This window comes from Dendrobates tinctorius, unplaced genomic scaffold (genome assembly GCF_039654945.1).
Source record: "Dendrobates tinctorius isolate UK_male_01 unplaced genomic scaffold, ASM3965494v1 ptg000012l, whole genome shotgun sequence".
NCBI classification, from domain to species: domain Eukaryota; kingdom Metazoa; phylum Chordata; class Amphibia; order Anura; family Dendrobatidae; genus Dendrobates; species Dendrobates tinctorius.
In genome coordinates this window covers 19149576-20303008 of record NW_027361680.1, presented here as the reverse complement: position 1 = coordinate 20303008, position 1153433 = coordinate 19149576, and the positions used below count along the sequence as shown (strand labels likewise).

General features: G+C 45.0%; 3 protein-coding genes and 1 long non-coding RNA gene across 24 annotated transcripts in view; 2 read left to right on the top strand and 2 right to left on the bottom strand.

Moving 5' to 3' along the window:
- Positions 1-430183, top strand: part of ST13 (ST13 Hsp70 interacting protein) — a 652995-nt gene extending 222812 nt beyond the window's left edge. The window contains exons 5-14 of one of the 8 annotated variants that reach the window (XR_012226447.1): positions 26215-26281; positions 62704-62788; positions 143047-143157; positions 199830-199932; positions 226280-226396; positions 257997-258051; positions 313992-314170; positions 314250-314360; positions 314468-314883; positions 323806-327576. Coding sequence is in view for 6 of the 8 variants with exons in the window: in XM_073558047.1 (XP_073414148.1) it covers positions 263496-264740 (1245 nt within the window). In the remaining 2 variants the exon portion in view is untranslated. The other 7 variants (XR_012226446.1, XM_073558052.1, XM_073558048.1 and 4 more) reach the window with 7 other exon arrangements.
- Positions 430184-454909: 24726 nt separating this feature from the next.
- SLC25A17 (solute carrier family 25 member 17) lies at positions 454910-925673 on the bottom strand. 10 transcript variants are annotated; one of them, XM_073558021.1, is made up of 12 exons: positions 925186-925668; positions 813410-813531; positions 813139-813285; positions 813009-813057; positions 801782-801842; positions 699268-699334; positions 564930-565081; positions 541628-541744; positions 524499-524644; positions 499458-499553; positions 457430-457512; positions 454910-455141 (listed from the first exon to the last, which is right to left on the bottom strand). In XM_073558021.1, the coding sequence occupies exons 1-12, from the start codon at positions 925459-925461 to the stop codon at positions 455003-455005; spliced, it is 1455 nt and encodes a 484-aa protein (XP_073414122.1). In that variant the 5' UTR covers positions 925462-925668; the 3' UTR covers positions 454910-455002. The 10 variants fall into 10 exon arrangements, with proteins under 10 accessions (XP_073414122.1, XP_073414124.1, XP_073414123.1 ...); XM_073558023.1 differs by lacking the exon at positions 541628-541744 and having other exon boundaries at positions 925186-925673; XM_073558022.1 differs by lacking the exon at positions 499458-499553 and having other exon boundaries at positions 925186-925670.
- On the top strand, positions 925197-1108827 carry FHIT (fragile histidine triad diadenosine triphosphatase). Of its 5 annotated transcripts, XM_073558034.1 has the most exons (4): positions 925313-925405; positions 994675-994765; positions 996420-996547; positions 1107750-1108827. In XM_073558034.1, exon 4 carries the CDS (start codon positions 1108008-1108010, stop codon positions 1108452-1108454), a length of 447 nt encoding a protein of 148 aa, XP_073414135.1. In that variant the 5' UTR covers positions 925313-925405; positions 994675-994765; positions 996420-996547; positions 1107750-1108007; the 3' UTR covers positions 1108455-1108827. The 5 variants fall into 5 exon arrangements, 4 of the variants coding, with proteins under 4 accessions (XP_073414135.1, XP_073414136.1, XP_073414137.1 ...); XM_073558035.1 differs by lacking the exon at positions 996420-996547; XR_012226443.1 differs by lacking the exons at positions 994675-994765; positions 996420-996547; positions 1107750-1108827 and adding an exon at positions 987290-988991 and having other exon boundaries at positions 925197-925405.
- Positions 998218-1054526, bottom strand: LOC141067166 (uncharacterized). Its single transcript, XR_012226444.1, has 3 exons — positions 1054253-1054526; positions 1052911-1053104; positions 998218-1002824 (listed from the first exon to the last, which is right to left on the bottom strand). It is a non-coding gene; the product is annotated as an uncharacterized lncRNA (long non-coding RNA).
- Positions 1108828-1153433: the final 44606 nt, after the last annotated feature.

Below are 1153433 nucleotides of genomic sequence, written 5' to 3'. Positions count from 1 at the left end.
TGGAATTGGGCCCATCGGACACACTGGATGCAGGCCGTCATGAGGCCCAAGACCTCCATTGCCTCTTTTATGGAGCATTGACGCCTCAACAGGTCTCTGGTTCTGGCCTGAATAGTCCTGCTTCTGCTCGGGTAGCCAGGATATTCTGTCGGCTGAGTCTAGAAGGACTCCGAGGAATACTTTTCTGGTCTCTGGCCTGAGGTCCGATTTCTCCCAATTGATCACCCAGCCAAGGAACTCCATTGCGTTAGTTGCTCGGTTCCTGTCTCGAATGAGCGCTTCTTTGGATCTTGCCACCAGTAGGAAGTCGTCCAGGTATGGAATGATCACGATACCCTGATCTCTCAGGTAGGCCACCACCTCTACCACCAGTTTTGTCAAGATTTTGGGAGCTGAGGCCAACCCGAATGGAAGACACTGGAACTGGAAGTGGCAGGAACTGACCTCGAACCTTAGTAGGCTCTGGGATGAGGGATAGATAGGGACCTGGTAGTATGCCTTTTTTAGGTCTAGGGTGCACATGACGGCGTCCCTGTCTATTAGGGGGATTGCGGATCGGATCGATTCCATCCGGAATCTCTTGTACCTGACCCAGGCATTTAGTGGTTTCAGGTTTATGATGGTACGGGCCTCGCCGGATGGTTTTGTGATCGAAAACAGGGAAGAGTAGTGCCCTCTTCCTCTTTCCGTCGGGGGAACTGGTACTATGACTTTTGAGTTTACCATGTCCTGTAGATCCGTCCACATTGTGGAGTCATCCAGGACGATAGTGGGGGCAATATATCCGTCGGGGGGAGGTGAATAAAGCTCTATACTGTAGCCTTCCGCAATGGTTCTGAGGACCCACTGATTGTGGGTGACTCGGGACCAGTTTGCTGCGAAGTGGCGAAGTCTCCCCCCCAATACCTATGGCGCCATTGCCTCCTCGATCTAGATGTTGATGTGAATGGGGGACCCCTGTTCCTCCCACCTTGGCTGAAGGATCCCTTATAGGAGCTTCAATTGGACCTTGCCCGACCCCTGAAGTCAGTCTGTCTCCTAGAGAAGGAGCCTCTCCGAAAGGACTGGGTCCGCCTGGGTTTTTCCTCCTGGAATCCTTTATTTTTATCACACTAGCTCTAGAATGTTATCTAGGGCTGGACCAAATACCCTCAGGCCCAAGAAAGGGATGGCGCATAGCTTGGTTTTAGAAGCGTTATCCCCCGACCAGGATTTAAGCCAGACTGCTCTCCGGGCCGCATTAGAGAGGGAGCTGTTTCTGGCTGCAAACCTTACTGATTCAGCCGACAGGAATGCCGTGGCTGATTTCATGAGAGGAAGTGATGCTAGGATCTCTGATCTACGGGTCTTGTTGGTTAGGTGCTCCTCCAACTGCCCCATCCACAAAAACATAGACCTGGCCACCGAGGTGGCTGCTATGTTGGCCCTAATAAAAGCCGCCGACGTCTCCCATGTTCTCTTTAACAAGACGCCCGCCTTCCTATCCATCGGGTCTCGGAGACCTAATGAGTCCTCGAATGGGATGGCTGTCTTTTTGGTAACCTTGGCGACTGGAACATCTATTTTAGGGACTTCCTCCTATGCCCGTGTTTCCTCGGGATCAAAAGGCAGTCTATTTTTAAAGTCTCAGGAGAGTATCAACCGACGCTCTGCCTCTTTCCACTCCTCCTGGACCATTGTTTTGATGTGTTCACTTACGGGGAACACTACATGTTTCCGGGCCACTAGTCCTCCAAACATTAAGTCCTGTCTGGACTGTGGTTTAGTGACTTCCTCTATCTGCATAGTATTTCTGACTGCCTGGACCAACTCGTCCGTGTCCTCCAGTCTGAACAGGTACTTCCTGCTCTGATCCTGTCTATCCCCCAGGATCTCGCCTTCTTCCTCCAGATCTGAATCCCGGAAGTCGGACTCCTCACTAGGGCTTGCTTCCAAAACTGGGTCTGCTTCCCACCTTGGACGCTTGTGACTCGGCCCTGTGCTGGAGGACTGACGCCGTGTGAGGCTGGCTGTAGAGGCCTGAACTTCCTCCCTTATTAGCGATCTCATTTCGGCAAGTAGGGATGGCTGTTCCTCGCCTATGGCCCTTGAGGTACAGGGTCCGCATAGGGTCTTGTTATAGGTGTCTGGCAGCTTTACCCTGCATACGGGGCATAGGACCGATTTGGAGGTGGCTTTTGCCGGGTCCTTCACCCCCGAGGGGGATTCTGCCGGGGTTCCCTTCTCCTAATAATACAGAAGGGGCACCTACTCAGATCTGGGCTGTGAGGATGGGTGGGGGAGGGTGGTCTGCGCTATGTGCACTTACCCCTCCACCTGCTGGAGCATTGCCTTCCATCCTGGCGCGATTCTGCAGAGCGCTGTGGACCTCAGGAGCGCGCGCTGGGGATTCAAGGCCGGCGTGTGACGTCACCGAATGTGACGCGCGACTGAGGGAGAGGCCGCCTCCTCCACTTCCTGCCCGGGCTGCTCCTGCGTGCGACCGCGCTTTGCTCCTATCCCCGGTGCCCACTCAGCCGGCCGCTTGCAGGGAGCCCTCCCGCCTGCTATGGTGGTCTGCTGGAGCCGGCGCCGATCACGCCGTCCTCCTGTCGGTGCCTGCTCGGCCTACTGCCTGCGGGGAGCCGACCTCCGCCTGCTGTGGCGGTCTATTGAAGCCATCCTGCCGGTGCCCGCTCGGCCCGCCGCCTGCGGGGGCCCGACCTCCGCCTATCATGCGGTCTGCTGGCCCAGCGCCGACCGCGCCATCCTTCTGCCGGTGCCCGCTCGGCCTATGGGGAGCCGACCATCGCCTGCTATGGCGATGAGTCCTGGAGCCGGGAGCCTCCCATAGGGAGGAACGGCTCCCTCCAGGAGCGTCGTCCTGCTCCTGGCCTTTGGAGCAGAGGGACTCCCCTTCGAAGAGTTTCGGCCCCGGGACCTCTTGACAGGGGAAGGATTGGACTGGCCGCACGGTCCCCTGAGTCCCTTTGGTAAGATCTCGTGTGTCCCTCCGTGCAGGGACAGGAAAAACGCCGAGGGAGAGGGGGTGGGACATGACCTTTTAACCTCTCGTGTGCTTTCCTGTCCCTGTAAGGAGGAGGAGGACGTCCTCCATGGTGCTGTCAGGTGGACGTCCTGGAAAGTAATATTTCATCATTGAAAATTGATGAAATATTACAATCCAGCCATGGCCGATGCTGAAATAGCATCGGACATGGCTGGAGACACTAAGTTAAACCCCCCTCCACCGACTGAGGGCGTCGATCGGGCGCTGCCACCGACTGACGGCGGCGATCGGCCGCCGCTGTCGCAATCTGCTCCCTCCCACCTTCCGATCCCCCCGATACTCACTAACCCCCCCTGGCCGTCCCGCCTTCCCGGTCCATGGACGCCGCCATCTTGGAAAATGGCGGGCGCATGCGCAGTGCACCCGCCGGCATTTCCCGGCGGCAGATTCATTTTTTTTTATTTTGATCACTGTGATAAACTCTCAGTGATCAAAATAAAAAAGTAAATCACCACCCCCCTTATCATTCCCTATAGGGACAAATAATAAAATATTTTTATTTTTCAATTGGGGTTAGAAATAGGGTTAAGGTTAGAAATAGGGTTAGGGCTAGGGTTAGGATTAGGGTTAGGTTTGTGATTAGGGTTAGAGTTGATATTAGGGTTAGGGGTGTGTTGGGGTTATGATTAGGGTTGGGATTAGGGTTAGGGGTGTGTTGGGGTTAGGGTTGGGGGTGTGTTGGGGTTAGGGTTGGGGGTGTGTTGGGGTTAGGGTTGGAGATAGAATTGAGGGGTTTTCACTGTTTAGGCACATCAGGGGGTCTCCAAACACGACATGGCACCACCATTTATTCCAGCCAATTTTGCGTTCAAAAAGTCGAACAGTGCTGCCTCCATTCCGAGCCCCGACGTGTGCCCAAACAGTGGTCCCCCCCCACTTATGGGGTACCAGCGTACTCAGGACAAACTGGACAACAACTTTTGGGGTCCAATTTATTTTATTACCCTTGTGAAATTAAAAATAGTTGGCTAAAATTCATTTTTTGAGGGGAAAAAAAATATTTTATTTTCTCGGTTCTGCGTTATAAACTTCGGTGAAGCACTTGTGGGTTCAGAGTGCTCACCACACATCTAGATAAGCTCCTTAGGGGGTCTAGTTTCCCAAATGGGGTCACTTGTGGGGGAGCTCCAATGTTTAGGCACACAGGGGCTCTCCAAACACTACATGGTGTCCGCTAACGATTGGAGCTAATTTTCCATTCAAAAAGTCAAATGGCGCTCCTTCCCTTCCGGGCCCTGCCGTGCGCCCAAACAGTGGTTTATGACCACATATGAGGTATCGGTGTACTCAGGAGAAATTGACCAACAAATTTTAGGATCCATTTTATCCTGTTGCCCATGTGAAAATGAAAAAACTGAGGCTAAAAGAACATTTTTTTTTTTTACGGATCAATTTGTGAAGCACCTGGGGGTTCAAATTGCTCATTATGCATCTAGATATGTTCCTTGGAGGGTCTAGTTTCCAAAATGGGGTAATTTGTGGGGGAGCTCCAATGTTTAGGCACACAGGGGCTCTCCAAACGCGACATGGCAACCGCTAAATAGTCCAGCATATTTTCCATTCAAAAAGTCAAATGGCGCTCCTTCTCTTCTGAGCCCTGCCGCGCGTGGTTTATGACCACATATGAGGTATAGATGTACTTAGGAGAAATTGCCCAACAAATTTTATGCTCCATTTTATCCTGTTACCCACGTGAAAATAAAAAAATTGATGCTAAAAGAAAATTTTTGTTGGAAAAATTAAAACGTCCATTTTTTCCTTCCACTTTGCTTTAGTTCCTGTGAAGCACCTGAAGGGTTAATAATCTTCTTGAATGTAGTTTTGAGTAGCTTGAGGGGTGCAGTTTTTAGAATGGTGTCACTTTTGGGTATTTTCTGCCATATAGACCCCTCAAAGTGACTTCAAATGTGATGTGGTCCCTAAAAATAAAATTATGTTGTAAAAATGTCTGTCTTATGAGGAAAGGTTGCGGGATTTGGGAATGTTTAGCTTGCAAAAGAGAAGACTGAGAGGAGACTTAATAGCTGTCTACAAATATCTCAAGGGCTGTCACATTGTAGAATCATAGAATCGTAGAGTTGGAAGGGACCTCCTGGGCCATCTGGTCCAACCCCCTGCTCAAAGCAGGATTCGCTAAATCATCCCAGTCAGATGTCTGTCCAGCCTCTGTTTGAAGACTTCCATTGAAGGAGAACTCACCACTTCTCGTGGCAGCCTGTTCCACTCATTGATCACTCTAACTGTCAAAAAGTTTTTTCTAATATCTAATCTGTGTCTCCTCCCATTCAGTTTCATCCCATTGCTTCTAGTCTTTCCTTGTGCAAATGAGAATAAAGTTGATCCTTCTACAATGTGACAGCCCTTTAGATATTTGTAGACAGCAATTAAGTCTCCTCTCAGTCTTCTCTTTTGCAAACTAAACATTCCCAAATCCTGCAACCTTTCCTCATAAGACAGGGTTTGCAGACCGGTCACCATTCTGGTCGCTCTTTTCTGAACTTGCTCCAGTTTGTTGATGTCTTTTTTTAAAATGTGGTGCCCAAAACTGGACACAATATTCCAGATGAGGTCTGACCAAAGAGGAGTAGAGGGAAATAATGACTTCACGTGATCTAGACTGTATGCTTCTGTTAATACATCCTAGAACTGCATTTGCCTTTTTTGCTGCTGCATCACACTGTTGACTCATATTCAGTCTGTGATCTATTAGTATACCCAAGTCTTTTTCACATGTGCTGTCACTTAGCCCTATTCCTCCCATTCTATATATGCTTTTTTCATTTTTATTGCCCAGATGTAGTACTTTGCATTTCTCCCTGTTAAAAACCATTCTGTTAGTTACTGCCCACTTCTCCAGTTTATTTAAATCTTTTTGAATCCTCTCTCTCTCTTCTCTAGTATTAGCTATCCCTCCTAGCTTTGTGTCATCAGCAAATTTAATCAGTTTACCCTCAATTCCTTCATCTAAATTGTTGATAAAGATGTTGAACAATACAGGGCCCAGGACAGAGCCCTGTGGTACCCCACTTGAGACATTCTTCCAACTGGATGTGCAGCCATTTACGACCACTCTTTGGGTCCGATCACTAAGCCAGCTATGAATCCACCTAACAGTTGCCTTGTCCATTCCATACTTAGTCATTTTTTCAATAAGGATTGTATGAGAGACTTTGTCAAATGCTTTGCTGAAGTCAAGATATACTATATCTACAGCATTTCCTTGATCCACCCAATCAGTGATACCGTCATAGAAGGAAATTAAGTTAGTCTGACATGACTTATTAGTTACAAACCCATGCTGACTCTGTTTGATCACTTCATTCTTATCCAGGTATTGACTTACATGTTGTTTAATAATTTGTTCAAAGATCTTTCCTGGTGTAGAAGTCAGACTCACCGGCCTATAGTTGCCTGGGTCCACCTTCTTCCCCTTTTTGAAGATAGGAACAACATTTGCTCTTCTCCAGTCTTCTGGCACTTCTCCTGTTCTCCAAGAATTTTCAAAGATTATGGAGAGTGGTTCAGAAATTTCTTCTGCTATGTCCTTCAGTACTCTGGGGTGTAATTCATCTGGACCTGGAGACTTGAATTCATTTAGGTTAGCTAAGTGTTTCCTCACTATCTTTCTGTTTATAGATATCCTGGATTCTTCTATTCCCTTAATAGGACAGTGAATAACAGTTGGTGTTACATTTCCTTTCTGAGAGAAAACAGATGCAAAATAGGAATTTAAAAGTTCAGCCTTCTCAACATCCTGTCTTACCATTTCATCATTTTCATCCTGTAAAAATCCTATGGCATCTTTGACTTTTCTTTTACTTTTGACATATCCCCAAAATCCTTTATTATTGCTTTTGACATCTCTTGCAAGCCTCAATTCATTTTCAGCTTTAGCTAATCTGATTTGTGCCCTGCAGATTCTGCAGACAGCATTATATTCTTCTTTAGATATGCCTCCGTCTTTCCATTTTATAAACATTTTTTTCTTCCTTTTTAGCATGTGCTTAAGTTCTGTGTTCACCCTTCCTGGTTTCCTTAAATGCTTCCTATTCTTCCCTCTTTTCGGAATTGTTAACAACTGTGCTTTGAGAATTTCATTTTTCAAGATTTCCCATTCTTCCTGGACATTTTTGTCTTTAAGGATATCTAGCCATTGGATCCCTCCAATTATCTTTCTGAATCCCTTAAAATCTGCCTTTCTGAAATCTAACCTTGACGTCTGAGTCTTCACAGTTCTTCCGCCTCTAGTTATCCAAAATTCTAAAATAGCATGGTCGCTACCTCCTAGGGTTCCAGCCACTTTTACCTCCTCAACCATTTCCTCCCTGTTTATAAGGATTAGATCCAAGGTAGCAGTTCCCCTTGTTTTCTCCCCTACCTTTTGGAAGATAAAGTTGTCAGCAAGAGAGGATAAGAATTTCCTTGACCTGTTAGATTTGCCTGAGAGAGATTCCCAACAAATGTCTGGATAGTTGAAATCTCCCATGACAACTATGTCATATTTTTTGGAGAACTTGGCCATTTGATGCATAAAGAGTTCATCCATATCTTCAGCTTGCACAGGCGGCCTGTAGTAAATGCCTACAATGGTGTCCTTTCCATTGTTCTGTCCTTGTATTCTTACCCAAACAGTTTCCACAGAACTCCCAGTCTCTGAAGCTTCAATCTCTGTGCAGATATACGCGTTTCTAACATACAATGCAACACCTCCTCCTCGTTTATCAAGTCTGTTTCTTGCAAATAAGTTGTATCCTTCTAGTCTTGTATTCCAATCATGTGTATCGTCCCACCAAGTTTCAGTGATTCCAATGACATCATATTTCTTTTCCTGTGTTAGTAGTTCCAATTCTCCTTGTTTGTTGCCCATGCTTTGTGCATTAGTATAGAAACATTTTAGTTTGTGATTGGTTTCTCTTTCTCCAATATTTTTATTAATTAGATTCTTTCGTCTTTGTTCTTCCTTTCCACTTCTATTAGCAGAGTTCTCAATAGCATTTGTCAGGTGTATGGCTTTTTCTGGTCTTTTGCTTCCCTTCCCATGTTGTTCTAGTTTAAAGCTCTCCTAACAAGTGTAGCAAGGCGACTTCCAAATACATGCTTTCCAGTCTTCGTAAGGTGCACCCCATCTCTAGCAAGTAGTCCATCGTATAAGTAGTTCACTCCGTGATCCAGAAATCCAAATCGTTGCTGACGGCACCATCGACGTAGCCAGTTGTTCACCTGCAGAATCTTATTCCACCTCCTTGTTCCATGGCCATCCACTGGGAGGATGGAAGAGAAGACCACCTGCGCTCCCAGTTCTTTCACTTTCTTGCCTAAGTCTTCAAAGTCTCTGCAGATGGTTTCCAGGTCGTTTCTTGCGGTGTCATTTGTCCCCACATGTAGTAGCAGGAATGGGTAGTCATCTGTAGGTCTGAAGAGTCCTGATATCCTGTCAGACACATCTTTAATTTTTGCACCTGGAAGACAGCACATTTCTCTTGAAGTTATATCCGGTCTGCAGATAGCGGCCTCTGTTCCTCTCAACAGGGAATCCCCCATGACCACCACTCTCCGTTTCTTCTTCACAACATTTTTCTTTCTCCATCCAGGAGGACTCTGAAGGCGTACAAGGTTGCTGTTTGTTGGCAAAGTCTTATCCTGATGTATTTCTTCATCATTTTCCTGCGTGAGAGCCTGGTACTGGTTTCTGAGCAGTATGGGTGCTGACTGCCTCCTGATCCTCCTGCTTCTCTGGGTCACATGTCTCCATTCCTCTGTTTCTTCAGGTGCACTTCGAATTTCTTCTCTTTCTGTAACATGAAGAGATAATTCTGCTCTGTCCAAGAACTCTTCACCTTCCTTAATGATCTTCAACGTAGCCAACCTCTCTTCGAGATTTTGCAACTTTTCCTCCAACAGGGACACAAGCTTGCATTTGTGGCATGTGAAATTTGGCTTTTCCACTGGTAAGTCTGTGAACATGTAGCAAGAAATGCAGCTCACCAAATGGCTCCTGGCCTCTTCCATCTTGAGATTTCTTAAAAACGATGAAAGATGAGCCAAAATTCGCGCGCCGATAGGTTTTTCCGATTTCCTCTTTTCAGCTGCAACGGCCAAAACCCAGTGATCGTAGAGCTCGCGGAGACTCTTCACTTATCCCAGAAGGCACTGGGAATATGCAAATGATCTCCTCAAGACTCTTCCCCTGGTTTTCCGATTTCCTCTTTTCAGCTGCAACGGCCAAAACCCAGTGATCGTAGAGCTCGCGGAGACTCTTCACTTATCCCAGAAGGCACTGGGAATATGCAAATGATCTCCTCAAGACTCTTCCCCATCTTTATTCTCATTTGCACAAGGAAAGACTAGAAGCAATGGGATGACACTGAATGGGAGGAGACAAAGATTAGATATTAGAAAAACTTTTTGACAGTGATCAATGGGTGGAACAGACTGCCACGAGAGGTGGTGAGTTCTCCTTCAATAGAAGTCTTCAAACAGAGGCTGGACAGACATCTGTCTGGGATGATTTAGCGAATCCTGCTTTGAGCAGGGGGTTGGACCAGATGGCGCCCAGGAGGTCCCTAAAAAAAATGGTTTTGTAAATTTTGTTGTAAAAATGAGAAATCGCTGGTCAACTTTTAACCCTTATAACTCCCTAACAAAAAAAAAATGTTTCCAAAATTGTGCTGATATAAAGTACACATGTGGGAAATGCTATTTAGTAACTATTTTGTGTCACATACCTCTCTGGTTTAACAGAATAAAAATTCAAAATTTGAAAATTGCGAAATTTTGAAAATTTTCGCCAAATTTCCATTTTTTTCACAAATAAACGCAAAAATTATCGACCTAAATTTACCACTAACATGAAGCCCAATATGTCACGAAAAAAGGGACACTGATCAGAATTGCAAAAAATGGCCTGGTCATTAAGGTCAATTAGGCTTGGTCATGAAGGGGTTAAACTACCACTGCAGCCCCTACTAGTAATGTACTTATCAGCCGCTGTCTTCAGCTTGTGAGCCATCAGAGATAACGGTCACAAGTTCTCAATGTAAAGGCCCTGTCACACACAGCGATCTCACTAGCGAGATCGCTGATTTTGTAATGCCACAGCGATCTCGCCAGCGATATCGCTGTGTGACGGGGATCAGCAACCGGCCCCCCTGCCGGGTATCGCTGATCGTGCTCGATCGGCCCGGGCAATTTTTTGATCGCTGGTCTCCCGTGTGGCAGCGAGATATCAGCGACTGGTTTCTGAAATACTCTGTGCTGCTGTCACCCTGCTCCTTCCACCATACATCAGGCCCCTGTCGCCTCACTTTCACACATCGCCAGGACAGGATCTGAGGAGAGGAATGGGGTCTTCGGTCACTGAGGATGGCAGGCAGCAAGGATTCTGGGAGCAGGGTGACAGCAGCACAGAGTATTTCAGGAGAGCAGTATCACGGGATAGGATTAAGGTACTGTCACACTAAGAGATATCGCTAGCAATATCGCTATAACTTGTGACGTTATAGTGATATTGCTAGCGATATCGCTGTGTCTGATACTTACCTACGACCCGCTCCCCCGCTGGTTATAGCTGATCGCGCGAGAACGTCCAGGACTGTTTCTCGTCGTCGGCTTCCTGTTGTAACGACAAGCGACGCGTGGAGCCGGGCGGGAGGACGCAGGATCGCCTGGTGTGACAGGTAAGTAGCGACCCCCGTCCCCAGTGATGTCGCTGGTGAGATCTGCCTGTGTGGCAGCTCACTAGCGACCACTTAGCGATGCACCAGCGATCCATATCGTTGTCGGGATCGCTGGTGCATCGCTTAGTGTAACTGTACCTTCAGATACACGGCTCAGCAGTCAGTATCACACAGGAGAGGATTAGATACAGGGCTCAGCAGTCAGTATCACACAGGATAGGATTAGATACACAGCTCAGCACACAGTATCACACAGGAGAGGAATAGATACACTGCTCAGCACACAGTATCACACAGGAGAGGATTAGATACACGGCTCAGCACACAGTATCACACAGGAGAGGATTAGATACACGGCTCAGCACACAGTATCACACAGGAGAGGATTAGATACACGGCTCAGCACACAGTATCACACAGGAGAGGATTAGATACACGGCTCAGCAGACAGTATCACACAGGAGAGGATTAGATACATAGCTCAGCAGTCAGTATCACACAGGAGAGGATTAGATACACGGCTCAGCACACACAGGAGAGGATTAGATACACAGCTCAGCAGTCAGTATCACACAGGAGAGGATTAGATACACGGCTCAGCAGTCAGTATCACACAGGAGAGGATTAGATACATAGCTCAGCAGTCAGTATCACAGGAGAGGATTAGATACACGGGTCAGCAGTCAGTATCACACAGGAGAGGATTGGATACACGGCTCAGCAGTCACTATCACACAGGAGAGGATTAGATGTCCAGCAGATTGCCAAGTGTTTTGAAACAGCAGGGAGCAGCTCCTCCTGTTTTGCAGGGGCAGCAGCTGGTCGGGTGATTTGGAAAGAGCAGCTTGGTGTCCAGCAGCTCGTCCTGGTTCCTCTCTTACAGTTGGTATGTGCAGAGTGAACAGCCAAGCCGTTATGCTGGAACAGTACAGCATCCAGGGCTTGCAATAGAGTTTAACTGGAGCTAACAGGAAAGCACTGGGCTCTAATAAGATGGCCCCTGGCCACACCTACAGCTGTGATTGAGCTGCCCACAGAGGCGTGGCCAGTTCCCTCCTGATGCAGCTGCAATGAAAGAGATAGGGTCGGGAGCCGACCGTTATGTCTTATGTCCAGGGACTGCCGTAAATGAGCATGGAAAGTGTCGTTCAGCAGCCAGAGAGGTAAGATGGCAGCCCCCAGTGGCTGCATTACTACAGAAAAAAAAAAAAATCCATACACACCACTGAGTCAAGCTTAGGGGACAATATCTTTTTAAACTATTTTCTTTTTTACATTCAATTATGAAAAAACACGGCACCTTCCCTTTAAGTCTATAAGAGCCTAGCACTGCTTCTTCTAGACATGGGGCTCATGCAGAGGTCTGTGCATATCGGTCTGATCAGCCAAACACAGACAGGCCGTGGCTCCGCCAACCCAATAGTGACAGCTTCATATACTGTATTTCTATAAGGTTACCGCGCTTTGTTTGGGAGATCCCTGGCAAATCTGATCTCAGACGTCTGCATGAGCCTTAAAGGGAAGGTGGCATCAAAAAAAAAAATTTTTTTTCAGGATTTGAAAAAATTTAAAGAAATAATTTTTAAATTTTCTTAAAAAATATCATTTGTTTATAATTTAGTAAGATATGAAATATAATTTAAACAAAAATTGGCATTTCCACTTGTTAACACTAGGGGGAGCAGCTACTGAAATTTGACACAAAAACCTAGTGCACAACCAACTACATTACTGCACAGCAGTAATTATGGGCGGAGTCTGCTGACATGGGTGTGATGTCGCTCCTCTCCTCCCCTTCTGGGTGTTTGCTAAGACATAAGAGAGGATGACATCTAGGAACACAGTGAGCAGCCATTTTGAAGGTGACTGCAAAGTTACTGACAAGTAGACAGTCACCGAGGATGGCAGGCAGCAAGGATTCTGGTAGCAGGGTGACAGCAGCACAGAGTATTTCAGGAGAGCAGTGTGCTGGTCTATGGTGGCGCACCCTGTTCGGTGCCAGGGATTGTACATAGAGTGCTGTGTTTTATACACTGCTCCACAGAAACTATATAGGTCATGAAATGATCCTTAGAGGTTTAAGATTGAATAAACGCTCCACAGTTCAACTTGATTTCTCATTTTCTGACAAGTGGAATAACATTTTGTCAGATTGTTCCATAAAATTAATGTCCCTTATTATCCAGTATGAGGAAGAAAAAGTTTCCGTTTTGGATAAAAAAATCATAGATATTGAAACTGAATTAATACAATTTGAGAAAACGGATTATTTTATTAAATCTAAAAAGAAGATCTTTGATAATCTGAATATGCTGGAAGGGGACATTGTAAAAAGGAAACAAGAAAAATTTAAAAGAGACATTAGCGATTATGATGAAAATGTGGTCTACAGTTGGAAAACATTCAATAGAAATAATACCCTGAACAGTAGTTTTCAAAAGCGGTATAAATCGCAAAGACATGTTAGTTTTTCATCTACTGATAATACAGATGGTGTACTGATCAGTCTGATGTAGACATAGAAGAACAGGCAGCGGCTACTAGTTCTATCCTGACAAAAAACTTGGATTGTCATCAAGAAAAAACGGAGGCGGGCACGGCGAAAATATCTTAAGACGAAATTATTATACCAGGCACTACCAAAAGAGGAACAAACAGTTCTAAACCTGTCAGCTACAATTTTATCAGATGCACAGGTGGAAGTTCTGGAGAAAGGACTGGGTTTTGTCCCAAATAAACAGTTTAATCTTTTTGACACAATTCTGGACATGAATAAATTTATCAGAGGTTTAACAATAAAGAAACATTTTTTTGATGAACAAAACTCTATTCATACTGTCCAAGATGAGATTCCACCTGTGAATGAATATACAGAAAAATCTTTTTCAGACCAGATTATTTTAAAAAATTTGTATGAAATGTCAGAAGAAGAAAAACATTTTTTGGACATAAATGACCGTCTGTTTGGAAACAGGGTTCCCAATCCTACTTATTACCCAGTGCAGTCACGTAGCACAGTGATGGAGGAATTTCAAATAGTGGTGGAAAGTGAACTTTACCAAACTGGCATCGGAAATCAAAAATCATAATAAAAAAAAAATAAACAAAAAAATGCATTGGAGGAATTGAAGAAAAATTCTAACATTGTTATTAAAAGTTCAGATAAAGGTGGATCTACTACTATACTGGATACTGGTCTTTATGAACAAGAAGTGCTTAAGTTGCTTCAAGACAGTGTTGTGTACAAGCCGTTAATGAAAGATCCTACAGAGGAGATAAGAGTTCTTTTATTGAAAATTTTGGAAGAAGGACATTTGATGGGTTTTCTTACTAGTCAGCAATTGGAATTTATGAATCCACCTTTCCCCAAAATTCCTCTTTTTCATGCCTTGCCCAAGGTTCATAAGGGTGTATTTCCCCCACCTATGCGGCCTATTGTATCTGGAATAGGGTCATTATTGGAGAATTTGGGGATTGGTTGGATGCACGACTTCAACCACTAGTATTGAGATCACCCAGCTATATTAAGGATAGTAAACATGTGTTACGTGTAATGAAGAACATTAAGTGGAATAGTAATTATACATGGGTTACTGCAGATATTGCTACACTGTATTCATCTATACCTCATCATCTAGCTATTCATGCACTTCAGGATCAGTTGTTTAAATATACTAAATACAGTGTGGAATTGCAGCAATTTATTTTATCTGTAACTGAATTTTTGTTAAAAAACAACTTTTTTATGTTCAAAAGGAAAAGCAATTTGTTCCTTCAATTACAAGGATGTGCGATGGGGGCAAAATTTTCCCCATCGCTTGCAAATATATTTGTTACTTGGTGGGAGGAAGAAAAAATTTATGGTCAGGAAAATATTTTTATGGATCATATAGAATTTTTTGGAAGATTTTTTGATGATCTGATAATATGGAAGGGTGATCCAGATAATATAAAAGAATTCATAAAATTCATTAATATTAATAATCATAATTTAAAATTTACATAACATATGAATAAGGAATGAATTGCTTTTCTTGACATGATGTTGATTGGAAATGAAGCAGATTTTAGGGTTGAAGTATGTTTTTATAGAAAACCGCAATCAGGTAATTCCTTGTTGCATGCTAGCAGCAACCATCCCAAACACGTCATTAATAATCTCCCAGTAGGTGAATTTGTGCGTGCCAAGAAGTGCTGCGCAACTGATTCATTTTACAGACAGGAATGTGAAGTAATTAACGAACGATTAAAGACTAGAGGTTATCGCAAGCATCAAATTAATAGGGGTAAAATTGTAGCAGAAAGAAAAACAAGAGATGATTATTTGGAAATAAAATCAAAATTTAGTAATTTTCAGGAGAAACCAGTTTTTATTACTAAATATAGTGATCAATTTAATCAAATAACGGAAATTATTAAATCAAATCTACCTATTTTACGGGTGGATCCAACTTTGAGAACTATATTGGATAAAGGCTGCAATTTTATTCCTAAAAAAGGAACTACAATTGCGAATATTTTGTCCCCCAGTGATCACACTTTGCGTTTTTCATCAGACAATAATTCAAGTTGGTTATCTGTCTCTGGTAGCTATCGTTGTGGAATAAGATCATCTGGTTTATGTAAATACATGTATAATACGTCTACATTTAAATCCACAGTTACAAAAAATGAATGTTATAAATATGTTTGCTAACTGTAGTTCCACATATGTTATTTATTTAATAACATGTGAAACATGCTGTATTCAATATGTGGGTAACACCACACGTTCTCTTCGTAAAAGGATTTCTGAACATCTTTATGATTCATGTAATAAAACTACAAGGAGTCCCTCGGGAGCCTCTCAGCATTTTATTTCTGTACACGGAGGAGATGTCAGTACTTGTAGGGTTAATATGATAGAAACTGTCCCAAACCCCAAGAGGGGAGGTGATAGAAAAAAAGGAATTGCAGCGTAAAGAAGCAATGTGGATTTTTAAGTTAAAAACACAATATCCTGCAGGCATGAATTTAAAATCTGATCATGTGTGTATATATATATATATATATATATATATATATATATATATATATGATTAAGATGGTGGTGATTTCCTCCATGTTCAGATTCAATGCTTTATGGTATGGTGGAGAAAATCCTCCCTTCCTGCTATTGTGGACCTCCGCCCATTTTTTTTTTTCCCTCCCACTTTACTTCAGCCAGCAAGTGTATATAGGTATATGTTTATTTGTAAGATGTTAAGCTATGAGTCCGAAACGCGTAAGCGTCTGTCACAATGGTGAACCATATGTTTTTTATGCTTCTATTCTGTTTTTAATCATTTTTTTTGGAATAAAGTCTTTTGATTTTAACCATCCTTTGGTCGAAGTTGCTGGAACACCACCTGAGTATTGTGACAGCAGCACAGAGTATTTCAGGAGAGCAGTGTGCTGGTCTATGGTGGCGCACCCTGTTCGGTGCCAGGGATTGTACATAGAGTGCTGTGTTTTATACACTGCTCCACAGAAATTCAGGTAACACTTCTGCTGATTGATGGCCTGTTCTGATCCAGACTTTGCATGCAAAGACCCCATTCCCCTTCTCAGATCCTGTCCTGGCGATGTGTGAAAGCGAGGCGACAGGCGCAGTCCGGGGTAACGCTGGGTAGCAGGCAGGGCTGTGTAGTCGGTAAGCCAAACCTGCGACTCCGACTCCTCAATTTCCCTTACACCGACTCCCACGTATATTACTTATATTTAAGTGAAAAATTTATTGTACTACAATGTGAACATCAGACATTTAATCATTTTTGTGATACAATAATCAAGATATTTAGATAGAACTTATTTACTTTGTACCCTTGTCTGTAGAGGAGGAGCTTCACTGGTGCTGCAATGCAGCACTGACTTATCTCAGTTAAGACAAAGCCTAGATTCTCAGGCTACATTCACACCATGGGCATAGCCAGGATCAAACATGGGGGGGACAGAACCTCATACTGTTCCGCAGAACCTCATACTGCACACCTCAGCTGCTGCAGAACCTCATACTGCACACCCCTACACTTGAAAATAAAGCCTGCACCTTAAGAAGATGTGGTGATGAATGCAGTCTGTTTATTCCAACTATCAGTTGATGTTGATGTGTTAATGAAGACGAGCAATGCCTGTCCTGGGCATCCTTTTGGGCAGCTATGAGGTGTACCTGACTGGTGCTAAAAAAAAGGAGTGTTAGTCTGTGTGCTACCCGGCTTTCATTCTTTTTGGTACAGATAAGATATGGATAGACAGATATGGATAAATGGATAGAGCAGATTTCTAATCTGCTTTTGCTATTGAAAACATTATCTATGAGCTCAAAAAAACCTTTCAGGTGATGCGGTTTTTTAAAAAGCTGATCTGCTATGGCAGGTGAAAAACGTATCCTCAAAAAACGCAGCAAAAACGCTGTGTGTGAGTGTAGCCTTAGATCAGGAAGAGAACAGCCATTTATAGGACACTAGCTGAAGAGCCCGGGGCTTCCCGGGCATAGTAACTAACTACGGTTAGTTATAACAAATTTTATATATATATATATATATATATATGTGCAAAGCCCCGCCCACTCCGCATAGCCACATTCACTATAATATCCCACATCATCCCGTCAGCCAGAGCCACCGGACTACTACCTCTATTATCCCACATCATCCTGTCAAAGCCACTGGACTACTACCCCCAATATCCCACATCATCCCATCTGCCAGAGCCACCGGACAGCTACCACTAATATCCCACATCATCCCGTCACAGCCGCCAGACTATTATCCCTAATATCCCACATCATCCCATCAGCCAGAGCCACCGGACTACTACCCATAATATCCCACATCATCCCGTCAGCCTGGGGACAGAACCAGAGCGCTGACTGGAACGGTCCTAACTTCCATACCGGGGATCCCTTTAAGAGAGGCCTGGCGTCAGAACCAGAGCGCTGAGTGGATTTGCTCTGATTTCCATACTGGGGATCCTTTTAAGAGAGCCTGGGATCAGAACCAGAGCGCTGAGTGGATTTGCCCTGACTTGCATACCAATAATCCCTTTAAGAGAGGCTTGGGGTCAAAATCAGAGCGCTGAGGGATTTTCCCTAACTTCCATACAGGAGATCCCTTTAAGAGAGCCTGGGGTCAGTACCAGAGCATTTAAAGGCAATTGCCCTGACTTCCATACCGGAGATCCTTTTAAGAAAGGCCTGGGGTTTGTGCCAAAGCGTAGTGTGGATTTGCCCTAACTTCCATACCAATGATCCCTTTAAGAGACCCTGGGGTCAGAACCACAGAGCTGACTGGAACGGTCCTGACTTCCATTACGGGGATCCCTTTAAGAGAGGCCTGGGGTCAGAACCAGAGCGCTTAGTGGAATTGCGCTAACTTCCATACCGATGATCCCTTTAAGTGAGGCCTGGGGTCAGAACCAGAGCGCTGAGTGGATCTGCTCTGATTTCCATACTGGGGATCCCTTTAAGAGAGCCTGGGATCAGAACCAGAGTGCTGAGTGGGTTTGCCCTTACTTACATACCAATGATCCCTTTAAGAGGGAAGATGTGCCTATGGGGTGGAGGATGTGTGATGGGTATATGGGAACGGGAGGGGGATTTATTTGTCATGTGCTCTCTGCTCATTTCAGGGGGGCAGACAATGGCTGAGAGCTTATGTTCCCGGGGATGCAAGATTTCTCCCACCATGTCAGTGTCTGCTGAGGTGTTGCCAAGTGGGAAAACTTGATCATAGCAACCAATCACAGCTCACCTTCTTTTAACCAGCTCTGGTGAAATGAGAGATGCTTAGTGATTGGTTGCAAGGAAAACTGTTGCTTATAGCAACCAATCACAGCTCAGCTTCTTTTGAACAGCTCTGGTGAAATGAAAGATGCTTCGTGATTGGTTGGTGATACAACCAATCTTCTGCCTGAGCGAGTGTGAACGAACTGAGTGTGAACTGTGATAAGTGTGTGACTTGAGATTCAGTGACTTTGGATTCAGGGAGTTTCCAAGGGAGGTATTACTGAATTGCTGTTATATTTTATTAATACTTTTTATTTATTTTTGCTTATCTTATTGTCTGGTGCAATCCCCATTAGGATGTGCTCCACTATTGCCAATGCCATCCAGTGCACGTCTTGCCGCATGTATGAAATCCTTGAACAGCCGGTCGAGGGTGCATACTGCTGTGCAAGATGTGGGCACGTTGTGCATTTGGAAGCCCAGATACTGGATCTAAATGTGCAGCTGGCAACACTGAGATCCATAGACAATATGGAAAGGAGTCTTCTGCTCACTGAGCAGACGCTCAATGGGCTAGATGAGGGGGGATGCTAGGTTGGAGCTGCAGGACAATGAAGCAGCTAGCTGGGTGTCAGTTAGAAGGCGGGGTAGAGGGAAGAGCACCAAGGAGCCTAGTCCTGATCTGGCACACCCCAATAAGTTTGCTAATTTGGCAGATGAGGGGGTTGTCAGTACTGGAGTAGCATTGCTGCAGCAAGGCATGTCCTCTGAAAGCCGGAGAAGTGTCTGCTCCAGTAAGGGGGGAAATAGGAGAGCAGGGCAGGCCAGACCGTTTCTGGTAGTGGGGGACTTAATTATTAGGGGAACAGATAGGGAAATCTGTCACAAAGACAGGGATCGTCGAACGGTGTGCTGCCTACCTGGCGCTCGAGTCCGACACATCGCTGATCGGGTTGACAGATTACTGGGAGGGGCTGGTGAGGATCCAGCGGTCATGGTGCACATTGGCACAAATGACAAAGTTAGAGGTAGGTGGAAGGTCCTTTAAAGATGATTTCAGGGAATTAGGCTGTAAGCTTAAAGCAAGGACCTCCAAGGTGGTAATTTCGGAAATACTTCCTGTGCCACGCCAGAGAGGCAACGGGAGATTAGGGAGGTTAATAAGTGGCTCAGGAATTGGTGTAGGAAGGAGGGGTTTGGGTTCCTGCCGAACTGGGCCGACTTCTCAGTTGGCTACAGGTTCTACGCTAGAGACGGGCTCCCCTCAATGGGGAGGGTGCAGCTGTGCTGGGGGAGAAAGTGGCTAGAAGGTTGGAGGAGTGTTTAAACTAGGGACGGGGGGATTCCTTTTATAGGAGGGGAAGACAGTACAGATAGACCTGGGCGCAAATAATGAAGGTGGGGGTGGCATGGGGGGGTGGGGTTAGAACAGTTAATAATTTAAGAAAGAATAGAGGTACAGAGAGATACATAAAGTGCATGTATACTAATGCCAGAAGCCTCGCCAACAAAATGGAGGAATTGGAGTTAATGTTGTTGGAACATAATTATGACATGGTGGGGATATCTGAGACATGGCTGGACTAGAGCCATGACTGGGCGATTAATTTACAGGGCTATAGTCTGTTCAGAAATGACCGTACAAATAAGCGAGGGGGAGGCGTGTATTTATATGTAAAATCATCCTTAAAACCCATCCTGCGTGATAATATATATGAATCTAATGAAAATGTAGAGTCCCTGTCGGTAGAGATAAGGGGAGGGGGGGGGAATAATAAATTACTGATAGTGATTTGTTATAAGTCTCCAAAAATAATGGAAGCAACAGAGAATATCCTCATAAAGCAAATAGATGAAGCAGCGACTCAAGGAGAAGTCATTATTATGGGGGACTTCAACTACCCTGAAATACATTGGGGAACTGAAACCTGCAGTTCCAGCATCGGTAATAGGTTTTTGACAACTATGAGAGACAATTACCTTTCACAACTGGTTCAGGACCCAACAAGAGGGGGGGCACTGCTAGACCTAATATTAACCAACAGGCCAGACCGCATATCAAATGTAAGGGTTGGTGGTCACTTGGGTAATAGTGATCACAAATTAATAAGTTTTCATGTATCCTTTAATAAGATGTGTAGTAGAGGGGTTACGAGGACACTAAACTTCAGGAAAGCAAAATTCCAACGGATGAGAGATGATCTTGGTGCAATTAACTGGGACGATATCCTGAGACATAAAAATACACAAAGAAAATGGGAGACGTTTATTAGCATCCTGAATAGGACCTGTGCACAATATATACCGTATGGGAATAAACATGTGAGAAATAGGAGTAAACCACTATGGCTAAATAGAGCTGTAAGGGATGCAATAAGTGATAAAAATTAGAGAATTAAAGCAAGTAGGTAGTCATGAGGCATTAACTAAATACAGAAGATTAAATAAATTCTGTAAAAAGCAAATCAAGACAGCAAAGATTGAGACAGAGAGACTCATTGCCAGAGAAAGTAAAAATAATCCCAAAATATTATTTAACTACATAAATAGTAAGAAACTAAAAAATGATAGTGTTGGTCCCCTTAAAAATAATCTGGGTGAAATGGTGGATGAGGATGAGGAAAAAGCCAATATGCTAAATGACTTTTTTTCTACTGTATTTACACAAGAAAATCCCATGACGGATAACATGATCAGGGATAAAAATTCTCCATTAAATGTCACCTGCTTAACCCAGCAGGAAGTACGGCGGCGTCTAAAAATCACTAAAATTGACAAATCCCCGGGCCTGGATGGGATACACTCCCGAATACTGCAGGAATTAAGCACAGTCATAGACCATTATTTTTAATCTTCAAAGATTCCATAATAACAGGGTCTGTACCACAGGACTGGCGTATAGCAAATGTGGTGCCAATATTTAAAAAGGGGACAAAAACTGAACTCTGAAATTATAGGCCAGTAAGTTTAACCTCAACTGTGGGTAAAATCCTGGAGGGTTTTCTAAGATATACTATACTGGAGTATCTGGAGAAGAATAACCTCATGACCCAATATCAACATGGGTTTACGAGGGACCGTTCCTGTCAGACTAATCTGATAAGCTTTTATGAAGAGGTAAGTTCCAGACTGGACCAAGGGAATGCAGTGGACGTGGTGTACATGAACTTTTCAAAAGCTTTTCATACGGTGCCACACAAAAGGTTGATACATAAAATGAGAACAATGGGGATAGGGGAAAATATGTGTAGGTGGGTTAAGAGCTGGCTCAGGGATAGGAAACAAAAGGTGGTTATTAATGGAGCACACTCGGACTGGGTCACGGTTAGCAGTGAGGTACCACAGGGGTCAGTTTTGGGCCCGCTTCTTTTTAACATATTTATTAATGACCTTGTAGGGGGCATAGAGAGTAGAATTTAAATATTTGCAGATGACACTAAACTCTGCAGGGTAATCAATATTGAAGAGGACAATTTTATATTACAGGAGGATTTATGTAAACTAGAAGCTTGGGCTGATAAATGGCAAATGAGCTTTAATGGGGATAAATGTAAGGTCATGCACTTGGGTAGAACGAATAAGATGTATAATTATGTGCTTAATTGTAAAACTCTGGGCAAAACTGTCACTGAAAAAGACCTGGGTGTGTGGGTGGACGACAAACTCACATTTAGTGGCCAATGTCAGGCAGCTGCTGCAAAGGCAAATAAAATAATGGGATGCATTAAAAGAGGCATAGATGCTCACGAGGAGAACATAATTTTACCTCTATATAAGTCACTAGTGCGACCACACTTAGAATACTGTGTACAGTTCTGGTCTCCGGTATATAAGAAAGACATAGCTGAACTGGAGCTGGTGCAGAGAAGAGCGACCAAGGTTATTAGGGAACTAGGGGGTCTGCAATACCAAGACAGGTTATTACACTTGGGGTTATTTAGTTTGGAGAATCGAAGACTTAGGGGTGATCTTATTACAATGTATAAATATATGCGGGCACAGTACAAAGACCTTTCTAATGATCTTTTTACTCTTAGACCTGTGATTGGGACAAGGGGGCATCCTCTACGTCTGGAGGAAAGAAGGTTTAAGCATACTCACAGACGCGGATTCTTTACTGTAAGAGCAGTGAGACTATGGAATTCTCTGCCATGTGATGTTGTAATGAGTGATTCCCTTCTAAAATTTAAGAAGGGCCTGGATGCCTTTCTTGAAAAGTATAATATTACAGGGTATATACACTAGTTTCCTTAATATTACGTTGATCCAGGGTGCTAGTCTGATTGCTGTATGTGGAGGCGGGAAGGATTTTTTTCCCCAATGTGAAGCTGACTGTTTGCCACATGGGTTTTTTTTTGCCTTCCTCTGGATCAACATGTTAGGGCAGGTTAGGACAGGATATGGGTTGAACTAGATGGACTTAAAGTCTCCCTTCAACCTTAATAACTACGTTACTATGTTACGCATACATACATTCAGTTTTATATATCGAGATTTCATAACTTTCCCAAATTCCTATGAAAAAATATTCAGCACATTCTGCATTGAACTACTGTACACAATTATATATTTTAGCAGTCGGAGTTGGTTCATTTTATACTGAGTCTGACTCCACCAAAATGAGCGCCGACTCCGACTCCACAGCCCTGCTAGCAGGCTAGGGGGAAATGGAGCCATACAGTAATGATAAAAATGAGACCCCCTCTCTTCAGCTGCCTCACCAGCCCTCCCCTGTCTGCACCTAACTGTAAGTCATGTTGCCCCCTCTATTACCCCAGACCCGTGTGCAGGTGCTCAGCCTGAACCACCCTAGAATGGGTCCCCTTTCTGCAGATAATACTGCCATAGTGTTCTCACATAATACCGCCATATAGATCACACATAATATCGCCATATAGTACACACATAATATCGCCATATAGTACACACATAATACCGCCATATAGATCATACACAATACCACCATGTAGATCACACATAAAACCAGCAGGGTGACAGCAGCACAGAGTATTTCAGGAGAGCAGTATCACACGGGATAGGTTTAGTCACATGGCTCAAGCAGTCAGTAACACACAGCAGAGCATTAGATACACAGCTCAGCAGTCAGTTACACACAGGAGAGGGTTAGATCCACGGCTCAGCAGTCAGTATCACACAGGATAGGATTAGATACACGGCTCAGCAACCAGTATCACACAGGATAGGATTAGATACACAGATCAGCAGTCAGAATCACGCAGGAAAGGATTAGATACACAGCTCAGCAGACAGTAACACACAGGATAGGCTTGGATACACGGCTCAGCAGACAATATCACACAGGATAGGATTAGATACACAGCTCAGCAGTCAGTATCACACAGGAAAGGATTAGAGACACAGCTCAGCAGTCAGTATCACACAGGATAGTATTAGATACACGGCTCAGCAGTCAGTATCACGCAGGAAAGGATTAGATACACAGCTCAGCAGACAGTAACACACAGGATAGGCTTAGATACACGGCTCAGCAGACAGTATCACACAGGATAGGATTAGATACACAGCTCAGCAGTCAGTATCACACAGGAAAGGATTATAGACACAGCTCAGCAGTCAGTATCACACAGGATAGGATTAGATACATGACTCAGCAGACTGTATCACACAGGATAGGATTAGACGCTCAGCATACAGTAACACACAGGATTGGATTAGATACACAGCTCAGCAGAAAGCATCATACAGGATATGATTAGATACACAGCTCATCAGTCAGTATCACACAGGATAGTATTTGATACACAGCTCAGCAGACAGTAACACACAGGATAGGCTTAGATACACGGCTCAGCAGACAGTATCAGACAGGATAGGATTAGATACACAGCTCAGCAGACAGTATCACACAGGATAGGATTAGATACACAGCTCTGCAGACAGTAACACACGATAGGATTAGATACACAGCTCAGCAGTCAGTATCACACAGGATAGGATTAGATACACGGCTCAGCAGCCAGTATCACACAGGATAGGATTAGATACACAGATCAGCAGTCAGTATCACACAGGAAAGGATTAGATACACAGCTCAGTAACACACAGGATAGGCTTAGATACACGGCTCAGCAGACAGTATCACAAGGGATAGGATTACATATATAGGAAGGAGAGAAGTCCGGCTTTCAGGATCGCGCTGTTCCAGTCCAAAGTTCACAAGGAGTTAATCCAAGGACCAAGCAGTGATTATAACTTTCTTTTTAATCCATAAACTCTACGCGTTTCATGTACACACTGTACACTTCCTCAGGAGCAAAGTTACTCTCCTTCCTATATATGCAATTCTAGTGACCGGCTGATTGCTGCAGTTCATCGGATCCTACCCATTTGTGCTTATGGTTGTTGTGTTCCACACAACTGAACCAGGTGAGTGGATCCATATCTGTGAAACGTTTATATCATTGGATAAGGCCCTATTGTGCGCTTCTGTCTCCCCCTTTTTTTTAAGGGATAGGATTAGATACACAGCTCAGCAGTCAGTATCACACAAGAAAGGATTAGAGACACAGCTCAGCAGACAGTATCACACAGGAGAGGATTACAGATATGCCCACACTGGTGAAACTGCCCCCCCCCATGATACACTAGACTGTGCTGTTTATGTCACTGTCCTCAGACAGCCATAAAAGCTGTCATAAAAGCGAAGGTGTCAGATTACCAGAGATCACTGGGACAGTGGGACTGCATGTGAGTGGGGAGGCGGAGACAGAGCAGAAGGACAGTGGAGCTGGAGCACCAAGCACAGGTCAGAAAGTGGAACTCAGGGGATAGCACTAGGCTACACCTACAGCAGTGAATTGTGCAGCCCACTGAATTTTTTTCAGATATACATCTTTTTTCAATAGAGTCCAATATTTTAGTATCCTCCTAATATCATTATTGTTCCGATTGTTTGCTGTTATAAAATTGTATTGCCATCTATTATTTTTCTCTATTCCATTATTGTTTTGATATATTTCATCCTTTCGTTTAAATAAACATTCGTCCTGCGGTTTTTTCAAAATTGTTTCATAGGCACTCAGAATTAATTTTTTCAGATATTATTTATGATAAAAAATTTTATATTAAAATTTTGGACTGTTCAGTGTAGTCATCTGTATTTGTATTTTTTCTAATTCTATGAAATTGACTGAAGGGAATATTTGTTTTCCACTTTTTATAATGCGCACTGTTATAATGTAGGAAGCCATTACTGTCAGTTTTTTAAAAAAATGTTTTGCTAATAACAATGAAATGCTAAGTGTATCATACCCATGCTGCTGTAAGTCGCCCGTCTGTGACACCACAAACGCAACGATGTGCGTTTCGCGGATGTGATTTCTCAAGGGGAGAAGATGCAGTATTGGCATAATTGCCATTCTCCTATGGCGCACAGCCAGATGCTAACCTTCACAAGAGAACCAAGATCATGGATTCGAGAGGCACTAGCTGCCTAGTTAACCCATCTGCCCCCTGCAGTGTAATAATGGTGGGGCATGGGATGGGAACCAGTGTCCGAGCAGAATGGCAACCAGTACATTTAACAGCTGTCAGTGATGTACAGCAACATTTAAATGGTTAAAAAGCAGAAACCAGAGCTAGCTATTAGTCATTAATAAGTGGTTGTCCTTTGTAGGACAACTCCTTTAATTACTGATTGTATTTCTTGCGGTTATGCTAACTGCCTACTTCCATTATATATTTTAGGTATTTTTGTTTTTTAGGTTACAGAAGAAATGATGGACCAGGCAAATGAAAAGAAAGTGGAGGCGATCAATGCTTTGGGAGATGGTAATTTATTTTTCCAAGTACTATTTTGTGTACTCATACAGCAGATGTGCGCACTACATGTGCACAGTGCACTAATAAAAACGTTATTACGTAGGTAAATGCATATTTTGAAATAACTCTTCTTTTCCTGAAGCATTCAGTACTGTGCAAAGGTTTTATGCAATTTATGAAAACTATTTATCCCCAGACATGGATTACGGTGTGAGACAGGTGAAGGGATATGGTTGTTTTTTTTTGTTTTTTTGTTTTATTACAGAAGAGGAAGGCTTTAATGGAATGGGTGTTAGGTGAGTATAACTGTTTATTTTTAAATGAAAATGGAAAAATATATTTTTTTTTATTTCAATTAAAGGGCTTTATACTTGCTGTGTAATTTATTTACAATGTAACTATAGGATTAGTAATGGATAGGCATCTTATAGACTATTCTCCTTTACCTATCCGTGGGCTTGATGTCAACAGGCAATACAAAAATGACCTCAAGCCCATAAATATGAACCTCACTTGCCACCCCTACAAGGCATGTGGGAAGAGTTGGGCAAAGCGCCAGAATTGGCGTATCTAATAGATGTGCCTTTTCTGGGTGGTGGCAGGCTGCTAGTTTTAAGCTGTAGGCGGGGGGGTTGTCAATTTCCTTGGCCCCAAACCAGCCTGAGAATACCAGCCCCCAGCTGTCTGCTTTAGCAAAGTTGGTTGTTGAAAATGGGGGGAAACCCACACTGTTTTTCAAATTATTTATATAATAAAAAAACAGCGTGGGGACCCCTCTATTCTTGCTAACCAGCCTTTCTGAAGCTGACAGCTGAGGGTTGCAGCCTGCAGCTATTTTGCCTGGCTTGTTCTTAAAAATACAAGGGAACCCATGTCGTTTTATTTATAGTGTAGACTGTGGATGATGAATACTCATCATCCGCCATCTGCTCTCGCTGTTATTATCGGCAGCAAGTATAGGCTGATGGGAGTAGTGGTCCCAACAGCCACCTGCTCTCGCTGTTATCAGTTGAATATATGTCTCTCATCATTCTCCACTGATAACCGACAGAGCAGGGGAGAGTGGTGAGAGCAGTCTTAAGCACCAGGGAATGGCGCTAACTGTACCACAGCTTCCCCGGTGCCTGTACGTGTGGTACTGATGAGACAGGGATGTCATCAGTGTGCAGGACTTTTTGCGGCCCTTGCTGCTGTTAAAAAAATGGACACGTCATCATATTTTTCCCAGGGACACACGGTCCGTGGTAACACTCAGACCTATTCACTTGAATTGGTCCACTTGTGTAAGTGTCCCTGGTACATGTGAAAAATGTCAAAACATAAAAAAAGTGGTATCGCTGTAATCATACTGACCCAAAGAATAAAGCTGCCTTATCAATTTTACCACACGCGGAATGGAATTAAAGAATAAAAAAAAATCCTGAATTGCTGTTTTTTGTTAATTCTGCCTCCCAAAAATCTGAATAGAAAGTGATCAGAAAATGTTAATGTGCCCAAAAATGGTGCCAATAAAACAGCTCGTCCCGCAAAAAACAAGCCCTGACATGACTGTCAGACAAAAAATGGAATAATTATAGATATCAAAATATGGCGCTGCAAAACAATATAAATCTGGTATCGCTGTAATCACACCGACCCGAAGAACAAAGTAGTCTAATCACTTGTACTGCACGAAGAACGGCGTAAAAAATAAAACCAATTATTTAGCTGCTGTTGATTTTTTTTTCTACCTCCCAAAGATCGCAGTAATGCTCAGTTCAGTTATCCTGCACGCTACGCTGAGCGCTTACGACAGGGTTTCTATGTAAATCTCTAAAATGCGTGATTCAGATGGTACTTCCAATGGAAGATTCCCTATAATGAGGCATAGGCACTGTGGATACCCTCTGGACTCCTATAATCTGGTGGTTCCACCAAAAGCAGAAAGCGCTGGGAACTTCTAATAAAAGGTCCCAGTAGAAATTTAATAATACCATTCAATATATTATCAAAACAAAAAAATACAACCACAAAAAGGGGGTATTATAAGAATAACAATAAATTTTATTATAGCAAAAATACAAAAAAATAGACAAGTTATCAAGGAGATAAATAAGTGCAAATGCTAGCTAAATGAATAAACACTGAGTATGAAGAAAAAAGCAGTGTGTAGAGAAACACACGTCCCCTAGCAAAGCTGCATATGAATAATTGGCGGCAATAATCAATAATTAATATAAGGTATATCCATAAGTGGTCAGAACAGATAAGTACCTATGCAATACATGACCCGCTTAAAAGTAAGATAGAACAGCAGTGATTTTCACCGCACTTGGCTTCGTCACGCCTCCTGATGAAGCCGAATGCGGTGAAAAGCACGTCCCGAAGCCGAGTGCGGTGAAACGCACGTCGGGGCTCCTTGATACCTTGTCTATTTTTTGTGTTTTTTTTTTTTGCTATAATAAAATTTATTGTTATTCCTATAATACCCCCTTTTTGTGGTTGTGTTTTTTTGTTTTGATAATTTATTGAATGGTATTATTAAATTTCTACTGGGACCTTTTATTAGAAGTTCCCAGCGCTTTCTGCTTTTGGTGAAATTATTTGGCTTGGGGGTATGTCCCGATTGGCCACGGTGACAATTTTGTAGGTGTATATATAATCTGGTGGTGTCTGTCTTTAGACGTGCATAAAAGCGCAGTCCACCAGAGTTTTGTGCACTTCTGAAAAGAACACCGCTGAACAGAGGTTAGAGTAACTCTGCTACCTCATTACAGTGGGTGCCTGCTTCAGCAGTTTCATCTGAATCACATAACTCAGATTTGGATGGAAACCCCGATGGAAACCCCGATGTAAGTGCTTAGTGTAGAGCGACGGATAAATGTGATCCCAAATATTATGTAAAACGTTCCCAGCAAAAGCGTAATTTCAATCCACAAAAGTCAAGTTCCTTCTCAGGTCTGTCATCTGTTAACGGAAATATAAGGGGCTTCCACGTTACTGGTAGTAAAAAGGCACTGCAAAAGCGCTATAGCTCCTTGCCCTCCCAAATCCAAATGCCCCCCTCCCTTCTGACCCCCAGTGTGCCTAAACCATATTAAGCATCCACATGTTTGGCATTTCTGTAGTGATAACAGCCCGTCTAATTTGAAGGTGCGTGTCTCCAGAAGCTTGCGCTGGGCACTACAATGGACTGGTGACTACAATGTGCGGGGCACTACAATGGCAGGTTGCAATTTTCTCTCAGCAACATCCACTGCTGCTTGTTTCTGGAAAACATCCATGAAGTCAAAATAGTCACTACACCTGTAGATAAATTCCCAAAGGTGAATAATTTCCAAAATGATGTCACTTGAGGTTGAATTCTGCTCTTCTAACACCTTAGGTACTCATTATATGGAATCCGCAAACTATTCTAGCTAAATCTGCTCTCCAGGAGGAAAATAGTGCTCCGTCCCACTTGAGTCTCGCCACATGGCTAAGCAGGACTGTACAGCTGCAAATGGGTTATTTCCGCATTCCTCAGAAATTGTGGGACAAATTTTGGTGCCATTTTTAGCCATTTCCCATTGTGAAAATGTAAAATCTGGGGCCAAGATATAATTTTGGTGGTAAAAATGTTATTTTATCTCCACTACCCAGTGGTATAAAATTCTGTAACACCCCTCTAGTGTTGATTTGATCACTGCACGTGTAGATTAATTAATGAAGGGGTGCAGTTTTTAAGACGGGGTCGCTTAGGGGGGGGGTTTCTGCTGTTCTAGCACTAATGGGCTCTCCCACTGGGTCATGGCACCTACAAATCATAACAGTAAAATCTGGCGCGCCTTGCCTTCTGAGCTTTGCATTGTACCAATGTGACATAGCACCCTCAAATATGTGCAGTAAAATCTAAACTCCAATATGGCACTTCTTCCTTTTTGAGCTTTGCATTGTGCATCAAAAGTAGTTTTCAACCACATACGGGGTAATGGTGTACTCCAGAGAAATTGCACAACAATTTTTGGGGTCCATTTTCCCCTGTTAAACTTGTGAAAATAAAAAAATTGGGGCTAAAAACATTTCTCTCTCGTTTCATTGGGGGACACAGTAAACAATGGGTGTATGCGGCTGCCACTAGAAGGTTGACACTATGCAATAAAAAGAAAGGGTTAGCTCCTCCCCAGTAGTATATACCCACCAACTGGTAGAAAGCTAATCCGTTGTAGCTTAGTGTCTGTAGGAGGTGGACACAGGGCTGCCCTCAGCCCTGTTTCTGCCTTTTAGATTTTGTTTTATTTTATTAATGATTTCTATTTTGCAGATTGAGCTTGTGATTCTGAGCGGACGGAGTGGTCATCACTCCGCTCTCCCCCCTAGAGATCGGGAGCACAGTGTGGGATTGTGTCACTACTGTTACCTCAAAATGTATAGCAGGCAGTACCCCATGCCTTCTAACACATCAAGAGTGTTTGGGGCATCCGCAAGAGAGAAGATGCGGACTGGTCTTTGCCACTATACTCTGCACTTCCCGCCCTCCTGAGCCAGTCATGCAGGGTAGGAAGACTGAAACTTTACCTGACAGCCACCGAAGAGGTCAATGGCCCAGAGGACGCCTACTGTGCCATTCTTCTCCCCCCTGCTGCTCCCCAGCTCAAATTTAGTCCCTGGCTCTGGCTTAGGCCTACCAAAGGGCTAGACCACACCCCCAACAGGCTGCCCAATCGCGTGCGCCATCTCTCCACTTATCCCTGCCCATTTCTGCCGGCCAACAGAATCTTTTTGTCTCTTTTTCTGTCTCTCTCCTCTCCTGTGCTTTCTCTTTTTCTCTCTCTTTTTCTCTCATGTTCTCATGTCTCATCTATATTGCAAACCATCTAATATATCGTCCCATAAGCCCCCCACTGCTCACAGCGAGAGTGCTCCCCCTCCTGAGTGGGTGATATCACTATCTCAGTCCATAGCTGACCTAACCAAAGTATCTCGCACTTTTGTCTCCGTTTTGGACCGTCTTTTTAATCCTGCTCCTGCCTGCTGGTCACAGTTACACCCCTTGGATGCATCGGATCTTAACCCCTGGCCTCCCAACCGTCAGACACATTGAATCTCTTGCCAAGTCTGCCTTTCAGGCTGCGGGTTCATCCCTCTGCCCGTCTTTCGCGGCCACCTGGGTAGCCAAGGCTGCTTCCACCTGGGCGAAACATCTCCACCAGGGTATCGTTGTTGGTGCCCCTACGGACGAGCTGGCAGATTTTGCGGACCAAATCGGCCATGCGGGAAAATACCTCTTGTCCGCGTCCCTCGATGCTCTAACAGCCGGAAACAGCATCACCAATCCATAGGGTTCTATATGGCTGAAAGCTTGGAATGCGGACTCCGCTTAAAAGAAGTTCCTCATAGCCTTCCCTTCCACGGTTCTCATCTCTTCGGTGAGGAGCTGGACAAGATGATCTCCAATGCCACGGGGAAAAGGGTACGTCTCTACCTCAATAAAGAGCCAAGCGTCCGCCACGTCGCACAGTTCCATTTCGTTCATTTTGGAGGTTCCTATCTGAGTAACCCCTGGTAGGACAAATCCCCAGTCCATCAAAGAAAAAGGCCCTCCTTTAAAGCAACCCCAGCCTGGCATTCAAGATCTACCCACCACTGGCCACCCAGGTCAGGTTCCAACAGATTCTTCTCGGCATGACAGGTTGCCCCCACCTGGGAAGTTTCTCGGGGTGGGCGGTCGTCTCCTTCAATTCGGAGACTAATGGCTATCGGTAATCGACGACGCCTGGATCCAAGACGTTGTCTCCTACGGTTACAAGATAGAATTTTCTCCCTCGATTTTTTTTTTTTTTTTTTTTTTTTTTTGTTTTTTAGAGTTCCACCCACCGCAGAATGCTTGACTCATTCCAGGATTTTTCAAGGCTGTCGATTCTCTCAAGGCCATAGTCATCGTCTCCGTTCCCACACGAGCGCGCATCTCAGGTTTTTATTCAAACCTATTCATGGTCCCAAAGAAGGATGGTTCAGTTTGTCCTGTCTTGTACCTCAAATTCCTAAACAAATATGTGTGACTGCGTCACTTCAAGATGGAGTCCCTTCGATCTGTAATAGCCTTCATGGAGCCAGAGGAATTTCTCTGCTCGGTGGATATTCAAGATGTCTACCTGCACATTCCCATTTTTCCCCTGCACCAGAGATTCCTTGGTTCGCTATTCAGGGGCTTCACTTCCAATTCACAGTGCTGCTGTTCGGCCTAGCCCACCACCCTCAGAGTTTTTACGAAAATAACGGTGATGTTCTTATCAAGGCCGCAAGCCCCTCGGCATGCCAGGAGAGCCTGCTGATAATAATCTTTATTTTTATATAGCGCTAACCTATTCCTCAGCGCTTTAGTTTGCACACATTATCACCACACATTCTTGTCTGGGCTGGATTGCCAACACCGCAATGTCTTTCTGATCCCGGTCCAATAGCTTGTGTTTCTGGTAATGCTTTTCGACACCGCCCAAGCAAAGATTTTCCTACTCAAGGAAAAGTCTCTAGCACTCATGCGAGGGGTTTGGTGTCTGAGGTTGCTCTCCCGTTCCCTCCGCTTCTGCATAAGCGTACTAGGCAAAGCAGTCCCGTTTGCTCAGTTTCAGATTCGTCCTCTCCAACTTTTCCTTCTGGCGAGGTGGGACAAGTTGATCCGTTCCCTGGATCGGCTTGTCTCACTTCCCTCACGGATAAATAAGTCCCTGGAATGGTGGGAGGGCTCTTTTCAGTTCATTTCGGGAGGTCCTTCTTACGCATTCTTTGGAAGTTGGTAACAACGGATGCCAGTCGCTTCGGCTGGGGAGCAGTATTCCAAGATTTGACGGTCCAGAGTTGATGGTCCGCTAAGGAATTGTCTCTTCCGATCAGCATTCTGGAACTCGGAGCAATATTTCTTGCTCTGCTTCATTGGCAAGAACTTCTTCACGGATGTTCGATTCAAGTCCAGTCCGACAATGCCACGGCTTTGGCGTATGTCAGTCATTAAGGGGGAACGCGAAGTTGGGCAGTGATGTCAGAGGTCGCTTGGATCATGTCTTGGGCCGAGAAGAATGTCCCAGCAACTTCCATGGTGCACATCCCAGGAATGGACAACAGAGCAACAGACTTTTTCAGCCGAGAGGGTCTCACCGCAGGCGAATGGTCTCTGAATCCGTCAGTCTTTTACGGGATCTGCCTCAGGTGGGGGACTCCGGACGACGACCTTATGGCAACCAGACTCAACCACATGGTACGTCAGTTTGTGTCCAGATTCTGCGACCCGATAGCGATCGGATCCGATGCACTAGCAATACCCGGACACAGTTCTCCCTTCCATACCTGTTTCCACCTCTACCACTGATTCCCAGGGTAATCAAAAAGATAAAAGCAGAGGGAGTACCCATCATACTCATCGCTCCAGATTGGCCCCGAAGACCCTGGTACGTGGAGCTAGTCAACCTCGCTGACACGCTGTGAAAGCTCCCGGATCTTTTGTCGCAGGGGCCCCTCCCACCAGAGTTCTCAGTCCCTCAATTTAACGTCATGGCTGTTGAAGCCGCAGTTCTGAAGTCGTCCGGTTTCTCTGATCAAGTCGTCCAGACCATGATTAAAGCAAGGAAGCCTTCATCTCGCAGCTACCAACGGGTCGGGAAAGCCTTTTTTCGCTGGTGCGGACTCATCGGATCGCTCCAGTGGTTTTTCACCTCCCATCCATTCTTTCTCTCTCACCCATGACAGCACCACGGAGAGAGGGGGACCGCCCATCAAGGACAGGAACCTACAGATAAAAAGGCGGCACCTCTCTGCCCCAGTTGGGTTCCTGTCCTTGACGGGTGACCCGTGGATCCTGCAGCAGGCGGCAGTCTTACCTGTGAAGAGTGGACAGGGCCGTCCCGTTCGTTGTCCAGGCAGCGGGGAGGCCCCTGCCGCAGCGGGGTCGGTGCCTGAAGCCGCCACCGCTGTTGCAGAGGGGCTTACAGGGTGAGCGGGCGGGGAGGACCAAGCCGCCGCTCCGGGAAGGAGATTGGGGCTGGGGGACGCCAGTACACGCTGGGGCAGCGCGCGGTACAGAGGTGTACCAATATGGCGCTGCCCCGGAAATGGAATGACGACTTCCTGGTCCCGCGGTCGGCACATGCGCTTTGCGCGCTCCCTGGGGCACAGCGGGGCAGGCTGGGAGAAGGAGGTGACGTCATTGCCCGGGAGATTTAAAAGAAGAACGTGGAAGCTGCTCCTTGCTGGAAGCGTCCTGTAAGCATGGAGGACAGCGACCAGCATGAGGAGCAGCCAATGCAGCAGCATAAGGAGCAGCAGCAGCACAGGCACCATTGCAGGCAAAAAGAAAAGGACGGGCGAGAGGGCCAGTCCAGTAGCCACTCCACGCAGCGGAGCAAGTCGACTGCGAGGAGCAAGTCACCTTCTGTGGATCAGCCTGTGAGGGATCTGAATCCACCTCCCGAACCGGTACCTGCAACCGCGCATAACGGGGTAAGTGCTCTATGTGAATGTCCCCCATTATAATAGACTTCTTTCCCTTATTAGGGAAAGAAGAAAGAAAATACAAAGAACAGGGAATGCCCCACCTGTAGCAGACCATTACCAGCAGCTTGGGATTAAAAACTCTGCGACTCCTGCATACAGGAAGTTCTTTGTGATGAAACCCCGGATTACGCCTCGGATCTAAGAGCGGTAATCCGGTCGGAGTTTCAAAGTGCCCTTTCATCCCTAAAACACAAAAAGAGGGGAAGGAAAAGGGACAAGCTTCCCAGTCAGAGGGCTCGACGTCAGGGGAAGTTACATCACATACTTCAGACACCGACTCGTCATCCTCAGATGAGGAAACAGAGGGTCGTCATTGCTTTTCCCTGGATGAGGTAGACATGTTAGTAAAAGCAGTAAGGTCTACCATGGGGGTAGCAGACCCTCGGCCAGATAAATCAGTCCAGGACATAATGTTCGGGGGACTAGGCCAAAAGAGACGCAGAGTATTTCCGCTAAACGAGAATGTACAGGGCCTGATAAAAAAAAAGAATGGGAGAGACCAGATAGGAAGAACTCCACGGTTCCCTCCCTTAAAAGAAAATGCCCATTTGACGAGGAAGCGTCCACGTCCTGGGACAGAGCCCCGAAGTTAGACGTGGCGGTCGCCAAAGCCTCGAAAAAATTTGCACTCCCCTTTGAGGATATGGGTACTCTAAAGGACCCATTAGTCAAGAAAGCCGATGCTTTCCTCAAGGGCACCTGGGAATCAGCAGGAGGGAATCTTAGGCCAGCGATAGCTGCAACTTGCACCTCCAGAGCCCTCATGGCATGGGTGTACCAACTAGAGAAGCAGCTAAGGGAAGGTACACCCAGGGAGAAGATCCTGGAATCCATTCCCGTGATAAGGGGAGCGGCGGCCTTCTTAGCCGACTCTTCGGCTGATTCGGTAAGATTGTCATCCAAAACGGCAGCCCTGTCAAACGCAGCCCGAAGAACGCTGTGGCTTAAATGTTGGCCCGGGGACTTACAGACTAAGATGAAACTATGTGCCATCCCTTGTGAAGGGAAATTCCTATTCGGAGAGACATTGGATGACATCCTCCAAAAGGCGGAGGATAAAAAGAAAGGATTCCCAAATTTAGGCCCGACAGGCCCTACAGGCTTTAAAAGGTCCTTTCGAAACAAAAAATTTTTTCAGAGGAGACCCCCGAGAGAACAGAGATGGGACGACAGAAGGAGGGACAGGGGGTTGTTCTTCGGTAACTCGTCTCGAGACAAAAAACCTTCCAAGTGACTGTTTGCCTAGGGTGGGAGGGAGGCTAAGCTTTTTTTCTCCCAGCCTGGAGGAAAATATCGAACAACCCTTGGCTATTAAATTTGATAGGATCAGGGTTAGGGATAGACTTTCTCTCTCCCACCTCAAAAATATGTAGTGACGTCACTAAGATCATCAGTAAAAGAACAAGAAGCCCTCAAAAAAGAGGTCCTAAGCCTGTTGAACAAGAGAGCCGTCCAGGAGGTTCCCCCACGGGAGAAAGGCAGAGGATTCTACTCGCCTCTCTTCCTAATAACCAAACCGGACGGTACCTTCCGGACAATTATAAATCTTAAGAGACTGAACGATTATGTCAAAAACGAAAAATTCAAAATGGAGTCGATCAAGTCGACCATCAAAATTCTCTTTCCACATTGCTTCATGGTAGTATTAGACCTCAGCAATGCCTACTATCACGTCCCCATCCACAAAGACTCCCGAAAATACCTCAGACTTGCGGTCTCCATAGGAGGCAAAGTAAGGGAGTTTCAGTACAGGGCTCTGCCATTCGGGATCTCGGTAGCCCCGCGAATCTTTACGAAACTAGTGGCAGAGATAATGGCTCACCTAAGAGAACAAGATGTTCTAATAGTCCCGTATCTGGACGACTTTTTAATAGCGAGCAACTCGGCCCAAAGATGCAGAGGGACAGAGTGATGGGCACTCTAGAAAAAAAACCTTGGATGGCTCCTAAACCTGAAAAAATCAAGGCTGGAGCCCAGAAAAGTCCAGGAGTTCCTAGGCCTGAAACTGGACGCAAACACCCAGGAGTGTTACCTGCCAGACCACAAAAAGGAGAGGATTGCTCAGATGGTAGCAAGAGTGATGCAGAACCCTTCCATGACGCTAAGAAAAGCAATGTCTCTATTATGGTCCCTCTCCGCTTGCCTGCCGGCGGTCCAGTGGGCGCAGCTACATACTGGAGATCTCCAATGGGATATTTTAGCCAACCAGTCAGCATTAAGAGGTCACTTGGAAGGTTATGTTACACTAGACTCCAAAACTATTCGTTCCCTAGCTTGGTGGGGAAACAGAGACAACCTATCCAAAGGGATTCCCTGGGTGATAAAAGTCACACACATAATCACCATGGATGCCAGTCCCAAAGGATGGGGAACACACATGAGCAACAGGGTGGCTCAGGGGGAATGGGGAGGTCAGGAACTAGAAGCCTCCTCAAACCAAAAGGAACTGTTGGCAGTAGGCTATGCCCTAACACACTTTCTACCGGTATTAAGGGGACATCATGTCCGAATATTTTCGGACAATCGAGTGACGGTGGTCTACATAAATCGTCAGGGGGGAACCAGATCCCGAACACTAATGAACACATCCTCAGAAATATTCACGCTGGCTGAGAAAAACCTACTATCCCTATCTGCACTACACATACGGGGAGTAGAAAACCAGACAGCAGACTTTCTAAGTCGCACCCAGCTACATCAAGGGGAGTGGGTTCTAAAACAGTCCATTTTTCGGAAGATTGTAAAAATGTGGGGAACCCCAGACAAAGATCTGTTTGCCGACCACAAAAATAAAAAGGTGGAAGCATTGTGTTCCCTAGACCCCAGGAGGAATCCCAGGACCCTGGATGCGTTTATGCTTCCATGGACACAGGGCCTAATGTATGCCTTCCCGCCGCCCATTCTCATCCCGGCAGTAATAAGGAAAGTCAGGGAAGACAAGTCACGAATGATATTGATAGCCGTGTTTTGGCCAAAAAGAACTTGGTTTTCCTGGCTGAGAATACTGTCAATAACCGACCCCTAGGTTCCACCAGATCTCCCCGACCTTCTGTCCCAAGGTCCCGTGTTACACCCTCGGGCAGTGAACCTCCATTTAACCCTAGAACGCATACCCATAGAAATCTACACATTAACGCACCTCGGGCCTTTTAGGCCTGTTTACAATTATCATGGAATAACTCAAATAAAAACACTTTTCAAAGTTTATTGCAAAGTAAGGATGCATTCCCACTAGCGCTGGGGTCCGCCAGGATGGGATTCCGTAATGGATCTGACCTCCTGGTGACCCCAGCTAAGGCTGGTGGACGCATACCTGGGGCCTCGCAGGCCTGCCAGGTTACTTGTTTTCTATTTTCTGTAAAATTACTTTAGTTAGAATTTTGAAACTCTAGGTATTCCTCAGGTATATAGTTGTTAGTAATTTCCAGTTGTTCATATATTTTTATGTTATAGGCATTTCGATATAACAACCTTTTTTTGGGACTACCCCATATTCACGCACCTGGCGACTAATACGTTGAATGTACAGGTAGCGGCTCTAGGCGCCCTTTACAACCAGGATATGGCGGGCAACCCTTGGGTAGCACGGTTTATGAGGGCCACAGCCAGATCTAGACCAATAACCACCCAGAAGATACCATCATGGGATCTAAACCTAGTGTTGTCTGCTCTAACAGGGCCCCCATTGGAGCCCATCCAGTCAGCACCCCTGAAAACCTTATCATTAAAGACTATACTGTTAGTGGCCCTAACATCCGCTCGCAGAGTGAGCGATATTCAAGCCTTGTCAGCGATACCCCCGTTCACTAAAATCCTGGACAATAGAGTCATATTAAAACCTGACCCAGCATACCTACCTAAGGTGTCAACACACTTCCATAGGTTACAAGAAGTAGTCCTTCCTTCCTTCTGCCCAAACCCTAGGAATAGGGGAGAGGAAAAATTTCACACCCTAGATGTGAAGAGGTGCCTAGTTCAGTACTTAGAGGCCACCAAGGGATGTAGAAAGGAAGGGTCTCTTTGTGTGTTTCCAGGGACCTCGGAAGGGACTCAAGGCATCCAAGAGTACCCTAGCAAGGTGGATAAGGGATGCGATTGCCCTGGCGTACTCATACAGTGGGAATACCATCCCGGAGGGTTTAAAAGCTCACTCTACAATTGCGATGGCGACCTCATGGGCAGAAAGATCAGAGGTATCGATAGAACAGATCTGTAAGGCGGCCACCTGGTCAACACCTTCCACCTTTTTCAGGCACTATCTACTAGATCTAGCCTCTGCGTCTGACCTAACCTTTGGGAGAAGGGTCCTTCAGGCGGTGGTCCCGCCCTAAGCTACCAATCTCTGAAATTCTCTCCGTGGTGCTGTCATGGGTGAGAGAGAATAGCTTAGTTACTCACCGATAACGGTGTTTCTCGGAACCCATGACCGCACCCGCTTATTCCCCCCCCCTTTTTCACGTGTGCGGTGAGCACGAGTTAATGTGTGCAAGTGTTTTGTTAGGGTGCTTCTCCATAATATGCAATATTATAATGTTATGTACAGTCATATGTAAAAGTTTGGGCACCCCTATTAATGTTAACCTTTTTTCTTTATAACAATTTTGGTTTTTGCAACAGGTATTTCATTTTCATATATCTAATAACTGATGGACTCAGTTATATTTCTGGATTCAAATGAGGTTTATTGTACTAACAGAAAAAGTGCAATCTGCATTTAAACAAAATTTGACCTGTGCAAAAGTATGGGCACCCTTATCATTTTCTTGATTTGAACACTCCTAACTACTTTTTACTGACTTCCTGAAGCACTAAATTGGTTTTGTAACCTCATTGAGCTTTGAACTTCATAGCCAGGTGTATCAAATCATGAGAAAAGGTATTTAAAGTGACCACTTGCAAGTAGTTCTCCTATTTGATTCTCCTATGAAGAGTGGCATTATGGGCTCCTCAAAACAACTCTCAAATGATCTGAAAACAAAGATTATTCAACATAGCTTTTCAGGGGAAGGATACAAAAAGTTGTCTCAGAGATTTATCCTGTCAGTTTCCACTGTGAGGAACATAGTAAGGAAATGGAAGAACACAGGTACAGTTCTTGTTAAGCCCAGAAGTGGCAGGCCAAGAAAAATATCAGAAAGGCAGAGAAGAAGAATGGTGAGAACAGTCAAGGACAATCCACAGACCACCTCCAAAGACCTGCAGCATCATCTTGCTGCAGATGGTGTCACTGTGAATCGGTCAACAATACAGCGCACTTTGCACAAGGAGAAGCTGTATGGGAGAGTGATGCGAAAGAAGCCGTTTCTGCAAGCACGCCACAAACAGAGTCGCCTGAGGTATGCAAAAGCACATTTGGACAAGCCAGTTACATTTTGGAAGAAGGTCCTGTGGACTGATGAAACAAAGATTGAGTTGTTTGGTCATACAAAAAGGCGTTATGCATGCGCTGTATTGTTGACCGATGCACAGTGACACCATCTGCAGCAAGATGATGCTGCAGGTCTTTGGAGGTGGTCTGTGGATTGTCCTTGACTGTTCTCACCATTCTTCTTCTCTGCCTTTCTGATATTTTTCTTGGCCTGCCACTTCTGGGCTTAACAAGAACTGTACCTGTGTTCTTCCATTTCCTTACTATGTTCCTCACAGTGGAAACTGACAGGTTAAATCTCTGAGACAACTTTTTGTATCCTTCCCCTGAAAAGCTATGTTGAATAATCTTTGTTTTCAGATCATTTGAGAGTTGTTTTGAGGAGCCCATGATGCCACTCTTCATAGGAGAATCAAATAGGAGAACTACTTGCAAGTGGCCACTTTAAATACCTTTTCTCATGATTTGATACACCTGGCTATGAAGTTCAAAGCTCAATGAGGTTACAAAACCAATTTAGTGCTTCAGGAAGTCAGTAAAAAGTAGTTAGGAGTGTTCAAATCAAGAAAATGATAAGGGTGCCCATACTTTTGCACCGGTCAAATTTTGTTTAAATGCAGATTGCACATTTTCTGTTAGTACAATAAACCTCATTTGAATCCAGAAATATAACTGAGTCCATCAGTTATTAGATATGTGAAACTGAAATAGCTGTTGCAAAAACCAAAATTGTTATAAAGAAAAAAGGTTAACATTAATAGGGGTGCCGAAACTTTTACATATGACTGTATATACTTTTGTTGTTAACTGACCTGGAGACCCTCTGATGCTCTGTAACCAACTGGGGGCGGAGGTGAGGTGCCGCCTTTTTATCTGTAGGTTCATGTCCTTGATGGGTGGACCACCTCTCACCGTGGTGCTGTCATGGGTTCCGAGAAACACCGTTATCGGTGAGTAACTTATCTATTTCTGCAGTTGGGTCTGGAGTCCGGACTGTCCCTTACGTTCCAATAAGGGACAAGTTTCTGCCCTTTCCATTCTTTTCCAAAGAAATCAGGCAGTTCGTCGACAGCTCAAAACATTCATTCAAGGAGTTGCTCACTACATTCCCCCTTACCGGCCTTCAGTGGACCCCTGGCATCAATTTAGTTCTCTTTCTACAGGAGTCTCCGTTTGAACCACTGCGTGAGATCTCCACTTTTCTTTCTTGGAAGGTCACTTTCCTGGTTGTGATTACTTCAATTAGATGAGTTTCAGAGTTTGCAGCGCTCTTGTCGCTCTCCTTACCTCGTTTTTCATCAAGACAAGGTTCCATCCTTTGTTCCCAAGGTGATTTCTTCTTTTCATCTCAACGAAGACATAGTACTTCCCTCCTTTTGTCCGTCTCCCTCACTCCCAAGAGCGGTCACTAAACAATCTGGATCTGGAAAGAGCACTCCTGGTTTACCTGTCCAGGACTGAGCCTTTCAGGCTCTCAGATACTCTGTTTAGAAGAAAAGTACTAGGAGACAATAAGGAGCGCAATAGGGTCTTATCTGATGATACCGGTACAATGACTGATGTAGTTGCAAATAGCAGCAAGAAATGAGCACGTTTCAGTTGCTGCAAGACACCGGTCACAATGTGCCACAGGTAAATGAAAAGTAAAAAGTAGGTGTCATCAACTGCGCTGCTAAGGTTTTTGTCTTGATGAAGGGGTCGGGTATGACCGAGAAACACATTGACTTGTAAACCTTTTAATAAAATCAGTTGATTTTATCCTGCTATTAAATCTTTAGCAGCGCAGTTGATGACACCTCCTTTTTACTTTTCATATTCTCTGTTTGTCATCCCAGAAGGTCCACGAAAAGGTCTCCCTGCTCCCAGGTCTACCATTGCTCGATGGATACGTTCTTCCGTTCTGGAATCTTACCGACTAAAGGGTAGAGCACGCCCATTGAGGATCATGGCACACTCCTCTCGTTCTGTGGGGGCTTCCTGGGCAGTTTGACACCAGGCAAAAGCCTCGCAGCTCTTCAAAGCTGCTACATGGGCTTCAATTCATATATTTACCAATTTCTACAGGGTTCACACTCATGCTTCACTGGATGCGAACAAACCTTGGTAGAAAGGTCCTGCAAGTCTCGGGCCCGAGCTCTAACTTTAGGATATTTTACCTTTTCCCACCCTTAGACTGCTTTGGGACGTCCCATGGTTTCCTGTGTGCCCCAATGAAGCGAAAGAGGCAGATTTTGGGTACTCAAGGTAAAATCTATTTCTCTGAGTCTTCATTGGGGGACACAGCACCTGCCCTTGTTTACTGTTGTATCAGTTTCTGTTGCTTTTTCTCTGTTACATTTGTGTTATGTTCTTTGTTTCTACTGCTTTCTCACTAACTGATTAGCTTTCTGCCATTTGGTGGTGATATACTGCTGGGGAGGAGCTAACCCTCTTTATGCATAGTGTCAACCTCCTAGTGGCAGTGAAATACACCCATGGATTCCTGTATCCCCCCCAATGAAGACTCAGTGAAATTTTACGATGATTACCCAAAATCTTATTTTTGTGGGAGTTTTTTTCCCACAGTTCAACGTTAAAAACTTTTGTGAAGCACTTGGTGGTTTAAGGTGCTCACGACAAATCTAAAGTAGATTCCCTGAGGGGAGTATAATTTCCTAAATGGTGTCACTTGTGGGCTGTTTCCACTCTTTAAGCACATCAGGGGCTCTTAAAATGTGACATGGCATCCGATCTCAATTCCAGCCAAAAAAGTTAAATGGCGCTCGTTCCCTTCCGAGCTCTGCCATGCGACCAAATAGTGGTTCACTCATGCCTTTTTAGTTTGTGATTGTTCAGGTTGGAACTAAGATTGCCACCAGCATCTATATATATTCTTTTTCCCTTAAGCACTTCTTCTGACGTCTTACAATTGACTATTACTAATTGCTATTTTCTCGCTATTATCCAGCTACATAAAGAGCACTTATAAGTTTTTTTGTTTTTTTTTTGTTTTTTTTTCTATAACCACCCAATTTAGATTTCCCTCTTCTTTGAGTGTTCCAAGCACACACTAATATTGTTAGTTATTTTACCTTATTTCTTTGACACCCTTGTGACAGGTGTCTTAGTGTTTGCTGCTGGAATTACACTCATACACAAGCGCCACTGAATCTCCATTTGAAATAGTGGTTCACCCCCACATATGGGGTATCAGCGTACTCAGGACAAATTGCTCTCCAAACAAGATATGGTGTCTGCTGATGATTCCAGCAAATTTTGCATTCGAAGGCATTAGCCGCTCCTTCCCTTCAGAGCCCTGCCGTGCACCAAAACGGTCGTATTCCTCCACTTATTATTGATCTGTGTACTCAGGAGAAATTGCCCAACATACTTTGGGGTTCATTTTCTCCTGTTACACTTGCTAACATATAAAAATTTGATCCTAAGTAATTTTCTCCTACGCCTCAATGGGGGACACAGGACCATGGGTGTTATGGTGCTGCCACTAGGATGACACTAAGTGAAACACCGAAAAGTCAACGCCTCCTCTTCAGTATACACCCGCCCACTGGCTGAGATTGAACCAGTTCTTGCTTAGTGTCTGTAGGAGGCACTTGGGTCTGGCTTCAGACCCCAACGTTTTTTTTTTTTCTGTAAATTATTTTTTATTTAACGGAGTGAAGGGAGCGACGGATCCTTTCTAGGGTCCTATCTCCCCCAAACCATCAACAGGCGAGAATGCGGAGTATACCTCCCCGTATCCTCTCCTGCGACGAAGGGGTCATGCCTGGGCTCACTTACGGGCAACGGTTCCTGCACGGTCCCTATTTCCCCACATCTTCAAGAGGTCCCCGGAGCCAGGTACATAGCCAAACAAGGCCCCCATGTAATGGCGCTGCAGCCACACTACTTCACGGTCCAGACCCCCTGAGTGGACTGCAATACAGGAGGCAACCTCTCCATCCCCCTGTCTAAAGGGAGGATCGATTGAGGACTATATCTTTAATGACAGCGCAGCTCCGGCCTGCTACACCCCCTCCGTGACTATGACAGGGATCGCTGATCACAGACGGCAGGTCTCCGCGCCGACATGTCCGTGCAAGAGGTAGTGGGTCCTGGTCCCTGGGGAGGAGAGGGAGCAATGATCCGGTGTCCGACCGTGGTTCCCCCCTCAGCTGACGCGCATCGCCGGCGTCCTTCAGAAATTTAGCTCCCGGCTTCTAGTCGGGCTAGGCCGCAGTTACTTAGAATCATAGAATCGTAGAGTTGGAAGGGACCTCCTGGGCCATCTGGTCCAACCTCCTGCTCAAAGCAGGATTCGCTAAATCATCCCAGTCAGATGTCTGTCCAGCCTCTGTTTGAAGACTTCCATTGAAGGAGAACTCACCACTTCTCGTGGCAGCTTGTTCCACTCATTGATCACTCTAACTGTCAAAAAGTTTTTTCTAATATCTAATCTGTGTCTCCTCCCATTCAGTTTCATCCCATTGCTTCTAGTCTTTCCTTGTGCAAATGAGAATAAAGTTGATCCTTCTACAATGTGACAGCCCTTTAGATATTTGTAGACAGCTATTAAGTCTCCTCTCAGACTTCTCTTTTGCAAACTAAACATTCCCAAATCCTGCAACCTTTCCTCATAAGACAGGGTTTGCAGACCGGTCTCCATTCTGGTCGCACTTTTCTGAAGTTGCTCCAGTTTGTTGATTGATTGTCTTTTTTAAAATGTGGTGCCCCAAACTGGACACAATATTCCAGATGAGGTCTGACCAAAGAGGAGTAGAGGGAAATAATGACTTCACATCATCTAAACTGTATGCTTCTGTTAATACATCCTAGAATTGCATTTGCCTTTTTTGCTGCTGCATCACACTGTTGACTCATTTTCAGTCTGTGATCTATTAGTATACCCAAGTCTTTTTCACATGTGCTGTTGCTTAGGCCTATTCCTCCCATTCTGTATATGTTTTTTTCATTTTTATTGCCCAGATGTAGTACTTTGCATTTTTCCCTGTTAAAAACCATTCTGTTAGTTGCTGCCCACTTCTCCAATTTATTTATATCTTTTTGAATCCTCTCTCTCTCTTCTCTAGTATTAGCTATCCCTCCTAGCTTTGTGTCATCAGCAAATTTAATCAGTTTACCCTCAATTCCTTCATCTAAATCGTTGATAAAGATGTTGAACAATACAGGGCCCAGGACAGAGCCCTGTGGTACCCCACTTGAGACATTCTTCCAACTGAATGTGCAGCCATTTACGACCACTCTTTGGGTCCGATCACTAAGCCAGTTATGAATCCACCTAACAGTTGCCTTGTCCATTCCATACTTAGTCATTTTTTCAATAAGGATTGTATGAGATACTTTGTCAAATGCTTTGCTGAAGTCAAGATATACTATATCCACAGCAGTGTGCCGGCCCACTTTTCTGGCGCTTCTCGTCCTGAACGAGAAGTGCTCTCCTATTCTCAGGGGCCATGATTTTTTTCTCCCAGCCTGCTTCCTGATGACTGAGGATGGCATTAATTGGCAGTAAATCTGGAAGGAGTCAGCAAGTTTGGAGCAGGGATCACGAAGGCACCCTTCTCCCCTGGGGACACAAAAACAGGACCTGGGTAACCTGTACTGCACCTCACCAGGTGACATTAACCCCTTCTCAGCAAGTGCTATACACTTCCTCTGGAGTATGTGGCATACAGCCTCTATGGGTACACTATGTCTCAAGTCCAAAAAGCCTAACAAAGACAGTGTTTTTTTTACTACAGCCTTGCCCTGGGCTCACAATATTCCATTATACATGGATTGTGAAACAATCTGCAAAATGGTGCCTGTCACCGATTCCGCTGAGTCTAGTCAACTTGGGTGGTCTGCATACCTGTTAAGGTGCATGGATTCCATGACCGAAGCAATACCCCTTCTCCAGGGATTCTTTTTAGGTCAGGAAACCACGGAGGGCTCTGGCGACGGATGAGACAGTCCGTCAGCAGGGGTTATACTCGGCAAAGAGACGCTCAGGTTTTCTAGAAAAAACGACACATTGAGCAGCCCCCGATCATGCTTGCGCTTCGATGTGTGCAAGTTTCATCCCTCGTTCTCCCTCTCCTGACTCTGAATGCAAGGCTGGCATGTCATTGGCCCATGGGGCACTGTAGCCTTGCAGCACTGGGGTCCTGGGTTCAGATCCCACCATCATCTGTAAGGAATGTGTATTTATGATCCCCCGAATTATCAAGAGACATTTGATCCTTTTATAGGGTCGTTCAACACATTGAGGGTGGACAAGGAAAATATTTCCGCTCCGGGACACGTAGTGGCCTTTAGCAAGACTGCACATGTTCACAAGGTAGTTGTCATTCATCCTGAGTCTAAGGACGTTGTCCAGAGACATATGGACCTGCCAGATTCGAAGGTTAACAGCCTATTGAAGCTAAATAGCCTTTTTGCCCAAGATCTAATGAATGATTGGCTACAGCCCCCTTCGGTGATTCTCACCTTGCATCCAAGTACTGAAGGAGATAGCAGAAGAAATTTTTGAACCCCTCTCCATAATCTTTGAAAATTCTTGGAGAACAGGAGAAGTCCCAGAAGACTGGAGAAGAGCAAATGTTGTTCCTATCTTCAAAAAGGGGAAGAAGGTAGACCCAGGCAACTATAGGCCGGTGAGTCTGACTTCTATACCAGGAAAGATCTTTGAACAAATTATTAAACAACATGTATGTCAGTACCTGGATAAGAGTGAAGTGATTAAACAGAGTCAGCATGGGTTTGTAACTAATAAGTCATGTCAGACTAACTTAATTTCCTTCTATGACGGAATCACTGATTGGATGGATCAAGGAAATGCTGTAGATATAGTATATCTTGACTTCATCAAAGCATTTGACAAAGTATCTCATACAATCCTTATTGAAAAAATGACTAAGTATGGAATGGACAAGGCAACTGTTAGGTGGATTCATAACTGGCTTAGTGATCGGACCCAAAGAGTGGTCGTAAATGGCTGCACATCCAATTGGAAGAATGTCTCAAGTGGGGTACCACAGGGCTCTGTCCTGGGCCCTGTATTGTTCAACAATTTTATCAACGATTTAGATGAAGGAATTGAGGGTAAATGATTAAATTTGCTGATGACACAAAGCTATGAGGGATAGCTAATACTAGAGAAGAGAGAGAGAGGATTCAAAAAGATATAAATAAACTGGAGAAGTGGGCAGCAACTAACAGAATAGTTTTTAACAGGGAAAAATGCAAAGTAATACATCTGGGCAATAAAAATGAAAAAAGCATATACAGAATGGGAGGAATAGGCCTAAGCAACAGCACATGTGAAAAAGACTTGGGTATACTAATAGATCACAGACTGAATATGAGTCAACAGTGTGATGCAGCAGCAAAAAAAGGCAAATGCAATTCTAGGATGTATTAACAGAAGCATACAGTCTAGATCACGTGAAGTCATTATTTCCCTCTTCTCCTCTTTGGTCAGACCTCATTTGGAATATTGTGTCCAGTTTTGGGCACCACATTTTAAAAAAGACATCAACAAACTGGAGCAAGTTCAGAAAAGAGCAACCAGAATGGTGACCGGTCTGCAAACCCTGTCTTATGAGGAAAGGTTGCAGGACTTGGGATTGTTTAGTTTGCAAAAGAGAAGACTGAGAGGAGACTTCATAGCTGTCTACAAATATCTAAAGGGCTGTCACATTGTAGAAGGATCAACTTTATTCTCATTTGCACAAGGAAAGACTAGAAGCAATGGGATGAAACTGAATGGGAGGGGAGACAGATTAGATATTAGAAAAAACTTTTTGACAGAGTGATCAATGAGTGGAACAAGCTGCCACGAGAAGTGGTGAGTTCTCCTTCAATGGAAGTCTTCAAACAGAGGCTGGTGGAAACTGAAAGAAAAAGAGCGCAATAGGGTCTTACCCGAGAAAATAGAGATGTAAAACAATTATACTCACCCTATGCAGGAGAGTAACAGACATAAAGGAACACGGTCAGCCTGCTGCACATCCAAATGACCACGCCGTGGCCATAAAATCTTCAGATTCAAAGGTGGAATTTGTATGGATTAAGCGTGCGCTGCCAGACCATCACTCCTCACAAGTTGTGTGCTTAATACATTTATTACCCAACGCGTTTCGAAGTTAAAAACCTCTTCCTCAGGGGATGACATGTACAGACAGGTAAAGACATCGCCGGTTTTATACATACACAGTTCAAAAATTGGCGCCAAGGGTCACGTGTTGGGAGGGGGACAAGTGTCAGAGGTCATCAGTATCAAAAAGTGTTAAAAACTTAATACATCCAACAAAATTAATTCATTTGATATATGTCCAGGTAATTGAATGAAAAAAGAAAAGAAAAAAAGGAAAGAAGAAAGGAAGAGGAAAAAAAAGGAAGAAAAGAAAAAAATGAGAAAATGAACGCAAAAAGACTTAAACCGAACCTGAAAGAACGGAGTCGAAGGAGCGCAAAAGCCGGGTATAGACCGCCACTCCAAATGAACAGATAATATGTCACAGAGAAAAAAGCGAAAGAAAAAGAGGAAAAAAATAAATGAACATCTTTGTGTGAAATATATGATATTTATAAAAGTCTAAAAAATAATTATAATTGATAGACTTTAAAAAATGTTAAAAACAATTATATTAAAAACTTTGTGTATAATAAAAATGTAAAAAAATATATATGAATAAAAAATGCATCTGATCAAATTAAAAACGCCATGGAAAATGGAACACTATATAAAACTAGGAAGTTGGTAAAAACAAAGAAAAAAAGGGTTTATAAAAAAAAGATGTATACATGTCAAATCCACTTAAAAAGTATATCTGGTAACGGATTATAGAGAAAAGGAGGGGACGCTGGAGAAAGGATATTTCCATAGACAGTCACGAAGTCAGTGGCACGCAGAAGAGGGAACCGATTCCGAGAAAGAAGTATACCCAGAGCACCAAAAGGAGAAGGATCGCGTCCAGAAGGGGGAAAGAGAAGAGAATGAAGAACGGAGAAAGTCCCACACATTGACAGCGTGAAACAAAAAACACTGAGCATGGAGAGACTAGTAGAATAATACAGCAATAATTTTTAAGCAGTGAAGCTGCATATAACAAGACCTAAAACAGTTATAGACACATAGCAAGTTCAGAGAACGGTGACCGGAATTGAACATAAAGTCGCAATCATAAAAATACATTGTAGATAAGAGATAAATGAGAATCAGCTTTACTAGACCGAATATCAGCCCAAAATAATTATTCAAGCCAGGAGAAGAGGTATTAGTTTACCTTTACAAAAAAAACTTCAGTAATTTCGTTAAGACCATTAGGTCTTAAGGCCCTTTTACATTTAGCGATGCACCAGCGATCCAACCAGCGATCCGACCCGGTCAGGATCGCTGGTGCATCGCTAAATGATCGCTAGTGAGCTTTCATACAGAAAGATCTCACAGCGATGCAGCAGCGACGCAGCGCACGATACTCACCTTTCACACACAGCGATCCTGCGTCCTCCCGCCCGCCTCCACGCGTCGCTGGACGTCACAGCAGGAAGCGCCCGACGAGAAATGGAGCCGGACATTCTCGCGCGATCAGCGATGAGCAGCGGGGGAGCCGGTCGCTGGTAAGTATCACACATAGCGATATCGCTAGCAATATCGCTAAAACGTCACAAAACCAGTGACGTTTTAGCGATATTGCTAGCGATATTGCTTAGTGTAAAACCCCCTTTAGGGTATTCAGCCTATAAATCCAGAAAACCTCCTTCCTATTAAGTGACCCCATTCTATCAGCAATATTGTCCGGAATATGTTCAATGGGACTGATTTTCAGACCATTTGAATTTTTATTATGTTCAACAGTACAGTGTCTAGAAAGACCATGCTTTAAAAAACCTTTTTTGATATTGTGTCTGTGAGAATTAATTCTTAAATGCAGTGGTTGGACTGTCCTACCCACATATTGTTTCCCGCATTCACACTCAATCAGATAAATCACAAAGTCAGTGGTGCAGGAAAGAAACTCCTTAATAGGGAAAACTTCGTTAGTAATAGTAGATTTAAAGTTCTTATCTTTATGTGCGATACAAGTACAGCATAAACAGTTCCTCTTGCCGCATTTAAAAATACCCTTGGGGGGAGCCTTATATGCAGATAAAAACTCGTTACTATTTTTTACATTTTTTAACTGGCTAGGAGCCACTACACTCTTAATGGTGGGGGCTCTTCTAAACGTTACACCAGGGTTGCTTGGGAGGAATTTCTGCAGTATGGGATCATTTAATAGAATATGCCAGTTACTATTCAGAATTTTCCTAATTTCTATATGTTCAGAACAAAATTGTGTAATAAAGTTAGTCATGAATTTATTGTTTTTAGGTTTAACCGTTTTAGTGCCATTGATAAGACTATCTTGAGATAAAATAATGCAATTATTGAAGGCATTCGTAAGTAAATTATCAGGGTATTTTTTATCAATAAACCTATTTCTTAATATTTCTGCCTGGTCCTCAAAAACTTTCGTATCTGTACAATTTTTTCTTATTCTTCTATATTGGTTTTCAGGAATGTTCCTCAACCATTTCCCGAAATGACCGCTACTGAAAGGAATATAACTATTTGTATCAACATTTTTGAAAAAGGTTTTTGTTAAAATTCTGTTATTCTCAATATAAATAGTTAGATCCAAAAAAATAATATTTTCCTTGTCATCTTTCAATAGGACCTTAATCCAATTTTTACAACATATTGAATGGAATTCACAATATATACTGGTGACCATGGATGTATCCTCTTTGTATTCAAACATCCCGCACAATTTGGGTTTGGCGTGCTTCAACAAGGTCCTATTGAAAGATGAAAGACTTAGTAAAGGACAAAAAAACTTTTTATTAAAGTGTATGGATTTTATATTGAATAATAATTACTTCACTTTTAATGGAATTTTATACCACCAGCAACTCGGGACCGCGATGGGCTCAAAGGTGGCACCAACCAATATTTTTATGGGGGTATTTGAAGATTTTTATATTTTTAAATCTAGATGGTACAGCAATTGTATTTTCTATAAGAGATATATAGATGATTTGTTCCTTATATGGGACAACTCTGGAAATAATATTGGTGATTTTATTCAGGACATTAATAACAATATTTGGGGTTTAAACTTCTCAGCAATCTATGACAAGGAAAATATTAATTTTTTGGATCTAACTATTTATATTGAGAATAACAGAATTTTAACAAAAACCTTTTTCAAAAATGTTGATACAAATAGTTATATTCCTTTCAGTAGCGGTCATTTCGGGAAATGGTTGAGGAACATTCCTGAAAACCAATATAGAAGAATAAGAAAAAATTGTACAGATACAAAAGTTTTTGAGGACCAGGCAGAAATATTAAGAAATAGGTTTATTGATAAAAAATACCCTGATAATTTACTTACGAATGCCTTCAATAATTGCATTATTTTATCTCAAGATAGTCTTATCAATGGCACTAAAATGGTTAAACCTAAAAACAATAAATTCATGACTAACTTTATTACACAATTTTGTTCTGAACATATAGAAATTAGGAAAATTCTGAATAGTAACTGGCATATTCTATTAAATGATCCCATACTGCAGAAATTCCTCCCAAGCAACCCTGGTGTAACGTTTAGAAGAGCCCCCACCATTAAGAGTGTAGTGGCTCCTAGCCAGTTAAAAAATGTAAAAAATAGTAACGAGTTTTTATCTGCATATAAGGCTCCCCCAAGGGTATTTTTAAATGCGGCAAGAGGAACTGTTTATGCTGTACTTGTATCGCACATAAAGATAAGAACTTTAAATCTACTAGTACTAACGAAGTTTTCCCTATTAAGGAGTTTCTTTCCTGCACCACTGACTTTGTGATTTATCTGATTGAGTGTGAATGCGGGAAACAATATGTGGGTAGGACAGTCCAACCACTGCATTTAAGAATTAATTCTCACAGACACAATATCAAAAAAGGTTTTTTAAAGCATGGTCTTTCTAGACACTGTACAGTTGAACATAATAAAAATTCAAATGGTCTGAAAATCAGTCCCATTGAACATATTCCGGACAATATTGCTGATAGAATGGGGTCACTTAATAGGAAGGAGGTTTTCTGGATTTATAGGCTGAATACCCTAAGACCTAATGGTCTTAACGAAATTACTGAGGTTTTTTGGAAAGGTAAACTAATACCTCTTCTCCTGGCTTGAATAATTATTTTGGGCTGATATTCGGTCTAGTAAAGCTGATTCTCATTTATCTCTTATCTACAATGTATTTTTATGATTGCGACTTTATGTTCAATTCCGGTCACCGTTCTCTGAACTTGCTATGTGTCTATAACTGTTTTAGGTCTTGTTATATGCAGCTTCACTGCTTAAAAATTATTGCTGTATTATTCTACTAGTCTCTCCATGCTCAGTGTTTTTTGTTTCACGCTGTCAATGTGTGGGACTTTCTCCGTTCTTCATTCTCTTCTCTTTCCCCCTTCTGGACGCGATCCTTCTCCTTTTGGTGCTCTGGGTATACTTCTTTCTCGGAATCGGTTCCCTCTTCTGCGTGCCACTGACTTCGTGACTGTCTATGGAAATATCCTTTCTCCAGCGTCCCCTCCTTTTCTCTATAATCCGTTACCAGATATACTTTTTAAGTGGATTTGACATGTATACATCTTTTTTTTATAAACCCTTTTTTTATTTGTTTTTACCAACTTCCTAGTTTTATATAGTGTTCCATTTTCCATGGCGTTTTTAATTTGATCAGATGCATTTTTTATTCATATATATTTTTTTACATTTTTATTACACACAATAAAGTTTTTAATATAATTGTTTTTAACATTTTTTAAAGTCTATCAATTATAATTATTTTTTAGACTTTTATAAATATCATATATTTCACACAAAGATGTTCATTTATTTTTTTCCTCTTTTTCTTTCGTTTTTTTCTCTGTGACATATCTGTTCATTTGGAGTGGCGGTCTATGCACTGGCTTTTGCGCTCCTTCGACTCCGTTCTTTCAGGTTCGGTTTAAGTCTTTTTGCGTTCATTTTCTCATTTTTTTCTTTTCTTTTCTTCCTTTTTTTTCCTCTTCCTTTCTTCTTTCCTTTTTGTCTTTTCTTCATTCAATTACCTGGACATATATCAAATGAATTAATTTTGTTGGATGTATTAAGTTTTTAACACTTTTTGATACTGATGACCTCTGACTTTTGTCCCCCTCCCAACACGTGACCCTTGGCGCCAATTTTTGAACTGTGTATGTATAAAACCGGCGATGTCTTTACCTGTCTGTACATGTCATCCCCTGAGGAAGAGGTTTTTAACTTCGAAACGCGTTGGGTAATAAATGTATTAAGCACACAACTTGTGAGGAGTGATGGTCTGGCAGCGCACGCTTAATCCATAAAAATTCCACCTTTGAATTCAAACAGAGGCTGGACAGACATCTGACTGGGATGATTTAGCGAATCCTGCTTTGAGCAGGGGGTTGGACCAGATGGCCCAGGAGGTCCCTTCCAACTCTACGATTCTATGACTCTATGATTCTATGATTCCATGCCCCTATCTGATGGTTCCTCTGTCAGAAACCCACTGACCATCAAATTGACTTCCTTGCTCGCTCATATCTTCCCCCTGAAGCAGCCAACCTCGCTAGTCAGATCAGGCCGGGGACTTCGTAGTTAACGCCTCTTTAGAGGTGGCCAATTGCGCTCCACAGGTAGCTGCAAATGCAGTCTCCATCGGGTGAGCCTTATGGCTCTGAGATTGGCGAGCAGATTCCGCTTCCAAGTGATCGTTAACTTCTCTGCTTTACCAGATGGGTCGCATATCTGCCGCTACCGGAGGGACAGTAAATTCCTTCCACAACAAGTGCCACACAGCCTTTTTGTTTTTGACACAACAGATCTCTTGACTATTCCAGTTGGTCTTCTGCAACTTTATTTTCTGTGTCAGGACGGTCCCCACGTGGGAACAGAGGTTCCCAGATCTCATACAGTCCTGGCCGCACCTAGAAATCCAGGCTAAGGATGTCTGGGTCTAAGGGAGGCAGATCCCTTAAATCCTCTACACAATGACCTGTTGCGGCATCCGGGGACACCGACAAATTAGGCGGACGTTTACGTTCGTTCCGTCATGCCTGGCTCTTGGTAGTCCACAACTAGTGGGTCAGAGAGCTGGGGTCCTCCGGATACTGATTAGAGATTTTCTTGCTCTTCCCCGACAGCGGTCCATACTGGATCTAATGCTGTTAAACACGTTTTGCCAAGCCTAATGCTGTTAAGCACATTTTGCCAAGGTACGGCGTTTCAGAATGGATTCTCTCCGCCGCCTCCATGGAAAAAGGGGCGTTTTCCAACGTCCATCAGCATCAGGGATGCTTACCTTCACATTCCAATCTTTCCTCCCCATCAACAGTTTTCCTACGCCTCGTAGTTCACGTGGGAACATTTCCAGTTCGTGGCTTTGCCCTTCGGCCTCGCCACCGCCACCAGAATCTTCACCAGGGGCATGGCTGCTGTCACAGCCATTCTTCACGCCCGGGGAGTGGTGGTACTTCTGTATTCGGGTGACCTATTGATCAAGGGGTGTCCCTTTCAGTCTGTAAGGAGTCCGTAAGTATCACGGTGGATAAACTTGCTCATCTGAGCTGGAAAAATAGACTTAAAAAGTCTTCTCCGTCACCAACTCAGCAGATTTTCTTCTTGGAAATAGTCCAGGACACTTCCTGCAACAGGGAGCATGAATTCTTTTACGTCCAATTCCTCACTCCATGTGGTTCTTCATGGGGATTCGCTGGTAAATAGCGGCGATGTAAGCAGTTCCGTTCGCACAATTACACTTCCGTTCTTTGCAACATGTGCCGCTGTTGACTTGGGACAGGAACCTGTTCTCGGCCGTCAGTTCCGTCTGTCTCTGCGAGTCAGGCAGACCCTCAAGGTGGTGGACGCTGTAGTCCTCTTTGAACCAAGGAAAGTCTTCCTCCCAGTGCATAGTTAGGGGAACACCGACGCCAGTCCTCTTGGCTGGGGTATAGTTTTTTCGCCATCACACGAGATAGGGGCGTTGGTCAATTCGAATGTCGCGACACTCAATCAGGTTCTGAGTTTTTTTTTCATCATCACCTCGCAGGTCACCCCATCAGGATCCATCCGATAACGCCACGGCTGTGGCGTATATCAACCCTCAAAGGGGTACCCGCAGCTAGGCTGCCAGACATGAAGTGGATCAAGTCCTCTGTTGGCCCGAGAGCAACCATTCGGCCATCTTGGCGATTCACATCCCGAGCGTTGTGTATTGAGCGGTGAACTCTTTTTTTTTTTTTTTTTTTTTTTTTTTTCTCAGTCGCCAGAGCCTCACCTTGGGAGGATGGTCTCTTCATCCGGAAGTCTTTCAACAGATTTGTCGTCGCTGGAGGACTCTGGTTCGGGATCTCATGGCCTCAAGGCTAAACAACAAGGTTCCCCAGTGCATTGCCCTGTCACATGATCCATGCGCCATCGGAGCAGACGCTCTGGTTCTGCCGTGGCATCGGTTTCGGTTCCTGTTCTTTTTTCCCTCTCATTTTACTCCCAAGGGTCATCAAGACAATTTGAACAGAGGGAGATACCAGTGTTCCTAGTCCATCGTATCAAGGGAGCTCTACACACTCTGGATGTGGTTAGGGCTCTTAGACGGGACATCTCGCGGACATCTTCCCTGCGCAAGTCAGATGTCCTGTTCCGGTTTTTTAGAGGGGCATAGGACGGCCCTAGCCGCTTCAAACGCCACACTAGCCGAGTGAATTTGCTTGGCTGTTCTGGACCCCTACTGTGTCAAGGGCACACCTGTCCCAGTAGGGATTACGGCGTATTCTGCTCGGTCAATGGACGCCTCTTGGACCGTTCGACATTGGCCTCAGCTGAATAGGCCTGGAAAGCGGAGACTGGATACAGCTCGCGTAGTTTTACAAAACTATCACTTACATTTTCAGGTCACAGCAGCTGCAGCTCTTAGCAGGCGCTTGCTGCAACCTGCAGTACCACATCTGTAGGCCAGTGGTACATGGGGTATTAGCAGTTGTATTGATCCCCACCCAGGGACTGCTTTAGGACGTCCCATTGTCCTGTGCCCCCCAATGAGGGGTAGGAGAAATGGGATTTTTGTGTACTCACCGTAAAATCCTTTTCTCCGAGCCAATCATTGGGGGACACAGGACTCACCCTGATAGCCTATTGGCTTATTGCTTCGTCTTCGTTTTGACATAATTTATGGTTATTGTTATTTGTTTAACCCCTTAATGTCTATGGACGTGCACAGTCCGTCATGTCAGGAAGTAACTTTCAGCTCCATGATGGACTCTGCACGTCCTGCCTTTGAACTGTCACTGCGTGTAAACACGCAGTTTCTGTTCAGTGCCGACAGCTGTCTGACAGCTGAGAGGCACAGGAAGGGGGGCAGGGACCCTTGCACTCGGTCCCTGCACCCACAGCGCAGTGATTGGTCGGTCAATCTGACAGACCAAACACAGCATTGATCAGTAGGAGAAGCTGAAATTTGAGCTTCTCCTTGCCCGATCAGTGTAGGTGCCCAGCGCAGCAGTGGCTGAGCATCCTGCACTGACAGCTAGGAGCGGAGCCCCCACCGCCCCTGGCTGTTAACCCCCTCACTGCTGCGATCAAGCGTGATCGCAGCGTTCAGTGGGGGAGGCAGAGGGTAGGGGGCTCCCTCTGCCTCAGCTCGGCATCCCTGCGATGAAATCGCGGTGCCCGACCTGTGCCATGATGACCTGAGGTGTCATGACAACCTCCGGGTCATTTACCTACGGAGAGCTGGTGAGATCATGCTCACAGCATGGTGTCAGCAGCTCTCAGCATTGTTGTAATGTATAATACCTAAAGTGAAAGCGAAAGTGAAAGTACCATAAAGGGACAAGGTTAAAAAAAAAAAAAAAAGTTTTTATACAAAAAAATAAAATAAACAAAAAAATACACGTTTGGTATCACCACGTCAGTAAAAATCTCATCTTATATGTGTCACCCTAGTTAACCGTTCAGTGAACGCCGTAAAAAAAAACAAAAAAGTAGCAAATTATACTTTTTCCAAGCAGTATCATCATACCGCTTGGAAAAAGTGCAATAAACCGCGATCAAAAAGACGAACATAAACATGGTACCGCTGAAAACGTCATCTTGTCACGCAAAAAAACAAGCCACCATACAGCATCATCAGCAAAAAAATAAAAAAAGTTATAGCTCGCAGAATAAAGTGATTCAAAAATATTTTTTCCATAACAGTTTTTATTGTGTAAAAAACACCAAAACATAAAAAAAAGATATAAGTGAGGTATCGCTGTGATCGTAGAGACGCGAAGAATAAAGCTGCCATACTAATTTTACCACATGTGGAACGGAGGGGGGGGAAGCATTCCTAAATTGCTGGTTTTTGTTCATTCAGAAAATGAACAGAAAATCAGAATAGAAAGCGACCAAAAAACGTTATGTGCCCGAAAATGGTACCAATAAAAACGTCAGCTCTTCCCGCAAAAATCAAGCCCGCACATGACTCTGTCGACCGAAATATAGAAAAACTATAGCTCGTTGGAGATCATTTTTGTGGAAAAAATATGATTTTTTTAATTTTACAGCTCTACGTTATAACCTTCTGTGAAGCCCTTGGGGGTTCAAAGTGCTCAACACACATTTAGATAAGTTCCTTGGGGGGTCTAGTTTCCAAATTGGGGTCACTTGTGGGGGGTTTCCACTGTTTAGGTACATCAGGGGCTCTCCAAACGCGACATGGGGTCCACTCTCGATTCCAGCCAATTTGACATTCAAAATCTCAAATGATGCTCCTTCCCTTCTGAGCACTGCCGTGTGCCTAAAGATTGGTCTTCCTCCACACATGGGGTATCAGTGTACTCAGGAGAAATTGCACAACAAATATTGTGGTTCATTTTCTCTTGATACCCTTGAAAAAATAAAAAAAATTGTGTCCAAATAAAAATTTTTGGGAAAAAAAGTTAAATGTTCATTTTTTTCCTTCCACACTGCTTGAATTCCTTTGAATTACCTAAACGGTTAATAAACTTCTTGAATGTGGTTTTGAACACCTTGAGGGGTGCAGTTTGTAGCAGGGCTGTGGAGTCGGTGCTCATTTTGGTGGAGTTGGAGTCGGTATAAAATGGACCGACTCCTAAAATATATAATAAATTGGGTACAGTAGTTCAATGCAGAATGTGCTAAATATATTTTCATAGGAATCTGGGAAAGTTATTACATGTCCTATAAATGGCTGTTCTATTCCTGATCTAAGGCTACATTCACACACAGCATTTTTGCTGCGTTTTTTTGTGGATACGTTTTTCAGCTGCAAAAGCAGATCAGATTTTTAAAAATCCGCATCACCTGAAAGGTTTTTGAGCTCATAGATAATTTTTTCAATATCAAAAACAGATTAGAAATCTGCTCTGTCTATCCATATCTTATCTGTACCAAAAAGAATGAAAGCTGGGTAACACACAGATTAAAACTTCCTGCCAGGCAAAGGAGGAGGAAAGAGCGTCTCAAACATCATTAACAAGATATTTTTTAAGTGACAAAGTTACTGTAACCATAATGGCAGATATGTTTAAAAGACAGCTCATACAGCTTGTTGTGAAGGATGATGTACCATTATCATTATTTGCACGACCAGCTTTTATAGCTCTTAATGGAGAAATGGCCCACAAACTTGGTGTTTCTCTGGAAAAAGAAAGTATTAGAAAATTAGTGATTGAAGAAGCCCTTAAACAAAAGGAAGATCTTAAAAAGACTCTCAAAAGAAGCTTCATGTTTCTTAAAATGGATGCCTGCACACGTCACAGAGTGAACGATTTTGCCATCAATATTCGATATGTTTGTGACAACAAAAATTGTTACCAACACGCTGGCAGTAAAAGATACTAAAGCTCATCACAGCAGCCAGTTTCTCCAGGCCTTAGTGGAAAAAGTTCTGCAAGATTACGAACTCAAAAAAGACCAGGTTCTTGCTATTGTAACGGACAATGCTTCAGACATGATAAGTACAATTACACTGATGAATGAGAATAATGAACAACACCTAGAAGAACATTTAGGATTCAGTATGTTTGAGATGGAAGGCCACAGTGCTGTTCATGTAACTGAGGAACAAACAGATATTACAGCAGAAGAACAGCAAAATTATACTGTAGAAATAGATGATCTTGTTGAAGCTGCTTCAAAACACTTTCCTATTCATTACATGCGCTGTGTTGTGCACACGCTGCAGCTGGCAATAAGAGATAGTCTGCAAGAGGGACATGCTGGAAATCTGATTGGAAAAGTGAGGAAATTGGTTATTGCCGCCAGAACCCCTAAAACTGATTCCATCTTGAAGAGACGTGCTGGAAAAAGGGCAATTGTTGATCAAGCCAATGGGTGGGGAAGCACTTATTTAATGATTGAGCGATTGCTTGAACTAAAACCGTTTTTTATAGATATGGCGAACCCTCAGGTAACCCTAAATGAAGGTCAATGGACACAGGTGGCTGAATTGAAGGAATTGCTTAATCACCCATTTACCGTGACTAAAAAATTACAAGCTAAGGCTTTAACTCCTGGCATTTTCATGAGGGAGTGGAAGAACTTGCTATTTTGATGTTTAATCACAGATGGCATTTCTGCTTCAATGAAACGGAGAGAGACACAGCTATTGGAAAATAAAATTTTTCTGGCAGCTGTTTATGTGGACCCAAGTCATCGTATACTGCTTAATAATCAACAGCTTACTAAAGGAAAAGAAGCTCTGACTGAGGTAACGGTTAGGAAGAGTGGCCTACAGGAGGACTGCCAGGCGCAAGAGGACTCGGGTCCTGACAGTGCTACTGCTGCCATATCTTCAGCCTCATCAGATGAGGAGTTTGACTTTGACAAGTATTTGGATGACATGGAGCAGGCAAAGCGTTGCCGCAAGGAAAAATATTTCACTCTGTCTCCTATAGCAAGCAGATTGACCATATTTCAGCAAAATGTTTCACTTGCTCTCAAAGAAATAGAAAAATTCAACCATTCATCAAAACTGACTGTGCATGAGGCAATTCCTTTATACCCGGAAATTGTTAGAGATGTTGCCCATGTGGTTACGGCTTTGCCTCCAACCCAAGTTACTGTAGAGAGGTTGTTCTCTAGCCTTAAAATTATTAGGGCAGATTTGAGGTCATCTATGAAGGAGGAACTGATGGAGGCAATTTTATTTCTTAGAACAAATTCATAGACTGCACAAATGTTATTTATTATGCTTTTGTTAAAAATTTTTGCCATTTATAGTTTATTACATAGTGTTATTTATTTATTTTTATATATATATATATATATATATATATATATATAATGTGTGTGTGTGATCGATAGTGTATTACACATTTACAATTTATTACAGTTTTTGGTGTTTTAAAGTTGTATTCCAATAAATATATATTATGTTCTATCTAAATATCTTGATTATTGTATCATAAAAATGATTTAATGTCTGATGTTCACATTGTACTACAATAAATTGGTCAACTTCTAACCCTTATAACTTCGTAAGAAAAAAACATTTTGTTTCCAAAATTGTGCTGATGTAAAGTAGACATGTGGAAAATGTTATTTATTAACTATTTTTTGTGATTTAAGGGCATAAAAATTAAAAGTTTGAAAATTGCAAAATTTTAAAAATTTTCACCATATTTCCATTTTTTTCATAAATAAACGCAAGTCATATCAAATAAATTTTACCACTAACATGAAGTACAATATGTCACGAAAAAACATTCTCAGAATAAGGGGGATACGTTGAAACGTTCCAGAGTTATAACCACATAAAGTGACAGTGGTCCGATTTCAAAATTAAGGCCTGGTCTTTAACCTACAAAATGGCTTGGTCATTAAGGGGTTAAAAACTACTGCTTTGTTACTGAACTGGTTCAATCTCAGCCAGTGGGCGGGTGTATACTGCAGAGGATTAGTTTTCTGAGTTTCACTTAGTGTCCTCCTAGTGGCAGCAGCATAACACCCATGGTCCTGTATCCCCCAATGATTGGCTCGGAGAAAAGGATTTTACAGTGAGTACACAAAAATCCCTTTTTGTTTTTCCTTACACATTCTATTCCAGTGAAGCACCTGAAGGGTTAATAAGCTTCTTGACTGTGGTTTTAAGCACCTTGAGGGGTGCAGTTTTTAGACTGTCACTTTTGGATATTTTCTGTCATGTAGGCCCCTCAAATTCACTTCAAATGTAATGTTGTCCCTTTAAAGGGAATCTGTCACCTTTTTTTGGACTATGAGCTGCCAGCATCGACATCAGGGGTTTATCTACACATTCTGTAATGCTGTAGATAAGTCCCCGATATAATCTGAAAGATAAGAAAAAAGAGTTAGATTATACTCACATCGGCGTCCGGTCTGGTCCGATGGGTGTCGCCGTCCGGTGCCTCCCATCTTCACATGATGCCGTCTTCTTCTCTTCCTGTCGTGGCTCCGGTTCCGGCGCACTGCTCTGCCCTGTTGAGGGCAGAGCAGAGTCCTGCAGTGTGCAGGCACCGGGAGAGGTCAGGCGCCTACGCACTGCAGTGTCCTGCTCTGCCCTCGAGTCACGACAGGGAGGGAAGAAGAGGACGGCATAGAATGAAGATGGGAGGCGCCGGACCGCAACACCCATTGGACAGAGACCGGACCGCCCCCCGATGAGTATAATTAACTCTTTTTCTTTCAGGTTACATCTGGGGCTTATCTACAGCATTACAGAATGCTGTAGATAATCCCCTGATGTCGATGCCAGCAGCTCATATTCCAAAAATAGGGTGACAGATTCCCTTTAAAGAAAAGAAATGGTTGTGCAAATTTTGTTAGTAAAATGAGAAATCGCTGGTCAACTTTTAACCCTTACAACTTTACTAACAAAATAAATTGTTAAAAAAAATTGTGCTGATGTAAAGTAGACATGTGGGAAATGTTATTTATTAACTATTTTGTTTGACAGGACCCTGATGTAAGGGCATAAAAATTAAGTTTAAAAATTGCAAAATTTTCCAAACTTTTGTCAAATTTCCATTAATATTACAAATAAAAGCAGGTCATGTCGAACAAATTTTTCCATTATCATGAAGTAAAATGTCATGTGAAAACAATCTCCGAAAAAGTGGGATCCGTTTAAGCGTTCCAGAATTATAACCACATGAAGCGACGGTCGTCAGAATTGTAAAATTTGGCCTTGTCAGAAAGGTGTAAACAGGCTTCGGGGTGATGGGGTTTAAACTAAGTTGTTTCCTTCTGCTTCTAGGCTACCGTTATGTGCAGGAGCAGGTGCTGTGTAATTCTATGGCGCTCGCTCCCGTACGAAGTATGGTAAGCTAGCACCAGTTGAGACTATCCCGCAGCTTTCTCTTCGGGCGGTCCGTTCTGCCGGTTATCGGCAAAAATCGCTAACTGAGTGATTATACTGCCGATTCTTGCACTATTATCGTTTTCTTGTGTAAAGTGTAGGTACGCAGTACTCTTGGTTTCCTTTTGCTAATTAATCTATTTCTTTTTGTTTCAAGGTGAACTGCAGAATGCCATTGACTTATTTACAGAAGCTATTAAACTCAACCCACGGCTTGCTATTTTGTATGCGAAACGTGCAAGGTGAGATGTATATTTCAAAATGATTCCAGTGCTAGCTATGTATACAGGCCGTCCCGGGTTACAGACTAGATAGCTTCTGTAGGTTTGTATATAATGTACACTCACTGGCCACTTTATTAGGTACACCTGTCCAACTGTGTGTTAAGACTTAATTTCTAATCAGCCAATCACATGGCGGCAACTCAGTGCATTTAGGCATGTAGACATGGTCAAGACAATCTCCTGCAGTTCAAACTGAGCATCAGTATGGGGAAGAAAGGTGATTTGAGTGCCTTTGAACGTGGCATGATTGTTGGTGCCAGAAGGGCTGGTCTGAGAATTTCAGAAACTGCTGATCTACTGGGATTTTCACGCACAACCATCTCTAGGGTTTACAGAGAATGGTCCGAAAAAGAAAAAAAATCCAGTGAGCGGCAGTTCTGTGGCCGGAAATGCCATGTTGATGCCAGAGGTCAGAGGAGAATGGGCAGACTGGTTCGAGCTGATAGAAAGGCAACAGTGACTCAAATTGCCACCCGTTACAACCAAGGTAGGCAGAAGAGCATCTCTGAACGCACAGTGCGTCGAACTTTGAGGCAGATGGGCTACAGCAGCAGAAGACCACACTGGGTACTACTCCTCTCAGCTAAGAACAGGAAACTGAGGCTACAATTTGCACAAGCTCATCGAAATTGGACAGTAGAAGATTGGAAAAACGTTGCCTGGTCTGATGAGTCTCGATTTCTGCTGCGACATTCGGATGGTAGGGTCAGAATTTGGCGTAAACAACATGAAAGCATGGATCCATCCTGCCTTGTATCAACGGTTCAGGCTGGTGGTGGTGGTGTCATGGTGTGGGGAATTTTTTCTGGGCACTCTTTGGGCCCCTTGGTACCAATTGAGCATCGTTGCAACGCCACAGCCTACCTGAGTATTGTTGCTGACCATGTCCATCCCTTTATGACCACAATGTACCCAACATCTGATGGCTACTTTCAGCAGGATAATGCGCCATGTCATAAAGCTCGAATCATCTCAGATTGGTTTCTTGAACATGACAATGAGTTTACTGTACTCAAATGGCCTCCTCAGTCACCAGATCTCAATCCAATAGAGCATCTTTGGGATGTGGTGGAACGGGAGATTCGCATCAGGGATGTGCAGCCGACAAATCTGCGCCAACTGTGTGATGCCATCATGTCAATATGGTCCAAAATCTCTGAGGAATGCTTCCAGCACCTTGTTGAATCTCTGCCACGAAGAATTGAGGCAGTTCTGAAGGCAAAAGGGGGTCCAACCCCTTACTAGCATGGTGTACCTAATAAAGTGGCCAGTGAGTGTATAAGGTGGCTGTCAAACCACCCCCCCAATACTCGCTTCATCGCCAACCATGCCCTGCTGCTTGCTGCCCGCTATCCTGTCCTTTTCTCCCTGCTGTAGCACACCGCATGTTTGGCCTATTCCCTTGTAGGCTAGAACTTTCAGCCACGTCTAGGCCTTGGACATCACTGTCCTTTATATGGTTGCGACACAAGTCTTGTCACGGCCTTACGACATGTGGTGATCTCCGAGGCCTCGTCTTCAAAATATCATAACTTCTTTATTTTTAGGTTCTGTAGTCGAATGGGGACTTGTTCTTTTGAGTTGTAGTTTTGAATGCTGCCATTAATTTTACTATAAGATGTACTGAAAAAACAGAAAAAAAGTGAGATAAATTGGTGGAAAAAAAAATGCAATTTCAATATTTTTTTTCTGCATGGTGTAAGACCTCATTAATAATAAGTTTATATTGTGTGTGTGTGTGTAGATATACACTCACTGGCCACTTTATTAGGTACACCTGTCCAACTGTGTGTTAAGACTTAATTTCTAATCAGCCAATCACATGGCGGCAACTCAGTGCATTTAGGCATGTAGACATGGTCAAGACAATCTCCTGCAGTTCAAACCGAGCATCAGTATGGGGAAGAAAGGTGATTTGAGTGCCTTTGAACGTGGCATGATTGTTGGTGCCAGAAGGGCTGGTCTGAGTATTTCAGAAACTGCTGATCTACTGGGATTTTCACGCACAACCATCTCTAGGGTTTACAGAGAATGGTCCGAAAAAGAAAAAAAATCCAGTGAGCGGCAGTTCTGTGGGCGGAAATGCCTTGTTGATGCCAGAGGTCAGAGGAGAATGGGCATACTGGTTCGAGCTGATAGAAAGGCAACAGTGACTCAAATTGCCACCCGTTACAACCAAGGTAGGCAGAAGAGCATCTCTGAACGCACAGTGCGTCGAACTTTGAGGCAGATGGGCTACAGCAGCAGAAGACCACACTGGGTACCACTCCTCTCAGCTAAGAACAGGAAACTGAGGCTACAATTTGCACAAGCTCATCGAAATTGGACAGTAGAAGATTGGAAAAACGTTGCCTGGTCTGATGAGTCTCGATTTCTGCTGCGACATTCGGATGGTAGGGTCAGAATTTGGCGTAAACAACATGAAAGCATGGATCCATCCAGCCTTGTATCAACGGTTCAGGCTGGTGGTGGTGGTGTCATGGTGTGGGGAATTTTTTCTTGGCACTCTTTGGGCCCCTTGGTACCAATTGAGCATCGTTGCAACGCCACAGCCTACCTGAGTATTGTTGCTGACCATGTCCATCCCTTTATGACCACAATGTACCCAACATCTGATGGCTACTTTCAGCAGGATAATGCGCCATGTCATAAAGCTCGAATCATCTCAGATTGGTTTCTTGAACATGACAATGAGTTCACTGTACTCAAATGGCCTCCTCAGTCACCAGATCTCAATCCAATAGAGCATCTTTGGGATGTGGTGGAACGGGAGATTCGCATCAGGGATGTGCAGTCGACAAATCTGCGCCAACTGTGTGATGCCATCATGTCAATATGGTCCAAAATCTCTGAGGAATGCTTCCAGCACCTTGTTGAATCTCTGCCACGAAGAATTGAGGCAGTTCTGAAGGCAAAAGGGGGTCCAACCCGTTACTAGCATGGTGTACCTAATAAAGTGGCCAGTGAGTGTGTATATGTATGTATATATATATATATATATATATATATATATATATATATATATATATATATATACATATATTTATATATATATTTATTCGACCTGTGTGAGGGTTGATTTTTTTTTTTTTTTTTTTAAACTCTTCGCCGATCTTTATATTGTTACAGTTTAGAAGTGCAAGAAGTACTTTGAAAAAATATTATTCTAATGTTTTTTTCTCATTACACAATTTACAGATTGGGTTAATTTTATATTTTGATAGAACTGCTTTTTAAGTTTGTAGTGATAGTGTAGTTTTTTATTTGTTTTGTTTTAATTTTTTGAGTCTGATTGTTCATTATGAAAAAAAACATTTTTTGTTTTACTTTTATTGTACATGTTAGTCCCGTTAGGGAACTTGAACCCGCAGCAATGCCACAGTATTGATCTACATCGGAACAATCAGTCTCCTATGAACTCCAGCTACAAACTGGCTTTCACAGGAGTACTGTCAATACAGCCCCGGGTTCTTCGGCAGACCTCGGTTGTCAAGGCAACCCAACAGCGAGCCCCCCTGGACATTTTGCTGTAAATGCCTCAGTCACAAATTGACAGTGGCGTACATGCAGTAAACGACCGTAGTCAAATCTTCTCTACACGTGTGGCTGTTAGAGGAAGATGGTGGATGAATAATACAGCTGTTACGGAGCTGCATCTAAGTCAGGTAGCCGGCGTATGTATGTCATATGTTGGTAAGGGGTTACTGGCAATATTTTAATTTCTAAATTAGGTTGATGCGTCAGTAATTAGAAAAGTGTCCAGATGCTCAAAATGTCAAGACCCTTGATACTGAAAGGGTTAAGTCATTGCCAAATATTTCTTACGAACCTCTTTAAAACCTGGTATAATCTGTTATGTTGAGAATGACATTGTTCAAAACTCACTGCATGTCACATGTGCTCTCTAAAGTAACATATGAACAAAAAAATTATATTTTCTCTTAGTATGATATGATACACTTTATTGCTCCCCAGGGAAATTATGGTATCACAGCGTTACAACAGCATTACAAACAAAACATATTACTACATTACAAACAGCATTACATAGAGTAATTACCAGACACAGATCTTGCACATGACTAACCACAGTACGTAACAAGCAAAGGTACACAAGTCTCTGATCATTTCTGTGCCAGCCCTAGGTCATAGCCATCTTTCACCCTTAGTGAATTATTATACATCCCCATAGCAGTAGGCACAAACGATTTCCTGAATTTCTCCTTCTTGCACTTTAGTAGGATTAGACGGCTGCTGAATGTGCTCTTCTGCTTCAAGAACAGCCCATATAATGGGTGTGTATTATTGCGCATTACAGCCCTGCACTTCTTCTGAATCCTATCTTCTACTACCTCCTCAAAAGAGTCAAGATGGAGGCCAACAGCTGCACTTGCCTTCTTGATATGTTTGTTGAGTTATTAGCGTCATCTTCTCGCACACTGCTGCCCCAGCAGATGATAGCAAAAAAGATGGCGCTTGCTACAACGGACTGGTAGAACATTTCCAGCATTTTACTGCACACATTGAACGACCTAAGCTTCCGCAGAAAGTACAGTCTGCTCATTCCCTTCTTTTGAACCTTCTCTGTATGACACCTCCAATCAAGTTTGCTGTCAAGGTGAACCCCCAAATATTTGTAGCTCTCAACCATCTCCACCTCCTGGCCAGCAATAGTGATCGGTAAGTAATCATCCTTTCTCCTTCTATAACTCACCACCATCTCCTTGGTTTTCTTTACATTTAGTTCTAGGCAGTTAGTCTGGCACCAATCTACAAAGTGAGAAACCACCCTTCTATATTCCTCCTCACCCCGGTCCACCACAATGCCCCCTACAATCATCTGAGAATTTTTGGAGGTGACAGAGATCGGATTTATACTGAAAGTCAGCTGCATACAATGTGAAGAGGAAGGGTGACAGCACTGTACCCTGAGGTGCCCGCACCCAGCTCCGTACACTGCCAGATACCACCTCCCCCATCCCTACAAACTGCGGCCTGTCCATCAGGTAGTCGTTTATCCAGTTCACCATCCCCTCATCCACTGCCATATCAGTCAACTTATTCGGAATAAGATCGAAATAAGTGATTATGCAGGTTGCGGTACTTCTGTGTGCCATCTTCTCTCCACAGAGCCACTGACTTGTGGTTGGCAAGTTTGACTCAACACAGATCAAAGTAGGAAGTGTCTTTGATTTTTTTATTTTTTTTTGCGTGGGGGGGGTTTCTGTTGATAATCAGCACTTAACAAAAATGCGAAAAGGCACAATGATTGAAATGGTTCTGTGAGCCATAAGGTTTAGGAGCAGCACATGGTAATGTGTGAAAATGACCTTAGACCCAGCAGACTAAAGGCCCCGTCACACACAGCGATATCGCCAGCAAGATCTCTGATTTTGTGATGCCACAGCGATCTCACCAGCAACATCGCTTTGTGTGACTTGGATCAGCGACTGGCCCCCCTGCCGGGTATCGCTGATCGTGCTCGAACGTCCTGGGCCGTTTTTTGATCGTTGGTCTCCCGCTGGCCAGCACGCATCGCTGCGTGTGGCAGCGAGAGATCAGCGACGCTGGTTTCCAATGTAAACAGCGGGTATCTAAGAGCTGCGCTGCTCTTAGATAACCGCTGTTTACATTGGAAACCCGCTTGCTCGCTGGTCCTGATCGCTGGAGGGGCTGTCTATCTGACAGCTCACCAGCGATCAGCTATGTCCCAGCGATCCCATCCACGTCGGATCGTTGGTGGGATCGCTGGGACATTGATACGTGTAACGGGGCCCTAACTCTCGATGTAGGTCTCCGCATACCCTATAGCACTTCTAAATATAAACATCAATGTCCCATTCAGTAAATATTTGCAACATGCTGTACAAGCACCACATGTGTCAGTAAGCAGCTGCTCACCACTCCTGCAAGTCTGCCCATCCTGGTCTTCCTGTTTAGCATTTTCTTACAAATTTTTTTCGCTGCAGACTTGCAAACTTGGTCGGCCACAATCCTCTTCTTCGAAAGGCAGAAACCCAAGGATAAAGCACAGAAAATAACATGGTTCAACCCACTCCCACCATGGACAAATGTGGCAACATTTTCAGTTTCTTTTATTTTTTTCTTTATAGGTATATATTTTTTTTTTTCAATTCTTTATTTATAAATTTTATTTTAACAATGTAAGAAAACTTATGATTCACAAAAACAAAGGGTGTATCGTTATTTGTATGTATACTAGTATGAATACAGTTTCATGTAAAAGAATAACCATAATAGACTAGAATAAACATTAATGCAGGTATGCACAATAAAATCAAGATGAAACAATCGACGACGGGTCAATAAATAGAAAATTAAGTAAAAATACTTTCATCTGCCTAGAAGAGACCATTATGTAATATATCACAGGGCAACCTTTAATGAGGGTAGACATCCCCCCCCCCTCATAGGGACAAGAGGGATCCACCCATAGGGGAGCTCAACCACCGTGAACCTCACACAAACACCAGGCAAAAAAAAACTAAAACAATCTAGTCTCCTCCGCCCCACTCAACCCCAGGGGGCTCAAATCTTTAGAAAGCGGACATGGGAATGTCTCCCAACTGGATAATTCCTCCAGGCGATGGATTTCTTTAATTTTATCGAGCCATTCCCTCGAGCTCGGAGGGGTACTCTGTTTCCACTTTAAGGTAATTAGTAGTGTTAAGCATTCCGATACTGCAAATATCGGGTATCGGCCGATATTCGCTGTATCGGAGTTCCGATACCGAGTTCCGATATTTTTACAATATCGAATACCGGAATCGGAAGTTCCCATAATTCAATGAGCCAGTTGTGTTAGCCATGTTAACTAATGGCATGGCTGTTATTGGCTGCTGAAATGATGTCTTCATGATGCGCGGTCTGTGCGGGCCTGCCGGGGGTTGTGTGTGCGCGCGCAGGCATTGTCCGATGGGACTATAAGTCCCATCGGGCTATGCCTGCTACAATGACAGTGATTGACACATTAGCCAATGATGGGACAGTAGTAGTCTCATCATCCAGCTAATGTGTTGAATGTAAAAAAAAAAAACAAACAAACATACATACAACATTCATACAACATTCATACTTACTACATACATACTACATTCATACTACATTCATACTACATACGTACTACATATACTACATTCATACAGCATACATACTACATATATACAACATACATACATACTACATAATACATGCATACAACATATATACTACATTCATACAACACACATACATACTACATTCATACAACATACATACTACATACATACTACATATATACTACATTCATACAACATACATCCATACTACATGCTTACTACATACATACATGCAACATACATACAACATACATACTATATACAATACATTCATACAATACATACATATAGACATACAGTACATATAACATAGAGTACATACTCACCATCACTTGTCATTTTGATCCCCGAAGCCAGTGTCATCTCACTGTAAAAAAATAAAATAACAAACAACCAATATACTCCCTGATCCGCAGAAATCCACGAGTGCCCAACGACGATCTCCTGCAGTGCATCACTGAGAGGTTACTATAGTTCACTGGTCTCACTTTATGGCAAAAGCTGCATGGGAACTTTCTCACACAGCAATGCCAAAAGTGAGACTAGGGACTATTTTTTTACAGTGGCGGAGGAATACAATGCGGAAGGATACCTACCTCCCATCATTGTATTCCTGGAGCCCCTAGAGAGCGGTCTCATCAGCTGATGCTGCTGTTCTCCACGGGAGATCGTCGTGGGACACTCGTGGATTTCTGCGGATCAGGGAGTATATCGGTTGTTTGTTATTTTAATATTTTTTTACAGAGGACACTGGCTTCGGGGATCAAAGTGACAAGTGATGGTGAGTATGTACTCTGTTATATGTATTGTATGTATTGTATGAATGTATTGTATGTAGTATGCATTTAGTATGTATGTAGTATGTATGTTGTATGTCTGTAGCATGTTTTATGTATGTAGTATGTACTATGTATGTATGTTGTATGAATGTAGTATATATGTAGTGTGTATGTATTTTGTATGAATGTAGTATGTATGTAGTATGTTGTATGAATGTAGTATATATGTAGTATGTATGTTGCATGAATGTAGTATGTATGTATTATGTAGTATGTATGTTGTATGAATGTAGTATATATGTAGTATGTATGTTGTATGAATGTAGTATATATGTAGTATGTATGTAGTATGTATATATGCTGTATGAATGTAGTATGTATGCAGTATGTATGTTGTATGTTTGTTTTTTGTTTTTTTGTTTTTTTACATTCTCCACATTTCTACTGACTACTACTGTCCCATCATTGGCTAATGTGTCAATCACTGTCCTTGTAGCAGGCATAGCCCGATGGGACTTGTCCCATCGGACGATGCCTGTACACACGCACAGACCCCAGAGAGACCCGTACAGACCCCTCACACACGCACAATCTCCGCCCACACACCGCCCACACTCTTCCCCCCCCCCTCCCGAACTGGATGTGCAAGGAAAGAAAGGATTTATTTTCATTCCGATATTTGTGCCCCGTTGACTTGCATGGGTTTCCGGTATGGGAATCGGCGATACCCGATATTTTTGGGGTATCGGTCCGATCCAATCCGATCTGATATTTCCCGATATCGGAAGGTATCGCTCAATGCTAGTAATTAGGTGTTTTGCAGCCCCCAGTAGTAGTGGGAGCAGGTAATGTTTTTTAGGTTTATAATTTGCTGTAGGGAGTGACAATAGAACCTCCTGCGCAGTCAAGTCTGATTTTGTCGCACCCATCGCCTTTAATATATTATTGACTTGCTGCCAAAAAGCGTTTAATATTGGGCATGACCAGAAGATATGTGTTAGCGTGCCTCTCAAATTTCCACATCTCCAGCACATAGGAGAATCACTTAAACCCAGATGAAAGCGTTTTTCCGGCGTGAAATATCATCTGGAAAGTATTTTGTACGCAGACTCTTGCTGCATCTTGAAAAGCCGTGGGAGTTGGCGCAAATCTTCTCTTTATCTTGTGGGGAAAGGGTGATATTCAATTCCATTTCCCAAGAGTGGAGAAATAGAGGGGAAGGGGGTGGCTTTAGAATTTAGTAGATTAACATATATTTTTGAAATCAGTCTCGAAATCGGTGGTTTTACTTTTATTAGAGTGTCTAACCACAGCCACTCGTGTGGTGGCATAGTCAAGTTTTTGATCAGTTTCATCTAATGGGAGACGTGTATTTGTTGGAGGAAATTAGTTGGACGTTTAGTGGAGTCTATTGGCCAAAGGTTTGATACAAGGGATTTTGTTTAGAGAATTAGAAATTGATTTGTTCGAAAGGGCTGACCACAGGTCGTAGGGATCTGTGAAGTTTGGGTATACATGTTAGGGGATCAAGCTCATTGGGATTTTATCAAGGAAGTAGCATGTCGGGGGGGTTGTCTGGCGTTAAGACGCCTAATCAAGATGGAAGTTGAGCGGATCCCATCGTATCCAATTTTCGTGGTGGGGAAATTTGTCCGTAGTAATTTCTTTGCATCTTGTCCCATAAGTTGTACATCTATATTCTTTTGTGAATTCTGCTCTACTGAGTAAATTTTATCCATCTGGCTAGATGAATAGCGTGATAGTAAGAAAGAAGATCCGGTAAGCCTAACCCCCCGTTCTGTCTAGATGTGATGAGGGTCTTGAAAGTAAGTCTGGCTTTTTTGAATCTCCAAACAAGTGAACAAGTCTAGAGATATAGCAGAGGCCTTTAGTAAAATAGTAACATAGTTATTAAGGTTGAAGGAAGACTTTAAGTCCATCTTGTTCAACCCATATGCTATCCTAACTTGCCCTAACATATTAATCCAGAGGAAGGCAAAAAAAACCCATGTGGCAAACAGTAAGCTTCACATTGGGGAAAAAAATTCCTTCCCGACTTCACTAGCTCCCTGGATCAACGCAATATTAAGGAAACTAGTGTATATACCCTGTAATATTATACTTTTCAAGAAAGGTATCCAGTCCCTTCTTAAATTTTATTAGGGAATCACTCATTCCAACATCATATGGCAGAGAGTTCCATAGTCTCACTGCTCTTACAGTAAAGAATCCGCGTCTGTGATAATGCTTAAACCTTTTAGGAATTATTATAACTCTTTATATAACCTGGAACCACCAGAATCCATGAAAAATCCAGTAATTGCCCTAGAAAAAAAATCCATGACTTCCTAACCACGATCTCAGTACTCAAGATTGCTCCTTTAGGCCAAACCTTACTTATGAGGGAGATCACGGTGGCCGTTAGGGTCATTGCACTCTGGTTACTTTAGTTTAGTGCACGTGATTATAAAGCAGGTGTGATTGCTCTGGCTCTGCTATAAAAGATTGTCAGGTGTTGCAATCACGTTTGGTGATATTGTTCATTTCCAATCAAGTCTGGTGGAGGAAGGAACTACAGAGAGGATTTCCTTGCAGCTCAGGAGAGCTCTGGTGTAAAGTCTGGTGAAGGAAGGAATTAGAGAGGTGTTCCTTGCAGCTCTGACAAAGCTTGGAGATGTAGCAGCGATTCTGGAGGAAAGCTGCATTCTGGTGGTGGACTCTGTTGCTGGGAGCAAGAGCAACAGAGCAAAGCTAAGTGGTGTTATCCCTGTTTGTGACTTCCCTTATGTGTGTTTCAGTGCAGTGGTGGGATTCATTTCTGATCCGTCCATTTCATTAGAAAGGGCTAGGTGCAGGGCGAGCTAGGGTTCTTAGGTTCCAGCTCGGCGACAGGTGCGGAGCCTATATAGGGACTGTTAGGAGTGTATAGACTGGCTCAGGGGAGTGCTGGAGGTCTCCACATCCCCGTTCCCTATCGCAGGGCCCTCCATTGTATCGGTTTCCCTGGTGTTTCCCCTTATTTAAATTCGCCCTGCTGGAGGCGGTGTATCCAGTTTCACGTGTAATTCTGAAATTCGCCTTCTGGAGGCAGTGTATCCAGCTGCACATTATATTATTTAAATTCGCCCTACTGGAGGCGGTGTATCCAGGGTCACGTGTGTGATAGAAATTCGCCCTGCTGGAGGCGGTGTGTCCAGTCACACGTTGACTATCACAGCCTAATTATATAAAGTGCATATAAAAATAAATTATTATACCATACAATTACCTTCATTACTTTGAAAATTACAATAGTGATTAAAAACCGGCTCGTATAAAAATCCATTATATACTCTTTCCTATAATGTTTGTGATGAGTGCCTGTGCAAAATAACTTCACATAATAAAGTGATTGTATAAAGTGACTCATTTATAGTTCGCATATGACTAGTGTAGAGAACCATTGTATACTCTTCCTCTAATATAAAGTGATAAGTGCCTATGTGAGGTAACAGATGAATTCACATAATAAAGTGATTATATAAACTCCATTATGATTCTATTATGACTCCATTATAAACACACATATGACAGGAAATAATGCTCAATTATTAAAACTAAACATCAAATCATAATATATAATACTGAAAAATAAATGTGAAAATATGAAAATAATAAAATAAAAAATAAACAAAAAATAAAATGAATATGTTAATAATAAATATTAAATATTAATGATAATACTCCATCAAAATATTATACTGCATTATTCTATCCGTAATTCATTATTCTCTATTTTTCTCCTTTTCCTTTTTCTTTTCTCTTTTTTCTTCTTTAATTCTTTTCCTTTTATAAATTCTTCTTACTCTTCTCCATTTTTTTCGTGTATTTTATACCCTACAATGGTCCAATTTGTCCTCCAGTTCCATCTTAAACATCAAAATACTCCCAGTAGGTATCAACTATAAATAATCACAATGTGCACACAATTATAATATACAAAAACACCATAACATAAAAACCTTTAAAAATTATAATTATATTACATAACCTCAAAAACCCCTAACCCATAAAATACCTCTCTGATATAAGCTAATTTACAAGAATGCTGAAAACCCTAGAGTTTCATTGAGCCCATTGGGACTTAAGGTACCCAAACGAAATATCCACCTGCTCTCACATTGTGCAAGGATTTTAGCCAAATCCCCCCCTCGAGACCCCAAATTGATTTGATCTATCGCCTTAATCTTTAATCCTCTAACATTGCAATTATGATAGGATTTAAAATGTCTAGGTAGTGGTTTCAGAGAAAAAATTTCATCACTATTTTTAGCTTTTTCTATGTCCCTAACGTGCTCTCGGGTTCTTACCTTTAGTTCCCTCGTAGTAAGACCAATATAAACTTTTCCGCACGGACACTCTGCATGGTACACTACTCCCACAGAATTGCAGCTGAGATGTTTTCTTATCTCGAATTCACGAGATCCATTAAAATTACAGAATGTAGTGGTTTTGACATGATTAAGGCAACCCTTGCAAAGGCCACAAGGGAAGAAGCCTGGCGTTCTATTGTCTGACCCCTTCGTGGATAGTTCAAAGTGACTATGGACCAACGTTTCTTTGAGGTTTTTGGATCTTTTAGCCATAAATGAAGGCTGATTTGGTAGAATGAGACAGTACAGGATCCACCATGAGGACATTCCAATGTTTACGAATGATTCCTTTTAAATCATTCCATTTATTACTGTATGTACTGATGAAACGTACTTCATCCAATTCACCACGCTCCTTAGAACGTGGCGGTCCATACAAAACTTTATCTCTCGGAGTCCTTAGTGCTCTGGCATAACCTCTTTTGATCATCCTCTTGGTGTAGCCCCTCTTGGTGAATCGCCTTGTGAGGTCAATGGCTTGTCTCTCAAAATTATTTTCGTCTGAACATATACGTTTAGCCCGAAGGAATTGTCCAACCGGGATTCCTCGGATCATAGAGATCAAATGAGAGGAATCTGCAGATAAAAACGAATTAGTGGCTGTGGATTTACGAAAAATATCTGTATTAAGTAGACCATCCGAACCAATCTTTAATTTGATATCAAGGAAGTCAATCTCCCTGCCATATTTAAAACTTAACTTGATATTCTTGTTGTTGTTGTTGTTAAGTTGTTGGAACAATACATTTAGACCTTCAACTGGGCCATCCCAAAAAAAAGAGTACATCATCTATATACCTCATCCAGTTATGGACATGGTCCACATCCTGGATGAGGTCACCCTGAAACACCTCCCTTTGCCATGCACCAAGAAACAAATTGGCATAGGAGGGGGCACACGAGGCCCCCATGGCTCTACCCTGTATTTGGAGATATTGTTTGCCATTAAATATGAACACATTATGCGTTAGTAAAAATTCAAGCAAAATCATGATCATTTCAATCATAGCACCATCCAAAGGGCTGGATTTTAAATAGAATTGCACAGCATTTAAGCCATCAGAGTGCCGAATTGATGTATATAGGGACTCCACGTCAGCAGTTACAATCCATGTGTTGTCATCCAAGTATAATTGGTCCATTCTTTGTAATGCGGACGTGGTGTCCCTAATATATGATGGTAATTCAACCACCAGTGGTTTTAAAAAATGATCTATGATATGCCCAATTAATTCACAAGGTCCATTGTTACCTGATACAATTGGGCGGCCAGGGGGGGTCCGTAGGGTTTTTGTGTATTTTCAGTATTAGATATAGCGTGGGGAGTTTGGGTTTGTTATTTCGGACTTGCTCCAACAATTTTTTAGATATAATTTATTGCATAAACGCTCTATCCAGGATGTCAGAGACTCTGAAAAGAGGAAAAGGGTTATGAGTCAACCTACGGTAACAATTGGGGTCATTCAATAGTTTATTGGCTTGGGGTTTCATATTGTGCAGTCGGCCAAATAACTATTACCCCCTTTATCAGAGGGTTTAAAAACCACATCCTCCCATGATTTCAATTAATTGACCGCTTCCTTCTCCACCCTTGTTAAATTAGAAAAGCCATCCTGTTTTTTGGCTAATAGTTCAATGTCATGTGACACTAATCTTGTAAAAATATTTACAGACGGACACAATCCTAAAGAAGAAAAGGTTTTAGATTTCACAAAAGGGTGTGTGGGAATCATACTCACCCTAGATGGTTCCATATTTTCTTCCTCCAAAGAGATAAGGGCTTCCAAAGCCTCTTTTTCAATCATCATCATTTCTGACTCCTCATTAGATTTGCTAGCATGAAGTCTTTTCAATACAAGCTTTCTCGCAAACAGGTGGGTATCTTTCACCGACGTGAACGCGTCTAGTGTTTTGGAAGGGGAAAATGTTAATCCTCGTTTTAGTACCGATAGTTGTGTACAAGACAAAATCTGATCCGACAAATTTAATACCTGATATTGATCTCTGGTATGTCGTCCTTTTTGAGCTTTATGAAACCTCTCAGCAAATGTCCTTACTCTGTCACCACCTTTTGAGTGGAAATCACGTGATACTTCCGCATCACCAACGGATGCATTACTGTCCAATTCTGAGGTGCTAGAGATATCAGAATGTTTCCTTATTTTATTTTTTTTGAGTATCTCCAGTTTTACCCAACTGCCATCTGTAAATTCTATTGGAATCATAATCCTCCACATCACATTGATACTACTTTAATTTCTCTTGATACACTTCTTCCCATTTCAAAATGTCTGTTTCAAGGTCTTTAGACCATTTAGTATACTGATCATTAGGCATGTCTTTAGAAATAGATTTGGACAGGGAATCCAGTTCTCTGTCCATTCCTGTTAATGATGCTGTGTTACTCTCAATCAAAATATGTATAAAATCAAAGGAGCATTTGGATGCAGCCGCTGTCCATCTTTTAATTAAATCCTGTTCACCTAGCTCATAGGTAGGGTACAATTGGACTCTCAATCCTCTGGGTACAGTTTTGTTATCTACCGTATATACTCGTGTATAAGCCGACCCCCTTAATTTTGCCACAAAAACTGGGAAAACTTATTGACTCCGAGGGTGGAATCCATAGACTATGCCCCATATGCTGCTCCATAGTTTATGCCCCCATATGCTGCTCCATAGATTATGCCCCCCATATGCTGCTCCATAGATTATGCCCCCCATATGCTGCCCCATAGACTATGCCCCCAAATACTGCTCCATAGACTATGCCCCCATATGCTGCCCCATAGAATATGCCCCATATGCTGCTCCATAGAGTAAGCCCCCCATAGACTATGCCCTCATATACTGCTCCATAGACTATGCCCCCATATGCTGGCCCATAGAATATGCCCCATATGCTGCTCCATAGATTATGCCCCCCATATGCTGCTCCATAGATTATGCCCCCCATATGCTGCCCCATAGACTATGCCCCCAAATACTGCTCCATAGACTATGCCCCCATATGCTGCCCCATAGAATATGCCCCATATGCTGCTCCATAGAGTAAGCCCCCCATAGACTATGCCCCCATATGCTGTCCCATAGAATATGCCCCATATGCTGCTCCATAGAATATGCCCCATATGCTGCAAAAAAAAAAATGCCATACTCTCCTCTCCTGGGTCCATTGCCGCTGTCTGCCGCTTCTTGTCTCAGTGACTTCAGCCAGCAGAGGGGCGGCGCACACTAATCACGTCACCGCACCCCCTGCTGCCTAAACTTCACTGACACAGGATGCAGCAGAGACAGCGGTGAGCAGCGATGGACCGGGGGGACAGGTGAATATCGCTATACTCACCCATCCTGCCGCGGTCTCTGTAGCATCGCTCGCTTCTCCATGGTCTACCTTCTCTTCCTGTCTTCAGCGGTCACGTGGTACCGCTCATTACCACTCATGAATATGTGCATATTCATGAGTGGTAATGAGCGGCACCATGTGACCGCTGAAGACAGGAAGGGAGACAGTGGAGAAGCGAGCGAGGCTGCAGAGACCACGGCAGGACAGGTAAGTATGATCTAACACCCCCGCTCCCCCTCCCCCGCCAACCCCCAGGTATATGCCCGTGTATAAGCCAAGAGTATATACGGTAAATAATTTTCGAGTGAGGATCTGTTCCACCACAATTTTGTTTTCTTTTGTAAAACATTCCTATACTTATGCATAAGATCCTTAATTTCATGAGAGGTATCTTGTGAAACAATAGGGGTGTTTCTAGAAAAAAATGTCAGTAGCTTTAGAACGCCAGGCACTTTCCCTGGCCTTTAAATCCATAATTAGGACCACCTGTTTAAAAACAGTAATTAACTAAATTAATCCACTCTTGTCCAAAAAATAAACAAAAGGCACTTCCATATACCATGTACAAAACAATGGGTACAGCAGATGAACTGTCACCAATTAGAAGAGAACCATACAATATTAGCAAAAAATCTGTTTATTTATTCATTTAAAACTCCATAAACACTACTGTTATACATTTCAATAACATACCCCAAGGGGACCATATCCACCAAGACCAAAACCCACAAGGATAAAGAATGAGTATATGCACATATAATCTAATCCAAAGGGAAATTACTGAGAAAAGACTCACGGTATCCTGTTAAATTCTGCCCATGGCATAAATGATAAATCACCATAAGTATCCCCAATAGTTATTTATACATTAACTCCCATTTTAACATTTCTCATGCATATTAAATGTCCATGCGATAAAAGCAAAACTACAGTTGTGGCCAAAAGTATTGACACCCCTGCAATTCTATCAGATAATACTCAGTTTCTTCCTGAAAATGATTGTAAACACAAATTCTTTGGTATTATCTTCATTTAATTTGTCTTAAATGAAAAAACACAAAAAGAATTGTCCTAAAGCCAAATTGGATATAATTCCACACCAAACATAAAAAAGAGGGTGGACAAAAGTATTACAACTGTTCGAAAAATCATGTGATGCTTCTCTAATTTGTGTAATTAACAGCACCTGTAACTTACCTGTGGCACCTAACAGGTGTTGGCAATAACTAATTCACACTTGCAGCCAGTTGACATGGATTAAAGTTGACTCAACCTCTGTCCTGTGTCCTTGTGTGTACCACATTGAGCATGGAGAAAAGAAAGAAGACCAAAGAACTGTCTGAGGACTTGAGAAACCAAATTGTGAGGAAGCATGAGCAATCTCAAGGCTACAAGTCCATCTCCAAAGACCTGAATGTTCCTGTGTCTACCGTGCGCAGTGTCATCAAGAAGTTTAAAGCCCATGGCACTGTGGCTAACCTCCCTAGATGTGGACGGAAAAGAAAAATTGACAAGAGATTTCAATGCAAGATTGTGCAGATGTTGGATAAGGAACCTCGACTAACATCCAAATAAGTTAAAGCTGCCCTGCAGTCCGAGGGTTCAACAGCGTCAACCCGTACTATCCGTCGGCGTCTGAATGAAAAGGGACTGTAAAGTAGGAGACCCAGGAAGACCCCACTTCTTACCCCGAGACATAAAAAAGCCAGGCTGGAGTTTGCCAAAACTTACCTGAAAAAGCCTAAAACGTTTTGGAAGAATGTTCTCTGGTCAGATGAGACAAAAGTACAGCTTTTTGGGCAAAGGCATCAACATAGAGTTTACAGGAGAAAAAAAGAGGCATTCAAAAAAAGAACACGGTCCCTACAGTCAAACATGGCGGAGGTTCCCTGATATTTTGGGGTTGCTTTGCTGCTTCTGGCACTGGACTGCTTGACAGTGTGCATGGCATTATGAAGTCTGAAGACTACCAACAAATTTTGCAGCATAATGTAGGGCCCAGTGTGAGAAAGCTGGGTCTCCCTCAGAGGTCATGGGTCTTCCAGCAGGACAATGACCCAAAACGCACTTCAAAAAGCACTAGAAAATGGTTTGAGAGAAAGCACTGGAGACTTCTAAGGTGGCCAGCAATGATTCCAGACCTGAATTCCATAGAGCACCTGTGGAGAGATCTAAAAATGGCAGTTTGCAGAAGGCACCCTTCAAATATCAGGAACCTGGAGCAGTTTGCCAAAGAAGAATGGTCTAAAATTACAGCAGAGCATTGTAAGAAACTCATTGATGGTTACCGGAGCGGTTGGTCACAGTTATTTTGGCTAAAGGTTGTGCAACCAAGTATTAGGCTGAGGGTGCCAATACTTTTGTCTGGCCCATTTTTGGAGTTTTGTGTGAAGTGATCAATGTTTTGCTTCAATCTCTTTTGTGTTTTTTTTCATTTAAGACAAATTAAGATAATACCAAAGAATTTGTGTTTGCAATCATTTTCAGGAAGAAAATGAGTATTATCTGACAGAATTGCAGGGGTGTCAATACTTTTGGCCACAACTGTATATCGTCTCTCCCAAGAAGAACCATGTCCATAAATGAAGATAATCCTTAACGAAGAAGAATGTCATTAGGTCTGCCCCTTCATCGTTCTAAATCAGGATGTGGGGCACCAGGGCAAACTTACCCCCTCTAAAGTGTAGAGAGTGGATATTGACCGCAGCCCTTTTAGTGCTATTGGTCCTCTAAAGACATAACTCAGAAGAACATCGTCTCAGAGCCAATGTGCTTCCAGTAAGCCCTTGTACCAGGCAAGGAATAGTATAGGTGACATCATATCAGATGGCGTTTGGCAGTGCTCTTTTTGGTTTTAGGAGAGGCAGATTTCCTTTTAGTGGACCATTCCACCAGTTTAGCGAGCTTTGGTATGTCCAGTCCAAAATCCAGGGGCATCCATGACGGGACCGAGATGGGGTTTAATTGCAATGATTCCCAGGAATTCTCTAAGTCCTCTGGTGTACAAATGGTAATCTGGCGTCCATCTTTAGAGATCCCAATTCCTAACGGGAAAAGCCACTTAAAACGGATTCCTTTTGGCTACCAGTGCATCCGTCAGCGGCTTCATCAGTCTCCTCTTAGCCAAGGCAGAGGGGGAATATGTCTTGGAATATTTGGAAATTAGTCTCTCCATAGGTCAAGGCGGAGTCCTCTCTAGCCCACCCACCCCCCCCCGACAGGATCGCTGCTGTGTCCAAATAATTTAGTAGACCAGAGTAGAGATAATATCTCTGGGGGATTCAGATGCCTTAGGTTTCGGTCTGAGAGCTCTATGAACCCTTTCTATAACAATGTAGTCTGCTCTTTCCTGGCCCAGGATTGCTGAGAAAATTTCCTTAGAGACTTTGATGATGGATTCAGGGGCAAAGGTCTCCGATATACCCCTCAATCTTACGTTTTTTTTTTTTTCCTCCTACTCCTGTTCTCTTGGTCCTCCATAGCAAGGAAGTCAGTGTTGAAGTGGTGTTGGTGAGCAAGTGCTCCCCCATGGTGTTGGAAGCATTGATCAGGTCTGCTTGGGAATTTTCTAGCGCTTCCACCCTCTGACCAATGTGTTTTATGTCAGACCTTAGGCCCTCCATATCTCTGACCAAGGGTTTGATGCTCGTAGTTAGAAGTTTTTCATAAAAGTACGAGAGATAGGAATCGGATCTTCCGTGATTGATTCACACTCTGATTCATTCTGGCTCATGTCTGAGTTCTCTGTCAGGGCAGGCGGTTCCCCAGTCGAGTCCAATGGCTTATCTGTAGATCTGGTTGCGTCTGATTTTTTTTATCAGAAATTTGTTTAGTTCTCCCTGGGAAACCGACTTCAGTTTTAAGGATAAGTTCTTTGTTAAGCTCTTCACCCTTTCTTTATTTCTACGTACCATTTTGAGTGCTAAATTATACGGGCGTACTGTAGTCACTGCTTGGACATTCAGCTAAGTTTAAACAGGTCTCATTATGAAGTCGGTGTCATGTTGGGACATGACAGATTTTAAAGTCAGTACAGGCCTAAGCTCCTATAGAGTGACCGACAGGAGCTGTTCCACATTTAGGATTAGATTTTGAGAAGAAATAAATGGCCGTAAAGAGAGAGGATTTGATGGCAGATTTCGTCACTTTTTACTGGGTGAATAGTAAAGTTCAAGGGTACCTATCCTTCCAATAGCCACTAGATGTCAGTGGAGCACCACAAGATTTTTCGTACCTGTTCGTATATTCTTAGGCCTCTTTCACACATCAGGTTTTCGGCTTCAGGCACGATCCGGCGCTTTTGACTAAAACCGGATCCGTCGAAATGCAATGCCGGATCCGGTTTCCCCCCCATTGACTTGCATTAGAGCCGGATCGAGCCGGATGGCCATGCGTTTCATCCGATTTTCGCCGGATCCGGCAATGTGACGCGATCCGGCGTCTGGAAAAAACGGAGACTGTAACGTTTTTTGTATCCGTCGAAAAAGCCGGACACGCCGGATCCGGCGTGTCCGGCTTTTTCATACAATGAAAGCCTATGAGCGCCGCAATGCGCCGGATCCGGTTTCTTTGGTCTGAGCATGCTCAGTAGCTCTGCCCACAGGACATATATAAAAGCAAGACAATGGGACCCTCAGCCACACCCAACATGCCACCCAAGCCAAGAACCAGGAGCAGGAGAAGGCAGCAGACATCTGCAGCAGCAGCACCATCAGCACCACCCCAAATGGAGCAGCATGCTGAACAACGGGAGGGGAGTCCAGCAGCAGATGAGAGACAGTAATTATCAAATCCCCCATTCCTCCAAACTAGGGCTATGGAATATCAAGATATTCATTGGCCCTTTGTTTCTCTTTATTCAACAGCCGCCCAATAGATGCAGCAGCAGCAGCAATGGCAGCAGCAGAAACACCACCCACAGCCATGGAGTCTGGCCATGAGGAAGACAGCACATCTTCTGGGAGCCCTCCCTCGCATCGTCAGCGTTTGACGGTAAGTTTTTATTTCCAAAATCCATCATCTCTGTAATATATGTGTATTCATTGCCTTTTATTTCAAAACAGGAATCACAAGATGAAGAGGAGCTCCCAGAAGAAGAAGGAAGGGGTGGACAGACACTTGGAGTGGGCTCACAATTGGTAAGTTTTTTGCATCAAACGCAGAAACACAACATCACACTACACACAACACATAGAAAACAATGTTCTGCAGACCACACACAGCAAACAAATGCCTACATCCAAAGACATAACATTTTTTGTTTTCTTCTCTAGTCTTCCCAATCTGGTGCTCGGCCAAGAGGTCCTTGCAGTGCCTCCCAGGGTTGTCGGCGACAGCAACGCGGCGGTCACCAGCGTGTAAGTATAAATATTTTTGCTTTGTTTTTTTTGCACTTTTTATTTCATTTCTTTTGTGGAGGCTAATTATGTTATTTTTGTCTTTTTCTTTAACAGCCTTCACAGCGTGCTCCCGACTCTGACGGTGAGGATGGAGGGATTGATGTGGACCTCCTCATCGATCTCGTCAGAGAAAGGGAGCCGCTCTGGAATATGGCTGACCGCCGCCACGCTGACCTGATCGTTACCCGACGACTCTGGGAGGAAATCTGTTCGCTCCTTGTGGACCGCTGGGAGGACCTCGAAGCTCGGGCCCAGATTAAAGAGCGTAAATATATACAGTACTGGTTGCTTGATTTAAACCAGTGTTTCCCGAACTCCAGTCCTCGTGGTCCCCACGGATCATGTGTTCAGGATTTCTATTTACTTTGGAAATCCTGAAAACATGACCCCTGGGGACCATGAGGACTGGAGTTTGGGAAACACTGATGTTGTATACTAACCACTTTGTTCTTTCTCGTTTCAGGGGAGAGAATTGTGAAGCGGTGGCGGTCTGTGAGGGATCGTTTCAAGAAGGAGTTCAATAAAGAGATGCGGGCCCCGAGTGGATCTGGAGGACGCAGGAGCAAGTACGCACGAGCCCTGTCGTTCCTCCGGGAGACAATGCTCACCAGAAGGTAAATATTACACACCACATGTGACAAAAAAATGTTTAGATGTAACTTTTTTTTTTCAGCCAGGGCCATACCATGTCACTATTTTAATTGTTTTTTTTTTTCTCTTTATTCCACAGCACGGTGAGCAGCACTCGGGAGCCTGCACGATTGGACCCTTCTGAGGCGATCCCTGAGGAGACCGGCACCGAGGGACTCTTCGACCGCCCCGGTACATCTGCACCTTCCCAGCCTTCCCACACATTCGACCCATCTGTCCCATCCACCAGCACAGGAGCATCGTGGCCGCCTACATTACATGAAGCTGCTGGTGAGGAGATCGCTTTCCCTTTACCCCACCCTTCTGCCCCTGCCACCTCTAGTACACCTGCGGGTACTGGGCGGCAGCGGCAGAGGGGTCAGGAAAAGAGTTATGCGCCAGAGTTCTTGCATCTGAATGCATCTTTCCAGCACTGTGTAAAAGTCTTGTCAGAGCAAATCTCCGCAGGCTATCAGCAGATCAACTCCAGCATTCTGGAGGTGAAGACACTTCTGCAAACCATGCATTCAGAAGCAAGATCTTCGCCAAACCACACCTTTTTCAGGTCTGTTGTGGAGCGCATGGAAACGCTCTCTCCTGCCCAGCAGATGCATGTAATGCATTCATGCCACGCTGCTCTCCAGCAAGTTACCTCCCAACCTCCTCCTCCCACCACAGTAGTTCCTCCACCTGCACCCCCTCCAGCCACTTTCCATCCTCCCCCTCCTATTACATCTACACCCCCTCCAGCCACTTTCCATCCTCCCCCTCCTATTACATCTACACCCCCTCCAGCCACTTTCCATCCTCCCCCTCCTATTACATACCATCCACCTCCCCAGCACCATCCACCTCCCCAGCACCAGCAACCTCACCAGCAACCTCCCCAGCACCAGCAACCTCCCCAGCACCAGCAACCTCCCCAGCACCAGCATCCTCCCCAGCACCAGCATCCTCCCCAGCACCAGCATCCTCCCCAGCACCAGCAACCTCCCCAGCACCAGCAACCTCCCCAGCACCAGCAACCTCCCCAGTACCAGACATCTCCCCAATTCCAGCAACCTGCCCCGTACCAGACATCTCCCCACTTCCAGCAACCTGCCCCGTACCAGACATCTCCCCACTTCCAGCAACCTGCCCCGTACCAGACATCTCCCCACTTCCAGCAACCTGCCCCGTATCAAACTCCTTCCCCATACAACTTGCCATCAACATCATCTGCTCCTACAGTCCCTGCCCAACCCTCCACTCCACCACCCACCACCTCTTCTGCTTCCTACATGTCCACCCATTCTGTAGTTTTTTCCACACCTTCACCTCTAACTGTTCCTTCCCCACCACGATCCCAGTCCTCTCTCCACACTCCCAGTGTCGAAGTGTCCCGCAGCCCCTCCAGCAGTATTTCCACCACACACTACACAGATTTATAATGTGTGTATTTAAATAAAAATGACCAGTTTTATGGTTTCAGAGCTTTATTAAACAAGTTTATTAAAATTTTAAAAAAGTTTACTAAAAAAAACATTTTTCAATAAAAGTTAAATTATTTTACACTGGTTGTCTGTCATTTCTTTCTGCGGCGAAAAAGGTTAAATACAGGGTATTTAAAAGGTGAAATGGTATTCAAAACTAGGTATATAACTGTGGGTAAATTTTAGCTTTTTGCCACAGTTGTGTTCCTGGTTGTGTTTGAAGCAAAGTATTTCACCTAAAAAGTTGTGTTTATTGTTGGTGATTTCATAACAATGTACACAACTTTTGTTAAAAGGTGAAATACTTTGCATAAAACACAACCAGGTACACACCTGTGGCCTAAAGCTAAAAATACAGACCATGACAAGATAGCCAACTTTGGTTGGCAAAGGTATATACTGTTGGTACAGAAGGTACACAAGTTTGGTTGGGCACAAATCTTTCACACTCTGTCATCCTGCCAGTGTACTCTGCCTTGAGGTGACATAAAGTATAGTGCAAAATTGTCCCTCATTACTGAAACCGTCACAGAACTTCTAGTGGTAATGTCATGGTAATCTTGCAAGGTGGTTTCTTCAGAGGTGTCCTCAATGGAAATGGGTTCCTTGCAGATAACAAAATTGTGGAGTACCACGCACGCTTTGATCACCTCGTCCACAGTTTCTGTCTTGAGGTTGATCGCAGTCAATAGGACCCGCCATTTGGCTGTCAGAATACCAAAGGTACATTCAACCATTCTTCTTGCTCTTGTGAGGCGGTAATTAAAAATGCGTTTTGGTCTTGTCAATCCTCTGCTAGAGTACGGTTTCAAAAGGTGTTCTGACAGCTGGAAGGCTTCATCCCCTACACAGACAAATGGCATAGGTGGACCAGATGTTTGCGGCAGCGGTCTAGGTGGTGGGAACTGGAAGGTGTTTCCATACAGTTTACGCCCCATGGCAGACAGTTTGAAAACTTGAGTCATTGGAGCGGCCATAGGCCCCAATATCAACAGCAATAAATTTGTATTCCGCGTCAGCGATGGCCATGAGGACAATTGAAAAATATTTCTTGTAATTGAAATATTCCGATACCGATCCAGCTGGCTTTACAATGCGGATATGTTTCCCGTCTACAGCGCCCAAGCAGTTGGGAAACTGACATATCTGTTGAAACTTGTCAGCAATTTCAATCCACCTCTCTGTTGTGGGCTCTGGTAAAAACTCTTCAGCTAAGGAGTCCCACAGTGCACGGCATGTGTACTTCACTATTCCAGATATGGTGGAAATCCCGAGTCTGTACTGGAAATGCAGTGACGAAAGGGATTCTCCAGTTGCAAGAAATCTGTGGGGAATTAAAAAACAATAAATTAGTTTTAAATCACAGCATTACATACCAAAACTGAGCTATACACTTGGAGATACAAACTACCACCAACAAGATTGCAGTGAAAGTGTGCTCTGATGCGATCACATCCAATAAATGTGGCTTACCTTAAAGTCACCATCAGACGCTCTGCGGGTGAAACAGAGAAGCGGCAATAGGTGTCCGCTTTTCTTATGAGGTGTGCAATGCGCTCCACCAATTAATCAAAATTCTCCATTTTCATCCGAACATATCCAAAAAATGTATCCGGGTTTCGTCGAAGGTCCATGCAGAGTGTAGAATAGACCCCACGCGTCATTCTCTTGGCTGTGATGGGGTGGATCCACAAACGTCGTCTACGATGCCTGATGCGCTGCTGTCTCGCTCTCTCCTTCTCCAGAACAATCACCCTCAAACGATTCGCCTCCGCTATAAAATCCGCCAAATTCTTCAAAATATTTCCAATGACAACATCCATCTTCGCCAGTAACTTGCTCTTCTCTCCAACCTGCACTTTCTCCTCTACAGCCTGTCAAAGAAGGGCTGTAGGAACATGCTATATATAGTATTCCAGTAGCCAATCCCGTTCGGAAGGCCACAAGGGTCAATTTTAAAAACCGGATCCGGCGTAATCCGTCGAAAAACGGATAGAAAAACGGATGAACCGGATCCGGTTTTGTCAGTCAAGAAAAAGACGGATCCGGCAGAAAACCGGATCCGTCACATCCGGTTTTACTAAACATTTGCCGGATCCGGCGTTCCGGCACGACGCCGGATCGCGCCTGACGCCGAAAACCTGAAGTGTGAAAGTAGCCTTATTACCCCAGAGCAATACTGTAGTCTCTCCCTGGATAATAAGGGGCAGTCTTTTGTAAATGAATGTTTTGAAAAGTGAGAGAACTTTAAGTGTCCATAGAGGGCCGTATACATAATTTTCTTATTTCGTCCAGTTGACCCCAATGCTTTTTTTTTTTTCCAATTTTTTCAAAAAGGGGAAGGGAGCTGGGATGCAGCTAATCAGCCCCAGTTCAGGGGTCTCGGGTGGCAACAGGCAATAGGAGAATGATTTTCACCCCTCTGCTGCGCCGGGTTCCACCAGACAGCTCTCCCACGCCGCCAAGTACTATCCACTATGGCGCCTGCTGAGAGCGGGTAAAAACCAGGCACAGCCCGTCAGGTCTCGGGCTCAGTAATATACCACGGGGAGAGCGCCGATGACACCGCGCTCACCAGAGGAAACGGGCGATGTGTGCCACTCACCCGCAGGAGTTCCCCCTGACATGTGAGAGGGCAGGGGAAGCAGGAGCGGTTCTGAAGGTGGACAGAGGGAGCCCTGCCATATTCCGTGCACTGAGGCAGAGCGTCGCCGACGGGTCCACCCGGGTTAATCCAGGTAAGCAGAGGGAGGGGGGCTAGGGAAGCGCCCGGTACCTCCACCGTATAGACCTTCAGTCCCGGCGACAGCAGCAGACACCCGGAGCAGGAAGATGGCGCCCGTCCTCTCCCGCTCCAGACCACACAGCTCCCCCAGCCGCCCGGCAAACGGTGATAGAGGGTCCTCCCCTGGGCTCTGATCTTCCCCCAGAGAGTTAAAATTAAGGAGAGCTCTAATTTTGGGATCAATTATTGTTAATGGGCTCACTTTATTCTGTGTTTTCTCAGGAGCTCCCGTCAGCCACGTCTTTCTCCTCATGCAGCTAGGTCACGCCCCCCCTTTATAGGTATATTTCTCTCACCCATGACAGCACCACGGAGAGAGGGGGTCCGCCCATCAAGGACAGGAACCTACAGATAAAAAGGCGGCACCTCTCCTCCGCCCCCAGTTGGGTTCCTGTCCTTGACGGGTGACCCATGGAACCAGCAGCGGCAGCAGTTTACCGGATAGAAGAGTCCAGGGCCGTCCCGTTCGCAGGACTGACAGCGGGGAGGCCCCTGTCGCGGCGGGGTCGGTACCTGAAGCCGCCACCGCTGTAGCCGAGGGGCTGTACAGGGTGAGCGGGCGGGAGAGGACAGAGCCGCCGCTCCGGATAGGAGAATGGGGCTGGGGGACGCCGGTACACGCACGGGCAGCGCCATGGTACAAAGGTGTACCAAGATGGCGCTGCCCCGGAAATGAAGCAACAACTTCCGGGTCGGCGCATGCACGCTGCGCGCTCCCCAGGGCACAGCGGTGCAGGCTGGGAGGAGGAGGTGACGTCATGGCCGGGAAATTCAAAAGAGAGATTCTGGAGCTGCTCCACGCTGGAAGCGTCCTGTGAGCATAGAGGACAGTGACCAGCACGAGGAGCAGCCAATGCAGCAGCCCAAGCAGCAGCACAGGCAACACCACCATCACCGACAAAAAGAAAAGGACGGACTCGAGGGCCGGTCCAGCAGCCACTCCACACAGCGCAGCAAGTCGACTGCGAGGAGCAAGTCACCTTCCTTGGATCAACCCGTGAGGGATCTGAATCCACCTCCCGAACCGGGAAAGAAGAAAGAAAAAACAAATAACAGGGAATGCCCAACCTGTAAAATCCTGCTACCAGCTTCCTGGGATAAAAAACTCTGCGACTCCTGCATACAGGAGGTTCTCTGTGAGGAAACCCCGGATTACGCCTCTGATCTAAGAGCGGTAATCCGTTCGGAGTTTCAAAGCGCCCTTTCATCCCTAAAACAAAAAGGGAGGGGGAGGAAAAGGGACACAGTAATAGGATCCCAGTCAGAGGCCTCAACGTCAGGGGAAGTTACCTCCCATACTTAAGACACCGACTCGTCAACCTCGGATTAAGAGACAGAGGGTCGTCATTGTTTCCCCCTGGATGAGGTAGACATGTTAGTAAAGGCAGTAAGATCTACCATGGGTGTGGCAGACCCTCGGCCCGATAGATCAGTCCAGGACATAATATTTGGGGGACTGGGCCAGAAGAGACGGAGAGTATTTCCATTAAACGAGAACGTACAGGGCCTGATTAAAAAAAAGAATGGTAGAGACCAGATAGGAAGAACTCCACGGTTCCCTCTCTTAAAAGAAAACACCTATTTGACGAGGAAGCATCCACGTCCTGGGACAAAGCCCCTAAGCTAGACGTGGTGGTTGCCAAGGCCTCAAAGAAATTTGCACTCTCCTTTGAGGATATGGGTACTCTAAAGGACCCATTAGACAAAAAAGCTGACACCTTCCTCAAAGGCACTTGGGAATCAGCAGGAGGAAACCTTAGGCCAGCAATAGCGGCAACTTGTACCTCCAGAGCCCTCATGGTATGGGTGGACCGATTAGAGAGGCAAATAAGGGAAGGTACACCCAGGGAGAAAATCCTGGAATCCATTCCAGTCATAAGAGGAGCGGCGACTTTCTTAGCCGACTCCTCAGCTGACTCAGTAAGGTTGTCTTCCAAAGCGGCAGCCCTGTCAAACGCAGCCCGTAGAACGCTGTGGCTTAAATGCTGGCCAGGGGACTTACAGACTAAGATGAAGTTATGCTCCATCCCTTGTGAAGGGAAATTCCAATTCGGAGAAACGTTGGATGACATCCTCCAAAAGGCAGGGGATAAAAATAAGGGATTCCCAAACCTGGGTCCTACAGGCTTTAAAAGGTCCTTTCGAAACAAAAAGTTTTCAGAGGAGACCCCCGGGAGAGCAAAAATGGCGTGACAGGAGAAGGGACAGGGGGTTCTTCTTCGGTAACTCATCCCGAGATTTAAAAAAAAAAAAAAACCCAAGTGACTGTTTGCCCAGGGTGGGAGGGAGACTAAGTTTTTTTTTTTTTTGTTTTTTTTACCAGCCTGGAGGAGAATATCGATTAACCCCTGGTTATTAAATCTGATAGGATCAGGGCTAAGGATAGACTTTCTCTCCCCCCTCAAAAATACATGGTAACCCCACTAAGATCATCGATAACGGAACAAGAAGCCCTCGAAAAAGAGGTCTTAAGTCTATTGAACAAGAGTCCTCCAGGAGGTTCCCCCGCGGGAGAGAGGCAGAGGAATTCTACTCGCCTCTCTTTCTAATAACCAAACCGGACGGTACCTTCTGGACAATAATATATCTAAAGAGACTGAACGATTACGTCAAAAACGAAAAATTCAAAATGGAGTCGATCAAGTCGACCATCAAAATTGTCTCTCCACATTGCTTCATGATAATATTAGACCTCAGTGATGCGTATTATCACGTCCCCGTCCACAAAGACTCCCGGAAATACCTCAGACTGGTGGTCTTCCTAGGAGGCGAAGTAAGAGAGTTTCAGTAGAGGGCCCTGTCATTTGGAATTTCTGTAGCCCCGCGAGTTTTCACGAAGTTAGTGGCAGAGATGATGGCGCACCTGAGAGAACAATATATTCTAATAGTCCTATATCTGGACGACTTTTTAATAGCGAGCAACTCGGCCCAAAGATGCCGGGAACAGAGAGACAGAGTGATAGACACTCTACAAAACCTGGGCTGGCTTCTAAACCTAAAAAAAATCAAGGCTGGTGCCCAAACAAGTTCAGGAGTTCCTAGGCCTGACACTGGACTCAAACACCCAGGAGTGTTACCTCCCAGACCACAAAAAAAGAAAAGATTGCTCAGGTGGTAGCAAGAGCGATGCAGAACCCTTCCATGACACTAAGGAAAGCTATGTCCCTGTTGGGGTCACTCTCCACCTGCCTGCCAGCGGTTCAGTGGGCACAGATACATACGAGAGATGTATTGGCCAACCAGTTGGCATTAGGAGGTCACTTGGAGGGTCACGTCACACTAGACTCCAAAACTATTCATTCCCTAGCTTGGTGGGGGAACAGAGATAACCTATCCAAAGGGGTTCCCTGGGTGATAAAAATCACACACGTAATCACCACGGATGCCTGTCCCAAGGGATGGGGAGCACATATGAGCAACAGAGTGGCTCAGCGGGAATGGGGAGCTCAGGAACTAGAAGCCTCCTCGATCCAAAAAGAACTATTAGCAGTATACTATGCCCTAACACACTTCCTGCCGGTACTACGGAGCCATCATGTCCGGATATTTTCGGGTGACGGTGGCCTATATAAACCATCAGGGTGGAACCAGGTCTCGAACACTAATGAAAACATCCTCCGAAATATTCACGTTAGCCGAGAAAAACCTACTATCCCTCTCTGCCCTACACATACGGGGAGCATAAAACCAGAGAGCAGACTTCCTGAGTCGCACCCAGCTACATCAAGGGGAGTGGGTTCTAAAACAGTCCATTTTTCTACAGATCGTAAAAATGTGGGGAACCCCGGACATGTATCTGTTTGCCGACTACAGAAACAAGAAAGTAAAAGTTTTCTGTTCCCTAAACCCCAGGGGAACCCCCGGACCCTGGATGCATTTATGCTTCCGTGGACACAGGGCCTAATGTATGCCTTTCTGCCGCCCATTCTCATCCCGGCAGTCATAAGGAAAGTCAGAGAAGACGGGGCAAGTATGATACTAATAGCCCCTTTCTGGCCAAAAAAAAACTGGTTCTCCTGGCTGAGAATACTATCAATAACCGACCCCTGGGTTCTACCACATCTCCCCGACTTTCTGTCCCAAGGTCCCGTGTTACACCCTCGCGCAGTGAACCTCCATTTAACAGCATGGAATTTGCAAAGGGGGAGGGGGTTCTCAGAAAACCTGATCTCCACTCTACAAAAAAGTAGGAAGCCAATAACAACCAGGGCCTCCGGGAGAACTTGGAGGAAATTTCTGTCCAGCTCCGGGGCAAGGGTTCAGGATGGAGTTCAGGTTGAAAAAAATCTTGAGTTTCTGCAAAAGGGGCTAGAACACTGGTTGGCGTCCAGTACTTTGCAGGTACAGTAGCGGCTCTAGATGCCCTTTATAACCAAGACGTGGCAGGCAACCCTTGGGTAGCACGGTTCATGAGAGCCACAACCAGGTCTAGACCAATAATCACCCAGAAATTACCATCATGGGATCTAAACCTAGTGTTATCTGCACTAACGGGGCCCCCATTTGAACCCATCCAGTCGGTACCCCTAAAAATCCTATCATTAAAGACGGTGCTTCTAGTGGCCCTAACATCTGATCGCAGAGTGAGCGATATTCAGGCTTTGTCAGCAATACCTCCGTTCACTTAAATCCTAGACGATAGAGTCATATTGAAACCTGACCCGGCGTACCTACCCAAGGTGGCGACACGTTTCCATAGGTCCCAAGAGGTAATCCTTCCTTCTGCCCAAACCCTAGGAATAGGGGAGAGGAGAGATTTCACACCCTAGATGTGAAGAGGTGCCTAGTTCAATACTTAGAGGACACCAAATAATATAGGAAGGAAGGGTCTCTCTTTGTGTGTTTCCAGGGGCCTCGGAAGGGACTCAAAGCGTCCAAGAGTACCTTAGCAAGGTGGATAAGGGATGCGATTGCCCTGGCGTACTCATCCAGTGGGAATACCATCCCGGAGGGTTTAAAAGCTCACTCTACAATTGCGATGGCGACCTCATGGGCAGAAAGATCAGAGGTATCGATAGAACAGATCTGTAAGGCGGCCACCTGGTCAACACCTTCCACTTTTTTCAGGCACTATCGACTAGATCTAGCCTCTGCGTCTGACCTAACCTTCAGGAGAAGGGTCCTTCAGGCGGTGGTCCCTCCCTAAGCTACCAATCTCTGAAATTCTCTCCGTGGTTCTGTCATGGGTGAGAGAGAATAGCTTAGTTACTCACCGATAACGGTGTTTCTCGGAACCCATGACAGCACCCGCTTATCCCCCCCCTTTCACGTGTGCGGTGAGCACGAGTTAATGTGTGCAAGTGTTTTGTTAGACATGGTGCTTCTCCATAATATGCAGTATTATAATGTTATGTATATACTTTTGTTGTTAACTAACCGGAGACTCTCTGATGCTCTGTAACCAACTGGGGGCTGAGGAGAGGTGCCACCTTTTTATCTGTAGGTTCCTGTCCTTGATGGGCCGACCCCTTCTCTCCGTGGTGCTGTCATGGGTTCCAAGAAACACCGTTATCGGTGAGTAACTAAGCTATTTTGAGTCAAATGTAAATTGCTCTTTATTCAGTAAACTACTGACAACATGTCTTCGAATTTCCAAACACTAAATTTTGTATTTATTTTCAGAAAATGAGAAATGGTCAAAATATCAAAAAATGCAGTGCTTGCAGACCTCAAATAATGCTAAGAAAACAAGTTCATAATCATTTAGAAACAGTACTAATGTTTTAACTCGGGAAGAGTTCAGAAATCAATATTTTGTGGAATAACCATGATTTTTAATCACCGCTTTTGTGCGTCTTGGCATGCTTTCCACCAGTCTTTTACACTCCTTTTGGATGACCTTATGCCACTCCTGGTACAAAAAATTAAGCAGTTCTTCTTTGTTTGATATCTTGTGACTATCCATCTTCCTCTTGATAACATTCCAGAGGTTTTCAATGGAGTTCAGGTCTGGAGATTGGGCTGGCCATGACATAGATTTGATGTGGAGGTCCTTCATCCACACATTGACCTAGCTGTGTGGCATGGCACATTGTCCTGCTGGAAAAAGTAGTCCTCATAGTTGGGGAAAATTGCCTGAGCAGACAGAATCAACTGTTTTTTCCAGGATAACCTTGTATGCGGCTTGATTCATACATACTAAGCAAAGATTAACCTGCCCAATTCCAGCCTTGCTAAAGCAACCCCAGATCATCACCGATCCTCCACCAAATTTCACAATGGGTGTGCAGTGCAAGACAGTTCTCAGACTAACCAATAGACGACCAGGTGTTGGGCAAAGCTGAAAATTAGTCTCATCAGAGAAGATTACCTTACTCCAGTCCTCTATGGTCCAATCCTTATGGTCTTTGGCAAACTTTAGCGTGGCTCTCCTTTTGCTTCTCATTGATGTAAGGCTGTTTTCTAGCTTTACATGACTTGAGCCCTGCTTATAGGAACAAGCCTGTTACCAGGGGCTGACTGGCACTTTTAAGCCTGGGGGGAAATCACAAGGCAGTGGCCCTCGAGTTGCAGTCGCCCACCTTTGCCCAACTTATCTCTGGCTGCTGCATTAAAGCAACAGGGATAACAGGCTTTAAAAACAGTCTTGTACATAGATATATAACTAGAGCTTGCCGCAGAGGTATAGGAGCATAATCAAGATTACTGCCTACATAGATACTGTAACAGAAGCAAGTTGACTACAAAGACACGAGAAGAATGGATTACTGCGTAGATAAGGGAGCAGAACCAACCTTACTAGAGAGAAATGGGAGCAGAACCAAGCTTACTCCACAGATATGGGAACAGAATCGAGCTTACTACAGAGCTATTGGAGCAGAACCGAGCATACTACAGATATAAGAGAGCAGAACTGCGCTTACTACATAGATACGGGAACAAAACCAAGCTTAAGGGATTCAGAAAGAGAATTGGAGGGATCCAATAGCTGGATATCCTTAAAGACAAAAATGTCCAGGAAGGATGGGAAATCTTGAAAAATGAAATTCTCAAAGCACAATTGTTAACAATTCTGAAAAGAGGGAAGAATAGGAAGCATTTAAGGAAGCCAGGATGGATGATCACAGAACTTAAGCACATGCTAAAAAGGAAGAAAAAAATGTTTATAAAATGGAAAGAGGGAGGCACATCTAAAGAAAAATATAATGCTGTCTGCAGAACCTGCAGGGCACAAATCAGATTATCTAAAGCTGACAATGAATTGAGGCTTGCAAGAGATGTCAAAAGCAATAATAAAGGATTTTGGGGATATGTCAAAAGTAAAAGAATATGTCCTATTAAGGGAATAGAAGAATCCAGGATATCTATAAACAGAAAGATAGTGAGGAAACACTTAGCTAACCTAAATGAATTCAAGTCTCCAGGTCCAGATGAATTACACCCCAGAGTACTGAAGGAGATAGCAGAAGAAATTTTTGAACCCCTCTCCATAATCTTTGAAAATTCTTGGAGAACAGGAGAAGTCCCAGAAGACTGGAGAAGAGCAAATGTTGTTCCTATCTTCAAAAAGGGGAAGAAGGTGGACCCAGGCAACTATAGGCCGGTGAGTCTGACTTCTATACCAGGAAAGATCTTTGAACAAATTATTAAACAACATGTATGTCAGTACCTGGATAAGAATGAAGTGATTAAACAGAATCAGCATGGGTTTGTAACTAATAAGTCATGTCAGACTAACTTAATTTCCTTCTATGACGGAATCACTGATTGGGTGGATCAAGGAAATGCTAGATATAGTATATCTTGACTTCAGCAAAGCATTTGACAAAGTATCTCATACAATCCTTATTGAAAAAATGACTAAGTATGGAATGGACAAGGCAACTGTTAGGTGGATTCATAACTGGCTTAGTGATCGGACCCAAAGAGTGGTCGTAAATGGCTGCACATCCAGTTGGAAGAATGTCTCAAGTGGGGTACCACAGGGCTCTGTCCTGGGCCCTGTATTGTTCAACATCTTTATCAACGATTTAGATGAAGGAATTGAGGGTAAACTGATTAAATTTGCTGATGACACAAAGCTAGGAGGGATAGCTAATACTAGAGAAGAGAGAGAGAGGATTCAAAAAGATATAAATAAACTGGAGAAGTGGGCAGCAACTAACAGAATTGTTTTTAACAGGTAAAAATGCAAAGTACTACATCTGGGGAATAAAAATGAAAAAAGCATATATAGAATGGGAGGAATAGGCCTAAGCAACAGCCCATGTGAAAAAGATTTGGGTATACTAATAGATCACAGACTGAATATGAGTCAACAGTGTGATGAAGCAGCAGCAAAAAAGGCAAATGCAATTCTAGGATGTATTAACAGAAGCATACAGTCTAGATCACGTGAAGTCATTATTTCCCTCTACTCCTCTTTGGTCAGACCTCATCTGGAATATTGTGTCGAGTTTTGGGCACCCTTTTTTTTTAAAAAAGACATCAACAAACTGGAGCAAGTTCAGAAAAGAGCAACCAGAATGTTGACCCGTCTGCAAACCCTGTCTTATGAGGAAAGGTTACAGGATTTGGGATTGTTTAGTTTGCAAAAGAGAAGACTGAGAGGAGACTTAATAGCTGTCTACAAATATCTAAAGGGCTGTCACATTGTAGAAGGATCAACTTTATTCTCATTTGCACAAGGAAAGACTAGAAGCAATAGGATGAAACTGAATGGGAGGAGACACAGATTAGATATTAGAAAAAACTTTTTGACAGAGTGATCAATGAGTGGAACAAGCTGCCACGAGAAGTGGTGAGTTCTCCTTCAATGGAAGTCTTCAAACAGAGGCTGGACAGACATCTGACTGGGATGATTTAGCGAATCCTGCTTTGAGCAGGAGGTTGGACCAGATGGCCCAGGAGGTCCCTTCCAACTCTACGATTCTATGATTCTTACGGCATGCATATGGTACCAGAATCTAGATTTCTACATCGATACAGTACCAGAACCAAGCTTGCTACTTAGATATTGTACCATAACTGAGCTTACTTGCAAATATACATATATCTCTAGAAACACTGACAAGTAAACATACAGTATGGCAGCAACATTGCTAGGGATCTAAAAGTTCAGGGGTCCAAGCCTCAAAGTGCATGTCTCACTATCTAACCCCCTATAGCTATTTAAAAGAGCATCTATACATATATAATTACAGTATACCACTGTTGCTAACCAAAAACATACAATGCAAAGACCAATATTATCAAAATTGCTACTATCAAAGACCAAAACAATAAAACTGCTCAAGTCCACCACCACCACTACACAACGAATACACAATATGACCATTACCTTTTACATAACAAAACACTATACAGAGATCAATTGACACCACCATACACCTTCTACTACATAAAGTCTGAAAAAAAAATTTAGCTGTTACTAAATAAAAAGATGACTAAAAAGAGTAATATTCCCATTTTACTGTAACCATATATTGAAAACAAAAAATAGTCAAAATAAGCATAAATTAACTATAATAAATGCTGAAGAAATAACTTCACGGCAAAGGCATAAGGCCTAACGACAAATATAAAATGGAAATGCTTCCATTAGAATGATATACACAGAGAGAACGGAGCAGAGAACACCATCCAATAAAAAAATCATTAGTTTATTGATTCAAACAATTTTGAAAATACAAGAAATGTAAATACCAATATTAAGGCTCATATAGTAAAAAGGAAAATGAGTAATACTAAGGCCAAAACAGAGGTACACATTGTGATACTGCGACCAAGGACTATATAAAATACAAAACGGTAGTAAGATACAACATAAATCCCAGGTAAAATATCCATATAGAAGCATGAGCAAATATAATAAACATTATCTGAAGCGTTTAACAAATCAGTTTGCCCATCAACATCTAAGTAATATCACTTACCCATGATCACCAGTACACCAATGTGCCTCCCTGTGACCCCTAAGCCATATATTGGTAGATGCCAGTCCCGCAGAACATACACGTGAGTACAGTACAGTTATATACAGTAACTTACAGCTGACAATCTTTCTGATTTGGGTCGCTCACTTTTCCCGCCTTTTCCATCTGGCCCAGACCTCCATTACCGCTTCTCCAGCCACAGCTCGTCTGCACAGATGACAACAAAAAACACATTTGACTTCTCAAATTTCTAGTGATGTCTTCATCTATTCCCAACCCATCTATTCTACTCCCCACTCTGCATGCACCTGCGGCATAGAATAGTGACCCCAATATTTAAAAAAACTGTCATTACTATGATTACTCCCTCCCCCATGAATTAGTGTCCCATAGAAAGAATAGAAAGTATTAATACCCCCACTGTGCAAAGGCCTGTATGCTCCTTTGAAGGATATAATATCCCAAGTGCCCCCTTCTAGCAACAAATACCATCAAGTATCCATTTCAAGTTAACAATGTCCCCACCCAAAAAGAAAAAATACTGGAATCTGAGTGCCCCTATCAAAACCCCCAATTATAACAAATAATGTCCTGAGTACCCACACAGCTCTGCATATATAGAATCATGGTCTTACAGCCCCCAATACACAATATGGTGGTCCCCAAAGCAATTTATTATACATTGAGGACCTCATAGCTCCCCATATAGTAAAATGGCTACTTGGCCCCTATATACAATGTGATGTCCCTACTGCCCTGTATATACAGTCTAGTATGATGGGCCCCCTGTATATAGTATCATTGTCCCCAATGCCCCTGTATATATTATGTTTGTCCCCACTGCCCCTATATATGGCCCCAGTTTTCACCACGTATATAGTATGATAGCCATAATTCTCCCCATATATATAGTAACTTATATGTTACTTATATAGTACATATATATAGTAAGATGGTCCCAGTACTCCCCATATAAGTAACAGAAAAACTAGTCTGAATAGGTGCATACCAAATAACGATATATCAAAATACGAAAAATGGTTGCACTCAATAGTGTTAAAGCATGTCAATGTGAAAGACTGTGAGCCCTCGCGGGCAGAGTCCCCTCTCCTTATGTACTTGTGTGTCCCTTGTCTTACACATGTTTATTATACTTGTCTATATTTCCCCTTTTCACATGTAAAGCGCCATGGAATAAATGGAGCTATATAAATGCATAATAATAATACATGAAGTGTGAATATCAAAATGGATTTTGAAATTTAGGAAAAATACGCTTGAGATGCTTAGTACCAAATTAGGCCAAATAATGTGAGCCCATCCACCATCGTCAAGGTAATCTCATGAATCGGGTGGGTTACCTATGGCTAATCTCTGAATGTATGTGTGAATATAACCTCTCTTGGTAAAGCCTACACTTATGGGTTTCTCGGAACCTGATGTGATCAGATGTAATTAAAATTACATCTGACAACGCCAGAAGGTAGAAAGGCTCACTCCACACAGGCCATTGCAGCCTCCTGGGTGGAAAGATCGTTGGTCTCAATCGAACCGATAAAAAAGGCAGCGACATGGTATTCCCCTTTCACCTTTTATAAGCATTATACCCTGGATATGGGTGCCTTTTCCGATCTCGCGTTTTTAGGTTAAGAGTGCTTCAAGCTGTAGTCCCTTCCTAAATTTCCAACCTCTCTGTAAGTCTCTCGTGCTGCTGTTATAGGAGACTGATTAAAGTCTTAGTTACTTACCGGTAAGGTATTTTTCGGAGTTCATGACAGCACCCTTCTATTCCCTCCCTTCATGTGTGGGTGAGCACTTCTTCCACTTGTGTGGGAGAGGTGCCGCCCTTTATGTAAGTAAGTTTCCTGTCCTTGAAGAGTGAATCCACACTCTAGTGTTGCTGTCATGGGCTCCGACAAATAACTAAGTAACTAAGACTTTCCTTAGGTTTTTCATTTTTTTGTAAAAGGAGCAATGTCTGATATTCAGTACATTTAAACTGAAAATTAAATGTAAATGAAAATTAATCACTTGCAGTTTTTTGTCTTGGGAAAGCCACCTATTTTGTGGTATTAGTTGATTTTTATTTTATTACTAGCTGAAGAGCCCGGCATTGCCTGGGCATAGTAACGAACTACGGTTAGTGTGTGTGTGTGTGTGTATGTGTATATATATATATATATATATATATATATATATATATATATATATATATATATATATATATATATGTGTGTGTATATATATATATATATATATATATATATATATCTCCTTGCCCACTCCACAAAGCCACATTCACTATAATATCCCACATCATCCCGTCAGCCAGAGCTACCGGACTACTACCCCTAATATCGCACATCATCCCGTCAGGGCCACTGTACTACCCCCTCTAATATCCCACATCATCCCATCAGCCAGAGCCACAGGACTACTCAACCTAATATCCCACATCATCCCATCAGCCAGAGCCACTAGACTACTACCCCTAAGATCCCACATCATGGTGTCAGCCTGGGGTCAGAACCAGAGCACTGAGTGGAACGGTCCTAAGTTCCATACTAGGGATCCCTTTAACCCCTTCACTACCAAGGGTGGTTTGCACGTTACCTCCCTGGCCAATTTTTACAATTCTGACCACTGTCCCTTTATGAGGTAATAACTCTGAAACGCTTCCATGGATCCCGGTGATTCTGACATTGTTTTTTCGTGACATATTGTACTTCATGTTAGTGGTAAAATTTCATTCAAATAACTTGTGTTTATTTGTGAAAAAAATGGAAATTTGGCGAAAATTTTTAAAATTTCGCAATTTTCCAACTTTGAATCTTTATGCCCTAAAATCACAGAGATACAGCACACAAAAAACTTGATAAGTAACATTTCCCACATGTTTAGTTTACATCAGCACAATTTTGGAACCAAAATTTTTTTTTGTTAGGAAGTTATAAGGGTTAAAAATTGACCAGCGATTTCTCATTTTTGCAACACCATTTTATTTTTACGGACCACATCACATTTGAAGCCACTTTGCAGGGTCTGTATGATAGAAAATACCCAAAAGTGTCACCATTCTAAAAACTGCACCCCTTAAGATGCTCAAAACCACATTCAAGAAGTTTATTAACCCTTTAGGTGCGTCTGGAATTTTTTGAATATTTAAAAAAAAAAAATGAACATTAACTTTTTTTCACAAAAAAATACTTCAGGTTCAATTTTTTTTTATTTTACCAAGGGTAACAGGAGAAATTGTACTGCAAAAGTTATTGTGCAATTTGTCCTGAGTATGCTGATACCTGATATGTGGGGGGAACCACTGTTTCGGCGCATGGCAGAGCTCAGAAGGGAAGGAGCGCCGTTTGACTTTTTTAAGGCAAAATTGGCTGGGATTCAGATCGGACGCCATGTCGCGTTTGGAGAGCCCCTGATGTACCTAAACAGTGGAAACCCCCCACTAGTGACCCCATTTTGGAAACTAGACCCCCCCAAGGAACTTATCTAGATATGTGGTGAGAACTTTGAACCCACAAGGGCTTCACAGAAGTTTATAACATACAGCGGTACAATTAAAAAATCATATTTTTTCCACAAAAATTCTTTTCACCTCCAATTCTTATTTTTCCAAGGGTAACAGGACCCTAAAAGTTATTGGGCAATTTGTTCTGAGTACGCTGATACCCCACATGTGGGGGTAAACCACTATTTGGGCGCATGGCAGAGCTCGGAAGGAAAGCAGCGCGATTTGACGTTTTGGCTGGAATTGAGATCGGACACCATGTTGCAATTGGAAAACCCCTGATGTACCAAAACAGTGGAAACCCCCCACAAATGACACCATTTTGGAAACTAGACCCCCCCAAGGAACTTATCTAGATGTGTGGTGAGAAATTTGAACCCCCCAGTGCTTCACAGAAGTTTATAATGCCTGGGCGTGAAAATAAAAAAATCGTATTTTTTCCACAAACATGATCTTTAAGTCACCAATTTTTTTATTTTCCCAATGGTACCAGGAGAAATTGGACCCCAAAAGTTGTCAAATTTGTCCTGAGTACGCTGATACCTCATATGTGGGAGAAAACTACTGTATGGGCACACGTCGGGGCTCGGAAGGGAAGTAGTGACGTTTTGGAATGCAGACTTTGATGGAATGGTCTGCGGGTGTCATGTGCGTTTGGAGAGCCACTGATGTACCTAGTGACCCCATTTTGGAAATTATACCCCCCACGGAACTTAACTAGATGTGTGGTGAGCACTTTGAACCCCCAAGTGATTCACAGAAGTTTATAACGCCTGGGCGTGAAAATAAAAAAATCATTTTTTTCCACAAAAATGATATTTTTGCCCCCGATTTTTTATTTTCCTAAGGGTAACAGGAGAAATTGGACCCCAAAAGTTGTTTTGCAATTTGTCCTGAGTAGGCTGATACCCTATATGTGGGGGTAAAACACTGTTTGGGCGCATGGCAGAGCTTGGAAGGGAAGGAGCACCATTTGACTTTTTCAACGCAGAATTGGCCGGAATTGAGATCCGATGCCATGTTGCATTTGGAGAGCACCTGATGTGCCCAAACAGTGGAAACCCCCAATTCTAACTCCATCCCTAACCCCAACACACCCCTAACCCTAAACTCAGCCCTAACCCTAGCCCTAACCCAAATAGGAAAATGGAAATAAATACATTTTCTTTTAATTTTATTATTTTTCCCTAACTAAGGGGGTGATAACGGGGGGTTTGATTTACTTTTTATGGCGGTTTTTATGTTTGGCAGCTGTCACACGCTAAAAGACGCTTTTTATTGTAAAAATAGTTTTTGCATCACCACATATTGAGAGCTATAATTTTTCCTTTTTTTTTTTACCCACTGAGTCATGTGAGGTCTTATTTTTTGCAGGACGAGTTGACGTTTTTATTGGTATCATTTTCGGGAACGTGACATTTTTTGATCGCTTTTTATTCCGATTTTTGGGACGCAGAATGAAAAAAAACCAGCGTTTCATGAATTTCTTTTGGGGGGGTGCGTTTACACCATTCCGCGTCCGGTAAAATTGATAAAGCGGTTTTATTCTTCGTGTCAGTATGGTTACAGCGATACCTCATTTATGTCTTTTTTTTATGTTTTGGCGGTTTTATGCAATGAAAACTATTTATATAAAAAAATATTTTTGCATCGCTTTATTCTGCGAGCTATAACTTTTTTTTTCGCTGATGACGCTGTATGGCGGCTCGTTTTTTGCGGAACAAGATGGCGTTTTCAGCAGTACCATGGATATTTATATGCGTCTTTTTGATCGTGCGTTATTGCACTTTTTGTTCGGCGGTATAATAAATCATTTTTTGCTTCGTTTTTTATTTTTAATTTTTAAGGGGTTCGCTAAAGGGGTTAACTAACGGGACAGTTTTATAGAGCAGGTCGTTACGGACGCAGCGGTACCAAATATGTGTACTTTTATTTGTTTTGTTTTTTTTATTTCCAAAAAATGAATTTATTAGGGTGTGTGTATATATGTGTGTGTGTGTATATATATGTGTGTGTGTGTGTGTGTATATGTATATATATATAATTTTTTTTTTCAATTTATTAAGCGATTTTTAAAAAAATATTTTTACACCTTTTTTTAACTTTATTAGGTTGTCCCAGGGGGGACATCACTGTCACATCACAGATCACTGTGACAGATCAGCAATCTGTCACAGGCATAGATGCAGACTTCCTCATGCCTGCGCTTTGCAGGCACTGAGGAAGTCCGCTCCCTACAGGTCCCCGAAGGTCCCCGACGCCATCTTGGAGAGACCCCCGCAGCAGCGCTGCACATTGCGCTGCTGTGGGGGGCTCAGGAAAGCACAGAGGGAGCCCCCTCCCTGCTGATGCTTCCCTTTAACCCCCGGTACACCGCGATCATGTTTGATCGCGGTGTGCAAGGGGTTAACGTGTCGGGGCGGTCCGTGACCGCCCCTGACACATTGTGTCGGGTGTCAGCTGTGATAATCAGCTGACACCCGGCCGTGATAAGCGGTGCTTACCATGTGGGCGCCGCTGATCGCATTAGACATAATATTCCGTCCATGGGACTTAGGGCCCAGGTCACATGGACGAAATATTACGTCAAATGTAGGAAAGGGGTTAAGAGAGGCCTGGGATCAGAACCAGAGCGCTGAGTGGATTTGCCCTTTGTTGCATACCAATGATCCCTTTAATAGAATCCTGGGGTCAGAATCAGAGCCTGAGGTATTTCCCCTAACTTCCATACAGGAGATCCCTTTAAGATAGGTCTGGGGTCAGTACCAGAGTATTTGAAGGCAATTGCCCTAACTTCCATACCGGGGATCCCTTTAAGAGAGGCCTGGGGTCAGAACCAAAGTTCTGGATGGATTTGTCCTAACTTCCATGCCAATGATCCCTTTAATAGAAGCCTGGGGTCAGAATCAGAGCGCTGAGGGATTTGCCCTATCTTCCATACCGAAAATCCCTTTTAAGAAAGGCCTGGGGTCAGTAGCAAAGCGCAGAGTGGATTTGCCCTCACTTCCATACCGGGGATCCCTTTAAGAGGGGCCTGGGGTCAGAACCAGAGTGCTTAGTGGAATTGGCTTAACTTCCATATCAATAATCCCTTTAAGAGACCCTGGGGTCAGAACCACACAACTGAGTGGAACGGTCCTAACTTCCGTACCGGGGATCCCTTTATGAGAGGTCTGGGGTCAAAACCAAAGTGCTGGATGGATTTGCCCTAACTTCCATACCAATGATCCCTTTAATAGAAGCCTGGGGTCAGAATCAGAGTGCTGAGGGATTTGCCCTAATTTCCATACCGGAGATGCCTTTAATTGTGAAGATGTGCCTATGGGATGGAGGATCTGTGATGGGTTTATAGGCACGGGAAGGGGTGATTCATCTGTCATGTGCTCTCTGCTCCTTTCTGGGGGGCTGACAATGGCTGGCAGCTTATGTTTCCGGGGATGCTAGATTTCTCCCACCCGATCAGTGTCTGCTGAGGTGTTGTGGAGTGGGAAAACTATTGCTCATGGCAACCAATCACAGCACAGCTTTTTTTAAACTGTTCTGGTGAAATGAAAGATGCTTAGTGATTGGTTGCAAGGAAATCTGTTGCTCATAGCAACCAATCACAGCTCAGCTTCTTTTAAATAGCTCTGGTGAAATGAATGATGCTTTGTGATTGGTTGGTGATACACACATGCATTCAATTTTATATATATATATATATATATATATATATATATATATATATATTTTCCACATTTTTCAAAATGGCACTTTTTTTGTCTTTAACCTTGTTTGTGACTTCTTAGCATAGAAACTTGCATGTTCAACTAAAGTTTTGTTACATTAGTTCAGAAATGCAGGCGTACATGAAGTTAGGCTACTTTCACACTAGCGTCGTGCACTGCACTTACTCTACGCGATAAATAGAATTTATTTACTCGCAAATTTTTTTTTATTTTTTAATTTAAATATTTATTAGATGAAAGTCTTTGGAAACTACAAATAACACCCTGTCCAATATTAGTTTGTGTGCTTATGCACATGCGTTTTTCCAGCAGGATCTAAAGTCACTGTGGGAAAAACAACAAAGCACCTGTCTTGTCAATATCACAGTCATATTTAATTGGGTTAAAAGAAAGATACAAGTCCAAGTTAAACCTTCCTTGGCCAGTTATACATTCTCTATTGCTAGATTACTTATGATACAGGACATATGTATCTGTGTACCATGTTAGCCAGTAGATAAAAAAATATTCCGAATTGAGTCCTCAGTGGTTGATATTTTTTTATGGCTAAATGAAAAGGTGTTAAATTGCAAGCTATCGAGACTACTCAGGTCTCTCCATAAGGCATAGAAGAATCACATTGATACACAGCACAGAAAGAAATAATGCAATAGATAAGACAAGTGACGTGAAGCAGAATTATCATTATGGGAAAGTGATAACGTTGTGGCCATAAATATTGGAACAGTTCATGGATAAGGAGTGTGAATGTTTTATAGTCCTCTGATTGGGGTCTGGTTCTGTGTTGTGATGCCCCCACAAAAGTTCTGAGGGCCAAATTCCTTAATTGATGTAAAAAGACACAAATCCATGCAACATATTCATTCCTGCATTGAGTGTGTCAAAGGTTGTCATAAGTTTGTACTCCCAGACTCTTCTGTCTCTCTGAGATTTGAAATTACCTTTCAATGTAAGTAATTTCATGTATATGGTGCTGTGATCAGGCATACAAAAGTGTTTGGCCACAAGTAGATCCTTTTTTTTTCTCTTATTGTGTGGCGATGAGAATTCAACCTTCTAAGCTTTTGCTCTGTTTGGCCTAAAAATACTTGCTTCAGACCACTCAGCCCCCTCCCTTGGTATGCATTCCCCAAGGCCATAAAAAGTAATGCAGTGTTTTTCTTTAATTAAAACTCAAGGAACCAGCTCGGGACTAGCAATTAGCACAAGGGTGTGAACTCTCCTGCAGCTACAGCCAGCTGGCTTCCTTTGTCTGATCCAAGCACATGGATACATCATGGCACCATAGGTCACAGCAAAGCTCTGAGTTATTGTATCAGGAAAATTACCTATAATAACAGTATGCAATATCTCTGAGACTAGTCGATCACAATCTGAATCAAATTCCTTTCCCCATGTGCTCATATTATTGTAGCACTCAGCATTATTGAGTTATAAAGCATAGCTACCAGAAATTACATACGGTAGGCAAATTTGGTCTCTATGCACAGATAAAATCCAGCAGAAACTAGTGGCATTGCTGCAATTTCATTCAGAGCTTCGGGCGGAAAGTTATGAGCCTCCACGGTTCTGGACAGAAAATCATACTCTCAGAGATGGGAGAAGGGAGATTAAACAAGCTCAGGGGTAGGCACAGAGTGTGGGAGGGAACAGCCTAGGAGATAAGAGACAGCAGTTTATTTTGAGCTTAGTTCTACTGACATGAAGTCCGTTACCAGACCAAGGGAACCGTGTAACTAAAATTTGGACCTGTGATCCATCAGCGCTTCCCTTTGGTCACATGCAACATAACACGGTAATGGCAACCTGTCTATACCCTATCCTTGTACTACACTCCTGACTGTATACCTGTATATCGTTCTTGTAAATATTTACCTGTATATTTCTAGTGCGTCTTTTCGACGATTAAATATAAAATTAATCTTGGATTGCTGTTTTATCTCGATGCATGAATCCCCACGTCCGCACGCTCAGTTGGTTATATTATACACTACCCGGGTTGGTTTCTGACCTGATGAGGAACTTGTGGCAGATACGTGCTCGGTCCCTCTCTGCCCTCCCCTGAGGTGAGTGAAGTCAACACCACCCCCTGTCCCCTGTGCGGTTCGTCAGTCGTTTTTTATACACTCCACAGATATATTTATGCATATAAATGACATCCTGTTTTTTTTTTTTTTTTTTTTTTTTTTTTTAAAGCTAAGCAAGCCCAACTTTTCCAACCTCTCATTATTAAAGAGGCCTTCCATCCCTTGTAATAATTTAGTTGTCAACCTTTGAACTGACGGACGTCCGAAATTATCCTTTTTTAAAAACTGTAGCCCAAAACTGGGTCCATATTCTAGATGTGGCCTTATATGTGATTTATAAAGGGGTAACAGTACATTGGGACAACAGATTTTTATCTTTTATGCACCCTAAAATATTGTTTGCTTTTGCTTCTGCTGCTTGACATTGAGTACTGCTGCTCAGCTTACTTGTAACTAGAATGCACAAGGCCTTCTCCTGTTGTGCAGTTCCAAATATAACATCCAGATTTACAATCATCGCCTTATAAAAACCTAGCATGTTAGACATGACCTGTCTCATGATTCCATGCTCGTTGTCAGTTATTATATTCTCTGCAATATATCTCTGCAGGCAATCTTTTATAATGCTTTCAAAATTTTTGCACAGCAATGATGTCAAACTTACATGAAACTAGATGCCCTTCCGGCACCACCTTCTTGCTCTTCTTAAATATAGGAACCATGTCATCCATCCTCCAAACTTGTGGCACCTCCCCTGTTAAAGGAGACTCTAAGAAGATGGGATAACAGTGGTCTATAAATACTCATCCTCAAGGAAACCAGCATGCACTCACCAGAAAAAAAGGGGATGATGATGAGAGCTGTAGAGGATCAATCACACAGACGCGGTAACAATGCTGGTTTGTGCATGAAGCGACGCTGTGGAAAAAAAAAAGTCAGTGTGTCCCGGAATAAACAAGGACATAAATTACAGAGACAGCAGGGGTTACATACCAGGCAGAAGTAACTGGAGCACAGTGCAGGGCGATAATGACTTAGGAAGTCCGTGCACAGATGGCGTGCTGCCAAAACAAGAAGCGTGTGCACAAGGCACAGGGGAGAGCAGGATGTGAAAGGAGCGGGAACGGAAAGCCCCGGCCGAAGGCTTCCCTGGAAACCCGCTTAGAAACGGCCGCCCGAGAGTACCTGGGCGTGTGACGTCACAGCCTGTGCGGGGCAGTAAACAGGCCAAAAAGCAAACCAACACGTTTCGAAGACGCAAACTGCCTTCTTCATCAGGGTGCCTGAGCTGCCCAGGCAGCACCCATAAATACCCTTGGTGGCTAGCAAATTAACCCTCCTCCTGCCTCCTATTAGAAAGGACTGGAGTATATCTAATACCGCTCTCTAAACATGATGTGAAAAGACAAAAACAAAAAAATACCTCTAAAGAACAGCGAATCAATAAGTGCAATAAAAATAAAAATAAATGTGCACATTTAACCCAAAAATGTACAAAAAAGGGGGGAACAAAAGCAGAGAAAAAAAAGAAAAGAGGAAAAAAATGTAAAAATAAGAAGCATAAAATAAAATAAAAAATGAAGAATGAAATAATGGGTAAATGTGCAAAACTATTAAAATAGTCCTCCTTTTATTAATAATTGGGAATTCATAACATAAAAAATCAAAAACATATTTTTTATGATAAAAACTTAGTTTTTATTTTATAAATATATAAAAAATATATAAAAACCAGGCCCATAAACCGGGCACCAAATACCAATTCTTCTGCATATAACAGACGCCTGTTGACTCAGGCAGAGTGCCAAATAGTGGTGCAAAGAGTACATATAATGACCCTCAGAAACATATCACTAAAACATGTAAAAATGTGCAGCTAATTATACTACTACCTCGTAATTAAAACAATATTAAATTAAATCCTCCAACTGGCAAATGAATGCTTTAAAATTCAGCTTTCGAAAAAAATTTATATAAAAAAAATAATTAAAATTAACCATGATGATTTACTGGAAGGCATAGATTTCTAACTCCTGATTGAGGCCCTTTGGGGCCAGACAATCAAGACTATAAATCCATTTTGACTCAGCCCTAGACATGGCTTTGATGAAATCACCACCTCTAGGGTTCTGTTGCACCTTCTGGATGGCACAAAAAATTGCACCTTTCGCCGATTTATTGTGAAATTCATTAAAATGACGTGATAATGGGGGACCGTCACAGCCCTTTTGGATGTTAGTGAAGTGTTCTTTAATGCGAGTCATTAACTTACTTTTTGTACGACCTACATATAGCTTGCCACAAGGGCACTCAATGATATAAATAACCCCTGTTGTGTAACACGAGAGATTCTCCTTAATAGAGTATTCCCTATTAGTCCTTGGGTCCATAAATGCGGACCCGCGCAGTTTCTTAAAGCTTGTAGTGGTGCAACAAAAACACTTGCCACATGGTGTAAACCCTGACCTCTGATTTGCTAGAGTTGAAGGTCCATATGTTTTTGATTTGTATTGAATGGTAGGAGCCACAAGGTTCCCCAGTGTCTGAGCCCTACGGTAAACAAATCTAGGGCAATTTGGCAGTATATCTCCTATAATTTTGTCCGTCTGAAGCACAGACCAATGTTTTTGAACAATTCTTTTAAAACCTTGGTAACCTTCATGGAACTGAGTGACAAACGGGAGCTGATGAATTTGTTGCTTAATATCTGTATATAATGGACTATCGGGATTTGCTTTATGTAATAAATTATTTCGGGGTATTGCGTCTACTTCCTGTTTAGCTTGTTCCAGTAGCGGAACAGGGTAACCTTTCTCGATAAACTGATGGGTTAAAAGGTTAGATGCCTCATTATAATCCTTAGGGTTCGTGCAATTACGCTTAATGCGGGTATATTGCCCCTTAGGAATATTGGTCAACCAGAGCGGGAGGTGACAACTAGACATATGAATAAAACCATTAGAGTCAACCTCCTTCCGGTAGCACTTCGTACATAATCGATCCCCTTGTGTATAGATGGTTAAATCCAGAAAATTAATGGTACAAGTGCTTACCGTTGGTGTAAATTCAAGGCCAAATGAATTTAAATTGAGCTCTGAAATGAAAGCATCCAACTGATCTCTAGAACCCTTCCAAATGAAGAGGATGTCGTCGATAAATCGACGCCACAGGGCCAGACCAGTATGTAAATGGTCCCCTGGATAAATGAAAGACTCCTCCCACTTGGCTACACACAAATTAGCATACGCAGGGGCAAAGCGAGTACCCATCGCGGTCCCACGCGTTTGCAAATAAAAACAACTCTCATAAGCAAAATAGTTATGATGAAGTATGAAGTGAATGCTTTGTTCAATGAACGAAACTTGAGTATCTGGGTAAACCCCTAATTTTTGAAGGTAGTCACCTGCTATTTGACATCCTAAATCCTGGTCTATTACTGTATATAAAGATTTAATGTCCAATGTGCCAACAATAAATTGAGGATTCCATTTCACCGCTTCTAAAATTTTTAATACATGACTAGTGTCTTTAAAGTACGCAGGAATAAGTGACATACACTTTTGAAGATGGACATCCACATATTTAGATAAGTTGGAAGTAAGGCTATTAATGCCTGAAATAATTGGTCTGCCCGGTGGACTAGACAGACACTTGTGGATCTTAGGTATATGATAAAAAATGGCCAGGCTTGGATTGGGGTTCAAAATAAATTGATACTCTTTCTTGTTTAGTATACCCAAAGATCTACCTTTAGTACATAAAGTCCTCAAATGGTTAATGTAATGAGAGGTAGGGTCACTACTCAACTTTTTGTAGGTTACTGAATCACTCAAAAGTTTCTGCGACTCCGCTTCATACATAGAGCAGTTTAAAATGACAATACCACCCCCTTATCCGCAGGGCGAATGATAATATTGTTATTTAGCTGAAGATCTTTAATTGCTTTATTTTCTTGTAAATTGAGATTACCTGGTATAAACCTGGTATCTCTTTTTTGTAATCTCCTAATGTCCTTTGTGACTAATTCATCAAAAACAATAAAAGCATCTGAATGCTCATTGATGGGGTTAAAGTGGGAAGGATTGGACAGTGAAGTATGAATATATTCACTTGGTAAATAGGGGGTACTAGTACCTTGGGATTTTCCTTTTTTTAAAAAAATGCTTTTTAACAGCTAAGTTCCTCAGATACTTCTTGAGACAAATATACAGATCAAACGGTTTTGCCCTAACAGTGGGAGCAAATTTCAAACCCTTTTGGAGTAGAGTGTTTTCACTGGCAGTTAGTGCATAAGAGCTAAGACCTAAGATTATAGATTTTTTGGGCATCAATCGAAGTATGATTTACTTTGGTTTCTGTTGTGTTTTTAATTTTGGAGAGTTTCTTTCCCCTCCTGCCTCTCTTGGTTTTAGAGGTCCTGCCCGAAAAAAATGCGAATGAATTGATGGACGTGATCCAAATGAGCTCCTACTACCTGTTTTAAATAACGACTTGCCTGGCCTTGAAATGTTTTTCTTGTTACCGCCACACTTATTCATACTAACTTTCTTGGTCCGTAATTGCGATTGTAAAAAATTCGTATTCTTCGTGGGTTTAGTTAGGGTTGATGTACCTGGTTGTGGTACTGTTAAAACTACTTTATCCGGTACCTCAGAAGGGTTGCTAGCATGAGTGGAAAGGGCCATGAATCTATTAGAGGTGGAAACATTAGAAAAACTGCCAGGACTTGTGTCTATATGAGAGCTTAAATCATTAGTTGAAGATACATTTAAATAGATGGAAATATCCAATGGAAGCTCGTGATTCACATCAGGTGGCCTGGAGAGCTCCCTAGTGCGTGTTAGAACAGGCATATACTGGGTAGAATTGGACTCAGCATAAATTGTAAACTTATTGGTAACCTCAGCCACCCCACACTCTGGAGTAAGATTATATTCATCCAGAGTCACCAATTGATCAATGGGGCTGGTGAACGTATTATCAGTCAATGCTGGTTCCGGGTTGCTCAGATATAATTGTTCAGGTACATGATCTCTTTGGAATTTATTGATTTTTTTTATTTATGATTTCCTTCTCTTTTTGTTTTAGTTTAAACAAGATATTATCCACCAAATGTTGCATGTCCTGAGTAATAATACAAGACTGCAGTTGTTCAAAGTAGCTTCAATTTTCCGGCTGGTGGAATTAATATTGGCCTGTCGTTTGTCTATAATAAAATGTAGAATCTTACAAGAAAACCCATGGAACATAGTATCCCATTCCCTTTGTATGGAAGGATTACCAAAATCCCCAGCCAATGATTTATAAAGAGACAACCCTTTGGGGACAATATCAGCTTGGATATATTTCTTCAGGGAAGCTACTTCCCACAAGTCCCTCATTTCTAAATACAATAATTTCTCTAAATCCTTGCGAACTACCATGGTTCTATGAGATTCAGTAGATCTTGCACATTTGGAGGAAAAACTGTCAGTAATGAATGAGCGGCGATACTCCCTGTCATTCATTAGTGCCTCAATTGCCATAATGAGTAGCTGCTTAAATGTGAAGACACCTTGAAACAAATCAAAATAAACAACAGATCATACAAGCGCTTACCAAGCAATAAACACGAATAGTTCCCCAGCTGCTAGGTCTAGTGTAGGTCGGTGTCAGCCCACAGTTTTAAAACAAATCCAAAACAAACAAAAATACCTGCCCTAAAAGGATTAAATAGAGGCTGCAAAAGTGGACAAATGATGTACAAAGGCACCACCTAAGTTAACATGTATCAATTCAATAAAGGTACAAACTACAAATACCATAGATAATCGCACATAAAACAATAGCACTAAATACTCATCCTCAAGGAAACCAGCATGCACTCACCAGAAAAAAAGGGGATGATGATGAGAGCTGCAGAGGATCAATCACACAGACGCGGTAACAATGCTGGTTTGTGCATGAAGCGACGCTGTGGAAAAAAAAAGTGAGTGTGTCCCGGAATAAACAAGGACATATATTACAGAGACAGCAGGGATTACATACCAGGCAGAAGTAACTGGAGCACAGTGCAGGGCGATAATGACTTAGGAAGTCCGTGCACAGATGGCGTGCTGCCAAAACAAGAAGCGTGTGCACAAGGCACAGGGGAGAGCAGGATGTGAAAGGAGCGGGAACGGAAAGCCCCGCTTGAAGGCTTCCCTGGAAACCTGCTTAGAAACGACCGCCCGAGAGTACCTGGGCGTGTGACGTCACAGCCTGTACGGCGCAAACTTCTTCATCAGGGTGCCTGAGCTGCCCAGGCAGCACCCATAAATACCCTCGGTGGCTAGCAAATTAACCCTCCTCCTGCCTCCTATTAGAAAGGACTGGAGTATATCGAATACCGCTCTCTAAACATGATGTGAAAAGACAAAAATAAAAAAAAACCTCTAAAGAACAGCGAATCAATAAGTGCAATAAAAATAAATGTGCACATTTTACCCAAAAATGTACAAAAAGGGGGGAACAAAAGCAGAGAAAAAAAAAAGGAAAAGAGGAAAAAATGTAAAAATAAGAAGCATAAAATAAAACATGAAGAATGAAATAATGGGTAAATGTGCAAAACTATTAAAATAGTCCTCCTTTTATTAATAATTGGACATTCAGAACATAAAAAATCAAAAACATATTTTTTATGATAAAAACTTAGTTTTTATTTTATAAATATATAAAAAATATATAAAATATAAGGTGGTGATTTCATCGAAGCCATGTCTAGGGTTGAGTCAAAATGGATTTATACTCTTGATTGTCTGAGTAGTTTTAACAGTACCACAACCAGGTACATCAACCCTAACTAAACCCACGAAGAATACGAATTTTTTACAATCGCAATTACGGACCAAGAAAGCTAGTATGAATAAGTGTGGCGGTAACAAGAAAAACATTTCAAGGTCAGGCAAGTCGTTATTTAAAACAAGTAGTAGGAGCTCATTTGGATCACGTCCATCAATTCATTCGCATTTTTTTCGGGCAAGACCTCTAAAACCAAGAGAGGCAGGAGGGGAAAGAAACTCTCCAAAATTAAAAACACAACAGAAACCAAAGTAAATCATACTTCGATTGATGCCCAAAAAATCTATAATCTTAGCTGTTATGCACTAACTGCCAGTGAAAACACTCTACTCCAAAAGGGTTTGAAATTTGCTACCACTGTTAGGGCAAAACCGTTTGATCTGTATGCTTGTCTCAAGAAGTATCTGAGGAACTTAGCTGTTAAAAAGCATTTTTTAAAAAAAGGAAAATCCCAAGGTACTAGTACCCCCTATTTACCAAGTGAATATATTCATACTTCACTGTCCAATCCTTCCCACTTTAACCCCATTAATAAGCATTCAGATGCTTTTATTGTTTTTGATGAATAAAGGCCCTTTTACATTTAGCGATGCACTAGCGATCCGACCCGGTCAGGATTGCTGGTGCATCGCTAAATGATCGCTAGTGAGCTTTCACACAGATCTCACAGCGATGCAGCAGCGACGCAGCGGACGATACTTACCTTTCACACACAGCGATCCTGACGTCCTCCCGCCCGTGTCCAGCGTCGCTCGTCTCGCCCAGCAGGAAGCCCAGCAGGAAGCAGACGACGAGAAATAGAGCCGCCCGATCTCGCGCGATCAGCGACAAACAGCAAAATCGATGACGTTATAGCGATATCGCTAGCGATATCGCTATATGTAAAACCCCCTTTAGTCACAAAGGACATTAGGAGACTACAAAAAAGAGATACCAGGTTTATACCTGGTAATCTCAATTTACAAGAAAAGAAAGCAATTAAAGATCTTCAGCTAAATAACGATATTATCATTCGCCCTGCGGATAAGGGGGGTGGTATTGTCATTTTAAACCGCTCTATGTACGAAGCGGAGTCGCAGAAGCTTTTGAGTGATTCAGTAACCTACAAAAAGTTGAGTAGTGACCCCTACCTCTCATTACATTAACCATTTGAGGACTTTATGTACTAAGGGTAGATCTTTGGGTATACTAAACAAGAAATAATATCAATTTATTTTGAACACCAATCCAAGCCTGGCCATTTTTTATCATATCCCTAAGATCCACAAGTGTCTGTCTAGTCCACTGGGCAGACCAATTATTTCAGGCATTAATAGCCTTACTTCCAACTTATCTAAATATGTGGATGTCCATCTTCAAAAGTGTATGTCACTTATTCCTGCGTACCTTAAAGACACTAGTCATGTATTAAAAGTTTTAGAAGAGATGAAATGGAATCCTCAGTTTATTCTTGGCACATTGGACATTAAATCTTTATATACAGTAATAGACCAGGATTTAGGATGTCAAATAGCAGGTGGCTACCTTCAAAAATTAGGGGTTTACCCAGATACTCAAGTTTCGTTCATTGAACAATGCATTCACTTCATACTTCATCATAACTATTTTGCTTATGAGAGTTGTTTTTATTTGCAAACGCGTGGGACCGCGATGGGTACTCGCTTTGCCCCTGTGTATGCTAATTTGTATGTAGCCAAGTGGGAGGAGTCTTTCATTTATCCAGGGGGCCATTTACATACTGGTCTGGCCCTGTGGCGTCGATTTATCGACGACATCCTCTTCATTTGGAAGGGTTCTGGAGATCAGTTGGATGCTTTCATTTCAGAGCTCAATTTAAATTCATTTGGCCTTGAATTTACACCAACAGTAAGCACTTGTACCATTAATTTTCTGGATTTAACCATCTATACACAAGGGGATCGATTATGTACAAAATGCTACCGGAAGGAGGTTGACTCTAATGGTTTTATTCATATGTCTAGTTGTCACCTCCCGCTCTGGTTGACCAATATTCCTAAGGGGCAATATACCCACATTAAGCGTAATTGCACGAACCCTAAGGATTATAATGAGGCATCTAACCTTTTAACCCATCAATTTATCGAGAAAGGTTACCCTGTTCCGCTACTGGAACAAGCTAAACAGGAAGTAGACGCAATACCCCGAAATAATTTATTACATAAAGCAAATCCCGATAGCCCATTATATACAGATATTAAGCAACAAATTCATCAGCTCCCGTTTGTCACTCAGTTCCATGAAGGTTAGCAAGGTTTTAAAAGAATTGTTCAAAAACATTGGTCTGTGCTTCAGAGGGACAAAATTATAGGAGATATACTGCCAAATTGCCCTAGATTTGTTTACCGTAGGGCTCAGACACTGGGGAACCTTGTGGCTCCTACCATTCAATACAAATCAAAAACATATGGACCTTCAACTCTAGCAAATCAGAGGTCAGGGTTTACACCATGTGGCACGTGTTTTTGTTGCACCACTACAAGCTTTAAGAAACCTCGCAGGTCCGCATTTATGGACCCAAGGACTAATAGCGAATACTCTATTAAGGAGAATCTCTCGTGTTACATAACAGGGGTTATTTATATCACTGAGTGCCCTTGTGGCAAGCTATATGTAGGTCGTACAAAAAGTAAGTTAATGACTCGCATTAAAGAACACCTCACTAACATCCAAAAGGGCTATGACGGTCACCCATTATCACGTCATTTTAATGAATTTCACAAAAAATCGGCGAAAGGTGCAATTTTTTGTGCCATCCAGAAGGTGCAACAGAACCCTAGAGGTGGTGATTTCATCAAAGCCATGTCTAGGGCTGAGTCAAAATGGATTTATAGTCTTGATTGTCTGGCCCCAAAGGGCCTCAATCAGGAGTTAGAAATCTATGCCTTCCAGTAAATCATCAAGGTTAATTTTAATTTTTTTTTTTTTTTTTTATAATTTTTTTTCGAAAGCTGAATTTTAAACCATTCATTTGCCAGTTGGAGGATTTAATTTAATTTTGTTTTAATTACGAGCTAGCAGTATAATTAGCTGCACATTTTTGTATGTTTTAGTGATATGTTTCTGAGGGTCATATGTACTCTTTGCACCACTATTTGGCACCCTGCCTGAGTCAACAGGCGTCTGTTATATGCAGACGAATTGGTATTTGGGGCCCGGTTTATGGACCTGGTTTTTATATATTTTTTATATATTTATAAAATAAAAACTAAGTTTTTATCATAAAAAATATGTTTTAGATTTTTTATGTTTTGAATAGTGTTGAGCGAAACCACCCGATACTGAAAAATAACGGATCGGAATGGATCGGCTGATCTAAAAAAAAAAGTATCGGGTATCGCCGATTCCGATCCCGGAAGTCCCATTCAAGTCAATGGAACAGAAATATCGGAATTAAATAAAAACCTTTTTTTCCCTGTAGGTTAATTCTACATGAAGAAAAACAACTAATAATAATGTAGAATGTATTGTGGGAGGTGTAGGAGACATTAAAGCCATAGAGGTTTAGCCCAATCAAATGGAATAGCAGGAATTTGATTTTATTTAAAGACGTTCGTAGTTACAAAGATAATGACTATGTTCAAGTGTTTACTATTTTGTCAGATATGTATGTTTCACTACTTCTATGCTCTTCACCTTCTTTTTTACTTCTCCCACACTTTCTCCATCATCCTCAGCAGCATCTTTTTCATCAACTTCTTCTTCACCTTATTCATCATCTTCTTCTTCACCTCCTTCCTATTTTTTTTCTTTTTTTACATTCTTCATATTCTTCTTATTCAACTATTATTCTTCATATTCTACTTCTTCATCATCTTCCTATTCTTCTTCATCATACTCTTATTTGTGTCAGGCATTCCTGTAGTTGTAATCTATAAAAGTTTGAAGATTACACCTTCCGTTCAGCCTGTCACAAACGATTTACAACAGGATTTGTCCGCGTTCAGTTTGGCCTGCAGCAGCAGGCCTTTTCCAGGGGCACCACGAGGAGGAACGGACTCATAGAATCGTAGAATTGGAAGGGACCTCCTGGGCCATCTGGTCCAACCCCCTGCTCAAAGCAGGATTTGCTAAATCATCCCAGTCAGATGTCTGTCCAGCCTCTGTTTGAAGACATCCATTGAAGGAGAACTCACCACTTCTCGCGGCAGCTTGTTCCACTCATTGATCACTCTAACTGTCAAAAAGTTTTTTCTAATATCTAATCTGTGTCTCCTCCCATTCAGTTTCATACCATTGATTCTAGTCTTTCCTTGTGCAAATGAGAATAAAGTTGATCCTTCTACAATGTGACAGCCCTTTAGATATTTGTAGACAGCTATTAAGTCTCCTCTCAGTCTTCTCTTTTGCAAACTAAACAATCCCAAATCCTGCAACCTTTCCTCATAAGACAGGGTTTGCAGACCGGTCACCATTCTGGTTGCTCTTTTCTGAACTTGCTCCAGTTTGTTGATGTCTTTTTTAAAATGTGGTGCCCAAAACTGGACACAATATTCCAGATGAGGTCTGACCAAAGAGGAGTAGAGGGAAATAATGACTTCACGTGATCTAGACTGTATGCTTCTGTTAATACATCCTAGAATTGCATTTGCTTTTTTTGCTGCTGCATCACACTGTTGACTCATATTCAGTCTGTGATCTATTAGTATACCCAAGTCTTTTTCACATGTGCTGTTGCTTAGGCCTATTCCTCCCATTCTGTATATGCTTTTTTCATTTTTATTGCCCAGATGTAGTACTTTGCATTTTTCCCTGTTAAAAACCATTCTGTTAGTTGCTGCCCACTTCTCCAGTTTATTTATATCTTTTTGAATCCTCTCTCTTCTCTATTATTAGCTATCCCTCCTAGCTTTGTGTCATCAGCAAATTTAATCAGTTTACCCTCAATTCCTTCATCTAAATCGTTGATAAAGATGTTGAACAATACAGGGCCCAGGACAGAGCCCTGTGGTACCCCACTTGAGACATTCTTCCAACTGGATGTGCAGCCATTTACGACCACTCTTTGGGTCCGATCACTAAGCCAGTTATGAATCCACCTAACAGTTGCCTTGTCCATTCCATACTTAGTCATTTTTTCAATAAGGATTGTATGAGATACTTTGTCAAATGCTTTGATGAAGTCAAGATATACTATATCTACAGCATTTCCTTGATCCATCCAATCAGTGATTCCGTCATAGAAGGAAATTAAGTTAGTCTGACATGACTTATTAGTTACAAACCCATGCTGACTCTGTTTAATCACTTCATTCTTATCCAGGTACTGACATACATGTTGTCTAATAATTTGTTCAAAGATCTTTCCTGGTATAGAAGTCAGACTCACGGGCCTATAGTTGCCTGGATCCACCTTCTTCCCCTTTTTGATGATAGGAACAACATTTGCTCTTCTCTAGTCTTCTGGGACTTCTCCTGTTCTCCAAGAATTTTCAAAGATTATGGAGAGGGGTTCAAAAATTTCTTCTGCTATCTCCTTCAGTACTCTGGGGTGTAATTCATCTGGACCTGGAGACTTGAATTCATTTAGGTTAGCTAAGTGTTTCCTCACTATCTTTCTGTTTATAGATATCCTGGATTCTTCTATTCCCTTAATAGGACAGTGAAGAACAGTTGATGTCACATTTCCTTTCTGAGAGAAAACAGATGCAAAATAGGAATTTAAAAGTTCGGCCTTCTCAACATCCTGTCTTACCATTTCATCATTTTCATCCTGTAAAAATCCTATATCATCTTTGACTTTTCTTTTACTTTTGACATATCCCCAAAATCCTTTATTATTGCTTTTGACATCTCTTGCAAGCCTCAATTCATTGTCAGCTTTAGGTAATCTGATTTGTGCCCTGCAGGTTCTGCACACAGCATTATATTCTTCTTTAGATATGCCTCCCTCTTTCCATTTTATAAACATTTTTTTCTTCCTTTTTAGCATGTGCTTAAGTTCTGTGTTCATCCATCCTGGCTTCCTTAAATGCTTCCTATTCTTCCCTCTTTTCGGAATTGTTAACAATTGTGCTTTGAGAATTTCATTTTTCAAGATTTCCCATCCTTCCTGGACATTTTTGTCTTTAAGGATATCCAGCCATTGGATCCCTCCAATTCTCTTTCTGAATCCCTTAAAATCTGCCTTTCTGAAATCTAAGGCTGGTTTCACATTAGCGCTTTTTAAGCGCACGCACGGCCGGGGGTAGCTCCGCCCCCGAGCCGGCTCTCTGCCCGGCGTGCCTGCCCCTTGCTTGTAGCGCTGCCTCCTAGCGCACAGCGGCGCCTGCGATCGGCGCACCCTATCTTTAGCATAGGGTGCGCAGATCGTGCGCAGGCCGTGCGCTAGTTGCGCTTTGACCTGCGCTGCGCACTTTTGACGGTGCGTCGTGCGCGCCAAAATCCAAAAAGTTTGATTTTGGCGCGCACGGCGCACCGTCAAAAGTGCGCAGCGCAGGTCAAAGCGCAACTAGCGCACGGCCTGCGCACGATCTGCGCACCCTATGCTAAAGATAGGGTGCGCCGATCGCAGGCGCCGCTGTGCGCTAGGAGGCGGCGCTACAAGCAAGGGGCGGACACGCCGGGCAGAGAGCCGGCTCGGGGGCGGAGCTACCCCCGGCCGTGCGTGCGCTTAAAAAGCGCTAATGTGAAACCAGCCTAACCTTGACGTCTGAGTCTTCACAGGTCTTCCTCCTCTAGTTATCCAAAATTCTAAAATAGCATGGTCGCTACCTCCTAGGGTCCCAGCCACTTTTACCTCCTCAACCATTTCCTCCCTGTTTATAAGGATTAAATCCAAGGTAGCAGTCCCCCTTGTTTTCTCCCCTACCTTTTGGAAGATAAAGTTGTCAGCAAGAGAGGATAAGAATTTCCTTGACCTTTTAGTTTTGCCTGAGAGAGATTCCCAACAAATGTCTGGATAGTTGAAATCTCCCATGACAACTATGTCATATTTTTTGGAGAACTTGGCCATTTGATGCATAAAGAGTTCATCCATATTTTCAGCTTGCACAGGCGGCCTGTAGTAAATGCCTACAATGGTGTCCTTTCCATTGTTCTGTCCTTGTATTCTTACCCAAACAGTTTCCACAGAACTCCCAGTCTCTGAAGCTTGAATCTCTGTGCAGATATACGCGTTTCTAACATACAATGCGACACCTCCTCCTCGTTTATCAAGTCTGTTTCTTGCAAATAAGTTGTATCCTTCTAGTCTTGTATTCCAATCATGTGTATTGTCCCACCAAGTTTCAGTGATTCCAATGACATCATATTTCTTTTCTTGTGTTAGTAGTTCCAATTCTCCTTGTTTGTTGCCCATGCTTTGTGCATTAGTATAGAAACATTTTAGTTTGTGATTGGTTTCTCTTTCTCCAATATTTTTATTAATTAGTCAATGCAAGAAAGCGGACGGCACCGCTGTTACCGTGCTAAGGTCCGTGGCTGGCAGCAGGCTCACGTCCAGGACTCCCGGGTGCTTGACCTCGTAGCAAGACGATTGTAGTTTCCAAGAGAAAAAGGTCGCACTCTGCGGGATAATGATGAATGTTTATTGACACTGAATTACATGTCACGTCGGAGATGTGAAGGAGAGTGTGTCAAATGGCTGACTACGGGAATGGGAATGTGGACAGAGCAGGAGACCTTGCCGGACACACATCAGGGGATCAACTGACGTGACTGAGCCCAAGTAACACAGGAACAAGTGTGGATTGTGCAGACGCCACTTCAGAGCTGGAACAGGCGGGGTTGGAGGCCAGGGGAAATACTAGAGACAGTGGAGACAGAGGCCTAAGTGGAACATGGTTAAAAATCAGTAGGAGTTTGAATGTGGATGTCGCAGGAGACTTTGCCGTCCACACAGAAGGGGAGCAGCTGGCGTTACTGATCCCCACTAACACAGGAGCTAGTGTGTTTTTCTCTGTGCAGACGACACATCTGAGCGACAACTGGCTGTGTTGAAGCCCAGGGATTATAGTTCAGGTGGTAGAAACATGAACACAACAGGAGACCTGGATACAGTTGCCAACCAGTTATTTAGTCGGGAAGAGGACTGGCAAATTCTGGAGAGATCCAGGCCTTGTTCATTTTCAGAAAAGTAAGCCGGTCGACGTTATCGGAAGATAGTTGCGTGCCACGGTCTGTTAGTACACCACCTGTGGCACTAAAGACGCGTTCCGATAATACACTGGCAGCAGGGCAAGCCAGCACCTTCAATGCATACTGGCTAACCTCTGGCCATGTATCCAGCTTAGAGACCCAAAACTTGAAGGGGGAAGAGCCATCTGGGAGTATACTGACAAGGCAAGACATGTAGTCTGTCACGATCTGACGGAAACGTTGCCTCCTGCTGACTGGAGCCGTCTGTGATGGTGTAGACAATTGTGGCGGACACACAAAACTTTGCCACATTTGGGCCATAGTGGTCTTGCCTTGTGCTGAGGCGCTGCCTCTGCTGCCTCTTTGTGCCGAGTTTCCTCCACTGCCTCGACGCACAGAGCTGCTTTGTAAAGCACTAGCACCACTGCTGTCGGGTGGAATGGAAAACATGATGGACTGCACCAATGTGTCTTGGTACTCCCGCAGTTTACGCTCCCGGTTCAACGTTGGTATGAGGCTTTGTAAGTTGTCCCGGTAGCGAGGATCTATAAGGGTGTACACCCAATAATCAGCCGTGTAGAGAATGTGGGCGATGCGGCGGTCGGTCGTTTCTCAGGCACTGTAGCATGAAATCAACCATGTTCTGCAGACTCCCAACTGCCAAAGAACCGCTGTCCCCTGCTTGAGGCGTGATCTCTGCCTGCTCTGCATCACCCCACCCTCGCTGTACATACTGACTAGAGCATTGTGTACCTCCCTCCTCTGGAGAGATGTCTTCCTCCTCCATTGACTCCTCATCCTCCTCACAAAGTGTCCCCTGCCTAGGCCTTTGTGAGGAACCACGTAGCGCAGACTGTCCAGAAGCAGATGGCATTTGGGACTCCTCATCCTCCACCTCTTCCAAAACCTCATCCCTTAGTGGTTGCAGTGTTTTTTGAAGCAGGCAGATAAGGGGGACAGTCATGCTGACTAGTGCATCATCTGCACTCGCCATCCGCGTGGAATCATCGAAGGCACGCAAAACGAGTCAGATGTCCTTCATAGAGGCCCCCTCAGTGGGGCTGAAATGTGACCGGCGCACAGTGCGACTTGTTTGTGCCTGATGCAGCTGGTACTCCATGACTGCCTGCTGCTCACACAACCGCTCCAATATATGTAACGTTGAATTCACCTGGTGGGAAAGTCACATATGATGCGATGTTCCGGAAGGCGTAATCGGCGCTGCAGAGCAGCAAGGCGCGATCTTGCCGTGCTGGAACGCCGCAAGTGAGCGCACTCTATGCGGACCTTGTGCAGCAGTGCATCAAGTTCCGTATAGTCCCTCAGAAAGCTCTGCACGACCAAGTTCAGCACATGTGCCAGACATGGGATGTGAGTGAGGTTGCCTAAGCCAAGAGCTGCCACCAGATTTCGACCATTGTCACACACTACCAAGCCCAGCTGGAGATTCGCTGGCACAAACCACACGTCGCTCTCCTGCTTGATGGCATTCCAGAGCTCCTGCGCTGTGTGGCTTCGATTCCCAAAAGAAATTAATTTCAGTACGGCCTGTTGACGTTTGGCCATGGCTGTGCTCATATCGGTCGTAACAGGCTCCTGCTGCGCTGTTTCAGAGGAACTTGAGTAGGAGGAGGAGTCAATGTGTACAGACTGGATTCCTGCAATCCGTGGAGTTGGCAGAACACGTACAGCGCCACTCTCCAGATCTGTACCAGGCTCCACAACACTGACCCAATGGGCAGTGAGGGAAAGGTATCGTCCCTGTCCATGGTTACTGGTCCACGCGTCGGTGGTCAGGTGGACCTTGCTACTGACGGCGTTTAGTAGCGCATGTTTTATTTTTCCCTCCACATGTTTCTGCAGGGCAGGGACGGCTCGCCTGCTAAAATAAAAGCGGCTGGGCACGGTGTATTGTGGGACTGCCAATGCCATGAAGTTCCGGAAGGTGTCAGTCTCCACCAGCCTGAATGACAGCATTTCAAATGCCAGTAGTTTGGCAATGCCAGCATTCAGAGCCTGTGCTCGGGGATGGTTTGCCGAGTATGGCCGCCTTTTATCCCATTCCTGTGCTACCGATGGCTGTCGAGTGGCCTGGGAGTGTGAGGATGACTGGGAACGTGGTGCTGTGGGTGAAATGTCACAGGGTCTCCGGACAACAGTGCCAGAGGTTCGTCCTTGGTGATCCTGTGAGGAAGCCGAACCAGCTGTGTGTGAGCTGGAGGAAGAGGCCCCAACACGAGCTGAAGAGGTGGTAGGTGGTGCTGTACGTTGGCCTACGTCTTCAGTGTCTCTGTGTAACTCCACCTCGTGCTTGGTCCGCAGATGTTTCCACATATTAGTGGTATTGAGGTTGCTGACATTTTTCCCTCTTTTGACTCTCTGATGACACAGCTTGCATTTGACAAAGCAAATGTCATCTGCAACTGTGTCAAAAAAGGACCACGCACTGCAAGTCTTGGGAGCGCCCGTTTTGCCTTTTGAAAGAGGAATGCTCCTAACAGGTGCCGAAGTGGAGGCTACAGGCAACCAAGTCTGCCCCCTCCCTCTCCCTCCTGTTTTGGCCATTCGGGGAATCTCTTCCTCAGAGCTGCTCCCACCACCTTCCTGTTCCTCACGCCATGATGGGTCAAGGACCTCATCATCTACACTCCCCTCTTCAAACACCTGCTTCTCCTGGGTTGTCTCGCCAGCACCGTTCGCACCAGAAAGTGGCACCTGTGTCTCGTCATCATCTGATGCATACTGAGGTGTGCTGACCATAGGCACTGGCCCACCCGCCTCTTCAGATTCAGAGGGACAAAGAAGTTGCGCATCACTGCATACTCCCTCTTCACATTCTGGAATGCTGCTTGGCTGGCCCCCTCTTTCCAAGCCAACAGATTCAGAGAACAGAAGTAGAGACTGTGATGGCTCCTGTCCAGGGCTCTCTGACTGCCTGGGTACTTTGGCAGGTGGTGAAGAGACAGCTGGTTGCTCTTCGGTGCTCTGGCCCTGAGAGGATGTGGAAGTCATTGAATTCGATGCGTTAGCTGCCATCTTTCCTACAACGGCTTCAATTTGTTCCTCCCGCAGCAGTGGGGTACGGCGAGGTCCTACAAAGCTGCGCATAAAGGACTGTTGCCTGTTAAAACTGGGGGCTGCTGACTCACTGGTGCCCGCAGCAGGCACAGAATCCCCACGTCCTCTCCCTGCAGAATCCCCACATCCTCTCCCTGCAGAATCCCCACGTCCTCTCCCTGCTGAAACTCCACGCCCACGTGCCTTACTCCCTTCTTTCTTCATCTTGCTAGACTGATAAAGATGGGCAGAAAAGTACAAACGGGGGGGCTTAGTGTGCTTATTCCTGAACAGCTGGTTACAGGTAGATGAAACACTAATTTTATGAAGTGTGTGTGTGGACTACACTTTAATAGGAGATAATGTGGCCTACACAACTTTCAAATGTAGTGTTTGGTGAACTTTATTGTTTTTTTTTTTGTGAAAAAAAAACGAAAAGAATGTGACCAAAGATTTGAAAGTGATAGTATCACCAACTTTTTGGAACTATTACAATGCAGGCAGGTAACCTACAATGCAAAAGATGAGGCTCCAAAAAATTGGGTAATACTAATCCGGCTGCAGATGAAGGGCACAAGCCAGAAAAAAGGCTCCTCTATCTACTCCTATATAGTGTTTGCAACCAACCAATGTAGATGGATACGGATAGATGCACACTAATAGAAGAAAAAATGAGCTGCAATTAAAGAAAAATATGTGTGAGGCAGTGACGCACGCTGAGCGGCCTACAACCAGACGTAGCTGCAGGACACACTACTCAGCGTGAGCTGCACTCACACATAGTCAGAGACCTCTCAGATAGCCGTGAACAGTGCAGCTAAGTGGGCACTAGCACTGAAAGGCTGCAGAAAGGCTCCGCTGTCTACTACTAGTGTTTGCAACCAACGTATATGAATACGGATGGAAGCTCACTAGATAAAATTTTTGAAAAATAAGCAGCTCAAAAAGAAAAATATGTATGAGGCAGCAGTGAGGCACGCTGGGCGGCCTACAACCAGACGTGGCTGCAGGACCCACTCCACAGCGTGAGCTGCACTCACACAGCCCTTGCAGACAGCTGTGAACACTGCTGCTAGGGAAAAGAAAGCTACAGTGATGGTTTATGTAGCCTGGTTAAAGCACAATATGTTTTGTAGAATCGCTATTTCTAACTGTCCCTCACAGTCTTCAACAGCAGCCTGTCCCTAACTGAATTCACAGCAGAGTGACCAGAAATGGCGGCGGCTTTTATAGTGTATCATGACATCGTTTCAGCAGCCAATCACAGCCGTGCCAATAGTTAACATGCCTACATGCCTAACAGGATGTGCCCACACTTCTGAGGATTCCCATTGGCTGAATCAAAGCAAGCGGTCTCATAGCATTATGGGAACTTCCGATTCCGGTATCCGATATGAAAAAAGTATCGGAAGTCAGTATCGGAATTCCGATACAGCTAATATCGGCTGATACCCGATACTTGCGGTATCGAAATGCTCAACACTAGTTATGAATGTCCAATTATTAATAAAAGGAGGACTATTTTAACCCCTTCCTGACATCAGACGTACTATCCCGTCCATGGGACCCGGGCCTCTATGCCCATGGACGGGATAGTATGTCTACCGCGATCAGCGGCGCTCACGTGGTGAGCACCGCTGATCGCGGCCGGGTGTCAGCTGATTATCACAGCTGACACCCGGCACAATGTGTCAGGGGCGGTCACGGACCGCCCCGACACGTTAACCCCTTGCACACCGCGATCAAAAATGATCGCGGTGTACCGGGGGCTAAAGGGAAGCATCGGCAGGGAGGGGGCTCCCTCCGTGCTTTTCTGAGCCCCCCACGGCAGCGCAATGTGCAGCGCTGCTGCCGGGGGCTCCTTTCCTGCAGGCCCCCGAATCCAAGATGGCGACGGGGGCCTTCGGGGGCCTGCAGGAAGCTGGCTTCCTCAGTGCCTGCAAAGCACAGGCATGAGGAAGCCTTGTGCACTGCCTGTGACAGATCGCTGATCTGTCACAGTGATCTGTGATGTGACAGATCAGCGATCTGTCACAGAACAGTGATGTCCCACCTGGGACTATTTAATAAAGTAAAAAAAAAATAAATAAAAGTGTTAAAATAATTTTAAAAAAATCGCCAAATAAATTACAAAAAAAAAAAAAAACTATTCCCCCAAATAAATCCATTTTTTGAAAATAAAAAGAAACAAAACAATAAAAGTACACCTATTAGGTATCGCCGCGTCTGTAACGACCCACCTATAAAACTGTCCCATTAGTTAACCCCTTTAGCGAACCCCTTAAAAAATAAAAATAAAAAACGAAGCAAAAAATAATGATTTATTATCATACCTCCAAACAAAAAGTGTAATAACGCGCGATCAAAAAGACGCATATAAATATCCATGGTACTGCTGAAAGCATCATCTTGTCCCGCAAAAAAAGAGCCGCCACACAGCATCATCAGCGAAAAAATAAAAAAGATATAGCTCGCTGAATAAAGCGATGCAAAAATAATTATTTTTTATATAAAAGTTTTCATTGCATAAAAAAACGACCTAAATGAGGTATCGCTGTAACCGTACTGACCCGAAGAATAAAACCGCTTTATCAATTTTACCGCACGCGGAACGGTGTAAACGCACCCCCCCAAAAGAAATTCATGAAACGCTGGTTTTTGTTCATTCTGCGTCCCAAAAATCGGAATAAAAAGCGATCAAAAAATGTCACGTGCCCGAAAATGGTACCAATAAAAACGTCAACTCGTCCCACAAAAAATAAGACCTCACATGACTCAGTGGGTCAAAATACGGGAAAATTATAGCTCTCAATATGTGGTGATGCAAAAACTATTTTTACAATAAAAAGCGTCTTTTAGCGTGCGACAGCCGCCAAATATAAAAACCGCCATAAATAGTAAATCAAACCCCCCGTTATCACCCCCTTAGTTAGGGAAAAATAATAAAATAAAAAAAATGTATTTATTTCCGTTTTTCCATTACGGTTAGGGTAGGGTTAGGGTTAGGGCTAGGGCTGAGATTAGGGTTAGGGGTGTGTTGGGGTTCGGGTTGGAGTTAGAATTGGGGGTTTCCACTGTTTGGGCACATCAGGGGCTCTCCAAATGCAACATGGCGTCTGATTTCAATTCCAGCCAATTCTGAGTTGAAAAAGTCAAATGGTGCTCTTTCCCTTCCAAGCTCTGACGTGCGCCCAAACAGTGTTTTACCCCCACATGTAGGGTATCAGCCTACTCAGGACAAATTGCAAAACAATTTTTGGGGTCCAATTTCTCTTGTTACCCTTAGGAAAATAAAAAATTGGGGGCAAAAATATCATTTTTGTTGAAAAAAATGATTTTTTTATTTTCACGTCTGAGCGTTATAAACTTCTGTGAAGCACTTGGGGGTTCAAAGTGCTCTCCACACATCTAGATAAGTTCCGTGGGGGGTCTAGTGTCCAAAATGGGGTCACTTGTGGGGAGTTTCAATAGTTTAGGTACATCAGGGGCTCTCCAAACGCACATGACACCCGCAGACCATTCCATCAAAGTCTGCATTCCAAAACGTCACTGTTTCCCTTCTGAGCCCCGACGTGTGTCCATACAGTAGTTTTCTCCCACATATGGGTTGTCAGCGTACTCATGACAAATTGGATAACAACTTTTGAGGTCCAATTTCTCCTGTTACCCTTGGGAAAATGAAAAAATTGGGGACTAATTGATCATGTTTGTGGAAAAAATACGATTTTTTTATTTTCATGCCCGGGCATTATAAACTTATGTGAAGCCCTTGGGGGTTCAAAGTGCTCACCACACATCTAGATAAGTTCCTTAGTGGGTCTAGTTTTCAAAATGGGGTCATTTGTGGGGGGTTTCCGCTGTTTAGGCACATTAGGGGCTCTCCAAAGGCAACATGACACCCGCAGACCATTCCATCAAAGTCTGCATTCCAAAACGTCACTACTTCCCTTCCGAGCCCTGACGTGTGCCCATACAGTAGTTTTCTCCCACATATGGGATAACAGCATACTCAGGACAAATTGGAAAACAACTTTTGGGGTCCAATTTCTCCTGGTACCCTTGGGAAAATAAAAAATGGTGACTAAAAGATCATGTTTGTGGACAAAATAAGAATTTTTTATTTTCACGCCTGGGCGTTATAAACTTCTGTGAAGCACTGGGGGGTTCAAAGTGCTCACCACACATCTAGATAAGTTCCTTGGGGGGTCTAGTTTACAAAATGGTGTCATTTGTGGGGGGTTTCCACTGTTTAGGTACATCAGGGGTTTTCCAATCGCGACATGGTGTCCGATCTCAATTCCAGCCAAAAACGTCAAATGGCGCTGCTTCCCTTCCGAGCTCTGCCATGCGCCCAAATAGTGGTTTACCCCCACATGTGGGGTATCAGCGTACTCAGGACAAATTGCACAATAACTTTTAGGGTCCTGTTACCCTTGGAAAAATAAGAATTGAGGGTGAAACAATCATTTTTGTGGAAAAAATATGATTTTTTAATTGTACGGCTTTATGTTATAAACTTCTGTGAAGCCCTTGGGGGTTCAAAGTTCTCACCACACATCTAGATAAGTTCCTTACGGGGTCTAGTTTCCAAAATGGTGTCATTTGTGGGGGGTTTCCACTGTTTTGATACATCAGGGGTTTTCCAATCGTGACATGATGTCCGATCTCAATTCCAGCCAAAAACGTCAAATGGCGCTGCTTCCCTTCCGAGCTCTGCCATGCGCCCAAATAGTGGTTTACCCCCACATGTGGGGTATCAGCGTACTCAGGACAAATTGCACAATAACTTTTAGGGTCCTGTTACCCTTGGAAAAATAAAAATTGGGGTGAAAAGATCATTTTTGTGGAAAAAATATGATTTTTTAATTGTACCGCTGTGCGTTATAAACTTCTGTAAAGCCCTTGTGGGTTCAAAGTTCTCACCACATATCTAGATAAGTTCCTTGGGGGGGTCTAGTTTCCAAAATGAGGTCACTTGTAGGGGGTTTCCTCTGTTTAGGTACATCAGGGACTCTCCAAACGTGACAAGGCGTCCGATCTGAATTCCAGACTGTGACGAACAGCCCATGGCCGTTCGTCCAAATACGGGCGACTAACGGGGGTCCCGCTGTCACCAAAACGCGACGGACAGCGGACCCTGTGTCACCACTATGTCACAGTCCCACCACTGACACGGGTGTATCAGCGGACGGAGGGACGAGACACAATGCCGGCACACGGCTATCACAGGCACAGTTGGGGCTTATCTTAGTTATCCCACCACTGGCACCATGTGACAAAAATATCCAGCAAGCTACTCTCGCTCTACAATTTGCCGCAGGGGGAGTTTAATTTGGATGCCCTGCCACTGCTATCAATCTTCCAAGTACTGCGGGGATTTATGTATATCCCACTTTCTCAGTTCCACTTTGGAACTCGCAGCTCTCCGGCGCCCCCCTTACCCTCAGGTCAGTCAGGGAACTGCTCCTAGGATAATTAGTCGCCGGACGGGCTGCCTGTTGTGAACCGGCAATCGGGCTTCTGCAGTAAGGGAATTATCAATGCTGTGGCCGCAGCCCCTCATTCAGCAATATAAGACCCTTCTGTACTGCCAGCAAGCCGCCATAGCCGTACACAACGCGCTGCCACCAGTCACGGTTACTTAATTCACAGTGTTAAATTAAGAGGGTCCGTGGCAAACCCCTTGAATTAGTAGCGATTATCTATCAAAGGCGTATAGTTCAATTCTTAGAGCATGGAGACAGAGCTAAATATTAAATCATTTATTTTCCGAAAGAGGACAGTGATTACAGATAAAAGTTGCTATAAATTGAGACATAAAATATGTACATTAGACAAGTATAAAGCAAAGTGGATGAAAGAAGAAGGTACACTCACATTTAGTCAATTGTTGTTAGGCATCCCATGTGGCTTTAAGGGGGTGGAGGCGGAGCTGCACGTCTCCACTCATCTGGGTTCTGCTCAGCACAAGGATTGGAGCTCTTGTGAGCTGGTTTGCCCAGGGAATGCCTTATAGTCTTTCCTATGTGACATCACGGAGAGGTGCATTCTGGGTTGATCCCACCTCTCTCATCCAAGTTATGTTTTGGCTACAAAACTTAGATTAGCTATAACTTTATGGGAGAAGCTGGTATGGACTCATCAGTGGTATCATGTTTCCCAGCGTAATGAGCCTATCAATAAAACATCTATGCGATATGACCGTCCATTTGGGCGCAAATCCTATCTCATGTTCTGGACAGGGTAGGACTTCGAAAGATACGCGGTATCGAAGCTGGGACCGCTCAGGTTACAAAAATATGATTTTCATATCTCTACTTGGTACGGTTTTCGCAGGGCAGGCTCTTAAAGGTTTACTACTAACCTTTATTTCAAACAAAGACCTTTTTCCTTTCCCGCACTTTTTTCCCTCTTTCAGCTGAGAGAAGCCAAATGGGGTGACAGGAAATTGGTTTATGGCACTTGGGGGAAGGGAAGCTGCTGCAGTGTGCAATGTAACTGAGACACTGGCAGGCAGCTTCTCACAAAATGGAGGATTTGTAGCACATTCCAACAGAAAACATATCTTGTAGACATTGTACATCACACAGACAATTTTGCATTGAAAAAGTCAAACGGCGCTCCTTCCATTCTGAGCTCTGCCATGCGCCGAAACAGTCGTTCCCCCCCACATATCAGGTATCGGCGTACTCAGGACAAATTGCACAATAACTTTTGCAGTCCAATTTATCCTGGTACCATTGGTAAAATAAAAAAAATTGAACCTGAAGTATTTTTTTTGTGAAAAAAAGTTAGATGTTCATTTTTTTTTTTAAAATATTCAAAAAAATTCCTGTGACGCACCTAAAGGGTTAGTAAACTTCTTGAATGTGGTTTTGAGCACCTTAAGGGGTGCAGTTTTTAGAATTTTCTATCATATAGACCCCTCAAAGTGGCTTCAGATTTGATGTGGTCCGTAAAAATAAAATGGTGTTGTAAAAATGAGAAATCGCTGGTCAACTTTTAACCCTTATAACTTCCTAACAAAAAAAATTTTGATTCCAAAATTGTGCTGATGTAAAGTAAACATGTGGGAAATGTTAGTTGTCAAGTTTTTTGGGTGCCATATCTCTGTGATTTAAGGACATAAAAATTAAAAGTTGGAAAATTGCGAAATTTTCGCCAAATTTCCGTTTTTCTCACAAATAAACGCAAGTTATTTGAATGAAATTTTACCACTAACATGAAGTACAATATGTCACGAGAAAACAATGTCAGAATCACCGGGATCCATGGAAGCGTTCCAGAGTTATGACCTCATAAATGTACAGTGGTCAGAATTGTAAAAATTGGCCCGGTCATGAACGTGCAAACCACCCTTGTGGGTGAAGGGGATAACAGTTTTGCACATATACCCATTATTTCATTCTTCATTTTTTATTTTATGCTTCTTATTTTTAAATTTTTTCCTCTTTTCTTTTTTTTTTTCTCTGCTTTTGTTCCCCCCTTTTTTGTACATTTTTGGGTAAAATGTGCACATTTATTTTTATTGCACTTATTGATTCGCTGTTCTTTAGAAGTATTTTTATATTTTTGTCTTTTCACATCATGTTTAGAGAGCGGTATTAGATATACTCCAGTCCTTTCTAATAGGAGGCAGGAGGAGGGTTAATTTGCTAGCCACCGAGGGTATTTATGGGTGCTGCCTGGGCATCTCAGGCACCCTGATGAAGAAGGCAGTTTGCGCCTTCGAAATGTGTTGGTTTGCTTTTTGGCCTGTTTACTGCCCCGCACAGGCTGTGACGTCACACGCCAAGGTACTCTCGGGCGGTCGTTTCTAAGCGGGTTTCCAGGGAAGCTTTCGGCCGGGGCTTTCCGTTCCCGCTCCTTTCACATCCTGCTCTCCCCTGTGCCTTGTGCACACGCTTCTTGTTTTGGCAGCACGCCATCTGTGCACGGACTTCCTAAGTCATTATCGCCCTGCACTGTGCTCCAGTTACTTCTGCCTGGTATGTAATCCCTGCTGTCTCTGTAATATATGTCCTTGTTTATTCCGGGACACACTCACTTTTTTTTTCCACAGCGTCTCTTCATGCACAAACCAGCATTGTTACCGCGTCTGTGTGATTGATCCTCTGCAGCTCTCATCATCATCCCCTTTTTTTCTGGTGAGTGCATGCTGGTTTTCTTGAGGATGAGTATTTAGTGCTATTGTTTTATGTGCGATTATCTATGGTATTTGTAGTTTGTACCTTTATTGAATTGATACATGTTAACTTAGGTGGTGCCTTTGTACATCATTTGTCCACTTTTGCAGCCTCTATTTAATCCTTTTAGCGCAGGTCTTTTTGTTTCTTTTAGATTTGTTTTAAAACTGTGGGCTGACACCGACCTACACTAAACCTAGCAGCTGGGGAACTATTAGTGTTTATTGCTTGGTAAGCGCTTGTGTGATCTGTTGTTTATAGTGGTCTATAAATATCTGAGCTCAACACCCTCAATATCTGTGGATGAATGCCAACTGGCCCGATGGCTTTGTCAATATTTAATTTGCTCCGTCGCCACTACACTTCTCCTGGTTAGTCATAATGATCAGATGAAAAAAATTTGGCAAACCCAAACCTTGCCCTTAATGATCACACAAAAAAATACATAAAATAGACTTGCAAAAAGGAGCACATTAAAGTGGTGTTCTTAACTTAGTTATCCATGGGATAGAAGATGACTTTCCAATTGCTGTGATGGTCGATGGTTATGTCTGTATCGAGGGTGATGACTGTAGACCCTGGGGTCTGAAACGCGTCTGCCAGTTTGAACTTTCCCCTTTGGGATTGTGACTATTATGCTGCTCATGATAGATTTTAAGATTTTTCAATAAAATTTAGTTTTATGGGATTCCTGGAGCTGGATTCTTTACACATTCGATTTGTATTCCTGCTGCACCGCTGACCTGTTCGTGCTTTGGATCCATGGCGTCTTTTGGGTGAACCCCCGCCCCCCCCCCCCCTCCCCCTTTTTCCCAATCCTCTTGCTGAGTTGATTTTTTTTTTCTCTTTTTTTACTCGGCATCTTTTTTTTGAGGGGGGGGGGTTCTCTTATACACTGTATAAAATGACTAATATTTATCAATGTATCCATTTTTAAAAGTATTTATATTTTAGCCCATTTTAGATAAGTGATACATCTGATTTACTGAAATTGACACCTGCTAAATAGCATATTGTTATTTTATTATTTTACTTCTAGATAGTGTTTTTTTGGGAGGGAGGGGGGACTTTGGCATACCTTCCTTTGTTCTAGCGCCTTCTTTTTTTACTATTGTTATTTACCTTTTGCAAATTGCTATTATTTTGGTAGAGAAACATTGTAAGTTTGCTTGGTTGATGCCCATTCTCCTCTATGGGAATTGGGACAATTGTAGCACAGATGGCTTGGCATTTTCAGTTCTCCTGACCACATCTGGCTCCAATATGTAGATAAAAGAAACAAAACAGGGTGCATCCACTGTGTGAAACCTTTAAAACACAATTGTAATGGTGAGGCAAGGAGAGACTCACCTGATAGGGTTGTGAAACTTCGGTCACAACACCTACAAACGCATGAAACAGCTGCTGCAGTCTGCACTGGGTCCAAGGACTTGTAAGTGAAGATGGCTTTAAGGTGCAATGATACACTGCGCTGCTGTAGGTATAATTCAAGGAAATTTATTGGTGCCTATGCGTTTCCTGAGCTGTCCCAGCTCACTTCATCAGGGCATGATACAAGCATGCAATGCAGGAGTTTATATACAATCCAAAGTGTAAAAAAAAAAAAAGGGGCAGGACAAGTAACTGCCACATCAGCAAGGCAATGGTATAAAACACATTAAAATAATTGTATTTTAATGGAATATATTAAAACAGCATATAATAAAAATACATACTCAAGAACAATAAAAAAGAAAATGTATATATTTCTTTTGAAATAGACACGGGGGATCACGGGGTCCAATAAAAAAGTAGTTAAAACCATCCTCAAGGAGTCTAGAACCCAGTTCCAAAGTTGAGAGTGTATGGTGTTTTAATCCACATGACCATGGTGACTAGTGAGGAATGGGGTATGATTTTTCAGATCAATGTTAGGATCAATCTATTCACTTCCAGAATAAAGAGTAAATCCAAAGAGATGTACCTTGAACAATGGATTTTAAAAAAAAATAAATAAAAAATAAATAAATAAAAAATAAATAAATACCGATAGTAAAAAAGAAAAAAACATTTTGAAATAAAGTGCAGTAGTGTTATAATATTAAATATATTAAATCATAAAAACATGGTAACAATGTAAAAAAAGGGGGGTTGTAGTATTATAAAGAGACACTAGATGGCGATAACACGAGCTTCAAGGAAGTGTCAGACGCTTGAAGAGAATACCACAGTTAAAAGAGACCACTTTCTGTGTGAAACAAATGTGTGGAATGGAAGGATAAAACAAGATGGTCAGGCTAAGCATCTCAATGGAGGGTTCAGTATGCATGGGAGGCAGAGACAAAATCTCCCAAAAAAAAAAAATGGACTATTAATAAAAGACATCAGAAACAATATTTAGTCCAAAGGGTTCCAGAGATTTTAATTTGTAAATCCAGTACACCTCTTTCCTATTAAGTGTCTGGATTCGGTTTGGTGTATTGTCTGGTATCTGTTCAATGGGGTAAATAGTTAGTTTCTTGATGTCACGACCATGTATGAGGTCAAAGTGACGTGACAGACCATGCTTCTGAAAGCCAATTTTAATATTATGTCGGTGGGAATTTAACCGATAATGAAGTGCCTGGGTAGTACGTCCAACGTAGATTTTGGGACAAGTACATGTAATGATATAGATGACGTGTGAGGACAGACAAGTCAGGTGGTATTTGATGGGGAATTTTTCTTGAGTGATGGGATGTGAGAAAGTGATAGTCTGATGTGCAATATTGTGACAGCAACTACATTTAGAGTGATGACATAGATGCCAGGGGATAAGGAATTGTTCTGCTTGTGAGATGGAATAGTGAGCCTGCTGGGTGCCAATGTGTTTTTTAAGGATTTAGCCTTCCTGAAGGTTATAGCAGGTTTCTCAGGCATGATTTTGTTTAAAATGGGGTCTCTTTTGACAATATGCCACAGACCCTCCATGATGTTCCTGATAGATTTGTGTTGTGAACTGTAGGTGGTGATAAAGTTGGTACAGAATTTATCACCTGAGGGTTTGGGAGTGGGCTTTCTGGACAGTAAAAGATCTTGATTAGAATTTTTAAAAACATTCTCACATGTGGAAGAAACTAATTTTCTAGGATATTTCTGACTTAAAAACCTCTCCTTTAAAATGTTAGCCTGGCTTGTAAAATCATCATCACTAGTACAGTTCTTGCGGATCCTTTGGAACTGGTTGTGAGGGATATTAAAAAGCCATTTCTGGTAGTGGCTACTACTAAAATGGACATAGCTATTTGTATCTACATGTTTAAAATAAGTCTTGGTGCAAATCTTATTATTCTTGACATAAAAAGTAATGTCTAGAAAGTTCATGGCTTGGTTACTGATGTGAGGGGTGAATTCCAGTCCCCAGTTATTATTCTGTATGGTGGAAATGAACTGATCAGCATTTATAAAACGTGTGTCCCATATTAAAAAGAGGTCATCTATATATCTTTTATAAAGGATTATGCTTTTTGCAAATTCAACTGTAGTAATAAAAGCCTCCTCAAACACACCCATAAAAAGATTTGCATAAGTAGGTGCGACCCGTGATCCCATGGCTGTCCCACGTGTCTGATGATAAAAAACCCCTAAAAAAGTAAAAAAATTGTTATGTAAGATAAAATCCATACCTCTCAGTAAAAACATTTTTTGAGTATCAGACAGTCTAGCATCGGAATTAACAAATTTCTCAAAACACTTTAATCCTAATTGGTGATCTATATTTGTGTACAGGGCAGAGACATCAAAGGAGATAAAACAGTAATTGTCATCCCACTTAATGCTCTTTGTAAGGTTAATCAATTGAGTGGAATCTTTTAGATGACTATTTAGACTCATAACATGGTGCTGCATAATCCTGTCAATATAGAAAGCTAGACTGCTAGTGAGTGACCCTATGCCAGAAATAATAGGTCGCCCTGGTGGGCTTGTAGTATTTTTGTGTATTTTTGGAAGGTGATAGATAAAGGGTGTGGAGGGGTTTTTTATGGTAAGAAACTTCTTTTCTTGTTCATTTATGGCATTGTTAGAGAAGGCTTCAGTTATTAAATGATTATATGAAAAAATAACAAATGGCATAGGGTCATTTTTGACAGGTTTATAAAAATTAGTATCTGAGAGGATTCTATTGGCCTCTTTAATGTAATCAGATCTATCTTGTACCACAATTGCTCCCCCCTTATCAGCAGGCTTTATAATGATATCAGTATTTTTCTGCAACTCTTTGAGGGCTAGAATCTCTTTTTTAGTTAAATTAGGTTTGTCAGACATAGAAGGATTCAGTTGAAGATTGTGGAGCTGATCTAGAAGGAGGTCAGAAAAAGTTTCTAGGTGGTAACCTCTACTTTCAACAGGATAGTAATGGGACTTAGCCCTCACATCCAGGTGTAGAGAGGGATTAGTATCATCAGTTGGAACATTAGTCTTACTATTAACACTGGTATTGGAGGAGGCAGATAATTTTTGAATCTCATAGTGTCGGATCAGGGTCAATTTACGGATATATTTTTGCACATCTAAAAATTGTTCAAATCCATCACTCTTATTTGTAGGACAAAAGGATAAACCTTTTATAAGTAGTTTTTCCTCATCACTGGTGAAAGTGTGAGATGACAAATTGACTATATTGGTTTTCACTGGAGAGAGGGATCGTTTTTCCCTTTCTTTTTTGTTTTTATTTCCTTTCCCTCGGCATCCTCTATAAGATGTTTTCTTTTTAACTGTACTTTTGAAAAAAAATGAGTAATGTCAGAGTTTTTTAGAGTGGTATCTCAAGGAGTTTTAATGGCTGCAGGCAGAAAAGATATTGCTGCAGAAGTGCCGGCTCCAGAGTTATCTATAATGATAGGTCCAGAGCTTTCAGCAGTAGTGCTGGAAAAGGGGTTGTCAGGTGTTTCCATCACTGAATTCAGTGAGGTGGGGTGAATAGATAATTCCAAGAGTTCTTGGATATCTGGTGGATCAAAATCAATGAGGGAAGTGGTAGTAGGGGAAGGGGAACAAGGGGGATTGAAAAAAGGCAAAGGAAAGGAGGAAGATTTTCTCCTTTCATTAATGATGTTCACCATATCAGTGGTACTGGGTATTGGTGCCTTTTGTGTAGTGGCAATTTCAAGAGGCATTGTGCTCAGTGAATTGAGATTGGACTCAATGAGTTCAGACATAGTGGGTTTGACAGGAGATTTAGGAGTAATGCTAGATCTAGTGGCGATATTATAAGTGGCTCTCTCTCTACTAGTAGGACGATTCCTACTTCTTTTACTGTTGAAAAAGGTTCTTACCCCTTTGAATGCTGAGAAGCACTGTAGGGAGTGGAGAGTCTACGAGGGTGATTGGGTTTGGGAATGACAGTGTTAATAGGATGCTGTATGTTTGCTGCATAACCTGCAGTAGGAGATCTCTCCGGGGAAGATGAGGGATCTTCTCTGTCTCTAATTAATTTTCTTGATTTTTTAAGAATGGTCTCATGCTCTAGTTTAAGAGCAGAGGTGCAGATACTACTACTAATTTTCCTAAACAGGTGATGATTGTTAAACCTAGCAAGTTTCACATTAGTGTCCAACACTTCTTGTGCAGCTATTTCAGACAAGGCTGTCCTTTTCTTAAAAAGGCAGCACAAAGGCATGCAATCATGCAAAATAGAGTCCCATTCTTTTGTGAAATTAGAATCTTGTGGAAAAGGTGAATGGTGAGAGATTCTCAAACCTTTGGGACACAGGTGTTCCTCCATGTAGATATCTAGGAATCTGGCGTGGAGACTTTGATGAATTTCTTCTTTGATGTGATTTTCCAAGGAATGAAATAAATCCTTCATGATGATGGTATCTTCATCCGAAAAAGTAGATGGTACAATGTTATCAAGTTCTGTTGGGCTGGTATGCCCTATGGATTGTATAATAAGTCTTTCTCTGGATATGAGGCGATGTTGAAAATAATCCATGGTGGGTTTTTTTGTTTATGGAGCAGTTCCTGAAAGAGGAATCACCGGCCAGCAAGTCCCTGCCAAGGGACTCAGGTAAACTGTAAATAAAAGAAACAAAACAGGGCGCATCCACTGTGTGAAACCTTTAAAACACAATTGTAATGGTGAGGCAAGGAGAGACTCACCTGATAGGGTTGTGAAACTTCGGTCACAACACCTACAAACGCATGAAACAGCTGCTGCAGTCTGCACTGGGTCCAAGGACTTGTAAGTGAAGATGGCTTTAAGGTGCAATGATACACTGCGCTGCTGTAGGTGTAATTCAAGGAAATTTATTGGTGCCTATGTAGATAACATAGTAACATTGTTTTGAAGGCTGAAGAAAGACCTTATGTCCATCTAGTTCAGCCTATTTTTAGTGCATCTGTTCTGCATTGTTGATCCTGGGGAAGGCTAAAAACCCACAGAGTAGAAGCCAATTTTCTCCATAGGGAAAAAAATTCCTTCCCCTAAGCTGGGTCGACCATCTACCTATAATATTCTGTTATTCGTAACCTTCTATACTGTTACTTACAAGAAAAGCATCCATTCCTTTCTTAAATTCATTCAGTGAGTTGGCCATCACCACTTCCTCAGGAAGAGAATTCCAGAGCCTCACTGCTCTTACCGTGAAGAACCCTCTTCTATGCTGGTGCAGAAATTGTCTTTCCTCCAAACGAAGAGAATGCCCCTTTGTTCTTGTCAGTCCTTGGTACAAACAGTTCATTGGAGAGATCTCTGTATTGCCCTCTGATATACTTGTACATATATATTAGGTCTCCCCTAAGTCTTCTCTTTTCTAGAGTAAATAGACCTAATTTTGATAACCTTTCTGGGTATTGTAGTGAACCAACTCCATTTATCATTTTAGTAGCCCGCCTTTGAACCCTTTCAAGTTCAGTAATGTCTGTCTTGAGCCCCGGCGTCCAAAATTGCACACACTACTCCAAGTGTGGTCTGACAAGTGATTTGTACAGAGGGAGAATTATGTTTTCATCTCGTGTCCCCTGACCTCTTCTAATGCATTCCATGACCCCATTTGCTTTGGTGGCAGCTGCCTGACACTGGGCACTCCAATTTAGCTTCTTATTGACTAAGATGCCTAAGTCTTTTTCCATGTCTGATTTCCCCAGCAGTTTCCCATTTAGTAAGTAATTGTAGCATCTGTTTCTCCTTCCCATGTGCATAACCTTACACTTATCTGTGTTAAACCTCATTTGCCATTTTTCAGCCCAATTCTCCAATTTACTCAAATCTGTCTGTAGTTGCAAACTGTCCTCCTTTATGTTAACTACCTTACATAGTTTTGTGTCATCTGCAAATACTGATATTTTACTGTGTAAGCCATCCACTAAATCATTAATAAATATATTAAATAGTAGGGGGCCCAATACAGAACCCTGTGGTACCCCACTAGTAACCCTGGCCCAATCTGAGTATGCACCATTAATAACCACCCTTTGTTTTCTATCACTAAGCCAGCTACCTACCCATCTACACACATTTTCCCCTAGCCCAAGCTTTCTCATCTTACTTAACAATCTTTTATGTGGGACAGTGTCAAATGCTTTAGAGAAGTCGAGATAAATGACATCCAATGATTCTCCTTGGTCCATTTGAGAGCTTACATCTTCATAGAAGCTGATCAGGTTAGTTTGACAGGAGCGATCCTTCATAAATCCATGTTGATATGGAGTTAAACATTTATTAACATTGAGATATTCCATAATGGTATCCCTTAGAAACCCTTCAAAAATTTTACCCACAACAGATGTTAAGCTTACCGGTCTATAGTTTCCAGGTTCCCTTTTACACCCCTTTTTGAATATTGGTACCACATTTGCTTGCCGCCAATCAAAAGGAACAGACCCTGTTTCTATTTAGTCTTTAAATATAAGGAATAGAGGCCTGTCTATCACATTACTTAACTCCCTTAATACCCGAGGGTTAATGCCATCAGGGCCTGGTGATTTGTCAATTTTAATCTTATTAAGGCGGTTCTGCACTTCTTCCTGGGTTAGGCAGGTAATACTTAATAGGGAGTTTACATTATCACTCTGCATTTCCCCTGGCAAATCCTTTTCCTGTGTGTGAACACTGTTGAGAAAAAAGTATTTAAAACATTTGCTTTTCCCACATCGCTGTCTATTATTTCACCCTCATTGTTCTTTAAAGGGCCGACAGCATCAATTTTAATCTTTTTACTGTTTATATAATTAAAGAGTAGTTTGGGGTTTGCTTTACTTTCCCTAGCAATGAGTCTCTCAGATTCCACTTTTTCTAAATGTATTTGTTTTTACACATTTTATTTTTTTCTCTATAATTTTTTAATGCTTCTTCATTGCCTTCTTGTTTTAGCTTCCTAAATGCCTTGTTCTTGTTATTTATTGCCCTTTTTACATCCTTATTTAGCCACATTGGTGTTCTCCTGTTCCTAGCCCTTTTATTTCTGTACGGTATGGCTAGCTTGCAGTGGGTGTGTAAAACTGATTTAAATATTTCCCATTTATTTTCTGTGCTCCTATTTTTGAGGACATTGTCCCAATCAATTCGGCGAAGGTCCTCTCTAAGCTGATCAAACTTTGCTTTCCTAAAATTCAGCGTTTTTGTAACCCCCTTCCAGGGCACCTTACTGAAGGACAAGTGGAATTGTATTATATTGTGGTCACTGTTCCCTAGGTGCCCATCGACTCGTACTTCTGTTATTCTATCTGGCCTGTTGCTTAAAATTAAGTCCAGGAGGGCTGTCCCTCTAGTTGGGCCCTGCACAAGTTGTGACAGATAATTATCCTTGGTCACTGACAGAAATTGGTTTCCTTTCTGAGATACGCAGGTTTCAGTTTCCCAGTCTATGTCGGGGTAGTTGAAGTCCCCCATAATAATCACCTCATTGTGATTTGCTGCTTTGTCTATTTGTTTCAATAATACATTGGTTAATAGATAAATGTATTTATACACAAAAATGTCTTCTTATGTTTTGTTTTTCCTGTAGTGTTTATGTGAAGCTGCAAAAACCAAATGCCGCAATCCGTGACTGTGATAAAGCTATAGCCATCAACCCTGACTCTGCTCAGCCATATAAATGGAGAGGAAAAGCACACAGGTAAGGGTTTAGTGCCTTTAGTAGATGGCATGGGAGTGAATATGGTATATGTAATGTTAAGCGACATTCTTTACACATGGATGCATTACAGTATCTTATAATAGCGATTTCATGTATTTCATGTTCAAATGGGGAATGGAGATAATTCTGAAACTATTTTACATCATACAATAAATGGGAGACTCTATTAGCAGGACTCTGGGCCATCAGCCAGGGCCGTAATATATGACCGCTGAACGGGATGAAGTGATAACCTGTGCATCACTCCACAATAATGTTACACCAGCCTGGCTGGTCAAAAGAGCTGGGAATGCTGGAAAGATGAGATCCGCAGGCCCTCCCATCCAGCAGTGAACAGCCAACGTATGCTCAGTAGAGCAGTGTCTACCTTGGCCCCCAAAACGGACATCACTGATGCTTCACATCAGGGTCGGCCCCCTGATGATATCCTGTTTGAGTATTCCAGAATACAATGGGGGATAGCAAATGAAACCTCATCTAAATGGAAAGAAAAAAAATATTAGACTGAATGGAAGGGACTTTTTAATTAAACTATATTAGAAAAGTGATAGTTATTTAGGATATTAACTTGCATTTTGCACCAATGCTTTCACTAAGTTCCTGACCGGATGTTTCAATTATTTTTTTAACCCCTTTCTGCCATCTGGCGTACTATAGCATCCATGTGACCTGGGTCTGTCTGATCATGGGCGGTATAGTACAGTGATGGCGAACCTTTGTGAGACCGAGTGCCCAAATTGCAACCTAAATCCCAATTATTTATGACGACGTGCCAACACATGCCAAATGCCCCATCATGATCACCTTCATGTAGAAATATGCCCCTATCATAATCCCCTTCATGCAGAAATATGCCCCATCATGATGTCATGTCGGACACTGTTCACACCAGGGTGTCTGGCAGACAGCGGTAATACCCTGTTGGGTAATCTGTTCCAGTCGGGATAGGGTTAACCAGGTTGTCATGCTGGCTGAGGGCTGGGCCACGCCCTTGATCTTTAAATAGTTCGTCCTGACTATGGGCGTCGCCGACTATAGCTTTAGCCTAGTGCTAGCAATACCGGTCAGCAGTGGGGGTGTTGGAGCGTCTGATATCTGGTGCAGTATATCCCTCAGTGGTTCTTTCTCCAATCTGTTATATATATATTTGGTTGCCCTTGCACATTATTGTATTCCCTTGTGTATTAACTGTGTGGTGTTTCTTTTACCCCTGTCCATACGTATTTGTGGGGTCTGGTGTCTGGTCCCCTCACTGGGTGGAGGGAGGTGGGTTCAGCTTAGGGCTGGACAGGAGACAGGGACAGGGTGGCGGCTCAGGCAGGCACACCTTCAGTGTAAACCCTGGGTAGAGGGACAGACAGGGTTCCCCTAGTCTGAGGGACATCGCAGGGGTCCCGGGGTTTTTGCCTAAAGTAACCTAGGCATACCATGACATTATAGTCGGCCCAAATAATAAAGTGAGAAAAAAAAAAAGGTATAGATAGGGAATATAGGGGTTACTTACTATGGATCCTATACTTTCCCTAACCAAGCAGCTGGAGGCTCTATCCATACAGGTCACTGAACTCAGGGGGGCGGTCCAGCAACAAGGCCTGTCAGCTCCTGCAGTACCTGCTGAGGCTGCAGCCAGGGCAGCTGAGCCCAAGTTTCCCCTTCCTGAACGATTTGCTGGTGATCGTGGTAAGTTCACGGTGTTTCGTGAATCATGCAAATTGTATTTCCGTATGCGTCCACATTCCTCAGGTAATGAGGCTCAACGCGTGGGCTTGGTGATTTCTTTGCTGAGTGGTGACCCACAGGCCTGGGCCTTTTCACTCCCTTCAGACTCACCGGCATTTGAATCTGTAGATTTTTTTTTCTCTGCTCTGGGTTTGATCTATGACGATCCGGATAGATTAAACTTAGCAGAGTCTAAGATACGCTCACTGCTACAGGGTGATCGACCAGCTGAGGATTACTGCACGGAATTCCGGCGCTGGGCGGTGGACACGCAGTGGAATGACCCTGCGCTTAGAAGTCAATTTTTGCATGGGGTTTCTGGAAGGGTTAAACAGACTCTCCTAATGTACGAGACTCCCGCCTCTCTGGAGGCTGCGATGGCACTTGTAGTACGCATAGACCGACGTCTCCGTCAGGGGGCGCTGGTTTCGTTGCCTCCGGGAGGTGGGGGAGTGGTCGGTGAGGTTGCCGCGGGTGAATCCGTGGAACCCATGCAGATCGCTGGTATAGCACAGTCACCGAGTAACAAGCCTAAACGTCCTTGGCACAGAAGGCAGGGGCTCGTTTTTTTTGTGGCAAAGGAGGACATTTTATTAACGCTTGCCCCCTGGTACCTAAGAAGGGCGCGCCGGCGGAAAACTGATAGGCTCAGAGGGTTTGGAGGAGTCTAGTCTGAGCCTTTGTGTATCCTCCATCATGGTTTCCCAGTGTATGCTCCCTGCTAGGGTGGTACTTGGGGGGGCAAATGCTCTCTATTACAGTATTTATTGATAGTGGCTCAGCTGCCAATCTCATTGATGAGAGGTTCGCGCATACAGCGGGATTTCCGGTGGAGAAATTGCCGAACCCTATCCGGGTGGTTACCATCAATGCTTCCCCGTTGTCTCAAGGGGAGATCACAGAGTGTGTGTTGGATATACAACTCCACATCGGAGTATTACACTCAGAGCGGGTAACTTGTAAGGTGCTTAGTAACTTACCGGCTCAGATGGTTCTGGGCGTTCCATGGTTGTCAATGCATAATCCTGTTATTGATTGGAAGACCCAGGACATAATTCAGTGGAGCAGGGAGTGTCAGGAGAGGTGCCTGGCTACATGTATTTCCGCTTTGACCCCCAGTATCCCGGAGCCGTTACTGGATTATGCGGATGTATTTTCTGAGAAGGGTTGTTCGGAACTACCACCGCATTGCCCCTATGACTGTGCTATTAGGATGAAACCAGGGGCCAAGTTACCCAAAGCTAGAATGTTTAATATCTCAGGTCCCGAGAGGCTAGCTCTCAAGGAATACATTGCGGATAGCCTGAGCAAGGGTCATATTAGACCTTCCTCTTCTCCTCTGGCTGCTGGCTTCTTCTTTGTTAAAAAGAAGGATGGCGGTTTACGCCCGTGTCTGGATTTCAGAGAACTCAACCAGATTACGGTCCGTGATCCTTACCCTATGCCACTTATACCCGATTTATTCAATCAAGTGGTTGGTGCCAGGTGGTTCTCCAAACTGGACCTCAGGGGGGCGTACAATCTTATTAGAGTCCGTCAGGGGGATGAGTGGAAGACAGCGTTCAATACCCCTGAGGGTCACTTTGAGAGTTTGGTAATGCTGTTTGGGTTGACTATGGCACCGGCGGTCTTTCAACACTTCATTAATGATGTCTTCTCTCAGTTGTTGGGGAGGTTCGTTATAATCTATCTTGACGACATCCTCATTTTCTCTCGCGACCATGATACACATATAGAGCATGTTAGACAGGTTCTGCAGTTGCTCAGAGAGAACAGGCTCTATGTCAAGCTTGAAAAATGTGTGTTTTTCGTACAGGAGCTACCGTTCTTGGGTTATATAATCTCCGCCTCAGGTTTTAAGATGGACACCGCAAAGGTGCAGGCGGTACTACATTGGGATCGGCCTGATAATCTTAAGGCGCTTCAGCGATTTCTTGGCTTTTCCAATTACTATAGGAAATTTATTAAGAACTTCTCTATGATTGCCAAACCACTGACTGACATGACTAAGAAGGGTACCGACTTTTCTGACTGGTCTGAGCCTGCGGTACAGGCGTTTGAATTCCTCAAGAATAGTTTTGCCTCAGCGCCCATTCTGGTGCAGCCCGATGTCTCCTTACCGTTTGTCGTGGAGGTGGATGCGTCGGAGGTTGGAGTGGGGGCTGTACTGTCTCAGGGCCCTTCTTGGGCCAAGTTGCATCCGTGTGCCTTCTTCTCCAAGAAGCTGTCGCCTGCGGAGCGTAATTATGATATTGGCAACAGGGAACTATTGGCCATCAAATTGGCATTTGAGGAGTGGCGACACTTCTTGGAGGGGGCTGTTCATCAGATTACTGTGATAACCGACCATAAGAATTTGCTTTATTTAGAATCTGCTAAGCGCCTGTCCTCCAGACAGGCTCGCTGGGCATTATTCTTCACCCGGTTCAACTTCATTGTTACCTATCGACCTGGGTCGAAGAATGTTAAGGCAGACGCTTTATCCAGGTGTTTTCCTGGTGGAGAGTTATGTGAAGAGCCGGTGCCTATTCTCCAAAGGGGTGTGGTGGTATCTGCCATCACGACAGAGATTGAGGCAGAGATTGCGGAGGCTCAGGAGGTGGTACCGCCGGGGTTGCCTGCTAATAAATCTTTTGTGCCGCTACATCTACGCTCTAGAGTGTTGGGCGAACATCACGACACGGTAGTGGCAGGTCATCCAGGGGTTAAGAGCACGCTGTAACTGGTATCGCGTCGTTTTTGGTGGCCTAAAATCCGGCAGGATGTGGCCTCATATGTGGCTGCCTGTACCACGTGCGCACGGGCCAAGACTCCTCGTTCCCGTCCCGCTGGTAGCTTGCAGCCTCTCGGGGTGCCCAGTAAGCCATGGACTGAGATTTCCATGGATTTTATTACTGACTTGCCCGCCTCGGCAGGGAACTCGGTCATTTTGGTAATTGTTGATATGTTCTCCAAAATGTCACATTTCGTTGCTTTACCGTCTTTGCCCAATGCTAAGACTCTTGCTCAGATATTTACTCGCGAGGTGGTCAGACTTCATGGTGTCCCGTCTGACATTGTGTCTGATCGAGGTACGCAGTTTGTGGCAAAGTTTTGGAGAGCTTTTTGTTCTCGCCTTGGAATCAAATTATCTCATTCATCGGCTTTCCACCCTCAGTCGAATGGACAGACTGAGCGGATGAACCAAAACCTGGAGCAATACTTGCGCTGCTTTATATTTCCGACAATCAGGAAGAGTGGTCAGCGTTTCTTCCTCTGGCAGAATTCGCAATAAACAACCATTGCCAGGAATCGTCTGGGGAATCTCCTTTTTTTTGTGTGTATGGTCAACATCCTCAATTTTGCACCTTGCGTCAGGGGTGCTCAGTTGGCGTCCCTGAGGAGGACCAGTTGGGAGCTCAATTGTCGTCTGTTTGGAGGAGAGTCAAGCAGCGCTTGTTGAAGGTGGGTTCCAGGTACAAACGGGTGGCTGACTGCAGACGTGTGCCAGGTCCGGACCTGTGTGTGGGTGATTGGGTGTGGTTATCTACTAGGAACATTAAGCTCAAGATACCGTCACTTAAGTTGGGTCCCAGGTTCATTGGCCCATTTAGAATCTCCGCAGTGATCAACCCCGTGGCATTTCGTTTGGAGTTGCCGGCTGTGTATAAGATTCATAATGTATTTCACAAAGCATTGCTAAAGAAGGTCGTGGGTTTGGTGGATGGTTCCCCCGGGCCACCACCTCCCATCTTGGTGGATGGCGCGTTGGAATTTGAGGTGTCCAAAGTGGTGGACTCTAGGGTTGTGCGTCGCACTCTACAGTACCTGGTCCACTGGCGTGGCTATGGTCCTGAGGAGAGGACATGGGTGCCGGCCTCTGACATTCATGCTGATCGACTGGTTACTATGTTCCATCGTCGCCATCCGGACAAGCCAGGTCCTCGACATGGTGAGGTTCCGGAGGTCCCTCGTAGAAGGCGGGGTACTGTCATGTCGGACACTGTTCACACCAGGGTGTCCGGCAGACAGCGGTAATACCCTGTTGGGTATTCTGTTCCAGTCGGGATAGGGTTAACCAGGTTGTCATGCTGGCTGAGGGCTGGGCCACGCCCTTGGTCTTTAAATAGTTCGTCCTGACTATGGGCGTCGCCGACTATAGCTTTAGCCTAGTGCTAGCAATACCGGTCAGCAGTGGGGGTGTTGGAGCGTCTGATATCTGGTGCAGTATATCCCTCAGTGGTTCTTTCTCCAATCTGTTATATATATATATTTGGTTGCCCTTGCACATTATTGTATTCCCTTGTGTATTAACTGTGTGGTGTTTCTTTTACCCCTGTCCATACGTATTTGTGGGGTTTGGTGTCTGGTCCCCTCACTGGGTGGAGGGAGGTGGGTTCAGCTTAGGGCTGGACAGGAGACAGGGACAGGGTGGAGGCTCAGGCAGGCACACCTTCAGTGTAAACCCTGGGTAGAGGGACAGACAGGGTTCCCCTAGTCTGAGGGACATCGCAGGGGTCCCGGGGTTTTTGCCTAAAGTAACCTAGGCATACCATGACACATGATCCCTTTCATGCAGAAATATGCCCCATCATGATCCCCGTCATGCAGAAATATGCCCCATCATGATCCCCTTCATGCAGAAATATGCCCCATCATGATCCCCTTCATGCAGAAATATGCCCCATCATGATCCCCTTCATGTAGAAATATGCCACATCATGATCCCCTTCATGCAGAAATATGCCCCATCATGATCCCCTTCATGCAGAAATATGCCCCATCATGATCCCCTTCATGCAGTAATATGCTCCATCATGATCCCCTTCATTCAGTAATATGCTCCATCATGATCCCCTTCATGTAGTAATAGTAGTAATAATAATAATCTTTATTTATATAGGGCCAAAATATTCCGCAGCGCTTTACAGTTTAACAGTTTCAAAACAAAATTCATAAGTAACAACGTTAACAATACAATAATTAAAGCAAAATAAGACGACCCTGCTCGTGAGAGCTTACAATCTACAATGAGGTGGGGGAGATACAAAGTACAGGTCTGTATTTACAATGGTGTATTTATAATGATGGTCCTGCCATCTTGAGGGAGTGAGGGATGGATGGAGATAGTGATTGGGCTACACTTGCACACTTGCACATAGAGTGACTTTGATTAGTGAACGTGATAGGCCGCTCTGAACAAATGTGTTTCGAGGGAGCGCTTGAAACTATGCAAATTGTGGATAGTCCTGATTTCTTGGGGTAGCACATTCAAGAGGATAGGAGCAGCACAGGAGAAGTCTTGGAGTCGGGAGTGGGAGGTACGGATTAGTGCAGAGGTTAGTTGAAAGTAGTTTGCTGAGCGCAGCGGTTGGTTAGGCCGATCGACAGAAATGAGGGAGGAAATGTAGGGGGGTGCTGCACTGTGGAGCGCTTTGTGGGTGAGAACAAGTACTTTGAATTGGATCCTGTAATGCAGGGTTCCCCAACTCCAGTCCTCAAGGCCCACCAACAGGTCATGTTTTCAGAATTTCCTTTGTATTGCACAGGTGGAGCAATTATCACCTGAGCAATACTAAGGAAATTCTGAAAACATGATCTGTTGGTGGGCCTTGAGGACTGGAGTTGGGGAACCCTGCTGTAATGAATGGGCAGCCAACGTAAGGACTGGCGAAGAGCAGACGTGTCCGAGTACCGATTATCCAGATAGATGACCCTGGCTGCTGCATTAAGTATGGACTGGAGAGTGGATAGTCGAGTAACGGGGAGGTCAATTAATAGAGCGTTGCAGTAATCCAGGTGGGAGTGGATCAGTGCTACAATGAGGGTTTTTGTTGTTTCCATGGTGAGAAAAGGGAAGATTCTAGAGATGTTCTTTAGGTGTAAGCGGCAAGAGCAGGCAAGATATTGTATGTGGGATGTGAAGGAGAGATTGGTGTTAAACATAGCACCCAGACAGCGCGCCTGCTGCTGGTGTTTTATTGTGGTGCTACCAACAGAGAGTGAAATGTTAGATTTAGGGAGGTTAGTAGACAGCGGGAGCAGAAGTTGTTCAGTTTTGGAGAGGTTGAGTTTCAGATAGAGAGCGGACATGGTGTTGGAGACTGTGGACAGACAGTCACTGACGTTCTGTAGTACAGTGGGGGTAAGGTTGGGGGAAGATGCATAAAGATGGTACTGAAAGCCAAATCTGCTGATGGCCTGTCCAATTGGGGCCGTGTAGAGAGAAAAAAGAAGGGGGCCAAGGACTGAGCCCTGAGGTACCCCGACAGCGAGAGGAAGAGTAGCCAGAGAACAAAACCTTGAAGGAGCGGTCAGAAAGATAGGAAAAGAACTAGGAGAGAGCAGTGTCCTTAATGCCTAGTGACTGGAGCCTAGAGAGTAGGAGATGGTGGTCAACCGTGTCGAAAGCTGCAGATAGGTCAAGAAGAATGAGCAGAGAGTGGTCACCATTACGTTTTGCTGTCAGGTCATTGGTCACTTTGAGTGCAGTTTCAGTCGAATGTAGGGGGTGGAAGCCAGACTGTGAAGGGTCTAGAAGGGAGTGAGTGGAGAGGTAGCGGGTAAGGCGGGAGTAGACTAGGCGCTCCAAAAGTTTAGAGATGAAGGGGGGATTGTAGACTGGTCTCTAGTTGTTTGTGCAATATGGGTCGAGAGCGGGTTTCTTTAGTAATGGAGTAACGATGGCGTGTTTGAAGGAGGATGGGAAAATGCCCGAGGAGAGGGAGAGATTAAAGATTGTAGTTAAGTGAGTTGTAACAACTGGAGAGAGAGACTGGAGGAGATGTGAGGGAATGGGGTCGGTAGTGCATGTAGTCGGACGAGAGGAAGAGAGGAGTCTGGAGACTTCTTCTGTGATGGGATCAAATGTGGAAAGTGAGCCAGGGGAGATGCAGGAAGGGATGGGAGTCACAGCACTTTGTGGTTGGGAGCAGATTTCCTGACGGATATTATCTATTTTTTCTGTAAAGTGGGAGGCCAGATCATCAGCACAAATGTCTGTGATAGGGGCTTGTGCTTTTGGCCTGAGGAGGGAGTGAAAGTGTCAAAAAGTTTCTTGGGGTTGTTGGCTAGTGAAGAGATCAGGGTGGTGAAGAAGATCTGTTTGGCGAGGTGAAGGGCAGCTGTTGTGAGTTCATTTTCCCCTTCGTCACTGAGGTCTGGTGAACTCCCTATTCTGGTAAAGGAAGGTAATGAGCCTGATTATCAGGCACCTGAGCCTAATGAGGATGACTGGCTGAGTGGAGTCACGGACTGGATATAAGGCTGCCGACGCCCTTCTGCCCTGCGGGTGATTTCTCTGTGGACTTCTAGGACACCAGTCTGATTCCTGCTCCTCTAAAGCTAAGTTTTCTGCTTGCCTGTTAGCATTTGTGTTTTTGTTTTTCTTGCTTTTCTGGATTCTGCCATTCCCTGCTGGGGTGAGCTGAATCTCCTTTTGCCAGTTGCTCTGTCTTCAGAATATTCCTGAGTACTGACATAGCTTTTTTGAAGCCTAGCGTCTTCAGGGCCTTTTTCACTGTCAGTCTGTTGGCTCTTATTTTCATAGGGTTTTTCACGGATTGCAGTCAGCAGCCTTCCTGTCCTTTCCTATCTAGTTAGCTTGGGCCCCGTCTTTGCTCAGTCTATCTTTCTGTCTGTGTTAGTGTTTTCATCTTGCTTCACCGTCATTATATGTTGGGGGCTGCCTGTTGCTTTGGGGTCTGCTCTGGGGCAGTTTAGATTTCCCCTTTCTTTCTTTAGGCCTAGTTAATTCTCCAGCTGTGATCGAGGGGTCTAGGGCATCGTAGGAACCCCCCATGGCTACTGCTGGTTGTGTTGATAGGTTCAGGGGTCTGCAATCCGATAGCTGCCAACCTCTCTGGTTTTCTGGACTTAGCTAGCATTTCTGTTTTTTCCTCCTACAGTCACTCAATCATAACAGGCAGCGTTATAGGTTCTTAACATAAATTTGAAGTGAATGAAATCTTCTGGTGTGCGGGTTTTTCTCCACAGGCATTCAGCACTCCTAGAGCATTGCTGGAGAAGTTGAGTTTGCGATGTGAGCCAGGGCTGTTTTACTCTGTGCTTGGAGGTTCTTAGGTTGAGGGGAGCTACTTGGTCAAGGGTGCTTCTAAGAGTGTCGTTGTAGTGAGCAGCCAGATCAGGACAGGAAAAAGAGGAGATTGGGGACAGTGATGAGTGTAGGGAGTCTGAAAGTGTCTGGGGGTTAATGGCTTGTAGATTTCTGAATGTGTGGTAGGTAGGAGTGAGCTGGGGTGGGCTAGGATTTGTGAGTGTGAAGGAGAGTATGTTGTGGTCAGAAAGTGGAAGCGGTGAGTTATTTAGGTGGGAGATTGAACAGAGCCGGACAAAGACCAGATCAACGGTGTTACCGTCCTTGTGTGTCTCAGAGGTTGAAAGCTGCGAGAGGCCTAGAGAGGTGGTTAGTGATAGAAACTGGGATGCAGATGTGGAAGTAGGGCTGTTAATGGGGATGTTGAAGTCTCCGAGGATAAGAGTTGGTAGCTCTGAGGACATGAAGTGCGGCAGCCAGGCTGAAAATTGGTCAAGGAAGTGGGTGGGTGAGCCTGGGGGCCGGTATATGACCGCTACTCTGAGGGAGAGGAGATGGAAGAGCCTGATGGTGTGGACCTCAAAAGAAGGGAATGAGAGTGATGGAACTGGGGGATGACCTGGAGAGTGCATTGTGGGGACAGGAGTATGCCACCTCCATCACCATGTCTGTTTGTGGGTCTCGGTGAATGAGAGAATTGTAAGCCACCATAGGAAATGGCAGCAGGAGAGACAGTGTCAGAATCCTGAATCCAGGTTTCAGTGAGGGCCAACAAATTAAGAGAGTTGTTCAGAAAGTAGTTGTGCAGGAAAGGAAGCTTGTTACAAACAGACCGTGGATTCCAGAGGGCACAGTTAAAAGATGTAGATGAGGGAGTGCAAGTAATATTAATAAGATTATTATGGTTTTGATATGTGGTAGGTTAGGGGTTGAGGTTGGGGGGATGGTGGACCAGGGTTGGGGGAGATGTCCCCTGCAATCAGTAGGAGTAGGAAGATAAAGCGTAAATAGTTGTGGGAATTGTAAGTAGTTTTTTTCTGCGCTGTGTTTAGGCAAGATGAGCTGAGGTTTCTCAGGAAGGTGAGGAGTGCATGGGAGCTGTACATGGGAGAGGGAAGTATAGAGGTTCTGATGTGTATGAGTGGTAATGGTGGGGGGATGGGGTGGTGGATGTGGATGGCAAGGGAGCACAGGAGGATAGGAATAAAGCACATGGTTAAAGGGGAGAGCAAAGTGTGGGTTACCTGATTCCTTCCTTGTTTAACTGCCACGGATAACTGCCGTTTTGCTTGATGCTTAGCTTCTGTGATGCTTTGCTTATGGGATGCTTGCGTGCCCCATCATGATCCCCTTCATGTAGTAATGCCCCATCATGATTTCCTTTATGTAGAAATGCCCCATCATGATCCCATTCATGCAGAAATATGCCCTATCATGATCCCCTTCAAGCAGAAATATGCCCCATCATGATCCCATTCATGTAGAAATTGCCCATTCCACCACCTCCATAATTTCCTCCTCCCCATCACCGTCATCATTATCCCTCTCCCCATCACCGCCATCATTAGCCCTCTCCCCATCACTCCCATCATTGGCCCTCTCCCCATCACCGCCATCATTGGCCCTCTCCCCATCACTCCCATCATTGGCCCTCTCCCCATCACTCCCATCATTGGCCCTCTCCCCATCACTCCCTTCATTGGCCCTCTCCCCATCACTCCCTTCATTGGCCCTCTCCCCATCATTCTCTTCATTGGCCCTCTCCCCATCATTGAGACACACACACCACACACACACCACACACACGCCACAGCGGCCACACTCACCACACACACACCACACACATACACACCACAGCAGCTTCACTGGCACAGCGGCCACACTCACCTCTCTGCATGCTGACTGCTTCCTTCCTCTCACACATTGAGCGGCGCGGCCTGATGACATAATCATTCAGCTCCACGGCCGCGCCGCTCATTGTGTGAGAGGAAGCTGCAGTTTGTTTGGCTCTGTCTCATACTACAAACTTAATGCAAAGAAAACTAACGTCTTATCACTTTTTATTTCAGCTTCCATTAAACAGCAATTAAGAGACAAGTATCCCTTTAACTGGGACAGTGCTAAGATCCCATATTTAGGAATTTGGCTTACAGGTAACCCCACACATATTAGTGAGACAAATATAGATCATCTTTTGCAGTCTCTCGACCTTAAGTTGAAGGAACTGTCAAAAACCCCGGTCACATGGATGGGTAAAATAGTGTTATACAAAATGTTCTGCCTTCCTAAAGTCCTGTTCCTATATAGGAATGTCCCTCTGCCCATATCCATACAATCCATACAAAAATTAACCCACCAGATGAATAAGTTTATTTGGAATAACCGGAAACCTAGAGTGAAGAAACGTATATTACTCAAATCTAAAGAAAATGGGGGAATAGCTCTTCCAGATCTGGAGGCATACTATTTTGCCACTGTGACTGAATTAACAAAAAGTTTGTTCACGGAACAGACTGAACTGGAATGGCCAAAAATTGAAAGGGATATGATGCCCAACAGGGAACCAATTTTGTTTATATCATACTTTCTTTTGCACAGAAAAGAGATTGTGAATATAGATAATCCAATACTCAGAGCCTCTATGTTGTGTTGGTCACACTTGTGTAAAGGAAAATCTAATGTTTCCCCTTTTTCAACTGAAAAATTGAGACTCCCCTTTTTGTCTCCTGTCAGGACTTCCTTAAGACCTATGTTCGACAGTTGGGCAAAGTTTCCAATCACTTTTGTGGATGACTTGTTGGATAACAACAGAGTCATGCCCTTTGAGCTGGTTAAGACCAGATTTGGAATTCCTAATACGGAATACATGAAATATCTTTTGCTCAAGGAGGAATACAATAAATATAAGAAATACTTCTGCAGAGTGGTTTTGATTAACCACACTATTAATATATAATATAATTTTTTATTTAGCATGTCCCCCAGACATGGAAGCTATCTCAGACCTCTGTATAACAGCTTGACTGGCAAGGACACCTTCACTAATGAGGGATGCTTTGAGAAATGGGAAACCACTCTGCAGAGACAGATATATATCCCTCAATGGACTTCATCTCTTAAAATTGCGGTTAAATCTACGAGGTGCATGAACATACTTGAAACACACTACAAGTTAGTTCACAAATATTACCTCACCCCAAATAGACTCAGGCACTTTGGAGGGGGGGGTTCTGGAACGTGTTGGCGTGGTTGTGGATCTCAAGCAGACTTACTTCATGTCCCTAGCAAGGCAGGCTGAAGCCCTGTGAATGGCAGTGTTACCACATCGCCGCCTCAGAGCAGGACCCAGCAATCTCACAGCACCTCCTCTCTTTACACCCACCGTGGTCGTTCCCTGTACATCCTGCACCTCGGTGAGTGTAACCGACACCTCTGCCTATCTTGTCCACTTTATGTGGCTCAATACAGTCGAGGTGTCTAATGCGGTTTAATGCCTTGTATGTTTCATGTCATGTGGGAGTGTCTAGTCTCTATTGTATTCTCCAGCTGTGCATTTCAATTCTCCCACCACCACTATTAGTATTACTATTAGCATTACTATTATTGCTATTCACTATCTGAGGATCAGTTCCTAAACGTACCTACTGGTGTGCATGTTTAAGGGGCTATTTATTCCTTGTAGCCCTTCATTTTGACATGTAATAAGTCTTTGTGTATGTTTGACTGAGCATCACGGGTATTGTGTTCCCTAGGTCACTCAGCAGGAATTATTAGCACCTCTATTACTGTATCATTGTGGTGCTTTGTATATTTTTGTCCATTGGTAACAGCTTACACCCCCTGGGGAGATTTCTTCACCCCTCTTTCAAAATAGTGTGTCCGTTTTTTAGTACTTTGGGGTGTCCTTGAGCGTGGGTCATATTTAAGTTTTTGTTACTCGATTTCAATTTCAGTCAATTTTGGTTTGAAAAAGTCAAATGGTGCCCCTTCCCTTCCAAGCCCTGCTGTGCACCCCAACTGTGGTTTTCCCCCACATGTCTGGTATCGGCGTACTCGGGAGAAATTGCACAACAACTTTTTCTGTCCAATTTCTCCTTTTACCCTTGTGAAAATAAAAAAAATTATTGCTAAAAAATCATTTTGTGATTAAAAAGATAAATGTTCATTTATTCGGTCGTCCATGACAGCACCACCTGAGAGAGGGGATCCGCCCTCAGGAACAGGAAACCTACAGATACAGAAGGGTGGCACCTCTCCCACGCATCAGTTGGTTTCCTGTTCCTAGAGGACAGGACTTCCTACAGATTGTCTGTCATGGATTGTCAAGGAAATTCCCAGGCCCGCTGACCGACCCAGGTAGCGGGGGGTATCTCCTACCTCAGTCAGTACGGGGTCCCTGGAAGCGCCATGGCGGGGCCGAGTAGGTCTCCACGGCTTTTTGCGGAGCAGGTGGAGCAAGGGGTCCGGAGGACAGCCGTCTCCAGAGTGCCAGCACCAGCGGTATGTATTTCCTGGGCCCTTCCCGGTGCGTCTCCCCCCCCCGGGTCCGGTCTTCATTTTTTAGCGCCGGCCTGCATTAGCGCCCGGTCATCGGCGCACGGGGGCCTGGAGGCATACCGAGCCGGGGGCGCCGTGCCGGCTCCCTGTCGCGCGCTCCCGCAGTCTCCGTTTGTGCGGTGGAGGTGACGCGGCGGAGGGGGCGGGGCCGGGAGCGCCGAAACCAGAAGTCGGGTGCCGGCCGGCTTTCTGTTTGCGCCGCAGGAGCGCGGCTGTCCGGGGTTGCATGTAGCGGCCGGGGGGGAGGGGGGCGAAGGGCGGGGGAGTCGCAGGAGGGTCCCAGGTGGGAGATGCCCTGGCCAGAACCCTGCTTACCCGGATAACGGGAGGTAATATAAGGCAGGCTGGGATGCTTCCGAAGGCCCATTGCAGCAATGGATATGACGGAAGCCCCCATAGACCAGCAGGATGAGGTGCAGGAGCACCCGCAGATGCAGGCCTCGGCGAAGCCTCATACAAGTGGCCAGCAGAAGAAGCAAGGACGAACGAGCGGGCAGAGCCGCAGAAGTTCCTCCAAGCTGAAGGATCCCTCTGCCTCCCTCCGTGATCCGGTACCTGCTTCAACTGCATGGGTAAGAGATCTCTGTGAAAGTACCCTGGTGCAGTGTTCCCTTATGTTTTTTTGCAGGGGAAGAAAATTTCAGGTAAACAGAAGCACAGGGAGTGTGCCCTCTGTAGTTGCCCCTTGCCAAATGCCCACCCTAAAAAGTTGTGTCAGCCATGCGTGCGACAGACGGTAGGGTTTAAAAGGGAGCGATAGTCCATGGCTAGATTGACAGGCCCTTACACTCTCCCCCGTTTACACAGGTAGCGGAAGAGATGCCTGACTTCACCACAAGCCAGAGGGAAATAATCAGGACAGAGCTGAAAGCCCTATCACAAGGGGAATCTTCTAGGAGAAGAGAGGCTAGTTTTTCGGGTTCAGAGTCCTCGGTCACCCATAGGAAGGACGATGACTCCTCAGAGTCCCCTGCCTCCTCTTCATCTTCTTCGGAGGAAGACTCTAGCCGTTTCTGCTTCCCCCTAGACCAAATGGATAGGCTAGTCAAAGCAGGAAGGTCCACCATGGGGGTAGCGTACACGAAACCAGAACTCACTGCACAGGATATGATGTTCGATGGTCTAGATTCAAGGAAGCGCGGGGCCTTCCCACTAAATTACAAAGTCCAGAGCCTGATAGACAATGGAAAAGGCCTGAAAAGAGGGGCACCTTACCACCGGCCTTTAATCGGCAGTACCCCTTTGATGACCCAGTGGTAAGCAGATGGGACAAGGCCCCTAAGCTCGACGCAGCAGTAGCTAAGGCATCCAAAAAATCCTCCATACCGTTTGACGACATGGCCTCCCTAAAAGATCAGTTAGATAAAAAAACGGATTCATTTCTAAAAGGAACATGGGAGATGTCAGCTGGCGCTCTAAGACCAGCGGTAGCCGTCACATGCACAGCCAGATCCATGATGGTCTGGCTGGATCAACTGGATTCTCAGCTGAAAGACGGAGCCTCGAGAGCATCCATCCGGAAGACCCTGCCGATCATTCAAAACGCTGCCTTTTTAGCTGATGCTTCGGCGGATTCGGCAAGGATGGCGGCCAGGACCGCAGGATTATCAAATGCAGGTCGAAGGGCTCTCTGGTTGAAATGTTGGCCGGGAGATATCCAGGCCAGGTCCCTTCTCTGTTCCATTACGTGTGAGGGGGAATATCTATTCGGTCCTGTGCTGGACGAACTTTTAAAAAAAGCCGGGGATGATAAAAAGAAATTCCCCAATCCTTCTTATAGACGTCCCTTTACCAGGAAGGAATATTTCCGTAGAAGGCCGTCCAGGGATCAAGGCAGATGGGAGGAAAAAAGAAGGAAAGGTACAGGATTTATGTTTGGAGGAGGGGGGCGCCAGGAAGGGCCAGCGCGTGAAGCTAAAAAGCCACCCCAATGACTAGTGGCTCCAGTAGGAGGGAGACTAGCTGCCTTCTACCCGGCCTGGTTGCTAATTTCTAGTAGCAACTGGATCCTGGGGTTGATAGCCTCGGGACTACGGCTATAATTTTCCTGTGTCTCCCAAAACAGATTTAAGGTTACCCCACTTAGGTCTTCCCCATCAGAACAAGCTGCCCTGGAGGCCGAGGTTCATGATCTATGCCGCAAGAAGGTCCTAACAGAGGTGCCGGAGGCAGAGAGGGGAAGAGGTTTCTACTCCCCTCTGTTCCTAGTCCGTAAGACAGACGGCTCCTTCAGGACTATAATAAATCTTAAAGCCCTTAACGAATTTCTGGTCATACGTCCGTTCAAAATGGAAACAATCAATTCCACAATAAAATTGTTGTTTGAAAATTGCTATATGGTGGTGGTAGATTTAAAAGACGCCTACTACCATATACCCATTCATGCAGCCCATCAGCGTTTCCTCAGAGTGGCGGTTCAGTTAGATGGGTTAGTTCAGCATTTCCAATATGGGGCCCTCCCCTTTGGGGTTGCACTCGCTCCACGGGTATTTACTAAAGTTGTATCAGAGGTTACGGCCCATCTGCGTGAATCAGACATTCTAGTGGTCCCCTACCTGGATGACTTCCTCATTATAGGCAAATCTGCGGAACATTGTTCGGAGCAGTTACAATCTGCCCTAGAACGGTTAGGATGGCTACTTAACATCAAAAAATCTCGATTGCAGCCAACGAGAGTCCAGCAATTCTTAGGCCTAATCTTAGATTCTGAGAAGCAGGAATGCTGTCTGCCTCCTGAGAAGTTAGTTCGCCTACACTATCAGGTCCTGAACGCTTCCAATAACCCCACCATGTCCCTCAGGAAAGCCATGTCCCTTCTGGGCTCTCTCTCGTCCTGTATCCCCGCGGTCTGGTGGGCCCAGTTTCACACAAGGAAATTACAGGGCAAGGTGTTATTACATCAAAGAATCCTTGGGGGTTACCTGGAGGGCCAGCTAACTTTGTCCAGGAACACGAGAGAGTCCCAAGAGTGGTGGTTAGAGAGGAATAACTTATCCAGAGGGGTGCCCTGGGAGTATACCATAACCCGCATAGTCGCCACAGACGCAAGCCCTTCCGGCTGGGGGGCTCATATGGGTGAGATTTTAGTCCAGGGCCTATGGGAGCATCATCAGGTAGAAATGTCGTCTAACCTAAAAGAGTTGACAGTGGTGCAGTGGTGGAGCAGGCAGCTAAAAAGTTCCTTGTAGGGGTGTGGCCTGGCTGGACATGTGAGCGGCTGCCAGGTATAAGAGCTCCCGACGACTCACCCTGTATTTATATCCACTGGGCCTCACAACTGCTGAATTTTCGCCGGAACCGGCTGGGCAAAGAGTGTGGAACACGCGGGGATCACCGGGTGCTGCAGAGATGGCTGGGGGCATGAATAAGAAGCAAAAGGAGGCAGCCGTGGGAGCTGGTAGAGGAATTCAAGATGGCGCCGTCATGCAGGTTGCAAACACCAGGTTGGAGAGGCAGGCAGCTCTCAGTGCAGCAGAGAAGTTGGCAGGCTTTGCTAGAACTCCAAGTAAGACCCCAGTGAGATTGGAGGGCAGGGGGGGAAGTCACCGCAGTGCAGGGCAGCAGATTCTCGGTGCTTGCTGATGGTGGAGAAGATTCCAGAGATTATAATATGGAAATGAACACTTGCACAGAAGCGCCAGCAGAGGGAGCCATGGTACTTAGAGATACCTCATCCAGAGGGTGAAGTTGTTATTCCTGGCAACACAGAACTTACATTGAGGGACGTATTTATACACAATATGGCTCTACTCTCACATCCCTGGGAACTCAGATGGGACAGATTAAGGAGGAACTATCATGCGTCAGAATATGCAAAAAGTGAGTGACAGGGTGTCTGCAGCGGAGGGTAGACTCTGGGACGTGGAGGATGCTTTCCCCCAGGTAACACGAGACACCCGCAGACATGACCAACAAATATTAGCTTTGCAAGCTAAAGCAGATGACTTGGAGAATAGGCTCAGACGGAATAATGTCCGAGTTATTGGGGTCCGTGAAAAAACTGAGAGCAATAACCCCTCAGAGTTTTTCGAGAACTGGCTGCGTGAATTATTTGCATCGGATGGACTGACCCCGCTCTTTGCAGTGGAGAGAGCACATAGGGTCCCCACCAGACCATTACCACCTGGAGCTCCCCCATGGCCGGTACTGATAAAGCTGCTGCATTACAGAGACAGAGACGCCATTTTGAAAGCATCACGTACTAAAGGAAAAATTACCTACAATGGCCGCGATGTCTCCTTTTTCCCGGATTATTCCATCGAAGTCTCCAAGCGCAGAGCCCAATTTGGCGATGTAAAGAGACAACTGCGGAATCTCCAAATCCCGTACTCCATGATTTATCCAGCAAAGTTGAGAGTGGCAGCACTGGGAGAAACCACATTCTTCGAACATCCGAAAGATGCGCTTCGTAGGATTGAACAAAATGAGCAAAGGATTTGCCGTAGTTCATAAAAGAAATGGATTTCATATAAGAGTATTCGCCATCGGTATTTGCCGGTAGTATGTTTTTGGTTTCTTTATAAAGATGTCTATCCACGGCCCAGTGGAACTTTGATACTGTGCTTTTTATCCGGTTAAAACAAAGGGTGAAGATCGACGCGGTAGACTGCTCTTGTTGCACCCTTCTTTTTTTATCCTTCCTTTTTTTCTCCTTTCTTCGTGGTCGCTTCCTGTACAGCTGAAGGATGGACTGGTGCCCTTGTCCGTCTGTTATTTGCAGAAGGATTTCTATATTGCCATTTCTTGTTGGGTTTATTTCTTTCTGTTCTCTTTTCTTGGGGTGGGAGGGGTTTGCACGTCTCCTATTATTTGATCCAGGTACTAATGTGTTAGACAATGATAACTTTATTTTCATATTGCAATTTGTGATGAGTAGGTGGGTTTCCATATATTTATATGTCACTACGGTTCAGAAGCAGCTATGTTTTATGGGAGGACGGAGTGAGGAGGTATTCAATTGCACCATTTGCCTTACAGTAAGATGAATAACAAAGTTCATGTACTATCCTGGAATGTGAGGGGTCTGGGAGACGCCACTAAAAGAGCGGCGGTGATGGAGTTTGCTCGCACACAGTCCCCGGCGATTGTCTGCTTGCAGGAGGTGCACTTAGAAAAAGGGAAAACGGGACTGATAAATAGAGCGTGGGTAGGATCTAGCTTTCTTTCTGCCTTCTCCAGTTATGCTAGAGGAGTACGTGTTCTAGTTCGTAACTCTATACCATTTGAACTGATAACATCTCGGGTGGACGGGGAGGGCAGAATGGTGGCACTTCACTGTAAACTAATGGCTAAGGAAATGATACTGATTGGAGTGTATATTCCACCACCCTTTAATACTAAAGTGCTGGAGATGATAGCAGCATTTGTGGATAAGATACCGAATGTGCCAGTAATATGTATAGGGGATTTTAATAACATTATACACCCATATTGGGACAAACTTAGACCAGGAACGGCGACAGCGGATTCTCATCAGTCGAAATTTGGGGTACTTATACAGGAAATGTCGTTATTGGATGTATGGCGTCATAAGAACCCCAGGGAAAGGCAGTTTTCTTGTTATTCTAAAACACATAACACATTATCGCGAATTGATATGGCCCTGGGCACGGAAAGCATCCTTGCGGCAGTAGAAATAGTGGAGTACTTGCTTAGACTTTTATCTGACCATTCCCCATTAGTAATTACTATTAATTGCTCCGTTAGACTTCCGGCAAATATCACTGTGGTCTATGAATGCTTTCTGGCTTCAGGTTATTGACTTGGAGTCAATTGGGATCTCCCTGAATAGGTTCTTTGAGGAGAATGAGGGATCGGTTACGCAAAGTGTTCTTTGGGATGCTATGAAGGCCTGCCTAAGGGGAAATCTAATACAAGCTATAAACAGAGCCAAAAATAAAACTGAGCAGTTTGGGGTTTTCCTTAGGGATAGAGTGAGTACTACAGAAAGGCAGTTTGTCCTGACGGGAGCGGAGGAGGACCTGCGGGAATAGAAGGAGGCACACAGACTGCTTATAATACCCACGTTCTGGAAAAGGCCAACAATAAGAGATTATTTGCTAGACAAGGGTTTTTTGAAGAAGGGGAGAAAGCAGGACACTTGCTGGCTCTTACGGCAAAGGCGCAGAGGAAAACGGCGTTTGTTGGCGCTATTAAAGATACAACAGGTACAATTGTTAATAGTCCACCTGAAATCCTGTCAGTCTTCGCAGATTTCTATAAAGATTTATATAACACTAAACTGGCCTGTACTAAGGAGCAGATTAAAGCATACGTAGACACAATACCAATCCCTACTCTTTCGGAGGTTGATCGGGCCTATCTAAATGGACCTGTTACTTTGGAGGAATTACAATTGGCGGTGGAGTCAATGGCCAATAATAAATTACCGGGTTTGGACGGTCTGCCCCTGGAGGTCTATAAGAAATTTGGTGGTGTCTTGCTACCACAGCTGTTGACTACTCTTGAGAGAGCTTCTGAGGAGGGAACGTTACCAAGGTCTCTGAAGGAGGCGGTGATAGTTGTAATTCTGAAACCGGGAAAAGACCGGGGGCCTTCGGGGGCCTGCAGGAAGCTGGCTTCCTCAGTGCCTGCAAAGCGCAGGCATGAGGAAGCCTTCTGCACTGCATGTGACAGATCGCTGATCTGTCACAGTGATCTGTGATGTGACAGATCAGCGATCTGTCACAGGACAGTGATGTCCCACCTGGGACTATTTAATAAAGTTAAAAAAAAAATAAAAGTGTTAAAATAATTTTAAAAAAATCGCCAAATAAATTAGAAAAAAAAAAAAATACTCCCCCCAAATCCATTTTTTGGAAATAAAAAAAACAAACAATAAAATTACACATATTAGGTATCGCCGCGTCCGTAACGACCCGCCCTATAAAACTGTCCCTTTAGCGAACCCCTTAAAAAATAAAAATAAAAAAACTAAGCAAAAAATAATGATTTATTATCATACCGCCAAACAAAAAGTGTAATAACGCGCGATCAAAAAGACGCATATAAATATCCATGGTACCACTGAAAACGTCATCTTGTCCCGCAAAAAACGAGCCGCCACACAGCATCATCAGCGAAAAAATAAAAAAGTTATAGCTTGCAGAATAAAGCAATGCAAAAATAATTATTTTTTATATAAAATAGTTTTCATTGCATAAAACCGACAAAACATAAAAAAACGACCTAAATGAGGTATCGCTGTAACCGTACTGACCCGAAGAATAAAACCGCATTATCAATTTTACCGCACGCGGAACGGTGTAAACGCACCCCCCCCAAAAGAAATTCATGAAACGCTGGTTTTTGTTCATTCTGCGCCCCAAAAATCGGAATAAAAAGCGATCAAAAAATGTCACGTGCCCGAAAATGGTACCAATAAAAACGTCAACTCGTCTCGCAAAAAATAAGACCTCACATGACTCGGTGGGTCAAAATACGGAAAAATTATAGCTCTCAACATGTGGTGATGCAAAAACTATTTTTACAATAAAAAGCGTGTTTTAGCGTGCGACAGCTGTCAAATATAAAAACCGCCATAAATAGTAAATCAAACCCCCGTTATCACTCCCTTAGTTGGGGAAAAATAAATACATTTTTTTTTATTTTATTATAACTCTAGCCCTAACCATAATGGAAAAATGGAAATAAATACATTTTTTTTATTTTATTATTTCCATTTTTCCATTAGGGTTAGGGCTAGAGTTAGGGGTGTGTTGGGGTTCGGGTTGGAGTTAGAATTGGGGGTTTCCACTGTTTGGGCACATCAGGGGCTCTCCAAATGCAACATGGCGTCTGATCTCAATTCCAGCCAATTCTGAGTTGAAAAAGTCAAATGGTGCTCCTTCCCTTCCAAGCTCTGCCATGCGCCCAAACAGTGTTTTACCCCCACATGTAGGGTATCAGCCTACTCAGGACAAATTGCAAAATAATTTTTGGGGTCCAATTTCTCCTGTTACCCTTAGGAAAATAAAAAATTGGGGGCAAAAATATCATTTTTGTGGAAAAAAATGATTTTTTTATTTTCACGTCCGAGCGTTATAAACTTCTATGAAGCACTTGGGGGTTCAAAGTGCTCACCACACATCTAGATAAGTTCCATGGGGGGTCTAGTGTCCAAAATGGGGTCACTTGTGGGGAGTTTCAATAGTTTAGGTACATCAGGGGCTCTCCAAACGCACATGACACCCGCAGACCATTCCATCAAAGTCCGCATTCCAAAATGTCACTGCTTCCCTTCCAAGCCCCGACGTGTGTCCATACAGTAGTTTTCTCCCACATATGGGGTGTCAGCGTACTCATGACAAATTGGATAACAACTTTTGAGGTCCAATTTCTCCTGTTACCCTTGGGAAAATGAAAAAATTGGGGACTAATTGACCATGTTGGTGGAAAAAATACGATTTTTTTATTTTCATGCCCGGCATTATAAACTTCTGTGAAGCCCTTCGGGGTTCAAAGTGCTCACCACACATTTAGATAAGTTCTTTAGGGGGTCTCGTTTCCAAAATGCGGTCATTTGTTGGGGGTTTCCACTGTTTAGGTACATTAGGGGCTCTCCAAAGGCAACATGACACCCGCAGACCATTCCATCAAAGTCTGCATTCCAAAACATCACTACTTCCCTTCCGAGCCCTGACGTGTGTCCATACAGTAGTTTTCTCCCACATATTGGGTGTCTGCGTACTCAGGACAAATTGGACAACAACTTTTGGGGTTCAATTTCTCCTGTTACCCTTGGGAAAATAAAAAAATTGGGGACTAATTGATCATGTTTGTGGAAAAAATACGATTTTTTTATTTTCATGCCCTGGCATTATAAACTTATGTGAAGCCCTTGGGGGTTCAAAGTGCTCACCTCACATCTAGATAAGTTCCTTAGGGGGTCTAGTTTTCAAAATGGGGTCATTTGTGGGGGGTTTCCACTGTTTAGGTACATTAGGGGCTCTCCAAAGGCAACATGACACCCGCAGACCATTCCATCAAAGTCTGCATTCCAAAACGTCACTACTTCCCTTCCCAGCCCTGACGTGTGTCCATACAGTAGTTTTCTCCCACATATGGGGTATCCGCATACTCAGGACAAATTGGACAACAACTTTTGGGGTCCAATTTCTCCTGGTACCCTTGGGAAAATAAAAAATGGTGACTAAAAGATCATGTTTGTGGAAAAAATACAAATTTTTTATTTTCACGCCCGGGCGTTATAAACCTCTGAGAAGCACTGGGGGGTTCAAAGTGCTCACCACACATCTAGATAAGTTCCTTGGGGGGTCTAGTTTACAAAATGGTGTCATTTGTGGGGGGTTTCCACTGTTTAGGTACATCAGGGGTTTTCCAATTGCCACACGGTGTCCGATCTCAATTCCAGCCAAAAACGTCAAATGACGCTGCTTCCCTTCCGAGCTCTGCCATGCGCCCAAATAGTGGTTTACCCCCACATGTGGGGTATCAGCATACTCAGGACAAATTGCACAATAACTTTTTAGGGTCCTGTTACCCTTGGGAAAATAAAAATTGGGGTGAAAAGATCATTTTTGTGGAAAAAAATATGATTTTTTAATTGTACCGCTGTACGTTATAAACTTCTGTAAAGCCCTTGTGGGTTCAAAGTTCTCACCACATATCTAGATAAGTTCCTTGGGGGGGTCTAGTTTCCAAAATGGGGTCACTTGTAGGGGGTTTCCACTGTTTAGGTACATCAGGGACTCTCCAAACGTGACATGGCGTCCGATCTGAATTCCAGCCAATTTTGCATTGAAAAAGTCAAACGGCGCTCCTTCCATTCTGAGCTCTGCCATGCGCCGAAACAGTCGTCCCCCCCCCACATATCAGGTATCAGCGTACTCAGGACAAATTGCACAATAACTTTTGCAGTCCAATTTATCCTGTTACCCTTGGTAAAATGAAAAAAATTGAACCTGAAGTATTTTTTTTGTGAAAAAAAGTTAGATGTTCATTTTTTTTTAAATATTCAAAAAATTTCCTGTGACGCACCTAAAGGGTTAATAAACTTCTTGAATGTGGTTTTGAGCACCTTAAGGGGTGCAGTTTTTAGAATGGTGTCACTTTTGGGTATTTTCCATCATATAGACCCCTCAAAGTGGCTTCAAATGTGATGTGGTCCTAAAAATAAAATGGTGTTGTAAAAATGAGAAATCGCTGGTCAACTTTTAACCCTTATAACTTCCTAACAAAAAAAATTTTGGTTCCAAAATTGTGCTGATGTAAAGTAAACATGTGGGAAATGTTAGTTATCAAGTTTTTTGTGTGCCGTATCTCTGTGATTTAAGGGCATAAAAATTCAAAGTTGGAAAATTGCGAAATTTTCAAAATTTTCGCCAAATTTCCGTTTTTCTCACAAATAAACGCAAGTTATTTGAATGAAATTTTACCACTAACATGAAGTACAATATGTCACGAGAAAACAATGTCAGAATCACCGGGATCCATGGAAGCGTTCCATAGTTATGACCTCATAAAGGTACAGTGGTCAGAATTGTAAAAATTGGCCCGGTCATGAACGTGCAAACCACCCTTGGGGATGAAGGGTTTAAAGGAGGCGATGGACGTTATTAGTGATTTTGGTAGCTACTCGGGACTGACTATCAACTGGAATAAATCGACGTTGCTGTCAGTTGATGGGAACAAAGATAATGAACACATTTATAAAGCATCAGGTCTGCGACTGGTCTCGGAGTTCAGGTATTTTGGTATTAATGTAACAGGGAAGGTGGGAGAGTATGTGAAATTAAATCTTATTCCAGTCCTAGAAAAGTTTCAATCAAAGTTAAACATATGGGTAAAATTACCGCTGTCAGTGGTAGGGCGAACAAATTTACTTAAGATGATTTGGATGTCACAATTATTGTATATTTTACATAACTCCCCAGTGTGGATACCACAAAGGTACTTCTACAAAATTAACAGTTTGTTCAGGGAATTGATCTGGGGGAAAAAACCACCACGAATTAAATTGGAAGAACTGCAGAGAGGAAAAGGGGAGGGGGGCTGGCAGCGCCAAATCCCTGGGCATATTTTATAGCAGCTCAATTGCAGCATATTAGAGGGTGGAATGATCCGGGAGGTGGGGGGATACAAAAAATATTATTGCAGCTATTCCTGGAATTAGGGGACCTATATGGAGCTCTGGAGGCACGATTATTTGCATTAAGGGGGGAGAAAACACCAACGCTATTGCTGTTGCATAAATTGCGCGGTTTACTTTGATTTGGACTGCTCCATGGCTCCCAAATTTACATAAATTACAAGGATTCAGTATGTGGGAGAGAAGGGGAATTCGAGGATTTGCTCAGATATTAGAGGAAAACGGGGAGCTGAAGGAATTTGAACAGCTACAGGGGGAGTTCGATCCACCCAAGCAGGAGTTTTATAGATATTTACAACTACGACACGCATGGCGAGCAGGGGGTGGGCAGCTGGAGCAGGGGATCCCACAAAATAGGGTTATAGATAGAATAGCCAGGGTTGAAGGGTCAGGGGGTCTGATTTCGATAATCTGTTGTATGGTACTGGATTTGCTGCTTTCAAAGTTTCCATCGAAGTCCAAGGGAAAATGGGAGGGGGCAATAGGTCCTATTGAAGACGATCATTGGTCGGAAATTTTGGAGAAGGTACCGGACTTGTCCCTGAGTGAATCCCATCGTTATTCACAGATACTACTGTTACACCAAAAATACAGAACTCCAAAATTCTTGCATCTTATTGGACTCAGAGACAACCCTATGTGCAATAGATGTAAGACTGAGTCGGCGGATCTTATTCATATGATGTGGTCTTGCCCCAAGTTGGATCGTCTATGGGAAGAAGTAGTTGATATCATTAACAAAGTTTATTCGGGGGGGCTGGACTGCTCACCTATGGTATGTGTATTGGGGTATGTTGAAGATCTAACGACAGATGAGTTTGGCAAAATAGCGGTGGCTAGAATGCTATATATGTTTAGAAAGTTGATAGCACAGCACTGGTTGGATGATCAGACGCCCTCCATTCCGGAATATATTAGTAAGGTGAACTGGGTGATTAACATGGAAAAAGCAATTTACTTGAAGAGAGGCTGTATCGGAAAATTTGAAAAGATTTGGGCATCATGGATAGACAGCTCGGGCCTTGCATCCAGAGAGTTACAGAGATTCCGATTAGGTCTCATTTGAGTGTACCTTTACTGAATTAAAGAGAATTCTTGTCTATATGTAGCACATTTGGAGCCTCTCTTGTATCTCTACTTACTGTTATTCAAGGAGACGTGACATTGACGCTATATAATATGTTTATTTTTGTTAAGATGGGGGACAATTCAGGGGGGAGGGGGGTGGGGTAAGGGGACTGCGTTCCCCTGGGTTGTTATACCTGTTTTGTTGGAAAATGTTCAAATAAAAAATATCTGATTTAAAAAAAAAAAAAAAAGTTCCTTGTGTATCTACAGGGTCATCACGTGCGAGTGTTCTCCGACAATCAGGTCACCGTGGCGTATATCAATCACCAAGGCGGGACTCGTTCCAGACCCCAGATGAATGTAGCTGAGCGATTGTTCCAGCTAGCAGAGCAGCATTTTCTATCTTTAACAGCTCTACATATAAAAGATAAAGAAAACGCCACAGCAGATTTCTTAAGCAGCAATCTGCTAAAGCAAGGGGAATGGTCCTTAAAAACCTCCATCTTCAACCTGATTGTACAAAAGTGGGGGCAACGAGAGGTAGATCTCTTCGCCACCAAGGAAAACAGGAAAGTGAGACAATTCTGCTCTCTAAATCCCAGAGAAGACCCTCTGGCGGTAGACGCTTTTCTGATTAAGTGGGACTTCAGGCTGGCCTACGCCTTCCCTCCCCTATCTCTACTACCCCTGGTGATGAGGAAAATCAGGAAAGACAGGGCGAGGATTATAGTGATCGCTCCATTTTGGCCCAGGAGGGCATGGTTCTCATGTCCGATGCTTGGGTGCTTCCGGACATCCCAGATCTCCTATCCCAGGGCCCAGTTTCCTCAGGTGGCTGGCCTACATCTGACGGCGTGGATTTTGAACGGTCACTACTAAAAGATAAAGGTTTCTCCCCAGACCTGATTAACACCCTGCTTAAAAGTAGAAAAATCATTGCAACCAAAATTTACGTTAGAATCTGGAAAAGATTCCTTCAGAACTCGTGAGTAGTCGCTGGGGAGCCAGCGCCTATAATTCAAATCTTAGAATTTCTACAGAAAGGTCTGGACATGGGGCTTTCCACCAGTACCCTTAAGGTACAAGTATCAGCCTTGGGGGCCTTTTTTGCTGCGACATCCCGGGTAATTACTGGGTCAGTAGGTTCATTAAGGCAGCAGGTAGATCCAGACCGGTAGTGAAGGATAGGTTCATGCCATGGGACTTGAATCTAGTGCTCACGGCTATGACGGAAGCTCCATTTGAACCTATCTTATCAGCTTCCATAAAAAACCTGTCCCTCAGAGTAGCCTTCCTGGTAGCTCTGACGTCAGCTCGTAGAGTAAGCAACATCCAGGCATTATCTAGGCATCCTCCTTAAATGCAGTTCAGGGACGATAGAGTAAGGCCTCTTTCACACTTCCGTTTTTTCTAGTCAGATAAAATCCACCAAATTGGTGGAAAGCGGATCCGTTTGTAACTGATGCAAACGGATGCCACCGGACGGTTTTTTTGACGGACCCGTTGAATGCATAATTTTAAAGGAACTGCAGTCCGAGAGAGAGAGAATTTTTTCTCGTCCGCCAGAAAGGATTTCAGGGTTAATTTTCTCCCTGACTTCCTTTCTCCGGGCATGCGCACTGGAAAATGCGGATCCTACAACCAAAAAAAGGTTGCAGGGACCGTCCAGGCATGCCCGCGGACGCAAAAAATTTGGCGGATCCGCAAAAAAACTGATCCAACGGATGGCCATCCGTCAAGATCCGCCAGTAATGCAACTCAATGGGGGAAAAACGAATCCGCCAAAAAAAAGGCGGATCCGTTTTTTTTAAAAACTGGCGGATTTTGACTGATGGTCAAAAACGGAAGTGTGAAAGAGGCCTAATACTTAGGCCGGATCCAGCATACTTACCTAAGGTAGTTTCTAGTTTTCATAGGACACAGGAGATAGTCCTTCCTCCCTAATCCAGCTAACGAGAAGGAAATGAAACTACACACCCTAGATGTTAAGAGATGCCTCATAGAATATCTGGCAGTTACCGATCCCTAGAACAAATATAATGCACTATTTGTCTCCCATCAAGGCGCTAGGAAAGGCCTTAGAGCATCAAAAAACACACTAGCAGGTAGATTAGAGAGGCTATTTCACTTGCATACACCTCAAAAGGCAGATCGGCACCTGGAAAGCTGAGGGCGCATTCCACCAGAGCCATGGTGACCTTGTGGGCCGAAAGATCAGAAGTCTCCATTGACGAGATATGTAAGGCGGCTACTTGGTCCTCTCCGCGCACCTTCTATAGTCATTATAGGCTAGACTTGGGTGCTTCCTCAGACCTCTCCTTTGGTGTCAGGGTTCTGCAGGCTGTAGTCCCTCTCTAAAGTAGCTATTACTCTCTGTAATTCTCTCAGATGGTGCTGTCATGGACGACCGAATAAAGTCTTAGTTACTCACCGGTTAACGGTATTTTTCTGAGTCCATGACTGCACCCGTAGATTCCCTCCCCGGTCTTAAGTTGGGGAGTGCACCTTTTTCCTCTTATTTATATCCACGGGTGATAAATAGTTAAGTAATAATAGTATTGTATATAAATCATGCCATTAACTTTGGAGGTCCTCTTGTGCTCTGTAATCCAACATGGGTGGGAGAGGTGCCGCCCTTTTGTATCTGTAGGTTTCCTGTTCCTGAAGGGCGGATCCCCTCTCTCAGGTGGTGCTGTCATGGACTCCGAAAAATACAGTTAACCGGTGAGTAACTAAGACTTTTTTTTCTTCCACGTTGCTTTTGCTCCTGTGAAACACCTGAAGGGTTAATAAACTTCTTGAATGAGGTTTTGATCAGCTTGAGGGGTGCAATTTTTAGAATGGGTGTCACTTTTGGGTATTTTCTGCCATATAGACCCCTCAAAGTGACTTCAAATGTGAGGTGGTCCCTAAAAAAATGGTTTTGTAAATTTTGTTGTAAAAATGAGAAAACGTTGGTCAAATTTTAACCCTTAGGGTATGTGCACACAATGTAGACTATGCTTCAGTTCTGCAGCAGATTTCACGCCGACTGTGAAGCAGTGAAGAGCTGCAGAAGACAATCTCCAGAGACCGGAGTAGCTGTGGGACCCATGATGCTGTATGGAGGACTCTGGGGTGGCCCATTATTGTGTATGGAGGACTCTGCGGGGGGCCCATTATTATGTTTGGAGGACTTTACGGGGTGCCCATTATTGTGTATGGAGGACTCTGCGGGGTGCCCATTATTGTGTATGGAGAACTCTGCGGGGCGCCCATTATTGTGTATGGAGGGCTCTGCGGGGTGCCCATTATTGTGTATGGAGAACTCTGCGGGGCGCCCATTATTGTGTAAGGAGGACTATGCGGGGGGGGGGGCCCATTATTTTGTATGGAGGACTACGCGGGGGGCCATTATTGTGTATGGAGGACTGTTAGTGGTCCCATTATTGTGTATGGAGGACTCTGCGGGGGGGCATTATTGTGTATGGAGGACTCTGCTGAGGGGCAAATTATTGTGTATGGAGGATTCTGCGGTGGGGGCACATTATTGTGTATGGAGGACTCTGCGGGGGGGGCATTACTGTGTATGGAGAACTCTGCGGGGGCCCATTATTGTGTATGGAGGACTCTGCGGGGGGGCCATTATTGTGTAAGGAATGATGCAAGCTTATATCTGGTAACCAGCTTTTTCAATCTCTGCTCTGAATCAACTCGTGTGTCTCTACTCCATTCAATGTCAGCAAGCAGTTAATCCTGAATGCTACATATGTGTTTTCAACTATGCAAGCTAATATCTGGTATATAGTTATTTCAACTTACTCTGCTTGTCCCCTTATGTTGTGAGGTCAAGAAACTTTTCAAAGTGCTTTATGATCCATGTAGTGCTGGACATTTGTTTATCTGACCACAACATTTATTGGGTCCTGCTGTCTCAATTTAGTTTGATTAACGGGAGCAGAGCAAAAAAAGTGAGATCTAAGCCTTAGCCTCCTATATATTCAGACATGGCTTGGGGAGGGCATTTATGCAGGGGGCATTTATGCACTTTTTTTTTTTTTTTAATTCGTTTATTAAACATCAGGGTACAAAGAATGTACAACATACACAATGGCTTATGATAACAGGCATTATACAAAGCACACATGTCTCTGTCCATAGTAAAATATAATACAAAGAAATTGCACACTCTTATAGATGAACAAGGTAATATGTACATTTCCTTCCAAGAATATGTAAAGGATAATTGTTTATGCATTTTCCAACATGTATATCAATCCAATTTCACAAACCTTGTCATATCATGTAACAGTAAGATCTAACTAAAACTCCTAAACTACAACTACCACTACATCATCATCTTACAAAGTGAGGTGAGAGGAATTCCACCTCTCCCAGATCTTTTCAAATTTACCCGGGCATCCCCTGTTTTGGTATAACGTGCTGTGAGAATCATGTGGGAATAGTGGATGAGGGCCGGTATATCTCGCCCAGATACCTTTCCTATGTGGCCTAGTCTGGTCAGTATCTCACCTGGTTACTAATTAATAATGGGAGGCGGATATAAAAGTATGCCAGGTGGTTGTGTGAGTGTCTCAGCCTGGGGACACAGAGAGCCTGTCTGTGTGAGAGACACACGTGAGTGAAAGCAGTGCCCACTGTAACTGTGGTTTGGCTGGACGGGAGAAGCCCGCCAGTTGGTAGTTAGGTTGTACCTTGTTTAGTTAGTGCTGGACAGTCAAGGATTTGTTTTCTGTTTTATTTCTTTTATGCATTGCTTTCACCTTTAATAAACCTGACCTAGTGTCAGTTATACCCGGACCCCGGCTGTGCGCCTGAGTTTCATGCTAACCGCACGTGACCTTTGACCCCAGCAAAGGAGATCCTGGAGTGTTTTATCACAGTACGCTCATATGGAACAATTGAATTTACCAACTTGATCCAGAATCTAAGGATAGGACATGAGCCCCCCATCCACCGCAGTGCCAGCACCTTCCGTGCCATAAACAGCGTCTCGCGCAAGAAGACCCCAGCATAGCGATCCCAAATCTCCTCCTTCCACACCCCAAGCCAGCAGACCAATGGCTCTAGAGGGACAGGGGCCTGCACCAGGGATGTCAGTAGTGTAGTAACCTCTTTCCAGTAGTGTAGGATAGTGGGAAATTGCCACACCATATGAATAAAATCAGCGTCTGGCGAGTGACATAGCATACAATCTGATGATTGAAGCCGACCCATCCTAAAAAGTCTCAACGGAGTCAAATATGGTTGATTTATTATATACAATTGTATCATTCTGTTATTAATAGATGGTGATACTCCAATCGGAGACTCCAGAATCTCCTCCCACTCCTCTCTTTGCGTATCAGGGATGAGTCGTTCCCACTTCATCTTAATAGAGCTTATGGCCGATTCTGCCCCTAATGACAGCATATATGTGTACAAAGAGGATATGAGACCCTGGGGACCCTGCAAATTAAGAATTCCTATCAGAGGTAAAGGCGAAATAGTACGGTCCACACCCCTGTCCCTCATATTTGATAGATGAGCCGATCTCGGCTGCAGATAGCGAAAAAATTGAGATCTCGGAATATCATGTGTGGTCTGCAATTGTTCAAAAGACTTTAAGGTCCCCTGGTCATACAAGTCTCCCACTGAAGAAACGCCAGACTGGGACTAAAAAACAGCGGACGGGTGATTAAGCAACTCCAGAAAGTAGTTATTACTCCACAGAAGCATTTCAACTATAACATCTTTAACCCCTTCACTACCAAGGGTGGTTTGCACGTTGACTCCCGGGCCAATTTTTACAATTTTGACCACTGTCCTTTTATGAGGACATAACTCTGGAACGCTTCCATGGATCCCGGTGATTCTGACATTGTTTTCTCGTGACATATTGTACTTCATGTTAGTGGTAAAATTTCATTCATATAACTTGCGTTTATTTGTGAAAAAAATGGAAATTTGGCGAAAATTTTGAAAATTTTCGCAATTTTACACCTTTGAATTTTTATGCCCTTAAATCACAGAGATATGGCACACAAAAAACTTAATAAGTAACATTTCCCACATATTTACTTTACATCAGCACAATTTTGGAACCAAATTTTTTTTTTGTTAGGAAGTTATAAGGGTTAAAAGTTGACCAGCGAATTCTCATTTTTGCAACACCATTTTATTTTTACGGACCACATCACATTTGAAGCCACTTTGAGGGGTCTATATGATAGAAAATACCCAAAAGTGACACCATTCTAAAAACTGCACCCCTTAAGTTGCTCAAAACCACATTCAAGGAGTTTATTAACCCTTCAAGTGCTTCACAGGAATTTTTTGAATATTTAAAAAAAAAAAAATGAACATTTAACTTTTTTTCACAAAAAAATACTTCAGGTTCAATTTTTTTTTATTTTACCAAGTGTAACAGGAGAAATTGGACTGCAAAAATTATTGTGCAATTTGTCCTGAGTACGCTGATACTTGATATGTGGGGGGGAACCACTGTTTCGGCGCATGGCAGAGCTCAGAAGGGAAGGAGCGCCGTTTGACTTTTACAATGCAAAATTGGCTGGAATTCAGATTGGACGCCATGTCACGTTTGGAGAGCCCCTGATGTACCTAAACAGTGGAAACCCCCCCAAGTGACCCCATTTTGGAAACTAGACCCCCCAAGGAACTTATCTAGATATGTGGTGAGAACTTTGAACCGACAAGGGCTTCACAGAAGTTTATAACGTACAGCGGTACAATTAAAAAATCATATTTTTTCCACAAAATGATCTTTTCACCCCCAATTTTTATTTTCCCAAGGGTAACAGGACCCTAAAAGTTATTGGGCATTTTGTCCTGAGTACGCTCATACCCCATATGTGGGGGTAGACAACTATTTGGGCGCATGGCAGAGCTCGGAAGGGAAGCAGCGCCATTTGACAGTTTTGGCTGGAATTGAGATCGGACACCATGTCGCGTTTGGAAAGCCCCTGATGTACCAAAACAGTGGAAACCCCCCACAATTGACACCATTTTGGAAACTAGACCCCCCAAGGAACTTATCTAGATGTGTGGTGAGCACTTTGAACCCCCAAGGGCTTCACAGAAGTTTATAACGCCCAGGTGTGAAAATAAAAAAATCATTTTTTTTTCCACAAAAATGATATTTTTGCCCCCAATTTTTTATTTTCCTAAGGGCAAAAGGAGAAATTGGACCCCAAAAGTTGTTTTGCAATTTGTCCTGAGTAGGCTGATACCCCATATGTGGGGGTGAACCACTGTTTGGGCGCTTGGAAGGGAAGGACAACCATTTGACTTTTTCAACGCAGAATTGGCTGGAATTGAGATCAGACGCCATGTTGCTTTTGGAGAGCACCTGATGTGCCCAAACAGTGGAAACCCCCAATTCTAACTCCAACCCTAACCCCAACACACCCCTAGCCCTAACCCTAATGGGAAAATGGAAATAAATACATTTTTTTAATTTTATTATTTTTCCCTAACTAACGGGGTGATAAAGGAGGGTTTGATTTACTATTTATGGCGGTTTTTATGTTTGGCGGCTGTCACACGCTAAAAGACGCTTTTTATTGTAAAAATAGTTTTTGCATCACCACATATTGAGAGCTATAATTTGTCCATATTTTGACCCACCGAGTCATGTTAGGTCTTATTTTTTGCGGGACGAGTTGACGTTTTTATTGGTACCATTTTCGGGCACGTGACATTTTTTGATCGCTTTTTATTTTATTTTTTGGGACGCAGAATTTACAAAAACCAGCGTTTCATGAATTTCTTTTGGGTGGTGCGTTTACGCCATTCCGCGTGCGATGAAATTGATAAAGCGGTTTTCTTCTTCGGGTCAGTACGGTTACAGCGATACCTCATTTATGTTTTTTTTATGTTTTGGCGCTTTTATGCAATGAAAACAATTTTATATAAAAAATAATTATTTTGCATCGCTTTATTCTGCGAGCTATAACTTTTTTATTTTTCCGCTGATGATGCTGTGTGGCGGCTCGTTTTTGCGGGACAAGATGACATTTTTAGCGGTACCATGGATATTTATATGCGTCTTTTTGATCGCGTGTTATTGCATTTTTTGTTCGGCGGTATGATAATATATTTGTTTTTGGTTCCTTTTTTATTTTTATTTAAGGGGTTCGCTTAAGGGGTTAACTAATGGGACAGTTTTATAGGGCGGGTCATTACGGACGCGGCGATACCAAATATGTGTACTTTTATTGTTTTTTTGTTTTTTTTTTATTTCCAAAAAATGAATTTATTGGGGAATATTTTTTTTCTTGATTTTATTTAGCGATTTTTTTTTTTTTTTTTTTTTTTTTTTAAATTATTTTTACACTTTTTTTTTTTTTACTTTATTACAATGTCCCAGAGGGGACATAAGTGTCCTGTGACAGATCGCTGATCTGTAACATCACAGATCGCTGTGACAGATCAGCAATCTGTCACAGGCAGTGTGCAGGTTTCCTCCTTGCCTGCGCTTTGCAGGCACTGAGGAAGCCAGCTTCCTGCAGGCCCCCGGAGGTCCCAGCCGCCATATTGGATCCGGGGACCTGCAGGAAAGGAGACCCCCGCAGCAGCGCTGCACATTGCGCTGCTGTGGGGGGCTCAGGGAAGCACGGAGGGAGCCCCCTCCCTGCCGATGCTTCCCTTTAACCCCTGGTACACCGCGATAGTGTTTGATCGCTGTGTACAAGGGGTTAACGTGTCGGGGGCGGTCCGTGACCGCCCCTGACACATTGTGCCAGGTGTCAGCTATGATAATTATCTGACACCCGGCCGTGATAAGCGGCGCTCAACACGTGGGCGCCGCTTATCGCTATGACGTAATATTCCGTCCATGGTAATTAGGGCCCAGGGCACATGGACGGAATATTACGTCCAATGAAGGAAAGGGGTTAAACCCTATCACATTCTTGATTTGTCTCCATATTAATCGAGCCAGCCAGAGCAGGGGTAGCAGACGTGGGACACTAGTTTTTTCCAACTCAAGGAAATCTAATGGGCAATCCGCTTGTGCAGCGTGAAGCAGGTGGCTTTCAGAATTAGGGAGGCAATTACCCGGCATCCAGTTATTTAAAGCTTTAGCCTGCCCAGCTAAGTAGTATAGGCAAAAATCTGGCAACACTGCCCCACCTCCCTTCTTTGGTCTTTAAGTGAACAATTTAAGTTTGGGCCTAGTTTTCCCCCAAATAAAGGACGTGACCAGAGCGTTAAGATTAACAAAAAAGGACTTGGGCACCTCTACCGCACTGTGCTGGAGCGAGTATCCAAATTTAGGGAGTCATATTATTTTAATCAGGTTAATGCGTCCAGCCACAGATAATGGGAGCCTACTCCTCGATGCAAATTTAGCTTTAACTAGTTCCAGCAACGGGTGGACATTAAGTTGTAGATCAAGCGTACTATTATTAGAGATGTGGATGTCCAAATATTTAAAACTAGATACAATAGACAGCGAGGAGAGAGCCTCCAGCTGGGGCATCGGAGCATGGGAAAGGGGTAACAGTAGGCTTTTCCCAATTTATGTGTAAACCTGAATATTTACTGAATCTATCAATAAGGGATATCACCTGTGGCAAAGTTTCTTCCACATCATTCAAGAATATCACCATGTCATCGGCATATAGGCCTATGGTATCTACCCGACCTGCTATATCTATACCTCGGATATTAGGGAAGGACCTTATGCGTATTGCTAGTGCCTCAATCGCAAGGGCGAAGAGAGCTAGCGAAAGAGGGCAAACCTGACGGGTTCCCCTATGCAATGCAAAAGACTCAGATATAGAATTATTTATTATAATGCAAGCCTTAGGTTTCATGTATAATATTTTGATCCATGTTATAAATTTATTGCCAAAGCCATACCTTTGCAAACATGCAGAGCAGAAATGCCATTCAAGAGAATCAAAAGCCTTGGCAGCATCTAACGATGCTAATGCCCATCTGTTGTCTGGCACCAGGGAGCTATATTGGACTATTGACTGGACTCTTCTGATATTAATAGAAGTTCTTTTACCAGGCATAAAACCCGTTTGATCTGGATGTATGAGATTCAATATAATGGAATTCAGTCTGGTAGCTAGAATCTTGGTGAAAATTTTATAGTCCACATTTAATAATGAAATGGGACGATAGAATCCACATTCTAAAGGGTCCTTCCCCTCCTTCCGAAGCACTATGATATTAGCCCCATAAAAGGACTCAGGGATAGAATTCTCTTCCCATATTCCCCGAAATACCTTCACCAAAAGTGGCGTCAGTAACATAGTAACATAGTTTTGAAGGCTGAAGGAAGACCTTATGTCCATCTAGTTCAGCCTATTTTTAGTGCAGCTGTTCTGCATTGTTGATCCTGGGGAAGGCAAAAAACCCACAGAGTAGAAGCCAATTTTCTCCATAGGGAAAAAATTTCCTTCCACTAAGCTGGGTCAACCATCTACCTATAATATTATGTTATTCATAACCTTCTATACTGTTACTCACAAGAAAAGCATCCATTCCTTTCTTAAATTCATTCAGTAAGTTGGCCATCACCACTTCCTCAGGAAGAGAATTCCAGAGTCTCACTGCTCTTACCGTGAAGAACCCTCTTCTATGCTGGTGCAGAAATTCTTTCCTCCAAACAAAGAGAATGCCCCCTTGTTCTTGTCACAGTCCTTGGTACAAACAGTTCATTGGAGAGAACTCTGTATTGCCCTCTGATATACTTGTACATATATATTAGGTCTCCCCTAAGTCTTCTCTTTTCTAGAGTAAATAGACCTAATTTGATAACCTTTCTGGGTATTGTAGTGAACCAACTCCATTTATCATTTTAGTAACCCGCCTTTGAACCCTTTCAAGTTCAGTAATGTTTTTTTTGAGCACCGGCGTCCAAAATTGCACACACTACTCCAAGTGTGGTCTGACGAGTGATTTGTACAGAGGGAAAATTATGTTTTCATCTCGTGTCCCCAGACCTCTTCTAATGCATCCCATGACCCTATTTGCTTTGGTGGCAGCTGCCTGACACTGGGCACTCCAATTTAGCTTCTTATTGACTAAGATGCCTAATTCTTTTTCCATGTCTGATTTCCCCAGCAGTTTCCCATTTAGTAAGTAATTGTAGCATCTGTTTCTCCTTCCCATGTGCATAACCTTACACTTATCTGTGTTAAACCTCATTTGCCATTTTTCAGCCCAATTCTCCAATTTATTCAAATCTGTCTGTAGTTGCAAACTGTCCTCCTTTGTGTTAACTACCTTACATAGTTTTGTATCATCTGCAAATACTGATATTTTACTGTGTAAGCCATCCACTAAATCATTAATAAATATATTAAATAGTAGAGGGCCCAATCTGAGTATGCACCATTAATAACCACTCTTTGTTTTCTATCACTAAGCCAGCTACCTACCGATCTACACACATTTTCCCCTAGCCCAAGCTTTCTCATCTTACTTATCAATCTTTTATGTGGGACAGTGTCAAATGCTTTAGAGAAGTCGAGATAAATGACATCCAATGATTCTCCTTGGTCCATTTGAGAGCTTACATCCTCATAGAAGCTGATCAGGTTAGTTTGACAGGAACGATCCTTCATAAATCCATGTTGATATGGAGTTAAACATTTATTAACATTGAGATATTCCATAATGGAATCCCTTAGAAACCCTTCAAAAATTTTACTCACAAAAGATGTTAAGCTTACCGGCCTATAGTTTCCAGGTTCCCTTTTACACCGCTTTTTGAATATTGGTACCACATTTGCTTGCCGCCAATCAAAAGGAACAGACCCTGTTTCTATAGAGTCTTTAAATATAAGGAATAGAGGCCTGTCTATCACATTACTTAACTCCCTTAATACCCGAGGGTGAATGCAATCAGGGCCTGGTGATTTGTCAATTTTAATCTTACTAAGGCGGTTCTGCAGTACCTGGGTTAGGCAGGTAATACTTAATGGGGAGTTTACATTATCACTCTGCATTTCCCCTGGCAAATCCTTTTCCTGTGTGAACACTGTTGAGAAAAAAGTGTCACGGTCACGTGTGTCTGGACGCTACGAGTACCGCAAGGCGAACCCATATGACACACGTGACCCTGGATACACCGCCTCCAGTGGGGCGAATTTAAATACGTGCAGCTGGATACGCCACCTCCAACTGGCGAATTTAAATATTACACGTATATATAAAGTAGCCTGGAAACCCCGCCTCCAGTAAGGTGAATTTAAATAATAAGGGGGAACCTGGGTAACATTAACAATGGTGGGCCCTGGAATAGGGAAGTGGAGACCTCCTGAACTCCCCTGAGCCAGTGTCCCTGCACTCCTAACGTTCCCTATGCCGGTTCCGCACCGGGCGACGCACAGGAACCTAAAAACCCTAGCTCGCCCTGAACCTAAACCCTCACTAGGGAATTGGTCGGTGCGGAAACTAATCCCACCACTGCACTAAACACACATGAGGGAAAAAGACAATACTGGGGAAACACCACTTAGCTTTGCTCTGTTGCGTACGCTCCTAGCAACAGAGCCCACCACCTGTGTGCATCTTCTCCTCCACTCGGATCCATCACCATAACTGGATCCTTCACCATAGTGCAGCCTTGGAGCAGAATCCAACACCAGTTGCAGCTGCCCAGTAAACAGAGTCCCAAAGATGAGTCCAGCGTCTGCCAAAAAGTCCAGCATGCTTATGTCCAGTTTTCAGCAACCAAGTCCAGCATGCTGAGTGCAACTCTCACCATCGTCGCCACTTCACCAAGCCATGCAAGCACCTCCTGCTGACACCGTAAACTGCGACTCCACCACACCATGCCAGCCCTTCCTGCAGACTACATAGCTGCCACTCGTCCCCTCTGGCTGGGCTGCGCATGACCCATGTTCAGCTCCTGCCTCACCCAGGCTTGCTTCCCAAATGACGAACACAATATCACCAACAGTCATCAAACACACCTGAACTCTTTTATAGAGCCTCACACCTGATTTATAATTACGTGCACTAAACCAAAGAAACTAAAGTGCACTACCACTCACCACCACCGGGGCAACTTAGAATAAATGACACCATATGTAATAATTCTAATGGCCGCCGGGGCAATCACATCACTTTGGCACCTAGCCAAAGGAAAAAAAGTTCACTTATCCATTTAAACTGTCAGATCCACGCTGAATCATGACAAAAGAATTTAAAACATTTGCTTTTCCCACATCGCTTTCTGATTTCACCCTCATTGTTCTTTAAAGGGCCGACACCATCAATTTTAATCTTTTTACTGTTTATATAATTAAAGAATTGTTTTACTTTCCTTACAATGAGTCTCTCAGTTTCCACTTTTGCTAAATGTATTTGTTTTTTACACATTTTATTTTTTTCTCTATAACTTTTTAATGCTTCTTCATTGCCTTCTTGTTTTAGCTTCTTAAATGCGTTGTTCTTGTTATTTATTGCCCTTTTTACATCCTTATTTAGCCACATTGGTGTTCTCCTGTTCCTAGCCCTTTTATTTCTGTACGGTATGGCTAGCTCGCAGTGGGTGTGTAAAACTGATTGAAATATTTCCCATTTATTTTCTGTGCTCCTATTTTTGCGTACATTGTCCCAATCAATTCGGAGAAGGTCCTCTCTAAGCTGATCAAACTTTGCTGTCCTGAAATTCAGCATTTTTGTAACCCCCATCCAGGGCACCTTACTGATGGACAAGTGGAATTGTACTATATTGTGGTACTTGTTATTCTATCTGGCCTGTTGCTTAAAATTAAGTCCAGAAGGGCTGTCCCTCTAGTTGGGCCTTGCACAAGTTGTGACAGATAATTATCCTTGGTCACTGACAGAAATTGGTTTCCTTTCTGAGATACGCAGGTTTCAGTTTCCCAGTCTATGTCGGGGTAGTTGAAGTCCCCCATAATAATCACCTCATTGTGATTTGCTGCTTTGTCTATTTGTTTCAATAATACATTTTCAGTGGTTTCTGTTATATTTGGTGGCTTATAACAAACCCCTATGAGGATTTTATTACTTTTCCCTCCTTGTATCTCCAGCCATAGAGACTCCACCTCTTCATTTCCCTCTTGTATATCTTCTCTTAGTGTGGGCTTTAAAGTGGACTTTATATATAGACAGACTCCACCCCCTTTCCTTTTTTACAATCCCTACTAAACAAATAATATCCTTGCAAGTTAGCCGCCCAATCATAGCTGTCATCTGACCATGTCTCAGTTATTCCTCCTATGTCGTATTTTTCCTCATACATTACCAACTCCAGATCTTCAATCTTATTGGTTAGGCTTCTTGCGTTGGACAGCATACAGGAAAGAAGTTTTGCTTCTTTTTTCTTAGCTTCCTTCTGAGTACCCTGTCTTGGGTCCTCTTTATCACATCTAGTATCCTTGATTAGTTTGTCCTTCTGCTGCATGTTCTTGTCTGCTGTTTTTCCTCCCATCCCCTCTTCTTCTAGTTTAAAGCCCTCCTGATGAGTGTGGCAAGTCTTCTGACAAATGTGTGTTTCCCAGGTTTTGTGAGGTGTATCCCATCTCTTGTGAGAAGTCCATCCTAGACGTAATTCACGCCATGGTCCAAGAATCCAAATCCTTGCTGCCTGCACCACCGTCGTAGCCAGTTGTTCACCTCTAGTATCCTATTCCATCTTCTGATGCCATGACCATTGACTGGGAGGATTGATGAGAAAACAACCTGTACTTTCCGTTCCTTTATTTTCTTCCCCAGAATTTCAAAGTCTTTGCAGATAGTTGGTAGGTCATTTCTTGCCGTGTCGTTTGTGCCTACATGTATCAGTAGGAAAGGGTAGTCGTCCTTGGATTTGAGGATAGTTGGCATCCTGTTATCCACATCCTTCATTTTTGCTCCTGGGAGGCAGCATACTTCTCGTGCGGTTATGTCCGGCCTGCAGATAGTTGCCTCTGTGCCTCTTAGTAGTGAGTCGCCCATAATAACTACCACTCTTCTTTTCTTTCCGGACGCACTGCTTGTTGCTCGTGAGTGTTTTTGAGTGTCATTTGTTTCCGCTTTTGTTGACAGAGTAACTTCTTTTGTTGATAGTGTCTCTTCTCTTGTAGATACGGTATCATCCTGAGCTGTGCCATTTTTGTTCTCCAGCATGAGGGCTTCATGTTTGTTGCTAAGCTGTGTGGGTGGTGATGACCACTTGATCCATTTGCTTCTTTTCGTCACATGGCTCCACTTTTCAGCCTCTGTATGTGCTCTGAAGCTTTTCTCACTTTCCGTATCCTGAATGGTTGCTTCTGCATCATCCAAGAAGTCCTCATGTTCTTTAATATACATTGTGTGTATATATATATATATATATATATATATATATATATATATATATATATATATATATATATATATATATATATATTCATTTATATACATCTATATACATCTATTCCCTGTTCATCTGTATTGCAACAAATATTTACCATATGCATTTGTGTAATTTATACCCTGGCAGCTGCATTCACACACATCCACCGCCCTGGCATTAACTCTCTACACTCGATCCATATTGGCCCCTCGCTCCTTTCCTCTCCTATGTGTAGATCTCACGTTCTTTTCACATTGCTAAATTGCACAGATCCATTCAGTCCCACCATTCAACATCAGAGACGCTTTCAAAAATCACTTAACCATCTGCTCACTCTTTCTATCCTCCTCCTAGTCGCAGGAGACATTGCTCCCAACCCTGGTCCCCTATGTTATAGAAAGTCAAACTCCCCCCCCCAACTGCTACACTCAGAAACCCCTCTAATCTTATTAAAGTTCCCTGCATGCCATCTGTGTCTTACTTGTGCCCTTTGGAATTCTCGCTCAGTGTGTAAGAAACTCTCCTTCATTCATGACTTCTTCCTTTCTAATTCTCTTAACCTTCTGACTCTTACTGAAACCTGGATCCAGCAGTCAGACACTACCACTGCTGCTGCTCTTTCATATGGTGGACTACACTTCTCTCATACCCCAAGATCAGACAATAGAGCAGGTGGAGGCGTTGGTCTGCTCCTATCACCAAAATGTACCTTTCAGGTTATCCCTCAACTACCCTCACTTGTCGTCCCTTCTTTTGAGGTCCATGCCGTCAGACTCTACACCCCCTTCTCCATGCGAGTGGCGGTGGTATATTGTCCTACCGGCCCCTCCCATCAGTTCCTGGATCATTTTGCCACTTGGCTTCCACATTTTCTCTCTTATGACATCCCTTCCCTCATCATGGGCGATTTCAACATCCCCTTTGCTCTTCCCCTCTCCCCATCTGCTACTCACCTTTTATCTCTAACCTCCTCGTTTGGCCTTTCGCAGCTTACTAATTCTCCAATGCATGAAGACGGAAACTCCCTCCATTTGGTCTTCTCTCGGCTTTGTGCAGTGGATGATTTTGCAAACTCCCCTCTCCAGCTCTCTGACCACAACCTTTTTTCATTATCAAGAACTGCCAGGCCGCTCAGGTCACCCCCACTGTCCATACTTATAGAAACATACGAGCCATTAACACCCAGAATCTTATGAAGAGCTTGCAGTCTTCATTGGCCCCGATCTCCTCCCTCTCATGTCCTGATTCTGCATTGAAGTATTAGGCTGGAGTCACACTAACCAGCGCAAAATACGGTCCGTAGTTTACATGCGTAATACGGATGAATGACCCCTAAATAGTGCTCCATAGGTCATCCGTAAGCCAGGTGCGGCCGCGTATTTTGCGCATGTCTGCATCCGTTTGTAATCCGTATGCAATCCGTATGGCGAGATTTTCTTGCAGCCTTGCAAAATGGACATTTAACGGTTTTGAGGCCTGCTAACAATTTAAATCATTAGCCTGCTCCCTATTTATACACTCAGAAACAGGTGGCTGCCTCCATTCTGTCCATTTGTAAGCTTGCTTTCACGAGGTGTGTTGGTGTTCTTTGTGCAACATGGCAGAGGGTCTGAGATTCAATACAACTGAGCAGGTTCTCTTAAACTGGCTTTTGTCACGGCACTTTGGGCAACCATACCCAGTGATAGTGGATCCGCGGAGGAGGAGACGCATGTGGGTCCATCCACTTTTGAGGCAACGACTCACAAGAGGTCATTTTCACCGCCTCTATTCTTCTCTGCGGGAGCATCCTGAGAAATGTTACCAGTACTGTCGCATGAGCATTTCCACATTTGATCGACTCTTGGAGACAGTGCGCCCTGGGATAACCTTTCAGGACACAAGGATGAGCAAAGCGATATCTGCAGAGGAGCGACTTCTACTCACAATACGGTATGTACTACACAACCACATTCTCTATGTTCATAATGTGTGTGCTAAAGTATGTTTTTTTGCCTTCTTGGACAAAGTTTTATGCCCTCATCTTACTCCAAATATGTTTCAACTTACACACCAGAATGTTAGCTTAAATATGTCCTGCATATCACTTAGTCATTGTGCAACCAAATATGTGTGTGTTATTCTATCTCAATTCCTACCAAGTTTGGTCGGCATGTAACTGATGTTTTTGGACTTTATGCATTCTAAACTTATCAATTTATGTTGTTCTACAGCTTCCTGTCCATTGGCCTGTCTTATGCCGCCTTCCAATATGAGTTTCTCATTGGAAGATCAACCATTTCAGGCATAGTGAGGTCTACATGTACAGAAATCTGGACAAGACTCCATCAAGTGGTCATGCCCGAGCCCAGGATGGAAGACTGGTTGAGGATATCAAGGGACTTTGAGGAGGACTGCCAGTTTCCAAATAGTATTGGTGCCCTGGATGGCAAACATATCCGGGTGCGTAAGCCGCCGAACTCTGGCTCCCAATTCTTCAATTATAAACAATACTTTTCTGTTGTATTGTTGGCTCTGGTAGACCCTCAATACAAGTTTATAATTGTTGACATTGGGGCCTATGGAAGGACGGGAGACTCTAGAGTCTTCAATACTTCCATAATGGCTTGGCGGCTACGCACCAACAAGTTGGATCTACCACCACCACGCCAGCTACCAGGCTCCCCTGAAGAATCAGTCCCTTATGTCCTTGTGGCAGATGAGGCCTTTCAGTTATCGCGCAATGTCATGAGGCCATATCCCCGGCGCAACCTTGACCACAGGCGCAGAATTTTTAGCTTGCGCCTATCACGTGCTAGGCGACTGGTGGAGTGTTCCTTTGGGATTCTTTGTGCCAAATGGCGGCTACTCCAGTCTGCCATTCAGTTGAGTGAACAAAATGTGAATGAAGTTGTGAAAGCCTGTGTTGTTCTGCATAACTTTACCAGGATACATGATTGTTCCTCCTCTGATGGTGTTGTGCGTAGGCCGGACAATGTGCGCAGGGTGAGAACCCTCAACGTAGACCGCTCTCTGGCCTCAAAGTGTGTGATATTTTCACTAATTACTTTATCTCACGTGAGGGGGCAACTTCTTGGCAAGAGCATGCTGTGTCTGTTATAATTTGTTTAAGTGTGTCTAAATATATATTACTCAACCCCTTATGATTCTATGACTGTTTCATTGCATTGGTTGGTGTATGTTAGTATGTTGACAGGGTTTTTGAAAAATCACACAGAGACGTTAACTATAGTAGACAAATTTTTAGTTTTGCCTTTTTTTTTGGTTGCTTAAAGGCAAACATAATATTGCCATATGAACATTTTGGCAATGGGCAAAATGGCCCTTTGTGCCTTCTTAAACTTTTTTGAAAAGTAACATTACATAACATAACCCAAAAAAACATTAGGCAATAACAACATTGCTGCATGAGAATATTAAACTAGAAAGGAAAAAAATAGGTGAGCTCCATCAACAAAATTAATGCTAAAAGATAACACTCACATTTCTTCAGAATGTTTTCCAATCATAGAAATATTCCACCATGACAGGCAAGGCTACCTCACGGCTTTCAGACAGATATTACCTGTCTGTAGAACAGAGAATATTTAACCATGCTATACTGGAAAGGATGAAAAAACAAAACTCACTTGTTAAGACATAGAGAGAGCGTGATATTCTGAAGGCTGGTCGCCTTGATTTGGTACTATAGATTGCTAGCAAAAAAGGTGACTACTTCACTAAGGCCAGCACGCCTTTCCTAGGCATTAGCAAGTGAGTAGTGTATTTTCATCCTTTGATTTTACAGTATAGCGCGTTGAAATATTCTCTTTTGTACACACATGTAATATCTGTCTGAAAGGCGTGAGGTAGCCTTGCCTGTCATGATGGATTCTTTAATATGATTGGAAAACATTGTGCAAAAATTAGAATGTTAAATTAGGTAACAAAGTTTGGTGATGGAGAACACCTGTTTTTTCCTTTGTATTTGGAGCACCCGTTAAACCACACTGGACATCTACGGCCATCAGACTTATAAATCCTCATAGGTTGGGGAAGGGGAACGTGGAAGAGCAGCCTGTGGGTGCTGCTGGACACTGTGGCCAACATCGCCCTGTGTGGGGCCATACTGTTGCCCATGATGCTGGAATTGTCCTGCCTCCTGGGACTGTTGGGGATACTGGCCAGAGTAATGATGATGGTGAGGGGCATCTTGTTGGCTGTGGTAGGCACGTGGCTCATACCCACCAAGATAGCCAGATCGTCCCCAACCAGGTTGGGACCAGCCTCCAACACTGGGTGGGTACAAGTGGCCATATTGGTGGGGTTGGCTAGAGGCTGACATTTGTGCCTGCTGAATAGAAGGTTGGGTAGTGGGAGGAAGGGATTGAGGTGTAGGGCCACGTATTAGGGGATGTTCAGGCCCTGCTTGAGCAAGCATCTGTGTGGATGGTCTCATGCGCGTTAGATTTCGGGGGGAGAGCTGCCACCTCTCCAGATATTCGAATAGCTCATATGGGGTATTGGGGGGGTGCTTGCATCAAGCAGGATCTGAAAACATTCCCTAATACAGAGCCTGACCTCACGGGTAAGGGCACGGAGATAAAGGGTGAGGCTACGTGAGTAGGCCTCCTCCCCATCATCTGTAGTTACTCTTGATAAATAATTGAGCACCCCTGTGTCCACATTGGTCCTGCTCTCTTGAATAGTGACCTGGCGCCTTCTTCGTGTTCGCCGTGATGTAAGAGCAGCCTGTGGGGATGCCCTGATCTGGCCAGTTGGGCTGCTGCTCAAGTTGCCCGGCTCTTCCAGGATGGGTGATGGGGCAGCAGCAGACCGTCCTGGTGGTGTTGTGTGTTGGGCAGCCAATGGGTTGTCCTGTGATGCCTCATCTTCTGCCATCCTTCTTGTAGGGGGAGAAGATGGGCCAGCCACCTCATCCCCTACAGGATCTATTATGGGCTCTGCCTCTGAGGCCGTTCCTCGATCCGTAAGGTTGGATTGAGTTCTGTTATGAAGTAGAGCAGAGGCAAAAATACATCAATAATTTGGCCCTGTAAAGTATTTGTGTAATGTGGTGTGAGGTATGTACTTACGGTCTCAGATCCAGAATTGGGGCGAGGAAGGAGAGCCGGTCATAATAGATGTACTAACTTTTTACATATCCAGCATCCCCACTCCTGGACCGCTGCTGGCGTTCCCGGCGGTACTGGTCCCGGATGCTTCGCCAGCGCTTCATCACATCTTCCACTGCAATGTGACAGGAAATATTGTCAAATTCACATATTTGAGAGGTCACATTTTCTACCAGTAGTCTAGGCATGGGGCCTTCTGGGGTGTGCTTTCTACCCATGGTGGCATATGTAATTGGGCAGATACACAGGGTCTCTTTAGCTACACTTAATAATTGTTTCGTCTAGGAGGATGAGGAGCTTGTGGCCTAACCCCAAATTATGGCTGTGTGAAGCCACGTGTCACATCCAAATCTAACGGCCTCATGAGGCAAAAAGTACATGCACAGGAAGGGGGGGTGCTGATTCTATATTCCTTTTTTGTTGCGCGCTAAGGTTACTCATGTTTTGCGTTGTACTTACGAATTTTATGCTGCTCCTCGTGGTCGGTCACAAAAGTCATGGTACATCTGGCGACAGATGCGCCTCCATGACGCCTCCTTTCTTGCCCGGTTTGCATAATTTGCATCGCGTTGGTCCCAGATTTCGGGACGCTCCTGCACCAGGACAATGAGCATCTCCACATTTATGTACGTGGACGCCATGCTGCTTCTGTACTCCGTGGAGGCGTACTTCCTGGATGTCTGGAGCGCTTTTTGAGCTCATTTGCATGTCTAGGCTTCCTGATGATGGATTGGCCCATTTCCTGTCACCAGCCAAAGACCAGCGTATTGCTCGCAGGTCACACGTCTGGTCCGTGTGTAATCCGTATTTTTTGCGCCCCCATAGACTTGCATTGGCGTACTACGGGCTGTTGTGAGTTCATTTTCCCCTTCGTCACTGAGGTCTGGTGAACTCCCTATTCTGGTAAAGGAAGGTAATGAGCCTGATTATCAGGCACCTGAGACTAATGAGGATGACTGGCTGAGTGGAGTCACTGACTGGATATAAGGCTGCCGACGCCCTTCTGCCCTGCGGGTGATTTCTCTGTGGACTTCTAGGACACCAGTCTGATTCCTGCTTCCCTAAAGCTAAGTTTTCTGCTTTGCCTGTTTGCATTTATGTTTTGTTTTTGTTTTCCTTGCTTTTCTGGATTCTGCCATTCCCTGCTGGGGTGAGCTGAATCTCCTTTTGCCTGTTGCTCTGTCTTCAGAATATTCCTGAGTACTGACATAGCTTTTTTGAAGCCTAGCGTCTTCAGGGCCTTTTTCACTGTCAGTCTGTTGGCTCTTATTTTCATAGGGTTTTTCACGGATTGCAGACAGCAGCCTTCCTGTCCTTTCCTATCTAGGTAGTTTGGGCCCCGTCTTTGCTCAGTCTATCTTTCTGTCTGTGTTAGTGTTTTCATCTTGCTTCACCGTCATTATATGTTGGGGGCTGCCTATTGCTTTGGGGTCTGCTCTGGGGCAGTTTAGATTTCCCCTTTCTTTCTGTAGGCCTATTTAATTCTCCGGCTGTGATCGAGGGGTCTAGGGCATCGTAGGAACCCCCCACGGCTACTGTTAGTTGTTGTGATAGGATCAGGGGTCGGCAATCCGATAGCTGCCAACTGCTCTGGTTTTCTGGACTTAGCATTTCTGTTTTTGCCTCCTACGGTGACTCAGTCATAACAGAATCACCCGCCATACCGCAGATCCTAGGGTACTCAATAGCAGGAAAGAACTGTGTTTAAAAAAAAAAAAAAAGTGTGTGTATATTCTTTCCTCTATATCTCTGAGGCCGTAGGGGGAATTTTTTTTTTCTCTCTCAATGGAGATAAAGCAATTGTCTGATCGTGTGGAGCAGCTCGCTGCGGAAGTGCGGGGAATTTCCGCCTACCTTGCTCGTTCGCATGCTGTTGAACCAAAGATCCGTACACCTGATGTATTTTTTGGGGATCGATCTAAATTTTTGAGTTTCAAAAATAATTGTAAATTATTTTTTGCCTTGAAGCCTAACTCGTCAGGGAGCTCCGCGCAGCAGGTTAAAATTGTCATCTCTTTGCTGCGTGGCGATCCCCAGGATTGGGCGTTTTCTTTGAAACCAGATGATCCTATTCTGACTAATGTGAACGCATTCTTTCAAGCTTTGGGGTTGTTGTATGACGAACCTAATGCTATTGATCAGGCTGAAAAGACCCTGTTGGCATTAAACCAGGGTCGAGATTCTGCAGAGTTGTACTGTCAAAAGTTCCGAAAGTGGGCGGTCCTTACTACCTGGAATGATAATGCCTTGGCTGCTCTCTTTCGGAAGGGTTTGTCAGAAGCCGTAAAAGATACTATGGTGGGATTTCCTGTTCCCTCTGGTCTGGACGATTCTATGTCATTAGCCATTCAGGTTGATCGGTGTTTACGTGAACGCAGGATTGCACGAGAGGTGTTGCCACCAGTTGAACAGACATCTGAACCTATGCAATGTGATAGAGTTTTGTCTAAGGCGCAACGTCAGGAGTTCAGAAGGCGTAATAAGCTGTGTTTTTTCTGTGGAGATGCCTCGCATATTATTTCTGTTTGTCCTAAACGAGAGAAAAGCTTTGCACACACGTTTTCTGTTGGTGGTGTTCAACCTAAGTTTCTTCTGGCAATTACTCTGATCTGCTTCCTGTCCACATTTTCCGCCAAGGCTTTTGTGGATTCGGGAGCAGCTCTAAACCTAATGGACTTGGATTTTGCTAAACGTTGTGGATTTCCGATGACACCTCTGCAGACGCCTATCCCTTTGAGGGGGATTGATGCTACTCCTTTGGCTAAAAATAAACCTCAGTTTTGGACCCAGGTGGTCATGCGGGTCCCCCCAGACCATCAAGAAAATTGCAGATTTTTGGTGTTGCATGGTCTGCATGATGCCGTTCTGGGGTTTCCCTGGTTGCAAATTCATAATCCAGTTTTGGATTGGAAGTCTGTGGTGAGTTGGGGTTGTCGGTGTGCCTTTAGTGAGGCTCCGGTTTTTTCCACCTCTCCTCAGTCGCATGATGTTCCTGACTATTTGGCGGGCTTTTATGATGTATTTAGTGAGAATGAGTCTGCGTCCTTGCCTCCTCATAGGAGTTATGACTGTGCAATTGAACTAAGCCCGGGGTGTAAATTTCCCAAGGGTCGGCTCTTCAATTTATCTGTACCCGAGCACGAGGCTATGCGGTCCTATATTAATGAGGCGTTGGAGAAGGGTCATATTAGACCATCCTCTTCACCCTTAGGTGCCGGGTTTTTTTTTGTGGCCAAAAAGGATGGTTCTTTAAGGCCTTGTATTGATTATCGTGCCCTCAATAAAATTACTATTAAATATCAGTATCCGTTACCCCTGATTTCGGATCTACTCTCTAGAGTTAGAGGTGCTTGCTGGTTTACCAAGCTTGACCTCAGGGGGGCGTATAATCTTATCCGCATTAAGCAGGGGGATGAATGGAAGACGGCGTTCAATACTCCGGAGGGACATTTTGAGTACCTGGTGATGCCTTTTGGGCTCACTAATGCCCCTTCTGTCTTCCAGTGCTTCATGAACGATATTTTCCGAGACTTTGTCGATACATTTTTGATTATCTATCTGGATGATATTTTGATCTTCTCCAAGGATTGGGATTCTCATGTGGAACATATTCGGACTGTGTTCCGGATCTTGAGGGAGAACTCCCTGTATGTCAAAGGATCGAAATGCCTTTTTGGAGTACAGAGGATTTCATTTTTCGGATTTATTTTGTCTCCGTCAACTATTGAAATGGACTCGGCCAAGGTACAGGCCATTTATGATTGGTTTCAGCCCACTTCTTTGAAGGCCCTCCAGAAGTTTTTGGGTTTTGCTAATTTTTATCGGAAATTTATAGCAAAATTTTCTAGTATTGCCAAGCCATTGACTGATCTGACTAAGAAGGATGCTGATGTGTTGAATTGGTCTCCGGAGGCTGGTGCTTCCTTTCAGGAGCTGAAGCGAAGATTTACCTCTGCCCCGGTTTTGCGGCAACCTGATGTCTCACTCCCGTTCCAGGTAGAGGTGGATGCTTCTGAGATTGGTGCAGGAGCTGTTTTGTCCCAAAAGGATCCTGTAACATCTAAAATGAATCCCTGTGCTTTCTTTTCCCGAAAGTTCTCTCCATCTGAACGTAACTATGATGTGGGGAATCGGGAACTTTTGGCCATGAAATGGGCATTTGAGGAGTGGAGACATTGGTTGGAGGGAGCTAAACATCAAGTTGTGGTCCTCACTGACCACAAGAATTTGATTTACCTAGAGTCGGCTAAACGCTTGAACCCTAGACAGGCTAGGTGGGCCTTGTTTTTTACACGTTTTGATTTTGTGGTCTCTTTTCTTCCTGGAACTAAGAATGTCAAGGCAGATGCCCTCTCTAGGAGTTTCTTTGCTGATTCTCCTGTGGTGACCAAGCCTGCTACCATCTTAGGCGAAGGGGTAGTTCTTTCTGCCATCTCGCCCGATTTGAGACTTGCTCTGCAAGAGTTCCAGGAGGACAAACCTGAGCGTTGTCCCAGTGGAAAGTTGTATGTTCCTGACCAGTGGAAGAAGAGAGTGATGTCTGAAGTTCATTGCTCTGCATTGGCTGGTCATCCAGGTATTTTTGGTACTAGAGATCTGGTGAGTCGCTCTTTTTGGTGGCCCACCTTGTCTCATGATGTCAGGAATTTTGTGCAGTCCTGTGGGACTTGCTCCCGGTCTAAATCTTGTTCTCGCTCTAGTGGGTTGTTGATGCCTTTGCCGGTCCCCAGGAGGCCATGGACCCATATTTCAATGGATTTCATCTCTGATATGCCGGTCTCTCAAAGAATGACTGTTATTTGGGTGATTTGTGATAGGTTCTCTAAGATGGTTCATCTTGTACCACTCCCTAAGTTGCCATCTTCCTCTGAGTTGGTGCCCCTGTTTTTGCAACAGGTGGTTCGCTTGCACGGGATTCCTGAGAACATTGTATCTGACAGAGGAGTTCAATTTGTGTCTAGATTTTGGAGGACTTTCTGTTCCAAGCTGGGAATTCAGTTGTCCTTCTCCTCTGCTTTTCACCCTCAGACCAATGGGCAGACGGAGAGAACAAACCAGACCTTGGAGTCGTATTTGAGATGTTTTATTTCCGCTGATCAGTATGATTGGGTTTCATTTTTGCCCTTGGCCGAATTTGCTTTAAATAATAGAGCTAGTTCTGCCACTTTGATGTCACCTTTTTTTTGTAACTTTGGGTTTCATCCTCGATTTTCTTCAGGGCAGGTGGAGCCTTCTGCCTGCCCAGGTGTTGACACTGTGGTGGAGGGAATGCACCAGATCTGGGACCAAGTGGTGGATAAGTTATCTCTCTCCCAGGAAAAGGCCCAGCGGTTTTCCAATCGACATAGGACCATTGGTCCCCAGTTTAAGATTGGTGATATGGTGTGGTTATCATCAAAAAATATTGCTATGAAGGTGGCTTCTCCTAAGTTTAAGCCTAGATTTATTGGACCTTACAAGATTTTGGAGATTATTAATCCGGTCTCTTTTCGTTTGGCTCTTCCTGTCACATTTAAAATCCATAATGTGTTCCATAAGTCCTTGTTGAAGAGGTTTGTTGAACCAGTTGTTCCTGGGGTGGCACCTCCAGACCCTGTATTGGTTGAAGGTAACATGGAATATGAGGTAGAGAAAATACTGGATTCCCGTCTGGCTAGACGGAGACTCCAGTATTTGGTTAAGTGGAAGGGTTATGGTCAGGAGGATAATTCCTGGGTCTCTGCCTCTGATATTCATGCCAAAAGATTGGTGCGTGCCTTTCATCGGGCTCACCCTGATCTCCCTGGTGGCGTGGTTGAGGGTTCGGTGACCCCTCCTCAAGGGGGAGGTACTGTTGTGAGTTCATTTTCCCCTTCGTCACTGAGGTCTGGTGAACTCCCTATTCTGGTAAAGGAAGGTAATGAGCCTGATTATCAGGCACCTGAGACTAATGAGGATGACTGGCTGAGTGGAGTCACTGACTGGATATAAGGCTGCCGACGCCCTTCTGCCCTGCGGGTGATTTCTCTGTGGACTTCTAGGACACCAGTCTGATTCCTGCTTCCCTAAAGCTAAGTTTTCTGCTTTGCCTGTTTGCATTTATGTTTTGTTTTTGTTTTCCTTGCTTTTCTGGATTCTGCCATTCCCTGCTGGGGTGAGCTGAATCTCCTTTTGCCTGTTGCTCTGTCTTCAGAATATTCCTGAGTACTGACATAGCTTTTTTGAAGCCTAGCGTCTTCAGGGCCTTTTTCACTGTCAGTCTGTTGGCTCTTATTTTCATAGGGTTTTTCACGGATTGCAGACAGCAGCCTTCCTGTCCTTTCCTATCTAGGTAGTTTGGGCCCCGTCTTTGCTCAGTCTATCTTTCTGTCTGTCTGTGTTAGTGTTTTCATCTTGCTTCACCGTCATTATATGTTGGGGGCTGCCTATTGCTTTGGGGTCTGCTCTGGGGCAGTTTAGATTTCCCCTTTCTTTCTGTAGGGTTATTTAATTCTCCGGCTGTGATCGAAGGGTCTAGGGCATCGTAGGAACCCCCCACGGCTACTGTTAGTTGTTGTGATAGGATCAGGGGTCGGCAATCCGATAGCTGCCAACTGCTCTGGTTTTCTGGACTTAGCTAGCATTTCTGTTTTTGCCTCCTACAGTGACTCAATCATAACAACGGGCGTAGTACGCTGACAATCGCAGCATGCTGCGATTGGCACGGAGCGTAGGATACGGATGAGAAATATACGCCTGGTGTGAGTGACCCCATAGAGAATCATTTGTCCGTGTCTAATGCGTGCTTTTAGCGCCTCTCACTCACCCGTATTCCTCGCCAGTGTGACCCCGGCCTTACAATGAAACACTTCAAAGTGCCCTGGATGAATTCGCACCTCCTTTACATAGAACAACACGACAAAGACGGCGACAACCCTGGCACACCCTGCAAACACGGTTCCTGCAGCGGTGCTCCAGGTGCGCCGAACGTCTGTGGAGAAAATCCAATCTACACGAAGATTTCATCCACTATAAGTTTATGCTTAGAACTTACAACACTGCCCTTCACCTCTCAAAACAAACCTATTTCCGCACCCTCATCACATCACTGTCCAATAACCCTAAACGTCTCTCTGACACTTTTTATTCTCTAATCAACCCAAGAGTACAGGCCCCAACCACGGAGCTTCGAGCTGACGATCTGGCCAATTGCTTCAAAGAAAAAATTGCCCAGATCCGACAGGAAATTATCTCCCAATCACCTCATACCGTGCACTGTCCTCCCTCCCCCACTGCATCTAGCTCACTCTCTGATTTTGAACCAGTCACAGAAGAAGTAAGCAGGCTCCTTGCATCTTCTCGCCCAACCACTTGCACCAGTGACCCATTTCCGTCACATCTACTCCAGTCCCTTTCCCCTGCTGTCTCCCCTCACCTAACTAAAATATTTAACCTCTCTCTCTCTCTTCTGGTATCTTTCCCTCCTCATTTACGCATGCCATCATACATCCACTACTTAAAAAACCATCCCTCGACCAAAACTGCGCCGCTAACTATAGACCTGTCTCTAATCTTCTCTTCATCTCTAAACTCCTGGAACGCCTGGTCCACTCCCGTCTTATCCACTATCTCTCTGATAACTCACTTCTCAACCCACTCCAATCCGGTTTCCGCTCTTTACACTGTACTGAAACTGAACTCACTAAAGTCTCTAATGCTCAACTAACAGCTAAATCAAATGGTCACTACTCCATGCTAATTCTCTTGAATCTCTCTGCAGCATTCGACACTGTGGATCATCAGCTCCTCCTCACTATGCTCCGCTTCATCGGCCTCAAGGACACTGCTGTCTCCTGGTTCTCCTCCTATCTCTCTGACCGCTCCTTTACTGTATCTTTTTCTGGTTCCTCCTCCTCTCATCTTCACCTTACTATTGGGGTTCCTCAAGGATCAGTCCTAGGCCCCCTCCTCTTCTCTTTGTACACTGCCCCTATTGGTCAAACAATCAGATTTGGTTTCCATTACCATCTCTATGCTGATGACACCCAATTATACGCTTCTTCTCCTGACATCACGCCTACCTTTCTAGAAAACACCAGCGATTTTCTAAACGCTGTGTCTAACATCATGTCCTCACTTTATCTGAAACTGAACCTGTCAAAGACTGAACTCCTCGTGTTTCCTCCCTCTACTAATGTACCTATGCCCGACATTGCCATATCCGTGTGTGGTTCCACTATTTCTCCCCAGCAACATGCCTGCTATCTTGGGGTCATACTTGACTCCGAGCTTTCCTTTGCCCCCCACGTACGATCACTGGCTCGCTCTTGTTATCTGCACCTCAAAAACATTTCTAGAATTCGACCTTTTCTTACATTTGACTCTGCAAAAACTCTTACTGTTTCTCTGATTCATTGTCATCTTGACTATTTTACCTCTTCTAATCGGTCTCACTCTTACCAAACTCTCCCCTCTCCAATCTGTCTTGAATGCTGTAGCCAGGATCATATTCCTCACCAATCGTTACACCGACGCCTCTACCTTGTGCCAGTCATTACACTGGTTACCCATCCACTCCAGAATCCAGTACAAACTTATTACCCTCACCCACAAAGCTCTCCATGGCTCAGCACCACCCCACATCTCCTCCCTTTTTTCAGTATACCACCCTACCCGTGCCCTCCGTTCTGCTGATGACCTGAGGGGTTAGCATCCTCAATAATCAGAACCTCCCACTCCCATCTCCAAGACTATACACGTGCTGCGCCAATTCTTTGGAATGCACTTCCCAGGTCAATACGATTAGTCCCCAATCCCCACAATTTTAAGCGTGCCCTGAAAACGCATTTATTCAGAATGGCCTACCGCCTCAGCACATTAACCTAATCTATCCCTGTGTGGCACAGCCAAAAGTTTTACCATAACCAGGTTCCCCGCATCATGTCCTCCCATATGCTTTATGCATCCATTAGCCCTCTGTGTCTGTACTGTTATACACTTAACATTATGGCTGGTCCGTACAATCAGGGCAATTGTTACCACCCACCTTTCGTGTCTACCTTTTTCCTCATAGACTGTAAGCTTGCGAGCAGGGCCCTCATTCCTTTTGGTATCTGTTATGATCTATGTGATTATTGTTATGCTGTAATGTCTATTGTCTGTACAAGTCCCCTCTGAAATGTAAAGTGCTGCGGAATATGTCGGCACTATAGAAATAAAATTTGTTATTATTATTATGAGGAATACATTCCTCAATTGTAGACGTGTTTTTAATTGATATCAAGATTGGCTAGCAATTTTGTCCCAAGTTTTTAATTTTGGTTCCCTGTGTATTTCAGTTTGATATCCCTGACCTTAAGTGGTATATGTAAGATATGAAAAATTGGACATGGTTACTAAAGGGTTAAACAGTAGGTAGTTTTCTGTTTTTTATATTCCCGTCAATGTGCTAGTTGCTGAATTGCTGCATTTTTTGCTCTGGTCTTTCATTTGGACCCCATAGCCTGCATTCTGACTCTCTGAATGAATAAGCTTATTTACTGTGGAACAAAAGTTTTTCTCCTTCTTGTGAAACTCAAATTATGGCTGTCATAGGAATCTATAGAGAAAGTGACTTCTGGTCCACATAGAGGCACCAGAAAGTAGCTTATAGACGAAAACGCTAAAGAATTTTCATAATGTAAGCTTAGGACATCATTGTGTTGCTAATTTTCTTAAAGTGCTTCTTTAATTTCATAATGATCCACATAAACAAATTTTGTTGAACTTTTAACTATTCTGTAGGCTTCTGGGTCACTGGGAAGAAGCTGCGCAAGATTTGGCAATGGCTTGCAAATTGGATTATGATGAAGATGCAAGTACTATGCTTAAAGAAGTGCAGCCACGTGTAAGTAATTGGCTTTGTGAACATCTTTTTAAAACTCCTGAACCATAATGAGTCCATTCTGCCATATATCTATTATTGAAACTTTATTTGCATGTATAATTATAGTGTAATTTTTACACATGGACTTGTTACAAGGTCAACAGAGGAAAGTTTCTCATTTTATTCCCACTGCTCACCTGAGTATGCAATGATATATTTTTTATTTTAAATCTTATACAGTTCCGGAAAACCAGGCCTCTTTTATTTAGGTCTGATTCTTATGGCCTTTTCCAAGAAGAAGGCGCTCACAGGATCCTCTGAGGTGTGTCTTTAGGCTGCTCTGCATTATTACCCCGTGATTGACACTCTTCTTGAAGAGAGCATATAAATTAGCACTAAATAAAAAGCCATATCTCTGGAACTGTATGTCAGATTTATAAAAGCAAAAAATAAACTGCATACTTTGAATACTTGGGAGGAGCAGTGATGAGAAAAAAAAAAGTCTTCTTTGTACTTGATGACAGGTTCTCTTTAAATCTCTGCTAGGTTATTGACAATTGATTCAAAAAGGAAAGTGAATAGTCAGCTCACCTGAATATGGGCTTTCCTCATCTGTTCCTGCACGGAAGAAGGTTGAGCAGCCAGTTCAAAAGCGGAAAAAAAGGAAGGTGAATCCAGCAGGAACAATAATTAAAATTCCAACTTTTATTCGTCCATATTAAAAAAGGGAATTATCCATATGGTAAACTACATAAAAAATATTCATAAATCACAGCTTTGTGCACATATGGGAGCGTTTTACCAATGCATTTCGACAACCGTCTTAGCCATGCCATGACTAAGACGTTTGTCGAAACGCGTTGGTAAAACACTCCCATATGTGCACAAAGCTGTGATTTATGAATATTTTTTATGTGGTTTACCATAAGGATAATTCCCTTTTTTTATATGGACGAATAAAAGTTGGAATTTTAATTATTGTTCCTGCTGGATTCACCTTCCTTTTTTCCGCTATTGACAATTAATGGAAAAAACTTAACTGTATTCTTTGATAATTTTTCACAACATAGATTACAGTTTTTTTTTTTCTTTGACACTCTCTGAAATAAAACTTTGCATGCCATGTGTGCATAAAGTTTTTAATTGTTGCCACCTGATTCCGTAGAGCAGCTAAGTGGAGTAATGATAAATGATACAACCACTGACACTTGCAATAAAGCTAATATTGCAAATATTGTGCAACTTAACGGTAATCTATTGTGATTCATGCTGCCCAAACCACAGTCTGCATGAATCCGATCCTGCCTGCATGATCAGAGGCATTTTTTCTCTGATAAGCTCTGGAGTTTCAGAAGAATATATTCTGAAGAGCTGGTCAGGGTCCAATGCTGCTGTATGTGATAGACAGATCTTTTCCTCGCCTGTAGATGGGTAGAGACCTGTCGATCACTTACTGAGGTGATCGGATTAATTTAGTATCTGCCTATAGTCGCCGGCCGGATTTTAGAACTAAATTTTCTGTTTAACGCTCTAGCTGCAATCTTGTAGTCAGGCTCTGACTACAAGATTCTGAGTGTTCTCATGCTATTTTTGTCCATGGGCAGCAAGCCCATGGTTTAGACAGCATGAATCTAATGACTGGTTTCCTATAAATGCCTGAATTTTAGCGCCAAAAATCATTTTTACAATAGAGCGTTATACAAAAATGGAATTTTTAGGTTACTCATTCTGCAGACATTTAACAGTAAAACACAGAATCTATCAAATAGAAATGTACAAAAATGCATGTATTCAAGTGTAAAAAAAAATGCTCTTGAAAGACTCCATATTTAAGACATGTGGCTCGGTTCATCAAGAACGGCATTGTTAACGACAGTCTTGATGATTTGATGTACTGGAGTCAGATGCTCCTGAATTTTAAAGAGGCTTCATGAATCAGGAGCATTGGACGAGTGGCATGAACATCTGTGTACGCCTCACTGCAAATCTTACTACAGACCCTGCTGGAGTAAGATTTGTGGTATAGTGAATGCCACCGATCGTCTTGATTTTGATGAGCAGCGGTTTCCACGCCTCCTTCCTTAACCAGCTGTTTCCACTTTGTAGAAGCTGGACAAAAATAGCATGAGAACACTCAGCTGCAAAATATTGTGTATTCTTGAGTTTCACCAAAATTATGCCACTGTGTAACATTAGCTGTACTCCTTCATCTTGCTCTTTTATTTGTGCACTCTGGAATCCATGGTCTGTGTGCAATAAGCTTCTTTCCCTGCACAACTACTTTCTGAACAACTCTATTAATCTGTTGGCCCTCACTGAAGCCTGGATTCAGGATTCTGATGCTCTCCCTTGCTGCTATTTCTGATGGCGGCTTACATTTCTCCCATTCCTCGAGACTCGCAAACAGACCGAGTGGTGGAGTCTACATACTCCTGTCCCCACAATGCACTTTCTAGGTCACTCCCCTTTCCCTTCTTTTGAGGTCCACACCTTCAGACTCGTCCATCCCTTCTCCCTCAGTTGCAGCCATATACCATCTCCCAGGCTCACCCACCCACTTCCTTGACCATTTTTCTGCCTGGCTACCACACTTCCATGTCCTCAGAAATACCACCCCTTATCCTGGGAGACTTCAACATCCCCATAAACAGCCCCACTTTCCCATCCGCATACCAGCTCCTTTCTCTAACCACTTCTCTTGGCCTCTCGCAACTTTCAACCTCTGAGACACCCTTGATCTGGTCATTGTACGGCTCTGTTCAATCTCCTACCTAAATAATAATAATAATAATAATTTTTATTTATATAGCGCCAACATATTCCGCAGCACTTTACAATTAAGCGGGGACATGTACAGACAATAAATTCAATACAAGTTGACAATTTAAAGAGTGACATTGGGAGTGAGGTCCCTGCTCGCAAGCTTACAATCTACAAGGAAATAGGGGGGGGACACAGTAGGTGAAAAGTGCTTGTTATTTCAGGTCTGGCAATTATAATAAATAGATCTCTGCAAAGGAATACGTGGATTTCGTCCATGCTGCCCAAATGATGAAATTCCAGAAGGTTAATAAAGTTTGACAGTGGTTTATTCTACTCGTTTCAAGGTTTTTTGCAACCTCTTCTTCAGGTATTTCCTGAAGAAGAGGTTGCAAAAAACCTTGAACCGCGTAGAATAAACCACTGTCAAACTTTATTAACCTTCTGGAATTTCATAATTTGGGCAGCGTGGACGAAATCCACGTATTCCTTTGCAGAGTTCTGTTTCATATAGTCGGTGACCGACTTGTGGATCTGCGTCAGCCCTTATCTATACATGCTTTGAATACCTACTACCAGGTGAGCAGTTTTTTGTCAAACCGCTTACTGTGTTTGTGGGATAAGACCCTATATTGCGCTCGTGTCTCCCTCTTTCCTCACAATACTAATTATAATAAATAGGGATTTTCATATAAAGCTGCGTGATCCGGTCATCAGCCCGTGTGTTTAAGTGCAATAGTCAAGTATCAAGTGCAGTTATGTGCATGGAGGGTGTGGAGACAGATGAATAGTAAGGTGCAGATTCAGAATAATATTTGGAAGGAGGGAACAGGGCAAAGTTAGTTTACTGAGTAGTTGATGTGGTAGGCTTGTTTGAAGAGATGGGTTTTCAAAGCGCGCTTGAATAGGTCTGGGCTAGGTATCAGTCTGATCGTCTGTGGAAGTGCATTCCAGAGCGCTGGCGCAGCACGAGAGAAGTCTTGGAGAAGGAGGTGCGAGGTCCGGATTACGGGGGATGTTAAACTTAGGTCATTTGTAGAACGGAGGGCACGTGTTGGGCGATAGACAGAGATGAGAGAGGAGGTATAAGGCGGTGCAGAACTGTGGAGAGCTTTGTGGGTGTGAGAAATGAGTTTATACTTGTAGATTGTGAGCCCTCGCGGTCAGGGTCCTCTCTCCTCCTGTACCAGTTATGATTTGTATTGTTTAAGATTATTGTACTTGTTTTTATGTATACCCCTCCTTACATGTAAAGCGCCATTGAATAAATGGCGCTATAACAATAAATAATAATAATACTAGACCCTGTAGCGAATAGGTAGCCAGTGTAATGACTGGCACAAGATGGAGGCATCGGTTAAGCAGCTGGACAGAGATATGACCCTGGCTGCCGCATTCAAGATGGATTGGAGAGGAGAAAGTTTGTTAAGAGGGAGACCAATCAAAAGAGAGTTGCAGTAGTCCAGACGAGAATGAATAAGAGCGACAGTAAGAGTCTTATCAGTTTCAAAGGTAAGAAAAGGTCGGATTCTGGAGATGTTTTTAAGATGCAGGTGACAAGAGCGAGTGAGTGATCGGATATAGGGAGTAAAGGAAAGTTCGATGTCGAATATGACCCCAAGACAGCAGGCATGCTGCTTGGGAGGTTCTCCTGGAGAACCAGGAGAGGGCTGTGTCCTTGAGGCCTATAGAGCGGAGCATAGAGAGGAGGAGCTGATGATCCACAGTGTCAAATGCGGCAGAGAGATCCAGGAGAATCAGCAGGGAGCAATGACCTTTCGATTTAGCTGTTATTAGGTCATTAGAGACTTTAGTGAGGGCAGTTTCAGTGGAGTGTAAAAAGCGGAAACCAGATTGTAAGGGGTCGAGAAGAGAGTTATCCGAGAGATAGCGGATTAGACGGGAGTGGACCAAGCGTTCCAGGAGTTTAGAGATGAAGGAAAGGTTAGAGACAGGTCTGTAGTTAGCAGTGCAGTTCTGGTCCAGGGATGGCTTTTTAAGTAAAGGGGTTATGATGGCATGTTTAGATGAGGAGGGAAATATACCTGAAGAAAGAGAGAGGTTAAATATTTTAGTCAGGTGAGTGGTGACCACTGGTGAGAGAGACTACAGGAGATGTGAAGGAATGGGATCACTGTTGCAGGTTGTAAACTTCTTCTTCTGAAACAGGCTCAAAGACGTCTAGTGAGCTTGAGATGCGGCAGGGTAGGGGATCCAGGCACTGAGGAGATTGGGCTGAGATATCCTGATTGATGTGGTTGATTTTTTCTAGGAAATAAGTGGCCAGATCCTCACCGCTGAGGTTGGTGATGGGGGCCTGTACTTTAGGTTTCTGGTTTAAGGTTTCAAAAAGTCATTTTGGGTTGTTGGATAGTGAGGTGATGAGGGTGGTGAAGTAGGATTGTTTGGCCAGATGAAGGGCAGAGTTATAGGTTTTGAGCATGAACTTATAGTGGATGAAGTCTTCTGCTAGGAGAGATTTTCTCCACTGCCGCTCTGCACACCTTGAGCAGCGCTGAAGAAAGCGTGTTTGCATTGTGTGCCGGGGCTGCCGTTGTCTGTCGGGTCTTTCTGCGTGTAGACGGTGCTGCTTCATCTAGGGCTTTCTTCAGTGTATTATTGAAGTGTGACAATGCTAAGTCTGGACAGGAGAGGGAGGAGATGGGGCTAAAGATGTGTGGAGATTGTCCATAAGCTGCTGGGTATTAATGGTACGTGTATTCCGATAAGTGTGGTAAGTGGGGGTGTCCCAGGTGAGGAGACAATTCTTGATAGAGAAGGAAAGAAGGTTGTGGTCTGAGAGGGGAGTTGGTAAAGTTGTGCAGCGAGCCGGGACGGGAGAAAACCAGGTCCAGAGTATTCCCGTCCTCATATGTAGGAGAATTGGTAAACTGTGAGAGGCCGACTGAAGAAGTTAGAGAAAGAAGATGAGAGTCAGATTGGGAGAGGGGATCATTGATGGGGATGTTAAAGTCTCCCATGATGAGGGTGAGGATGTTACAGGATAGAAAGTGAGTAAGCCAGGTGGCGAAGTGGTCTAGAAACTGGCAGGAGGAGCCTGGAGGGCGATAAACAACTGCCACTCGTAAGGAGAAGGGCTTCTAGAGTCTGACGGCGTGCACTTCAAAGGACGGAAATGTAAGTGAGGGAGCTAGGGGGATGACCTGGAAAGCACATTGTGATGAAAGGAGCAAACCAACACCTCCACACTCTGTTCTCAGGTGTGGTGGTATGTGAAAATTTCAGCCCACCAAACAAGAAAGTGGCAGCAGCGGTGGTGTCTGAATGCTGGATCCAGGTTTCTGTAATAGCCCGAAGGTTAAGGGAATTAGAGAGGAAAAAATCGTGAATATAAGTTAGTTTGTTACACACACACCGTGCATTCCAGAGAGCACATTGGAAAGCGATAGGATAAGGCATGCACTGAATGTTAATAAGATTAGCAGGGTTTCTATATGCAGCTGGAGGAGAGTAATCTATGTTGGTGGAGGGAGGCCCAGGATTGGGGGAGATGTCGCCTGCAACTAGTAAAAGGAGAAAAAACAGAGCAGGTGGTGGGATGATTTGTATGAATGTTTTGAGTGCTGCATGGAGGTATTGGATGGTTTGGAGTGGGTAAGAAATGTCAGTAGAGCCTCAGAGGTATACATGGGAGAGGGGAGAAGGGAGGGGTGGATATGGAGAGAGTGCACAGAATGTGTTAAAGGGCGGGCGAGTTGTGAGAAAGCAGAAGTTAAAACAAATAAGCAGCAGATTGATATGATCAATGCAGAATGTAGTACGACTGACAAAGAAGCATGTTTGTATGAAAAACTTATGTACCTTACCTGTCTCCTGCACTGTCTAACTGCCAAGCACTTTATCCTGTTGCACTTAATATCTGTTGCACGTGTGACCCCGCACGTGTGCTATCCCAGCCAGAGCTAAATATATATGAAATGTCTGCTAGCATTAGGCACCAAATGGCCACAATCAGTAATTAACCAATTAGCACAAGGCCAGAGCAGGCATTACTATGCAGGTTAAACAACCAATGCTGAACAAGGCCATAAAACAGTGAAAGAAAGAAAAAAAAATAGCTTTGAACATTTTAAAGCAGAACCCCCCCCCCCCCCCAAAAAAAAAAAAAAAAAAAAGAAAGAATCACCACAGGAGTGATGGATTAAATACCATGAAAATATATTGCTGCATATGATTTAGTACACACTTTATCACCTCTTCCACTCTGACCACAATATCCTCTCCTCCACAGTCACAAATCGTCGCCCACCCCAGCACGCTCTTACCTACCACACATGCAGGCATCTACAAGCTATTAACCCTCATACACTTTCAGACTCCCTACACTCATCACTGTCCCCAATCTCCTCCTTCTCCTGTCCTTATCTGGCTGTACACCACTACAATGACACTCTCAGAAGCACCCTGGACCAAGCAGCGCCTCTCATCCTCAGACCCTCCAAATGCAGAGTAAAACAGCCCTGGCTCACATTGCAAAATAGATTTCTTCAGCGATGCTCTGTGTGCTGAACGCCTATGGAGTAAAACTCGCACACCAGAAAACTTCATCCACTTAAATTTAAGATCCTATAACTCTGTCCTTCACCTCACCAAACAGACCTACAGATGCTTCTCACAAAATTAGAATATCATCAAAAAGCCGGAATACTTACCGGTAATGGGCTTTTAGTGAGCCCACGACAGCACCCACTTGAAAGAGAGATCCGCCCATAGGAACAGGAAACCTACAGAAGTAAAAGGGGGCGGTCCGGTGGATTTCAGAGTACGAGGGGAACAGCCTCAGTATTAGGCCAGTGTAACATAATGTTTTCACATTCAGGAATCGTACTTTACTATATATCTATCTGTATCTTAATATATGCAATTATTATTACATGTTCTATTTACATCTAACCTAGGGAGGGTAGTGAGTGGGTGCTGTCGTGGACTCACTAAAAGAGCATTACCGGTAAGTAATCTGGCTTTTTACCCTTCGCCACGACAGCACCCACTTGAAACTTTTAGAGACTATCACCTGGGAGTGAGCACCGTGCTGAGGACAGCTCTGCTAAAGGCTAGGTCAGAAGATGATGAAAGATCGAGTCTGTAGTGATTATAGGTGGACGGAGTCGACCATGTTGCAGCCTTACATATAGATTCTATTGGGACGTCTCCCCTTTCTGCCCTGAAGGATGCCATAGCTCGAGCTGAATGTGCCTTTACATCCTCCGGAGGAATTTCATCTTTCGCGGAGTATGCCAGATGAATCGCATCCCTGATCCAACGGGAAAAGGTGCCCCTCCTGACTCCATACCACTTTCTGCGGCCCTGAAAGGATATAAACAGAGGTCTACACTGTCTCCAATCCCTAGACCTTTCTATGTATCTTAAAACTGCTCTCCTCACATCTTGGGTGTGGAATTTTTTTTCTCCTCTGGAGTGTAGGGATCATTAAAGAAGGAGGGGAGAAGGATCTCTTGTGACCTGGGAAAATTTGCTGCCACTTTACAAAGATACGAGGGATCTGGCTTCAATATCAATCTGTCCTGGAATATTAATAGAAAGGGTGGATCTATGGATAGCGCCTGGATGTCGCTAACTCTTCTAGCTGATGTCAGCGCTACTAAGAGGGCTGTCTTTAGTGATATGTACTTCGGTGGCACAGAATCTAATAGCTCAAAGGGAGGGCTTGTTAGGGCATCCAGGACAAGATTCAAGTCCCAGGGGGGAACCCGAGATATGTGGACCGGGTTAGTATGTTTGCAGGCTGTGATGAACCGGGATATCCACCTATCCCCTGCCACATTACAACCGTAAAGGGCCCCCAGGGAAGATATCTTGACTTCTAATGTATTGACAGAGAAGCCCAAGTCCCTACCCTTTTGTAGCAATTCTAAAATAGGTGTAATTGGAACCTCCCTAGAGTCGGTGTCCGTATGGAACTATAGGAACTTTCTCCATATTTTAGTGTAAATCTTTGTTGTAGATTGTTTCCTACTCTGTAGGAGCATATTGACTGATCCCTCCGAGAAACCTCTTGATCTCAATAACTGCGTCTCAAGTTCCAGGCCATCAAGTCTCCTTGAGGCCATCAATGGTCCTTGAGAGAGCAGATTGGGGGCTGAAAGGAGGACCCATGGGTCTGAAATTGACATGGCTTGCAGCCAGGAGAACCATTGCCTCTTGGGCCTAAATTTTGCAATTAGGATTACTCTCGCTTTCTCCTCCTTGACTTTCCGGATGACTAGCGGCAACAGCTTTATTGGCAGAAAGGCATACGCTAGCTCGATCTGCCATGGGGCTTGAAGGGCATCCACTATCTCCGGATGATCTGCTGTATTCAGGGAGGTGAATCTCTGTACCTGCTTGTTTTTTCTCGTGGCAAAAAGGTCTATCTGAGGAATCCCCCCATAATTCCACAATTTTTCTGAATATCTGGTGATTTAGAGACCATTCTCCTTGCCGTAACTTATGCCGGCTTAGGAAATCTGCCTCTGAATTGTCCTTCCCTTTGTTATGAAGAGCAGAGAGGGATAGTAAATGACTTTTGGCCAAACCAAAAATTCTTCTTGCGGAAGACATTAGGCTTTCCAATCGTGTTCCGCCTTGTCTGTTCAAATATGCGACTGCCGTTGTGTTGTCCGACATGATTCTCATGTGTGCTCCCCGACGCTGAGGAAGAAAATGATGTAGTGCATAACCGCATTTAGCTCTTTCAAGTTTGATGAATCCTGTAATTCTCTATTCCACTGACCTTGCGTGATGCTACCTCTCATCTGGGCACCCCATCCCCTACGGCTAGCATTGGTAGTGACTATACAGGATGGTCTTAACACCCATGGAACCCCTCCAGATAGGTGGTTTCGTCTAACCACCAGGCCAGGGAAATTAAGACTTTTGAAGATAGTTATTATCCCACCATGATGACCCTGCAAAAATTTCTCCTCTAGGAGGATCTGATGTTGCAACCTTCGGGTATGATACTGGGCCCACTGTACCGCCGGGATACAGGCAGTAAGGGACCCTAAAAGGGACATGGCTTCCCTTAGGGACATCCGTGGTTTGTCCATTGCTGTTGTGACTTGCTTTTATGAGTGATATAGATTTACCTCTGGAAGCAGACACCTCTGACTTGTGGAGTCTAGGAGAAGACCTAAAAAGGACTGAAGGGTCTGTGGTACGAGCCTGGACTTCTTGAAATTTATGATCCACCCTAATGCCTGCAAAGACAAAACTGTGTCAGCTAGGCGACTACTACATTGGGTGGCTGAGTTTCCTACTATCAGAAAGTCATCCATTAATGTGTCCTTTTGACGTAAGAAGGCCATCACCTCCAGCATCACCTTCGTGAAAATTCGGAGTGCCATAGAGAGACTCGAAGGGCATTGCCGTGAACTGGAACTGGTGGATCTCGCCTGCGAAAGGCACCGCCACCCGGTATTTCTGATATGCATCCTTGTATGCGAAGATGGTAATATGCATCTTTTAGATTCAATCCGGCCATCATGCTTCTATGAAACAGAAGTTTAATGGTGGATCTAATTTACTCCATTTTCAATTTACAGTTATAGATTAATGTATTCAATTTCCTCAAATTAATCGTTCTAAATGATCCATCCGGCTTAGAGACCAGGAATAAAGGGGAGTAAAATCCCCTTCCTTCCTGCCCTTCTAGAACTTTTATTAGGACTTTTTTGGATAGTAATCTTGGAATTTCTGACTCAAGCGCCGCCTGTTGCTTCGGCAATTTGAGCGATGTAATAGTAAATGATTCGTGGGGAATGAGGTGGAACTCTAGTTTCAACCCCATTTTGACTATGTTCAAAATCCAGGGACTTGTCATTATTACTTCCCATTTTTGGTAAAAAAAAAATCTGTCTTCTCCTACTGGAGGCTCTGGCTTATCGGTATCTGCTACCCTTCTGGGAGGGAGACCCCTTAAACGTGGCACCTCTTTGTTTATTTTCCCTTGTGGTCCAACGGCCTTGTCTTTCCGAAGTTCTTCTTTTGCTAAACGTTAGTCTCTTAAATGACCTCCTTATAGGATTGGAGAGATGGATTAGGGAAACCTTTTTTCCTCTCCTTTGCTTTGTTGAGTATCTCTACCAGAACACTTCCAAAGAGGAACTCACCCTGACACGGGATAGCGCAGAGTCTCGTCTTGGAGTGCAAGTCCCCTCTCCAACTCTAAAGCCATAGAGCGTGTCTGGCGTTGTTAGCTAGGCCAGCCGACCTAGCTGCTAGGCGTAATAAATCCGCCTACGCATCCGCCATAAATGCTGCTGCTCTTCTGATTAAAGGAATGGCAGCCAGTAATTTGTCCCTGTAATCCTTTTGATTAACCTGTTGTTCCAGCTGATCAATCCATACCAGCAAGGACCTGGGCGTACATGTACTGGCTATAGCTGGTTTACATATTCCTGCTGCAGCTTCCCATGATCTCTTCAGTGAAGTCTCCACCTTGCGGTCAAGTGGGTCAGATAATATGCCTGCGTCCTCTACTGACTGTTTGTAAATGGAAGCAACTGCTGCATCCACTTTAGGGACCTTGGTCCAGTTTAGCATTTCCTTGTGGCTAAACTGATATCTCCTCTTAGAGGCTGAAGGGAGGAAACCCCGCTGATTTTGCTTATCCCACTCTTTTTTTTTTTTTTAATTAGGGTTTTAACCGCCGGGTTCACAGGAAAGGCCCTTCTTTTCCTTTCTGCAATTCTTGCAAACATTAATGCCTGTGTTGTCTGTGCCCCCTTCGTATCAGTGCACCCCATAGTGTTCCTAACCGATTTAACCAGGTTGTCAACACTCTCTATAGAGAAACACGAGCATCCTTCTCCGTCAGATGAAGATGACGGAGACATCTGTGAGGAGTCGGAGACTTTCCTTTGGTCGCTGTCAGACTCCACACTGGAGATGGGGGACAGTCTCCTCTTTTTACTTCTGTGCTCTTAGGGTCATACTGGTCTGGCTTAGGGCCTGCAGCTCTTGCCTTATCATTGTGCGGATGTCTGCTGATGACATCGCCACCTCCTCCTGAATTGTTTAACTGATGCACCCCTGACATAGCTTTTTGGGGTAGGAGTCAGGAAGGGGCTATCTGCATAGAGCACATTCTTTATGCTTTGACTTTTGTTTCTTCTTGGTCTGAAAGAGGGAGGTATATAGAAAGAGAAGTTAGCCTAATAGGTAGAGCCCCAAACACTCACCCAGTGAAGCTACACGGTATCTGATCTGGAGGCCGAGTTACAGTCAGAGTCCTGGGTGCATTCGTCTCGTCACTCTTCCGACTCCTATCCGTGGAACCTCTATTGGAGCGATCCTTGGACGTGCCTGCACTCTTCGCTGCCGCATCCACCGCTGGTGGGTGTGTGTCCTGTCCACCTGCGGACTACCTTTTCAGCACACCAGTAGCTCCAGACTCGCTGAGTTTTATAATTACCCGCCCAGGTTTGAACGTGTGCGGTCCCTGCCGCCTGTACCGCCTCTTCAGGTATGCCCCGGAAGTCACTCCAACACTCCTGGGGCAAGAGCGCTCCCCGGTCTTCTGCACATGCGCGTCCCAGCTTCCATACTTCCGGGTCCGCGCTCCTGAAATCGGCATTCCTGGAGGAGTGGGGTGGGCCGTACCTCTGCCTCTGCTCTCCATGCTCCCACGTGTGCCAGGACTGCCTCACCCGAACCCCGATCACACGCTGCCCACTCCACGTGAGACCGGGCGGTCCTCCCCGGACCCGGTCCTCACGGATACCTGACAGACGAGGAGGGAGCTGATAAACAGGGCTCCCCCCAACGCTGCTTCTGGACCGCAGCCCCTGTCGACAGCACCCATTCACTACCCTCCCTAAGTTAGATGTAAATAGAACATGTAATAATGATTGTATATATTAAGATACAGATAGATATATAGTAAAGTACGATTCCTGAATGTAAAAACATTGTTACACTGGCCTAATACTGGGGAGTTTCCCCTGGTACTCTGAAATCCAACTGAGGAGGAGAGGCGGACTGCCCCCTTTTATTTCTGTAGGTTTCCAGTTCCTATGGGCGAATCCCTCTCTCAAGTGGGTGCTGTCGTGGCGAAGGGTAAAAAGTAAGTTTATTTAATTTCTTCAATACAAAAAGTGAAACTCGTATATTATATAGAGTCATTTCCAAACGGAGTGATCCATTTGAAGTGTTTATTTCTGTTAATGTTGATGATTATGGCTTAAAGCCAATGAAAACCCAAAAGTCATTATCTCAATAAATTAGAATACTTTATAACACCAGCTTGAAAAATGATTATAAAATCCGAAATGTTGGCCTACTGAAATTTATGTTCAGTAAATGCATTCAATACTTGATCGGGGCTCCTTTTGCATCAATTTACTGCATCAATGTGTTGTGGCATGGAGGCAATCAGCCTGTGGTACTGCTGAAGTTTCATGGAAGTCCAGGTTGCTTTGATAGTAACGTCTTCATTGTTGGGTCTGGTGTCTCTTATCTTCCTCTTGACAATCCCCCATAGATTCTCTTCGGGGTTAAGGTCTTGCGAGTTTGCTGGCCAATCAAGCACAGTGATGAAGTTGTTTTTAAACCGGGTATTGGTACTTTTGGTAGTGTGGCCAGGTGCCAAGTCCTGCTGTGGAGAATGACATTTCCATCTCCAAAAGCTTGTTGGCAGAGGGAAGCATGAAGTGCTCTAAAATTTCCTGGTAGACGCTTGCGCTGACTTTGGTCTTGATAAAGCACAGTGGACCTACACCAGCAGATGACATGACTCCCCAAACCATCATTGATGTAGAAACGTCAAGCAGTTTAGATTGTGTGCCTCAAAACAACACCTTGGACCACTGAGCAACAGTCTAGTTCTTTTTCTCCTTGGCACAGGTGAGATGATTCTGGCTTTGTCTATTGGTCATGAGTAGCTTAACACAAGGAATGCGACACTTGTAGCCCATGTCCTAGATACGTCTGTGTGTGGTGGCTCTTTTAGCAATGGCTCCAGCAGCAGCCCACTCCTTGTGAATCTCCCCCAAATTTTTTAATGGCCTGTTCTTAACAAGTCTTTCAAGGCTGTGGTTATCCCGCTTGCTTGTGCACTTTTTTCTACCACTTTTTTCCTTCCACCCAACTTAACATTAATATGCTTGGATAAGGCACTCTGAACAGCCAGCTTCTTTAGCAATGAACTTTAGTGACTTACCCTCCTTGTGGAGTGTGTCAATGACTGCCTTCTGGACATCTGTCAGGTCAGTGTCTTCCCCATGATTGTGGAGCCTACTGAAACAGACTAAGGGACTTTTGTAAGCCTTTGCAGTTGTTTTTGTTAATTCTTCTAATTTACGAAGATATTGACTTTTGGGTTTTCATTGGCTGTAAGCCATAATCAACATTAATAGAAACAAACACTTGATAAAGATCACGCTGTTTATAATGACTCGATATGAGTTTCACTTTTTGCATTGAAGAACTGAAATTCACTTTTTGATGATATTCTAATTTTGTGAGACGTACCTGTACTTCACCACCCTGATCTCCTCACTATTGAACCTCAAAAAAAATTTGACACCTTTCACTCCCCCCTCAGTCTGAAAAAACAGGCCCATATCAGACATTTGTGCTGATGATCTGGCCTCACACTTTAAAGAATATCCGTCAGGACATTTGTTCCCAGCCACAAAGTGCTGTGACTCCCATTCCTCCCTGTATCTCTTTTGGCTCACGCTCCACATTTGACCCCATGTCACAAGAAGTCTCCAGGCTCCTATTTTCTTCTCGTCCTACGACATGCACTACTGACCCAATTCCCTCACATCTCCTCCAGTCTCTCTCCACTCACTACTTGCCTGACTAGAATCTTCAATTTCTCCCTCTCCTCTGGTATTTTTCCCTCCTCCTTCAAACACTATCATTACTACATTATTAAAAAAAAAAAAAAAACCTTTTCCAGAACGTCCCTCCTGACATCACCACCAGGAGGTTGTCCTTCTTATCCTTGATAGGGACAGGAACACAGAAGAGGTTAAATAGCCCCTCCCCACGACCACTCTTCAGTGTTTTTCCTGTCCCTATCAGGAACAGACACAGAAGGGAGCACAGAGGTGTGAAGATTAAGGTACATGCATGATGATGGGCAGAATGGCACCGGGTGCAGGTGTCTATATGCCGGTTGGCGTGCGTTCCACAGGGAGCATGTTGAGATCGGCTGGATACCTCCAGCATCAGGATTGACAGCAGTAGGGCTCAGAAGGAGGACGAATCCGATGTCTTGAAGCTGGTTAAGGCGGACTACTTAAAGACTGACAGCACAATTGACTTAGTAAAGATGGAGAGTGCTAGCCATCCTGATGTCCAGTCCTTGGACCATGTGATTTAAGGTGTAGTAGGGGTCTCTTAGCTGGGCCCTAGATCCAATAGCTACAGGGCCTTCTTTATATGTTGTCTTTTAGGACAAGGAGACACCTAAGCGGTCCACTTCAGGAGCCAAAAAGAAGGCTAATAGATGTCGCTTATACACGGCCAGACTTCCAGAGGGATATGAGAAAAAGCTATGTGAAACATGCGTTGCCAAATTGTTTAAGGAAGAGCAGATCTCTTTTACTGGCCAATATAAAGACCATGATCAGAGAGGAAGTACAGACTACGGTCTCAGCACTAGTACCATCCCAAACTCCTCTTCCTAAGAGACCTAGATGGGACATGGATTCGAGTTCAGAGGAAGGAGAAGTATCTGGCTACTCTGATCCAGACACTGAAGGCGAGGGTTCCTCAGTAGTGTTCCCGGAAGAATGGAAAAGATAGCTGTTTTCGTCTGAGCACACCGACATGCTCCTGCAGGCTGTCAGGAGTACCATGAAGGTTGAGGACTCCACAGAACCATTGACAGTTGAGGATGAAATGTTTGGAGGCCTGAGAGCTCGTAGAAATAGAGTATTTCCAGTTAATGATCACATAACGGCAATGATACTGGCAGAATGGGAAGACGTGGAGAAAATCTTGTGGTCCCCAAGGGATTTTAAGTATAGCCGTCCCTTCGATCCGGAAGAGACCAAGGTATGGGAAACAGTACCAAAGAAAACAGCCATTCCGTTTGAAGACTCGTCTGGCCATAAAGATCCGATGGACAAACGATCGGAAGACCTCCTTATAAATGCCTGGGATTCATTCGCAGCCACCTCGGTAGCCAGAGCAATGAGTCTTTGGGTAGACAAGCTAGAGAGCCACATCAAGAACAGGACTCCCAGGGAGGAAATCCTGAAATCACTACAGTTGTTGAGAATGTCGACCAACTTTATGGCAGATGCCTCAGCAGAATCAGTTTGTTTTGGAGCATGAAACCATGTGCTATCAAACACAGCAAGGCCGGGCTTTGTGGCTGAGATCGTGAACGAGAGATACCCAGTCAAAAAACAAGCTTTGCTCGATACCATTCTCTGGCCAACACATGGACCAGTTCTAGGCGAGTTACTTAAGAAGGCTTTGGGTAAAAAGAAGGGCTTTCTGAAGAAAATACAAGGAAAATGCCATCCTTTCGGAGGACGCTCTCACGTCAGGCAGGACTATGAGGGCAAGGGGAAGCCCGGCAGGTGGAGCTACCCCAAGCATGGCATGGGTAGAGGTTCATTTCGAGACCAAGGGCCAAGACCCAGCGCACAGTGATGCCAGAGGCATTGGGGGGAGACTCCAGTACTTCCTGGAAGGTTGGCAGGTCATTTCCCAGAATCTGTTGATTCTGCAGTCTTTCAGCGGTACAGGATAGAGCTCACCCAGTTAACGCCCAAGAGATACTGCCTAACCCATACCTAGTCTCCAGCCGTCCATCAAAGAACTCCTAAATTATATACAGGAGCTCATAGAATTGCGGGTCATAATTCAGGTGCCTCATTCCCAACAGTTCAGCGGACATTATTCCTGTCTGTTTTCCAAGAGGGGAATACCGAACAATAATAAACCAGAAACCACTAAACCGGTGGGAACCTACAAGCAGTTCAAAATAGAGTCTCTCAAGATCAGCCATACCATTGATAAGAAAGGACTCTGTAATGAGCACGCTAGATCTCAAAAGTGCTTATTACCATATATATATATATCCATGCCTCGTATCAAAAGTACCTCAGGAATGTGATAAAGGACCAAGGGAGAATTCAACATTTCCAATTCTGGTGCCTGCCATTCGGTCTCTCCTCCGCTCTCCGAATCTTCACAAAACTCATGGCAGAAGTTATGGCTTTCTTAACAGGAAATAATAATCTCATCATCCCGTACTTGGACAACCTACTGCTATTGGCAGATTCACCACAACAGATGGAGGAATATTTAACAACAACCATGTCGCTTCTGGAGAAACTAGGGTGGTTAATAAACTTCAAAAAAATCCAGTTTCAGGCCAGAAAGAAAGAGAGAGAAAATGTTTCTGGCGTACTCCTACATTCCAAACAGGAGAATTCATTCCTTCCATTGCACAAACAATCAGATAAGAGATACAGACACTACAAAAGTGAAAATACTTCTCCATCAGGAAAGCCATGAGAGTTCTGGGTCCAATGTCTTCATGTATTCCCAGCATCCAATTGAGTCAGTTTTATTCAAGGATCCTACATCGGGAGGTCCTTTCAGTATGGGACAGCAAGGAGACATCTTTGGACAACAGGATATTCATATCCGGAAAGATAAAACAGTCTGTCATAGTGGACCAATATACCAAACCTCGAGAAAGGAAGACCCTGGAGAGTGTTCCCGTGCGTTAACATCACTACAGATGCAAGCCTCAGGGGTTGGGGAGCCCACATAGAAGGACGTTACCTCCAAGTAACATGGTCCCACATCAGTGAGCATAAGTTCCTCACACCACAGGGAACTCAGAGCAGTTTGGGAAGCATTGAGGAGATACCAAGAAGAGCTACAGAGTCATTTCAGGATCTTCTCAGACAACTCTGCCACAGTATACTTCCTACTACATCAGGGAGGTCCGACACACTGTAACTTGCAGGCTGGCTTTGATAGGGGTCTGATTCCTAGTACGTTAAAGGTACAGGTTTCAGCCTTGGGTTCATTTTTTGACTATCCATTGGCCGATCATCCCTGGGTGGTAAGATTAATTAAAGCTACTCAGTGTATTAGGCCCACAATACGTAGCTCAGTGCCCCCTGGGATCTCAACTTGGTTCTAAACTAACTTATTAAAAAACCCATACGAACTTCTAGACCAGGCAGACCTAAGGTCTGTAACATTCAAAGCTGTCTTCTTAGTAGCAATAAGTTTGGGGCATATAGGCGAGATCCAGGCCCTTTCCATAAAAGACCCATATTTAAAGACCCAGGAGGACTGTATCCTCTTAAAGGAAAGGTGCCGCAATTTTATATGATTTGCAAAAAAAGAGTAAGTAACAAAACATGTTGTTAAAGCAAATGTTGTACTAACTAGGATTTATGGTTTGTTTGTAATAATGTTTTAATGTAGCCACTGGGCGCTGCCATCTTGATTTGCAGATCTGTGGAGGACTCATACAGTCTGCAAATATGGCCGTCCCTGGACATAGGAGACTGTGGTCGGTTCCCGACCCCACCATGCAGCCTCATTAGCAGTGAACTGGGCACACCCCTGTGGGCTGTACCATTCACTGCTGTAGGTGTGGCTGGGCGCCATTTTACTGTAGCCCAATGCGATCTGCTGAGCTCCACTTTCTGCACCGTGCTTCCTGCTCCAGCTCCACTGTCCTCCTGCTCTGTCTCCGCCTCCTCACTCACAAACAGCCCCAGTGATCTCCGGTAATCTGACACCTTTGCTTTTATGAGAGCTTTTATGGCTGTCTGAGGAGGCCAGTGACATATACAGCCCATAGTCTAGTGTATAATTGGGGGTGAGGGGCTGGAAGTTTCACCAGTGTGGGCATATCTGTAATACTGTCTCCTGTGATACTGCCTGCTGAGCCGTGTATCTAATCCTCTCCTGTGTGATACTCCCTGCTGAGCCGTGTATCTAATCCTCTCCTGTGTGATACTGACTGCTGAACCGTGTATCTAATCCTCTCCTGTGTGATAGTCTGCTGAGCCGTGTATCTAATCCTCTCCTGTCTGATACTGACTGCTGAACCGTGTATCTAATCCTCTCCTGTGTGATACTGTCTGCTGAGCTGTGTATCTAATCTTCTCCTGTGTGATACTGTCTGCTGAGCCGTGTATCTAATCCTATCCTGTGTGATACTGTCTGCTGAGCCGCGTATCTAATCCGCTCCTGTGTGATACTGACTGCTTAACCGTGTATCTAATCCTCCTGTGTGATACTGACTTCTGAGCTGTGTATCTAATCCTCTCCTGTGTGATACTGACTGCTGAGCCGTGTATCTAATACTATTCTGTGTGATACTGTCTGCTGAGCCGTGTATATATTCCTATCCTGTGTGATACTGTCTGCTGAGCCATGTATCTAATACTATTCTGTGTGATACTGTCTGCTGAGCTGTGTATCTAATCCTATCCTGTGTGATACTGACTGCTGAGCCATGTATCTAATCCTCTCCTGTGTGATACTGTCTGCTGAGCCGTGTATCTATTCCTATCCTGTGTGACACTGACTGCTGAGCCGTGTATCTAGTCCTATCCTGTGTGACACTGACTGCTGAGCCGTGTATCTAATTCTCTGCCGCGTGATACTGCTCTCCTGAAATACTCTGTGCTGCTGTCACCCTGCTGGTTTTATGTGTGATCTAAATGGTGGTATTGTGTATGATCTATATGGCGGCATTGTGTGTGAAGTATATGGCGGTATTATTTGTGATCTGCTAAAAGGGGACCCATTTAGGGTGGTTCTGGCTGAGCACCTGCACACGGGTCAGGGGTAATAGGTGCAGTCAGGGAAGGGCTGGGGAGGCAGCTGAAGAGAGGGGTCTCATTTTTATCGTTATTGTATGGCTCCATTCCCCCCCAGCCTGCTTCCCAGCGTCACCCCGGATGGCGCCTGTCGCCTCGCTTTCACACATCGCCAGGACAGAATCTGAGGAGGGGAATGGGGTCTTTGCATGCAAAGTCTGGATCAGAACAGGCCATAAATCAGCAGAAATGTTGCCTGCATTTCTGTGCTGCTGTCTCCCTGCTCCTCACCCATATATCTCCCTCTGTGGCCCCCATGGACCAGCGCACGGCTCTCCTGAAATACTCTGTGCTGCTGTCACCCTGCTCCTCCCCCATACATCTCCCTCTGTGCCCCCCATAGACCAGCGCACTGCTCTCCTGAAATACTGTGTGCTGCTGTCACTCTGCTCCCTCTACCATATATCTCTCTGTGTGCCCCCCCATAGACCAGCACACTGCTCTCCTGAAATACTCTGTGCTGCTGTCACCCTGCTCCCTCCACCATATATCTCTCTGTGCCCCCCATAGACCAGCACACTGCTCTCCTGAAATACTCTGTGCTGCTGTCACCGTGCTCCCTCCACCATATATCTCTCTCTGTGCCCCCCATAGACCAGCACACTGCTCTCCTGAAATACTCTGTGCTGCTGTCACCCTGCTCCCTCCACCATATATCTCTCTCTGTGCCCCCCATAGACGAGCACACTGCTCTCCTGAAATACTCTGTGCTGCTGTCACCCTGCTCCCAGAATCCTTGCTGCCTGCCATCCTCAGTGACCGAAGACCCCATTCCTCTCCTCAGATCCTGTCCTGGCAATGTGTGAAAGCGAGGCGACGGGCCTGATATATGGAGGAAGGAGCAGGGTGACAGCAGCACAGAGTATTTCAGGAGAGCAGTGTGCTGGTCTATGGGGGGGTCACAGAGGGAGATGTATGGGGGAAGGAGCAGGGTGACAGCAGCACAGAGTATTTCAGGAGAGCAGTGTGCTGGTCTGTGGGGGGCACCCTGTTCGGTGCCAGGGATTGTACATAGAGTGCTGTGTTTTATACACATGGATGGACCGTCTTCTTGTCTGCTCCACAGAAATCCAGGAAACATTTCTGCTGATTGGTGACCTGTTCTGATCCAGACTTTACATGAAAAGACAGTCAGTATAACTTTGCAGGCCCCATCAAAATGGCTGCGCACTGTGTTCCTAGATGTCATCCTCTCTTTTCCCTTAGCAAGCACCCAGAAGGGGAGGAGAGGAGTGACATCACACCCATGTCAGCAGATTCTGCCCATACAGTGTCCATTTTAGGGCATGATCATATATCAAAATCAAACATCATGGACACTTTATGCCCATAATTACTGCAGGACAGTAATGTGAGCTAGTTGTACACTAGGTTTTTGTGCCAAATTTCAGTATCTGCTCCCCCTAGTGTTAACAAGTGGAAATGCCAAACTTTTTAAAATTATTTTTCATATTTTACAAAATTAAAAACAAATGATAATATTTTTAAAGAAAATGTAAACATTAATTCTTTACATTTTTTCAATTGCTGAAAAAATTTTTTTGGGATGGCACCTTCCCTTTAAAATTGGATCCTGAGTTTCTCCCCAAAGGGGTTACTGACTTCTACAGAAATCAAGAGATTGTGTTACCCACTCTCTGCCAAAACTACAACAACGAGAAAGAACTCACTCTTCGCTCCTTGGATGTAAAAAGGACAGTTCTGCAATACTTATCTCACAGAGGGCTGGAGAGTGGATTCAAATCTTTGTCCAGATGGCCGTAAAGAACAGGGGGAAGAAAGCTTCAAAAGTTTCTCTAGCCAGATGTCTAAAATCAACCATTAGCGCAGCATATGTCTCGGCAGGAAAGACTACGCCAGAACACCTCAGAGCTCACTCGATGAGTGTCACGCGGGGCTTAGTTCAACTAAGGCTGAAATACCCGGGGCCCCTGTGATGTCCCTTTAACTAGGGGAAACCCTGTCTGACCCTCAACCCAGGGTTTTTGCTGATGGTGCAAATGCCTGAGCCTCCAACCTTTCCTTATCTCCTGCTCAGCCCTGCACTTAACCCTCCACCCAGTGAGGAGACACACCACCAAAGCCCCCACACAAATTATGACAGACAGGGAGAACTTAAACTGCACTGCGCCGCACACACACAGGAATATACAGTATGTGAACAGGGCACAACTAAACACAAATATGGGAAGGAGAAAGGATAACAACGGATCATACGCCACCAGGTACGAATCTCTCTCTCTTCAACACCTCCACTCCAGACCGGAACCACTTGGTATGAAACACAAGCTATAATCTGCGACGCCCATAGGCCAGCATGACTATTTAAAGACCGTGGGCGTGACTAACCATCCAACCTGGTCTCCAGCAAGATTAACCCCCGAGAGCCTGAAGATCAAGCCGGCGCCACTGAGGCTATAGTGGATGGAGGTGGAACTACCTCTGCCTGCCGGACGCTGTGGTGTGAACAGCGTCCGACATGACAATGAGAGCAATCTGAGCTTCATGGGCAGAGAGCGCTGGGGCATCTATGGAACAGATCTGCAGGGCCGAAACTTGGTCAAATTTAAATATCTTTTGCAGACACTATAAGTTGGACGTTCTGTCAAATCAACAGACTGCCTTTGGGAGGAAAGTCCTCCAAGCAGTAATCTCGCCTTAATAGGAGTTATTTGATAATTCTCCTAGTGGTGCTGTCAGGAGGGACGTCCTGGAAAGTAGGAATTGGTCCTACCGATATGATGTTTCCAGGAGTCCATCATGACAGCACCCCTTATTATACCCTACCTTGAATTTCCTGTCTGAAATGTGATATGAACATGTGTAGAGAGGAAGTTCAATAAAGTAGTTGTTGCATCCATCCTGGTGTGGTACTTGGGAAAATCACTGAAGGGTGGTGGTGGGGAGGGGCTATTTAACCTAATTTGTGTTCCTGTCCCTCTCCAGGATAAGAAGGACAACGTCCTGGTGGTGCTTTCATGATGGACTCCTGGAAACACGATCCTGCACAAATAACTACAGATAAGTCTCCAATCTCCCCTTCATCTCTAAACCTTTGGAGCGCTTGGTCTATTCTCACCTTACCTATTACCTCTTCACTCACTCTCTCCTAGATCCATCACAGTCCGGCTGCCGCCCCTACACTTTACAGAAACTTCATCAAAGTGACCAACGACCCTCTGACAGCAAAACGGATCGGTGACTACTCTCTAATTCTTTTTAACCTCTCTACAGCTTTTGATACTGTTGACCACCATCTCCTACTTTGTATGCTCCAATCAATATGCATAAAGGACACTGCTCTCTTCCTATCTTTGACTGCTCCTTCAGTGCATCATTTGCTGGCTCCACTTCTCCTCTTCCTCTCACTATTGGGGTCCAACTGGGTTCAGTCCTTGGCCCTCTTCTCTCTACATGGCCCCATTTGGACGGACCATTGGCAAATTTGGCTTTCATTACCATCTTTATGCTTATGACACAAAACTATACACGTCAACCCCTGACTTTACCCCCACTGTGCTACAGAAAACCAGTGACTGACTGTCCGCAGTCTTCAACATCATGTACTCTCTCGATCTGAAACTCAACCTTTCTAAAACTGAAATACTTCTGCTCCCGCCTTCTACCTACCTCCCTAAATCTGACCTCACTGTCTCCATGTGTGGCACCACAATAACGCTTAGGCACCATGAGTGCTATCTGGGTGTTGATTGACACCAGTCTTTCATTCACTTCCCATATACAATCTCTTACCTGCTCTTGCCGCTTAGGTTACTGTCACATTTAGCGATGCACCAGCGATCCTGACAACGATACGACCCAGTCAGGATCGCTGGTGCATCGCTAAATGGTCACTAGTGAGCTGCCAAACAGGCAGATCTCACCAGTGATGCAGCAGCGGTCGGCGGTCGTTACCTGTCAGTCGTGGCGATGAAGACGTCCTCCCGCCCGCAGGAAGCGGCCAACGAGAAACGGCCCAGGACGTTCTCGCGCAATCAGCAATAGCCAGCGGGGGAGCCGGTCAGAGGTAAGTATCACACATAGCGATATCGCTAGCAATATCGCTGCTGCGTCACAAAATCGGTGACGCTTAAGCGATCTCGCTTAGCGTGACGGGGCCTTTACACCTAAAGAATATCTCAAGAATCAGCCCCTTTATCACCATGTAAACAATAAAAACCCTCAATATTGCCCTGATCCACTCCCACCTGGACTACTGTAATGCTCTATTAATTGGCCTCCCCCTCAGTCGACTTTCCCCTCTCCAGTCCATCCTTAATGCAGCAGCCAGGATCGTCTATCTGGCAAATCGGTACTCAGACGCCTCCACTCTGCCACTCATTACACTGGCTACCCACACATTATAGGATCCTATTTAGACTGCTTGTTCTCACCCACAAAGCTCTCCACAGTGCAGCACCCCCCCCTACATTTTCTCCCTCATTTATGTTTATCGACCTAACTGCTTTTTACACTCCGCAAGCGACTTCTTGCCAACATCCGTACTAATACGCACCTCACACTCCTGGTTCCAAGACTTCTGTAATGTTCTACCCCAAGATATTAGGACTAACCACAACTTACACAGTTTTAGGCGCTCCCTAAAATCCCATCTGCTTAGAGTGGCCTATCATTTTCCATCAAAACTTCACTGCTCCCAAAAGCACCACACGTGCTAGCTTGTGACAATCTCATGCAGCCTTTATCAATCCACATTCCTTCAAGATGTCTGGACCATCATTGTAAATAACCATTACTTTGTGTGTCACCACCACCTCATTGTAGATTGTAAGCTGTACGGGCAGGGTTATCATTATCTTTCTATCATAGGGGCTTGTGCGGATTGCCTTACTTTAAGGGTGCAGTCAGACAGCTGCATAAATAGGACCACAATGCATGGACTAGCAGCTCCCCCTGACCAGATTCTGACCGCTTCATATATTTCTATGCAGCAGTCATGCTTGGGTCAGGAGAGCTGCTGGCCAGTCCAAGCATTGTGGTCTAATCTCAGTCAGATTGATACGACTGTCTGAGTGCGCCCTAAAGCTGGTAGTAGACATGACTAAGTGTTAGGCCTCTTTCACATGTCCAATATTACCGGTACCGGAGATATACATGTCCGTGTGTGGCAACCGTGTGCCGAATCAGTACCACACGGACCGTGTGTCCATGGGCAAAACACGATGACTTGTCAGCTTTTTGCCGTCAGCATGGACGGCAAAACATCGTGCACACGGAGAACACACATTGATGTCCTCCGTGTGTCACGCATCGGGGAAGAAGCACTACAGTAAGCGCTGTTCCCCCGGCGGCAGGTGCTGAAACTGTCATCATTCTCCCCTGCCCTGCTGGCGAGCAGAGGAGAATGATGAGTGTTATATTAAAGTCCAAACGACAGCAGGTGGGGGCTGTGGAATACCCCGATCATCTGCACCTACTGTCACTGTTATTAGCGGCAGCAGGTGCCGGATGATGGGGGTGAGAGTCCCAAAAGCCCCCACCTGCTGTCGCTCGGAGTTTATTATAACGCTCATCATTCTCCTCTGCTCGCTGGTAGAGCAGGGGAGAATGAGAGCCGTCCTCAGCACCTGCCGCCGGGGAAGAGCGCTTACTGTAGCGCTTCTTCCCTGGTGCCGATGCGTGACACACGGAGGACATCAATGTGTGTTCTCCGTGTTGCACGTGTGCGGGACATTTTGCCGTCCATGCTGACGGCAAAAAACAGACATGTCAGCGTGTTTTGCCCATGGACACATGGTCCATGGAAACACAATGACGTGCACAGACTAATTCATTTGAATGGGTCTACCTAAATACACATCTTCGGTACGTGTGAAAACGGTCACCACACGTACCGGAGACACGGACATGTGAAAGAGGCCATAGGGGCCCGTCACACATAGCGCGATCGTTAGCGAGAGCGCTGATTTTGTGACGCATCAGCGATCTCGCTGTGTGTGGAAAGCATCAGTGACCGGCCCCCCCGCTGTGTATCACTGATCGTGCAGGAATGTCCTGGGCCATTTTTTGATCGTTGGTCTCCCGCTGGCTAGCGCGCATCGCTGCGTGTGGCAGCGGGAGAGCAATGATCAGCGAGCTCCCAGCGCTGTAAGCAGACGCTGGGAGCTAGTATCCAAGGTAAATATCGGGTAACTAAGCGCGTGCGTCGCTTAGTTACCCGCTGTGTACCTTGGATACCAGCGTGCTTGCGCTGGGACCTGGTATCCAAGGTAAACAGCGGGTAACTAAGTGCCACGCGCGCTTAGTTACCCAATATTTACCTTTAATACCAGCTCTCAGCGCGAGCACGCTGGTATCCAAGGTACACAGCGGGTACCTAAGCGACACGCCCGCTTCGTTCCCCGATATTTACCTTGGATACCAGCGTCCTCGCTGGTCCTGATCGCTGGTGTGTCTGCCTGTTTGGCAGCTCACCAGCGATCATGTAGCGATGCACCAGCGATCCTGACCAGGTCGTATCGTTGTCGGGATCGCTGGTGCATCGTTTGGTGTGACGGGACCCATAGGCATGATAAAATCTGAAATGCGTGATCATTGTTTTCTTCATCGACAGAAAAGTGAAAACCTTACTATACAAGTTAGATGGTTGTCCTATGCTATATTAATTGTTTGGTTTTTCGGATGCATCTGAGCACCTATATCTGGTTATGTCAATGGATTGCAGATAAATACTACTTCTGTATCCATCAGTGCTGATGTCTTTATACAGCTGTAATTGATACACACAACTGTTCAATTAGGCTCAGAAGATTGCAGAACATAAGCGAAAATATGAACGTAAACGGCAAGAAAAGGAAATTGATGAGCGCAAGGAGCGGCTGCGAAAAGCCAAAGAGGCGCATGAAAGGGCACAGAGGGTGAGTGACAAAGTATTTTATAGTGTATTAAAGGGAATCTACTGGCAACTGCTTCTACTAACAAAAAGCAAAGATTGCAAAATATTATTTTTTTAGTTTTTTTTCTATATACTGTAATGGGGGCCGCCTCTTTGAGCTGCTGTTAGCATTCAGGGATACAGCAGCTTTGTGGGCCATAGGAAATAATAGACTGGGAGATGTTCTTTAACTGGTACTTGATGGTGTTGTTGGCTTGCTTTGTGACCAGCAGAAAAGCCATTTTGTAGGGATGGGAACAGGTGGGATTGCTGTCACCTATTGAAAATTATGTTCACGTTCATTGTAATCCTGCTGTAATATTGAGATGGCTCTGGAAAAATTGGAAGTGTTGGCCTATTCTAAGATGAGATGGGCAAAGTAAAAACTGTTGGTAACAACATGGGGAATTAACAATCGACTATTTTTAAATATCTATATATAAATAAGTGTATCTATGTATCAAGCCACGCCCACTCCACATAGCCACACTCACGTCACACACAAAGCCCCGTATAATAAATAGATACATATATAATATATATGTGTGTGTGTGTGTGTGTGTATATATATATATATATATATATATATATATATATATAAAACAAAAATATATATATGTATGTGGCATGTGACGTGAGTGTGGCTATGCTAATACAACTATTTCATAGGCACATCTTCTTGACCACAACAGGTTAAACTGCCTGTGTTGCCCATAGCAGCCAATCACTAAGCATCTTTCATTTCACCAGAGCTGTTTAACCCCTTTACTCCCAAGGGTGGTTTGCATGTTCATGACCAGGCCAATTTTTACAATTCTGACCACTGTCCCTTTATGAGGTAATAACTCTGGAACGCTTCCATGAATCCTGGTGATTCTGACATTGTTTTTCTCGTGACATATTGTACTTCATGTTAGTGGTAGAATTTCTTTCATATAATTTGCGTTTGTTTGTTTAACCCCTTCACGACCTTTGACGCCACGTAGGCGTCATGAAAAGTCGTGCCAGAACGACCCATGACGCCTATGTGGCGTCATGACTTTAAAGCCCCCCTGCGGGTCGGGTGACCAGGGTCACTGAAAGGTCACCCAACCCGCAGATACAGGGGGCTTTGTTCTTCACCACAGGGGGCGTGGCTTCACCCCCACGTGGCTACGATCGCTCTGATTGGCTGTTAAAAGTGAAACAGCCAATCAGAGCGATAGTAATATTTCATCAATGAAAATTGATGAAATATTACAATCCAGCCATGGCCGATGCTGCTGTAGCATCGGACATGGCTGGAGACACCGATTCCACCCCCCCACGGCGATCGCGCCCCCGCAGCTGAATGACAGCGGCGATCTGCCGCCGCTGTCATCATCTGCCCCCCTCCCATTCCCTCTGCTCCCCGCCAGCCTCCGATCCCCCCCTCACCCCCCCCCCACGGTACCCCCTGAGTCCCCCCATCCCTCCTGGTGTCCCTCGGGTCCGGATGATGGGCACTGCCATCTTGGAAAATGGCGGGCGCATGCGCAGTGCGCCCGCCCGAATCTGCCGGCTGCAGATTCCATTCTTTCATTTTGATCACTCTCTCAGTGATCAAAATGAAAGAAAAAGTATAATAAACCCCCCCGATTATCACCCACATAGGTAGGCACAACTAATAAAATAAAGGAAATATTTTTATTTTTATTTTTCCATTAGGGTTAGGGTTGAAAAGAGGGTTAGGGTTGAAAAGAGGGTTAGGGTTGAAAAGAGGGTTAGGGTTGGAAAGAGGGTTAGGGTTGGAAAGAGGGTTAGGGTTGGAAAGAGGGTTTTGGGTTAGGATTGGAAAGAGGGTTAGGGTTGGAAAGAGGGTTAGGGTTGGAAAGAGGGTTAGGGTTGGAAAGAGGGTTAGGCTTGGAAAGAGGGTTAGGCTTGGAAAGAGGGTTAGGGTTGGAAAGAGGGTTAGGGTTGGAATTAGGGTTAGGGTTAGGGTTAGGATTGGAATTAGGGTTAGCGTTGGAATTAGGGTTAGGCTTGTGGTTAGGGATGTGTTGGGGTTAGGGCTGTGGTTAGGGGTGTGTTGGGGTTAGGGCTGGAGTTAGAATTGAGGGGTTTCCACTGTTTAGGCACATCAGGGGGTCTCCAAACGCGACATGGTGCAACCATTGATTCCAGCCAATTTTGTGTTCAAAAAGTCAAACGGTGCTCCCTCCCTTCCAAGCCCCGACGTGTGCCCAAACATTGGTTTACCCCAACATATTCGGTATCAGCGTACTCAGGAAAAATTGCACAACAACTTTTAGGGACTAATTTCTCCTGTTACCCTTGGGAAAATAAAAAATTGGGGGCTTAAAAAATTATTTTTGTGGAAAAAAATGATTTTTTCATTGTCACGTCTCTGCATTATAAACTTCTGTGAAGCACTTGGGGGTTCAAAGTGCTCACAACACATCTTACATACGTTCCTTGGAAGGTCTAGTTTCCAAAATGGGGTCACTTGTGGGGGGTTTCCACTGTTTAGGCACATCAGGGGCTCTGCAAACGTAATGACGACTGCAGACTATTCCATCAAAGTCTGCATTTCAAAACGTCACTACTTCCATTCCAAGCCCTGACGTGTGCCCAAACAATGGTTCCCCCCCACATATGGGGTACCAGCGTACTCAGGACAAACTGGACAACAACTTTTGGGGTCCAATTTCTCCTGTTACCCTTGTGAAAATAAAAAATTGCGAGCTAAAAAATCATTTTTTGAGGAAAAAAAGATTATTTTTTATTTTCATGGCTCTGCGTTATAATCTTCTGTGAAGCACTTGGGGGTTCAATGTGCTCACTACACATCTAGGCAACTTCCTTATGGGGTCTAGTTTCCAAAATGGGGGTCACTTGTGGGGGGTGTCCACAGTTTAGGTACATCAAGGGCTCTGCAATTGTAACATGACGCCCGCAGACCATGCCATCAAAGTCAGCATTTCAAAATGTCACTACTTCCCTTCCGAGCCCTGACGTGTGCCCAAACAGTGGTTCCCCCCACATATGGGGTACCAGCGTACTCAGGACAAACTGTACAACAACTTTTGGGGTCCAATTCATCCTGTTACTCTTGTGAAAAAAAATTGCGGGCTAAAAATCTTTTTTTTTTTTTTTTGAGGAAAATTTTTTTTTTATTTTCACGGCTCTGCGTTATAAACTTCTGTGAAGCAGTTGGGGGTTCAAGGTGCTCACCACATATCTAGATAAGTTCCTTGGGGGGTCTAGTTTCCAAAATGAGGTCACATGCGAGGGTTTCTACTGTTTAGGCACACAGGGGCTCTGCAAATGTAACATGACACCCTCAGACCATGCCATCAAAGTCAGCATTTCAAAATGTCACTACCTCCCTGCTGAGCCCCGACGTGTGCCCAAACAGTGGTCCCCCCCCCACATATGGGGTACCAGTGTACTCAGGACTAACTGTACAACAACTTTTGGGGTCCAATTTATCCTGGTACCCCTGTGAAAATAAAAAATTGCGGACTAAAAATATTTTTTTTAAGAAAAAAAAATATTTTTTATTTTCACGGCTCTGCGTTATGAACTTCTGTGAAGCACCTGGGGGTTCAAAGTGCTCACTATGCATCTAGATAAGTTCCTTAGGGGGTCTAGTTTCCATAATGGGGTCATTTGTGGGGGAGCTCCAAAGTTTAGGCACACAGGGGCTCTCCAAACACGACATGGTGTTCTCTAACGATTGGAGCTAATTTTCATTTCAAAAAGTCAAATGGCACTCCTTCCCTTCTGAGCCCTGCCGTGCGCCCAAACAGTGGTTCCCCCCCACATATGGGGTACCAGCGTACTCAGGACAAACTGGACAACAACTTTTGTGGTCCAATTTCTCCTGTTACCCTTGTGAAAATAAAAAATAGCGTGCTAAAAAATCATTTTTGAGGAAAAAAAATGATTTTTCATTTTCACTGCTCTACGTTATAAACTTTTGTGAAGCACTTGGGGTTCAAAGTGCTCCCTACACATCTAGATAAGTTCCTTAAGGGGTCTAGTTTCCAAAATGGTGTCACTTGTGGGGGAGCTCCAATGTTTAGGTACACAGGGGCTCTCCAAACGCGACATGGTGTCCGATAACGATTGAAGCGAATTTTCCATTCAAAAAGTCAAATGGGGCTCCTTCCCTTCCGGGCCCTGCCGTGCGCCCAAACAGTGGTTTATGACCACATATGAGGTATTGGTGTACTCAGGAGAAATTGTCCAACAAATTTTAGGATCCATTTTATCCTGTTGCCCACGTGAAAATGAAAAAACTGAGGCTAAAAGATATTTTTTGTGAAAAAAAAAGTACTTTTTTTTTTTTTACGGATCAATTTGTGAAGCACCTGGGGGTTCAAAGTGATCACTATGCATCTAGATAAGTTTCTTGGGGGGTCTAGTTTCCAAAATGGGGTCACTTGTGGGGAAGCTCCAGTGCTTAGGCGCACAGCGACTCTCCAAACGCGACATGGCAAGCGCTAAATATTCCAGCATATTTTCCATTCAAAAAGTCAAATGTGCTCCTTCCCTTCCGAGCCCTGCCGTGCGCCCAAACAGTGGTTTATAACCACATATGAGGTATCGGTGTACTCAGGAGAAATTGCCCAACAAATTTTTGGATCCATTTTATCCTGTAGCCCATGTGAAAATGAAAAAAATTAATGATAAAAGAAAATTTGTGTTGCAAAAAATAAAATGTCCATTTTTTCCTTCCACGTTGCCTTAGTTCCTGTGAAGCACCTGAAGGGTTAATAATCTCCTAGAATGTAGTTTTGAGTAGCTTGAGGGGTGCAGTTTTTAGAATGGTGTCACTTTTGGGTAATTTCTGCCATATAGACCCCTCAAAGTGACTTCAAATGTGAGGTGGTCCCTAAAAAAAAAATGGTTTTGTAAATATTGTTGTAAAAATGAGAAATCGCTTGTCAAGTTTTAACCCTTATAACTTCCTAACAAAAAAAAATTGTTTCCAAAATTGTGCTGATGTAAAGTAGACATGTGGGAAATGTTATTTAGTAACTATTTTGTGTCACATCACTCTCTGGTTTAACAGAATAAAAATTCAAAATTTGAAAATTGCGAAATTTTCAAAATTTTTGCCAAATTTCTGATTTTTTCACAAACGCAAAAATTATCGACCTAAGTTTACCACTAACATGAAGCCCAATATGTCACGAAAAAACAATCTCAGAATCGCTAAGATGCGTTGAAGCGTTCAATAGTTATTACCTCATAAAGGGACACTGGTCAGAATTGCAAAAAATGGCCAGGTCATTAAGGTCAAAATAGGCTGGGTCATGAAGGGGTTAAAAAAAACGGAAATTTGGCGAAATTTTTAAAGTTTTGCAATTTTCCAACTTGGCATTTTCATGCCCTTAAATCACAGAGATATGGCACACAAAATGCTTAATAAGTAACATTTCCCACGTGTACTTCAGCACAATTTTGGAACCAAATTTTTTTTTGTTAGGAAGTTATAAGGGTGAAAAGTTGACCAGCGATTTCTCATTATATACACCATTTTTTTTTTTAGGGAAAACATCACATTTGAAGTCACTTTGAGGGGTCTGTATGATAGAAAATTCCCAAAAGTGACACCATTCTAAAAACTGCACCCCTCAAGGTGCTCAAAACCACATTCAAGAAGTTTATTAACCATTCAGGTGCTTCACAGGAATTTTTTGAATATTTAAAAAAATGAACATTTAACTTTTTTTCAAAAAATAATTACTTCAGGTCCAATTTTTTTTAATTTTACCAAGGGTAACAGGAGAAATTGGACAACAAATGTTGTAGAGCCCCTGATTTTGCCTAAACAGTGGAAACCCCCCACAAGTGACCCCATTTTGGAAAGTAGAAAGCATATTGCGTTGTTCCGAGGGGCTCAGGGAAGCACAAAGGGAGCTCCCTCCCTGCGCGATTCTTCCCTATGCCCCCGATACACTGCCAGGTTACATAACAGCACATCTCCAGGAACTTTCTGCTCAGCGCCACCTGGCTCGGGACTATAGGATGGAGGATGTGTGATGGGTTTATGAGCACTGGACAACAGGATGGAGGATGTGTGATGCATATATGGGCACAGGACTATGGGATAGAGGATATGTATTTATTTACAGTGGGGGAAAAAAGTTGTTAGTCAGCCTCCAATTGTGTAAGTTCGTCCTCTTTAAAAGATGAGAGAGGCCTGTAATTGACATCATTGGTAGACAATAACTATGAGAGTCAAAAGGATAAAACAAATCCAAATATCACCTTGTCTGATTTAGCAAGATTCATTTTTCAAATTATGGTGGAAAATAAGTATTTTGTCACCTAAAAACATGCAATATTTTTGACTCTCACAGATATGTAACTTCTTCAAGAGGCTCCTCTGTCCTCCACTCATTACCTGTAGTAATGGCACCTGTTTGAACTCGTTATCAGTATAAAAGACACCTGTCCACAATCTCAAACAGTAACACTTCAAACTCCACTATGGTGAAGACCAAAGAGCTGTCGAAGGACGCCAGAAATAAAATTGTAGCCCTGCACAAGGCTGGTAAGACTGAATCTGCAATAGGCAAGCAGTTTGGTGTGATGAAATCAACTGTGGGAGCAATAATAAGAAAATGGAAGACATACAAGACCATTGATAATCTCCCTCAATCTGGGGCGCCACGCAAGATTTCACCCCGTGGGGTCAAAATAATCACAAGAACGGTGAGCAAAAATCCCAGAACCACACGGTGGGGGGGCCTAGTTGAATGACTTGCGTAGAACTGGGACCAAAGTAACAAAGGCTACCATCAGTAACACACTATGCCATCAGGGACTCAGATCCTGCAGTGCTAGACTTGGCCCCCTCCTTAAGACAGTACGTGTCCGGGCCAGTCTAAAGTTTGCTAGAGAGCATTTGGATTATCCAATAGAGTATTGGGAGAATGTCATATGATCTGATGAAACAAAAGTAGAAGTGTTTGGTAGAAACAAAATTCATTGTGTTTGGAGGAGACCGAATGCGGAGTTGCATCCAAAGAACACCATACCTACTGTGAAGCATGGGGGTGGCAACATCATGCTTTGGGGCTGTTTCTCTGCAAAGGGACCAGGATGACTGATATGTGTACATGAAAGAATGAACGGGTCCATGTATCGTGAGATTTTGAGTGCAAACCTTCTTCCATCAGCAAGGGCATTGAAGATGAAACGTGGATGGGTCTTTCAGCATGATAATGATCCCAAGCACACCGCCAGGGTAACGAAGGAGTGGCTTCGTAAAAAGCATATGAAGGTCTTGGAGTGGCCTAGCCAGTCTCCAGATCTCAACCCCATAGAAAACCTTTTGAGGGATTTGAAAATCTATGTTGCCAGTGACAGGCCTAAATCATCACTTCTCTAGAGGAGATGTGCATGGAGGTATGGGCCAACATACCACCAACAGTGTGTGCCAACCTTGTGAAGACTTAAAAAAAAAGCAAAAACCGTTTGACCTCTGTCACTGCCAACAAAGGATATATTACAAAATATTGAGATGGACTTTTGTTAACCCCTTAATGACCGGAGCTTTTTCGTTTTTCGCTTCCCTTCTTTCCAGAGCCATAACTTTTTTTGTTTTTCCGTCAATATGGCCATGTGAGGGCTGAGGCTATGTGCACATGTAGCGTTTTTTTTTAGCATTTCCGCCGCGGAAATGCTTAAACGCATCCTCATGCAATCCTATGGTATTCCGCAGTTGCTGTGTCAATTCTGCGGATTTTACCGCTGCAGAATCGCATAGCGGTAAAATCCGCACCATGTCTATTATTTCTGCGGAATCTCGGCGATTCCGCCGCCATAGGATTGCATTGAAACGCTCACTTTATGCATGTGGATATGCGCACCATGCGTAAAGTGAGCACTTCATGTGCAGATGGTACCCTGGGTCTGGAGGAGAGGAGACTCTTCCATGCCCTGGGTATGATATTTCTATAAAAAATAGTTAAAATAAAAAATAAAGATATACTTACCCTGTGTTCCGTTCCCAGGGATCCATTGCACGAATCACCCCAAATGACGTAACGGTCTCGGGAGACCACTACGTCATCAGAGGTCATTGTCGCAAGGCATCCCTGGGAACGGAAGTTGCCGCCAGCGGCGATAACGACCGCGAGAGCTTTGGGGGCCAGCAGAAGGTAAGTATATCCCTATTTTTTATTTTTTTTTAAATTATTTTTAACATTCTATCTTTTACTATTGATGCTGCTTAGGCAGCATCAATAGTAAAAGTTGGTCACACTTGTCAAGCACTATGCTTGACAAGTGTGACCAACCTGTCAATTATTCTTCCAAGCGATGCTTCAAATCGCTTGGAAAAACGCTAGCATTCTAGCTAAAAACGCTTGCAAAACACTAGTGTTTTGCGGGAAAACGCATGTGAATTCCGCATGCGTTTTACCCCCGGCAGGGAGTTGCGGAAGTGCTGCAGACTTTTCCGCAGCATTTCTGCAACATGGGCACATAGCCTTATGTTTTGTGGGACGAGTTGTACTTTTGAAAGACACCATTGGTTTTACCATGTAGTGAACTCGAAAACGGGAAAAAAATTCCAAGTGCGGTGAAATTTCAAAAAAAGTGCAGTCCCACACTTATTTTTTGTTTGGCTTTTTTGCTAGGTTCACTAAATTCTAAAACTGACCTGACATTAGTATTTTCCAAGTCATTACGAGTTCATAGACTTCAAACATGTGTAGGTTCTCTTTTACGAAGTGGTGAAAAAAAAATTCCAAAGTTTGCTAAAAAAAAAAAAATTGCACTATTTTCCAAGACCTGTAGCATCTCTATTTCTCTTTCGTCTCATTGAGGGACACAGGAACCGTGAGTGTGTGCTGCTGTCACTAGGAGGTTGACACTATGCATGAAAAAAATGTTAACTCCGCCTCCGCAGTATACATACCTCCGACCGGCTGTAGGACAATCAGTTTTGCTTAGTGTCAGCAGGAGGTGGACAGAAGTCTCTCGCAGACCCATGCCTACCTCAATGTGCGTCGTTCCTTTTCAGGTAACCATGGAGGGATACAGAGTAGATATGCTACATCTGTATTCCTACGCCGGGATTATGAGTATGGCGTGTACTGCCACCCTGTATCCGCATGAATCCCGCGGGCAGGACCCTTTCCCCTAACACAGGACTCGTGTTCAGGTGGCAGCTCCTGGTCCTGACCTTCGTCTCCCATCACTCGCCCACCAGAGCCTGATGATCGAGAGAGATGCCCTGCAGAAAAGGTTTGGGACAGCAATCTTTTCATGCAGGTAAACCGACTCCTGTTACGGGGTGAACTGGAGGTAAAAGGCTGCAGCGTTGTATGATCTGCTCACCAGCCGCTCTGGCTGAATGTGACCACTGTAATCAGCACTCGGGCTTGCAGCCCATGGCTCTATACTTAGTTTAAGAGCCAACACTTTCAAGCACGCGATGCAGCGCGGTTCCAGCCTCCTCCTGTGGCAGCGTTATGGCCCTGGGCTCCTGCAGGAGCCCAGCACGGCTGACGCCAGATTCTGGCTTTCGGCAGGCTCCGCCCCCGGCCTCCTCTTCCTGTACCAGCGCCATCTTGGTGCTCCAGGAGGCCAGAGCAGGGCCCCGCCCACCACTTCCGGGTGGGAATTTCATAAGGCTTCTAGGCAGGGCTGTTCACCTCACTCTCTCTCATCAGCCTTGGGGTGGCAGCTGCGGTGGGGACACAGGTCTTGGGTATGTGAGTACTGCACTACAGGTTGCTCCCTCACTCCGCTCTCTACCCCCGAAGGTCGGCACCAGGTAAAACATGTCAGCATGCCCAAGGGAGAGCAATCCCGCTCCTCCTCCTCATCCGCTTCAGTTACCTTGGTCAAATATTTTGTATGTACCAAATGCAATGTCAGGCTTCCTTCAGGTTAGTCCTCACCACTTTGCTCAGATTGCAGCAGACCTATGGTGTCACCTACACTAGAGAGCAGGTGCAGCCCCCCCACTTTGCCGGTCAGAGCTCCCACATTACCCCTGGAGCAGGAGGAAGCCACCTTGCCTGCTGCCCAGGGGCAATCCATCGCCACGGGAGACAGCGAGTGTCCAGGATGGGCCTCTTCCTTATCTAAGTCCGTGGCCGACCTTACTAAGGTATCACAGACCTTGGTAACGGTGCTTGATTGCCACTTCAGACTCCAGTGGACACAGGAGCACCAAAGGAGCCTCCTTTTTGGCCTTCTAGAGGCCGAAAAAGGTTTAGACAGGACCACCAACCCAGGTCCCCTTTAAACTCCGTCTTACCACCAGAATTCCTCTGGCCGTCTGCCTCCTCCTGGTCCTCATCCCCGGAATCAGGCGAGGCATTATCAGAAACACACTCAGAGGAGGTTTCTGAGTACGGGCCAGAACAGTCTCAGGTCAAGGATATGGTTCAGGGCCTCATTGCCGCAGTCAATTAGACTTTTAACATTGGGGACACCACATCAAAACCTAATGATCAGGTTTTTTCATTTAAGCGTCATAAGTCCCCCTCGAGGATCTTCGCCTCCTACAAGGATTTTGAGGAAGTGTTGACCAGGGAAAGGGAAAACCCAACCAGGCGGTTTCAGAGAGGGAATCGTTTTGGGATTCTATATCCCTTCCCTCCAGATCTCACCGCCAACTGGACCGCCTCCCCTTCGGTGGACCCACCAGTGTCCAGACTCGCTACCAATACAGTCCTCCCACTCTCCAGTGGGGCAGCCCTATAAGATCCCAATGATAGGAGGCTAGAGCAGCCGCTACATTGTGTCCAGCCTTCGCCTCAGCCTGGGTAGCTAAGTCTATTACAGAATGGGCCAAACAGCTTAGACAGGGCATATTGGCCGGGGCACCACCAGCGGAACTGGCGGAGTTCACAGATCAAATCTCTCATGCCGGGAGGTATATGGTATCAGCAGCCCTAGATGCTGCGTCTAACACAGCTCAAGCATCCAGTAACATGGTAGCTGTCCGGCGTACGGTCTGGCTAAATGCTTGGCAGGCTGATTTGTCCTCAAAGAAATCACTGACCAATCTGCCGTTTCAGGGCACCCGCGTCTTTGGGTCAGTGTTAGATCAAATCATTAAGGATGCAGCGGGGGGGGTACAAGCTCCCTTCTCCCTCAAGCCAAGCCTCGTCGATATGTTTTCAAACGTAGGGCTCAGCCCTTTCGCCGTACCCCAGCGACAGGCACTTATGCTCCGGGCCCGCAGAGGCCGCAAGCACCGAGAGATAGGAGGAAGGTATCATTTCGGGCCACCCCGTCATGGCATTCCCGGACTTCCAACAGCAGAGCTACCAGGTCAGGGCCGGGCAGAGCCACTTCAGCCTGACGCCAGCAAGGGAGTTCAACTCCCTTCCCAGTACCTCTCCCAGACTAGGAGGCCGCCTTCTCCTTTTCAGAGATGTCTGTCAGAATTCAGTAGAAGATATCTTGGCAAAGGAGGCCGTATCAACAGGATGCAAGATAGACTTCAACGCGCTTCCGCGAGATCGCTTCTTTCTATCGCAGCCACCAAAAGACGCTGCTATGGCTCTAGGTTTTTTTGCGGCAATCGACTCTCTCCTCAATGCAGGAGTAAACGTCCCTGTTCCCGAACAGGAACGTTTTACTGGCTTTTACTCAAACCTGTTTGTGATACCAAAAAAGGATGGCTCAGTTCGTCTCATACCAGACCTCAAAAGGCTAAACAAATGAGTCCGCTTGCGCCATTTCAGGATGGAATCGATTCAGTCGGTAATTAAGTCTATGGAGGATCAGGAATTCCTCTGTTCCATAGATATCCGGGACGCCTACCTACACGTCCCCATTTTTCAGGGACATCAGAGTTTTCTGCGTTTTGCTGTCCAAAAGCAGCATTTCCAGTTTGTGGCAATGCTATTTGGGCTGGCAACAGCCCCGAGAATTTTTACAAAGATTATGGCAGCGATGGCAGCTACATTAAGGGTCAGAGGCATAATATTGGTACCATATCTCAACGATATTCTCGCCAAGGCCCCCTCCTTCGCTCAGGCCCAGGAAAATCTAGCGGTAGTTTTAAACACGCTCTTCCGGTTTGGTTGGATCATAAATAGGGAGAAATCCCATCTAACGCCAACACAACGCCTAGATTTCTTAAGAATGGTAATCGACACCCGCCGCTCAAGTGTCTTTATCCCAGAAAGAAAGTGGATTACCCTCCAGCAAGGAATTCGCTCTCTGTTAAAATTCCGGCTTCTATCCTTTCACGCTGCCATGAGAGTCCTGTGAAGAATGGTGGCAGCTTCAGAGGCGATACCCTTTGCCCTGTTTTGTTCCAGGATACTGCAGAGGAACATCCTCCTTCAGTGGGACAGGTCCATCTCTTCACTGGATCGCCCCTTCCTCCCCTCCATCCAGACCAGGGAGTCCCTCAAGTGGTGGCTGACCTCCCTCCTTGTTCATCTGGGACGGCCTTTTCCCCCTGTCCACAGGCAGGTAGTAACTACAGATGCCAGTCTCCTGGGCTGGGGTGCGGTATTCCGCCACCTGACTGTCCAGGGACGATAGTCGAGGCAAGAATCCTCACTATCAATCAACATTCTAGAACTGAGGGCGCAATCTTTCTAGCACTTTTGCATTGGGAAAGATACCTCAACAACCAGCCAGTCGGGATTCAAATGGACAACGCCACGGCGGTGGTATATATCAGTCACCAAGGGGGAACCAGAAGTCCCCGGGCACTGGCCGAGGTATCCAGAATTTTCAACTGGGCAGAAACCGCAATTTCGGCAGTTTACATTCCCGCTTACAGGTTAAGACCTTTCTGCAAGGATTGGCACATGCGGCCCCCCTCACAGATCCCCTGTGGCTCCATGGGTTCTTAACTTTGTCTTGGTAGCCTTGACAGGTTCACCCTTTGAACCCCTACAGGAAGGTCCCATGTCTTTGTTGTCCTGGAAGGTGGTATTTCTCGTAGCCATCACCTCTATTAGGCAGGTTTCAGAATTAGCGGCATTGTCCTGTCGTCCTCCATTCCTAATTATGCTCCAGGACAAGGTTGTTTTGCGGCCTCCTCCTAACTTTCTTCCCAAGGTGGTATCGGCCTTCCACCTGAACGAGGATATAATCCTTCCATCATTTTGTCCCGCTCCAACCCATCCTCTGGAGCGTTCTTTGAATAAGCTAGACCTGGTCAGGGCGATAAGGATCTATTTTTTTTTTACTTTTGGCATGCTTCAATAGCCTTCATAGGAGGCTAGAAGCTGCCACAGCACGATCAGCTCTGCTACATAGAGGTGATGCATAGACCAACTCTATGTAGTAGAATTACAGCATTGCTATGAGCAGGTTGTTATGGCAACGCGTCGCTGACGCCCGATCACGTAACGGGGGTCGACTATGAGCTCATTTCCGGCCGCGTGCCGGAAGCTCTAGTTAAATGCCCGCTGTCAGCTTTTGAGAGAGGGATTTAACTAGTTAATAGGCGCGGGCGGATCCCGATTCCGCTTGCGCCTATTGCGGGTACATGTCAGCTGTTTAAAACGGCTGACATGTCGCAACTTTGAGGTGGGCTCCCCGCCGGAGCCCACCTCAAAGTGGGGGATACTGGCCGCTGACGTACTATCCCATCAGCGGTCAGTAAGGGGTTAATGACCAAATACTTATTTTCCACCATGATTTGAAAAATAAATCTTGCCAAATCAGAAAAGGTGATTTTGTGGATTTGTTTTCTCATTTTAACTCTCATAGTTGTGGTCTACCTATGATGACAATTACAGGCCCCTCTCATCTTTTTAAGTGTGGGAACTTGCACAATTGGTGGCTGACTAAATACTTTTTTCCCCACTGTATTTATTTATCACTTTTATAGCGCCATAATTTCCTCAGCACATTACATACCTTATTGTATGATGGGTATATGGGCACTGAATTATGGGATAGAGGATGTGTGATGGGTACATGGGCACGAGACTATGGGATGGAGGATGTGTATATGGGCACGGGCTGGAGGATGGGTATATGGGCACTGGACTATGAGATGGAGGATAATCATTATAATTTGTTATAACTAACCACAGTTGGTTACTATGCCCAGGCAACGCCGGGCTCTTCAGCTAGTTTAACATAAAACCTTGATTTAAACAGTTAGCCATTTTGTAATAACAAATCCCCTTTAACCCCTTAATGTCCAATGACGGACACAGTCCGTCATCAGACATCTCCCCTGCTTTGATGAGGGCTCCGGCGCTGAGCCCACATCAAAGCCGGGACATGTCAGCTGTTATGAACAGCTGACATGTGCCAGCAATAGGAAATCGCCGTCCGCCCACGCCTATTAACTAGTTAAATCCCGCTGTCAAAGCTGACAGCGGGCATTTAAATAGCATTTCCGGCCGCCTGGCCGGAAATGACCTCATCGCCGACCCCCGTCACGTGATCGGGGGTCGGCGTCATGTTGCCTGGACAACCAGAGGTCTCTATGAGACTTCTATGGTTGTTCCAGGCATATGGCTTTCAGCGCCACCCGGTGGTCGGCGCTGAAAGCACAGCAGTAAATCTGCTACATATGGGCGATCTGCTCATCGCCCATATGTAGCAGAGCTGATCGGGTTACGCATGCTTCTAGCCTCCTATGGCTATTGAAGCATGCCAAAAGTAAAGAAAAAAAGAAAAAAAAAAAGTTAAAAAACCTAAAAGTTCAAATCACCCCCCTTTCGCCCCAATCAAAATAAAACAGTAAAAAAAAATCCCACATACACATATTAGGTATCGCCGCGTTCAGAATCGCCCGATCTATCAATAAAAAAAAAGCATTAACCCGATCGCTAAACGGCGTAGCGAGAAAAAAATTTAAAACGCTAGAATTACTTTTTTTGGTCGCCAAGACATTGCATTAAAATGCAATAACGGACGATCAACGTATCTGCACAAAAGTGGTATCATTAAAAACGTCAGCCCGGCACGCAAAAAATAAGCCATCATCCGACCCCAGAGCATGAAAAATGGAGACGCTACGGGTCTCGGAAAATTGCGCAATTTTTTTTTTTTTTTTTAGCAAACTTTGTAAAAAATTTTCACCACTTAGATAAAAGAGGACATAGACATGTTTGGTGTCTATGAACTCGTAATGACCTGGAGAATCATAATGGCAGGTCAGATTTAGTATCTAGTGAACCTAGCAAAAAAGCCAAGCAAAAAACAAGTGTGGGATTGCACTTTTTTTGCAATTTCACCGCATTTGGAATTTTTTTCCCGTTTTCGAGTACATGACATGGTAAAACCAATGTTGTCATTTAAAAGTACAACTCATCCCGCAAAAAATAAGCCCTCACATGGCCATATAGACGGAAAAATAAAAAAGTTATGGCTCTGGAAAGAAGGGGAGGGAAAAATGAAAATGCAAAACCAAAAATACCCCTGGTCGTTAAGGGGTTAAGCTGTTGAATCACTTTGTGTGATGGTAAAGAATGAATTCCCTCAGAGGACTGTAGTGTACAGGATGTAGAGTGAAAATACAATTTATACTCCCTAATGTTAATTACGGTCTTAAGATTTTCATGAAGATCTTGCAACAATACGGGACTCTCTACTTCCAAAACTGATGTTTTTGGACGAAGAAGGTTTTTATTCCTCCAAACAGATAATCCTTGTAATCCTGTATCCACGCCCCCCCCGAGGAAGCGGTATTCACACCGTGAAACGTGCGTTGGGGTATACGAGCCAGCACCTTATCCTTACCAGGATATGATGGGTATGTTTACATAGATACTCATTCTTTCTCTCTGATGGACCTTGTGTAATACATATGCAATTAGTGCACTCAATGGTTTCTCTGCTCTGACTGTTCAGCACTTGTTTTCATGATTACACAGCAGTGGTGCCGTGGTGGAGTCTGCTACCTCAGCTGATACAATTAATTTATGGGCAACTGTGCATGCAATTGGACTCTGGGCAGATATGGGCTGCACCCTCCACCATAGCACCATTGATTTATATTACTAGGGCATAGTGCAATACAATATGCAACAGGACTGATCATCCTTTAGCATAGATTCCTCAGCACAGCTCATTTTGCACACCAAACTATTTCTGCAGTGGCCCTCAGGGACTTAACATTAACCGTTTGGTTTCTGGTTTGTTTCTTTCTATTGGTTTCGGGTTACAAACTTACTGACCAAGTTATTTTAACAAAATTGTCTTGGTTCTCTATTATGTGCCTGTTTACCTATAATAAAATTTGTATTTTTTAGATGGATCTGGACTCTGTTTTTCTCTTGTTTTTTCCAGATAATCCTTGTAGAAAAATTGACCTTATAGATGTAATTTACAAAACTAAATCAGTAATCTGAGATGCCAGGACGGTATTTGACAGGATTGAATGGGTCAATCTTGTTTGCTACTCTGTCTATGACTTTTACATTGATACAGTAGTCTATCCTTAGGATATGTCATCAATATCGGTGAGGCTGCAAGACGCTCTCCCCCGCCTGTTGGCTGGTGCTGGTGACAGCTGAATGTGCTGCGTTAAGGAGCTGCACTGAACCTCTTTATCAACTGTATACTGGCCATGGCTGGGTACTGCATATCTGCCCCCTTTTTGAATCAATAAATTTCATTTTCAATAAAAATCCTTGGTATCTTCAGCACTCTGATGTGCTCCATCTTCCCCCTCCTCTGCAGCGCATCAGTGATGTCAACAGTGTGATGAGTTCACTTCCTCGCACCCCTGCACTTTGCCTCTTCTCCTACAGCACTGGCGATCATTTTCTCAATTATATTTACATCTGAAAAACTTGCGTACAATTGAGCACAGAAAATGAGGAACATGAATTCTACAGATTCTCCAATCAACCTGTCAGTTTATAATGCACCTGACTGGTCCCCCTTGCCCTTCAAACCATCAGCATTAGACGATTTGTTGCTAAATACCCTGTCTAACAGGACTCTGTAGTGTTGAACACCTAGACCCATGTTTAACCCCTTAAGGACCAAGCCACTTTGTAGGTTAATGACCAGGCCCTAATTTTGAAATCGGACCACTGTCACTTTGTGGTTATCACTCTGGAACACTTCAACGGATTCCGCTGATTCTGAGATTGTTTTTTTGTGAACATAATTGTACTTCATGTTAGTGGTAAAATTTCTTCTATATAACTTGCGTTTATTTATTTGAAAAAAAACCTTAAGGCGCAAATTTGTAAAATTTTGCAATTTTCAAACTTTCAATTTTTATGCCCAGAGAGAGATGTCACATAGCATTTCCCATATGTCTACTTTACAATCAGCACAATTTTGGAACCAACATTTTTTTTTTGCTAGGAAGTTATAAGGGTTAAAAGTTGACCAGCGATTTCTCATTTTGCAACAAAATTTACAAAACCATTTTTTTTAGGGAACACCTCACATTTGAAGTCACTTTGAGGGGTCAATATGACAGAAACTACTCAAAAGTGACACCATTCTAAAACTGCACCCCTCTAGGTGTTCAAAACCACATTCAAGAAGTTTATTAACCCTTTAGATACTTCACAAGAATTGAAGCAATGTGGAAGGAAAAAAAATTTTTTTCCTCAAAATTTTTCTTTGGACACAATTTTTATTTTTTCAAGGTTAAAAAAATGTGTTGCGCAAGTTCTCAATCTTTAGGAGCACAGCAGTGCTCAGAAGGGAAGGAGCATCATTTGAGATTTTGAATGTCAAATTGGCTGGAATCAAGAGCGGACGCGATGTCGCGTTTGGAGAGCCCCCGATGTACCTAAACAGTGGAAACCCCCTATAAGTGACCCCATTTTGGAAACTAGACCCCCCGAAGGAACTTATCTAAATGTGTGGTGAGCTTTTTGAACCCCCAAGGGCTTCACTGAAGGTTATAACGTACAGCCGTAAAATTAAAAAATCATATTTTTTCCGCAAAAATTATCTTTTTTTTATTTTGTCACGGGTAACAGGACACCAAAAGTTATTGTGCAATTTGTCCTGAGTTCGCTGATACCCCATATGTGGGGGTAAACCACTATTTGATTGCATGGCAGAGCTCGGAAGGGAACAAGCGCCATTTAACTTTTTTAGCTGGAATTGAGATCGGATGCCATGTCACATTTGAAGAGCCCCTGATGTGCCTAAACAGTGGTAACCCCCCACAAGTGACACCATTTTGGAAACTAGACCCCCCCACGGAGCTTATCTAGATGTGTGGTGAGAACTTTGAACACTCAAGTGCTTCACAGAAATTTATAACGTAGAGCTGTGAAAATTAAAAAATCATATTTTTTTCCCCCCAAAAATGATCTTTAATGAGCTATAATTTTTCCATATTTTGGCTGACAGAGTCATGTGCGGGCTTGATTTTTGCGGGATAAGCTGACGTTTTTATTGGTACCATTTTCGGGCACATAACTTTTTTAATCACTTTCTATTCCAATTTTTGTGGAGGCAGAATGATCAAAAACCAGCAATTCAGGATTTTTTTTCCCTCCGTTCCGTGTGTGGTAAAATTGGTAAGCCAGCTTTATTCTTCGGCTCACTATGATTGCAAAAATACCTCATTTATATCTTTTTTTTTATGTTTTGGCGTTTTTTACACAATAAAACCTTTTGTAGAAAAATAATTATTTTTGCATTACTTTATTCTGAGAGCTATAACTTTATTTTTCTGCTGTTGGAGATGTATGGCGCCTATTTTTTTGCGGGACAAGATGGAGCTTTCAGTGATGCTATATTTACCACAATTCTTTTTTTTTTATTGCATTTTCTTACACTTTTTCCAAGTAGTATGATGTTACTTTTTTATTTTTACGACGTTCGCTGAAGGGGTTAATTAGTGTGACACTTTTATAGATGGGATTTTTACAGACAGCTTTTGGCACTGCATATTTACATGCAGTGGTCGTTCAAATGCATGACTGGCATAGCCCGTCATGGTGCGGGAAGTTACATTCTGCCATGACAGGCTATGCCCATCAATGGACGTTAAGGGGTTAAAGGGAATCTGTAACCACATTTTCCCTATCTAAGCTATTATTATGGGCATACAAGATACAGACTGGTGAAGAGAGTGATCTGAGTCTCATGTCAGATGTTGTGGTGCTGAGAAATCTTCTATCACTCTATATAAATTACCTCTTCTAGGCTCCAGAGAGGATATTACCTGGAGATAACTCTACCTCCAGAGTGGATTTTACATGAAGAGGAGTTAACAGTGTGAGACAAGTAACCAACACAGAACAGGAGAAATGAAATTTGTTTCCTTGCAAATACATTTTTCCTTCTTTCTGTGTTCTGCTGTATTGCAACAATATTACAACCCTAAAAAATCATTATAAAAAAGGAATATACCATAATATTAAAGTGAACATGTATTCCCATAAAATTTAATTTTATTCAATTGAAGTTAAAGAGCACCTATGCCCGTGAATAAATAATCAAAAAAGACAAAAAAATGTTTTTAAAAAAGCCCTGTTAAAGGCTACAATAAACTATCTGTACCCTTCCTTGCCGTGGAGGTTGGCACCCTAATAGATACGGTTGTTTGGCGCCCCCACTCAACGTCGTCTGACCCTGTCTCCCCTACCTCACCCAAGTTTCACAGGTGGGAAAACAATGCCAGATAGAAAAGATATGAAGGAAGGGAAAAAAAAACCCTTAATATACACAGAATGCAATGCAAGAGTAACCCGGGCAATAGGCCCACAAATATAATTATAGTAACGGTAACCCAAAATTAGGGCTACTAGTGCTAGCCCTCACAAAACAACAATAAAATTTGCCTATTGATACACAATGAGCCAAAATAACCATAAATTGCTACCAGCATGGTTGATAAGATAAACTTCGATGATAAAATAGAACACCACCCAGTGGTTACTTATTATCAAAGTTTATCTTATCAACCATGCTGGTAGCAATTTATGGTTATTTTGGCTCATTGTGTATCAATAGGCAAATTTTATTGTTGTTCTGTGAGGGCTAGCACTAGTAGCCCTAATTTTGGGTTACCTTTACTATAATTATATTTGTGGGCCTATTGCCCGGGTTACTCTTGCATTGCATTCTATGTATATTAAGGTTTTTTTCCCTTCCTTCATATCTTTTCTATCTGGCATTGTTTTCTCACCTGTGAAACTAGGGTGAGGTAGGGGAGACAGGGTCAGACGACGTTGAGTGGGGGCGCCAAACAACTGTATCTATTAGGGTGCCAACCTCCGCGGCAAGGAAGGGTACAGATAGTTTATTGTAGCCTTTAACAGGGCTTTTTTAAAAACATTTTTTTGTCTTTTTTGATTATTCATTCACGGCCATAGGTGTTCTTTAACTTCAATTGAATATTACAACCCTGTCTGCCTGTGAGATGGAAGCTGAGAAGGACCTGCAGATGTGTCCGGTATCAGGAGAGCAGAGAGCAGCCATCACACTGGTAACACTGCTAACCATGTCACATCACACTGACAACTCCACCTAATATATAAAATCAGCTCTGGAGGCAGAGTTATCTTCCAGACACCATCAACCCTGTCTGCCTGTGAGATGGAAGCTGAGAAGGACCTGCAGATGTGTCAGGTATCAGGAGAGCAGAGAGCGGCCATCACACTGGTAACACTGCTAACCATGTCACATCACACAGCCATCTACGCCTAATATATAAAATCAGCTCTGGAGGCAGAGTTATCTTCCAGACACCATCAACCCTGTCTGCCTGTGAGATGGAAGCTGAGAAGGACCTGCAGATGTCCGGTTTCAGGAGAGCAGAGAGCGGCCATCACACATAGTAACATAGTAATTATTAAGGTTGAAGGAAGACTTTAAGTCCATCTAGTTCAACCCATATCCTATTCTAACTTGCCCTAACATGTTGATCCAGAGGAAGGCAAAAAAAAAACCCATGTGGCAAACAGTAAGCTTGACATTGGGGAAAAAAGTTTTCCTGACTCCACATACGGCAATCAGAGTAGCTCCCTGGATCAACAAAATATTAAGGAAACTAGTGTATATACCCTGGAATATTATACTTTTCAAGAAAAGCATCCAGTCCCTTCTTAAATTTTTATTAGGGAATCACTCATTACAACATCATATGGCAGAGAGTTACATAGTCTCACTGCTCTTACAGTAAAGAATCCGCGTCTGTGAGTATGCTTAAACCTTCTTTCCTCCAGATGTAGAGGATGCCCCCTTGTCCCCGTCACAGATCTAAGGGTAAAAAGATCATTAGAAAGGTCTTTGTATTGTCCCCACATATATTTATACATTGTAATAAGATCACCCCTAAGCCTTCGATTTTCCAAACTAAATGACCCCAAGTGTAATAACCTGTCTTGGTATTGCAGATCCCCTAGTTCCCTAATAACCTTGTTCGCTCTTCTCTGCACCCGCTCCAGTTCAGCTATGTCTTTCTTATACACTGGAGACCAGAACTGTACACAGTATTCTAAGTGTGGTCGCACTAGTGACTTATATAGAGGTAAAATTATGTTCTCCTCATGGAAAAATATTCAGAATTGAGATTCCTCAGTGGTTGATACCTTTTAATGGCTAACTGAAAAGATGGTAACACATTGCAAGCTTTCGAGACTACTCAGGTCTCTTCATCAGGCATAGACTAATACAAAATCTGAAGAGTCACAATTCAGATTTTGTATCTATGCCTGATGAAGAGACCTGAGTAGTCTCGAAAGCTTGCAGTGTGTTACCATCTTTTCAGTTAGCCATTAAAAGGTATCAACCACTGAGGACTCTCAATTCTGAATATTTTGCTATCTACTGGCTAACACGGTACAAAGATATACATCTTTCCTGTTCTCCTCATGAGCATCTATGCCTCTTTTAATGCATCCCATTATTTTATTTGCCTTTGCAGCAGCTGCCTGACACTGGCCACTAAATGTGAGTTTGTCATCCACCCATACACCCAGGTCTTTTTCAGTGACCATTTTGCCCAGTGTTTTACAATTAAGCACATAATTATACATCTTGTTCGTTCTACCCAAGTGCATGACCTTACATTTATCCCCATTAAAGCTCATTTGCCATTTATCAGCCCAAGCTTCTAGTTTACATAAATCACCCTGTAATATAAAATTGTCCTCTGTATTGATTACCCTGCAGAGTTTAGTGTCATCTGCAAATATTGAAATTCTACTCTCTATGCCCTCTACAAGGTCATTAATAAATATGTTAAAAAGAAGCGGGCCCAAAACTGACCCCTGTGGTACCCCACTGCTAACCGTGACCCAGTCAGAGTGTGCTCCATTAATAACCACCCTTTGTTTCCTATGCCTGAGCCATCTCTTAACCCACCTACACATATTTTCCCCTATCCCCATTGTTCTCATTTTATGTATCAACCTTTTGTGTGGCACCGTATGAAAAGCTTTTGAAAAGTCCATGTACACCACGTCCACTGCATTCCCTTGGTCCAGTCTGGAACTTACCTCTTCATAAAAGCTTATCAGATTAGTCTGACAGGAACAGTCCCTTGTAAACCCATGTTGATATTGGGTCATGAGGTTATTCTTCTCCAGATACTCCAGTATATAGTATCTCTTAGAAAACCCTCCAGGATTTTACCCACAGTTGAGGTTAAACTTACTGGCCTATAATTTCCAAGTTCAGTTTTTGTCCCCTTTTTGAATATTGGCACCACATTTGCTATATGCCATTCCTGTGGTACAGACCCTGTTATGGAATCTTTAAAGATTAAAAGTAATGGTCTATCTATGACTGTTCTTAATTCCTGCAGTACTCGGGGGTGTATCCCATCCGGGCCCGGGGATTTGTCAATTTTAGTGATTTTTAGACGCCGCCGTACTTCCTGCTGGGTTAAGCAGGTGACATTTAATGGAGAATTTTTATCCCTGATCATGTTATCCGTCATGGGATTTTCTTGTGTAAATACTGTTGAAAAAAAGTCATTTAGCACATTGGCTTTTTCCTCATCCACCATGTCACCCAGACTATTTTTAAGGGGGCCAACACTATCATTTTTTAGCTTCTTACTATTTATGTAGTTAAAGAATATTTTGGGATTATTTTTACTTTCTCTGGCACTGAGTCTCTCTGTCTCAATCTTTGCTGTCTTGATTTGCTTTTTACAGAATTTAATTTTCTGTATTTATTTAATGCCTCATCACTACCTACTTGCTTTAATTCTCTAAATGCTTTATTTTTATCTCTTATTGCACCCCTTACAGCTCTATTTAGCCATAGTGGTCTCCTATTTCTAGCATGTTTATTCCCATATGGTATATATTGTTCACAGGTCCTATTCAGGATGCTAATAAACGTCTCCCATTTTCTTTGTGCATTTTTATGTCTCAGGATATCGTCCCAGTTAATTGCACCAAGATCATCTCTCATCCGTTGGAAATTTGCCTTCCTGAAGTTTAGTGTCCTTGTGACCCCTCTACTACACATCTCATTAAAGGATACATGAAAACTTATTAACTTGAGATCACTATTACCCAAGTGACCCTCAACCCTTACATTTGATATGCGGTCTGGCCTGTTGGTTAATATTAGTTCTAGCAGTGCCCCCCCCTCTTGTTGGGTCCTGAACCAGTTGTGAAAGGTAATTGTCTCTCATAGTTGTCAAAAACCTATTACCTTTGCTGGAACTGCAGGTTTCGGTTCCCCAATGTATTTCAGGGTTGTTGAAGTCCCCCATAATAATGACTTCACCTTGAGTCCGTCGCTTCATCTATTTGCTTTATGAAGATATTCTCTGTTGCTTCCATTATTTTTGGAGACTTATAACAAACCCCTATCAGTAATTTATTATTTTTCCCCCCTCCCCTTATCTCTACCCACAGGGACTCTACATTTTCATTAGATTCATATATATTTTCACGAAGGATGGGTTTTAAGGATGATTTTACATATAAACACACGCCTCCCCCTCGCTTATTTGTTCTGTCATTTCTGAACAGACTATAGCCCTGTAAATTAACCGCCCAGTCGTGGCTCTCGTCCAGCCATGTTTTAGATGTCCCCACCATGTCATAATTATGTTCCAACAGCATTAACTCCAATTCCTCCATCTTGTTGGCGAGGCTTCTGGCATTAGTATACATGCACTTTATGTATCTCTCTGTACCTCTATGCTTTCTTAAATTATTAACTGTTCTATACCCACCCCCCATGCCACCCCCAATTTCATTATTTGCGCCCAGGTCTCTATCTGTACTGTCTTCCCCTCCTATAAAAGGAATCCCCCCCGTCCCCAGTTTAAACACTCCTCCAAACACTCCTCCAACCTTCTAGCCATTTTCTCCCCCAGCACAGCTGCACCCTCCCCATTGAGGTGAAGCCCGTCCCTAGCGTAGAACCTGTAGCCTACTGAGAAGTCGGCCCAGTTCTGCAGGAACCCAAACCCTTCCTTCCTACACCAATTCCTGAGCCACTTATTAACCTCCCTAATCTCCCATTGCCTCTCTGGCGTGGTACAGGAAGTATTTCCGAAAATACCACCTTGGAGGTCCTTGCTTTAAGCTTACAGCCTAATTCCTTGAAATCATCTTTAAGGACCTTCCACCTACCTCTAACTTTGTCATTTGTGCCAATGGTGCACCATGACCGCTGGATCCTCACCAGCCCCTCCCAGTAATCTGTCAACCCGATCAGCGATGTGTCGGACTCGAGCGCCAGGTAGGCAGCACACCGTTTGACGATCCCTGTCTTTGTGACAGATTGCCCTATCTGTTCCTCTAATAATTGAGTTTCCCACTACCAGAACCTGTCTGGCCTGCCCTGCTCTCCTATTTCCCCCCTTACTGGAGCAGACACTCCTCCGGCTTTCAGAGGACATGCCTTGCTGCAGCAGTGCTACTCCTGCACTAACACTCCCCTTATCTGCCAACTTAGCAAACTTATTGGGGTGTGCCAGATCAGGACTAGCCTCCCTGGTGCTCTTCCCTCTACCCCGCCTTCTAACTGTCACCCAGCTAGCTGCTTCATTGTCCTGCAGCTCCAACCTAGCACCCCCCCCTCATCTATCCCATTGAGTGTCTGCTCAGTGAGCAGAAGACTCCATTCCGTATTGTCTATGGATCTCAGTGTTGCCAGCTGCACATTTAGATCCAGTATCTGGGCTTCCAAATGCACAACGTGCTCACATCTTGCACAGCAGTATGCACCTTCGACCGGCTGTTCAAGGATTTCATACATGCGGCAAGACGTGCACTGGATGGCATTGGCAATAGTGGAGCACATCCTAATGGGGATTGCAGCAGACACACTGTCACACTGGTAACACTGCTAACCATGTCACATCACACTGGCAGCTCCACCTAATATATAAAATTACCTCTGGAGGCAGAGTTATCTTACAGACACCATCAACCCTGTCTGCCTGTGAGATGGAAGCTGACAGGAACCTGCAGCTGTGTCAGGTATTAGGAGAGCAGAGAGCGGCTATCACACATCACACTGGCAACTCCGCCTAATATATAAAAGCTCTGGAGGCAGAGTTATCTCCAGACACAATCTGCCCTGGTGCCTGGAAGAGGTCTGCTCTGTCTAAGAACTCTTCATCTTCCTTAATGATCTTCAACGTAGCTAACCTCTCTTCGAGATTTTGCAACTTTTCCTCCAACAGGGACACAAGCTTGCATTTGTGGCATGTGAAGTTTGGCTTTTCCACTGGTAAGTCTGTGAACATGTAGCAAGAAATGCAGCTCACCAAATGGCTCCTGGCGTCTTCCATATTGAAATTTCTTAAAAACGATGAAAGATGAGCCAAAACCCATTGATCGTTGAACTCGCGGAGACTCTTCACTTATCCCAGAAGGCACTGGGAATATGCAAATGATCTCCTCAAGACTCTTCCCCTGGTTTTCCGATTTCCTCTTTTCAGGTGCAACGGCCAAAACCCATTGATCGTTGAACTCGCGGAGACTCTTCACTTATCCCAGAAGGCACTGGGAATATGCAAATGATCTCCTCAAGACTCTTCCCCTGGTTTTCCGATTTCCTCTTTTCAGCTGCAACGGCCAAAACCCAGTGATCGTTGAACTCGCGGAGACTCTTCACTTATCCCAGAAGGCACTGGGAATATGCAAATGATCTCCTCAAGACTCTTCCCCTGGTTTTCCGATTTCCTCTTTTCAGCTGCAACGGCCAAAACCCAGTGATCGTTGAACTCGCGGAGACTCTTCACTTATCCCAGAAGGCACTGGGAATATGCAAATGATCTCCTCAAGACTCTTCCCCTGGTTTAGTCAAGGTTAGATTTCAGAAAGGCAGATTTTAAGGGATTCAGAAAGAGAATTGGAGGGATCCAATGGCTGGATATCCTTAAAGACAAAAATGTCCAGGAAGGATGGGAAATCTTGAAAAATGAAATTCTCAAAGCACAATTGTTAACAATTCCGAAAAGAGGGAAGAATAGGAAGCATTTAAGGAAGCCAGGATGGATGAACACAGAACTTAAGCACATGCTAAAAAGGAAGAAAAATATGTTTATAAAATGGAAAGAGGGAGGCATATCTAAAGAAGAATATAATGCTGTCTGCAGAACCTGCAGGACACAAATCAGATTATCTAAAGCTGACAATGAATTGAGGCTTGCAAGAGATGTCAAAAGCAATAATAAAGGATTTTGGGGATATGTCAAAAGTAAAAGAAAAGTCAAAGATGCTATAGGATTTTTACAGGATGAAAATGATGAAATGGTAAGACAGGATGTTGAGAAGGCCGAACTTTTAAATTCCTATTTTGCATCTGTTTTCTCTCAGAAAGGAAATGTAACATCAACTGTTCTTCACTGTCCCATTAAGGGAATAGAAGATTCCAGGATATCTATAAACAGAAATATAGTGAGGAAACACTTAGCTAACCTAAATGAATTCAAGTCTCCAGGTCCAGATGAATTACACCCCAGAGTACTGAAGGAGATAGCAGAAGAAATTTTTGAACCCCTCTCCATAATCTTTGAAAATTCTTGGAGAACAGGTGAAGTCCCAGAAGACTGGAGAAGAGCAAATGTTGTTCCTATCTTCAAAAAGGGGAAGAAGGTGGACCCAGGCAACTATAGGCCGGTGAGTCTGACTTCTATACCAGGAAAGATCTTTGAGCAAATTATCAAACAACATGTATGTCAGCACCTGGATAAGAATGAAGTGATTAAACAGTCAGCATGGGTTTGTAACTAATAAGTCATGTCAGACTAACTTAATTTCCTTCTATGACGGAATCACTGATTGGGTGGATCAAGGAAATGCTGTAGATATAGTATATCTTGACTTCAGCAAAGCATTTGACAAAGTATCTCATACAATCCTTATTGAAAAAATGACTAAGTATGGAATGGACAAGGCAACTGTTAGGTGGATTCATAACTGGCTTAGTGATCGGACCCAAAGAGTGGTCGTAAATGGCTGCACATCCAGCTGGAAGAATGTCTCAAGTGGGGTACCACAGGGCTCTGTCCTGGGCCCTGTATTGTTCAACATCTTTATCAATGATTTAGATGAAGGAATTGAGGGTAAACTGATTAAATTTGCTGATGACACAAAGCTAGGAGGGATAGCTAATACTAGAGAAGAGAGAGAGAGGATTCAAAAAGATATAAATAAACTGGAGAAGTGGGCAGCAATTAACAGAATGGTTTTTAACAGGGAAAAATGCAAAGTACTACATCTGGGCAATAAAAATGAAAAAAAGCATATACAGAATGGGAGGAATAGGGCTAAGCAACAGCACATGTGAAAAAGACTTGGGTATACTAATAGATCACAGACTGAATATGAGTCAACAGTGTGATGCAGCAGCAAAAAAGGCAAATGCAATTCTAGGATGTATTAACAGAAGCATACAGTCTAGATCACATGAAGTAATTATTTCCCTCTACTCCTCTTTGGTCAGACCTCATCTGGAATATTGTGTCCAGTTTTGGGCACCACATTTTAAAAAAGACATCAACAAACTGGAGCAAGTTCAGAAAAGAGCGACCAGAATGGTGACCGGTCTGCAAACCCTGTCTTATGAGGAAAGGTTGCAGGATTTGGGAATGTTTAGTTTGCAAAAGAGAAGACTGAGAGGAGACTTAATAGCTGTCTACAAATATCTAAAGGGCTGTCACATTGTAGAAGGATCAACTTTATTCTCATTTGCACAAGGAAAGACTAGAAGCAATGGGATGAAACTGAATGGGAGGAGACACAGATTAGATATTAGAAAAAACTTTTTGACAGTTAGAGTGATCAATGAATGGAACAAGCTGCCACGAGAAGTGGTGAGTTCTCCTTCAATGGAAGTCTTCAAACAGAGGCTGGACAGACATCTGACTGGGATGATTTAGCGAATCCTGCTTTGAGCAGGGGGTTGGACCAGAAGGCCCAGGAGGTCCCTTCCAACTCTGCGATTCTATGATTCTATGATTTATATAAAGTAATAAGATGATTTTCCAGCAACAAGACAGCTGTTATGAGACACATGGGGAGCAGTGTTTTCAGCAGTCTATCTAGGGCAAATGTGGTGACAGATTCCTTTTAAAAAGAAGTTTTATAAACTTTGTGTCTCATATGCTCATCAGGCCTTCGACTAGTGAATGGGGTGTTTTCACCACACTAATCGGGCCTCACAAAATGTTATCACACCCCTGTGCATGTGATAACATAATTTATTAGAGTTGTCATCGCCAGCTCTCTGCGAAACTCGTGCGTTCCTTCCTCATGTCCAAACATGCAAAACACAAGTCGCGGAGACACCATCACATGTTTCTCAACGCAAGCAATGACTAGCCAGGTCTTTCCCCGGGAAGGAACAACCACGGAAAGGGCAGTCTCCAATGAAGGAAACCACCTATGCCAAAACATGGTATCCATCCACAGACAGCTGTTTCGGGGTATTGCCCCTCATCAGTGTGGAGTAGGAAACTGGCTAGTAGCAGCAATGCCAGTTTGAAAAGAAGTGGCGATGACATCAACTCTTGAAAATGTTATTACGCCCACAAGGTAGAGATAACAAATCGTGAGTGCCCGCTAGCCTGGGTAAAAAATGGCCCATCGACTAGTTAAAGAACTAATTAGGAGATCTGGGGAATTGTGCAGATTTTTGGCATCTTATCTAAAACTGTGTAGTGATGAGATATTGGCGTGAAGTGGTTATTACATTAAGAATAATTGGTGCACCGATTGTGTGCCAGAACTGTGTGTGTAGGAAATTTTGATGAGGAAATTGTGATATTATGATATAATTCTTATTTGTGAGACTCTGTTCCTTGCCAGGAAAGCAGTACCATTAAGATGGATGGGGGGTATGGAAACAATTAGGAAATAATATAATACTGTATGATAATATAGTATATAGGAGTAGAGAATGTACCCAAAAATGTAATAGAATCTGGGAGACGTGGTGCTATTCACCTCTGACGCACTGATCTCCCAATGTTTTAGCTTCCTCAATTTCACGTTATGTACCCTGATGGGTTACAGGTTTTCAACAGCGTGAGATAAGATTCCTGATACAAAGACAACCAATGAGGGTACTGCCATTTTTAGCCTATAAATCATTAAGTTTGCCAAATTGCTTATTGTCGCAATAAATGGATGAGTGCAGTGTCCGAATTGTACTATTATTTATCCCCCTCTCTGGCATCTGACGTACTATACCGTCCATGTGACCTGGCACAATTTGACCATGGACGGTGTAGTATGTCATTGCGATCGGCCGCACACATGGGGGATGCGAGGCCGATCGCCGGCGGATGTCAGCTGATTATTATATCTGACACGCGGCACCAGGTGCCAAGAGCAGTCACAGACTCGGGTACTCTAGAATCTGGCCAGCGGCATATTAAAATAAAAAATGTGATATACTTACCATCCGAGGTCCTCGGAATCTGTCCCTCCACTCCACGCTGCCGGCATCTTCCGTTCCCAGTACTGCTTTGCGCCAAAGACCGCTGCTGACGTCCTCTCGCGAGAGCGCGACAGCGGTATTTCGCGCAAAGCAGTACTGGGAATGGAAGATGCCGGCGGCATGGAGAGGAGAGAGAGAGTCCGGGGGCCGTCGGAAGGTGAGTAGATCACTATTTTTTATTTTAATTCTATTTTTTACACGTTTATGGTACCGAGGGTCCGAATGAGTCTCTTCTCCTCCGGACCCTGGGTATCGACTAGCGCCGGGCATCTCTGGCTGCATCGCCGCTGACGCCCGTGCGCCCGGAGATGACCTATTGCAACCATTGGGAGATCAGCGGCTACTGCCGTTGATCTCCCAACGGCACGGTAGCGGTGGCGTGCGTCCTGCTAATTGCGGACTGCGCCTGCGCCTGTTGCTGATTGGTTGTGGCCTGCGGCCGCGACCGATCAGCGCAGCGGGATTTCGGTTACAGACAGACCTGAGAAGGCGTTTGTGTATAGATAGATAGATAGATAAAGGGACAGTGGTAAGAATTGTAAAAATTGGCCTGGTCATTAACAGGCAAACCACCCTTGAGGGTAAAGGGTTTAATAAGAAATCTACTACTCAATATATGATGTAATATTTGTAATGTTATCCTGTTTGGATATTTGTTAACATTGATAATATACAGTATTTTTTGAACTATAAGATGCAGCGGACCATAAGACACCTAGGTTTTAGAGGAGGAAATTAGGGGAAAAAAATTGAAGCAAAAATGTGGTCAATTCTGTAGTTAGTATCCCCTATTCTGCTATGCATGGCCCCCCTCATCCCTATTCTGATATGTAGGGTCCTCTCATACCTATTCTGGAATGTATGGTCCCCTCATCCCTATTCTGATATGTATGGTCCCCTCATTCCTATTCTGGTATGTATGGTCCCCTCATTCCTATTCTGGTATGTATGGTCCCCTCATCCCTATTCTGGAATGTATGGTCCCCTCATCCCTATTCTGGAATGTATGGGTCCCCTCATCCCTATTCTGGTATGCATGGCCCCATCCTTAACCTAGTATAACTGGCCCCCACCCATGTCCTGGTATGCAGGGACCCCGTCAGAAAACATAAAAAAAAAATAACATTGCACCTACCTTTTATGTCGCTCCCTCGCAGCGTCTTGTTATGCAAACTAGGGGCAGATCAGTGAGGGATCAGTGTCCTGTCAGCAGTCTGCATTATGACTACCTAATCAGAGCACCACATGAAGACCCCTTCCCCCCTTCCCCAAGGCCGCCCCGGAGCACGACCACATCATTAACTCAAAACTGAAAATAAAGATTAAACAACAACCACAAGACGGATTTTATCAACCCAGGTATCAATTTAAACAGTATAACAGCACCGACCTTACAATGCCTGTAGGTTACTCAGTACAATCCTGCTGACAGGTTCCCTTTAAAGTGAATGATCTCTTTACTGCCTACACTATCTTGAATGTCTGTTATTAAAATATGGTACAGGCTAATGTGAATCAGCCTGAAGCACATGCGGAAAACTGATTGGAGTGGGTGCTAATACTTGCACCCCACATATTAAAACACTGGCTTATTGATAAGCCATCAAATATTTAAAGCCATGGTGACCCCTTTTAGATACTGTTGGCAGTTTGTAAGCTGACAACCAGTCCCTGAGGTCCCCCCCACTAAACTGCTCATATTTGTCCATACAAATGCATTAGATGTCTTATGCTTTTTTTTTTTTTTTTCTGTATAAAAATATAAATGTACACTTTTCCTTCCTATGTTATGTTATCAGGAGGAAGAGGAAGAGGCAAGGCGTCAACCTGGAGCACAGTTTGGTGGTTTCCCAGGTAAGTTAATCTGTCTTTATTACATTTTAGCATTAAAGGGAATCTGTCACCCCTTTTTTAAGATATCATATAATGATAGTATTCAATTGTGTGTCACATAAGGATTCTCTTAGTACTTTTTCTTCCCCCTGACCCCGCACCTTTCATGCATAAATACCTTTTTTATATCGGTTCAGATGTATGTAAACTGCCGCTGTCCAGTCCGCTGGGCGGGGCTTATTCACCTGTTCCCCCTTCCCTGTCTTGCTCTATGCATTTCTTCTTCCAAGACAGGGAGGGGGGAGCAGGTGAATAAGCCCTGCCCAGGGGACCGGACAGTGGCAGTTTACATACATCTGAACCGATATAAAAAATGTATTTATGCATGAAAGGTGCGGGGTCAGGGGGAAGCAAAAGTACTAAGAGAATCCTTATGTGACACACAATTGAATGATATCATTATATGATATCTCTAAAAAATTTGGTGACAGATTCCCTTTAATAGAATCATGACTCCAGTTTCCTCCCACACACCTTCCACAAAAGTATCCAAAAAAAATTCCATGTGCAGTTAAAATAGAAAATGAAAAATGAAAATAAAAATACAATTTCCCATTGGTTTTTGGGTTTTGTTATTAGCGTTAATTTTGTGGACAAATGTTTGGCACCATGATTTTACTGATCCATACAAATACCACTGCCATAAGCACCCATCAACCCCTGTCATCATGGTGTCCCGATGTATGCCAATGCACGTTCGCATCGGCAGTTGCACCATTTAAATGCTGCTGTCAGTGATGGACAGTGGTATTTAACTAGTTAAACAGCAGCTATTTCCGCTAGCTCTCATAGCTGTTACAGGCAGATGCCGTCAGTGTATCAATTGCCAACCTGCTATTGAAATGTTATTCTGGACATCTGGTACAAAATTCACGGATGGTCCAACATTTCTATATATTTGCTGCTCTCCTCGAAAGGTCCATGTCCCCTAAGCTGTCAAGTGTAATATACTGTAGATACTGCAGATACTGAGAAATATACCCATATAGTTCTAACCAAATGTTTTCAGATTGACACATGTTTTGGTTTTCACACTGATTCCTGCTTTAGGCTATGTGCCCACATTAGAAGTAGGCAATTCACCTAATATTACAGAGTACAGAAAATCACAGTGCTTCTCCCTAGCTGTAGAGTGTAATTGTATCTTTGCATATCAGGGATGATTCAGCATTTTGTTTTGTCTAAACTTGTCTGAACATGTTTGATCCATGTCTCTTCTAGCGATTTCTGTCTGCACTTCAGTAGCAAACATTACAGTTGAAGCTACAACTCTGCATGTTTGTACAGTGTCGTTTTATTAATTCTGCGATCTTACAAGTCCCTTTTTGCAACGTATATTTGAAGCATGAGTAAGGAGAGGGGTCTGACAAGTGATGAAATTTTGAAATGTCTTCAGAATTTATCTGAAAATTAGTCAGAAGAAGTGGCCCATCATCCGCAATGTCTGAACCACAAACAAAAGGAGAAGAAATCCGCAAGCGTCGAAAATGTAAAGTTGGAAGATGCAACTAAAACAAAACAACTAAAACTTGCGCAAGCTGTAACAAACCAGTTTGTGGAAAATGCACTGGGAAAGTGGAAGAAAGTACTGTTTGTGTTAACTGTTGGACACCGCATGCTATGACCATGTAAAAGGAAAATGCCTGCTGTACTTGAACTTAACACTGTTCCTACTAAGTTAAAATAAATGTTCTTTAATTTGTTGGCAACAAAAAATGCTTAAAAGAAGCATCCCATTCATTTTAATGCATTTTGGCCTTTTTGTGCCAATGGATACGTTTTTTACCGCTAAGGAAACGCTTAGCGGTAAAAAAAACGCAGCATGTTCATTAACACCTAGAACTACCGCATGTTTCATAATACCTATAACTACCATTAGGGGTCATTTTGACCCCCATTCAAAAGTACTGACTCTGGAGAAAATAATAACTTTTTGATGCGGTTTGACCCTGAAAAACACATGAAAAACGCTTAAAAAAGCGCAACGTGGGCACACAGCCTAAATGTGTATTTTAGATTTTTTAGTCAGATATTGCAGTGGTTACTGACCTACAATTCTGAATATTTAAAGGGAATCTGTCTGCAGGATTCCCCCCAAACTATTTGTACATGTAGCTCTTCCAAAGACAAGTCCTGCAATACCTTTACATGGCCAGTTCCTCTGTAACAGAGTTGATACTTAAATGAGGCTGTAGATCTGAAGTCTGTCGCTCCAGCTCTATTCGTCATCCAGCGCCGCCTCCTTGGAGTTTATCACAAATTCTATGTATTTGTTTCTCCACCCTCTTTTTGAGGATTGACCACAATTTCTCAATGGGATTGAGATTTGGGGAGTTCGAAAATTTCACGTTTTGTTCACTGAGCTACTTAGTTGTCATTTTTGCCTTATGACATGTTCTCCACCATGCTGGAAAAAAATTGTTTACCACCAAATTGCCCCTGGATCAATGAGGGGTTTCTCTTGGAGGATGTGTATATACCACTCTTTATTTAGGCAAAATTGTGAGTGAGCCCACTCCCTTGGATGAAAAGCAGCTCCATACATGAATGGCCACAGAAAGCTTTCATTAGTGTTGGCACACTATATATCTCTGTCGTCACTATATAATGTGGTGCTGTGTATATATTATATAGTGTGAAGCGTTGTATAGATCTAATGCAATTATTAACATACTGTACTGAAACCTAACCTTTTCCTTTGTTAAATATCTAGATGTGCATATATAATACTTTGTTCTATATCTGTTAAAAGTATTGTAAAATCTCACTGCCCAACAATATATTTCGAAATTGAAGATAGTATGTGACATACTAGTTTTTTTTGTTGTTTGTTTTTTCACTTTGCTCAAGTGGTTTTATTTAAGTAAAGCCTAATCACAAATATATAAAAAAACAAAAATATTATACATATTGGGAGAAAACAAAAAAAAAAATCGGTTTCTAAATATGACAATCAAAACGTAACATCATATAATGCATGTAGAAGGCAGGCATAGCAAAAATCCTGCCTGTAAAGAGACGTATAAAGAACCCAAGTCTCCGAAAAGCATTCCTTCAAAATGGACAGTCTTCACAGTGCGATATACGTGGCACTGACCACAATAGACTTTCCATCATGGCGCAGGTGTAAGTGCTGATATTGTTCTGTGAAATAGTGCACCAAGAGGACGCCGGATCTAGGGTTAACATCTGAGACCAAACACGAATATACCTCTTGGTTGAATTTTATAACTTTGCAGGAAGTCTTTTGGCTAAATCCACAAAGCAGAATAATGCAACTATTATCGGGCAGAGACTTTCTCTCTCACCCATGACAACACCACGGAGAGAGGGGATCCGCCCTTCAGGGACAGGAACCTACAGATAAAAAGGGCGGTACCTCTCCTCCGCCTTCAGTTGGGTTCCTGTCCCTGACGGAGGGACCCACAGTACGGCGTACCTGCGTATCCAAGGAGTCCGGGGCTGGCCTATCCGGTAATCGGCAGCGGGGAGGCCCCTGTCGCGGCAGGAACAGTGCCCGAAGCCGCCACCGCTGGGGCCGATGCGGGCTGCCGGGTGAGAGGGGGGAGAAACGCCGGAGTAGCCGCTCCGGAAAGGAGATTGGGGCTCATCAGGACCCGGTGGAGCGTGGGCAGCGCCATGGTACAGAGAGTACCAAGATGGCCGCTGCCCCGGAAGTAGAGGAGCGACTTCCGGGTCCCGGAACCAGGCGCATGCGCAGGAGCGCGCTCCCCGACCAGTGCGATGCAGGGGGAGAGGTGACGGGGTGGCAATTTTAAAAAGGGTGAGGTGCAGAAACTTCTGGCTGGAAGCGATCCTAATAATGGAGGATAGCGACCAGCAACAGGAGCAGCATGCCAGGCAGCAGCTGAAGCAGCAGCAGCACCACCAACACCACCACCACCGACAAAAGGAACGAAACATAGAGGGCCGTTCCAGCAGTCACTCCACGCATCGTAGTACGTCAGCGGCAAGGAGCAAAACGCCACCAGGAGATCAGCCTATACAGGACCTGACTCCGTCTCCCGAAATGGTACCTGCAGCCGCGCACCTTTTTGGGGTAAGTGATCTTTGTGAATGTCACCCTTGTAATACAATTCCTCTCCCTTATTAGGGAAAGAAGGCAAAAAAGAACAGGGAATGTCCCACTTGCACTAGACCCCTACCTGTATCATGGGAGAAAAAAACTATGTGAGTCCTGCACAAAAGAAATTGTTTGCCAGGAGACTCCGGATTTCGCAACTGACCTAAGGGCCGCAATTAAATCAGAGGTCCAGAGCGCCCTCGAATCCCTTAAAAATAGGGATAAAACGAGGAAAAAAGACACTATAGAAACCTCCCAGTCAGACTCTTCCACATCGGGAGAAATCTCGTCTAAATCCTCAGAATCCGGCTGCTCATCCTCAGACGAGGAAACAGGAGGACGCCACTGTTTTCCCCTAGAAGAGGTAGATAAACTAGTGAAAGCTGTAAGGTCTACCATGGGGGTATTGGACCCGAGGCCGGATAAAACAGTCCAGGACATAATGTTCGGTGGACTAGGCCAGAAAAAACGGAGAGTATTTCCGCTTATCGAAATTGTCAAGGGTCTTATCAAAAAAGAATGGGATAAGCCAGACAGGAAAAATACTACAGTCCCTTCCCTTAAAAGAAAATATCCCTTTGAGGAGGAGGCAACCACGTCTTGGGATAGAGCCCCGAAACTTGATGTAGCAGTCGCTATGGCCTCAAAGAAATTCGCCCTTCCCTTTGAGGACATGGGCACCCTCAGGGACCCCCTAGATAAAAAGGCGGATACCTTTCTAAAGGGGGCTTGGGAGTCGGCAGGCGGTAACCTCAGGCCAGCGATAGTGGAGACATGTACCTCAAGAGCCCGAATGGTATGGGTGGACTAACTTGAGAAACAGCTGATGGAAGGGACACCAAGAGATAAAATCTTAGATTCTATCCCAGTAATAAGGGGAGCAGCTGCATTCCTAGCGGACTCATCGGCCGATTCAGTCAGGCTATCGTCCAAAACAGCAGCACTTTCAAACGCGGCCCGAAGGACATTATGGCTTAAAAGTTGGCCAGGGGACCTACAGACCAAAATGAAATTAAACTCAATCCCCTGTGAAGGGAAATTCCTTTTTGGGGAGACGTTAGATGACATCCTCCAGAAAGCAGGGGACAAGAAAAAAGGATTCCCAAATTTAGGGCCAGCGGCATTTAAGAGGCCCATTCGGAATAGGAGGTTTTTTCAGAGGAGACCACCAAGGGATGAAAAGTGGGATGACAAAAGAAGAGATAGAGGCTTCTTCTTTAATAACATTCCCCGAGACAAAATGCCCTCCAAGTGACAGTACGCCCAGGGTGGGGGGAAGGTTAACCTTTTTCCTTCCAGCCTGGAGAATTTCAAACAACCCATGGATAATAAACCTAATCCAGGAGGGCCTAAGAATAGACTTTCTCTCTCCCCCGCCTCAAAAATATGTAACAACGCTGCTGAGATCCAGTACGCGAGAACAAGAAGCGCTAGAAAGCGAGGTCCTAGGCCTAGTAAAAAAGGAGTCCTCCAGGAGGTTCCCCTGCAGGATATGGGCAGAGGGTTCTACTCCCCCCTTTTTCTAGTAACCAAACCGGACGGCACCTTTCGTACAATTATAAATCTGAGAAAGCTAAACAAATACGTCAAGAATCAGAGCTTCAAAATGGAGTCGATCAAGTCTACCACCAAAGTCCTGTTCCCAACCTGCTACATGACGGTGTTGGATCTCAGCAACGCCTACTATCACGTCCCTATCCACAAAGACTCCAGGAAATATCTAAGGTTAGCCGTCTCAATAAAGGGCAAGGTGAAAGAATTCCAGTACAGAGCCCTGCCGTTCGGAATATCGATAGCCCTGCGAGTATTCACCAAAATAGTAGCGGAAATGATGGCTCATATAAGGGAACGATATAATAATAATCCCGTATCTAGACGATTTCCTAATAGCAGTCAGCTCGGCTCAAAAATACAGGGAACAGAGAGACAGGGTGATGAACACTCTTCAAGACCTAGGCTGGCTTCTAAATCTAAAAAAATCAAGATTGGAGCCCAGCAGGGTACAAGAATTCTTGGGCCTAACACTAGACTCAAACATTCAGGAGTGTCGCCTCCCAGACCACAAAAAGGAGAAGATCGCTCAAATTACAGCAAGAGCAATCCAAAATCCCTCCATGACACTAAGGAAGGCTATGTCACTGCTGGGTTCCCTATCCGCCTGCCTGCCAGCAGTTCAATGGGCTCAGTTACACACGAGAGATCTCCAGTGGGACGTATTGGCCACCCAGGCAGCAATAGGGGGACACCTAGAGGGTCGCATTACCCTAAATTCAAGAACTATTCATTCCCTAGCTTGGTGGGGAAACTAGGAAAATCTGTCCAAAGGGATCCCCTGGGTAACAAAGATAACACACATAGTGACAACGGATGCCAGTCCCACGGGATGGGGAGCGCACATGAACAACGAGGTGACTCAGAACGTATGGGGAAATCAAGAACTAAAAGCCTCCTCAAATCAAAAAGAGCTTTTAGCAGTAGGCTATGCCCTGACACACTTCCTATCCCGGCTCCAAAATCACCATGTCCGCATTCTTTTCGGACAATCGAGTCACAGTGGCCTATATAAATCACCAGGGGGGAACCAGGTCCCAAGCCTTAATGGACACATCCGCCAAAATCCTCAAACTGGCAGAGGCAAACCTGCTATCTCTGACAGCCCTACACATCAAAGGGCAGACTTTCTGAGCCGCACCCAATTACGACAGGGGGAATGGGTACTGAAGCGGTCCATTTTGTCGGCAGATTGTAAAAATGTGGGGGACCCCAGACATAGATCTGTTTGCCGATTTCAAAAACAAAAAAGTAGGAAGCTTCTGCTCCCTAGATCCCAGGGGTAATCCTCTAACTCTGGACGCGTTTATGCTCCCATGGACACAGAATCTAACATATGCCTTTCCCCAAAAATCATGCTCATTCCAGCGGTCCTAAAGAAAGTCAGGGAGGACGGGGCAAGAATGATAGTGATAGCCCCTTTCTGGCCCAAAAGAACCTGGTTTTCCTGGCTAAGAATGCTTTCCGTAACCGAACCATGGATACTACCGGATCTCCTGGACCTGCTATCGCAGGGCCCAGTGTTACATCCTCAGGCACCGAACCTCCATTTAACAGCATGGAATTTGAGAGGGCACTGATGAGGGACAGGGGATTTTCAGAGAACCTGATAACTACACTACAAAAAAGTAGGAAACCGGTTACCATGAGAGCTTACGGAAGAACATGGAACAAATTTCTATCCACTTCAAGGGCAAAGGTTCAGGACGGGGTTCAGATTGATAAGATCCTAGAATTTCTACAAAAGGGCCTAGAACAGGGTCTGGAGGTCAACACATTAAAAGTACAAATAGCGGCGTTAGGCGCCCTCTATAACCATGAAGTGGCAGGTGACCCCTGAGTAGCACGGTTTATTAAAGCCGCAACCTGATCTAGGCCAATAGCCAGTCAAAGGTTACCGTCATGGGACCTGAATCTTGTACTTTCAACACTGACAGGCCCTCCGTTCGAACCAATTCACTCGGCACCCCTAAAAATCCTATCACTTAAAACGGTGCTTCTGATGGCACTAACATCAGCTCGAAGAGTGAGCGATATTCAAGCCTTGTCAGCAAGGCCTCCTTTTACAAAAATTCTAGAGGATAGAGTCATCCTAAAACCTGACCCGGCCTATTTACCTAAAGTATCATCACATTTCCACAGGTCCCAGGAGGTAGTCCTTCCTTCCTTCTGCCCAAATCCAAAAAATAAGGGGAAGAAAAATTCCACACTTTAGATGTTAAAAGGTGCCTAGTACAGTACTTAGAGGCCACCAAAAAGTGTAGGGAGGAAGGCTCTCTTTGTGTGTTTCCAGGGTCCTCGGAAGAGTACCCTGGCAAGGTGGATAAGGGATGCGATTGCCCTGGCGTATTCATCCATCGGGAATACCATCCCAGAGGGGCTGAGAGCTCATTCCACAAGGACAATAGGACCGTGAAGAAGGCACATAGTGCTGAAACATGTAGTCCCTTGCTGGAATGTTACCAATTGATTGGAGTTCCTCATATATTTTTTATATGATTTAATGGATAAATAAAGAAGATTTTATAATTTTATAATATGGTGAACTTTCATCTTTTTGCTGGATCCCAATTCTCTTATATTTCTATTTGTTGGGGCATACTCCCTGCCTGGATCCGTGCAGAATATAAGGTGAACACCGACTATTGCATTAAGAGGAACTCCTTTATGGTGAGTTGGCTATATGTTTTTTACATTGTTTGAATATATATATATATTTATTACTAGCTGAAGAGCCTGGCGCTGCCCGGGCATAGTAACTAATTGTGGTTAGTTGTAACTAATTATAATTATCCTCCATCCCATAGTCCCATGCCCATATACCCATCATACATATCCACGATCCCATACGCCCGTGCCCATATACCCATCATACATATCCTCCATCCCATAGTCGAGTGCCCATATACCCATCACACATCCTCCATCCCATAGTCCCATGCCCATATACCCATCATACATATTCTCCATCCCATAGTCCCATGCCCATATACCCATCATACATATTCTCCATCCCATAGTCCCATGCCCATATACCCATCATATATATCCGCCATCCCATAGTCCCGTGCCCATATACCCGTCATACATATCCTCCATCCCATAGTCCCGTGCCCATATACCCATTATGACATCATCATCACCATGGCAACCGTTATGACATAAACGTCCCCATTGCAACCTATGATGAATCAGTGTCGCCATGGCAACCATTGTGACATCATAATGAAGGGCGGGGCTTGATGCGCGCACACTTTTTCCCCATTATGTAGATGGGGCAAAATTGTTTGGTGAATTCGAACGCGTGGTGTTAAAATTTTGCCTCACAACATAGCTTAGGACACTCGGGGTCCAAACGTGTGACTGTGCCAAATTTTGCGGCTGTAGCTGCGACGGTGCGGATGCCTATCCCGGACACACACACACAAGCACACATACATACACACTTGAGCTTTATATATTAGATTTTTACACTTTTTTAGCTTTATTTTATTGTCCCAGGTGTGTATCAAGCCCCGCCCCTCATTATGTCATAATGGTTGCCATGGCGATGCTAATGTCATCATACTGTAGGTTGCAAGCACCGCCGCTCATGATGTCATAATGGTTGACTATGGGATGGAGGATGTGTGATGGGTATATGGGCACTGGACTATGGGATGGAGGATATGTATGACGGGTACAGTTGTGGCCAAAAGTATTGACACCCCTGCAATTCTGTCAGATAATACTCAGTTTCTTCCTGAAAATGATTTCAAACACTCTTTCGTATTATCTTCATTTAATTTGTCTTAAATGAAAAAACACCAAAAGATTTGTCCTAAAGGCAAATTGGATATAATTCCACACCAAATATAAAAAAGAGGGTGGACAAAAGTATTGGCACTGTTATGGGCACGGGACTATGGGACTATGGGATGGAGGATATGTATGATGGGAATATTCACTGCCAGCGCAGTGAATATTCATTTCTTTAGCCACAGCAGCGGCTCCTGCCTCCTGTGACCTGCTGCTTTGCCGCTACTGCTTCTCCTCTATCTTATCCTCTCTTGCTGACAACTTTATGTTCCAAAAGGTAGGAGAGAAAACAAGGGGAACTGCTACCTTGGATCTAATCCTTATAAACAGGGAAGAAATGGTTGAGAAGGTAAAAGTGGCTGGGAGCCTAGGAGCTAGCGACCATGCTATTTTAGAATTTTGGATAACTAGAGGAGGAAGACCTGTGAAGACTCAGACGTCAAGGTTAGTTTTCAGAAAGGCAGATTTTAAGGGATTCAGAAAGAGAATTGGAGGGATCCTATGGCTGGATATCCTTAAGGACAAAAATGTCCAGGAAGGATGTGAAATCTTGAAAAATGAAATTATCAAAGTACAATTGTTAACAATTCCAAAAAGAGGGAAGAATAGGAAGCATTTAAGGAAACCAGGATGGATGAACACAGAACTTTAGCACATGCTAAAAAGGAAGAAAGAAATGTTTATAAAATGAAAAGAGGGATGCATATCTAAAGAATATAATGCTGTCTGCAGAACTTGCAGGGCACAAATCAATTATCTAAAGCTGACAATGAATTGAAGCTTGCAAGAGACGTCAAAAGCAATAATAAAGGATTTTGGGGATATGTCATAAGTAAAAGAAAAGTCAAAGATGCTATAGGATTTTTACAGGATGGAAATGATGAAATGGTAAGACAGGATGTTGAGAAGGCTGAACTTTTAAAATCCTATTTTGCATCTGTTATGTTTCAGAAAGGAAATGTAACATCAAATGTTCTTCCCTGTCCTATTAAAGGAATAAAAGAATCCAGGATATCTATAAACAGAAAGATAGTGAGGAAACACTTAGCTGACCTAAATGAATTCAAGTCTCCAGGTCCAGACAAATTACACCCCAGAGTACTGAAGGAGATAGCAGAAGAAATTTGTGAACCCCTATCCATAATCTTTGAAAATTCTTGGAGAACAGGAGAAGTCCCAGAAGACTGGATAAGATCAAATTTTGTTCCTATCTTCAAAAAGGGGAAGATGGTGGACCCAGTCAACTATATGCCGGTGAGGCTGACTTCTATACAAGGAAAGGTCTTTGAACAAATTATTAAACAACATGTATGTAAGTACCTGGATAAGAATGAAGTGAGTCAGCATCGGTTTGTGACTAATAAGTCATGTCAGACTAACTTAATTTCCTTCTATGACAGAATCACTGATTGGGTGGATCAGGGAAATGCTGTAGATATAGTATATCTTGACTTCAGCAAAGCATTTGACAAAGTATCTCACAGAATCCTTATTGAAAAAATGGCTAAGTATGGAATGGACAAGGCAACTGTTAGGTGGATTCATAACTGGCATAGTGATCGGACCCAAAGAGTGGTCGTAAATGGCCGCACATCCAGTTGGGAGAATGTCTTAAGTGGGGTACCACAGGGCTCTGTCCTGGGCCTTGTATTGTTCAACATCTTTATCAACGATTTAGATGAAGGAATTGAGGGTAAACTAAATTTGCTGATGACACAAAGCTAGGAGGGATAGCTAATACTAGGGAAGAGTGAGAGAGAGAGGATTCAAAAAGATATAAATAAACTTGAGCACTGGGCAGCAACTAACAGAATGGTTTTTAACAGGGAAAAATGGAAAGTACTACATCTGGGCAATAAAAATGAAAAAAGCATATACAGAATGGGAGGAATAGGGCTAAGCAACAGCACATGTGAAAAAGACTTGGGTATACTAATAGATCACAGACTGAATATGAGTCAACAGTGTGATGCAGCAGCAAAAAAGGCAAATGCAATTCTAGGATGTATTAACAGAAGAATACAGTCTAGATCACGTGAAGTCATTATTGCCCTCTACTCCTCTTTGGTCAGACTTCATCTGGAATACTGTGTCCAGTTTTGGGCGCCACATTTTAAAAGAGACGTCAACAAACTGGAGCAAGTTCAGAAAAGAGCGACCAAAATGGTGACCGGTCTGCAAACCCTGTCTTATGAGGAAAGGTTGCAGGATTTGGGAATGTTTAGCTTGCAAAAGAAAGTCTTCAAACAGAGGCTGGACAGACATCTGACTGGGATGATTTAGCAAATCCTGCTTTGAGCAGGGGGTTGGACCAGATGGCCCAGGAGGTCCCTTCCAACTCTACGATTCTATGATTCTAAGACGGAGTGGAGACTTAATAGCTGTCCACAAATATTTCAAGGGTTGTCACATTGTAGAAGGATCATCTTTATTCTCATTTGCACAAGGAAAGACTTGAAGCAATGGGATGAAACTGAATGGGAGGAGACACAGATTAGATATTAGGAAAAACTTTTTGACAGTTAGAGTGTTCAATGAGTGGAACAGGCTGCCATAGGAGTTGATGAGTTCTCCTTCAATAGAAGTCTTCAAACAGGCTGGACAGACATCTGTCTGGGATGATTTAGCGAATTCTGCTTTGAGCAGGGGGTTGGACCAGATGGCCCAGGAGGTCCTTTCCAACTCTACGATTCTATGATTCTATGATCTTCTGTGACAGTGACTCAAGTATAAACCGAGAGGGGTGTTTTCAGCACAAAAAAGTTCTGAAAAACTCTGCTTATACTTTTTCAAAGAAACTAGATTGCGTTGTGGATTTTCTTTTACAAGCGGATACCGTGCCAGTCTGCAGATTCCTTGCCTTTCATCAACTTAAAGAGTAGTTGCACAGTGAATCGTACTGCTGGATAAGCACACAGAAAATCTCACATTTGTTGTATACAATTAAATGAAAAAAGCTACATATAGTTGATCGCATGCGATTTTTGCATAAACAAGCTTAGAAGGGTGTGTTTTTTGATTGCACGTTGGTTAAAGGTGCCATTACCACAGGTGTGCCAGTTATGAAATTGACTTTATTTTATATTTGGGCAATGCAGTCAAAAATGCTGTTTGCACCAAGCTAGTTAATGCAAAAATGTGCATGTGGTCAACTGTACAGTTGTGGCCAAAAGTATTGACACCCCTACAATTCTGTCAGATAATACACAGTTTCTTCCTGAAACTGATTGCTAACACAAATTCTTTGGTATTATTATCTTCATTTAATTTGTCTTAAATGAGAAAACACAAAAAGAATTGTCCTAAAGCCAAATTGGATATAATTCCACACCAAACATAAAAAAAGAGGGTGGACAAAAGTATTAGCACTGTTCGAAAAATCATGTGATGCTTCTCTAATTTGTGTAATTAACAGCACCTGTAACTTACCTGTGGCACCTAACAGGTGTTGGCAATAACTAAATCACACTTGCAGCCAGTTGACATGGATTAAAGTTGACTCAACCTCTGTCCTGTGTCCTTGTGTGTACCACATTGAGCATGGAGAAAAGAAAAAGACCAAAGAACTGTCTGAGGACTTGAGAAACCAAATTGTGAGGAAGCATGAGCAATCTCAAGGCTACAAGTCCATCTCCAAAGACCTGAATGTTCCTGTGTCTACCGTGCACAGTGTCATCAAGAAGTTTAAAGCCCACGGCACTGTGGCTAACCTCCCTAGAGGTGGATGGAAAAGAAAAATTGACAAGAGATTTCAACGCAAGATTGTGCGGATGTTGTATAAAGAACCTCGACTAACATCCAAACAAGTTCAAGCTGCCCTGCAGTCCGAGGATACAACAGTGTCAACCCGTACTATCCGTCGGCGTCTGAATGAAAAGGGACTGTATGGTAGGAGACCCAGGAAAACCCCACTTCTTACCCCGAGACATAAAAAAGCCAGGCTGGAGTTTGCCAAAACTTACCTGAAAAAGCCTAAAACGTTTTGGAAGAATGTTCTCTGGTCAGATGAGACAAAAGTAGAGCTTTTTGGGCAAAGGCATCAACATAGAATTTACAGGAGAAAAAAAGAGGCATTCAAAGAAAAGAACACGGTCCCTACAGTCAAACATGGCGGAGGTTAGGGGTCTGGAGGCTGATCGGAGCAGACTGCAGAGGAGAGCTCTCTATTCCATCCACCTCTAATCTCAGCCATCCGTGCAGATTTTACAGCCTGCCGTCCAGATAATTCAGGATCCTAACTGGCGGATCCTGGGTGTGCGGTCGGGTGGGGTCTGGAGCCCATTCATCGCCTGTTCTGAGATCTTACTTCTGGAGCACGTGAGCTTGTGGCCTAACGAGAACGGGCGACCTGCCCCACCACTCCATTTTCTGCTTATCAACGGTGACTGTGGTGTATGGGAGGACTGACAGGAGGCCGAAGGGGTGAGAAGTGAAGCCTGCAGGCTGCTGCTGTCAGCGGGTGAGTGCTGCAAACAGGCAGGAAGGGAGAGTGATTTGCAGCCATCTTGCTGGCTCCCTCCCCCTTCTGGTGTGAGTGCCTGAACCCCGGAGTTACATAATCTCTCATTGATTAATCAGCAATCTGTCATCTCTCAGCTAAAGAAACATACTTTAGTTGCATGTAAATATATTCCTGGCATTTATAATTGCACATGGTGAGAATTACACTCGGTGCTCTCCTCCTGGACTGCACACCACCTGAGAAACTTGGTGTGTGACTGCCATCTACTGGTGCCTTCAGGAATCTTAGAATATTACTTACCACTTTTCTTCCTCCATCAATCTGGATGTGTCCTGGATAAATCCTATATTCCAAATAACAGGTGGCAAATCAATTTGTCAAACGAGTCTTTCTATTATGCTAATATAATGTGGTAGCTCCAACCTCGCAGACCTCCTTAAAGCGGTACTAAGCAGTTCTAATCTCAAAGAAAAGGGCAGTAGAGACATTTATCGCAAGCTGGACTATATATAATATATACGATTTCTCTACTCTTTTCATTGAAAGAGCAAAAATGACGAGGGGCAGGCCACGCAAAACGACCTCACCTGCTAAGCTGACTGAATTTTTTTCGCGAGGCACAGCTCATACACCAGCCACTAAGGGTGAAACACAAACAGGTTTACCATCGCCCTCGGGACGCTCCTCCCGCGAAAGGTCAATAATGGGAGACGACTCCACGACAGCAGACGCTCCATTAACTAAAAATATGATGCAAGAATTATTGGGTACCTTACGCAAATCCCTAAAAGATGATGTGAAGCAGATGGTGAATGCTTTAAAAAAGGATGTATGGAACTTAGAAGAACGTACATCTCGATTAGAAGATATAATGGTGGAATTTGCGGCCTCCCACAATACCCTGGTCGATGCATACTATGAGATAAAAGACACCTCTGAATACCTAAGAAATAAAATGGGAGATCAGGAAGATCGATCTCGCAGCAACAACGTGAGATTACGCGGATACTCGAGAGTGTTAAAAACTCTGAAATGGCTCAATTTTTTTCAAAATCTATTGCGGGCTGTATTGCTGGAAACCTCCGCATTCAAATTGATGGTGGACAGAATCCATAGGGTACCTAAACCCAAGTCCATAAATCCCTCGCTACCCAGAGATACCTTAGTGAGGATTCATTTTTTTTTCCATCAAAGAAAAATTCCTACGCTATATTAGAGAATCCCCGAATCTCACTGCTCCTTTTCAAGGCATTACAGTCTTTCAAGATTTATCAGCAGCCACAAGGAATTTGCCCCATATACGAAAATTCTGAGAGACCTCAATATTCCTTATCGCTGGGGATTTCCGGTAAAATTACTAATAAATTAAGGCGACAAAATTGTTGTTTGTTTTGTCACCGAAACATGCAGAATCCCAACTCAGCAAATGGAAACTTCTCCCGGAAGGGTTTGTCTCCTCCCTTCCTACGGATCAGCAATATAAAAAAATTCCAACTGATTGGACCACTGTAAATTGATGAGGTCTGCGATTCTTTTCTTTTTGGAGTTCACCTTTGGTTATTTTCTCCGTGCACTTGCTTCCTCTTAGTGCCTCTTGGCATAGAGGTGCGGATTTGATGACTTTTTTTCTCTTCTCATCCGTATCTTTTACGCCTCCCCTACTTGATAGCGTATATCCGGATGGTTCGCTATAATTTGGCGCTACCAAAATCTACATGGTTCTGACTGTTTTACCTGTTTTTCTATATGTTTATTTTTTGTATTCTAACCTTTTTTCACAGGGTTCCTACTCTCCAAGTAACCATAATTGTATTTTCCAAGTCATCTCTCTGTCAGGATTATGCAGGGCTGATCAAATTTTTCTTTTGAGTGAATTTGAGTTTTGGTATGAGGCTATGGGTATTAAGTTCTTATCTCTGAATGTGAGGGGATTAAACTCCCCTTTTAAAAGGTCTCTTCTCTGGAAGGAAATATGTTCGTCTCAATGTGATGTGATTTGCCTGCAAGAGACGCACCTACTTCCCAAAGATGCGTCACGCCTAACTAATAAACAATTTCCTATAATACGCCAGGCCAATGCTCCACACAAAAAAGCAGGCGTAACTATACTGATAAAACACACTATTTAATTCTCTGTGTTATCCCAACTTACACATCCCAATGGGAGGTTTTTGATCCTCTCTTGCCTTCTAAATAACTCTCCTTATACGATAGCTACCTTGTATAGTCCTAATAATTCCCCTAAAATATTCTTCACTAAAGTTCTCAAGAAAATTCGTTCTGTGTCACAGAGCCCATTGGTGATTTGCGGAGACTTTAACACCCCTATATCTAGAGGTTTGGATGTTGATTCGGCACGGACAACCATCCGGGAGGAATTGAAGGGAATTATAGCAGAAGAGGCTCTCCATGATGTTTGGAGATACCACCATGCCAACGAGAGAGGATATACGTATTTTTCCCCTAGGTTTGCATTTCTGTCCCGAATAGACTATTTTTTGGTGGATAGGACAGCCTTATCACTCTGTAAATCCTCCCATATAGGCTCAATTACCTGGTCAGATCATGCCCCAATTGTACTAGAAATTGGGGGTGATGGCACACCACCCTCTGCCTTCTCCTGGCGCTTGAACACTTTCCTTTTGAAATCTGTTCAAAACAGGGAATATTTATCTAATGAATTGAGAGAATTTCTCGAGATGAATGATAACGGAGAAGTCTCTGATGAGACCCTGTGGTTATCGACAAAGCCTTCATGAGAGGTTTATTTATAAAACTAGCTTCAAGGGAAAAAAAGCGCAGAGAGGGTGAGGTGCGGTCGGTCTTAAACCGGATAAATATCCTAGAAGAAAAGCAAAAACAAAATAAGACCCCTTGAATTAACAATGATCTACTGAAGAGAACAAATGAGTTATGGAAGCTCTTATTATTCAAATATGAACATAATCTAAAGCGAGTTAAAGCAAAATATTACGCTATGGGAGATAGAGCAGGCGCACTGCTTGCCCATAGAGTGAAGAAATTGACAGCTAAGGGGAGGATTGACCATTTACTCAATACAAAAGGGGAAAAGATATATGACCCAACAGATATAGCAAATGCATTCGCTGATAATTACTCCCATTTATATAATTTAAACCAAGATCTTAGTTCCCATCATCCCTCCACTTTACAAATAGAGCAATTCTTAAATTCTGTTAACCTACCTAAGATTACTCAGACCCAATTGGAATTTTTGAATTCTCCTCTCCAGGTCAAAAAAGTGATAGAAGCAATTAGATCATCTAAATTACAATGTACTCCAGGCCCAGATGGTTTTGCCAATGAGTATTATAAAGTATTTTCAGAACAATTATCTCCATATCTGCAACGGCTATTTCTGGACTGGAGAACTAAAAGCAAAATTAATTCACTGTTCTTAGAAGCAACAATAGTGACTCTTCCAAAACCAGGCAAACCTCCTAACAAGACAGAGAATTTTAGGCCCATTTCCCTTTTGAATTGCGACCTGAAACTCTTCTAAAATCTTGGCCCAAAGAATCAACACACTCCTTCCTGAACTGGTTATGCCTGATCAAATGGGCTTTGTGCCGGGGAGACAAACTAGAGATGCAACCCGCCGCATCCTGAACTTGATTCACGGAGCGGAGAGATCTGGGATCCCCAGTGTGCTCGTCTCACTAGATGCAGAAAAGGCGTCTGATCGGGTGCACTGGGGATACCTGGAGGCGGTGCTGACTAAATTTGGGCTCACTGGACATATCCAGAGAGCCATAATGGCGCTATATTCTTCCCCGAGTGCAAAAGTACTGGCAGCAGGTTTTAGTTCGTGCCGCTTTCATATTTCTAACGGTACCCGTCAGGGGTGCCCCTTATCTCCTGCAATCTTTGCATTGGTGATGGAGCCCCTGGCGGAGGAAATACGTACCTGCGAAGCTACCACAGGAGTGAGGATAGGGAAAGTGGCCTACCCGGTCGGGCTGTATGCAGATGATGTAGTTGTTTCTGTGACAAATCCCGAAAACTCTCTTCAAGCTTTTTTATCTATTCTCTCTCAATTTTCTAAAGTATCATTTTACAAATTGAACTCCTCAAAGTCGATGGGCCTTCCGATTGGTTGTCCTCCCGGATTGATTACTAGATTCAAAAACTCCTTGCCGTTTACTTGGGCTAAAAACTCTATTACCTCCCTGGGAATTCACCTGGTTTCCCCTTCCAATGAATTAGTACAGTGGGGCAAAAAAGTATTTAGTCAGTCAGCAATAGTGCAAGTTCCACCACTTAGGCTGGTTTCACATTAGCGCATTTTCAGCGCGCGCACGGCCGGGGGTAGCTCCGCCCCCGACCCGGCTCTCTGCCCGGCGTGCCCGCCCCTTGCTTGTAGCGCCGCCTCCTAGCGGACAGCGGCGCCTGCGATCGGCGCACCCTATCTTTAGCATAGGGTGCGCCGATCGTGCGCAGGCCGTGCGCTAGTTGCGCTTTGACCTGCGCTGCGCACTTTTGACGGTGCGCCGTGCGCGCCAAAATCCGAAAAGTTTGATTTTGGCGCGCACGGCGCACCGTCAAAAGTGCGCAGCGCAGGTCAAAGCGCAACTAGCGCACGGCCTGCGCACGATCTGCGCACCCTATGCTAAAGATAGGGTGCGCCGATCGCAGGCGCCGCTGTGCGCTAGGAGGCGGCGCTACAAGGAAGGGGCGGGCACGCCGGGCAGAGAGCCGGCTCGGGGGCGGAGCTACCCCCGGCCGTGCGCGCGCTGAAAATGCGCTAATGTGAAACCAGCCTTAAAAAGATGAGAGGCGTCTGTAATTTACATCATAGGTAGACCTCAACTATGGGAGACAAACTGAGAAAAAAAAATCCAGAAAATCACATTGTCTGTTTTTTTTTCCTTTTATTTGCATATTATGGTGGAAAATAAGTATTTGGTCAGAAACAAGCAATCAAGATTTCTGGCTCTCACAGACCTGTAACTTCTTCTTTAAGAGTCTCCTCTTTCCTCCACTCATTACCTGTAGTAATGGCACCTGTTTAAACTTGTTATCAGTATAAAAAGACACCTGTGCACACCCTCAAACAGTCTGACTCCAAACTCCACTATGGTGAAGACCAAAGAGCTGTCAAAGGACACCAGAAACAAAATTGTAGCCCTGCACCAGGCTGGGAAGACTGAATCTGCAATAGCCAACAGCTTGGAGTGAAGAAATCAACTGTGGGAGCAATAATTAGAAAATGGAAGACATACAAGACCACTGATAATCTCCCTCGATCTGGTGCTCCATGCAAAATCCCACCCCATGGGGTCAGAATGATCACAAGAATGGTGAGCAAAAATCCCAGAACCACGCGGGGGGACCTAGTGAATGAACTGCAGAGAGCTGGGACCAATGTAACAAGGCCTACCATAAGTAACACACTACGCCACCATGGACTCAGATCCTGCAGTGCCAGACGTGTCCCACTGCTTAAGCCTGTACATGTCCGGGCCCGTCTGAAGTTTGCTAGAGAACATTTGGATGATCCAGAGGAGTTTTGGGAGAATGTCCTATGGTCTGATGAAACCAAACTGGAACTGTTTGGTAGAAACACAACTTGTCATGTTTGGAGGAAAAAGAATACTGAGTTGCATCCATCAAACACCATACCTACTGTAAAGCATGGTGGTGGAAACATCATGCTTTGGGGCTGTTTCTCTGCAAAGGGGCCAGGACGACTGATCCGGGTACATGAAAGAATGAATGGGGCCATGTATCGTGAGATTTTGAGTGCAAACCTCCTTCCATCAGCAAGGGCATTGATGATGAAACGTGGCTGGGTCTTTCAACATGACAATGATCCAAAGCACACTGCCAGGGCAACGAAGGAGTGGCTTCGTAAGAAGCATTTCAAGGTCCTGGAGTGGCCTAGCCAGTCTCCAGATCTCAACCCTATAGAAAACCTTTGGAGGGAGTTGAAAGTCCGTGTTGCCAAGCGAAAAGCCAAAAACATCACTGCTCTAGAGGAGATCTGCATGGAGGAATGGGCCAACATACCAACAACAGTGTGTGGCAACCTTGTGAAGACTTACAGAAAACGTTTGACCTCTGTCATTGCCAACAAAGGATATATCACAAAGTATTGAGATGAAATTTTGTTTCTGACCAAATACTTATTTTCCACCATAATATGCAAATAAAAGGAAAAAAAAGCAGACAATGTGATTTTCTGGATTTTTTTTTCTCAGTTTGTCTCCCATAGTTGAGGTCTACCTATGATGTAAATTACAGACGCCTCTCATCTTTTTAAGTGGTGGAACTTGCACTATTGCTGACTGACTAAATACTTTTTTGCCCCACTGTATCTAAAAACATTGCAGAATTAATACATTCCATTAAGCCTGAATTAAATAGACTAAGTGCCCTAGAAATCTCATGGATGGCACGCATACAGACTTGTAAGATGATATTTTTGCCAAAAATTTTATATATTTTAAGATGTATCCCACTACCCATACCTAGAAAATTGCTGGATGAGATTCAGTCCCTACTACTCCGCTTCATTTGGGGTGGTAAAAAGTCTAGATTTCAGTCATGCATGATTGACGCCCTTCAAGAGTGGTGGGATACTACATCCAAACACTCTTGGGTGCAAATGGAAAAATCCAACACCAAACTCCACTCTACTAGACTAATGATGGAGGTGGAGTTCTTACACCCAGGATCACAGTCTTGCTCGCTTCCTGTGATGGAACATGCCCTCAAAATGTGGAAAAAGTTGATCTCTAGAAAGCTGATACACATCCCGTTGAAATATGTCTCATTTAAGAGCTTTGATTTGGTGGTCCCATTTTCCCAATTCCATCCCTGGGATGATAATGGTGTGCCTAATTTGCAAGCCATACTTTCAGGAGTCTTCCTCAAAACTTTTGAGTACCTAAGATCATCATACCGACTCCCAGGTAATTTTTATTTCTCCTATGTCCAATTGAAAAGTTTCCTATCCTCTCATCCAGCAATTTTTTCCCAAGTAGCTCCGTCTTCAATCCAACATTTTATCCTGGGGAAAAAAGGATTTTCTAAAGGGGTCTCAGTCGCCTACAATTATCTTAACTCTCCCACAAATGATAAGCTTCAATACATGGTCAAATGGGAAAATGACCTAGGCACTTCCTTTACCCATGAACAATGGCAATTAGCCATATTTTGGCCCCTTAAAAGCTCATCGTGTATTAACCATATGGAAATTGCAAAAGAAATTCAACTTCGCTGGTACCTTCCCCCTAATCGTATAGCCCATTTCTTTCAAGGATCTTCCCCTCTTTGTTGGAAAAACTGTGGCGAAATAGGCACGCTTTTACGCTCTTGGTGGTCTTGTTGTAAATTAAAACCCTTTTGGGATGATATATTTCAGATACTATCAGCTTGTACTGGATGCGCAGTTCCAATGAGCCCCGCATTAGCTTTATTAAACATAGGCATCACTGATCTTCCTTATGCTAATAGATGGCTCTGTTCTTTTGTACTTACTGCCGCAAGACAAGCCCTCGCCTCCAATTGGAAATTACAATCAATCCCATCACTGGATGACATTTGGTGGAGAATGGACTCATTCTATTCACATGAACTAATTCTATCATGGGACATTACTAAAAAGGATAAAACTCAACAAAGATGGAGCGCGTGGCCTGATTTGAAAAAATTATTCTGTACTTAAATCTATGTATAGCAAGTACACCTTCCACCATTGAGGGAAACGATCTGATAGTCTGTGGAATTTTGAATTAGTCAACTTACTTGGTTGATTCCTATAGAGTTTTACACTTGGAGAGTATACCCTTTCTCATATATATATATATATATATTTTATTTTTTTTATTTTTTATTTTTTTTTCCCCTTTGTTAACTTACTGTTTTGATTTTCCTGTTCTTCCCCCTACCCCAGCCGAGAGGAAAGTTTCAACATTTTCAGTTTTTCCTCTCTCATTCCCTGGTTCATTACTTCAGTGTATTTTTTATATTATTCTTCAATGTATCAACACTGTACGCTATATTGTACTTATGATGAACCTGTTAATTTATTCTCCCCTTTTTATACCTGTTATACTCAGAAAACCTTAATAAAAAACTATTGAATAAAAAAAGAAAAAGCATGACGGAGGTTCACTGATGTTTTGGGGTTGCTTTGCTGTCTCTGGCACTGGACTGCTTGACCGTGTGCATGGCATTATGAAGTCTGAAGACTACCAACAAATTTTGCTGCATAATGTAGGGCCCAGTGTGAGAAAGCTGGGTCTCCCTCAGAGGTCATGGGTCTCCCAGCAGGACAATGACCCAAAACACTTCAAAAAGCACTAGAATATGGTTTGAGAGAAAGCACTGGAGACTTTTAAGGTGGCCAGCAATGAGTCCAGACCTGAATCCTATAGAACACCTGTGGAGAGATCTAAAATGGCAGTTTGGAGAAGGCACCCTTCAAATATCAGGGACCTGGAGCAGTTTTCCAAAGAAGAATGGTCTAAAATTCCAGCAGAGCATTGTAAGAAACTCATTGATGGTTACCGGAAGCGGTTGGTCGCAGTTATTTTGGCTAAAGGTTGTGCAACCAATTATTAGGCTGAGGGTGCCAATACTTTTGTCTGGCCCATTTTTGGAGTTTTGTGTGAAATGATCAATGATTTGCTTTTTGCTTCATTCTCTTTTTTCATTTAAGACAAATTAAATGAAGATAATATTACCAAAGAATTTGTGTTTGCAATCATTTCCAGGAAGAAACTGAGTATTATCTGACAGAATTGCAGGGGTGTCAATACTTTTGGCCACAACTGTATGTGTTTTTTTTTTTTTTTTTTTGTTTTTTTATGCTCTTTTTTACTACATTGACTGTGTCATGACTGCTTCACAACCGCGCTACCTGGAATCACTGATTGGGTGGATCAAGGAAATGCTGTAGATATAGTATATCTTGACTTCAGCAAAGCATTTGACAAAGTATCTCATACAATCCTTATTGAAAAAATGACTAAGTATGGAATGGACAAGGCAACTGTTAGGTGGATTCATAACTGGCTTAGTGATCGGACCCAGAGAGTGGTCGTAAATGGCTGCACATCCAGTTGGAAGAATGTCTCAAGTGGGGTACCACAGGGCTCTGTCCTGGGCCCTGTATTGTTCAACATCTTTATCAACGATTTAGATGAAGGAATTGAGGGTAAACTGATTAAATTTGCTGATGACACAAAGCTAGGAGGGATAGCTAATACTAGAGAAGAGAGAGAGAGGATTCAAAAAGATATAAATTTTTACTGGAGAAGTGGGCAGCAACTAACAGAATGGTTTTTAACAGGGAAAAATGCAAAGTACTACATCTGGGCAATAAAAATGAAAAAAGCATATACAGAATGGGAGGAATAGGGCTAAGCAACAGCACATGTGAAAAAGACTTGGGTATACTAATAGATCACAGACTGAATATGAGTCAACAGTGTGATGCAGCAGCAAAAAAGGCAAATGCAATTCTAGGATGTATTAACAGAAGCATACAGTCTAGATCACGTGAAGTCATTTCCCTCTACTCCTCTTTGGTCAGACCTCATCTGGAATATTGTGTCCAGTTTTGGGCACCACATTTTAAAAAAGACATCAACAAACTGGAGCAAGTTCAGAAAAGAGCAACCAGAATGGTGACCGGTCTGCAAACCCTGTCTTATGAGGAAAGGTTGCAGGATTTGGGAATGTTTAGTTTGCAAAAGAGAAGACTGAGAGGAGACTTAATAGCTGTCTACAAATATCTAAAGGGCTGTCACATTGTAGAAGGATCAACTTTATTCTCATTTGCACAAGGAAAGACTAGAAGCAATGGGATGAAACTGAATGGGAGGAGACACAGATTAGATATTAGAAAAAACTTTTTGACAGAGTGATCAATGAGTGGAACAAGCTGCCACGAGAAGTGGTGAGTTCTCCTTCAATGGAAGTCTTCAAACAGAGGCTGGACAGACATCTGACTGGGATGATTTAGCGAATCCTGCTTTGAGCAGGGGGTTGGCCCAGGAGGTCCCTTCCAACTCTACGATTCTATGATTCTATCCCAGGCCGCGGACAGTATATGCCCCCCCCCCCCAAAAAAAAAAAGGAGCTTCCGGGGGGTTGGGTAACCGGAAGGCGGGTCAGACGGCGGGGACCATGGAAGGGCCTCCTTTTAAAAAACCCCTGCAGTTCTGGGCTGAGTGGTGCAAGCATGTCGTCTCCAGGACACAGCACGCATCTCCTGGCAGGGGATACTGCAGCAGGCCTGTCCAAGGACCATTCCAACAGGTGCTCCACGGACAGGAGCCACAGAAGCCACGCCAAATCTACCTCAGCCTCCTCATCCGGTATCTACAGCTTCACTGGTTGAGTGTTCTACTCTCTGCTTATCAAGCTGACAGTCTCTCTCGCTCTCACCTTCTCTCGCTACGTCTCTCCTTCCTTAAGACTAAGAAAAAAACAAAAAGCAAAAAATGAGAGTTCCCTTTGTAGACGCCCCCTCCCTGACTCCTACTCCAAAAGGCTTTGTAAAAAATGCATTAGCGAAACCATGCAGCAAGCAGCGGTGTCAGCCACGGATATACGGGCTATAAGAGAGGAGTTACAAGCCCTAAGCCAGTCAAGTAGTGTACCTACTCATGGCAAAAGTAAAAAGCTGATCATATCCAGCTCAGACTCCGAGGATGATGAGGGTGTAGCGTTCGATTCATCATTGGTGTCCTCATCTCCATCATCTTCAGATACGGATGGACGTTCATGTTTTCTTCTAGAAAGCAAGGATAATTTAGTTACATCCATCAGAACCACTATGGGGTGCACAGAGACAAAGGGACCACAAACAGGATGTAATGTTTGCCGGTCTAGCAGAGCGAAAGAGAAGAGCCTTTCCCGTAATTCCGGCGTCAAATCCCTGATTAAAAAGGAGTGGGAAAAACAAGACCAAAGAGGTTACCTCCCTTCAGCCTCAAAGAGGAGATACCCTTTCAGTGATGAGGAGCTGCAGACTTGGACTAAGGTTCCGAAAGTTGATGCAGCGGTTGCCTCTACCTCAAAGCAATCATCTTTACTGGTAGAGGATGCAGAAATATTAAAAGACCCACTTGACCGCATAGCAGATGCCTCGATAAAAAGAGCTTGGGAAGCAGCTACCGGCACATTTAAGCCAGCAGTGGCCAGCACTTGTATGGCCCGTTCTATGCTGGTCTGGATTGACCAACTCGATCAGCAGATAGATCAGAAGATCTCCAGGGACAAGTTACGAGCCGCCATTCCCTTAATCCGGGGTGCTACAGCATTCATAGCTGACACTTCAGCGGACTCATTGCGCCTAGCAGCCAGGACAGTGGGCTTACTTAACAACGCCAAGCGTGCCCTTTGGCTCAAAAGTTGGAAAGGGGACACGCAATCCAAATCAAAGCTCTGCGCTATCTGGGAATTACAACACCAAATTCTCCTAGAGGAGACTCGCTCACAAGGTCATCTTGAAAAGAAAATTACCTTGTCTCAAATAGTCCTAACTTCCCTAACATGGTGATTAGATGACGATTACCTATCGGGAGGGGTTCCGTGGATAATAACACCTTCCCGTATTGTAACTACCGACGCCAGCCCTTCAGTATTGGGGGGCTCACATGGGAAAAACTTTCTCCCAAGGTCGGTGGGGTATTGAAGAGTTGCAGGATTCCGCAAACTTAAAAGAACTAAACGCGGTTAGTTATGCGCTATGTGACTTTCTTCCACAGCTTCGAGGAGAAAACGTGAGAATCCTCTGACAACCCCACAGTGGTGGCATATCTGAACAAGCAGGGCGGAACTCGATCCAGCAGTCTGTCTTCCGCCAGAAGGATTTTTACCTTAGCCGAAAAGCAATTGTTGTCTCTTTCGGCTCTCCACATCGGGAAGAGACAATTTGGAGGCAGATTTCCTAAGCCGACACACATTAAGGCAAGGAGAGTGGTGTCTGAGTCCCCAAATATTCAAAGACATCATGTCACTATGGGACCTTCCCCAGATAGATCTCTTCGCCACAAGAGAAAACAGACAAGTGCGAAGGTTCGCCTCCCTGAATGTGACAGACGACCCGGAAATTCTAGATGCTCTTCAAGCCCCTTGGCAATTCAAACTGGCATATGCCTTCCCTCCGACTATACTGCTGCCACAAGTCATCAGCAAAATCAGGGCAGAGAAGGCCAGGATAATATTGATGGCACCATTTTGGCCCGAGAGGGCATGGTTCTCATGGCTACAAACCATGTCTGTGTCAGACCCTTGGGTTCTCCCTTCAACCCCAAGGCTGCTCTCGCAGGGGCCATTCTTACATCCTCAAGTGGACAGCCTTCACTTGACGGCTTGGAACTTGAGAGGCAGATGTTAAGATCAAGGGGGTTCACAGAGGGGTTAGTCAACACACTCCTACAAAGTCGAAGTTGACTACCACAAAAATTTATACCAGGATATGGAGGAAATTCCTAGGGTTTCACACTAATCCTGACTCTAGGGAAATTCCGATACTACCTATCCTAGAATTCCCACAAAAGGGAAAAGATCTAGGACTATCTGTCAATACTCTGAAGGTCCAGGTATCTCCCCTAGGTGCCCTTTACAGCTATAAAGTGGCAGGCAACAGATGGATATCCAGATTCATCTCCGCCTGTGAACGGATTAACCCTGTTGACATATCAAGGGTTCCCCCCGGGACCTGAGCCTGATCCTGGATGCCCTAACAGGGCCCCCCTTTGAACCATTAGATTCAGTATCACTTAAATGCCTATCTCTAAAGACTGTGCTTTTAGTAGCACTAACTTCTGCAAGGAGAGTCAGCGATTTACAGGCACCATCCATAGATCCTCCATTCCTGCTAACATTCCAGGATCAGTTGATACTAAAACCAGGCCCCTCATATCTACCAAAGGTAGCACAGAGATTTCACAGATCACAAGAAATCCACCTCCCCTTGTTCTTTAGTGACCCCAGAAGAAAAAAGATTCCACACACTAGACGTGAGAAGAGTAGTATTAAAATACATTGAGAGGTCCAGCTGCTGGAGGAAGAGTAGTGCTCTATTTATATCCTTCCAGGGCTGAAAGAAGGGCTATGGAGTCACAAGGGGTACCCTGTCCCGGTGGATTAGGAACGCAATCTGTCTGGCACACTCCGCAAGAAATGAAGATCCTCCGGAGGGTGTTAAGGCACATTCCACCAGAGCTATGGCATCCTCGGCGGAAAGGGGAGATGTCGCAATCGAGTCTATATATAAGGCCGCAACTTGGTCGGCTCCTTCTACCTTTTATAACCACTACAGGCTCAATTTATCATCCTCCTCTGACCTAGCCTTTGGTAGAGCTGTCCTCAGCACGGTTGTCCCTCGCAGGTGAATGTCTCTGAAAGTCTCTCCAGTAGGTGCGGTCGTGACAAAGGTTAAAAAGCCGGATTACTTACGGTAATGCTCTTTTAATGAGTCCACGACAGCACCCACTCACTACCATCCCTAGAAGTTAACATAACGTGTATACACTTGCTTAGATATAGAATTGAGAAATTAAAATATTGAATATGATTGCCTAATAATTGGCGGTCCTCCGGGTACTCTGAAATCCAACTGAGGAGAGGCGGACCGCCCCTTTTGTTTCTGTAGGTTTCCTGTTCCTATGGGCCGATCCCGTTCTCCAGTGGGTGCTGTCGTGTACTCATTAAAAGAGCATTACCGGTAAGTAATCTGGCTTTACACACATCAGTTTTTGCCATCAGTCGCAATCCAGCAGTTTTGGAAAAAAACGGATCCGTCGCAGATTGTGAAAAACTGATGCGATGGATCCGTTTTTTCACTGGATCCGATTGCCCTAACTGTTAATAAGAATTGGAGCATGCTTAGTTTTAAAAAAACGAAATCCGTCAGTGGATTCTGTCATTTGACGGACCCTGCGCCCATAGGCTTCCATAATAGCCAACGCCTGACGGCGCTGGATCCGTCGCGGTCCGACTTTGGTGGAGACAAAAAATGTTACTTTGTCCGTCGTCTCCGCTCGACAAACGCAAAATTTTGGACGGATCCAGTGAACGACGGACGTAACGTGAGGCCATCCATCGCTAATACAAGTATAAGAAAAAAATGGATCCAGCGTCATCAGTCGCTGGATCCGTTTTCTTCTAAAAACGACGGATTGCGACTGATGGGGAAAAAAACTGATGTGTGAAAGAGGCCTAAGGCAAGTAGAGTTTAGCTGTGTGGGTGAATGAGTGTTTTGTGCTTTTTGTAATGGCAAATTGTTAGCTTGCCAGAACTCAATAAATAATGGGCCACAGGTAGGTAAGGCTTTAAAATAAGCATTACTTACATGTTGAAGGTTGTGCTATATCAATGCCGTCGCTTTGCTGTTTCCCGTTGGCCTTGTTTTGCAGAGCTGCAGCATTGATACCAAATAATATACTAGTTTAATAAAACCGACACAATGGGTAAAGTTAATGAACAAGTTCCTAGTGCAGTGTTTCTCAACTCCAGTCCTCAAGACCCACCAACAAGTCATGTTTTCAGGATTTCCTTAGTATTGCACAGGTGATGGAATTAATGCTTGAGCAGGTGTTGAAATCACCTGTGCAATGCTAAGGATATCCTGAAAACTTGACCTGTTGGTGGGTCTTGAGGACTGGAGTTGAGAAACTCTGTACTAGTGGAACAGGGACAACTGCCTACATCTATAACATACAAGAAAAAAACGCATATAGACCTATAAGATAAATATATGATTACTACATATATTAATAAAACCGTATAAATATTATTCGAATCATATGAAAAAAGACAAAACAGCAAATCCAAAATGATGTAGGGTGAGGTTACAAAATACAACCTGGAGGCAACATCTAACAAATGCAGTGTGTCTGCCCAAGGTCCTTTTAATAGTGCAATCACGCTAATAGATTAGTAGATACTGCACCCTATGGTCTTGAACCTCATTTTGCTGCTTCTGCTCGAAAGTACGATGTATGCATCTAATTTAAATTGATGTGACCAATGCCAAAATAATTTGCATACATCGGAGCAGGACAAGACAGGAGGTATTAAGATGCCTTTCATCATCAATGGGGGGAGAGACACAAGAATCAAAAAAGAATGGAGAGAGAGAATGTAATGAGGTTTAATGAAACTCCTTCCCTAAAGTGCAAAAGCGTGTGCAGAGAAAGTGCATGCAATGCTTACCCATGTGGGGGAATATGCAGCAGGGCTCTGGAGTCGGTAAGCCAAACCTGCGACTCCGACTCCTCCATTTCCCTTACTCCGACTCCACGACTCCGACTCCCACATATATTGCTTATATTGAAGTGAAAAATTTATTGTAGTACAATGTGAACATCAGACATTAAATCATTTTTATGATACAATAGTCAAGATATTTAGATAGAACATAATATATTTTTATTGGAATACAACTTTAGAAGACAAAACTGTAATAAATTGTAAATATGTAATTCACTATGTAATATCGATTACATATATACAGTACAGACCAAAAGTTTGGACACACCTTCTAATTCAAAGTTTTTTCTTTATTTTCATGACTATGAAAATTGTAGATTCACTCTGAAGGCATCAGAACTATGAATTAACACATGTTGAATTATATTAAACAAAGTGTGAAACAACTGAAAATATGTCTTATATTCTAGGTTCTTCAAAGTAGCCACCTTTTGCTTTGATTACTGCTTTGCACACTCTTGGCATTCTCTTGATGACCTTCAAGAGGTAGTCACCGGAAATGGTCTTCCAACAGTCTTGAAGGAGTTCCCAGATTTGCTTAGCACTTGTTGGCCCTTTTGCCTTCACTCTGTGGTCTAGCTCACCCCAAACCATCTCGATTGGGTTCAGGTCTGGTGACTGTGGAGGCCAGGTCATCTGGCGTAGCACCCCATCACTCTCCTTCTTGGTCAAATAGCCCTTACACAGCCTGGAGGTGTGTTTGGGGTCATTGTCCTGTTGAAAAATAAATGATGGTCCAACTAAACGCAAACCGAATGGAATAGAATGCCGCTGCAAGATCCTGTGGTAGCCATGCTGGTTCAGTATGCCTTCAATTTTGAATAAATCTCCAACAGTGTCACCAGCAAAGCACCCTCATCATCACACCTCCTCCTCCATGCTTCACGGTGGGAACCAGGCATGTAGGGTCCATCCGTTCACCTTTTCTGCGTCCGCACAAAGACACGGTGGTTGGAACCAAAGATCTCAAATTTGGACTTATCAGACCAAAGCACAGATTTCCACTGGTCTAATGTCCATTCCTTGTGTTCTTTGGCCCAAACAAGTCTCTTCTGCTTGTTGCCTGTCCTTAGCAGTGGTTTCCTAGCAGCTATTTTACCATGAATGCCAGCTGCACAAAGTCTCCTCTTATCAGTTGTTGTAGAGATGTGTCTGCTGCTAGAACTCTGTGTGGCACTGACCTGGTCTCTCATCTGAGCTGCGATTAACCTGCGATTTCTGAGGCTGGTGACTCAGATGAACTAATCCTCCGCAGCAGTGGTGACTCTTGGTCTTCCTTTCCTGGTGTGGTCTTCATGTGAGCCAGTTACTTTGTAGCGCTTGATGGTTTTTGCCACTGCACTTGGGGACACTTTAAAAGTTTTCCCAATTTTTCAGACTGACTGACCCTCATTTCTTAAAGTAATGATGGCCACTCGTTTTTCTTTACTTAGCTGATTTTTTCTTGCCATAATACAAATTCTAACAGTCTATTCAATAGGACTATCCGCTGTGTATCCACCAGACTTCTGCACAACACAACTGATGGTCCCAACCCCATTTATAAGGCAAAAATTCTCACTTATTAAACCTGACAGGGCACACCTGTGACGTGAAAACCATTTCCGTTGACTACCTCTTGAAGCTCATCAAGAGAATGCCAAGAGTGTGCAAAGCAGTAATCAAAGCAAAAGGTGGCTACTTTGAAGAATCTAGAATATAAGACATACAGTATTTTCAGTTGTTTCACACTTTGTTGTTAATTATATAATTCTACATGTGTTAATTCATAGTTTTGATGCCTTCAGAGTGAATCTACATTTTTCATAGTCATGAAAATAAAGAAAACTCTTTGAATGAGAAGGTGTGTCCAAACTTTTGGTCTGTACTGTATATATCACTATGACTTATCTAAGCTAAGACAAACCCTAGATCCTCAGGCTACATTCACACCATGGGCGTAGCCAGGAACAAACCTAGGGTGGGGCAGAACCTCATGCTGTTCCACAGAACCTCATACTGCACACTTCAGCTGCTGCAGAACCTCATACTGCACACCCCTACACTTGAAAATAAAGCCTGAATCTTAAGAACATGTGGTGATGAATTCAGTCTATTTATTCCAACTATCAATTGATGTTGATGTGTTACTGAAGATGAGCAATGCCTGTCCTTTTGGGCAGCTATGAGGTGTACCTAACTGATGCTAAAAAAAAAATTAGTGTTAGTCTGTGTGCGCAGGAAAAATGCTGTGTGTGAATGTAGCCTTAGATCAGGAATAGAACAGCCATATATAGGACATTTCATACCTTTCCCAAATTCGTATGAAAAGATATTCAGCACATTCTGCATTGAATTACTGTACCCAATTTATTATATATTTTAGAAGTCGGTCCATTTTATACCGACTCCAACTCCGACTCCACCAAAATGAGGAACGACTCCGACTCCACAACCCTAATATGCAGGATGGCCTTCCAGGACAGTCCCCCAATGCACGTTTTGCTCGTTGGGCTTTATTGGGGGGCAGTATGCAGTGATCTACTGTTTATCGATTTATAACACTCAGCCCAGGTGTCTATAATGAGCGCTTCCGGTGTGTGAGGGGCGGATATCCTGCTGCATGAAGTGTCTCTTCCACCCGCCCAATGACGATGCGGGTCAAGGAAAATTTTCCTGTGACGTAAGTGACCCACATCACCATTATCTGATATACTGGGCACGATAATTATGCCAAGATATATTGATTACCGCAGTGCCTGGACTGTCCAAGATTGAGAGTCCTCAGTAGTTGATACCTTTTAATGGCTAACTGAAAAGATGGTAATACATTGCAAGCTTTCGAGACTACTCAGGTCTCTTCATCAGGCTAGACTAATACAAAATCTGAAGTCACATATTTATGCACAATACAGCCTAGAAAAAATGCAATAGTGCAATAGATAAGACAAGTGACGTGAAGCAGAACTATCAATATGGGAGAGGGAGAAACATAAATATAAACATTGGACCAGTTCATAGATAAGGAGTCTGGATGTTTTATGGTCCTCTGATTGGGGTCTAGTTCTGTGTTGTGATGCCCCGCAAGGTTTTAAAAGGAAATTCCTTAATTGATGTAAAAAGACATAAATCCATGCGACACATTCATTCCAGCACTGAGAGTGTCAAAGTTCGTCATAAATTTGTACTCCCAAACTCGTCTCTCTCTCTGAGAATTGAAGTTACCTTTCAAGTTACCATATGATCAAGCTGCTCCCACAACAGCTCAATGGGGTTGAGATCTGGTGACTGCGCTGGCCACTCCATTACAGATAGAATACCAGATGTTTGCTTCTTCTCTAAATAGTTCTTGCATAATTTGGAGGTGTGCTTTGGGTCATTGTCCTGTTGTAGGATGAAATTGGCTCCAATCAAGCGTTGTCCACAGGGTATGGCATGGCGTTGCAAAATGGAGTGATAGCCTTCCTTATTCAAAATCCCTTTTACATTGTATAAATCTCCCACCTTACCAGCATCAAAGCAACCACAGACCATCACATTACCTCCACCATGCTTGACAGATGGCTTCAGGCACTCTTCCAGCATCTTTTCAGTTGTTCTGCATCTCACAAATGTTCTTCTGTGTCATTCAAACACTCAGGGGTGAACCTAGCCTCTCTGCTGCCTGAGACGAACTGCAAAATGCGCCCCCCCATAGTAAAATCAGTACAAATCTGGTTTACTCTTTACTAGCCTAACCTGACACGCATGTAAAATACATACACTTTTAAATAGGAATATATTTGAAACATCGATCTTTACACTTCTTCAGGGACTCAATGCCCCTTGAGGCGAAGTGATCAACTTGCTTCATTTTAGGTGCGCCCCTGGCCGGGGAACAGTTCTTACTGTAGCACTTCTTCCCAAGTGGCCGTCCATGTGGTACTGATGCGGCACACAGTTGCTACACGTATTACACACACGGACACAGATATCTCCAGTACCGTTTTTTTCCGGTACCGGAAATATCAGGATTTGTGAAACCAGCCTAAAGCCACATTCACACGTTCAGTATTTGGTCAGAATTTTACCTCAGTATTTGGAAGCCAAATCGGGAGTGGGTGAGAAATCAAGAAGTGGTGACATGTTTCTATTATACTTTTCCATTGATGAAGTTGCAGTCACAAGATGGCGCCGATAAAAGGTGAAGACGGTAACATTATACCCAGGAGCTCTGTATATAGTGTATAGTGTACAGGTAATACAGTGATCACCAGTGACATACACAGGAGCTTTGTATATAGTGTCAGTGTACAGGTAATACAGTGATCACCGGTGACATTATACACAGGATCTCTATACAATGTCAGTGTACAGGTAATACAGTGATCACCGGTGACATTATACACAGGCGCTCTGTATATAATGCATAGGTAATACAGTGATCACCGGTGACACTATACACCGGACCGCAGTATACAGTATACAGTGTATAGTGTCAGTGTACAGGTAACAAACTAACTCACCAGTGACGTCTCTAGGTGAAGTCCTTCATCTTTGCTTTCATCTTTCATCCAGCACAGACTGCCATCACTTCTTCCAGCCAGGGATCATCTCTGCAGGAATTAACAGTTATCTAGATCACCACTTACAGAAGACATTACTTAATTTTATCCCAAATTCTAAACTACACCAGATGAAGAAAAAAGCAAGTGTCACTCTGCACATTGACAGGACCGCCCACCGATTTAACACAGTATCCTCAAAAAATAAAATAAATACATCACTGCAGTAATAATATCCCTTAATTCACATATAACCCAGGAATAGAGCAATCCTCAAAATAGATTATCTGTGTAGCAAGGTGGATATTAAAACTTAACCTTTATTAGGTAACATTTTAAAAAGCCAAATTAGTCAAACAACAATTAAATAAAGGGGTACCACAGTGAAGGAAGTGCCCTATAAACAACTACTGGCCTCTCATATCCTCAATATTAATCTGACCTGATAGAAAATTGACTATAGTTGCCCATAGGATATGTCATCCACTTGCCCAAGTAAGTCACAATAACATGTTTGGGTATAACATCCTTTTCTTATAATCACCGCTTATTTGTACCATATAAATGAGATCATATATATACTATTCATCCTATGGGCAACTATAGTCCTTTTTACGTCAGGTCAGATTAATATTGAGGATCTGAGAGGCCAGTAGTACCTTTTTAACAATCCCACCTTTTCTGTTTGTCCGTTATAGGGCACTTCCTTCACTGTGGTACCCCTTTGTTTTTGTTGTTTTACTAATTTGGCTTTTTACAATTTTACCTAATAAAGGTTGTTTTAATAACCACCTAGCTACACAGATAATCCCTTAATTAGCCCCTATGGTATATCTTTGCCCCATTGGTCAAATTCCTGGCCCCAGCCGTATGTTCTCCCATCCTGCCATAATGAGTATCCATTCTGCCCCCACGTGATGTCCTATGATCCTGCCCCATCGTATCCATCCTGCTCCATCATCCTACCCCATTTGTCTCCAATCCTGCACCATCTGTCTCCATCCTGCCTCATGATTATGCCCCCTCCGTGCTCCATTATGTCCCCTCCGTGCTCCATTTAGGCCACGCCCCTGAACACCCATTTCACAAGTAGTCACACCCATATCCATGCTCTGATCACACCCATTTAGCACTGCCTGATCACACTGACTGGTACTGAGGGCACAGTGGCTGGTACTGAGGAAAAGAAAGAAAGATCAGAGAGAAAAAAGAACAGAAAGAAAAAAGAGAGCAAAAGAAAGAACAGAAAGAGGGGAAAAGAAAACAGCAAAAGAAAAAGAACAGCGAAAGAAAGAGGGGAAAGGAAGAACAGAGAGAAAAAAGAAAGGAGAGACAGAAAGAGAACAGAGAGAGAAAGCGAACAGAGAGAAAGAGAATGATTCTCTAAAGATACTATAGCAGCCCAGCTCCCATTGTAGTGCCCACCTGAGCCCTCCCGGTGCAGGATATATCATGATCCACTCACATGGCCGGCATCCCCGAGTCCAAGGCGATCCCGCTGTCCACGCTGTCGGAGGAGGACACGGTGATGAATCTGAAGAATTCCCTGAAGTGCCTCCATGGTTCCGTCACAATCTCCTCCCGAAATTATCTAATTTCTCTCTCACCCATGACAGCACCACGGAGAGAGGGGATCCGCCCTTCAGGGACAGGAACCTACAGATAAAAAGGGCGGTACCTCTCCTCAGCCTTAAGTTGGGTTCCTGTCCCTGACGGGGGGGCCCACAGTACGGTGTACCTGCGTTCAAGAGAGTCCGGATCCTGGGCTGGCCTGTCCGGTATTCGGAGGCCCCTGTCACGGCAGGAATGGTGCCCGAAGCCGCCACCGCTGGGGCCGATGGGGGCTACCGGGTGAGCGGGGGGGAGTCGCCGGAGTTGCCGTTCCGGAAAGGAGATAGGGGCTCGCGGGGACCCGGTGGAAGTGCGGGCAGCGCCATGGTACGGAGAGTACCAAGATGGCCGCTGCCCCGGAAATAGAGGCGGACTTCCGGGTCCCTGAGTCAGGCGCATGTGCAGGAGCGCGCTCCCCGACCAGCGTGATGCAGGATGGGAGCGGTGACCTCACGGGGGCGGCAAATTTAAAGATGGTGGCTGCAGAAACTCCTGGCTGGAAGCGATCCTAATAATGGAGGATAGCGACCAGCAACAGGAGCAGCATGCCAGACAGCAGCTCAAGCAGCACCACCACTACCACCACCGACAAAAGGAACGAAACAGAGAGGGCCGTTCCAGCAGTCACTCCACGCGGCGTAGTACGTCAGCAGCAAGGAGCAAATTGCCACCAGGAGGTCAGCCTATACAGGACCTGACTCCATCTCCCGAACCGGTACCTGCAGCCGCGCACCTTTTGGGGTAAGTGATCTTCGTGAATGTTCACCCTTGTAATACAAATCCCTCTCCCTTAGGGAAAGAAGAAAGCGAAAGAGAAGAACAGGGAATGCCCCACTTGCATTAGACGCCTACCGGTATCATGGGAGAAAAAACTATGTGAGTCCTGCACAAAAGAGATTCTTTGTCAGGAGACTCCGGATTTCGCATCCGACCTAAGGGCCGCAATCAAATCAGAGGTCCAGAGCGCCCTCGTATCCCTTAAGCATAGGGACAAAACGAGGAAGAAAGACACGATAGAAACCTCCCAGTCAGACTCTTCCATGTCCGGAGAAATCGCATCTAAATCCTCAGAATCCGGCTCCTCAGACGAGGAAACAGGAGGGCGTCACTGTTTTCCCCTAGAAGAGGAAGACAAACTAGTAAAAGCTGTAAGGTCTACCATGGGGGTATTGGACCCCAGGCCGGATAAAACAGTCCAGGACATAATGTTCGGGGGACTGGGCCAGAAAAAACGGAGAGTATTTCCGCTTAACGAAATTGTCAAGGGTCTAATCAAAAAAGAATGGGATAAGCCAGGCAGGAAAAATACTACGGTCCCTTAGAGGAGGCATCTACGTCTTGGGATAAAGCCCCGAAGCTCGACGTAGCAGTCGCAAAGGCCTCAAAGAAATTTGCCCTTCCCTTTGAGGACATGGGCACCCTCAAGGACCCCCTAGATAAAAAGGCGGATACCTTTCTAAAGGGGGCATGGGAGTCAGCAGGCGGTAACCTCAGGCCAGCCATAGCAGCGACATGTACTTCAAGGGCCCTAATGGTGTGGGTGGACCAACTTGAGAAACAGCTGAGGGAAGGGACACCAAGGGAAAAGATCTTAGATTCTATCCCAGTAATAAGGGGAGCGGCTGCCTTCTTAGCAGATTCATCGGCCGATTCAGTCAGGCTATCGTCCAAAACGGCAGAACTTTCAAACGCGGCCGAAGAACACTATGGCTTAAAAGCTGGCCAGGGGACATACAGACTAAAATGAAATTATGTTCAATCCCCTGTGAAGGGAAATTCCTTTTTGGGGAGACATTAGATGACATCCTCCAGAAAGCAGGGGATAAGAAGAAAGGGTTCCCAAATTTGGGGCCAGCAGCATTTAAAAGACCCTTTCGGAATAGGTGGTTTTTTCAGAGGAGACCACCGATGGAATAAAAATGGGATGACAAAAGAAGAGATAGAGGGTTCTTCTTTAGTAACTCCTCCTGGGACAAAAAGCCCCTCAAGTGACAGTACGCCCTGGGTGGGGGGAAGGTTAACCCTCTTCCAGCCTGTTAGGAGAATCTCAAACAAACCCATGGATAGTAAACCTAATCCAGGAGGGCCTAAAAATAGACTCTCTCTTCCACCCCAAAAGTATGTAATAACGCCGCTGAGATCCAGTATGAGAGAACAGGAAGCACTGGAAAGCGAGGTCCTAGGCCTAGTAAAAAAAAAGGAGTCCTCCAGGAGGTTCCCCTGCAAGATATGGGCAGAGAGTTCTACTCACCGCTTTTTTTAGTAACCAAACTGGACGGCACCTTTCGAACGATCATAAACCTGAAAAGGTTAAACGAATACGTCAGGAATCAGAGCTTCAAAATGGAGTCGATCAGGTCTACCACCAAAATCCTGTTCCCAAACTGCTACATGACGGTGTTAGATCTAAGCGACGCCTATTATCATGTCCCTATACACTAAGACTCCAGAAAATATCTCAGGTTAGCCGTCTCAATGAAGGGCAAGGTCAAAGAATTCCAGTACAGAGCCCTGCCGTTCGGAATATCGATAGCCCCGCGGGTATTTACCAAAATAGTAGCAGAGATGATGGCTCATATAAGGGAACAAGACATAGTAATATTCCCGTATCTAGACGATTTCCTAATAGCAGGCAGCTCGACGCAAAAATGCAGAGAACAGAGGGACAGGGTGATGGACACTCTACAAGGTCTAGGCTGGCTTCTAAATCTAAAAAAATCAAGATTGGAGCCCAGCAGGGTACAAGAATTCTTGGGCCTAATACTGGACTCAAACATTCAGGAGTGTCGCCTCCCAGACCACAAGAAGGAGAAAATCGCTCAAATTACAACAAGAGCAATCCAAAATCCCTCTATGACATTAAGTAAAGCTATGTCACTGCTGGGTTCCCTATCCGCCTGCCTGCCAGCAGTTCAATGGGCTCAGTTACACACGAGAGATCTCCAGTGGGACGTATTAGCCAACCAGGCAGCAATAGGGGGATACCTAGAGGGTTGTATTACCCTAAATTCAAGAACTATTCATTCCCTAGCTTGGTGGGGAAACCAGGAAAATCTGTCCAAAGGGATCCCCTGGGTAACAAAGATAACACACATAGTGACAATGGATGCCAGTCCCACGGGATGGGGAGCACACATGAACGAGGTAGCTCAGGACGTGTGGGGAGATCAAGAATTACAAGCCTCCTCAAACCAAAAAGAGCTTCTAGCAGTAGGCTATGCACTAACACACTTCCTACCCCTGCTCCATAATCACCATGTCCGCATTCTTTCGGACAATCGAGTTACAGTGGACTATATAAATTATCAGGGGGGAACCAGGCCCAAGCCCTAATGGACACATCCGCCAGAGTCCTCAAACTAGCGGAGGCAAACCTGCTATCTCTATCATCTCTACACATCCGTGGTGCAGAGAATCAAAGGGCAGACTTTCTGAGCCGCACCCAATTACGACAAGGGGAATGGGTACTAAAGGGGTCCATTTTTCGTCAGATTGTAAAAATGTGGGGGACCCGGATATAGATCTGTTTGCAGATTTCAAAAACAAAAAAGTAGAAAACTTCTCCCTAGATCCCAGAGGGAATCCTCTGACTCTGGACGCGTTTATGCTCCCGTGGACACAGAGTCTAACATATGCCTTTCCCCCAATCATGCTCATTCCAGCGGTCCTAAGGAAAGTCAGGGAGGACGGGGCAAGAATGATGGTGATAGCCCCTTTCTGGCCCAAAAGAACCTGGTTTTCCTGGCTAAGAATGCTCTCCGTAACCGACCCATGGATCCTACCGGATCTTCCGGACCTGCTATCGCAGGGCCCAGTGTTACATCCTCGGGCACCGAACCTCCATTTAACAGCATGGAATTTGAGAGGGCACTGATGAGGGACAGGGGGTTTTCAGAGAACCTTATAACTACATTACAAAAAAGTAAGGAAACCGGTTACAATGAGAGCTTACGGCAGGACATGGAAAAAATTCCTATCCACTTCTAGGGCAAAGGTCCAGGACAGAGTGCAGATTGATAAGATCCTAGAATTTCTACAAAAGGGCCTAGAACAGGGTCTAGCGGTTAACACATTAAAAGTACAAGTAGTGGCGTTAGGCGCCCTCTATAACCATGATGTGGCAGGTGACCCTTGGGTAGCACGATTTATTAAGGCCGCAACCAGATCTAGGCCAATAGCTAGTCAAAGGTTACCGTCATGGGACCTGAATCTTGTACTATCAACACTGACAGGCCCTCTGTTCGAACCAATTCACTCGGCACCCCTAAAAATCCTATCACTTAAAATGGTGCTTCTGGTGGCACTAACATCAGCTCGAAGAGTGAGCGATATTCAAGCCTTATCAGCAGGGCCAACTTTTACAAAAATTCTAGAGGATAGAGTCATCCTAAAACCTGACCCGGTCTATTTACCTAAAGTGTCATCACATTTCCACAGGTCCCAAGAGGTAGTCCTTCCTTCCTTCTGCCCAAATCCAAAAAATAAGGGGGAAGAAAAATTCCACACTTTAGATGTTAAAAGGTGCCTAGTACAGTACTTAGAGGCCACCAAAAATTGTAGGAAGGAAGGCTCTCTTTGTGTGTTTCCAGAGTCCTCGGAAGGGGCACAAGGCATCCAAGAGTACCCTGGTAAGGTGGATAAGGGATGCGATTGCCCTGGCATACTCATCCAGTGGAAATACCATCCCGGAGGGGCTGAGAACCCATTCAACAAGGGCAATGGCGACCTCATGGGCTGAAAGATCTTAGGTATCAATAGAACAAATCTGTAAGGCGGCCACCTGGTCATCACCTTCGACCTTTTTCAGGCACTATAGATTAGATCTAGCCTCTACGTCTGACCTGACCTTCGGGAGAAGGGTCCTTCAGGCGGTGGTCCCTCCCTAAGCTACCAGTCTCTGTAATTCTCTCCATGGTGCTGTCATGGGTGAGAGAGAATAGCTTAGTTACTCACCGATAACGGTGTTTCTCGGAACCCATGACAGCACCCGCTTATTCCCCTCCCCTTCACGAGTGTGGTGAGCACGTTTTACTGTTCGTAGAGTGTTTCCGTTTAGGCACGGTGTTTCTGATAATAAGCAATATTATAATGTTGTGTATATATTTCTGTTGTCTAACCTGGAGACCCTCTGATGCTCTGTAACCAACTGAAGGCGGAGGAGAGGTACCGCCCTTTTTATCTGTAGGTTCCTGTCCCTGAAGGGCGGATCCCCTCTCTCCGTGGTGCTGTTATGGGTTCCGAGAAACACAGTTATCAGTGAGTAACTAAGCTATTCCGGTCAGTTTCCAGCACGTCACTTCCGGTGGAACTTCACGTGCAAGTTTTAAAGTGCTCCTCGGGGCTCAGCCATGTACTCCTGTGTCCGTGGGAAAAGTAAGCTCCTGGCCGGGACAGCGGGGCAGATTCTCAAAATCGGGACTGTTCCACTGGATACGGGACGGTTGGGAGGTATGAGTGCTCCCCACCATACACCAACTTCATACAAGCACGGCTCCGCACACCTCATACACACACGGTTCCACTTTGTATGCCTCGTACACACACGGCTCTGCTCCGTACACCTCGCACACACACTGCTCCACTCAGTACACACATGGCTCCACTCTGTTAGCCTTGTACACATGCAGCCCTGCTCCGTACACCTTGTACATTAGCGGCCACGCTATGTACACCTCGTACACACATGGCTCCACTCCATAAACTTTGTACACACACGGCTCCGCTCCGTACACCTCGTACACACATGACTGACACATGGCTCCACTCTGTACACCTTGTACACACATGTCTCCACTTCGTACACACACTGCTCCGCTATATACATCTCGTACACACATGGTTCCGCTCCCTACACCAAGTAGACACACGGCTCAGCTCCGTACACCTTATACACACACGGCTCTGCTCCGTACACCTAGTACACACACGGCTCTGCTCCGTATACCTAGTACATGCACAGCTCTGCTCCGTACACCTAGTACACACATGGCTCCGCTCTGTACACCTAGTACACACGCGGCTCCGCTCCGTACACCTAGTACACACACTGCTCCATTCCGTACACCTCGTACACACACGGTTCTGCTCCGTATACCTCGTACACACACGGCTCTACTACATCCACACTATAAACCCCTCCCACACACAAACTTCCCTTCATCCAGCACCATGACGTCCTGCACACACCGAGACCCCTGATCATGTGACCCCTGACTCCTCCCCTCCTGTGACTTCATCACAGGTCCTGTGTGCACAGAGCAGCCATATATGTGGTGTGCGGCTTTGCAGGTTGCGGTGGGTCTCTTTGGGAGGGCGAGGATGGGATGCATGGCGGCGTATCAGTGCAGTGCAGGAAAGGCAGGGATAGCCTCCGAGCCCGCAAGGCAATAGAGTAGTAACTGAACCTGCATCTCCGACCCAAGTTCAGTTACTACAACTGCACAATCTGCTGCCCCCTATCTTCAGGGAGGCAGCGGGCTCAACTTGCCTCATGGTAGGTGTGCCCCTGCAAACACCTCAAACGTAGATTCGTCTGTCCATAACACTTTTTTTCTCAAATCTTCCTCTGTCCAATGTCTGTGTTATTTTTCCCATATTAATCTTTTCCTTTTATTAGGCAGTCTCAGATATGTTTTTCTCTTTGCCACTCTGCCCTGAAGGCCAGCATCCCGGAGTCGCCTCTTCACTGTAGATGTTGACACTGGCGTTTTGCTTGTACTATTTAATGAAGCTACCAGTTGAAAACCTATGAGGCGTCGATTTCTCAAACTACAGACTCTAATGTACTTGTCTTGTTGCTTAGTTGTGCATCGGGGCCTCCCACTTCTCTTTCTACTCTGGTTAAATCCTGTTTGTGCTCTCCTCTGAATGGAGTAGTACACACCGTTGTAGGAAATCTTCAGTTTCTTGGCAATTTCTTGCATGGAATAGACTTCATTTCTAAGAACAAGAATAGACTGTCGAGTTTCACATGAAAGTTCTTTTTTTCTGGCCATTTTGAGAGTTTAATGGAACCAACAAATGTAATGCTCAAGATTCTCAACTAGCTCAAAGAAATGTCAGGTTTATAGTTTGTCTAATCAGTCAAACTGTTTTCAGCTGTGGTAACATACTTGCAAAAGGGTTTTCAAGGGTATTCTAACCATCCATTAGCCTTCTTACACAGCAGACACAAAGTTCCTTACGAATACTGGCGTGATGGTTGTTGGAAATGGGCATCTATACACCTATGAAGATATTGCATTACAAACCAGACGTTTGCAGCTAGAATAGTCATTTACCACATTAACAATGTAAGCAAACAGTTCAAGATAAGTACCAAGGTCATAATCAGATAATATATGTAGATGTAACAAGTCCCAATATATTTGGTACAAAAATCATGGACCAAAATATGGACTGATCGCAATGTGGAACACAAAAAACAGACAAAAAATACGATCCTTAAGTCCAAATTTAGTATGAAAAATTTATAAAAAAATCCTTTATTTATATGAAAGCATACAGGTAAAGTTAAAACACCACATAGTGAAAACAGCAAAGAAAGCTTATGACGCTGACAAATCACACTGACACCTCATACATATAATATAGCTTGTCATAAATCACCCCTGTGTTAAGCTCAATATCATAAATCATGCTAGTAGCCTGAGTTACTTCCCAATGTCAGATACCAAAAGATTAATTAGAGTCCGTATCCGCCAGCACATGGATAATCATCTGCACCAGAGGACACCAACATGGCAATAGCGACTCAGATAGAGAAACCGTCCTACCTAATTGGGCGACCAACACCAGGGGGCAAGAGGCATCAGCGTTCAGTGTCCAAGCGTCTCCCCGACGCACGTTTCGGAGCACCTGCTCCTTCAGGGGGCGTGGTTAGGGAGCGCAATGTGCCACATTATATAGCGCACTGTCCGGAAGTTCTGTGAGCGCAGGAGCTGCCCATCAACTCCAGACCGCACCCCTCCTCCAGGCGAACGCCGGAAACATGCGGGCCCCACATGATCCGACGTCACCAGGAAGGGAGGGCACAATCGGAGCGATACACAGCGCGCATGCACAGATACTTGGCGCCATATTGAAAAAGGGCAAATATGTGGGCAAATACATAAAGTGAAATACCATAGATTATATATACAAGGCACATCGGAATAGCGCAAGCCAACATAAGGATCAGCTGGACATTACAACACTAAAAAAACAAAATACAAAAAGAAAATTAAAAAAATGATCAGGCTACGTGACCCACCAGGATTAACACTAGAAAGCAGTGGAATAAACCTGCAAATAACAATATACACAACAGGAGGTACGCATATATAAACAAAAGTGTATCTATGCATAACTCTCCCTAACGAAATTATAGCACATATTGCTATGGTGTCGAGATATATATCTATATATATCTAATATATAAAGCTCAAAGTGTGTATGTATGTGTGTATGTGTGTATGTCCGGATAGGCATCCGCACAGTCGCAGCTACAGCCACAAAATTTGGCACAGTCGCACGTCTGGACCCCGAGAGCGTCCTAAGCTATGTTGTGAGGCGAAATTTTAACCCTGCGCGTTCCAATTCACCAAACAATTTTGCCCCTATCTACATACTGGGGGAAAAAGTGTGTGCGTGTGAAACCCCGCCCCTCATTGTGATGTCATAATGCCCCTATTTGCATACTGGGGAAGCAGTGTGTGCCTATCAAGCCCCACTCCTCATTATGATGTCACAACGGTTGCCATGGCGACGCTGATGTCATCAGTTCGCAAGCCCCGCCGCCGCTCATTATGATGTCATAATGGTTGACTATGGGATGGAGGATGTGTGATGGGTATATGGGCACTGGACTATGGGATGGAGGATATGTATGATGGGTATATGGGCACGGGCCTATGGGATGGCGGATATGTATATTGGCACGGGACTATGGGATGGAGAATATGTATGATGGGTATATGGGCATGGGACTATGGGATGGAGGATGTGTGATGGGTATATGGGCACTGGACTATGGGATGGAGGATGTGTATGATGGGTATATGGGCACTCGACTATGGGATGGCGAATATGTATGATGGGTGTATGGGCACGGGACTATGGGATGGAGGATGTGTGATGGGTATATGGGCACGGGACTATGGGATGGCGGATATGTATGATGGGTATATGGGCACTGGACTATGGGATGGAGGATATGTATGATGGGTATATGGGCACGGGACTATGGGATGGAGGATATGTATGATGGGTATATAGGCACGGGACTATGGGATGAAGGATATGTATGATGGGTATATGGGCATGGGACTATGAGATGAAGGTTGTATATGGACACTCGACTATGGGATGGAGGATATGCATGATGGGTATATGGGCACAGGACTATGGGATGGCGGATATGTATGATGGGTATATGGGCACGGGAATATGGGATGGAGGATATGTATGATGGGTATATAGGCATGGGACTATGGGATAGAGAATATGTATGATGGGTATATGGGCATGGGACTATGGGATGGAGAATATGTATGATGGGTATATGGGCATGGGACTATGGGATGGAGGATATGTATGATGGGCATATGGGCGCGGGCCTATGGGATGGAGGATATGTATGATGAGTATATGGGCACGGGACTATGGGATGGAGAATATGTATGATGGGTATATGGGCATGGGACTATGGGATGGAGAATATGTATGATGGGTATATGGGCATGGGACTATGGGATCGAGGATATGTATGATGGGCATATGGGCGCGGGCCTATGGGATGGAGGATATGTATGATGGGTATATGGGCATGGGACTATGGGATGGAGAATATGTATGATGGGTATATGGGCATGGGACTATGGGATCGAGGATATGTATGATGGGCATATGGGCGCGGGCCTATGGGATGGAGGATATGTATGATGAGTATATGGGCACGGGACTATGGGATGGAGGATAATTAAAATTTTCTATAACCATCACTGTGAATATATATATATATATATATCACTGTGAATGTATATATATCCTCCATCCCATAGTCCCATGCCTATATACCCATCATACATATTCTCCATCCCATAGTCCCATGCCCATATACCCATCATACATATCCTCCATCCCATAGTCGAGTGCTCATATACCCATCACACATCCTCCATCCCATAGTACCATGCTCATATACCCATCATACATATTCTCCATCCCATAGTCCCATGCCCATATACCCATCATACATATTCTCCATCCCATAGTCGAGTGCCCATATACCCATCACACATATCCTCCATTCCATAGTCCCGTGCCCATATACCCATCATATATATCCGCCATCTCATAGTCCCGTGCCCATATACCCATCATACATATCCTCCATTCCATAGTCCCGTGCCCATATACCCATCATATATATCCGCCATCTCATAGTCCCGTGCCCATATACCCATCATACATATCCTCCATCCTATAGTCCAGTGCCCATATACCCATCACACATCATCCATCCCATAGTCCCATGCCCATATACATATCCGCCATCCCATAGTCCCGTGCCCATATACCCGTCAAACATATCCTCCATCCCATAGTCCAGTGCCCATATACCCATCACACATCATCCATCCCATAGTCGCGTGCCCATATACATATCCACCATCCCATAGTCCCGTGCCCATATACCTGTCATACATATCCTCCATCCCATAGTCCGGTGCCCATATACTCATCACACATACTCCATTCCATAGTCAACCATTATGACATAATGAGCGGCGGCGGGGCTTGCGACCTTTGATGACATCAGCGTCGCCATGGCAACCGTTGTGACATCATAATGAGGGGCAGGGCTTGATACGCACACACTGCTTCCCCAGTATGTAAATAAGGGCATTATGACATCACAATGAGGGGCGGGGCTTGACGCGCACGCACTTTTTCCCCGAGTATGTAGATAGGGGCAAAATTGATTGGTGAATTGGAACACGCGGGGTTAAAATTTCGCCTCACAACATAGCTTAGGACGCTCTCGGGGTCCAGACGTGCGACTGTGCCAAATTTTGTGGCTGTAGCTGCGACGGTGCGGATGCCTATCCCGGACACACACACCCACACACACACATATACACACATATACACACACACATACATACACACTCTGAGCTTTATATATTAGATATACACTCACTGGCCACTTTATTAGGTACACCTGTCCAACTGTGTGTTAAGACTTAATTTCTAATCAGCCAATCACATGGCGGCAACTCAGTGCATTTAGGCATGTAGACATGGTCAAGACAATCTCCTGCAGTTCAAACCGAGCATCAGTATGGGGAAGAAAGGTGATTTGAGTGCCTTTGAACGTGGCAAGATTGTTGGTGCCAGAAGGGCTGGTCTGAGTATTTCAGAAACTGCTGATCTACTGGGATTTTCACGCACAACCATCTCTAGGGTTTACAGAGAATGGTCCGAAAAAGAAAAAAAATCCAGTGAGCGGCAGTTCTGTGGCCGGAAATGCCTTGTTGATGCCAGAGGTCAGAGGAGAATGGGCATACTGGTTCGAGCTGATAGAAAGGCAACAGTGACTCAAATTGCCACCCGTTACAACCAAGGTAGGCAGAAGAGCATCTCTGAACGCACAGTGCATCGAACTTTGAGGCAGATGGGCTACAGCAGCAGAAGACCACACTGGGTACCACTCCTCTCAGCTAAGAACAGGCATCTGATGGCTACTTTCAGCAGGATAATGCGCCATGTCATAAAGCTCGAATCATCTCAGATTGGTTTCTTGAACATGACAATGAGTTCACTGTACTCAAATGGCCTCCTCAGTCACCAGATCTCAATCCAATAGAGCATCTTTGGGATGTGGTGGAACGGGAGATTCGCATCAGGGATGTGCAGCCGACAAATCTGCGCCAACTGTGTGATGCCATCATGTCAATATGGTCCAAAATCTCTGAGGAATGCTTCCAGCACCTTGTTGAATCTCTGCCACGAAGAATTGAGGCAGTTCTGAAGGCAAAAGGGGGTCCAACCCGTTACTAGCATGGTGTACCTAATAAAGTGGCCAGTGAGTGTATATATCACTGTGAATATATACATCTAATATATAAAGCTATATAACAGCTATAAAGCTGTTCCAGAAGAGAAAGAGAAAATCAGACCAGCACCCTTCATTTATCCTCAACAACTGCTCCCTTTCAGGAACGGACAAATATACCTACCTGGGCCTAGAGATTCACCGATCAGGGAGCTTCAAACAAGTCATAGAGACCCTGAAAGACAAGGCATGCAAAACCTTCTATGCCATCCGAAGGAAACTACCATCTAAAGCCACCAGTGAGGGTTTGGTTAAAAATCTTTGACTCTATCATCGCCCCAATCCTCCTGTATGGCAGCGAAGTCTGGGGTCCTCACACCTACCCAGACTGGTCAAGGTGGGATTCAAGCCCAACAGAAATATTCCACCTGGAATTCTGCAAGCACCTTCTCCAAGTCCATCGGAGCACCTCCAACAGTGCTTGCCGGGCCGAGCTGGGCAAATTCCCACTACACCTAACGGTTCTAAAGAGGGCACTGTCATTCCGGGCTCACCTACGTAGGAGCAATCCAAGCTCCCATCACCATAAAGCCCTGACACATGTAGGGGAAACAGAAAAACCAGGACCCTTGGAACAGCTCACCCAAACCCAACCTGACCAGAACACCAATCACAACAACCTGACAAAAGCCGGAATCAGGAAGATGGTAGACGAAGGCCATGAGAGGTACGTAAGTGACTGGAAGAATGACATCATCAGCTCACAGAAACTGACCATGTACCAGAGTCTACAGACAGACTACAGACTGGCTCCATACCTGGAGAAACTCCTGGACCACAAAGACCGCAAGATCCTGAGCCGGTATAGACTCAGTGCCCACAGTCTGGCCATCGAATCCGGCCGACACAGGCAGAGCTACAAGCCCAGGGAGGAAAGACTGCCAACACTGTGACCAGGAGGCCCTGGAGGATGAGACCCACTTCCTGCTACACTGCTCCAAGTACTCAGCAGCGAGGGACACTCACTTCAGGAGACTCTCACATCTCTTCCTGGATTTTCACCACCATGAAGGAGGAAGAGAAAACATATATCCTGCTGGGGGAAGAAGAGAGAGCAGTGGAGATAGCAGCGCAATATGTGAGCTAATGTCATAGACTGCGAGAAAGAGAACTATGATATGCCATGGACTTCTATGGCCCCCACCCTGGATATGCCCCAACCCCCCATCCACCTTCCCTATGCCATGGACTTCTGTAGCCTCATCCTGGATCTGCCCCCATCCACCTTCCCTATGCCATGGACTTTTATAGCCCCATCCTGGATCTGCCCCATCCACCTTTCCTACAGCCCCTTCCCAACATCCCTACAGTCCCTATCCCTATTCCCTTCTGTACACTTGCTTTGGCAAAACTAATGTGTATTTAGTCCTGCCAATAAAGCTTCTTTGAATCTTGAATCTAAAGCTCAAAGTGTGTATGTATGTGTGTATGTATGTGTGTAAGTCTGGGATAGGCATCCGCACCGTCGCAGCTACAGCCACAAAATTTGGCACAGTCACACGTCTGGACCCCGAGAGCGTCCTAAGCTATGTTGTGAGGCGAAATTTTAACCCCGCACGTTCCAATTCACCAAAAAATTTTGCCCCTATCTACATACTGGGGAAAAAGTGTGTGCGCGTCAAGCCCCGCCCCTCATTGTGATGTCACAATGCCCCTATTTGCATACTGGGGAAGCAGTGTGTGCGTATCAAGCCTCTCCCCTCATTATGATGTCACAATGGTTGCCATGGCGACGCTGATGTCATCAAAGGTTGCAAGCCCTGCCGCCGCTCATTATGATGTCATAATGGTTGACTATGGAATGGAGGATGTGTGATGAGTATATGGGCACCGGACTATGGGATAGAGGATATGTATGATGGGTATATGGGAACGGGACTATGGGATGGCGGATATGTATATGGGCACGGGACTATGGGATGGAGGATGTGTGATGGGTATATGGGCACTGGACTATGGGATAGAGGATATGTTTGACGGGTATATGGGCACGGGACTATGGGATGGCAGATATGTATATGGGCACGGGACTATGGGATGGAGGATGTGTGATGGGTATATGGGCACTGGACTATAGGATGGAGGATATGTATGACGGGTATATGGGCCCGGGACTATGAGATGGCGGATATGTATGATGGGTATATGGGCACGGGACTATGGGATGGAGAATATGTATGATGGGTATATGGGCATGGGACTATGAGATGAAGGATGGGTATATGGGCACTCTACTATGGGATGGCGAATATGTATGATGGGTATATGGGCATGGGACTATGGGATGGAGAATATGTATGATGGGTATATGGGCATGGGACTATGGGATGGAGAATATGTATGATGGGTATATGGGCATGGGACTATGGGATGGAGGATGTGTGATGGGTATATGTGCACTCGACTATGGGATGGAGGATATGTATGATGGGTATATGGGCACGGGCCTATGGGATCGTGGAAATGTATGATGGGTATATGGGCACGGGACTATGGGATGGAGGATAATTATAATTTTCTATAACTAACCACAGTTAGTTACTATGCTCGGGCAGCGCCGGGCTCTTCAGCTAGTATATATATATATATATATATATATATATCACTGTGAATATATATATATATCCTCCATCCCATAGTCCCATGCCCATATACCCATCATACATATTCTCCATCCCATAGTCCCATGCCCATATACCCATCATACATATCCTCCATCCCATAGTCGAGTGCTCATATACCCATCACACATCCTCCATCCCATAGTCCCATGCCCATATACCCATCATACATATTCTCCATCCCATAGTCCCATGCCCATATACCCATCATACATATCCTCCATCCCATAGTCAAGTGCTCATATACCCATCACACATCCTCCATCCCATAGTCCCATGCCCATATACCCATCATACATATTCTCCATCCCATAGTCCCATGCCCATATACCCATCATACATATTCTCCATCCTATAGTCCCATGCCCATATACCCATCATACATATTCGCCATCCCATAGTTGAGTGCCCATATACCCATCACACATCCTTCATCTCATAGTCCCATGCCCATATACCCATCATACAAATCCTCCATCCCGTAGTCCCGTGCCCATATACCCATCATACATATCCACCATCTCATAGTCCCGTGCCCATATACCCGTCATACATCCTCCATCCCATAGTCCAGTGCCCATATACCCATCACACATCCTCCATCCCATAGTCCCGTGCCCATATACATATCCACCATCCCATAGTCCTGTTCCCATATACCCGTCAAACATTTCCTCCATCCCATAGTCAAGTGCCCATATACCCATCATACATATTCTCCATCCCATAGTCCCATGTCCATATACCCATCATACATATTCGCCATCCCATAGTCGAGTGCCCATATACCCATCACACATCCTTCATCTCATAGTCCCATGCCCATATACCCATCATACATATCTTCCATCCCATAGTCCCGTGCCCATATACCCATCATACATATCCACCATCTCATAGTCCCGTGCCCATATACCCGTCATACATCCTCCATCCCATAGTCCAGTGCCCATATACCCATCACACATCCTCCATCCCATAGTCCCGTGCCCATATACATATCCACCATCCCATAGTCCTGTTCCCATATACCCGTCAAACATTTCCTCCATCCCATAGTCAAGTGCCCATATACCCATCATACATATTCTCCATCCCATAGTCCCATGTCCATATACCCATCATACATATTCGCCATCCCATAGTCGAGTGCCCATATACCCATCACACATCCTTCATCTCATAGTCCCATGCCCATATACCCATCATACATATCTTCCATCCCATAGTCCCGTGCCCATATACCCATCATACATATCCGCCATCTCATAGTCCTGTGCCCATATACCCGTCATACATATCCTCCATCCCATAGTCCAGTGCCCATATACCCATCACACATCCTCCATCCCATAGTCCCGTGCCCATATACATATCCGCCATCCCTTAGTCCCGTGCCCATATACCCGTCAAACATATCCTCCATCCCATAGTCCAGTGCCCATATACACATCACACATCCTCCATCCCATAGTCCCGTGCCCATATACATCTCCTCCATCCCATAGTCCAGTGCCCATATACCCATCACACATCCTCCATCCCATAGTCAACCATTATGACATCATAATGAGCGGCGGCAGGGCTTGCAACCTATGACGACATCAGCATCGCCATGGCAACCATTGTGACATCATAATGAGGGGCGGGGCTTGATACGCACACACTGCTTCCCCAGTATGCAAATAGGGGCATTATGACATAATGAGGGGCGGGGCTTGACGCACACACACTTTTTCCCCAGTATGTAGAGAGGGGCAAAATTGTTTGGTGAATTGGAATGCGCGGGGTTAAAATTTCACCTCACAACATAGCTTAGGACGCTCTCAGGGTCCAGACGTGTGACTGTGCCAAATTTTGTGACTGTAGCTGCGACGGTGCGGATGCCTATCCCGGACTTACACACATACATACACACATACATACACACTTTGAGCTTTATATATTAGATTACACTGTGTTCCAAATTATTATGCAAATAATATTTCCTCATATTTTCTCTAAATTACCTATATGAATTGCAGGCATTGTTATTTTCCAGTCATCTAATATTCTAGTATAATTGCAATGTTTTTGAACAAACTGCCTATGAAAACAGTATATTTTTAAAAATAAGAAACACTCAAAATGCATGTTCCAAATTTTTATGCACAGCAGAGTTTTCAACCTTTTTATTTTTATTTTGAACAAAAAAATGGTCAATTGTGAAATACGCATTATCAGCTTATTACAAAATGAAATCAAACAGTTTTCAAGTCAAAACTTTATTCTAGGTGATGTTACATTTGCACATAGGACCCCTTGTTCGAAAGAATCTTCTGAACTCTCTCATCCATGAATTTGTCAGTTTTTGGATGGTTTGTGCTTCAATTGTTTTGCATGTGGACAGAATACCCTCCCAGAGCTGTTGCTTAGATGTGAACTGCCTCCCGCCATCGTAGACTCTCCTTTTGATGATGCTCCAGAGGTTCTCAATGGGGTTTAGTTCAGGGGGAAGATGGTGGCCACACCATAAGTTTGTCTTCTTTTATGCCCATAGCAGCCAGAGATGCAGATGTGTTATTTGCAACATGAGACGGTGCATTATCATGCATGAAAATGATCTTGCTGCGGAAAGCACGGTTCTTCCTCTTGAAGCATGGCAGGAATTGCTATTTTAGAAATTCCACATAGATTATGGAATTCATCTTTACCCCTTCAGGGATCCTAAAGGGGCCAACAATCTCTCTCCCCATGATTCCAGCCCAAAACTTTACTCCACCTCCTCCTTGTTGGCGCCTTAGCCGTGTTTTCATGGGGTTGCCATCAACCAGCCATCCTCCACTCCATCCGTCTGGACCATCGAGCGTTGCACCTCTCTCATCGGTGTACAAAACAGTTTGGAAGTCAGTCTTCATGTATCGATTGGCCCACTGGAGCAGTTTCTGCTTGTGTGCAGTGGATAGAGGTGGTCGACAGGATGGCTTACGCACAGCTGCAAACCTCTGAAGGACCCTGCATCTTGTTGTTCGGGGGACGTTGGAGGCACCAGCAGCTTCAAAAACTTGTCTGTTGCTATGACAACGCATTTTTGCAGCTGCTCTTTTAACCTGATGCAATTGCCTGTTGGAAAGAGTCCTCAATTTTTCCTTATCAGCACACACACGTGTGTGCTGAGAATCTGCTACATACTTCCTGATTGTGCGATGATCACGATGAAGTGTCTTGGCAATGTTGATTGTAGTCATGCCTTGACCTAAATACTCCACAATTTGTTGCTTCTCAGCAGCTGACACATCCTTTTTCTTTCCCATTTTGGCAAAAAATGTAGGCTGCTTAATAATGTGGAACAGCCTTCTTAAGTAGTCTTGCCTTTATTTGGACACACCTGCCAAACTAATTTGCACAGGTATCTGCAATTGCTTTCAGTGATATAAAGAGCCCTGACACACATCACCATCAATGAGTTTAAATGACAAACAAGAAAAATTCTAACCTTATCACTCCTAAACTCTTTTTGCATAATAATTTGGAACACCATTTATATAATATTCAATTCTAAGAAGCTTTATTGGCAGGACCAAATAAACATTAGTTTTGTCAAAGCATGTGTACAGTAGGGAATGGGGACTGTGGAGATAATGGGTGGGGACTGAGGGAACGATTCTTGGGGTACAGGGTGGGGGCTAAGGAAGTTCATGGCATATCATGGTTGCTTTTCTCGCAGCCTATGGCACGCGCTCACATACTGCGCTGCTATCTCCACCACTCTCTTCCCCCAGCAGGATATATGTTTTCTCTTCCTCCTTCATGGAGCTGAAATCTGGGAAGAAATTGGATTGTCTATTGAGATGAGTGTCCCTCACTGCTGAGTGCAGTATAGCAGGAAGTGGGTCTCATACTCCAGGTCACAGTGTAGGTACATGTGTAAAGTATAGCGTGGCACTACTACAGGGTGCACAAGTAGGTTACCCAGACCCAAGTGAATAATAAAGTAACTTGCACTTAACTGAATCATCCTTTTTCAAAATAAGTTTTTATTGTGGCAGTCACAAAAAAAACTTATTTTGAAAAAGGATCATTCAGTTGAGTGCCAAGTTACTTTATTATTCACAGTGTAGGTACAGTCTGTCTTCCTTGGGTTTGTAGCTCTGTGCCAGCAGACCTCGATGGCCAGATTGTGGACACTGAGTCTATATCTGCTCAGGATCTGGCGGTCTCCGGGGTCCGATAGTTTCTCCAAATATAGAGCAAGTCTGTAGAGTCTCTGTAGACTCTGGTACATGGTCCGTTTCTGAGAGCTGCTGATCTTGTTCTTCCAGTCACTTATGTACCTCTCCTGCCCCTCTTTTACTATGTTCCTGATTCTGGCTTTTGTCAGGTTGCTTTGGTTGACTGTTCGGTCAGGTTGGGTTTGGGTGTGCTGTTCCAGGGACCCTGGTTTGTGGGGACCACCTACATGTAGCATGGCTTTGTGGTGATTGGATCTTGGGTTTCTACTCTGTAGGTGAGCCTGGAAGGAGACTCTTCAGGACCGGTAGGTGTAGTGGAAATCTGCCCGGCAGGTGCACCGGTGGTGCTCCGATGGACCTGGAGAAGGCGTTTACAGAATTCCAGGTGGAATATTTCTGTTGGACTGGAATCCCATTTTGACCAATCTGGGCATGTGTGAGGGCCCAGACTTCACTGTTGTACAGGAGGATTGGGGCGATTATGGCAAAGAAAATTTTTAGCCAGACTCTCACTGGCAGCTTCAGATGGTAGTTTCCTTCGGATGGCATAGAAGGTTTTGCAGGCCTTGTCCTTCAGGGTCTCTATGGCTTGTTGGAAGTCCCGACTGGTGAATTTCCAGGCCCAGGTAGGTGTATTTGTCAGTTTCTGTAAGAATGCAGTTGTTTAGAACAAATGGAAGGTGTTGGTTAGATCTTGGCTTTCTACTCTGGAACAACATGATGTTGGTTTTCTTTGCATTGATCGTTAGTGCCAATGTGGAGCTGAATTTCTCCAATATTTTAAGGTTGTCTTAAAGACTTTTCTCAGGTGGTGACAGCAGCAGTAGGTCATGCAGATACAGCAAAAATTTCACCTGGGCATCATGGAGTGTGAGACCTGGTTCCGTGGAAGATTCTAAAGGGGTGGCCAGCTCATTGATGTAGATATTGAAGACATTTGGACTTGGGGTGCAGCCCTGTCTTACTCCGTGGCTCTGCTGGAAATCAGCTGTTCTTGTACCATTCACATTCACGCTGCAGCGGTTCTAGGTGTTGGAGCTTTTGCTGACGTTATAGGTCTTTCCTCCTATTCCGCTCTCTAGCAGTTCCAGTAAAAAGCCCGGGTGCCACACTGAGTCAAAAGCCTTTCTAAAATCCACAAAACCAGCATACAGCTTCCCGTGCTTTGTGTTGTAGACGTGGCTCTGAATGAGGCTCTGCAGAGTGTTGATGTGGTCGGTAGTGCGGTGGTTTGACATGAACCCGGGTTGACATGAACCCAGCTTCACATTTAATGAGGACATTATGCTCAATGAGGAAATTGAGGATCCTTTTGTTCAGGATGCTGTTGGAACAGTTTCCCCAGGTTGCTGCTGACACATATGCCTCTGTAGTTGGCAAGCTCGTATCTGTTCCTACTCTTGTGAATAGGTGAGATGAGGCCTTGACTCTAGGTATGAAGGAAGTAGCCAGCACTCAGCGCAATATTGAACAGTTTAACCATTGCTGCCTGTATTTCCGGTGGGCTGTATTTCTGCATTTCTGGTGGGATTCCATCCAGGCCACTGGCTTTTCTACGCCTTATGGAAGAGATTCTCTCTGTTACTTCTTGTAGTGTGATTGGTGTATCCAGTGGGTTTTGGAAATGTTTGACTTTTTCCTCCAGTGCTTTTAGTTTTTCCGTTATGTTTTTCTGTTCTTGGTTTAGTTCTTCCTTCGGGATGTCTTTTCTCCATTTCATCTCCTGTGCGCCTTCCTGTTATGGTGAGGACAAGACTGGTGCAGTGGCTGTCTCCTAGTGCAGCGGTTTTCCCTTGGTCGTCTCCTGGTGCTGTGGTTGGCTCCTGTTGCTGCCGACTGCTGTGGTGTTGGACTTCTGCCTGTAATGTAAGTATTGTCCTTTTTTTTGGTCTACATTGTTTTTGATCTTTACAAGTCTAATTTTTCTTCTGTTTTTTTTCTGTAGCGTTTCACTTGGCTGCTTCCTGCTCTTCAACTATGTCCTCAACTGAAGAACAGACTTCTTCCCAGGATGGACCGGACAAAGATTATGTAATCACATTCACTTTACTGATTGGTATGTATTGACTGGCAATACTCCACAAGTAAGTATTTGTTTCATCAGAGTTGTAATACAATTTTTTCAGTTTTAATTAAAATTCTTTTTTTCTATTTTATCTATAGGTTTCACAAAGAAAAGAGGCCACACTGGATATAGATAACGAACAAATCATCCATCTAGTGCAAGAGCGAGTACCGTTGTGAGACAGCCGTGACCATCAGCACTCTGACAATGTGGTCATTCGACAGCTCTGGGAACAAGTGGCAACGTCGCTGCTGCTTGGTTGGGACCGTGCCACGCCGCATGCCAGAACAGATTTTGTTAAGTATTGCAATGTAGTCTTAAACAGCATTGAACCTGTGAATGGATGTGCATTGTTTTCTAATTTTTTCAAAATCCGTTGGCGCTCGACGAAGGACCGCTTCAACAAGGACATGAGAGAGGAGCTTCGGGCTTGAAGTGGTTCTGCTGCAAGGTTCAGAAAATACAAGTACCACTGGGACCTTGCCTTTCTGAGGCCAGCGCTTGCTCAGCTAACGTAAATATAGTTTTGTTTTGTTTAGTCAAAAGAAAAATGTTTAATTTTATCCCCCAGCAGCACAACACAAACTTTATTTCTCCTTCGCCTCATTGGAAGACACAGGTACTGTGGGTGTATGCTACTGCCGCCTGGAGGCTGACACTAAGTGAAAAAAAGAGGTTAGCTCCTCCGCCGTATACACCCTCGCCCCGATTGTGGGCGGAAACCAGTTTTTTGCTTAGTGTTCCCCGGGCGGATAGTTAAAATCGAGGCCGCGGCTTCAGCCGGCGCTAGGCGTCTTGTCACAGCAGCCCAGTGGCCTGGGCGGACACCGAAGAAATTTAGGCCCCCGGCTTCAGGCCGAAGCTAGGTTGCAAAAGGAAGTACCACCCCAGGATCCTTTTTTACTTCCTGGGGCCTGCCCGCAGTGCTGGCGCGCAGAATGAAGCGACGCTGAGGACACGGGACACAGGACTTGGCTAAGTGCTGCCTCCTAGCCCCACAGAGAGGCCACGCTAACAGAAGCAAAGAGCGCCCTCCCCCGGCGTTTTTTTTAGCGCGGATGCCTGACAGGTACAGCATGTCAGGAAAACCTAAGACGCATACGTTCTTATAAGCTTCATGCATCTCCTGTCGGTCCACTTTTACGCGGGCGCAGACCAAGCGAGTATGCGAAGCCTGCGAGTCCAAACGCGCTCAGGAGCCCTCCCCTGCGACGGAGCCCAGTGTACCAAGTCCACCGGAATGGGCGTTATCACTGTCGCAATCTATGGCATCACTTATGAGAGTAATAGAGTCCCTTTAGGCCCCAGATAGGGGAAGGGACAGTGGCTCGCCTGTCTTAGAAGTGTCCTCTACCTCACAGGAGCCTGCAGGGGCTGCTCTCAATCCAGGCACACCCGGGGGAAACGAACCCACACGGCATCTCCCAGTCCATCCGGTGCCTTGGCATCCATGAGCTCTGCTTCTCGCTCCCCATCACCAGCAGTCGATAGTGAGCAAGGCTCGGAATACGACTCGGACGAACCCCTTGACCTAGATACGCCGGGTGGTCAGGAAACTGTTGACAGTCTCATAGAAGCTGTCAACCAGACTCTGGGGATTGAGGTTGATTCCACTCTGGCTTTGGGCCATAAGGTGTCATTTAAGCGAGTCAAGCACCCCCATAGAGTATTTTGCACTCACCCTGAATTTGAGGACATAGTTCAACGACACAGAGTACGGCCGGACAGGCGTTTCTCGGGCCAGAAGGCACTCGAGGCGAAGTATCCTTTTGCCTCGGATCTCCTTAAAAAGTGGACGGAATCCCCAACGGTGGATCCACCTGTGTCGCGCTTGGCTACAAAAACTCTAATATCCGTACCTAGTAGTTCTTCTATTAACCCCTTCACTACCAAGGGTGGTTTGCACGTTAACTCCCGGGCCAATTTTTACAATTCTGACCACTGTCCCTATATGAGGTAATAACTCTGAAACGCTCCATGGATCCCGGTGATTCTGACATTGTTTTCTCGTGACATATTGTACTTCATGTTAGTGGTAAAATTTCATTCAAATAACTTGCATTTGTGAAAAAAAAGGAAATTTGGCAAAAATTTTGAAAATTTCGCAATTTTCCAACTTTGAATTTTTATGCCCTTAAATCACAGTGATACGGCACACAAAAAACTTAATAAATAACATTTCCCACATGTTTACTTTACATCAGCACAATTTTGGAACTAAATTTTTTTTTTTGTTAGGAAGTTATAAGGGTTAAAAATTGATCAGCGATTTCTCATTTTTGCAACACCATTTTATTTTTAGGGACCACATCACATTTGAAGCCACTTTGAGGGGTCTATATGATAGAAAATACCCAAAAAAGACACCATTCTAAAAACTGCACCCCTTAAGGTGCTTAAAACCACATTTAAGAAGTTTATTAACCCTTTAGGTGCGTCACAGGAATTTTTTGAATATTTAAAAAAAAAAATGAACATTTAACTTTTTTTCACAAAAAAAATACTTCAGGTTCAATTTTCTTTATTTTACCAAGGGTAACAGGAGAAATTGGACTGCAAAAGTTATTGTGCAATTTGTCTTGAGTACGCTGATACCTGATATGTGGGGGGGGGGAACCACTGTTTCGGCGCATGACAGACCTCAGTAGGGAAGGAGCACCGTTTGACTTTTTCAATGCAAAATTGGCTGGAATTCAGATCGGACGCCATGTCGCGTTTGGAGAGCCCCTGATGTACCAAAACAGTAGAAACCCCCCACAAATGACACCATTTTGGAAACTAGACCCCCCCAAGGAACTTATCTAGATGTGTGGTGAGAACTTTGAACCCACAAGGGCTTCACAGAAGTTTATAACGTACAGCGGTACAATTAAAAATCATATTTTTTCCAAAAAAATGATCTTTTCACCCTCAATTCTTATTTTTCCAAGAGTAACAAGACCCTAAAAGATATTGTGCAATTTGTCCTGAGTGTGCTGATACCCCACATGTGGGGGTAAACCACTATTTGGGCGCATGGCAGAGCTCGGGAGGGAAGCAGCACCATTTGACGTTTTTGGCTGGAATTGAGATCGGACACCATGTCGCGTTTGGAAAGCCCCTGATGTACCAAAACAGTAGAAACCCCCCACAAATGACACCATTTTGGAAACTAGACCCCCCCAAGGAACTTATCTAGATGTGTGGTGAGCACTTTGAACCCCCCAGTGCTTCACAGAAGTTTATAACGCCCGGGCGTGAAAATAACAAAATCGTATTTTTTCCACAAACATCATCTTTTAGTCCCCATTTTTTTATTTTCCCAAGGGTAACAGGAGAAATTGGACCCCAAAAGTTGTTGTCCAATTTGTCCTGAGTACGCTGATACCTCATATGTGGGAGAAAACTACTGTATGGGCACACGTTCGGGGCTCGGAAGGGAAGTAGTGACGTTTTGGAATGCAGACTTTGATGGCATGGTCTGCGGGTGTCATGTTGCTTTTGGAGAGCCCCTGATGTACCTAAACAGTGGAAACCCCCCACAAGTGACCCCATTTTGGAAACTAGACCCCCCACGGAACTTATCTAGATGTGTGGTGAGCACTTTGAACCCCCAAGTGCTTCACAGAAGTTTATAACGCCTGGGCGTGAAAATAAAAAAATCATTTTTTTCCTCCGCAAAAATGATATTTTTGCCCCCAATTTTTTATTTTCCTAAGGGTAACAGGAGAAATTGGACCCCAAAAGTTGTTTTGTAATTTGTCCTGAGTAGGCTGATACCCCATATGTGGGGGTAAAACACTGTTTGGGCGCATGGCAGAGCTTGGAAGGGAAGGAGCACCATTTGACTTTTTCAACGCAGAATTGGCTGGAATTGAGATCAGACGCCATGTTGCCTTTGGAGCGCACCTGATGTGCCCAAACAGTGGAAACCCCCCAATTATAACTCCAACCCTAACCCCAACACACTCCTAACCCTAATCTGAGCCCTAACCCTAGCCCTAACCCTAATGGGAAAATGGAAATAAATACATTTTCTTTTAGTTTTATTATTTTTCCCTAACTAAGGGGGTGATAACGGGGGGTTTGATTTACTATTTATGACGGTTTTTATGTTTGGCGGCTGTCAGACGCTAAAAGACGCTTTCTATTGTAAAAATAGTTTTTGCATCACCACATATTGTGAGCTATAATTTTTCCGTATTTTGACCCACCGAGTCATGTGAGGTCTTATTTTTTGCGGGACGAGGTGACGTTTTCATTGGTACCATTTTCGGGCACGTGACATTTTTTGATCGCTTTTTATTCCGATTTTTGGGACGCAGAATGAACAAAGACCAGCGTTTCATGAATTTCTTTTGGGTGGTGCGTTTACGCCGTTCCGCGTGCGATAAAATTGATAAAGCGGTTTTATTCTTCGGGTCAGTACGGTTACAGCGATACCTCATTTAGGTCATTTTTTTATGTTTTGTCGGTTTTTTGCAATGAAAACAATTTTATATAAAAAATAATTATTTTTGTATCGCTTTATTCTGCGAGCTGTAACGTTTTTATTTTTTTGCGGATGACACTGTATGGTGGCTCGTTTTTTGCGGGACAAGATGACGTTTTCAACAGTACCATGGATATTTATATGCGTCTTTTTGATCGCGCGTTATTGCACTTTTTGTTCGGTGGTATGATAATAAATCATTATTTTTTGCTTCGTTTTTTATTTTTATTTTTTAAGGGGTTCACTAAAGGGGTTAACTAATGGGACAGTTTTATAGGGCGGGTCGCTACAGACGCAGCGATACCAAATATGTATACTTTTATTGTTTTTTTTTTTTATTTTGAAAAAATGGATTTATTGGGGAATTTTTTTTTTTTTTTTTTACTAATTTAGCGATTTTTTTTAAAATTATTTTTAACACTTTTTTTTTTTTTGTTTTTTTACTTTATTACCTTGTCCCAGGTGGGACATCACTGTCCTGTGACAGATCGCTGATCTGTCACATCCCAGATCACTGTGACAGATCAGCAATCTGTCACAGGCAGTTCTGCAGACTTCCTCATGCCTGCGCTTTGCAGGCAGTGAGGAAGTCAGCTCCCTACAGGCCCCCGAAGGCCCCCGTCGCCATCTTGGATCCGGGGGCCTGTAGGGAAAGAGACCCCCGCAGCAGCGCTGCACTTTGCGCTGCCGTGGGGGGCTCAGGGAAGCAAGGAGGGAGCCCCCTCCCTGCCGATGCTTCCCTTTAACCCCCGGTACACCGCGATCGCGTTTGATCACGGTGTACAAGGGGTTAACGTGTCGGGGCGGTCCGTGACCGCCACTGACACATTGTGCCGGGTGTCAGCTGTGATAATCAGCTGACACCCGGCCGCGATCAGCGGCACTCACCACGTGGGCGCCGCTGATCGCTGGGACGTAATATTTCGTCCATGGTAATTAGGTCCAGGGTCATATGGACGGAATATTATGTCCCTTGTAGGTAAGGGGTTAAGGATCCCACTGATCGTCTCATAGAGAACTTGGCTTGCTCAGTGTTTGAGGCATCAGGATCAGCACTCTCTCCCTCGTTCGCAGCAACGTGGGTAGCCAAGGCCATGATTTCTTGGTCAGAATCATTGAATAGAGCCTTGCAAGACCTAGACCTACCAGCTGAAGTATCAGAAATCACAAATCAGATAGCCATGGCGGGGGACTACTTGATCAATGCATCTTTAGATGCGGCCAACTGCGCGGCACTTGCGGCCGAAAATGCAATCTCCATTAGGAGAGCGCTATGGTTAAGGACATGGCGGGCCGATTCAGCCTCAAAAAGTCCTTGACAGCACTACCAGTGTGGCCGCCTTTTCGGAGAGAAGTTAGATCAGCTCATCTCCGACTCCACAGGAGGCAAGAGCGGTTTTCTTCCTCACCAAAAGGTCAAACCGTAGTTTCGTCACCAGTTTCAGGCGCGTTTTCGGGCCTTTCGCAACCCCGGGTGGACTACGGCGGCTAATTCCGCCGCGTCAGGGTGCCCCAACCAGAATAGGGACCGACAGGTCTCATATAGAGCCAACCCATTGGGGAGGATGCGTACTAACCAGTCCAGGTCGAGGGGATCCAGGTCCCAAAGATCTTCAGCCAAATGACTCCGGGTGAGAGAGCTGGTGTCCACAGGGTACAAGATAGAATTTGTCAGGTAGCACCCAAGACGATTTTTTTCTTTCCCGTCTTCCCAAAGTGGATACCCGGGCATAGGCTCTACTAGGAGCCATCGATTCGCTCAGCCACAACGGAGTCATCATTCCAATACCGGAAAACCAGAAGACTCAGGGCTTCTATTCCAATCTGTTTGCAGTCCCTAAAAAGGACGGGACTGTCAGGCCCGTTTTGGATCTAAAGCTCCTGAACAAATTTATCAGGATTAGATATTTCCGGATGGAGTCTCTCCGATCAGTCATATCGGCAATGGGGCAGGGAGAGTACTTGGCCTCTATCGATATCCAGGACGCCTATCTACATTTTCCCTCCTCATCAAAGGTTTCTATGCTTCGCCATCAACTGTCTACATTTTCAGTTTGCAGTGCTACCCTTCGGGCTAGCCACTGCCCCAGAGTGTTCACAAAGGTCATGGCAGTCCCCATGGCCATCCTGCACTCCCGGGGCATAGTCGTATTCCCCTACTTAGACGACCTCTTGGTCAAGGGCCCTTCAAGGCGGGCATGCGAGGAAAGTGTCAGCATCACGCTAGATACTCTTGCCCGCTTAGGGTGGTTGGTCAATGTAAAGAAGTCATCCCTTGTTCCAGCTCAGAGGATTTCCTTTTTAGGGATGATCTTCGACACTTTCCGAGCATTGTTAATTCTCCCTCGAGACAAGGCCTTAGCTCTCCGGCAGAGAGTTCGGATACTTCGCCAACCACTCCCTCACACCATCCGTTTCTGCATGAAGATTCTAGGAAAAATGGTGGCGGCAATGGAAGCGATCCCGTTCGCCCAGTTCCATCTTCGCCCCCTGCAGCACGCCCTCTTGTCATCCTGGGACAAGAATTTGTTCACGCTCGATCACCGATGTCGGTTGTCCTCTCAGGTCAGACAATCACTCGAGTGGTGGACAATCCGTTCCTCCCTTCTCCAGGGGAAACCTTTTAGCCCAGACCAGTGGCTGGTGGTCACAACCGACACCAGCCTCCTCGGCTGGGGAGAGGTTATTCGCCACCATACGACCCAGGGACGGTGGTTGCCGCAGGAGGCACACCTCCCGATCGACTTGTTGGAGATACGGGCCATCTGGCTGACTCTGCAACATTTTCATCACCTTCTAGCAGGCCGCCCCGTCTGGATTCAGTCGGACAATGCCACAGCGGTGGCTTGCATAAATCACCAAGGGGGCACCCACAGGAGGGCAACCATGCGCGAGGTAGAGCTCGTGCTTCACTGGGCCGAGAGGAACCGCACGGTGATATTGACGGTCCACATCCCGGGTGTAGAGAACTGGGCGGCAGATTTCCTCAGCCGGCAGGGGCTTGCGTCCGGGGAATGGTCACTACACCCCAAGGTCTTTCAGCAGATTTGCCAACGGTGGGGAACACTGGATGTAGATCTGATGGCCTCCAGGGTGAACGCCAAGGTGTCTGTATTTGTCGCTCGGTCCCAGGACCCGCAGGCAATTGCTGTGGATGCGCTGCTTCTGCCATGGAATCAGTTTTGCCTCCCATACCTATTTCCCCCATTGCCACTACTTCCGAGGGTCATCAAGAAGATCAAGGCAGAAGGGGTGCCAGTGATTCTGCTGGCCTCGTCGGGCGTGGTACGCAGATCTAGTGCAGCTGCTTGTCGACGTGCCATGGCGACTGCCAGAGCGCCCAGATCTACTTTCTCAGGGGCCGATCTGCCACCCGAACTCAGGCCCTGTGTTTGACGGCTTGGCCATTGAATCTTGGATTCTGACGCAGGCAGGGTTTGGGCACAAAGTGGTTGCTACGATTGTTAGCACCCGGAAACCTGCCTCAGCACGAATTTACCACCACATCTGGAAGGTTTTCTTTGCATGGTGTCGAGGCAACGGTTGTTCTCCACTGAGATTCTCCATCCCTAATATCTTGGCTTTTCTCCAGTCTGGCCTAGACTCAGGCTTGGCCCCCAGTTCTCTCAGAAGACAGATATCTGCTTTATCTGTCCTTTTTCAGCGCAGGATTGCTACCAACTTGCAGGTGAAGACTTTTATCCAGGGGTCTCCGACTTGGTGGTACCTCCCTATAAGGCATCTATGAACGCCTGGGACCTTAACTTGGTCCTAAGTGTTCTGCAGAAAGCTCCATTTGAGCCGCTACAGGATGTCTCTTTGTCATACCTTTCCTGGAAGGTGGTGTTCCTGGTAGCTATAACATCAATAAGGCGGGTCTCTTAGCTGGCACCGTTATCTTGCAGAGCCCCGTTTCTGACCTTTCACAAAGACAAGGTGGTTCTTAGACCAGCTCCTCCTTTTTTTGTCAAAAGCCGTTTCAGATTAATGAGGATATTGTCTTGCCCTCTTTCTGTCCAGCACCGGTACACCGTGTGGAAAAGGCCCAGCATTCGTTAGACCTGGTGATAGCACTCGGGGTACATGTAGCGGACGGCACCCTTTCGTCAGTCAGACGCGCTGTTCGTGCTCCCTGAAGGTTGCAGGAAGGGACTCGCTGCCTCAAAATCAACCATAGCCAGATGGATTCGTTTGGCTATTCAGGAGTCCTACCACATTAGAGGTGCGCCAATTCCAGCAGGGATCAGAGCACACTCTACTCGGGCAGTGGGCGCCTCTTGGGCGCTTCAGCATCAGGCTTCGACGGAACAGGTTTGCAAGGCAGCAACCTGGTCCAGCCTGCACACATTTACTAAACATTACAGTATCCATACTCAGCCTTCAGCGGATGCGTGCCTGGGTAGAAGGATTCTCCAAGCAGCGATGGCGCACCTTTAGACAGGAGGTGCATGTAGCTTGGATCGGTGAGTCAACTTCCCACCCAGGGACTGCTTTAGGATGTCCCACAGTACCTGTGTCCCCCAATGAGGTGAAGGAGAAACATGGATTTTTGTGGTAACTCACCGTAAAATTCTTTTCTTCGAGACGCTCATTGGGGGACACAGCACCCACCCTGTTAGCCAAGTTGGCTTCTGTTTATTTAATTAATATGCTCTCTGTATGAGATTAGGGTGGTTATTTTCAGACATGTTACCTGCATTAAGGTTGATGTCTGATTTTTGTTTGATCCCCTACTGCTTTTGCACCAAACTGGTTTACGCCCGCCAGCAGGGCGAGGGTGTATACGGCGGAGGGGGAGCTAACCTCTTTTTTTTCCACTTAGTGTCAGCCTCCAGGCAGCAGTAGCATACACCCACAGTACCTGTGTCCCCCAATGACCATCTCGGAGAAAAGGATTTTACGGTGAGTTATCACAAAAATCCATGTTTTTTCACTAATTTTTTTCTCTTTTTTTTTTTTTCACAGAACTTGGTGCAACACCACACAACCCGGAGCCTTCTCGGTTGAAGCAGCCCCTCATCTACCAGGCATTGAAGAGTCGCAGTCCCAGTCATCCACCAGCGATGAAGCAACCTTGCAGGCTTCACAGGCTGGGGAAGAGGCAGCTGGTCCATCAGGTTTTCCCCTCTCCCAGCCCTCTGCCTCTGCTTTTGCTGGGTCTTCTCGTCAGTGGCAGAGGGCCGGGAAGAGGTCAGGCATGCCCGAGTTTCTTCAATTAAGCTCGGTCTTCCAGGATGTGGTTAGGTTGATTGCTGACTGAGTGAAGAGTGCGTTCAAGGAAGTCGACAATCACCTAGACCGCCTAGAAGCCGACCTTAATAGACCAGCACAACATTTTTTTTTTCTGCAATTGAGCGGAGCGTGTCGGAAAACCTTACTCCTCAACTCCAGCTGTCCGTCATGCAGACCTGCCAGGTTGCTTACAGCCACGCATTACAGCAGTAGCACCAGTCCCAGCATCAGTCGCAATTCTACACTCAACAGGCCGGAGGATACTACCAGCAGCAAATGTAATATCCAGCTCCCACAGCACCGAACTATCCACCACCGCCTCCAGTTCACCTAGCGACCACGCTGCCAAGTCCTTCAACCTTGCAACTGTCAGCATCCACCATGCTCCAGAGTACAGCAACCCTGCAGCTATCAGGATCTACGATGCTGCCCAGTCCACCACCCCTGTCCACTGCAGCACCCCTAATGCGGCCCAGGCCAGCACCATGGCCGATGACTGCTATAAAGCCCAGCACTCCCACTCGGCCAAGAAAAGCAAGGTCTAAAAAAAAATCATGGCATCAGGACCAAAATCAGGAGCCAAAAAAATATTCCCACCTTGAACCCACCACCTCCACTCTCATCTACCAATTTGTCACTACCTTCCCTTGTGTCTGTCTGTTTCTTCCTTTTCCCTTGATTCCACTTTGTCATCTCTCCCCAATGTCTCCACTGCCATCCCTGATCCAATTCTTCAGTTGGTTGCCCCTTCCCCTTTAACCCCATCCTCATCAACTACCACACAATCCTCCCAGTTCCACACCCCCAAGGTCCTACCCATTTCACACTCATGTAAACCACGAAGAAAAAATAAATCACCCAACCTTAACCCTTTTTTTGTTTAAAATGTTGAAAATAAAATTTGTAATATTCTTGAAAATGAAATGTTTTTTTTTTCATGTTTATGCGCCGCCGCCGACACAAACACCCTTGTTTTTTGAGGTAAAGTACAAAACAAACACACTTTTTTTTGGGAGAGAAGGTACTTTATATTCAAATCAGGAAACATTAGAGGTAAATTATAACATGTACATGTTAACATCACAGGTACATTTAAACATAACAGGTATGTAATATTTGACCTTACAGGTACAGAACAGGTACATTTAGCTTAGCGGCTTAAATCATTTCGTATTGCCAGGCCACACATCCATTATCTGAAACTATGTAAACGGGCAAACTTATCCCTCATCTGGGCAACTTTCAACAGTGGTTTTCAGAGGGTGAAATTGGTAATCATGCAATTTAACAGGTTCCTCAGGTTGTAAGCTGGGTCGCTCATTTACCATTATGTAGTTGTGCAGACGAACACATGCTTTTACAACCTCTTCAATAGTGTCAATTTTTAGGTTAATGGATGTGCACAAAATGCACCATTTTGATAGCAGCAATCTTCATGCCCTTGTCAGTCTGTAGTTGGAAATTTTTGTGGTGTGCTTTAAGTTTCTACTAGAGTACGGTTTAATGAGGTTGGCACACATTTGGAAGGCCTCATCACCAACAACAACTAAAGGCATTGGCGGTCCATCAGTGTTGGGCAGAGGTTGTGGCGGCGGAAAATTAAAATCATTCCCATACAGACGTTGGCCCATGTCTGAGTTTTTGAACATCTGTGAGTCATTGCCTCGTCCGAAAGAGCCAATGTCCACGGCAACGAATTTACATTCGGCATCCGTAATAGCCATTAGAACTATGGAAAAATATTTTTTATAATTGAAGTACTCTGTTCCACTTCCAGCTGGTTTCATAAACCTAATATGTTTGCCGTCCACAGCCCCCACACAATTAGGAAAATTGCAATTTTCCTGGAATTTGGAAGCATTTTCAATCCAGAGTTCACTTGTGGGTTGGGGGAGGAATTCTTGCCGCATAATGTCAACTAAAGCACGACAAGTCAAAAACAAGATCACCTAGGAGACCAAATGCTTCAAATAATAAATACATCCAATACGAATAGAAGCTATATCTGGAAATGTGAATCTTTATTGAAAAAATGTTCATAAAAACATGAAACCATATGAAAAACAGTGGAGGACATGACAATTAGGTCACCACATCATAAGGTAAATGACAATAACAACAATTTAGATGAATGTGTCCATGAAGCAGATTAATCATATGCATAGTGCAAAAAAAACCATCAAAGAAGCACCATAAATTGGGCCATATAAATATGTGCCAAAGGTTAATATGTGATTAATGCAGAGAAAAAATGGATAAACTCCATGGAAAGCAATAGAATGAATGCCCTTCACTGAACCAGACAAGGGTAACAAATGTCAAAGTTATGTAAAAATAATTACGTATAAGTGCAAACAGTGATATGCGCAAATGTACCCCAAGGCTGGAAGTGAAGAAAAATATGCGTGTGCAGTTAGAGCATATTTACCTTAGACGTGGGCAGGGAGACCCCGACGCGCGTTTCGCGGTAGCTTTATCAAGGGGCATGACAAGGGTCTACAATAATCCCAGAAAGGGTGGATACCCCAATCCAGAATTGGAACTGTAACGAGGACAATGTCTCTCCTGTAGCCGGGAATCTGCGGAAAAGAAAATGAAAAATAAAAATCAGTACACTGCCCTAGGGTTAGGGATAGGATTAGGGATAGGGTATGGTTAAGGTTCAACACTACGTACCTCAAGGTGACCAAGAGACTTTCCTCAGCAGGAATTGCTCCCTGGAGCTGTGTGCCCTTCCTGGCGATGGATCCTTGGACACCTGGTGCAACATCCTCGTGTAGTCAAAAACCTTCTCTGGGTTATGCTGCAGCTCGGTGTACAAGGAGTGGCAGGCTCCATGGCTGTCTCGGAGTTCAAGGATGGGGTGTTGCCAACAGCGACGACGACGTCTTCTCCGTCTTTCTCCTCTTCTTTGTTCTTGACAAGCAAAGGCAGCAGCCTTCAATTGTAAATCCAGATCTTCTAGGAAGCAGTCCAGGTCAAGATCCATCTTGCAGATAGATACAGTAGCCAAAGACGAGGATTTCCTCAATGCAGTGTGTGTGTATACAGAAATCCCATGAGACACGCCTACTGGGTGTCTGATGTCAAGGAAAAGCTACTGTAAAAAATTGGAAATTTCTAACATATGCGCATAAAAAACACACGAATGCAAAAAGGCATGTAAGCGCTGCGGTTTTTTTATGTCAGGCGTAAGATGATGCGGATAAACGCGTAAACATGCGTTTGGAAATGCGGATGATATACTGCAGACTCCATCGTAAATGTGGATCTAGCCTATGCCAGATCAATATTCCACCTGAGCAGTGGCCCTGTTTAATGTTTTTATTTTTCAGGGCAGGGACACAGATTTCTCTGTGTGTGTGTGTGTGTGTGTGTGTATGTGTGTGTGTGTGTGTGTGTGTGTGTGTATATATATATTTTATTCTCGATAGAGATTTTTTATATTTTTTTTTAATAGTAGCTAATTTTAAGCATAATACTTTATATTTATATTCCACCTTTGTTCTTTATAGGGGGATTCCCTGGTGGCATGCCAGGTATGGCTGGAGGATTCCCTAGTGGCATGCCAGGTATGGCTGGAGGATTCCCTGGTGGCATGCCAGGTATGGCTGGAGGATTCCCTGGTGGCATGGCTGGAATGCCAGGGCTAAGTGAGATTCTCTCTGACCCTGAACTCTTGACTGCTATACAGGTAGGTGTTATGTTCAATAGAGTTTAAGATATTAAATGAAATGGACCACATCAATAAACTCAATCTACTAATCTTGACTGTTTGACCAGACGCCATAGTCATATGATAGCGCATCCTCCCCTCTATGATTGTTATTGTGTCTTGACAAGGAATTGGGGCTATGTACCCTAAGGGATTATACATTTATCTTGTATGCTTTCAAATAAAAATGTAAATACATGAGGCAGCCACATTATTTCCTGCAAGTTAGAGAAAAATGTCCTTTTGTGGAGAAAACCCTTCAATGATCATAAGTATTTCTCATAGCCTTATACTGTCTGCAACAAGAGATTGAGTTTCTATTCTGCGTTATGTAGGACTGCTCGCCATTTTCAAATGAGTCTGGTGGGGCATTCATATGCCCCTAGTCTTGCCTTGGATTCTCTGATTACATGCCCCCTTCTTCAGTCATGATTACGGTTTTGTATACAAGCCACATCATGGTCGAAGATGTGTGCATGCACATGTTTTCTGGTGACTATAAAATGGATTGTGTATAGCATGTATGTCACACTCGGGGATATATGATGAGCGGATCTGAGGCAGAACTAGTCTGTGGTAAGCACCACCCTGCCAGACTAGTCCTGGCTTATTTGCGTATGGTGAGTGGTTCAGTCAAAGTATTTACATTTGAATGTATGCATTTAAAAAGATAAATATTTGAGGCTTTGTCTGGCTATGGAGGAGTGAGGACGTGCAGCCGTTTAGCTCCTGCCTGGGTGATAACTGCAAACCCATATTAAAAGTGCTATTTGTCACCAAATGTCAGCTAAGAATCATGCAAGTTATGGCCCATCAAGGAGACATCCTCCGGTGGTATCAGGAATAGACAATATACCTTGTCAGAGAAGGAGAAACCACAACTTTTGCATGAAAACCGGGGATTGCAATACAGAGGAAATGGGCCCTCCATTCCCAGATTGACTAGTTTCACTTAATATTATTGTTTCACTTATTTGCCTTTCTACTTGTTCTCCTGTCCTGTGTAAGAGGTTTACAGGATTAACATAGGAAAATGGGGTTTCCTAAAAAAAGGCTTTAGTAGACATTCAATTGAATGCTTAAAGGGGTTGTGCGGGCTTTTCACATAATCTCAGTACATATCTGGGCTGCAGAATTATGACAATAAGTAATTTACTTTCTGTCACTAGTTTGCACGGTTTTCTAGATATTCTGAACAGAACGTCCAAGGGGGGGGTGTTATGGCATTGAAATGAGAACTGGTCGTAACCTCCTACTCTACTCCAAACATGCCCTCTATAGCAACAACCCCACCCCTCCATAGCTACAGGCCCTCCCCGTCCACATGAAGAAGCCCTCATCACACAGTATCAAATCCTTCCCCTCTAGCAGCCTCCCCCTCTAGCAGCCTCACTGCAGAGAGCAGACCACCCAGCTGCTCCTCCCCCAGACACACGCTGAACAGTGATCTATGGAAAGTGAAACTAGTGAGGAGGGAAAATCGTCCTGTATTCTGGGCCACTGCATGATTACAATACATAACTCATCAGTAATTCCTTCCCTCACTGTCCCAGGCTGCTAGCAGCAGTGAGAACAGACTGTGTGATGGGGGTCTGCAGTTTCTAATCTGCACAGGGGATGGCAGTCACTGATGTAATCTGTTGTGTGACAAAGCCTCTGCTGTGTGAATGAGACAGCTCTGTGTCACTGATGTCTTCACACAGCAGCAGATATGGTGCAGTGTATGTGTGAGCACTGTGTCTCTAATGACACAAATACTGATGGGAGCAGCCTGTCCCAGAATACAGGACGATTTTCCCTCCTCACTAGTTTCACTTTCCATAGATCACTGTTCAACGTGTGTCTGAGGGAGGAGCAGCTGGGTGGTCTGCTCTCTGCAGTGAGGCTGCTAGAGGGGGAGGATTTGTTACTGTGTGATGAGGGCGTCTTCATGTGGACGGGGAGGGCCTGTAGCTATGGAGGGTGGGATTGTTGCTATAGAGGGCATGTTTGGAGTAGAGTAGGAGGTTACGACCAGTTCTCATTTCAATGCCATGACACCCCTTGGACGTTCTGTTCAGAATATCTACAAAACCGTGCAAACTAGTGACAGAAAGTAAATTACTTATTGTCATAATTCTGCAGCCCAGATATGTACAGAGATTATGTGAAAAGCCCGGTCAACCCCTTTAACATTCTGGTATTTCTACATTAGTTGATACCGCGATATATAGGTGAACTCCTATAGGATCTGGGTGCGCAAGATCTGGTGAAATATGCGTTTCACATGTTAGTTATTTTACTAGTTTAATATGTTACTGTGGGTCTGCTGTTTTTTTTTTTTTTTATTAATAAGGGAATTTTACTCTTTTACCGTTTTTTTCTCAAACCCCATTCCTGGTCCGTGAAATGAACTTTCAAATTCTGTTCACTGAATGTTAGAGGTTTTAATGTCCCTCAGAAGCGTTCTCGGATTCTCTACTCTATGCATAAACAAAATGTCCAAATTCTTATGTTATAGGAGGAAACCACTATGGCTAAATAGAGCTGTAAGGGGCGCAATAAGAAATAAAAATAAAGCATTTAGAGAATTAAAGCAAGTAGGTAGTGATGAGGCATTAACTAAATACAGAAGATTAAATAAATTCTGTAAAAAGCAAATCAAGACAGCAAAGATTGAGACATAGAGACTCATTGCCAGAGAAAGTAAAAATAATCCCAAAATATTCTTTAACTACTTAAATAGTAAGAAACTAAAAAATGATAGTGTTGGCCCCCTTAAAAATAGTCTGGGTGAAATGGTGGATGAGGATGAGGAAAAAGCCAATATGCTAAATGAATTTTTTTCAACAGTATTTACACAAGAAAATTCCATGACGGATAACATGATCAGGGATAAAAATTCTCCGTTAAATGTCACCTGCTTAACCCAGCAGGAAGTACGGCGGCGTCTAAAAATCTCTAAAATTGACAAATCCCCGGGCCCGGATGGAATACACCCCCGAGTACTGCAGGAATTAAGCACAGTCATAGATAGACCATTATTTTTAATCTTTAAAGATTCCATAATAACAGGGTCTGTACCACAGGACTGGCGTATAGCAAATGTGGTGCCAATATTCAAAAAGGGGACAAAAACTGAACTTGGAAATTATAGGCCAGTAAGTTTAACCTCAACTGTGGGTAAAATCCTGGAGGGTTTTCTAAGAGATACTATACTGGAGTATCTGGAGAAGAATAACCTCATGACCCAATATCAACATGGGTTTACGAGGGACCGTTCCTGTCAGACTAATCTGATAAGCTTTTATGAAGAGGTAAGTTCCGGACTGGACCAAGGGAATGCAGTGGACGTGGTGTACATGGACTTTTCAAAAGCTTTTCATACGGTGCCACACAAAAGGTTGATGCATAAAATGAGAACAATGGGGATAGGGGAAAATATGTGTAGGTGGGTTAAGAGCTGGCTCAGGGATGGGAAACAAAGGGTGGTTATTAATGGAGCACATTCGGACTGGGTCACGGTTAGCAGTGGGGTACCACAGGGGTCAGTTTTGGGCCCGCTTCTTTTTAACATTTATTAATGACCTTGTAGGGGGCATAGAGAGTAGAGTTTCAATATTTGCAGATGACACTAAACTCCGCAGGGTAATCAATACAGAGGAGGACAATTTTATATTACAGGAGGATTTATGTAAACTAGAAGCTTACGCTGATAAATGGCAAATGAGCTTTAATGGGGATAAATGTAAGGTCATGCACTTGGGTAGAACGAACATGATGTATAATTATGTGCTTAATTGTAAAACACTGGGCAAAACAGTCACTGAAAAAGACCTGGGTGTATGGGTGGATGACAAACTCACATTTAGCGGCCAGTGTCAGGCAGCTGCTGCAAAGGCAAATAAAATAATGGGATGCATTAAAAGAGGCATAGATGCTCATGAGGAGAACATAATTTTACCTCTATATAAGTCACTAGTGCGACCACACTTAGAATACTGTGTACAGTTCTGGTCTCCGGTGTATAAGAAAGACTATATAGCAAATTGGTTTGGATATATAATACAAAAAATATTAAAACTTAACTTTTAATAACAAGTTAAAACCTGTATAGTGAAAATTGTGGTGCCAAAACATAAAATAAAATATTAGTGTCTGTGCAAACGTGCCAATAAAAACAAATTATAATGAGACGCCTTAAATTGTCCAGATACTGAGCGGAATATTTTTCTTTTTAGTGTCTATATATGACCCGGTATTAATATTCCAGATACACTAGCCATACACCATCTCAGCTTATATAGCGACACTTTTTAAAGTTCTTACAGTATCCAATTTTGGAAGCTATTACGTTTCCTGTTTCCATTTCAAACCTTAGGAACAATTACAGAGACGAGACGAATCACTAAGGAGAAAATTATTTCTCCAACTCCAATATAACTATATTATAGCCGCATATTTTACAGGTCAAAATGAACCATACAAAGCACCCATGGAGTCCAGTGTAATATATTGCCCTATGTTCCACAGTGTTACTGCCTATTAAATACTCTCATGGTGCAATAATAATATGTCATTATACTCATCTCATGTGTATTAGTCCTATACACCGATGCCTGTATATGCGCTCTTGTAAGGGGGGCCCCCACTCTTAGCATATCCTAATGCCCGCATTCATCTGGGCGGCCTTTTCCATACACCGTTCTCCCAACGTGTTTCATCTATTCAGGACTCATCAGGGGAGTTTATGGAGTTCAATTAGACACATAGCGCGCAGATATCACCTCTCCTTACTTTATAATAGGTTACCATGTGGTGCTCAGCTATCAGTTTCCGGACGCCGGGTACCATACTTCCGGTCCCTCCATGTGCAATGGGCCGTCGCCGTCTGCATGCCCCACTTCCTGGGCTCGGCTTAGGGCCATTCGCGTCACATCCGGTCCCAGAGATACAGCGTCATCACAGCATCGCTCACATGACCCATAGTGTCCATGACAACCTGACGCTGCACCTCCTCCACCCGGTCGCATTACTGCCATATCTCCTACGTATAGTATTAGTGCAGCTTAATCTCCACAATACTAAAGAAGGTTGCATCCAGGTTTTAAGTAATTTATCTTATTCAGGCTTGTTTATTATTTTGCTGAATACCCTAATAATGGACACCTTGCATGGATTCCATAACCAAATTTTTCGTTCACATTTACAATAGAAAAAGGACAAAAGGAACGCATCTACAGCAAATCACACCCCGAAAAAATATATTATATGGGAATCATATATGGGGGTCATATAATCATCTGGTATGATGTTAAATATATAGAGGTCATATAATCATCTAGTATGTTGTTGAATGCTAATTAGGGACACCACGGATCTTCTCCCTCACCCATGACAGCACCACGGAGAGAGGGGGTCCGCCCATCAAGGACAGGAACCTACAGACAAAAGAGCGGCACCTCTCCTCCGCCCCCAGTTGGGTTCCTGTCCTTGACGGGTGAACCACGGCAGCAGGAGCTCAGCGCTTACCGGAAGGTGAAGATCCGGGACCGTCCCGTCCGCGGTCAGACAGCGGGGAGGCCCCTGTCGCGGCGGGGTCGGTTGCCGAAGCCGCCACCGCTGCAGCTGAGGGGCTGTCCAGGGTGAGCGGGCGGGGAGGACCGGGCCGCCGCTCCGGGAGGAGTAGGGGCCAGGGGACGCCGGTATAGGGGCAGCGCCGGGTACAGAGGTGTACCAAGATGGCGCTGCCCCGGAAGTAGAAGGAGGAACTTCCGGGTCCCCGTGGTCGGCACATGCGCAGTGCGCACTCCCCGGGGGAAGCAGCGGTGCAGGCCCGGAAGACAGGTGACGCCAGGGCGGCTTATTCAAATTTGGAACGCTGAAGCAGCCTCAGGGCTGGAAGCGTTCAGGCGCGATGGATAGCGACCAGCATGAGGAGCTACAGCAGCCTAAGCAGCAGCAGCAGCAACATAGCCAGCATCACCAGCACCGCCAAAAGGATAAAGACGGACGGGGGAGCCGGTCCAGTAGCCACTCCACGCAACATTCAACTGCAAGGAGCAAGTCACCTGCCGTGGATCGCCCAGTGAGGGATTTGGATCCACTTCCAGAACCGGTACCTGCAACCACGCATCAGGGGTAAGTGGATCTTCGTGAATGTTCCCCATTGTAATAGACTTCTTTCCCTTATCAGGGAAAGAAGAAAGAAAAAACCAAGAACAGGGAATGCCCCACCTGTAGGAAGCCATTACCAACGCCCTGGGAGAAAAAATTGTGTGACTCCTGTATACAGGAGGTCCTCGGCGGTGAAACCCCGGATCATGCCGCAGACCTAAGGGCGGTAATCCGCGCAGAAATTCAGAGTGCCCTTTCATCCAAAAAACGGGAAAGGAAAGGAAGGAAGGGGGACGTAGTAATAGAGTCCCAATCAGAGAACTTATTGTCAGGGGAAGTCACCTCCCATACTGTAAATACCGACTCGTCATCCTCCGAAGAGGTGACGGAAGGTCGTCATTGTTTCCCCCTGGACGAAGTGGATGCCTTAGTAAAGGCGGTAAGATCCACTATGGGGATGGAAGACCTCCGGACTGATAGATCAGTCCAGGACATTATGTTCGGGGGACTGGGTCAAAAGAAACTGAGGGTATTTCCGTTAAACAAGAACGTCCAAGGCCTCATAGATAAAGAATGGGAAAAACCGGATAGGAAAAGTTCTACGGTTCCTTCCATCAAAAGAAAGTACCCATTTGATGAGGAGGCATCCACATCGTGGGATAAGGCCCCCAAACTAGACGTGGCGGTAGCCAAAGCTTCGAGAAGGTTTGCTCTCCCCTTTGAAGATATGGGTACCCTGAAAGACCCGTTAGATAAAAAAGCGGATACCCTACTTAAGGGCACCTGGGAATCAGCAGGGGGAAACATCAGGCCGGCGGTAGCGGCAACCTGCACCTCCAGAGCTCTTATGGTATGGATAGACCAATTGGAGAGACAGATAAGGGAAGGGGTTCCCAGAGATAAAATCCTGGAATCCATGCCAATGATAAGAGGGGCGGCAGCCTTCCTGGCCGACTCTTCGGCTGATTCGATAAGATTGTCATCTAAAACGGCAGCCTTGTCGAATGCAGCTAGAAGAGCTTTATGGTTAAAATGTTGGCCTGGGGATCTCCAGACAAAAATGAGGTTATGCGCCATTCCCTGTGAAGGAAAATTCCTCTTCGGGGAAACCTTGGATGACATCCTCGAAAAGGCAGGCGACAAAAAGAAAGGCTTCCCAAACCTAGGACCAGTGAGCGCCACAGGCTTTAAACGGTCCTTTCGGAACAAAAAGTTCTTTCAGAGGAGACCCCCGAGAGACCAAAAATGGGAAGACAGAAGAAGGGACAGGGGGTTCATCTTCGGTAACTCGTCCCGGGATAAAAAACCCGCCAAGTGACTGTGGGCCCAGGGTGGGAGGGAGACTAAGTTTTTTCCTCCCAGCCTGGGAGAAAATATCCAACAATCCCTGGCTGATAAATCTTGTAAGATCAGGATTAAGGATAAACTTTTATTCTCTCCCGCCGCAAAAATATATAATTACCCCGATAAGGTCGTCAAAAAACGAACAGGACGCCCTCGAAAAGGAGGTCCTGAGTATGTTGGACAAAAAAGTCCTACAGGAGGTTCCCCCACAGGAGAGAGGCAGGGGGTTCTACTCGCCTCTCTTCCTGGTAACCAAACCAGACGGCACCTTCCGCACCATCATAAATTTAAAAAGACCGAATTGCTATATCAAGAACGAAAAATTCAATATGGAATCGATCAAATCGACCATCAAAATTCTCTTTCCGCAATGCTTTATGGTGGTCTTAGACCTCAGCGATGCCTACTACCATGTCCCCATTCACAAAGAATCCAGGCAATACCTCAGGCTAGCAGTCTCGATAGCAGGAGAAATAAGAGAATTCCAATACAAGGCCCTGCCATTTGGGATCTCAGTGGCTCCACGGGTCTTTACGAAATTGGTGGCAGAGATGATGGCTCACATAAGAGAACAGGATGTTCTGATAGTGCCTTATTTGGACGACTTTTTAATAGCGAGCAACTCAGGCCAGAAATGCACAGAACAGAGGGACAGAGTGATGAGCACTCTAAAAAACCTCGGGTGGCTTCTGAACCTGAAAAAGTCAAGGCTGGAGCCAAGGAGAGTCCAGGAGTTCCTAGGCCTGACACTGGATTCAAACATCCAAGTGTGTTACTTGCCAGATCACAAAAAGCACAGAATTATCCATATGGTACAAAAAGCGAGGCAAAACCCTTCTATGACACTAAGACGAGCAATGTCCCTGTTAGGGTCCCTCTCTGCATGCTTGCCGGCGGTCCAGTGGGCACAAATACACATGAGGGATCTGCAGTGGGATATCCTGACCAACCAGCGGGCCTTAGGAGACCACTTGGAACATCATATTACGCTAGTTTCAAAAACTATTCATTCCCTAGCCTGGTGGGAGGACAAAAACAACTTGTCCAAAGGGATCCCCTGGGAGGCCAAGATCACACATGTAATTACCACCGACGCCAGTCCTGTGGGATGGGGAGCACACATGGGCATCAGTGTGGCTCAAGGGGGATGGAGAAGTCAAGAACTAAAAGCCTCCTCGAATCAAAAAGAACTGCTAGCAGTAAATTATGCCTTGAGTCACTTTTTGCCAGCATTAAAGGGCCATCATGTCCGGATATTCTCGGACAACCGAGTAACAGTGGCCTATATAAACCACCAGGGGGGAACCAGGTCCAGAACGCTAATGGAGGCATCCTCCGAGATATTCAGGTTAGCCGAGGAAAACTTACTGTCCCTATCGGCGCTACACATACGGGGAGTAGAGAACCAGACAGCAGACTTTCTGAGCCGTACCCAACTACATCAAGGGGAGTGGGCTCTAAATCAGTCCGTTTTTCAGAAGATTGTGGAAATGTGGGGAACCCCAGACATAGACTTATTTGCAGACCACAAAAACAAAAAAGTGGAAGCATTCTGTTCTCTAAATCCCAAGGGGAATCCTCAGACCCTGGACGCATTCATGCTCCCATGGACACGGGGACTACTGTATGCCTTCCCACCGACCATTCTCCTCCCGGCGGTGATAAGGAAAGTCAGGGAAGAGGGGGCTCGGGTAATACTTATAGCCCCTTTCTGGCCAAAAAGAACATGGTTTTCATGGCTCAGAATAATGTCAGTAACCGACCCCTGGGTTCTACCAGATCTCCCCGTCCTTCTATCGCAGGGTCCTGTGCTACACCCCCAAGCAGTGAACCTCCATTTAACAGCATGGAATTTGAAAGGTCACTGCTGAGGGGGAAAGGATTTTCAGAAAATCTAATTTCCACGTTACAAAAAAGTAGAAAACCAATTACAATCAAAGCCTATGGTAGAACCTGGAGGAAATTCCTATCCAGTTCGGGGGCAAAGGTTCAGGATGGAATACAAATGGATAAAATCCTGGAATTCCTCCAAAGGGGGTTAGAACAGGGACTAGCGACTAACACACTGAGGGTACAGGTAGCGGCCCTAGGCGCCCTCTATAATCAGGAGGTGGCAAGCGACCCTTGGGTATCACGGTTTATGAGGGCCGCAGCCAGGTCTAGACCAATAGCTACCCAGAAAGTACCATCATGGGATCTGAACTTAGTGTTGTCAGCCCTAACAGGACCCCCATTCGAGCCTATTCAGTCAGCTCCACTAAAGACCCTATCATTAAAAACGATATTGCTAGTGGCCCTAACATCGGCTCGCAGAGTGAGTGACATACAAGCCTTATCGGCATTACCCCCATTCATTAAAATTATGGAGGATAGAATTATATTGAAACCTGACCCTGCATATTTGCCCAAGGTAGCAACACACTTCCATAGATCACAGGAGGTAGTCCTTCCTTCCTTCTGCCCAAACCCTACGAATAGAGGAGAGGAGAAATTTCACACATTAGATGTGAAGAGGTGCTTAGTGCACTACCTAGAGGCCACCAAGGGATGTAGGAAGGAAGGATCTCTCTTTGTGTGTTTCCAGGGACCTCGTAAGGGGCTCGGGGCGTCCAAAAGTACCCTGGCAAGATGGATAAGGGATGCGATTGCCCTGGCATACTCATGCAGCGGGAATACCGTCCCGGAGGGTCTAAAAGCCCACTCTACGAGAGCAATGGCGACCTCATGGGCAGAAAGATCAGAGGTATCAATAGAACAGATCTGTAAGGCGGCCACCTGGTCAACACCTTCTACCTTTTTCAAACACTATCGCCTAGATCTAGCCTCTGCGTCTGACCTGACCTTCGGGAGAAGGGTCCTTCAGGCGGTGGTCCCTCCCTAAGCTACCAATCTCTGAAATTCTCTCCGTGGTGCTGTCATGGGTGAGAGAGAATAGCTTAGTTACTCACCGATAACGGTGTTTCTCGGAACCCATGACAGCACCAGCTTAATTCCCCCCCTTTTTTCACGTGTGCGGTGAGCACGATTTAATGTGTGCAGAGTGTGTTCTTAGACACGAGACTTCTCTATAAGTATACAAATTGTAATGTTATGTATATACTTTTGTTGTTAACTAACCGGGAGACCCTCTGATGCTCTGTAACCAACTGGGGGCGGAGGAGAGGTGCCGCTCTTTTGTCTGTAGGTTCCTGTCCTTGATGGGCGGACCCCCTCTCTCCGTGGTGCTGTCATGGGTTCCGAGAAACACCGTTATCGGTGAGTAACTAAGCTATTCTTGCTTATAGAAAAATAGAAAGGGTGCTCACTAGGTCTCTCCCTAATGAACCCTCACTAACTACTCCCTACCTCACGCGGAGGTTGGCACCCTAATATCCTGCGCAAGTGGCGCCCCCACTCAACCGCGGCTCTCCCTAGTATAACTCACCCTATTGTTCCCTCCCTACAAGAAGGAAGAAAAGGAGAGTGTATCGTTTAGTCCATTAGGGTACACTGTTTGTAGGGTAAAAATCCAATAAGTTTCTCTTTGGAGGATGTATTTGTCCCAATCACCTCCTCTCTGATTTCTGGATACCTTTTCAATACCTATAAAGCTGACCATCTTAAGATCTCCCTTATGAATCTGATTAATATGATTGGCTACTGGAGTATCGCGTTTATTGATGGTATCCCTATGATGCTCTCCTACCCTTACCCTGAGTTCTCTCCTTGTCTTGCCGACATAGAACTCACCAAAATATACAAAGAACAAATTACATCTTGGTGGGAGGTACAGAGTTTGGAAAACTATATAAAGGCAGGCATAGTACCTAGACATCTCGGGATATCTACTAATTTTGGTTATAGATATAAAAGTGTAGCCTTGTCAGCTAAGCTTGAAAAGGAAGCCACAGATAGTTCACTAAGGCTAATGAGAATACTCCTAGATGAAGAAAAATCTATGCTAAACTCCATTAATGAACGTCTTAAGGAGCAAATAGAGGTCACAAAAAAATTCTTGGCAGAAACAGAATTCTCTGTAAAAGAAATTAGTCTACAGAATACCATTGAAAAATTTCAATATCACTTAAAAGAAAGAAAACATAAATAAGGCTGGTTTCACATTAGCGCTTTTTAAGCGCACGCACGGCCGGGGGTAGCTCCGCCCCCGAGCCGGCTCTCTGCCCGGCGTGCCCGCCCCTTGCTTGTAGCGCCGCCTCCTAGCGCACAGCGGCGCCTGCGATCGGCGCACCCTATCTTTAGCATAGGGTGCGCAGGCCGTGCGCTAGTTGCGCTTTGACCTGCGCTGCGCACTTTTGACGGTGCGCCGTGCGCGACAAAATCCGAAAAGTTTGATTTTGGCGTGCACGGCGCACCGTCAAAAGTGCGCAGCGCAGGTCAAAGCGCAACTAGCGCACGGCCTGCGCACGATCTGCGCACCCTATGCTAAAGATAGGGTGCGCCGATCGCAGGCGCCGCTGTGCGCTAGGAGGCGGCGCTACAAGCAAGGGGCGGGCACGCCGGGCAGAGAGCCGGCTCGGGGGCGGAGCTACCCCCGGCCGTGCGTGCGCTTAAAAAGCGCTAATGTGAAACCAGCCTATTTTATTAGAGACCTACAGGAGTTTCGGGACAATAAGGCATATACGGTCGCTAATACTAAACCAAATAGACAACAAGAAACGGATATTTCATCCTCTGAGGCCGAATATTCCGACTTCGAGGTTAGGTTTAAAAACAATAGAGGGAGACCTAGAGGTAGAAGTGGTTTTCGAGGAGGTAGAGGGGCAGGTCGGGGTTCACCATAGAGGGAATATTTTTTAGATTCAAACTACCCACTGAGAAGTCGATTCAATACCCGGAACCCCGTTTGAATAACCAAATTATCAACATCTCTTCAAAACCCCTCACCAGTGAACAAATGGCGGTATTAAGTAAAGGTATGTCATTTGTCCCAACCTCTGATTTTGTATGTTTTGAAGCCATAAAGGACCTTAATTTGTTTATACGTAGACTAAAATGGAAGAAATACTTTATAAATGCCAATAAAAAAAGCTGCACTGAACTAGGCATTGATGAGGATCTCTTGGGAGATGTCAGGTTTTTGTATCATCTGGGGGATGTAGACCCCAATGAATATGGTGAAGGTCCTTTTACGGATTTCAAGAACAAAAGTAAACCCATGCCACCAAGTAATAATGATATAAGCGCCATAGATGTATTTTCTAATTTGGTGTCCAGAGACTTGCTAGAATTGGAAAAATCTAAGAAACGAAGACCCCGTAACCTTACCAAAATGGAAATGGATGGTCTGCTCGAATTAGAGAGAGATACCACCAGAATAATTAAAACATCAGATAAAGGTGGTAACACAGTGATAATGGATGTTGCCCAGTATAGAACCCTGTGTTACTCTCTATTGCAGAAATCCATGGGCTATGAGATACTTGAACATAACCCTACAGAGCTATACCTTAGAGAACTAAAAATTTTGGTTGATGGGGCATTTCAATTAAAATTAATTGATAAAAATGAAAGAGATTTTTTAATCCCTGTACACCCGGTAGTGGCAACTTTCTATGCCCTGACAAAGGTACACAAGGGTCTAGTACCATTGAGAGGAAGACCTATAGTCTCTGGAATTGGGAGTCTAACCAAAAATCTAGGTTTATATGTTGATAAAATCCTGAGACCCTTTGTGGTCTCTTTGAGCTCATATACACGGGACACCACTGATCTTTTATTGAAACTGGATAACATTGAGTTGGACACCAATATTATTTTGGGTTCAATCGTTGTAGAGGCTCTGTACTCATCGATTCCCCATGAGAAGGGATTAATGGCTGCAGACTACTATCTAGGAACGAGAGGTCTACAATATACAGAACACAATCAATTTGTGATGAGGGCCCTTGAATTTTGCCTAACTAAAAATTATTTTCTTTTTGATGGCAAGTACTTCCACCAGCTCAGGGGCACCGCGATGGGTAGCCCTTGTGCACCATCTTATGCAAATTTGCTCCTGGGCTGGTGGGAGGAAAATGCCATCTTTGGAGAACATTCAGAAGTGGCGGAAGAAAACATTGTCCTGTGGCTTCGCTACATGGACGATGTTTTTATAATCTGAAAGGGTGATGAGAATGGTTTTTGCAACTTTGTTAAAGGCCTTAATAAGAACGATTTGGGCCTTAGTTTTACTTGTGAGGTCAACGCTTGCAGATTACCTTTTTTGGATGTCCTGATTGAACGGGGTGAGAATGGACGCCTTCTAACAAAAACATATAGAAAACCCACATCTTCTAATTCACTTTTGAGATGGGAATCTAACCATCCAGTTCCTTTGAAAAAAGGCATCCCTAAAGGGCAGTACCTTCGAATGAGAAGGAATTGTTCGGATCGAGATACCTATAAGTTGCAAGCTGATGATTTGAGATCACGTTTCCTAGAACGGGGGTACCCGGATGGGATCTTAAGGAATGCATACAGGACATCCTTGGCTAGGGATAGAAAAGATCTACTCATCCCTTCGCAGAAAACTAAGGATGAAGGTACTATAAGATTCATCACAAAATATTGTAATGGAGCCAAATATATAAAAGAAATAATAAATCGACACTGGCCGATTCTGTGTATGGATCAGGACCTCACAAAAATCATTCCTAGTCACCCACAGATTACATATAAAAAGGGCCGTTCGTTGAAAGATAGGTTAGTCCGTAGCCACTTTGCCCCAAAAAGTGTTGACAGCACCACATGGCTAGGCACCCAACCAAAAGGATGCTTTAAATGTGTTTGCTGCAAATACTGTATGTCGATTGAAAAAAACAATGAATTCTGCAGCAATATCACAGGAAAAATATACCCCATTCAGCAATTCATCAACTGCAGATCTGTAGGGGTAATTTATAAGATGACGTGCAGATGTGGTTTAGAATATGTCGGCAAGACAAGGAGAGAACTCAGGGTAAGGGTAGGAGAGCATCATAGGGATACCATCAATAAACGCGATACTCCAGTAGCCAATCATATTAATCAGATTCATAAGGGAGATCTTAAGATGGTCAGCTTTATAGGTATTGAAAAGGTATCCAGAAATCAGAGAGGAGGTGATTGGGACAAATACATCCTCCAAAGAGAAACTTATTGGATTTTTACCCTACAAACAGTGTACCCTAATGGACTAAACGATACACTCTCCTTTTCTTCCTTCTTGTAGGGAGGGAACAATAGGGTGAGTTATACTAGGGAGAGCCGCGGTTGAGTGGGGGCGCCACTTGCGCAGGATATTAGGGTGCCAACCTCCGCGTGAGGTAGGGAGTAGTTAGTGAGGGTTCATTAGGGAGAGACCTAGTGAGCACCCTTTCTATTTTTCTATAAGCAAGAAGATCCGTGGTGTCCCTAATTAGCATTCAACAACATACTAGATGATTATATGACCTCTATATATTTAACATCATACCAGATGATTATATGACCCCCATATATGATTCCCATATAATATATTTTTTCGGGGTGTGATTTGCTGTAGATGCGTTTCTTTTGTCCTTTTTCTATTGTAAATGTGAACGAAAAATTTGGTTATGGAATCCATGCAAGGTGTCCATTATTAGGGTATTCAGCAAAATAATAAACAAGCCTGAATAAGATAAATTACTTAAAACCTGGATGCAACCTTCTTTAGTATTGTGGAGATTAAGCTGCACTAATACTATACGTAGGAGATATGGCAGTAATGCGACCGGGTGGAGGAGGTGCAGCGTCAGGTTGTCATGGACACTATGGGTCATGTGAGCGATGCTGTGATGACGCTGTATCTCCGGGACCGGATGTGACGCGAATGGCCCTAAGCCGAGCCCAGGAAGTGGGGCATGCAGACGGCGACGGCCCATTGCACATGGAGGGACCGGAAGTATGGTACCCGGCGTCCGGAAACTGATAGGTTACCATGTGGTGCTCAGTTATTATAAAGTAAGGAGAGGTGATATCTGCGCGCTATGTGTCTAATTGTACTCCATAAACTCCCCTGATGAGTCCTGAATAGATGAAACGCGTTGGGAGAACGGTGTATGGAAAAGGCCGCCCAGATGAATGCGGGCATTAGGATATGCTAAGAGTGGGGGCCCCCCTTACAAGAGCGCATATACAGGCATCGGTGTATAGGACTAATACACATGAGATGAGTATAATGACATATTATTATTGCACCATGAGAGTATTTAATAGGCAGTAACACTGTGGAACATAGGGCAATATATTACACTAGACTCCATGGGTGCTTTGTATGGTTCATTTTGACCTGTAAAATATGCGGCTATAATATAGTTATATTGGAGTTGGAGAAATAATTTTCTCCTTAGTGATTCGCCTCGTCTCTGTAATTGTTCCTAAGGTTTGAAATGGAAACAGGAAACGTAATAGCTTCCTAAATTGGATACTGTAAGAACTTTAAAAAGTGTCGCTATATATGCTGAGATGGTGTATGGCTAATGTATCTGGAATATTAATACCGTGTCATATATTGACACTAAAAAGAAAAATATTCCGCTCAGTATCTGGACAATTTAAGGCGTCTCATTATAATTTGTTTTTATTGGAACGTTTGCACAGGCACTAATATTTTATTTTATGTTTTGGCACCACAAGTTTCACTATACAGGTTTTAACTTGTGATTAAAAGTTAAGTTTTAATATTTTTTGTATTATATATCCAAACCAATTTGCTATATATACTTTTGACCGGTATTGGTAAAATAGACCCCCACTATCAATAAAATGTATAAGAAAGACATAGCTGAACTGGAGCGGGTGCAGAGAAGAGCGACCAAGGTTATTAGGGAACTAGGGGGTCTGCAATACCAAGACAGGTTATTACACTTGGGGTTATTTAGTTTGGAGAATCAAAGGCTTAGGGGTGATCTTATTACAATGTATAAATATATGCGGGTACAATACCAAGAGCTTTCTAATGATCTTTTTACTCTTAGACCTGTGACGGGGACAAGGGGGCATCCTCTACATCTGGAGGAAAGAAGGTTTAAGCATACTCACGGATGCGGATTCTTTACTGTAAGAGCAGTGAGACTATGGAACTCTCTGCCATATGATGTTGTAATGAGTGATTCCCTACTAAAATTTAAGAAGGGACTGGATGCCGTTCTTGAAAAGTATAATATTACAGGGTATATACACTAGTTTCCTTAATATTGCGTTGATCCAGGGAGCTAGTGTGATTGCCGTATGTGGAGTTGGGAAGGAATTTTTTTCCCCAATGTGAAGCTTACTGTTTGCCACATGGGTTTTTTTTGCCTTCCTCTGGATCAACATGTTAGGGCAAGTTAGGATAGGATATGGGTTAAACTAGATGGACTTAAAGTCTCCCTTCAACCTTAATAACTATGTTACTATGTTACAAGAAACACACTTTAAATCTGATCATGTTCCTGAGTTAAAAGATAGATACTTCAACACCTGGTTCCATAGCACAAATCCTGAATCAAAATCCAAAGGTGTCTCCATTGCAGTCCATAAGTCATTAGCATTTTCAAGTGCAGAAAATCCAGCGAAGGGCAAAAGGTGTCTAAAATATAGCTTTTAATACCAGTTTAAAATGAAACAACATATGGTATCCAGCATATAAATACACTAGCAAAGAAATTCAGCGATCAACGCGTTTCGACATTTCGTCTTAGTCATGATCTAACTGAAGTGGAAGTAATTCTTGACTATATAGTCCTCCCTAGGTGCCTTATTGGTTGCTCTATCTAGTACTTAGCGTGCAGGTTGATTTACACGCCAGCAATCTCTATATATGCATCTCTAATGAACACATAATATGTAAAAGAAATAACAAAAATACATAATTAAAAACTATGACTCACTTCTATGTTATACAGAAAAAGAGAAAAGAAAAAATTATAGAAAAATAAAATTAGTATTATGTAATCAGGTCCTATCTTGCATTAAGACAATTTGGAACCCTGGTTTCTAACATGAACATCCAGTATGTTTCTCTATTTAGTAATTTTCTTTCATGGTTCCCTCCCCTAGCAGGTTTATATACTTTTTCTATTCCAGTGAATTTAAAATGTGTTGTACTGCCCCTATGTTTAGTCAGAAAGTGTTTGGATGCTGCTGATATTCCAGCAGCTGTGGAGTTAATCGCATCTGAGAAATGTCGTCTAATACAGACTTTTAGTGGTCAGGTTGTGCAGCCCCATATTGTAGTTTGCACTCCGTGCATTCTATCAAATATATTACATAGGAGCTGTTACAATTAATAAAATCATGTATAGGAAAAGTTGCAGAGTTGTGTGTGGAATAGAAATTATTTTTTTGTGCATGCTCACATGCTGTTCAACAGTTTGCTCCACATTTAAAAAAGCCTTTTGTGTGAAGCCAGGTTTCTGAACTGAAATTAAACCCCAAAAGTTGTTGTGCAATTTGTCCTGAGTACGCTGGTACCCCATATGTGGGGGTAAACCACTGTGATCGCCTTACTGCGATCTTTGGGAGGCGGAATGAACAAATCCACAACAGGTGAAGAATTGGCTTTTTTACTCTTCGCCACGACAGCACCCACTTGGAGAGAGGGATCCGCCCATAGGAACAGGAAACCTACAAAGATAAGAGAGTGGTCCGCCTCTCCTCCTCAGTTGGTTTCCTGTTCCTATGGGAAACCGCAGGATTCTCCTACAGCTCATACCTGGGCCAAGGAACCGCCTGTGCAGTCTCTGCGGGAACGGCAGGGGTTCCGGTCCAGAAGCAGCGACGAGGGAGTGCTGTGATCCGGCTCCCTCCTCGACTGATGCCGTAGCAGCGCGGGCAGAAACGCCGGTTCTGGGTGAGGCCGACCGGGGTTCCCCTGCAGAGCTACACGTCACCGGGATTTGGGAGGAACCATCCCGGTCCGTGTGGGAGTGCGGAACCGGAGGAGATTGTGGTAGCCTCCGGCGTTCCTAAAGGCTTCAGCGTCCAGGAGGGGACGCACATGCAGCGCCGACAAGAACGGGTAAGTGTCACGGCACCGCCAGACTCAGGGCCTGCTGTCCCGGCCTCGGCCAGTAGGAGGCGCCGGACTATCACATCACCGCCAGACTCAGGGCCTGCTGTCCCGGCCTCGGCCAGTAGGAGGCGCCGGACTATCACATCACCGTCAGACTCAGGGCCTGCTGTTCCGGCCTCGACCACTAGGAGGCGCCGGACTGTCCTATCACCGTCTGACCAGTGGCCTGCAGTCTCGGCCTTGGTCTCTGGGAGGCGTTGTGCTTCAACCCCGAGTGGTGGCGGCGATAGTCATGAGGCTCCTGCGCAGGCGTCCGCTGGTCGCAGGCTTCGCTCCTCGTTCAGTCATGAAGGGGCTGGTGCATTACCATCCAGCCTGGTCCTGGGGGCGGTCCGGATGACATCATCAGGCCACGGGCCTGTAAGGGATGACCTGATCCCTCAAATACCTTGGGACTGCTCTTGCAGGCCGCCGGATATATTCTTGGTTCCCCTGCGTGTTACTGTGTGAATTGCTGTTTTACTGACTCTGACTTTTGCCTGGACTTCTGACTTTGCTTCTGCCTAACGATTCTGTACCTCTGCGACTCTCCTGGTTTATGACACTGACTTCGGCCTGGATTCTGACTCTGCTTCTGCCTAACGACTTTGTACCTCTGCTGCCCTCCTGGTTTATGACTCTTACTTTGGCCTGGATTCTGACTCTGCTTTTGCCTAACGATTCTGTACCTCTGCTTCCCTCCCGGTTTATGACTCTGGCTTCGACCCGGAATCTGACTCTGCTACTGTCTACTGTTTTTATACCATTTCTGCCTGACTGGTTTAGTCTCGGATATCATTGCCTCTGTGTCCTGTATTGGAACATCTTTCTGGCGACCGTCCTGCTCTGGTCATTGCTCCTATTCAGACAGCGCCTCCTGGGCTCTGCTATAAATCCAGATCCCTGTATAGGGGTAAAGGGTCTCAGTGTTTCTCGGGGTGCTGTCTGGCTGCAGTCCAGACCGCAGGCAGACGTCACATTATATCCGGCCACAAAAATAAAACGGCTTTTTGTGTCTATACTTAACACAGATAAAAGCAGTTTTCCTCACCTTTTTTTTTCCTTCCTCTTGACTGAGCTGATTCTTGGCCCAAACACCTGTTACATTGCTCAGCCTGGGAAGTCACTCTCAGGCTCAAACATGCTGCAGCCTGGAAGCTTCAAGGAAAATGCTGGCTGTTGGAAATCCACATTCCTGGACCATCACCCCCTGGACAGTGTTGGGGGTCAGGTATTGCCCGCAAATGCGGCCAAACTGTTGTTACCAGTTTCCCTTTCTTTTGCTAAGAAACGTCTGTGTGTGAAGGCTTATGTGGATTGTGGTGCTGCCGTCAACCTTATGGATTTTTTATTTGCTAAGAGCCTTGGTGTACCTCTGTCAAGGCTTAAAGCGCCTATTCAGACTACTGCTATTAATGGTACATCTATATTCCAAGGAGGCGTGGAATTCGTTACTGCCGAAATTTCTATGTCAGTGGGGACGTTACATAACGAACAAATGTCATTTTTTGTTATATATAATTTATCAGATCCAGTGGTGTTAGGCATGCCATGGTTGCACCAACATAATCCGATTATTGACTGGCGCATAGGTGACGTTGTACGCTGGAGTCCATGGTGTCAGAGTAACTGTATGTCTTTTTCAGTGAACCAGATTAAATTTAAAACACCTTCTATTCCATATGCGTTTAGAGATTATGAAGATGTTTTCTCTATAGTGGAGTCGGAGAAACTACCTCCTCACAGAGAATACGATTGTCCTATCGAATTGGTCCCTGGTGCCCGTCTCCCTAAGGGGAGAATATTCAACCTCTCTGGTCCTGAGCGTGTAGCCATGAAGGAATACATTGCAGACAGCCTTCGAAAAGGCTTCATTAGACCTTCCACCTCACCTGTAGGAGCTGGGTTTTTCTTTGTAGAGAAAAAAGATGGTGGACTCAGACCATGCATTGACTACCGTGAGCTGAACGCCATAACGGTAAAAAATCAATACCCGCTGCCACTCATTCCTGATCTGTTTAACCAGTTACTGGGAGCTCGCTGGTTTACTAAGATTGACCTCCGGGGGGCATATAACCTGGTCCGCATAAGAGATGGGGACGAATGGAAAACGGCCTTTAATACACCCCTTGGCCATTTTGAGTACCTGGTAATGCCCTTCGGACTCAGTAACGCTCCTGCAGTGTTCCAGCACTTCGTCAATGATATTTTTAGAGATATTTGTGGGGTGTATGTCGTCGTATATCTGGACGCCATTTTGATTTATTCTGCTGATCCTGTGACTCATGCTCAACACGTCCGTTCAGTACTGCAAAGACTGCGCGAAAACTCTTTGTTCGCGAAATTTGAAAAATGTGTTTTTTTTGCCGAAGAGGTGCAGTTCTTAGGATACATGGTCTCAGGCAAGGGGTTCCGCATGGATCCCGCCAAGATTCAACCCATTAAGGATTGGGTACAACCCAAATCGCTGAAAGCACTCCAGCGATTTTTGGGATTTGCGAATTATTATCGCAAATTCATCAGGGGATTCTCAGAGATTGCCAAGCCACTCACGGACCTTACCCGGAAAGGGGCGGACGTGACTAATTGGAATCCTGAGGCAACCAGGGCTTTTTCCACACTAAAAGGGTGCTTCGTGGCCAACCCGGTGTTGATTCAACCAAACTTGGACCACCCGTTTATTGTGGAGGTGGATGCCTCCGAAGTCGGAGTGGGAGCAGTGCTCTCACAAGGCTCTGCATCCCTCACTCAGCTTCGTCCATGTGCCTTTTTCTCCCGCAAATTCTCTGCCACGGAGAGAAACTATGACATCGGCAACCGAGAATTATTGGCAATTAAGTGGGCCTTCGAGGAATGGCGCCACTTCCTCGAAGGCGCCAAACACAAAATTACTGTTATTACCGATCACAAAAACCTAACCTACCTAGAGTCGGCTAAAAGACTAAACCCTAGGCAGGCCAGGTGGGCCTTGTTTTTCTCCAGGTTCGATTTTTTAATCACCTTTCGCCCCGGAACCAAAAATGTGAGGGCAGATGCCCTCTCCCGCAGCTTTTGTCACACACACACCGAGGACTATGAACCAGCTCCCATATTGGCAAATGGCATTGTTGTGTCGGCAGTATCTCTGGACCTTCTGGAGGAGATCCGTAGGTCATCAGAACAAGTTCCTGACTCTACGCCCCCCAAAAAATTATTCGTCCCAGCTACTTTTCGCTTACGAGTGTTAAAAGAATCTCACGACTCCGTCCTGGCAGGCCACCCTGGTCTTAATAATACCACTAGGCTGGTAACCAGGAACTTTTGGTGGCCAACGGTGGCCAAGGACTGCAAGGAGTACGTCTCGGCGTGTGAAGTCTGTGCCCGCGCCAAGTCCCCCCATAACCGTCCTGCCGGCTGGCTTCAGCCCTTGCCCACCCCTGAAAGTCCATGGACCCACATCTCCATGGACTTCATTACAGACCTGCCACCTTCTGAGGGGAAAACTTGTATTTGGGTGGTGGTGGACAGGTTCAGTAAACAGTCTCACTTTGTTCCCCTGTCCGGCTTACCCAACTCTGAAACCTTAAGCAAGTTGTTTGTTCTTCACGTTGTACGTCTGCACGGCGTTCCGGCAAATATCGTATCCGACAGGGGTACCCAGTTCGTCTCGAAGTTCTGGAGGGCGTTCTGTAGACGTATTGGTGTTGAGTTGTCTTTTTCCTCGGCATACCATCCCGAGACGAATGGTCAAACTGAGCGTGCCAACCAAACGCTGGAGCAATACCTCCGCTGCTATGTCTCAGCACATCAGTCAGATTGGGTGGAACATTTGCCATTGGCCGAGTTCGCTCTCAATAATAGATACCAATACTCCATCAAAACCACCCCCTTCTTCTGTAACCTCGGTCTACATCCGCGCTTTGGATCATTTTCGGCCAAGATGTCGGAAATCCCAGGGGTTGAGCAAAGTATACATCGTCTAAAGACTATTTGGTCCGAAGTAAACTCTAATTTAAAAGGGGCTCAAATTAGACAGACTTCGGCAGCCAATAGACGACGATCCCAGGGGCCGCACCTGGGAGTTGGTGACAAGGTTTGGCTCTCTACAAGAAACATCAAACTTAAGGTACCGTCAGCCAAACTGGGTCCCAGGTTCATCGGACCATATGAAATATTAGAGGTAATTAACCCAGTAGCGTTTCGGTTAAAACTCCCGCAGTCTTTTAAAATTCCTAACGTTTTTCATAAGTCCCTCCTCAAGGTATACCGCTCCCCAATTCGTCCCGTCCGGTCCCCTCCTCCTCCAGTTTTGGTCAAGGGCGCCTTAGAGTACGAGGTCCAAGGCATATTTGATTCCCGTCTAGTGAGAAACTCGGTACAATACTTGGTGCATTGGAAGGGCTGCGGCCCAGAGGAGAGGTCCTGGGTCCCCGCTAGTGACATTCGTGCTAAGCGGTTGATTAGCAGGTTTCACCTCCTCCACCCTGACAAACCGGGTTTTGAGGGTCCGGAGGCCCCTCTTAGAGGGGGGGGTACTGTCACGGCACCGCCAGACTCAGGGCCTGCTGTCCCGGCCTCGGCCAGTAGGAGGCGCCGGACTATCACATCACCGCCAGACTCAGGGCCTGCTGTCCCGGCCTCGGCCAGTAGGAGGCGCCGGACTATCACATCACCGTCAGACTCAGGGCCTGCTGTTCCGGCCTCGACCACTAGGAGGCGCCGGACTGTCCTATCACCGTCTGACCCGTGGCCTGCAGTCTCGGCCTTGGTCTCTGGGAGGCGTTGTGCTTCAACCCCGAGTGGTGGCGGCGATAGTCATGAGGCTCCTGCGCAGGCGTCCGCTGGACGCAGGCTTCGCTCCTCGGTCAGTCATGAAGGGGCTGGTGCATTACCATCCAGCCTGGTCCTGGGGGCGGTCCGGATGACATCATCAGGCCACGGGCCTGTAAGGGATGACCTGATCCCTCAAATACCTTGGGACTGCTCTTGCAGGCCGCCGGATATATTCTTGGTTCCCCTGCGTGTTACTGTGTGAATTGCTGTTTTACTGACTCTGACTTTTGCCTGGACTTCTGACTTTGCTTCTGCCTAACGATTCTGTACCTCTGCGACTCTCCTGGTTTATGACACTGACTTCGGCCTTGATTCTGACTCTGCTTTTGCCTAACGATTCTGTACCTCTGCTTCCCTCCCGGTTTATGACTCTGGCTTCGACCCGGAATCTGACTCTGCTACTGTCTACTGTTTTTATACCATTTCTGCCTGACTGGTTTAGTCTCGGATATCATTGCCTCTGTGTCCTGTATTGGAACATCTTTCTGGCGACCGTCCTGCTCTGGTCATTGCTCCTATTCAGACAGCGCCTCCTGGGCTCTGCTATAAATCCAGATCCCTGTATAGGGGTAAAGGGTCTCAGTGTTTCTCGGGGTGCTGTCTGGCTGCAGTCCAGACCGCAGGCAGACGTCACAGTAAGGAGGAACTTCTGGGTTACCGGAGGTTCCTCAGCACAGGACGCACGCGCGGCTCCAGGGGAAGTATCGCGAGACCACGCGCGGGTATGTAGGAGCGCTCCCCGCCCCCTCCTAAAGAAAAAAAACGATGTTAATTTACAGAGCGGCCAGGCGGCTGTATTCCAGGTTGGACGCATACTAATTAGCCGCGCCTAAGACAAGCAGCGCACCTGGAGGGGGAGGTACCGGTGTAATGAAGGGGCTTACAAAAAACCTCGGGGATATGATTATTGCGTGCAAGCATGTCTTCCCCAGGACAAGACACGCATCCCCAGGCAGGTGATACAGTGGCATCCAAGGATCACTCGCGCCGAGGTTCCTCGGACAGAAACCACGCCAACAAGCCTCCTTCTGAGCCTCCTGATCCGGTACCTACAGCTTCTCTGGGTGAGTGGACGACTCTCTGCCTATCAAGCTGATAAATACTTTTCTCTTTGTCCCTCTCTCCTTCGCTACGTCTCCACCTCAGGCTAAGGAAAAAGAGAAATCAAAAAATAAAGAATGTGCCCTTTGTACACGTCCCCTACCGGACTTTTACACAAAAAGACTATGCAAAAAATGCATTAATGAAACAGCAAAACAAGCATCAACATCAGCCACAGACATAAGGGCCATAAAATAAGGGAAGAGTTACAGGCCCTAACCCAGCCTAGCAGTACACCCATAAGTACTAAGACTAACAAACCAACTGCGGTTAGCTTAGACTCGGATGGGGACGAAGCAATAGTCTCTGATAGTTTCAATGCATCCACATCATCATCTTCCTTAGATATGGAGGGGCGTTCATGTTTCCCCTTAGAGAGTATGGACAACTTGGTTAAATCCGTGAGGAACTCCATGGGGGTGCACAGAGACAAGGGATCCGCAAACAACACAACAAATAATTATTTTTGCAGGACTAACAGATAGGAAGAGGAGAGCCTTTCTTGTTATACCAGCTATAAAAGCTCTGGTTAAGAAGGAATGAGAGAAGCAGGACCAGAGAGGTTATCTCCCCTCAACCTCAAAAAGAAGGTACCCCTTCAGCGACGAGGAATTGTCAACATGGTCTAAAGTCCCGAAAGTGGACGCGGCGGTCGCCTCCACCTCAAAACAATCAGCCTTACCAGTGGAGGACGCAGGGCTTCTAAAAGACCCACTTGACCGTAAAGCTGATGCCTCACTAAAAAGGGCATGGGAGGCAGCTATCGGCACGTTTAAACCGGCAATAGCTAGCACTTGCACAGCTCGTTCTATGCTGGTCTGGATTGATCAACTAGACCAGTAGCTAGTACTTGCACAGCTCGTTCTATGCTGGTCTGAATTGATCAACTAGACCAGCAAATAAACCAAAAAATCTCCAGAGACAAACTACGAGCCGCTATTCCATTGATCCATGGCACGGCTGCATATATAGCGGATGCTTCTGCTGATTCATTATGCCTGGCAGCCAGAACAGCAGGCTTACTTAATAATGTCAGGCGTAGCCTGTGGCTTAAAAGCTGGAGAGGTGACACCCAATCCAAGGCAAAACTTTGTGCCATTCCTTGCGAGGGTTTTTGTTTGGAAGAACCTTAGATGAAATCCTTACCAAGGCAAAGGAAAGGAAAAAAGGCTTCCCTAACCCCTCTCTCCCATTTTATAGGAGGGCGTTTAGGAGACGACCATTTGGCAAAGGAAGGCCAGCGGAAAATCAAAATCGCTGGGCCACGAAGGAAGAAAAGAGCAAAGGTGCCATGTTTAAAGGATCCTTCTTTCACAGAGACAGGATCTAAGGAGCCAGTCCCTCCAGTAGGAGGAAGACTAAACATTTTTCTTCAGGAATGGGAAAAAGTCACAGCCAGCCCTTGGATTCTGGGCATTGTTCAAGAAGGGTTAAAAATAGAGTTCCACCACGTTCCCCGTAACTCAGTTATCATTAGTGTTGAGCGATACCATCCGATATCGTGAAGTATCGGATCGGATTGGATCGGACTGATTCCCAAAAAGTATCAGGTATCGCCGATTCTGATACCGGAAACCCCATTCAAGTCAATGGGACAGAAATAACAGAATTAAAAAACCCCCTTTCTTTACTTGAACATTCAGTTCGGGAGGGGAGAAGAGTGTGGGCGGTGCATGGGCAGACACTGTGCGTGTCTGTGTGTGCGGGCGGGGTCTGTACGGACCTCTCGGGGGTCTGTGCGGGGGTGCCGGGGGTCTATGCGGGCTTGCCGGGGGTTGTGTGTGTGTGCAGGCATCGTTCGATGGGACTACAAGTCCCATCGGGCTATGCCTGCTACAATGACAGTGATTGACACATTAGCCAATGATGGGACAGTAGTAGTCCCATCATCCGGCTAATGTGTTGAATGTAAAAAAAAAAAAAAACATACATACTACATACATACTACATATATACTACATTCATACAACATACATACATCATATATACTACATTCATACAACATACATACTACATTCATACAACATACATACATACTACATATATGCTACATTCATACAACATACATACTACATATATACTACATATATGCTACATTCATACAACATACATACTACATATATACTACATATATGCTACATTCATACAACATACATACCATATTTTTCGCTTTATAAGACGCACCTGATTATAAGACGCTCCTAGATTTTAGAGGAGGAATATAAGAAAACAAATATTTTGAGCCAAATAGTGTGCAAAAAACTTTAATTAAATAACAAAATATTATTTTAATATAGTAGACTCAACAGCAGCATTGTAGGTAACGTAAGAACAGTCCCTTGTACCGTAAGTAACAACAGGAACCATGTTCTGGCTAACAAGTGAGGAGAAACTTTATTCTTCAGGCACCGCAATCTTCTAATCAGAGAATCCCAGGAATTCCTCATCACTGCCAAATAGTGTGTAAAAACTGTTACCGTAATTACCGGTAAATAACAAAATATTATTTTAACATAGTAAGTAGACTCAACAGCAGCATTGTGGGTAACATGTAGGAACAGTCCCATGTACCGTAAGTAACAGCAGGAGCCATGTTCTGGCTAACAAGTGAGGAGAAACGTTAATCGTCAGACACTGCAATCTTCTAGTCAGAGAATCCCAGGAACTCCTCATCACTGCTGTCAGAGTCTAGGAAGGTCAAGTCCTCGTTAGTATCACTTTCCTCACTGTCCTCATAAAGAAAACCATCTTCGGTGCCATCTAAGGCATTGCTAATTCCACATCTTTTGAATGACCGTACAACCGTTTCATCCTTTACTGATTCCCATGATGTTTTCACCCACTCACAAACTTGAGTGATAGTGGGCCTCTTCATCCGTCCAGTTGGTGTCAGGTCATGATTGCCAGCAGCCATCCATTTATTCCACTCTTCTCGCATGTAGACTTTAAACGGCTTGTTTATAGAAACAGTGAGAGGTTGCAGCTGGCTGGTAAGCCCCCCTGGAATTACCGCTAGATGGGTCTTCACTTCTTTAAACACTTTTTTTGTGTTTTCACTAATATGTGCTCTGAACTGCTGGTCTAGCACTAGCAGGGATGTTTTTTTCAGAAGCCCTCCAGGACGTTTGGACCACACTTTATCATCTCACAATCTCATTCCGTTCTCGTCCATCCAGCCTTTTTTGTGAACCTGCACAATAACTCCTCGTGGGATAGCTTCTTTGGGCATGTTCTTTCTTTTAAAAATTAACATTGGTGGCAGTTTTGTGCCCTAGGCACAGCAGGACAACACAACTGTGTAGTGGTTTTTTTCATGTCCTGCAGTTTTTACCGTTACGGTTTTGGCACCCTTTGCATCAACAGTCCTGTTGGATGGCACGTCAAAGGTTAGAGGGACTTCATCCATATTCCCAATCTGGCCTAATTCATATCCATTTTTCTTTCTGCTGTCAATTACAAATTTGTGGAAAGACAGAATCTTTGCTTCATATTCTTGTGGCATTTTTTGCGCAATTCTAGTTTTGGTGCGCATAGCAAGGCCACATCTCCTCCTAAATCTGAAGCACCATGATGATGATCCAGTGAACTCATTGATGCCTTTCTCAGCAGCAATCCGCTTGGCTTCGAATAGGATCATTTTTGTTGAGACCGAAAGGCCATTATTTCTGTGGCGTATGATCAATTCTTTTACGTCCACGTCTAACTCTGGCCACTTTGCACCACGCCTACGTAGACCAGATCTGCTTTTTCCTGCTTTTTGCAGCGCATGCTCCTGTTTCCTCCACTCTCATCATTTTTTCAGTTGGAGGCGGTCCAAAATGTCTCTCCGCTGCTCTGTTCCCATGCTCTTTAGCGTATTTGATAACTTCCAATTTAAAGGGAATTTTGTATGCAAGCCTTTTCTGCTTTGATATTCTTTAAACTTGCACAATATGGAGCAGCCAACTCTACGGTATTTTCTGCAACAAAATACAGTATTGAAACAATGTTCAGCTCTGTCCTTCATAGTTATTGGAGCATTGCAACAGAGAACATGAATGAATACGGTACTTTTGCTGTAGAAAAGACATGGGCCGCACATCCAAAAATCGCAAGTTGATCTAGTGGTGTTAGGCAAAAATGTACCATATTCAACTGAACAAAGAAGTTTTTAGTTTACCGTAACATTATGGTCAGACTTATGAAGCTTACTGCCAAGTCATGGCGAATCTCAGTGTGTCCATAACTTTAAATACTGTAGCCTTAAAGGTGTGGAGCAATGTGCCGACCACCACCACAGCTAAAATGAACCAGCAGGGCGGGTACCTGGTGCCCCACAGTACCCATGCTGCAAGGCTGGAGACTGCAAGAGGGGTTCCACCTAGTTTTGCTCACCAAGAGGTTTGCCGTCATGTGCTAGTGGCTTCATACAGCCTACCGTAATTACGGTTGAATGTTAAACTAAGAACCTCATGTTCAGTTTCATTTTGCCTACCGTAAGTGGCATTAGATGAACTTAGGATTTTAGATGGGTGGCCCATGTCTTTCTCTACACCTATGATGCAGAAAAACATTGTTATGGGGGATCTGCAGGGTACACACTTATGGAGGGATCTGCGGATGATGCACTGTTATGGGGGATCTGTTTTGACACACTGTTATGGGGAATCTGTGGTGACACTGTTATGAGGATCTGTGGTGACGCACTGTTATGGGGATCTGTGGTGACGCACTGTTATGGGGAATGTGGTGATATGGGGATCTTTGACGCACTGTTACTGGGATTTGTGGTGATACACTGTTGTGGGGATTTGTGATGACGCACTGTTATGGGGATTTGTGGTGACGCACTGTTAAGGGGAATGTGGTGACGCACTGTTAAGGGGAATGTGGTGACGCACTGTTAAGGGGAATGTGGTGACGCACTGTTATGAGGATCTGTGGATGACGCACTGTTATGAGGATCTGTGGATGACGCACTGTTATGAGGATCTGTGGTGACGCACTGTTATGGGGAATGTGGTGACGCACTGTTATGAGGATCTGTGGATGACGCTCTGTTATGAGGATCTGTGGTGACGCACTGTTATGGGGATCTTTGGTGAGGCACTGTTATGGGGATTTGTGGCGACGCACTGTTATGGGGATTTGTGGCGACGCACTGTTATGGGGATTTGTGATGCACTGTTATGGGGATTTGTGGTGACGCACTATTATGGGGATTTGTGATGACTCACTGTTATGGGGATTTGTGGCGGCACACTGTTATGGGGATTTGTGGTGACACACTGTTATGGGGATTTGTGGTGACGCACTGTTATGGGGATTTGTGATGACGCACAGTTATGGGGAATGTGGTGACGCACTGTTATGGGGATCTTTGGTGACGGACTGTTATGGGGATTTGTGATGACGCACAGTTATGGGGGATCTGTGGATGATGGAGTTATTGGGGTTACACCAAATATGGCTTCAACCCCCATCATCCGTCAGAATACACCCATTGGTACAGTATATTCTGAAGGATGATAGGGGTTGTGCTTCCCTTCAATGTGTGCTCACCTCTCCCAAGGATCTGGTGCTTGTGGAAATACTGTAAGTGCAACATTAATATTGTGCAGGGACAGATAACTGATTGGTGGAGGCAGCTCAGCAACAGTTCCCTCCACCAATCACTATTCATCCCTGCAGAGGAGGAGGAGAAACATGCTTCCCTCCCTCCTCTGCTTTAGGGCTCCGTGTGCAGCGGAGCCCAGAATCCTGCCTGCTGCCAGCTCATTGAGATAGTCAGCGCATGATCCGAGCGCTGTGACCGAGCTCCATCTGCGCATGCGCTGGCTTGGCGGCCATTTTATTGAAGTCCTGCTACAGCACAGGCACTGGAGCTTATTCCGGAAACCGGAAACTCCGGATACCGGAAGTGCAATGGCGCCGGCCTGCACTGTACTGCCCGAACAGCGGAGAAGCAGCGCTGCCTCCCCCAGCTCCTGCACTGCCCCACCGATGGCCCTGCTTCCGTCCAGCTATCCAGCCCAGGCCGCCCGCCCGCTCCACAGCCGCCCGCTCTGCAGCCGCCGCCGCCGGCGACATAAAAGTAAGAAAAATCCCTTTTTTTTTTTTTTCAATATTCCGGTTGTAAGACGCACCCCCATTTTCCCCCCAATTTGGGGGAAATAAAAGTGCGTCTTACAAAGCGGAAAATACGGTACATACTACATACATAGTTTATATATACTACATTCATACAACCTACATACATACTTCATATATACTACATTCATACATACATACTATATACATACTTCATATATACTATATTCATACAACATACATACAACATACATACAACATACATACTACATTCATATAACATACATACTACATATACACTCACTGGCCACTTTATTAGGTACACCATGCTAGTAACGGGTTGGACCCCCTTTTGCCTTCAGAACTGCCTCAATTCTTCGTGGCAGAGATTCAACAAGGAGCTGGAAGCATTCCTCAGAGATTTTGGACCATATTGACATGATGGCATCACACAGTTGGCGCAGATTTGTCGGCTGCACATCCCTGATGCGAATCTCCCGTTCCACCACATCCCAAAGATGCTCTATTGGATTGAGATCTGGTGACTGAGGAGGCCATTTGAGTACAGTGAACTCATTGTCATGTTCAAGAAACCAATCTGAGATGATTCGAGCTTTATGACATGGCGCATTATCCTGCTGAAAGTAGCCATCAGATGTTGGGTACATTGTGGTCATAAAGGGATGGACATGGTCAGCAACAATACTCAGGTAGGCTGTGGCGTTGCAACGATGCTCAATTGGTACCAAGGGGCCCAAAGAGTGCCAAGAAAAAATTCCCCACACCATGACACCACCACCACCAGCCTGAACCGTTGATACAAGGCAGGATGGATCCATGCTTTCATGTTGTTTACGCCAAATTCTGACCCTACCATCCGAATGTCGCAGCAGAAATCGAGACTCATCAGACCAGGCAACGTTTTTCCAATCTTCTACTGGCCAATTTCGATGAGCTTGTGCAAATTGTAGCCTCAGTTTCCTGTTCTTAGCTGAGAGGAGTGGTACCCAGTGTGGTCTTCTGCTGCTGTAGCCCATCTGCCTCAAAGTTCGACGCACTGTGCGTTCAGAGATGCTCTTCTGCCTACCTTGGTTGTAACGGGTGGCAATTTGAGTCACTGTTGCCTTTCTATCAGCTCGAACCAGTCTGCCCATTCTCCTCTGACCTCTGGCATCAACAAGGCATTTCCGGCCACAGAACTGCCGCTCACTGGATTTTTTTTCTTTTTCGGACCATTCTCTGTAAACCCTAGAGATGGTTGTGCGTGAAAATCCCAGTAGATCAGCAGTTTCTGAAATACTCAGACCAGCCCTTCTGGCACCAACAATCATGCCACGTTCAAAGGCACTCAAATCACCTTTCTTCCCCATACTGATGCTCGGTTTGAACTGCAGGAGATTGTCTTGACCATGTCTACATGCCTAAATGCACTGAGTTGCCGCCATGTGATTGGCTGATTAGAAATTAAGTCTTAACACACAGTTGGACAGGTGTACCTAATAAAGTGGCCAGTGAGTGTATATTACATTCATACAACATACATACATAAAAAACAAATCTGAACTGAGAAAAGTAAGTTAATGTGTATGCACAATGTAAGTGCATATTAACACATGACCATTAACCAGAGAAAACAAAAAGCAAAAAACACAAATATAACTAAAAAGTGAAAAATATACTGCAAATAATGCATAAAGGTAATGATAATAATAAGGGTATTTAGTAGACATAATTTTGATCAAAATAATGTACAAGCCATCCCGCCACGTCACGGCAACCCTTGTGGGACAGTCCCTACTCTAGTATTTAAAACCTTTTCACTTGCCAAGTGGCGTGAATGTGAATAAGGGTCGAGCGACTGAACCACTAGTAACAGCTTAGGCCAGACTGGATGGCTTTCCCAGCTCAGAAAGAGGGCGGTCACACCCATATATGCACTGAATGCACAATGAAATGAATAAAAAACAAATCTGAACTGAGAAAAGTAAGTTAATGTGTATGCACAATGTAAGTGCATATTAACACATGACCATTAACCAGAGAAAACAAAAAGCAAAAAACACAAATATAACTAAAAAGTGAAAAATATACTGCAAATAATGCATAAAGGTAATGATAATAATAAGGGTATTTAGTAAACATAATTTTGATCAAAATAATGTACAAGCCATCCCGCCACGTCACGGCAACCCTTGTGGGACAGTCCCTACTCTAGTATTTAAAACCTTTTCACTTGCCAAGTGGCGTGAATGTGAATAAGGGTCGAGCGACTGAACCACTAGTAACAGCTTAGGCCAGACTGGATGGCTTTCCCAGCTCAGAAAGAGGGCGGTCACACCCATATATTCACTGAATGCACAATGAAATGAATAAAAAACAAATCTGAACTGAGAAAAGTAAGTTAATGTGTATGCACAATGTAAGTGTATATTAACACATGACCATTAACCAGAGAAAACAAAAAGCAAAAAACACAAATATAACTAAAAAGTGAAAAATATACTGCAAATAATGCATAAAGGTAATGATAATAATAAGGGTATTTAGTAAACATAATTTTGATCAAAATAATGTACAAGCCATACTAAATACTACATACATACAACATACATAAAACATGCTACAGACATACAACATACATACTACATACAATACATTCTTACAATACATACATATAGACATACAGTACATATAACATAGAGTACATACTCACCATCACTTGTCACTTTGATCCCTGAAGCCAGTGTCATCTTTAAAAAATATTAAAATAACAAACAACCGATATGCTCCCTGATCCGCAGAAATCCACGAGTGTACCACGACGATCTCCCGTGAAGAACAGCAGCATCAGCTGATGCCACCGCTCTCTAGGGGCCCCAGGAATACAATGACGGGAGGTAGGTATCCTTCCGCACTGTATTCCTCCACCACTGTAAAAAAATAGTCCCTAGTCTCACTTTTGGCATTGCTGTGTGAGAAAGTTCCCATGCAGCTTTTGCCATAAAGTGAGACCAGTGAACTATAGTAACCTCTCAGTGATGCACTGCAGGAAATCGTCGTGGGACACTCGTGGATTTCTGCAGATCAGAGAGTATATTGCTTGTTTGTTATTTTAATATTTTTTACAGTGTGATGACACTGGCTTCGGGGATCAAAGTGACAAGTGATGGTGAGTATGTACTGTATGTCTATGTATGTATGTATTGTATGTAGTATGTATGTATGTTTGTATGTAGTATGTATGTTGTATGAATGTAGTATATATGTAGTATGTATGAATGCAGTATATATGTAATATGTATGTTGTATGAATGTAGTATATATGTAGTATATATGTTGTATGAATGTAGTATATATGTTGTATGTATGTTGTATGAATGTTGTGTATATATATAGTTTGTATGTAGTATGTATGAATGTTGTATATATGTATGTATGTATGTTGTATGTATGTAGTATGTATGTTTTTTTTTTTTTTTTTTACTTTCAACACATTAGCCGGATGATGGGACCAGTACTGTCCCATCATTGGCTAATGTGTCAATCACTGTCATTGTTGCAGGCAAAGCCCGATGGGACTTGTAGTCCCATCGGACGATGCCTGCACACACACACAACCCCCGGCAGGCCCGCACAGACCCCCGGCAGGCCCGCACAGACCGCGCATCATGATGCGCACAGACCGCGCATCATGATGACATCATTTCAGCAGCCAATCACAGCCACAACACTGGCTCATTGCATTATGGGAACTTCCGATTCCGGTATCCGATATTGTAAAAATATCTGTACTCGATATCGGAATTCCGATACAGCGAATATCGGCCGATACCCGATATTTGCAGTATCGGAATGCTCAACACTAGTTATCATAACATCTCTCAGCTCGCCAATCCAACAGCGGGCCCTAGAAACTGAGATTCTGTGTCTGTTGGACAAAAAAGTATTGGTCCATGTGCCTATAGGACAGGAAGGGAGAGGTTTTTACTCGGGATACAAATCCAGCTCACCAGACATAGCATTCCAACATCGGAGCACGAGACCGCTGTGTCAAAGCGCACAATCCAAGGCAATGAGAAAAAACTTTGTCCAGCTCCACGATGTAGTGAAAAATATTCTTTATTCACTCAATAGAAATGAGGTTTAAAAGCCAGCATGAGTTACAAGGCATGCAATCGATCTACGCGTTTCGAGTGGCTAAGCACTCTTAATCATGATACGCAGCTTTGTCCATGGGTAGATGTTGTGAGTTCATTTTTTGATTCTGTTATGATGAGTCACCGAAGGAGGAAAAAACAAAATACCAGCTAAGTCCAGAAAAACCAGAGAGGTTGGCAGCTATCGGATAGCAGACCCCTGAACCTATCCACAACAACTAGCAGTAGCCGTGGGGGGTTCCTACGGTGCCCTAGACCCCTCGATCACAGCCAGAGAACTACATAGCCTAAAGACAGAAAGGGGAAAAACTAAACTGCCCCGGAGCAGACCCCAAAGCAAAAGGCAGCCCCCAACATATAATGACGGTGAAGCAAGATGAAAACACTAACACAGATAGAAAGATAGGTTGAGCAAATGATGGGGCCCAAGCTAACTACATAGGACAGGATAGGAAAGCTGCTGTCTGCCATCCGCAAAAAACCCTATCAAAATGAGCCAACCGACTGATAGGAAAAACAGGCCCTGAAGTCGCTAGGCTTCAAAAGACTATATCAGCACTCAGGTATATTCTGAAGACACAGCAAAAGATCAACAGATCAGAGACAAAAATGGAATTCAGCTCACCCCCGGCCGGGGATGGCAGAGCTCCCAAAAAACAAGGCAAAACAAAAACAAAACTGAAGATTACAAAGCAGAGCAGAAAAACTTAGCTTTGAGATGCAGGAATCAGACTGGTCTCCAAGAATCCAGCAGGAAAATCACCAGCCAGGAAGAAGGGCGTCGGCAGCCTTATATCCAGTCCTCAATTCCAGCCACCCAGTCATCATCTAGCTGCCCAGGTGTTTGGTAATCAGCCTCACTACCTTCCTTCACCAGAGGAGGGAGTTCATCAGACCTCAATGGTGAAGGGAAAAATTAACTCACAACAGGTAGATCTTATATACTCTATCCGGTCTACACACCGGTTAAATAATTAATTAAAACAAATGGAGAGAAAACTAACAATCACAATTAAATATAACAATTTGATTCATTAAGATACAATATTATCGCCTTCAGTATTATTTTATCTTTTTTTTATTTCTTAATTTTTATTCATTATTCTCTTGTTATTATCCATGAAAAAATGAAGCAAACTTCTGAAATAGAAGAGAAACATAACAGATCTCAATGTTGCAACCATTCACAACAGTAAAATTCACATAGATACAATTTTTTCAAAATACATGCGGTTTTCAATTACATGTCAAATTTTTATTTCTTTTTTGTGCAATGTTAATTTTAGCACAACAAACCATTTTTTGGGGTATACACATATATACAAAAAAAAAAGGGGGATCAAGATTAGAAAGATTTTTTCAGGGACTATTTCAATTAGCGCACCAAATGTGCACACAGCCATAATATATTTGTTTAAATAGGAGATGGAAAACTCCAATTTGCACTGTTCTAAAGAATTTTTTTCAGTGTATATGATTTTTTTGTTTATATACACAGCCAAAAAAACATTTAATTCTTTTATTCCTCATCATACACCAATCATAAAAATCTGTTCTGATACATTTATTGAAAAGTCATTATTATAAACTTTCTCAAGACAGAAAGATGGAAAACTTCAATTTGCACAAAAAAAAAAAAAAATTTTCGTTATCTTTAATTTTTAGTTTGTATCTGCAACCCAAAAAAGGGGGGGGGGTATTCGGTTATTATATTTCCCCTTCATGCACTGAAAAAAAACGTTCTAATGCATATATAGAGAGATTATTATCATAGACTTTTACAAATAAATGAAGTATTTCCTGAGTAACTGATCAACACAAAATTATGTCGAATATTTTAGTTTTTATATTTTAAACATGCAGATTCGAAAAACGGCATGAAAATACAGTTCTATGCACAAAAATACCCTATGAAAAACCTTGCAAAAAACTACCATATTCCCACATACTTTAATATATATTTAATCAGAACATGAGGATTCATTATAAATGTAATAAAATAGATATTTCAAAGAGGAAAGGGTTGATAAGTGCTAGTCTAATAAAAGAGCATGGTATCTTTTCTTTTATTCAAGCCTCGTGGCATACTGGTGTTTAATTTGAACATCCACCACGCCTCCCTATTCCTAAGCACAGGTTCTAAGTCCCCACCTCTAATCCGATTTTGGACTTTCTCAATCCCATATACTTTTAATGAGTCCAGTTTTTTACTATGAGTCTCAATAAAATGTCGGGAGAGCTGCGATATGTTTCTATTCATATTAGCATTCTCTATATCGAGAATGTGCTCTCTAATCCTAGTTTTTAACGTGCGTTTTGTGCTACCCACATATTTTAGTCGGCATGAAACACATTCCATGATATAAACTACATTTTTGGTGTTGCAGTTTATGAAATCTTTGATGTCAAATAGATTACTGTAATCAGAATCTCCAAATTTGTCACACCTTTTGGTATAGGTACACATCTTGCACTGACTAGCAGCACATTTAAAAAAAACCCTCGTTTTCAACCAATTACCCATATGTTCTTGCCGAGTACAAAGAAAACTTGGTGATAAACTATTTTTTAAGGATGGTGCTTTTCTGGAAACTATCCTTAGTCCTTTTTTTATTATTTTTTCAATATCTGGATCTTCTTTTAAAATTGCCAAGTTATCCGCAACTATTTTTTTAATATTGGAAACCTGATTACTAAATTGTAACACCATTGTTATAGGATTAGCAGAATTTTTGGACAGTTTATGCGAGTCTTTAAAACGAGATTTTTTTGAAACAATCTTTTCAGCCCTGTCTAGACTCCATCGATCATAACCTCTCCTACCCAAACGTTGTCTAATGTCAGAAACTTCTTTTTTTATAATCAGAGGGACAACTACAATTTCTCTTAGCGTCATTACACCCACAGGAATACCCTTAATTGTGTGCCTGGGGTGATGACTTTTTGCATGGAGAATTGTGTTCCCAGCTGTCTCCTTGCGATATGTACGAGTAATAACGGATTTCTTAGGTATGCCAGTCAGATTTAAATCCAAAAAATCAATAGTGGTCTTTTCATGTCGTGTTAGAAATCATAAATTCAGAGAGTTGCAATTGATATACGCATCAAACTTCTGTACTGTTATTATATCTGATTTCCAAATAATGACAATATCATCAATGTATCTACCGTAAAACTGTATACAATCAGTGTAAGGATTATCAAGATTGTAGATATATATTTCTTCCCACCAACTCATAACGAGATTTGCTAGGGAATGGGAATATTTAGCTCCCATGGATATGCCATTTACTTGTATATAGTAATTCTCATTGAATATAAAATAATTTTTGGAAATCAACAAAAAAGTGACATCCAAGATGAAATCTTGGAAGTCACACGAGAAATTACTATATTTTTGTAGATGAAATTTTATTGCGTTGATTGCTACTGTGTGTGGAATCGATGTGTAGAGAGAAACCACATCAGTAGTTATCCATGAGAATTTGGAATCCCAAATTAAACCATCCATTGAGTTTAATACTTCTGTACTGTCTCTAATAAAACCAGGGACCCTCTGAACCAAGGGTTGTAGAAGCAGATCTAACCATTCCCCTAGTTTCTCACTCACAGATCCTATCCCTGATAAAATCGGTCTCATGAGTGGAGGAAAGCTTTTTTTTATGGGTTTTTGGTAACGCATAAAGCGTTGGTGTAACTGGATTTATCACCTTTAGATAATCCCTCTCTCTCATAGTAATAAAACCCATACAAAAGCCTTCATCAATAATCTGAAAAATACGCTTTTTGATATTAAGAGAAGGATTCACTAAAATACGTTTATAAATCATGGGGTCATTGAGCATATTTTTAACCCAGTTCACATAATCATCCCTATTCATAAGGACAATCGATCCACCCTTATCTGAATTCTTTATTATAATATTTTCATTTGCCTTCAGTTCTAACAATGTTTTTTTCAGGGACGGCCTCAAGTTACTGCAGGCACAATTCACACCATGCGTTTTTTCAGATAATAGTCTAAGATCATTTTCAACAGCACTTTGAAACCTATCCATCACCGGTCTCCTTGCTTTAACCGGATAATAGTTTGGATTAGGAATACTCATGCCTTTTGCTAAAGAAGCAGCAATATCAACATTTGGCACGCTTTCATTTTGTAAAGCCTGCAAATTGATAATAGACATTTGTTCTGGAAAGGAACAATTACTATAAGTATTTTCAAAATTCACATCATTTTCCACAATAATATCAGGGTTATCTTCAAAATGCAGTTTCAAAGTAATATTCCTAATAAATCTATTAACATCACATATTGTGGAGAAAAGATTAAAATTACAACTAGGAACAAAAGAAAGTCCAAATGAAAGTAACTCACGTTGATCAGCAGTTAGATTCAATGATGAAAAATTAATAACATCAAAGTCACCTAACGTGGATTCCTCAGATGATATCTTTGCGTTAATCTTGATGTTCCTATGATGTTTGAGTGCTAATCAATCTACCCGACAAGTGACTTTCAGTTCATCTGATGCTGAAACTTCGAATGGAGCTACATCAGACTCTGACATGGATGTGACGAGGCAGTCAAAAAACTCATATTACAAGAGAAACAGATCCAGAAAAAAAGGAGAAAGGGAAGGAAGCATAGGAACATCAAGAATAACGCAAAGATATCATCTGAGGAATCCACGTTAGGTGACTTTGATGTTATTAATTTTTCATCATTGAATCTAACTGCTGATCAACGTGAGTTACTTTCATTTGGACTTTCTTTTGTCCCTAGTTGTAATTTTAATCTTTTCTCCACAATATGTGATGTTAATAGATTTATTAGGAATATTACTTTGAAATTGCATTTTGAAGATAACCCTGATATTATTGTGGAAAATGATGTGAATTTTGAAAATACTTATAGTAATTGTTCCTTTCCAGAACAAATGTCTATTATCAATTTGCAGGCTTTACAAAATGAAAGCGTGCCAAATGATGATATTGCTGCTTCTTTAGCAAAAGGCATGAGTATTCCTAATCCAAACTATTATCCGGTTAAAGCAAGGAGACCTGTGATGGATAGGTTTCAAAGTGCTGTTGAAAATGATCTTAGACTATTATCTGAAAAAACGCATGGTGTGAATTGTGCCTGCAGTAACTTGAGGCCGTCGCTGAAAAAAGCATTGTTAGAACTGAAAGCAAATGAAAATATTATAATAAAGAATTCAGATAAGGGTGGATCGATTGTCCTTATGAATAGGGATGATTATGTGAACTGGGTTGAAAATATGCTTAATGACCCCATGATTTATAAACGTATTTTAGAGAATCCTTCTCTTAATATCAAAGAGCGTATTTTTCAGATTATTGATGAAGGCTTTTGTATGGGTTTTATTACTATGAGAGAGGGGGATTATCTAAAGGTGTTAAATCCAGTTACACCAACGCTTTATGCGTTACCAAAAACCCATAAAAAAAGCTTTCCTCCACCCATGAGACCGATTTTATCAGGGATATGATCTGTGAGTGAGAAACTAGGGGAATGGTTAGATCTGCTTCTACAACCCTTGGCTCAGAGGGTCCCTGGTTTTATTAGAGACAGGACAGAAGTATTAAACTCAATAGATGGTTTAATTTGGGATTCCAAATTCTCATGGATAACTACTGATGTTGTTTCTCTCTACACATCGATTCCACACACAGTAGCAATCAACGCATTAAAATTTCATCTACAAAAATATAGTAATTTCTCGTGTGACTTCCAAGATTTCATCTTGGATGTCACTTTTTTGTTGATTTCCAACAATTATTTTATATTCAATGAGAATTACTATATACAAGTAAATGGCGTATCCATGGGAGCTAAATATTCCCCTTCCCTAGCAAATCTCGTTATGAGTTGGTGGGAAGAAATGTATATCTACAATCTTGATAATCCTTGCACTGATTGTATACAGTTTTACGGTAGATACATTGATGATATTGTCATTATTTGGAAATCAGATATAATAACAGTACAGAAGTTTGATGCGTATATCAATTGCAACTCTCTGAATTTAAGATTTCTAACACGACATGAAAAGACCACTATTGATTTTTTGGATTTAAATCTGACTGGCATACCTAAGAAATCCGTTATTACTCGTACATATCGCAAGGAGACAGCTGGGAACACAATTCTCCATGCAAAAAGTCATCACCCCAGGCACACAATTAAGGGTATTCCTGTGGGTGAAATGACGCGTGCTAAGAGAAATTGTAGTTGTCCCTCTGATTATAAAAAAGAAGTTTCTGACATTAGACAACGTTTGGGTAGGAGAGGTTATGATCGATGGAGTCTAGACAGGGCTGAAAAGATTTTCAAAACAATCTCGTTTTAAAGACTCGCATAAACTGTCCAAAAATTCTGCTAATCCTATAACAATGGTGTTACAATTTAGTAATCAGTTTTCCAATATTAAAAAAATAGTTGAGGATAACTTGGCAATTTTAAAAGAAGATCCAGATATTGAAAAAATAATAAAAAAAGGACTAAGGATAGTTTCCAGAAAAGCACCATCCTTAAAAAATAGTTTATCATCAAGTTTTCTTTGTACTCGGCAAGAACATACAGGCAATTGGTTGAAAACGAGGGTTTTTTTTAAATGTGCTGCTAGTCAGTGCAAGATGTGTACCTACACCAAAAGGTGTGACAAATTTGGAGATTCTGATGACCGTAATCTATTTGACATCAAAGATTTCATAAACTGCAACACCAAAAATGTAGTTTATATCATGGAATGTACTTCATGCCGACTAAAATATGTGGGTAGCACAAAACGCACGTTAAAAACTAGGATTAGAGAGCACATTCTCGATATAGAGAATGCTAATATGAATAGAAACATATCGCAGCTCTCCCGACATTTTATTGAGACTCATAGTAAAAAACTAGACTCATTAAAAGTATATGGGATTGAGAAAGTCCAAAATCGGATTAGAGGTGGGGACTTAGAACCTGTGCTTAGGAATAGGGAGGCGTGGTGGATGTTCCAATTAAACACCAGTATGCCACAAGGCTTGAATAAAAGAAAAGACACCATGCTCTTTTATTAGACTAGCACTTATCAACCCTTTCCTCTTTGAAATATCTATTTTATTACATTTATAATGAATCCTCATGTTCTGATTAAATATATATTAAAGTATGTGGGAATATGGTAGTTTTCTGCAAGGTTTTTAATAGGGTATTTTTTGTGCATAGAACTGTATTTTCATGCCGTTTTTCGAATCTGCATGTTTAAAATATAAAAACTAAAATATTCAACATAATTTTGTGTTGATCAGTTACTCAGGAAATACTTCATTTATTTGGGAAAGTCTATGATAATAATCTCTCTATATATGCATTAGAACGGTTTTTTTCAGTGCATGAAGGGGAAATATAATAACCGAATGCTCCCCCCCCTTTTTTTGGGTTGCAGATACAAACTAAAAATTAAACATAACGAAAAAAAATTTTTTTTTTTGTGCAAATTGAAGTTTTCCATCTTTCTGTCTTGAGAAAGTTTATAATAATGACTAGAGTTGAGCGACTTTGGTCGGATCGGGTTTCGTGGAACCCGAATGAAACAAAATAAGTTTCAGATGAAACTCGTCCGACTAGAGCAAAACAAAGTCGGAGTTTCGTCCGAAACCCGACCCCAATGCAAGTCAATGGGAAATAAAAGTCGGACGAAACTCCGACTTTTTTTGCTCTAGTCGGACGAGTTTCATCTGAAACTTATTTTGTTTCATTCGGGTTTCACGAAACCCGATCCGACCAAAGTCGCTCAACTCTAATAATGACTTTTCAATAAATGTATCAGAATGGATTTTTATGATTGGTGTAAAATGGGGAACAAAAGAATTAAATGTTTTTTTGGCTGTGTATATAAACAAAAAAATAATATACACTGAAAAAAATTCTTTAGAACAGTGCAAATTGGAGTTTTCCATCTCCTCTTTAAACGAATATATCATGGCTGTGTGCACATTTGGTGCGCTAATTGAAATAGTTCCTGAAAACATCTTTCTAATCTTGATCCCCTTTTTTTTTTTTTTTTTAACATATATGTGTATACCCCAAAAAACGGTTTGTTGCACAAAAAAGAAATAAAAATTTGACATGCAATTGAAAACCGCATGTATTTTGAAAAAATTGTATCTATGTGAATTTTACTGTTGTGAATGGTTGCAACATTGAGATCTGTTATGTTTCTCTTCTATTTCAGAAGTTTGCTTCATTTTTTCATGGATAATAACAAGAGAATAATGAATAAAAATTAAGAAATAAAAAAAGGATAAAATACTACTGAAGGCGATAATATTGTATCTTAATGAATCAAATTGTTATATTAATTGTGATTGTTAGTTTTCTCTCCATTTGTTTTGTATTTGTTTTAATTAATTATTTAACCAGTGTGTAGACCGGATAGAGTATATAAGAACTACCTATGGACAAAGCTGTGTATCATGATTAAGAGTGCTTAGCCACTCGAAACGCGTAGATCGATCGCATGCCTTGTAACTCATGCTGGCTTTTAAACCTCATTTCTATTGAATGAATAAAGAATATTTTTCACTACATCGTGGAGCTGGACAAAGTTTTTTTCTCATTGCCTTAGACGTTTTTACTTCCCTCTTTTTCTGGTACCTAAACCAGATGGCTCATTCAGGACTATAATCAACCTGAGGAAGCTAAATTCATTTATAATAAATCATAAATTTAAGATGGAATCTATTAGATCTACAATTCAGCTCCTCTTCCCCAATTGTATGATGGCAGGCTTGGATCTGAAAGATGCTTATTATCATCTTCCCATCCATTACAGATATCAGGAGTATCTCAGAGTGGCGGTCTCCCTCGATGGCACCATACAGCATCTCCAGTTCACAGCCATGCCATTCGGTCTTTCCATCGCGCCACGAGTCTTTACAAAGGTGATGCTGGAAGTGATGGCCTTCTTACGCCAGAAGGACACATTGATAATACCCTTTCTGGATGACTTTTTAATAATAGGGAACTCAACTCGACAATGTAATAGACGAGTTGCTGATACAATCTTGTCTCTACAGACTCTAGGATGGATAATAGACTTCAAGAAGTCCAGAATGGAGCCACAATCCGTCCAGTCCTTCCTGGGTATCCAACTAGACTCCATAAACCAAAAATACCTACTGCCACAGGTAAAAATTGCAACGATTAAAATGAAGGTCAGGTTAGCAATAGACAGACCGTCCATGTCCTTGAGAGATGCAATGTCTCTCCTGGGGTCCCTTACTTCCTGCATCCTGGCAGTTCAGTGGGCCCAGTTCCACACGAGGGAGCTACAACATCAAATTCTCTTAGAGGAAACCCATGACCGAGGGAATTTGGCAAAGAAAATTACTTTATCCCAGACGGTCCTAACTTCCTTAGCGTGGTGGCTAGAGGATAATAATCTATCGGGAGGAGTACCTTGGGTGATAACGCCTTCCCGTATAATTACTACCGACGCCAGCCCCACAGGATGGGGGGCTCATATGGGAGGCGCCTTCTCCCAAAGCCTGTGGGATATAAGAGAGGACCAGGATTCTTCAAACTTAAAAGAACTAAATGCGGTTAGTCATGCATGATATCATTTTCTTCCGCAGTTACAAGCGGAACATGTGAGAATCCTTTCAGACAACACCACAGTGGTCGCATATCTGAACAGGCAAGGCGGAAATCGATCAGTCGCCTTAATGTCTTCCGCAAGAAAGATCTTATCCTTAGCCGAAAAGCAATTTTTGTCTCTCTCGGCCCTCCACATAAGAGGAAGAGACAATTTGGATGCAGACTTTCTAAGCCGCCATACACTACGGCAAGGAGAGTGGTGCCTGAGCTGGCAAATGTTCACACGCATTGTGTCATTATGGGGTCTTCCCCAAATAGATCTCTTCGCCACCAGGAAAAACACGCAGGTGCTAAGGTTCGCCTCTTTGAACGTGACAGACCGTCCGGAAATTCCGGATGCCCTCCAAGCCCCATGGCAGTTCAAACTAGCATATGCATTTCCCCCAATCATACTACTACCGCAGGCTATCAGGAAGATCAGGGCAGTGAAGGCACGAATAATCTTAATAACGCCATTCTGGCCCAGGAGGCCATGGTTTTCATGCCTGCAAGCAATGTCAGTGACAGACCCTTGGGTGCTTCCTTCAACCCCCAAGCTCCTCTCTCAGGGGTCATTCTTCCATCCTCAAGTAGACAATATCCACTTGACGGCTTGGAACTTGAAAGGGAAATGTTGAGAGCAAGGGGGTTCACGGAAGGGTTAGTCAATACTCTCCTGCAGATTCGAAAATTGGCTACTACGAAAATTTACACCAGGGTATGGAGGAAGTTCCTAGAGTTTCACACAGCTCCTGACTCTAGAGAAATCCCGATAACACCGATCCTAGAGTTTCTACAAAAAGGGAAAGATTTAGGACTATCTGTTAACACACTAAAAGTCCAAGTGTTTGCTCTAGGGGCCCTCTATAGTTATAACGTGGCAGGCAATAGATGGATAGCCAGATTCATCTCGGCCTGTGAGCTGAGCGAACCAGTACACATACCCAGAGTTCCTCCTTAGGACTTGAATTTGGTACTAGATGCCCTAACACGTCCCCCATTTGAACGTTAGACTCAATATCCCTTAAGCACCTATCAAGATAGTACTACTAGTTGCACTAACTACAGCCAGAAGAGTTAGCGACATACAAGCATTCTCAATAGAACCCCCTTTCCTGTTAACATTCCAGGATCAGCTAATATTAAAACCAGACCCCTCATACCTACCAAAAGTAGCAGGGAAGTTTCATAGGTTGCAAGAGATCCACCTCCCTTTATTTTTTAGTAACCCTTCTACTCCAGAGGAAGAAAAATTCCATACACTAGACGTTAGAAGAGCAGTATTACAATACATTGAGAGGTCTAGCAGCTGGAGGAAGAGTAGGGCTCTATTTTTTTCCTTCCAGGGCCAAAAGAAGGGATATGAGGTCACAAGGGGTACCCTGTCTCGGTGGATCAGAGACGCGATCGGTCTGGCATACTCCGTGAGTAATGAAGATCCCCTGGAGGGTATCAGGGCACATTCCGCCAGAGCTATGGCTTCCTCATGGGCAGAGAGGGGAGACGTCGCATTCGAGTCTATATGTAAGGCCGCAACTTGGTCAATAACCTCTACCTTTTTTAACCACTATAGGCTTGATTTATCATGCTCATCTGACCTAGCCTTTGGTAGAGCGGTCCTCGGCATGGTGGTCCCTCCCAGGTGAAGGTCTTTGAAAGTCTCTCCAAGTGGGTGCTGTCGTGGCAAAGAGTAAAAAGCCAGATTACTTACCAGTAATGCTCTTTTAATGAGTCCACGACAGCACCCGCTCACTACCCTCTCTAGAAGTTAATGTATATACACCTTCTTAGATGTAAAAATTGATAAACTAAAATATTGAAATAGCCTAATAATGGCGGTCCTCCGAGTACTCTGAAATCCAACTGAGGAGGAGAGGCGGGCCGCCCTCTTTTATCTTTGTAGGTTCCCTGTTCCTATGGGCGGATCCCTCTCTCCAAGTGCGTGCTGTCGTGGACTCATTAAAAGAGCATTACCGGTAAGTAATCCGGCTTATTTTTTACGCTGTTCCTTGTGCGGTATAAGTGATTAGGCGACTTTATTCTTCGGGTTGGTGCGATTTGAAGCGATACCAGATTTATATCCTTTTCTTATGTTTAGCTTCTGTCACACACTAAAAGACACTTTTTTTTTGTAAGAAGTTTTTGCATCGCCGTATTTTGAGAGCTATAATTTTTCCATATTTCGGCCGACAGAGTTATGTGAGGGCTTGTTTTTTTACAGGACGAGCTGACTTTTTTATTGGTGCTATTATCGGGCACATGACTTTTTTTTATCACTTTCTATTCCGATTTTTGTGGCCGCAGAATGAACAAATACCAGCAGTTCAGGAATTGTTTTGGGTTTTTTTCTCCGTTCTGCCTGTGGTAAAATTGGTGAGGCAGCTTTATTCTTCGGGTCACTACGATTACAGCGATACCTCATTTATATCTTTTTTTATGTTTTGGCGTTTTTACACAATAAAATCTTTTATAGAAAAAATAATTATTTCTCTCTCACCCATGCCAGCACCACGGAGAGAGGGGGTCCACCCATCAAGGACAAGAACCTATAGATAAAAAGGCGGTACCTCTCCTCCGCCCCCAGTTGGGTTCCTGTCCTTGACGGGTGACCTGTGGAACCAGCAGCAGCTTACCTTGAAGAGGAGTCCAGGGCCGTCCCGTCCGTAATGCTGGCAGCGGGGAGGCCTCTGTCGCGGCGGGGTCGGTTCCTGAAGCCGCGACCGCTGTAGCCGAGGGGCTTCACAGGGTGAGCGGGGGAGAGAGGACCGAGCCGCCGCTCCGGAAAGGAGGCTGGGGGAGGCCGGCACACGCGCGGGCAGCGCCACGGTACAGAGGTGTACCAATATGGCGCTGCTCCGGAAATGAAGGGAATGACTTCCGGGTCCCCACGGTCGGCACACTGCGTGCTCCCCGGGGCACAGAGCGGAGCAGGCTGGGAGAGGAAGTGACGTCACGGCTGGGAAATTCAAAAAGAGAACGCTGGAACTACTCCTTGCTGGAAGCGTCCTGTAAGTATGGAGGACAGCGACCAGCACGAGGAGCAGCCAAGCAGCAGCACAGGCAACACCACCATCACCGGCAAAAAGAGGACAGGCGCGAGGGCCGGTCCAGTAGCCACTCCACGCAGCGCAGCAAGTCGACTGCGAGGAGCAAGTCACCTTCTGTGGATCAACCCGTGAGGGATCTGAATCCACCTCCCGAACCGGTACCTGCAACCGCGTATACTGGGGTAAGTGATCTATGTGAATGTTCCCCATTGTAATAGACTTCTTCCCCTTATTAGGGAAAGAAGAAAGAGAAAACAAAGAACAGGGAATGCCCCACCTGTAGCAGACCACTACCAGCTTCTTGGGATAAAAAGCTCTGTGACTCCTGCATACAGGAAGTTCTTTGTGAGGAAACACCGGATTACGCCTTGGATCAAAGAACGGTAATCCGATCGGAGTTTCAGAGTGCCCTTTCATCCCTAAAACAAAGGGAAAGCAAAAAAAGGGATGTAGTAGGCTTCCAGTCAGAAGTCTCGACGTCAGAGGTAGTTACCTCACAGACTTCGGACACCGACTCGTCATCCTCAGACGAAGAAACGGGGGGCCGTCACTGTTTTCCCCTAGATGAAGTAGACATGTTAGTAAGGGCAGTAAGGTCTACCATGGGGGGTGGCAGACCTTCGGCCTGATAGATCAGTCCAGGACATAATGTTTGGGTGACCAGGCCAAAAGAAACGCAGAGTGTTTCTTCTAAACGAGAATGTACAGGGCCTGATAAAAAAAAAGAATGGGAAAGACCGGATAGGAAGAACTCCACGGTAGCTTCCCTTAAGAGAAAATATCCATTCGACGAGGAGGCATCCACGTCTTGGGACAAAGCCTCGAACCGAGACTTAGCGGTCGCCAAGGCCTCAAAAAAATTTGCACTCCCCTTTGAGGATATGGGTACTCTAAAAGACCCCTTAGATAAAAAGGCCGATACTTTCCTCAATGGTACTTGGGAATCATCTGGGGGAAGTCTTAGGCCAGCGATAGCGGCAACATGTACCTCCAGAGCCCTCATGGTGTGGGTAGATCAACTAGAGAAGCAGTTAAGGGAAGGTACACCCAGGGAGAAGATCCTGGAATCCATTCCAGTAATAAGGGGAGCTGTAGCCTTCTTAGCCTTCTTAGCTGACTCATCAGCTGATTCAGTAAGGTTGTCATCCAAAGCAGCAGCCCTGTCAAACACAGCCCGAAGAACGCTGTGGCTCAAATGTTGGTCAGGGGACTTACATACTAAGATGAAGCTATGCTCCATCCCCTGTGAAGGGAAATTCCTATTCGGAGAGACGCTGGATGACATCCTCCAAAAGGCAGAGGATAAAAAGAAGGGATTCCCAAACCTGGTTCCTACAGGCTTTAAAAGGTCCTTTCAAAACAAAAAGTTTTTTCAGAGACCCCCGAGAGAACAGAAATGGGACGACAGAAGGAGGGACAGGGGGTTCTTCTTCGGTAACTCGTCCCGAGACAAAAAACCCTCCAAGTGACTGCCCAGGGTGGGAGGGAGGCTAAGCTTTTTTCTCCCATATCGAACAACCCCTTGTTAAATCTGATAGGATCAGGGCTAAGAATAGACTTTCTCTCTCTCCCACCTCAAAAATATGTGGTAACCCCACTAAGATCTTCAATAAGAGAACAAAAAGCTCTCGAAAAAGAGGTCCTAAGCTTGTTGAGCAAAAGAGTCCTCCAGGAGGTTCCCCCACAGGAGAGAGGCAGAGGGTTCTACTCCCCTCTTTTTCTAGTGACCAAACTGGACGGTACCTTCCAGAAATTTATAAATCTAAAGAGGCTAAACGATTGTCAAAAACCAAAAATTCAAAATGGAGTCAATCAAGTCAACCACCAAAATTCTCTTCCCACATTGCTTCATGACAGTATTAGATCTCAGCGATGCGTACTATCACGTCCCCATCCACAAAGACTCCCGAAAATACCTCAGACTGGCGGTCTCCATAGGAGGCGAAATAAGGGAGTTTCAGTACAGGGCCCTGCCATTTGGGATTTCTGTAGCCCTGCGAGTTTTCACAAAACTAGTAGCAAAAATGATGGCTCACCTAAGAGAACAAGATATTTTAATATTCCCATATTTGGACGACTTTTTAATAGCAAGCAACTCGGCCCAAAGATGCAAGGAACAGAGTGATGGACTCTCTACAGAACCTCGGCTGGCTTCTAAACCTAAAAAAATCGAGGTTGGAGCCCAGCAAAGTTCAGGAGTTCCTAGGACTAACACTGGACTCAAACACCCAGGAGTGTTACCTTTCAGACCACAAAAAGAGAGAGGATTGCTCAGATGGTAGCAAGAGCATTTCAGAACCCTTCCATGACGCTAAGAAAAGCGATGTCACTACTAGGAGGTCACTTGGAAGGTCACGTTACACTAGACTCCAAAACTATTCATTCCCTAGCTTGGTGGAGAAACAGGGACAACCTATCCAAAGGGATTCCCTGGGTAATAAAAATCACACACATAATTACCACGGATGCCAGTCCCAAGGAATGGGGAGCACATATGAGCAACAGGGTGGCTCAGGGGGAATGGGGAGGTCAGGAACTAGAAGCCTCCTCGAACCAAAAGGAACTATTGACAGTAGGTTATGCCCTAACACACTTCCGACCTGTGCTACGGGGTCATCACGTCCGCATATTTTCGGACAATCGGGTGACGTACATAAATCATCAGGGGGGAACCAGGTCCCGAACACTAATGAACACATCCTCCGAAATCTTCACCCTAGCTGAGAAAAACCTACTATCCCTCTCTGCACTACACATACGGGGAACAGAAAACCAGAGAGCAGACTTTCTAAGTCGCACCTAGTTACACCAGGGAGAATGGGTTCTAAAACAATCCATTTTTCGGAAGATTGTAAAAATGTGGGGAACCCCGGACATGGATCTGTTTGCCGACCACAAAAACAAGAAAGTAGAAGCATTCTGTTCTCTAAACCCCAGTGGAAATCCCCGGATCCTGGATGCGTTTATGCTTCCGTGGACACAGGGCCTAATGTATGCCTTTCCGCCGTCCAGTCTCATCCCGGCAGTCATAAGGAAAGTCGAGAGAAGACAAAGCCAGAATGATACTAATAGCCCCCTTTTGGCCAAAAAGAACCCGATTCTCCAGGCTGAGAATACTGTCAATAACCGACCCTTGGGTCCTACCAGATCTCCCGGACCTACTGTCCCAAGGACCCGTGTTACACCCTCGGGCAGTGAACTTCCATTTAACAGCATGGAATTTGAGAGGGCACTGCTGAGGGGGAGGGGGTTCTCCGAAAACCTGGTTTCCACGCTACAAAAGAGTAGGAAACCGATCACAACCAGAGCCTATGGGAGAACTTGGAGGAAATTTCTGTCCAGCTCCGGTGCAAGGGTTCAGGATGGAGTCCAGGTTGACAAAATTCTCCGAATTTCTTCAAAAGGGTTTAGAACAGGGGCTGGCGACTAACACATTGAACACATTGAAGGTACAGATAGCGGCCCTAGGTGCCCTGTATAACCAGGACATGGCAGGCAACCCCTGGGTAGCACGGTTTATTAGGCCGCAGCCAGGTCTAGACCAATAATTACCCAGAAATTACCATCATGGGATATAAACCTAGTATTGTCTGCACTAACAGGGCCCCCATTCGAGCCCAACCAGTCAGCACCCCTAAAAACCCTATCATTAAAGACTGTACTTCTAGTGGCCCTAACATCCGCTCGCAGGGTGAGCGATATTCAAGCTCTGTCAGCCATACCACCGTTCACTAAAATCCTAGACGATAGTCATACTGAAACCTGAGCCGGCATATCTACCTAAGGTAGCGACACACTTCCGTAGGTCCCAAGAAGTAGTCCTTCCTTCCTTCTGCCCAAATCCTAGGAATAGGGGAGAGGAGAGATTTCACACCCTAGATGTGAAGAGGTGCCTAGTTCAGTACTTAGAGGCCACCAAGGGATGTACGAAGGAAGGGTCTCTCTTTGTGTGTTTCCAGGGACCTCGGAAGGGGCTCAAGGCATCCAAGAGTACCCTAGCAAGGTGGATAAGGGATGCGATTGCCCTGGCGTTTTCATCCAGTGGGAATACCATCCCGGAGGGTTTAAAAGCTCACTCAACAAGGGCAATGGCGACCTAATGTGCAGAAAGATCAGAGGTATCAATAGAACAGATCTGTAAGGCGGCCACCTGGTCAACACCTTTTTCAGACACTATCGTTTAGCTCTAGCCTCTGCGTCTGACCTGACCTTCGGGAGAAGGGTCCTTCAGGCGGTGGTCCCGCCCTAAGCTATCAATCTCTGAAATTCTCTCCGTGGTGCTGTCATGGGTGAGAGAGAATTGCTTAGTTACTCACCGATAACGGTGTTTCTCGGAACCCATGACAGCACCCGCTTATTTTCGTTTAGTCACGGTGCTTCTCCATAATATGCAATATTATAATGTTATGTATCTACTTTTGTTGTTAACTAATCGGGAGACCCTCTGATGCTCTGTAACCAACTGGGGGCGGAGGAGAGGTGCCGCCTTTTTATCTGTAGGTTCCTGTCCTTGATGCGCGGACCCCCTCTCTCCGTGGTGCTGTCATGGGTTCCAAGAAACACCGTTATCGGTGAGTAAGCTATTTTGCATCACTTTATTCTGAGAGCTATAACTTTATTTTTTCGCTGATTGAGCTGTATAACAGCTTGTTTTTTATGGGACAAGATGGCGCTTTCAGTGATACTATTTTTGTGTATAATGATACCGCTTGGAAAAAGTGTAATTTTGCTACTTTTTTTGTTTGTTTGTTTTTCGGCTTTCACTGAAGGGGTTAACTAGGGTGACACTTTTATAAATGAGAGTTTTACGGACGCGGCGATACCAAACGTGTATTTTTTTTGTTCTGTTGTTTTGTTTGCATAATGTGTATTTGGGGATTTTTTTTTTATTATTTTTTACATGTTTTTTAAAATGTTTTTTTTTTATTTACCTTGTCCCTTTATGGGTCTTCCACTTTTCACTTTCATTACAGGCATAATACATTACAATGCTCCAGCATTGCAATGTATTAATCTTTATGCTGAAAGCTGCTGAGACCATGCTGTGAGCATGGTCTCAGAGGCTTTCCGTAGCGGAATGACCCGGTGTCATCATGACAACCCCGGGTCATCATAGCAGAGCAGAGATTGGGCCCCGCGATTACATCACGGGGATGCCGATCAGAAGACAGGGGGAACCCCCGACCCTCTGTCTCCCCCCTGAACGCGCTTGATCGCAGCAACCAGGGGGTTAACAGCAAGGGGTGGGCGTGGACCCCGCTCCTGGCTGTTAGTGCAGAAGCTCGACCACTGGCAGCGCTGAGCTCCTGCACTGACCGCGCGGTAGATGCTGAAATTTCAGCATCTCCTGCCCGATTTTGTTGTGATCGGTCAGTCAGATTGACTGACTAATCACAGCGTTATGGGTGCGAGGACTGACTGCATGGGTCCCCGCACCTCTCGCTGTGCCTGTGAGCTGTTTGTGACAGCTGTCGATACGGAATTGTCACTGCGTGTTCACGCAATGACAGTTTAAATGCAGGACGGACATAGTCCGTCATGGTGCGGGAACTGACATCCTGCCATAACGGACTATGTCCGTCCATGGACGTTAAGGGGTTAAGAAAAGAACATGTACTCACGTTTACCACCAGCTATAGTCCTCAATATAATGCTATTGTAGATATAGTTAAAAAGTATATACCCATGTTAAATCAAGATGCTAAATTAAAAGAAATTTTAAAAAATGATCGATTTGTAGCAAACCGTGCACCCACCCTAGGATCAATGCTGTCTCCCAGCTTGTTCATTAGTGATTTCAGTACCACGGTTAGCTCATAAACCTGGCTTCACACAAAAGGCTTTTTTAAATGTGGAGCAAACTGTTGAACAGCATGTGAAAAAAACATTTCTATTCCACACACAACTCTGCATCTTTTCCTATACGTGATTTCATTAATTGTTACAGCTCCTATGTAATATATTTGATAGAATGCACTGACTGCAATCTACAATATGTGGGCTGCACAACCTGCCCACTAAGGCCTCTTTCACACTTCCGTTTTTTACAATCAGTCACAATCCGCCAGGTTTTGAAAAAAAAACGGATCCTCAATTTTTTTTTGAGGATCCGTTTTTTTCCCATTGACTTGCATTAATGGCGGATTGTGACGGATTGCTGTCCGTTGCATCCGTTTTTTGTGAGGATCCGCCAAAAGTTGCTGTCCGTCACCATCCTCAAAGATTTCAGAACGGAGCTTGTAACGTTTTTTTCTCTGGCGGATCCTCCAGACACTCATTTAACCCGAAATTCTTTCTGGGTGCCGGACAAAAATAAAACAATCTCTCTCTCTCTCTCTCTCTCCTTCCCAGCCAGCGATTCCTTTAAATTTCTTCATCCGTTCACATCAGTTTAGAACGGATCCGCTTGTCCGCCTTTTTGGCGGATTATAACTGATGCAAAAAACTGAAGTGTGAAAGAGGCCTAAGGCTGTGTGCCCACGTTGTGTTTTTAACCGTTTCTGCCGCAGGGGAAACGCTTAAAAACGCTAACAAAACAAATTCCAATGCAATCCTATGGGATTCTGCAGTTGCTGTGCCAATGCTGCGGATTTTTCCCCTGCGGAATCGCATAGCGGAAAAAACTGCATCTTGTCCATTAATTCTGTGGAATCGCGGCAATTCTGCTGCCATAGGATTGCATTGAAACGCTCACTTTACGCATGTAGCTATGCCCACCATGCGTAAAGTGAGTGCTTCATGTGCGGATGGTACCCAGGGTCTGGAGGAGAGGAGACTCTCCTCCATGCCCTGGGTACCATATTCCTGTTAAAAATAGAATTAATATAAATGCATTGCGCGAAGGACCTCTGATGACATCATGTGACCGTGACGTCACAATGGTCCTTCGCGCAAAGCATGCCTGGGAATGGAACTTGATGGCAGCACCGCTGAGGGCCGGGAGGACTCCGGGGGCCGTCAGAGGGTAAGTATATCCCTATTTTGTATTTTTTTATTTTTAACATTCTGTCTTTTACCAGCATCAATTGTAAAAATTTGGTCACACTTGTCAAGCACTATGCTTGACAAGTGTGACCAACCTGTCAATCACTTTTCCAAGCGGTGCTTCAAATCGCTTGGAAAAGCGCTAGCATTCTGCAAGCTAAAAACGCTTGCAAAACGCTTGTGTTTTGTGGGAAAAGACATGCGAATTTCGCATGCGTTTTACCCACGGCGGGGAGTTGTGGAAATGTTGCAGCAAATTCCGCAGTATTTCTGCAACATGGGCACATAGCCTTAAAGTCCGTATTCGACGACATCTCTCAGATGCGATTAATTCCACAGCTGTTGGAATATCAGCAGCATCCAAACACTTTCTGACTAAACATAGGGGCGGTACAACACATTTTAAATTCACTGGAATAGAAAAAGTATATAAACCTGCTAGGGGAGGGAACCATAAAAGAAAATTACTAAATAGAGAAACATGGATTCTCTATTTAGTAATTAAGACCACATTAATCACTTTGATTAATTACTTGTGATTTGTTAGTAATTAAGACCACATTTGGAACCCTGGTTTCTAACATGAACATGTTAGAAACCAGGGTTCCAAATGTGGTCTTAATGCGAGACACGACCTGATTACATCATACTAATTTTATTTTTCTATAATTTTTTCTTTTCTCTTTTTCTGTAGAACATAGAAGTGAGTCATAGTTTTTAATTATGTATTTTTGTTATTTCATTTACATATTATGTGTTCATTAGATATGCATATATATAGATATTGCTGGCGTATAAACCAACCTGCACGCTAAGTACTAGATAGAGCAACCAATAAGGAACCTAGGGAAGACTATATAGTCAAGAATTACTCCCACTTCAGTTAGATCAGACTGCAGAGACCTGTGTGTCGTAAGCAGTGCCTTCCCGCCTCCCACCAATCCCGTAATAACAAAACACTGACAAGCATGGATGGGTTGAACAGGTCGGTCACAGTTTATTATTAAGCAGAGAGAGGCAAGTACAATTCGCAACGGACTCATAGCTGGAAGCTCCGTCACTCACCGCTGGGCAAGGAAGCTGATAAAAGGTTACAAACCTTGCCCCTCTCTACACTACCGCCACGGAGGATCATGTGTATGACCTACACAGGACTCCGACCCCCACACAACATCATTAAAGCATGTTCAACACCATCCTGCAAATTCGATAAAAATACATCTAGCCCGATATCCGTGAGATGTCTTTTTCCAGATTGTGGTGGTGAACTACGATGCCGTAGTTCTCTTTGACGAATTTGGCCATCTTCGAAATGATCTTTCTCTTTGATTTGACGAGGGCTTTAGGGTCTTTATCTCCATGCCATACCGCTCGTGGTATTATGTACGACCACACCACCACCATATCTGGTATAAAACAAACAAACCGCTCTATGTCTGTTGACATTATTGTGCACAACTCGGCACCTGTTTCTTGCACAAATTGTTACCACCGACATGTAACACCAATATCAGCGTCCCTTTGGCCATCTTAGCAATTTTTACCACCTCTAGGAAGATCTGATGCCATCGGAGCCCTCTGATGCCTCTCCAGTTGACCTCTAGTTGTAGGAAGTAAAAATTTCTTCCACCGGGGCGTATTTCGTCTCTTTTGCACACCCAATAAATAAAAGAATGTCCCAATACCCAAACTGTGCGCTTGCAGCCGCCGGTAAGAGACAAGATGTGTTAGAGCAGGTCTGGTCTTATGTATCTTGCAAAGCATGCGGATTTCCAAAAGCCTAATCTCTGTACTTAAACTTCCGCTACACCGGCCCTATGTGCTTAAGTGGCCGCACCTATTCTGAACGAATGCATTCCGTATTCTTTTGGGATTACGCCGACAGCTTCTAGACATTGTTTAAAATTTGCTTGAAATTGATATTTGGTAAGCGGGGACCCGTCTGTGTGTGAGAGAAAGAATCTACTTTTGTGTCTTACAATCGTATAGTGTCTGACTATTTCAACAGGGCATATGGGGCCGTCTAAAGCCTTGACCAGAACCCACGACCCTCTACCGGTGGGGTCACATTTGGATTTCCGCACACTAATGCGCAAAGTGTCACTACATATTATGAGGTCATCATTGATTAACCCGAATACCGATGCTGTTTTTTTACTTCGGCACTAGTTCGCTAATGGGTAGCGCCCCGAAGAACTCTATAGCAAATGCAGTAGATATTAGGGTTGACTCTTATTTTGACCTGCATACCGTTTTAGAGATTGTGATAATATCATAGAATCGTAGAGTTGTAAGGGAGCTCCTTGGCCATCTGGTCCAACCCCCTGCTCAAAGCAGGATTCGCTAAATCATCCCAGCCTTTTACGGCTTGCTTGATGAAAAAATATTTAGTTACGTCGGGCCCATTCCATTAGCTGAAAGAAAAAGGCTATTCCCGATAAATGCCGTTGCGCTAATGTACCTGAAGCACCTCTACACTTGAGCTGATTCAGGAGTTCTATTACCACGTCTCATCTCGCCCGATCACCCGTATCGACTGGTCTCCCCTTAATTAACGAGCACCACTCTTCTCATGCCTTACCATAAACCTGCCAGGTAGCTGGTGTCACTGAGGCACGGATCAAGGGCATAAGTGATTGGCCACCGTGTCCCAAAGGGAGGGAGGACACAGTAGGCCCGATGGCTGTGCGCTGGGGAGGAAGGGCTGTCACATTGTAGAAGGATCAACTTTATTCTCATTTGCACAAGGAAAGACTAGAAGCAATGGGATGAAACTGAATGGGAGGAGACACAGATTAGATATTTGAAAAGACTTTTTGACAGAGTGATCAATGAGTGGAACAAACTGCCACGAGAAGTGGTGAGTTCTCCTTCAATGGAAGTCTTCAAACAGAGGCTGGATAGACATCTGACTGGGATGATTTAGCGAATCCTGCTTTGAGCAGGGTGTTGGACCAGATGGCCCAGGAGGTCCCTTCCAACTCTACGATTCTATGAAGGCCTGCCAATCGGAAGATAACAAAGAGTTAACCACCTTATCATCCACAGTAGATGTAACTCTGGCGCGGCACCAGATGTTGTGTCTAAGGCATAATATTGCAAGGCGGCACAACGGTCCGAGAACCGGTGGCAAAGAAGAGGACATGCTGTTCAAACCTTTTGCTGTGCCAGTGTTTTTGATTAAAAATCTGACGTTTGTATTTCTTAATTTTTTCCCCAAAGTTCAACTGATGTTACTATAGAAAAAATCTCCAACAGGATTGCGGCCCCAGGTGGATGAGGTCCATAGGTTCGGCCAGCTGCTTTTACACCATTGGTCCTTGTAGATTGCGACAAAACCATTTGTGAAATCTCCACCCATTGCTAGACCTATATCCTTGCTTAGGGTTTCCTGTGACATGACGCATGTATCGCCATTGTAGGATTCCAAGAATGTCTACCAGACCAGCAAATCCGCCTTCAGGGAGCGGTTAAGTCTAATTCTGTGGCCTCGCTGGGCAATGCCCTTTGTTACCAATGACCATTGGCGTGAAAAAGCTCTGCCAACTGGTATAACTCGACAAGCAAAGTTAAGCAAACCTAGCAAGGACTGCATTTGCTGGAGGGTGACTTTTTGCATCGATGAAACTTTTAACCATTTGCAGTGTTTTCTGTAATTTTTTCCGCCGGTAAACGAAAAATCCTTTCATTGGTACCAATTTCAATGCCGAGGAAAGGGAGCACGTTACACGAACCAATCATTTTTTCCAGCGATAGTGGAACATGACGAACAAAAAATCATCGAGGTAGTGGACTGTTGAATTGCTGCCTGTTTTGTATCGTACTACCCAGTCTAGGAAGGTACTGAAAAGCTTGAAATAGTGACAGGAAAAGGAGCAGCCCATTGGTAGGCACATGTCGAAATAAAACAGCTGGCCTACCTTACAGCCCATCAAATTGAAGCATTCAGGGTGCATGGGTAGAAGACGGAAAGCTGACTGTATGTCGGATTTTTCCAGCAGGGCACCGGCCTCGCCGCGCGCACGAGTTCAACTGCTCTGTCAAACAAAGCGTAGATTACGGATGAGTCTTCTGGGGGTATTGCGTCGTTGAACGAATCGCCTTTTGGGTAGGAAAGGTGATGTATTAGCTGATATTTTCCGGGTTCTTTTTCAGGGAACAATACCTAAAAGCGAGACTCTGAAATTTTTGAATGGCAATGATTTAAATGGGCCCGCCATCCTGCCTAGTTTGGCCGCTTATGATTTTTTTTTTATAATGTAAAATCTCGGGCATTTCGCGTGTTCTACTTGATGTTAAATCTCGGGGAATTCGTGTTCCGATTTTAGATTATTTGCCGGGCGCAGATTTTAGATTATTTTCCGATGATGACTAAATTTGAAGGGAATAAAAGCTGTATTTAAAACTGTGATATGACTGCTGGGCAGCTCCTTTATTGGGGTAAAGGCTTAGCCAGGGGCCTATGGCGGTTACGCCCGCTGGGTCTCTCCATTTGCTTTGAGGGTACACATTGATGCAGGGTGTCCGTTGAATGTGATGACTGTAGTTGCGTAATTGATTTTGCTTCAGTAATAGATGCCTCATTCGGCATTGAAACATTTTTTTTTTTTTAAGTAGATGCCTTTCTCAGTTTTGACTCATTATCGATTCATCAACATTCACCAATGTGTGTGACAGGAGGAGTGATACCTGAGCTGGTGTACTCCGACTCCTGGATCCATATTCCACTTTTATATGTGAGATTCATACTCCGCTGAGTCCACTCCAGGGACTCTTACTCAATTTAACGGGGATAAAACCGGTAATCAAATCCATAATATATCCGCTGAGCTGCTTGTAAGTCCTCCATTTGCCTGGCGGGTACACCATGATGCAGGATGAGCATCCATGTTTATATTTACCAGACACATTGAATCCTTCGTTAAATTGTAAGCGGGCCCCTCGTCCACGTGCAACCGCTGAATCCCGGAGTAATTAGTAGTCGCGTATGAAAAGAAGGGGGGCTGCCATCATCAGTGGTAGCCAATCATCTGTTCCCAGCCAAAATTGGGCTGTAGGGTCAGGCTCCTTCGGACCTTTTCATTGTACCGCCGCCAAGTGGAAACACCATCGATATCTTGAGTGATTTATAACACGTAGAACGTGAGGTTAGGTGTGCGCTGTGGCTAGAAGCTTTGGGAGTGTATGATAGATCTCCGAGGCTGACAGGCCAGTGATGGAGCACGTGACGTCTGGTTCCTGTCATGTGCCCGAGCGACTCCCGACGGGCGAATTCCTGGGTTAATATGGTTGTTGGACTGGCTGGTAGCACTGGGTGAAGAATCATTCGATCTGTGGTGGCTCCTATGTGATCCGTGTCTGGGGTGGTAGCGTAATGAATGGCTCTTAGAGGGATAGTGGGAATGGTGACGGGAGTCGTCTGAGGAGGAGCGGGAGGTCCTGCTGCATCTACGCCTGCGTTTGCCGTGGCTATGGGGTGTGCTGGGAGCATTAAAATCGGTCGTCAGGGCTGGGTCCATGGACATAATTGGTAACGTTGTGCTGTATAGCACAGGGGTTATAACGTTACCAAACTCTAAATTATTGATGTACTGTGGTAGGTAAATGGTTAATAATTCTTTGGTAAATGAGTAGTTAAAGGGTTAATGGTGGTGTGTTTGGTGCAATAACCATACTGTTTTTAACTTTGTACATTGTTCAGCTGTGGCGCTCTGCTCGGTCTGATTGGACCGATCAGCGCGCTCCCCAGCTGCGTTAAGGGGTATGTGACGTGTCACCAAGTTTTGTCCTGCAGGCATTGTGGTAGTGCCTGCAGGGGATACACCGAAGACAGGGCCTGGCCGGGGTCCTCGCACTGACGCGGGGAAGTGGGCGGGGCCTAACACTAGTGGGGGAGTGGGTGGGGCCTCGCTGCACCAGTGGAGTGGGCGTGGCTTCGAGCTGACGCTGGGAAGTGGGCGGGCCTCGCAGTGGCCTGGGCCTGGCGCGTCCAACATCAGAAGCCTGCCGGGGGGGGCGCTTGAGGCTTAATCTAATAGGAATACATAGCGCCAAATATTAGACAGTGGAGACGGGCAGCGGCATGGGCGTGTCGGCTCGTAAAGACTTTCCGCATGTGGGTGGGGCTTTCTGGCATCGCGTCAGGACAGAGGTGATCAGAGGCTGCCGGAGCTCGGGCCTGGCATGTGAATGCAGCCGACTCGAGCCTGGCTGGGACCCAATGGGGCTGAGGCGCGTGTGCGGTGGCCAGTGACCACCGATATGGAGCCATTCGGGCGGGTGAACCGAGCGGAGTGCATCCCCGCCCGCTCTGCAGCATCGGAAGAGCCACCGGAGGAAGGGGAACAGCATGGTGCCCGGGATCTGGAGCGCCGGCGGTGGAGGGGGTAGCAGTATGCGACCTGAAGGATGCCATACCGGAGGTCAGCGAAGGTGGAGGGAAAGGACGATGGCCTGAGGGGTTAGGAAGAAGCCAGGGGCACAGTTAAGGGGTCTTAAGAGAGCACAGGGAGGCGAGCTCCAAGGCCAGTCATAAGGGCTTGTAGCCATGGCTCACCTCCCTGTGCTGCTCTCTGGAGGGCCTTGCTGGTGGCATCCGATATGGCCGCAAGGGACTCGAGTGGTCCTCAGGAATAAAAGTTTCTTAGGGTCAGCCGAGGAGAGAGCGGAAGACCCCGACCCCAGCACCTGAATTTAACCCCTGAGGGTGTGGCCGGACGCTCCTTCCTCTCTTCTCATTGGTCAGTTGGGCGTCCTAATTATGGCATCACCTGGGGTGAGTAGTGGGAGGCGGAGGCAGCACTGCAAAGAGTTCCTTTCTAAATTGATTACATGGGGGCTCTGCAGTCAGATGCACGTTGCTTATTCAGTACCGTGCCTGCCATGACTAAGACGAAATATCGAAATGCATTGATCGCTGAATCTCTCTGCTAGTGTATTTATATGCTGAATACCATATGTTGGTTCATTTTAAACTGGCATTAAAAGTTATATTTTAGACACCTTTTGTCCTTTGCTGGATTTTCTGCACTTGGATTTTGTTGTGGCTTTCTCACCCTTATCCGTGCGAGGCATCGGTGTGCAAACAGAAGGCTATAGACTGTGCATGGTAAGGGTACAGTTACACGTAGCGATGCACCAGCGATCCCGACAACTATATGGATCGCTGGTGCATCGCTAAGTGGTCGCTAGTGAGCTGACACACAGGCAGATCTCACCAGCGACATCGCAGGGGTCGGGGGTCGCTACTTACCTGTCAGACGCGGGATCCTGACATCCTCCCGCCCGCGTCCACGCCTCGCTCGTCGGCGCCACAGGAAGCGCCCGACGAGAAATGGTCCAGGAGCTTTCTCGCGAGACCAACGATAACCAGTGGGGGAACCGGTCGGAGGTAAGTATCACATGCAGCTGTTTGACAGATAATGAATCCTCAGGGGATGGATTACACATTTTATTCTCATATACATAATTCTTATAGCCACATCGACCGCTTTCTCTTGAGCCACCATGCTTTGTCCTGGCAACCCAAGGCCACAATCGGAGGCATTCTGTGGTCGGACCACTCTCTGATTTTTCTGTCCTTATCTCTGCCATCTCTGGTCCAACGTTCTTGGACTTGGAGATTAAATGATAACCGTATTGAGGATATTTTATGTGCTTCGGAGCTGAAAGAAACTATTGACTCCTTTATCCAAGTACAATGGGCGACTTTACAATATGTCATGAGCGGGATTCTGGTAAAACATGGTTCTAGATTAAAGAGAGAGCGCTCGGAAAGTGGATGAATTATTACAGCAAATTCATTCCCTTGAAATTTCACACAAACGCTATCTGCTTCCACGCTTGCTGACTTGACAAAAAAAAAATGAATTAAGAGAAATTTTAGCTAAAAATATCTTCAATCCATGGAAAAATCTAAACGTTTTTTCTATGAACTATCGGACAAGTGCTGGAGCCCATTATCCAGACTGCTCCATCCACATGTGTCGGCTACGTTTATTCCGTTTGTTAAAAAACAAAATGGCAGGGATACACACATCCCAAAAAAAATTGCGGATCTTTTTTGGTCTTACTATGAGAATTTATATAACATTAATAACCAATTTGCAGATATGCCCCCATTAGACCTATCCTATAAGATAAATGAATACATTCCGGAAACATCCCTACCTATGTTGTAGTTCAGTTCTGAAAACTTTAGAGGAGGAGATTTCAATAGAGGAGACTGACTTTGCAATACGGTCCTCTCTGTCAGGTAAATACCCTGGTCCAGATGGATTCACACTGGCGTTTTATAAAAACTTTAGGGAACAACTTTCTCCAATAATGGCAAAAACTTTCAATGCTATTGATGAAAATACTGGATTTGTTCCCCAATTTCTAGAGGCACACATTAGTATGCTCCCTAAGCCAGGTAAAGACCCTTCGATAATTGCCAACTTTAGGCCGATTTCTCTCTTAAACATAGACATTAAATTATTTTCAAAAATCTTAGCTGAAAGGCTAGCTCCTTTATTTCCTTCCCTAGTCAATAATTATCAGGTAGGATTTGTCAAAGGACGAGAGGCCAGTGATATTACTATTAGAACATTTCTTATCTCCAAGGCAAAAACTAGCTCCACGCCACTAGATCTTTTATCTGTAGACACAGAGAAGGCTTTCGATAGTCCATTGGGAATGTATGGAGGAAGCCTTGAGTCAGATAGGTCTAGGTCCTCGCTTTCTACAGAAAATCTTAGCCCTATATCAGTGGTCCCCAACCTTTCTGACCATGTGAGCTACATTAGCTTAGAGAGAGGGTCGTGAGACACATTCAGCACTGAGAGAGGGTCGCGAGCCACATCCAGCTCCCACCCCCTTCAATGTGTCAACCAAAGCCCCCATTACAGGTATTATGATAACCACAGCTTTTCCACAGAAATTACTCAAAAGCAGTACACAGAGATCCAGGGGTTCCTGCTGTACCCCCATTCAGTATTCTCTCATCAAGGACTGCCAACACACTGTCACATCCAGCTTCAAGTACCTCCTCTGACCGGTAGCACCATCCTCCAGCGTACCATACCTAAATAATCTGAAAACCCCTAAGACCAGTATATGTGCATCTAGATCTGCTGCAGGGCTACTCACAAAATTCATAGGACCGCGAGCCACATGTGGCTCCCGAGCTATAGGTTGGGGATCCCTGCCCTATATAATGGTCCAACAGCACTGGTTAGAGTAAATGATTCACTATCCAGCCCATTTAAGATCAACAACGGAACCAGACAGGGATGCCCGCTTTCTCCATTACTTTACGTAGTAGTAATGGAACACCTAGCCAACACTATCAGAAATAATAGCAATATTCATGGAAACATGGTAGGACCTAACTCTTATGAAACAGCTCTGTATGCAGATGATTTACTCCTTTATATATCACAAACACAAATATCGTTTCCAATGATTTTAAAGTAATTTGATAGGTTCAGATCACTCACTAATTTTAAAGTCAATTATTCCAAATCACAAGCCTTAAATATATCCCTTCCTCAGAATGAGATCCTTCAAATCAAAAATACATTTCCATTTAAATGGCAAGGAGAATCCTTGAAACATCTAGGGGTCATGGTCCCTTCTGATCCTAATAAATTGTTTGAGATTAACTATCAAACTTTATTAAGCAGAGCATACAGAGACCTAGTGAATTATAGTAAATTTAAACTATCATGGTTTGCAAGGATGAATGCTATCAAAATGGACATTTTACCCCGTTTCTTATACATATTCCAAACAGTACCGATTCCCCCCCATAGTTTCTTCTGTAAATTACGATCAGCCTTAACCAACTTCATATGGGGTAAACTCAAACCTCGCATAAGCATACAGACCCTTTTTCGACTTAAATCTATAGGTGGTGCTGGTCTTCCCAATTTTAGGAGGTACTTCCAGGCTACTGCATTACTTAGGATTCTAGACTGGCACTTTCAAGCTTATGCTAAACAATGGGTGGGGGTGGAACAGGGGGATTTAGATGTCCCTTTAAGACATCTGCCGTGGTGTTCTGGAGGATCATAGACTATAGTCAATTGTAATTTAACTAGAGACACACTTAAAATATGGCAAACTGAGAAAGAAGGGGTTCCTAAATAGGAATATTAACCCACTCACATAATTGTTTTTCATTCCATCCTTTTTCCCTGGATACTTGCGCAAATCTTTTCTCAGTCGGAAGGCAGTGGAAGATACCCGATTGTTTCAGGTGCTAGAAGACTGAGAGTTGCCGTCTTTTGTCTCTATACAGGCTCAGTTTCCAAATGAGAAAATTAGGTGGCTTGAATACTTGCAATTACAATCCTTCCTTCTGGAATACAATTTTGATAAAATTTTGATTTCAAACTTCACCTTTTGTGGGAAATTGTTTGTAGAAGAAAATAAGCCGCCACATGCTATATCAGTGATTTATGGGGGATTGAGCTTAGAGGGTGAAGCGGAGAAGTTAACATTTCAACAGGCATGGGGGAGAGAGATTTGGGGATAAGCTTGTTTCCTCAGGAATGGGAAAGGGGGTTTCACTTCACTCATAAACTTGCTAGCGCTGGGATTCCACAAGAGAAGAACTAAAAAATACTGATGAGATGGTATCATTACCCTTCTAAACTACACGCAATATATCCAGCAGTTTCAGGGGTTTGTTGGAGATGTGAGATGGAGGTAGGCTGTATGATTCACGTTTGGTGGGAATGCTCTAAGATCAAGCCATTCTGGGAGAAGGTTTTTACAGTTATCAGTGAATCACGGGAAACCGTGTAGCAAGGTCCTCTCAAATAGCTCTTCTGTCAATTTTACCACCTTCAATAGGGACTCAGAAAAGAGATTCTTCGGTTTTGTCTAACAGCAGCACGAATAGTAATCCCGCGGGTTTGGAAACTTTGAAACCCCCCTGACATATTAGACTGGTATAAGGAAATGGTCAATGTAGAATGGAGGAGCCTGTCTGCAGACTGCAATGGAACAAACAATACATTTAGGATTTGGAGTGGATGGATTTTATTTCAGGACTCACCTGATTTCCATAATTTAAGCTGAATTTTACAGTTACATAAGAATTTCCACATTAATTATATATGATTTTAAGGACCCTGTCACGATCAGCGGTGTGACCTTTGGCCGCACACAGCTATCACCTGTACAGGGGGGCTTATTTTGGTTATCCCACCTCTGCCAACGATGTGATGAAAACAGCATGTTAGTCTTGCCCTAACAGTTTACCGCAGGGGCTTATTGTGGTTATCCCACTGCTGGCACAATATGTCACGAACTGCAGGGATTTATGTATATCCCACTTTCCAGATCCACTTTGGAACTTGCAGCTCTCCAGCCCCTCCTTTACCCTCAGATCAGTCAGAGAACTGCACCTAGGATAATTAGTTGCCGGACGGGCCACTTGTTGTGCACTAGCTATTAGGCACGCCGCAGCGAGGGAATTATAAAGGCTCTGGCCACAGCCAGACAATCAGCTTATAAAACCCCTTCCGTCACTGCCAGTTTTCCCACCTAGGCCAGAACACACTTCGCTGCCACCAGCTTCCGATTTCTCTATCAGTATTTAAATTAATAAAGGGATACGAAGATTAGTAGCGCAAATAACTGGCATATGAATTCGTTATAGAGCAAGGAGATACAAGACTAATAATTTTATATTTTACTCCAAAAAAAGGTAGGCAGCGTTTACAGAAGGTATAAAAAGATTTTACAAAATGAAACAATTAAAATTATGTTCAAAGCAATTACAAAAAAAGGATGAAAACAGAAATAAACTCACATGTTACTTAGATCATCTCAGGCAACCATGCTGGTGGGAGGGGCCAGACGTCGCAATGCGTCAGAAGGTCTGCTTGCAGCAGCTTCCCAGACTAGAAAAAAGGCTGTCCTGAGTGCAGTAACTTATGCTTCTGGGCTTATGACATCACTAAAGGGGCTGGCTTACTTGCACCCTCCCACAGCTCAGAGTTAGATTTGGTTCTGAAAACTTATAACGATCATAACTGGGCTTGAGAACCTAGCAGAATATCGACAGAACCATCATTCATCTTATTTTGAAATTAGCTTTCTAATGATTCCAAACTCGAACTAACTATTTCACTCTGTTCAGGAGAAATCCATTTTTCGGGTTCTTTTGAGACTAGAATTTAGCAAGAGGCGCTGACGCAAAGCTCTATCAAAGCACGTTCCAAATATGTACCTGTCATATTTTGCTTTATGACTAAATAATTAGATTCTCATTCTTGGCTATGAGAAGCCATCACATGGGGGAAAAGAGACAAAAAAATTTGTTCTGCTAATTAAGACATTCCTGAGGGAGGACAGGAAGGAGTGAGTGAGCTGTAGCTTCAGGTTACGGACACGGACTGCGAATGAGCAGAAATTTGTAGGCATGACAGGCAGGGGAAAAGAACGGGGGAGTCAAACCCTCACCACTGGCATAGCAGAGTTCAGTATGTGAATAGAAGAATCAGGAATATTCTGGAAGGTGTGATAATAGGGAAAATCATACATGATATTTTCCATTGTTGTGACACCTCTCCTTTTTAGCGTGTGCTAAGGAGGCAGGACCCTCGTCCATGCGCACCTTAGCGTTTTCGCCCCAGCGGGACAACCCATCGGCATTTCCATACTTGCTGCCCTTTTTGTGTTGTACGGTAAAGTCGTACTGCTGCAGGGCAAGGCTCCAGGGTAGCAACCTTCCGTTGGTTCCGGACACTGTATGCAGCCAGCTCAGAGGGTTGTGGTCGGTTACCACCATGAAGGTGCGCCCGTACAGGTAAGGCTGCAAACGTTGCAGTGTCCAGACCTTGGCCAGGCATTCCTCGATGGTGGAGTATGCCACTTCCCTCGGCAGAAGTTTCCGGCTCAGGTACAACACGGGGTGCTATTGGTTCCCTGAGTCGACCTGGCTGAGCACAGCACCGAGGCCAAACTCGCTGGCGTCGGTCTGGACTCATGGAACCCCCGCCTACCTGGTGGCCCAGGTAGTGGACCTTGCTCATGCCCATTTGGCACTTTCCTGGCTTGATGGTCAGATCTGCCTGGTGAATACACTTGAGTACCTCCTGGAGATTCTGAAGGTGTTCCTCCCAGGTGGAACTGAAGACAGCAATGTCGTCCAGGTACGCCACGGCGTACTTCCCCAGTCCCCGAAGCAGGTGGTTGACCATCCACTGGAAAGTGGCAGGGGCATTTTTCATGCCGAAGGGCATGACCGTGGACTCGTACAGTGCAAAGGGGGTGATAAAGGTGAATCTCTCCTGCGCCGCAGGGCTCGGGAATCTGCCAGTATCCCCAACTCAAATCCATGATGGATATGTATTTTGTGTTCGCCAACCACTCAAGCAGATCCTCGATGCGCGGCATTGGGTGCGCATCAGAGGTTGTTATGGCGTTGAGCCCCCCGAAGTCCACGCAGAACTGGGTGGTCCGATCCTTTTTGGGCACGAGGACTACAGGTGAGGCCCACGTGCTCTTGGACCGTTAAATCAACCCCAGCTGTAACATCTCATCGATCTCTTGGTGCATAACCTACTGCACCTCCTCAGAGATCCGATAAGGTGTTCATTGTAGTGGGGGTATGATTCCCGGTGTCCACCTCGTGGACCGCTATCTCAGTCCGTCCGGGTCGGTTGGAGAACACGGACTGGAAGAGTTCTAGTGTGGCCACCCACTGCGACCGCTGGGGTAGGGGTTAACAAGTCGCTTACATCCATGTCCTCGATGGACCCACTGGCCTTGGCGTGGGCCAGCATGTCCAGGAGGGGGTCTTCCTCCCCGTTCTCGGGCAGGTTGCAGACCAGTAGGACACAGGATTCACATTCGTGATGGGGCTTCATCATGTTGACGTGAAAGGCCTTGCGCCTACCCCGAGCGTGGTCAAGCGTGACCACGTAGGTGACCGGGTTGAGCTGTTGGTGGACAGCGTACGGGCCTTCCCAGGCTGCCTGAAGCTCATCCTTTGGTACGGGGACCAGCACTCATGCCTTTTGACCCACCTGGTAGGTCCGCTCCTGGGCGTTCTGGTCGTACCAGAGCTTCTGGTCATCCTGAGCCTGCACCATGTTGTCAAGCACCGACTGCATCAAAGTCTGCATCTTGTCACACAAGCGCATGGCATAATCCACGATGGACGCTTCAGAAGGGTTCGGCTCATCTTCCCAAGATTCTCTTACCAACCCAAGGGGTCCCCGGACTCACCTGCCATACAGGAGCTCGAAGGGGGAGAACCCCGTTGAGGCCTGCGGAACTTCTCTGTAAGCGAATAGCAGGTGTGGGAGGTACCGCTTCCAGTTGCGCCCTTGGGTCTCAACCAGCACACGGAGCATTTGTTTGAGGGTACCGTTGAAGCATTCACACAAGCCATTGATCTGTGGGTGATACGCACTCGATACCAGTTGTCACCTGCATTTTCTTACAGAGAGCCTCCATTAGGCGAGACATGAATTGGGTCACTTGATCAGTAAGCATCTCCCTGGGAAATCCTACCCTTGAAAAGATGGTCACCAATGCATCCGCCACCTTATCCGCCCTGGTTGAGGACAGAGCTACTGCCTCTGTGTACCGGGTAGCGTAATCTACCACGGTGAGAATGTATTGCTTTCTAGAGCTGCTGGGAGCCAAACATGATCGCAGTGTACCAGGGGATTAGGGAAGCATCGGCAGGGAGGGGGCTCCCTCCGTGCTTCCCTGAGACCCCCCGTGCAGTGCGATGTGCTGCGCTGCTCTGAGGGCCTCCTTCCTTGCAGGCCCCCGAATCCAAGATGGCCGCGGAGGCCTGAAGGGGAGGCGGCTTGCTCATTGCCTGCAGAGAGCAGGCACGGAGGAAGCCTGTGCAGCGCCTATCAGATCGCTGATCTGACAGAGTGCTGTGCAAACTGTCAGATCAGCGATCTGACACATTACAGTAATGTCCCCCTGGGACAATAAAATAAAGTTAATAAAGTGTAAAAATAATATAAATATACAGTTGTGGCCAAAAGTATTGACACCCCTGCAATTCTGTCAGATAATACTCAGCTTCTTCCTGAAAATGATTGCAAACAAATTCTTTGGTTTTATTATCTTCATTTAATTTGTCTTAAATGAAAAAACACAAAAGAGAATGAAGCAAAAAGCAAAATATTGATCATTTCACACAAAACTCCAAAAATGGGCCATACAAAAGTATTGGCACCCTCAGCCTAATACTTGGTTGCTCAACCTTTAGCCAAAATAACTGCGACCAACCGCTTCCGGTAACCATCAATGAGGTTCTTACAATGCTCTATTGTAATTTTAGACCATTCTTCTTTGGCAAACTGCTCCAGGTCCCTGATATTTGAAGGGTGCCTTCTCCAAACTGCCATTTTTAGATCTCTCCACAGGTGTTCTATGGGATTAAGGTCTGGACTCATTGCTGGCCACCTTAGACGTCTCCAGTGCTTTCTCTCAAACCATTTTCAAGTGCTATTTGAAGTGTGTTTTTGGTCATTGTCCTGCTGGAAGACCCATGACCTCTGAGGGAGACCCAGCTTTCTCACACTGGGCCCTACATTATGCTGCAAAATTTGTTGGTAATCTTCAGACTTCATAATGCCATGCACACGGTCAAGCAGTCCAGTGGCAGCAAAGCAACCTCAAAACATCAGGGAACCTCCGCCATGTTTGACTGTAGGGACCGTGTTTTTTTCTTTGAATGCCTCCTGTAAACTCAATGTTGATGCCTTTGCCCAAAAAGCTCTACTTTTGTCTCATCTGACCAGAGAACATTCTTCCAAAACATTTTAGGCTTTTTCAGGTAGGTTTTGGCAAACTCCATCCTGGCTTTTTTATGTCTCGGGGTAAGAAGTGGGGTCTTCCTGGGTCTCCTACCATACAGTCCCTTTTCATTCAGACGCCGACGGATAGTACAGGTTGACACTGTTGTACCCTCGGACTGCAGGGCAGCTTGAACTTGTTTGGATGTTAGTCGAGGTTCTTTATACAACAGCCGCACAATCTTGCGTTGAAATCTCTTGTCAATTTTTCTTTTCCGTCCACATCTAGGGAGGTTAGCCACAGTGCCATGGGCTTTAAACTTCTTGATGACACTGCGCACAGTAGACACAGGAACATTCTGGTCTTTGGAGATGGACTTGTAGCCTTGAGATTGCTCATGCTTCCTCACAATTTGGTTTCTCAAGTCCTCAGACAGTTCTTTGGTCTTCTTTCTTTTCTCCATGCTCAATGTGCTACACACAAGGACACAGGACAGAGGTTGAGTCAACTTTAATCCATGTCAACTGGCTGCAAGTGTGATTTAGTTATTGCCAATACCTGTTAGGTGCCACAGGTAAGTTACAGGTGCTGTTAATTACACAAATTAGAGAAGCATCACATGATTTTTCGAACAGTGCCAATACTTTTGTCCACCCTCTTTTTTTATGTTTGGTGTGGAATTATATCCAATTTGGCTTTAGGACAATTCTTTTTGTGTTTTTTCATTTAAGACAAATTAAATGAAGATAATAATACCAAAGAATTTGTGTTTGCAACCATTTTCAGAAAGAAACTGAGTATTACCTGACAGAATTGCAGGGGTGTCAATACTTTTGGCCACAACTGTGTATATGTATATATATATATATATATATATATATATAACTAGCTGAAGAGCCCGGCGTTGCCTGGGCATAATAACCAACTGTGGTTAGTTATAACAAATTATAGTGATTATATTGCACATAAAACCATGCATCTAATCCTATCCTGTGTGAAACTGACTTCTGAGCCGTGTATCTAATCCTATTCTGTGTGATACTGTGTGATACTGTCTGCAGAGCTGTGTATCTATTCCTATCCTGTGTGATACTGCCTGCTGAGCCATGTGTCTAATCCTCTCCTGTGTGATACTGACTGCTGAGCTGTGTATCTAATCCTATCCTGTGTGATACTGACTGCTGAGCCATATATCTAATCCTATCCTGTGTAATACTGGGCTCCCCCTGCAGACTGTGTCAGAGGGTGGTCTGTGTTGGCACGGTAATAGTGTTATTTCCAGCTTTATAGAAGGATAAGAATAATAGGCCTCAGTTACCACAACTGTCTACAAAAAAAACTGTTGCTGATAGCAACCAATCACAGCTAATTTTTCATCTTTTAAACAGCTCTGGGACAGCGTGGCGACTTTTGTGTTTTCGACTTTTATGTGGCGAGGTTGGTGTATGTGTGGTGAAATGTGTGCTGAGGGTGGTATATGTGTTGAAGCACGTGGTAGCGTGTGGCGCATTTTGTGTGTGTGTTCATATCCCCATGTGTGGTGAGTATCCCATGTCAGGGCCCCACCTTAGCAACTGTACAGTATATACTCTTTGGCGCCATCACTCTCATTTTTTAAGTCACCCTTGCTCACATCTGGCAGCTGTCAATTTGCTTCCAACACTTTCTCTTTCACTTTTACCCATTATGTAGATAGGGGCAAAATTGTTTGGTGAATTGGAACGCGCGGGGTTAAAATTTCGCCTCACAACATAGCCTATGACGCTCTCGGGGTCCAGATGTGTGACTGTACAAAATTTTGTGGCTGTAGCTACGACGGTGCAGATGTCAATACATACATACCCTTTTGCCCTATTATGTAGATAAGGGCAAAAATTTTTGGTGAATTGGAATGCGTGGAGTTAAAATTTCGCCTCACAACATAGCCTATGACGCTCTCGGGGTCCAGACGTGTGACTGTGCCAAATTTTATGGCTGTAGCTGCGACGGTGCAGATGCCAATCCCGGACATACATACATATTGTTCCAAATTATTATGCAAAAAATATTTCCTCATATTTTCTCTAAATTACCTATATGAATTGCAGTCATTGTTATTTTCCAGTCATCTAATATTCTAGTATAATTGCAATGTTTTTGAACAAACTGCCTATGAAAACAGTATATTTTTAAAAATAAGAAACACTCAAAATGCATGTTCCAAATTATTATGCACAGCAGAGTTTTCAACCTTTTTATTTTTATTTTGAACAAAAAAATGGTCAATTGTGAAATTATAAGCATTATCAACTTATTACAAAATGAAATCAAACAGTTTTCAAGTCAAAACTTTATTCTAGGTGCATATTTCCCATAAGGGATGGGGGCAGTGCTCTAGAATCACTGCGTTGAGAAACACGTGATGGTGTCTCCGCAGTGTTGGATGTTGATCTCTATGAGGTCAATCATCCTCATTTTTCACAGTCTTCTACTAGGCATTGCTCCTACTAGCCAGTTTCCTATTCCACACTGATGAGGGGCAAATACCCCGAAACAGCTGTCTGGATGGATACCATGTTTTGGCATAGGTGGTTTCCTTCATTGGAGACTGCCCTTCCCGTGGTTGTTCCTTCCCGGTGAAAGACCTGGCTAGTCATTGCTTGCGTTGAGAAACATGTGATGGTGTCTCCGCGGCTTCTGTTTTGCAAAACTTTATTCTAGGTGATGTTACAAAATGCACATAGGACCCCTTGTTCGAAAGAAGCTTCTGAACTCTCTCGTCCATTGAATTTGTCAGTTTTTGCATGGTTTGTGCTTCAATTGTTTTGCATGTGGACAGAATACCCTCCCAGAGCAGTTGCTTAGATGTGAACTGCCTCCCGCCATCATAGACACTCCTTTTGATGATGCTCCAGAGGTTCTCAATGGGGTTGAGGTCAGGGGAAGATGGTGGCCACACCATAAGTTTGTCCTCTTTTATGCCCATAGCAGCCAGAGATGCAGATGTGTTATTTGCAGCATGAGACGGTGCATTATCATGCATGAAAATGATCTTGCTGCGGAAAGCACGGTTCTTCCTCTTGAACCATGGCAGGAAGTGCTGTTTTAGAAACTCCACATAGATTATGGAGTTCATCTTTACCCCTTCAGGGATCCTAAAGGGGCCGACAATCTCTCTCCCCATGGTTCCAGCCCAAAACATTACTCCACCTCCTCCTTGTTGGCGCCTTAGCCGTGTTTTCATGGGGTGTCCATCAACCAGCCATCCTCCACTCCATCCATCTGGACCATCGAGCGTTGCACAGCATTCATCGGTGAACAAAACAGTTTGGAAGTCAGTCTTCATGTATTGTTTGGCCCACTGGAGCCGTTTCTGCTTGTGTGCAGTGGATAGAGGTGGTTGACAGGATGACTTATGCACAGCTGCAAACCTCTGAAGGACCCTGCATCTTGTTGTTCGGGGGACGTTGGAGGCACCAGCAGCTTCAAAAACTTGTATGCTGCTATGACAAGGCATTTTTGCAGCTGCTCTTTTAACCTGACGCAATTGCCTGTTGGAAAGAGTCCTCAATTTTTTCTTATCAGCACGCACACGTGTGTGCTGGGAATCAGCTACATACTTCTTGATTATGCGATGATCACGATGAAGTGTCTTGGCAATGATGATTGTAGTCATGCCTTGACCTAAATACTCCACAATTTGTTGCTTCTCAGCTGCCGACACATCCTTTTTCTTTCCTATTTTGGCAAAAAATGTAGGCTGCTTAATAATGTGGAACAGCCTTCTTAAGTAGTCTTGCCTTTATCTGGACACACCTGCCAAACTAATTTGCACAGGTATCTGCAATTGCTTTCAGTGATATAAAGAGCCCTGACACACATCACCATCAATGAGTTTAAATGACAAACAAAAAAATTTTAACCTTATCACTCCTAAACTCTTTTTGCATAATAATTTGGAACACAGTTATATATATATATATATATATATATATATATATATATATATATATTCCCTAATAAATTCATTATTTGGAAATAAAAGTACACATTTAGTATCGCCGTGTCCGTAACGACCCACCCAATAAAACTGCCCCACTAGTTAACCTCTTTAGTGAACCCCTTAAAAAATAAAAAACAAAGCAAAAAACAATGCTTTATCATACCGCCGAACAAAAAGTGAAATAACAGGCAATCAAAAAGACGGATATAAATAACCATGATACCGCTGAAAATGTCATCTTGTCCCGCAAAAAACGAGCCACCATATAGCATCATCAGCGAAAAAATTAAAAAGTTATAGCTCGCAGAATAAAGCGATGCAAAAATAATTTTTTATATAAAATTGTTTTCATTGCATAAAAGTGCCAAAACACGACAAAAAGGAATAAATGAGGTATCGCTATAATCGTACTGACCCGAAAAAGATGTCACGTGCCCGAAAATGGTACCAAAAAAAAGTCAACTCGTCCCGCAAAAAATAAGACCTCACATGACTCGGTTGGTCAAAATATGGAAAAATTATAGCTCTCAAAATATGGTGATGCAAAAACTATTTTTACAATAAAAAGCGTATTTTAGCGTATAACAGCTGCCAAACATAAGAACCCGCCATAAATAGTAAATCAAACCCCCTTTATCACCCCCTTAGTTAGGGAAGTAAAATAAAATTAAAAAAAACTGTTTTTATTTCTATTTTCCCGTTAGGGCTAGGGTTAGGGGTGTGTTGGAGTTAGAATTGGGGGTTTCCACTGTTTAGGCACATCAGGTGCTTTCCAAACACAACATGGTGTTTGATCTCAATTCCAGCCAATTCTGCGTTTAGAAAGTCAAACGGTGCTTCCAAGCTCTGCCATGCACCCAAACAGTGGTTTACCCCCACATATGAGGTATCAGCCTACTCAGGACAATTTGCACAACAACTTTTGGGGTCCAATTTCTCCTGTTAAAATAAAAAATTGGGGGCAAAAATATAATTTTTGTGGGAAAAAAATGTGATTTTTTTTATGGCTCTACGTTATAAACTTCTGTGAAGCACTTGGGGGTTCAAAGTGCTCACCACACATCTAGATAAGTTCCTTGGGGGGTCTAGTTTCCAAAATGGGGTCACTTGTGGGGGGTTTCAACAGTTTAGGCACATCAGAGGCTCTTCAAACGCGACTTGACATATGCAGACAATTCCATCAGTCTACATTCCAAAACGTCACTACTTCCCTTCCGAGCCCCGACGTGTGCCCATACAGTAGTTTTCTCCGACATATGGAGTATCAGCGTACTCAGGACAAATAGGACTACAATTTTGGGGTCCAATTTCTCCTGTTACCCTTGGGAAAATAAAAAAATTGGGACGAAAAGATCATGTTTGTGGAAAAAATGATTTATTTTCACGCCCGGGCATTATAAACTTGGCTCAAAGTTCTCACCACATATCTAGATAAGTTACTAAATCAACATGTTAGGGAAGGTTAGTATAGGATATGGGTTAAACTAGATGGACTTAAAGTATTCCTTCAACCTTAATAACTATGTTACATGTGGTAAATGTTATTTTTTATTCAAAGTTGGAAAATGGCAAAATTTTAAAAATTTTCAACAAATGTCTGTTTTTTTCTCAAATAAATGCAAGTTATATGAATGAAATTTTACCACTAACATGAAGTACAATATGTCACGAGAAAAACAATGTCAGAATCACCGGGATCCATAGAAGCGTTCCAGAGTTAATACCTCATAAAGGGACAGTGGTCAGAATTGTAAAAATTGGCCCGGTCATGAATGTGCAAACCACCCTTGGGGGTAAAGGGGTTCTCCACTGCCATCTAACTAGCATGGATGTACAGCTACACCCATAAAGGAAACTTGGCCACATAGAATGACCGCATATGGAGAGGGCTCATAAGCGGAGTTCCCCCCACACATGGCTGATGCCAGCTGTATTATATAACCTGCATCCAGACTCCCATTTATGTGGTAAGGAGAAAAAGGTGGCACTCACTTCCCATGTATATAACCTTTTATTGATTCACATTAAAATGTGGGAGCAGGAGAGTCTTGAAAACATGTTGCTCAGAAGACTGTTGTTCCCACATGTTAATGTGAATCAATAAAGGGCATTTTTACCTGGAACAGCGAGTCCCACCCTTTTTCTCCTTACCATAGATATGGCCTCACTTTTTTCTTTGGGTGGGCAGTGTAAGGCCTGTTTCACACTTCAGTTTTTTTTTTGTTCAGTTGCAATCCGCCAAACATGGGAAAAACGGATCCGTTTCCGTTGTGACACCAACGGATGTCACCGGACTGGTTTTTTTTTTTTACAGATACACTGAAGTAGGAAAGGTTTGGAAATTTAAATGAACCGCGGCTTGGAAAAGGACAGACAGAGAGAGATTTTTCGCCGCTTCCAGAACGGCGTTTAGGTTTAAAATGCATCGCCGAGAAATTCTCCCGGGCAGGCGCAGTCAGAAAAAGCTGTCCGTCAGTGTAAAAAAATGTTTCATTGTCCGTCTGCGCCGCACGGGAATCGCTAAAATTTTTGCGGATCCGTCAAAAAAACGGATGCAATGGATGACCATCAGTCAAAATCTGTACTAATGTAAGTCTATGGGGAAAAAAACAAATCCGCCAAAAAAGGGGCGGATCCGTTTCTTTCTAAAGGGGGTTTTACACTAAGCAATATCGCTAGCAATATCGCTAAAACGTCACTGGTTTTGTGACGTTATAGCGATATTGCTAGTGATATCGCTATGTGTGATACTTACCAGCGACCGGCTCCCCCGCTGCTCATCGCTGATCGCGCGAGAATGTCCGGCTCCATTTCTCGTCGTCTGCTTCCTGCTGGGGCTTCCTGCTGTGACGTCCAGCGACGCGTGGAGGCGGGCGGGAGGACGCAGGATCGCTGTGTGTGAATGGTAAGTATCGTGCGCTGCGTCGCTGCTGCATCGCTGTGAGATCTTTCTGTATGAAAGCTCACTAGCGATCATTTAGCGATGCACCAGCGATCCTGATCGGGTCGCATCGCTGGTTGGATCGCTTGTGCATCTCTAAATGTAAAAGGGCCTGAAAAGTGGCTGATTTTGACTGACATTAAAAAACTGAAGTGTGAAACAGGCCTAACTAGGTTTCCCTGGAAAGGATTCATTAAGCCGACATTAGTTGCATCAGCAGTGCAGATTACCTTGTCTTCTCCCATTTATACGTTGAGCTTCAAAATAGACCTAGATTTTCCCTATATAATACAATAACAAGGTATTGCAGTATACACAGTGGCTTGCAAACGTAATCACCCCCTGGCTTTTACTTGTTACATTACAACCTGTGTTTTATGGTTCAATCTATTTTTGTTGAAGTTATAATTAACAATTGATGTTTCAACGTACATCATAATCAAAGTCAGGTTGCACAACGGGTACAATCAACAAAATGTAAGTATGTTAACCAGCATATACTTACAGTATTTGGAAAGGAATCGAATAATGCAACAAATAGTATTGAAATGTTGTATCATGTTATGTGAATAAATTGTATTCAAATGACGAGACACAATAGGGAAGAACCGAGGGGAACACAAAGGCAAACACAGAAGGAAAGTATAGGGAGGGGAATTTTGCATATTCTGCGTGTGATATTAATGGCTCATCACTAGTATGGCAATGATAGCCAAGTTCTAAATTCAGATGAATTTCTGAATGATGTCCATGGTAACCAAGCTCTCATATATTCGTATGAGTCCAAGTTAAGCCATCTGTCAGACTATGAGCTCTTCCATGTAAATAAGGTTATCTCAACCTGTGTTTTAAATATTTTTAAAATCTGATATGTGATGCACCAGCACTAAATAGTTTGAAGTTGGTGAAGTGAGAAAAATATAGTCAGAAATTAAATTTATGGGATCAAATAACTAAAAGTTGGTATGTGCTTATGAATTCATCCCTTTTGCAATGAAGTCCCTAGACATTTCTGGTGCAAGCAATTACCTTCATGAGTCACATGTTTAGTGAAAGGAAGTCCACCTGTGTGCAATATAAGTGTCATATGGTCTGTCAGTATATACACACCTTTTCTGAAAGGCCACAGAGACTGCAAGACCGTTAAACAAGAGGCACCACTAACGAAAAACACCATGAAGACCAAGGAAAGATCCAAGCAAGTCAGGGACAAAGTTCTTGAGAAGTACAAGTCAGAATTGGGTTTTAAACAAAAAAAATCTCAATCTCTGATGGTCCACCAGAGGATCCTCAAATCCATTATCATCAAATAGATTGAACATTATACCACAACAAACCTGCCAAAGGAGGACCGCCCACCAAAACTCAGCCCGTGCAAGGAAGGGCATTAATTAGAGACCACAGGTAACCCTGAAGGAGCTGCAGATACTGTAGTATCTGTCCATACGACCACAATAAGCCATACACGCCATAGAGGTGGCCTTTATGGAACAGTGCAGAAAAACAGCCTTTACTTACAATTTTTGTGTGTAGGGCTTGTTTTGAGTTTGCCAAAAACATGTGGGAGACTCTCCAAATGTATGGAGGAAGGTGCTGCTGTCAGATGAGACCATCATTTTGTAACATCGGCGGCCGTGCCCTGGGCCGCGTCTTCTGCAGCGGCACTCGCCGCCTCCTCCTACCGGCTCCTCCACCACAGCACGTACTCGCGTTCAGCCTCCAGCGCTGCGGCATCCCTGCGCCCCTTCCTTAGGCCGCGGTCGCGCGCCAGCACTTCCTCTTCTGCTGGCGGTGGGCGGCACTGAGGGCGGCGCGGGTCCTCCCACTTCCGGACCCTAAGGTATTTCAGGCGTCTTCTCGGTAGAGAGGACGCCTGAGGATTTTGTGCTAAACCCACGCCTTTCCTGGCCGCCCTTGTCTCTAAAGTTGTTCCTGGTATTCCTCACTGCTTCCTCCTGTCAGACCCCGTGTTGTCCTGCTCTCCTGGTTCCCTCTCCTCCAGCATACCGCCACCCTTTCCTTCTCCTGAGTTTCCCCACGTCTGCATTCCTCCTGTTCCCTTGGCTATTCCTGCTCTCCCTACTAGCATCCGCTGCCTGAGTGCCCCCGTTTCCTATACCCTGCTGGAGTACTCCTATCTCTGACCTGTGACCTAGCCGTCTTCTGGTTCCTTGTCCTTGAGCCGTCCCTCCTGGTACCGGCTGTCGCGGTTCTGTCCTCTGCGGTTTTGCCCCTAACGATCCCTGTATAGGGGTCGGTCATCACCTGGCGCGCTCAACCCAGGGGCTCCAGATCCGCGACCCAGAGGGTCCACTCTCGGACGTAGCTCTTCCTCAGAACGTCACAGTATCCTCAGGCCATGGGTGCCGCGGCCGCCACGCAGAAGGAACTGCTGTTCCTGCATGAAAATCAGACCCGGATAATGTTCTTCATGAAGTCCATGGACACCCAGTTATCCGCGCTGCAGACCTCCGACCCAGGGCACGCTCCCCTCCTAATTAGTCTTCAGCAGGAGCTCGCGCAGCAGCGCGATGCCCAGTCTCACATTCTGGGTTACATGGCGTCCGTTGACGATCGACTTCTTGCCTTGCAGTCAGCTACGGCCGCCTCTACCCCACCCCGGAACACAGTCTCGTCTCCACCACCTCGCCTGGGAAGGCCTCCCCGGTATGGCGGAGATCCTAAGCTATGCCGGGGTTTCCTAAACCAGTGCAGACTGCACTTTGAGCTTTCGCCCCAACAATATCCCACAGATCGCGCCAAAGTGGCGTTCATAGTATCCCATCTTGAGGGGGAAGCCCTGGCCTGGGTGAATCCTTTATGGGAAAGGGATGATCCTGTCGTGTCTAGTATCCAGACCTTTCTGGAGACCTTCCGTAGAGTGTTCGATGAACCCGGACGCTTAGCGTCTACTACAGAAGCCCTCTTTAACCTCCGCCAGGGTTCCCTTACTGTGGGACAGTATGCCATCCGCTGTCGGACATTGTCGTCGGAACTTGGATGGAATAATGAGGCACTTTTAGGGGCCTTCTGGAGAGGCCTCACGGGTAAAATTAAGGATGAGCTTGCCGGGCGAGATACCCCGACCTCTCTGAAGGATCTCATCCCTGGCGACTCGCATAGACCTGTGGTTTTTGGAGCGCGCTCGGGAGTCGGTTAGGGAGCGTAGACCCTTAAGGCTGTATCAAGCGCCCATTCCGCGCTCCTCGGCTTCCGCTACTAGCGTCGCTCCCGAGCCCATGCAGGTAGATCGGATCAGGTTGACCGAACAGCGACGCAGAGAGGATGACGAACGGGCTCTGCCTGTACTGCGGTGGAGCCAATCACTTTATGCGCACCTGTCCTGAGAGACCGGGAAACGCCTCCACCTAGGTCAGGTAAGAGAGGTCTCCCTAGGTGATCATAATTCCTCTCTGCCCCTTACCCTTTCAGCTTTAATTATTGCAGGTCAGGAGCGCAGATCTGTGGAGGCATATGTGGACTCTGGTGCGGCTGGGAATTTCATCCGGCAAGAAGAGGTGGATAAACTCCGAATTCCGGTGGTCATCTTAAAAGACCCGCGTGCTATCACCTCCGTTGATGGAAAGCCTCTTCCCGAGCTCGTCACCATGGTTACGGCCATACACGCCATAGAGGTGGCCTTTATGGAACAGTGTGCAGAAAAACAGCCTTTACTTACAATTTTTGTGTGTAGGGCTTGTTTTGAGTTTGCCAAAAACATGTGGGAGACTCTCCAAATGTATGGAGGAAGGTGCTGCTGTCAGATGAGACCATCATTTTGTAACATCGGCGGCCGTGCCCTGGGCCGCGTCTTCTGCAGCGGCACCCGCCGCCTCCTCCTACCGGCTCCTCCACCACAGCACGTACTCGGGTTCAGCCTCCAGCGCTGCGGCGTCCCTGCGCCCCTTCCTTAGGCCGCGGGTGCGCGCCAGCGCTTCCTCTTCTGCTGGCGGTGGGCGGCACTGAGGGCGGCGCGGGTCCTCCCACTTTCGGACCCTAAGGTATTTCAGGCGTCTTCTCGGTAGAGAGGACGCCTGAGGATTTTGTGCTAAACCCACGCCTTTCCTGGCCGCCCTTGTCTCTAAAGTTGTTCCTGGTATTCCTCCCTGCTTCCTCCTGTCAGACCCCGTGTTGTCCTGCTCTCCTGGTTCCCTCTCCTCCAGCATACCGCCACCCTTTCCTTCTCCTGAGTTTCCCCATGTCTACATTCCTCCTGTTCCCTTGGCTATTCCTGCTCTCCCTACTAGCATCCGCTGCCTGGGTGCCCCCGTTTCCTATACCCTGCTCGAGTACTCCTATCTCTGACCTGTGACCTAGCCGTCTTCTGGTTCCTTGTCCTTGAGCCATCCCTCCTGGTACCGGCTGTCGCGGTTCTGTCCTCTGCGGTTTTGCCCCTAACGATCCCTGTATAGGGGTCGGTCATCACCTGGCGCGCTCAACCCAGGGGCTCCAGATCCGCGACCCAGAGTGTCCACTCTCGGACGTAGCTCTTCCTCGGAACGTCACAGTATCCTCAGGTCATGGGTGCCGCGGCCGCCACGCAGAAGGAACTGCTGTTCCTGCATGAAAATCAGACCCGGATAATGTTCTTCATGAAGTCCATGGACACCCAGTTATCCGCGCTGCAGACCTCCGACCCAGGGCACGCTCCCCTCCTAATTAGTCTTCAGCAGGAGCTCGCGCAGCAGCGCGATGCCCAGTCTCACATTCTGGGTTACATGGCGTCCGTTGACGATCGACTGCTTGCCTTGCAGTCAGCTACGGCCGCCTCTACCCCACCCCGGGACGCAGTCTCGTCTCCGCCACCTCGCCTGGGAAAGCCTCCCAGGTATGGCGGAGATCCTAAGCTATGCCGGGGTTTCCTAAACCAGTGCAGACTGCACTTTGAGCTTTTGCCCCAACAATATCCCACAGATCGCGCCAAAGTGGTGTTCATAGTATCCCATCTTGAGGGGGAAGCCCTGGCCTGGGTGAATCCTTTATGGGAAAGGGATGATCCTGTCGTGTCTAGTATCCAGACCTTTCTGGAGACCTTCCGTAGAGTGTTCGATGAACCCGGACGCTTAGCGTCTACTACAGAAGCCCTCTTTAACCTCCGCCAGGGTTCCCTTACTGTGGGACAGTATGCCATCCGCTTTCGGACATTGTCGTCGGAACTTGGATGGAATAATGAGGCACTTTTAGGGGCCTTCTGGAGAGGCCTCACGGGTAAAATTAAGGACGAGCTTGCCGGGCGAGATACCCTGACCTCTCTGAAGTATCTCATATCCCTGGCGACTCGCATAGACCTGCGGTTTTTGGAGCGCGCTCGGGAGTCGGTTAGGGAGCGTAGACCCTTAAGGCTGTATCAAGCGCCCATTCCGCGCTCCTCGGCTTCCGCTACTAGCGTCGCTCCCGAGCCCATGCAGTAGATCGGATCAGGTTGACCGAACAGCGACGCAGAGAGGATGACGAACGGGCTCTGCCTGTACTGCGGTGGAGCCAATCACTTTGTGCGCACCTGTCCTGAGAGACTGGGAAACGCCTCCACCTAGGTCAGGTAAGAGAGGTCTCCCTAGGTGATCATAATTCCTCTCTGCCCCTTACCCTTTCAGCTTTAATTATTGCAGGTCGGGAGCGCAGATCTGTGGAGGCGTATGTGGACTCGGGTGCGGCTGGGAATTTCATCCGGCAAGAAGAGGTGGATAAACTCCGAATTCCGGTGGTCATCTTAAAAGACCCGCGTGCTATCACCTCCGTTGATGGAAAGCCTCTTCCCGAGCTCGTCACCATGGTTACGGCCGAAGTTGACCTACAAATTGGAGCACTTCATCGTGAAAAAATAACCTTCTACGTCCTGCCTAAATTATCCCATGCGGTCCTCCTAGGATTACCCTGGCTTAGGCTGCACGAGCCAGTTGTCAACTGGCGCTCGAGCGAGATCCTACGCTGGGGCCATTCCTGCCACGCACGTTGTCTGCAGTCCATCCTCCATCCCCGTTTTCTGCTTTTGCCGGCCAATCTTCCGGGCCTTCCTGCACCGTACTACGCGTACGCCGACGTCTTTAGCAAGAAAGAAGCGGATTCTCTGCCTCCACATCGGGCCTATGACTGTCCTGTTGACTTAATTCCCGGAGCCACCCCTCCCAGAGGGAGAACGTACCCCTTGTCCCCAGCAGAGACCGCGGCCATGACTGAATACATACAGGAGAACTTGGCCAAGGGTTTCATTCGGAAATCCTCGTCCCCAGCAGGTGCCGGCTTTTTCTTCGTTCGGAAAAAAGACGGATCACTTCGACCATGTATCGACTACCAGGGCCTGAACAATATCACTGTTAAGAATCGATACCCGCTCCCGCTTATTCCGGAACTCTTCGATCGGCTGAGAGGAGCTCGGATCTTCACGAAGCTGGACCTACGGGGAGCCTACAATTTGATCCGGATCCGCGCAGGGTACGAGTGGAAGACGGCCTTCAACACCCTTGACGGTCATTATGAGTATTTAGTCATGCCGTTTGGGGTCTCTGCAATGCTCCAGCTGTATTCCAGGAATTTGTGAACAAGGTGTTTCGGGATCTTCTGTACTCGTGCATAGTAGTGTACTTAGATGATATTCTCATCTTTTCACCTGACCTATCCTCTCATCGGAGAAGCGTACGCATGGTCCTGTGTTGTGAGTTCATTTTCCCCTTCGTCACTGAGGTCTGGTGAACTCCCTATTCTGGTAAAGGAAGGTAATGAGCCTGATTATCAGGCACCTGAGCCTAATGAGGATGACTGGCTGAGTGGAGTCACTGACTGGATATAAGGCTGCCTATGCCCTTCTGCCCTGCGGGTGATTTCTCTGTGGACTTCTAGGACACCAGTCTGATTCCTGCTTCCCTAAAGCTAAGTTTTCTGCTTTGCCTGTTTGCATTTATGTTTTGTTTTCCTTGCTTTTCTGGATTCTGCCATTCCCTACTGGGATGAGCTGAATCTCCTTTTGCCGGTTGCTCTGTCTTCAGAATATTCCTGAGTACTGACATAGCTTTTTTGAAGCCTAGCGTCTTCAGGGCCTTTTTCACTGTCAGTCTGTTGGCTCTTATTTTCATAGTGTTTTTCATGGATTGCAGACAGCAGCCTTCCTGTCCTTTCCTATCTAGGTAGTTTGGGCCCCGTCTTTGCTCAGTCTATCTTTCTGTCTGTGTTAGTGTTTTCATCTTGCTTCACCGTCATTATATGTTGGGGGCTGCCTATTGCTTTGGGGTCTGCTCTGGGGCAGTTTAGATTTCCCCTTTCTTTAGGCCTATTTAATTCTCCGGCTGTGATCGAGGGGTCTAGGGCATCGTAGGAACCCCCCACGGCTACTGTTAGTTGTTGTGATAGGATCAGGGGTCTGCAATCCGATAGCTGCCAACCTCTCTGGTTTTCTGGACTTAGCTAGCATTTCTGTTTTTGCCTCCTACGGTGACTCAATCATAACAGTCCTGCATCGCCTTTGGGAGAATCGCCTCTACTCCAAGATTGAGAAGTGTCTTTTTGAGCAGACCTCGCTACCCTTCTTGGGTTATATAATCACAGATTCCGGCCTGAAGATGGATCCCGAGAAACTCTCTGCAGTACTCAAGTGGCCCCCGTCCTGTCGGTATAAAAGCCATCCAGCGTTTTCTCGGATTCGCGAACTACTACCGACAGTTTGTGCCGCATTTTTCCACAGTGACCAAGCCCATCATGGCCCTGACCCGTATAAGAACTAAGCCTAACAGCTGGTCCCCCGAGGCTGAGGACGCCTTTTTGGCGCTGAAGCGCGCCTTTGCATCTGCACCAGTCCTACATCGGCCGGTTGTCAGTATGCCTTTTGTTCTAGAAGTGGACGCCTCTTCCACCGGTGCTGGGGCAGTCCTTTCCCAGCAGGTCCCCTCTGGACGACTGGTCCCCTGCGGGTTCTTTTCCAAGTCCTTTTCGCCTGCAGAGTGCAATTACTCCATCGGAGACCGAGAGCTGCTGGCCATTAAGATGGCTCTAGAGCAGTGGTCCCCAACCTTTTTTGCACCAGGGACCGGCTTGAACCAAGACCATTCTTCCATGGCCCGGCAGGGCGGGGATGGAGGTGTGACAGGGGCGGGGCTTTGGTCATAAGGGGGCAGGGCTATGGACGCGGTTGTAGTTTAGCAATGCATACATACATTTAATTCTAACATTTATAATGTGACTCAACTCACCATAGGTTTTGAATGAGTGGGAGCACCTGGCTTGTTTCTGTTTCAGTGGGAGCACTGGGCTACTTCTACTGATGACCGTCACTGCTAATGATGATTGGAACCTACAAGGAAATGGAGCATTGAGCACTTAAGAACAATTGTACTGGAGTACTGTACATGCTGATTATTTTCTAATCATCAGAAAATGTATGTGTGGTCCCCCCGTCCAGCTCTGTGTGGCTCCCCCTGTTGTATGCATGGCTCCCCTGTCCCATCCTGTATACATGGCTCTGCTCCCACTCTCCCATCCTGTATACATGGCTCCGCTCCCATCCTCCCATCCTGTATGCATGGCTCTGCTCCCACTCTTCTATCCTGTATACATGGCTCCCCTGTCCCATCCTGTATGCATGGCTCTGCTCCCACTCTCCCTCCCTTGTATACATGGCTCCGCTCCCACTCTCCCGGCCTCCCTTGTATATATGGCTCCACTCCCACTCTCCCTCCCTTGTATATATGGCTCCTCTCCCACTCTCCCTCCCTTGTATATATGGCTCCGCTCCCACTCTCCCTCCCTTGTATATATGGCTCCGCTCCCACTCTCCCTCCCTTGTATATATGGCTCTGCTTCCACTCTCCCGGCCTCCCTTGTATATATGGCTCCGCTCCCAGTCTCCCTCCCTTGTATATATGGCTCTGCTCCCACTCTCCCTCCCTTGTATATATGGCTCTGCTCCCACTCTCCCTCCCTTGTATATATGGCTCCGCTCCCAGTCTCCCGGCCTCCCCTGTATATATGGCTACGCTCCCATTCTCCCTCCCTAGTATATATGGCTCCGCTCCCACTCTCCCTCCCTTGTATATATGGCTCCGCTCCCATTCTCCCTCCCCTGTGTATATGGCTCCGCTCCCATTCTCCCTCCCCTGTGTATATGGCTCCGCTCCCATTCTCCCTCCCCTGTGTATATGGCTCCGCTCCCATTCTCCCTCCCCTGTGTATATGGCTCCGCTCCCACTCTCCCTCCTTAGTATATAAGGCTCCGCTCCCATTCTCCCTCCCCTGTATATATGGCTCCGCTCCCAGTCTCCCGGCCTCCCTTGTATATATGGCTCCGCTCCCAGTCTCCCGGCCTCCCTTGTATATATGGCTCCGCTCCCAGTCTCCCGGCCTCCCCTGTATATATGGCTCCGCTTCCATTCTCCCTCCCTTGTATATATGGCTCCGCTCCCACTCTCCCTCCCTTGTATATATGGCTCCGCTCCCATTCTCCCTCCCCTGTGTATATGGCTCCGCTCCCACTCTCCCTCCCTAGTATATAAGGCTCCGCTCCCATTCTCCCTCCCCTGTATATATGGCTCCGCTCCCAGTCTCCCGGCCTCCCTTGTATATATGGCTCCGCTCCCAGTCTCCCGGTCTCCCCTGTATATATGGCTCCGCTCCCATTCTCCCTCCCTAGTATATATGGCTCCACTCCCACTCTCCCTCCCTTGTATATATGGCTCCGCTCCCATTCTCCCTCCCCTGTGTATATGGCTCCGCTCCCATTATCCCTCCCCTGTGTATATGGCTCCGCTCCCATTCTCCCTCCCGTGTATATGGCTCCGCTCCCATTCTCCCTCCCCTGTGTATATGGCTCCGTTCCCATTCTCCCTCCCCTGTGTATATGGCTCCGCTCCCATTCTCCCTCCCCTGTGTATATGGCTCCGCTCCCATTCTCCCTCCCCTGTGTATATGGCTCCGCTCCCACTCTCCCTCCCCTGTATATATGGCTCCGCTCCCAGTCTCCCGGCCTCCCCTGTATATATGGCTCCGCTCCCATTCTCCCTCCCTAGTATATATGGCTCCACTCCCACTCTCCCTCCCTTGTATATATGGCTCCGCTCCCATTCTCCCTCCCTTGTATATATGGCTCCGCTCCCATTCTCCCTCCCCTGTGTATGGCTCCGCTCCCATTCTCCCTCCCCTGTGTATATGGCTCCGCTCCCATTCTCCCACCCCTGTGTATATGGCTCCGCTCCCATTCTCCCTCCCTTGTATATATGGCTCCGCTCCCATTCTCCCTCCCCTGTGTTTATGGCTCCGCTCCCATTCTCCCTCCTGTGTATATGGCTCCGCTCCCATTCTCCCTCCCCTGTGTATATGGCTCCGCTCCCACTCTCTCTCCCTTATATTTATGGCTCCGCTTGGCTCCCCCATCCTTCCCATCATACTTACCCTCACGTCGCTGAACTTCCTTCCCGTCGCTGCACGTCCCTGCATCTCGCGGGGCTTCAGCTTCTTCCTGTGCGGAGCGGTCACGTGCTACCGCTCATTAAGGTCCATGAATATGGACGCCACGCCTATGGGAGATGAGTGGCGTCCATATTCATGACCTTAAATGAGCGGTAGCACGTGACCGCTCAGCACTGGATGAAGCCGCCGCGGGATGCAGGGTGAGTATCAGCTGCTGCACCGCCCCCCGGCTCCCCTTGTGTCCGCGGACCGGCAAGGGCACTGCAACGGCCCGGTGCTGGGCCGCGGACCGGCGGTTGGGGACCCCTGCTCTAGAGGAATGGCGGTACTTGCTCGAAGGGGCTGTGCATCCCTTTACTATCTTCACGGATCACAAGAATCTGGCCTATCTGCAGTCCGCTCAGAGACTCAATTCCAGACAGGCCAGGTGGGCCTTGTATTTTTCTCGGTTCGATTTCAAGCTTCACTTCCGGCCCGGTGATAAGAACATCAAAGCGGATGCACTCTCCAGGTCTTTACAGTTGCCTGAGGAGGACGAGGCTCCATCATATATTATCGAACCCACCAAAGTGATCTCTGTGGCTCCTGTAAACTTTTCTACTCCCCCACCAGGCAAGACCTTCGTTCCTCAAGACAAACGTCCAGAGGTGTTGCGCTGGGGGCACTCCTCCAAGGTTGCTGGGCACGTTGGGACCAAGAAGACCCTCTCGCTTCTCTCCCGTTATTACTGGTGGGCCACCCTTCACCAAGACGTGGTGGATTTTGTCGCTTCTTGCACAACCTGTGCTCAAAACAAAGTCCCAAGGACCCTGCCCTCCGGCCTTCTCCATCCGTTACCTGTTCCGGAGGTTCCGTGGCAGCAAATTGCGATGGATTTCGTAACCGACTTGCCCTGCTCAGCTGGTTGCACCACCATCCTAGTCTTAGCGGATTGCTTCTCTAAGATGGCTCATTTTATCCCTTTGCCCGGACTGCCGTCAGCCCCGAAGTTGGCTGAGATCTTCATTCACCAGATCTTCAGGCTACATGGTCTCCCGCTGCGTATTGTGTCTGATCGAGGGGTCCAATTTACTTCTCGCTTTTGGAGGGCCCTCTGTCGGCTTATGGGTACATCTCTCGACTTCTCCTCCGCGTATCATCCACAGACTAACGGACAAGTGGAGCGGATTAATCAGGGCCTGACAACCTACCTACGTCACTTTTCCAACGCCCATCAGGATAATTGGGTCTCGCTTCTACCCTGGGCAGAGTTCGCCCATAATAACCATCCCAATGAATCAACCACCAAATCGCCTTTCTTTGTGGTCTTGGGTCAGAATCCAGGTGTTCCGCTACCCTTTACTGCATCATCAGGAGTTCCCGCAGCAGATGGTCTTGCCGTAGAATTTTCGGAAATTTGGAAGGAAACCAGACAGGTGCTCGAGAATGCCAGTGCCCGAATCAAGAAGCATGCGGACAAGAGACGGAGGGACCTTCTTCCATATCATCCCGGCGACAAGGTCTGGCTCTCGACCAAGCACATCCGCTTGAAAGTTCTGTCCTATAAGTTGAGTCCTCGTTTTATCGGTCCCTTCGAAGTACTGAGACGCATCAACGAGGTGGCTTATAAACTGAGATTGCCGGCTTCACTTCGGGTCCCTAACGCCTTCCATGTCTCGCTCCTGAAACCTGTAGTTCTGAATCGGTTCCAACCTGTCTCCGCTGTCCCTCCTTTACCTATTGGGTCGGGAGACATCTTTGAAATAAAGGATATTTTGGCCATGAAAAGAGTCAGGGGAGGACTCTCTTTGTTATTGATTGGAAGGGATTTGGTCCCGAAGAGAGGTCCTGGGAGCCTCGAGAGAATATTAACGCCCCCCTAATATTGAAAAGATTTTTGGCCAACCTCAGAAAGGGGGGATGTAAGGAGGGCAGTACTGTAACATCGGCGGCCGTGCCCTGGGCCGCGTCTTCTGCAGCGGCACCCGCTGCCGCCTCCTCTTACCGGCTCCTCCGCGGCAGCACGTACTTGCGTTCAGCCTCCAGCGCTGCGGCGTCCCTGCGCCCCTTCCTTAGGCCGCGGGCGCGCGCCAGCGCTTCCTCTTCTGCTGGCGGTGGGCGGCACGGGTCCTCCCACTTCCGGACCCTAAGGTATTTCAGGTGTCTTCTCGGTAGAGGGGACGCCTGAGGATTTTGTGCTAAACCCACGCCTTTCCTGGCCGCCCTTGTCTCTATAGTTGTTCCTGGTATTCCTCCCTGCTTCCTCCTGTCAGACCCCGTGTTGTCCTGCTCTCCTGGTTCCCTCTCCTCCAGCATACCGCCACCTTTTCCTTCTCCTGAGTTTCCCCACGTCTGCATTCCTCCTGTTCCCTTGGCTATTCTTGCTCTCCCTACTAGCATCCGCTGCCTGGGTGCCCCCGTTTCCTATACCCTGCTCGAGTACTCCTATCTCTGACCTGTGACCTAGCCGTCTTCTGGTTTCTTGTCCTTGAGCCGTCCCTCCTGGTACCGGCTGTCGCGGTTCTGTCCTCTGTGGTTTTGCCCCTAACGATCCCTGTATAGGGGTCGGTCATCACCTGGCGCGCTCAACCCAGGGGCTCCAGATCCGCGACCCAGAGTGTCCACTCTCGGACGTAGCTCTTCCTCGAAACGTCACACATTTCACTTTTTGGTCACCAAAAATGTCTGGCACCAAACTAATACAGCTCAATCCCCCTGGACACCATCCCCACAGTGAAAAGTGGTGGCAGCATCCTGCTGTGGGGCTATTTTTCGGCAGGGAAAGTCGACGGGAAAATGGATAGTGTGAAATATGGGGATATTCTTGAGCAAAACCTGTTTTAGTCTGTCACTGATTTGAGACTCGGATGGAGATTCAAATTTCTGCAAGACAAAGACCCAAAGCATACTGCTAAAGCAACACTTGAGTGGTTTAAGAGGAAGAGTGTAAATGTTTTGGAGTGGCCTAGTGAAAGCCAAGACCTTAATCCAATTGAGATTCTGTGGTCAGACTTGAAGATTGCTGTTCACAAGAGGAAACAAGCTAACTTAAAGGAGCTGGAGCAGTTTTGCCTTGAGGAATGGGCAAAAATCCCAGTAGCAAGATGTGGAGAGAATTTTCTAAAGAAACTTGCAGCTGTAATTCCTTCAAAAGGAGGCTCTACAAAGTACTGACTCTAGGGGGTTGAATATATGTACACATGCCAATTCTTAATTATTTAATACACCTACAAACAGAAGCATATGACAATTTGATTAAAAAATATGGTAGTCTTTATTTAACACTTATTTACACACGGCTTAAAAAGAATTATTTTGCTTTTAGTGGATAAACACAAAGATGGATCTACACACACAGGGGTATACCCAAATAAAGAGCAGGAAATCAAATTCCTTTATAATGTACTTTGAGCATACTGACAAACAAATCCATAAAGAATTTTTTAGTACTTTTAAGGCACAACTATCAATTAGTGCTTATGAGGTTTGACGTATGCAAAAAAGATATTCCTAGAGTTCTCAATAATATTGAGTCCAAATAAGATTAGATCAGTTGCTCATTAAAGTCAAGGCAACTTATAGCTTATAAAGTATTTGAAAATCAATTAAAAAAAGATGGTTACTCATTATACCCCCCTTCCCCCCCCCCTCTTTTAACCTAATTTGGTTATGTTAAAACTGTTGTTTAGCAATTCTTTCAAACTAAGACGACGAAGTCAAGGATACTATATAGGTTTCCCATGCTTTTTCTTTAATATTTCCCCCTGCGAGGGGATCCTTGTACTCTAATGTGAATGTATTTCATGTTAAATGATGTTTTCTTTTCAATAAAAACGTTGAAACTAAAAAAAGATGGTTAATTAGCTCACAATGCTTGTTGCAACAATGATCTAAAAAATATTGCTCGTGCGGACTTTTCAATATTGAGAACTAGGATATTCAATGAAGCTCAATTATTATATATCTCTTTCTCTTAACTTAGTGTAATGCAACAAACTACTTCTCACAAAATTAATATATATTGGTATTCTATATCTCCATATAGTCAAGATATAATGGTCAGTGCATATTATTTCTAAAATTACTTGCTGGCAATAAATAAATGCCTAAAGAAAATCCCGTAACATCAAGAGAGTATATAGCATTTAAAGTGCAAGAGTGCTACTCAGTTATTCAGCATTTAAATACATGGTGAGAGACAGGTTAAGAGTGCTTAAGTTTAAGGGTTATACATGACCTGATTGCAGAATGGCGCCTTGACACGCGTTTCGCGTTGGCTTCTTCCTTAGGGGGGGGGGTCAGTGGAAGAAGAAGCTGCAAGTTGCTTTAGAAAAAATTCAAATCACCGCTTTTTGTTGTGGTTTCTCTGCTACCACACCTCTCTTTAAAGAAGAAAAAATGAAACGTTATACTTACTCCAGAGGCTGGACAGACATCTGTCTGGGATGATTTTGCGAATCCTGTTTTGAGCAGGGGGTTGGACCAGATGGCCCAGGAGGTCCCTTCCAACTCTACGATTCTATGATTCCAAAAATTGGTATCAGCTAAGACCCCTTTCACATATCAGTTTTTTGCCATCAGTCACAATTCGTCGAATTTTGAAAAAAACGGATCCGGCGACTCATGCCGCTGGATCCGTTTTTTTCCCAGACTTATATTAGCGATGGATGCCTGCTACAGTGAGTAATTGACACATGAGCCAATGATGGGACAGTAGTAGACCCTTCATCCAGCTAATGTGTGGAATGTAAAAAACAAAACAAAAACACACACACATATATAGTTCATACTTACTATATTCTGCTAATCCATCCCCAAAGCCATCGATCACCTGAAAAGAAATTTAAAATAACAAACCAACAATATACTCCCTGTGTCTGACGTAATCCAATTAATACGATTGTCCCACAAAACGATCTCCCGTGGAGAGCTGTCACATTAGCTTATGCGACCGCTCTCCAGGAGATCCTGTGATACAATGACTGAGATAATCCTCCGCATTGTATCACTCAGCTGTCAACATGTCACCTGAGTTCATCTGTCACTTTGCGGCACTACTGTGTGAGAATTTTCTCATGCTGTAGTGCCTTAAAGCGAGAGACTTATCTCCACTGATACACTGCTTGAGGGTTATCTCCGGTCAGTGTGTCATCGGAGGCCTATAGAGAGGTCACATCTGCTGATGTGACAGCTCTATAGGGGAGATCGTCTTGGGACAATCATTATTAATGGGATTACGTCGAACAGGGAATATAGTGGTGTTTTTTTTATTTTTATTTTTTGCAAGTGATTTAGGGCTTCGAATGGATAGGCGTAAAATAAAAATTTTGAAAAAATGTTTTATTTCATTAAAATACTTTATTCTTATGTGTTTGTTTTTAACCCTTTATTAATGTAAGATTAATAATGGATAGGCGTCTTATTGACACCTATCCATTATTAACAAGGCTTAATGCCACCTTACAATAGCAAGGTGACATTAACCTTTTATTACCCCATATGCCACCGCTACATGGCAGTTGGAAGAGAGGGACTAAGTGCCAGAATTAGCACATCTTAGAGATGCGCCATTTCTGGGGCAGCTGCGGGCTGGTATTTGTGGCCGGGGGAGCCGATATCCTTTCTGGCTATAAAATATAGGGGGACTCCATGTCATTTTTTTGGGGGGTCCCACTATTTTAATAGCCTGGGAAGGGGCCATGGGTATTACCCCCTTCCCAGGCTACAAATATTGGTCCCCGGCCATCGGCTTTCCCCCTTTGAAGCAGAAAATTGCACGGGAGCCCACATCATTTTTTTTCCGTTATATTTTTTTTTTAACCCCTTTACCCCCAAGGGAGGTTTGCACGTTCATGACCAAGCCAATTTTTACAATTCTGATCACTGTCCCTTTATGAGGTAATAACTCTGGAACGCTTCCATGGATCCCAGTGATTCTGACATTGTTTTCTCATGACATATTGCACTTCATGTTAGTGGTGAAATTTCATTAATATAACTTGTGTTTATTTGTGAAAAAAAAAACAAATTTGGCGAAAATTTCGCAAATTTCCAACTTTGAATTTTTATGCCCTTAAATCAGAGATATGGCACATAAAAAAACTTAATAATGAACATTTCCTACATGTGTACTTTACATCAGCACAATTTTGGAACCAAAATATTTTTTTTTATGAAGTTATAAGGGTTAAAAGGTGACCAGCGATTTCTCATTTTTACAACACCATTTTTTTAGGAACCACATCACATTTGAAGTCACTTTGAGGGGTCTATATGATAGAAAATACCCAAAAGTGACACCATTCTAAAAACTGCACCCCTCAAGGTGCTCAAAACCACATTCAAGAAGTTTATTAACTCTTCAGGTGCTTCACAGGAATTTTTTGAATGTTTAAAAAGAAATGAACATGTAACTTTTTTTCACAAAAGAAAATAATTCAGGTCCAATTTTCTTTATTTTACCAAGGGTAACAGGAGAAATTGGACTGCAAAAGTTATTGTGCAATCTGTCCTGAGTACACAGATACCTGATATGTGGGGGAACCACTGTTTCAGCGCATGACAGAGCTCAGAAGGGAAGGAGCGCTGTTTGACTTTTTCAAAGCAAAATTGGCTGGAATTCAGATCGGACGCCATGTCACATTTGGAGTGCCTAAACAGTGGAAACCCCCCCACAAGTGACCCCATTTTGGAAGCTAGACTCCCCCAAAGAATTTATCTAGATATGTGGTGAGAACGTTGAACCCCCAAGGGCTTCACAAAAGTTTATATCGTACAGCCGTATAATTTAAAAAAAATTTACTTTACAAAAGGTAACAAGACCCCAAAAGTTATTGTGCAATTTGTCCTGAGTATGCTGATACCCCATATGTGGGGTAAACAACTATTTGGGCGCATGGCAGAGCTCGGAAGGGAAGCAGCGCCATTTGACTTTTTTGGCAGGAATTGAGATCGGACACCATGTCACGTTTGGAAAGCCCCTGATGTGCCTAAACAGATGAATATCCCAACAAGTGACACCATTTTGGAAACTAGACCCCCCAAGGAACTTATCTAGATGTGTGGTGATCACTTTGAACCCCCAAGTGCTTTGCAGAAGTTTATAACGCCCAGGCATGAAAATAAAATTGAAAATCATATTTTTTTTCTACAAACATGATGTTTTAGTCCCCCATTTTTTATTTTCCCAAGGGTAACAGGAGAAATTAGACCCCAAAAGTTGTCCAATTTGTCCTGAATACGCCGATATCGCATATGTGGGGAAAACTACTGTATGGGCATACGTCGGGGCTCGGAAGGGAAGTGGTGACGTTTTGGAATGCAGACTTTGATGGAATGGTCTGCGGGCGTCATGTTACCTTTGAAGAACCCCTATTGTGCCTTAACTGTGGAAACCCCCCACAAGTGACCCCATTTTGGAAACTAGACCCCCCAAGGAACTTATCTAGATGTGTGTTGAGCACTTTGAACCCCCAAGTGCTTCACAGAAGTTTATAATGTAGAGCTTTAAAAATAAAAAAAAAATTTTTTTTTTCACAAAAATTATATTTTTGCCCCCAATTTTTTATTTTCCCAAGGGTAACAGGAGAAATTGGACCCCAAAAGTTGTTGTGCAATTTGTCCTGAGTAGCCTGATACCCCATATGTGGTGGTAAACCACTGTTTGGGCGCATGGCAGAGCTTGGTAGGGAAGGAGCACCGTTTGACTTTTTCAACGCAGAATTGGCTCGAATTGAGATCAGAGGCCATGTTGCGTTTGGAAAGCACCCTGATGTGCCTAAAAAGTGGATGCTCCCCAATTCTAACTCCAACCCTAACCCCAACACACCTCTAACCCTAATGGGAAAATGGGAATAAATACATTTTGTTTTTTTATTTTATTTTTTTCCCTAAGGGGTTGATAAAGGGAGATTTGATATACCATTTTTAGCGGGTTTTTATGTTTGACAGCTGTCATACTCTAAAAGACGCTTTTTATTGTAAAAATAGTTTTTGCATCACCACATTTTGAGTGCTATAATTTTCCATATTTTGACCCACTGTCATGTGAGGTCTTATTTTTTGCGGGACAAGTTGACTTTTTTATTGGTACCATTTTTGGGCACGTGACTTTTTTGATCGCTTTTTATTCCGATTTTTGGGACGCAGAATGAACAAAACCCAGCATGTCATGAATTTCTTTTGAGGGGTGCGTTTACACCATTCCGCGTATGGTAAAATTGATAAAGCGGTTTTATTCTTCGGATCAGTACGGTTACAGCGATACCTCATTGATATCATTTTTTTAATGTTTTGGCGCTTTTATGCAATAAAAACAATTTTATTTAAAAAATAATTATTTTTGCATCGCTTTATTCTGCGAGCTATAACTTTTTTATTTTTTTTGCTGATGACACTATGGCAGCTCGTTTTTTGCGGTGCAAGATGTTTTCAGCGGTACCATGTTTATATGCGTTTTTTTGTTCGCGTGTTATTGCACTTTGTTCGGCGGTATGATGGTAAAGCATTGTTTTTTGCCTATTTTTTTTTTTTTGAAGGGGTACGCTAAAGCAGTTAACTAGTGGGACAGTTTTATAGGGCGGCTTGTTAGGGATGCGGCGATCCTAAATATGTGTATTTTTTTTTTTTTTATTTACAAAAAGAGAATTTATTAGGGATTTTTTTATTATTCAGGATTTTATATAAATAATTTTCACACTTGTTTTTCACTTTAACCCCTTCGTGACCCAGCCTATTTTGACCTTAATGACCTGGCCATTTTTTGCAATTCTGACCAGTGTCCCTTTATGAGGTAATAACTCAGGAACGCTTCAACGTATCCTAGTGATTCTGAGATTGTTTTTCCGTGACATATTGGGCTTCATGTTAGTGGTAAATTTAGGTCGATAATTTTTGAATTTATTTGTGAAAAAAACAAAAATTTGGCGAAAATTTCGCAATTTTCAAATTTTGAATTTTTATTCTGTTAAACCAGAGAGTTATCTGACACAAAATAGTTAATAATTAACATTTCCACACATGTCTACTTTACATCAGCTCAATTTTGAAAACATTTTTTTTGTTAGAAAGTTGTAAGGGTTAAGTTGACCAGCGATTTCTCATTTTTACAACAAAATTTACAAAACCATTTTTTAGGGACCACCTCAAATTTGAAGTCACTTTGAGGGGTCTATGTGGCAGAAAATACCCAAAAGTTACACCATTCTAAAAACTGCACCCCTCAAGCTACATTCAAGAAGATTATTAACCCTTCAGGTGCTTCACAGGAACTAAAGCAACGTGGAGGGAAAAAAATGGACATTTTAATTTTTCCAACAAAAATTTTCTTTTAGCATCAATTTTTTTCATTTTCACATGGGTAATAGGATAACATGGATCCTAAATTTTGTTGGGCAATTTCTTCTGAGTACACCGATACCTCATATGTGGTCATAAACCACTGTTTGGGCGCACGGCAGGGCTCAGAAGGGAAGGAGCGCCATTTGACTTCTTGAATGGAAATTATGCTTGAATATTTTGCCGTTGCCATGTCGCGTTTGGAGAGCCACTGTGCGCCTAAACATTGGAGCTCCCCCACAAGTGACCCCATTTAGGAAAATAGACCTTCCAGGTCACTTATCTAGATGCATAGTGAGCACTTTGAACCCCCAGGTGCTTCACAAATTGATCCGTAAAAAAAAAAAAAAAGTACTTTTTTTCACAAAAATGTTTTTTAGCCTCAGTTTTTTCATTTTCACATGGGCAACAGGATAAAATGGATCCTCAAATTTGTTGGGCAATTTCTCCTGAGGTACACTGATACCTCATATGTGGTCATAAACCACTGTTTGGGGCGCACGGCAGGGCCTGGAAGGGAAGGAGCGCCATTTGACTTTTTGATTGGAAAATTAGCTCCAATCGTTAGCGGACACCATGTCGCGTTTGGAGAGCCCCTGTGGGCCTAAGCATTGGAACTCCCCCACAAGTGACCCCATTTTGGAAACTAGACCCCCGAAGGAACTTATCTAGATGTGTGGTGAGCACTTTGATCCCCCAAGTGCTTCACAGAAGTTTATAACGCAGAGCAGTGAAAATAAAAAATCTTTTTTTTGCTCAAAAATGATTTTTTAGCTCGCTATTTTTTATTTTCACAATAGTAACAGGATAAATTGGACCCCAAAAGTTTTCCAGTTTGTCCTGAGTATGCTCTTACCCCTTATGTGGGGGGGAACCACTGTTTGGGAGCACGGCAGGGCTCAGAAGGGAAGGAGCGTCATTTGACTTATTGAATGGAAAATTGGCTCCAATCGTTAGCGGACACCATGTCGTGTTTGGAGAGCCCCTGTGTGCCTAAACTTTAGAGCTCCCCCACAAATGACCCCATTTTGGTAACTAGACCCCCTAAGGAACTTATCTAGATGCATAGTGAGCACTTTGAACCCCCAGGTGCTTCACAGAAGTTTATAATGCAGAGCCGTGAAAATAAAAATATTTTTTTTTCCTCAAAAAATGATTTTTAGCCCACTATTTTTTATTTTCACAAGGGTAACAGGATAAATTTGGACACCAAAAGTTGTTGTCCAGTTTGTCCTGAGTACGCTGGTACCCCATATGTGGGGGGGGGACCACTGTTTGGGCACATGTTGGAGCTCGGAAGGGAAGTAGTGACGTTTTGAAATGCCGACTTGATGGAATGGTCTGCGGGTGTCATGTTACGTTTGCAGAGCCCCTGAGGTACCTAAACAGTGGAATACACCCTCAAGTGACCCCATTTTGGAAACTAGACCACCCAAGGAACTAATCTAGATGTGTGGTGAGCACTTTGAACCCCAAAGTGCTTCACAGAAGTTTATAAAGCAGAGCCGTGAAAATAAAAAAAAAATGTTCCTCAAAAAATGATTTTTAGCCTACAATTTTTTATTTTCACAAGGGTAACAGGATAAATTTGGACCCCCAAATTTGTTGTGCAATTTTTCCTGAGTGAGCTGATACCCCATATGTGGGGGTAAACCACTGTTTGGGCGCATGTCGGGGCTTGAATTGGAGGGAGCACTGTTTAACTTTTTGAATGCAAAATTGGCTGGAATAAATGGTAGTGCCATGTCGTGTTTGGAGACCCCGTGATGTGCCTAAACAGTGGAAACCCATCAATTCTATCTCCGACCCTAACCCTAATCCCAACCCTAATCATAACCCTAACCCCAACACACCCCTAACCCTAATCCCAACTCTAACCCTAACCACAAGCCTAACCGTAATCCCAACCCACCCCTATCCCTAATCCCAACCCTAATTCCATCCCTAACCGTAACTCCAAGCCTAACCCAAATTCTAACCCTAATTCCAGCCCTAGCCCTAACCCTAATGGAAAAATAAAAATATTTTCTTTATTTTATTGTATGTCCCTACCTATGGGGGTGATAAGGGGGCGGTGATTCACTTTTTTTTTATTTTGATCACTGCAAAAGTGATCCAAATAAATGAATGAATCTGCAGAGGGCCAGAGGGACTTCAGAGTCACCGTGCAGGGTGAGAGGGGTTGATCGGAGGGAAGGCGGGGGGAGCAGATTTTGACAGCGGCTGCCGATCGGCGCTGTCAGATGGTGGCGGCGGCTGATCGGCGCTGTCAGTCAGTTGGGGGGGGGGTCGGTTCAGTGTCTCCAGCCATGCCCAATGCTATTTCAGCATCGGCCATGGCTGGATTTGTAATATTTCATCAAATTTCGTTGAGGAAATATTACAATCGCTCTGATTGCCAGTTTCACTTTTAACAGCCAATCAGAGCGATCGTAGGCACGTGAGGGCTAAGCCATGCCCCCTGTGGTTAACTCTAAGGTGTCCTCTGTGTGCGGGTTGGGTGACCTTTCAGTGACCCCGGTCACCGAAACCGCAGGGGGACAATCAATTCATGACGCCACATAGGTGTCATGGGTCGTTTTGGCATGACTTTTCATGACTCCTATGTGGCGTCAAAGGTCGTGAAGGGGTTAATGTGGGACATTACAATAAAGTGACAGATCGCTGATCTGACAGTTTGCCATGCCCTGTGTCAGATCAGCGATCTGACAGGCGCTTCACAGGCTTTCTTAGTGCCTGCTCATTAATAAACATCGGCCTTGCTATCTATCTATCTATCTATCTATCTCTATCCATAGATATATCAAAAGATAGATATATCTATGGATTTATCCATAGATATATCTATGGATATAGCCATGGCTAGATCTATAGATATAGCCATGGATACATCTATAGATATATTTATGTATTCTATCTTTCTATAGATCTGTCTATCTGTGGGCGTTTTTAAAAACGGATCCGTCAAAAAACGGAAGAAACGGATGAAAAAACGTGACGGATCTGTTTTTTTATGGATCCAGCGAAAAAACGGAGCTGTCACATCAGTTTTTCACAATCTGAAACGGATCCGTCGATCCAACGAATTGTGATGGACACCAAAAAACTGATATGTGAAAGCAACCTTAGACATCAACCTGTCATGCAAATCTTCTTGTCTCTCCTTCAACAGAAAAATAAAAAATGTTACACGTCTTAGACTTGTGTAAAAAAAAAAAAATAAAAAAATAAAATTCACTGCTGTAGTACAAAAAACAAACTAAATCTGCAAGTTTGGTATTGCAGTAATCCTACTTTTTTTGTGGAATTTTGTTTTCAGTTGGAAATTTATATCTTTAATAATTTTATATATTATGCATGCTTATATAGCGCTATCTTATTCTGCAGCGCTTTACAGATGTCATCCTGTCTGTCCCCGTTGGGCTCACAATCTAAATTTTCTATCAGTATGTCTTTGGATTCTGGGAGGAAATCTGAGACTACAGAGGAAACTGTTGTGAATTCTCTCTCTGGCTTCCCTCTGGTGATTACTGAAGGTAGTGGAGCTGGTCAGATTGACAGAGGGGTTGCAAGTTCTCTTTCTGGACTCCCTCTGGTGGTTACGGGAGGTAGTGGAGCTGATCTGATTGACAGAGGCTTGCCACCTGATAATGAGGAAGAAGATTGGAGATCTGAGGTTTCTTAATGGGATTTAAGACAGCTGACTCCCCCTCTCCCTGCTGGTGATTTTCTTCCTGTGCCTTCTGACGTCTGATGTCTCCTCTTTCCCTGCATGTTCAGCTAAGTGGTTCATTTGCTATTTTGTTTGCATTTGATCTGGTTTTGTCTATCTCTGCTTTGTGCTGGTCAGCCAGCTCTGGCTGGGGCTGTGCTGAATCACCGCCCATATGTTACTGCATGTGTTAGTTTGTTTTGTCCCCTGTTATATTGGTCTCTTTTTGCTTTGCTTTCAGAATATACCAGAGTGCTGATATAGTGGGGGCGAAGTCGTGCGACTTCAGTGTTTTGTGCATCAGACGTGTTGGACTTTTTGCAGGGTTTTTTGCGTGATTGCAGACAGTGTCTTTCCTTTCCTGTCCTGTCTAGTCAGTGTGGGCCCCATCGTTTGCTCAGTCTATTTTTCTGCCTGCGTTTGTGTTTTCATCTTGTCTGACCGACACTATATGTTTGGGGGCTATCTATTCCTTTGGGGTCTGCTCCGGGGCAGTTTAGATTTCCCCTTTCTTGCTTTAGGCTTAGTTAGCTCTCCGGCTGTGCCGAGGCATCTAGGATCATCGTAGGTACGCTCCACGGCTACTGCTAGTTGTGTGGACAGGATCAGGGGTCTGCAATCCGCTTAGTTTCCTACCTCTCTGGTTTTCTGTGGCTTAGCCTGGCCTGCTATCCTCCTCTGTTACCCAATCATAACAGGAAACCCACGCAAACATGAGAACATACAAACTCCTTCCAGATGTTGTGCTTAGTGGGATTTAACCGCAGAACTAACCACTGAGCCACTGCACTGCCCATTTTACCACACTGGGAATTTTTTAATATTATTCAGTACTCTGTAAAATTAATAGCACCATTCAAAACTACAATTCTTCCTGCAAAAATAATACCCTCATACAGCGATGTCAAGGGGAAAAAAGTTAACACATTTGGGAGCCGAGGAAAAAAAAAATAAAGATTACCCTTGCTGAAGGGTTTAATAACATTTTCTGAAAAAGCATTTTATACTTGTACAGTTGACAACCATTAAAGGGGTTGTCCACTACTAACTTAAAGTTAGCCATGATGCTAAATATGCATATTGCTACATTCCAATAACATCTTTTAGGTGCCACAGAAAGTGGTTAGGTGATGTTAGAGGTAAAGAAAAAAAAAGTATCCCAGACTGCCCATTGTCCTCCTTTCTCTGTACTTTTTTTCCCCCACTGGTCTCCTAGCATAAACATCCAGCAAGAGAGCACTATAGGACCCCTGCTGCCAATCAGGGGCCACTGATCAACTGCAGCTTTCATACTCTAGCTAAACAGGAAGAAACATCTATCTTACTGTTGTGATGGAGTATGAAGGCTGCAATGGATCCGTGGCCATTGACTAGCTGCAGTGGTCATGTGATGCTCCCACCAGATGTTGGTACTGTGTCCCCCCCCCACCAGTTTCCTGCCAAGTGCAGACTCAGTGTAATGGTGAGTATAGGGGTGTTTTTTTTCTTTGAACACTACTTCCAGATGATTAAATTTAACTTTTAAACTAGTGGGAAAAACCCCTTTAATAACTATATAATTATACTGATTCTTTTTTCTTTTTTTTTTAACCTACAGGATCCAGAAGTGATGGCTGCAATCCAAGATGTAGCCCAAAACCCAGCCAACATATCAAAATATCATGGCAACCTAAAAGTGATGAATCTGTTAAGCAAATTATCTAGTACATTTGGGGGAACTGCATAGCCTACAGTAAATCTTGGAAGATAGACATAAAATGGCAATGAAGTGCTTCAGATACGGATTACTGCTGTTCTCTAATCTATTTCTCTTATGAAATTAAAATTAAATATTGTTCTGTTAAAGCATATATTACTTTCATAAATGAATTTATAGAATACAAATCAAGCCTGTTTTTATTTTTTATTTTAACTTCAGCATAGTTGAAGTAATCTAAATCCCTACGACTACTGGACAATTTCACAAAAATCCTTTTAGCAATATCTGATTAGCAATATAATAAAGCTATAAAACTATTCTGTATGCATACTGTCATAATATAGAGTTTTAAGAAAAAAAGATAAAGGAGATTGTTCCACTTTATGCATGACATGAAATAGAGACTAGTTCAAATCCACTCACCCGAATTTGGAGGATGAAGGAATTGGTAACTACCCTTAGCACCAGAGTCGTAGCTCGGGGTTCAGCTCAGGGGGACAAAACATCTGAGTGGGCCCCTAACCAGCTAAAACTAATTACAAATATGGTGGTGCAACCTAACTGTGACTATACTGGAATTTCACCAGATGATACTACTGTTACTGAAAATGGCTCACTATCCAAAGACCAACACTGATATTACAAACAAAATATCGTAAAAAGCCTCATCAACTGATGGGTAGTATGGTTGCTCTTAAGGGGAAGGTACCTCGTTTGTAGATAATTTATAAATCAATGTAATTTATCATAACATGCTGTTATAACCAAGTTTTGATTGCATTTGAAACAAATTTATAAATCAATGTAATTTATCATAACATGCTGTTATAACCAAGTTTTGATTGCATTTGAAACATATTTCGTGTGTTATAGGAGTTTAAAGAAGGCACTGGGGGCTAACCTCTTGCTTTCACAAAACCTACAAGAGAAAAAATTAGCAAAAACCCTGCTGTAACTATATAAGTAAAAAGCAAAAGTGCATTTAAATTATAGAGTTCTTAGTTATCCTATTTTTAATCAAAAATAGCATAAAAGCCGCCCCACCGTCAGGAAGGTGACTATGATCGGGGCGGTCCTACACTGTATAATAACCCCTTTGCGACATGCACCTTACTAGTACTGCACATGTCACATCTCCCCCTTTGAAGTGGGCTCCGGCTGTGAGTCCACCTCAAATCCGGGATATGTCAGCTGTTTTGAACAGCTGACATGTGCCCGAAATAGCCACGGGTGTAATCACGATCCGCCCGCTGCTAGTAACTAGTTAAATGCCGCTGTCAAACTGACATTTAACGCGTGCTTCAGGCCATTGGGCCGGAAATACGCTCACCAGTGACCCACATCACGTGATCGCGGGTCACCGGTTATTGGCATGATAACCAGAGGTCTCCTTGAGACCTCTATTGTTGTTGATGCCGGATTGCTATGAGCGCCACCCGGTGGTTGGCGCTCATAGCAATGCAGTTAATCTGCTACTTAGAGGCGATCTGAGCATCGCCTCTGTGTAGCAGAACCGATCGGGCTATGGCAGCTTCTAGCCTCCCATGGAGGCTATTGAAGCATGCCAAAATTAAAAAAAAAATTTTTTTTAAAATATTTAAAAAATATAAAAGGGAGTCTAAGATGGCCGCCATTGAGATGGGACACGCGCTGTGGAGCTCGTGCCTCTTCTAAAGTATCCGGCACCATCCAGCTCCTGAATTCTACACCAGCCTGTGCGAGTGGAGCCTTTTGCAGCAGGGGAACCAGGGGACACCTTGAGACGGTCATTGCCCGGCTTGTCTGCTCATGGAGCACCACACGAGACTGGAGCGAGGTTGGGCCTACTCAGACGCCCTGTAATTTGCCTGGCGTGCACCCCTGAGACTTCCCCACACCCGGCGCTGAGAGGCACTTACCCGGTCAGAGGGTGCACTCTGGCGCCTACTCTGAGCGACTTTGGACTTGCGGGAGGCGGAGTGGAGGTGCTGTTCCTGGGGATTGCCTCTGCATCCCTGGGCACCGTTCCCGGCAAGTGTCCCTGCCGCCACCCCCATCCGCACGCCTGACGGTGTGGATCCCGCCATTGCCTGGCTGCCAGGAAGGGAATTCCCCAGCGCTCACCGGCGGCTGTAACCAGCAGAGCCTTTAGATTTCCCTGGAAAAACCCACCTAGTTTTTCACTTGTGCCACGGCTGGAATGCAGAAGCTGCCTGAGGAGCTGACCAATGAGGTACGGGGGGAGGATCCTTATCTGGGGAAGATTAACCTGTGGGGGACCCAGGGAGCTCACAGCCTACCCATCTATCTATAAAGGTGTGAAACCTTTTTGCAGGGGATATTAATGCAGACTTTGGGCAGAGACATACTATTGCTGCCCCCACAACCAGTTCCAGTCTTATACAAGATTCATGCAATTTCCTTTCTAAAAAATCAAAAGGTGACAGCTCAACCTCAACTCAGTGATTCATATGTAATATTCTGCATCCCTTCAGCGCCATCTGCTGGTTTACAAACTTTTATGTCAACTTAACCTTCACTTCTCTCTCCAAATACACAGACTACTACTGATGTGAACTTTCTACCTGCTATTTCCGGAGGTCAACGCTACGCAGTGATTATTGCGCTTTTATAGCGGCACCTGCCTATACTTGCTGGGATAGATAACTGATAAAGCCCCCTTCCTATTGGTGCTCACCTTCAGTATTGTGGTTGACCCCGGCCCTATCTGGGACATATTGGTGCCTACTTGTTACTTAACCCTACTTACTGTCATGTAAATTGCTTCAGCTAAATCCCAGCTATATTATCCCCCTCCTCTGTTACATGCATACCTTGTGACCTCATACTTCACGTCATCACCCTTGGAAAAATTTGTGAACACTGGTAGTTCAAAATCTGTTAAAACCAGAGCACGGGTTGCTAAATCTCCTAAAACATCGGGCTCTTCTATCGCCATGTCTGAAGAATCTTTACGAGTCATCGCCGCTTCCATCACATTGAATCTCATGCTGGCAATTGACTCCAAATTTGTCTTTTCAATCCTCATTGGAAACAATCACATCTCAGTTAACTGATCACACCAATAAAATCTCAGCGGCAGAGCAACAGATCTCCAAATTAGAGGATACTACACAATCCTACACTGCTCAAATAAAGGATAGAGATCATGCAATAGAGCAGCTCCAGGAAAAACTCGATGACTTGGAAAATCAGAGCCGTTGAAACAATCTTCGGATCATTGTCGTCCCTGAGTCAGTGAAAGACCTTCATCACTTTACCTCCTCATGGCTCCCATGGGCACCCAACTTGCCTGACCTGCCTGGCTCCAAGGTAGTGGAATGAGCTCACAGAACTGGTCCTGAACATTCCAATCCAAAAGCTCGTCCATGCCCTGTTATTTTTAAGTTGCTTTATCAGGACAAATTGTAACTGCTTCTGGTGTTTCGAGCCGTCTCCATGTTGAAGTATGAGGGGCATTCACTTTTGTTCCAAGAGTTCTCCACTTTAGTAGCGGCCAAGCGCTGTGCTTTTTCACCAGTCTGTAAAATGTTGCATGTTCTTACTATTTCTATTTCCTGGCCTCCATGTGGGATAGGCTAACATGGCTACATTTAATGATGTAGCTTCTCATATCAATATTGACTCTCTCAAACTTTTATTTTGGAATGTAGCTGGTCTGAACTCGCCGGGAAAGCAGAGGAAGGTGTTAGACCTTATTACCCGCCTACACCCGCTTATCGTCTTCCTACAAGAAACCCACTGGCTTTGCAGAGTCACCCAGCGCTCCGTAATAGACATTATTTGGAGTGTTTGGTGGCTTCCTTTTCACAGAAGAAGCGTGAGGTGGCGATTTTGTTTCATAAAAATCTCGAATACTCTATACAAGATGTGGTGAGAGATGGGGCGGGACGCTTTTTACTAGTCAGATCTTATTGAACAGAGGGAATACGGTCTCATTAATGTTTAGTGGAATTCGTCAACGGCTGGCATCCCACTAATATATTATTGGGTGGTGATTTAAATACCCTTCATGACACCTTCCTTGATAGATCTACACCCATGCCTGTATCTCATTCTTCAGCTTGAGCGATTTCTACCCTACTAGATAGGCTTGATTTAGTTGATGTTTGAAGATGCTGCCACCCTACAACAGAGAGAGTACATCATCTACTCTTGAGTACATGACGTTCATACTTGTATTGATTATTGGTTGCTCTCTCCCACTCTTCCCTTCTTAAAAACAGCTGATATCCTCCCATCAGTTCTCAGACCACGCTCCAGTTTTATTTACCGTATATACTCGAGTATAAGTCGACCCAAGTATAAGCCGACCCCACTAATTTTGCCACAAAAAACTGGGAAAACTTATTGACTCGTGTTTAAGCCGAGGGTGCACAGTGAGTGGCCTCATTTATCAGCAGTGTGTGGCCCCAGTTATCTGCATAGTATGTGGCCCCAGTTATGATGCACAGTGTGTGGCCCCATCATGTTGCTGCTGCCGCTGCCTCTCTTACAAAAAAACCCAAAAAACTATACTCCCCTCATTCGCTGCCCCCTGCTCATCAGCGTTGCGCTCTGCAGTGACTATGCAGGCAGAGAGTGCGATAACGCTCTCTGACCTGAATGTCACTGTAGAGGACGCAAGACAGCAGAGTGCAGGGACAGTTGAATATGCCTCCCAACCCCCCCTTCATACTCACCGGGTCCTGGCGCTTGTCTCTGCAGCTCCTCTGCTTGTTCCATGTTGTTGGCGCTGCTCTCTTCCTGGTTCAGCGGTCACGTGGTACCCGCTCATTAAATATGCGCATATTTAATGAGCGGGTTCCATTTGACAGCTGAAGCAGGAAGAGAGCAGCGCAGACAACATGGAACAAGCAGGGGAGCTGCAGAGAAGGGTGAGTATGATCTGACACCCCCGCTCCCCCGGTATGTGAGTCGTGTATAAGCAGAGAGGGGGACTTTTAGCCCAAAAAAAGGGCTGAAAATCTCGGCCTATACACGAGTATATACGGTACTTTAGAACTCCCCCCTAGTAGAACTGTATTTTTACGTTGGCGCTTTCCCGCATATCTCTACACCTCGGATGACTTTAAACGTTCTTTAATTGGTTGGTGGGAGACTTTCATGGAGGATAACTTGGAACACTTGGAAGATATCAATTTATTTGGGGCCACTGCTAAGACAGTGCTTAGGGGACATATCTCTTGTATCTCAAGAAAAAAAAAAAATTGTTCTCCCTGCGGCCTCTCTTGGACTGGCTTACTCAGACATATAGGGATTTTAAGTTAGGCTGGTTGATATTTGCATATCTGTGCGCAGTGTTTATTCCACATGCATACATATCTTTAACATGGTGTACGCAGGAATATGCGTTCACTTGCGGATGATAGCAGGGGTCATCACGGGTTGATCTCAGGGAATTGGCGGAACATCGGGACACAGGCAGGGCATCAGGACACCAGGAACACGGACATCAGGACACCAGGAACACAGACTGGACATCAGGAACACCAGGCAGGACATAATGACACCAGGAACATGGACTAGATATTAGGACACAGGGAGGGCATCAGGACTTGGTTCTCAGAGCATCAGCATGCTGGCATCGGACTCCGGACATCTGGCAGCGATCGACAGGCTCCAGACATCAGGCCACAGTCATCAGGCTCCGGACCACTGGCAGCGATTGGCAGGCTCCAGACATCGGGCAGGGAAGCAGAGGACATCAGGCACAGCACATCTGGAAGAGGTCATCAGGCTCCGGATGAGAGGCCACGGTCATCAAGCTCCGGACATCTGGCAGCGACCTAAAAGGGAACCCCAGCGGTCAGGTACAAACCCTGCCGGGTTGGAAAGGAACCGGCAGGGAATGGCACTGAATACCTAGCTGAGCACAGAGTTGCAGAAACTCAGCAGACACTGGACTCCTACTTCCAAGATGAACCCAGGTTACATCACAGCAAGTCGGGTAGCAAAGAGTCACAGTCACAGGGTTCAGGACATGGAGGGACCTCAGGAACATCACACAGAGGACACAGTTCAGACAGGGTCAGATGCAGGGATAGATCCAGGATCGGGGATTCAGGAAACAAGACACAACATGGACAGGCCTGGATATGCAGCCTCCAGGAAGGGCGGTCTGGGTATTTCTGCCCCCAGGGCAGGCGGAGAAACAAGACACCGTTCACACAGGGACGAAGAGCAACAGCTCCCCCAGAACTGAACAGAATCAGAGCAGGAGCTGAACACACTCACATGGCTAGGTTCAGGAACTCAATGCGAAGGTCTGGCAACGCCCCTCAGGGCAGGGAACTTTTATATATCAGCTGCTTCACAGCGATAGGCTGGAGCAGCAATTATAGCACACACCCATTCCTCATAAAAGCAGGGGAGGTGTGGCCGCGAGCACCCTAGGCAAGGCCAAACAAATCAGCATTGCAGAGGAAACCTGGCGAGAGCTGCAAGCCTGAACACACGTGGTAAGCCATACATAATGCAGAGGACCTATACCCACGGATAGCTTTCCACAGCAGCCAGGGTCCGCACCACCAGGTGGTCTTGAAAAGCAGCGGAGCCACACACGCATGTACGGCCACGCAGCGGGACAGGGAACTGAGCAGCATCCATAACAGTAACAGACAACAGTATACCTGCTAATTAGGAGAGAAGCAAAGTGTTAAAGCAGACATGCAAAGTAATGCCGGGGAAGCAAAATGCAAGCACATCGGCATTACACGCAGCATGTTGCATATTTTGAGGCGTCAAATATGCGCAGCCATATGCATGTGGATGAAGTGCATCAAAATAACGCATTACTGTCTATGGGAACGCATTGGTACGCAAGGACATGTGTACGCATGCGTACTTCAGAATGAGCAGGTCCAAGAATTGGTTTCAGACACCCCCAAAACAAAGCTGTATAAAAAGAGGGTGAGGACACTCGAAGTCCAGCACTCTCAAGCCTCTGGATGCTATTACAAGCGAATGGATCTGCTGTGAAGACTCTGGATTTCACTCTGGATGTGAGTATAGAAGCTATGAAAATGTCTGTCTCTCTCACTGCAGTCTGTACTTCTGTCTCTCTTGCAGCCTTCTTTAAAGATGTCGTGAAATGAAGACCAGAATTCCTCCCAGAGTTGGAAAGACTGATGAAGTGAGGACATTATACTAATAGGTATGTATTGACCGTCAATATGACACGTAGTAAAATCATGTTTTACCCTTCGCCACGACAGCACCCACTGGAGGTATCGGATCCGCCCCATTTGGAACAGGAAACCCTACAGAAAGATAAAAAGGGGCGGTCCGCCTTTCCTCCTCAGTTTTGGTTTCCTGTTCCCAGGGAACCTCAGGATTGATCCTTCAGGAAGACATTCCTGGGCCATATGCATGCCGCCTGTGCGGTGTCCTTGATAACAGCAGGGGCTGCGGTCCGGAAGCAGCATCGGGGGAGACTCCGTTAGACGGCTCCCCCCTCGTCTGATGGCTAGAGGTGATGACCGGGTCCGGGAAGGGCTGCCCGGTCTCACCTAGGAGCACGCCAGGTGGCACCAAGCGCACAGGAGCCGCCACTGCAGGGAGCGGTAAGTGCACCAGTGGCGTGAAGAAAAAAATGAGGCAGCGTGGGGAGAAGCGCGGGCCGCATACAAGAGCAGCGGGGCGGTAGCCGGTCGGCGCAGAGGCTCCTAGGCCCCGGAAGAAATGAGTGAACTTCCGGGGCATGATGGCTGAGGAGCGCGGCGGCGCATGTGCGGTGAACCCGGGGAGGAGGAGCGACTTCCGGGGGGGAAAAAAAAAAAAAGAGAGGTCTATTTAAACAAGCGCCGCAGCATAGCGGCAGGGAGCCATGTCGTCGCCAGCGGAAGTACACGCTCCAGCAGGAGACTGCGGGGGGCAGCTCCTCCAGGGACCGCGCTACCAGGACAGACACCGCCCACAGGAGCGAGGTGGGAGAGTCAAGACCTAGGACAGGTTCTCAGCCATCTGATCCGGTAATAAAAAGCTTCACTGGGTGAGTGTGTAATGTATATACTCTGCCTATTAAGCTGACCTTTCCCCCCCTCCCTCCTTTCGCCATGTCTCCCCTCTTCCAGGCGAAGAAAAAAAGAGAAATCCAAACAAAGAATGCGCTTTATGCGCTGAGCCTCTCCCTGACTCCTACCCCAAAAAGCTCTGTAAGCAATGCACCAGAGAGACTAGACAAGGGTCGGCAGTGTCATCAAAGGACATCCGGGCCATAATTAGGGAGGAGATACAGGCTATCACCCGTGCCAGTACTCCCTCAGAAACTAGGAGTAAAAAGCAAGTGACCCTCAGCTCAGGGTCAGAGGAAGAACAGGGGATAATCTTTGATTCTTCACTCACATCATCATCATCTTCAGACATTGAGGGACGGTCATGTTTTCCCCTGGATAGTGTGGATAACCTGGTCAAATTCGTGAGGAACACTATGGGGTGTGAGGAGACAAGGGGCGTCCAAACCGCACAAGAAATAATGTTCGCGGGGTTGGCGGAGAAGAAAAGGAGAGCGTTTCCAGTAATACCAGCAGTTAAGGCCCTAATAAGGAGAGAGTGGGAAAAGCAAGATCAAATAAGTTTTCTCCCATCGGCCTCAAAGAGGAAATATCCATATAGCGATGATGAGCTATTAAAATGGACCAAAGTTCCAAAGGTTGATGCCGTTGTAGCCTCTACCTCGAAGCAGGCTACCATTCCGGTAGAGGACGCAGTAGGCTTATTGGCAGACCCGCTAGACCGTAAAGCGGAGTCATCTTTAAAGAGGTCTTGGGAGTCTACCACAGGCATCTTTAAGCCAGCAGTAGCCAGTACATGCACCGCCAGGTCTATGCTCGTATGGTTTTGACCAATTGGATCAACAAATCGAGCAGAAGGTGTCGAGAGAAAAACTACAGGCCGCTATTCCATTAATTAGAGGGGCGGCAGCCTTCATGGCCGATGCATCGGCAGACACTGCGGCTGGCAGCGAGATCGGCTGGTCTTGTAAACAATGCCAGGCGGGCACTGTGGATGAAGAGCTGGAATGGGGGACGCGCAATCAAAATCTAAGATTTGCGCAACCCCGTGCGAGGGTGAGTTTCTCTTTGGGAAAGCCCTAGATGACATAATCGCCAAAGCGAAAGAAAGGAAGAAGGCCTTCCCTGATTCTTCTATCCCTTTCTACAGGAGAACCTTTAAAAGGCGACCGTTTGGAAGAAGGAGACAAGCGGATAGATCAAATAGATGGCCCGCAAAGGAAGAAAAGCAAAAAGGTAGCATGTTTAGTGGTTCAACATTCCGAAAGGAAAATAAATACTAAAAAATCAGTGACCCCAGTAGGGGGTAGATTAAAATTTTTTTCTTCAAAATGGGAACAAATAACTTCAAGTCCATGGATTCTGAGTATAATAAAAGAGGGAATGAAAATAGAATTCCTTCAGATCCCTTATGATTTCTTTATCATAACCCGCCTTAACTCTATAATTCAACAAAAGGCCCTTGAAATAGAAATTCGGAGCCTACTATCCAAGGGGGTTTTAGTGGAAGTCCCAGAAGGACAGGAAGGTAGAGGGTTCTACTCTCCTTTATTTTTAATTTCCAAACCAGATGGTACGTTTAGGACAGTTATAAATTTGAGGAAGCTCAATACGTTTATAAAAAATTATAGATTTAAGATGGAATCAATCAGATCCACCATAAAGCTTCTCTTTCCAAACTGTGTAATGGCGGGGATTGACTTGAAGGATGCTTACAATCATCTTCCTATTCATGATAGATACCAAAGGTACCTAAGAGTCACGGTGGTATTCGAAGGCAAGATCCGTCATTTTCAGTATACGGCCATGCCTTTCGGCCTCTCTACAGCGCCAAGAATCTTCACTAAAGTGATGGCAGAGGCCATCAGGCCTATCTTCGTCAGAAAGACACTCTAATCGTGCCTTACCTAGATGACTTCCTAACTATTGGGAACTCGGTCACCCAGTGTACCAGACATGTGGCTGACGCAATCTCATCTTTGCAGGATCTGGGCTGGATCATCAACTTCCAGAAATCCAGACTCGTTCCGCATTCCCTACAGATGTTCTTAGGGTTCCAGTTAGACTCCACAACCCAGAGATGTCTACTCCCTCAGGTAAAGATTACACTCACGAAAGAGAAGGTGGAGACAGCCATAAGTAGACCACGCATGTCTCTAAGAGGGGCAATGTCACTATTGGGGTCGCTCATGTCTTGTGCCCCGGCAGTCCAATGGGCCCATTATCACATCCGCACACTGCAGCATCAGATCCTCCAAGAGGACAGGCGACACGGTGGTCACCTCGAGAGCAAGATACCTTATCACAGGAGGTCTTGGCTTCTCTAGAATGGTGGCTAGATGATAGCCATCTGTCCTCAGGAGTCCCATGGGTTATAGTACCATTTTGTATCCTAACCACCGACGCTAGTCCCCACGGCTGGGGAGCCCATATGGGGAATAGCTTTTGTCAAGGAAGGTGGAATAGAGATTAATGGGGCTACTCGTCTAATTTAAAAGAACTGACGGCGGTATATCATGCTCTGTTTCTTCCACAGCTCCAACAGAAGCATGTCAGGATCTTATTGGACAACACCACTACAGTGGCCTACATAAACAGACAGGGAGGTACTCGATCAGAGACTCTGATGTCTTCTGTGGCAAGAAACTTAAACTTAGCCGAAAGTTATTTGTTGTCTCACTCGGCCCTTTATATCAGGGGAGAGAACAACCAAGAGGCAGACTTCTTAAGCTGACACACACTTCGGCAAGGGGAGTGGTGCCTCAATCGCCGAATCTTCAAGGAATCATAGAATCGTAGAGTTGGAAAGGACCTCCTGGGCCATCTGGTCCAACCCCCTTCTCAAAGCAGGATTCGCTAAATCATCCCAGTCAGATGTCTGTCCAGCCTCTGTTTGAAGACTTCCATTGAAGGAGAACTCACCACTTCTCGTGGCAGCTTGTTCCACTCATTGATCACTCTGTCAAAAAGTTTTTTCTAATATCTAATCTGTCTCCTCCCATTCAGTTTCATCCCATTGCTTCTAGTCTTTCCTTGTGCAAATGAGAATAAAGTTGATCCTTCTACAATGTGACAGCCCTTTAGATATTTGTAGACAGCTATTAAGTCTCCTCTCAGTCTTCTCTTTTGCAAACTAAACATTCCCAAATCCTGCAACCTTTCCTCATAAGACAGGGTTTGCAGACTGGTCACCATTCTGGTCGCTCTTTTCTGAACTTGCTCCAGTTTGTTGATGTCTTTTTTAAAATGTGGTGCCCAAAACTGGACACAATATTCCAGATGAGGTCTGACCAACGAGGAGTAGAGGGAAATAATGACTTCACGTGATCTAGACTGTATGCTTCTGTTAATACATCCTAGAATTGCATTTGCCTTTTTTGCTGCTGCATCACACTGTTGACTCATATTCAGTCTGTGGTCTATTAGTATACCCAAGTCTTTTTCACATGTGCTGTTGCTTAGCCATATTCCTCCCATTCTGTATATGCTTTTTTCATTTTTATTGCCCAGATGTAGTACTTTGCATTTTTCCCTGTTAAAAACCATTGTTAGTTGCTGCCCACTTCTCCAGTTTATTTATATCTTTTTGAATCCTCTCTCTCTCTTCTCTAGTATTAGCTATCCCTCCTAGCTTTGTGTCATCAGCAAATTTAATCAGTTTACCCTCAATTCCTTCACCTAAATCATTAATAAAGATGTTGAACAATACAGGGCCCAGGACAGAGCCCTGTGGTACCCCACTTGACACATTCTTCCAACTGGATGTGCAGCCATTTACGACCACTCTTTGGGTCCGATCACTAAGCCAGTTATGAATCCACCTAACAGTTGCCTTGTCCATTCCATACTTAGTCATTTTTTCAATAAGGATTGTATGAGATGCTGAAGTCAAGATATACTATATCTACAGCATTTCCTTGATCCACCCAATCAGTGATTCCATCATAGAAGGAAATTAAGTTAGTTTGACATGACTTATTAGTTACAAACCCATGCTGACTCTGTTTAATCACTTCATTCTTATCCAGGTACTGACATACATGTTGTTTAATAATCTGATCAAAGATCTTTCCTGGTATAGAAGTCAGACTCACTGGCCTATAGTTGCCTGGGTCCACCTTCTTCCCTTTTTGAAGATAGGAACAACATTTGCTCTTCTCCAGTCTTCTGGGACTTCTCCTGTTCTCCAAGAATTTTCAAAGATTATGGAGAGGGGTTCAAAAATTTCTTCTGCTATCTCCTTCAGTACTCTGGGGTGTAATTCATCTGGACCTGGAGACTTGAATTAATTTAGGTTAGCTAAGTGTTTCCTCACTATCTTTCTGTTTATAGATATCCTGGATTCTTCTATTCCCTTAATAGGACAGTGAAGAACAGTTGATGTTACATTTCCTTTCTGAGAGAAAACAGATGCAAAATAGGAATTTAAAAGTTCGGCCTTCTCAACATCCTGTCTTACCATTTCATCATTTTCATCCTGTAAAAATCCTATAGCATCTTTGACTTTTCTCTTACTTTTGACATATCCCCAAAATCCTTTATTATTGCTTTTGACATCTCTTGCAAGCCTCAATTCATTTTCAGCTTTAGATAATCTGATTTGTGCCCTGCAGGTTCTGCAGACAGCATTATATTCTTCTTTAGATATGCCTCCCTCTTTCCATTTTATAAACATTTTTTTCTTCCTTTTTAGCATGTGCTTAAGTTCTGTGTTCATCCATCCTGGTTTCCTTAAATGCTTCCTATTCTTCCCTCTTTTCGGAATTGTTAACAATTGTGCTTTGAGAATTTCACTTTTCAAGATTTCCCATCCTTCCTGGACATTTTTGTCTTAAAGGATATCCAGCCATTGGATCCCTCCAATTCTCTTTCTGAATCCCTTAAAATCTGCCTTTCTGAAATCTAACCTTGACGTCTGAGTCTTCACAGGTCTTCCTCCTCTAGTTATCCAAAATTCTAAAATAGCATGGTCGCTACCTCCTAGGGTCCCAGCCACTTTTACCTCCTCAACCATTTCCTCCCTGTTTATAAGGATTAGATCCAAGGTAGCAGTTCCCCTTGTTTTCTCCCCTACCTTTTGGAAGATAAAGTTGTCAGCAAGAGAGGATAAGAATTTCCTTGACCTGTTAGTTTTGCCTGAGAGAGATTCCCAACAAATGTCTGGATAGTTGAAATCTCCCATGACAACTATGTCACATTTTTTGGAGAACTTGGCCATTTGATGCATAAAGAGTTCATCCATATCTTCAGCTTGCACAGGCGGCCTGTAGTAAATGCATACAATGGTGTCCTTTCCATTGTTCTGTCCTTGTATTCTTACCCAAACAGTTTCCACAGAACTCCCAGTCTCTGAAGCTTCAATCTCTGTGCAGATATACGCGTTTCTAACATACAATGCAACACCTCCTCCTCGTTTATCAAGTCTGTTTCTTGCAAATAAGTTGTATCCTTCTAGTCTTGTATTCCATAGAATCATAGAATCGTAGAGTTGGAAGGGACCTCCTGGGCCATCTGGTCCAACCCCCTGCTCAAAGCAGGATTCGCTAAATCATCCCAGTCAGATGTCTGTCCAGCCTATGTTTGAAGACTTCCATTGAAGGAGAACTCACCACTTCTCGTGGCAGCCTGTTCCACTCATTGATCACTCTAACTGTCAAAAAGTTTTTTCTAATATCTAATCTGTGTCTCTTCCCATTCAGTTTCATCCCATTGCTTCTAGTCTTTCCTTGTGCAAATGAGAATAAAGTTGATCCTTCTACAATGTGACAGCCCTTTAGATATTTGTAGACAGCTATTAAGTCTCCTCTCAGTCTTCTCTTTTGCAAACTAAACATTCCCAAATCCTGCAACCTTTCCTCATAAGACAGGGTTTGCAGACCGGTCACCATTCTGGTCGCTCTTTTCTGAACTTGCTCCAGTTTGTTGATGTCTTTTTTAAAATGTGGTGCCCAAAACTGGACACAATATTCCAGATGAGGTCTGACCAAAGAGGAGTAGAGGGAAATAATGACTTCACGTGATCTAGACTGTATGCTTCTGTTAATACATCCTAGAATTGCATTTGCCTTTTTTGCTGCTGCATCACACTGTTGACTCATATTCAGTCTGTGATCTATTAGTATACCCAAGTCTTTTTCACATGTGCTGTCACTTAGCCCTATTCCTCCCATTCTATATATGCTTTTTTCATTTTTATTGCCCAGATGTAGTACTTTGCATTTCTCCCTGTTAAAAACCATTCTGTTAGTTGCTGCCCACTTCTCCAGTGTATTTAAATCTTTTTGAATCCTCTCTCTCTCTTCTCTAGTATTAGCTATCCCTCCTAGCTTTGTGTCATCAGCAAATGTAATCAGTTTACCCTCAATTCCTTCATCTAAATCGTTGATAAAGATGTTGAACAATACAGGGCCCAGGACAGAGCCCTGTGGTACCCCACTTGAGACATTCTTCCAACTGGATGTGCAGCCATTTACGACCACTCTTTGGGTCCGATCACTAAGCCAGTTATGAATCCACCTAACAGTTGCCTTGTCCATTCCATACTTAGTCATTTTTTCAATAAGGATTGTATGAGAGACTTTGTCAAATGCTTTGCTGAAGTCAAGATATACTATATCTACAGCATTTCCTTGATCCACCCAATCAGTGATACCGTCATAGAAGGAAATTAAGTTAGTCTGACATGACTTATTAGTTAGAAACCCATGCTGACTCTGTTTAATCACTTCATTCTTATCCAGGTATTGACATACATGTTGTTTAATAATTTGTTCAAAGATCTTTCCTGGTATAGAAGTCAGACTCACCGGCCTATAGTTGCCTGGGTCCACCTTCTTCCCCTTTTTGAAGATAGGAACAACATTTGCTCTTCTCCAGTCTTCTGGCACTTCTCCTGTTCTCCAAGAATTTTCAAAGATTATGGAGAGGGGTTCAAAAATTTCTTCTGCTATCTCCTTCAGTACTCTGGGGTGTAATTCATCTGGACCTGGAGACTTGAATTCATTTAGGTTAGCTAAGTGTTTCCTCACTATCTTTCTGTTTATAGATATCCTGGATTCTTCTATTCCCTTAATAGGACAGTGAATAACAGTTGATGTTGCATTTCCTTTCTGAGAGAAAACAGATGCAAAATAGGAATTTAAAATTTCAGCCTTCTCAACATCCTGTCTTACCAGTTCATCATTTTCATCCTGTAAAAATCCTATAGCATCTTTGACTTTTCTTTTACTTTTGACATATCCCCAAAATCCTTTATTATTGCTTTTGACATCTCTTGCAAGCCTCAGTTCATTTTCAGCTTTAGCTAATCTGATTTGGGCCCTGCAGGTTCTGCAGACAGCATTATATTCTTCTTTAGATATGCCTCCCTCTTTCCATTTTATAAACATTTTTTTCTTCCTTTTTAGCATGTGCTTAAGTTCTGTGTTCATCCATCCTGGTTTCCTTAAATGCTTCCTATTCTTCCCTCTTTTCGGAATTGTTAACAACTGTGCTTTGAGAATTTCATTTTTCAAGATTTCCCATCCTTCCTGGACATTTTTGTCTTTAAGGATATCCAGCCATTGGATCCCTCCAATTCTCTTTCTGAATCCCTTAAAATCTGCCTTTCTGAAATCTAACCTTGACGTCTGAGTCTTCACAGGTCTTCCGCCTCTAGTTATCCAAAATTCTAAAATAGCATGGTCGCTACCTCCTAGGGTCCCAGCCATTTTTACCTCCTCAACCATTTCCTCCCTGTTTATAAGGATTAGATCCAAGGTAGCAGTTCCCCTTGTTTTCTCCCCTACCTTTTGGAAGATAAAGTTGTCAGCAAGAGAGGATAAGAATTTCCTTGACCTGTTAGTTTTGCCTGAGAGAGATTCCCAACAAATGTCTGGATAGTTGAAATCTCCCATGACAACTATGTCATATTTTTTGGAGAACTTGGCCATCTGATGCATAAAGAGTTCATCTATATCTTCGGCTTGCACAGGCGGCCTGTAGTAAATGCCTACAATGGTGTCCTTTCCATTGTTCTGTCCTTGTATTCTTACCCAAACAGTTTCCACAGAACTCCCAGTCTCTGAAGCTTCAATCTCTGTGCAGATATACGCGTTTCGAACATACAATGCGACACCCCCTCCTCGTTTATCAAGTCTGTTTCTTGCAAATAAGTTGTATCCTTCTAGTCTTGTATTCCAATCATGTGTATTGTCCCACCAAGTTTCAGTGATTCCAATTACATCATATTTCTTTTCCTGTGTTAGTAGTTCCAATTCTCCTTGTTTGTTGCCCATGCTTTGTGCATTAGTATAGAAACATTTTAGTTTGTGATTGGTTTCTCTTTCTCCAATATTTTTATTAATTAGATTCTTTCGTCTTTGTTCTTCCTTTCCACTTCTAATAGCAGAGTTCTCAATAGCATTTGTCAGGTGTATGGCTTTTTCTGGTCTTTTGCTTCCCTTCCCATGTTGTTCTAGTTTAAAGCTCTCCTTACAAGTGTAGCAAGGCGACTTCCAAATACATGCTTTCCAGTCTTCGTAAGGTGCACCCCATCTCTAGCAAGTAGTCCATCGTATAAGTAGTTCACTCCGTGATCCAGAAATCCAAATCGTTGCTGACGGCACCATCGACGTAGCCAGTTGTTCACCTGCAGAATCTTATTCCACCTCCTTGTTCCATGGCCATCCACTGGGAGGATGGAAGAGAAGACCACCTGCGCTCCCAGCTCTTTCACTTTCTTGCCTAAGTCTTCAAAGTCTCTGCAGATGGTTTCCAGGTCGTTTCTTGCGGTGTCATTTGTCCCCACATGTAGTAGCAGGAATGGGTAGTCATCTGTAGGTCTGAAGAGTCCTGATATCCTGTCAGACACATCTTTAATTTTTGCACCTGGAAGACAGCACATTTCTCTTGAAGTTATATCCGGTCTGCAGATAGCAGCCTCTGTTCCTCTCAGCAGGGAATCCCCCATGACCACCACTCTCCGTTTCTTCTTCACAACATTTTTCTTTCTCCATCCAGGAGGACTCTGAAGGCGTACAAGGTTGCTGTTTGTTGGCAAAGTCTTATCCTGATGTATTTCTTCATCGTTTACCTGCGTGAGAGCCTGGTACTGGTTTCTGAGCAGTATGGGTGCTGAATGCCTCCTGATCCTCCTGCTTCTCTGGGTCACATGTCTCCATTCCTCTGTTTCTTCAGGTGCACTTCGAATTTCTTCTCTTTCTGTAACATGAAGAGATAATTCTGCTCTGTCCAAGAACTCTTCCCCTTCCTTAATGATCTTCAACGTAGCTAACCTCTCTTCGAGATTTTGCAACTTTTCCTCCAACAGGGACACAAGCTTGCATTTGTGGCATGTGAAGTTTGGCTTTTCCACTGGTAAATCTGTGAACATGTAGCAAGAAATGCAGCTCACCAAATGGCTCCTGGCCTCTTCCATCTTGAGATTTCTTAAAAACGATGAAAGATGAGCCAAAATTCTTCACTTATCCCAGAAGGCACTGGGAATATGCAAATGATCTCCTCAAGACTCTTCCCCTGGTTTTCCAATTTCCTCTTTTCAGCTGCAACCGCCAAAATCATGTGTATCGTCCAATCATGTGTATCGTCCCACCAAGTTTCAGTGATTCCAATGACATCATATTTCTTTTCCTGTGTTAGTAGTTCCAATTCTCCTTGTTTGTTGCCCATGCTTTGTGCATTAGTATAGAAACATTTTAGTTTGTGATTGGTTTCTCTTTCTCCAATTTTTTTATTAATTAGATTCTTTTGTCTTTGTTCTTCCTTTCCACTTCTAATAGCAGAGTTCTCAATAGCATTTGTCAGGTGTATGGCTTTTTCTGGTCTTTTGCTTCCCTTCCCATGTTGTTCTAGTTTAAAGCTCTCCTTACAAGTGTAGCAAGGCGACTTCCAAATACATGCTTTCCAGTCTTCGTAAGGTGCACCCCATCTCTAGCAAGTAGTCCATCGTATAAGTAATTCACTCCGTGATCCAGAAATCCAAATCTTTGCTGACGGCACCATCGACGTAGCCAGTTGTTCACCTGCAGAATCTTATTCCACCTCCTTGTTCCATGGCCATCCACTGGGAGGATGGAAGAGAAGACCACCTGCGCTCCAAGTTCTTTCACTTTCTTGCCTAAGTCTTCAAAGTCTCTGCAGATGGTTTCCAGGTCATTTCTTGCGGTGTCATTTGTCCCCACATGTAGTAGCAGGAATGGGTAGTCATCTGTAGGTCTGAAGAGTTCTGATATCCTGTCAGACACATCTTTAATTTTTGCACCTGGAAGACAGCACATTTCTCTTGAAGTTATATCCGGTCTGCAGATAGCGGCCTCTGTTCTTCTCAACAGGGAATCCCCCATGACCACCACTCTCCGTTTCTTCTTCACAACATTTTTCTTTCTCCATCCAGGAGGACTCTGAAGGCGTACAAGGTTGCTGTTTGTTGGCAAAGTCTTATCCTGATGTATTTCTTCGTTTTCTTGCGTGAGAGCCTGCTACTGGTTCCTGAGCAGTATGGGTGCTGACTGCCTCCTGATCCACCTGCTTCTCTGGGTCACATGCTTCCATTCCTCTCTTTCTTCAGGTGCACTTCGAATTTCTTCTCTTTCTGTAACATGAAGAGATAATTCTGCTCTGTCCAAGAACTCTTCACCTTCCTTAATGATCTTCAACGTAGCTAACCTCTCTTCAAGAGTTTGCAACTTTTCCTCCAACAGGGACACAAGCTTGCATTTGTGGCATGTTAAGTTTGGCTTTTCCACTGGTAAGTCTGAACATGTAGCAAGAAATGCAGCTCACCAAATGGCTCCTGGCCTCTTCCATATTGAGATTTCTTAAAAACGATGAAAGATGAGCCAAAATTCGCGAGCCAAAACCCGGTGATCGTTGAGCTCGCGGAGACTCTTCGCTTATCCCAGAAGGCACTGGGAATATGCAAATGATCTCCTCAAGACTCTTCCCCTGGTTTTTGAGGACATAGTAGCTCTAAGGGGGCAACCTCAGGTGGATCTCTTTGCCACGAAAGAGAACAGACAAATAAAAGTGTTTGCTTCCCTGTCCCCGTCAGATCATCCAGATATACTGGATACCCTCCAGGCCTCATGGAAATTCAACCAGGCATATGCCTTCCCTCCGATAATTCTCCTACCACAGGTCATTCGGAAAATCATAGAAGACAAGGCAAGAGTAATTTTGATAGCACCATTCTGGCCCAAGAGACCGTGGTTCTCATGGCTGCGGATCATGTCGGTGACAGATCCTTGGGTTCTCCCTTCGATTCCCAACCTACTCTCCCAGGGCCCTTTCTTCCACCCCCAAGTGGACAGCTGACACTTGACGGCGTGGAATTTGAAAGGCACTACTAAGATCAATAGGGTTTTCTGAAACACTAATTGCTACGCTCCTACAGAGCAGGAAGCAGTCCACTACCCAGAATTCCATGCCATGTATAACTGCCATTTTGCTGGATGCTTATCTTCTGTGATGCTTTGCTTATGGGATGCTTGCGTGCTGTACCCCACACTGCGTGCTTCCCCTTAGCAACTACTACATATATAGGCCACACTACAGGGTCAGGAGAGAGGGATTGTGGGAGCTGGTTGGGTATAATTTGGCAGCTGGGGCCAGCACACCAGGGGATGGTTAGATGATCAAAGGCACTAGACCAAGATGTGGCAATATGCTATAGCACCTTCCACCTGATAAGATCTAGAAAGGCCCCAGTCACAGATCTAAAGCAGTAAGTATTACATACAGTGCAACAAATGAATTATACCAAAGCTTTAGCAAGCACATTTAAATATGCAGCAAAATGGTAAAGCAGCAGAAGTATGGAGTTGTACCATTTGGATATATTACAGCAGAGAATAGAGGCAGCAGAGGTGGGAAGTTGTATCATTCAGGCTGCTTGCTAGCAGTGAATGGAGTAAATACATGCAGGGTGGCTCAGTTGATTACCATTTGGATATATTACAGCAGAGAATAGAGGCAGCAGAGGTGGGAAGTTGTATCATTCAGGCTGCTTGCTAGCAGTGAATGGAGTAAATACATGCAGGGTGGCTCAGTTGATTACCTGTGTGAAGAGAGATGAATGTTAATTCCATGCCATGTATAACTGCCGTTTTGCTGGATGCTTATCTTCTGTGATGCTTTGCTTATGGGATGCTTGCGTGCTGTACCCCACACTGCGTGCTTCCCCTTAGCAACTACTACATATATAGGCCACACTACAGGGTCAGGAGAGAGGGATTGTGGGAGCTGGTTGGGTATAATTTGGCAGCTGGGGCCAGCACACCAGGGGATGGTTAGATGATCAAAGGCACTAGACCAAGATGTGGAAATATGCTATAGCACCTTCCACCTGATAAGATCTAGAAAGGCCCCAGTCACAGATCTAAAGCAGTAAGTATTACATACAGTGCAACAAATGAATTATACCAAAGCTTTAGCAAGCACATTTAAATATGCAGCAAAATGGTAAAGCAGCAGAAGAATGGAGTTGTTCCATTTGGATATATTACAGCAGAGAATAGAGGCAGCAGAGGTGGGAAGTTGTATTATTCAGGCTGCTTGCTAGCAGTGAATGGAGTATATACATGCAGGGTGGCTCAGTTGATTACCATTTGGATATATTACAGCAGAGAATAGAGGCAGCAGAGGTGGGAAGTTGTATCATTCAGGATGCTTGCTAACAGTGAATGGAGTAAATACATGCAGGGTGGCTCAGTTGATTACCATTTGGATATATTACAGCAGAGAATAGAGGCAGCAGAGGTGGGAAGTTGTATCATTCAGGCTGCTTGCTAGCAGTGAATGGAGTAAATACATGCAGGGTGGCTCAGTTGATTACCATTTGGATATATTACAGCAGAGAATAGAGGCAGCAGAAATGGGAAGTTGTATCATTCAGGCTGCTTGCTAGCAGTGAATGGAGTAAATACATGCAGGGTGGCTCAGTTGATTACATGTGTGAAGAGAGAAGATGAATGTTAATTCCATGCCATGTATAACTGCCGTTTTGCTGGATGCTTATCTTCTGTGATGCTTTGCTTATGGGATGATTGCGTGCTGTACCCCACACTGCGTGCTTCCCCTTAGCAACTACTACATATATAGGCCACACTACAGGGTCAGGAGAGAGGGATTGTGGGAGCTGGTTGGGTATAATTTGGCAGCTGGGGCCAGCACACCAGGGGATGGTTAGATGATCAAAGGCACTAGACCAAGATGTGGCAAAATGCTATAGCACCTTCCACCTGATAAGATCTAGAAAGGCCCCAGTCACAGATCTAAAGCAGTAAGTATTACATACAGTGCAACAAATGAATTATACCAAAGCTTTAGCAAGCACATTTAAATATGCAGCAAATTGGTAAAGCAGCAGAAGTATGGAGTTGTACCATTTGGATATATTACAGCAGAGAATAGAGGCAGCAGAGGTGGGAAGTTGTATCATTCAGGCTGCTTGCTAGCAGTGAATGGAGTATATACATATAGGGTGGCTCAGTTGATTACCATTTGGATACATTACAGCAGAGAATAGAGGCAGCAGAGGTGGGAAGTTGTATCATTCAGGCTGCTTGCTAGCAGTGAATGGAGTATATACATGCAGGGTGGCTCAGTTGATTACCATTTGGATATATTACAGCAGAGAATAGAGGCAGCAGAGGTGGGAAGTTGTATCATTCAGGCTGCTTGCTAGCAGTGAATGGAGTAAATACATGCAGGGTGGCTCAGTTGATTACCATTTGGATATATTACAGCAGAGAATAGAGGCAGCAGAGGTGGGAAGTTGTATCATTCAGGCTGCTTGCTAGCAGTGAATGGAGTAAATACATGCAGGGTGGCTCAGTTGATTACCATTTGGATATATTACAGCAGAGAATAGAGGCAGCAGAGGTGGGAAGTTGTATCATTCAGGCTGCTTGCTAGCAGTGAATGGAGTAAATACATGCAGGGTGGCTCAGTTGATTACCCTTTGGATATATTACAGCAGAGAATAGAGGCAGAAGAGGTGGGAAGTTGTATCATTCAGGCTGCTTGCTAGCAGTGAATGGAGTAAATACATGCAGGGTGGCTCAGTTGATTACCTGTGTGAAGAGAGAAGATGAATGTTAATTCCATGCCATGTATAACTGCCGTTTTGCTGGATGCTTATCTTCTGTGATGCTTTGCTTATGGGATGCTTGCGTGCTGTACATGTTTATTTTTTTTTAAACATTCAAAAAATTTCTGTGAAGCACCTGAAGGGTTAATAAACTTCTTGAATGTGGTTTTGAGCACCTTGAGGGATGCAGTTTTTGGAATGGTGTCATTTTGGGGTATTTTCTATCATATAGACCCCTCAAAATGACTTCAAATGTGATGGGGTCCCTAAAAAAAAAAATGGTGTTGTAAAAATGAGAAATTGCTGGTCAACTTTTAACCCTTATAACTTCCTAACAAGGAAAAAATTTGGTTCCAAAATTGTTCTGATGCAAAGTAAACATGTGGGAAATGTTACTTAAGTTTTTTGTGTGTCATATCTCTGTGATTTAAGGGCATAAAAATTCAAAGTTGCAAAATTGCTAAATTTTCAAAATTTTCGACAACTTTCCATTTTTTTCACAAATAAACGCAAATTATGTGAATGAAATTGTACCACTACCATGACGTACAATATGTCACGAGAAAACAATGTCAGAATCACCGGGATCCATAGAAGCGTTCCAGAGTTATTACATCATAAAGAGACAGTGGTCAGAATTGTAAAAATTGGCCCGTCATTAACGTGCAAACCACCCTTGGGGGTAAAGTGGTTAAGGGCACCCTGGTCCTCCTCCAAAGAATCAGCTACTGCATCCATATTTTCCCCTAATGCAGAGGTTCTTTGTGCAATGTCCTGTAAGTTTACGATAATAGTCTGCATGGCCGAGGCTAATTCACCTTTAAAAGTTTCCTGTAGGGTCTTAATCAGCTCTGCTGTGTGTACTGTGGTGTCGCCATGGAGGGACAGATCATCCCCACCAGCTGCTGCAATTACCTGCGACTGAGAAGCAGGAGAAGTAGAAGCCATGGGTGCAGCGGCCATTTTGGACTTTCTGCCTCCTGAGAAGTACTCAGAAATAGGACGTGTCACCGGTCGTGCAGGGCCCCTCCCCACCGGCATCTCACTCCGGATGTCCTGGATAAGCAGGGACCTGGTGCTAATATGGGCTATTTTTAGCCTGCTGTGGAGCGGAGCTCAGCGACGCATGTCTGCTAACATTGAGTCCTGCACATGCGCCCTATCATCAAGATTTAAAGGGCTAGGCCCTGAACCTCTTACACACAGACCCAAGTGTCAACCGCGCCAGCATTCTGGACCCAGCAGACGTGTGTCCCTGAGGAGCCAGTTACAGCCGTGTGCTCCCTATGGGAGTTCTGGTGCTCTAAGGTGGATACCAAGGCTATAGCTTTGAGGGTCTATCTTGCGGTATCTACTTTCTAGGAGGAGTGATTAAAGGATGTATGGACATCTGTTTATTGGTTTATAGGTGATGAGATGTGGGCCCCCCAGCAACGGATAGGAAATAGGGAGCAGAGGATTTGAGGGGAAGCAGCGGTGTTTTGTTCCAGATGCGGCTTTCCCCACAGCGTGTGTGCTGAAACTGTTGCTGTGCCTGATCAGGGTTGACAGCTGCGGTATAACTGTGTCGCTGCTTATGTCCGGGTCCTGTCTGCAGCAGTTGCGGTGGCAGAGAGATATGGCCCGGGGATTGTGCTATATTAAAGGCAGCAGATTCAGAGATCATCAAGGGGCTGTATCGCAGCCGGCGGAGGAAAATATATGGGCGCAACAAGGTAGACAAGCGGGTAGTGGGTATTCAGTGGGGGCCAGAACTACTTGCAGTTCTTACAAGAAAAGCTGTTGCCGGATTTTTGAGCTGGTGCCAGCCACTTTGCAGCCAGTTAAGCCTGCGGCTCCCAGTGATGAGTAGCAATGATGTGACAGGCCAGTTCGGGATTTGTTAAGCCGAACAGGTCCGTAGGCAATTTATGAGCCGGTGGAGAGTTATTAAAGGCTGCGTCACTCACATATGAGATTCTCCAGTGGTGAAGGGTACCCGTATTAAAGGGATTCATCCCCTTTCTTTGTAGATTATATTAAAGGTACCTTTTCAGTGGTGGGTCCCAGGTCCTTATCCTTGGTGAGGGGTCAGTCCCGCAAGCGGAGAGCTATTGCTGCGTGCTTCTCTATTATCAGCCACTTATAGCAGTTACAGATTCCCTTACAGATTCCCGTGGTTTTGATAGCTCCAATATGAGAGAGGGGCTTTATTTGGCTCCAGAAAGGTAAATCTTCTTGAATAATCCTTATGGTGCTGTGTGGAGCCCATGGGAGCCTGTGGTCCAGCTAGGTTCCAGTTAAGAGGTGGATCACACATCCGTTTTTAGACGTCTGTCAAAATCCGCCCTTTAGCAAAAAAAAAGGATCCGCCATTTTTTTTGGCGGATCCGTTTTTTTAACCAGAGACTTGCATTAGTTTCTAAAGCAGATCCGTCCAAAAAATGGATCCGGTAGCATCCGTTTGTGGCAAAACGGAAACTAATCCGTTTTTCACACTTTGGCGGACGCCAAAAAACGGATGTGTGAAACAGGCCTAAGGCTTGTAGCAGTGTGGGAGGCCTAAGCCTCGGCTCAGATTCCTCTTCAGCTTCTAGGTGATATATCTTCACTCAGGAGCTTCCGAAACAGTCCAACCAACTTTATTATAACATCTGCAGCTCCGCACCTCTCTCTCTCTCAAACAACGCTTTACTATATTTGGCCAATTCTAGGTGACTCTTTGCAAGAGAGTTTTAATTTGATTCAGATTTACTAGTTTATTCAGATCTGACATGAAGTTGGCACAAATCTATTTTGCTGACTTCGGAATTATTTAAATTTTTAATTACTCTCCAAAACAGAGAAATTCAATTTATATGTTTAACTAATCATTTTAAATCCCTACACTATTATTAACTAATTACACATTTTTAAAATTGTAAGGATTGCAGAGAAAAAAAAATCACAAGATACACATAAAAAATTAAAAATATATTTTTATTTAGACAATTTTTTTCTTCTCATGTCAGAGTTGTAGTGTTAAGTATTTAAAACATCATCTTCAGTTTTCTTTATTGGCTTTTTAGACCCATAACTCGAAATGTCATGGCAGCCAGTTTCTCATAAACAAGGAACATAAGTGCAGCTGTTAAGACAGTTTGAAGAAGCTTTGCTTCTAGACCTTTGTAAAGACCCACATATCCTAAACACCTAGAAAGACACAAGCAAATAGAATACATATGAGTAACAAACCAAACTTTGCAGTGAATGAAATAACAAAAAATACTGTATGTCCACAAGGGTGGGAAATTAGTTTTCCGGAGGGGCCACATGAGAAACTGTGATTTTTGTGAATGATCAAACTAATGGGATGAAATTAATTCTGCTAAATATTAACATTTTATATTAATTCTATTTCTTAAGATTGAGTAGAATTAAGTTGACTCTCTACTACTGCGAATATGTTATGATAGGGCTTATTGCAACTTGTATTCTTATCAGTAGCAGCTAATCAAAATCAAATTTACTGTTTTTACACATTTTTATAAAAAGCAGTAAATCCTATAGCTCCTTCAGCCTTTTTACCTTGATCAACAGCTCCCCCGACACAGTAAGATGCCACCACAGCCTCTAACAGTATGATGACCTCCACACAGTACGATGTCCCCAAATCTCTCCTATAAACAAAGTATGACCTCCCACAGCCACCCTCACAATATTATGGACCTCACAAGCCCTCCAATACACAATGATGCCCCAAAAGGTCCTTACACATGATGTCCCCATAACTCCATAAGCCGTGTGATGGCCCTTATAGCCCCCCTCACAAAAAAAATTCTACTTTAATTACCAGGGTAACCTTGATTTGTTGCTCCAGTCTGTGCTGTGTGTAGACTAGTGACGTCATTGTGCCTACTGTGTTGAGACTCGCACAGGCTGAAAAGCTCTTTCCCCACCATTCAATTCAACTGTATCTGAATTTTAAAGATGTAAATACTATTGAAAACGAAAAGCTTGGCTACCCTAACTCACTGTCAGTACGTCACTGTTTCCAGCTCTTTGGCTGTTACAGTGCAGAATGGGCAGGAATGGCCAACCTATCAGATGTGGCCCATGGGCAACCAGATCGGTCATATCATACAGTCTTCTAGAGTGCATTTTTAAAGTTCACCATATAGCTGTTTTAACCTCATAACTTTAATGTAGTGCTTTAACCCTGTGCTATTGTAAATTTATGCAGTGGGATGAAAGTTTCTGCAATCTACCAGGAGAAGGTTGAGTCAGAGAAAGATTTTCCAGGCTATTAAGTCTCAATGGTTGCTATACAGGACATGGTGATCATATGATTGTAAGGTGCCTGCCATCATTGGAGAGCTGCCTTGTCCTACTAAAACCAGAGCAAAGCTGGCAATGTCCTATGTCACTTTAGTGGGCTATTTTTCCTGTTAACTGGGGCTCCTAGGCATTATTTCATTGGAGACACATTAGTAAAAGATATACATATGTAAAGCATGGGCAAAAAAAAGATTTTTTTCACACAAGTGTATTATACCACATAGAGTGGGGAAAATTAAGTATTTGATATGTTGCCAATTTTGCAAGTCCCCCACTACAAAGAATGGAAACCCTTTGTGCATATGTACATAATTATATGCCCTATCCTGGGGTCAGCAAGTAGACACAGCAGGTTTCTGTCTCTAATAGCGGGAGGAGCTCTAATCGCTGTTGTTAACCATTTAGCTGTCACTGTTAATGTCTGACCGTGGCTTTTAAATGATGCCATGGCATGTATGTGCACACACCAGCTCTCATTGACCCAACCCTTCCCCCGTGACGTGATTGTGAGGCCCTGCTGGTGCATTGTCGCTGTGAAGGTGGTTTGTGCATGGCGCCACACCTTTCAGGCTATGTATCCATTGAGAGGTTCACCGTGACGTGACAGTGGGCTTCTTACAGTCTGATCAGAATCAGTTTGTAAATTTTTGCCTAGCAGAACTAGATAAAAGTATGAATACTGGGCTGTGCGGTCCATGTCTCTGTCTAAAGTTCTGGCTCAAGTTTAATTACTGCCTGGCTCAGGCGCTCTCCCACAATATCTACAAATTGCCACCCCACTGCTTGGGATCACCCCATATTTTCCTACTTCACGCTACAATAGTGTGATGGCAATGACAGCATGTGGAGAGGAGGTGGAGACAGAATGTGCTAGTGGGCAATGGCCTGTAATTATAACGAGAACCTGCCAGCACAATTGTGTAATGTATGATAACGACAGGGCTGTAATATGGATTACATTGATATCTTTGATGAAGAAAGCCGCTTTGTGGCTTTTCTTTAATCACCATTTGCAGTTTTCTGCTCTCTGGTTCTCTTTCTCCAATTTCCGAGTCTGCCTGTCAGCCATCAGCCACTGTTAACTTGTATCCCCTGCTACCTTGTAACAATGATTTGATTTATGTTTGCAAGGTTTTGAAGAGTTGGTGTCACACAAAGCATACCTAATCCGTTGCTTGAGAAGATGAATGATATTGAACAAACTTCCTAAAGTCCGTTTCTCTGGATTAAGTTTTTCATGGCCAAACTAAGAAAAAAAAACACAAAAAAACTGTTTCGAAAACATTAAAAGATGAAAACTTACAAAATGCTACTAATGGGTTCCAAATAGTGATGATGGGTTTGTAACTAATAAGTCATGTCAGACTAACTAAATTTCCTTCTACGACGGAATCACTGATTGGGTGGATCAAGGAAATGCTGTAGATATAGTATATCTTGACTTCAGCAAAGCATTTGACAAAGTCTCTCATACAATCCTTATTGAAAAAATGACTAAGTATGGAATGGACAAGGCAACTGTTAGGTGGATTCATAACTGGCTTAGTGATCGGACCCAAAGAGTGGTCGTAAATGGCTGCACATCCAGTTGGAAGAATGTCTCAAGTGGGGTACCACAGGGCTCTGTCCTGGGCCCTGTATTGTTCAACATCTTTATCAACGATTTAGATGAAGGAATTGAGGGTAAACTGATTAAATTTGCTGATGACACAAAGCTAGGAGGGATAGCTAATACTAGAGAAGAGAGAGAGAGAGAGGATTCAAAAAGATAAATAAACTGGAGAAGTGGGCAGCAACTAACAGAATGGTTTTTAACAGGGAGAAATACAAAGTACTACATCTGGGCAATAAAAATGAAAAAAGCATATACAGAATGGGAGGAATAGGGCTAAGTGACAGCACATGTGAAAAAGACTTGGGTATACTAATAGATCACAGACTGAATATGAGTCAACAGTGTGATGCAGCAGCAAAAAAGGCAAATGCAATTCTAGGATGTATTAACAGAAGCATACAGTCTAGATCACGTGAAGTCATTATTTTCCTCTTCGCCACGACAACACCCACTGAGAGAGGGGATCCGCCCCGGAACAGGAAACCTACAGAGAGATAAATGGGGCGGTCCCCCTCGCTCCCTCAGTTTTGGTTTCCTGTTCCTGGAAAGGAACCCACAGAAGAGGATTCCTGGTCTGGTAGCCGCCTGCGTGCATAATATGAGCAGCAGGGGCCCCAGGACTGGAGGCAGCATCGGGCGGAGAGGTGTGTCCCCCCCCAGAGCTGGTAATGCAGGTGAGGCCGGAGGTGACAGCGGTGCCAAGGCTCACTAGGGGAGAGGGACATGGCTATACCCCCCCCGAGGGGGCAGGCGCATTACAAGTACCATATGGGGCATACTGGGCCGCGCGCCCCCCCCGAGGCAGAAGAGCTCGAGCGCCGTGCTGAGCAGCGCCACCGGGATTCATACCTGCGGCAGGGGTTAATGGAGAAGGACCCTGTGGATGGCGGGGCGCAGATGCGCGGTGAGCATCGCCGGCCGCATCACTATTCACGGTGACCGAGCGTTCCCCCAGGTGAGGCAACCCGGAAGTGGTTGAAGACTTCCGGGGTCAGGACAGGAGGCAGAGACCGCGGGACAGCGCCCGCGCAGTAGAAAAAAAAAAAAAAAGATGGTGGACGAAAAAAAAAGAGAGGAAGAGGAGCAGCTATAGCAAGGCTTTAAAAGGAAGCCGCAGACACAGCGCTAGTGCGCAGTCATGTCGTCCTTAGATGACCCAGCTTCGCTCCTGTTAGGTCAGCCAGTGGAATCCCCACATGGCAGTAGACAGAGCAGTGCTACAAGGAGAAGCAGTAGCACCAGGAAAAGTGGCAGCTCCAGGAAGGAATCTAGTGGACCTTCCAGGCAAGATGAGCCCTTAGAGAAAAAACGCAAAGAGAAGAAGTCGTCCCATGCCTCGCCTCAGCCTGGGTCGCGGACACCGCAGCCGGTAGTTTACTGACGAAACTCACGGGTGAGTGTTTTTTGGTCAGAATAAATGATTGATGGCCTTCTCTTTCTGGTCCATACCCCTTTAGGCTAAAAGAACGGAGAAGGCGAAACATAGAGAGTGTGCCTTATGTTCTCAGCCCCTCCCAGACGGCCACCCTAAGAGATTATGCCAATCCTGTATTGAAGAGGCCTTACAGGGGGAATCCTCACGGAAAAAGGAGGATATCCGGGCAATGATAAGAGAGGAGCTACGGGCCTTAGGCGGTTCCAGTAGTTTGGGGGGTCACTCCTCAGTGAGAGAAATATGTTCGCCAAGAGGAGGAGTTTCGCTGGCGTCAAACTCGCCGTCAGAAACTGGGGATCTGGATTCCGATAAGTCCCAGGAATATCTGTCCTCAGAGGACAAGGACCAGACGTGTTTCCCCACGGACAGTGTCAGTAATTTAGTGAAGTCTGTCCGAAATACTATGGGGTTGCCAGAGAGTAAGGACCCCAAGACCCCTCAGGACATAATGTTTGCGGGCATCTCCCGTAGAAAAGTCCGGGCATTCCCAGTGGTCCCAGCTGTAAAAGAGCTAGTGAAAAGGGAGTGGGAGAAACAAGGTCAGAGAACGTTTCTCCCCTTAACGTCAAAGCGTAAGTATCCCTTTGACGATGAGGATTTAACAGCCTGGTCAAGAGCCCCCAAAGTGGATGCGGCAGTGGCCTCTACCTCTCATAGATCCTCCTTGCCGGTAGAGGATTCGGGAACTTTGGCTGATTCTTTGGATCGTAAAACCGATACATTCCTTAAAAGATCGTGGGAAGCATGTACGGCAGCCTTTAAGCCCGCAATAGCAGCCACGTGCACGGCAAGATCGATGTTGGTGTGGCTGAATGACTTGGAGGACAATATTAAAAATGGGGTAGCTAGGAATAGGCTCCTTTCCTCTATGCCCCTCATTAAGGGAGCAGCGGCCTTCCTCTCCGACTCCTCCGTGGACTCCCTCCGGTTATCGGCTAGAGCGGCAGGACTGACCAATGCAGGCAGGCGGGCCTTATGGTTGAAGGGGTGGAAAGGAGACACACAAACAAAGACTAGACTGTGTGCTATACCCTGCCAGGGTAAGTACCTGTTTGGCACGGAACTGGATGAGATTTTGACAAAAGCGGGGGAGAGGAAGAAGGGTTTCCCTAACCCGTGTGTTCCGTTCAACAGGAGGGCCTACAGGAAGCCGCCGTTTGGTAAAAAGAAGGACTTTAGGCCCCAGGACCGCTGGGGAAATAAAGACCCCAAGCAAAGGGGCAACCTATTCGGGAAACGTCCCTTCAGGGGAGACAGGTCCCGATAAAACCATTACTCCGGTAGGTGGCAGGCTATTAAAATTCAGCCGCCAATGTGAAAAGGTGACATCAAACCCATGGGCCATAAATATTGTGTCATCAGGCCTAAGATTAGAATTTGTTCGGCATCCACCGAACTCCTTCCTATTGACTTCTATGAAGTCCGGGACACAGCAGGAAGCACTGGAGAAGGAGATTGCAGTACTGCTAACTAAACAGGTCCTGGTAGAGGTCCCAGGGGACGAAGTAGGAATGGGCTTTTATTCTCCTCTATTTTTAGTCCCAAAACCAGATGGCTCCTTTAGGACCATAATAAATTTAAAAAAGCTTAATACCTTCTTAAAACTGAGGTCGTTTAAAATGGACTCGATAAAGTCTGCAATAAAGCTTTTGTTCCCCTGGTGTTATATGGCAGTCTTGGACCTAAAGGACGCCTATTACCATCTCCCCGATATCGTGGGCACCAGAGGTTCCTGCGGGTAGCAGTCTGGTTCAGAGGTCGGATTCAGCATTTCCAGTTTGCGGCAATGCCATTCGGACTATCCATGGCTCCTCGGGTATTTACAAAATTGATGCTGGAGGTTATGTCGTATGTAAGGCTGAATGACACACTAGTGGTCCCTTACTTGGACGACCTACTCATAGTAGGAAAGTCTGTTTCACAGTGCGAAGCCAGAATATCTAAGATTATCTCATCCCTGAGAACACTAGGCTGGCTAATTAACTGGGAGAAATCCAGGCTAGAACCAGTAACCTGTCAGAGGTTCCTAGGCCTGCAAGTGGACTCCGTAGCTGAGGAATGCTTTCTGCCACACGCCAAAGCGATAGCCATAATCAATAAGATACGGAATACCATAAAAAGACCTGTAATATCATTGAGACAGGGTATGTCCTTGCTGGGATCCTTAATATCGTGTATTCCAGCGGTGCAATGGGCCCAGTTCCACTCCAGAGAACTACAGTGGGCTATTCTGCAGGAAACAGACTGCAGGGGCGGTTGGAGGGCAAGATGTCCCTATCGCCCGAGGTGGTTGAATCCCTAAGATGGTTAAATCCTTCCAATTTATCGAAGGGAGTGCAATGGTGGGTGACTCCCTCCAAAATACTCACCACGGATGCCAGCCCCTTGGGTTGGGGGGCCCATTTAGAGGAGCACATGGTACAAGGCTGGTGGCGTAATGATGAAATAGAGACCTCCTCTAATGTAAAGGAGCTAACAGCAATTTTCTATGCGATATCTCATTTTCTCCCGCAGTTAAGGGGCGCCCACGTAAGAATCCAGACAGACAATACCACCACAGTGGCCTATATAAACCGGCAAGGAGGCACGCGGTCAGTGCCACTGATGTCTATTGCGGGAAAGATCCTGGAGATGGCCGAGGTACATCTTCTTTCCTTGTCAGCACTCCATATAAGAGGAGTAGACAACTCCCGTGCAGACTACCTCAGTCGCCAAGCCCTATATCAGGGCGAGTGGGTCCTCAGCAGGCACGTCTTCGAAATGATAGCATCAGAATGGGGCACACCAGAGATAGACCTATTCGCGACCAGAGCCAACAGGCGCATAAGAAGGTTCGCTTCACTCTACAGGTCAGACAACCCAGACATTCTAGATGCCCTCCAAGCACCCTGGACATTCCAGCTAGCCTATGCCTTCCCTCCAATGGTTCTACTACCAACAGTAGTCAGGAAGATAAGACAGGAGAGGGCGAGGGTCATCTTGATAGCCCCGTTTTGGCCAAAAAGACCGTGGTTTTCATGGCTGAGAGCCATGTCAGTAACCGACCCGTGGATCCTGCCGCTGCACCAGAATCTTCTCTCGCAGGGACCCTGCTACCATCCACAGGCCAAAGCCCTGCACCTAGCGGCCTGGAATTTGAAAGGGAGCTACTGAGGCAGAAAGGTTTCTCAAAGAACCTAATCAATACCCTGCTGCAAAGCAGGAAGGAGTCCACAACAAAAATATATGCTAAAGTGTGGAAAAAGTTCCTGGCCTTTCACCCAGCAAAACTAGCCGGGGAAGTACCTATTACGGCTATTCTAGAGTTTCTGCAAAAAGGCCGAGAATTAAGGCTCTCGGAAAGCACTCTAAAGGTCCACGTGTCAGCCCTAGGAGCCCTATTTAACTATAACGTGGCGGCAAATAGATGGGTGACCCGTTTCATCTCAGCTTGTCAACACTCAGAGCCGGTGTATATTCCTCAGCTACCAGCATGGAACCTTACTCTAGTTTTGGATGCTTTCACTCAGGCACCATTTGAACCCATAAGCTCGGCATCAGTGAAGTGCCTCTCGTTAAAAACTGCTACGCTATTAGCCTTAGTATCGGCTAGAAGAGTGAGTGATCTTCACACTCTATAAGTGGACCCTCCGTTCCTGTCAATAACACGAGACAGTCTGATTTTAAAGACAGACCCGTCCTACCTTCCAAAACGGGCAACTAAATTTCATAGATCTCAGGAGATATACCTACCTTCCTTCCATGAGAACCCGTCAACACAAGACGAGGTGAAATATCACACTTTAGATGTGAAAAGAGCAGTGCTAGCCTACCTAGATAGGACCAGTCCCTGGAGGCAGAGTAGGTCTCTTTTTGTCTCCTTCCAGGGTAGCTGGAAGGGGTTTGCAGTTACATCAGGCACGATATCCAGATGGATTAGAGATGCTATCACAATGGCGTATTTGGCAAAAGGAGAAGACCCGCCACTGGGGATTAAGGCGCACTCTACTAGAGCCATATCATCCTCCTGGGCCGAGAGGGCGAACGTCCCAATCGAACAAATATGTAAGGCTGCAACCTGGTCTTCTCCGTCTACCTTTTATAGTCACTATAGACTAGATTTGTCCTCTACCGAGGATCTAACCTTTGGTAGATCAGTCCTTAACACGGTGTGCCCTCCCAAGTGATTATCTCTGGAATTCTCTCAGTGGGTGCTGTCGTGGCGAAGAGGAAAAACCGGATTACTTACCGGTAATACTCTTTTGTAGAGTCCACGACAGCACCCGCTCACTTCCCTCCCGTATTAATTTTGCACACATGGGTCTCCTTGGTGGTGGAGATTATGAGTTAAGTTAGATATGTGATTAAACTTAGTAAGCATAAGAAGCTACATAGGGGTAAGATAGATGAATCGCCCAAACAATTTGACTAAAACATGTATGGCGGTTCCTCCGTTGTTCTCGGTAACACAAACTGAGGGAGCGAGGGGGACCGCCCCATTTATCTCTCTGTAGGTTTCCTGTTCCGGGGGCGGATCCCCTCTCTCAGTGGGTGCTGTCGTGGACTCTACAAAAGAGTATTACCGGTAAGTAATCCGGTTTTCCCTCTACTCCTCTTTGGTCAGACCTCATCTGGAATATTGTGTCCAGTTTTGGGCACCACATTTTAAAAAAGACATCAACAAACTGGAGCAAGTTCAAAAAAGAGCGACCAGAATGGTGACCGGTCTGCAAACCCTGTCTTATGAGGAAAGGCTGCAGGATTTGGGAATGTTTAGTTTGCAAAAGAGAAGACTGAGAGGAGACTTAATAGCTGTCTACAAATATCTAAAGGGCTGTCACATTGTAGAAGGATCAACTTTATTCTCATTTGCACAAGGAAAGACTAGAAGCAATGGGATGAAACTGAATGGGAGGAGACACAGATTAGATATTAGAAAAAACTTTTTGACAGAGTGATCAATGAGTGGAACAGGCTGCCACGAGAAGTGGTGAGTTCTCCTTCAATGGAAGTCTTCAAACAGAGGCTGGACAGACATCTGACTGGGATGATTTAGTGAATCCTGCTTTGAGCAGGGGGTTGGACCAGATGGCCCAGGAGGTCCCTTCCAACTCTACGATTCTATGAAATTGCACAATAACTTTTGGAGTCCTGTTACCCTTGGGAAAATAAAAATTGGAGGTGAAAAGATCATTTTTGCGGAAAAAAGTGATTTTTTTTTTATTTTATGACTGTACGTTATAAACTTTTGTGAAGCCCTGGGAGGTTCAAAGTTCTCACCACACATCTAGAAAAGTTACTTGGGGGGTCTAGTTTCAAAAATGGTGTCACTTGTGGGGGTTTCCACTGTTTTGGCACATCAGGGGCTTTCCAAACGCGACATGGCGTCCGATCTCAATTTCAGCCAAAAAAGTCAAATGGCGCAGCTTCCCTTCCGAGCTCTGCCATGCGCCCAAATAGTCGTTTACACCCACATATGGGGTATCAGCGTACTCAGAACAAATTGCACAATAACTTTTAGGGTCCTGTTACCCTTGGGAAAATAAAAATTGGGAGTGAAAAGATCATTTTTGTGGAAAAAATGATTTTTTAATTGTACGGTTTTACATTATAAACGTCTGTGAAGCCCTTGTGGGTTCAAAGTTCTCACCACATATCTAGATAAGTTCCTTGGGGGGTCTAGTTTCCAAAATGAGGTCTGTCATGAACTCATTTTCTGCTCCACCAGTTGAGAGTTCCCTTCCGTTCTGCCTCTGGTGGTGACAGGAGGTAGTGCTGTTGGTTTAAGTGGTAGTGATCTGCCATCTGATGAGGAAGATAACGATTGGATCTCTGGAGTATCAGACTGGATATAAGACAGCCGATGCCCTATCCAGGTGCTGGTGATTCAGTCTGCTTCTCAGGTCCTTGTCTTCAGCTCTCTTCCAGTCTTCTCAAGTTGTTTGTTTTTTGCTAATGTTCACACTTGCGCTTGTTGGTCAATTCAGTTTTTTGTGTAATCAGCTTGCCCCTGCTGGGGCTATGCTGAATTTCCACTCCTATTAATCAGTATTTGCCAATCTGCTTTTTGTTCCTTATTAGATTGGCCTCTTTTTTGCTCTGTCTCAGAATATTTCAGAGTGCTGATATAGGTTTTGAAGTCTAGTGATTTCAGGGTTAATTTTGCTATCAGAAGTGTTGGACAATATTTTTGTAGGTTGCTTTTGGCAGATTGCAGACAGTGTCTTTCCTTTTCTGTCCTTTTTAGTTAGCCGGGCCCCATCGTTTGCTCAGCCTATTTTCTCGCCTTTGTTTGTATTTTCATCTTGTTTCACCATCAATACATGTGGGGGGCTGTCTTTCCTTTGGGGTCTGCTCTGGGGCAGTTAGTTTTCCTCTTTCCCTGCTTTAGGCTTATTTAGTTCTCCGGTTGTGACGAGGCGTCTAGGACCAACGTAGGAACGCTCCACGACTGCTTCTAGTTGTGCGCTTAAGATCAGGGATCTGCAATCTGCATAGTCACCAACTTCTCTGGTTTTCTGAGACTTAGCTTGTTGTCTTGTTTTTCCTCCTCGGTTTCCCATTCATAACAGAGGTCACTTATGGGGGTTTCCACTGTTTAAGCACATCAGGGGCTCTCCAAACGTGACATGGCGTCCGATCTGAATTCCAGCCAATTTTGCATTGAAAAAGTACTGTTTCGGCGCTTCTTCCGTTCTGAGCTCTGCCTTGCGCTGAAACAGTGCTTCCCCCCCACATATCAGGTATCAGCATACTCAGGACAAATTGCACAATAACTTTTGCAGTCAATTTCTCCTGTTACCCTTGGTAAAATAAAAAAAATTGGACCTGACGTAATTTTTTTGTGAAAAAAAGATAAATGTTCATTTTTTTTTTAAACATTCAAAAAATTCCTGTGAAGCACCTGAAGGGTTAATAAACTTCTTGAATGTGGTTTTGAGCACCTTGAGGGGTGCAGTTTTTAGAATGGTGTCACTTTTGGGTATTTTCTATCATATAGACTCCTCAAAGTGACTTCAAATGTGATGCGGTCCGTAAAAATAAAATGGTGTTGTAAAAATGAGAAATTGCTGGTCAACTTTTAACCCTTATAACTTCCTAACAAAAAAAAAAATTTTGGTTCCAAAATTGTGCTGTTGTAAAGTAAACATATGTGAAATGTTACTTAAGTTTTTATGTGCCAATTTATATCAATTAAATTTTACCACTACCGTGAAGTACAATACGTCACGAGAAAACAGTGTCAGAATCACCGGGATCCATGGAAGCGTTTCAGAGTTATTTCCTCATAAAGGGACAGTGGTCAGAACTGTAAAAATTGGCCTGGTCATGAACGTGCAAACAACCCTTGGGGGTAAAGGGGTTAAATAGGTGAGTCCGCATTTACCACTTTGCAATATAAACACGACTTATAAAAACACTAATGGCAGTCATTTGGTTTTCTGCTAAGTTTTCGCTTATTAAATGAAAAATATTGTGTCTTTATAAGCATTACAGCAAATGAGTATGTAATTTTCCATACTTATTTAATATACATAATGCATTTATGCTTTGGCTTTCTCATTTGATGTTAAGCATATGCTAAATTCTTCCATGATTGCATATTTCATGCCGTTTTTCTGGCATGTGTGTATATACAAACTCATACAATATCCCTTTTCTCTATGGAATTCCACATATTTTCGTACTAATTTAGTAACATTTAACAGTCTAGATCAATATAGTGATCAATTAATTTATCTTTCTGTGCAATATTCACTATATAAATGTACTGATGCTTTCCTTCTGGAAATAATTAATATTGGTGTTATATGTGATATATATTGTATTACACTGATTAGCATTATGTTGAGGTATTATACTACTTTAAAATATTTAAAATATTTTCACTTATACTGTTGATGTCAATAAATTTGCTTATAGCAATAACTATACATGTAAAATTTAGTATTCTATTGCTGCCTATTTGTCATCGTGAAATTGTGTTTGTCTTTTGTGATTTTAATCTATTTGTATATCCTCACACACAGTACACAGATATCCTGAACAATTTCATTAGTGGTCTGCAAGAGTGCCAAAAAGCAAATTGTAGCTGGATTGCTGCACTGTTTAATCACTGCACTGAAGTGGATGGTCGCGGCCAGAAGTTTTAAGACTGACACAAATTTTGTTTTTCACAAAATTTGCTGTTTTACTGTTTTTTTTCTTGTTTTTTTTTTCTTCACTGTTTAATTTTGTGTCAATAATGTTAGTTAAAGGGAACCTGTCACCCCCCCAGGGCGTTTTTAAGTAAAAGAGCCACCTTGAGCAGCACCAAGGCTCACTCTGTGAAGGTGGCTCTCCTGTTTCTGACCCCTAGTAACGCTGAAATATCGACTTTTGTAAACAGGTCCTCATACCTGTGTTGTGTCCCATAGGTATGGTGTGTCCCCCTGTGTCAGCCGCCTCCCATCCATCCATCATACCTGTGTCTTGTGCCTGGGCGCTGCCCATCATCCGTCCATCATGCCACATGTCTTGTGCCTGGGCGCCGCCCACCATGCCCCTGTGCGCTGCCACCTCCTCCTGTTTTGAATGCCGGTGCCTGTGCTGTGACAAGAGTTCTCGGGCATGCGCAGTGCGCGCTGCTCTGAGAACCGACATCAGGCTATTGCGCATGCGTATTGCTGAGGCCCCAGCCCCGCAGTGTGAATACATCATAACACACTGTGGGGCGGGATCTGGGGCCTCAGCAACACGCAGGTGCAATAGCCTGATGTCGGATCTCGGACAGCGGTAAATGTGGACTCACCTATTTAACCCCTTTAACCCCAAGGGTTGTTTGCATGTTCATGACCAGGCCAATTTTCACAATTCTCACCACTGTCCCTTTGAGGTAATAACTCTGAAACGCTTCCATGGATCCCGGTGATTCTGACAATGTTTTCTCGTGACATATTGTACTTCATGTTAGTGGTAAAATTTCATTGATATAACTTGCGTTTATTTGTGAAAAAAAATGGAAATTTGGTGAAAATGTTGAAAATTTCGCAATTTTCCAACTTCAAATTTTTATGCCCTTAAATCACAGCGATATGGCACAAAAAATCTTAAGTAACATTTCACATATGTTTACTTTACATCAGCACAATTTTGGAACCAAAATTTTTTTTTAGGAAGTTATAAGGGTTAAAAGTTGACCAGCAATTTCTCATTTTTGCAACACCATTTTATTTTTACGGACCACATCACATTTGAAGTCACTTTGAGGAGTCTATATGATAGAAAATACCCAAAAGTGACACCATTCTAAAATCTGCACCCCTCAAGGTGCTCAAAACCACTTTCAAGAAGTTTATTAACCCTTCAGGTGCTTCACAGGAATTTTTTGAATGTTTAAAAAAAAAAATGAACATTTATCTTTTTTTCACAAACAAATTACTTCAGGTCCAATTTTTTTTATCTTACCAAGGGTAACAGGAAAAATTGGACTGCAAAAGTAATTGTGCAATTTGTCCTGAGTACGCTGATACCTGACATGTGGGGGGGGGGACGACTGTTTCGGCGCATGGCAGAGCTCAGAACGGAAGGAGCGCTGAAACAGTATATCACTTATGCTGTGTTGCAAGGTCCTGTGATGACGTAGTCTCGCGTGACTCTAGCGGTCTTGCGAGATCGCTATAGCAACGCGAGACTACGTCATCACAGGTCTCGCAAGGCATTACTGGGAACGCTGAGGCCCGGGATGGCAGCACGGGACGCCGGGAGGTAAATATACCCCGATTTTTTTATTTTTTTTTTTAGCATTTTAACATTCTATCTTTTACTATTGAGGCCGCATAGGCGGCCTCAATAGTAAAAACCTGGTCACACTTGTCAAACACTATGTTGGACGAGTGTGACTAACCTGTCAATCACTTTCCAAGAGATGCTTCAAATCGCTTGGAAAGTGCTTGAATATCGCACGCGAAAATCGCGGCAAAATCGCGATCATAATCGCGGTGAAATCGCGGTGAAATCGCGCGGGAAAAAAAGCGCGATTTCTGGGAAGGAGTCCGTTTTTTAGTGTCCGGAATAAAACGCTACGTGGGCACATAGCCTAAATCTTCTGCCTGAGCGAGTGTGAACGAGCTGAGTGTAAGTGCGATCTGTGGTAGGGGTGTGACTTGTGATTCAGTGACTTTAGATTCAGGAAGTTTGCAAGGGAGGTATTACTGAATTACTGTTATATTTATTAATACTTTTTATTTATTTATTTTCTTGTACTTTTTCTGTCTGGTGCAATCCCCATTAGGATGTGCTCCACTATTGCCAATGCCATCCAGTGTACATCTTGCCGCATGTATGAAATCCTTGACCAGCCAGTCGAGGGTGCATACTGCTGTGCGAGATGTGAGCATTTGGAAGCCCAGATACAGGATCTAAATGCGCAGCTGGCAACACTGAGATCCATAGACAATATGGAAAGGAGTCTTCTGCTCAATGGGATAGATGAGGGGAGATGCTAGGTTGGAGCCTCAGGACAGTGAAGTAGCCAGCTGGGTGACAGAAGGCGGGGTAGAGGGAAGAGCGTCAGGGAGGCTAGTCCTGATCTCGCACACCCCAATAAATTTCCTAAGTTGGCAGATGAGGGGAGTGTCAGCGCAGGGGTAGCACTGCTGCAGCAAGGCATGACCTCTGAAAGCCGCCGGAGGAGTGTCTGTTCCAGTAAAGGGGGAAATAGGAGAGCAGGGCAGGCCAGACAGTTTCTGGTAGTGGGGGACTCAATTAATAGGGGAACAGATAGGGCAATCTGTCACAAAGACAGGGATCGTTGAACGGTGTGCTTGCCTACCTGGCGCTCGAGTGCGACACATCGCTGATCGGGTTGACAGATTACTGGGAGGGGCTGATGAGGATCCAGCGGTCATGGTGCACATTGGCACAAATGAAAAAGTTAGAGGTAGGTGGAAGGTCCTTAAAGATGATTTCAGGGAATTAGGCTGCAAGCTTAAAGCAAGGACCTCCAAGGTGGTATTTTCGGAAATACTTCCTGTATCTATATACACCATTATTTTTAATCTTTAAAGATTCCATAATAACAGGGTCTGTACCACAGGACTGGCGTATAGCAAATGTGGTACCAATATTCAAAAAGGGGACAAAAACTGAACTTGGAAATTATAGGCCAGTAAGGTTAACCTCAACTGTGGGTAAAATCCTGGAGGGTTTTCTAAGAGATACTATACTGGAGTATCTGGAGAAGAATAACTTTATGACCCAATATCAACATGGGTTTACGAGGGACTGTTCCTGTCAGACTAATCTGATAAGCTTTTATGAAGAGGTAAGTACCGGACAGGACCAAGGGAATGCAGTGGACGTGGTGTACATGGACTTTTCAAAAGCTTTTGATACGGTGCCACACAAAAGATTGATACATAAAATGAGAACAATGGGGATAGGGGAAAATATGTGTAAGTGGGTTAAGAGCTGGCTCAGGGATAGGAAACAAAGGGTGGTTATTAATGGAGCACACTCTGACTGGGTCATGGTTAGCAGTGGGGTACCACAGGGGTCAGTATTGGGCCCGCTTCTTTTTAACATATTTATTAATGACCTTGTAAGGGGCATAGAGAGTGGAATTTCAATATCTGCAGATGACACTAAACTCTGCAGGGTAATCAATACTGAGGAGGACAATTTTATATTACAGGAGGATTTACAGTATGTAAACTAGAAGCTTGGGCTGATAAATGGCAAATGAGCTTTAATGGGGATAAATGTAAGGTCATGCACTTAGGTAGAACAAACAATATGTTTAATTATGTGCTTAATTGTAAAACACTGGGCAAAACTGTCACTGAAAAAGACCTGGGTGTATGGGTGGATGACAAACTCACATTTAGTGGCCAGTGTCAGGCAGCTGCTGCAAAGGCAAATAAAATAATGGGATGTATTAAAAGAGGCATAGATGCTCATGAGGAGAACATAATTTTACCTCTATATAAGTCACTAGTGCGACCACACTTGGAATACTGTGTACAGTTCTGGTCTCCGGTGTATAAGAAAGACATAGCTGAACTAGAGCGGGTGCAGAGAAGAGCGACCAAGGTTATTAGGGAACTGGAGGGTCTGCAATACCAAGATAGGTTATTACACTTGGGGTTATTTAGTTTGGAAAATCGAAGGCTTCGGGGTGATCTTATTACAATGTATAAATATATGCGGGGACAGTGCCTTTCTTGAAAAGTATAATATTACAGGGTATATACACTATCCATAAACAACAAGAATAAGTATAAATTGCCCAAAATTACCAATTTTATTGAATACAAAAATACAAAAATAAAATTACACACATGGGTAACTGCTATCCAAAGCAGGAGCCATATTGCACTAGTGCCCGAATAACCAAATGCAAATACAGATAGGAAACAATTTCAATTATTGATCAAGGAATGGCATGTAATTTGCTGCACCTAACCTAATGGCCAAAAGAGAACAGCGCAAGTGCTACTGAACTCACAGTGCTTTCCACAATGGATATACACATGGCCACTCCGTGATCACATATCAGTTACTAAAGGAGCCCAGAACATGAGCGCTATATTGTAAAGCAAATACACAAGCATGCTGACAATACAGTAAGGGCACTTACAAGATGTGAGTAAAGGCGCTGGCTTCCCACTCGCCCCAACGCGCGTTTCGCTTCATCAGGAGGCGTGTCTAAGGGCTAGGTGGGTGGGTATTAAATATACTGGACGGCCAATCAGAAATTAGCAAAGTATGCACGTCACTATATTGACATACAATCCAACCCCATTACGTATCACTGCTTCCTGTCTTCATGGCGCATGTGCCGCTGGCGTGTGACACTCCCTAAAAAAGAGACCACAGGTGAGCGGACCTGGACCAGAAGCGGCGGCGCGTCGTCGTGACGACCACGGAAGCGCACTGCTTTCCCATTGTCCGCCTGCCAGAGGTCGGAGTTAGACCAAGCCGGACATGCGCACTCGACAGAGCAGTTTCAACAGACATTGTATCATCCCTTGGGAAACTCTAGAAAAGCCAAAGCATGGTATAAATAACAAAAGTAAAATAGCAAATGCAATACATTTATATGGCCAATAATACAGTGCTTATAAAGACATAATAAAGAAATAATGAAAAAAATATACGAAAACAAAAATGATATAGTATACATTCAAGATAAACTACAGTCTAATAAAATGGATCATTCAGCCATATAGTACTATACATAATACGGTATGTGCTGTAGTGAAAATATTCTTGAACGATGCATGAAATTCTTCAAGAGATCCCTATTCAACGCGTCCCACTTCAAAAGGATGATTCAATGAAAAGAGAGGTCAGACGAAAAACTTTCCAAACTAAAATCAAATAAATAGAAATAAAATTAAAAACATAACCAGAATAAACAAAATAAAAAAAATAAAAAAACACAAAATCACAACCACAAACAAGACCCACATACTATATTATAAAAAGGAACTGAACCCGAAACTTTCATTTAACCCAAAAGGGGTGATGGAATGTAAACGGTATATCCACTTACTTTCTACCTGGGATAGACTTTTAAATAAATCCCCCCCTCTAGGACCCAAAGACACCTGGTCAATAGCTTTGACAATCAGCTTACTTGAGTCGGATTTATGGTGAACTTTAAAATGTTTCGCGAGAGTCTTCAACGTGTCCATGGAATCCAAATTCTTTGCTTTTTCAATATCACGTACGTGTTCTCGGACGCAAATTTTTAGCTCCCGAGTAGTCATTCCTACGTAGATCAGTCCACAAGGACATTGAGTGTGATAAATGACTCCTGAGGATGAACAGGTGAGACGATGCAAGATTTTAAAAGAGCGGGATCCATCAAAATTGGAGAATTCCTTGCATTTAACTAAATTTCTACATGCTTTGCACAGTCCACAAGGGAAAAAACCCTTAATAGACTGGCCAGTCGATTTGTGCCTAGAGCCCTCATAGTGACTTCGCACAAGCAAATCACGCAGATTTTGAGATCTTTTAGCTGTAACTAACGGTACTGCTGGAATGAAATTTTTAATAATGGGATCCATTTTCAATACATCCCAATGTTTTTGAAGGATTCCCTTTAGAGAATCCCATTGATTGTTAAATCGGGTAATCAATCTAGGTGATGGATTAACATTGATTTCCCTATTAGAAGATTTATACAATAATTCATTCCTTGTGACATTACATGCTCTACGATATCCCCGCCAAATAGTCGTATGGCTATAGCCGCGTTCCCGAAATCTTGAATATAAATCTTTAGCCTGTTGATCGAAAGTTTCTTTCGTCGAGCATATTCTCTTGATTCTAAGATGCTGACCAGTCGGAATACTATTGATGGTTGAGCGCGGATGTGAAGAGCCGGCATGTAATAGGGTATTAGTTGACGTGGGTTTGCGATATACATCAGTGGCCAAATGGCCATCTTCCATGCATTGAATATCCACATCTAGAAAATTGATTCTACGACCATAAGAATAGGTCAGCCTAATGTTTAAACAATTATCATTGAGTTCCATCATAAGGCAATCCAACTGTTCTACTGAGCCCCCCCAAAAATAAAAATAGGCAGTCAGTTGAAGTTGCTATTAAGGAGCTGAAATCGTGGTCAGATGTTACAATTAAATCTGCCGATAAAGGGGGTAACCTGGTAATCTGGCCAAATACATTGTATGAGAAACAGGCTATGAAATTGCTGTCGGACAAAAAGTGTTATATGAAACTAACACATAATCCATTGACATCTTTTCAAGAAGAACTTAGTGAAATAATCATTAAGGTTTTGATTTGAACATAATTTCGAAAAAGATGAAAGACACTATTATTGGTATGAAACCGCGTCTCCCTACATTTTATTTAATTCCTAAAATCCACAAAAATCCGACTGATCCGCCGGGGAGACCCATAGTTTCTGGGAATGGAGGACTCTGTGAAATGGTGTGTCAATTTATTGACCATTATTTAAAACCAATAGTTTCTACTTTGCCCTCCTTCATCAAAGATACATCATCTGCCTTGGGTCATTTTGATGGATTGGATCTGCAGGATAATATGTTGATGGTGACCGCGGATGTGGAGAGCCTCTATACTTCGATACGTCATGATGATGGTTTGCGTGCGGTGTCTTGGTATCTACACTCTAGTAATTTAGAGAAACCGTTGGTGGAAATCTTAATTCTTCTTCTTGAGTTTATATTGAAGCACAACTGTTTTACTTTTAATGGCCAGGTTTTCCTACAGCTCCAGGGGACAGCCATGGGGGCTTGTTGTGCCCCCTCGTATGCCAACCTGTTCCTTGGGGCTTGGGAGCGTGACATATTTCAGAGCAACCCGGTAAGCCAGATGAGTAGAATCCATAAATGGATTCGTTATATCGATGACATTTGGTTCATATGGGAGGGCTCAGTAGAACAGTTGGATTGCCTTATGATGGAACTCAATGATAATTATTTAAACATTAGGCTGACCTATTCTTATGGTCGTAGAATCAATTTTCTAGATGTGGATATTCAATGCATGGAAGATGGCCATTTGGCCACTGATGTATATCGCAAACCCACGTCAACTAATACCCTATTACATGCCGGCTCTTCACATCCGCGCTCAACCATCAATAGTATTCCGATTGGTCAGCATCTTAAAATCAAGAGAATATGCTCGACGAAAGAAACTTTCGATCAACAGGCTAAAGATTTATATTCAAGATTTTGGGAACGCGGCTATAGCCATAGGACTATTCGGAGGGGATATCGTAGAGCATGTAATGTCACAAGGAATGAATTATTGTATAAATCTTCTAATAGGGAAATCAATGTTAATCCATCACCTAGATTGATTACCCCATTTAACAATCAATGGGATTCTCTAAAGGGAATCCTTCAAAAACATTGGGATGTATTGAAAATGGATCCCATTATTAAAAATTTCATTCCAGCAGTACCGTTAGTTACAGCTAAAAGATCTCAAAATCTTCGTGATTTGCTTGTGCGAAGTCACTATGAGGGCTCTAGGCACAAATCGACTGGCCAGTCTATTAAGGGTTTTTTCCCTTGTGGACTGTGCAAAGCATGTAGAAATTTAGTTAAATGCAAGGAATTCTCCAATTTTGATGGATCCCGCTCTTTTAAAATCTTGCATCGTCTCACCTGTTCATCCTCAGGAGTCATTTATCACGCTCAATGTCCTTGTGGACTGATCTACGTAGGAATGACTACTCGGGAGCTAAAAATTCGCGTCCGAGAACACGTACGTGATATTGAAAAGGCAAAGAATTTGGATTCCATGGACACGTTGAAGACTCTCGCGAAACATTTTAAAGTTCACCATAAATCCGACTCAAGTAAGCTGATTGTCAAAGCTATTGACCAGGTGTCTTTGGGTCCTAGAGGGGGGGATTTATTTAAAAGTCTATCCCAGGTAGAAAGTAAGTGGATATACCGTTTACATTCCATCACCCCTTTTGGGTTAAATGAAAGTTTCGGGTTCAGTTCCTTTTTATAATATAGTATGTGGGTCTTGTTTGTGGTTGGGATTTTGTGTTTTTTTATTTTTTTTATTTTGTTTATTCTGGTTATGTTTTTAATTTTATTTCTATTTATTTGATTTTAGTTTGGAAAGTTTTGACCTCTCTTTTCATTGAATCATCCTTTTGAAGTGGGACACGTTGAATAGGGATCTCTTGAAGAATTTCATGCATCGTTCAAGAATATTTTCACTACAGCACATACCGTATTATGTATAGTACTATATGGCTGAATGATCCATTTTATTAGACTGTAGTTTATCTTGAATGTATACTATATCATTTTTGTTTTCGTATATTTTTTTCATTATTTCTTTATTATGTCTTTATAAGCACTGTATTATTGGCCATATAAATGTATTGCATTTGCTATTTTACTTTTGTTATTTATACCATGCTTTGGCTTTTCTAGAGTTTCCCAAGGGATGATACAATGTCTGTTGAAACTGCTCTGTCGAGTGCGCATGTCCGGCTTGGTCTAACTCCGACCTCTGGCAGGCGGACAATGGGAAAGCAGTGCGCTTGCGCGGTCGTCACGACGACGCGCCGCCGCTTCTGGTCCAGGTCCGCTCACCTGTGGTCTCTTTTTTAGGGAGTGTGACGCCAGCGGCACATGCGCCATGAAGACAGGAAGCAGTGATACGTAATGGGGTTGGATTGTATGTCAATATAGTGACGTGCATACTTTGCTAATTTCTGATTGGCCGTCCAGTATATTTAATACCCACCCACCTAGCCCTTAGACACGCCTCCTGATGAAGCGAAACGCGCGTTGGGGCGAGTGGGAAGCCAGCGCCTTTACTCACATCTTGTAAGTGCCCTTACTGTATTGTCAGCATGCTTGTGTATTTGCTTTACAATATAGCGCTCATGTTCTGGGCTCCTTTAGTAACTGATATGTGATCACGGAGTGGCCATGTGTATATCCATTGTGGAAAGCACTGTGAGTTCAGTAGCACTTGCGCTGTTCTCTTTTCGCCATTAGGTTAGGTGCAGCAAATTACATGCCATTCCTTGATCAATAATTGAAATTGTTTCATATCTGTATTTGCATTTGGTTATTCGGGCACTAGTGCAATATGGCTCCTGCTTTGGATAGCAGTTACCCATGTGTATAATTTTATTTTTGTATTTTTGTATTCAATAAAATTGGTAATTTTGGGCAATTTATACTTATTCTTGTTGTTTATGGATTCTATTTTGAGTTTTTGCCGTGGTTACTATTTACTGGGTTTGTGCTGTTTAGGGTATATACACTAGTTTCCTTAATATTGCGTTGATCCAGGGAGCTAGTCTGATTGCCGTATGTGGAGTCGGGAAGGAATTTTTTTTCCCCAATGTGAAGCTTACTGATTGACACATGGGGTTTTTTTTTGCCTTCCTCTGGATCAACATGTTAGGGCAAGTTAGGATAGGATATGGGTTGAACTAGATAGACTTAAAGTCTTCCTTCAACCTTAATAACTATGTTACTATGTTTATCGTTGAGCTGGACAATCTACCCATTGGAATTGCTTCCCGCCATGACATGGCTGTTCCGTGCTCCGATTCACAAGATGTCTATACCGGTGAGCTGGATTTTTCTTTATTTCTATTAGAAATGTGTACATTGTCATGACATCCAAGGAGAAATGCTTTCTTTCTATGTTTTATCATTAATATGACAACTGTCTGGGTTATCTTCTTCCCTTTTTCCCTTTCCCCTTCCTCTGCCTCCCTTTCCACTTCCCTCCCTTCTGTATGCTTTCTTAATACCGTTTTTATTATGTTAGTTAAAAGTTTTGATAGAAAATTTTCAAAAAAGATACCGTATATACTACATTATAAGCCGACCTGAGTATAAGCCGAGGCCCCTAATTTTGGCACAAAAAACTGGGAAAACATTGACTTGAGTATAAGCTGAGGGTAGGAAATGCAGCAGCTACTGGTAAATTTAAAAAAAAATAGATACTAATAAAAGTAAAATTAATTAAATGTTTTTAAATATCCACATTGAATCAGGAACCCCATATAATGCTCCATACAGTTCATGATGGCCCCATAAAATGTTCCATACAAAATATGCCCCATATAATGCTCTATGAAGTTCAAGATGGGCCTCATAAGATGCTCCATGCAAAAAATATGTCCCATATAATGCTGCACATTGGATAATGATGGCCCCATAAGATGCGCCATACAAAATATGCCCCATATAACGCAGCACATAGGATATTGGTGGCCCTATAAGATGCTCCATAGAAAAATATGCCCCATATAATGCTGCACAAAGGATAATCGTGGCCCTATAAGATAATCAATAGATAAATATGCCCCATATAATGCTGCACAAAGGATAATGGCTCTATAGGATGCTCCATTGATATACATATATGCCCCATATATTGCTGCTGAAGCTGCTGCTGCCATTTTAAAAAAAAATGACATACCTATCATTGCTGGGGGCCAGGGGCTGGTGTCCTGAGCAGGTGGGGACACCAGTATGCTATGTGGGTCCAGTGCCGGTGTCGCCGCCGGCTCAGGGCCCCAGCGATATTTACAAACCCGGAAGACAGAGCGGCGCGCAGCGATGGAGCGGGGACTGTAAATATCGCCAGTGCCGGGGGGCCTGAGCCAGCGGCAACTCCGGCACCTGACCCCCATAGCGCACCTGTTTCCACGCCTGCTCAGGACACCATCAACTGGCCCCCAGCGATGAGAGGAGAGTGTTATTTTTTAATCGCAGGGACCGTGACTCGATTATACGCCGAGGGGGTCTTTTTCAGCCCAAAAAAGGGGGCTGAAAAACTCAGCTTATACTCGAGTATATAAGGTACTTTATTAAAAAAAAAAAAATATATATATATATATATATATATACACACTGAACCTACAGGTGTTTAACAACATTTTGGAAAAGTGAGCAGTGAAAATTAAAAAAATATATTTTTTCAAATAAAATTTTTATTTTTCACAAGAGGTTATAGGAGAAAATGGATCCCACAATTTGCTTCACAGTTTCTCTAGTGTGCGATAATGTGGTTGACGGGAAAGATACAGTGCCTTGCAAAAGTATTCGGCCCCTTGGAACTTTTCAACCTTTTCCCACATATCATGCTTCAAACATAAAGATACCAAATGTAAATTTTTGAAGAATCAACAACAAGTGGGACACAACTGTGAACTTGAACGAAATTTATTGGTTATTTTAAATTTTTGTGGAAATTCAAAAACTGAAAAGTGGGGCGTGCAATACTATTCGGCCCCTTTACTTTCAGTGCAGCAAACTCACTCCAAAAGTTCATTGTGGATCTCTGAATGATCCAATGTTGTCCTAATTGACTAATGATGATAAATATAATCCACCTGTGTGTAATCAAGTCTCCGTATAAATGCACCTGCTTGGTGATAGTCTCAGGTTTCTGTTTGATGCAGAGAGAGTATCATAAAGACCAAGGAACACAACAGGCAGGTCCGTGATACTGTTGTGGAGGTTTAAAGCCGGATTTGGATACAAAATGATTTCCAAAACTTTAAACATCCCAAGGAGCACTGTGCAAGTGATCATATTGAAATGGAAGGAGTATCATACCACTGCTAATCTACCAAGACACGGCCGTCCCTCTAAACTTTCATCTCAAACAAGGAGAAGACTGATCAGAGATGCAGACAAGAGGCCCATAATCACTCTGGATGAACTGCAGAGATCTACAGCTGAGGTGGGACAGTCTGTCCATAGGACAACAATGAGTCGTACACTGCACAAATCTGGCCTTTATGGAAGAGTGGCAAGAAAAAAGCCATTTCTCAAAGATATCCATAAAAAGTGTCATTTAAAGTTTGCAACAAGCCACCTGGGAGACACTCCAAACATGTGGAAGAAGGTGCTCTGGTCAGATGAAACCAAAATCGAACTTTTCGGCAACAATGCCAAACGAAATATTTGGAGTAAAGGCAACACAGCTCATCACCCTGAACACACCATCCCCACTGTCAAACATGGTGGTGGCAGCTCATGGTTTGGGCCTGCTTTTCTTCAGCAGGGACTGGGAAGATGGTTAAAATTGATGGGAAGGTGGATGGACCCAAATACAGGACCATTATTGAAGAAAACCTGATGGAGTCTGCAAAAGACCTGAGACTGGGACGGAGATTTGTCTTCCAACAAGACAATGATCCCAAACATAAAGCAAAATCTACAATGGAATGATTCACAAATAAATGTATCCAGGTGTTAGAATGGCCAAGTCAAATTTCAGACCTGAATACAATCGAGAATCTGTGGAAAGAGCTGAAAACTGCTGTTCACAAGCGATCTCCATCAAACCTCACTGAGATCGAGCTGTTTGCCAAGTAAAAATGGGCAAGAATTTCAGTCTCTCGATGTACAAAACTGATAGCGACATACCCAAAGCGACTTGCAGCTGTAATCGCAGCAAAAGGTTGCGCAACAAAGTATTACGTTAAATGGGCCGAATAATATTGCACGCCCCACCTTTCAGTTTTTGACTTTCGACAAAAATTTAAAATAACCAATAAATTTAGTTCAACTTAACAATTGTGTTTCACTTGTTGTTGATTCTTCACCAAAAATTTACATTTGGTATCTTTATTTTTGAAGCATGATATGTGGGAAAAGGTTGAAAAGTTCCAGTGGGCCGAATACTTTTGCAAGGCACTGTATATATTTTTGTACGTTAGCCAGTAGATAGAAAAATATTTGGAATTGAGAGTCCTCAGTGGTTGATCCCTTTTAACAGGGATGGACTGGAACTGAAATTCAGCCCTGGCATTTGAAATCACAGACCCATGCTGTCCCTGTCCCCAAGCAGAAGATAAGGATATATTAATATTACCCTGCCTGGAGGAAATCAAGATTTACTACAAGACCAATATTTCTAATAATCCCAATAATATCGCTATATAAGATTAAATAATTATAATATCAAAATAATAACATTGCAATATTACAAATACCAACAATCCATAGCCAAATATTACCTGCATATACAGTATTGATAATACCACCATACTTCTTGTTAAAGGGATTGGGGTTATAGTATATGTAATTTCAGACTTCTGAATCCACATAGCACACACTATGAGGAGTCTTCCATGCTGGCATTGGGAGCTGCCGTCACATGACAAGAATGAGATTTTCACACCTCCGGCCACATTCCCAGTAATTGTACTCGGGTTTGCTAATTTCACTTGCATTGAGCAAGGCTATGCACGTCTAGTTAGCAGGTGACTGCATGTATGCAAATCTCATACTTGCGGTCACGTGATCAAGGGTGTAAGTACAGTAGGTGCAAGGGTTGCAATTGCACCTGTGCCTTGGAGCCTATGGAGGCCTCTAAAGGCCTTTTGGTCTATATGAAAAAAACATTGTTTTTAAAGACTTGTAATAACTGGGGCTCATACTGTTCGGGTTATACCACTGCATGTGATCAACTCCCAGAGCCGCCAATTCTCATAGTGAGCGAGCTCTGAGAGGATTCAGAAGTCCGCAGTCAGTCACTGCAGACTTTATCTTCAAGCTTGAACAAATACTTTAACCAAAATCACTGTACTAAGGGCCCCGTCACACATAATGATCTCGCTAGCGAGATCACTGCTTAGTCACAAGTTTTGTGACACAACAGCGATCTCACCAGCGAGATCGCTGTGTGTGACAGCGATCAGCGACCGGCCCCCTGCCGGTATCGCTGATCGCTCTTGGAAAGCCCTGGACATTTCTATGATCGCTGGTCTCCCACTGGCCAGCATGCATCAATGCGTGTGACAGGCGGGAGACCAGCGATCAGCTGGTAACTAACGTACACATCGGGTTTCTAAGTGACGCACGTCCCTTAGAAACCCGTTGTGTACCTTAGTTACCAGCTCCCTGCATCAGCGAGCTGGTAACTAAAGTACACAGCTACGCAGCGCACTCGGCGTCGCTGGTGCTGATCGCTGGTGAAGCTGTCTGTTTGACAGCTCACCAGCGATCATGACACGTTGATATGGTTGTCGGGATCGCTGGTGAGTCGCTATGTGTGATGGGGCCCTAAGACAGATATTACCACCATACCGTGATCATATAATGCTGATATCAGTTTTACACTAGTGCTCTGCAGACCATATATGTGTATACTATGAAGGTCCTCAACAGTGACGTTCTCCCTGATTGTTGTCATTCATTTTCCCTTTCCCTTTGGTCCAGACCACCAGGACCTCTTATGCCATCCATATGTCATCGCTGTAAAATGTAACACTTCACTTTACTGATTTTTCAGGACCCTCCTCACATTCTACCATCTCACACAAACCACAACTTGTGATACCTTATAATAATTCCCTGGTGCCTCCATTAATAATGCTCCCTATTGACCTATTATAATAATGACCCTGTACCTACTTATAATAATAAAAAATATCCCCTGTGCTTTCTTATATTAATAATAATGACTTATTGCTTCCACCATTGTGCCTTTCTATTGTAATAACGCTCCTGATCATTTCTGTTACATAGAAATAACAGGCGCCCCATAGAAAAAGTCCTGTCACGTCAGTTCTATCACCAAACAGAGAACGAAATGTACTGCAGCACTTGGACAGTTATTTTGCCTCTATTGAAGCCCCTAAGTGGACTGACTCAGTTTGATACCCCTTTCATGACCCACGTAAAGTATTGCGCCCCCACAAAATATGATGACCCCACATAGTATGATTTCCCCACAAACCTTAAACAAAGAATGATACCCCACACAGTAAGAATGTCACCACAGCCTCCAACAAGTATGGCATCCACCACAGCCACCAATATACAGTATGAGGGGCACCACAGACCCCTACACAGTATGATGTCCACCACATCCCCCAATATACGGTATAAGGCACCACAGACCCCTACACAGTATGATGTCCACCACGGGCCACTATATACAGTATGAGGCACCACTGACCCCTACACAATATGATGTCCACTACAGCCCCTAATATACAGTATGAGAGGCATCACAGTATGATGTCCCCCATGGGCACCTATATAAAGTGTATATTATGATAATCCCCACAGCCTCCATACAGTATGATGTCATCCATAACCACCTCATATACTATTATGGTTACCACAGCCTCCAAGATAGTATAATATACCCCATAAACCTCCACACAGTATAATGTCCACCGCTGCCACCCCCACACTTTCATGTCCACCGCAGGCACCCTACGCAATAAGCCACAGCCACCCCTCACAGTATGACAGATCCCCTTACACTATGAAGATCCCTCATAGCCAAAATACAGTATTAAGGCTCTCCCACAGCACCCTATATAGTATGATGGTCCACCTCACAGCCCCTTATATAGTATGATGATCCCTCCAACAGACCCTTATATAGTACAATGGTCAACCTAACACCCCCATATAGTATGATGGTCCACCCCACAATTATGTTATATGATGGTATACCTCACAGCCCCTTTATAGTATGATAGCACCCCCAACAGCCCCCCCCATATAGTACGATAGTTCACCTCACAACGCCATATATAGTATGACGGTCCACCTCACAGTCCCTGATATAGTATGATGATCCCCCAACAGTACACTATATACTATGATGGTCCAACTCACAGTGCCCTATATAGCATAATGGTATCCCAGAGCCCCCCAAAAATAAAAAAAAATCCCTATACTCACCTAATCAAGATTCCTCAGCCTCTGTAGCATGTCTCCTCTTCTATCCATTCTTGCAGTGGATGCTGGTGGCTTGATGCAGAGACATCATTGCAACGCTGACGTTTCTTGCTTGGTGCTGGACTACAGCAGGTCACAGATTAAAGGGACGCCCACAGCCTGCAAGGATAAGTGACGGAGCCAGCAACTTTGTGCTCCGCCACAGTTGTTAACATTTTGGGTGTCTTGACGCCGTCGATTCTGTTAACAACATAGCAGACAAAGCAGCCCACAACCAGACAGGCCCTTCTGGCTTCTGCCAGAATTGCCAGTCCAGCCCTGCCTTTTAATAGCTAACTGAGAAACAGGAGAGTCTGGGAGTATAAACTTATGACAACCTTTGACACTTAGTGTACACTCACTGGCCACTTTATTAGGTACACCTGTCCAACTGTGTGTTAAGACTTAATTTCTAATCAGCCAATCACATGGCGGCAACTCAGTGCATTTAGGCATGTAGACATGGTCAAGACAATCTCCTGCAGTTCAAACCGAGCATCAGTATGGGGAAGAAAGGTGATTTGAGTGCCTTTGAACGTGGCATGATTGTTGCTGCCAGAAGGGCTGGTCTGAGAATTTCAGAAACTGCTGATCTACTGGGATTTTCACGCACAACCATCTCTAGGGTTTACAGAGAATGGTCCGAAAAAGAAAAAAAATCCAGTGAGCGGCAGTTCTGTGGCCGGAAATGCCATGTTGATGCCAGAGGTCAGAGGAGAATGGGCAGACTGGTTCGAGCTGATAGAAAGGCAACAGTGACTCAAATTGCCACCCGTTACAACCAAGGTAGGCAGAAGAGCATCTCTGAACGCACAGTGCGTCGAACTTTGAGGCAGATGGGCTACAGCAGCAGAAGACCACACTGGGTACCACTCCTCTCAGCTAAGAACAGGAAACTGAGGCTACAATTTGCACAAGCTCATCGAAATTGGACAGTAGAAGATTGGAAAAACGTTGCCTGGTCTGATGAGTCTCGATTTCTTCTGCGACATTCGGATGGTAGGGTCAGAATTTGGCGTAAACAACATGAAAGCATGGATCCATCCTGCCTTGTATCAACGGTTCAGGCTGGTGGTGGTGGTGTCATGGTGTGGGGAATTTTTTCTGGGCACTCTTTGGGCCCCTTGGTACCAATTGAGCATCGTTGCAACGCCACAGCCTACCTGAGTATTGTTGCTGACCATGTCCATCCCTTTATGACCACAATGTACCCAACATCTGATGGCTACTTTCAGCAGGATAATGCGCCATGTCATAAAGCTCGAATCATCTCAGATTGGTTTCTTGAACATGACAATGAGTTTACTGTACTCAAATGGCCTCCTCAGTCACCAGATCTCAATCCAATAGAGCATCTTTGGGATGTGGTGGAACGGGAGATTCGCATCAGGGATGTGCAGCCGACAAATCTGCGCCAACTGTGTGATGCCATCATGTCAATATGGTCCAAAATCTCTGAGGAATGCTTCCAGCACCTTGTTGAATCTCTGCCACGAAGAATTGAGGCAGTTCTGAAGGCAAAAGGGGGTCCAACCCCTTACTAGCATGGTGTACCTAATAAAGTGGCCAGTGAGTGTATATCACTCTACCATAATGACAGTTCTGTGCTGTGTTGTGTATAAACATGTGATTCTTCAGATTTTGTATTAGTCTATATGACTGATAATATATAGCAACAGGTGAAATTAAAACATAACTTTTAATGTAATCAATAAAAGCGTAACTGACGTGAGTGTCTCACCTTTAGTAAGCTAAAACATATAGATGACTGCTAGCCCCATAGGGATTGACAGGGTATTGTCTCTCCCACGCAGTATACCAGGGATCCATTCCAGTACACAGGACTCCTGATGACTCCCGTTCCTGTTCTTCATTGGCGGTGAGATTGTTCCGATTTTTGTTCTATCATCCTATGCCTTTGCATACCATTGTATTCTGTGTTTTTTTCTATTTCTATATATGTCCAATTTAGGGTATGGCTTTTTTGGTTAGTAGCCCCTCGTGATACTCCAATTGCTGTATCCTGGAACACATTGTTTCCACTCTAGTGACTGAGTGGTTCAAATTTGTATCCTAACATATTGTGCCAGCCTCAGCTTTATCTATAGGCATTTGTTTGACTGAGTGGCACTCTCTATATGTTTTAATTCACTAAGGGTGAAACACTCAGTTACGCATTTATTGATTAAAAGTTACGTTTTAATTTCACCTGTTGCTGAATATTACCATTTTTTTGGTGAGATCTGTTGATGTCAATTTTGGTATTTACCAAATAATTTTTTGCTTTATTGTCTTTATGCCTGATGAAGAGACCTGAATAGTCTTGAAAGCTTGCAATTTGTTACCGTCTTTTCAGTTAGCCATTAAAAGGTATCAACCACTGAGGACTCTCAATTCCAAAATATTTTTCGTAATGTGGTTGGAAACTTATTGAGACACATGGCAGGGCTCAGAAAGGAAGGATCTCTATTTATCATTTTGGAGTAGAGGTTCTGTTTGAAAGGTTTTCAAGTAAAGTGGAAATCATTCAAAAGAAAACCCAATTTGAAAACGACACCCCTAATTAAATTCATATCGGGGTTCGAACAGCATTTATAACCCTTACATGTTATCAAAAACAATACATAGCAGATCATGCAGAATTAAAATGTTTGTGCACAGCTTATGACACTGGTGATACATATGCCACAATTTGTTGTATTGATCTCTAGGTTACAGCAATAACCCATTCGTGGGTGTAGTCTGCTTTCTGGACACATACAGTGGGGAAAAAGTACACTGCTCAAAAAAATAAAGGGAACACTAAAATACCACATCTTAGTTATCTCTGAATGAAATATTCCAGTTGCAAATTTTTATTCATTGCATAGTGGAATGTGTTCAGAACAATAAAACATAACAATTATCAATGTAAATCAAAATGAATATCCCATGGAGGTCTGGATTTGGCATGATACTCAAAATCAAAGTGGAAAATCTAATTACAGGATGATCCAACTTCAGTGGAAATGTCTCATGACAAAGAAAAGATGCTCAGTAGTGTGTGTGGCTTCCACGTGCATGTATGACCTCCCAACAATGCCTGGGCATGCTCCTGATGAGGCGCTGGATGGTCTCCTGAGGGATCTCCTCCCAAACCTGGACTAAAGCATCCGTCAACTCCTGGACAGTCTATGGTGCAACGTGACATTGGTGGATGGAGCGAGACATGATGTCTCAGATGTGCTCAATCAGATTCAGGTCTGGGAAACGGGTGGGCCAGTCCATGGCTTCAATGCCTTAATCTTGCAGGAACTGCTGACACACTCCAGCCACATGAGGTCTGGCATTGTCCTACATTAGGAGAAACCCAGGGCCAACCGCACCAGCATATGGTCTCACAATGGGTCTGAGGATCTCATCTCGGTATTTAATGGCAGTCAGGCTACCTCTGGCGAGCACATGGAGGGCTTTGCGGCCCTCCAAAGAAATGCCACCCCACATCATTACTGACCCACTGCCAAACCGGTCATGCTGAAGGATGTTGCAGGCAACAGGTAGCTCTCCACGGCGTCTCCAGACTCTGTCACGTCTGTCACATGTGCTCATAGTGAACCTGCTTTCATCTGTAAAGAGCACAGGGCGCCAGTGGCGAATTTTCCAATCCTGGTGGTCTGTGGCAAATGCCAAGCGTCCTGCACGGTGTTGGGCTGTGAGTTCAACCCCCATCTGTGGACGTCGGGCACTAAGACCATCCTCATGGAGTCGGTTTCTAACCATTTGTGCAGACACAGGCACATTTGTGGCCTGCTAGAGGTCATTTTGCAGGGTTCTGGAAGTGCTCCTCCTGTTCTTCTTGCAAAAAGGTGGAGGTAGCAGTCCTGCTGCTGGGTTGTTGCCCTCCTACGGCCCCCTCCACGTCTCCTGGTGTATTGGCCTGTCTCCTGGTAGCACCTCCAGCCTCTGTACACTATGCTGACAGACACAGCAGACCTTCTTTCCACATCTCGCATTGATGTGCCATCCAGGATGAGCTGCACTACCTGAGCCACTTGTGTGGGGTATAGAGTCCGTCTCATGCTGCCACGAGTGTGAAAGCACAACCAACATTCAAAAGTGGCCAGAAATCATTGGTACTGAGATGTGGTCTATGGTCCCCACCTACAGAACCACTCCTTTATTGAGTGTGTCTTGATAATCTATAATAATAAATGCGCTAAGCAGCTTCCGGGTTGTAACAACTTCCATCCAGTTGTAACTGGTGACATCACAGCACACCTCTTGCCATGTTAACCCTCAACACACCACTCCTCCTCAACACACACCTCCTCAACACACACTCCTTTCACCATCTCCACTCACGTCCACTCACTCTTTCACTCCACATACGACCCTTTCTCTCACTCCATCTCTCATACTCACGCCGTCATCGCCGCTGCTCCACGATCCCCGACATCATCTTCCGCCGGCGCCATCCTGGATCCAGACGTTGTCCACGCCGGCGACATGTTCTTGCGGCGACGACATCTTGAGTATCATGAAATCCCGCGATACTCAAGATGGCGTCGCCGCAAGAACATGTCACTGGCGTGGACGACGTTGGGATCCAAAATGGCGTTGGCGAAATCTCACGAGGCTTCTCAAGATGGCGTCGCCGCAAGAACATGTCGCCGACGTGGACAACGTCTGGATCCAGGATGGCGCCGGCGGAAGATGATGTCGGGGATCATGGAGAAGCGGCGATGACGGCGTGAGTATGAAAGACGGAGTAAGAGAAAGGGTCGTATGTGGAGTGAAAGAGTGAGTGGAGATGGTGAAAGGTGAGAGGAGTGTGTGTTGAGGAGGAGTGGTGTGTTGAGGGTTAACATGGCAAGAGGTGTGTCACTATCCTCCCGATGCGATAGCATCGGGCCTTAATCTAGTTGCCAATAATTTCCATCTGTTGTCTATTCCATTTGCACAACAGCATGTGAAATTGATTGTCAATCAGTGTTGCTTCCTAAGTGGACTATTTGATTTCATAGAAGTTTGAGTTACTTGGAGTTATATTCTGTTGTTTAAGTGTTCCCTTTATTTTTTTGAGCAGTGTATTTAGTCAGCCACCAATAGTGCAAGTTCTCCCACCTAAAAAGATGAGAGGCCTGTAATTGACATCATAGGCAGACCACAACTTTGAGAGTCAAAATGAGAAAACAAATCCAGAAAATCACCTTGGCTGATTTGTCAACATTTATTTAGCAAATTATGGTGGAAAATAAGTATTTGTGGTCATTAACAAAAGTTCATCTCAATATTTTGTTATATCCTTTGTTGGCAATGACAGATGTCAAACGTTTTCTGTAAGTTTTCACAAGGTTGGCACACACTGTTGGTGGTATGTTGGCCCAATCCTCCATGTAGATCTCTTCTAGAGCAGTGATGTTTTTGGCCTGTCGCTGAGCAACACAGATTTTCAAATCCCTCCAAAGGTTTTCTATGGGGTTGAGATCTGGAGACTGGCTAGGCCATTCCAGGACCTTCATATGCTTCTTATGAAACCACTCCTTTGTTACCCTGGCGGTGTGCTTGGGATGATTATCATTATCTTCAATGGTTGACTGATTGAAGGAGGTTTGCACTCAAAATCTCACAATACATGGCCCCATTCATTCCTTCATGTACACGGATCAGTTGTCCTGGTCCCTTTGCAGAGAAACAGCCCCAAAGCATGATGTTGCCACCCCCATGTTTCACAGTAGGTATGGTGTTCTTTGGATGCAACTCCGCATTCTGTCTCCTCCAAACACAACGAGTTTTGTTTCCACAAATCAAATCTACTTTGGTTTCATTAGACCATATGACATTCTACCAATACTCTATTGGATAATCCAAATCCTCTCTAGAAAACTTCAGAAGGGCCTAGACATGTACTGCTTAAAACCAATGAAAGAAACCGAAGAAATGTCCAATAATAATGAATTTATTAAGTAAATGTATTAAAATGAAATATAAAATAAAAGGGGGAGAGGCCAATGCCATGGAATAGGCACTTCCGGGGACAGGAAAAATTCTATGCCATGTATAAATGCATATCACACACTGCAAGAGGTACAATAGAAAATAAAGTGCTTATGCTGAATCACTGCATTAATATGTGAACTAACATATAAAACGCAGGCATAATTATCTAAAGTGTTAATGCATATAATTCGTGCAGCAGATAACAAATGAATAAAGTGCAGAGCAATAGGAGAGCTACACAAGAGCTCAAGTCCAACAAAGTTAGCATATAAATAATGCTAGCGGCAAAAGAAGTAAAAATAAATAAAAGCTCCGTGCTATACCTCTTGTGCTGCTGAAGTCCCCGGGATATGCCAGCCCGACGCGCGTTTCGGCGTACCTTCATCAGGGGGTGGCGCCATCCAGGCTTGGGGAGGTATATAAAGGGCAAGGCAACCAATGAGAGAGGAGCAAGTGTGACGCGACGCACACTAGCATCAACCGCTGCCAGGCAACCCCACACCACCGGCCCACGTGTATCCCCCAACGTCGCAAACAGATGATGCAGCACTGAGGGACGCAGGCACAGTGGGCGGGACCCCTGGAGCGTGATGCCAGCGTGCGTTCCACCCTGGCTTAAGCAGGGGGATATGTTTGGCGCGGCAGGATCTGAGTCCCAGGAGGCGTAATGTGTTACTGATGGAAGCCTTTGTTACGGTGATCCCAGCTCTATGCACGTCATTCACTAGGTCCCCCCGTGTGGTTCTGGGATTTTTGCTCACCGTTCTTGTCATCATTTTGACCCCATGGGGTGAGATCTTGCGTGGAGCCCCAGATCGAGGGAGATTATCAATGGTCTTGTATGTCTTCCATTTTCTTATTACTGCTCCCACAGTTGATTTCCTTAGACCAAGCTGCTTCCCTATTGCAATTTCCGTCATCCCAGCCTGGTATAGGGCTACAATTTTGTTTCGGGTGTCTTTCGACAGCTCTTTCGCCTTCACCATAGTAGAGTTTGGAGTGTGACTGTTTGAGATTGTGCACAGGTGTCTTTTATACTGATAATAAGTTCAAACAGGTGCTATTACTACAGGTAATGAGTGGGGAACAGAGGCGCCTCTTAAAGAAGAAGTTACAGGTCTGTGAGAGCCAGACGTCTTGCATGTTTTTAGGTGACAAAATACTTATTTTCCACCATGATTTGAAAAATTAATCTTTTCAAATCAGACAAGGTGATATTTGGATTTGTTTTGTAATTTTGACTCTCATAGTTGTGGTCTACCTATGATGTCAATTACAGGACTCTCTCATCTTTTTAAGTGGGAGAACTTGCACAATTGGTGGCTGACTAAATACTTTTTTTCCCCACTATAACAAGGGTAGAGAGCACCATGCATCATTTGAGGCCTTCTACAGCAGCATTTACTGCATCTTACTAGGATTGCTGAAACTCTGACATGTCAAATTATTAGAAACTCTCTAGAATGTGACTCCATTTTGTAAACTACACCCCTGAAGGAAATTATCTAAGAGTATAGTGAGAATTTTTAGTTTGGTTTTAATTTTAGGGGTAAAATGAAATATTAATAATTCCCCCAAAGCAAAATAAAAATATTACAATTTGTGAGTGAACTATAGGTCTGACAAGTAAAAAATAAATAAATTTGCTATGGCCAATAAGAGAGACAGCAGAGGTAGAAAACGAATCAATACATTTAAAAATCCAAAGCTGACACTATTACCTAATGCACTTTCTTTCTCTTCCTGGTTAGCAAATAGCAAAGATTTCATTACTTTTTTCCTAAAATCTAAGCAAAATATCCCAGCTTCTAGCAAATCTATGAAGGAGAAAAGCATTGTATAATGCAATTTGAGCTAGATGAACAGAAGGCTTTCTATACTCGATGTTTTGCACACTGCATTGTATGGCTTTATTAGTTGATCTGAAAGATCAACTCATCCCATTAATTTCTTTTACTTCTACATGCCCAAAAGGTTTGTAGAATTGGGTGGTGCATCCACGTACAAGGACAAGGCTGCTGCCATCATGGAGAATGGTTGGGATCAGAACGTCCCATTTATCTTTGTACAGTATTTGACAAGTAACAGATCTTCGCTATAGACAGCCCTGATCTGTCCCATTCTCAATGTCTGATTCATCAAGATTTTAGGAATACTGGTGAACTTATTCAAATACAAACAAATTAAATCCTTTGTCAAGCATATTATGTATAAGGGTCTATTTTAGAGTATTTCCCTTGATGCAGAGAAAGCTGTGGGGGCACTAAATTACAGAATCTTACAACATGGATCCACAACATGCAGTGTACATAAATACTAATTAAGTTGAATTGTAGGAAATTTTCTATAACACAACCACAACGTAACCTTTGCACTAATATTATGCCATACAATAGTATTGTACGAGAGTTCATCTTCTTTTGAGGTTATCATATAAGGAAGACTGATTTGCTTTGTTTGTAAAGAGGATAGTTTCAGTCAATCCTACATGGATTCTGTTGAAGAGTAAAGGTTTTGGTATTTAGGAGAACACGATCACTGTCATAAAAGTTTTCATAGAGGGGGGTGTGGCCTGGCTTCTGCCACATGAAGAAGCAAGAGTCCTAAGCTCCCACAGAAACCCCACTAAAAAGCGTCAAAAGCGACTCTGAGACCCATTACTGGCTAGGATTAGCCTTCTACCTAAAGCCTAACTCACAGGGCTTAATCTGAGACCAAATTCAGATCTCTAGGCTAAAAAGATCTTGTGATAAGAAGATCTGAACATTTTGAGCTGGGAGACCTCATGGTCACGCCGCCATCTTAGACCCCGGCTGTACTGTGACCTGCGGCAGAAAACAGAGGAAGAAACTGTCTGTTCTCCCCCGGCTACCAGGAGGTCCCTCGCCTGTCAGCTGAAGAGCGGTTGGGACCTAGGATTTTGGAGCCGCAGCTGCGGAGCGGTCTTCTGGGGAGGTTGCGGTGTCTCATGCGCCGCCGGTTTCACAGCCAGAGCTCCTGCATCTACACATCAGTACTCTGCCAATCGCAATCAGAGCAGGGACCGGAGTCTGACAGCGATCGCTCCGGGGACTTACCCGGATCACTGCTGAGGAAACTGCTGTGAAGGACAGACCCACCGGAGGACACTGCGACTGGTCACGTGGAAGCGCCGGTGGAGAGAAGCCGAGGGCCACTTCTACCCCCTGCAGCGTCGGGGGACGGAGACCGGAGTCTGGGCTCCTGATCACCGAAACTGCGTCACCAATCTGAAGCACAGTAGCGACACAGTAGTGTCAGCACCCTCCCTACAAATAGGGGTACAAGGTAAGCCCGGCAACGGGATTCCCCTACGGACTATAACACTCTGCAAATATAGAGAGGGGATGTACCCTGGACTGGCCAGCGAGTGACTGCTGTGGAGTTTGATATAAACTATAATCGGGAAATCACTTCCCCAGCATTAACATATGAGAGGGAGACGAGATTACTGCTTAAGCGAGGGGCATGTTGTGGAATATCACAAAGTGTAACCTACACAGTTCAAGGTCCAAGAGACTGGGAGTCAAATTATAGAATTATAGACTGCAGAGCGCAATTTTTACATAAAGTGGACGGGAGGTGTTATAGGTGAAATTGCCGTTTATTGAGGGACAGAGAGCAACGCTGTGGAATATAAAGTAGTCACTGTGGATTGATAATAAATCTCTAAGGTATATAGTACCCATAATAAAGTCTGGCCTAGTACCTCCTCTCAACGCCACTGCTCCACCTAGTGGTTAAATAAATATTTCTCTGTGACAATTGAGAATTTGAGGATAATAGCTTTATTCCTTCTTAGCTTTGGCATTTAAAGAGGTAGTTCCAAACTTGAATTATATGTGACTTACACGGAGGGTGTCCATCCTGTCGCTCTAGTTATTTAAAGCCGGGAACCTGTCTACTGAAATTGGGAGACCCAATTTAAATAGCTTGCTTATACACCAAATTTCCCAAATGGAACAAAAGTCTGATAACAAAAAATCATTACAAAGCCAAAGAAAAACCTCCGCATCTTATTCCAGATCAAATACAGATATTCCCAACCAGCTGAGCCCAATTAAACTTAGATCTCCCCAAAAAGCTGATGACTATAAGACTCATAAAATAACAACACAATCAAACGGTGCTAAATCCACATTTCAAAATACCACTCCAGTTACTAGAAGTAAAAACCCTCCTTCTTCGATGACTTCCTCCTCTGCACCGAATCAGCTGATGGATACTTCCGTCTCGACTAAGAGAAGTGCTCCAGAAGAGGAGAGAAATTCGGAATCAGAAAATAAAAATAAAAAAGATCGACCTGAATCTGAACCAATGGCTCCAAAAATGAGCCACGAGGAGATATTCTTTCAAAAAATAACTTCACTAATTGACGAAAAACTAAATACGGGCTTCGCTAAACATAACGCCGCTTTCGAGGAGGTTTGCAGAGGTTTTACCCAAAAACTAGAAATTTATGAATCCAAAATAATCGACCTTGAAAAGAAGACAGAATCACTAATCAGTCAAAACATCGTTCTAAAAAAGAAGTTAACGATATCAGAACCAAAATGGCTGACTTAGAGGACAGGAGTCGGAGAAATAATTTGAAAATCAGAGGTATCCCCGAAGAAGTAAGCCAATCAGAACTACCAGAATTTGTCAAAACTATTTTCAAAAAAACAATACCAAACCTCAATACTCTAGACCTGTGCATTGACAGAATACATAGACTTCCTAAACCCAAAGGCATCACAGCAGACAAACCAAGGGATACGATCCTTCGTCTGCATTTCTTTACCACCAAGGAAAAGATACAGAATTATGTCAAAGCCAAGGGCTCGCTCCCGGAACCTTACCACCAACTAAAAATATTTACAGATCTTTCAAAACATACTCTGGATTCCCGCAGATCCTTCAAGCCTTTAACAGATATTTTAAGAGGCAAAAACATCCAGTACAGATGGGGATTTCCTACTAAACTGATGTTCAACCATAGAGATAAATTCGTAGTGATTAATTCTTTGGAAGAAGGCATGGCTCTATTTAAATCTCATCCCTGATCTGACTTTAAAGAATTAAAGAGACCTTGGAAAAGTCAGAGCAATCGTCTCAATAACCATGGGGTAAAAAACGGAGAACTTTCTTCTTTTTTCACGAACTTTTCCCCCAACAGGTCGAGACTTCCTCAGGGAAAAGACCTAGAATTGAATTTCTTGCTCATACCAGTCATACTGTACTGTATTTGATAAATCCGTTTGTTTCTGATTGTTGAAATTTTCTCTGTTTCTCTATTGGTGTTCCTTTAGCTCCTTTAACACTTCGAATTATGCAGCTGAAATGTATGTCCTACAATGTCAGAGGTCTTAATAGCCCATGGAAGAGATACACACTGTGGAAAGAAATTAAGAATTCACACACAGACGTCGTCTGCATCCAGGAATCGAAATTTAAAAAAGGTAACCATCCAAATTTCACCCACAGGGACTTTCTGCATTCTTTCTCAGCCTCATCTCCCAAAAAAAAAGCAGGAGTGATCACGTTGATAAAAAACACAGTCCAATTCCATCTTATAGAGGAGGTGGTGGACCCCGCTGGCAGGTACCATGTTTTGGTGTGCGAAATCAATTCGACTCAATGTACAATTGTTAATGTGTACTGCCCTAATGCAAAACAACTGAGTTTTCTCAACAAAGTGATGAGGAAAGTCCAGTTAAAAAAGAGGGGCAATTTGTTCATTCTGGGAGACTTTAACATGGTTCCTGACGGAGTTTTGGACTCCACTTCTTCAACTCGCCAATTATCGGGTAATCTCAGTAAATGGATTCAAAATAACGAGCTATATGACACATACAGATGTCTAAATTCTTCATCCAGAGAGTATTCACACTTCTCAGCGGCACATAAAACTTCTGCGAGAATAGATTTACTTCTCACAGACATTTTCACTCTCACTAAAATAAAAAACTCATCCATACTAGACAGATCAATCTCGGACCACTCTCCCATTTTGTCAGAAATTTGGGTTGGCCCATTCTTTAAAAATTCCACAGTATGGAGGTGCAATAACTTTCTACTGAATATTCCAGAATATAGAAACGAAATTGTCACGACATTAAAACAATACTTTAAAGAAAACGACACAGGGGAAATGAACCCACTTACAGTCTGGTGTGCACATAAGGCGGTAATAAGAGGGAAACTGATCAAAATTACAGCAAGACAATGCGAAAAAAAGAGAAAAAATTAAAACTATACAAAAACAAATTCAAAGGAAAATGATCTCTCTAAGACTAACATAAAATCTCAGCAAATTTACAGGGAAATACTTAACTTGAGACAAGAATTAAATAGGGCTATTCTTGACGACTTTGATAAAATCGTTAAAATATCAAAATTTAAAGTATACTCTGAAACGAACAAGCCAACGAGATTCATGATGTCCAAACTGAAGAGTGAGAGAATCCGTAGCAGAATATACAAAATAAAAAATGCAGCCGGAGATATAAAACATCACCCAACCGATATTGTAGAGGAATTCGCATCTTACTATGGGCAATTATATAACCTAAAGAACGTAACCCCTCAACCAGACCCCCAAAAAATAAATGAGTTTATTAAGAAACTACAACTTCCTAAAATCAATCCTCCAGACCTATCACAACTTAACTCACCTATACCAATTTCAGAAATTATAGAAACGGTAAACTCACTAAAGCTACAAAAATCACCGGGCCCAGACGGACTAACAAATGAATACTTCAAAAACTTTGCAGACATACTCGTCCCTTATATGGCTAAAATTTTCAATCAAGTTTCGGAGGGTGGCTCTTTTCCGGGGGAGATGTTGGAGGCAATTCTCATTGTGATACCCAAGACATTAAATAACCTAGAAGAAGTGAAACATTTTCGCCCAATTTCCCTGATAAATTCAGATATAAAATTTTTTTCCAAAATACTGGCTACAAGACTAAAGGGAATACTACCAAAACTAATCAATGATGATCAATCAGGCTTCATTGAAGGCAGACAAACTTCTGATTGTACTAGGAGACTTGTCAACATTATTAACAGAATTAACTCTACCCGAACTCCTTCAATACTCCTAACACTTGATGCCGAAAAGGCGTTCGACAGGGTCAATTGGTCATACCTAAAAACTGTTCGCCTAAATTTTGGTTTCAACAACAAATGGATAGAAATGGTGTTCACCCTATACTCCCAACCAAGCGCCAAAATTTACATAAATAACACCTTATCCAAATCATTTTATATAAATAATGGGACAAGACAAGGGTGCCCCCTCTCGCCACTGCTGTTCGCCTTGGCGATAGAACCTTTAGCCGAAGCAATTCGCATAAACGAAAAAATCATAGGGATCAACACTCTATCTAAACAATTCAAAATACACCTGTTTGCAGACGATATGCTGCTCTCACTCACAAACCCGACACAATCCATTGCAACACTGCTTGAGATAATAGAGGAATTTTCACAAATATCAAACTTTAAAATTAACAATAGTAAATCGAAAATCTTGCAATTCTACCTTTCAGATACTACAATAAACTCTATTAAAAAATATATCAGAGTTTGGTTGGGAGGAGGACCAAATATCACACCTGGGGATTGTGTTCAAAAAAACATTACGCAATACAGTTAAAGCAAATTGCGAGACTTTTCTAGCCACTATCACAAATGACCTCCAACCCTGGAAAAACATAGGCCTGTCGTGGGTGGGCAGAGTGCTAGCAATAAAAACAGTGATACTCCCGAAACTTTTATACATTTTTAGGGCTCTCCCTCTTTCCTTTCCAATAACATTCTTTAATAGCTGCAACAAAAAAATCTTCTCCTTTGTCTGGGGAGAGAAGAGAGCTAGAGTAGACAGAACAATTCTCTATAAACATAAATATAACGGAGGAATGGGGATTCCAAACATTCTAACTTACTACCACGCCATTCTTATCAAACAAAGCCAATATTGGATGAGTGAGACTGCCGAACCATCTTGGAGGATGCTAGAGAGAGACCATAGTCCCTCAAACCCACTTAAAAATCTTCTCCTCAATCATATATTCCATATAAAAAGATATAGACTAAATCACCCAATTTTTCTGGCGATTACCCAAGCTTGGGATCATTTGGCCTCACCGAACAAAGCTGAGAAGCCAAAACTGAAAGAAAATTTCCCAATATCCCTGATCGCGTCTATTTACGGATTTACTGTGCCTGAAATATGGTCAAAAAATGGCATTCGAAAGTTGGGAGACGCTCTTGTAATGGATAAATTACTCAGTTTTTCCGAGATTAGAAACAAATTCAACCTACCCTTCTCAGACTTTATGCAATATTGCATAATCAAGGAGTATATACAAAAATTTGTCAGCTTGGTCCCCCCGAAAACAGAGGTGGTTCACCTTCTTCTAAATAATCTAAACCATAAAATTTTCTGGAGCACTAAATTCCTTTGCAGCTCTCTCAATAAAGATGGCGTCTTCACAAAAAACAAATATATGTTCAAGTGGGAGAAAGACTTCCAGTTCTGCGCAACAAAAGGTCAATGGGAAAAGGCAATAAGGGACTCATACTCTTCCAACATATCAATACTACTTCACGAATCATACTACAAAATATTAACAAGATGGTACCTAACTCCTTCTAGAATATCACATTTCAAAACAGATTCATCCCCATTGTGTTGGAGGGGGTGCGGGCTCAAGGGAGATTTGAAACATATTTTCTGGTCCTGCCCAGCTCTCACAGAATTATGGAATAAGATTTCCATATATATTGGTGAACTTCTCGACAAGAACTTTACACTTTCCCCTCAAACAGCTTTTTTTTCCTTGGGCTTGGAAGAGGTACATTACTCAACTAAAAAAGTTATAATACACCTTTTACTGATAACTAAAAATATGATAGCCTCCTTCTGGAGAAGAACTGACATACCAAGATTTTCTGACATTGTGGATAGACTAAAGACGCATAATACCTTAGACTCAAAATTCTCAATAGCAAATGGATGCTTGCATAAATATGACAATAAATGGAGCATATGGAACACTAAATACCAAGATTTAGTTTAGTTTAGCTAAGACTTTTCTTGTTAATAAGTTTTTTTTCTTACTCTTAAACTAAAAGTAGCTTTCCAGCTATTTTCGATGTACATAGTTTGAACATGGAAATTCAAAGAAGATTATCTTAGGCTGGTTTCACATTAGCGCTTATGAAGCGCACGCACGGCCGGGGGTAGCTCCGCCCCCGAGCCGGCTCTCTGCCCGGCGTGCCCGCCCCTTGCTTGTAGCGCCGCCTCCTAGCGGACAGCGGCGCCTGCGATCGGCGCACCCTATCTTTAGCATAGGGTGCGCAGGCCGTGCGCTAGTTGCGCTTTGACCTGCGCTGCGCACCTTTGACGGTGCGCCGTGCGCGCCAAAATCCGAAAAGTTCGATTTTGGCGTGCACGGCGCACCGTCAAAAGTGCGCAGCGCAGGTCAAAGCGCAACTAGCGCACGGCCTGCGCACGATCTGCGCACCCTATGCTAAAGATAGGGTGCGCCGATCGCAGGCGCCGCTGTGCGCTAGGAGGCGGCGCTACAAGCAAGGGGCGGGCACGCCGGGCAGAGAGCCGGCTCGGGGGCGGAGCTACCCCCGGCCGTGCGTGCGCTTAAAAAACGCTAATGTGAAACCAGCCTTACTAAGACAGATACATTTTTTTGTAGTAGATATACAAATTTGTACAGCTCTGTCTATGTTACTATCAAAACTCCTTTCTTTCCCTTCCCTATCCCTACTCCTATCCCTTTCCTTCCCCCCTTTCCCTACTTACCAAAGTGAATTACTACATAAACAAAGAGCATGTTTGTAAATTCTGCTAAAATACCTAATAAAAATAATTAGTGAAAGTTTTCATAGAAAATAGCACTAATAATTATATGACCACTTACCCGCAGCACTGATTGCACAGTTTGTAAAGGATAGGTGACAATTGTTGCAATAGCTTTGGCAATAGCTCCGATAACAAAGACTTGAAAAGAGTTAAGCTGACAAAAGAGAAGGTGCCAGATTAAGAAACTGCATGATAACACCACAATAATTAGTCAAAAGTGTTTTGGGTACATACATGGTACAAATATAGCTAGCGGTCTCTACAAACCCCACCAATAACCCTCAGGGTCTAGACAAATTCAAGCAAGGAGGGTTGCCTATATAGAGATTCCTAAAACATAACCTTTATTCCTATACATAAAATTATTGCATACCCGGACAGTAAACATAGATATTTAAAGTGCTCGTGCTGAACAGTGCTCATTAAAAAATGGTTCAATCTCACCCATTTACAAATTCTTGTCAGTAGTCAGGTTATCGTATCAATCACCCGGTAGTGTCCAGATGATCAGGAAATGGGAGCTAGAATGAAGGGGGGGCGGTTGTATCACTCCCTGTCGTGCCCCTGTAAAGCTCCCGTCCTTACAAGGACAGTACCCAAATGTATCCTGCTACTGACATCCCACCAAAACATGTAGATTCATAACGCTTCCTGATGCGTTTCTTCCCCAATTATGGGTATTCATCAAAGAATTAAAAGATAATATATGATGGGTGTAAAAGGATCCCGCAGTCGCAAGTATCCTGAGGCACCTATGCATTAGTATGCTATATAGCCAAGGCAAGTAAAAACACGAGCACCAGATGTACAGTAGTATTATACAGTTAGATCCATATATATTTGGACAGACAACATTTTTCTAATTTTGGCTCTAGACATTACCACAATGAATTTTAAACAAAACAATTCAGATGCAGTTGAAGTTCAGACTTTCAGCTTTCATTTGAGGGTATGCACATTAAAATTGGATGAAGGGTTTAGGAGTTTCAGCTCCTTAACATGTGCTACCCTGTTTTTAAAGGGACCAAAAGTAATTGGAGAGATTAAATAATTGTAAATAAAATGTTCATTTCTAGTACTTGGTTGAAAACCCTTTGTTGGCAATGACTGCCTGAAATCTTGAACTCATGGACATCACCAGACGCTGTGTTTCCTCCTTTTTGATGCTCTGCCAGGCCTTCACTTCGGTGGTTTTCAGTTGCTGTTTGTTTGTGGGCCTTTCTGTCTGAAGTTTAATCTTTAACAAGTGAAATGCATGCTCAATTGGGTTGAGATCAGGTGACTGACTTGGCCATTCAAGAATATTCCACTTCTTTGCTTTAATAAACTCCTGGGTTGCTTTGGCTTTATGTTTTGGGTCATCGTCCATCTGTAGTAGGAAACGACGACCAATCAGTTTGGCTGCATTTGGCTGGATCTGAGCGCACAGTATGGCTCTGAATACCTTAACATGTTGAATACCTCGTTGTTCAACTCCCACTCTGTTGCAGCAATCTTCTTTCTGCTGAGAAAGTCTGCGACCTGATTCTTGGTACCCTCCAGATGTACCGCTGAGATGGACGGATCCATACTTCTGCTTAATATATCCTGGCGATGTCCATCCTGAAGCCACGGTGTTGCCGACCTCACCCCGGAAGCATTCTCTCCCCCGGGGGGAGTCACGCTGCCTCTGAACCGGAAGTAGAGTGTGACGCGGCCAGAAGTGCTGCAGCGCCAGTCACGCTGGGACGCCCCTCCGCCGCTTAATGCTGTCTTCCCGGGACCGCATGATGGACCCCACCGCCAGTACACATAGAGGCAGTCCGGGAACATGGAGGCATCCTGAGGCAACGTGCCAGGTCGAAAGTGATCGAAAGTGATGACTTCCTCCGGAGCAGCGATGCACTGAGGTATGCTGAGAGACCCTCTGGTCGGGTGTCAGCTGCAGACATCTTGCGGCGGGAATGGAAAGGCTGGGCACCCCGATCCTCACCATCTGCTCGGAGCGGCCGGAGGTTCTCTCGTCGATCCTATCCCCAGTGGGACAGGAAAAACACTGAAGGGTGGTGGGGAGGTTCCTTTTAACCTCTCGTTTCCTGTCCCACTGAGGGTAAAAAGGACGTCCTCCATGATGCTGTCAGGTGGTGACCTGGAAAATGTTATTTAAGAAACAGATTTTTTATTTTCACAAGGATAAGAGGAGTAAATGGACCCCCAAATTTGTTGTGCAATTTCTCATGAGTACTGACATACCTCATATGTGGTCGAAAACTACTTTTGCAAATTTCAGAAGGGAAGAAGCGCCATATTGGAATTTACATTTTGCTGGATTGATATGAGTGTCACATTGGCAGAGCCACTGAGGTGCCAAGACAGCAAAACCACCCCATTAAGAGACCCCATTTTACAAAGTATACTTCTCAATGAAGTCACCTCTGGGTGCACTGATCATAGTAACATCACAGGTGAGTCACAGAATTTTATACCATTGGGCAATGAAGAAAAAAAATTAAATTTTTACCATGCCATAGATTTTACATTTTTGCACTGGGAAATGGGTAAAAATGGCACCAAAATTTGTCCCACAATGTGCTGAATGTAGAAGTACCCCATATGTGGTTGTACAGCACTGCTTAGTCATACGTCGAGACTCGGGAGGGACGGAGTGCTATTTGCCAATAGTGCTCCGTCCCTCCCGAGTCTCGTCGCATGGCTAAGCAGTACGGTTATACAGGAGGCATCCTGGAGCATAGAATTTTCTATAATAGTTTGTGGACTCCATATACAGAGCCCCTAGGTGCTAAAATATCAGAATCCTTCATCACGTGACCTCATTTTGGAAATTATACCACTTTGGGAATTTACCTACAGTTGTCATGATGATTTTGACTCCATGAGAGGTTTCCAGAAACAAGCAGCAGCAGATGTTGCTTAGTGAAAATTGCAAACTGCCGTTGTAGTGGCCAGTACGTTGCACCTAGCTCATGCACCCATAAATAAGGCAAGCTGTCATCGCTACAGAAATGCAAAAATTGTGGATACTAACTGTGGTTTAGGCACACTGTGGGGCTCAAAAGGGAGGGGGACATTTGGATTTGGGAGCGAAGAATTTGCTGAATTTCATTTGGTGGGCAAGGGCCATTTAGCTTTTCTGGAGCCTTTGTGCTACCAGTAATGTGGAAGCCCCCTATATTTCCGTTAAGAGATAATGGACCTGAGTGGGGGCTTGCTTTTTTGTGGATTGAGTTAAGCTTTTATTGGGAACATTTTACAAAATATTTGGGAACACATTTTTCTGGCGCTCTAGGCTGAGCACTTACATCGGGGTTTCCCTTTAAATCTCAAAGATGTAATTCAGATTATCCCCCGAGGGATCCATTCACTATAATTAGGCAACAGAGTTACTCTGGCCTCTGTTCAGAGGTGTCTTTTTTTCAGAAGTGCACAAAACTGTGGCTGACGGCACTTTTATGCACTCTGGACACTGCCGGATCACAGGTCAGACTGTATTCACAGTGTTTCCATCTGACTCATTATAGGGAATCTTCCACTGGGGGTTCCACCTGAATCACGTATTTCAGAAATATACACGGAAACCCCGATGCAAGTGCTCAGCGTAGAGCTCAGGATAAATATGAGCCAAGCCTTTACAGTGATCTTTGGGAGTTAGAATGAAAAAAAATCAACAGCAGGTGAAGAACTGGTTTTATTTTTACATCGTTCCTCATACGGTATATAAGTGATTAGACAACTTAATTCTTCAGGCTGGTGCAATTACAGCGATACCAGATTTATATCGGGTTTTTATATTTGGCTGCTGTGACACACTAAAAAACGCATTTTATTTTCCAAAACATAATTTTTGCATCACCATATTTTGAGAGCTATAATTTTGCCATATATCGGCCAACAGAGTCAAGTGAGGGCTTCTTTTTTGAGGGATGAGTTGACATTTTTATTGGTACCATTTTCGGACTCATGGCATTTTTTGTTTGCTTTCTAATCCGATTTTTGGGAGGCAGAATAAACAAAGTGAAAAATTCACGATTTGTTATTTGGTTTTGTTTTTTATGTCGTTCCTGTATGGTAAAATTGATAAGGTAGCTTTATTCTTCGGATCAGTACGATTACAGCGATATAATATATATATTTTTTTTATGATTTGACGCTTTTACACAATAAAAAGTATTTTATGGAAAAAATCATTATTTTTGCATTGCTTTATTCTGAGAGGTTATAACTTTTTAATTTTTTTGGCAGATGGAGCTGTGTGGCGGCTTGTTTTTTTGCAGGACAAGATGATGTTTTCAGCAATACAATTTTTATTTACATTCGTCTTTTTGCATTTTATTTCACTTTTTGTTCAGAAATATGATGAAAAAGCATTATTATTATTTTTTTTTTTACGGTGTTCACTAAAGGGGTTAATTAGAAAGACAGTTTTATAGGTTGTGTCGTTCCAGAAGCAGCAATACCAAATGTATGTACCATACTTTTGTTTTTTTTTCAGAATAATATTTATGGGTGCAGTAAAATTTTACAGTATTTTTATTTTACAGTATTTTACAATATTTTACAGTAATATTTTTTATTTCTTTTTGATTTAAAAAAAATACTTTTCCAAATTATCTTCAATTTTTTTTAATTTGTCCCACTATAGGACTTTCACTTTCTGCTGTCTGATTGCAGGAGCATTGCTATACCTTATACCGGTCAGTGCTGCAGACACAAGTTAGTTAGGTCATGCACTACTCCTGGCATTGAGAGCTGGGTGTCTGCTGTCAGAATCAGTGGACACCCGGCAGCGAACGCATGTGTACAGCCTCGGTGCGTGTAAAATTGCCAGGAGGGATCCATACGTCCAAGGTCGTACCAGGCGACTTGGACGTATGTATACATCTAAGGTCATAAAGTGGTTAAAGATGAACATTTTAGGAGTCCAGCTACAGTTAGGTCCTGAAATATTTGGACAGTGACACAAGTTTTGGCATTTGAGCTATTTACCAAAACATGTTCAAGATAGTTATATAATCAATATGGCTTTAAAGTGCAGACTATCAGCTTTAATTTGAGGGTATTCACATCCTAATTGGAGTAAGTTTTTAGGAATCACAGGTATTTAATATTTTGCTACCTCTTTTTAAAGGGACCAAAAGTAATTGAACAATTACCGTATATACTCGTGTATAAGCCGAGTTTTTCAGCACATTTTGTGCTGAAAACGCCCCCCTCGGCTTATACATGAGTCAATTGTCCAGAAAGCCGGCGGGGGAGGGGGAGTGGTGGAGCAGCGGGTCACAGGAGGCAGAGCTGGCGGCTGTAAGTGTGCCCGCTGCTAAAGAGAAATGACTATTAATTTCTCTTATAGCAGTGCACAGTGACAGCCGACAGCTTCCAGAGACACCCTACTCACCTACCAGCGTGCCACTCGCAGCATCTCGGTGGTCCCAGCGTCTTCGCACCATCTCCATGTTTCTGGCTTCCAGTAGCTCTTCTGGCGTGATCACGTGGCGCCGCTCATTAAGGTAATGAATTTGCATGCATCTCCACTCCCCATAGGCGTGAAGTGCATATTCTTTACTTTAATGAGCGGCGTCACTTGATCGCACTGGAGATGCTGTGAAGATGCCGGGACCACCGAGACACTGCGGGGACACGCTGGAGGGTGTGCGTAGGACAGGGGATAAGGAACCATGCATACCAGGATGGAATGGGGAGCCATGCATTGCAGGAGAGGTACCGGGGAGCCATTCGTAGCAGGACAAGGACCGGGGAGCCATGCATAGCAGGACAGGGACAGGGGAGCCATGCATACCAAGACAGGGATGGGTGAGTCATGCATACCAGGACATGGATTCTTGCAGCACGTTTCTTGCAGCGGTGCTCCAGGTGCGCCGAACGTCTGTGGAGAAAATCCAATCTACACGAAGATTTCATCCATTTTAAGTTTATGCTTAGAACATACAACACTGCCCTTCACCTCTCCAAACAAACCTATTTCAACACCCTCATCACCTCACTGTCCAATAACCCGAAACGTCTCTTTGACACTTTTCATTCTCTACTCAATCCAAGAGTACAGGCCCCAACCACGGAGCTCCGAGCTGACGATCTGGCCAATTACTTCAAAGAAAAAATTGACCAGATCCGACAGGAAATTATCTCCAAATCCCCTCATACCATGCACCGTCCTCCCTCCCCCACTGCATCTAACTCACACTCTGATTTTGAACCAGTCACAGAAGAAGAAGTAAGCAGGCTCCTTGCATCTTCTCGCCCAACTACTTGCACCAGTGACCCATTTCCGTCACATCTCCTCCAGTCCCTTTCCCCTGCTGTCACCCCTCACCTAACTAAAATATTTAACCTCTCTCTCTCTACTGGTATTTTTCCCTCCTCATTTAAGCATGCCATCATACATCCACTACTTAAAAAACCATCCCTCGACCAAAACTGTGCCGCTAACTATAGACCTGTCTCTAATCTTCCCTTCATCTCTAAACTCCTGGAACGCCTGGTCCACTCCCGTCTTATCCGCTATCTCTCAGAAAACTCTCTTCTCGACCCTCTCCAATCCGGTTTCCGCTCTTTACACTCCACTGAAACTGCCCTCACTAAAGTCTCTAATGATCTGCTAACAGCTAAATCAAATGGTCATAACTCCATGCTAATTCTCTTGGATCTCTCTGCAGCATTCGACACTGTGGATCATCAGCTCCTCCTCACTATGCTCCATTCCATTGGCCTCAAGGACACCGTTCTCTCCTGGTTCTCCTCCTATCTCTCCGACCGCTCCTTTACTGTTTCTTTTGCCGGTTCCTCCTCCTCTCACCTTCCCCTTACTGTTGGGGTTCCTCAAGGATCGGTTCTAGGCCCCCTCCTCTTCTCCTTGTACACTGCCCCTATTGGTCAAACAATCAGTAGATTTGGTTTCCAGTACCATCTCTATGCTGATGACACCCAATTATACGCTTCTTCTCCTGACATCACGCCAGCCTTTCTAGAAAACACTGGCGATTGTCTAAACGCTGTGTCTAATATCATGTCCTCACTATATCTGAAACTGAACCTGTCAAAGACTGAACTCCTGGTGTTTCCTCCCGCTACTAATGCACCTATACCCGACATTGCTATTTCTGTGTGTGGTTCCACTATTACTCCCCAGCAACATGCCCGCTGTCTTGGGGTCATACTTGATTCCGAGCTTTCCTTTGCCCCCCACATTCGATCACTGGCTCGCTCTTGTCATCTGCACCTCAAAAACATTTCTAGAATTCGACCTTTTCTTACTTTTGACTCTGCAAAAACTCTTACTGTTTCTCTTATTCATTCTCGTCTCGACTATTGTAACTCTTTTCTAATCGGTCTCCCTCTTACCAAACTCTCCCCTCTCCAATCTGTCTTGAATGCTGCAGCCAGGATCATATTCCTCACCAATCGTTACACCGATGCCTCTACCTTGTGCCAGTCATTACACTGGCTACCCATCCACTCCAGAATTCAGTATAAACTTATTACCCTCACCCACAAAGCCCTCCATGGCTCAGCACCACCCTACATCTCCTCCCTTGTTTCAGTATACCACCCTACCCGCGCCCTCCGTTCTGCTGACGACCTGAGGTTAGTATCCTCAATAGTCAGAACCTCCCACTCCCGTCTCCAAGACTTTACACGTGCCGCACCAATTCTTTGGAATGCACTTCCCAGGTCAATACGATTAGTCCCCAATCCCCACAATTTTAAGCATGTCCTGAAAACGCATTTATTCAGACTGGCCTATCGCCTCAACACATTAACCTAACCTATCCCTGTGTGGCAGAGCCAAAAGTTTTACCATAACCAGCTTCCCAGCATCATGTTCCCACATGCTTTATGCATCCATTAGCCCTCTGTGTCTGTACTGTTACACACTTAACATTATGGCTGGTCCATACAATCAGAGCAACTGTTACCACCAACCTTTCGTGTCTACCTCTTTCCTCATAGACTGTAAGCTTGCGAGCAGGGCCCTCACTCCTCTTGTTATTTGTTATAATCTACTGTATGTGATTATTGTTATGCTGTAATGTCTATTGTCTGTACAAATCCCCTCTGAAATGTAAAGTGCTGCGGAATATGTCGGCGCTATAAAAATAAAATTTATTATTATTATTATTATTATGGATGAGGCAACAATGCATACCCAGCTTATACTCAAGTCAATAAACTTTCCCAGTATTCCATGGCAAAATGAGGTGCCTCGGTTTATACTCAGGTTGGCTTATACTCAAGTATATATGGGTATCTCTAAAGCTCTTTAATGGGTTGCAATGGCTATTCCTTTGTGAACCCGTCATTAATTAAGTTGGTAAAAGGTTTGGAGCTGATTCGAGTTGTGGCATTTGCATTTGGAAGCTGTTGTGAACATGGGGTAAAAAGAGCTCTCCCTGAAGGAGAAACAGACCATCATTAGACTGAAAAGAAAAAGATGAAATCCATCAGAGAGATAGCAGAAATATTAGGAGTGGTCAAATGAACAGTTCAATACATTCTTTAATAAAAAAAATACACTGCACTGGCGAACTTAGGAACTAAAAAAAAGCCTGGAAGTCCATGGAAGACAACAGTGGGCATGGTCACAAAATAGTTTCTAGCTGAAGAAAAAACCCTTCTCAACATCCACCTAAGTGAAAAACACTTTCCAGGAAGTAGATGTTTCAGTATCTAAGTCTACCATAAAGTGATGACTTCATAAGAGAAAATACAGAGGGTACACCACAATGTGCAAACCATTAATCATCCAAAAAAACATGTAAAGAAGGCAGCTTAGTTCTGGGAAAGCATTCTTTGGACAGATGAAACTAAGATCAACCTGTACCAAAATGATGGGAAGATGAAAGTATGGCGAGGGTTTGGAATGGCTCACAATTCAAAGCACACCATATCCTCTGTAAAACATGGTGGAGGCAGTGTGCTGACATGGGCATGCATGGCTTCCAATGGTACTGTGTCACTAGTGTTTATTGATGATATGACTGACGACAGAAGCAACTGGATGAATTTTGAAGTCTACAAGGCTCTACTTTCTGCTCAGACTCAACCAATTGCAGCAAGGTTCATTGGATGGTGCTTCACAGTAGATGGAGAATGACACAAAACATAGTGTAAAAACAACCTAAGAGTTTTTTAAGGCAAAGGAGTGGAATATTCTGAAAAGGATGAGTCGATCACCAGATCTCAACCCCATCCAGCTGCATTTCACATGCTTAATACAAAACTTACAAAACTTAAGGCAGAAAGACCCACAAACAAGCAACAACTGAAGTCAGCTGCAGTAAAGGCCGGCAAAGAATCACTAAGGAGGAAACTCAGCATTTGGAGACATCCATGGCTTCCAGACTTTAGGCAGTCATTGCCTGCAAACGATTATCAACAAAGTATGGAAAAATTAACATTTTATTAATGAAAAACTTAAAAGGGAACCGGTCAGCAGTTTTGGCCGATATAAGATGCGACCACTGCCTTTCAGGGCTTACCTACAGCATTCTATTTCTGGACCTAACTGTATAGATTGAAATGGCTAATGAGACCCAAGTGTATTCAGTCTTTGGCCATCCAACCTGACAGATACAGACAGAAGGATCGATACTGAGGAGCTGTCAATCGATATAGTTGGACGGATAAAGGATTATACATGAATAGTCAAAGTGAATGCAACATCCTCATATAGTCTAAATGAGCTATTTAGTAATGTATTGAGAATTCTGGTGACAGATTTGCATTAAATCTTATCTTAATGTACCACAAAAACCCACATGGAGTCTATGCCAGTGGCGTAGTGTGGGGGGGGGGTCCGCCCCAGGCGGCACGTGTGTGGGAGCGGCGCGGCAGCAGCAGCAATTCCACACCCCCCCAGGGACAGACCTGCCTGCAGAGCCCTGTGTCCCTCTGTCTGCTGTGTGCGCTGCTCTGCTGCAGTCCTGCCCGCCTCCACTGCTTCCCATATGCAGCAAGATTGCAGCACTAGCACAAATGACGGCAGCCATGACTGACAGCGGACCGTACCACTAACATCTCTCCACAGGGGGAGCTTCCTCCCAAACTGACCTCTAGCGGCCAGTGACATCATTGTTCCACTAGTACCTACTCTGCTACGTAATTGTCCTCGCCCCTTTTCTGTAACCTAGCAACCGCTTCTCTTGTTGCTGGCCTCGCTGTCTCTCTTCCCGGCATGCTTTTTGAAAAGCAAGATGGCGGCTGCCAGCTGTGATGGTTTCCATGGCAGAGATTGTGATGATTCGTGAAAGAAATGGAGGAGACATCGGTGTTTCTGCTGTGCCTGACGGCCAGCAGTGGGGTGCCGCTGTACAGCAGGAGCAAGGGCAGCAGCAGGAAGGTAATGAAGGCACATAGGGAGCTGACCTGTTATATTGGGGTCTAGGGGGGAGACACCACAATATACGCGTCCCACCATTGTAGATGATTCTGGAAATCGCATGTGACTCTTCCACTGAAGTCTCCTTTTCTAAGAGTCCCAAATTCAACCATGTCACTCAACTGGTCATTGTATGGAGGCTGGGGGATCCTAAACGAGCTACACAAAATCTATGTCCTTCATGGACCTGATGCCGTGTCCACAATATGGGGTTTGGTGTATCCGTGGTTATATACCATCAAGGGAGGAAACGGCTGAGATCCTGGCAGTGTAACCCCTCACATGCCAAAGTCCTTGCAGCATCACTAGCTAAGGGCTCAGATGCCCTTGTTAGGTGTCAATGAGCTCCAATGGGAGCCACAGAGTTACAGGTAATCTGTCCATAGGAGTCACCCTCCAAAGCCGTCTGTATGGACGTGTAGTTTAAGTCTGAAGGTAGACTGAAGTTTAATCTATAGCCCAACATGAAAGATAAGGGACAGCCTGTGTCTACGGGGCGCTAGCAGCCGGCATTGTGCGGTGACCCCGGGAGCTGTCACCTGGGTGACACTAAGTGGCGGCTGCCGCTGATCTCTGTTCCGTGGACATACAATATTAATGTGCCCTGGCTGTATGGAGTGTGGGAACCTGAGGCTGCAGGTCACAGGAAGGGTGATGAGGTGCAGCAATATAGCGCCCCCTGCCGGTGCCGCAAAACTGCTCTGTTCCCCAGAGCGCACTGGAACTCTCTCTGGTGACAGTGCCTCTTTTACACCATCTTCTCTGGTGACAGTGCCTCTCCTACACCCTCCTCTCCTCTCTGGTGACAGTACCTCTCCTACACTCTCCTGTCCTCTCTGGTGACAGCGCCTCTCCTATACTCTCCTGTCCTCTCTGGTGACAGTGCCGCTTTTACACCCTCTTCTCTGGTGACAGTGTCTCTCGTACACTTTCCTCTCTGGTGACAGTGTCTCCTACACCCTCCTGTCCTCTCTGGTGACTGTGCCTCTCCTACACCCTCCTTTCCTCTCTGGTGACAGTACCTCTCCTACACTCTCCTTTCTGGTCACAGTGCCTCTCTTGTCGTCTCTGGTAACAGTGCCTCTCATACACCCTCCTCTTATCACTCACCCACTATCCAACTTATGTTCTGACTAGGTCTGCCTTGTGCCCTACTATGCCTTTCCAATTTTTGCACCCCTTGCATAATAAAATCTCCTACACTCGCCTAAAGCCTGCTCTTTTTAGTCTAGTGGTATGCCATCCTTGCCAAATCTCCTGAGGCTCACCCCATGACTTATCATATCTGTGACTCCCTTACTCAAGGCGTGGGTAAAGAATAACACAATACAAAGCTGAGAATTTGCTAAAGCGTAAATTAGTGTAAGTAGTCCTACATGATATACAGTATAAACTGTTGCTCCTCTCTCCAGAGCCAACCTATTTTTTATTTTGCAGAGCTCTACAAATCATGCTGCATATTGTCCACATGGAATAAAAGTATATTTCTGTACAGATCAACTTGGATGTCAGAATGACAGTTTTCTATTAAAATTAATTTTTACTCTGCTGCAAAGTAAATTACACAATACTGTGTTTCAAAGTCTAGAAATGTAGAAATAATAACAGCAGAGTTAGTAATAGACTAAAAATTAGATCTTTGAGTGTAGTGTGGGCTCTTCGGTTGCTTCCGGATTATCAACGACCAAAGGGGCGGCAAATTTTTCGACCGCCCCGGGCGCCACAAACAGTTGCTACGCCACTGGTCTATGCTCAATGGTGCATTCCATGTGTCTGAATTATTCTGGTGGCATAATATTAGGCAAGAAGTTTTAAAATGATGATTGAACATTAAAACCATCAACAGGTAAAATGCATTATTTTGTCAAATTTTGGAATTTATTAGGTAGAAGGTGAACAGTGAGAAATTGATGTACCAATATCAGGAAAAATAAGCAAGCACAAGGATAAGAGAAATTATAAAGGATAGACAACCGACTCCGAGCATCTCTTATTAGGGCTGGCTGTGGGCTGCATCAATTGTGACACTGTTAACAGTATTGGTGTTATTAGAATGCCAGTACTGTTAATAGCTGTGGTGGAACATGGAGCCACGGGTTCCATCAATTACTCCAGCAGGATACATCTGTTCTGCATATGCTGGAGGCTAGTGTCACAATGATGTAACCAACCCAAGGCCACAAATAGGAGTGACTGTGGGAGGTTTAAATGAGTATATCCCCATTAGGATGTGCTCCACTATTGCCAATGCCATCCAGTGCACGTCTTGCCGCATGTATGAAATCCTTGAACAGCCAATCGAGGGTGCATAATGCTGTGCGAGATGTGAGCACGTTGTGCATTTGGAAGCCCAGATACTGGATCTAAATGTGCAGCTGGCAACACTGAGATCCATAGACAATATGGAAAGGAGTCTTCTGCTCACTGAGCAGACGCTCAATGGGATAGATGAGGGGGGATGCTAGGTTGGAGCTGCAGGACAATGGAGCAGCTAGCTGGGTGACAGTTAGAAGGCGGGCTAGAGGGAATAGCACCAGGGAGGCTAGTCCTGATCTGGCACACCCCAATAAGTTTGCTAAGTTGGCAGATGAGGGGAGTGTTAGTGCAGGAGTAGCACTGCTGCAGCAAGGCATGTCCTCTGAAAGCCGGAGAAGTGTCTGCTCCAGTAAGGGGGGAAATAGGAGAGCAGGGCAGGCCAGACAGGTTCTGGTAGTGGGAGACTCAATTATTAGGGGAACAGATAGGGCAATCTGTCATAAAGACAGGGATCGTCGAAGGGTGTGCTGCCTACCTGGCGCTCGAGTCCGACACATCGCTGATCGGGTGTCATGTCGGACGCTATTCACACCACAGCGTCCGGCAGGCAGAGGTAGTTTCACCTCCGTCCACTTGTCATGTCGGACGCTATTCACACCACAGCGTCCGGCAGGCAGAGGTAGTTCCACCTCCGTCCACTATAGCCTCAGTGGCGCCGGCTTGATTTTCTCAGGCTATCGGGGGTTAATCTAGCTGGAGATCAGGTTGGATGTTTGGTCACACCCACGGTCTTTAAATAGTCGTGCTGGCCTATGGGCGTCGCCAATTATAGCTTGTGTTTCATACCAAGTGGTTCCGGTTTGGAGTGGAGGTGTTGGAGAGAGAGAGATTCGTATCTGGTGGCGTATGATCCGTTGTTACCTTTTCGCCTTCCGATATTTGTGTTTTGTTGTGCCCTGTTCACATTACTGTATAGTCCTGTGTGTATGCGGCGCGGTGCAGTTTAAGTTCTCCCTGTCTGTCATTATTGTGTGGGGCTTTGGTGGTTTGTCTCCTCACTGGGTGGAGGGTGGAGGGTTAAGCTTAGGGCTGAGCAGGAGATAAGGAAAGGTTGGAGGCTCAGGCATTTGCACCATTAGCAAAAACCCTGGGTTGAGGGTCAGACAGGGTTTCCCCTAGTTAAAGGGACACCACAGGGGCCCCAGGTATTTCAGCCTTAGGTGACCTAAGCCCCGCGTGACATTATAATCGGCCTACATTTTTCAGGAGTCCATGGATCCCATGGATTCCATAACCCGCCAGTTGGCGGCGCTGGCCTTACAGGTCTCCGAGTTGAAAGGGGCAGTTCAGCAGCAGGGCCTGGTAGTAGCGAAGGTGCAAACGGCATCTGCAGGTATCGGTGCAGAGCCGAAGATCCCGCTGCCAGAACGATTCTCAGAAAACGCAGCAAATTTGTCATATTTCTGGAGGCCTGCAAGTTATACTTCCGCATGCGCCCTATCTCCTCAGGTAATGAGGCTCAGCGGGTGGGTCTGGTGTTATCATTACTGAGTGGTGACCCCCAAGCATGGGCATTTTCCTTACCAGCTGACTCTGCTACATTTCATTCTGTTGATAATGTTTTTTCTGCACTCGGGCTCATTTATGATGATCCTGACAGATTGGCTCTAGCGGAATCTAAAATCCGCGCCCTCCGCCAGGGGGAGCGCTTGGCGGAGGACTATTGTTCGGAATTTCGCCGTTGGGCAGTAGACACACAGTGGAACGACCCAGCGCTGCGGAGCCAGTTTATTCATGGGGTATCAGGGAACGTTAAACAGGCCCTCCTGATGTATGAGACTCCTGCATCGTTGGAGTCTGCCATGAGTTTGGTTATACGCATTGATCGCCGTTTGCGTCAGGGGGCACAGGAGACGCTACCCCTGGGGGAAAGCAGAGGTGCAAGTGTGGTTGCTGCAGGTGAGCCCACTGAACCTATGCAAATTGCGGGGGTCTCACAGGTTAAGCGTCGCGTTCCTTGGTTCAGGAAGCCCGGAGCATGTTTTTACTGTGGTAAAAGAAATCATTATGTTAACGCTTGTCCTGTGCTACCGAAGGTGGTCACACCGGCGGAAAACTGTTAAGCTCAGAGGGTATGGAGGAGGCCCAACTGAGCGTATGCATATCCTCCATGATGGTATCTCAATGTATGCTCCCTGCCAAGGTTATTATCGCGGGCAGAGAGCTACCAATATCAGTGTTTGTGGATAGCGGTTCCGCCACCAATCTCATAGATGAGGAGTTTGCACCCACTGCCGGGTTTAAGATCGAAAAACTCCCTCATCCCATTCAGGTGGTTACCATTAATGCCGCTCCCCTCCCACAAGGGGAGATTACGGAGTTTGTGGCTGAGGTGAAACTCCACATTGGGGTCCTACATTCTGAGTGGGTTACATGTAGGGTCCTCCGTAATCTCCCAGCACAAATGGTCCTGGGTTTTCCATGGTTGTCCAGGCACAACCCGGTGATTGATTGGAAAACTCAGGACATAGTCCAATGGAGTGGTTTCTGCCAGGACAATTGCTTGGCCACATGTGTGTCCGCAGTGACGCCCAGCCTTCCGGAGGCTTTGCAGGATTTCGCAGATGTATTCTCTGAGAGGGGTTGCTCAGAACTGCCTCCACATCGAGCCTATGACTGTGTGATTAGGTTAAAACCCGGGGCCAAATTACCTAAGGCCAGGATGTTTAATATTTCTGGTCCAGAGAGACAAGCTCTGAAAGACTACATCGCGGAGAGTCTGAGCAAAGGACACATCCGGCCTTCGTCCTCGCCTGTAGCAGCGGGGTTTTTCTTCATTAAGAAGAAAGATGGGGGGTTACGCCCGTGTCTGGATTTCTGGGAGTTAAAGCAGATTACCATCCGTGATCCCTACCCGATGCCTTTGATCCCTGATTTGTTCAACCAGGTGGCGAGGGCGAAGTGGTTTTCCAAGCTTGACCTCAGGGGGGCGTATAACCTCATAAGGGTCCGTCAGGGGGATGAGTGGAAGACGGCGTTTAACACTCCTGAAGGTCATTTTGAGAGCCGGGTTATGCCATTTGGGTTGACAACCGCGCCTGCTGTTTTCCAACATTTTATTAATTATGTATTTGCTCATGTCCTGGTGAAATTTGTGATTGTATACCTGGATGATATCCTCATTTATTTGAGCGACCGGGACACTCATTTAGAGCATGTCAGGCAGGCGTTACAGTTGCTGCGGGAGAATAAGCTCTATGCTAAGCTGGAAAAATGCTTATTTTTTGTTCAGGAGTTGCCTTTTTTGGGATATATTGTGTCCGCCGCAGGGTTTAAAATGGACACCGCGAAGGTGCAAGCGGTGCTGCAATGGGAAAGGCCTGATAATCTGAAAGCGCTCCAGCGGTTCCTTGGGTTTGCTAGTTATTATAGGAAATTTATAAAACACTTTTCTACTATAGCCAAACCGCTCACGGACATGACAAAAAAAGGTACCGATCTGGCTAGCTGGTCTGAGGTGGCGATACGTGCATTTGAGCGTCTGAAGAACAGTTTTGCTTCAGCCCCCATTCTGGTGCAACCGGACGTGTCTAAACCTTTTGTGGTGGAGGTTGATGCGTCTGAGGTGGGAGTGGGGGCAGTACTGTCACAGGGCTCGTCCTTGAGCGATATGCATCCATGCGCCTACTTCTCCAAGAAGCTGTCGCCGGCCGAACGGAATTATGATATCGGCAACAGGGAGTTGTTGGCCATCAAATTGGCTTTTGAGGAATGGCGACACTTCTTGGAGGGGGCGGCTCACCAGGTCACAGTCATCACCGACCATAAGAACCTGCTCTATCTGGAGTCAGCCAAGCGTCTGTCTCCTAGGCAGGCTCGCTGGGCATTGTTTTTTACACGTTTCAATTTTCTGGTGACTTACCGTCCCGGGGCTAAAAACACCAAGGCGGATGCCTTGTCCAGGTGTTTTCTGGGGGGAGAACCTCGGGAAGAGCCGGTACCCATCCTCCAGGAAGGTGTAGTGGTCTCGGCTCTCACGACTGAGGTAGAGGCGGAGATTGCCGAGGCCCAAGAGGAGGTACCGCCAGGACTTCCCGCCAACAAATCATTTGTACCCCTTCATCTTCATCTTAAGGTGTTGAGGGAACACCACGACTCAGTACTGGCTGGTCATCCAGGGGTTAAGGGCACCTTAGAGCTGGTATCGCGTCGTTTCTGGTGGCCCAAAATCCGGCAGGACGTGGTCTCGTACGTGGCAGCTTGCATCACGTGCGCTAGGGCCAAGTCGCCCCGAGCCCGTCCTGCTGGCACGCTACAGCCTCTGGGGGTACCTAATAGGCCATGGACAGAAATCTCCATGGATTTTATCACTGACTTGCCAGCCTCGGCGGGGAACACGGTCATCCTGGTGGTGGTTGACCGATTTTCAAAGATGGCGCATTTTGTGTCATTGTCTTCCTTGCCCAATGCAAAGACGTTGGCTCAGGTGTTTGTGCAGGAGGTGGTCAGACTCCACGGAGTTCCGTCGGACATAGTATCTGATAGGGGAACTCAATTTGTGGCGAGGTTTTGGAAAGCTTTTTGCTCACGTTTGGGGATCAAGTTGTCACATTCATCGGCATTTCATCCACAGTCAAATGGTCAAACTGAGCGCATGAATCAAAATCTGGAGCAGTATTTACGATGCTTTGTGTCCGACAACCAAGAGGAGTGGTCTACTTTCCTTCCTCTGGCCGAGTTCGCGTTAAATAATCACCGCCAAGAGTCATCGGGAGAGTCTCCGTTCTTTTGTGTTTACGGTCAATATCCTCAATTTTGTACCTTACGTCAGGGTGACTCGGAGGGCGTCCCGGAGGAGGACCAGCTAGGAGCTCAATTATCATCGGTCTGGAGGAGGGTGAAACAGCGATTGTTGAGCATGAGTGCGAGGTACAAACGGGTGGCTGACAGTAGACGCGTGCCAGGTCCGGACCTGTGTGTGGGTGAATGGGTGTGGTTAGCGACTAAAAACATAAAACTCAAAATTCCATCTTTAAAATTGGGTCCAAGGTTTATTGGGCCTTTTAAGATTGCTGCCATCATTAACCCAGTTGCTTATCGGTTGGAACTTCCTGCGGTATACAAGATACACAACGTGTTTCACAGGGCTTTATTGAAAAAGGTGGTAGGCTCTGTGGACATGACGCCGATGCCACCTCCGGTCATGGTGGAGGGCGATTTAGAGTTTGAGGTCGCCAAGGTAGTGGACTCTCGAGTAGTGCGCCGTACTCTTCAGTATTTGGTACACTGGCGGGGGTATGGTCCGGAGGAGAGGTCTTGGGTACCAGCCTCGGACATACATGCGGATCGGCTGGTCAGTTCTTTTTTCACCGTCATCATCCGGACAAGCCGGGTCCTATGAGTCTTGAGGGCCCTAGGGTCCCTCGTAGAAGACGGGGTACTGTCATATCGGACGCTATTCACACCACAGCGTCCGGCAGGCAGAGGTTGTTTCACCTCCGTCCACTTGTCATGTCGGACGCTATTCACACCACAGCGTCCGGCAGGCAGAGGTAGTTCCACCTCCGTCCACTATAGCCTCAGTGGCGCCGGCTTGATTTTCTCAGGCTATCGGGGGTTAATCTAGCTGGAGATCAGGTTGGATGTTTGGTCACGCCCACGGTCTTTAAATAGTCGTGCTGGCCTATGGGCGTCGCCGATTATAGCTTGTGTTTCATACCAAGTGGTTCCGGTCTGGAGTGGAGGTGTTGGAGAGAGAGAGATTCGTATCTGGTGGCGTATGATCCGTTGTTACCTTTTCGCCTTCCCATATTTGTGTTTTGTTGTGTCCTGTTCACATTACTGTATAGTCCTGTGTGTATGCGGCGCGGTGCAGTTTAAGTTCTCCCTGTCTGTCATTATTGTGTGGGGCTTTGGTGGTTTGTCTCCACTGGGTGGAGGGTGGAGGGTTAAGCTTAGGGCTGAGCAGGAGATAAGGAAAGGTTGGAGGCTCAGGCATTTGCACCATTAGCAAAAACCCTGGGTTGAGGGTCAGACAGGGTTTCCCCTAGTTAAAGGGACACCACAGGGGCCCCGGGTATTTCAGCCTTAGTTGACCTAAGCCCCGCGTGACATCGGGTTGACAGATTACTGGGAGGGGCTGGTGAGGATCCAGTGGTCATGGTGCACATTGGCACAAATGACAAAGTTATAGGTAGGTGGAAGGCCCTTAAAGATGATTTCAGGGAATTAGGCTGTAAGCTTAAAGCAAGGACCTCCAAGGAGGTATTTTCGGAAATACTTCCTGTGCCACGCCAGAGAGGCAACGGGAGATTAGGGAGGTTAATAAGTGGCTCAGGAATTGGTGTAGGAAGGAGGGGTTTGGGTTCCTGCCGAACTGGGCCGACTTCTCAGTTGGCTACAGGTTCTACGCTAGGGACGGGCTGCACCTCAATGGGGAGGGTGCAGCTGTGCTGGGGGAGAAAATGGCTAGAAGGTTGGAGGAGTGTTTAAACTAGGGATGGGGGGAGGGTATTCATTTTATAGGAGGGGAAGACAGTGCAGATAGAGACCTGGGCACAAATAATGAAATTGGGGGTGGGGGTGGCATGGGGTTGGGGTTAGAACAGTTAATAATTTAAGAAAGAATAGAGGTACAGAGAGATACATAAAGTGCATGTATACTAATGCCAGAAGCCTCGCCAACAAAATGGAGGAATTGGAGTTAATGTTGTTGGAACATAATTGACATGGTGGGGATATCTGAGACATAGCTGGACGACAGCCATGACTGGACGGTTAATTTACAGGGCTATAGTCTGTTCAGAAATGACCGTACAAATAAGCGAGGGGGAGGCGTGTGAAATACATTGGGGAACCGAAACCTGCAGTTCCAGCAAAGGTAATAGGTTTTTGACAACTATGAGAGACAATTACCTTCCACAACTGGTTCAGGACCCAACAAGAGGGGGGCACTGCTAGACCTAATATTAACCAACAGGTCAGACCGCATATCAAATATAAGGGTTGAGGGTCACTTGGGTAATAGTGATCACAAAATAATACGTTTTCATGTATCCTTTAATAAGATGTGTAGTAGAGGGGTTACTAGGACACTAAACTTCAGGAAAGCAAATTTCCAACGGATGAGAGATGATCTTAGTGCAATTAACTGGGACGATATCCTGAGACATAAAAATACACAAAGAAAATGGGAGACGTTTATTAGCATCCTGAATAGGACATGTGCACAATATATACCGTATGGGAACAAACATGCGAGAAATAGGAGGAAACCACTATGGCTAAATAGAGCTGTAAGGGGCGCAATAAGAGACAAAAATAAAGCATTTAGAGAATTAAAGCAAGTAGGTAGTGATGAGGCATTAAATAAATACAGAAAATTAAATACATTCTGTAAAAAGCTAATCAAGAAAGCAAGATTGAGACAGAGAGACTCATTGCCAGAGAAAGTAAAAATAATCCCAAAATATTCTTTAACTACATAACTAGTAAGAAACTAAAAAAATGATAGTGTTGGTCCCCTTTAAAAGTAGTCTGGGTGAAATGGTGGATGAGGATGAGGAAAAAGCCAATATGCTAAATGACTTTTTTTCAACAGTATTTACACAAGAAAATCCCATGACGGATAAAATGATCAGGGATAAAAATTCTCCATTAAATGTCACCTGCTTAACCCAGCAGGAAGTACGGCGGCGTCTAAAAAAATCACTAAAATTGACAAATCCCCGGGCCCGGATGGGATACACCCCCGAGTACTGCAGGAATTAAGAACAGTCATAGATAGACCATTATTTTTAATCTTTAAAGATTCCATAATGACAGGGTCTGTACCACAGGACTAGCGTATAGCAAATGTGGTGCCAATATTCAAAAAGGGGAAAAAAGCTGAACTTGGAAATTATAGGCCAGTAAGTTTAACCTCAACTGTGGGTAAAATCCTGGAGGGTTTTCTAAGAGATACTATACTGGAGTATCTGGAGAATAACCTTATGACCCAATATCAACATGGGTTTACAAGGGACCGTTCCTGTCAGACTAATCTGATAAGCTTTTATGAAGAGGTAAGTTGCGGACTGGACCAAGGGAATGCAGTGGACGTGGTGTACATGGACTTTTCAAAAGCTTTTGATACGGTGCCACACAAAAGGTTGATATATAAAATGAGAACAATGGGGATAGGGGAAAATATGTGTAGGTGGGTTAAGAGCTGGCTCAGGGATAGGAAACAAAGGGCGGTTATTAATGGAGCACACTCTGACTGGATCACGGTTACCACAGGGGTCAGTTTTGGGCCCGCTTCTTTTTAACATACTTATTAATGACCTTGTAGGGGGCATAGAGAGTAGAATTTCAATATTTGCAGATGACACAAAACTCTGCAGGGTAATCAATACAGAGGAGGACAATTTTATATTACAGGAGGATTTATGTAAACTAGAAGCTTGGGCTGATAAATGGCAAATGAGCTTTAATGGGGATAAATGTAAGGTCATGCACTTAGGTAGAACAAACAATATGTTTAATTATGTGCTTAATTGTAAAACACTGGGCAAAACTGTCACTGAAAAAGACCTGGGTGTATGGGTGGATGACAAACTCACATTTAGTGGCCAGTGTCAGGCAGCTGCTGCAAAGGCAAATAAAATAATGGGATGCATTAAAAGAGGCATAGATGCTCATGAGGAGAACATAATTTTACCTCTATATAAGTCACTAGTGCGACCACACTTAGAATACTCGTACAGTGTACAGTTCTGGTCTCCGGTGTATAAGAAAGACAGCTGAACTGGAGCGGGTGCAGAGAAGAGCGACCAAGGTTATTAGGGAACTAGGGGGTCTGCAATACCAAGACAGGTTATTACACTTGGGGTTATTTAGTTTGGAGAATTGAAGGCTTAGGGGTGATCTTATTACAATGTATAAATATATGCGGGGACAATACCAAGAGCTTTCTAATGATCTTTTTACTCTTAGACCTGTGACGGGGACAAGGGGGCATCCTCTACATCTGGAGGAAAGAAGGTTTAAGCATACGCACAGACGTGGATTCTTTACTGTAAGAGCAGTGAGACTATGGAACTCTCTGCCATATGATGTTGTAATGAATGATTCCCTACTAAAATTTAAGAAGGGACTGGATGCCTTTCTTGAAAAGTATAATATTACAGGGTATATAAACTAGTTTCCTTAATATTGCGTTGATCCAGGGAGCTAGTCTGATTGCCGTACGTGGAGTCGGGAAGGAATTTTTTTCCCCAATATGAAGCTTACTGTTTGCCACATGGGTTTTTTTTTGCCTTCCTCTGGATCAACATGTTAGGGCAAGTTATGATAGGATATGGGTTGAACTAGATGGACTTAAAGTCTCCCTTCAACCTTAATAACTATGTAACTATATATGTTTTTTTCTCTTTGTGGGCTGTGGTAAACACAATATTGTGTGGGGGGACTATATTGCTATATGTTGGGCTGAAGGGTACAATCATACAACATTGGGGTTGTGTGGGACCACTATACTATATATGGTGGTCTGTGGGGAACTATCATTCTGTGTAGGGGCACCAACATACTGTATTATGGCTGTGGGGACCATCACCCTGTGCGGGAAAGACCATCATACTAGTATAGCTGTGGGGGACCCTCATACTGTATTGGGGCTGTGGAAGACCATAATAAGGTGTGATGGGCTATGGAGATGATCAAGCTGTGGTGGGACTGTTATACTGTGTGGGGATCGGTGATAGACATCATACTATGTGGAAGGCAGTTATAACTATACAGTATGGTAGGCTGTGGTGTCCATTATGCTGTATGGGGGACCGTAGAAACCATTTTCCTAAGGGGCCACAGTGAGGAGTGGTGACCATCATACTGCGTGGAGGGCTGTGATGACCATAACACTGTCTAGGGGGGAGGCTGAAACTATCATCATACTGTGTGAGGAGGGTGGGGAGTGGGCTGGTGCGACCATCATATTGTGTGGGGGGCTGTGGTGAACATCTTACTGTGTGGGGTCATCATGTTGTGTAGGTGGAGGAATGCGATGGAGGAATGCGAGAACATTATTTAGCTATGGAAGGAGCGCCATAGTGGGTAAAAACACTAAGGTCCTTCAGTAAGGGCAAAATAACTGGAAGTGCCACAATACATAGTCCAGCTGCTGTGATCTCACTGAGCTGCTTGCTAATTGTCCTGTAGCTCATCCCAGCCTTGTGCAGGTCTGCAATTTTGTCCCTAGACAGCTCTTTGGTCTTGGCCATGATGGAGAGGTTGGAGTGTGATAGATTGTGTGGACAGGTGTCTTTTAAACAGGTAATGAGTTCAAACAGGTGCAATAAATACAGGTAATGAGTGCAGAGTAGGAGGGCTTCTTAACCCCTTAATGACCGCCGATACGCCTTTTAATGGCGCCAGTTAAGGGTACTTAACCACTTAATGACCACCAATACGTCTTTTTACTGACATGAGATATAAGAGAATAGGCTCCCCATACAGGTGACAATTCAGCAGCTGTCGGCTGTACACTATAGCTGACAACTTGCCACGATCACTGTTGGCACCGTTCAAATTTGTTTAACCCCTTAGATGCTGCTGTCAATAGTGACTACATCATATAAATAGTTAAGAGAGTGTGGGGGCTTCGTCTTTATCCCCATTGGTGCTCTTGGATCATGACTGTGTGGTCCTGATGTTTGCCATGGCAATTCACAACCAAGTAACAGCCTTAGAGCTGTTGTAACCTGTTCAGAAGTTAGCGGCATTTAGGAAGTAAAAATACACATTTTCATTTCTGTCATGCCACTTTGCATTAATTCCTGAAAATCACCTGAAGGATTAATAAACGACCTGACTGCAGTTTTCAATATGTCAGGGGTGTTGTTTTTAAAATGGTATAACTTTTGGTGGTTTGGGGCTTAAGTTAGGGTTAAAGTTAGGGTTAGAGTTGGGGGTAAAGTTATGGTTAGGGTTGGTGCTAAAGTTAGGTTTGGGATTAGGGTTGGGATTAGGGGTGTGTTAGGGTTATGGTTACGGTTGGGATTAGGGCTAGGGGTGTGTTGGGGTTAGGGTTGGGATTAGGGTTAGGGGTCTCTTGGGGTTAGGGTTGGAGTTAGGATTGGGAGGTTTCCACTGTTTAGGCCAGTGGTTCCCAAACTCCAGTCCTCGTGGACCCCAACAGGTCATGTTTTCAGGATTTCCATAGTGTTACGCATGTGAGAGAATTCCTGATGCCTTGATGATACTTCCATCACCTGTGAAATACTAAGGAAATCCTGAAAACATGGGGGCCGTGAAGACTGGAGTTTGGGAAACACTGGTTTAGGCACATCAGGGGCTATCCAAACGCGACAATTCCAGCCAATTCTGCATTGAAAAAGTCAAACGCCGCTCCTTCCCTTCCGAGCTCTGCCATGTGCTCAAATAGTGGTTTAACCCCACATATGGGGTATCGGCGTATTCAGGAGAAATTGCATAACAAATTTTGTGGTTAATTTTCTCCTTTTACACTTAAGAACAATTTTTTTATTTTCACAAGTAAAATGTTTGTGCAAAAAAGTTAAATATTCATTTTTTCCTTCCACATTGCTTCGGTTCCTGTGAAGCACGTAAAGGGTTAATAAACTTCTTGAATGTAGTTTTGAGCACCTTGAGGGGTGCAGTTTTTAGAATGGTGTCACTTTTGGGTCTTTTCTGTCATATAGGCCCCTCAAAGTGACTTTAAATGTAATGTGGTCCCTAAAAAAAATGGATTTCTAAATTTTGCTGTAAAAAATGAGAAATCGCTGGTCAACTTTTAACCCCTATAACGTCCTAACAAAAAAAAATTTGCTTTCAAAATTGTGCTGATGTAAAGTAGACATGTGGGAAATGTTATTTATTAAGTATGTTGTCTGACATCTCTCTGATTTGAGGGTATAAAAATAAAGTTTGAAAATGGCAAAATTTTAAAAAATTCCGCCATATTTCTGTTTTTTTCATAAACGGAAGTCATATCGAATAAATTTTACCACTAACATGAAGTACAATATGTCATGAAAAAACAAACAGAATCAGTGGGATCCGTTAAAGCGTCCCAGAGTTATAACCTCATAAAGTGACAGTGGTCAGAATTGTAAAAATTGGCCTGGTCATTAAGTATCAAATTGGCTGTCACTAAGGGGTTAAAGAAAAACTATCTGGTCTGTGAGCACCAGAATTCTTGCTGGTGGGTAGGTGCTCAAATACGTATTTCATGCAATAAAATGCAATTTAATTATTTAAAAATAATACAATGTGATTTTTTGGATTTTGTTTTTAGACTGTCTCTCACAGTTGAAGTGTTGTACCTACTATAAAAATTACAGACCTCTCCATTCTTTGTAGGTTGCAAAAGTTGCAAAATTGGTTGTGTATCAAATACTTATTTTCTCCAGTGTATAAAAGCACATGAAAACTAAATGATGATCTTACTTCTGCCTGCTGACTAAGAAGCTGCCTCTTTAATCCTTCATAAAACATGAACTGGATGGCTGGGTTGAAAACCAAAAGTAGAGAAGGCAACGTTCCATTCCATAGAGACAGAAACCCCTCCTGTTGCAGTATCTTTTGGAAAGCATCTAAAAAAACATAAAATGTAAAAACAGAATTAATAGATGGTTAAAAGGAAGATATATTAAAAAGTTTCCTGTATGTACATTACTGATCTATAATAAAACAAAATTAGGCACATTTTAAAGAGTGACAGTCCTTTCAGATTTTACATAAGTCTATAGCACAAGTAAACATATATCTTTAACCCGTGAATACTCCTTTTTACGGTCATCAGTTGGCATTATTCCGCAGTGTCACCATTTTATGATGAAGCAAGCATCCTTTGCTCATCTAAGTGCCAAACATTGCCTCCTTTTTTGCAATAAAATAGTAGAAAAAACAAGTAGAAAAAAAATTATATCATTGTATAACTTTTTCCTTTATAACAATATTTAACAAAACAAGAGGGCCAAAGGGCAAAAATTACACATATTAGATATGTACATTAAAGTGCGTACTTATGAAAATAAAGTGTCTTAGAAATGTTTCTTCTACATTTCTGCTATGCGCTACAATATATTAACCCCTTCCTGACATCAGACGTACTATCCCGTCCATGGAACCCGGGCCCCTATGCCCATGGACGGGATAGTACGTCTACCGCGATCAGCGGTGCCCACGTGGTGAGCGCCGCTGATCGCGGCAGAGTGTCAGCTGATTATCACAGCTGACACCCGGCACAATGTGTCAGGGGCGTCACGGACCACCCCCGACACGTTAACCCCTTGCACACCGCGATCAAACATGATCGCGGTGTACCGGGGGTTAAAGGGAAGCATCGGCAGGGAGGGGGCTCCCTCCGTGCTTCCCTGAGCCCCCCACGGCAGCGCAATGTGCAGCGCTGCTGCGGGGGGCTCCGTTCCTGCAGGCCCCCGAATCCAAGATGGCGACGGGGGCCTTCGGGGGCCTGCAGGAAGCTGGCTTCCTCAGTGCCTGCAAAGCGCAGGCATGAGGAAGCCTTCTGCACTGCCTGTGACAGATCGCTGATCTGTCACAGTGATCTGTGATGTGACAGATCAGCGATCTGTCACAGGACAGTGAAGTCCCACCTGGGACTATTTAATAAAGTAAAAAAAAAAAAAAGTGTTAAAATAATTAAAAAAAAAATCGCCAAATAAATTAGAAAAAAAAAAAAAAATCCCCCCAAATAAATCCATTTATTGGAAATAAAAAAAACAAAAAAACAATAAAAGTACACATATTAGGTATCGCCGCGTCCATAACGACCCGCCCTATAAAACTGTCCCTTTAGTTAACCCCTTTAGCGAACCCCTTAAAAAATAAAAATAAAAAACGAAGCAAAAAATAATGATTTATTATCAAACCGCCAAACAAAAAGTGTAATAACGCGCGATCAAAAAGACGCATATAAATATCCATGGTACCGCTGAAAACGTCATCTTGTCCTACAAAAAACGAGCCGCCACACAGCATCATCAGCAAAAAAATAAAAAAGTTATAGCTCGCAGAATAAAGCGATGCAAAAATTATTTGTTATATAAAATAGTTTTCATTGCATAAAACCGACATAACATAAAAAAAGACCTAAATGAGGTATCGCTGTAACCGTACTGACCCAAAGAATAAAACCGCTTTATCAATTTTACCGCACGCGGAACGGTGTAAACGCACCCTCCCAAAAGAAATACATGAAACGCTGGTTTTTGTTCATTCTGTGTCCCAAAAATCAGAATAAAAAGCGATCAAAAAATGTCCCGTGCCCGAAAATGGTACCAATAAAAACGTCAACTCGTCCCGCAAAAAATAAGACCTCACATGACTCGGTGGGTCAAAATACGGAAAAATTATAGCTCTCAATATGTGGTGATGCAAAAAACTATTTTTACAATAAAAAGCGTCTTTTAGCGTATGACAGCTGCCAAATATAAAAACCGCCATAAATAGTAAATCAAACCCCCCCCCCGTTATCACCCCCTTAGTTAGGGAAAAATAATAAAATAAAAAAAATGTATTTATTTCCATTTTTTCCGTTAGGGTTAGGGCTAGGGTTAGGGTTAGGGCTAGGATTAGGGTTAGGGCTGAGATTAGGGTTAGGGGTGTGTTGGGGTTCGGGTTGGAGTTAGAATTGGGGATTTCCACTGTTTGGGCACATCAGGGGCTCTCCAAATTCAACATGGCGTCTGATCTCAATTCCAGCCAATTCTGAGTTGAAAAAGTCAAATGATGCTCCTTTCTTTCCAAGCTCTGCCATGCGCCCAAACAGTTTTTTACCCCCACATGTAGGGTATCAGCCTACTCAGGACAAATTGCAAAACAATTTTTGGGGTCCAATTTCTCCTGTTACCCTTAGGAAAATAAAAAATTGGGGGCAAAAATATCATTTTTGTGGAAAAAAATGATTTTTTTTCTTTTCACGTCCGAGCGTTATAAACTTCTGTGAAGCACTTGGGGGTTCAAAGTGCTCACGACACATCTAGATAAGTTCCGTGGGGGGTCTAGTGTCCAAAATGGGGTCACTTGTGGGGAGTGTCAATAGTTTAGGTACATCAGGGGCTCTCCAAACGCACATGACACCCGCAGACCATTCCATCAAAGTCTGCATTCCAAAACGTCACCGACGTGTGTCCATACAGTAGTTTTCTCCCACATATGGGGTGTCAGCGTACTCATGACAAATTGGACAACAACTTTTGGGGTCCAATTTCTCCTGTTACCCTTGGGAAAATGAAAAAATTGGGGACTAATTGATCATGTTTGTGGAAAAAATAAGATTTTTTTATTTTCATGCCCTGGCATTATAAACATCTGTGAAGCCCTTGGGGGTTCAAAGTGCTCACCACACATCTAGATAAGTTTCTTAGGGGGTCTTGTTTCCAAAATGGGGTCATTTGTGGGGGGTTTCCACTGTTTAGGTACATTAGGGGCTCTCCAAAGGCAACATGACACCCGCAGACCATTCCATCAAAGTCTGCATTCCAAAACGTCACTACTTCTCTTCCGAGCCCCGACGTGTGCCCATACAGTAGTTTTCTCCCACATATGGGGTATCAGCATACTCAGGACAAATTGGACAACAACTTTTGGGGTCCAATTTCTCCTGGTACCCTTGGGAAAATAAAAAAATGGTGACTAAAAGATCATGTTTGTGGAAAAAATACGAATTTTTTATTTTCACGCCCGGGCGTTATAAACTTCTGTGAAGCACTGGGGGGTTCAAAGTGCTCACCACACATCTAGATAAGTTCCTTGGGGGGTCTAGTTTACAAAATGATGTCATTTGTGGGGGGTTTCCACTGTTTAGGTACATCAGGGGTTTTCCAATCGCGACATGGTGTCCGATCTCAATTCCAGCCAAAAACGTCAAATGGCGCTGCTTCCCTTCCGAGGTCTGCCATGCGCCCAAATAGTGGTTTACCCCCACATGTGGGGTATCAGCGTACTCAGGACAAATTGCACAATAACTTTTAGGGTCCTGTTACCCTTGGAAAAATAAGAATTGAGGGTGAAAAGATCATTTTTGTGGAAAAAATATGATTTTTTAATTGTACGGCTGTATGTTATAAACTTCTGTGAAGCCCTTGGGGGTTCAAAGTTCTCACCACACATCTAGATAAGTTCCTTGGGGGGTCTAGTTTCCAAAATGGGGTCACTTGTAGGGGGTTTCCACTGTTTAGGTACATCAGGGACTCTCCAAACGTGACATGGCGTCCGATCTGAATTCCAGCCAATTTTACATTGAAAAAGTCAAACGGCGCTCCTTCCATTCTGAGCTCTGCCATGTGCCGAAACAGTCGTTCCCCCCCACATATCAGGTATCAGTGTACTCACGACAATTTGCACAATAACTTTTGCAGTCCAATTTCTCCTGTTACCCTTGGTAAAATAAAAAAAATTGAACCTGAAGTATTTTTTTTTGTGAAAAAAGATGTTCATTTTTTTTTAAATATTCAAAAAAATTCCTGTGACGCACCTAAAGGGTTAATAAACTTCTTGAATGTGGTTTTGAGAACCTTAAGGGGTGCAGTTTTTAGAATGGTGTCACTTTTGGGTATTTTCTATCATATAGACCCCTCAAAGTGGCTTCAAATGTGATGTGGTCCTAAAAATAAAATGGTGTTGTAAAAATGAGAAATCGATGGTCAACTTTTAACCCTTATAACTTCCTAACAAAAAAAAAATTTGGTTCCAAAATTGTGCTGATGTAAAGTAAACATGTGGGAAATGTTAGTTATCAAGTTTTTTGTGTGCCGTATCTCTGTGATTTAAGGGCATACAAATTCAAAGTTGGAAAATTGCGAAATTTTCAAAATTTTTGCCAAATTTCCGTTTTTCTCACAAATAAACGCAAATTATAGGAATGAAATTTTACCACTAACATGAAGTACAATATGTCACGAGAAAACAATGTCAGAATCACCGGGATCCATGGAAGCGGTCCAGAGTTATGACCTCATAAAGGTACAGTGGTCAGAATTGTAAAAATTGGCCCGGTCATGAACGTGCAAACCACCCTTGGGGGTGAAGGGGTTAATTTGCAAAAAAAGAATTTCCCTCTTATATGTATACCTATGGTGGTGACCTACAACACACAGCTTGAAGTGCTCAGAAAAACTGAAAAAATCTTCACCATACCTTACGCAAAAATGACAGTCTAAAAATATATTCAGAATTGAGAGTCCTCAGTGGTTGATACCTTTTAATGGCTAACTGAAAAGATGGTAACACATTGCAAGCTTTCGAGACTACTCAGGTCTCTTCATCAGGCATAGACTAATACAAAATCTGAAGAGTCACATATTTATGCACAATACAGCACAGAAAAAATGCAATAGATGAGAAAAGTGACGTGAAGCAGAATTATGATTATGGGAGAGGGAGAAACATAAATATTGGACCAGTTCATAGATAAGGAGTCTGGATGTTTTATTGTCCTCTGATTTGGGGTCTCCTAATGTGTTGTGATGCCTCACAAGGTCTTAGGCGCAAATTCCTTAATTGATGTAAAAAGACATAAATCCATGCGACACATTCATTCCAGCATTGAGAGTGTCAAAGGTCATCATAAATATATACTCACAGAGTCTTCTCTCTCAAAACTCAAGATAAAAAGCGGACGGCACCGCTGTTACCGTGTGACTTCAAATGATGTGCGGCATACAGAAGCCCAGCAGCTGGGAATCTCGGGTGCCAGACCTGGAAACAGTCAATCCTGGGAATCCATGCAAAGAGAAAAGGTCGCACTCATCGAGATAGAAGTTTCACTGATTTATTGACATATCATAAACATGTCAAGTCGGGGGAGTGACATAAGGAGTGCAAGAAAGGCTGACAACGGCCGTTTCGCGCTGCTCGAGCGCTTCAACGGGTCAAACAGTGGGGGGAAGTGCCGGGTTCATATGCAAATCACATCACTCCGTACCTCCTCCCTCCACAGCTGCTGTCTAAATGACATTGATGAATTAAAAACATGCTGAGATGCATTATGCTGAGATGCAGATACAAAAGCATAAATACAACTTACTGCACAAGCAGAAAAAATGGTTACATCGAGAGATAAATTACAATGCATATTCATATATCGAAGACTAATGTTATTTTCATATGTCGAAAACTACTATTTTTTTCTTTTCTTTTTTCTTATGGAAAACATCTACAATCATATGTATTCAGAGACCAAACTGTCTCACTATTATTATGAAGAACCATTAATATACTCACAGAAAGAAGAAAAAAAAAATTAAAAAAAAATTCTCCCAAAAAAAATTTCTCTCAAAAAATTTTTTTTCCCTAAAATAAAAAATAAAAATTGTGTGCAACTAAATATCTGTTTTGTTATAAACGACTATGTACATGCATAGCTGTGTCTTATTATAGATAAACACAAAGATGGACTATCAATGACAAATATCAATCCTAGCGGACAGAAACCGCTGCACTGAAAACGCACAATGTATATGTGCACGTATACTATGCAAACAAAAAACAAGTCACTAAACGATTCAAATGTTACAAGAAAGAAAACCACCAAATTCAGAAAGATGTCTTTGCCTCAAATATGTGAAAGTTCATCAAACTGCAATAAGAGACTCCAGAAAAAAGGTACCAACCAGGAAAGCCACATGCATACATATGTGACCTAGTTCTATCAACATCAAGGGAAATGAGGGAAAATATAAACTCCTTCATAAAAAAACAGCCATGTCTATTCTATCATTAAAACCCAGCGGACCTGTCGCCTGTGTATTCATAATCCACCTGGATTCTCGTTTTAATAAGATTTTATTTAAATGCCCTCCCTGCGGCGGTAAAACCACCTTCTCGATTCCTGCAAAGGAGAGAACATTAGGGTCATTTCCATGTGCATCTCTTACATGGTTAATTAAACGTGGGACTCCTTTTCCCATTTTAATGGACTTAAAATGCTCACGAAAACGAATGTATAGCGGACGTATGGTTTTACCTATGTAGAAAAACCGACATGTGCAAAAAATCACATAGACTACATGGACTGTCTTGCATGTGATCAAATCTGTTACTGTGTGCGTGACCGCGCCCATGTGTAATGTACGATCAGTACGATGAAATTTACAATAAGGACAATGGCCACACCTATAATTCCCTTGTGGTGTTCCTTTACTCAGCCAAGTGTCACGCTTAGTGACGATCCGATTCTTAACCAAAATATCTCTAATTCTTGTACTCCGCTTACATGAGATAAGGGGCCCTCTAGATACTATGTCGCTTAAATCCCTATCTTGTTCCAAAATATGCCAATTTTTTCTAATTGCTCGTATCTGACGACCCATGGGACTATATCGAAAACAAAAGGTAAATCTCTTATCATTTTCGACTCTTTTAGAGGCACAACTCCTCTAACTTTATTACTATGCTGAGATTTTACTTTTTCAAGTGTGGTATCTAATAGAACCTTAGGATATCCCCGTTGTCTGAACCTATTATATAGCTCTCTAGATTGTTTCAAAGCCCTCCAAGGTATTATATAAACGGTGGACTCTCAAAAATTGGCCATATGGCAATGATTTAATGGTGTGTGATGGATGGAAACTATAATAACGCAATATAGAATTGGTAGCCAAAGGTTTCCTGTAAACTGACGTGCAGATTTCATTATCCTTTACTTCCAGCAAGACATCAAGAAATTCCAGCCGTGTCCCTCCAAAATTGTGTGTGAACAGCATGTTCATCTGGTTCACCTGCAGCTGTTGGAGAGGACAGGGAGCTTCTGACAATGATGCTTCTTAGATTTGGGGGCTGCCTAAAGCACAGTAGTGGGGGGTCTGGAAAAATGGATTGTAATCGGGCATCTTTTTGTAGTAAAGGTTGTAATTTCCCTGCAGCTCCCCTTAGCACTTCCAGATTTGGGTTGTAGGTGACTACTAGAGGCACCCGGTTATTTTCTTCTTTAGCTTTGTAATGTAGCAGGTGATTCCTTGACATTCTGGTGGCTCTTGTAATTTGGTTTTCAATTGTTCTTGGATAGTAGCCCTGATTCAAAAAGGTGTTTTTGAGGCGACCAAGGTGTTTGTCTCTATCCATGGGGTTGGAACATATACGATTGTATCTGATGGCTTGGCTATAGATAATAGAGTTCTTTATGTGTTTTGGATGGAAACTGTCCCATTTAACCCCTTAAGCCCCAAGGGTGGTTTGCACGTTCATGACCGGGACAATTTTTACAATTCTGACCACTGTCCCTTTATGAGGTTATAACTCTGAAATGCTTCCATGGATCCCGGTGATTCTGACATTGTTTTCTTGTGACATATTGTACTTCATGTTAGTGGTAAAATTTCATTCATATAACTTGCGTTTATTTGTGAAAAAAACGGAAATTTGGCAAAAATTTTGAAAATGTTGCAATTTTCCAAATTTGAATTTTTATGCCCTTAAATCACAGAAATACGGCACACAAAAAACTTAATAAATAACATTTCCCACATGTTTACTTTACATCAGCACAAATTTGGAACCAAAATTTTTTTTGTTAGGAAGTTATAAGGGTTAAAAATTGACCAGCGATTTCTCATTTTTGCAACACCATTTTATTTTTACGGACCACATCACATTTGAAGCCACTTTGAGGGGTCTATATGATAGAAAATACCCAAAAGTGACACCATTCTAAAAACTGCACCCCTTAAGGTTCTCAAAACCACATTCAAGAAGTTTATTAACCCTTTAGGTGCATCACAGGAATTTTTTGAAAATTTAAAAAAAAAAATGAACATTTAACTTTTTTTCACAAAAAAAATAATTCAGGTTCAATTTTTTTTATTTTAGCAAGGGTAACAGGAGAAATTGGACGACAAAAGTTATTGTGCAATTTGGCCTGAGTACGCTAATACCTGATATGTGGGGGGAAGCACTGTTTCGGCGCATGGCAGACCTCAGAATGGAAGGAGCGCCGTTTGACTTTTTCAATGCAAAATTGGCTGGAATTCAGATCGGACGCCATGTCACGTTTGGAGAGCCCCTGATGTACCTAAACAGTGGAAACCCCCCACAAGTGACCCCATTTTGGTAACTAGACCCTCCAAGGATCTTATCTAGATATGTGGTGAGAACTTTGAACCCACAAGGGCTTCACAGAAGTTTATAACGTACAACGGTACAATTAAAAAATCATATTTTTTCCACAAAAATTATCTTTTCACCCCCAATTTTTATTTTTCCAAGGGTAACAGGACCCTAAAAGATATTGTGTAATTTGTCCTGAGTGCGTTGATACCCCACATGTGGGGGTAAACCACTATTTGGGCGCATGGCAGACCTCGGAAGGGAAGCAGCGCCATTTGACGTTTTTGGCTGGAATTCAGATCGGACACCATGTCGTGTTTGGAAAGCCCCTGATGTACCAAAACAGCAGAAACCCCCCACAAATGACCCCATTTTGGAAACTAGACCCCCCACGGAACTTATCTAGATGTGGGGTGAGCACTTTGAACCCCGAAAGGCTTCACAGAAGTTTATAATGCCCAGGCATGAAAATAAAAAAAATCGTATTTTTTCCACAAACATGATCAATTAGTCTCCAATTTTTTTATTTTTCCAAGGGTAACAGGAGAAATTGGACCCCAAAAGTTGTTGTCCAATTTGTCCTGAGTACCCTGATACCTCATATGTGGGAGAAAACTACTGTATGGGGACACGTCAGGGCTCGGAAGGGAAGTAGTGACGTTTTGGAATGCAGACTTTGATGGATTGGTCTGCGGGTGTCATGTGCGTTTGAAAAGCCCCTGATGTACCTAAACTATTGAAACTCCCCACAAGTGACCCCATTTTGGACACTAGACCCCCCCATGGAACTTATCTAGATGTGTGGTGAGTACTTTGAACCCCCAAGTGCTTCACAGAAGTTTATAACGCCTGGGCGTGAAAATAAAAAAATCATTTTTCCACAAAAATGATATTTTTGCCCCCATTTTTTTATTTTCCTAAGGGTAACAGGAGAAATTGGACCCCAAAAGTTGTTTTGCAATTTGTCCTGAGTATGCTGATACCCTATATGTGGGGGTAAAACACTGTTTGGGCGCATGGCAGAGCTTGGAAGGGAAGGAGCACCATTTGACTTTTTCAACGCAGAATTGGCTGAAATTGAGATCGGACGCCATGTTGCATTTGGAGAGCCCCTGATGTGCCCAAACAGTGGAAACCCCCCAATTATAACTCCAACCCTAACCCAAACACACCCATAACCCTAATCTCAGCCCTAGCCCTAACCCTAGCCCTAATGGGAAAATGGAAATAAATACATTTTTTTAAATTATTTTTCCCTAACTAAGGGGGTGATAACGGGGGGGGGTTTGATTTACTATTTATGGCGGTTTTTATGTTTGGCCGCTGTCACACGCTAAAAGACACTTTTTATTGTAAAAATAGTTTTTGCATCACCACATACTGAGAGCTATAATTGTTCCGTATTTTGACCCACCGAGTCATGTGAGGTCTTATTCTTTGCGGGACGAGTTGATGTTTTTATTGGTACCATTTTTGGGCACGGGACATTTTTTGATCGCTTTTTATTCAGATTTTTGGGATGCAGAATGAACAAAAACCAGCGTTTCATGAATTTCTTTTGGGGGGGTGCGTTTACACCGTTCCGCGTGTGGTAAAATTGATAAAGCGGTTTTATTCTTCGGGTCAGTATGGTTACAGCGATACCTCATTTAGGTCTTTTTTTAATGTTTTGGCGGTTTTATGCAATGAAAACTATTTTTATATAAAAAATATTTTTGCATCGCTTTATTCTGCGAGCTCTAACTTTTTTATTTTTTTGCGGATGATGCTGTATGGCAGCTCGTTTTTTGCAGGACACGCTGGCGTTTTCAGTGGTACCATGGATATTTATATGCGTCTTTTTGATCGCGCGTTATTGCACTTTTTGTTCGGTGGTATGATAATAAATCATTATTTTTTACTTCGTTTTTTATTTTTATTTTTTAAGGGGTTCACTAAAGGTGTTAACTAATGGGACAGTTTTATAGGGCGGGTCATTACGGACGCTTCGATACCAAATATGTGTACTTTTATTGTTTTGTTTTTTTTATTTTCAAAAAATGAATTTATTGGGGAATATTTTTTTTTTTACTAATTTATTTAGCGATTTTTTTTTTTTAAATTATTTTTACATTTTTTTTTAACTTTATTACATTGTCCCAGGTGGGACATCACTGTCCTGTGGCAGATCTCTGATCTGTCACATCACAGATCACTGTGACAGATCAGCGATCTGTCACAGACACTGCTGCAGACTTCCTCATGCCTGCGCTATGCAGGCAGTGAGGAAGTCAGCTCCCTACAGGCCCCCGAAGGTCCCGACGCCATCTGGGATCCGGGGGCCTGTAGGGAAAGAGCCCCCGCAGCAGCGCTGCACATTGCGCTACTGTGGGGGGCTCAGGGAAGCACGGAGGGAGCCCCCTCCCTGCTGATGCTTCCCTTTAACCCCCAATACACTGCGATCGTGTTTGATTGCGGTGTACAAGGGGTTAACGTGTCGGGGGCGGTCCGTGACCGCCCCTGACACATTGTGCCGGGTGTCAGCGGCGCTCACCATGTGGGCGCCGCTGATCGATATGACGTACTATCCCGTCCCTGGGAATTAAGTCCCAGGGCACATGGACGAGATAGTATGTCTCATGGCAGAAAGGGGTTAAGGTATGTTGGACGGTCGATTGGCTTCTGATACAGGGATGTCTCTATTTCATTGTTTTTTAGCTTAATGATGGTATCCAAAAAGTTAATCTCAGTGCTTGAGTAGTTGAGTGTTAAATTGATGGTGGGATGAATTTGATTAAACTGTTTGTGGAACGTCTTTAGCTACATGATCTGCATTGTGATGTACACAAATGTCCTTTATTTTTCGGATTATAAGACGCGCTTTTTTCCCCCAAAATGGGGGTGCATCTTATAATGCGGATATACGTTACCGGCCGCGGTGGAGCAGGGTCCCAGGGTCGCGGCTGGAGGAGGAAAGAGTGGAGCGTTGCTGCAGGCCGCAGGTTGGGATGAGGGAATGTTAGGATGTGAGGCATGCCGCTGCGGGTGTCTGGTGCCACTGCAGGGGCTCTGCCGATATTCTGTAAAAGGCCAGAGCCCCCGCATTTCCAGCACTGGGATCTCATCTCCCGAGATCTTGGTGCCGAGATCTCCATCTGCGCATGCACCGCCCCTGGCATCCATTATCCCGGAGTCCAACGCATAGGAAACCATGGAACTGCGGGGGCACTGGCCTTTCACAAAACGTCGGCAGAGCCCCCGCAGCAGCACAGGACACCCGCAGCACCGAACACCCGCAGCAGCGCGCCGCACATCCGAACACCCCCTCATCCCAGCTTGCGGTCTGCAGTAACACTCCACTCTTGCCTCCTCCAGCAGCGACCCTGGGACACCGCTTCACTGCAGCCACCAACCCCGGTAAGCAGTAAGATGCATGGATTATAAGAAGCACCACTATTTTATTAAAGAAAAGTGCTTTTCCTATTATTCTCCTCAAAATTTGGGGTGCGTCTTATTATCCGGAGCGTCTTATAATCTGCAAAATACAGTATATACATACACTATATAAAGAAAATAAGGACTTTATTTTATTCCTGTGATTGTATTCCTTATTTACAGCTAAACTTAGGGAGGTTAAACAATGCACTAGATATACAATATATGAGCAAAAGTATTCATATACAGTATCTACAGGAGCTTTAAATCCATTATCATTAATGCTGAGTTGGTCTCTTCCCTTTGCAGCAATATCAAATTCCTTCTGTGAAGGCTTTCTACAAGGTTTTGTGGTTTTCTGTGGGAGTTTTTGTCACTCGTCTAATAGAGCATTTGTTATAACATGGATGAATGTGACACGTATCTCTATTCTCTTCATACAGGTAACCAGCTTTTTCAATCTCTGCTCTGAATCAACTCCCGTGTGTCTCCACTCCATTCAATGTCAGCAAGCAGTTAATCCTGAATGCTACATATGTGTTTTCAACTATGCAAGCTTATATCTGGTATATAGTTATTTCAACTTACTCTGCTTGTCCCCTTATGCTGTGAGGTGAAGAAACTTTTCAAAGTGGTTTACAATGCATGTAGGCCTGGACATTGGTTTATCTGAGCCCAACATTAATTGTATCCTGCTTAGTTTAGTTTGATTGATTAACGAGAAGAGAGAGCAAAAAAAAGAGAGCCTTAGCCTCCTATATATTCAGACATAGCTTGGGGAAGGCATTTAAGCACATTTAATCAAAGTACATTTGATCAAAGTATGAGGCAGTTATAACATGGCAGTTAGACAGGGCAGGAGACAAGTAAGACATTTATATACATCTATTCCCTGTACATTTGGATAACAACAAATATATACCATATGCATTTGTGTAATTTATATCCTGGCCGCTGCATTCACACACATCCACCGCCCTGGCATTAACTCTCTACACTCCATTCATATCGGCCCCTCACTCCTTTCCTCTCCTATGTATAGCACTCACGCTCTTTTTACATTGCTAAATTGCACAGATCCATTCAGTCCCACCATTCAACATCAGAGACGCTCTCACATATCACTTAACCATCTGCTCACTCTTTCTATCCTCCTTCTCCTAGTCGCAGGAGACAATGCTCCCAACCCTGGTAACCCATGTTATAGAAAATCAAACCCCCCAACTGCTACACTCAGAAACCCCTCTAATCTTAACGTTCCCTGCATGCCATCTCTCTCTTAATTGTGCCCTTTGGAATTCTCGCTCAGTGTGTAACAAACTCTCCTTCATTCATGACTTCTTCCTTTCTAATTCTCTTAACCTTTTGGCTCTTACTGAAACCTGGATCCAGCAGTCAGACAGTACCACTGCTGCTGCTCTTTCATATGGTGGACTACACTTCTCTCATACCGCAAGATCAGACAAAAGAGCAGATGGAGGCGTTGGTCTGCTCCTATCACCCAAATGTACCTTTCAGGTTATCCCTCAAGTACCCTCTCTTGTCTTCCCTTCATTTGAGGTCCATGCCGTCAGACTCTACACCCACTTCTCCATGCGAGTGGCGGTGGTATATCGTCCTCCCGGCCCCTTCCATCAGTTCCTGGATCATTTTGCCACTTGGCTTCCACATTTTCTCTCCTGTGACATCCCTACCCTCATCATGGGCGATTTCAACATCCCCATTGCTTTTCCCCTCTCCCCATCTGCTACTCACCTTTTATCTCTAACCTCCTCGTTTGGCCTTTCGCAGCTTACTAATTCTCCAACGCATGAAGATGGAAACTCCCTCGACTTGGTCTTCTCTCGGCTTTGTGCAGTGGATGATTTTGCAAACTCCCCTCTCCCGCTCTCTGAGCACAACATTCTTTCATTCTCTATCAAGAACTGCCAGGCCGCTCAGGTCACCCCCACTGTCCATACTTATAGAAACATACGAGCCATTAACACCCAGAAACTTATGAAGAACTTGCAGTCTTCATTGGCCCCCTTCTCCTCCCTCTCATGTCCTAATTCTGTATTGAAGCATTACAATGAAACACTTCAAAGTGCCCTGGATGAATTTGCACCTCCTATACATAGAACACCACAACACAGACAGCGATAACCCTGGCACACCCTGCAAACACGTTTCCTGCAGCGGTGCTCCAGGTGCGCCGAACATCTGTGGAGAAAATACAATCTACACGAAGATTTCATCCATTATAAGTTTATGCTTAGAACATACAACACTGCCCTTCACCTCTCAAAACAAACCTATTTCAACACTCTTATCACCTCACTGTCCAATAACCCTAAACGTCTTTTTGACACTTTTCATTCTCTACTCAACCCAAGAGTACAGGCCCCAACCACGGAGCTCCGAGCTGACTATCTGGCCAATTACTTCAAAGAAAAAATTGACCAGATCCAACAGGAAATTATCTCCCAATCACCTCATACCATGCACTGTCCTCCCTACCCCACTGCATCTAGCTCACTCTCTGATTTTGAACCAGTCACATAAGAAGAAGTAAGCAGGCTCCTTGCATCTTCTCACCCAACCACTTTCACCAGTGACCCATTTCCGTCACATCTCCTCCAGTCCCTTTCCCCTGCTGTCACCACTCACCTAACTAAAATATTTAACCTCTCTCTCTTCTGGTATCTTTCCCTCCTCATTTAAGCATGCCATCATACATCCACTACTTAAAAAACCATCCCTCGACCAAAGCTGTGTCGCTAACTATAGACCTGTCTCTAATCTTCCCTTCATCTCTAAACTCCTGGAACGCCTGGTCCACTCCTGTCTTATCTGCTATCTCTTTGATAACGCTCTTCTTGACCCTCTCCAATCCGGTTTCCGTTCTTTACACTCTACTGAAACTGCCCTGACTAAAGTCTCTAATGATCTACTAACAGCTAAATCAAATGGTCATTACTCCATGCTAATTCTCTTGGATCTCTCTGCAGCATTCGACACTGTGGATCATCAGCTCCTCCTCACTATGCTCCGTTCTATTGGCCTCAAGGACACCGTTCTCTCTTGGTTCTCCTCCTATCTCTCTGACCGCTCCTTTACTGTATCTTTTGCTGGTTCCTCCTCATCTCATCTTCCCCTTACTGTTTAGGTTCCTCAAGGATCAGTCCTAGGCCCCCTCCTCTTCTCTTTGTACACTGCCCCTATTGGTCAAACAATCAGCAGATTTGGTTTCCTGTACCATCTCTATGCAGATGACACCCAATTATACGCTTCTTCTCCTGACATCACACCTGCCTCTAGAAAACACCAGCGATTGTCTAAACGCTGTGTCTAACATCATGTCCTCACTATATCTGAAACTGAACTTGTCAAAGATTGAACTCCTTGTGTTTCCTCCCGCTACTAATGTACCTATACCAAACATTGCCATATCCGTGTGTGGCTCCACTATTACTCCCCAGCAACATGCCCGCTGTCTTGGGGTCATACTTGACTCCGAGCTTTCCTTTTCCCCCCTCATCCGATCACTGGCTCGCTCTTGTTATCTGCACCTCAAAAACATTTCTAGAATTCAACCTTTTCTTACTTTTGACTCCATAAAAACTCTTACTGTTTCTCTTAGTCATTCTCGTCTCGACTATTGCAACTCTCTTCTAATCGGTCTCCCTCTTACCAAACTCTCCCCCCTCCAATCTGTCTTGAATGCTGCAGCCAGGATCATATTCCTCGCCAATCGTTACACTGATGCCCCTACCTTGTGCAAGTCATTACACTGGCTACCAATCTACTCCAGAATCCATTACAAACTTATTACCCTCACCCACAAAGCTCTCCATGGCTCAGCACCACCCTACAATCTCCCCCCTTGTTTCAGTGTACCACCCTACCCATGCCCTCCGTTCTGCTGATGACCTGAGGTGGGCATCCTCAATAATCAGAACCTCCCACTCCCGTCTCCAAGACTGTACACATGCTGCGCCAATTCTCCCAGGTCAATATGATTAGTCCCCAATCCCTACAATTTTATGCGTGCCCTGAAAACGTATTTATTCAGACTGGCCTACCGTCTCAAAACATTAACCTAATCTATCCCTGTGTGGCACAGTCAAAAGTTTTACCATAACCAGGTTCCCCGCATCATGTTCCCATATGCTTTATGCATCTATTAGCCCTCTGTGTCTGTACTGTTATACACTTAACATTATGGCTGGTCCATACAATCAGGGCAATTGTTACCACCCACCTTTTGTGTCTACCTTTTTCCTCATAGATTGTAAGCTTGTGAGCAGGGCCCTCATTCCTCTTGGTATCTGATCTATGTGATTGTTATGTTGTAATGTCTACCGTCTGTACAAGTCCCCTCTGAAATGTAAAGTGCTGCGTAATATGTCGGAGCTATAGAAATAAAATGTATTATTATTATTATTAAGGTCACATAAGGATGTTGAATGAGATTGCCGGGCTCCCAATCTTCGTTCATCCCAAAGGTTTTTGATGGGGTCGAGGTCAGGGGTTTGTGCAGCCAGTTAAGTTCTTCCACTCCAAACCCCCCCATTTATGCCATTATGAACTTTGCCTTGTGCACTGGGGCAGAGACATTCTGAAACAGAAAAGGGCATTTCCCAAACTGTTCCCACAAAGCTTGGTGATGTAAGTCTACATAAAGATGTTGGCCATGGAATCCCTTGCCATAAAGCACCAGGTGCAGTTTTTGTTAGTGACTTTTATGCACTTTTTACTTGAGCACTCGGCAACCTGTCGACACCTTTACACGGTCTGCCACTTGGATACAGCGGTGACATCCTATTACAGGGTTGCCCTGGTGTTAGTGAGCTCTATAGAACAAGTCATTCTTACAGGAATGCTAGTAAAAGCAGACTGCATGGCGAGGGGCCTGATGTTATACACCTGTTGCAATGGGACTGAATGTAAAATATGAATTAATTCAGAAGTGAGCCCCAATACTTGTGTGTATAGTGTATCATTTAGCATGGTCTGTTTTGATCAATTAGGTGCATTTTTATGCAATTTTTTTTAATTCTGTCTATTATTGACAAAGAATTAGTAAATCTGCGCAATAATTCCTAGACACTTACCTGCAATGCCAGTGTATGAAGTGGGTTTTATATCATCGTTTCTAAATTTGGCCCCTTGAAGTTTTAGCCTTGTATTTACCACCCAAAGTGGAGTTGTGAGCAGGACATTCACTATCCCTAATAAAAGATGAAATTTTATACATGAAATACACTTTTTTTTTCTTGTATGCATTGGATCAAAAGGGTCAAGGACTATTTTATTTTTCTCTTATGGGGCTAAGAACTTACAGGCAGGTAGTTGCTAACTTGTTGACTCAGAACTGTCACGCCACCTGCGGAGAGTTGGCTGTCACATAGCATAATGTCGGCAGTCATGTCCCATCAACAGAGAAGCTTGGAAGAGGAAGATCTGTTCTGTCGACGTGAGTTCAAAAGAAACTGCAGAATCACTGATCGGAGGGATCCGTGACCACTCTAAGCTGGCGCCGAAGAAGCCTGCCTGTCAGTTCTTAGCCCCATGAGATAAAAATAAAATAATCCCAGATAACTCGCTTTATCTATTACCAACATGCAAATACTCAGCAAACTCACTAGCAATGCTAGATTTTTCACTATTTTAGCCCACTTCATTCACTATACCGTACATGTATGGAGCAAGAAAAGAGGAGGCACAGGGGCTGTGCCTAAACTATCTACAGCAGGAACCGACTGTTACATACAGCTGGGCTCCCACTGAAACAGCCACTACTGACCACACACGTAAGGAGTTTGACAAAGGGAAAGAATTCCCTCTGTCAACTCATCCGTACCAATGTAATAATTTTATAATGGATAATTCAGGAGCCTTTTTGCGTGGAACAAAGACACTACAGAACACATTTTATAGGTGGTAAAGTCTATATTATAACACACGGTATTTCAAACAAGTGCAGGTAAAAACTCAAAGTCCTTAAACTCTCAGTGTAAATATTGAATGCAACTTAAGAGTCTGTTGGAAAACCTCAGAGGAAAATGCAATCAGCGGAGCAGTCTGTGAAGCACAGTTATACTTCAGGATGCTTGAAACAAGTCTTTGTCTAGTCCATACATGGATAAATATATATATAGAAGCCAGTTCAAATAATATATTAACTCAAACAGGGAGGCCTGGGTAGGAACGCTCAGGTATTGCAGAGCAGCAACAGCTTACGTGTTCAACAAGTGCAGATGGGAGCAACAGAAGCAGGCAGAAGCTGAAGGAATACTGAAAACCGATGTCTGAGCAGAAACTCTGAGAGCAGGGAAATAGGATATCCACACAGGCTGGCAGGAGCAGATAGGAAACCAGGAAGTCACCAGGAGCAGGACACAGGCAGAATACTCTAGCACTGACTAGAGACTATTGTGGGGTTATAAGGCACAAAGACAAGGGCACATGAGAGAAAAGATGAAAGAGGGCAGGAATGCCCAAAAGGTAATCAAAAAACATTCAGAGTCCTGACAACCAATGCTGTGCAATCATGGTGTGGCAGCCTGAGAGTGGCTGTAATTCAAACCCCAGAAACAAAATAGAACATATGATATGAATAATTTATAGTCCGTAATCAATAAGAGAGAGAAACTGGAGATGAAACAAAGTGCAAATAGGGTCTTATTTGGCTAATAATATAGAAGGATATGTATGATTGCACTCATGCACTCACATGGATGGGTTGTGTGCACACAACCAAGTTACTTTTAAGGCTTAAGGCTTCTGCAAACCCACGAGTATATAAATGCACAAAAAAGGAGAAATAAAAGGGTTATTCTGGAAAACGAAGAAGTTATATACTTCAAAACGCACTGACGAAAAAGACCACCTGAAATTGGATTGGCATCCTTGATTATTTCTCCACGTCAGAGCAGAATAACCCATTTATTTCTTCAGTTCTATAGTTTAGAATCATAATACACAAAGAATACAAGATTATATATACAATTTCCAGATGGAAAAGAAAATAATTGTAAAAAGAAAAGAAATTCCCAAAAATTCTTAAAAAAAAAATAAAATAAAATAAATAATAGTCACACATAAGTTCTATTATGGCCATGTTCTGTAGCTATTTAACACCAAAGGGGACAAAGTGCCTAACATGAAAAATTAAAAGAATTCTGTATTAACCAACCTCTTAAAATGATATGGATTAAATTTGTGGATTTGTTCTATTATTTTCAATCTTTAGGCTATGTGCACACGTTCGGAATTGCCGTGGAAATTCCGCAACTTCCTGCCGCAGGAAATGCGCATGTGGAATTGGCATGCGTATTCCCGCTAAACACTAGCGTTTTGTAAGTGTAATTAGCTTACAGAATGCTAGCGTTTTCCAAGTGATCTGTAGCATTGCTTGGAAAACTGATTGACAGGTTGGTCACACTTGTCAAACATAGCTGGAAGAACTATCAATTTTATCTTTTTTTTATCTAGAGATTACATATATAATTTTCATTCTTTATTCTTGTATTATCATTATAAACTAATCCAATGTTGTTCGGTTGTGTGTACTGGTTTTGATATTCACCAGTAGGTGAGACATACAATTTTCCTGAATCAATCAATTGTTTTATATCTTTCTTTGTATGATAGTCCAAAGAAGAAATCTTATCAATTTTGAAAAGTGTTGCTGTCTTTTAATACCGTATATACTTCAGTATAAGCTGAACCAAGTATAAGCTGATGCACCTAATTTTGCCAGGAAAAACTGGGTAAACATATTGACTGGAGTATAAGCTGGGTATGCATTGTCCCCTCATCCCTGTCATGCTATGCATGGCTCCCCCATCCCTGTCATTGTATTCATTGCTCCCCCGTCCCTGTCATTGTATGCATGGCTCCCCCGTCCATGTCACTGTATGCATGGCTCCCTGTAGAGAGGTCATTGTGTGCATGGCTCCCCTGTCCCTGTATGCATGGCTCCCCCCGTCCTTGTCATTGTATGCATGGCTCCCCGTCCCTGTATTCATGGCTCCTCCGTCCCTATCATTGTATTCATGGCTCCCCATCCCTGTCATTTTATTCATGGCTACCCCATCCCTTTCATTTTATTCATGGCTCCCCCGTCTGTCATTGTATGCATGACTCCCCCGTCCCTGTCATTGTATTCATGGCTCCCCCGTCCCTGTCATTGTATTCATGGCTCCCCTGTCATTGTATTCATGGCTCCCCCGTTCCTGTCATTGTATGCATTGCTCCCCCGTCGCTGTCATTGTATGCATGGCTCCCCTGTCCCTGTCACTGTATGCATGTCTTCCCCGTCTCTGTCACTGTGTGCATGTCTTCCCTAACCCTGTCATTGTATGCATGGCTCCCTGTCTCTGTCATTGTATACATGGCTCCCCTGTCCCTGTATGCATGGATCCCCCAAGTCCTTGTCATTGTATGCATGAGATCACCCGTCCCTGTATTCATGGCTCCTCCGTCTCTGTCATTGTATTCATGGCTCCCCGTCCCTGTCATTGTATTCATGGCTACCCCGTCCCTGTCATTGTATTCAAGACTACCCCATCCCTGTCATTGTATGCATGGTTCCCCCGTCCCTGTCATTGTATTCATGGCTCCCCTATCCCTGTCATTGTATTCATGGCTACCCCGTCCTTGTCATTGTATTCATGGCTCCCCCATCCCTGTCATTGTATGCATTGCTCCCCCGTCCCTGTCATTGCATGCATGGCTCCCCAGTCCTTGTCAATGTATTCATGGCTCCCCCGTCCCTGTCATTGTATGCATTGCTCCCCCGTCCCTGTCATTGCATGCATGGCTCCCCAGTCCTTGTCATTGCATGAATGGCTCCCCAGTCCTTGTCATTGTATGCATGGCTCCCCCGTCCCTGTCATGGTATGCATGGCTCACCAGTCCCTGTCATTGTATGCATGGCTCACCAGTCCCTGTCATTGTATGCATGGCTCACACATCCCTTTCATTGTATGCATGCCTCCCCAGTCCCTGTCATTGTATGTATGGATCCCCAGTCCCTGTCATTGTGTGCACGGCTCCCCAGTCCCTGTCATTGTATGAATGGCTCCCCCGTCCCTGTATTCATGGCTCCTCTGTCCCTGTCATTGTATGCATGGCTCCCCCATCCCTGTCATTGTATGCATGGCTCCCCGTCCCTGTCATTGTATGCATGGCTCCCCAGTCCCTGTCATTGTATACATGGCTCCCCAGTCCCTGTCATTGTATGCATGGCTCCCCCGTCCCTGTATTCATGGCTCCTCCGTCCCTGTCACTGTATTCATGGCTCCTCTGTCCCTGTCATTGTTTTCATGGCTCCTCCGTCCCTGTCATTGTTTTCATGGCTCCTCCGTCCCTGTCATTGTATGCATGGCTCCCCAGTCCCTGTCGTATGTATGGATCCCCAGTCCCTGTCATTGTATGCATGGCTCCCCAGTCCCTGTCATTATATGCATGGCTCCCCTGTCATTATATGCATGGCTCCCCATCCCTGTATTCATGGCTCCTCCGTCCCTGTCACTGTATTCATGGCACCTCCGTCCCTGTCATTGTATGCATGGCTTCCCCATCCCTGTCACTGTATGCATGCCTCCCCAGTCCCTGTCATTGTATGCATGCCCCCCCCCCCGTCCCTGTCCTGGTATGCATGGCTCCTTATCCCCCATGCTTGCATGCATGATTCCTGTTAAAAAAAAAAAATATTTACCTACATGCGCGCCCTCACTGGCACTGAATCTCGTTGTGGCCGCCGTCGCCAGCAGCTCTCCCTGCTGAGCAATCGCGTGGCCTGGCTCCTTAAGATAATGAATATGCACTCCACGCCTATGGGAGTGGAGAGGCATGCATATTCATTACCTTAATGAGCGGGGCCACGTGATCGCTCGGAATGCAGTGAGGGCACGCAGGTAGGCGAGTATGATGTGTGCTGGAAGCCGGCGGCTGGCACTGTGCGCTATTGCAGCAGCGGCACAGGCTTTAGCCACAGTTACCGGATCCTGCCTCTGTGACCGTCGCTCCCCCTCCCCTGCCGGCTTTCTGGGACAATTGACTTGTGTATAAGCTGAGGGGGGGGTGTTTTCAGCACAAAAAAATGTGCTGAAAAACTTGGCTTATACACGAGTATATACGGTAAGTGTTTGTTGCTTTTGTACACCCTCTCATCCTTGTCTTCTTCATCAGTGTCCACCACAATGCTGTTCTTCTAAGCAACTGCCTAGCACTCTGAAAAAGAAAATGGTAGAGGCACACAAAGCAATAGAATGCTATAAGAAGATAACTAAGCGGTTTCAAGTTGCACTTTCCTCAGTTTGAAAAGTAATTAACCCCTTTACCCCCAAGGGTGGTTTGCATGTTAATGACTGGGCCAATTTTTACAATTCTGACCATTGTCCCTTTATGAGGTCATAACTCTGGAACGCTTCCATGGATCCCGGTCATTCTGACATTGTTTTCTCATGACATAGTGTACTTCATGATAGTGGTAAAATTTCAGAACTTGCGTTTATTTGTGAAACAAAATGGAAATTTGGTGAAAATTTTGAAACTTTTGCAATTTTCCAACTTTGAATTTTTATGCCCCTAAATCACAGAGATATGGCACACCAAAACTTAATATGTAACATTTCCCACATGTTTACTTTACATCAGCACAATTTTGTAACTAAATTTTTTTTTGTTAGGAAGTTATAAGGGTTAAAAGTTGACCAGCAATTTCTCATTTTTACAACATCATTTTTTTAAAGGACCACATCACATTTGAAGTCACTTTGAGGGGTCTATATGATAGAAAATGCCCAAAAGTGACACTATTCTAAAAACTGCACCCCTGACGGTACTCAAAACCCCATTCAAGAAGTTTATTAACCCTTCAGGTGCTTCACAGCAATTTTTTGAATGTTTAAAAAAAAAATGAACATTTAAGGCTGGTTTCACATTAGCGCATTTTATGCGCGCGCACGGCCGGGGGTAGCTCCGCCCCCGAGCCGGCTCTCTGCCCGGCGTGCCCGCCCCTTCCTTGTAGCGCCGCCTCCTAGCGGACAGCGGCGCCTGCGATCGGCGCACCCTATCTTTAGCATAGGGTGCGCCGATCGTGCGCAGGTCGTGCGCTAGTTGCGCTTTGACCTGCGCTGCGCACTTTTGACGGTGCGCCGTGCGCGCCAAAATCGAACTTTTCGGATTTTGGCGCGCACGGCGCACCGTCATAAGTGCGCAGCGCAGGTCAAAGCGCAACTAGCGCACGACCTGCGCACGATCGGCGCACCCTATGCTAAAGATAGGGTGCGCCGATCGCAGGCGCCGCTGTCCGCTAGGAGGCGGCGCTACAAGGAAGGGGCGGGCACGCCGGGCAGAGAGCCGGCTCGGGGGCGGAGCTACCCCCGGCCGTGCGCGCGCATAAAATGCGCTAATGTGAAACCAGCCTAACTTTTTTCACAAAAAAATTACTTCAGCTCCAATTGTTTATATTTTACCAAGGGTAACAGGAGAAATTGGACTGCAGAAGTTATTGTGCAATTTGTCCTGAGTACGCTGATACCTGATATGTGGGGGGAACCACTGTTTCTGCGCATGGCAGCGCTCGGAACGGAAGGAGAGCCGTTTGACTTTTTCAAAATAGGCTGGAATAGAGATCGGACGCCATGTCACGTTTGGAAAGGAATCAATTAGAACACCTAAAGCATTTGCTAAAATATGGGTATACTCAGTTGAACCACCATAAAGAAAACCGAAGGCCTTTTTTTAAATTTTTTTTTGATACAATAGAGTAAATATATGTAGACAAATATAACTGACAGCACCTAGAACAAGGTAGGTTTTGAAAAAAAACGGTACAGATCATCTCAGAAAAAAAGGGGAATATCAAATATAAGCCCTCTTGAATACCAATAAAAATAGTATTTTTATTTGACAAAAATATATAAAAGTAGTCCTATTGCAATAAAGGGCTACAAAGACGACATAATTAATAGTATATTACAAAAAACAAAACCAACCTATCACCACACAACCACAAACACACAAAAAAGCACAAAAAAACAGCTGAATAGCCAATAGAGTTTATATGTCTTTGAGGAAAAAAGCACCTGCTCCTAAATTGAAGCAGTGTGAACTATAATATAGCTCACTAAACTTGGTGAAAACATTGTCTCAAAAAATGCCAATAAAAAACGTATTTTTTTTTTTTCCTGTGGGATATCAGGAAAAAGAGACAGCCCCCTGGTGAGACGTTAATTCCCAACACAATGGTAATCCAGATGAGATCACATTTAAAGTCATAGAGGTGGTCCATCCATCAATTAGACAAGGAGATTGGGACAAAAAGATCCTCCAGAGGGAATGCCACTGGATCTTTTGGTTGCAGAGTATGAGCCCTGGAGGCATTAATGAGCAACAAAATTTTACCTATTTTATCTGAGCCGTATTTGTTTCTGTATTTGGGATAGATTTACCTTTTTGTCCATTTTTGAACTAATTTTGTTGAACTAATTTTGTTTTTTTGTTGCGGTATCATCAGGGGTGGATTAAGGGTAGCCAGGGCCCGGGGCAGTTCAGACTCTGTGGGCCCCCCTCGTCACGTGACGGGGGTCACGAATCGTAGAGCCACACTCTACATAGAGAATAATGGAGCCTCCGGCACCGACCTTCACCCGCAGAGCCGCACTCCACATAGAGAATAATGGGGCCTCCTGCACCGACCTCCACCCGCAGAGCCGCACTCCACATAGAGAATAATGGAGCCTCCGGCACCGACCTCCACCCGCAGAGCCGCACTCCACATAGAGAATAATGGGGCCTCCGGCACCGACCTCCACCCGCAGAGCCGCACTCCACATAGAGAATAATGGGGCCTCCAGCACTGACCTCCACCCGCAGAGCCGCACTCCACATAGAGAATAATGGGGCCTCCAGCACCGACCTCCACCCACAGAGCCGGACTCCACATAGAGAATAATGGGGCCTCCAGCACCGACCTCCACCCGCAGAGCCGCACGCCACATAGAGAATAATGGGGCCTCCAGCATCGACCTCCACCCGCAAAGCCCCACTCCACATAGAGAATAATGGAGCCTCCGGCACCGACCTCCACCCGCAGAGCCGCACTCCACATAGAGAATAATGGGGCCTCCTGCACCGACCTCCACCCGCAGAGCCGCACTCCACATAGAGAATAATGGAGCCTCCAGCACCGACCTCCACCCGCAGAGCCGCACTCCACATAGAGAATAATGGGGCCTCCTGCACCGACCTCCACCCGCAGAGCCGCACTCCACATAGAGAATAATGGGGCCTCCTGCACCGACCTCCACCCGCAGAGCCGCACTCCACAGAGAATAATGGGGCCTCCAGCACCGACCTCCACCCGCAGAGCCGCACTCCACATACATGGCTGCTCTCAGTGCTCTGTGCTGTGCGCACAGGACCTGTGATGAGGTCACAGGAGGGGAGGAGACAGGGGTCACATGATCGGGGGCCCTGACACCTTCCCTCCTGTGATCTCATCACAAGCCTTTGCACGCTACCAGCAGCATCAGCGTTCACGCTACTTGTAGATGCTGCTGGTAGCAGAGCACATAATGCCGCCCCCACGGTCAATCACTTTTAGGTGGGGAGAAGATGGAGTGCCATTGCAGCAGCCAGCAGGAATGTGGTGGGGGCCCCCTTAGAAGCTCTTGTGGTGGGGGCCCCCGGGCTGAAGCCCCGCCTGCCCTGCCTATAATCCGGCCCTGCGCGGTGGCGGATTATAATGGGGCAATTTACTGGCCTGGGCTGTGGGCCCCTTAACCCCACTGGGCCCGGGGTAACTGCCCAAATTGACCTCATTATAATCCGCCACTGGGTATCATTATATCTGCGATTTGGACATGCACTTTCACGAAGAGGGTGTTCTATTGGTTCTGGGCCGATACCCTCTCTATATTTCTGACACCCGATATTACTTATCTGTATGGGTGAACTATTTTATATTTGGGAAGTGGTGAGTATGTTTTGATCTAAATAGTGGATGAGCTTTTAATGTCAAGTGGGACAGGTCGATACACATCCATTATTACCCACACCCCCCTCTTTTGGTTTTCTTTTTTATGGATATGAATGGATAGTGACCCTTTTAGAAATAGGTAACATATGGATGCATTCCTATTAAGGAAGGACGTAGCTATCTGCTGGTGTCCGCTACTTCTGGCATTACACCAGTGGCACCTTATATGCAGGGCCGGTTTTAGGCAAAGTAGGGCCCTAGGCAAAGTTTAAAGTGGGACCCCAAATGCTAACATATTGCACATCACACAGAAGCATTTCAGTTGTAGTTACATGCGCTGAGTTCAGGCCGCTAAATGAGTATAATCGACAATATTGAAATCATTCAACACTTGTTTCCTGGCCTCTTTCCACTGTCTGAGAAAGAATGATGGAGACAGAACGATGACTAATGGATCACTAACAGATCACCATACAGTATCATGTTATCAGCAGCATATCTACAGTTTACACCCCATAGTCCTCCATATAATATAATGTGCCCATAGTCCTCCATATAGTATAATACACGCCTCAGTGCTCCATATAGTATAATGCACCACCATAGTCATCCATGTAGTACAATTCACTTCCCATAGTATAATGCACCCCATAGTTCTTCACATAATGTATTCCCCATAGTCCTCGATACAGTATAATGCAGCCCACATATAGTATAATGCAGCCACCTCATAGAGCATAATGCAGCCACCCCACAGAGTATAATTCAGCCTTGCAATACAATATAATGTAGCCCACCATAGAATATAATGCATCCCCCCTCTTATAATATAATGCAGCCACCCCTTAGAGCATAAAGCAGCTACCCCACAGAGTATAATGCAGCCACTCCACAGAATATAATTTAACCCCCCATAGTATATAATGCAGCCCCCCTCATATAGTATAATGCAGCCCCTCCATAGAATATATGGCAGCCCCCTCAGAGTATATTGCAGCCCCCCATAGAACATAATGCAGCCCCTTCTATAGTATAATGTAGTCTGCTATGATTGGGTCACCGAGAAGGAAAGCAAGACCAAGCTAAGCTACAGAAAACCAGAGAGGTTGGTAACTAAGTGGATTGCAGACCCCTGATCCTATCCACACAACTAGCAGTAGCTGTGGAGCGTACCTACGATGATCCTAGAAGCCTCGACATAGCCGGAGAACTAAATAAGCCTGAAGCAAGAAAGGGGAAATCTAAACTGCCCCAGAGCAGACCCTAAAGGAATAGGTAGCCCCCAAACATATATTGCGGGGAGACAAGATGAAAACACAAAGGCAGGTAGGGAAATAGACTGAGCAAACAATGGGGCCCACACTAACTAGACAGGACAGGAAAGGAAAGACTCTGTCTGCAATCACGCAAAAAATGGCCAACACGTCTGATAGAAAAATACTGAAGTCACTAGACTTCGCCCACTATATCAGCACTCTGGTATATTCTGAAAGCAGAGCAAAAAGAGGCCAATCTAATAAGTGACAAAAACAAACTGGCACAAGCAGTAACATAAGGATGGAAATTCAGCACAGCCCCAGCTGGAGCTGGCTGACCCACACAAAACTGAAATAGACAAAACCAGATCAAATGTGAACAATAGCAAAAGAACACGTAGCTGAGCATGCAGGGACTGAGCTGGAAACTAAGACCTCAGGAGGCAGGAAAAAAATCACCAGCAGGGATAGAGGGAGTTGGCTGTCTTAAATCCAGTCATCCTCCTCATTATCAGGTGGCAGGCCTCTGTTAATTAGATCAGCTCCATTACGTCCAGTAACTACCAGAAGGAGCCCGGAAAGAGAACTTGCGACCCCTCTGTCAATATAACCACCTCCACTACCTTCACTAGTAACCAGAGGTAGGCCAGAAAGCGAATTCACAACAGTAGCCCCTCCATAGAATACAATGTAGCCCTCCTCATATAGTATAATACAGCCCCATAAAATATAATGTAGCCCCCTCATAAAGTATAATGAAGCCCCCATACAATATAATCTAGCACCCTACAGAATATAATGCAGCCCCCTATAGAATACAATGTAGCCCCCTCATATAGTATAATGTAGCCCCCTCAGAGTATGATGCAATAATGTAACCCCAAATGGAATATAATACAGCCCACCTCCCCATAGAATATAATGCAGCCCCCAAATTATATAATAGCCTCCCCCATAGAATATAATGTAAAATGTACCCCCATGGTATATAACATAGTCGCATAGTATGTAGCAAAGCCCCACCATGGTATATAGCCCAGCTCCACATGGTATACAGTCCAGCACCACATGGTATATAACCCAGCACCACATGGTATATATAGCCCAGCACCACATGGTATATATAGCCCAGCCCCGCATGGTATATACAGCCCCGCCTGGTATATACAGCCCTGCCCCACATGGTATATACAGCCCTGCACCACATGGTATATATAGCCTGGCTACACATGGTATACGGCCCAGCACCATAGTATATAGCGACCAGCCACACATGGTATATACAGCCCTGCCCCACATGGTATATACAGCCCTGCCCCACATGGTATATACAGCCCAGCCCCACATGGTATATACAGCCCAGCCCCACATGATATATACAGCCCAGCCACACATGGTATACAGCCCAGCACCATAGTATATAGCGCCCAGGCACACATGGTATATACAGCCCAGCCCCGCACGGTACATACAGCCCAGCTGCACATGGTACATACAGCCCAGCACATGGTATATACAGCCCAGCCCCATATGGTATATAACCCAGCACCACATGGTATACACAGCCCAGACGCACATGGTATATATAGCCCAGCCCCATATGGTATATAGCCCAGCCCGACACGGTATATACAGCCCAGCCCCACATGGTATATACACCCCCCCGAGAGTGGCCCCACAGTCCAGCACACACAGCGATATATTTTTAAAAAAAAGAAAGGAAAAAAAACCTCCTCACCTGTCCTTGTGCCCGCGCTGCTCCCTGCTGTCTCCTGTCTCCTGCTCTGCCTTGCACACAGTGAGCGCGCGATGACATCATGTGGCTCTGTGCCAATGTGAGAAGTGGTCCTTCTTGTGCGTATGTTAGGAATTGTCATCTGGCAGTGTTAAGTACATTATAAGCGGTGGCATTACCACTGCGCATTGGCAGCATTAAGTAGATTATGAACAGCGGTATTGCCACTGTGCATGTCAGTGACGATTAATCGCACTTGCGCTCTGCAGCCCTGAAGGTTTTGATAAGCCCTTTAGCGCGCATGTCTGAAATTGCCTCTGCGCTCTAGCTATATGGGGACTTTCAGTGCACATGTCAGTAGGGGTGATTTTGCATCTGCTCCCGGAAATGGGAGGAAACCCTGAGACTGACGTATCTGAATGCGTGTGAGGCTTGGTTACTATTCCTAGCGTGCGTCCCACAGAACGGAAGACAAGCCACATTACATGTAATAAATGAGCCTCCTTTTACTTGGTTTCTGTGTGGGAATTCATTTGAGTCTAGAGGGAGTTTTAGGGTCATTACAATATTTGTCTTATAAAGAGATACTGAGCTGGCTTTTTTTCACCCACATTCAACAGCCATGCCATTATGGATTACTCCTTAATTGTGGTCCCCTGATGAGCCCTGACACTGGGAGGGGGTGAAACGCGTAGGGACGATGCTATTGGGATTGGATTCAGATAAGTAACCTATTATGGTCTTTTCTGGGAATGCTTTCTTTCTTATGGTCTTGGGATTGATTGTACCAAAGACCAAAACTGTGATATAGCATTCCTGTATTTTATAGGGACTATAAATTACTAAGCATGTTCAGATATTTACTAGCTTAGTAGCCATAGCATATTTGTACATCAAGCTTATGTGCATTTCATTGTAAAAGCCCACGTTCTTTATTGCTTGAGGAAAAGCTTCTAGACTAGGCATATTACATCCAGGTAGTGGAATTCTTGGCCATCTAGTACTTTTATATGGCCCATTCTACGGGATGACTAGCTGGCGAAGAATACCTCTTATTGAGGGTCAGTTTTTTATGGGCATTTTTTGAGACAATGTTTTCACCAAGTTTAGTGAGCTATATTATAGTTCACACTGCTTCAATTTAGAAGCAGGTGCTTTTTTCCTCCAAGACATATAAACTCTATTGGCTATTCAGCTTTTTTTTTGTGTGTTTGTGGTTGGGTGGTGATAGTGTATAACAAAAAACAAAACCAACCTATTAATTATGTCGTCTTTGTAGCCCTTTATTGCAATAGGACTACTTTCATATATTTTTGTCAAATAAAAATATTGTTTTTACTGGTATTCAAGAGGGCTTATATTTAATATTTCCCTCTTTTTCTGAGATGGTCTGTACCGTTTTTTCAAAACCTACCTTGTTCTAGGTGCTGTCAGTTATATTTGTCTACATATATTTACTCTATTGTTTAAAAAAAAAAAAAAGCCTTGGGTTTTCTTTACGGTGGTTCACATTTGGAGAGCCCCTGATGTGCCTAAACAGTGGAAACCCTCCAAAAGTGACCCCATTTTGGAAACTAGACCCCCCCAAGGAACTTATCTAGATATGTGGTGAGAATTCTGCACCCCCCAAGGGCTTCACAGAAGTTTATAACATACAGCCGTAAAATTAAAAATCATATTTTTTCCACAAAAATTTTCTTTTCACCCCCAATTTTTGTTTTCCCAAGGGAAACAAGGACCCCAAAAGTTATTGGGCAATTTGTCCTGAGTGCGCTGATATGTGGGGGTAAACCACTGTTTGGGCGCATGGCGGTGTGCGGAAGGGAATGAGCGCCATTTGACTTTTCCAACACAGAATTGGCTTGATGCCATATCGCATTTGGAGAGCCCCTGATGTGCTTAAACAGTGGAAACCCCACACAAATGACACCATTTTGGAAACTAGACCCCCCAAGGAACTTATCTAGATGTGTGGTGAGAACTTTAAACCCCCATGGGCTTCATATAAGTTTATAACGTACAGCTGTGATGACTTTTATTAGACTGACTGTCATTTGCACTGACCACTTAGGAAAATCAGAGAAAAATATAATTTGCGTAGTAATTTGGAACATGGTGTATTTTCCAAAGGGTAACAGGAGAAATTGGACCCCAAAAGGTGTGGTGCAATTTGTCCTGAGTAGGCTGATACCTCATATGTGGGGGTAAATCACATGGCATGGGGCATGGCAGAGCTTGGAAGGGAAGGCGCACCGTTTGACTTTTTCAACGCAGAATTGGCTGGAATTAAGATCAGATGCCATGTTGCGTTTGGAGAGTCCCTGATGTGCCTAAACAGTGGAAAACCCTCCAATTCTAACTCCAACCCTAACCCCAACACACCCCTAACCCTAATCTCAGCCCTAACCCTAACCCTAATGGGAAAATGGAAATAAATACATTTTTTTTATTTGATTATTTTTCCCTAACTAAAGGGGTGATAAAGGGGGTTTGATTTACTATTAATGCCGGGTTTTTATGTTTGGCAGCTGTTACACGCTAAAAGATGCTTTTTATTGTAAAAATACTTTTTGCATCACCACATTTTGAGAGCTTTTTCCATATTTTGACCCACAGAGTCATGTGAGGTCTTATTTTTGCGGGACGAGTTGACGTTTTTATTGGTACCATTCTTGGGAACGTGACATCTTTTGATCGCTTTTTATTCCGATTTTTGGGACGCAGAATGAACAAAAACCAGCATTTCAGGAATTTCTTTTGGGGGGATGTTTATACCGTTCCGCGTGTGGTAAAATTGATAAAGCAGTTTTATTATTCGGGTCAGTACGATTACAGCGATACCTTATTTATATCATTTTTTAATATTTTGGTGCTTTTATACAAAAAAAACAATTTTATATAAAAAATATTACTATTGCATCGCTTTATTCTGCGAGCTATAACTTTTTTACTTTTTCGCCGATGATGCTGTATGGCGGCTCGTTTTTTGCAGGACAATATGACGTTTTCAGCGGTACCATGTTTATTTATATTCGTCTTTTTGATCACGTGTTATTGCACTTTTTGATTGGCAGTATGATAAAAGAATTGTATTTTGCCTTGTTTTTTTTTTTAAGTGGTTCACTAAAGGGGTTAACTAGTGGGCCAGTTTTATAGGGTGGGTCATTACAGACGCGGCGATACTAAATATGTGTACTTTTATTTTTTATTATTTACAAAAAAAGAATTTATTAGGGAATTTTTTTATTATTTATTTAGGATTTTTTTCAAAATTTTTTTTTTACTTTTTTTACTTTATTATTTTGTCCCGGGGGGGACATTACTATATTGTGTCAGATCGCTGATCTCACACCTTGCAGTGCACTGTGTCAGATCAGCGATCTGACAGGCACTGCAGGAGCCTTTCTCAGGGCCTGCTCTCAGCAGGTACTGAGAAAGTCGCCTCCCTGGCAGGACCCTGAAGGCCCCTGTGGCCATATTGGATCCGGGGGCCTGCAGGGAGGAGGCCCTCGGAGCAACGCGAACACGTCGTGTTGCTCCGGGGGTTTTAGGGAAGCATGCAGGGAGCCCCCTCCCTGCGCGATTCTTCCCTATGCCCCCAGTACACTGCAATAATGTTTGATCGCAGTGTGCCAGGGGTTAATGTGCCGCCCCGGTCAGCACATAGTGCTGGGTGTCAGCTGTGATAATAAGCCGCGATCAGCTGCACTCCCCCCATGAGTGCAACGGATCGCAATGACGTACCTTCCCGTCCATGGTCATACGGGCTCGGGTCACGTGGACGGGATAGTACGTCCAGTGTCAGAATGGCAGCTAATAGGAACATAAGATGAAAAAAAGAGTCTGGAAGACCAAGCAAAATTTCAGTGACAGCTGCTTGTAGGATTGCTAGAAGAGCAAGCAGATCCCCTGCTTGACTGCAAAAGACCTTCAAAAAGATGTAGCAGACTCTGACACCTGCACAAATATGGCTTTCATGGAAGAATAATCAGAAGAAAACCTTTCCTGCATCCTCATCATAAAATTCAGAGTCAAAAGTATTCAAAAGAACATCTGAACAAGCCTGAACATCTGAACAAGCCATTTTGGAAACAAGTCCTGTGTGTCAGAGACACCGCACTGAACTTGCTCACTGAGCCAGTGCGCGTGCCCCGAGTAAGCAAAAGCGTGCTCAAAGCTACCTGTGGAGCGGGCAGCAACCGAATAGATGCGTACTTCAGAGCTGCAGGGCCTGAAGCACGTGACTGCTAGAGGCGTGGCTTAAACTCCACAGAGCTAGGAGCTGCAAGACAATACCTAGCAGAGTAACTGCGAGACAAAGTTACCAAGGGGCATAGACAGTGAGAATAGTCAGGACGTAGCCAATGAGTCACACACAGAGATAGCTGCAAGGTACCAGAGGGGTGAGCAGAGAGTGGTCAGGTCACAGGCAATGAGTAATACACAGATAGCTGCAAGGTACAAGAGGGGCGAGCAGAGAGTAATCAGGTCACAGGCAATGGGTCATACACAGATAATAACGCAGTACAAAATCAACAGGCAAACTCACAACGGGAAACAGAATCGGGTCAGAACCATATAAACAAGCTATAGCAATAAACAGGCACACGGGGGTCAGCACACTAGACCAAAGGCAAAAGTATATCTGGCAGGGACTGAAGCTACCCAGAGGTTTATGAAGCTCTCCCAGAACCAGAAAGAGGCCACAATCATTAACCCCAAGTGTGCAGGTCAAAACCTGCACAGAGCTCCAGACATTAACCCCCGGTGTGCAGCTCAAAAACCTGCATTGGGATCATGACAGTACCCCCCTCTCAACGGGGGGGCCTCTGGACCCCCAGGCTTCCCCGGGTACTTGGCATGGAACGCCCGAACCAGGCGATCCGCATGTACCGAATGAGCAGGGACCCATGAGCGCTCTTCTGGTCCATATCCCTTCCAGTGGACCAGGTACTGCAAAGAGCGGCGCACCCGCCGAGAGTCCACAATATGTCCGACCTCATACTCCAATTGACCCTCCACCAGCACTGGAGGAACAACAGTCTCAGAGTTCTCTTTGACAGATCCTGCTGGTTTCAACAGAGACTTATGGAACACATTAGATATTTTTAAGGAGGCGGGGAGACGCAACCTATATGCAACAGGGTTGACTATCTCCATAATCTCGTACGGACCAATGAACTTTGGTCCCAACTTAACTGATGGTACCTTCAAGTTGATGTTAAGCGTGGAGAGCCAAACCTTCTCTCCCACCTAAAACATGTCTCCCGAGGCTCTCTTTTTGTCCGCAAAATATTTGTATCTCCCCTGGGCCCGAGAGATATTACGCCGGACTTCAGCCCAGAGGTTTTTTAACCGTTGAACAGACCCCTCTGCTCCTGGACAACCGGAATCCACCCGAGAAAACTCCCCAAAATGCGGATTATAGCCATAGTTAATCAGGAATGGGGACATGTTGGTGGACTGACTCACCCGGTTGTTAAAAGCAAATTCAGCCAACGGTAACGCATCACACCAATCCTCCTGTCTGGCGGAGGTCAGACACCTGAGAATTTGTTCCAGGGATTGATTGGTGCGTTCCGTCTGACCATTGCTGTCCGGGTGATATGCCGACGAGAAGGAGAGTGAGATGCCCAATTTCATACAGAACGCCCTCCAAAATTTGGCCACAAACTGCACACCTCTGTCAGACACAACATTCAGGGGTACCCCATGCAATCGGACCACATGCTGCACAAACAACCTTGACAATGTTTCTGCTGAAGGTAATGCCAAGGGAATGAAATGGGCCTGTTTAGAAAACCTGTCCACCACCACCCAGATCACGGTATTGCCCCTGGAAGGTGGAAGACCGGTAATAAAATCCATGGAAAGATGAGTCCATGGCCTATCAGGACCGGTAAAGGTATGAGTTCCCCAGCCGGTCGGTTATACGAGCTTTTGGAACGGGCACACATGCCACAAGCAGAAACAAATTCCTTGACATCGGCCCTTAATGAAGGCCACCAAAAACCCCTGGTTACTGCCTCTCTAGTGGCCGTGATACCTGGATGAGCACTCAGCCTAGAATCATGAAACTCCTGCAGAAGTCTAGGTCGCAATGAATCTGGAACAAACAGTTTATCGCTTGGCCTGGTTGCCGGAGATAGGGCCTGAGCCCTTAGGATTTCTTGCTCCAACTCAGATGAGACCCCCGCCACTACCACCCCTGGGGGAAGAATGGAGGACGGCGGCTCAGGGGGAGACATTGGATCAAAACTTCTGGACAGGGCATCCGCTTTAACATTTTTGGATCCTGGTCGAAAAGTAATTGAGAACTGAAATCGTGAAAAAAAAAGTGACCAACGGGCCTGTCTAGGAGTAAGCCTCTTAGCAGATTCAAGGTATGCCAAATTTTTGTGATCCGTGACAACCGTGATAGGGTGAGCCGCCCCTTCCAAAAAGTGCCTCCATTCCTCAAATGCCAGCTTGACCGCAAGAAGTTCTCTATTGCCTACATCATAGTTTTTCTCAGCTGAAGAGAACTTCTTGGAGAAGAAGGCACAGGGTTTGAGATTGGTAAGGGTGGCCGGACCCTGGGACAGCACAGCCCCCACCCCCACTTCAGAAGCATCCACCTCCACAATGAATGGTTTGGACGGGTCAGGTTGCACCAACACCGGGGCAGACATAAAACATTTCTTAATTGCTGAGAAGGATTCCTTAGCGAGTACAGACCAATTTTTTACATCAGCTCCCTTCTGGGTAAGATCCGTGAGTGGTTTAACCACTTGTGAGAAACCTTTAATGAATCTCCGGTAATAGTTCGCAAATCCTAAGAAGCGCTGGAGCCCCTTGAGATCTCGAGGCTGAGCCCAGTCAGCGATCGCCAGCACCTTCTTAGGATCCATACGAAACCCCTCACAGGACACAATCAACCCCAAAAAAGACAACTCCTGTACAAAAAACAAACATTTTTCCAATTTGGCGAACAATTGGTTCTCCCTGAGTCTCTGGAGAACAGTCTTTAGATGTTGCAAGTGAGATTGACAGTCCGGGGAATACACCAAAATATCATCCAAATAAATAATAACAAAACAGCCTATCAGATCAGAAAACACAACATTGATGAAGTTTTGGAAAATAGCGGGTGCATTAGTTAACCCAAATGGCATTACCAGGTTCTCGAAGAGTCCCTCTGATGTGAGGAATGCCGTTTTCCACTCGTCCCCTTCCCGAAACCTTATCAGATTGTAGGCCCCCGCAGATCCAACTTGGAGAACCATTGGGCCCCAGCTAACTGGTTACATAAGTCTGGGATGAGGGGAAGTGGGTAAGAGTTCCTAACCATTATCTTGTTCAGTTCCCGAAAGTCGAGGCACGGCCACAAACAACCATCTTTTTTCTTCACAAAGAAGAACCCTGCTGCCACAGGTGACACAGAAGGCCTGATATGCCCTTTGCGGAGACTCTCAGCTATGTACTCCTACATGGCTTGGCGCTCAGGCCCAGACAAATTGAACAATCGAGCCTTAGGTAACTTGGCTCCGGGTACTAAATCAATGGCACAATCATAGGGTCTATGTGGTGGCAGCGCCTCAGCCTCACTTTCGGAAAAAACGTCTTCGAAATCTTTCAGGTACTCCGGAATACCTTCCAGATCGACAGACGACACAGACACTGATTTAACAGCGTTAACAAGATGTCCCCGGTTACCACATTTACTATTGCATCCCCATTGAGTGATTTCCCCTGTAACCCAATCAATGGTAGGATTATGGCGTTGAAGTCAAGGCATCCCCAGTACCAGTCCTGCAGGCAAGTTATCTAGCACCAGACAACTTAGTTTCTCCACATGAGTGGAACCCACTTTTAGAGAAAAAAGTTCAGACCTGCAACAGATACCGTCTTGGGTAAGAGGAGATGAGTCAATTGCCACAAGTTTAACAGGATCATGAAGCCTGACTGTCCCTATCTTATAAAGAGTCATAACCTTGGTATCAATCAGGTTCACAGCCGAACCGCAGTCAATAAAAGCAGTAGTCTGAACAGGACCATAACCAAGTTCCAGTTCCACCTGCAGCACCATTTTTGCACATGAGGATAATTGTACCTGAAGGTCTTGGTAGCCTCCTCGATTACTACCCAGACCTAGTCGTTTCCCGCCATCTTGGAGGATGACGGACAGGAGGGGCAGTCCTTCTTCCAATGTCCAGATTTCCCACAATAGAAGCACAACTACTTTTCCCGGCGGCGTCTTCTTTCCTTTCCCTCACAGGTGACAGCGTTCACCTCCATAGCCATAGGAAGAGTCTGGGTCTCATCTCCACTGAAGAATAAGGGCGTTTCCCGTTGCATAATGCCTCTAGCCCGCAGCCTGCGATCCATGCGAACCGCTTGGACCATGGCATCCTCCAGGGAGTCAGGCGGAGGATGAAGTGCCAAAGCATCCTTCAGACGTTCACACAGGCCTCTGTGGAACAGCCCCCGCAGGGCGGCGTCACTCCAGGAAATTTCCGCTGCCCAACGTCTGAATTCAGTACAGAACCATTCGGCCGAGTGCTCCCCCTGACAGACACTCATCACTTTGTCCTCAGCCAACCGCACTCAATCAGGCTCATCATAAATAAGCCCTAAGGCTTCAAAAAATGCATCTACAGACATTCTCTCAGGGGCAGAAGAGGAAAGCGAGAATGCCCAGGCTTGTGGGGACCCCCTAAGCAGGGACATCACCACCCCCACCCTCTGTTTCTCATCCCCAGAGGAGCGGGGTCTCAAAGAAAAAAAAAGCTTACAGCCCTCCTTAAATGCCCTGAAATCATCCTTGTTACCAGAAAATATATCTGGCAATTTAACCGGGGATTCAGGTGGGACTAAAATGACATCTCTATTCCCCACCTGCTGGAAGCCAGCGGAAAGTACCCCCTGAACTGAGTCCTCAACCCGCCGTTGGGACTGGGCCAGAGCTTGGTGTTCCAAACTAAGCTCCTGCAGTGACTGAGTCAAGCTTCTCACCTGCTCAGATAAAGCACACATTGGGTCCATGCTGCAGAAGTGAGGAGAGAAAAAAAAATTGTAGGCCAGTTATAATGTCAGAGACACCGCACTGAACTTGCTCACTGAGCCAGTGCGCGTGCCCCGAGTAAGCAAAAGCGTGCTCAAAGCTACCTGTGGAGCGGGCAGCAACCGAATAGATGCGTACTTCAGAGCTGCAGGGCCTGAAGCACGTGACTGCTAGAGGCGTGGCTTAAACTCCACAGAGCTAGGAGCTGCAAGACAATACCTAGCAGAGTATACCAAGGGGCATAGACAGTGAGAATAGTCAGGACGTAGCCAATGAGTCACACACAGAGATAGCTGCAAGGTACCAGAGGGGTGAGCAGAGAGTGGTCAGGTCACAGGCAATGAGTAATACACAGATAGCTGCAAGGTACAAGAGGGGCGAGCAGAGAGTAATCAGGTCACAGGCAATGGGTCATACACAGATAATAACGCAGTACAAAATCAACAGGCAAACTCACAATGGGAAACAGAATCGGGTCAGAACCATATAAACAAGCTATAGCAATAAACAGGCACACGGGGGTCAGCACACTAGACCAAAGGCAAAAGTATAACTGGCAGGGATTGAAGCTACCCAAAGGTTTATGAAGCTCTCCCAGAACCAGAAAGAGGCCACAATCATTAACCCCAAGTGTGCAGGTCAAAACCTGCACAGAGCTCCAGACATTAACCCCCGGTGTGCAGCTCAAAAACCTGCATTGGGATCATGACACTGTGGACTGATAAGGTTAAAATAGAATTCTTTGCCCACAATGATCACAGGTTTGTGTGGAGAAAAAAAGGGTACAGAATTTCAGGAAAAGAACATCTCTCCAACAATTAAGTATGCGGGTTGATCAATCATGCTTTGAGGTGGCCACAATGATCACAGGTTTGTGTGGAGAAATAAAGGGCACAGAATTTCAGGAAAAGAACATCTCGCCAACAATTTAAGTATGGGGGTTGATCAATCATGCTTTGAGGCTGTATTACAGCTATTGGCACGGGAACATTTCATGGACAAAGGGAATAATGGATTCAATGAAATTTCAACAAATTCTTAATGTACACACAACATCATCTGTAAAAAAAAGCTGAAGTTAAAAAGAGGATTTATTCTACAAATGGATAATGATCCTAAACACACGTCAAAATCCACAACAGACTGCCTCAAAAGGCGCAAGCTGAAGGTTTTACCATGGCCCTCACAGTCCTCTGATCTGAACATCATTGAAAACCTGTGGCTCGACCTCAAAGTTGCAGTGCATGCAAGACAACCCAGGAATCTCACAGAACTGGAAGAATTTTCCAAGGAAAAATGGATGAAAATCCCTCAAAAAAGAATTGAAAGACTCTTGTCTGGCTACAAAAAGCATTTACAAGCTGTGATACTTGCAAAAAGGGGTCAACTAGGTACTAACTATGCAGGGTGCCCAAACTTTTCAATAGGCCAATTTTCTTTCTTGTAATTTTTAAAATAGAAAAAATGATAATATATATATTTTTTGGCCTAAATTACAAAGGAAATTTGTCATCTTTACCTTTAGGCCTTTTAGAGATCATTTCATCTTCAACTTGCTTAACTGTTCACAATAACAGTTTTTTTGACTATAAAACACACCCTAAATTTTCAGAAGGTAAATAGGGAAAAAAATAATCTGTCAAATGGGGGTCTGTCTTACAGTCCGAATTCAGCTTACCAGGGAAGGGATCGACACAGGTGGAGGAATGGTCACAGAGGTCGTTCGGTGGCCCAGGCTGGTGTGGAAGCCTACGGGAAATCCCATCCCAGGCTGGTGCGGTGGCGGTGTTTTGTGCGTTCGCAGTGCTGTTGGGCGGCGGGGTTCTGTGCTGGGGAGGTGGGGCTCTGAGCTGGGGCAGCGGGGCCCTCTGTGCTGGGGCGGCGGGACTCCCTTGGCATTTCGCCAAAGCCCGGAAGCCCCCGCAGCTTCGTTGCTGCCATGTGGTGGCCTCTGGGAAAATGGCCGGCGGGGGCGGCGCATGCTCCGATTCAGATCTCGGCAACGAGATTTTGTCTCCCATTGCCGATATCTGAACCTGAGTATTCGCCGACCCGGCGGCCATTTTCCCGGAGGCCACCGCATGGCAGCAACTGAGCTGCGGGGCTTTTGACGAAATGCCAGCGAAGCCCCCTACGCAGCACAGAAAGCAGCTGACGCCCTGCCACTTCCATACAAAAGAGCACCACCACCTTTGAAGTGAGGCTGCATCGGGGCCGCTACAGGATTTGTAAGTATATTCCGACTATAAGACACACTCCCATTTTCCCCCAAAAAATTTTGGGAAAAAAGTGCTTCTTATGGTCTGAAAAATACGGTAATTTTGACCAGGGGTGCCCAAACTGTTAAAGGCCACTGTAGGTATTTTACATTCAGCTCTGTTATTACCTGCAATGAAGCCAATAGTCAGATCCATGCTCGTAGTTGCCGCAGTCCGTCTTATCCATAAAGACTTGAGACTTTTAAAAGTGTAAAAATAGACAAAGTTGGAGCAGCAGAGACTGGAGATTACGGGAAACCAACCGCGGTATGGAGCAAGTCTACAAATGAAGGTAAAATGTGAAAAGAAAAAAAAATTAAATTAAAACTAATCATTCATATTTGTAGTTTTCTTTTAGCATGGTTCTTTTATGGTAATAAGTTTTGTAGCAAGCTGTGTGACTGACAAGTTTAATCAATAATGTATAGCCCATTAAATTCATATGCATTCATACCCTAAGGGAAAATGACAAGAAGAAAAAACTGAACCCAAATAAATTAAATGGAAACTTAGAAGAAAATATAGGCTATTAAGGCATGTCACACAGCTCTAGTTATATGGTAATCAGACAGCACGTTTAAGGTACTGTCACACTTAGCAATGCACCAGCGATCCCGACAACGATCAGGATCGCTGGTGCATCGCTAAGTGTTTGCTAGTTCTCAACAGCGACATAGTGGCAGTCGCTACTTACCTGTCAGACGAGGCGATGAAGACGTCCTCCCGCCCGCGTCCACGCGTCGCTCGTCGCCCGTCGCCACAGCAGGAAGCAGACGACGACAAACAGCCCAGGACGTTCTCGCGCGATCAGCGATAACCAGCGGCGGAGTCGTTCGGAGGTAAGTATCACACATAGCGATATTGCTAGCAATATCGCTGCTATGTCACAAAACCAGTGACGTTATAGCGTGTGACGGGTCCTTAAGGCTGTGTTCACATTTGCATTACAAGCCATGCAGGAGCCTCTGTTGCAGATGATGTTATTTTAACTTGAATAGCAAAGCATGGAAAGCTAATTTTTTTTTTGCAAATTAGCAGACATGACAGAAACTTTACAAATCCCATTATAGTTAATGGAGTAAAATTATTCTTTCCCTGCATAAATTAGGCTATTTTATCACTAGAACCAAATGGAATAACCGCATTTCTAATGTAGCTATGAATGTATCTCTAAATTTAGGCTATGTGCACACAGTGCGGATTCTGCTGCATACACGCAGCGGATTTGGCCCTGCGTATACGCAGCAGAACTGCATGTGATGTACAGTAGCATTAAAGCCTATGTGAAACAAAATCCGCTGTGCACATGCTGCTCTTTTTTCCGCTCAGATTTGGTGCGGAATGAAAAAAGCAGCATGTCACTTCTTTTGTGCGCTTTTGCTGCAGTTTTCCACCTGCTCCATTCTAGAAATCCGCAGATGGAAAACCACATGGGAAAACTGCACAAAACATGCAGTTGAACCGCACTAAATCCGCAGGAAAAATGCAGGTCTTTTGACCTGTGGATTTAGTCAATTCTGCGCGGAAAATTCCTAAACAGAATACGCACGGTGTGCACATAGCCTTAAAGAATGTACTTTTCAAGACACAAATCAACATGATAAATAAATACAGTTCTGCATAGGAGATGTTATTTTAAAGGGAATCTGTCAACAGGTATTTGCCATATAAAACAGCACAAATATAAAGATATGGGCTGAAAAGCCCTAGCCAGCTCACCAACCAAACAGCCGGAGCACGGAACCTCGTCTGGACTTCAACGAAGCGTTGATTGAAGACAAAAGAAGGATCGTTCCAGCTACTAAAAAACTTGCTTTATTAAAGTAAAATTTAAAATAACAGCATATCGGCTTTCTCCTCTCCAGCAAAAGGATGCGCTGGGGGGCACTGGAAACAGCTACGAGTTTCAATCCACTATGGATCTTTTTCACAGTTGCAGATTGTTAGAGTGACACAAATCTTATACACATCAAGAGCCAATAGAAAATACACTTTCAGTCACATGATAAGACACTAAGGTCCTTTACACTTTTCTCAGAGAAAATGGAGATTTGCGTTATGCTGACAGATAAGATAATTATTTCACATAAATAACAAATAATAAAGAAAGAAAATATAGAAATAACCAACTAATAATGGTACATGATTTCAGTTCTCTTATTTAGACCATTAGGATATCTGGACCCCAAGCAAAAAATCCAGAAAGCCTCCCTTGTAAGAAGGCGTCTTTTCACATCTCCTCCACGTTTTAAATTTTTAATGCATTCTATTCCCACTACTGACATTGCATCCAGATTACCATTGCGGTGCATTAAAAAATGTTTTGAAGCCATAAAAATATTGCGTGTGTTTAAATTATTATTCTCTACATCCATAATGTGCTCCAAAATCCGAGATTTAAGTTTCCTTGTTGTGCAACCTATATAAAACAAGTTATAGATTTTACAATGTATTTTATAAACTACCGTATTTTCCGCTTTGTAAGACGCACTTTTTTCCCCCAAATTTGACAGGAAAATGGGGGTGCGTCTTACAAAGAGGATATACCTTTCTGTGCTGCCGCTGAGGGTGTCCAGTACTTGCCGTGGCGCTGTCCCCCGGTTCTTACCACCACCGCCGCGCTCTGTCCCCCAGTGGTTGCCGCCACCGCCGCGCTCTGTCCCATTCAACGTAGGGGGTCTCTGCCGCTCCATGCCTGCTTTCCTGTGGATTTCTTCCTGGAAACTGGCCGCCGCACATGCGCAGATGGCGATCTTGGCACTGAAATCGGGACAGAGCGCAGCGGTGGCGGTAAGAACCGGATGACAGAGCGCGGCAGTGGTGGCAAGCACTGGGGGACAGAGCACGGCGGTGGTGGCAGGCACCGGGGGACAGAGCGCGGTGGTGGTGACAAGCACTGAGGGACAGCGCCGGGGCAGCAAGCATCAGGGGACAGAGGGCGGCGGCAGTATCAGACACCGGCACGCTGCACATCAAAACACCCCCTCATCCCAGCAGCAATGTTCCACTCCGGCCTCCTCCATCACCACCCCCGGTAATCAATAAGACGCATGGATTATAAGATACACCACCATTTTATTAAAAAAAAAGTTTTTTCCTATTTTTCTCCTCAAAATTTGGGATGCGTCTTATAATCCATAGCGTCTTATAAAGCGAAAAATACGGTACGTTTTCTGTATTGCAGATAATCAATTGTTTTATGTTGTACGTTTGATCATTATTGATGTCACTACATTTTTTTAACCCTTTGTGTGTATCTGCACATTTTGCATTTATTCTGACCTCATCTGTAAAAACCAGTGATTTTTAGCCAATTACCAGTGGATTGCGCTGATGAGAAAAAACCTGAATAAACGATGTCCCCAATTGTAGGAACACGCCTAGCTATCACATTAGTGCCAGTTTGTAATATTTTATCATCCTCATATAAAATTGGTAAGCACTTATAAAAAATTTCCCTGATTTTATTGAATTGAAGACTGACAAACCTTTTTTTCAATTTTTTTCATAGTTTTTTCAATTTTATGGGTGAATTTGATGTTATAATTATTAGAATTGATGTAATTCATAAATACTGGTATTGTAGATACATCCCCCTCCCAAATAATTAGGGTATCATCGATGTATCTACCATACCAGTTAATTGAAAAAACTAAAATGGCATTTTTGGATTTGGAATTGCAGGGAATTGTGGGACTAATTATTAAATCTAGCACTTACTGTAAACCTATTAAAGGTAATACAATATTGCATGCCCACAGTGGACATCCCAGACATGTTAATAGATCTATCCCCATTGGAGAACATATTAGATTAAAGAGAAACTGCACAGACGAACAGGATAAAAATAAAGAATTTGAGGATTTACATAAAAAAACTAAAAAACGCGGCTATCCAAATTGGATGCTAGAAAGAGCTAAAAAAAAGAACAGATAATAGGGACAGAACTAGTTTATTGGAACCAAATAACAAAAGTAAAGTGAGAGGGGATATAAATAAAAAAAAATGTTTGTCAGTCTGGAATACAGTCTTCAATTAAATAAAATCAGGGAAATTTTTTATAAGTGCTTACTAATTTTATATGAGGATGAAACTCTGGTTAAACTATTACAAACTGGCACTAATGTGATAGCTATACTCACGCCTTACCCGTTACCTCTCCACTCACTCCCTCCTAGACCCTTCGCAGTCCGGTTTCCGCCCCCTACATTCGACAGAAACTACACTCATCAAAGTGACCAATGATCTTCTGACAGCAAAACGTAATGGTGACCACTCTCTGCTCATTCTTCTCGACCTTTCTGCAGCTTTCGACACTGTTGACCATCCTCTCCTACTCTCTAGGCTCCAGTCACTAGGCATTAAGGACACTGCTCTTTCCTGGTTCTCCTCCTATCTTTCCGACCGCTCCTTCAGTGTTCTGTTTTCTGGCTCCACTTCATCTCCTCTTCCTCTCACTGTTGGGGTACCTCAGGGCTCAGTCCTTGGCCCCCTTCTCTTCTCTCTCTATACGGCCCCAATTGGACAGACCATCAGCAGATTTGGCTTTCAGTACCATCTTTATGCTGATGACACACAACTGTACACATCATCCCCTGACCTTACCTCCGCTGTACTACAGAACGCCACTGACTGTCTGTCTGCAGTCTCCAATATCATGTCTGCTCTCTATCTGAAACTCAACCTCTCCAAAACTGAACTTCTTCTGCTCCCACCATCTACTAACCTCCCTAAATCTGACATTTCCCTCTCTGTGGGTGGCACCATAATAACACCCCGACAGCAGGCACGCTGTCTGGGTGTTATGTTCGACTCCGATCTCTCCTTCACCTCCCATATACAATCTCTTGCCCGCTCATGCCGCTTACACCTAAAGAACATCTCTAGAATCCGCCCTTTTCTCACCATGGAAACAACAAAAACTCTCACTGTCGCCCTGATCCACTCCCGCCTGGACTACTGTAATGCTCTATTAATTGGCCTCCCTCTCACTCGACTCTCCCCTCTCCAGTCTATCCTTAATGCAGCAGCCAGGGTTGTCCATCTGGCTAATCGTTACTCAGACGCGTCCGCTCTTCGCCAGTCGTTACACTGGCTGCCAATTCATTACAGGGTACAATTCAAAGTACTTGTTCTCACCCACAAAGCTCTCCACAGTGCGGCACCCCCTTACATCTCCTCCCTCATTTCTGTCTATCGGCCTAACCGACCGCTGCGCTCTGCAAATGACTTTCGACTAACCTCTGCCCTAATCCGTACCTCCCACTCCCGACTCCAAGACTTCTCCCGTGCTGCGCCAATCCTCTGGAATGCTCTACCCCAAGATATTAGGATCATCCACAATTTGCATAGTTTTAGGCGCTCGCTCAAAACGCATTTGTTCAGAGCGGCCTATCACATTCAGTAATCAAAGTCATGTTATGTTTGTGTGTGTGTAGCCCATTCACTATCTCCATCTAACCCCCACCCCCTGAAGATGGCTGGACCGTCATTGTAAATACATCATTGTAAATACAAACCTATGCTTTGTATCTCCCCCACCTCATTGTAGATTGTAAGCTCCACAAGCAGGGTCGTCTTATTTCGCTTTAATTATTGTATTGTTAACGTTGTTACTTATGACTGTTGTGTTTGAAACTGTTTAACTGTAAAGCGCTGCGGAATATGTTGGCGCTATATAAATAAAGATTATTATTATTATTATTATTATTATAGCTAGGCGTGCTCTTACAATTGGGGATATCGTTTCTCCAGGTTTTTTCTCATCAGCGCAATCCACTGGTAATTGGCTAAAAACTACAGGTTTTTAAAGATGTGGTCAGAATAAATGTAAAATGTGGAGATACACACAAAGGGTTAAAAAATTTAGTGATATCAATAATGTTCAAACTTACAACATAAAACAATTTATTAACTGCAATACAGAAAACGTAGTTTATAAAATACATTGTAAAATCTGTAACTTGTTTTATATAGGTTGCACAACAAGGAAACTTAAAACTCGGATTTAGGAGCACATTAGGGATGTAGAGAATAATAATTTAAACACACGCAATATTTCTATGGCTTCAAAACATTTTTTTTAATGCACCACAATGGTAATCTGGATGCAAAGTCTGTAGTGGGAATAGAAAGCATTAAAAATTTAAAACGTGGAGGAGATGTGAAAAGGCGCCTTCTTACAAGGGAGGCTTTCTGGATTTTTTGATTGGGGTCCAGATATTGTAATGGTCTAAATAAGAGAACTGAAATCATGTACCATTATTAGTTGGTTATTTCTATATTTTCTTTCTTTTTTTTTTAATTATTTGTATTTGTTATTAATGTGAAATAGTTATTTTATCTGTCAGCATCACTCAAATCTCCATTTTCTCTGAGAAAAGTGTAAAGGACCTTAGTGTCTTATCATGTGACTGAAAGTGTATTTTCTATTGGCTCTTGATGTGTATAAGATTTGTGTTACTCTATCAATCTACAGCTGTGAAAAAGATCCATAGTGGATCGAAACGCGTAGCTGTTTCTAGTGCCCCCCACCGCATCCTTTTGCTGGAGAGGAGAAAGCCGATATGCTGTTATTTTAAATTTTACTTTAATAAAGCAAGTTTTTTAGTAGCTGAAACGATCCTTCTTTTGTCTTCAATCAACGCTTCGTTGAAGTCCAGATGAGGTTCCGTGCTCTGGCTGTTTGGTGAGCTGGCTAGGGCTTTTCAGCCCATATCTATATTTTTGTGCTGTTTCATATGGCCTTGCTGAAGTTTCCCATACCTCTCCTCGATTATAATTGATGTGTGCATATTATTTCGGATGTTTGCTTTGGAGGCACTATTAGGCCGGGGTCACACTAGAGTGAAAAACGGACGAGTGAGAGGCGTTAAAAGCATGCATTACACACGGACAAATGATTCTCTATGGGGCAGCTCCCAACAGCCGTATATTTCTCGTCCGTATTCTACGGTCCGTGCCAATCGCAGCATGCTGCGATTCTCAGCGTACTACGCCCGTAGTACGCCAATGCAAGTCTATGGGTGCGCAAAAAATACGGATTACACACGGACCACACGTGTGACTTGTGAGAAATACGCAGGTCTTTTGGCAGGTGACAGGAAATGGGCCAATCCATCATTAGGAAGCTTAGACATGCTAATTAGCTCAAAAAACGCTCCAGACATCCACGGAGTCCTGCAGCATCATGGCGCCATATTTCCTCAATGTGGAGATGCTGATTGTATTAGTGCAGGAGCGGCCGGAAATCTGGGACCATTATGCCAACCGGGTAAGAAAGGAGGCGTCATGGAGGCGCATATGTCGCCAGATGTTCCACGATTTTGGTGATCGGCCACGTGAGGAGCAGTAGCAAATGAGTAAGTACAACCCAAAAACTGTTTAAAATTACCTCACATCAAAAAAGGCATTTAGAATCAGGGCCCCCCCCTTTCTGTGCTTGGACTTTTTGCCTCATGAGGCGAGTAGAATTTTATGTGACACATGGTTATACACTGACATAATTTGGCCTAGGCCACAAGCTCCTCATCCTCCTAGCCAACCAAGTTAAGTGTAGTTACTTGATACCTGAACTATTGTGACCCTGTGTATCTGGCCTGGATGCCCTAATTATATATGCCACCCTGGGTAGAAAGCACACCCTAGAAGGCCACATGCCTAGGCTACTAGTAGCAAATTTGACCTAGCAAATATGTGAAATTGAGAATATTTCCTGTCACATTGCAGTGGAAGATGTGATGAGACGCTGGCACAGCATCCGTAACCAATACAGGAGGGAACGTCAGCAGGGTGATAAAGCGGAAATATATATTATGGCTGCCTCTCCTTCCTCACTCCAATTCTGGATCTGAGACCGTAAGTAGATACCTCACACCACACTACACAGATACTTTACAGGGCCAAAAAAATTGATTTATTTTTGGCTCTGTTCTATTTCATAACAGAACTCAGTCCAACCTTACGGAGAGAGAAACTGGCTCAGATACAGAGCCTATCATAGGTCCTGGGTCTGTAGGGGAAGAGGTGGCTGGCCCATCTTCTCCCCCTCCAAGAAGCATGGGTGAAGATTCCTCTCAGGAAAATCCAATGCCTGCACCACAAACCCCACCACCAGGATCACATCCACAAGCAGGACCGTCTGCTGCTGCACCATCAGCCATACAGGAGGAGCAGGGCAAGATCAGCAGCAGCCCAACTGCCCAGATCCAGGGCTCCCCACAGCCTGCTGGACCATTCCGGCGAGGAAGAAGGTGCCAGGTCCCTGCCCAAGATACCCGTACCAATGTTGACACAGGGGTACTGAACTATCTGGCTAGAGTCAATAATGATGATGGTGAAGAGGCGTACTCACGCAGCCTGGCCCGTTATCTTCGGGCCCTTTCCTGTGAGGTGAGGCTACGTATTCGAGGATGTTTTCAGATCCTGCTTGATGCAAGCACACACCCCAATACCCCATATGAGTTATCTGAATATCTGGAGAGGTGGCAGCTTTCCCCCAGGAATCTGATGCGCCTTAGACACCCCACACACATGCTTGCTCAAGCAGGCTCTGAGGATCCTCAAATATGTGGGCCTACACCTCACCCCCTTCCTCCCCCTACCCAACTTTTCCAACACCAGCCACATATGTCTGGCTCTAGCCAACCTCACCAATATGGCCACTTGTTCCCACCCAGTGTTGGAGACTGGTCCCAACCTTGTTGGGGACGACATGGCTATTTTGGTGGGTATGAGCCACGGGCCTACCAGCCCCAACAAGAGGCCCCTCTCCAATATCAGTCTGCCCAGTACCAACCACAATCACAGGAGGCAGTACACTACACACATCATGGGCAACAGTATGCCCCCACACAGGGCAATGGCCAAGTTGGGCAAAGTAGCCAGCAGCAAACACAGGCTGGTCTTCCGCCTTCTCCTCCCCCGACCTACCAAAATTTATAATGTTGCCATTTTGGTATTGCCTAATGGTTTTGTGGTTGGTTGTTTGTCAGAAAATGTTTTTTGTTCCCAATTTTCGCATCTGCACAAAGGCCAATTTGGCCCATTGCCACATTTATCATACGGCAATAATATGTTTTTAAAAAAACAAAAAACAAAGGAAAAGTAAACTTTTGTCTACTACATTTTACGTCTCTGTCTCAATTATAAAAAAGGTGTCAGCATAGTAACATACGCTTACCAATGCGATTAAACAGTAATAGAATCATAAGGGGTTTAAATATATATATTTAGACAGACATAAACCAAAAAATTATAACAGACACAGTATGCTCTTGCCAAGAAGTTTCCCCCTCAGGTGACATAGTAATTTGTGAAAATATCACGCACTTTGAGCCCAGAGAGCGGTCAACGTTGAGGGTTCATAGGTGGTCTCGCCCTACGTACATTGTCTGACCCACGCACAACACCAGCAGAGGAGGAACAATCATGTATCCTAGTGAAGTTATGAAGAACGACATATGCTTTAATTACTTCATTTACATTTTGTTCACTCAGCTGAATGGCAGGCTGTAGGACCCGCCATTTGGCACAAAGAATGCCAAAAGAGCACTCCACCAGTCGCCGAGCACGTGATAGGCGCAAGTTAAAAATTCTGCGCCGATGGTCCAGGTTGCGCCGGGGATATGGCCTCATGACATTGTGCGTTAACTGAAATGCCTCATCTGCCACAAGGACATAAGGGAATGATTCTTGAGTGGAGCCTGGTAGGGTGGTGGTAGATCCAACTGGTTGGTGCGTACCCGCCGACCCATAATGGAAGTATTGAAGACTCTAGAGTCTCCCGTCCTTCCATAGGCCCCAATGTCAACAATTATAAACTTGTATTGAGGGTCGGCCAGAGCCAACAATACAACAGAAAAGTATTGTTTATAATTGAAGACTTGGGAGCCAGAGTTCGGCGGCTTACGCACCCGGATGTGTTTGCCATCAAGGGCCCCAATACAATTAGGAAACTGGCATTCCTCCTCAAAGTCCCTTGATATCCTCAACCAGTCTTCCATCCTGGGCTCGGGCATGACGGGTTGATGTAGTCTTGACCATATTTGACTACATGTCGACCTGACTATGCCAGAAATGGTAGATCTTCCAATGAGAAACTCATGGTGGAGGGCGGCATAAGACAGGCCAGTGGACAGGAAGCTGAAGAACAACAGAAATGGAACATTTTAGAATGCACAAATTAACAAAACACCAGGTACATACATACCAAACTTGTCAGTGATTCATACCTACTAATACACATATATTTGGTTGCACAATCACTATGTGATATTCAGTACATATTACACATAACATTCTGGTCTATAAGTTTAAATATATCTGGAATAAGATGAGGGCATTAAACTTAGTACAAAAATAAAAAAATAAAAAACTTTGGGCAGCACATCATGAACATAGAGAATGTGGTTGTGTAGTACATACCGTAATGTGAGTAGAAGTCGCTCCTCTGCAGATATAGCTTTGCGCATCCTTGTGTCCTGAAAGGTTATCCCAGGGCGCACTGTCTCCAAGAGTAGATCAAATGCTGCAAGGCTCATGCGACAGTATTGGTAAAATTTTTCTGGATGATCCCGCAGAGAAGAATAGAGGCGATGAAAATGACCTCTTGTGAGTCGTTGCCTCAAAAGTGGATGGACCCACATGCGTCTCCTCCTCGCGGATCCACTATCACTGGGTATGGGTGACCAAAGCGGCATGACAAAAGCCAGAGAACCCGCTCAGTTGTGTTGAAACTCAGACTGTCTGCCATGTTGCACATACAACAGCAACACACCTAGTGAAGGCAAGGTCACAAATGGACAGAATGGAGGCAGCCACCTGTTCCTGAGCCAATACTGTAAATAGGGTGTAGGCTAATGATTTAAATAGTTAGCAGGCCTCAAAACCGTTAAATGTCCATTTTGCAAGCCTGCGAGAAAATCTCGCCATACGGATTACATATGGATGCTGACATGCGCAAAATACGCGACCACACCTTGCTTACGGATGACATACGGAGCACTATTTAGGGGTCATTCATCCGTATTACGCATGTAAAATACGGACCGTATTTTGTGTCGGTTAGTGTGACCCTGGCCTTATAGTAATAACCAACATGTCTCTGATTCAGTCAGTAGACAGAAATAAAAAAGCGGCTCAGGCGTTCGGCAGTGAACCCATTGAAGCTGGTGACTATCTGGACTTTACTGAGCATATGTTACAGCTTGAAAAACTTACCCAGCAAGAGACTAAAACCTGGTGGGATCACACCACGCTGCAAAATTATGTAGCAAAGGAGATGGTCCCAAGAGGACTAAGATTGAAAAAATTACCAACGACTAATTATAATAGTGAATTCATGGAAAGTTGGAATCAAATTTTAACTAATTGTTCCCTCAATCTTATGAGACTGATTATTAAGCAGGAAGAATTAAAACTCACTGAAATTCAGAAAGAGATTGAAGATTTACAAAAATCTATGGAAAAACATAAAGCCCTCCCACAATATGAACAGTCTCTTACGAAGATGAAAGAGAATCTAGCCAATTTGGAGGAAGATATGAGTAGGAAAAAAAGAAAATTTTCAAGGCATCTGAAAGATTATGCTACTGGAAAAATCTACGAATGGGGTCAGTAGGAAAAACACCCCGCAGACTAAAATCCATTCTAAAAAATAGCCAGACTCAAAGCACTCCAACCAGGAATTCGCATGTTGCGTTTTCTATGGCCTCAGACCCTGACTCATCTGATTCTAGGATTGTAGCACCTCCGAAGGTTCTTTCTCTGCAAGTATGAACAGAGGCAAAAGAAATTTTTTGGGACATTCAAAAAAACGCAGGAGGTGTTCCAGGAGGAAACATCGGAGAAGCACAAGGTGCAATGTCCAGACACAGGAAAAAGAAACAAAAGAACTGAATGTGTTAAATCTATCTTCACGGTCTTTGACACAGGACCAAATGGACGTTCTAGCTTTAGGATTAAATTTCTCACCTGATAAAAATTTTGATTTTTTTTTGACAATTTTGGATTTCAACAAATTCATTAGAATTCTTACGATAAAGAAACATTTTTATGCTGATACTGAAGAAGAGTTTCGGGATGATACATTACAGGAAACAAATATTTTCCATAAATTAGATTATAGGGAACAATTATCTATCCTCAATTTACAATCTTTAGAACTAGAAAATGGTACATATAATGAAAAAGATATTGTTCAGTCTTAGCATATTAATGTAAAAAATCCTTTTTTCTACCCAATTCAGAGCCGAAGTGACTGCATGGATAGGTTTCAAGAGGTTTCAGAGAGAGAGCTGAAACCGTTAAATTTGGAAAGACCCCATTTTCTGGCTTTTTTAGAAATCTAACCAAAAAACAACAAGCTGCCTTGTCAGAGCTTAAAAAAAATGACAGATATAATTATAAAGCGCAGCGACAAGGGGGTATGGTGGTAGTTCTAAATGCTGAGGACTATAAGAATGAAATGCTGAAATTGTTAGCAGATCATGAGGTTTATGAAAAATTGAAATTAAATCCAACCATGATATATAGTCAATTAGCTGGCGGTATTATTACTGAGGGTCTCAATCTGGGCATTTTAACTAAAAAGCAAGCTGAGTAATTAGAAGTAAAAAATCCAGTTTTATCGATCATATATGGCCTGCCTAAGATTCATAAGGCCACAGATATTCCTCCTATGAGACCAATAGTATCAGGCATAGGCTCTGTTAATGAGCACCTGTGTGAATGGGCTGATTCTCTGCTTCAACCGTTAGTACGCAACCTTCCTGATTATCTTAAAGACTCCAGAGATGTACTGGCCACTTTTTCTAATAAAATCTGGCAGGATAATTTTACATGGCTGAGCTGCGATGTTATATCGCTATGTACCTGAATTTCACATAATTTAGCTATGGAAGCAATGAAATATTTTTTAATTAATCAAAGTGGTTATTCAGAAGACCTTATTAATTTTCTGCTACAAGTAGTTTTTTTTCTTTTGAAGCATAATTTTTTTGCTTTTGATAGAACTATTTATTTACAGAGATCTGGAGTTCCAATGGGAGGAAAACACTCTCCTTCTTTAGCCAATCTGACTATGGCATACTGGGAAAAGGAATTTCTGTACTCTGTGGATAATCCTTTTGTGGGTGATATTAACTGGTATGGTAGATACATCGATGATACCCTAATTATTTGGGAGGGGAATGTATCTACCATACCAGTATTTATGGATTACATCAATTCTAATAATTATAATATCAAATTCACCCATAAAATTGAAAAAACTAAAATGGCATTTTTGGATTTGGAATTGCCGGTGAATTGTGGGACTAATTATTAAATCTAGCACTTACTGTAAACCCATTAAAGGTAATACAATATTGCATGCCCACAGTGGACATCCCAGACATGTTATTAGATCTATCCCCATTGGAGAACATATTAGATTAAAGAGAAACTGCACAGACGAACAGGATAAAAATAAAGAATTTGAGGATTTACATAAAAAACTAAAAAAAAGCGGCTATCCGAATTGGATGCTAGAAAGAGCTAAAAAAAAGAACAGATAATAGGGACAGAACTAGTTTATTGGAAGCAAATAACTAAAAATAAAGTGAGAGGGGATATAAATAAAAAAAAATGTTTGTCAGTCTGGAATACAGTCTTTAATTCAATAAAATCAGGGAAATTTTATATGAGGATGAAACTCTGATTAAACTATTACAAACTGGCACTAATGTGATAGCTAGGCATGCTCCTACAATTGGGGACATCGTTTCTCCAGGTTTTTTCTTCTCATCAGCGCAATCCACAGGTAATTGGCTAAAAACTACAGGTTTTTACAGATGTGGTCGGAATAAGTGTAAAATGTGCAGATACACACAAAGGGTTAAAAAATTTAGTGACATCAATAATGTTCAAACTTACAACATAAAACAATTTATACTTACAACATAAAACGTAGTTTATAAAGTACATTGTAAAATCTGTAACTTGTTTTATATAGGTTGCACAACAAGGAAACTTAAAACTCGGATTTTGGAGCACATTAGGGATGTAGAGAATAATAATTTAAACACACGCAATATTTCTATGGCTTCAAAACATTTTTTAATGCACCACAATGGTAATCTGGATGCAATGTCTGTAGTGGGTATAGAGAGCATTAAAAATTTAAAACGTGGAGGAGATGTGAAAAGACGCCTTCTTACAAGGGAGGCTTTCTGGATTTTTTGCTTGGGGTCCAGATATCTTAATGGTCTAAATAAGAGAACTGAAATCATGTACCATTATTAGTTGGTTATTTCTATATTTTCTTTTTTTTAAAATTATTTGTATTTGTTATTAATGTGAAATAATTATCTGTCATAACGCAAATCTCCATTTTCTCTGAGAAAAGTGTAAAGCACCTTAGTGTCTTATCATGTGACTGAAAGTGTATTTTCTATTGGCCTTGATGTGTATAAGATGTGTTACTCTATCAATCTGCAGCTGTGAAAAAGATCCACGTAGCTGTTTCTAGTGCCCCCCAGCGCATCCTTTTGCTGGAGAGGAGAAAGCCGATATGCTGTTATTTTAAAGTTTAGTTTAATAAAGCATGTTTTTTAGTAGCTGGAATGATCCTTCTTTTGTCTTCAATTTGCCATATAACCCTGATTCCAGCAATGTATCACCTACTGGTCTCCATGGTGTCATTTTGTTGCAATCACGGTTTTATCTGCTGCACTCTGTACAGTTAGGTCCATATATATATGGACATAGACAACAATTTTCTAATTTTGGTTATAGACATTACCACAATGAATTTTAAACAAAACAATTCAGATGTAGTTGAAGTTCAGACTTTCAGCTTTCATTTGAGGGTATCCACATTAAAATTGGATGAACGGTTTAGGAGTTTCAGCTCCTTAACATGTGCCACCCTGTTTTTAAAGGGACCAAAAGTAATTGGACAATTGACTCCAAGGCTATTTCATGGACAGGTATGGGCAATCCCTTCGTTATGTCATTCTCAATTAAGCAGATAAAAGGCCTGGAGTTGATTTGAGGTGTGGTGCTTGCATTTGGAAGGTTTTGCTGTGAAGGAAACACACGCGGTCAAAGGAGCTCTCCAAGCAGGTGAAACAAGCTTTCCTTAAGCTGCAAAAACAGAAAAAACCTATCCGAGAAATTGCTACAACATTAGGAGTGGCAAAATCTACAGTTTGGTACATCCTGAGAAAGAAAGAAAGAAAGCATTGGCGAACTCATCAATGCAAAAAGACCTGGGCGCCCACGGAAGACGTCAGTGGTGGATGATCGCAGAATAGTCTCCATGGTGAAGAGAAACCCCCTTCACAACAGCCAACCAAGTGAGGTAGATGTATCAATATCCAAATCTACCATAAAGAGAAGACTGCATGAAAGTAAATACAGAGGGTTCACTGCACGGTGCAAGCCACTCATAAGCATCAAGAATAAAAAGGCTAGACTGGACTTTGCTAAAAAACATCTAAAAAAGCCAGCACAGTTCTGGAAGAACATTCTTTGGACAGATGAAACCAAGATCAACCTCTACCAGAATGATGGAAAGAGAAAAGTATGGCGAAGGCGTGGTAAAGCTCATGATCCAAAGCATACCACATCATCTGTAAAACACGGCGGAGGCAGTGTGATGGTTTGGGAATGCATGGCTGCCAGTGGCACTGGGTCACTAGTGTTTATGGATGATGTGACACAGGACAGACGCAACCAAATGAATTCTGAGGTATTCAGAGCCATACTGTGTGCTCAGATCCTGCCAAATGCAGCCAAACTGATTGGTCGTCGCTTCATACTACAGATGGACAATGACCCAAAACATAAAGCCAAAGCAAACCAGAAGTTTATTAAAGCAAAGAAGTGGAATATTCTTGAATGGCCAAGTCAGTCACCTGATCTCAACCCAATTGAGCATGCATTTCACATGTTAAAGACTAAACTTCAGAGAGAAAGGCCCACAAACAAACAACAACTGAAAACCACCACAGTGAAGGCCTGGCAGAGCATCAGAAAGGAGGAAACACAGCGTCTGGTGATGTCCGTGAGTTCAAGACTTCAGGCAGTCATTGCCAAGAAAGGGTTTTCAACCAAGTACTAGAAATGAACATTTTATTTACAATTATTTAATCTGTCCAATTACTTTTGGTCCCTTTAAAAACAGAGTGGCACATGTTAAGGAGCTGAAACTCCTAAACCCTTCATCCAATTTTAATGTGGATACCCTCAATTGAAAGCTGAAAGTCTGGACTTCAACTGCATCTGAATTATTTTGTTTAAAATTAATTGTGGTAATGTCTAGAGCCAAAATTAGAAAAATGTTTTCTCTGTTCAAATATATATGAACCTAACTCTATAACCCTGTCCACACCACGGATTGGCAGCTTTCTGTGTACACTGTGCATAGGCAGAAAGCTGCTATTCAGTGGTGGGGGCAGGTTTATATAGGGCAGGAGGACTACATGGCACAAAATTTTTTTTTCCACTAAAACATATATATAGCATGGATTTTTCCACAAGTGGTAATGTGAGAAAATTGGCCCCATAATTTGTTACGCAATTTCTAGAGCAGTGGTCCCCAACCTTTTTTGCACCAGGGACCTGCTTCAAGCAAGACCGTTCTTCCATGGCCCGGCAGGGCGGGGATGGAGGTGTGACAGGGGCGGGGCTTTGGTCATAAGGGGTGGGGCTATGGACGCGGTTGTAGTTTAGCAGTGCATACTTATTTAATTATAACATTTATAATGTGACTCAACTCATCATAGGTTTTGAATGAGTGGGAGCACCTGGCTTGTTTCTCTGTTTCAGTGGGAGCACCGGGCTACATCTACTGATGACCGTCACTGCTAATGATGATTGGAACCTACAAGGAAATGGAGCATTGAGCACTTAAGAAAAATTATACTGGAGTACTGTACATGCTGATTATTTTCTAATCATCAGAAAATGTATGTGTGGTTCCCCCCATCCTGTCCAGCTCTGTGTGGCTCCCCCTGTTGTATGCATGGCTCCCCTGTCCCATCCTTGTATACGTGGCTCTGCTCCCATCCTTGTATACATGGCTCCCCTGTCCCATCCTGTATACATGGCTCCCCTCCCACTCTCCCATCCTTGTATACATGGCTCCGCTCCCACTCTCCCATCCTGTATGCATGGCTCTGCTCCCAGTCTCCCATCCTGTATACATGGCTCCCCTGTCCCTTCCTGTATACATGGCTCCCCTCCCACTCTCCCTCCCTTGTATATATGGCTCTGCTCCCACTCTCCCATCCTGTATACATGGCTCCCCTCCCACTCTCCCTCCCTTGTATATATGGCTCTGCTTCCACTCTCCCTCCCTTGTATATATGGCTCTGCTCCCACTCTCCCTCCCTTGTATATATGGCTCCGCTCCCACTCTCCTTCCCTTGTATATATGGCTCCGCTCCCACTCTCCCTTCCTTGTATATATGGCTCCGCTCCCACTCTCCCTTCCTTGTATATATGGCTCCGCTCCCACTCTCCCTCTCATGTATTTATGGCTCCGCTCCCACTCTCTCTCCCTTGTATATATGGCTCTGCTCCCACTCTCCCTCCCTTATATATATGGCTCCGCTCCCACTCTCCCTCTCATGTATTTATGGCTCCGCTCCCACTCTCCCTCCCTTGTATATATGGCTCCGCTCCCACTCTCCCTCTCATGTATATATGGCTCCTCTCCCACTCTCCCTCTCATGTATTTATGGCTCCGCTCCCACTCTCCCTCCCTTGTATATATGGCTCTGCTCCCACTCTCCCTCTCATGTATATATGGCTCCGCTCCCACTCTCCCTCCCTTGTATATATGGCTCCGCTCCCACTCTCCCTCCCTTGTATATATGGCTCTGCACCCACCCTCCCTTGTATATATGGCTCCGTTCCCACTCTCCCTCCCTTGTATATATGGCTCTGCTCTCACTCTCCCTCCCCTGTATATATGGCTCCGCTCCCACTCTCCCTCCCCTGTATATATGGCTCTGCTCCCACTCTCCCTCCCTTGTATATATGGCTCCGCTCCCACTCTCCCTCCCTTATATATATGGCACCGCTCCCACTCTCCCTCCCTTATATATATGGCTCTGCTCCCACTCTCCCTCCCATGTATATATGGCTCTGCTCCCACTCTCCCGGCCTCCCTTATATATATGGATCCGTTCCCACTCTCCCTCCCTTGTATATATGGCTCTGCTCGGCTCCCCCATCCTCCCCCATCATACTTACACTCACATCGCTGACCTTCCTTCCCGTCGCTGAACTTCCCTCCCTGCATCTCGCGGCGCTTCAGCTCCTGTGCGGAGCGGTCACGTGCTACCGCTCATTAAGGTCTATGAATATGGACACCATGCCTATGGAAGATGAGTGGCGTCCATATTCATGACCTTAAATGAGCGGTACACTTGACCGCTCAGCGCTGGATGAAGTCGCCGACAGGGACCGGTGAGTATCAGCTGCTGCACCGCCGCCGGCTCCCCTTGTGTCCGTGGACCGGCAAGGGCACTGCAACAGCCCGGTGCTGGGCCGCGGACCGGTGGTTGGGGACCCCTGCTCTACAGGACCCTGAGTTTCAACCGGAAAATACAAACTATTGTCATCAGACTTTCATTTACTGTATATTGCCCATTTTTTTACATGCTTTTATGTCCCTGTGACGTTTGTGTGTAATACATTGTTTTACAGTTATACTGACGAGCAAAACAGTAACAATGTTTTGACTTTCAGGCTCCATATCTCACCATCCACTATTGCTTTGATCGTGAGACTACCATCATTTTATAGATAATCATCTTGGCTATCTCATACATAAATTTGACTTGCAGCTATTTAGAATATTATTAGTTATGCAAATTATTATGTCACTGTTACTGCTTTGCCCCTAAATTCAAAATGTTAATTTTTACTATTTTGTAAATATTTTGTAAATTCTCTTTTGGCTTTCAACACTGCCTGAATCCTTCTGGGCATGATCTCGATCAGATTCAACCATATCTCGACCAAAATCTGATTTAAGGTCTCTTCTACACGTTCCCAAAGTTGGTACATATTTGTCGACTCACTTGGGTATGTACCATATTTTTCGGATTAGAAAATGCACTTTTTGACTAAGAACAATTCTCCCAGACATTATTAACCCCTTAGTGATGGAGCAAATTTGCAGCTTAATGACCAGGCCAATTTTTTAAATTTTGACCACTGTCACTTTATGAGGTTATAACTCTAAAATGCTTTAACGGATCCTGCTGATTCTGAGAATGTTTTCTCATGACATATTGTCCTTCATGTTAGTGGTAAAATGTCTTAGATATGACTTGCGTTTATTTATGAAAAAAATGAAAATATGGCGAAAATGTTCAAATTTTTAATTTTTATGCCCTTAAATCAGAGAGATATGTCACACAAATTATTTAATAAATAACATTTCCCACTTGTCTACTTTACAAGAGCACAATTTTGGAAACAAATTTTTTTTTGTTAGGAACTTATAAGGGTTAAAAGTTGACCAGCGATTTCTCATTTTCACAACAAAATTTACAAAACCATTCTTTTTAGGGACCACATCACATTTGAAGTCACTTTGAGGGGTCAATATGACAGAAAACACCAAAAAGTTGACGTCATTCTAAAACCTGCACCCCTCATGGTGCTCAAAACCACATTCAAGAAACGTATTAACCTTTTACGTGCTTCACAGGGATTGAAGCAATGTGGAAGGAAAAAATTAACATTTAACTTTTTTTTTTTTTTACAAACATTTTACTTCAGAACCAATTTTTTTTTATTTTCACAAGTGTAAAAAGAGAAAATGAACAACAAAATTTGTTGTGCAATTTCTCCTGAATACGTCGATACCCCATATGTGGGGGTAAACCACTGTTTTGGCGCACGGCAGGGCTTGGAACGGGAGGAGTGCCGTTTGACTTTTTCAATGCAGAATTGTCTCGAATTGAGATCAGACGCCATGTCGCGTTTGGCGAACCCCTGATGTGCCTAAACAGTGGAAACCCCCAACAAGTAACACCATTTTGGAAACTAGACCCCTTAAGGAACTTATCTAGATGTGTGGTGAGCACTTTGAGCCTCCAAGTGCTTCACAGAAGTTTATAATGTAGAGCCTTGAAAAAATCATTTTTTTTCCTTAAATTATTTTTTAGCCCGTTATTTTTTATTTTCACAAGGGTATCAGGAGAAATTGGACCACAAAAGTTGTTGTACAGTTTGTCCTGAGTAGGCTGACACCCCATATGTGAGGGGAACCACTGTTTGAGTGCATGGCAGAGCTCGGAAGGGAAGGAGCACCGTTTTGGAATGCAGACTTTGAAAGGTCTGTGGGTATCATGCTGCATTTGCAGAGCCCCTGATGTGCCTAAACAGTAGAAACCCCCCACATGTAACCCCATTTTGGAAACTGGACCCTAACCACAAACCTAACCCCAACACACCCCTAACCCTAACCATAACCGTAACCCTAATCCCAACCCTAACCATAACCCTAATTCCAACCCTAACCCTAATTCCAACCCTAACCCTAACCCTAACAGAAAAATGAAAATAAATATATTTTCTTTATTTCATTATTTTTTACTAACTAAGGGGGTGACAAAGGGGGTTTATTTACTATTTTTTATTTTGATCACTGTGATTTTGTTTATCACAGTCATCAAAATGTACCATGAATGAAATCTTGCCAGGTGCTGGCCGGCAGGTCTCGGCGGGCGCCCGCCATTTTCTTCCCGGAAGATGGCGGGGCCCATGGAGGGGAAGCACACGGGCCGAGGACCACCGGGAGGTACCAGGGGGGATTGGGGACCCTATTTCTCTCCTCTGATGAGCGATCACATCAGAGGGGAGAGAAATTAAATGGCACATTGGACTTTTTTTTTACGGTAGCCGTTATATGGTTAATAGCGGTGATCACAAAAGAGGGGTTGGTAAAAACCGACCCGAATAATGTTCTCTGTGGTTTCAGCTACCCCCGGCAGCTGAGACAGTGGAGAAAATCTGACTCTGGGGGGCGCTATACACTTTCTGTGGTTTAAGTACCCTTAACTACCGCCGTCAAAATGTGCATCGGCAGTCGTTAAGGGGTTAAAGCAGATCAAGTTCGATTTCTTCCCGGCAGATAGGGCAAGAATAATATTCAACAAGTTATTCAAATCATCCAATATGCGCAGACCTCGCACATCCCTCTAGTGTTGCTGGGAATAGTTGCAGAAAAAGCATTCAATCGGGTGGACTGGCTGTACAGTTGTGGCCAAAAGTATTGACACCCCTGCAATTCTGTCAGATAATACTGTTTCTTCCTGAAAATGATTGCAAACACAAGTTCTTTGGTATTATTATCTTCATTTAATTTGTTTTAAATGAAAAAAACACAAAAGAGAATGAAGCAAAACATTGATCATTTCACATAAAACTCCAAAAATGGGCCAGACAAAAGTATTGGCACCCTCAGCCTAATACTTGGTTGCACAACCTTTAGCCAAAATAACTGCGACCAACCGCTTCCGGTAACCATCAATGAGTTTCTTAGAATGCTCTACTGGAATTTTAGACCATTCTTCTTTGGCAAACTGCTCCAGGTCCCTGATATTTGAAGGGTGCCTTCTCCAAACTGCCATTTTTAGATCTCTCCACAGGTGTTCTATGGGATTCAGGTCTGGACTCATTGCTGGCCACCTTAGAAGTCTCCAGTGCTTTCTCTCAAACCATTTTCTAGTGCTTTCTGAAGTGTGTTTTGGGTCATTGTCCTGCTGGAAGACCCATGACCTCTGAGGGAGACCCAGCTTTCTCACATTGGGCCCTACATTATGCTGCAAAATTTATTGGTAGTCTTCTGACTTCATAATGCCATGCACACGGTCAAGCAGTCCAGTGCCAGAGGCAGCAAAGCAACCCCAAAACATCAGGGAACCTCCGCCATGTTTGACTGTAGGGACCGTGTTCTTTTCTTTGAATGCCTCTTTTTTTCTCCTGTAAACTCTATGTTGATGCCTTTGACCAAAAAGCTCTACTTTTGTCTCATCTGACCAGAGAACATTCTTCCAAAACATTTTAGGCTTTTTCAGGTAAGTTTTGGCAAACTCCAGCCTGGCTTTTTTATGTCTCGGGGTAAGGAGTGGGATCTTCCTGGGTCTCCTACCATACAGTCCCTTTTCATTCAGATGCCGATGGATAGTACGGGTTGACACTGTTGTACCCTCGAACTGCAGGGCAGCTTGAACTTGTTTGGATGTTAGTCGAGGTTCTTTATCCAACATCCGCACAATCTTGCGTTGAAATCTCTTGTCAATTTTTCTTTTCCGTCCACATCTAGGGAGGTTAGCCACAGTGGGCCTTAAACTTCTTGATGACACTGCGCACGGTAGACACAGGAACATTCAGGTCTTTGGAGATGGACTTGTAGCCTTGAGATTGCTCATGCTTCCTCACAATTTGGTTTCTCAAGTCCTCAGACAGTTCTTTGGTCTTCTTTCTTTTCTCCATGCTCAATGTGGTACACACAAGGACACAGGACAGAGGTTGAGTCAACTTTAATCCATGTCAACTGGCTGCAAGTGTGATTTAGTTATTGCCAACTCCTGTTAGGTGCCACAGATAAGTTACAGGTGCTGTTAATTACACAAATTAGAGAAGCATCACATGTTTTTTCGAACAGTGCCAATACTTTTGTCCACCCTCTTTTTTATGTTAGGTGTGGAATTATAACCAATTTGGCTTTAGGACAATTCTTTTTGTGTTTTTTCATTTAAGACAAATTAAATGAAGATAATAATACCAAAGAATTTGTGTTTGCAATCATTTTCAGGAAGAGTATTATCTGACAGAATTGCAGGGGTGTCAATACTTTTGGCCACAACTGTATATGAGAGAGAAGCTCTAGCAGCTTCCAATATTCCAGATCAATTCATTGAAGCGATCTTCACAATGTATAGCAGGCCAACCGCAAGAGTAATGGTGAATGATCAGTTGTCTGCATTCTTCAATATTTATAACTAGCTGAAGAGCCCGGCGTTGCCTGGGCATAGTAACCAACTGTGGCTAGTTATAACAAATTATAATGATTATATTGCACATAAAAACATTTCACATCATATATTCAACACTACAGATTTGCAACACAAATTAACTAAATGATTATCCAAGTATTGATAGTATGTTATTTTCAACTCATTCAAGAGCCTTTTGATAAACAACATCAGTATCTGTGTATCTAACCCTATCCTGTGTGATAATGTCTGCTGAGCTGTGTACCTAATCCTCTCCTGTGTGATACTTTCTGCTGAGCTGTGTATCTAATCCTATCATGTGTTACTCTCTGCTCAGCCGTGTATCTAATCCTATCTTGTGTGATAAAGTCTGCTGAGCTGTGTATCTAACCCTATCCTGTGTGATACTGACTGATGAGCCGTGTACCTAATCCTATCATGTGTGTTACTGTCTGCTCAGCCGTGTATCTAATCCTATCCTGTGTGATACTCACTGCTGAGCCGTGTATCTAATCCTATCCTGTGTGATAGACTGCTGAGCTGTGTATCTAATCCTATCCTGTGTGATACTGACTGCTGAGCCATGTGTCTAATCCTCTCCTGTGTGATACTGACTGCTGAGCCATGTATCTAATCCTATCCTGTGTGATACTGACTGCTGAGCCGTGTATCTAATCCTATCCTGTGTGATACTGACTTCTGAGCCATGTGTCTAATCCTCTCCTGTGTGATACTGACTGCTGAGCTATGTATCTAATCCTATCCTGTGTGATACTGACTGCTGAGCTGTGTATCTAATCCTATCCTGTGTGATACTGGGCTCCCCCTGCAGTCTGTGTCAGAGGGTGGTCTGTGTTGGCACGGTAATAAATTGTGCTATTTCCAGCTTTACAGAAGGACAATAACACCATAGAAATAAGAATAATAGGCAAAATTGTTTGGTGAATTGGAACGCGCGGAGTTAAAATTTCGCCTCACAACATAGCCTATGACGCTCTCGGGGTCAAGACGTGTGACACTGCAAAATTTTGTGGCTGTAGCTGCGACGGTGCAGATGCCAATCCCGGACATACACACATACATACACACACATTGAGCTTTATATATTAGATGGCACCAGACAGGGATGCCTGCTCTCACCCTTGCCCCCTTGAAACATTCCTAAACAAACTTAGAGGAGACAAGAGGGCTGCGGGCATCAACTGTGGTGGAATGGAACATAAAGTAGCTGCATATGCAGACGATTTATTGATAATGATCAGAAACTCAAAGCAGGCCGTCCCGGCGATACTGGAGCTTCTAGACGTGTTTGGAGCGCTCTCGAACTTCAAGGTGAACCTAATTAATTGCATGTCCTGAACATAACTGCCCCGAAATCTCTGAAGACCCAACTTGTTGCCAGCTCTCCCTTTAAAGGGAATTTGTCACCCCATGTTTCAAACTTCTGGCACCGCCACCAGGGGATTATCTACAGCATTCTGTAATGCCGTAGATAAGATCCTGATGTAACCTGAAAGATAAGAAAAATGAGTTAGATTATACTCACCCAGGGGCGGTCCAGGTCAGGTTTTGGTCCAGAGCGAATCGCGGTCCGGTCCAGCGCCTCCCATCTTCTAACGGTGATGTCTTCTTCTTTGCTGCCTGTAGTGGCTCCTGCGCAGGCGCACTGCTCTGCCCTGTTGAGGGCAGAGCAGAGTCCTGCAGGGCGCAGGCAGAGGTCTGGCGCCTGTGCACTGCAGTATTCTGCTCTGCCCTCAACAGGGCAGAGCAGTGTGCTTGTGCAGGAGCCACGACAGGCAGCAAAGAAGAGGACGTCACCGTTAGAAGATGGGAGGCGCCGGACTGCAACACTCATCAGACCAAGACCGGACTGCCCCCCCCCCCGGTGAATATAATCTAACTCATTTTTCTTATCTTTCAGATTACATCGGGGGCTTATCTACAGCATTACAGAATGCTGTAAATAAGCCCCTGATGGCGATGCTGGCAGCTGATACTCGAAAAATGGGGTGACAGATTCCCTTTAACTGGTCCCTCCCCTCTATCAAATTCTTGGGAATTTCGATTTCGCCTAAGTTACGTGAACTTTTTAACACCTTTCTGACATCAGACGTACTATCCCGTCCATGGGACCTGGGCCCCTATGCCCATGGACGGGATAGTACGTCTAGCGCGATCAGCGGCGCCCACGGGGTGAGCGCCGCTGATCGCGGCCGGATGTCAGCTGATTATCACAGCTGACACCCGGCACTATGTGTCAGGGGTGGTCACGGACTGCACCCGACACGTTAACCCCTTGCACACCGCGATCAAACACCATCGCGGTGTACCGGGGTTAAAGGGAAGCATCGGCAGGGAGGGGGCTCCCTCCGTGCTTCCCTGAGCCCCCACAGCAGCGCAATGTGCAGCGCTGCTGCGGGGGGGCTCTTTCCCTGCAGGTCAAAGGATCCAAGATGGCGACGGGGACCTTCGGGGGCCTGCAGGGAGCTGGCATCCTCAGTGCCTGCAAAGCGCAGGCTAGGAGAAAACCTGCACACTGCCCGTGACAGATTGCTGATCTCTCACAGTGATCTGTGATGTGACAGATCAGCGATCTGTCACAGGACAGTGATGTCCCCCCTGGGACAACCTAATAAAGTGAAAAAAAAAAAAGTGTAAAAATAATTTTAAAAAAATCGCAAAATAAAAAAAAAATAAATTCCCCAATAAATTCATTTTTTGGAAATAAAAAAAAAAACAATAAACGTACGCATATTTGGTATCGCCGCGTCCGTAACGACCTGCCCTATAAAACTGTCCCATTAGTTAACCCCTTTAGTGAACCCCTTAAAAAATAAAAATAAAAAACAAAGCAAAAATAATGATTTATCATACCGCCAAACAAAAAGTGCAATAACGCGCGATCAAAAAGACGCATATAAATATCCATGGTACCGCTGAAAACGTCATCTTGTCCCACAAAAAACGAGCCACCACACAGCATCATCAGAGAAAAAAGAAAAAAGTTATAGCTTGCAGAATAAAGAGATGCAAAAATAATTATTTTTTATATAAAATTGTTTTTATTGCATAAAAGCGCCAAAACATAAAAAAATGACAAATGAGGTATCGCTGTAACTGTACTGACCCGAAGAATAAAACCGCTTTATCAATTTTACCGCACGCGGAACGGTGTAAACGCACCCCCCAAAAGAAATTCATGAAACTCTGGTTTTTGTTCATTCTGCGTCCCAAAAATCGGAATAAAAAGCGATCAAAAAATGTCACATGCCCAAACATGATACAAATAAAAACGTCAACTCGTCCTGCAAAAAATAAGACCTCACATGACTCAGTGGGTCAAAATACGGAAAAATTATAGCTCTCAATATGTGGTGATGCAAAAACTATTTTTACAATAAAAAGCGTCTTTTAGCGTGTGACAGCTGCCAAAAATAAAAACCGCCATAAATAGCACAGGTCAACGAAAAAAAATTTTTTTTCTGGTGTCCAAAATATTTTAATGAATTTGGGGTATTTTTGGGGTGCTGATTCTGAATATGTCATCAGTTTTGCCAGATTGGCTCAAGTTTTTGAGATTTTTGGTATCTTATTTATAGCACTTGTTGGTAAATGCGACGCATCATCTCATTAATTTCTTTGGATTAGTACTTGAACTGAGCAGTTCTCAATATAGTTTTGTGTTAATTAGTGTTCTAAAAGTTTGTTCATAGCTTGATTTTTGCACTAACTTTATGTTGTTGTCTGTTTTTCAGTGAAAAGCATGAACTCATCATGAAGAAGTTGTCTTAACGATCCAGACTCATTCTGTTACATTTGTGGTGAATATACACTGCCAAAACATAGAAGAAACATAACACACTTCGTAAAAAAAGTGTATTTTGCCTATTTTGGGGTTATGCTTGGGGACCAAGACAAGTTTTGGGCACCACACATAGTGTGCAAAGCATGTATCGAATTATTACGAAAATGGAGCAAAGGACAAAGAAAAAGCTTCAAATTTGGTGTTCCAATGGTGTGGAGAGAGCCAAAAAATCATCATGATGACTGTTATTTCTGTGCAGTGCAAGTGCAAGGATTCAATAAGCATAAGAAACGAAAATGGGAGTAACATGGAATCTGCAAGAAGGCCTGTCCCTCATTGTGAAGATGTGCCTGTACCTGTGTTTACCATAAATAACAGTCATCATGATGATTTTTTGGCTCTCTCCACACCATTGGAACACCAAATTTGAAGCTTTTTCTTTGTCCTTTGCTCCATTTTCGTAATAATTCGATACATGCTTTGCACACTATGTGTGGTGCCCAAAACTTGTCTTGGTCCCCAAGCATAACCCCAAAATAGGCAAAATACACTTTTTTTACGAAGTGTGTTATGTTTCTTCTATGTTTTGGCAGTGTATATTCACCACAAATGTAACAGAATGAGTCTGGATCGTTAAGACAACTTCTTCATGATGAGTTCATGCTTTTCACTGGAAAACAGACAACAACATAAAGTTAGTGCAAAAATCAAGCTATGAACAAACTTTTAGAACACTAATTAACACAAAACTATATTGAGAACTGCTCAGTTCAAGTACTAATCCAAAGAAATTAATGAGATGATGCGTCGCATTTACCAACAAGTGCTATAAATAAGATACCAAAAATCTCAAAAACTTGAGCCAATCTGGCAAAACTGATGACATATTCAGAATCAGCACCCCAAAAATACCCTAAATTCGATGAAATATCTTTGGCACCAAAAATGCTGTTGACCAGTGTAGTAAATCAAACCCCCCGTTATCACCCCCTTAGTTAGGGAAAAATAATAAAATTAAAAAATATATTTATTTCCATTTTCCGGTTAGGGTTAGGGCTAGGGTTAGGGGTGTGTTGGGGTTAGGGTTGGAGTTAGAATTGGGGGGTTTCCACTGTTTGGGCACATCAGGTGCTCTTCAAACGCAACATGGCATCTGATCTCAGTTCCAGCCAATTCTGCGTTGAAAAAGTCAAATGGTGCTCCTTCTTTTCCAAGCTCTGCCATGCGCCCAAACAGTGTTTTACCCCCACATATGGGGTATCAGCCTACTCAGGACAAATTGCAAAACAACTTTTGGGGTCCAATTTCTCCTGTTGCCCTTAGGAAAATAAAAAATTGGGGGCAAAAATATCATTTTTGTGGGAAAAAAATATTTTTTTATTTTCACGCCCGGGCGTTATAAACTTCTGTGAAGCCCTTGGGGGTTCAAAGTGCTCACCACACATCTAGATAAGTTCCTTAGGGGGTTTAGTTTCCAAAATGGTGTCATTTGTGGGGGGTTTCCACTGTTTAGGTACATCAGGGGCTCTCCAAAGGCAACATGACACCCGCAGAACATTCCATCAAAGTCTACATTCCAAAACCTCATTCCTTCCCTTCCGAGCCCCGACGTGGGGCCATACAGTAGTTTTCTCCCACATATGGGGTATCAGGGTACTCAGGACAAATTGGACAACAACTTTTGGGGTCCATTTTCTCCTGGTACCCTTGGGAAAATAAAAAAATTGGGGACTAAATGATCATGTTTGTGGAAAAAATACGATTTTTTTATTTTCACGCCTGGGCGTTATAAACTTCTGTGAAGCACTGGGGAGTTCAAAGTGCTCACCACACATCTAAATAAGTTCCTTAGGGGGTCTAGTTTCCAAAATGGGGTCACTTGTGGGGGGATTCCACTGTTTAGGTACATCAGGGGCTTTCCAAACGCGACATGGTGTCCGATCTCAATTCCAGCCAAGAAAGTCAAATGGCGCTGCTTCCCTTCCGAGCTCTGCCATGCGCCCAAATAGTGGTTTACCCCCACATATGGGGTATCAGCGTACTCAGGACAAATTGAAAAATAACTTTTAGGGTCCTGTTACCCTTGGGAAAGTAAGAATTGAGGGTGAAAAGATCATTTTTGTGGAAAAAATATGATTTTATAATTGTACGGCTGTACGTTATAAACTTCTGTGAAGCCCTTGGGGGTTCAAAGTTCTCACCAAACATCTGGGTAAGTTCCTTGGGGGGTCTAGTTTCCAAAATGGGGTCATTTGTGGGGGGTTTCCACTGTTTTGGTACATTAGGGGCTTTCCAAACGCGACATGGTGTCCGATCTCAATTCCAGCCAAAAAAGTCAAATGGCGCTGCTTCCCTTCCGAGCTCTGCGATGCGCCCAAATAGTCGTTTACACCCACATATGGGGTATTAGCGTACTCAGGACAAATTGCACAATGACTTTTAGGGTCCTGTTACCCTTGGGAAAATAAAAATTGGGGGTGAAAAGATCATTTTTGTGGAATAAATATGATTTTTTAATTGTACTGCTGTACGTTATAAACTTCTGTGAAGTCCTTTTGGGTTGAAAGTTCTCACCACATATCTAGATAAGTTCCTTGGGGGGGACTAGTTTCCAAAATGGGGTCACTTGTGGGGGGTTCTTTAGGTACATCAGGGGCTCTCCAAACGTGACATGGCGTCCGATCAGAATTCCAGCCAATTTTGCATTGAAAAAGTCAAACGGCGCTCCTTCCCTTCTGAGCTCTGACATGCGCCGAAACAGTGGTTCCCCCCCACATATAAGGTATCAGCGTACTCAGGACAAATTGCACAATAACTTTTCCAGTCCAATTTCTCCTTTTACCTTTGGTAAAATAAAAAAAAACTGAACCTGAATTATTTTTTTTTGTGAAAAAAAGTTAAATGTTCAGTTTTTTTTAAATATTCAAAAAATTCCTGTGAAGCACCTGAAGGGTTAATAAACTTCTTGAATGTGGTTTTGAGTACCTTGAGGGGTGCAGTTTTTAGAATGGTGTCACTTTTGGGTATTTTCTATCATATAGACCCCTCAAAGTGGCTTCAAATGTGATGTGGTCCGAAAAATAAAATGGTGTTGTAAAAATGAGAAATCGCTGGTCAACTTTTAACCCTTATAACTTCCTAACGAAAAAAATTTTGGTTCCAAAATTGTGCTGTTGTAAAGTTAACATGTGGGAAATGTTACTTATTAAGCTTTTTGTGTGCCATTGTGTGCTGTGATTTAAGGGCATAAAAATTCAAAGTTGGAAAATTGCAAAATTTTCAAAATTTTCGCAAAATTTCCGTTTTTTTTCACAAATAAACGTAAGTTATATGAATGAAATTTTACCACTCACATGAAGTACAATATGTTACGAGAAAACAATGTCAGAATCACCGGGATCCATAGAAGCGTTTCAGAGTTATAACCTCATAAAGGTACAGTGGTCAGAATTGTAAAAATTGGCCTGGTCATGAACGTGAAAACCACCCTTGGGGGTGAAGGGGTTAAACTGAATTTTCCCCCTATGCTGCAGAGCATAACTGAAATTATACCAAAGTGGAATATTCCATGTATCTCATGGTTGGGTAGGAAAAATCTTTTGGAAAGTATTATCAGTCCAAAAGTAACATAATTAATACAAGCTATGCCGATTCACCTTCCCAAATCTTTTTTCCTAGAGCTGCAGAGACTGTTTGGACAATTCCTCTTGCAAAATAAGAAGCCAAGAGTTGCAGCACATATAATGGCTATTCCACACTAAGACTATGTGCACACATTGAGGATTTGCCTGTGGAATTTTCTGTGCAGATTCTGCATCTCTTGGTAGAAAACACAGTTAAAAATCCGTGCTTTTTTATGCGGATTTTCATGTGTTTTTTCATGCGGATTGTATGTGTTTTTGTAAGCTAAATAAAGATATATTATTTAACAAAAAAAAAGAATTGTGATGTCATTTCCTTGTCCAACCTCTTCTTTTACATACTCCATTAAAGAATAATGTTTACACACACAGATTAGATATATCTATAGATCGATCTACAGATCGATCTATAGATATATCTATCTACAGATCGATCTATAGATATATCTATCTACAGATCTATCTATAGATATATCATCTACAGATCGATCTATGGATATATCTATCTACAGATATATCATCTACAGATCGATCTACATATAGCTATCTACAGATCTATCTATAGATATATCATCTACAGATCGATCTATGGATATATCTATCTACAGATATATCATCTACAGATCGATCTATAGATATAGCTATCGATATATCTATCTTTCTATTAACGATATATCTATCTATCTATCAATATATCTATGTATACAAAAAAACCTGACCAGCACCTCCTAAGTGTGAATAGGTGCAAGCTTCAGTGACTGCAAAACATGTATAAAAAAGGCATAGCAGTATCCTTTGAATGCCGACATATAATGTCAATGGAAAAAACTTCCAAACGTTTTGTCCCTCAGCAAGATGTACTTACAAAAAAGGGAAGGTTCTTAGCGCATAAATTGGCCAATTCATGTGTGCTCGTCAACCACAGCAAGGTGACACTTCTCTGACGGGTCCTGTCTTAACCCTTCCATATTCTATAGTACATGCCACTTTCAGGTTAAAAAACGTACAATAATGGACAAACATGTCTCTCCTGGGCTGCAAGCCTACAATTTGAATGGGCAAGTAGAAATGGTTGAGAACACTTGCAGGTTACTGGGAGGAGTGCAAGTGTCAGAGCAGAGGGAGTAACACCCTCCAAATTAGCTATACAAAAAAACCTGACCAGCACCTCCTAAGTGTGAATAGGTGCAAGCTGCAGTGACTGCAAAACATGTATAAAAAAGGCATAGCAGCACCCCGTGAATGCCAAGACATATAATGTCAATGGAAATAACAACTTCCAAACGCTTTGTCGCTCAGCAAGATGTACTTACAAAACACTCAAAGGTTCTTAGCGCATAAATTTGCCAATTCTTGTGTGCCCATCTATCAATATATATATATATCTATCTATAGATATCTATATCGATATCTATATCTATATTGATATCTATATCAATATCTATCTATAGATATCTATCTATACATAGGTAGATGGATAGATGTATCTATAGATAGATATATCTATAGATAGCTAGATAGATATATCTATAGATAATACCAAGCCCAATGTTTAGAAATAAACATAATAAAATGGTACATAAAGAGTTAAATAAAGACACACACACACAAAATCTGCATTAGGCCGGGGTCACACTTGCAAGCAGCTTGCACGAGTTTCACATCTCAGTACCCGGCACTGCCGCCGGCACTCGGACCAGAGCGTTCGCTGCATAGAAATACATGCAGCCGCACACTCTGGTCCCAAGTGCCAGGTAGTGAGGTGTGTTACTCATGTGAGTTTCTCGCAAGTGTGACCCCAGCCTTACGCAATATCTGTTTAATTTAAAAAAAAAAATTAAAAAAATGGCTTGGGCTCTTGCGCAATTTTCTGCACCAGAGAGGGAAAGACAGTGACTGGGGGCCAATGTTTAAAGCCTGGGAAGAGGTTAATACCCATGGCTCTTCCTAGGCTATAAATATCAGCACGCAGCTGTATATTTAGCCTTTACTGGCTATTAAAATAGGGGGAACCCTCAAAAAAATGATGCGGGGTTCCCCTATAATTCATAGCCAGAAAAGGCTATGCATACAGCTGTGGGCTGATATTAAAAGCCTAGGAAGGGGCCATGGATATTGGCTCCCCACCCTGGCTACAAACACCAACTCACAGCTGCTCCAGAAATGGCGCTTAGCCTCTCTTCCCACTGCCCTGTAGCAGTGGCATATGGGGTAATATTTGGGTTTGATGTCACCTTTGTATTGTAAGGTGACATCAAGCCCGGCTTAGTAATGCTGAGGTGTTCATAAGATACCTATCCATTACTAATCCTAAAGTTGGTAAAGGGTTAAATAAATGCACAGCCAGAATAAAGTATTTTAATGAAATAAAACACTCGTTTCCCATCTTTATTGCATTCCTAATTCCTGTGACGCCCTCGATCACCTGTAAAAAAAGAAAAATTAAAATAATAAACCAATAGTATACTCCCTATTTTGACGTAATCCATTTAATAACGAGTGTCCCATGACGATCTCACCTATAGAGCTGTCATATCAGGAGATGTGACCTCTCTACAGGGTCTTCAGTGACACACTGACAGGAAATAATGGCTCCTGTAGTGTTATCACTGAGGGTTCACTGAAGTTCATGCTCTCCCTTTATGGCACTGCTGCATGATAATTTTCCCACACAGCGGTGCTGCAAGTGACAGCCTGAACTCCATTGACCTCTGACGGCAGAGTGATACACTGTGGGAGGATACCTGCCGTCATTGCATCACCGGAGGCACCTGGAGAGTGGTAACATCTGCCAATGTGACAGCTTTCCATAGGGGATCGGCCTGGGACAATCGTTATTGTAAATGGATTATGTCGGAACATGGAGTATACTATTTGTTTATTATTTGATTTTATTACAGGTGATCGAGGGCATCAAGGATTAGCTGTATGGTGAGTATGTACTGTATATGTGTATGTGTGGTTTTTTTTAACACTTGAACACACTAGCCGGATGATGGGACTGCTACTGTCCCATCATCGGCTAATGCTGTCACTGTAGCAGACATAGACAGATAGGACTAGTAGTTCCATCAGACGACGCCTGCCTCAATACAGACTCTCACACTCAAAAACACCCGCACACAGACCTGCACATATTCACCGCACACAGTCTCCACTCACATACTCTTCCTCCTCCCTATCTGCAGCGTTTATTGCACGCAACTCTGCAGATCTTTTTCAACCTGCAGTTTTGCTGCGGATTTGCCTGACTCAATGGTAGTCTATGGGTGCAGAAATGCTGCAGATCCGCAAAAAGAATTTACATGCTGCAGAAAATAAAACGCTGCAAATCCGAGCATATTTTTCCGCAGCATGTGCACAGCAATTTTGTAATTCCCATTGACTAACATTGCTTGTGCACTACACTGCGGATTTGATGCAATTCTTTTCCAAACTTTTTTATTGGTTTTGGAATTTAAAAGGGAAAGGGTAAAAAGGAAAGGAAGGCGAGAAGGGGGGGTTGGGAGGGAGATGGAGGGCCAGAGGGGGGGACAAGGGAGGACCAGGGGGGAATAGGGAACAAACTTTTTTTTTAAACATTGCTAATACAAGCATGCCATTACGCAGAATGGCTTAAAATGATTAGAGACGATGTTTACATTAATAGGTAAGTAACGTAATTTGAATCCTTAATTGCAGTAAGTAATCCACCTAAGAGACTTGTAGCAGCCTTAAACAAACTGCTAATTTCGGAGCAGTCTCAAGGGAAATTACCTTTTATTACCAAATGGGAGGCGGATCCGAACAGATTTCTGCCCCCCACTGAAATAAAAAGGGCACTAATGGCACCAAAAAAATCCTATAGATGCATAAGGGTACAAGAGAATGGGTACAAGGTCCTGTCGAGGTAGTACATGACCTCATCAAAACTCCATAAATATAATAAAGAAAGTAATCCCAACTGTTGGAGATGCTCCTGGGAGGTGGGTACAATGATACACATGTGATGGAAGTGCCAAAAAATTAAGCCTTTCTGGTTAGAAATAATCAAGGCTGTAAATAAAATTTTGGATCTGAAATTAGTGGCATCCCCGGAGATTTGCTTGCTGCTTCTGTTCCCGGAAGGCATCCCTAAAAATGAACGCACCCTACTTAGTAAACTCCTGGCCTCTGCCAGAATTCTAGTTCCTAGCATGGTGAAATCGGATAATGCCCAATTATTACAACACTGGAGGACCAGGGTAGAGCAAATATATAGATTAGAGGGAGGAACTAGCAAGTTGGGAGGCGAAGAAACAGTGCACTGAAACATGGCACCTTTGGCGAGACACTAATTCTAAACAAAATATTCGATACAGTCTCTCGGAATTCGGACACTTACCTAAATCCCCCCCCCCCCTCCAATCCCATTTGTGTTCTCCCCTTTTTCTGGCTCTCTACTTTTCTACCTTCTTTCTTCTCTTATTCTTCTTTTCCTGGTTGCAAGTACCTTATATATATTTATACAAGAGGGGAAGTGGGTGTGTGCGTGCCGGAAGGCAGACACCCGAGCAGGTGTACGCACACATGTTGCCACTGCTCAACGTCTTTATAAGTGCTACTTTTCCTGTTTTTCTATGCTGATCTATTGTGTTGATGTCTATATGCACAAAATTTAATTAAAATGCCAAGAATAATTATCTTTCATAATTGGTGCAGAATCCAACCAGAGGAGCAGCACTTTTAGACCTAATACTATCTAACAGACCTGACAGAATAACAAATCTGCAGGTTGTTGGGCATCTAGGAAATAGCGACCACAATATTGTACAGTTTCACTTGTCTTTCGCTAGGGGGACATGTCAGGGAGTCACAAAAACACTGAACTTTAGGAAGGCAAAGTTTGACCAGCTTAGAGATGCCCTTAATCTGGTTGACTGGGACAATGTCCTCAGAAATAAGAATACAGAAAATAAATGGGAAATGTTTAAGAACATCCTTAATAGGCACTGTAAGCGGTTTATACCTTGTGGGAATAAAAGGACAAGAAATAGGAAAAACCCAATGTGGCTAAACAAAAAAGTAAGAGGGGCAATTAACAGTAAAAAGAAAGCATTTAAACTACTAAAGCAGGATGGCACCGTTGAAGGTCTAAAAAACTATAAGGAGAAAAATTCTTTATCTAAAAAAATAATTAAAGCTGCCAAAAAGGAAACAGAGAAACACATTGCTAAGGAGAGTAAAACTAATCCCAAGCTGTTCTTCAACTATATCAATAGTAAAAGAATCAAAAGTGAAAGTGTAAGCCCATTAAAAAATTGTGAGGAAAGTATGGTTGTAGATGATGAGGAAAAAGCTAATATATTAAACACCTTCTTCTTCACAGTATCCACGGTGGAAAATGAAATGCTAGGTGAAATGCCGAGAGACAAAGAAAACCCTATATTAAGGGTCCCCAATCTAACCCAAGAAGAGGTGCAAAACCGGCTAAATAAGATTAAAATAGATAAATCTCCAGGTCCGGATAGCATACACCCACGAGTACTAAGAGAACTAAGTAGTGTAATAGACAAACCATTATTTCTTATATTTAGAGACTCTATAGCGACGGGGTCTGTTCCACAGGACTGGTGCATAGCAAATGTGGTGCCAATATTCAAAAAGGGCTCTAAAAGTGAACCTGGAAATTATAGGCCAGTAAGTCTAACCTCTATTGTTGGTAAAATATTTGAAGGGTTTTTGAAGGATGTTATTCTGGATTATCTCAATGAGAATAACTGTTTAACGCCATATCAGCATGGGTTTATGAGGAATCGCTCCTGTCAAACCAATCTAATCAGTTTTTATGAAGAGGTAAGCTATAGACTGGACCAAGGTGAGTCATTGGATGTGGTATATCTTGATTTTTTCAAAGTGTTTGATACCGTGCCACACAAGAGGTTGGTACACAAAATGAGAATGCCTGGTCTTGGGGAAAATGTGTGTAAATGGGTAAGTAACTGGCTTAGTGATAGAAAGCAGAGGGTTAAATGGTATATTCTCTATCTGGGTCAATGTGACCAGTGGGGTACCGCAGGGGTCGGTGTTGGGACCTATTCTCTTCAACATATTTATTAACGATCTGGTAGAAGGTTTGCACAGTAAAATATCAATATTTGCAGATGATACAAAACTATGTAAAGCAGTCAATACAAGAGAAGATAGTATTCTGCTACAGATGGATCTGGATAAGTTGGGAACTTGGGCCGAACGGTGGCAGATGCAGTTTATCAATGATAAATGTAAGGTTATACACATGGGAAGAAGGAATCAATATCACCATTACACACTGAACGGTAAACCACTGGGTAAATCTGACATGGAGAAGGACTTGGGGATCCTAGTTAATGATAAACTTACTTGGAGCAGCCATTGCCAGGCAGCGGCTGCCAAGGCAAACAGGATCATGGGGTGCATTAAAAGAGGTCTGGATACACATGATGAGCGCATTATACTGCCTCTGTACAAATCTCTGGTTAGACCGCACATGGAGTACTGTGTACAGTTTTGGGCACCGGTGCTCAGGAAGGATACAACGGAACTAGAGCGGGTACAAAGGAGGGTATCAAAATTAATAAAGGGGATGGGGGAACTACAATACCCCGAGAGATAAGCAGAATTAGGATTATTTAGTCTAGAAAAAAGACGACTGAGGGGCGATCTAATAACCATGTATAAGTATTTAAGGGGGCAAAACAAATATCTTTCCGAGGATCTGTTTATACCAAGGAAGGTGACGGTCACAAGGGGGCATTCTCTGCGTCTGGAGAAAAGGTTTTTCCATCAACATAGAAGAGGATTCTTTACTGTTAGGGCAGTGAGAATCTGGAATTCCTTGCCTGAGGAGGTGGTGATGGCGAACTCAGTTGAAGCGTTCAAGAGAGGCCTGGATGTCTAGTTATTGTTAGGTTCTTTAAAAGAACGTAGATCTGGGGATTTATTCTGACAGAATTTTATAGGCTGAACTGGATGGACTAATGTCTTTTTTCGGCCTTACTATGTTACTATGTATGTTTAAAAGTAAAACAAAAGGGGGCGTTGCTCTGGAGGAGTGAAGACACAGGTCCTTCTTGCTCCCAGGCCCAGATCACTTATCAGCACTATCACAATCATTCAGACCGACAAACACTAGAGTATGAGCTGCAGGAGACCGGGGAGAGCGCAGAGGCCCTCATTACAGGTCCCTGGGGGCCATAAAACCTGTCACTCTCGCGCCTTGGCTGATTGGCGTGAGCCGAGGGGTTGTGGCCCCACTGTGCCACAGACCAGACTACTCTGGAAGGGGCATGACTACGATAGCTACCTTGGTCATCGCTGGAGCCTCTGATGGTGAGGTCAGGCTTGTGCGGCAGGTAGCTGCTGAGTGCCACTCCAGGGTGGCATCTGGCTGTGGCTGCTGATCCCACTCAGGGACAATTCACTTGGACAGGTGTGACTGACAGGCAAGCTGAGACACAGGGCAAGCAGGCACGGCTTGGAGACACAAGGCAAGCAGGCACAGCTTGCAGACACAGGGCAAGCAGGCACAGCTTGCAGACACAGTGCAAGCAGGCATGGCTTGGAGACACAGGGCAGGCAGGCACGGCTGGGAGACACAGGGCAGGCAGGCACGGCTTGGAGACACAGAGCAGGCAGGCACGGCTTGGAGACACAGAGCAGGCAGGCACGGCTTGGAGACACAGGGCAGGCAGGCACGGCTTGGAGACACAGGGCAGGCAGACACGGCTTGGAGACACAGGGCAGGCAGGCACGGCTAGGACACACAGGGCAGGCAGGCACGGCTAGGACACGCAGGGCAGGCAGGCACGGCTTGAGACACAGGGCAGGCATGGTATATGAAGAAATAGGTAGAGACCTGTTCACACAGCGGGAGCTGGTACTGATACATGCAGGAAGGAGTGGAATATGAAGGAACAGGTTTTGGACCTGTTCACACAGGAGGTGCAGGTATGGATACAGGCAGGATTGCAGAGTAGGCGGAGCTGCAGGAGTGCAGAGTAGGCAGAGCCGTAGGAGTGCAGAGTAGGTGGAGCTGCAGGAGTGCAGAGTAAAGCTGAACCAAAAGGTGTGCGGAGAGAAGCTGCAGCAAGAGGTTCTGCAGCGGCAGCAGGAGAGGAGCAAAGCTGAACCACAAGGTCTGTGGAGAGAAGCTGCAGCAAGAGGTTCTGCAGCAGCAGAGCAAAGCTGAACCACAAGGTCTGTGTAAAGAAGCTGCAGCAAGAGGTTCTGCAGCAGCAGGAGCAGAGCAGGCAGAGCTGCAAGGGTGCAGAGCAGGCAGAGCTGCAAAGGTGCAGAGCAGGCGGAGCTGCAAAGGTGCAGAGAAGGCTGACAGGGAGGACACAAGGAAAGACATAGCAGGGAGAGAAGACAAGGAGGCAGGGGTAGGACAGAGTTCAGACAAGGTACAGGGACAAAGACTCAAGGACCAGGATATTCTGCCTCCTGGCAGGCGGACAAAGGTACTAGGCAAGACAAGGAGTATTCCTCCAGAGAAGGAGGAGATACACAGGAGAGGACCTGGCAGACTCAGTAACAAGATACTAACTGAGTTTAGACATTGCACAGGCAATGTTCCAGTGGATGGGGCAGGCCTAAATAGTAAAGGGCTCTATGTAATTGTTCAGGGACAGATTAGACAGGTGCACCCTGACTGCATAAGAACCTGAGAGTTCTGGTGCCGCCCCCCTATACACACAGCCAGGAAGCATGCAGGAGAGCAGAGGAACAGAGCACAGGGCTGGCAGCAGACAGAATTCACAGCATGGCTTGAAGCAGTAAGTTGGTGTGCGGGGGATGGGAGGCCATGCAGTGATGCCAGCAGGGTTGTTACAAAACCTCTATTCCGCAGTTCTTTTCTTAGCAGAAACAGCAGCCTGCTAGCACAGGGATATCAAAGATGGCCATAGCGTCCAGGAGAGGAGGTGGGAAAGAGCCCTCCACAGCAGCTGCTGTGTTATCATCTCTGAAGGAGTTGTGAATGAAGATGGCTTTAAGGTGCAATGATACATTGCGCTGCTGTAGGTATAATTCAAGGAACTTTATTGGTGCCTACGCGTTTCCTGAGCTGTCCCAGCTCACTTCATCAGGGCATGATACAGGCATGCAATGCAGGAGTTTATGTACAATCCAAAGTGGAAAAAAAAAAAAAAAAAAAAAAAGGGGGCAGGACAAGTAACTGCCACATCAGCAAGGCAATGGTATAAAACACATTAAAATAATTGTATTTAATAGAATATATTAAAACAGCATATAATAAGAATACATACTCAAGAACAATAAAAAAGAAAATGTATATTTTTCTTTTAAAATAGACACGGGGATCACGGGTCCAATAAAAAAGTAGTTAAAACCATCCTCAAGGAGTCTAGAACACAGTTCCAAAGTTAAGAGTGTATGGTGTTTTAATCCACATGACCATGGTGACTAGTGAGGAATGGGGTATGATTTTTCAGATCAATGTTAAGATCAATCTATTCTCTTCCAGAATAAAGAGTAAATCCGAAAAAAAAAAATGTCTCTGAGTCCCTGAATAGCGAATATATTGAAAAGAATAAAACTGAAACTATCGGGATCAACTGTTGGAAGAAGAATAGTAGAAAAAAAAAAAATTAAGGGCACTTATATAAAAAAAAGGATGCTGAATGTAAAAAAGAAAAAAAGAAAAGAAAAAAAATTATGAAATAAAGTGCAGTGGCGTTTTAATGTTAAAAATGTTAAATCATAAAAACATGATAAAAATGTAAAAAAGTTTTGTAGTATTATAAAGAGACCCTAGATGGTGCTAACACGAGCTTCAAGAAAGTGTCAGAAGCTTGAAGAGAATACTACAGTTAAAAGAGAGAGCTTTCTGTGTGAAACCAATGTGTGGAATGGAAGGATAAAACAAGGTGGTCAGGCTAAACATCCCAATGGAAGGTTCAGTATGCATGGGAGGCAAGGACAAAAAATTCCAAAAAACAAAATGGACTTTTAATAAGACATCAGAAACAATATTTAGTCCAAAGGGTCCCAGAGATTTTAATTTGTAAATCCAGTACAACTCTTTCCTATTAAGTGTCTGGATTCGGTTTGGTGTATTGTCTGATATCTGTTCAATGGGGTAAATTGTAGTCAACTTCTTGATGTCACGACCATGTATAAGGTCAAAGTGACGTGACAGATCATGCTTCTGAAAGCCAATTTTAATATTATGTCGGTGGGAATTTAACCGATAATGAAGTGCCTGGGTGGTACGTCCAACATAGATTTTGGGACAAGTGCATGTAATGATAGAGATGACATGTGAGGACAGACAAGTGAGGTGGTATTTGATGGGGAATTTTTCTTGAGAGATGGGATGTGAGAAAATGATAGTCTGATGTGCAATATTGTGACAGCAACTACATTTAGAGTGATGACATTTATAGATGCCAGGAGATAAGAAATTGTTCTGCTTGTGAGATGGAATGGTGAGCCTGCTGGGTGCCAGTGTGTTTTTTAAAGATTTAGCCTTCCTGAAGGTTATAGCAGGTTTCTCTGGAATGATTTTATTTAAAATGGGGTCTCTTTTCACAATATGCCACAGACCCTCCATGATGTTCCTGATAGATTTGTGTTGTGAACTGTAGGTGGTGATAAAGTTGGTACAGAATTTATCACCTGAGGGTTTGGGAGTGGGTTTTCTGGACAGTAAGAGATCTTGATTAGAAATTTTAAAAACATTCTCACATGTGGAAGAAACTAATTTTCTAGGATATTTCTGACTTAAAAACCTCTCCTTTAAAATGTTAGCCTGGCTAGTAAAATCATCATCACTAGTACAGTTCTTGCGGATCCTTTGGAACTGGTTGTGAGGGATATTAAAAAGCCATTTCTGGTAGTGGCTACTACTAAAATGGACATAGCTATTTGTATCTACCTGTTTAAAATAAGTCTTGGTGCAAATCTTACTATTCTTGACATAAAAAGTAATGTCCAGAAAGTTCATAGTTTGGTTACTAATGTGAGGGGTGAATTCCAGGCCCAAGTTATTATTCTGTATGGTGGAAATGAACTGATCAGCGCTTATAAAACGTGTGTCCCATATTAAAAAGAGGTCATCTATATATCTTTTATAAAGGATTATGCTTTTTGCAAATTCAACTGTAATAATAAAAGCCTCCTCAAAAACACCCATAAAGAGATTTGCATAAGTAGGTGCGACCCGTGATCCCATGGCTGTACCACGTCTGGTGATAAAAAAAACCCCTAAAAAAGAAAAAAAATTATGTAAGATAAAATCCATACCTCTCAGTAAAAACATTTTTTGAGTATCAGACAGTCTAGCATCGGAATTAACAAATTTCTCAAAACACTTTAATCCTAATTGGTGGTCTATATTTGTGTACAGGTCAGATACATCAAAGGAGATAAAACAATAATGGTCATCCCACTTAATGCTCTTTGTAAGGTTGATCAATTGAGTGGAGTCTTTTAGATGACTATTTAGACTCATAACATGGTGCTGCATAATCCTGTCAATATAGAAAGCTAGACTGCTAGTGAGTGACCCTATGCCAGAAATAATAGGTCGCCCTGGTGGGCTAGTAATATTTTTGTGTATTTTTGGAAGGTGATAAAGGGTGTGGAGGGTTTTTTTATGGTAAGAAACTTCTTTTCTTGTTCATTTATGGCATTATTAGAGAAGGCTTCAGTTATTAAATGATTATATGAAGAAATAACAAATGGCATAGGGTCATTTTTGACAGGTTTATAAAAATTAGTATCTGAGAGGATTCTTTTGGCCTCTTTAATGTAATCAGATCTATCTTGTACCACAATCGCTCCCCCCTTATCAGCAGGCTTTATAATGATATCAGTATTTTTCTGCAACTCTTTGAGGGCTAGAACCTCTTTTTTGGTTAAATTAGGTTTGTCAGACATAGAAGGATTCAGTTGAAGATTGTGGAGCTGATCTAAAAGGAGGTCACAAAAAGTTTCTAGGTGGTGACCTCTACTTTCAACAGGATAGTAATGGGACTTAGCCCTCACATCCAGGTGTAGAGAGGGATTAGTGTCATCAGTTGGAATATTAGTGTTACTATTATCACTGGTATTAGAGGAGGCAGATAATTTTTGAATCTCATAGTGTCGGATCAGGGTTAATTTACGGATATATTTTTGCACATCTAAAAATTGTTCAAATCCATCACTCTTATTTGTTGGACAAAAGGATAAACCTTTTCTAAGTAGTTTTTCCTCATCACTGGTGAAAATGTGAGATGACAAATTGACTATATTGGTTTTCACTGGAGAGAGGGATCGTTTTTCCCTTTTTTGTTTTTGTTTCCTTTCCCTCGGCATCCTCTATAAGATGTTTTCTTTTTAGCTGTACTTTTGAAAAAAAAAAACAGTAATGTTAGAGTTTTTTAGAGTGGTATCTCGAGGGGTTTTAATGGCTGCAGGCAGAAAAGATACTGTGCAGAAGTGCCGGCTCCAGAGTTATCTATAATGATAGATCTAGAGCTTTCAGCAGTAGTGCTGGAAAAGGGGTTGTCAGGTGTTTCCATCACTGAATTCGGTGAGGAGGGGTGAATAGATATTTCCAAGAGTTCTTGGTTATCTGGTGGATCAAAATCAATGAGGGAAGTGGTAGTAGGGGAGGGGGAACAAGGGGGATTGGAAAAAGGTAAAGGAAAGGAGGAAGATTTTCTCCTTTCATTAATGATGTTCACCATATCGGTGGTACTGGGTATTGGTGCCTTTTGTGTAGTGGCAATTTCAAGAGGCATTGTGCTCAGTGAATTGAGATTAGACTCAATGAGTTAAGACAGGAGTGGGTTTGACAGGAGGATTAGGAGTAATGCTAGATCTAGTGGGGATATTATAAGTGGCTCTCTCTCTACTAGTAGGAAGATTCCTACTTCTATTACTGTTGAAGAAGGTTCTAACCCCTTTATCTGAATACTAAGTAGCACTGTGGGGGGTGGAGAGTCTACGAGGGTGATTGGGTTTGGGAATGACAGTGTTAATAGGATGCTGTATGTTTGCTGCATAACCTGCAGTAGGAGGTCTCTCAGGGGAAGATGAGGGATCTTCTGTCTCTGATTAATTTTCTAGATTTTTTAAGAATGGTTTCATGCTCTAGATTAAGAGCAGAGGTGCAGATACTACTACTAATTTTTCTAAACAGGTGATGATTGTTAAACCTAGCAAGTTTCACAAACTTCTTGTGCAGCTATTTCAGATAGAGCTGTCCTTTTCTTAAAAAGGCAGCGGAAGAGTCTTTGCATGCAATCATGCAAAATAGAGTCCCATTCTTTTGTGAAATTACAATCTTGTGGAAAAGGTGAATGGTGAGAGATACTCAAACCTTTGGGACACAGGTGTTCCTCCATGTAGATATCTAGGAATCTGGCGTGGAGACTTTGATGAATTTCTTCTTTGATGTGATTTTCCAAAGAATGAAATAAATCCTTCATGATCATGGTATCTTCATCCGAAAAAGTAGATGGTAAAATGTCATCAAGTTCTGTTGGGCTGGTATGCCCTATGGATTGTAGAATAAGTCTTTCTCTGGATAGGACGTGATGTTGACAGTAATCCATGGTGGGTTTTTTTGGTTATGGAGTAGCTCCTGAAAGAGGGATCACCGGCTAGCAAGTCCCTGCCAAGGGACTTAGGTGAACTGTAAATAAAAGAAACAAAACAGGGCGCTTCCACTGTGTGAAACCTTTAAAACACAATTGCAATGGTGAGGCAAGGAGAGACTCACCTGATAGGGTTGTGAAGCTTCGGTCACAACACCTACAAAAGCATGAAACCGCTGCTGCAGTCTGCATGGGATCCAAAGACTTGTGAATGAAGATGGCTTACACTGCGCTGCTGTAAAAAAAGAGAAATTAATCCAGCTCACCGCACTGCCTTGCTGGTAGGATCCAGATCCTGCGCACGGATTTGACTAGGCAGTCAATCAATAATAGGAAAAAAAAAAAGTTCCAGCGCCAGGAATGGAAAATTAAAAATCCATTTTATTGTGCCATTGCATATTAAAATTCCAGCAGGTACAGCATATCTGTCGGATGACTACAGAACAACGCGTTTCGACGCCTCAGGTCTTAATCATGTTCTCATGATTAAGACCTGAGGCGTCGAAACGCGTTGTTCTGTAGTCATCCGACAGATATGTTGTACCTGCTGGAATTTTAATATGCAATGGCACAATAAAATGGATTTTTAATTTTCCATTCCTGGCGCTGGAACTTCTTTTTTTTTCCTACTGCGCTGCTGTAGGTATAATTCAAGGAACTTTATTGGTTCCTACGCGTTTCCTGAGCTGTCCCATCTCACTTCATCAGGGCATGATACAGGCATGCAATGCAGGAGTTTATATACAATCCAAAGTGGAAAAAAAAGGGGGCAGGACATGTAACTGCCACATCAGCAAGGCAATGGTATAAAACACATAAAATAATTGTATTTAATAGAATATATTAAAACGGCATATAATAAGAATAAATACTACAGTTGAATTTGCAAAAAGCATAATCCTTTATAAAAGATACATAGATGACCTCTTTTTAATATGGGACACACGTTTTATAAGTGCTGATCAGTTCATTTCCACCATACAGAATAATAACTGGGGACTGGAATTCACCCCTCACATCAGTAACCAAACTATGAGCTTTCTGGACATTACTTTTTATGTCAAGAATAGTAAGATTTGCACCAAGACTTATTTTAAACAGGTAGATACAAATAGCTATGTCCATTTTAGTAGTAGCCACTACCAGAAATGGCTTTTTAATATCCCTCACAACCAGTTCCAAAGGATCCGCAAGAACTGTATTAGTGATGATGATTTTACTAGCCAGGCTAACATTTTAAACGAGAGGTTTTTAAGTCAGAAATATCCTAGAAAATTAGTTTCTTCCACATGTGAGAATGTTTTTAAAAATTCTAATCAAGATTTCTTACTGTCCAGAAAGCCCACTCCCAAACCCTAAGGTGACAAATTCTGTACCAACTTTATCAACACCTACAGTTCACAACACAAATCTATCAGGAACATCATGGAGGGTCTGTGGCATATTGTCAAAAGAGACCCCATTTTAAACAAAATCATTCCAGAGAAACCTGCTATAACCTTTAGGAAGGCTAAATCCTTAAAAAAACACACTGGCACCCAGCAGGCTCACCATTCCATCTCACAAGCAGAACAATTTCTTATCTCCTAGCATCTATAAATGTCATCACTCTAAATGTAGTTGCTGTCACAATATTGCACATCAGACTATCACTTTCTCACATCCCATCACTCAAGAAAAATTCCCCATCAAATACCACCTCACTTGTCTGTCCTCACATGTCATCTATATCATTACATGCACTTGTCCCAAAATCTATGTTGGACGTACCACCCAGGAACTTCATTGTTGGTTAAATTCCCACCGACATAATATTAAAATTGGCTTTCAGAAGCATGGTCTGTCACGTCACTTTGACCTTATATATGGTCGTGACATCAAGAAGTTGACTATTTACCTCATTGAACAGATACCAGACAATACACCAAACCGAATACAGACACTTAATAGGAAAGAGGTGTACTGGATTTACAAATTAAAATCTCTGGAACCCTTTGGATTAAATATTGTTTCTGATGTCTTTTATTAAAAGTCCATTTTGTTTTTGGAATTTTTTGTCCTTGCCTCCCATGTATACTGAACCTTCCATTGGGATGTTTAGCCTGACCACCTTGTTTTATCCTTCCATTCCACACATTGGTTTCACACAGAAAGCTCTCTCTTTTAACTGTAGTATTCTCTTCAAGCTTCTGACACTTTCTTGAAGCTCGTGTTAGCGCCATCTAGGGTCTCTTTATAATACTACAAAACTTTTTTTTACATTTTTAACATGTTTTTATGACTTAATATTTTTAACATTAAAACACCACTGCACTTTATTTCATAATTTATTTTCTTTTCTTTTTTTCTTTCTTACATTCAGCATCCTTTTTTATATAAGTGCCCTTAATCATTTTTTTTTTTTTTCTACTATTCTTCTTCCAACAGTTGATCCCGATAGTTTCAATTTTATTCTTTTCAATATATTCGCTATTCAGGGACATTTCTTTTTTTGGATTTACTCTTTATTCTGGAAGAGAATAGATTGATTTTAACATTGATCCAAAAAATCATACCCCATTCCTCACTAGTCACCATGGTCATGTGGATTAAAACACCATACACTCTTAACTTTGGAACTGTGTTCTAGACTCCTTGAGGATGGTTTAACTACTTTTTTATTGGACCCCGTGATCCCCCGTGTCTATTTTAAAAGAAATATATACATTTTCTTTTTTATTGTTCTTGAGTATGTATTCTTATTATATGCGGTTTTAATATATTCTATTAAATACAATTATTTTAATGTGTTTTATACCATTGCCTTGCTGATATGGCAGTTACTTGTCCTGCCCCCTTTTTTTTTTCCACTTTCGATTGTATATAAACTCCTGCATAGCATGCCTGTATCATGCCCTGATGAAGTGAGGTGGGACAGCTCAGGAAACGCGTAAGAACCAATAAAGTTCCTTGAATTATACCTACAGCAGTGCAGTGTATCATTGCACCTTAAAGCCATCTTCATTCACAAGTCTTAGGACCCCGTGCAGACTGCAGCAGCTGTTTCATGTGTTTGTAGGTGTTGTGACCGAAGCTTCACAACCCTATCAGGTGAGTCTCTCCTTGCCTCACCATTGCAATTGTGTTTTAAAGGTTTCACACAGTGGATGCACCCTGTTTTGTTTCTTTCATCTCTGAAGGAGAGCAGAGATAAGCACACAGTCCAGCTTAACCCTTTCCCGACCTGTGACACAGCGTATGCGTCATGAAAGTCGGTGCCAATCCGACCTGTGACGCATATGCTGTGTCATGGGGGGAATCGCATTCCTGCGGGTCAGGTGACCGGGGTCACTGAAAGGTCACCCAACCCGCAGGAACAGGACCCTTTGTGCTTCACCCCAGGGGGGGTGGCTTAGCCCCCTGTGGCTATGATCGCTCTGATTGGCTGTTAAAAGTGAAACAGCCAATCAGAGCGATTGTAATATTTCACCAGTGAAATTTGGTGAAATATTACAATCCAGCCATGGCCGATGCTGCAACAGCATCGGGCATGGCTGGAGACCAAAGTCTGACCCCCCCACCGACTGATGGGGTCGATCTGCCACCGCCATTAACATCTGCTCCCCTCCCCCTTCCATCCACTACCCCACACCTTCCGATCCCCCCTCACCCTCCCCGGTAGCTCCTATGTCCCTCTGGCCATCCTGGTGTCCCGCCGTCCCAGATCATGGGCGCCGCCATCTTGGAAAATGGCGGGCACATGCGCAGTGCGCCCATCGCGCTGCAGATTCATTCATTCATTTTGATCACTGTGATAAACTGTCACAGTAATCAAAATAAATAAAAGGTAAATAAACCCCCTTTATCACCCCCATAGGTTGGCACAAATAATAAAATAAAGAAAATATTTTTATTTTTCCATTAGGGTTAGAATTAGGGTTGGAATTAGGGTAAGGGTTGGAAATAGGGTTAGGGATGGAAATAGGGTTAGGGTTGGAAATAGGGTTAGGGATGGAAATAGGGTTAGGGTTGGAATTAGGGTTAGGATTGGGTTTAGGGTTAGAGTTGGAATTAGGGTTAAGATTAGGGTTAGGGGTGGGTTGAGGTTGTGCTGTGAATTCGCTTTCTGGCCTACCTCTGGTTACTAGTGAAGGTATTGGACTTGGTTATATTGACAGTGGGGTCGCGAGTTCTTTTTCCGGGCTCCCTCTGGTGGTTACTGAAGGTAATGGAGCTGATCTCATTAACAGAGGCCTGCCACCTGATAATGAGGAGGATGACTGGAGATCTGGAGTTTCTGACTGGAATTAAGACAGCCGACTCCCTCTATCCCTGCTGGTGATTTTTTCCTGCCTCCTGAGGTCTTAGTTTCCAGCTCAGTCCCTGCATGCTCAGCTAAGTGTTCTTTTGCTATTGTTCACATTTGATCTGGTTTTGTCTTTTCAGTTTTGAGTGGTCAGCCAGCTCCGGCTGGGGCTGTGCTGAATTTCCATCCTTATGTTACTGCTTGTGCCAGTTTGTTTTTGTCCCTTATTAGATTGGCCTCTTTTTGCTCTGCTTTCAGAATATACCAGAGTGCTGATATAGTGGGCGACGTCTAGTGACTTCAGTATTTTTCTATCAGACGTGTTGGGCATTTTTTGCAGGGTTTTTTGCGTGATTGCAGACAGTCTTTCCTTTCCTGTCCTGTCTAGTTAGTATGGGCCCCATCGTTTGCTCAGTCTATTTTCCTACCTGCATTTGTGTTGTCATCTTGTCTCACCGACAATATATGTTTGGGGGCTATTTATTCCTTTGGGGTCTGCTCTGGGGCAGTTTAGATTTCCACTTTCTTGCTTTAGGCTGCGTCGAGGCGTCTAGGATCCTCGTAGGACCGCTCTACGGCTACTGCTAGTTGTGTGGATAGGATCAGGGGTCTGCAATCCGCTTAGTTACCAACCTCTCTGGTTTTCTGTGGCTTAGCTTGGTCTTGCTTTCCTCCTCGGTGACCCAATCATAACAGAATCACCAGCCTAAACTGCAGATTCAAGGGTACTCAAAGCAGGAGAGAATTGTAAAAAAAAAAGTGTCAGAATTTGTGGCTTAGCTTTGTCTTGCTTTCCTCCTCGGTGACCCAATCATAACAGGGCTGGGATTAGGGTTAGGCTTGTGGTTAGGGTTAGCATTGGGATTAGGGTTAGGGGTGTGTTGAGGTTAGGGTTGTGGATAGGATTATGATTAGGGTTGGGATTATGGTTAGGGGTGTGTTGGAGTTAGGGTTGGAGTTAGAATTGAGGGGTTTCCACTGTTTAGGCACATCAAGGGGTTTACAAATGCGACATGGCACCACCATTTATTCCAGCCAATTTTGCGTTCAAAAAGTCAAACAGTGCTCCCTCCTTTCCGAGCCTCGACGTGTGCCCAAACAGTGGTTTACCCCCACATATGGGGTATCAGTGTAGTCAGGAAAAATTGTACAAGTTTGTTGGTATAATTTCTCCTGTTACCCTTGGTAGAATTAAAAATTGGGGGCTAAAAAAATTATTTTTGTGGAAAAAAAATGATTTTTTACTTTCACGGCTCTGCATTATAAACTTATGTGAACCACTGGGGGGTTCAAAGTGCTCACCATACATCTAGATAAGTTCCTTGGGTGGTCTAGTTTCCAAAATGGGGTCACTTGTGGGGGGTTTCCACTGTTTAGGAACATCAGGGGCTCTGCAAACGTAACATGACGCCCGCAGACCATTCCATCAAGTCGGCATTTCAAAACGTCACTACCTCCCTTCCAAGCCCTGACGTGTGCCCAAACAGTGGTTCCCCCCACATATGGGGTACCAGCATACTCAGGACAAACTGGACAACAACTTTTGGGGTCGTATTTCTCCTGTTACCCTTGAAAAATTGCAGGCTACAAAATCATTTTTTGAGGAAAAAAATGATTTTTTTATTTTTACGGTTCTGCGTTATAAACTGTGAAGCACTTGGGGGGTTCAAAGTGCTCACCACACATCTAGATAAGTTCCTTGGGCGGTCTAGTTTCCAAGACCATTCCATCAAGTCGACATTTAAAAACATCACTACTTCCCTTCCGAGCCCCGACGTGTGCCCAAACAGTGGTTCCCCTCACATATTGGGTACCAGCGTACTCAGGACAAACTGGACAACAACTTTTGGGGTCGAATTTCTCCTGTTATCCTTGTGAAAATAAAAAATTTAACAAAAATTCTTAATAAATATAATTCTGGATTAATTATTCAACGGCTCATATACAAAAAAATCAATCCTTAAAAGATACTTTATTGACCAATCATTAAAAAGTTTTGAAAACTTCAAAAAACAGGCAAACAAAAATAGGCTTATTGCTGATTTTCAAAATCCAGCCACAAACACTAGAGAGTCGTTCCAATGTCAGGTAGAGGGTCACAAACCTATTTGTCCCTATAGGGCCCTATATCTCTCTCCTACCTGACAGCGGAGGTTGGCACCCTCTTGATACGCAAATGGCGCCCCCGCTCCTCGGCGGCTCTCCCTAATCACCCTGTTGACTCCTATCTAAATAACATCAGCTTGGAGTACAACAGATGGCCGGGGACAAAAATATAATAGATAATAACCCCATGCCACAAACCACCAAGACAAAAATGTAAGGAATAGTAACTGGAAAAAACTAATTTTTGGCAGATTTGTAAACATTTGCTTTGGGAGGAAAAGGGGTCTAAATAACCCTATTTAGGTGTCTCCCTGCCTGACAGCGGAGCTTTTACACCCTACATTACTCTGGTGCCCCCGCTCCACGTGGGCTGACCCTTACTGACCCCTACACTTCTCACCCAGAAAGAGGAAAGAGGGTGTCAGAACATATGGCCAAGGGAGACAGGGGTAATAACTTAGAATTATCCCTGAAAAAATCCCCCCCAAAGACAAAAATTGTTTTAATAATAATAATAAAAAAAAGGATCTGCAAACTGATGTATACAGTGTACGGGATAATAGTGCATTAGCAAAGGCAGTTGCAAGTAAAGGGGGTAAGATATCAATCAGAACAGATACACAATCATTTAAATGTTCTTAAGCAGCATTAATGTACATTTCTCTCATCACAGAACGCTGCTATTACCTCTAATCCCCAAAAACACATTTTTCATATTGCATCATGCCCAAAACAATGAGCCATTGATCGCTCAGGCTCAAAATTGCACTGTCCCCCCAAAAAAAAAAAAAATCAGCAAATTAACAAATATGTAAGAACTTAGCTCATGGCCACTGAAAAATCACCTCAATATATATAGTAGGCGGGGTGATAGTACTTTGACAAAGGCAGTTTCAAATAAAGGGGGTAAGGTATCAATCAAAACAGATATACAACCATCTGAGTATTCTTAAACAGCATTAATAAACATTTCTCAAATCACCAACCGCTGTTATTACCTCTAATCCCCCATAACAGCACATTTTCATATTGCTTCATGCCCAAAAACAATAAGCCATTGATCACCCGGCTCAAATTGCACTATCCCCAAGTATTAAATCAACAAAATTGACAAATATGTAAGAACTTAGCTCATGGCCAATGAAAAATCGCCTCGACGCGTTTCCCTCCCGTAAAAGGAGTTCATCAGGAGGCCCATGATGTATTATGAATGCTCCCTCCGAGCATCAGATGTCATTAGGACACAGTATACCAGACATTCTCCTTTTTTTTTAGTCTTTCTGCTCTATACCCCCCGCCTTTTTTTTCACCTTCTTTCTCTCTTCTTCCTCTACATACCTTATCCTTCCGAGTCGCCTTATTCCTTTCCTTTCCTTTGTTTCTTCCTACAGGTTGCGAATACAGTTTGCGGGACATGCAATTGCACTAATATTTCCTGCTAGAAGGGGTTTCTCCAGGTCCAAATCACTTTATCAGTCATTTTTACCCTCCAGATAGACTAAACCTTTTCTTAAGTTTGTTCTGGGACGCTTCTTCATAGTGATGTCCCTGGTTAAGTTGGGTTTCCTAAATGTAAGGGGGCTTAACACCCCTCAAAAAAGAAAACAGATACTCTATGATATGCACAAACATAGGGTGCATATTCTACTTCTGCAAGAGACCCACTTCAAGCTGGGGTACATCCCTGGCATCAATGACCGGCACTACACTTCATTGTTCCATAGCCCTAATCTAGAGGCTAGATCGGGGGGAGTGTCAATAGCATTGCATAGATCTCTGACACATTGAGTCATAGATACACTTATAGACCCAGAGGGAAGATACATTTTCCTAAAGATCAGGGTGAACTCTGTGGTCTTTATGATAGCTAATTGCTATCTACCCAATAGAGACCCGATATCCATTTGGATCTCTTTTCTCTCCTCCCTTGCGGACTTTGCTGAGGGGATTCTGGTGGCAGGTGGGGACTTCAGTTTTACACTGGACCCAAGGTTGGACCACTCCTCCAGGAGACACGCCTTCTCAGTTAGGAAAATTAAGGCGCTCAAAAGGGTAGTTCAGAGTCTTCGTATGGTCGACTTATGGCGGGTCTTGCACCCTACAGAGAAAGACTACACATTTTTCTCTACTATATGAGGAATGTGGAAACCACAGAAAAAGATGCAACCATAGATCCATAATATTAAAGTATTAAACGTCTTTATTAGATAATGGACAAAGAAGGACAACTGGAGGACATGTGCAAATAGCGACCAAGGTGCAAATAGTGCAAAGGTGCAAAAACGAGCAGTCCAGCCACAGTCAAACCCAGTTATAAAACAAGCCGTTACTCATATTCAAAATTTCAAAAAATGAAGAGGTATATAGCACGCCTAAAAGGACTTATCGATAATTAGGGGGTATGAAAAATAGGCTGTCCTGTGTATTGGAATAACTGCGCATGTTAAATCCTTATACCAAAATAACTATAATAGAAAAAATAGTGCCCATATCTATTACCCATTTTTCTCTACTGCCCATTCCTCTTATAGTAGGATTGATTTTTTTTTTTAAATCAGCCAAACTGCTCTGACCTGGCAGATTCAATCTTCTATTGGTCATATCTGCTGGTCAGGCCATGCCCCAGTGTTTTGCCAAATGACTCTGCCGGAGGGGAGATCAAAACAGTGGACTTGGCGTTTGAATGACAACCTCCTAAATGACTTTCTTTCTCTGTGATTAAAGACACAATATCGGAGTTTATGACAATCCACGAATCTGATACGACCGCATTTCCAATCAAATGGGAGGCCCTTAAGCGTGTGGTGCGAGGGGTTCTGCTGAAACATGGAGCTCGCTTGAAGAAAAAGCCGAGCAGGTAGTGTCGTTGTTGAAAACAATTTCTGACTTGGAGTGCTCTCATAAACTTTCTCTTTCTCAACAAACCTTAGCTGAACTTATTAAGACCAGAGAGGAATTGAGAGCCATTCTAGACCAGAAATACCTACATCAGAGAATGAGACTTCATAGATTCCTATATGAATATGGGGACAAGTGTGGTAGGCTCTTAGCCAGGATGCTCCATCCCAGGGGAAATCCAGGTGGGGTACTAACTCAAAACCCTGATGAGATTCTAGATGTTTTCCAAAAATTCTATAGTAACCTCTATAACTTCAAAGGCAGATATGATGACATGGATCCCCGACTGGTTCAGGACAAGATCAGGACATATGTAAATGAATCAGCATTGCCGGCCCTTGACCCTTTGGATGCTGACTCTTTAGAAGCTGAGTTTTCTGAGGCAGAGGTCTTGGACGCCATTAAGGGTTCTCCAGGTGGGAAATGCCCAGGTCCAGACGGCTTTACCTCTAAATTCTTTAAGCAATTTGGCCCTCAGATTACGCTTTTGACGAGGGTTTTCAACGCGATTTCGCTTGATTCCATATGGACTCCCCAATCATCAGAGGCTCGCATTAGTGTTGTCCCTAAGCTGGGAAAGGATCACACGGAAGCTGCTAACTATAGACCTATATCTTTAATTAACATTGATATCAAATTATTTTCTAAAATTCTAGCAAATAGGTTGGCAGTCCTCCTTCCTGGAATTATCCACAATGACTAGGTGGGATTTGTCAAAGCTAGAGAGGCTAGAGACAACACTTTTAAACTACTACTTGTCATGGCTCGGTCGAGGGCCCAATCCACTCCCATGTGCTTACTTTCAGTGGACGTGGAGAATGCCTTTGACCTTGTCAGCTGGAGATTTATGAGGGCCTCATTGGAACAGATCGGTCTGGGGACTAGATTTCTAAATTGGATAGCCTCCCTATACACATGCCCCTCGGCAAGGGTTAGAGCAAATGACTCCCTTTCTTCTGCTTTTTCTATATGTAATGGCACACTCCAGGGATGTCCTCTATCCCAGGGTTCCCCAACTCCAGTCCTCAAGGCCCACCAACAGGTCATGTTTTCAGGATTTCCTTAGTATTGCTCAGGTGCAATACAAAGGAAATCCGGAAAAATTAATCTGTTGGTGGGCCTTGAGGACTGGAGTTGAGGAACCCTGCTCTATCCCTTTGCTATATGTTATCATAATTGAACACCTTGCAGTTGCCATAAGGCGAATTCCCAATATAAGGGGGGTGGTGGCAGGTCAGACACATTACAAAACTGCCTTATTTGGTGACGATTTACTTTTGTTTGTGTCTTAGGCTCGTATTACCTTCCCCTCTTTGATTAAAGAATTTGAAGAATTTGGAAGTCTTAGTAACTTTAAGGTTAATTTCACTAAGTCTGAGGCATTGAATATTTCCCTTCCTTCTGAGGAACAATTGCATTTAGCAGATAGTTTTCCATTTAAATGGCAGAATTCGGCCTTGAAATATTTAGGAATTGTAGTTCCTAGGGACCCCACCCAACTGTTTGGTCTTAATTCTCTCCCTCTGCTTCAGAGAACACTTCGAGATTTGAAAACCTACGATAAACGGAAGTTGTCGTGGTTTGGTTGCATTAATTCGATAAAAATGGAGGTGCTTCCTCGGTTCTTGTTCCTGTTCCAGTCAATCCCTATAGATATCCCTGCCTCATTCTTTGTTAGACTCCAATCGGCTATTTCGGGTTTTATTTGGGGGAATCGTAGACCCAGGATTGGAATTAAAACCTTATATAGACATAAACACCTTGGAGGGTCGGGCCTCCCTAACTTTAAAAAAATACCAAAAAGCGGCCATCCTGTTACGGTTGTTGGACTGGCAACACCATCGAGAATCCAAACAATGGGTTGCATTGGAGAAGATAGATGTGGCAACCCCCTTGTGGTGCTTGACCTGGATCTCTTCAGGTGGCATGGACATGACTGGCCTTGAAACAGGTATGCTGGCAACAACCTTGAGGTTCTGGGATAGAGAGGTTAGGACGAGCAACATATCCTCAGGCATAGGCCCCCTTACGCCACTTTTCCATGATCCGGACTTCCCCCCGGCATTGAAGGCAAAGACATTCTTGGGTTGGAGGGACCGTGATGAACCGCGTCTTTTCCATATTTTGAAAAAACGAGACCTGACGCCCTTATAATCGCAGACATACACAGGACATGCAACGCTTTGGTTCGAATACTCTCAATTAAAATCATATTTGTCCACAGGGGAGAAAACAGGGAGCTTTAGGGCCCCTTTAACTAAATTCGAGGAGTTGTTTATTTTGGAGTCCCTGCCTGCACACTGTATTTCCCAGTTATACAATATACTAAGCTAAGGGAATGAGATGATTAAACCAAGATTTTTCAAGAGATGGGATGAAGATCTCAAAATGAAGATATCGGAACAGAATAGAAGAAGACATGTGTCCTGTCTCACAGTTTGTCAATGGCCTTTGTAGCTCAGGAAAGGAACTACAAAACTCTTTCCCGTTGGTATCGTCGCCCGGTGATTCTACACGCTGCTTTCCCCTCTGTCCCTGATGAATGTTGGAGGTGTAACAGTGAGAGAGGCTCTATGTTACATATTTGGTGGAGCTGTGGAAAGATTCAGCCATTTTGGGAGGGAGTGTTTCACATCTATCAGTTAATCACTGGGCAGATGATAGATAAGATACCCACGATAGCACTATTATCAATACTTCCGGGCTCCATTAACCCCTTAGTGACGGAGCCAATTTTTAAAATTCTGACCAATGCCACTTTATGTGGTGATAACTCTGGAACGCTTCAACAAATCCCATTGATTTTGAGAATGTTTTTTCGTGGCACATTATAATTTATGATAATGGTAAATTTAGGTTGATATATTTTGTGTTTATAAAAAATAACAGAAACTTGACAAAAATGTAAAAAAATTGAAATTTTCAAACTTTGATTATCCCTTCAATCCAGATAGTCACACCACACAAAAACATTAATAAATAACATTTCCTACATGTCTGCCTTACATCAGCACCATTTTTAAAACGCTAATTAATTTTGTTAGGCTTTTAAGAGGTTTAAAAATGTAGCAGTAATTTTTCATTTTTTCAAGGAAAGTTACAGAATTTATTTTTTGAGGGACCTATCCAGGTTTGAAGTGACTTTGGGAGTGCTATATATTGGAAAACCCCACATGTGATGCCATTTTAAAAACAGCACCCCCTGACATATTGAAAACTTCTCTCAGGTAGTTTATTAACCCTTCAGGTGATTTACAGGAATTAATGCAAAGTGGTATAGCAAGAATGAAAAAGTGTTTGTTTACCACCTAAATGTCACTAACTTCTGAACTGACCACTATATCCGGGAGACTATTAGGCTGCTATTTGGACATGAACTGCTATGGCAAACATCAGGACCACACAATAATAATCTCAGTGTGTCAATTAGATTAAAGCGGAAGCCCCCACAATCTTTAAACCATGTTTTCGATGTAGTCACTTTTGACAGCAGCAAATAAGGGGTTAAACAAATATGGACGGTGCCAACACTGATTGTTTGTGATACAGCAAGTTGTCAGCTATAGTGGACAGCCGACAGCTGCTGGATTGTCACCTGTGTGGGGATGATATTCTCTTATATCTCAGGTCAGTAGAAAGACGTATTGGCTGTCATTAAGGGTGGTCATGGGAGATTTCAACTATCCAGACATTTGTTGGGAATCTCTCTCAGGCAAAACTAACAGGTCAAGGAAATTCTTATCCTCTCTTGCTGACAACTTTATCTTCCAAAAGGTAGGGGAGAAAACAAGGGGAACTGCTACCTTGGATCTAATCCTTATAAACAGGGAGGAAAAGGTTGAGGAGGTAAAAGTGGCTGGGACCCTAGAAGGTAGCGACCATGCTATTTTAGAATTTTGGATAACTAGAGGAGGAAGACCTGTGAAGACTCAGACGTCAAGGTTAGATTTCAGAAAGGCAGATTTTAAGGGATTCAGAAAGAGAATTGGAGGGATCCAATGGCTGGATATCCTTAAAGACAAAAATGTCCAGGAAGGATGGGAAATCTTGAAAAATGAAATTCTCAAAGCACAATTGTTAACAATTCCGAAAAGAGGGAAGAATAGGAAGCATTTAAGGAAGCCAGGATGGATGAACACAGAACTTAAGCACATGCTAAAAAGGAAAAAAAAATGTTTATAAAATGGAAAGAGGGAGGCATATCTAAAGAAGAATATAATGCTGTCTGCAGAACCTGCAGGGCACAAATCAGATTATCTAAAGCTGACAATGAATTCAGGCTTGCAAGAGATGTCAAAAGCAATAACAAAGGATTTTGGGGATATGTCAAAAGTAAAAGAAAAGTCAAAGATGCTATAGGATTTTTACAGGATGAAAATGATGAAATGGTAACACAGGATATTGAGAAGGCCGAACTTTTATATTCCTATTTTGCATCTGTTTTCTCTCAGAAAGGAAATGTAACATCAACTGTTCTTCACTGTCCTATTAAGGGAATAGAAGAATCCAGGATATCTAAAAACAGAAAGATAGTGAGGAAACACTTAGCTAACCTAAATGAATTCAAGTCTCCAGGTCCAGATGAATTACACCCCAGAGTACTGAAGGAGATAGCAGAAGACATTTTTGAACCCCTCTCCATAATCTTTGAAAATTCTTGGAGAACAGGAGAAGTCCCAGAAGACTGGAGAAGAGCAAATGTTGTTCCTATCTTCAAAAAGGGGGAGAAGGTGGACCCAGGCAACTATAGGCCGGTAAGTCTGACTTCTATACCAGGAAAGATCTTTGAACAAATTATTAAACAACATGTATGTCAGTACCTGGATAAGAATGAAGTGATTAAACAGAGTCAGCATGGGTTTGTAACTAATAAGTCATGTCAGACTAACTTAATTTCCTTCTATGACAGAATCACTGATTGGGTGGATCAAGGAAATGCTGTAGATATAGTATATCTTGACTTCAGCAAAGCATTTGACAAAGTATCTCATACAATCCGTATTGAAAAAATGACTAAGTATGGAATGGACAAGGCAACTGTTAGGTGGATTCATAACTGGCTTAGTGATCGGACCCAAAGAGTGGTCGTAAATGGCTGCACATCCAGTTGGAAGAATGTCTCAAGTGGGGTACCACAGGGCTCTGTCCTGGGCCCTGTATTGTTCAACATCTTTAACAACGATTTAGATGAAGGAATTGAGGGTAAACTGATTAAATTTGCTGATGACACAAAGCTAGGAGGGATAGCTAATACTAGAGAAGAGAGAGAGAGGATTCAAAAAGATATAAATAAACTGGAGAAGTGGGCAGCAACTAACAGAATGGTTTTTAACAGGGAAAAATGCAAAGTACTACATCTGGGCAATAAAAATGAAAAGAGCATATACAGAATGGGAGGAATAGGCCTAAGCAACAGCGCATGTGAAAAAGACTTGGGTATACTAATAGATCACAGACTGAATATGAGTCAACAGTGTGATGCAGCAGCAAAAAAGGCAAATGCAAATCTAGGATGCATTAACAGAAGCATACAGTCTAGATCACGTGAAGTCATTATTTCCCTCTACTCCTCTTTGGTCAGACCTCATCTGGAATATTGTGTCCAGTTTTGGGCACCACATTTTAAAAAGGACATCAACAAACTGGAGCAAGTTCAGAAAAGAGCAACCAGAATGGTGACCGGTCTGCAAACCCTGTCTTATGAGGAAAGGTTGCAGGATTTGGGATTGTTTAGTTTGCAAAAGAGAAGACTGGGAGGAGACAATTAAAAAATCATATTTTTTCCACAAAAATGATCTTTTCACCCCAATTTTTATTTTCCCAAGGGTAACAGGACCCTAAAAGTTATTGTGCAATTTGTCCTGAGTATGCTGATACCCCACATGTGGGGGTAAACCACTATTTGGGCGCATGGCAGAGCTCGGAAGGGAAGCAGCGCCATTTGACGTTTTTGGCTGGAATTGAGATCGGACATCATGTCGCGATTGGAAAACCCCTGATGTACCAAAACAGTGGAAACCCCCCACAAATGACACCATTTTGGAAACTAGACCCCCTAAGGAACTTATCTAGATGTGTGGTGAGAACTTTGAACCCTCAAGGGCTTCACAGAAGTTTATAACATAAAGCCGTACAATTAAAAAATCATATTTTTTCCACAAAAATGATCTTTTCACCCTCAATTCTTATTTTTCCAAGGGTAACAGCACCCTAAAAGTTATTGTGCAATTTGTCCTGAGTATGCTGATACCCCACATGTGGGGGTAAACCACTATTTGGGCGCATGGCAGAGCTCGGAAGGGAAGCAGCGCCATTTGATGTTTTTGGCTGGAATTGAGATCGGACACCATGTCGTGATTGGAAAACCCCTGATGTACCTAAACAGTGGAAACCCCCAACAAATGACACCATTTTGGAAACTAGACCCCATAAGGAACTTATCTAGATGTGTGGTGAGCACTTTGAACCCCCCAGTGCTTCACAGAAGTTTATAACGCCCGGGCGTGAAAATAAAAAATTCGTATTTTTTCCACAAACATGATCTTTTAGTCACCATTTTTTTTATTTTCCCAAGGGTAACAGGAGAAATTGAACCCCAAAAGTTGTTGTCCAATTTGTCCTGAGTACGCTGACACCCCATATGTGGGAGAAAACTACTGTATGGACACACGTCAGGGCTCGGAAGGGAAGTAGTGACGTTTTGGAATGCAGACATTGATGGAATGGTCTGCGGGTGTCATGTTGCCTTTGGAGAGCCCCTAATGTACCTAAACAGTGGAAACCCCCACAAATGACCCCATTTTGGAAACTAGACCCCCTAAGGAACTTCTCTAGATGTGAGGTGAGCACTTTGAACCCCCAAGGGCTTCACAGAAGTTTATAATGCCCGGGCATGAAAATAAAAAAATCGTATTTTTTCCACAAACATGATCAATTAGTCCCCAATTTTTTCATTTTCCCAAGGGTAACAGGAGAAATTGGACCTCAAAAGTTGTTGTCCAATTTGTCATGAGTACGCTGACACCCCATATGTGGGAGAAAACTACTGTATGGACACACGTCAGGGCTCGGAAGGGAAGTAGTGACGTTTTGGAATGCAGACTTTGATGGAATGGTCTGCGGGTGTCATGTTGCCTTTGGAGAGCCCCTAATGTACCTAAACAGTGGAAACACCCACAAATGACCCCATTTTGGAAACGAGAACCCCTAAGGAACTTATCTAGATCTGTGGTGAGCACTTTGAACCCCCAAGGGCTTCACAGAAGTTTATAATGCCCGGGCATGAAAATAAAAAAATCATATTTTTTCCACAAACATGATCAATTAGTCCCCAATTTTTTCATTTTCCCAAGGGTAACAGGAGAAATTGGACCCCAAAAGTTGTTGTCCAATTTGTCATGAGTACGCTGACACCCCATATGTGGGAGAAAACTACTGTATGGACACACATCGGGGCTCGGAAGGGAAGCAGTGACGTTTTGGAATGCAGACTTTGATGGATTGGTCTGCGGGTGTCATGTGCGTTTGGAGAGCCCCTGATGTACCTAAACTATTGAAACTCCCCACAAGTGACCCCATTTTGGACACTAGAACCCCTCACGGAACTTATCTAGATGTGTGGTGAGCACTTTGAACCCCCAAGTGCTTCACAAAAGTTTATAACGCTTGGACGTGAAAATAAAAAAAATCATTTTTTTCCACAAAAATGATATTTTTGCCCCCAAATTTTTATTTTCCTAAGGGTAACAGGAGAAATTGGACCCCAAAAATTGTTTTGCAATTTGTCCTGAGTAGGCTGATACCCTACATGTGGGGGTAAAACACTGTTTGGGCGCATGGCAGAGCTTGGAAGGGAAGGAGCACCATATGACTTTTTCAACTCAGAATTGGCTGAAATTGAGATCAGACGCAATGTTGCATTTGGAGAGCCCCTGATGTGCCCAAACAGTGGAAACCCCCAATTCTAACTCCAACCCGAACCCCAACACACCCCTAACCCTAATCTCAGCCCTAACCCTAGCCCTAACCCTAGCCCTAATGGAAAAATGGAAATAAATACATTTTTTTTATTTTATTATTTTTCCCTAACTAAGGGGGTGATAACGAGGGGTTTGATTTACTATTTGTGGCGGTTTTTATGTTTGGCAGCTGTCGCACGCTAAAAGACGCTTTTTATTGTAAAAACAGTTTTTGCATCACCACATATTGAGAGCTATAATTTTTCCGTATTTTGACCCACCGAGTCATGTGAGGTCTTATTTTTTGCGAGATGAGTTGACGTTTTTATCGGTACCATTTTCGGGCACGTGACATTTTTTGATCGCTTTTTATTCCGATTTTTGGGACGCAGAATGAACAAAAACCAGCGTTTCATGAATTTCTTTTGGGGGGGTGCGTTTACACCGTTCCGCGTGCGGTAAAATTGATAAAGCGGTTTTATTTTTTGGGTCAGTACGGTTACAGCGATACCTCATTTAGGTCATTTTTTTATGTTTTGTCGGTTTTATGCAATGAAAACTATTTTATATAAAAAATAATTATTTTTGCATCGCTTTATTCTGCGAGCTATAACTTTTTTATTTTTTCGCTGATGATGCTGTGTGGCGGCTCGTTTTTTGCAGGACAAGATGACGTTTTCAGCGGTACCATGGATATTTATATGCGTCTTTTTGATCGCGCGTTATTACACTTTTTGTTTGGCGGTATGATAATAAATCATTATTTTCTGCTTCGTTTTTTATTTTTATTTTTTAAAGGGTTCGCTAAAGGGGTTAACTAATGGGACAGTTTTATAGGGCAGGTCGTTACGGACGCGGCGATACCTAATATGTGTACTTTTATTGTTTTGTTTTTTTTTATTATTTTCAAAAAATGAATTTATTGGGGAATATTTTTTTTTTTTTTACTAATTTATTTGGCGATTTTTTTAATTTATTTTTACATTTTTTTAAAATTTTTTTTTTTACTTTATTACATAGTCCCAGGTGGGACATCACTGTCCTGTGACAGATCGCTGATCTGTCACATCACAGATCACTGTGACAGATCAGCGATCTGTCACAGGCAGTGCCGAAGGCTTCCTCATGCCTGCGCTTTGCAGGCACTGAGGAAGCCAGCTTCCTCAGGTCCCCGAAGGCCCCCGTCGCCATCTTGGATTCGGGGGCCTGGAGGATATGAGCCCCCCGCAGCAGCGCTGCACATTGCGATGCCGTGGGGGGCTCAGGGAAGCACGGAGGGAGCCCCCTCCCTGCCGATGCTTCCCTTTAACTCCCGGTACACCGCAATCATGTTTGATCGCGGTGTACAAGGGGTTAACGTGTCGGGGGCGGTCCGTGACCGCCCCTGACACATTGTGCCGGGTGTCAGCTGTGATAATCAGCTGACACCCGGCCGCGATCAGCGGCGCTCACCACGTGGGCGCCGCTGATCGCTGTAGACGTACTATCCCGTCCACGGTCATACGGGCCCGAGTACCGTGGACGGGATAGAACGTCGGATGTCAGGAAGGGGTTAATAAACAAGGATTGAACGATAAAAGTAAAAGAAAAAAGAAGACACACTTTTTTCCTTTAAAAATGTGGAGGAAAATGGGGGATGTGTCTTATAGTCTGGATGTACCTGCACTGGCTGTGAATTTGGAGGTGGCTGAGCGGCAACGGGTCACAGAAAGCAGGAGCCAGTGGCTGCAGCTAACTCCTGTTCCCGCTGCTAAAGAGAAATGAATATTCATTGCATTCCATGCCCATGGGAGCTGAAAGCAGTGAATATTAATTTCTCTTTAATAGCGGACACGTTGTTAGCCTCAGCAGCCAGCTTCCTGCAGCTGCTGGGCTTTCGCGTGTCCCAGCTACTTAAAGGAATGAATATGCGCTGCTCTTCACTCCCAAAGGCGTGGAATGCAGTGAATATTCATTCCCTTTAGTAGTGGAGACACGCAAAAGCCTGGTAGCTGCAGGAAGCCGGCGGCTAACAGTGTGTCCGCTATTAAAGAGCAATTAATATTCACTGCTCTCCACTCCTATAGTCCTACAAATAAGACAAGCGATTCTGATTGGATGCTAAAATATACCAGCATTATCGGCACTAGTTTACATTCAAGGGATTTTCTGCTCAACGGTTAAAGTTACCAAAAGAAATCTACCATGGTGAAAAATAAAACGTACTAACATGGGGATCTGCTTCCCACTCATGTACTGCTCTCCCCTGGACCAGAAGTGATGACATCAATACCATTGGTGAACTGATCGCTGTGGCCACCGATTGGGTGCAGAATCAGGCGACTCGTGGTTGGGACGTCATTGCTTCCAGTCCAGCAGAGAATGTGAAAAAGGGCAGCACAGGAGAGGAGATCACTTTATTGAGTAAGCTTTCATTTTTCCTTTGCCAGCGAAGATGCACAGAAACTTAAAAGATGTAAGTGCTTCCATCTGAGAGAAACAGACCAATTTTATCTCAGATTTCATCTTTTTGTTTCCCGATTTTTTTCCTCTACCGTTTTCTCACTGAAGATGTGCTTGCTTCCAAGTCAATGAAAAACCTTTGGAAGGTCACACTTTTTTATTGAAGTTCATCAAGTTAAACAATAGATCGAAGAGACATGGAAGCAATTTGGAAGTCTTCTGGTTTGCATCTGTGTCTCATTCAGATTTGAATGAACGAGTGATCCACAAATGGGATTAGAATAGATCATGATCTAAGTCTCACAGATTTCACTCTCAGATCCGTGATTTTAACAGATGTGTGAAAACATCCATTCTACTTTTATGGATCTCAGTGCAGTCATAAAAAAAAAATTGGACAACTCTCAGATCTGTCACATGGATGTGAAGATGTAACCTAAACCAGATAGTTAATAAATAAAATTGACCAAAGTCCTCTTTATGTAAGCATCATTTCATTTTTCAAACAACTTTTATTCTATTAGGAGGTGTGAAAAATTACTGCTAAATTTTAATCCCTAATTTCTTGAGGAAATTTACAAACATTATTGTTATACTGCCGATTACATTTTGAAGTGACGGGGGGGGGCTATATATTGATAAACCTCAAAGAGTAAAACTAATTTAAAAACTGCATCCCCTCAAGTTATTCAACAGTGTCCAAAGTATGTTGTTCACCATTCAGTTGCTTCACAGTAATTAATGCAACGTGGAATAAAAAAAAAAGAGATTTTTGGCATTGGATGTACGTAGTTTTCATTGGTGACACAGGAAACCATAAGTAAAGTCAGCTGCCACTAAGAACACACCTCTAAAATTAAAAAAATAAAGTTGGCTCATTCCCAGCAGGCTATACTTGGCTTATCAGCAACAAGCTATTCAGGTAGTGCAAAAGCAGTAGAAGCAAAAGAAATCCGACCCAAACAAGGGAGAGTGCTGTGTCTCACCATGAAAGTAAAAGAAAGATTTTTCAGTGAGTTGAAAATTTCTCTTTTCTCGAACACCTCATTGAGGAAACAGAAGAAACTATGCGACTTCCAAAGTAGTACCTTTGGTGTGAAAAATAATATTGCAGACGTAAGAATAACAAAGGTAAGAGCTCTTGCAAAAATGGGGTCTGAAGACTAATAGGCCTTACAGTACAAGAAGAGATACTAGGAAGTATACGGCACACAAGACACATACCTTCCCAACTTATGGAATTATCAGAATGAATTCAGTGTGCAATGGTAGCACTAGAAGCAGGCAGACCTCTGTAAGGGCCTACCAGGATAAAAAACAAGGCTTCCGAACGTCAGAACTATTCTAAAAGAGACATGTTGAGTTGCACAGCTATGATCACATCAGATTATGTAATACCTCCCAAGGAGCTGATAGGAAAAAAGCACTAGAATGGAAAACAATCTACTCATTTAGACAAAAGGCAGAGAACGCATTGGGAGAAAAGAGGGTGACGTAAGTGAGACCACCCTGTCCCAAAGAGGGAGAGGCTCGGAGCCTTGCGTGATGGAAGAGATCGCTAAGAGTAAAAACAAACAAACCACCTTGCAGGAAGGCCAGAGTGGAGACATTTATCTGATCAGCTTGAAAGGATGTTCAAAACCAGGTTAGCAGCCACAAAGCAATAAATATAAGGTGCACATAAATCTTATCAATGTAACGTGCAAAATAGCCAGCTAGCGGACTGCATATTACCTTGAGCCATAGTTGCCGTGTATTGGGGGTGGAGGGATGCACAGAGGCCCCGACGTGCGTTTCACACAGTCAGCTTCGGCTTTGCACGTTACATTGATAAAATGTATGTGCCCCTTATATTTATTGCTTTGTGGCTGCTAATGTCATAATTGTTGTGGACTATAGCCGATAACTATCCATGAAGTGTGGGTGGGGGACGTTTGTTTCTTTTGTACTGCATTTCTTACCATCTGCTATACTTAATTGTTTGGCTCATACCTCTATTTCCATCTTCGAATACCCTGTCTATAGTATATTGTGTGCTGTAATAAAATCTAATATTTTTTTCATTAAAGGCCCCTACTTTTCTTTAGAGTATTTGTTATATTATTTACATTGTTTATATATTGATTGCACCTATTAGGAGTGTGCTATTTTTGGTCCTAATTTTTCTTCCTTTGGTTGTTATGGCCGGCCAAGGGGGTTTTTTTGTCCCGTTTTGCCACGGTGACAGTTTTGTACGTTGAAATAAGCCCAATGTAAGTATATGGGAAACCGAGCATTTTTGCCGAAGCCCCCCGGAGGTATTTTTAGGGTCTAAAAATGGCAGAAATTGATGGGAACAGTGCTCAAATGACATGGGAACATCACGAGGAAGACTCCTGAAGCATGCTTGTCTCCCAGGTCACTGCTGTGAACAATGTTGTCAAAGTCTTACACCACTTTTACAGGCGCACAATAGAACATACAAAAACAAAACCAAAATGAATTTTCCTGAGAAATATGTTAAGGAACATCCTTTCCAGGGTAATGATTTGTATGTAAGGCACAATAAATAATCCAAAACAAAAATGCTCCTCCACCACTTGAGCTATGTTCACACGTGTTTTTGATGCATTTTTCAACTTTAGCGCTGCTTTCAACCAAGACAAATGCATTCACTGGGAAATGTCATTTTAACATTTTTCAACCTTAGGCTAGTTTCACACTAGAGTTCTCGGGTGCAGCGCAGGGCCGCCGCTGCACCCCGCCCCCGGCCACACCCCGTCCGGTCAGTTCCTGTGATCAGCGTATCCTATATTTAGCGTTGGGTACGCTGGTCATGTGCTGACCGTGCGCTGGTATGATTTTGCTGGCGCTGCGCCCAGCGCACAAAACTGCAACACAGCACGTTTTTGTGCACTGGGCGCAGCGCCAGCAAAATCATACCAGCGCACGACCAGCGTACCCAACACTAAATGTAAGGTGCACTGATAGCATGCAGCGTCATGCGATCAGAGGAGGAAATGACCATAGGGGACGGGGCTTAGCGGCGGCCCTGCGCTGTGCCCGAGAAAGCTAGTGTGAAACTAGCCTTACCTGGCCATGTGGTGTGTGACACATCATCTTACACACCTGTTTCATTTATGATGGAGGGACTCTGAAAGTCACAAAGCCTATTTTTATTGGGCCATTAGGCGGCCTTTACTATTCTTAAAGGGCCAACAGTCGGTCCTCACTATTCTTAGAGAGCCATCAGCCAGCTATGCTTTGTTGATCCCATTATTAAACAGTGGGTCTCCTATACCGTTATTGCCTATGCATTGAATGCAAGGCCTGCCCCAAATTTGGATGCACCCCAATAACCCTTTGACGAGACGTACAGGAGGGCCACCTGAAAGCAATGTTCCCATTATTACTCATTTGGTACTCCCATACTGTTTGCCTATGCATTGAATTCAAGGCCTGCCCTGCCCCAAAGTTACACGCATCCCAATACCCCTTTGAACAGATGTCCTGGATGGTCACATGAAACCAATATTCTCATTATTATTAATTTGGTACTCCCATACTGTTTGTCCATGAATTGAATGCAAGGCCTGCTCCAAATTTGGATGCACCCCAAGAACCCTTTGAACAGATGTCCTGGATGGCCACATGAAGCCAAAGATCCCATTATTAGTAATTTGGCACTCCTATACTGTTTGACCGTAAGGTGAATGCAAGGCTTGCTCCAAATTTGGATGCACCCAATAACCCTGTGAACAGACGTCCTGGATGGCCACATGAAACCAAAGTTCCCATTATTAGTAACTTGGTACTCCCATACAGTTTGCTTAAGCATTGCATGCAAGGCCTGCCCTGCATGAAATTTAGACACACCCCAAAACCCCTTTGAAGCCACAAACAGGATGGCCACCTGAAAGCAATGTTCCCTTTATTAGTAATTTGGTACTCCCATACTGTTTGCTTATGCATTGAATGCAAGGCACCTTGGAGGTTTTAGAACATATGCTTTGGAGATGTATGAATCCATTTGGGCGTGGATGTATTATACCTTAAAGAATGCTAGCATTTTACTATTTTGCTGCTTTTGATTAGACTGATAAGAGGACTCAGTCTTATATTTTGATGTCCTGTGAGGTAACGGTAATACTACCATTCTTTTGAATACAGCTGTTAAACAGAGACTTGGTTGTCCTTAGACACATTGTCTAAGGACAACCAATGTCATAATTGTTGTGGACTATAGCCGATAACTATCCATGAAGTGTGGGTGGGGGACGTTTGTTTCTTTTGTACTGCATTTCTTACCATCTGCTATACTTAATTGTTTGGCTCATACCTCTATTTCCATCTTCGAATACCCTGTCTATAGTATATTGTGTGCTGTAATAAAATCTAATATTTTTTTCATTAAAAGCCCCTACTTTTCTCTAGAGTATTTGTTATATTATTTACATTGTTTATATATTGATTGCACCTATTAGGAGTGTGCTATTTTTGGTCCTAATTTTTCTTCCTTTGGTTGTTATGGCCGGCCAAGGGGGTTTTTTTGTCCCGTTTTGCCACGGTGACAGTTTTGTACGTTGAAATAAGCCCAATGTAAGTATATGGGAAACCGAGCATTTTTGCCGAAGCCCCCCGGAGGTATTTTTAGGGTCTAAAAATGGCAGAAATTGATGGGAACAGTGCTCAAATGACATGGGAACATCACGAGGAAGACTCCTGAAGCATGCTTGTCTCCCAGGTCACTGCTGTGAACAATGTTGTCAAAGTCTTACACCACTTTTACAGGCGCACAATAGAACATACAAAAAGAAAACCAAAATGAATTTTCCTGGGAAATATGTTAAGGAACATCCTTTCCAGGGTAATGATTTGTATGTAAGGCACAATAAATAATCCAAAACAAAAATGCTCCTCCACCACTTGAGCTATGTTCACACGTGTTTTTGATGCATTTTTCAACTTTAGCGCTGCTTTCAACCAAGACAAATGCATTCACTGGGAAATGTCATTTTAACATTTTTCAACCTTAGGCTAGTTTCACACTAGAGTTCTCGGGTGCAGCGCAGGGCCGCCGCTACACCCCGCCCCCGGCCACACCCCGTCCGGTCAGTTCCTGTGATCAGCGTACCCTATATTTAGCGTTGGGTACGCTGGTCATGTGCTGACCGTGCGCTGGTATGATTTTGCAAGCGCTGCGCCCAGCGCACAAAACTGCAACACAGCACGTTTTTGTGCACTGGGCGCAGCGCCAGCAAAATCATACCAGCGCACGGTCAGCGCACGACCAGCGTACCCAACACTAAATGTAAGGTGCACTGATAGCATGCAGCGTCATGCGATCAGAGGAGGAAATGACCGTAGGGGACGGGGCTTAGCGGCGGCCCTGCGCTGTGCCCGAGAAAGCTAGTGTGAAACTAGCCTTACCTGGCCATGTGGTGTGTGACACATCATCTTACACACCTGTTTCATTTATGATGGAGGGACTCTGAAAGTCACAAAGCCTATTTTTATTGGGCCATTAGGCGGCCTTTACTATTCTTAAAGGGCCAACAGTCGGTCCCCACTATTCTTAGAGAGCCATCAGCCAGCTATGCTTTGTTGATCCCATTATTAAACAGTGGGTCTCCTATACTGTTATTGCCGATGCATTGAATGCAAGGCCTCCCCCAAATTTGGATGCACCCCAATAACCCTTTGACGAGACGTACAGGAGGGCCACCTGAAAGCAATGTTCCCATTATTACTCATTTGGTACTCCCATACTGTTTGCCTATGCATTGAATTCAAGGCCTGCCCTGCCACAAAGTTACACGCATCCCAATACCCCTTTGAACAGATGTCCTGGATGGTCACATGAAACCAATGTTCTCATTATTATTAATTTGGTACTCCCATACTGTTTGTCCATGAATTGAATGCAAGGCCTGCTCCCAATTTGGATGCACCCCAAGAACCCTTTGAACAGATGTCCTGGATGGTCACATGAAGCCAAAGATCCCATTATTAGTAATTTGGCACTCCTATACTGTTTGACTGTAAGGTGAATGCAAGGCTTGCTCCAAATTTGGATGCACCCAATAACCCTGTGAACAGACGTCCTGGATGGCCACATGAAACCAAAGTTCCCATTATTAGTAATTTGGTACTCCCATACTGTTTGCTTAAGCATTGCATGCAAGGCCTGCCCTGCATGAAATTTAGACACACCCCAAAACCCCTTTGAAGCCACAAACAGGATGGCCACCTGAAAGCAATGTTCCCTTTATTAGTAATTTGGTACTCCCATACTGTTTGCTTATGCATTGAATGCAAGGCACCTTGGAGGTTTTAGAACATATGCTTTGGAGATGTATGAATCCATTTGGGCGTGGATGTATTATACCTTAAAGAATGCTAGCATTTTACTATTTTGCTGCTTTTGATTAGACTGATAAGAGGACTCAGTCTTATATTTTGATGTCCTGTCAGGTAACGGTAATACTACCATTCTTTTGAATACAGCTGTTAAACAGAGACTTGGTTGTCCTTAGACACATTGTCAGTGATGATGATTTAAAAGAAGGTCTTTTGTACGAAAAATACCCTTTCTTTGTATGAGGCAAATGGGGTAACAAATTGCTACAACACCCTAGAAGGAAAATAAAGGGGGCTTGTCGCAACTTAATAGTACTACTTGAAACAGGACCCTTCTTGATTAACTGCTACCCTACTTAAGATAAATAAATAATCTTTATTTTTTTTTTTTATATAGCGCTAACATATTCCGCAGCGCTTTACAGTTTGCACACATTATCATCACTGTCCCCGATGAGGCTCACAATCTAAATTCCCTATCAGTATGTCTTTAGAGTGTGGGAGGAAACCGGAGTACCCGGAGGAAACCCACGCAAACACGGGGAGAACATACAAACTCCTTGCAGATGTTGTCCTTGGTGGGATTCGAACCCAGCTAACCACTGAGCCACCGTGCTGCCCGATGCAATAAAGGGATTGGTGTTAAAGGAATGGTATTTTGGGAACAGCTTCCTTTGATCTAAAAATTTCTCCATGACAAACTATGAATAGTATACCAGAATAGTCCAATTCACATAGACTTTAACTGCGTGACAGAAGTTTGAAAAATAACACGTCACCAAGCTTATTTGGACATCCGGATAAGTAAGGCACTATACCGCTGCTATTTTTATTGCACTGGTTTGTTTTGTTTTTGAGCACAAGTGCACTTTATGCTATTAGAACTGAACTTTTAATATAATTCAATAAAGGTTATATTTTATATACTCCATAAAGTGCTATTGGTGACACTGTACACCAAGGGTGACAGAATAACATTTTCATCAATACTGATGCTTTATTGTTCCTACATGTTTTTATAGTTGCATATAGAAATGGGTAGTAAGTTAATTACCATATGGTCAAGCTTCTATGTTATTATCTGCTATATAATTGTCTAATTCTGTGTCTGTTTGGTCGCGCCCGGCCGGCCACGCCCAATCAGCGACGCAGGATTTCCGTTACAATCAGCGACAGGTGCAGTCCAGCGCAAATTGGCGTGGAATTCGAACGACGCACGCCACTGCTACCGTCGGGAGATCTGCGACGCTAGCCGCTGATCTCCCGACAATTGCCGCGGGTCATCTCCTGCTGCACGGAGGTCAGCGGTGACGCAGCCGGGAGCGCTTAATGTGAGGATGGTACCCAGGGTCCGGAGGAGAGGAGACTCTCCTCCAGGCCCTGGGTACCATAAACCTGTAAAAAATAGAATTAAAATAAAACATAGTGATATACTCACCTTCCGACGGCCCCCGGACTCTTTCCCTCCTCTCACCACATGCCCGGCATCTTACGGTCCCACTGATGATGTCGCGCTCTCACAAGAGTGACGTCATCTCCGGTCCTTCGCGCTAAGCATTACTGGGACCGGAAGATGCCGGGAGCGTGGAGAGATCGGGGCCGTCGGAAGGTGAGAATAACCTTTTTTTAAATTTTTTTGTATTATTTTTTACATTCTATCTTTTACTATTGATGCTGCATAGGCAGCATCAATAGTAAAAAGTTGATCACAATTGTCAAACACTATCCTTGACAATTGTGACCAACCTGTCAATCACATTCAAAGCGATGCTTCAAATCCCTTGGAATGCGCTTGAATTCCACACAAGAAAATCACGTGAAAAACGCATGCGAATTCGCATACGTTTTTCCCGCGTCGGGAGTTGCGGAAATGCTGCGAAAATTTCCGCAGCATTTCTGCAAAGTGGGTACTTAGCCTCAGTGTGACACGCAGCAGCGACCAGGCCCCCGCTGTGAGATTGCCGATCGTGGTGGATCGTCCTGGACCATCTTTTGAACGTCAGTCTCCTGCTGGCCACCATCGGGCCACCATCTAGTTATTATATATTTATAAAGCACCATTGGTTCCATGGTGCTGTACAAGAGAAGGGGTTACATACAAATTACAGATATCACTTACAGTAAGCAAACTAACAATCACAGACTGATATAGATGGTAGAGAGGACCCTGGCCATGCAGGATTACATTCTACAAGATGGTGGGGAAGGAGACAGTAGGTTGGGGGTTGCAGCAGCTCCAGTGATGATGAGGCGGTAGCTCCAGTAGTGGTGAGGAGGCAACGGGGATCATTGCAGGCTGTAAGTTTTCCTGAAGAGATGGGTTTTCAGGTTCCGTCTGAAGGATCCGAGTGTGGTTGATAGTCGGACGTGTTAGGGCAAAGAATTACAGAGGATGGGGGCTATTCGGGAGAAGTCTTGCAGGCAGTTGGGTGAGGAGCGAGTAAGTGTGGAGGAGAGAAGGAGGTCTTGGGAGGACCGGAGATTACGTGAGGGAAGATATCGGGAGATTAGTTCAGAGATATATGGAGGAGACAAGTTATGGACTTGTAGGTCAGTATTAGTAATTTGAATTGGATACACTGAGAGAATGGGAGCCAGTGATTTGCAGAGGGGAGAAGCGGAGGAGTAGCGAGGAGAGAGATGAATTATTGGTTATCTGAATACATGGAAGATTGTGGTTAAGGCATAGGAAAACCGCTGATTAAGCAACTAATATGTAACTGTTGCTTTTTCTGCAATTAAGCTAAAATTCAAGACATTAGCTCAGGACAGCTGGTGGTTAGTTCCTCTTTATGTCTGGAAAGTCCCAAGGCGTTGTCTCGTTTACGACAACCATTTTAAGCAATTGATTATAGTGTATATATTAGCTGTTAGTATATATGCAAGTGAGATCTATTTGAAATATATATATTTCCATTACATTAGTAATTTGGTACTCCCATGCTGTTTGCTTATGCATTGAATGCAAGGCCTGCCCTGCCCCAAAGTTACACGCACCTCAATACCCCTTTGAATCGAGGTACTGGATGGCTATCTGAAAGCATCGCTCCCATTATTAATAATTTGGTACTCCCATGCGGTTTGCTTATGCACTGCATGCAAGGCCTGCCCTGCATCAAATTTAGACGCACCCCAATACCCCTTTGAAGCCACATACAGGATGGCCACCTGAAATCAATGTTCCCATTATTAGTAATTTGGTATTCCCATACTGTTTGCTTATTGCACTGCATGCAAGGCCTACACTGTATAAAATTTAAGCGCACCCCAATACCCCTTTGAAGCCACATACATGATGGCCATCTGAAAGCAATGTTCCCATTATTAGAAATTTGGTACTCCATACTGTTTGCCTATGCATTGAATGCAAGGCCTGCCCTGCCCCAAAGTTACACGCACCCCAATAACCCATTTGAACTGACGTACAGGACAGCCACATGAAACCAAAGTTCCCATTATTAGGAAGTTGCTACTTCCATACTGTTTGGCTATGCAGTGAATTACAGTGTTGAGCCTGAAGACCCTGGATTGGAGATTGTCAGCGTTGAGAATGAAGACCAGGCAGTGGAGAATGTTAGTGTTGAGGCTGAAGACCCGACATTGGAGCATTGCTGTGCTGAGGCTAAACACCTGGCAGTGGAGCATTTCATTGTTGAGCATGAAGAATCTGCATTGGAGAATTGCAGTGTTGAGGATGAAAACCCGGCAGTGGAAAATGTAAGAGTTGAGGCTGGAAAACCTGCAGTGGGGAATTTTAGTGTTGAGGCAGAAGAACCTGCATTGGTGAATTGCAGTGGTGAGCCTGAAGAACCTGCAGTGGACAATTGCAGTGAGTTCATTTTCTGGTCTACCAGTTGTGAGTTCTCCTTCCGGGCTCCCTCTGGTGGTAACACGAGGTAGTGAGGTTGATTTAATCAGTAGAGATCTGCCACCTGATAATGAGGATGACGATTGGACCTCAGGAATCTCAGATTGGATTTAAGACAGCCGACGCCCTACTCTGGTGCTGGTGATTCCTTTTGCTTGTCAGGTCTTGGTTCTCAGCTCTGTTCAAGTCAGCTCAAGCTAAGTTTCTCTGCTAATGTTCACACTTGATTTTGTTGTTCTATTCAGTTTTTTGTGTGGTCAGCCAGGCCCGGCTGGGGCTGTGCTGAATTTCCACTCTTATTTATCTGTATTTGCCAATTTGCTTTTTTGTCCCTTATTAGATTGGCCTCTTTTTGCTCTGTCTCAGAATATTTAAGAGTGCTGACATAGTGGGAGAAGTCTAGTGACTTCAGGGTTAATTTTGTTATCAGAAGTTTTGGACATTATTTTGTAGGGTTTTGGGGAGATTGCAGACAGTGTCTTTCCTTTCCTCTCCTTTCTAGTTAGTTTGGGCCTCATTGTTTGCTCAGCCTATTTTCCTGCCTGTGTTTGTGTTTTCATCTTGTTTCACCGCCAATACATGTGTGGGGGCTGTCTATTCCTTTGGGGTCTGCTCTGGGGCAGTTAGTTTTCCCCTTTTCTTGCTTTAGGCTTATTTAGTCCTCCGGCCGTGACGAGGCGTCTAGGTTCATCGTAGGTACGCTCCACGGCTACTGCTAGTTGTGTGGTTAGGATCAGGGATCTGCAATCTGCATAGTTACCAAACTCTCTGGTTTTTCTGGGGCTTAGCTTGTTTTAGGTTTTTTCCTCCTCGGTGACCCATTCATAACAGAATCACCAGCCATACCGCAGATTCTTAGGTACTCAAAAGCAGGAAAAGGTTGGTAAAAAAAAAAGTGTCAGAATTTTTTTTTTTATGTATTTTTTCCTCTTTTTCTCTGGGGCCGTAGGAGGATTTTTTTTTCCTAATGGAGATTAAGCAATTGTCTGATCGTGTGTAGCAACTTGCTGCTGAAGTGCAGGGAATTTCCAGCTACCTCATTCAGTCACATGCTGCTGAACCTAAGATCCCTACTCTTGATGTGTTTTCTGGGGATCGGTCTAAATTTCTGAATTTTAAGAATAATTGTAAATTATTTCTTGCCTTGAAGCCTAACTCATCGGGGAGCTCTGTGCAGGAGGTTAAAATTGTCATCTCCTTGCTGCGTGGCGATCCCCAGGATTGGGTGTTATGAATGAGTCACAGGAGGAGGAAAAAACAAAAATACAAACTAAGTCCAGAAAACCGGAGAGGTTGGTAGCTAGCGGATTGCAGACCCCTGATCCTATTCACAACAACTAACAGTAGCCGTGGGGTGTTCCTACGGTGGTGTTCACAGCCGGAGAACTAAATAAACCTAAAGAAAGAAAGGGGAAATCTAAACTGCCCCAGAGCAGACCCCAAAGCAATAGACAGCCCCCAACATGTATTGACGGTGAAAACAGATGAAAACACAAACACTGACAGAAAGACAGGCTGAGCAAACGATGGGGCCCTCACTAACTAGATAGGACAGGAAAGAAAAGCAACTGTCTGCAATCACGCAAAAACCCTGCCAAAAATAATGTCCAACACGTCTGATAGAAAAGGCCCTGAAGTCACTAGACTTCAAAATCACTATATCAGCACTCAGGTATATTCTGAAAACAGAGCAAACAGATCAACTGATCAGATACAAAAAATGGAGTTCAGCCAGTCCCAACCAGGGCTGGCTGAACACAAACACTAAGTAAACCAGACAAAATCTCATGGAACAATAGCAGAGCAAAAACTTAGCTTTAGTAGACAGGACTAAACTAGAGGCCAGAGCTCAGAGCAGAGAGGATCACCAGCAACCCAGCAGGGCGTTGGCGGCCTTATATCCACTCAGAGATTCCGGATGTCTAATCACACTCCACCTGTTCAGATGACAGGTTTTTCCCATCCAAATCAATTTCACTACCTCCTTTCACCAGAAGAGGGAGTTCATCGGACATCAAAGGTGAAGGAGAAAATGAGCTCATAACAATTGGGCTTTTTTTCTGACACCTGAAAATCCTATTCTGACTAAAGTGGACGCATTTTTTCAAGCCTTGGGGTTGTTGCATGATGAACCTAATGGTGTTGATCAAGCTGAGAGAACCCTGTTGGCATTAAACCAGGGTCAGGATTCTGCAGAGTTATACTGTCAAAAATTCCAAAAGTGGGCGGTCCTTACTACATGGAATGATAGTGCTTTGGCAGCTCTCTTTCGGAAGGGTTTATCAGAGACCGTAAAAGATGTTATGGTGGGATTTCCTGTTCCCTCTGGTCTGGATGATTCCATGTCATTAGCCATTCAAGTTGATCGGCGTTTACATAAACGTAAAACTACACGGGAGGCACTGCCACCTTTTGAACAAACGTCTGAACCTATGCAATGTGATGGGGTTTTGTCTAGGGAGCAACATCAGGAGTTTAGAAGGCATAATAAGCTGTGTTTTTTCTGTGGAGACGCCTCTCATATTATTTCTGTCTGCCCTAAACGAGAGAAACATTTTGCACACTCATTTGCTGTGGGCAGTGTACAACCTAAGTTTCTTTTGGCAATTACTCTGATCTGCTCCTTATCCACGTTTTCCACGAAAGCTTTTGTGGATTCAGGAGCAGCGTTGAATCTGATGGATTTGGACTTTGCTAAACGTTGTGGTTTTTCCATGACGCCTCTGCGGACGCCTATTCCTTTGAGGGGTATTGATGCTACTCCTTTGGCGAAGAATAAACCTCAGTTTTGGACCCAGGTGACAATGAGAGTTGCCCCAGACCACCAGGAAAATTGGAAATTTTTGGTGCTGCATAATTTGCATGATACTATTGTTCTGGGTTTGACTTGGTTGCAAACTCATAATCCAGTTTTGGATTGGAAATCTGGGTCTGTGGTGAGTTGGGGTTATCAGTGTGTTCTTAGGGACGCTCCTGTTTTCTCCACCTCTCCTCAGTCTCATGATATTCCTGATTATCTAGCCGATTTTTCTGATGTATTTAGTGAGAGCAAGTCTGCGTCTTTGCCTCCTCATAGGAGTTATGACTGTGCAATTGAGTTGATGCCTGGGTGTAAATTTCCCAAGGGTCAGCTTTTCAACTTATCAGTACCCGAACATGATGCTATGCGATCCTATATTAAGGAGTCATTGGAGAAGGGTCATATTAGACCATCCTCGTCACCTTTAGGTGCTGTTTTTTTTGTGGCCAAGAAAGATGGTTCATTAAGACCGTGTATTGATTATCGTTCCCTTAACAAGATGACGGTTAAATATCAGTACCCGTTACCTCTGATGTCTGATTTATTCTCCAGAGTTAAGAGTGCCTGCTGGTTTACTAAGCTTGACCTCAGGGGGCGTATAATCTTATTCGCATCAAGCACGGGGATGAATGGAAGACGGCGTTTAATACTCTGGAGGGACATTTTGAGTACCTGGTGATGCCTTTTGGGCTCACTAATGCCCCTTTTGTCTTCCAGTACTTTATGAATGATATTTTCCGAGACTTTGTGGATACGTTTTTGATCATCTATCTGGATGATATTTTGATCTTTTGTAGTGATTGGGATTCTCATGTGGAACACGTCCGGACTGCGTTCCGTATTTTGAGGGAGAATTCCGTTTGTTAAGGGATCGAAATGCCTCTTTGGTGTACAGAGGATTTCATTTTTGGGGTTTATCTTGTCTCCATCGACTATTGAAATGGACCTGGCCAAGGTACATGCCATTTATGATTTGGTTCAGCCTACTTCTTTGAAGGCCCTCCAGAAGTTTTTGGGTTTTGCTAATTTCTATCGTAAATTTATAGGTAATTTTTCTGGTATTGTCAAACCACTGACTGATCTGACCAAGAAGGGCGCTGATGTGCTGAATTGGTCTCCTGAGGCTGTCTCAGCATTTCAGGAGCTTAAGCGGAGATTTACTTCAGCTCCAGTTTTACGGCAACCTGATGTCTCACTTCCATTTCAGGTGGAGGTAGATGCTTCTGAGATTGGTGCAGGAGCTGTTTTGTCCCAAAAAGACCCTGTGACTTCTAAGATGAATCCCTGTGCCTTCTTTTCTCGAAAGTTCTCCCCATCTGAACGCAACTATGACGTGGGGAATCAGGAATTGTTGGCCATGAAATGGGCATTTGAGGAGTGGAGACATTGGTTGGAGGAAGCTAGACATCAAGTTGTGGTCCTCACCGATCACAAGAATTTGATTTATCTGGAGTGGGCCAAACGCTTGAATCCTAGACAGGCTAGATGGGCCTTGTTTTTCCACGCGTTTTAATTTTGTGGTCTCTTTTCTTCTGGGCACTAAGAATGTTAACGCAGACGCCCTTTCTAGGAGTTTCTTTGCCGATTCTCTTAATGTGACCGAGCCTACTACCATCCTAGGTGAGCGGGTAGTTCTTTCTGCCATTTCGCCCGATTTGAGATGCGCCCTGGAGGAATTTCAGGAGGATAAACCTGAGCGTTGCCCTATGGGAAAAATTGTATGTTCCTGACCAGTGGAGAAAGAGAGTGATGGCTGAAATTCATTGCTCCGCATTGGCTGGTCATCCAGGTATTTTTGGTACTAGAGATTTGGTGAGTTGGTCCTTTTGGTGGCCTGCCTTATCTTGTGATGTCAGGAATTTTGTACAGTCCTGTGGGACTTGTTCTCGGTCTAAACCCTGTTCTCGTTCTAGTGGGTTGCTGATGCCCTTGCCGGTGCCCAAGAGGCCATGGACCCATATCTCAATGGATTTTATTTCTGATCTTCCTATCTCTCAGAGAATGACTGTTATCTGGGAGATTTGTGATAGATTTTCGAAGATGGTCCATCTGGTACCACTCCCAAAGTTGTCAACTTCCGCTGAGTTGGTGCCCTTGTTTTTACAACAGGTGGTTCGGTTACATGGATTCCTGAGAACACTGTGTTCGACAGAGGAGTTCAGTTTATTTCCAGATTCTGGAAAGCCTTTTGTTCCAGTCTGGGAATTCAGTTATCCTTCTCCTCCGCGTTTCATCCCCAGACCAATGGACAGACAGAGAGAACAAACCAGACCTTGGAGTCTTATTTAAGATGTTTTATATCTGCTGATCAGGATGATTGGGTCTCATTTTTGCCCTTGGTCGAATTCGCGCTGAACAATAGAGCTAGTTCTGCCACTTTGATGTCACCCTTTTTCTGTAATTTTGGGTTTCTTCCTCGATTCTCTTCAGGGCAAGTGGAATCTTTGTCCTGCCCAGGTGTGGACACTGTGGTTGAGAGAATTCAGCAGATATGGGACCAAGTGGTGGATAAGTTGTCACTCTCTCAGGAAAAGGCCCAGCGATTTTCCAACCGGCATAGGACCATTGGTCCCCGGTTTAAAGTGGGTGATATGATTTGGTTGTCGTCTAAGAATATTCCTATGAAGGTTGCATCTCCAAGATTTTTTGGACCTTATAAGATTTTGGAGATTCTTAATCCTGTTTCTTTTCGATTGGCTCTTCCAGTTACATTCAAGATCCATAACGTATTTCACAAATCTCTGTTGAAGAGGTTTGTTGAGGCAGTGGTTCCTATGGCAGCACCTCCTGACCCTGTGTTGGTTGAAGGCAATGTGGAATATGAGGTAGAGAAAATTTTGGATTCTCGTTTGGTTAGATGGAGACTCCAGTATTTGGTCAAATGGAAGGGTTATGGCCAGGAGGATAATTCTTGGGTCTTTGCCTCTCATATTCATGCCAATAGATTGGTTCGTGCTTTTCACCAGGCCCATCCTGATCGGCCTGGTGGTGTGGATGAGGGTTCGGTGTCCCCTCCTCAAGGGGGGGGTACTGTTGAGTTCATTTTTTGGTCTACCAGATGTGAGTTCTCCTTCCGGGCTCCCTCTGGTGGTAACAGGAGGTAGTGAGGTTGATTTAATCAGAGATCTGCCACCTGATAATGAGAATGACGATTGGACCTCAGGAATCTCAGATTGGATTTAAGACAGCCGACGCCCTACTCTGGTGCTGGTGATTCCTTCTGCTTGTCAGGTCTTGGTTCTCAGCTCTGTTCCAGTCAGCTCAAGCTAAGTTTCTCTGCTAATGTTCACACTTGATTTTGCTGTTCTATTCAGTTTTTTGTGTTGTCAGCCAGCCCCGGCTGGGGCTGTGCTGAATTTCCACTCTTATTTATCTGTATTTGCCAATTTGCTTTTTTGTCCCTTATTAGATTGGCCTCTTTTTGCTCTGTCTCAGATTATTTAAGAGTGCTGACATAGTGGGAGAAGTCTAGTGACTTCAGGGTTAATTTTGTTATCAGAAGTTTTAGACATTATTTTGTAGGGTTTTGGGCAGATTGCAGACAGTGTCTTTCCTTTCCTCTCCTTTCTAGTTAGTTTGGGCCCCATCGTTTGCTCAGCCTATTTTCCTGCCTGTGTTTGTGTTTTCATCTTGTTTCACCGCCAATACATGTGTGGGGCTGTCTATTCCTTTGGGGTCTGCTCTGGGGCAGTTAGTTTTACCCTTTTCTTGCTTTAGGCTTATTTAGTCCTCCGGCCGTGACGAGGCGTCTAGGTTCATCGTAGGTACGCTCCACGGCTACTGCTAGTTGTCTGGTTAGGATCAGGGATCTGCATAGTTACCAACCTCTCTGGTTTTTCTGGGGCTTAGCTTGTTTTAGGCTTTTTCCTCCTCGGTGACCCATTCATAACAGAATCACCAGCCATACCGCAGATTCGAGGGTACTCAAAAGCAGGAAAAGGTTGTTAAAAAAAAAAGTGTCAGAATTTTTTTTTTTATGTATTTTTTCCTCTCTTTCTCTGGGGCCGTAGTAGGATTTTTTTTTTCCTAATGGAGATTAAGCAATTGTCTGATTGCATTTCTTATCAATTTTTCATACATCTTCAGCTTTGAAGGACATCATTTACACTGACCCGTTTCTCATTATATATAGGCTCAGAGAGGACAATAATATTTAAATCCCTTTTTCAGGACTCATTCATTATAGCAGTCAGGTAGGCCATTATTTTTTATCTTTATTTCCTTTATTTTTCATATGATCTATGTGCATTTTGATATACATATATACACTTCTTGTGACTGTTATAGGTTATCTCTAATGATTATATCCTATTTTATTTTCTGTCAGCCCATGTAAGGGTCATTGTAGTCATATGTATATTGTATTGTTTTTCTTTTGTCAGTATACTGATGAAGGTCAAGTTAGACCGAAACGTCTATTTATTTGTACCACTGACTATTCAATAAAATTTCTACTAAATCAGCTAAACAAGGTGAGTGCCAGGTTTTACTTTCCTATAATACTGAGGAAACCTCTAACATTTTGTCGAGATCCAATTTCTCTAGTGATTTCCTGCGAGTTCCACCGAAGGAGACCAGGGGAAGGGATCTGGAACGCGAGACGAGGCAACACATTAATCTGGAACTTCATTGTGCTACTCTTAGTGAGTATCTTCGTGTCCAAGGATTACGTGTCCCCATTTGTTCAACTCTCTTTAGCGACATATCGGATTATAACACAAAATTTGAACAAATCCTTAATAAATGTTCCTATGACTTAATGACACTTACGGTGGAATACCTACAGAAAGCTATTTCCACCACTAAAGAGAGCATCACCAATATTGAGACTCAGTTATCATCTACGTTTACACGTTTACAACTGAAGAGCTGGACACACTCAAGAATCGAATCAAGAGCATATCTGATCAGCATCGTCGTGACACAGAGAATAGAAAACGTATTAAATTCCAGAGAGGAAGACTATGAACTGAATCGCGTCTATCGTTGGCGTGAGGGTCTTAGTAGAAGGAGGGACACCACTAAAACCTTCTACAGATCATCACTTCTTGTGACTGTTATAGGTTATCTCTAATGATTATATCCTATTTTATTTTCTGTCAGCCCATGTAAGGGTCATTGTAGTCATATGAATATTGTATTGTTTTTCTTTTGTCAGTATACTGATGAAGGTCGAGTTAGACCGAAACGTCTATTTATTTGTACCACTGACTATTCAATAAAATTTCTACTAAATCAGCTAACCAAGGTGAGTGCCAGGTTTTACTTATTTGCACTATTGGTTTGGGATCCTACCTGAGAACCGCACCAGTTGTGCCACGTTTCTTTTTCTATATGCCGCATGAAGTAGTGGCCAATGTTTCCTAATAGATTTATGAAGAATGTGTTAGGCGTCGGATTCCTGCAGCTGCACAGCAGGAATCCAGAGCCATACATCCAGCAGTCTCCCATTCCTTTCCGACCGCTCAGGGAACTGAACAGCAATCTCGGCAATCCAGGCGCCCTGCTCAGACCAGCTCTCTGGGTCTGGATGTTGCTGCCACCTCTGGACCAGCAATGGTAGCGCAACCTGCTTTGCAGGAAACCACTCCAGATGCTAAGTCCTCTTGCCGCGGTACTGGGCATGCCCATGAGACGATCTCCCAGTGATGATTGGGGGTCACGTGCTCAGGCCCTTCTCCTGATCTGATTGGCCCATCTCAGAGGAAGGTCCCAGAAACACATGGCTATAAAAGGCCCGCATGGCCACTCGGCCATGCGTTAGTATAGACTATACTTGCTATGTGTGAATGGTGATGGATGTATGATTCTGGTGACTGACTCATTATAAAACCCCTTCCCTCTGATATTACGCATGTGGATAGGGAATTAGAGTTATAATCAGCGCCAGTCAGTGGCAAGCCATACGCCACAGTGCATACTGCACCGCTACACTAGCGTCCGATAGTGTGATGCCTCACGGCACTGTCGTACAGTGGCAGTAGTTACCTCCGCGCTGCAGTTAGCTGCACTTACTGGCATCCGCGGTAGCGACGTCGCACGCACGGTAGGTCAAGACGGACACCGACCTCTGCCTTGGGCCGTGTCCTGTGACCATATACCGTGTGTGCATGCCAGCTGAGACCTGTGAAGTTAACAGGCTCGGCGTTTATGCTTTATTTGTACTAAAGCGCCTCTGTGAGTTTAACAGAGTCCGCTCTGCGCACCTCGAGTGACGTTTAACCCGAGCGCAGTATACCGCCATATAGCGAGTCTGCCATTACTCAGCAGCGGTTGTTACACCTACTGCACGGTGGACCCCGGGCGGCGAACGCACTTCCTATTATTTATATTTAGTGCGTTCCGCCGTCCCTAACATTATACTAGCGCCAGGGTCTGGCTAGTAATGGCGGACCTGCAGCAGCTACAGCGGTACATTCGGCCGCTGGAGAGCAAGTTGGCGGCTATCGAGAGCTCCACCTCAGCTGCGAATGCTACGGTAGCCGCTGCTCAGGCAGTCGCAGAGGCTGTCTCACGCGTGCCCACACTCACGCCTATGCCGACAATATCTCGCCTCCCGCTCCCCGACAAGTTTTCGGGTGACAGCGCCACCTGTAGGGGATTCGTGAGTTAGTGCTCTATCCAGCTTGAGTTACTGGCTGCACGGTTCCCTACAGAGTGGGCTAAGGTGGGGTTTATTGTTTCTCTTTTATCTGGCAGGGCATTAGAGTGGGCTACGCCACTGTGGGAGCGTGATGATCCCGTGGTTCAGGGGGCTGCTCAGTTCCTCTCTGCTCTGAAGTAAGTATTTTTGGGACCACGGATCATGCACGACACCTCTCTCCAATTATTGGCCCTAACACAGGGGTCTCTCTCGGTCAGCCATTATGCCGTCCGATGCCGGACATTGGCTTCCGAACTAGAGTGGCCCGATAAAGCACTCATCCCTGTGTTTTGGAGAGGGTTAGCAGAGCATGTCAAAGATGCTCTAGCAACCAGAGAGGTCCCCACAAGTCTGAGGAAGTGCTTGCCATCTCCACCCGCATTGATCTCCGGTTTACGGAGCGCGGGCTGGAACGTGCGCAATCCAGATGAAGGGTTAACTTGGCTCTCACCTTCACCGAGCCGCCAAGATATCCAGCTCAGGAGCTTACATCCTCTGAACCTATGGAGGTGTCTCGCGACGGCCCCAAGCCACGTCCAGTGCGAAGCTCCGCATGTTGTTACCAGTGCAGTCAGTTTGGTCACTCGGCTAGCATGTGTACTCTGCAGTCGGAAAAACGATCACGTCCAGTGGTCGTAGGTGGTGGTCAGACAAATATGAAACCCTTTTCTCCCAAACCGGTATTCTGAGGGACATTAGATAGCGGGGGCCTCCACCTGGGAGGTAGAGGTTACCGTGGATTCCGGGGCTGAGGGGAACTTTATGTCCTCGACCTTCGCCCAGAAACAAGCTATTCCACTGGTGTTACTGCCCCAACCTCTGACCATCAGGGTGGTTAATGGTGCACCTTTACCATCTCAGGTGACCCACCAGACAGCCCCACTCGGGCTCTCAATCTCACCCTCTCATCGTGAGATTCTGTCCTTGTTCATTTTGCCAGATGACATCGACCAGGTGCTTCGCGGAGTTCTCTGGCTCCATTGTCACTCCCCTCATATTGATTGGACTTCGGGGAATATACTGGGTTGGAGCAAGGACTGTGAGGGAAGGTGACTGAGGGGCAGTGTTCAGGTAGCTTCCACTGAAGTGCCCACGGATCTCTCCGCACTTCCTAAACCTTACCACCAGTACGCGGACGTCTTCTCTAAAAAATCTGCGGAGACGCTCCCGCCGCACTGTCCTTACAATTGCCCGATATATCTTCTGCCAGGCACGGAACCTCCTAGAGGCTGTGTGTATCCGCTGTCACTCCCTGAGACAGAGGCTATGTCTCAATATATCCGGGAGAACCTGGCTAGAGGTTTTATCAGAAAGCCGGTGTCGCCGGCTGGTGCAGGGTTCTTCTTCGTGCAGAAGAAGAGCGGAGAGTTACGTCCATGCATTGACTACAGAGGTCTCAATGCCATAACAGTTAAAAACAAATACCCTCTCCCGTTTATCTCTGAGCTATTTGACAGGTTGCGAGGGGCCCAGATCTTTACGAACTTAGATCTACGGGGGGGCGTACAACCTGATCTGCATTCGCGAAGGAGACGAGTGGAAGACAGCCTTTAATACCAGGGATGGCCACTACGAATATCTGGTCATGCCCTTCGGCCTTTGTAATGCGCCTGCTGTCTTCCAGGATTTCGTCAACGACGTCTTTCGCGATAGACCACCCCTGAGGTGGAGAGCATATCTGGATGACATCCTCATCTTCTCGCCAGATTTGTCCTCCCACCGGAGAGATGTCTGCAGGGTCTTCGACTGTCTGCGGGCGAACTCTCTTTTCGCCAAGCTGGAGAAGTGCCAGTTTGAGCAGGAGTCCTTGCCGTTCCTGAGCTACATCATCTCGGCCCAGGGGTTGGCTATGGATCCGGCCAAACTGCAATCGGTAATGGACTGGCAGGAACCACAGTCACTCAAAGCGGTGCAGCGCTTCCTAGGGTTCGTCAACTATTACCGCCAGTTCATACCTCACTTCTCCACACTGGTAGCTCCTTTGGTTGCTCTCACAAAGAAAGGAGCTAATCCTAATGCTTGGTCTGAACAGGTCTCCAAGGCCTTCTCGTCTCTAAAATCCTATTTTGCTGGCGCTCCCATCTTACACCGTGTCCCGATGTGGATAAACCGTTTATCCTGGAGGTGGATGCCTCTTCCGTCGGTGCAGGAGCAGTCCTTTTCCAGAAGGATGCTCAATGTCGGAAGCATCCCTGCCTCTTCTTCTCTAAGACCTTCTCACCGGCGGAGAAGAATTACTCCATCGGGGAAAGGGAGCTGCTAGCAATGAAGTTGGCCTTTTCCGAGTGGAGACATCTCCTGGAGGGAGCCCGGTTTCCCTTCCAGGTGTATACGGACCATAAAAATCTGGTCTATTTACAAACGGCCCAGCGCTTGAACTCTTGTCAAGCTAGGTGGTCGCTCTTCTTCTCACGCTTCCGCTTCACCTTGCACTATCTCTCTGGAGAGAAGAACGTCCGTGCGGATGCTCTCTCGCGCTCGGTGGTCTCAGCGGAGGAAGGGGAGGCTGAGCCACGGCTAATTCTCCCTTCGGAGAGCTTTACGACCGTGGCTCCAGTTGCTCTCGAGTCAGTGCCACTGGGCAAGACCTTTGTGTCTCCTCAGCTACGGCCGGAGGTTCTCGCCTGGGCACAAGCGTCCAGGGTGGGTGGTCACTTTGGCAATAAGCGGACGACAGAACTCCTGGCAAGGTCATATTGGTGGCCGAACATGGCTCGAGACACTAAGGAATACATACAAGCATGCGTCTCATGTGCACGGGACAGGTCCTCTAGACAGAGGCTGGCTGGATTATTGAACCCTCTGCCGGTGGTGGATAGACCTTGGGAGATGGTTGGCATGGATTTTATGGTTGGCCTGCCCAAGTCTGGTGGCAGTACGGTCATCTGGGTGGTCACCGACCATTTTTCTAAAATGGTGCATCTGGTGCCACTCGCACGGTTGCCTTCCGCTCGTGGTCTTGCCACACTGTTCATAAAACATATATTCCATTTGCATGGCATGCCGGACAAAATTGTTAGTGATCGAGGTCCCCAGTTCGCGTCTCAGTTTTGGAGGGAGCTCTGCAGCCTACTCAGCATTGAGCTAAACCTGTCCTCCGCTTATCATCTCGAGACGAACGGCTTGGTTGAGAAAGCCAACCAAACCTTGGTCCCGTACCTGCGGCATTTCGTCTCTGCCAGGCAGGATGACTGGGCATCCTTGCTACCATGGGATGAATTTGACCTGAATAATGCAGTGGCTGATTCCACTGGTCAGACGCCGTTCCGTCTAAATTACGGCCAACATCCGCGCGTCCCTGTCCCGATGCCAGTGTCCTCCGCTGACTACAGGGTGGCAGACTGGGCAGTGGAGACTCGTGACATTTGGGATCGCATTCAGGATGCTATTCATGCCTCTAAAGAAAGAATGAGGGCATCCTCCGACACACATGGGTGACCCGCTCCAACCTTTTCCCCCGGCGACTTGGTGTAGCTCTCTGCTCGAAACATCAAGCTGCGGGCTGAGTCCACCAAGTTCGCGCTGCGATACATCGGACCTTTTAAGGTTCTCGAGCGAATCAGCTCAGTGGTCTACCGCCTGGCACTTCCTCCACATTTAGCCATTTCTGACGTTTTCCATGTGTCCCTTCTCAAACCTGTTCACATGGTCCGGTTCTCTGAGTCATCTGCTGGGTCATCAGACTTGTCTTCGGATGAGTTTGAGGTTAACGCCATTGTGAAACGCAGGATTGTGCGTGGCAAAAAGTTTTATTTGGTGGACTGGAAGGGTCATGGTCCAGAGGCCTGGACCTGGGAGCCAGTGGAGAACATCCATGCTCTGCTCCTGATCGCAGCCTTAGAGCGTAGCGAGGCTCAGAGGGGGGCCCTAGGAGGGGGGGTAATGTTAGGCGTCGGATTCCTGCAGCTGCACAGCAGGAATCCAGAGCCATACATCCAGTGGTCTCCCATTCCTTTCCGACCGCTCAGGGACCTGCACAGCAATCTCGGTGATCCAGGCACCCTGCTCAGACCAGCTCTCTGGGTCTGGAGGTTACTGCCACCTCTGGACCAGCAATGGTAGCGCAACCTGCTTTGCAGGAAACCACTCCAGAGGCTAAGTCCTCTCGCCGCGCTACTGGGCATGCCCATGAGACGATCTCCCAGTGGAGATCGGGGGTCACATGCTCAGGTCCTTATCCTGATCTGATTGGCCCATCTCAGAGGTCTGAAAGGTCCCGGAAGCGCATGGCTATAAAAGGCCCACATGGCCGCTCGGCCATGCGCTAGTATAGACTATACTTGCTATGTGTGAATGGTGATGGATGTATGATTCTGGTGACTGACTCATTATAAAACCCCTTCCCTCTGATATTACGCATGTGGATAGGGAATTAGAGTTATAGTCAGCGCCAGTCAGTGGCAAGCCATACGCCACAGTGCATACCGCACCGCTACACTAGCATCCGATAGTGTGATGCCTCACGGCACTGTCGTACAGTGGCAGTAGTTACCGCCACGCTGCAGTTAGCAGCACTTACGGCGTCCGCAGTAGCAACGCCGCACGCACGGTAGGTCAAGACGGACACCGACCTCTGCCTTGGGCCATGTCCTGTGACCATATACCGTGTGTGCACGCCAGCTGAGACCTGTGAAGCTCGGCGTTTATGCTTTATTTGTACTAAAGCGCCTCTGTGAGTTTAACAGAGTCCGCTCTGCGCACCTCGGGTGACGTTTAACCCGAGCGCAGTATACTGCCTTATAGTGAGTCTGCCATTACTCATCAGCGGTTGTTACACCTACTGCACGGTGAACCCTGGGCAGCGAACGCACATCCTATTATTTATATTTAGTGCGTTCCGCCATCCCTAACAGAATGTAGGCAACCAGGTGGTGTGAGTGTACAAAGGCAATTCTATTTACTGATCTGTCGCCTGTATTGGGCCTGGATGATTTAGATTTATTAAGGATGATTTGGGGGTATCCTCTTTCTCTAAACTTTTAGTGCATTTCATTTAGTCGTAGTATATGGGTATTGCTATCTGACAATGCGTGTAAATCGTTGGAATTGAGAATTGGGGATGGATCATTTCATGGAGGTCGGATGAAAGCTATCAAAGTGCAGGAGACTATTATGGTCGATGGCCTTAGTATATAGATCGGTGGAGAGAAATCCCTCCTGGTTCTTAATAACCATTGTGTCCAAGAAATTAATCTTTGATATGTCATGGGACATAGTAAAACTAAGGCCAGGCTAGGAGTTGTTGAATAAGTTGTGGAATTCAGATAAGGGACTCAGACATGCCCCCCCACATGCAGAATACATCGTCAATATATCTTTTCCAGAGAATAATGTTGTTCAAATAAAGTCAACATGTGCCACATTTGAGCCCATTGCGGTGCCACGGATTTGAAGAAAAAAAATCGTCCTGGAACATGAAACAGTTTTTTGTTAAACCAGAGAAAGGAGTTCTATGCATAAATTGATCTGTTCCATGTCCATATCTGAAGACACGAGGAGTCATTTTACCGATTGTATACCATGGTTGTGAGGAATTGAGGTATATACAGGTCCTTGACATCTAATGTTACCAATAGGGCATATTTGGGAACGTGTCTCGTTGTTCTGATGACCTCTAGAAAGGTCCCTGTATCTAAGAGAGAGGATCTGGTTTTTTTTTTAAGAGGGGGGTAAGGATCTTTTCTAAATCGATGGAAATGATGGAGAGGATAGACTCCGTTGAGGCTACTATGGGCCTCCCAGGTGGATGTTGAAGATTTTTGTAAATTTTGGGAAGTGTGTAAAAAAAACGGGATCACCGGATTTTGTTTAGTAAGAAATTCACAAGTTTTTTTTTTTTACAAGAATGCCCGTCAGTGAACCTTGTCAGAATGTCTGTGATGTGTGCTCTGATACTATTGCTTGGATCTTGATGTAGCTTCATGAAAATGGTGGTATCATTTAATTGTCTGTGAGCTTCTGTGATGTAGTAGGATCAGTCCATCACGAGTATCGCTCCCCCTTTGTCTGCAGGTTTTATAATGAGGTTTTCATCATCATGTAATGTTCTAAGTGTTTGATAACCTAATGCTGTTAAATGAGGGAAATAGAATGTGACGAGCGTCAGCTTACTCTGAGTCGTTTCTTCTTTGAATGAGTGGACCCTCTGGGCCGTGGCACCCATCCACCTAGGGCGAGCTAACCTAGTGAGAACCACCCCCTATACAGGGAGTGTCAGGGGCAAGACCAAGGGGGTGAGCCACCATGGCAGCTGGACCAGACGGCCGGCTCAGGGAAACAAGACAAGGCGAGACGAGACATTAGTTCAAAAAAACTTCATTTAAGGAAGGCTTCAAGGATAACATCAGGTACAAACAAAACCAGAACAAGGACAACATAGCAAGGTGCGTGCAAGGGCACGCCAAGGTCCATGCATGGTGCGTGCAGATGGTAGATGGAGGCACGATGACATCAGACTCCGGACAGCAAGCGAAGATCAACCGGGACATCAGGTTCTGAAGCTCTGTAGGCAATCAGGATCTGGACATCCGAAAGTCAGCCAGGGTTCCATGCAAGGAAACAAGACAGGGTTAACGACATGATGCGTGTCAATGGACACGCCAGGTTCGGGTTCACAGGACGAGACCTGCACATGCCAAGGGGCCATGCCAGGGAGAGACACAAGGACGGTGGCCTGCGCATGCGAGGGCACGCCAGGGACAGGTACAATGGCATCGGAAACCAAGGTACTGGCATCGACCGACAGGGTCCAGGTATCTGGCTCCGGACATCAGCTCCGGACATCAGGTCGCAGTCATCTAGGTCCGGACCTCTGGCAGCGGACTATCGACCGACAGGGTCCAGGTATCTTGCTACGGACATCAGCTCTGGACATCAGGCCGCAGTCATCTAGGTCCGGACCTCTGGCAGCGGTCGGCAGGTTATGGAATCCGGCAGGCAAACTAGGGTTAAGAGCAGATCAAAAGAGGCAAAAGGCTTTGAGCAAGAGTGGCACGAAAAGGCACAGTGCGAGAACCAGCGTGCGTGCAAGAGAGTACGGAGACCACGGCGGGGGCACTGGCAGATGGTACCGACGATGGCAGTTGCAGGCGGGCAGGACTAGAGGCGACACCGCTGCGGGGCCACACAGCTAGGAACCACTTTAGCACTGGACGGGGGCACGGCTGAGGCACACCAGGCAGGCACAGGCGACCAGGCACGTGTACGGAGGCACGGAGCCACAAGGCAGGGCTAGGCAAAGGTAAAGGACAGAGAAACGTGTGATACTGCACGGCAAAGCCTAGTATGAAAAGTGCAAGAGCGCACGAAACATCAGGGACAAGACAAAGAACGAGGCAGAGACCTGCGCATGCAGAGAGCATGCCAGGGACAGTCTAGCAGAGGAGTGTAGGCCGAAGCCCAGAGCCGGGCCAAGGCAGGGCCTTGGGAGTAGACAGGGTACAGAGCGAGGCCTGCACGTGGAGAGACACGCCAGGGACAGGGACAATCTAGCAGCGGAGCATAGGCCGAAGACCAGAGCCAGGCCAAGGGAGAACCTTGGGACTAGACAGGGTACAGAGCGAGGCCTGCACGTGTAGAGACACGCCAGGGAGAGGTTCAGAGCGGAGGCCTGCACGTGTAGAGACACGCCAGGGAGAGGTTCAGAGCGGAGGCCTGCACGTGTAGAGACATGCCAGGGAGAGGGTACAGAGACGGGGGCCTGCACGTGTAAGGAAACACGTCAGGGACAGGGTACAGAGACAGGGTACCTGAAGCCACAAAGCAAAGCGAGACAGGAAACATGGAAAGAAACACGGAACAGAATCAGAGCAAACAAGGACTACAAGGCAAAGCAAGACAAAGACAAAACATGGCACAAAGGACAAACACAAGACAAGGCACGAGACAAGAGACTGAATACGAGCACGGAGCGTGTGCAGAGACGCACGACAGAGCAGAGTGCAAGGGCACACAATAGAGGGAGCGCCCCACAGACCAAGCAGCCATGCAGGGACACAACACAATACTCAGGCCCTGAGCATAGGAAGGGGAGGTCTGATATAGGGCACAACACCTCCTCTTCCGGGTCAGGACCAGGGGAGAACTTCCTAGTTCAGATGCTCCAGGATCACAGAGCGCAGTCACATGATCAGGGTTTCAGACATGACGAGATGATCACCGAACCAGACAGTGCAGGATCCTAGGAAGGACACATGATTAGGGATTCAGACATGACGAGATGATTGCAGAACCCGACAGTGCAGGATCCTAGGAAAGGTCACATGATCAGAGATTCTAGACATGACGAGAAGATCACAGAAGGCAAAGCAGAAACGCAGGCATCTTGCAGCTCAGCAGACATGAGGTGAGTGTGCACACTGCTCTAGGGAACAAGCAGGATAGCAGACAAGATATGCGCATGTACATCGCTCCAGGAGTTCTTGAGACAAAACAGACATGGCAGACATGACAGACATGGCGGACATGACATAGAATAATTTTCCTTTCTCTATGTCAACGCTAAGATTCTGGAAGGAAGTCTGCATGAAACCTATAAAGGTTTCTAAGGCATGTGGTGGCCTGTAAAAACTCTTTGGCCGTAAACCTAGGCTAGAGGCAGATAATAGTCTGGGGTCCAGGCTATCCTCTGTTATGGCAACTGAGCCCCTGGAGCCTGGGAGAAATGTACCCTCAATCTTAGTGACTAAAAAACACACTGTAAGTCAATCTCTAAGTCAAAAGTCATACTTGTATGCTGGACAAAATGATAGTCCTTTCTGTAGAACATTATACTTGGCGACCCCTAATGTCCTTGAAGAAATGTTAACCACTAACGGAAAAGTACCTGTCTGGACTTCATCCGGTTTGCCCCTTGAATCTACGCTCACCCCCTCTCCCCGGTCTGGTCCTCATCGTCTTTGGGGCCTTCTTCTCTGGCCTAAAATATGACCGGTGTTGGTTGCTGGGTTTACTCGCTCCTGTTCCGAACAGGAAGTTGATAATTCGGTAGAAGACCTGTGACCAAATCTCGAGGAAGCTCTCCATGAAGATGGTTTCTCCTGCCACTTGTAGACACGGTCCAACCCGTAGTCCTCCTGATCTCCAGCAAATTTAGTGTGTTTTTGACTTTCTGTGTCTCTCCAATGCTGCTCAATATTAGTTGTAATTTGTGTCTTGAGGGTATTCAACTCCTCCGGTGTGCCCGTGGATGCCAGTTGTGCCTCTATGGTCTTGATACATTCTGAGTTATTGCCAATAGCTTTTTGCAAGTGCTCTACGGTCAAAGTCATCAAATCAAAAGAATATTTAAGAATTTGTTCATACTTAGTGCAATAATCAGAGGACTCACAGAAAAGTGAGTCCTAACGGAGTACTTGCGAGTACAGAGGATCCCAAGCAGTTTACATGTATCATTACGCCTTTAGCAATATGTTATATGTTGATGTGGCCTCTAGGGGTCTCACTACTTTGATGTGTGTACTATAGAGTGTAAGAACTTGTTGGTTAGTTGTTGTTAGCAGACATCCTGTAATGGAGGAATGTATCACAAGTCTCACGAAATAAACAAGCCTGGAGATATCCAAGGAGTGTGATCCTTGACTGGAAATACATAACAGAACATGGTGGCAGCTGGGCACAGAACCTGCAAATCCTCAGAGCTTGTGTGAGACTGGGACTGTACAGAGGATCACAGAGAATCACAGCACCTGTAAGTACAGACTCCCTGACATTACTGCAAAATGGAGACTGGTCTGAAGCCCCCTAAGGGACTGGATGTGACTTCATGTAATTTGTCCCAGACTTGGAGACATTGGAAGGAAGAGTTTACACTGTATGTGGATCTCACAGTGGCCCCCACTAATGACAAACGAAAAGTGAAGCTGTTTTATTACCTTATTGGGGAAAATGGCAGATAATTAGCCCACACCTTACTCCCACACACAGACAACCTCCTTCTAGCAGATATTGTGCAGGCATTTGATAAACACTGTGACCCAAAGAAGAATGAGACAGTGGAAAGATATAACTTTTTCACAAGACATCAGGAGGATGGTGAAAATGTGGACAGATATCTGACAGAGCTGAGGAGGCTGGCAACAACATGTGGTTTTGGAGAGATCAGGGACAGTCTAATCAAAGACAGAATGGTGTGTAGCATAAGAGACAGTCATCTCAAAGAAAGATTACGGAGAGAGGAAGACATGACTTTAGAGAAATGCATGCAAATCTGCAGGGCTGCTTAACTGACAAAACACAGCCTGAAGATGATGGCAGGCACCAGTGATAATAATGATGATAAGGTACATGCAGTATCTATGAAAGGAAAGACAAGATCAAGCTCCCCTATAAGCACTGTCCACTGCAAGTATTGTGGGAAAAGACATGAGAGAGACAAAACCAAGTGTTCAGCATATGGTGAAACCTGCAGATTGTGTGGAAAGAAGAATCATTTCTCAGCTGTCTGCAGGCAAGGAACAGGCTAACAGTACAGACAGCTCCACACTGTGACACCAGACACTGACAGTGCAGCGGACAGTACATGGCTACAACTGCAGCCTGCAGCAGAGAGTCAATGTAGTCAGGCAGTCAGTAGGCAAGGATGCCAAGCAGCTTTATGCAACATTCTTGTTGGATGAGAAGCCCATTAGATTTCAGCTGGATTGTGGAGCAAGCTGCAATGTAATTCCATCTGCTCTGCTGAACAAACAGGTTTCTATTGAGCCAACTGACAAGGTACTGGTGATGTACAACAAAAGTGTTCTGAAACCGATGGGGACATGTAAGCTCAAAATACGGAACCCATGTAACAAAGAGTTATAGAGTTGAATTTACCTTGTTGCGTGGTGGTAACCATGTACCATTATTGGGAGTAAAAGCTGTTCAGGCAATGGACTTTTAATAAAAGTACAGTCACAGAATATTATGTCTGTTGAAGTTTCCCAGGGTATACCAAATCCCGAACTAAATGCTGAGCACAACTTGGATATTCAGAAAATAAAAACAAAGTATGCTGATTTATTTGAAGGTGATGGGTGCTTTGAAGGTACTGTAAATATAGGCTAGAAATTGACAACACCGTGCAGCCTACCTGATTACCTACAAGGAGAGTGCCTGTAGCTTTAATGCAACCGCTGAAAGTAGAACTGCAAGATTTACAGAGAAGAGGCATGATAGCATCAGTCCATAAAAGCACAGATTGGATCAGCAGTTTGGTCATAGTGCAGAAACCATCTGGCAAGTTAAGAATATGCATTGATCCTAAGCCACTCAACAAGGCGCTGAAAAGAAATCATTACCCCATGCCGACATTAAATGATGTTCTACCAGATCTATCAAAAGCTAAAATATTTTCTGTATGTGATGTGAAAAATGGATTTTGGCATGTGGCACTGACTGAAGAATCAAGTTTATTGACAACATTTTCTTCACCATTTGGACGTTTTAAATGACTGAGAATGCCCATGGGAATAAAACCTGCTCCAGAGGTGTTCCAGCAGACATTAATGCAGGCTTTGGAAGGACTTCCTGGAGTGAAGACAATAGCAGATGATATACTAATAGTGGGAGAAGGTGAAGATATGGAATCTGCAATCAAGGATCACGATCAGAAGATGATACAATTTTTGGACAGATTCAGAGCAAAACACATAAAGCTGAACTTGGACAAATTCAAACTGAAAATGACAGAAGTGGCCTATATTGGACATCGTCTGACTTCAAACGGTGTAAAAGTGGATCCTGAAAAGGTGAGAGCAATACAAGATTTGCCTACCCCTACTGATGTTTGTGGAGTACAATAATTTTTGGGCATGGTAAATTATCTCTCAAAATTTTGCAGTCATCTGTCAGACATGTGTGAGCCACTGAGACAGCTAACCCACAAAGATGTGTTCTGGGAATGGACGGAAATCCAGGAGACTGCTTTCCAATCAGTAAAGAAAGCTATTGCAGATTCAGCAACCCTAAAGCATTTCATTCCAGATCAAGAAGTAGTGGTACAATGTGATGCTTCAGAAAAAGCCCTTGGAGCTACATTAATGCAGAACAAATAGCCACTCACATTTGCAAGCAGAGCCCTTACAACAACAGAGCAGGGATATGCTCAGATTGAGAAAGAACTACTGGCTGTGGTATTTGGGATAGAGAAGTTTTACCAATACACCTATGGTCGACGGGTAAGAGTACAGTCGGATCACAAACCTTTGGAGAGCATTACAAAGAAACCACTACTGAATGCCCCAAAGAGACTACAGCGCATGCTGTTATGACTTCAGAAATATGATTTTAAAATCGGGTACTGTCCAGGAAAAGACTTACTGATTGCAGATACGCTAAGCAGAGATTACCTTCCTATCACAAATGATGAGGAGAAAGACATTGAAACCATCAATATGTGTAACTATCTTGCAGTGTCAAAAGAAAAGTTGAAGAAAATCCAGACCTTCACAGAGAAGGATAAAAGTCTCTAGAGTTTAAAGACTGTCATCTTGCAGGGCTGGCCAAAATACAAGCAACATGCTCCAAGGGAAGTTTCACCATTTTTCCACATAAGAGATGAATTGTCAGTGTAGCAAGGAATCATCTTTAAAGGAGACAGGGCAGTTATACCAGAAGTTTTCAGAAGAGACATACTGAAAACACTGCACTCTTCCCACTTGGCATGGAAGGATGTCTACGTCGAGCGCGAGAATCTGTTTATTGGCCAGGTATGAATGACCACATTAAAAATTATATACTGTAGCACAATGTTAAATATGTGCATCCTGCAGTGATAAACAACCAAAGGAGACATTACAACCACATGAAATTCCACATAGGCCATGGTCAAAAATAGGAACGGACTTGTTCACATGGAATGACAAAGAATACCTGATTACAGTGGACTATTTCTCTAACTTCTGGGAGGTTGATTTGTTGCAGGACACAAGGGCGGGAACAGTGATTAAAAAACTCAAGGCCTATTTTGCCAGGTATGGCATTCCAGATGTCGTTTTCTCGGACAATGCGGCGCAGTTTACTTCGGAAGAGTTCAAAACCTTCAGCAAGAAATGGGAATTTGAACACCAGACGTCTTCTCCCAGATATCCTCAGAGTATTGGGAAAGCAGAGTCAGCAGTAAAAACAGCCAAAGGACTCATGCAGAAAGCAAAACAAGCAGGTACTGATGTATAGCTGTCTATACTGGATCATAGAAACACACCCACTCAAGGCCTAGACAGCAGTCCGGCACAGAGGCTCATGAGTAGGCGTACAAAGACACTCTTACCAACTGCTAGTCATCTGTTAAAGCCAAAGTTGCTGGGAAATATCAAAGCTAAATTACAGAAGAATCAAGATAAGCAAGCTTTCTATTACAATAAATCTGCAAAGGATCTGCCTGAGCTCCAGAGAAATGACAACATTCGGCTGCAGCCAAGCAGCTTGTTTGACAAACACTGGCAAAAGGCAAAAGTTGTCCAGAAACTAGGACCTCGGTCCTACGAAATTCTAACAGAGGAATGAAGAAGACTAAGGAGAAATCGGAGATACCTGAGGAAATCACAAGAAAGAGATAATTCATTTTCATGGCCTTTTGAGCAGTATCCTGACACCCAAGACAACGAGGCAGCAAGTACAAGTCAAGTAGCAATAGTGACAGCTGACCATCAAGGTGAGGATTCTGGCCAGAGACAGATAATATTAGAAGGCATATTACCAGAATCAGAAGAACTACCAGATGTAGGCAGTGACACATCTTATGTTACTAGAGCTGGCAGAATTATCAGAAAGCCGGCGCACCTCAAGGATTATATCTAACTGGACTTATTATGTTATAGCTCTAACTTGGTCAAGGTATACATTGTTTATTAATTTTATTGTTCTTTCAGTTAAAAGAGAAAGGATGTAGCAATATGTTATATGTTGATGTGGCTTCTAGGGGTCTCACTACTATGATGTGTGTACTATAGAGTGTAAGAACTTGTTGGTTAGTTGTTGTTAGCAGACATCTTGTAATGGAGGAATGTATCACAAGTCTCATGAAATAAACAAGCCTGGAGATATCCAAGGAGTGTGATCCTTGACCGGAAATACATAATAGAACAACGCCCTACACTTTTCTGTGAGTCCTCTGATCATTGCACCAAGTACGAACAAATTCTTAATAAATGTTCTTTTGAATTGATGACTTTGACCGTAGAGCACTTGCAAAAAGATTAAATTCTTGGACACAATGGTTATTAAGAACCAAGAGGGATTTCTGTCCACCAATCTATATACTAAGGCCACAGACCGAAAGTTTGCTGCACTTTGATAGCTTTCATCCGACCTCCATGAAATGCTCCATCCCCAAATCTCTATTCCAACGAGTTACACGCATTGTGTCATATAGCAATACCCATTTACTACAACTAAATGAAATGCTCTCAAAGTATAGAGCAAGAGGATACCCCCAAACCATTCTTAAAGGGAACCTGTCACCCCACCAGGGCCTTTTTAAGTATAAGAGCCACCTTCAGCAGCAATAAGGCTGCATTCTGTGAAGGTGGCTCTTATGTTTCTTATCCCTAGGAACGCTGAAATAAAGATTTTCATAAATTGCCCGCCATACCTCTATTGTGTCCTGGAGGTATGTTTTCTCCCCCTGTTTCAACTGCCTCTCAGCCGTCCATCATCTCCCTCTTGCCTCTGTGCGCCGCCTCCTCTGTTCCTCGTTACATGAACGGCGCCTGTGCTCTGCAAACACTTCTCGGACATGCGCCGTGCGTGCTTCCCAGGAACTTACATCAGGTGATGATGTAATGATAACGCGCCTGAGTGGAGCGGAGACCACAGATCTCGCCCCACAATGTGTTATGATGTATTCACACTGCGGGGCTGTGAATCTGGCGCCTGAGCAGTGAGGATGTCTGCGCCTGTCCCCATCTACCTCCGCCTCTTTCCTCCACCGTAATATGTCGGAAAGAGGCGGAGGGAGATTGGGACAGGCGCACTTGTTTTTGCATGAATTAGCACTCAGCACTTTATATTTTGCATTTCATTGCAATATTCATTTTTATTATTATTTATTATATATTTTTTGCTCTCTGCTGATTCCGGGATCTTTGATGTCATACCTATGTGCTATATATTAAATCGGAGCTAACCAAATATTTTATTACCGTGGGTCTAAATTTTATGTGTGTATCAACTTTATATCTGTTTTATATACTTTGGTGCCGTTTTGTGTGCACAGTGTTATTTAACGACTCACTAATAAAGGTTTTTTATTAATACTTTGCCTTACGTCCTATTTTTAACTTTCATCCGCATGGATTCAGCAATTTTCTACACTTCCGGACATAGGACTGCCCAACACAAATTTCAGATTCTTGAGCAAGCACCACAACCAAGATACATAATACATTTTTTTTTTCAAATTTTTCATTAGGGCTAGGCTTAGGGTTAAAATTAGGGTTAGGGTTAGAATTAGGGTGTGTGCACATGCTGCGGATTCTGCTGCAGATCCGCAGCAGATTTTGTCCTGCGGATCCGCAGCAGTTTCTGCTGCAGTGTACAGTACCATTCTAATCTATCTAAAATGAAATCCGCAGTGCACATGCTGCGGATTTTTCCGCGTGGATTTGCTGCGGTCTCAAATCCGCAGCATGTCAATTCTTTGTGCGGATTCTGCTGCGGTTTGGCACCTGCTCAATGACTGGGTGTCAAACCGCAGGGGAAATCCGCAGGTAAAACCGCAGAAAAACTGCACATAATCCGCAGGTCTTTTGACCTGCGGTTTTTCTCAAATCCGCGGGGAAAAATCTGCAGAGCATTACGCAGCGTGTGCACACACCCTTAGGGTTAGGGTGTGTGCACACACTGCGGATTCTGCTGCGGATTTTTCCGCGTAGATTTGGCTAAATCCGCAGGTAAATCCGCAGGTCAAATAACCTGCATTTTACCTTCGGATTGCAGATTAGCCTGCATTTTTCCCCTGTGGTTTGACACCTGTAATGGAGCAGGTGTCAAACCGCTGCGAATTCTGCATAAAGAAGTGACATGTGGCGGATTTCAAACCACAGCAAATCTGCACAGAAAAATCTGCAGCGTGTGCATTGCATTTTTCATTTTCCATAGAAAATGAAGGTACTGTACAACGCAGCAGAAACTGCTGCGGATCCACAGGGCCAAATCCGCTGCGGATCCGCAGCAGAATCCACAACGTGTGCACAGACCCTTAGAATTAGGGTAAGGCTAGTTTCACACTAGCGTATGCCCGAGGTGCGGAGGGCTGCAGACTTCCTCTGTGCAGCTCCGTCCACGGCCGCAGCTCCTCCCTTCAGCTCCGCCTACCTCGGCATGTGTGCCCTATCTTTTACATTGAGTATGCAGGCCGTGCTGATGTATGCGGACGCCTCCGCATGTGTCGTTTTGACGGTGCGGCGACCACACCAAAATGCAACATGTTGCGTTTGATGCGGGTCGCCGCACCATCAAAATGACGCATGCGGAGGCATCCGCATACATCGGCACAGCCTGCATACCTAATGCAAAAGATAGGGTACGCATGCCGAAGTAGGCGAAGCTTACGGGAGGAGGTGCGGCTGTGGGCGGAGATGCATAGAGAGTCTGCAGCCCTCCGCACCTCGCCCGTACGCTAGTATGAAACTAGCCTTAGAATGATTTTTTATTTTCACGGCTCTGCGTTTATAAACTTCTGTGAAGCACTTGGGGGTTCAAAGTGCTCACCACACATCTAGATAAGCTCCTTGGGTTGTCTAGTTTCCAAAATCTGGTCACTTGTGGGGTTTCTACTGTTTAAGCACATCAGGGGCTCTGCAAATGCAACATGACGCCCCCAGAACATTGAATCAAAGTCTGCATTCCAAAATGGCACTTCTTCCCTTCCAGGCTCTCCCATGCGCCCAAACAGTGATTCCCCCCCACATATGGGGTATCAACGTCCTCAGGACAAATTGCACAACTACTTTTGTGGTCCAATTTCTCCTGTTACCCTTGGAAAAATAAAAAATAGCAGGCTAAAAAATCATTTTTGAGGAAAAAAAATGATTTTTTATTTTCACGGCTCTGAGTTTATAAACTTCTGTGAAGCACTTGGGCATTCAAAATGCTCACCACATATCTAGATAAGCTCCTTAGGGGGTCTAGTTTCCAAAATGGGGTCACTTGTGGGGGGTTTATACTGTTTAGGCACATCAGGGGCTCTGCAAATGCAACATGACGCCCCCAGAACATTCCATCAATGTCTGCATTCAAAATGGCGCTCCTTCCCTTCCAGGCTCTCCCATGCGCCCAAACAGTGGTTTCCCCCACATATGGGGTATCAGCATACTCGGGACAAATTGCACAACAACTTTTGTGGCCCAATTTCTCCTGTTACCCTAAGGAAAATAAAAAATAGTGGGCTAAGAGATCATTTTTGAAAAAAATAAAATTATTTTTTATTTTCACTGCTCTGCGTTATAAACTTCTGTGAAGCACCTGGGGGTTCAAAATGCTCACCACACATCTAGATAAGTTCCTTACGGGGTCTAGTTTCCAAAATGGGGTCACTTGTGGGGGGTTTCCAATGTTCAGGCACATCAGGGCATCTCCAAACGCTACATGGCGTCCAATCTTAATTCCAGCCAATTCTGCATTGAAAAAGTCAAATGGTGCTCCTTCCCTTCTGAGCTCTGGCGTGCGCCCAAAGAGTGGTTTACTCCTACATATGGGGTATGGGTGTACTCTGGACAAATTGCACAACAACTTTGGGGGTCTAATTTCTCCTGTTATCCTTGTAAAAATAAAAATTTGGGGGCGAAAAAATCATTTTTGTGGGAAAAAAAGGATTTTTTATTTTCACGGCTCTACGTTATAAACTTCTGTGAAGCACTTGGAGGTTCAACGTGCTCACCACACATCTAGATAAGTTCCTTAAGGGGTCTAGTTTCCAAAATGGGGTTACTTGTGGGGTGTTTCCACTGTTTAGGCACATCAGAGGCTCTCTAAACGCAACATGGCGTCAGATCTCAAATCCAGCCAATTCTGCGTTGAAAAAGTCAAATGGCGCTCCTTCCGTTCCAATCCCTGCCGTGCGCCCAAAAAGTGGTTTACCACCACATATCCACATATGTGGTATCGGCATATTCAGGAGAAATTGCCCAACAACTTTTGGGGTTCAATTCCTCTTGCTACCCTTGGTAAAATAAAAAATTGGGAGCAAAAAGATCATTTTTGTGAAAAAAAAATGTTTTATTTTTACGGCTGTACGTTATAAACTTCTGTGAAGCACTTTGGGGTTGCAAGTGCTCACCACACATCCAGATAAGTTCCTTAGGGGGTCTAGTTTCCAAAATGGAGTCACTTGTGGGGGTTTTCCACTGTTTAGGCACATCAGAGGCTCTCTAAATGCAACATGGCATCAGATCTCAAATACTGCCAATTCTGCGTTGAAAAAGTCAAACGGCGCTCCTTCCGTTCCAATCCCTGCCGTGCGCCCAAAAAGTGGTTTACCCCCACATATCCACATATGTGGTATCGGCATATTCAGGAGAAATTGCACAACACATTTTTTGGTTCATTTTCTTTTCTAACACTTGTGAAAATAAAAAAAATTTGTTCTAAATTAATTTTTTTGCAAAAAAAGTTAAATGTTAATTTTTTCCTTCCACATTGCTTCAGTTCCTGTGAAGAACGAAATGGGTTAATAAACTGCTTGAATGTAGTTTTGAGCACCATGAGGGGTCCAGTTTTTAGAATGGTGTCACTTTTGGGTATTTTCTGCCATGTACACCCCTCAAAATGACTTTAAATATGATGTGGTACCTAAAAAAAAAATGGTTTTGTAAATTTTGTTGTAAAAATGAGAAATCGCTGCCCAACTTTTAACCCTTATAACTTCCTAACAAAAAAAAATTTGTTTCCAAAATTGTGCTGATGTAAAGTAGACATGTGGGAAATGTTACTTATTAAGAAATTTGCGTGACACATCTCTCTGATTTAAGGGCATAAAAATTTAAAGCTTGAAAATTGCAAAATTTTAAAAATTTTCGCCATACTTCGTTTTTTTATAAATAAACACAAGACATATCGAAGAAATTTTACCATTAACATGAAGTACAATATGTGACGAAAAAACAGTCTCAGAATCAGCAGGATCCGTTAAAGCGTTCCAGAGTTATAGCCTCATAAAGAGACAGTGGTCAGAATTGTAAAAATTGGCCCGGTCATTAAGATGCAAAATGGCTCTGTCACTAAGGGGTTAATGACCCACAGCTAAAAATAATAATAATAATAATAATAATAATAATAATAATAATATTATTGTTATCCCTTCACTATTCGTATGCATTTATCCATCTACCATATCTGTAACCATCTTTTTCATAGTCCCTGTAAGGTTGATGTCTTCATTATAATATCAGAATGGCACTGTCTGGTCTCTTATATCCTTTACTTTAATATGAAAGTTTTAACCTAATATTACCAATATGCCTTGTGATGTACCATGTGTTCTATATCGTTAAACCAACATTTTCTCTCTATTTCTCTTAGAGTCGCTTGTATTAGCAACCAGTGATCAACCTCCACCTTGGACTTCACTCTGATTTCCATATTTCCACTATCTCACATGATATTGTCCTCCTGCATCATAGAAACACGTCCTATCCCACACTTCCGGATCTTTGAACACAGTGGAACGCACACTATACCGTGTGGAATGCACAAACAGCTTCCGGCACGCACAGCCATTTCATAGAATCATAGAATCGTAGAGTTGGAAGGGACCTCCTGGGCCATCTGGTCCAACCCCCTGCTCAAAGCAGGATTCGCTAAATCATCCCAGTCAGATGTCTGTCCAGCCTCTGTTTGAAGACTTCCATTGAAGGAGAACTCACCACTTCTCGTGGCAGCCTGTTCCACTCATTGATCACTCTAACTGTCAAAAAGTTTTTTCTAATATCTAATCTGTGTCTCCTCCCATTCAGTTTCATCCCATTGCTTCTAGTCTTTCCTTGTGCAAATGAGAATAAAGTTGATCCTTCTACAATGTGACAGCCCTTTAGATATTTGTAGACAGCTATTAAGTCTCCTCTCAGTCTTCTCTTTTGCAAACTAAACATTCCCAAATCCTGCAACCTTTCCTCATAAGACAGGGTTTGCAGACCGGTCACCATTCTGGTCGCTCTTTTCTGAACTTGCTCCAGTTTGTTGATGTCTTTTTTAAAATGTGGTGCCCAAAACTGGACACAATATTCCAGATGAGGTCTGACCAAAGAGGAGTAGAGGGAAATAATGACTTCACGTGATCTAGACTGTATGCTTCTGTTAATACATCCTAGAATTGCATTTGCCTTTTTTGCTGCTGCATCACACTGTTGACTCATATTCAGTCTGTGATCTATTAGTATACCCAAGTCTTTTTCACATATGCTGTCACTTAGCCCTATTCCTCCCATTCTATATATGCTTTTTTCATTTTTATTGCCCAGATGTAGTACTTTGCATTTCTCCCTGTTAAAAACCATTCTGTTAGTTGCTGCCCACTTCTCCAGTTTATTTAAATCTTTTTGAATCCTCTCTCTCTCTTCTCTAGTATTAGCTATCCCTCCTAGCTTTGTGTCATCAGCAAATGTAATCAGTTTACCCTCAATTCCTTCATCTAAATCGTTGATAAAGATGTTGAACAATACAGGGCCCAGGACAGAGCCCTGTGGCACCCCACTTGAGACATTCTTCCAACTGGATGTGCAGCCATTTACGACCACTCTTTGGGTCCGATCACTAAGCCAGTTATGAATCCACCTAACAGTTGCCTTGTCCATTCCATACTTAGTCATTTTTTCAATAAGGATTGTATGAGAGACTTTGTCAAATGCTTTGCTGAAGTCAAGATATACTATATCTACAGCATTTCCTTGATCCACCCAATCAGTGATATCGTCATAGAAGGAAATTAAGTTAGTCTGACATGACTTATTAGTTACAAACCCATGCTGACTCTGTTTAATCACTTCATTCTTATCCAGGTATTGACATACATGTTGTTTAATAATTTGTTCAAAGATCTTTCCTGGTATAGAAGTCAGACTCACCGGCCTATAGTTCCCTGGGTCCACCCTCTTCCCCTTTTTGAAGATAGGAACAACATTTGCTCTTCTCCAGTCTTCTGGCACTTCTCCTGTTCTCCAAGAATTTTCAAAGATTATGGAGAGGGGTTCAAAAATTTCTTCTGCTATCTCCTTCAGTACTCTGGGGTGTAATTCATCTGGACCTGGAGACTTGAATTCATTTAGGTTAGCTAAGTGTTTCCTCACTATCTTTCTGTTTATAGATATCCTGGATTCTTCTATTCCCTTAATAGGACAGTGAATAACAGTTGATGTTACATTTCCTTTCTGAGAGAAAACAGATGCAAAATAGGAATTTAAAAGTTCAGCCTTCTCAACATCCTGTCTTACCATTTCATCATTTTCATCCTGTAAAAATCCTATAGCATCTTTGACTTTTCTTTTACTTTTGACATATCCCCAAAATCCTTTATTATTGTTTTTGACATCTCTTGCAAGCCTCAATTCATTTTCAGCTTTAGATAATCTGATTTGTGCCCTGCAGGTTCTGCAGACAGCATTATATTCTTCTTTAGATATGCCTCCCTCTTTCCATTTTATAAACATTTTTTTCTTCCTTTTTAGCATGTGCTTAAGTTCTGTGTTCATCCATCCTGGTTTCCTTAAATGCTTCCTATTCTTCCCTCTTTTCGGAATTGTTAACAACTGTGCTTTGAGAATTTCATTTTTCAAGATTTCCCATCCCTCCTGGACATTTTTGTCTTTTAGGATATCCAGCCATTGGATCCCTCCAATTCTCTTTCTGAATCCCTTAAAATCTGCCTTTCTGAAATCTAACCTTGACGTCTGAGTCTTCACAGGTCTTCCGCCTCTAGTTATCCAAAATTCTAAAATAGCATGGTCACTACCTCCTAGGGTCCCAGCCACTTTTACCTCCTCAACCATTTCCTCCCTGTTTATAAGGATTAGATCCAAGGTAGCAGTTCCCCTTGTTTTCTCCCTTACCTTTTGGAAGATAAAGTTGTCAGCAAGAGAGGATAAGAATTTCCTTGACCTGTTAGTTTTTCCTGAGAGAGATTCCCAACAAATGTCTGGATAGTTGAAATCTCCCATGACAACTATGTCATATTTTTTGGAGAACTTGGCCATTTGATGCATAAAGAGTTCATCCATATCTTCAGCTTGCACAGGCGGCCTGTAGTAAATGCCTACAATGGTGTCCTTTCCATTGTTCTGTCCTTGTATTCTTACCCAAACAGTTTCCACAGAACTCCCAGTCTCTGAAGCTTCAATCTCTGTGCAGATATACGTGTTTCTAACATACAATGCGACACCCCCTCCTCGTTTATCAAGTCTGTTTCTTGCAAATAAGTTGTATCCTTCTAGTCTTGTATTCCAATCATGTGTATTGTCCCACCAAGTTTCAGTGATTCCAATGACATCATATTTCTTTTCCTGTGTTAGTAGTTCCAATTCTCCTTGTTTGTTGCCCATGCTTTGTGCATTAGTATAGAAGCATTTTAGTTTGTGATTGGTTTCTCTTTCTCCAATATTTTTATTAAATTAGATTCTTTCGTCTTTGTTCTTCCTTTCCACTTCTAATAGCAGAGTTCTCAATAGCATTTGTCAGGTGTATGGCTTTTTCTGGTCTTTTGCTTCCCTTCCCATGTCGTTCTAGTTTAAAGCTCTCCTTACAAGTGTAGCAAGGCGACTTCCAAATACATGCTTTCCAGTCTTCGTAAGGTGCACCCCATCTCTAGCAAGTAGTCCATCGTATAAGTAGTTCACTCCGTGATCCAGAAATCCAAATCGTTGCTGACGGCACCATCGACATAGCCAGTTGTTCACCTGCAGAATCTTATTCCACCTCCTTGTTCCATGGCCATCCACTGGGAGGATGGAAGAGAAGACCACCTGCGCTCCCAGTTCTTTCACTTTCTTGCCTAAGTCTTCAAAGTCTCTGCAGATGGTTTCCAGGTCGCTTCTTGCGGTGTCATTTGTCCCCACATGTAGTAGCAGGAATGGGTAGTCATCTGTAGGTCTGAAGAGTCCTGATATCCTGTCAGACACATCTTTAATTTTTGCACCTGGAAGACAGCACATTTCTCTTGAAGTTACATCCGGTCTGCAGATAGCGGCCTCTGTTCCTCTCAACAGGGAATCCCCCATGACCACCACTCTCCGTTTCTTCTTCACAACATTTTTCTTTCTCCATCCAGGAGGACTCTGAAGGCGTACAAGGTTGCTGTTTGTGGGCAAAGTCTTATCCTGATGTATTTCTTCATCGTTTTCCTGCGTGAGAGCCTGGTACTGGTTTCTGAGCAGTATGGGTGCTGACTGCCTCCTGATCCTCCTGCTTCTCTGGGTCACATGTCTCCATTCCTCTGTTTCTTCAGGTGCACTTCAAATTTCTTCTCTTTCTGTAACATGAAGAGCTAATTCTGCTCTGTCCAAGAACTCTTCACCTTCCTTAATGATCTTCAACGTAGCTAACCTCTCTTCGAGATTTTGCAACTTTTCCTCCAACAGGGACACAAGCTTGCATTTGTGGCATGTGAAGTTTGGCTTTTCCACTGGTAAATCTGTGAACATGTAGCAAGAAATGCAGCTCACCAAATGGCTCCTGGCCTCTTCCATCTTGAGATTTCTTAAAAACGCTGAAAGATGAGCCAAAATTCACGCGCCTGGTTTTCCGATTTCCTCTTTTCAGCTGCAACGGCCAAAACCCAGTGATCGTTGAGCTCGCGGAGACTCTTCACTTATCCCAGAAGGCACTGGGAATATGCAAATGATCTCCTCAAGACTCTTCCCCTGGTTTTCCGATTTCCTCTTTTCAGCTGCAACGGCCAAAACCCAGTGATCGTTGAGCTCGCGGAGACTCTTCACTTATCCCAGAAGGCACTGGGAATATGCAAATGATCTCCTCAAGACTCTTCCCCTGGTTTTCCGATTTCCTCTTTTCAGCTGCAACGGCCAAAACCCAGTGATCGTTGAGCTCGCGGAGACTCTTCACTTATCCCAGAAGGCACTGGGAATATGCAAATGATCTCCTCAAGACTCTTCCCCTGGTTTTCCGATTTCCTCTTTTCAGCTGCAACGGCCAAAACCCAGTGATCGTTGAGCTCGCGGAGACTCTTCACTTATCCCAGAAGGCACTGGGAATATGCAAATGATCTCCTCAAGACTCTTCCCCTGGTTTTCCGATTTCCTCTTTTCAGCTGCAACGGCCAAAACCCAGTGATCGTTGAGCTCACGGAGACTCTTCACTTATCCCAGAAGGCACTGGGAATATGCAAATGATCTCCTCAAGACTCTTCCCCTGGTTTACATCCTGTGACTTCACATCCGGGTTACACACTGGACGCTGATTGGCCCTACGCCTCCATTGGATTCCACCTCTTTCTTTTTATACCCCACTGTAGCACACCATTGCATCCAGGACTAGCGGTGGATACCGCATCTGGCACCACGTGCTGTGCACCAAAATACAGGTCGGTAATACGCTAGTATTCCCCTTTTGTTTTACTGCATGATGGCGTTCTAGTTTTAGTAAACTCCTACATCTGCTCCCAGATCCACCCTTTTGATGCAGGTACTATTACTCCCACTTAAAAGGACATAGCCTGATTGGCAATCTCTCTGGTATGATTTTCCATATTATACTTACGTCTATTGTGGCCTTGATTGCATCCTTATATAGGAATATGTATTTCCTTTTTTCTGTAGATTTATCTGACAACCTACATGACAAATTTGGTGAAATTGACCATATAACATTTTTTTCCCCTGAACAATATTCAAGTACAGTGAACCGGTACGACTTTCAATCATTGTTTGTTTCACAGTCTCACAACAACCTCTTGCATAATCCTACGGTTCACTTCCCTCTAATAAGGGACACCATCCCCCACACTCCGTTACGTGACACTGGACTAATCTACTATTTTATGCTTTACTAGTTATTCTAATAATCAGATTGACCAAAATTGTTGTATATACTTTATGTATTTTTTTAATGTATTTTTCTGTTTAATATTCTTGAGTTTGTTTATTTTATTTTTTTTTTTACATTTATTTTGTTGTAGTAACTGATGAAGGTCTGATTGTGACCAAAACGTTTTCTATTTACTACGCTGTGGACAACATTAAATGCTTTCACTGATTATATTGAGTGCCGAGTCTGTTGATACATATCTATGGTGTGGGAACTCCCGAAGGAGCAGTGCGAAACGCGTGTCGGGGCAGAGGACATCCGGGAATTCTACTTACCTGACCTTTGGTATGCTTTCATGCCTTCTCTTAACTATCCGAATGTGTCTTGTCCACTGAAATCATTGTGTCATCTTGGCTCATTATTGTTTATGGTAGCGGTATATCCTGGACATTGGTATGCCACATTGGTACTAATTAATTATTAGGATGTTATATACGCTTACTTTTACACATACTATTGGCTTTAGTTGGGTATGTGAAAACAGGTGTACATTTGGTCGGTATTAATCTTTTAGTGGTTTCCTATGGCTGTATAGTCCCTCATTAACCATTCAAGTACCTTTCTTGTGATTTGTTATTTTTAATGTTGTCAATAAAGAATATTTTTATATCATATGCCATTCTGTGGTATTCTGCTTTTTCATACTATGGTCTCCACAAAAGTGTTTAGTTGTGCTTGTGGCATATCATTTCCTCTATATGTATAATGGATATTCGTATTATTTGGGGCATTTTTTTGTGATTTAATTACATTTATTTTGTTGTAGTAACTGATGAAGGTCTGATTGTGACCGAAACGTTTTCTGTTTACTACGCTGTGGACAACATTAAATACTTTCACTGATTATATTAAGTTGAGTGCCGAGTCTGTTGATACATATCTATGGTGTGGGAAACTACTTTGGCACCTTCGATAGTTGTGCACCCGTCACTTTATTCTACAAATCAACCAGAAGGTCTGGTATGACTGTAATGTCAGACTGAGGGCCTACGAGGATGGACAGAAGGTTTGGGTGTTGGTCCCTATGTTATAGAATAAATTATAGGCCACATGGGAGGGACCATACACTGTACACAAGTGGCTAAATGATGTTAATTTTGTGATGACCCTAGATGAGCATGCCAAGTGTCAGAAAGTATTCCATGTAAATATGCTGAAGGCTCATCATGACAGAGAGGCCTGTGTATTACCTGTCTGTAGCCTGCCTGAAGAGGGGGAGGCTTATCTATTACTAGATGTGAGGGCTGGTACTCAGTATATGGAGTTCCTGGAGTCAGCACAGAGTTTAACTCTGAACTATCCCACAGTCAGAGGTTTGAGCTGATGGGGGTGCTCAGCAAGTTCATAAAAGTATTCACAGGGAAGCCTGGGGAGGACTCCTTTAGCAACTCACCATGTAGACACTGGTACCAATCCCCCAGTAAGACAGTCTGCATACCAGGTGTCAGTAGAGATAAAGGCACACATGAGGGAACACATAGAGGAGATACTAAACAAGAAGGTGATACAAAAATCCCAGAGTGCCTGGGTTTCACCTGTGGTTCTTGTCCCAAAAAAGGACTGTTCTACTCGGTTGTATGTAGACTACAGGAAATGAAATCTCCTTACTACATGTGAGGTGTACCCCAAGCCGAAGATAGATGAGCTGTTAGAGCAGCTAGCTAATGCATCATATTCACTATTATGGACTTAAGTAGGGGATATTGGCAGATACCTCTGACCAAAAAAGCTCAGGAGAGGTCTGCCTTTATAACTCCATTTGGACTGTTTGAGTTCCTGTTGATGCCATTTGGTATGAAAAACGCCACTGCCACCTTCCAGAGCTTGGTTAATCACTTATTGGAAGGATTTGATGGCTTTACCATTGCTCATCTCAATGATATAGCCATTTTTAGTAATTCTTGGGAGAAACACCTTGTACATCTTTCTCAGGTGTTGGAAAGGCTTAACAATGCAGGCCTTACTGTTAAGCTGGGGAAGTGTCAGGTAGCCATGCTGGAAGTACAATACCTCGGACATCAGGTGGTGGGATGACTGCTAAAACCTGAGCCAGGGAAGGTAGAAGCCATAACAGCCTGGCCCACCCCAAGAACCAAGAAGCAGGTACTGTCCTTCATGGGTACAGCTGGCTACTATAGGAGGTTTGTGCCAAACTACAGTGCTATGGCTAAACCATTAAATGATCCGACCAGGAGGAAGCGTCCCCAAATTGTTTCCTGGACTCCTCAGTGTGAGGAATTATTTTCTGCCCTAAAGTCAGCATTGGCTAGTCTACCCGTCCTTCAGGCCCCAGATTACACTTGCAGGTTTGTAGTGCAGACAGATGCCAGCACCTATGGGCTAGGTGCGGCTCTCAGCCAGGTGAACCAGCAAGGTGAGGAGCAACCAATTCTCTACCTAAGCAGGAAACTTCTACCCAGAGAAGTGGCTAATGCCACCATTGAAAAGGAATGTTTAGAAATTGTGTGGGCCCTTGCAGAAACTGCAACCATATCTCTATGGGCGCAACTTCACCGTGTTAACAGATCATAACCCATTGAGTTGGCTCAACAGAGTAGTTGGGGACAACGGGAAATTGCATAGATAGAGTCTGATATTACAGCAATATGATTTTACAATTCAACATAAGAAAGGAATTGATCATGGCAATGCTGATGGCTTATCTTGCCAAGGCGGGGCAGAACCAGATACGCGCTTGGGAGCTGACCTGTAAGTAAACTCCCATGCACGTACATTAAGAGAGAGGTGTAGTTAAACATGTATTTATATGGATGTATGACCAGCAGTAAATTAGCATATGTTCTAGGCTGCAGCTCTTCACAAAGGTCATTACCTTTCCTGAGAACACACAAAGTGGAAACATTTTACACCTTCTGGTGCCTCTGCAGTAAGACGCCAAATTGCAGCCTGACACACACTATTTACTCTGAGAAAGAAAAGTTACACAAACAGCGTTCAGAGAAAAATAATGTATACATTGGTAGAGTCGTCATGATCCTGTCACAAACCACCAATTAGAATATTAACATGAGAGGCTGGTCTAGAAATCGGATCTCCAGGTTAACTCTATAAGTTAGGCTTTTACACAAAGGAAGATGTTCACAGACTGAGGGACAGTCAAGCTGGTGGGAGCCATTCCATATTCATCGCCCACTCAGGGAGCAGAATGCCAGACTACAAAGTTTAAACATTTCTGTAAGTTTTTTAACTTTTATTTTACCACTGTTTTTGCATATATGTATGTCACTGTTCATTTCCATATTTTTATATCCTTTTATTGTAAGCACTGTATCTTCTCTTTTAAAGCTTAAAACTTTAATAAATTATATCCTTTTATTGTAAGCACTGTACCTTCTCTATTAAAGCTTAAAACTTTAATAAGTTTGAACATTGCATACTCTAAAGAATCCATAGCCTTAGAGTGTATGATCCTGGTGATTGGCGGATAGTAGTAGTAATATTTCTGGGACTTATCGCCCGTGTGTTCGGTGAGAGGTGGCAGTGTGTATGAGCGGGGTGCCTGGTTTGTGTCGGGGTGTGATTTATGCTCCCATTGCAGCATAGGACAGAGGTTGAATGCTGGACTGTGAGAAAAGATAGATTAACCCTTGCAGGTGCAACCCAAGTCACGTGCTGAGAAGCGGGTACGTGACAGGCAGCAGCAGCAGATAGTAATGGAATGGACCCTCTTGCTGTATGCAAGGAAGTATGCCACATAAAATGCCTGCCTATCTAGCACTGATATCTATATACCCCGTAATTAGTCCTTAGAAGGACTGTTGGTTTAGCTGGATTTGTGTATTCAATAATACACTAACTTATACGCCACCAATTCTGTCCCTATCTCTGCAGCAACTCTCCCTACACTGCCTTAGTCCGGAGCTGATTGGAACGAGCAGGGCAGCGCCAGGTCTGATATGGACATGAAGTGAAAAAAGCGACTTGCCCATGAGCTGGGAACACCACAGGTATAAATTGTGTAGTAAACAAAGATATATTTTATTTAACACAAAAGGCATAGACATTGAACAACACTATACCCATAAGAACAATTAAAAACATGCAGAAAGTGCAAACTGGTCATATCATGTAATAATGATTCGATGACCCCAAAGTACTCCCGGAAGAAGCCCACGCGAAACGCGCGTAGGGGTGTAGTGTTAGGCGTTCCTGACAGCAAATGGGTGAGCGATAATATGGAGGTTATGACCTGAGGACTGGTAGCAGGGCACTTGTATTTAATTCACACCTCACTGGAGGATTATCTCACTTAAGCTGTTCAGTAACCTATGGGGCCTCTGGGAGATAATGGCACTTGCTGTAAGATATGCTAATGATGTTTGCTGTTGTCAACCCTGCACTTAATTGCACCTTGGTCTCTTCATAATGCATTTGTCATACATGTGGTTGTGTAATCTTTGTCTAGCAATTTTTGTCAATTAATTTTATATTATTCTGTGAGTACTAATAAATAATGATGGAATGTTATGGATGGATTAAGACTCCTTTTTTCTTTGTTTGTTTCTATATAGACCTGATAACGCTGAGTGGCCAGCCAATCACTGTAATGACACAACCAACATGGCTGCGGCATTATAGTTGTGTCTGATTGTCACCATTACAGTGCATGGCAGACAATCCCTGCATGTTGATTGGCACTCAAAGAGCACCAAACATGTAGGGCGGGGACCCAAACTCCCGCCGAGCATCGTGAGCACTGCGATGCTTGGGCGAGCATGAGCATTTCCGAGCATGCTCGCTCATCACTAGTTGCATAGAATCAACCAACTTCTGCACCTGTCACCTGTTATTCCAGTCCAAGATGCTTTGACTACATCCCACAATTTTTTGGCATTTGTTGGCTTTGCCTCATAAACGGAATTTTTGATGTCACCCCACAAGTGTTCTATCAGATTAAGGCCCATGGATTGGGTTGGCTACTTCATAACCTCAATTTTGTTGGACTGGAACCAAGATTTTGCTTGTTTACTGGTGTGTTTAGGGTCGTTGTCTTTTGAAACACCCACTTCAAGGGCATATCCTCTTCAGTGTAAGGCAACATGACCTCTTCAAGTATTTTAATATATGCAAACTGGTCCATGATCCCTGGTATGTGATATATAGGTCCAGCACCATAGAAAGATTAACATGCCCATATCATGATACTTGCACCACCATGCTTCACTGTCTTCAGAGTGTACTGTGGCTTGAATGCAGAGTTTGGATGTCATCTGACAAACAGTCTGTGGCCCTTGGACCCAAAAAGAACAATTTTACTTTTGTCAGTCCACAAAATGTTTCTCCATTTCTCTTTAAGCCAGTTCATGTGTTCTTTGGCAAATTGTATCCGCTACAGTACATGTCAGTACATAACTTGAGACTGCCTTTGATCATCCTGGAGCTGATCATTGGCTGAGCCTTTGCCATTCTGGCTATTCTTCCATCCATTAGAACGGTAGTCTTCTGTCTTCCTCCACGTCTCTCTGGTTTTCCATTTTAAAGCATTGGAGATTATTTTAGCTAATCAGCCTATCATTATCTGCATTTGTTTATAAGTTTTACTCTATCAAATCAACTTTTTAATCAAAGTAAGCTGTTCTTCTGAATAGAGTTGAGCGAAACGGGTCGGTCAAATTCATAAGTCGCCAACTTTTGCTGAAGTCTGGTTTCATGAAACGAAACCCGACCATAGCGTGAATTCAGCCACGAGGTCGGCGACCAGAGCACCAAAGTCGCGTTTCAAATGATGCTTCCAGCGCCCTTTTTCAGCCAATGATGGAGGACGCACACTGTGGGCAACGCGATGACATGGGCAGCGGTCACCACCATCTTTGAGAAGGGCATGCAAATGATTGGCTTGCTTTGTGTTGCTTCACAGGGGCTATAAAAGGGCATGCACGCCGACCGCCATCTTACTTATGCCGATCTTAGCATAGGGAGAGCTGCTGCTGCTGATTCTGTAGGGAGAGCGTTAGGCAGGGAAGAAGAACCAAAAAACTGCTTCTGCTGTTAGAGATTTTCACTGTACAACACAACAGTTTGTGTGCAGTGACAGGGGAGGCTATATTTTTTGTGCATCAGCTCTGTTGGTTATTAGGCTGCCTTATAAGGCTCCCTGATAGCTGCATTGCTGTTTGCACACTGCTGTGCAAACTGCTTTTTTAAAAGCAAAAATACTTTTCTTCCTCTTTTCTGCACAGTTACCAAACGTTCATTTTTCCACACTTTTGTGTGCAGCAGTCCCGCTTATTAGGCTGCCTGCTGCCATACTTGGACTGAGAGCATCATTGTCAGCCTCCTAAAATCTCTAGGGAGCTTCCAATTCTCCCCAATACTATATACACACCTTGTACTTTGTCATACACCAGCCAATTTCAGCCTGTTACATTGAGGTGTAATCTATAGTGGGCCTGAGATAATAGTTCAGCCTCCTAACATCTCTAGGGCGCTTCCAATTCTCCCCAATACTATATACACACCTTGTACTTTGTCATACACCAGCCAATTTCAGCCTGTTACATTGAGGTGTAATCTATAGTGGGCTTGAGATAATAGTTCAGCCTCCTAACATCTCTAGGGAGCTTCCAATTCTCCCCAATACTATATACACACCTTGTACTTTGTCATACACCAGCCAATTTCAGCCTGTTACATTGAGGTGTAATCTATAGTGGGCTTGAGATAATAGTTCAGCCTCCTAAAATCTCTAGGGAGCTTCCAATTCTCCCCAATACTATATACACACCTTGTACTTTGTCATACACCAGCCAATTTCAGTCTGTTACATTGAAGTGTAATCTATAGTGGGCCTGAGATAATAGTTCAGCCTCCTAAAATCTCTAGGGAGATTCAAATTCTCCCCAATACTATATACACCGTGTACCTTGTTTTACAGTGGTATTTTGGGTACATTTTTCCAAAAATGAGGAAGTATGGTGGAAGAGGCCGTGGAAGTGGGCGGGGTTGCCAGCCGGTACTGATGGTGGTGGGGGTGGTGGTGCATCTGCTGATAGTGGCAAAAGCACAATAGCACCTAAGGCAGGAGGTGTTGAGCCTGCGTCATCGCCTGGCTCCACATGGCCTCGAAGGCTCCCTTTTCTGGGCGTAGGTAAACCGCTTTTAAAGCCGGAGCTTCAGGAACATGTTTTGGCTTACATTTCTGACACAGCCTCCAGCTCTATCGCCTCCTCTTCTGAAGTTTCAGAAAATAAAAGTCGTCAGTGGAGGCTCCTGGTCAGAAACAACACCTTTCCTTGTGTCCTTCACCCCTACCAAAAGTGAAGGATGCGGCAGGCCACACTACAGATTACTCCATGGAGCTCTTTTCACATACCATGCCTGGGTTATCAAGTCAAATCGTGAATTCCCCAGTCCAAGATGAATCGGACATGGAGTGCACTGATGCACAGCCACTGCTAGATTTTTCTGCTGGTACATTCACTCAGAGCACTACATTGTCCTCGCAGTGTACTGAGACAGAATCTGACCCTGATGAAACTCAGGTGCCCCTTCCCGCATACTATACCATCTTACACGGTGACACAGAGGAAGGTGCACATGAAATTGAAGAGGAGGTGATGGATGACCCAGTTGTTGACCCAGACTGGCATCCATTGGGGGAAGAGGGTGCCACTGCCAATAGCTCAGAAGAGAAGGAGGAGGATCCGCAGCAGTCATCAACATCGCAACAGCTGTTATCTGGCAGGCCCGTAGCAGTCCAAAAACGGATTACAAAAACCCAAAGGGTTGCAGGACAGCTTGGCCAGACGGTCAAATTAGCACAGCCTGCAAGGCCTCAAAATGTCTTCTATAGAAGGAAGAGTGCAGTGTGGCACTTTTTTGAACAAAATCCTAATGATCAGGCAAAGGTTATCTGTAAGAAGTGCGCAAAGACCTTTAGCCGAGGGAAAAATCTGAGAAATTTGAATACCAGTTGCATGCTTAGACATTTAACCACCATGCACTTGCAAGCGTGGACGGACTACCAAACCTCACGTACCACATGTGCACCTGCTCCGAATGAAGGTACCGTATTTTTCGGACTATAAGACGCACCGGACCATAAGACGCACCCCAATTTTCATTAGGAAAATGGAGAAGTAGTCACAGGGGTCATTCAGTGGTCCAGGCTCGTGCGGTGGCGGCTCTGTGCTGGGGCAGGTTGGTGGTGTTGGGGCAGCTGCGCTGGGGCTGGGGCAGCTGTGCTGAGGCAGGGGCAGCTGTGCTGGGGCAGGGGCAGCTGTGCTGGGGCAGGGGCAGCAGTGCTGAAGCAGGGGCAGCTGTTCTGGGGCTGGGGCAGCTGTGCTGGGGCAGGGGCAGCAGTGCTGAGACAGGGGCAGCTGTGCTGGGGCAGGGGCAGCAGTGCTGGGGCTGGGGCAGCTGTGCTGGGGCAGCTGTGCTGAGGCAGGGGCTGCTGTGCTGGGGCAGGGGCAGCAGTGTTGGGGCAGGGGCAGCAGTGCTGGGGCAGGGGCAGCTGTGCTGGGGCTGGGGCAGGTGGGCTCTGCGGTGGTGGCAGCGGGCGGCGCTCTGCGGTGCGGTGGTGGCAGCGGGCAGTGCTCCGGTGCAGGGGCGGCGGCTCCGCCGGCATTTCTTCGCAGCCCGGAGGCCTCTGCACTTCCCTTGCTGGCCGCCGCCATGTTGCGGTGGCCTCCGGGAGCATGGACACCGGAAAGATGGCCGCCGGTCCGGGGACGGCGCATGTGCGGGATCAGATCTCGTCCCGACATCTCGGGGGACAAGATTCAAATCTCGGCAACGAGATCTCGTCTCCAGAGATCTCGGGACGAGATCTGAAGCTGCGCATGCGCCATCCCCGGACCAACGGCCATCTTCCTGGCGTCCATGCTCCCGGAGGCCACCGCAACATGGCTGCGGCCAGCAAGGGAAGTGCGGAGGCCTCCGGGCTGCGAAGAAATGCCGGCGGAGCCGCCGCCCCTGCACCGTAGCACAGCCCGCTGCCACCACCGCACCGCGCCGCTCGCTGCCACCACCGCACCGCAGAGCCCCGCCCGCTGCCACCAGCCACCAGGTTAGTACCGTGTATTGCGACCATAAGACGCACCCCCCACTTTCCCCCAAAATTTGGGGGGAAAAAAGTGCGTATGGTCAGAAAAATACGGTAGTCAGCAACGCTACATCGCTTCCCCCACTGTAAGCCCACCGGTTAGAACACCACCAGCAGCAAATGTTGAGGTGTCGTCGCAAGGCCAAAGCAGTCAGGGAATCACAATGTTATTGCTACGAAAGACTGAATCTAGGCCATCAGCAAGACCACCAACACCATCACCAACCCTCTCTCAGTCCGCCATGTCCACCGCTAGTTCCACCATATGCAGCTCTCAAGTCCAGCTCACCCTACCAGGACAAGAAAGTACTCATCCTCTCATCCGCGTACACAGTGTTTGAACGCCCACATTGCCAAACTAATCTCGTTAGAGATGATGCCCTACCGGTTGGTTGAAAGCAAAGCTTTCCACGAGCTCATGACCTACACAGTACCACGCTATGTCCTACCCAGTCGGCACTTCTTTTCTCGAAAAGGCATCCCAGCCCTCCATCTGCATGTGAAAGACCGCATTGTCCATGCACTCAAGTAATCAGTGAGTGGAAAGGTGCACCTCACAACAGATGCATGGTCCAGTAGGCATGGCCAGGGCCGTTACGTGTCCATCACTGCGCACTGGGTTAATGTGGTGGATGCAGGGTCCACAGGGGACAGCGGCGGTGGGACAGTGCTGCCTAGCCCACGGTATAGGAAACAGTTGGCTGTAGGCGTTCGACCCTCCTCCTCCTCCAGAAGTGAAAGCTTGTCCACAGAGCGCAGTCGCACAAGCACTCCATCTGCAGCTGCCAGTGTTGCACACGAGGTGTCCCACTATCGAACAGCTAGTGGTAAGCGTCAGCAGGCTGTGTTGAAGATGATGTGTTTGGGCGACAACAGACACACCGCGGAGCTACTGGCCGACTACCTGCAGCGACAAACTGAGTCATGGCTGGGCAGTCTACATCTTGAGGCAGGCAAGGTAGTTAGTGATAACGGCCGGAATTTTGTGGCAGCCATAGCCCTTTCAAAACTCAGACACATACCTTGCCTGGTTCACACCTTGAACCTGATGGTGCAGTGCTTCCTCAATAATTATCTGGAGTAAACAGCCCTGCTCTATAAGGTGCGAAGACTGTGCTCGCACATCTGCCGGTCGCCCGTACACTCCAGTCGTATGCAGAAGCTGCAGCGATTGCTCCACCTTCCCAAGCACCGTCTAATTATTGACGTTGCAACAAGGTGGAACTCCACCCTGCACATGGTTCAGAGGCTGTGCGAACAGAGGCAGGCTGTAATGCATTTGTGGGAGGATACACAGGCAGGCAGTTTGAAGGCAGACATGGAGTTGTCTGGTGTGCAGTAGTCAAAGCTGAAAGACCTCTGTAAAGACCTTCAGTGTTTTGAGGAATGCACACGGCTGGTAAGCGCAGACGACGCCATCATAAGCATGAGCATCCCACTTATGCGTCTGCTCATGCAAACTTTGACGCACATGAAGGAGCAGGCGTCTGCAGCTGAGGAGGAAGAGGAGGAGGGAAGCCTTGATGACAGTCAGTCATTGTCTGCTCAGGGAACTCTCCTGGACGAGGTGGAGGAAGTAGAGGAAGAGGAGGAGGAGAATGATGGGGATGATTATTTAGGGAAGGAGGATGCTTCTCAGGGGGCAAGAGAAAATGTTGGCGTGGCAAGGTCAGGTACAGGGTTTGTGCGTGTCTGGAGGGATGTTGATTTGCCAGAAAGTGCTCCTCCACCCAGGACTCACAGTGCATCATTGGCACCTGGAATATTGGCCCACATATGTGATTATGCCTTGCAGATCCTAAAAAGGGACCCCCGCATTGCCAAAATGATGAACGATGACGACTACTGGTTGATCAGCATCCTGGATCCACGCTATAAAGGCAAATTCCAAAACATCATGCCACAGGAGAACCTAGAGCTAATATTAGCTAACAAACAAGCAACTCTGGTAAACCGTTTGAGGCATTCCCAGCACACAGCGGCAGTGATGGTTCTCCCACGAGCCATAGGGGGGCAACATGGAAGAGGTGTTCGTGGTGCACACAGCCGAAGTGGTGTTGGACACAAGGGTTTCATGACCATGTTGTGGACTGATTTTTCATGTACCGCTCACAGGACTGGTAATACTGCATCGATTGAAAGTGACAGGAGACAGCAGTTTTCAACTATGGGTACAAATTACTTCTCCTCCTATATCGATGTTCTCCATCACAGGTCATTCCCCTTTGACTATTGGGCCTGTAAACTGGACACCTGGCCTTAATTGGCACAATATGCCTTACAGGAGCTCGCTTGCCCTGCTGCTATTGTGCTATCCGAAAGAGTCTTCAGTGCTGCTGGATCAATCCTGACAGAAAAAAGGACCCGTCTGTTGACCCGAAATGTTGATGATCTAACCTTCATTAAAATGAATCATGCAAGGGTTTCAAAGGATTTTGTCCCACCTTCCTCTGCTAACACATAGGTTGCCCGAAAAATGGATCGCTTTTGTCCTCCTCTTACTCGGACTTTTCCAATTCCTCCATTTGAAGCTGCTGAATGTCCAACATCAACATATGCCATTTTTTCAACTTCCCTAACTGGGCTGCCTCCCCCCCACAGGGCCGGGGTCACCACCTGGCGCACGCACCCGTGCGAGTGCCGTTGCCCTGGACAGGTGGGTGGGCCCACTCTTGGGCGAAGGCACTGGCACAGGGTCCCTCATGGTACAATCAAGTGTCTCTGACGGTGGGGGTGCACATCCACCGTCAGACACACCGGCGTACTATGAGGGGCCCACGAGTGGGCCCCCCTGCTTGCTCAGGGCCCCAGCACTTGCAATACTTACCTCTCCCTGCTCCACCGCTGTGTAGTCTGGGCTGTTAAATCCTTCACTGGGACAGCCAATACAAATTTGGTGAACTGATAGATGATGGTTAAGACGTAGCTATGCCCTGTCCTGCTGGGCTCTATCTTCAGATGATCAATGGCTTCCATTTGTTATGTACGTCGACTCACAATGAGATGCAGTGGTGGTTTATAATCAGCTTTCACGGTTTTCCGACTCACAGACGTGTGACATTCCTGCCCAAATTTTTAAATGTGTCCTCTCATGCCAGTCCAATAGAATCACCTACGGCCTGTGGCTTCTGTCTTTTGCACTCCAAAGTTACCTGACAGATCATGATAGGCAGTGAGGACAATGTCTCTCCCTGTGATCACAATTTGATGGAGATGAGTAACGGTGATGGGATCCACGGTACTGCGATACAGCAAACCTTTCTTCACAAGAACTGTTTTCGCTCTCTCCACAGACAAAGTAATTGAGGGTCAGCATCGCCTCTGAGAATTCTCCTGGGAGTTTTTCCCGTGATTAGTAATTCCCAAATTTCTGCAATCACTCGACTTTCGGTCTGTACTTGTATCCATCTCGTTTCCTCTTGCGGAGAGTCTAGACTGTCTTACTGAGACTGAAATATATATGAAGATTGAAAAATACCCCAACAGTGTATACTGGTGTACGCTTCGAATACATTACCCTTTTTCTACTTTTTAGATTCTTGTTTCATCCATACTGAGGCTGTGAGTGTCTTTGTCGGACTACGGAAATATACACGGAGATTTTTAATGTTTAAACTAAGCTATATATACCTGGTATCCAGTGATACTGTACCCTTTCTCAACTTTCTACAATCCTGTCGAATCCATACTGGGCCTGAGACCGTCTGAGTCTGCCTCCTGATATATAGACATAGATTTGTAATGTGTAAACTATGCTACATACTGTATATACCTGATATCCGGTGATACTGTACCCTTTCTCAACTTTCTACAATCTTGTAGAGTCCATACTGGGCCTGAGACCGTCTGAGTCTGCCTCCTGATTAGAGATGAGCGGTGTTCGAGTCGACCTGTTGGCCAAGTTCAAATTCGAGCTGTTTTGGGCGGTGTTCGAGCCGTTCGTCAAACTCAAACACTTTGCTTAAAATTCGGCTGTTAGAGGTTCCGTTCGAGAACGGTTCGTTCACCAAAAGCGTAACTTTATTTTCACATTAATAATGGTTTTAAATGTTAATAGACAGTTTCATGGCATAGTAGCGGTGTCTGGTAGCCAGCGGTGTAATGCACTTGTCAAGGAGCTACACCGTGTGTGTTTCTAATAATTCTTTACCGCATCTTGTCCAGAAAATCCTTTTGGACCTTGTAGCACTCTCTGCTACTCAGCAGACGAGCCCACCCGTGTACCTAGGTATGCCGCCTGTTTATGAAAGAACCAGTTTTTGACTGCATTTAGCCCAGTTAATACTTTGGGCCTAGTAACTGTGTCTGCTACTCAGCAGAGGAGCCCACCCGTCAACCAAGCTGTGCCGCCTATTTATGTAAGAACCATTTTTTAACTCCATTTAGCCCAGTAAATACTTTGGGCCTAGTACCTGTGTCTACTGCTCAGCAGAAGAGCCCACCCAAGAACCTAGCTATGCCGCCTGTTTATGTAAGCACTGTCTGCTACTCAGCAGAGTTGCCCACCCGTGAACCAAGCTATGCCGCCTGTTTATGTAAGAACTGCGTGCTACTCAGCAGAGGAGCCCAGCTGTTAAGCAAGCTACAGCACCTGTGGTTTGGACAATTAATTTTTTCACATTCTTTCTGGAATGCCGGTTAGGCCTAATTCCGGAATTCCGGTTGACCTGCACTTACTGGGAAATCCTGGTTCGCAGGGAAGAATTGGAATCCCAGATCACCATCACTAACTGAGTTCAGTGGGTTATCCGCACCTGTAAGCGACACACGCTGGTCCTTTCAGTGTAGCACGCATGTAAGGGCATGACAGACCTGTTATTGCTCGATCTCGCGTGCCAGAGCCTCGCGTGTCCCTCTATTAAGCTGGACGCGGACCGCGGGGTCATGCCGGAGTCTCATTCGTTAACGGAATTAAGCTGACAAATCGCTAGCACAACTAAAAATGGCCATGCACCACCACCCACAGAATCGACAAAGCTTGCAATCTGTCCATCTTTTCCGTAGCTGGCATGGTTGAGGTTGCCCGCGTGGAGTCCAATTAAGCCGCAGGCTCCACTCCTGGTGGTGCCCTTCTGGACATTCCTTTAAGGTTTAGCTTTGCAACCATACTGCCCCCGGAAACCAAACAATTTGCCTTCATGACGCTATTCGGAGGATCGTGGGAATAACGCTGCCCGATCGGCAGTTGGCATAATTTATGGTGGGAAGTCCACCGGTATATGATCGTCTTCGATTTTAGAATTTTAGATTTTTTTTTATTTTAGATTTTTAGTCCAGCCTTTCTTGACTTTATAAGGGCATGACATGCCTATATCTGTGTCTCCTTCTCCTCCTTTTACTCCTCCACCTCTTTTCTATATGTAGTTGCCCTTTTCCATGTTATTTTTTTCTTCTGAGCATTTTGTCTGCTTTTGGACACCTTTTAAGGTGTTTTGTAATTGTTTTCTATGTGTTTGTATGTGTTTGTTTTTGCCTGCCATTGTTTTCAAAGGGGTTTAACGGTGTTCGTCGAACGTTCGACGAACATTTGACGAACTTGCCTCCTGTTCGACGAACCGAACCGAACTTGAACACTAGCGGGGTGGCTCAACACTACTCCTGATATATAGACGTACATTTTTAATGTTTAAACTATGCTATATATATCTGGTATCTGGTGATACTGTACCCTTTCTGCCAGGAAATCCTCCTCCACCCACCACTCTAAGTGGATCATTGACACCTGGAACATTAGCCCACACGTGAGATTATTTCTTGAGGATCTTCTTATATATTGTGGTGTGATCCATCCTGAGCGTGTGAGAGTCTGTGGGTTACTCCTGCAATTTATATGAAGATTTAAAAATTACCCCAACACTGTATAGAGCTCTATGCTTGTGATACATTACCCATTTACTGCTTTTTATATTCTGGTCTAATCCAAACTGATCAAGTGAGAGTCTGTTTCTGACTCTGGAAATAAATACTGAGATTGACAATGACCCCTACACTGTGTACAGCTGAACGCTTCAGATCCATTACTGTTTTACTGTATAGAGATGTACGCTTCTGATACAGTACCATATATCTCATGTTATTTTGGGTACATTTTCTCCAAAATTTGGAAGTATGGTGGAAGAGGCCACGGACGTGGGCGTGGGGGGGGCCAGCTTGTACTGATGGTGGTGGTGCATCTGCTGGTAGTGGCAAAAACACAATAGCAGCTAAGGCAGGAGGTGTTGAGCCTGCATCATGGTCTGGCTCCGGAACGCCTGGAAGGCTACCTTTTCTGGGAGTAGGTTAACCGCTTTTAAAGCCGGATTATCAGGAACTGGTTTTGGCTTACATTGCCGAAACAGACTCCAGCAAATGGGGGAGCACTATACTCTGGAGAATGATATATGGGGCCCACCATACACTGGAGCATTCCAAAGGTGGACATCAGACACTGGAGCAGCATTAACAGGGCCCATTATACATTGGAGCATTAGAAATGGGGCCCATTATATATGGAGCATTATTTGGGCCCATAAGACAGTGGAGCTTTATCCATGGGGACCAACATATACTGTAGGATTATGTGGAGCTCATCATATACTGTATGGAACATTATATGGGACCAATGATTCTGTATAGAGAAATATATGGGCCTCATTACTCTGTATAGCGAACTATGCGGTGGCCATAATACTGTATGGAGTAATAAACTGTCCGTTTTTGGAGCTATTGGAGAATTTAAAAAGGATATCAGTCATGTGATGTAAGAAGTGAAGTATTTTTCATTGTACTATACGGCTATTTCTCTGCCGTATCAGAGGATCATGAATTGTGGCATGTGTTAAAGGAGCCCATTGACACTCTTTGGCCCTGGGCCCACGAAAATCTGGAGCCAGCCCTGCCCCCCCACAACTTTAGCCAAATAACCCCCGTTTTCAATGCCTAACTATTATTATAAAGTAAATTAAGGTTGACAAGCTTAAGTAATAAGAATTGATGTTTTTGGCATTAAAATGGGCACTGTAGGTGTGTTTCCTGTCCTACACTCACTGCCGACTTTTCTTCCCCATTGACTTGCATTGGGTTTCGTGTTTCAGTCAGCCTTCGACTTTTCACGATAATCGGCCGATTGCGTTCGACCCGACTTTTGCGAAAGTCGGGTTTCATGAAACCCGACTCGACCCAAAAAAAGGCAAAGTCGCTCATCTTTACTTCTGAACAATGTCTCGAATGACTCATAACTTGCCCTGGCTTCACCCTTAAATAAGGGCCACCTGATTCATACCTGTTTCTTCAAAAAATGATTGACCTCACTAAATGATCTCCACACAGCTATTATTTTGAACACACCCCCTTTCAATTAATTATTCTAATACACAGACTCAAAAACATGCAGATTATGAATGCTGAGAATTTACTGCACCAACTGATTGTTTGACATGTAGTAACATAATTTATACCAAAACCAGCGTTTAATCTGGTTAGTCATATTGGACTGCTAGTATTTTGAACACTACTGTAGCTATTCACACAATACACATTGCTAAGAGGACTAATTTGTTCTCACTCAGGAAAGTGACCAAGGTCCCTTAGTCTGTTTCAGTAGGCTCCACAATCATAGGGAAGACTGCTGACTTGACAGATGTCCAGAAGGCAGTCTTTGACACATTCCACATGGAGGGTATGCCACAAAAGGTCATTGCTAAAGAAGCTGCCAGTTCAGAGTGCTGTATCTAAGCATATTAATGGAAAGTTGAGTGGAATGAAAAAGTGTGGTAGAAAAAGGTGCACAAGCAACCTGGATAACTGCAGTCTTGAAAGGATTGTTAAAAAAGGTCATTCAAATATCTGTGGGAGATTCACAAGGAGTGAACTGCTGCTGGAGTCATTGCTTCAAGAGCCACCACACACATACGTATCCAGGACATGGGCTATAAGTGTCACATTCCTTGTGTCAAGCCACTCATGACCAACAGACAACGCCGGAAGCATCTTACCTGGAACAAGGAGAAAGAACTGGACTGTTGCTCAGTGCTCCAAGGTGTTGTTTTCAGATGAAAGTAAATTTTGCATTTCATTTTGAAATCAAGGTCCTAGAGTCTGGAGGAAGAGTGGAGAGGCACACACTCTAAGCTGCTTGAGGTCTAGTGTGAAGTTTCCAGAATCCGTGATGGTTTGGGGAACCATGTCATCTGCTGGTGTAGGTCCACTGTGTTTTATCAAGACCAAAGTCAGCACAGCAGTCTACCAGGAAATTTTGGAGCACTTCATGCTTACCTCTGCCGACAAGCTTTTTGGAGATGGAAATTTCATTCTCCAGCAGGACTTGGCACCTGTCCACACTGCCAAAAGTATCAATCCCTGGTTTAAAAACAACAGTATCACTGTGCTTGATTGGCCAGCAATCTTGCATGACCTTAACCCCATAGAGAATCTATGGAGTACTGTCAAGAGGAAGATGAGAGACACCAGACCCAACAATTCAGATGAAAAGCAACCTGGGCTTCCATAACACCTCAGCAGTGCCACAGGCTGATCGCCTCCATGCCACGCCGCATGGATGCAGTAACTTATGCAAAAGGAGCCCCAATCAAGTATTGCGTGCATTTACTGAACATACATTTCAGTAGGCCAACATATCAGATTTTGAATAATTTTTCAAGCTGGTGTTATAAAGTACTCTAATTTACTGAGATAATGACTTTTGGGTTTTCATTGGCTGTAAGCCACAATCATCAACATTAACAGAAATAAAAACTTGAAATGGATCATTCTGCTTGTAATGACTCTATATAATATATGAGTTTCACTATTAGCATTGAAGAACTGAAACAAATTAACTTTGTGATGATATTCTAATTTTGTGAGAAGCACCTGTAGGAGTGTTCTTAGTGTCAGCTGCTTGGCGACAGCAGAATTCACCCTTAATTTCCTGTGTCACCCATTGAGGAGACTGAAAAATCACATTTCTCTACTATAATATCGCTTCTGCACAAATGTTTTCATTTTCACAAAGGGTGAATTGGAGAAAATGGACCCCACCATTTCTTACTTAATTTCTCCTGAACACAGTGATACCTCATATAGGGTCAAAAACTGTTGTGGGAGCACAAATTTAAGCTCAGAAGGGAAGAAGCGCTATTTAATTTTTGGAGTGCAGTTTTGGATGGAATAGATTTTGGACCACATGTCAAATTTGCAGTAAACCTAAGGTGCCAAAATAGCAGAAATCCTCTACAAGTGACCCCATTTTGGAAACTAAATATGTGAAAGTATTAATTTAGGGGTGTGGTACTTTAAATCTCCAGATGCTTCAGAGAACATTATAAAAAAATATACTGTATATACTCGCGTATAAGCTGAGATTTTCAGCCCATTTTTTTGGGCTGAAAGTCCCCCTCTTGGCTTATACCCGAGTCATATACCGTGGGTCGGTGGGGAAGGGAAGCGGGGGTGTCAGAGACCATACTCACCCCCTCCTGGCATGTCTCTGCAGCTAATAGGAATAGTGAAAAAGCCAGCTCACCGGTAAACGCTTGGAGGTACTTGGAGCTCCGTGCAGACCAACATCATGTAATGGAAGAAAAAAAGGGGGATTCGCTCCAGCTGCATAAAAATCTTCTTTTATTGACTGTGGATCAAATAACACATAATAAAATTCTCCATGTAATCACACCAGACTCAGGTAACGCTAAGGCTACGCGTTTCGACCTATGAGGTCTTTATCAAAGCCATACCCAGTCTCTAGTGCAACTAAGTTTTAAGTACAAGACTGGCCAATAGGAAACATGCAATACATCACATGATACCTAGTTCAGGTCCTGCACATACAAAATATCACATATGACAATACATAATTAAAAACATTAATAGTAATGCAACATCAAGTCATGTCTTTTGTTCAGACCGATTGGGTGTCTCGTGTTTAAATGATAAATCCAAAATGCTTCTTGGGTGAGAAGCCGCCGTCTCATATCTCCCCCCGAGATGACAATTTAACCCGTTCTATTGCTTGTGTTTTAAAATGAGCCATACTTCTAGCGTGACACTCTATAAAATGTCTAGATGCCGCTGATATGTTTCTTCCAAAATTAGTGGTATTCGTGATGTCATATAGGTGCTCTCTTATACGTATTTTTAGTTGTCTAGTCGTACAGCCGACATAAGACAAATTACAAGCATCATAATTGATTTTGTACACTATATTTTTTGCGTTACCATTAATATAGTTATCAATTTAGAATTTTAAAGTGTTGTCACTATTATTACATTCCTTAGATATCTGAACATGCTTGCAAATTTTGCAGCAAGTAGCGCCACATTTATAAAAGCCCTTGTTATTTAACCAATTATCCCTGGATTTATTGCTAGATGAAAACAAGCTAGGTGATAATTTACTGCATAAAGAAGGTGCCCTGCGGGACACTACATTTACACCTGACATCAAAATTTGTGCCAATTTTTCATCTTCATATAAAATGGGTAGATATTTATGTATGATTTTTTTAATACCAGAGAATTGTGGACTGTATTGAAAACAAATGTAGGGTTTATTTGCTATATCTTTATTTTTTCTTTTCCTACTAAATGGCATAATTAAATCTTCTCGATTTTTTGTGTGTACTATTTGCTGTGCTCTTTTCAGTGTCCAATTTGGATACCTCCTACTTTTCAATTTATTTGTAACATGCTCAAATTCATTCATAAGGGCATCATTGGAACTACAGTTTCGTTTAATGCGAGTGTACTCGCCAACTGGAATGGATTTAATTGTTTGTTTATTATGGCTGCTATTTGCATGTAGGATAGTGTTCCCACTTAGCGGTTTATGGTGCGTTTTTGTTAAAATAATATCCCCCACAATGCCTGTTAAATCCAGATCCAAGAAAGAAATATTCTTCGGATCACATTTATACGTGAATTGGATATGATATTTATTGGAATTTAAATATTTGACAAAGTCCGGTATGGCAGATATGTCTCTGCCCCAAATGATCAGGGTGTCATCGATATATCTGCCATACCAGATCAACCATTCTAAAAACGGATTGGAAAAGGAATATATGAATTCCGACTCCCAGAAAGACATGACAAGGTTGGCCAGGGAAGGTGAATATTTAGCACCCATTGCCACACCCTTAGATTGCAAAAAAAATTGACCATCGAATACAAAAAAATTGCGTGACATTAGAAATGAAACCACCTGTATAATGTAATTCTGCAGCTTATTAGAAAAATTGCAATACTTTTGAAGATGGAACCGCAGTGCCCTTAATGCTGCATCATGAAAAATACATGTGTACAACGAGATGACATCACATGTGAGCCATATATAATTGGAGAACCAGGATTTTTTGGAAAAAAATACTCAAAATTTGTTTTGAGTCCCTAATGTACCCTGGAGTTCGCTGTACCAAGGGTTGAAGGAGCGAATCTACCCATTGGCATAGATGGTCATTAGTGGATCCAATGCCCGACACTATCGGACGCATTGGAGGAATGCCATCAGATTTATGTATCTTAGGGACTCCATAGATAAGTGGAAGAACGGGATTTTTTACTTCCAAAAAAATTTAGTAGGAAAAGAAAAAATCAAGATATAGCAAATAAACCCTACATTTGTTTTCAATACAGTCCACAATTCTCTGGTATTAAAAAAATCATACATAAATATTTACCCATTTTATAAGATGATGAAAAATTGGCACAAATTTTGATGTCAGGTGTAAATGTAGTGTCCCGCAGGGCACCTTCTTTAGGCAATAAATTATCAACTAGCTTGTTTTCATCTAGTAATAAATCCAGAGATAATTGGTTAAATAACAAGGGCTTTTATAAATGTGGCGCTACTTGCTGCAAAATGTGCAAGCATGTTCAGATATCTAAGGAATTTAATAATAGTGGAAACACTTTAAAATTCAAAATTAATAACTATATTAATTGTAATTCAAAAAATATAGTGTACAAAATCAATTATGATGCTTGTAATTTGTCTTATGTCGGCTGTTCGACTAGACAACTAAAAATACGTATAAGAGAGCACCTATATGACATCACGAATACCACTAATTTTGGAAGAAACATATCAGCGGCATCTAGACATTTTATAGAGTGTCACGCTAGAAGTACGGCTCATTTTAAAACACAAGCAATAGAACGGGTTAAATTGTCATCTCGGGGGGAGATATGAGACGGCGGCTTCTCACCCGAGAAGCATTTTGGATTTATCATTTAAACACGAGACACCCAATCGGTCTGAACAAAAGACATGACTTGATGTTGCATTACTATTAATGTTTTTAATTATGTATTGTCATATGTGATATTTTGTATGTGCAGGACCTGAATTAGGTATCATGTGATGTATTGCATGTTTCCTATTGGCCAGTCTTGTACTTAAAACTTAGTTGCACTAGAGACTGGGTATGGCTTTGATAAAGATCTCATTGGTTGAAACGCGTAGCCTCTGCATTACCTGAGTCTGGTGTGCTTACATGGAGAATTTTATTATGTGTTATTTGATCCACATTCAATAAAAGAAGATTTTTATGCAGCTGGAGCGAATCCCCCTTTTTTTTCTTACGTCTCTGCAGCCCCTGCTTCTCTGTAGGTCTCCTGCGCCTGAGTTCAGGGGTACGTGGTACCGCTCATTAGTCATGAATATGCACATATTTATGACTTTAATGAGCGGTACCACGTGACCGCTGAACACAGGAAGAAGACGACCGAGGGAGAAGCAGGGGCTGCAGAGAAGACCGTGCGCCAGGAGGGGATGAGTATGATGGGGGGAGCCATATTCACCTGTCCCCATCCCATCACTGTCCACCGCCCTGTCTCCCGAGTCCTTTGGCTGTGACGTTCAGCAGAGGGCGCGATGATGTAGTCAGTGCGCGCCCTCTGCTGAACGTCACTGCAGAGACCTGGGAGACAGAACGGCGATGGAGCAGGGACTGGTAAATATTGCCAGTGCAGGGGGCCTGGGCAAGCGGTGACACCGGCACCTGTCCCCCAGTGACGAGAGGTGAGTATGTCATTTTTTTTTAATTGCCGCAGCAGCATATGAGGGGTAGTCATGGAGCATCTTCTTGGGCCAGCATTAACCCTTGTGCAGCAATATATGGGGGGTATTTATGGAACATCTTCTTGGGCCAGCATTAACCCTTGTGCAGCAGCATAAGGGGGGTATTTATGGAGCATCTTCTTGGGGCACCATCAACCCTTGTGCAGCAGCATATGGGTTTTTCATCTATGGAGCATCTTCTTGGGCCACCATGAACCCTTGTGCAGCAATATATGGGCTTTTTTTTATCTATGGAGCATCTTCTTGGGCCACCATTAACCCTTGTGCAGCATATTATGGGGGGTATTTATCTATGGAGCATCTTCTTGGACCACTATTAACCCTTGTGCAGCACCACCCTTGGCTTATACATGAGTCAATAAGTTTTCCCAGTTTTTTGTGGCAAAATTAGGATGGTGGCTTATACACGGGTCAGCTTATACATGAGTATATACAGTGCCTTGCGAAAGTATTCGGCCCCCTGGAACTTTTCAACCTTTTCCTACATATCATGCTTAAATCATAGAATCATAGAGACCTCCTGGGCCATCTTGTCCAACCCCCTGCTCAAAGCAGGATTTGCTAAATCATCTCAGACAGATGATTCAAACATAAAGATACCAAATGTAAATTTTTGGTGAAGAATCAACAAGTGGGACACAATTGTGAAGTTGAACGAAATTTATTGGTTATTTTAAATTTTTGTGGAAATTCAAAAACTGAAAAGTGGGGCATGCAATATTATTCGGCCCTACAGCTGCAAGTCGCTTGGGGTATGTCTCTATCAGTTTTGTACATTGAGAGACTGAAATTCTAGCCCATTTTTCCTTGGCAAACAGCTCGAGCTCAGTGAGGTTTGATGGAGATCATTTGTGAACAGCAGTTTTCAGCTCTTTCCACAGATTCTCGATTGGATTCAGGTCTGGACTTTGACTTGGCCATTCTAACACCTGGATACATTTATTTGTGAACCATTCTATTGTAGATTTTGCTTTATGTTTGGGACCATTGTCTTGTTGGAAGACAAATCTCCGTCCCAGTCTCAGGTCCTTTGCAGACTCCAACAGGTTTTCTTCAAGAATGGTCCTGTATTTGGCTCCATCTTCCCATCAATTTTAACCAGCTTCCCTGTCCCTGCTGAAGAAAAGCAGGCCCAAACCATGATGCTGCCACCACCATGTTTGACATTGGGGATGGTGTGTTCAGGGTGATGAGCTGTGTTGCCTTTACGCCAAACACATCATTTGGGATTGTAGCCAAAAAGTTCAATTTTGGTTTCATCTGACCAGAGCATCTTCTTCCACATGTTTGGTCTGTCTCTCAGGTGGCTTGTTGCAAACTTTAAATTACACTTTTTATGGATATCTTTGAGAAATGGCTTTCTTCTTGCCACTCTTCCATAATGGCCAGATTTGTGCAGTGTACGACTGATTGTTGTCCTATGGACAGACTGTCCCACCTCAGCTGTAGATCTCTGAAGTTCATCCAGAGTGATCATGGACATCTTGGCTGCATCTCTGATCAGTCTTCTCTTTGTTTGAGATGAAAGTTTAGAGGGACGGCCAGGTCTTGGTAGATTTGCAGTGGTATGATACTCCTTCCATTTCAATATGATCACTTGTACAGTGCTCCTTGGGATGTTTAAAGTTTTGGAAAACATTTTGTATCCAAATCCGGCTTTAAACTTCTCCACAACAGTATCACGGACCTGCCTGTTGTGTTCCTTGTTCTTCATGTTGCTCTCTGTGCTTCAAACAGAAACCTGAGACTATCACAGAGCAGGTGCATTTGTACGGAGACTTGATTACACACAGGTGGATTATATTTATCATCATTAGTCATTTAGGACAATATTGGATCATTCAGAGATCCACAGTGAACTTCTGGAGTGAGTTTGCTACACTGAAAGTAAAGGGGCCGCATAATATTGCACGCCTCGCTTTTCAATTTTTGTATTTCCACAAAAATTTAAAATAACCAATAAATTTCGTTCAACTTCACAATTGTGTCCCACTTGTTGTTGATTCGTCATCAAAAAATTACATTTGGTATCTTTATTTTGAAGCATGATATGTGGGAAAAGGTTGAAAAGCTCCAGGGGGCCGAATACTTTCGTAAGGCACTGTATTTTTTGTAAAGTAAATTGTTGCTTAAAACTCAAATTTGTTGTTTTCACAAGGGGTAACAGGAAAACATGGACTGCACAATTTGTTATGCAATTTCTCCTAAAGTGGAGTGATATGCCATATGTTGTTAGAAACTATTGTTTGGCCACATGGCAGGGCTTAGAAGGAGGAGTGCTACTTGGCTTCTGTAGTGCTCATTAAAAAAACAAACAATAATACTTTTTTTTACATCAATTTAGCTGTATAAAGGGTTTTTCCTTTTAATTTGCAGGATGACTTTCACAAAGGGATCTGCGGGTTAAACTGCAGTATCCAGCTCTCTGATCATTATAGTTACAAGCAGGTGGAGGCAATATAATACAGCATCAGTCATGCTAAATACATGGCCGTCACATGTCGGGGAGGATTAACCCCTTCAAGACATGAGCCATACATGTACAGCACATGTCGTGTCTCCCCCTTTGATGTGGGCTCCAGCGCTGTGCCCACATCTTTTCTATCACGTCAGCTGTTTTGAACAGCTGACATGTGCCCAGAACAGATGTGGGTGGAATCGCGATCCACCTGCGGCTATTAACTCGATAAATGCCGCTGTTAAACTCCGACAGCGCGGCAATTAACATGCACTAACGGCAATGGCGCCGGAAATCCGCCTATGGCGCCAGAAATCCGCCCATCTGTGACCCCGTCAAATGATCGCAGGTCACCGATGAGTCGGTATGACAACTAGAGGTCTATAGGTGGTCGGCGCTCATAGCAAGTCAGCAATTCTGCTACATACAGATGATCTGCTTATTGCCTGTATGTAGCAGAGCCGATCGGGTTATGGCAGCTTCTCGTCTGACATTGAGGCATGCCAAAAGTAAAAAAAAAAAAAAAGTTTTTAAAAATCTTAAAAAAACAGAAAAAAGGTCAAATCACCCCACCTTTCGCACCAATCAAAGTACAACCATAAAAAAATCAAACATATACATATTTGGTATCGCCGTGTTCAGAATAAGTCGATCAATATAAAAAAAGTTAACCTGATCGCTAAACGGCGCAACAAGAAAAAAATTCGAAAACCGCGAGAAATACTTTTGTTTGGTCACCGCAACATTGCATTAAAATATAATAACGGGTGATCAAAAGATCGTATCTGCATCAAAACGGTATCATTAAAAACGTCAGCTCGACACTCAAAAAATAAGCCCTCACCCAACCCGAGATCACGAAAATGGAGACGCTACGGGTCTCGGAAAATGACGTAATTTTTTTTTTTCTTTTTTTACATGTTTGGTGTCTAAGAACTCATAGTGACCTGGAGAATCATAATGGCAGGTAAGTTTAAGCATTTGGTGAACATGGTAAAAGAGATCCAAAAAACAGTTGTAGAATTGCACTTTTTTTGTAACTACACTGCACTTGGAATTTTTTTCCCGTTGAGTACTTAATATGGTAAAACCAATAGTGTTGTTCAAAAGTAAAACTCATCCTGCAAAAAACAAGCCATCACATGGACACATTGATGGAAAAATAAAAAAGTTGTGGCTCTGGGAATAAGGGGAGCGAAAATCAGAAACTCAAAAACGAAAAAGGGCTCAGTTATGAAGGGGTTAAATGCATTACCTTCATTTTTAGCCATATTTTTCTGAGAAAGGTGAACTTCTTTAAATGTCTACTATAAAAAAAAGTACTATTTTTGCTATTTAAAATCATGCCTCCACGAACAGACTTAATTATAGTCAAAGGATCTAAAAGGATTCCCTGGTATCACCTTTGCTACTACAGTTCCTTTACAAACAAGACCTATGATGCCGGATACAATAGAGCCCGAGATGCATTTTGTACTTACAGTCCCTCCTCTTTAATAATCTCCATCAAAACAGCAGGAGTGCTGCGAGATTTCCTCTGTTCATCCACTGAGAAAAACAAAAAAAGCAAGTGCTTTAGAAAATTACAAATTGCAAGACGTAATTAACTTTTTTTTTTTTTACAAAACGTGCTTAGAAAAGCAATTGTACTAACATTTTGTGTGGATGATAGCAAAGAACTTGGCACTCAAAAATCGAAAGCGATTTATGGGTTCTTCCATTACCGCTCCTTTGAGGTATCTGTCCTGGCACTCACCCCATCCGATTATTACCTCACATATGGTGGCTATACACCATTTAGTCCCAGTCTACTTTGAACCTCACCGTATCCTTTAGTACTTATTTCCATATCCTTTCCTCCTTGTATCTCTCTTGGCAAGTAATGATGTTTTCCTTATAGACCATCAAAGCACAGACTCTAGATCACTGCCCATGGAATTAATGGAGTTTCACTGAAGCTCACTTGAACCTCGTCTCAGGATTCGTATTCTCAGTATTTACTCATTTATCGACTTTTTGTTTAAATTCATAGTACAGTCAACTGTAGCATCCTGCTATTCATGTTTATGTCACATATTGATTTGATTAATTGCAACTTTGTGTTTCTCTTTGTAAACTCATTCTAGTTAAAGCAACCATGAAATTCTTTTTCTGATGAAGGTCGATTGTATGACTGAAAACGTTTAAGAAGTGTGTTGAACTGGATGCTTTTTACAATAAAGGAACTGTTAAATCGCTTTCCATTTTTGAGTGCCAAGTTCTTTATTATTATTGACGGTTGGATACCTGACTTGTGCACCTCCCCCTCTCCCTCACTGTGTTTTTTTTCTGATTTTGTGTGGATTAATATACTTAATATATTAATATACTTAATATATTCTGCTCTTCTGAATGGCAAGACAGCTCTCAGACTCTCCAGGACACAATGCGCTCAGCAGTTTTACAATGTAATCCTATGGAGAGTCAGAACGAGGCACCATAGGTTTACATTGTAACTGAAAGTACTGGCTCACACATAGTGTGTAGAATGAGCCTGCAGGTCTCATTAGCACTGACATCACTGAGAAGAGCAGAAGACGGGTGCTGGACCTCGGAGAGAGAAGTGGGAAGAGAGTATATTAACACACTAGATGGACTTAAAGTCTTCCTTCAACCTTAATAACTATGTTACTCACACTACATTACAAACACATATACACACATTTAGAAAATAAAAGTATTATTAGGAGTGCTTCTCTAAATGACATCTCCTTTCTGTCTTGTGACATTTTTCAAGACATATTAATTGGGAATGAATGCGTATATAAGCTAGAGTGAATAGATATGTTCAGTGTGGGTTTGATACAAAAGAACCTGATAAACTACAGGGCAGAACAGTAGTTAAATATAAAAATTAATATTCATGAGCAGTAAATACAATGAAGAACAATAGATAAAATGTAGGAGGATAAATGTTCTACGTAGATGAAATATATCACCAGTTACAGTTCTGACATTTCACAAAGCCAATACGTTCTTGTAAAACACAGAACCAGCACACTTAACAGTTTATAGTTGCTAAATAAAAACTAAGTTCACAATGGCTGTTTGTGGGGTATGACCAATTTACTAATATTACCCAATTAGACCAAGCCAATTTGAAAGGAGTGTCTCAAAAGCTATTAAATGGCAGCAGAAAACATAAAAAATTTTTTTTATATATAATTGTTTTCCTGTTAAATCCCAAGAGGCTCAAGTTACATACAGTTAGGTCCATATATATTTGGACAGAGACAACATTTTTCTAATTTTGGTTCTAGACATTACCACAATGAATTTTAAACAAAACAATTCAGATGCAGTTGAAGTTCAGACTTTCAGCTTACATTTGAGGGTATCCACATTAAAATTGGATGAGGGGTTTAGGAGTTTCAGCTCCTTAACATGTGCCACCTTGTTTTTAAAGGGACCAAAAGTAATTGGACAATTGACTCCAAGGCTATTTCATGGACAGGTGTGGGCAATCCCTTCGTTATGTCATTCTCAACTAAGCAGATAAAAGGCCTGGAATTGATTTGAGGTGTGGTGCTTGCATTTGGAAGATTTTGCTGTGAAGGAAACATGCGGTCAAAGGAGCTCTCCATGCAGGTAAAACAATCCATCCTTAAGATGCAAAAACAGAAAAAACCCATCCGAGAAATTGCTAAAACATTAGGAGTGGCAAAATCTACAGTTTGGTACATCCTGAGAAAGAAAGAAAGCACTGCAATGCAAAAAGACCTGGGCACCCACGGAAGACAACAGTGGTGGATGATCGCAAAATAATCTCCATGGTTTTTTGGAAGTGCATTGAGCAGCAGGGTGGTGCACTGGTAAAAGGGAAAAAAAATCTTTTAAATCTTCTGCCTGAGCGAGTGTGAACGGGCTGAGTGAGACCTGAGTGTAAGTGCGAACTGTGGTAAGTGTGTGACTTGAGATTCAGTGACTTTGGATTCAGGGAGTTTCCAAGGGAGGTATTACTGAATTGCTGTTATATTTTATTAATACTTTTTATTTATTTTTGCTTATCTTATTGTCTGGTACAATCCCCATTAGGATGTGCTCCAGTATTGCCAATGCCATCCAGTGCACGTCTTGCCGCATGTATGAAATCCTTGAACAGCCGGTCGAGGGTGCATACTGCTGTGCAAGATGTGAGCACAGCAGTATGAAGCCCAGATACTGGATCTAAATGTGCAGCTGGCAACACTGAGATCCATACACAATATGGAAAGGAGTCTTCTGCTCTCTGAGCAGACGCTCAATGGGATAGATGAGGGAGGGGATGCTAGGTTGGAGCTGCAGGACAATGAAGTAGCTAGCTGGGTGACAGAAGGCGGGGTAGAGGGAAGAGCACCAGGGAGGCTAGTCCTGATCTGGCACACCCTAATAAGTTTGCTAAGTTGGCAGATGAGGGGAGTGTTAGTGCAGGAGTAGCACTGCTGCAGCAAGGCATGTCCTCTGAAAGCCGGAGGAGTGTCTGCTCCAGTAAGGGGGGAAATAGTAGAGCAGGGCAGGCCAGACAGGTTCTGGTAGTGGGGGACTCAATTATTAGGGGAACAGATAGGGCAATCTGTCACAAAGACAGGGATCGTCGAACGGTGTGCTGCCTAACTGGCGCTCGAGTCCGACACATCGATGATGAAAAAAGCATATACAGAATGGGAGGAAAAGGGCTAAGCAACAGCACATGTGAAAAAGACTTGGGTATACTATTAGATCACAGACTGAATATGAGTCAACAGTGTGATGCAGCAGCAAAAAAGGCAAATTCAATTCTAGGATGTATTAACAGACGCATACAGTCTAGATCACGTGAAGTCATTATTTCCCTCTACTCCTCTTTGGTCAGACCTCATCTGGAATATTGTGTCCAGTTTTGGGCACCGCATTTTAAAAAAGACATCAACAAAATGGAGCAAATTCAGAAAAGAGCGACCAGAATGGTGACCGGTCTGCAAACCCTGTCTTATGAGGAAAGGTTGCAGGATTTGGGAATGTTTAGTTTGCAAAAGAGAAGACTGAGAGGAGACTTAATAGCTGTCTACAATTATCTAAAGGACTGTCACATTGTAGAAGGATCATCTTTATTCTCATTTGCACAAGGAAAGACTAGAAGCAATGGGATGAAACTGAATGGAAGGAGACACAGATTAGATATTAGAAAAAACTTTTTGACAGAGTGATCAATGAGTGGAACAGGCTGCCACGAGAAGTGGTGAGTTCTCCTTCAATGGAAGTCTTCAAACAGAGGCTGGACAGACATCTGACTGGGATGATTTAGCGAATCCTGCTTTGAGCAGGGGGTTGGACCAGATGGCCCAGGAGGTCCCTTCCAACTCTACGATTCTATGATTCTGATTGGGTTGACAGATTACTGGGAGGGGCTGGTGAGGATCCAGTGGTCATGGTGTACATTGGCACAAATGACAAAGTTAGAGGTAGGTGGAAGGTCCTTAAAGATGATTTCAGGGAATTAGGCTGTAAGCTTAAAGCAAGGACCTCCAAGGTGGTATTTTCGGAAATACTTCCTGTACCACGTGCCACGCCAGAGAGGCAACGGGAGATTAGGGAGGTTAATAAGTGGCTCAGGAATTGGTGTAGGAAGGAGGGGTTTGGGTTCCTGCAGAACTAGGTCGACTTCTCAGTTGGCTACAGGTTCTACGCTAGGGACGGGCTGCACCTCAATGGGGAGGGTGCAGCTGTGCTGGGGGAGAAAATGGCTAGAAGGTTGGAGGAGTGTTTAAACAAGGGACGGGGGAGGGTATTCCTTTTATAGGAGGGGAAGACAGTGCAGATAGAGACCTGGGCGCAAATAATGAAATTGGGGGTGGGGGTGGCATGGGGGGTGGGGTTAGAACAGTTAATAATTTAAGAAAGAATAGATGTACAGAGAGATACATAAAGTGCATGTATACTAATGCCAGAAGCCTCACCAACAAAATGGAGGAATTGGAGTTAATGTTGTTGGAACATAATTATGACATGGTGGGGATATCTGAGACATGGCTGGACGAGAGCCATGACTGGGCGGTTAATTTACAGGGCTATAGTCTGTTCAGAAATGACCGTACAAATAAACGAGGGGGAGGCGTGTGTTTATATGTAAAATCATCCTTAAAACCCATCCTTCGTGATAATATATATGAATCTAATGAAAATGTAGAGTCCCTGTGGGTAGAGATAAGGGGAGGGGGGAAAAACAATAAATTACTGATAGGGGTTTGTTATAAGTCTCCAAAAATAATGGAAGCAACAGAGAATATCCTCATAAAGAAAATAGATGAAGCAGCGACTCAAGGAGAAGTCATTATTATGGGGGGACTTCAACTACCCTGAAATACATTGGGGAACCGAAACCTGCAGTTCCAGCAAAGGTAATAGGTTTTTGACAACTATGAGAGACAATTACCTTTCACAACTGGTTCAGTACCCAACAAGAGGGGGGCACTGCTAGACCTAATATTAACCAACAGGCCAGACCACATATCAAATGTAAGGGTTGGGGGTCACTTGGGTAATAGTGATCACAAATTAATAAGTTTTCATGTATCCTTTAATAAGATGTATAGTAGAGGGGTTACAAGGACACTAAACTTCAGGAAACAAATTTCCAACGGATGAGAGATGATCTTGGTGCAATTAACTGGGACGATATCCTGAGACATAAAAATACACAAAGAAAATGGGAGACGTTTCTTAGCATCCTGAATAGGACATGTGCACAATATATACCGTATGGGAATAAACATGCGAGAAATAAGAGGAAACCACTATGGCTAAATAGAGCTGTAAGGGGTGCAATAAAAGATAAAAATAAAGCATTTAGAGAATTAAAGCAAGTAGGTAGTGATGAGGCATTAACTAAATATAGAAGATTAAATAAATTCTGTAAAAAGCAAATCAAGACAGCAAAGATTGAGACAGAGAGACTCATTGCCAGAGAAAGTAGAAATAATCCCAAAATATTCTTTAACTACATAAATAGTAAGAAACTAAAAAATGATAGTGTTGGTCCCCTTAAAAATAGTCTGGGTGAAATGGTGAATGAGGAAAAAGCCAATATGCTAAATGACTTTTTTTCAACAGTATTTACACAAGAAAATCCCATGACGGATAACATCAGGGATAAAAATTCTCCATTAAATGTCACCTGCTTAACCCAGCAGGAAGTACAGCAGTGTCTAAAAATCACTAAAATTGACAAATCCCCGCCCCGGATGGGATACACCCCCGAGTACTGCAGGAATTAAGCACAGTCATAGATAGACCATTATTTTTAATCTTTAAAGATTCCATAATAACAGGGTCTGTACCACAGGACTGGCGTATAGCAAATGTGGTGCCAATATTCAAAAAGGGGACAAAAACTGAACTTGGAAATTATAGGCCAGTAAGTTCAACCTCAACTGTGTGTAAAATCCTGGAGGGTTTTCTAAGAGATACTATACTGGAGTACCTGGAGAAGAATAACCTCATGACCCAATATCAACATGGGTTTACAAGGGACCGTTCCTGTCAGACTAATCTAATGAGCTTTTATGAAGCGGTAAGTTCTGGACTGGACCAAGGGAATGCAGTGGACGTGGTGTACATGGACTTTTCAAAAGCTTTTGATACGGTGCCACAGAAAAGGTTGATACATAAAATGAGAACAATGGGGATAGGGGAAAATATGTGTAGGTGGGTTAAGAGCTGGCTCAGGGATAGGAAACAAAGGGTGGTTATTAATGGAGCACACTCGGACTGGGTCACGGTTAGCAGTGGGGTACCACAGGGGTCAGTTTTGGGCCCGCTTCTTTTTAACATATTTATTAATGACCTTGTAGGGGGCATAGAGAGTAGAATTTCAATATTTGCAGATGACACTAAACTCTGCAGGGTAATCAATACAGAGGAGGACAATTTTATATTACAGGAGGCTTTATGTAAACTAGAAGCTTGGGCTGATAAATGGCAAATGAGCTTTAATGGGGATAAATGTAAGGTCATGCACTTGAGTAGAACGAACAAGATGTATAATTATGTGCTTAATTGTAAAACATTGGGCAAAACTGTCACTGAAAAAGACCTGGGTGTATGGACGACAAACTCACATTTAGTGGCCAGTGTCAGGCAGCTGCTGCAAAGGCAAATAAAATAATGGGATGCATTAAAACAGGCATAGATGCTCATGAGGAGAACATAATTTTACCTCTATATAAGTCACTAGTGCGACCACACTTAGAATACTGTGTACACTTCTGGTCTCTGGTGTATAAGAAAGACATAGCTGAACTGGAGCGGGTGCAGAGAAGAGCGACCAAGGTTATTAGGGAACTAGGGGGTCTGCAATACCAAGACAGGTGGGGTTATTTAGTTTGGAGAATCAAAGGCTTAGGGGTGATCTTATTACAATGTATAAATATATGCGGGGACAGTACAAAGACCTTTCTAATGATCTTTTTACTCTTAGACCTGTGACGGGGACAAGGGGGCATCATCTACGTCTGGAGGAAAGAAGGTTTAAGCATACTCACAGACGCGGATTCTTTACTGTAAGAGCAGTGAGACTATGGAACTCTCTGCCATATGATGTTGTAATGAGTGATTCCCTACTAAAATTTAAGAAGGGACTGGATGCCTTTCTTGAAAAGTATAATGTTACAGGGTATATACACTAGTTTCCTTAATATTGCTTTGATCCAGGGAGCTAGTCTGATTGCCGTATGTGGAGTCGGGAAGGAATTTTTTCCCCCAATGTGAAGCTTACTGTTTGCCACATGGGTTTTTTTTGCCTTCCTCTGGATCAACATGTTAGGGCAGGTTAGGACAGGATATGGGTTGAACTAGATGGACTTAAAGTCTCCCTTCAGCCTTAAAACTATGTTACTATGTGAAGAGAAACCCCTTCACAACAGCCAACCAAGTGAACAACACTCTCCAGGAGGTAGGCATATCAATATCCAAATCTACCATAAAGAGAAGACTGCATGAAAGTAAATACCACCATGGTTACTTACCGGTAGCCGGTTTTTCCGGAACCCATGACAGCACACATAAGAGAGGGATCCGCCCCGCCAGGACAGGAACCTACTGAAATATAAGGGGCGGCATCTCTCCCGTGCTTCAGTTGGTTACAGAGCATGAGAGGACTTCCCGGTTAGTTACATGCTTATCCAACACCACATCACACAAATACACCCTACTAACGTGCACACCCATATGGTAAAAAAGGGGGGGAATATACAGGTGCTGCCATGGGTTCTGGAAAAACCGGCTACCGGTAAGTAACCGTGGTGGTTTTTCCTTCACCCGTGACAGCACACCTGAGAGATTTTTGGAGACTTAAAAACACCTTAGGGAGGGACCACCTCTTGTAGCACCCTTCTACCAAAGGTTAAGTCAGCAGAGGAGGATAGGTTTAATCTATAGTGCTTAAAGAAGGTTGATGGTGAGGCCCAGGTAGCAGCCTTACAAATTTGATCAATTGATACCTCTGCCTTTTCAGCCCAGAAGGTCGTCACGGCTCTGGTGGAATGAGTCTTGATGCCGTCAGGAATCGGAACACCACTAGCTGAGTAGGCTATACTAAAGGCCTCCCTAATCCATCTGGCAATAGTCCCTTTTGACACTCCATAGCCTTTCCTGGCACCCTGAAAAGCTACGAATAGGGACTGGGACCTCCTCCATTGGCTAGTCACAGATATATATTCTAGCATGGCTCTCTTAACGTCCAAATTGTGGAATTTTTCCTCCCCTGGATTTTTGCAAAAGGAAGGAAGGACAATCTCCTGACTTCGATGGAAATCTGATACTACCTTAGGCAGATATGCGGGGTCTGTTTTTAATACTACCCTATCCTGAAATACTTGTGTATAAGGTGGATTTACTGAGAGAGCCTGAAAGTCACTTACTTTACGCGGGCCGACGTAAGGGCCACTAAAATAATCGTTTTTAGGGTAAGATACTTTATGGGTAGTTGTTGAATAGGCTCATGTGGTTCTTTTGTAAGGGCCTCTAATACCAGGTTTAGATCCCATGGAGCTACTCTTGGTAATGGGATAGGTCTGGACCTATGGCAGGATTTAATAAATCTAGCTACCCATCTGTTTGCTGCCAAATTGCAGTTATAAAGTGCGCCCAGAGCGGATACTTGAACTTTAAGGGTATTTACAGCTAGCCCCAGCTGTAATCCTGATTGTAAAAACTCAAAGATAGCACTAATCAGGGGCTCTTGCTCTAACGGCTTACCTAAGAACTGCAGGAATTTATTCCATGTTCTGCCATAGATATTAGTCATTACCGGTTTCCTACTTTTTAGCAGGGTGGCCTCCAACCCGGGAGAGAACCCTCTATCCATTAGAAACGACCTTTCAAATTCCACGCTGTCAGATGGAATCCCGTGAGCGTGGAATATTGGCCCCTGAGTTAGCAGGTCTGGGATTTCTGGCAGAATCCATGGATCTGAGAGGGACATCATTCGCAGCAGAGAGAACCAGGGTCTTTTTGGCCAGAATGGGGCTATTAGGATCACCCTGGCTTGATCCTTCCTGATCTTTCTGATTACCGTTGGGATCAGAGTCACTGGGGGGAACGCACAGGCTAGCCTGAAGTCCCACGGAATCTGTAATGAGTCCACTGCCCATGGTTTTTCCATTGGGTTTAATGAACAAAATCTCTCCACTTGCCTGTTGTTTTTGTTGGCAAAGAGGTCTATTACCGGCTCCCCCCATAGTTGTGTTATTTTTTGAAAAATGGATTGATTTAGAGCCCATTCCCCTTGCCTTAGAATATTGCGGCTCAGGAAATCGGCTTCTTTATTCTCTATACCCTTTACATGCAAAGCCGTTAGAGACAGTAGGTGCTGTTCTGCTCTGTGGAAAATGTCGCTGGCTGCCTTCGTTAGGGAGTGAGATCTTGTACCCCCTGATGATTGATGTATGCCACTGTTACTTTGTTGTCCGACATGATACGGACATTGCAGCCACTGAGTAGGGGAATAAAGTCTCTTAGGGCTTTGCTCACTGCCCACAGTTCTCTCAAGTTGGAAGATACGCCCCGTTCTTGAGGCCCCCAGGACCCCTGGGCCGCATGACCCCTTAGGTGTGCCATCCACCCTGAGGAGCTCGCATCTGTCAGGATTATGTCCGTCACAGGTTTGTCCCATAGCATCCCTGATGCCAAGTTTGTCCTGTCTAACAACCAGTTGAGAGAGTTCCTGACCTCTAAGGAAAGCTTCAGCCTTCCTTCTAAATGCCCTCATCTTTGTGATGCTAGAATTTCCCCTTGAAGCTGTCGGGTGTGGAATTGTGCCCACCTGACCACCGGGATACAGGACGTCAGGGTACCTAGCAAGGACATCGCGTTCGCCAGAGTCATGTGGGGTTGGTCTAGGGCCGCCAAGGTCACATTCCTCACCTCTATCTTGGCCTCTGGTAGTAGATAGGCTTGTTGCTCGGAATCCAGGATAAACCCTAGAAAAGTCTGTTTTTTTAGGGGCTGTAACCTTGATTTTTTTACATTTACCATCCACCCCAGTTCCTATAGGGTATCGGTCACTCATCTCAACTGTACAGTACAGTGGTCTTCTGAGCTGCCCACTATCAGGAAATCATCCAAATAGGGTATTATGACCTTGTCATAAATATGGAGGAAGGCTGTCATTTCCGCTACGACTTTGGTAAAAACTCTTGGGGCTATGGATATGCCGAATGGAAGGGCCCTGAATTGAAAACATCTGAGAATGCCCTGGATATAGAGGGCCACTCTTAAGTATTTTTGATAGCCTGGGTGGATGGGGATGTGATAGTATGCATCCTTTAAATCGACTACGGCCATGAAACAATCGTGTTGCAGCAGTTTTATGGCTGTAGTTACTGACTCCATCTTGAAAGTCTGATTTTTTATCCACTGATTGAGGCCTCTGAGGTTTATGATAGTTCTGAATGACTGGTCCGGTTTTTTTATCAGGAAGAGGGGCGAGTAGAACCACGATCTCTCCTGTGCACTCAGGACTTCGGAAACAACCTGCATGTCTAGCAGGCTCAGGATTTCCGATTCTAAGGCCAACTGTTCTTCTATTGCCTTCCTGATAGGGGTAATGACAAATACTGTTTTTGGCTGCTGTGAAAAAGGAATCTTTAGGCCTTCCCTTATGATGCTTAGGATCCAGGCATTGGAAGAGATGTTTTCCCATGCCTAGGAAAAGAGCTCCAATCTCCCCCCATCGGAATACTGGCATCATTGTGGAGATTTCTTGGAAGTGGAGGTGGCTCCACCAAACATAAAACCGGACTCCTTTTTCCTTTTATCTTCCCATCTCCTTCTATCCCCTGGGGGACGTCCCCTGTTGAATTTTCCTCTCCGAAAGGGCGGCCTCCTCGGATCTGCTGGAAACCTGGGGAAGCCTTTCTTTCTGTCAATTGCTTTCTCTAGGATGTCATCTAGGTTTTTCCTGAATAAAAACCGACCATCACATGGGAGAGAGCACAGCTTAGCTTTAGACTGCAGATCTCCTGGACAGCCCTTAAGCCACAATGCGCACCTGGCGGCGTTTGATAATCCTGCCGCCCTAGCTGTCAACCTCATAGAGTCAGCAGAGGTGTCCGCCAACAAAGCTGCCGCCCCATGCAGAAGGTACATATCTGCTAGTATTTTTTCTCTAGAGACTTTTGACGCTAGTCTCTCTTCTAATTGCTGCAGCCAAATCATTAGGGAATGAGCCGTGCAGGTGCCGGCTATTGCAGGCTTCAATCCTCCTGCTACTGCTTCCCATGCATGTCCGCTTTTTTATCTAGCGGGTCCCTAAGTACCTGAGTCTTCCAAGGGAAGAGCCGATTTTTTGGATAACCTGGACACCACCGCGTCAATCTTTGGGACTTTGTCCCATATTTCTGTGTCCTTATGCTCACAGGGGTATCTCCTCTTAGAGGCGGAGAAAAGAGCCCCTGACCTCTCGGGCTTCCTCCATTCTCTCTCAATGAGTGTTTGGACCTTTTCATTGACTGGAAAGGTCCGTTTCTTTCTCTCTTGTAGTCCCCCCAAACATGAGGTCTTCCAGGGACTTAGCTGTTTTTTCCTCCTGTAGGCCCATCATCACTCTGATGGCCTTAAGGAGAGCATCTGTATCTGCTACTGGAAAACATGGTTTGCCACTCGTGTCACTGTCTGAGGAGGAAGATGGGTGTTCGGCCTGAGATAAGGCCGAGGACGAGTCTGAGATAGAGCTAGGGGGATTGTTCCTACTCTTTCCCTTTTTTTAACAATGCTTTAAGCGAGCCTTCCATCTCCGACCTGATAACTGATCTAAGGTTGGTTGCGAAACTAGGCGCTTCCTCTGCCATGGTTTGCTGGATACAGCTGGCGCAAAGGTCCTTCTGCCAGTCTCTTGCTAGGGGGCTATTACATATGGCACAATCTCTGTTGTTCTTCTTACTCCCTGCTTTCTCCTAAGGAATTTAAGCATACAAAGAAGGCCCCTATTAACAGCCTGCTAACATTCACGAAGATCACTCACCATCCGTAATCAAGGGTACCGGACTCGGAGGCTGTGGAGGAGCACGCGATCTGTGTTCTCTGGATCTCGATGATTCCCCCGACCTATAGCTGGGTCGACCGCTGCTCGATCGGCTGCCATGCTTGTGGACGGAGGGTTGTGAAGGAGGCAGAGACGGTGGAGACAGTGACCGCTCCTGCTCTGACCCCATGGTTACCCATCCGTGCTGACCGCCATCCTCCTTTAAATAGGCTGGCTCGGTCCTGGTGAGCGCTTCCTCCCCTCCCCCTGCGACCACCGGCCCACCGCTGCATCTTCTTCTCAGGAAAGGCCGGCGTCACACCGGGTGCCATGTTGCCGTCACTTGACGTCAGCCGGCGCGCTCCCAGGATGCCCTGCGGTACTGACGTCAGCGGCTGGAAGACAGCCACGGCCCTCCCTCACTAGGCTCTCTGGGGGAGCGAGACCGCAGGCATACGCGAGGGGAGGGATGCACGGTGGAGCCTCCAGGAGCCGCCGCCCGCGACCACACGAACCCGCAGCCCCTGGGACCTCCGGGGACTGTGCTTCCAGCACCCGACAGCCGGCGCTACAGGTGAGGCACCCTGTTCTTCCCGCACCGGGACGGGCCTGGGACCTTTTCCTATGATAGGCACCGCTGTCAGTGGGATTCCCTTCCAGGACAGGAACCCAACTGAAGCGGGGGAGAGGTGCCGACCCTTATATTTCAGTAGGTTCCTGTCCTGGCGGGGCGGATCCCTCTCTCAGGTGTGCTGTCATGGGTGATGGGAAAACAGAGGGTTCGCTGCACGTTGCAAGCCACTCATAAGCATCAAGAATAAAAAGGCTAGACTGGACTTTGCTAAATAACATCTAAAAAAGCCAGCACAGTTCTGTAAGAACATTCTTTGGACAGATGAAACCAAGATCAACCTCTACCAGAATGATGGAAAGATAAAAGTATGGCGAAGGCGTGGTACAGCTCATGATCCAAAGCATACCACATCTGTAAAACACGGCGGAGGCAGTGTGATGGCTTGGGCATGCATGACTGCCAGTGGCACTGGGTCACTAGTGTTTATTGATGATGTGACACAGGACAGAAGCAGCCGAATGAATTCTGAGGTATTCAGAGCCATACTGTGTGCTCAGATCCAGCCAAATGCAGCCAAACTGATTGGTCGTCGTTTCGTTCTACAGATGGACAATGACCTAAAACATAAAGCCAAAGCAACCCAGGAGTTTATTAAAGCAAAGAAGTGGAATATTCTTGAATGGCCAAGTCAGTCACCTGATCTCAACCCAATTGAGCATGCATTTCACTTGTTAAAGATTAAACTTCAGACAGAAAGGCCCACAAACAAACAGCAACTGAAAACCACCGCAGTGGAGGCCTGGCAGAGCATCAGAAAGGAGGAAACCCAGCGTCTGGTGATGTCCATGAGTTCAAGACTTCAGGCAGTCATTGCCAACAAAGGGTTTTCAACCAAGTACTAGAAATGAACATTTTATTTACAACTAGCTGAAGAGCCCGGCGTTGCCTGGGCATAGTAACCAACTGTGGTTAGTTATAACAAATTATAATGATTATTTTGCACATAAAAAACGTGCATCTAATCCTATCCTGTGTGTTATTGACTGCTGAGCCGTGTATCTAATCCTATTCTCTGTGATACTGTCTGCTGAGCCGTGTATCTAATACCATTCTGTGTGATACTGTGTACTGAGCTGAGTATCTAATCCTATCCTGTGTGATACTGACTGCTGAGCTGTGTATCTAATAATCCTATCCTGTGTGATACTGACTGCTGAGCTGTGTATCTAATCCTATCCTGTGTGATACTGACTGCTGAGCCGTGTATCTAATCCTATCCTTTGTGATACTGGGCTCCCCCTGCAGTCTGTGTCAGAGGGTGGTCTGTGTTGGCACAGTAATAAATTGTGTTATTTCCAGCTTTACAGAAGGACAATAACACCATAGAAATGATAAGAATAATAGGCCTCAGTTACCACAACTGTCTACAAAGAAAACTGTTGCTGATAGCAACCAATCACAGCTCATTTTTCATCTTTTAAACAGCTCTGGGACAGTGTGGCGAATTTTGAGAGGCGACTTTTGTGTTTGGACTTTTATGTGGCGAGGTTGGTGTATGTATGGTGAAATGTGTGCTGAGGGTGGTATATGTGTTGAAGCATATGGTAGTGTGTGGCGCATTTTGTGTGTGTTCATATCCCCGTGTGTGGTGAGTATCCCATGTCAGGGTCCCACCTTAGCAACTGTACAGTATATACTCTTTGGTGCCATCGCTCGCATTCTTTAAATCCCCTTTGTTCACACCTGGCGGCTGTCAATTTGCCTCCAACACTTTTCCTTTCACTTTTTCCCCATTATGTAGATAGGGGCAAAATTGCTTGGTGAATTGGAACGCGCGGGGTTAAAATTTCGCCTCACAACATAGCCTATGACGCTCTCGGGGTCCAGACGTGTGACTGTAAAATTTTGTGACTGTAGCTACGACAGTGCAGATGCCAATACATACACTTTTTCCCCATTATATAGATAGGGGCAAAATTGTTTGGTGAATTGGAACGTGCGGGGTTAAAATTTCGCCTCACAACATAGCCTATGACGCTCTTGGGGTCCAGATGTGTGACTGTGCCAAATTTTGTGGCTGTAGCTGCGACGGTGCTAATGCCAATCCCGGACATACATACATACACACCCACATTGAGCTTTATATATTAGATTATTTAAGCTGTCCAATTACTTTTGGTCCCTTTAAAAACAGAATGGCACATGTTAAGGAGCTGAAACTCCTAAACCCTTCATCCAATTTTAATGTGGATACCCTCAAATGAAAGCTGAAAGTCTGAACTTCAACTGCATCTGAATTGTTTTGTTTAAAATTCATTGTGGTAATGTTTAGAAACAAAATTAGAAAAATGTTGTCTGTCCAAATATATATGGACCTAACTGTATGGCATCACTGCTGCAGCCAGTGAAAAGCTGCAGTGGCATAATCCTGCACCGCAAATCACATCTGCAGGAATGCAAATGAAGAGCAGCAGAGGACCAGAAGAGTATTGGCAATGTACTGTGGGGTGATTTATTAGAAGACTTGCCTAAAGGTAAGGCAATATTACAACAGAAATAAGATAACATGATAATATACGCACAAGTCGCCTTTACAATCCCACTCTGTTAAAACCGCCTCTGCTTATGAGGCCCCCAAATGCTATCAATTTTATGGATATATGCTTCTATTGGTGGTGCTTGCAGAGGTACATCTTTTTGACTACGGTATATTGTGCTATACATCTATTTACCTGCTTGTCATGGTACTAACAAACATACTCCTGCACGTTTTCATGCATTATCAGGTATTGTCGTCTGGGAAACCCTCTTATTTTTTTGTATTTTTAACTGTTTTTAAATCTATCTTGTCTGTTGTCAAATAAAATTATTCTTTTTACATTATGATTAAGGTGAGTGTGCACTGATACTCAGATTTTCATAAAGGTGGGAAATTTGCATCACCTGGTCTTTCCTAACGATGATAGTGAACAAGCCATAACACTAACAGGCTAATGAAGGTCTCAAATCTTGGTCAAAATTATCAGAGCACACAAATCTACAAGGGTGCCTAAACTTTTGCTTCTGCCCAGACTCCTTTTTTTAATTTCTATAATGTGAAAAAATGAAAAACAAAATATTATATATATATATATATTTATATATATATATATATATATATATATATACATATATATAAATACACACACACACACACACACATATAGCTCTGGCAAAAATTAAGAGACTACTTCAAAATTTTCAGCTTGTCTGATTTTCTCTTTATAGGTATATTTTTGAGTAAAATGTAAATTGCTCTTTTATTCTAAAAAAAAGCTACTGACATGTCTTCGAATTTCCAAGCACTAAATTTTGCATTTATTTTCAGAAAATGAGAAATGGTCAAAATAACAAAAAAAATGCAGTGCTCGCAGACCTCAAGTAATGCTAAGAAAACAAGTCCATAATCATTTAGAAACAACAATACTAATGTTTTAACTCAGGAAGAGTTCAGAAATGAATATTTTGTGGAATAACCATGATAATTTTTGTATAAATCAAGTTTATTGAGGTATTTATACATGTCAATCATTACTAACAGAAAGAGAAAAGAACATACCGCTTCTACTATCACTATCTTCTACCATCACAGACAAAAAAGAATTATATAACAACTATGACAGTTTTGCCCTAGAAAATAAATCATACATATGAAACAAATTATGAATGAGCGTTTGAAGTGCTTGTTCATGTAGGCCATTAACATCAGCACAACTTTGTCTATAGTTGAATTAAATTTTAAATAAGAAGGTACCTAGACTAAAGCGGGGGGGCTTTAGTCTAGGTACCTTCTTATTTAAAATTTAAAAACTTGGTACTCAGCATCGATCTCGTTAGCGAGATCGCTATGTGTGACGGGGGGGTCACACATAGCGATCTCGCTAACGAGATCGATGCTGAGTACCAAGTTTTGTGACGCAACAGCGATCTCACCAGCGAGATTGCTGTGTGACACTTCTCAGCGACCGGCCCCCCTGCCGGTTATCGCTGATCATCCTGGAATGGCCAGGACATTTTTTTGATCGCTGGTCTCCCGCTTGCCAGCACGCATCACTGCGTGTGACAGGTGGGAGACCAGCGATCAGCGAGCTGCCACTGGTAACTAAGGTAAACGGCTGCTTAGAAACCCGATGTGTACCTTAGTTACCAGTGCGCTGGTGCAAGGAGCTGGTAACCAAGGTGCACATCGGGTTTCTAAGTGCCGCACGCCGCTTAGAAACCCGATGTGTACCTTGGTTACCAGCTCCCTGCACCAGCGCGCTGGTAACTAAGGTACACAGTGGGTAACTAAGTGATGTGCATCGCTTGTTACCCACGTCGCTGGTGCTGATCGCTGGTGAAGCTGCCTGTTTGGCAGCTCACCAGCGATCATGTAGCAACACACCAGCGATCCTGACAAGATAATATCGTTGTCGGGATTACTGGTGTGTCGCTATGTGTGACGGGGCCCTAAGATTCTAGGTCAGTGAAAGAATAGAAGATAGAGAAGAAAAAGGGAAAGAAGAAAGGATAGAAAAAAAGGTGGGGAGGTGGGGGTTTCAAGGAGTAGGGTAGATGTGATCCCATCCTGTAGACAGACTCATATGACCCACCAAGGAAAAAAAATTTTTTGTCAGCTCACCAAACCATAGCAGATGTGAAGTCTGGAGGAATGCAATCAATCCTGGGCGGTGCAGGGAACTTGGATTCCGGAAAATCTTGTAGGCACAATACTTAGGAGATGTTCAAGCAACTTCGACCAAAGGATGGTTAAAATCAAAAGACTTTATTCCAAAAAAATGATTAAAAACAGAATAGATGCATAAAAAACATATGGTTCACCAATGTGACAGACGCTTACGCGTTTCGGACTAGAGGGTCCTTACTCATATAACCCACCGTCTATGGATCCAACAACTAAGAATCCAATTCCAGGGGCGTGGCCTGGACGGCATTTAGGGCAGACTGCAAAGTGTGAGCTCCCGCAGATTATCCTGTTTATCCTGCCACCGGTGATATTTGCCATCTGTGACCCCTCTGCTCTTTCACCCAAATCCTCCTGTACAAAGAGATTATCTGGGGAATGAGTGTGGCTTCTTCTTCCCGATGCAGGAGGACTGATATGGACTCAGCAAGGGGTAAGAGAGGACAGTATAAGATGGCGACTATACACTGCTCTTTTGCAAACAGGAATTCAGATGCACGTGCTAAACTTGAGAAGTTTGCCAGAGTCACTCTTCATGAACACCCTGACAGAGAGGAGAAGCAGCGTTCATTATCTGCAGAGACTGTGAGTACAAAGGTCCCTGTTAGCTAAACAAAGCAGGCTGATAAGACCAGCAGGAAGGATGGAGAGGCTGGGAGAGGCAGCTCACAGGTTAGCTCGATGTCTGAACCCACGCTGAGTGAGATTCTAGCAGCAATCAATGCCTGTAATTCCACTCTGAAGGATGTAACCACTCAGATGGCAGAGATGAAAGCGGACATATCCTGTATAAAGCATGATCTACACACAGTGAATGAGAGAGTGGGTGAGTTGGAGAGGCGAGCGGGCATAACTGAAGATAAATTGACCCCTGTGACTCAAGACCTGGGTAGAGCTGTCCACAATATATCTCTATCGATCAGCAAAGTTGATGATTTGGAAAATCGCTCTCGCAGAAGCAACCTGCGCCTGGTGGGGGTCTCGGAGAGAGCGGAAGGCCGAAATCCGGCTGCCTTTCTGGAGACGTGGCTGACAGGTGCCATGGGAAAGGACATTCTCTCCCTGTTTTTTTCCATAGAGAAGGCGCATAGGGTACCGGCTCGGCCTCCCCCACCTGGGACACCCCCACAGCCCATTCTCCTGAAACTCCTGCATTACAAAGATAGACACCATCCTCAGGCAAGCTAGAGAACTTCAGGAACTCACCATTGATGGCAATAGGGTTTCTATATATCCAGACTTTTCCCTGGAGGTGCAGAAAAAGAGGGCGCAATTTCTAGATATCAAGAAACGTCTAAGGAATATCCAAATTCCCTATGCTATGCTCTACCCTCCAAGCTTCGTGTGGTGGCCAAGGGACTACTCATTTTTTTGACTCTCCAAAAACCGCCCTGGACTGGCTTGATGATAACGAGAAAGACTTACGGAGGACAATACATTGACACCAGCACTTTCTGGCAATTTCTACAGCATCTGTTGCTAAGCCAGTGGCTCTCATATCCACTTGCACTTGGATTTTTTCATCCTTGCAGCTGTGGATCTGGATGATATGCGGGATAGCCTTAAATTGTTTGTCCTACCACACCAAAACTCGTGCAGATTTTTGGTTGACTTGAACTTGAGAAGGAGCTGAGTGCCATCTAGTCCCGCCGGATGGCGGGTCTCTCTGTGTGGAAATTTTTGTATCTGCCTATGTGCATGACACACTGTCTTAACTGCGGTGTTGGCCTAGTTTTCTTAAAGGCCCCCAATCTCTCTTCTAGAGGGATATGTTTCGTTGTGTGGATATTGTTTGGGTTTGTGTGTGGGGGTTTCAAAATGGAATAGATGCTCCCTAGGGGGCCCAGGTTTCCGTTATATTATGCAGGCATAGTCAACTTAGATAATTTGGATATTGTGGTAAACAATTATATAAATATGATATGGCTCAAAACATGAACCTATTGGCCTGGAACGTAAGAGGGTTGGGGAATGCCAATAAAAGGTATGCAATTTTTTCATCCCTCCGTAAATATCACCCAGCTATTGTTTGCTTGACAGAAATACATTTAGTTACGGATAATTTCCAGACACTTACAAACCCCTGGGTAGGTGCGTCATTCCACTCAGTGTATTCCACGCATGCTCGAGGGGTTAGCATTCTAATTCATCTCTCCATCCCTTTGTGTGTGACAGCTCTTCTATTGATGCAGATGGAAGATATGTTTGTCTGGTCTGCTCTGTTTATGGCATTCATATGTTATTGGTTACCCTGTACATCCCACCCCCCTACTCTGGTGAAGTTCTTAGGAAAATATCTCTTTTTATTAGCAAAAATGCTCCTGCCCCAGTCCTAATGTTGGGGGACTTTAACAACTACCTCCATCCATTCTGGAACAAATTCCACTCAGGTAATATATCAGAGCTCTCCCCCCAACGAAAATAGCTGCTGCACTTACTGAGTTGGGTTTTCATGATATTTGGCAGTTAAAAAATCCTAAACTTAAAGTCTATTCCTGTTACTCCTTATCCCACCACACATTGTCAAGAATTGACTTGGCGATAGGTTCTGATTCGATGCTGACTCTGGTGGCCGAGGTCGAATACTTAATAAGAAGTGTTTCGGACCACTCACCCATTAGAGTGCAGATGAGATGGGGAGCTGACGGAGTGAGGAGTTGGGCCCCATGGCGGCTAAACCCAAATTGGCTTCTTCTGTTTAATGGGAATACTATAGAAGGGTGTATTAAGGAATATCTACATCATAATATTGACACCGCCCCGCTAAAAATTGTCTGGGATGCTATTAAGGCTTTTTGTAGAGGAGTTCTTTGAAAAGAAATTTACAAATTTAAGTCCAAATCCAGAAGGTTGACATCCTTCCTTCGTGAAGAGGTAGATAAATATGAACTTGAATTTACTACTACACCATCAGACTCCAGTAGGAGGCAGTGGGAAGAGGCTCAGAAAGTATACTCGGACCATTTACTTGACAAAGCTGAGCATAAATGTTTTTTCTATAAGCAGAAGTTCTTTGAAGCGGGAGAAAGTACGGGACACCTATTGGCTTCTGTTATTAAGGCACAGGAGGACTTGGCCCATATATCGAGTTTACATAATACAGAGGGGGTAACTATCACAGATAATAAGGACATTTTAGCAGAGTTTAAAAAGTACTATTCTGAACTGTATGCTTCTAGGGCCCCTCCTTGCGACGGAGAAATGGACACATATCTGTCTAAGATAAAACTTCCTAAACTTTCTAAGCAGGCAGTTGAGGAGTTGGATAGGCCCCTGACAATTGAGGAGCTGGAGTACGCGCTTTCAGAGTTTCCGAATGAGAAGGCACCAGGGTCGGACGGTATCCCTGGTGAATTTTACAAACGCTTCAGTAGTGTTTTACTGCCTCTGCTGCTAAAAGTCTTTCAATCTGCAAGTGATATGGGACAGCTCCCTCCGTCCATGCTAGAGGCTATTATAGTGGTCATCCTTAAGCAGGGTAAGGATCCCCTCCATCCTGAATCTTACAGGCCCATTTCTCTACTCCAGACGGATGTTAAAATTCTTGCCAAAGTTCTCTTGGTCAGACTGGCTAAGGTTATTACTGGGCTCATTCATGAGGATCAGTCGGGCTTCATGCTGGGGAAGTCTACTGCCATTAATTTGCGTTGGTTGTTCCTCAATATGCAGTTAAGTTCTCCTGAGGCGGGGGCCAGGGCGGTGCTATCGCTCGGCGCAGCTAAGGCCTTTGATACGGTTGAGTGGAGTTATCTTTGGAAGATTTTAGAAAGAATGGTATTTGGCCCTAAGTTCTTGGCCCTCATTAAGCTACTCTATAATGGTCCATCAGCTAGGATTAGGGTCAATGGTGAGTTGTCTGGGGTGGTGGCGATGGGGAGGGGAACAAGACAGGGATGTCCTCTGTTGCCCCTATTTGCCATCACTATTGAACCCTTACCATGTATTATTAGGGCCTCTAAGGAAGTGCGGGGATTTAGGGTGGGGGACCTGGAGGAACGCATCTCGCTCTATGCGGACAACATGCTTCTGTATCTGGGGGATGCCTCTTCCTCTATTAGACCAGTTATGGCTATCCTTGAGGAATTTGGTAAGTGGTCGGGCCTCCTTATAAATTGGAACAAATTGGTACTTACAGTTAGGTCCATATATATTTGGACAGAGACAACATTTTTCTAATTTTGGTTCTAGACATTACCACACTGTTTTTAAAAAGGACCAAAAGTAATTGACAAGATTAAATAATTGTAAATAAAATGTTCATTTCTAGTACTTGGTTGAAAACCCTTCGCTGGCAATGACTGCCTGAAGTCTTGAACTCATGGACATCACCAGACGCTGTGTTTCCTCCTTTTTGATGCTCTGCCAGGCCTTCACTGCGGTGGTTTTCAGTTGCTGTTTGTTTGTGGGCCTTTCTGTCTGAAGTTTAGTCTTTAACACGTGAAATGCATGCTCAATTGGGTTGAGATCAGGTGACTGACTTGGCCATTCAAGAATATTCTACTTCTTTGCTTTAATAAATTCCTGGGTTGTTTTGGCTTTATGTTTTGGGTCATTGGTCGTCGTTTCATACTACAGATGGACAATCAGTTTGGCTGCATTTGGCTGGATCTGAGCACACAGTATGGTTCTGAATACCTCAGAATTCATTCGGCTGCTTCTGTCCTGTATCACATCATCAATAAACACTAGTGACCCAGTGCCACTGGCAGCCATGCATGCCCAAGCCATCACACTGCCTCCGCCGTGTTTTACTGATGATGTGGTATGCTTTGGATCATGAGCTGTACCACGCCTTCGCCATACTTTTCTCTTTCCATCATTCTGGTAGAGGTTGATCTTGGTTTCATCTGTCCATAGAATGTTCTTCCAGATCTGTGCTGGCTTTTTTAGACGTTTTTTAGCAAAGTCCAGTCTAGCCTTTTTATTCTTGATGCTTATGAGTGGCTTGCACCGTGCAGTGAACCCTCTGTATTTACTTTCATGCAGTCTCCTCTTTATGGTAAATTTGGATATTGATACGCCTACCTCCTGGAGAGTGTTGTTCATTTGGTTGGCTGTTGTGAATGGATTTTTCTTCTCCATGGAGATTATTCTGCGATCATCCACCACTATTGTCTTCCGTGGGCGCCAAGGTCTTTTTGTATTGATGAGTTCATCAGTGCTTTCTTTCTTTCTCAGGATGTACCAAACTGTAGATTTTGCCACTCCTAATGTTGTAGCAATTTCTCGGATGGGTTTTTTCTGCTTTTGCAGCTTAAGGATGGCTTGTTGCACCTGAGACATGATAAATCCTAATTTGGGGGGATGTTATTGACACAATTATTGGCGATACTAACTGTTAGGAGTGGCGGAAGGCACTAAATAAAAAATATAAATGAAGTGCCTTCGCCACTCGGGGTCCACCGTGCGGTAGATGGAGAAACCGCAGCTAAGTGACGCAGAGCAATCTGGCGGTAATGTGCACAGGGTTTAGATAGCACCCAGGTGCACAAAGGAATCTCTGTTAAATACACAGAACCAATAAAGAAAATATAACAACGCTGAGCCTGTTCAGAACACAGGGACTCAGCGGTGCACGAGCTGTATATGGTCACGGGAGTAGTTAAAAAACGGCACTCACTCCACCAGGACCTACTGTAGACTCTCATGGAAAACTGCGCTGCAACTGCAGACGCAAACAATAGCTGCTACAGCGTGGCGTGAGACTTGCCGCAAGGTAACACCGCAGTACCGCAAGCGCGATGTTAGACGCTAGCAGGTGCAATAGTGGAGCGCTGGCGCTGTCTACTGGCTATAACTCATTCCCTCACACAACCGTAATACACAAGGAAGGGGGTTTCAAATGAGTCATTCACCAGTCCATGCATCCATCCACATACACACAGCAGCAAGTATGACTATACTAGCGCATGGCGGAACAGCCATGCACGCTTTTTATAGCAAACGGGACCTTTCAAAGGCTTCCAGATCTCTGAGCTGAGCCAATAGAATCTGGAGCAGGACCTGAGCACCTGACTCCTGAGCTCCAATGGTCGATTATCCCATGAGCATGCTCAGAAGAAGGGACGAAGAACTTCGCCTCCGGAGAGAGTTGCTGTAAAGCAATCCCCTCTGCAATCTCCTTCACATTAGACAAAGAGCAGGAGACTGCAGCATGTGAGGGTCTAGATTCCTGCCTAGTAATGGCCGAAATATGACTCCTAACATTACCCCCCTCCTAGGGCCCCCTCCCCCCTGAACCTTCCGAACCACCAGCCTGTGCCCGACATTGGCACAGGCCCCAGACTCGTCCAAGGGCGAGCCTGGTGTCCTGGTTGGTGACATAGAAAACCAGGACACACGGAAGGTATCAGCGAGGGCAAGGTCGCCCACTCTCAAAAGGGACACCCGGGATATGATGGGAGCAGGAGTTTCAGGGGAACGGCGCCGTGTGTCAGAGACCGATGCCACACTCCGTCTGGGAAGACTATCCCGAGCACATAAGGTGCATGCCCGAATAAACTTTTTAACATCCTGAGCCCTGTAAGGCCACCAATACGATCCGGCCAGCGACTTCGTGGTCTACATATAGCCACGATGGCCGTCCGCATTGGACGCGTGTGCCCACGCGAGAATCTTAGGCCGCAAGCCAGGAGGAACAAAAGTCTCGCCGACCGACTCACAATCTGACCATTGCGGGGCGCTGTCTTCCTGAGAAGCAGCGTGTAGATGGTGACAACCGCATATGGACTCTTGCGCCGGACGTGTCTCAAAATTGGCACGAGACACCTCCATGGGCTCTGGGGGTAGAACCTCTGGCTCGGGCAGCTCCAGAGGCTCAAAAAAGTTGGGAGCAGGAGTACCTCTTCGTTTGGAGTGAGCACGCTCCATACCGCGCTCCGAAAAACGGAGGTCAATACGGGAGGAGGTGGATATTAACTCCTCCAGAGTGGTAGGGATCTCTCTAGTAGAGAGAGCATCCTTGACATGCTCCGCTAAACCTCTCCAAAAAAACAGAATCAGTGCCTTGTCGGACCACTCCAGCTCGGTCGCCAGTGTCCGAAAACGGACGGCATACTGGCTAACCGAGAGGGATCCCTGAGACGAGGCAAGCAACTGTAGAGAGGTGTCGTGTGTGACCCGTGGACCGAGAAAAACTTGCTTGATGGCTGTTAGCAAGTGGGCAGCGGTCTGAATATCAGGGTCACCACGCTCCCATAAAGATGTAGCCCATTCCAGCGCCTTGCCTGACAGTAGGGAAATAATAAAGGCCACCTTGGCCCGTTCTGTAGGGAATCGCGCAGCCAGCAGCTCCAGGTGGATTGAGCACTGGCTGATGAAACCCCTGCAGGAGGCGCCATCACCAGAATATTTATCAGGCAACGGGAGGCGGGTAACTGTCGGCGTAAGGGTGGACAAATAGAAGTGGTTGCCAAATTCTGTTGCTGCGGCCTAGCTGGTGGGTTTCTGCTGCAGCGTTCCTGGTGTTGCTTCCTGAACGGATCTGCAAGTATAAAACACACTTGTAAAGCTACTATACAAAGGATCTGAAAAAGCTTTCAGGTCAATATACTTACAGGGAAAATAGAAGTGGTTGCCAAATTCTGTTGCTGCGGCCTAGCTGCTGCTGTTTCCTGAACGGATCTGCAATTATAAAGAGAATTTTAAAAAAATAACAAAAAAAATCTTCATTGGTATTAATGTGTGTAAATTCACTAAAAGTCTCTCACTGAGAGTGTAACCATACTGTGATGACATGTGTGTAATTCCTGAGTGTACCCACACTTTTAGTGTTTGCATGTGTGTAAATTCCCTTACAATCTCTCAAAGTAGCACACTGTGATTGGGTGTGTAATTACCCAAAACTCTCACTGAGAGTATACCCAAGTCTTTTCAAGTGTGTAAATCCCCCAAAACTCTCACTGAGAGTATACCCAAGTCTTTTCATGTGTGCAAATTCCCCAAAACTCTCACTGAGAGTATACCCAAGTCTTTTCATGTGTGTAAATTCCCCAAAATTCTCACTGAGAGTATACCAAAGTCTTTTCATGTGTGTAAATTCCCCAAAACTCTCACTGAGAGTATATCCAAGTCTTTTCAAGTGTATAAATTCCCCAAAACTCTCACTGAGAGTATAAAGTGTTTTCATGTGTAAATTACCTGAAAATCTCTCACTTGAGAGTATAACACACTTGTATACCAAAAACCAACACTTAATGTTACCATTTTTTGCACGTATACCCATACTTAATTTTACCTGGTTTTTAAATAATACTACGGACAGTTTTTCTACTACAGTTTTTTGCTACTCTGCTCTTCATTTTAAATACCATAATAAATGAAAAATAACAAAAACAGTGATACACAACAGATACACCACATACAATACACAACACAATCACATCACAATTGCAAATATGAAAATAAAATTCTCTACACATGCAACAGAAAAACAATTAAAGTATGAAAAAAAAGCCACACACAGAAACAAGCATGCCACACACACAGTCAGGCCACACACAGACAGACAAGCTACAGACACACAGACATGCCCCACACAATTAGCACAATTGCAAATATGGAAAAAAAATTACATTACTATGAAAATAAAATTCTGTACACATGCAACAGAAAAACAATTAAAGTATGGAAAAAAAACATAATAAAAATACACACACACACATGCAACACTGGTAGGCCACGAAGAAGCATGCAGGAAGGCAGACCACACACACACGCATGCCGCACACACACAGGCAGACAAGCCACAGACACACACAGACATGCCCCACACAAATAGTTTATACTCACACAATTGCAGGCTTTGGTGGCGCTAGCAGGCCTCTCCGTCCTGTCTTGGTGCTGGGCAGGTGCTGGCAGGCCTCGTGCTCCAGGGGTCTTGCTCCAGGGGTCTTGCAGCTGGGCAGGCAGGTTTTATAGCTGGCTGGTTGGCTCTTGCTGTCTCCTTCTTATCAGTGTGGCTAGTGCCGGATGTCTGGGCCCAATGATTAATTAGCCCACCTTATATAGTTTTTGGACTGTCTGGAAAAGTGTCTTTTTTCTGAGCATGCTCAGTGCGATTTAGCGGTTCCCGCAAAATCGCGGATCCCGGCGGATCCGCCGACCAAAGGCGCCCATTCTACCGCATGGCGGACAACGGCGGATCCGCCGTCGTCCGCCATTTTGACGGCGCCAAAAAACGTTGCAAAATCCGTTCACCTCAGACAGAATCCGCCAGGAATCTCGCGGATCCACCGAATAGCGGACGTAACGGACGACCATCCACCAAAATCCGCCACTAATGTATCTCTATGGGAAAAAATGGCTGATCCGCCACAAGAAAAGAGGATCCGCCATTTTCAAATTTTGGCGGATTTTGACTGATGGTGAAAAACTGATGTGTGAAACAGGCCTTAGCTGTTACAAATTTGTGAGATGCCCAAGAGATTAATAAAAAGATAAACCTGCCCTCTGCATCAATTATTGAATCTAATACTTCTGGTATAAAGGATTTGTGAAAAACTATTGAGACACCTTTGGACTTGGAATATGGATTCGGACTATGAACCACTTGGAGTAATATTTTGAAATATATTGGGGAACCGCTCCCGATTTAAAATGCATCTCTTGCAGTAACAGTACTGAGACACGTTGTTTATGACTGGAAAAAAGTATTTGCCTTCTTTTTTCAGGAATATTAAGACCTTTAGCGTTGAAGGAACAAAATTTAATCCTATTCCTTGTCCAGATGTCCTCCAGCGCCTGCCACCACTACCCCCAAATGTCTGTTCATAAGTGGGAACCACAAATATGAGGCATAATTAGTTAGGATGAAGTACAGGATGGGATGGGGAAGAGAGAAAAAAAGAGAAAAGTACATATAAGCATATCGAAGCAAGTGCTCCTACGCTGGATAACATTGGTGTTAACATTGGTAGATCACTACCCATTTTCCACTCACGGAGGAAGGAAGCCTAAATCAGGCAGAAGAAGACCCCCCCCAATATCTCTCCCATACAAACAGCAGAACCATATGAACAGGATTATACACCCATCGTCCACAGTTTAACCACAACATATTAAATATTAATGCGCTTAGGAGATAACCACCCAAGCCAGAACAATAGTAGTATACACATTAGATGTAGCAAATTGGTATAATATTTAAAATATAAAATATAACCTTTAATTGATTCCTTTAAAAACATATATTAGACACAGAGATACAAAACAAATATAACCAAGTGCCAAAGTGCAATAGTGCAGTGCTCTATTAAAAACAAACCGTGTTGTACTTTCCAGGTATCATATGGCCCAGGACAATGCCGTATTGTTAAATGTCCAGGTGTCCCCTCATACCTAGAATCTAAGACCATATGACCCTTAAGTAATTTGTAATTATGTATAGACCAGGCCTTTATGTCGTAAATAATATTGTTACTTTTATAGACATATACATCCGGCCCATATACATTAGCTCAACATATATACAGCGTCGGTTAAATGCATCAGGATATATAACACCTCATATAAGCATAGTGTAACCGTTTCATAATACCACTATAGATACTGAGACCGCTGTACTTATCTTTAACGCTTCTGTAAAAAACAGATGACCGGGTAGGGTCCGTCTAGAAAGCCCAAAATCATGACCCGATCTCCGCGCTTGTCACCCAACGCGTTTCGTCATTGCCTGACTCATCAGGGGTATCTTATTCTGGCGCATAGCACGCCCGCTGTAAGACAGCTGCCTTTTATAAATCGCGGTATACCGCGGCTTACTGCCATTTCCGGTTGCCCCGTATAGTACTTCCGGTTTGCGCATAACGCCGGCATCTGTTCAGGTAGCTTGCCCCACTTCCTGGGTTTCCCAAACAGACGCAGCGCGTCATGTATAGACAGGAACTGGCCATACCTATGCCCCACTTCCTGGGCGTTACCAGGCATGTCAGTCTGAATACCACCATATTACGTGATTGGTCTAGGCAATCACCTGACCATCACGTATCATGGAAACCGCTCGCTTTATCTTATTGCATACGATCTTCTATTGCGGCTTCATTTAGAATAATCATAGATGCCAGTTGCGTCCCCCTATCATTATTTATACGGGACCCAAATTTTTAAGCCATTTTATGATTAATAAAAGGCGTTATGAAATGTCCAAAACGCCAAAACCCATTTCATGGACCTTGTCAGGAATTACCTTGTGAATGAAAACAAATACTTTACACCCTATCAAGGGAAAAAAACAGAAAGAAGACTCAGAGTAGCAACTAAAAAACAAATGTATTAATGACATTAATTTCAATTCAATCTGGAAAATAATTTTGTTGCATGCATATAGGAGGATACCACCAACCTCCATATGTCTGTAGGAATTATAGATAGGGTGCCCGCTAAATCTGGCCCTATAGGTCCCTATCTAGCTGTTCCCTACCTCACGCGGAGGTTGGCACCCTAAATTCCTGCGCAAGTGGCGCCCCCACTCCTCGGCGGCTCTCCCTAAACTAGATAGCCCTATTAAAAACTCCCTACAAGAAGGAAGAAAAGGATAGTGTTTCATTCAATCCTTTGGGATATATAGATTGTAGGGAAAAAATCCAATAAGTTTCTCTTTGGAGTATACGTTTGTCCCAATCCCCTCCTCTTGGATTTTGGGGGACCTTTTCTATCCCCATGAAACTGACAGCCTTCACATCCCCCTTGTGTCTTTGATTGATATGTATAGCTACCGGTGTATCCCGTTTATGAATTAAGTCTCTGTGGTGTTCACCTACCCTGACCCTCAGCTCCCTCTTGGTCTTGCCAACGTATTCAAGGCCACTTCTGCAGGTGATCTTATATACCACTCCTGTTGATCTACAGTTAATAAATTGACCAATAGGGTAGGTCTTTCCTGTGACATTACTCTGAAATTCCTTGCTCTGTTGAATAGAGGTGCAATATTTGCAGCTACCACATCTAAAGCAGCCCTTCGGCTGTGTACCTAGCCATGTTGAGCTATATGAAGTTTTCTGGGTATAATGGCTATCCTTTAAGGAAAGGCCCCTTCTAAAGGTGATTTGTGGATTGTCCGAGATCAAGCCTCCAAGATCTAGGGATAAGTATCTAGGGATATTAAGGAATTAGGTAATATAAAAAAAAGACGATTCCATAACCTTACCAAGTCTGAGATGGATGGGCTTCTTGAGCTTGAGAGAGACAACACTATAATAGTGAAACCCGCAGATAAAGGGGGGAATATAGTGTTGATGGATGTAGCACAGTATAAAACTATGTGCTACTCATTGTTAGATAGGTCCATGGGGTATGAAAGAATGGAACATAACCCCACAAGCATCTTTCTAAATGATCTTAAGAAATTGGTGAATGGGGCCTTTCAGGCAAAACTCATTGACAAAAATGAGAAAGATTTTTTGATTCCACTACACCCAATTGTAGCAACATTCTATGCCCTGCCTAAGGTTCATAAAGGCCTTTCGCCATTGGAAGGCCGACCGATAGTATCGGGAATAGGAAGTTTAACCCAAAATTTGGGTATATATGTAGACAAAATTTTAAGACCATTTATTGTATCACTTAGTTCCTACACAAGGGATACCACCGACCTTCTATTGAAACTTGACAACATCGAATTGGACACCGATATGATCTTGGGTTCAATAGATGTAGAAGCCTTGTATTCATCCATCCCCCATGACAAAGGTCTGATGGCTGCGGACTATTTCCTTAAAACAAGAGGCCTCCAATATACGAGACATAACCTGTTTGTTATGCAGGCCTTGGAATTTTGCCTCACAAGAAATTTTTTTCTTTTTGATGGCAGGTTCTTCCATCAGCTCAGGGGCACTGCGATGGGCAGCCCTTGTGCGCCCTCGTACGCAAATCTGCTCCTGGGCTGGTGGGAGGAAAATGTCATTTTTGGTGAGCATGTCGATGTGGCGGAGGACAAAATAGTCCTGTGGCTCCGCTACAACGACGACATATTCGTTATTTGGAAGGGTGATGAGAACAGTTTTAGAACTTTCGTGAAAGATCTTAACATGAATGATATTGGTCTTAGCTTTACATGTGAGGCTAGTGCCAACAGACTACCCTTCCTGGATATAGTCATCAAGAGGGGAGGGAATGACCGTATAGTCACAGAAACGTACAGGAAACCAACCTCCACGAACTCCCTTCTAAGATGGGAATCTAGTCATCCAGTCCCCTTGAAAAAAGGTATTCCTAAAGGCCAGTACCTACGCATGAAAAGGAATTGTACAGATCAGAGAGATTTAAAGAGACAAGCAGATGACCTTAGATCTCGTTTTCGTGAACGAGGATACCCAGATGATATTCTCAAAGGGGCCTATAATACTACAGTAGAGAAGGAAAGAAACGAACTACTTATACCTAAACAGCAAACCAATGAAGACAATACCATAAGGTTCATCACCACTTTTTCCAATGGGGCAAATGAGCTAAGAGCTATTATGGACCGACATTGGCCTATATTATGTATGGACAATGATCTTGGAGGCTTGATCTCGGACAATCCACAAATCACCTTTAGAAGGGGCCGTTCCTTAAAGGATAGGTTGGTCCGCAGCCATTATACCCAGAAAACTTCATATAGCTCAACATGGCTAGGTACACAGCCGAAGGGCTGCTTTAGATGTGGTAGCTGCAAATATTGCACCTCTATTCAACAGAGCAAGGAATTTCAGAGTAATGTCACAGGAAAGACCTACCCTATTGGTCAATTTATTAACTGTAGATCAACAGGAGTGGTATATAAGATCACCTGCAGATGTGGCCTTGAATACGTTGGCAAGACCAAGAGGGAGCTGAGGGTCAGGGTAGGTGAACACCACAGAGACATAATTCATAAACGGGATACACCGGTAGCTATACATATCAATCAAAGACACAAGGGGGATGTGAAGGCTGTCAGTTTCATGGGGATAGAAAAGGTCCCCCAAAATCCAAGAGGAGGGGATTGGGACAAACGTATACTCCAAAGAGAAACTTATTGGATTTTTTCCCTACAATCTATATATCCCAAAGGATTGAATGAAACACTATCCTTTTCTTCCTTCTTGTAGGGAGTTTTTAATAGGGCTATCTAGTTTAGGGAGAGCCGCCGAGGAGTGGGGGCGCCACTTGCGCAGGAATTTAGGGTGCCAACCTCCGCGTGAGGTAGGGAACAGCTAGCTAGGGACCTATAGGGCCAGATTTAGCGGGCACCCTATCTATAATTCCTACAGACATATGGAGGTTGGTGGTATCCTCCTATATGCATGCAACAAAATTATTTTCCAGATTGAATTGAAATTAATGTCATTAATACATTTGTTTTTTAGTTGTTACTCTGAGTCTTCTTTCTGTTTTTTTCCCTTGATAGGGTGTAAAGTATTTGTTTTCATTCACAAGGTAATTCCTGACAAGGTCCATGAAATGGGTTTTGGCGTTTTGGACATTTCATAACGCCTTTTATTAATCATAAAATGGCTGAAAAATTTGGGTCCCGTATAAATAATGATAGGGGGACGCAACTGGCATCTATGATTATTCTAAATGAAGCCGCAATAGAAGATCGTATGCAATAAGATAAAGCGAGCGGTTTCCATGATACGTGATGGTCAGGTGATTGCCTAGACCAATCACGTAATATGGTGGTATTCAGACTGACATGCCTGGTAACGCCCAGGAAGTGGGGCATAGGTATGGCCAGTTCCTGTCTATACATGACGCGCTGCGTCTGTTTGGGAAACCCAGGAAGTGGGGCAAGCTACCTGAACAGATGCCGGCGTTATGCGCAAACCGGAAGTACTATACGGGGCAACCGGAAATGGCAGTAAGCCGCGGTATGCCGCGATTTATAAAAGGCCGCTGTCTTACAGCGGGCGTGCTATGCGCCAGAATAAGATACCCCTGATGAGTCAGGCAATGACGAAACGTGTTGGGTGACAAGCGCGGAGATCGGGTCATGATTTTGGGCTTTCTAGACGGACCCTACCCGGTCATCTGTTTTTTACAGAAGCGTTAAAGATAAGTACAGCGGTCTCAGTATCTATAGTGGTATTATGAAACGGTTACACTATGCTTATATGAGGTGTTATATATCCTGATGCATTTAACCGACGTTGTATATATGTTGAGCTAATGTATATGGGCCGGATGTATGTCTATAAAAGTAACAATATTATTTACGACATAAAGGCCTGGTCTATACATAATTACAAATTACTTAAGGGTCATATGGTCTTAGATTCTAGGTATGAGGGGACACCTGGACATTTAACAATACGGCATTGTCCTGGGCCATATGATACCTGGAAAGTACAACACGGTTTGCTTTTAATAGAGCACTGCACTATTGCACTTTGGCACTTGGTTATATTTGTTTTGTATCTCTGTGTCTAATATATGTTTTTAAAGGAATCAATTAAAGGTTATATTTTAAATATTATACCAATTTGCTACATCTATTGATCTGATATTGGTTTGAGATACCCCCGCCACATAGTTAGTATACACATTAACAGATGAAGAATAACAAGATTTTCAGTCCGTCGCCCGGATACATGTCCCTCCCTCCCCACTTAAAATCAACAGGGTCTGACTGATTAGACATATAGGCAATGCCCACTCAACTATCACAGGACACCCATGGGTAATGTTGAAGAATTACTAGCTAATGAACAAACCAGAACAAAAACATGTATAAAGTTCTCATGTCAAGTTGGATGAGATTCCACTGCTATTTCGCTTTATGGAGTGCTGTACTGTAAGCCATCGCGGTGGGGCCTCAGGAAGTTAGCCAAGTCCCCAATTCTCCAGAAGGTCGCTGACTTGCCTCCTTTAAAGGCCGTTGGCTGAAAAGGATATCCCCACCTATAAGGAATGTTTCTCTTTTTCAATTCCATTAGCAAGGGTTTTAGAGCTTTGCGCAGCTGCAAGGTGTGCCTTGAGAGGTCCGAAAGGATCAGGATCTGATGGCCTTCATAATAAACAGTCCCTTTTTACTGTGTGGCCAACATTATGGCCTCTTTAATCTTGTAGTAGTGGATCCTGCAAATATCATCCCGAGGTCGGGTTTCAGAGGTAGGCTTAGGACCCAAGGCCCTGAGGATCCTATCAAATTCGATAGAATTATTTCCTTTATCACCAAGGATGTCTAGGAAAATCTTTTGGACCATTTGTTCTAGATCAGAAAAAACAATTGCTTCAGGGAGACCACGTATACGTATATTATTTCTCCTGTTGCGGTTTTCCAAATCTTCCATGCCTGACGAGAGCTCCTCTATTTTGAGGGAGTGTTCAGTTATGATATCTCTGTAGGTATATATTTCTTGAAGAACATTTTCCTGAGTTTTCTCAACATCCTCAATTCTAGAAGTGAATTCAGCTTTCAGTCTAGATCGCGTGAAGTCATTATTGCCCTCTACTCCTCTTTGGTCAGACCTCATCTGGAATACTGTGTCCAGTTCTGGGCGCCACATTTTAAAAAAGACATCAACAAACTGGAGCAAGTTCAGAAAAGAGCGACCAGAATGGTGACCGGTCTGCAAACCCTGTCTTATGAAGAAAGGTTGCAGGATTTGGGAATGTTTAGCTTGCAAAAGAGAAGACTGAGAGGAGACTTAATAGCGGTCTACAAATATCTCAAGGGCTGTCACATTGTAGAAGGATCATCTTTATTCTAATTTGCACCAGGAAAGACTAGAAGCAATGGAATGAAACTGAATGGGAGGAGACACAGATTAGATATTAGAAAAAACTTTTTGACAGTTAGAGTGATCAATGAGTGGAACAGGCTGCCACGAGAGGTGGTGAGTTCTCCTTCAATAGAAGTCTTCAAACAGAGGGTATTGTAGTGAACCAACTCCGCCTTTGAACCCTTTCAAGTTTAGTAATGTCTTTCTTGAGCACCGGCATCCAAAATTGCACACAAAACTCCAAGTGTGGTCTGACGAGTGATTTGTACAGAGGGAGAATTATGTTTTCATCTCGTGTCCCCAGACCTCTTCTAATGCATCCCATGACCCTATTTGCTTTGGTGGCAGCTGCCTCACACTGGGCACTCCAATTTAGCTTCTTATTGGCTAAGATGTCTAAGTCTTTTTCCATGTCTGATTTCCCCAGCAGTTTCCCATTTAGTAAGCAATTGTAGCATCTGTTTCTCCTTCCCATGTGCATAACCTTACACTGATCTGTGTTAAACCTCATTGCCATTTTTCAGCCCAATTTACTCAAATCTGTCTGTAGTTGCAAACTGTCCTCCTTTGTGTTAACTACCTTACAGTTTTGTATCATCTGCAAATACTGATATTTTACTGTGTAAGCCATCCACTAGATCATTAATAAATATATTAAATAGTAGGGGGCCCAATACAGAACCCTGTAGTACCCCACTAGTAACCCTGGCCCAATCTGAGTATGCACCATTAATAACCACTCTTTGTTTTCTATCACTAAGCCAGCTACCTACCCATCTACACACATTTTCCCCTAGCCCAAACTTTCTCATCTTACTTACCAATCTTTTATGTGGGACAGTGTCAAATGCTTTAGAGAAGTCGAGATAAATGACATCCAATGATTCTCCTTGGTCCATTTGAGAGCTTACATCCTCATAGAAGCTGATCAGGTTAGTTTGACAGGAGCGATCCTTCATAAATCCTTGTTGATATGGAGTTAAACATTTATTAACATTCAGATATTCCATAATGGTATCCCTTAGAAACCCTTCAAAAATTTTACCCCCAACAGATGTTAAGCTTACCGGCCTATTGTTTCCAGGTTCCCTTTTACACCCCTTTTTGAATATTGGTACCACATTTGCTTGCCGCCAATTAAAAGGAACAGACCCTGTTTCTATAGAGTCTTTAAATATAAGGAATAGTGGCCTGTCTATCACATTACTTAACTCCCTTAATACCCGAGGGTGAATGCCATCAGGGCCTGGTGATTTGTCAATTTTAATCTTACTAAGGCAGTTCTGCACTTCTTCCTGGGTTAGGCAGGTAATACTTAATGGGGAGTTTACATTATCACTCTGCATTTCCCCTGGCAAATCCTTTTCCTGTGTGAACACTGTTGAGAAAAAAGTATTTAAAACATTTGCTTTTCCCACATCGCTCTCTGATTTCACCCTCATTGTTCTTTAAAGGGCCGACACCATCAATTTTAATAATTTTACTTTTTATATAATTAAAGAATAGTTTGGGGTTTGCTTTACTTTCCTTAGCAATCAGTCTCTCAGTTTCCACTTTTGCTAAATGTATTTGTTTTTTTACACATTTTATTTTTTTAACTATAACTTTTTAATGCTTCTTCACTGCCTTGTTTTAGCTTCTTAAATGCCTTGTTCTTGTTATTTATTGCCCTTTTTACATCCTCATTTAGCCACTTTGGTGTTCTCCTGTTCCTAGCCCTTTTATTTCTGTACGGTATGGCTAGCTCGCAGTGGGTGTGTAAAACTGATATAAATATTTCCCATTTATTTTCTGTGCTCCTATTTTTGAGGACATTGTCCCAATCAATTCGGCGAAGGTCCTCTCTAAGCTGATCAAACTTTGCTTTCCTGAAATTCAGCGTTTTTGTAACCCCCTTCCAGGGCACCTTACTGAAGGACAAGTGGAATTGTATTATATTGTGGTCACTGTTCCCTAGGTGCCCATCGACTCGTACTTCTGTTATTCTATCTGGCCTGTTACTTAAAATTAAGTCCAGAAGGGCTGTCCCTCTAGTTGGGCCCTGCACAAGTTGTGACAGATAATTATCCTTGGTCACTGACAGAAATTGGTTTCCTTTCTGAGATACGCAGGTTTCAGTTTCCCAGTCTATGTAGGGGTAGTTGAATTCCCCCATAATAATCACCTCATTGTGATTTGCTGCTTTGTCTATTTGTTTCAATAATACATCTTCAGTGGTTTCTGTTATATTTGGTGGCTTATAACAAACCCCTATGAGGATTTTATTACTTTTCCCTCCTTGTATCTCCACCCATAGAGACTCCACCTCTTCATTTCCCTCTTGTATATCCTCTCTTAGTGTGGGCTTTAAAGTGGACTTTATATATAGACAGACTCCACCCCTTCCTTTTTTTATGATCCCTCCTAAACAAATCATATCCTTGCAAGTTAGCCGCCCAGTCATAGCTGTCGTCTAACCATGTCTCAGTTATTCCTATTATGTAGTATTTTTCCTCATACATTACCAACTCCAGATCTTCAATCTTATTGGTCAGGCTTCTTGCGTTGGTCAGCACGCAGGAAAGGAGTTTCGCTTCCTTTTTCTTAGCGACTAGCACTTAGTGACTGGGTAAAGGTACCCCACCGCCTGTTGCAGAATAATCTGCCGAGGACCGCACTGCGGAAGTCTGACTATGAGTAGTGCTTCAAGAATGTGTACAGGCTGAGCCAAACGCAGCCTTGCAGACCAGCAGACCTGTTCGGTCGGCTTGCGAAGCCGAATGGACAAGGGGGCGGACATCGACCACGTAGAACATGCCTTAATCCCTACTGGGATGGGCCGCCTCTAAAGTAGAATAACTCCTGAATAGCCAAATTAATTTCTCTGGCTATTGTGACCCTGAAAAGGATAACTAGAGAGTGCCGTCCTCAGGACTTACATCGTGAGAGCCGTCATTGCATGCAGTGCGTAAGTAGCTTTATCCACCCGAAGTACCAGTGTCGGGCCCAAAGAGGGCAAGACAAAGTCATTGTTAAAATGGAAGGGCCAACCAATGCTGGAAAAAATGAGCAGAAGCGATCCGAAGACAATAGTGTCCAGGTGGAAAAGCAGGAGAAAAACCAAATGAGCTCAACAGGACATGGCTGTCAGCTCCAAGTGTCGCATGATAAGTGACACTGCGTCAAGAAGGGCGAATTCCCAGGACTCAACTGCCCGCGAGCCATCGTGGGACGGCTTGAAGGGCGTCTCCTAAAGCGCATCCATGACCGAACTAATGTTCCAGGCTTCTAACGGACTTTTAACACACGCTGAAGGGCAAATGGCTATAACCAAAAGCACACAAAATGAAGCGATCCAATTAATATTATGTAAGAAAATCACACAATTTTTATTGATAATTAACAGACTACATATCATTTTCTGTTATCATACCCCAGGGGGGATTAGTACAGCCCAAGACATTGTTTATAAGAACAATACATGTACAATATAACATCATCAATGACCATCATCTATCTCATATATAGGCTCTAATCTACAAATTCTATCAAGGGTTAAACAGAACTGATTACCCTTATAACAGTGCAAAACTGACCCAAATGGTCCATAAATAGCATCTATATAATCATTGCTCAATCAAAGAAAGTAGCAGCAAATCCTAAAGAGTTAATAGCAAGAAAAACCTTGTCTAAACAGCCTGCTTCCAGGTCTCTGAAGCTGAACAGATTATCCCATAACAACAATGTCATTGTCAATGTTATAAGTCATAGTAACCTTACCGAGATGTGACGGTAGTCTGATGCTGTGCAAGAATCCCCTGCGCCCCGACGCGCGTTTCGCCCTCTTGCTTCTTCCGGGGACGTGCCCATAACAAGATAGGGTCTTTTTTATATATACTAACGGCCAATCATTGCGCTGATCAATAAACATGTGATGTATCAAAGCGACACCCACTAGATGTCCGGGAGTGCGCAGTATACCAAATGAAGTCAGAACAGGCGCCTTAAAGGCCACAGAATATCACAGCGCATGCGTCATATAAAATGAATGCCACAACGTCTTCAGTCTAGTTTCCGGGAATGGGCAATACAAAGAAAGAAGTTGAAGGAAGTACCTCACATGTATACCCGCGCATGTGTCATGAGATCTATCCTCTTTGGCTTCCGGGAGTGCGCAATAAGAAGGAATAACCAGATCTCTCAGAGATATTACGGCGCATGCGTAGTCTCCATATACCTTCATAGTAAATATACTTCCCATCATGCGCAAAATGCTCCACCTGCCGAGACGCATATGGGTCATTATAATTGCACTGTAGAAAGTATACGGTATGAAGACAGCGCATGCACGATCTCTTTGAAGAAATCATACTAAACCCGCTATATGCAGTGACAGAAACGTGTAAATACTTTTCTACAATAAATTTTATTGATACCAAAAGTGCATGTGCTTATTATAATTTTTTTCTACATTCTAGCTCTCTAGATGTGTTGTTGGTGGAATTGATCATGACATTGCTCAGGTTTATACTTACACATAATGTGTTCATTTTCAACAAGAAAATATACCTCCAATTGCAAGGCACAGGAATGGGGGCTTGCAGTGCCCCCTCATATGCCACTGTTTTTGGGGGCATGGGAAAGAGAAATATTTCAAGAAGACCTCATCCAGGAGTTGAACTATGTTCACAACTGGATGAGGTATATCTATGATATTCTCTTTTTGTGGGATGGCCCTGTGCAAGGATTGTATCAATTCATGGAACACCTCAACAAAAATGATAAGAATATTAAACTCACTTTTAGATCTGGTAGGGAGATGGATTTTTTAGATATGAAGATGAAAGTGGACTCCAAAGGAGTTCTGGAAACTGATATCTTCCGAAAAAAGACTTCAACTAATTCATTTTTGGTTGCAGATTCCGCGCATCCGATCTCAACAATTCGTGGCATCCCAGTGGGCCAATTTTTGCGTGCTAAAAGAATCTGTTCGAAGGAAGAGAATTTTGAGCAACAAGCTGTGGATTTAGCAAGACGTTTCACAGATAGAGGTTATAGCAAAAGAATGATAAAGAGAGGCTATCTTAAAGCTTCTAAAGCTACAAGGAATAACCTTTTATATGGAACTTCCTTCTCCAAGAAACAAAAATCGGACAATCAGATCCGCTTTATAGGCACTTTTAGCAATAAATGGAATGACCTAAAGGACATCATACGGAGCCATTGGGGTGTTCTGATCGTGGATCCTACCTTGCGTAAAATATTACCTGATCAACCATCTTTTGTGGCGAGGAGATCAACAAATCTTAACGATACATTGGTTCATAGCCACTTTGAACCTGCAAAAGAGAAGATAAGGTCTGGAACGCCGGGCTTTTTTCCCTGTGGCCTGTGTAAGGGCTGTTTGAACCACATAAAATCTGTTTCTTTTTCCAATCATGATGGAATACGTTTTTTTGATATCTGGAAGCACCTTAGTTGCAATTCCTTGGGAGTCATCTACCATGCGAAATGTTCATGTGGAAAAATTTATATAGGAATGACAATGAGGGAGCTCAAGGTAAGAACTCGGGAGCATGTTAGAGATATAGAGAAGGCTAAAAATAACAATGACCTTTCTTCTCTTAAACCTCTACAGAGGCATTTCAAGGTTGCACATGATTGTAATGCAAAAAGTTTGAAGATTCAGGCTATAGATCAGTTTGATTTGGGAATGCGAGGGGGAGATCTTACTAAAGCTTTGCTGCTGGTAGAAAGTAGATGGATCTATAGTTTAGGTACCTTAAGCCCGGCTGGTCTTAATGAAACCTTTGGTTTTGGGGCTTTTCTTTAAGTGAGACATGTCTTGTGAGGTTTTTCATGGGTTAGGGTGTTTAGTTTTATTTGTACTGTTTATAGGATTTTAATATTTTTATTTTTATTCTTAGTATATTTTCTGAGTGGAGGCCATATCTTTGCGGTTTTTGTGAGGTATCTGAACGTTTCCTTATCTGACTGGTGGTCCGGGATCAAGAGGAGTCAAGAATGAAGAAATGAAGAAATAGCTATAAATCTACTATGTATTTTATTATTTGTATAGTATAGGTATCCTGATGAGAATATATATTCTTTGTAATATTATGCCATTGGCACTTTTTTTATAATGAAGTTGGATTTGAGGTATAATGAATTATGATATTGATATTTTTTAATTGTGTTTATGGATTATTGCACTCCTTGGGAAATTAATTAAGAAATCTCAATATGGAAGAGACCAGGAGCCATTTGGTGAGCTGCATTTCTTGCTACATGTTCACAGACTTACCAGTGGAAAAGCCAAACTTCACATGCCACAAATGCAAGCTTGTGTCCCTGTTGGAGGAAAAGTTGCAAAATCTCGAAAAGAGGTTAGCTACGTTGAAGATCATTAAGGAAGGTGAAGAGTTCTTGGACAGAGCAGAATTATCTCTTCATGTTACAGAAAGAGAAGAAATTCGAAGTGCACCTGAAGAAACAGAGGAATGGAGACATGTGACCAAGAGAAGCAGGAGGATCAGGAGGCAGTCAGCACCCATACTGCTCAGGAACCAGTACCAGGCTCTCACGCAGGAAAACGATGAAGAAATACATCAGGATAACACTTTGCCAACAAACAGCAACCTTGTACGCCTTCAGGGTCCTCCTGGATGGAGAAAGAAAAATGTTGTGAAGAAGAAACGGAGAGTGGTGGTCATGGGGGATTCCCTGTTGAGAGGAACAGAGGCCGCTATCTGCAGACCGGATATAACCTCAAGAGAAATGTGCTGTCTTCCAGGTGCAAAAATTAAAGATGTGTCTGACAGGATATCAGGACTCTTCAGACCTACAGATGACTACCCATTCCTGCTACTACATGTGGGGACAAATGACACCGCAAGAAATGACCTGGAAACCATCTGCAGAGACTTTGAAGACTTAGGTAAGAAAGTGAAAGAACTGGGAGCGCAGGTGGTCTTCTCTTCCATCCTCCCAGTGGATGGCCATGGAACAAGGAGGTGGAATAAGATTCTGCAGGTGAACAACTGGCTACGTCGATGGTGCCGTCAGCAACGATTTGGATTTCTGGAACACGGAGTGAATTACTTATACGATGGACTACTTGCTAGAGATGGGGTGCACCTTACGAAGACTGGAAAGCATGTATTTGGAAGTCTCCTTGCTACACTTGTAAGGAGAGCTTTAAACTAGAACAACATGGGAAGGGAAGCAAAAGACCAGAAAAAGCCATACACCTGACAAATACTATTGAGAACTCTGCTATTAGAAGTGGAAAGGAAGAACAAAGACAAAATAATCTAATTAATAAAAATATTGGATAAACAGAAACCTATCACAAACTAAAATGTTTCTATACTAATGCACAAAGCATGGGCAACAAACAAGGAGAATTGGAACTACTAACACAGGAAAATAAATATGATGTCATTGGAATCACTGAAACTTGGTGGGACAATACACATGATTGGAATACAAGACTAGAAGGATACAACTTATTTGCAAGAAACAGACTTGATAAACGAGGAGGGGGTGTCGCATTGTATGTTAGAAACGCGTATATCTGCACAGAGATTGAAGCTTCAGAGACTGTGAGTTCTGTGGAAACTGTTTGGGTAAGAATACAAGGACAGAACAATGGAAAGGACAACATTGTAGGCATTTACTACAGGCCGCCTGTGCAAGCTGAATATATGGATGAACTCTTTATGCATCAAATGGCCAAGTTCTCCAAAAAATATGACATAGTTGTCATGGGAGATTTCAACTATCCAGACATTTGTTGGGAATCTCTCTCAGGCAAAACTAACAGGTCAAGGAAATTCTTATCCTCTCTTGCTGACAACTTTATCTTCCAAAAGGTAGGGGAGAAAACAAGGGGAACTGCTACCTTGGATCTAATCCTTATAAACAGGGAGGAAATGGTTGAGGAGGTAAAAGTGGCTGGGACCCTAGGAGGTAGCGACCATGCTATTTTAGAATTTTGGATAACTAGAGGCGGAAGACCTGTGAAGACTCAGACGTCAAGGTTAGATTTCAAAAAGGCAGATTTTAAGGGATTCAGAAAGAGAATTGGAGGGATCCAATGGCTGGATATCCTTAAAGACAAAAATGTCCAGGAAGGATGGGAAATCTTGAAAAATGAAATTCTCAAAGCACAGTTAACAATTCCGAAAAGAGGGAAGAATAGGAAGCATTTAAGGAAACCAGGATGGATGAACACAGAACTTAAGCACATGCTAAAAAGGAAGAAAAAAATGTTTATAAAATGGAAAGAGGGAGGCATATCGAAAGAAGAATATAATGCTGTCTGCAGAACCTGCAGGGCACAAATCAGATTATCTAAAGCTGAAAATGAATTGAGGCTTGCAAGAGATGTCAAAAGCAATAATAAAGGATTTTGGGGATATGTCAAAAGTAAAAGAAAAGTCAAAGATGCTATAGGATTTTTACAGGATGAAAATGATGAAATGGTAAGACAGGATGTTGAGAAGGCTGAACTTTTAAATTCCTATTTTGCATCTGTTTTCTCTCAGAAAGGAAATGTAACATCAACTGTTATTCACTGTCCTATTAAGGGAATAGAAGAATCCAGGATATCTATAAACAGAAAGTTAGTGAGGAAACACTTAGCTAACCTAAATGAATTCAAGTCTCCATGTCCAGATGAATTACACCCCAGGGTACTGAAGGAGATAGCAGAAGAAATTTTTGAACCCCTCTCCATAATCTTTGAAAATTCTTGGAGAACAGGAGAAGTGCCAGAAGACTGGAGAAGAGCAAATGTTGTTCCTATCTTCAAAAAGGGGAAGAAGGTGGACCCAGGCAACTAAAGGCCGGTGAGTCTGACTTCTATACCAGGAAAGATCTTTGAACAAATTATTAAACAACATGTATGTCAATACCTGGATAAGAATGAAGTGATTAAACAGAGTCAGCATGGGTTTGTAACTAATAAGTCATGTCAGACTAGCTTAATTTCCTTCCAGAGTTGGAAGGGACCTCCTGGGCCATCTGGTCCAACCCCCTGCTCAAAGCAGGATTCGCTAAATCATCCCAGTCAGATGTCTGTCCAGCCTCTGTTTGAAGACTTCCATTGAATGAGAACTCACCACTTCTCGTGGCAGCTTGTTCCACTCATTGATCACTCTGTCAAAAAGTTTTTTCTAATATCTAATCTGTGTCTCCTCCCATTCAGTTTCATCACATTGCTTCTAGTCTTTCCTTGTGCAAATGAGAATAAAGTTGATCCTTCTACAATGTGACAGCCCTTTAGATCTTTGTAGACAGCTATTAAGTCTCCTCTCAGTCTTCTCTTTTGCAAACTAAACATTCCCAAATCCTGCAAACTTTCCTCATAAGACAGGGTTTGCAGACCGGTCACCATTCTGGTCGCTCTTTTCTGAACTTGCTCCAGTTTGTTGATGTCTTTTTAAAATGTGGTGCCCAAAACTGGACACAATATTCCAGATGAGGTCTGACCAAAGAGGAGTAGAGGGAAATAATGACTTCACGTGATCTAGACTGTATGCTTCTGTTAATACATCCTAGAATTGCATTTGCCTTTTTTGCTGCTGCATCACACTGTTGACTCATATTCAGTCTGTGATCTATTAGTATACCCAAGTCTTTTTCACATGTGCTGTCACTTAGCCCTATTCCTCCCATTCTGTATATGCTTTTTTTCATTTTTATTGCCCAGATGTAGTACTTTGCATTTCTCCCTGTTAAAAACCATTCTGTTAGTTGCTGCCCACTTCTCCAGTTTATTTATATCTTTTTGAATCCTCTCTCTCTCTTCTGTAGTATTAGCTATCCCTCCTAGCTTTGTGTTATCAGCAAATTTAATCAGTTTACCCTCAATTCCTTCATCTAAATCGTTGATAAAGATGTTGAACAATACAGGGCCCAGGAAAGAGCCCTGTGGTACCCCACTTGAGACATTCTTCCAACTGGATGTGCAGCCATTTACGACCACTCTTTGGGTCCGATCACTAAGCCAGTTATGAATCCACCTAACAGTTGCCTTGTCCATTCCATACTTAGTCATTTTTTCAATAAGGATTATATGAGATACTTATATCTCATATAAGATGAATTACACCCAGAATTACACCCAGATGAATTACACCCCAAAGTACTGTAGGAGATAGCAGAAGAAATTTTTGAACCCCTCCATAATCTTTGAAAATTCTTGGAGAACAGGAGAAGTGCCAGAAGACTGGAGAAGAGCAAATGTTGTTCCTATCTTCAAAAAGGGGAAGAAGGTGGACCCAGGCAACGATAGGCCGGTGAGTCTGACTTCTATACCAGGAAAGATCTTTGAACAAATTATTAAACAACATGTATGTCAATACCTGGATAAGAATGAAGTGATTAAACAGAGTCAGCATGGGTTTGTAACTAATAAGTCATGTCAGACTAACTTAATTTCCTTCTATGACGGTATCACTGATAGGGTGGATCAAGGAAATGCTGTAGATATAGTATATCTTGACTTCAGCAAAGCATTTGACAAAGGATTATATGAGATACTTTGTCAAATGCTTTGCTGAAGTCAAGATATACTATATCTACAGCATTTCCTTGATCCACCCTATCAGTGATACCGTCATAGAAGGAAATTAAGTTAGTCTGACATGACTTATTAGTTACAAACCCATGCTGACTCTGTTTAATCACTTCATTCTTATCCAGGTATTGACATACATGTTGTTTAATAATTTGTTCAAAGATCTTTCCTGGTATAGAAGTCAGACTCACCGGCCTATCGTTGCCTGGGTCCACCTTCTTCCCCTTTTTGAAGATAGGAACAACATTTGCTCTTCTCCAGTCTTCTGGCACTTCTCCTGTTCTCCAAGAATTTTCAAAGATTATGGAGGGGTTCAAAAATTTCTTCTGCTATCTCCTACAGTACTTTGGGGTGTAATTCATCTGGACCTGGAGACTTGAATTCATTTAGGTTAGCTAAGTGTTTCCTCACTATCTTTCTGTTTATAGATATCCTGGATTCTTCTATTCCCTTAATAGGGCAGTGAAGAACAGTTGATGTTACATTTCCTTTCTGAGAGAAAACAGATGCAAAATAGGAATTTAAAAGTTCGGCCTTCTCAACATCCTGTCTTACCATTTCATCAGTTTCATCCTGTAAAAATCCTATAGCATCTTTGACTTTTCTTTTACTTTTGACATATCCCCAAAATCCTTTATTATTGCTTTTGACATCTCTCGCAAGCCTTAATTCATTTTCAGCTTTAGATAATCTGATTTGTGCCCTGCAGGTTCTGCAGACAGCATTATATTCTTCTATCGATATGCCTCCCTCTTTCCATTTTATAAACATTTTTTTCTTCCTTTTTAGCATGTGCTTAAGTTCTGTGTTCATCCATCCTGGTTTCCTTAAATGCTTCCTATTCTTCCCTCTTTTCGGAATTGTTAACAACTGTGCTTTGAGAATTTCATTTTTCAAGATTTCCCATCCTTCCTGGACATTTTTGTCTTTTAGGATATCCAGCCATTGGATCCCTCCAATTCTCTTTCTGAATCCCTTAAAATCTGCCAAATCATTATAATGACACATATGCGTCTCGTCAGGTGGAGCATTTTGCGCATGATGGGAAGCATATTTACTATGACGGTATATGGAGACTACGCATGTGCCGTAATATCTCTGAGAGATCTGGTTATTCCTTCTTATTGCGCACTTCCGGAAGCCAAAGAGGATAGAACTCATGACGCATGCGCGGGTATACTTGTGAGGTACTTCCTTCAACTTCATTCTTTGTATTGCGCATTCCCGGAAACTAGACTGAAGACGTTTTGTCATTCATTTTATATGACGCATGCGCTGTGATATTCTGTGGGCTTTAATGCGCCTGCTCTGACTTCATTTGGTATACTGCGCACTCCCGGATATCTAGTGGGTGGCGCTTTGATACATCACATGTTTATTGATCAGCGCAATGATTGGCCGTTAGTATATATAAAAAAAGACCCTAACTTGTTATGGGCACACCCCCAGAAGAAGCAAGAGGGCGAAACGCGCATCGGGGCACGGGGGATTCTTGCACAGCATCAGACTACCGTCACATCTCGGTAAGGTTACTATGACTTATATCTACATTGTTGTTATGGGATAATCTGTTCAGCTGCAGAGACCTGGAAGCAGGCTGTTTAGACAAGGTTTTTCTTGCTATTAACTCTTTAGGATTTGCTGTTACTTTCTTTGATTGAGCAATTGATTATATAGATGCTATTTATGGATCATTTGGATCAGTTTGGCACTGTTATAAGGGTAATCAGCTATGTTTAACCCTTGATAGAATTTGTAGATTAGAGCCTATATATGAGATAGATGATGGTCATTGATGATGTTATATTGTATATGTATTGTTCTTATATACAATGTCCTGGGCTGTACTAATCCCCCTTGAGGTATGATAACAGAAAATGATATGTAGTCTTTTTAATTATTGTCTTATCAATAAAAATTGTGTGATTTTATTACATAATATTGATTGGATCGCTTCATTTTGTGTGCTTTTGGTTACAGTCATTTGCCCTTCAGTGTGTGTTATTGTGGTGGATGTGCCAATATAGTTTATTTTGAAGGATACTTTAGTGTGTTAATTTCTAACGGACTTTTGTAGGGAGGTTCCCATGAAAAGTCCTGTGAATGAAAGTCACGACTTACATCTTGGAAGCAATCCTGCGCTGAAATAGAGGCAGGTAGAGCCAAGACCTGGCCCTTGAGGGAGGAAAGCATCACGAACCTGAGTCCAAGTCAGTCTGAAGAAAACTCTCAAAAGGAATGGAGCGGTGAAGACGCGAAGAGGACAACTGCGGTACCTACACCATACAAAAGAAGGGGTTCAGGACAGGTAATAGATCCTCTGGGCACCAATCCTGGTGGAAACCCCTGAGGGGAGTTAGGTTAGAACTCAGGATTTCAAATCCAGGCCGTTGAACACCAGATCGTGTGATCTGGTAATCCATTGGACGTTAGGAGAGCATGTCTGGGCAATGTAACAGTCACCTGTAGACGATGTGTATGATCTGTATTAACTCTGCATATCACTTCCAGCGAGATCAATCCTGAGCGACTAGGTATACTGGAACAGCCTCTACCTTTGTTTACGTTATGACCGTTGGCAGGGAAGGAAGATGAAACTTGTGCCATGGAGTAACCAGTCATGCCCCCCTATGGTATTTTGGATCCCGAGACTGGGCTCAAAAGCTGGGTACCTTGGCACTCAAACTTGAAGCCATCAGATCCCCATTTGGAGTCCCCTAACGAAAGCAGGTCTCTTAGAAGGGCCTCCGTGGAGTATGCCACAACCGTGGCGTTATGCTATTGAATTCAAATAGGGTGATTCGGGAATTGATACTGGAACTGCTGCCGGGTAAACCGGATCGCTTGGATTACCAGGATATACAAAAGACTGCTCTCCAACAGGGAGGCTGGCATCGATAGTCACTAATGGTGAATGAATCATAAGAGATTTCGCTCCTTGGTATAGAGAGAGAACCTCAATGCCCACCGCCTGTGAGGCTATTTGACGTGCGAGGGCGAGCGGCATCGGCAGCCGAGGAGAGCATCCTTCTGGCAGAGACTGCCAGAAGAGTATACAGTTAGTGGAAGTGGATTCCTTCAATTGCTGCTGCAATTTCTCCCAACCCCATACCTCATGGCAATCCGGAAGGACTAAGGAGATGAGTGTCAAAGAGTGTGAACTGAAGATGCTGCTCACGATCAAGGTAAGGACCAAATGGAGAGACTCCATCTGTGGATGGTATACCTTGCCAAGATCCAGTGAGGGTCCTACAGATTTGTCCTTTCTGGAAAGCATGAACAGATTGAGAAGTAGTCGATCGCTACATTCTGTAGCATCGAATAATGGCTCCGTCCTGATGCCGTACATCTATGGCTCGGAAAAGGAAGCCCTTGTTCCAACGCCTAAGTTTTTGGAGGAATGTAAAGGAAAAAAACATCTTGTAGAGGAACAATAAGAAAAAAGTAATCTTTGTATCTAGAAGACACCAGGTTTTGGGCTCGTTCGATACGAACGGCATAAAAGGAGACCTCACGAACCAGGAATAGGCGGCCGTCCATAATATTGTGTGCCGACAGCTTATGCTGGAAATAACTGGGTGGAAAAACGTCAGAGACCTATCTCTCTCAGATCTAGACCATTGAGGGAGGACCCTTACATTGCTGCCTACTCCTAAGGGAAGTCTGGGATCCTTTGCCGATGGGAGCGCCGGATTTATGCGAAAGGACCAAATTCAGATTTGTTGCCGAAGGTAATGGGGAAGATGTCCTTCCCTCCCATGGCCTTAGAGATAAGCTGAACTCACTACTGTCCAAGTAAACCCACTCTGGTAAGAAAGAGATGACGGAGCTTTTTCTGTGGGCGCAGACCTCCTTCCATTCCGTGTGCCATAATGCCCTATCAAGTGTGATGGCATTTGCCACAGAGAGTGTTGTGCAGCCGGCCGCATGAAAAAAGGCATCCAGCTAAAAACGGGAAGAGAGCTGGTTTCAAGGCCCACAGAGCGGAACAAATCAGATTCTCGTCTGTCGATTTGTGGGACCTTTAATTGATTATCCACCCGGCCTGGGTAGGCCAGGGATTCAACCCAATGTTTCCGCCAACCAGCTGAAAGCAAGGGGAATTCCTCCTTTCCGGAGCCTTCTGACTTGGTTACCCATCACTCCCCTTTGCCAGTCAACTATGTTGCGAGCCACCCGGTGCATGGTAAACGCTGTACTATGGGGTGTAGTCCACCGAAAGAATGCTACATGATTCGGGACAGACTAGGTATCCTCGTTGACCTCCAGAAAACTGGATGAGTGCCTTGAAAAAGACAAATCTACCAGGTTTTTTTTTTTTTAATGAATCCAGATTCAAGGAAAAACATTACGCTGATACACAGAGTCCTGTACTCTGTAAACCTGTGGTGAAGGGGAAGAGAGACACAGAAAATAGGGACATTCAAGCATGTAGTTGCGTACTGCGAGTCCTTTCTCTAGATGTCTGTGCATTTGTAGAATGCCTGCGGCTGCTAATCGACATCTGCCATGATCCTTTGCACAGAGGGATCGAGGATAATCTGTGACAGAGGCGAAGCCCGCCCGGGGGGGGGGGTTCATAGGTTGGGCCAAGTGTTGACAGTCTAACGCTGGCGTGGTGAGATGGCTTATGGATCTCCACGAAGTAACCTGTCGGGCATGCGCAGGACCAGTATAATTCTAGCATAAATCCTGCCGAAAACCAGCACTCTAATCTCCTGGAAAAGCAGGCTGTCCGGGGACATAGAGGGTCAAAGGACACACATTGTGTATATATATATATATATATATATATATATATATATATATATATATATACACACACACACATATACACACACACTCACATACATATATACATGCATCCACACACAGTCTCCTCCGGGTCTTACCCTGAAACTGTGGCCCTCCCAGGGAAATAGCACCCTTGTCAGCGCTGTGAATGGGTGCTATCCTTGCCCTCGGTGTTATATGTCCTTTAGGTCATATAAGGGTGCCCGTACCTTGGTCTACCGGAAGGTAGGACAGTGACCGGCGGCGCACTCTGGTGGAGGGCGAGGATGAGGGCAACAGTCATCTGTTGACGGACCACAACTCCCAGGGAGCCATGGTTCCACAGCCATCATGTCAGCGCATGTAATGCAGCCAGGGAAGGAATATGGCCGCCGAGAATAGATCCTCCTCCCCGGTGGAAGTCTCGCAGTGAACGAGAAGCGCCAGAGGGAGGGCGGGGGTGGCACCACTCTATGAAAAAATGGGCGTGGAGAACCACCGCAACGTCACTCCGGGCCACAGAGGGGTGGAGCTTCCTCGAAGTAGGCCGAAGCCGGGGCCTAAATTTTTTAAGTCAGCCGGAGCGCCACAAGGGGGGGGGGTCCGTGGACCAGGCGCTTCTTGGTGGATGCCGGAGGAGGCACTGACACTCACGCTCTGCAGTGTATCAGGATTGCGCTTCTCGCTATATGCGAGAAGCGCCAGGCAGGTGGGCGGTACCTCCGTGGTGACGCGCGGCTGGTGGGCGGAGTGACCGGCCTGCGGCCTAGTAAGGGCCGAAGCTGGGGACTAAATTAGCGGTGCCCGGCTGGAAGAACGACCGAGCCCGCCACGCACTCAGGAGCCCAGCCACGCCACGCCGGGAGATTGGCCACTCTGCATGCAGGTCAGGGCTGCGACATGGATGGTGCAGGAACCCTCAATCCACCATCCCCTTTGTGGGGGAGGTGGAGAGGGACCATCCAGGTCCCTGCAGCACTGCTGTTCCATCCGTTGTGGTGCAGAGGGAACAGCACGGACGCCGTGGGGGGCCTCTGTGTATTCTAAGGGTTCGCTCCCCTAGGATTTCTCAGGGCTATGTCCGGCTGTTAGTGTTGGCAGAAAGGGAAGAATGAGAGGAGAGGAGACTTAATAGCTGTCTACAAATATCTAAAGGGCTGTCACATTGTAGAAGGATCATCTTTATTCTCATTTGCACAAGGAAAAACTAGAAGCAATGGGATGAAACTGAATGGGAGACACAGATTAGATATTAGAAAAAACTTTTTGACAGTTAGAGTGATCAATGAGTGGAACAGGCTGCCACGAGAAGTGGTGAGTTCTTCAATGGAAGTCTTCAAACAGAGGCTGGACAGACATCTGACTGGGATGATTTAGCGAATCCTGCTTTGAGCAGGGGGTTGGACCAGATGGCCCAGGAGGTCCCTTCAAACTCTACGATAAAAAAAAAAAAAAAAAGTAAATTACTTATTGTCATAATTCTGCAGCCCAGATATGCACTGATATTAGGTGAAAAGCCCGGACAACCCCTTTAATTTATGATTTATGCCAGAGCGGTATATATTTATTTATAGCTTAAGTGCATAGTCTACAACATGGTAGACTGGGGGCGCAAATCCTGGCTCTGCCCTGTTGGACATGATATACCAGTAGTGGTCCTTGGACAAGACTACTAACACTACCTCAATAAACATGAGTGTCACGAACAAAGAGTCATGCCGGCTCAGATGTTGCCCGGATTAACTAGGTCCACGTCAGATGTTGTGGAACCAGGACAATCTGATGATAAATGGGCTACTGGAACAAACCATTCATGGACAAGGCAAGAGAACATGAATTTGATGAAATGCTACTATAACAGCAGACCAAAAATGAGAGAGGATATATGAAGTGTATGAGGAAACTCTGGATGGATACGAGACCTGCATGTCCACTGACTGTGTAACAACTAGTCACCCAACGTTTCAATATCATAAAGAGAATGCTACTATCACAACATAAGATGGATCAACTGTACTGCAGATCCACCCCACATGAAGTCATGGAAGAACAACGTGTGCAGCCCCCTGAAGATCCTGATCCAATCCTGCAATTAGAAAGCACTGCAGCTGATCTGAAACAGAAGATTTTGGATGAACTAAATACCATCAATACTGGAGATCGACTGCCAAGGTTCAGCAAAGGAACAACACCAGACAGTATGCTAGAAGATGCCAATTGAGCACTTGCATCAATACCTACCACCACCACAACTCAAACTAATGAAGTGATCTATGCTACTGCCTCAGCAATCATGGAAATGCTTGGCTATACAACCAATAAGAACAGAAGTACGTGCCCACCTTGGAAAAGAAGACTGGATACAAAGATCAAGGTGACAAGAAAGGAAGCAACCAACTAACAGCATGCAGAAAGGTGTAATGATCAAGAATAGGACCAAGATGGACAAGTACAAAGGCCTGACCCCAACTGAAGGCCTAGAGACTGCTAAACAAAGGCTCACAGCACTTGCTGCGAGAGTAGGTAAGCTAAACCTCCGACTCAGACTCCTCAATTTCCATGACACCAACTCCCTCATGTTTAAGTGAAAAATTTACTGTAGTGAAATGGTAACATCAGGCTTTTAATCATTATTATGATACAATAGTCAAGCTATTTAGATAGATCCATTCAGATCTAGGATGTGTTATTTGAGTGTTCCCTCATTCATTCAGATCTAGGATGTGTTATTTGAGTGTTCCCTTTATTTTTTGAGCAGTATATATATATATTTACATATATACACTGCTCAGAAAATAAAGGGAACACAAATGATACATCCTAGATCGGAATGAATGAAATATTCTCATTGAATACTTTGCTCTGTACAAAGTTGAATGTGCTGACAACAAAATCACACAAAAATCATCAATGGGAATCAAATTTATTAACCAATGGAGGCCTGGATTTGGAGTCACCCACAAAATTAAAGTGGAATGTAATGTCCTTAAAACAAGTGAAAATGAGGCTCAGTAGTGTGTGTGGCCTCCACGTGCCTGTATGCCCTCCCTACAACGTCTGGGCATGCTCCTGATGAGGTTGCGGATGGTCTCCTGAGGGATCTCCTCCCAGACCTGGACTAAAGCATCCACCAAGTCCTGAACAGTCTGTGGTGCAACATGACATTGGTGGATGGAGCGAGACATGATGTCCCAGATGTGCTCAATCAGATTCAGGTCTGGGGAATGGGCGGGCCAGTCTATAGCTTCAATGCCTTCATCTTGCAGGAACTGCTGACACACTCCAGCCACATGAGGTCTGGCATTGTCCTGCATTAGGAGGAACCCAGGGCCAACCGCAGCAGCATATGGTCTCACAAGGGGTCTAAGGATCTCATCTCGGTACCTAATGGCAGTCAGGCTACCTCTGGCAAGCACATGGAGGGCTGTGTGGACCTCCAAAGAAATGCCACCTCACACCATTACTGACCCACTGCTAAAACGGTCATGCTGAAGGATGTTGCAGGCAGATCGCTCTCCATGGCGGCTCCAGACTCTGTCACGTCTGTCACATGTGCTCAGTGTGAACCTGCTTTCATCTGTGAAGAGCAGTAACCGTTTGTGTCGACACATGCACATTTGTGGCTTGCTGGAGGTCATTTTGCAGGACTCCGGCAGAGCTCCTCCTGTTCCTCGTTACACAAAGATGGAGGTAGTGGTCCTGCTGCTAGGTTGCTGCCCTCCTATGGCTCCCTCCACATCTCCTGGTGTACTGGCCTGTCTCCTGGTAGCACCTCCAGCCTCTGGACATTACGCTGACAGACACAGCAAACCATCTTGCCACAGCTCGCATTGATGTGCCATCCTGGATGAGCTGCACTACCTGAGCCACTTGTGTGGGTTGTAGAGTCTGTCTCATGCTACCACGAGTGTGGAAGCACAATCAACCAGTAGCGTAGCTACCAGGGGGGCAGAGGGTGCGGTCGCCCTGGCCCCTTGCTCTGAGGGGGCCCACCCACAGCTCCTCTACTGTTAACTATGTAGTTAAGCTCCACTCTCGCTGTCTTTTTTATAGACAGGAGCACACACCCCTCCTCTAGATACCGGCACTATAGCTTTAAGATGCCTCCAGCAAACTGCAGACAAACCCACATTGCTCCCTGTGTGTCTGCAGGAGAGACCAACACTCAGCACCAAAGTCTTCTTCCCACTGGAGAGGAGCAAGACAAGATGGTGCTGTAAGAACTCAGGCTGCTGCGTGCATCAGGGGCCCTGCTGCCCTGAGGTGTCTGTGCAGTGAGGAGAGGTCAGGACACAGCTCCCCTCCTTGCAAGTCCTGGATGGTTTATTTTTTTGTATCTGAGGCACAGTAGGTTTATGGCAGCTACTTGAAGTTTTAAACAGCTCAGAAGGTGTCTCTGTCAATGCAAATCAGCTGCCATAAATCTCCTTGTGCCTCTGATAGAGGGACCAACATGAGTAGTCAGTATCATGCTCTGCCCTGATGGAAGTCACCTCGGCTGCAGGACGGCACAGACAGAATATCTTCCTCTCTTCACACACATATATATATATATATATACACACACATTATATATATATATATATATATATATATATATATATCCAACAATGTAGACCAACTCACTCCTGTGAACCACCTGGAACCTCAGCTGACCTGGTTAACTCCGTTGTGCCCGGATCTGGATGTAGGAGTCCATCCATACAAATGTGAACAACGACACAGCAAAGTCCAGCAATAACGTGAGCAATCCAGGATGCTGTTAAAATTTTTTTTCTTTTTATTCATAAATCCATTAAAATGCAATGGTCCAAGCAGTTCAAAACAGCAATAACGCAGGAAAGTCGTGCAGATAGGACTACGCGTTTTAGCGGTAGAACCCGCCTTCTTCACGGTCCAGGGGTCCACGGTCACGGTCACCTCTTTGAGTTTTCTTTATTTTCATAACTATGAAAATTGTAGATTCACTCTGAAGGCATCAAAACTATGAAATAACACATGTGGAATTATATAATTAACAAAAAATTGTGAAACAACTGAAAATATGTCTTATATTCTAGGTTCTTCAAAGTAGCCACCTTTTGCTTTGATTACTGCTTTGCACAGTCTTGGCATTCTCTTGATGAGCTTCAAGAGGTAGTCACCGGAAATGGTTTTCACTTCACAGGTGTGCCCTGTCAGGTTTAATAAGTGGGATTTCTTGCCTTATATATGGGGTTGAGACCATCAGTTGTGTTGTGCAGAAGTCTGGTGGATACATAGCTGATAGTCCTACTGAATAGACTGTTAGCTGCTTTTTTCTTGCCATAATACAAATTCTAAGTAAAGAAAAACGAGTGGCCATCATTACTTTAAGAAATGAAGGTCAGTCCGAAAAATTGGGAAAACTTTTAAAGTGTCCCCAAGTGCAGTGGCAAAAACCATCAAGCGCTACAAAGAAACTGGCTCATATGAGGACCGCCCCAGGAAAGGAAGACCAAGAGTCACCTCTGCTGCGGAGGATAAGTTCATCTGAGTCACCAGCCTCAGAAATCGCAGGTTAACAGCAGGTCAGATTTAGATACCAGGTCAATGTCACACAGAGTTCTAGCAGCAGACACATCTATACAACAACTGTTAAGAGGAGACTTTGTGCAGCAGGCCTTTAAGGTAAAATAGCTGCTAGGAAACCACTGCTAAGGACAAGCAACAAGCAGAAGAGACTTGTTTGGGCTAAAGAACACAAGGAATGGACATTAGACCAGTGGAAATCTGTGCTTTGGTCTGATGAGTCCAAATGTGAGATCTTTGGTTCCAACCACCGTGTCTTTGTGTGACGCAGAAAAGGTGAACGGATGGACTCTACATGCATGGTTCCCACCGTGAAGCATGGAGGAGGAGGTGGGATGGTGTGGGGGTGCTTTGCTGGTAACACTGTTGGGGATTTATTCAAAATTGAAGGCATACTGAACCAGCATGGCTACCACAGCATCTTGCAGCGGCATGCTATTCCATCTGGTTAGCGTTTAGTTGGACCATCATTTATTTTTCAACAGGACAATGACCCCAAACACACCTCCAGGCTGTGTAAGGGCTATTTGACCAAGAAGGAGAGTGATGGGGTGCTACGCCTGATGACCTGGCCTCCACAGTCACCAGACCTGAACCCAATCGAGATGGTTTGGGGTGAGCTGTACCGCAGAGTGAAGGCAAAAAAGTCAAAAAGTGCTAAGCATCTCTGGGAACTCCTTCAAGACTGTTGGAAGACATTTCCGGTGACTACCTCTTGACACTCATCAAGAGAATGCCAAGAGTGTGCAAAGCAGTAATCAAAGCAAAAGGTGGCTACGAATATAAGACATACAGTATTTTCAGTTGTTTCACACTTTTCAGCGGTAGAACCCGCCTTCTTCACGGTCCAGATTCTGGACCGTGAAGAAGGCGGGTTCTACCGCTGAAACGCGCAGTCCTATCTGCACGACTTTCCTGCGTTACTGCTGTTTTGAACTGCTTGGACCATTGCATTTTAATGGATTTATGAATAAAAAGAAAAAATTTTTTAACAGCATCCTGGATTGCTCACGTTATTGCTGGACTTTGCTTTGTCGTTGTTCATATATATATATTATATATATACGGTATATAAATGTACAAAGAGTAGCAAAAAAATGAAGACAGAGAACCACTGACAAAATTAAAAAAGTGTTTGAATAGCTCATTGGGGCTCAGCAACATTTCGGTTCTACGGAGAACCTTTTCCCAGCAGAACCAAAACTCAGTTTTTTCCATTTTGTCTAAATGGTGTCCTGCCTTCATTTTTTGCTGCTTTGCTGCTATTTGAAGATCAGTAAATGCATGGAATGTTTGGCAGCCTTATATTTCAAATATCTCTCTGCATACTGTATGTATGTATATATATATATATATATATATATATATATATATATACACTCACTGGCCACTTTATTAGGTACACCATGCTAGTAAGGGGTTGGACCCCCTTTTGCCTTCAGAACTGCCTCAATTCTTCATGGCAGAGATTCAACAAGGTGCTGGAAGCATTCCTCAGAGATTTTGGACCATATTGACATGATGGCATCACACAGTTGGCGCAGATTTGTCGGCTGCACATCCCTGATGCGAATCTCCCGTTCCACCACATCCCAAAGATGCTCTATTGGATTGAGATCTGGTGACTGAGGAGGCCATTTGAGTACAGTGAACTCATTGTCATGTTCAAGAAACCAATCTGAGATGATTCGAGCTTTATGACATGGTGCATTATCCTGCTGAAAGTAGCCATCAGATGTTGGGTACATTGTGGTCATAAAGGGATGGACATGGTCAGCAACAATACTCAGGTAGGCTGTGGCGTTGCAACGATGCTCAATTGGTACCAAGGGGCCCAAAGAGTGCCCAGAAAAAATTCCCCACACCATGACACCACCACCACCAGCCTGAACCGTTGATACAAGGCAGGATGGATCCATGCTTTCATGTTGTTTACGCCAAATTCTGACCCTACCATCCGAATGTCGCAGCAGAAATCGAGACTCATCAGACCAGGCAACGTTTTTCCAATCTTCTACTGTCCAATTTCGATGAGCTTGTGCAAATTGTAGCCTCAGTTTCCTGTTCTTAGCTGAGAGGAGTGGTACCCAGTGTGGTCTTCTGCTGCTGTAGCCCATCTGCCTCAAAGTTCGACGCACTGTGCGTTCAGAGATGCTCTTCTGCCTACCTTGGTTGTAACGGGTGGCAATTTGAGTCACTGTTGCCTTTCTATCAGCTCGAACCAGTCTGCCCATTCTCCTCTGACCTCTGGCATCAACATGGCATTTCCGGCCACAGAACTGCCGCTCACTGGATTTTTTTTCTTTTTCGGACCATTCTCTGTAAACCCTAGAGATGGTTGTGCGTGAAAATCCCAGTAGATCAGCAGTTTCTGAAATTCTCAGACCAGCCCTTCTGGCACCAACAATCATGCCACGTTCAAAGGCACTCAAATCACCTTTCTTCCCCATACTGATGCTCGGTTTGAACTGCAGGAGATTGTCTTGACCATGTCTACATGCCTAAATGCACTGAGTTGCCGCCATGTGATTGGCTGATTAGAAATTAAGTCTTAACACACAGTTGGACAGGTGTACCTAATAAAGTGGCCAGTGAGTGTATATACACATACATATACACACACACCCTGTGACTTGGTCCTGTAACCGGGGTGAGGGTCCTATCATTTCATATTGTAAATCCAGGATGACCAGCATGAAAACCCAATTACAGTATATAACTTTATATTAAAAGAAAAATAATCCTCACAATGTTGAGGATGAATAGATCTGATAAAGAGCCAAATACAAGAAAATATAAACATCCCAGCAGGTGCGTATAGCTGATCACATATAGACCCCTGAACGTATACTCAGTCTGGACAAGACCCCCAAAAGCAGAAAAGGGAATAAAAGAGAAGACGTACCAGGGGGCACAGTTTCTTCTTTACATGAGAATGACCTCTTTGGGGTCTTGTCCAGACAAGAGTATTTCTTTTAAAGTTACCTGGGTACATTCAGGAAGCTATACCCATACGCTGGCCTCTACACACACCCACTATCTGTTTCAATTTTCTTCTATTTAGTTCTTTGTCTTATATATCAGAGCTGTGCAAGTTGTAGCCCACAAACAGGGACCGACAGAGATCAGAATCAAAGGCGTGGTAGCTACAGCAGGGGTCATTATACAGTGTTAGAGCTAATTCGGGGGTCATTATACAGTGGATGAGCTAATGCAGTGGCCATTATACAGCCTAGGAGCTAATGCAGGGGTCATTATAAAGAATGGGAGCTAATGAGGGAGCCAGTATACAGCGTGAGAGCTATTTTGGGGGTCATATAAAGTGTTAGAGCTAATTCGGGGGCCATTACAAAGCAGGAGAGCTAATGCTGGGGTCATTATGCAGCATGGGAGCTAATGTGGGGGCCATTATACAGTACAGTTTAAAGGCTACTGTGTGGACCATCATACAGTATGGAGGCCTAGATACAGTGTGGTAGTTACTGTGGGGTCTGTCATAAACTGGGGGTTATATACAGTATGGGAACTATTGTGAGGGCACAAAAGAGACATTCTGCTATGTAAAGGGCACAATTGAGGCATTATTATGTGAGGCAGTTAGAGGATCCCTGCGTTTGTACCACACAGCAGGTGCAGTAATAGGGACACATACGGCAGCAGTGGTTCAGTATTGGGTTGAGAAGTTTGTGCACGTTGGAGATATATGTGTACTAAGGCTAGTTTCACACTTGCGACTTTTTGCGCAGCGTTTCGAGCGCACATGAATCGCATGCAAAAAACGCTTACAAACACTTTTTCATCACATCATCGTGCGCATTATGACAAATAACGCTGCGTTTGTATGCGTTTTTTCATGTGTTTGCATTTTTTATGTGCATGGTGTCACAATCACAGGAGGAAAATCCTTGACAAATTCTTGCAACAGACTCCACCAATGGGACAGCAGTGGGCTTGGGTTATGGAAATTCTTTATATAGACCCAGTTTACAGCTGAATTCTTCACATTTGCTTGGATTTTCTCTTGACAACATGGATCTGCGCTGGAAGAGCTTTCACTTCAACTTGGATCTGGACATCAGGATGTCTCAGGCTTATGCAGTTGCTTGCCATCAACAAAGAAAGAGATAGAGACAGTGAAGACGGCAGCGGTGGCGTTTGTGGATACATCCGATTATTGAACTCTGGGAGAGCCGTGGAGCGTACCACACCCTATACAGCGAGCTTCAGGCAAACCCGGATAAATTTACTGATTACACACGGATGTCCCAACAAACCTTCAGGTATTTGCTTGGTTGTGTTCAAGATGCCATCCGGAGACAGGACACACAGCTCCATCGTGCGATTCCTCCAGAGGAACGGCTCCTGGTCACATTGCGGTACGTAGTATTGCAAAAACAATGCCTGCATAATTTTCTTTGTTCTCACATGGACTATTCCAAAGCTGGCAGAATTATTGTTCTGCCATGTAGTTAACCAAAGGCTGCATTTTTTTATGCCATGTAGTAAAGAAAAGGCTGCATATATATTTGCATGCTTTTGTTTTTTTCTTGTATTATGTATTTTTTGTGGTTGTAAACAAGCCATATACACAAATATTAATTTTTGTTGTTTCTCGGTTTCACAGATTCCTGGCTACTGGCAAGAGCCTCTCTTCACTGCACTTCAAGTACCATATTGGAATATCAAACTTGTCTGCAATAGTTGCGGACACCTGCCGGTCTTTGTGGGACGTTCTCTGTCCCCAATTTATGCCCCTGCCCACTGTGGAAAAGTGGTTTGAAATTGCTGAAAGATTCTGGACAGTCTGCAATTTCCCTGTTTGGGTGCCCTTGATGGGAAACACATCCGTATTATAAAACCAAAAAGAACAGGCACTGAGTACTATAACAAGTACTTTTCTACAGTACTCATGGCCATTTCGGATGCATACTGTATGTTTAATGCAGTGGACATTGGGGCATTTGGAAGTGGGAATGACTCCCGGGCTTTTAAGAACTCTGACATGGGCCGGAGGTTGTATGGCAACCAGTTCAATTTCCCCAGGCCACGGCCTCTTCCCAACACTGAAGGTCTGTCTCAGCCCTTTGTAATGGTTGGGGATGAGGCATTCCAGATGTGCCAAAACCTGCTCAAGCCCTACTCCAGGCGGAACTTGGACCACACCAAAAGAATTTTTAATTACAGGCTGACCAGGGCCAGAAGAACTGTTGAGTGTGCCTTTGGTATACTTGTCTCCAGATGGTGCATTCTCAGCACAGCCATTAATCTGAAACTGGAAACAGTGGATGAGGCCTGTGTGGTTCTACATAATTTTGTCATGGATAGAGAGCACCCGAACTTTGAACTCGATGATGCAGCTCCTAACCCATTGCCTGAATTTACTCAGCACCCTCTCAGGTCATCCGTTGAAGATGGCCAAATGAGGGACCAATTTGCGGCCTACTTCAACTCAGATGTGGGACGGGTGGAATGGCAAGATCAAATGGTCTAAACAAAGTTTTCTTTTGTGTGTATGTTAATAAAAAACCTGTGTTGATACCTGTACCGAGTGCACTCTGTCTTCTTACACTCCAATACAATAATCAACTGGCCTGGTGTACCAGTGAATTAATGATGCTGTGTCTTGTGCATCATGAATTTACTAGTACTCCTGACCAGGTGACTATACATACACACAAGTTGTATGATCGTTATCATCTCTACACTTTGAGTTCAATTTGCTGTGATGGTGGAGATAATACAAATAATTTTTGTGTCACCTGGCATGATGTTAACAATAGTGATTTGGGACTGCAGTTGCATCCCTCACTATTTATGACACCTAACGCTGTGACTATAAATATTATTTGTTGTATCATCACTGTGGCTTCAGTCTGAACGCAGACCGAAGACACAATAAAGTTTATACAACTAATACAATACCCATGCCTGGTGTCATGCTGAAGTGAGGATGCCAAAAGTAACGCATCCAGACTTCAGAATGTTATCACACATGGGCAGGAGAATACACATAAGAGGTAAACTGCATCATCGCTACAGTCTGATAGAAATATATGCAGACTGAAGCGACGTTGCAGGTTAAAACTCATGTGTATTCACCTGGCCAGGTGTGATAGTTATGATACAAGGGCAGGGTATTGTACATATGGCGTGTATTTTCCCCGTCATCTCCTCAGTTTCTCAACACACACTGAATAGAGGATGTGGTTAATTACAAGGTATATCTAGAATTACCTTGCCTTGTATCACAAAAAGTTAAATGATGTTGGTAAAAACACACCATAGTCAATTAACTTTTGATGATACCTGGCAAGGTAACAATAGATACACCTTGTACTCAACAACATCCTCTATTCAGTATGTGTAATATTAGCTGACTCAAGAGACTGGTGTGGAAAATACAAGTCATATAGATTTGTGTTTTTGACTACACATATCTCTAAGAATGACACAAGAAACATGTGGCAGTAATGGAGCTATGTGGTGACAAAAACGCTAAGTGTGTGTAGGCGGCGAAAGACACAATAATGAAACAGTTTTTTGTGAAAGCAGAATTGCACATTTATTTATTTTTAATTTATTTTGAAGGACGTTTGGGGGAAGAGTGGGATACTTTGGGGGTGTGGAGAGACGAGGAACGGCTGGAAGTTGAGGAAGGGGTTCTAGGTGAAGGTGCGACTAAAGTAGTGGGGAAGGGAGATCAGGGATGGAAACGGAGGCAGGTTGAGAAACATTAGAAGGAGAGAGGGTATTGACAAACCAAGTCTTTTGTTTTTTGGTCTTCTTTGGGGCAGGAGTCACCTGCCTGGACCGACTACCACCGTGTGACCGCCTTACATTGCTTCCCCGCCTGGAGATGGTGGACAGTGTCCGTGATGAGAAAAAGAGGGAATGTGGGTCACCCCTATGCTGCTCGGTGGTGGCGGTGCTCCTTGGAGAATATGTGGTGTTGGTGCTCCTAGAAGAAGTGTTCTCGGTGCTTCTTGTTGGAGAAGTGGTGGCGGTGCTCCAACGAGAAATGGCGGTGGTGCTCCTAGTAGGCGAAGTGGTGGCGGTGCTCCTATGATGAGGAGTGGTGGCGTGCTCCTATGAGGTGAAGTGGTGGCGGTACTCCGATGATGAGTGGTGGCAGTGCTCCTAGAAGGCGAAGTGGTGGCGGTGCTCCGATGATGAGTGGTGGCAGTGCTCCTAGAAGGCGAAGTGGTGGCGGTGCTCCGATGATGAGGAGTGGTGGCGGTGCTCCTAGTAGGCGAAGTGGTGGCGGTGCTCCTAGAATGATGAGGAGTGGTGGCGGTGCTCCCATGCTGATGCTGAGTGGTGGCGGTGCTCCGACCAGGAGAATAGGTGGTGGTGGCCCAAGCTGGTTGTGCGGTGCGCCAAGATGTTGGAACAGTGGCGGTAGTGGTGCTCCAGACAGGAGCAGCGCTTGCCATGGTGGTGGAATGCAGGTGGCCGTGCAGTGGTATGCAGCAGAAGTCGGTACTGTGGTGAAGCGAGTCGGTGGTGGCACAGGTGGGAATGACACCACTGAGTGCTGCACGTACTGATTCTGCTGCATAGCCTGTAAGAAAGCAGTGTTGCAGGCCTGTACCACATTCAGCTGTTGCTCAGGACTAAGGTGTTCCGCCATGCCCTGTTCAATTTTACTAAAGAAATGGTGGCTGGTCTGTTGAGGTCGGCCTCCAGCCGGTCAAGGCGCTGGTCGACAGAGTGGAAGCGGTGTTCCATGTGGTTAAAACCGCGTTCCATGAGTGAAAAACCGCTTTCCACTCTGTCGGACAGCGTCTTGAGGCTGGCATGAAAGGCCTCGCTCAAGTGCATGAACTCGGGCAAGACAGGCCTGTCCAAGGCCCTCTGCCACTGGTGGGTAGTGCCCGCATAACCAGTGGCAGAGACATGGGACAGGGGAAAACCTGATGGACCAGCTTCCTGGTCACCAGCTGTCCGTGTTGCTGACCTACAAGTTGCTTCCTGGCTGTCGGATGGCTGGGACGGGTCCAAGGTTGATCGATGAGGGACCGCTCCAGGAACAGGTTACAAGGTGCTGCTCCAGCTGCTGTGGAAAAAAAGTAAAACATTACCATCATACATTTACTAGAAACATCAGCTGTGGAATAGAAAAGCACAAGTTATTAAAAAAAAAAAATATAATAAAAAAAAAAATAAAATACCTACGCTCTAGTGGTAAGGACCGGTCTCAGGAAAGCCAACTCGCGATGATAGCGGTACTTTGTTCTGGTCCTTGCCGCTGAACCACTGCGAACCTGTCCCTCAGCATGAACATCAGTTTTGAAGCGGTCTGTTGTGAGTTCATTCTCGGGTTCCCCTTCTGAACTCCCTCTGGTGGTGTCGGGAGGTGGTGCGGCTGGTTTGATCGGTGGAGATCTGCCACCTGAGGATGGGGATGATGATTAGATCTCGGGATTCTCAGATTGGATTTAAGACAGCCGACACCCTATTCAGTTGATGGTGATTCCTTCTTGCTTGTCAGCTCTTGGTTTTCAGCTCTGTTCCAGTCATCTAAAGCTAAGTTTTTTTGCTAATGTTCACACTTGATTTTGTTGGTCTATTCAGTTTTTTGTGTGGTCTGCCAGCCCTGGCTGGGGGCTGAGCTGAATTTCCACTCTTATTTATCAGTATTTTGCCAATTGGCTTTTTGTCCCTTACTAGTTTGATCTCTTTTTGCTCTGTCTCAGAATATTCCAGAGTGCTGATACAGTGGGAGAAGTCTAGTGACTTCAGGGTTAATTTTGCTATCAGAAGTGTTGGACAATATTTTTGTAGGGTTTTTTGCAGGTTGCAGACTGTGACTTGCCTTTCCTTTCCTGTCTAGTTAGTTTGGGCCCCATCATTTTCTCAGCCTATTTTCCTGCATGTGTTTGTGCCTTCATCTTGTTTCACCGTCAATACATGTGTGGGGGCTATCAATTCCTTTATGGTCTGCTCTGGGTCAGTTAGTTTTCCCTTTTCTTGCTTTAGGCTTATGTAGTCCTCCGGCCGTGACGAGGCATCTAGGATCATCGTAGGCACGCTCCACGGCTACTGCTAGTTGTGTGGTAAGATCAGGGATCTGCAATCTGCATAGTTACCAACCACTCTGGTTTTCTGTGGCTTAGCTTGTTTTGTTTTTTTTTTTTCCTCGGTGACCCATTCATAACAGAATCACCAGCCATACCGCAGATTCTATCGTACTCAAAAGCACGAAGGAATTGTAAAAAAAAAAAAAAAAAAGTGTCAGAATTTTTTTTTTTAAATGTATATTTTTTCCTCTTTTTCTCTGGGGCCGTAGGAGGATTTTTTTTCTTAACGGAGATTAAGCAATTGTCTGATCGTGTGGAGCAGCTCACTGCTGAAGTGCGGGGAATTTCCGCCTATCTCGCTCATTCACATGCTGATTAACCAAAGATCCATACTCCTGATGTGTTTTTTGGGGATCGGTCTAAATTTTTGAATATTAAGAATAATTGTAAATTATTTCTTGCCTTGAAGCCTAATTCATCGGGGAGCTCTGCGCAACAGGTTAAAATTGTCATCTCTTTGCTGCGTGGCGATCCCCAGGATTGGGTATTTTCTTTGACACCTGAAGATCCTATTTTGACTAACGTGGATGCATTTTTTCAAGCCTTGGGGTTGTTGTATGATGAACCTAATGCTATTGATCAAGCTGAGAAAGCCCTATTGGCATTGAACCAGGGTCAGGATTTTGCAGAGTTATACTGTCAAAAATTCCGAAAGTGGGCGGTCCTTACTACATGGAATGATAGGGCCTTGGCAGCTCTCTTTCGGAAGGGTTTGTCAGAAACCGTAAAAGATACTATGGTGGGATTTCCTGTTCCCTCTGGTTTTGACGATTCTGTCATTAGCCATTCAAATTGATCGGCGTTTGCGTGAACGCAAAACTACACGAGAGGCGCTACCACCTTTTGGACAAATGTCTGAACCTATGCAATGTGATAGAGTTTTGTCTAGGGCGCAACGTCAGGAGTTTAGAAGGCGTAATAAGCTGTGTTTTTCCTGTCGAGACGTCTCTCATATTATTTCTGTCTGTCCAAGACGAGAGAAACATTTTGCACACACATTTGCTGTGGGCAGTATACAACCCAAGTTTCTTTTGGCAATTACTCTGATCTGCTCCTTATCCACATTTTCCACAAAGGCTTTTGTTGATTCAGGAGCAGCATTGAATCTGATGTATTTGGACTTTGCTAAACGTTGTGGTTTTTCCATGACGCTTCTGCAGACGTCTATTCCTTTGATGGGTATTGATGCTACTCCTTTGGCGGAGAATAAACCTCAGTTTTGGACCCAGGTGACAATGCGGGTTGCCCCAGACCACCAAGAAAATTGTAAATTTCTGGTGCTGCATAATTTGCATGATACTATTGTTCTGGGTTTTCCTTGGTTGCAAACTCATAATCCAGTTTTGGATTGGAAATCTGGGTCTGTGGTGAGTTGGGGTTGTCAGTGTGTTCTTAGGGACACTCCTGTTTTCTCCACCTCTCCTCAGTCTCATGATATTCCTGATTATCTAGCCGATTTTTCTGACGTATTTAGTGAGAGCAAGTCTGCGTCTTTGCCTCCTCATAGGAGTTATGACTGTGCAATTGAGTTGATGCCTGGGTGTAAATTTCCCAAGGGAAGGCTTTTCAACTTATCAGTACCCGAACATGATGCTATGCGATCCTATAATAAGGAGTCATTGGAGAAGGGTCATATTAGACCATCCTCGTCACCTTTAGGTGCTGGGTTTTTTTTTGTGGCCAAGAAAGATGGTTCATTAAGACCGTGTATTATCGTTCCCTTAACAAGATGACGGTTAAATATCAGTACCTGTTACCTCTGATGTCTGATTTATTCTCCAGAGTTAAGAGTGCCTGCTGGTTTACTAAGCTTGACCTCAGGGGGGCGTATAATCTTATTCGCATCAAGCACGGGGATGAATGGAAGATGGCGTTTAATACTCTGGAGGGACATTTTGAGTACCTGGTGATGCCTTTTGGGCTCACTAATGCCCCTTCTGTCTTCCAGTCCTTTATGAACGATATTTTCCGTGACTTTGTGGATAAGTTTTTGATCATCTATCTGGATGATATTTTGATCTTTTCTAGTGATTGAGATTCTCATGTGGAACACGTCCGGACTGTGTTCCACATTTTGAGGGAGAATTCCCTGTTTGTTAAGGGATTGAAATGCCTCTTTGGTGTACAGAGGATTTCATTTTTGGTATTTATCTTATCTCCATCGACTATTGAAATGGACCCGGCCAAGGTACAGGCCATTTATGATTGGATTCAGCCAACTTCTTTGAAGGCCCTCCAGAAGTTTTTGGGCTTTGCTAATCTCTATCATAAATTTATAGGTAATTTTTCTGGTATTTTTGGTACCAGAGATTTGGTGAGTCGGTCCTTTTGGTGGCCTGCCTTATCTCGTGACGTCAGGAATTTTGTACAGTCCTGTGGGACTTGTTCTCGGTCTGAACCCTGTTCTCGTTCTAGTGGGTTGCTGATGCCCTTGCCGGTGCCCAATAGGCCATGGACCCATAGCTCAATGGATTTTATTTCTGATCTTCCTGTCTCTCAGAGAATGACTGTTATCTGGGTGATTTGTGATAGATTAGATTTTCGAAGATGGTCCATCTTGTACCACTCCCAAAGTTGCCATCTTCCGCTGAGTTGGTGCCCTTGTTTTTACAACAGGTGGTTCGGTTACATGGGATTCCTGAGAACATTGTGTCCGACAGAGGAGTCCAGTTTGTTTCTAGATTCTGGAAAGCCTTTTGTTCCAATCTGGGAATTCAGTTATCCTTCTCCTCCGCGTTTCATCCCCAGACCAATGGACAGACTGAGCGAACAAACCAGACCTTGGAGTCTTATTTGAGATGTTTTATATCTGCTGATCAGGATGATTGGGTCTCATTTTTGCCCTTGGCCGAATTCGCACTGAACAATAGAGCTAGCTCTGCCACTTTGATGTCGCCCTTTTTCTGTAATTTTGGGTTTCATCCTCGATTCTCTTCAGGGCAAGTGGAATCTTCGTCCTGCCCAGGTGTGGACACTGTGCTTGAGAGAATGCAGCAGATATGGGACCAAGTGGTGGATAAGTTGTCACTCTCTCAGGAAAAGGCCCTGTGTTGGTCGAAGGCAATGTGGAATATGAGGTAGAGAAAATATTGGATTATCGTTTGGTTAGACGGAGACTCCAGTATTTGGTCAAATGGAAGGGTTATGGTCAGGAGGATAATTCTTGGGTCTCTGCCTCCGATATTCATGCCAAAAGATTGGTTCATGCTTTTCACTGGGCCCATCCTGATCAGCCTGGTGGCGTGGATGAGGGTTTGGTGACCCCTCCTCAAGGGGGGGTACTGTTGTGAGTTCATTCTCAGGTTCCCCTTCTGAACTCCCTCTGGTGGTGTCGGGAGGTGGTGCGGCTGGTTTGATCGGTGGAGATCTGCCACCTGAGGATAGAGATGATGATTAGATCTCGGGATTCTCAGATTGGATTTAAGACAGCTGACACCCTATTCAGTTGATGGTGATTCCTTCTTGCTTGTCAGCTCTTGGTTTTCAGCTCTGTTCCAGTCATCTAAAGCTAAGTTTTTTTGCTAATGTTCACACTTGATTTTGTTGGTCTATTCAGTTTTTTGTGTGGTCTGCCAGCCCTGGCTGTGGGCTGAGCTGAATTTCCACTCTTATTTATCAGTATTTTGCCAATTGGCTTTTTGTCCCTTACTAGTTTGGTCTCTTTTTGCTCTGTCTCAGAATATTCCAGAGTGCTGATACAGTGGGAGAAGTCTAGTGACTTCAGGGTTAATTTTGCTATCAGAAGTGTTGGACAATATTTTTGTAGGGTTTTTTGCAGGTTGCAGACTGTGACTTGCCTTTCCTTTCCTGTCTAGTTAGTTTGGGCCCCATCATTTGCTCAGCCTATTTTCCTGCCTGTGTTTGTGCCTTCATCTTGTTTCACTGTCAATACATGTGTGGGGGCTATCTATTCCTTTGGGGTCTGCTCTGGAGCAGTTAGTTTTCCCTTTTCTTGCTTTAGGCTTATGTAGTCCTCCGGCCGTGACAAGGCGTCTAGGAACATCGTAGGCACGCTCCATGGCTACTGCTAGTTGTGTGGTAAGATCAGAGATCTGCAGAGTTACCAACTTCTCTGGTTTTCTGTGGCTTAGCTTGTTTTGTTTTTCTCCTCGGTGACCCATTCATAACAGCGGTCCTTCATTGAGCGCCAATGTGTGCGGACTTTGTTCACTGTAGAAAAAACAAAGAAAAGATGTTATACAATGCAGTGATGGCAACATCTGTATCATCTCACACACCTGAGTGAACGTGGCAAACATTCAATGCGGCATCACAAAATAATTCAATACACAATGCAGTCACTGTTGATCCTGAGGTCACTGGTGTGTTTACTGCAAGAATATATCTTGCAAGAAACACACCAGTATCAACAGCATCACGAGTGAAAGCATGATAAATACAGCATTACAATACACAATGCATTCCCTGTTGATCCTGAGGGCACTGATGTATTTACTGCAAGAATATATCTTGAAACAAACACACCAGTACCTTCAGGAGCAAGAATGACACCAGAATCAATACAGCAGTCCAATACACAAAGTAGTCACTGTTGATCCAGAGAGCACTGGTTTGTTTGAAGCAAGAATATATTTTGCAAGAAACACACCAGTATCAACAGCATCAAGAGTGAAAACATGATCAATACAGCATTACAATCTACAATGCAGTCACTGTTGTTCCTGAGGACACTGTTATGTTCCCTGATAGAATATATCTATCAGGAAACACAAAAGTGTCCTCAGGAACAAGAGTCATTGCGGCATCAAACAGCAGGGAAATACTTACTAAACGCCTTTTTTGAAGTTGCAGAGGCGCTGTCCCAGCCCTCCATCGACGCTGCGGCCACCTCATTCCAGAGCTGCCAGGTCATCACAATGTCTTTGTACTGCTGGTCACGGCTGTCCCACAACGGGACACATTCCTGGACTAGGCGTATCAGGTGCTCATTGTCGAGATAGATGTCTTCATCCCGTTGTGGAACCTAGAAAATAAAAAATAATCTTGGAAATTGATGAGAATCACATTGAAAAAAGGAAACAGAAAAGATATAGAAGATGAAAAACAGGACAGAAAAAAGGAATAGAAAAATATTTTTTTTTAAAAAGAGACCTTAAAAGACTTGATACTTACATTGCGTCTCCTTGCCGTTACTTGGCTAGGCTGCTCCCGCTGTTTCACCTCACTTGCCGGTTCCGATGCTGAGGTCTGTAAAAGAACACAAATTATTACCCATTTGTAGAGGCAGCTATACTTACAGAAAGGGAGCAAAATCCTCACCTCCCGGTCAGCTTGGGCCAGTTCTTCTTGGGATGGTGAATATTCGGATCCAGAAGACATGCTGGAATAAAAAAAACCAAAAAACATTAGTACATAAAATATTTTTAAGGACAGGCACACATATATAGATTTTATAATACTCACATTTTAGCTGCTGAAGCTGTAATCCAAACTTGAGTCTTGTCTCTTGCTGGGTGGATGTATTGTCTCTTGCAGACTGTCTGTAGAGTGTGGTCTGGCACTACAGACCCCTTCTTTTATGTACACTCCTCCAAACCAATGTTGCTTGTTTAGGGGGTAGATTAAACAAGTGTCTAGACATTGTTTACTCTGAAATCGTGAGCACTCACAAAGTGCTAACGTGCACACTTCACAGCGCACGTCAGTGACCCCATAGACTCTAATGGTATTTTTTTGCGCAGTGTGCGCATACGATTTTTTACCGATGTTGGGCAGAACAAAAAATGCAACATGTAGCGTCTGGCGCGTCTGGTCACACACCTGGAAAATGTGCAGCGCACGAAAACGCTGAGGCACGCGTGCAATCGCTAGACACTGCACCCGCCATTTTAAAGATAGGGGACAATTGCGCATGCGACCAATAGCGCACCATGCGCTGCGCGATGAAACGCTAGTGTGAAACCAGCCTAAGCTGGAAATGTGAGAAGTCAGATGTGTCTTTGTTGTAATCTCCAAAGACAAATCCTGGCTGGAGAAGTCGTCATGTCGGTCTGAGTAAGATGTAAAAGTGAACGATTATCAGAAAGAACGTCACCTGTAAGTTATTGTTTGTAACTGTATAGTAAACTTTTCTATATTCTGCAGGACTGGTATCTACCACTATGAAGTCACCATATGGCGGCAATATCAGTATTGTTTTTTGTATAGAGTTTTTTAAGTTACAGCGCGGTCATCTACTGAGGTTCTCCCATACCCACGACTAGAGTGCTCCACCTGAGTTGTAATCAGGGATATTGGTTAAGGGCCCACTCAGATTTTTCGCCCCCCACCCCGAGCTGAACCCCTAGATACGCCTCTGCAACCAACATTCAAAAGTGACCAAAACATCAGCCAGAAAGCACTGGTACTGAGATGTGGTCTGTGGGCCCCACCTACAGAACCACTCCTTTATGGAGTGTGTCTTGATAATTGCCAATAATTTCCATCTGTTGTCTAGTCCATTTGCACAACAGCATGTGAAATTGATTGTCAATCAGTGTTGCTTCCTAAGTGGACAGGTTGATTTCACAGAAGTTTGATTTACTTGGAGTTATATTCAGTTGTTTAAGGCGGTGTTCACACGTTGCGTTTTTTTCGCGTTTTTCCCGCGGATTTACCAAAAAATCCGCTCAAAGAACGCTTAAAAGCTTCTCATTCACTTTAATGCATTTTGCACTTTTTGATGCGTTTTTTTCCTGCGACAAAAACGCTTTGCGATAAAAAACGCATGTTCATTAATTTCGTGGTAAATTCCGCATTTCTGGCTATTTTCTATGTGTCTGGGGACGCGCGGAAAAAATCGTGGCAAAACACGTGTTTTCTGGGAAGGAGTCTTGCTTTTATGCAGAAGTTTTCTGCATAACGTGTGCACATAGCCTAATTGTTCCCTTTATTTCTTTGAGCAGTATATATATATATATATATATATATATATATATATATATATATATATACACATACACACACATACTAGCTGAAGAGCCCGGCGCTGCCCGGGCACGGTAACTAACTGTGGTTATTTATAATAAATTATAATTATCCTCCATCCCATAGTCCCATGCCCATATACCCATCATACTTATCCACCATCCCATAGGCCCGTGCCCAAATACCCATCATACATATCCTCCATCCCATAGTTGAGTGCCCATATACTCATCACACATGCTCCATCCCATAGTCCCATGCCCATATACCCATCATACATATTCTCCATCCCATAGTTTCATGCCCATATACCCATCATACATATTCGCCATCCCATAGTCGAGTGCCCATATACCCATCATACATATTCGCCATCCCATAGTCGAGTGCCCATATACCCATCACACATCCTTTATCTCATAGTCCCATGCCCATAAACCCATCATACATATCCTCCATCCCATAGTCCAGTGCCCATTTACCCATCACACATCCGCCATCCCATAGTCCCATGCCCATATACCCATCTTACATATTCTCCATCCCATAGTCCAGTGCCCATATACCCATCACACATCCTCCATCCCATAGTCAACCATTATGACATCATAATGAGCGGCGGGGCTTGCAACCTATGATGAATCAGCGTCGCCATGGCAACCATTATGACATCAAGATGAGGGGCGGGGCTTGATACGCACACACTTTCTTCCCAGTATGTAGATAGGGGCAAAATTGTTTGGTGAAATGGAACGCGTGGGGTTAAAATTTCGCCTCAAAAACATAGCCTAGGACGCTCTCTGGATCCAGACGTGTGACTGTGCCAAATTTTGTGGCTGTAGCTGTGACGGTGCGGATGCCAATCCCGGACATACACACATACATACACACCCACATTGAGCTTTATATAATAGATAGATAACAAAAGGACTGAATACAACATATAGCATAATATAAGTAACTAATTCATTTTTCAATAAAGAAAATATGTATATGTGTATCCGTCACTTCTTCTTCCTCATCTTCACCAATGGACATAAGGCCTAATTCATCATGTGTTGCAGACCATCAGAAAAACACTGGTCAAAATTATATATCCAGTTCACATAGACAATCATCATGGAGAAATCACTAAAATATAAAATCAAAATTAAAAAGTGGACAACACACAATGTGGGTGTTCTCACTACAACAGAACAGTATGCTCATAGGAAGGGGGCATAACTTATATGTTCATTCAGTCCAGATGGATGGACCGTGCCAAGTGTCCAAATCCATCTGGACTCTAATTGGGCCAACCTTTTAGAGATGTCTGTTATGAATGGGTCACCGAGGAGGAAAACTAAACAAGCTAAGTCACAGAAAACCAGCGAGGTTGATAACTATGCAGATTGCAGACCCCTGATCCTAACCACACAACTAGCAGCAGCCATGGAGCGTACCTACGATGAATCTAGACGCCTCGTCACAGCCGGAGGACTAAATAAGCCTAAAGCAAGAAAAGGGGAAAACTAACTGCCCCAGAGCAGACCCCAAAGGAATAGACAGCCCCCACACATGTATTGATGGTGAAACAAGATGAAAACACAAACACAGGCAGGAAAATAGGCTGAGCAAACGATGGGGCCCAAACTAGCTAGAAAGGACAGGAAAGGAAAGACACTGTCTGCAATCTGCCCAAAAAACCCTACAAAAATAATGTCCAACACTTCTGATAACAAAATTAACCCTGAAGTCACTAGACTTCTCCCACTATATCAGCACTCTGAAATATTCTGAGACAGAATATTCTCACATGTTATATATTTTCTAATTTTATATTCACGAGAACCATCTTGGTTCGTGAATACATCAATGCGGTCCATATTGGGGCAGGCTACACAATGTCCGCACGAGGAACTACCACATCGCTTTACCCTCCGATCCAGAAACGTGTCAGATACCATACCAGTATAGTGACTACTGACCAATGTATCACGTAGATTCTTGGACCTCCTAGCCACAATGGCAGCCCTCTCAGGGAAAAACCCAGATAATACCGGGTCAGCCTTCAAAATATGCCAAGACTTATCCAAAATCCTCCTCATATGAGGAAAATGTGAATGAAACTTGGTCACAAATCTAATTTAATTCGTCCCATCTTTGGGCTTCTTCCCATATAGGAGTACATCTCTGGATGAATATCTGGCCCTATTAAATGCTCGCTTAATCCTTCTATTGCTGTATTCCCGTTCTAACAGTCTCCTTTGTAGGTCATCACTTTGTCTAAGAAAATCCTCATCAGTGGAACATAATCTGCGCAATCGCAGAAATTCTCCAGTTGGGACGGATTGAATCATATGTCCGGGATGGGAAGAGGTCGCATGCAATAGCATATTAGTGGAAGTCGGTTTCCTAAATATATTAGTCTGTATTTCACCCCTGACATCTTTCTTCAGAGTGACGTCCAAAAATTCAATCGTCACAGGATCAAAATTATATGTAATGAAAATATTCAATCCATTGGTGTTAAGTGATTTCATGAACAAATGGAGATCGTCACTCGAACCCTGCCAGATAAGTAAAATGTCGTCGATGTACCGCGTCCCATCGGCGACAACTGATCAGGCAGGGAGAACTCTCTCCCACAGCCCCAGGAACAGGTTAGCATAAGCAGGGGCAAAGGACGCCCCCATAGCTGTTCCCTGGAGCTGTAGGAAGAAAGACCCCTTAAAAATAAAAAATTACGAGTCAACGTAAAAGTTAATAATTCCAAAATCACTTCCCTGATGTCACCTGGCAGATATGACATATTGAGGAAAAATGATGTAGCACGAATGCAGTCTTCATGCCTGATACTGGTATATAGAGACTCAATGTCTCCAGTCACCAATATCATATCATATCCTCCAAATGGAGTCCGTCCACCCGCCTCAACAGTTCACCTGTATCTTTCAAGAATGATGGCAACCCCTCCACCAGCAGTTTGGTGTCTATCCACCGATTTACATGTTCCAAATAATTACCTCTCCCTGAGATAATAGGCCGACCAGGGGACGTCTGCGCGTCCTTATGGACCTTGGGTAATAAATAAAACGTCAAGATAGTTGGTTCTGATACAATCAGAGCACTAGCCAGCTCCTTAGATATTGCACCAGCCTCTTTCGCTCTATTAATAATAGTAGACAGCTGTGTGGAGTAGGCGGACTGTGTGTGAACTTTATTCACACAAATTGTTTCTATGATTTATTTTGACATACTGCCAGTATATACTAACCCAGATGAGTACGTCCCTTTGTATGTGCTTGTGTACCACCACCATTTGTGTGTTTTTCTATGCCTTTCCCCTAATTTAAACCTGTCGATCGGATTTTACTAATTGTTTATGCTAATAAAATTATGTAATTATTCTAAGCTAATTTTTGGCCTTGTGATGACCTTTTTTTGGTTTGGTCTATGTGTTGCTGGTGATTGGCATCTATAATCCATATTACTTACGGTATATAGTGGAGACATTATCTGATATACCATGTGTGTAAGTTTGACCTGCTGGTGTTAAAGTTGCAGTGAGCATATTGACACCATGGGTTTCACAAAATTGTCTACCACTGAACAGTGAAAAAAATATTTACATTTTTACTACTATAATGTTGTTTTAGCCCCACATTTTAAATTTTCACAAGGGGAAATATATAAAAATTCCAGAATAATTTGTTGAACAATTTCTGATGAACAAGGCAATACCCCATATGTGGCTGTAGTGTACTGTTTGGCTACACGGTGAGACTTGGGAGGGAAGGAGAGCTATTTGACTCTTGGAGAACAAGTTATTGTAGACTAGTTTTCGGACTCTATCTACAGAGCTCCTAAGTGCCAGAAGAGCAGAATCCTCCCTCAACTGACATCAATTTGGAAATTACACCCCTCTGGTTACTTATCTACAGGTGCAGTGATTTTGACTCCATAAGTGTTTTCCAGAAACAAGCAGTAATAGATGTTGCAAAGTGAAAATGCAAAATGTCATTGTAGTGCCCTGTAAAGCAGCAGTGTCCACACTATGCAGTTATGAGGCAGTGACCCAGCAAGTTCAAACAACAAAAATGTGTTTAATGTCCCAAAAAAACTCAGTGCACAACACGGTGTATCCTCCGGATCGTAGCAGGGAAGCAACAAAACAGTCCGTGGCCAGTTGCTGTGACCGACCGCGCTGCCCGGGTATGCAAGGGGTGCCAGACCTTGGCTCAGCTTGGCCCTGTGTTGCCTCACACAGGGAACTGCAGACCACTGCTCTGTGTCTGTGCAAGCCAGAACTGACAGACCCAAAACTCTTTCTGCAGGTTTTTTTTCCCTTTTCTCCAATCTGTGGCCATAGGCCACTTATAAGACCTTGACTGGAGGAAACGGACCAGACCACACTACCTTCCTGCAGTCCATTTCAAAAATAAAAGCCCATACTGGGTTTTCCTGAACAAACTACTTGGTCCAAATAACTTGACCAGACTCAAACTTATTTTTATTCTGCCCTGCGAGTAACAGGCACACTGCTGCGACCACAAGACACTCCAGCAGATGTAGTACGCTTCTGAGTGCATCCTGGGGGACACATAGCGACCCTCACATATGACTCCATTTGATCACCCCGCGACCGATCACATAACCCAAGTACCGAGCTTCCTTGAGCTTTATTGCACATTTCTTTGGGTTTGCTGTTAACCCCGCGACTTGTAGCGACTCTAACATGGCTTGTACCTGGGACAGGTGGGTCTCCCAGTTGGTACTAAAGATGACTATGTCATCTAAATAGGCCGATGCGTATTTTCGATGCGGTTCTAACATTATGTCCATCAGCCTCTGGAATGTGGCCGGAGCCCCATGTAACCCAAAGGGTGAAAAAACAGTGAAAAAGACCCTCTGGCGTGATAAATGCGGTCTTCTCTTTAGCTGATTCTGTCAGGGGAACCTGCCAGTACCCTTTGGTGAGGTCGAGCATGATGAAGTACTGGGCCTTCCCCAGTCTTTCAATTAGCTCATCCACCCGAGACATTGGGTAGAGGTCAAATTTTGACACCTCATTCAACTTCCTGAATTCATTACATAAGTGCAACGACCCGTCTGGTTTCGGTAGTTACACAATGGGGCTGGACCACTCCCTCCGGGATTCAATGACTCCCACTTGAAGCATTTGCTTCACTTCAGCCGCTATCGTTTGCCTCCTGGCAGTCGGTATGGTTTCATCCATACCCTTACCTGGGGTTCGGTGACAATGTCATGCTGTATCTCCGAGGTTTGCCCCGGCAGCCCTGAGAATACATCCGTATTTTGCTGCACTAAAGCTCGAGTCTCCCGTCGCTGCTGTTTTGTGAGGGTGTCTACTTTTATCTCACACTCTGCTGTGTCCTTGACCATAGCCAGAGGGACCCCCGTTTGTATGACCGGAGTCACCTCTCCATTCTAGGTCCTTCCAGGCCTTTAGCAGGTTTACATGGTACAGCTGCTCTGGTTTCCTTTTCCCAGGTTGGTACACCTTATGATTCACTTCCTCCCCTTTCCCCCGTATCTCATAAGGCCCTTGTCACTTGGCCATGAGTTTACTCTCTGGGGTGGGTACTAGTACCAACACCCGGTCTCCTTCTTTAAAGGTCCTGACCGTGGCCCTTTTATTATACGTGCGGCACTGAGCGACTTGGGCATCCAACAGATGCTCCTTTACTATGGGCCGCACAACTGCAATCCGATCCTGCATTTTTGTCACATACTCGATGACACTCTTATGGGTAGTGGGCTCCTGTTCCGACGTCTCTTTGGCCAAATCTAGCAGTCCTCTTGGGTGCCTGCCATACAATAGCTCAAACGGGGAGAACCCTGTGGACGCCTGCGGTACCTCGGAAATGGGGAACATCAGATAGGGCAGTAACATGTCCCAATCCCTCCCATTCTTGGCGATTACCTTTTTTAGCATGGCTTTGAGGGTCTAATTAAACCTCTCCACCAACTTGTCAGTTTGTGGATGGTAGACTGAGGTACGTAGATGTTTGATTTGGAGTAGCTTACACAGCTCCCTGGTCACCTTAGACATAAATGGAGTACCTTGATCGGTAAGGATCTCCTTGGGTAGCCCTAGACGACAGAACATGGCGAACAGTTCACGGGCTATTAGTTTAGCCTAAGTGTGGCAGAGTGGTATCGCCTCTGGGTACCGGGTGGCGTAATCTACGACTACTAATATATGCTGGTGGCCCCGGGCGGACTTTACTAATGGCTCTACCAGATCTATTGCAATTTGCTCAAAAGGTACCTCTATAATGGGCAGAGGCACCAAAGGACTCTGGTAGTTCGTGGTGGGTGAGGTTAGTTGGCACTCCGGACAAGTGTCGCAATACTTTTTGACCTCAACATAAACCCCAGGCCAGAAAAAACGCTGCAATATGCGCTCTAGCGTCTTTTTGGCCCCCAAATGCCCTCCCAGCAAGTGAGAGTGAGCCATATCGAGCACCTCCCAACGATAGGGTTGAGGCACCACCAGCTGTTCTACCACCTCATCTCTAATTTTATCAACCCTGTACAGTAACTCCTGGTTGATCTCCATCCGAGGAAACTCCCTCTCTGCACTTGGTTGAGCCACCCCATTCACCACTATTACTCTTTCCCTGGCCTGGGTCAAAGTGGGGTCCTGGAGCTGGGCAGTCCCAAATTTACCAGGTGACACCTCCAGCTCACGAATCAAGAATTCTCCTCAACTTCTCCTGCCAACACCTCTACGGGAAACCTATCGGGGTTACACTCTGTCCATATGTTGGTGACCCCTACGGCAGGAATCCCTGACTCGGGATCTTCAGGTTCGGCGCCTGGAATACTATTTACCCTGAGAGGTTTAACCCTGGTCCCCCATAGGGACCAGAACAGGGGAAAGTCTCTTCCTAATACAGTCCCATACGGAAGAGTCTTTACCACTCCCACCTGTTTTATCTCCCCACACGGGGTGGAGAACGTGACCTCCTCATTCGGGTACTCACGGAGGTCCCCATGTATGCACACTACCCCCACCTTCCGTCCATTAGGTCTATCCCCGGCAACCCGGGACCCGTGTACCAGCGTCACTAAACTCCCTGAGTCCAAGAGAGCGTCCGCCTGGTACCCATTAATGAGTACCTCGCACCACTGAGGTTCGGTACCGGCAGGGTCTGTAGTGGCAGTGCAGACTGGCTGGGCATACATAGATACACGGTGGGTATACCCGTAGTCCATGGGTTCAGTTGTTAGGGGGCAGTTAGCAACCACATGTCCAGGCTCTTGGCACCGCCAACATTTAAGGACTGGGGCCCGAGGGAACCTTGGGGCTACGTTAGGGGACTCGGAGCTGTTGACACTCTCCTTCTGAGATATCCCCTCAGTACGGGCACGATCCGCATTGGTCTTGGTGGAGGGTTGTTGACTTTTTTGACTTTTCCCAGGCTCCTGAGCTGATGGGGCCTTACTTGACAGTCGAAGTGGGGCAGTGTCCCGCATAAAGTCTTGAGTGGCTGTATACCGCTCAACCAGTCCTACCACCTGGTCCAGAGTGCCCAGGTCCCTTTGCCCCATCCAACGCTGCATGGCAGCTGGCAGGGCCCTCACCAGCCTGTTGACCACAACCCTCTCTACCATCTGGATCGGGGTTAAAGTCTCAGGCTGTAGCCATTTTTTAACCAGTTGCAGTAAGTCATAGGCTTGGGATCGGGCAGGGCGAGTCTCAGAAAAGGACCACTGGAACACCCGTTGGGCCCGCACATATGTATTAACCTCCAGTCGGGCAAGGATCTCACCTTTCAGCTTCCCATAGACCAGGGCATCGTCCCGACTGAGGTGCAGGTAGGCCTTTTGTGCATCTCCCGTCAAGAAGTTGTCCACCACCTCAGCCCACTGGGCCACCGGCAAGTTCTCTCGCTCCGCAGTGCGTTCAAAAATGGTGAGAAAAGCCTCCATGTCGTCCTCAGGTGCCATCTTCCTCAGCTCTGAGCGGACAGGTGCCATCTTCCTCAGCGCTGAGCAGACCTTGTACCTGCGAGGCGGCCAACTGTCTCAGCATTTCCTCCATCTTATCAGTCGACTTAAGCTGCAGCATTGTAGGCCTAATATACGACATGCAGCACGCTTTGGGTATGCCTCAGATCACACTGCCGCATTCTCCAACCAAATGTAAGGCAGCAGTGTCCACGCTATGCAGTTATGAGGCTGTGACCCAGCAAGTTCAAACAACAGAAATGTGTTTAATGTCCAAAAAAACTTACACAGTGCACAACAGGCTGTATCCTCCGGATCACAGTCGGGAAGCAACAAAACAGTCCGTGGCCAGTTGCTGTGAGCAACCGCGCTGCCTGGGTATGCAAGGGGTGCCAGACCTTGGCTCAGCTTGGCCCTGTGTTGCCTCACATAGGGAACTCTGCAGACCACTGCTTTGTGCAGTGCAAGCCAGAACTGACACACCCAAAACGCTTTCTGCAGGGCTTCTTTTTTCCTTTTCTCCAATCTGTGGCCATAGGCCACTTATAAGACCTGGGCTGGAGGAAACAGACAGGACCCCAATACCTTCCTGCAGTCTGTTTCAAAAATAAAAGCCCATACCAGGTTTTCCTGAACAAACTCCTTGGTCCAAATAACTTGACCAGGCTCAAACTTACTTTTATTCCGCCATGTGAGTCACAGGCACACTGCTGCGACCACAAGGCACTCCAGCAGATCTAGTACGCTTCTGAGCGCATCCTGGCACACTGTGGGTCTCAAGAGGAGGATGCATTTGGACTTGGGAGCACAGATTTGGCTGGATTTCTTTTGGTGGGAGCCACGTCACTTTTCCAGAGGCTTTGTGTTACCTTTAATGTGTACACCCCCAATATTTTCTGTTAGGCTAGTTTCACACTAGTGTTTATGAGCGCAGCGACGGCCTGCGCACGGCCGCCGCTAAGCTCCGCCCCCTGCCGCGCCCCCCACCGGTAGCTCCGCCCACCGGCGCATGACGCTGCATGCGCCCTGCGTCCCCTATCTTTATCACAGGGGGCGCAGGCCGTGCGCAGTATGCGTTTGGCGGCGCATGCGTCCTTTTGACGGTGCGCTGACACAACCAAACTGCAGCAGGTTGCATTTGGCGCAGGTCGGCGCACCGTCAAAAGGACGCATGCGCCGCCAAACGCATACTGCGCACGGCCTGCACCCCCTGTGATAAAGATAGGGGACGCAGGGCGCATGCAGCGTCATGCGCCGGTGGACGGAGCTACCGGCGGGGGCGCGGCAGGGGGCGGGGCTTAGCAGCAGCCGTGCGCAGGTCGTCGCTGCGCTCATAAACGCTAGTGTGAAACTAGCCTTACAGATGACAAACCTGACTGGGGACTTATTTTTTGTGGGTTAAGTAGAATTTTCCATTGGTGGCATTTTGGGGTCCAGAAAATTTTGCATCACTCGACATTTATCTTGTGCTCTACGCTGAGCACTTACATCGGGGTTTCCATCTAAATATAAATACGTGATTCAGATGAAATCATTCACTAATTTTTTTCATGAACCCATAAGATTGCATACTTGCAGTAAACTTTTTTTTTTTTCTAGAGTTGGAAGGGACCTCCTGGGCCATCTGGTCCAACCCCCTGCTCAAAGCAGGATTCGCTAAATCATCCCAGTCAGATGTCTGTCCAGCCTCTGTTTGAAGACTTCCATTGAAGGAGAACTCACCACTTCTCGTGGCAGCCTGTTCCACTCATTGATCACTCTGTCAAAAAGTTTTTTCTAATATCTAATCTGTGTCTCCTCCCATTCAGTTTCATCCCATTGCTTCTAGTCTTTCCTTGTGCAAATGAGAATAAAGTTGATCCTTCTACAATGTGACAGCCCTTTAGATATTTGTAGACAGCTATTAAGTCTCATTTCAGTCTTCTCTTTTGCAAACTAAACATTCCCAAATCCTGCAACCTTTCCTCATAAGACAGGGTTTGCAGACCGGTCACCATTCTGGTCGCTCTTTTCTGAACTTGCTCCAGTTTGTTGATGTCTTTTTTAAAATGTGGTGCCCAAAACTGGACACAATATTCCAGATGAGGTCTGACCAAAGAGGAGTAGAGGGAAATAATGACTTCACGTGTTCTAGACTGTATGCTTCTGTTAATACATCCTAGAATTGCATTTGCTTTTTTTGCTGCTGCATCACACTGTTGACTCATATTCAGTCTGTGATCTATTAGTATACCCAAGTCTTTTTCACATGTGCTGAATTCTGAATATGCTTTTTTCATTTTTATTGCCCAGATATAGTACTTTGCATTTCTCCCTGTTAAATACCATTCTGTTAGTTGCTGCCCACTTCTCCAGTTTATTTATATCTTTTTGAATACTCTCTCTCTCTTCTCTAGTATTAGCTATCCCTCCTAGCTTTGTGTCATCAGCAAATGTAATCAGTTTACCCTCAATTCCTTCATCTAAATCGTTGATAAAGATGTTGAACAATACAGGGCCCAGGACAGAGCCCTGTGGTACCCCACTTGAGACATTCTTCCAACTGGATGTGCAGCCATTTACGACCACTCTTTGGGTCCGATCACTAAGCCAGTTATGAATCCACCTAACAGTTGCCTTGTCCATTCCATACTTAGTCATTTCTTCAATAAGGATTGTATGAGAGACTTTGTCAAATGCTTTGCTGAAGTCAAGATATACTATATCTACAGCATTTCCTTGATCCACCCAATCAGTGATTCCGTCATAGAAGGAAATTAAGTTAGTCTTACATGACTTATTAGTTACAAACCCATGCTGACTCTGTTTAATCACTTCATTCTTATCCAGGTACTGACATACATGTTGTTTAATAATTTGTTCAAAGATGTTTCCTGGTATAGAAGTCAGACTCACCAGCCTATAGTTGCCTGGGTCCACCTTCTTCCCCTTTTTGAAGATAGGAACAACATTTGCTCTTCTCCAGTCTTCTGGCACTTCTCCTGTTCTCCAAGAATTTTCAAAGATTATGGAGAGGGGTTCAAAAAAAAATTTCTTCTGCTATCTCCTTCAGTACTCTGGGGTGTAATTCATCTGGACCTGGAGACTTGAATTGCCTCCGCAATTGAGAGGATCATGCTGCAAAAATTCACAAACATGAATAGCTCCATAGACTATGATCGGTATCAATTGTATCTTTGAGAACCACAGAAATAACTTGTGTGTGAAAAACTGATGTCTCAATGAGCCCATTTCAGTGGCTCAAATACTTTGGAAAAGAAATCCAAAAAATCTAAGTTCCCAAATGCAAAAAGTCCTCCTCCCTGTTGAGCTCCACAGTGTGCATGAACCGCATTAAGCGTCTAGATGCTTGCCATTACTGTAGCGGTAAGAGTAAGAACCCACTTACAGAGGGGAAAAAATATTTAAAATGCAAAAGGAGGGGTGCACTACTGTCATATCTCAATCTCCAGTGGAGTGCAATACCTAGCCCGTATTCAGAGAAGCAAAAACAATGATAAAAAGACTAGGCTAATGATGGTATGCACATCCCAATAGACAATAAAAAAAACTATTTCATATTGGATACAATAAGCTAAAAACATTTAAAATGCAAACAAAGAACCAATAACCCAGGAACCCCCAAAAATCAGGCAATATAAACCTAAAATGTGGCCCATATTGGACTATTCATAGCCACCCATAAACAGGCACATATCATGCGATTCTATATAACAAGACAGCCATGTACATTGCAGGCAAAAATAAGGCAGAAAAACAGACTTGATATCAAGCATACAATAATTCAAATGTAAGAAAAAATGTAAATCCTAACCGCCCTAAAGCATGTGGAACTAACCACAGAATGAAATTGCCTAGTGCAAGAGGCGCCCAAGAATGGTTATACCATGGCTGAGATTGCAAAATTGCAGTGGATGCATAATGAGCAAATTGTAAACACCAGACACAGGTCAGAGCAGCAAGAGTCCCAAGGGGGTTAAAGAAAGGGGGTGGTGGGCAGGCCCCACGCATATCGCTGCTGCGACTAGCGGCTTCATCGGGGGAAGTGAGTCCAATATTGAAAAAGAGTAGGTTTAAATACCTGTACCAATGATCAGAGAGGCGGAGCGATGCGCAGCAAAGACACCTGGAACTCGTGGACGCATCAGCGTTACAGCTGTATTGCTGGAAATAATGATCAGACATCCTAACAACAGCGCATGCGTACTGTGTGACACTGGTCAGAAAGTTTATCACGGTGGCCACAGTAATGGCCGTGCGTGCACATACCATGCCACAGACTGCAAACAAGGCTGCCTCCAAACACAAAAATACGTAGACATAAACGGAAGTTTATTTGCAGTGGCCTAGGTAAAGGCCATGATAACAATTGCACGTGCACTTAAAAAAATATATAAATGTAGGAGGCCAGAATCACGGCTATGCCGTCAACGTCGCAATAGCGTATGCACGCTATGTATTAATGGACCGAAGATAGTAACAGCCATGCTTACACTGGTCAGAGAATTTACTGTGGCGGTCATAATGACGGCCACGCATGCACACAAAATGCAACAAGCGGCAAATCAGTAACCCAGAGGTAGTGACAGTCATGCATACACTGGTCAGAGTGTTTGCTGAAGCGGTAATAGCAACAGCCGCACGTGCGCACAAAAAGTCACAAGTGGCAAGCAGGGATGCCCCCAGAGCAAAAATCCAGAAATGCACAGAAATCTGTGAATGGTGGCCTAAAGGTACTGTCACACTTAGCGATATCGCTAGCAATATCGCTATAGCTAGTGACGTTATAGCGATATTGCTAGCGATATCGCTGTGTGTGATACTTACGACCCGCTCCCCCGCTGGTTATCGCTGATCGCGCGAGAACGTCCAGGACTGTTTCTCGTCGTCATCTTCTTGCGTAGCTTCCTGTGGAGAGACGAGCCGGGCGGGAGGACGTCAGGATCGCCTAGGTAAGTAGCGACCCCCAACCGCTACGATGTCGTTGGTGAGATCTGCCTGTGTGGCAGCTCACTAGCGACCACTTAGCGATGCACCAGCGATCCTGACTGCGTCATATCGCTGGTCGGGATCGCTGGTGCATCGCTAAGTGTGACAGTACCCTAAGTGACGGCCATAATAACGGCCTCATGTGCGCATGAAAATATAATAATAAGACACCAGGGTCACAGCTATATCATCAAGATGGTGATCAGTCATCATCACAGTAGTGCATACACATTATGCATAGATAACCCAGGAGTTTGTTGAAGGAGGCATAACAACAATCATGCATGCATACAAAGCGCCACCAGGGGCAGTCAAGCCACTTAAAAAAAAAATAAAAAATCCGCAGCTGTGTGCAGATTCTAACAACAGCGGCTACATTTTCGGCCACACGTGCACATATGGAGCCGCATAAAGTAAAACACAATTACACGATCATAACCAAAAGTTGGTTGGCGGTGACAAAAGTGACAGCACAAAATGAACATAAAGTGGCATGAGCAGACAATAAGGCTGCCCCAAACATATGAATGTCACACCTGCATTTTGTATCCTAAGAAAATATGGATATAAAATCATGACAAAGTGCATTTGTGCACCCATACTCGCTAATTTGCATAATGATCACCACTCATGAAGTGCTTAATGGATAATGTATGAAAGGGCAGAGTTTGCGCGCTCGCTGGTACCAGCAGAAAGGTAATAGATATGAACAATGCGAGAACCCTTTTTTTTCCATTTTTCATGATGTGAACAAATACCAAAAGAAGTATAGTAAGATGAATAAATCCAAAAGAAAAAATAATAAACAAACCCACAGCCTCAAAAGGGGGGCAACAAGTCCTACTAAAATATCCCTACAAGGCATAGGCAACCAACCATGCCTAATGCCCCTATAGTCCTATTATATTACAAGCAAAGAGATATCAAGATACATAAAAAAAAAAAAAATCCCATCAAACGATGGGTGAATGACCTGGAAGGGAACAACCGATAAAGGATTAGTATTCAAGAAAGTTGTTAAACTGATGAATCGGATAATTTGACCATATATATTTGTCCAGGGTTGAAAGTCCATAAAAATGCTAGAATCCGGCCAAAACCAACTATTCCATATTTGATGTCCATAGGATGTTGAAGTTCATCAGGAACCAAACCAATTCCAAATCATGTGGTGGGGAAATATAGGCATATGAGGGAAACGAATGATGTTCTATCTGACGATTAAAGAGGTCCTTGACACGGGCTTGAGAGGCAGCTGGTCCCATTCAACAGAAATATGTCAGGCAAACAGAGGGCCACTCCACAACAGATGTCATAGGTACATAATCAAATGCAGTCTGTACCACCTACAGAAGGGAAAAATGGGGGCACAGTATGAATGGAGGAGAAACACCACATGAAGTGCAAAAAACAAGATATTCATCCTAGGAAGCCGGTGAAGAGTAACTCTTGATTAAGCCCCGCTGGTGCCACCGAATTCAGGGTATAAAACCACCGGGATTCCACACGTAATAGCAGTTTGTGGGAACTACCCCCTGGTGCTTAGAAAGACTTTCTGTAGCCCAATGATCCTTAAATTCATGGGAGATCCTCTACGAGTCTCCAGAAAATGGGCAGCTATTGGTGTCAATGTTTTACCTTTTTCTTGGTCAGCTGCCGCCAGGTGTATAGTGGACAAATGTTTCCGAGTCCTCTTGCGAAGCTCTTGTGAAGTTTGTCCAACATATATTTTGTTACAGTGGCAAACAATGGCATAAATCACCCCCCTTGTTTTGCAATTCACATATGTCCTTATTGGATGTTTCTTAGAGGTTATCGGGTCCACGAAAATATCCCTTGTGGGAGACATGAAGGAACAAATACTGTCTGTGGCACAGACCGCTGAAAAGCACGTTGGGGTGGACGCTCCAGGACGTGCTCCGTTCATTGATCTGGTAATGTCATATTTGGATGATCAATCACTAATAATGCGGGTAGTATAGGTTTTTTTCATGACTTTTAGAACATGTGGGAAATGTGCAATATCTGTGCTAGCAATGGACATATACATATATGATTATTATGATGTTCCTGTGAGCGCCCTTCTGTAACATGTGCTGTTTGGTGGACCCCTTCCCCTCCCTTTACCTATATATTTAAATAAAATTTTGGATTTTTGCATACTGCTATGTACTACTGGAATTTTTTGATAGCAGTTTTTTCCTTGTATACTATGGCTTCTTTGTGCGATTTTTCCGATAAAATGTCCCTTTTGCTGTAGAAACACACCTTTTACGGTTGTAGTTATTGTTGCTGTGATGAATTTCATGAGGTGTTTACAATATGGAGACTATGCAGTCTAACTGGTTTGTTCATTCAGCTAGGATTTCGGAAGGATAATATGGACTTATCGTACATCCTAGCCACAAAACGGTTACATTTTGGAGATCTCTGGAACAGGCCGAATGCCTTCCAGGGCCTCAATCCACTCTAGCACCCCAGGGTGGGGAGATACTTAAAATGGCTAATAGGTGCCATGTAGCAGAGCTGTGTATGGTCTCAACGCGTAGCAGGAGCCTGGCTGGATGCAATGGAGCCAAAATCGCCTCCCTTGGGCCATCCATTACAGAGTTATGTATTAGGTTTTCGAGTTTTTAGCTACCAGAGGCAAGGGGAGGGGATTTAGATTCAACCCAGAGGGAGTAGGGGAGTGAACCAAAGGGGATGAATGCTCGTGTAAAGCATGACCTATTGCTTTTTCTCTGGGGAAGTTGGGACGACATATCGTGTGGGGAGAAGTTAAGGAACAGAGGGGACCACAAACCTCCCATGTGGCAGCCCCTACCCTGCAAGCCAGGCCTTTCATCTGACTAGTAACTGATTCTTATATTCTGCAAACTTTGTCCTACCACTGTTGTATTTGCATATCTGACCATTGTGTATGTATAATCATTGTGTATATAGTGTATTGTCCAGTGTACCCTTAAGGTGATTAAATATATAATTTAATCTTGGGCTGCTCTTTTATCTCGATCTACAAAGCCACACATCAGTATTCTCATCTTAATTTCCATGCTACTGGGGCTGGTTTCTGGCCCGATATAATCCCGATAACAGACCGCGCTTATAACTAACGAGGAACTGGTGGCAGTCCTACCAGGCGCTGTTTCACTGGTGCTAGCGAAAGTGACCTCTCAGCCTGTTTGGGCTGTGTGTGAGTTTGTTGCCAGGCCAACAGCAGGGGTCACGTCTTCTCATCTAAGGGCGCCACCCTGGGCCCGTGTGAACAGGGGCTGTCGTTGAAAAAATATACCAAGCTGACCATATGTGTCACGGGGGCTTAGTTCAACTAAGGCTGAAATACCCGGGGCCCCTGTGGTGTCCCTTTACTAGGGGAAACCCTGTCTGACCCTCAACCCAGGGTTTTTGCTGAAGGTGCAAATGCCTGAGCCTCCGACCTTTCCTTATCTCCTGCTCAGCCCTGCACTTAACCCTCCACCCTCCACCCAGTGAGAAGTCACCACCAAAGCTCCCACACAAATAATGACAGACAGGGAGAACTTAAACTGCACTGCGCCGCACACACACAGGAATAAACAGTAATGTGAACAGGGCACAACTAAACACAAATATGGGAAGGAGAAAGGATAACGACGGATCATACGACACCAGATACGAATCTCTCTCTCTTGAACACCTCCACTCCAGACCGGAACCACTTGGTATGAAACACAAGCTATAATCGGCGACGCCCATAGGCCAGCATGACTATTTAAAGACCGTGGGCGTGACTAACCATCCAACCTGGTCTCCAGTAGGATTAACCCCCGAGAGCCTGAAGATCAGGCCGGCGCCACTGAGGCTATAGTGGCTGGAGGTGGAACTACCTCTGCCTGCCGGATGCTGTGGTGTGAACAGCGTCCGACATGACAGTACCCCGTCTTCTACGAGGGATCCCAGGGCCCTCAAGACTCATAGGACCCGGCTTGTCCGGATGACGACGGTGAAAAGAACTGACCAGCCGATCCGCATGTATGTCTGAGGCTGGAACCCAAGACCTCTCCTCTGGACCATACCCCCGCCAGTGCACCAAATACTGAAGAGTACGGCGTACTACTCGAGAGTCCACTACCTTGGCGACCTCGAACTCTAACTCGCCATCCACCATGACTGGAGGTGGCATCGGCGTCGTGTCCACCAAGCCTACCACCTTTTTCAATAAAGCCCTGTGAAACACGTTGTGTATCTTGTACACCGCGGGAAGTTCCAACCGATAAGCTACTGGGTTAATGATGGCAGAAATCCTAAAAGGCCCAATAAACCTTGGACCCAGTTTTAAAGAAGGGATTTTGAGTTTTATGTTCTTCGTAGCTAACCACACCCATTCACCCACACACAGGTCCGGACCTGGCACGCGTCTACTGTCAGCCACCCGTTTGTACCTGGCACTCATGCTCAACAAACGCTGTTTCACCCGCCTCCAGACTGATGACAATTGGGCTCCTAGCTGATCCTCCTCCGGGACACCCCCGGAGTCACCCTGACGTAAGGTACAAAACTGAGGATGTTGACCGTACACACAAAAGAATGGAGACTCTCCTGATGACTCTTGGCGGTGATTATTTAATGCGAATTCGGCCAGAGGAAGGAAAGTAGACCACTCCTCCTGGTTGTCGGACACAAAGCATCGTAAATACTGTTCTAGATTTTGGTTCATGCGCTCAGTTTGTCCATTAGACTGTGGATGAAACGCCGATGAATGTGACAACTTGATCCCCAACCTTGAGCAAAAAGCTTTCCAAAACCTCGCCACAAATTGCGTACCCCTATCAGATACTATGTCAGACGGTACTCCGTGGAGTCTGACCACCTCCTTCACAAATACCTGAGCCAACGTCTTAGCATTGGGCAAAGAGGACAACGCCACAAAATGCGCCATCTTTGAAAAACGGTCAACCACCACCAGGATGACCGTGTTCCCTGCCGAGGCTGGCAAGTCAGTGATAAAATCCATGGAGATTTCTGTCCATGGCCTATTGGGTACCCCCAGAGGCTGTAGCGTGCCAGCAGGACGGGTTCGGGGTGACTTAGCCCTAGCGCACGTGATGCAAGCTGCCACGTACGAGACCACGTCCTGCCGGATTTTGGGCCACCAGAAACGACGCGATACCAGCTCTAAGGTGCCCTTCACCCCTGGGTGACCAGCCAGTACCGAATCGTGGTGTTCCTTCAACACCTTAGGCCGAAGATGCAGGGGTACAAATGATTTGTTGGCGGGAAGTCCTGGTGGTACCTCCTCTTGGGCCTCGGCAATCTCCGCCTCTACCTCAGTCGTGAGAGCCGAGACCACTACCCCTTTCTGGAGGATGGGTACCGGCTCTTCCCGAGGTTCTCCCCCCGGAAAACACCTAGACAAAGCATCCGCCTTGGTGTTTTTAGCCCCGGGACGGTACGTCACAAGAAAATTGAAACGAGTAAAAAACAATGCCCAGCGAGCCTGCCTAGGAGACAGACGCTTGGCCGACTCCAGGTAGAGCAGATTCTTATGGTCGGTGATAACTGTGACCTGGTGAGCCGCCCCCTCCAAGAAGTGTCGCCATTCCTCAAAAGCCAGTTTGATGGCCAACAACTCCCTGTTGCCGATATCATAATTCCGTTCGGCCGGCGACAACTTCTTGGAGAAGTAGGCGCATGGATGCATCTCGCTCAAGGACGAGCCTTGAGACAGTACTGCCCCCACTCCCACCTCCGACGCATCAACCTCTACCACAAAAGGTTTAGACACGTCTGGTTGCACCAGAATGGGGGCTGAAGCAAAACTATTCTTCAGACGCTCAAATGCACGTATAGCCACCTCAGGCCAGTTCGCCAGATCGGCACCCTTTTTTGTCATGTCCGTGAGCGGTTTGGCGACAGTCGAAAAGTGTTTTATAAATTTCCTATAATAATTCGCAAACCCAAGGAACCGCTGGAGTGCTTTCAGACTCTCCGGCCTCTCCCATTGCAACACCGCTTGCACCTTAGCGGTGTCCATTTTAAAACCAGCTGCGGACACAATATATCCCAAAAAGGGCAACTCCTGGACAAAAAATAAACATTTTTCCAGCTTAGCATAGAGCTGGTTCTCCCGGAGCAACTGTAACACCTGCCTAACATGCTGCAAATGAGTGTCCCGATCGCTAGAATAAATGAGGATATCATCCAGGTATACAATCACAAATCTCCCCAGGACATGAGCAAAGACATCATTAATAAAATGTTGGAAAACGGCAGGCGCGGTGGTCAACCCAAACGGCATAACCAGACTCTCAAAATGACCCTCAGGAGTGTTAAACGCCGTCTTCCACTCATCCCCCTGACGGACCCTTATGAGGTTATATGCCCCCCCTGAGGTCCAGCTTGGAAAACCATTTTGCCCCCGCTACCTGGTTGAACAAATCCGGGATCAACGGCATTGGGTAGGGATCACGGATAGTAATCTGGTTTAACTCTCGGAAATCCAGACACGGGCGTAACCCCCCATCTTTCTTCTTAATGAAGAAAAACCCCGCGGCTACAGGCGAGGACGAAGGCCGGATGTGACCTTTGCTCAGACTCTCCGCGATATAGTCTTTCAGAGCTTGTCTCTCAGGACCAGAAATATTAAACATCCTGGCCTTAGGTAATTTGGCCCCGGGTTTTAACCTAATAGCACAGTCATAGGCTCTATGTGGAGGCAGTTCTGAGCAACCCTTCTCAGAGAAAACATCCGCGAAATCCTGCAAAGCCTCCGGCAGGCTGGGCGTCACGGCGGACACACATGTGGCCAAGCAATTGTCTTGGCAGAAACCACTCCATTGTACTATGTCCTGAGTTTTCCAATCAATTACCGGGTTGTGCCTGGACAGCCATGGAAAACCCAGGACCATTTGAGCTGGGAGATTACGGAGGACCCTACATGTAACCGACTCAGAATGTAGGACCCCAATGTGGAGTTTCACCTCTGCCACAAACTCAGTAATCTCCCCTTGAGGGAGGGGAACAGCATTAATGGTCACCACCTGTATGGGGTGAGGAAGTTTTTCAATCTTAAACCCGGCGGTGTGTGCAAACTCCTCATCTATGAGATTGGTGGCGGAACCGCTATCCACAAACACTGATATAGGTAGCTCTCTGCCGGCGACAATAACCTTGGCAGGGAGCATACATTGAGATACCATCATGGAGGATATGCATACGCTCAGTTGGGTCTCCTCCATACCCTCTGAGCTTAACAGTTTTCCGCCGGTGTGACCCTCTTAGGTAGTACCGGGCAAACGTTAACATAATGACCTCCTTTACCACAGTAGAAACATGCTCCGGACTTCCGGACTCCCGGAGCGCGAGGCTGAACCTGTGCCACGCCAGCAATCTGCATAGGTTCATGGGACTCATCTACTTCAACCACACCTGCACCTCTGTTTTCCCCCAGAGGTAGCGTCTCCTGTGCCCCCTGACGAAAACGGCGATCAATACGTATCACCAAACTCATGGCAGACTCCAATGATGCCGGAGTCTCATACATCAGGAGGGCTTGTTTCACCCTCCCTGATACCCCATGAATAAACTGGCTCCGCAGTGCTGGGTCATTCCACTGTGTGTCTACAGCCCAGCGGCGAAATTCCGAACAATAGTCTTCTGCCAAGCGCTCCCCCTGGCGGAGGGCGCGGATTTTAGATTCCGCTAGAGCCAGTCGGTCAGGGTCATCGTAAATGAGCCCGAGGGCAGAAAAAACATTATCGACCGAATGAAATGTAGCAGAGTCAGGTGGTAAGGAAAATGCCCATGCTTGGGGGTCACCACTCAGTAATGACAACACCAGCCCTACTCGCTGGGCCTCATTACCTGAGGATATTGGCCGCATGCGGAAGTATAATTTGCAGGCCTCCCGAAATACGACAAATTTGCTGCGATCGCCTGAAAATCGTTCTGGCAGCGGAAACTTCGGCTCTGCACCGATACCTGCAGATGCCGTTTGCACCTTTGCTACTACCAGGCCCTGCTGCTGAACTGCCCCATTCAACTCGGAGACCTGTATGGACAGCGCCGCCAACTGGCGGGTTATGGAATCTAATGGATCCATGGGCTCCTGAAAAAATGTGGGCCGATTATAATGTCACGGGGGCTTAGTTCAACTAAGGCTGAAATACCCGGGGCCCCTGTGGTGTCCCTTTACTAGGGGAAACCCTGTCTGACCCTCAACCCAGGGTTTTTGCTGAAGGTGCAAATGCCTGAGCCTCCGACCTTTCCTTATCTCCTGCTCAGCCCTGCACTTAACCCTCCACCCTCCACCCAGTGAGAAGTCACCACCAAAGCTCCCACACAAATAATGACAGACAGGGAGAACTTAAACTGCACTGCGCCGCACACACACAGGAATAAACAGTAATGTGAACAGGGCACAACTAAACACAAATATGGGAAGGAGAAAGGATAACGACGGATCATACGACACCAGATACGAATCTCTCTCTCTTGAACACCTCCACTCCAGACCGGAACCACTTGGTATGAAACACAAGCTATAATCGGCGACGCCCATAGGCCAGCATGACTATTTAAAGACCGTGGGCGTGACTAACCATCCAACCTGGTCTCCAGTAGGATTAACCCCCGAGAGCCTGAAGATCAGGCCGGCGCCACTGAGGCTATAGTGGCTGGAGGTGGAACTACCTCTGCCTGCCGGATGCTGTGGTGTGAACAGCGTCCGACATGACAATATGTTTCCCCAGGGAGTGCGGAACGTGATGTTGGTGCAAATAGGAATACTGCACTACGTGATCATTCTGACGCAATAATGACTGTCAGGTGGGGTGGAGAGGTGCGGGTTCTTTACAATTACTTATCACTAATTTAATTTTCCTGAAACCCATACCAAAGCACCTGAGTAGGATCCGCCCCCATCACTGGAAAGGAAGACAAGTGCACAAAATAAAAAGGCAACTCCCACTTCCTCCTTCAATGTGGTTTCCAAGACATCAAGTAGGAGTCACCCAAATTATAATTATTCTTGTGGTCACGGTTCCACCTCTCAGTGTGTCTGAGATGTGGTTACTGACAGCTCGGCCGTCCAATCTGGTGTAGGTGTGTGCTGAAGCTGTTAGTACTTTGATTGACAGCTTAGCCATCCAATCTGGTACAGGGACGTGCTGAGCTGACAGTGTGTTGATTGACAGCTCGACTATCCAATCTGAGACTGTGAGGCGTCGGCTGTCTCGTGTTCATTATTCCAGTTAATGGCCATGCTTCTTAACTGAGCTGAGTTTCCCAGAACACTGCCAGAGTTTAGTACATTCATCTTGTGAGGTTTGTGCTTTCCTGTGCCTTGAGTTCTGTATGATAAATCTGTTGCCTGACCTTGGACTTTGTTCTGACCATCCGCCTGTTTAACCCCTTCAACTCAGATCCGTTATCCTCCCGGTACTCTGACCTCGGAACGTTACCTGATTACGCTTTTGTCTCTTCCTTTGTTTTTGATGTACCCTCCTGGCTTCTGACCTTGTACTCCTCGATCACTCTGACTCACGGCTTGGCCGTGAGAAATGACTAGCATCACACATGTTATTACTTGTACATTCACTCAAGCCCATTCTTCGTTGTGAGAAAAGAAGATTGAGAACCACCACCAACATTAAGAAAGATGAAGGGAAAATTAGGGTGTTGTGATGGGTTTCAGGAAAATCAATTTACTGTAAAGTAATAATTTTTCTCCTCACACAGAAAAGCATCTGAGAGCCGATAACCAAGGAATCCTATGGTAGGGAGCGAGAAGAAAGATCAAAAGAATGTCCTAGTTCAAAGGATAGTGCTTCAGGAAGGAAAATTGTGAAAGTTTTAGATATTATTCAATCAAGATAATCTCTATCGATTTGTAGCGCAAGCAAGAGTAATACTGTACATGAATTCTTTTACTGTTTACAAAAATATTCAGAATTGAGAGTCCTCAGTGGTTGATACCTTTTAATGGCTAACTGAAAAGGTGGTAAATTGCAAGCTTTCGAGACTACTCAGGTCTCTTCATCAGGCTAGGCTAATACAAAATCTGAAGAATCACATATTTATGCACAACACAGCACAGAAAAAATGCAATAGAAAAGACAAGTGACGGGAAGAAGAACTATCATTATGGGGGAGTGATAGACAGTTATGGCAATAAATATTGGACCAGTTCATAGATAAGGAGTGGAAGTTTTATTGTCCTCTGATTGGGGTCTGGTAATGTGTTGTGACGCCTCCACAAGGTCTTAGGAGAAAATTCCTTAATTAATGTAAAAGGACATAAATCCATGCGACACATTCATTCCTGCACTGAAAGTGTCAAAGGTCGTCATGAGCTTGTACTCCCAAACTTTTCTATTTTTCTATCTACTGGCTAACACGGTACAAAGATATACATCTTTACTGTTTACAATAACTTTCCTTTTGTTTTTTTTCCAGAGAGGATCTATATTTATAGACTTCACCTATGTATGACTGGTTAATTTATCAGATTTAATGACATATTCTGTATTTATTAAATCACCTAACCAACAACTGAAGTATACAGGAACTGGTACTAAGACTTAGCATATTAATGGAAGCAGAAGTTAAGCGAGTTACAAATTCTGGTTTTAACAGGAAATACATTACTTTCACAAATAATCATTTAAATTGTTAGAATAGTTATCATATTTATGCAGTTGTTCAGAAAACGCAACAGCAGCTAAATCATGTGGTATAGCCGTATATAAAGTATTAACATCACATCATGTGACTCATGCATATTCGTTGTACCACATCAAATCTATCATGGCATTCAAAATACATTTACTGTCTCAGATACTGTGCCCTCCTTCTCTTTCTTGTTAGGGCAGTCGGGTAGGGCCATTTAACATACTATCATTCCTTTACACTCTAACGTATGGTTTATGATCATTTCCAAAAATATAGATTAAAAAATGATAAAGTTGTTTAACCCTATAGTACACTGATGAAGGTCCCTTTAGACAGAAATATCTGCACTATTGTACTATTTCTGGACTGCTATTAAAAATTAAAAGTTTTTACCCATTTGAGTGACAGGTTCTTGCTGCATATATCTTTGGTTTTGGACCCTACTTCAGCACCTGTCTCAGGAGTGTATTGATTTTTTTCGCTCACTAAAATAAAAGCGAGCAGAGCAAATGTAAAAATACTACATAACAATAAAATGCAAAGTGTAATAAATATAGCATATATATAATATATTGTGCATATAATAAATAAATATCCACACTAACTAAATGTTATTCTTCGTAATTATGACTAATGCCTATTAAGAGGGAGAATCATCCCTAAATATTTGGCAAATAACTGACAAATATATAATACCCATCATGTGAGGGTTCAGCAATGTGGGATAGAAAAAATGTAATAACGAAGTCAAAGAAAATGAGCCCACAGTAACCATACGTGATTCCTAGTGAATATACCTAATACCTATTAGAGGGAGAATTAGCGGCATAGCTACTGTGGAATATGGATGGCTAAGGGCTGTGCATTATACTTCTTCTATGGAGCCCCAAGACTTCTATGTAGACCCTTGGTAAGTATAATTGTTTTTTTTCTTCTATACGCTGAAGAACAGCAAAACCAAAAACCAAAAACAAAGACATAGGCAGTGACGCTACCCTATGGAAAGAAACACAAAGTAAAAAGTCTGAATTATATTTTTTGTAGCAGTATATATATATATATATATATATATATATATATATATCGTATTTTTCGCTTTATAAGACGCACCTGATTATAAGATGCACCTAGGTTTTAGAGGAGGAAAATAAGAAAAAAAATATTTTGAGTCAAATAATGTGCAAAAACCTTTAATTAAATAACAAAATATTATTTTAACATAGTAGACTCAACAGCAGTCAACAGCAGCATTGTGGGTAACATGTAAGAACAGTCCCATGTATCGGAAGTACCGTAACAGCAAAAGCCATGTTCTGGCTAACAATTGGGGAGAAATGTTAATCGTCAGTCACCGCAATCTTCTAGTCAGAGAATCCCAGGAATTCCTCATCACTGCTGTCAGAGTCTAGGAAGCTCAGGTCCTCACAATCATTGGTGTCACTTTCTTCACTGTCCTCATATTGCGCACCATCTTCGGTGCCATCTAATGCATTGCTAATCCCACATTTTTTGAATGAACGTATAACTGTTTCATCCTTCACTGATTGCCATGATGTTTTCACCCACTCACAAACTTGAGTGATAGTGGGCCTCTTCATGCGTCTAGTTGGTGTCAGGTCATGATTGCCAGCAGCCATCCATTTATTCCACTCTTCTCGCATGTAGACTTTAAACAGCTTGTTTATAGAAACATCGAGAGGTTGCAGCTGGCTGGTAAGCCCCCCTGGAATTACCACGAGATGGGTCTTCACTTCTTTAAACACTTTTTTTGTGTTTTCGCTAATATGTGCTCTGAACTGGTCTAGCACTAACAGGGATGTTTTTTTTTTAGAAGACCTCCAGGACGTTTGGATCACACTTTGTCAACCCACAATCTCATTCCATTCTCATCCATCCATTCTTTCTCGTGAACGTGCACAACAACTCCTCGTGGGATAGCTTCTGGGCATGTTCTTTCTTTTAAAAATTAACATTGGTGGCAGTTTCGTGCCATCGGCACAGCAGGACAACACAACTGTGTAGTGTTTTTTTTCATGTCCTGAAGTTTTTACCGTGACGGTTTTGGCACCCTTTGCATCAACAGTCTTGTTGGATGGCACGTCAAAGGTTAGAGGAACTTCATCCATATTCCCAATCTGGCCTAATTCATAACCATTTTTCTTTCTGCTGTCAATTACAAACTTGTGGAAAGACAGAATCTTTGCTTCATATTCTTGTGGCATTTCTTGGGCAATTCTAGTTTTGGTGCGCATAGCAAGGCCACATCTCTTCATGAATCTGAAGCACCATGATGATGATCCAGTGAACTCATTGATGCCTTTCTCAGCAGCAATCCGCTTGGCTTCGAATAGGATCATTTTTGTTGAGACCGAAAGGCCATTATTTCTGTGGCGTATGATCCACTCTTTTATGTCCATGTCTAACTCTGGCCACTTTGCACCACGCCCACGAAGACCAGATCTGCTTTTACCTGCTTTTTGCAGCTCATCCTCCTGTTTCCTCCACTCTCTTATCATTTTTTCAGTTGGAGGCGGTCCAAAATGTCTCTCCGCTGCTCTGTTCCCATGCTCTTTAGCGTATTTTACAACCTCCAGTTTAAAGGGAATTTTGTATGCAAGCCTTTTCTGCTTTGACATGCTTGAAACATGCACAATATGCAGAAGTCAACTGTACGTTTTTTTTCTGCAACAAAATGCAGTATTGAAACAACTGTCAGCTCTGTCATTCATAGTTATGGGGCAACAGAGCATGAATGAATACGGTACTCTTGCTGTAGAAAAGACATGGGCCGCACATCCAAAAATACGGTAACAAGTTGATCTAGTGGTGTTAAGCAAAAATGTACTGTTTTCAACTGAACAAGAAGTTTTTAGTTTAACATTATGATCAGACTTATGAAGCCTACTGCCAAGTGACGGCGAATGTGTCCATAACTTTAAATACTGTAGCCATAAAGGTGTGGAGTAATGTGCCGACCACCACCACAACGACAACGAGCAGGTGGGTACCTGGTGCCCCACAGTACCCATGCTGCAAGGCTGGAGACTGTAAGAGGGGTTCCGCCTATTTTTGCTCACTAAGGGTATGTGCACACGCTGCGGATTGGGGTGCGGATTTGGCCACGCGGATTTTGTAAAATCCGCAGGTAAATCTGCATGTCAAAAGACCTGTGGTTTTACCTGCGGATTGCTCTGCGGTTCTGCCCTGCGGTTTTTCATCTCCTCAATGGAGGAGATAGCAAACCGCAGCTGAATCCGCAGAAAGAATTGACATGTCAATTCTTTTTGCGGATTGAAAACCGCAGCAAAACCGCGCAGAAAAATCTGCACGGTCTGCACTGCGGTTTTAGTTTTCCATAGGCTTTAAAGGTACTGTACACCGCAGCAAAATCCGCAGCGTGTGCACACACCCTAAGAGGTTCGCCATCATGTGCTAGCGGTTTCATACAGTCTAATCAGAATGTTAAACTAAGAACTTCATGTTTAGTTTCATTTTGCCTTGTGGCATTAGATCAACTTATGATTTTAGATGTGTGGCCCATGTCTTTTTCTACACCTATGATGAATGAAATATGGTACATTGTTAAGGGGGATCTGTGGTGACGCACTGTTATGAGCGCTCTGTGGTGATGCACTGTTATGGGGATCTGTGGTGATGCACTCCCATGGGTGATCTGTGGTGACACACTGCTATGGGGATCTGTGGCGATGCACTCCTGTGAGGGATCTGTGACACACTGTTATGGGAGATCTGTGGAGACACACTGTTATGGGAGATCTGTGGTGACGCACTGTTATGGGGATCTGTGGATGATGCACTGTTATGGGGATCTGTGGATGACGCCCTGTTATGGGGATCTGTGGAGGACGCCCTGTTATGGGGATCTGTGGAGGACGCCCTGTTATGGGGATCCGTGGTGACGCACTGCTATGGGAGATCTGTGGTGACACACTGTTAAGGGGATCTGTGGTGACGCACTGTTATGGGGATCTGTGGATGATGCACTGTTATGGGGATCTGTGGTGATGTACTGTTATGGGAGATCTGTGGTGATGCACTGTTATGGGGATCTGTGGTGATGCACTACTATGGGGGATCTATGGTGACGCACTGCTATGGGAGATCTGTGGTGATGCACTGCTATGGGTGATCTGTGGATGACGCACTGTTACGGGGATCTGTGGATGACGCACTGTTATGGGGATCTGTGGTGATGCACTACTATGGGGGATCTGTGGTGACGCACTGTTATGGGTGATCTGTGGTGACGCACTGTTATGGGGATCTGTGGATGACGCACTGTTATGGGGATCTGTGGATGACGCACTGTTATGGGGATCTGTGGTGACGCACTGTTATGGGGATCTGTGGTGACGCACTGTTATGGGGATCTGTGGTGACGCACTGTTATGGGGATCTGTGGATGACGCACTGTTATGGGGATCTGTGGATGACGCACTGTTATGGGGATCTGTGGATGACGCACTGTTATGGGGATCTGTGGATGACGCACTGTTATGGGGATCTGTGGATGACGCACTGTTATGGGGATCTGTGGATGACGCACTGTTATGGGGATCTGTGGATGACGCACTGTTATGGGGATCTGTGGATGACGCACTGTTATGGGTATCTGTGAATCACAGTACAGTGTGTGGTGTGTGCAGTACCATATATTGTGACTACCACCCCCCTCATCAATAGGAATACACCTATGTACTGTATACATGGGTGCATTCTGAAAGATGAGGGAGGTGGTAGTCACAGTTGCAATAAATACTTTGGGCACTATCCCTATTTACACCAAAATATGGCAACAAAACCCATCATCCATCAGAATACACCCATTGATAGAGTGAACGGTATTCTGAAGGATGATGGATGATGGATGATTCAATGTGTGCACTGCCTCACCTCTCCCAAGGATCTCGGAATGTGTGGTAAAGGAAATTGCTACTATACATTTTGCAGGGATAGATACCTGATTGGTGGAGGCAGCTCAGCAACAGTTCCCTCCACCGATCAATATCCATCCCTGCAAACGAGGAGGAGGAGAAACATGCTTCTCTCCCTCCTCTGCTTTAGGTCTCCGTGTGCAGCGGAGCCTCCTATTCCTGCTGCCTGCCACAACTGCAGCGCATGAGCATTTCAAGTTCAGTGACCGAGCTCCATCTGCGCATGTGCCGGTTCGGCGGCCATTTTCTTGTAGTTCTGCAGACACAGGCTGTGATACCGGTATTCCATCGGAAACCGGAAACTCACAGCCTGTTCCCGGAAGTGTCATGGCGCCGCCCTGCACTATGCCGCCCGCGCACCGCCGGTTAACTGCAGCGATACCCCCAGCTCCAGGCCTGCTGCATTGCCCCACCGGAGACCCTGCCTTGTACCAGGCTGCTCAGCAGCCGCCGCCATCGCTACCGCAGCCGCCACTGCAACAGTCACTGCCACCTCAAAAGTAAGTTTTTTTCCCCCACTTTTTGTAAGGTGCACCCCCATTTCCCCCACAATTTGGGGGAAACAAAAGTGCGTCTTACAATCCGAAAAATACGGTATATACTAGCTGAAGAGCCTGGCGCTGCACGGGCATAGTAACTAACTGTGGTTAGTTATAGCAAATTATAATTATCCTCCATCCCATAGTCCCGTGACCATATACCCATCATACATATCCACGATCCCATAATCCCATAGGCCCGTGCCCATATACCCATCATACATATCCACGATCCCATAGGCCCGTGCCCATATACCCATCATACATATCCTCCATCCCATAGTCGAGTGCCCATATACCCATCACACATCCTCCATCCCATAGTCCCATGCCCATATACCCATCACACATCCTCCATCCCATAGTCCCATGCCCATATACCCATCATACATATTCGCCATCCCATAGTCGAGTGCCCATATACCCATCACACATCCTTCATCTCATAGTCCCATGCTCATATACCCATCATACATATCCTCCATCCCATAGTTCTGTGCCCATATACCAATCATACATATCTGCCATCCCATAGTCCCGTGCCCATATAGCCGTCATACATATCCTCCATCCCATAGTCCAGTGCCCATATACCCATCACACATCCTCCATCCCATAGTCCCGTGCCCATATACCCGTCATACATATCCTCCACCCCATAGTCCAGTGCTTATATACCCATCACACATCCTCCATCCCATAGTCAACCATTATGACATCATAATGAGCGGCGGGGCTTGCAACCTATGATGAATCAGCGTCGCCATGGCAACCATTATGATATCATAATGAGGGGCGGGGCTTGATACGCACACACTTTTTCCCCAGTATGTAGATAGGGGCAAAATTGTTTGGTGAATTGGAACGCGCGGGGATAAAATTTCGCCTCACAACATAGCCTATGACGCTCTCGGGGTCCAGACGTGTGACTGTGGCAAATTTTGTGGCTGTAGCTGCGACGGTGCGGATGCCAATCCCGGACATACACACATACATACACACCCACATATAATAGATATAATTTTTTTGTGCCCTTCTCCTGACTGATAACTTTCAACAATGAGATCCCTTTGCTGTGTTGTTTTTGGAACATGACCTTTGGTGTAATAATAATAATCTTTAATTTTATAGAGCCAACATATTCCACAGCGCTTTACAGTTTAACAGTTTCAAACACAACAGTCATAAGTAACAACGTGGATAGGTGTCTTATAGACGTCTCTCCGTTACTAAGTCATGGGCTTGATGTGACTGAACAATACAAAGGTGACATCAACCCCACAAATATTACCTCACATGACATCTTTGGATGCGCCAATTGTGGGACTGCGGGCTGCTATTTTTAGGATGATGAGGGCCAAAATCCATGGGCCTCGCCAGCCTGAGAATGGCAGGCTGCAGCCGTTTGCTTTTTCCGTGGATGTTTAACAAAAATAGTGGGACCCCACGCTATTTTTTTTGGAGGGGATCCCACTATTTTTGCTAAGCATCCAATGTAAGAAGACTGCTACGGCCTGGTATTATCAGACTGGTAAGGTTCATGGATATTGGATCCTTACCAGCCTGAAATACCAGTCCCAGTAGTCTGGTTTACTCTGGCTGTTTATCAAATATAGGGGGACTCTGCGCCATTTTTTAAAATTATTTATTAAAAAGGAGGGGACCTCTCGCTCTGTGCTTTACTCCAATTCCTGTGTCATGTACTTCCAGCTGTGTCACAAGATTCACCATTATTTAAATTAGTACACATGCGTTGTAAGTTGCATTCCAGCACTTAATACACATGTGACTAGGAAGATAATGCGGTTTTATCGCATCTAGTCAAAGTGTATGGGTAATTTATGTAACATTACATTACATAACTTAATGCTACATAAATTAACATGCTGCGGTCTGGAAAGACACGCCGCATGTCCGTCTCTGCGGGTGATCTGCGGGCACTGGTGCACACATAGTGGTCATGGGATTTCAAGAAATCCCATCCACTTTGCTGTAACATATGGCTGCTGCGGGTTTGACACTGCGGATGTACGCAGCATCCAATCTACAGCGTTTACTTACCATGGGAACATACCCCAATATATCTGCAAACACAAAATCACTTTTTTTTTTCCTTCCCAGAAGCCAACTTTCAATTAGCTTCATTTCAAGTGACAAAAAAAACCCCACATGCAATGAAAAACGCATGTAGAAAAACATCAAAAACGTAGGTGACCTGCCAGTGACCTCAGATGCAGATTTGGTGCAGATTTCATCTGCATCAAATCCAGAGAAAATACGGAGTCATTCCTGATCCTGTGCACATACCCTTAGGAAAAAGTTGCAAACAACAAAATAGCACATAGTATATTTTACAGGGATGGCTGGGAAACAAAAGAGTAATAACAGGCAAACTTACTGACCAAAGGGTACAACAATTTTTAAGTCACACATGAAGTAGAGAAGAGTCCAAGAGACTTGATGAAACCCAAGAAAACGTTTTACCATATTAATCGTACTTTTATAGTTTACCTTGCAATCTGAGACGAGCAGTGTCTAATGGATAGAAAACAGACATAGCAGTGACGCTACCCTATGGAAAGAAACACAAAGTAAAAAGTCTGAATTGCTACAAAAAAATACAGCAAATATATATATATATAATTTTTTTGTGCCCTTCTCCTGACTGATAACTTTCAACAATGAGATCCCTTTGCTGTGTTGTTTTTGGAACATGGCCTTTGGTGTAATAATAATAATCTTTATTTATATAGAGCCAACATATTCCGCAGCGCTTTGCAGTTTAACAGTTTCAAACACAACAGTCATAAGTAACAACGTTAACAATACAATAATTAAAGCAATATAAGACTACTGTGCTCGTGAGAGCTTACAATTTACAATGAGGTGGGGAAGATACAAAGTACAAGTGTGTATTTACAATGATGTTCCAGCCATCTTGAGGGAGTGGGGGATAGATATAGTGAATGGGCTACACACACACTTAAGGCCCCGTTACACATAACGATGTCCCAGCGACCCCACCAACGATCCGACATGGATGGGATTCGCTGGGACATCGTTAGACAGCCCCTCCAGTGATCAGGACCAGCGAGCAAGCTGGTTTCCAATGTAAACAGCGGGTATCTAAGAGCCGCGCGGCTCTTGGATACCCGCTGTTTACCTTGGAAACCAGCATCGCTGATCTCTCGCTGCCACACGCAGTGATGCGTGCTGGCCAGCGGGAGACCAACTATCAAAAAACAGCCCAGGACGATGGAGCATGATCAGCGATACCCAGCAGGGGGGCCGGTTGCTGATCCCCGTCACACACAGCGATATCGCTGGCGAGATTGCTGTGACATCACAAAATCACCAATCTCGCTGGCGATATCGCTGTGTGTGACGGGGCCTTTACACATAAACTGACTTTGATTAGGGAACGTGATAGGCCACTCTGAACAAATGTGTTTTGAGGGAGTGACAAACTGTGCAAGTTGTGGATGGTCGTAATTTATTGGGGTAGAGCATTCCAGATGATTGACGCAGTCCAGTAGAAGTCTTGGAGTCGAGAGTTGGAGGTACGGATTAGTGCAGAGGTTAGTCGAAAGTCATTTGCAGAGCACAGCGATTGGCTAGGCCGATAGAGAGAGATGAGGGAGATGTAAGGGGGTGCTGCACTGTGGAAAGCTTTGTGCGTGAGAACAAGTACTTTGAGTTGGATCCTGTAGTGAATGGGCAGCCAGTTTAATGACTGGCGAAGACCGGAGACGTCTGAGTAACGATTAGCTAGATGGACGACCCTAGCTGCTGCATTAATGACAGACTGGAGAGGGGAAAGTCGAGTGCGGGGGAGGCCAATTAATAGAATGTTACAGCAGTCCAGGCCTGAGTGGATCAAGGCGACAGTGAGGGTATTTGTTGTTTACATGGTGAGAAAAGGACGAATTCTTGAGATGTTCTTTAGGTGTAAGCGGCAGGAGAGATTGGTGTCAAACGTAACACCCACACAATGCACGTGCTGCTGGGGTGTTATTATGGTGCCACCAACAGAAAGGGCATTGTCAGATTTAGAGAGTAAAGGTAGTGTCACACTAAGCGATATCACTAGCAAAATCGCTATAAATTGTGACGTTATAGCGATATTGCTAGCGACATCGCTGTGTCTGATACTTACCTACGACCGCTCCCCCGCTGATGATCGCGCGAGAACGTCCAGGACAGTTTCTCGTCGTCAGCTTCCTGCTGGGTTTCCTGTGGAGACGAGCGACGAGCGTGGACGCAGGCGGGAGGACGCAGGATCGCCTAGTGTGACAGGTAAGTAGCGACCCCCGTCCCCAGCGATGTCGCTGGTGAGATCTGCCTGTGTGGCAGCTCACTAGCGACCACTTAGCGATGTACCAGCGATCCTGACCACGTCATATCGCTGGTCGGGATCGCTGGTACATCGCTAAGTGTGACAGTACCTTTAGAGAGGTTAGTGGACAGCGGGAGAAGAAGTTAAGTTTTGGAGAGGTTGAGTTGGTGTAATATGCAACTTAGAAAATATTAGGAGTTTAAATGTGATTGGGGATGCGGTTGTGTTCAGAATTAGCCAATTATAAACAGGGTGTTTACACTTATGGAACTGCAGTATTTTAATTTCGATATTTATATTTTTCTCTTCAGAATTATTTCAGTTTACATTTCAATTGGATTGTGCAGATTATTCGTGAAATTCGAGGGGAGTGTGGACTTTTTATATCCACGCTATAATGTATATCACATATAGCTATAGTTATAGTGACAGTTTGGGCACCCCTGATGAAAATTACTATTCTTGTTAACAGTTAAGCAAGTTGAAGATGAAATGATCACGAAAAGGACTGAAGATAAAGATGACACATTTCCTTTGAATTTTAGGCAAAACATATTATATTGTCATTTTTTACATTTTAAAATAAGAAAAAGGAAAATAAGCCAGTGCAAAAGTTTAGGCTCCTTTGGAGATTTGTGTACTTAATTAGCATTGACCAAGATTTGAAACCTTAATTAGCCTGTTAGGGCTATGGCTTGTTCACCATCATCGTTAGGAAAGGCCAGGTGACGCAAATTTCCCAGCTTTACAAAAACCCAGCATCCTCTAACCTTATGCCACAAACAGCAGCCTTGGGTTCTTCTAAGTAGCTGACTAGCACATTGAAAAAGAAAATCATGGAGGCCTACAAAGGAGAAGGATATAAGAAGATAGCTAAGCGTTTTCAAGTTGCCCTTTCCTCAATTGGAAATGTAATTAAGAAATGGCAATTAACAGGAACAGTGGAGATCAAGATAAGGTCTTGTTAGAGGATTTATACTTTATCTATACTGACTTCATTTTAGTTTCTTTGTGTATGAACTTCTCTCTCTCTCCAAGATGGAGTCCATGATTAGATAAGGGGGCTTTGGAATGCCTTTGTGTGTAAAAGTGAAAGTGAGAGACACGAAACTTAGGGTCCCGTTTCACATAGCGACGCACCAGCGATCCTGACAACGATACGACCTGGTAAGGATCGCTGGTGCGTCGCTACATGGTCGGTAGTAAGCTGCCAAACAGGCAGATCTACTCAACGACGCAGCAACGATACAGCGATCCGTATAACAAACTTGGCGGCCGTTGAGACCTTGTCACACAGCATCTATTGTGATGAAGCAGACCTTGATAGGCGTGCATCAGCGTTGCCTTTTCCACGCTCCACTTGGTGGCCACTACTATCATTCTCTGATTGGGCAAGCTCGTCATAAAAGACAACGTTGTAGCGCTCCCATCCATTGTTGCTTAGCGCTGTGAATCGTATTATACGTTATGACTGCAGCGTTCCCGTGTGAGTCGCTAGTGCGTTCTTTGTGGATTTTTCTACGCTGCTTGCTTCAGTGTCCCTGTCTGAGTCGCTACTGCGCTATTTATTCGTGGATTTTCCTACACCTTCTGGTTGCTCCGTCTTGCAAGGTAGGCATTGTCTGGGGTCTCAAATTAGGATCTTTGTTGTGTTTCCTTTTTTAGGTCAGCGATCAATTATATGCATTCATAACTCTATTCTACATTGTGGTCATGCTTTTACACTTGCAAGCAAATGGGGGGCTGCTTGGCTTCTATCTGTGTACATACGCTTTGGCATGGGCAGCCATTTTAGTTTTCCCGCCCCGCCCAACAAACACTAGTGCATTTCAAACGTCGATTTTGAGTTTTCAAAAATGTTACTTGTATTGTGCCGTTCTCACTGTTTGCTCTTATTTTTTTTCAGATGTCCTCCGAGAAACAGGAATTTATTCTGGAATTGATCGAAATATATCGCTCCCTGCCCTGCCTTTGGAAGATAAAATCTGCTGACTACTACAGCAATAAATATAAAAAAGGAGGCTTATGATAAGCTAGTTGCCCTCTTCAAACAGCATAATCCCAGCGACATGGTGGATGAGACTGTGGTGAAGAAAAAAATTCAAGGTCTATGCACAGTCTACAAAAAAAGAACTAAATAAGGTCGAGAAGTCCACAAAGTCTGGTGCTGGTACAGAAGAGGTGTATGTGCCCAAGTTATGGTACTACGACTTGATGGCCTTCACACATGACCAAGAGGCACCACGCCCAATGGTATCGACGATGCCTGAGAAAGAAGAGCCAGAGATCCGGTCTGACTCCCCTGTTGGAGATGTAAGTACCTTATTTAACTCCCTATAAATAGCATTTAAAGTTAGTATGTACATGGCATAGTTGAATAGAAAATAGTAACTCCGGTTTTACATGATTAATTTTGCAGATTACAAAAGTTATCCCTTCCAGTACAGATAAGTATACTCCTTTACTTGTTTAGGTCCACTCAGTTTTCATACCGTTGAAAGCCATTTCATATCCTGTATTACTAGTCACGCCCTCACATTTGTTTACAGTGCAAGTGAACGCTTGTGACTGTTGTGCAAAAGCATTACTGTATTTGGGTGTTGCTATATGAAGTACAATAACTTTTGGTTTTTGCTTTAACATGCATTTTCTGTTCACGCAGGAGCGTTGTGAAGCTACGTCAACACCAACATGTGGCAGTGATAACATCGCCAGTACAGCAATCAGTACTGAGGAGGCTAGTCAAGAAGGTGCACCTTCATCTATACCTCGGCGACTAACATCATGTCGAAAAAGAAAGGACACCACCTCTCCTTCTCCTGAGTTCATCGAACTGGCAAAGAAAGTTTTAACTCAGCAGAACAAACCCGCCATTAGCGGCTTGGCACACTATGTGGATGACAAACTTTGCACGCTGGATGAAACCCAAAGGGTGCATGCCGAAAGAGTCATGTTAGAGGCATTAAGCGGCAACGGGAAAACTGAGTGACATGTCTGCTGTGTTCGATAGAAACCCGCATCCCTAGTACTCCTGGGCACATATACAAGAGCCTCTTGAGAGCATACCGAGGAGGGGATTGAGCCTCCGCAAAACCTGAGCCTTGGGCCCCCACAGTATCCCATGTTACCTCAGGCTTCCCAATTTTTTACTCCCCCAGGCAACGATTTAATGATTCTGACCCATATTACCATCAATTTTAATTCGAGTGATGTTTCCTTTAGTTTACTGTTTACTTATGACAGGTTGTGTTTATGTTATTGTTTACATATTACTGACTCTAATAACAATGTTATTTTGCTTCAAACTTGTGGCCTGTTTTACTAAATTCTGCTTATAGGTATTAGTTGGCCTACTAAGGTGGGGTAATGGGGTGGGTGGAGGTCAGGTCAGGGCCGCCATCAGGGCAGGACTCCTGATAAAGATGCCCAGATACAATGGGTCTGTTTTTATTAGTTTATTTTATTAGTTTTTTAAGTTTTTTAAAAGTTTTATTAAAATGTAGATTTGAAGGGGTTTTTTTTGTGTTTAATTTTTTTTTAATGTTTAGGCTGCGTTCACACGATCAGTTTTTTTCGCGTTTCCGCGGCGGTATTTACCGCACGTTTCTGCCGCGAAATCGCAAAAAATAAGCATCCTATGCAATCCTATGGGATTCCGCTCAGTTGTGCTAATGCTGCGTTTTTTTCCACGGCGGAATCGCATCGCGGAAAAAAACGCAGTATGCTCATTAATTTTGCGGATCCACGGCGATCCCGGCCCCATAGGGTTGTATGGGATCGCATATAAACCGCATTTTTACATAAAACCAGCATATTTTTCGCGGTAAATACCGCATGCGGCCAGGAAATGTCATCTAGCCCATCCCATCATGCCATGCAAGGACCATCCCATACAGGAAGAAGGAAATCCCATAATCCTTTCCTTCTTCCTGTATCATGGCTGGCACTGCAGGCATGGAGTGGTACGACCGGATGGAGCTGAATATCCCCTTCATGATAAGCGTGGTGAGTGTGTGTGCGTGGTGTCTGTGTATGTGTCAGTGTGTGGTGTATATGGTGTGGATGTGGTCTATGGGGCGTCTGTGACCGCTGCTGAGCCTGCTATCTGCCATAGGCCGATAGGACTACTAGTCCCATCGGCCTATGTCTGTTCCCATACAGTAGTGCCAGCAGGCTCAGCGCGATGGGAGCAGTATTTCCCATCGCGCTGTTCCTGCTGTGAATATTTTTTTTATTTTCCCTGTCCCCCACCAATATTTAATTTTAGGGCCCCCATAATGCGCCTTTTTAATTCCTGCCTCCCCCCCATATATATTTATATTTATCATTTTTTGCACCATCAGCCTTTTTTTTTTTTTAAAGTGTCAAATAATTTTTTTTCATTGGTGGCCAGTGGTTACCTGTGGAAAAAAATTATAATTACCTGTCCCCGACGTCGCCACCTAAAAATAAAATAAAAATAAAAAACCCATACTCACCTCTTCTGCTAATTCCCCGAAGACCATGCTCAACCTAAATAAAATTGTAAAAAAACAAACCACAAAAATACCTACCCTCCGCAGCATCCCATAAAAACGATTGTCCCACGAAGATCTAAAGTTTAGAGCAGCCACATAACAAGTGGCCGCTCTAAACTCCCGACGCCGCTACAATGAACGGGGCCATAAAGCGCCCCGGCTCATTGTTTACCGAATTCACCCGAAGGCAGCTCGCGCTGCTCAGGTGAACTCGGGCGGTCCGGTCTGCGCATGCGTGGACTACCATTCTGTCCTGAGATGAACTCAGGAGCGTGGGAAAATTTCTCACACTCCTGTGCTGATCTCAGGTCAGCAATGAATGTTTTTTTTTTTTTTTTTTAAACTCTTCAATGGATGGATTGGGCGAGAAATAAAAAATGGTCAAAACAAAGTTGTCTTTATTTCAATAAAAATTTTTAAAAATATTGTTTGTGTAAATTTTTTTAACCCTTCATTAATATATGGTTAATAATGGATCGGCGTCTGATTGACGCCTATCTGTTATTAACCCGGCTTAATGTCACATTCCAATTGCAATGTGACATTAACCCCTTATTACCCCATATGCCCCTGCACGATGGCTGTGGGAAGAGAGAGGGTTAAGTGACATAAAAGGCGCATCTTACATATGTGCCCTTTAATGGGGTGTCTGTCGGCAGATTTTTGTAGCCGGGGGGGGGGGGGGGCGGCAAAAAAATGGTCCCTTCTTAGGCTATTTAAATCTGCCGTCACTCACCTGCTTTTCCCTCTCTGGGGGCTAAAATTGCGCGGGAGCCCACGCCAATTTTTTTCTTGATTATACCCCGAAATTGAACACCAAAATTAGAACAAAACATATTTAACAACATTAATAAACGACATAACATTGATGACTTCATGTCAACCATATTTTTAATTTTGTGTATATATTTTAAAATCAAGGGTCAGGCATTGGATTCGGTGTTAAATAAAAAAAAATATTGTTTATAGGGTTTCATTTTGTACGCGTCCATGTGCATGCGTCCTGCATCCCTATGTTTAATTTTTTTCAGCATGGGGTTGTGCACGTACCCATTTTATTTATTAAAAAAAAAAAAAAAATTATTTTTGTACAGTACGCCATGGCACAGCGTACGCAAACGGTATTATTTTTCCTCCGTCTCACCTGTGTTAAAAAAAACAAAACGGTCCTTTGTGCGGCAAGAACACACTGTAGCGTGGATTGCCATGCGCACTTCAGCTTTTTTAGTATCATGCCTGAACATGGTTATAGAATGGTATTAACTCATGCGTCTATAATAAAAAATCAAAGGCGCTACTGTGAAAATCGCCTTAGCCATGGAGAATTGGTGTGGTGTTTGGGAAAGCGTATAAGGCCATCCTTGGCGTATCTTTTGTTACACAGGTGTCATACAGAGAGTGTGGGGTTTGGCATTGTGTTAGGCCTAGGTGTGTTTTACTGTGGATATATATCTCTACATGTGTTGACCACATTATAGAGATAAAACGGACTTTTGTATTTCACATTATTTTGAAATAACACGTATTAACACAGATTTTTCACTTTACAGATAGAGAAACATCCTGAAGTGTGGGACTGCGCCAGCGAGGCATACAAAGGAACATACAATAAAAGGGATGCTTGGCCAGCAATTGTGACGGAAATATATTCGCAGTGGCCTGACCTGCCAAGAGCTGGAAAAAAACAGATTAGTAAGTTTGTATTATGAGTACTAAGTTGGCCTGTAATTTTGGAAATTAAAGTAATGTTTTTATTTCATTTCATTGCAGTGGATGATGTTAAAAATCGTTGGCGCTCCATAACGGACAGGCTGGTAAAGTCTATGAAAACACCAAGTGGAAGTTCACCTCCTAGAAAGAAGGTTCCATTTGCAGATCTGCTGCAGTTTGTTTTAACCAGCAGGAATTTGCGGAGGTAAATTGCGCTTTGATAACTGGGGTTGTATATGGCTGTTGTCACAATGGATATACGCTGGCTCTAGATGATGACTGGACATTTGTAGTTGTTGTCGTAGGGCGGTGTGTCTCTTTGACAAAACATTGGGGGAATATTGATTTTTGGTAAGCGGAAGTCGAGACTCTGTTTGGTGAAAATAGACAAATGAAAACGTAAATAAATAAAAAAGTTGCACAAAGGAAAAAAATGGCCACATAAGATGGTAAATATAATAATATGTCCCATATAATGATCCTTGTTTTGGCTCCAAAATGCTCCATAGATTCTTCCCAAATATGCTAGTCCATAGACTATGTCCCCGTATGCTGCTACCCATCTTTGATCACTTGTTTATATTCCGGGAGGTATACTTGATGCTCAATAAAAGACCCTAAAATCGCATGTCATACCAGAGTGTATCCATGATTTATTTATATATATTTATATTTCTGCTCAGTTATAAAGTTTTACTCTTGTTTTTTGGTGTATAATAATTTAGTTGTTCTTCCTTCTACAGAACGGATGGAAATATCAGTTCCGGGACGTCAACGGCCCCTGAACAGAACAGCCCGGAACAGGGTCAGGCCGAGGAGGTCCTGGACATGTCTTCCTCTCCAGCTCCTCCGAATGACAGGCCCTCTTCAGCCATTTCCTCCATAGCATCCGAACCTTCTTGTTGTGATTCCTGTTTGGACACCAGTGTGTCCTCTGTCGTGGAGGCGTCTGGCTCCACTGTTGACGCTACTGCATCTGCCGCTAGCAGTACCCCAGGTGGTGGTGTGTCAAGGCGCACTTGGATACGGGCAGGTTCTGGCCGTTCCGTGTCATCGACAAGGGCAGCACAAAAAAAAGGGACAATAACTGAGACGTCCGCTAGTGCAATTCAACAACTCACTAGCAGAACCCTCAGTCTTATTGATAATGTCAGACATCAAGATGAACTTGACACTTTTGGGATAAACATAGCCAGCCGCCTGAGGTCCATGACACGGGACCGTCAGAATGTAATAATGTCAGCTGTACATGTACTTATTATGTCTGTTGACACAGCATCAAATACACCACCTTCCAATGACATAATCACTGGAATTATGAACCTTTGTAATCCCCGCAGTGTGCCTCCACCACCACCACCAGCAGATGCATCGCAGCGGTTTGTGCCCGTGCCATCCTTTCGTCCGGAACATCCAGATTCATTGGTTTATGGCCGCCCAAATCCATCACAAACTAGTGGACAACAAGGAAAATCTACAATGAGTCAGGTGTTGTCTCAAAATCTATACCCCTCGTATAGCTACGATCCAGACTACCATCAATTTTGATGCTTGGTTAATCAATAAGTAACTAGTCTGGTCAAAAAACCTCCATAGCCACCAGACACCTTGCCTGTCCTGTTGACAGGGTTACATTATTCCGACAATGTTTGTCGTTCTGTTGTAGTATGTTTCATACTGTTTTTTTACTTGTGGTTTATACAAGTTTGTTACTGTTTAAATAAAAAATAATGGTTTCAAGACTCAGTGTGTGTGTGTGTGTGTGTAAATATATTTTCAGTGCAAAAGACTACTCACTGTAATGAAGCAATAAACACTTGCATTTAGATGAGTCCTCTCCTCTACTAGATTGCCCAACTTGACATACTTTGTTTGTTAATTATCCCACAAAAACAGTTGAAATTTTGGTTAGTCATTCATACACCCACAACGGACAACGCAAACTTCAACAAAATCAGCTGTGGACCTAAACTCTACTCACAACACGCTGCATCCTCACTACTATTGGAGCTACCAGCTCAACCAACCACCGTACTGCTGTGACACCCCAAACTACTGCCTCCTTTGTGTACTGTAGTGATATTTGGTATGTTACCCCTTGTAAAGTAACGCACCATGGCCTATATGTTTAAATTAAAAGCAATAATAGTATATATGTTCAGAAAATTGAGTGTAGTGGGAAATGGTGGTGTGTAAACAATTGATTTTCACAGAGACAAGATTACTGTTTACCAACCTAAAATTGTATTAATTTTTAAAATTTTGGCAAAAATTTTTGATCAACATAGAACTCGGTTGCTTGGGATCAATCATCATTTCTTCTCTCATGTACAGGCTGCTCAACACCGGCACTGGAGTATTGCCAGTGCACGGCACCTTCAGGACTCATGAAGTAGTCTGTGAAGGTTTCTCGCACACGCACCCCCGAGTTAGAAAGCCTTCCCTGACCCGAGGTTTCGACTGCAACTAATTCAGACACCTGTGACTCCTCATCTACCTCTGTTCTGTATTCTTGAAGGTAGTTGTGGAGTACACAGCACGTCTTAATTACAGTGTCAACAGTGTCAGTCTCTAACTGGATGGCTGTGTGAAAGATACGCCACTGACTACACATGATCCCAAAGGCGCATTCCACATATCTTTGTGCACGGCTCAGCCGATAATTAAAAATCCTCCGCCGGTCATCCAGTGTCCTTCGTGGGTATGGGCGCATCAGGTTGGTCTTTAAGGGAAAGGCCTCATCCGATACCATCACAAAGGGCACTGGAATTGTGGAACCCGGCAAAGGTCTTGGGGCTGGAAGCGTTCCGCCATGTTGAAGAATTTGCAGTCCGATCTGAGATGATCGCAAAACCCGAGAGTCCCCAGTACTACCATAGGCACCAACGTCGATGGCAACAAATTTGTAATGTGCATCAGCCACCGCCATCAGGACCACTGAAAAATACTTCTTATAATTAATGAAGCGTGAGCCCGATCGTTGTGGCTTCTGCACTCTCACATGTTTACCATCAACTGCACCTATGCAGTTTGGGAAATTGGCCACAGACTGAAAGCCATCTGCGACCTGCAACCAAGTCTCCACGGTCGGCGATGGCATGACGATGGGCTGCAGCTTCCGCCAGATGACGGCACATGTACACCTCACAATTTGAGAGATGGTGGATTTACCAACCCTAAATTGGAGGTGCAGTGATGTGTAGCTCTCTCCGGTGGCCAAAAACCTGGAAAAAAAAAAAAAAGAAAAACATGTTTTCATGGGGATCTTAGGGGTAGAATGTGTATCCAAAATATAAAAAAATTACCGAAAGGTGATGAGCAGCCTTTCCTCAGCAGAGATGGGTCTTCGCATGACTGTTTCTTGATAATTTAACTCGGGGGAAAGAAGGTCGAGTAGGCGATCAAATGCTGGTATTGTCAGCCGGCAGAAGTTGACAAATTTATCTGGATACCTGAAACAGGAAACAAAATAAAAGGTAATTATTGAACATGATTTGAACAAACAACAAAAAAAAATAACATTATATTTGTTGGTCAATGAGTCCAAAAAACATAAGTTGCCCTACTATATCTTACTTTCTTAAATCCTGGTAAAGAAGATTGAAGTGGCCCTTGTCCTCACGCTCTTGAACTATTGGGTGGACCCACATTCTTTTGGGAGCTGTCCTCCTGTTCCTCCTCCTCGTACAACATCGCTCCTATGGGAGAATTTCATATTAGTCCCAAAAACATCTAAATGATCTGATAAGAAATATACGGACATTTAATGCTAATTTGCAGCATTATTTTTTTAGGCGCATTGTGTGACCAAAAAACAAATGTAATATATAACTAGTTGTACATGCTTGCATTTTGTAAGCGCACTAACAATATAGTGATAAAACACAGTTTATACAATTCTGTTGTCAAAAAATGCATGCGCACTATAACGAAAACCTACACATGTACATAGAGGAACAGCAAACAAGTGCGTTCACCAACGCAACCAAAAGATGGCAACCAGCGTTCAAGGGTGCATCATTACCGCCTACTTGATAAAACATTGCGATTTGTACATGCCTTATGATGCATTTTCATTGCGGGCAATGGCGGACTAAGGCATCCTTAACACATTGCCACTATGTAACGTATCCATCAGAAAATTGTCCCTAATGCAATGGGAACCCTGTGAGTGCACCCGAAAGACAAATGCACATGAAACACAGGGAAAGTCAAGACCATGTGGACGCCATGCGCATAGACGCGCACAATGAGACGATAGATGCGGTACGTGGAAAAAAAAATTATGTGAATCCAGCATTACCTGCTCATTAATGTGGTGGTGCAGCAAAATCAATGTTGTAAGATGCAAAATAAGCACAATTTCTGGGGTAAAACACAGGCTCTGCAATGGAGGCATCTTGCAATTCGCAAAACAAATGTAGAATAGGGTTTGACCAGGAAATGACTTCATAAACCTTTTTTTTTTTTTTTTTTTTTCTTCAGTCAACTTTGTTAAAGTTGCAAACGCTGACAAATCGTTCCAAAAAGCACAAAAAAAAAAACCGCATGAAAAATGCACAAAAACCGCACGAAAAATGCATACAAACCGCATTGGAAACTGCAAAAAAAACCGCGAACGGTTTCTGGGAGCTGTCCATGCGATTTTTATCAGGAAAATTATGCACAAGAAATGCAACGTGTGCACTTAGCCTTAGAAATAAGTTGACACTGCGGCGGTTATAAACTATAAATATATCTTTCTAATATATATATATATATATATATATATATATATATATATATATATATATATATATATATATATATATATATAATATATATATATTTTTTACATTTTTAATGTTTATAATTTTTAACTTTAACAACAAAAAAAATAACCAAAAAATAACATAATAGCTATTCTGGCTGCCACCCTGTGCTAGGGCCGCCGCAAACCTCTCCAGCATCACTCCGTGTTGATGCATAGCTGCCATCAGCCGCCTGTGTGATGCCAACAGGTCCTGTACGGTGAGGGTTTCTGTTGAGGGAATGGTAAAAGTTAACCAGGCTAATTCTGTTGCAACATCTAACTAATGGTACATGTTTGTTGTTTAACACTTACGGTTTTGTGGCGCCTGTTTCCTCTGATGAAGTGCTTACAGCCCACCCAGATCCTGTGGCACCACCGGCTAGGGAAACACACAAAACTTAATATTACACGACAGCCCTCCATCCTTTTAACACCCAAACATCCTTTCCAACTTGTAGGGAGCTTATATTATGTGCTTCAATTACCGGAAGGCGAGCTTGCAACAATGTCACGGAGTGACGCTGGAGAGAATAACATCCTGAGGGAGGAAGAAGATGGAGGCGCGTTCCATCTGGAGACGGAGTTGCAGCAGGTGAAGAGGTAGCCATGGAGATGGCGGTGCTGGCGGAGACCCTTGTGCTGCTGGAGATGGTGGTCCTAGTGATAGGAAAAGTAAAATTAATTGACATATCAGTAAGTCAAATGTTTTTGAATATCTATATTGAATCAGGAGCCCCATATAATGCTCCATACAGTTCATGATGAGCCCCATAAGATGCTCCATACAAAATACTACACATATAATGCTGCACAAAGGTTAATAATGCCCCCATAAGATGCTCCATAGAACAATATGCCCCATATGCTGCCCTATAAAGGTTAGGGCCCCATAAGATATTCCATAGATTATGCCCCCATAAAATGCTCCATAGATTATGCTCCCATAATATTTCAATATTGAAATGCCCCCCAAAGCTCTCTTATGAACTTATGGGGGCACAATGTGTAAAAAAATAAAAAATAAAATGAAAAAAAAAAGGTAAAAAATAAAAATGTCACTTTCAATCCAAATCGCTTTATGGCTTTTACAATTCCGTACATGATATATACAAATAACTGTTACACAATGGGGAGCTGATTTTTAAATATATTTTAGTGGTCATAAAACAAAATGAGAAAAACATAAAAGTCCATTTTCTTTCCACCAGTATAGCCTGATGATAAAAAAAAAAAATATGACAGTGACATAAAAGTGAATGTAAAAAAAGACCCAAAAATGACCTGAATGTCTGAATTTAAATAAAACTGACAGCTCTTGTTTGGCACAGATAGATAATCAACAAAACAAAACCTCTCCATATCTGCTCAACAACACTCACTTCGATCCGTTTGATTTTGCGCACGGATGCTGGCGATGCGCTCACTGGACCGGAAGCGCAGGTCCGCCAGCTTCTTGCGGATCAGGGTCGTGGAGCGCTTGACACCAAATCAGCGGAAAAGGCCTCTCTGGATTCTCCGCAGCACTTTTCGCTTGTGGAGCATGGGATGTTGATGATGTAAAGAACATTTGTAGTCCCGTGCATCCACCTCCTCGACTAGAAACTGGACCTCTGCATCCCCCCATGGAGCAGAATGCCTGGCCGCCATCTTCTCACAGTTATGGGCACCACGCTGCATCAACGACGCACACCAGAGCGTCATGACGCACGTTCGACGCTGTTGGGAACGTTAATACGTCCTCGAAGGGAAGTTCACTGTATCCGCCTGATCGGAGATGCAACTGCGTTCACAAAGTGTCACTTCCTCGATAAAGCGTCTATGGTCAGAAGAGAATGCTGATGTGTGCACTGTTGCTATTTTGTATGGGTCTCTATACATCTAATTGTTAACATAGGTGTATAGACATTAAAACAGGTATATATATGTATGCATATTGGTATGTACACCACGTTCCTAATTATGATTCAATTGTTCTTTTTCTTTTTTTTCCCGAAACGGTTGGTGCATATGACAGTCAGTGTAATATAAGTCATCACGCATTTGAGTATATATTGAATTTTAGCAGCTGCTAAAATATATAATTATATATATATATATATATATATATAGAGAGAGAGAGAGAGAGAGAGAGAAGAGAGAGTGCACAAGAAGGGGCTGAACATGTGTACGGCCCTATTAAAAGCAATGTGGCTGCCACACGTATCCACATAGCGGACCGCTGCTTGCACAGGCCCTTATTAGTGAAAGAAGGACAAAGCTTTTGTAAAGTAAAAATTAAAGTTTATTACAGAAATCATTACAGATAATGAAAAATAAATGTATAAATGTGGTCAGTAGCCCACTAGATCTGATGCTACCAAGTAACAGCACCAGGACCGTTAAAATATTGGCAGTAGTTGTCTCAGCAGGCCTTCGCATCATCCTTGGTTCTGATGTGTACGACTTGTTGAAGTCCTGCAATTGCGGGATCATTTGCACGCCAGTCACCGAGCACCAATTCACCATTAGTTTGGTTGTCAGAGTCAATGAAGCCAGGCGGACTGTACGCAATTGCATCTCGCCGCCGAAGGAAGTTGTGCAGCACGCAACAGGCCAAAACTACAGAGTCTATAGACAAGCTTCAGGTTCACTGGCGTGTGGAAAACTCTGAAGCGGTTGGCCATGATGCCAAAGGCATTTTCTACAACCCATCGTGCCCTTGACAACCGTTAATTGAAAATTCTTCTGTCTTCCGTAAGACTTTTTTGGTGGTACGGTTTTAGTAGATTGGCATGAAGTGGGAAATCTTCATCGCCGACAAAAACAAAATTAAGGTTGCCTGTTGTCTCCGAGTTGGGAGGCAAGCGCAGATCACAGTTGTTCAATGCTCTCCAAAATGTGTGTGCTCTAAAACACCACCATCAGAAACCCTGCCGTTCATGCCAACATCAACATTTATAAATTCGTAATTGGCATTAACAAGGGCCATCAGGATGACGCTGAAATAGCCCTTATAATTGTAGAAATAGGATCCACTGTTCGGTGGTTGAGTGATCTGCACGTTTCCCATCCAAAGCCCCACCAAAGCTGCTCAAAATATAAGGCAATATTTTTCAATTCCGCCTCCGTTTTGGGAAACTGAATGTAGCTCCGTAAACTGTGGACAATCGCATTACATGTCTCCGGAATTAAAATGCTAAGTAGGGACCTTGAAATAGCTGAAGAAAATTGTAAGTCTTGCAGTGAGAGTCCGGCGGCCACGAATCGGAGCGTGACTGCCAATCTTTCTGCCAGGACAGCAGAACGCATTGATGTATCCTTCCATACGTAAGTGGCTTAACACTTTCCAGTAACAGTCTGAAGGATTCTTCTGACATCCGCAGATAGTTGCGGAAATCATGAGAATTCTTCTCCTGAAGCTCTCTTACAAGTTGCATGTGGGAGAATTTGGACCTTGGACCAAATTCTTTGGAAAATTCTTTGGAGAATTTGGAATTTGGACCGCATGTGGACCAGAGAATGGCTGGAGCAGACTCCAGCCATTCTCTGGTCCACATGCGACGCTTTCATTTGGAATGCCTCTCTAGCATCCCTGCTTCATCTTATTGCTGAGCTCCCTCAACCAGCAATGCAACAACCACAACAGCACGCTCCGCGTCGTTCATGATGTGCAAACTGCAAAATAAAAGGTAAAGATGAGAGAGGTTTATAAAAAAACAATAACGCGATTATTATAACTGGACATGTTAAATGTTAGGATTGCATATAATTGATAGCTGACGTAATAAGTAATGGAAACATTACAAAGCTCCTACAATGGCGGGGCCGGAAAAATAAAATGGCTGCCCATGCCAAAGCATATGTACACAGATAGAAGCCAAGCAGCCCTCCATTTGCTTGCAAGTGTTAAATCATGACCACAATGTAGCATAGAGTTATGATTAAATATAATAGATAGCTGACCTAAAAAAGGAAACGCAACAAAGATCCTAATTTGAGACCCCAAACTATGCCTACCTTGCAAGACGGAGCAACCAGAATGTGTAGGGAAATCCACGAATAAATAGCGCAGTAGCGACTCAGACAGGGATGCTGAAGCAAGCCGCGTAGAAAAATGCACGAAGAACGCACTAGCGACTCACATGGGAACGCTGCAGGAATACCGTATAATACGATCCACAGCGCTCAGGAACAATGGATGGGAGCGCTACTTCATTTTCTTTTATGATGAGGTCGCAGTAGTGGCCACCAATCAGAGCTGAGGGGGCGTTGAAAAAAAAAAAGAAGCAAAATCACGCCTGCGTCGCTGAGTTCTGAGTCGCCAACGAGGTCGCTCGTCGTTGATTATGGCGTCAAACACAGCGATGCATGCTGGCCAGCAGGACGTCAACGATCAAAAAATGGCCCAGGACATTCGAGCACGATCAGCGACATCGCAGCGGGGGCCCTGTCGCCGCTGTGTGTCACACGTAGCGAATCGCTTGCGAGGACGCTGTTGTGTCACAAAATCGGTGACGCTTCAACGATCTCGCTATGTGAGAAGGGGCCTTTAGAGGCAAGTACAACCCCTAAACTACAAGTTGGGTGTCAATAGTGTTAACTTAGCCAATTAGATGTATGTATGCTAATCCCAGCACCTAGTTAGAGATAAAGTGAGCCAATTATATTGTTACAATACATGAATATTAATAACCTATATAAAGACTATCCTTATGATGGAAAAAAGGAGTTCTGTTCTGATATTAAGAGTGTCAGTGTGGTTCTCTCTCTCTCTGTACATGTACTTAGGCTTTGCAATTTAATTTGGAGCAGACAACATCTCAGAACGTTCCACAATACGCTGACAACATAACCTGGCGCCCGAACAGGGACCCACTAGTTCAAAGAACTGCTTGGCCAAACGGTTTGCTGGTGCCTGGACAGACAGAAAATCAAAAGCTGCAGTAAGTTAAAAAGCTTTAAAGCTTTATTCTTACACTACCTGAATTTGTCATTCTCTCTTGGCCTAGTGTTTCTTTGGTTAAGCGGCTCGGCAGATCACTGGATCTGCTCATAGTAAGTGGGTTCAATATTGTTATGACAAAGAACCCTGATGAGACCTTGTGTACTGTGTTGAGTTCCTGTGTTGAATGTTGTATGGGGAGTGTGGATTTGGCATTTCATTGGTCATCTGTATGTGGGGTTGGATTGTAACAATTAGTTGATTGTAGCCGGTGGAGCGGACGTTGGTGATTTTCGGCAGTAATCTCTTTGTATTGCTAAAGAAACCCATATGGTTTCGGCTTCTAGACGTAGGGATGATGGTTTTTCCTGACTTGTATATAGATATAAGTTTGGCATGGCGTGACTGAAGGAAAACACAGCAAGTGTGGTAAGTGTCCCAGCTGGGTTGCCTTTTTAGTCCTGTATTCCTGTTTCCCAGGAGAGCGAAACAGAAGATGGGTAATTTGTTCGGTAAGGAACAGATGGAGCATGGTAGAACTGCTGCTGAATTCATGAAAGAAAAAGAAAGGAAAAAATTTGTGCAGAAAATGCATAGGTTTTGTTCAGTGTCAGGGTGTCCTCCGGGTGGCAGACTTGGTGAAGATTTCTGGAAAAATGTGTTGAAGGAAAAACGAGGATGTTTAAATGATGCTGGCTTGTTAAAACATGCTGAGATATGGTAGAGACTTCAAGATGTGATACTAGAGGCGAGTTGAAAGAAGAAAAACATGGTGATAAGTTTTTGTATGGAAAAGCAGATAACAAAGATGGCGCTGATCGCCCTGCCACTCCCAGTTTAACTCCACCCTCTTACATTGTCCCTGATGGACATGTTGTGTATGTAAGAATCAGAATCCAGATTGGATGGAGACCTGTCGTGTATGTGGTGCCCCTGTCGGCACATAGAAACTGATAAACCTCCTACTCCAAAGACAGGGCTGTATCCTTTGTTATCACCTCACAATACATTTGCATACTACAAGTCCCCAGTCCAGTCAAGCCAATGTAGCCCCTCTGGCCAGTGCCCCAAGTGCTACGCCCCCACAAGTCTCAGCCATGCCCCCAATGAACATCATGTCTGCACTGGATGGCACTAACGCCCCTTCAGGCCATGCCCAGCCCTCCAGATCCTCCGCTGACACAACCCAAATGGATGCAGCAGTTATACGTCAGTCACTAGGACAATTACTCAGTCAAAGTGGGCAGCTCACTTCAACCCCTGCTGCTCATCCAGATTGCTACCACCAGACCTCACACACCAGTCTAGGGGACGCAATACTTTAGGTCCCCAGGAGGGTGTGTGCCGTCCCTGGAATCCTAGTGAAATGCTAGCTATGATGAGTAAAATGCCAGATCCTGAAATGTTTCCCATGAGATTTGTTAGAGGTGGAGAAAACTAGAAAACCTTTCTTCTGTTGGTGGGATTTGGAGAACCTGGTGTCAGCAAATACAGGGGATAATTTTTACCCTCTTGTGGCAGGGTCAATAGGGGCCCCACCCGCAGATGATACTTCACTGGAGTCTGGGATGCAATATGTAAAAAGATTCATCTAGTGGTGCATCCCAGTCAGCCACTCTCCATGATAACTAACAGGATGACACAGAGTCAGTAGAAAAATATTATACTAGTCTCTGGCAAAGATGGCAGGACTTCGGATACGAGAACACGTCCGAAGTCCACACCCGTTTACTGTGAAATATAGCGAGGCACTACCGTGAGGTGCTCAAGTAGGTTGCCCACACCAAAAGTACAATAAATAGAAGACTTGGCACTCAACTTAGTAGGTAATTTCAAAAGGATTTTTATTGTTGCAGTCTGTAAATGTTTCGGTCTCATCTAGACCTTCATCAGTCTGCAGTAAGGTATCTACAGAAAAACACAATATAAGTCCTCATACAAACAGGAGAAAATATCCATTTATAATTAAAAGTTTTAATATTTGCGCTCAGAGATAGACTTTTATATATACTAAACTCACTCCTCAAGTAGAAGTGGAGAACTAAATAGCCAACCTAGATTGCAACCTTCAGTTAGCGATGAGGGTCAGGCACCGCCTACTTGACTCTTTACAGAGAACTTCAAAAATAGAATATAAAAAAATTTTTTTTTTAAAAATCAAATTATGCCACATATGCAAAGTTCATCATAGGGCTAAGGAGAATAAAAATTGTCCATATACCGAAGAAAAAGAATAAAAAGTACCTTGAGATTAGCTCCTTTGATCTAATGGTGCTTAGCAGTCCAGGTCCTGTGTATAGGAGGTTCCAATAGAACGACAACGATAATATTAATGAAGTCCAGAATAATATCACCATGTGAGGAGAAGGGCTTGATGCTATAGGTTGCGGACGCTTGTCCCGGCCGGAGACAGGCGTCCTCTCTGCAGTGCGCCCTCCTGGGCTCAAGGCGGTAACGGCGCACGCCGAGAAAAGCTAACAAGGTCCGCAGGACCTTGTGTGACGTCACAGTCACGTGATCACTCGCGTGACTAGCTATGGAGAGCGGTGAAGCTCAAAAAACATCCGACGCGTTTCTGAATCAACGGATTCCTTCATCAGGGATACTCCATAGCGAATAGATAGCATTTATATACCCTTCACCTTCAGAGGTTCTAATTTAGACATTAAAAGCAAAAAGTTCGATTTCACTATTAAGCCCATTAGGCAGGAAATTTGGGAGAGATTTTGCCCTCTTGAAGGGTGACCCATGTACAGGATTGGAAGCATCCTAGCCTATAAACAAAACAGAGGATGATCTCCTCCATAGTGAGAACCAAAATTCATCTAGGACACAAAGCCCATTGATTACTATAGATGAAGTGCAGGGGGCGGAGAACTCTTCATTAACATCCAGTGAGCGGTTTTCTATCCATCTCACTTCTGACGTTGAGTATTCTCAGACCAAGGGCATTACTGTTGGGAGCAATAGTCTGATGGTCAATACTGTGCACTCTAATATTGATGAAATATCACCATCCATCTCTACCCCACTGCCTTCTACTGCAACTCAGAATAGATTTATTGTGTTAGACAATTTAGGGACTACTCCCCTTAACTCAAGAGTTGACCATATTCATTCACAACCAGGCATTAGCTTGGGTACTAAACCTCTGAATAAACAGAGGAAAGCGCCATTGAGAATGAAATCCAAACAGAGTCATCTTCCTTTTTTTCAGGTAGGCCAAAAAAAACACGAAAAAGGGGATGTAGGGGTGGGAAATCAACCAAAAAAAATAGAGTCACCAAATACACCAAGCAGGGGAATTAGGGGTTCTAGACCAAAAGATTTTCAATTTAAGTGATCATGTTCTGAATCAGAACGAATTGAGTCTATTGAATAAAGGTTTGAAATATGCCCCTAGCACTAAATTTGATAAGTTTCAGGCATTTGTGGGTATCAAACTATTTATGAGAAAACTGGCTATAAAAAAGTACTATTTGAAGAAAAAATGTACTAGTGAAAATACGGAAGGTGCGGTTGAGCTGACAGATCCTTATCAACATACTTTGTTGAAAAAGAAGTCAAATTTTAATCCTATTCAGGAGTATTCTGAGTCTTTTGAGACTTTCCAGAATAATGTGGTAAGAGATATTAAAAACATGTAAGAGATATTAAAAACATATCAGAGAGCAGATGTAATAATTTTAGATATAATCTGTCAAATAAGGAACGTCAAGCTATCAGATGGCTTCAACAGAATCAGGAAATTACCATCAGACCAGCCGATAAGGGGGGTGGGATTGTTATTTTGAATAATAGAGACTATGAAAAGGAATCCCGGCGTATACTGGGTGATACAAGAACCTATCTCCTACTTGAGAAAGATCCATCTGATGTCTATCTCACTGAGATGCAAATTCTTTTAAAGTGTGGCTTTGAAAGAGGTTTTTTAAATAAACAAGAATTGGAATTTATTATGAATTTGCACCCTAGGATCCCTTATTTTTACTATTTACCAAAAGTACATAAGGATCCACTAAACCCACCCGGTAGACCAATTATATCGGCAATAGGGGGTCTCACGGCCAATTTATCAAAATTTATTGACTGCCATTTACAGAAGTTAGTTCCTAAACTTCCGGCCTATCTGAAAGACAGTACACATATTTTAAGAATTTTGAAAAATATTGAATGGCAAAATCATTACATTCTGGGGACATTAGATATTGCCTCTTTATATACTGTCATTCAACATGACAAAGGGTGTGAATCAGTAAAATACTTTATGATTAAGGATGGTGATCTACCGGACGACCAGGTTCAATTTATTTTAGACTGTATACATTTTATTTTAACTCACAACTTTTTTCGATTTGGGGCGCACTACTACTCCCAGCAGTGGGGGACTGCTATGGGGACCAGGTTCGCCCCGAGTTATGCTAATTTGTATGTAGGCAAGTGGGAACAAGAAATCATCTACCCGGGAGGTTCCCTACGGAAGAACCTGGTCCTATGGCAGAGATTCATAGACGACATTGTTTTTATCTGGTCTGGTGGGCCTATTTTATTGGGAGAATTTTTAAATGAACTAAATAAAAATCAATATTTTTTAACATTTACAGCCACCACCAGTCATAAAGAGATTAACTTTTTAGATTTGAAAATTTTTATTGAAAATGATCACATAGAGACTCAGGTTTTTCATAAACCAACAGATTCTAATAATTTCATTTCTCTAGACAGCTGCCACCTTCCAAGCTGGCTTGTGAATGTACCTAAAAGCCAGCTCATTAGGGCGCATAGGAATTGCTCTAGAATACAAGATTTTGACAAGGAGGCGGTATTTCTGACTAATAAATTTGTCCGAAAGGGGTATGACATTAAGGCCCTGGGTGAAATTAAGGAGACTGTTAGGAAAATGCCGAGAGAGGATCTACTGATACAACAAAAGAAAAATACCGAGTGTTCTATTATGGAAGATATTCCCATTATTACACAGTATAATGCCAACAGTAAAATCCTTAGAAAGATTGTTAACCGACACTGGAATATATTAAAAAATGATAAAGTGATCGGTGAGAAGTTACCAGCTTATCCTAGGTTTGTTTTTAGGAAAGCAAATAATCTCGGTAATATAATAGCCCCCTCTATTCCTAAACCTATGTTGACGAGTCATGTACATGTTCACACACCCCCAAAAGGGTTTTTTCCATGCAATAAATGTGGACCTTGTAGAAAATTAGGTCTTAGAAAGCAACTGTCTATTTCAAATAAATTTCGGGAGGTTAAAATTAAGGACTTCATAACTTGTGAAACTAAGGGGGTCATATATGGAATAACTTGCCCTTGTGGCAAACTATATATTGGCCGGACCATACGTCCATTGCATATAAGGATAGCGGAACATCTGAGGAATATTAAGAATAAATTTAGCGGTCATCCCCTCTCCAATCATTTTTTAATTAATCATGGGGGTCTTTTAAGAGGCACATTAGTGACAGGCATCAAAGTGGTTAATAGAAGTTGGAGGAGAGGCAACTTCATCCATCAGATGTCAAAAGAAGAAAGTAGATGGATTTTTATGATGGACACTCTGATGCCTAATGGGCTTAATAGTGAAATCGAACTTTTTGCTTTTAATGTCTAAATTAGAACCTCTGAAGGTGAAGGGTATATAAATGCTATCTATTCGCTATGGAGTATCCCTGATGAAGGAATCCGTTGATTCAGAAACGCGTCGGATGTTTTTTGAGCTTCACCGCTCTCCATAGCTAGTCACGCGAGTGATCACGTGACTGTGACGTCACACAAGGTCCTGCGGACCTTGTTAGCTTTTCTCGGCGTGCGCCGTTACCGCCTTGAGCCCAGGAGGGCGCACTGCAGAGAGGACGCCTGTCTCCGGCCGGGACAAGCGTCCGCAACCTATAGCATCAAGCCCTTCTCCTCACATGGTGATATTATTCTGGACTTCATTAATATTATCGTTGTCGTTCTATTGGAACCTCCTATACACAGGACCTGGACTGCTAAGCACCATTAGATCAAAGGAGCTAATCTCAAGGTACTTTTTATTCTTTTTCTTCGGTATATGGACAATTTTTATTCTCCTTAGCCCTATGATGAACTTTGCATATGTGGCATAATTTGATTTTTAAAAAAAATTTTTTTTATATTCTATTTTTGAAGTTCTCTGTAAAGAGTCAAGTAGGCGGTGCCTGACCCTCATCGCTAACTGAAGGTTGCAATCTAGGTTGGCTATTTAGTTCTCCACTTCTACTTGAGGAGTGAGTTTAGTATATATAAAAGTCTATCTCTGAGCGCAAATATTAAAACTTTTAATTATTTATGTATTTGGAGTAATTTTGTGGTATTTTCCTAATATTTTGCAGCTGAGTAGACTATAGCGCTAGCGCTGTGGCTGAGATATTTATTGAAAATATCCATTTACATAACAAAAATAGCCACTTTCATTTATTTTGTTTTTCTACAGCCATTTCGGCATCAATACTGCAACCTAAAATAAGGCTCACTACATACTATACAGATAAAGGTAGCACTATGTATACCTCTTGCTATATATACAGTAGCCCTGCAATTTTCCTTCTACTTCTCCCTGTCTGGGCTCTAATTGATTCCCTTGTTTTTTTACAGCCACCACGGCACCAATATTGCAACCCTACAAAAGGCTCATTATATCCTATATAGATTAAGGTAGCCACTAATACAGTTCTATATTATAATTAATGTCCATTTGTAATTACCTACCTTTTATATACTGGCTCCTCACTCAATTTCTTCTTGCTATAGCTGCATCTATTATAGAGGAACTCTGAAGCTCAGTATAATCCAGTTTACATTGATTCTTGAGGTAATTACCTTTTTCTCACATATATTTAATTCCAGTATTATAATGTTTTAATATTACATATTCTTTATGTTTAGGAGCCTTTTACTCCAAACTCATATATATAATCTCTTCCTTGTGAGACTAGCAGTCGGGTAGGTCTCCTTATTCCTCTTCCTCACTCCCCGTTAAGCTACTATCAATATTGTTCATTCAGCAATGTCATGGGCTATTTTTGTTATGTTAATCTATATTTTCTCCTGCTTGTATGAGGTCTTATATTGTGTTTTTCTGTATATACCTTACTGCAGACTGATGAAGGTCTAGATTAGACGGAAACATTTACAGACTGCAACAATAAAAATCCTTTTGAAATGACATACTAAGTTGAGTGCCAAGTCTTCTATTATCACACCCGTTTACTGTCCTGTACTTTTGTGGAAGGTTTAAAGCCTGTAATTAAAGAGCCACTAATAGTGTCCCGCCCAGAGTACCGGACTATATCTCCAAGTACACAAGTCCAAGTAATCAAGGGTGTGGAAGCATCAAATTACCTGAATAATAAGGCAAAACTTCGGTCCAGAGCCCCTCTTATGTAGCATCAGACCCAACAATGGAACCAGAGAAGGCAAAGACAAAGAAATGTCACATGTTGGACTTGTGGAAAGCCTGGACACACAAAGAGAAACTGCAGGCTCCCTCCTAGACCCAGAGCACAGCATGATAACCCCTCTACGATCACCATCTCCAGCGGGAGAGTCAGTGTCTCGCTAGGAAAATGGCAAACCAGAGTCAGAACCTGCGTGTGTAATGTCCCTCAGTCATTTTGGTCCTGCGTCCAATTGCGGGTGGTGCGTTTTCTCATTGACAATGGTGCAGCCAAATCAGCAGTGTGCAGGAAAGATTTAAAAGCTAGATGCTTGGAGAGCCAAGTAGTCTCTTCCTTGTGTGTTGGAGTAGAAGGTAAGACCATACACACCCCACTGACATGACCCATTACAGTATCTTTCCAACCCAATCAGTCCACCTTTAGCAGACTCATAGTCAGTGACACCGCTCCTGTGAATCATCTTGGTGCTGACCTGCTGCAGAAGATACATGCTAACATACAGTATCTGGAGTATGGTACTGTGCGACTCTCCGGTACTCTAAACAATGAAGAGGTTTGACTACTGACTGCCTGTGATTATAGACCTACATCTGCTGGCCCAGTGGTGGACGAGGTCTGTCTTGGCAGTCTTTCGGCGCATACTGTAACAAACATGGATTAAAGGTTATTAAGCCCTTGGTCCATGTTTGTTACAGTATGCTCTGAGGAGGAGACCGCCCAGTTTCTGTTTGCTATACCAGAATACCTCTGGTCCAATGGGCCAGCAGATGTAGGCCGCCTGTTTTTGCCCCCAGTTAGAGTTGACTTAAAGCCCGGAGCCCCTTTGCCAATGAAGCCACAGTACCCAGTGAGTATGGTGCAGGCAGATGCGATATTTAAGACTCTGAAGGAGTTCTTAAAAAAAGGGGTCATTGTTGAAATTACTAATGTAATACATTTTTGGCACTCAACTTGTTGCAAAGTGAAGAATTTTATTTGCAGTCTCAATAATTTAGACGTTTCGGCTTGCACACATAAGCCTTCATCAGTAGGCCAGACTGCTCTCTTGAATAGGTCTGCAATGTGTTTAATGGTAAGGTACCACTATATTGGTTATGTGAATGGTCAGACTCGTGTTGAGAATGATTCTCGTTTATCGATAATGTTTTGTGACAGAAATGATCTGTGAAGATACTGTACAGAATCATATATGAGGGGTTTAATGTCAGTTTTAGGAATCAACTGTAAGTTTCAATTCCACAAGGAGCCCATACAACGCTGTGTGATGTAGCGTTGGTGGGTGGCGGCGTGTTGTATCAGGTAGAACGCGGTATCCACCTGGCTACAAGCGGTGGATACCGCGTTCTACCTGATACAACACGCCGCCACCCACCAACGCTACATCACACAGCGTTGTATGGGCTCCTTGTGGAATTGAAACTTACAGTTGATTCCTAAAACTGACATTAAACCCCTCATATATGATTCTGTACAGTATCTTCACAGATCATTTCTGTCACAAAACATTATCGATAAACGAGAATCATTCTCAACACGAGTCTGACCATTCACACCACCAATATAGTGGTACCTTACCATTAAACACATTGCAGACCTATTCAAGAGAGCAGTCTGGCCTACTGATGAAGGCTTATGTGTGCAAGCCGAAACGTCTAAATTATTGAGACTGCAAATAAAATTCTTCACTTTGCAACAAGTTGAGTGCCAAAAATTTATTACATTATCTATACTGGTGTGGGAACCTTCTTTTGTGCACCAACGCAGTAGTGCCACGATATATTTGTTGATTGTTGAAATTACATCACGTCAAGAAAAAGGTAGAGAAAGGTCAGCCTGCTCAGTACCGCATGGTCCATGACCTGCAGGCAGTTAATGAGGCCACTGTCCTCAATACGCCTATTGTGCCTAACTCGCATACCTATTGGCACAGATCCCTCACACGGCCACCCATTTCACGGTCATTGATCTAGCCAATGCTTTCTTCTCAATACCACTTCACCCCAATTCTTGGTATTTGTTTGCCATTACACACCAGAGCAAACAGTATGCTTGGGTGGTACTCGCCCAAGGTGCCCAAAATTTGCCCAGCCAATACATGGCTGCCATGTCTTCAGTACTAGAGGACTGGCACAAACCATCAGACCAGGCAGTCCTTCTTCAGTATGTTGATGACCTACTCCTTTGCTGCCCCAGTGAAGAGAACTGTATTGAAAACTCTGTCCCTCCTACAATTCCTTGCTGACAGTGGCTGCAAAGCTTCTAAAAAGGAAACTCCAGTTTTGCTGTACAACTATCACGTTTTTGGGCCACTGTATTTCTGCAGGAGTAAAGCACCTCACTACAACAGAGAGAAAAGGGGCTATTGAGGTACTCGCCCCTCCTTCCAATCCTGCAGTCTTGAGAACTTTTCTTGGCCTTGTTTCATACTGTCGCCCATGGGTTAGAAATGCCTCGGCCCTTAAGCAGGCACTATATGATTGCCTATCCACTCAGCCTTTCCATCTGACATCTGAGGCCCTAGAAAATTTCTATACCCTCAAACTGACCATTGTTCCAGCTCTGGCCTTAGGCCTCCCAGACTACTCAAAACCTTTCAGGCTGTACTGTCATGAACAGTCAGGCCACGCTTCTGGTATACTCACTCAAGATCATGGTGATCGATAGCAACCGGTAGCCTACTACTCCACCTGCCTAAACCCCATAGCAAGAGGTCCTCCCTCTTGTTTGAGCCATAAATGCTGTGCAGCTCCTCTTGGATAAGTCTGCTGAAATTGTTCTGACTTTTTCCCTCACTGTTTATGTCCCTCATGATGTTACTGCCATTCTTTCTCAAGTACATCCAAAACATCTCAGTACAGCTCGCCATCTTAGGCTACAATGTGCCCTCCTCATGCCTGATAACATCACCATTCACTGTTGCATTACTCTGAATCCAGCCACTTTGTTGCCTCTGGAGGGGGGAAGGGGTAGTCGTGGTAATCTGGGTGACCTGCTAGTTGAGCCAGAAGAGGAACATGACTGTATACAAATAATGTCCCAGGAAACTGGGGGTTTCAATCATGTTACCGATGTCCCACTAGATAAGCCCGTGGTCTGGGTTTTTGTGGATGACCGGTTCTACACTGGATATGCTGTTGTTTCCCTCCATAAGACCATAAAAGCAGAACTGCTACCTCCACACATGTCCGCCCAGGAAGCTGAACTCTGTGCCCTAGAGAAAGCCTGCAGACATGCTAAAGACCAAACTGCCACGATTTATACAGACAGCCACTATGCATTTGCTATCGCTCATGACTATGGACCTATAGAGAGCTTGTTCTTTCCTCACAGTGGCAGGCAAGCCAATCAAGAATTATAAAGCCATCCAACACCTGATAAAGGCCCTACTTTTATCCAAGAAAGTTGCCATAGTGAAAGCAAAAGGCCATGCAAAGGACGACTCAACCACAGCAAAAGGCAACCACCTGGCCGACCAAGCTGCAAAATCTGCAGCTTGCCAACCAAGAGACAACCCTGTTGGGGTGGGAGCTGCAAAAGGTGGCCTCTGCCGCAGACCCACCTGTGACCTATGACCTTCTCTAGAAGCTACAACAGACTGGTGTTGAAGAATTCGCCAGATGAGAGGAGAAATGAGCTGTGCAGTCACCAGAAGGACTGTAGCATGTGGGGGACAAAGTTAGATTTCCCCGGGTTCTGTATCCCATGATGACTCAAGCCTCCCACGGTAATACCCACCAAAGACTGCCATGACAGACCTCATCCACCCTCATTGGTATGCTCCTGGGCAGCACGGTGGCTCAGTGGTTAGCGCTGCAGCCTTGCAGCGCTGGAGTCCTGGGTTCGAATCCCACCAAGGACAACATCTGCAAGGAGTTTGTATGTTCTCCCCGTGTTTGCGTGGGTTTCCTCCGGGCACTCCGGTTTCCTCCCACATTCTAAAGACATACTGATAGGGAATTTAGATTGTGAGCCCCATCGGGGACAGTGATGAAAATGTGTGCAAAAACTGTAAAGCGCTGCGGAATATGTTAGCGCTATATAAAAATAAAGATTATTATTATTATTAACTTCACTGCAGCCAAACATGTCCAAGCCTGTCTGACCTGTGCTCTCAACAATGTAGGACGCACCGTCAAGACGCCTATGAGACACACACAGAGGTCCCTGTATCCATTCCAGCATCTTCAGATAGACTACATTCAACTTAAGATGCAAACCTATGAGTGAGTACTGGTGTGTGTTGACCTCTCCTCAGGATGGCCAGAGGCATATCCCGTGTGTATAGCCACTGTCAAGGCTACAGCAAAGAAAATTATCTCAGAAGTCGTCTACAGATACGGGGTGCCTGAGACAATAAAGAGTGACAAAGGAACCCACTTTACTGGTGAAGTAATGCAGGAAACAATGTCCGCACTGGGAGTGGAGCAGGCCTTTCATGCTGTGTATCATCTACAAAGTAATGGTAGAGAGAATGAATGGGACACTGAAACTGAAAATCCAAAAAGCCATGGCTGAAATGGGCAGACCATGGACAGAATGCTTGCCACATGCACTCTTCTCAGTCAGATATAATCCCAACAAAAAGAAAGGCCTCAGCCCATATGAGGTGCTATTTGGGTCAGCCCCTAGGCTAGGATTATATTTTCCACAGCAGCTCCAGATGCAACATTATAGGCTGTCTTCTTATGTTATTGAACTTACATGCTTGGCTGACATATATTCTCGAGTTTACTCTTCTCTTCCAGATCCAGATTCTGTGGAAGGAAGCCACCCCCTGCAGCCCGGAGACTGGGTGGTGGTCAAAAGACACATCATTAGAGCCCTCGAGCCTCGATTTGATGGACCCTTCCAAGTTCTGCTGACAACTGAGACAGCCGTAAAGCTTGAAGGAAAGCCCAACTGGATCCACGCATCACATTGCAAGAAGACAGCTGAGCCCAAGAAAGCCACCAAATGATGTGGACGCACACCCTGTGCCTTATCCTTTTTGCCCTAACAATTGGGGGCTCATCTAGGTCTATATCCCAAGAGAGAAATAATGGGAAGCTAATTACCATTTCTGGCTTAATAGCTCAGATCCTGTAGTCAGTTATAAGTATGAGCTGTGTAACATTGTCCCCTGCCCGACGGTGGAGTGGCAGCGTGGAGACACCTACAGACTCACTCAAAAGTATACATGTGTCACCACCGCCAGTACTGGCTATGGGTCTGATTGTGAGTTCTGGACTATGGTGGGGTGGAACACTGGGGAAGACTGGGACTACAAAACTTGAGGAGGTAAGAGTGGCTGGGACCCTAGGAGGTAGCGACCATGCTATTTTAGAATTTTGGATAACTAGAGGAGGAAGACCTGTGAAGACTCAGACGTCAAGGTTAGATTTCAGTAACGCGTTGGGACGACATTCTGAAGGAAAGTGCAGGGCATGTCCAGCTTAGGGATAGCTGTGGACTGTCCTTGTAAGGGCGGGAGTTAATGGGTGTTAGGGTATGTGCACACGCTGCGGATTCCGCTGCGATTCCGCAGCGGTTTTGGCCCCTGTGGACCCGCAGCAGTTTTAGCTGCGGTGTACAGTACCATTCAAATGAATGGTAAAAAAAAAAACGCTGTGTAGACGTTGCGGAAAAGTCAGAGCGGATTTGCTGCGGTTTTGAAACCGCAGAAAGAATTGACATGTCAATTCTTTCTGCGGAATCCGCAGCGGGTTCCTATCTCCACCATTGTGGAGATGGTGAATCCACAGGACCAAACCGCAGGCAAAACCGCAGATAATCCGCAGGTCTTTTGACCTGCGGTTTATCTGCGGTTTTTGCAAAATCCGTGCGGATTAATCCGCAGCGGATTCCGCAGCGTCTGCACACAGCCTTAGACTACTGCTAGACCCATAGGGATTGACAGGGTAATGTCGGTCTCTCTCCTGAGGTGGGATTTATAACCCAGGATCATCTCCTTCCCCTTCTATGGCTAAATGAAATTGGTGAGAACGTACCAATTTTTTTCTATTTTATGTCTACATATTGATATTCTCTGTCATAGATATCATTGTATATGCAACCAGTATTATGATGTTTGCTTTTTCTATGGTTGGTTTTCCGTTTCTGTGTACCAGCTAATTATAACTGCAACATTATTCTCAGCGCATACAGACTTTCTGACTACTGCAGAATAGATCTTTTTTTATCCTGAGTTGGTTGTTTTTTTGAGTCAGATGGCATCTAACTGCTCTAGGATAATTATACAACCACTTTTATTTGTGTTTTCACAAGGGTGGCACTTTCATGTTATCTTTTTAATTGTTGTATTAAAGGTTAAATTTTAATTCTCACTTGTGCTGTATATCATACCTTTTGGTGAGATCTACAAGAATATATTATTGGTGCAGCTACACCAATTTTTGCTTTTTTCATAGATTTCAGAAAGGCAGATTTTAAGGGATTCGGAAAGATAATTGGAGGGATCCAATGGCTGGATATCCTTAAGGACAAAAATGTCCAGGAAGGATGGGAAATCTTGAAAAATGAAATTCTCAAAGCACAATTGTTAACAATTCCGAAAGAGGGAAGAATAGGAAGTATTTAATGAAACCAGGAAGGATGAACACAGAACTTAAGCACATGCTAAAAAGGAAGAAAGAAATGTTTATAAAATGGAAAGAGGGAGGCATAACTAAACAAGAATATAATGCTGTCTGAAGAACCTGCAGGGCACGAATCAGATTAGTAAAGCTGACAATGAATTGAGGCTTGCAAGAGACGTCAAAAGCAATAAAAAAGGATTTGGGGGATATGTCAAAAGTGAAAGAAAAGTCAAAGATGCTATAGGATTTTAACAGGATGAAAATGATGAAATGGTAAGACAGGATGTTAAGAAGGCCGAACTTTTAAATTCCTATTTTGCATCTGTTTTCTCTCAGAAAGGAAATGTAACATCAACTGTTCTTCATTGTCTTATTAAGGGAATAGAAGAATCCAGGATATCTATAAACAGAAATATAGTGAGGAAACACTTAGCTAACCTAAATGAATTCAAGTCTCCAGGTCCAGATGAATTACACCCCAGAGTACTGAAGGAGATAGCAGTAGAAATTTTTGAACCACTCTCCATAATCTTTGAAAATTCTTGGAGAACAGGAGAAGTCTCAGAAGACTGGAGAAGAGCAAATGTTGTTCCCCTTCAAAAAGGGGAAGAAGGTGGACCCAGGAAACTATAGGCCAGTGAGTCTGACTTCTATGCCAGGAAAGATCTTTGAACAAATTATTAAACAACATGTATGTAAGGACCTGGATAAGAATGAAGTGATTAAACAGAGTCAGCATAGATTTGTAACTCCAACAGGGAATTAATCTGCACAGCAAGAAAATGCATTCATTGTGCACATGCCTGTGTGAACTGCCGCCTAGAAGAGCGTGCAGTATAAGAAGTTCTCCATGGACCGGGGTGCCATTCCAAAGCAATAAGCACAGCAACTTCACCAAAAAAGAAATACATATGGCACTCACCGGTTAAAATCTTCTTTATTCTATTACTTTAAAATATCGGCATAGGGAGGATAGGAGCAGGAGTGTAGATGATGACAGCTGTTTCGCGCTGCCGTGGCGCTTCTACTGGTCTCAGAGGGGAGTGAGCCCAGTCTCACCTCTTAACAGAGGGAGACAATCAAACCCCACCCCCACTGCTTCAACACATATGCAGCAATTATCAATGACAGTTAAAATATTTTAGAAAAACAAGTAAAAAAACACAGATACAATCACGAAATCTTATTATAGGAAAACAGACATATCCAATCTCTCATTTAAACCAGCAGATTCTTGTGCCGAGTGCGCATAAACCATATGGCCCCCAAAAATTCATCAGTGTCTTTGATGTAGGAAGGGATATCTTGCAATACGGGCGCAACAGTCAATCCATGTATTGTGACAATGGTTCTGTGAGGGATCCAATCACTGACACAATGGGGCGTCCTGGTGGAGCAATAAGGGATTTATGCACCTTTGGCATATAATACCAATGGGGACGGCGTGGGAACTCCGGTAATAACCTTTCAGCCTTTTTCTTAGACAGCACGCCTAATTCCACATTTTTCCATAAAAAACTCCGCAATTCATTTTTATACTTGTTCGTCGGGTCTTGTGCTAATTTTAAATAAGTAGACGTGTCAGATAACTGTCTCATAGCCTTCATCATGTACTGCTCTCTTTGTAATAGGACTATATTGCCGCCCTTATCAGCGTTCCTCACGACCACATCAGACCATTCTATGATCTCAAAGAGGGAACGTCTTTCCGAGGCCGACAGATTGGGCGGGGCGGTCGGATATACAATGGACTCAACATCCCTCAACATCTGTATTTTAAATAAATTGATAACATTCCCAGGGACCACCTGGGGCATGAAAGTGGATGGTACACCTCCTGTAAAGGGTTTTAAGGAATCTGAATCTGCAGAATGAGCCAATTCTGGAGCAGTCAGATCGCACAAAACCTGGGCATCTGCCCTGACATCGGCCAGTGAATGGCTGCACATCCAGTTGGAAGAATGTCTCAAGTGGGGTACCACAGGGCTCTGTCCTGGGCCCTGTATTGTTCAACATCTTTATCAATGATTTAGATGAAGGAATTGAGGGTAAACTGATTCAATTTGCTGATGACACAAAGCTAGGAGGGATAGCTAATACTACAGAAGAGAGAGAGAGGATTCAAAAATATATAAATAAACTGGAGAAGTGGGCAGCAACTAACAGAATGGTTTTTAACAGGGAGAAATGCAAAGTACTACATCTGGGCAATAAAAATGAAAAAAAGCATATACAGAATGGGAGAAAAAGGGCTAAGCAACAGCACATGTGAAAAAGACTTGGGTATACTAATAGATCACAGACTGACTATGAGTCAACAGTGTGATGCAGCAGCAAAAAAAAGGCAAATGCAATTCTAGGATGTATTAACAGAAGCATACAGTCTAATCACGTGAAGTCATTTTTGCCCTCTACTCCTCTTGGGTCAGACCTCATCTGGAATACTATGTCTAGTTTTGGGCGCCACATTTTAAAAAAGACATCAACAAACTGGAGCAAGTTCTGAAAAGAGCGACCAGAATGGTGACCGGTCTGCAAACCCTGTCTTATGAGGAAAGGTTGCAGGATTTGGGAATGTTTAGCTTGCAAAAGAAAAGACGGAGTGGAGACTTAAGCCCCCGTTACACACTGCGATATCGCTAGCAATATCGCTGTAAAGTCACCGATTTTGTGACGTTGCAGCGATATTGCTAGCGATATCGCTGCATGTGATACTTACCTCCGACCGGCTCCCCCGCTGGTTATCACTGATCGCGCGAGAAGCTCCTGGACCATTTCTCGTCGGCCATTTCCTGCTGGGGCTTCCTGTGGCGCCGACGAGCGACGCGTGGAGCCGGGCGAGAGGACGTCAGGATCGCCACGTCTGACAGGTAAGTAGCGATCCCCGTCCCCAGCGAAGTCGCTAGTGAGATCTGCCTGTGTGGCAGCTCACTAGCGACCACCTAGCGATGCACCAGCGATCCTGGCCGCGTCATATCGCTGGTCGGGATCGCTGGTGCATCGCTAGGTGTAACGGTACCCTTAATAGCTGTCTACAAATATCTCAAGGGCTGTCACACTGTAGAAGGATCATCTTTATTCTCATTTGCACAAGGAAAGACTAGAAGCAATGGGATGAAACTGAATGGGAGGAGACAGATTAGATATTAGAAAAAACTTTTTGACAGTTAGAGTGATCAATGAGAGGTGGGGAGCTCTCCTTCAATAGAAGTCTTCAAATAGAAGCTGGACAGACATATGTCTGGGATAATTTAGTGAATCCTGCATTGAGCAGGGGGTTGGACCAGATCGCTCAGGAGGTCCCTTCCAACTCTACGATTCTATGATTCTAAAAGACAGACAAAAATGGTAGAAGCCTCCTTACGAAAAGGACTCTGTAGCAACCAGAATATGTATCCAAACGCTGTACAGTAGGGTCCTGTCTAACTTGTAAGTTAGGCAACTGTCATCCCCTATACTTGATGATAGAGAACCCCTCTGTTACAGATGCAGGACTATATGTGTTGGGCATAAATATCCCATGGGGCACTGACTCATTAGGACACTTATCTCAAGGATATCAGGGACTGACCTGTTTTAAATAAGGCTGAGACCCCGCGACCTTATACTACCAAAGACTCGTTCCTGGAGCCCCTAACCTATGAAGATAAACTATCAGTGGAGACGGGATATTCTGAGACCAATTATTGGTTAGAATGGGTAAAATACTCTGCACTGGCCTTGAATAAGAGTGATTGTATAGTCTGTGCCCTAGCTAGACCTCATCTAGGCACAGTGCCCTTCCCTATTAGCAACCAGACAAACCCATTGCTTTCTCCTGCCTACTTCAGCTATTTTTTGCTACAGAAGGAGAAAATATTTCAGAGTGTAATCTGCTCCAGCAGTTGTATTCCCCAATAAATAATAAACATGTAAAGGACAATGGAGATAGCCCCTACCAAAAGAACTACACGTGTTTCCATAGTTTAACAGGTACCATTGACCTAAAGCACTTAGGTTCCTCGTACTGTAGTCCCACAGCCACCACTAACTTGGTATGAGGCCTTGTCCTCCTGAATCAGACAGTACCTAGGGCTGACTTATGGTGGATGTGTGGAAATGGTGACTTTTATCCAATATTATCAGCGGGATGGAAGGGTATATGTGCTATTGTTAAATTCCTGATACCTTTCCAGATTGTGACTCCAAGTACAGACAAGCTCCACGAATATGCAATGAAAAACCAGAGGCACAAGCGTGACACCAGCATTTCTACTTCTTTCGACGCTCATGTGTACATTGATGCTATTGGAGTTCCAAGAGGAGTACCAGACGAGTTCAAAGCAAGAGATCAGGTAGCAGCGTGATTTGAAATGTTATTTCCCATCATTACAGTGAACAAAAATGTGGACTGGATAAATAATATATACTACAACCAACAAAGATTTGTTAATTTTAGTAGGGATGTTTTCCGGGAATAGCTGAACAGTTGGGTGCCACCTCGACCATGACCTTTCAGAATAGACTCGCCCTTGACATGATTTTAACAGAGAAGGGAGGGGTCTGTAAGGCTACTTTCACACATCAGGTTTTCGGCGTCAGGCGCGATCCGGCGTCGTGCCGGAATGCCGGATCCGGCAAATGTTTTGTAAAACCTGATGTGCCGGATCCGGTTTTCTGCCGGATCAGTCTTGTTCTTGACAGACAAAACCGGATCCGTCTCATCCGGTTCATCCGTTTTTCTATCCGTTTTTCGACGGATTACGCCGGATCTGGTTTTTAAAATTGACCCTTGTGGCCTTCCGAACGGGATTGGCTACTGGAAAACTATATATAGCATGTTCCTACAGCCCTTCTTTGACAGGTTGTAGAGGAGAAAGTGCAGGTTGGAGAGAAGAGCAAGTTACTGGCGAAGATGGATGTTGTCATTGGAAATATTACCACTAGAAGTTCTGTGACGGTTTCAGTAATGAGGGACAATTTTGCACTATACTTTATATCACCTCAAGGCAGAGTACACTGGCAGGATGACAGAGTGTGAAAGATTTGTGCCCTAACCAAACTTGTGTACTTTCTGGACCAACAGTATATACCTTTGCCAACCAAAGCTGACTATCTTGTTATGGTCTTACTATTTTTAGCTTTAGGCCACAGGTGTGTACCTGGTTGTGTTTTATGCAAAGTATTTCACCTTTTAACAAAAGTTGTGTACATTGTTAGGAAATCACCAACAATAAACACAACTTTTCAGGTGAAATACTTTGCTTCAAACACAACCAGGAACACAACTGTGGCAAAAAGCTACAATTTACCCACAGTTATATACCTGGTTTTGAATACCTTTTTACCTTTTAAATACCCTGTATTTAACCTTTTTTTTAAACATATTTCGCCGCAGAAAGAAATGACAACCAGTGTAAACAATAATTTAACTTTTATTTAAAATATTTTTTTTTGTGTAAACTGTTTTTAAAGTTAAAAAAACTTTTTTAATAAAGGTTTGAAACCAACCAAATGGGCATTTTTATTACAAAAAAAACATTATAACTCGGTGTAGTGTGGGGTGGAAATACTGCTGGAGGGGCTGCGGGACACTTCGACAATGGGAGTGTGGAGAGAGGACTGGGATCGTGGTGGGGAAGGAACAGTTAGAGGTGATGGTGTGGAAAAAGATACAGAATGGGTGGACATGTGGGAGGCAGAAGAGGTGGTGGGCGGTGGAGTGGAGGGTTGGGCAGGGACTGTAGGAGCAGATGATGTTGATGGAAAGTTGTATGGGGAAGGAGTTTGGTACGGGGAAGGAGTTTGGTACGGGGAAGGAGTTTGGTACGGGGAAGGAGTTTGGTACGGGGCAGGTTGCTGGAAGTGGGGAGATGTCTGGTACTGGGGAGGTTGCTGGTACTGGGAAGGTTGCTGGTACTGGTGAGGTTGCTGGTATGTAATAGGAGGGGGAGGATGGAAAGTGGCTGGAGGGGGTGCAGATGTAATAGGAGGGGGAGGATGGAAAGTGGCTGGAGGGGGTGCAGATGTAATAGGAGGGGGAGGATGGAAAGTGGCTGGAGGGGGTGCAGGTGGAGGAACTACAGTGGTGGGAGGTGGAGGTTGGGAGGTAACCTGCTGTAGAGCACCGTGGCACGAATGCATTATATGCATCTGCTGGGTAGGAGATAGTGTTGCCATGCGCTCCACAACAGACCTGAAAAAGGTGTAGTTTGGCGAAGATCTTGCTTCTGAATGCATGGTTTGCAGAAGTGTCTTCACCTCCAGAATGCTGGAGTTGATCTGCTGAAAGCCTGCGGAGATTTGCTCTGACAAGACTTTTAGACAGTTCTGGAAAGATGCATTCAGATGCAAGAACTCTGGCGCATAACTCTTTTCCTGACCCCTCTGCCGCTGCTGCCCAGTACCCGCAGGTGTACTAGAGGTGGCAGGGGCAGAAGGGTGGGGTAAAGGGAAAGCGATCTCCTCACCAGCAGCTTCATGTAATGTAGGCGGCCACGATGCTCCTGTGCTGGTGGATGGGACAGATGGGTCGAATGTGTGGGAAGGCTGGGAAGGTGCAGATGTACCGGGGCGGTCGAAGTGTCCCTCGGTGCCGGTCTCCTCCGGGATCGCCTCAGAAGGGTCCAATCGTGCAGGCTCCCGAGTGCTGCTCACCGTGCTGTGGAATAAAGAGAAAAAAAAACAATTAAAATACTGACATGGTATGGCCCTGGCTGAAAAAAAAAAGTTACATCGAACATTTTTTTTCACATGTGGTGTGTAATATTTACCTTCTAGTGACCATTGTTTCCTGGAGGAACGACAGGGCTTGTGCGTACTTGTACTTGCTCTTGCGTCCTCCAGATCCACTCGGGGCCCGCATCTCTTTATTGAACTCCTTCTTGAAACGATCCCTCACAGACCGCCACCGATTCACAATTCTGTTCCCTGAAACGAGAAAGGAGTGGTTAGTATACAACATCAGTGTTTCACAAACTCCAGTCCTCATGGTCCCCAGGGGTCATGTTTTCAGGATTTCCATAGTAAATAGAAATCCTGAACACATGATCCGTGGGGACCACGAGGACTGGAGTTCGGGAAACACTGGTTTACATCAAGCAACCGGTACTGTATATACTTACGCTCTTTAATCTGGGCCCGAATATCGAGGTCCTCCCAGCGGCCCACAAGGAGCGAACAGATTTCCTCCCAGAGTCGTCGGGTAACGATAAGGTCAGCGTGGCGGCGGTCAGCCATATTCCAGAGCGGCTCCCTTTCTCCGACGAGATCGATGAGGTGGTCCACATCGAGTCCTCCATCCTCACCATCAGAGTCGGGAGCACGCTGTGAAGGCTGTTAAAGAAAAAGACAAAAATAACATAATTAGCCTCCACAAAAGAAATGAAATAAAAAGTGCAAAAAAACAAAGCAAAAATATTTATACTTACACGCTGGTGACCGCCGCGTTGCTGTCGCCGACGACCCTGGGAGGCACTGCGAGGACCTCTTGGCCGAGCACCAGATTGGGAAGACTAGAGAAGAAAACAAAAAATGTTATGTCTTTGGATGTAGGCATTTGTTTGCTGTGTGTGGTCTGCAGAACATTGTTTTCTATGTGTTGTGTGTAGTGTGATGTTGTGTTTCTGCGTTTGATGCAAAAAACTTACCAATTGTGAGCCCACTCCAGGTGTCTGTCCACCCCTTCCTTCTTCTTCTGGGAGCTCCTCTTCATCTTGTGAATCCTGTTTTGAAATAAAAGGCAATGAATAGACATATATTACAGAGATGATGGATTTTGGAAATAAAAACTTACCGTCAAACGCTGACGATGCGAGGGAGGGCTCCCAGAAGATGATGTGCTGTCTTCCTGGTGGCCACACTCCATGCCTGTGGGTGGTGTTCCACCTGCTGCCATTGCTGCTGCTGCTGCATCTATTGGGCGGCTGTTGAATAAAGAGAAACAAAGGGCCAATGAATATCTTGATATTCAATAGCCCTAGTTTGGAGGAATGGAGGATTTGATAATTACCGTCTCTCATCTGCTGCTGGCCTCCCCTCCTCAGCATGTTCCATTTGCTGCTCCATTTGGGGTGGTGGTGGTGCTGATGGTGCTGCAGTGGTCTCCTGCCTTCTCCTGCTGCGCTTGGTTGCTTTCTTGGGTGGCATGTTGGGTGTGGCTGTGGGTCCCACTGTCTTGCTTTTATATATGTCTTGTGGGCAGAGCTACTGAGCATGCTCAGACCAAAAAAACCGGATCCGGCCACCGGATCCGGCTTTCGCCGGATCAGGCGCATTGCGGCGCTCATAGGCTTTCATTGTGTGAAAAAGACGGACGCGCCGGATCCGGCGTGTCCGGCTTTTTCGCCGGAGACAAAAAACGTTACAGTAGCCGTTTTTTCCAGACGCCGGATCGCGACACATTGCCGGATCCGGCGAAAACCGGATGAAACGCATGGCCATCCGGCGCGATCCGGCGCAAATGCAAGTCAATGGGGGGGAAACCGGATCCGGCATTGCATTTCGCCGGATCCGGTTTCTGTCAAAAGCGCCGGATCGCGCCTGACGGCGAAAACCTGATGTGTGAAAGAGGCCTTAGATGGTTGGGGAATCATTTTGTACTTTTTATTCTAACAACAATGCTCCGGATGGTTGCATAAGTAAAGCCCTGAGAGTAATTCATGCCCTGTCCAACGAATTAGCTGAAAACTCAGGTGTTAGTAACCCCTTCAGTAAAAGGTTAGAAAACACTTTTAGTAAATGGGGACCACTTCTTCGTAGCATAGTGTGTACTTTGGTGATAGTTCTGGTGGCCATTGCGGTGATTGCTTGCTGCATCATATCCTGTGTTCAGGGCATTGTTTCTAAAGCTATAGACAAGGCCACAGAGACAAGACCTGTTGCTGGATTGCACCCAGTGATAGTGAAGGATGGCGACTACTATGACAAACTGTTCGATGCCAGCTCTGACCAGTGCATGGATGTTGCACATGTATAGTTTCCTTTCTTGTGGCCATCTGAAGGTGTGACATGCAGACCGATCCAGAGAATCCGGTGAAGCAGTGTAGGAAGACTGGCTTCTTCTCTTAGGGAAGAACATATCTGGGGGAGTCTAGAAGGGCACTTCGGCTGGAACAGCCACCCACTGCCACAAGAGAAAGGAATTGTGAGAGCAGGATTTATACTTTATCTATCCTGACTTTATTTTAATTTGTGTATGTATTTATCTCTCTCTCCAAGATAAAGTCCATGATCAGATAAGGGGGCTTTGGATGCCTGTGTGTGTGAAAGTGAGAGAAACGAAACCTAGAGAAAAGAAACTTAAGGTCCCGTCACACCAAGCGACGCTATAATGATCCCGACAGCTATACGACACGACAGGGATCGTTGCCGCATCGCTATGTGGTCGCTATTGAGATGTCAGACAGTCCAATCTACCCAACAACGGAGCAACGATCTAGCGTGTCATAGCGACCTTTGTAATGATGTCGGGAACGCTAATCCTCACCTTGTCTTGCTTCTGAGTCGCTAACGAGGTCGTTAGGCTAGGTGTCAAACGTGACGATACAAGCGACTCAGCGGGACATGAGCGACCAAAGAAATGTCCAGACATTTCGGGCACGATCAGCGATACCCGGCAGGGGGGCTGGTCGCTGGTCACGGTCACACACAGCGATCTCGCTGGTAAGATCGCTATAACGTCACAGTTCTAGTGACTCAGCAGCGATCTCGCTTAGTGTGACAGGGCCTTTAGAGGCTAGTACAAGCCCTACACTACAAGTTGGGTGTCAATAGTATTAACTTAAGGCCCCGTCACACTAAGCGATCTCGGTAGCGAGATCGCTGCTGAGTCACAACTTTTGTGACATAACAGCGATCTCACCAGCAAGATCGCTGTGTGACAGCGATCAGCGAGCGGCCCCCCCCGCCGGTATCGCTGATCGCTGGAAGAAACCTCTGGACATTTCTTTGGTCGCCGGTCTCCCGCTGGCTTGCACGCATCGCTGTGTGTGACAGGCGGGAGACCAGCGATCAGGTGTAAAAAATAATAAAAAAAATAAAAAATATAGTTATTTTCACCTTCCGACGTCCTGTTCAGCCATCCTGCCTCTCTCCACGCTCCGGTCCCAGTGATCCTTTGCACGAATGACCGCGAGACTTTGTTATCCCTCGAGACCGTGACATCTCACGGTCATTCTCGCAAAGGATCACTGTGACCGGAGCGTGGAGAGAGGCAGGATGGCTGAACGGGACGTCGGAAGGTGAGAATAACTATATTTTTTATTTTGATTCTATTTTTTACAGGGATGGCCAGCGATGCTGGGCACTCGGCATCACTGTGCTGATCGCTGGTGAAGCTGTCTGTGTGACAGCTCACTAGCGATCACATAGCGACTTACTAGCGATCCTGACACCTTGATATCGGTGTCGGGATCGCTGGTAAGTCGCTTAGTGTGACAGGGCCTTTAGACAATTAGATGTATGTATGCTAATGCCAGCACCTAGTTAGAGATAAGATGAGCCAATAATATTGTTACAATACATGAATACTAATAAACTAGATAAAGACTAACCTTATGATGGAATAAAGGAGTTCTGTTCTGATACTAAGAGTGTCAGTGTGGTTCTCTCCCTCTGTGCATGTACTTAGGCTTAACCATTTAATTTGGAGCAGACACAACATCTCAGAACGTCCCACAACACGTGGCGAAGACGGTCTGGAAGATTAAGCAAAATTTCAGTGATTACTAGTAGGATTGCTAGAGAGGCAAATCAGAACCCCGCTTGACTGCAAACCTTCAGAAAAATTTATCTGGCTATGGAGTTGTGGTATATTATTCTACTGTTCAGAGAGACCTGCACAAATATGGCTTTCATGGAGGAGCCATCAAAAGAAAACCTCTCCTTCATCCTCACCATAAAATTCAGCTACAGAAGTACAAAAAAAACATCTAAAGAAGTCTGATGCATTTTGGAAACAAGTCCTGTGGACTGATAAGGTTAAAATAGAACTAAGGGCCACAATGATCAAAAGGTATGTGTGAAGAAAAAAAAAAAAAAAGCACATAATTTAAGGAAAAGATCTCCCCAACAAATAAGCATGGGGTGGATAAATCATGCTTTGAGCTTGTGTAAGGCCGGTTTCACATTCGCGCTTTTGAGCGCAGCGACGGCCTGCGCACGGCCGCCGCTAAGCCCCGCCCCCTGCCCCGCCTCCACCGGTATCTCCGCCTCCGGGCGCATGACTTTCCACAAATCCACAATAGACTACTTCAAAAGGCACAAGCTGAAGGTTTTACAATGGCCTTCACAGTCACCTGATCTGACCATAATTGAAAATCTGTAGCTAGACATCAAAATAGCAGTGCATGCAAGACAACCCAGAAGTCTCACAGAACTGGAAGAATTTTCCAATGAAGAATGTATGAAAACCCCTCAAATAAGAATTGACAGACTCTTGGGAGGCTACAAAAAGCGTTAACAAGCTGTGTTACTTGCAAAAGGGGGTGCTCATAGGTACTAATCATGTAGGGTGCCCAAACTTTTGCATCGGTTAATTTTACATTTGTAACTTTAAAAACGTAAAAGATGAAAAAATATATATTATAAACAGTTGTGGCCAAAAGTATTGACACCCCTGCAATTCTGTCAGATAATACTCAGTTTCTTCCTGAAAATGATTGCAAACACAAATTATTTGGTATTATCTTCATTTAATTTGTCTTAAATGAAAAAACACAAAAGAGAATGAAGCAAAACATTGATCATTTCACACACAACTCCAAAAATGGGCCAGACAAAAAGTATTGGCACCCTCAGCCTAATACTTGGTTGCACAACCTTTAGCCAAAATAACTGCGACCAACCGCTTCCGGTAACCATCAATGAGTTTCTTACAATGCTCTGCTGGAATTTTAGACCATTCTTCTTTGGCAAACTGCTCCAGGTCCCTGATATTTGAAGGGTGCCTTCTCCAAACTGCCATTTTTAGATCTCTCCACAGGTGTTCTATGGGATTCAGGTCTGAACTCATTGCTGGCCACCTTAGAAGTCTCCAGTGCTTTCTCTCAAACCACTTTCTAGTGCTTTTTGAAGTGTGTTTTGGGTCATTGTCCTGCTGGAAGACCCATGACCTCTGAGGGAGACCCAGCTTTCTCACATTGGGCCCTACATTATGCTGCAAAATTTGTTGGTAGTCTTCAGGACTTCATAATGCCATGCACACGGTCAAGCAGTCCAGTGCCAGAGGCAGCAAAGCAACCTCAAAACATCAGGGAACCTCCGCCATGTTTGACTGTAGGGACCGTGTTCTTTTCTTTGAATGCCTCTTTTTTTCTCCTGTAAACTCTATGTTGATGCATTTGCCCAAAAAGCTCTACTTTTGTCTCATCTGACCAGAGAACATTCTTCCAAAACATTTTAGGCTTTTTCAGGTAAGTTTTGGCAAACTCCAGCCTGGCTTTTTTATGTCTCGGGGTAAGAAGTGGGGTCTTCCTGGGTTTCCTACCATACAGTCCCTTTTCATTCAGACGCCGACGGATAGTACGGTTGACACTGTTGTACCCTCGGACTGCAGGGCAGCTTGAACTTGTTTGGATGTTAGTCGAGGTTCTTTATCCAACATCCGCACAATCTTGCGTTGAAATCTCTTGTCAATTTTTCTTTTCTGTCCACATCTAGGGAGGTTAGCCACAGTGCTTGACTTGTAGCCTTGAGATTGCTCATGCTTCCTCACAATTTGGTTTCTCAAGTCCTCAGACAGTTCTTTGGTCTTCTTTCTTTTCTCCATGCTCAATGTGGTACACACAAGGACACAGGACAGAGGTTGAATCAACTTTAATCCATGTCAACTGGCTGCAAGTGTGATTTAGTTATTGCCAACACCTGTTAGGTGCCACAGGTGCTGTTAATTACACAAATTAGAGAAGCATCACATGATTTTTCGAACAGTGCCAATACTTTTGTTCACCCTCTTTTATGTTTGGTGTGGAATTATATCCAATTTGGTTTTAGGACAATTCTTTTTGTGTTTTTTCATTTAAGACAAATTAAATGAAGATAATAATACCAAAGAATTTGTGTTTGCAATCATTTTCAGGAAGAAACTGAGTATTATCTGACAGAATTGCAGGGGTGTCAATACTTTTGGCCACAACTGTATATATATATATATATATATATATATATATATATATATATATATCCCATAATAATCAATGGGGATTGCTTTTTTTTTTCCATGAAGCATGAAATCCGCTTGGCTGGAATAAAACAGAACAAGGGAATTCCAAAATGTCGATGTGAACCTAGTAGGAGAGGATAAAGAAGATTTCTACGTTTGGGCACCACTGGTGAAAATTACTCTAATAACAGTAATGTGGTACCCAAACGAACAAATCTTCTTTATCCTCTCCCACTAAGTTCACATCGACATTTTGGAATTCCCTGGTTCTGTTTTATTCCAGGGACAGCCAAGCGGACCTCATGTAAAAAATAAGCGATCCACTGGATAACTGATGTAAAATTAAGCTATAAGGCCCCATTGATTATTATGGGATTTGTTTTTGTTCTGTAATGAATCAGTTTTTAGTATAGAAAAAAAAAGGACATCATGCAGAACTTTTTTTCCTGTTTAAAAAACAAACTTATAAACAGAATTCAGACAGAACCCATAATAAACAAAAGGACCATTTTGATTTGGCTTTACATTAGGCATGTCTCTATTATGACCCTGCATTCTCTGTTGAGACGCTGGTAGATCTGATGGGAAGTTTTCCCCTGCATTGCACATGACCGTTATGATGCTTTAGGAGGTGTCTCCAGCCTGAGCACAGAGATGTCTATCAGGAAGCCTTCCCCTGTATTGCGCATGACCGCTATGACGCCCGGGGAGGTGTCTCCTTTCCAGCCTGGAGCGCAAAGATGTCCATCAGGAAGCTCCTCCTGGTGTATCAGCGCATAACCAATGGGACGTCAGAGGAGGTATTTGCGGTCCAGAGTGGAGCGCATAGAATCATAGAAAACCAGGGGAAGAGTCTTGAGGAGATCATTTGCATATTCCCAGTGCCTTCTGGGATAAGTGAAGAGTCTCCGCGAGCTCAACGATCACTGGGTTTTGGCCGTTGCAGCTGAAAAGAGGAAATCGGAAAAATGAGGGGAAGAGTCTTGAGGAGATCATTTGCATATTCCCAGTGCCTTCTGGGATAAGTGAAGAGTCTCCACGAGCTCAACGATCACTGGGTTATGGCCGTTGCAGCTGAAAAGAGGAAATCGGAAAAACCGCGTGCCGAATTTTGGCTCATCTTTTTTTTTAAGAAATCTCAAGATGGAAGAGGCCAGGAGCCATTTGGTGAGCTGCATTTCTTGCTACATGTTCACAGATTTACCAGTGGAAAAGCCAAACTTCACATGCCACAAATGCAAGCTTGTGTCCCTGTTGGAGGAAAAGTTGCAAAATCTCGAAGAGAGGTTAGCTACGTTGAAGATCATTAAGGAAGGTGAAGAGTTCTTGGTCAAAGCAGAATTATCTCTTCATGTTACAGAAAGAGAAGAAATTCGAAGTGCACCTGAAGAAACAGAGGAATGGAGACATGTGACCCAGAGAAGCAGGAGGATCGGGAGGCAGTCAGCACCCATACTGCTCAGAAACCAGTACCAGGCTCTCACGCAGGAAAACGATGAAGAAATACATCAGGATAAGACTTTGCCAACAAACAGCAACCTTGTACGCCTTCAGAGTCCTCCTGGATGGAGAAAGAGAAACGTTGTGAAGAAGAAACGGAGAGTGGTGGTCATGGGGGATTCCCTGTTGAGAGGAACAGAGGCCGCTATATGCAGACTGGATATAACTTCAAGAGAAATGTGCTGTCTTCCAGGTGCAAAAATTAAAGATGTCTCTGACAGGATATCAGGACTCTTCAGACCTACAGATGACTACCCATTCCTGCTACTACATGTGGGGACAAATGACACCGCAAGAAACGACCTGGAAACCATCTGCAGAGACTTTGAAGACTTAGGCAAGAAAGTGAAAGAACTGGGAGCGCAGGTGGTCTTCTCTTCCATCCTCCCAGTGGATGGCCATGGAACAATTTGAGCTATTATACTCGGTTGGTCTACACTTTGTATGCATTACTATTGGAATGGGAATTATATTTGAGGTGAATTTGATAGCCTCATTTTTTCATCTATAAGGCTGGTTTCACATTAGCGCATTTTCAGCGCGCGCACGGCCGGGGGTATCTCCTCCCCCGAGCCGGCTCTCTGCCCGGCGTGCCCGCCCCTTGCTTGTAGCGCCGCCTACTAGCGGACAGCGGCGCCTGCGATCGGCGCACCCTATCTTTAGCATAGGGTGCGCAGATCGTGCGCAGGCCGTGCGCTAGTTGCGCTTTGACCTGCGCTGCGCACTTTTGACGGTGCGCCGTGCGCGCCAAAATCAAACTTTTCGGATTTTGGCGCGCACGGCGCACCGTCAAAAGTGCGCAGCGCAGGTCAAAGCGCAACTAGCGCACGGCCTGCGCACGATCTGCGCACCCTATGCTAAAGATAGGGTGCGCCGATCGCAGGCGCCGCTGTCCGCTAGTAGGCGGCGCAACAAGCAAGGGGCGGGCACGCCGGGCAGAGAGCCGGCTCGGGGGCGGAGCTACCCCCAGCCGTGCGCGCACTGAAAATGCGCTAATGTGAAACCAGCCTAACCTGGATAAGACAGCACAATTATTATGCAATCTTTTTGATGTACAGATAGTGTACCGGAGGTGGATTGTGTCTCCTAGTGAAATAGGGTGATAAAATACCCCTACTTCTAAAATTATGGTCGCTGCATGTGCAACACAAGATTTATTTTTCTGCCTTTAATGTGCAATTTCTTTGACTATCAAGTGTGCTATTTATTGAACTACCTTGTAGTCGTTTTTTACTTACTTTATTATCTGATATTTGGGTCGGTTTTTTGCAGATAAGCTTTACCTAAAGCTGCATTTTTTTGATACCCCCTATTTTTTCCTTCCTTCTTTTTATTACGAGATAAGTCTACATTGTGGGGTATCTATACTATCAGAACTACTACGAGATAATTTCACAGCACGTTAGTATTATCTATGAGACTATCTATGTCTCTTTAAACAAATTTTTTTCGGTATTATATGTGTGAGTGTGTATAATTTTGTGTGTCCTTTTTTGTATACTTAGGGAGGTTTAGGGATTATTAGGGATACCGACGTTGAGCGGGGGCGCCATATCGTCAACAACTAGGGTGCCAACCTCCGCGGTTAGGAAGGGCTGAAATAGGGTGGACTAGGGCGATTCAGCCTGTGGCCCTTAATTTGGTATAACTGATTAGAAACAAAATAGTATTTCAGCTATCCATTATAACTATTTGTCCCCTATCCCTCCCCTCCTTTTTTAGTCATTTCTACTAATGTTTTTAGTGATTGAATTAAAAGCTATATTTTAGGGAATTGTTTTTGTTTCTGGTGTTTCAATTGACTTTATAATCCCAAAAATTCTTTTTTTGAGGTCTGTTTTTTAACAAGGAGGTGGAATAAGATTTTGCAGGTGAACAACTGGCTACGTCGATGGTGCTGTCAGCAACGATTTGGATTTCTGGATCACGGAGTGAACTACTTATACGATGGACAACTTGCTAGAGATGGGGTGCACCTTACGAAGACTGGAAAGCATGTATTTGGAAGTCGCCTTGCTACACTTGTAAGGAGAGCTTTAAACTAGAACAACATGGGAAGGGAAGCAAAAGACCAGAAAGCGCCATACACCTGACAAATGCTATTGAGAACTCTGCTATTAGAAGTGGAAAGGAAGAACAAAGACGAAAGAATCTAATTAATAAAAATATTGGAGAAAGAGAAACCAATCACAAACTAAAATGTTTCTATACTAATGCACAAAGCATGGGCAACAAACAAGGAGAATTGGAACTACTAACACAGGAAAAGGAATATGATGTCATTGGAATCACTGAAACTTGGTGGAACAATACACATGATTGGAATACAAGGCTAGAAGGATACAACTTATTTGCAAGAAACAGACTTGATAAACGGGGAGGAGGTGTAGCATTGTATGTTAGAAACAAGTATATCTGCACAGAGATTGAAGCTTCAGAGACTGGGAGTTCTGTGGAAACTGTTTGGGTAAGAATACAAGGACAGAACAATGGAAAGGACACCATTGTAGGCATTTACTACAGGCCGACTGTGCAAGCTGAAGATATGGATGAACTCTTTATGCATCAAATGGCCAAGTTCTCCAAAAAATATGACATAGTTGTCATGGGAGATTTCATCTATCCAGACATTTGTTGGGAATCTCTCTCAGGCAAAACTAACAGGTCAAGGAAATTCTTATCCTCTCTTGCTGACAACTTTATCTTCCAAAAGGTAAGGGAGAAAACAAGGGGAACTGCTACCTTGGATCTAATCCTTATAAACAGGGAGGAAATGGTTGAGGAGGTAAAAGTGGCTGGGACCCTAGGAGGTAGCGACCATGCTATTTTAGAATTTTGGATAACTAGAGGCAGAAGACCTGTGAAGACTCAGACGTCAAGGTTAGATTTCAGAAAGGCAGATTTTAAGGGATTCAGAAAGAGAATTGGAGGGATCCAATGGCTGGATATCCTTAAAGACAAAAATGTCCAGGAAGGATGGGAAATCTTGAAAAATGAAATTCTCAAAGCACAGTTGTTAACAATTCCGAAAAGAGGGAAGAATAGGAAGCATTTAAGGAAACCAGGATAGATGAACACAGAACTTAAGCACATGCTAAAAAGGAAGAAAAAAATGTTTATAAAATGGAAAGAGGGAGGCATATCTAAAGAAGAATATAATGCTGTCTGCAGAACCTGCAGGGCACAAATCAGATTATCTAAAGCTGAAAATGAATTGAGGCTTGCAAGAGATGTCAAAAGCAATAATAAAGGATTTTGGGGATATGTCAAAAGTAAAAGAAAAGTCAAAGATGCTATAGGATTTTTACAGGATGAAAATGATGAAATGGTAAGACAGGATGTTGAGAAGGCTGAACTTTTAAATTCCTATTTTGCATCTGTTTTCTCTCAGAAAGGAAATGTAACATCAACTGTTATTCACTGTCCTATTAAGGGAAAAGAAGAATCAAGGATATCTATAAACAGAAAGATAGTGAGGAAACACTTAGCTAACCTAAATGAATTCAAGTCTCCAGGTCCAGAAGAATTACACCCCAGAGTACTGAAGGAGATAGCAGAAGAAATTTTTGAACCCCTCTCCATAATCTTTGAAAATTCTTGGAGAAGAGGAGAAGTGCCAGAAGACTGGAGAAGAGCAAATGTTGTTCCTATCTTCAAAAAGGGGAAGAAGGTGGACCCAGGCAACTATAGGCCGGTGAGTCTGACTTCTATACCAGGAAAGCTCTTTGAACAAATTATTAAACAACATGTATGTCAATACCTGGATAAGAATGAAGTGATTAAACAGTCAGCATGGGTTTGTAACTAATAAGTCATGTCAGACTAACTTAATTTCCTTCTATGACGGTATCACTGATTGGGTGGATCAAGGAAATGCTGTAGATATAGTATATCTTGACTTCAGCAAAGCATTTGACAAAGTCTCTCATACAATCCTTATTGAAAAAATGACTAAGTATGGAATGGACAAGGCAACTGTTAGGTGGATTCATAACTGGCTTAGTGATCGGAGCCAAAGAGTGGTCGTAAATGGCTGCACATCCAGTTGGAAGAATGTCTCAAGTGGGGTACCACAGGGCTCTGTCCTGGGCCCTGTATTGTTCAACATCTTTATCAACGATTTAGATGAAGGAATTGAGGGTAAACTGATTAAATTTGCTGATGACACAAAGCTAGGAGGGATAGCTAATACTAGAGAAGAGAGAGAGAGGATTCAAAAAGATTTAAATAAACTGGAGAAGTGGGCAGCAACTAACAGAATGGTTTTTAACAGGGAGAAATGCAAAGTACTACATCTGGGCAATAAAAATGAAAAAGCATATATAGAATGGGAGGAATAGGGCTAAGTGACAGCACATGTGAAAAAGACTTGGGTATACTAATAGATCACAGACTGAATATGAGTCAACAGTGTGATGCAGCAGCAAAAAAGGCAAATGCAATTCTAGGATGTATTAACAGAAGCATACAGTCTAGATCACGTGAAGTCATTATTTCCCTCTACTCCTCTTTGGTCAGACCTCATCTGGAATATTGTGTCCAGTTTTGGGCACCACATTTTAAAAAAAGACATCAACAAACTGGAGCAAGTTCAGAAAAGAGCGACCAGAATGGTGACCGGTCTGCAAACCCTGTCTTATGAGGAAAGGTTGCAGGATTTGGGAATGTTTAGTTTGCAAAAGAGAAGACTGAGAGGAGACTTAATAGCTGTCTACAAATATCTAAAGGGCTGTCACATTGTAGAAGGATCAACTTTATTCTCATTTGCACAAGGAAAGACTAGAAGCAATGGGATGAAACTGAATGGGAGGAGACACAGATTAGATATTAGAAAAAACTTTTTGACAGTTAGAGTGATCAATGAGTGGAACAGGCTGCCACGAGAAGTGGTGAGTTCTCCTTCAATGGAAGTCTTCAAACAGAGGCTGGACAGACATCTGACTGGGATGATTTAGCGAATCCTGCTTTGAGCAGGGGGTTGGACCAGATGGCCCAGGAGGTCCCTTCCAACTCTAAGATTCTATGATTCTATGAATGGTGCGCGTGGTGTATTGGGGAATGAATTTTAACTAAGGAATGTCTGAAATACAATAACACCCGGTTCAGTTTAGGTTAAAGGGGCGGGTTTTGAGGGCTGGCCTGATTGGTCTCCGTCCTAATCGTGGGAGATTTAAACCTGCCGTACACAAGTTGAGTCAGGTATGCCCACTCATCCGGACACCTCATATCACTGGCACTGCTAGGTTCCTCATTAGGGCCTCCTGATGAACCGCAAAGACGGGGAAACGCGTCGAGGCTGGAGCTAAGTACGGGCTTTGTGCCCCGTTTTATACACTTACATTTGTCTTTATCTGGAACTAATATGCATACATTTTGCTGTTCCTGATGATTAATATGTGAACCTTGCCACAACAATTTGGTTTCCTGGTATGCAGTCAGGTCTTTTTGTCTCAGTGGGGCGATTTTAATAATTGTAATTTTTGCGTGACCCCATTTTTTTGTGTGCCACTTTCATAAAAGAAGTATCATTTCTCCTTGCGGAGAATGACATGCTAAGCATGTCGAGGTGAGGAGACTTAAAGCCGCAATGCTCCTCTGGGAAATATGCTAATTATGCAAATTGTCTCTTCAGAGAGGAAGAGGACTAGAACTCTAGTGCCACCTATTGGAGGTAGCAATCCTAAAAGTCAATGTTGACCCTTTAACGAGCCTTCTTACATGACTTAGGATAAAAGCCAAGCCAGAATCTCCATTTGCAGACACTGTGTTTCGGGGTACTGCCCCTCATCAGTACCCCGAAACACAGTGTCTGCAAATGGAGATTCTGGCTTGGCTTTTATCCTAAGTCATGTAAGAAGGCTCGTTAAAGGGTCAACATTGACTTTTAGGATTGCTACCTCCAATAGGTGGCACTAGAGTTCTAGTCCTCTTCCTCTCTGAAGAGACAATTTGCATAATTAGCATACTTTCATAAAACGCACACTGTCTAACGGCTGATATGCGATTATTACCATTTTGCGGCATATTTTAATGTGATTGCTAAAGCTTTGGCATAATTCATTTGTTGCACTGTATGTAATACTGCTTTAGATCTGTGACTGGGGCCTCTCTAGATCTTATCAGGTTGAAGGTGCTATAGCATATTGACACAGCCTGGTCTAGTGCCTTTGATAATCTAACCATCCCCTGGTGTGCTGGCCCCAGCTGCCAAATTATACCCAACCAGCTTCTACAATCTCTCTCCTGACCCTGTAGTGTGGCCTATATATGTAGTAGTTCCTAAGGGGAAGCACGCAGTGCGGGGTTCAGCACGCAAGCATCCCATAAGCAAAGCATCACAGAAGCTAAGAATCAGGAAAACGTCAGTTATACATGGCAGTTAATCAGGGCAGGAGTCACACTTTGCTCTCCCCTTTAACCATGTGCTTTATTTTTACCCTCCTGTGTTCTTTTGCCATCCACATTCACCACCCTATCCTCCCTCCATCAGGACTCATACACATCAGCCCCTCTATACTTCACTTTCCCATGTACAGCTCCCATGCACTCCTCACCTTCCTGAGAAACCTCAGCCCATCTTGCCCAAACACATCGCAGAAAAAAACTACTTATAATTCCAAAAACTATTTGCTCTTTATTATCATACTCCTACTGATTTCAGGGGACATCTCCCCCAACCCTGGACCACCATCCCCCAACCTCAACCCCTACCCTACCTCATATCGAAACCATAATAATCTTATTAATATTACTTGCACTTCCTCATCTCCATCTTTTAATTGTGCCCTCTGGAATCCACGGTCTGCTTGTAACAAGCTTCCTTTCCTACGCAGCTACTTTCTGAACAACTCTCTTAATTTGTTGGCCCTCACTGAAACCTGGATTCAGGATTCTGACACTGTCTCTCCTGCTGCCATTTCCTATGGTGGCTTACAATTCTTTCACTCCCCGAGACCCACAAACAGACATGGTGGTGGAGTCGGCATACTCCTGTCCCCACAATGCACTTTCCAGGTCATCCCCCCAGTTCCATCCCTCTTATTCCCTTCTTTTGAGGTCCACACCATCAGGCTCTTCCGTCCCCTCTCCCTCAGAGTAGCGGTCATATACCGGCCCCCAGGCTCAGCCACCCACTTCCATGACCACTTTTCAGCCTGGCTGCCACTCTTCATGTCCTCAGAACTTCCAACCCTTATCCTGGGAGACTTTAACATCCCCATTAACAGCCCTACTTCCACATCTGCATCCCAGCTTCTATCACTAACCACCTCTCTAGGCCTCTCACAGCTTTCAACCTCTGACACACACAAGGATGGTAACAGCCTTGATCTGGTCTTTGTCCGGCTCCGTTCAATCTCCCACCTAAATAACTCACCGCTTCCACTCTCTGACCACAACATTCTCTCCTTCACACTCACAAATGCTCACCCACCCCAGCTCACACCTACCTACCACACAGTCAGAAATCTACAAGCCATTAACTCTCAGACACTTTCAGACTCCCTACACTCATCACTGTCCCCAATCTCTTTTTCCTGTTCTAATCTGGCTGTTCATCACTACAATGACACTCTTAGAAGCAGCCTTGACCAAGTACCCCCTCACCCTCAGAACCTCCAAGCACAGAGTAAAACAGCCCTGGCTCACATCGCAAACTCAACTTCTCCAGCGATGCTCTAGGAGTGCTGAACACCAATGGAGAAGACTTCATCCACTTCAAATTTATGTTAAGAACTTATAACGCTGCCATTCACCTCGCTGTTGTGAGTTCATTTTTCCCTTCACCATTGAGGTCTGATGAACTCCCTCCTCTGGTGAAGGAAGGTAGTGAGGCTGATTACCAAACACCTGGGCAGCTAGATGATGATTGGGTGGCTGGAATTGAGGACTAGATATAAGGCAGCCGACGCCCTTCTGCCTTGCTGGTGATCCTGCTGGATTCTTGGAGACCAGTCTGATTCCTGCGACTCAAAGCTAAGTTTTTCTGCTCTGCTTTGTACTCTTCAGTTTTGTTTTTGTTTTGCCTTGTTTTTTGGGAGTTCTGCCATCCCCGGCCGGGGGTGAGCTGAATTCCATTTTTGTCTCTGATCTGTTGATCTTTTGCTCTGTCTTCAGAATATACCTGAGTGCTGATATAGCCTTTTGAAGCCTAGCGACTTCAGGGCCTGTTTTTCCTATCAGTCAGTTGGCTCATTTTGGATAGGGTTTTTGCGGATGGCAGACAGCAGCTTTCCTATCCTGTCCTATTTAGTTAGCTTGGGCCCCATCATTTGCTCAACCTATCTTTCTGTCTGTGTTAGTGTTTTCATCTTGCTTCACCGTCATTATATGTTGGGGGCTGCCTATTGCTTTGGAGTCTGCTCGGGGGCAGTTTAGTTTTTCCCCTTTCTGTTTTTAGGCTATGTAGTTCTCCGGCTGTGATCGAGGGGTCTAGGGCACCGTAGGAACCCCCCACGGCTACTGCTAGTTGTTGTGGATAGGTTCAGGGGTCTGCAATCCAATAGCTGCCAACCTCTCTGGTTTTTCTGGACTTAGCTAGTATTTTGTTTTTTCCTCCTTCGGTGACTCATCATAACACCTCGCCAAACAGACTTCATTACCCTGATCTCCTCACTAGCCAACAACCCTAAGAAACTTTTTGACACTTTTCACTCTCTCCTCAGGCCAAAAGCACAAGCCCCTATCACAGACATTTGTGCTGATGACCTGGCCTCCCACTTTTACAGAAAAAAATAGATAATATCCATCAGGAAATCTGCTCCCAACCACCAAGTGCTGTGACTCCCATCCCTTCCTGCATCTCCCCTGGCTCACTTTCCACATTTGATCCCATCACAGAAGAAGTAGTCTCCAGATTCCTCACTTCTTCTCGTCCGACTACATAGCACTACTGACCCCATTCCCTCTCATATCCAGTCTCTCTCTCCAGTCGTCACAACCCACCTAACTACAATCTTTAATCTTACCCTCTCCTCGGGCATTTTCCCATCCTCCTTCAAACACGCCATCGTTACTCCATTACTAAAGAAACCCGCTCTCGACCCATCCTGCACAAACAACTACAGACCAGTCTCCAATCTCTCCTTCATCTCTAAACTTTTGGAGCGCCTAGTTTATTCCTGCCTAACCCGTTACCTCCCCACTCACTCCCTTCTAGACCCTTTACAGTCCGGCTTCCGCCCCCTACATTCGACTGAAACTGCACTCATCAAAGTGACCAATGACCTTCTGAGAGCAAAACGTAAATGTGACCACTCTCTGCTCATTCTTCTTGACCTATCTGCAGCTTTCGATACTGTTGACCACCATCTCCTACTCTCTAGACTACAGTCACTAGGCATTAAGGACACTGCTCTCTCCTGGTTCTCTTCCTATCTCTCTGACCGCTCCTTCAGTGTTTTATTCTCTGGCTCCACTTCATCTCCTCTTCCTCTTGCTGTCGGGGTACCTCAGGGCTCAGTCCTTGGCCCCCTTCTCTTCAGTCCCAATTGGACAGACCATCAGCAGATTTGGCTTTCGGTACCATCTTTACGCTGATGACGCACAACTATATAAGTCTTCCCCCGACCTTACCCCCTCTGTACTACAGAACGCCAGTGACTGTCTGTCCAGTCTCCAATATCATGTCCACTCTCTATCCGAAACTCAACTTCTCCAAAACTAAACTTCTTCTGCTCCCACCGTCTACTAACCTCCCTAAATCTGACATTTCCCTCTCTGTGGGTGGTACCACAATAACTCCCCGATAGCAGGCGCGCTGTCTGGGTGTTATGCTTGACACCAATCTCTCCTTCACATCCCATATAGAATCTCTTGCCCGCTCTTGCCGCTTACACCTAAAGAACATCTCTAGAATCCGCCCTTTTCTCACCATGGAAACAACAAAAACCCTCACTGTAGCATTGATCCACCCCCACCTGGATTACTGCAATGCTCTATTAATTGACCTCCCCGTCACTCAACTATCCCCTCTCCAGTCCATACTTAATGCAGCAGCCAGAGTCGTCCATCTGGCTAATCGGTACTCGGACGTGTCCGCTCTTCGTCAGTCATTACACTGGCTGCCCATTCATTATAGGATCCAATTCAAAGTACTTGTTCTCACCCACAAAGCTCTCCACGGTGCGGCACCCCCCTACATCTCCTCCCTCATTTCTGTCTATCGGCCTAGCCGATCGCTGCGCTCTGCAAACGACTTTCGACTAACCTCTGCACTAATCCGTACATCCCACTCCCGACTCCAAGACTTCTCCCGTGCTGCTCCTATCCTCTGGAATGCTCTACCCCAAGAAATTAGGACTAGCCACAATTTGCATAGTTTTAGGCGCTCCCTCAAAACACATTTGCTCAGAGTGGCTTATCACGTTCACTAATCAGTCATTCTATGTGTAAGTGTGCGTGTATAGCCCATTCACTATCTCCATCCATCCTTCACTCCCTTAAGATGGCTGGACCTTCATTGTAAATATACAATTCTAAATACACACCTGTACTTTGTATCTCCCTCACCTCATGGTAGATTGCAAGCTCTCACGAGCAGGGTCATCTTATTTCGTCTTATTTTGCTTTAATTATTGTATTGTTAACGTTGTTATTTATGACTTGTGTTTTGAAACTGTTAAACTGTAAATCGCTGCGGAATATGTTGGCGCTATATAAATAAAGATTATTATTATTATTATTATAAGGCATTGTACTGTACTATGAGATAAGGAGAATTGTCTTTTACTGTTGAATATTTGGGTTACATAATCTGTCTATTCTTATTAAGTTCTATCCTTCATCCCTTTACTATACCCATTGTTTTCACACCTATAGATCATTAGGGGCTAATAGGGTTAATCTGGGATAGCCGCGGCGGCGTGTGGGCGCCAAACAACCGTATCTCTTTAGGGTGCCAACCTCCACTGTCAGGAAGGGACAGCAGGCTATCGTAGGGATTTTGGACAGGTTATTTATGTCAGGAACACCGCACTGCACTTGCTCACTGAGCCAGAGCGTGTGTCCTGAGTACAAAGACTGTGCACAAAGATACCTGCGGAGCGGGCAGCAGTGGTGACAATGTGGTAACTACAGGACAATGTTACCAAGGGGCATAGACAGAGACAGAAACCAGATCAAGCCGAGGTCAAAGCACGAGATAGCAATACAGTACCAAAGGATTAGGACGTAGCAATAGATCAGAATTAAACACACGGGGGCACCACTGACATTAATGGGGATCCAACCAGACCTATACAAAATTAATGCTGATTAAAGAGAGAGAGAAAAGGAATAGGCCACACAATGGGGATCACCCAACATAAGATTTAGCAAAAATTTGTAACAATCTTTATTTAGACACAAACAACTGAACACCCAATTGTTAAAAACATTAAAAGTTAGTCACACATGTGACTTGAACATCTAGGTTCACAACAGAACCAAACCCTCATAACTTCACCTCCACAGAAAAACATCTCAATAACAGACCAAATATGTATGTAGATAGCATACCACAGTATAAAAGGTTTTTGCATGTAAACTGGCTCACATTCATAAATGAATGCACACACCAAAAATAAAAATATTGGCAATTGATAGCAGAAAAATAAAACAATATTAAAGCCACATATGCTATATACACAGGAAGAGATGGTATAAACCATATATCAGCCAATTATAATAAATATATAATCTAATTTACCTGTGAGAAATTGCACAAAAAGCCCACAAACAGTCTAACCGACTACTATAATGGGTCTTATATCCATGTTGCACTACAAACAAAAATAGTGTCATATGTGCTTTAGCGCTTATATGTGAATGGAGTCTAATCAACTACTATAATGAGTTTTATATCTATGTTGCACCAGAAACAAAAATGATGTTTTTAGCGCTTTAGAGGATATATGTGAATGGAGTCTAACCGACTACTATAATAGGGCTTATATCTATGTTGCACCATAAACAAAAATGGGTTTTGGGTGCTTTAGCGCTTATATGTGAATGGATTTAACCAACTACTAAAATGGGTTTTATATCTAATTTGTACCATAAATATAAATAGTGTTTTAAGAACTTCAGCACTTATGTGTGCATAGAGTATCTATTAGACCATATGATCTGTGTTCTGCCGCAGGTTTGTTAAATCTTGATCTGATGCTACAGGCAATGATTATTTTGTGTATGTGCTATAAGCTCTTAAACTTTGACTTTCATAACTTTATTGTTGTGTTTAATCATCATTAAGTTAGACCATATATAGTATACGCCGGCATCTGCGCTCTGGGCAGAATTCAGCCCGGCCAGGTGCTTTGCAAAGCAGTCATTAGCCGCATGTTATTCACATCCTACTGCCTCTTTGGTAAGTGTTAGCACAGCTGTGCTGCATTATTGAACTAACTAAATATATAAAAGACACAACTAACAGTCAGGACCCCTGACAAAGCCACAAATCGGTGGTGACACGCGTCGGGTCTCAGGACGCTCGGGCTCCACTCCACTTCTGATTGGAAACTAGTGCATAACCAAACTAAGGTTGAGCATTGCCTTCCCTTTATGCAGCTATTTTTTAGCCAATACCACTTTATCTCAATGCGCTTGGCCAAACATGATTTTGTAGGAAATAATAAACTGACAAAAGTCAACCATTTTCAGGCGGCCTCTGTACTTTAAGGCTACTTTCACACATCTGTTTTTTTAAATCCGGCATGATGCGGCGAAATTTGTGAAAACCGGATCCGGAATTGGATCCGGTTATTTCACATAGAATGTAATGATAGCCGCATCATGCCGGATGGACATGCGGCGCCTCCGGGTTTTGACGGATACGGCAAACATGCGCCGTCCGGCATCTGCAAAAAACGTTGGCTGCAACGTTTTTTTGCAGCGCCGGACCGGCTTTTTCAACTGCGCATGCCCGGGCACTATGAGTTTTAACCCCACAAGTGCCCGGCGCGCATCTCTCTCTCTCCATACGCTCCATACCTTTCTTTGGCTGGTTCTGTAGTCCCCCTCTGTCTCTCTGGCTGCTCTCTCATCCCCCACTGTCTCTCTGGCTGCTCTCTCGTCCCCCGCTCTCTCTTCGGCTGCTCTCCCGTCCTCCGCTGTCTCTCTGGCTGCTTTCTCGTCCCCCGCTCTCTCTTCGACTGCTCTCTCGTCCCCCGCTGTCTCTCTGGCTGCTCTCTCGTCCCCCGCTCTCTCTTCGACTGCTCTCTCGTCCCCCGCTGTCTCTCTGGCTGCTCTCTCGCCTCCCGATCTCTCTTCGGCTGGCTCTCTCGACCCCCGATGCTGCGGCTCCTTTAAATGTCCTCCAAGCCGCATCAGGGGCCGCATGTACATCCGGTGTCATCGCTGCAGGCCGGATCCGGCGGCCCAGCTATTCGCCGCAAGCCGCCGGACCCCTGACACCGGATGTGTGAAAGAGGCCTTAAGGAGGTCTGAGACTTCTAGCCATTCTTTCCGTAAACCTGACTGATTTGGAAGTTTGCACTGATAGGTGGAAGCTTCAGATTCTGGCACACAAAACTTGTGAACAATGTTTTCAAATGACTCATCCTTTGAAAGGACTTGAGGAAGACACATTGGATTTAAAATCTGATCTAGATCTGTTAAAATGGACAAATCTGTGAAACTGAAACGCTCGCTCAAATTATGCAATAAATTGTTCAGAAACTTTTCTTTACAGTTTGAAACTCAGTTTGAGATGTACTGCGAACATTAATTTTTATGTCTCTGTAATAGCATTCACTTGCAGACATTTCAGATAAGAAAGCTGTAAGATGCTTTCCTGGGGTCGCTTTTATTTTTTCTAGTAAAGCAGTTACAGAAGTCAGTTCGTTAAGTAAAATAGAAAAGTTGATATCTTCAGACTGGAATACTCTGCAGGCTCTATTGATTAGTTCAAGAACATCTCTAAGTAAACAAAGAATGGCAATGAAGCCATATTCTGAACATGCTTTAAGTAATCCAGGAGCTCTTTCACCTACACTGCGCTTCTTTGTGGCCACAAAATCTGTAAGAACTAAAATTACTGCATCAAAGCTTTCATGTAAAGCGTCAACAGCCCTGCCAAGAGAAAGCCATCTCACTGTGTGAATCTTCTTAAGAGAGATTTGATCGTGTTCTAACACTTCCTGCATTTTTCGCAGGCTTTCATGCCGTATCGTAGAGCTGTTAAAATACAAATACAGTGTTCCAATGAGATGCTGTTCATTTATCATCTGAGGGATGCCTTCAGATGCCTGTGATATTGCTAGTGCCAACCGATGAGCAATGCAATGAAAATGTAACATTACTGGAAACATTGCTTGCAGCCTTTTCCCTACTCCACTGTGCCTACCTATCATCACGGCTGCACCTTCAGTAGCAAGGCCAATGACTTTACTAACAGACACACCTTTTTTCTCCAAATAGTCCATGAGCCGGGCCAGATATCGGTACTACCCGGAGTGACTAATTCTCTTTGGTGTTTTTAGGTAGATGCATGTCTGTAGTTTATGTTTTGATATGATAGCCCTTGCATATCAGTAGCTTAACCCCTTCAGGCCTATATGTACCCAAATGCCTAGGCCATTTTTTGTAAATCTGACCTGTCACTTCATGCGGTAATAACTTTGGGACGCTATCACCTACCCACGCCATTCTGAGATTGTTTTCTCGTGACATATTGTACTTCATGGTAGTGCTAATTGTGAGTCAATAGATTTTACCTTTCTGCATAAAAAATTACAAAATACACGAAAATTTGGGAAAAATTCGCTATTTTTGAACTTTGAAATTCTCTACTTTTTACAAAAATGCTGATACCCCCCATAACAGTTATTAGTTTACATTCTCCACATGTCTACTTCACATTGGCATCATTTTGGAAATGAAATTTTATATTTTTCGGATGTGATAAGGCTCATAGTTTTATACGCAATTTTTAAAGTTTACGACTAAATTTCCAAAACCCATTTTTCCAAGGACCAAGTCAGTTCGGACGTCACTTTATGGGTCTTGTATAACAGAACCCACCCATACATTACCCCATTTTGCAAACTACACCCCTCAAGGTGTCCAAAACGGATTTTCAAAACTTTGTTAACCCTTAGGTGTTGCACAGGAATTCAAGCAAAATGACAGTGAAATATCAAAATTTCAATTTTTTGGCAGATATTCCATGTAATCCAATTTTACCTGCAACCCAGCAAGGGTTAACAGCAAACCCAAACCCAAAATTGGTTACCCCAATTCCGCAGTTTATAGAAACACCCCACATGTACACGTAAACTAAATTATGGGCGCGCAAGAGGGCTCAGCACAGAAGGAGAGCTAGGCGGTTTTTGGGATAATAGATTACACTGGAAGAAATCCAGTGGGCCATGTCGTATTGGAGAGACCCTGAGGTACCCCCAGAGTGGAAACCCCCAAAAGGTTACCGCATTTTGGAAATTACACCCCCTAAGGAATGTTTTAGGGGGTATAGTAACCACTTTGACCCAACAAGCGCTCCATTAGAGTTTCATGCACTTGGTTGAGGAAATTGAAAAGTACGTTTTTTTACCGGAAAAAGTCGCTTTAGTCCCACATTTTTCATTTTGAAAAGGGGGACCAGGAAAAAGTACACCCCACTTTTTATTCCCCATTGTCTCCCGAACACGGCAATACCACAAGTGTTGTCTAAAACCACAGTATTGGCGCATATGGGAGGTGGGGGATGTGTAGTGTAGTGTTTGTTTTTTTTAACTTTCTTTTACACTTTTTGCCTGCCTGCCCGCCCAGACTTGCTGGGACTTGTGGTACCACAAGTTCCAGCGAGTGCAGGCAGGTCCAGCCAGCCTGCACAGTGCAGCGATCGTCCCTGTATGAGACCCTGTGCTGACAGGATCTCATACAGGCAGAGGCGACACTGTGTCGACCCTGCTACATCGCTGCTATGGCTAGAACGATGTTCTAGCCAATCGCAGCACAGGGGGAGGAGATCAGACACTGACATCCTCCCCCTGGCCTGTGGAGTGACTGGTAAATGCACCAATCGCTCCACAGGCACGAACCCCTGCAGCGAATCACGCCATGTTTTACAAGGCATGCTGCGATTCGCTGGGCTATATAGCCCAGCGAATCACAGTGATTCTAGCTGCAGGGGGTCGGCGCGATGGCCACACACGGCGAGGGGACAAGCCCTGCTGCCGGTAAGTGCGGCCATCTACCCCCGATCCCCGCGCGATTAGCGGCGGGGACGCTAAAGGGGTTGTGCCGTACTAGTACTGCTCTTGTCCTTTGGTCCAGGACGAGAGAGCAGTACTCGTACGGCGCTCGGTGCCAAGGGTTCTAATGTTTTTCTTTGTGTTTGCAGGTGTTTACTGACATATCTAATGGCATGATGGAAGTACCAGCGAGGAAGAAATCACGGATCGACTGTATCATACACTGCTCTAATGATGACAGTGATGATCTGGCGTCCCTACAGGATTTGGACTCCTGGAAAACATTGCTTAGGGCTGCAGAGATCAGACAGCATGAATCCGTCCTGGAAGCAGCTAAGGGCCTTGAAGAACGAGAAATACCACACATACAATATCACCGTAAATGTCGTAGTCTCTTTACAATGAAGAAGTCACTGGATTCTATCCTTGCCAAGGGTGTCAATGTCGAAACAGCAAGCGAAATCCCCAGGAGGAGGCTACCGAGGGGTACCCCCAGTGATAGCAGGGTGTATGCCAAAGTATGTATGTTCTGCGAGAAGTCAAGCAAGTATCTCAAAGGAGAAAAAACAAGGGAGCCAATCGTCCAGTGTGTTGAGCTACGAGCAGATGAGACGATCCGCAGAGCAGCGATAAGGAAAGGCACACAGAGAATCCTTGGTTTACTTAGCAGAGACCTTGTTGCTTCACAGGGGCACTACCACAAGTCGTGCTACAAACTATTCACAAAAGATGATTCCCAAGTGGCCTGTAGGTCTGGTGCAGCAGAAAATCAGGAAGAAAGCAAGGAAGTACGCTACAGAGAGGCAGAGAGAGAAGCCCTTGAGGAACTCTTCTTGTATATAAGGACTGAATTATTCCCAAACCCAGAAGTACTGCCTATGATAAACCTCACATCTAGGCTTCAGAGATGCATGATGTCCCATGGTATCATCAAACTGAAACCATCGACAAAGAAACATGTTCGCCGAAAACTTGAAACAGAGTTTGGTGAATCACTGCGCTTTCTCTCCGATGAGAAAGGTAAGCTTCTAGTCTATCCATATAGCCTATCAATGGACGACCTTGCCCGGCAAGCACACAGCATGACAAAAGATCTGCAAGAAGCAAGAGCCGCTAACTCTGGAGATGTCGTAACCAAAGCAGCAATGCAGCTGAGGAATGAGATCAAGAAGCAAGATGTGAGTCAGCCATGGCCTCCCGATACAGATCAGAATGTCGTTCCTGCATTAGTCACTCAATTCCTGCAAACCCTGCTTACAGGAGATTGTGAGTGCCAAACTCCCTCTGAAAGAGCTCAACGTCTTGCCACATCCATCGGCAGTGACTTGGTTTTTGCTGTTACCAATGGAAAGACAAAGCCACCCAAGCACGTACTGCTGTCCTTTTGCAATTAAGTCTTTGACCGGCAATACAGAACTGGTTCGAACTCTGAATCATCTTGGCCACTGTGTGTCATATTCAACGGCTGAGGAGATCGATACAGCCCTTTGTATCCAGAAGTTGGAATGTTCAACGGATGACATCCCAATGCCAGCAAATATCTACCCTGGTGTGTTCACAACCTTTGCCTGGGATAACATTGACAGACTTGAGGAGACACTAAGTGAAGCACGTACATCTCAGAGTCAATGGCATCGCTGTTCAGTCCAATGTTGCATGCTCTGTGACAAAAGTCCTGCCAGATGTAACCAAGTCGAAGAAAAGAAGCATAATTCCGACAGAATTAATGCTACCAATATACAATGTTGGGCGGCGGGGAGGGCCACCCAGGATTGAGACTGCGAATGTTAACACTACCGAGGAGGTCCAGGATTCAAAAACCAAGAACCATATCTGGCTTCTGGCTAGAATGTCAGACCATGAGGATCAGACCATTAGCAGTTGGACTGGGTTCAACATCCAAATCCGCAGCGACATTGTCGTGGCCCAGGACACTGTAAGCTAGCTGCCCACTATCAATGCTCCTGCAACAGCCATGTCCACTGTGAATGAAGTCTTGGAGCAAACACATGCCATCATGCAGACCCTGAAGCTTAACAGAATTGTGTGCGTGTTTGATCAAGCACTCTATGCCAAAGCTGCCGAGGTTATCTGGAAACAGGAGAATTTCAAGAACATTAAAATTAGAATGGGTGTCTTCCACACAATCTGTAATCTCCTCTCCATCATAGGTAAGAGATTTTAGGATGCAGGCCTTAGAGATCTGTGTGTTGAATCCGGTGTCATCGCTGAAGGATCAGTGTCTGGAGTGATGGACGGCCAGAGGTACAACAGAGCAGTGAGACTACACAAGCTGGTCTATGAAGCACTTATGAGGCTTGCATGGAAAAACTTCCTTCCATGGCTAGAAGAAAACCATGCAAGGGACCTTCACCATCTGGATGAAACACTGAAGAACATCACAAACTTTCGCATCAGTGTGTCGCAGGGATCCTTCGAAAAGTTCTTGGATAATGAACCTTGCACACTTACCCTGAAGCTCTTTCAAGTTTATCTTGAGACCTTCAGAAATGAACAACTCTCAGCATTCTGGATGTCATACTTGGACATGGTCGAGACCATGCTGGCCCTGGTTCGAGCTTCAAGAGAAGGCAACTGGATGCTTCACCTAGGAGCAATCCGACAGATGATACCGTGGTGTTTTGCCTATGACAAGGTCAACTATGCCCGATACCTAACCTATTACTATGCTACGATGTCTCGGCTGCCCATAGACCACCCAGAGGTCCATGAATACTTCATGAAAGGTGGCTTTTTGGTCCAGATCGGTAGCAAGAATCCTTTTGGACGGATTCCTGTGGACCAGACCATCGAAGAAACAATCAACAAAGACACCCAGACACCAGGGGGCACAAAAGGCTTCAGCCTCAAAGTTAGAGATGTCGCCAGATTCTACCTGACATCGGAGTACCGCAGCATGTACTTGAGGCAGTTGAGGGCCCTAGTAGGCCAACAATATACTGACTTCAGTCATTCAGACCTACAGGTGTCCAGGATTAGAAGAGATGAAGCCGATGTCCGATCTTTTGTTGAACTGCTGGAGACTGGTTGGTTGAACCCCTTCAACAAAGAGCATAATGGTGAACTTATCAGTTTATCAACAGCGACTGCAGCACCACCAGATGTAGCCAAAGACCTTCTAGGGGCATACAGTATAGGAGAGGATGCATATCACACATTCAAGGATGAGCGTTTGGGTACCGATACGCCAACTACACTGTTTCATGACAAGATGACGAACAACAATCTAAAACGTTCTCTAACATCAGAATGAAGACACACAGACAAGGCCTTGGCAAGGAGGTAATTTTGAAGGCTGACAGGAACCTATTTGGCCAGATGATACTTGTAGCTGAGAACAGAAAGCTACAAATGAGTGATGTCTTGACTCATCCCCTGGGGCCATTGCCATGGGCACTTGCCAACGGTGATGGGTCTATCCGCAAGACCAACAAGGCTGCCCTAGCAAGGGAGTTGGAGAGAAATGCTCCTCCTGCAGAGGTGATCCCTGAGCCCTCTGCAACCATCATTGATGGGATGAGCCTGGTTCAGAAACTGAAGGGAAACGATGCACCATTTGCCCAGCTAGCAGGCACAGCAATGAGTCGAGCTATCCATGAGGGTGCTAAGAGCAAGCGCATTGATATTGTCTTTGACGTCTACAAGGAGACATCCATCAAAGATACAGAAAGAGTCAACAGATATGAAGGCACAGGGATCCATTTCAAGAACATTCAACATGGGCACAACATCCAGCAGTGGAAAAAGCTACTAAGTAATTCCTCCAACAAGGCAAGTCTCAAAGTTTCTGGTAGAAGAATGGAAGGCGAAACACCACAGGGAGAAGCTTGAGGAGAAGGAGATGTATGTCACATGTGAGCAGCTCTGCTTTAAGATCACCAAAGAACAGTGGGAAGAGGCTGCTGACCTTAAGTCAAGTCAAGAAGAAGCAGACACACGCCTCCTTCTCCATGCTCTTCATGCAGCAGAATCTGGTTACAAGTCTGTCATCATCACTTCAGAGGATACTGATGTCATGGTCCTGTGTCTGGGCATGTGCCACAAAATCCCATCCCACCTGTTCCAGAAATGCGGTACACAGAACCGGACAAGATTCCTGGATATCACCACTCTGAGCAGAACATTGGGAGGCAGCGTGTGTGATTCATTGATTGGTATGCATGCATTTACAGGCTGTGACACAGTCAGTGCATTTGCTGGCCGTGGGAAGATGACGACACTCAAGCAGTTGAAGATGAACAAGACATACCAGGATGCCTTTCAGGAAGTTGGTCGTTCATGGGAAGTGTCTCCCGAACTCTTTGAGAAGTTACAGGAAATCACCTGCCACATGTACCTGCCAACTACCCAAACAACTGAGGTAAACAGGCTCCGGTATCAGCTGTTCTGTGCCAGACGTGGAGTGGTAGAGTCAAGTCAACTCCCTCCTTGCCAAGACTGCCTTTTCATGCATGCACTGCGTGCAAACTACCAGGCTGCGATCTGGAGGAGAAGTCTGCAGAGCCAGCCATTTGTTGCAAACCCAACAGACTGCGGTTGGATGATAGATAATGATGGAAAGCTTGTTGTCAAGTGGATGCGAGGGGCACCAGCACCAGAAGCTATTATCCAGCTACTGTCATGCAAGTGTGTGCGGTCAGGCGAACTTCCTCAGTGTACTTGCCTCAGCAATGGCCTGAAGTGCACGGACATGTGCAGGTTACAGACATGCCAGAACAAGGGTATTGAAGACGAGCCAGTAGAACAACAGTCAGATTCAGAGTCTGATGTTGAAGATATTATGGAGTAACGTTATATAATTATACATACACACACAATATATATATATACACACACACACACACACACACACACACCTACACACACACACATTAGTATGGACAAGCCCATGACATGTTCAGTGTGTATTTACATAACTTGGATTAAATTTTGTTACAAATACTACATGCATTGTATTGACATTTTGGCATTTCCCCTAAATCGACCTTTAATCATTATTTTTTGGAAATATAGGTAGGATCTATTCAAAAGGTGAAACATACCATTATCCCTTCGCGCCGGCCGCCGTAGCGGTACGGCGAATCGTACCCGGATCATATGCCGGGCGATCGCCGCGGGTCGGGAGCCGGTTCCCGGTGCAAAGTGGTTACTGTACCTCCTAAAACATTCCTTAGGGGGTGTAGTTTCAAAAATGGGGTCACTTTTTTGGGGTTTCCACTGTGCGGGACCTCAGTGTGTCTCCAAATGTGACATGGCCCCATAGATTTCTTACAGTGAATTTTGCCGCAGCTTCGCTTACGAAGCCTGCCGTGCGCCAATACTGTGGTTTTAGACAACACTTGTGGTATTGTCGTGTTCGGGAGACAATGGGGAATAAAAAGTGGGGTGTACTTTTTCCTGGTCCCCCTTTTCAAAATGAAAAATGTGGGCCTAAAGCGACATTTTTCGGTAAAAAACGTACTTTTCAATTTCCTCAACCAAGTGCATGAAACTCTAATGGAGCGCTTGTTGGGTCAAAGTGGTTACTATACCCCCTAAAACATTCCTTAGGGGGTGTAGTTTCCAAAATGCGGTAACCTTTTGGGGGTTTCCACTCTGGGGGTACCTCAGGGTCTCTCCAATACGACATGGCCCACTGGATTTCTTCCAGTGTAATCTATTATCCCAAAAACCGCCTAGCTCTCCTTCTGTGCTGAGCCCTCTTGCGCGCCCATAATTTAGTTTACGTGTACATGTGGGGTGTTTCTATAAACTGCGGAATTGGGGTAACCAATTTTGGGTTTGGGTTTGCTGTTAACCCTTGCTGGGTTGCAGGTAAAATTGGATTACAATGGAATATCTGCCAAAAAATTGAAATTTTGATATTTCACTGTCATTTTGCTTGAATTCCTGTGCAACACCTAAGGGTTAACAAAGTTTTGAAAATCCGTTTTGGACACCTTGAGGGGTGTAGTTTGCAAAATGGGGTAATGTATGGGTGGGTTCTGTTATACAAGACCCATAAAGTGACGTCCGAACTGACTTGGTCCTTGGAAAAATGGGTTTTGGAAATTTAGTCGTAAACTTTAAAAATTGCGTATAAAACTATGAGCCTTATCACATCCGAAAAATATAAAATTTCATTTCCAAAATGATGCCAATGTGAAGTAGACATGTGGAGAATGTAAACTAATAACTGTTATGGGGGGTATCAGCATTTTTGTAAAAAGTAGAGAATTTCAAAGTTCAAAAATAGCGAATTTTTCCCAAATTTTCGTGTATTTTGTAATTTTTTTATGCAGAAAGGTAAAATCTATTGACTCACAATTAGCACTACCATGAAGTACAATATGTCACGAGAAAACAATCTCAGAATGGCATGAGTAGGTGATAGCGTCCCAAAGTTATTACCGCATGAAGTGACAGGTCAGATTTACAAAAAATGGCCTAGGCATTTGGGTACAAATAGGCCTGAAGGTGTTAAGCTACTGATGTGCAAGGGCTATCATATCAAAACATAAACTACAGACATGCATCTACCTAAAAACACCAAAGAGAAGTAGTCACTCCGGGTGGTACCGATATCGTCAAAATTGGCTCTTGGCTCATGGACTAAAAAAGTCTTTCAAAACATTAACAATGGCTTCGGCTGAACATTCTCCAGTGACCTCTACATTGGCCCAAAAGTGTGTCTGTGGCAAAGTGTCATTAATTGTTCTAACAAAGTATCATTTTATGATGCATTGCAACATCTGTGGATTCATCAATCAGCAAGGAAATACATGGACTTTTCTTCACTTCATTATCTATGTCAGATGCAAGTATTTCAGACATTACTGACTCCACCTCAGAAAGAGTCTGATGGTGAAGGCAAATGTGCTTTTCTTTGATATCATTATTCCCTAGTGATTTCATTGACATTATCATAGGTTTAAATTTTGATTGAGGCATTTCTTCTTTTGCCATTGTGTAAAGTGTTTTGAACACAGCTATTTCTCCAGCAGTGGCTTCATTGCTAGGTGCCAGAAATGTTTTAGCTAAAGGTTTTTTTTGGTTAAGAGAGGACAAAGATGTTGTATGTTCCATTGTCTCTTCATGGCGCAGAAATGTTGAATGCTACAAGTTAACAGCACCACTTGTGGCCATGATTATTTTCATTTTTGCTGCCCTACAGTCACGACAGAAAGCACGTTCAGTTTATTCATCGTATTCGAGCCAAACAAATTCACGCAGCCACTTGTGTAAGAACTTTTTATGCAACTTATTTTTTTTGTTTGAGGGTGGATGAGTAGTGCCATCATTACTTATTGCCTCTGAAAGACTTGGTATGTTAGGGTCACTATCATTAATACTACTGCAGCCGGGATTGTCCTCAGCCTGAATAGCAAATGACTCAAGTTCAACATCGTTCTGTATGGAGTGAGCACAGTACTCAGTATGAGGGCTATCTTCTGTCTCCTCCTGACTATTTTCTGTATTTGCAATTATCTTGGACGTGCTGCTCTTGCTAAAATAGTTCAACAAGCTCACTTGCTTTCGTTTACCAGACTCCATCGCTAATCTAGACAAAAAAAGGGAGAATGCAAAAATGCTATCAGGATTTCTCTAACATAACTATGCCCCGCACCCCACTATGCGTATACTGCACCCGATCTCCATAATAGTGCTGACCACTGTACGAGTGACACCCACGTCACATGCCGCCAATAACGCACAGCCAGCAAGCCCTGCCCCCGGCTGCCATTGGCCGCGGAGAGGCCGACTGATGCTACACACGCTGAGATGCACAGAGAGAGCGTGCCGCGATGACGTCAGTTGCGCGGGTCATGTGTCTGTACGGCCGCTGCTGCACACTACCACCCGCTGAGACAAGCACAGAGGAGGGCATGCCGCGATGACATAGTCACGCGGGTCACGTGTCCATACGGCCCCTGCTGCACGCTACCACCCGCTGAGAGACAAGCACAGAGGGCGCGCCGCAATGACGTGAGTCGCTCCGCAACATCTGATACTGCCCTTTCCCCAGCTCCGTCCAACTCGCTGCCACTATAGCTTAGAACGATGCGTCATAGACTCCCAGACAGGCGTTAATGCGACCTCTGGTGGCTTTAATATTGTTTTATTTTTCTGGTATCAATTGCCAATATTTATATTTTTGATGTGTGCATTTATTTATGAATGTGAGCCAGTTTACATGCAAAAACCTTTTATACTGTGGTATGCTATCTACATACATATTTGGTCTGTTATTGAGATGTTTTTCTGTGGAGGTGAAGTTATGAGGGTTTGGTTCTATTGTGAACCTAGATGTTCAAGTCACATGTCTGACTTTTAATGCTTTTAACAATTGGGTGTTTAGTTGCTTGTGTCTACATAAAGATTGTTACAAATTTTTGCTAAATCTTATGTTGGGTGATCCCCATTGTGTGGCCTAATCCTTTTCTCTCTTTAATCAGCATTAATTTTGTATAGGTCTGGTTGGATCCCCATTAATGTCAGTGGTGCCCCGTGTGTTTAATTCTGAATTGTTCCAATTTGTGGTTGCTTGGTCCTCCACATTTTCTGGGTGTTGGCACATGACGTAAAATTATCTTAAATATTATAACGAAGATTTATATCATACATTTTCTGAATAATATGGATTTAGCAGCCAGAGAGGCGGCATGGCATAGTCAGGCGAGTGGATTGTTTGGTGATAGCCCTGGGGAGTCAGTTGGTTCCACAGGTGACACTGATTTTCAGAGGATTACCAAAGAACTAATTGGATTACATAAGTCGCTTACCAAAACATGGTGGAATATAAAGACACTAGAGGAATATAAAAAAACTGGACTGGTTCCGAGAGGTCTTAGAATACAAATTTTTCCAGCCTGGGAGGCTGAGGATAACTTTCGGAAAATTAGGGAAAGTGCTCTATTACAGTGCTCTAATATCATTATTGATATGCTCATAGAACATGACTGGGGTGTCTTAATCAGTATCAAAGATAAGATAAAACTGTCAGACAAAAATGGATACATTTGATAAAAAATCCTCAGTGGAACCCTTCCAGATCCAACTAAAATCCACCATTGAAAAGTTTGAAAAAGAAGTGATTGAGGGAAAGAGACCGAAGTTTAAGAGGGACCAGTCTGATTTCAACAGTGGTCGGGCCTACAGATGGGTCCACAAGGGCAATAGGAGACCAGGTGGCGCGATAGCTCTAGGAGATGGTAATAAAAGTACAACCTAAATGAATGAACTTTCATCAAGTGATTTTTTATCATCCGAACAAAGCGAAACCGAAGGCGCAGTAGGAGGGGCCGACGGAAGAGATATATCTCACAAAAAACAAACACGGAATTACAGAGTGTGGTCTCCCAAGTACAAACGGGAGACATGCCAGAATCGGAGGCGTTGATATCAACATGTAACTCCATGAATGATGCTCCTCCAGACTCTGGTAGGTTACAGATCATAAATCTTTCCTCATATGTGCTGACGGATTTGGAGGTGGCTGTGTTGGAGAAAGGACTTTCCTTTTGTCCAACAAATAGTCTAGATAAATTTACTGTGATCAAAGATATTTATCTTTTCTGTCGACAGCTTACCTTCAAGTTATTATATCATCAGCCTACCGTCATTGATGATTTACCACTAGATGAAAGACAAGCCTTCAGAGATTTATTAGATCTGTTGGAGGAAAATGAAGGAATACATGGAAACAGAAGAAGATTTTCCGGTAGGTTGCCGTCACAGGCTACTCCTTCCTTTTCACTATTCCCTTCGGTCCAAGTTTTCTTTAATACGGTCTGCAAGGACATACAAGCCCTAAAAGTGGATAAGGGTAGAGATAGAAACCAGAGTGCACGTGAGCAGGCTGCCATTACAAAGTTGGGATCTAACCATAATTTCGTGATACGTGAAGCAGATAAAGGGGGGAAACTTGGTCATTTGACCAGTAGAGTTATATTTAAATGAAGCAAAACAGCAACTAAGAAATTATCAATGTTACCAGGTTCTCCCCTTGGACCCCACTTGTGTGTTTAAAGCAAAATTGGATCGCCTGTTGGATTTAGCATTTTTAAACAATATAATCAATAAACGTGAAAAGGATTTTCTGACATATTACCGCCCAAGGATACCGATGTTTTACATGATTCCTAAGGTCCACAAATCATTACAGGTACCTCCTGGGAGACCTACTGTATCTGGAATTGGTGGTTTGTTAGAACGGCCATGCAATTATGTGGATTTCTTTTTACAACCACTGGTTTCTTCCCTCAGGTCTTTTGTAAGAGATTCCACCTTTTTGATTCAACAGTTACATGATCTAGAAGTTCCTTCAGAGGTCTGGCTTGTTACTTTGGATGTAGAGTCCCTCTACACGTGCATACAACACGATCTGGGCTTGCAGGCGGTCTCGTTTTTTCTGGATCAAAATACATCAGGTGACAGAAAACACGATTCGTTTCTGTTGGAATTACTACATTTTATATTAGACAAAAACTATTTTATCTTTGATAGAGTGCATTACAGACAGACGAGGGGGACCGCGATGGGCGCCTACGTACGCAAATTTGTTTCTTGGTTGGTGGGAGCTCACCAGGGTGTTCTGTCTGAAGGAATTTTCCACGCATGTCATCAAGTGGTACCGTTATATTGACGATATTTTGTTTCTCTGGACAGGCACCCTGGAGGAATGTAATCAGTTTATAGAGCTACTAAATAATAACTCCTGGAACATACGGCTCACATAGCACCTCTCTCAAACGGAGGTTGAATTTTTGGATTTAAAGCTTCGTCTCTCTGGTTCTCGGATCTCTACCTCACTTTATCGAAAACCGACTGCCACTAATAGTTTGCTGCACTTCTCCAGTTTCCATCCCCCCATCTCAAGGATGGTATTCCAAAGGGACAATTTTATCGGGTAAGGAGGAATTGCAGCACACGGGATGATTTTATGGCACATGCTCGTGATTTGACTACACGTTTTAGAGATAGGGGTTACCCCAAAAAAACAGTCTCACGTGCTTATATGGCAGCAAGAGAGGCGGATAGGGAATGTCTTCCTAAAACACGGGTTAGAGGACCCCCAAGACCTTTAGGAATCATTACCATGTACAATAACCAGTGGCCAGACATTAGGGGCATTTTGTCCAAACATTATCCTTCTAAGTGAACCCAGATTAAAATCGCACATTTCTGTTCGACCCAGTCTGGTGGCAAGAAGGGCTAGGAATCTGAAGGATTGCCTGAGCCACAGCCATTTTAAACGACTGGTCACCAGACTGAATAGGGGTACACGACTAGTGGGCACATTTCCATGTGGCAATTGTAATATTTGCCCATTTATTATATGTGCTAGTGTCTTGACCCTGCCTTCTTTCCCATTTCAGATTTCCACAAGGTGTTATGTGAATTGCAAATCTCGCAATGTAATTTACGCTTTGGTCTGTCCGTGTTCTAAGATATATGTTGGACAAACTACACAGGAGTTAAGAAAAATAATTCAACATCACTTCTCCTGCATCACAACAGCTAAGGACAAAGAAAAAAGAAAAACACTGACAACAGTTGCCTCGCATTATCTCATAACGCATAACTCCCAGTGGAGTAGAACTAGAATTATGGGACTTGAGACAGTCCAGTTAGACATCAGGGGTGGGGATATCACTTTGGAATTGCTAAGGCGTGAATCCAGGTGGATCTTTAACCTGAATAGTCTGGTGTCCTCTGGTTTGAATGAGGACTTGCTATTTACGGGATTTTACAAACAGACATGATGTATGACATATTATGAGATATGACATTTTTTGTCAACCCTTTTTTTTTTTTTTTTTTTTTAATTACGTCATTTAGACCTGCATCATGGCCAGTTTGATAGTCTGTCTAATCCTTCATGACAGCTCTTTTTTGGTTGTTTTTGAGTTATCTTTAATATCATCCTTTTTAAGGAAAAATGGAGTATGTAGATGGCATACCATACAGACTATGGCGTCACCGTCTTGACTACTGGACACTCATCTTTTTAGTCCCTTTATAGTCAGTCGGGCCCATCATGGTTTTGCACTTTTTAGCTGTGCGTCATGGTCTGTGAATATGATGATAATATCCATTCCTTAAAAGAAGGATTCTGTTGGTTAGTTAAACAAGTGCCAGTCATGCAATAGGATTTTTGTCCTGTTTGTACATGACAATCAAAAATTGTGGGATCTTGTTCATAGGCTCCTTCGTGTTTGTTTTTTTCCCTCTTCCAGTGCTCTGTGCATGTGTTCCTTTTGTAAAAGTAGTCTGAGAACATTATTTTAGTCTCGGTATATTGAGAACACCATTTTTGTAGATAGTCAAATAGATAACCAAATGGTTAATTATTGGAATAGAATAAATCTGGATTATAGCATAACAATAGCCTGGAAGATTTAAGCTATGATGCATTTATGCTTGCCTATGCATATTGGGTTGATACTCAGTATGGATACAGGTTATACATACAATCTATAATTAATGCATCATTACAGTATTTATGCTTAGGCGTACATACCAAAATAGAGGCAGTAGGTAATCTTCAAGTAAAATTTTCTGGTTTCAGGAGCATGATAGATGTATGCTGATTATGGTATTTTGATTATACACTGAGTCTTAAATATATACTTTGGGACTCAGTGGGTGATTTTGTCAGTGTACTTGCTTTAACCAATTATTATAATGGGTCTTATATTTATGTTGTACCACGAACAAAAATGGTGTCTTAAGAGCTTCAGCGCTTAAATGTGAATGGAGTCCAACCAATTACTATAATGGGTCTTATATCTATGTTGTACCTCAAACAGAAATGGTGTCTTAAGTGCTTCAGCGCTTATATGTGAATGGAGTCTAATCGACTACTATAATGGGTCTTATTTTTATGCTGCACCACAAATAAACAAAAATGGTGTTTCAAGTGCTTCAGCGTTTATATGTGAATGGAGTCCAACCAACTACTATAATGGGTCTTATATTTAAGTTGCACCACAAACAAAAATGGTGTTTTAAGTGCTTCAGCACTTGTATGTGAATGGAGTCTAAGTGACTACTATAATGGGTCTTACATCTATGTTGCACCTCAAACAAATATGGTGTCTTAAGTGCTTCAGCGCTCATCTGTGAATGGAGTCTAACTGACTACTATGAGGCTAAGTGCACACGTACCGGAACTCTCGCGGAAATTACCGCGAGAATTCCGGAATTCCATTCCGCGGGAAAATCGCATTTTAAATTCCCGCGGAAAAACTAGCATCGAATGACCGCGAGACTTCGCGATCCCGCGAGAACGGACGTCATCGCGGGCATTTTCGCAAAGGATTACTGGGAACGAGAGCGTGGAGAGAGGCGGGAAGGCTGCGCGGGACGTCGGAAGGTAAGAATAACAATATTTTTTTATTTTAAAATCTATTTTTTACAGGGATATGGTACCCAAAGCCCGAAGGACAGTCTCCTCTCCTCCGGACCGTGGGTACCATCCGCAAATGTTCTGCTTACTTTCCGCATGGTGTGCACAGCCACATGCGGAAAGTAAGCAGAACAATGCATTCCTATGGGTGCGGGATCGCCGCGATTCCGCAAAATTAATGAGCATGCTGCAGTTTTTACCGCGAAGCGATTCCGCCGCGGTAAAAACCGCAGCATTAGCACAGCATTGCGGAATCCCATAGGAATGCATGGGATGCTTATTTTTCGCGGCAAAATCGCGCGGTTAAAACCGCCGCGGAAACGCAAAAAAAAGCCACGTGTGAACTCAGCCTAATAGGTCTTATATCTTTGTTGCACCACAAACAAGAATAGTGTCTTAGGTGCTTCAGCGCTTATATGTGAATGGAGTCTAACCAATTACTATAATGGGTCTTATATCTACCGTATGTTGCACCAGAAACAAAAAAGGTGTTTTAAGCGCTTTAGAGGTTATATGTGAATGGAGTCTAACCGACTAATACAACAGGCCTGATATCTATGTTGCACCACAAACAAAAAGGGTGTTTTAAATGCTTCAGCGCTTATATGTGAATGGAGTCTAATCGACTACTATAATGGGTCCTATATTCATGCTGCACCACAAACAAAAATTAGTGTCATATGTGCTTCAGCGTTTATATGTGAATGGAGTCCAACCAACTACTAGAATAGGTCTTATATTTATGTTGCACCTGTATCGTGTTTTAAGCGCTTTAGAGGTTATATGTGAATGGATTCTAACCGACTAATACAATAGGCCTTATATCTATGTTGCACCACAAACAAAAATGGTGTTTTAAATTCTTCAGCGCGTATATGTGAATGGAGTCTAATCGACCACTATAATGGGTCTTATATCCATTTTGCATCACAAACAAAAATGAGTGTCATATGTGCTTTAGCGCTTATATGTGAATGGAGTCCAACCAACTACTATAATGGGTCTTATATTCATGTTGCACCAGAAATAAAAATGGTGTTTTAAGTGCTTTAGAGGCTATATGTGAATGGACTCTAACCGATTACTATAATAGGTCTTATTTCTATGTTGCACAATAAATAAAAATTGGTGTCTTAAGTGCTTCAGCGCTCATATGTGAATGAAGTCTAACCGACTACTATAATGGGTCTTATATCCATGTTGCACTACAAACAAAAATAGTGTCATATGTGCTTTAGTGCTTATATGTGAATGGAGTCTAACCAACTACTAAAATGGGTTTTATATCTAAGTTGTACCATAAATATAAATAGTGTTTTAAGAACTTCAGCACTTATGTGTGCATAGAGTATCTATTAGACCATATGATCTGTGTTCTGCCGCAGGTTCGTTAAATCTTGATCTGATGCTACAGGCAATGATTATCTTGTGTATGCGCTATAAGCTCTTAAACTTTGACTTTCATAACTTTATTGTTGTGTTTAACCATCATTACGTTAGACCATATATTGTATATGCTGGCATCTGCGCTCTGGGCAGAATTCAGCCCAGGCAGGTGCTTTGCAAAGCAGTCATTAGCCGCATGTTATTCACATCCTACTGCCTCTTTGGTAAGTGTTAGCACAGCTGTGCTGCATTATTGAACTAACTAAATATATAAAAGACACAACTAACAGTCAGGACCCCTGACGAAGCCACAAATCGGTGGCGACACGCGTCGGGTCTCAGGACGCTCGGGCTCCACTCCACTTCTGATTGGAAACTAGTGCATAACCAAACTAAGGTTGAGCATTGCCTTCCCTTTATGCGGCTATTTTTTAGCCAATACCACTTTATTTCAATGCGCTTGGTCAAACATGATAGTCTGAGCAGTTGTTAGGGAAATACATGCACTTCTAAGGGATTTTGATCAATAATATTGCATTAGCGTGTTATATAGCCCAGATACAAAGATTCAAGATTCAAAGAAGCTTTATTGGCAGGACAAAATACACATTAGTTTTGCCAAAGCAGGTGTACAGAAGGGAATAGGGATAGGGACTGTAGGGATGTTGGGAAGGGGCTGTAGGAAAGGTGGATGGGGCAGATCCAGGTTGGGGCTATAGAAGTCCATGGCATAGGGAAGGTGGATGGCGGCAAGGTGGATGGGGCAGATCCAGGTTGGGGCTATAGAAGTCCATGGCATAGGGAAGGTGGATGGCGGCATGGGGGCAGATCCAGGATGAGGCTATAGAAGTCCATGGCATAGGGAAGGTGGATGGGGGATTGGGGCATATCCAGGGTGGGTGCCATAGAAGTCCATGGCATATCAGAGTTCTCTTTCTCGCAGTCTATGGCATTCGTTCACATATTGCGCTGCTATCTCCACTGCTCTCTCTTCTTCCCCCAGCAGGATGTATGTTTTCTCTTCCTCCTTCATGGTGGTGAAATCCGGGAAGAGATGTGAGAGTCTCCTGAAGTGAGTGTCCCTCACTGCTGAGTACTTGGAGCAGTGTAGCAGGAAGTGGGTCTCATCCTCCAGGGCCTCCTGGTCACAGTGTTGGCACAGTCTTTCCTCCCTGGGCTTGTAGCTCTGCCTGTGTCGGCCGGATTCGATGGCCAGACTGTGGGCACTGAGTCTATACCGGCTCAGGATCTTGCGGTCTTTGGGGTCCTGGAGTTTCTCCAGGTATGGAGCCAGTCTGTAGTCTCTCTGTAGACTCTGGTACATGGTCAGTTTCTGTGAGCTGATGATGTTGTTCTTCCAGTCACTTACGTACCTCTCCTGGCCTTCGTCTACCATCTTCCTGATTCCGGCTTTTGTCAGGTTGTGGATACTGTTTGTGGGCTTTTTGTGCAATTTCTCACAGGTAAATTAGATCATATATATTTATTATAATTGGCTGATATATGGTTTATACCATCTCTTCCTGTGTATATAGCATATGTGGCTTTAATATTGTTTTATTTTTCTGCTATCAAATGCCAATATTTATATTTTTGGTGTGTGCATTTATTTATGAATGTGAGCCAGTTTACATGCAAAAACCTTTTATACTGTGGTATGCTATCTACATACATATTTGGTCTGTTATTGAGATGTTTTTCTGTGGAGGTGAAGTTATGAGGGTTTGGTTCTATTGTGAACCTAGATGTTCAAGTCACATGTGTGACTAACTTTTAATGTTTTTAACAATTGGGTGTTTAGTTGTTTGTGTCTAAATAAAGATTGTTACAAATTTTTGCTAAATCTTATGTTGGGTGATCCCCATTGTGTAGCCTATTCCTTTTCTCTCTCTCTTTAAGTAGCAATAGATCAGAAAACCAGAACGGGCATTAGACGGTACAATAGGGGTAAATTGTAACGGAGTAACGATAGCCAAGCCAGGAGGTCAGAACCAGAAAAGACAATGGTACCAAAGCGAGAGACGGAGTACAGAGTGAAGGAACAAGTCGGGTCATACACGGGAAGCAAACAAACGCAGAGTACATGCATACCAGGGGTCAGACACACCAGAACAGCAGTATAACTGACAGAGAATGCTAGTTTGGAGTGAGTATAAATACCCCTCCCAGATCCAAAGAGAAGCCGGCAAAAGTTAACCCTGTGAGAACAGGACAATAACCATGTCCTAACCATGACAGTACCCCCCTCTTAATGGGGGGCCACTGGATCCCCAGGTTTCTCAGGGTACCTGGCATGAAAAGCCAGCACCAGTTGATCAGCGTGCACCGAACTGGCAGGAACCCACGACCGATCCTCAACGGAATATCCTTTCCAATGGATAAGGTACTGAAGTCTCCGGCACACCCACCGCGAATCAACGATGCGCCCTACCTCATACTCCAGTTGACCCTCTACCAACACTGGTGGAGCCACAGATGAGGGATCTTCTCTAACTGTCCCCACAGGTTTTAATAGGGACCTGTGGAAGACGTTAGAGATTTTGAAGGAGGTGGGCAACTGTAATCTGTATGCCACCAGGTTGATTACCTCTACAATCTTGTATGGGCTAATAAATTTGGGGCCCAACTTCATAGAGGGTATTTTAAGTTTGATGTTACGGGTGGACAACCAGACTTTTTCCCATACTGTCAACGCAGGAACCACCCCCTCCTCCTGTCTGCAAAATGTTTGAACTTCTTCTAGGCTTTGGAGATGTTCCCCTGTACCTCCTTCCAGAAGATTTTTAATTGTTGTACCATCCCCTCGGCACCAGGGCAATCCGAATCCATACGGTAAAATTCCCTAAACTGCGGAACAAACCCATAATTGACCAGAAAGAGAGACTTTCCTGTAGACTGATTAATCCGACAGTTGAATGCAAATTCTGCCATGGGTAATACCTCACACCAGTCTTCCTGTCTGGAGGAGGCCAGGCATCTCAGAATCTGCTCCAATGACTGGTTGGTGCGTTCCGTTTGTCCGTTGGATTCCGGGTGATAGGCAGAGGAGAATGACAACGTGACCCCCAACTTCATACAAAACGCTCTCCAAAACCTGGCCACAAATTGCACACCCCTGTCCGACACCACGTTCACAGGCACCCCATGCAGTAGAACAATGTGCTGTATAAACAAGCGGGCCAAGGTTTCAGCGGATGGTAATGCAGGTAATGGCACAAAGTGGGCTTGTTTAGAAAATCTATCAACCGCTACCCATACCACTGAGTTGCCCTTGGAAGGTTGAAGGTTAGTGATAAAGTCCATGGACAGGTGTGTCCATGGTTTATCCGGAATTGGCAAAGGCACCAATTCCCCGGCCGGCCGGACCTGAGAGCTTTTAGAGAGCATGCACACCCCACAAGTATTCACAAACCTTTTTATATCAGAACCCATAGAGGGCCACCAAAAACCCCTAGCTCCTGCCCCCCGGGTAGCTGCAATACCAGGGTGTGCACTTAACACAGAGTCATGAAATTCTTGAAGGTGTGTGGGACGGAATTGTTCGGGTACAAACAATTTACCTGGGGGTTTATTCCTGGGAGCTTGTGCTTCCAGAATCTCTCTCTGTAACTCAGAGGAGATTTCGGCTACAACCACTACCGGTTGAAGAATGGAGGAAGGAGGCTCTGGAGGGGACACAGAATCAAAACTTTGGGATAAGGCATATGCCTTTACATTTTTAGACCCTGGTCGGAACGTGATAGTAAAATGAAATTGAGAAAAAAAAAGTGCCCACCGAGCCTGTCTGGGGGTCAATCTCTTAGCAAACTCGATATAGGCCAGGTTTTTATGATCAGTGATGACCATAATGGGATGAGCGGCCTCCTCCAAAAAATGCCTCCATTCTTCAAAGGCCAATTTAACTGCTAACAATTCCCTGTTACCGACATCATAGTTTCTCTCGGCCGAAGAGAACTTTTTAGAGAAAAAGGCACAGGGTTTGAGGTTAGTCAGGGTAGAGGGGCCCTGTGACAATACTGCCCCCACCACCACCTCCGAAACGTCGACCTCGACAATAAGTCGAGGCACAGTCACAACCCACCATCTTTTTTCTTTGCAAAGAAAAACCCCGCTGCCACGGGTGAGACCGAGGGCCGAATATGCCCCTTGCGATGGCTTTCTTTAATGTACTCTTTCATAGCTTGGCGCTCAGGCCCGGACAAATTAAACAAACGAGCCTTGGGTAATTTGGCTCCAGGTACTAAATCGATAGACCATATGATTGTGCTATGTGGTGGGAGCGCCTCAGCCTCGCTTTCAGAAAACACATCTTTAAAGTCTCTCAGGTACTCCGGAATACCCTCCAGACCGACAGATGACAGATATGGATTTTATCGGATTGACAAAAGGAACCAGGTTACAAAACAGACCATTATCATTACATCCCCATAGGGTGATCTCCCCCTTCACCCAATCAAAAAGAGGATTGTGGCGTTGCAACCAGGGCATTCCCAATACCAGTCCTGCAGGCAGATTATTCATAATGAAACAACTTAAATTTTCCACATGAGTGGAACCCACTTTCATAGAAAAAACGTCAGACATGAAACAAATTCCATCCCGGGTAAGAGGGGATGAATCCACAGCCACAGTTTTAACAGGGTCTTTTAACCTGACTGTCCCGATCGTATTAAGAGTCACAACTTGAGCATCAATCAGATTAAGGGAGGAACCACAGTCAACAAAGGCGGTGGTCATAACAGGACAACCAGCAATTTCTAATTCAACCTGGAGCACCTTTTTTGTACATGAGAAAAAATGTACCTGGGAGTCTGGACAACCTCCTCGATTGTTGCCCAGACTCAGTCCGCTGATGGTTTCTCTGAAGAAGGGCAATTCCTTTTCCAATGTCCAGAGGCTCCACAGTAAAAGCATAGTAGGTTGTCTCTACTGTGCCTTCTCTCTTTCTCCTTAACCAAGACAGACCCAACCTTCATGGGCTCGGATACAGGTGCAGTGTCACACAATTTGGGGTACAAGGGAGACTCTTGTTGCATCATTCCTTTAGCACGGAGTCTCCGGTCCATCCGGTCATGGCGTCCTCCAGGGTATCAGGAGGCAGATGTAATGCCAGAGCGTCCTGCAGACGGTCAGAAAGGCCCCTGCGAAACAACCCCCTCAGGGCTGCGTCATTCCAGGATACTTCGGCGGTCCAACGTCTAAACTCTGAGCAGAACCATTCAGCAGAGTGCCTCCCCTGTGTCACACTCATCACCATATCCTCAGTCAGACGCACTCTATCAGGCTCGTCATAGATGTGCCCCAGAACCCCAAAGAACAAGTTCACTGACATACGTTCAGGAGCAGAGAGCAGAGGAAGACAGAGAGAAAGCCCATGCTTGCGGAGCCCCCCGAAGTAGGGAAATAATGACCCCCGCCCTCTGGAACTCATCCCCGGAGGAGCGGGGCCTGTTGTGAGCTCATTTTCTCGTTCACCTTTGATGTCCGATGAACTCCCTCTGCTGGTGAAAGGAGGTGGTGAAACTGATTTTGATGGGAGAAACCTGTCACCTGAACAGGTGGATTGCGATTGGACATCCGGAATCTCTGAGTGGATAAAAGGCAGCCGACGCCCTGTAGGGTTGCTGGTGATTTCTCTGCTCTGAGCTCTGGCCTCCAGTTCAGTTCCTGTCTTCTAAAGCTAAGTTTTGCTCTGTTATTGTTCCATGAGATTTTGTCTGATTTGCTTAGTTTTGTGTTCTGCCAGCCCCAGCTGGGGCTCTGCTGAATTTCCATTTTTGTCCCTGATCTGTTAAATCTCTTTTGCTCTGTCTTCAGAATATATCGGAGTGCTGATATAGGGATTTTGAAGTCTAGTGACTTCAGGGCCGTTTTTCCTATCAGACGTGTTGGGACATTTTTGGTAGGGTTTTTGCGGATTGCAGCCAGCATCTTTTCTGTCCTTTCCTATCTAGTTAGTTGGGCCCCATCGTTTGCTCTGCCTGTCTTTCTGTGTTTGTGTTTTCATCTGTTTTCACCGATAATACATGTTGGGGGCTGTCTATTGTTTTGGGGTCTGCTCTGGGGCAGTTTAGATTTCCCCTTTCTCTCTTTAGGCTTATTTAGTTCTCCGGCTGTGAAGAGGCGTCTATTACCACCGTAAGAACGCTCCACGGCTACTGTTAGTTGTTGTGAATAGGATCAGGGGTCTGCAATCCGCTAGCTACCAACCTCCCCGGTTTTCTGGACTAGGTTGAATTTTTGTTTTTTCCTCCTCTGGTGACTCATTCATAACAGAATCACCAGCCATACCGCAGATTCTAGGGTACTCAATAGCAGGAAAGAATTGTAAAAAAAAAAAAAAAAAAAAGTGTCAGAATTTTTTTTTTTTTTTTTAATGTATATTTTTTCCTCTTTTTCTCTGGGGCCGTAGGAGGAATTTTTTCTTAATGGAGATTAAGCAATTGTATGATCGTGTGGAGCAGCTCGCTGCTGAAGTGCGGGGAGTTTACGCCTATCTCGCTGATTCACATGCTGCTGAACCAAAGATCCCTACTCCTGATGTGTTTTTTGGGGATCGGTCTAAATTTTTGAATTTTAAGAATAATTGTAAATTATTTCTTGCCTTGAAGCCTTGCTCATCGGGGAGCTCCGCGCAGCAGGTTAAAATTGTCATCTCTTTCCTGCGCGGCAATCCCCAGGATTAGGCGTTTTCTTTGACACTTGATGATCCTATTCTAACTAATGTGGACGCATTTTTTCAAGCTTTGGGGTTGTTGTATGATGAACCTAATGCTATTGATCAAGCTGAAAAAGCCCTGTTGGCATTGAGCCAGGGTCAGGATTCTGCAGAGTTGTACTGTCAAAAATTCCGAATGTGGGCGGTCCTTACTACATGGAATGATAGTGCATTGGCAGCTCTCTTTCGGAAGGTTTATCAGAAACCGTAAAAGATACTATGGTGGGATTTCCTGTTCCCTCTGGTCTTGACGATTCTATGTCATTAGCCATTCAGGTTGATCGGCGTTTACGTGAACGTAAAATTACACGAGAAATGTTGCCACCTGTTGAACAAATGTCTGAACCTATGCAATGTGATAGAGTTTTGTCTAGGGCGCAACGTCAGGAGTTCAGAAGGCGTAATAAGCTGTGTTTTTTCTGTGGAGATGCCTCTCATAAAATTTCTGTCTGCCCTAAACGAGAGAAACGTTTTGCACACGCATTTGCTGTGGGTGGTGTACAACCTAAGTTTCTTCTGGCAATTACTCTGATCTGCTCCCTGTCCACATTTTACGCTAAGGCCTCTTTCACACATCAGGTTTTCGCCGTCAGGCGCGATCCGGCGCTTTTGACAAAAACCGGATCCGGCGAAATGCAATGCCGGATCCGGTTTCCCCCCCATTGACTTGCATTTGCGCCGGATCGCGCCGGATGGCCATGCGTTTCATCCGGTTTTCGCAGGATCCGGCAATGTGTCGCGATCCGGCGTCTGGAAAAAACGGCTACTGTAACGTTTTTTGTCTCCGGCGAAAAAGCCGGACACGCCGGATCCGGTGTGTCCGGCTTTTTCAAACAATGAAAGCCTATGAGCGCCGCAATGCGCCGGATCCGGTGGCCGGATCCGGTTTTTTGGTCTGAGCATGCTCAGTAGCTCTGCCCACAAGACACATATATAAAAGCATGACAGTGGGACCCTCAGCCACACCCAACATGCCACCCAAGACAGCAACCAGGCGCAGGAGAAGGCAGGAGACCACTGCAGCAGCACCATCAGCACCACCACCACCCCAAATGGAGCAGCATGCTGAACAACGGGAGGGGAGTCCAGCAGCAGATGAGAGACGGTAATTAGCAAATCCCCCATTCCTCCAAACTAAGGCCATGAAATATCAAGATATCCATTGCCCCTTTGTTTTTCTTTATTCAACAGCCGCCCAAGAGATGCAGCAGCAGCAACAGTGGCAGCACTGGAAGCACTGGCAGCAGCAGTACCACCACCCACAGGCATGGAGTCTGGCCAGCAGGAAGACAGCACATCTTCTTCTGGGAGCCCTCCCTCGCATCGTCAGCGTTTGATGGTAAGTTTTTATTTCCAAAATCCATCATCTCTGTAATATATGTCTATTCATTGCCTTTTATTTCAAAACAGGAATCACAAGATGAAGAGGAGCTCCCAGAAGAAGAAGGAAGGGGTGGACAGACACCTGGAGTGGGCTCACAATTGGTAAGTTTTTTGCATCAAATGCAGAAACACAACATCACACTACACACAACACATAGAAAACAATGTTCTGCAGACCACACACAGCAAACAATTGCCTACATCCAAAGACATAACATTTTTTGTTTTCTTCTCTAGTCTTCCAAATCTGGTGCTCGGCAAAGAGGTCCTCGCAGTGCCTCCCAGGGTCGTCGGCGACAGCAACGCGGCAGTCACCAGCGTGTAAGTATAAATATTTTTGCTTTGTTTTTTTGCACTTTTTATTTCATTTCTTTTGTGGAGGCTAATTACGTTATTTTTGTCTTTTTCTTTAACAGCCTTCACAGCGTGCTCCCGACTCTGACGTTGAGGATGGAGGGACTGATGTGGACCACCTCATCGATCTCGTCAGAGAAAGGGAGCCGCTATGGAATATGGCTGATCGCCGCCATGCTGACCTGATCGTTACACGACGACTCTGGGAGGAAATCTGTTCGCTCCTTGTGGACCGCTGGGAGGACCTCGATGCTCGGGCCCAGATTAAAGAGCGTAAGTATATACAGTACCGGTTGCTTGATGTAAACCAGTGTTTCCCGAACTCCAGTCCTCGTGGTCCCCACGGATCATGTGTTAAGGATTTCCATTTACTATGGAAATCCTGAAAACATGACCCCTGGGGACCATGAGGACTGGAGTTTGGGAAACACTGATGTTGTATACTAACCACTCCTTTCTCGTTTCAGGGGACAGAATTGTGAAGCGGTGGTGGTCTGTGAGGGATCGTTTCAAGAAGGAGTTCAATAAAGAGATGCGGGCCCCGAGTGGATCTGGAGGACGCAGGAGCAAGTACAAGTACGCACAAGCCCTGTCGTTCCTCCGGGAAACAATGGTCACCAGAAGGTAAATATTACACACCACATGTGAAAAAAAATGTTTAGATGTAACTTTTTTTTTTTCAGCCAGGGCCATACCATGTCACTATTTTAATTGTTTTTTTTTCTCTGTATTCCACAGCACGGTGAGCAGCACTCGGGAGCCTGCACGATTGGACCCTTCTGAGGCGATCCCTGAGGAGACCGGCACCGAGGGAGACTTCGACCGCCCTGGTACATCTGCACCTTCCCAGCCTTCCCACACATTCGACCCATCTGTCCCATCCACCAGCACAGGAGCATCGTGGCCGCCTACATTACATGAAGCTGCTGGTGAGGAGATCGATTTCCCTTTACCCCACCCTTCTGACCCTACCACCTCTAGTACACCTGCGGGTACTGGGCGGCAGCGGCAGAGGGGTCAGGAAAAGACTTATGCGCCAGAGTTCTTGCATCTGAATGCATCTTTCCAGAACTGTCTAAAAGTCTTGTCAGAACAAATCTCCGCAGGCTTTCAGCAGATCAACTCCAGCATTCTGGAGGTGAAGACACTTCTGCAAACCATGCATTCAGAAGCAAGATCTTCGCCAAACCACACCTTTTTCAGGTCTGTTGTGGAGCGCATGGAAACGCTCTCTCCTACCCAGCAGATGCATGTAATGTATTCATGCCACGGTGCTCTCCAGCACGTTACCTCCCAACCTCCTCCTCCCACCACAGTAGTTCCTCCACCTGCATCCCCTCCAGCCACTTTCCATCCTCCCCCTCCTATTACATACCATCCACCTCCCCAGCAACAGCCACCTCCCCAGTACCAGCCACCTCCCCAGTACCTGCAACCTCCCCAGTACCAGCAACCTCCCCAGTACCAGCAACCTCCCCAGTACCAGCAACCTCCCCAGTACCAGCAACCTCCCCAGTACCAGCAACCTCCCCACTTCCAGCAACCTCCCCACTTCCAGCAACCTGCCCCGTACCAAACTCCTTCCCCGTACCAAACTCCTTCCCCATACAACTTTCCATCAACATCATCTGCTCCTACAGTCCCTGCCCAACCCTCCACTCCACCGCCCACCACCTCTTCTGCCTCCCACATGTCCACCCATTCTGTAGCTTTTTCCACACCTTCACCTCTAACTGTTCCTTCCCCACCACGATCCCAGTCCTCTCTCCACACTCCCAGTGTCGAAGTGTCCCGCAGCCCCTCCAGCACTATTTCCACCCCACACTACACCGAGTTATAATGTTTTTTGTTGTAATAAAAATGCCCATTTGGTTGGTTTCAAACATTTATTAAAAAAGTTTTTTAAACTTTAAAAACATTTTACAAAAAAAAAAATATTTTAAATAAAAGTTAAATTATCGTTTTACAATGGTTGTCTGTCATTTCTTTCTGCGGCGAACTATGTTTAAAAAAAAGGTTAAATACAGGGTATTTCAAAGGTAAAAAGGTATTCAAAACCAGGTATATAACTGTGGGTAAATTTTACCTTTTTGCCACAGTTGTGTTCCTGGTTGTGTTTGAAGCAAAGTATTTCACCTAAAAAGTTGTGTTTATTGTTGGTGATTTCCTAACAATGTACACAACTTTTGTTACAAGGTGAAATACTTTGCATAAAACACAACCAGGTACACACCTGTGGCCTAAAGGTAAAAATAGTAAGACCATGACAAGATAGCCAACTTTGGTTGGCAAAGGTATATACTGTTGGTACAGAAGGTACACAAGTTTGGTTAAGGGCAAAAATCTTTCACACTCTGTCATCCTGCCAGTGTACTCTGCCTTGAGGTGACAAAGTATAGTGCAAAATTGTCCCTCATTACTGAAACCGTCACAGAACTTCTAGTGGTAATGTCATGGTAATCTTGCAAGGTGGTTTCTTCAGAGGTGTCCTCAATGGAAATGGGTTCCTTGCAGATAACAAAATTGTGGAGTACCACGCAAGCTTTGATCACCTCGTCCACAGTTTCTGTCTTGAGGTTGATCGCAGTCAATAGGACCCGCCATTTGGCTGTCAGAATACCAAAGGTACATTCAACCATTCTTCTTGCTCTTGTGAGGCGGTAATTAAAAATGCGTTTTGTTCTTGTCAATCCTCTGCTAGAGTACGGTTTCAAAAGGTGTTCTGACAGCTGGAAGGCTTCATCCCCTACACAGACAAATGGCATAGGTGGACCAGATGTTTGCGGCAGCGGTCTAGGGGGTGGGAACTGGAAGGTGTTTCCATACAGTTTACGCCCCATGGCAGACAGTATGAAAACTTGAGAGTCATTGGAGCGGCCATAGGCCCCAACATCAACAGCAATAAATTTGTATTCCGCGTCAGCGATGGCCATGAGGACAATTGAAAAATATTTCTTGTAATTGAAATATTCCGATCCCGATCCATACAATGCGGATATGTTTCCCGTCCACAGCGCCCAAGCAGTTCGGAAACTGACATATCTGTAGAAACTTTTCTGAAATTTCAATCCACCTCTCTGTTGTGGGCTCTGGTAAAAACTCTTCAGCTAAGGAGTCCCACAGTGCACGGCATGTGTACTTCACTATTCCAGATATGGTGGAAATCCCAAGTCTGTACTGGAAATGCAGTGACGAAAGGGATTCTCCAGTTGCAAGAAATCTGTGGGGAATTAAAAAACAATCAATTAGTTTTAAATCACAGCATTACATACCAAAACTCAGCTATAACACTTGGAGATACAAACTACCACCAACAAGATTGCAGTGAAAGTGTGCTCTGATGCGAGCATATCCAATAAATGTGGCTTACCTTAAAGTCACCATCAGACGCTCTGCGGGTGAAACAGAGAAGCGGCAATAGGTGTCCGCTTTTCTTATGAGGTGTGCAATGCGCTCCACCAAGTAATCAAAATTCTCCATTTTCATCCGAACATATCCAAAAAATTTATCCGGGTTTCGTCTAAGGTCCATGCAGAGTGTAGAATAGACCCCACGCGTCATTCTCTTGGCTGTGATGGGGTGGATCCACAAACGTCGTCTACGATGCCTGATGCACTGCTGTCTCGCTCTCTCCTTCTCCAGAACAATCACCCTCAAACGATTCGCCTCCGCTGTAAAATCCGCCAAATTCTTCAAAATATTTCCAATCACAACATCCATCTTCGCCAGTAACTTGCTCTTCTCTCAAACCTGCACTTTCTCCTCTACAACCTGTCAAAGAAGGGCTGTAGGAACACGCTATATATAGTTTTTCAGTAGCCAATCCCGTTCGGAAGGCCACAAAGGACAATTTTAAAAACCGGATCCGGCGTAATCCGTCAAAAAACGGAACAAAAACCGGATTAACCGGATGAGACGGATCCGGTTTTGTCTGTCAAGAACAAGACGGATCCGGCAGAAAAACGGATCCGTCACATCCGGTTTTACGAAATATTTGCCGGATCCGGCGCTCCGGCACGACGCCGGATCGCGCCTGACGCCGAAAACCTGATGTGTGAAAGTAGCCTAAGGCTTTTGTGGATTCGGGAGCGGCTCTGAACCTGATGGACTTGGATTTTGCTAAACGTTGTGGGTTTCCTATGACACCTCTGCGGACGCCTATCCCTTTGAGGGGTATTGATGCTACTCCTTTGGCGAAGAATAAACCTCAGTTTTGGACCCAGGTGGTAATGCGGGTCGCCCCAGACCATCAAGAAAATTACAGATTTTTGGTGTTGCATGGTTTGCATGATACCGTTGTTCTGGGGTTTCCCTGGTTGCAAATCCATAATCCAGTTTTGGATTGGAAATCTGTGTCTGTGGTGAGTTGGGGTTGTCAGTGTGCTCTTAGAGACACTCCTGTTTTCTCCACCTCTCCCCAGTTGCATGATGTTCCTGACTATTTGGCTGATTTTTATGATGTATTTAGTGAGAATAAGTCTGCGTCTTTGCCTCCTCATAGGAGTTATGACTGTGCAATTGAGCTGAGCCCTGGGTGTAAATTTCCCAAGGGTCGACTTTTCAATTTATCTGTACCCGAGCACGAGGCTATGCGATCTTATATTAAGGAGTCGTTGGAGAAGGGTCATATTAGACCATCCTCTTCACCCTTGGGTGCTGGTTTTTTTTTCGTGGCCAAGAAAGATGGTTCATTAAGGCCTTGTATTGACTATCGCTCCCTCAACAAAACTACTGTTAAATATCAGTATCCGTTACCCCTGATTTCTGATCTATTCTCCACAGTTAAAAGTGCTTGCTGGTTTACCAAGCTTGACCTCAGGGGGGCGTCTAATCTTATTCGCATTAAGCATGGGGATGAATGGAAGACGTTTAATACTCCGGAGGGACATTTTGAGTACCTGGTGATGCCTTTTGGGCTCACTAATGCCCCTTCTGTCTTCCAGTGCTTCAAGAAAGATATTTTCTGGGACTTTGTGGATAAATTTTTGATCATCTATCTGGATGATATTTTGATCTTTTCCAGGGATTGGGACTCTCATGTGGAACATGTTCAGACTGTGTTCTGGATTTTGAGGGAGAATTCCCTGTATGTTAAGGGGTCGAAATGCCTTTTTGGTGTACAGAGGATTTCATTTTTGGGATTTATTTTGTCTCCGTCAACTATTGAAATGGACCCGGCCAAGGTACAGGCCATTTATGATTGGGTTCAGCCCACTTCTTTGAATGCCCTCCAGAAGTTTTTGGGTTTTGCTAATTTTTATCGTAAATCTATAGCTAATTTTTCTGGTATTGCCAAACCATTGACTGATTTGACTAAGAAGGGTGCTGATGTGCTGAATTGGTCTCCAGAGACTGTTTCTTCCTTTCAGGAGCTGAAGTGGAGGTTCACTTCTGCTCTGGTTTTGCGGCAACCTGATGTCTCACTCCCGTTTCAGGTAGAGGTGGACGCTTCTGAGATTGGCGCACGAGCTGTTTTGTCCCAAAAAGATCCGGTAACATCTAAAATGAATCCCTGTGCTTTCTTTTCCCGAAAGTTCTCCCCATCTGAACGCAACTATGATGTGGGGAATCGGGAACTTTTAGCCATGAAATGGGCATTTGAGGAGTGGAGACATTGGTTGGAGGGAGCTAGGCATCAACTCGTGGTCCTCACTGACCACAAGAATTTGATTTACCTTGAGTCGGCCAAACTCTTGAATCCTAGACAGGCTAGGTGGGCCTTGTTTTTCACACACTTTGATTTTGTGGTCTCTTTTCTTCCGGGCACTAAGAATGTCAAGGCAGACGCCCTCCCTAGGAGTTTCTTTGCTGATTCTCCTATTGTGACCAAGCCTGCTACCATCTTAGGTGAGGGTTCTTTCTGCCATCTCGCCCGATTTGAGACGTGCTCTGGAAGAGTTTCAGGAGGACAAACCTGAGCGTTGTCCCATTGGAAAATTGTATGTTCCTGACCAGTGGAGGAAGAGAGTAATGTCTGAAGTTCATTGCTCCGCATTGGCTGGTCATCCAGGTATTTTTGGTACTAGAGATTTGGTGAGTCGGTCTTTTCGGTGGCCCGCCTTGTCTCGTGATGTCAGGAATTTTGTGCAGTCCTGTGGGACTTGCTCCCGGTCTAAACCTTGTTCTCGCTCTAGTGGGTTGTTGATGCCTTTGCCGGTGCCCAGGAGGCCATGGACCCATATTTCAATGGATTTTATTTCTGATATGCCTGTCTCTCTGAGAATGACTTATCTGGGTGATTTGTGATAGATTCTCTAAGATGGTCCATCTTGTACCACTCCCTAAGTTGCCATCTTCCTCAGAGTTGGTGCCCTTGTTTTTGCAACAAGTGGTTCGCTTGCATGGGATTCCTGAGAACATTGTATCTGACAGAGGAGTTCAGTTTGTTTTTAGATTTTGGAGGACTTTTTGTTCCAAGCTGGGAATTAAGTTGTCCTTCTCCTCTGCGTTTCACCCTCAGACCAATGGGCAGACGGAGAGAACAAACCAGACTTTGGAGTCTTATTTGAGATGTTTTATCTCTGCTGATCAGGATGATTGGGTCTCATTTTTGCCCTTGGCCGAATTTGCTTTAAATAATAGAGCTAGTTCTGCCACTTTGACGACACCTTTTTTTTGTAACTTTGCGTCTCATCCTTGATTCTCTTCAGAGCAGGTGGAGTCTTCTGCCTACCCAGGTGTTGACACTGTGGTGGAGAGAATGCACCAGATCTGGGACCAAGTGGTGGATAAGTTGTCTCTCTCCCAGGAAAAGGCCCAGGAGTTTTCCAACCGGCATAGGACCTTTGGTCCCCGGTTTAAGGTGGGTGATATGGTTTGGCTGTCATCAAAGAATATCTCTATGAAGGTGGCTTCTCCAAAGTTTAAATCTAGATTTATTGGACCTTACAAGATTTTGGAGATTCTTAATCCGGTCTCTTTTCGATTGGCTCTTCCTGTTACTTTTAAGATCTATAACGTGTTTCATAAGTCTCTGTTGAAGAGGTTTGTTGAGCCAGTAGTTCCTGTGGTGGCACCTCCTGACCCTGTATTGGTTGAAGGTAATTGGTTGAAGGTAATGTGGAATATGAGGTTGAGAAGATACTGGATTCTCATCTGGCTAGACGGAGACTCCAGTATTTGGTTAAGTGGAAGAAGGGTTATGGCCAGGAGGATAATTCTTGGGTCCCTGCATCTGATATTCATGCCGAAAGATTGGTTCGTGCTTTTCATCGGGCCCATCCTGATCGCCCTGGTGGCGTGGATGAGGGTTCGGTGACCCCTTCTCAAGGGGGAGGTACTGTTGTGAGCTCATTTTCTCATTCACCTTTGATGTCAGATGAACTCCCTCTGCTGGTGAAAGGAGGTGGTGAAACGGATTTTGATGGGAGAAACCTGTCACCTGAACAGGTGGATTGCGATTGGACATCCGGAATCTCTGAGTGGATAAAAGACAGCTGACGCCCTGTAGGGTTGCTGGTGATTTCTCTGCTCTGAGCTCTGGCCTCCAGTTCAGTTCCTGTCTTCTAAAGCTAAGTTTTGCTCTGTTATTGTTCCATGAGATTTTGTCCGATTTGCTTAGTTTTGTGTTCTGCCAGCCCAGGCTGGGGCTCTGCTGAATTTCCATTTTTGTCCCTGATCTGTTAAATCTCTTTTGCTCTGTCTTCAGAATATATCGGAGTGCTGATATAGGGATTTTGAAGTCTAGTGACTTCAGGGCCGTTTTTCCTATCAGACGTGTTAGGACATTTTTGGTAGGGTTTTTGCGGATTGCAGCCAGCATCTTTTCTGTCCTTTCCTATCTAGTTAGTTGGGCCCCATCGTTTGCTCTACCTGACTTTCTGTCTGTTGTTTGTGTTTTCATATGTTTTCACCGACAATACATGTTGGGGGCTGTCTATTGCTTTGGGGTCTGCTCTGGGGCAGTTTAGATTTCCCCTGTCTTTAGGCTTATTTAGTTCTCCGGCTGTGAAGAGGCGTCTAGGACCACCGTAGGAACGCTCCACGGCTACTGCTAGTTGTTGTCAATAGGATCAGGGGTCTGCAATCCGCTAGCTACCAACCTCTCTGGTTTTCTGGACTTAGCTTGCATTTTTGTTTTTTCCTCCTCCGGTGACTCATTCATAACAGGGGCCTTAGAGAAAAAAAAAGCTTGCATCCTTCTCTTGAAAGACCTGAACTCCTTTTTATCCCCTGAGAAAAGGTGGGGCAATTTGACCGATTCGGGGGACGCTAATGACACATTCCTACCCCCAGAACTAGAAGCCCCTGCATTGACAGCCCGCTGCACAGTAACCACCAACTGTTGCTGGGTATGGGCCATCGTGCGCTGTTCAACATTGAATTTATGAAACATTTGAGTCAGGTGCTTGACCTGATCAGCCAAGGCTTGTATGGGATCCATGAGGACAACACACACTTCTTTTTTTTTTTCTTTTCAGAGGACAAAAAACTGAAACGGTCAGTTATAATGTCAGAAACACCGCACTGCACTTGCTCACTGAGCCAGAGCGCGTGTCCTGAGTACAAAGACTGTGCACAAAGATACCTGTGGAGCGGGCAGCAGTGGTGACAATGCATGCTCCAGGACCTGAATTACGTGACTGCTGGGGCGTGGCCTAAGCTCCACGGAGCTAGGAGCTGCAGGGAAACTCCTAGAAAGGTAACTATAGGACAATGTTACCAAGGGGCATAGACAGAAACCAGATCAAGCCGTGGTCAAAGCACGAGATAGCAATACAGTACCAAAAGGATTAGACAAAATGGATAGTCAGGACGTAGCAATAGATCAGAAAACCAGATCGGGCATTAGACGGTACAATAGGGGTAAACTGTAATGGAGTAACGATAGCCAAGCCAGGAGGTCAGAACCAGAAAAGACAAATGGTACAAAAACGAGAGACGGAGTACAGAGTGAAGGAACAAGCCGGGTCATACACGGGAAGCAAACAACGCAGAGTACACGCACACCAGGGGTCAGACACACCAGAACAGCAGTATAACTGACAGAGAATGCTAGTTTGGAGTGAGTATAAATACCCCTCCCAGATCCAAAGAGAGGCCGGCAAAAGTTAATCCTGTGAGAACAGGACATTAACCATGTCCTAACCATGACAATTTATTTGCTTTTTTGCTTGTGTTATCTGTTACACTGGGCTGGTGAATTTTTAGCCAATATCTATTAAAATTGATGTTTTAATGGGAATATATGTTTGTACATCAGTATTTGTATGCCAAAACCAGGAGTGTCTCCAAAACAGAGAACAGGTATCAGTCTTTCAGTTATAGTTTTTCTATGTAAGTTCCACTCCTGGTTTTGGCAAACAAACACTGATGCAAAAATACTGACGTGTGAATGAGGCCTTAGTTTCTGTAATAGACATATATTTTTTTCCCTTTCACACGACAGCACTATGGAGCGATTACAGAGGAATCCCTTAGGGAGGGATCACAGCTTGCAGGACTTAACTCACAAAAGAATGGTAATTAAAGCCGAAGTCCAACCTATAGTGCCTAAAAAAGGTGGAATGTGAAGACCACATAGCTGCCTTACATATATGCTTGAGAGAGGCATTAACACTCTCTGCCCAAGATGTGAAAACAGCCCTGGTGGAGAGTGCTTTCAAGTTAGTAGGGGGGTCCTGACCCCCCTGATGTGTATGCCAGTGAAATCTGTGAGTGAGTCCCTTTTGATGTTACTTGGCCTCTTCCAGGACCCTGAAAGAGAATAAAAAGGGAGGTATACTTTTTGAAACTCCCAGTTGATTCTATATATTACAAGAAACCTCCTAATGTCTAGGCTGGGTAAGTCCCTTTCCTTTTCATTCTTGGGTTTATTGAATAATTAAACTAGTACCATCTCTTGGGACCTATCAAATACTGAGGCCACTTTAGGGAGGAAGACTGGGTCAGGTCTAAGTATGTTTCTATCTGGAAGGAAAGTTGTTGTGAGTTCATTTTCCCCTTAAACCTTTGATGTCTGATGAACTCCCTCTGCTGGTGAAGAGAGGTAGTGAAATTGATTGGGATGGGAAGAACCTGTCATCTGAACAGGCGGAGTGTGATTGGACATCTGGAATTTCTGAGTGGATATAAGGCAGCCGACGCCCTGCAGGGTTTGCTGGTGATCCTTTCTGCTCTGAGCTCTGGCATCCAGTTTTAGTTCCTGTCTACTAAAAGCTAAGTTTTTGCACTGCTATTATTCCATGACATTTTGTCTGGTTTCCTTAGTGTTTGTATTCAGCCAGTCCTGGTTGGGACTGGCTGAATTCCATTTTTGTCTCTGATCAGTTTATCTCTTTGCTCTGTTTTCAGAATATACCCGAGTGCTGATATAGTGATTTTGAAGTCTAGCGACTTCAGGGCCTTTTTTCCTATCAGACGGTTGGGACATTTTTGTAGGGTTTTTTGCGGATTGCAGCCAGCATCTTTTCTGTCCTATCCTATCTAGTTAGTTGGGCCCCATCGTTTGCTCAGCCTGTCTTTCTGTCTGTGTTTTCATCTGTTTTTCACCGGCAATACATGTTGGGGGCTGTCTATTGCTTTGGGGTCTGCTCTGGGGCAGTTTAGATTTCCCCTTTCCTTCTTTAGGCTTATGTAGTTCTCTGGCTGTGACGAGGGGTCTAGGGCACCGTAGGAACCCCCCACGGCTACTGCTAGTTGTGGTGAATAGGATTAGGGGTCTGCAATCCGATAGCTACCAACATCTCCGGTTTTCTGGAATTAGCTTGTATTTTTGTTTTCTCCTCCGGTGACTAATTCATAACAGAATCACCAGCCATACCGCAGATTCTAGGGTACTCAATAATAGGAAAGAATTGTAAAAAAAAAAAAAAAAAAAGTGTCAGAATATTTTTTTTTGGTGTATATTTTTCCTCTATTTCTCTGAGGCTGTAGGAGGAATTTTTTCTCAATGGAGATTAAGCAATTGTCTGATCGTGTGGAGCAGCTTACTGCTGAAGTGCGGGGAATTTCCGCCTATCTTGCTCATTCACATGTTACTGAACCAAAGATTCCTACTCCTGATGTGTTTTTTGGGGATCGGTCTAAATTTCTGAATTTTAAGGATTGTAAATTATTTTTTGCCTTGAAGCCTAACTCATCGGGGAGCTCCGCGCAGCAGGTTAAAATTGTCATCTCTTTGCTGCGCGGTGATCCCCAGGATTGGGCGTTTTCTTTGAAACCTGATGATCCTATTCTGACTGATGTGAACGCATTTTTTCAGGCCTTGGGGTTGTTGTATGATGAACCTAATGCTATTGATCAGGCTGAAAAGGCCCTGTTGGCATTGAGCCAGGGTCAGGATTTTGTAGAGTTGTACTGTCAAAAATTCCGAAAGTGGGCGGTCCTTACTACCTGGAATGATGGTGCCTTGGCAGCTCTCTTTCGGAAGGGTTTGTCAGAAACCGTAAAAGATACTATGGTGGGATTTCCTGTTCCCTCTGGTCTTGACGATTCTATGTCATTAGCCAATCAGGTTGATCGGCGTTGGCGTGAACGCAAAACTGTACGAGAGGTGTTGCCACCTGTTGAACACATGTCTGAACCTAAGCAATGTGATAGAGTTTTGTCTAGGGCGCAACGTCAGGAGTTCAGAAGGCGTAATAAGCTGTGTTTTTTCTGTGGAGATGCCTCTCATATGATTTATGTCTGCCCTAAACGAGAGAAACGTTTTGCACACACATTTGCTGTGGGTGGTGTTCAACCTAAGTTTCTTCTGGCAATTACTCTGATCTGCTCCCTGCCCACATTTTCCGCTAAGGCTTTTGTGGATTCGGGAGCAGCTCTGAACCTGATGGACTTGGATTTTGCTAAACGTTGTGGGTTTCCTATGACACCTCTGCAGATGCCTAACCCTTTGAGGGGTATTGATGCTACTCTTTTGGCAAAGAATAAACCTCAGTTTTGGTCCCAGGTGGTAATGCGGGTCGTCCCAGACCATCAAGAAAATTGCAGATTTTTGGTGTTGCATAATTTGCATGATACCATCGTTCTGGGGTTTCCCTGGTTGCAAATCCATAATCCAGTTTTGGATTGGAAATCTGTGTCTGTGGTGAGTTGGGGCTGTCGTTGTGCCCTTAGTGACGCTCCTGTTTTCTCCACCTCACCCCAGTCGCATGATGTTCCTGACTATTTGGCTGATTTTTATGATGTATTTATTGAGAATGAGTCTGCGTCTTTGCCTCCTCATAGGAGTTATGACTGTACAATTGAGCTGAGCCCTGGGTGTAAATTTCCCAAGGGTCGACTTTTCAATTTATCTGTACCCGAGCACGAGGCTATGCGATCCTATATTAAGGAGACGTTGGAGAAGGGTCATATTAGACCATCCTCTTCTCCCTTAGGTGCTAGGTTTTTTTTTGTGGCCAAGAAAGATGGTTCATTAAGGCCTTGTATTGACTATCGTTCCCTCAACAAAATTACTGTTAAATATCAGTATCCGTTACCCCTGATTTCTGATCTATTCTCCAGAGTTAAAGGTGCTTGCTGGTTTACCAAGCTTGACCTCAGGGAGGCCGTGTATAATCTTATTCGCATTAAGCAGGGGGATGAATGGAAGATGGCATTTAATACTCCGGAGGGACATTTTGAGTACCTGGTGATGCCTTTTGGGCTCACTAATGCCCCTTCTGTCTTCCAGTGCTTCATGAATATTTTCTGAGATTTTGTGGATAAATTTTTGATCATCTATCCGGATGATATTTTGATCTTTTCCAAGGATTGGGACTTTCATGTGGAACATGTTCGGACTGTGTTCCAGATTTTGAGGGAGAATTCCCTGTATGTCAAGGGATCGAAATGCCTTTTTGGTGTACAGAGGATTTCATTTTTGGGATTTATTTTGTCTCCGTCAACTATTGAAATGGACCCGGCCAAGGTACAGGCCATTTATGATTGGGTTCAGCCCACTTCTTTGAAGGCCCTCCAGAAGTTTTTGGGTTTTGCTAATTTTTATCGTAAATTTATAGCTAATTTTTCTGGTATTGCCATACCATTGACTGATTTGACTAAGAAGGGTGCTGCTGTGCTGAATTGGTCTCCGGAGGCTGTTTCTTCCTTTCAAGAGCTGAAGCGAAGGTTCATTTCTGCCCCGGTTTTGAGGCAACCTGATGTCTCACTCCCATTTCAGGTAGAGGTGGACGCTTCTGAGATTGGTGCAGGAGCTGTTTTGTCCCAAAAAGATCCTGTAACATCTAAAATGAATCCCTGTGCTTACTTTTACCAAAAGTTCTCCCCATCCGAACGTAACTATGATGTGGGGAATCGGGAACTGTTAGCCATGAAATGGGCATTTGAGGAGTGGAGACATTGGTTGGAGGCAGCTAAACATCAAGTCGTGGTCCTTACTGACCACAAGAATTTGATTTACCTGGAGTCGGCCAAACGCTTGAATCCTAGACAGGCTAGGTGGGGGCCTTGTTTTTCACACGTTTTGATTTTGTGGTGTCTTTTCTTCCAGGCACTAAGAATGTCAAGGCAGACGCCCTCTCTAGGAGTTTCTTTGCTGATTCTCCTATTGTGACCAAGCCTGCTACCATCTTAGGTGAGGGGGTAGTTCTTTCTGCCATCTCGCCCGATTTGAGACGTGCTCTGGAAGAGTTTCAGAGGACAAACCTGAGCGTTGTCCCATTGGAAAATTGTATGTTCCTGACCAGTGGAGGAAGAGAGTGATGTTTGAGGTTCATTGCTCCGCATTGGCTGGTCATCCAGGTATTTTTGGTACTAGAGATTTGGTGAGTCGGTCTTTTTGGTGGCCCGCATTGTCTCGTGATGTCAGGAATTTTGTGCAGTCCTGTGGGACTTGCTCCCGGTCTAAACCTTGTGCTCGCTCTAGTGGGTTGTTGATGCCTTTGCCGGTGCCCAGGAGGCCATGGACCCATATTTCAATGGATTTTATCTCTGATATGCCCGTCTCTCAGAGAATGACTGTTATTTGGGTGATTTGTGATAGATTCTCTAGGATGGTCCATCTTGTACCACTCCCTAAGTTGCCATCTTCCTCAGAGTTGGTGCCCTTGTTTTTGCAACAGGCGGTTCGCTTGCACGGGATTCCTGAGAACATTGTATCTGACAGAGGAGTTCAGTTTGTTTCTAGATTTTGGAGGACTTTCTGTTCCAAGCTGGGAATTCAGTTGTCCTTCTCCTCTGCGTTTCACCCTTAGACCAATGTGCAGACGGAGAGAACAAACCAGACTTTGGAGTCGTATTTGAGATGTTTTATTTCTGCTGATCAGGATGATTGGGTTTCATTTTTGCCCTTGGCCGAATTTGCTTTAAATAATAGAGCTAGTTCTGCCACTTTGATGTCACCTTTTTTTGTAACTTTGGGTTTCATCCTCGATTCTCTTCAGGGCAGGTGGAGTCTTCTGCCTGCCCAGGTGTTGACACTGTGGTGGAGAGAATGCACCAGATCTGGGACCAAGTGGTGGCTAGGTTGTCTCTCTCCCAGGAAAAGGCCCAGTGGTTTTCCAACCGGCATAGGGCCATTGGTCCCTGGTTTAAGGTGGGTGATATGGTTTGGTTGTCATCAAAGAATATCTCTATGAAGGTGGCTTCTCCAAAGTTTAAACCTAGATTTATTGGACCTTACAAGATTTTGGAGATTCTTAATCCGGTCTCTTTTCGATTGGCTTTTCCTGTTACATTCAAGATCCATAACGTGTTTCATAAATCTCTGTTAAAGAGGTTTGTTGAGCCAGTAGTTCCTGTGGTGGCACCTCCTGACCCTGTATTGGTTGAAGGTAATGTGGAATATGAGGTTGAGAAGATACTGGATTCTCGTCTGGCTAGACGGAGACTCCAGTATTTGGTTAAATGGAAGGGTTATGGCCAGGAGGATAATTCTTGGGTCCCTGCATCCGATATTCATGCCGAAAGATTGGTTCGTGCTTTTCATCGGGCCCATCCTGATCACCCTGGTGGCGTGGATGAGGGTTCGGTGACCCCTCCTCAAGGGGGAGGTACTGTTGTGAGTTCATTTTCCCCTTCACCTTTGATGTCTGATGAACTCCCTCTGCTGGTGAAGAGAGGTAGTGAAATTGATTGGGATGGGAAGAACCTGTCATCTGGACAGGCGGAGTGTGATTGGACATCTGGAATTTCTGAGTGGATATAAGGCAGCCGACGCCCTGCAGGGTTTGCTGGTGATCCTTTCTGCTCTGAGCTCTGGCATCCAGTTTTAGTTCCTGTCTACTAAAAGCTAAGTTTTTGCACTGCTATTATTCCATGAGATTTTGTCTGGTTTCCTTAGTGTTTGTATTCAGCCAGTCCTGGTTGGGACTGTCTGAATTCCATTTTTGTCTCTGATCAGTTTATCTCTTTGCTCTGTTTTCAGAATATACCCGAGTGCTGATATAGTGATTTTGAAGTCTAGCGACTTCAGGGCCTTTTTTCCTATCAGACGGTTGGGACATTTTTGTAGGGTTTTTTGCGGATTGCAGCCAGCATCTTTTCTGTCCTGTCCTATCTAGTTAGTTGGGCCCCATCGTTTGCTCAGCCTGTCTTTCTGTCTGTGTTTGTGTTTTCATCTGTTTTTCACCGACAATACATGTTGGGGGCTATTGCTTTGGGGTCTGCTCTGGGGCAGTTTAGATTTCCCCTTTCTTTCTTTAGGCTTATGTAGTTCTCCGGCTGTGATGAGGGGTCTAGGGCACCGTAGGAACCCCCCACGGCTACTGTTAGTTGTGGTGAATAGGATTAGGGGTCTGCAATCCGATAGCTACCAACTTCTCCGGTTTTCTGGACTTAGCCTGTATTTTTGTTTTCTCCTCCTCCGGTGACTCATTCATAACAGAAAGTCATAAAGGGTTGGTTTGTCAGAGACTGCAATTCCCCAATTCTTCCCGATGTAAGGGCTACTGAAGACAGTCTTAACCCCTTTACCCCAAGGATGGCTTGCACATTCATGACCCGGCCAATTTTTACAATTCTGACCACTGTTCCTTTATGAGGCAATAACTCTGGAACGCTTCCATGGATCCCGGTGATTCGGACATTGTTTTCTCGTGACATATTGTACTTCAGGTTAGTGGTAAAATTTCATTCTTACGTTTATTTGTGAAAAAAACCCTGAAATTTGGCGAAAATTTCGCAATTTTCCAACTTTGAATTTTTACGCCCTTAAATCACAGAGATATGGCACACAAAAAAATTAACAAATAACTTTTCCCACGTTTACTTTACATCAGCACAATTTGGGAACCAAAATTTTTTTTGTGTTAGGAAGTTATAATAGTCGAAATTTGACCACCGATGTCTCATTTTTACAACACCATTTTATTTTTAGGGACCACATCACATTTGAAGACACTTTGAGGGGTCTATATGATAGAAAATACCCAAAAGTGACACCATTCTAAAAACTGCACCCCTCAAGGTGCTCAAAACAACATTCAAGAAGTTTATCAACCACTTCAAGTGCTTCACAGCAATTTTTTGAAAGTTTAAAAAAAAAAAAATTACTTCAGGTCCAATTTTTTTTATTTTACCAAGGGTAACAGGAGAAATTGGACTGCAAAAGTTATTGTGCAATTTGTCCTAAGTAAACTGATACCTGACATGTGGGGGGGGGACGACTGTTTCGGCGCATGGCAGAGCTCTGAAGAGAAGGAGCGCCGTTTGACTTTTTCGACGCAAAATTGGCTGGAATTCAGATCGGACACCATGTCACGTTTGGAGAGCCCCTGATGTGCCAAAACAGTGGAAACCCCCCCACAAGTGACCCCATTTTGGAAACTAGACCCCCCAAGGAACTTATCTAGATGTGTGGTCAGAACTTTGAACCCCCAAGGGCTTCACAGAAGTTTATATCGTACAGCCATAAAATTAAAAAATCATATTTTTTCCATAAAAATGATCTTTTCACCCCCAATTTTTATTTTCCCAAGGGTAACAGGACCCCAAAAGTTATTGTACAATTTGTCCTGAATACGCTGATACCCCAGATGTGGGGGTAAACCACTATTTGAGCGCATGGCAGAGCTCGGAAGGAAAGCCGCGCCATTTGAGTTTTTTGGCTGGAATTGAGATCGGACGCGATGCTGCGTTTGGAAAGCTGTTGTGAACTCATTTTCTGGTCTACCAGTTGTGAGTTCTCCTTCCTGGCTCCCTCTGGTGGTAACAGGAGGTAGTGAGGTTGATTTAATTAGTAGAGATCTGCCACCTGATGATGAGGATAACGATTGGATCTCTGGAATCTCAGACTGGATTTAAGACAGACAACGCCCTATTCTGGTGCTGGTGATTCCTTCTGGCTTTTCAGGTCTTGGTTTTCAGCTCTGTTCCAGTCATCTCAAGCTAAGTGTTTCTGCTAATGTTCACACTTGATTTTGTTGGTCTATTCAGGTTTTTGTGTGGTCAGCCAGCCCCGGCTGGGGCTGTGCAGAATTTCCACTCTTATTTATCTGTATTTGCCATTTTGCTTTTTGTCCCTTATTAGATTGGCCTTTTTTTGGCTCTGTCTCAGAATATTTCAGAGTGCTGATATAGTGGGAGAAGTCTAGTGACTTCAGGGTTAATTTTGTTATCAGATGTGTTGGACATTATTTTTGTAGGGTTTTTTTGGGCAGATTGCAGACACAGTGTCTTTCCTTTCCTATCCTTTCTAGTTAGTTTGGGCCCCATCATTTGCTCAGCCAATTTCCTGCCTGTGTTTGTGTTTTCATCTTGTTTCACCGTCAATACATGTGTGGGGGCTGTCTATTCCTTTGGGGTCTGCTCTGGGGCAGTTAGTTTTCCCCTCCTCTTGCTTTAGGCTTATTTAGTCCTCCGGCTGTGACGAGGCGTCTAGATTCATCGTAGGAACGCTCCATGGCTGCTGCTAGTTGTGTGGTTAGGATCAGGGGTCTGCAATCTGCATAGTTACCAACCTTTCTGGTTTTCTGTGACTTAGCTTGTTTAGTTTTCCTCCTCGGTGACCCATTCATAACAGAAAGCCCCTGATGTGCCTAAACAGTGGAAACCCCCCACAAATGACACCATTTTGGAAACTAGACCCCCAAGGAACTTATCTGGATGTGTGGTGAGCACTTTGAATCCCCAAGGGCTTCCCAGAAGTTTATAATGCTCGGACGTGAAAATAAAAAAAAAACATTTTTTTTTTCTACAAACATGATCTTTTAGTCCCCAATTTTTTTATTTTCCCAAGGGTAAGAGGAGAAATTGGACCCCAAAAGTTGTTGTCCAATTTGTCCTCAGTATGCTGATATCCAATATGTAGGAAAAAACTACTGTATGGGCAAACGTCGGGACTTGGAAAGGAAGTAGTGACGTTTTGGAATGCAGACTTTGATGGAATGGTCTGCGGGTGTCATGTTGCCTTTGGAGAGCCCCTGATGTGCCTAAACTGTGGAAACCCCAAGTAACCCCATTTTGGAAGCTAGAACCCCCAAGGAACTTATCTAGATGTGTGGTGAGCACTTTGAACCCCCAAGTGCTTCACAGAAGTTTATAACGTAGAGCCATAAAAATAAAAAAAATCATTTTTTTTCCACAAAAATGATATTTTTGCCCTCAATTTTTTATTTTCCCAAGTGTAACAGGAGAAATTGGATCCCAAAAGTTGTTATGCAATTTGTCCTGAGTAGGCTGATACCCCATATGTGGGGGTAAACCACTGTTTGGGCGAATGGCAGAGCTTGGAAGGGAAAAAGCACCGTTTTTCAACACAGAATTGGCTGGAATTGAGATCAGACGCCATGTTGCATTTGGAGAGCACCTGATGTGCCTAAACAGTGGAAACTCCCCAAATCTAACTCCAACCCTAACCCCAACACACCCCTAGCCCTAATCTCAGCCCTAACCCTAATGGGAAAATGAAAATAAATGCATTTTTTTTTTTAATTTTATTATTTTTCCTTAACTAATGGGAGTTTGATTTACTATTTATGGCAGGTTTTTATGTTTGGCAACTGTCATACGCTAAAAGACGCTTTTTATTGTAAAAATAGTTTTTGCATCACCACATTTTGAGAGCTATAAATTTTCCATATTTTAACCTACTGAGTCATGTGAGGTCTTATTTTTTGCGGGACGAGTTGACATTTTTATATGTACCATTTTCAGGCACATGACATTTTTTTATCACTTTTTATTCCAATTTTTGGGACGCAGAATGAACAAAAAAAACAGCATTTCATGAATTTCTTTTGGGGGGTGCGTTTACACTGTTCTACGTGTGGTAAAATTGATAAAGCGGTTTTATTCTTTGGGTCAGTATGATTTTAGCGATACCTCATTTATGTCTTTTTTTATGCGCTTTTACGCAATGAAAAAAATTTTTATATAAAAAAATAATTATTTTTGCTTCACTTTATTCTACGTGCTATTGCTTTTTTATTTTTTCGCTGATGACGCTGTGTGGCAGCTAATTTTTTGCAGGACAAGATGACATTTTCAGCGGTACCATGGTTATTTATATCCTTCTTTTTGATCGCGCGTCATTGCACTTTTTGTTCGGCGGTATGATGATTGTCACGATCCAGGACGGGGTTTCGCTTTGGCCCGTCCTGGTCAGACAGGGGGTTAATTGTTTCTGCCTCTCTCTGGCAGAGGGTGGCTATTTAATGCTCACTAGACCTAGGTCCGGTGTCAGTTATACTTCTGCCCTCGGCTGAGTTAGTTGACCTCTGGTGTACGTGTGCCTTGTGCCTGATTACTTGTTGCTTGTTTGGTTTTGATCCGGTTCTGTCCCTGTTATGAGTTCTGCCTGTCCCATTTGTACTGCACCGCTCTCTTGTGTATGACTCTCTGCTTGTGACTTGACTATTCTCTGCTCGCCCCGCGCTGTACCCGTACTGTGTATGACCTTTGGCTTTGTCTGACCTCCCATCTGTATATCCCTCCTGTACCTCGTTTGCCCGTACTGTGTATGACTTCCGTTTTGCCTGACTCTGAGTTGTTGTATGGTGTCCTGCCATCTCTGAAAGCAGGACGCTAAGCCCCGCCCCCTTGCAGTCACATGGCCGTAGGTCCTGTGCCAGCTTGCTAACTTCAGCGTCCACAGGTCCTGTGCATCTTTACGTTCTGGCGCTGACAAGATCCTGACACTGATAGTTTGAAGCACGCATTTTCATCGCTGCTGCCCTGCTCCACAGGTATCTTTCAGCACTGTTTTTGTACTCAGGACATGCGCACTGGCTCAGTGAGCGAGTGTAGAGCGGTGTTCCTGACAATGATAAAGCATTGTTTTTTGCTTTTTTATTTTAACTTTTTAAGGGGTTTACTAAAGGGGTTAACTAGTGGGACAGTTTTTTAGGGCGGGTCGTTTTGGACACAGCGACACTAAATGTGTACTTTTATTGTTTTTTTATTTCCAAAAAATGAATCTATTAGGAATTTTTTTTTTTTTAATTTATTTAGGGATTTTTTTTATAAATTAGTTCTACACTTTTCTATTACTTTTATTGTCCTGGGGGGACATTACCGTAATGTGTCAGATCGCTGATCTGACAGTTTGGACAGCACTCTGTCAGATCAGCTGACAGGCGCTACACATGCTTTCGCCGTGCCTGCTCTCTGCAGGCACTGAGGAAGCCGCTTTCCTGCAAGCCCCCGTGGCCATCTTGGATCCGGGAGCCTGCAGTGAAGGAGACCCTCAGAGCAGCACAGCACATCGCGTTGCTCGGGGGGGTCTCAGGGAAGCACGGAGGGAGCCCCCTCCCTGCCGATGCTTCCCTAATTCCCCGGTACACTGTGATCATTATTGATCATGTTCGTGCCGGGGCGTCTTTTAGGCGTACTATCCCGTCCCCGGTCATAGGGGCCCGGGGTACTGTGAACGGGATAGTACGTCTCATGTGAGAAAGGGGTTAAGGCCACATTCACACGTTCAATATTTGATCAGTATTTTACATCGATATTTGTAAACCAAAGGAGTGGGTGGAAAATGCAGAAGAGGTGCACTTGTTTCTATTATACTATTCCTCCAATTGCTCCACTCCTGATTTTGGTTTACAAATACTTAATGTCTGAACGTGACCTAATTGTTAGTATCTTGATAGTGCATTATGATAATGATTCTAATGGGGCTCTGGTCAAGTATTTCTGGAATGGCTTGAGATCCCGGGGGAAGGGGTGGTAGTGGTGGCTGATGCAGTATACTGGACCGACCCATTGCTTTAATAAGCCTTATTAGCAAAGGGTGATCTGCTATTTTACAGTAAAAGAAAACCTTCGGGGATGAAATCTGGACTTTAAGAGAATTCAAGACCCTTTTGTGATTTTCTTCCTAGATGTCAGGACCCTGTCAGCGTCGGCAAACTGCCACGACCGGTCTTCAGGAACGTAGCCTTTCCAATGTACCAGATATTGAAGGGCACGACGGACCAACCTAGAGTCAACAATTCGTTCCACCTCGTACTCAGACTGCCCGTCTACCAAAACCGGTGGCGGGGAAGACAATGATCGCTCCTCACAGGACCCCACAGGTTTCAAAAGGGCCCTATGGAAAACATTGGGGATCCGTAGAGATGGCGGGAGACGCAACCGAAAAGCCACCGGGTTAACCGCTCCAGTAATTTCATAGGGACCAATAAATTTAGGTCCAAGCTTCGCAGAGGGGACCATGAGCCTTATATTCTTGGTAGATAACCATACCTTATCCCCAACCTGGAACACCGGCCCCACGGACAGTTTTTTGTCTGCAAAAAACTTATATTTAGCCTGGGCCTTCGTAATGTTACTCTGGACCTCCCGCCATACCTCCCCCAACCGCTGGATAGTCTCATCCGCCCCAGGACACCGAGAGTCCAAACGAGAAAACTCTCCAAAATGAGGATGAAACTCATAGTTGCAGAAAAAGGGAGATGTACCCGTAGACTGGTTAATGCGGTTGTTAAACGCAAACTCGGCCAAAGGTAACGCAGTACACCAATCATCCTGTCGGGCTGAGGTCAAGCAACATATTAGTAACAATAAGACACAGCAAAAGAAAAATAAATAAACAGTGCACCAATATTTATATAATCATATTCAGATCAAATTGTGCATCAATTCAATTTAAAATATATCTTGATGTGTCACACTAAATGAATGGCAAACCATTCGGTTAGTAGTATGAACAAACCACTGTATTAGACAATTATTTTTCTAAAAAGACGGGAGGGCTAAGTATATATAAAACAGCCGTCAGGGGGCTGACAAAGGACGCTGGCTCCGAAACGCGCGTCGGGGAGTGCTTGGCATTACCACACGGGGCTGTCACTATACCGCTGGTATGTAACACGTTTATATTGGTTCACATATCACTGAGTGCTTACACACCTTGTTTTTGATTAACAGTTATATGATCACTTGTGAATACGAATATCATGGCACTTTTTAGAACATATTAGATGTAATTTACACATAGGTATTACCATTTATATGAAGATTGTGCAGTTTATTTGTGGTTTTTAATCACTTTATTGTGATATTTTGGGGTATATTTGTTCACAATATTTACAATATCACTTTAAATATTATATGATGTTTGTTTATTAATATATGTTTTATCAATATGTATTTGCGGTATGATGATAAGAATTGTATATATACATTATATATTTTAGAAAATATTTAAATACTGATTTAAATGATTTGACAGATCTCAGGGATATTTTTATAATTGTTTTAATAATTGGTATGCCATATAGGCACTTTTTTCTTGCACATTGTTTATAATTGCCAATTTTGATTGAAATAAAGGCTGTTTTATATATACTTAGCCGTCCCGTCTTTTTAGAAAAATAATTGTCCAATACAGTGGTTTGTTCATACTGAGGTCAAGCAATGCAGAATTTGCTCCAGAAACTGATTAGTCCGCTCAGTCTGCCCATTAGTCTCTGGATGGTAAGCGGATGAAAAGGACAGACCAATACCCAACCTCTTACAAAATGCCCTCCAAAATCTTGAAACAAATTGTACTCCCCTATCAGACACCACATTCAAGGGTACCCCATGCAACCGCACCACATGCTCAACAAACAATCTGGACAACGTTTCCGCATTAGGTAGATCCGCCACTGGTACAAAATGTGCCAGCTTAATAAACATGTCCACCACAACCCAAACGACAGTATTACCCTTGGAAGGGGGAAGGTTAGTGATGAAATCCATGGACAAATGGGTCCATGGTGTATCAGGAATTGGCAGTGGTACCAATTCCCGGGCCGGTTATGGGGTTTTTTCGCACGGGCAAAAGCATCACAGGCAGACACAAATTCCCCAACATCAGAGGCTAAAGAAGACCACCAAAATATTCTAGCGATGGCCCTCCGGGTAGCCGAAATCCCTGGATGTCCACCCAGAACTGAGTCGTGGAACTCCCGGAGGACCTTGAGACGAAATTGAGCTGGTACGAAAAGTTTATCCAACGGCTTAGCCGGTGCTGCAAGAGACTGGGCTTCCCGAATCTCCCATTCCAACATATTAGAAATACCTGCCACCACCACCCCAGGCTGAAGAATGGAGGATGGGGGTTTGGGGGGGGGGGGACATCGGATCTAGACTGCGTGACAAGGCATCAGCTCTGACATTTTTGGATCCTAGCCGAAAAGTGATGAAGTGGAATCGGGAAAAAACAAAACAAACAGTGACCATCTAGCCTGTCTAGGAGACAACCTTTTAGCTGACTCAATGTAAGCTAGGTTCTTATGGCCAGTAATTACGGTTATAGGATGGACAGCCCCCTCCAAAAAATGCCTCCATTCTTCAAAGGCCAACTTCACGGCCATAAGTTCTCGATTCCCAACATCATAGTTTCTCTACGCAGAGGAGAATTTCTTAGAGAAAAAGGCACAGGGTCTCAAATTAGTCAAAGTGGCGGGTCCTTGGGACAACACCGCCCCCACCCCCACCTCTGAGGCGTCCACCTCAAAAATAAATGGTTCAGACGGGTCCGGTTGAATAAGAACCGGAGCAGACATGAAACATTTTTTAAAAAACTGAAACGCCTCTGCGACTGACCAATTCTTGATATCGGCCCCATTTTGAGTCATGTCTGCGAGGGGTTTAACCACCTGTGAGAACCCCCTTATAAATTTGCGATAATAATTGGCGAATCCTAGGAAGCGCTGCAGAGCCTTCAAATCACAAGGTTGAACCCAATCGACAATGGCCTGCAACTTATCAGGATCCATGCGATACCCCTCAGCAGACACAATGAATCCCAGAAAAAACAGTTCTTGAACAAAGAATAAACATTTCTCTAGTTTAGCAAAGAGACAGTTCTCCCGAAACCTTTGGAGAACTGCCCGAATATGACCAATGTGTGCCTGTTTATCAGGTGAGTAGATCAGTATGTCATCCAAATACACAACCCTAAAACGTCCAATAAAATCAGAGAACACGTGATTGATGAAATTTTGGAAGACTGCTGGAGCATTGGTCAGACCGAAAGGCATGACCAAATTCTCAAACAACCCTTCAGTAGTGAGAAAAGCAGTTTTCCACTCATCTCCTTCCCGGACCCGGATAAGGTTATACGCTCCCCGTAGATCTAATTTCGAAAACCACTTAGCTCCAGACAACTGGTTGTACAAATCAGGAATAAGTGGGAGGGGATACGTATTTCTCACAGTTATCTTATTTAACTCTCGAAAATCGAGGCATGGGCGCAAACCACCGTCTTTTTTCTTTACCAAAAAGAACCCTCACTGCCACGGGAGAGACAGAAGGAGACTCTCGAAAATGTATTCCTTCATAGCAGCCCGCTCGGGACCCGAAAGGTTATACAAGTGGGCCTTGGGCAATTTAGCACCTGGAACTAGGTCAATAGCACAATCAAATGGGCAGTGTGGTGGTAAAACTTCAGCCTCTCTTTCGGAGAAAACGTCTGTATAGTCCTTTAGGTACTCCGGAATACCTTCCAGACCAACGGACGACACAGACACAGTAGCAAGACATCTTTCAGAACAATTGGGACCCCATTTAACAATGTCCCGAGATTCCCAATTAATCACAGGATTATGTAATTGAAAGCAGGGGAACCCCAACACCAGTGCCGCAGGCAGTTTGTCCATAACAAAGCATGAAATACGTTCCTGGTGCAAGGAACTCACTTTGAGAAACTCCTCTGTAAGAAATATGATGTCATTCTTAGCCAGTGGTGTTTTGTCAATGGCAACAACATGGATAGGAGTCTCCAGCCTAACTGTCCCTAACTTACACCTGGACACCAAGTCAGAGTCAATAAAGTTCAACGACGATCCGCAATCCACAAAGAAAGAAGTGGATGTGGAGACACTGTCACAAGAAAATTCCACTTGCAACAACATTTTTGAAAATGGAGAAAAAAGTACCTGAGAGCCTGGGTGACCTCCACGACAATCACCCGGGCTCAGTCGCTTGTTGGTCAGTGGACAGGAGGGGCAGTCCTTTTTCCAATGTGCAGAATCGCCACAGTGAAAACACAATTTTCCAAAGCGCCGTCGTCTCCTTTCTTTCTCCTTGAGGTCAATGGTTTCCAATGTAGGACTGGCTCCCCTTCCTTGGGAGAATAACGGGGTCTCAATCTGCATCACTCCCCTCGCCCGTAGCCTGCGATCCATTCAGATGGCTTGTGTCATAGCATCCTCCAGGGAATCAGGCGGAGGGTGGAGAGCCAAGGCATCTTTCAGATGTTCAGACAGGCCTCTACGGAACAAGCCCCGGAGGGCGGCATCATCCCAGCAGACCTCAGCAGCCCAGCGTCTGAACTCTGAGAAAACCACTCAGCTGAGTGCTTCCCCTGACACACACTCATCACCATGTCCTCAGCCATACGCATCCGATCAGGCTCATCATAAATATGCCCCAGGGCCTCAAAAAATGCATCCACAGTCATACGCTCAGGGGCAGTGGTCGGAAGGGAGAAAAGCCCAAGCCTGGGGGGCTCCCCTTAACAGAGACATAATGACCCCACTCTCTGACTTTCATCCCCAGAAGAGTGTGGTCTCAGTGAAAAAAAAAAAAGCTTACAGCCCACCTTGAAAACTTTGAATTCCTTTTTATCTCCAGAAAAGGTATCTGGTAACTTAACCGGAGACTCAGGGGAAACTAATGTAACATCCTGAGCCCCCCATGATAAAACCCCCCTGCACAGTGTCAGCGATCAGCTGCTGAGACTGAGCCAGGGCTAGTTGTTACCCCAGGAGTTTCTGAGACATCTGAGTCAGGTGCTTTACCTGCTCAGAAAGAGTGTGCATAGGATCCATCACACACACAAGAGAAGGGGAGAGAGAAAAAAAAAAAAGGTAACGGTCAGTTATAATGTCAGGACCCTGTCAGCGTCGGCAAACTGCCACGCTGAGAGGGTGATTTACCCACACTACGGGAGAGCACGGGGTCCAATACTGTAGTGATGGTTCAAGCAGACAGAACCTGCGGCACTGAAAATAGTAAGGAGTCCCAGGACCTACGATCATGTGACTGCAGGGGGCGGGGCTTAGTGTCCTACTGCTGCAGAAGATGTAATGTACCTACTGCAGGGCAACTGTAGTAGAGGAGAGGAAAGCGCAGGTCAAACAAGCTAGGGTCGTACACGGAGAGGGCTGTGCGGTACCAGAGGGACGAGCAGAGAATAGTCAAGTCACAGGCAGAGTCATACACAGAGAGGTAGCGCAGTACAAGAGGGACCGGCAGAACTCGTAACAGGGACAGAACCGGATCAAAACCAAACAAGCAACAAGTTATTATCAGGCACAAGGCACTCGTACGCAAGAGGTCAACTAGCAGGAGGGCAGGAGAATAACTGATACCGGACCTAGGTCGAGTGAGCACTAAATAGCCGCCCTCTGCCAGAGAGAGGCAGAAACAATTAACCCCTGTCTGACCAAAACCCCATCCTGGATCATGACACCTTGCAGCTATCTCTGTGTATGACTCATTGGCTACGTCCTGACTATCCTCCCTGTCTATGCCCTTGGTAACTTTGTCCCGCAGTTACCCTGCTAGGAGTGCTCTTGCAGCTCCTAGCTCTCTGGAGTTTAGGCCACGCCCCCAGCAGTCACGTGCTTCAGGTCCTGCTGTTCTGAAGTACGCATCTACTCGGCTGCTGCCCGCTCCACATGTATCTTTGAGCACAGTTCGCTTTTCTCAGGACACGCGCACTGGCTCAGTGAGCAAGTTCAGTGCGGTGTTCCTGACAAGATCGATTGAGATATCCGCCTTCTCAGCCCAGCAGGATGCCATCACCCGTGCTGAATGGGCTTTTACGCCGTCCAGAGGACTTTCACCTTTTGCTAAGTAGGCCAGATGGATCAGAGATGCGTCTATCTTGTTAAAGTGATATTTGTTACTCCTAACCCCTTCCTGTATCCATGAAAGGACACAGAGCCCTACTCTGCCTCCAGGGATGAGTTCTGTCTATATTATGTAGGACACTCCTCCTCACATCTAATGTGTGGAATCTCTATTCCTCAGTAGATGGGTTAGCAAAAAATGACGGAAGCAAAATCTCCTTACTTCTGTGAAATATGGCAGCTACCTTAGAATTGGTAGGAAGGGTATGGTTTCAGCACTATCCTATCAGGAAATCCTAAAAGAAAAGGAAGATCGATAAGGCCTGAATGTCACTAAAGGCCCCGTCTCACTAAGCAATCTCTGTAGCGAGATCGCTGCTGAATCACAACTTTTGTGACATAACAGCGATCTCACCAGCGAGATTGCTGTGTGTGACAGCGATCAGCGAGCGGCCCCCCTGCCGGTATCGCTGATCGCTGCAAGAAATCTCTGGACATTTCTTTGGTCGCTGGTCTCCCGCTGGCCAGCACACATCGCTGTGTGTGACAGGCGGGAGACCAGCGATCAGGTGTAAAAAATAATAAAAAAAAATAAAAAATATAGTTATTCTCACCTTCCGACGTCGCGTTCAGCCATCCCGCCTCTCTCCACGCTCCGGTCCCAGTGATCCTTTGCACGAATGACCGCGAGACTTTGTTATCCCGCGAGACTGTGACATCTCACGGTCATTCGTGCAAAGGATCACTGGGACCGGAGCGTGGAGAGAGGCAGGATGGCTGAACGCGACGTCGGAAGGTGAGAATAACTATATTTTTTATTTTGATTCTATTTTTTACAGGATGGCCAGCGATGCCGGGCGCTCGGCATCGCTGTGCTGATCGCTGGTGAAGCTGTCTGTGTGACAGCTCACCAGCGATCACATGGCGACTTACTAGCGATCCTGACACCTTCATATCGGTGTCGGGATCGCTGGTAAGTCACTTAGTGTGACGGGGCCTTAATTCTTCTAGCTGATGTTTATGAGACTAACAGAGCAGTTAAGAAGCAGACTCTAAAGGTTCAAAGGGCATCGAGGACCAGGTTCTGGTCCCAAAGAGGTAAACAAGCAATATTTACTGAGTCGTGACGCTAACATGCTGAAATAAACCGTGAAACCCATCTATCCCCAGCAATATTATGACTATATAGGGCTCCCAAAGCTGATATCTGAACCTTTATTGAGCTAAGCGATAGGCCCAGCTCCCGACCTCTCTGCAGAACCTCAAGAATTGCATAAATTGGTACTTCATTAGAGAAGTTGCCAGTATGGAAATCAAGAAATTTTCTCCACACCATACTGTATATATACTTTGTTGTAGATTCCTTCCTACTTTGCAGAAGGGTGTTAATCAGATTGTCAGAAAAAAAAACCCCTTAGCGTCCATCTCCAATTCCATGCCGTCAAGTGGCGACCCCTCACCAGAGGATGACAGCATGGACCCTGAAAGAGCAGGCTCGGATCTGATGGGAGGATCCAGGGGTCGGATATGGACATGGCTCCGAGCCAAAAAGGAACGATGAGGATCACTCTCGCGCCTTCCTCCCTGACCTTTCTGATGAACAATGGAAGCCCAATCATTGGGGGAAACGCATAGGCCGGTCCGAACTGCCAAGGGAACTGGAGGGAGTCGACCATCTTTGGTTGGTCCTCCATGTTCAGGGAGGCGAACCTTCAGTCTTGTCTGTTGGCTCTGGTAGAGAATAGGTTTATCTCTGGAAGCCCCCACAAGTCCACTATTTTCCTGAAGATTCAGTGACTGAGAACCCATTCTCCTTGATGTAAAGTATGGCGACTGAGAAAGTCCCCTCTGAGATTGTCCACTCCCCTGATGTGAAGGGCTGATAGGGACAGGAGATGGATTTCAGCCAGCTCGAGGATTTCCTTCGCAGTAGACATCAGAGTCCTTGATCGATATCTGCCTTGCTGATTCATATATATGTGACTGACGTGGTATTGTACGATAGAATCCTCACAAGAGACCCCCGCAGCTGTGGGAGAAAGTGATGTATTGCATGACTGATTGCCTTTAACTCCCTTAAGTTTGAGGAGTCATCAATTTCTTCTATGGACCACTGCCCCTGGGCCAAGTTATCACCCAGATGAGCCCCACATCCATCGTGACTAGCATCAGTAGTAACTACCCTAGAAGGTCTCACTACCCATGGAACCCCTCTAGAAAGATGATCCTGAATTAACCACCAGGACAGGGAGTTAATTACTTCCAACGACAGAGTCATTCTGCCACTGAGGTGTCCTTTCAGTCGCTCTTCCGCCCAGAGGATTTCTTCTAGAAGAAGCCTAGTGTGAAATTGGGCCTATTGAACAGCTGGAATGCAGGACGTAAGGGACCCCAGGAGAGACATAGCCTCCCTCAGAGATATATGAGGGTTAACAATTGGTGTCCTAACTTTATCCATTATGACTAGCATTTTTACCTCCGGGAGGAGACTTTGTGAATCTAGGTGTAGACCTAGGAAGGCTGAAGAGTTACCGGGACCAGTCTGGATTTGTCCAGGTTGATTATCCAGCCGAACGCCTGTAAAGATGAAATTGCATCAGCAAAGTGACCCGTACACTGGGAGGCAGACTTCCCTACTATCAAGAAATCATCCATGTATGGAATAATCAGTGTGTCCTTCAGACGCACATAAGCCATCACCTCCAATATCAACTTTGTGAAGATACGAGGAGCCATGGATAGACCAAATGGCATCGCTGTGAATTGGAAATGCCAGATTCGACCTCCCATGATGACTGCCACTCTGAGGTATTGTTGGAACTTGACATGTATGGCCAGATGGTAGTAGGCATCCTTCAGGTCCAGGACAGTCATGAATCATATGGGAAATAAAAGTTTAATAGTCAATCTTATAGACTCCATTTTGAAGGTGTGAAATCGAAGGAAGCTATTCAATCTCTTGAAATTAATGATGGTTCTATAAGAACCATCTGGATTGGTGACCAGGAACAGAGGGGGAATAAAACTCCCATAGTTCCTGATCCCCCGGGACCTCTATCAAGACATGCTTGGATAACAGACGACAAAACTTTCAACTCATGAGACTCCTGTTGTGCAGGGGTTTTAAGAGATGTCAATATAAAGGAATCCGGGGGAATTCGATGAAATTCCAGATTCAGACCCGATGATACTAGGCTCAGAGTCCAGGGATTAGATGCAATCTCTCCCCAATTATTGCAAAAGAATCTTATCCTGCCACCCACAGGAGGGTCAGGGTTAATGGAACTTGTTTCCGCTCTTGGAAGTAGATCCACTAAATAGGGCACCTTTTTGCTTGGTCTCCCTAGTCTCCCACCGATCCTGGTTTTTATAGGAGCTCCTTTTAGCGAATGGCTGCTTCGTGAAGGTCCTCCTCCCGTCTTAGTGAGGATCTCATTGAGGACCTTGCCATACAGGTACTCACCCTGGCATGGAATTGCGCACAACTTAGACTTTGAATGTGTATCACCCTTCCAGTCTTCAGCCATAAGGCAAGCAGAATTTGCAAGACCAGCTGACCTAGCCGCCAGGCATAGGGAGTCCACAGAGGCATCCGCTAGATATGCAGTAGCTCCCCTGATCAATGGGAAAGAAGACAATTTCTCTCTAGAAACTCTCTTCCTGATATTCTCTTCTAACTGATCAACCCAGACCAACATTGATCTTGCTGTACACATGCCAGATATAGCCAGTCTAAAGGCCCCAGTACAGGACTCCCATGATCTTTTAAGGAGCATTTCTGCTTTGCCGTCTAGAGGGTCAGATAGAAACCCAGATTCTTCTAACAGTAGGGAAGACCATTTCCAAGTTGAAGCCACTGCAGCGTCCTCTTTCGGAACTTTGGACCAGGTTGTCAAATCTTCATCAAAGAGATACCCCCTTTTGGAAGCTGAAGGGAGGAACCCTTGCTGCCCCTGCTTCTCCAACTCCTACCTGACAAAGTCTATCACCGCTGTGATCACTGAAAACGTCCGCCTCTTTTTTGCGAGAGGCCCGCAAACATGATCTCTTGCGTAGTTCTAGCCTCCTTTGCATCCAAAATCCCCATGGTACTTCTAAACAATTTTACCAGGTTATCAGTGCTCTCTATGGGGAAAAAGGATTGTCCTTCCTCATCAGATGATGATGTTGAATGAGAATCATAGAATCGTAGAGTTGGAAGGGACCTCCTGGGACATCTGGTCCAACCCCCTACTCAATGCAGGATTCCTTAAATCATTCCAGACAGATGTCTGTCCAGCCTCTGTTTGAAGACTTCAATTGAAGGAGAACTCACCACTTCTCGTGTCAGCCTGTTCCACTCATTGAGCACTCTAACTGTCAAAAAGTTTTTTCTAATATCTAATCTGTGTCTCCTCCCATTCAGTTTCATCCCATTGCTTCTAGTCTTTCCTTGTGCAAATGAGAATAAAGAGGATCCTTCTACAATGTGACAGCTCTTGAGATATTTGTAGACAGCTATTAAGTCTCCTCTCAGTCTTCTCTTTTGCAAGCTAAACATTCCCAAATCCTGCAAGCTTTCCTCATAAGATAGGATTTGCAGACCAGTCACCATTCTGGTCGCTCTTGTCACGTCGCCGTCAGATTTGGGGCCTGCTGTTCCGGTCGCAGCCACTAGGAGGCGCCGGGCCGCCACTTCGCCGTCAGACTCGGGGACGGCTGTTCCTGCCTCGGCCACTGGGAGGCGCCGTGGTTCTATTACGTCGCCGTCAGACTCAGGGCCTATGGTCCCAGCTTTAGCCACTAGGAGGCGCCGGTCTGTCACGTCACCGTTGGATTCGAGGCCTGCTGTTCCGGTCACGGCCACTAGGAGGCGCCAGACCGCCACTTCACTGTCAGACTCGGGGACGGCTGTTCCTGCCTCGGCCACTGGGAGGCGCCGTGGTCCGCCCGTGAGTTATGGTGGTGACAGAGAAGTGGCTCCTGCGCAGGCATCTGGTGGGCGCAGGCTCCGCCCCTCTGTCAGTCATCAGGGGGTTACTGCAACACCATCTGGCCTGGTCCTGGGGGCGTCCCTAATGACATCACCAGTCCAGGAACCTGTGAGGGATGACCTGATCCCTCAAATACCTTGGGACTGGTCTTGCAAGCCGCCGGATATATTCTTGGTTCCCCTGTGTGTTACTTAGTGATTGATTTCTGTTTGACTCTGACCTCAGCCTGGATTTCTGACCCCTCTTTTGCCTGACGATTCTGTACTTCTGCTACTCTCCTGATTTGTGACCTTGGCCTGGATATTCTGACTCTGCTACTTCCTAACGATTCTGTACCTCTGCCGCCCTCCTGGTTTTTGACTCTGACCTTGGCCTGAATTTGACTCTGCTATTGCCTGCCGTTTTTGTACTTCACTCTGACGACCGTCCTGCTCTGGCCGCTGCTCATATTCAGACAGCTACCTCCTGGGCTCTGTTGTAAATCCAGATCCCTGTATAGGGGTAAAGGGTATCAGTGTTTCTCGGGGTGTTGCCTGGCTGCAGCCCAGAACCGCAGACGGAAGTTACAGCTCTTTTCTGAACTGCTCCAGTTTGTTGATGTCTTTTTATAAAATGTGGCACCCAAAACTGGACACAGTATTCCAGATGAGGTCTGACCAAAGAGGAGTAGAGGGCAATAATGACTTCACGTGATCTAGACTGTATGCTTCTGTTTATACATCCTAGAATTGCATTTGCCTTTTTTGCTGCTGCATCACACTGTTGACTCATATTCAGTCTGTGCTCAATTAGTATACCCAAGTTTTCTTCACATGTTCTGTTGCTTAGCCCTATTCCTCCCATTTTGTATATGCTTTTTTCATTTTTATTACCAAGATGTAGTACTTTGCATTTTTCCCTGTTAAAAACCATCCTGTTAGTTGCTGCCCACTGCTCCAGTGAAGAGAAGAACCAGACCAGAGGACCTAGCCCAGTCACTATCAGAAGAGGGGCTAGAGACAGGGGTACCACTCCTTGCACTGGTCCTATGCTTCTTAGGTTTGCCCGAACATTCCAGGGACTGGAGTAACTCCCTAATCATTGCCCGTATATCAGTGGACCTGATGGATGATTCCTCCTCTAGAGTCTGGCTGATACTGTTTTGACAGTCTCTTAACATAGGTGTCAGGAAGGGGCAGTGAGCACAAGGTACATTCTCTGTGTTTAGTCTTTAAAGGTTTTTGAGCCTAAAAAGGGGTATACAGAAAAAAGGGGTAATCAGCTTAGTAGGCAGAGCCATGTAACACTCACCCAGTGAAGATTGTCAATGTGGTACCGGTTCTGGAGGTGGAGGCACAGCATGAGTTGTGGGCTGCACAGATTTCTTGCTTCGTACACTCTTTTCAGTAGAGTCGCCCTCCCGGGAGCTCCCACTGCTGGTCTTGGACATGCTGTGAATCTGCACTTCCACCACCTGTGGGTGCACCTCGGAATCTCCTGGAGAAGACAGCTTTGGGGCACACCAGCAGCAGTATGCCACTGGATTTTATATATACCGCTGTTCATCCACCTCTCCATGCTTGTTACACACCTCCCCGGCACCTCAGAAGTGAATCCTAGGCACTTCTGGGTCAGGAGCGCTAACTGGCCATCGCACATGCGCGGACCCCAAAGCCAGGAAGCACGGCTCGACGGAGGAGCAGGGCGGCCGATGCCTGCACCCCGCTCCCCCAGGACGAGTGCCAGCTGTTCCTGACCGCACCGCTCTCCCACGTGAGCCAAGGCGGCCCCTCCCGGACCCTGGCTTCACGCCATCCATCACTAGATGAGGGGGGAGTCTGACAGGTAGGGCTCCCCAGACGCTGCGTCTGGAGCCGCAGACCCTGCCATTCCCACAGAGACCGCACAGGCGGCTGCAATAAAGGCCCAGGTAACTTTTTCTTCTGCAGGTTCCCAGGAAACCAACTGAGGAGGCAAGGGGGACAGTTCGCTCATTTGAAGGATGCTTACTCCTAACAGGAATTTTAAGATCTCTCCACAGATGTTCACAGCGACTTAGATCCAAACTCATCGTTGGCCATTTCAGAATGCACAAGTGCTTTGTTTCCATCCATTTCTGGGTGCTTCTTGAACTATGTTTGGGGTCCGTGTCCTGCTGGAAGACCCATGTCCTAGGGCACAAACCTTGCTTTCTGACACGGGTCACTAAATTGAAACCCCAAATCCTTTAGTAATTTGATAATTTCATGATGCCTTGCACAGTCAAGGCATCCAGTACAGAGGCAGCAAAACAACACCAAAATATTTTTTATTTCTGTTTTCGGTAAACAATAAAATGATGTACTTTAACAAATAACTCTATCTTGGTCTCATCTGTCTACAAGACACTTCTCCAGAAGGTTTTTGGCTTAGGGTCCCTTTTCACATAGCGACACACCAGCGATCCCGACAACGATACGACCTGGTAGGGATCGCTGGTGCGTCGCTAAATGATCGCTAGTAAGATGTCAAACAGGTAGATCTCTTCAACGACGCACCAGCGATCCCTACGATACAATCTGGTAAGGATCACGGGTGCGTTGTCACACAGCAGCTATTCTGAACAATTCCAGCTTGCGTCCCTGAGTTCTGCGTCGCCAACGAGGTCGCTTGTCGGCGATGCATGCTGGCCAGTGGGACGCCGTCGATGAAAAAATGGCCCAGGACATTCGAGTACGATCAGCGATATCAAGTGGGGGGGACGGTCGCCGCTATGAGTCACATGTAGCAAGATCGCAGGAGAGATCACTGTTGCGTCACAAAATCGGTGACACATTAGCGATCGTGCTAGCGATCTCGCTATGTGAGATGAGGCCTTTACTCACATACATTTTGGGAAACTGCAGTTTAGCTTTTTTATGTCTGTGTCAGCAGTGGGGGTCCTCAAGGGTCTCATACCATTGCATTTCTTTTTCTTCAAAAGTCAATAGATAGTGTCAGACTGAACTATTTCACCCTGAGCCTGCAGGACACCTTGAATTTCTTTGTAACTGATTGGGGTTGCTTATCCACCATCTAGACTATCCCACGTTGCAACCTTTCTCATCAATTGTTCTCTGTAGACCACATCAAGGGAGATTAGCTACAGTGCCATAGGTTGTGAACTTCTTGATTGTGTTGGGCCCCGTGGATAAAGGAACATCAAGATCTCTAGAGGTGGACTTATAATACCTTGAGATTGTTGATATTTTTCAACAATTTTGATTCTCAAGTCCTCAGACAGTTTTCTTCTCCCATTTCTGTTCTCCATGCTTAATGTGGCACGCACAACGCAAAGATGGAGTCAACTTCTCCCCTTTTTATCTGGTTTCAAGTGTGAGTTTCTTGCTACCTGCCACAGTTGAGTTTGAATGAGCATCACATGCTTGAAACAAAGTTGTTTTTTCACAATTTTGGAAAGGTGACAACAATTTTGTCCAGCCCATTTTGGGGGTTTTGTGTGAAACTGTGCCCAATTTTCCTTTCTCTCTCTGCTTTTTTGTGTTGTTACAATACACACAAATGAAATAAATATGTGTATAAGAAATATGTGTAATTGCAATAATTTTCTGAAAAAAAATGCTTAATTTTCTGGAACATTGTCAAGGGTGTCAACACTTTCAGCCATGAGTGCAAGTGAACTGAACTAACAAAATATTCTGCAGCAGAGAAAAAAGGGGGAAATAAATTCAGGCTATGTGCACACGTAGATTTTGGTCCTGCAGATTTGTAAAAATCCTCAGGTAAAATCTCAGGTCAAAAGACGTGCGGTTTACCTGCGGATTAGCCTGCGGTTTCACACCTCTACAATGGAGAAGGTGTGAAACCGCAGCGGAATCTGCACAAAGAATTGGCATGCTGCGGATTTGAACCCGCGGAAAAATCCGCAGCATGTGCACAGCATTTTCCAGTTTACCATTGAAAACAATGGTACTGTACAACGCACCTAAATCTGCTGCAGACCCGAAGCTCCTGAAACGTTGCGGATCCACAGCAGGATCCGCACCGTGTGCACATAGCGTCACAGTGCGATCAGTAGAAGAGAAGCGGAAGAGTGAACTGGCAGGATGACATGAAACAGAGAAGGGTGGGAGTGTGATGATAAATAAGCTAAAAGGATCTAAAAGGACGAGTGAACTGACAGGAGGATCTGTAGAAGAGGAGCGGAAGTGAACGGACAGGAGGATCCTTAGAAGAGGAGGTGGAGTGAACTGTCAGGAGGATCTGTAGAAGAGGAGAGGGAGTGAACTGACAGGAGGATGTGTAGAAGAGCGGAAGTAAATAAATATGGAGGATCTGTAGAAGAGGAGAGGGAGTGAACAGACAGGAGGATCTGTAGAAGAGGAGAGGGAGTGAACAGACAGGAGGATCTGTAGAAGAGGAGAGGGAGTGAACTGTCAGGAGGATCTGTAGAAAAGGAGAGGGAGTGAACTGTCAGGAGGATCTGTAGAAGAGGAGAGGGAGTGAACTGTCAGGAGGATCTGTAGAAGAGGAGAGGGAGTGAACAGACAGGAGGATCTGTAGAAGAGGAGAGGGAGTGAACTGTCAGGAGGATCTGTAGAAGAGGAGAGGGAGTGAACTGTCAGGAGGATCTGTAGAAGAGGAGAGGGAGTGAACTGTCAGGAGGATCTGTAGAAGAGGAGAGGGAGTGAACTGTCAGGAGGATCTGTAGAAGAGGAGAGGGAGTGAACTGTCAGGAGGATCTGTAGAAGAGGAGAGGGAGTGAACTGTCAGGAGGATCTGTAGAAGAGGAGAGGGAGTGAACTGTCAGGAGGATCTGTAGAAGAGGAGAGGGAGTGAACTGTCAGGAGGATCTGTAGAAGAGGAGAGGGAGTGAACTGTCAGGAGGATCTGTAGAAGAGGAGAGGGAGTGAACTGTCAGGAGGATCTGTAGAAGAGGAGAGGGAGTGAACTGTCAGGAGGATCTGTAGAAGAGGAGAGGGAGTGAACAGACAGGAGGATCTGTAGAGGAGGGGAGGGAGCGAACAGGACAATCCCAGGTCATGAGCTCAGAGCCATACTTCGGTAGCCGATTTTTCCAATAATGATCTGCCGCACACTCTCAAGCCTCCATCGTTACACAACCTATTCGCACCTAGAATCCCCGCAGAGGATGGAACCGTTAGTCCATAATGGAGACAGCGGCACCAAAATGATCCTACTGTATGAGCAGCTCGGTCTGGTCTCTATTATGGCCACCGTTATTTTAACAAATTGTTAAATTACAGGTACCAGATGGAGCCTTTATAGTCATCGGACAGAAGGATTTGTCTTACATTTCCCTACACTTAGCACAGAGTGGAGAGACTTTACTACAGCACATCAAGGTCTGAGCATAACTTCGCTCTAGAAAATCTCAGCCACACATTACATATCACTTTGTCATTGCAAATTAAGGAAACTATTGACAGACTTACTACTGCTCCAGACACGGCATGCACTAAGATCTCGTACGACAGAATGGAACTCATGGCAGTCCTGATATCAGCCACTGACGGGTTACAGCTCTCAGGCTCTTCCTCCATTATCAGCTGCGGTCGCCGCATGACTTCCGGGTTCCAAGCCTCGTTTTGAAAGTTCCGGCTGCGCGTCACCTCTGCAGCTGATGTGATTCCGGAGTCTGCAGGGAACAAGCAGGTGAGCGCTGCAGTGCAGTCCTCCTGCTTGACAGACGCACAGTATGTCCGTTTCATGTGTCTTGTGCAGGGTATGGTCCCATGCGGGGTGTTGGAGTGTCGTAGGGTAGTAACACTGCTAGACAGCTGCAGCACCACAGCATGTGCTGACCAGAGCAGTGCGCCAGGTTGCTGAATAATAGTATTTTTGCGCCATGCACATTATATGGTTGTAAACCTGTAGATGATAGAAACCAACCTACCGGCTCTGCCCCCCGGCCCACGCACGGGAGCCGGACCCGTCTGCCGGCTCTGCCCCCCGGCCCACGCACGGGAGCCGGACCCGTCTGCCGGCTCTGCCCCCCGGCCCACGCACGGGAGCCGGACCCGTCTGCCGGCTCTGCCCCCCGGCCCACGCACGGGAGCCGGACCCGTCTGCCGGCTCTGCCCCCCGGCCCACGCACGGGAGCCGGACCCGTCTGCCGTCCATGGTGGATCGCTACTTGCCCTGACGTTCAGTTGTTTTATGACCCACACACTAGATTAGACTGTTGTCTCTTCTGTATTGGTGGCTTTTGCTGATATTAGGATATTGTGTCTGGGAGGCTTAGAGGGGTGGTTCGGCACCTAATCACTTTTTGCTTTATTACACAACACCCTACACTTTTCCCTGTCTAGTAGTCAGTACAACTTGTGATGACTCAACCACTAACTCTGACGCTTCATTTAGATAGAATGTCTTTCATTTATATACTGAAAACATATCAAACCGATTTAAAGTAACTCCAGAATCCCGTTTGTTAGGGTGGTTTCACACTAGCGACAAATACAAAAAAATCGCATAGCGGGCGTGGCAATGTAGTGAAGCCAGAGGACGTGCTGAGATGGAGCTCCCCACATCCTGTTGCTTATCCTGCCTTTCCAGTACTTTAACCGTCATTTACCTGCACAAACTTTAATCCCCTGGACCCTAGGAGTCATCCGGTGCACAGGGAAATGTGATTTGCGGCTCCAGTGAGCCGCGCTCTGAGGCAACACCGGCGGGAACGTGGGGCCTGAGGAAGACGGCGGTCATCTTTAGCTGTGTACTCCGACAGGAAGGAGACCCAGACCTGCAGATCCTAGCCTCAGGGGAGCCGCTGGAGCAGCGCATCTATTCTCTGGAGGTACAGAAAGGGGAGACGCGGTGACAGCTCTGAAAAATGAGCCCCGTGCTCCCTCACTGACATTTTAGCTGCCCCCTTTGTGCTTGTGCCCCTGCCACCTTAGGGATCTGTGGTCCCCTGCCCCTATAGGGCGCTGTGACACAGCAGCTCATCCGGACTCACAGGACTTGAGAAATAATTTTAGCCTGCTGCAGCAATCAACATTTTACTTCATTAAACTATCCATAGCCACCTGTATTCCGTCAAACGAGCATATATACTCCCTTGCAACAGTGCTTCTATCTGCTCCTGGAAGAGGGGACTTTCTCATCACATAGTCATTAAACTTGCCATACTTCATCATTGTTAATTATGAATCTCTTAAAGGGGTCAGGAATGGCAGACAAACTTGAATTCAAAGAATTTGAAAGGATTGATCCGTCTGATAGGAACAAATCTAAGGGTCCCGTTTCACATAGTGATGCAGCGGCGATCCCGACAACAACACGATCTGGTAAGGATCGCTGGTGCGTTGTCGCACAGCAGCTATTCTGAACGCTTCGAGCCTGTGTCGCCGAGTTCTGCGTCGCCAACTAGGTCGCTCGTCGGCGTCAAACACAGCAATGCATGCTGGCCCGCGGGACGCCCACAATGAAAAAATGGCCCAGGACATTCGAGCATTATCAGCGATATCCAAGGGGGAAGGTCGCCGTTATGTGTCACATGTAGCGAGATTGCTGTTGCGTCACAAAATCGGTGACGCATCAGCGATCTCGCTATGTGAGACGGGGCCTTAAGGCTGGAGATCAGCGTAACAACCGTGCCTCTGATAGTGAGGAGGGTGGTGACACTGAGGATCTAACTTAGGCCGGAGTCACACTAGCGAGAAAAACGGACGAGTGCAATGTGATAAAAAAATCGCATTGCACTCGTCCCAATCTAATATATAAAGCTCAAAGTGTGTGTGTGTGTGTGTGTGTGTGTGTGTGTGTGTGTATGGCCGGGATAGGCATCCGCACCGTCACAGCTACAGCCACAAAATTTGGCACAGTCGCACGTCTGGACCCCGAGAGCGTCCCAAGCTATGTTGTGAGGCGAAATTTTAACCCTGCGCGTTCCAATTCGCCAAACAATTTTGCTCCTATCTACATACTGGGGGAAAAAGTGTGTGCGTGTGAAGCCCCGCCCCTCATTGTGATGTCATAATGCCCCTATTTGCATACTGGGGAAGCAATGTGTGCCTATCAAGCCCCACTCCTCATTATGATGTCACAACGGTTGCCATGGCGACGCTGATGTCATCATAGTTCGCAAGCCCCGCCGCCGCTCATTATGATGTCATAATGGTTGACTATGGGATGGAGGATGTGTGATGGGAATATGGGCACTGGACTATGGGATGGAGGATATGTATGATGGGTATATGGGCACGGGCCTATGGGATTGCGGATATGTATATGGGCACGGGACTATGGGATGGAGGATGTGTGATGGGTATATGGGCATTGGACTATGGGATGGAGGATATGTATGACGGGTATATGGGCATGGGACTATGAGATGAAGGATGTGTGATGGGTATATGGGCACTCAACTATGTGATGGAGGATATGTATGATGGGTATATGAGCATGGAACTATGGGATGGAGAATATGTATAATGGGTATATGGGCATGGGACTATGGGATGGAGGATGTGTGATGGGTATATGGGCACGGGACTATGGGATGGCGGATATGTATGATGGGTATATGGGCACGGGACTATGGGATGGAGGATATGTATGATGGGTATATGGGCATGGGACTATGAGATGAAGGTTGTATATGGACACTCGACTATGGGATGGAGGATATGCATGATTAGTATATGGGCACGGGACTATGGGATGGAGAATATGTATGATGGGTATATGGGCATGGGACTATGGGATGGAGGATGTGTGATGGGCATATGGGCACGGGACTATGGGATGGCGGATATGTATGATGGGTATATGGGCACGGGCTATGGGATGGAGGATATGTATGATGGGTATATGGGCACGGGACTATGGGATGGAGGATATGTATGATGGGTATATGGGCATGGGACTATGAGATGAAGGTTGTATATGGACACTCGACTATGGGATGGAGGATATGCATGATTGGTATATGGGCACGGGACTATGGGATGGCGGATATGTATGATGGGTATATGGGCACGGGACTATGGGATGGAGAATATGTATGATGGGTATATGGGCACGGGCCTATGGGATCGTGGAAATGTATGATGGGTATATGGGCACGGGACTATGGGATGGAGGATGATTAAAATTTTCTATAACTAACCACAGTTAGTTACTATGCCCGGGCAGCGCCGGGCTCTTCAGCTAGTGTTAATATATGGGGCAGCTCCCATCAACCGTTTTTTTTTTTTTTCTCTGCCGTTTTAATCGGGCTGAGAAAATCGCAGCATGCTGCAATTGTCACCAATTATAAGACACCACTCGCCAATGCAAGTCTATGGGTGCGAGAAAAAAATCTGATTACACACGAACCACAAGTGTGCCTTGCGAGAACTACGCACCGGTGTCCTTTAACAAATTCCGGCAATTCATTTTGCGATACAGTAAAATCACACTGACATGTTTAAAAAAGAAGAGAACCAATAGATCTAGACACATAGAATGAATATATATCGATATATATAAAACTGAATGTAGGTATGTGTGTATCACGAAGCATCTTTCATTTTATCAGAGCTGTTCAAAAGAAGCTGAGCTGTGATTGGTTGCTATGACCAAGTTTTCCCACTTGACAACACCTCAGCAGACACTGACATGGTGGGAGAAATCTAGCATCCCGGGAACATAAGCTCCCAGCCATTGTCTGCCCCCTGAAAGGAGCAGAGAGCACATGACAGAAATGAATCCCCCCCCCCCCCCCGCTCATATCCCCATCACACATCCTCCATCCCGTAGGCACATTTTCCATCTGAAAGAGATCATTGGTATGAAAGTCAGAGAAAATCCATCCAGGGCTTTGGTTTTGACCCCAGGCTGCTCTTAAAGGGATCCCTGGTACGGACGTTAGGACCGTTCCACTCAGCTCTGTGATTCTGACCCCATGGTCTCTTAAAGGGATCATTGGTATGGAAGCTAGGGCAAATCCACTCTGCGCTCTGGTACTGACCCTAGGCCTTTCTTAAAGGGATCTCTGGTATGGAAGTCAGGGCAAATCCATCCAGCGCTTTGGTTTTCACCCCAGGCTCTCTTAAAGGGATCTCCTGTATGGAAGTTAGGGCAAATCCCTCAACGCTCTGATTCTGACCTCAGGGTTCTATTAAAGGAATCATTGGTATGCAAGTCACGGCAAATCCACTCAGCGCTCTGGTTCTGATCCCAGTTTCTCTTAAAGGGATCCCCGGTATGGAAGTGAGGGCGAATCCACTCTGTGCTTTGGTACTGACCCCAGGCTTCTATTAAAGGGATCCCCGGTATAAAAGTTAGGACCATTCCACTCAGCGCTCTGGTTCTGACCCTAGGCTTACGGGATGATTTGGGATATTAGGGGTAGTAGTCCGGTGGCTCTGGCTGATGGGATGATGTAACATAGTTATTAAGGTTGAAGGAAGACTTTAAGTCCATCTAGTTCAACCCATAACCTATCCTAACATGCCCTAACATGTTGATTCAGAGGAAGGCAAAAAAAACCCATGTGGCAAACAGTAAGCTTCACATTGGGAAAAAAAATTCCTTCCCGACTCCACATAAGGCAATCAAACTAGCTCCCTGGATCAACGCAATATTAAGGAAACTAGTGTATATACCCTGTAATATTATACTTTTCAAGAAAGGCATCCAGTCCCTTCTTAAATTTTATTAGGGAATCACTCATTACAACATCATATGGCAGAGAGTTCCATAGTCTCCCTGCTCTTACAGTAAAGAATCCGCGTCTGTGAGTATGCTTAAACCTTTTTTCCTCCAGACGTAGAGGATGCCCCCTTGTCCCCGTCACAGGTCTAAGAGTAAAAAGATCATTAGAAAGGTCTTTGTACTGTCCCCGCATATATTTATACATTGTAATAAGATCACCCCTAAGCCTTCGATTTTTCCAAGCTAAATAACCCCAAGTGTAATAACCTGTCTTGGTATTGCAGACCCCCTAGTTCCCTAATAACCTTGGTCGCTCTTCTCTGCAACCGCTCCAGTTCAGCTATGTCTTTCTTATACACCGGAGACCAGAACTGTGCACAGTATTCTAAGTGTGGTCGCACTAGTGAATTATATAGAGGTAAAATTATGTTCTCCTCATGAGTATCTATGCCTCTTTTAATGCATCCCATTATTTTATTTGCCTTTGCAGCAGCTGCCTGACACTGGCCACTAAATGTGAGTTTGTCGTCCACCCATACACCCAGGTCTTTTTCAGTGACAGTTTTGCCCAGTGTTTTACAATTAAGCACATAATTATACATCTTGTTCGATCTACCCAAGTGCATGACCTTACATTTATCCCCATTAAAGCTCATTTGCTGATTATCAGCCCAAGCTTCTAGTTTACATAAATCCTCCAGTAATATAAAATTGTCCTCCTCTGTATTGATGACCCTGCAGAGTTTAGTGTCATCGGCAAATATTGAAATTCTACTCTCTATGCCCCCTACAAGGTCATTAATAAATATGTTAAAAAGAAGCGGGCCCAAAACTGACCCCTGTGGTACCCCACTGCTAACCGTGACCCAGTCCGAGTGTACTCCATTAATAACCACCCTTTGTTTCCTATCCCTGAGCCAGCTCTTAACCCACTCATCCATATTTTCCCCTATCCCCATTGTTCTCATTTTATGTATCAACCTTTTGTGTGGCTTTTGAAAAGTCCATGTACACCACATCCACTGCATTCCATTGGTCCAGTCTGGAACTTACCTCTTCATAAAAGCTTTTATCAGATTAGTCTGACAGGAACGGTCCCTTGTAAACCCATGTTGATATTGGGTCATGAGGTTATTCTTCAGATACTCCAGTATAGTATCTCTTAGAAAACCCTTCAGGATTTTACCCACAGTTGAGGTTAAGCTCACTGGCCTATAATTTTCAAGTTCAGTTTTTGTTCCCTTTTTGAATATTGGCACCACATTTGCTATAAGCCAGTCCTGTGGTACAGACCCTGTTGTTATGGAATCTTTAAAGATTAAAAATAATGGTCTGTCTATGACTGTGCTTAGTTCCTGCAGTACTCGGGGGTGTATCCCATCGGGGCCCGGGGATTTGCCAATTTTAGTGATTTTTAGACGCCGCCGTACTTCCTGCTGGGTTAAGCAGATGACATTTAATGGAGAATTTTTATCCCTGATCATGTTATCCGTCATGGATAACCTGTGGGATATTAGTGGTAGTAGTCCTGTCGCTTTGGCTGACGGGATGATGTGGGATATTAGGGGGAGTAGTCCGGTGGCTCTGGCTGACGGGATGATGTGGGATATTAGTGATAGTAGTCCGGTGGCTCTGGCTGACGGGATGATGTGGGATATTAGTGATAGTAGTCCGGTGGCTCTGGCTGATGGGATGATGTGGGATGTTAGTGGTAGTAGTCCGGTGGCTCTGGCTGATGGGATGATGTGGGATGTTAGTGGTAGTAGTCCGGTGGCTCTGGCTGATGGGATGATGTGGGATGTTAGTGGTAGTAGTCCGGTGGCTCTGGCTGATGCGATGATGTGGGATATTAGGGGGAGTAGTCCGGCGTCTGTGACGGGATGATGTGGGATATTAGTGTTAGTTGTCTGGTGGCCCTGGCTGACGGGATGATGTGGGATATTAGGGGTAGTAGTCCGGTGGCTCTGACGGGACGATGTGGGATATTAGGGGTAGTAGTCCGGTGGCTCTGGCTGACGGGATGATGTAGGATAGTATAGTGAATGTGGCTGTGCAGAGTGGGCAGGGCTCTACACTTAGCTATATATATGTAGATATTATCATTATAATTTGTTATAACTAACCGTAGTTAGTTACTATGACCGGGCAGCGCCAGGCTTTTCAGCTAGAGTGTGTGTGTATATATGTGTATGTATGTGTGTATGTCCGGGATTGGCATCCGCACCGTCACAGCTACAGCCACAAAATTTGGCACAGTCACACGTCTGGACCCTGAGAGCATCATAGGCTATGTTGTGAGGCGAAATTTTAACCCCGCGCGTTCCAATTCAAACAATTTTGCCCCAATCTACATTATGGGGAATAAGTGTGTATCAAGCTCTGCCCCTCATTATGATGTCATAATGGTTGCCATGGCGACGCTGATATCATAAGTTGCAAGCCCCGCCCCTCATTATGATGTCATAATGGTTGCCATGGTGACGATGATGTCATAATGGGTATATGGGCACGGGACTATGGGATGGCAGATATGTATGATGGGTATATGGGCACTCGACTATGGGATGGAGGATATGTATGATGGGTATATGGGCACGGACCTATGGGATGGTGGATATGTATGATGGGTATATGGGCACGGGACTATGGGATGGAGGATAATTATAATTTGTTATAACTAACCACAGTTAGTTACTATGCCCGGGCAGCGCCGGGCTGTTCAGCTAGTCTAATATATAAAGCTCAATGTGGGTGTGTGTATGTTCGCACCGTCGCAGCTACAGCCACAAAATTTGGCACAGTCACACGTCTGGACCCCGAGAGTGTCCTAAGCTATGTTGTGAGGCGAAATTTTAACCCCGCGCGTTCCAATTCACCAAACAATTTTGCCCCTGTCTACATAATGGGGAAAAAGGGTGTGTATCAAGCCCCGCCCCTCATTATGATGTCATAATGGTTGCCATGGCGACGCTGATGTCATCATAGGTTGCAAGCCCCGCCCCTCATTATGATGACATAATTGTTGCCATGGTGACGCTGATGCCATCATAGGTTGCAAGCCCCACCCCTCATTATGATGTCATAATTGTTGCCATGGTGACGATGTCTTAATAAGTTGCAATGGTGACGGTTATGTCATAGCGGTTGCCATGGTGATAGTGATGTCATAATGGGTATATGAGCACGGGACTATGGGATGGTGGATATGCATGATGGGTATATGGGCACGGGACTATGGGTTGGAGGATAATTATAATTTGTTATAACTAACCACAGTTAGTTACTATGCCCGGGCAGCGCCGGGCTCTTCAGCTAGTGTGTGTATGTGTGTGTGTGTGTGTGTGTATATATATATATATATATATATATATATATATATATATATATATATATATAATATGTGTGTGTGTGTGTCACGCTTGCGCCTTGGCTGATTGGCATGAGCCAGGGGGTGGTGGCCCTACTGTGCCACAGACCAGACTACCCTGGAAGGGGCGTGACTAAAACAGCAGCCTTGGTCTTTTCTGGAGCCTTCAATGGTGAGGTCAGGGTTGTGCGGCAGGCGGCTGCCAGGTGCCACTCCAGGGTGGTGTCTGGCTGTGACTTCTGATCCAACTTGGGGACAGGACACCTGGTCAGGTGCAAGCGACAGGCATGCTGAGACACAGGGCAGGCGGGCACGGCTTGGAGACACAGGGCAGGGGGGCACGGCTTGGAGACACCGGGCAGGCGGGCGTGGTATGAGAAGAAACAGGTAGGGGCCTGTTGACACAGCAGGTGCAGGTATCGGTATAGACAGGAAGGAGTGGAGTATGTTGAAACAGGTTAGGAAAGGAGTCGCAGGAGTGCGGAGCCGCAGGAGTGCAGAGCAGGTGGAGCTTGCAAGAGTACAAAGTAGACAGAACTTGTAAGAGTGCAGAGTGTGGACAAGGAGGACACAGGGAAAGACAGCAGGGAAAGGAACTACAGACAAGAAGACTGACAAGCAGAGGTAGGACAGAGTTCAGACAGGGAAACAGTACAAGACAATGTACAGGGACCGAAGGATACAGGAACCAGGATATTCTGCCTCCTGGAGGGCGGGCAAAGAAGTACTAGGTAAGGTACACAGACAAAGCTAGGACAAGACAGCCCAGGATATTCGCCTCCTGGCGGGCAACCAGAGTGTAGTAGACAAAGCTAGGAGTAAACCCTCTCAGAGAAGACGAGACATAGGACAGGGCCTGGCTTACTCAGCAGCAAGGAGCTGAGTTGAGACATTGCACAGGCAATGTTCGATTGGGTGTGGAGGGCTCTAGATAATTGGTTGGGGACAGATTAGACAGGTGCCCCCTGACTGCATAAGAACTAGAGAGTTCTGGTGCTGCCCCCCTATACACACATAGCCAGGAAGCTTGCAGGAGAGCAGAGGCACAGAGCATAGGACTGGCAGCAAACAGAATTCACAGCATGACCCGGAGCAGTGAGTAAGTTGGTGTGCGAGGGATGGGAAGCCATGCAGTGATGCCAGCAGGGTTGTTACAGTACCCCCCCTTTACGGCCCCTCTTTCTCAAGCCTGCCAGAATGACTTGCAGAAGAAGGATAGGAGCACACACAGTCCAGGCTGACAGGACATCCTTCAGGTGAGATGAAGTAGGCGTGCCATCTGGAATCACAGAGTGCCAACTTTCTTGGTGCCCAACAGAGTCAACCTCCACAAAGACCTGACCCTCCTCCTCTAGACTGGTGGAAAGCAAAGAAGATCAAACTTGAGATCTTCACCAGTCGGCCACGTGGAAGATGGAGGCATACATACAGGGAGCCACTTCAGCTTGTTACTCAGAAAAAACTGGGCCACCTCTTTCAGGCTAGAGGATGAGCAACCCTTTGTCTTGGCATCTTCACCAACTGGCCACCTGGACGCAGAAGGCATACATTCAGAAAGCAGCATCTGCCTGTTACCCTGAAAAAACTGGTCCTCCTTTTCCAGGTTCGTGGATGAGTAAACCTGTGTCTCAGTATCTTCACTCACTGGCCACACGGTGGTTGAAGGCATATACTTAGGACCCATCTTCAGCCCGTAATCCAGGGGAAGACAATCAAGAGACAGGGATGCTCCTGGGAGCAGATCACTGGTATAGTCGCTAGAGATGTGTGAGGAGACTGACACCGCTTCCCCTTCTTCGGAGACGTCATCACCCCTTGACTCGACGAATAGCAGACCAGATGAAAAAGACGACCTTGCTGACTGACTCTGACACAAGGGAACCAGACACCTCTTGTTACTTGGTTGCTTCAACCAAAGCACCATGCTGGGTATCCAGACTTGAATGGGTTCAAGAACCTCTGGCTCCGAATGACCCATGGGCATCCCAGTCAGCAAGTGGAAGATGAACTTGGTGTATAAAGCTCCCACCTGGAGCTGAAGTTGTCCTTGCAGGACTAGACTGTTCTCAAATAGGGCCCAGCCACCTCGAGACAACGCCCACGTCGGCTTCGGAAGCTGTATGACAGACCACACACTGACTCCATATAGCTGGCGGTTTATACACACCAAAGCTCCCGGAAGGCAGAGAAACAGTCATTGGCTTTACAGGACAGAGACCGTCAGGACGCTCCTTCACCAGACCAGATTCCGGCTGCAAGCTTACCAGCCGCTTTTTATTAGACCTCTTGGATCTTACACGGGAGGCCGGCTTGGCAGGCTGTGGAACAGGAGTGTCAGGGACGGTCACAGGCAGTTGAGACGATTTACCCTTGGGTTCCTCTTGTCTGGTCTGTCTCTGGAAGCTTGGAGGGGAAGACTTTTCAGGAGCAGCTGGAGGAGGCAAGTCAAAGACTTTATGAAAGGCCACCAGGAAGGCCCCCAGGCTCATGACGACAGGATCCCCTGCTTCCAAGAGGGGACAGATCCATATTAAAGCATCCCCAGCCAGGTAGGACATGTATCCCACCTTGACCCGATCAGAGGGGAAACAAGCTGCATTCTGCAGGATGTAGCGCAAGCACTTTTTCAGGAATCCTTGGCACTCTTTAGGATCCCCCATAGAACCTAGGCGGGTCTGCTGGGTCGTGCTCTTCATAGGCCTGGAGCTGATTGTAGATGGCTTTGGAGACTATGATTGGTTCAGAAGTCTCAACAAATGGAACCACGCAGGGCGGAACAAATTCTTCCGGTTGCTCATACTGGCAGGACAAAAGTTCATGACGCTCTGCGAGCGGAAGGACATGTGACTCAGCGGGTCCATGGCCTGTGCAAACTCATGCTCACGTCTTGGCTGATTGGCGCAAGCCAGGGGGTTGACCAGACTACCCTGGAAGGGGCGTGACTAACACAGCTGCCTTGGTCTTCTCTAGAGCCTCCAGTGGTGAGGTCAGGGTTGTGCGGCAGGTGGCTGCCAGTTGTCACTCCAGGGTGGTGTCTGGCTGTGACTGCTGATCTCACTCGTGGACAGGACACCTGGTCAGGTGCAAGTGACAGGCAGGCTGAGGCACAGGGCAAGCGGGCACGGCTTGGAGGCACAGGGCAAGCGGGCACGGCTTGGAGGCACAGGGCAAGCGGGTGTGGTATGAGAAGAAACAGGTAGGGGCCTGTTCACACAGCAGGTGCAAGTATCTGTATTGACAGGAAGGAGTGGAATATGTTGGAACAGGTTAGGAACTGAGCCGCAAGAGTGCGGAGCAGGCGGAGCTTGCAAGAGTGCGGAGCAGGCGGAGCTTGCAGGAGTGCGGAGTGTAGACAAGGAGGTCACAGGGAAAGACACAGCAGGGAAAGGAACCACAGACAAGGAAACTGACAAGCAGAGGTAGGACAGAGTTCAGACAGGGAAACAGTACGAGACAATGTCCAGGGACCGAAGTATGCAGGAACCAGGATACTCTGCCTCCTGGAGGGCAGGCAGAGAAGTACTAGGCAAGGAACACAAAGCTAGAACAAGACAGAGACCAGGATATTCACCTCCTAGCGGGCAACCAGAGTGTAGTGTTGTGAATTCTCTCTCTGGCTTCCCTCTGGTGATTACTGAAGGTAGTGGAGCTGGTCAGATTGACAGAGGCCGCCTGAAAATGGTTGACTTTTGTCAGTTTATTATTTCCTACAAAATCGATGATATGGCAGTTTATCCTGAATTTTCGGCTCTTCAATCGCACTTACTCTTCCATTATCGACGGCAAGCTGTGAACGTGGATTTTCTACACAAAACAGGATCAAGTCAAAGAAACGAAGTCGACTAACAGATATACATCTTGAAGATCTGTCAAGAATTTCTGAAGAAGGACCTTCATTTTCCCTTACAAATGAGACTGTTCAATGCAGTTTTGATTTTCAGGCAGCATTTGCACTCTGGAAGCAAAAAAAATCGCAGGTTGAATTTGTAATTTTTTCACATTGGGGATTTAATGCACAAGACTTTCTGCCAACCTTAGTTTCACTGTTCTAGTTCATCTTTTTTCAAATGTTCTTCTGCTGACCTCTGTTTACATGGTCTATTGTCCTGGTCCTTGACTGATGGATTTTGTTCAAGAAAGGTAAGGATTCACAGAATCTAACTTGTCAGTGCATGATATAAAATGTGTTTTGAATTCTCCAATTTCTCTATTTGTGTAAAAAATCATTGTGTGAAGTTCTAATAACGTTTCCTAATTTTTTTTTTTTAATAGCACGGCAATGTATACCCCTGTATGGCCAATTTTAATTCATACAAATTGCGTACTCCTCCGTGGTGAAAAATACTCCTCAAAAATATTGGGAGGAGTATTTTTACTCCTCTGAAATATATGTAGCGCGACCTCTGCCCATAATACTGTATGGAGGACTATGCAGTGCCCATAATACAGTACTATATGGAGGACTATGTGGTGCCCATAATTCTGTATGGAGGACTACACAGTGCCCATAATACTGTATGGAGGACTATGTGGTGTCCATTTTTCTGTATGGAGGACTACGTGGTGCCCCATAATTCTGCATTGAGGATTGTGATGCCCATAATTCTGTATGGAGGACTATGCGGTGCCCATAATACTGTATGTAGGGATGTAGGGATATGTGGTGTACTGTATGCTGTGCCAGGCCTGCCATTGCCATTAATGATCCCTCTTCTTGTTTCTTCTGTGTGGTTCTTGTATGTGCGGTGATGGTGCTGACATCCTTGTGTTCAGACATCTCTTCTCTATTTCTCTAAATTAAAATGTCCACTATTGTACAAATTTTTACATGATAGATATAAATCTGTATGAACCAGATTAATTTCTACAGATTTTAAAAATTTATTAGGGGGGGCACCGTTGTGCAGTTCGCTTCAGGCGGCAGAGCGGCTAGGTTCACCCCTGGGAGCTAGACATCAAGTTGTGGTCCTCACTGACCACCAGAATTTGATTTATCTTGAATCAGCCAAACGCTTTAATCCTAGACAAGCTAGGTGGGCCTTGTTTTTCACGCGTTTTAATTTTGTGGTCTCTTTTCTTCCGGGCACTAAGAATGTTAAGGCGGACGCCCTTTCTAGAAGTTTCTTTGCGGATTCTCTTGATGTGACTGAGCCTACTACCATTCTAAATGAGAGTGTAGTTCTTTCCGCCATCTCACGTGATTTGAGTCGTGCCCTGGAGGAATGTCAGGAGGATAAACCTGAACGTTGCCCTATGGGAAAATTGTATGTCCCTGGCCAGTGGAGGAAAAGAGTAATGTCTGAAATTCATTGATCCACGTTGGCTGGTCATCCAGGTATTTTTGGTACCAGAGATTTGGTGAGTCAGTCTTTTTGGTGGCCTGCCTTATCTCTTGATGTCAGGAATTTTGTGCCGTCCTGTGGGACTTGTTCTCGGTCCAAGCCCTGTTCTCGTTCTAGTGGGTTGTTGATGCCCCTGCCGGTGCCCAGGAGGCCATGGACTCATATTTCAATGGATTTTATTTCTTATCTTCCTGTCTGTCAGAGGATGACTGTTATCTGGGTGATCTGTGATAGATTTTCTAAGATGGTCCATCTTGTACCACTCCCAAAGTTGCCATCTTCTGAGTTGGTGCCCTTGTGTCATGGAATGCCTAGGTTACTTTAGGCAAAAACCCCGGGACCCCTGTGATGTCCCTCAGACTAGGGGAACCCTGTCTGTCCCTCTACCCAGGGTTTACACTGAAGGTGTGCCTGTCTGAGCCTCCACCCTGTCCCTGTCTCCTGTCCAGCCCTAAGCTGAACCCACCTCCCTCCACCCAGTGAGGGGACCAGACACCAGACCCCACAAATACGTATGGACAGGGGTAAAAGAAAACACCACACAGTAAATACACAAGGGAATACAATAATGTGCAAGGGCAACCAAATATATATATAACAGATTGGAGAAAAAACCACTGAGGGATATACTGCACCAGATATCAGACGCTCCAACACCACCACTGCTGACCGGTATGGCTAGCACTAGGCTAAAGCTATAGTCGGCGACGCCCATAGTCAGGACGAACTATTTAAAGACCTAGGGCGTGGCCCAGCCCTCAGCCAGCATGACAACCTGGTTAACCCTATCCCGACTGGAACAGAATACCCAACAGGGTATTACCGCTGTCTGCCGGACACCCTGGTGTGAACAGTGTCCGACATGACACCTTGTTTTTACAACAGGTGGTTTGGTTGCACGGGATTCCTGAGAACATTGTGTCGGACAGAGGAGTCCAGTTTGTTTCCAGATTTTGGAGAGCTTTTTGTTCCAAACTGGGAATTCAGTTATCTTTCTCCTCTGCATCTCATCCTCAGACCAATGGGCAGACTGAGAGAACAAACCAGACTTTGGAATCCTATTTGAGATGTTTCATATCTGCTGATCAGGATGACTGGGTCTCATTTTTGCCCTTGGCCGAATTTTCGCTAAACCATAGGGCTAGTTCTGCTACTTTGATGTCGCCCTTTTTCTGTAACTTTGGGTTTCATCCTCGATTTCCTTCAGGGCAGGTGGAATCTTCGGCCTGCCCAAGTGTGGATTTTGTGGTAAAGAGAATGCAGCATATTTGGGACCAAGTGGTGGATAAGTTGTCCCACTCTCAGGAAAAAGCCCAATGGTTTTCCAACTGGCATAGGACCATTGATCCCCGCTTTAAAGTGGGTGATATGGTTTGGTTGTCTTCAAAGAATATTCCTATGAAGGTTGCGTCTCCAAAATTCAAGCCAAGATTCATTGGACCTTATAAGATTTTGGAAATCCTTAATCCCGTTTCTTTCCGTTTGGCTCTTCCAGTTATGTTTAAGATTCATAACGTGTTCCATAAATCTTTGTTGAAGAGGTTTGTAGAGCCAGCAGTTCCCATGGCGGAGCCTGCTGACCCTGTCTTGGTTAAAGACAATTTGGAGTATGAGGTAGAGAAAATATTGGATTCTTGTTTGGCTAGACGGAGACTCCCGTATTTGGTCAAATGGAAGGGATATGGCCAGGAGGATAATTTTTGGGTCTCTGCTTCTGAAATTCATGCCGAAAGATTGGTTCGTGCTTTTCACTGGGCCCATCCTAACCGGCCTGGTGGCGTGGATGAGGGTTCGGTGACCCATCCTCAAGGGGTGTACTGTTGTGAATTCTCTCTCTGGCTTCCCTCTGGTGATTACTGAAGGTAGTGGAGCTGGTCAGATTGACAGAGGAGTTGCAAGCTCTCTTTCTGAGCTCCCTCTGGTGGTTACTGGAGGTGGTGGAGCTGATCTGATTGACAGAGGCTTTCCACCTGATAATGAGGAAGATTGGAGATCTGGGGTTTCAGATTGGGATTTAAGACAGCCGACTCCCTCTAACCCTGCTGGTGATTTTCTTCCTGTGCCTCCTGAGGTCTGATGTCTCCTGCTCTGTCCCTGCATGTTCAGCTAAGTGGTTCATTTGCTACTCTGTTTGCATTTGATCTGGTTTTGTCTTTCTCGGCTTTGTGCGGGTCAGACAGCTCCGGCTGGGGCTGTGCTGAATCACCGCCCATATGTTACTGCTTGTGCCAGTTTGTTTTGTCCCCTGTTATATTGGTCTCTTTTTGCTTTGCTTTCAGAATATACCAGAATGCTGATATAGTGGGGTCGAAGTCGTGCGACTTCAGTGTTTTTTGTGCATCAGACATGGTGGACCTTTGCAGGGTTTTTGCCTGATTGCAGACAGTGTCTTTCCTGTCCTGTCTAGTCAGTGTGAGCCCCATCGTTTGCTCAGTCTAGTTTTCTGCCTGCGTTTGTGTTTTCATCTTGTCTCACCGACAATATGTTTGGGGGCTTATCTATTCCTTTGGGGTCTGCTCCGGGGCAGTTTAGATTTCCCCTTTCTTGCTTTAGGCTTAGTTCGCTCTCCGGCTGTGCCGAGGTGTCTAGGATCATCGTAGGTACGCTCCACGGCTACTGCTAATTGTGTGGACAGGATCAGGGGTCTGCAATCCGCTTAGTTACCAACCTCTCTGGTTTTCTGTGGCTTAGCCTGGGCCTGCTATCCTCCTCGGTGACCCATTCATAACAGTGTAGTAGACAATGCTAGGAGTAAAGCCTCTCAGAGAAGGCGAGACATAAGACAGGGCCTGGCTTACTCAGCAAGGAGCTAACTGAGTTGAGACATTGCACAGGCAATGTTCCAGTTGGTGTGGCAGATCTAAATAGTGGAGGGCTCTAGGTAATTGGTCAGGGACAGATTAGACAGGTGCCCCCTGACTGCATAAGAACCAGAGTTCTGATGCCACGCCCCTATACATGCGCCGCCCCCCTAAGCATGCAGGAGAGCAGAGTCACAGAGCATAGGACTGGCAGCAAACAGAATTCACAGCATGACCCGGAGCAGTGAGTAAGTTGGTGTGCGAGGGATGGGAGGCCATGCAGTGATGCCAGCAGGGTTGTTACTATATGTATATGTGTGTGTAAAATATATATATATATATATATATATATATATATATATATATATATATATATATATATATATATATATATTACACACACGTCATTGAGGCACATATAACTATATATATTTTTAGTTCATAGAGTTCTACATAGCATAATAGCCGCCAAATCAATTGCCGGCATCTGTAAAATCAGTACAAAACCCGACATGAAATGACACAAGGTTTTCAAACAGTAAACCATTTCACTTATTTTTTTATATTTCTTTGACTAATAATTAGACTAGGGTATGTGTGTAAAATTTGGGACATGTAGGTGTTAAATTAAGCGATTAATTCATTGATAAAAAAATTGTGTGGGCTCCCGCGATAACTTCTCAACCAGAGAGGAAAAGCCAGTGAGTGAGGGCAGATATTAATAGCCTAGAGAGGGACCATTGTTTTTGCCCCCCCCAGCTACAAAAATCTGCCCCCAGACACCCCAGAAAAGGCGCATCTATAAGATGCGCCTTTTCTGGCACTTAGCCTCCCTATTCCCATTGCACTGTAGTGGTGGCTAATGAGTTAATAATAATTGGTTAATGTCACCTTGCTATTGAAAGGTGACATGCATCCGGATTAATAATGGAGAGGTGTCAATAAGACACCTAGCCATTATTAACCCTAGATTAGTAAAGGTTTAAAACAAACACACACATTAATTACAAATTCTTTTATTGAAATAAACACACCAAGTTTTTGACCAGACTTATTAATCTGCTAATCCAATAAAATACCATGATCTGTAAAAAAAATAAAATAAAAAAGCAACAATATACATACCCCCATACATAACCCCTTAATTTAATACCTACATGTCCCAAATTTTACTCACATACCCTAGCCTAATTATTAGTCAAAAACATAAAAAAATAAATGAAATGGTTTACTGTATGTAAACCATATGTCATTTCATGTCGAATTTTGTATTGATTGTACAGAAGCCGGCAATTGATTTAGCTGCTATTCTGCTATGAAACAGAAATGTATATGTATACATGTGTCTCAATGATGTGTGTGTGTGTTCATGTATGTGTGTGTGTGTATGTATGTGTGTGTGTGTGTGTGTATATATATATATATATATATATATATATATATATATATATACACTATATACAGTTGTGGTCAAAAGTATTGACACACCTGCAGCTCTGTCAGATAATACTCAGTTTCTTCCTGAAAATGATTGCAAACACAAATTCTTTGGTATTATTATCTTCATTTGATTTGTCTTAAATGAAAAAACACAAAAAGAATTGTCCTAAAGCCAAATTGGATATAATTCCACACCAAACATAAAAAAGAGGGTGGACAAAAGTATTGGCACTGTTCGAAAAATCATGTGATGCTTCTCTAATTTGTGTAATTAACAGCACCTGTAACTTACCTGTGGCACCTAACAGGTGTTGGCAATAACTAAATCACACTTGCAGCCAGTTGACATGGATTACAGTTGACTCAACCTCTGTCCTGTGCCCTTGTGTGTACCACACTGAGCATGGAGAAAAGAAAGAAGACCAAAGAACTGTCTGAGGACTTGAGAAACCAAATTGTGAGGAAGCATGAGCAATCTCAAGGCTACAAGTCCATCTCTAAAGACCTGAATATTCCTGTGTCTACCGTGCGCAGTGTCATCAAGAAGTTTAAAGCCCATGGCACTGTGGCTAACCTCCCTAGATGTGGACGGAAAAGAAAAATTGACAAGAGATTTCAACGCAAGATTGTGCGGATGTTGGATAAAGAACCTCGACTAACATCCTAACAAATTCAAGCTGCCCTGCAGTCCGAGGGTATAACAGTGTCAACCCGTACTATCAGTCGGCGTCTGAATGAAAAGGGACTGTATGGTAGGCGACTCAGGAAGACCACACTTCTTACCCCGAGACATAAAAAAGCCAGGCTGGAGTTTGCCAAAACTTACCTGAAAAAGCCTAAAACGTTTTGGAAGAATGTTCTCTGGTCAGATGAGACAAAAGTAGAGTTTTTTTGGGCAAAGGCATCAACATTGAGTTTACAGGAGAAAAAAAGAGGCATTCAAAGAAAAGAACACGGTCCCTAGTGTCAAACATGGCGGAGGTTCCCTGATGTTTTGGGGTTGCTTTGCTGCCTCTGGCACTGGACTGCTTGACCGTGTGCATGGCATTATGAAGTCTGAAGACTACCAACAAATTTTGCAGCATAATGTAGGGCCCAGTGTGAGAAAGCTGGGTCTCCCTCAGAGGTCCATGGGTCTTCCAGCAGGACAATGACCCAAAACACACTTCAAAAAGCACTAGAAAATGGTTTGAGAGAAAGCACTGGAGACTTCTAAGGTGGCCAGCAATGAGTTCAGACCTGAATCCCATAGAACACCTGTGGAGAGATGTAAAAATGGCAGTTTGGAGAAGGCACCCTTCAAATATCAGGGGCCATGGAGCAGTGTGCCAAAGAAGAATGGTCTAAAATTCCAGCAGAGCATTGTAAGAAACTCATTGATGGTTACTGGAAGCGGTTGGTTGCAGTTATTTTGGCTAAAGGTTGTGCAACCAAGTATTAGGCTGAGGGTGCCAATACTTTTGTCTGGCCCATCTTTGGAGTTGTGTGTGAAATGATCAATGTTTTGCTTCATTCTCTTTTGTGTTTTTTCATTTAAGACAAATTAAATGAAGATAATACCAAAGAATTTGTGTTTGCAATCATTTTCAGGAAGAAACTGAGTATTATCTGACAGAATTGCAGGGGTGTTAATACTTTTGGCCACAAATGTATGTGTGTGTGTGTATGTATATGTGTGTATATATATATATATATATATATATATATATATATACACACAGCACTCCAAATTAAATGTGAAAAAAGTGGATACCTTACTGATCCTCAGGTGGCGACGTTTTGACGGTGACCCATCTTTATCAAGCAACATGCTCATAGTCAGTACGAACTTAAATAGTGGTGACACATGTGCATACAATTCCAATAATTAATCTGTTTTACATATTCAAAATGGCCATTGCCATAGTAACATTTACAAGTGCTCCATAGACATACGTGCATATGACCAGAGATCTGGATTACAAAGTGCATCAGTGCCTATACAGTGCTTTAAAAAGACTCAGCATTGCCAATAAAACTGATCATGACTAGTGTTGAGCGATACCGTTCGATACCCAAAAATATTGTATCGGATGGTATCGCCCGATACGAAAAAAATATCGGGTATCGCCGATTCCGATACCGGAAGTCCCATTTAAGTCAATGGGACTTCCGGTATCGGAATTAAAAAAAGCCCTTTATTTCCTTGTTGGCTAATTCTACATAATTGAAAACAAATAGGAATCATGTAGAATGTATTGTGGGAGGTGGAGGAGACATTAAAGGCATAGTGGTTTATTCAAATCACATGACATAGCATTAATTCCAATTTTTTTTTTTCAAGACGTTCGGAGTTAAAAAGATATTGACTATGTTAACTTTTTTATATTTTGTCAGATATGTATGTTCACAACTTCCATGCTCTTCACCTTCTTTTGTACTTCTCCCACACTTTCTCCTTCATGATCCACAGCAGTAGCATTTTTTTCATCAACTTTTTCTTCACCTTATTCATCTTCTTCACCTTCTTCCCATTATTTTTTTTTCCCATTCTTCATATTCTTCTTATTCAGCTATTATTAATTTTCATATGCTATTTCTTCATCTTCCTATTCTTCTTTTTCTTCATTTTCTTATGGTGACAGGCATTCCTGTAGTACTTATCTATAAAAGTTATAAGATTACACCTTACGTTCTGCCTGTCACAAAAGATTTACAACAGGATTTCTCCGCGTTCAGTTGGGCCTGCAGCAGCAGGCATTTTCCAGGGGCACCACGAGGAGGAACGGACTCACCCCCATTTACTGCTTAGTCGTCTTCTGCTTATAATTTTGATATCTTCTATGCTGATTTTTAGTCTTATGCTTAATGTTCTTCTGCTTTCTGTTCTTCTGCTTTTGCGTCTTCTGCTTCTTGTTCTTTTGTCTTTTGTTCTGTATCTTGGTGGTTGTCTTCATGTTCTTTGTCCTCTTGGTCATATTATTTAGGGTCATACTTCTGGTCTTCTTTGGTGTGATCTTCAGGGTCGTCGTCATCAGGGTCATCGTCATGGAGATCAATAAGGATTACCAAAGACAATTTCAAAAAGCTTGATCTTGGAAATGTAGCAGAAGGTACAAGAAGGCTGAGAAACTGGCGAGAACCAGCTGACAGTACTGGAACCCGTAGTGGCAGCAGAAGGAACAAGAGCCAATGGCACTACTGAGGACCAACTGACGGTGCTGGACCACGGTTACTAAGCAGAAGGTACCTGTGCTAAAAAGCACTACCAAGGACCAGCTGACGGTGCTGGACCTCGGATACCGAGATGGAGGCACCTAGGCCAAAGGCTGTGGCGAGAACCAGCAGACAGTGCTGGCACCCGGATGGGTAGCAGAAGGAACAAGAGCCAATGGCACTACCGAGGACCAACTGACGGTGCTGGACCACGGTTACTAAGCAGAAGGTACCTGTGCTAAAAAGCACTACCAAGGACCAGCTGACGGTGCTGGACCTCGGATACCAAGATGGAGGCACCTAGGCCAAAGGCTGTGGCGAGAACCAGCAGACAGTGCTGGCACCCGGATGGGTAGCAGAAGGAACAAGAGCCAATGGCACTACCCAGGACCAACTGACGGTGCTGGACCACGGTTACTAAGCAGAAGGTACCTGTGCTAAAAAGCACTACCAAGGACCATCTGACGGTGCTGGACCTCGGATACCGAGATGGAGGCACCTAGGCCAAAGGCTGTGGCGAGAACCAGCAGACAGTGCTGGCACCCGGATGGGTAGCAGAAGGTACCCATTCAAAGCAAAGTAGCCAGGCCACAAGCCGGCCGCAGTTACCGAAACCCACAGTCCTACAGGGGGGCAATCACCCATTGGCACTACGGATCCAGCCTTCAGTGCCAGTTCCCGCAGCCCACATAGGAGTCACCTAAACTGCAGGCACCGTAGAGTCGGCTAACCCGGCCGCAAGACGACAGGACAACGGATTGGTGGCATAGTGACCTTGACACTACCCGGAAACAGCAGGCGTGCTGAAAACAGGCTGGGCAACAGGGAGTACCCGTGCCAAAGACACTGCCGAGAACCAGCTGACGGTGCTGGAATCCAGATGGGTAGCAAAAGCTACAAGAGCCAATGGCACTACCGATGAACATCTGACGGTGCTGGACCACGGTTACCAGGCAGGAGGTACCTGTGCTAGAAAGCACTACCAAGGACCAGCTGACGGTGCTGGACTTCGTTTACCGAGATGGAGGCACCTAGGCCAAAGGCTCTGGCGAGAACCAGCAGACAGTGCTGGAACCCGGGTGGGTAGCAGAAGGTACCCATTCAAAGCAAAGTAGCCAGGCCGCAAGCCGGCCGCAGTTACCGAAACCCACAGTCCTACAGGGGGTCCATGTCCCATTGGCACTACGGATCCAGCCTTCAGTGCCAGTTCCCGCAGCCCACATAGGAGTCACCTAAACTGCAGGCACCGTAGAGTCGGCTAAACCGGCCGCAAGACGACAGGACAACGGATTGGTGGCATAGTGACCTTGACACTACCCGGAAACAGCAGGCGTGCTGGAACCAGGCTGGGCAACAGGGAGTACCCGTGCCAAAGACACTGCCGAGCACCAACTGGCTTTGTTGGAGCCCAGGGACAATCATGGTGTAGGCCGAGGCCTACTTGGTGGTAGTTTTAGATTGTTTGTAGGCTACAACAGACTGTCAACGTGCTCCAATTAGGCATCTGTCTCCACTCTGTTTCCAGGATTTCACGTGACCACCAACACCGCCAGTTTATGCGTACAGCAGCCGTCTGCCCAATCCACATGTGTTGCTGTGTTACTGGGATTCTGTAATGTCAGCAGATCCCCTGATGTGTGTCTGCCAATGTCTCCTGCTCTGTCCACATTCCCACCACTTGCAGTGTAAAGGTGGACAGCGCAGGAGACAGTGCCGGACACACATTGGGGGATCTGCTCACGTAACAGAACACCAGGAACACGTGTGGAATGCGTGGACGGCAACTGTGAGCAGGAACTGGCGGTGTTGGAGGTCAGAGGAAATACTAGAGACAGAGTGGAGACAGAGGCCAAATCAGAGAATGTTTAAATCTGAAGTAGTTACAATTTGGAGGCAGCAGCAGTTTGCCCTCCACACAGCAGGGGATCAGCTGACGTTACCAAACCCCACTTTCACATGAACAAGTGTTTTTCTGTGTGGACAGCACTTCCGAGCACCAACTAGCGTTGTTGGAGCCCAGGGACAATCAGGGTGCAGGCCGAGGCCTACTAGGAGCCAGGTGTAAATCTGAGGTTGTTTGACTGTGGAGGGAGCAGGACACTTTGCCATACACACAGCAGGGGATCAGCTGACGTTACTGACCCCCACTTTCACATGAACAAGTGTGTTTTTCTGTGTGGACAGCACTTCCGAGCACCAACTAGCGTTGTTGGAAGCCAGGGACAATCAGGGTGCAGGCCGAGGCCTACTAGGAGCCAGGTGTAAATCTGAGGTTGTTTGACTGTGGAGGGAGCAGGACACTTTGCCATACACACAGCAGGGGATCAGCTGACGTTACTGACCCCCACTTTCACATGAACAAGTGTGTTTTTCTGTGTGGACAGCACTTCCGATCACCAACTGGCGTTGTTGGAGCCCAGGGACAATCATGGTGCAGGCCGAGGCCTACTTGGTGGCAGTTTTTGATTGTTTGTAGGCTACAACAGACTGTCAACGTGCTCCAATTAGGCATCTGTCTCCATTCTGTTTCCGGGATTTCACGTGACCACCAACACCGCCAATTTATGCGTACAGTAGCCGTCTGCCCAATCCACACGTGTTCCTGTGTTACTGGTGTTCTGTAATGTCAGCAGATCCCCTGATGTTTGTCTGCCAATGTCTACTGCTCTGTCCACATTCCCACCACTTGCAGTGTAAAGGTGGACAGCGCAGGAGACAGTGCCGGACACACATTGGGGGATCTGCTCACGTAACAGAACACCAGGAACACTTGTGGAATGCGTGGACGGCAACTGTGAGCAGGAACTGGCGGTGTTGGAGGTCAGGGGAAATACTAGAGACAGAGTGGAGACAGAGGCCAAATCAGAGAATGTTTAAATCTGAAGTAGTTACAATTTGGAGGCAGCAGCAGTTTGCCCTCCACACAGCAGGGGATCAGCTGACGTTACCGAACCCCACTTTCACATGAACAAGTGTGTTTTTCTGTGTGGACAGCACTTCCGAGCACCAACTAGCGTTGTTGGAAGCCAGGGACAATCAGGGTGCAGGCCGAGGCCTACTAGGAGCCAGGTGTAAATCTGAGGTTGTTTGACTGTGGAGGGAGCAGGACACTTTGCCATACACACAGCAGGGGATCAGCTGACGTTACCGAACCCCACTTACACATGAGCGAGTGTTTTGTCTGTGCGGACAGCACTTCTGAGCACCAACTGGCGGTGTCGGAGCCCAGGGAAAATCAGGTATTAGGCCGAGGCCTACTTGGTGGCAGTTTTCCATTGTTTCTAGACTACTACTAACTGTCAACGTACTCCAATTAGGCCTCTGTCTTCACTCTGTTTCGAGTATTTCCTCTGGCTTCCAATCACGCCAGTTGCTGCTCTGAAATGCCGTCTGCACAACCCACACTTGTTCCTGTGTTACTGGGGTTCTGTAACAGCAGCTTCTCCCTAGAGGTGAGTCAGGCAATGTCTCCTGCTCTGTCCACATTTCCACTACAAGTAGTGGGAATGTAGACAAAGCAGGAGACATTGCCGTGCTCACCTCTGGAGATGAGCAGATGCTACAGGACCCAGGTAACACAGGAACAAGTGTGGATTGTGCAGACGGCACTTGAGAGAAGAAACAGGCGGTGTTGTAGGCCGGAGGAAATACTCAAAACAGAGTGGAGACAGAGGGCAAATCAGAGAACATATTAAATCAGAGGTAGTCAGAAGTTGTAGGCAGCAGGAGAGTTTGCCGTACACACAGCAGGGGATCAGCTGACGTTACCGAACCCCACTTACACATGAGCGAGTGTTTTGTCTGTGTGGACAGCACTTCTAAGCAACAACGGGCGTTGCTGGAGCCCAGGAAATAAAGTTCAGGTCATAGAAACATGAACACAACAGGAGACCTGGATCCTGTTGCCAGCCAATTATTTATTCTGGAAGAGGACTGGCAAATTCAGGTGAGATCCAGGCCTTGTTCATTTTCAGAAAAGTAAGCCGGTCAACATTATTGGCGGATAGTCGCGTGCGACGGTCTGTTACCACACCACCTGCAGCACTAAAGACACGTTCCGATAATACACTGGCAGCAGGGCAAGCCAGCACCTCCAATGCATGCTGGCTAAGCTCTGGCCATGCATCCAGCTTAGAGACCCAATACTTGAACGGGGAAGAGCCGTCTGGGAGAACACTAACAGGGCAAGACAAGTAGTCATTGCCTCCTGCTGACTGGAGCCGTCTGTGATGGTGTAGCCGTTTGTGGCGGTCCCACAAAACTTTTCCACATTTGGGCCATACTGGCCTTGCCTTGTCCTGCGGAACTGCCTCTGCTACCTCTTTGTGCAGAGCTTCCTCCACTGCCTCTACCCACATGGCTGCTTTGAAAAGCACAACCAGCAACACTTGCGGGGGGAATGGAGAACATGATGGCCTGCACAAGTGTTTCTTGGTACTCCCGCATTTTTCGCTCCCGGTTCAACTGTGGTATGAGGCTTTGTAAGTTGTCCCGGTAGCGAGGATCTAGGAGGGTGTACACCCAATAATCAGCCGTGTGGAGAATGTTGGTGATGCGGCGGTCATTTAACAAGCACTGCAGCATGAAATCAACCATGTGCTGCAGACTGCCAACTGGACCGGAAACGCTGTCCCCAGCTTGAGGCAGCATCTCTGCCTGCTCAACATCACCCCACCCTCGCTGTACACACTGACTACTAGAACCTTGTGTACCTCCCTCCTCTGGAGAGATGTGTTCCTCCTCCTCCATTTTTTTTGGTGGGGGAAAGAAAAGGATGTGACCAAAGTTTGAAAGCTATAGTATCACAAACTTTTTGGAGCGATTACAATGCAGGAAGCTAACCTACAATGCAATTGATGAGGCTCCAAAAAATAGGGTGATACTAGTCTGGCTGGCCCTGAAGGGCACAAGCCAGCAAAAAGGCTCCTCTATCTAATCCTATATAGTGTTTCCAACCAACCAATGACAATGGATGCGGTTGGAAGCACACTAATATAGGAGCAAAAATCTGGCTAAATTAGCTGCAAAAAAAGGACTATGTATGAGACAGTGACGCACGCTGAGCGGACTACAGCTAGTGGTGGCTGTAGAACACACTGCAACGTGAGCTGCACTCACACACAGAGAGACCTATCAGACAGCCAAAAACAGTGCAGAGAAATGGGCTATAGCACTGAAAGGCTGCTGAAAGGCTCCGCTGTCCACTCCTTTAGTGTTTGCAACCAACGTATATGGATACGTATGGAAGCACACTATACAGGAGAAAAAAAAGCAGCAATAAAAGAAAAATGTGTATGAGGCAGAGACACACGCTGGGCGGCCTACAAGCAGACGTGCCTGCAGGACACACTACACAGCGTGGGTCTGCACTCACACAGCCCTTGCAGACAGCTATTAAAACAGCGCTGCTGGGCTACAAAAATGCTACAGTGGTGGATTATGTAGCCTGGGTAGAGCAATAGATATTTTGGATGATCGCTATTTCTAACTGTCCCTCACAGTCTTCAACAGCAGCCTGTCCCTAACTGAATTCACAGCAGAGTGACCAGAAATGGCGGCTGCAGCGGTTTTTATAGTGCATCATGACATTTCAGCAGCCAATCACAGCCATGCCAGTAGTTAACATGCCTACATGCCTAACAGAATGTGCCCACACTTCTGAGGATCCCCATTGGCTGAATCAAATCGAGCGGGCTCCTAGCATTATGGGAACTTCCGATTCCGGTATTCGATATGAAAAAATTATCGGAACTAAGTATCGGAATTCCGATACAGCTAATATCGGCCGATACCCGATACTTGCAGTTTCGGAATGCTCAACACTAATCATGACACAACCTATGAGGGTACTCAGGCTTATATCTCTGCAGCTCTGTAACTACTGGCTTCCTGCTGTGGTCGGCGTTGCCGTGGCGCTTCTTTTCAGCCGGAGACCTGGGCAGGAGTGTGGCCGGAATCGCGTATTCGCATAGCGCGATACGGCGCCATTTTACTGAAGACACATTTGCAGTGTCCTCAGCAATATGGCGCCGGACAGCGCTATGGGCATGCGCGTACATCGGCACCAGACTCTTCCCCCAGCCTCCAGCAGAACGTGACAACGCTGGAGCACAGGAAAGAAGGGTGAGTATAATTTTTTTATTTTTTTTTTATTTTTTGTATGTGTGCAGTTTAATAGGGGGACCATGCATAACAGGATAGGGGGTGAGGGGACCATGCATACCAGGAAAGGGGGGGTGAGGGGACCACGCATACCAGTATTGGGGGGTGAGGGGGTAGCATGCATACCAGGATAGGGGTGTGAGGGGACCATGCATAACAAGATAGGGAGGTGAGAGGGACCATGCATACCAGGAAAAGGGGGGGGTGAGGGGACCACGCATACCAGTATTGGGGGTGAGGGGACCACGCATACCAGTATTGGGGGGGTGAGGGGACCACGCATACCAGGATAGGTGAGGGGACCATTCATACCACGAAAGGGGGGGTGAGGGGACCATGCATACAACGAAAGGAGTGAGGGGACCATGCATACCACGAAAGGAGGGTGAGTGGACCATGCATACCACGAAAGAAGGGTGAGGGGACCAGGAAAGAGGAGTGAGGGGACCATGCATACCACGAAAGGAGGTTGAGAGGACCATGCCTACCATGAAAGGAGGGTGAGGGGACCATGCCTACCACGAAAGGGGGGTGAGGGGACGATGCATACCACGAAAGGAGGGTGATGGGACCATGTATACCAGGATTGGGGGGTGACAGGACCATGTATACCAGGAATGGGGGGTTGAGGGGGGCCATGTGTACCAGGATAGGGATAAGGGGGTACCATGCATACCAGGATTGGGGGGTGAGGGGACCATGCATACCAGGATGAGGAATAAGGTACCATGCATACCAGGATAGGGATGAGGGGTGCCATGCACACCAGGCTAGGATGGGGGCAGCACATACCAGGATGGGAGACCATATACCAATAAAAATGCTTGCCACCCGGGTGTATATAGTATTCTATATTTGTATGCATTCTTTCGTTTGAGTTTTAACCTGTCATTGGGCTCCATTATATGTCCATTTTGCAAGCCAGTGAGAAAATCTTGTCATACAGATGCCATACGTATGTCACACGGATGCTTAGATGCGAGAAAAATCGCAGCCTCGCATTCTAATCGGATGACATACGGATCACTGTTCATGAAACATTAGTGCAATTCTGGTCCCTCGCTTGTGTGTGACTCCAGCCTTAGGCAGGCATCCGAGCAGTTAATGCAGGCCATTTCGATGACTAGAACATCTCTGACTGGGAAAATAGAAGATGTGCACTCTGAGGTGGGGCGTCTCTGGCAGGCCATGAAGGGGTGCATTACAGAGGTGGAGTCAAGGGTGTCCCACCTGGAGAATAATCTTCCACCTATGGAGGCCAAACTAACAAAAATGTCTGGCTCTATTAATGCCTGGAGACAGAAGGCAGATTGTCTAGAAAATAGACTGCACTGCAATAACGTTCTAATCATTGGGTTGCCGGAGCGCTCTGAAGACCAGCAGCCTGAGCAATTCCTTGAAAGTTGGCTTAAGGACTCTCTAGGAGATGAATTCTCCTCTACATTTTCTGTGGAGAGGACTCATAGGGTCCCTACAAAACCACTTCCTCCAGGCAGTCCACCTAGACCCTTTCTGGCGAGGCTTCTTAATTGCAAGGACAGAGATGCTATATTGCGTATGGCGCGGCAAAAAGTCCTATCAAATTTAACAACGCCACCATTTCGATATTCCCTGATTTTTCTATGGAACTCCAGAAATAGAGGACACAATTCAAAGAGATCAAGAAGCAGCTTAGAGAAAAGAATGTTCTAAACTCCATGATTTATCCAGCCCGAATCTGAAATGTCCATGAAGGTTCTTCCATATTTTTTACAGATCTGGCAGAGGCATCTGAATGGCTACGGTCCCATATGGGATCTCGTGAAAAGTCCTGATAGAGCGGTCATTTGGAATTCTCCTACTGGATATTAGATTGGAGCTCTTTCCACTAGCGTCCAAATCAACAATACCGGACGCTGTATTCAGTGTGGGGTTCCCCTTGTCTACCTCACGATAGGAGCATAGACTTTGCTCCTTTATTTCTGAACTCTTCTCTGTTTTTTCTTTTGTATTAGGCCTGTTTGATGTTAGTTATGTAGATGCAACTGCCAAGAATCGTTACATGATGCCTATAAATTCTGCCGATGTTAAAATGTATACCATGTCTGGATGAGGTGACATGGGTTCTGATATTATATGTATGACCTGGAATGTGAAAGATCTTAAGTCCCCTCGTAGAAGAGTCAAGGTATTTTCCCAAATTAAACAATACCATCCTCATATTGTAGCCCTAGTTGAGACACACTTAACCAGAGATTCTGCTCGGTATGTACAGAAGCCATGGGTACAATGGTTCGTTCATGTATTCCATACTAGCTATTCAAGGGGGGTTTCATTACTGATTCACAGAGACGTCAGATGGGAGGTCAGAGAGGCTCGGAGAGACCCTGAAGGTCGTTTTATATTTGTATACGCACTGATAAACTCTAGAGGATATGTGATTGTCACGGTCACGCGTGTCTGGACGCAGATGTTACCGCAAGGTGAACCCATAACACACGTGACCCTGGATACAGCACCTCCAGTGGCGAATTTAAATAATAACACGTGCAGATGGATACGCCGCCTCCACCTGGCGAATTTAGGTATTACAAGTTATAAATACATTCTGGAAACCCCGCCTCCAGTACGGCGAATTTAAATAATAAGGGGGAACCTGGGAAACATTAACAATGGTGGGCCCTGCGATAGGGAATAGGGGAGTGGAGACCTCCTGAGCTCCCCTGAGCCAGTGTCCCTGCACTCCTTACGTTCCCTATACAGGCTCCGCACCTGTCGCCGCACGCGAACCTTAAACCCTTGCTCGCCCTGACCCTAAACCCTCACTAGGGAGTAGGTCGGTGCGGAAACTAATCCCACCACTGCACTAACAACACACATGAGGAAAGAAGACAATACAGGGGAAACACCACTTAGCTTTATGCTCTGTGCTTATGCTCCTGCAACAGAGCCCTACCACCTGTGTGCGTCTTCTCCACCCGGATCCATCACCATCCTGGATCCTACACCGTAGTGCAGCCTTGGAGCAGAGTCCATCTCCAGTTGCAGCAGTCCAATAACAGAGTCCCAAGGATGAGTCAGCCTCTGCTAAAATTCTAAGCATGCTTGAGTCCAGCTCTCGGCCACCAAGTCGAGCATGCCGAGTGCAACTCTCTCCATAGTCGCCACTCCACAAAGCCATGCACGCACTTCCCGCCGACACCATAAACTGCGACTCCTCCACACCATGCCAGCAATTCCTGCAGACACCATTAGCTGCCACTCGTCTCCTCTGGCTGACTGCGCAGGACTCCTCTTCAGCTCCATGTTCACCCAGGCTTCACAAACTCAGAATGAATGAATCAATCAATCATTATCACCAGCTGTGATTGCACACCCTGAGACTCACTTATAGAGCCCCACACCTGATTCATAATTACGTGCACATTAAACCTAAAGTGCGATACCACTAACCACCACCGGGGACAGTCAAGTCACTTGGCACTTGCCAAAGTAAAAAAAGTTCACCCTGTGCAATTTAAAACTGTCAGATCAAATTCAGATCATGACAGTGATAGTGTATTTATAATCCTCCCCCAGCTAATGTGTCAGTTCTTCAAATGGCATAGAGGTTTGCTCTAAATTACCCAGATGCACACTTTATATGTATGGGAGACTAGTTGTCACGGGGTCCTTCTCTGGTATCACACAATCAACAGAGCAAGCGAAGAGTGAACAATTCCAAGACCTTTATTCAGGCAAAAATACGAAAAGGTCCATATTCAGTCCACCACACAAACGATAAGATAGTCCAGAATAAGAATGCAGTCCAGTATCAGGATAAAATGTCCAGGGAAACGAGATTCCAAAACTCTAGCACCACAGGATAAAATGGGTCCTTCTCTCTCTTCAAAGTTCTTTTCAACTTTCCCTCACGGTACTTGTCCGCTATCGGTCTCGCGCCGGTATTTAGCCTTAGATGGAGTTTACCACCCGCTTTGGGCTGCATTCACAAACAACCCGACTCCAGGGAGACCGGGGGCCGCTACCGGCCTACCACCGTCCGTGGGCTGGGGCCACTATTAGCCCCCGAGCAACATCGGGGTGGTCCGGTCTCCCGTACGCCACATTTCCCGACGCCCGCCGGGCGGACGGGGATTCGGCGCTGGGCTCTTCCCTCTTCACTCGCTGTTACTGAGGGAATCCTGGTTAGTTTCTTTTCCTCCGCTTAATAATATGCTTAAATTCAGCGGGTCGCCACGTCTGATCTGAGGTCTTTAACCCGCCTGGCTGAATCCTCCGGGCGGACCGCACAGACCCCACCCGTTTACCTCTTAGCTGTTTCACGCCCTCTTGAACTCTCTCATGTTATGTGGATATCATTTTTTGTATATTCCTATTTTTCTATTTCAGTCATTTTCATAGTTTTTCTTATTACATTGTAAGTCTACAGCCTCACTGTATCTGTCTCTTGATGACCCCCCTGTAGTGCATTAATCCCGGAGGCCTGGAAACCGGCCCCAACTTGTTTGACTACCCCTGGACAAGGAAGGGGGTGGGGGGAAGAACAGCAGCTGGACAAGTCGGTTCCGGTGGAGACAGGATCGTGTTCAGACAGCATTTCAGAGAGAGAAGGACCCATTTTATCCTCTGGTGCTAGAGTTTTGGAATCTCGTTTCCCTGGACATTTTATCCTGATACTGGACTGCATTCTTATTCTGGACTATCTTATCCTTTGTTTGGTGGACTGAATATGGACCTTTTCATATTTTTGCCTGAATAAAGGTCTTGGAATTGTTCACTCTTCGCTTGCTCTGTTGATTTTGTGATACCAGAGAAGGACCCCGTGACAACAGGTGGCAGCAGTGGGATCAACAGAGCGTCACCCAATGGAGAACCACCCACAGAGAGTACAGAAATTGGACAGTATGCAGTTTACAGGAGAGAGCGAGAGACCTGGGCCTGAACTACCAGGGACTGACTAAAGAGGCCTTAATTGATCTACTGGTGGGCGCTAGCCCGGCCACCTCCTCCCAGATGTCTGAAGGACGAGCACTGGAGACAGGGATCCCCATCCAGAAAAGCCAGTGGTTGGTGTGGTATGAAGAGATGGCGGTTCTGGGCCCTGGCGTGTCTCAGGAGTACAAAGAGGAGGCTTCCCGCTGGGCACAGCGGAGACGGTTAGCAATGGAGCTTGAAAAAGGGAGTAACGCAATGTGGAGTGTAACCCCAACAATACGGGAGCCTGTACGGATCACCCGGACAGAGTTTAAGCCATTTGATGAGGCTTCTGGAGATGTGGAGGGATTCTTCAAAGACTTTGAGCAGCAGTGTGCTGTGATGGAGGAGCCCCACTCTAGTTGGATGCGTTTGTTAGTGGGGCTCCTGAACGGAAGCATGGCGGAGCCTTACCGAACCATTGATGCACTGCGGAATCGGGATTATAACATTGTAAAGCGGACTATCCTGGATTACCATGCTATCACCCCTGACTCATATAGGGCCAAGTTCCGAGACCTCCCATGCACCACGGGGGATCGTTTAGGATGTATGCACATAAGATGTCCGAGGCATGTTGGAGATGGCTGGAAGCAGAAAACGCCTTTCCTGTGGAAGATGTTATACAGGCGTTCCTTATAGAACAATTTCTTGCCAAGTGCCCTGCAGAGGTACGGGAATGGGTCCGGGAGCGCATGCCGTGTACCGTGGATAGAGCTGCAGCACTGGCCGATGAAGCCATTACTATCCGGCCACAATGGAGGAGGCTTCTGGACAATGAACCACGGCCTGCTCCCGCGCCCCATCCCCCTCCAATTCTATGCCCTTCCACCTAGTCGCAAGCCGATGACAATCACTCCTCACAATCCTAGGCCCCAACAGTTCTGACCACGACCTGGGGGTATCACAGAGAGGAGGTGTTATGGGTGTGGGCAACCTGGACATTTGCAGTCTGGCTGTCCCTCCAGGATTTGGAGGGATCCCCACGCAGCCCCACCTCGTCCAGTGCATCTTGTACATTCCACCACACCTGAGGAAGAGCTACCACCACCCCCACCAGAGTGGACCACGGCACCATAGATGCCCCTCCTGGAGTGTACGGACTTCGGCCTCTGTCCTTTAGCTACTCAGAGCAACGGCAACGCCACCTGCAGGATGTCTTTATTGATGGATACAAAGTGTCAGGATTTAGAGAAACGGGGGCATTCTTGACTATCACTGACCCCCGTGTGGTTCGACCCAAGGCAATTGACCAGGGTCCGGGAATTCCCATTGTCCTGGCGGGGGGTGCCCGCAAATATATACAGCGAGCTTCTGTGCGTTTGGATTATGGTTGTGGAGAAAAACTGTTGGATTGGAGTTATGGGAGGACTTCCTGCAGATATCCTCCTTGGGAACGACATTGGGGAGTTAGTGCCAATTTGTGGGAGCAGTCACCCAACTACAGGCCCATAAAGCACTACGTCATCCGGACCCCACCGGGGAGCAACCACCACGAACCACATCAGTCGGTAAGCAATATTTTCGCTGCTACTACATTGGGAGAGTCTTGGGACAGAGAGGAGTTTAGGAGAGAAATAGAGGGTGACACTAACTTAGCAGCCCTTAGGCAAAAGGCAAAAACTGGGTACATGGGAGATAATGGGGATGGCTTCACTCAATAAAACGGACTGTATTATCGTGTAACAAAGGGCAGTGACCAGGGCAACCCTATCACAACGACCAGGCAACTCATTGTCCCTCAGAAGTACAGGGCACAGCTACTTCAATTGGCCCATGACATCCCCTTGGCTGGGCATCAAGGGAGAAAAAGGACTGAAAAGAGACTCACCCAAAGTTTTTACTGGCCGTGCGTCTCTCAGTCGGTAGCCCATTACTGCCGCACCTGCGATGTGTGCCAGCGAATGCGGCATCCAGGAGCTCCACATAAGGTACCCCTGCAATCCCTGCCCAGAATTGAGGAACCATTTCAACGTGTAGCCGTCGACATCATAGGTCCTCTGGCCCACCCCAGCAGGTCGGGGAAAAAATATATCCTGACCATGGTGGACTATGCCACTAGGTGTCCTGAAGCTGTGGCAATGTCCAGTATTACAGCAGTAAAGGTAGCCGAGGCCCTCGTTACCATCTTTACCCAGGTAGGGTTTCCTAGTGAAATATTGTCGGATCAAGGCACTCAGTTCATGTCAGATCTGGTCCAGTCCGTATGGCATACCTGTGGTGTTCGAGCCATTCGCACCACCCCATACCACCCTCAAACCAACGGACTATGTGAACGCTTTAATGGAAACCTAAAAAATATGCTGAGGGCTTTGTTGACGTTGAAAAAGACTGGGAAAAGTACCTGCCACATCTCTTCGCCTATCGGGAGGTTCCCCAAGAGTCCACAGGGTTCTCTCCCTTCGAACTACTGTTTAGCCGGAAGGTCCGTGGGCCTCTCACTCTTCTGAAAGAACATTTGGAGGGAGACATCTCAGATACCGGAATGCCCATCGTTCCCTATGTTCTAGAGCGCAGAGACAGTCTCGCCCAGCTAGCTACCTTCGCTAAAGAACATCAGCGAATGGCCCAGTCCAGACAAAAAAACCTGGTGTTACCGTAATGCCAGGAACCGGGAATTTATGGAAGGACAGCAAGTGCTCATGATTACTGCTTCCCCTGCCAACAAGCTTCAAGCAGTGTAGGAAGGCCCTTATCAGGTTGTCAAGAAAATTAATGACACTATATTATTGCCCTGGACTCTAGTGGGCGACGACAGAAAACCGTCCACATTAATATGCCGAAAGACTACCATGACCGATCTGTGCCTGTTCTAGCTGTCTGCCACCCCCCTAGTGATACCGCCGACGACGAGTATCTCCCAGATCTCCAGGTTGCTCAAGCGGGAGGATCACTGGAACAAGTGCCCCTGGGCTCCCATTTATCGGATATACAAAAGGACGATATTGTCGCCGTACTAAGGCCGAGGGCTGCTGCTTTCTCCTCAAAGCCGAGGAAGACTACTCTCACCAGCCACCATGTGGAAACCCCCGGACAGCGCCCCATCCAGCAGGCTGCCTACCGGGTTCCAGAGGCTGTTCAAGGCATGATAAAGAACGAACTGGAGGAGATGAAACAACTGGGAGTTCTTCAGCCATCTCACAGTTCTTGGGCCTCTCCTGTCGTCCTGGTCCCCAAGAAGGATGGTACAACACGATTCTGCGTTGATTACAGATGACTAAATGATGCCACCAAGAGTGATGCTTATCCAATGCCCAGGATTGATGATCTATTGGTTCGTCTGGCCAGTGCCCAATTTGTGACCACGTTAGACTTGAGCAAGGGGTACTGGCAGATACCTCTAACGGAGGACGCTCGGGAGCGCTCAGCCTTCATTACTCCATTTGGGCTTTATGAGTTCCTGGGAATGCCCTTTGGGATGAAAACTGCCCCCGCTACTTTCCAGAGACTGGTGGATCGACTGTTACAACAATGTCTGGACTTTGCATGTGCTTACTTAGACGACATTGCCATTTTTAGCACAACCTGGGAGGAAGATCTTAAACACTTGGGCACAGTGCTGGACTGTATCCTTACTGCAGGACTGACCATTCGCCCTGATAAGTGCCAAATAGGGATGACTGAGGTGCAGTACCTCAGGCATAGAGTAGGGGGTGGGTCACAAAGGCCTGAGCCTTCCAAGGTGTGGAAGCCATTAGCAACTGGTGTAGACCCCAGAATAAAAAGCAGGTACTGGCATTTTTAGGAACTGTTGGTTACTATCGCAAATTTGTTTCTAACTTCAGCACCTTGGCCAAGCCCCTAACCGACCTGACCCGCAAGAACATGCCTAGGAATGTGACGTGGACAACGGCATGCGAGGATGCCTTTTCAGCATTAAAGACTGCCCTCGTCACAGCTCCTGTCTTGGCTGCCCCGGATTATAAGCGCAGGTTCCTCGTGCAGACAGATGCATCCACCTTTGGGATTGGGGCAGTACTTAGCCAAGTGAATGCCGCTGGAGAAGAACATCCTGTTGCTTTTGCCAGTCAGAAACTACTGGATCGGGAAGTTGCCTATGCCACTATTGAAAAGGAGTGCCTTGCCATCGTATGGTCGCTAAAAAAATTGCAGCCCTACTTGTATGGCAGAGACTTTACAATTGTTACAGACCACAACCCCCTCACATGGCTGAATCGCGTATCAGGGGACAATGGAAGATTGCTGCGGTGGAGCTTGTCCTTACAACCCTACAGCTTCTCCATCCAATACAAGCAGGGAAGCCAACACCAGAACGCCGATGGACTGTCTCGACAAGAAGAACCATAGGCTCCCCAGGCCGACCTACCCCTGCCACTGTACAAGGAACTATAAATAACTGAGCAATGTGGACTAAAGTAAGCAGGCCAGAGGTCTGTGTAGACTTCATGGCGTGCTCACTTATGGGGTGGAGAGGTTGTGATGGTGTGAAATGTTATGTGGATATCATTTTTTGTATATTCCTATTTTTCTATTTCAGTTATTTACCCCTTGCTCAAGTCTAACGTGGTCACAAATTGGGCACTGGCCAGACGATCCAATAGATCATCAATCCTGGGCATGGGATAAGCATCACTCTTGGTGGCATCATTTAGTTGTCTGTAATCAACGCAGAATCGTGTTGTACCATCCTTCTTGGGGACCAGGACGACAGGAGAGGCCCAAGAACTGTGAGATGGCTGAATAACTCCCAGTTGTTTCATCTCCAGTTCGTTCTTTATCATGCCTTGAACAGCCTCTGGAACCCGGTAGGCAGCCTGCTGGATGGGGCGCTGTCCGGGGGTTTCCACATGGTGGCTGGTGAGAGTAGTCTTCCTCGGCTTTGAGGAGAAAGCAGCAGCCCTCGGCCTTAGTACGGCGACAATATCGTCCTTTTGTATATCCGATAAATGGGAGCCCAGGGGCACTTGTTCCAGTGATCCTCCCGCTTGGGCAACCTGGAGGAGATCTGGGAGATACTCGTCGGCGGCGGTATCACTAGGGGGGTGGCAGACAGCTAGAACAGGCAGAGATCAGTCGTGGTAGTCTTTCAGCATGTTAATGTGGACGGTTTTCTGTCGTCGAACACTAGAGTCCAGGGCAATAACATAGTGTCATTAATTTTCTTGACAAAGTGATAAGGGCCTTCCCACACTGCTTGAAGCTTGTTGGCAGGGGAAGCAGTAATCATGAGCACTTGCTGTCCTTCCATAAATTCCCGGTTCCTGGCATTACGGTCATACCAGGTTTTTTGTCTGGACTGGGCCATTCGCTGATGCTCTTTAGCGAAGGTAGCTAGCTGGGCGAGACCGTCTCTGAGCTCTAGAACATAAGGAACGATGGGCATTCCGGTATCTGAGATGTCTCCTTCCAAATGTTCTTTCAGAAGAGTGAGAGGCCCACGGACCTTCCGGCTAAACAGTAGTTCGAAGGGAGAGAACCCTGTGGACTCTTGGGGAACCTCCCGATAGGCGAAGAGGAGATGTGGCAGGTACTTTTCCCAGTCTTTTTCAACGTCAACAAAAGCCCTCAGCATATTTTTTAGGTTTCCATTAAAGCGTTCACATAGTCCGTTGGTCTGCGGGTGGTATGGGGTGGTGCGAATGGCTCGAACACCACAGGTATGCCATAGGGACTGGACCAGATCTGACATGAACTGAGTGCCTTGATCCGACAATATTTCACTAGGAAACCCTACCCGGGTAAAGATGGTAACAAGGGCCTTGGCTACCTTTACTGCTGTAATACTGGACAGGGCCACAGCTTCAGGATACCTAGTGGCATAGTCCACCATGGTCAGGATATATTTTTTCCCCAACCTGCTGGGGTGGGCCAGAGGACCTATGATGTCGACAGCTACATGTTGAAATGGTTCCTCAATTATGGGCAGGGATTGCAGAGGTACCTTATGTGGAGCTCCTGGATGCCGCATTCGCTGGCACACATCGCAGGTGCGGCAATAATGGGCTACCGACTGCGAGACGCCCGGCCAGTAAAAACTTTGGGTGAGTCTCTTTTCAGTCCTTTTTCTCCCTTGATGCCCAGCCAAGGGGATGTCATGTGCCAGTTGAAGTAGCTGTGCCCTGTACTTCTGAGGGACAATGAGTTTCCTGGTCGTTGTGTCAGGGTTGCCCTGGTCACTGCCCTTTGTTACACGATAATACAGTCCGTTTTCTCGAGTGAAGCCATCCGCATTATCTCCCAAGTGCCCAGTTTCTGCCTTTCGCCTAAGGGCTGCTAAGGTAGTGTCACCCTCTATTTCTCTCCTAAACTCCTCTCTGTCCCAAGACTCTCCCAATGTAGTAGCAGCGAAAGTATTGCTTACCGACTCTGATGCGGTTCGTGGTGGTTGCTCCCTGGTGGGGTCTGGATGACGTAGTGCTTGAAGGGCCTGTAGTCGGGTGACTGCTACCACAAATTGGCACTGTAACTCCCCAATGTCGTTCCCAAGGTGGCTATCTGCAGGTAGTCCTCCCATAACTCCAATCAAACACAGTTTTTCTCCACAACCATAATCCAAATGCACAGAAGCTCGCTGTATATATTTGCGGGCACCCCCCGCGAGGACAATGGGAATTCCCGGACCCAGGTAAATTGCCTCGGGTCGAACCACACGGGGGTCAGCGATAGTCAAGAATGCCCCCGTGTCTCTAAATCCTGACACTTTGTATCCATTAATAACGACATCCTGCAGGTGGCTTCGCCGTTGCTCTGAGTAGCTAAAGGACAGAGACCGGAGTCCGTACACTCCAGGAGGGGTATCTATGGTGCCAGGGTGGTGGTAGCTCTTCCTCAGGTGTGGTGGAGTGTACAAGATTCACTGGACGAGGTGGGGTTGCGTGGGGCTCCCTCCAAATCCTGGAGGGACAGCCAGACTGCAAATGTCCAGGTTGCCCACACCCATAACACCTCCTATCTTTGATACCCCCAGGTCGTGGTCGGAACTATTGGGGCCTAGGATTGTGAGGCATGATTGTCATCGGCTTGCGACTAGGTGGAAGGGCAGATAGAATTGGAGGGGGACGGGGTGCGGGAGCAGGCCGTGGTTCATTGTCCAGAAGCCTCCTCCATTGTGGCCGGATAGTAAGGGCTTCATCGGCCAGGGCTGCAGCTCTATCCACGGTACACGGCGTGCGCTCCCGGTCCCAATCCCGTACCTCTGCAGGGCACTTGGCAAGAAATTGTTCTATAAAGAATGCCTGTATAACATCTTCCACAGAAAAGGCGTTTTCTGCTTCCAGCCATCTCCAACATGCCTCGGACATCTTATGTGAATACATCCTAAACGATCCCCCCGTGGTGCATGGGAGGTCTCGGAACTTGGCCCTATATGAGTCTGGGGTGATAGCATGGTAATCCAGGATAGTCCGCTTTACAATGTTATAATCCCGATTCGGCAGTGCATCAATGGTTCAGTAAGCCTCCGCCATGCTTCCATTAAGGAGCCACACTAACAAACGCATCCAGCTAGAGTGGGGCTCCTCCATCACAGCACACTGCTGCTCAAAGTCTTTGAAGAACCCCTCCACATCTCCAGAAGCCTCATCAAATGGCTTAAACTCTGTCCGGGTGATCCGTACAGGCTCCCGGATTGTTGGGGTTACACTCCACATTGCGTTACTCCATCTTTCAAGCTCCATTGCTTCCTGTCTCCGCTGTGCCCGGCGGGCAGCCTCCTCCTTGTACTCCTGGGAGACGCCGGGGCCCAGAACCGCCATCTCTTCTTCGTACCACACCAACCACTGGCTTTTCTGGATGGGGATCCCTGTCTCCAGTGCTCGTCCTTCAGACATCTGGGAGGAGGTGGCCGGGCTGGCGCCCACCAGTAGATTAAGGCCTCTTTAGTCAGTCCCTGGTAGTCCAGACCTAGGTCTCTGACTCTCTCCTGTAAACTGCATACAGTCCAATTTCTGTACTCACTCTGTGGGTGGTTCTCCATTGGGTTACGCTCTGTAGATCCCACCGCTGCCACCAGTTGTCACGGGGTCCTTCTCTGGTATCACACAATCAGCAGAGCAAGCGAAGAGTGAACAATTCCAAGACCTTTTCAGGCAAAAATACGAAAAGGTCCATATTCAGTCCACCACACAAAGGATAAGATAGTCCAGAATAAGAATGCAGTCCAGTAACAGGATAAAATGTCCAGGGAAACAAGATTCCAAAACTCTAGCACCAGAGGATAAAATGGGTCCTTCTCTCTCTGAAGTGCTGTCTGAACACGATCCTGTCCACTCCGGAACTGACTTGCCCAGCTCCTGTTCTCCCCCCGATCCCTTTCCTTGTCCAGGGAAAGTCAAACAAGTTGAGGCGGTTTCCAGGCCCCCCAGAGGAGAACAAAGGGCCTTAGGGATTAATGCACTACAGGGTGTCATCAAGAGACAGATACAGTGAGGCTGTAGACTTACAATGTAATAAGAAAAACACTATGAAAATAACTGGAATTGTTAAAAATAGGAATATACAAAAAATGACATCCACATAACATATCACACCATCACAATAATTCAAGGGGGGTTTCATTACTGATTCACAGACGTCAGATGGGAGGTCAGAGAGGCTCGGAGAGACCCTGAAGGTCGTTTTATATTTGTATATGCACTGATAAACTCTAGAGGATATGTGATACTGCGTATTTATAATCCTCCCCCAGCTAATGTGTCAGTTCTTCAAATGGCATGGAGGTTTGCTCTAAATTACCCAGATGCACACGTTATATGTATGGGAGACTTTAACCTGATTATGGATAATGGCCTTGACAGAATTAGATTGGGTGGTGGGATTTCTGGGGGAGCTCCCTCTTTTTGTCTTTGACTTCATCTCAATTAGCACTGTTCATGGAAGGTAGTGGTTGGCTTGATCTATGGAGGATGCGTCACTTCACAACACAGGAGTACTCTTGTCACTCGTCTACTAAACACACATTATCTTGCATAGATTACATATTTGACTCCAGCAGTCTAGTGATGTGGGTGGGTGACATAAAACATGGTAATAAGGGGATCTCCGATCACAGTCCGATTATACTCAGACTGAGTTGTGGCCAGTTGAACCCCACTATATTCTGGAAGTTAAACCAATTCTGGCTAAAGCTAATAGGTTCTAATGATAGAACTGTGGATCAACTAAACAGTTTTGTCTTATCACATCCTGAACCTCAAGATGTCAATCTGTTTTGGGATGCCCTTAAGGCGTACTTGAGATGATGCCTATCATCTACAATCTCCTATATTAAAAGGGTGACTTCTGGGGAAGATAATGAAATGGAACGACTGAAGGACTCAGATGCAGCTTATATATCTAGCCAGACTATCTATAATAGAATCGCATGGTTGACTTCCCATAGGTTATATTCCCAATATATGGATTCAAAATCGAAACGCAAACTATTTTTTACCCATCAGTCCTACTTTGAATTGGAAAACCAGACAGGTAAATTTTTAGCCTTCTTGGTACACCAACATAACACATCTAACACTATACTCCAAATTCGGAAACCAAATAATTCAATAGTAACCTCAACTGAATATACACTTCATTGCTTTTCTGACTTTTATAATACATTATGTACTTGTAGGAGTGGTTTTGGTATCCCAGAATGTCTGGACTATTTATCAGACAAAAAATTCCCCACGTTGGACTCTACTCCGCGAGCCCTTTTAAACGTTGATTTTACTATAGAAGAAATAGAAGGTGCTATGATGAATATGGCCTCTGGAAAGGCTCCTGGATCAGATGGGTTCCTAATTGAACTATACAGAAAGTATGAAGATGTATTGGCGCCACTTCTCTTACAGGTGTTTCAGGGGATTTGGAAGGGGGAGTGAATGCCGGGTTCCTTTTACGAAGCAAATATTATTGTACTTAAAAAAGAAGGGAAGGACCCCCTTGAATGTGCATCATACCGCCCCATATCACTGGTAAATGTAGACTATAAAATTTTCACTAAGGCCTTTGACTTCCTTGAATGGCATTTCCTATTTGCGGTAATATGGTTTCGGTGATACATTTCAAAAATGGATTGGCGCAATTTATGCAAAACCTAAGACCCCTATAATTATAAATAACTCCATATTGGAACCATTTTCCCTGTCTAGAGGGATGCGGCAGGGGTGCCCCCTCTCCCTGGCCCTCTTTGCCCTTGCGATCAAGGCATTGGCAATACGCGCAAGGTCCTCTCTGAATATTAAGGGCATAGACATAGCAGATCGTCTAGATACTATCGGCCTTTATGCCGATGAAATGGTGATATTCATGGATAACACAGAGGAGACGCTGCCATATGTAATCCGTACCATTGATAAATTCAGTAAATACTCGGGTCTGTACATTAACTGGGAGAAGGCTGCCTTGTTGCCCCTTTCTCATAACCCGGGAGCCTACCTTGATACTTTATCTTCGTTGCCTATAGCGTCACATTTTAAATATCTAGGAATTAATATCCCAAAAAATAGTGAACTTGACCTACAACTTAATATCCTTCCACTATTGGATCTAGTTAAGATTAAATTTGCACCTTGGAGTAAACTCCCGCTATCTGTCGCTGGTTGTATAAACCTCATTAAGATGATTTTGCTCCCTGAGCTTAGTTATTCCCTCCAACACAATGTGGTGCTGATTCCGAATTCCTTTTTTGCAAATTTAAATTCTTTAATTACATCTTTTATATGGGGGAAGACCAGACCCAAGCTTAAATTATCTACTTTACAGAGACCTAAACAGATGGGCGGGGCGGCTCTGCCAGATTTCTATTTATATTATCTTGGGCAGATCAAGGCCTTGAGTAAATGGATGCCTGATAGCCATTTGGCTAATTCCGAAAGTCACCTGGCCCATGCTGCGAGAATTGACTACCCGCTGTTTTTTTGGAAATGAATAAACCTGGCATCCCCCGATTATTGCCTTTACTCCATTTAGCGAGGTCAGTTTGGAGACAAAAAGTTGGTCCATTTTGGGGATATTGTTATTAGGCGTCGGGTTCCTGTCGCTGCACAGCAGGAATCCCGAGCCTTGCATTCGGCAGTCTCCCATTCCTCCGGCCGCAGAGGAGGCTGCTCAGCTGACTCGTAGATCCCGGCGCTCTGCTCAGACCAGCTCTGTGGGTTTGGTTGCTGCTGCCACCTCTGGTCCAGCTCTAGCAACACATGCTGGTCAGCAGCGAGCTACTCCAGGGACTAAGTCCTCCTTTCGGTCCACTGAGCATGCCCGCGGGATGATCTCATTGGAGATCGGAGGTCACATGCTCAGGTCCTTCTCCAGCTCTGATTGGACCATCAGGAAGGTCCCAGAAGGACGCTGCTATAAAAGGTTCGCATGGCCGCTTGGCCATGCCTTAATATAGACAAAGATTAGACCATGTGGAGTGAGTGTTTTATGCATGTATGAATGTCTCTGGTGAATGACTCATTAAGAAACCCCTACCCTTGGTACGCATGTGTTGAGCAGCCTAGCCTGTTAAGCGTCTAGGTGTAGGTAGAGGCAGAGTCAGAGACTGGAATCAGTGCACCGGTGGCTTTACACGCCACGGTGCACGTGCTCGACACTCCACCATAGTCAGTGTCTATAGTGGTGTCCGCTGGTGCGACGCCACGTGCTCAGATCTAGAGGGACTCTGACCCCGTGTCCTTGGGACAGAGTTCTGTGACCGCATTCTGTGCGCCTCCTTGCCAAGCTCTGTGAGTTCTAACAGACTCTGGCATTTAAGTTCCGCGGTACTGCGGCTCTGTGACGTAACAGAGTCAGCTCCTGTTCACACCGGGTGACGTTAACCCGCGTGTGACCTTTTGTATACCGCTATATACATCCGCCATTACTAAGCAGCAGTTTACCACCTCTGCACGGTGGACCCCGGGCTGCGAACACACCTTACTATCATTTTATTATTTGGTGCGTTCCGCCAGCCCTAACAATTGTAGCTGAAATGGCATTATGAAACAATGCTTATTTCCCGGTACTCCTGAACTACCCATCCATTGACTTCTGGATTGCACATGGTGTTTCCCCGGTCATAGATTTATATGTAAATGGTGTCCTAATGTCCTTGGAGCAAATACAGTCTAAAACAATATCCCAATGTCCCAATTTTTTCGCTACCTTCAGCTTAGATCAGCTTTTCAGTCACATTTATGCTCTGCGGGTGGGATCCATACTAAATCATCTTTCCCTTTAATAGGAATCCTTAAGTTGCAGGGGCCCGGGGTCTCATTTCTGCTCTATACACTTATATTCTGTCTGTGGGAACTGGCTCTGCCATGGTAGCAGTCAGGAGGTGGGTGTTCATATTCCTGATGCTCAGGATGAGGATTGGGAGGAGGTTCTTGAGTCTTTGATTGGGGTGTCTTCATTAATCGATAATAGAATGATTCAATTATATTTAATACACCAGTCATATTTAACCCCGTCACGACTCTTCAGAATTGGTCGACTCCAATCTTCGGAATGTTTGAGATGCTACTCTGCAGGTTCCCCTTAATGCATTAGCCTGTTTATGTGGGGTGCTGGATGGGGAGATGTGGGAACACTATTAGAATTTTCTTGCAGGTGACACTCTTTCTGGCTATAAAGATGCTGGCGCTACGGTGGGTGGGTGGTGTGCATCCTTCTCTCAGATCGTGGATTGAATTGGTAAATTCAGTTATACCATATAAACAAACGTTATGTCAGAACTGGGACTGTCCAGAGAAATTTGACAAAATTTGGGATAGGTGAAACTCCTCTCATCACATCATTCTAGTACGTAGTGGTTCAGCACCACCATAAATATGATTAAAATATTTTGAGTTATCCTATGGCAACAAATGGCAATGGTGCATAAATGTGCTTGGCAGTGTGTTAGTAGTAGTTGCAGTTTAATTAGATATGTAGTATTTTGAGATAAATATTGCCAAATGGTTATAAAGACAAAAATGTTCTGCTCACTTGTTGATTTGGTTTATTGTCCTTACAGCAATACATGGACTCATATGTTCAAAAGTTGTATTAAGATTCTAACATGCAAGGTTGCTGTTCCTTTATAGTTGTTTGGACAAGTGCATGTGTATTACTTTGGCTATATTCATTTGTGTATATGTTTTATGGTTAATAAATGATTTAAAAAAAAAAAAAAAAAAGCCCATAGCACTCGGACCAATGTTCATCTATGGGGCAGCTTCTATCAGCCGATTTTTTTTTTTTTTTTTTTCTCGGCCGTATTATACGTGCTGAGGAAACCACAGTATGCTGCGATTTGCACCATATAGCGCCCGTAAAACGCCAATGCAAGTCTATGGGGGCGAGAAAAATACGGATTACACAAGGACCAGACATGTGACTTGCGAGAAATACGCACCATTGTCCTTTAGAAAAAAGCCTGCAATTCATTGTGCTGTACAGTAAAATCTCACTGACAGGTTTAATAAAGAATCGAAAGAATAGATATATACACACAGAATACAATACATATATAATAATAGCCGCTAAATGAATTGCCGGCTTCTGTAAAATCATTACAGAACCCAACATGATGAGACACATGGTTTACATAGTAAACCATGTCATATCAAAACTATTTATATGTCAGTTTTTAATAATAAATTTTATTTCTATAGCGCCGACATATTCCGCAGCACTTTACATTTCAGAGGGGACTTGTATAGACAATAGACATTACAGCATAACAATAATCACATAGATCATAACAGATACCAAGAGGAGTGAGGGCCCTGCTCGCAAGCTTACAATCTATGAGGAAAAAGGTAGACACGAAAGGTGGGTGGTAACAATTGCCCTGATTGTATGGACCAGCCATAATGTTAAGTGTGTAACAGTACAGACACAGAGGGCTAATGGATGCATAAAGCATGTGGGAACATGATGCGGGGAACCTGGTAATGGTAAAACTTTTGGCTGTGCCACACATGGATAGATTAGGTTAATGCGTTGAGGCAATAGGCCAGTCTGAATAAATGCGTTTTCAGGACACGCTTAAAATTGTGGGGTTTGGGGACTAATCGTATTGACCTGGGAAGTGCATTGCAAAGACTTGGTGCAGCACATGTATAGTCTTGGAGACGGGAGTGGGAGGTTCTGATTATTGAGGATGCTAACCTCAGGTCATCAGAAGAACGGAGGGCGCGGGTAGGGTGGTATACTGAAACAAGGGAGATGTAAGGTGGTGCTGAGCCATGGAGAGCTTTGTGGGTGAGGGTAATAAGTTTGTACTGGATTCTGGAGTGGATGGGTAGCCAGTGTAATGACATGCACAAGGTAGAGGCGTCGGTGTAACGATTGGCGAGGAATAATGATCCTGGCTGCTGCATTCAAGACAGATTGGAGGTTTAATTAATTTATTAGTTTGTGTTGGGAAAACTTTGGAACTCTAGGGGCTAAATTTAAGGCTATAATCAGAAAAAATTGCGTGGGCTCCCGTGCAATTTTCTCCGCCAGAGAGGAAAAGCCAGTGAGTGAGGGTAGATATTAATAGCCTAGGAAGGGACCATGGTTATTGCCCCCCCGGCTACAAACATCTGCCCCCAGCCACTCCAAAAAAAGGTTCATCAAAGATGCTCCTTTCCTGGCACTTATCCTCTGTAGCGGTGGCATATAGCATAATAAGGCATTAATGTCACCTTACAATTCCAGATCCCTGAGATGGACCAATCAGATCACGAGAAGGACCTGAGCATGTGACTCCCGATCTCCAATGGGAGATCGTATCGTGAGCATGCCCAGTTGCACGACTTGAGGACTTAGCCTCTGAAGTAGCTTGCTGCTGAGCAGCCTGTGCTGCTATTGCTGGCTCAGAGGTGACAGCAACAGCCAGACCCACAGAGCTGGTCTGAGCAGGGCGTCTGGAACGCCGGGATTATGCAGGCTCCTGAGCGGTCGGTGGAGAATGGGAGACCGCTGATTGCAAGGCTCTGGATTCCTGCTGTGCAGTTGCAGGAACCCGACGCCTAACACATAGTAGCTGTACGTAATTCGCCCAGACTCCTCCTAGATTCTTGTATCAATTTTGAGAAATTCCTTTCCACCAATTGTGTAGAATTAGGGAGGACTATGTCTAAATATGGGAGTTCATTACTCACCCACTTAAAGGGATACTCCCGCTCCAAAAATTCTTGAATTGTGGGTGGAACCAATACAGGAAAGACCAATGATTTAGCAGCATTTAGTTTATAGTAGGAGATATTAGCAAACTCCTCCAATGCAAATATAATAGCATGGAAGGAGGACTCTACATTAGTACAAGAGATAATCACATCATCTGTGTATAATCCAATTTTGTGAGACACCTGTCCAAATCTAATACCTGCTAACACACCAAGCCCCTCCACCATAACAGCTAATTAGGTCTCCAGTATAAATATGAAACCGTAAGTTATATATCCTTATGAACTGAACCGAGATGCAAGTGTCAATCATCACATTAGAATGCACAATAGTCAAGAAAGAGTCATAAAAAAAGGAAAAAATAGATAAAAACAGCAGTACTTAAAACATAATCCAAACAACTGGATGCACGAAAAAAATATGCATATCCTCAAGTACCATCCAAAGAATGCAGAAAAATGACTGCAATCGGGTTGGTGAGCTCTTCTAACTCTACAGAGATCCTCAGCAGAGTTGCCCACAGTCACAGGTTGCTAGGAACAGTGAGAACAGGATAAAAGTCCGAGCAATCTTCCACCAGTCCCAGCAAACGGACCTCTCCAGTCTTCCACCTTATATTTGAGACCATTCTGGGTCTAACTTTTTCCCCCTAGGCGCTTGTCGTTGTGCAAAAGGAATAGTCCAATCCATAAGTCTGTCTTCAGCTTGTTTAGGGGTATGGCAAGCAATTATTCTTCCTTCATGCATAATCAACAGTTTCATTGGGGTAAAGACCCATCTATATTTGGTGCCCACATCACGCAGAGCTTTATGTACATGTGCATATTCACGCCTCTTGGCCAGAGTCACTGCAGGTAAGTTTGGGAAAACTTGTAGTGATTGCATCTCCTGGGGCAGAGTTGGATTTTTCCTCATTCTTTGCATGAATACATCCCTGGTGGTAAAAAAGTGTATTCTTGCCAGCGTGTCTCTAGGCAGATCTTGATCCACATGTTTTGGTTTGGGGGTTCTATGGACCCTATCAACCATTAAGTCTTTAATGGACATTTCAGGGAGAACAGCCTTTAAAAAGTTATGCAGGAAAGCAGGCAATTCCTTATCCAAGACCTCCTCGGGGATCCTTCTCACCCGAACGTTATTCCTGCACGAACTGTCCTCCAAGTCGTATGTTTTATCACTGACACAAGCCAGTTCTTTAAGGCTTCATTTTCGTTGACAAGTGCATTGAAAGAAGTGGCATATTCAGCCATTTTATTCTCTAAATGAGAGGTGTGCTTTCCCAGAGCTGAAATTTCTCCTTTCTGCTCTCTAAGCATATTATGCATGTCCTCTTTTAAAGAAGCCCTCAAAGAGGAAAGAAACTCCTGCATATCTTCCTTAGTGAGTGGAGCAGAGTAGTGTTGATGAATCCCCTCTGTGCCTGCACCTCTCCCAGAGCCCCCAGAGGAGCGTGGGGAGCCTGAAGGGGATGCAGGCACCATTTTACTTGTTGCTTTGGTGGACTTCCCCCTCGCAAAGAAGTCAGGCAATCTCGGCGGGGATCCTCTCCTGTCATCTGCCGCTTGTCATCATGTGCCTGGGTGGTTGCAGGAGCAGGTGGGTGAGTAGCTGGAGGAAGCGGAGTGCTGAGTTGAGTTGGGATAGGCTGCTAAGGCTGTGTAAACACGTTGCGGATTCTGCTGCGTTTCCGCAGCGGTTATGGTCCTGCGGAAACGCAGCAGTTCCGCATACATGGTACAGTACCATGTAACCTTATGACTTTTCAAAAACGCTGTGCTCACGATGCGTTTTTTTCCGCGCGGTTTTGCTGCAGTTTACAAACCGCAGCATGTCAATTGTTTGGGCGGTTTCCGCAGCGGTTTCACACCTTTAACATAGTAGAGGTGTGAAACTGCAGGGCTAAACCGCAGGAAAACCGCAGGTCACTTTACCTGCAGTTTTACCTGTGGATCCGTGCGGAAAAACCCGCAGGTGAATCTGCAACGTGTGCACATAGCCTAAAGGTCCTGGGCTGCAGGAGCTCTGTAACTATGCAGCTGCCACACTTGCTAGTAGGTCATGCCTCCCCATTTTATCTGCAAATATAAGGAGTGGCCATGGGGGGCCAGATGTGCCCCAGCTCTCGCCAACCTATTTTTGGGTTGGTGGGAAGCCACTGTGGTGTATCCTTCTCTATTTTACAAGAAATATGTCCGATATTGGTCACGCTTTATTGATGACATTTTCTTTGGACTAGCACCCGGGAAGAGTGCCAAAATTTCTTGCAGTACCTTAATACTAACACGTTGAATATCTTTCTGACTTGCTTTGTCTTAGTCTTCAGTGACTCTTTTGGACCTCAAGGTTTCCATTGATAATGGTAACATCCTTACAAACCTGTATCGTAAACCTACAGCTACTAACAGTTTGTTAGATTATCAAAGTTTTCACCCACTTCACATGAAAAATGGGGAGCCTACGGGACAATTCAGAGTAACAAGGAACTGTACGAATTATGACTTTGGTTGTGAAGCCCAGAATCTTACAGACCGCTTTAACCCCTTTACCCCCAAGGGTGGTTTGCACGTTAATTACCGGATTTATGTCACATGGATTTATGTCTTTTACATCAATTAAGGAATTTGCTCTTTAAACCTTCTGGGGTCATCACAGAACCAGACCCCAATTAGAGGGCAATAAAACTTTCAAACATTATGTATGAACTGTTCTAGTATATATGTTTATCCCTCTCCCATAATGACAATTCTGCTTCACATCACTTGTCTTATCTATTGCATTATTTCTGTGCTGTTTTGTGTATAAATGTGATTCTTCAGATGTTGTATTAGTCTAGCCTGATGAAGAGACCTGAGTAGTCTCGAACGAAAGCTTGCACTATGTTACCATTTTTTCAGATGGCCATTTAAAGGTATCAACCACTGAGGACTCTCAATTCTAAACATTTTTTTTAAAACATTTAAAAAATTCCTGTGAAGCACCTGAAGGGTTAATAAACTTCTTGAATGTGGTTTTGAGCACCTTGAGAGGTGCAGTTTTTAGAATGGTGTCACTTTTGGGTATTTTTTATCATATAGACCCCTCAACGTGACTTCAAATGTGATGTGGTCCCTAAAAAAATGGTGTTGTAAAAATGAGAAATCACTGATCAACTTTTAACCCTTATAACTTCTTAATGAAAAAAATTTTTGGTTCCAAAACTGTGCTGATGAGGACTCTCAATTCTAAATATTCTTCTATCTACTGGCTAAAACGGTACAAAGATCTATATCTTTCCTGAAAAAAAATGAACATTTTAACTTTTTTTCACAAAAAGTTACTTCAGGTCCAAATTTTTTTATTTTACCAAGGGTAACAGGAGAAATTGGACGGCAAAAGTTATTGTGCAATTTGTCCTGAGTACGCCGGTACCTGATATGTGGGGGGAAACCACTGTTTCGGCGCATGGCAGAGCTCAGAAGGGAAGGAGCGCCGTTTGACTTTTTCAACGCAAAATTGGCTGGAATTGAGATTGGACGCCATGTCACGTTTGGAAAGCCCCTGATGTGTCTAAACAGTGGAAACCCCCCAAAAATGACCCCATTTTGGGAACTAGACCCCCCCAAGGAACTTATCTAGATGTGTGGTGAGCACTTTGAACCCCCAAGTGCTTCACAGAAGTTTATAACGCCTGGGCGTGAAAATAATAAAATCATATTTTTTCCACAAACATGATCTTTTAGTGCCCTTTTTTTTATTTTCTCAAGGGTAACAGGAGAAATTGGACCCCAAAAGTTGTCCAATTTGTCCTGAGTACGCTGATACCCCATGTGTGGGAGAAAACTACTTTATGGGCACACGTCGGGGCTCGGAAGGGAAGTAGTGACGTTTTGGAATGCAGACTGATGGAATGGTCTGCGGGTGTCGTGCATTTGGAGAGCCTCTGATGTGCCTAAACTATTGAAACTCCCCACAAGTGACCCCATTTTGGAAACTAGACCCCCCACGGAACTTATCTAGATGTGTGGTGAGCACTTTGAACCCCCAAGTGCTTCACAGAAGTTTATAACGCCCAGGCGTGAAAATAAAAAAATCATTTTTTTTTTCCACAAAAAAGATATTTTTGCCCTCATTTTTTTATTTTTCTAAGGGCAACAGGAGAAATTGGACCCCATTGTTTTGAAATTTGTCCTGAGTAGGCTGATACCCCATATGTGGGGGTAAAACACTGTTTGGGCGCATGGCAGAGCTTGGAAGGGAAGGAGCACCATTTGACTTTTTCAACGCAGAATTGGCTGGAATTGAGATCAGACGCCATGTTGCGTTTGGAGAGCACCTGATGTGCCCAAACAGTGGAAACCCCCCAATTCTAATTCCAACCCTAACCCGAACACACCCCTAACCCTAATCTCAGCCCTAACCCTAGCCCTAACCCTAATGGGAAAATGGACATACATTTTTTTAATTTTATTATTTTTCGCTAACTTAGGGGGTGATAACGGGGGGTTTGATTTACTATTTATTGTGGTGTTTATTTTTGGCAGCTGTCACACGCTAAAAGACGCTTTTTATTATAAAAATAGTTTTTGCATCACCACATATTGAGAGCTATAATTTTTCCATATTTTGACCCACCGAGTCATGTGAGGTCTTATTTTTTGCGGGACGAGTTTACGTTTTTATTGGTAACATGTTCGGGCATGTGACATTTTTTGATTGCTTTTTATTCCGATTTTTGGGACGCAGAATGAACAGAAACCAGCGTTTCATGAAATTCTTTTGGGTGGTGCGTTTACACCGTTCCGCGTGCGGTAAAATTGATAAAGCGGTTTTATTCTTCAGGTCAGTACGGTTACAGCGATACCTCATTTATGTCGTTTTTTAGGTTTTGGCGCTTTTATGCAATAAAAACAATTTTATATAAAAAAGAATTATTTTTCCATCACTTTATTCTGTGAGCTATATCTTTTTTATTTTTTCTCTGATGATGTTGTGTGGCGGCTCGTTTTTTGCGGGACAAGATGACGTTTTCAGCGGTACCATGGATATTTATATGCGTCTTTTTGATCGCGCGTTATTACACTTTTTGTTTGGCGGTATGATGATAAAGCATTAATGCTTCGTTTTTTTTTTTGTTTTTTTTAAGGGGTTTGCTAAAGGGGTTAACTAATGGGACAGTTTTATAAGGCAGGTCGTTACGGACGCGGCGATACCAAATGTGTACTTTTATTGTTTTTTTATTTATTTAGCTATTTTTTTTTTTTTTAATTATTTTTACACTTTTTTTTTAACTTTATTAGGTTGTCCCAGGGGGGACGTCACTGTCCTGTGACAGTTCGCTGATCTGTCACATTACAGATCACTGTGACAGATCAGCGATCTGTCACAGGCACTGCACAGGCTTTCCTCATGCCTGGGCTTTGCAGGCACTGAGGAAGCCAGCTCCCTGCAGGCCCCCGAAGGTCCCCGTCGCCATTTTGGATTCGGGGACCTGCAGGGAAGGAGCCCCCCCGCAGTAGCGCTGCACATTGCGCTGCTGTGGGGGTCTCAGGGAAGCACTGAGGGAGCCCCCTCCCTGCCGATGCGTCCCTTTAACCCCCGATACACCGCGATCGTGTTTGATCGTGGTGTTCAAGGGGTTAACGTGTCGGGGGCGGTCCCTGACATTATTATCTTTTAATTTGTCATAAATGAAAAAGCACAAAAGAGAATGAAGCAAAACATTGATCATTTCACACACAACTCCAAAAATGGGCCAGACAAAAGTATTGGCACCCTCAGCCTAATACGCGGTTGCACAACCTTTAGCCAAAATAACTGCGACCAACCGATTCCGGTAACCATCAATGAGTTTCTTACAATGATCTGCTGGAATTTTAGACCATTCTTCTTTGGCAAACTGCTCCAGGTCCCTGATATTTGAAGGGTGCCTTCTCCAAACTGCCATTTTTAGATCTCTCCACAGGTGTTCTATGGGATTCAGGTCTGGACTCATTGCTGGCCACCTTAGAATTCTCCAGTGCTTTCTCTCAAACCATTTTCTAGTGCTTTTTGAAGTGTGTTTTGGGTGATTGTCCTGCTGGAAGATCCATGACCTCTGAGGGAGACGCAGCTTTCTCACACTGGGCCCTACATTATGCTGCAAAATTTGTTGGTAGTCTTCAGACTTCATAATGCCATGCACACGGTCAAGCAGTCCAGTGCCAGAGGCAGCAAAGCAACCCCAAAACATCAGGGAACCTCCGCCATGTTTGACTGTAGGGACCGTGTTCTTTTCTTTGAATGCCTCTTTTTTTTCTCCTATAAACTCTATGTTGATGCCTTTGCCCAAAAAGCTCTACTTTTGTCTCATCTGACCAGAGAACATTCTTCCAAAACGTTTTAGGCTTTTTCAGGTAAGTTTTGGCAAACTCCAGCCTGGCTTTTTTATGTCTCGGGGTAAGAAGTGGGGTCTTCCTGGGTCTCCTACCATACAGTCCCTTTTCATTCAGACACCGACGGATAGTATGGGTTGACACTGTTGTACCCTCGGACTGCAGGGCAGCTTGAACTTGTTTGGATGTTAGTCGAGGTTCTTTATCCAACATCCGCACAATCTTGCGTTGAAATCTCTTGTCAATTTTTCTTTTCCGTCCACATCTAGGGAGGTTAGCCACAGTGCCATGGGCTTTAAACTTCTTAATGACACTGCGCATGGTAGACACAGAACATTCAGGTCTTTGAAGATGGACTTGTAGCCTTGAGATTGCTCATGCTTCCTCACAATTTGGATTCTCAAGTCCTCAGACAGTTCTTTGGTCTTTCTTTTCTCCATGCTCAATGTGGTACACACAAGGACAGGACAGAGGTTGAGTCAACTTTAATCCTTTAATCCATGTCAACTGGCTGCAAGTGTGATTTAGTTATTGCCAACACCTGTTAGGTGCCACAGGTAAGTTACAGGTGCTGTTAATTATACAAATTAGAGAAGCATCACATGATTTTTCGAACAGTGCCAATACTTTTGTCCACCCTCTTTTTATGTTTGGTGTGGAATTATATCCAATTTGGCTTTAGGACAATTCTTTTTGTGTTTTTTCATTTAAGACAAATTAAACGAAGATAATACCAAAGAATTTGTGTTTGCAATCATTTTCAGGACGAAACTGATTAAACTGTATTATCTGACAGAATTGCAGGGGTGTCAATACTTTTGGCCACAACTGTAATTTTAGTTATTTTGGCTCCCTTTGACCATTGGATTGCTGCAAGGATTTGATTTAGCCACATGATCTCAAGCCTCTGAAGATGATCCAAAAGAATTTTTGTTCATTTTTGTCTTTAACGCTTAAATTGCTGTCCGGTTCATTTAACTATAATGTGTTTTTCTATTTAACCCCTTTGTGCCATCTGACGTACTATCCCGTCCATGTAACCTGGGACTTAATTGCCATGGACACGGGGGAGCGCCGCTGATCGCGGCCGGGTGTCAGCTGAGAGCAGGCTCTGAGAAAGCCTGTCAGATCGCTGATCTGCCACAGCGCTGTGCAAAGTGTCAGATCAGCAATCTGACACTTCACAGTGATGCCCCCCCGGGACAGTAAAATAAAGTAAAAAAAAAAAGGGGTTAGGGCAGAGATTAGGGTTAAGGGTGTGTTGGGGGTTAAGGTTGGAGTTAGACATGTGGATTTTCCACTGTTTAGGCACATCAGGGGCTCTCCAAACGCAACATGGCGTCTGATCTCAATTCCAGCCAATTCTGAGCTGAAAAAGTCAAGCGGTGCTCCTTCCCTTCCAAGCTCTGCCATGCCTCCAAACAGTGGTTTACCCCCACATATGGGGTATCATCCTACTCGGGACAAATTGCACAACAACTTTTGGGGTCCAATTTCTCCTGTTACCCTTGGGAAAATAAAAAAAATTGGGGACTAAAACATCATGTTTGCGGAAAAAAATATTTTTTTTATTTTCTCGCCCGGGCGTTATAAACTTCTGTGAAGCCTTTGGGGGTTCAAAGTGCTCAACACACATCTAGATAAGTTCCTTGGGGGGGTCTAGTTTCCAAAATGCGGTCACTTATGGGGGTTTCAACAGTTTAAGCCTTCAGGGTCTCTCCAAAGGCAGCATGACACCTGCAGACCATTCCATCAAAGTCTGCATTCCAAAACGACACTACTTCCCTTCCGAGCTTCGACGTGTGCCCATACAGTAGTTTTCTCCCACATATGGGATATCAGCGCTCTCAGGACAAATTGGTCAGCAACTTTTGGGGTCGAAATTTCTCCTGTTACTCTTGGGAAAGTAAAAGAATTGGGGACTAATAGATCATATTTGTGGAAAAAAAAGATTTTTTTGATTTTCACGCCCAGGCATTATAAACTCCTTTGATCCATTGTTATTGCTACTGGTTTTGCACCCCCATTATTTATTGGGTTATGCACCTGGGTTTTTCTTATTGACAATGTTCTTTGGGTCATAGGCAGCATTTATCTTCCTACAAACACGGCGAGCTGAGTTAATGCCTAAGAACTCCATTTTTGTCTCATCTGACCACAGGACCTTCTCCCAATCACTCACAGAATCATCCAGGTGTTCATTGGCAAACTTCAGATGTTCCTTCACATGTGCCTTCTTGAGCAGGGGACCTTGCAGACACTGCAGGATTTTAAACCTTTAGGCTGAGTTCACACGTGGCGTTTTTTCGCGTTTCCGCGGCGGTTTTAACCGCGCGATTTTGCCGCGAAAACGCGAAAAATAAGCATCCCATGCATTCCTATGGGATTCCGCAATGCTGTGCTAATGCCGCGGTTTTTACCGTGGCGGAATCGCTTTGCGGTAAAAAACACAGCATGCTCATTATTTTGCGGAATCGCGGCGATCCCGCACCCATAGGAATGCATTGTTCCGCTTACTTTCCGCATGTGGCTGTGCACACCATGCGGAAACTAAGCAGAACATTTGCGGATGGTACCCACGGTCCGGAGGAGAGGAGACTGTCCTCCGGGCTTTGGGTACCATATCCCTGTAAAAAATAGAATTTAAAATAAAAAATATTGTTATTCTCACCCTCCGACGTCCCGCGCAGCCTTCCTGCTTCTCTTCACGCTCCGGTCCCAGTAATCCTTTGCGAAAATGCCCGCGATGGCGTCCGATCTCGCGAAGTCTCGCGGTCATTCGCGTGACGTCATCGCGAATTACCGCGAGATGTCGCGATCCCGCGAGAACTGACGTCATCGCGGGCATTTTCGCAAAGGATTACTGGGAACGGATGCGCGGGACGTCGGAGGGTGAGAATAACAGTATTTTTTGGGTTTTTTTTTACATTCTATCTTTTACTACTGATGCCGCATAGGCAGCCTCAGTAGTAAAAAGTTGGTCACACTCGTCAAACACTGTGTTTGACGAGTGTGACCAACCTGTCAATCAGTTCTCCAAGCGATGCTTCAGATCGCTTGGAAAACGCTAGCATTTTGCAAGCTAAATACTCTTGCAAAATGTTAGTTTTTCCGCGGGAAAATCGCGGGAATTTAAAATGCGATTTTCCCGCGGACTGGAATTCCGGAATTCTCGCGGTAATTTCCGCGAGAGTTCCGGTACGTGTGCACTTAGCCTTATTGCTGTGGGGTGCCATCCCTCACACAGCGCTGACACCCGCACCCAATCACTGCAGTGCTCAGAGTGAGGCCACACTATTAGTGTGCCATACCTATGTTGCGGTTTTCGGGAACGCAGCTCCAGCAGAGTAGTACTAGTATGGCACATGTCGAGAAGGGGTTAAACTTTCAGTTAAGGTTTGGGCAGTCACTGTGTTTGCAAGCATCTGAGCGGGAGGCTCTCTGCATGTCAGGTCTGTGTGAAGACTGAACACAGGCCAGAGAACTCAAAACTATAGATGCATCCCCAAGTGATATAGCGGTGCAGTCTCCCACAGCAATGAGTTTGATACGAATTATTCTGGATTACCCGAATGCGATCCGAAGGATAACGTTTGCCTTTATTTTGTGAATTTTTAAAATAAAGACGTTTGAGTTGATCTTTCTTGGGTCACTGCATCATTGCTGCATGGACACAAACGAAACTGCCTTATAATGGCAAAATAAGTATACAAACTCACTAACTACCCTACTTATAATCATTGGATTTGTCCATGCATGGGGGATTCCTTGTTTCATGGTGAGGTTATTGTTTTTTTCTGTTTGACAGAGTGGAAAACCTCACATATTATGCCAGCAAATATGACTTCCTCAGGGGTATGAAGCCACATTTGCTGATGTGACTCATGAGGTTTTCCATTCTTTCCCGTATACCTTGTTCTTGGGTTCCTTCTTTATCGGTCACATGCAAATCTTTGATCTTGATTTGGTATTTATATCCACATCTTTTTTTATTAATTTTATTTACTGTGATCTATAGATTAACTTTAGCCTAGGTATGGTGAAAGGGAAGGAGCAGCACTTCCATACTGAAGGTAATAGAAAAAGTACGGTAACTTTTAATTCTAATTTGTTAAAACAGAAGACAAATATTGAAAAACAAACTGACACATTTCTGGTTTGTCAAATGCCCTTAACAACATATGACATACAGTACAGACGAAACGTTTCGACACACCTTCTCATTCAAAGAGTTTTCTTTATTTTCATGACTATGAAAATTGTAGATTCACTCTGAATGCATCAAAACTATGAATTAACACATGTGGAATTATATAATTAACAAAAAAGTGTGAAACAACTGAAAATACTGTGTCATATATTCTAGGTCCTTCAAAGTAGCCACCTTTTGCTTTGATTACTGCTTTGCACACTCTTGGCATTCTCTTGATGAGCTTCAAGAGGTAGTCACCGGTAATGGTCTAACAACAGTCTTAAAGGAGTTCCCAGAGATGCTTAGCACTTGTTGGCCCTTTTGCCTTCACTCTGCGGTCCAGCTCACCCCAAACAATCTCGATTGGGTTCAGGTCTGGTGACTGGAGGCCAGGTCATCTGGCGTAGCACCCCATCACTCTCCTTCTTGGTCAAATAGCCCTTACACAGCCTGGAGGTGTGTTTGGGGTCATTGTCCTGTTGAAAAATAAATGATGGTCCAACTAAACGCAAACCGGATGGAATAGCATGCCGCTGCAAGATGCTGTGGTAGCCATGAGGGTTCAGTATGCTTTCAATTTTGAATAAATCCCCAACAGTGTCACCAGCAAAGCACCCCTACACCATCACACCTCCATGCTTCATGGTGGGAACCAGGCATGTAGAGTCCATCCGTTCACCTTTTCTGCGTCGCACAAAGACACGGTGGTTGGAACCAAAGATCTCAAATTTGGACTCATCAGACCAAAGCACAGATTACCACTGGTCTAATGTCCATTCCTTGTGTTCTTTAGCCCGAACAAGTCTCTTCTGCTTGTTGCCTGTCCTTAGCAGTGGTTTCCTAGCAGCTATTTTACCATGAAGGCCTGCTGCACAAAGTCTCCTCTTAACAGTTGTAGAGATGTGTCTGCTGCTAGAACTCTGTGTGGCATTGACCTGGTCTCTAATCTGAGCTGCTGTTAACCTGCGATTTCTGAGGCTGGTGACTCGGATGAACTTATCCTCCGCAGCAGAGGTGACTCTTGGTCTTACTTTCCTGGGGCGGTCCTCATGTGAGTCACTTTCAAAGTTTTCCCAATTTTTCGGACTGACTAACCTTCATTTCTTAAAGTAATGATGGCCACTCGTTTTTCTTTACTTAGCTGCTTTTTTCTTGCCATAGTACAAATTCTAACAGTCTATTCAGTAGGACTATCTGCTATGTATCCACCAGACTTCTGCACAACACAACTGTTGGTCTTAACCCCATTTATAAGTCAAGAAATCCCACTTATTAAACCTGACAGGGCACACCTGTTAAGTGAAAACCATTTCCGGTGACTACCTCTTGAAGCTCATCAAGAGAATGCCAAGAGTGTGCAAAGCAGTAATCAGTGCAAAAGGTGACTACTTTGAAGAACCTAGAATATAAGACATACAGTATATTCAGTTGTTTCACACTTTTTTGCTAATTATATAATTCCACATGTGTTAATTCATAGTTTTGATGCCTTCAGAGTGAATCTGCAATTTTCATAGTCATGAAAATAAAGAAAACTCTTTGAATGAGAAGGTGTGTCCAAACTTTTGGTCTGTACTGTATGGGTATGTCATATGTCGTGCATCCCCTTTTTATATGGGCTCTGTTGCTGAGCCCGCATCTTTCAGTTGTCATGTGCCTCTAACATGTAACACAAATGTGACATGGAACAATGAAGAGATCCCAATAATGTTAAAAAATCATTTTATTCAAAAAAATTCTAAAATGACAAAAGCATAATGAAATATAGGGGACGCCGTAAACACTCAAAAAATCATCATGAGGAGAAAATATACATGACCCGGACTAAAGCATGTGTGAGCCAATCATATAACAATACATGTCAATTATCCAGATTCCATACTATAAAAGACCATGGGTGATGTCCAAAATAGATTATATTCAAAAGATGTCCCTCCCCAAAAGTAAGGAAAGTCTCTCTGTGAACTAAAGGCATAAATGCTGCAAGGCCGTGTGTAATAACACAGTCACCATGTAAGGAAAAAAATCCTAATCATAAAAATGCCACAGTGCAGAGAGCTAAAGATGTATAATTACCTCTATGGGAGACTGTAGTCCAGCGTCCCCTCACCCCGACGCGCGTTTCGCCGCCAGCTTCTTCCGGGGGAGTGTCCAGGGTGAGGGGCGGCAGAGTTTAAATGAGAGTAGAAATCAGGACGTGACCAATAAAAATGGTCGGCGCATAATGTTGTAATACACTCCTCCATTGCCAATCAGATGAAGCGGCGCATGACGCCGCTAAACACGCCCCTATGACGTACTTCCCCCAGCGCTCAATGAACCGCAAGCTAAAAGCTATGCGTGTCAATATCAGCGTCACAAGGAAGCACCAGAGGCCGTGATGAGCAGCGCATGCGCACAGTCTGAAAGTCAAATAACATACCGGGAGTAACAAAGAGAATCTGATGTTTATGCCAATATCAATCAATATAATTTAAAGTGACTAGTGCCCGGGAACCTTAATTGAGATGTATATATAATACATTATTATTTATGATCTTGATAAATCGTGACTTTACGTGAAACATTGTCATATATAAAGACATAATAATACTCACATGACAAAAATAAAGTGCATTAGTGCTGTGTATACCACAAATTTGGGACACAAAACTTAATGTCCCCGCAACATCAAGTGACTCACTATACATAGACAAATATGATGGAAATCACATAGTGCTATCATATTAACCCTATCAAATGCATATATCACAAAAACACATTTCATGAACAATAACATAGAGAATAAATATATATTCAAATTGTGCTGTCAAGAATAATAAATAATAAAATATAATGCAATATAGTATAATTCTTGAATCTTGATAGTAGAAACATCCACAACAGAATCTCTAATCCCGGATGAATAATAACGGACACATAATGAAATGAAGACTACTCTTATGCTGCAATCAAGAAAATAAAAGTTAAAATCATTATAAAACAAATGATGACCCCAAACCCATAAAAAAGATACCAGATTACAAAAAAGCAGCAAATCCCATGTTTTCATTTAAACCCAAAGATGTAAGAGTACCTAACCGGTAAATCCATCTACTTTCAAGTTGAGAAAGAATCCTAAAGACATCACCACCTCTAACACCTAAATCAACCTGGTCAATGGCTTTGATGTGCAAACCCTGAGGATTACACCCATGATACTTCTTGAAGTGCCTTGGAATGGTTTTTAAAGAAGCAAGATCCTCAATTTTCTGGGCCTTTTCTATATCCAAAACGTGCTCCCTAACACGAAACTTCAACTCCCTAGTGGTTAACCCAACATTAACCTTTTTACAGGGGCACTCTCTGGTAATGTATGGTGGTTTCTGCATTTATTCAGACCATTTCAGTGAGAGTAGGGACTTTTGTATACTGGCTTGGTGCTGTGAATAGCCATATTTTCTGTACATAACAATTGTCAGCAGTGAACTATTTCTAATCTTATATATGTACTTCATGTGCTGTGTCATATGTTAATATACATCTGGCTCTTACATATGGGGTTTTGCTGTTGTGGAGGGTCACTATATCATTATCATTACATGATATGATTAGTTTATGCTTTTGCATTTTTAATTGTTTTTATGGGTCAGTGTTGCATCTTGTGTGTGTTTTTTGCTCAATAAAGATTTTTTTGATCAATATATGCATTATTTGGGTGGTGGTCCCTTTTCATGGGCAGGTTGCTTTTTCTCCATTTTCCAAATTTTGTGGCTGTAGCTGCGAAGGTGCGGATGCCAATCCCGGACATACACACACAGACACACACACACACATACATACATACATACATACATACATACACACTTTGAGCTTTATATATTAGATTTGTGAATTAAAGGGAACCTCTCAGCAGGATGGTGCACAGTAACTTAGTGTCAAGTCGGCGTTACTATACTGATTAAAATGATGCCTTGGTTTATTAAATTCGTCTTGTGGTTGTTGTTTAATCTTTATTTTATTTCAGCTGAGAAGACTGGTGTCCATCGTCACCACCTGCCAATGGACGGGAAGGAAGGACCTGCCCTGGAGAATGACAGCCACCAGTTGAGAGACCGCCTTGACTCGGGGAGATAGACGAAGCGGACGATGCAGCGACAGGACAGACCAGTCCCACTGCAAGAGAATAGCCTGTTGAAGTGGTCTCGAGTGGAATTGCGCAAAGGGGATTGCTTCTGACGCTGCCACCATTCTGCCCAGGACCTTCATTGCTGAATGGAAAGGAAGCCGAAGGCCTTGCAGAGAGCAAATCACCCGCTGGAGGATTGCTCTCTTCGGGAAGAAAAACCCTCGCCTGACTGGTGTCGAACCGCATGCCTAAGAAGACAAGGCACTGAGTCGGAACAAGGCAGGACTTTGTACTGTTGACTAGCCACCCGAACCCGGCCAGGGAGTCGAGAACAATGGTCAGACTTTCCTGTGCCTGAGAAAAAGACGGAGCCTTGATGAGGATGTCGTCAAGGTACGGGATAATCACTAGGCCCCTGATCCTCAAAATGTCCATCAATGCCACCATGATCTTTGTGAAGACCCTGGGAGCGGTCGTGAGTCTGAATGGCAGGGCGACAAACTGGAAATAGTACCTCTGTACCGCGAAACACAGGAACCTCTGATGAGCTGGGAAAATCGGAACGTGGAGGTAGATATCTATGGAGCACAGAAATTCCTGCGCCTCCATGGAAGCAATTACTGAGCGGAGGGGAGGACCCTTTTGTTGAGTAACTTCAGATCCAGAATGGACCGAACCACGCCTCCCTTCTTTGGCACTACAAACAGGTTTGAATAGAAATCTGTGAAGCGTTCTTGTTCTGGGACGGGAACGATAACCCCCGAACTGAAATAGGAGGCGATGGACAAAAGAAACCCAGAACCAGAGCAGGATCTCTTGGAGGATGGGATTCGACGAACCGATCTCAGGGCTACGAAGCCAACTCTATTTTGTATCCTGAGGACACCACCTCCCTGACTCATGCGTCCTCCACTGAGTCGAGCCAAACGTCCCTGAAAAACAGGAGATGACCACCTTGCCTGGGAGATACGCTGGGTTTTTTACACGAGTCATGCTGAGGAAGATCTGCCAGGTCTGGGCCTGGTGGACCTACCGTGGGAGCTTTGAGGACTCCAGGAAGGAGTGGGCTTGAAGGAAGCCTTTTTCCTGACCTGACAAGTCTATGGCCTGTACTGACCAGAAGAATCCTCCATCGCCACGAAAGGGCTGAAAGGAGCAGAACTGCCGCTTCAGGGAAGGCCAGTAAGGTCTGGACTGGGGACAAAACTCATGCCCCCCGTGGCCTTTTTTTTTTTTTTTTTTTTTTTCAAAATCAAGTACTTTTTATTAAGGCATATATATAAAATGTAATACAGTCTGACACAAACTTCAGACAGATACCAAAATTACAAAGCAGATGGAAACATTTTCATTTAACATGAACTAGCCCCTTTACCCAGTACCCCCCCATAAGTTTATACCCCACTTCACAAAAGCTCAGCCGCACAAGTACAATTTCTGCAGAGGTAATTAACCGACTTCCAACCTACTCTGCAACAACTCAACAGATGCCACACCCAGACAATCCATCCGCCCCACACATTTTCAAATTTGTATGTTGACCGCTCTTAATGTAAATATTCCGTTCCATGAGGACAATAAAGTATATTTTATTCACAAACTTTTTTGACTGGTGATTTTTCATCTAACCAATGCATCGCAAAAAGCTTCCTAGCAGCATATAGCAATCTTGCAACAGCCAGTTTCCCACATTCATCCGTAGCAATATCATCCATACATCCCAGGAGGCAAGTCAGCGGGTTACGCACAATATTTACCCCCATCACTTCTTGAATCAGATTGAGCACTTTCACCCAAAAGGGCTGAAGGCGAGAACACAACCACATCATGTGTAGAAGGTCGGCTCCTTCCTCAGAACACCTTGGACATTTTGAGTCTCTTCTCAGACCTGCCTTCATCATCCATAACTGGGTCCTGTAAACTCTATAGACTAAATATAGCTGTGACACCCTTTTAGCCTCACTTAAAGAAACCTTGGGAATATATTGTAATATGGACTCCCACTGAGACTCCGATAAAGGACCCAGGTCCGCCATCCATTTTTCCCTCAACGTTAACGGATGTCTCAGTAAATAGTGTCCATAGAATCATAGAATCGTAGAGTTGGAAGGGACCTCCTGGGCCATCTGGTCCAACCCCCTGCTCAAAGCAGGATTTGCTAAATCATCCCAGTCAGATGTCTGTCCAGCCTCTGTTTAAAGACTTCCATTGAAGGAGAACTCACCAGTTCTCATGGCAGTTTGTTCCACTCATTGATCACTCTGTCAAAAAGTTTTTTCTAATATCTAATCTGTGCCTCCTCCCATTCAGTTTCATCCCATTGCTTCTAGTCTTTCCTTGTGCAAATGAGAATAAAGTTGATCCTTCTACAATGTGACAGCCCTTTAGATATTTGTAGACAGCTATTAAGTCTCCTCTCAGTCTTCTCTTTTGCAAACTAAACCATCCCAAATCCTGCAACCTTTCCTCATAAGACAGGGTTTGCAGACCGGTCACCATTCTGGTTGCTCTTTTCTGAACTTGCTCGTTTGTTGATGTCCTTTTTAAAATGTGCCCAAAACTGGACACAATATTCCAGATGAGGTCTGACCAAAGAGGAGTAGAGGGAAATAATGACTTCACGTGATCTAGACTGTATGCTTCTGTTAATACATCCTAGAATTGCATTTGCCTTTTTTGCTGCTGCATCACACTGTTGACTCCTATTCAGTCTGTGATCTATTAGTATACCCAAATCTTTTTCACATGTGCTGTTGCTTAGGCCTATTCCTCCCATTCTGTATATGCTTTTTTTCATTTTTATTGCCCAGATGTAGTACTTTTGCATTTTTCCCTGTTAACAACCATTCTGTTAGTTGCTGCCCACTTCTCCAGTTTATTTACATCTTTTTGAATCCTCTCTCTGTCTTCTCTAGTATTAGCTATCCCTCCTAGCTTTGTGTCATCAGCAAATTTAATCAGTTTACCCTTAATTCCTTCATCTAAATCGTTGATAAAGATGTTGAACAATACAGGGCCCAGGACAGAGCCCTGTGGTACCCCACTTGAGACATTCTTCCAACTGGATGTGCAGCCATTTAAGACCACTCTTTGGGTCCGATCACTAAGCCAGTTATGAATCCACCTAACAGTTGCCTTGTCCATTCCATACTTAGTCATTTCTTCAATAAGGATTGTATGAGAGACTTTGTCAAATGCTTTGCTGAAGTCAAGATATACCATATCTACAGCATTTCCTTGATCCACCCAATCAGTGATTCCGTCATAGAAGGAAATTAAGTTAGTCTGACATGACTTATTAGTTACAAACCTATGCTGACTCTGTTTAATCACTTCATTCTTATCCAGGTACTGACATACATGTTGTTTAATAATTTGTTCAAAGATCTTTCCTGGTATAGAAGTCAGACTCACCGGCCTATAGTTGCCTGGGTCCACCTTCTTCCCCTTTTTGAAAATAGGAACATTTGCTCTTCTCCAGTCTTCTGGGACTTCTGTTCTCCAAGACTTTTCAAAGATTATGGAGAGGGGTTCAAAAATTTCTTCTGTTATCTCCTTCAGTACTCTGGGGTGTAATTCATCTGGACCTGGAGACTTGAATTCATTTAGGTTAGCTAAGTGTTTCCTCACTATCTTTCTGTTTATAGATATCCTGGATTCTTCTATTCCCTTAATAGGACAGTGAAGAACAGTTGATGTTACATTTCCTTTCTGAGAGAAAACAGATGCAAAATAGGAATTTAAAAGTTCGGCCTTCTCAACATCCTTTCTTACCATTTCATCATTTTCATCCTGTAAAAATCCTATAGCGTCTTTGACTTTTCTTTTACTTTTGACATATCCCCAAAATCCTTTATTATTGCTTTTGACATCTCTTGCAAGCCTCAATTCATTGTCAGCTTTAGATAATCTGATTTGTGCCCTGCAGGTTCTGCAGACAGCATTATATTCTTCTTTAGATATGCTTCCCTCTTTCCATTTTATAAACATTTTTTTCTTCCTTTTTAGCATGTGTTTAAGTTCTTTGTTCATCCATCCTGGCTTCCTTAAATGCTTCCTATTCTTCCCTCTTTTCGGAATTGTTAACAATTGTGGTTTGAGAATTTCATTTTTCAAGATTTCCCATCCTTCCTGGACATTTTTGTCTTTAAGGATATCCAGCCATTGGATACCTCCAATTCTATTTCTGAATCCCTTAAAATCTGCCTTTCTGAAATCTAACCTTGACGTCTGAGTCTTCACAGGTCTTCCTCCTCTAGTTATCCAAAATTCTAAAATAGCATGGTCGCTACCTCCTAGGGTCCCAGCCACTTTTACCTCCTCAACCATTTCCTCCCTGTTTATAAGGATTAGATCCAAGGTAGCAGATCCCCTTGTTTTCTCCCCTACCTTTTGGAAGATAAAGTTGTCAGCAAGAGAGGATAAGAATTTCCTTGACCTGTTAGTTTTGCCTGAGAGAGTTTCCCAACAAATGTCTGGATAGTTGAAATCTCCCATGACAACTATGTAATATTTTTTGGAGAACTTGGCCAGGCCCCTGTACATCAAAGTGATGAACCCCCTCGAATTCCTCAGGGGTCCTATGAGATTCTCCAAACTATCTGACTGGAGAACCACACATAACACTTTGTTTTGTTTATTTAGGGCATGTCTCAGCTGCAGATACTGGAGAAACATCTTCTGGCTCAGAGGAAACTCATTCCTGAGCATTTGAAAAGTTTTAATAACACCACCATCGAACAACTGAGACACGAACCAAATGCCAATACGCCTCCACTGACCAAAACCCCCGCAATCTCATGAACTCCGTCATTCAAGGGTCAAACCAAATCGACGCATATCGTGTAAATTCACCCCCTCCACTGTTTAATTTTCTGCCAAACTTTCCCCATCATAACTATGGTTGGGGATTTTTCTGGGTTAAATCTAAATCTACCCACTTCCAAACTAGCTAACAATGGACCCTTCCCCACTATATATTCAATGATTATCCCAGCTGATGTATTTTGGGTAGATTCTCCCCATCCCACCATATGCTGACATTGGGGCGCTATATAATATATCCAGGGGTTAGGGACCGCCAAACCACCCTCATCCTTTGATCTCTGCAGATGCTCTAATTTGATGCGTGTCCATCCACCCTTCCAAATCAGATCCCTTAATCAGGGCCGCCATCGGGGCATTACTGCCCTTACTGCCGTATGGGACCCGGTGAACAGCAGTACAGAAGGGGGCCCAGCAGGTCAGGGGCCCCAAGCCTGTGCGCTGCAGCTGAAGTGGTGAAGGACCTGTGATGTCATCGTCATGAGATCAGGGGGCGGAGCTGATCACAGGCCTTCACCATTGATCAGCTCGGCCCCCTAATCACATGACGATGACGTCACCACAGGTCCTTCAGCAGATCACATAGAAGCAGTTGCATCTTTGCCGCAGGAGCGTGGCCAGGTAAGAAGAAAGTTTTTGTGTTTTTTTTTTTTTTTTTCATTATTATTGAAAGTGGCTAATATGTTTCCCCCGGCAGGATGGAGACACATGAACCTTGTGTCTCCATCCTGCCAGGGCAGATTGGAGACACGGGGAGCAGGATGGAGACGGGCAGGATTGGAGACATACTGGGGGCAGGATGGAGAATGGGGCAAGATTTAAGACACGGGGGCAGGATTGGAGATACAGGGGGCAGGATTGGAGATACAGGGGGCAGGATTGGAGATACTCGGGGGCATGATTGGAGATACTGGGGGCATGATTGGAGATACTGGGGGCATGATTGGGAGATACTTGGGGCATGGTTGGAGGCACAGTAGGCATAATTGGAGGCACAGGGGACAGGATTGCAGACACTGGGGGCAGGATTGCAGACACTGGGGGCAGTGTTATGAATTCTCTTTCTGGCCTCCCTCTGGTTATTACTGAAGGTAGTGGAGCTGGTCAGATTGACAGAGGGGTTGCGAGTTCTCTTTCTGGGCTCCCTCTGGTGGTTACTGGAGGTAGTGGAGCTGATCTGATTGACAGAGGCTTGCCACCTGATAATGAGGATGACTATTGGAGATCTGGGGTTTCAGATTGGGATTTAAGACAGCCGACTCCCTCTATCCCTGCTTTTCTTCCTTTGCCTTCAGAGGTCTGACGTCTCCTGCTCTGTCCCTGCATGGTTCAGCTAAGTGGTTCATTTGTTTTTCTGTTTGCATTTGATCTTGTTTTGTCTATCTCTGCTTTATGCGGGTCATCCAGCTCCGGCTGGGGCTGTGCTGAATCACCGCCCATATGTTACTGCTTGTGCCAGTTTGTTTTGTCCCCTGTTATATTGGTCTCTTTTTGCTTTGCTTTCAGAATATACCAGAGTGCTGATATAGTGGGGGCGAAGTCGTGCGACTTCAGTGTTTTTTGTGCATTAGACGTGTTGGACTTTTGCAGGGTTTTTTTTTGCCTGATTGCAGACAGTGTCTTTCCTGTCCTGTCTAGTCAGTGTGGGCCCCATCATTTGCTCAGTCTAGTTTTCTGCCTGCATTTGTGTTTTCATCTCGTCTCACCGACAATATGTTTGGGGGCTTATCTATTCCTTTGGGGTCTGCTCTGGGGCAGTTTAGATTTCCCCTTTCTTGCTTTAGGCTGTTAGCTCTCCGGCTGTGCCGAGGCATCTAGGATCATCGTAGGTACGCTCCACAGCTACTGCTAGTTGTGTAGATATGATCAGGGGTCTGCAAGCCGCTCAGTTACCAACCTCTCTGGTTTTCTGTGGCTTAGCCTGGGCCTGCTATCCTCGGTGACCCATTCATAACAGGGCAGGATTGCAGGCACTGGGGCAGGATTGGAGACACGGGGCAGAATGGATCTACAGGGCATGATTAAAGACACTGGGGGCAGAATGGAGACACGGGGCAGGATGAAAGACATGGGGGCAGGATTGGAGACAGATCGTGCAGGATCATGGGGCAGGATGGATACGATGGAGACAGATGGGGCAGGATGGGGAGATCATATAGGGCAGAATGGATACTAATGAGGGCAGGATGAGAGAACATATGGCTGAAGCCAGGAATGAGAAACACGGGGGCCAGGATGGGGGATATTACCATAGGGGCTAATTAAGGGATATTATTACTACAGTGATGTATTTATTTTATTTTTTTAGTATACTGTTTTAAATGGGGAACAGTCCTGTTACTGTGTAGAGTGATACTATGTTGCCTTTTTTCTTCATGTGGTGTAATGTAGAAGTTGCGAAAAAAATAAGTAATGTGTTCTGCAAGTGGAGCTATAGATAACTGTGTTATTTCCTGCAGAGACGAGCCCTGGCTGGAAGAAGTGATGGCGGTCTGTGCTCGATGAAAGATGAAAAGCAAAGATTAAGGACTTCACCTAGAGAAGTTACTGGTGAGTCTGTGTTACCTATACACTTACACTATACACTGTATACTATATACAAAGCTCCTGTGTATAATGTCTTTGATCACTGTATTACCTGTACACAGACACTGCATACTAAGTACAGATTTCCTATGTATAGTGGTACTTATGGTAATAGTATTGTGTTTTTTTATTACTGATCAGTATTGTAGTATTCATTCACTATGTGGTGGTAACATGTGGTCTGGACATGGTGTTGCGGTATTTGTCCCTTGTATGTACTATTATTTGGTCACTGTGGTGGTAATATGTGGTCTGGTCATGGTGTGGTATTTGTTCCTTGTATATGCTATTATTTGGTCACTTTGTGGTGGTAATATGTGGTCTGGACATTTTGTGATGGTATTTGTTCCTTTGTATGTGGTATTATAGGTCATTATGTGGTGGTATTATATGGTTTGGTCATGGTACGGTGGAATTTGTCCCCTGTATGTGATATTATTGGTCATTTTAAAAATTGAAAAATAATTTAAAAAATACCTAAATTGTATTGCACATTTTAACAAATGTTTAATAGATTACAGTAGAGTAGAGCTCGGCCAAAAGTGTCTACCGTGTTGTGGTGGCGGCTTAAAAAATCCTTTGGCCAAAACAAAAGCTGCCGGCTATATGTGTGATCTGGTGATGGGAACTGTTAATGTGTGATTGGTGAGAAATGGAGTTTTTAAAAGAGAGAGCGGTAGGGCTGTGGACAGTTTGAGGGGTGGAGGCGAGGCTGGGGTGGAGCCTGGGTGGAGTCTCAAGAGGGCCCCAAAAATTTTGCCAGTATGGGCCCCCGAAATTCCTAGTGGCAGCCGATGCCCTCAATAGAGTATTTTATAAAATTTGCTTTGTGTCAACCACACTGGAGCATTATGCAGTATATAGAGGAGCTGAGGCATAAGTATCATTTTGATCAGATTGACTCTACCTGCCACAGACAGAAATGGTTTCTTCCAGGCCCCAATCTTCTGAAATTTCCCAAGCAAACGAGTCAGGTTGAGCCGCACATAGTCCTCTATTTTGTCCGAAACCACGATACCCAAATATTTAAACTCATGTACCACCCTTAAGGGGATCCCAGGGTCAAGTGTCAGAGGAGCCGCCACGTCCAAGGGCAACAACACAGACTTGTCCCAGTTAATAGATAATCCCGGAAGAGCCCCAAATTTAGTAATGATATGTGTTGTGAACCAGGGCTGTGGAGTCGTGGAGTCGGTGCTCATTTTGGTGGAGTTGGAGTCGGTATAAAATGGACCGACTCCTAAAATATATAATAAATTGGGTACAGTAGTTCAATGCAGAATATGCTGAATATTTTTTCATAGGAATTTGGGAAAGTTATGAAATGTCCTATAAATGACTGTTCTATTCCTGATCTAAGGCTACATTCACACACAGCGTTTTTCCTGCGTTTTTTGAGGATACGTTTTTCAGTTGCAAAAGCAAATCGGCTTTTTAAAAAACGCATCACCTGAAAGGTTTTTGAGCTCATAGATAATGTTTTCAATAGCAAAAGCAGATTAGAAATCTGCTCTATCTATATATCCATTTATCCATATCTGTCTATCCATATCATATCTGTACCAAAAAGAATGAAAGCCGGATAGCACACAGACTAACACTCCTTTTTTTTTTTCAGCACCAGTCAGGTACACCTCATAGCTGCCCAAAAGGACGCCCAGGACAGGCATTGCTCGTCTTCAGTAACATCAACATCAACTGATAGTTGGAATAAATAGACTGCATTCATCACCACATCTTCTTAAGGTGCAGGCTTTATTTTCAAGTGGAGGGGTGTGAAGTATGAGGTTCTGCAGCAGCTGAGGTGTGCAGTATGAAATTCTGCGGAACAGTATGAGATTCTGCCCCCCCCAGGTTTGATCCTGGCTACGCCCATAGTGTGAATGTAGCCTGAATGTAGACTGAGGATCTAGGCTTTATCTTAGCCGAGATAAGTCATAGTGTGTGTGTGTATATGTATATATGTGTGTGTGTGTGTATATATGTGTATATATATATATATATATATATATATATATATATATATATATACACACACACACACACACACACACACACACACACACACACACACACACACACACACACACACACACACACACTACAGACCAGAATTTTGGACACACCTCAATCAAAGCGTTTTCTTTATTATGACTATGAAAATTGTAGATTCACTCTGAAGGCATCAAAACTATGAATTAACACATGTGGAATTATATAATTAAAAAAAAAGTGTTAGTGATAGTCCTACTGAATAGACTGTTAGAATTTGTATTATGGCAAGAAAAAAGCAGCTGAGTAAAGAAAAACGAGTGGCCATCATTACTTTAAGAAATGAAGGTTAGTCAGTCCAAAAAATTGGTAAAACTTTGAAAGTGTCCCCAAGTGCATTGGCAAAAACCATCAAGCGCTACAAAGAAACTGGCTCACATGAGGACCGCCCCAGGAAAGGAAGACCAAGAGTCACCTCTGCTGCAGAGGATAAGTTCATCCTAGTCACCAGCCTCAGAAATCGCAGGTTAACAGCAGCTCAGAATAGAGACCAGGTCAATGCCACATAGAGTTCTAGCAGCAGACACATCTCTACAACAACTGTTAAGAGGAGACTTTGTGCAGCAGGCCTTCATGGTAAAATAGCTGCTAGGAAACCACTGCTAAGGACAGGCCACAAGCAGAAGAGACTTGTTTGGGCTAGAGAACACAAGGAATGGACATTAGACCAGTGGAAATTTGTGCTTTGGTCTGATGAGTCCAAATTTGAGATCTTTGGTTCCAACCACCATGTCTTTGTGCGACGCAGAAAAGGTGAATGGATGGACTCTACATGCCTGGTTCCCACCGTGAAGCATGGAGGAGGAGGTGTGATGGTGTGGGGGTGCTTTGCTCGTGACACTGTTGGGGATTTATTCAAAATTGAAGGCATACTGAACCAGCATGGCTACCACAGCATCTTGCAGCGGCATGCTATTCCATCCGGTTTGTGTTTAGTTGGACCATCATTTATTTTTCAACAGGACAATGGCCTCAAACACACCTCCAGGCTGTGTAAGGGCTATTTGACCAAGAAGGAGAGTGATGGGGTGCTACGCCAGATGACCTGGCCTCCACAGTCACCAGACCTGAACCCAATCGAGATGGTTTGGGGTGAGCTGGACCGCAGAGTGAAGGCAAAAGAGCCAACAAGTGCTAAGCATCTCTGGGAACTCCTTCAAGACTGTTGGAAGACCATTTCTGGGGACTACCACTTGAAGCTCATCAAGAGAATGCCAAGAGTGTGTAAAGCAGTAATCAAAGCAAAAGGTGGCTACTTTGAAGAACCTAGAATATAAGACATATTTTCAGTTGTTTCACACTTTAATTATATAATTCCACATGTGTTAGTTCATTGTTTTGATGCCTTCAGAATGAATCTACAATTTTCATAGTTATGAAAATAAAGAAAACTCTTTGAATGAGAAGGTGTGTCCAAACTTTGGTCTGTACCGTATACATGTACATGTATACAGTGTATTACATATTTACAATTTATTACAGTTTTTTGTGTTCTAAAGTTGTATTCCAATAAATAGATATTATGTTCTATCTAAATATCTTGATTATTGGATCATAGAAATGATTAAATGTCTGATGATCACATTGTACTATAATAAATTTTTCACTTAAATATAAGCAATATATGTGGGAGTCTCGGAGTCGGAGTTGGAGTCGGTGTAAGGGAAATTGAGGAGTCTGAGTCGCAGGTTTGGCTTACCGACTCCACAGCCCTGTTGTGAACACTTTTGACCTGACTTCTGAGTTTGGGCTCCCTCTGGTGGTTGCTGCGGGTAATGGAGCTTGTCAAGTTGACAGAAGTCAATCACCTGAAGGGGAGGAGTGGAGGTCAGGTGTTACAGACTGGGAAGATTTAAGTGAGCAGACTTCCTTCAGTTGTTGCTGGTGATTTGGTTTTCTTCCTGTGCATTTTAAAGTCCGCTTGCCCCCTGCTTGGTCCTGCATCGTTCAGATAAGTTATTTGTTTGCTGGAATCTTTTTGCATTTTATCCAGTTTTGCCTTTCTCTGCTTTCTGCTTTGCTGTGTGGGTTCAGCATTGTTCCCTGCTGGGACCTTTGCTGGACCCTGCTCCATATGCCACAGTTTGTCAGTCTGTTCAATATTGCTAGTCCCCTGTGTTATATCAGTAACTTTTGTTTTGCTTCCAGTTCACACCAGAATGCTGATCTAGTGGGGGAGAGGTCTTGTGGCCTCAGTATTTTTACATATCAGATGTGTTGGATTTTTCTTAAAGTTTTGTGCGTGATTGCAGACACTATCTTTTCTGTCCTGTCCTATCTAGACAGTTTGGGCCTCACCATTTGCTTGCTCTATTTTCTGCCTGTGTTTGTGCCTCATCTTGTCTCACCGGCAATATATGTTTGGGGGCTATCTATTCCTTTGGGATTCTACTCCGGGACAGTTTAGCTTTCCCCTTTCTTGCTTTAGGCTTAGTTAACCCTTTGGCTCTGTTGAAGCGTCTAGGGCATCATAGGTATGTCCCACGGCTAATTCTAGTTGTGTTGTTAGTTTTAGGAGTCTGCAATCCACTAAGTTACCAACCTTTCTGGTCATCTGGTTGCCTAGCTTATTCCCCGGTTATCCTCCTCAGTGACCTAATCATAAAAGATATGCATAGCCACTCTCAAAGACTCCTGCACATCTTCCAGAAATTATAATACATCATCCGCATACAGGGCTAGCTTCTCTTCATGACTTCAATATCTATAACCCTTTATATCCTTATCCCTCCGTAACGCCACCGTCAGAAGCTCTATAGCAATCGCAAACAGCAGAGGGGACAAAGGGCACCCCTGCCGTGTTCCCCAATACAAAAGAAAATCCTCAGACAGAAGACCATTCACCCGTACCCTAGCACTCGGAGATGCGTTTTACAGCTGCACCTATCTTATGAATTTCATGCCAAAACCCATAGCCCTCAAAACCGCCCACAAATACCGCCACTTCACACTATCAAACGCCTTAGCAGCGTCTAATGACACCACAATCCAAGCCATATAATCCTCAATAATCAGAACCTCCTACTCCCGTCTCCAAGACTATACATGTGCTGCACCAATTCTTTGGAATGCACTTCCCAGGTCAATACGACTAGTCCCCAATCCCTACAATTTTAAGCGTGCCCTAAAAACGCATTTATTCAGACTGGCCTTCCGCCTCAACACATTAACCTAACATTCCCTGCGTGGCATAGTCAATAGTTGTACCACAACCAGGTTCCCCGCATCATGTTCCCACATGCTTTATGCATCGATTAGCCCTTTGTGTCTGTACTGTTACACACTTAACATTATGGCTGGTCCATACAATCAGGGCAATTGTTACCACCCACCCTTCGTGTCTACCTTTTTTCCTCATAGATTGTAAGCTTGCGAGCAGGTCCCTCATTCCTCTTGGTATCTGTTATGATCTATGTGATTATTGTTAGACTGTAATGTCTATCGTCTGTACAAGTCCCCTCTGAAATGTAAAGTGCTGCGGAATATTTCGGCGCTATAGAAATTAAATTTATTATTATCCGCCTTTGCCTGCAAATTAAGAAACAGTCACCTGAGGTTATGTGCTGTAGAACTATTGGGCATAAACCCCGATTGATCCCTATATATTATTATCGTTATTACTTAATTTAGGTGGTTAGCCAACATTTTAGCCAAAATTTTAACATCTGTAGTTAATAACGAGATTGGACGATAAGAGGCTGGATCTATCGGATCCTTACCCTGCTTCGGCAGTACAACAATTATTGCCTCTCGCATGGACTATGGCATCTCCCCCTCCACCAAACTGGCACCGTACATCTCCAGCAAAGCAGGAAGACCCTGTGGCCTCTTTAATAATCTGGTCCAACATGGAGCCAAACAGGCGGGCCCTCTGGAAGGGGAGACTGGTAAGCGACTTCTTTGATGACAAGTCTGCCTGCAATGCTTTGAGTCAAATATTCCTCCTGATGGCCACCATATTGCTGGATGCCAGAGCTGCGCACGACATGGCTTCGAGGGAGGCAGATACCAAATATTTCCCTGCGTAGGAAATCTGGTCCGCAAGGTCGGCTAGCTACCCTGGACGAGCTCCCGTGAGGATGCCCTTACGAGGCTGTTTAGTCCATCTAGCTATGGCCCTTAAAACCCAGGTAGAGGCAAAGGCCGGGCATAATGTAGAAGCAGCCACTTCACAGGCTTACTTTGCCAGCAATTCTATAATCCTATCGTTGGAATCATTGAGGGATGCTGCATTGGAAAGCAGGAGGACCATGTTGGAGGACAGTCTGGAGACTGGCGGGTCCTCAGGCAGGGAAGCCGCCCAGTTAGCGGTGAGCTCAGGGGAGAAGGGATATAGGATGCCGAGGCGCTTCCCTCTTTGGAAGCGTCTGGTAGGGTTCTCCCTTTCCCTTGTGAGTATCTCCACAAATTCACTGTGTGGGGCAAAGACCTTTTAAGGTGGTTAAGGCTCTGGACTATATCCCTCATGTTTAGAGGCCTGTTCTGAATCTGGATCCAAATCATCCTCTGAAAGCACATCTGAAAACGCTTCACCTGACTTGGGAGAGGAGGATCTGGAAGAGAGATCTCGCTGTGAAAGACCGGATAGTGAGATGGACTGGGAAGAGGACCTAGAATGGTGCTCCTGTCTGGGTCTCTTGCGGCCTGTTTTGGAAGGGCCGGACGGAGAATCATGTGACCCGTTGGTGAATGCGGGGGCCAGAAGGGGCAATCTGTCAAGCACAGACACCAGGGTCTGCGACACCCTGGTGAGCTCCGGTACAGACTGCGACAGAGGAACCCACCCTGGGATAGGGGTCTCGGTCTCACCTGGGGTACAAAGGGACTCCTGGGTAGTAGGTACAGTGGGGTTGCTGCAGCCCTGACACAGAGGAGACCTGAAGGGAGTTTGTTTTTGCACAAAGATCACGAATAGTGTCTAACCAGAGTAGAAGAGGAAGCAGGAGGATCAGCAGGCTCTCCTTTGTGCTTAGACATGAGCAGACCCACTAACTGTTGCAAGAAGGTTAGGGGACAGAGAAGATGCAGAGGAGAGTGTTAGTCTGCAGAGCTACTCACAGTATCTTGTCGTCTGCTCCCGGGCAGTAGCTGCGATGAGTGTACCGAGCGCAGAACCAGGCAGGGAGAAACGCAGGATCTTCTGAGGCTAATGCCGTCAGGGTGCATCAGCCAGAAGATGGCGTCTTTAAGGAGGATGCAAGGGACCCAGCCGGGGAAAGTGCGCTGCAGAGACGGATCCCGCTCTCAGAAGCCGGAAGAGGGGCGGAGCTAGTCACAGGGTCCGGGGGGAGCAAGATGGCTGCGATTCCAGCAGACTGAGGAGGCTGGGAGTAGTGGGCGGAGCTCTCCGCTGAGTGCAGGAAGAGGTGAGAGAAAGAAACGGGCAGGAGAAAAGCCCACCCGGAAGTTGAGAGCGGGGGGAAGAGCCAGCGCTGTAACTAGGCCCGAGAGAAGCCGGGATCTAGATTACAGCCAGTTACTGCTGGAGCATGGGGGCAGCACGGAGATCCCCACAGCAGCGCAAAACCAAGCTACAGGTCCTTTCTGCAGAGGGGCACATAGACCAAGGAAGCCCCAGTGCCCCAAACCTCCAGATCCCCCCCATGGTGGAGCGGCGCTGAGTCCTCAAAAACACCGCAAAAAAAGGTATGCCCGGAGCCCCCGAACTAAAGGAGACGTACCCCCCAAATGCCCTCCCTAAATAAAGGAAAAAGATCTTACTTTGTTTTTTTTTTCTTCCCTGATCTTCCACACTCGCTTTCCCTTGGGTCCTTCAGCACCTGGGGGGAAAGGGAAGGGAGAGAGAGGGAAAGTACCTCCCCATGCATGAAGATCGGATGTCCGGAATCCATGTTGCGGGACGTCTGTGTCTCCTCAAGCCGACAGGCTCTGGTGGACGAGTGGATAGGGGGACGGAGGCAGGCGCGCGGGTCCGGATCACCTGAACATGCTTCTGTTAATGGTTGGAGTCCTGCCGAATAGACATATGAGTATACTGGGTGGCAATACACGCCATACTCAGTCTCTGCGTGGGAGTACAGTAGTGACTATTCACCCTGTATTCCTCCGGATACCTGAAAAGAAGCTAAAAACTGATTAATTTAGTGCCAGTCGGTGGGGTGTATACTGCAGAGGAAGAGCTAACTTTTTTATGTGCATAGTGTCCACCTCCTAGTTGGTAGCAGCATACACCCATGGTTCCTGTGTCCTCCAATGAAGCTATAGAGAAAATACTGAACATACACTGAGGTAAAATACTGACCAAATACTGAGGTAAAATAATTACCAAATACTGAGGTAAAATACTGACCAAACACTGAGGTAAAACACCAACCAAACACTGAAGTAAAATGCTGAACAGAGGTAAAATACTGAGGTAACATAATTTCGAATAATTACCAAATACTGAGGTAAAATACTGACCAAACACTATGGTAAAACACAGACCAAACACAGGTAAAATCCTGAAAAAACACGAAGGTAAAATACTGAGTTTACCGACCAAACTGAGGTAAAATACTGACAAAATACTTACCAAACACTGAGGTAAACCACTGACCAAACACTGAGGTAAAATGCCGACCAAATACGGAGGTAAAAAACTGATTAAATACTGAGGTAAAATACTAAACCGCTGAGGGAAAATACTGACCAGGTACTGAAGTAAAACACTGATTAAATACTGAGGTAAAATACTGTCCAAATACTCTAACTCTTCTGCCAGTTTTAGTCAGGGGGACATTCCCAGCCTGCTGCCCAGGTAGGGAGGACATCAGTGCTGGGTTGCCTGCACCTACACACACACACAGACTACATCTGCCTGCTAAAATCCCCTCTTGCAGTGAAGAATCCAGGTGATTTTTACATTGTGCTCTTGATGACTAAAAGCTACAGCACTATTTCCCAGGAAGGCTTGTATAATGCTAGCAATAGGGGAGACTCTTGAGCATGTGTAGTGCCGCTCTTCTTGTACATAGCAAAGCTGGAGTGGGCAGAGCGGGCACTACACTTGCAGCACCACAGTCAGTGGACAGCTCTGCAGCACCACAACCCAGGTAACTGGCGCCCTGCTTGTGCCATAGCCCTCTGTAACAGTGTCAGCCCAGCCTGTATACATGGACCATACTGTAGTCAGGTTTATATTAACATTCCTTGTCCTGTATCTGGAGGGGGCTTCACCACTACACAAACTTGTAGACAGACTTCAGACAGGGTTTCTGGAACATTCTTAATCCTTGGAGCTATGTTTAAGGGGGTGGGTGTTCGTATCTCTGCCCAACAAGGGGCTGATCCTAAGAGTGTTAGGACAATAAGCCACATGTTGGATTAGTTGATGCTGTGTGCTTTGAAGGACAAGGATCTGCAGGTTCAGCTGGATCTTGGTATCATGTATGGAGATTGGAGATCATTTGCCACATGGAACTGTGATTTCTCGCCACCCTGCTGGTTTTGAGGACTGAATCTAAAGAATCTAAAGTTATGTGGTGATTTGTGAAGAGCTGGGATCTTATGCTGAGGCGAGATCCTTGTGACCGTGTGTATTGTTGGAAGCTGCCATGTGGGACTGAGTTGTGTCCTTCATCTGCTGGATTCATTGAATTCACTCAAGGACTATTTCTATTTTCCTGGTGTCGGATTGCCGGGTGGTGCCCCTGGATCTGCTACCTTTGTGTGAATTCATTGTGGACTAATTACGGACGCTGCAGAATTACCTTTATTTGTGCTGCCCATTTCCCTGTTCCAAGAAATCTTGTTGGATTGTTTATCGGCCTGGTGTCTCTTTCTGCTCTGTCGCATACCCTGTCACAAACTGGTGGCAAGCAGTGGGGTCAGGGCAGAAAGAATGGAGAACAGCGGCCCATCAACATCTGGAACCGAAACCTCAGGATACAAAAACTGGACTGTGGGGAAATTACAAAGGACGGTGAATTAGGAGTCTGCTATAAAGGACTGACCAAGGACCAACTAATTAAGGCTTTGGAAGGAGATTGCCTGCAAGATGGCACTGAAAAAGGATTCCCACACCAAAGGGAGGAAAGACAGGAGCTGCAGGTAAATTCCCAAAAAAGTCAGTGGGTTGTGTGGTACGAGGAGCAGTTGGCATTGTTGGAGAGGGGGTCACCATAGAAGATAAGATAGAGGCCATTCATAGAGCTCAAGAGAGGGCATTGGTGGAGAGACAGCTCACTGTGGAAGCAGATGGAAGCCCCAGACAGACTGTATCCACAGCATCCACCATGAGAGAATTTCCCAGAGTGTCCCACAAGGACTTTATGCCATTTAATGAAGCTGTAGGCAACATTGAGGGTTTCTTCCAGGACTTCGAACATCAGTGTCGATTAATGGAAGTCCCAGAAAGGGAGTGAGTCAGACATCTGGTGGGGCTTTTAGAGGGTGGACCTGTGAAGCCTATAGAGCTATGGACCTCCGGTAGAACTGTGAGTATGTGGAGGTAAAAGAGGACATTCTAAAACATTTTGTTGCCACTCCAGACACATACAGGACTCAGTTCCGCTCCTTAGCCTGTGATGGGGAAGTGTCTTTCAATATGTATGCCCACAGGCTCAAACAAGTATGTCATCACTGTGTGGAGGGTGAGGGGACCTTAACTTGGGATACTTTCTTCCAGGTCATACTAAAAGAGTAGTTTTACGCCAAATGCCCAGCTGAGATCTGGGAATGGGTGCGTGAGAGGAAACCAGCGACAGTGGAACAAGCTGCTGCTTTAGCTGATGAGGTTCTCACCATCAAGCCTCAGTGGAAAAATTTACTGGTGGATGGAGTAAAAATTACCAGCACCATCAATAGTTCCTTGTCCTTCAATACCCAAAATTTGCTGTCCCACTAGACAATCCCTCATGGTGATCAAAAAAGAAAAAAATAGAATGGCACTAAGAAACAGTCTACTTACTGGTGGAGTGGGTGGACTCTGAGTCAGCAACACTTTGCAGGGTGAAAGCACGGTAATGAAGGTGGTTGCTTGAAGAAGCACACATGAGGCAATCCAAAAAATAAGGAAAACAGCAGCACACTCCGTTTACCGTATCATAAAAAACCTAAGTCCTCTATTTCAGAAAAGCATACATGGACAAGGTTTATGAGGGCAGGATAAGTGCAGGCAAGAAACATAACTACGACCGTTTCACGTTAAACTCGCTTCCACGGGTCCAGATGTAACAATTTCTATGTCATTTCCTTTTATGCACTTCATTGTGAAAAATTTGCATATAATCAATATACAAACAAAATTAAGAAAATATACAAAAAACTGTGCAATTAAAAAATGACAAACATTCTTACATATAACAAAATACGTTGATTGCAGTTCAGATAGAAATTATAATAAAGCACATTATTACAAGAAGCAGGGGTAATCTAATCTTTCATTCAGTCCTAAGGGACCTTGTGCATTTGCTTTGATCCATTTTGCTTCCGTCTCAGCAGGATTTTATTATGATCACCTCCGCATGGTAGAAATATAACTGCTTCCATTCCTGCAAAACGCAGGCATTGAGGATTAGATTCATGTTTCTGTTGGATGTGCTGTGATCCCTTTCCTGTAGACATAGACTGAAAATGTTCACGAAATCTTACAAACATTGATCTTCTCGTTTTTCCTATATAATGCTACAGACTCTAATTCAAGTGCAGCTGAAGATTTGGTTGAACCTGGTACTCCTGTTCCCTGTAGTTCAGCGGTCCCTTTAGGAAAAAAAACAAGACGAGGGGGAGACGCTGTAAACGCAGGGAAGAAACGCAAACAGGTTTCCTGGAGGAAATAATTGATTCGAATAATGAACTGCAAATAGTTAACTTGACTGGTAAAGCACTCACCCTTACCATGTTTCTGTATTATCAAAAGGCTTGAATGTCTGTATTCCTGAACCTTTTGACTTAACTGAATTTAAAATTGATCTGTTTAAATGTGTTAGAAAACTGCATTTACATAAAGCGTTTGCCAATAAAGAAAAAAAGTTTTCACACATTGAAAGAAAAAATCTGGTTTCCATAGGAACCTTAGGTTTCATGGCATATCCACCTGAAAATCCTTCTCATTTTGATTGTGGCAATGCTTACGGAAATTTCACATTCAGATGTTACTTAAATTAATCTGCAAAATGATGTTTCTTTTGCTTCTCCCTTTACAGGAGGAGTTAAGTCAAATTTTATGCCCCCCGACTTCACCGGGTAATGTCATAGATCTTTTTCATGAACTAGTGGTCAAGGATGTTGAGGCACTATTGTATCAGGCGCCATCTAAAAATTTGTCAACAGCTCAGTTCTGAGCATTAAAACAAATGCAACAATTGGATGACAATATTTTCCGCAGAGCTGATAAGGGTGGTAACCTCGTACTGTTAGAAAAAGATTATTATATTAAAGAAGGTTTGTCCCAACTAAATCAAACGGACACATATTTACGAATGGAAAAAAATCTAGTTCCTAAATATAAAGATAAATTGAGGTCCTTCTTACGCAAAAATGTAGAAAATGGTGTTTTAACTAAAAAGGTGAAAAACTATTTCCTTTGCATCCTTGTATTCCCCATTGGTATAGCATTCCTAAAATTCACAAGTCCCTTTCCCAACCTCCAGGTCGTCCCATTGTGTCTGGGAAAAATTCAATCACTAAACCTCTGCCGCAGTATTTAGATTGGTCCCTCAAACCGCTTTTATCGCAAATTCCTTCATTTGTGAAAGATTCTGGTGACTTTCTAGTAGCATTGCAATCAATTGAATGGCAACCAAATTTTGCTTTAACTTCCATAGATGTGGTAAATTTATACACTAGAATCCCGCATAAACAAGGCATTAATGCAGTTAAAAAAATTCTCAAATTCAAATAAAACTTCAGATTTTATTTCCTTTATAATGGAAGGTCTAGACTTTGTATTGACACACAATGCTTTCAAATTCCTTAATCAATGGTATTTGCAATTAGTCGGTACCGCTATGGGTACGCCCGTAGCTTGTTTTTGCCAATTTATTTTTAGCGGTTTTTGAGGAGAAATACATCACTAGCGTAAAAAATCCCCTTTTGAAGCACATAAAATGCTATTTAAGATTTGTGGACGATGTCTTCATCATTTGAGATGGTGGACAGTCTGAATTTGAGAATTTTGTTGAATATTTTAACGGTACAAATGATGAAAACATGCGTTTTACCTCCTGTTTTGGTCATGAAAAAGTTTTTTGGACATAGAAATCAGCATCAGAGAAGGTGCTATGCTTGCAAAAGTTCATAGGAAAATAACAGCCACTAATTCTATGCTGCATTTTGATTCAGCTCACCCCTGTTATACCAAAAAAAGCTTACCATATAGCCAAATGTTGCGGTTAAGAAAAATTAATAACGATGCTTGTTTTAAACAGCAAATGGAAGAATTAAAGGAGCATTTTTTGGATAGGGGCTATCCATCCAATCTATTAAATGAAGCTGAAATGTGAGTCATAAATAAAACACAGCTTGACCTTTCGAGAAAAAAACCAAATCGTTTTAAAAAACAATCCCCTTTGTCAGCACAGGAGAAGTTTTTTAATTTTTGTTTCAAACACACCCCACTTGATAAAACCATTCATGCGTCAATTCGTAAGAATTGGCACATTTTGGAGTCTGACAATGATCTGAATAAATGTGGAAAAATCAAACCTCGGTTTGCTTACAAAAGAACTAATAACTTGACAGATTTATTGGTGCATAACCGTGTTTCAAAACCACATGGTAATTGGCTAACCAGCAATACCCCTAAAGGCAATTTTTGTCAGTTTCATTTAACAGGGAACTTGCTGCAGATTGGCCATATCCAGCATAGGGTTAAAGATTTAATCACTTGCAAAACCAAATATGTTGTTTATATCATTTTCTGTCCATGTTCTTTTTATTATATAGGAAAAATGATAAGATCAATGTTTGTAAGATTTCGTGAACATTTTCATTCTATTTCTACAGGAAAGGGATCACTAAGATTTATAAAGCACATCCAACAGAAACATGAATCTAATCCTCAATACCTGCATTTTGCTGGATTGGAAGTAGTTAAATTTCCACCATGCGGAGGTGATCATAATAAAATCCTGCTGAGACAGGAAGCAAAATGGATCATCAAAGCAAATGCGCAAGGTCCCTTAGGACTGAATGAAAGATTAGATTACTCCTGCTTCTTGTAATAATGTGCTTTATTATAATTTCTATCTAAATTGCAATCAACATATTTTGTTATATGTAAGAATGTTTGTCATTTTTTAATTGCAGTTTTTTGTATATTTTCTTAATTTTGTTTGTATATTGATTATATGCAAATTTTTCACAATGTGCATAAAAGGAGATGAAATAGTAATTGTTACATTTGAACCCGTGGAAGCGTGTTTAACGCAAAATGGCCATAGTCCTGTTTCTTGGATGTATGCCTGCACTTATCCTGCCCTCATAAACCTTGTCCATATATGCTTTTCTGAAATAAAGGACTTGGTTTTTTAATGATACGGTAAACGGAGTGTGCTGCTGTTTTTCCTTATTTTTTGGATCACCTCATGGTGATACCCATGTGCATTACCTTCCAAAAAGTCCTGCCTCCTCTTCTGAAATGCGACAGAGAGAAAGTAGTAGAGTGCAGGTGTTTATGGTTGTGGGCATCCCGGGCATCTGCAGGCCACATGCCCAGCTATCCAGTGGAGAAATTGGTCTCAACCCCAACCACCACCTCATGCACATTCACTTGGATATCAGCGTCCAGGTTCCCTTACCTCCGTCCCAGAGGGCAAAGGGGAAGAAGTGCCATACAGCCCAGATGTTACCGATGTGGGCAGCCTGGGCATCTGCATAACACCTGCCCTCAGGGCCAATTGAGGAATGACCCTGCACCAAACTGGCCTAGCAATTGTTTACAGCCAAATACAATGGAGGAAGAGGTGCCACCCCTCCAAATTGACTTTCCTAATCGCTCAGACACCCATGTTCGACTATTAGGGGTTTATGGGGTGCGGGCCACAGCCACAAGTTACTCTAATCCTCAAAGAAAGCACTTACTGGAGGTCATGCTGGATGGTCGGAGAGTTCTTGGATTTTGTGACTCAGGGGCATTTCTCACCATAGCTGATCCCAGAGTGGTTCGGCCAGAAGCAATACAGCAAGGACCTGGGATTACCATGAATTAGCTGGAGGCCAATGGAGAAATATCCCAAAAGCAAATGTAGAACTGGAGTTTGGCTTTTTAGTCAAGCAATGGGTGGTTGGAGTGATGAGGGTCCTGTGTTATGAATGGGTCACAGAGGAGAAGAAAACAAAACAAGCTAAGTCACAGAAAACCAGAGAGGTTGGTAACTATGCAGATTGCAGATCCCTGATCCTAACCACACAACTAGCAGCAGCCGTAGAGCGTACCTATGATGATCCTAGACGCTTCGTCACAGCCGGAGAACTACATAAGCCTGAAGCAAGAAAAGGGGAAAACTGCCCCAGAGCAGACCCCAAAGGAAAGACAGCCCCCACATATGTATTGATTGTGAAACAAGATGAAAGCACAAACACATGCAGGAAAATAGGCTGAGCAAACGATGGGGCCCAAACTAACTAGAAAGGATAGGAAAGGAAAGACACTGTCTGCAATCTGCAAAAAACCCTACAAAAATAATGTCCAACACTTCTGATAGCAAAATTAACCCCGAAGTCACTAGACTTCTCCCACTATATCAGCACTCTGAAATATTCTGAGACAGAGCAAAAAGAGGCCAATCTAATAAGGGGCAAAAAGCAAATTGGCAAATACAGGTAAATAAGAGTGGAAATTCAGCACAGCCCCAGCCGGGACTGGCTGACCACACAAAAAACTGAATAGACCAACAAAATCGTGTGAACATTAGCAGAAAAACTTAGCTTTAGATGACTGGAACAGAGCTGAAAACCAAGACCTGACAAGCCAGAAGGATTCACCAGCACCAGAATAGGGAGTAGGCTGTCTTAAATCCAGTCTGAGATTCCTGAGGTCCAATCGTCATCCTCATTATCAGGTGGCAGATCTCTACTGATTAAATCAGCCTCACTACCTCCTGTTACCACCAGAGGGAGCCTGGCAGGAGAACTCACAACTGGTGGACCAGAAAATGAACTCACAACAGTCCTGCCTGCGAATATTGTCCTAGGAAATGATGTTGGAGAGCTACAATGTCAATTTGTGGGTGCAGGAAGTATAGTTTAAGTCAAAGAGGATGTAAAATGGAGGCCGGCCTGCAACCCTACAACTTCCCCATACAATAAAGAAGAGACAGTCAACACCAAAATGCTGATGAATTGTCCAGGCAGGAGTCATGAGTTAAGTCATCCATGTCAATGTGTACTTGACAAGCGACCTGTTGAGGACACTAGTCTGTACACTACTTGGGGAAGGGGTTGTAACAGAGTGTCACCCCCAGCCTTTATACATGGACCATACTGTAATCAGGTTTTACATTAACATTCCTTGTCCTGTATCTGGTGTGGGCATGTAGTCTTTGTTCCCCTCTGCAGAGGGCATCTCCATTACACAAACCTGTAGACAGACTGCAGACAGGGTTTCTGGAACATTATTAATCCTTGGAGCTATGTTTAAGGTGGTGGGTGTTAGTATCTCTGCCAACAAGGGGGCTGATCCTATGAGTGGTAGGACAATAAGCCACATGTTGGATTAGTTGATGCTGTGTGCTTTGAAGGACAAGGATCTGCAGGTGCAGTTGGATCCTGGTATCATGCATGGAGATTGGAGATCATTTGCCATGTGGAATTGTGATTTCTCGCCACCCTGTTGGATATGAGGACTGAATCTAAAGACTGTCAGTTATGTGGTTACTTGCAAAGGGCTGGGATCTTATGCTGAGGCGAGATCCTGGTGACTGTGTGTATTTTTAGAAGCTGCCACGTGGGACTGAGTTGTGTCCCTCATCTGCTGGAGATCCATTGAAATCACCCAAGGATTATTTCTATTTTCCTGGCATCGGATTGCCGGGTGGCGCCCCTGGATCTGCTCCCTTTGTGTGGACTCATTATGGACTAATTACGGACGCTACAAAATTACCTTCATTTGTGCTGCCCAGTTCCCTGTTCTAATAGATCTTGTTGGATTGTTTTTCGGCCTGGTGTCTTTCTGCTCTGTCGCATACCCGTCACACCCCCCTCCAGGCATTGTCCTGTCGTCCCCTCAACCAATGTCACCTGGTGCTTGATTGCAGACCACAGGCTGCAGGTATCCATCCACACACAGCATCAATCCCAGAAAGGCTGCACGGAGCATTCTGCATGTGGATTGAGTGGGGCTATGTGAAGTGGGCGTGGCTCGATACACACACACACACACACACACACACACACACACACACACACACACACTGATATATACACACACACACATATAATAGATAGTGGACAACAGACACGCTATGTTTCCTATCTGGCCACTATTGAATTAGGGCTGATTGGTATATCTTATGAAAAATGTGCATATTTTTCCCTATTAGCCCTGAAGTTGAAAATGTATATTCCATCAATACACACATGGTCAAAATTGTTGGTACCCCTCGTTTGATGACAGAAAAACCCACAATGGTCACAGAAATAACTTGAATCTGACAACAGTAATAATCAAAAATTTATGAAAATGAACAAATGAAAGTCAGACATTGCTTTTCAACCATGCTTTCACAGAATTTTTTAAAAATAAAACTCATGAAATAAGCCTGGACAGAAATGATGGTACCCTTAACTTAATATTTTGTTGCACAACCTTTTGAGGCAATCACTGCAATCAAGCGATTCCTGTAACTGTCAATGAGACTTCTGCACCGCACGACAGGTATTTTGGCCCACTCCTCAAGAGCAAACTGCTCCAGTTGTCTCGTGTTTGAAGATTGCCTTTTCCAGATGGCCGGTCAGGGCTCATAGAAGGCCACTTCAGAATAGTCCAATGTTTTCCTCTTAGCCATTCTTGTGTGTTTTGGGTCATTATCCTGTTGCAAGACCCATGACCTGTGACTGAGACCAAGCTATCTGATACTGGGCAGCACGTTTCTCTCTAGAATCCCTTGATATTCCTGAGATTTCATTGTACCCTGCACAGATTCTAAACACCCTGTGCCAGATGCAGCAAAAGCAGCCCCAGAACATAACAGAACCTCCTCAACGTTTTAAAGTAGGGACAGTGTTCTTTTCATATGCTTCATTCTTTGGTCCATGTTGAGTGTGATATACCACGCCACCAAACAGCACAGTGAGCCCTTTGTACAGGCCCACTCACTGATTCCAAGACTGTAGACACCTTTGATGCCAATTAGTGGACACACCTTGCTTTAACATGTCCCTTTTGTCACATTTTCACGTATACCATCATTTCTGTCCAGGCCTATTCATGAGTTTTATTTATTTTTTTCTCAAATTTTGTGGAAGCATGGTTGAAAAGCAATGTCTGGCATTGATTTGTTCATTTCCATAGATTTTTTATTTATTATTACTTTTGTCAGATTCAAGTTATTTCTGTGACCATTGTGGGTTTTTCTGTCATTAAACGAGGAGTACAAACCATTTTGACCACGTGTGTATCTGACACAAACACCAATATTCATATCTTACCATCAACACCGAGCTGACTAGTTGCAGATGTCCAGTTTTCTCTGAAGAGAACTCCAGGAAGCCTGTATATAGAAGCATCCATTTTGTCCTCCTCCTGTGCCAAATCAGAGCATTTGGACACAGTTTGTAACCCCTGTAACTTTGCTCCTGGTTTCTGATCCATGTAGATTGCAGTATTTGCTCTATGAGCGTATTACTGTAGCCTGGCTTCTACATCCAAATTGACATCCCTCTTTCTTCCCACAGGATGTGCAGGCCATCTTGAAGGCTCACCTGCTCTCCATCTTTTTTCCCCAGCTTCTTACTGCAGGTCATTGACCCTCCTCAGACTGTACACCAGGCACCAGGGCATTTCATGGATCTTTTTACACCTCCTTTGCAGTCCCACACTTGCACTTGTGCCGACCACAGGGATGTATATTCAGGGGCGGTAGGACCCAGAGAGACCACTCTATCCCTGGTCTTGAATGAGGGGATCCAAGACTCACCGCCGTGACCAGATAGCAGACCTTGGAGCATCCAGATAAGATGAAGACAGTGCTGATGGGGAGTATCAAGCACCTGTGCCCCCTCTTGGCTTCCTCTCCTTCCCATCAGCACAGCAACAAAGCACCAAGATGGCTTCCAATACTTTCTCCGCATGCAACAGGTTGGGATCCTTTAGACCGTACTAGGATAAACCTTGGGCACCAGCAGTGGCTACACATTGCCCAGATGCAGCCCTTCGCCCACAGACATGTTAGAGTAATTTTGACCTCTGGAATAAATGGATTCCCAGCAGGATTTTATTCAGGATAATGGGAGCTCTGCTCCAACACATCCATTCCGCACCAGAGTGTAACCACTCCCCTGGAGACCTGTTCTTGATCATCAAAAGATTTTTTGCTCCCTCCCCCATTTTTTTGCTTTTTAAATGTTTTTTGCTCCTCAATTTTATTTAAAAAGTAATTTTCATTTTTACATGTAACTTTCTCAAATATTCTTCTTGGGTTACTGGTATCATACATACATGTATCTTTTATTCCTTTATATTTATTCCTGTGGATGGGTAGTTGGAAGATTTTTTATTTTATTTTTATTTTACTGGTCTTCAGCTGGGTACACACTGCTTTTGAACCCAAAATTGGACTCGTATACGAGTTATCATCTTGGATCAGGAGGTTTGCGCCTGATAGTGGCCACAATCGGAATGGAGCTGTTCACTATTGGGGCTTTCTGAAAAAACAAACAAAAAAAGACAACTGCCAGACGTAGTTGAGGCAAGCTCCCTATGTATACTGTAGGCTGAGTGCACGCACAAAGTATGCCCCTAACCTGATTACACAAGCTAACTATGAGTGAAGACTATGGCAAGGGGATGAAACAATGCTGTGACCACTATGTGAAGGTACAAACAAGATTGGAGTAATTTGTGAGATCATGCACAGGTTACAATATATTGTTCCAGCACTGTAGCATTCTCCAAAGAGGGTCATACAGCTTGCGTACCTGGGGGGTTCTGATGAACCAAAAAGTATTACTTTCTCCTCAATGAAAATACGTTTATGCCAGATACCTCTCGCAGTGTCTTGTCACAGGTGAAAGTGAGAAAGTTGGTATGATGAAATCCGACATTCTTTGCTTTGATATCTGCCATTTGGAACAGTTAAAATACCCCCTAATCATAGTAATTGGTTACCTAATTTGTATGACTGCCTTTTTATATATTTGGGGTTTATTTGTATGAAAGCAAATAAATTGTGAAAAAGCAGAAAAATATAATTCTATATTATTATTATTATTATTATTATTATTATTATTATTATTATTATTATGTAATAATAATTATAATATATTATATAACATATATATAATATACGATTATTTATATATATATATTATAATATAATTATAATTCTATAATTTTTCTGTAACTATCACACTGTATGATAGCAAAGCGGTTCAAAAACTTCTTTGTAAACATACTAAGACACAGAAAAAACACACAGTATGACAAACGTGCATAAATACTCTGTTGTAAAATATATGTAACAGTAAGCTTAGCGTACATTTTTTTGCAAAAAAAGTATCAACAAAATACCCTGGTTTTGTTAACATCTTTTACTAGCACTTGCTGCTTACTGTTACATATATTTTACAAGACAGTATTTGTGCGTTTGTCATACTGTGTGGTTTTTTTTGTGTCTTAGTTCTTGGGTGGTGTGAACAGGGTCTTACTGACCTGTTCATTTTCTGTGCATGTATCATGTGTTCTGAATTTGTAAACATACTGTAGAATTTATTTCTGGAAAAGGGAATCTATCAGAAAAATCAACTATCCTAAGCCGTCTTCTATATAGGCATGTGGGTCATAGGAATAAAACTATACCTGGATACCTGCGATATGATGTCTCATTCCAGGGAAAGCAACGTTTTTCTTATATGGAAATGATCTGTTCCAGGCTATGACCCGGACACTGATCTGTATATAAGGAAAACATGGCTATCTCTGGAATAAGACATCATATCGCAGATATAAAGGTATCATGTTATTCAGCTTTCTATGACCTACATGTTCATATAGGCGCAGGCTCGGTCTGGCCTGGCGGGGTACCGGGTAAATGCCCGGTGGGCCCCGAGGGTCGCTGGTGCCCTTTAAAATTGCTGCCCCTTTTAAATGCTGTTGGCCCTTTAAGAGTGCATCCCATGATTTGCAGGGACGCGCCGCACGCGTGCACATACCTTAGCGTGCGGTCGGGCGGCGACCCCCTGGCTGGCTGGCTGCCTCTGGCTCCTGGCAGTCTGTGATGACTGATGACTCACCCTGGCCGCCGTGTGACCTTGCTGCAGTTCAGAACAGCCTGTTCTTGATGGACGGTGGCAACCGCCCCGGGCTCTGATTTCCAGATCTGTAGCTGGCTGCTTCCTGGCTAATAGCATAGCAGCGCCAGCACATAGACAAAAGGATGCCGCCGTGCTCTGCAGTGCTCATCCTGCTGCTCCTGCTCCCTCTGCTTGCCTCAGTGTGTACACAGCCGCCCTCCAGTCCAGTGAATAGAAAATAGTAGGGGAGGGTCAGGGTCTGTGCGTCCAGTGTCCTCCTTGGAGTCAGGCAGCTCTGCTCTGCTGGCTCCCATTTACAGCTGTCCTGCAGTGCCGGCCTGGCTGTGTGGTGGTAGTGTGTGCTCTCTGCCGGGCTCCCTGTCTGATGCCTGCAGCCCTGCGGCCTGCCCAGTGCATCCAGTGTCCTTCTCGGAGTCAGGCAGCTCTGCTGGCTCCCGACTACTGCTGTCCTGCAGTGCCGGCCCGGCTGTGTGGTGGTGATGTGTGCTCTCTGCCGGGCTCCCTGTCTAACTCCGGCAGCCCTGGGGCCTGCCCAGTGCGTCCAGTGTCCTCCTCGGAGTCAGGCAGCTCTGCTCTGCCGGCTCCCGACTACCGCTGTCCTGCAGTGCCGGCCTGGCTGTGTGGTCGTAGTGTATGCTCTCTGCCGGGCTCCCTGTCTGACTCCTGCAGCCATGCGGCCTGCCCAGTGTGTCCAGTGTCCTCCTCGGAGTCAGACAGCTCTGCTCTGCCGGCTCCCGACAACCGCTGTCCTGCAGTGCCAGCCCGGCTGTGTGCTGGTGGTGTGTGCTCTCTGCCTGGCTCCCTGTCTGACTCCTGCAGCCTGCCCAGTGCGTCCAGTGTCCTCGGAGTCAGGCAGCTCTGCCGGCTCCCGACTACCGCTGTCCTGCAGTGCCGGCCCGCTGTGTGGTGGTGGTATGTGCTCTCTGCCGGGCTCCCTGTCTGACTCCTGCAGCCCTGCGGCCTCCCCAGTGCGTCCAGTCACGTCTCCTCGGAGTCAGGCAACTCTGCTCTGCCGGCTCCCGAGTACCGCTGTCCTGCAGTGCTGGCCCGGCTGTGTGGTGGTGTGTGCTCTCTGCCGGGCTTACTGTCTGACTCCTGCGGCCTGCCCAGTGCGTCCAGTGTCCTCCTCGGAGTCAGGCAGCTCTGCTCTGCCGGCTCCTGACAACCGTTGTCCTGCAGTGCCGGCCCGGCTGTGTGGTGGTGGTGTGTGCTCTCTGCCGGACTCCTTGTCTGACTCCTGCAGCACTAAGGCCTCCCCAGTGCGTCCAGTCACGTCCTCCTCCTCGGAGTCAGGCAGCTCTACTCTGCCGGCTTCCGACTACCGCTGTCCTGCAGTGCCGGCTCAGCTGTGTGGTGGTGGTGTGTGCTCTTCACCGGGCTCCCTGTCTGACTCCTGTAGCCTGCCCTGTGTAGAGAATGATGGCTAGCCTGGTGTGGTGAGCTGCTCTGCTGTCTCTGCACCCTCCCTGATGGGGCCCCAATCAAGGAAAAATAGGTTTCTGGGGCCCCCCGAAAACTATTTTTCCTCTCATTGGGGCCACATCAGGTAGCCGACAGTTTCCTTGGAGCATGCTGATGACAAGAATAATATACTATTAAGCAGCGTAGGTGACAACCGTGGGGCCCTCAGAAACCTATTTTTCCTCTCATTGGGGCCCCATCAGGTAGCCGACACAGCTTTCATGGACTCAGGGAGGGTGGTGAGAATGATATACTATTAAACTGCGTAGGTATATAGGTTTCTAGGGTCTCCACGGTGGTCGCCTATGCAGTGTGTAATAGTATATCTCTCCACCCTCCCTGGAAGCTATGCCGGCTACCTGATGGGGCCACAATGAGAATGTTTCTGGGGCCCCCACGGTGCTTGCCTACTCTGCTACGCAGTATACTAGTTTTGCTGTTGAAGAGGTGAGACGCCGTGTAATAGACGCCATATCAGTAGTGACCCAGCTTCTGACAGGGTGGTCTGCTGTTTCCGGTGAGTTTTCTAACACTCAATGTGGAGAGGTTGTGATATTTGGTTTGCCTGCTCGGTGGCTCCGTGATGTGCTGCACCTCTGTGTACTGTGCTCTGCATGGATCCCGCTCTGCTCTTCCTCATTGCTTCTTGTTTTTTCTTGACTGAATGCTGAAATCACCCGATGAGAGTTATCATTCTTCAGTGATTGTTTTCCAGGAGAGCATTGAGTTTTTTATTATTTTACCCCAAGAAATATCTCCAGGAATCTTTTAAGTGAAGCCAATAAGGTCTGAGATGTTCAGACAAACCTCCCTGGGGTCAATTAGAGCGAGGAGAAAGATGTCAGCACTTTAGAGAGACACCTCCTCAAAGAATCGCTCATTGCCGGCTGCAGCTTCTTGGAGGACTTAAACAAACATTTATCTCCAAGTCCCAAACAAAAGCTACTGCACAGTGACAGCCGACACCTTATGTAGCATCCACGACCACATCTGAAATTGCCCCTATTACCCCTGAACCTGGCGTGAGGCATCACCCTTACATTGCATACGATGCGGGACAACACAACGGGTTCTGGTATGTGATTTCTAGGACAAGTTGTGATGCCATCCAGGCAAACCTTGTTAATCTGTTTGCTCCTTGCTGGAAGCCTAGGGTGACGCCTCGCTTAATTTAAACTACCTGCTGACTCCAATTGTTTACACTTATAAGGTGAACTCACCCTGATCTAAAGCTTGGTTTTACTACTGCCTCTTTGTACTTCCAAGTGTGTGTGTGTGGGGGTCTGCGTGTCTGTGCAGGGGTCATCGGGCTGTCCGGGTGTCTGCGGGCAGTGGTGAACCTAGCCTCTCTGCTGCCTGAGGCGAACAGCAAAATGACGCCCCCCCACACACAAAGTAAATTCTCATATCTATCCTGTAAAACTGAGTACAGTAGTGGACATTTTGATTTAGACAAATAGAAAAAAAAAAGGTGTCCAAACACAAGGATGTCAGCGGCATCACACGGACATAGAAGTACAACACAGAAGTATCCAGAACAAGGGTCATTAATGGCAATGGTAGGCCTGGCACAGGGCCAGACTGGGACAAAAATGCAGCCCTGCTACACAAATCCCACCAGACCACAAACTATAACTCCTCACCCCGATCAGTGAATTTTTGCTATACTTTGTTGTCCCCTCATCACTCTCTTTAAGGAGTTATTTGAAGAGCCACATGTGAATGGCATCACAGTGCGTATGACTGACCACAGCTCCATTTACATGGTGCTCTTCAAAGCTATGTTTCCCAGGATCATGGGGGTCCCAGCGGTCAGATCCACAACAAAGTCATCCCCTATCCCCACATAATGCTCCATACAGTATTATGTGCCCCATATATTACTTCATACAGTATAATGGGCCCCATATAATTATCCATACAGCATAATGGGCCCCATATATTACTTTGTACAGTATAATGGGCCCCATATAATGCTCCATACAGTATAATGGGCCCCATATATTACATCGTACAGTATAATGGGCCCCACATAATGCTCCATGCAGCATATTGGGCCCCATATATTCATACAGTATAATGGGCACCATATATTACTTCATACAGTATAATGGGCACCATATATTACTTCATACAGCATAATGGGCACCATATATTACTTCATACAGCATAATGGGCACCATATGTTACTGCCTACAGAATAATGGGCCGCATATATTACTTCATACAGTATAATGGGCACCATATATTACTGCATACAGTATAATGGGCAGCATATATTACTTCTTACAGTGTAATTGGCACCATATATTACTTCCTACAGTGTAATGGGCACCATATATTACTTCCTATAGTGTAATGGGCACCATATATTACGTCCTACAGTATAATGGGCACCATATATTACCTCATACAGTATAATGGTCACCATATATTACCTCATACAGTATAATGGGCACCATATAATTCTTCTCCCCAAACCCTGCTGCTCTGGTCTCCTCAGTGTATTGTGATCCTCCGCACTGCTTGGCACAGGGACATCATTAACTTTACGTATATAATTGTCCACTTGGATTGATAGTAATAGTGATTTGTTTGTACTCTGTTGCCTGGGGCTGGTCCACTTTATGGGGGTGCGCAGGGCATATGATTATACACCAGTAAAAAGTATGAGAGGCTCAATATGACCAGTGCCACCTAGTTTCCTACCCCTCTTATTCTACTGGTACTCTGGGCACACTGACTGGTACTGAGGAAAAGAAAGAAATAACAGAGAGAAAAAAAACAGAGAAAGAAGAACAAAGAGAGAAAGAAAGGGGAAAGAAAGAAAGACGAGAGAGAGAAAGAGGGGAAAGAAGGAAAGAAACAGAGAGAGAGAGAAAAAACCAAGAGAGAAAAAAAAAAAGATTAGAGAGATAAAGAAACAGAGAAAGATTCTATAAAGATACTATAGCAGCCTGGCTCCCACTGTAGTGCCCACCTGAGCCTCCCGATGCAGGACATATCATGATCCGCTTACATGGCCGGCAACAGGGCCGTTTTTAGGGGGGGACGTGGGGTGCGATCGCCCGGGGCGCCACCCAAGGCAGGGGGCGCCTGCCTAGTAGTGATGTGACGTTCATGAACGATCCGGCTCCCTGCTGTGAATGAAATGAGCCGGCTCTGCACTGTGAATGAGCTGTTTTTTTTGTTTTTTTTTCTGGCGTCAGGCACAGGCAGTGACTCATCTGGGAGGAGCTGTCAGGAGAGAGGTGGAAATGTGTGCTGTCTGTGCTGGAGTGGAAATATTTAAAGTGATATACTCCTAGCTTCAGACATGCATGCATGGCATACAGTATGTGGCATGTGACTGTAGAGTGGTTAAACTCAAGTGACTCAGCAAGTTGGTCTTATGTTCTCACATATACTATTGTATACTTTACTATTAGTTCATAGTCAGCTCAGCAGCAGCAGTGCAGCACTGAGTGAGTGAGGAGGATTCAGGACAGTCACACAGGACAGGAACCCTACAGGGAGAAGCGTCAGTTCTTGCTGAGGGTAGGGTAAGCAATATAATAAAGTGATTTCGGGCAAAAACCTGTGGAGAGATCTAGGTCCAGCCCCAATAATTAGGCCATGTGCACACAATTTTTGGTGCTGCGGATTTGGAAAAATCTGCAGGTAAAAAAGAGCTGCGGATTAGCCTGCGGTTTCACACCCAATGGAGAAGGTGTGAAACCGCACCGGATTCCGCACAAAAAATTGACATGCTGTGGATTTGAACTCGCAGCATGTGCACTGCGTTTTTCAGTTTACCATTGAAAACAATGGTACTGTACAATGCACCTAAATCTGCTGCGGATCCGCAGAGCCTGAAACGCTGCAGATCCGCAGCAGAATCCGCAACGTGTGCACATGGCCTTATGGGGTTAAGCTGGTTTCACACTTGCATATTTTGGATGCACATGGATCCGTTTTCGTCTCCATTGACTTTCAGTGGTGACGGATGGGACTTGCATGTGCATCCAGTTGTCACCGTTTTCCCACGGATCCGTGTCTGCATATTTTATCAGATGCACAAAAACGCAAGTTGTTGCAGTTTTGTGTCATGTGAAAAACACGCAGGCACAGGGAGACGCACGGATCCGCGGCTACACGTCTGGAATTAAAATGGAGCACGGATCCAGGACAACACGGGTCTGTGTGCAGGGATCCGTGTTGCGGCACTGATGCTCGGAAGTGAGGGATGTGCTATGGGAAAGTGATGAAACTGTATGGGAACATACTGCAGACATAATATAGACTGTCCGCATGCTGCTCTGTCATACAGTGATCTTTCGTGCCTCACTAGAAGGGCTTGTGCCCTATGTTATAGTGTGGTAATGATAAAATGTATTGGGAGCATGCATATAACATGGGGGCTCCTGGTTAGGGGCTGTACGAGTGGGACTGCGTTCACACTAGTGTTGTGGTACGGTGCGTTGTGAAGCGTAGCAATCCTGATGCATCCTGATCCAGCTTACATCCCTATACTTAGCATAGGGATGCAAGGACCTGCGTTTGCATCAGGATCAGGATGCATCAGGATTTTCCATGTTCTCCCAAAACACAGCTTGTTGCAAATTTTGGGTGTTAAAAAAAAATCTGCAGACATCCTGATATGTGTCAGCAAAAACATATGATTGTCAATGTAGACGCACCTGAATCAGGATGCCTGCGTCCAATCTGCATGTGGATTTCATACTGCGCAGGCGTTTGGGGGCAATATCTGGGGTGCTTACCCTGCTGTTTGTGTTTGTTTTATTGGGGGGGAGGGGATTGGATTTTGTGGTAATATCTATGGTGCATAAGGTAAGACGTTTATCTAAGTTTATCTAAAGTATTCAGCATGTTAATGTTCGGGGGGGGGGGGGCTTTTTCGATGTTCGCCCTGTTGGCAAAATTCTCTAGAAACTGCCCTGGCCGGCAACCCTGAGTCCAAGTGGATCATGCTGTCTGCACTGTTGGAGGAGGACACGGTGATGGTTCTGAAACATTCCCTGAAGTGCCTCCATGGTTCCGTCACAATCTCCTCCCGAAATTACCTAATTTCCGTTCAGCTTCTAGCTCATCACTTCCGGTAGAACGTCACGTGCGAATTTTAAAGTACTCCTGTGTCCGTGGGAAAAGTAAGCTCCCAGCTGGGGCAGTGGGACAGAATCTTTCAAAATCGGGACTGTCCCGCTGGGAGGTATGAATGCTCCCCACCATACACCTTGTACACGTATGGCTCTGCACACATCATAAACACACGGTTCCACTTTTTATGCCTCGCACACACACAGCTCCACTCTGTACACCTCGCACACACACGGCTCCACTCAGTACATACATGGCTGTATACCTTGTACACACATGGCCACACTCTGTAAACCTTGTACACAAATGGCTCCACTCCGTAAAGCTTGTACACATGCGGCTTTGCTCCATACACCTTGTACACTTGCAGTTCCGCTCCGTACACCTCTTACACGTGCAGCTCTGCTCCTTACACCTTGCACACGCGCTGCTCATCTACATACACATCTCTGCTCCGTGCACCTCGTACACACGCGCGGCTCCGCTCCGTACACCTCACACATGTGCGACTCTGCTCCTTACACATCTCTGCTCCGTGCACCTCGCGCACACGCGCGGCTCTGCTCCGTGCACCTCGCGCACACGCGCGGCTCTGCTCCGTGCACCTCGCGCACACGCGCGGCTCTGCTCCGTGCACCTCGCGCACACGCGCGGCTCTGCTCCGTGCACCTCGCGCACACGCGCGGCTCCGCTCCGTGTGTGATGTACAATGTCTGTGAGGTATGGGGTTTTGTCTACAAAATATGATGTTTTCTGTTGTAACTTTCCAGAAAGATCCGGCACATATGACAATCCAGGCTGCTAGCTCTGCAGCTTCACCCCTCCTCCCTTCACACACACACAGAGCAGTGCCACCCCCCTCCTCTACAGCCTGTGTTCGCACTAGTAATAGGAGACCCCCTGCTGTTACAACCATTTGTTTCCTCTCCACAGCTGAGAGAAAAAAGTGCGGGATGGTTCTTTGTTTGAAACAAAGAGGTTTGAATAAAACTATAAGAGCCTGCCCTGCGAAAACCGTACCAAGTAGAGATATGAAAATCATATTTTTGTAACCTGAGCGGTCCCAGCTTCGATACCGCGTATCTTTTGAAGTTCTACCCTGTCCAGAACATGATAGGATTTGCGCCCAAATGGACGGTCATATCGCATAGATGTTTGATGTTTTCTTGATAGGCTCATTACGCTGGGAAACATGATACCACTGATGAGTCCATACCAGCTTCTCCCATAAAGTTATAGCTAATCTAAGTTTTGTAGCCAAAACATAACTTGGATAAGAGAGGTGGGATCAACCCAGAATGCACCTCTCCGTGATGTCACATAGGAAAGTCTATAAGGCATTCCCTGGGCACACCAGCTCAGAAGAGCTCGAATCCTCGTGCTGAGCAGAACCCGTATGAGTGGAGACGTGCAGCTCCGCCTCCATCCCCCTTAAAGCCACATGGGATGCCTAACAACAACTGACTGAATGTGAGTGTACCTTCTTCTTTCATCCACTTTGCTTTATACTTGTCTAATGTACATATATTATGTCTCAATTTTATAGCAACTTTTATCTGTAATCCCTGTCCTCTTTCGGAAAATAAATGATATAATTATATAGATCTGTCTCCATGCTCTAAGAATCGAACTATACGCCTTTGATAGATAATCTCTACTAATTCAAGGGGTTTGCCACGGACCCTCTTAATTTAACACTGTGAATTAAGTAACCGTGACTGGTGGCAGCGCGTTGTGTACGGCTATTGCGGCTTGCTGGCAGTTTAGAAGGGTCTTATATTGCTGAATGAGGGGCTGCGGCCACAGCATTGATAATTCCCTTACTGCAGAAGCCTGATTGCCGGTTCACAACAGGCAGCCCGTCCGGCGACTAATTATCCTAGGTGCAGTTCCCTGACTGACCTGAGGGTAAGGGGGGCGCTGGAGAGCTGCGAGTTCCAAAGTGCAACTGAGAAAGTGGGATATACATAAATCCCCGCAGTACTTGGAAGATTGATAGCAGTGGCGGGGCATCCAAATTAAACCCCCCCCTCTGCGGTAAATTGTAGAGCGAGATTAGCTTGCTGGATATTTTTGTCACATGGTGCCAGTGGTGGGATAACTAAGATAAGCCCCAACTGTGCCTGTGATAGCCGTGTGCCGGCATTGTGTCTCGTCCCTCCGTCCGCTGATACACCCGTGTCAGTGGTGGGACTGTTGCAAAAAAAGGGGGAGACAAAAAAGCGCAATAGGGTCTTATCCACGTTACAAAAGACAGTATATCATGAAATATGCTCACCTGGTTAGGATGAGATAAGAGCGTGTAGGTAGCGGCTGCTGCAGATCCACAGGTCTTCAGTGACCAAAGAAATGATGAATCCAAAGGGAGTTTGTAGCTATATTCCGCGCTGCCGCTTTAGACAAATTCCAGGAGAATGCTGTATGATTGCAGTGGTTTTATTCTAATAAAACCACTGCAATCATACAGCATTCTCCTGGAATTTGTCTAAAGCGGCAGCGCGGAATATAGCTACAAACTCCCTTTGGATTCATCAGTGGTGGGACTGTGACATAGTGGTGACACGGTCCGCTGTCCGTCGCGTTTTGGTGGCAGCGGGACCCCCGTAAGTGGACGAACGGCCGTGGGCTGTTCGTCACATATTGGTGGCAGAGCGGTGGGATAATCCTAGAGCATTAGTGATTTGGTTTGAGCAATCATTCCTCTCACTAAAAACCTGCACGGTTCCTGCGGGAATCCTGCATCATAGGTTTTGGAGAACAGACTCAGTGGTTACTAGTCCTGAGACATTAGTGTGTACTTGCAAGTATCCCCCTCCCGTTTCTTCGTTTTTCTTTTTCTATCTTTTATTTGGCAACCATGGCGGCGATGAGAGTGGAGTGGTATCAGCAGCAGAAAAAGGACACCCTTGCTGGGTTATGCACGTACCGAGGCATAGACGCCGCAGGCGGAACCAAAGATCAAATGATCGCGGCTCTAGTGCAGCTGGACAACGACCAGAATCCAGCGCGTGCAGACGTTGGCCCAAGTAACAATGGGGCTGCAGCAGAGGCTCCACTCCTGAGCGCTGGCCCCACATTCAACCAGAACGGGGTGGACCCCTATCTGCAAATGGCCTTGGACGAACTCCCCGCCGAAGACAGTGATGGGCGGGTGAGGCTGATCCAGCAATATCGGCAGGAGGCCCAAGCCGAGCGTCAAGCCCAGGCTGAGAGAGCTGAGCGCCGAGCAGAGGCTGAGAGAGCCGAGCGCCAGGCGCAGAGGGCCCATGAACTGGAGGTACTCCAGCGGGGTGGGAATGCCCCCACAGCCCAAAGCGGTGAGCCCAGCAGCATCCAGACTCCTAAACCCCGGCCAGAGCATTTTCCCGTGATGGAAAAGGACGGGGACTTGGACACGTTTCTGCGAGCCTTTGAGAAAGCCTGCAGACAGTACCAGCTGCCTAGAGACCAATGGGCAAGGTACTTGACCCCAGGGCTAAAAGGCAAAGCCCTGGAGGCATTTGCTTCTCTTCCGCCAGAAGCCGATGACGACTATGACGCCATAAAGCAGGCGCTGATCGCCAAATACCGGCTGACACCTGAGGTATACCAAAAGAAGTTCCGACACCTCCAACGTGGCCCACATGATAGCTACAGTGATGTGGTGCAAGGACTCAGGACCCATTTTGACCAGTGGATCCATGGACTGTCCGTTGAATCCTTTGAGCAGCTACGGGACCTGATGATCAAAGACCAGTTCCTGCATCTCTGCCCAGCTGAGGTCCGACAGTTCATCCTGGACCGCGAACCAACGAACGCGGACAGAAGGCGCAGATCGCTGACAACTACGAGGCCAACCGGAAGCCCGAGACGCGGAGGACAGTCACCACCAGCTGGAGAGGGGGTAAGCCTGCAACCAACCCCAATGCCCCAGCTAGCCATCCCTCCGGAGGCCCAGTCCCTGTTGCCAACAGCAGGCCGGCTACTGACTGTCGCCTGTGTCACCTCTGCAAGCGGCCTGGTCACTTCTCGTACACCTGTCCGGAAAAGCCGAAGAGTCCCCCAGCCAAGGCCTCTGAGCCAACGCCTCTGTTCTTTTGGTGGGAGGTGTGGTTGGGAGGGCTGACGACAACGTTCAACCTGTTCAGGTGGGGGCCCGTCTTGCTACAGGCCTCAAGGACACCGGGGCTGAACGAACCCTCATCCGTCCTGGACTGGCGGCCCCTGAAGAGTTTGTTGAGGGGAAAACCCTGACTGTCACCGGGATTGGAGGCACCCGTTGTCCCTTGCCAGTGGCACGAGTTTTTCTTGACTGGGGTGCCGGGAGCGGGTTGAGGGAGGTGGGAGTGTCTGAAAATTTGCCCACTGATGTTTTATTGGGGACTGACTTGGGGAGGATGGTTGCATACTATGTCCCTGACACCCTTCCCCAAACTGATAATAAGGGTAACGTTAACCCTGATGATGATGATAATAAGGGGAAACTGAATGTGTTACCTGCTAATGCCTTGATGAGTAATGATGCAACTAACAACCATTCTTTCCCAAGGTATGATGCTGATGTGAATGTACCAAAGCAAGCTAATAACCATTCTTCTCCTAGGAAGGATGATGATGATGTTGATGTATCTGTGCCGACTGAACCCGTTAACCCTTTCTTTGAAACAGTAGATGTGTTCACAGGTACCGAAGTGCTCAGCCCCGTCACTCTGCGGAGTGAGACGGCTGAGGAACCCCTGGCAGGAGTAAGCAACGGTGCTCAAGGAAATGGGGAGGTGCATGGGGACCATGAGGAAGGTAATGCCATGCAACTGACCAGTGCCACCGAGGAAGGTAACTGGCCCATAAGTAGCACTGCTCCTGAAGTGTTGGGGGTGGATGGGGAGGTAGAGCCCAGGGCAGCACCGGCTGGTGGGTCTGTAGAAATCCCCAGGGAGACAGCATACATAGCAGCTGTCACACGCAGTCAGAGTGCCCAGATCGCAGGTAACGCACTGCCTTCTGGACCCTCTGCTGCTACAGGAGAGACTGAACCAGAGGTGAACCCAGAGCCGGTTCCAGAGGGTCCCAGTACAGGAGGTACCCTGACGTCACTTCTGGCAGCCTCCAGCATGGAGTTCCAGGCTGCTCTGCACTCAGATGCCAGCCTGGAGAAATTGAGAGGTCTCGCCGAGACGCCCACCTCCGAGTCTGATAAGGAGAGGGTGTTCTGGGAACGAGGAAGGTTGTACCGGGAAACAGTACCCGGAGATCCTAAAAAGGAGTGGTTGAGGGAAAGACAGCTGGTCGTCCCCTATCAGTTCAGAACTGAGTTGTTGCGGATTGCCCATGAGATTCCACTCGCTGGACACTTGGGGATCAGCAAAACAAAGGCACGGCTGTCTCAACACTTCTATTGGCCCAAGATGGGGACAGATGTAACACACTACTGCCGCTCCTGTGCCACCTGTCAAAAAGTGGGTAAGGCGGGGCATGCTCTTAAGGCTCCCCTTATTCCTTTGCCGGTGATAGAGGAGCCTTTCCAGAGAATCGCGGTGGACATCGTAGGCCCGCTGGCCGTCCCCAGCAGCTCCGGAAAGCGCTACATTCTCACCGTGGTAGACTACGCTACCCGGTACCCAGAGGCAGTAGCTCTGTCTTCAACCAGGGCAGATAAGGTGGCTGACGCACTGGTGACCATCTTTTCAAGGGTAGGATTTCCCAGGGAGATGCTTACCGATCAAGGGCCCCAATTCATGTCTCGCCTAATGGAGGCTCTCTGTGAGAAAATGCAGGTGACGCACCTGGTATCGAGTCCGTATCACCCACAGACTAATGGTTTGTGTGAACGCTTCAACGGTACCCTCAAACAGATGCTCCGCATACTGGATGAGACCCAAGGGCGCGACTGGGAGCGGTACCTCCCACACCTGCTGTAAGCTTACGGAGAAGTTCCGCAGGCCTCGACCGGGTTCTCCCCCTTCGAGCTCCTGTATGGCAGGCGAGTCCGGGGACCCCTTGGGTTGATAAGAGAATCCTGGGAAGATGAGCCAAACCCCACAGAAGTGTCCATCGTGGATTATGTCATGCGCTTCCGTGACAAGATGCAGACCTTGACGCAGTTGGTGCATGACAACATGACGCAGGCTCAGGCTGACCAGAAGCGCTGGTACGACCAGAACGCCCGGGAGCGGACCTACCAGGTGGGTCAAAAGGTGTGGGTGCTGGTCCCTGTACCAACGGATAAGCTTCAGGCAGCCTGGGAAGGCCCATACGTCGTCCACCAACAGCTCAACCCGGTCACCTACGTGGTCACGCTTGACCATGCTCGGGGTAGGCGCAAGGCCTTTCACGTCAACATGCTGAAGGCGCACTACGAACGTGAAGCTTGCGTCCTACCGGTCTGCAACCTGCCCGAGGATGGGGAGGAAGATCCCCTCCTGGACATGCTGGCCCAGGCCAAGGCCGATGACTCCATTGAGGACATGGTTTGCTAACCGTACCCCAGCGGTTGCAGTTGATGGCCACCCTGGAACCCTTCCGGGCTGTGTTCACCAACCAACCGGGGAGGACGGAGTTAGCGGTTCATGAGGTGGACACCGGGAATCACGCCCCATTACGGCGAACACCTTATCGGATCTCTGAGACGGTGCAACAAGTCATGCGCCAAGAGATCGATGAGATGTTAAGGCTGGGGGTGATTCGACGGTCAAAAAGCGCGTGGGCTTCACCTGTAGTCCTCGTGCCTAAAAAGGATCGAATCACGCGGTTCTGTGTGGACTACAGGGGGCTCAACGCCATCACAACCTCTGATGCCCACCCGATGCTGCGCATCGAGGATCTGATCGAGCGGTTGACAAACGCCAACTACATATCCATCATGGATTTGAGTCGGGGATACTGGCAGATTCCCCTGAGCCCTGAGTCGCAGGAGAAATCCGCCTTTATCACCCCTTTGGACTGTACAAGTCCACAGTCATGCCCTTCGGCATGAAGAATGCCCCTGCCACTTTCCAGCGGATGGTCAACCACCTGCTTCGGGGACTGGAAGAGTATGCGGTGGCGTACTTAGACGATATTGCCGTCTTCAGTTCCACCTGGGAGGAACACCTTCAGCACATCCAGGAGGTGCTCAAGCGTCTTCACCAGGCAGGCCTGACCATCAAGCCGGGGAAGTGGCAGATAGGCATGCGCAAGGTCCACTACCTGGGGCACCGGGTAGGCGGGGGTTCCATGAGTCCGGAGCCAGAGAATGTGGACGCAATCGTGTCCTGGCCCACCCCCAGGACCAAGAAACAGGTGAAGTCCTTCTTGGGCACTGCAGGGTACTATAGGCGGTTCGTACAGGACTATAGCGCCCTTGCCAAACCCTTGACTGACCTCACCAAGCAGAGGCTACACCAAACAGTCAACTGGACAGATGACTGTGAGGTGGCTTTCCAAGCTTTGAAAGCAGCCCTGTGCAACTCTCCAGTGTTGAGAGCAGTCGACAGCAGTCGCCAGTTTCTGGTACAGACCGACGCCAGCGAGTTTGGCCTCGGTGCTGTGCTTAGCCAGGTCGATTCGGGGGACCAAGAGCACCCCGTGTTGTATCTGAGCCGGAAACTTTTGCCGAGGTAAGTGGCATACTCGACCATCGAGGAGTGTCTGGCCATGGTGTGGGCACTGCAGCGTTTGCAGCCCTACCTGTACGGGCGTGCCTTCACGGTGGTAACTGACCACAACCCTCTGAGCTGGTTGCACACAGTGTCCGGAACCAATGGAAGATTGCTCCGCTGGAGCCTTGCCCTTCAACAGTACGACTTTACTGTAAAACACAGGAAGGGCAGTGAAAACGGCAATGCCGATGGGTTGTCCCGCCGAGGCGAACCCGCTGAGGTGCGCATGGCCGATTACCGAGAGGTAATGCCTCCTTAGCGCCCTCTTAAGGGGGGAGGTGTGATGTACAATATCTGTGAGGTATGGGGTTTTGTCTACAAAATATGATGTTTTCTGTTGTAACTTTCTAGAAAGATCCGGCACATATGACCATCCAGGCTGCTAGCTCTGCAGCTTCACCCCTCCTCCCTTCACACACACAGAGCAGTGCCACCCCCCTCCTCTACAGCCTGTGTTCGCACTAGTAATAGGAGAACCCCTGCTGTTACAACCATTTGTTTCCTCTCCACAGCTGAGAGAAAAAAGTGCGGGATGGTTCTTTGTTTGAAACAAAGAGGTTTGAATAAAACTATAAGAGCCTGCCCTGCGAAAACCGTACCAAGTAGAGATATGAAAATCATATTTTTGTAACCTGAGCGGTCCCAGCTTCGATACCGCGTATCTTTCGAAGTTCTACCCTGTCCAGAACATGAGATAGGATTTGCGCCCAAATGGAAGGTCATATCGCATAGATGTTTGATGTTTTCTTGATAGGCTCAATACGCTGGGAAACATGATACCACTGATGAGTCCATACCAGATTCTCCCATAAAGTTATAGCTAATCTAAGTATTGTAGCCAAAACATAACTTGGATAAGAGAGGTGGGATCAACCCAGAATGCACCTCTCCGTGATGTCACATAGGAAAGTCTATAAGGCATTCCCTGGGCAAACCAGCTCAGAAGAGCTCGAATCCTCGTGCTGAGCAGAACCCGTATGAGTGGAGACGTGCAGCTCCGCCTCCACCCCCCTTAAAGCCACATGGGATGCCTAACAACAACTGACTGAATGTGAGTGTACCTTCTTTCATCCACTTTGCTTTATACTTGTCTAATGTACATATTTTATGTCTCAATTTTATAGCAACTTTTATCTGTAATCACTGTCCTCTTTCGGAAAATAAATGATATAATTATTTAGATCTGTCTCCATGCTCTAAGAATCGAACTATACGCCTTTGATAGATAATTGCTACTAATTCAAGGGGTTTGCCACGGACCCTCTTAATTTAACACTGTGAATTAAGTAACCGTGACTGGTGGCAGCGCGTTGTGTACGGCTATTGCGGCTTGCTGGCAGTTTAGAAGGGTCTTATATTGCTGAAGGAGGGGCTGCGGCCACAGCATTGATAATTCCCTTACTGCAGAAGCCTGATTGCCGGTTCACAACAGGCAACCCGTCCGGCGACTAATTATCCTAGGTGCAGTTCCCTGACTGACCTGAGGGTAAGGGGGGCGCCGGAGAGCTGCAAGTTCCAAAGTGGAACTGAGAAAGTGGGATATACATAAATCCCCGCAGTACTTGGAAGATTGATAGCAGTGGCGGGGCATTCAAATTAACCCCCCCCCTGCGGCAAATTGTAGAGCGAGATTAGCTTGCTGGATATTTTTGTCACATGGTGCCAGTGGTGGGATAACTAAGATAAGCCCCAACTGTGCCTGTGATAGCCGTGTGCCGGCATTGTGTCTCGTCCCTCCGTCCGCTGATGCACCCGAGTCAGTGGTGGGACTGTGACAGTGGTGACACAGGGTCCGCTGTCCGTCGCATTTTGGTGGCAGCGGGACCCCCGTTAGTCGCCCCCGTAAGTGGACGAACGGCCGTGGGCTGTTCGTCACACCGTACGCCTCACACATGTGCGACTCTGCTCCTTACACGGCTCCGCTCCGTGCACCTCGTACACACGCGCGGCTCCGCTCCGTGCACCTCGTACACACGCGCGGCTCCGCTCCGTGCACCTCGTACACACGCGCGGCTCCGCTCCGTGCACCTCACATGTGCGACTCTGCTCCGTGCACCTTGTGCACGCGCACGGCTCCGCTCCGTGCACCTCGTACACACGCGCGGCTCCGCTCCGTGCACCTCGTACACCTCACATGTGCGACTCTGCTCCTTACACATCTCTGCTCCGTGCACCTTGTGCACGCACACGGCTCCGCTCCGTGCACCTCGTACACGCAAGCGGCTCCGCTCCGTGCACTTTGTGCACGCGCGCGGCTCCGCTCCTCGCACACGCGCTGTTCCACTCCTCGCACACGCGCGGCTCTGCTCCTTACACAGGGCCGGGCTGAGACCAAAAAGCAGCCCTGACACAAAAAATTCACCAGCCCACATACATTGAATGTCCTCACCCAAATCGCAGAACACTGGCAGGTTGTGCCAACTTTTGCTTTACCTCACACACACACACACGTACCACACAGCTCACACAAGTAGCTCACACACAGCTCACACATCACACACAGCTCACACGTATCACACACCACAGCTCACACGTATCGCACACCACAGCTCACACGTATCGCACACCACAGCTCACATGTATCACAAACACAGCTCACACATCACACACACAGCTCACACCTCACGTATCGCGCTCACAGCTCACACGTATCGCGCTCACAGCTAACACGTATCGCACACACAGCTCACGTATCGCACACACAGCTCACACGTATCACAGCTCGCACGTATCACACACACAGCTCGCACGCATCACACACACAGCTCGCACGTATCACACACACACAGCTCGCACGTATCACACACACACAGCTCGCACGTATCACAAACCCAGCTCGCACGTATCACACACCCAGCTCACACGTATCACACAGCTCACACGTATCACACAGCTCACACATACACACACACAGCTCACACGTATCGCGCACACAGCTCAAACGTATCGCACACAGCTCAAACGTATCGCACACACAGCTCAAACGTATCGCACACACAGCTCGCACGTATCACACAGCTCGCACGTATCACACACACAGCTTGCACGTATCACACACACAGCTCGCACGTATCACACACACAGCTCGCACGTATCACACAGCTCACACGCATCACACACAGCTCACACGTATCGCACACAGCTCACACGTATCACAAACCACAGCTCACATGTATCGCACACAGCTCACACCTCAAACGTATCGCACACACAGCTCGCACGTATCTCACACAGCTCGCACGTATCACACACAGCTCGCACGTATCACAGACACAGCTCGCACGTATCACAGACACAGCTCGCACGTATCACAGACACAGCTCGCACGTATCACACACAAATGACACGTATCGCTCACAGCTCACACGTATCGCGCACACACAGCTCGCATGTATCACAGCTCACACGTACCACACACACAGCTCACACGTATCGCACACAGCTCACACACCACAGCTCACACGTATCGCACACACAGCTCGCACGTATCACACACACAGCTCGCACGTATCACACACAACTCACATATCACAGACAGCTCACACGTATCACTCACACGTATCGCGCGCACACAGCTCACACGTATCGCGCGCACACAGCTCACACGTATCGCGCGCACACAGCTCACACGTATCGCGCGCACACAGCTCACATGTATCGCACAACACAGCGTACACGTATCACACAGCTCACACGTATCACAGACACAGCTCACACGTATCACACACAGCTCGCACGTATCACACACACAGCTCGCACGTATTGCACACACAGCTCACACGTATCGCACAGCTCACACGTATCACACACAAATCACACGTATCGCGCACAGCTCACACCTCACGTATCGCACACACACACAGCTCACACGTTTCGCACACACAGCTCACACGTTTCGCACACACAGCTCACACGTTTCGCACACACAGCTCACACGTTTCGCACACACAGCTCACACGTTTCGCACACACACAGCTCACACGTTTCGCACACACACAGCTCACACATTTCACACACAGCTAGCACGTATCACACACACAGCTCACAAGTATCACAGACAGCTCACATATCACAGACAGCTCACACGTATCACTCACACATATCGCGCGCGCGCACAGCTCACACGTATCGCGCGCACACAGCTCACACGTATCGCGCGCACACAGCTCACACGTATCGCGCGCACACAGCTCACACGTATCAGACAGCTCACACGTATCGCGCGCACACAGCTCACACGTATCGCGCGCACACAGCTCACACGTATCGCGCGCACACAGCTCACGTATCGCGCGCACACAGCTCACGTATCGCGCGCACACAGCTCACGTATCGCGCGCACACAGCTCACAAGTATCGCGCGCACACAGCTCACAAGTAGCGCGCACACAGCTCACAAGTATCGCGCGCACACAGCTCACAAGTATCGCGCGCACACAGCTCACACGTATCGCACACAGCTCACACGTATGGCACACACAGCTCACACGTATCGCGCACACAGCTCACACGTATCGCATACACAGCTCACACGTATCGCACCCAGCTCACACATATCGCACCCAGCTCACACATATCGCACACAGCTCACACGTATCGCGCACACACAGCTCACATGTATCGCGCACACACAGCTCACACGTATCACACAACACAGCGTACATATATCGCACACAGCTCACGTATCACACACAGTTCGCACGTATCACACACAGCTCGCACGTATCACACACACAGCTGACACGTATCACACACACAGCTGACACGTATCGCACACAGCTCACACGTATCGCACACACACAGCTCACGTATCGCACACACACAGCTCACGCGTATCACACAGACAGCTCACACGTATCGCGCACACACCGCGCACACGTTTCGCACACACCGCTCACACGTATCACGCACATAAAGCTCACACGTATCACACACAAATCACACGTATCGCGCACAGCTCACACCTCACACGTATCGCACACACACAGCTCACACGTATCACACACAGATCACAACTCACACGTATTGCACACACACAGCTCACACGTTTCACACACACACATCTCACGTATCACACAGCCCACACGTATCACACACACACAGCTAGCACGTATCACACACACAGCTCACATGTATCACACACATCTCATACGTATCGCACACACATATCACACACAGCTCACACGTATCACACACACGGCTCGCACGAATCACACACACGGCTCGCACGAATCACACACACAGCTGGCATGTATCACAGCTCACACACAGCTCACACGTATCACACAGCTCACACGTATCGCACACAGCTAGCACGTATCACACACCCAGCTCACACGTATCACACACACAGCTCACACGTATCGCACGCACACAGCTCACACGTATCGCGCGCACACAGCTCACACGTATCGCGCGCACACAGCTCACACGTATCGAGCGCACACAGCTCACACGTATCGCGCGCACACAGCTCACACGTATCACAGACAGCTCACGTATCACAGACAGCTCACACGTATCACGCACACACACAGCTCACACGTATCGCGCGCACACAGCTCACACGTATCGCGCGCACACAGCTCACACGTATCGAGCGCACACAGCTCACACGTATCGCGCGCACACAGCTCACACGTATCGCGCGCACACAGCTCACACGTATCACAGACAGCTCACGTATCAGACAGCTCACGTATCACAGACAGCTCACGTATCACAGACAGCTCACGTATCACAGACAGCTCACACGTATCGCACACACGTATCGCACACACACAGCTCACACGTATTGCACACACACAGCTCACACGTATTGCACACACACAGCTCACACGTATCACAGACAGCTCACGTATCACAGACAGCTCACACGTATCGCACACACACAGCTCACACACAGCTCACACGTATCGCACACACACAGCTCACACGTATTACACAGCTCACACGTATCGCACACACAGCTCACGTATCGCGCGCGCACAGCTCACACGTATCGCGCGCGCACAGCTCACACGTACACAGCTCACACGTATCGCGCGCACACAGCTCACACGTATCGCGCGCACACAGCTCACACGTATCGCGCGCACACAGCTCGCACGTATCGCACACAGCTCACACGTATCGCGCACACACAGCTCACATGTATCGCGCACACACAGCTCACACGTATCACACAACACAGCGTACATATATCGCACACAGCTCACGTATCACACACAGTTCGCACGTATCACACACAGCTCGCACGTATCACACACACAGCTGACACGTATCACACACACAGCTGACACGTATCGCACACAGCTCACACGTATCGCACACACACAGCTCACGTATCGCACACACACAGCTCACGCGTATCACACAGACAGCTCACACGTATCGCGCACACACCGCGCACACGTTTCGCACACACCGCTCACACGTATCACGCACATAAAGCTCACACGTATCACACACAAATCACACGTATCGCGCACAGCTCACACCTCACACGTATCGCACACACACAGCTCACACGTATCACACACAGATCACAACTCACACGTATTGCACACACACAGCTCACACGTTTCACACACACACATCTCACGTATCACACAGCCCACACGTATCACACACACACAGCTAGCACGTATCACACACACAGCTCACATGTATCACACACATCTCATACGTATCGCACACACATATCACACACAGCTCACACGTATCACACACACGGCTCGCACGAATCACACACACGGCTCGCACGAATCACACACACAGCTGGCATGTATCACAGCTCACACACAGCTCACACGTATCACACAGCTCACACGTATCGCACACAGCTAGCACGTATCACACACCCAGCTCACACGTATCACACACACAGCTCACACGTATCGCACGCACACAGCTCACACGTATCGCGCGCACACAGCTCACACGTATCGCGCGCACACAGCTCACACGTATCGAGCGCACACAGCTCACACGTATCGCGCGCACACAGCTCACACGTATCACAGACAGCTCACGTATCACAGACAGCTCACACGTATCACGCACACACACAGCTCACACGTATCGCGCGCACACAGCTCACACGTATCGCGCGCACACAGCTCACACGTATCGCGCGCACACAGCTCACACGTATCGAGCGCACACAGCTCACACGTATCGCGCGCACACAGCTCACACGTATCGCGCGCACACAGCTCACACGTATCACAGACAGCTCACGTATCAGACAGCTCACGTATCACAGACAGCTCACGTATCACAGACAGCTCACGTATCACAGACAGCTCACACGTATCGCACACACGTATCGCACACACACAGCTCACACGTATTGCACACACACAGCTCACACGTATTGCACACACACAGCTCACACGTATCACAGACAGCTCACGTATCACAGACAGCTCACACGTATCGCACACACACAGCTCACACACAGCTCACACGTATCGCACACACACAGCTCACACGTATTACACAGCTCACACGTATCGCACACACAGCTCACGTATCGCGCGCGCACAGCTCACACGTATCGCGCGCGCACAGCTCACACGTACACAGCTCACACGTATCGCGCGCACACAGCTCACACGTATCGCGCGCACACAGCTCACACGTATCGCGCGCACACAGCTCGCACGTATCGCGCGCACACAGCTCGCACGTATCACACACAGCTCGCACGTATCAGACACAGCTCGCACGTATCAGACACAGCTCGCACGTATCGCACACAGCTCGCACGTATCGCACACAGCTCGCACGTATCGCACACAGCTCGCACGTATCGCACACAGCTCGCACGTATCGCACACAGCTCGCACGTATCGCACACAGCTCACACGTATCGCACACAGCTCACACGTATCGCACACACACAACTCACACGTATCGCACACACAGCTCGCACGTATCACGCACAGCTCACACAGCTCACACGTATCACAGCTCAAACGTATCGCACACAGCTCACACGTATCACACACAGCTAGCACGTATCGCACACCCAGCTCACATGTATTGCGCACACAGCTCACACGTATCGCACACACAGCTCACACGTATCACAGACAGCTCACACGTATCACACGTATCGCGCACACACACAGCTCACACGTATCGCACACACACAGCTCACACGTATCGCACACACAGCTCACACGTATCACACAGCTCACACATATCGCGCGCGCACACAGCTCACACATATCGCGCGCGCACACAGCTCACACGTATCGCGCGCGCGCACACAGCTCACACGTATCGCGCGCACACAGCTCACACGTATCGCGCGCACACGTATCGCGCGCACACAGCTCACACGTATCGCACACAGCTCACACGTATCGCACACACAGCTCACACGTATCGCATATACTCAGCTGACATGTATCACACACACAGCTCAAACGTAACACAGCTCACACGTATCACACACACACAGCTCACACGTATCACACACACTGCTCGCACGTATCACACACACTGCTCGCACGTATCACACACACTGCTCGCACGTATCACACACACTGCTCGCACGTATCACACACAGCTCACACGTATCGCACACAGCTCACACACACAACTCACACGTATCGCACACAGCTCACACACACAACTCACACGTATCGCACACACACAGCTCGCACGTATCACACACAGCTCGCACGTATCACACACAGCTCGCACGTATCACACACAGCTCGCACGTATCACACACCACAGCTCACACGTATCAGACAGCTCACACGAATCACTCACACGTATCGCACACAGCTCACACGTATCGCACACACACAGCTCACACGTATCGCATACACACAGCTCACACGTATCGCACACACACAGCTCACACGTATCGCACACACACAGCTCACACACAGCTCAAACGTATCGCACACACACAGCTCACACGTATCACACACACAGCTCGCACATATCGCACACAGCTCGCACACAGCTCGCACGTATCGCACACAGCTCACACGTATCGCACACAGCTCACACGTATCGCACACACACAGTTCACACGTATCGCACACACACAGTTCGCACGTATCGCGCACACACACAGCTCGCACGTATCACACACAGCTCGCACGTATCACACACAGCTCACACGTATCACACACAGACAGCTCACATGTATCGCACACACACCGCTCACACGTATTACGGACACAAAGCTCACACATAACACATACAACAGCTCACACGTATCGCGCACAGCTCACACCTCACACGTATCGCACACACACAGCTCACACGTATCACACACAACTCACACGTATTGCACACACACAGCTCACACGTATCGCACACAACTCACACGTATTACACACACACAGCTCACACGTTTCGCACACACATCTCACGTATCACACACAGCCCACACGTATCGCACACACAGCTCACACGTATCGCTCACACACAGCTCAAACGTATCGCACACAGCTCACACGTACCGCACACAGCTCACACGTATCACACAGCACAGCGTACACGTATCGCATACAGCTCACACGTATCACACACACAGCTCACACGTATCACACACAGCTCACACGTATCACACACAGCTCATAACACACATATTGCACACACACACAGCTCACACGTTTCGCACACACACATCTCACGTATCACACAATGCCCACACGTATCACACACACACACACACAGCTAGCACGTATCACACACATCTCATATGTATTGCACACACAGCTCACACGTATCGCACACAGCTCACACGTATCACACACAGCTCGCACGTATCACAGCTCGCACGTATCACAGCTCGCACGTATCACAGCTCGCATGTATCACAGACACAGCTCGCACGTATCAGACACAGCTCGCACGTATCACAGACACAGCTCGCACGTATCACAGACACAGCTCGCACGTACCACAGACACAGCTCGCACGTACCACAGACACAGCTCGCACGTACCACAGACACAGCTCGCACGTATCACACACACACAGCTCGCACGTATCACACACAGCTCGTACGTATCACACACAGCTCGCACGTATCACACACATAGCTCGCACGTATCACACACAGCTGACCCGTATCACACACACAGCTCACAGGTATCACACACAGCTCACACGTATCGCGCACACACAGCTCACACGTATCGCGCACACACAGCTCACACGTATTGCACACACACAGCTCACACGTATCGCGCACACACAGCTCGCACGTATCACACACAGCTCGCACGTATCGCACACACAGCTCGCACGTATCGCACACACAGCTCGCACGTATCGCACACACAGCTCGCACGTATCGCACACACAGCTCGCACGTATCGCACACAGCTCCCACGTATCGCACACACAGCTCCCACGTATCGCACAGACAGCTCACACGTATAGCAAACAGCTCGCACGTATCGCACAGCTCACACGTATTGCACATACAGCTCACACGTATCACACAGCTCACACGTATCACACACAAATCACACGTATCGCGCACAGCTCACACGTCACACGTATCGCACACACACACACACACACACACACAGCTCACACGTATCACACACACACAGCCCACACGTATCACACTCAGCACGTATCACACACCCAGGCCACACGTATCGCACACACACAGCTCACACGTATCAGACAGCTCACATATCACAGACAGCTCACTCACACGTATCGCGCGCACACAGCTCACACGTATCGAGCGCACACAGCTCACACGTATCGCGCTCACACAGCTCACACGTATCGCGCGCACACAGCTCACACGTATCAGACAGCTCACACGTATCACACACAGCTCACAAGTATCACACACAGCTCACACGTATCACACACAGCTCACACGTATCACACACAGCTCGCACGTATCACACACACAGCTCGCACGTATCACACACAGCTCGCATGTATCACAGCTCACACGTACCACACACACAGCTCACACGTATCACACAGCTCACACGTATCGCACACAGCTAGCACGTATCGCACACAGCTAGCACGTATCACACACCCAGCTCACACGTATCGCACACACAGCTCACACGTATCAGACAGCTCACGTATCACAGACAGCTCACACGTATCACTCACACGTATCGCACACGTATCACTCACACGTATCGCACACACACAGCTCACACGTATCGCACGCACACAGCTCACACGTATCGCAAGCACACAGCTCACACGTATCGCACGCACACAGCTCACACGTATCGCACGCACACAGCTCACACGTATCGCTCGCACACAGCTCACACGTATCGCGCACACACAGCTCCCACGTATCGCACACCACAGCTCACACGTATGGCTCACACATATCGCACACACACAGGTCACACGTATCGCACACACACAGGTCACACGTATCGCACACACACAGCTCACACGTATCGCATACACACAGCTTACACGTATCGCACACAGCTCACACGTATCACACACAGCTCACACGTATCGCACGCAGCTCACACGTATCGCACGCAGCTCACACGTATCGCACAGCTCACACGTATCACGCACACACACCGCTCACACGTATCACGCACATACAGCTCACACGTATCATACACAGCTCACACCTCATACGTATCGCACACACACGGCTCACACGTATCACACACAGCTCACACGTATCACACACAGCTCACAACTCACACGTATTGCACACACACACATCTCACGTATCACACACAGCCCACACGTATCACACACACACACAGCTAGCACGTATCACACACAGCTCACATGTATCACACACATCTCATACGTATCGCACACACAGCTCGCACGTATCACACACACAGCTCGCACGTATCACACACACAGCTCGCACGTATCACACACAGCTCGCACGTATCACACACACAGCTCACACGTATCTCGCACACAGCTCACACGTATCGCACACAGCTCACACGTATCACAGACAGCTCATGTATCACAGACAGCTCACACGTATCACTCACACGTATCGTGCGCGCACACAGCTCACACGTATCGCGCGCACACAGCTCACACGTATCGCGCGCACACAGCTCACACGTATCGCGCGCACACAGCTCACACGTATCGCGCGCACACAGCTCACACGTATCGCGCGCACACAGCTCACACGTATCGCGCGCACACAGCTCACACGTATCGCGCGCACACAGCTCACACGTATCGCGCGCACACAGCTCACACGTATCGCGCGCACACAGCTCACACGTATCGCGCGCACACAGCTCACACGTATCGCGCGCACACAGCTCACACGTATCGTGCGCACACAACTCACACGTATCGCGCGCACACAGCTCACACGTATCGCATACACTCAGCTGACACGTATCACACACAGCTCGCACGCATCACACACAGCTCGCACGTATCACACACACAGCTCGCACGTATCACACACACAGCTCGCACGTATCACACACAGCTTGCACGTATCACACACACAGCTCGCACGTATCGCACACAGCTCACACGTATCGCACACACACCGCTCACACGTATTACGGACACAAAGCTCACACATAACACACACCACACCTCACACGTATCGCACACACACAGCTCACACGTTTCGCACACACACACACAGCTCACACGTTTCGCACACACACATCTCATGTATCACACACAGCTCACACGTATCGCACACAGCTCACACGTATCGCACACAGCTCACACGTATCACACAGCACAGCGTACACGTATCGCACACAGCTCACATGTATCACACACACAGCTCACATGTATCACACACACAGCTCACACGTATCACACACACAGCTCACACGTATCACACACACAGCTCACACGTATCACACACACAGCTCACACGTATTGCACACACACAGCTCACACGTTTCGCACACACACATCTCACGTATCACACACAGCCCACACGTATCACACACACACACAGCTAGCACGTATCACACACAGCTCACATGTATCACACACATCTCATACGTATTGCACACACAGCTCGCACGTATCGCACACAGCTCGCACGTATCACACACAGCTCGCACGTATCACACACAGCTCGCACGTATCACACACAGCTCGCACGTATCACAGACACAGCTCGCACGTATCACAGACACAGCTCGCACGTATCACAGACACAGCTCGCACGTATCACAGACACAGCTCGCACGTATCACAGACAACTCGCACGTATCACAGACACAGCTCGCACGTATCACAGACACAGCTCGCACGTATCACACACACAGCTCGCACTTATCACACACACAGCTCGCACTTATCACACACACAGCTCACACTTATCACACACACAGCTCGCACTTATCACACACACAGCTCGCACTTATCACACACACAGCTCGCACTTATCACACACACAGCTCGCACGTATCACAGCTCACACGCACCACACACACAGCTCACACGTATCACATAGCTCACACGTATCGCACACAGCTAGCACGTATCACACACCCAGCTCACACGTATCGCACACACAGCTCACACGTATCACAGACAGCTCACACGTATCACACACGTATCGCACGCACACAGCTCACACGTATCGCACGCACACAGCTCACACGTATCACACACAGCTCACACCTCACACGTATCGCACACACACGGCTCACACGTATCACACACGGCTCACACGTATCACACACAGCTCACACGTATCACACACACAGCTCACAACTCACACGTATTGCACACACACAGCTCACACGTTTCGCACGCACACATCTCACGTATCACACACACACACAGCTAGCACGTATCACACACACAGCCCACATGTATCACACACATCTCATACGTATCGCACACACAGCTCGCACGTATCGCACACACAGCTCGCACGTATCACACACAGCTCGCACGTATCACACACAGCTCGCACGTATCACACACAGCTCGCACGTATCACACACACAGCTCGCACGTATCACACACACAGCTCGCACGTATCACACACAGCTCGCACGTATCACACATACAGCTCGCACGTATCACACACAGCTCGCATGTATCACAGCTCACACGTACCACACACACAGCTCACACACAGCTAGCACGTATCACACACCCAGCTCACACGTATCGCACAGACAGCTCATGTATCAGACAGCTCACACTTATCACTCACACGTATCACTCACACGTATCGCACGCACAGAGCTCACACGTATCGCACGCAGACAGCTCACACGTATCGCGCGCACACAGCTCACACGTATCGCGCGCACACAGCTCACACGTATCGCGCGCACACAGCTCACACGTATCGCGCGCACACAGCTCACACGTATCGCGCGCACACAGCTCACACGTATCGCGCGCACACAGCTCACACGTATCGCGCGCACACAGCTCACACGTATCGCGCGCACACAGCTCACACGTATCGCGCGCACACAGCTCACACGTATCGCACACATCTCACGTATCACACAGCACAGCGTACACGTATCACACACACAGCTCACACGTATCACACACACAGCTCACACGTATCACACACACAGCTCACACGTATCACACACACAGCTCACACTTATCACACACACAGCTCGCACTTATCACACACAGCTCGCACTTATCACACACACAGCTCGCACGTATCACAGCTCACACGTACCACACACACAGCTCACACGTATCACACAGCTCACACGTATCGCACACAGCTAGCACGTATCACACACCCAGCTCACACGTATCACAGACAGCTCACGTATCACAGACAGCTCACACGTATCACTCACACGTATCGCACGCACACAGCTCACACGTATCGCACGCACACAGCTCACACGTATCGCACGCACACAGCTCACACGTATCGCACGCACACAGCTCACACATATCGCACACAGCTCACACGTATCGCGCACACACAGCTCACATGTATCGCGCACACACAGCTCACACGTATCACACAACACAGCGTACATATATCGCACACAGCTCACACGTATCACACACAGCTCGCACGTATCACACACAGCTCGCACGTATCACACACACAGCTCTCACGTATCGCACACAGCTCTCACGTATCGCACACAGCTCTCACGTATCGCACACACACAGCTCACGCGTATCACACAGACAGCTCACACGTATCACACAGACAGCTCACACGTATCGCGCACACACACCGCGCACACGTTTCGCACACACCGCTCACACGTATCACGCACATAAAGCTCACACGTATCACACACAAATCACACGTATCGCGCACAGCTCACACCTCACACGTATCGCACACACACAGCTCACACGTATCACACACAGATCACAACTCACACGTATTGCACACACACACAGCTCACACGTTTCACACACACACATCTCACGTATCACACACAGCCCACACGTATCACACACACACAGCTAGCACATATCACACACACAGCTCACATGTATCACACACATCTCATACGTATCGCACACACATATCACACACAGCTCACACGTATCACACACACGGCTCGCACGAATCGCACACACGGCTCGCACGAATCACACACACGGCTCGCACGAATCACACACACAGCTGGCATGTATCACAGCTCACACGTACCACACACAGCTCACACGTATCACACAGCTCACACGTATCGCACACAGCTAGCACGTATCACACACCCAGCTCACACGTATCACACACACAGCTCACACGTATCGCACACACACAGCTCACACGTATCGCACACACACAGCTCACACGTATTACACAGCTCACACGTATCGCGCGCACACAGCTCACACGTATCGCGCGCACACAGCTCACACGTATCGCGCGCACACAGCTCAAACGTATCGCGCGCACACAGCTCAAACGTATCGCGCGCACACAGCTCACACGTATCGCGCGCACACAGCTCACACGTATCGCGCGCACACAGCTCACACGTATCGAGTGCACACAGCTCACACGTATCAGACAGCTCACGTATCACAGACAGCTCACGTATCACAGACAGCTCACACGTATCACTCACACGTATCGCACACACACAGCTCACACGTATCGCACACACACAGCTCACACGTATCACAGACAGCTCACGTATCAGACAGCTCACGTATCACAGACAGCTCACACGTATCACTCACACGTATCGCACACACACAGCTCACACGTGTCGCACACACACAGCTCACACGTATCGCACACACAGCTCACACGTATCGCACACACACAGCTCACACGTATTACACAGCTCACACAGCTCACACGTATCGCGCGCGCACAGCTCACACATATCGCGCGCGCACACAGCTCACACGTATCGCGAGCGCGCACACAGCTCACACGTATCGCGCGCGCACACAGCTCAGACGTATCGCGCGCGCACAGCTCACGTATCGCGCGCACACAGCTCACACGTATCGCGCGCACACGTATTGCGCGCACACAGCTCACACGTATCACGCACCACAGCTCACACGTACCACTCACACGTATCGCACACAGCTCACACGTATCGCACACACAGCTCACACGTATCGCATACACTCAGCTGACATGTATCTCACACACACAGCTCAAACGTAACACAGCTCACACGTATCACACACACACAGCTCACACGTATCACACACACACAGCTCACACGTATCACACACACACAGCTCACACGTATCACACACACAGCTCACACGTATCACACACACTGCTCGCACGTATCACACACACTGCTCGCACGTATCACACACAGCTCACACGTATCGCACACAGCTCACACACAACTCACACGTATCGCACACACACAGCTCACACGTATCACACACAGCTCGCACGTATCACACACAGCTCGCACGTATCACACACCACAGCTCACACGTATCGCACACAGCTCACACGTATCGCACACACACAGTTCACACGTATCGCCACACACAGTTCGCACGTATCACACACACACAGCTCGCACGTATCACACACAGCTCGCACGTATCACACACAGCTCGCACGTATCACACACAGCTCGCACGTATCACACACAGCTCGCACGTATCACACACAGCTCGCACGTATCACACACAGCTCGCACGTATCACACACAGACAGCTCACATGTATCGCACACACACCGCTCACACGTATTACGGACACAAAGCTCACACATAACACATACAACAGCTCACACGTATTGCGCACAGCTCACAACTCACACGTATTGCACACACACAGCTCACACGTATCGCACACAACTCACACGTATTGCACACACACAGCTCACACGTATCGCACACAACTCACACGTATTGCACACACACACACAGCTCACACGTTTCGCACACACATCTCACGTATCACACACAGCCCACACATATCGCACACACAGCTCACACGTATCGCTCACACACAGCTCACACACAGCTCAAATGTATCGCACACAGCTCACACGTATCGCACACAGCTCACAAGTATCACACAGCACAGCGTACACGTATCGCATACAGCTCACACGTATCACACACACAGCTCACACGTATCACACACAGCTCACACGTATCACACACAGCTCATAACACACATATTGCACACACACACAGCTCACACGTTTCGCACACACACATCTCACGTATCACACAATGCCCACACGTATCACACACACACACACACAGCTAGCACGTATCACACACAGCTCACATGTATCACACACAGCTCATACGTATTGCACACACAGCTCACACGTATCGCACACAGCTCACACGTATCACACACAGCTCGCACGTATCACAGCTCGCACGTATCACAGCTCGCACGTATCACAGCTCGCACGTATCACAGACACAGCTCGCACGTATCACACACACACAGCTCGCACGTATCACACACACACAGCTCGCACGTATCACACACACACAGCTCGCACGTATCACACACACACAGCTCGCACGTATCACACACACACAGCTCGCACGTATCACACACACACAGCTCGCACGTATCACACACAGCTCGCACGTATCACACACACAGCTCACACGTATCGCGCACACACAGCTCACACGTATCGCACACACAGCTCGCACGTATCACGCACATACAGCTCGCATGTATCGCACACACAGCTCGCACGTATCGCACACACAGCTCGCACGTATCACACACACAGCTCGCACGTATCGCACACTGCTCGCACGTATCGCACACACAGCTCCCACGTATCGCACACACAGCTCGCACGTATCGCACAGCTCACACGTATTGCACATACAGCTCACACGTATCACAGCTCACACGTATCACACAGCTCACACGTATCACACACATCACACGTATCGCGCACAGCTCACACGTCACACAGCTCACACGTATCACACACACACAGCCCACACGTATCACACTCAGCACGTATCACACACCCAGGCCACACGTATCGCACACACACAGCTCACACGTATCAGACAGCTCACATATCACAGACAGCTCACTCACACGTATCGCACACACACAGCTCACACGTATCGCGCGCACACAGCTCACACGTATCGAGCGCACACAGCTCACACGTATCGCGCTCACACAGCTCACACGTATCGCGCGCACACAGCTCACACGTATCAGACAGCTCACACGTATCACACACAGCTCACACGTATCACACACAGCTCACACGTATCACACACAGCTCACACGTATCACACACAGCTCACACGTATCACACACAGCTCGCATGTATCACAGCTCACACGTACCACACACACAGCTCACACGTATCACACAGCTCACACGTATCGCACGCACATAGCTCACACGTATCGCGCGCACACAGCTCACACGTATCGCGCGCACACAGCTCACACGTATCGCTCGCACACAGCTCACACGTATCGCGCACACACAGCTCACACGTATCGCACACCACAGCTCACACGTATCAGACAGCTCACACGTATGGCTCACACATATCGCACACACACAGGTCACACGTATCGCATACACACAGCTCACACGTATCGCACACAGCTCACACGTATCACACACAGCTCACACGTATCGCACGCAGCTCACACGTATCGCACACACACAGCTCACACGTATCGCACAGCTCACACGTATCACGCACACACACCGCTCACACGTATCACGCACATACAGCTCACACGTATCATACACAGCTCACACCTCATACGTATCGCACACACACGGCTCACACGTATCACACACAGCTCACACGTATCACACACACAGCTCACAACTCACACGTATTGCACACACACACATCTCACGTATCACACACACACACAGCTAGCACGTATCACACACACAGCTCACATGTATCACACACATCTCATACGTATTGCACACACAGCTCACACGTATCACACACACAGCTCGCACGTATCACACACAGCTCGCACGTATCACACACAGCTCGCACGTATCGCACACACAGCTCACACGTATCGCACACACAGCTCACACGTATCGCACACACAGCTCACACGTATCGCACACAGCTCACACGTATCGCACACACACAACTCACACGTATCGCACACACACAACTCACACGTATCGCACACACAGCTCGCACGTATCGCACACACAGCTCGCACGTATCACACACAGCTCGCACGTATCACACACACAGCTCGCACGTATCACACACACAGCTCGCACGTATCACACACACAGCTCGCACGTATCACACACACAGCTCGCACGTATCACACACACAGCTCGCACGTATCACACACACAGCTCGCACGTATCACACACACAGCTCGCACGTATCACACACACAGCTCGCACGTATCACACACACAGCTCGCACGTATCACACACACAGCTCACAGGTATCACACACAGCTCACATGTATCACACACATCTCATACGTATTGCACACAAAGCTCACACGTATCGCACACAGCTCACACGTATCGCACACAGCTAGCACGTATCACAGACCGCACGTATCACAGCTCGCACGTATCACAGCTCGCACGTATCACAGCTCGCACGTATCACAGCTCGCACGTATCACAGCTCGCACGTATCACAGACACAGCTCGCACGTATCACAGACACAGCTCGCACGTATCACAGACACAGCTCGCACGTATCACAGACACAGCTCGCACGTATCACAGACACAGCTCGCACGTATCACAGACACAGCTCGCACGTATCACAGACACAGCTCGCACGTATCACAGACACAGCTCGCACGTATCACACACAGCTCACAGGTATCACACACAGCTCACACGTATCGCGCACACACAGCTCACACGTATCACACAGCACAGCGTACACGTATCGCACACACAGCTCACACGTATCGCGCACACACAGCTCACACGTATCACACACCACAGCTCACACGTATCACTCACACGTATCGCACACACAATTCACACATATCGCACACACAGCTCACACGTATCGCATACACACAGCTCACACGTATCGCACACACACAGCTCACACACAGCTCAAACGTATCGCACACAGCTCACACGTATCGCACACAGCTCACACGTATCGCGCACACAGCTCGCACGTATCACATACACACAGCTCGCACGTATCACATACACACAGCTCGCACGTATCACCCACACAGCTCGCACGTATCACCCACACAGCTCGCACGTATCACCCACACAGCTCGCACGTATCACCCACACAGCTCGCACGTATCACCCACACAGCTCGCACGTATCACGCACACAGCTCACACGTATCGCACACAGCTCACACGTATCGCACACAGCTCACACGTATCGCACACACACAGCTCACACGTATCGCACACACAGCTCACACGTATCGCCTACACACACAGCTCACACGTATCGCCTACACACACAGCTCACACGTATCACGCACATACAGCTCACACGTATCACACAGCTCGCACGTATCACACAGCTCGCACGTATCACACAGCTCGCACGTATCACACAGCTCGCACGTATCACACAGCTCGCACGTATCACACAGCTCGCACGTATCACACAGCTCGCACGTATCACACAGCTCGCACGTATCACACAGCTCGCACGTATCACACAGCTCGCACGTATCGCACACACACAGCTAGCACGTATCGCGCACACACAGCTAGCACGTATCGCGCACACACAGCTCGCACGTATCGCACACACACAGCTCACACGTATCACACATCGCGCACAGCTCACACCTCACACATATCGCACACACACAGCTCACACGTATCACACACACAGCTCACACGTATCACACACACAGCTCACACTTATCACACACACAGCTCACACTTATCACACACAGCTCACACGTATCGCACACAGCTCACACGTTTCGCACACAGCTCACACGTATCGCACACACAGCTCGCACGTATCACACAGCTCACACGTATCACACACAGCTCGCATGTATCACAGCTCGCACACAGCTCGCACGTATCGCACACAGCTCGCACGTATCGCACACAGCTCGCAAGTATCGCACACAGCTCGCACGTATCGCACACAGCTCGCACGTATCGCACACAGCTAGCACGTATCGCACACAGCTAGCACGTATCGCACACACACAGCTAGCACGTATCGCACACACACAGCTAGCACGTATCGCACACACACAGCTCGCACGTATCGCACACACACAGCTCGCACGTATCGCGCGCACACACACAGCTCGCACGTATCGCGCGCGCACACACACAGCTCACACGTATCGCACACACACAGCTCACACGTATCCTACACTCTGTCTCACAGCTCACACACAAGTAGCTCACACAGCTCACGCTCACACAAGTAACTTACACACACGTATCACACAGCTCACGCTCACACGTATCACACACACATGTATCATACAACCCACACACACATGTATCATACAACTCACACACAGCTCACACACGCATGTATCACAGCTCACACGCACAAGTAGCTCACTCACCATGACAGACAGCAGTCCTGCATAAACCAAGGAATGATGCGCACAGGACCTGTGGTGAGGTCACAGGAGGGGAGGAGTCATGGGTCACATGATCGGGGGCCCTGACATCTTCCTTCCTGTGACCGCATCAATTACAGCCTCTTGCACGACCACAGCATCAGCGTGCAGAGGCTAAATTGTAGGTGCTGTGAGTAGAGGAGCGCACAATGCCCTTCTGCCTGCCGCTTGAGCAGCTGGTGCAAATCGCTTCATTATAGGTGCGGCCCTGTCTGGGGGCTCTGCGGGGCTGTGTGTCTGTGAGTGTTTGTGGATGCAGGCATCGTCCGATGGGACTACAAGTCCCATTGGGCTATGCCTGCTGCACTAACAGTGAGTGACACATTAGCCAATGATGGGACAGTAGTAGTCCCATCATCCGGCTAATGTGTTGAATGTAAAAAAAAAAAAAAAACATACAGAACATACATATTACATACAACACATAACATAGAGTACATACTTACCAATCACCTAATTCCCAAAGCCCTCATCTCCTTTAATAAATAAATAAAATACTAATGAAACTTTTTATTTCTATAGCGCTGACATATTCAGCAGCACTTTACATTACAGAGGGGATTTGTACAGACAATGAAGAGAATACAGAGTAACACAGATACCAAAAGGAGTGAGGGCCCTGCTGCTTGCAAGCTAAAATCTATAAGGAGATAGGGGAGACACAAAAGGTAAATGGTACAATGTGCTTATATTGGACAATACAACCACCATAATATACTACACACGGTATGCACGTAACTGCATGAACCTGTCAACAACCAGTATGTGTACAAAACAGACACATGGATATTAAGTACCACTCTTCCTGTATATATACACTGCACACTACCCCTCCTCCTGTATATATACACTGCACAGTACCCCTACTCCTGTATATATACACCGCACAGTACCACTCCTGTCCTGCATATATAAAAAAAAAATACATTATAACACAGTGACACCTTTATTCTCCTGGTCAGTACGAATATAATGATAACAGGTCAGTGTTACCAGGAACACATTAAAAATGATACCCCTAAAAGCTATGGCAAAATGTATTTTTTTCCCAACTCTGGCCCATTTAGAATTGATTTCCAGTTCCCAATTACATTGTAAGCAATGTAAACTAGTGCCCTCAAAATTAGAGCTTGTCCTTCAAGAAACAAATGTGAATTGAAAAATGAAAACACAAAAGTGGCAATGTGCGCTATTATGCGTGAGGTAATGAATGGCGTGCGCTGCTACACTGACTGTGCCGCATACATAGCAGGTGACAGCTGCATAATACAGAAAGCACCCAGGTGAAAAGATCGGGGGGCTGGTGATGCCACCAGAGCCTGATTATTTAAGCCCTGAGATGCCACGTTCAATATCAAGCGCAGCATCTGTGAGTAGGAGCATAAACAGATGACTGGAGCCCCTGCAGTGAAATTTTCCATTGTAAGCTATAACAGGTGGAAAAAAGTCATAAATAATGATACTCAACAGCATGAGGCACTATGTGGAGGATATTTAAGCAGCAAATATGCAGACAATACCACCCTGTTTGTCCAAACAGTGACAAGACTAATAATTATAAATATAAATATTTGCGCTAGAAATAATATCCTATGACCCAATGAGGAAAGGAATTGAGAGGGAGAAAATTATATAAATATAAAAAACTGCTGACACCTAAAGGGAGGAATCAGATAAAGCATACAGTAGCAATAGGCTAATATTGAATAGTGATATAATTCCTCTGAAATTCCTGTATGCAGTTAAATCCTTAATGCATAGATAACAATATAATTACTCCCAAAATACCTTTATGCAGCTGAGTCCTGGTTCAAATGGTGTTGCTGTTCCGGGTCCAAAGTGAGGTAGCGACTTAAAATATTTGCCAGAGGGGTGAACAGTTCTCAGTGGTTCACCTTTATGCAGCTGAATCCTGGTTGAGGCGGTATTGCTGTTCCCGGTCCAAAGTGAAGTAGCGGTTTCCAATATTCACCTACGGTGTGATCACAGGTATCGGACGTTGTCCCGGCCAGTGACAATCGTCCTGCTAGCTGAAGCGCTCACCGCCAATGAGGGGCGGCAGAGGTGCAGTCTGCTAGCTTAAGCCGGCAAGGTACAGGACCTTGCGTAACCCTGATGAAGGAAGCAGAAGCCTTCCAAAACACGTAGGAAAGAAGTTTGGTCCTCTAAGCGCTTCTTAGCCGATCACCTGACTTACCATGTGACCATGACGCCACGCAAGGTCCTGTACCTTGCTGCCTTAAGCTAGCAGACGGCACCTCTGCCGCCCCTCACTGGCGATGAGCGCTTCAGCTAGCAGGACGATTGTCACCGGCCGGGACAACGTCCGATACCTGTGATCACACCGTAGGTGAATATTGGAAACCGCTACTTCACTTTGGACCGGGAACAGCAACACCGCCTCAACCAGGATTCAGCTGCATAAAGGTGAACCACTGAGACTGTTCCCCCCTCTGGCAAATATTTTAAATCACTACCTCGCTTTGGACCCGAAACAACACCGTTTGAACCAGGACTCAGCTGCATAAAGGTATTTTGGGAGTAATTATATTGTTATCTATGCATTAAGGATTTAACTGCATGCAGGAATTTCAGAGGAATTATATCACTATTCAGTATTAGCCTATTGAGGTTAACACTCGTGTATGCTACTGTATGCTTTATTTGATTCCTCCCTTTAGGTGTCAGCAGTTTTTTATATTTATATAATTTTCTCCCTCACAATTCCTTTCCTCTTTGGGTCATAGGATATTATTTCTAGCGCAAATATTTATATTTATAATTATTAAGCTATAACAGGGCCTTTTGTATGATTTAATAGAAAAATGCTGTGATGATTTAAATTATTTGATAGCAAGTGCTTGCATCCTGCCTTGAGAAATAGAAGTTTCATACTTACTTGCTTCCCACCTGAGGTCCTCCACTCTAATGTTCTGGGTCCCTTTGTATTTCTCTCTGCCACGGCATAGGCATGGTCGCCTGCTCCACTGCAGTCAATGACTGGCTTCACAAGTCACCACTGAAATCATTTATTGGCTGTAGCTCGAGCTGTGGTATATGGCATGTAACCACACTGTGGACTGGTCTGTGGCCAAGGAGAAGGTGATTTAGAGGACTATGGAGTGGGTAAGGACCGATTCACTTTTCAATTTTTCAAGGACTGTTGTCCACATTTTTCATTAGCAGCAAGCTAGCATACACATTGATTGTAATGTGTGTTCACACCTCAGTATTTTTTTAATTACCGTGGGTCAATGAAAAAATTCAAAGACGTACTATTTTTGATCCATCATGTGGACCAAACACGCTCAGTAAAGTCCGAGTCTGTGAAAATCACAAACACAACAGGAATGACATCCATGTTTGGTCCTTTTTCAACTGATCGCTGTATTGTATTGTAAATTAATTAGCAGCTCAGCAGTGTCCATGGAATACGGATGACACACGGAGACCACACAGACATGAAGTAGACCCTTCATGGGTAAAACATGGACACCTTTTTTTGAAATACCTCAAACTGACACGGCAATGTGAAAGTTGACAAATGACAAAGTACAAAGCTTCTGTTTTGAGAGGCATGCTGAGGGCACATGCTAGAAAATAATGTATCATGTTTTAAATACTTTTTTCTCAACAGTGTTCACACAGGAAAAGGATTTGCCAGGGGAAATGCAAAGTGATAATGTAAACTCCCCATTAAGTATTACCTGCCTAACCCAGGAAGAAGTGCAGAACCGCCTTAGTAAGATTAAAATTGACAAATCACCAGGCACTGATGGCATTCACCCTCGGGTATTAAGGGAGTTAAGTAATGTGATAGACAGGCGTCTATTCCTTATATTTAAAGACTCTATAGAAACCAGGATCTGTTCCTTTTGATTGGCAGCAAGCAAATGTGGTACCAATATTCAAAAAGGGGTGTGTTGTGAGTTCATTTTTCCCTTCACCATTGAGGTCTGATGAACTCCCTCCTCTGGTGAAGGAAGGTAGTGAGACTGATTACCAAACACCTGGGCAGCTAGATGATAACTGGGTGGCTGGAATTGAGGACTGGATATAAGGCTGCCGACGCCCTTCTTCCTGGCTGGTGATTTTCCTGCTGGATTCTTGGAGACCTGTCTGATTCCTGCGTCTCAAAGCTAAGTTTTTCTGCTCTGCTTTGTACTCTTCAGTTTTGTTTTTGTTTTGCCTTGTTTTTTGGGAGTTCTGCCATCCCCGGCCGGGGCTGAGCTGAATTCCATTTTTGTCTCTGATCTGTTGATCTTTTGCTCTGTCTTCAGAATATACCTGAGTGCTGATATAGTCTTTTGAAGCCTAGCGACTTCAGGGCCTGTTTTTCCTATCAGTCGGTTGGCTCATTTTGATAGGGGTTTTGCGGATGGCAGACAGCAGCTTTCCTATCCTGTCCAATGTAGTTAGCTTGGGCCCCATCATTTGCTCAACCTATCTTTCTATCTGTGTTAGTGTTTTCATCTTGCTTCACCGTCATTATATGTCGGTGTGCCCGTAGTGATGCTCCTGTTTTCTCCACCTCTCCCCAGTCGCATGATGTTCCTGACTATTTGGCTGACTTTTATGATGTATTTAGTGAGAATGAGTCTGCGTCTTTGCCTCCTCATAGAAGTTATGACTGTGCAATTGAGCTGAACCCGGGGTGTAAATTCCCCAAGGGTCGGCTTTTCAATTTATCTGTACCCAAGCACGAGGCTATGCGATCCTATATTAAGGAGGCATTGGAGAAGGGTCATATTAGACCATCCTCTTCACCCTTAGGTGCTGTTTTTTTTTTCGTGGCTAAAAAGGATGGTTCATTAAGGCCTTGTATTGACTATCGTGCCCTCAACAAAATTACTGTTAAATATCAGTATCCGTTACCCCTGATTTCTGATCTATTCTCCAGAGTTTCTTCCTTTCAGGAGCTGAAGCGAAGATTCACTTCTGCTCCAGTTTTGCGGCAACCTGATGTCTACTCCCGTTCCAGGTGGAGGTGGACGCTTCTGAGATTGGTGCAGGAGCGGTGTTGTCCCAAAAAGATCCTGTGACATCTAAAATGAATCCTTGTGCTTTCTTTTCCCGAAAGTTCTCCCCATCCGAACGTAACTATGATGTGGGGAATCGGGAACTGTTGGCCATGAAATGGGCATTTGAGGAGTGGAGACTTTGGTTGGAGGGAGCCAAACACCAAGTCGTGGTCCTTACTGACCACAAGAATTTGATTTACCTGGAGTCGGCCAAGCGCTTGAACCCTAGACAGGCTAGGTGGGCCTTGTTTTTCACACGTTTTGATTTTGTGGTCTCTTTTCTTCCGGGCACTAAGAATGTCAAGGCAGACGCCCTCTCTAGGAGTTTCCTTGCTGATTCTCCTGTTGTGACTAAGCCTGCTACCATCTTAGGCGAGGGGGTAGTTCTTTCTGCCATCTCGCCCGATTTGAGATGTGCTCTGGAAGAGTTTCAGGAGGACAAACCTGAGCTTTGTCCCAGTGGAAAGTTGTATGTTCCTGACCAGTGGAGGAAGAGAGTGATGTCTGAAGTTCATTGCTCTGCATTAGCTGGTCATCCAGGTATTTTTGGTACTAGAGATCTGGTGAGTCGGTCTTTTTGGTGGCCCGCCTTGTCTTGTGATGTCAGGAATTTTGTGCAGTCCTGTGGGACTTGCTCCCGGTCTAAACCTTGTTCTCGCTCTAGTGGCTTGTTGATGCCTTTGCCGGTGCCCAGGAGGCCATGGACCCATATTTCAATGGATTTTATCTCTGATATGCCTGTCTCTCAGAGAATGACTGTTATTTGGGTGATTTGTGATAGATTCTCTAAGATGGTCCATCTTGTACCACTCCCTAAGTTGCCTTCTTCCTCTGAGTTGGTGCCCTTGTTTTTGCAACAGGTGGTTCGCTTGCACGGGATTCCTGAGAACATTGTATCTGACAGAGGAGTTCAGTTTGTGTCTAGATTTTGGAGGACTTTCTGTTCCAAGCAGGTAATTCAGTTGTCCTTCTCCTATGCGTTTCACCCTCAGACCAATGGGCAGACGGGGAGAACAAACCAGACTTTGGAGTCGTATTTGAGATGTTTTATTTCTGCCGATCAGGATGATTGGGTTTCATTTTTGCCCTTGGCCAAATTTGCTTTAAATAATAGAGCTAGTTCTGCCACTTTGATGTCACCTTTTTTTTGTAACTTTGGTTTTCACCCTCAATTTTCTTCAGGGCAGGTGGAGCCTTCTGCCTGCCCAGGTGTTGACACTGTGGTGGAGAGAATGCACCAGATCTGGGACCAAGTAGTGGATAAGTTGTCCCTCTCCCAGGAAAAGTCCCAGCGGTTTTCCAACCGGCGTAGGACCGTTGGTCCCCAGTTTAAGGTGGGTGATATGGTTTGGTTGTCATCAAAAAATATCGCTATGAGGGTGGCTTCTCCTAAGTTTAAGCCTAGATTTATTGGACCTTACAAGATTTTGGAGATTATTAAGCCGGTCTCTTTTCGGTTGGCTCTTCCTGTCACATTTAAAATTCATAATGTGTTTCATAAGTCCTTGTTGAAGAGGTTTGTTGAACCAGTAGTTCCTGTGGTGGCACCTCCTGACCCTATATTGGTTGAAGGTAACATGGAATATGAGGTAGAGAAGATACTGGATTCCCGTCTGGCTAGACGGGAGACTCCAGTATTTGGTTAAGTGGAAGGGTTATGGTCAGGAGGATAATTCCTGTTTCTCTGCCTCTGATATTCATGCCGAAAGATTGGAGCGTGCCTTTCATCGGGCTCACCCGGATCGCCCTGGTGGCATGGATGAGGGTTCGGTGGCCCCTCCTCAAGGGGGAGGTACTGTTGTGAGTTCATTTTTCCCTTCACCATTGAGGTCTGATGAACTCCCTCCTCTGGTGAAGGAAGGCAGTGAGACTGATTACCAAACACCTGGGCAGCTAGATGATAACTGGGTGGCTGGAATTGAGGACTGGATATAAGGCTGCCGACGCCCTTCTTCCTGGCTGGTGATTTTCCTGCTGGATTCTTGGAGACCTGTCTGGTTCCTGCGTCTCAAAGCTAAGTTTTTCTGCTCTGCTTTGTACTCTTCAGTTTTGTTTTTGTTTTGCCTTGTTTTTTGGGAGTTCTGCCATCCCCGGCCGGGGGTGAGCTGAATTCCATTTTTGTCTCTGATCTGTTGATCTTTTGCTCTGTCTTCAGAATATACCTGAGTGCTGATATAGTCTTTTGAAGCCTAGCGACTTCAGGGCCTGTTTTTCCTATCAGGCGATTGGCTCATTTTGATAGGGGTTTTGCGGATGGCAGACAGCAGCTTTCCTATCCTGTCCTATGTAGTTAGCTTGGGCCCCATCATTTGCTCAACCTATCTTTCTATCTGTGTTAGTGTTTTCATCTTGCTTCACCGTCATTATATGTTGGGGGCTGCCTATTGCTTTGGGGTCTGCTCTGGGGCAGTTTAGTTTTTCCCCCTTTCTGTCTTTAGGCTATGTAGCTCTCTGGCTGTGATCGAGGGGTCTAGGGCACCGTAGGAACCCCACACGGCTACTGCTAGTTGTTGTGGATAGGTTCAGGGGTCTGCAATCCGATAGCTGCCAACCTCTCTGGTTTTTCTGGACTTAGCTGGTATTTTGTTTTTTCCTCCTTCGGTGGCTCATCATAACAGGGGTGTAAAAGGGAACCTGGAAACTATAGGCCGGTAAGCTTAACATCTGTTGTGGGTAAAATTTTTGAAGGGTTTCTAAGGGATACCATTATGGAATATCTCAATGTTAATAAATGTTTAACTCCATATTAACATGGATTTATGAAGGATCACTCTTGTCAAGCTAACATGATCAGCTTCTATGAGGATGTAAGCTCTCAAATGGACCAAGGAGAATCATTGGATGTCATTTATCTCGACTTCTCTAAAGCATTTGACACTGTCCCACATAAAAGATTGATAAGTAAGATGAGAAAGCTTGGGCTAGGGGAAAATGTGTGTAGATGGTTAGGTAGCTGGCTTAGTAATAGAAAACAAAGAGTGGTTATTAACCCCTTCCTGACATCAGACGTACTATCCCGTCCATGGAACCCGGGCCCCTATGCCCATGGACGGGATAGTACGTCTACCGCGATCAGCGGCGCCCACGTGGTGAGCGCCGCTGATCGCGGCCGGGTGTCAGCTGATTATCACAGCTGACACCCGGCACAATGTGTCAGGGGCGGTCACGGACCACCCCCTGACACGTTAACCCCTTGCACACCGCAATCAAACATGATTGCGGTGTACCGGGGGTTAAAGGGAAGCATCGGCAGGGAGGGGCTCCCTCCGTGCTTCCCTGAGCCCCCCACGGCAGCGCAATGTGCAGGGCTGCTGCGGGGGCTCCTTTCCTGCAGGCCCCCAAATCCAAGATGGCGACGGGGGCCTTCTGGGGCCTGCAGGAAGCTGGCTTCCTCAGTGCCTGCAAAGCGCAGGCATGAGAAAGCCTTCTGCACTGCCTGTGACAGATCGCTGATCTGTCACAGTGATCTGTGATGTGACAGATCAGCGATCTGTCACAGAACAGTGATGTCCCACCTGGGACTATTTAATAAAGTAAAAAAAAAAATAAAAAGTGAAAAAATCGCCAAATAAATTACAAAAAAAAAAAAAATATTCCCCCAAATAAATCCATTTTTTGAAAATAAAAAAAAAACAATAATAGTACACATATTAGGTATCGCCGCGTCCGTAACGACCCGCCCTATAAAACTGTCCCATTAGTTAACCCCTTTAGCGAACCCCTTAAAAAATTAAAATAAAAAACGAAGCAAAAAATAATGATTTATCATACCGCCAAACAAAAAGTGTAATAACGCGCGATCAAAAAGACGAATATAAATATCCATGGTGCCGCTGAAAACATCATCTTGTCCCGCAAAAAACGAGCCGCCACACAGCATCATCAGCGAAAAAATAAAAAAGTTATAGCTCGCAGAATAAAGCGATGCAAAAATAATTATTTTTTATATAAAATAGTTTTCATTGCATAAAACCGACAAAACATAAAAAAACGACCTAAATGAGGTATCGCTGTAACCGTACTGACCCGAAGAATAAAACAGCTTTATCAATTTTACCGCACGCGGAACGGTGTAAACGCACCCCCCCCAAAAGAAAATCATGAAACGCTGGTTTTTGTTCATTCTGCGTCCCAAAAATCGGAATAAAAAGCGATCAAAAAATGTCACGTGCCCGAAAATGGTACCAATAAAAACGTCAACTCGTCCCGCAAAAAATAAGACCTCACATGACTCGGTGGGTCAAAATACGGAAAAATTATAGCTCTCAATATGTGGTGATGCAAAAACTAGTTTTACAATAAAAAGCATCTTTTAGCGTGCGACAGCCTCCAAACATAAAAACCGCCATAAATAGTAAATCAAACCCCCCGTTATCACCCCCTTAGTTAGGGAAAAATAATAAAATAAAAAAAATGTGTTTATTTCCATTTTTCCATTACGGTTAGGGTTAGGGCTGAGATTAGGGTTAGGGGTGTGTTGGGGTTAGGGTTGGAGTTATAATTGGGGGGTTTCCACTGTTTGGGCACATCAGGTGCTCTCCAAATGCAACATGGCGTCTGATTTCAATTCCAGCCAATTCTGAGTTGAAAAAGTCAAATGGTGCTCCTTCCCTTGCAAGCTCTGACATGCGCCCAAACAGTGTTTTACCCCCACATGTAGGGTATCAGCCTACTCAGGACAAATTGCAAAACAATATTTGGGGTCCAATTTCTCCTGTTACCCTTAGGAAAATTAAAAATTGGGGGCAAAAATATCATTTTTGTGGAAAAAAATGATTTTTTTATTTTCACGTCCGAGCGTTATAAACTTCTGTGAAGCACTTGGGGGTTCAAAGTGCTCACCACACATCTAGATAGTGTACCAAATGCACATGACACCCGCAGACCATTCCATCAAAGTCTGCATTCCAAAACGTCACTGCTTCCCTTCCGAGCCCCGATGTGTGTCCATACAGTAGTTTTCTCCCACATATGGGGTGTCAGCGTACTCATGACAAATTAGACAACAACTTTTGGGGTCCAATTTCTCCTGTTACCCTTGGGAAAATGAAAAAATTGGGGACTAATTGATCATGTTTGTGGAAAAAATACGATTTTTTTATTTTCATGCCCGGGCATTATAAACTTCTGTGAAGCCCTTGGGGGTTCAAAGTGCTCACCATACATCTAGATATGTTCCTTAGGGGGTCTCGTTTCCAAAATGGGGTCATTTGTGGGGGTTTCCACTGTTTAGGTACATTAGGGGCTCTCCAAAGGCAACATGACACCCGCAGACCATTCCATCAAAGTCTGCATTCCAAAACATCACTACTTCCCTTCCGAGCCCTGACGTGTGTCCATACAGTAGTTTTCTCCCACATATGGGGCGTCAGCGTACTCAGGACAAATTGGACAACAACTTTTGGGGTTCAATTTCTCCTGGTACCCTTGGGAAAATAAAAAAATGGTGACTGAAAGATCATGTTTGTGGAAAAAATACGATTTTTTTAATTTCACGCCCGGGCGTTATAAACTTCTGTGAAGCACTGGGGGGTTCAAAGTGCTCACCACACATCTAGATAAGTTCCTTGGGGTGTCTAGTTTACAAAATGGTGTCATTTGTGGGGGGTTTCCACTGTTTAGGTACATCAGGGGTTTTCCAATCGCGACATGGTGTCCGATCTCAATTCCAGCCAAAAACGTCAAATGGCGCTGCTTCCCTTCCGAGCTCTGCCATGCGCCCAAATAGTGGTTAACCCCCACATGTGGGGTATCAGCGTACTCAGGACAAATTGCACAATAACTTTTAGGGTCCTGTTACCCTTGGAAAAATAAGAATTGAGGGTGAAAAGATCATTTTTGTGGAAAAAATATGATTTTTTAATTGTACGGCTGTATGTTATAAACTTCAGTGAAGCCCTTGGGGGTTCAAAGTTCTCACCACACATCTAGATAAGTTCCTTGGGGGGTCTAGTTTCCAAAATGGGGTCACTTGTAGGGGGTTTCCACTGTTTAGGTACATCAGGGACTCTCCAAACGTGACATGGCGTCCGATCTGAATTCCAGACAATTTTGCATTGAAAAAATCAAACGGCGCTCCTTCCATTCTGAGCTCTGCCATGCGCCGAAACAGTGGTTCCCCCCCACATATCAGGTATCAGCGTACTCAGGACAAATTGCACAATAACTTTTGCAGTCCAATTTCTCCTGTTACCCTTGGTAAAATAAAAAAAATTGAACCTGAAGTATTTTTTTTGTGAAAATAAGTTAGATGTTCATTTTTTTTTTAAATATTCAAAAAAATTCCCGTGAAGCACCTAAAGGGTTAATAAACTTCTTGAATGTGGTTTTGAGCACCTTAAGGGGTGCAGTTTTTAGAATGGTGTCACTTTTGGGTATTTTCTATCATATAGACCCCTCAAAGTGGCTTCAAATGTGATGTGGTCCTAAAAATAAAATGGTGTTGTAAAAATGAGAAATCGCTGGTCAAATTTTAACCCTTATAACTTCCTAACAAAAAAAAATTTTGGTTCCAAAATTGTGCTGATGTAAAGTAAACATGTGGGAAATGTTAGTTATCAAGTTTTTTGTGTGCCGTATCTCGGATTTAAGGGCATAAAAATTCAAAGTTGGAAAATTGCGAAATTTTCGCCAAATTTCCGTTTTTCTCACAAATAAACGCAAGTTATTTGAATGAAATTTTACCACTAACATGAAGTACAATATGTCATGAGAAAACAATGTCAGAATCATCGGGATCCATGGAAGCGTTCCAGAGTTATGACCTCATAAAGGTACAGTGGTCAGAATTGTAAAAATTGGCCCGGTCATGAACGTGCAAACCACCCTTGGGGGTGAAGGGGTTAATGGTGCATACTCAGATTGGGTCAGGGTTACTAGTGGGGTACCACAGGGTTGTGTATTGGGCCCCCTACTATTTAATATATTTATTAATGATCTAGTGGATGGCTTACACAGTAAAATATCAGTATTTGCAGATAATACAAAACTATGTAAGGTAGTTAACACAAAGGAGGACAGTTTGCAACTACAGACAGATTTGAGTGAATTGGGCTGAAAAATGGCAAATGAGGTTTAACACAGATAAGTGTAAGGTTATGCACATGGGAAGGAGAAACAGATGCTACAATTACTTACTAAATGGGAAACTGCTGGGGAAATCAGACATGGAAAAAGACTTGGGCATCTTAGTCAATAAAAAGCTAAATTGGAGTGCCCAGTGTCAGGCAGCTGCCACCAAAGCAAATAGGGTCATGGGAAGCATTAGAAGAGGTCTGGGGACACAAGATGAAAACATATTTCTCCCTCTTTACAAATCACTCGTCAGACCACACTTGGAGTATTGTGTGCAATTTTGGATGCCGGTGCTCAAGAAAGACATTACTGAACTTGAAAGGATTCAAAGGCGGGCTACTAAAATGATAAATCGAGTTGGTTCACTACAATACCCAGAAAGGTTATCAAAATTAGGTCTTGTGAGGTAGCGCTGTCATTCAAGGTTGGGGGACACTCACTTGGCAGCCACACAATTAGATCCAGCTCGGGTTTTCATAAGCCATAGCATAGTCCATGAGGTTTATTTGTCATCATAAACCACAGCAATATAAACAGCATTACAGGATAGCGTCCATTATACAGGCTATTCAGCCTCATCTTTATCTCACCCACGTCATGGTTGCCACATGGCTGTTGCTCCAGGCTGCAGAAATCCACTCACTCCTCAGGGACTCTCAGACGCTGGCTGCCATTACACACACAGCCGCTCCACAGGCTGTTAGTGAGGAGATCCTCTTCACGGGACCCTCCAAACTGGACCAATCAGGTCCCAGCATTCACCGCTTGTGACCTACCCTGGCCACCGTAAATGGTCCGTAGCCACGCCCACTGGGTCACATGGCTATGACCTCATCAAAAGTCCTTCACACACTTACAAAGCCTTTTACTATAGGCGTTTTCAGACACACCCCTGGGTGGGTTTGTAGGTAACCAGAACCCGCCCATTTCTCTAGTTACCTGAAGACTTCTCCCTTATACTTAGAAACAACACCTCAGCAATGATATTGCTGATCACACATACACAAGTATCCATCTCAAAGCCACCCACTTTGAGATACATAACTATCCTTCAGGATTCTGCCACTCATCCGTTCTCTGGGGACATCCACACAGCGCCCCCTAGTGGATACAGTGGTCATTACACCACATACCCCACCCCTCTGTTCAAACTTGTGGGGTTGAACACACAATCTTACACCAGGATCTCGAGACCGGGCACTCATTACACCTTGCCCCATAGGTCGAGAGAACCGTCTCCATCTGTCATACGGCCTCATCACTGCGTTAGGCCTCCCCCGCCCCCAGCGGTCAAAATATCGGTCATTATCTTTGACCCTCCAGTTGCAGTCTGTCTGCGTCATCAGACACTGTTTAGTCACCACCCTCCTAGAGTGCGATTCGTCACCTGACCGTTCTCCCAATGACCGGCTCTCCCGGTTGGTACGGTCATCAGTCTTAATCAGTCCTACTGTCTGGCCTGAGTCTGACCCATTCAGCGTCTCACAGGAACTGCGGTCTCTCAGCCTCGCACGGCCCATCAAACTGCCACTTGCTGACATTCTTCGGCCACCTGCCATGTCACAACTTGGAGGAACCCTTCGGGTCCTTACATCTTGGGTTGGAGGCGGCCACCACCTGGTATTCCGTACTTCTTTATTAATTCACTGACGGTTCAGCCTCAACTGCTCAATTTCTTGCAGATACCCCACTCGATACTCCATGAGCATCCGAAAGTCTCTCAGGCTCTCCATGGAGCCAACCACAATGATGGAAATTCTACCCACTTCACTGGATACTGGGTCTTCAATATCAGGAGGGATCCTCACCCTCACCACACCGGAGATATTCACGAGGTCTTGCGTCACCTTCCCGGATCTTCCAATGATTCTCCCAATCAGAGCTTTGGGTACCAGAACCACATCTTTCCGCAAACCCCGCCGATCCATAGCCTCCCTGGCTAACTCCAAGCGTCGAGCAGCTTTCACATTAGTCTGTCTGACCAACTGTTTGATGTGGAGACACTGCAAATGCATCTCTTTCAGGACAGCTACCCAGTTTGCTGTATCTTCTCTGGCGGATATTATCACTAACTGCCGAGTCTTAGGTGCCCAGTGCACCTCACCCGCCTTGACCGCCTCTTTGAAAGCCTCATGTACACCTTCCTCCACACAGGCGTCTTGCATGTCTTCTGGAACGTCAATCACAGTCTTGAAGGACTTGGTCTTGCTCTCTTCCAGGCCAGGAGGCTCTGGCCTTACCACGGACACTTCCCTCACTACAGTTGACCCGACCGGGTGACTGTCTTTTTCAGTTCTTAACTCATCAACTTCACATGATTGGATCACTTCATGACCCTTGGCCACTATGGCTACTGGCAGTTCTGTCTTATTATCACTCACGCTCACCCGCGGTAAGTCTTTGTCCAACTTCTCTCGCAGAAGACTTTTTACTACGCCTCTGAGTTCCTCCATCTCTTCCTTGAGGTTCTTGTTCACACTTTGCCAGGTGGACAGGTGACCTCTGAGCTCCAAGACTTCTTTCTCGCGCTCCTCGACCCTGTGCTCGGCCATTTGTCTCAGGACTCTCTAGTTTGACATGTTCATCCACCTCTTCTCTGAGGGTCTTATTCAGTCCTTGCCACGTTACCATGTGACCTTTGAGCTCAGAGACTTCTTTCTCTAGCTCCTCTAGTCTGTGCTCCCTGTCTCTCTCAGAGCCACAGTCACCCCCCCAGAGTCTGAGTCACCCCGACCTGCCGAGTAATCCTTCCAGCTACCCATTAACCGTGCGACTACTTCAGCCGTCTTATCCACCATGTCAGCGTCAGTTTTGTCACGAGATGTCTGGTCCGTCCGTTGGGCTGACCTACCCCTTTTCCCGGTCACTTCCACCTCTGACCTTTCTACGTCAGGAGCCATCACCGTCTTCGAATTGGTTAGCCCAACAGTAGGAACGTCTCCACCCTCCTGGCATATATCATCAAACCTGACAAAGTCCCGGCCCCACTCCAAGGCATACACTAAGTCTGATGGTATACTGCCACCTTGGCACTCACTGCCTCCGAGCCCCTCAAACATTATTCTGTCTACCGCATAGTTCACCGTGACCCCATGTTTACAGCGAATCTGGACCATTTTTTCGGTCAGACAGAAAGTGAGAGGAGTTCCTACCAGAGTCACCTGACTCTTTGAGTCCAACCGTCCCGAGATCCCTTCCCGGTGTAGCATCACGGTGCACACTTGCGGCCAGTCATCACCCGGAAAGAATATCCCACATTCTGGAAATGACATACATGAACACTGCAGTTTCCCAGACATACCCACTGAGCCAACCAGTGCTGCCATTTCTTCAAACTCGGCCCCTTTCTGGACCACCACCCCAATTTGGGTCACCGCCTCCCTCTGAGACTCCACTCCTTTTTGGGTTACCACCCCAATTTGGGACTCCACCCCCTTTTGGGACTCCACTTCTTTTTTGGTTACCACCCCAATTTGGGACTCCACCCTTTTGGGCTACCACCCTGATTTGGGTCACCGCCCCCTTTTGGGACTCCACCCCCTTTCGGGATCTACCCATGTCTGGTATAGCGTTCTTCTCAGACCACTGTTCACACCACACAGTTTGTCTCTTACGATACCACACAAGTCTTTGTTGGCACCACCACAGCTCCTGCTGTCACCGATCACCGGCACTACCGGCTGCTGTTCACACACAGTGGCTGGTGTCGCTGCAGCTCCTGCTGCGCCGTCTTCGTGGACCCGCCGATCCACCGGAAGCCGCTTGTCACCTTTGTGACCCCACTGAGCCACATCAAGCCGCTTGTCACCTTCTTGACTCCCACTGAGCCACCACAGGCTGAGTTGAGAAAAAGAAGAAAAAACACACCACAAAAAAAACTCACGTGTCCTGACTGTGTGCTATTCAGGACGCTCCTGTCTCCACCTGAGACCGTCCAACACACAGGGCGCACTGGGTGCGATTCAGGGAGCGACCCTCCTCCCAGGGTCTCCCCACACACCGGCCTCACCAGGTCCAGGGGCTCGGCGGGTGCTCTTCAGGACATCTGTCTCCGCCTGAGACTACCCAACACTCGCGCCTCACCAGGTCCAAGGTCACACCACGTGCTCCTGGGATCCGACTCTGCTCCCAGGGCTGACCCTCCAGGACCTTTCCTCACTGAACTCTCCAGGTACACTGTCTTCCTCACTGACCCAGGTCAGTACCACACGAACACCAGTCCGATACCAGTCGGCCACACGGGTCACCGTTTTACTCATTGACCCAGGTCAGTACCACACGAACACCAGTCTGTTTCTCCTGTGTTGCCCACACAGGTCCTCGGGTACCTCTTCTCCGCAGAGGCACACTAGCAATTACCAGTCTCTTTCTCCTGGGGAAGCAGCTGCACTGGGCTCACCGATCCGGACAGTGCCTTACTAGGCTGCCCCATGGTTTCCAGAACCACAGCCGGACAGTGGCTTCCACACTGGCAGGCCGTCACAGGCTCTGCTCACATGTTGCCAGTCAGCAGCACATCACACGGCTTCCCAACCGTCAGCCCTCCTGGCTCAGCGTTGCTCTTTGCCACCGAATTTTGCAGTCCTTATCCGTTGCTCCCAGCAACAAGGCTACACCACTGCCCGCATTCTCCACCAATTGTGAGGTAGCGCTGTCATTCAAGGTTGGGGGACACTCACTTGGCAGCCACACATTTAGATTCAGCTCGGGTTTTCATAAGCCATAACATAGTCCATGAGGTTTATTTGTCATCATAAACCACAGCAATATAAACAGCATTACAGGATAGCGTCCATTATACAGGCTATTCAGCCTCATCCTTATCTCACCCACGTCAGGGTTCCCACATGGCTGTTTCTCCAGGCTGCAGAAATCCATTCACTCCTCATGGACTCTCAGACGCTGGCTGCCATTACACACACAGCCGCTCCACAGGCTGTTAGTGAGGAGATCCTTCTCCTCACGGGACCTTCCAAACTGGACCAATCAGGTCCCAGTATTCACCCCTTGTGACCTACCCTGGCCACCGTATATGGTCCGTAGCCACGCCCACTGGGTCACATGGCTATGACCTCATCACAGGTTCTTCACACACTTACAAAGCCTTTTACTATAGGCGTTTTCAGACCCACCCCTGGGTGGGTTTGTAGGTAACCAGAACCCGCCCATCTCTCTAGTTACCTGAAGACTTCTCCCTTATACTTAGAAACAACACCTCAGCAATGATATTGCTGATCACAAATACACAAGTCTCCATCTCAAAGCCACCCACTTTGAGATACATAACTATCCTTCAGGATTCTGCCACTCATCCGTTCTCTGGGGACATCCACACAGCTCCCCCTAGTGGACACAGTGGTCATTACACCACAGTCTATTTACTCTAGAAAATAGAAGACTTAGGGGAGACCTAATATATGTACAAGTATATCAGAGGGCAATACAGAGATCTCTCCAATTAACTGTTTGTACCAAAGACTGTGACAAGAACAAGGGAGCATTCTCTTCGTTTGGAGGAAAGACAATTTCTGCACCAGCATAGAAGAGGGTTCTTCACGGTAAGACCAGTGAGGCTCTGGAATTCTCTTCCTGAGGAAGTGGTGATGGTCAACTCACTGAATGAATTTAAGAAAGGACTGGATGCTTTCCTTATGAGTAACAGTATAGAAGGTTACGAATAACATAATATTATAGGTAGATGGTTGACCCAGCTTAGGGGAAGGAATCTTTTTTCCCTATGGAGAAAATTGGCTTCTTCTCTGGGTTTTTTGCCTTCCCCAGGATCAACAATGCAGAACAGCTGCACTAAAAATAGGCTGAACTAGATGGACATAAGGTCTTCCTTCAGCCTTCAAAACTATGTTACTATGAACATCCCCTTTGCAGCTAAAAGTATGCTGCATCTTTAATTATTGCAAAATAAGATAATGCAAAACATTTTCATCTTTGCAATCAATGAAATAATAGTATTATTTGTTCTTATATGTAGGACCAATGTGATTTCTGTGCAAGGTGAATAAGCAAGAGCCGAGGATACTGCATAGAACACCAGATCAGTTGGTAGCCAGTTATACATTGATAGGTGATACAAGAAATCTCATTGATAGCTTGCGTTTGGTGTTAATGGTAGAACCTTGACTTAGAAAAACAATGAATACAAATTGCAATTTAACCACTAGGGTAGTGGAATATGACCGGATCTACTGTATGACACACACTGCTTGTTGTATCCCACAGTGGACCCACTCTGGAGGAGGATCGTGTCAGTGTTATACTAATATATATACTCATATATATTGCTGGGTTCTTCCTACTGCTCTGTAATGAAATGTGCAGGTTGTCACTACATCTAGTTATATCACAGAGCAGGAGGACGCATATGGCATTATAGATGAGTACAGTCATATGTTAAAATTTGGGCACCCCTATTAATGTTAAACTTTTCTCTTTCTAACAATTTTGGTTTTTGCAACAGCTATTTCAGTTTCATATATCTAATAACTGATGGACTCAGTTATATTTCTGGATTCAAATGAGGTTTATTGTACTAACAGAAAATGTGCAATCTGCATTTAAACAAAATTTGACCGGTGCAAAAGTATGGGCACCCTTATCATTTTCTTGATTTGAACACTCCTAACTACTTTTTACTGACTTCCTGAAGCACTAAATTGGTTTTGTAACCTCATTGAGCTTTGAACTTCATAGCCAGGTGTATCAAATCATGAGAAAAGGTATTTAAGGTGGCCACTTGCAAGTAGTTCTCCTATTTGATTCTCCTATGAAGAGTGGCATCATGGGCTCCTCAAAACAACTCTCAAATGATCTGAAAACAAAGATTATTCAACATAGCTTTTCAGGGGAAGGATACAAAAAGTTGTCTCAGAGATTTAACCTGTCGGTTTCCACTGTGAGGAACATAGTAAGGAAATGGAAGAACACAGGTACAGTTCTTGTTAAGCCCAGAAGTGGCAGGCCAAGAAAAATATCAGAAAGGCAGAGAAGAAGAATGGTGAGAACAGTCAAGGACAATCCACAGACCACCTCCAAAGACCTGCAGCATCATCTTGCTGCAGATGGTGTCACTGTGCATCGTCAACAATACAGCGCACTTTGCACAAGGAGAAGCTGTATGGGAGAGTGATGCGAAAGAAGCCGTTTCTGCAAGCACCCCACAAACAGAGTCACCTGAGGTATGCAAAAGCACATTTGGACAAGCCAGTTACATTTTGGAAGAAGGTCCTCTGGACTGATGAAACAAAGATTGAGTTGTTTGGTCATTCAAAAAGGCGTTATGCATGGAGGCTAAAACACACAGCATTCCAAGAAAAACACTTGCTACCCACAGTAAAATTTGGTGGAGGTTCCATCATGCTTTGGGGCTGTGTGGCCAATGCCGGCACCGGGAATCTTGTTAAAGTTGAGGGTCGCATGGATTCAACTCAGTATCAGCAGATTCTTGACAATAATGTGCAAGAATCAGTGACGAAGTTGAAGTTACGCAGGGGATGGATATTTCAGCAAGACAATGATCCAAAACACCGCTCCAAATCTACTCAGGCATTCATGCAGAGGAACAATTACCATGTTCTGGAATGGCCATCCCAGTCCCCAGACCTGAATATCATTGAACATCTGTGGGATGATTTGAAGCGGGCTGTCCATGCTCGGCGACCATCAAACTTAACTGGAATTGTTTTGTAAACAGAAATGGTCACAAATACCTTCATCCAGGATCCAGGAACTCATTAATAGCTACAGGAAGCAACTAGAGGCTGTTATTTTTGCAAAAGGAGGATCTACGAAATATTAATGTCACTTTTATGTTGAGGTGCCCATACTTTTGCAGCGGTCAAATTTTGTTAAAATGCAGAGTGCACATTTTCTGTTAGTACAATAAACCTCATGTGAATCCAGAAGTATAACTGAGTCCATCAGTTATTAGATATATGAAACTGAAATAGCTGTTGCAAAAACCAAAATTGTTCTAAAGAAAAAAGGTTAACATTAATAGGGGTGCCCAAACTTTAACATATGACTGTATATAGCAGTGTAATGCCGGCCCGATCTTCCTCCAGAGCAGATCCACTGTGGGATACAAGCAGCGGGCATCCTGCAGTGGATTAGTTCGAATGAAAGTACCCTAAAGGTGGTATACAGGGATTCTATTACAAGGAATCTGTTGCCAATCTTATGTTGTCCTCACCATGTTTAACAAACTAGTGACAGTTACCCGTATCAAAAATCCGGGTCACTCAGTTGTACCAAAATCTTGTTTTGGAAGCTAGAGCACGTAATGATGAGTCGTAAATATTCATGAGTTCCTGAGGTTCTCAGGACCCTGATGCTAATTTGAGTTAAAAAAAAAAAAAAATATATATATATATATATATATATATATATATATATATATATATATATATATATATATATATATATATATATATATATATATATATATAATATAGCGGGGTGTGGAGAAAGGCAGGAGCTCATGAACATCAGCACTCGTCATTCACTGCTGACAGATTCCCCTTAAAGAGTAAATCTTTGTGTGCAGACACTCTCAAAGAGTTTCTGAGGAGAGTCTGTCTTTAGTATTTTACTGAGGTCTGAACATGCCTTTGTATAAGAAGTCATATAATATTGGAAAGTTATAGGACACCGGCTAGAATATACATAGGCGTGGACTGCGGTGGTGACAAGAGGCAGCTCCAAGTGTCTGTATGTTACACACAGACTGAAAACTCTGAGCTTTGCTAAAAAAAATTCTTTACACCCTGTTTTATAGTACGAACAAATGTATTATGTAGTTTCCGATGGAAGTATATTACAAATATGTTTATCATCCCTGTCCTTACATCCTCATATGAGGTGGGTGACAGCTGCAGCCAGTGGTTGGCTGAGGTGGGTGACAGCTGCAGCCAGTGGTTGGCTGAGGTGGGTGACAGCTGCAGCCAGTGGTTGGCTGAGGTGGGTGACAGCTGCAGCCAGTGGTTGGCTGAGGTGGGTGACAGTTGCAGCCAGTGGTTGGCAGAGGTGGATGACAGCTGCAGCCAGTGGTTGGCCAAGTGCACCTTTCAGTGATATTTCCGAGTGTTGGACTGGGAGCAGCAGAGGTGTGATAAAGGTGACTAATGCTTCATTTATGTCTATAAAAATGACTGATCTGTTTTAATCCTTGAAAACACCTTGAAATTATGTGACATTCAAGAAATGTTCCTAGATTTATTTCTATAGGCATTTGTCACTAATTTATAATGCCCCTATTCTTTAGATGTTTGGGTCTCCTGATGTATCCACCTCAATTCAGTGCTTCAACTGCATCGGCCTGAGCCTCCCATAGTGTATTCAACAATCAGTGTTCTGTGTAACTGGCACTTTTAGCTAGTGCTGGAATTGACTGCCATGTTGACTGTCATTTGTTAAACTTACCATAAGAAAATGTACATTGAAAATTATAAAAATCATAAAAGTTAAAAATATTAATTTTGTAGGGCAATGTCTTGTAAACAAACCAATGCTCCTGAAGACAAATCTGAACAAGCAGCACCCAAAATGAAAAAATATAAAAAGGGTGCAAAAAAAAGACTAACAGCTACCCGAAAAGATCTTGCAAAAGCTGGATCAGCACCGGGACAACAGAAATTATGGCACTCAATAGGTGCTATCAGCGAAAGTTCTGTGCAACCAACCACATTGTGGTCTACAGCAGCCACACCATCTGAGGCAGTGGAAGATGAAGAAATTATACTTGACAAAGATGAGGCTGGTGAATCATCACTATCTGAAGCATTAAAAGACTTGATGGAAGACGACTAGTAGCTTAGTGGAACGTGAGAAACCGAGCGACTCAGAAAGTTCAGACTCTGACATTGTATTGTCAGAAATACCTTCCACATCTGCTGTAAGCAATGCTTTCGAAGCCCCAGATCACATGTCTAGTTTGGCCACCAAATTAAATTTTATGAAACTGCACCCAGTCTAGCCATTGACAGACACAACCTATAAACTGCCATTTCAATCACACAAGGTTTATCTGCGCTCTGTGCCTGGTGGCAGTGCAATTCAGAGAAAATGGCTGTCCTATCGAATAGAAACGCAAGAATTTTTTTGTTCAACATGCATGGCTTTTTGCCCTAACAGACGAAGTGTTTTCATTACTGGGTGGAAGGTCATCAAGGCAAATGTGTATTCACGAATTCAAGAACATGAGGAGTCAAACTTGCACCAAGAGTCTGTATCTGCTTATTTGACTGTGGAAAAGAAAGGAGACATTGAACCGTTGATCAATGTCAACCTTGTCAATAGACAAAAAGAAAAGGTACAGCAGAATCGCTATGTGGTAAAAACAATCATTGATATTATTATTTGCATTGCAAAATTGTCTCTTGCTTACAGAGGGAAGGAGGAGGGAGCTCATTCTTTACTAAATGCTGAATTAAATCATGGCAATTTTTTGGAGTTGGCAATGCTTTGTAGCAAATGTGATCCCACATTCAAAAAACAGGTTGGCCATAAGCAAAAAAAGAAAACGTAAACAACCAGAAAGTAAAGAAAGAGGTAATGTTGTGACTTTCTTAAGTATTACAACCATAAATCGAATAATTCTAATAATGTAATATATAAAACTCAATGTGTGTGTGTATGTCTGGGATTGGCATCTGCATCGTCGCAGCTACAGCCACAAAATTTTGCATAGTCACACGTCTGCACCCCGAGAGCATCATAGGCTATGTTGTGAGGCAAAATTTTGACCCCGCGCGTTCCAATTCACCAAACAATTTTGCCTATTATTATCATTTCCATGGTGTTATCGTCCTTCTGTAAAGCTGGAAATAACACAATTTATTACCATGCCAACACAGACCACCCTCTGACACAGAGCAGGGGGAGCCCAGTATCACATAGGATAGGATTAGATACACGGCTCAGCAGTCAGTATCACACAGGATAGGATTAGATACACAGCTCAGCAGTCAGTATCACACAGGATAGGATTAGATACACAGCTCAGCAGTCAGTATCAGACAGGATAGGATTAGATACACAGCTCAGCAGTCAGTATCACACAGGATAGGATTAGGTACACGGCTCAGCAGTCAGTATCACACAGGATAGGGTTAGATACACAGCTCAGCAGACTATCACACAGGATAGGATTAGATACATTGCTCAGCAGTCAGTATCACACAGGATAGGATTAGATACACGGCTGAGCAGTCAGTAACACACGATAGGATTAGATACACAGCTAAGCAGACATTATCACACAGGATATGGTTAGATACACAGATACACATGTTTATCAAAAGGCTCTTGATTGAGTTAAAAATAAAATACTATCAATACTTGGGTAATCGTTTAGTTAATTTGTGCTGCAAATCTGTAGTGTTGAATATATGATATGAAATGTTTTTATGTGCAATATAATCATTATAATTTGTTACAACTAGCCACAGTTGGTTACAATGCCCAGGCAACGCCGGGCTCTTCAGCTAGTGGGTAATATGGTTAAACAAAAAATAACCGAAGACATGAAAGAAGCTGTGCAATTTAGTGTAGAAATGGATAGTACTCGAGATATTTCCATTAAAGACCAATTCAGCTTAATTTTGCGCTATGTTAAGGATAGAAACATGCATGAGCGACTATTTCAGTTAATCAATGTCAGCAGCACAACAGGACAAGTGCTTTTTACAAAGCTAAAAGAAGAATTAGAAAAGTTCTTAAGTGTTAAGAACATCATTGGCTGTTCATTTGATGATGCAGAAAATATGAGTGGTTGCTACAATGGGGTCCAGGCCCACATAAAAGACACTGCGTGCAATTCCATATACACTTGGTGTTACGCTCATATCCTCAATTTAGTGATCATTGATGTGACTAAGTGTACCACTGCAGTGAAATCATTCTTTTGTCTGTTGGAAAAAACATGTTTTTTTCTCAGAATCCTACAAGAGATTATCTGTTTGGACAGAACAGGTATCATCCCAGTCTCAACTAGGCTTAAAAAAATAGGAGACACTCGGTGGTGGAGTAAGCCAAGGACACGGAGTACAATTTTTGGCTCATCTCATGATTACTCCAAACAGCTCTATAGCACTCTGTTGTATTGCTTGGAACACATTTCAGATTCTCCAAGATTTGACAGTAAGGCTGGATGGACAAAGAATGAAACCATGCTGATATCGTTTCTGTTTTGGCAGATTTTTGAAATTGCAAGTCCTGTTTCTATTTACAAACTCGTGGCCTGGATATTCTACAGGCATGGCGAATGATTGAGAATGCCAAAAGACAGATTCTTTCCCTTAGAGATTCATTTTCAAATTTAAAAATGATGGAAAATCAATTAATTGACTTGATTGAACCAGTTCTTGAAGAGCAATCGATAAAGGCTGTTATTGAGCACAATTTACCACAAAGGAGACCAGCAAAGAAAAAAGCTATGCCTGATGAATTAGCCAAAGATGAGTTCCCTCCTGACCCTCTTGATGGTTTTCAGTATCAAGTATTTAACCCCTTTACTCCCAAGGGTGGTTTGCATGTTAATTCCGGGCCAATTTTTACGATTCTGACCACTGTCCCTTTATGAGGTAATGACTCTGGAACGCTTCCACGGATCCCGGTGATTCTGACATTGTTTTCTCGTGACATACCATTGTGGCCAAAAGTATTGACACCCCTGCAATTCTGTCAAATACTCAGTTTCTTCCTGAAAATGATTGCAAACACAAATTCTTTGGTATCTTCATTTAATTTGTCTTAAATGAAAAAACACAAAAGAGAAAGAAGCAAAAAGCAAAACATTGATCATTTCACACAAAACTCCAAAAATGGGCCAGACAAAAGTATTGGCACCCACAGCCTAATACTTTGTTGCACAACCTTTAGCCAAAATAACTGCGACCTACCGCTTCCGGTAACCATCAATGAGTTTCTTACAATGCTCTGCTGGAATTTTAGACCATTCTTCTTTGGCAAACTGCTCCAGGTCCCTGATATTAGAAGGGTGCCTTCTCCAAAATGCCATTTTTAGATCTCTCCACAGGTGTTCTATGGGATTCAGGTCTGGACTCATTGCTGGCCACCTTAGAAGTCTCCAGTGCTTTCTCTCAAACCATTTTCTAGTGCTTTTTGAAGTGTGCTTTTGTCATTGTCCTGCTGGAAGACCCATGACCTCTGAGGGAGACCCAGCTTTCTCACACTGGGCCCTCCATTATGCTGCAAAATTTGTTGGTAGTCTTCAGACTTCATAATGCCATGCACACGGTCAAGCAGTCCAGTGCCAGAGGCAGCAAAGCAACCCCAAAACATCAGGGAACCTCCACCATGTTTGACTGTAGGGACCGTGTTCTTTTCTTTGAATGCCTCTTTTTTTTTCTCCTGTAAACTCTATGTTGATGCCTTTGCCCAAAAAGCTCTACTTTTGTCTCATCTGACCAGAGAACATTCTTCCAAAACGTTTTAGGCTTTTCAGGTAAGTTTTGGCAAACTCCAGCCTGGCTTTTTTATGTCTTGGGGTAAGAAGTGGGGTCTTCCTGGGTCTCCTACCATACAGTCCCTTTTCATTCAGATGCCGACGGATAGTACGGGTTGACACTGTTGTACCCTCGGACTGCAGGGCAGCTTGAACTTGTTTGGATGTTAGTCGAGGTTCTTTATCCAACATCTGCACAATCTTGCGTTGAAATCTCTTGTCAATTTTTCTTTTCCGTCCACATCTAGGGAGGTTAGCCACAGTGCCATGGGCTTTAAACTTCTTGATGACACTGCGCACGGTAGACACAGGAATATTCAGGTCTTTGGAGATGGACTTGTAGCTTTGAGATTGCTCATGCTTCCTCACAATTTGGTTTCTCAAGTCCTCAGACAGTTCTTTAAGTATGGAGAAAAGAAAGACGACCAATGTGGTACACACAAGGACACAGGACAGAGATTGAGTCAACTTTAATCCATGTCAACTGGCTGCAAGTGTGATTTAGTTATTGCCAACACCTGTTAGGTGCAACAGGTAAGTTACAGGTGCTGTTAATTACACAAATTAGAGAAGCATCACATGATTTTTTGAACAGTGCCAATACTTTTGTCCACCCTCTTTTATGTTTGGTGTGGAATTATATCCAATTTGGCTTTAGGACAGATCTTTTTGTGTTTTTTCATTTGAGACAAATTAAATGAAGATAATACCAAAGAATTTGTGTTTGCAATCATTTTCAGGAAGAAACTGAGTATTATCTGACAGAATTGCAGGGGTGTTAATACTTTTGACCACAACTGTATTGTACTTCATGTTAGTGGTAAAATTTCATTCATATAACTTGCGTTTATTTGTGAAAAAAAACGAAATTTGGCAAAATTTTGCAATTTTCCAACTTTGAGTTTTTATGCTCTTATATCACAGAGATATGGCACTTAAAAAACATAATAAATAACATTTCCCACATGTTTACTTTACATCAGCACAATTTGGGAACCAAAATTTTTTTTTGTTAGGAAGTTATAAGGGTTAAAAGTTGACCAGCGATTTCTCATTTTTATAACACCATTTTATTATTAGGGACCGCATCACATTTGAAGTCACTTTGAGGGGTCTATATGATAGAAAATACCCAAAGGTGACACCATTCTAAAAACTGCACCCCTCAAGGTGCTCAAAACCATATTCAAGAAGATTATTAACCCTTCAGGTGCTTCACAGGAATTTTTTGAATGTTTAAAAAACAATGAACATTTAAATTTTTTTCACACAAAAAATTACTTCAGGTTCAATTTTTTTATTTTACCAAGGGTAACAGGAGAAATTGGACTAGAAAAGTTATTGAGCAAAGTTGTCCTGAGTACGCTAATACCTGATATGTGGGGGGAACCTCTGTTTGGGCGCATGGCAGAGCTCGGAAGGGAAGGAGCGCCGCTTGACTTTTTCACTGCAAAATTGGCTAGAATTCTGATCGGATGCCATGTCAAGTTTGGAGAGCTCCTGATGTGCCTAAACAGTGGAAACCCCACAAGTGACCCCATTTTGGAAACTAGATCTAGATATGTGGTGAGCACTTTGAACCCCCAAGGGCTTCACAGAAGTTTATAACGTACAGCCGTACAATTAAAAAAATCATATTTTTTCCACAAAAATGATCTTTTTGCCCCCAATTTTTATTTTCCCAAGAGTAACAGGACCCCAAAAGTTATTGTGCAATTTGTCCTGAGTACGCTGATACCCCATATATGGGGGTAAACCACTATTTGGGCGCATGGCAGAGCTCGGAAGGGAAGCAGCACCATTTGACTTTTTTGGCTGGAATTGAGATTGGACACCATGTCTCGTTTGGAAAGCCCCTGATGTGACAAGACAGTGGAACCCCGCAATTCTAACTCTAACCCTAGCACTAACCCTAATGGGAAAATGGAAATAAATACTTTTTTTTATTTTATTATTTTTCCCTAACTAAGGGGGTGATAACGGGGGGTTTGATTTACTATTTATGGCGGGTTTTTACTTTTGGCAGCTGTCGCATGCTAAAAGACGCTTTTTATTGTAAAAATAGTTTCTGCATCACCACATTTTGAGAGCTATAATTTTTCCATATTTTGACCCACCGAGTCATGAGAGGTCTTATTTTTTGTGGGATGAGTTGTCGTTTTTATTGGTACCATATTCGGGCATGTGACATTTTTTGATCGCTTTTTATTCCGATTTTTGGGACGCAGAATGAACAAAAACCAGCATTTCAAGAATTTCTTTTGGGGGGGTGCGTTTATGCCGTTCCGCATCCGGAAAAATTGATAAAGCGGTTTTATTCTTCGGGTCAGTATGGTTATAGCGATACCTCATTTATGTCATTTTTTATGTGTTGGCGCTTTTATGCAATGAAAACAATTTTAAATAAAAAATAATTATTTTTTGCTTCGTTTTTATTTTTTACGGGGTTCGCTAAAGGGGTTAACTAATGGGACAGTTTTATAGGGCGGGTCGTTACGGACGCGGCAATACCAAATATGTATACTTTTATTGGATTTTTTTTCAAAAAATGAATTGAGGAATATTTTTATTTTTTTTTTTGACAATTTATTTAGCGATTTTTTTTTTTTTTATTTTTTTTTTTTTTTAAATATTTTACGCTTTTTTTTTTTTTAACTTTATTACAATGTCCCAGGGGGGACATAACTGTGATGTGACAGATCACTGTGACAGATCAGCGATCTGTCGCAGGCATTGAAGCAGACTTCCTCATGCCTGCGCTCTGCGGGCAGTGAGGAAGCCAGCTTCCTGCAGGCCCCGGAGGTCCCCGCCGCCATATTGGATCCAGGGACCTGCAGGAAAGGAGACCCCCGCAGCGGCACTGCACATTGCGCCGCTGTGGGGGTCGCAGGGAAGCACGGAGGGAGCCCCCTCCCTGCCGATGCTTCCCTTTAACCCCCGGTATACCGCGATCGTGTTTGATCGCGGTGTGCCAGGGGTTAACGTGTCGGGGAGGTGGTCCGTGACCGCCCCTGACACATAGTGCTGGGTGTCAGCTGTGATCAGCTGACACCCGGCAGCGATCAACTGCGCCCACCCGTGAGCACAGCTGATCGCACTAGACATACTATTACGTCCTTGGGACTTAGGTTTAACTGTTTATTTTGTTAGTAACGTATTACGTTAATACAATTTTATTTAATGTTGCTGCATCTGTACTGTACTGTGCAATTACGATGTCCATTGACAACTTTTTGTAGTTGTACTATGACATTGTGGATTGACTTGCAAGCTCCTCTTCTGTTCTCCTAAAAATGCTGCTGTAAACTTGTGGTGCAATATGGTATTATTTAAATGTTTATACTTAATAAGTTAGTACATGAATACCATTTTATTTAATTTTAATGCATCTGTACTGTACTGTGGAATTACGATGTGTATTGACTACTTTTAGTAGTTTAACGTTATTTAATTTTATTTAATAATTGTATTTAATATTTAATGTTACGTTCATTTGGTTGTGCAATCAAATAATGTATCATATTTGCTCTTCTCTGTGTCTGTAGAATATCATATGGTCTGTTTGTGAAAGTTTATGTATAATTCTGTTTTGGACTTTTAGCATACACATCACAAATATCACCAACGTACATTGTTGTATCATGGATACAACTATGATGAAAATAGAAAAAAAATAGATAAATAACATACAAAAATAAAGCTAATGTACACCGGAGTCTCCAAATGAGAAAGTTTATTGGAGTGATTGTTTTACACCACTACATATTGACTCTTATAGGGTTGTGAGGTAGCGCTGTCATTCGGGTAGGGGATACTCGCTTGGCAGCCACAAAACCAGTTCCGGCACAGGTTTTCCATAAAACAAGCATAGTCCATGCGGTTTATTCAACATCATAAACCCACAGCAGCAACAAAAAACAGCATGTAAACAGCAGAGCGTCCATGCCAGAGCTTCACTCTGTAAACCCTGTGTTCACACAGGTGGTACAATGTCCAGCATACAGGCTCTCTTAGCCTCACTTATCTCACCCACGTCTGGGTTTCCTCATGGCTGCTTCAGCTTACTGCAGACTTTCATTCCCTCCTCTGGGAACTCTCAGACACATGCAGCCATTCACCACAGCCACTCCACAGGCTGTTGGCCAGGAAGCTCCATCTCAGCGGGACCTTCCACACTGGACCAACCAGGTCCCAGCATTCACCCCATGTGACCTACCCTGGCCACATTATATGGTCCATAGCCATGCCCACCGGGTCACATGACTATGACCTCATCACAGGTCCTTCAACCACTCACACTCTTTATAACAGTGATCTTTAAACACACTCCCTGGGTGGGTTTGTAGGTAACCAGGCCGCCCATCTCTCTAGTTACCTGGAGACTTCTCCCTGACACCTTGAAACAACCCCTCAGCAATGTCCTTGCTGATTAACACACATACATAAGTCTCCATCTCAAGGCCACCCACCTTGAGATACATAACCATCCTTCAGGATTCTGCCACTCATCCTCTCTCTTGGGACATCCACACAGCGCCCCCTAGCGGACACAGTGGTTACTACACACACAGTGGTTACTACACCACAGGGTATTTCCCAAGACAATTGTGAAAGACCTTATATGGGTGGTCCATGGATAGATGGTAACAGAGGTGGATTCATTTTATTAAAATTTTCCACTTGAAAATGCTAGATAATTTTGCTTCACTTTGAATGTTGTTTACATTGGCTTACAGACTGGGTATTTTACCTAGGACAAGGGATCTATGTGTGAGGAAAAACCTACTACTGATTTTAACCCCTTCACCTCCAAGGGTGGTTTGCACGTTCATGACCGGGCCAATTTTTACAATTCTGACCACTGTACCTTTATGAGGTCATAACTCTGGAACGCTTCCATGGATCACGGTGATTCTGACATTGTTTTCTCGTGACATATTGTACTTCATGTTAGTGGTAAAATTTCATTCAAATAACTTGCGTTTATTTGTGAGAAAAACGGAAATTTGGCGAAAATTTTGAAAATTTTGCAATTTTCCAACTTTGAATTTTTATGCCCTTAAATCAGAGATACGGCACACAAAAAACTTGATAACTAACATTTCCCACATGTTTACTTTACATCAGCACAATTTTGGAACCAAAATTTTTTTTTGTTAGGAAGTTATAAGGGTTAAAAGTTGACCAGCGATTTCTCATTTTTACAACACCATTTTATTTTTAGGACCACATCACATTTGAAGCCACTTTGAGGGGTCTATATGATAGAAAATACCCAAAAGTGACACCATTCTAAAAACTGCACCCCTTAAGGTGCTCAAAACCACATTCAAGAAGTTTATTAACCCTTTAGGTGCGTCACAGGAATTTTTTTGAATATTTAAAAAAAAATGAACATCTAACTTTTTTTCATAAAAAAAATAATTCAGGTTCAATTTTTTTATTTTACCAAGGGTAACAGGAGAAATTGGACTGCAAAAGTTATTGTGCAATTTGTCCTGAGTACGCAGATACCTGATATGTGGGGGGGAACGACTGTTTCGGCGCATGGCAGAGCTCAGAATGGAAGGAGCGCCGTTTGACTTTTTCAATGCAAAATTGGCTGGAATTCAGATTGGACGCCATGTCACGTTTGGAGAGTCCCTGATGTACCTAAACAGTGGAAACCCCCTACAAGTGACCCCATTTTGGAAACTAGACCCCCCAAGGAACTTATCTAGATATGTGGTGAGAACTTTGAACCCACAAGGGCTTTACAAAAGTTTATAACGTACAGCGGTACAATTAAAAAATCATATTTTTTCCACAAAAATGATCTTTTCACCCCAATTTTTATTTTCCCAAGGGTAACAGGACCCTAAAAGTTATTGTGCAATTTGTCCTGAGTACGCTGATACCCCACATGTGGGGGTAAACCACTATATGGGTACATGGCAGAGCTCGGAAGGGAAGCAGCGCCATTTGACGTTTTTGGCTGGAATTGAGATCGGACACCATGTCGCGTTTGGAAAACCCCTGATGTACCAAAACAGTGGAAACCCCCCACAAATGACACCATTTTGGAAACTAGACCCCCCCAAGGAACTTATCTAGATGTGTGGTGAGCACTTTGACCCCCCCAGTGCTTCACAGAAGTTTATAACGCCCGGGCGTGAAAATAAAAAATTCGTATTTTTTCCACAAACATGATCTTTTAGTCACCATTTTTTTATTTTCCCAAGGGTACCAGGAGAAATTGGACCTTAAAAGTTGTTGTCCAATTTGTCCTGAGTATGCTGATACCCCATATGTGGGAGAAAACTACTGTATGGGCACACGTCGGGGCTCGGAAGGGAAGTAGTGACGTTTTGGAATGCAGACTTTGATGGAATGGTCTGCGGGTGTCATGTTGCCTTTGGAGAGCCCATAATGTACCTAAACAGTGGAAACCCACCACAAATGACCCCATTTCGGAAACGAGACCCCCTAAGGAACTTATCTAGATGTGTGGTGAGCACTTTGAACCCCCAAGGGCTTCACAGAAGTTTATAATGCCCGGGCATGAAAATAAAAAAATCGTATTTTTTCCAGAAACATGATCAATTAGTCCCCAATTTTTTCATTTTCCCAAGGGTACCAGGAGAAATTGGACCCCCAAAAGTTGTTGTCCAATTTGGCCTGAGTACGCTGACACCCCATATGTGGGAGAAAACTACTGTATGGACACACGTCGGGGCTCGGAAGGGAAGCAGTGACGTTTTGGAATGCAGACTTTGATGGAATGGTCTGCGGGTGTCATGTGCGTTTGGAGAGGCCCTGATGTACCTAAACTATTGAAACTCCCCACAAGTGACCCCATTTTGGACACTAGACCCCCCACGGAACTTATCTAGATGTGTGGTGAGCACTTTGAACCCCCAAGTGCTTCACAGAAGTTTATAACACTCGGACATGAAAATAAAAAAATCATTTTTTTCCACAAAAATGATATTTTTGCCCCCAATTTTTTATTTTCCTAAGGGTAACAGGAGAAATTGGACCCCAAAAATTGTTTTGCAATTTGTCCTGAGTAGGCTGATACCCTACATGTGGGGGTAAAACACTGTTTGGGCGTATGGCAGAGCTTGGAAGGGAAGGAGCACCATTTGACTTTTTCGACTCAGAATTGGCTGGAATTGAGATCAGACGCCATGTTGCATTTGGAGAGCCCCTGATGTGCCCAAACAGTGGAAACCCCCAATTCTAACTCCAACCCGAACCCCACCATGCCCCTAACCCTAGCCCTAACCCTAGCCCTAGCCCTAACCCTAGCCCTAACCCTAGCCCTAACCCTAGCCCTAACCCTAGCCCTAACCCTAGCCCTAGCCCTAAACCTAATGGAAAAATGGAAATAAATACATTTTTTTTAATTTTATTATTTTTCCCTAACTAAGGGGGTGATAACGGGGGGTTTGATTTACTATTTATGGCAGTTTTTATTTTTGGCAGCTGTCGCACGCTAAAAGACGCTTTTTATTGTAAAAATAGTTTTTGCATCACCACATATTGAGAGCTATAATTTTTCCGTATTTTGACCCACCGGGTCATGTGAGGTCTTATTTTTTGCGGGACGAGTTGACGTTTTTATTGGTACCATTTTCGGGCACGTGACATTTTTTGATCGCTTTTTATTCCGATTTTTGGGACGCAGAATGAAGAAAAACCAGCGTTTCATGTATTTCTTTTGGGGGGGGTGCGTTTACACCATTCCGCGTGCGGTAAAATTGATAAAGCGGTTTTATTCTTCGGGTCAGTACGGTTACAGCGATACCTCATTTAGGTCGTTTTTTATGTTTTTGTCGGTTTTATGCAATGAAAACTATTTTAAATAAAAAATAATTATTTTTGCAGCGCTTTATTCTGCGAGCTATAACTTTTTAATTTTTTCGCTGATGATGCTGTGTGGCAGCTCGTGTTTTGCGGGACAAGATGACGTTTTCAGCGGTACCATGGATATTTATATGCGTCTTTTTGATCGCGCGTTATTACACTTTTTGTTTGACAGTATGATAAATCATTATTTTTTGCTTCGTTTTTTATTTTTATTTTTTAAGGGGTTCGCTAAAGGGGTTAACTAATGGGACAGTTTTATAGGGCGGGTCGTTACGGACGCGGCAATACCTAATATGTGTATTTTTATTGTTTGTTTTTTTATTATTTCCAAAAAATGGATTTATTGGGGGAATATTTTTTTTTTTTTTCTAATTTATTTGGCAAATTTTTTTTAATTATTTTTACACTTTTTTTTATTTTTTTTTTTTACTTTATTAAATTGTCCCAGGTGGGACATCACTGTCCTGTGACAGATCGCTGATCTGTCACATCACAGATCACTGTGACAGATCAGCGATCTGACACAGGCACTGCAGAAGGCTTCCTCATGCCTGCGCTTTGCAGGCACTGAGGAAGCCAGCTTCCTCAGGCCCCCGAAGGCCCCCGTCGCCATCTTGGATTCGGGGGCCTGGAGGAAAGGAGCCCCCCCGCAGCAGCGCTGCACATTGCGCTGCCGTGGGGGGCTCAGGGAAGCATGGAGGGAGCCCCCTCCCTGCCGATGCTTCCCTTTAACTCCCGGTACACCGCGATCATGTTTGATCGCGGTGTGCAAAAGGTTAACGTGTCGGGGGCGGTCCGTGACCGCCCCTGACACATTGTGCCGGGTGTCAGCTGTGATAATCAGCTGACACCCGGCCGCGACCAGCGGCGCTCACCACGTGGGCGCCGCTGATTGCGCCGACGTACTATCCCGTCCATGGGCATAGGGGCCCAGGTCCCATGGACGGGATATACCATCGGATGTCAGGAAGGGGTTAAATAGCAGATTCTGTTAATTACAATCAATAAATTGCTTAACAAGAAACAGTTTGATATAGTGCAGTGCAATATACAGTTCTCTTTTGCACACTGTGCAGCTTGCAAAAAGGCACATTTTTTAGTGGGAGAGGCCAAAAAATGAACACGTAATAAAATCATTTATGGTAGCTATAGGGTGGGCCCCTAGAGTCAATTCCCCTGGTGGGCCCTAGGCACCCCAGTCCGACCCTGTATAGACTGTTTAGGAGGGGTGATCCTACTGACAGATTCCCCTATACACCTTGGCACACTATCCCACACTATTTTGTGTGTGGGAATCTTTGTTGTGTACAAACAGTATTATGTTAAAAGGAATTTGTCATGTCCTCAAGCTCTACTAACCTGCATATATGCAAACAACAAAACCGGAAAGAAAAGCAGTCATATAGTCCAGAGAGAGTCAAAAACATCCTTTATTGAACAAATGACACATAAGAGACTAACTGTGAGAATGAGGCTAAAAAGATGGAATCAGATGGACTCCAACATATAAAAGATGCCCAGGGTAAGCTGGACCCTTATGCAGAAAAACACTCATCGGGCATGGTATTGATGAGAGTCACCAGAGAGAGTAAACAGCAGGGCTGTGGAGTCGGTAAGCCAAACCTGCGACTCCGACTCCTCAGTTTCCCTTACACCGACTCCGACTCCAACTCCGACTCCGACTCCACGACTCCGACTCCCACACATATTGCTTATATTTAAGTGAAAAATTTATTGTAGTACAATGTGAACCTCAGACATTTAATCATTTTTATGATCCAATAATCAAGATATTTAGACAGAACAGAATATATATTGGTGTACTACCCGGTTTTCAATCTTTTTGGTACAGATACGATATGGATAGACAGATATGGATAAATGGATAGAGCAGATTTCTAATCTGCTTTTGCTATTGAAAACATTATCTATGAGCTCAAAAACCTTTCAGGTGATGCAGTTTTTTAAAAAGATGATCAGCTTTTGCAGCTGAAAAACGTATCCTCAAAAAACACAGGAAAAACGCTGTGTGTGAATGTAGCCTTAGATCAGGAATAGAACAGCCATTTATAGGACATTTCATAACTTTCCCAAACTCCTATGAAAAAATATTCAACACATCCTGCATTGAATTACTGTACCCAATTTATTATATATTTTAGGAGTCGGTCCATTTTATACCGACTCCAACTCCGACTCCGACTCCACCAAAATGAGCACCGACTCCGACTCCGACTCCACAGCCCTGGTAAACAGTATATAGTATATACTTGTAGGTGGAATATATATCACAAGGCTACATAGGCCATCCCCCCAAAAAGAATTACCATGGTCAGATCATACATAAGGTAAAAGTACCCCCGATAACATCCCCACAGACCATGGCAGGAGACACCCACACAAAAGAGCATATCAGGACACCTCAGAACATACCTCAATGAAGCGCAGTGCTGCACAGGACCAGCCCCCCTACCCCGACACGCGTGTCGGCAAGTAGTGCCTTCCTCAATCCTCAATGTACAGCGGTCAAAGGAGCTCTCCATGCAGGTGAAATAAGCCATCCTTAAGCTGCAAAAACAGAAAAAACCCATCCGAGAAAGTGCTACAACATTAGGAGTGGCAAAATCTACAGTTTGGTACATCCTGAGAAAGAAAGCAAGCACTGGTGAACTCATCAATGCAAAAAGACCTGGGCGCCCACGGAAGACAACAGTGGTGGATGATCACAGTATAATCTCCATGGTGAAGAGAAACCCCTTCACAACAGCCAACTAAGTGAACAACACTCTCCAGGAAGTAGGCATATCATTATCCAAATCTACCATAAAGAGAAGACTGCATGAAAGTAAATACAGAGGGTTTACTGCATGGTGCAAGCCACTCATAAGCATCAAGAATAAAAAGGCTAGACTGGACTTTAGTAAAAAAAAAAATCTAAAAAAGCCAGCACAGTTCTGGAAGAACATTCTTTGGACAGATGAAACCAAGATCAACCTCTACCAGAATGATGGAAAGAGAAAAGTATGGCGAAGGCGTGGTACAGCTCATGATCCAAAGCATACCACATCATCTGTAAAATACGGCGGAGGCAGTGTGATGGCTTGGGCAGGCATGGCTGCCAGTGGCACTGGGTCACTAGTGTTTATTGATGATGTGACACAGGACAGAAGCAGCCGAATGATTTCTGAGGTATTCAGAGCCATACTGTGTGCTCAGATCCAGCCAAATGCAGCCAAACAGATTGGTCGTCGTTTCATACTACAGATGGACAATGACCCAAAACATAACGCCAAAGCAACCCAGAAGTTTATTAAAGCAAAAAAGTGGAATATTCTTGAATGGCCAAGTCAGTCACCTGATCTCAACCCAATTGAGCATGCATTTCACTTGTTAAAGACTAAAGTTCAGACAGAAAGGCCCACAATCAAGCAGCAACTGAAAACCACCACAGTGAAGGCCTGGCAGAGCATCAAAAAGGAGGAAACACAGCGTCTGGTGATGTCCATGAGTTCAAGACTTCAGGCAGTCATTGCCAACAAAGGGTTTTCAACCAAGTACTAGAAATGAACATTTTATTTACAATTATTTAATCTGTCCAATTACTTTTGGTCCCTTTAAAAACAGGGTGGCACATGTTAAGGAGCTGAAACTCCTAAACCCTTCATCCAATTTTAATGTGGATACCCTCAAATGAAAGCTGAAAGTCTGAACTTCAACTGCATCTGAATTGTTTTGTTTAAAATTCATTGTGGTAATGTCTAGAACCAAAATTAGAAAAATGTTGTCTGTCCAAATATAAATGGACCTAACTGTATACGTGTCCACGATCCGGAATAGCAGCGTTTTGGATGCAGCTCATCTGCACTGCTTCCAAAACGCTGCATTCTAGGTTACAAGCACAGTGGATGGGATTTATAAAAATCCCATGCCCACTGTGCTTCCATTTGACGCTGCGTAAACGCATCCGCTGTGTGTGTCTACGAGCCGCAGCATATTAATTATCTGTAGTGGAGATGATAGTCTCCGCGGCTGTCTCCTCCATAGCCTTTCTTTGGATGCGGTAAATCCGCATGGTTTAATGAACGCTTCAATATCCTGATCGTGAGCACATAGCCTAACACCTTCACACCCAAGCCTTTTTTCACCTTTTACAATTCTGACCATTGTCACTTTATGAGGTAATAATTCTACTGTAGACTGTTTCAGTGTTTCTGATATTGTTTTTGTGACATATTGTACTTCATGATAGTGGTAAAATTTGTTTGATAAGACTTGCATTTATTTGTGAAAATATGGGAAATTTGGTGAAAATTTAGCAATTTTCAAACTTTTCAATTTTAAACCCAGAGTTTCAACCAGAGTGTTGTGTCACATAAAATAATAAATAACATTTCCACTTTACATCTGCAGTTTTTTAAACTTTTTTTGTTAGGAAGTTACAAGGATTAGAAGTTGACAAAATCTACAAAACCAATTTTTTTTAGGAACCACAGCTCATATTTGAGGTAACTTTGCGAGGCATATGTGACAGAAAATACCCCAAAGTGACACCATTCTAAAAACTGCAAACTGTGCAATTAATACCGAGTTCGCCAATACCCCATATGTGAGGAAAAATTACTGTTTATGCACACAGCAGGGCTTGGAAGGGAAGGAACACTGTTTGACTTTTTGAACGCAAAATTGGCTGGAATTGAGAGCGGACGTTTGGACAGCCCCTAATGTGACTAAAATGGGAAAATTCCCTTCAAGTAATCTACACCCCTCAAGGATTGTATTTAGATGTGTGAGGAGCACCTTGAACCCCCAGCTGCTTCATAGAAGTTCATAATGTAGAGCCCCAATATTTCTTTAGCCCCATTTTTTTTTCCACAGAGGTAACAGTAGAAAATGGACTACTGTTGGGTGCACGGCAGGGCTCTGAAAGGAAGGAGTTACTTTTGTAACACAGACTTTAATGGAATGGTCTGCAGGTGTCATGTCGCATTTGGTGAGCCCCCTGATGTGCCTAAACAGTGGAAACCTCACACAAGTGACCCTATATTGCACTTGATCTAGTGTTTTCCTGGTATGTTCATTTTATAATGTGTTGACATTGACATACAGTATGTGAGTTCTGTAGAGTGCCTCAGGTTGGCATACTTGAGTTGTGTAAGTCATAAATACATTTTAGTAGTCCATGGATGAGTGGTAGACTTTGAAACAGTCATTCATACAGAGACAATGTTTGTCAGGGCAGGTGTCACACATAAATGATGTCCTTTCGTGTTCCCCTTCTGTAACACATTTTGCACCCTTTTTGCGACCTTCCTCTCTTCTGCAGTCTGAGGGCCCTCACAAGAGAAATGTTCCCCTAGTACAACAAGGGCACCTTCAGTTCTGGAAGTACTGTGGCCCTCTCTTTCCTGACTTCCAAATATTAGGGCCTTGATCACTACCTCTTTTAACTGAAGGAAGGTCCTGGTCTGGCCTGCACATCGTGATAGCACAAAAGAGTTAGGTTACTTTCACACTAGCGTTTCCTGGAGATGCAGAGGGATGCGCACGGCTGCTGTGAAGCTCCGCCCACGGCCGCACCTCCTCCGGTCAGCTCCGCCTATGGGGGCATGACGCTGCATTCGACCTGCGTACCCTATCTTTAGCATTGGGTATGCAGGCCGTGCACAGGTATGCGTTTGGCGCATTCATCCTTTTGACGGTGCGCCGACCTGCGCCAAACGCATCGTGTTGCATTTTGGTGCGCTCGGCGCACCGTCAAAAGAACGCATGCGCTGGCAAACGCATACCTGCACACGGCCTGCGCACCCAATGCTAAAGATAGGGTACACAGGTCACATGCAGCGTCATGCGCCCATAGGCGGAGCTGACCGGAGGAGGAGCGGCCTTGGCGGAGCTTCACAGCGGCTGTGCGCATCCCTCCGCAGCTCCAGGAAATGCTAGTGTGAAAGTAGCCTTACACATTCCCATCTGTACGATGTGCACGGCCATACTTATAGACAATATAGCACTAATTCACAAGAAAAAGTATAACCACAAACGATAGAGGCTATAATTCAAAATTAAAATATAAATCTTTATTATTAGGTAAACAATTTAATGAGTGCTCACAAAGTGGCGGCAAACTGCAGGAGATATAAATATAAGTAAGTCAAAAAGTTTATAGGAATATGTATGAAAGAATATATGTAAAAATTCATATGAAGCCAATTAACATGATAAAATGCATAGTGCAATAAATATAGAAAATGGTAATCAATATAGTAAATATTTGTCCAAATAATAAGCCCAATGAACTTAGATAATCCATAAATCTACATCACGTATACATCCATTGGACTAACAACATGACTGATTATGTAGTCATACATGTACCCGACAGAAGCATACTTATAAAATATGAGAGCGAAAGGGTGGACTAATACATAGAGCCATGTTAACTATTAAATGAAGAGTGAGGAAAAATAAGACAAGAATCGGTGAGGAGATGGAGGAAGCAATACCGTAGAAACAAAAAGGACATGGATAGGACAAAAGGATGGATTGGATTCGCCACAAAAATGGCAGATTTGCTTTTTCCAGGCAGTCATCCAGTTTTCTGTAGGTCCACGAGGATGCGGGTCTGTCCTGGATCACGTAGGGTTTTCCCGGTGGACTATACCCCAAAATACAGCATTTGCCACTCACCGGGTGGTTCACGGTATAGTTTACCAACAAAGAGAGCGATGGGATAACTGTTTAACAAGTCAGAAGCCTCCGGAATGGTGGAATCGCCCTTGCTTCAGCTGATCGGCAGAAACATTGGGCGGAATCTCCGGGCTATCTAGGCCGGGTATCCAAAAAGAAAATGGAAGAATAAGGCACATCACAAAATACATACATTAGTATGTGAATATCTTATACTGGCGCAGAAAAAATATATGCCAATTATGCATCAATGCTCTCTGATCGGATAATCCATGTGTCAGCACTGATAGAGCTTATATGAATATATATTCCAATGCTAGTTAACACAGGAGTCCATATATTGGCAGATAATACATCCTAAGCACATAATGATTGCACAATGCCCGCTTGCATAACAAACCTTAATCAGATGGACCAACTTTAAAGCACAGTGCTATATGCATACCTGGGGGTGAAGAGACAAACCCCAACGCGCGTTTCGCGTCAGCTTCCTCAGGGGGTTATGTGCAAATGGGAGAAATGTGGCTATAAATAGTCCTCATGGAGGCCGAGTCGCCATGCAGTATAGTGGCACTTCCGGCGCTGGTCCTGAGAACCGGAAGCCATGAAGTCAGCGTTACACAACACATTACCTGTGGTACCGAGGGTATTCGACTAACCTCACGCCAGTTGCGTATTAGAGTGCGAGAGCATGTCCACGACATCAAGAAGGCCAGTGATGTCGCTGACATGTCTACTTTGAAACCGATACCTCGACATTTCAGGAGCGTACATTCGTGTGATGCCAGGCTCCTGAGAATCAAGGGGATTGATAAACTGTTTATGGATGGTTGAGGGGGAAATTGGAAGAAAAACCTCTCCCAATTGGAAGCCAAGTGGATTATGAGGGTGGATTGTGTACGACCCAAAGGCCTCAATGAGGTTTTGAGCTTTGTTCCGTTTTTATAATTCATTATTTGTCTGATTTTAATCTGCATATTCCTTTTTTCGTTTCTTACTTAGGTTTTTCTAGGTCCTTTGTTCCTGTCCTCTCTTTCCGGGTCCTTTTGATCTTTGGGTGAAATGATCTACCATATCACTTATATAACACATCATTGAAGAAATTCCTCCTATGATGAAAAGAATGAATAACAACTACCATACTATCCATTGTGTCATATTATTTATGTTTTTCATCTATTGGTGTTTGGATTTGTTGGGATATTTCCCAATGTTGAGGGACATTAAATAGGAACTATCCATTTATATCATCTTGGGATATATGTATACCCAACCGTTTTTATGCATAAACTGTATTGATGTGTCTTTACCCTTTTTTGATATAATCTTTCAACTATGTCATGGATTTTACTATATATGTAGCTCCATTTTTATTAAACTGGCTATATTGGGGTCACCCCTCCCCCTTTTCTGGGTTTTGCCCTGTTTGTATTTGTCCATAAGTGGGTTATAAAGTGGGGACTGTACCTATATAATCATTATCTTTGGGGGTATATACCCAGATATATCCAGTTTAATGTATGCATATAATACATTGATATGTCTTAAATTGTTTGATATAGTGTTACAACTTCTGTATCAGATGGGTATTCCTCTCTTTTTTACATGTTCCCATGGATCCAACTATAATGACACATATTTTAGGTCATTCTGTGGAATTACAATTGTTTTGTGCTAGCTGTCATATGTTCACTCCTTGCCGTGAGCGCTTCCGGGAGCACGGCCGATCACTAGTTGTCATGGACACGCGTCCCTCTTGCGCCGTGGGTCCTGCCTCTCAGCTGACGTGTCGCTGTCTGGCCGGTTCCTGTGACGTAGGACGCTGACTCCATGGCTTCCGGTTCTCGGGACCAGCGCCGGAAGCGCTGCTATACTGCATGGCGACTCGGCCTCCTTGAGGACTATTTATAGCCACATTTCTCCCATTTGCACATAACCCCCCGAGGAAGCTGATGCGAAACGCGCATTGGGGTTTGTCTCTTCACCCCCCAGGTATGCATATAGCACTGTGCTTTAAAGTTGGTCCATCTGATTAAGGTCTGTTATGCAAGCGGGCATTGTGCAATCATTATCTGCCAGTATATGGACTCCTGTGTTAACTAGCATTGGAATATATATTCAGATAAGCTCTATCAGTGCTGACACATGGATTATCCGATCAGAGAGCATTGATGCATAATTTGCATATATTTTTTCTGCGCCAGTATAAGATATTCACATACTAATGTACTCATTCTATGTACCCTCATTATCATTGTATATTGTGTCATAGATATTTATCCCAGTGGAGTCTGCTGTGATTTACATAAGATTACACACTCATTTATGCTATTGGGCACACAGATATTTACAGTCATGGCCAAAAGTATTGACACCCCTGCAATTCTGTCAGATAATATTCAGTTTCTTCCTGAAAATGATTGCAAACACAAATTCTTTGGTATTATTATCTTCATTTAATTTGTCTTAAAAGAAAAAACGCAAAAGAGAATGAAGCAAAAAGCAAAACATTGATCATTTCACACAAAACTCCAAAAATGGGCCGGACAAAAGTATTGGCACCCTCAGCCTAATATTTGGTTGCACAACCTTTAGCCAAAATAACTGCGACCAACCGCTTCCGGTAACCATCAATGAGTTTCTTACAATGCTCTGCTGGAATTTTAGACCATTCTTCTTTGGCAAACTACTCCAGGTCCCTGATATTTGAAGGGTGCCTTCTCCAAACTGCAATTTTTAGATCTCTCCACAGGTGTTCTATGGGATTCAGGTCTGGACTCATTGCCACCTTAGAAGTCTCCAGTGCTTTCTCTCAAACCATTTTCTAGTGCTTTTTGAAGTGTGTTTTGGGTTATTGTCCTGCTGGAAGACCCATGACCTCTGAGGTAGACCCAGCTTTCTCACACTGGGCCCTAAATTATGCTGCAAAATTTGTTGGTAGTCTTCTGACTTCATAATGCCATGCACACGGTCAAGCAGTCCAGTGCCAGAGGCAGCAAAGCAACCCCAAAACATCAGGGAACCTCCGCCATGTTTGACTGTAGGGACCATGTACTTTTCTTTGAATGCCTCTTTTTTCTCCTGTAAATTCTATGTTGATGCTTTTGCCCTAAAAGCTCTACTTTTGTCTCATCTGACCAAAGAACATTCTTCCAAAATGTTTTAGGCTTTTTCAGGTAAGTTTTGGCAAACTCCAGCCTGGCTTTTTTATGTCTCGGGGTAAGAAGTGGAGTCTTCCTGGGTCTCCTACCATACAGTCCCTTTTCATTCAGATGCCGACGGATAGTACGGGTTGACACCGTTGTACCCTCGGACTGCAGGGCAGCTTGAACTTGTTTGGATGTTAGTGGAGGTTCTTTATCCAACATCCGCACAATCTTGCGTTGAAATCTCTTGTCAATTTTTCTTTTCCGGCCACATCTAGGGAGGTTAGCCACAGTGCCATGGGCTTTAAACTTCTTGATGACACTGCGCACGGTAGACACAGGAACATTCAGGTCTTTGGAGATGGACTTGTAGCCTTGAGATTGCTCATGCTTCCTCACAATTTGGTTTCTCAAGTCCTCAGACAGTTCTTTGGTCTTCTTTCTTTTCTCCATGCTCAATGTGGTACACACAAGGACACAAGACAGAGGTTGAGTCAACTTTAATCCATGTCAACTGGCTGCAAGTGTGATTTAGTTATTGCCAACACCTGTTAGGTGCCACAGGTAAGTTATAGGTGCTGTTAATTACACAAATTAGAGAAGCATCACATGATTTTTCAAACAGTGCCAATACTTTTGTCCACCCTCTTTGTTATGTTTGGTGTGGAATTATATCCAATTTGGCTTTAGGACAATTCTTTTTGTGTTTTTTCATTTAAGACAAATTAAATGAAGATAATAATACCAAAGAATTTGTGTTTGCAATCATTTTCAGGAAGAAACTGAGTATTATCTGACAGAATTGCAGGGGTGTCAATACTTTTGGCCATGACTGTATATGGTACATAGTTTTCTTTGGCTAGCATATTTTTCTGCCATATTTATATGTAAACTGGATGCAACATGCACATTTGCACTTAGGCATGCACATAGCACTTTATATCATTGTTATTTGCGGCACATCATTGCAGCATTGACCTCATATTAGTGTTTATCTATCACTGTCCTCATTTGGGATGTGTTTATTGTTGGACATATACTCCCTTTTAGTGGCGCACTTGTGCTTATTTCCTTATATCATTGTTGATGTGATGCATCTCTCTACCATGCAGTCCTTTTGATGTGGATTCGTGCATAACAAATGGGTGGTGTTCACACCTGCATGTTTTCTTCTCCTGTATCTTATCTTTATGGGCACCAATAAAATATATTTATATTAATTTATTTTGTGATGCGCCTTATTCTTCCATTTTCTTTTTGGATATCTATTATATTGGGAAGGGCGGTAAATATTGAGACCTCTTTAGGACTCTTATCTAGGCTGGGTGTAGTCAATTAAAGGTCCCGCAGACCGTTTCATGGGCCTCAAAACCAGCTCTCGTCCCATTTTTAGATGGACGCCTTTTTTTACATGCGTCTGACTGCACCACACTATATGCGGCAAATGCCATCACACTCAATAGGGCATTATGGCTCATGGAATGGAAAGAGGTCTGCACCCAGAGAAAGATCTCCGACATCTCTTTCTTACCATAGTGGGTCTTACATGGACAGTAGTCGGTCCAGCTTATCTCTGAGGCTATGGGAGAGAAGAACAAATTTCTTCCCCAGCAAGGCTTAAGGTGTCTTCCTCATTGACATCGGCAACAAATCCGGATTTGGTCCTTTTGCATTAATCCGGACTTGTCCACTAAGAACGCTCCCATCAGCAAGGGATCCCAGGCTTCTCATAGGTCCAGCCAGCAATGTAAGAGTCCACCCCAAATGCTCTGGACCTGAGAAAGATGGGTACCTGATGCTTTTCTGCTCAGTGATTTCTGGCGTAAGCCGTCAAAACTACCATTACGGACGGCCCCTGTTTCGTGAGGGCTCCTTCTTTTATGCCGTTCGCATTGAGCAGGCCCTAAACCTGGTGTCTGCTAGGTGCAAAAAGATTGCATTTTCCTCTCGTCCCTCTACAGGATGTTTTTCTTTATGTCCTCCAAAACTCATGCGTTAGAACAAGGACTTCTTTCCGAACCATAGATGCACAGCGTCAGGATGGAGTCAGTATTCGATACTATAAAATGTAACGATCGGGTATTTCTACTCAAATCTGTTCGTACTTCTCAAATTAGGGATCTGTAGGGCCCACACTGGATCTTGGCCAAGGTATACCTTCCACAGATGGAGTCTCTCCGTTCATTTCTTACCTGGATCGTGAGCAGCATCTTCAGTTCACATTCTTTGCCACTCTTCCCATTAGTACTTCCGGATTGCGATGCAGGCACGGGGGGTAAAAATTGCAGCAGCAATTGAAGTGATCCCCTTCCATTATCTATATTCTCTTCTGGCAGTCCGCGCCAGAAAACTGTTCTCGGCTTCCAGTGCTGCTCGCCCCAAAATAGCCTCACAAGCGGTGGACATTGAGGTTTTCTCTTCTGATCCAATCACCAGTAGTGACTATCGATGCCAGCCTTCTCGGCTGGAGAGCAGTCTTTCGAATATCCTGGTAATCCAAGCTATCTAGTTAACCCAGCAGCAGTTCCAGTATCTACTCACAAGTTACCCCATTCGAATTCAATAGCATAGCGCCAAGGTTGTTGCATACACCAAGGAGGCCCTTTAACAGACCTGCGCTTGTTAGGGGACTCCAAACAGGAATCTGATGGCTTCAAGACTGAATGCCAAGGTACCCAGCTCCAAAGCCCGATCTTGGGATCCAGAATGCCATAGGGATGCACAACTGGTTACTCCATGATACCAGTTTCGTCTTTCCTTCCTGCCAGCGGTCATCACGTAGTCAAAGGTAGAGGCCGTTCCAGTATACCTAGACGTCCTGGATTGTTCTCGCTGGACGTGATATGCAGAGTTTCTACAGATTGTACACATCACAAAAAATACGTGCGCGAAACGCGCGTTGGGGTCTTTTTGCTGCTATCAGGTATGAATACAGACTTTTCAATTTAACACATTCGTTTCCTTGCATATTTATTGTGGCATCAGTTTCTCTCATTGTTGCACTAACGTTGCTTTACTACATGAAATCTTTTTTTGCATTTGCACTTTATAAATAGTCTTTAAAAAAGTTTCTTACATTTAAAGCCTTTGAATAGGATATTTGGGATGCGTTTTTTGCACCCTATATTTAAAATACTATCCATCTTTGGTCCTTTTTTTGCATTAATATGTGCTCATTGTTGCACTAACGCTGCTTTATTACATGAAATCTTTTTTCATTTCTGCATTTGCACTTTATAAATAATCTTAAGGTTTTTTTGCCACTATTTAAGGCCTTTGAATGGGATATTTGGGAGGCGTTTTTTGCACCTTATACTTATAATACTGTCCATCTTTGGTCCTTTTTTGCATCAATATGTATAATAGAAAATGTGTGCAACGTGAATAATTAGTCTATTTATGCCATAAGGTTATTCTTGCAGCCCTTTTTTAGTATTGGTGTTTCCCCTCCCAAAAAATCTTTTTTGCATTGTTGCATGTATTAATTTAACTTAATTGTGTATTTTTTGTGATATATATATATAAAAAATTGCATTTTTGCTAATAACAGTTCAAAATAAATTCTATTTTTATGGTAAAAAAAAGCTTCCTTTTTCTCTCGGGTTTCTTATGTATTTTTTGGAAGTAGCTATTTACCTTGGCACTATATTTTATTTGATTTAGATTGTACACATCATCTGCAGGTGACTGCTACATTGTCCAGATATGCTCTCTTAACGTCCTATGGATCAACAGATCGACGATCTGGTGTTTAACTGTCTGGCTTTCAAAGCCTGAGCTATAAATTAACTCCTCTAGGGTTTCCACCATGATTGACGCCCAGAGGCAGACATCAGGTCGCATCAGTCATCTCTCCTGAACACCTTTCGCATGGTGTAGGGACAACGGTTGTTCTCTTCGCGTCTTCACTGTTCCATTCCTTCTGAGAGTTTTCCCCAGACTGTCTTGGAAGCCGGTTCGTGGCGCTCACCTTTCTCAAAGATCCAAGATCTGGCCTATCTTCATCCCAGCGCAGGATTACTTCCAAGACGTAAGTCAGGATTTTCATTCACAGGACTTCTCAGGGGTACCCCACTACAAAAATCCGTTAGAAGCCTGGGACGTTAACTCGGTCCTGGGTGCGCTTTAAGAGATGCCTTTTGAGCCGTTCCATGATGTCTCGAGGGCAGTTCTGCCTTGTAAAGTCGCTTTTGTCGTAGTGTCATTTATCAGGCAACACTCGGAGCTGACCGTTATGTCCTGTTGAGCTCATTTGGGTTTTCCGCTTTCTCATCAGTACAACCCCCTTTTTGGCCAACGCGGTTTGGTACTTCCATTTTTAACAATAACTTTGTCTTTCCCTCTTTGGGCCCAACACTGGTACTTCGGGTGAGTAAAGCTATGCGCGTCCTGCATGCAGTGAGGGCTCTCAGGGCGTATGTCCTAAGGACGGCACTCTCCTGTAAGCCACTTCAGAGTCACAATAGCCATAGAAATTAGTTTGGCTATTCAGGAGTTATACTTCCTTGAGCATGTTTGGGGTAGGATGAAATAGGAAGCTTGGAAGACAAAACCAAAGAATCTAGATGAACTCTGGGAGGCATGTAAGACTGCATTCTTTGCTATTCCTGACGACTTTATTAATAAATTGTATGAATCATTATTGAACCGCATGGATGCAGTCCTTCAAGCTCATGGAAGTCACACAAAATATTAAATATGACTCTAATAGCACCACAACTTCATTCACCAATGTTATGCAACATATATTTGTATTTTAAGTTAATTATTTGTTTGAATATCACATTACTTTCTGGGGCCAACAAAACTTTTTTCTCGCCAAAATCTGACCATTCTGTGTCCATTAAATGATAAATATTTCTGCATTGATGCCAATTTATTTTCTTAACCTAAACCACATTTCTGAGGGTTTCAACTTTCAAAAGAATAATTTATACAACCAATGGATGAATTTAACGTCAGGTTATAAGCTTTTATTTACAGTTGTGGCCAAAAGTATTGACACCCCTCCAATTCTGTCAGATAATACTCAGTTTCTTCCTGAAAATGATTACAAACACAAATTCTTTGGTATTATTATCTTCACTTAATTTGCCATAAATGAGAAAACACAAAAAGAATTGTCCTAAAACCAAATTGGATATAATTCCACACCAAGCATAAAAAAAGGGTGGACAAAAGTATTGGCACTGTTTGAAAAATCATGTGATGTTTCTCTAATTTGTGTAATTAACAGCACCTGTAACTTACCTGTGGAACCTAACAGATATTGGCAATAACTAAATCACACTTGCAGCCAGTTGACATGGATTAAAGTTGACTCAACCTCTGTCCTGTGTCCTTGTGAGTACCACATTGAGCATGGAGAAAAGAAAGAAGACCAAAGAACTGTCTGAGGACTTGAGAAACCAAATTGTGGGGAAGCATGAGCAATCTCAAGGCTACAAGTCCATCTCCAAAGACCTGAATGTTCCTGCGTCTACAGTGTGCAGTGTCATCAAGAAGTTTAAAGCCCATGGCACTGTGGCTAACCTCCCTAGATGTGGACGGAAAAGAAAAATTGACAAAAGATTTCAACGCAAGATTGTGCGGATGTTGGATAAAGAACCTCGACTAACATCCAAACAAGTTCAAGCTGCCCTGCAGTCTGAGGGTACAACAGTGTCAACCCGTACTATCCGTCGGCGTCTGAAAAGGGACTGTATGGTAGGAGACCAAGAAGACCCCACTTCTTACCCCGAGACATAAAAAAGCCAGGCTGGAGTTTGCCAAAACTTACCTGAAAAAGCCTAAAACGTTTTGGAAGAATGTTCTCTGGTCAGATGAGACAAAAGTAGAGCTTTTTGGGCAAAGGCATCAACAACATAGAGTTTACAGGAGAAAAAAAGAGGCATTCAAAGAAAAGAACACGGTCCCAACAGTCAAACATGGCGGAGGTTCCCTGATGTTTTGGGGTTGCTTTTCTGCCTCTGGCACTGGACTGCTTGACCGTGTGCATGGCATTATGAAGTCTGAAGACTACCAACAAATTTTGCAGCATAATGTAGGGCCCAGTGTGAGAAAGCTGCGTCTCCCTCAGAGATCATGGATCTTCCAGCAGGACAATGACCCAAAACACACTTCAAAAAGCACTAGAAAATGGTTTGAGAGAAAGCACTGGAGACTTCTAAGGTGGCCAGCAATGAGTCCAGACCTGAATCCCATAGAACACCTGTGGAGAGATCTAAAAATGGCAGTTTGGAGAAGGCACCCTTCAAATATCAGGAACCTGGAGCAGTTTGCCAAAGAAGAATGGTCTAAAATTCCAGCAGAGCATTGTAAGAAACTCATTGATGGTTACCGGAAGCGGTTGTGGTCGCAGTTATTTTGGCTAAAGGTTGTGCAACCAAATATTAGGCTGAGGGTGCCAATACTTTTGTCTGGCCCATTTTTGGAGTTTTGTGTGAAATGATCAATGTTTTGCTTTTTGCTTCATTCTCTTGTGTTTTTTCATTTAAGACAAATTAAATGAAGATAATAATACCAAAGAATTTGTGTTTGCAATCATTTTCAGGAAGAAACTGAGTATTATCTGACAGAATTGCAGGGGTGTCAATACTTTTGGCCAAAACTGTACGTAACATAGATAAGCGACATAACTTCTGTCAGGGAGTGTAACACCCATGGTCTGTGTCCCCCAATGAGTGTCTCAGAGAAAAAGATTTTAAAGTGAGTACACAAAAATCCCTATTTTTAAGTGAATAGAAAATTATAAGACATTAAGTCTCCTGATAAGTCGTCTGTGGGGAGGATGACAAAATGCAAAGAGATAAGGGACTTCTTTAGGGAGAAATGTGTGTGTCACCTATCTATTGAGAATCTGTATTTTTGTTTTCTATTAGTCACCCTTTGACTAACCACCAAGGGGTGAACTGTGATTTATATGTTTGTCTTCTATCTAGGACTTTAAATAAAAATAATAGACATGAACTCCCCATATTGATGAGACTTTTCAACATCATAGAAAACTAAAAACAAAAAAAGAAAAAAAAAAATTAATCCTTATGGAAAGTTTTTTTTTTTTTATAGTACGTTAGTTCCTTGGCCCCAAAGTTGTTATATTGATCCATACATATAAATGAACAGGGATAAAAATAGCATACAGTGGGGCAAAAATTATTTAGTCAGTCAGCAATAGTGCAAGTTCCACCACTTAAAAAGATGAGAGGCGTCTGTAATTTACATCATAGGTAGACCTCAACTATGGGAGGCAAACTGAGAAAAAAAAATCCAGAAAATCACATTGTCTGTTTTTTTTTCATTTTATTTGCATATTATGGTGGAAAATAAGTATTTGGTCAGAAACAAAATTTCATCTCAATACTTTGTGATATATCCTTTGTTGGCAATGACAGAGGTCAAACGTTTTCTGTAAGTCTTCACAAGGTTTCCACACACTGTTGTTGGTATGTTGGCCCATTCCTCCATGCAGATCTCCTCTAGAGCAGTGATGTTTTTGGCTTTTCGCTTGGCAACACGGACTTTCAACTCCCTCCAAAGGTTTTCTATAGGGTTGAGATCTGGAGACTGGCTAGGCCACTCCAGGACCTTGAAATGCTTCTTGCGAAGCCACTCCTTCATTGCCCTGGTGGTGTGCTTTGGATCATTGTCATGTTGAAAGACCCAGCCACGTTTCATATTCAATGCCCTTGCTGATGGAAGGAGGTTTGCACTCAAAATCTCACGATACATGGCCCCATTCATTCTTTCATGTACCCGGATCAGTTGTCCTGGCCCCTTTGCAGAGAAACAGCCCCAAAGCATGATGTTTCCACCACCATGCTTTACAATAGGTATGGTGTTTGATGGATGCAACTCAGTATTCTTTTTCCTCCAAACATGACAAGTTGTGTTTCTACCAAACAGTTCCAGTTTGGTTTCATCAGACCATAGGACATTCTCCCAAAACTCCTCTGGATCATCCAAATGCTCTCTAGCAAACTTCAGACGGGCCCGGACATGTACAGGCTTAAGCAGTGGGACACGTCTGGCACTGCAGGATCTGAGTCCATGGTGGCGTAGTGTGTTACTTATGGTAGGCCTTGTTACATTGGTCCTAGCTCTCCAGTTCATTCACTAGGTCCCCCCGCGTGGTTCTGGGATTTTTGCTCACCGTTCTTGTGATCATTCTGACCCCACGGGGTGGGATTTTGCGTGGAGCACCAGATCGAGGGAGATTATCAGTGGTCTTGTATGTCTTCCATTTTCTAATTATTGCTCCCACAGTTGATTTCTTCACTCCAAGCTGGTTGGCTATTGCAGATTCAGTCTTCCCAGCCTGGTGCAGGGCTACAATTTTGTTTCTGGTGTCCTTTGACAGCTCTTTGGTCTTCACCATAGTGGAGTTTGGAGTCAGACTGTTTGAGGGTGTGCACAGGTGTCTTTTTATACTGATAACAAGTTTAAACAGGTGCCATTACTACAGGTAATGAGTGGAGGAAAGAGGAGACTCTTAGGCCTGTTTCACACTTCCGTTTTTGTGTCCGCCAAACGGATCCGTTTCCGTTTTTTTGACGGAAACTGATGCAAACGGATCCGTTTTTTAAAAACGGATCCGTTTTTTTGACGGATCCGCGGTAACCGTAATGGAAGTCTATGGGACAAAAAAAACGGATCCTGCAAAAAATGGCGGATCCGTTTTTTTACGGAAAACAACGGATTTTGACGGATTTGAAAAAACGGAAGTGTGAAACAGGCCTTAAAGAAGTTACAGGTCTGTGAGAGCCAGAAATCTTGATTGCTTGTTTCTGACCAAATACTTATTTTCCACCATAATATGCAAATAAAATGAAAAAAAAACAGACAATGTGATTTTCTGGATTTTTTTTTCTCAGTTTGTCTCCCATAGTTGAGGTCTACCTATGATGTAAATTACAGACGCCTCTCATCTTTTTAAGTGGTGGAACTTGCACTATTGCTGACTGACTAAATACTTTTTTGCCCCACTGTATATAAGAAATAACAAAACTAAATTTTGTTTAAAATATATAAATTGGTCTATATTATTAGTAGCCAGTGTAGAAGGGGAAAAAAATTAGAATTACAAGAAAGTTGCAAAGCTTAGGGTTTAATTCAAACCTATCGGTTGAACTGTGTCTAGGGTCCAGTTTCACTTAGACTCTCATTGGGAGATTCTCTTAACATTGCCTCCACGTGAACCAATAAGGATGTGCTCAATTTCTTTGACACATAACTGTGTATGGTCACATCCATGATATTTTTTTAAAATGCTGGCAATAATCTTCAATGCTTTTGAATCCATCTTCATTTTTGCTGCCATAATGTCCCTTACATGCTTATGCACCCTTGTCTTCAATCCTAAATAAACTTTGGGTCATGGGCAAGATGCATAAAACACCACTGCACGCGTAGAGCATGAAATATTGTCCGTAAAAGTGTATATTTTTTGCCTTCTGAGTTGGTAAAATGTGTGGCTCTCATTGTTGTACAGGTGGCGTTATTGCCATTACCATGTGTAGTGGTCAAGAAAGGGACCTACCCTTTGTCCTTATACTTGACCACAAGCATGTTTTTGCTACATTGGGCTCTGTTCTCACCCCGTCTGAGCAGCTTCCCAATTTAGTGTCCAATGGATTCCTCTCAGATTTTTGCACACAGTACTGCAAGCTGCGGTAGCTCTGGCTCAGAGGAACTTGAAGAGTGGGATGCTGGTATAAAAATTATCTATGTGGAGGTGATGACTTTGATCCAGCAGTGGGTACACTAATTCCCACACAACTTTACCATTCACTCCCAGGACAGAGGGTCATTCAGGGGGTTGAATCCGGGCGTCATTCTCTTCATAAACCCTAAATCTGTGGGTGTACCCTGAGATACACTCACACAAATTGCAGAGTTTAATTCCGTACCTGGCCCTCTTACTGGGCAGGTATTGACAGAATTTGAGCCTCCCCTTGAAATGTATTAGAGACTCTATGTAGTTGTCCCTTTGAGTAATATACACGTCAGCAAACTTGTTGCTGAAGTGATCAGTGACCAAACATATGAAATCTCAAAGTTTGGGGTAATCTCAGGGTGGACATTGTGCATTATCATTGTAATTCAAAATTTTGTGGATGGCCTCAAAGTGTGTCCAGGGCATAGCCATGCAGAACAGCGGCGTGTTATGTAAAACATCAACAATCTTAATATTGCTGAATTTCTAGTTTCTTCACTAACACCATGTGAAGGTCAAGGCCCCAAAACTTCATAATTTCTACGGCTTCTACAGAGGTTCACCTGGCAAATGATGAAGTTGGATTTTGGGGTAAAAATTGTTGGGCATTCAAATTTGCAGGGACACAATGAGATCTGCCAAATTGTCAGTGAAAAAGACATTGAAAAAGTCAACTTCTGTGAGGCTAGTGGGTCAAATTGGATTCATGACTGAGCCAGAAAATCATGAATCTGTGACTCGTAATTTTCAGGAGGCAAGGTCATTTTTTCACTTGTGTGTTGTGAACATTTTATTATTATTATTATTAAATTTAAAATCGAAAATAATCTAGAAAAAGATAAAAAATAGAAAACCATAAGTTTGATAAAAAAAACACAGTAAAAAACAATTAGTGAACGCCCGCAGCTAAATTGCGCTAATCGTAATTTTTGCAGTAGAAAAAAACTGTAGTACGATTACTATAAGAATTTTGAACTAACATTCTGAAAGTACAGTTACTAGACGGACATCAGTAAAAACAAATTACTGAGCTCCCACAACTCAGATGACTTGGATTGTGATTATATTTTAGTAAAAAAAAAATACTGTAGCCATTTGCTACAATTTATTTTTACTGTGGATTGCACAATTCCTAATCTAGCTCTGTCAACTAATCTAAATGATTATTTATTGGATTCTTTTTTTTTTACACAAAAAAACAACCAGATGCCAATCAGTGACCTGGGTCACTGATCAGCACTCAACATCTGTAGGACGCAAGCATGGTTCTGGTGCAAAAAGGGGATGAAAAGGGGAAAAAAAAGTCCTGGCAACAAGCGAGCACAGATGCTGATCAATGATCTGTGTTACAGATCAGTGGCTACAGAACGCACACACGGAAATAAAAAGCCCTGAAAAAAGTGAACACGGGTGCTGATCAGTGATTTGCGTCACTTATCATCACTCAGCCTCTGCAGGATGCACGCACAAGAAAAAACTGCCAAATATTGAGCAATCAAGTACTGTTCAGCGCTCGGCAGCAGAAGAGGGGTGAGGAATGGCTAAGGGAGAGGGGTATTGGTGTGAATTAGGTAAAATCAGGAGACAGAAACAGGTCAAGAAAGGATCAGAAACTTCTTTCGAACAGCATCAGCAGTGATGGCACAGGCTTAAAAAATTATGTGACACCACAAGGCCCAGCAGGTGAGGAGCTGATCAACAGTGACCACTTTGCAACTTCTCCAAGCTTGAGTGAGGAACTGCAGGGCAGTCACTGTAAGGTCTCATCGTATCTCTGCTCACTGATTGATGCTATCGGCATCATCGTCTTATCGCACCAATCAGTGCTAGTGCTGCTGACGCTGACGCTTCCTAGCACCAGATTCTGTTGCAACACCAATCATAGGCTGACCTTCATTGTTTCAGGCAATTTAATTGCTTCAAACACTAAAATCGTTGTGCTTGACTGTTCAGAATTGAGCAGCCACTCACAGCGATCGTAGTTGCGGGGGGGGTGGGGGGCGATGCCAACCTCCGAGGGGATGAATCCCAGTGCCCTGCTATCAGAAACAGTAGGCACATTCAGGCGGTCACTGCATGTTTAGTCACAGTAGTCACATGAATTACATGACTGACGTATATATACTTCACCTTCTCTTCCATGACGTAGATACATCAAATGCTATAAAGGGGCTAAACTAGTCATGATCCAGTTGACAAAATAGTGCCACAGGCCGACTTCACTTTATTCCTAATAGTGCATTTGCTAGCGTAATGAGTACAGTTTTTTTGATTAGTAATTAATATACATTTCTTTATTTGTTCTCTTTTTCAGAGTGAAACTACTATAATAAAATCTGGTATAGAATCTTCTGGAATTACGAATCTTTGGTCATTTCTCTGTTGATGAGCCCATATCTTGTTACAAGCTGAAAATCCAATTTACAGTGATTGTTTTTGACATCCCATTATAAAATACACGTTCCTATATTTTTTTTTTTTTTTTTTTAAATATACATTTTTATTTTTAGAGGGAGTTTTGTTCTTTCTCAGTCTAACACAGCAAAGATTATTGCTGGTGTTTTATCCTGCCATGTCTTTGTGGTTTGGTAAACATCTCATTAAGCCAACACTTACCTTTTTAAGGACTGAGTTGTGTTTTGCTCTTGTGAATAGGAAGCCAGTAGTACCAGGACATGTCCTCATTTGTCCAATAAGGTCAGTAAAACGTATTAAAGACATGATGCCTGAAGAAATAAGTGACCTCTTTCACACAGTACAGAGGGTTTCCAGCGTGGTAGAGAAACACTTTGGTGGCACCTCACTAACCATCTCAATTCAAGATGGTCCAGAGGCGGGACAGACAGTCCCTCATGTTCATGTGCACATTTTACCCAGAAGAACGGGAGATTTTGAAAAGAATGACACCGTGTATGAAGCCTTGTTTGACCATGACAAAGAAGAACTAGCAGCTTCAGAGAAGTGGAGATCTGAGGAAGAGATGGAAGCAGAGGCTGATGAACTAAGAAAGTATTTCTGAACTGGAAATTTCTGCTGCTACTAATTTTCCATTTCATCTTGTATCTGCACGTAGATATAATATTAGACCTGTGATTGGCAATAACTGTACATCTGATTGAAATTCTGTTATTAGGATATCATTAAAGGGATTATATAAATGTGAATGATTGTATAATGTATTCTGTAATGGTGAATAAAAAATGTAAAAATATTTCATGAAATTAAGAGATAACAACATGAAACTCCTTAATCCAGGATGATAGAAATTCTCATGCTTTATCACCTCTTCTTGCTGTAGCAATCTATCTGATGGATAATCTAGGGATTGATTGGGTTAAAGTGACATTGTTCAACCAGTCACTGATAAAAATAAACTTGTCATTATTGTCCTACTGGATTTTTTTTCATCTGTGAACAAAAACAAGTTTGAAACATAGTTGGATAGGTTTTCTGCAAAGTTTTCATCTTCTTCACTTCAGCACAGTATATTTTTATCAGTGTAAATGGTGTCACCAAGACAAAGTGGTATGTACAGCAAATTTATCCTTAAAGCGAATATGTCAGCAGGATTTTGCTAAGTAAACTACAGACATTGTCAGGTTGCTGCTGTTACACTAATTAAAATGATACCTGGGGTGAAGAAATCCATCTTCTAGTTCAGGTGTAATCAGCGTTAGAAGTTTTCAGTTAATGATATGCCTGTGCTCCATGGCGGTACTGTAGGCAGAGTCTTATTTTCCTGCTCTAAGCCAGAGAAACCAGGGAAATACCTGCCCACAGGCTGCCCTGAAGATGATCATAGAGACCAAGAGACAGACTGTTTATGCTCCGGTGTGGCTTGTGGACAGGTCTTTCTGCCTTAGAGCAGGAAGATAAGACTCTGCCTACAGTCCCTCTCCGGAGCATTAACTGAAAATTTCTAACACTGGTTAAACAGGAACCACAAGACAGAATTCTTCTTTCCCTGTCTAATTTTGATCAGTTTAACAGCAGCAACCTGAGAGTGTCTGTAGTTTACGTAGCAAAATCCTGCTGACAGGTTCACTTTAACCCTTTCCTGACATACGACGTACTATCCTGTTCATGTGCCTTGGGCCTTAATGCCCATGGACAGGATAGTATGTCATCACGATCAGCTGCGCTCATGGGGGGAGCGCAGCTGATCACAGCCGGGTGTCAGCTGATTATCACAGCTGACACCCGGCACATTGCGATCAAACATGATCGCAGTGTTGTGGGGGCATAGGGAAGCATCGCGCAGAGAGGGGGCTCCCTGCATGCTTCCCTGAGACCCTCAGAACAATGCGATGTACTTGCGTTGTTCCGAGGGCCTCTTCCCTGCAAGCCCCCGGATCCAAGATGGCCGCAGGGGCCTTCTGGGTCCTGCAAGGAGGTGGCCTCTCAGTGCCTGCTGAGAGCAGGTGCTGTGAAGTCGCCTGCACTGCTGACACAGTGCAGTGCAAAGTGTCAGATCAGCGATCTGACTTTATATAGTAATGTAAAAAAAAGTATAGTAAAAAAAGTGTAAAAAATAATTTTTAAAAAATTCCTAAATAAAGAAAAAAATTCCCTAATAAATTCTTTTTTTCATTTGTGCTGTGGGTTTCGCTTTAAGAGCTGATATTATGTGGCAGAAGCTCTGTCCTGGTGGGGTCATGTGAAGATCGTAGGCGTTGGCATAGTAACAGGGTGTGCCTGCGCATATCAATGAGCTTAACTGCCATTTCAATCACCTCAGGGCACGTTTTGCCGATTCCCATTGAAAAGCATTGGAGACAATGCATTCCAATGATGGGAAAAAAAAATTTCAAATGCAAATTGCGCAAAAACTACAAATCCGATCGACACGAAAAATACTTAGCACACCTCTCATGGACGCTGGCTTCGAAACGACACCTCAACGGAGTCTGTGCGTGTAGCGGCTCGGGCCGTATTAATTGCGGAAATCAACTTAAGAAGAAGAATAAGTTAGCAGCGTTTGGATTACAATATAGTGGTTTTTTCAAACCACTATAACTAGATGTGTATTTCCTGAAGGAAGTACAGATAGTGGTTTGAAATGGTGCCCGGGCTGCCCCTTTAAGAGAGACTTGCCTGCTGCCCCTGCAAGACTTTCAACTCAGGATCCATTTTAACTGCGGGGGTCACTCGGGGGGCCGATTTGGTGGGCGGGGCCAGAGAGAGAGAGAGAGAACAGAGACAGAAAGAAAGAAGGAAAGAAAGAGAACAGAGAGAGAGAAACAGAGAAAGAAAAATTCTATAAAGATACTATAGCAGCACGGCTCCCACTGTAGTGCCCACCTGAGCCTCCCGATGCAGGACATATCATGATCCGCTTACATGGCCGGCATCCCCGATTCCAAGGCAATCCTGCTGTCCGCTCTGTCAGAGGAGGACACAGTGATGGATCTGAAGCATTCCCTGAAGTGCCACCATGGTTCTGTCACAATCTCCTACTGAAATTACCTAATTTCTGGTCAGCTTCCAGCACGTCACTTCCGGGAGAACGTTACGTGCAAGTTTTAAATTGCTCCTTGGGGCTCAGCCGTGTACTCCTGTGTCCCGCGGGGAAAGTATGCTCCTGGCTGGGGCAGTCTCTCTCTCAAAATCGGGACTGTCTCGCTGGATCTGGGACGGTTGGGACTCGTGAGGTATAAATGCTCCCCACCATACACCTCGTACACGCACGGCTCCGCCTCCTGACCCCACACAAGTACACACACGGCTCTGCTACATCCACCTTGTAAAACACCTCCTCCTGACCCCACACAAGTACACACACGGCTCTGCTACATCTACCCTGTAACCCCTTCCTGTCCCCAGACAAGTACACACACGCTCTGCTACATCAACCTTGTAAAACACCTCCTGACCCCACACAAGTACACACACGGCTCTGCTACATCCACCTTGTAAACCCCTCCTGACCCCACACAAGTACACACACGGCTCTGCTACATCCACCTTGTAAACCCCTCCTGACCCCACACAAGTACACACATGGCTCTGCTACATCCACCTTGTAAACCCCTCCTGACCCCACACAAGTACACACACGGCACTGCTACATCCACCTTGTAAAACCCCTCCTGACCCCACACAAGTACACACGGCACTGCTACATCCACCTTGTAAAACCCCTCCTGACCCCACACAAGTACACACACGGCTCTGCTACACCCACCATGTAAAACCCCTCCTGACCGCACACAAGTACACACACGGCTCTGCTACATCCACCATGTAAAACACCTCCTGGCCCCACACAAGTACACACACGGCTCTGCTACATCCACCATGTAAAACCCTCCTGACCCCACACAAGTACACGCACGGCTCTGCTACATCCACCTTGAAAACCCCTCCTGACCCCAACACAAAGTACACACACGGCTCTGCTACATCCACCTTGTAAAACACCTCCTCCTGACCCCACACAAGTACACACACGGCTCTGCTACATCTACCCTGTAACCCCTTCCTGTCCCCAGACAAGTACACACACGCTCTGCTACATCAACCTTGTAAACCCCTCCTGACCCCACACAAGTACACACACGGCTCTGCTACATCCACCTTGTAAACCCCTCCTGACCCCACACAAGTACACACACGGCTCTGCTACATCCACCATGTAAAACCCCTCCTGACCCCACACAAGTACACACACGGCTCTGCTACATCCACCATGTAAAACCCCTCCTGACCCCACACAAGTACACGCACGGCTCTGCTACATCCACCTTGAAAACCCCTCCTAACCCCACACAAAGTACACACACGGCTCTGCTACATCCACCTTGTAAAACACCTCCTCCTGACCCCACACAAGTACACACACGGCTCTGCTACATCTACCCTGTAACCCCTTCCTGTCCCCAGACAAGTACACACACGCTCTGCTACATCAACCTTGTAAACCCCTCCTGACCCCACACAAGTACACACACGGCTCTGCTACATCCACCTTGTAAACCCCTCCTGACCCCACACAAGTACACACACGGCTCTGCTACATCCACCATGTAAAACCCCTCCTGACCCCACACAAGTACACACACGGCTCTGCTACATCCACCATGTAAAACCCCTCCTGACCCCACACAAGTACACGCACGGCTCTGCTACATCCACCTTGAAAACCCCTCCTAACCCCACACAAAGTACACACATGGCTCTGCTACATCCACCTTGTAAAACACCTCCTGACCCCACACAAGTACACACACGACTCTGCTACATCTACCCTGTAACCCCTTCCTGTCCACACACAAGTACACACACGGCTCTGCTACATCCACCTTGTAAAACACCTCCTGACCCACACAAGTACCCACATGGCTCTGCTACATCCACCTTGTAAACCCCTCCTGACCCCACACAAGTACACACACGGCTCTGCTACATCCACCATGTAAAACCCCTCCTGACCCCACACAAGTACACACACGGCTCTGCTACATCCACCATGTAAAACCCCTCCTGACCCCACACAAGTACACACACGGCTCTGCTACATCCACCTTGTAAAACCCCTCCTGACCCCACTGTCCCACACATAAACGTTACCTCATCCATCCAGACCAGCACCAGAATGACAAGCGACCAGCACAGCAGAGTCCTGCAGCCACGCTGATCATGTGACCCCTGACTCCTTCCCTCCTGTGACCTCATCACAGGTCCTGTGCCGGCACCGCACGCAAGATTACAGCTGAAGGAAGCTATGATCATTGCTGGCTGTAAGGGGCTGCGTCACTGCGTGGGTCCCTCGCGGAGGGCGCAGAATGGGGTCAGTACATGAGGGGAGTGGCGGCGGCCGGCGGGTATCCCAGACGGCGTGAGTGGGCCCTCCCATCTCGCCAGGGCCCCGGCACTTGCCCGAGTTCGCCGGGTGCTGACGCTGGCCCTGGCCTGCGCATATCAATGAGCTTAACTGCCACCTCATGACTGCCCCATGTTTTCCCTATGGCAACATTTTCCCATTAAAATGCATTGAGACAATGCATTCCAATGACAGGAAAATGTTTTTTCAAACGCAAATTGCGCAAAAACTACAAATCCCATTGACACAAAAAATACTTAGCACACCTCTCGTGGACGCTGGCTTCAAAACGACGCCTCGACGGAGTCTGTGCGTGTAGCGGTTCGGGCCGCATTAATTGCGGAAATCAACTGAATAGTAATAACAATACTAGATGTGTATTTCCTGAAGGAAGTACAGATAGTGGTTTGAAATGGTGCCCGGGATGCCCCTTTAAGAGAGACTTGCCTGCTGCCCCTGCAAGACTTCCAACTCAGGATCTGGTTTAACTGTGGGTGCCTCTCAGGGGCAACTTTGGCCTCAGGGTCCGATTTTGTGGGTGGGGCCCCTCATGGTCCGATTTTGTGGCCGGGGCCCCTCAGGATCCAATTCGGTGGCCCGGGCTCCTCGGGGCTTGAATTGGTGGCCGGGGCCCTTCAGGGTCCGATTTGGTGGATGGGGCCCCTCAGCGTCCGATTTGGTGAGCGGGGCCCCACAGGGTCCGATTTGGTGGGCAGGGCCTTTCAGAGTCTGATTTGGTGAGTGGGGCCCCTCAGGGTTCGATTTGGTGGGCGGGGCCACTCTGGGTCCGATTTGGTGGGCAAAGCCCCTCTGGTACCTATTTTTTTGGTGGGGCCCCTTGGGGCCGATGTGGTGGGTGGGGCCCCTCAGGGTCCGATTTTGTGAGTGGGGCCCTTCAGGGTCCGATTTGGTGGGCGGGGCCCCTCAGGGTCCGATTTGGTGGATGGGCCCCTCAGGGTCCGATTTTGTGGGTGGGGCCTCTCAGGGTCTGATTTGGTGGGCGGTGCCCCTCAGGGTCCAATTTGGTGGGCGGGGCCCCTCAGGGCCCGATTTGGTGGGCGGGGCCCTTCAGGGTCCAATTTGGTAAGTGGTGCTCCTCAATGTCCGATTCGGTGGGCGGGGCCCCTCAGTGTCTGATTTGGTGGGCAGGGCCCCTCTGGGTCCGATTTGGTGGGCGGGGCCCTTCAGGGTCCGATTTGGTAAGTGGTGCTCCTCAATGTCCGATTCGGTGGGCAGGGCCCCTCAGGGTCCGATTTGGTGGGCTGTGCCACTCTGGGTCCGTTTTGGTGGGCGGGGCCACTCTGGGTCCAATTTTTTGAGCAGGGCCACGCTGGGTCCGATTTGGAGGCCGGGGTGGCTCAGCCTCCGATTTGGAGCCTGGGGTTACTCACCTTGTGATTTGACGTGCCGGCCCTTTAAGACTCATTTCGGTTGCCGGCCCTTTAAGAATCACTTTCGCGCGTTGGCCCTTTAAGAGCTAGTTTGGCTCACTGGGCTTCTAAATCCACTTTGGCGTACATTCTCTCTCAGGGGCATGCGTCATGTGATGAAGCTAGATTTGCATTTGTGCTGTGGGTTTCGCTTTAAGAGCTGATATTATGTGGCAGAAGCTCTGTCCTGGAGGTGTCATGTGACGCTCGTAGGCGTTGGCACAGTAACTGGGTCTGACTGCGCATATCAATGAGCTTAACTGCCATTACAATCGCCTCAGGGCATGTTTTGTCTATAGCAAAATTTCCCCATTCAAATGCATTGAGACAATGCATTCCAATGACGGGAAAAAAAATTTTCTAACGCAAATTGCCAAAAACTACAAATCCGATCGACATGAAGAAAACTGAGCACACCTCTCATGGACGTTGGCTTCGAAACGACACCTCAATGGAGTCTGTGTGTGTAGCGGTTCGGGCCGCATTAATTGCGGAAATCAACTGAATAATAATAATAAGAACTAGATGTGTATTTCCTGAAGGAAGTACAGATAGTGGTTTGAAATCATACCCGGCTGCCCCTTTAAGAGAGACTTGTCTGCTGCCCCTGCAAGACTTTCAACTCAGGATCCGTTTTAACTGTGAGTGCCTCTCAGGGGCCACTTTGGCCTCAGGGTCTGATTTGGCGGGCGGGTCCCCTCAGGGTCCGATTTGGTGGGCGGTGCCCCTCAGGGTCCGATTTGGTGGGTGGGGGCCCTCAGGGTCCAATTTGGTGGGTGGGGCCCCTCAGGGTCCGATTTTGTGGGTGTGGCCCCTCAGGGTCAGATTTTGTGGGTGTGGCCCCTCAGGGTCCGATATTGTGAGTGGGGCCCCTCAGGGTCCGATATTGTGAGTGGGGCCCCTCAGGGTCCGATATTGTGAGTGGGGCCCCTCAGGGTCCGATATTGTGAGTGGGGCCCCTCAGGGTCCGATATTGTGAGTGGGGCCCCTCAGGGTCCGATATTGTGAGTGGGCCCCTCAGGGTCCGATTTTGTGGGTTGGGCCCCTCAGGGTCCGATTTTGTGGCCGGGGCCCCACAGGGTCCAATTTTGTGTCGGGGCCCCTCAGGGTCCGATTTTGTGGTTGGGACCTCTCAGGGTCCGATTTTGTGTCGGGGCCCCTCAGGGTCCGATTTTGTGGTTGGGACCTCTCAGGGTCTGATTTTGTGGTTGGGTCCCCTCAGGGTCCGATTTTGTGACCGGGGCACCTCAGGGTCTGATTTTGTGGGTGGGGCCACTCAGGATCCGATTTGGTGGGTGGGGCCACTCTGGGTCCGTTTTTTGGGCGGGGCTACTCGGTCCGATTTTCTGGCCGGGGCCCCTCACGGTCCGATTTTCTGGCCGGGGCCCCTCACGGTCCGATTTTGTGGGTTGGGCCCCTCAGGGTCCGATTTTGTGTCCGGGGCCCCTCAGGGTCCGATTTTGTGGTTGGGACCCCTCAGGGTCCGATTTTGTGTCCGGGGCCCCTCAGGGTCCGATTTTGTGGTTGGGACCCCTCAGGGTCTGATTTTGTAGTTGGGGCCCCTCAGGGTCTGATTTTGTAGTTGGGGCCCCTCAGGGTCCGATTTTGTGGTTGGGCCCCTCAGGGTCCGGTTTTGTGGCTGGGGCCCCTCAGGGTCCGATTTTGTGGCCGAGGCCCCTCAGGGTCCGATTTTGTTGGGGCCCCTCAGGGTCTGATTTTGTGGCAGGGGTCAATCAGCCTCCGATCTGGAGGCCGGGGTGGCTCAGCCTCCGATTTGGAGGCCGGGGTGGATCAGCCTCCGATTTGGAGGCCGGGGTGGATCAGCCTCCGATTTGGAGGCCGGGGTCGATCAGCCTCCGATTTGGAGGCCGGGGTGGATCAGCCTCCGTTTTGCAGGCCGGGGTGGATCAGCCTCCGATTTGGAGGCCGGGGTGGCTCAGTCTCCGATTTGGAGGCCGGGGTGGCTCAGTCTCCGATTTGGAGGCCGGGGTGGCTCAGTCTCCGATTTGGAGGCCGGGGTGGCACGGGGTCGATCAGCCTCCGATTTGGAGGCCGGGGTCGATAAGCCTCCGATTTGGAGGTGGGGGTCGATCAGCCTCCGATTTGGAGGCCTGGGTGGCTCAGCCTCCGATTTGGAGGCCGGGGTGGCTCAGTCTCCGATTTGGAGGCCGGGGTGGCCCGGGGTCGACTAGCCTCCGATTTGGAGGCCGGGGTCGATAAGCCTCCGATTTGGAGGCGGGGGTTGATCAGCCTCCGATTTGGAGGCCTGGGTGGCTCAGCCTCCGATTTGGAAGCCTGGGTGGCTCAGCCTCCGATTTGGAGGCCGGGGTGGCACAGCTTCCGTTTTGGAGGCCGGGGTGGCTCAGCCTCCGATTTGGAGGCCGGGGTGGCTCAGCCTCCGATTTGGAGGCCGGGGTGGCTCAGCCTCCGATTTGGAGGCCGGGGTGGCTCAGCCTCCGATTTGGAGGCCGGGGTGGCTCAGCCTCCGATTTGGAGGCCGGGGTGGCTCAGCCTCCGATTTGGAGGCCGGGGTCGATCAGTCTCCGATTTGGAGGCCGGGGTCGATCAGTCTCCGATTTGGAGGCCGGGGTGGCTCAGTCTCCGATTTGGAGGCCGTGGTCGATCAGCCTCCGATTTGGAGGCCGGGGTCGATCAGCCTCCGATTTGGAGGCCGGGGTCGATCAGCCTCCGATTTGGAGGCCGGGGTCGATCAGCCTCCGATTTGGAGGCCGGGGTCGATCAGCCTCCGATTTGGAGGCCGGGGTCGATCAGCCTCCGATTTGGAGGCCGGGGTCGATCAGCCTCCGATTTGGAGGCCGGGGTCGATCAGCCTCCGATTTGGAGGCCGGGGTCGATCAGCCTCAGATTTGGAGGCCGGGGTCGATCAGCCTCCGATTTGGAGGCCGGGGTCGATCAGCCTCCGATTTGGAGGCCGGGGTGGCTCAGTCTCCGATTTGGAGGCCGGGGTGGCTCAGTCTCCGATTTGGAGGCCGTGGTCGATCAGCCTCCGATTTCGAAGCCGGGGTCGATCAGCCTCCGATTTGGAGGCCGGGGTGGCTCAGCCTCCGATTTGGCGTGTCGGCCCTTTAAGACTCATTTCGGTGCGCTGGCCCTTTAAGAGCTAGTTTGGCTCACTGGGCTTCTTCTAAATCAACTTTGGCGGAAATTCTCTCTCAGGGGCATGTGTCATGTGATGAAGCTAGATTTGCATTTGTGCTGTGGGTTTCGCTTTAAGAGCTGATATTATGTGGCAGAAGCTCTGTCCTTGGGGCGTCATGTGACGTTCGTAGGCGTTGGCATAGTAAATGGGTGTGCCTGCACATATCAATGAGCTTAACTGCCATTTCAATCGCCTCAGGGCACATTTTGTCATTTCCCATTGAAAAGCATTGGAGACAGTGCATTCCAATGACGGGAAAAAAAAATTTCAAACGCAAATTGCGCAAAAACTACAAATCCGATCGACACGAAAAATACTTAGCACACCTCTCGTGGACGCTGGCTTCGAAACGACACCTCAACGGCGTCTGTGCGTGTAGCGGTTCGGGCCGCATTAATTGTGGAAATCAACTGGAAAATAATAATAATAAGAAGAACTAGATGTGTATTTCCTGAAGGAAGTACAGATAGTGGTTTGAAATGCTGCTCGGGCTGCCCCTTTAAGAGAGACTTGCTTGCTGCACCTGCAAGACTTTCAACTCAGGATCCGTTTTAACTGTGGGTGCCTCTCAGGGGCCACTTTGGCCTCAGGGTCCGATATTGTGGGTGGGGCCCTTAGGGCCCGATTTTGTGGGTGGGGCCCCTCAGGGTCCGATTTTGTGGCCGGGCACCTCAGGGTCCGATTTGGTGGGTGGGGCCCCTCAGGGTCCGATTTTGTGGCCGGGGCCCCTCAGGGTCTGATTTGGAGGTTGAGGCCCCTCAGGGTCCAATCTTGTGGCCGGGGCCTCTCAGGGTCCAATTTTGTGGCCGGGGCCCCTCAGGGTCCGATTTTGTGGGTGGGGCCCCTCAGGGTCCGATTTTGTGGTTGGGGCCTTTCAGAATCCAATTTAGTGGGCGGGGCCCCTCCGGGTCCGATTTGGTGGGCGGGGCCCCTCAGGGTCCGATTTGGTGGGCGGGGCCCCTCAGGGTCCGATTTGGTGAGCGGAGCCCCTCGGGGTCCGATTTGGTGGGCGGGGCCCCTCAGGGTCCGATTTGGTGAGCGGAGCCCCTCGGGGTCCGATTTTGTGGGTGGGGCCCCTCAGGGTCCGATTTTGTGGTTGGGGCCTTTCAGAATCCGATTTGGTGGGCGGGGCCCCTCAGGGTCCGATTTGGTGGGCGGGGCCCCTCAGGGTCCAATTTGGTGGCCGGGGCACCTCAGGGTCCGATTTGGTGGGTGGGGACCCTCAGTGTCCGATTTGGCGACCGGGTCCCCTCAGGGGCTGATTTGGTAAGTGGGGCCCCTCAGTGTCCGATTTTGTGGCCGGAGCCCCTCAGGGTCTGATTTAGTGGTTGGGGCCCCTCAGGGTCCAATCTTGTGGCCGGGGCCCCTCAGGGTCCGATTTGGTGGGTGGGGCCCCTCAGGGTCCGATTTTGTGGCCGGGGCCCCTCAGGGTCCGATTTGGTGGGTGGGGCCCCTCAGGGTCCGATTTGGTGAGCGGGGCCCCTCAGGGTTTGATTTGGTGGGCGGGATCTATCAGAGTCCGATTTGGTGGGTGGGTCCCCCCAGGGTCCAATTTGGTTGGCGGGGACCCTCGGGGTCCGATTTGGTGGGCGGGATCCCTCGGGGTCCGATTTGGTGGGTGGGGCCCCTCGGAGTCCGATTTGGTGGGTGGGGCCCCTCGGGGTCCGATTTGGTGAGTGGGGCCACTCTAGGTCTGATTTGGCGGGCGGGGCCACTCTGGGTCCGATTTAGTGGGCGGGGCCCCTCAGAGTTCAATTTGGTGGGCGGGGACACTGAGTCTGATTTTGTGGGCTGGGCCCCTCAGGGTCCGATTTTGTGGCCGGGGCCCCTCAGGGTCCGATTTTGTGGCCGGGGCCCCTCAGGGTCCGATTTTGTGGCCGGGGCCCCTCAGGGTCCGATTTGGTGGGCGGGGCCCCTCTGCTTCCGATTTGGTGGGCGGGGCCCTTCATGGTCCAATTTGGTGGGTGGGGCCACTCTGGGTCCGATTTGGTGGGCAGGGCCCCTCTGGGTCCGATTTGGTGGGCGGGGCCCTTCAGGGTCCGATTTGGTGGGTGGGGCCACTCTGAGTCTGATTTGGTGGGCGGTGGCCCTCAGTGTCCGATTTTGTGGGCTGTGCCACTCTGGGTCCGTTTTTGGTGGGCGGGGCAACTCTGGGTCCGATTTGGAGGCCAGTGTGGCTCAGCCTCCGATTTTAAGGCCGGGGTGGCTCAGCCTCCGATTTGAAGCCTGGGGTCACTCAGCTTTCGATTTGGCGCGTCGGCCCTTTAAGACTCATTTCGGTGCGGCGGCCCTTTAAGAATCACTTTGGCGTTTCGGCCCTTTATGAGCCAGTTTGGCTCACTGGGCTTCTAAATACACTTTGGCACACATTCTCTCTCAGGGGCATGTGTCATGTGATGAAGCTAGATTTGCATTTGTGCTGTGGGTTTCGCTTTAAGAGCTGATATTATGTGGCAGAAGCTCTGTTCTGGAGATGTCATGTGGTGTTCGTAGGCGTTGGCATAGTAACTGGGTCTGCCTGCACATATCAATGAGCTCAACTGCCATTTCAATCGCCTCAGGGCACGTTTTGCCATTTCCCATTGAAAAGCATTGGAGACAGTGCATTCCAATGACGGGAAAAAAAATTTTCAAACGCAAATTGTGCAAAAACTACAAATCCGATCGACACGAAAAATACTTAGCACACCTCTCATAGACGCTGGCTTCGAAACGACACCTCAACGGAGTCTGTGCGTGTAGCGGTTCGGGCCGCATTAATTGCGGAAATCAACTGGAAAATAATAATAAGAAGAAGAACTAGATGTGTATTTCCTGAAGGAAGTACAGATAGTGGTTTGAAATGGTGCCCGGGCTGCCCCTTTAAGAGAGACTTGCCTGCTGCCCCTGCAAGACTTTCAACTCAGGATCCGTTTTAACTGTGAGTGCCTCTTAGAGGCCACTTTGGCCTCAGGGTCTGATTTGGATTGTGGGGCCCCTCAGGATCCGATTCCTTGGCCTGGGCTCCTCAGGGCTTGAATTGTTGGCGGGGATCTCTCAGGCTCCGATTTTGTGGGTGTGGCCCCTCAGGGTCCGATTTTGTGGGTGGGGCCCCTCAGGTTCCGATTTTGTGAGTGGGGCCCCTCAGGGTCCGATTTTGTGGCCGGGCCCCTCAGGGTCTGATTTTGTGGCCGGATCCCCTCAGGGTCCGATTTTCTGGCCGTGGCCCCTCAGGGTCCGATTATGTGGGTTGGGCCCCTCAGGGTCCGATTATGTGGGTTGGGCCCCTCAGGGTCCGATTTTGTGGCCGGGGTCCCTCAGGGTCCGATTTTGTGGCCGGGGCCCCTCAGGGTCCGATTTTGTGGCCGGGGCCCCTCAGGGTCTGATTTTGTGGTTGGGACCAATCAGGGTCCGATTTTGTGGTTGGGGCCCCTCAGGGTCAGATTTGGTGGGTTGGGCCCCTTAGGGTCTGATTTTGTGGGCGGAGACCCTCTGGGTCCGATTTGGTGGGCGGGGCCACTCTGGGTCCGATTTGGTTGGCGGGACCACTCTGGGTCCGATTTAGTGGGCGGGGCCCCTCAGGGTCCGGTTTGGTGGGCAGGGCCTCTCTGGGTCCGATTTGGTGGGCGGGGCCACTCAGTAAGATTTGGTGGGCGGGGCCACTCCGGGTAAGATTTGGAGGCCGTGGTCGATGAGCTTCCGATTTGGAGGCCGAGGTCAAAGAGCCTCCGATTTGGAGGCCGAGGTCAAAGAGCCTCCGATTTGGAGGCCGGGGTGGCTCGGCCTCCGATTTGGAGGCCGGGGTGGCTCGGCCTCCGATTTGGAGGCCGGGGTGGCTCGGCCTCCGATTTGGAGGCCGGGGTGGCTCGGCCTCCGATTTGGAGGCCGGGGTGGCTCAACCTCCGATTTGGAGGCCGGGGTGGCTCAGCCTCCGATTTGGAGCCTGTGGTCACTCAGCTTTCGATTTGGCGTGTTGGCCCTTTAAGACTCATTTCGGTGCGCCGGCCCTTTAACAGTCACTTTTGCACTTCGGCCCTTTAAGAGCCAGTTTGGCTCACTGGGCTTCTAAATACACTTTGGCGCACATTCTCTCAGGGGCATGTGTCATGTGATGAAGCTAGATTTGCATTTGTGCTGTGGGTTTCGCTTTAAGAGCTGATATTACGTGGCAGAAGCTCTGTTCTGGAGATGTCATGTGACGTTCGTAGGCGTTGGCATAGTAACTGGTTCTGCCTGCGCATATCAATGAGCTCAACTGCCATTTCAATCGCCTCAGGGCATGTTTTGCCATTTCCCCATTCAAATGCATTGGAGACAGTGCATTCCAATGACGGGAAAAAAATTTTCTAACGCAAATTGCGCAAAAACTACAAATCTGATCAACACGAAAAATACTTGGCACACCTCTCATGGGCGCTGGCTTCGAAACGACACCTCAACGGAGTCTGTGCGTGTAGCAGTTCGGGCTGTATTAATTGCGGAAATCAACTTAATAATAATAATAATAAGAAGAAGAATAAGTTAGCAGCGTTCGGATTACAATATAGTGGTTTTTTCAAACCACTATAACTAGATGTGTATTTCCTGAAGGAAGTACAGATAGTGGTTTGAAATGGTGCCTGGGCTGCCCCTTTAAGATAGACTTGGCTGCTGCCCTTGCAAGACTTTCAACTCAGGATCCGTTTTAAATGTGGGTGTCTCTCAGGGGCCACTTTGGCCTCAGGGTCTGATTTGGTGGGTGGGGCCCCTCAGGATCCGATTCGGTGGCCTGGGCTCCTCAGGATTTGAATTAGTGGCCGGGATTCCTCAGGGTCCAATTTTGTGGATGGGGCCCCTCAGGGTCTGATTTTGTGGGTGTGGCCTCTCAGGGTCCGATTTTGTGAGTGTGGCCCCTCAGGGTCCGATTTTGTGGGTGGGTCCCCTCAGGGTCCGATTTTATGGGTGGGCCCCTCAGGGTCCGATTTTGAGGGTGGGGCCCCTCAGGGTCCGATTTTGTGGGTGGGGCCCCTCAGAGTCGGATTTGGTGGGCGGGACCCCTCAGAATCCGATTTGGTGGGCGGGGCACTCTGGGTCCGATTTGGTGGGTGGGACCCCTCAGGGTCCCATTTGGTGGGTTGGGCCACTCTGGGTCCGATTTGGAGGCCTAGGTGGCTCGGCCTCCGATTTGTAGGCCATGGTCGATCAGATTTGCATTTGTGCTTGGGTTTCCCTTTAAGAGCTGATATTATTTGGCAAAAACGCTGTCCTGCTGGGGTCATGCAAAGTTCGTAGGCGTTGGCATAGCAACTGGGTGTGCCTGTGCATATCAATGAGCTTAACTGCCACCTCACGACTGTCCCATGTTTTCCCTATGGCAAAATTGTCCCATTAGTAGAAACTGAAAGAAAAAGAGCGCAATAGGGTCTTACCCGAGAAAACACAGATATAAGTCAATGGTTTATACTCACCCTCTGCAGGAGAGTAACAGGCATAAAGGAACAAGGTCAGCTTGCTGCACATCCAAATGACCACGCCGTGGCCATAAATCTTCAGATTCAAGGAAGGAATTTTTATGGATTAAACGTGCGCTACCAGACCATCACTCCTCACAAGTTGTATAGTTAATACATTTATTTCCCTACGCGTTTCAAAGTTAAAAACTTCTTCCTCAGGGGATGATATGTACAGACAGGTATAGACAACGCCGGTTTTATACATACACAATTCAAAAAATTGGTGCCAAGAGTCACATGTTGCGAGGGAGAAAAAAAAAAATCAGCGGTCATCAGTGTTACGATATCAAGGGATATTAAAAACTTATTCTTTTCAACAAATTAATTATTTTAATATATTTTCAGATGACTGTATAAAGGAAAAAGAAAAAAAGAAGAAAAAAGGAAAAGAACCAGAAATAACGAGGTCCGAAAGAGAGCAAAAGTCAGTGCATAGACCACCACTCTGAATGAGACGATAACGTGTCACAAAGAAGAAAAGGGGGGGATGGATGGACATCTTTCTATAAAATATATAAATATTTATTGAAGTTTATAAAATTAATAAAAAGGAATTTATCATAAACTTTATTGCATGTAAAAAGAATAATTAAAATTATAAAAAGCATGTGTGTAATATGTGAAAAAAAGTGTCTATTTGATAAACCCGCAGCAGAAGAAGTATTGCATAAAAATCAGCACCTTTATGGTGACAAGAGTAAAAATGCGTGTCTAAATCCAGAATAAAGGAGTATGTCTGGTAACAGATTGTGAAGGGGAAGGAGAACGTTAGAGAAGAATGTTTCCATAGGCAGCCAGAAAAGTCCGTGACAGCAGAGGAGAGAAAAGATTCTTGGAAGGACGGACACCCAGAACGCCGAGAGGAGAAGGATCGCATCCAAATGGGGGAGGGAGAGATAAAGAACGGAAAGATCTCACATATTAGCAGAGTAAAACAGACGCGCTGTCTGTTTTACTCTGCTAATATGTGAGATCTTTCCGGTCATGTGAGATCTTTCTGGTCATGGAGAGAATAAAATGATACAGTAGAGAATAGTATTTTTAACAATGAAGCTGCTCATAACAGAACAGTTTTAAACAAGATAAAGACAGCGGTGACCGATATTAGACATAAAGTCGCACACATAAAAATACATTGTAGGTAAGAGATAAAAGAAAACCAATTCTACCAGACATGATATCAGCTCAAAATAATTATTCAAAACGGAAAAGAAGGTATTAATTTACTTTCACAGGAAAACCTCAGTGATTTCGTTGAGACCATCTGGTCTTAAGGTATTCAGTCTATAAATCCAGAAGACCTCTTTCCTATTAAGAGACCCTATTCTATCAGTAATAGTGTCCGGGATATGTTCTATGGGGCTGATTTTCAGATTATTGAAATTTTTATTATGTTCAACTGTACAATGTCTGGACAGACCATGCTTTAAAAAACCTTTTTTGATATTGTGTCTGTGGGAGTTAATTCTTAGATGTAGTGGTTGGACTGTCCTGCCCACATACTGTTTACCGCATTCACACTCGATCAGATAAATCACGAAGTCAGTGGTGCAGCTAAGAAAATCCTTGATAGGAAAAACTTCGTTAGTGTTAGTCGATTTAAAGTTCTTATCTTTAGCGCATAAAGATAAGAACTTTAAATCGAATAACACTGAACATAATAAAAATTTCAATAATCTGAAAATCAGCGTTCCGGGTGTCCGTCCGTCCAAGAATCTTTTCTCTCCTCTGCTGCCACGGACTTTTCTGGCTGCCTATGGAAACATTCTTCTCTAACGTTCTCCTTCCCCTTCACAATCTGTTACCAGACATACTCCTTTATTCTTGATTTAGACACGCATTTTTACTCTTGTCACCATAAAGGTGCTAATTTTTATGCAATACTTCTTCTGCTGCGGGTTTATCAAATAGACACTTTTTTTCACATATTACACACATGCTTTTTATAATTTTAATTATTCTTTTTACATGCAATAAAGTTTATGATAAATTCCTTTTTATTAATTTTATAAACTTCAATAAATATTTATATATTTTATAGAAAGATGTCCATCCATCCCCCCCTTTTCTTCTTTGTGACACGTTATCGTCTCATTCAGAGTGGTGGTCTATGCACTGACTTTTGCTCTCTTTCGGACCTCGTTATTTCTGGTTCTTTTCCTTTTTTGTTCATAATTTTTTCCTTTTTTCTTCTTTTTTTCTTTTTCCTTTATACAGTCATCTGAAAATATATTAAAATAATTAATTTGTTGAAAAGAATAAGTTTTTAATATCCCTTGATATCGTAACACTGATGACCACTGATTTTTTTTTTCTCCCTCGCAACATGTGACTCTTGGCGCCAATTTTTTGAATTGCGTATGTATAAAACCAGCGTTGTCTATACCTGTCTGTACATATCATCCCCTGAGGAAGAAGTTTTTAACTTTGAAACGCGTAGGGAAATAAATGTATTAACTATACAACTTGTAAGGAGTGATGGTCTGGTAGCGCACGTTTAATCCATAAAAATTCCTTCCTTGAATCTGAAAATTGTCCCATTGAAATGCATTGACACAGTGCATTCCAATGACAGGAAAATGTTTTTTCAAATGCAAATTGCGCAAAAACTACAAATCTGATTGACACGAAAAATACTTAGCACACCTCTCATAGATGCTGGCTTCGAAACGACGCCTCAACGGAGTCTGTGCGTGTAGCGGTGTGGGCCGCATTAATTGCGGAAATCAACTGAATAATAATAATAATAATAATACTAGATGTGTATTTCCTGAAGGAAGTACGGATAGTGGTTTGAAATGCTGACCAGGCTGCCCCTTTAAGAGAGACTTGCCTGCTGCACCTGCAAGACTTTCAACTCAGGATCCGTTTTAACTGTGGGTGCCTCTCAGGGGCCACTTTGGCCTCAGGGTCCGATCTTGTGGGTGGGGCCCTCAGGGCCCGATTTTGTGGGTGGGGCACCTCAGGGTCCGATTTGGTGGGTGGGGCCCCTCAGGGACCGATTTGGTGGGTGGGGCCCCTCAGGGTCCGATTTGGTGGCCGGGTCCCCTCAGGGGCTGATTTGGTGGGTGGGGCCCCTAAGAGTCCGATTTTGTGGCCAGGGCCCCTCAGGGTCTGATTTGGTGGTTGGGGCCCCTCAGGGTCCAATCTTGTGGCCGGGCCCCTCAGGGTCCGATTTTGTGGGTGGGGCCCCTCAGGGTCTGATTTTGTGGCCGGGGCCCCTCAGGGTCCGATTTGGTGGGAGGGGCCCCTCAGGGTCCGATTTGGTGAGCGGGGCCCCTCAGGGTCCGATTTGGTGAGCGGGGCCCCTCAGGGTCTGATTTGGTGGGCGGGATCTATCAGAGTCTGATTTGGTGGGCGGGGCCCCTCAGGGTCCAATTTGGTGGGCGGGGACCCTTGGGGTCCGATTTGGTGGGCGGAATCCCTCGGGGTCCGATTTGGTGGGCGGGGCCCCTCGGGGTCCGATTTGGTGGGCAGGGACCCTCAGGGTCCGATTTGGTGGGTGGGGCCCCTCGGGGTCCGATTTGGTGAGCGGGGCCACTCTAGGTCTGATTTGGTAGGCGGGCCACTCGGGGTCCGATTTGGTGGGCGGGGCCCCTCAGAGTTCAATTTGGTCAGCGGGGCCCCTCAGGGTCCGATTTTGTGGTTGGGGCCTTTCAGAATCCGATTTAGTGGGCGGGACCCCTCAGGGTCCAATATGGTGGGCGGGGCCCCTAAGGGTCCGATTTTGTGGCTGGGTCCCCTCAGGGTCTGGATTTGTGGGTGGGGCCCCTCAGGGTACGATTTTATGGGTGGGGCCCCTCAGAGTCCGATTTTGTGGCTGGGGCCCCTCAGGGTCTGATTTTGTGGCTGGGGCCCCTCAGGGTCTGATTTTGAGGGTGGGGCCCCTCAGGGTCTAATTTGGTGGGTGGGGCCCCTCAGGGTCTAATTTGGTGGGCGGGGCCCCTCAGGGTCTGATTTTGTGGGTTGGGCCCCTCAGGATCCGATTTTGTGGCCGGTGCCTCTCAGGGACCGATTTTATGGGTGGGGCCCCTCAGGATCTGATTTTGTGGCCGGGGTCCCTCAGGGTCCGATTTTGTGGCCGGAGTCCCTGAGGGTCCAATTTTGTGGGTGGGGCCCCTCAGGATCTGATTTTGTGGTTGGGGCCCCTCAGGGTCCGATTTTGTGGGTAGGGCCCCTAAGGGTCCGATTTTGTGAGTGGGGCCACTCAGGGTCCGATGTTGTGGCCGGATCCCCTCAGGGTCCGATTTTGTGGGTGGGGCCCCTCAGGGTCCAATTTTGTGGCCGGGGCCCCTCAGGGTCCAATTTTGTGGGTGGAGCCCCTTAGGGTCCGATTTTGTGGGTGGGGCCCCTCAGGGTACAATTTGGTGGGCGGGGCCACTCTGGGTCTGATTTGGTGGGCGGGGCCACTCTGGGTCCGATTTGGTGGGCGGGGCCACTCTGGGTCCGATTTGGTGAGCTGGGCCCCTCAGGGTCTGATTTGGTGGGCGGGATCTATCAGAGTCCGATTTGGTGGGCGGGGCCCTTCAGGGTCCAATTTGGTGGGCGGGGACCCTCGGGGTCCGATTTGGTGGTCGGGATCCCTCGGGGTTCGATTTGGTGGGCGGGGCCCCTCGGGGTCCGATTTGGTGGGTGGGGCCCCTCGGGGTCCGATTTGGTGAGCGGGGCCACTCTAGGTCTGATTTGGTGGGCGGGCCACTCTGGGTCCGATTTGGTGGGCGGGGCCCTCAGAGTTCAATTTGGTCAGCGGGGACCCTCAGGGTCCAATTCTGTGGGTGGGGGCTTTCAGAATCTGATTTAGTGGGCGGGGCCCCTCAGGGTACGATTTGGTGGGCGGGGCCCCTCAGGGTCCAACTTGGTGGGCGGGGCCCCTCAGGGTCCAATTTGGTGGGCGGGGACCCTCAGGGTCCGATTTGGTGAGCGGGGCCCCTCAGGGTCTGATTTGGTGGGCGGGATCTATCAGAGTCTGATTTGGTGGGCGGGGCCCCTCAGGGTCCAATTTGGTGGGCGGGGACCCTTGGGGTCCGATTTGGTGGGCGGAATCCCTCGGGGTCCGATTTGGTGGGCGGGGCCCCTCGGGGTCCGATTTGGTGGGCAGGGACCCTCAGGGTCCGATTTGGTGGGTGGGGCCCCTCGGGGTCCGATTTGGTGAGCGGGGCCACTCTAGGTCTGATTTGGTAGGCGGGCCACTCGGGGTCCAATTTGGTGGGCGGGGCCCCTCAGAGTTCAATTTGGTCAGCGGGGCCCCTCAGGGTCCGATTTTGTGGTTGGGGCCTTTCAGAATCCGATTTAGTGGGCGGGACCCCTCAGGGTCCAATATGGTGGGCGGGGCCCCTAAGGGTCCGATTTTGTGGCTGGGTCCCCTCAGGGTCTGGATTTGTGGGTGGGGCCCCTCAGGGTACGATTTTATGGGTGGGGCCCCTCAGAGTCCGATTTTGTGGCTGGGGCCCCTCAGGGTCTGATTTTGTGGCTGGGGCCCCTCAGGGTCTGATTTTGAGGGTGGGGCCCCTCAGGGTCTAATTTGGTGGGTGGGGCCCCTCAGGGTCTAATTTGGTGGGCGGGGCCCCTCAGGGTCTGATTTTGTGGGTTGGGCCCCTCAGGATCCGATTTTGTGGCCGGTGCCTCTCAGGGACCGATTTTATGGGTGGGGCCCCTCAGGATCTGATTTTGTGGCCGGGGTCCCTCAGGGTCCGATTTTGTGGCCGGAGTCCCTGAGGGTCCAATTTTGTGGGTGGGGCCCCTCAGGATCTGATTTTGTGGTTGGGGCCCCTCAGGGTCCGATTTTGTGGGTAGGGCCCCTAAGGGTCCGATTTTGTGAGTGGGGCCACTCAGGGTCCGATGTTGTGGCCGGATCCCCTCAGGGTCCGATTTTGTGGGTGGGGCCCCTCAGGGTCCAATTTTGTGGCCGGGGCCCCTCAGGGTCCAATTTTGTGGGTGGAGCCCCTTAGGGTCCGATTTTGTGGGTGGGGCCCCTCAGGGTACAATTTGGTGGGCGGGGCCACTCTGGGTCTGATTTGGTGGGCGGGGCCACTCTGGGTCCGATTTGGTGGGCGGGGCCACTCTGGGTCCGATTTGGTGAGCTGGGCCCCTCAGGGTCTGATTTGGTGGGCGGGATCTATCAGAGTCCGATTTGGTGGGCGGGGCCCTTCAGGGTCCAATTTGGTGGGCGGGGACCCTCGGGGTCCGATTTGGTGGTCGGGATCCCTCGGGGTTCGATTTGGTGGGCGGGGCCCCTCGGGGTCCGATTTGGTGGGCGGGGCCCCTCGGGGTCCGATTTGGTGGGTGGGGCCCCTCGGGGTCCGATTTGGTGAGCGGGGCCACTCTAGGTCTGATTTGGTGGGCGGGCCACTCTGGGTCCGATTTGGTGGGCGGGGCCCTCAGAGTTCAATTTGGTCAGCGGGGACCCTCAGGGTCCAATTCTGTGGGTGGGGGCTTTCAGAATCTGATTTAGTGGGCGGGGCCCCTCAGGGTACGATTTGGTGGGCGGGGCCCCTCAGGGTCCAACTTGGTGGGCGGGGCCCCTCAGGGTCCAATTTGGTGGGTGGGGACCCTCAGGGTCCAATTTGGTGGGCGGGGCCCCTCAGGGTCCGATTTGGTGGGCGGGGCCACTTTGGGTCCGATTTGGTGGACGGGGCCCTTTAGGGTCCAATTTGGTGGGCGGGGACACTGAGTCTGATTTTGTGGGTTGGGCCCCTCAGGGTCCGATTTTGTGGCCGGGGCCCCTCAGGGTCCGATTTTGTGTCCGGGGCCCCTCAGGGTCCGATTTTGAAGCCGGTGCCTCTCAGGGTCCGATATTGTGGTTGGGGACCCTCAGGGTCCGATTTTTGGGGCCGGGGCCCCTCAGGGTCCGATTGTGCTGGTGGAGCCCCTCAGGGTCCGATTGTGCTGGTGGAGCCCCTCAGGGTCCGATTTTGCTGGTGGGGCCCTTCAGGGTCCGATTTTGCGGGTGGGGCCACTCAGGGTCCGATTTTGCGGGTGGGGCCCCATAGGGTCCGATTTTGCGGGTGGGGCCCCTCAGGGTCCGATTTTGTGGCCGGGGCCCCTTAGGGTCCGATTTGGTGGACGGGGCCTTTCAGGGTCCAATTTGGTGGGCGGGGACACTGAGTCTGATTTTGTGGGTTGGGCCCCTCAGGGTCCGATTTTGTGGCCGGGGCCCCTCAGGGTCCGATTTTGTGTCCGGGGCCCCTCAGGGTCCGATTTTGTAGCCGGTGCCTCTCAGGGACCGATTTTGTGGTTGGGGCCCCTCAGGGTCCGATTTTTGGGGCCAGGGCCCCTCAGGGTCAGATTTTGCGGGTGGGGCCCCTCAGGGTCCGATTTTGCGGGTGGGGCCCCTTAGGGTCCGATTTTGCGGGTGGGGCCCCTCAGGGTCCGATTTTGTGGCCGGGGCCCCTTAGGGTCCAATTTTGCAGGTGGGGCCCCTCAGGGTCCGATTTTGTGGCCGGGGTCCCTCAGGGTCCGATTTTGAGGGTGAGGCCCCTCAGGGTCCAATTTGGGGGGCGGGTCCCCTCAGGGTCCGATTTTGTGGGTGGGGCCCCTCAGGGTCCGATTTTGTAGCTGGGGCCCCTCAGGGTCTGATTTTATGGCTGGGGTCCCTCAGGGTCTGATTTTGTGGGTGGGGCCCCTTAGGGTCCGATTTTGTGACCGGGGCCCCTCAGGGTCTGATTTTGTGGTTGGGGCCCCTCAGGGTCCGATTTTGTGGCCAGGGTCTCTCAGGGTCCGATTTTGTGGCCGGGCCCCATCAGGGTCTGGATTTGTGGGTGGGGCCCCTCAGGGTCCGATTTTGTGGGTGGGGCCCCTCAGGGTCCGATTTTGTGGACGGGGCCCCTCAGGGTCTGATTTTGTGGGTGGGGCCCCTCAGGGTTCGATTTTGTGACTGGGGCCCCTCAAGGTCTGATTTTGTGGCTGGGGCCCCTCAGGGTCTGATTTTGTGGGTGGGGCCCCTCAGGGTCCGATTTTGTGGTCGGGGCCCCTCAGGGTCCGATTTTGTGGCCGGGGCCCCTCATGGTTTTTATTGGTGGCCGGGATGCCTCAGGGTCCAGTTTTGTGGGTGGGGCCCCTCATGGTCCGATTTTGTGGCCGGGGCCCCTCAGGGTCCGATTTTGTGGACGGGGCCCCTCAGGGTCCAATTTTGTGGGTGGGGCCGCTCAGTGGGCGGGGCCCCTCAGGGTCCCATTTGGTGGGCGTGGCCCCTCTGGGTCCGATTTGGTGGGTGGGGCCCTTCAGGGTCCGATTTGGTGGGCGGGGTCACTCTGGGTCCGATTTGGTTGGCGGGGACCCTCTGGGTCTGATTTGGTGGGCGGGGCCAAAATGGGTCCAATTTGGTGGGCGGGGTCACTCTGGGTCCGATTTGGTGGGCGGGGTCACTCTGGGTCCGATTTGGTGGGCGGGGCTCCTCAGGGTCCGATTTGGTGGGCGGGGCTCCTCAGAGTCTGATTTGGTGGACGGGGCCCTTCAGGCTCTGATTTGGTGGGCGAGGCCACTCGGAGTCTGATTTGGTGGGCGGGGCCCCTCAGGATCCGATTTGGTGGGCTGTGCCACTCTGGGTCTGATTTTTTTAGCGGGGCCACACTGGGTCCGATTTGGAGGCCAGGGTGGCTCAGCCTCCGATTTGGAGGCCAGGGTGGCTCAGCCTCCGATTTGGAGCCTGGGGTCACTCAGCTTTCGATTTGGCGCGCCGGCCCTTTAAGACTCATTTCGGTGCGCCGGCCCTTTAAGAATCACTTTGGCACGTCGGCCCTTTAAGAGCCAGGGTGGCTTACTGGGCTTCTAAATCCACTTTGGCGCACATTCTCTCTCAGGGGCATGCTTCATGTGATGAATCTAGATTTGCATTTGTGCTGTGGGTTTCACTTTAAGAGCTCATATTATGTGGCAGAAGCTCAGTTCTGGAGATGTCATGTGACGTTCGTAGGCGTTGGCATAGTAACTGGGTCTGCCTGCGCATATCAATGAGCTCAACTGCCATTTCAATCGCCTCAGGGCACGTTTTAAGCTTCCCATTGAAAAGCATTGGAGACAGTGCATTCCAATGAAGGGAAAAAAAATTTTCAAACGCAAATTGCGCAAAAACTACTAATACGAAAAATACTTAGCACACCTCTCGTGGACGCTGGCTTCGAAACGACACCTCAACGGAGTCTGTGCGTGTAGCGGTTCGGGCCGCATTAATTGCGGAAATCAACTGGAAAATAATAACTAGATGTGTATTTCCTGAAGGAAGTACAGATAGTGGTTTGAAATGGTGCCCGGGCTGCCCCTTTAAGAGAGACTTGCCTGCTGCCCCTGCAAGACTTTCAACTCAGGATCCGTTTTAACTGTGGGTGCCTCTTAGGGGCCACTTTGGCCTCAGGGTCCGATTTTGTGGGTGGGACCCCTCAGGGCCCGATTTTGTGGGTGGGGCCCCTCTGGGTCCGATTTTGTGGCCGGGGCACCTCAGGGTCCGATTTTGTGGGTGGGGCCCCTTAGGGTCCGATTTGGTGGACGGGGCCACTCAGGGTCTGATTTGGTGGGCGGGGCCACTCTGGGTCCGATTTGGTGAGTGGGGCCCCTCAGAGTTCAATTTGGTCAGCGGGGCCCCTCAGGGTCCGATTTTGTGGGTGGGGCCCCTCAGGGTCCGATTTTGTGGTTGGGGCCTTTCAGAATCCGATTTAGTGGGCGGGGCCCCTCCGGGTCTGAATTGGTGGGCGGGCCCCTCAGGATCCGATTTGGTGGGTTGGGCCCCATAGGGTCCGATTTTGTGGGTTGGGCCCCTCAGGGTCCGATTTTGTGGGTTGGGCCCCTCAGGGTGCGATTTTGTGGCCGGTGCCTCTCAGGGTCCGATTTTGTGGTTGGGGCCCCTCAGGGTCCGATTTTGTGTCCGGAGCCTCTCAGGGTCCGATTTTGTGGTTGGGGCCCCTCAGGATCCGATTTTGTGGCCGGGGTCCCTCAGGGTCCGATTTTGTGGGTGGGGCCGCTCAGGGTCCAATTTTGTGGGTGGGGCATCTCAGGGTCCAATTTTGTGGGTGGGGCCCCTCAGAGTCCAATTTTGTGGGTGGGGCCCCTCAGGTTCCGATTTTGTGGTTGGGGCCCCTCAGGGATCGATTTTGTGGTTGGGGCCCCTCAGGATCCAATTTTGTGACCGGGGCCCTCAGGGTCTGATTTTGTGGGTGGGGCCCCTCAGGGTCCGATATTGTGGGTGGGGCCCCTCAGGATCTGATTTTGTGGGTGGGGCCCCTCAGGATCTGATTTTGTGGTTGGGGCCCCTCAGGGTTCAATTTTGTAGACGGGGCCCCTCAGGGTCCGATTTTGTGGCCGGGGACCCTCAGGGTCCGATTTTGTGGCCGGGGCCCGTGAGGGTCCGATTTTGTGACCGGGGCCCCTCAGGGTCCGGTTTTGTGGCCGGGGCCCCTCAGGGTCTGATTTTGTGGCCGGATCCCCTCAGGGTCCGATTTTGTGGGTGGGGCCCCTCAGGGTCCGATTTTGTGGCCGGGGTCCCTCAGGGTCCGATTTTGTGCCCGGGGCCCCTCAGGGTCCAATTTTGTGGGTGGGGCCCCTCAGGGTCCAATTTTGTGGGTGGGGCCCCTCAGGGTCCAATTTTGTGGGTGGGGCCCCTCAGGGTCCGATTTTGTGGTTGGGGCCCCTCAGGGATCGATTTTGTGGTTGGGGCCCCTCAGGATCCAATTTTGTGCCCGGGGCCCTCAGGGTCTGATTTTGTGGGTGGGGCCCCTCAGGGTCCGATATTGTGGGTGGGGCCCCTCAGGATCCGATTTTGTGGGTGGGGCCCCTCAGGATCTGATTTTGTGGTTGGGGCCCCTCAGGGTTCAATTTTGTAGGCGGGGCCCCTCAGGGTCCGATTTTGTGGCCGGGGCCCGATTTTGTGGCCGGGGCCCGTGAGGGTCCAATTTTGTGGCCGGGGCCCGTGAGGGTCCGATTTTGTGGCCGGGGCCCCTCAGGGTCCGATTTTGTGGCTGGGGCTCGTGAGGGTCCGATTTTGTGGCCGGGGCCCCTCAGGGTCCGATTTTGTGGTTGGGGCACCTCAGGGTCCAATTTTGTGGTTGGGGCCCCTCAGGGTCCGATTTTGTGAGTGGGGCCCCTCAGGGTCCGATGTTGTGGCCGGGGCCCCTCAGGGTCTGATTTTGTGGCCGGATCCCCTCAGGGTCCGATTTTGTGGGTGGGGCCCCTCAGGGTCCGATTTTGTGGCCGGGGTCCCTCAGGGTCCGATTTTGTGGCCGGGGCCCCTCAGGGTCCAATTTTTTGGCCGGGGCCCCTCAGGGTCCAATTTTGTGGGTGGGTCCCCTCAGGGTCCGATTTTATGGCCGGGGCCCCTCAGGGTCTGATTTTGTGGTTGGGGCCCCTCAGGGATCGATTTTGTGGTTGGGGCCCCTCAGGATCCAATTTTGTGACCGGGCCCCTCAGGGTCCGAGTTTGAGGGTGGGGCCCCTAAGGGTCCGATTTTGTGGTTGGGGCCCTCAGGGTCCGATTTTGTGGGTGGGGCCCCTAAGGGTCCGATTTTGTGGTTGGGGCCCTCAGGGTCCGATTTTGTGGGTGGGGCCCCTCAGAGTTCGATTTAGTTGGCGGGGCCCCTCAGGGTCCGATTTGGTGGCCGGGGCCTCTCAGGGTCCGATTTTGAGGGTGGGGCCCCTCAGGGTCCGATTTTGTGGGCGGGGCCCCTGAGGGTCCGATTTGGTGGGCGGGGCCCCTCTGGGTTCGATTTTGTGGCCGGGGTCTCTCAGGGTCCGATTTTGTGGCCGGGGCCCCTTAGGGTCCGATTTTGTGGTTGGGGGCCCTCAGGGTCCGATTTTGTGGGTGGGGCCCCTCAGAGTCCGATTTGGTTGGTGGGGCCCCTCAGGGTCCGATTTTGTGGCCGGGGACCCTCAGGGTCCGATTTTGTGGCTGGGGCCCCTCAGGGTCCGATTTTGTTGGTTGGGCCCCTCAGGATCCGATTTTGAGGGTGGGGCCCCTCAGGGTCCGATTTTGTGGCCGGTGCCCCTCAGGGTCCGATTTTGTGGCCGGGGCCCCTCAGGGTCTGATTTTGTGGCCGGGTCTACTCAGGGTCCGAGTTTGAGGGTGGGGCCCCTAAGGGTCCGAGTTTGTGGTTGGGGGCCCTCAGGGTCCGATTTTGTGGGTGGGGCCCCTCAGAGTTTGATTTGGTTGGCGGGGCCCCTCAGGGTCTGATTTGGTGGCCGGGGCCTCTCAGGGTCCGATTTTGAGGGTGGGGCCCCTCAGAGTCCGATTTGGTGGGCGGGGCCCCTGAGGGTCCGATTTGGTGGGCGGGGCCCCTCTGGGTTCGATTTTGTGGCCGGGGTCTCTCAGGGTCCGATTTTATGGCCGGGGCCCCTCAGGGTCTGATTTTGTGGTTGGGGCCCCTCAGGGATCGATTTTGTGGTTGGGGCCCCTCAGGATCCAATTTTGTGACCGGGCCCCTCAGGGTCCGAGTTTGAGGGTGGGGCCCCTAAGGGTCCGATTTTGTGGTTGGGGCCCTCAGGGTCCGATTTTGTGGGTGGGGCCCCTAAGGGTCCGATTTTGTGGTTGGGGCCCTCAGGGTCCGATTTTGTGGGTGGGGCCCCTCAGAGTTCGATTTAGTTGGCGGGGCCCCTCAGGGTCCGATTTGGTGGCCGGGGCCTCTCAGGGTCCGATTTTGAGGGTGGGGCCCCTCAGGGTCCGATTTTGTGGGCGGGGCCCCTGAGGGTCCGATTTGGTGGGCGGGGCCCCTCTGGGTTCGATTTTGTGGCCGGGGTCTCTCAGGGTCCGATTTTGTGGCCGGGGCCCCTTAGGGTCCGATTTTGTGGTTGGGGGCCCTCAGGGTCCGATTTTGTGGGTGGGGCCCCTCAGAGTCCGATTTGGTTGGTGGGGCCCCTCAGGGTCCGATTTTGTGGCCGGGGACCCTCAGGGTCCGATTTTGTGGCTGGGGCCCCTCAGGGTCCGATTTTGTTGGTTGGGCCCCTCAGGATCCGATTTTGAGGGTGGGGCCCCTCAGGGTCCGATTTTGTGGCCGGTGCCCCTCAGGGTCCGATTTTGTGGCCGGGGCCCCTCAGGGTCTGATTTTGTGGCCGGGTCTACTCAGGGTCCGAGTTTGAGGGTGGGGCCCCTAAGGGTCCGAGTTTGTGGTTGGGGGCCCTCAGGGTCCGATTTTGTGGGTGGGGCCCCTCAGAGTTTGATTTGGTTGGCGGGGCCCCTCAGGGTCTGATTTGGTGGCCGGGGCCTCTCAGGGTCCGATTTTGAGGGTGGGGCCCCTCAGAGTCCGATTTGGTGGGCGGGGCCCCTGAGGGTCCGATTTGGTGGGCGGGGCCCCTCTGGGTTCGATTTTGTGGCCGGGGTCTCTCAGGGTCCGATTTTGTGGCCGGGGCCCCTTAGGGTCCGATTTTGTGGTTGGGGGCCCTCAGGGTCCGATTTTGTGGGTGGGGCCCCTCAGAGTCCGATTTGGTTGGCGGGGCCCCTCAGGGTCCGATTTTGTGGCCGGGGACCCTCAGGGTCCGATTTTGTGGCTGGGGCCCCTCAGGGTCCGATTTTGTTGGTTGGGCCCCTCAGGATCCGATTTTGAGGGTGGGGCCCCTCAGGGTCCGATTTTGTGACCGGGGCCCCTCAGGGTCCGATTTTGTGGCCGGGGCCCCTCAGGGTCTGATTTTGTGGCCGGGTCTACTCAGGGTCCGATTTTGAGGGCGGGGCCCCTCAGGGTCTGATTTTGTGGGCAGGGCCCCTCAGGGTCCGATTTGGTGGGCGGACCCCTCTGGGTCCGATTTTGTGGCTGGGGCCCCTCAGGGTCCGATTTTGTTGGTTGGGCCCCTCAGGATCCGATTTTGAGGGTGGGTCTATTCAGGGTCCGAGTTTGAGGGTGGGGCCCCTAAGGGTCCGATTTTGTGGGCGGGGCCCCTCAGGGTCCGATTTGGTGGGCGGACCCCTCTGGGTCCGATTTTGTGGCCAGGGCCCCTCAGGGTCCGATTTTGTGGCCGGGGCCCCTCAGGGTCTGATTTTGTGGCCGGGTCTATTCAGGGTCCGAGTTTGAGGGTGGGGCCCCTAAGGGTCCGATTTTGTGGTTGGGGCCCTCAGGGTCCGATTTTGTGGGTGGGGCCCCTCAGAGTTCGATTTGGTTGGCGGGGCCCCTCAGGGTCCGATTTGGTGGCCGGGGCCTCTCAGGGTCCGATTTTGAGGGCGGGGCCCCTCAGAGTCCGATTTTGTGGGCGGGGCCCCTGAGGGTCCGATTTGGTGAGCGGGGCCCCTCTGGGTTCGATTTTGTGGCCGGGGTCTCTGAGGGTCCGATTTTGTGGCCGGGGCCCCTTAGGGTCCGATTTTGTGGTTGGGGGCCCTCAGGGTCCGATTTTGTGGGTGGGGCCCCTCAGAGTCCGATTTAGTTGGCGGGGCCCCTCAGGGTCCGATTTTGTGGCCGGGGACCCTCAGGGTCCGATTTTGTGGCTGGGGCCCCTCAGGGTCCGATTTTGTTGGTTGGGCCCCTCAGGATCCGATTTTGAGGGTGGGGCCCCTCAGGGTCCGATTTTGTGGCCGGGGCCCCTCAGGGTCCGATTTTGTGGCCGGGGCCCCTCAGGGTCTGATTTGTGGCCGGGTCTATTCAGGGTCCGATTTTGAGGGTGGGGCCCCTCAGGGTCTGATTTTGTGGGCGGGGCCCCTCAGGGTCCGATTTGGTGGGCGGGGCCCTCAGGGTCCGATTTTGTGGTTTGGGCCCCTCAGGGTCCGATTTTGTGATTGGGGGCCCTCATGGTCCGATTTTGCGGGTGGGGCCCCTTAGAGTCCGATTTGGTTGGCAGGGCCCCTCAGGGTCCGATTTGGTGGGCGGGGCCTCTCAGGGTCCGATTTTGAGTGCGGGGCCCCTCAGGGTCCGATTTTGTGGGCGGGGCCCCTGAGGGTCCGATTTGGTGGGCGGGGCCCCTCAGGGTCCGATTTCGTGGCCGGGGCCCCTCTGGGTCCGATTTCGTGGCCGGGGCCCCTCAGGGTCCGATTTTGTGGCCGGGACCCCTCTGGGTCCGATTTTGTGGCTGGGGTCCCTCAGGGTCCGATTTTGTTGGTTGGGCCCCTCAGGATCCGATTTTGAGGGTGGGGCCCCTCATGGTCCGATTTTGTGGGTGGGGCCCCTCAGGGTCCGATTTTGTGGCTGTGGAACCTCTGGGTCCGATTTTGTTGGTTGGACCCCTCAGGATCCGATTTTGAGGGTGGGGCCCCTCATGGTCCGATTTGGTAGACGGGGCCCCACAGGGTCCGATTTTGTGGGAGGGGCCCCTCAGGGTCCAATTTTGTGGGCGGGGCCCCTCAGGGTCTGATTTTGTGGCCGGGTCTACTCAGGGTCCGATTTTGAGGGCGGGGCCCCTCAGGGTCCAATTTTGTGGGCGGGGCCCCCAGGGTCCAATTTTGTGGGTGGGGCCTGTCTGGGTTCGATTTTGTGGCCGGGGTCTCTCAGGGTCCGATTTTGTGGCCGGGGCCCCTTAGGGTCCGATTTTGTGGTTGGGGCCCCTCAGGGTCCGATTTTGTGGGTGGGGCCCCTCAGATTCCGATTTGGTTGGCGGGGCCCCTCAGGATCCGATTTAGTGGGTGGGGTCACTCTGGGTCCGATTTGGTGGACGGAGCTCCTCAGGGTCCGATTTGGTGGGCAGGGCCCCTCTGGGTCCGATTTGGTGGGCGGGGCCCTTCAGTGTCCGATTTGGTGGGTGGGGCCACTCTGAGTCTGATTTGGTGGGCGGGGGCCCTCAGTGTCCGATTTGGTGGGCTGTGCCACTCTGGGCCCGTTTTTGGTGGGCGGGGCCACTCTGGGTCCGATTTGGAGGCCAGGGTGGCTCAGCCTCCAATTTTAAGGCCGGGGTGGCTCAGCCTCCGATTTGGAGCCTGGGGTCACTCAGCTTTCGATTTGGCGCGTCGGCCCTTTAAGACTCATTTCGGTGCGGCGGCCCTTTAAGAATCACTTTGGCGCTTCGGCCCTTTAAGAGCCAGTTTGGCTCACTGGGCTTCTAAATACATTTTGGCGCACATTGTCTCTCAGGGGCATGTGTCATGTGATGAAGCTAGATTTGCATTTGTGCTGTGGGTTTCGCTTTAAGAGCTGATATTATGTGGCAGAAGCTCTGTTCTGGAGATGTCATGTGACGTTCGTAGGCGTTGGCATAGTAACTGGTTCTGCCTGCGCATATCAATGAGCTCAACTGCCATTTCAGTCGCCACAGGGCACGTATTGCCATTTCCCCATTCAAATGCATTGGAGACAGTGCAATCCAATGACGGGAAAAAAAAATTTCTAACGCAAATTGCGCAAAAACTACAAATCTGATCGACACGAAAAATACTTAGCACACGTCTCATGGACGCTGGCTTCGAAACGACACCTCAACGGAGTCTGTGCGTGTAGCGGTTCGGGCTGTATTAATTGCGGAAATCAACTTAATAATAATAATAATAAGAAGAAGAAGAACTAGATGTGTATTTCCTGAAGGAAGTACAGATAGTGGTTTGAAATGGTGCCCGGGCCGCCCCTTTAAGAGAGACTTGCCTGCTGCCCCTGCAAGACTTTCAACTCAGGATCCGTTATTACAGTGGGTGCCACTCAGGGTCCGATTTTGTGGCCGGGGCCCCTCAGGGTCCGATTTAGTGGCCGGGGCCCCTCAGGGTCCGATTTGGTGGCCGGGGCCCCTCAGGGTCCAATTTTGTGGGTGGGGCCCCTCAGGGTCCGATTTTGTGGCCGGGGCCCCTCAGGGTCCGATTTGGTGGGTGGGGCCTCTCAGGGTCCAATTTTGTGGTCGAGACCCCTCAGGGTCTGATTTGGTGGCCGGGGACCCTCAGGGTCCGATTTTATGGATGGGGCCCCACATGGTCTAATTTGGTGGCCGGGACCCCTCAGAGTCCGATTTTGTGGGTGGGCCCCCTGGGTCTGATTTGGTGGGTGGGTCCACTCTGGGTCCAATTTGGTGGGGGGCCCCTCAGGGTCCGATTTGGTGGGCGGGGTCCCTCAGGGTCCTATATGGTGGGTGGGGCTGCTCTGGGTCCGATTTGGTGGGCGGGGCCACTCTTGGTCCGATTTAGTGGGCGTTGCCCCTCAGGGTTTGATTTGGTGGGTGGGTCCCCTCAGGGTCTGATTTGGATGGCGGGATCCATCAGGGTCCGATTTGCTGGGCAGGGCCCCTCAGGATTCGATTTGGTGGGCGGGGCCCCTCAGGGTCTGATTTGGTGGGTGGGGCCCCTCAGGGTCTGATTTGGTGGGCAGGGCCCCTCAGGGTCTGATATAGTGGGCAGGGCCCCTCATGTTCTGATTTGGTGGGCAGGATCCCTCAGGGTCCGATTTGGTGGGCAGGGCCACTCAGGGTTCGATTTGGTTGGCGGGGCCCCTCAGGGTCCGATTTGGTGGGCGGGGCCCCTCAGGGTCTGATTTGGTGGGCGGGGCCCCTCAGGGTCCGATTTGGTGGGCGGGGCCCCCAGGGTCCGATTTGGTGGGCGGGGCCCATCAGGGTCCGATTTGGTGGTTGGGGCCCCTCAGGGTCCGATTTGCTGGGCGGGGTCCCTCAGGGTTCTATTTGGTGGGTGGGGCCCCTCAGGGTCCGACTTGGTGGGCGGGGCCCCTCAGGGTCTGATTTGCTGGGTGTGGCCCCTCAGGGTCCGACTTGGTGGGCGGGGCCCCTCATGGTCGGATTTGGTGGGCAGGGCCCGTCATGGTCCGATTTGGTGGGCGGGATCCCTCAGGGTCCGATTTGGTGGTTGGGGCCTCTCAGAATCCGATTTGGAGGGCGGGGCCCCTCAGGGTCCAATTTGGTGAGCGGGGCACATTCTCTCAGGGGCATGCGTCATGTGGTGAAGGTAGATTTGCATTTGTGCTGTGGGTTTCGCTTTAAGAGCTGATATTATGTGGCAGAAGCTCTGTCCTGGGGGCGTCATATGACGTTCGTAGGCGTTGGCATAGTAACTGGGTGTGCCTGCGCATATCAATGAGCTTTACTGCCATTTCAATCGCCTCAGGGCACGTTTTAAGTTTCCCATTGAAAAGCATTGAGACAGTGCATTCCAATGACGGGAAAAAAAATTTTCAAACACAAATTGCACAAAAACTACAAATCCGATCGACACAAAAAATACTTAGCACACCTCTCGTGGATGCTGGCTTCGAAACGACACCTCAACGTAGTCTGTGTGTGTAGCGGTTCGGGCCGCATTAATTGTGGAAATCAACTGATTAACTTGTGATTGGCGCATTATAATTGTAATACTAGATGTGTATTTCCTGAAGGAAGTACAGATAGTGGTTTGAAATGGTGCCCGGGCTGCCACTTTAAGAGACTTGCCTGCTGCCCCTGCAAGACTTTCAACTCAGTATTCGTTTTACCTGTGGGTGCCTCTCAGGAGCCACTTTGGCCTGTGGGGCCCCTCAGGGTCTGATTTGGTGGGTGGGGCCCCTCAGGATCCGATTCAGTGGACTGGGCTCCTCAGGGCTTGAATTGGTGGGCGAGGCCCCTCAGTGTCCGTTTTGGTGGGCACGGCCCCTCAGGGTCTGGTTTGGCGGGTGGGACCCCTCTGGGTCCGATTTGGTGGGTGGGGTCCCTCAGGGTTCAATTTGGTGGGTGGGGAACCATAGGGTCCGATTTGATGGGCGGGGCCATACAGGGTTTGATTTGGTGAGAGGGGCCACTCTGGGTTCAATTTGGTGGGCGGGGCCCCACAGGGTCCGATTTGGTGGGCGGGGCCCCACAGGGTCCAATTTCGTGGGCGGGGCTCCTCTGGTTCCGATTTGGTAGACGGGGCCTCTCAGGGTCCGATTTGGTGGGCGGGTCCCCTCAGGATCCGATTTGGTGAGTGGGGCTCTTCAGGGTATGATTTGGCAGGCGGGGCCCAAGAGGGTCTGATTTGGTGGGCGGCGCCTCTCATGGCCTGATTTGATGGGCGGGGCCACTCTGGGTCTGATTAGGTGGGCGGGGCCCCTTAGGGTCAGATTTGGAGGGTGGGACCCCTCAGGGTCTGATTTGATGGGCGGGGCCACTCTGGGTCCAATTTGGTGGGCGAGGCCCTTCATGGTACAATTTGGTAGACGGGACCACTCTGAGTCTGAGTTGGTGGGAGGGGCCCCTCAGGGTTCGATTTGGTGGGCGGGGCCACTCTGGGTCTGATTTGGAGGGCGGGGCCACTACGGGTCTGATTTGGTGAGCGGGGCCCCTCTGGGTCCGATTTGGTGGGCGGGGCCTCTTTGGGTCCGATTTGGTGGGCGGGGCCACTCCGGGGCCGATTTGTTGGCCTGGGTGGCTCAGCCTCCGATTTGTAGACCAGGGACGACCAGCCTCCGATTTGGAGCCTGGGGTCACTCAGCATTCAATTTGGCGCGCCGGCCCTTTAAGGCTCATATTGGTGCACCGGCCCTTTAAGATTCACTTAGGCGCGTCGGCTGTTTAAGAGCTAGTTAGGCGCACTGGGCTTCTAAATTCACTTTGGCGTACATTCTCTCTCAGGAGCATGTGTCATGTGATGAAGCTAGATTTGCATTTGTGCTGTGGGTTTCGCTTTAAGAGCTGATATTATCGCCAGAAACTGTGTCCTGAGGGCGTCATGTGAAGTTTGTTGGCATTGGCATAGTAACTGGGTGTGCCCAGTGGGTGTGCGCATATCAATGAGCTAAACTGCCATTTGAATCGACTCAGGGCATATTTTCTCTAAAGAAAAATTTCCCCAATGAAAAGCATTGAGACAATACATTCAAATGACGGGAAAAAAAAATTTCTAATGCAAATTGCGCAAAAACTACAAATCCAATCGACATGAAAATTACTTAGCACACCTCTCGTGGACACTAGCTTCGAAACGACACCTCAACGGAGTCTGTGCGTGTAGCGGTTCGGGCCGCATTAATTGCGGAAATCAACTGAATAATAAGAATAAGTTAACAGCGGTCGGATTACAACATTAATACTAGATGTGTATTTCCTGAAGGAAGTACAGATAGTGGTTTGAAATGGTGCCTGGGCTGCCCCTTTAAGAGAGTCTTGCCTGCTGCCCCTGCAAGACTTTCAACTCAGGATCCGTTTTAAATGTGGGTGCCTCTCAGAGGCCACTTTGGCCTCAGGGTCTGATTTGGTGGGTGGGGCCCCTCAGGATTCGATTCGGTGGCCTGGGCTCCTCAGGATTTGAATTAGTGGCCGGGATTCCTTAGGGTCCAATTTTGTGGGTGGGGCCCCTCAGGGTCCGATTTTGTGGGTGAGGCCCCTCAGGGTCCGATTTTGTGGGTGGGTCCCCTCAGGGTCCGATTTTATGGGTGGGTCCCCTCAGGGTCCTATTTTGTGGGTGGGTCCCCTCAGAGTCTGATTTTTTGAGCGGGGCCACACTGGGTCCGATTTGGAGGCCAGGGTGGCTCAGCCTCCGATTTGGAGGCCGGGGTGGCTCAGCCTCCGATTTGCAGCCTGGGGTCACTCAGCTTTCGATTTGGCGCCGACCCTTTAAGACTCATTTCGGTGCGCCGGCCCTTTAAGAATCACTTTGTTGCGTCGGCCCTTTAAGAGCCAGTTTGGCTCACTGGGCTTCTAAATCCACTTTGGCGTACATTCTCTCTCAGGGGCATGCATCATGTGATGAAGCTAGATTTGCATTTGTGCTCTGGGTTTCGCTTTAAGAGCTGAAATTATCTGCCAGAAACTCTGTCCTGGAGAGGTCATTTGAAGTTCCTAGGCGTTGGCATACTAACTGGGTGAGCCTGCGCATATCAATGAGCTTAACTGCCACCTCACGACTGTCCCATGTTTTCCCTATGGCAACATTTTCCAATTGAAATGCATTGAGGAAAATGTTTTTTCAAACGCAAATTGCGCAAAAACTGCAAATCCGATCGACACGAAAAATACTTAGCACACCACTCGTGGACGCTGGCTTTGAAACGAGGCCTCAACGGAGTCTGTGCGTGTAGTGGTTCGGGCCGCATTAATTGCGGAAATCAACTGAATAGTAATAATAATACTAGATGTGTATTTCCTGAAGGAAGTACAGATAGTGGTTTGAAATGCTGCCCAGGCTGCCCCTTTTAAGAGAGACTTGCCTGCTGCACCTGCAAGACTTTCAACTCAGGATCCGTTTTAACTGTGGGTGCCTCTCAGGGGCCACTTTGGCCTCAGGGTCCGATTTTTTGGGTGGGGCCCTCAGGGCCCGATTTTGTGGGTGGGGCCCCTCAGGGGCTGATTTGGTGGGTGGGGCCCCTAAGGGTCCAATTTTGTGGCCGGGGCCCCTCAGGGTCTGATTTGGTGGTTGGGGCCCCTCAGGGTCCAATCTTGTGGCCGGGGCCCCTCAGGGTCTGATTTTGAGGTTGGGGCCCCTCAGGGTCTAATTTGGTGGGCGGGGCCCCTCAGGGTCTGATTTTGTGGGTTGGGCCCCTCAGGGTCCGATTTTGTGGCCGGGGCCCCTCAGGGTCCGATTTTGTGTCCGGGGCCCCTCAGGGTCCGATTTTGTGGCCGGTGCCTCTCAGGGTCCGATTTTGTGGTTGGGGCCGCTCAGGGTCCGATTTTGCGGCCGGAGCCTCTCAGGGTCCGATTTTGTGGTTGGGGCCCCTCAGGATCTGATTTTGTGGCCGGGGCCCCTGAAGGTCCAATTTTGTGGGTGGGGCCCCTCAGGGTCCGATTTTGTGGGTGGGTCCCCTCAGGATCCGATTTTGTGGTTGGGGCCCCTCAGGGTTCAATTTTGTAGGTGGGGTCCCTCAGGGTCCGATTTTGTGGCCGGGGCCCCTCAGGGTCCGATTTTGTGGCCGGGGCCCGTCAGGGTCCGATTTTGTGGCCGGGGCCCGTCAGGGTTCGATTTTGTGGTTGGGGCCCCTCAGGGTCCGATTTTGTGAGTGGGGCCACTCAGGGTCCGATGTTGTGGCCGGATCCCCTCAGGGTCTGATTTTGTGGGTGGGGCCCCTCAGGGTCCAATTTTGTGGGTGGGGCCCCTCAGGGTCCAATTTTGTGGCCGGGGCCCCTCAGGGTCCAATTTTGTGGGTGGGGCCCCTTAGGGTCCGATTTTGTGGGCGGGGCCAATCTGGGTCCGATTTGGTGGGCGGGGCCACTCTGGGTCTGATTTGGTGGGCGGGGCCAATCTGGGTCCGATTTGGTGGGCGGGGTCACTCTGGGTCCGATTTGGTGAGCTGGGCCCCTCAGGGTCTGATTTGGTGGGCGGGATCTATCAGAGTCCGATTTGGTGGGCGGGGCCCCTCAGGGTCCAATTTGGTTGGCGGGGACCCTCGGGGTCCGATTTGGTGGGTGGGATCCCTCGGGGTCCGATTTGGTGGGCGGGGCCCCTCGGGGTCCGATTTGGTGGGTGGGGCCCCTCGGGGTCCGATTTGGTGGGCGGGGCCACTCTGGGTCTGATTTGGTGGGCGGGGCCACTTTGGGTCCGATTTGGTGGACGGGGCCCTTCAGGGTCCAATTTGGTGGGCGGGGACACTGAGTCTGATTTTGTGGGTTCGGCCCCTCAGGGTCCGATTTTGTGGCCGGGGCCCCTCAGGGTCCGATTTTGTGTCCGGGGCCCCTCAGGGTCCAATTTTGTAACCGGTGCCTCTCAGGGTCCGATTTTGTGGTTGGGGCCCCTCAGGGTCCGATTTTTGGGGCCGGGGCCCCTCAGGGTCCGATTTTGTGGGTGGGGCCCCTCAGGGTCCGATTTTGTGGGTGGGGCCCCTCAGGGTCCGATTTTGCGGGTGGGGCCCCTCAGGGTCCGATTTTGCCGGTGGGGCCCCTCAGGGTCCGATTTTGCCGGTGGGGCCCCTCAGGGTCTGATTTTGTGGCCGGGGCCCCTTAGGGTCCGATTTTGCGGGTGGGGCCCCTCAGGGTCCGATTTTGTGGCCGGGGCCCCTCAGGGTCCGATTTTGTGGCCGGGGCCCCTCAGGGACCGATTTTGAGGGTGGGGCCCCTCAGGGTCTAATTTGGTGGGCGGGGCCCCTCATGGTCCGATTTTGTGGGTGGGGCCCCTCAGGGTCCGATTTTGTGGGTGGGGCCCCTCATGGTCCGATTTTGTGGCTGGGGCCCCTCAGGGTCTGATTTTGTGGCTGGGGTCCCTCAGGGTCTGATTTTGTGGGTGGGGTCCCTCAGGGTCCGATTTTGTGACCGGGGCCCCTCAGGGTCTGATTTTGTGGTTGGGGCCCCTCAGGGTCCGATTTTGTGGCCGGGGTCTCTCAGGGTCCGATTTTGTGGCTGGGGCCCCTCAGGGTCTGGATTTGTGGATGGGGCCCATCAGGGTCCGATTTTGTGGGTGGGGCCCCTCAGGGTCCGATTTTGTGGCTGGGGCCCCTCATGGTCTGATTTTGTGGCTGTGGCCCCTCAGGGTCTGATTTTGAGGGTGGGGCCCCTCAGGGTCTAATTTGGTGGGCGGGGCCCCTCAGGGTCCGATTTTGTGGGTGGGGCCCCTCATGGTCCGATTTTGTGGGTGGGGCCCCTCAGGGTCCGATTTTGTGGTTGGGGCCCCTCAGGGTCTGATTTTGTGGGTGGGGCCCATCAGGGTCCTATTCTGTGGGTGGGGGCCCCTCAGGGTCCGATTTTGTGACCGGGGACCCTCAGGGTCTGATTTTGTGGGTGGGGCCCCTCAGGATCTGATTTTGTGGCTGGGGTCCCTCAGGGTCCGATTTTGTGGCCGGGGCCCCTTAGGGTCTGATTTTGTGACTGAGGCCACTCTGGGTTCGATTTTGTGGCCGGGGTCTCTCAGGGTCCGATTTTGTGGGTGGGGCCCCTCAGCGACCGATTTTGAGGTTGGGGCCCCTCAGGGTCTAATTTGGTGGGCGGGGCCCCTCAGGGTCCGATTTTGTGGGTGGGGTCCCTCATGGTCTGATTTTGTGGGTGGGGCCCCTCAGGTTCTGATTTTGTGGTTGGGGCCCCTCAGGTTCTGATTTTGTGGCTGGGGTCCCTCAGGGTCTCATTTTGTGGGTGGGGCCCCTCAGGGTCCGATTTTGTGACTGGGGCCCCTCAGGGTCTGATTTTGTGGTTGGGGCCCCTCAGGGTCCGATTTTGTGGCCGGGGTCTCTCAGGGTCCGATTTTGTGGCCGGGTCCCCTCAGGGTCTGGATTTGTGGGTGGGGCCCCTCAGGGTCCGATTTTGTGGGTGGGGCCCCTCAGAGTCCGATTTTGTGGCTGGGGCCCCTCAGGGTCTGATTTTGTGGCTGGGGCCCCTCGGTCTGATTTTGAGGGTGGGGCCCCTCAGGGTCTAATTTGGTGGGCGGGGCCCCTCAGGGTCTGATTTTGTGGATGGGGCCCCTCAGGGTCCGATTTCGTGACCTGGGCCCCTTAGGGTCTGATTTTGTGACTGGGGCCCCTCTGGGTTCGATTTTGTGGCCGGGGTCTCTCAGGGTACAATTTTGTGGGTGGGGCCCCTCAGGGTCTTATTTTGCGGCTGGGGTCCCTCAGGGTCTGGTTTTGTGGGTGGGGCCCCTCAGGGTCTGGTTTTGTGGGTGGGGCCCCTCAGGGTCTGATTTTGTGACCGGGGCACCTCAGGGTCTGATTTTGTGGTTGGGGCCCCTGAGGGTCGTATTTTGTGACTGGGGCCCCTCTAGGTTCGATTTTGTGGCCGGGGTCTCTCAGGGTCCGATTTTGAGGTTGGGGCCCCTCAGGGTCTGATTTTGTGGCCGGGCCCACTCAGGGTCCGATTTTGTGGGTGGGGCCCCTTAGGGTCTGATTTTGTGGGTGGAGCCCCCTGGGTCCATTTTGGTGGGCGGGACCACTCTGGGTCCGATTTAGTGGGCGGTGCCCCTCATGGTCCGATTTGGTGGGCGGGGCCCCTCATGGTCCGATTTGGTGGGCGGGGCCCCCTGGGACCGATTTGGTGGGCGGGGCCCCCTGGGTCCGATTTGGTGGGCGGGGCCCTTCAGGGTCCGATTTGGTGGGAGGGGCACCTCTGGGTCCGATTTGGGGGCGGGGACCTTCAGGGTCCGATTTGGTGGGCGTGGTCAATCTGGGTCCGATTTGGTGGGCGGGGCTCCTTGGGGTCCGATTTGGTGGGCGGGGTCAATCTGGGTCCGATTTGGTGGGCGGGGCTCCTCAGGTTCCGATTTTGTGGGCGGGGCCCCTCAGGGTCCGATTTGATGGGCGGGGCCCCTCTGGGTCCGATTTGGTGGGCGGGGCCCCTCTGGGTCCGATTTCATGGGCGGGGCCCTTCAGGGTCCGATTTGGTGGGCGGGGTCACTCTGGGTCCGATTTGGTGGGCGGGGCTTCTCAGGGTCTGATTTGGTGGGCGGGGCTCCTCAGGGTCCGATTTGGTGGACGGGGCCCTTCAGGGTCCGATTTGGTGGGCGGGGCCACTCGGAGTCTGATTTGGTGGGCGGGGCCCCTCAGGATCCGATTTGATGGGCTGTGCTACTCTGGGTCTGATTTTTTGAGCGGGGCCACACTGGGTCCAATTTGGAGGCAAGGGTGGCTCAGCCTCCGATTTGGAGGCCGGGGTGGTTCAGCCTCCGATTTGGAGGCCGGGGTGGCTCAGCCTCCGATTTGGAGGCCGGGGTCACTCAGCTTTCGATTTGGCGCGCCGGCCCTTTAAGACTCATTTCGGTGCGCTGGCCCTTTAAGAATCACTGTGGCACGTCCGCCCTTTAAGAGCCAGGGTGGCTCACTGGGCTTCTAAATCCACTTTGTCGTACATTCTCTCTCAGGGGCATGTGTCATGTGATGAAGCTAGATTTGCATTTGTGCTGTGGGTTTCACTTTAAGAGCTGATATTATGTGGCACAAGCTCTGTCCTTGGGATGTCATGTGACGTTCGTAGGCATTGGCATAGTAACTGGGTCTGCCTGCGCATATCAATGAGCTCAACTGCCATTTCAATCGCCTCAGGGCACGTTTTGCCATTACCCATTGAAAAGCATTGGAGACAGTGCATTCCAATGACGGGAAAAAAAAATTTCAAACGCAAATTGCGCAAAAACTACAAATCCGATCGACACGAAAAATACTTAGCACACCTCTCGTGGATGCTGGCTTCGAAATGACACCTCAACGGAGTCTGTGCGTGTAGCGGTTCGGGCCGCATTAATTGCGGAAATCAACTTAATAATAATAATAAGAAGAAGAAGATGAATAAGTTAGCAGCGTTCGGATTACAATATAGTGGTTTTTTCAAACCACTATAACTAGATGTGTATTTCCTGAAGGAAGTACAGATAGTGGTTTGTAATGGTGCCCAGGCTGCCCCTTTAAGAGAGACTTGCCTGCTGCACCTGTAAGACTTTCAACTCAGGATCCGTTTTAACTGTGAGTGCCTCTCAGGGGCCACTTTGGCCTCAGGGTCTGATTTGGTGGGTGGGGCGTCTCAGGATCTGATTCCTTGGCCTGGGCTCCTCAGGGCTTGAATTGTTGGCGGGGATCCTTCAGGCTCTGATTTTGTGGGTGTGGCCCCTCAGGGTCCGATTTTGAGGGTGGGGCCCCTCAGGGTCCGATTTTGTGGCCGGGGCCCCTCAGGGTCCGATTTGATGGGCGGGACCACTCTGGGTCCAATTTGGTGGGCGGGGCCCCATAGGATCCGATTTGGTGGGCGGGGCCCCTCAGGGTCCGGTCTGGTGGGTTGGGCCTTTCAGGGTCCAATTTGGTGGGTGGGGCCACTCTGGGTAAGATTTGGAGGCTGGGGTCGCTCAGCCTCCGATTTGGAGGCCGGGGTCGTTGAGCCTCCGATTTGGAGGCCGGGGTCGATGAGCCTCCGATTTGGAGGCCGGGGTCGATGAGCCTCCGATTTGGAGGCCGGGGTCGATGAGCCTCCGATTTGGAGGCCGGGGTCGATGAGCCTCCGATTTGGAGGCCGGGGTCGATGAGCCTCCGATTTGGAGGCCGGGGTCGATGAGCCTCCGATTTGGAGGCCGGGGTGGCTCAGCCCCCGATTTGGAGGCCGGGGTCGATGAGCCTCCGATTTGGAGGCCGGGGTGGCTCAGCCCCCGATTTGGACCCCAGGGTCGATCAGCTTCTGATTTGGAGGCTTGGATCGCTCAGCCTCCGATTTGGAGGCCGGGGTGGCTCAGTCTCCGATTTGGAGGCCGGGGTCGATCAGCCTCCGATTTGGGGGACGGTTTGGCTCAGCCTCCGATTTGGAGGCCGGGGTGGCTCAGCCTCCGATTTGGAGGCCGGGGTGGTTCAGCCTCCGATTTGGAGGCCGGGGTGGCTCAGCCTCCGATTTGGAGGCCGGGGTGGCTCAGCTTCCGATTTGGAGGCCGGGGTGGCTCAGCCTACGATTTGGCGTGTCGGCCCTTTAACAATCACTTTGGCGCGTCAACCCTTTAAGAGCTAGTTTGGCTCACTGGGCTTCTTCTAAATCAGCTTTGGCGGACAATCTCTCTCAGGGGCATGCGTCATGTGATGAAGCTAGGTTTGCATTTGTGCTGTGGGTTTCGCTTTAAGAGCTGATATTATGTGGCAGAAGCTCTGTCCTTGGGGCGTCATGTGACGTTCGTAGGCGTTGGCATAGTAACTGGGTCTGCCAGCGCATATCAATGAGCTTAGCTGCCATTTCAATCGCCTCAGGGCATGTTTTGCCATTTCCCATTGAAAAGCGGTGGAGACAGTGCATTCCAATGACGGGAAAAAAAATTTTCAAATGCAAATTGCGCAAAAACTACAAATCTGATCGACACGAATATTACTTAGCACACCTCTCGTGGACGCTGGCTTCGAAACGACACCTCAACAGAGTCTGTGCGTGTAGCGGTTCGGGCCGCATTAATTGCGGAAATCAACTGGAAAATAATAAGAACTAAATGTGTATTTCCTGAAGGAAGTACAGATAGTGGTTTGAAATGGAGCCCGGGCTGCCCCTTTAAGAGAGACTTGCCTGCTGCCCCTGCAAGACTTTCAACTCAGGATCCGTTTTAACTGTGAGTGCCTCTCAGGGGCCACTTTGGCCTCAGGATCTGATTCCTTGGCCTGGGCTCCTCAGGGCTTGAATTATTGGCCAGGATCCCTCAGGCTCCTATTTTGTGGGTGTGGCCCCTCAGGGTCCGATTTTGTGGGTGTGGCCCCTCAGGGTCAGATTTTGTGGGTGTGGCCCCTCAGGGTCAGATTTTGTGGGTGGGGCCCCTCAGGGTCCGATATTGTGAGTGGGGCCCCACAGGGTCCGATATTGTGAGTGGGGCCCCTCAGGGTCCGATATTGTGGTTGGGGCCCCTCAAGGTCCGTTTTTGTGTGTTGGGCCCCTCAGGGTCCGATTTTGTGGGTTGGTCCCCTCAGGGTCCGATTTTGTGGCCGGGGCCCCACAGGATCCGATTTTGTGGTTGGGACCTCTCCGGGTCCGATTTTGTGGTTGGGGCCCCTCAGGGTCCGATTTTGTGGCCTGGGCGCCTCAGGATCCGATTTGGTGGCCGGGGCCCCTCAGGGTCCGATTTTGTGGCCGGAACCCCTCAGGGTCCGATTTTGTAGGTGGGGCCATTCAGGGTCCGATTTTGTGGCCGGGGCCCCTCAGGGTCCGATTTGGTGGGTGGGGCCTCTCAGGGTCTGATTTGGTGGGTGGGGCCCCTCAGGGTCCAATTTGGTGAGCTTGGCCCCTTAGGGTCCGATTTGGTGAGCGGGGCCCCTCAGGGTCCGATTTGGTGGGCGGGATCTCATCTCTGAGTACGATTTGGTGGGTGGGGCCCCTCTGGGTCCGATTTGGTGGGCGGGGCCCCTCAGGGTCCGATTTGGTGGGTGGGGCCCCTCAGGGTCCGATTTGGTGGGCGGGGCCCCTCAGGGTCCGATTTGGTGGGCGGGGGCGCACTTTGGCGCACATTGTCTCTTAGGGGCATGCTTCATGTGATGAAGCTAGATTTGTATTTGTGCTGTGGGTTTCGCTTTAAGAGCTGATATTATGTGGCAGAAGCTCTGTCCTGGGGGCGTCATGTGACGTTCGTAGGCATTGGCATAGTAACTGGGTGTGCCTGCGCATATCAATGAGCTTTACTGCCATTTCTATCGCCTCAGGGCACGTTTTAAGTTTTCCATTGAAAAGCATTGAGACAGTGCATTCCAATGACGGGAAAAAAAATTTTCAAACGCAAATTGCACAGAAACTACAAATCCGATCGACACGAAAAATACTTAGCACACCTCTCATGGACGCTGGCTTTGAAACGACACCTCAACGGAGTCTGTGCGTGTAGCAGTTCGGGCCGCTGTCACGCCGTGCTCACCTGGGGGCGGGACCTCGGTCCCGACGTCATCTCTTCCGGAGCTGCGGTCACTCCGGGGGTCCCGTAGGGTGCGCACGTGCAGCTCTCGTCCCCGGGCCTCCTCCTACATGTCACGTTTGCGCTTGCGCGCTCCTGTCAGTGCTGTATACGGCTCGGTCCTCTCTATGGTAATGGAGGACCTGACCCGGAACCTGTAGTGGTCATGTGCTTTCTGGCTAGTTCCTGACCCGGAACCAGTAGTAGTCATGTGCTATATCAGACGACCTCCCCCTAGGGGAGGTGCCTGATTATTGTTGTGCTTCCTGGCTTGGTCTGCCGTGTCCCTGCCTGGCTGTGCGCTGTACTCAGGTCCTCTGCCTTGCACTCTGTTGTGCCTCTTGGCACACGCTCTGAATCTGCACTCTGCTTTGTACTTGGTTGTGCCTCCTGGCACACGCTCTGACCCTGTGTTCTGTCTCGTACTCGGTTGTGCCTCCTGGCACATGCTCTGACACTGTACTCTGTCTCATACTCGGTTGTGCCTCCTGGCACACGCTCTTACCCTGTACTCTGTCTTATACTCAGTCGTGCCTCCTGGCACACACTCCGATTCCGTGCTCTGTCTTATACTCAGTTGTACCTCCTGGCACACCTGCTGCCTGACTCAGTGCTCTGACGTGCTCCTTGCACGCTTCCTGCTTCACTCACACCTGGACGAACGAAGTCTCTGTATACCACGTGTTCCCGTGTCCACACTTTACACGTTCCTGCCGACACTCTCACCCACTCGTGTCTCCTGTGAGCCGGCCGCCTGGTGCCAGCAGTCGTGGTGCCTCACCCCCTGGGGCTTGCCCCTGACACTCCCTGTATAGGGGGTGGTCTTCACTAGGTCAGCTCGCCCTGGGAGGGTTGGTGTCAGGACCCAGAGGGTCCACTCCAGGAGTCGTCACAGTATAATCAGGCCATGGACCCCGCTGGTGCCACCACCTCCATCCAAAAGGAACTGGTGTTCCTACGGGAGAGTCAGACCAGGATTATGGTCTTTTTGAAATCCATGGAGTCTCGTTTGTCGGCCATACAATCCGTTTCTGCCCAGTCCTCGGCCCCGCAC

Excerpts from the sequence above, each read along its gene's own strand:
- SLC25A17 (XM_073558021.1), bottom strand. The coding sequence starts at position 925,461 with ATGAAACGGACATACTGTGCGTCTGTCAAGCAGGAGGACTGCACTGCA. Across the intron at positions 699,335-801,781 it reads TGCTCGTCTCAGATTGCAAG|TGGATGAACAGAGGAAATCT; the intron begins GTAAACTATAAA and ends TGTTTTTCTCAG. Across the intron at positions 457,513-499,457 it reads CTGTGCAATCAGTGCTGCGG|TTTGGCCATGAAAAACTTAA; the intron begins GTAAGTGGTCAT and ends TTTTTTTCTTAG.
- FHIT (XM_073558035.1), top strand. The coding sequence starts at position 1,108,008 with ATGTCTTTGTGGTTTGGTAAACATCTCATTAAGCCAACACTTACCTTT.